This window comes from Canis lupus, chromosome 30, assembly GCF_003254725.2.
Source record: "Canis lupus dingo isolate Sandy chromosome 30, ASM325472v2, whole genome shotgun sequence".
In the NCBI taxonomy this organism is placed as follows: Eukaryota; Metazoa; Chordata; class Mammalia; order Carnivora; family Canidae; genus Canis; species Canis lupus.
In genome coordinates this window covers 1,879,435-3,032,867 of record NC_064272.1, presented here as the reverse complement: position 1 = coordinate 3,032,867, position 1,153,433 = coordinate 1,879,435, and the positions used below count along the sequence as shown (strand labels likewise).

The window sequence follows — 1,153,433 nt, the reverse complement described above, 5'->3', positions numbered from 1 at the left end:
CAAAAAACAAAACAAAACGAAAAAGTAGTCCACAGTTTCCCACTGTATTGGAGCCAAGAACTCTGCCAATTTTGCTCTCATATCTCCGAGTTGTACCCTGACCCTTTATGTGACCAGGGGGGCTTGTTGCATAAGATCTATCTGGGCGCCTGTCTAAAAGTGCTATCTTTGTCCATATTTCAAAACACTCACAGATATTTTATCATTAATTAGTATTCATATTATATCTCAAACAATCTGTTCAAAAATAGGAGAAGTGAACTAGTTGGACAGCTCTTCTATTTGCCTAGTGATTAACATGGATGATGTGGAGAGCCTAAGACTTATAAAGGGAGAAGGCAGTCAATTGTTGGGTAGGTAACTCCTGGAACATCTAGAAGCTCACCTACTCTGGAGGATGGACTTCTCCAGAGAAAATGTGCTTGGCAAACAGGGTAGGGAGACACAGACCTCTTTAAAAATAGACCCATGCCTTTTTGATTCACAGCATCCTGGATTGCTTTTCATCATGTTATCATGCCACTTGGGAGCTGGCTGGACTCCCTTGTTCAGTGACATATACTTCATAGTGTGTGTGTGTGTGTATTTTTTTAAAAACCATTTGTTCTTTCAACCACAACATGCTTTGCATTTCTCTTTCAAATCTGATGTTGTATATATAGATTGATCAAAATAATATTTTTAACATTCCAAACAATTTAAAAAGATAGTGGATGGGTGTCAGTTAATCTATTATGTTTCTTTCTTCCTCCTCCCCCTCTTCAGCTGCTAATCTTAGAACTTGTGTGCCAAATTGTGTAAGATATTCTTCCAATAGCTACATGTGTGACTCTTTTGTGAGCTCTACAGACAGTTATGAGGACAGATTTGGAGTTGCATATGGGACTGTCACATGATTTGATTGCCTTGTCTTCCAGGCACTGAGATTTCTTTTCACTGAGCTTTAATACTGAGGAATTTTTAGTTGTGATGGAAGTTCAGCAAAGTCTCTATTAAAGAATTTACACACCCCAGGAATGGGAAAGAAAAAAAAGTTTTTACTCAACACCACTCTGTATTTGGCATCTCTATATACTGAACAGTTCATATGTTTACTTTTTCCAATAGTAAAAAAAAAATTCACAGAATTTTTATGAAAATCAGAGAGTAAAGAGCCTTTATTATCCTTCTTGCTCTTTTGGAGCAAGATCTAGTAGATGTCTCAACAGAAAAAGGAAGCAGATGCTTTGTAAAAAGGTCTCATATAATTCATGTCCAATTATAGAGAATGATCTACAGAAAAAAATGTTATCTATCAAATGTTAGGAGCCAAAAATACAGTGCCTTTAGTCTCTGAAACAGAAAGGTGCAAATCCATTTTCAACTTTACAGAGACATATTGAAAAACCTCTTTCAGGACCCAAACACCACCACCCCTCATTTTCTTGAACCACACACAGTGCCACCCTTGAGGGACACATAGCATTAAAACAAAGTCTTTCTCCTAATCTTATTTCAGATGTTTCTCAAGAATAAATAATGCCCTAGTGTTATCTGTATCCAGTGCACCAAGACATATAATATTTTAAAAGTGTTAATCACATATACCCAAAGAACTTTTTTTTTCTTTTAATGCTCAGCATATAAGACTACTCATCATCATATTACTTTCACACTGTAAAACACACTGTAAAAGTGGTTACTTTCTAAGAGCTGTACCTACTAGGTTTGAAGTCTTAATTTAGAAATAATAATAATGGCTAGCATATATCAATTGCCATCTGAACCTAAACTCTGTAAAATAAATATTTTATACATGTCACTCCTAATCCTCTGAATATCTCACCAGAGTGGGTATTATTATCATCTTCTTTTTCCCAGGTGAGTAAGAACTCAGAAATAGCTTGAATGAGGAGAGAAGTATATTTTATATTTATTTATTTTATTTTTTATTTTTTTATTTCAGACCTTAATTTCCTTCTCCTGTCTTCAGTTGGAGAAGTCTTGTACCTAGAAATTTCACTAACATCTTGCACGATGAAACTTGAAAGTGGTAGAACATGAGGAGACGCTTCCTTAAATCCTTAAACCACACCCTGAAAATTCTGGAGGCCACGCTTAGAGGCACTAACTGCACAACAGTCTCATGGCCCACTGTCACATCACGGGCAGCAAGTTCAGTGCACCTGCTCTGGATTCCTGGCAGAAGAATCTAAGGACGCAGAACAAGGTACCTACAATATCTATTTCATTTCTAGTCTGCAAAAGAGCAATTTATGAAAAGGTTTTCTTCAGACAACATCAAGTCTTTCTCTGTGCATTTCATGACACTTTGAACTAAATCTGGCATAATAAGATTTGATTGAGCTGTTAGGTTCTGCTGCATAAGTGGCTGTGCGCAACTGAGAAAGAAAATTGCTTAATAGAAAGTTATAGTCGTCACTAACTTTATCTTAATTCTCCAAAGCAGTAAGTTAAGACTCGTTTAAAAGCAGCTTCGAGCTCTTAGAAAATGTTGAAAAATACTCTGTTTGGAAACATTTCTGTCCATGTGGTATACTGTACTTTCTGGAAATGGGGGTTTGTCTTTCTGATATTTTGTTCACTTAGGGGAAGTTTTATTTCTCCAAAGACACTTGAAAAAGGCCTTTTATCCATTCTTCTAAAATATTTAACAGAGATGACGTTTTTCAGCATGAGATCTGTACCCTGGTTTGAGGTGGTAACTCCCAGTTAGCACACAGACATCAAAAGCCACTTCTGAAATATACTGAATTTAGAATGTACCATTATTTATACTATTATATCACTGAAAGTAATGGATATTTAAAATAAATAATAGATTACGCTGCTGATTGGAATTTATTCTAGAAGGTACATACAAGAATCTGTTCTCTGTTGATACTAAAAGTTACATTGCAATACCATTATCATTTTCAGTGATATTATTATCTACCTAGTAAATCTATGAGACATGTGAACAACCAGTAAAACTAACAAGAATTTTAGTGAGTTTAGAGCTTAATAAGGTTGTTAGTTGCAAAAGAAATATGAAAAAATCTTTTACTTGCTAAATATCAGCAATAACCAATTTTAAAAAGAGAAGGGAAGGAAAAAGACTACATGCACAGTAGCATCAAAAACTATAAGACATTTTAAGACCTCTATAAAGAAAACCATATATCTTTATGGAGGGATGAAACTTTAAAAAAATGGAAAGATACACCATGTTTCTGAACGGGAAATGATTTAAAGATACATGGTTTTAAATAGTTTTTATTTTTAAAATAAACTTGATTTCATTAAAATCAAGTGTCATAGGGAATGTCCTTAACACAACAATTCTGAAGCAAATATGAAAGAATAAAGCAAGCAAAAACAGCCTGGAAATGTTACCAAAAGAAGAAATTTAAAAAAAAAAAAAGAAGAAGAAGAAGAAGAAACTAGAGGAGAAAGAGGGATATAGGGGAGGACAGGAGAAAGACTAAGAAAGCCTCATACTGCCAGATAGTAAACTATAATGTAAAGATGCAATTAAAATCATGTGGCATTGGTACAGGAACAGATAATAATCCCAAACTTGAAATCTCTCTTAAAATTATGTGCTCTCCTATTTGTAGAGGTGTGTTTCCTTAGATGCTGCCTGTTACCAATCTGGCAAACTGTGCTTTAGAGATGCTTGTGTTTGATGAATGAGCCCGCTCCCTGCTGCAGCTGATAACAAGCTGGAGTTAGCCAGCAGTCAGGACTTGCTGCCTCGTACTTTGATTATGACACTTACAGTTTCTCTGAATCCAGCAGTGTCTAAAGTTTAAATATCTGGAAGCCCTTCCTCTCCCCATAATTACCTACATTGGAATTTGAGCCATTTCACAGATTCCCTCCTCCCCCACGCCCCACTTGGGTATTCATTTGGTATTCAGTGAGAGCTAAAAATAAGATGATATAAAAATTTGAATTATATAAGCTAAACTTCAGTTTTCATGTAGAATAAAGATATGTATTCAAATGTATTTCTTCTCACTTATCCACAGGTGTTAAGTACCAATTTTCAAAAAGTTTCACCACAGAATGATTGTACAATATTTTCAGGGAGGCTAAGGGGCAAAATAAATACTGGTCATCTTTATAGATCTTGAAAAATAAAGGTAATTTCTAAGCATTCCCACCATCCCACTTCACAGCTAAATATAATGCAAATTACCATATCAGACTGAAAGTTTGAGTATTCCAGTTAGTAGTATTTAGTTTCCTGCTTAGTTAATGTCAGTTTAGGTACTGCCTATAGTAATTTGCTACAGAATCATTGTATGTAGTTATTTTTCAGTTGCAAGAGAATGCATTTATAGCTAAGAAGAAAATGAGTTTGGGAAAGATCATTTTTCAGAGTTGAAATTTAAGGCCAGTATTCTAAGATATATGGAATCTATCTAGTTTTTGCTTTAAAAATGACTTGCTATCAGAAGCTAAATGATCATTTCATAATTTTCTATAAAGTGAAAGAAAAGTGTTTTTAATTTAATTACCTATGCCTAAAAGGATATTTGAGTATATTCTTACTGGAATAATTAGCAATATGCATATATCATGATAAGCTATTATACTCCTTCCAGCAATTTTTTGGTTCTTTGGTTTTGTTTGAAGGTGCTAGGAGAGTACAGAGTGCCATAATATTATTCAACATGCTGATACTTTTTAGGATCATAATGTTGGTTGTTAAAACTTTACTAAATTGATTTGGCAGTTTCAAATTAAGTATCATCTTGTGTTTTTCCTTTCTCCATATCTTTTTAATGACAGTGTCATATAATATGATGGTTTTATGAGTGGTTTTGCTATCTCATTCATCAGAGTAATCAATGGGGAAAGGAGCCATATGGGTTGTAGTCCATTTGTATTGGATAGGACAGATGGCATTATTGATAGATGGAAATATTCCAAATACTTATTGTATAATGATATCACAGGGACTCTGACTTCTGAATTTTAATACTTTAATTTCTACAGTAACTGGCAAATTAAGTAATTTATTCAGTTACCATGTATCCATTTAATTATACCAATGTGCAAATTGTAGCATTAATTACTTTTCAGTTAATATTTTATTTTACATGATGGGCATTTTTATTTCTAAGTCTCTGTGTTTACTTATCTGATTTCTGACCAACCTATCAGTTCAATCTTGAGGAATTTGAAGCTGAAACAGTATTGGAGTAAATGGTAAGTTAAAGATAGGATCCCAGAAGTGAACGAAGTAAAGATTCCATAATGGTTCTTCACCAATATTGCCTCCTGTGGAGGCAGACAGGGAAGAGGTAGTCTTAAAGATTCTCTATACATTTGCCTTTTGCATAAATTTCTACCCCCAATAGATTTGCTAAAAATATGTTCTAATGTAAGTGTGAGCATAAGGACACAGCGATATGATTCAAGTTCTAGTTATATTTCATTTTCTCAGTTTGGAATTGAGTCATTTGAGGAAGGGTTACTGCTACTAGTCAGGGTTAATGTACTGCCCTCACAAATATTTGGTGCCATTCCAAAATCACATTTGCACTAGTAAAAATAAATGAAATCCAGTGGGAAAGAAGTCTTCACTTTTTACTGTGCATACTTTTGTATTGTTTAAATGCCTATTGAATACAAAATCATGCTTTACTTTTGCAATTGTGAAGCAAAAAATAATAGTTTGAGTCATTTCCAAACTTCTATTGCCATTGTTTTATTTTTAAAATGGTATCAACCCCTACTATTGAAAGCCTATTATGTATTTAAACATTGGTAGGAGCTCTCTGACCTCAGGAGTCAGACTCCGACCCCTGAGTCGGAGTATCTCAGGTAACTTACTATTTTATTCAGAAAGTAATGTAAATTCTCTAAAAGTAGTGATCATTTTTTTCCCAAACTAAAATTTGGGAAGGACACATTGTCTAAACAGCGTTGTTTTTAATATGTGAATTTGTTACTGTGAAAAAATTACAAAAACATAAAGACTAAAGGCTTTTGCATTTAGTTATAAATTTATCAAGTTACCTCCACCCCTAACTGACACCACTAAATTCCCAGTATCTAGCTAACTGCCTTATACACATCTAGAGCTCAATGCTTTTGGTCAATAAACAAGGAGGAATGCTATACACCACAAACATTTGGAAACAAAGAGTTTAGTTCCATATTTTCAAAGTTATACTGTGATCCCATTAATCAAATAGCAACTTTCTGCTAAAGTTTTGGTAAGATCAATCTCTTTAAAAAGTTCTTGTAAATACAGACTATGTAATCATATTGAAAGATAGGCCCACCAAGCTTTTTAGTCACAAATTCCAAGAGTGTTCAGGGAGCCAAGAAAAGGACATAGTAACATAGACCTATCCCATTCAAGATAGATTGCCGTATGGCTTCGAGCAAACAACCTACTTGTATTCTTAATGCCCTGGCAAATACAAATGAGCTAATATACCCTGACGATTCCAGACTTCTCCAACACAGGAGACAGTTTCAGAAGCACTGATTAAAATGGCATAGATAGTATTCTGATAGAAATCTTAGGACCAATAATAAACCAAGAAAAAGACTAGTACTAATTGAAGTCATATGGAATTTGCAACATTCTACACATACTTACTGATTCTTTAAAAAATCAAAGTCTAAGTAGAATAAAAGGCATGGATTCTGTTTTGTTTTGTTTCCTTCATTTATGGAATCACATTTATGAGTGCTTTCCAATAAAATTTGGGAATAATTTGTACTCTTAACTTTGGATCTACATTTGCAGCCTTTACCCTTCCCCGATCTGTTTGAATTTTCTCATTATTGATGTTTGTCTCTCCTCCTCTCTCCTTCCTCCTTTGGTTCTCTCACATATCAAGGGACAGAAAGATATATCAGTTATTCCTTTGGATCATCAAACAGGAAACTTCTTCTCAGGCAACACTGCAATATAGTTATGCTGCTACGTGGCTGTTGTTTCAGGATTTTATTTTTCCTTTCTTATTTTCAAGTTTGTATATTTGGTATTTGGAGAAGGTTTGTCATTATCTTCCCACTGATGTGAAGAAGAAAAAATATTTAGAACTGAGCAAATATCTCAAAATATTCAATCACCTATATAGCAAATAAATGACTCTTTCGCTGTATTCTGTTAGAGGTTTTTCTCTTGAAAGTTCTTATCTATACTTTTGGACATGACCCATCTTCTCTCCCTGCCCTGGCAAAAAACCATACATTCCTAAAAATAAGATGTGAAAACTAAACTTCAGAATTTAATTTGTGTTCTAAGAATTTCATATGGCCTCAAATTATTTAAAGGCAAACAGCATTACAATGATATTTTAACTAAGCAAAACCTGTATGGTAAGCAAACTTTCTTTTCTTTTTTTTTTAAGATTTTATTTATTTATTCATGAAAGACAGAGAGAGAAAAGCAGAGACATAGGCAGAGGGAGAAGCAGGCTCCACACAGGGAGCCTGACATGGGACTTGATCCCCAGACTCCAGGATCACCCCCTAGGCTGAAGGCAGACGCTTAACCGCTGAGCCACCCAGGCATCCCAAATATTCTTTATAATATTTTAGGAGCACTGAAATATTTATCCAACTGATCTTTTTTTATGATGTAATACTCTTGCTGAAGAAACAATATAAAGGTGCTCAATAATAAATTTCTAAATTTAGTCCCTAGTTATTTGGACTTTGATTTAATTAAATGTGTCAGAAAAAATTCTTTTTCAGGCTACCTACTTAATTTCTGAAGATGTGATGATAGTAACTGATCATGCTGTGAATAAAGAAATTTTGGCAGACTAAGGCAGTATATAAGCTGAAGTTCTTGAACAAAAGCAACCTGTCAACTATGGTACATTTAAGTACAAGAAAGATTGATGTTTGCCAAATGTCAAATCAGAAAGGAAAAAAAAATGTTTTCAAGCTTAAAGGATTGCCAACAATGAAAGGGAAAATAAATAAAAATTTAGATGTACAATATTGTTATACCTTGTCAAGGAAATGTTAATTGAAATCAAGTCTCCTTTTTTGAAAACATAATGTAAAATTTCCACCCAAAGACTACTCAGGAGTCTGACAATTAGTGCAAAAGTCTAATTTTAAAACATACAGAGATGGCTGACATTAACAAAAATTGTACTGTTAGATAATCAAAAAGCTATGCCCTAGATTTCATTGTCAATGAACTCCTACTGATTAATATAATTGGTTATGTTTCTAAGAGAAAGCTAAGGTTTTAAAAATTATCAACATGAACCATGTGGGACTCCATCCTGAATTCACCAGTTAAAATATGCAGGTTCTGCTTATTTATTCTGCATTATCAGGTTTATGACATTTATTTGGTAGCTAGGTATTGTGAATGTGCAATGATTTGAGTTATTAAAATACAGTTCGCTTATGATCCATGTTAAGAACATGCAGTGCATTCAAATAACTAGGTAACATTAGGCCTTTCATCTCAGAGCAGTATGTTACCTTTTCCTAGGTTTGGGATTAAATTGAGATTTTGTATTCATTTGAAGTAATTGTAATGAGAATATTTAACATGGGTCAAATGGAGAATAGTGGCGCCCTGGAAGTGCTTAGAAATAATTTGCCTTTTTTATACATTTTTCCACAGTGGGATTCAAAAAGATTACCACGCCTTGTTTAACGATGTTATATTGTTCTATTTGTGAATCTAATGAAATCTTTGGCAGAAAAGAGCACAAATTGCTGAAATGAATTTTAGAAAATAAGAAGGCATCTGCATCAAATAATTATACATTTGAAACACATGAGATACTATTAACAATCTTTACCTACAGAAAATCAGAGATATGTATATTTTTTAAACAAAACTCTTAATATTTCCTTTTTATTCCCATAATGGAAAGTGGAGGAAAATTGTATTTTATTTGCCCACAGACTTGGGAAAGAATTGCTTAGCAGGGCTATGTACCCACAACAGATTTTTCCAGACTCCTTTTTCCCCTGAAGCAGTCTTTTTATTTGAGCCCATAAGTGATTTTCCATCTTTCTCACTGAAGTGCTCAGGTATATTAGTACGGCTCTCTCAGGACATTGACTTTGTTAATGCCAAGAGGAAATAAATTATTTCTTTGTGCTGGTTGTTTGTGAGTGTTAAACTGGATCAGCCTGTGAGTAAAAACTGGCCTGTCACTGAATGACCAGTTATTGAAAACAATGTAAAAATTACATTAGATTGGATGGTATCATGTGACCTTAGAGGTAGAGGAAGTTTCTTTGCAAAAGAATGCAAATACTGATTAAAATTCATTGAGCTCTAAGTGATATTTAGAAACTGTTTCAATGCTAAAGCAGACCCAATGATTGCTTAAGGCTAGATTACACAGTCTCAAAAGAATATAAGTTGGGTCAATGGAACAGGCTAAGATAATACAACATTTTCTAAAAAAGTGACAGGCTTTTGCTCTAAGTGGAAATGTATTTGTGTTGAGCACATTCGAGCCTGGAACCTTGTTTGAATGTTCTGATAAATCCAGACATTACTTCAGAAAACAAAGCAGTGTCTTCCCAATACCATTAGGACTTCATTTTTTTTACTACAGCTACTTTTCATTGTTTATGCTTGATGGAGGCCTTTCACATGTGCCTAGAAAACAGCCACTGTATTGTACCTAGCCGACACAATCGACGTCAGTATCTGGAACAAGGCAAAGATGCCTAGCAATGGTACTATAATTTCAGATTATTCTGGAAGTTCTAGACAATTCAGTAAGTCGCTGAACCAATAAGATTTACTAGAAGAAAAAAACCCCAGCAAATCCTCATCTTCATGATATGTATAATTACATACAAATGTAATTTATGTCAAACATACCTGAAATTGCTCAGAGCTTATTCATCCAGTTTCAGAAGAATATAATAAATTCAGATAATGGGAATGGCCTTATATGCTATGAATTTTTCTAATACATTTGCAGACTCCTGCCTTAAGTAAATGTATATTTGTGTTGAGCACATTCTCACATGGAGAATTCAAGTGAATCCTGGGAAAATCACTTGAACTAAAAAGGAAATTCATTAAGATTGCAGGATACAAAATAAATAATGCACTTTAAACTTTTCATCCACCAATAATATCTTGATTTAGGGATGGGGAAGAGGGAAAATAAGTTCATATGAATAATATATTTTCATCTGTCAATGGTATCTTGATTTGGGGGTGGTAAAGAGGGAAAACGAGTTCATATAATAATCACAGTTATAAAATAATTGGTTATATTTTTAAAAATTGCAACAAGATCCCTGTCTGGAAGGAATTACAAAACTTTCCTGTGTAACATACAAGAAGAGCTTCTGAATTGGGAATATTGTTAAGATGGCATTTAATGTACAGGTATAACTTCAGCACATCAGTCAGAATTCTAGTGGGATTATCTTAGAAACATGAAGAAATTATTCTAAAATGGTTAGCATTTGACATAGCAAAGGACAATGTTCAAAATATTAAGAGCTACATAACCTATGAAATATAAAAATATTTTTCTAACACTACAATATTTAAGATGGCCTGGTACAACTGCAGCCAGATTAGTAAAATGGACAAGATAAACATAAAATTAACCCTACATTTACATATTAACCAAATATGACAGAAGCTCCTGGTAATGTAGATAGGATGGATTATTCAGCAAGTAATAGTAAGAGATTTGGCTAGAATTTGGAAAGAAAAAAAGTGATGCAAGAGAATTCAGACATTAAATATATTTTTTGAGGAATCTTAATTACGTAGAAATTCTCATAGAAGAGAACAAATTGAGGGCATCTGGGAGGCTCAGGAGGTTAAGCATCCAACTCTTGATCTTGGCTCAGGTCTTGAGAACAGAGTTATGAGTTCAAGCCCCACATTAGGCTCCACACTGGGCCTGGAGCTACTTGAAAAAATAAAGAAAAAATGGATAATATTCATACAATGAGTTTAGTCAGGTAAAATACATATGCATGTGTGTATATGTAAAATAAACTGGTAGCAATTATACCAGAATGATATAAATGGTAAAAAAAAAAAAAAAAAAAAAAAAAGGCGGGGGAGGGGAATGTTGGTAGGACTACAGGTGATTTTAATTTTCTTCTTTATACTTTTTGTAATTTCCAGCTTCTTTCTTCCATTATAGTATGTTATATAATCAGAGAAATAAAAGTTTTTGTCTTTATATTTTAAAGTAGCTGTCATGGGGCTCATGGGTGGGCTCAGTGTTTGGGCACCTGAGTTGATTTTGGCTGGGGTTGTGATTTGGGGTGGGGGGTGGGATCAAGCCCCAAGTTGAGCTCCACTGACTGGAGTCTTCTTGTGCCTCTCCCTCCTCCTATGCCCCTTCTCTTCCCTCCCACCGGCTCACATGCACATGTTCTCTTTTTGTCTCTCTCTTAAATAAACAGATGACGGGCACATGCTCTCTCTTTGTCTCTCTCTTAAATAAATAGATGAATAAAGCAGCCATCACATTATCCTAGTATGTAACAAGTATTATACATTTCCTAGCATAAAATAATTACAGACTTGCTTCAAGAAGATACAATTTTGTTTTTTTTTCTTTTCCTTTTGCAATGTACAATTAGAATAATATCTATAAGCAGGGAGTATAAGCAATGCTCACTATTATATTTCCAACACTTAGATAATGCTTTTTTTTTTTTAAAGTAATCTCTACACCCAATGTGGAACTCAAACTCAGGACACTGAGATCAAGTGTCACATGCTCTTCTGACTGATCCAGCATAGGTGAGCCAGGTGCTGGGGCACCTGAGCCAGGTACCCCAGCATAATGCTTGATATATAGTAGGCATGCAATAAATGTTTGACTAAAGAACTAATTTATCAATAAAAAAACTCATCTATTTTCAAAAATATAAATGGACTGATTCTTTTTCAAATAATTTTTTTCACATTAGTCATTTTTTAAGGATATGATCTAATCAAGGAATCCAGTTCTTTGATTATCTAGTATCTAATTTGAACTAATTAAAAATCTTCTTCTTTTAATTTAACCTAGGTAGATGTAGGATATACACAAGGCAAGAACTAAGAACACCAGGTAAACAACTTCCTACCCTCCATGTTGCCATGCTAGCCCTAGAATTCTGACTTCTTCCTGGTTTTGGAAACCTAACCCCCTGTCAAACTATGCCACTATAGCACCTATTATTCAAAACCTCTATCCTTTCTTTCTTTGTTTTCTAGGGACTCTCTGGGCATTTGACTTAAGTTCTCTGTTTCCCTTGAGGAGACCAAGACTTCTCCAGTGGGGAAAGAAAAACCACTCTACTGCACCTCCCCTTTGAAGAGCTCAACCTTTAATTCTTAGGAAACCATTTTGCATTAAACCAGCTCCCTGATGAAGTCTACATTGTAATAGTATCACAATGTCAGGCCATTAACCTTCTTCAAGTCCTGGTCCTCCCCTCTTAATGAGATGTATATTTTCTTTCTTCTATCCTATTCTCCTCCTGCATCCCACTGAACATTGTCCAGTCCTGTTAAAAGAGTATCTCCCGCCCCGCCCAGAGTCCTTTGCATTCAGCCGTTTTGCTGAACTATATTCAACCAATGTGTTGTAGTTACTCCATTATTTTTTATGGCAGAGGTCTATTCAGGTAAAACTTGGTAATCTGTCACCCTTGAATTACATTAGAAAAAAAATAATGACATGAAAAATAATTGATCCAGAAGTAAAGAAATTTGGGTCCTAGTCCTTACTGTTTTTCTCTCAGCCACAAGTCAAAATGAATGGCAATTAAATCAACTATGACCTCAATTTTCTTAAAAAATAATATTCCCTTCTATCTCTAACAGTCTTTGACCAGTTCATTCATTTATTTATTCAACCAATGCCACTTAATCAAATTCTTACTGCTTTTCCAGCACTGTTCAGTTATTCAGTTAGGATACAGAAATGATGAAGAGATAGTTCTCACCTCCATCATACAAGTTGTATTATTTTCTTTTTTCGGCTAAGGGTGTCTGTGATAGACATCCTTTTAGCAATTTTTTTTTTTAAGATTTTATTCATTCACTCATGAAAGACATAGAGAGGAAGAGACAGAGGCAGAGGGAGAAGCAGGCTCTATGCAGGAAGCCCGATGTGGGACTTGATCCTGAGACTCTGGGACCACGCCCCCAGCCAAAGGCAGACGCTCAACCGCTGATACCCGCAGGCGTCCCAGTTGTATTATTTTCTGTATGAAACTTTAAGGGAGCCGATTATTCAATACCTGAGATGTTAAATTTTAACTTCTGACTGAACTTCCTAGGCAGGGTCTTTTAAAAGTAGAGCATTAGATTTTGTAATATCATTCTATCAGAAAGTACAATATATTATTTTTTTAATAAATTTATTTTTTATTGATGTTCAATTTGTCAACATACAGAATAAAAAAAAAAAACATACAGAATAACACCCAGTGCTCATCCCGTCAAGTGCCCCCCTCAGTGCCCGCCACCCAGTCACCCCCACCCCCTGCCCACTTCCCCTTCCACCACCCCTAGTTTGTTTCCCAGAGTTAGGAGTCTTTCATGTTCTGCAATATATTATTTTTTAAAGAATTTCTATATTTAGACATAGCTGGAGTATTATTTTATAAGAATGCATTTTTTTAATAATCACTTCCCAGTTGTCCTTATGGTAGTATATTACCTATATTCAACTTTGAAGAATTTTGAGCAGGCAACTCTCTTCCATGATGACTTTTCAATAAAAATTACTGATCCTATTATGTTTGCTGTTAATTTCCAAATATAAGAAGGGGCATCTTTGGTATCTTTCAAGAAAAACTTAACACATTTCATATTTGCTTACCTGGGGAACTGCTTTTAAAATAAAGAATAGATAGTTTTCCAAGATGAATAGTTCTTCCTGACTTACACTTGACTCAAAGGGTAGAATAAATGAATAATTTTGTATGCAAGTTTCTTGGTTTGCTTACAACTTTCTGCTAAGACTCCAGAGACCTTTAAGTAAAGGATTCCACCCAGTACATTTGTTGTATGTGTATGTGTGTGTACATTTTTTTTCCAGAAAGCATATGTTAGAAGGGCTATTAAGCAATTAGCTTCATGCATATAGATAGTTCATTTTGCACCAGACCATATGATGTGATTGGAATTTATAGAAAACCATCTTTCTTGCCAGGAATTGAGGCAAGTTAATTCTCTAGTTTGGAGAAGTGTGGTCTTATGGCTGCAATCTGTACCCTTAAAAATTAGGAGCCTAGAATTCTATATTCGATAGCTAAGAAAAGTATATAAAATATGAAAAATTATCTTTATTAAATATAGAAATTGGAAAAAGAAAACCCAAGTACAGTACCTGGTTCATTTTTCATGCTCACTAAATGTTTGTTAACTTACAATAAAATGAAACCAATGGAGGTTGAAATTAGTTTTTTGTTGTTATTTTTTTATATAAAAATACGTGCCATAAAGTTTTTTGTCCTTGTCAGATTTGGCTCTGAGCTTTCTAGTAGTCTATGCAAAAAGGGGAATGCAATCCGTGCAAGAACCTGTAATGTCAATGAGATGAAAACAAACTGGTTACTCAGGTGGAGCCCAACTACTTTTAGGGATTTAGTAACTATTTCCAGAATGAATGAATGATGCTGAAAGCTGAGAAAAATTTCTCCCATTTGCATTTTTAGAAGGTCACTTTCTCTTCACTATCTTAACAGTAAACAGCAAAGAATTTCATGTAGCTATTTCTCAGGTCAGTGGTCAAGGAAAACTGCTTTTATGGGGATAACACACCACCACTGCTTGATATGATAACGTTTCTTAATTCAAAAACTATTCTGAAATACCTAGAAATCCTGAAGCAGAGATAAATTGATTGCATATACTTCAGGCATGTATACATTTTTCATGTGTAAAATAAGATTCATTGCAACCTTTTAAGGTTCTAGGTGCACTTTACAAAAGGAGTGTATCACCATCTTGTCTCATTTTTATAGTACTCATATCCCTGGCCACAGCCATTAATCAGTATTTTTTCTCCTCTTTTTTGAAGGGTGGAGATTATACTAAAAATCCATGGAATATCTACTATAAGATGTAAAATTCTACATGATTGGCCTTTTGTAAATATTAAGCAAAACCAGTAAATCAAAATGATCGATTAACATATTTTAGCCGAAGCATCCATATGAAAGGAAATGTTGATATTCTTTATGAAAGCTGCTTTTTTCCCTTTACTGCTGCCATTTTTATTGTGGATTTCCCTGTTCAGCACTTAGTTCCAATTTTTTAAATGATCCATTTCAATATTAGACAGCAATATTCTTCTAGTCATATGAGGTTTTGGTTGCATTTTATTACATTAAAGATTGCAGAACTCTACTGTGAATTATAGTATTAACATTTCTTGTATTTTAGAGGACTGTGTTATGAAGAATTAATGTGACAAATCCAGGAATTCTTTGTTTGGGCCTTTGAAGAGTAAAGCCCAATGCAATTTAATCTTTAGTGGTAACCAGGTTATGAGTTCATTATATAATTTCAAAAAAAATTCAAAAGTACAACAACAATAGATAATTCATTCAAGAATCCCGAAGAGCTGTTTGATTTAAAGTTAACTTACTCAGAAAAAAAATTAATAAAGTTGACTTACTCAGTTAAAGATGGTTAATACTTTCAAGAAGTAACCAATTTACCTGAATATACTTTCCCAGAACTTTGTTTATAACTTTGTTGCCTGAGATCAAAATGCAGTTTTCTTAGAAACATGCTGTAAATTCAAGTCCATCCAATGGATACTTAAGTGCCAATGCTGTCTCAACCCTTAAGAACTTACTTGCTGGTGGTGTGGAAAAAAAGGCAAGGACGCAAATAACTCAGCAAACCTCTTTTCAACACATTGTCAAGTGCCTTATAAAGCAAGCTCAAATATGGCAGAAAGCCACCACTGAGTTTCAGAGTCAAAAAATGCATAAATTGTTACAAGCTTGTTCTCCAGATCAGTTACCCAGAATTTGGGAGGTTTGTACTCATATCTTACTCTCAACTGATTGTCACTTCTTTTTCTGCAGCATAAGCACCCTGCTATACAGCTACTCCCCTACAAAATGGATGGGGCCATATAAAGCTGTCCTGGCTAATGAATAATCAGAAATCTAGCTTTTTTTTTTTTAGTTAAGCTTAAGATCTCTACCAAGGACTCTCCTATCACTCAGGTATATGATTAATATTGATCTAATAAAAAAATTGCCAAACCATCAATCAGGATTTTTATCTCTTCACCAGAAGTGGCAGACTTTCTGACACCATAGTCTATTTTGCCTGTGGTGAATTTATTTTATGATCTCTTTAGCATATCCTAATATTCTTGTTAATATTTTTGAGAATTATCTACCCTATTTTACCTTAGATTTCATGTTTGCATTTGGAAGCAAGTTTTTCTTCTTCCTGTGGATCCCCTTATAAATGTGATTAAGAACTCTATTCTATTAAATGAGGAATACCTTACTTCATCAATAACTTGCATGTCTATCTTAGTCTCCTGATTGGAGATGATATTTTAAAAAATTAACCTTTGCTGTAGCACACACCCTAGGCCTACCAGCCAGCCCACACTTCCAGGTTCTTTTGTCTCTCCTTGGCTCCCTTAGAGCCAAATTCCCATGGAGACTGAAGTTCCCACAGCTTCAGAAGGGACAAGGACCAGCCAATCTGTAGGCAACCCTTTAGGAACCACTGGTTGTGCCCAGGAGGAAAGGCTTTGAGAAACTGACTCTCAGGGGCATCAATTAGTCAGAGTTAAAGCAGACTTCTGCCAACCAGAGCATGAACTCTCTACTCATTATACCAAAGGTACCCTGGGTGAGAAGCCAGCATGGCCAGGGCACTTTTACCAACCCATTGGGGAGGTGGTGTAAATAGTTTAGTAATCTGTGGAGCCTTACCTGTATACTGAGTGTTATTTTTAACAACCCATTATAAGAAACTGGATCTACAGACTTAAGGTAGCTGTGTGTGGATGAAAGGACATTTTAGTCTGCTCTCTAAATGTTTGTCTCCCATACTTGAATCTAACTTTTTTCTGCTTTGAATGTGGGTTCAGTGTGGGCAAGACTGTTGGTATCTGTTTACCCAAACTTTCGACTCTTTCCTTCCTAAGCCTTTGTTTACTCCTGTTAAATGGTTTGTATTAATAATGTTTCACCATACAGTTACTCTGAAGTTTAAATGAAATAACACACGTCAAACCCTTAGTGCAATGCCTGGAATAGTGCTAGCCATCATCCCCCTTGCACGGGATCTTCAGTTAATAGATTTTATGATCCTATATGCAGGTATGTAGCTGATCGGTACATTTGACTACATGAACACATGCTGTGCATTGTGTTAGAACGAAAAGATGACCAGAAAAGTAGGTTATTAATGGGGTATGAGAAGTTTTCATGCTTTCAGACACTATCGGGCTATTGTGTACTTTGACAACTTGAAGAAGCCTGGGGTTGCAGGGACTGATGTCAGCTCATGGCTTCTGGGCTTTTATTTCTAATGAGGAAGAGGTTTTCTTGCTCTCTTGACAGAGGAAGATCCTTTGTCAAGCTTCAGGTCTCCCTGTATTCACATATTATCTTTTCCTTTGACTTTTGCTCAAAACCAGGAAATAGAGCATATCTTAAAAGCACTAATGTCAGGAAACCCCAGGCTCTTTCATTTCTGGGCAACATGAATGAGAAGACTGTCATAAAAGATATGGAATCTTAGAAGGAAATAAATAAAAATGAATCCTAGAGGGCAGCATAAAAAAAGTGCGTAGAAAAACTCTGTTAACAAGTAAATGAGTATTTTTAACAAGGGTTTCTTGTCATCCTCTTTGACTGGCATCAGAGTCTTCATTTGAACCATGTCATCGTAGGTGCTCTGAGCAAATGTCAATTATAATCGGTTCTCCTGATGAAGACTAAACATCAAAATAAGAATGTGAAGGAAGCAGCGTGCCACACCATTTCCTGAGAACTTCTTTGAGCCATGTCTATTTGTTTCCTCTTCCCTTTTGGTGTTTTACCATATTCATGATATGCTTTTTTGTGTGTTCTGACTTTCCTTCTTGAAAGTATTATTCACAAGTGGGTGTCATTGTCCCAGTCACATATTGGTTTGGCATTGATTAATTACTTAAACTTTCTTTTTTCTGTTTCTTTTTTTTTTTTACTTAACCTTTCTTGATGTTTTCCTCATCACGTATGAGGTGGGAAAAATTCCTCAGGTGCATTTTGAAAATTCCCAGCTAATTCTCTAGTCGTGATTTCTAAATCAAAACTGTTTGCATTTTTCTAACTGTAACATCTCTTGGTTTGAAAAATAGATACTCTTTATATTCTTTGAAAGGGTCTTATTTAAAACACTTTCCTCTGTTCTTTCCATGCAACTACCCTTCATTACTTCCCATGAACACTTCCATGACCATCTAGATTACTAAGTGAAAACCAAAAATAAAAGAGAGAAAAATAAGAGAGAGAGAGAAAAATGTGCAGCTGATTTTATATATGAGAAAGTATTAAACAATAATTGCAAAAGTTAAATGGTACCCAAATATTATTAATATAGTTTTGGTTTGCATGTCTGTTGATAGGACTTTCTTTGTTAAAGAAAAACCCTTTTCTTTTTTAAGATTCTATTTATTTACTTGAGAGAGACAGAGACGGCAGAGTGAGACAGAGAGAGAGAGAGAGCATGAGCTGGAGGGAGTGGTATAGGGAGAGGGAGAAGCAGGCCCCCACTGAGCAGGAAGCCCATCATGGGGCTGGGGCTGGATCCCAGGACCCTGGGATCATGACCCCAGCTGCAGGCAGATGCTTACCCGACTAAGCCACTCAGGTGCCCTGAAAAATCCTTCTTTTTTGTTAAATTTTAAAAATCCTTTTTATGAAGCTGGGATCATTTAACAAAGCCAGATTTAGTAAGTGTCCCAATGTCTCTGTCTTTGCATTGTTCTTACAAAGAAAACTCTGAAAAAACTTTTATTTCAATGATACTATTTCATGAAAATGTTTTACTATTCAGATATTAATCATAGTATTATAAATTTAATATCTTAACACATTATATTTACACTTGTTACTAATATTATTTTTGAGATGGAAGATAAGAATTTTGTGTTATAAATGTGTGAAATATTCTCTTTGATCTATTATATCTTCTAATATTATTCAATATAGTGCATATCATTTTGAACTACAAGCATTAACTTACACCTCTGTCTCCTTCCCCTCTTCAAGATTGGCAGTTTCTAGAAAGCAACAACCTTGCCTGCCTTATGTTCCTTTCTTATCAACATATAGGTTCTTGGCATGGTGCCTGGCAAATAGTGGGTGTTTAAAAATGCTCTGTAAATAAATAAATGAATGATATTGATGTTACAGATGCACACAAATTGTGTAGGGTTGCTATAAGTATGTAAATTCAATGGTCTTATTAAGTAATGTCTGTTAATTATCTATATCTTAATATACATCAAAATAAGTTACATCTGTATCTTAATATACATCAAGTTAGAACACACGAAAAAGCATATATGTATGTAGCAAAGAACCCTATAAAGACCAGTGCCCGAGCTTAATCCCACGTGGTTAAATAGCTCCATTTTATGTAGCAAAATGGATGTAGTCACTGAAGACCTTTTCTAAGGCTTGGGGTGGTGCCTAAAGTTGTTCACACATGGAGGCAATAATAGTTAAACTTGATGGTAACTGTCAGTGGATGAAAATAGAGCTACTTTGTCTTCAAATGGGACTACCACCTGAAGTCAAAAGATGGGGTAGAATGAAGAGAGAAGTAAGATTTATGATCTCTACTCGTACCAGCCACTGGGCCAGGAGCTTTACTGTTGCTCCCCACAGTTCTTACAATAGCGCCAGGAGTTATTACCTTTTATTAATAAGGACACAGGTTTCTCACCGCTATCAAGTCGGGGTCCTGGGATTTAAACTAGGTGCAATCCAAAACTCATTGTTTTGTGCAGAGAACATGACTTAAATCCTTTCTAAAATAAGGTAGGGCATAAATCAATGACACAAATTGTTCTCACTAGCCTTATCAGCAGTCAGATCCATCACTCCTGAGATGATGGAGAGTGAGTATCAGGGAGTGTTTTCATAGTGAAGAACACAGACTTTGACTTGAGATGAACTTTGATCCATATATATCCCTGTTCTGCCTCTTGGTGATCTTGTGCAAGTTACTTACCCATGCTAATCTTAATCATTTATAAAATGAACATGTTCATATAATTTCCAAAAGGCAAGTACAATCAACGCCTGAAATAGAGAAGGCCTTCAAAAGGAGTCGTTGCTTGAGTCACCATTTAAGTAGAATGATGCCTCATTCTTTCTGGGTGTGCAACTTAAAGAAAGACTTGGCTGTTGGAACACAACAGAAAAAGAAAAACATTATCTCTAGGGAGAGCCTAGTTGATTTTATGGAAAGTGTATATACGTCAAGGTACAGATCAGTTTGATGTAAAATGCATTTGACACACAATGAAATATGGCCCATTACATTAAATTTATATTTTTGCTTGTTATTTACTTCATTATAAAGTGATTGGTGATACATCTTGAAATTTGTCAAAATTTCAAAGAAACTACTTTTTTGAGAAAAAAAAGATTACAAAAGTGCCTTCAAGGTATTTGCAAACATACTATAATCAATGCCATAACAAATGCAATGGAGAAGTCAAACAGGGAGAGATAATTCCGAGGTTAGCAGATGATTCTAGTTTTGGGGTTTGCCTTGCCCTTAAATTATGGAACAGACTATCTGAAGCAAAAGGAATATGAGAAAAATGGAGAAAGGGAGACCAAGACCAGTACCTTTGTGGTACTGATACGAGAATAGTGATAGAACAACTAAAGTGTAGCATGAAGTAAAGCTGGTGGCAATGCTAAAACATCTAATCATGACAGGCCATTGAAATGCTTCCTTTAGAGTAAGAATTAGAACAAAGAAGTGATCATCTCATTGCTTGGAAAGCCTACCGTAATAAGTTGAAAGAAAAAGACATCAATGTTCTCTTTCTATTCTGTTTCGGTCCAGTCCAGCCATGATGATGCTCCTCCAACTAGAAAGGCAGAGCAATAACAGCACTAACCATAGTACTTTGTTACTGATACCAGGCTTTTACTGCTTCTTCACATCCCAGGGCAATAGTCCTCCTGAAATCAGAGTGCACAGAAATCATGAACTCTAACTGCTGAAAAGTAGGACTGTGCCCTTGCCACTCCCTTCTCTTCAATTTCTAATTAAATGACTTTGTATGACTTCTTCTTAAATAATAAAATATAATAAATAAAAAATATAGTAAAAGAAGCAGACCCAGGGAGCATTCAGAGAACCTGAGTAATTATTGCCCTCCACCCTCCTACCAAAAAAAAAAAAGGGGGGGTTGGCAGTTCGGCATACATACTAATGAAATTTAAACCACTGTGTCTGGTAGCTATTCCCCAATTTATAAATTGGACCACTAAGCAATTCTGTCTACAACATTTTCAGTAGTTACATCAATTCATTCAGCTATTGATTGTGCATCTGCAACTCAACCTCGCTAAATCATCCAGAATGGAATCCTACTCAAAATTAGGCCATAATGAAACTGCATCCTGCAGTGGGAAGAGCACAGGCTTCAGATAGATGGGTTTTTAGACAGGCTCTCCAAATAATTAGCTGTGTAATTATAAAATGAGGATAATAGTACACACTTGTCGGTTGTCATTGTGAATCAATGCAATGATATATTTGGGGAAACTGATATTTATTGAGCACCTATCATGAATCAGGTAGCCTACCATTCAATCTTCTAGGCAACTTAATGAGGTAGATATTATGGAGCCAGCTTTGAACCTGAGTTATAGTCCAAATTTCATCCATCTTCCATACCACATAGTAAGATGCCAGACATGGCACTTAATACAAAATAGGCCCTTAAGATATAGTTACTGAACTGAATAAATAGCATGATTATAGTGGAAATGACCAAATCATCACACCTGCTCTTTATTGTTTAGGACAAAATCATCTTTTGCGCATTGTAAGGGAAAATTTTGGAGTATCTCAACTAATAACTTAGGCATGGCACCTATACTTAAGCTATTGATTGAATAAGTTGTTTAAATCAGGGGATCATTAAGAAATGAACTACACATGCCCTAAAACATGTTAATTAAAACAAATAAACGTACATTCATTCACTAGTCTTTCGGTGTAGGGCCTACATCTTGTCTTGACATGCCCTATTTATGTTGGGTATTTGTTGCATAAATCCTACTCATAACACATTACCTACAATTTCTGTTTTCTTTCTTTATAAAATGGAGCAACAAATTAAAGACACCTATGAAGTAACCTAAGTGAAAAACATTTTTGGAATTTAACAGTTTTTCTAATTTTTTGCACATAAATTAATAGTTTTTTTTATCCTGTTAAAGAAACACCAGGAGATCCATTCTCTTAACAAATGTTTTAGGATACACTGCAGTATTGTTAACTGTAAACATAATGTTATACATCAGATCTCTAGGACTTTTTCATCTTGCCTGACTAAACTGTATACCCATTGAACAGCCACATCCCACTTCCTGTCTCTCCCCAGCCCTTGGCAACCACCATTCTACTTTCTGCTTTTGTTAGTAGGACTACTTCAGACACCTCATATATGTGGAATCATGCGGTATTTGTTTTTCTGACTGGCTTATTTCACTTTGCATGACATCTTCAAGGCTTTTTGTTGTTGTCATTTGGTTTTGCTTTTTAATCCTTTTTAAATTTAAATTCAGTTAATTAACATATAGCTTATTATTAGTTTCAGAGGTAGAGGGCAATGATTCATTACTCTCATATAACACCCTGTGCTCATTACACCAAGTGCCCTCCTTAATGTCCATTACCCCTTTACCCCATTTCCCCAACCCTCCTCCCCTCCAGCATCCCTCAGTTTGTTTTCTATTCCTATGATCCAGAGTCTCTTATGCATGGTTGAATTTCCTTCTCTTCTGTGACTGAATAATATACCATTGTAGGTGTACATTTTATTTATCCATCAGTCTGTCAATGGACACTTAGGTTTTTTCCACATATTGCTGGCTATTGTGAACAATGCTATGAGGAACATGTATCTGTGTGAGATGCTGATTTCATTTCTCTTGGATAAATACCCAAAAGTGGGATTTTCTGAATCAAACATCTTCTATGTTTACTTTTTTCAGGAACCTTCATATAGTTCCCCATAGCAGCTACACCATTTTACATTCCCACCAACAGAGAAAAAGAATTCTAATTTCTCTATATTCTCACCAACACTGACAGCATGTTTTTAGAAACAGCTCACTCGGGATCCCTGGGTGGCGCAGTGGTTTGGCGCCTGCCTTTGGCCCAGGGCGCGATCCTGGAGACCCAGGATCGAATCCCACGTCAGGCTCCCGGTGCATGGAGCCTGCTTCTCCCTCTGCCTGTGTCTCTGCCTCTCTCTCTCTCTCTCTCTCTCTCTCTGTGACTATCATAAATAAATAAAAATTAAAAAAAAAAAAAAAAAGAAACAGCTCACTCTTGTAAAGCCTATCCACAATATTAAACTTAAGTTTTATAGAAACAGCTCTACTTTGTTTCACATCCATATTCCAGGATCATATAATACTCAACTGAAAGTACTTAATGTCAATAGCAATTGCAACTATATTCCAATTCAAAAAAAGACAATATTTTGTTTTTACTTTTATTGGATAATTTGTAACTGCACAATTCAACTGATAGGGGCAAAGTGGTAGGAATTCTGAGAAGAGTTAGTAGCCCAAATTATTCATCCCTCCATGAGTATCAATGAATGCATTTATAGAGAGAATAGAAAGGGCTACTTACATGGAAAGGAGTAAAGAAAGCTCCTACTTCTTGAAATGAAAGTGACCTGTGAGGTCCTTTCAAGACGAAAATAGGCCTTTGTGGTGGATTAAAAATCACCAAACTGGATTAGAAATTCAAAGACATCATCAGGGTCTTATATTTAATGATCCACTGAAGGTTTTAATTACATGTATAGATTTCACACCTTGCATATTGCCCCCTCCCCAAATTTTCTTTGTTGTTGTTGTTTTTTATAATAAATTTATTTTTTATTGGTGTTCAATTTGCCAACATACAGAATAACACCCAGTGCTCATCCTGTCAAGTGCCCCCCTCAGTGCCTGTCACCCATTCACCCCCAGGCCCCGCCCTCTACACCTTCCACCACCCCTAGTTCGTTTCCCAGAGTTAAGAGTCTTTATGTTCTGTCTCCCTTTCTGATAATTCCCACACATTTCTTCTCCCTTCCCTTCTATTCCCTTTCACTATTATTTATATTCCCCAAATGAATGAAAACATATAATGTTTGTCCTTCTCCAATTGACTTACTTCACTCAGCATAATACCCTCCAGTTCCATCCACGTTGAAGCAAATGGTGGGTATTTGCCGTTTCTAATGGCTGAGGAATATTCCATTGTATACATAAACCACATCTTCTTTATCCATTCATCTGTCGAAGGACACCGAAGCTCCTTCCACAGTTTGGCTATTGTGGACATTGCTGCTATAATCATCGGGGTGCAGGTGTCCTGGCGTTTCATTGCATCTGTATCTTTGGGGTAAATCCCCAACAGTGCAATTGCTGGGTCGTAGGGCAGGTCTATTTTTAACTCTTTGAGGAACCTCCACACAGTTTTCCAGAGTGGCTGCACCAGTTCACATTCCCACCAACAGTGTAAGAGGGTTCCCCTTTCTCCACATCCTCTCCAACATTTGTGGTTTCCTGCCTTGTTAATTTTCCCCATTCTCACTGGTGTGAGGTGGGATTTCATTGTGGTTTTGATTTGTATTTGCCTGATGGCAAGTGATGCGGAGCATTTTCTCATGTGCTTGTTGGCCATGTCTATGTCTTCCTCTATGAGATTTCTCTTCATGTCTTTTGCCCATTTCATGATTGGATTGTTTGTTTTTTTGGTGTTGAGTTTAAGAAGTTCTTTATAGATCTTGGAAACTAGCCCTTTATCTGATATGTCATTTGCAAATATCTTCTCCCATTCTGTAGGTTGTCTTTGAGTTTTGTTGACTGTATCCTTTGTTGTGCAAAAGCTTCTTATCTTGATGAAGTCCCAATAGTTCATTTTTGCTTTTGTTTCTTTTGCCTTCATGGATGTATCTTGCAAGAAGTTACTGTGGCCGAGTTCAAAAAGGGTGTTGCCTGTGTTCTCCTCTAGGATTTTGATGGAATCTTGTCTCACATTTAGATCTTTCATCCATTTTGAGTTTCTCTTTGTGTCTGGTGCAAGAGAGTGGTCTAGTTTCATTCTTCTGCATGTGGATGTCCAATTTTCCCAGCACCATTTATTGAAGAGACTGTCTTTCTTCCAATGGATAGTCTTTCCTCCTTTATCGAATAATAGTTGACCATAAAGTTCAGGGTCCATTTCTGGGTTCTCTATTCTGTTCCATTGATCTATGTGTCTGTTTTTGTGCCAGTACCACACTGTCTTGATGACCACAGCTTTGTAGTACAACCTGAAATCTGGCATTGTGATGCCCCAGATATGGTTTTCTTTTGTAAAATTCCCCTGGCTATTCGGGGTCTTTTCTGATTCCACACAAATCTTTAAATAATTTGTTCTAACTCTCTGAAGAAAGTCCATGGTATTTTGATAGGGATTGCATTAAACATGTAAAATGCCCTGGGTAACATTGACATTTTCACAATATTAATTCTGCCAATCCATGAGCATGGAATATTTTCCCATCTCTTTGTCTCTTTGTGTCTTCCTCAATTTCTTTCAGAAGTGTTCTATAGTTTTTAGGGTATAGATCCTTTGCCTCTTTGGTTAGGTTTATTCCTAGGTATCTTATGCTTTTGGGTACAATTGTAAATGGGATTGACTCCTTAATTTCTCTTTTTCAGTCTCATTGTTAGTGTATAGAAATGCCACTGACTTCTGGGCATTGATTTTGCATCCTGCCACGCTACCAAATTGCTGTATGAGTTCTAGCAATCTTGGGGTGGAGGCTTTTGGGTTTTCTATGTAGAGTATCATGTCATCGGCGAAGAGGGAGAGTTTGACTTCTTCTTTGCCAATTTGAATGCCTTTAATGCCTTTTTGTTGTCTGATTACTGAGGCTAGAACTTCCAGTGCTCTGTTGAATAGCAGTGGTGAGAGTGGACATCCCTGTCTTGTTCCTGATCTTAGGGGAAAGGCTCCCAGTGCTTCTCCATTGAGAATTATATTTGCTGTGACCTTTTCGTAGATGGCTTTTAAGATGCTGAGGAATGTTCCCTCTATCCCTACACTCTGAAGAGTTTTGATCAGGAATGGATGCTGTGTTTTGTCAAATGCTTTCTCTGCATCTAATGAGAGGATCACATGGTTCTTGGGTTTTCTCTTGCTGATATGATGAATCACATTGATTGTTTTACGAGTGTTGAACCAGCCTTGTGTCCTGGGGATAAATCCTAATTGGTCATGGTGAATAATTTTCTTAATGTACTATTGGATCCTATTGGCTAGTATCTTGTTGAGAATTTTTGCATCTATGTTCATCAAGGATATTGGTCTGTAATTCTCCTTTTTGGTGGGGTCTTTGTCTGGTTTTGGAATTAAGGTGATGCTGGCCTCATAGAACGAATTTGGAAGTACTCCATCTCTTTCTATCTTTCCAAACAGCTTTAGTAGAATAGGTATGGTTTCTTCTTTAAACGTTTGATAGAATTCCCCTGGGAAGCCATCTGGCCCTGGACTTTTGTGTCTTGGGAGGTTTTTGATGACTGCTTCAATTTCCTCCCTGGTTATTGGCCTGTTCAGGTTTTCTATTTCTTCCTGTTCCAGTTTTGGTAGTCTGTGGCTTTCCAGGAATGCGTCCATTTCTTCTAGATTGCCTGATTTATTGGCGTATAGCTGTTCATAATATGTTTTTAAATTCATTTGTATTTCCTTGGTGTTGGTAGTGATCTCTCCTTTCTCATTCATGATTTTATTAATTTAAGTCTTCTCTCTCTTCTTTTTAATAAGGCTGGCTAATGGTTTATCTATCTTATTAATTCTTTCAAAGAACCAACTCCTGGTTCTGTTGATCTGTTCCACAGTTCTTCTGGTCTCGATTTGGTTGAGTTCTGCTCGAATCTTAATTAACTCTCTTCTTCTGCTGGGTGTAGCATCTATTTTCTCTAGCTCCTTTATGTGTAAGGTTAGCTTTTGTATTTGAGTTCTTTCCAGTTTTTGAATGGATGCTTGTATTGTGATGTATTTCCCCCTTAGGACTGCTTTTGCTGCATCCCAAAGAGTTTGAACGGTTGCATCTTCATTCTCTTTAGTTTCCATGAATCTTTTTAATTCTTCCTTAATTTCCTGGTTGACCCTTTCATCTTTTAGCAGGATGGTCCTTAACCTTCCAAACTTTTATTAATTTGAGTCTTCTCTCTCTTCCAAACTTCTTGTTGTGATTTAGTTCTCGTGTTTGAGGTCCTTCCAAACTTCTTGTTGTGATTTAGTTCTAATTTCAAGGCATTATGGTCTGAGAATATGCAGGGGACGATCCCAATATTTTGGTATCAGTTCAGACCCGATTTGTGGTCTATACTGGAGAAATTTCCATGTGCACTTGAGAAGAATGTGTATTCAGTTGAGTTTGGATGTAAAGTTCTGTAGATATCTGTGAAATCCATCTGGTCCAGTGTACCATTTAAAGATCTCGTTTCTTTGGAGATGTTGTGCTTAGAAGACCTATCGAGTATAGAAAGAGCTAGTTTGAAGTCACCAGGTATAAGTGTATTATTATCTAAGCATTTCTTCACTTTGGTTATTAATTGATTGATATATTTGGCAGCTCCCATATTCGGGGCATATATATTGAGGATTTTTAGGTCCTCTTGTTGGATAGATCCTTTAAGTATGAGATAGTGTCCCTCTTCATCTCTCACTACAGTCTTTGGGGTAAATTTTAGTTCATCTGATATAAGGATGGCTACCCCTGCTTTCTTTTGAGGACCATTTGAATGGTAATGGTTCTCCAACCTTTTATTTTCAGGCTGTAGGTGTCCTTCTGTCTAAAATGAGTCTCTTGTAGACAGTAATTCGATGGGTCCTGCTTTTTTATCCAGTCTGAAACCCTGCGCCTTTTGATGGGGTCATTAAGCCCGTTCACATTCAGAGTTACTATTGAAAGGTATGAGTTGTCTTCATGATACCTATTCAGTCCCTGTTTTTGTGGATTGTTCCACTGAACTTCTTCTTAAAGGGGACTTTTAAGAGTCCCTTAAAATTTCTTGCAGAGCTGGTTTGGAGGTCACATATTCTTTCAGTTCCTGCCTGTCTTGGAAGCTCTTTATCTCTCCTTCCATTTTGAATGAGAGCCTCGCTGGATAAAGTATTCTTGGTTGCATGTTCTTCTCATTTAGGACCCTGAATATATCCTGCCAGCCCTTTCTGGCCTGCCAGGTGTCTGTGGAGAGGTCTGCTGTTACCCTAATACTCCTCCCCATAAAAGTCAGGGATTTCTTGTCTCTTGCTGCTTTAAGGATCTTCTCTTTATCTTTGGAATTTGCAAGCTTAACTATTAGATGTCGAGGTGTTGAACGGTTTTTATTGATTTTAGGGGGAGAATCTCTCTATTTCCTGGATCTGAATGCCTGTTTCCCTTCCCAGATTAGGATAGTTTTCAGCTATGATTTGTTCAAATACATATTCTGGCCCTCTGTCTCTCGGCGCCCTCTGGGACCCCAATTAAACGTAGGTTTTTCTTCCTCAGGCTGTCGTTTATTTCTCTTAATCTGTCTTCATGGTCTTTTAATTATTTGTATCTTTTTTCCTCAGTTTCCCTCTTTGCCATCAACTTGTCCTCTATGTCACTCACTCGTTCTTCCACCTCGTTAACCCTTGTCGTTAGGACTACTAGTTTGGATTGCATCTCATTCAATTGATTTTTAATTTCTGCCTGATTGGATCTAAATTCTGCAGCCATGAAGTCTCTTGAGTCCTTTATGCTTTTTTCTAGAGCCACCAGTAGCTGTATAATAGTGCTTCTGAATTGGCTTTCTGACACTGAATTGTAATCCAGATTTTGTAACTCTGTGGGAGAGAGGACTGTTTCTGATTCTTTCTTTTGAGGTGAGGTTTTCCTTCTAGTCATTTTGCTCAGAGCAGAGTGGCCAAAACCGAGTTGTATTGGGAAAAGGAGAAAAAGAGAGGAGAGAAAGAAGGAAAGAAAAAAGAAAAAAGGAAGAACAAAAAAGAAAAAAGAGAAAGAAAAAGAAAGGGAAAAAGAGGGTGGGGGAAGCAAACAGAAATCAAAAAGCAAAAAAATAAAAATAAAAATAAAAAAAAAACACACGGGGGAGTATCTTCTGATTCTGTGTACTTTAAGTGCCTTGACTTCCCCTGGAACTTGTCCGTCTAGCTGGTCTTCTGGGGGAGGGGCCTGTTGTGCTGATTTTCAGGTGTTAGCTCTTGGGGGAGCTGCTCAGCCCCCTGCCTGGTGCAGGGCTCAGTGGGGGTTGTTCACCCCGTGAGGCCCCAGGAGGAACAACCGCAGTGGCGGGGCCAGCTCTGGAGCCCTGGAGTCAGCTCCCGCAGTACTCCCCGGAGTCCAGAGCTCTCCGTCTGCAGGGCCTGGAGGCCCCGGGCGGGGCCGCTGACGTGCTCAGCTGGGGCAGGAGCGTCCTCGCTGTCCTGGGCCCTCCCGGCCTCTGCCTGTCCCGGGGGAGGCCGGATCCTGGGCTGTCCTGGCGCCCTGTGCTCCGGGGCCTGCGCTGTTGGATTCGCGCTCCCGCCCCGCAGCCCCCTCCGCGGAGCCGCCCCCGAGCCCCCCGAGCTGCTCCGGGTCCCGCCGTGCGCGCTGCAGCCCTTAGGGAGCTCGGCGCATCTCCCGGGGCGCAGTTGCTGTTACTGTCCCCGGGAGCCCGAGGGCATCCCCGCCCTCCCGGGTCCTGCTCCACCTCCCCGCGAGCCCCTTTCCGCCCGGGAAGGTCGGTGCAGCTCCTGCTCCTCCGGGACGGGGCTCTCCTGTCCTGGGGACACTCGCCCCGGCCTCAGCCCGGCTCCTCGCGGGCCCCTCCCCCTTGGAGGCCTTTTGTTCCTTTATTTCTTTTTCCCCGTCTTCCTACCTGATAGAAGCGCGAACTCCTCTCACTGTAGCATTCCAGCTGGTCTCTCTTTAAATCTCAGGCCGAATTCGTAGATTTTCAGGATGATTTGAAGGTTATCTAGGTAATTTGGTGGGGACGGGTGATTTGGGGACCCTACTCTTCCTCCGTCTTGCCCACCCCCCCAAATTTTCTTTGAAGATACAACGGAGTTGGTATAGACTTCCTTCTCATTGAAGAGACTCACCCAGGGCAGCCCTCGTGGCGCAGCGGTTTAGCGCCGCCTGCAGCCCAGGGTGTGATCCTGGGGACCCGGGATCGAGTCCCACATCGGGCTTCCTGCATGGGGCCTGCTTCTCCCTCTGCCTGTGTCTCTGCCTCTCTCTCACTCTCTCTGAATGAATAAATAAATAAATCTTTAAAAAAAAAAAAATGAAGAGACTCACCTGTATTTTAAAGTTGATCCTTCTTAAAATGCATTGTGAGTAGGGTGGGTGTCTAGACGAGGCGTCTAGAGACACGGATTCAAGTGTTAACTCTCTAACTGGTGAGCAAGGAGGACCTTAGAGGTTTGAACAGATATTGATCATAGGTCTGCCCAATCTTACAGTTCTGTAATTCCATGATCTCTAGTATTTTCTCCACTCAGACATTTTGATGTGAAAATTGTCATTTTATATGGCAGGAGCTCCCACCTGAAAAGCTCGTCACTATTTGCAACTCTACCTTCTAGGCAATAATCAACCTGACTTTTTTTTTCCACCAAAAACATCTCTATTCCTTGTAGCTGCATACCAGGCTGTTCTGTCTCCTAATGTTGTAGTCATTCACAGTTAATTCCATATTGCTGTAGGCTCTGCTTCAGTGGTAATTTAAAGCATTTCTGTGCCTTCACTGTTTGGAGATATCACACTTCAGAACACTGTACTCAAGTTTGTTGAGTGTCCTGCTGCTGTCTCTTCCTCATACATGACCACTGGGCAGAATTGTGTTTTGATGAGCATCCCTTCACTCCTGTTGGTCTGGTTGTTTTCAAGGACTTCATAGTTACTACTCTTTTCCTGTCACTTGATTTTTCAGCTTGGATGACAGGTAACCCAGATGAAATTATTCCAAACGGTAGATATAATGTCAGCAATTGTCCATGTTTTCTACGCCTGTAAAATATTAGAGAGCACTATTTTTTTTAGTCATTTTTCTGTGGATGGATTTTACTGACACATTAAAGATGTATTATCTGCCAATTTTTCTACATATGTTTCTTCTCTTTCAATTCGGTTCTACTTTTCTTAATCAATTTCTAATAAAACCTAAAAGCAGAATTTCCTGGAAGCTTTCAGTTCCATATTTCCGTAGGATCTGTGCTGGAGATTGCTAATGGAGCTCAACTGCTTTTAGTTTTTGAAACTGCACTGTACAATGCCGATACCACAAAGTGGCCCATTGTCTCCTGCACTCTTCAAGGATACACAAGTCCTGGGTCACTATTGCCATGACTTCTGGTGTTACCTACAATCTATTGAATTTAAGAATTAACAGAAATTTTGGGATGCATGATCCAATTGATATAAACTGTTGGGACCTAGTTGAATATGAAGATACTCAAGAATGTTTGCATTAAAGGAGACATGTCAGGAAACCCACTTATTATCCTTCTTTTACAATGGAAAATGGGTCAAGCAATTCAGAGGAATCAATCAACCTTAGTATATAGGTGACTTTTTATAGTCAACTTCTTCTTACTTAATGTTCCTCTTGACTTTGCCATGTGAATTTTCATGAAATGGGTAAACTTAACTCTTGCTTGTAGGTTCGGATCTCTTCCAGGTTTTGAAGCCAATACTATTACTCTTCAGAGGAAAGATTGTGAGTTTATTTTCCTAGTCTAGAAGACAGAATATGCATTCCCTCTCTCCCAGTAATTACACTTCTATTTCTTTGTCTTTCTTTGAAAGATTTAGAGTAGTTTTCCTGGAACACTGTTAATGTCATTCTCTTAAAAGCATCTTGTCTATCAGACTTGGCTGAATGAATCCATTGCAAAACTAAATCTACACAAATACAGCAAACAAACACACAGCATCAGCTTTTAGAGTAATTTATAGAGTTGTAAGACTATGCAGATAAATTTATTGATTGTTACATTTAGATCTGGTGCAGTTTGATTTATTGGGAATTCCATGAATTGGATTCTACAGTGCATCTTAACTTTTCTAGAGGAAAAAAAATATATATGTATATCTCCTAACAGTCTATCCTGGACATCAGAATCTAGCAGTTTATTTCATATTAATGATTTGTCTCTCCAACAGTGTTTTGACACATCTAAATATTACTTAAAGTCCCAGGAATGTACTCTAATTTCTAGGAGAGATGTTTAACAAAGCCTTGCTAATATTTACATATCTAGCCACTTCAATGTACTTGATAATGCTGTTTCCTAAGACATGGTTGTATTTTAACAGTGCTATATATGGAAGAAATTCTAGTTTAATAATTTGAGATTGTGTTTTTTCTAAAAGAACTCATTTGCATTTAGTTTGTATCACCAGCAGTGTTTTGCTGTGGTCCGTACGCAACTTTCTTATATCAGTTGGGTAACAGTCGTGATAATGAATGTTAGATGTGACATGATATTTCAAGGAAGGTTAATTTGAGCGATTACTGATTTCATCCAGACTCTGGAGCCTCTGTTTGTCAAGAAGGTAATATTTTTAAAAGGATAAAATGCCTTTATGATCTATAATTGTTTCCTTATCAGTTACATTTTTCTAATCTCCTGATTAGCTGGCACTTGGTGCTTAACTTTACATTTTAGCTCGGCAGGGTCCTTTTCAACATTATTACTGCAAAGCAAAATAAAAAATCAAAGTGAATTCTTAGTATTATACTTGAAGCGTTGGAGGTGCAATTGCTGAAGCTGCAGCCAAGCATTGTGCTGTGGAACTAACTCCCAGCTTGGTGCCCAGTCCCTGCTGAGAAGGAAATGTAGGGGAACCAGCAGAGTTTTACTACATCTGCTCCCCGCTGCTAATGAGCTTTAACCTGTTTCATTCTTATTATGCTTACTGTTTAGATATTTTGCTTGCAAAATTAATTCTTTAGCTGAGAGAACACATGAAAGAGGATATGATTTGTAAATTAGGGCTGTTTAAAAATTAAAAGGTATCAGCAAGGGAGATTAAAGGCTATAATGAGCGATATGGTTACTTAATATCAATTCAAGGGCAGCCATGCAGGTGGTAAAGCTGGAGTTGTTTCTCCTCTGCTTCCACTGAAATGTGGGCTATGGCTTCCAGGAGGCACAGTCTCTGTTTTGCATTGGGCATTTGCACCAATATACCCTGTATTTATCAAAGAGATGTAGCAGTATTTTGGGGGTTTGGGTTGTTGTTTTTTTTTTTTTTTTTTTTTTTTTGCTTTGAAACTTCCTTGGTTCTCTAAAAGGTGCCAAAGTTTTAGGGATGTGTAGCCTCTGAAAACAATCAGGTTTCAGCACCTGCGTTTTATTATAGCCAAGAACTAATGTACTACCTATTTCCAACTGCTTGTAACCTGCTCCTGGTCGCCTAAACAGGAAGAACAGGAAGAGCTCAAAGAGTAAATAGGCCCTATTTCTTAATGAAATAATAATGATGTCATTTGGGTAGCCACAGAATCTTGCTGTTTACTTTCACACATTCCTTGGTCCCTCACCTTAACTTTTGAAGATAATCATACAGGTATTGTCCATTTTATAGATGTAAGAATGGAAACTTGCAAATGCATGTTGTTTATCATAACCGGATGAAAATTGTCCATGGGTCAGTATAAATCAGTGTACATCCTATTGATGGGGAGTGGGATCCTCAATCTGTAGATTTGCAGAATCATCCTCACCACTCTCATTGTCATCTTTGTCAGTATAAGCCCATAGAGCTATTGACTTCTTGAACAGAAGCTCAAATGTATTAGATTTTCAGCCAAAACTGCACATTAATTTTGGCAATGATATGGTTTGAAACATTCTGCAAAGAAAAGCAAGTTACTCTACTACAGCCCTTCTCAACCTTTCTACTCTTGAAAATGAGAAAAAAATGTTTGCAGATGTCCACTTTGGGTCTGCATTATTTTTTAGTATAATGTTGCTTGCACTTATAGAACTACCTGTGAACTCCTTTACCTACAGCGCTTGTCAGTTCTACAATCAAAACAAATGTGAAGCCAATACAGCTATAATTGAAAGCACCACTTTATTGTGACACATAACTGTAATTTTATTTATTTATTTTTCATAACTGTAATTTTAGTTACAAGTATATACATCTATTTAGAAGGACAATCATTTTAATAATCCTAACGCTGATTAATAAATATTACTAAACAAAGATATTTTATTATATATTTACTTCTTCATACTGCTAATGAGCGACTACAAAATAAGAATTGAGAAGTAGGACTCGTGTAATGTATCTCCTAAACAAATAAATGCTGGCTTCTATGGTATGACTCCTTTTCTGGCTGGCATAGCTAGATTGCAATATGACATGGAGTGACTCATTTCTCCCACTATTTCTCTCTTATGAACCATTGTAAAACCTTCTGTTGAGCAGAATGTCATATCATTTGGCTTCTATTTGGCATGAGGGCATCATTTATATACTAAGTCCATCTAAATTCTTTCCCTGTTAGTGTAAGACAGTTAAAGTAGTACACTACTCCACTGCAATACAATTTCCTGATGTCAAATCATAATTTCAGTTTATTACATAAGTTAAGAAACTCAAGTCTTTCTCTATTAAAATATCTTTCATGGTGAATTTTTACTACAAAGCCAAGTTTTGTCTTTAGAGCTGACAAAAGACCCCAAGGGCAGTAGTAGTGAATGCAAGAACTGCAGTATTTAGTGTCTGTGTTTGCATAAGTTGGTGCCAAATGAACACTTTAACCACTAGGAGCTTTACATGAATCCTGGCATCACCAACGTAACCATGGTCATAAATACAGGCAGCAGTACCCAAATAAAAGGTGATCATCTAAACAACCCTAAAAATGCTTTGTGTTATTCTCGTGACGACCTTGAGATAGGAATTAGTGTTACTCCCATTTTACAGAATAGGAAACTAGGAAGTTAAATGCCTGCCCTGAGATCACACAGCCAACAAGTGGTGGAGCCAGGAGTCAAGCCCTAGTTGTCTGGCTAGTATCAGTGATCTTAATCATTGGAAGAGACAATTGAGAGAAAAATAATGTCAGCACAACTACACTCATTCATTGCTTATTTTGCTAGATTTCCCTTTTTTAATGGAAAATATATAGGAATGGAATTTTTAAAATTACTTTTGTTGCCTACTTTGTTGTAGGCGCAAGTAATATATATGTGTGTATATATTAAAATTTACTAAAATATTGATTTGAAAGGATAAAATGATTTTTTCAAGAAAAAAGTAGACAGATTTATTATTTGACTAATCAAGCTTTATAAAACTCATCAAGCAAAAAAACATATATATTGTGTGCATATATTCTAAAACCAAGTGTCCTCTTTCAGAAAGTATCCAAAAACTGAAAGGAGCCACCCGAGGTTTCTTGTAGTCATTGTAAATTAGAGGAATTTCCTTTTGAATATATTTTAAAGTCTTTCTCAAAACGACCACTTTTTAAATACATTCATTCCCTGACTCATTTATCCATTCATGTGATATCAATTTATTTTTTAAATAACTTTTTTCTGATTATAATAGTAATATGCATTATAATAATAACATAATAATTATAATAGTAGTATGCATAATATTCATTACAGAAATTTGGAAAATTTACTATAATACAAAGAAGGAAATGAAAATCGCCTTCTTCTGTCTCTACCCAAAGCTAAGGACTGGCTAATATTTTGGTGCATTTCTTTTTAAAGATATCCCAGATGTGGTCAGGTACCTTAGGCAGTTTTGCTTTCTGCCCCTGAGCAGAAGTCAACACCTTGGTCACGTTGCCTCAAAGCACACCTACCTTCAGGTGAGAAAAAACAAGGTTTTTCTGAAGTTTTCAGGAGGAGACAAAGGAGGCTACAATATACATTGCACAGAAAAACCGAATAAAAAATTTCCATTAGACATCTGGGTTCTTTGCCAAGCCTCTAATTCCTGTTATCTGTCAATCTCCTCAACTCCTTGTCCATCACTAGCCCTGCCCTCGGCTCTGGCCTCTCTTCTCTCTGTGTCCTCACTTGGAGCTCTTCACTCAGTAAATAAAGGGCCCATCCTAGCATCCTCTATCTTTTATAAGCCACAAAAAACATGTGGGGTTTTTTCTTAGATAATTTTTTACTGTCTCATTCAGATGTGTATGCATATATGTATGTATTTATATGCACACACATATTATATATGCACTTTATTCATATCATACCTACTAGTCTTTGAACTCTTTTTCTCTCACAAAATATATCTTGTTTTCCCTTAAATATCCAAAACACAGTCTTTCATAGTTGTGTAATATTTCATTATGTGATATACTATAATATGCTTGAGTAATATTCTGTTGTTGAATATTTTGATTATTAGCAGTTTTTGCTATTATATATAACACTATGATAAACATCCTATCTAACTCTAGCTATTTTCTTTGTGAACATCTCTAATTATTTTCTTAGAATACATTTCTAAACTCAGAATTTCAGGGTCAAATTGCATGACCATTTCAGAATTTGATATAAATTGCCCTTCAGAAAAGTGTTAGAAAAAGGAAAAGAAAAGAAAAGAAAAGTGTTAGAATGAAAACTCTATTGACCACTTACTTATTGGATACCAGGCTCTATGCTAACTGCTGAGGATTCAAAAATATGTAAGATATTAAAAAGCTATAGTTAGGTATTTGCTTTAATTACATGATAGGCCCTTGCTACTTTCTCTATAAAGCATATTAGAATTTGCGCTCAGTGATATGATTAAGAAGTAGCTGGCTCAGACCTGAATTTATTTTTTAAATGCAAATCTGTATTTGTATGCATTTAAAGCCTTTCTAAGCTTGAAAGCCAACTAAGAAGTTCTAAAAATTTGTCAGCATATTAAACTGTGGGCATATTTCAGTAGCTCTCATTTTCCCCCGAAATGTGCTTTTTTTAAGAAAAAGATAATTGCTTCATATTTATGGATTGAAAGTTATTTTAATTTGGTCTTGAATAGGAGACTGCTATTTCGTTCATATAAATATTATATATCAAAATTACCATTTTAAAACTTGATCACAAATGAATGTCTGTTAAGCCCATGACTTAGCTACTTAACACACCTTTTTTCCTTCTGTTTGGCCACAGTAGACATTTACAGGCCATTTTCAGGATTATCAGAACACAGAGGATATGAAGTGCGATGAAGGGAATTGGCATCAATCTTCTGGGAAAGGCCAAATGACAGTGATGTCTTACATTAGTAGAATAGCCACCTAAGTCGGCAGATACAAAGACCTTCAACCTTATGAATAGAACTTTAAGCTAAATAGCCCTCATCATCACCATGGTTAGGCACAATCATGTACTGTATGTTGTCGTGTATAATCGTGTGTCTTACAAATGCAGAGGGACAGTAGGCACTTTTTACATTTCACATGTCACCTGAAGAACATTATGGCCTGAACTTGGTAGTTCAAACAGTCTGTTGTTTGCAACTAAGGCTTTTAAACAATTCAAATGACAACAGACTTCTTAAAAGACCTTAAAGCTATTGAATGACATACCATAAAGAACTCTGAAAGGCTGGGGAAGCTGGACGACGACAACGCTAGGCCTAGCAGTAGCCAAGCGTTTATATGCCCCTCCTCTTCCTTTATTGCCCATTTTAGATGACTAAGTAGTCCTCATTTCTCCAAGGGTGACAGTACTTCTCTTAGGCCTACATTGGGAGTAGTTATTTTAAAAATACCAAAGACACGCAGTAGTAAGAATATGAACAAACACAGATTTAATTTCAACAGCTCCGGCATGATGATCATACACAATACCTTACATTTTGAAAGGGCTTACCAAAGTAAACCAAAAAAAAAAAAAAAAAAAAGTGCTGTGTGTACAGTGGTTTACACATAAGGGCTATCATTTGCTTTCCGGAAATGAACTCCATCCTGGCCTTAAATTCTTATATTTCTACACAGAGTTGAAATGCCAGTTGAAAGCATTGGGAAATTTAAAGTAATTGAGTTAACCACCTCAGACAAAGAGAACATATCTGAAAGTTTGTCTCAGTGTTTGACTTGACCTAAGAGAGTTTCTCTGGGACTTATTTTCTAAACAGTACCCTGGTACCTTGGGCAAGCAAAATGGCCTTTAAGCTTGAATGAATATGTTTTTTTTTTCCCCCTCTAGTGCAAAGCTTCACTATTTCATCTTTTCAAACTCTTTTACTGCACTCAGTAAGGAATTATATTGACAAGCACAGAATTTATCTCCTAGAGGAGAATGCTATGCGTCTGTTAAGTGCTAATATAACATTTATGTGTTGGTGCCTTAATAATAGCCCCAGCTTACCTAATGAAAGTTGAAAGCAAACAGTACTCTCTGAGATTTTATTATGACTGAAGTGACTGCAATTTGAGGCAAATTATCCCTATTTTTGTTCCCATATCAAAAACAGAGATGCTAAAGCAATTGCTACATGTTTGGTATGGAATTAGGTTCCACTCTCATTAATCTACAAGGAAGACCATTTTTCATGTAAACAGCTCATGAGGGTCAGAGAGAAGAGCTGTTTCTGTGAAAAATGCTTGTCAATAACTTTGTGAGTGAATTTTGAAATAAAGTGTCTGTAACCTGTCATTATTCCTTCCTCTTAAAGTCGAGAGTGAGTGGATGAAAATTGAGTATGTGAATTGAAAGCAGGTTGAGTGTTATGGCCTTATCGACTTCAGGTAAAATGACTGTTTTAACTTGTTATTATTTTTCCATTCAGAGGTCAGGCAATGTACAGTATTACCAGCATAGACTGCAGTGTAAGCAAATTGGTATACAAAAAGGCTATTACCCACACTCACAAAGCAGAGGAAAGTATAAGTAAGTAGTATCAAGTGAACTCATGATCTCTACAAAAACGAAACAACCAACAGTGTTTGGAAAAAGAAAAGCATGGGCCTGTAGATAGAAAGAACCTAGGAGGAAGAAAATATAAACCTGTTTAAATAAAGGTGCCTATGTTTAGAAGACAGATAAGAAATACGCATGTTAGTGACTATTTTTAAAAATCACATATTAATCGTATTTGTTTTGCAAAGAATTATGGGACCTGAATACTAAATGTTAGATACCCCAACTCTACGTGTCACCTTAAATTCTTTCCTGCCTGAGATCAGCTTAAAAGTAATTAGCTTCTGATTTTTCAAGTCCATCCAATGTATTCTTATCAAAAGCAAAACACTGCTGTGGTCTTTCGCTTTAGAAAAAGAAAATCGATGAGGCTTCAAAACATCAAAAACCCTTTTTTTGCCTTCTAGATTTTACTTCTAATTCTGAAGGACAGCTTAAGAGTTTAGTGTGGCTGCTTTAGGTTTGCAAGAAAAGTATCTTTTTGTCAAGTAACCTCAGGCCCATTGAAAGCATATATTTAAAACCATTGTTCAAATAGTTTATTCTTCTGTTTCAGAAGACTAGTGTTTTTGTCTTTAATACCAATTCTTAGAGACTCTATTTTAGACTCTGTTGGTCAGAAAGTAAGCAGATTGGCCTAGACATTAAAGAGGTTATGGAAGGACTCAATGATCAAAAGCAAGTTTAGGGGGAGAAAGGGTCACATCTAATTTTGAAGACATGTTCTTATGTCTATTCATCAAATCCCCATCATGTAAAAAGGTTTGGGTTTTTTTTTTTGCTTCCAAACAATTATTTTGGCTTTGAAATAATAATAATGACCTAAGATAAAAGAAATATATTGGCATTTCTCTGCTTCATATTTGCTAGTCTATTCATGTTTTAAACATTCACTGATCGGACCCTGCTGATCATAATAATACAAAAGCTTCAGGGGAGACCTCCTTCATCTAGTGAGGAAGAGAATCAGGAGATAGCTAAGTTGCCATGCCAATGCTGGGAGAATGGAAAGCTCTGTGGGGGCAAGGATTTTATCAGTTTCTGATCAGCAACATCTCCTATCTCCCAAACCACTACCAGGCACAGAGCGGACACCTGGCAGTTATTTGGTGGATGCTGAATGGCTGTGACTGGGGCACACACAGTGCATTTAAGAGACTGTGGAAAATTCAGGCAAGGCTTTCCTAGTGAAAGATAGGTCTGACCTCAAAAACAAGGCAGATGGAGTTGAAGCAATTCCTTCTGTATAAGGGAGTAGAGAGTTTCAAAAATGAAGCTGAAATAGAGTTGGAGGAATGGCTGTTAATTGTACGTGGTTCCTGCAGTGAGTGAGGGGTGCACACGTACAGTTGATTGAGATAAATAGAGACCAAATCCTGAAGGGCCTCGTAAGCCACGCTAAGGAACTTGAATGTTAGATCCAAAAACCACTGTGTGATATTAAGCAAGCAGGGGCTTAAAAAAAAAGGCATATACATCTTAGAAAAAATTACATTGGCTGAAGGGTGGCAAATGGATTGAAGAAGACTGGAAACAGGTAAGAAGACCCATTAGGAGGCTTCACAGAAATCTAAGCAATAAAAAAATAACAGTGACCTAAATTAAGGTAAATGTAAAGAGACAGAACGAATAGGCATATTTAAGTGATTTTAAGAGGCTAGAGATGAAAGACTTAGCTGATGCTTGGAATGAGCTTGGGAGAGGTTGATAAAAAAAAGAGAAACAAGGACGAGGCATAGTCCTCCAGCCTTGGGAACCAAGTAGATACCATTTCCCAAAAGAAGGAAGAGGTATTGGGTAGGGAAAGGGCCAGTCGGTTTTTGGATATACTGAGTTGTTTAAAGCATCTTGTCGGAGGAGGGGCAAGATGGCAGAAGACTAGGGTCCCCAAATCACCCGTCCCCACCAAATTACCTAGATAACCTTCAAATCATCCTGAAAATCTACGAATTTGGCCTGAGATTTAAAGAGAGAACAGCTGTAACGCTACAGTAAGAAGAGTTCGTGCTTCTATCAGGTAGGAAGACGGGGAAAAAGAAATAAAGAAACAAAAGGCCTCCAGGGGGAGGGGCCCCGCGAGGAGCCGGGCTGAGGCCGGGGCGAGTGTCCCCAGGACAGGAGAGCCCCGTCCCGGAGGAGCAGGAGCTGCACCGACCTTCCCGGGGGAAAGGGGCTCGCGGGGAGGTGGAGCAGGACCCGGGAGGGCGGGGATGCCCTCGGGCTCCCGGGGACACTAACAGGCACCTGCGCCCCGGAGATGCGCCGAGCTCCCTAAGGGCTGCAGCGTGCACGGTGGGACCCGGAGCAGCTCGAGGGGCTCGGGGGCGGCTCCGCGGAGGGGGCTGCGGGGCGGGAGCAGCTGGGGGGGCTCGGGGGCGGCTCCACGGAGGGGGCTGCGGGGCGGGAGCAGCTCGGGGGGCTCGGGGGCGGCTCCGCGGAGGGGGCTGCGGGGCGGGGGCAGCTCGGGGGGCTCGGGGGCGGCTCCGCAGAGGGGGCTGCGGGGCGGGAGCAGCTCGGGGGGGCTCGGGGGCGGCTCCTCGGAGGGGGCTGCGGGGCGGGAGCGCAAATTCACCAGCGCAGGCCCCGGAGCACAGGGCGCCGGGACACAGCCCAGGATCCGGCCTCCCCCGGGACAGGCAGAGGCCGGGAGGGCCCAGGACAGCGAGGACGCTCCTGCCCCGAGCTGAGCAGATCAGCGGCCCCGCCCGGAGCCTCCAGGCCCTGCACACGGAGAGCTCCGTGGTTACTGCGGGGGCTGACTCCAGGGCTCCAGAGCTGGCCCCGCCACTGCGGTTGTTCCTCCTGGGGCCTCACTGGGTGAACAACCCCCACTGAGCCCTGCACCAGGCAGGGGCTGAGCAGCTCCCCCAAGTGCTAACACCTGAGAATCAGCACAACAGGCCCCTCCCCCAGAAGACCAGCTAGACGGACCAGTTCCAGGGGAAGTCAAGGGACTTAAAGTACACAGAATCAGAAGATACTCCTGCGTGTTTTTTTGTTTTTTGGGGTTTTTTTTTGCTTTTTGCTTTGTTTGCTTCCCCCACCCCCCTTTTTATCCTTTCTTTCTCTTTCTCTTTTTATTCTTTTTTTCTTTATTCTTCCTTTTTTCTTTTTTCTTTTTCTCTTTTCCTTCCTTCTTTCTCTCCTCTCTTTTTCTTCTTTTCCCAATACAACTCGTTTTTGGCCACTCTGCACTGAGCAAAATGACTAGAAGGAAAACCTCACCTCAAAAGAAAGAATCAGAAACAGTCCTCTCTCCCACAGAGTTACAAAATCTGGATTACAATTCAGTGTCAGAAAGCCAATTCAGAAGCACTATTATACAGCTACTGGTGGCTCTAGAAAAAAGCATAAAGGACTCAAGAGACTTCATGACTGCAGAATTTAGATCCAATCAGGCAGAAATTAAAAATCAATTGAATGAGATGCAATCCAAACTAGTAGTCCTAACGACAAGGGTTAACGAGGGGGAAGAACGAGTGAGTGATATAGAAGACAAGTTGATGGCAAAGAGGGAAACTGAGGAAAAAAGAGATAAACAATTAAAAGACCATGAAGATAGATTAAGGGAAATAAATGACAGCCTGAGGAAGAAAAAGCTACATTTAATTGGGGTTACCGAGGGCGCCGAAAGGGCCAGAGGGCCAGAATATGTATTTGAACAAAACATAGCTGAAAACTATCCTAATCTGGGAAGGGAAACAGGCATTCAGATCCAGGAAATAGAGAGATCCCCCCCCCAAAAAATCAATAAAAACCATTCAACACCTCGACATCTAATAGTTAAGCTTGCAAATTCCAAAGATAAAGAGAAGATCCTTAAAGCAGCAAGAGACAAGAAATCCCTGACTTTTATGGGGAGGAGTATTAGGGTAACAGCAGACCTCTCCACAGACACCTGGCAGGCCAGAAAGGGCTGGCAGGATATATACAGGGTCCTAAATGAGAAGAACATGCAACCAAGAATACTTTATCCAGCGAGGCTCTCATTCAAAATGGAAGGAGAGATAAAGAGCTTCCAAGACAGGCAGGAACTGAAAGAATATGTGACCTCCAAACCAGCTCTGCAAGAAATTTTAAGGGACTCTTAAAAGTCCCCTTTAAGAAGAAGTTCAGTGGAACAATCCACAAAAACAAGGACTGAATAGATTTCATGATGACACTAAACTCATATCTGTCAATAGTAACTCTGAACGTGAATGGGCTTAATGACCCCATCAAAAGGCGCAGGGTTTCAGACTGGATAAAAAGCAGGACCCAGGGAACCCTGGGTGGCGCAGTGGCTTAGCGCCTGCCTTTGGCCCAGGACGCGATCCTGGAGACCCGGGATCGAATCCCACGTCGGGCTCCCGGTGCATGGAGCCTGCTTCTCCCTCTGCCTATGTCTCTGCCTCTCTCTCTCTCTCTGTGTGACTATCATAAATAAATAAAAAAATTTAAAAAAAAAAAAAAAAGCAGGACCCATCGAATTACTGTCTACAAGAGACTCATTTTAGACAGAAGGACACCTACAGCCTGAAATTAAAAGGTTGGAGAACCATTTACCATTCAAATGGTCCTCAAAAGAAAGCAGGGGTAGCCATCCTTATATCTGATAAACTAAAATATACCCCGAAGACTGTAGTGAGAGATGAAGAGGGACACTATATCATACTTAAAGGATCTATCCAACAAGAGGACTTAACAATCCTCAATATATATGCCCCGAATGTGGGAGCTGCCAAATATATCAATTAATAACCAAAGTGAAGAAATGCTTAGATAATAGTACACTTATACTTGGTGACTTCAATCTAGCTCTTTCTATATTCGATAGGTCTTCTAAGCACAACATCTCCAAAGAAACGAGAGCTTTAAATGATACACTGGACCAAATGGATTTCACAGATATCTACAGAACTTTACATCCAAACTCAACTGAATACACATTCTTCTCAAGCGCACATGGAACTTTCTTCAGAATAGACCACATATTGGGTCACAAATCGGGTCTGAACCAATACCAAAAGATTGGGATCGTCCCCTGCATATTCTCAGACCATAATGCCTTGAAATTAGAACTAAATCACAACAAGAAGTTTGGAAGAGAGAGAAGACTCAAATTAATAAAAGTTTGGAAGGTTAAGGACCATCCTGCTAAAAGATGAAAGGGTCAACCAGGAAATTAAGGAAGAATTAAAAAGATTCATGGAAACTAAAGAGAATGAAGATGCAACCGTTCAAACTCTTTGGGATGCAGCAAAAGCAGTCCTAAGGGGGAAATACATCACAATACAAGCATCCATTCAAAAACTGGAAAGAACTCAAATACAAAAGCTAACCTTACACATAAAGGAGCTAGAGAAAATAGATGCTACACCCAGCAGAAGAAGAGAGTTAATTAAGATTCGAGCAGAACTCAACCAAATCGAGACCAGAAGAACTGTGGAACAGATCAACAGAACCAGGAGTTGGTTCTTTGAAAGAATTAATAAGATAGATAAACCATTAGCCAGCCTTATTAAAAAGAAGAGAGAGAAGACTTAAATTAATAAAATCATGAATGAGAAAGGAGAGATCACTACCAACACCAAGGAAATACAAATGAATTTAAAAACATATTATGAACAGCTATACGCCAATAAATCAGGCAATCTAGAAGAAATGGACGCATTCCTGGAAAGCCACAAACTACCAAAACTGGAACAGGAAGAAATAGAAAACCTGAACAGGCCAATAACCAGGGAGGAAATTGAAGCAGTCATCAAAAACCTCCCAAGACACAAAAGTCCAGGGCCAGATGGCTTCCCAGGGGAATTCTATCAAACTTTTTTTTTTTTTAATTTTTATTTATTTATGATAGTCACAGAGAGAGAGAGAGAGGCAGAGACACAGGCAGAGGGAGAAGCAGGCTCCATGCACTGGGAGCCCGATGTGGGATTCGATCCCGGGTCTCCAGGATCGCGCCCTGGGCCAAAGGCAGGCGCCAAACCGCTGCGCCACCCAGGGATCCCTCTATCAAACGTTTAAAGAAGAAACCATACCTATTCTACTAAAGCTGTTTGGAAAGATAGAAAGAGATGGAGTACTTCCAAATTCGTTCTATGAGGCCAGCATCACCTTAATTCCAAAACCAGACAAAGACCCCACCAAAAAGGAGAATTACAGACCAATATCCCTGATGAACATGGATGCAAAAATTCTCAACAAGATACTAGCCAATAGGATCCAACAGTACATTAAGAAAATTATTCACCATGACCAAGTTGGATTTGTCCCCAGGACACAAGGCTGGTTCAACACTCATAAAACAATCAATGTGATTCATCATATCAGCAAGAGAAAACCCAAGAACCATGTGATCCTCTCATTAGATGCAGAGAAAGCATTTGACAAAACACAGCATCCATTCCTGATCAAAACTCTTCAGAGTATAGGGATAGAGGGAACATTCCTCAGCATCTTAAAAGCCATCTACGAAAAGCCCACAGCAAATATCATTCTCAATGGGGAAGCACTGGGAGCCTTTCCCCTAAGATCAGGAACAAGACAGGGATGTCCACTCTCACCACTGCTATTCAACATAGTACTGGAAGTCCTAGCCTCAGCAATCAGGCAACAAAAAGACATTAAAGGCATTCAAATTGGCAAAGAAGAAGTCAAACTCTCCCTCTTCGCCGATGACATGATACTCTACATAGAAAACCCAAAAGCCTCCACCCCAAGATTGCTAGAACTCATACAGCAATTTGGTAGCGTGGCAGGATGCAAAATCAATGCCCAGAAGTCAGTGGCATTTCTATACACTAACAATGAGACTGAAGAAAGAGAAATTAAGGAGTCAATCCCATTTACAATTGTACCCAAAAGCATAAGATACCTAGGAATGAACCTAACCAAAGAGGTAAAGGATCTATACCCTAAAAACTACAGAACACTTCTGAAAGAAATTAAGGAAGACACAAAGAGATGGAAAAACATTCCATGCTCATGGATTGGCAGAATTAATATTGTGAAAATGTCAATGTTACCCAGGGCATTTTACATGTTTAATGCAATCCCTATCAAAATACCATGGACTTTCTTCAGAGAGTTAGAACAAATTATTTAAAGATTTGTGTGGAATCAGAAAAGACCCCGAATAGCCAGGGGAATTTTACAAAAGAAAGCCATATCTGGGGGCATCACAATGCCAGATTTCAGGTTGTACTACAAAGCTGTGGTCATCAAGACAGTGTGGTACTGGCACAAAAACAGACACATAGATCAGTGGAACAGAATAGAGAACCCAGAAGTGGACCCTGAACTTTATGGTCAACTAATATTCGATAAAGGAGGAAAGACTATCCACTGGAAGAAAGACAGTCTCTTCAATAAATGGTGCTGGGAAAATTGGACATCCACATGCATGAAAGAATGAAACTAGAATAAGAATGAAACTAGACCACTCTCTTGCACCAGACACAAAGAGAAACTCAAAATGGATGAAAGATCTAAATGTGAGACAAGATCCCATCAAAATCCTAGAGGAGAACATAGGCAACACCCTTTTTGATCTCGGCCACAGTCACTTCTTGCAAGATACATCCATGAAGGCAAAAGAAACAAAAGCAAAAAATGAACTATTGGGACTTCATCAAGATAAGAAGCTTTTGCACAGCAAAGGATACAGTCAACAAAACTCAAAGACAACCTACAGAATGGGAGAAGGTATTTGTAAATGACGTATCAGATAAAGGGCTAGTTTCCAAGATCTATAAAGAACTTCTTAAACTCAACACCAAAGAAACAAACAATCCAATCATGAAATGGGCAAAAGACTTGAACAGAAATCTCACAGAGGAAGACATAGACATGGCCAACATGCACATGAGAAAGTGCTCCGCATCACTTGCCATCAGGGAAATACAAATCCAAACCACAATGAGATCCCACCTCACACCAGTGAGAATGGGGAAAATTAACAAGGCAGGAAACCACAAATGTTGGAGAGGATGCGGAGAAAAGGGAACCCTCTTGCACTGTTGGTGGGAATGTGAACTGGTGCAGCCACTCTGGAGAACTGTGTGGAGGTTCCTCAAAGAGTTAAAAATAGACCTGCCCTACGACCCAGCAATTGCACTGTTGGGGATTTACCCCAAAGATTCAGATGCAATGAAACGCCGGGACACCTGCACCCCGATGTTTCTAGCAGCAATGTCCACAATAGCCAAACTGTGGAAGGAGCCTCGGTGTCCATCGATAGATGAATGGATAAAGAAGATGTGGTTTATGTATACAAAGGAATATTCCTCAGCCATTAGAAACGACAAATACCCACCATTTGCTTCAACGTGGATGGAACTGGAGGGTATTATGCTGAGTGAAGTAAGTCAATCGGAGAAGGACAAACATTATATGTTCTCATTCATGTGGGGAATATAAATAATAGTGAAGGGGAATATAAGGGAAGGGAGAAGAAATGAGTGGGAAATATCAGAAAGGGAGACAGAACATAAAGACTCCTAACTCTGGGAAACAAACTAGGGGTGGAGGAAGGGGAGGAAGGGCGGGGGGTGGGGGTGAATGGGTGATGGATACTGAGGGGGACACTTGATGGGATGAGCACTGGGTGTTATTCTGTATGTTGGTAAATTGAACACCAATTTAAAAATAAATAAATAAATAAAGCATCTTGTCGTCAGAACCGAGGTTTTTTTTCCTGTCCCCTCCTTCTTGTAGTCTCAGACTAGATTTATGCAAATCCATTACAAATGCATGAAAGAAATCCAAGCACCTATAACAGTAGTTATAGGCATACGTTTCTTACATCCACAACAAATTGCATTTTTCAATATAAAAATATTCTTCTTTACTCATGAAAGTCTTTATGAGATGTAAAGGTATACAAAAAACAGTTTCTAAGAGTTAAGTTATGGTCATGACCCTGAATTGTGACTAGTCCATGAAAAGCATGACACCACACACTAAGTCACCACAGATGATGTGCTGTGCCCTAGGTGTATCTGCATAGATAAATACACTTCAGTATTTTTGCATTTACAGTTGGATGACATGCTAAAGTAATACCTTGAATTGAATGTATATGGCCACACATAGTTTTGAATGCCATGTAATTTTTTCCTCTTTTCTCTCTTGGTTCTTCCAAACACGTTGAAGTGAAGACACAGAGCTATTCAGAATCCAAACATAACATGGCTATAAGGGCAAAACTCACTAAGTGGTAATTATGGGCAACACCTATTAATTAGTTAATTAATAACCAGTAAACTGAAACACTTTATATATTCCCTGTATTTATATCTATTTCCACTTATTACATAATTATTTAATTTGCTAAAAATTTACTGAAGTGTGTATGCAGAAACCTAATGAGGTTTCTGAAATACTAGCGGGTCCATTTTGACATTAACATCCTGCTTGTTTTCTTTTCTTTTTTTCTTTTTTTTTAAAGATTTTATTTATTTATTCGTGAGAGACACAGGGAGGCAGAGACACATGCAGAGGGAGAAGCAGGCTCCGAGCGGGGAGCCCGATGTAGGACTTGATCCCAGGACCCCAGGATCAGGTCCCGAGCCAAAGGCAGACCGTTCAACTGCTGAGCCACCCAGGTGTCCCTGCTTGTTTTCTTTTATGCCAGGAAGAACACGAGTGTCCTGGCAATGCCAATGACATAGGTCATATCCTGGAGGTAGTGATAGTTCTCGGTGTCCCCAGAGATGTTGTGATGGAGTGAAGGGCCACTGCAGAGCCAATGAGCCACTTAGGAGGAGCCACTTTACTTTGAAGAAGCTGAGGGTCTTCAAATTGAAGGCAAAGCATCCAGGTTGTCATCCAGGACTCACATACCCCTTTCCTTGAGATGCACATCACCTTCTACTTCCTCACCGGATTCAAACAGGGTGCTGGGAGACCTGATGTCTGTGTTTCCAGCAGCAAGAAGACTCGGAAGACAGCCTACCGCCAGGCCCTGTTGTAGAGATTCTATTAAAGAGAGAGCCTTGGGGCTGCAGTCCTCCAGGCAGGTAAGGGAGCTGTTAGAAGCCGAAAGGAAGTGCAGACTGAACCGGCCTGGTGCCTGCCTGTGGGAGGAGAGAGCCAGCCTGAGCAGTCCTGCTGGCGCTGCCTTGCTCCCAGCCGCTCGGTGGGGCGCCAGCCTCACTCCGGCCCTTCCCTTGGCCCTTCTAGGCACACTGCCGCACACTGCCGCACTCGGAGCGACGCAAGGTGTTGAATGTGCTCTTTTCATCTACTGGGCCCTGTGTTCTATTCCAAGCCATGTTGCACACACGATGCACAGACGGAACCGTGAGGAGGCGCGGGCGCTCGGTACTCCGGGTGCTGACCGCGGGGACCGCCCGGTGCTGACCGCGGGGACCGCCCGGTGCTGACCGCGGGGACGGCCCGGTGCTGACCGCGGGGACCCCCCAGGTGCTGACCGCGGGGACCGCCCGGTGCTGACCGCGGGGACCGCCCGGTGCTGACCGCGGGGACCGCTCGGTGCTGACCGCGGGGACCGCCCGGTGCTGACCGCGGGGACCGCCCGGTGCTGACCGCCCAACACACACCGCCCACCGATGGCCACAGTCTCGCCCCCAAACCAGCCCAGACTCAAGCGGCAGCTCCACCCCTCGTGCTCCCAAAGCATTAGACTTAAAGGGCTGTGATTCTCCCCAGGAGAGCGGCCGCGCGCTGGGGCCTCCCACGGGCCTTCCACCGGGGGCTGGAGCCCGGGGGCACCGGGTCCTCCTGAACCTGGTCGTGCTCTGCCCCGGAGTCAGACTCAAGGCCTAGCAGCCTCCCGCTGGAACAGCACCGGGCGGGAAGTTCTCACTCTTCCCAGGCAGGTGGAAGATTCTGGTTTTCATTGGAGCAGCCTCATGCAAACAGTAGTGACTGGATTTGCCTGGAACAATCAATCCCAGTGTGATGTACTATTTCTTTACCGTATTGGCCTAAATTGTGTACAAAGCCCCTTAGTGGGTTTTAAAATGCAGCCGTACCTCAGGCCTCGCCGTAGGTGTATTTTAAATCAATATTTGCAAATTGAATTGTGCTTTGAACGTTTTATGGAAGTGAGCTTTTAAAATGCATCATTTCCTATATCAGATATTTCTAAAGTAAAGTGAATAACTGTCTCCTCATTTATCTTTGGTTTACATACAAATTTTAATACACTGAATCTGTCTAAAGCCAGACCCTTTCTGTAATTCACTTCTCTTTTGGGTCGTGGGTGATTGGTTTTTGTTCTTGTTTTGTTTCGTTCTGTTTTTGCAGGCTAAACGAAATTATGCCAACCCCGCGGTGCTGTTTTCCTTATACTGTATGGAAGAGAGCAAGTCACAGATGGCACTGGTCACCATCCCATGATGGATCACCTGGCCCCTGAGTAGGTAGTTAGGTATAGAATCCTCATTATCTGACTTCTGGCTCGATGTCCTTTTCACGGTTACAGTGTCTGCCGCAAGAAGAAAAGGAAAATAGGTATACAGAAAACAGAGAAGCGGCTACTTACACATGTCATTAGGAAGCCTATCGATGACTTTGAAATTGGCTCATAAAGGGAAAAACAGAGACTGTCCTAATAAACTCAGTGCCTGATGAGCATAACTAAATCTTTTTGCAGCCTTGGGATTTCTATAGTTTAATCCTTTGTGAAATAAAATACACCACAATGGCTGTAACACACCACTTTGTGACAATCTTACCTTTGAGAAAATACTACATATGTCTTTATAAAAATAATTCTGGAATACCTCTTAGTACCTGTATGCTAGTATTAAAAGTCAAGGTCTATATATTCACATTTTCATGAATATGAATATCAAATATTTATTGACCTGTATTAATTTAATAATGTAAAAGATGATGCTCTAAGATCCTGGTATCCTCTTTTATCCCCACTCAATCTGAAGCAATACCAGAAGGAAATTCCACTTGACATTCTTTAATATATTCAAAACATAAAATAAAGAAGGCAATGAAAATATAGTAAACAGTAGACTCCTTTCATTTAGAAGGGAAGGAAGAAACATAGAGCCTGAAAGAATCTGTGGTTGTTCTATGAGAACTAGTCTTAGGAAAAAAAAAAAAAATCAACCTGGTAAGACATATTTACTTTCTGCAGCATTCCTACTTGATTGCTGACATTCCACAATCTCATGATATTTTGAATGCATTATACTCATTCTGTTTGAAAAAGAAATTAACATGTATTTAAATAGTGCAGTTTTGTGAGGGAGAGGAACCGTGCCCATGTGTGTTAAGCTAATGACACTGGGTGCAGAATGAGTCATCGTGGTTTTTATTTATTCATTCATCCTCAGATCCTTTTAAAAGTCTCCAAGGCCCTAATGACCATCATCATTATCATCAGTAAAAACTGCTTTCTGGTGAAAAGGCAATCGGCATTAAATTTAGAGGCAGCATTAAATTATCAGTAAAGAGGACCTGAAATAGTACTGCACACACAACCCTGGACACAAGATGCCGGAAATTCGTAGAGCGCCAGTCAGGCAGTCTTCATGATTAAGTTTGTGACCGAGATGTACTCTTGTCCTTTACAAGGCAATATCATTTAGCTCAGGAGAAAATAAAGTACAGGCCAGTTTCTACACTCCCGTGTTGAAGGTTATTAAGTCAAAGATAGCAGTCATAACAAAGTCCTCAATTATGAATCAAGTTTTAAGAATTATCAGCATCAAAACTTTATTCCAAGCATTTCTCCTCCCTTAGAGTTTCTTGCATGTAATAAAGAAAGACTGGCTAGTGAGTGGGTGAGAAAATATCAGTGGGAAATATTTTGAATTAAACCCTATGAAATCCTGTCTCTGAGCTCTGTTATAAATGTCCCATTGTCACTCAGCAAGTACAGCAAAGGCTTTACCTTCTCTGTATAACTTCCAGGAACAGAATTGGAACTAGCTTCCAAAGGCCAAGGCCCACTCATCTGGAGAGAAACATAGGGTGGCATCTGGAAGTACGAGAGAGGTAGGACCTTGTGAGCAATCCGGAGGTTTCCATGTCCTTCCCCCACCCACAGTTCCCTTGCAGTTTGGATGGTCCGTGCAGTTCAGAGGTTGTCAGGAAGAGAGCCGGACAGGCAAGGTGACTTCGTGTCACAGTGGAAACTGTCGGTTAGTGCCCCGGGTTCACAATCTGGGACGAGGCTGTCAGAGATCCTTCTCCGCTGCAAACAATCCACTCCCTGAAACTCTCTGAGCCACCAGATTTCTGATTTTGAAGCGGCTGGTCAGGTATTCACACTGTCTGCTTTGCAAAACCAAGTACAACAACAGTCATAAGATCCCATGATAAAACCAAAGGCATACCATGCAACGTAAGATGTAGCTTTTAGTACAGGCTACTACGGACAATTTCCCAATTCTCGAATGTGGTTCTTGTTTAATGTGGTCAGACTTCTCTATATCAAGAGTGACCTTTCTTGGGGCCCCTGGGTGGCTCTGTGGTTGAGCGTCTGCCTTCGGCTCAGGGCATGACCCCAGGGTCCTGGGATGGAGTCCCACATGGGGCTCCCCATAGGGAGCCTGCTTCTCCTTCTGCCAGTGTCTCTGCCTCCCTCTCTGTGTCTCTCATGAATAAACAAATAAAATCTTAAAAAAAAAAAAAGTGACCTATTTAAAAAAAAAAAAAAAAACAACTGGCAATTTCTTTAAAGCTTCAGTGTCCGTTTCTGTGAAATGGAAAAACGAACTAGCCTTGTCCACATATATGCAGCTACTGTTGATCCATCGAGACAATGTGCATAGCAGTGTTTCTGTTCCTTGTCAAGTATTGTACCGATGCCAGGTATTACTCTCGCGTTTGCTCTTATTCTTCTGAGATACCTAGCGGCTTTAGAGAGGGAAGCATTGAGGCTTCATCTCTATCACATCCTGTGATAAACAGGCTTTTGTTTGCCCCATAATTTAAAAGCCAAGTTTAAAGATTTGTCTAGTTCTATTGTTGATCTTTATAAATAGATTTCCCTAAGGCAGGCATATACCGAAATAGGAAAGGAATTCATGTTTATGAACACTCTTCACCCTTCTGCCGACTTAGTACCTCTAAAAAACAGAAAACGTTTCCTTCCCTGATCAGAATCTCCCTTCTATTGCCTTTTGCAAAGCATTTATTTCCCTTGAGTTCCTCTTTCCTGATGCTTGAGTGACAGGATTTTCAACTTCCAGGACGCTCCCTCCCTTCACAGAGCAGACTGACCAGTTCCTCCTCCCAGCTGGCAGACTTGTGGTGGGGTCCCCTAGGGAAAAGAGTTCTACATCTTGACACTTTTCAATATTCTTTTTTGTTCTGATTCTTATCATCAGAATCCAAGCAGTACTTTTTTTTTTTTTTTTAACAACTATGAACAAAGCGTAGGTGGGGTTTCTTTTTGCATTCTTCTCTTGCACTGCAGGATCCTTATAAATCTTTTGTGCAGGTGTTGTGTAACGGTTAGTTGAGTTTCTTTTGGTACCAACCCTCAGGAATGAACCGTTGTCAAGTTTTTTAACTCTATAAAACGTTAATGGAGGCCTGGGTGAGATGTATTTCTGAGATTAATGGTTTTGAAGTGAAGAGATCATCCTTAAACATTGGTTTCAAAAGTCAAATAATGCTCTTCGTTGTTATCAATTTTAGATATATATTAAGAAGCCTAGTACATAGAAGCTCTCACAATGTTGTTTTGATAATAATTTGATTGTTTTTATTACTACAAGACCTCAAATTATTTGAGATGAGATGTATAATAGTTGAACTTTGTAGACACAGAATTATACCGATCTGTGGGAGTTTCTGGACAACACAAAGCTTTTTAAATCTTATATACTCTACAGAGTTCTGAAGTGAAGCTGCAGTCCGGAGACTTAGGTTGTTCAGAATTATACACTAAGATTACCTGGCTGAGTAGACTTGGGTCTTCTAGTTATCGCAATGACTTAACTAAACACATGTAAACTAATTAAAAATTTAAGAACTGTTTGCAGTTAAAATAACTTCAGGGCTCCACATTTGCTCCATCTCACTGTTGTAGGAGCAAAAGATTCTAACCCTCAAAACAAACTAAGTTGAGTGCTGGCAAATTCAATTTCATAAGCATCTACAAGCATATTCATACAGAATAAAAATTATGTAGAATAATATGACCTTCAATATCTCTAGCTATGAAACTTGGAATGATAAAAATCAGGAAGTCTTTATTGTTACTGATACATGTGAAGGCTTCCCCACTGATCCCCTCCTTGGCAAACTTTTATATATATATTTTTTAATTAATTCTTCTTCATAAAACTAATTTTAGTTTCCCACAAATAAATCAAAGGGTGTTTTCTGCCAGAGTGACCATATAATAAGATGAAGCATTGTTTCAGCTACACAAAATTGAGAATTCGATTTTATAAATACTTTTTGGAGTACAAAGATTCATAAGACAAAATCCCTGCCCATTAACAGTATGTCTTAGAATAACGAGGGGATATGTAATGAAGGAGTTAGACTGAGAGCTCGAGTCAGTTTGTGTGGCTTTATTTGGGTGATCCTAATAATCCTGAATATTAATCTGGAAGAAGGCCCGTAGAGCATTTCTGTGTCACTCATTCTTTTATCCAGAGTTGGAATAGACTCCACTTAGAGAAAATCTTATGTATGTAAACCTACCAAACAGGTAAATTTTAGGAAAAGGGATAAACTTATTCCACTGTAAAATAGGGGGGAAGGGGGTGGGCTCTTTTCTAAAAGATTCATTGTCAAGGTCATTTAAATAGCAAATGCCTATAGTGACACTAGCATAGAATTAATCTTGTAACAATTTGATTTAATTCAATTTTCCAAAAACGATAGTCCATAAGACCAAAGCCAAGAATGGTGATAGCTGCAGAGTGAACATTCCTTAATAAGAAGACATCTTTGAAAGGTAGACATATTTGGTTGGCATTGTCAACTGTTAAACTGACAATACACTTGATCACCTCAGCCAAAGCCAAAGGGTAGATATGAGGCACAGGGTGAAAAATACGGCATATGACCCTTCTAAAATTTGGCTTTTCTCCCTGTCCACAAAAATACTACATTACGATTGAAAACAGAATACAGGCAATGAACCATTTTTATACCAAACTGTTAGATGAATACGTTAAAAAAAAAAAAAAAAAACCCAAAACTGGGTAACAGTTGCTGACTGCATAGAGGAGGAAATTTCACTGCTGATTCTTACAGCTTTTTGGTAAGAAAGCAATGATTTTGCCAAGTTTCATAGTTCGGGCATCAGAACTCTGCTGCTGCTGTTCCAAAAAATAAAAATAAATAATAACTAGTTAAATTAGTGTTTGGGGAAATGAATTAGATTGTAATGTATGCAAGCAATTAAGCAACACTGAACTTGATTCACTGTGATGTCGAAAATGGCATTTTAAAAAATGAAAGTAGCTAAATTTGGCCCTGATAAAATATATAGCAGCAATGGGTTAGGAATTTTGCAGTTTTGCCCAAAGAGTCCAATCAAACAACCCATATATTAGGTGGCTGTTAACATGCTGGCAGCTGAATTTTTTACATCAGTTTCCAAGGTTGCACAGTAATTACATCTACTGTGAGTCATTTTTGCAGCATATTTTATAAAACTTTTACAGGTTTGCTGGGAAGGGATTATTCAAAGTCACCTTTTATAGATTCTGCCATGAATATTAGACAGTTCTTTGAAAATGTTAGTGTTTACCACTTGCATTGCTTCTGGTTTAAGTGTAGTTGGCATTTGAGGGTTTAGTATAGTATATGAGTGGAGCTTCCTTTTCTGTGTAGACCTTCTGTTCCCTAGCATTGCTAGTTTATGTTCCCACTGAGCTGCTGCCAGAACAAAATAAATCCAGTTGCCTTTTGCTGCTCAAGGCCAACCTAGCAACCACGGCAAAAAATTAGGCGTTCTGAGCATTTGTCCTAGGATGTCATTGGCGGGTGGTGATGTGCAGTTTCATGACCAATACGGTCCACAAAGCGTTGCTCATTTGAACGGCTGACTAATGTAGATTTAATATTTTGGTGCTTGCTCCTTATTCCTATTCCCAATTATATCCAGCCAGTTCCCAGATATGTATTTAAGACTGTGATTGGATAAACCGCTTAGCATAACTTTTAGATCCATTGCTTATTAAATCAAATGTGCTTTAGTTTATTCTCTTTGTATCTGTACATTTCACACCTGAGTGAAAAGTCCTGGCTGTTTCTTCATTATTCTTTTTTTTAGATTTTTATTTATTTTTATTTATTTATTTTTATTTATGATAGTCACAGAGAGAGAGAGAGAGAGGCAGAGACACAGGCAGAGGGAGAAGCAGGCTCCATGCACCGGGAGCCTGATGTGGGATTCGATCCTGGGTCTCCAGGATCGCGCACTGGGCCAAAGGCAGGCGCCAAACCGCTGCGCCACCCAGGGATCCCCTGGCTGTTTCTTCAAATTAATATTTTAAACCTATATTATTACTGTATTTAGGGATGGTATTTCATTCTAGAACATAAGGGCCAGTTAAGAAATAAGATATTACAATTTGGGGGTGGTGCATGAGCTTACTGAGGGTGATGTCAGTATTGGAGTTGAAGATGGAAGAAGATAAATGGCAGTAAAGCTGGGGTCCTCTGGAAAACTAAAAGCCAAGAGAAAGGGAGCAGGCTGGTCCTCTCTGCAGAAGTCATTAGCAGCTTCAGCACAATCTACAGGAAAGCCCAAACACAGTGTGCCAACCAGAGTTCCAAAGGCTCGAGGTGAAAAGAATATGGTTGGCACAGTAGAACTGACTTCCTTCACTCTGCTACTCACTCAAGGATCCCAAAACACACGTGTAATTTTGTTTTCTCTGCTTACTTTACTTCATCACCATTGCTGGAAGCATGGTTGTAAGCTCCATTAATACCTCAGCCTTTGCCACTTTGAAATCTTCTTGATTTACAAAGAACTAGTCCTGACTATTGTGCCATTTTTTTCTGGGTTGTATTTTTTTTCCTCGCTTCTCCTCATTCAAAGGACACATTACTGAAAACAGATTTCAGACCATAAAATTTATAAATAGCAATTCCTGTATCTTTGGAAAAGCTTTTTTTTTTTTAAGATTTTATTTATTTATTCATGAGAGACAGAGAGAGAGAGAGAGAGAGAGGCAGAGACACAGGCAGAGGGAGAAGCAGGCTCCATGCAGGGAACCTGATATGGGACTCGATCCTGGGTCTCCAGGACCACACCCTGGGATGAAGGTGGCGCTAAACCACTGAGCCACCCAGGGATCCCCTGGAAAAGCATTTTAAAACTTCATTCATTCAACACATATATATTGAGTATCTGCTCTTTAGTGGAGGTTTTTCTGGGCCTTGAGGATCCAGCAGTAAACAAGACAAAGATCTTGGAGCTTACATTCTGATGGAAGAGAAAGTTGATGAAACAATAAGTTATTCTAAGTGCAATAGAGATAAATAGAGCAGAGCAGGGGAGAAAGACAGGGTAGTGGCTATTTTAGATACAATGCTCAGGGGAAACTTTTGTGAAAGGTACCACCTGAACAAAGACCTGGATGAAGTGAGGGAGTGAACGCTGCAACACTATGGGAGAAGAGTGTTTCAGAAGGAGCGACTGCTGCAGAGGCCCCAAGGTAAGAACAAGATTGGCATATTTAGAAGTAGGAAATATAGCCAGAGCAAATCAAATAAACAAAAAAATTGGACAGGAAATGGGGTAGAGATATAAACAGTGGCTGGATTATGGAAGACCTTCAGGTCATGCTTAAGTCATTGGATTTCGTTCTGCACATCCTGGGCTACCACAAAAGTTTCTAGACAGAGAAGTGACATTTTCTGACTTTTCTTTCTAAAAGATATTTCTGGCTTCTGTATGGAGGATACCTGAATTGAATTGAGGTTAAGAATATGGAAGAATGGAAACAGCAACACCCATTAAAAAACTTTGCATAAGTATAAGTGTCTTGGGCAAAGTTGCTAGCGATCCACATGTGAGAAATGTCAAGATTCAGGATACATTTCAAAGGAGGAAAGACCTGATAGGATTTGTTGGTGAATTTGGATGACAAATGTGGGGAGAGAGTCAAGGATGCTCCTGGCTCTCATTCTGAGCAAGTGGGTACATAACAATGTCACTTATCAAATGGGTAGAGAGAGGAACAGGTTGGAAGGCGAAGGCAAAGGCAAAGGCAAAGACAAAGCCATATGAATCAGCTCAGGCTTCAGTAACAAAATACTATAGACGGGGCTTAAACTTAAAACTTCTAGAGGCTGGGAAGTCTAAGATCAAAGTGTCAGCTGATTCTGTTTCTGGAGAGAGCCCTCTTCCTGGCTCATTAGATGGCTGCCTCCTCACTGTGTCCTCACATGGTGGAGAGAGAAGACAAGCATTTTAGTGCCTCTTAAAAGGGCACTAATGCCATCAGACTGGGACCCTGCCCTCATGATGTCATCTAACCATAATTACCTCCAAAAAGGCCTTCTCCAAATCTATCAATCATTCAAGTGATGGTGAGCAGATAGACACATGAGTGTAGGCCTCAAGGAGAGTTTGAAGACAGACATAAAAATTGAAAAGGCATCCAGCATTTAGATTTTAAACCATAAAAACGTTGAAAACACCTAGAGAGTTGAAGGCAAAGAAAAATATTAAGGACTGGGACTTATTTTAGAAATGAAAAACTTGGGGTACCTGGGTGGCTTAGTTGGTTAAAGGTTTGCCTTCAGTTCAGGTCATGATCCCGGGCTCCCTGCTCAGTGGGGATCTGCTTTCTCTCTTGCCCTCTTCTTGCTCCTCCCCCTGTTTGTGTCTCTCTCTGTCAAATAAATAAATAAAACCTTTCTGAAAAAAGAAATGAAAAAGTTGTTTGATTCAGCAAAGGAGACTAAGAAGGAGAAGTCTCTGAGGTAACAGCAATGCTAATGGAACAAGGTATCTCAGAAACCAAAGAAAGAACATGTTTCAAGAAAGGGAGATAGCATAACTGTGTCAAATTCTGTTGGTTTAGTCAAGCAAGATGAAAACAAAGAACAAATCAGTAGATTTAGCTGGATGGAGAATTCTAGGGATCCCAACAAGACTGCTTCTGTGGAGCAATGAAGAAAAGAGCCTGAATAGAATGGGTTAGCGATAAAAGGAAGAGAAGAGGTAGATATGAAAAGTGTAGACACAGAGCCTTTTGAAGGTTTTACAGCAAACCCAAAGTAATGGCACAACAGGTAGAGGGGGATGTATGGTTTAGAGAGAAGTATTTTATTAATGGGAGACATTACAGTCTATATGAATGCCAACTAGGAATGATCCAGCAGAAAAGTAGAAACTTAAAATACAAGAGAAAGGTAGGATAAATGTAGAAGTGAAATCCGGGAATGGTCTGAGGGAGGGATCCTTGTGCCTTCCATGAGAACAGGTTCCCCAGTGTAAAGGAAGAGAAGACAGGGTACATGGAGGCAAGATTTTGTAGCAGGAAGATGAAGTCATTCTCTTCTGCTTTCTCAAGTTTGAATGTAAGAGGCAAGATCACTAGTTGGGAGTGAAGAGGAGGGGGAAGTGTTAGAAGTTGGAGAACAAAGGAAAGAGTGTGAGTGTGAAAGTATTAGCTTAGAAAATAGAAGAATAAATGACTAGATCAATGTAAGAAGATTCTCGAAGGCCCATTTAAGGCCAATGAACATAAATCTAAGATGCAACCAGTGAGCATTTCTCTATTAAAACGAAGTCAGCCAGTATGTTTTCCCAGCCACCTTTCCTGTTTGGTGCAGGCAGCAAGTAGGTGGAGTTGGACTTGAAGAGGAAGAGGGTTTTGCTTGGTGAATAACATAGAAGTAGAGACAAAGGACTTTTAAAAAATTATTTCCAGTCATCTTTTGCTGAAACCAATTTCCCTCATGGAAACCCATTGTGTATGCTGGTATGTAGGCGTTCAACTTTCTTCTCCATCGTATCATAACTAAGAACTCAACAGCTGAAAAATAGCTTTCCCGAATAAGTACTATAATTTCTTCTATCTCTCGCTTATTTAATTCAAGTTGAGGACTCTATTTTTTTATTTTTTTACCAATTTTTCTTACATAATACATAACAGCATAAGTTGTAGAGAAATAATTATGGATGTTATTAACATTGGTACTTTTGAGTTCCAAAACAACTGTTATAAGAATGTTCAGAAAAATATGCTATTCATACAAGGAGGTTTATTTTAAATGATTCAGATTATATTTAGTACATGCATAGAACTCCATAATTCCATGAAAACTACAAGTAACTTTAGTTTTATTGAAAGCCACGGTAAAGGTAGCAATTCAAATACTGATCAAACAAATCCAAGAAAAAGAATGTGTATACAGTCCAGTCAAGGTATAAAAAGTAGAGATCTTAGTCCGTTTGAAATGTGGCCTTATGGGGGCACCTGTGTGGTCAGTGGTTGAGCATCTGCCTTTGGCTCAGGTCATGGTCCCAGGGTCCTGCAATTGAGTCCCACATCAGGGTCCCTGCAGAGAGCCTGTTTCTCCCTCTGCCTGTGTCTCTGTCTCTCTCTGTCTCTCATGAATAAATGAACAAAATCTGAAAGAAAGAAAGAAAGAAAGAAAGAAAGAAAGAAAGAAAGAAAGAAAGAAAGAAAGAGGAAGGAAGAAAGAAAGAAAGAAGAAGGAAGAAAGAAAGAAAGGAAGGGAAGGAAGGAAGGAAGGAAGGAAGGAAGGAAGGAAGGAAGGAAGGAAGGAAGGAAGGAAGGAAGGAAGGAAGGAAGGAATGTAGGAAGGTAGGTGGCCTTTTGGTCTCACTACCCCCCCCCCCTTTTTTTTTAAATTTCTGCCCTTCTATCTCCTGTAAAGAGGAGTTAGGACACAAATTTCCACCATTTTCCCATAAACTGGTAACATACAAATAAAGAATTGGATACTGTAGGAATACAGAAAACAAGCAGGTATCACAACAAGATTCTCAGCAATGTCAGATACCATTTTCTCTTCCTGCCTGGTTGGAATATGGTGGTATTTAAGTATCACTGCGGGATCCTACGACTTAAAATGAAAGGTTTCTGTTTTTGTTTTTTAATAGGAAAAGCAAAAAGATAATAAATGCAGAAGACCTGATGAGGGATTTTTTGCTGGAAGGATTTGGAGTCCTTCTCGGGGTATACCTTTGAGTTCTCACGCTGTAACACCATGTCGAGGTGTAAAATTCAGGAAACAGGCCAGCTCTAGGCTCTTAGCTTAAAAAGGAGAGTGAAAAAGAAAACTTTTCAATTCCTCTCTTCGTTGTCTAACTAGTTCACAAGAGCAGGGATGGCAACTGAGATTTGAGACGGATCCCCTAGTTCTGAATTAAGAAGCAGGCATTCAGTAGAGGCATCCTGAGTGTCCCTTCATTAACTTGATTGTGCATGCATAGGAGTCTAAGGCTAAGACTGAACCCCAACCCCAGGGCACACTGGACAGGATTGAAAGAAATAAGGGAGAGGGATATTAAACACCATCTCTAGGATCTTCCATTTTAAGTTTCATATACTCTTTGTTCTTACTTATGATCAGTGATTCTTAACTTTGGGGAGTAGGTGTGGTCATGGATTTCTTTAAAAATCTAATGAAAGCTGTGGTAAACACACACACACACACACACACACACACAATTTCATATATATACATACAATTTTGAAAAGGAAGCTCATACACCCCAGATAAGAAATCACTGCATGATATGATCTTAGAAATGTAAGCAGCCAATAAGCTGTGTGACATTCTGACTTTGATGTAGGGATATAATGGTGCCTTGGGCACATGGTTTTGTAAATCTTTTTGATTCTTTTCATTAATTTGAAAGATTTGTATGTTGAAACAGGAAAATTAGAAGCAACACCATCTGAAAAGTTAATAGCATGGTAAAAAAAAAAAATATATATATATATATACCATTGGAAACCTTCTCTGATGTGTTGAAGGCCTGACAATGTGTACTCACCATTCTTGCCTCAGTCTCGTGTCATGCTACAGAGCCTTTCTTTCTGAAACAGATTGTGTAATGATTCTGGGTAATCAAGATCTAATTTATAAACCCAAAAGCACAGTGTATCTTTCAAATGCTCCCGAGTATAATGTTGTGACATCTCCAAAACACAGTTAGAAGAAGTGTTTTCTCCAGTTAAATATGCCTATTCAGGTCCTGTAAACAGGGCCTTAGTTCTAAGCTGTGATGCTCAGAGAACTCTAACTCTGTGATACACATTTCTCTCATATATGTTTAGGTGAACACCTGTTTTCCACAAACACGGAGCACCTACAAAATTGTGTTTCTTTATTCATGGTCCACTGGGGCTTTTCTGTGCATCAGATTTTAAATAGCAGTCGGGGAATAGGGAAAAAGAATAATCAGGTCAAGACAGATAATCCAGTCTCCAGATCAAAACAAAGGTAACAACAGAACCTTTCTCAGCCAGCTTGAATGAATTTACATCCCCTCATCTTTATTTCCTCCTCTCTCTCCCACTCAAATAAATGTGCCCCACTCTATCCTGTACTGCTTATGCCCCCCCCACACACACAGAGCTGAACGTTCAATGGTGATGTTTTAACCTTAAACTACAAAAAGAAGATATCACAACTCTCCTCACATGTCATACTACTTCAGATAAGTGGATTCAAATGATAAAATTCCAGATGTTTAAAAAAAGAAACATTTAGTTTATGCTTTCAAATGTCTCTTATCCTCTAAAAATAGCTTCCTCAAATCATTTCAATTTGGCCATTCACATGTTCTGCTTCCTTTTGTATAACATATGACAGAAACAGGTCTGAAATTTGAGCCCCACAAACCAGGATTTTTTTGTGTGTGTTTTAAATTGCGTGTTCTTAAAGAAATCCTGACTATATTTCATATTTAACATGGAAAAAAAAAGTCATGGTTTCCTTAAATCTGGGCTAGGTCTGTATAAAAGAGAATCCAAGTATCATTAAGCATTCAGGATTCCCTTAATTTCTCAAATGTGAATGTCATTGGTGTTAAGGAAGACAAAGTCATTTAAGTTATTAGTCTGTGGAGGGGACCTCTGTCAGACAGCAAGTTTGCACCATATCTCTCAGAAAGATAGGTGGTTCTGTAATATATTAACTTTCAAGGTAAATTTTATTTACGATATTTCAAACTATGCCCAGAAAATGTAAACATTTACAAATTGGTACAGGTCCAATTCATATTCGGTGAAACAAATATGATGTGATTTAAAGTAATAACGGGATCCCTGGGTGGCGCGGCGGTTTGGTGCCTGCCTTTGGCCCAGGGCGCGATCCTGGAGATCCGGGATCGAATCCCACGTCGGGCTCCCGGTGCATGGAGCCTGCTTCTCCCTCTGCCTGTGTCTCTGCCTCTCTCTCTCTCTCTGTGACTATCATAAATAAATAAAAAAATTTAAAAAAAAGAATTTATAAAGTAATAACGGAAATGGCTCATAAAACAGTGCCTTTCCCATGGAAGAATGTGTGATCCAAGCAAGATTCAACTTCACGTGTGGTTACCCTTTTTATGAATGTGGCCTAGTCTCCTCAAGTGGAGTGTCACTTTCACACTTTCAAATGTGATAAATGTCATCTCGGCGTGTGTTTCACATGGGGAAGACCAAGCCCTTGGCTAACACCATGCAAGGCTTGGAGATGCATCGTTTCCTATAACCCTTTACCCTAGAGACATATGGACCACGGCAGTGCAATGGGGCAGCAAGAGCAGGGGACCAAGAGTCGACAGACCCATATCCCATCTCTGGTACTTTCTAACCAGGCAAAAATGGATGAAACCTTAAATCTCTCGGAGTTTCAGTATGCTTCTCCATAAAATGGAGGGTAAATTAGGCCTGCTGGGCTCATAGGGCTGTTAGGAGAATCAAATGAGATCATGTAAGTGAACATGCTTCAAAAACCGCACTACACACACACACACACACACACGGTAAAAGAAAATCTGGATTCAAATTTTATAGTTCTCTGGTTCTTGTTTGAATTATGAGGAGTTTCATAAATCCAGTCCTTTTTTATGGTTGGCTCTAATACTTTATAATGATACAAAAAGGGATGGGAATATGCACTGTAATCATGCAAGAGAAGACCTGGTACTTTTTCTTTTCCATCTCAATTAACCCCTGCTGAAGGTCATAGACAGGCCAGAGCTAAATGTCCATTTTGTGATCTTGGCACACCTTCAAATGGAAGAGGAAGAAGTAGCCAGTTGTAGATTATTCAGTTTTCTGAAATACTGTAAAGAGAAAAGAACATTTTCCTCACGTGACTCCCTCCCTTGTTCACATTTTTCTCAAATGAATAGATTTTTTTTTCCTGCTGTCTTCTTTGCCTCTTTGTCTCAATCAAACTTGTGAGTGTCTGATTATAATCACCAATGGTCTGTGATGTTTCTGCACGATATCTTATCATAGTGTAGGGCCAATGTGTCTCCAGGGACTCATAGGTTTGATAATGTTAAGGCTACTGTAAGTAAAAGGAACTTACTACTATAATAATCCCAATTTCATAACAGTTCAGGCAATTTGTCTTATTGGTGTTCCTTTCGGTCATAATCAAAATGTGAAAGCACAGCACTTTTTAAAGGTGTACCTCGTTTCACACTGGGTTAACATTGGTCACAGGGAAAATATCTCTATTTTACATGTAACAAATATTGTGTGAGCACCTACTATGTGCTGAGAATGATGAAATAAAACTAATGGCAGTAATCATATTAACTGTTGGTTGAGACCCTCCTACCTGCCAGATACAGGGCTAAGCTTCATATGAGTGATCTCATTTAAGCCTCACAGAAGCACCAAGAAGGAAGTATTCTTGGTCCCATTCACCAGTTGAAAGAATGAGACTGAACAAAGTTAAGTCACTTGTATGAGCTCACCATTTGACAATTATTTATTGATTATATCAGCTGCCCCCTCCTTCCTCTGGAGAGCTAGGTCATATTGTCTCGAACTACTCAGTTGTACACATTTTACATCCTAGTGTCTTTTCAAATTTTTGTTAATCTCCGTCTTCCTTCATCTCATGGGTTCTAGCTATGCCTCCCTCAAATTGGAAACTTCACTCTTTCCGGGTTTTCACAACCAAATCCCCCACATCAGGCATTCATGTCATCTGCAGAGTTTCTGAAGGTTTTGAGGGCCCCTGTGAAGGGGCTTATATTAGGCTACTCGTAATTTTCCATGTATTCATTTTCTTCCTCTGTCTGTGTCTCTTTCTCTCTCTCTCCTCCCTTTCCCTCCAGGACAGCCCACATTTTCCTTCCTTCCTCTTACAGAGCTCTCTTGCTCTTCCCAGTTCCTGGATCAGACACTAAACCCATTATGATGCTCTGCAGAACCAGAGGTCTCCCATTTCACCAGCATTATACTTCTTAGAAGGATGTTGCAATGACATAATGTGGATTCCTGATGGAAATTCATATTTGGTATTAAACCATATTTGGATAGTTATATATGCAAATATCAGCTCTGCATTTGGGTTTTTTTTTTTTAAGACATTACTAAACAAAAGATAGGGTCCACTTCTACTGATTCTTAGACAAAAAAAAAAAAATTTCCAACTTTAAAAATTGAAAGAAAGGAGAAAAATAATACACCAAATACCCATGTGCTCTCTACCCTTAACTCTTGTTAAACATAAGTTCTTTAGGTCCATTACAGCAGGGATTAGCAAATCTTTTCCATAAAGCATCAAACAGTATCTTTTACTTGGCAGGCCATGCGGTCTCAGCTGCAATGACTTACCCATCTTTCACATGATGACAGCAGCTGTACCCAACCCAAAAGAATGGGCAGGGCTGTGTTTCAATAAAACTTTACTTACGAACATGGAAATTTGAATTTCACAAAATATTTACATCATGAAATATGCTTCTTCCTTTAGGTTTTCTCAACCATTTGAAATCTTAGAATTTAAACATCAAGTCTATTCTTACATAAACTGGCTATGATGGCTTTAGTAGCCAACCCCTATGTCATGATACCTTATCTGATTGTGAAAGAGACAAACTAACCGTTGCTGCTTTTTTTTTCTCTGCCCTGCCAAAGCCAAATCTCAGAAGAGTTAACATACTTTCTAGGAAAAAAAAATGATACTCTTCCCCCTAAGTACAACTAAGCTCATCACTTCTTACTCCTTCCTCTTACCTCAAAAATGCAGTATGATGATTTCTCTGAGGAGATAGGTTTTGGACCACTTCTTTGGACCAGTGTCTCCTAAAGTGTGTACCCACAGAACTCAAACTCCCCTAGATTTTAATGTGTTACAAAAAAAATAATTTAAAAAAAGTGGAAGGGAGGATTTTATGCTATTTTACCAGTTAAGTCACTCACTGGAATGAAGCTAAACATGTTTTCTTTTTATAGAATCTTAGGTTTTTCAGAGCTTTTAATATGCTGGTATCAATTATAACTCTCCAAGAGGATGGGACAGTAATCACTGATTCTTATCAGCCACCCAATTCTTCTTTTTTGAAGTATTTCCCTTTTTGATTATATATTTATTTATTTGACAGAAAGTAGGAAGAGCGGTAGGCAAAGGGAGAGGGAGAAGCAGGCTCCCCGCTGAGCAGGGCTCCACTCGGGATGTCTGCTGTTCCAAATGTGGTCCACAGACCAGCAGCATCAGCTGTATCGGGAACTTGTTAAAAATAGTCAGGCCACACCCCAGACCTACAGAATCAGAATCTTCAATTTAAAATAACCCCCAGGTGTTTTAAATGCACGTTAAATTTTTAAAAGACCGCCACAGACCATAGTTTTGTAAATAATCCTTTAAGCTAAAGGAGCATCATAGATCCAGAAGCTAAAAGAAGTCATAGCATGAACTACTAGAAATCTTGGTTACTAGGAAGTAAAACCCATTTCCGTGAGTTAAAGTTGAGAAACTCAAACGAATTGCCTACATTTTTTTACTTCTCTTTTTCTCATTACATTCTGACTTTATTTCTCTTTTGCTTCTGTGGGTTTGGGAGAGCAGTAGAGAGACAAGGCGATCAAAAACTAAGCTTACAAAAGATGTAGTAAATGACTCAATGTTCTGAATGTGTTCAAAGCCCTAAAAAAGAAATAACCATTTGGGAGCCAGAAATGTAAACTAGAAAAAAAGCCTCCGTTTTTGTTTGCTTCTCAACAGAAACAGTAATCTTCTTAACCCTCATCTTTGAACAAATCACAGTTTTCTCAAGAAGCATCCAAATGTTATTATTTTTGTTCTTTTGAGTAAATACAATGATGTCCCAGGTAAAAGCCCTAGGACATATTCGTCACCACAAGCTTGTGTATTTAGGTAGGAATAATAGCTACATTTGACTGCTGTTTACTGTGAGATTTCTAAGGCTGTTGTATAAAATTTACAACCCGTCCTTTGCCTTCTACACATAATATTAGTTTAAAACTATCATGATCCATGAGCATATAGTTTTCTTAAGTTTGTAAGTGCTTATTAGAAACAACCACTGTGGGGATCCCTGGGTGGCTCAGCAGTTTAGCACCTGCCTTAGGCCCAGGGCGTGATCCTGGAGTCCCCAAATGGAGCCTGCTTCTGCCTCTCTCTCTCTCTCTCTCTCTCTCTTTCTCTCTCTCTCCCTCTCTGTCTATCATGAATAAATAAATAAAATCTTAAAAAAAAAAAAAAAAGAAACAACCACTGTAAAGTTCTGTGCTTTGCTATTGGCTGATACTGTTTGGAAACCAAATGAGATTCTTAAATGGGTCCATAGAAATTTTCATGACGTGCCACCAGTTCAGAGTTATGGAGATTTCCTCTACTGCTCTTCTCAAGCCTACCTTTTGTTTTTACTATTATTAAATTGCACCATATAATTAAAAAAAAGTTCCTGATTTTATTCTTCAGTTATAATTCTGGATCTATCATGCTGACACCTCAGAAAAAAATAATCTGATTTTAAAAGGCATACAGGAGGCACAACTGAAAATAGCATTCACATTGTCTCTATTCACAAAAGTCTCCAATTTCCAATTTGCTGATCCCTTATGTAAAACAGTTCGTCATATAAGATCAAAAAGGCCTAAGACTCCCCATGGACAGACCCTCATTCTCCTCAAAGAACAGCCACTGAGAGCCTTCTGCATTAGAGAGACGTGTGGGCCACAGAGCAGAACAAGCATCTGGGCCACATCTGTAGTCAACACGGATGGATCTACATAATAAAAATACGTCTGCACTCACCGTGCTGTGGAGGCACTGAGAAGACCCCAACTCCAGCAATGATGCTCTGACACGAGTGTCGTGCACTGCTAGCCTGTGAACACTTGAGCCTCAGTGCGCTCCAGGCAGAGCACTGAAGTGATCCTTGTTGTGGACGTTCCCTGAAGCTCAAGGCCATCAGCGGTCACAGGACATACCTGCCCGACTGTGCCGACCTCACTTCCTATAAAACGGAAGGAAACCTCTGGATGAAGTCGGCCCTTCCAAACTAGTCAGCAACCAGCTCTCCCGTTAGGTATCTTCAATATAAGACACCAAGACTGAATTAGGCCTCAGGTCCTTCAAGGGTTACCGTGTGACCCAGGTGGATTGAATTGGGGCTTAAACAATATTTTCACCCTATGACTGCTCACCTTCCATCTTTTGGGATCTACCTCAGATTCTGCTGTTTCCATGAAATCATTTCTTACTTCCTCAAGCTGATATTTCTTCCCCTTCTGAATCTCTGAAGTATGTTGTGTTTGCCTCAGGGCACATATGATGCTGCTCGGCCTCATCCTACGCTTATGTTCACACAGAGGTAATAATAGTACCTACTTCGTATGGTTGTTACGAAGATTATATCAGTAAATATATGTGAAGTTCTTAGAACAGCGTCTCACACACAGTACATGCTGTAGAAGCACTAGCTGCTAACATCATCATTTGCAATATTTAGAAGGCCTTTCACACTTCACAATTTATAAAGCAATTTGTATTCTAGAACTTTCATGGTTTGGCTTTTTTTTTTTTTTTTTTTTTTACATTTAAAGATTTGATCCATCCGGTGTTTTATTCTGATTAGCAAGGTAACGTACATAACTCTATATTTCTCCACATAGCTATGATCATTTATTAAGTCTACATTAATTAATCAGTGAGATTAACGATTACATTGATTAAGTACTCCCACTGATTTGAGATGCTACTTTTACCACACACTAAATTCCTGTAGGTATTTTGAGACTCTTTCATATGCCAGAATGACACAACTCTTAAAGCTTTAAAGTCTGTTTCAATATCTGATAGGGACAGCCTCTGCCCCCTTCTCCCCACACTGATCTTCCCTGGGGACCCTTGCTTATTTGTTTTCCTAAGTGAACTTTAGGATTAGGGTGTATCATTTGGGGGAGCAGGGAAGAACAAAACCTGGTGGGTTTTTTAGGGGGCGGGGATGTTGTTACATTTACAAATATCTATTTTTGTTCTTGAACTTTCCTAAGTACATGGTTTGTCTTTACATTTGCTCCAAGTATACTTTTCTGTGTATCAGGAGCATTTGCTCTATGGGTCTCTCACATTTTCTTGTTGAGTTTATTCCTAAATATTTTACATTTTTTGCTACTATTTTAATAAGTCTTTTCTTCAGTTATATCTTCTGTTTGCCTACATGAACACTTGCTTTCTTTTTCTGCAGGGTAAGTTAACATCAGCTATCTTCCTAAACTATCTTATTGTATATTGTGCTTTTTCAGCTGAATTTCTTGGGTTTTCCAGGCCTATAATCACATCATCTGCAAATAGTATAGCTTTGCATTCTCCTTTATAATTTTTATACCTACCTCTTATACAATCTTATGTCTTTCTCTTAAACACTTCAATTATGTAATTTCTTACATAATATATAAGATGAGTATCATGATTTTATATAACCACTTTATTTTATATAATTGTGTTGCTTAATATCACAGTCCATTGAGTATGGTGGCGGAGATCTTTGTCTTGCATTTGACTTTAGGAAATACCTTCAGATCTCCCCATTCAGTTAGATGTTGGCTTTTGGGCTGAGATATATTTATTTTATTTAGTTAATTAAATGTCTGCTGATTCCTTTCACATTAAGTGTTTTTAAAAGAATAGGTGTTTAACTTTGTCAATGGACTTTTCAGAGTCTGTGGAGAGGATTGTTATTTTTCTCCTTAGATTTGGAATATGATGAACAACACTAACCTTGTTTCCTAATATCGAACTGATTTCCGGCATAAATCTTCTCTCTATATACATACATGATTCTGTAACAGTGGGATTTTGTTTGATAATATTTTATTGTATTTTATACTAATATTTATAAGTGAGCTCTTTCTGTAGATTTTGTTGCACAATCTTTGCCTAGATCCATTATTTCATAAAGAGAGAGAGCAAAACAATGATATTATAATTCTATCACTTATTTACCAATCATTAATTCCATTCATTATTAGATAGGATACTTTATAAGGAGAAACTTTTCTTCATCAACTATTTGGTTATACTAAGGTCTAGCTTGTACCGAAAAGGCAGGTTAAATGCTGCATTTACCATTTTTGAGAATATGAGTTGCTTTCCCAGGATTCTCCAAAGAAAATCAATGAGGTTTTGTGGATTTCCTTTAGTATTTCTATGAACTCATGGATTTTTGATTCGATGTGTTTTAGTCATTGCCATTATTATTCTTATCAATACTTAAACTTGTCCCATTTTTTTTGGCCAATGAAAGTCACTTACCTTGGCGTCAGGGTTTTTGATGGTGTCCCTGCTTTCTTGTGGATCAAGGTTTCCAGATTCATCTTGCATAATTTACTTTCTTCTGAACCCAGAACACCCACATCTTCATATTCACCCCCGCTCAGCCTTTAGATTTTGTCCTATGAGAGAATGCATGACCTTGGCAACGCAACTCAGCTTATGCTGAACCTGCAGAACCAGCAGTTGGAGGCTTTGTATTGACTGCACTCACCACAGCAAGGTCTTCGGTCCTTCCTGGAAGGAGATCTGGATAAGCATCCCTCTATTCACTGCGCATGTCAATGTTTAGACTGAGGCACCCAGGAGCCCCAGCCAACTTTCTAATTTTTTTTTAATTATTTTTATTTATTTATGATAGTCACAGAGAGAGAGAGAGAGAGAGAGAGAGAGAGAGAGAGAGGCAGAGACACAGGCAGAGGGAGAAGCAGGCTCCATACACCGGGAGCCCGACGTGGGATTCGATCCCGGGTCTCCAGGATCGTGCCCTGAGCCAAAGGCAGACGCCAAACCGCTGAGCCACCCATGAATCCCTAACTTTCTAATTTTAAATAACTGGATGGATGGTAGAAATAATGGAGAGAAAATAATAATACTGAATTATTAGATATATTGAGATAATGTATGCATTCAATCTATATGTGAATCAAACACATTCTAAAAAAGATGTTAGGGATCCCTGGGTGGCGCAGCGGTTTGGCGCCTGCCTTTGGCCCAGGGCGCGATCCTGGAGACCCGGGATCGAATCCCACGTCGGGCACCTGGTGCATGGAGCCTGCTTCTCCCTCTGCCTGTGTCTCTGCCTCTCTCTCTCTCTCTCTCTCTGTGTGACTATCATAAATAAATAAAAAATTTAAAATAAATAAATAAATAAAAAAGATGTTAATATCAAGAAACATACATAATGTTCACTGAAAATATGGAATGTATAGAATAAATTATAACTAGCTATAATGGGAAGTCAAACTACAGTACAGTTTAATAGCAAGTAAAGTAAGTGAAAGAAAAATAAAATAATCTCACTGTGAGTTTAAAAAAAACAGCAGGAATAGATATAGAGGAGTTTTAACTATTTAAATTTTCCTATATTCTTATTTATCCCAAGGTGCCATTGGTCTTCTTATTTAACTCACCCATTATTTCTTCTGAAACAATTGCATTATAGTAAGAGTAGATAAATATAACCCTGGAGTACTATAGATCACTGAAATGTTGATTTCTTTAAACAAAAAGAAGTATCAAATCAAGTTAGTTTCTAGATTGCTGTTCTTCTGGGCATTGGTTCATTGTTCAGAGCTGTCAAAGGGTCTTGTCACTCGCAAGCTCCTCTGACACGCAAGACTAATTGTTTGTAGCCCAAGGCATTTCATGACCCACTTGTAAAGGCATCAAGACAAGCATCTTCTGAATTATGTGATCACTCTAATTCTTCTATATTAATGGCACCATAATGCTGCTTTAAATTCCTTTGTTTTATGTAGTAATTCTCACTCACCTGCTGGGGTTTAATCAAATACTTGCTCTACCTACAGATGATTCAAATCATTTTCAGACCATCTGTGTTAGTGATTTTCAGATGCATTTTAAAGCTATTCATATTTTGGATAACGTTCAATGAAAAGCATAAAAAGCATCTTAATCTTTGTTCCAAATGTCTCAAAAGTCCATATATAAGAGGTCTTTTTCCAAATTTCTCCAGCATGTAGTGACCTGGCCACCTCCAAAATCCTGGAGAGCTCTTCTGAATGGCTGATTCATCACAGCTTCTGCTGCCTGGTAAGATCTGCAGTTTTCTATTGTTTACCCTGTCTTGCTAACTAGCTTGAAGACCTCTAAGGGCACAAATTGTCTCATACTGGTTTTGTTTTTGTTTTTTTTTAACATTCCAGGTGCATAGCATAATACCCTGTATAATTTTTCAAATGTGGTCAAATTTTACTAATACGATAATAAAGTGGGATGGCATTGGGGTTAAGATAGAGCCTCTGGGAGGCCTGGGTGGCTCAGCAGTTTAGTGCCTGCCTTCCGCCCAGGGTGTGATCCTGGGGTCCCAGGATCGAGTCCCACATCGGGTTCCCTGTGTGGAGCCTGCTTCTCTCTCTGCCTGTCTCTCTCTCTGTGTGTCTCTCATGAATGAATAAATAAAATCTTTTCTAAAAAAAAAAAAGAGAAGGAAAAAAAATAAAATTAAATAAATAAATAAATAAATAAATAAATAAATAAATAAATAAATAAAAGAGATGAGCCTCTGGGAGCAAGCTGCCTGGCCTGAAAAGCCAGCTCTGCTCCATAGGAGCTCCACGACTGTGGACAAGTTCCCTAACCTCCCTGCTTCTCTGTCTTCTCAACTGTGAAACAGGGGTAATGTTCTATCTATTCACTGAATTGTTAGAGGAAGAAACGGGTTAATATATGTCAAGAATTTAGATCAAATGCCATATAGAAAGTACTGTATAAATGTTTGCTTGACAAGGAGTATGACCTCCATTTAGCCCTTTATAGCTTGATTTATTCAATCATGTGACCCTGCTATATGTAATATACATTAACCAGTGTTTCCTTCAGAAAGAAAATGAGGAGCATCTTCTCTACTTTTGTTTCTCTGGAGTTAGCTACAACTGCCCTCAAGACCTCTATGAACAGACTAACATTAATGCTAGATGCTAGGACAGTCTGATGAGCTACTTGGTGGCAATGTTGGAATGTAAAGTAATGGCGGACATCACCAAACAAATACCATTTTTAAAAATTTGTTTGTTTGTTTTAAGTAGGCTCCACACCCAGCATGGAACCCAGTGTGGGGATTGAACTCAACAACCCTGAGATCAAGACCTGAGCTGAGATCTAGAGTCAGATGCTAAACTGACTGAGCTGCCCAGGCGCCCCTGAGGAACAGTAGTTTAAACAAAGGAACCTCGCCAATTTAGAGGTAGAACAAAGCAATGTTAAGACACTATAATGACAAACACTGTAAGGTCTTTCAAATTGCTTAAGTCTTTAGCAGCACTGTTAGTAGTACCTCTGGACTATGGCAAATCAAAATGATTATTCGAGGTAAGAGAGGCAAGGGGTTAGAAAGAAAAGGGAAAGAAGATACAGAGGGCAAAGAATGGTATAAAATAGTGGAAGAGATCACACTGAAATAATGCAGAGTTGAAAACAAAGTGTCAGTTTTCCTCTCCCCTCCCCATAACATCCAAAAGACTATTCGTAGACTACGAATATGAAAGTATTCAAGAAGAAAATAAGGAGAACTTGGAAATGAAAAAAGGAAATGTTGAAATAGGCACGAGGTACCCCATCATTTAAGTAACCAGATAGTCTTGACAGTCTTAAGTTTTGATACCACATTTTCTGAAACATTCTGTGATCAGAAATGTTTTTAAGAACCAGAAATGGAAGATTATTGCAGTGAGAACTTTTAAAATGATTCCTCATGAACGTTCCTGGTTTTGTCTATCATAAAAGTAATATATATTCAATGAATAAAACTTTGAATAAGTGCTCAGCCCTGTATGTAACATGTATGTGCATGCATGTGCACACACAGGTACAAAAAAAACTATAAACCCTTTACAAATCCATCTAACTTTTATATACATTATGGTGTTTGCCTTTCAATGTTTGGAGTTTTATTTAGGTACACCTCAATGAAATATTACACAAATACTATTGCAAAGCGGGTTTAAGTGTTTCATTATGCTATTTATTTTTAAATCATTCCTTATTATAAAAATGAAACCATTCAGAGGGGCCTAGGTGGCTCAGGTGGTTAAGCATCCAACTCTTGGTTTCAGCTCAGGTCATGATCTCAGGGTGGAGAGATGAGGCCCTGCATGGGGCTCTGGGCTCAGTGCGGAGTCTGCTTTTCTCCTTCCCCTTCTCCCTCTGCCCCTTCTCCCGCTCATGAACTTGGGCTCTCGCTCTCTCTCTCAAATAAATAAATAAATCTTTAAAAAAAACTATTTAGGAGAAGTGTTTTCATGCCTCAAGATGGATAAACAAATATACGGATAGAAATATCTCCAGCCATCCTTTTCAGAGTGCACAAATACAGTTGTTTTTTGATTGCTGGCTAAGGTCACTACTTCAGAACCTGGAGCTATGTTCCTACCGTGGGCTCCAGTGAAGCCAATCATTGTTCATTAAAGATTCAGGACTATATTGTGGCAAAGGGAGAAATGGCAAAAGAGTTCTGACAAACGGAAGGGATCTGCCACAAGCAGACAGGAACAGGGAACGTGCATCTTCGAGCAAGTGCATTCTGAGCTTTCTAGGGGGCTGCCAGCAAGAGCTCCCAAGAAGTCTGTTCACCTTCTATCTCCTCCAACGGAGAGTCAATGCTAATCACTGGTTTTCCGGATTCCTGCTCTGTGTGATTTACATATAGAGAAACTTCAGTTAAAGGACACCAGGAAAGCAAAAAACAAACAAACAAACAAAAACAAAAAACTCACTGTGAGTGTCAAATATGTAAAACATAGAACCTCCCTACTATGAAATCTAACATAATCTCTGGGAAATGCATGTGTGTACACAAAAGACCAAAATTTACCAAAGAACGTTAAAAGAGGTTATCTCTACATTAAGGTAGGTTTACAGATGATTTAGGTTTTCTTCTTTATAAATTTCTGTTATTGCAGGAAAAACATATTATAAGAAGACAGAATAATAATTATTTTAATAACCTAGAAAATAAAGGAGATTAAGGTAAAATTAGCCCTAAGGTTAGTGTTATTTCCCTATAATTAGATCTCAACAACTTCTGCTTCATAAGCCTTAAAATTCAAAAAAAGAAAGAAAGACAGACAGAAAGAAAGAAAGAAAGAAAGAAAGAAAGAGACAAACCAAAATTCATTAAAAATAATTCATTATAGAAAAAGCATTTTCAGTGTTTTTATTTTATTTATGTTAACATTTGTCAGGTTCTAACTAGGCCAGTAACTCAGTTCCTAAAGCTCTTGGTTTATCAGTATGGTTCAGTTAGCCCAGATTAACAATTGTGAAAAATTCCTATTTATCAGCACGAGTTTGAAGTAAACTGAGTTGGACTTTTGAGAGAAAGAAGAAAAATCTAATTCCCAGGGTTGTTGAAAAAGATATCAAACCAAAGAGAACTTTCTGATAAAATAATATGCATTTAGGAGGTGATAGAAAGTAAGATTTCTTGAGAAATGACCCCTAAAATAAGAACATAATTAAATTAATATTTAACAAGCAAAATTTAAAAATTAAATTCAAGAACCCTAAGGCAACTTCTAACCTGAAAAATCATTAAGAAGTTAGTAGCTTGGTAAAGTTATTGTTAATAAAATAGATTCCATTATTTCTGAATTGTTTATACTGTTTTTTAATAGAATTATATATGCTATTTACAGTAAGTAATTTCCAACTACATTAAGTCTCAGAGTTATCTGTGTTTGGGAGCTTTTCTTTCTTATATCCTTCTTCATTATTGTAGCTTTTTGTTTAGCTTTTTGGTCCAGTTTACATCAAATTTAAGTTCAAGTATTTCTTCCATGGTTCTCACAATGAGCCTGCTTCAGGGAAAAATGAGGGCAAGACCCAGTCACATTCCCCTTGTGTTGCTATGATGAGATTTATATTTACAACAGGTATATTTTCAATCTTAGTTCATTTAAAGTTGATCATAGCAGGCCATGAATTAACTCCAGGTGCCTGCATTTTGAGTATTCATTTACACCCCACTTTACCTGTGAAATGTCACAGTGAGAAAAACAGCCCAAGGTCCGTACCAACAAAGTGAGGAAAGTTAGGATTGAAGACCCATTTTGGAGGTCTTATGCCTGGGGGGCAGGTGAGATTCCTGAAGGCAGTAAAAGAAAGGACTATCTGCTGTTTGTATTCCCTTAATCTCAGAAATTAGAATTTCCTCCAACCTTGGAGGGATTTTTAGAGTAGAAACTGCTGCCTGGATCTGCTAATCCTCACAAGGGCCACATAATCTTTGAGAAACAAGGAAAATGAAATGATTACAAAGTTGCTATGAAACGCTGACTAGAAAAGCCTGTCCTGAGGGCTCTGAAATATTTGCTTCGTGAATTTGCCCAACATTGTCTTCATGTGTCCTCAGTCCTCTTTGCATTTATGCCGTGAGTCCAATTCCCACCTCAAAAAGAGCTTGCCAGCCCTGGGGTCTCATAATAAAGAAGAGGTGTGTACACACGCACCCCACACCCCGAAGCAGGACCATCCAGTCTGGGCCTCCCCCGAGGAGGGATGGCCAGCTGGAATGTGGACATGGCCACCAAACACTACACTACATCATCTGACCTGGTTTCCCTCCTCGCTTCAGATTTCAGGCATCTCTGCCTGGGCCCCAGTCTGTTTAAACTCACACTAGCACTTCAACAAAACCGTCATATCTTTATAACACTTTTAAAATATAAAGTTTTCAAGGATTTTTTTTTCTTAGAGTAGTACATATATTGAAATAGCTGTATAGCTTTGCCCAGTAATAAATAACTCCTCGGAAAAAAAAAGAAACGCTTAAGATGGATATTCTGCAAAACTCCAGAATTATTGTGAAATCACATTTTTATCTACCATTTTTAGAGCCCATTTGATTTATCCCAGCTTGGCATATTAGAATAGACATGGGGATACAAACAGCCTGATAGTTAAAATTTTGTCTGCATATGAATCTCCTCTGGCTTCCTTCTCTGCCAGGAAAATTTTTCCTGTTGTCAGTCAACTGATCCTAATATCTTCTTGGAACAGAGCAAACATTTTAAAGTGCAAAGCAAAAGTCCTCCCCCGGCCCTGGAGAGAAAACTTTTTTTTTTTCTTCCCTTGAGCTGTTGATGTCTTTAAGAGAAATGGCTTTAGCGGGTTCAGTCAGATGATAGAGGACACAGTTAACTCCATATAAAGGAAAAATGTTTGAACACCAGTACCAGTGATTTTAAGGAAGGTTTATTTGGGTAACATTTGTTTAAGAAGATAATCTGAGTCATAAATTGCATATAGTGAGTAGATCCCTCTTAAACAATAGCAGAAAGACAGTTTTGTTATTTTGGACTTTATATCTTTGCTTTGGAAAAGCCCTGTATTATTATGCATTTTGAAATATTTTATCGACTAAGGAACTCAAGCCTCTCAATCATGGACTGCATTGCTTTAATTAACTGATTATTTCTAGTTCTTTTTGGAGTTTTGGTCAAAATTAGTTTGAATCTACAGAAGAAAATGAAGACATGACTTTATCTTAAACCTTAGCGAAGGGTTTTGTTTTAAGGTAGACAAAGCAAGTCTTCTTAGGAAGCCTTATGGTAATTGATCTAGAGTCTCTGAGCTTATTTCAGCCAGTATCCCAACACACATTATTTTAACTGTTGGCTAAACATAAATTGATAAAAAATAGTCACCAGTGAGAACCGAAACACAGTAGTGATGGTCACTGAAAAGAGATTTAAGCCAAAAAAGAAAATAAACCCCAAAACTATGACAGAATGTCTATAGAGCTCTTCATTGATCTTGTATTTTAGAAAAATGAAGTCTGTGTTAGGAATGATTCATGGGCTGGATAGGAAAGTGGTTGGAGGCTGATTTAGGGTGGAGAAAAAAAGCACAGGAAACAGCAACATCCTATAGAATTTCTTGTGAGATTTTCGTTTTCATTATCAATTTGGGCTTAACAGAAATAAAATATTTTAGCTCAATTTAAATAAAGTGACAGGTGCCCAAAGTGAGACTATAAAATTATTTCAGGATTCATCAAGATATTGTCTTATTTGAAAGATGTTTGGGTAATAATAGCTGTATTATGAAGGGTTCTCCTGAGGAACAGGCCCAATAGGAGATATAGGTATCATCTATCCATTCATCTATCCATCTATCCATCTGTCCATCTGTCTAAATATATAGGGAGAGATTTTAAATAATGACTTACATGATTCTGGAGGCCAGAAAGTCTGAAATCCACAGGGGAGGCCAGCAGGCTAGAAATTCAGCTAAGAGTTGACGTTGCAGTCTTGAGTCCAAAATCTGCAATGGAGGCCAAGAGATGGGAAGCTCAGGCAACGTTTCCACGTTGCAGTATTGAGGCCCAACTGTTTTTTCCTCAGCAAACCTCAGTCTGTTAAAGCCTTTAACTAATTCGTTGAGGCCCACTCACATTATGGAGGGTAATCTCCTCTACTCAAAGTCTACTGATTGTAAATGTTAATCCTTCATCCTTCATCTAAAAATTCCTTTCATAACAACATCTAGACTAGTGTTGACTTAGTGACTGGGCACTACAGCCTAGTCAAGTGTACACATCACAATAGCTTTAGCAACTGTCCTTAACTTTCTACATTTTAATCTCTCATTGTGTCTATTAAGTAAAATGTTAAATAGTATTGGAGTTTTGTGTGTGTGTGTGTGTGTGTGTGTGTGTGTGTGTGTGTGTGTGGAAGTTTGTGCCATATGCCCAGTATCACTGGTGTGTTTCTAACTTATACTTGTAAAACTAGTATGCACTGCCACAGCACTTCTCCTGCAACTTTCCAAAGGAATATAATCTGCACATTGCAAACACTGCAGTTGAATATACCTTCAGTGATAACATTTAAAGAACTCTACTCCAGATTCTGAATAATATGGCCAATATCTTTAAAGGGGAAGGACTTACACATAAAAGAAATAAATGGTCTATTAAGGGTATATGACTTCAGTAACCTAGGCAATGATCTTTTGTCCTTCATTTTAATACTAGCAAGATAAAAATAATATATTAGAAATTTCATTCAAGCCATTGGCATCGATTTTCAAAAGTGACTGCTTAAACTTTAAATGCTTTGTTTTTGTTTCATTTTATTTTTTGTTTTTGCTCATGTTTATGTTTGCAGAGTCATTTGGTTGGTTGAGTAATTGGTTGATTTTTTAACTCAAGTACTTCATTTATCAAGACTAGAAAAAAGCACCTATGAATATAAATGGAAATTTAGAGAATGATTTTGAAGATAATGATCATAGATTTTAGTTGATTTTATTGGAAGTCCCATACCTTAATGAGGATAAACAATTTCACTGGCTCCTATAAAGTAATGCAGTTTTTTTCTCTTCAATATTCACCTGTGTATTGAAATTGGATGATAAATAGGATAGTTCTTATAGGTGAGAAATCTGAAATGGGTCTCATAAGGCTAAAATCAAGGTTTCAACAAGTCTGCATTCCCTCAAGAGGCTCTGAGGGAGAATCTGTACCCTCATCTTTTTCAGCTTCCAGAGGCCACCAGCATTCCCTGGCTCAGGGCCCCTCCCTCCATCTTCATCAGCAGTGACATCAGGCTGAGCCCTTTTCACATGACCATCCTATCTCGCTGGGTCTCTCCTCTGCCTTCCTCTTACATTCCCACCTATAAGAGCTGCAACATAATACATTTGTGTTGCTTTAAGCCACTGAGTTTGTGGTAATTTTTTATAGCAGCTATAAAGAAATTTCTATAAAAGAAAAAGAAAAGAGAAAGACTGTAGAGTATGAAGAGGATAAAATAATCCTTAAGGATAAAGCTAGAAATTTCTTTGTACGTATTTCAACTAAAACAAGTATTTGCTAACGAGCAAAGAAAGATAATGCTCTTATTTGTGAGCTTTGACTATAATAGTCATATATACCAGTCTGAATACCTATAAAAGGAGATGTGAATATATGCCACCAAAGTTAAATATTTAAATTGCTAATATGATTCTCCAGGTGGGACCAATCGAATCACACATGTTTCCCCATCTTGAGGTCAGTTGATTAGCAACTTTAATTCCATCTGCAACCATAATTCCTTCTTGCTATATAACCTCACAGACTCACAAGTTCCAGGCTTTAGGACATGGACATCTTTGCAGGGGCCATTTTTCTGCCCTGTGAGTTAATAATTCTTGAAGCTAGGTGATGGGCACATAAGGGTTCATTATACTAATCTATCAGTTTTTATAGATTTTAACTTTTCCAAACTAAAAAGGTAAAACATAAATAAATTTAAGACCTTATATTATCCAAGGAATTGTGCCTAGAAGAGAATTCCAAATTCAGTTAAAACCTTATTAGTATTCAGCCTCTTTGGAAATTTCCATATTTATTTCCAGTGAGCTATTTGAAAAAAAGATAAAATAATGCAACAATTTTAAAACTTAAAAGTATAAAAATATAGGCATACATTTTGCTTCTAGCAAATAGCTCTTCCTTAGATTTAATCTTCACTCCCCACCTTGAAAAAAGGTTTAAAATATTTTTTAAAAAATACTCATTACGGATTCTTAGAACTTTTAGGTTTGTAGAGCTCTTTCATATCATCTGGTCCAAGTACTCTCTGACATAGGACTTCCTGCCAAATGATTATCCACACATTGAACATCTCCAGAGATGGGGGATGGGAATCACACCCTCCAAAGTAATTTGTTTCATCTTGGACAACTACAGTAATTAAGGTTTTGTGCCATTGATATAGCTATGAAGAATAATTATAGCACTACTTCTACATAACAGTCTACAGATATTAGAAAGAAACTCAGATGTCATCCCAAGACTAAATACCTTTAGATCCTCTAGGCATCTGTGGAAATCCAAAATTGCTAAAAAATAAAGACTGTGTCCCTGATGAATATTTTATTGGAGGGATATTTGTTACTTTAAGTGAAATTTCCTTAACAACTCATGTATCTAATAAGTTGAATCAAAATACATTGGAAAAATCTAGAGAAGATTTTATCCATGGCTCTACTCCAAAAGACAGCCACACAGCTTTTCTGGGATTCTTATCTTCCATAGATAGGATATTTCAGCTGAGTGGTAAGAAACCATCTTTGTCCTGGGATAGTCCAAGATATAACTGCCCTGTACAGCTGTGAGCTGTGAGCACAGATGACTGGATGAGGGAGGTCAGAGGAGCTCAAAGTGGTACAATTGAAGCTTCAACCTTCAGTGAAGACCTTTCATTATATAAGGACAGTTAAATCTCTGCTCTGTAACTTGAGAGAAGCTGGTTTCTTTCCACTTGTTAGCAGATCTTAAAACCAATTTTACCTAAAAAATAAAATTTCACAGAAAATACATGCTCCACTTTTCATTTTTCTAGTTTGACATTTGCTAAGAAGTTTAAAGTAGGGCACCCCGGGTGGCTCAGCGGTTTAGTGCCACCTTTGGCCCAGGGCCTGATCCTGGAGACCATGGATTGAGTCCCATGTCGGGCTCCCTGCATGGAGCCTGCTTCTCCCTCTGCCTGTGCCTCTGCTTCTCTCTCTCCCTCTCTCTCTCTCTGTCTCTCATGAATAAATAAATAAAATATTTTTTAAAAAAGTTTAAAGTAACATAATTAAACAAGAGGCCATGGCCTTATAAAATTTAAAACTTTTAGAGCTCATTTAACACATTTTATTACCTCAGGAAAACCTTGCTTCTAGCAAGACATATAGGAGGACCAGACCCATGCCACTAGATTTCATTAGATAAAAAGGATAGATTCTAGACAGAGTTAACATAGATATGAAATAGACGGGGAAGAACTGTCGAACTGACTCAGGGGGGCCATTTCTCACCACCTTACAACACACTTAACTGCCTCAACTTTTGTCAAGCAGTTCCTCAATTGTATAGCTGATTGAAAATATAAACCAATAAAGGCCCTGGTTGAGACATTTTGCCCTCAAAGCTAATCAGTGACTTTTCTGAACTGAAATATTTTCTCCTCAATGGCTTGTTTTATACTTTTGTTGACTCTGGGCAAAGGATCACCTCTGTTTCCCCAAATCACAGACTTATAAGACCACTTGACTGTTTACCTGAATCATGCACAAGCCTGACCAATTATTTACTCAAGACATCATGAGGAACTGGTGACCTTTAGATCTAGCCTACCGTGCTACAAACTGCCACCACACTGTCATGTTTTCTACCATTTCATGGAGATCTCTACCAAGAGCACTTTCGGATTATGTGCAGCTTTTGTTAACTTTTGCCTCTGAGGCCAGGACTCAGTTATTGGGCCAAGAAACACAAGCTCAACACAGACTATTCTCATCCTATCTCTCTACTGTTTACACAAAAATAGAGTCAGATGACTGACTAGAATTAGCTTTGGTGAGGATGATCTTTTAAAACAGCAGTTAATTTTTTCATAGTTTGTGTTCTCTCCCCTCTTCTTTTGAACTTGTTTCTAAACAATCTTAGAAGCAGGTCTGGATATACTCAAAGCTCCACTATAATAGAGACTATTTGGCTGATACAATTTGGGTCTTGCAAACTCAAAATAGCCTACAAAGGCATTTCCTCTGCTAACTAATCACTGTCAAAAGGAAGAGCTACATGTCAACCATTCTAAAAACCAAAGGTGGTGTATTTGTTAGAGGTATGCATCTTTTACTTGGCTTAAAAATAACAAGCCAAGCAACAAGTTAACTTATTTATTTGCATTGGTACAAATGTCATGAATAAATCATCTAAGCAAATATTTGGGTAGTAGAATTATTAGAGACAGACATTCCATGAGTGCTTTACTGAGATTGTGTTTTGATGGAGGAGGCATTTGGTTATACCTCCTTTAAAAATTATTTTCAAGGCACCTGAATGGCTGAGTCAGTTGGGCATCTGCCTTTGGCTCAGGTCATTATTCTAGAGGCCCAAAATCGAGTCCCATATCAGGGTCCCTGCTCAGTAAGGAGTCTGCTTCTCCCTCTGCCCCTCACCCCCCTTGTACTCTCTCGCTCTCTCTCAAAGAAATAAATAAATAAAGTATTTTTTAAAGTAAAAATAATTTTCAAGTTGGGGTGCCTGGGTGGTTCAGTCAGTTAAGCCCTGACTCTTGATTTCGTCTCAGGTCATGATCTCAGAGTTGTGAGATCGAGGCCCATGTTGGGCTCCATGCTGGGCATGGAGTTGGCTTGAGATTCTCTCTCTCCCTCTGCCCTTCCCTGACCCCTGTTTGCACACACACTCTCTCTTTCTTTCTCTCTCAAAAAAAATTGTTTTCGAGTGAAAATCTTACCAACTATAAGATATCACACATCTGTCCATGTAAATAAATGACTTTAAAAAATAATTATTCTGAAAGATTCTGGCCTTTCCAGGGGGTACAATTTCAGCTCACTCAGGGTAGGTTGGCATTGTCTCCTCAATTAGTTCTTTAACTTCCACACAAAGATGTAGCACCAGTGACTGCCAAGATTCAGCAATGCCTACACAGCTAGACTTATTCCTAACTTCATCACATCCTTTCCCTCATCTTTTCTCTTCTTACACCCTCATTTTTTACTAATTCTCTATATATTGCTTGAAATTCCATATGTAAATATATTTAATAAATGAGTGGATGGACAGAACAACAGATGAACAAATTTGTCCTGTTTAAGAATGAATCTGAGCCCTTTTCTGTAGCATATCTTAGTATTTATTAACACACACTCCTGATGATCTTTCTAGCCTCATCTCTTAACATTTCTCACTACCCACCCTGTACACACATACACCAACAAACTAAAGTGGTTACAACTCCAAAAACATACCAGTTCCTCTTTGGGACATGTTTCTTTACCATTTGGGACCTCATAATCTTATCAGAAAAATCGGAATAATACCTATCTTATAGGGTGGCTGTAAGAATTAAAGCATTACTTTATGAAAAGCACATAATATGGTGCCTGGCACATACTAGGTCCACAGTAAATGTTATTTGTTATTGCGATTGCTGCAGTAGTGAGTGATGATCATGGTTCCCCTAAATCTATGGCCTTTCACGTATTTTTTCTTCTGCCTAAAATATTGCCTGTCCACCTGGCAAATTCATGTTTCTTTTTCTCAGTGAGACCCTCTCTAACCCCTAAAGGGAAAGTTAGGCTCTTGCTTGTCTGTACATTAAAACATTTCATAGACCTCTGTTATCATGTTTAATGCACTGTACTCTAATAATGTCTGATGTCTTCATGTATTTCCGTTCCCCATCAGATTCTTAAGGAGGGAGACATGATTTCCTTAAGGATGTCCCTGACATTTAACATGGAATAGATCATGCAAAGGAAGGAAGGAAGGAAGGAAGGAAGGAAGGAAGGAAGGAAGGAAGGCAGGAAGGGAGGGAGGAAGAGAGGGAGGTGGAGGGAGAAAGGAAGGAAGGGAGGGGAGAGAAGAGGAAAGAAAGGAAGGGAGAAAAGAAGGAGAGGGAGGAAGGAAGGAGCAAGCAAATGAATGAATGCAGTTCTCTGGCAGCCATCCTGTCCTCCATCATTCCTGGAAGATCCCCAACAGTGATGCATTGATCTCATTTACAAATTCTGTCAGTGCACTGATTAACAGTTCCCAAGTTTATCACTCAGGGCATAAATAACTCTGGTTCTGGAAGATATTAATTCATTTGCAGTGACTAATTTGCCTCCTATTTGATGATAATGCCAACTATTGACTAAGGCAAAATCCCTCAGCTTGCCAACCAAAAAAAAATCACTTATTCAGAAAATGGCTCATATAGGAAAGAAGCAGCTGCTTTTGCAATTGACACAAATGAGCCAAAATTTGTTTCTCTAGAAAAAAAAATTCATTCTGGTGATTCATTTAGCTTCACTGGTGAGGTTTTGGTGAAGTCAAGAGAAGTGGAAAATGAAGGATAAAGGAATACCAAGAAGGTAAGCATATTGATTTTCTTCATCATTTGCTTTCTCTGATGACTTTCTCTGTCTAGATTTCCTGTTATAGATGCAGAGTTCTTATTGATCTAGCCTGTTGTATTGCAGAAAGAAAACTCAGTCAGAAAAATAAAATTAATTGTAAACTGAAAACATTTTCTCATAAAGACCAACAGCTTTTTCCCCTCATGTACAAACATCTTCCTTACAAGCATCCTGTTGTGGAAATACTGTTCATTGGCAATAGAACTCATAAAGGTGAGGAAAAATTTTCCATTTTACTGACCAATATTTCAAGCTCTGGAAATGCTACAATATATGTTTCATCAGATAACCCATTAGATGATCCTAATAGTAATAGAGTTGCCAATTTTTTTATGATAAAAAGATGTGTGGGAACTAGAATGTAGATGAGGCTACTACTCACACACACACACACACACACACACACACACACACACAAACACACATACACACCACCCCCTACAATTCTCATGCTACCAGTGGAGGGAATGACCAGTTGTAGATTGAAATGTCTGCTGTCTTCCTTTAACCCAGGTTCTTTCCCACACTGGTGTGTTTGCAGGACCGAATCACGATTGAGGAATCCCTTCCTCTGCAGCAGACTTAGCCCTTCTCTCAGGAGCTGGCTACATGCTCTCCTTTCTACTTTATGCATCTCCTCTTCTCAAAATTACCAAACAAGAAGGCATCTATGATGAATTCCACTCCACTCTGAACTCTGTTTACATCTTCAAATAAACACATTTTCTTTTTCTTTTTTTTTTTTAATTTAAATTCAATTGGCCAACATCTAGGACATCATCAGTTTCAGATGTACAAACACATTTTCTGTTTGTATTTTGTCTAACCTCTTTCCCAACTGTAGTTGGCTCTTTTATAATTATTCTTGTCACTTTTGACTTTCTCCGTCTCATACCCAACTGCTCCCCACCCTGCATCATTCTTAGTCCCCAAATCCTAGTTCCAGCTTATCCTACACATCAGTGTATGCTTCCTTAAGTCACAATTTAGAACAGGTTTGAGTTTCTTAATCTCTTACTCTAAACTCTTTGCAGTCTGGCAACAGCAATCTATCTTTTCAGCCACATCACCCCCCATTTGGACATTTGATTACCACCTCCCTCACAAACCTTCTCTTGATCAATAAAGGATATGACCAGCCAGCCAGTTACTCAAGGAAAAACCCTAGGAATTATCTTTGAGTCCTCTCATGCACCCCCCACATTCAATCCACCACTAAGCCCCTTGATACTACTTGCATAACATATGCCCAATCTGTCCATTTGAATTAATACCTGTCTGTACCGCCATTATCATTCAGTTAGGCTACTATAGTACTTCTGATTTGGTCTCTTCTTGCCTTTCTACAATCCAGTTTCCACACAACATCTGAAGAGAGCTACATTAAAGCATAAATCAGATCCCCTCTCAACCCTGTTGAAAACCATCCGGTGATATTTCATTCTACCTAGAATAAAATCCTTTTTTCTGCCCCTATGTCATCTGGCTCATGTGGACCTGTTTCAACCCAGCCTTTACCACTTTACCATCTCCTACTATGTACCAACTACACTGGCCTTCCTTATATTCTTCTTACATACATCTTCCCTGAAACCTTCACTAGCTTTTCCTTCTTTCAATAATGCTTTTTCCCCTAAACTTTGCATGGGCACCATCTTTGTCATTTAGCTCTCAGCTTAATATAGCCAATATCAAGTAGTACTTGATAGCACTTATCTGATATTTCTTTTTGTTTTCGTATGTTTATTTTCTCGCTTGTTCACTGCTGAATAATATTGGCTCTTAATAAACGTAGTTAATGGATAGATGAACCTTACTTTCCCATCTTTCTGCCCTGTCTACAACACTGCACATTATCCCTGATGGGGAATGATGTGATCAATGACCAGAGGTAGATTGGGTTGGTATGGAGACAGGAAGGCTGAGGAACAATAAGAATGACTTGACTGCAGAGAGTGTCTTTGTCAAATGAGAGTTAAGAGACGAAGTCAGTTAAGATCTTTAACATCAAACTAAGAAAGTTTAGGTCAAATCTGATAAGTTATAGAGGTCCCTTCTTAAACCTAGGTAAACATAGACTGTGAATTCCATGAAGTCAATGATGTTTGCTTTGGTCACTACTATAAACCCTATGCCTAGAACACAATGGGTGCTCAATAAATCATTGAAAGTGTAAATGAATGAACATGGTATAATCTTTAGGATTATTTAGGTATAATCTCTAAGCTCCTGAAGAGCCTGCCTTACCCAGTCCAGAAGGTGTCAGTGAAAAGCAGTACACTATCTACATCGTCCCTGAGGGCGGAGCTTTCACGACACTGAATGGCTCGCTGACCCTCGAACTGGTGAATGAGAAGTTCTGGATGGTGTCCCGGCCACTAGAGCTCTGCTATGCCCCCACCAAGGATCCAAAGTGACCCCACAAAGAGACAGCCAGAGGATGGGGACCATGGGATGTCCCTTGTCCTGGCTTACCACCCCCAGCTTCTTTGTCCCCCAGTGTCCCCCAACCTGGCCAGCCAGTAAGAGGACACAAATGAGGACAGGTGGCTTTAATACAAAGTATCTATATTAGATTCTTCTATATTGTACAGAATGGGGCATGCGCCCCCATCTACTGCCTTTTCTATTGCCCCCCCCAACCTCCCATCTATCCAAGATGTTGGGGAAGGTGAAGAACCCTCCCCTTCATGCCCTCCTACCAACAACAACAAATTTGCTTCTTTTCCTCTTTGGAAAAAAAAAAATAGTTTTTGGAACTATTCCAAAACAGTTTGGAAATAGTTTATAAGACCCAGTGGAGATAAGAAGACTATAGAATTTCTTAAAATCTGGACAAAGGATTATATGTGATTTATCAAAATGTAGTTTTCTGTGCTTTTCCTAAGACCATTGAATCACCTGAGATTAGGATCCAGAATCTGACTGTTATGAGTTTCCTTTGTTTCTTCCATGTACACTAAAGTTTGAACGACTGCCCTAGAAGAGGTGAGATTATGACAGGCCTTAAAGAAGGATCCGTACCTGAGGGAATTAGTGAATGAGAACAGTTGCCAGAATTTTGCAAAATATAAGAGTCAAAATGACTTGTTTCCAACATGGCAAGTAAAGAGAATGACACTGTCAGGGTAGAATACAGGAGCCTCGTCCATCAGTATGAAAAGGCCTCCCCTTTTAAAAACATGTAAAGTAATAGCTTTTCACTTTTGGGGAAACGATATAAAGGCATGTGTAAGGTGAAATGTGAGACTAAGCTAAGAAAATCATGTGTTCCCAAAACCATGGAAGGTACTACACTGTAATAAATACCAAAGGTATTTCCCCTTCATTCCATAGTGTGGGAGTGCTGAAGACAAATAAGTCTCGTTTCTTCTTGTCAAAACGTATATTAAAGGCATGCTACTTCTGTTTGTTTCATAGTGCAAGCATTGCATATGCCTCAGTAAATAGCTCTTTGTGCAATAAATCCTTGAAATTGGCTTCCTCCCAGCCATGAACAGATATAACATTGGAGCAATGCTAGAAAGCAAGGAAGCAATGCCAGAGATCTAATTTGAGGAAAGATCTGAATGCAAATGTCTCCAGCAAATAGTAACATTCTAGGAAGTTGTTCAGTTTTCCATAGTTCAGATTTTATTCATTATTCTTGGGCTTTAGAATCTAGAATCCATACTTAGAATCAGATTTTTTTTTTTTTTTTTGATGTACAGACAGACTGAGGCCAGTGAATGCTACTCATGAAAAGAAATCTTAAAACTTTGGGCACCTGATATCTTCTGTATTTTTGTGTTATGAGAAATATGACATTTAGAATACCCAGTGAGTTAAACACCCCAAAGTAAATCAGCCCCTTCCCAGCATGATGGATAAATGTTTAATATAAGCGTATAGACTAGTCATCATAAAACCCCAAGTTCCTCTTGTCAGTTTCCAGTTCAGTATTATCACATGAGAGAAGTGAAGTTAAGGAAGGTCAGCGGACAGAGGTGAGTATTGGAACATGCCCGTAACTATATCCATGGGACACTTGCTTCATTGTAACTGTCTTAGAAACTCTGATTTTTTTTTTATTTGAGTTTGTTGCAAAATTAAAGATAATATATTGGGAGATTCCATGTGAACTGTTCTACAGATAAGACCTTTTTGTTTTTTCTCCTCTAAGCTGAATATGAAGTTACGTTAATGCCTTTTTTTTTAAGCAGGAAAAAATAAAGCTACTGGTTGAAAATGTATGCCACGAAATTTGGATCACATATCAGTGAGGTGGGGCTATAATAAGTAATCACTTCACTGTTCCTGTCAAGGGACCTATGTCTTACCAAAAAAGGACAAAAGTTAATCAAGGCAGTATACTTGACAATAGCAATTTCCTCCACCACTGCTCCCAAAAAATGTCTGATGAAATCAACATATCAATGAAGAGAACATATGTAAACTTAAAAAAGGATCATAATTTGCTTCATAAATGATCATTCCTGGGGCATCTTCACATAGTAATTCTGGGTCAAGAAACTGACACCTGAGGAGAGAAATACTTTAAACTTTGTGAAACATGCTAATAATTCCTCCTGAACAATCTCAGGTAAATACTGAAAGATCTTGAAGTTATATATGTATTCAGTCAATAAATATGTACAACTTCATATCTACATGGTATAATATTCCATGGCATCTATCAGAAGCATGCTCAGCAACAAGAAGGAAGCACAGTGACTTCTCCCGAAGATCCTCAGACTGTTTGAAAGCTCAGAGCCGACAGCCAATGGCTTCTTTCGCTTGGGCTTCTCACCGTCCAGGATCTAGGTAGGGCATGTTCAATGCAGAAGCAAAGGAAGAGGAACGAAGTGATCTTTACCCGAGGCTCAGAGTTTTGGACATAAATGTTAAGTCAAATGTTCCAAAAGAGAAAGAGCCCTTCTGTGTCCTTGGTTTGTTGTGAAACAGTGAACTTTAAAAATATGAAGACCCTCTTTCTTCATCTTAATACTGTAACACTTCTATCATTTTTATCGCTTTCCTCAACATGGATAAGGATCTACTCATACACTAGAAGGAAGAAGTGTTTTCTTTCTGCAAAGAGATATGTTTTCATGGTTTTCTATGTGTCAAGGACAACTGAGCTCAGGAAGCATAAATTAAATTTATTTAGAGCCTGAATTTATACAAGACTAAATTGTGACATTTTCTTTTCACTCAAGTTTGGCCTTAAAACCATGCCACTTTGTTCTGAAGGTGTATTTTTATTTTTGTAGATATTAGATTCATAGACCTTTTTGAAGGTTTAATAATATCATTAAGTAATGGTGTATTCTAATCAGTTAGCAAAGTGCTAATAATCAATTGCATTTAGTGAATGAATGTGTAAAAAATAAACTTCAAAATTCACCTTTTCAAACATACCTTGTTACTATTTCATTACTCATTGGATGATTCCGCTGTAATTACCTGGAAACAAATAGCCCCTGACTGACATTGCCTCCAGTCTGATCCTCCTCTCAACAATAGCTAATTAAATATGTTTAGAAAGCAAAAATTTAAAGTAAATTTCAATTTTATAGTTAACAACGACAAAATGTTTGTTTTTTCCAGATTATACTGCTTTTTATCAGTCATTTTAAAAAAGCATAATACCAGAAACATGAACACAAGAGAAGTAAGTCTCTTAATAATTTAGGTTAAAAACTATTAATTCTGGGTCATTTCTCAAAGTCCATCTCCCATGTCAAGAAAACAGAGTAATGTAGAGATACAGAATACCTTTTCCTAAATATTTCCAATCCACGGTCTCCATCTGGATTATAAGTAGGTAAAGGAAGAATTAGGTAACAATGGTTCAGGTGCTCCCAAGCTGTGAACACCCATCTTGCAAACATCAAAAATTCGTGAGTAAAGGGATGCACACTTTTCCCACACTGCAACAAAGCTAATCTGTGTCAGTTATGGAAACTTTCTAGCTCTCCTCTCTTCTCTATCCCTTAGTCTTTTTGTTTGGTTGTTTTAAGATTTTTTGTTTTAATTTTAAGTAATCTCTGCACCCCAGGTGGGACTCGAGCTTCCAACCCCGAGATCAGGAATTGCATTCTCTCCTGTCTGAGCCAACCAGGCACCACACCTCCCGTTCTGTCTTAACCTGCACAAACTACACAGAGCAGGTGAGCAGGCTTCTCTGAGATTAGGAGGGACTCAGATCCCTTCCATTTTTTGAGGCTCCCAGCCCCCTAAAATAAAAGATGTTCAAATGAGGTAACAAAATTTGTGGCATGTTTTAAAAGTTCAATCTTGACAATGAATCCCAGGGACAGTGTGGATAGCCTCATTAGGAGACAACATCAGGAATCTAAATCTGAGGCCCTTCATGAAGATGAGAACAGACCAAACAGCTCCCCTGCTCTGCTCCCTCTATAATTAGCCTGCTATTTACTCCCTGCTTTCATTCTCCCTCGGTTTTCTAACAGGTTTCTCTGCCACCAGTATTTCACACCTCCAGTCCATCCTCCATCATGCTGCCAGAGTGATCTTTCGAAAATGCCTGTTTGATCATGTTATTTCCCCGTTTAAAACCCTCACATTTCCAGTCATCTGCAGGATGAGTCAGGCTGCTTCACAAGGGGACCACAGAAGCCCTTTCTCTCTCCAGCCCACCCAGCTCGCCACCCCATTCCCATGTACCGGTGCGTTCCTTCTCTGACTTAGCCTCCGTACTCCGCGCACCTTTGCTCACACTGTTCCCTGAGCGTGGATTGTTCTCTGAGCTTCTGCAGCTGCCTGAGAGGTGCCTGTTCCTTCTTTAGGATTCACTCCCAGCCTTCACCCAGCCCCTCTGAAGGCTCTGGCCCCACTGTACCCAGTTACCTTTGTCACGGTTTTCACCACAAGGGCCATACTTACCCGCTCATCAGTTTGACGCACCTTACCATGCTTGTAGCTTCTTGAAAGCAGGGACTGTGCCTTATCCATCAAAGCCCTGAGCGCAGAGAGGACTGGTTTGATATGGATCTTAGTCTTTTCATCTTTGCGGTTCAGTTTACCTGATTTTTCTTCACCTGTTTCTCTCTTTTCCCCTTTTTACCATTCCATTTTTGAATCTTAAAAAGTACCTTAGTCTTGGCTGATAGAGGTAAGATAATGTTACTGACAGGCTTTTATCATGAATAAGTAGAGCTATGTCTTGCAGAGGAATTCTCCGTAACTTTTAAAAAGTCATCAGCTTCTAAATTCCTTGAGCTTCTGAGCCTCTCCATGATAATCTCCAAACATCTCTTCATCTTCTCGTACTTAACTCTGCTCCTCAGGACACCTGGGTGGCTCAATCAGTTGAGTGTCTGCCTTCAACTCACATCATGATCCCAGGGTCCTGGGATTGAGCCCCACATCGGGCTCCTTGCTCAGCGGGGAGCCTGCTTCTCCTTCTCCCTCTGCCTGCCGCTCCCCTTGCTTGTTCTCTCCCTTTCTCTCTGTCAAATAAATATATACAATCTTAAAAGAACATCTGCTTCTCTTCAAGTACTGAGGGACATGAAAATTTTTAGTTTTTGTTCAATTTTAATATTTCTTTCTTTTGTTTTATTGCTGTAGTATTTTTTATCCTGCTGAGTATTTTGAGTATTTGTTCATATCAAATGTCTAATGTTTCTGCTTCATTGTAGACTAAGTGACTTTCACAAGCTGGCCTGATCACCCCCATACCATCCATGCATGATAGCTTGTTCTGTAGGGAGTAATAAGTCGCAAACAATCTGCCTCAAAATTCCTTTGGAATTTAGTGCATTTGTAGGTTGTGGATTCCCTACTGAGGTCAGAAAACCCAGTACATACTAATTCAATGTATTTATTGAGCAAATATTTATTGATTAACTTTGGCAGGATGAATGTCAGCCTCTAAGGATAAGGAGTGAGATAAATTAGGGCTCTGCCTTCAAGAGGTTTGCAATCTATCCCTTAAATTTTGCTAAAAAATGGCATATTTCTCTTTCTGCCTCTCCAGTATTTATTGCCGCTGTGAAAACAGTTAAATTCTATTTATGATCTTAATCACATGGAAAACAGCTCTTATGAGAATAATAAATTAACTCTATCCTTCTGAGAAGCACCTCATAAATATTAGAAATATTTTGTCATGTTTCTTTCCTTAAATACTCATTTGAGATCATAATTATCCAAAGGTATTTTCTTTTTTAATGAGCTTCTCTCCATCTCAAAGAGATTTGTGATATTTTGTTATTACATAATATCTGTACTGATCCTTGAGCATCCTTATGGAAGAATTTCTCAAACTGTACATTCATTTTTGTAGCCCGTTTTTTATCCAGTCTAGATGAAAGAAGATCCAGCCAATGTTTGAGACCCACATTTATTGTCTTCTACCAAGAGACAAAGGATAATGGGTCTGGAGATGTAAGGTCTTTAACAATGTACAACCCTAAGCATTTAATATGTGAATTAGTAGTCTTTAAATGGTTATCCTTTTATCAGATTAGAATTATTCTTGGCAACTAATGGATGTATCTGTAAAATGGAATTTGCCTGTTAATGATTGAAAGGTTTCTAAAGATCTTTTAACATGAGATAAATAAAGCAGTAGATCAACAGAAGATAGGTACATTTCATAATAATCACTCCAAAAGAGCTATTTCAAGTAATAATTACCCACTCAGAGATGAAGAGGGAATTTCTAATGGCTATAACTGTAAGAATCACTTACCATGTGGCAAGACAAACCTGCTATTTCCCCAAGTTTAAAATGGAAACATTCATTAAAGAGAAAATAATGTCTTAATTCACTCTCGTAACACTTTTAAATTAAATTAGTAAAATACAATGTTTTCATCTCTACGCTTTTACTCACTTTCCTAAAGATAATATTTTTTAAAACCTATCCTGCCATGCACAAAAAGCTGACAAAACAGTATATTCCTTTTCTGTTCCCATGGAAGCCTACCTTCTATAAGACATACCTTACCTTTCCTGATAAAGTTATTTCTTTAACCATTGCAACTTTTGGTAGTCTTTTCTTTGAAATCTCCAATTTACATCAGTTTATATTGTGTGGCAGGTCTAATTGTAGAATCCTCTTTCTATGAAATGGGTCGCACCACTCAGAAAAAAATAATATGTAGTTTCTTGGTGCCAGTCTGAGAAGAACAAAGAAGTCAGCTCCTACTACATAGAGTTGAGTAAAGGGAAGGAAGAACAGCACTTTCTTGGCACTTTTTTCATTTGTTGGCGTATTCATTCAACTGGTACTTCCTGTGTATCGACTCTAGATAGGCATTAGCTCAGGGAGCTGAAGTAATACTGTGGAGTGTCAGCACACAATGAACATACTGTACAGTGCAAGATGAAACAGCAGAGCTTTATAAACAGTGCTCCAGGAACTTAGGGCAAGAGCACTAAACCCTCATAACACCATTGCAGTTATGCTTAAATTGTTTCTGTACATTTAGTAGCTCCTACTCTCCCTCAGATTTCATGGCTTCTGTTACCAGGGAACTTCTTAATTATATGAGTCTGTCAAAAGATATGGCTGACTTCAGAAATTCTCCTGGAAATCTTTGAGAAATAACCCTAACTATGATTTTTAGAGCATCTAAAAACCTATTTTCTGCTCTTACCTTTCATTGTTTATATTTTTAAAAAATGCATGTCCTCGGCAATCATAGACTGAATATTAATGATTTTTAGTATTCTCCAGTTACTCCTAGTATAAGAAATCCACTGAATGAACCTAGGTCCAGTGGAATCTAATGCAACTAACCAAGATTTATTTGAAACCGGGTTTCTCAGCATGGGTGTTATGGAACCCAAAGGCATTAACCATAAGAGAAGTTAATCCACATCATGAGCCAAACAGAAACGTGAACTCAGATTCTTGCCCTGTTTGTGTACTTCCTCCTTTTGCCTTGCCTCTAGCCCTTTAATTTCTAGTCAGGAAGACTCCCCCACCTTGTTTCTTATTGGTGTGGACCCTCCTTTCCCATCTAACAATAGACTCAGCCTTGTCATTTTTCGGTTCTAATTTTTTTCTGATTTTGATGTATTGATTTCAACATGCCGAAGTCCTATAATGGGTATTTTTTTAGTTTAAAAATTACATGTTTACTACGTACCAGGTACAATTCTTAGAACTTTGCAAATATGAACTCATTTGAGTATGATTGGTAGTTTTTCTGAAGCAAGAAATGGAATCACAGATACTCATAAGAAGCATCACTAAACCAGTGAATGAGCCTTTGCGACTGCCCAGTATTTATATCACACCATTGAGCACCTTCAGTATTATTCAGCTTTGGCTTTCACTTGTTTTCAGTAGTAATTGTCATGAACATTTATGGGGGGAAATAACTCAAAAAAGAAGGTGAACTACTAGGGGCTGTTGACAGAAATAAGTGGGAAACAAAATAATTTGGGGACACAATGTTTCTTAGCTAAGAAATAGAGGTTTTCAATAGATTAAGTAGCAGAAAGCTGACCCTGATAGCAGATCAGAAGTATAACATGAAAGAAGTCACAGAATCCTCTATGCAAAGCAAAAGAAAAGTATTTCAGGGAGAAGTTTCATGTCTCAGCAATGCAAATGTCACACACCATGGGGAATAAGAATGAGTAAAAGTTGAATTTGTTTCCTTGGTGTTAGCAGATGTACCAGAAAGAACTATTAGTGGAAAGGTAACTGAGGAGAAAGCCAGAAGTCAAAATAAAGTCAAAACAAACATTCCCATACATATAAAATTACGCATTCACAAAAGTCTCCAAATCCATTGTTGTAAATATCAGAGGTCTACCATCCCACTTTAAGGTGCTTAAATAGAACATCACTTTTGCTTCCCTGTGTGAATATTTTTAATTATTTTTTTTATTTTGGTAAAATGTAACATTTACCATTTTAACCATGTTTAAGTGTATGTCAATTATTTCTCAATAAAACAGAAAATAAATAAAAAGCGAAGAGTTAAAATAAAGGATTTAGGTTCACGTTTTCTTTTACCCCAAGGTAGTTTTTACTTCCTTCTTCATACAAGTCAGAAACAAATGACAGTTATGATCATGGTCTGTTAACTTTTGATTTTGTAGTTTATTTTGCAATGTGTTTCTGTTCCCATTTGTAAGGAAATAACTTACTTGAATGACTGGGGATCTCTTTTGCTTCCTTTGATTATAGCGATGTCAATTCTCAGTTGGTTTCCTGGGTGTTTTAATGTGACAATACAAATATTGCCCATCAGAAGGCTTATTCAGAATGCTTTCAGATCAAAACCTAGCTCGAATATTCAATATTCAGGAAAGTCATACATTTGTGAGGAATAACTTTTGACCTTAAAGTCTGTATAGGAATCAAATGACAGACAAGCTGTTTTGTGTGCCCCTCATCAACAGCAAAACTGTGGTTTGTTTCGATACAATAATGTCAGTGATAAAATATGCAGGGAAAACAAGGAATTGAAATAAAATTTAGTGAAATGTTCTCCTTACCTTATTTTATTTATGCATTACACTGCAGCCAGTAATGACCCAGATTTCTGTAATAATATTTACTTAACTCTGAAGATATGTGTAGCATTACATGTTGTGATGGTATAATCAAATTAGATATCATCTTCTTATTCTGGGGTATGACAGTATATTGTTCCAAATTTGAAATCTGTTGAAGTTTCTTTGCTTCAGAGACTTAAATCAACTCAGATCTTGAAGTGTGTAGCTTCATTTATTCTGAACCAAATATAATTTCCCTTTTAGGGAGAGAATATCTTTAAAAGGCTCATTAATAAAATCCTAACAAGGCATCTTGGACTTTGGAGAACACTCGTGTCATTTTTAGGAGTTAAGTACAGAAAGTTATAAAATGTAACGATAGGCTTTCTTATCAAACACACGATGGCAAGGTGTTCCTGATAAAATCAGAGCGTTGTAAAAAAGTTGAAAACTTTTCTAATGCCTTTGAAAAACATCAAAGTAATTATGCTGATACCTTATGAACCAAAGGTCTAATTTTCTCACTGTGACTTGGGCACAGCTGACACACCTATAGAAAGAAGAACTGGCGCTCCTTGTTAGTTTTGTAGCCCAGATGGCCCTATGGCTTTAACTTTGAGGATATAAATGGTCTTATTTCTGGAACCACGTAAATATGCAAAGAAAATGCATGCTAATTTACCAAATGAAAGGAATAGCTGAAGAAATGTAAATGTAAGACCAGGGACCCAAGATCTGTAATAAATAAAGGCGGAAACAACAGCAACAAAAAACTCTCAGACTGTGGATAAATATAATCATTGTAAAAAAAGCAGAACTTGAACCCAACAGCAATAAAATTTAACCTAAGGCTGTTAGTTGGCATCAAATGGAGGATCAGTGATAATGGGAAGCATAAGAAGGGCATAAAAATTTTGGAAGCTGTTAAAATCGTCAAAGGTCAAAATACTTGTTTTCATCCAGCAACAAATTCATTTTCCAATGGGGCTCATTCACACAGGGCCTGGCACCCATTGCACATTGGCAGTTCACAGTTCATTTTGGCATACCAAATACCGATAGATACAAGTCACAGAATCATTGATCTTCAAAGAATCTCAAGAAATTATCTGGTCTGCCCCCTCAACAGACACTTAAACCGTTCAAGACAAAAATGTCAACTCTCTAATTCTAGAAATCCTCTGGAAAATTGCTGCTGCAGCTCTTTGTGTTCAAAGATGATTTTAGCATATTTACCTGTTTTGCTTTGTGGCCTCTGAGTTCAGAGCATAAACTAAAATTTTGTTTAAATTAAGGCAGCTTAGAATTCTTTTCTTTCTGCAAATGTCTCTTTTCTTTATTTGATCCTCAAAACGGCTGAGCTAATTTTAATATTTTTTTTAAAAAACCACCTTTTTCCTAGGCTGTAAACCTGCATGACGAATTCCAGCCCAGAGCAACATTTTTATGATCCAGTGTCAAGTTCTTGAAAAATGAAAAATGAGAGGAAAGAGAGATTTAACTGTAATGTGGATACATTTTGGACTGGATGTTACCAATTGAATAAGGTGTGTGTGTTTCAGCATAAAAGCTGACTGTATTTGCCTTTTCTGATTTAAGCATGCAAAACCTTTTATTTTCATAATCTGGGCCAAATGTACTTTGTACTCTGGACTTGAACCAGAACTCAGAAGGGGGATGAAAGAGCATTACCCATGCAAGCAATAGATTTGAGGCAAGTTTTAATTGAAAAAAAAAAAAATCCCACTATCTATTCATTTTTAAAGCATGAGCTGCATTCAACACATAAATCTTTCATTATTCATACATGGAAGTATGTGTTTAATGATTAAGTCTCTAAGGATTTATTTGATAGAATAATCTAAATGTCTTTTTTTTTAAAGGCAAATGAAATGTGGTTTTTAATTCTTTAAAGGACAAGTTACAAAGCATGCAAAAATATAACACAGACTCTTAGTTTTTTAAACTATATCTACAATTTGCCTATCCATTGGTTTGTTCATCTGGATATCAGTAACACACAGACTTGATCTAATAATGGCTAATTATGCAGTTGTTTATCAGCTCATTTGAAACATTTTGAGATTCAGTCTAGCTCAGCAAATTACTGCGCTTAAGGCAGTTCTATATTCTAGAAAATTATAATATCCCCAGAAGGCAAAGAATTAATAATAAAAATCCTCTTTTGTAAAAGATTATCATTGTAGAGCAAATGGAGCAGATCTTCCCTATCCTACTGCATTTAATATTCTCATTTTTTCCCTGAAACTTTGATGGAGAGGCAATGAGAATATCTCTGTTTTATTAACTTATTAAGAGGCACATTTATAGAACTCGTGCACTATATTGATTCCTAAAGCTGCAGTGCTGCTAAGAGCCAATAATCACAGAAGAGCAGGATGATTCAATTTGTTAGCCCAGATGTTTCTGAAACTCAGTAGAGCCCAAATTTTCACCCAATTCAGAAAGCCTGGTTATTTAACTTCTCTGAGCCTCCATTTTTTTTTCATCTGTGAAACAGAGGTAATAGCAAAGGCAGCCTCAGGATGTTGTGTGGAGTAAATGAGATAATGCATGGAATGCACCTAATACAATGCCTGTCTCTAGCAAATAATGTTAGTTGTAGTTATTATTATGGCCATTATTGTCATTACTTCTTGTGGTGCAGGACTCTAATAAGATGTATGCATTTAATTAGCCATGTCCCTTAGTAGTTATGGAACATTTCAATCTAAATATTTTTAAATCAGCTTAAAGTTTAACAGGAACTTCCTGCTCCAGCACTTTTTATCCCAAAACTACCTCACCAAGCTAACATCCAACCAGCCGAATAGGTGGGATACAATGATGTGAGATAAATCACCTACACAAGAGTTTGGAATAATTCCAACTTCATAGCAGTTGGACTTGACAACATAGTATTTTTGAAAGCACTTGGGGTGGCTTCTATTGAACTACGCTGAAGAGTTTTGAACTTTTTCTTCATGATTCAGATTTTGTCATAGATTTCTGACATCTCCCCTTCCTCCACATCGGACCATTGCATCATATTTTAAGAAGAAAAAAAAAGACATCTTTAAAAACTATCCAGATGCCTTAGCTGTAACATAGGAGACTATTTGCTTTATAGCGCTATTTGCACAGAATATATGTGTCACTTCATTTATTTTGTCAACCAGGACTACTTTTTGACTTCCTGGCAAAATGTAGTGTGTTACCTTTAGTTTATAAATATGCCTGAAGCCTTCCTCTCCCTCTTTCCTTCTCTCCTACCTTTCTTCCCTATCTCTCTCCATACATACACATACACAAGGTTATATATGTGTGTGTGTGTGTGTGTGTATTCAAACTGCATCTTCATTTGTATATTTGAGAAGTTCAGTTAATGATTGGTTCTCAAAAACCAGTATCCTAAAGCTCAACTTCGAGGCTGATGGTGACTCAGTTTCCCCTTGCAATTCTTGGCTCCTAGAGATCTCTGCCAACTCATGTTGCAGAGCATTTCAACTTGAGGGACGATGGGCACACTATTAAACTTTTTTTTTTTTTTTTTTGGCCCTAAAATACGAAAAGCAAATAGTAGAGACTAACTATACAAGTTAGCTATTCTTCACCTCACTCTATACCCAGTGCTGGACTTTTTCAGATTTTAAAACATATAAGCAACTTTTCTTAAATTTAAAAACACCCAGGAATCGCCTCTTCCCCTTCATCGTTCTGCCAACATCCCTAAGGGAAAACGAACTCCAATTCAGGGGTTACATGCGTAGAAGAGTAAAAGGAGATGGAACAGATTGAAAGTTCACGCCGGGTGCAGAAGCGAACAGCCTGAGGCGGAGGCCGCTGGAAAGCAATGACGTGGGAATGTGTCTACTGTGTAGACAGACTCCCGGGACCTCAGCGCTCCGAAGGACAAAGTCTTGCACCTTTTCCTTGCAGAACTGCTCAGTGGGCCCTGTCTCTCTCGACTTACTACAGCGATGGTTAGAGAAAGCCAACCTGGGAGGGGCAACGTGTCTTTCACCAAAGGTCTCCAGCGTCCAATCAAAGCCTGGCCCCGGGGCGCAAAAGCACCACCTCCCACCGCGGGCATCACAGCCAGGGCCCGCCGTCCCTGTCCTTGAATCTGTCGTGTTCAGCCCGCCGTCAAGGCCATCAGTCACCTGATAGCTACGTGATGAGCAGCCTGTGTCGTGGTGAGAATCAACCACCGCTCTCAGGGCTGCGGCCTGTCCCCCTTGCGGCCGGGCCAGGGTCGCCGTGGCCGAGACACAAACGCAGCGAGGCCCGGGCGGGGGGACGGAGATCGCCACCGTCCCGCGGCGCGTGTGATCCCCCAGTAGCCGTGCATGGAAGTTCAACTCCTCCACCCTCCTTGAGGAGCTAATTTATTCTCATCCTGGGAGGATTTTGAAGATTATGTAGAGTCTCGCCATAGTGCCATAATGCAGAAGGCAATGTGACATTTTTAATAGAAAACAGCTCTTAAATTTCATTGGCAACATCGTCAGTAGATTAAGTGCATATTGGACATATTAAGAAGAGGTTTGGGGAATTTGATGCTTGTCGTCTTGGGCTAAAGTCAAAACAGACGTGACAAGTCCACTGAATGACAACCCTTGGCAAGAACTTACAAATAACTAACCATCCTCTTTATCTAAAAGGAACATATTTCCTTCCATACGAGAGCCCTAAGTTCTGTGGGACACTCTTAATCGTAAACACTATAGGAATCCGTTATTTAATTCACGCACCTTTTGGATCATTGAAAGTATCAGTCAGAATTAGGAAATTATTTTCTGACAACTCATATGGCAGAGTGAAAAGTGGTAAATTTAAAATATATGAACAAATACGCATTTATGGAATGTTGCTATTTACTACACCTATACTTTTTTTTTTTTTAAGATTTTATTTATTTATCCATGAGAGACACTGAGAGAGGTAGAGACACAGGCACAGGGAGAAGCAGGCTCCCTGTGGCGAGCCCGATGTGGGACACTCCATCCCAGGACCCTGGGGTCACGCCCTGAGCTGAAGGCAGACGCTCAATCGCTGTGTCACCCAGGTGTCCCACACCTATACTTTTAACCAAATTGACAGTATGTAGCATGACGGGTTTAATTTTCTTTGGCACAGTACAAATTCTCCACGTTTTTCTAATTACCACTTCCTACAAGTGATCTCGAATAGGAAAAGACTTACTTGGTTCATTTCAATTTCCACAGCTTGACAGGCATTGATATCAAAATTAATTCTAAAATGAAACTTCATAAAATAAAATCCTATTGACAAAAGAACTATTGGGCTTGAATCACAGTTGCATCGTGGAGTCCCATTTTTGTTTTTATTGTATATGAAACAATGCTGAAGGAGAGCTTGAAAACCCAGAGAGAGTTCATTTGAGGCATCCTGATGGTATCTGCCATATGCAAGTAAAGCAGAAGCCATTTTTATGACATCTTCAGAACTGGAAGATTGAATTACAGTTTCAGTAATCATCAGCTCCCCTTCTCCAGTGTCACTTTTTGGTAATATATTGCATAGAAAAGACTTACGGTTCCAGTTTTATAAGCTTGCAATAAAAATATAACAACTGTTGTATTAAATTATTTAAGTTGTAAACCATTGTGAAAAAGGAGAAAAAGTTTTATCGACACAGAGGCTTGAAAAACTGATTAGAATGGAAAGCAAAATGTATTGTACTGATTATTCCCAAGTTTTTCCCTAGTTTAGCATATTGTAAATCTTCACGATGCCCTTAAAATCAAGGTTTGGGTAGGTAGAATTCTTCTATTTGTTGATTATTTCAACCTGGCAATGGTAAGAAGGAAACACAGTCTGTGCAGTTCCCAGTCACCAATTTATTTTAGCAGAGCTATGAGCACAAATAAAGTAAGGGGAAAGGTAACATAAAGAGACAAGATTAAAAAAAAAAAAAAAGAGACAAGCTTAAGCATAAGATGCTAACTAAAAGAAATCTAAATATGAAATGATCACATTCCTTCAGAGCAATATAGACTCTAGATATTGTCTAGTCTTTCTAGAATGTTTTTATTGTACATTGGTTTATGGGCACTTGGTACCTCTATTTCTAGCCTATTACCCTATTCTGCTGCTGTGTACAAAGGGTACTAGGCTAGGATGTTTTCTCTTCTCCACTATTCCTCTGTAGGTCTCTTAAGTCTTCCTTTCCCATGCCATGCTTCCAGAAATTTCTGTCCACGCTGCCTCCTTTCCCTTGCATTTCTAGGCCCCACCTAGGAATCTAGGAACATTCTCTGGCTTGGCCAGAAAGTTGGCATTCCATGCCTCTACTCCCACATTTCTTCTCTGCCTAAACAGTTGCTGGATATTTAAACACAGCTCAGATCAGTCACACGCACACACACACACACACACACACACACACACACACACACCTCTGGGCCACCTGGAAGCAAAAAGAGATCCCCCTGCCTAAATCATCAGATTTTATTTCTCTAGAGGAAATTAGAAGAAGGAAGCCACATATTTCCACCTGGCAAATCAAACCACGCAGAGGATGCACAATAACTAAAAGTTAGTTGATCCATGAGTATTGTTCATAACAATAATTCTGGCACCCTTACCTGCTATTACAAATGTTGTCTCCCAACAGCAGCAAACTGGACATATTGTCACTTTGATGGCAGTGATGATAATAATAATAATAATAATAATAATAATAATATAATATAATAATAATAATGTATCTTACATGTGCCAGGAACTACAGGTTAATTTATTTAATCCTCACATCCCAAATGACCTAAGTATTATTCTAATTCTACAGAGGAAGCATTGAAGTCTTATTCAAAATCACATAGCTAAAAAGTATCAGAATCATGATTCTAGTTGAGCACATGGCATTGATGTGCTTACCAACTATACTATACTAACATGGAATGATTCCATCTCTAGGTCACCAACACCAAAGGAAAGCGTAGGATTATAAAGTGTGGAAGACCTGGTTCTCCTCTCTGGAGTCTACTGTTCACTCATTTGTCATACATTTGTTGTGTGCAGGTAACATGCCAGAGTGTACCCGTGGTCTGAGGACATAAAGATGAATAACATATGGTTACTGCTCCCCTTATCCATTGGGAAGGAAAACCAGGTAAATGACTGTAGTTCAGCATGATGCTGTAATTGAAATGTATACAAGGTACTATGATAGCACTGGGGAAAAAAAGAAAGTCCAAGGAATTCAATGCTTTTACTTAACTTGTCAACAGCGTATCTCCAGGAGATTAGTAGATCCCCCGAGGGAGAATCCAGAATAGCCTCATTCTCAACTAAGAAGTTTTATAAAAGTGATTGTCTGCTTCCCTCTCCTGGACTAAGAAGGAGAACACTCAGCTAGGTCATCTCCATTCATTTACTTGGAATCAGGGGCTCTTCTTTTTTCCTTCCACACCAACAGCTTTATGAGCCAGGAGGACTCAGATCATTTTGGAGCAATTGTGTCAGCAATTCGGAATTGTACAGTAACTCTCTTGGGCTACTTCCCTGACATCTGGAATCCATGAAGGTACATTGCTTGGTTTAATGAGAACCTTCTACACCTCCACTTTCAATTTCATAACAATGAGACTTGAAATTAAGTAGCCATAGATATACGGATAACCATAAACAAACTACCAGTTCCCTTGGCCACTCTCTAACAGATGATTTCCATCATCAGGACATTCTACCAAACTGGCTTCACTGCATGGACATGGCCCAGTAGTAGAGAACCATGCTATTTCCTCCACAATGTCTAAAGAGTATCATGAGCTCCCTCTGAGAATACCCCAAAAAGCACCAGATCCTTCCCATTCTTTATATTATTGAGAACTACGAACTTCAGTTCATAGCACAGCAGTCAGTATAGGCAATAGTCACTATATTTGGCCTCCTAGATGTATAGTTTTATAGAAAAGCCAGCAATTGAAAATGCCCTAGTGAAGAGAAGGAAAAACTTTATAAATGATCTAGGATAGCTAAAAATCCCCTTTCTTTTATCCCAATTAACCAAACTTCTTTCTCTTCTACCTAAAAATGGCAAGTATCTTTGTAATCAAATCTGTTAATTTTTCCACCAAACAAGACAGAAACTGGGTGCTTTACCCCTGGCAACAAAATCTATGGGACTACCACTAGAAAAATCTTAACAACGAGGTTGCCTGACTCACCTTGAATAAAGAAAGCTATTAAGAGCTTCTGATAGACTGAGGGCTGAAGGGAGTGGATCTTCAGAAGGTTTCTTAGACCTAGTGGGATGAGATCAGGTAGCTGAAGACCAGGGCATCTGTACTACCCAGCAGATCACTATAGATGCCGAAGTGGGGATCAAAAGCTTCCAAAGGACCATGAGCATGAAGGATAATCATCAAACCCAAGCACTGCAGAGAACAGTATTTCTTCAGGAAATCCTGTCTGGTAAAGACCTGGACCAGGAGTTTTAGGTACTAAAAGCTAAGAATGTTATAGCCTGTACTTTACTAAAGGCCTGAAAGGCAAACAAAGAAAGGAGATACACATGCATATAATCTCTAGAAAAGAAACATTTCTACAGTTTATCCCACAAAGAACAGAATATATAACAGCTTGGGGCAACCAGTCAGAGATCAACTGGTCTGGTTTGCCAGAAAATGTCACACAATTATAAGTATTCTATAACTGGATACAGCCTTGCAGACAGCAATTATGATTGCTTACCATAGATTATAAATATGGATGTATCCATAGAATAATAACCAGGACTGCTGACAATGCAGTAACTTTTCACCTTACATATACCCTCAGACTTTAAGGGATGACGTCTCTGAATACAAGGGACAGTGAATCCATGCAAGGGACTCAGTTGAAGGTATTGGTTTGTTTCACATTAGCTGTCAAATCAGCCTCTTGAAACTCCTATAAGTATTGGAAACAGTGACCTGAGGGTGAAAAGCTCATAGCCCAGGAACTGATCCCTTGAGCCATCCAGATCTCAATCCCCTACGATTTTGATTAATCCATGCTGACAAACCAGATTTGGATCAATAGAAATTATCCGTAACAAGAAACTAATTGTGTATTTAGTAAGTTCAGGGCAATTTTTGGTGTTCTTAAATTTATATGGAAAAGACCTTATTGACTCTTGAAATCAAAATTCATACCATTTAAAGGTAATACTGCCTTGGGTTATGACAAATTACAGTGTTCTACTTTCTCTCTTGGGTAATGGATGGCCCGAAGGCATCTAATCTGTTTACTCCTAGCCTATGAATATTCTTTAATTGTTATTTATGGAGACTTCAGATCTATTTACATAATGTAAAAAAGCACAGAACATGTACCTCTTATGCTACTTTCATACACCATCCCTGTTTAAATGAAGCAGCAAATCACAGCCAATTTCAAGCCACGTTACAATCTCAGTTCAAATTATGCAGAGGCTTAGAATAGTAAAAAGATGTCCCTAAAGTTGCATCATCTTCAGGATACAGGAGACCTCAGGTGTTAGAGAGCTGCTGAGAGGCAAAGTAGATGAACCAATGAACCAGTGTTGAATTTATATTGTACTTTTTACACAGGAAGATTATCTAGGCCTCCAGTACACCTATACGTGAATCCATGTGTGACGTCTAACTCTTTTCACTTAATTTCCTTATGGACCATTTTTCTGGAAAGGAAGATGGGAAATTTCAGCCAGCCACAAATGGACTGAGACCCACCAATCTCATTTCACATCTAGCAGGTGTCCCAGACAGGATTTGAAACCAAGCTACAAAGGTGAAACAAAGAAAATGCTGTTAGAGCTAAACAGATGGCCTTCGTAGGAACTGTGTCATTGGCTGAAACTGGGTTTGTCTTAGTATCTAAGAGCAAGCCTTGCCTCATAATTCCTGGCACTTTAATATTATGAAAATCCTCTTCTTAGCAGAAACTGCTAACATATCTAAGAGAAGGAACTTACTAATCATTTTATCCTCAAGGAGGAAAAAGGTCTAAAGGCCAGGGCTTGAGGTCACAGATCTACAAGGGAATGCTGCAAGGTCTGTACTTTATCAAATGCAGGAACTACAAGAAGACTTCACCTCTTAACCAGGTTGCTCCTTTGGAGGCCAAAAACAGAATGCTCAACCATTCTCTGCCTGAAATGGATTAAAAAAAAAAAAAAAAAACAACCTTTGAATATTCACTAGCATCCTCTAGCGTACCTGCATCAGTTATATTAAGGATTTTAAGCAGACTATTATTGTTTGTCCTGAATAGCTGTACCACTGTACTGAGCATATGTAGGGCAATAGGTGAAAGGGTAAAAAGCTTTTGTTTAATAGAATTTACATGCTGTGTGACTCTAAATTGTTCAGCTGCCTGATAGAATTTTTATAAAGCCTAAAATAAATATCCATAAACTTAACAGATATGCAGGGGAACTAAAAAGCTGCTTGTTTTATTTCTTCAAAGGTCACGCTTTTTTCCTGTGACATAAGAGTAAATAGCATGATAAAATGCCTTCGATATATCATAAATTATGGAAAATAACCATTGACTTTTCAGGATAGTTTGGGATATAAATACTTTGAGATTAATGTTATGAATGCTTTTCAAATACAAGCAAGAAATATTGCCAAACTCATAATTGTTCAAATAAATCACAAATGTGATATAAATTAGAAATTAGAAGGATGTTAGTCACACTTAAAAGAATGCCTCTAGAATACTCCAGTTTACTCATAAAATACATTGGGTTGAAATTATATAAATTTGAAAACCATTGACAGTGGACCCAGGACTACTTTCATAGATTTGAAAATCTGTACTCCCTCTGAAGATCCACTTCCCTTTGATTTTGTCCTCTCTATGCCTCCAGATTATAAATCATCTGGTTCAAGGGTCCCACCTTATAAATTCAAATAATCCTTCAGCCCACTAACATATTTACCGACTATCTTAGTATCTTTTAAAAGAAGTAATGAAGTAGCCTTCAAGAAGATACAATAGCAGTATCCTAAATCCTCTTCCAGAATATTTATCTATTATTCTTCAATCTACATCTCAATTCCTGTGTGTCATCTATGTATGGCATATCTCCAGTTGAATTTTCTTTTAAATTGCATGCATAATAAATGAGGAGAAAGAAATCTATGATCTACAACCAACTCTGGGCCAGCTTCCTGTTTTTGTAAATAAAGTTTTATTGAAACTCACCTACACATACTCTATGGCTTTTTTTGCCCTCCAGTGATAGAGTTGAAAAGTAAATGCAGAGACCATACAGTCCACAAAAAAAATAAAATAAAATAAAATAAAAAATACTGTCTGACCCCTTTACAGAAAAAAATTCATCAACTTGTTATAAACACAAAGAGGATTTAGGATATTTTCCCCAAAACTGGGGGTCTCTTCACAGTTCCCTCGACTTGGAGGCATATCATGATATGTTCACATTATCACATACCCTCAATTCTAGTCACATATGACTGCATAACAGGATACCAAAACTTAATGACTTAACAACTACCATTGTTTTATATCTCATGATTTTTGTAGATCAAAAATTTGGGCAATCTTCAGCTGAGCAATTGTTCAGCTCCATGTAGCATTCATAACAGTCACTCATTGGAATTTAACTGGCCATTGGCTTATCTGGAGGACTCAGGAGAGTCAGGGCCTCTCCAAGGGACCACTTCAATAGGGTGGTTGACCTTCTTACATAGCAATTTAGAGTTCCAAGCTAACTATATGCCAGCCTTCTTAAAGGCTAGTCCCAGAACTGGTGCAGCATCACTCCTTCTACAGGCCAGTCCAGATTTAAGGAAAAAGGAAATAAACACACCCCACTTCTCAGAGAGAGGAATGTCAAAGAGTTTGTGGCCACCTTTAAACTTCTACCTCCTATCTTGCCTCTGTCTCAAATCTTCTTCCAAATTCTGATCAAATACTTCTTAAATACCAATTTCATGATGTCTCTTTCCTTCCCAAAAACCTAAAATGGCTTTCTCTTGCCAATTTGCTTTAAACTCCTCTCCTAGTTTTAAAAATCTACTATTTAATAGGGTTCTGCTGTAACAATCTTACATTATTTTGTATTAGTCTCTTTGCAGATCATTAGCCTGTTTGCTCTTATAAATATTCCTTACTTTTTCCAACTCCATTCTTTTTTATAGGGAATTGACCCTGCAGACATTTCCCCCCTCACCTCCCAGGGTCTTTGTCAGCTTCTGTCTGGACTTGGTCCATGGGAAATATTGCCAGGTGATGGAGCAGGAGGCCAGACAGGTAGAAGCCAGGATTCTCCTCTTCTCTCTACTTCATGTAGACTTCTAGTAGTAACTGCATTTGTATTTTTCCATAGTTCCAGCACCTACTGGTTAGTTCTTCTCAAATTCCATCCTCCACTGGTTGGCCCTGGTCTCCAAGCTCCAGAAGCTCTATCTTCTCCCTTGTCCTTGCAACCCCAGTATTGCTGGCAGCTTCCTGAAGTTGCTAATCTTTAATTGCTACGCTGTCTCCTGTTGGTCATCTCAAGTCATCACCTATAAAATCAGGTCCCTGTACTAATTTCTTTTATGTTAAATACTTAAAGTGGTTTCTGTTCTCCTGATCAGACTCCAAGAGATATAGTCCTCAACTCAAAGCAAGACAATTTTCTACCTGGTTTTCCACTTGCCAGGTTCCTGTCACTATGTTTTTGGCTTGGACACCTGAACTTTTTCTTCAAAGACAGCTCAAGTTCTTTCTCCCTCAGTAAGTCTTTTGACATCACTCTAGGGTTTGGTCCTCCAACTCCACTGTTTCTTGGTGACTTCCAACGTGTACCTCTTCCCAATTTGCAGCTTATTGAGGATGCTTCTGGTGCACCCTGGTCCCCAGTGTTCCCAACATAATGTCAACGTATAGTCAGCACTCAATATATGATTCCCTGATTCATTGGCTTTAACTTTAACAAATAGGCTTTAACTAGCCTATTTGTTGTCCATAATATCTTATAGGTCTGACCAATTTCTGTTAGGCATCAAGGCTAAGATAATCTACACTGATAGCATCCTACTGAATTTAGGAGTGCTCTTCTGTTCAGTGCTACTATTACCTTTCACCAGTCCGGATAAACATATTATAATGAACAGAGAGAGACAAAGGCATTTGAGGGTGGAGGAAGGACACAAGATATAGCTTGATGTCCTCTATGAAAGAGATGCCAAATAAACATTAAATTAAAAGGATAAGCCCATCTCGTGCCTCATGGATTCATGTGGAGAAGTCAGTGAGTGAAAATTTTAAACATGGCACAATCCTTTGGACCCTTTCATAAAGTACAATTCATTCTGTAATTAAAGACCAAGTATAATTTAATTTACATCTCTTAAAATAAAGTCATATTAAAGGGGAGGAAGTGCCATAAGAAGTAGGTATAATTAGTTATTTTATTGAGTCTTGGGACGCCTGGGTGACTCAGTCGGTTAATCACCTGCTTTTGGCTCAGGTCATGATCCCAGGGCCCTGGGATGGAGCCCATGTTGAGTTCCCTGCTCAGCAGGGCGTCTGCTTCCTCCTCTCCCTCCCCCTTCTCGTGCCCCACCTTTGCAAAATAAAGAAATAAAATCTTTTTTAAAAGATTCAGTCTCTAGGGGATCCCTGGGTGGCTCAGCGGTTTAGCGCCTGCCTTTGGCCCAGGGCATGATCCTGGAGTCCCGGGATCGAGTCCTACGTCAGGCTCCCGGCATGGAGCCTGCTTCTCCCTCTGCCTGTGTTTCTGCCTCTCTCCCTCTCTCTCTCTCTCTCTCTATCATAAATAAATAAATCTTTAAAAAAAAAAAAAGATTCAATCTCTAAACTATGAACTATGTCCCACATTGCTTGTATCTCAAATCCGTATTTTATCTTGTTTCTCTGGCTCCATAACAGTAATGGAGATATAAAAGGTATTCAACAAACATCTTAATTGTTTGAAGCTATTTACTTACTGTGCTAATATTCTATATGCTATAAAACCAAATTAAATAAATAATGTTCCTGCCTTCTAATTGCAAAATTGTCTTATAAAAAGGACTACTTTAGGCAAAATTGTTTTATTGGGGGGGTTTATATTTTGTCAAATAAATTGCAAACATGAAAGTTAGCTATAGAACGTACTGCTTCAGGGATCCCTGGGTGGCCTAGCGGTTCGGCACCTGCCTTTGGCCCAGGGTGTGATCCTGGAGACCGGGGATCGAATCCCACATCGGGCTTCCGGTGCATGGAGCCTGCTTCTCTCTCTGCCTGTGTCTCTGCCTCTCTCTCTCTCTCTCTCTCTCTCTCTGTGACTATCATAAATAAATACAAATTTAAAAAAAAAAAAAAAAAAGAACGTACTGCTTCAGCACCAAAAACCTGTATCTATTTTAGACCAGAACATGACCCAGTTTTAGTTCTTAAGATCTGGCTACCTAACTCAGCTTCTAGTACTCCAAGATGACATCAGAAGGAGCCCCACTTTCTCTTGCAAAAGGTCTTATGGCGGGCCAATTTTGAAAATGAATTTCTCTCCTACTGCTGCTGGTAACCACAGAGACAGTTGTTCAAATGCTTTACAAAAAGGCCTCAAGCCTCCTCGTGTTTCACCTTTTCATTGCACTGACGATCATTTACAGGGCAGACTTGTTCCAGACAGCTTTAATTAAACTGTACCAAGGACGCAGATAGATGTCAATGGAAATGATCCATAACATGAGGCTAAGCATGTATTTAACAGTGTTCCATCCAGTTCAATCACCTTCTAGCATTTCAGTGGCTTTATATTCACGTAGCAAAGACTGAATGTGTGTATGTGTTTCTTTTTAAGCCATCCCATTAGTGACCATATGCCTGGGTTTCAATGGATACAAGAACTGTCTGCAATCTGCCAGGGATTTAGAGACATCAATAATTTGTGAATAGTCATGTTGGTACTGGTCGAAGGGTTAAGTGCTCTGCACACCAGGGGCACCTCTTTTGGGATTTGAACTCTTAGTTGACTGTTCGGAACCTTATTCCCTGTGAGGTTCCTAGTACACACTGCTTGTCAGATGCAGCCAGTTGTATATAGCTGGGAAGCATTATTAGCTCTGGGATTTAAAGATGCTTTAAGTACTGATAAAATGGTGTCTTTGAGTTAAAAAGCAGGGAGAGCATAGTGTAGCAATTTCAAGGAGGTTTTCATGTTCCATATGAAGCTTGTGGTCTTTCATTTTTCTTATTTTTTCATGCATTCCTTGTGAATAGGTAGCACAGCATCCCTTTGAGAAAAAGTTTACATTTGATATTTGTTCCTACAACTTGCCGGTAGTTTAGATTGGATCAGCCTAAGTGCACGGATAAATCTGTCCTTAAAATACGAGAAATTTTGTCACAATTTTTTTTTCTTCATATTCCCCAACCCAGAGGGTAAGAAACAGGTAACGTGAGTGATTTTTGAAATTTAACACAATTTAATGATCTTGCATAAAGGTTTCTTAAATATGGTTGTTTAAATACCAACAGCAATAGAAATCATATGAAATCTTTTACTTCATGTATACCTGAGCCTTGTTGGACTTGCTCACTATTGTGTCCCCTTGACACACAGACTATTTAATAAATGCTTTCTGGATGAAGGATGGATGGATGGATGGATGGATGGATGGATGGATGGATGGTGCTGGAAGGGAGCAAGGCAGAAGGGAAGGAAACACTCAGTTAAAGTTTGTCAGTCTGCCCTGCATGTAAGTAGTCTCTTTCTAACATTTTCTAGAAGCTGTTTTGGATATGGGAGTCGACATTTAGCAATAAAACATGTTTCAACAGTTTTAATGGATATGAATTTCAGAGCTAACTTACATTATTAGGACCTCTTAATAATAGTAGCACTTAGTTCCCTTGTTGGGTAAACGATAGGAATAATTACGTTGTGATGACAGGCTTCCATCGGATTAGGTTTTTTTCTACCACATATTTTGTTTTAATATAACTGAATACTCCCATAGTAAGTGTATTGTGGTTTCATTAAGGAGGATAATGATTATTAAGCAAAGTAATCTTTAGTCTTTGTCTCTTTGAATATCTAACTGATCTTAAAGATAATTTGTCTACTTTGTAGTTGATATTCTATGTGTGTTTGTTTCCAGTAATTTCAGTCTTCTTGCCCTGGAGTAGTTTTACCCATCCCTTAATTGTCCCTAGCTGATGTCTAGAAGGTCTTTTTAAACTTCTTAACTGCACAATGAAGCCTCAGTGGACACCTAGATTGTGTCTGCTTGGGAAAATGCCAAGCACTAATGAGTATTTTGTTTAATGTAATGGAAACTGAAAGTGCACGGCTTCTTCCTTGACTGATCAATGCCCACTTCTGTTGTTTGAATGTATCTATACATTCTGAATTCTAGATGAAAGGTCACGGAGGGCAGAGCACTTAGTGTCTGCCCAGGAAGGACTTGAAGAGTCAGAATTGTGTTTATATGGGGCTCAGTAGGTAGAAAGTACTTGAGTTAGCACTTCAGCTCCTCCTCTTCTATGTTCAGATATGCCATCGTTTCTTTCAAACCCATAATCTTGAACTTTTCCACCTTAATTTTAAAGTTTTACATTAATTTAAGAAAATAACAATAAAGGAATGAATTATGTTGTTAAATTCCAGGCCAAGCAACATATACTTACTTCTATGTAATTATCTACTTGTTTTATCATTGTTTTATTAAGATAAAAAATGTGGCATATATTTACGTTATTGCTTTTTTCCAAGTTCAAACCCAATAAGTCTATCACAAATCTTAAAGTAAATAATTAAGAACTATTTCTGAGTTACATTAAAAGTCAGATTTGCTGGGAAACCAAACATTTAAGTAGGCTAATATGACCCCGAATGTTCAAGTGAAGAATAATGATTTCCATGTGGTACTAATGTTCTACACACAACTAAGTGGAAAGTGTAGAGGGTGTTTCTGAGATTTCATTGAACCATATCTGGTTGAATAGATACAGAGCTCCCTTTGGTAGTATTTATAATTTATAGCCTACTTGAATGTGCTAGTTAATTTTCAAAAATAAAGCTTTCAAGCCATTTAGAAACTTAAAAGAGATTTACCTCTCATCTAAAGCTTCCTAGGTTTAGAGATTTCATAAAAGTTCTGTGAAGATGGTAAGAAAAGATGGGATTTGAATGTGGAGAGTGGAAATAATCTAATTCCTCAACTTTGTGTGTAATGACTCACTTTCTCATTATTTATTTCCAAGCCATCATCTTGCTTCAATCATACTATCTCAAGCCTTTGGAGACTCTGAACTAGGCAAGCCTCCCCAAATTAGAGTTTATCAAAGAAACCTTGCCTGACCCTTAATAACTGTTACTTTACCAAAAACACTGTAATACCTTAACTAAGTTGCTTATTACACTAAGCATGAAGTCCTTTGACCCCTAAGGTTCAATATCGATCAGCCCTACTTCTGTCAATACTTGCCTCTCGTGTCAAAAATTTTCAAGGTGGAATAGATTCAAGAATGGATAGTCTTTTTAATCCACAGACACTCCGAATATTTAATTCTTATGCATTACAATTTCTATCCAGCTAAATAATTTGCTTATTTCTTCTGTACTCTTAATTAATGATTGGAGATTGGGCATCATATATATCATGAAATAATATATCATTAAATGTCATTATAATAAGAAGTTAGCTATAAATGATCCTTATATGAGGTACAGGAGTCACCTAAAAATCTTAACTGATAAAATGTTACTCTAAGGAGACGTATGTTGGTAAATTGAACACCAATAAAAAAAAATTATTATAAAAAAAATAAAGGAGATGTAAAGCAAATGCACCACAAATTCAACAAAAGCAACTTAGCTATTTTTTCATCCTGAGATTATTGAGGGAAAAAAGAAACATTCAAGTGTTTGCTTTGCCCTTGGATAATGCAATAGCAGGTTCGTTTTTTCTTAAGCTGTGGTATTTTTCAGATTGTCAAATGCGTATTAAAGAGCTATTCTCTTGGCAAGTTTTATGAATTTTAGTTCCATTTTCTTGACAATTTAAAATTCAATTATCCAATTATAACTAAAGGTCATTAGTCTAATATGGCAACTTTATGACAGTTTTATTTTTTATTTTTTTTTTTTTATGACAGTTTTAGTTACAAGAGAATTTCTCAGTTTAAAGAGGAAATTCTCCCATATGAGAAATTTTTATAATACTTAGAAGTTGGATGACAGTTGAAAATATTTTATTTATTTCTTGTGCTTTTATTATTGATTAATAAAAACTTAATATTTCTCCCCATACAGTATTTATAATGTACTCATGCTTCACTTCTATGATTAACATTATCAAACCAACAGCAAATGATAATGCTGATTTTTATCATCATTAGATTTTATCTTAAATGTTTCTTTAGGATTGCTTTCCTGTGTTTTATTTTAAATAAGTTCAACTTGAACATCACTTACAGATCTAGGAAAAAGCATTTTCATTTCAATCATGTTACAAGTAGAATTTCTACTAAGATTACAAACCAGAAAAGTTAGATATCTAATATTTTAACATTAGTTCCATTTGGTATGATAATGGAGAACTCCTCTGGCAAAACATACTACAGAACCAGACATAACGGATGCTTGCTGGCTGTCAGACCTGTACAAGACACAGGAATCTTTATCCATATCCCACCCCCAAAGAAATTGACTTTGTAGTAGTAGATAAATGTATTCAACAGCTATTGATTGTGCACCTGCTCTATGCAAGGTCAACAATGAAAACTCATCATTTTTCTGTTTTTGCACTTTAGAATTCCAGACATTGCTGGAAGCAGAGATGGACAAGATGTTACCCACACTGGTTCTAATACCCGTGACCCATTTATCCCAAGGAGAAATTATCCATGTGGCATACTGGTTTAACATCTAGACCACCAAACAAAGACTCCACCATTCTCCTTGAGGAGTAAGCTTTTACACTAACTTCAGCACTATTCTGAAATGTCTTTGTCTTACCAGTGCAAAGCTGGCCTAAGGATTTTTTTTTTTTTTTTTTTTTTTTTTTTTTTTTTTTTTTTTTTTTTTGGCCTAAGGATTTTAATACTGAAGTTCACAGTCAAGCAGTAACACCCAAAATAAACTGTTCTTCCTAAGTATAAACATGTGTTTTGCTTCAAGAGTTCAAAAATATTTCCTATTAACACAAATTCCCTGAGCTGCTAGCTTTCTGCTACAGCTATGTAAGTCTGCTTCTTCTGAGCCATTTGAAATGTAAATAGACTGATTTTTCTGGTTGTGGTTTGCCAATTATGTCAGTCAGCATCATCATTTCTTGTCCACTGACCAGAGAAAGTATAGCTGTAGATGAGAATTGTATCTGGCATTCTGTATGGCTTCTTTTGTCAACTCAGTTCCAAAGCTCAGCATTCAGCAGAGAATGATTGTATTCATCCACTATTGCTCTAAGCACACATTTTACCCAGATTATCTCATTTAACCCTCACAGCAATCCTCAAAGGTGCAAAGAGATTACAATAACTTGGACAGGGTTATTACAAACTAAGCACCAGAAATTGAACCAACTTCATTTGATACCAGCGCTCTTGTTGATTACTTTTAGACTGCTTCTCTAAGAATTGTCTTTCCATAATTAAATTTAGAGCATAAATTTTAAAATGATAGAAGAGTGAATTCTAAGAACATAAAAACTAACTCTTGATCCAAATGGAAGCTTTTTATTGGTGTCCTGAAGATAGAGCTAGACATCAGAGGCATGTACATTTATTTCTAGTTTATAAGTTGGTATGCAGGGGCAGAAAATGTGGTGAAAAAGACTATTCCTGCCTTTGTAGACATTTAGCCCATTCTTCCACCACCTAATTGTTCAGACACATATTCTGCAGTGTCCTTCAGCTTTCCCACCATAGTCAAAAGATTCTGTGCAGCTATTTGAGAATATATGATGTGGACTATTTTGAATAAATGGTGAGTGTGACTTTCATTTCCCCTGTGACAGATAAATATGAATCAGTAAAAGTTCCTTTTCAAATTTCTCCAAGGAATGGCACGCATTTTCAATTAATCTCATAACTTGTTTTTAACTCTTTGGCCATGTTCCATAATTTATAGATGTTATTTTAATTCAGATAACCAAAAGAGAGAGAGAGAGAGAGAGAGGGAATGGGAGAATGGTCAAGCCAGAGAATGGGATATATATCAGCTTTTGGACACTACTCATCCAGTCAATCAATGCTTTTTGAGACCCGAACACACTTTGGCCAATTTCTGTGGGTGATCACTATTGTCAGTTCTTAACAAAATTGCAAAAATCACATGCCCTAAAAGATATATCAAATTGGTGGCAAAACTTGCTCAGAATCCAAGACATCCAGGCTAACACTTACTTTTCAAGGGTGGGCATCTGTGGAAAATCAGCCTCTAGAAAAGATGGCTTTTAAGGAGAAGTTTGGCTGATGGAACCTGGTGGACTGGGAGAGAGGAGGCACTTGAAGCCTGGGTGAAGGTGTGCAACGAATGTGAAGAAAAACAGATCAGAGCAGAAAGTAATGTTGAGAGAATAAAAGACAACACATTTTCCTTCACTATCACTTACATGATAGCACCTAAATCCCTTCATGCAGCACTTAAGGCCCTCTACAAGTTGATGCCAACCCTTTCTGTAAGACTCATCTCCCACACTTTCCCTGTGTTTTCTGTCCTGCCATCACAACATGGGCTTTTTCCAGAGACAAGGCACACTTTCCCATGTTGAGTGCCCTTGTGTATGTTTCCTCCTCTGCCCCCACCTCATCTGTCTGGCAAAGCCTCCCTCACTCACTTTCCATGAAAACTTTGCAAATGCTCCTCTCGCCCACCTCTACTCACCACACCCAACAAGCGGAAGTAACTGTCTTCTCCCTGAGCCTCTCTAGCTCTTTCAGTTATCTTCTGTGTCATGTTAACATTTGCTGTGGGTCAAAAAGCCTAACTTACTCATCTTGATAAATCAAGATCATAGTCAGCATTTAATCTTTTTTTATTGATATCTGTTGCTTTCGTGTGTCCACGCTGGTTGCCACTCCCTGGCTCCACCATGATTCCCCTAATAATAATGATGACAACTAATATTTGTAAAGTACTCCACAAATTACCAATCACTTTCAAATCTGTGTTAGTTTTCTAGAGCTGCTATAACAAAATACCATAGATTGGGTGCCTTAACAGAAACTTGTTTTCTTACAGTCTGGAAGCTAGAAATCCAAGATCAAGGTGTTAGCAGGTTGGTTTCTTCTGAGGCCTCTCTCCTTCACTTGGATGGCCACCTTCTCATCTCACATGATTGCCCCTCACATGACTGTCTATGCTGTCTGGGTCCTAATCTCTTTTTATAAAGGCCCCAATCATAGGATTAAGTTCTACCATATGACTTTATTTTACCTTAATTATCTCTGTAATGCCCTATCTCCAAATGCAGGCATATTCTAAGATATTGAAGGTTAAGACTTCAACTTATGAAAGGGGCAGGAGTGGAGGACACAATTTAGCCTACACTAATATTCATCATCTCATTTATCCCCTCAAGCAGTTCCTTAGCCACTCTGTCCCTTCACACTATTTTCATGGTGAATTTTGAAAGACAGTTCTTCTATGCCTAGATTTACTCCTTCAAAGTTTTCCCAGTCTAGACCTCAACTCTATTTATTTTGGAAAGGGGCTTTGTTCCTTAATGAGTGAATAAAAATAACACTTCAAAATTCTAACATTTCTTACCAAGTTTAAATTATTAAAAACAAAGCCTTAATGTCGATATAGGAAGAAAATAGAAAAGCTGCCTGTTTTCTAGCACTGAGAAGACAGGAAAACAATGTTATACTTCGTGGCGGGGGAGGGGAGGTGCAGTTATCAAAAAACTGAGTAAGGAATTTAAAGGTGCATGTATTAGCCACTTCAACTAAACAAATGCCGGCCTAGGTAAAAAGGAGGTCAGGTACTTGCTACCTAATATTCAACCAACATTCTGAACCTGAGACCTGGGAAACACTCATCACAAGAATGGTTCCTTTCATGCAAAGAAAAGTACTGTTTTCAAAACAGTCTTAATCCCTGACCAAAGTAGGGAGCATTGTGCATTCTATAGTCTGTTGACCAAGAGTCTCTTTAGAATTCTGCAAATTTCCCTTGTTTCCATATTAGTCATGGGTGAGCAGGGGATTCTTAGGCAGTAAGAAGACACTGTGTTTTGTGGGTCTCAGCCATTTCTGTCTCCTCCCTCATAAATCACTCTCATGTTGTGCCCAAAAAAAGCAGTCACATGCAACCCAATGCATTTCAGCACTGCATTCAGGAGCTCCAGGTGGAAGATGCAGTGCATGCAACATTGACCCTGACCTGGATGTGGATGGAGCTGGTCCAACCTCAGACCTACCTATTTTCAGAAGGAGAGTCCACTGTCCCCATCCTCTTTTCACTCAGGTGTTGAAAAGTGGGGAAATAGTGGTGCATGTGGGACTCAGTTGGTTAAGCACCCAACTCTAGATTTCAGCTCAGGTCATGATGTCAGGGTCATAAGATCAAACCCCATCTTGGGCTCTGTTCTGAGCATGGGGTACACTTAAGATTCTCTCTCTCCCTCTGCCCCTCCCCACCACTCATGCTCTCAAAGAATGAAAGAAAGAAACAGGAAAGTGGAAAAATAATGCAGAGGTTCAAGACATGGTCATAGGATAATTCCTCTCCATCAAGAATTATTGCCTTCTGGGGAAACTTCTTGTTCTGTTGGTGGGAATGCAAACTAGTGCAGCCATTCTGGAAAACAGTATGGAGGCTCCTCAAAGAGTTAAAAATAGAACTACCCTACAACCCAGCAATTGCACTACAGGGGATTTCCCCCAAAGATACAGATGCAGTGAAATACTGGGACACCTGCACCCCAATGTTTATAGCAGCAATGTCCACAATAGCCAAACTGTGGAAGGAGCCACAATGTCCTTTGACAGACGAATGGATAAAGATGTGGTCTATATATACAATGGGATATTACTCAGTAATCAGAAAGGACGAATACCCACCATTTGCTTCAACGTGGATGGAACTGAAGAATATTTTGCTGTGTGAAGTAAGTCAATCAGAGAAGGTCAATCATCATATGGCTTCACTCATACGTGGAATGTAAGAAGTATTGAAAGGGACTATAAGGGAAAGGAGGGAAACTGAGTGGGAAAAATTAGAGGGGGAGACAAACCATGAGAGACTTCTGACTCTGGGAAACAAACAAAGGGTAGTGGAAAAGGAGGTATGGGGGGTGGGGTGACTGGGTGACAGGCACTGAGAGGGACACGTGATGGGATGAGCACTGGGTGTTACACTATATGTTGGCAAATCGAACTTCAATAAAAACAAATGTAAAAAAAATAGAAAAGAAAAAATAAAAAAAAAGAAAATTAGATTTTTAATTTAAACATATCTGAGATCTTGCAGGTATCCAATGGAGGTATCATGCTTTGAATCAAAAATATGTATTCAGTGATTATTATATATAAAACACTGTGACAAGGAATTGAGTATACAAAGTATCCTCAAACTACTTATCATCAATGATGGAAACAACAAAACAAATAGGATATATCAGACCAAATAAAACAATGAGCTAGGCTTTTTTTTTCTGCTGGAATAACAGAACTTATTGTATGGTTACTTAATTATGCATTGTCTTAAAAATTAATTTCTTAAGTAATACATTATCAAACATATTTATAACCTAACAAATACTCTTTCATTTCATATAAGAATGTGCTACATTGATATTCTATGATGTTCCTGTTTCAAAGGTTTAGGAAATATAAAAATCAAGAAAATACCTTTCTAAATAAAATTTAGTTACAAACAAAACAAAACAAAAAAGGAATATGTCAAGAAGCCTATAAAAGTATTATGGTTCCAAGAGTTCTGTTAACTAAAAAGTATATATGATGGTGGAAAAAAAAAGAATTATTGCCCCTCTTTTTATGAGGTGGAAATATTTGAAGTCCTCTCTATGAGAAAGATAGTTTTTGAAATGTTTTGTGGAGGGTGAGAGCCTACTGGTTCTACCCTGCCCAAGCCTGGGTCTTTTTTCTCTCCTCTCTTCTCCCTTTCACATCCTCAGGCTCTTAGCAGAAACATATTATATCGATATAGTGATTTGACTTATGTGTGCAAATGGTATGAACATTTATGTTCAAGAAGTAGCATAACCATCTTTTTACACAATTTGTGCTAGTGAGTGTTTTTCATTATAATTTCCCATATCTGCTGCCAAAAAGCATAGCCTGGAGATCTTTGTGGCAATATATGTATCCAGATTATGACTGTAAGAAACCCAGGATGCTGTATAGAGGAGAATGCCTTTAAGATTTGAAATTTAAGAAATTTTGATATTAGGTGATCAATATTTAATTAACAAGTTTAGTCTTGAGGGATCCCTGGGTGGCGCAGCGGTTTAGCGCCTGCCTTTGGCCCAGGGCGCGATCCTGGAGACCCGGGATCGAATCCCACATCGGGCTTCCGGTGCATGGAGCCTGCTTCTCCCTCTGCCTATGTCTCTGCCTCTCTCTCTTTCTCTCTCTGTGACTATCATAAATAAATAAAAATTTAAAAAAAAAAAAAAAGTTTAGTCTTGGGGTACACAAATATATTTAATTTTTTTCCTAGAATCTTTTTAATATGTGGGAGCACCTGGGTGGCTCAGTGGTTGAGTGTCTGCCTCTGGCTCAGGTCATGATCCTGAGAATCCGGGATCAAGTCCCACATAGGGCTCTCCACAGGGAGCCTGCTTCTCCCTCTGCCTATGTCTCTGCCTCCCTCTGTGTGTCTCTCATAGATAAATAAATAAAATCTAAAAAAAAAAAAAAAAGTTCAGCCTTAAGAATATATGTGGACTAATTTTGTTGTTTCCTTGATTTCATCAACCATACCCTCTTGCCAGAATTTAGGATTTAGTGATCGTGTCAGAGTTAATCTATGCTGATGACTATTCCAGCACCCAAAACACAAAAGTATGTTAAAAAACTCTTTTAGTGCACAAATCAAGTTGTAAGCACTTATAAGAAAATGGGCATTTTTTAAATGAGCCTTGATTTCCCTCTTGCTTAACTGTATCAGGCTATGAAAATACCTCTTAGTACCTTATTCTGGATCTGTGTAGTGTGTGTGTGCACATCTGCCTACTAGGTCTCATCTTCTCCTCCATCTCCCTTAAGAGCTCTTCCTCTACCTGTTGGGCAAAGAGACGGATGGACTGATGAGGCTAAGTGACTAGAGCTTGTAGAGAGCAGAAACAGATTTACTAACTTTCATGATGGCTTCTCGTGAGTCCTTACCCTACATGAGCCTGTGTTGCCGTAAAGCCAGCTAAGCCAATCACCCTAAATAGGTTAAAAGATGACATGGATAGATTTTAAGCAGAAATGATTTCATTCTTTCCTCTCCTCAGTTATATGGTTAGTGAGTTCATGTACTGATTTGTTACACTACGTAGGGCTGGCTCACAGTCCCTGGAAGCTTTCTGAAGTCTTGACAGTGTCGGAAACCAACTGTCTTCTGGGAATGTATAAAGAAAGGAGGTCAGAGCTCCTCTCCTTCAAGGACACTGTCTTTAATCCATTATCTCCTACCCGTGTGCAATAGCGTACTCTATCAAAATACAGTGATTGAATAAAATTTTATTTCAAATAATGAATGCATTGATTTAATAAAGGGTTTGTACTACGTGGTATTATAGTTCCCTAAATGAACACTGAAATCCTAAAATGAGAAAACTTATCATTGGTACCAGTTAAATCATAGCCACTTTTTTTAAACTGCACACCCTAATGACACCAACCCATTTGATACTTTAAAAAAAAAATCTGTTATCATATGAGTGCTAACATTTTCCAGCTATTTTTAAAGCCACCTGTTTTTCCTATCATAAGTACATCTGGCATCAGGCAAACAGATTATAGCCATGGACAATGGGCTAATTTATGATGTTTTTATATTTTCATATTTTTGGCAGACTAATCCGGTTTGATATATTAACCTAGCTTTCAGAGATGAATCTTGAAATCTTGCACTCTTGCAACACTTTTACTTTGTTCTCTTCCAAACTCTAGAATTTTTTGCCATGTCCTAAAATTTAATTAGAAACCAGAGACAAGAAGAGTGAATTGAACCCTTATGTTCTGCCCATCTAGTGCCTTTTCTAGCTGACTTCCTAAAAGGAATTTTGTATCTATGTACCCAATGCTGGTTGTGAAAGATCTTTGTATGTTTGATCACTCATTGTTCCTAAGTTCATTGGGTGCACTACCACTTGTATTTGCGTCCTAGTTTGAGAACTGCATTTTTGCCCAAATGTAATGGGAGTTTGGTAGGTCAAACCAAAAGAAGAATCCGTTCCCTGTCTTCAAAAAGAAATTTGAAATTTTGAGCCACAAGGAATGGAGGCAAGACTATTTTCTGTGGTGGTTCTGCTTCTGCATCTTGAATTAGAGAGGCCACATCTATTCACCTTCTCAGAGCATCTTTTTGGTCTGACATCCCCTGATGGGTCATCTCTTAGCTATTTATGAGTAATCTTTAACTGCTGGGTTGAATATGCCATATTCTTCCTTTAAATATCTACCTAAGGCTCCAAAGTAATGGATATGTTTTTAATAAATCTAACATATAAATCATTCATCAGATATACTTCAAAACAGAGAAACTATCAGAACACCCTGAAATATTCATTAGAACTTTTTTTTTTTTTTTTTGCAGACATTGTCACCAAGTTAAATTGAAAGTTGACGTATGTCAACTCAAAACAGATGAGAAACGGCAGGGTGCTTTATGGATTGAGAGCCAAGAAGGTAAAAATTCTAGTCTTATCTCTATTGCTGACTTGTTCAATGACTGTGGTGTGTTTATCACTTATTCCTAACTACTCTTCCCTCTGGCTAAAAACCAGAACAATGTCTACAGAAGATTTTGAGCTCCGAGGAGAATAGCTCTCAATAAGTTCAGCTGGAAGTAATAAAGGCTTCCTTTTATAAGCATAGAGTTAGCTTGTCTGGATTCAAATCCCAACCCCCAACAGCTTGGTACTAACTCTGAATGAATCACTATTAAAGAGTGGTAAAAGGTCTTTTGTTATTGTACATAATACTGCAATGAACATCTTTTAGCACATAAATGTGTTTGTGCATTTACATGTTCATAACTGTAGGGGGAATTCCTAAAAGTGGACTTCTTCACTGAAATCTTATTAAAATGAGATTCTCTGACATCAATTTAAAATGTTCATGTATACTGCTAACTGGCCCTTCAAAAAAGTTACACCAAATTTGTACTCCTGAGTATATGTAAGTTCCTATTTCCTCATACCCTTGCTCACACTATTCAATGGCAATTTTAAGTTTTTAATCATTATTAATCTCAAAAGCCAAAGAAGAAATTTCATTGTAATTTGCACTTCTTTAAGGAAAGATGTGCATCTTTACCTATTTCTTTAGTCTTTCATTAATTTAAGAGATTTTTTAAAAACAGAAAAGTTGGGAAGAAGTTCTAATTAATTTCATTCATGTACGATATTTATAAATTTGAAAATGTATTGTAGTTAGCAGTACTAACTGAAAAAGGACAAAACCTCCCAGGTACGAACAGCAGAAAGCCCTAGCTATCTATCACCTGAGTTATTACCATACTAATCATTGACATAACCCATATTATATGTAAAGCAAAATGCAAAGAAGCCCAAGATGTGATCTCTGTCCTTAAGGAGTTCATAGTAAAGAACATAAGACACATTTGCATGAAATCATAACAATCTGAGATCATAAGAGGAATGAATAATAAAGACCGCAAAGTGCTCTAGGAATTAAGGAAAGAAAGTTCATCTTCAGTTGGAGTAGTTAAAGAATGTAAAGGATATCCCTTGAAGAAAACAAATGCTTGAATAGGCAGAGAGAAAGATTCAAAAGTACAGAAAGGAGAAGTAAGTGAGAGGCAACAGTTGGGTAGACAAGGGTGAAGAGAAGGGAGGTTCGGATGAGGGAACAGTGGGAAAGTTTACACATGGAAAGATGGATTGAGGTCAAATTACTGAAGGCCTTGCTTACCCGGTGTAGGCTGGATTTTATGCTATGGGAGCAACCAAAATTTTTGACAAGAGTATAGACATAATGAAAATAATTTTTGGAATGACCATTTTGACCTATAGATAATGAATGATGAATGAATGGATGGATGGAAATGTTGCATTGGAACAGGGGATGACAGTCGTATTAATACTTTCTGTGGGAGAGAATCAACTATTTAAAGGAAAAGTGATATGGATTTTCATTGACTTGTAATGCATAAAGCAGCTATAGAACTAATGATACCTAATGAGACCTAAGAAAAGAATACTGAACCAAACCTGGAACTCTTTGCACGTAGATTGAACATTCCAGTGCCTTTTTCTAAATCTGAGTCAGCTTTCAGACCCCTCCACTCACTCATGCTGATGATGATATAAGTCTTTCCTTGTTGGGTCTGGAATTCATACCAATTTTCTCACAGACCAAGAAATTCCAAACATGCTATTGTCATTACACCTCATCTGTCAACCTAAGGAATGGCTTTATTTATTCTTGTGATTTGGAGAAATGAGGTGATGGTAGAAAGGCTCAAAATAATGGGAGGAAGGTGTTGGCTTCAGAGAACCAGCAATTCCTTTCTTACTTCATTTCCTTTGCATATTCCTTAATGGTTAGGTGATTGAGCTGAGCCCCTTGCACTGCAACTGCAATGCTGTATTCATTCAATAAATATTTATTGAGCACCTACAATAAATGTCAGGTACTATATAAAGACTGGGAACAGCATTTAATATAGAGAGCCAGTCCTTACTCTAAGAAGTTTGCAGACAGCTGGGAAGCATGGAAACAAGTTCACATTCCTCTGTTGCTCTTCACACGGGACAAGGGGCTAAACACTTCCCTGGAAATTTTCTACATGGCATTCCATGTTTACTTCATGTTTTCTTATACTCACATTGCTTTGTGTACCGAGGCATAGAATCCACTTCTGATGGATACGAGAAGATAAAAGGAATTCAAATAATGTGTATCTGGGAAACTTGCTGTAAAATACCAGATGTAATAGTGGTTATGGAAATCACCAAAGAGTAGAACATAGAACCAACCCATGGAATTGGAAAGATGCAGTAAACGCATTTGCAAAGGTAAATTTTCTAATGTGGGTCATAAGTATTAAATATATGAAATGAATAGTAGGTGCTGTTGGAACTTAGAAAAAGAGGTATAATTTCTAGAAGGAATGAGCTTTGCACTGTTTCCTGAAGGATGGATCTGATTTGAATAGGTCAAGGAGATAGGTGGTGCCATAAGGGAGCCTGATTAGCGATGCCTCTTTCAATTCCCAAGCACAGAAGCCCAATATAAACTGACTCATGCAGAAGGAGTGGTCCTGGGGCTTCCATGTGGCTGGAGTCACAGGGTCCTATAATTTGAATTGGTTTCTCTCCCTCTCTTGGCTCTGCTTTCCTCTGCATTGACTTTTGTCTCAGACTCCTGACTCCACCTGGTAGCTGCCAGGTTTATAGTTTGCCCCATTAACCACCCAACACAAAAGACCACTTCTCTTCCCCAATAGCTCTAAGCAAACTCCTGTGATTTACTCTGACTGAACCAACTTACATCATTTTTCCCATCTCCGAGTCAACCATTGAAGTAGGGAGGATGGGGTTAACTGATTGGCTAGGTCTGGATTATGTCTCTGTCCTTGGAACAGAAGCAGGAGGGGTCAGCCCCATCTGAGCCACATCCAAACAAGATTAGGGAAGAGATGGTTCCCCAGAGAGAAAAACTGTAATGCTATTACCAAAAAAATAACAATAATCATCATCACTACAATACTCTAAGATAAATAACTTACTATGAGTACTAAAAAACTTACTCACCGGGTACTACTCTAAACAATGTTCATATATTGCTTGTTAACTTGTCCTACATCCTGTAAAGGAGCTAATCATATCCCCATTTTCAGATGAGGAAACTAAGGCCTGCAAATGTAAAGGATTTATCACATGGCCAGTAAATGTCAGACCAGAGATCTGAACCCAGGCTGTCGGATTGCTGAGTTCTTGGTCTGACCTGGGATATGACACTAAAATTGACTTCTGTACACACAGAAAAGTAGCTAATGCTCAGACTCAGAAATGAGCAAAGTATACCTCACAAACAGCGAGAAGACCAGAAATCAACGATGACTTTGGTCTCATCTCACGGCTTATGGAAACAATATCCAGCTGGGAAGCATGGAAACAAGTTCACATTCCTCTGTTGCTCTTCACACGGGACAAGGGGCTAAACACTTCCCTGGAAATTTTCTACATGGAATGATCCTATTCTATGCTAGGGTAGGATGAGGCAGTGCTGTCCTCACCAAGAGGTCAAGATCTGACCAGGCCCAGGTGACCATCAACTGAACCTCCAAGGGGAATGAAATGATCACTGCAGAAAGCTGACTTATCCTCCAGAGCCTACCCCAGCCCAATCCTCTTGACAGCTTATGGTTCAAGCTTTTACACAATGTACCAAGGACTGATTTCATATCTACGTCTGATTCTCATTCTCTCTCTCTCCCCCCTGTTTTGAAACATCATTCATGGAGCATATATAGATCTTAGTTAAAACCAACAATGCATTTAAAAACATGCACAAAATCAAACAATTGCCGTGTTGGCATTGAGAACCAGCAGCCCCCGGCTTGAGTCTGTTGACTGTGCATTTCCTGATGTAAAGAAAAGCAAGCACAGTTGAGAAAACACCACAAAGCGTTATATGGCGACAGCTTGTGTACTTCAGAAGAGAAATGGATACATTAGGAAGTTTTTCTTCCTTTGATGTAGAATATGCTATCTTCTTTTTTTTTTTGTATTAAAATGGGAGTTAACTTTAAATAAATAAAATTCAGCCTGTGGGCTTCAGAAAACTAATGGTGTATTCTGACAGTGTCATTTCTCTGATCCTTGAAAGCATTATGGGAGTTAACTTGGGCCTTCATCATGATTTTCCTTTATGGCGTAGAGAGCACATTATTTTTTCATCTCTGTGTTATTGATTTCCCCTCGCTCCTTCCCACATTTGCTCCTTGCCAGCTGTTGTTACCTCTGCCCCTTTCCTCCCCCACTAACTAAGGGGGCAGGTGAAGAGACTTTCTCCCATTTCTTTGGCTGCGGGCAGTCCAGGCGCTGCCACCTTAGCGCTCACTCCTCAGATACAGACCTCTCCTCTGCGTGGTTTCAAAACACAGGTTAGCCAAGGTCCCTAGACCTGACTTCAGAAGAGTGAGCCGCGTGTTCACTGATACACCAGTGGAAGAATGAGCACCTTGCATGTCTTTAACTGGACTTGAAAATGTGTCCCCTCCCTTGGGGACACAGAAGGCATGAGCCAGATGGATTGATGAAACTGTTGTCTGCTTTTGTGGTTTTTATCTTCCTGAAAGAGCACTGAAGAGTCAAATATCAGGTGATTTGGGCCCGCCTCGAACTTGGTAATGAAATAAAGCCTTTTTTCTTCTAAACAAAATCACCTTTAGGTAAATGAATATGTACATGCTTTGAATAAGATATGCTTTGCAACCTGAGGAAAAAAAAGAAAAAGTGTTTTTATCCTTATAACGGTCCATTTTGACCACTCTTTTTAATCAAGGAATTGCTTCTAAAGCTGAATGTATTTGAAATACACAAAACTACAATTAGAAAAAGAAAATCCTTCAATATAGAAATGTTGCCATGATTAAAGAGTTTCCAGAAGTTCTTGGTTATTAATAAGATTTGGAAATTTATAGCTTCTAGAGTTTAAGTCTTTAAAGCAAAAGGTATGTTTGTGTGTAAGGAAGATTCATGAAATGATATGCAAAATTGTGTGTGCATATGCATATGTTTGTGTTCTGAAGAAAGACTTCGTGGCTGTAATCAGTTCTCAAGAGGGTTGTTGACAGGAAGAATTCCCAGTTTACCTGTCTCACTTTCCTTCCCTTGCTTCTCTGAAGTCAACAGCTCTCACGCTGTCTCTCTCTCTAGCCAGCTTCCTATTAATCCCTTCCCAGATGAACTGTTCTTTAGTTTTCCGGATAAGGGAGGCTGAGCCAGGGTGGTGGCAGTGGTGGTGGCAAGTAAATGGCAAGACTGCAGGGGGGAAGGGGGGCGGGCAGTGCATGCCCCGTGGGTGGGCTGTTAGGAAGGTGGCTGGTGGCTCCTGGACCCTCCCTGAGCAGCATCTCCTGGGAGGGAAATGGTGCATCCAACAGGCCACCCTGTCAAGCTTCCATTACATTGAAGGTATGCTGAAAGAGGCCTTCCAGGGAAGAAACTGAAGTGGAAATAGCTTTCCCTGAATACTCCACTGTTATCCTTTTCTTTTTCTATTTGGTTTTATTTTTTATTTGCTGTTTTAGGGCATCCCCCCCCCCACACACTTTCGTTAGTTTCTGTATCCATTACAACATCCTAACACCCTAACTGGCTTTCTGTGGGGCAAACAGGAGGTATTGCTTCTGGCAGGATAGGATTTTCTGTCCTGTTGATTGATGGGTTTTTATTGAGCAGAGTGTGCTACCAGCAGAACCAAAAATCCAAGACACAATTCCAGCTTTGGGAGTTTATGTTCTAATGGTAAGTGAGGTAGACAACACATTCAAACCTCCCAGTTTCTTTTTCTTCCCAGTCGTACTCCCTCTTCCTTCTCTCTTTTAAGACAAGCCTACATAAGCAATAGGTGGATATTGAGGCATCAAGGCATAATTTATGGCCCAGAAACATGCCATTAAAAGGGGAGGGGTGGCAATTGGATCACGCAGCCTGGTGTGGGGAGTGGGTTGGTTCATCAGAAGAGTTTGAGAGGCTGCTCAATGCTGGACTTTAAAACGGGGAACCATTTCTCCAGATCTTTTTAGTTCTATCCTATGTCAAGTTAGATTAACAAAAGTTACATTCTTGGACTATGTAATAGTTTAACCCCACACAGAAATCCCTTCATTGGAATATAACTCAATACTACCTCGTTTAACCTCCTGAAGGACTGACGGTTCTTCAATAGTCATTTGAAGAATGTTTCATTGTCCCTCCATAGCCATGATACAAGAATCCATATGATCATTCTTCCATAAATTACCAGGCCCCCCAAGGAAGTTTCCCTTTCCAGACAGTTCTCTTTCCTTTTATCAAACACTCAAAGCTAAGTGACCCAGAGTGTTGTCCAATTTGCTCAGAGGAAATTTAGTGCTCAAAGGAGCTCATTGTTTCATCCCTGAAACAGTCACAATGTTTCTGAACTACGATTTCCTCATCCATAAAATGTTTATTGGAGATGATGATCTTTAAGATTTTTCCAGCTCTGAAGCACCTCTCAACACATACACACATTCTCATGTGTTTTTTTTTTTTTTTTTTTTATCTCATTCATACTCTTAGTTACAATGGAACCTGCGTAAGTCTTCTGCCAGGTCTGCCTTGTTCATCCCTACACCCCTGAATCCCCGCACATGAATGGAGTGCACTAAATATAGCTGAGGGATGTGTACCTCAAATCCTTTGAAACAGCCCATAATAGAAGTCCTCACATTTTATTTGCATATGATTCTTACATCGTCTGCAAAAATCTTGTGTTTACTCAGCCTGTGTAGCTACAGGTAAAATTTTGTCATTTCCTTCTCCTTTTCCTCTTGTTGATTTCGTTCTCTTGCATATTGTTTCATGGAAGGCCCCGATTTAAAAATAAAGCTAGGATGCAGCGCAGGACCAGCACACAGGCGCCAGGCCGGGGCTGCTCAGGGGGCAGGAGGCCCCAGGCCCCAGGCCAGGCCCGCAGCCCCAGGCCGACCAGCGGACGCGCTGCAGGGCCAAAGCGCCTTGCCCCCTGGGCTGCCGCACACGCCGACCCGCCCCCCGACAACGGCTGTGTGACCCCCCGTCCCGGCAGAGGAGCCCCGAGGACCCCCCCCCCCCCCCCCCCCGCCGCTCGGCGCCCACCGCTGTGTCTCGGGGCGCGGGAGCCACCGCAACTCCGGGGCCGCCCTGGCGCTCTCCGCGCCGACCCGGGGTTTCTGGCTGAACACAGAGCTCGGCCAGAGCAAGCCGCTGCCCTGCGGCCGGGGGGGCCGCGAGCTCCAGGGCGGGTCCCCGAGAGGGCTCGGGCGGCCGGGGGCGGGGAGGGCTGGGCCTCCCGACACATTCGGTGGGCGAGGCCGCCCTCTAGTGGCCAGGCGAGGCGAGCGCAGGTCCAATTAAATGCCCGTGCTCTTCGGGGGCATCCTGTGTTGCTGGGGGCTTGCTTGATCAGCTTGGAGCTTACTTTGTTTTAGATCCTGAAATGAAAAGAAAGACATTTTACCAAGACACATAACTTCTTGTAAAAGGACTCACATGACTCTCCTCCCCCTGCTTTCTTCACGTACTTTTTTCCATGATGTCCCTACATAGCACGGGCAGCGGTGGGCCTTCCTTGACCCAGAAGAGTCCCGGGGAAGTCGGCTAGAGGAGCCCCTCGCTCACATGTCGGGGCTGGATGCTAGAGGACATTTCCTCTCACTGGGCCTTTCCGTCGGAAGACTCTGCCCTGATTCCCTCACATGGCTGGCTCCTTCCCTTCACTTAGCTCAGCTCAGAGGCCACTTGGCCGCAGCGACTCCACCACACCCCCACCCTCCCAGAGTGCCAAACCCCAGCACGTGGTCACTCTTCTGGCTCCATACAGCTCGTGACTTTTCAAAATTATGTTATTTGTTTCCTTATTTACTGTCTCTCTCTCTTTCCCTCATCACAATATAAGCTTTATAACATCAGGGACTTTTTTTTTTCCCATACTACACCTCCAAACACTAGAAAATGTTGCAAGTGCTTGGCACATAGCTGACTTCCAGTAAATATTTTTGAATGGATAATAGAGAATATTTATCTCCTAAAACTTCTCTCCCAATAGCAATATTTTTGTCTAACATCTTGTCATCTCCAGTGTTAGGAAAGTGGGACATGGAGATGTAGGCAGAATTTCACTAAGGGATCTGGAAGGAACAAAATCCCTGTCCATGCATCAGCAGAGACAGCAGATTAGAACTGCAAATTACTAGTACAAGGTTTAATTTAATTTTTTAAAGTCTGATTATCTACGTTTCTCCTCATCTACTCATCAACAAGTCCTATTGTAGGCAGGTACAGTTTTCTAAAACAACAGAGACAACACAGAAAAGAAATAGCAAAGAACATAATGATAAAGAAAATTCTCAGTCTTGTCAATGATCAAATATCAGTTGATAGTATGATTTAATTTGACTGATTTGAGACATAAACGCATGGATACATAACCCCATCGTACCAGGAGAGTTTTTAAGAGGGTGGTACCTTTTCTTGATGATATCAGTATATCCTGTGCTGTAGTGACCGCACTATCTGCCCTCATTACATCTTTTAAATAAGCAAAAGCTTCACAGTTTCCTTAGTTAACTGTAGAACCATCTTTATAAGACATGTTTTGATAGTCTACTTATATCAAGGCTTCACTCCTTTTTGTTTCACTTTTTTCCTTCCTTTTCTCTCTCCATATAAAGGATAATATGCCACCCCAGGGCGTAAAACAAAAGAATAAATTCTGAGCTGCTCCGTTAAAGCCACGTTAGGGAACCAGAGTCCTACCCAGTGAGCCTCTTTTACTATTCTGTCCTCCTTCCCTCCTTTTCTGTGAGAATGGAAGCCACTAGGTTCCTTCAGGGAAGCTACAGTACTCGTGAATATAGACAGAAACCAATGGTATAGATCATAGCTATAGTAATCCCAACACTTTAAAAAATAGTCTAATTGTCTATTATTAATTCTTGCTAAAAAGAAACACTTGTTAAACCAGACCATGTGTGATTTCCATACATTTGCTCATTCAGTAAACATTGTAGATTATGTTCTTACCATGTCCCAGGCTATGCTAAGAACAGGGAATACCTGTGAAACAAGTAGGGCTCCTGCTTTCATAGTGTTTACTGCAGTTGGAGATACTGATAACAAACAGACAGTTATAATACAATGTGGCCAATGTGGTGATAGGGTAAACACAGAGGGCAGCATCCAGGGAGTACACTTAGCAGGAACTTCATAGATCAGAGAAAAATTTTTGGCATGGAGATATATAGAGATCTGTGAAGACTTTGGAAAGCAGTTTTTCAGCTAAGGGGATGACAAGTACACATAGACCCAGAGTGGGAAGGAACATGGTTCATTTGAAGAACTGGAAGAAGCTCTGTTTCAAGGAAACATCAAGTGTATGGGAGACACAACAGAAAGAGGAAGGAAAGGTGAGGCTGGAAAGGTGGGCAGAGTCTACATCACAAATGGTCATGTAAATCATTTGTGAAAAGTCTAGACTTTAGCTGGAGGACAATGTAAATCTATTGAAAGATTATAATCAGGAAAATGATGTGATCAGCTCAGCTGTAGTTGAAGAATGCCAGCAAGGCTGATAAATGAGATTGATGAAGAGAATGTTGTAGTAATTGAGATGAGAGACAATCATGGTCTAATTCAGCAAAGAAGCAGAAGATTCTGGGGGACACCTGGGTGGCTCAGTGGTTGAGCGTCTGTCTTTGGCTCAGGTCATGATCCCGGGGTCCTAGGTTTGAGTTCCACATCGAGCTCCTTGCAAGGAGCCTGCTTTTCCCTCTGCCTGTGTCTCTGCCTCTCTCTGTGTCTCAAATAAATAAATAAATAAATAAATAAATAAATACTTAAAAAAAAGACTAAGTATAAGATTCTATTCAAGAAGTAGAATCAACAAGATATGGTTGGTTGGTATGATTAAGATAAAGGAAAGGAAAAGGATGATATCTGGCTTCTGGCTTGAGCCACTAAGTAGATAGAAATTCCATCCCCAATAGAGGGGAACTAATATGGGCAGCAGGATAATGAATTTTATTTGAACATGTTGTGAGACAGGTAAGCAAGTGGAAATAATCAGGATGCAGTTGTGTATGTGCATTTAAATCTCAGAAAAAGTATGACCTAAAGATAAAGATATAGGATTCATCAGCATATGTGGTTGGTGGTACTTGAAAACATTCAAATACATAAGACATCCACAAAAATTTGTAGAGAAATAAAACATAAAGAATCTAGAATAGAACTGTGTGGGACAACACACGGAAAGGGCAAACAGAAGAGCTCCACAGGAAATGCAGAAAGAAACAAAAAGGAGGTAGAAGGCAAATTTTTGGAAGCCAGAGGAAACGATGGCTTCAAGGAGAGAGCGTTTGACAATGTTGGATTTTGCTGAGAGATAACTGAGCAATGTTCTTTGGTTTTTATCCAGAGGGCAGTCATTGGTGACCTTTGGTGAAAATAATATCCACGGAAGTTATAAGAATAGAAGTCACATTGTTATAAGGTCAAGGGAAGATGGGAAAGTAGAGACAATACTGAGACAATTTCTATGAAGCTTCACTATGAAAGAAAAGGAAGACACATGGTGATAATGGGATAGAAATGTGAGGTCAGAGGAGGGGTTTTTGATTTTATGTATAAATATTGACAGAAATGAAAGTGTTACCATTCTTATTTTATAGAGAATCAAAGAGGTTAAGCAATTCACCCAAAGTCATATAATCAACAGAGCTAGGATTCAAATCTAGGTCTGTCTGGCTCTGGGGTCCTTGTTCTTGACTACAAACATAAAGGAATAACTCCGTTCTAGGTACTGGCTTGCCAACAGAGTTTAATAGCTTCGAATCATATTCCGGTTAGTACTAGGGGAGAAAAAAAACTACATCAGGTACCCCACCCCCATTTAATGGACTAGGAAACTGAGGCTAAAAGTGTCTGGCTTATGCTTGCACAGCTCACGAGTGGCAAATCTCAACTCTGCTCTTTGTCTCCTTTTATTCTATCTTTCATAACATCTCCACTTGGCTTAAGAGATTCAGAGTGGGAGAGTAAGACATAAAGTATCTTGGTGTGACAACCAAGTAGGCTATGCTATTTAGACTTGCTGCATGGGGATCCCTGGGTGGCGCAGCGGTTTGACGCCTGCCTTTGGCCCAGGGCGCGATCCTGGAGACCCGGGATCGAATCCCACATCGGGCTCCTGGTGCATGGAGCCTGCTTCTCCCTCTGCCTGTGTCTCTGCCTCTCTTTCTCTCTGTGTGACTATCATAAATAAATAAAAACTTAAAAAAAAAAAATTTTAGACTTGCTGCATGAATATTATGAGGCTAAAGTGGTCTCTAAAAACTCTGCTCAGTGTGCTAATATGTAAATAAGTAAAATTCTGAAGATAAATGCATAACCACCCATGTATTATATTTCTAGTGAAAATTACCAAAATTATCACTTTTCAACTCAGCTTCAGTTGGTGTTATTCACCTGGTTACATAAGTATATAATAATTGCCAACATTATCCTCAAGGAAATAAATGTGTCATCGTTGCATTCCCTGTTTAGTGTTACCCAAAAGTTGTATAAGTACAGATTGGGTATTTAAGGGAAGTTTTAGAAATGAGAGATGTAAAGCCATAATGAGATAAAAAATAACTGTGTACAACATTGTGTGGTAGAGGTGGTTAACCTCTTTGTAACACAAAACTCTTGTCTGCATCAGATTCAGTTCAGGGACATAATGGTTTAAAATGTGAAGATTAATAGGCAGGTAAGGAGTGCCACCCAGATAAGTTTCACTCTTAGTACCTACTCTAATGCCTCCTAAACAAGCCCACAGATTGAGCTTTCAGGTGATGTAAACCAAAACACTACTGGTGTAGAGCATGGGCTCTGTAATCAGTCTATGTCCCTCAAATGCTAGTTGCATGTGTACTAGTTTACTGACCTTAGTGACCTTAGGCAAGTCGCTTAACCTCTCTACACCTCAGATTAGTCACTGTAATATTAAGATATTCGCAGTGTCTGTTTTGGGGGCCTAATTCTCCATAAGTCTCTTGTATTGCTATCTATCTTAGGAAGGCACTGACTACCCTTTGTTCTAGGCTACCTTCTTAAGGATTTTGTATAGCAAGTGGCCTTGGAGAATTCGAAATAGTGTCTTCCTCGGAGCAAAGGGCAGGCATACTTACTGCCTATTATAAAAGATTTAGGTTCACGAAGCTCGAAGCTCAGGGATCTTCTCCTACAAGACAGTCCCTGTGTGTGCTGGCATCCCCATGGCACTTCAGGGCCAGAACTCCACAAATATGCTGATGCTCATGCTGTGGGCTGAGTCGTGAGTAATAAAGTCCTTTGTCTCTTACCCAGGAGGCTTGTGTCTTTCACCAGCGCTCAAAAGCTTGCCACGAGAGCAAAAAAATCACAGCCCTTGCAGTTCTTCACACCTTAGAGAATTTAAAGATGAAATGAATTTGTTCATTGAAAATGTTTAGCACACTTCTTGGTACTTGATAAGCACTCAAAAAATGTTAACTCTACATTAGAACCATCACGATAGGGGTATGCCCACAGGAGTGTCACATAAAAGAAAGCTTATGTGCCAAAAGCCCCACTAACAGAAATCAATCCTGTGTGTTAAAGCTTTGTATATTGCCAGGAGTGTACTTTTATATATTCTAGGCACAAATGCCCAGGGAGGTGACTTACATAACTGCTCTTTCCCATCAGTACCTCAGTGGCTATCAACCTTCATTTCTCATAGCAGAGCCTGACAGAGGAAGTCTTAAGAGGTGTACATTTTATGTGATTGGGAGAGAGTTTTGAACATGAGGTATTACCCAGATAAATAGACTTGAGTAGGAGCCATGAGTATCATTAGGAGGATGGGGCTGGTATCTATCTTGTTCAATACTGTATTTCCAACCTACAGCGTGAGGCCTAGCACACAGAGGTCCGGAAAAATCTTTGTTGGATGAATGGATGACATCCCAGAGAAAAGTTTAGGGAGCCTTTCTTTGTCATCCAGAAGTAGACTTCTAAGTCACTGAAGTGCCCTAATGATCTCCACCAAATGATCTCCACCAAAGCTGACAACCATTTTACCTACTAAAACCAAACTTCATCAAAAGCCAAAGATAAAAGCAAACAATCAAATAACAAAACAAAATTTCGACCTACTTTGTTCTGCACTGAAAGGCACACTTTGGCAGACAGAAAGGCTTGTGCTATGTAATTGTCATCAAGGTTTCACTTAATATTTTAATGAGCTGAGCAACAGACATCCTGGCTGATCACATGCCTTCTGTGGGTCTTGTTGCTAAGCAAAAAAAGTGTATAAAAAACTTGTTGTCCTTTCTTTAAAAAAAAAAAAAAACCCCACATAATTCCTTAAAACATAAATACATCCCAACTGCCACTTGGATTTATACTAAGATGATTCCTGTCATCCTACTTCTTTCCCAAGCCAGCTCTTTTCATATTTCCCTTCTCCCTCGGAACTGCTGAGTTAGGTTCCAGACCCCTATGCTGGTTCTTGGATACACAGCAGATCCTTCGAAGCCAGGATGTGTCTGCCAGGGCAGGCAGTGTCATTTTTAGATATTTCTCTCCCCCTTTCTCCCCAATCCCTCCCAGAACTACACTGATACATTTATCTTAATAATTTCCTTCTTTCCCTTCAACTGGCAGTCTACTCCATAGCTGATGTTTTTCTCTATGTGTTCCATGCTCTTCTTTACTCTCTTCCCTCCTCCTCCCACCCCCCCCCCCACCTTTCTGGGGAGGGGTGATTTATAATTGGAAACCTCAGGATGATCAGGAGGCAATTTTAGAGAAGCAGGTGATTCTAAACTGGGTAGGAGCAATGACACACTGAATACTCTTTAAGCAATGTGGTGTTTACATTCCTTTACTTACCAGTCCTTGAAGAGAAGCATTAAAATCCTCACCATCATACAGATGGGAAAACCAAAGACTGAGAGGTTAAGCATGAGCTCTAACAGAGAATAAATGGCAGCACCCAGATTTGCACCCAGACAGGGTGACTCTGAGGCTTTTAGCCCTGTGCTCTCATGCCTTGAGCTCAGGTTTGGGGGATAAGTAGGAGTTATCTAAACAAATTAATAAAGGAGAGAACAAGGTCTTGTAGGCAGAGGACACAACATTATATATGGGCCTAAAGATGTGAACCAGCTAACCAAGCTTGGGGAACAATAATATCCACAAGGAAGTAAGCAGGAAACAAACCAACAAAAAACCTAGGAAATTCTGGACATTCATTTATGGCATAGCATAGGAAAGACATGTAGGGTAATAATCTAAGAGACCTGACCTAACTAACACAATGGTCAATGGGTTACTTAACCTCTGTAAGCCTCTACTTCCTCATCTTTAAAACTGGGATAACACACTTTTCACAGTTTAATGTGTAAATTTTAAAAAGATAGCATATGAAATAACCTTGTGAACTGTGGCTTTCTATGCAAATATCTTTCTCCCTCTTAGCTTCTGCCCCTCTGTTATGGAAAGTAGGTTCATAATTGGGACTCAGGAAGCAACTATAAAATAAAGGACGTTCCAGGGGCCTCAGGAAATCTTGTAGGCAGCCTGTACTCTAGAAGTCATTTTTTTCTAGCCTGAAGTCTGGGAGGTTTATGAGACCCATCCTAACTCAGCAGCACAGAGAAAACGGTTTTGTCAAAGACCTTAGTCAAGCATTTTTCTACTAGAGGGAAGTTGCACCTTTGAACATTTTATGGATTTTTATGAAATACGATACGAACAGAAATGACTAAAATAAAGGAATGCTAGACTCTCTATCTTAAAAACTGAACTTTGAGGAAATATGAACTCGAGAATTTGTATATCTGCTCTAATCCAATCAGCTGGTATGGGATGCTATGCTGATCAGCAGATGAGGACTGGCCTGTGACAGAAGATGCCAAGCCTAACACAAGAGCCACCTCCCCAAGCTGCCACTCAGTTTCAGTACATGGAATGATTTGGAGCCATTTGCAAGTCAGGGAATACTAGCCAGCAGAAAGGCCTATTATGTTTTGAGGACTCCTCTCTGCCCCTAAGTACCATTCCAGGATCTAAAGATAACAGCCATGGACGAAGCAGGCAATATCACTGCTCTCTTGGAGCTTACATTCTAGGCCCAGGTGGGTAGGGGTGGAGAATAGAAACAAACCAGGTAATTTCAAATAAAGTGCTCAATGACATCTATGAGGTGCTCACTAGTATTTGTGGGTTTTTAAAAAAAATTTTACATTTTCTTATTTAAATTCATTTTGCCATCACTAGTATTTGTTAACTGACTAGATAATTAAATGAGGCCTAGGATTCTCTCAGAAGGCCATCTTTGTGCAGCAAGGCAGTCAAGCCAACAGTCTTCATTGGCAATGCCATTTAAAGCAGTCATTCAGATTCATTTGACCATTTAGCCAACAATTTTTAAGTATCTATTCCATCCCAGGCACTATGCTAGGTGCTAGGGATATAAAACCAAAAACCACATCCCATATATCCATTTATTAAGGAATCAGCTTCTGTTGACTTTGTTCTACTGATTCTGCCCACTTTCAATTTCAGCCTGAACATATGGGCTACTAGGAGGGACACAGAAGGCTTGGTGCCAGAAGGCTTGCAGAGGCCCTGGACAGCCCAGGCTTCCCATCTAGGAGAAGTAAGGACTGACATTTTCGCACAGCAGGTGGCTCCCTGCTGGAGTTTCCTGTTTTCCCCAAGAATCTCCAGTAAAACTAGTAAAGAAAATGAAAGTTAAGCATCAGGCAGTGCAGTGACAATTCTCTCCCACACTTGAGCACACATGATATTTAATTTATAGATGGGTAACCAAACCACAGAATGTCCCAGAAGTCTAGACATCTAGAAGTCTCCATTATTCTAGAAGTCTAAAAGTCTAGAAGGTTACCTTCTGTGAAGAGGAGTGGGAAATCATTATCAAGAAAGAATCTTACTACTGGCTACAACACCCACGCAGCAGAGCAGAGTTCTGTGGCTGTTGCAGGTCCCCTAACCAATGGCTCCCCCTGGACCTACAAACATGCATGAACACATAGAAATAATTAGGATGGCTTTGGCCATCTAATTATTAATATTTAAGATATGGGAGGACGCAAATTTGGCCAGTTCTGTGGTGTATTCTCTCCACTAAATCCCATGATACCTTTGGGAAAAGCCTACTCTTTTTTCCCAAGATGTAAAACTCTCCTCCAGATGCCTATTAATCCTTCTTTTTTTTTTTTTTTTTCAAGTGAAGAGAGTCTGTTGAGCTGACAAAACCATTTAGTTTATGATTTCAAAATTGTGACCGGAGAAGGTTGAATTTGTGAGTAATTTGAAGGTTTGTAAGATAGAAAACAGCCCAGATGAATAACCAGAAAGGCTGCAAAGAAAACACAGATGATAAGAAAGGAAAATAACCTCCCCCAAGAGGCTGAGCAGGGAACACATGGAAAAACATAATACAGGACAAGAAAGAACACATTGTGTCCCTCTGAAAATTGTTGTAAGTCTCCTTTCTTCAAAAAAAGATAAATTAATGTGCAACAACAAATGTGTGTATTAGATGGGGTTGCAAACACCATTGTTATCACACAGCAGGACAACACAGCTCTCTTTAGAGGTAGTCGTTGATGACAGGAAGAGGAGATCTAAATCATGTTTAAATGTTAGTGGAGAGTCCGTCTGGAGAAAAGTTGATCCATAAATCCAAGAAATAAATAAATAACCCACCAAATTAGACAATGTTTTTGAAATACTGACAAGGCAAATCTCTTTTAAGTTGATAGCATGAGGTTGGAAAAGTGGCCCTGGATTCTGTTTGGCTTCCTTTGACTATAGGAAGGACGTTCTATAGCACTATTAACATGGACTTTGACAACCTTATAGGCTGATTTTAATTTTGTTTTGTTTTGACTACAGAGGAGACCTAATTATGATTTAAGCTCTTCTTCAGGATGGAAAATTCTATCATAAACCCCAGATTCAGTATTCTGAACAGGAACATCAGTCATATCATTAGATTGGCATAGCTGGTGTATACCTGGATAGATGGTTGGAGTGGAGCATCATCAGAGCCATTAGTAGTTCTGTATCAGGCCATAAGTGATAGAACAAACTCAAGTATAGAAGGCTGGTTCTGAAAAACATAACTGAATATTGTCCTAAAGAATGAAGCATGAAAAGAATAAACTAGAACATGAAGGTGTGGGCTATATTACCTTCAGTGCTGAACAAAGTGCTTAGCATAGAGGAAATATTCTATGAATATTTTAAATGAATGATGTTCCCTTATCCTCATTGGTATGTTCACCAAGTATTTGACAAAATACCAGAAATTGAAATCACACTTCACTTTTGAAAATTCAAATTTTTCAACTTCCCTTACTAATGAGAATTTTGCCACCATTTCTGATGGATAGCAAAATATACCAACTACTCTCTTCTACTCCCAACCTCTTATCTTTAAAAGCTGAAGGATCCTTTACTGTAAGACCTATACTGGTCTTGACTTGGATAAATCATTTTCTGTTCCACAGCCCAACACAACAAAGATCTGGAAAATTTACAAACTGCCTAATCATCCCCCAAATGATTCAATTCAAAGCAAAGTATGGGTGGCAAGGGTGGTTTTCTAATGGTCTATGTTTTGCTGTGTTTATTCTTATTCTTATTATTTTAGAATGCCTTGTTTGGAATGTGGCTGCTGTACTTTAATCCTACCAAAAAAAAAAAAGGTTTTTGTGCTAAAAGGATTTTTTTAATTGATAGAAGCAATGAAAGGGACAAAACCACTAATAGCTTATGTTTACTTATGACCTTCTAACCCTCTCCTATTTGTTTCTTTGCAGCTGTTAAATATGTTTTGCCCAAGTACCACCAACATGGTAAGCATACACTCTACCCCTCTACACTCACCTTGAGGTCAGACTTGATACTTCGCTGCACTTATTATCAACATTTTTTTTAAAAAAAGACAAACTCCCAGAGCACCTGGGTGGCAAAGTCAGTTGAGCATCAGACTCTTGGTTTCAGCTCAGGTTGTGATCTCAAAGTCTCGAGATGGAGCCCCAAGTCAGGCTCCAAGGGTGGAGTTTGCTTGAGATTCTCTCTTCCTTTCCCTGTGCCACTCCCCTTACCCATGTGCTCTCTCTCTCTCTCTCTCTCTCTCTCTCAAGTGAATAAATCTTAAAAAATAAAATAACAAATTCACATTTCCAAAGCACTAGGATCAGTCGAGATTTTCTGAAAAATGTTCCAAGAAGACAGAGTCCTGCTAGTAGGTGGCAATATAGCTTCTTTGCAAATACCCAAGAGGAGAGATGTGACATTCCTGCAGCAAACTCTGATAGTGTTGAACAAAAATATCTGCAAAAATGTCAGTTTAGTTGGTCTGGGAGGAGATAAGCCATCACAACAGATTCCTTCTCTGCATTCCCCTGCTCTTTGTTATCTTGCTCCTGAATTACCTGCTGAATTTTTATGCTTAGGAAAGGCAGTAAGCTATATAGGAGAAAGGACAAGGGGCCAATAAGAGTGAGGGATTGTGAGATGGCAAGGAACAGAATCCTACTTATGTAAGGCCAGGATGCTCAGCTCTTGCACAGCAGAATCACATGGGGAGCTCTAAAAAAATTTCTGGCAATTTTCATTAGTGGATCTGGGAGGGGGACTGATGCATCTGTAGCTGTAATCACTGCACCTCCACCTGTCTCTCAGAAGCCTCTGTTCTCTCCTTCTCTCTGTCTTTACTTCATTCCTGCCTAACAGAGCTAGTCCTTTGCTGATTCCTAAACTATAATGCCAGCGGGCCTGTGGCTTTGGTTTGATGGGGCACCACTTCAGGCTCTCACTCTACAGAACCTTTCAGGATTGTCTGTCAGTTCAAATTACATAGAAATATGTGTCTTCACCACACAGCAAATACACTGGCTCCTCTTTGTTCAAATATTGGTCCCACCGCTTTCAGACACGTGACTTTGACCATGATACTTAGAACCCTAGTTTCTTCTGTAAAACAAAGATACAAATTTCCACTTCATGGGGCTGTGGTGAGGATGAAGTGCAGATTTGCACTGCAACCATCCCAGTGCCTGGCCCCTACCACGTTGGTCTCCATCGCCCTTCACACAAAGGTAAGGCTAAGAGCCTGATTTGTTGTGTCTCTCTCATGGTGAGCTGGTGTCACTCCCACTTTCCACAGGTACCTACGATCTGGTCAAACGAGTCTTGTGGCTTCTCCCTTTCCTCCTGTTTGTCAATAGCCACCTTCATACCTTAGAAACACCACAGAGACAGGAAAGAAAATTTCTGAAACTGAGTGGTTTGATTTACTTTTGTTAGAGTCTCTGGTTGAGAAGAAGATTAAAATGAAAATTAAAACCAAAGGCCAAAATGAAATTTCTGTTGTGAGTGTCAGTAGATTTAATTCATTTATGCTGTCTTAGTTTGGGCTACTCTAATGAATTACCATGGACTGCTGAAACAACAAATATTTATTTCTCACAGTTTTGGAAGCTGGAAGTCAAAGATCAAGGTGCCAGCATATCCAGTGTCTGGTGAGAACCTTTATCCTGGGTTGCAGATGACTGTCCTCTTGCTGTGCATTCACATGTGGAGAGAGAGGAAGTAAGCTCTTGTGTCTCTTCTTTAAAAATATGTGTGTGTGTGTGTGTGTGTATACATATATATATATATATATATAAAATTTATTTATTTGAGAGACAGAAAGTGCACACAAGCAGGGGGAGTGGCAGAGGGAGAGGGAGAAGCAGACACCCCAGTGAGCAGAGAGCCCAACGAGGGGCTCCATCCCAGGACCCTAGGATCATGCCCTGAGCCAAAGGCAGCCACTTAACTGACTGAGCCACCCAGGGCACTAATGTCATCCATGATGGCTCACCTTCATGGCTTAATTATCTCCCCAAAGCCGCAATTCCTAATAAAATCACATTAGGGTTAAGATTTTAGCCTATGAACTTTTGGGGAGACACAACATTCAGTCTGTAACAGTGGCTTCTATCACTCCCAGGGCTCTGAAAAATAGAGGCTTTGCACTAAGTAGGCACGTGGTAACCACATACTAAACTGTTTTTGTTAAAATGCACTCTATATTTTCATTTTCTTAATTTTGTAAGTCTGCTGGATATAGGCAGAATTAAACATGTATAAGTCATTTTTCCTCTTCCCCACCCCCGCTCTGTCTCCTGAAATATTTCCAGTTTCTTTGTTGGGTAGAACCAGAATCTTCCTTTTAGTTTTTAATAACTCTGTAAACCCTCAGTCCTATCCACTCTGCTTTGTCTTGTTGCTTTCTAGTTTGGGCCAGCGGAGAGACCCAACCGGATGTGCCACTGTGGAGTGGGATCTAGAGAGAAAATTCTGACAAGCAGAGTTGTTTTATTTGATAAGTTTTCTCATTTGAAGTCCTCTCTGTGCCTTACCAGGACAGGTGGCAGAGAAGCTTTTTAGTTCTTTTCTCTTCTAGGGAACCTTGTTCATTTGGAGCAAAAGCTTCCTTTTTTATCTTTTGCCATATTGTTCAAAGCTTTAAAAAAAAAAAAAACCAGCACAGAGAAAATCAGTTTGCATCCAGAGATGGCTCCTTTTGGAAGCCCTGGACTGCAGAGAGGTATCAGGGGACAGGAGGTCACCTTTCTTTGAGGTCAGACAGCTGTCCCTTTGTCATACTGATAACTTCTGACTGGGAGGAACATCTGAAGAACATATTCCAAACATGAAAGTTGAGGCAGCTCTTTACCCTGCCACTTCCCACGCTGGTCTCTACAGGAGTCGCTCCAAACAAACCTCCTGTCACAGGAGTGGCAGTTCTGCTCCTCCTGTCTCATTCTGCTCAGTAGCCTTTGCAAGGAGCACATTCATCCCACGACCCCTCACACCCACTTCTGTAGGTGTTTTGAAGTTTATACTCTAGAGATGAAAGAAAAGTCTAACATCTCAATGACAACATTTAAATGTATTTTGGCCCCTGCAGAAATGAATAAATCATCAGAGCCACTTTGAAATTGGGAGCTGAAGGGGAGCGTAGACCACATGAAATTTGGGGGCCTCACTGGGAACCCTCAGTGAAGTTCTGAGTGAAGCTTTAGGAGGGTACTTCATGTAGCCATGCCATGGTCCTGCCTATGACCTTGAAAGGGCATAGTATCACCATTTCCACTAGTCAAAAGGCCCAGAGATAAATCTCTCTGACAGAAGGAAAAAATAATTTATGAAACCAATATTTAAATAATAATGACAGCTGGAACACCTGGGTGGCTCAGTGGTTGAGCATCTGCCTTTGGCTCAGGGCATGATCCTAGGGTACTGGGATGGAGTCCCACATCGGGCTCCCTGCAGGGAGCCTGCTTTTCCTTCTGCCTGTGTCTCCACCTCTCTCTCTGTCTTTCACAAATAAATAAAATCTTAAAAAAAAAAATGACAGCCAATTTTATTGAACATTTACTCTGTACCAGGTACTATATTTAGTGCTTTTATAAGCATTATCTCATTTAATCCCCCCACCAAACCCTACAATTTATTCACTTACAGATGAAGAAACAAATATGGTAATCCAGAAGAATCCATGTCCATGTGCTGTTTGTAATGGCCATAGACTAGAGGCATTCTGACTCTCCATTAACAGAGAAATAATTAAATATGCGTTTTAGTAAAAAAGCAGTTCACAGTATCATACTGATTTTTAAAACCACCCTTTTTAGCCAGAAGGAAAGAAGAAAGAAAAGAATCAAAAGAAATCTGGATATGATTAAAATTGAACACATGGTCGGAACTAGGAAGCCTACTGCCTCTCAAGGAAAACTCTTACCCTGTTCTAGACTAGTTTCTTGGTATTTTAGAAGCTTTATGTTCATGTTTTACTGTACTGACAAGCACAGCACCCTCTTGGAATGCTGATGGGATATCTAGTGAGGTGAGTATGTAGGCTGACAATATAATTGATCACCAAATCAGGACCCTTTTGAGAGTAAAAGGGGGTATTTTGGGTAATTGCTCTGAGCAACAGGCATAAGCCAGCAGCATGCCGAGCAGACCAGAGCACACGGTTACCTGTATACAGGTTAACCTACAGAGACCAAGCTCCAGCCAAACCCACGTGTGGCTGTAACTGGTTCCAGGTTCCGCCTTCCCTGGCTCTAGTGCTCCAACTTGATCTAACATCCTATCACTTTATCACATTTTCAAGCATTATGTCTCTTTTCCCTCTCACCCACTCACTGACTTCAGTTACCTTACTGCCAGCAAACCCCCTGGGACTAATGGTTTCCACTCATGTCTCCAAAGGGAGATCATCCTCCAGGGACAACAAATGGAATCATGAACACCATCAGTGTGCACAGACTAAGGGCAGGGCAGAGCAAAGCAGGTGCCTGGGATCCATGAGGGAAGGGGTCCAGCTCACAATCTCCTCAGGACCAGATAGTCCTAAGCTCCAAGGGACTGAACAGAAGATAAAAACAGATGGAGGAAATCCAGAGAGTCAAATGCCAAACTTGGTTCTGCTCAAACTGTCTCAGTCATTTGTCAGGAAGAAAGCACAGAGCCTTGACCTGAAAATAAAGCAGATTTTCATTTTATCTTTTGCAAAATAAAATAGAATGCAGATGGGAGATTTAACCTCTCCTCTCTTTGCTCACTCACCACTGCCCCATACCCATTAGTTACCAGATAATACCACATAAAGTACAGCCCAGGAAAGGCCAGACCCATCAATCCAACAACATGTATTTATATCTATTTTATGAGGTTCTAAGGAATCCTATTTTCATGGAGTAGAAAATGTCATTTAAAAATATTGTGCAGGGATGCCTAGGAGGCTTGGTCAGTTAAGTGTCTGACTCTGGATCTCAGCTCAGGTTTCAATCTCAGGATCATGAGTTCAAAGTCCATGTTGGGCTCCCCACTGGGTGTGTAGCCTATTTAAAATATATATAATAAAATATATATTAAAAATGTATTTTAATAAATATAAGTAAATATTTATATAAATACATATATGTATATCTAGCAAATGATTTGTTAAATCCTCTTCCTCTCATCTTTCAATCGTTAGCTCTTGTGCTTTGAGTTGCTTGGGTGAGTTGAAACAAAAGCTAAATGTTTTGTCTGAAACAGGGGGACACCACAGGAGCTCTGCCTTATTCAGGAGGTGTCACCTAAATCAAGAAGAAAGTCAAATCATGTCCATGGAAAATATCAGCTTCCGGTGGAAAATGCCCCACCAGCAGCTGTAAGCAGCTATTTGCCCTGAGTTCCCATCTGGTTGAGGTAGGTAGTTGGGGAGTCCTCAGAAGGACCCCAAGAATGTGGCCATTGAACCCAAAGTCCCTTGCTCTGTAGTTATACTCCCACTGTAAGCCTGAGATTGGATGTAGTGCAAAGGGATTTGAGGAAAGTCTCGTTTCACCCCGTGGTGAGAGACAGAGGAAATTAAGTGGATAGACAGAGTGACCAGTGCTCTCCCTTCCCACGCACCAACCCCCTGTGCTTTATGAATAATCATTGACACAAATGGCTGAGCTGTCTTCCGTACCTTTAGTCATAACTGGGTACAGAGGAAGATTCACAGAGACATCTGTGAATGTCACAGAGACACAGGTCATGGATAGAACTGGATTAAAATTAAAATAAAATTCACTTGTCAATATTTTAATCTGGATGATCCCATCAAACACTAAGGTCAACTTATTGGTAGTTAATTGTAGTAAATTAACTAGGAGACAATTTGTCATTTGTCGATGTGCAAATTATTCAGCATTGGAAGAAAAGAAAATTGACATTTGGTGAGTATTTACCACATGACAAGCCCTGTATTGGGCAACTCTACATTCAGATGCCATTTAATTTCAGAATAAGACTCTGGTCAGCAGTATTAATGCCCAGGGCACCTGGGTGGTTCAGTAGTTGAATGTCTGCCTTTGGCTCAGGCTGTCTTGGGATGAAGTCCCACATCGAGCCATCCATGGGGAGCATACTTCTCCCTCTGCCTGTTTTTGGCTCTCTCTGTGTGTCTCTCATGGATAAATAAATAAAATCTAAAAATACAAAAAGCAGTATTAAATCCATTTTACAGACAGCCATGACTCAGACGTGTTAAGTAACTCACTCAAGTTCCTACACGGTGGGTACAGAATGCAAGGGCCAGGCTCAAGCCTAAATCTATTTGGGGCTACAGCCCACCCTCTTTACAACGTTCCAAAAAAAGCCAGAAGCTTTTAAATATAATAACTAACTACACACAGGGTTTATAGTTTGTTGATTGTTGTACATCAACAATCACATACATATTATGAGGTTATAATTTACTTACTCTTCTTTTTAGATGTGTAAGAAGAAAATTGGTATTCTTAGGCAATTAGACAAACATCTTTTGTCAGCTTTCAACTGTTGAGTAGCAAGGAGAAAAAAAAAAAATAAAACCTAAAAGTCCAATCTGGTTTAAACCTTGGCACAATGCAACTATTTAGAATCTCTTTGTTTAATGTTCCACCTTTCTAGATAAAGGTACTTGGTGATTCCTCTGTCTTCCACCTCACTTCCTGGCTCCTCTGCAAGATAGCATCTGAATACATGAATATATATAGTGTTGAGCTGTCATCATAAAACTTTGCAGTCTCGTGGTAGGTGGAGTCAGGAGTCTCAAGCATGACGTCCCCTAGCTCCCTGGTCTGCAGGACCTTACATTTATCCACCTAGTTGCTGTTGCCTGACTAAGGTCTGCTGTTCCTACTGTTTGCAGCTTGACCCCTATTTCTCTTCAAGCTTGGCAAACCCCAGTTGTGCCTCTTGGCTATCTAGCAGCTCATCTCCACTCTTGCAGGTGGTTTGCTAGAGATCCCGAGGTGATCTTCCTACAAATCTCATTTGGGTTCCAGACCAGTGCTGCCTTGAGCTAAAAGGTGATTTTTCTTCTCTGCCCATCCCGCCTCCCAGACTTCGACACCAACACACACAGACATAGACATGCCAGGGACCTCACTGAGCCCTCTGGCAAGCTTCCAGCCAGGCCTTAGCATCGTCAATATTCCTCCTGGGTACATAGGCACCCCCAGATACTTCAGAGTATCATAGAATCTGGGTGAGACCCCTGAAGGACTGAATCCAGGCCCTCCTTCTATGTCCGGGAGTGGCAGACGACCTTGAAAATGGTGATGTCTGGGTTGAAAGATTACTAGAAGGGGAGACACCAGATTTTGTCTGGATGATAGGTTAACAAGTGTCCTTCTTAGGGCCTCAGGTTCCATTGTCACCCCTCACTTGAAATGTCTTTTCCCACTAAGCACTTGGCATTACCAGCTCAGTATCTTGGCCCTCAAAACCATTGCCCTGTTTCCTCTGCATTCAGCCATTTTGCCTCATTCCCCAAAGCTCCTATTCATGTAAGAATGTTGTACATGCCAGATTTCATTAGTTTGGGGAATTCATTCATTTAACAATTATTTATTGAGTACCTACTATCCCTGTTTGGGCTCCAGGGATTCAATGGCAAACAAAAGAGACAAAAATCTTTGCCCAGGCAGAACCTACATTCCAGGGAAAACACTCAGACAACAGGTACAATAAATAAGACACTATAGAGTGTATCTGGTAACAATAAGTGTGCAGAGAAAAATAAAGCAGAGAAAAGGGAAGCAGAGTGCTAGGAGGAAAGTCGATTTTTAAAATATCTAACCCAAGCAGGCTTCAGTGAGGAGCCTTTATATTGAGTAGAGGAGGTGCTGGAGAGGGCCATGCCCATATCTGGGGAAGGATGTCCCAGGCAGAGGGAGCAGCAAATGCACAGCCCTTGATGGAGGAACAGGCTGAGGCCAGTGTGACTACAATGGGAATAAATGAGGGAAGAGCCAAAATGTGATCAGAGGGGTTGGATGTGGGTTGGGCAGGCCAGTAGGTCATTGTGATGGTTGACTTTTACTCAGAATGAGTTGGGAAGCTATGCAGGCTTTGGAGTAGAGCAGTCCTAGAACCTGACTTGCTTTAGAAGGATTATCTGTCTGGCTCCTCGGGTGGGAGGAGACTGAGAGGGGCAAAGGTAGAATCTGGATGATGAATTTGGAAGCTATTACAACTATACAGGTTAGAGCTGGTGACTGGAACCACTGTCCTGCAGTGTGGTGGTAAGGAGCATACATAGATTATGGATATATAGTGAAGGTCTGCCAACAGGCTTTGCAGATGAATCAAATGTAGATGTAAAAGAATGAGAGGAAGCAAGGATAAAACCAAGGTTTTGGGGTGCCTGGATGGCTCAGTCAGTCAGGTTTCTGACTCTTGATTTCAGCTCAGGTCACGGTCTCAGGGTCGTGAGACTGAGCCCCACATCGGGCTCCACACTGAGCGTGGAGTCTGCTTGGGATTCCCTCTCTCCCTCTCCATATGCCCCTCCCCCTGCTCTCTCTTTCTCTCTCTCTCTCTCAAATACATAAATAAAATCTGTATTAAAAACAAGAAAAAGCAAGGTTTTTGTCCTATGCCATTAGAAAGATGGGTTTGTCATTTGCTGGGGTCAGGGAGAAGAGTCATAATAACACAGCTCAGAAAAGGAAATCAAGTTGAATGTTAAGCATAAGAATTTCTCCTTGGTTGCATCCCTCCAGAGTCTCCATCTCTGGCCTTGCTGTTGGGCTCCTCTCTCCATCTTTTCCTCCACCAGGTTCCAACTACATACCATGAGTGGCTGAACTTGAAACTCCAAAATTCCTGTTTTTTTTATTATGTGCCAATGAACAATTTAGTTCTTTTCATGTGACAAACTAAAAACTAAGTTCTCAGACAAATTGATTTTAAGATACGTTGGAGTTTTATTTCAAGCTTACTGCAAGCCAAAACAAAGATTTCTTTCTTGGGAGAAACATTGATGGAAAAGAAGAAATAGATAAGGAAAAAGAGAGTGCAATGGAGGAAGAAGGAGAAGTTACAAGAAAGAAGCCAGGAGGGAGGCAAATAAATAAAAGCCTAGTTGAAGACGGTTCCACATGCTCTGTCAGAAGGTGAATGCTAATCAACTTTCTAGAAAAGGTCCTCATTTTGGTAACATCTGTCCAGCATTTGATTAGGAATCCTAATTACTTCCTATAAGAGGCTCAGTACCTCTTAAATTAAGTAAGAGCGGTTCTGTCTCTGGCCAGATTTGGGACCATACTCTCTCTCACTTGTTTCCCTTCTCTTTATACACAATCAAGAAACCCCATCAAGTTTTTAAATTAAAAAATAGAAAGTAGGGGCACCTGGGTAGTTCAGTCAGTTAAGCATCGGACTGTTGATTTCAGCTCAGGTCATGATCTCAGGGTCGTGAGATCAAGCCCTGCATTGAACTTCATGCTGGGCGTGGAGCATGCTTATGATTCTCCCTCTCTTTCTGTCCCTCCCTCCACTCATGCACTCATGTGCTCATGTGCTCTCTCTCTCTCTCTCTCTCAAAAAAAAAAAAAGGGGGGCAATAGGAATTTAGGAAATACCTAAGAGAGGTATGAGTGCTACCCCTTCACTACAATGCACAGAATGACAATCATTGTTTTTAAAGATTTTATTTATTTATTTGACAGAGAGAGAGAGAGAGAGACAGAGAGACAGAGAAAGAGTGTAAAAGCAAGGGGAGCAACAGGCAGAAGGAGAGGGAGAAACAGACTCCATGCTGAGCACAGAGCCTGGTATGGGGCTCAATCCCAGGACCCTCGGATCATGACCTGAGCTAAAGACTCAACCAACAGAGCCACCCAGGTGCCAATAATTTCTATGTGTCTAGCTATGATTTCATTCTCTTATGTTATACCCTAAAGTATGGGTTTTCACTGACATTATATTAGGGCATGACTTCTATATATCTGCCATAATTGGCATTGCTGACCCCCCAACCTGCCTTTTTGTGAAAAGGGCTCCACTGGCGGTAGGCTCTAGACTAGGAGTTTAGCCAGGAAAGCAATGAAAGAACTGACAGCTTGGCAAATCAATCCTGTTGTCATTGTTTTATTTAAACCTTCTATTAAAGAGAGTTTCTAACATATGCAAAAAGTAGGCAGAGTGTGATGACCTTTTATATACCTATCCCCTAGCTTCAGTAACTGCCAACTCAGGCTGATCATATTTCATCTATTCCCCACCCACTTCTCTTCCTCTTGTATTATTTTGAAGCAAATCTTAGACATATGTTTCATCTGCAAACTTTTCACTGTGTATTTCTAAACCACAAAGTTGATTTTATATAAACTCATTACCATTGTTGCAATTTAAAAATTAATAATCCCTTAATATCATTACATTTTCCAGTAAGAGTTGAAATTTTCAACTGCTTTATGAATGTCAATATTTTATTTTGTGGTATGTTTGAATCAGGATGCAAATAAGATCTACATGTTGTAATTGATTGGTAAGTCTTTTCAGTGTTTTTTTATAGGTTCCCTCTTTCCTCTATCCCTCCCCCTTCCATCCCTGCAATGTGCTTATTGAAGAAACCATTTGGAATCTTGTAGAATTTCCCATGGTTTGGATATTACTACTTCTTCAGGGTATAGTTTACTATACAATTTATAAGATACTTCTTATAAATTGGTAGGTAGATCTAGACACTGCTAGCTTGTTTTCAAATTACATTTGTAGCTTACATTAGTGTTATTTTTGTTATGAAATCTTATTGTTTCTCCAAAGTGTTGCATTTGTCTAACTTTTTTGTTTTTCAAGGCTTACAATACCCTTTTAAGGTAAGAAATAGTTTTATTCCAAAAGGGCTAACCACCAGAAATCAAATTTTAAGGAAAAAAAATCATTACTTTAGAAGAAAAAACGGATGATAATGCTTTGGCACAGAAATTATATTTACATTGAGAATAAAAATTGTCCCAAACCTGGTCTAGGGCAGAACTTTTTTGGATGGTAAAATTCACAACCTCCTTTGGGATGTAATTGGCGTTGCTGTTAAAATGCTTGAGCAATTTTCTGATAGACCTAAATAAGATTAAGGACTTCTGGGAAGCCAGGGTTACCCACCCAGCTGACTGGCCAGCCTAATAATCTTTAACCAGACATATTTTTTCTTGTACCCAGTTTAACAATGATTAACCATTCACTTTTCTTATAAAATCCCTAAAGAGAATCTTGAATTGGCACACTTAAAGGTTTCATCCCTTGTGACTAGTCTGAAACAAAGTTTTGGCCCAGACTCATAATCCATTTGCCTAAGAAGGTGTTTTAACAACATTCAGGAGGAAATACAGCAATTTTTTTTTTACTACTTTTTGTGGGTAAGAAATTTCATCGAAAGGTACTAAATGTATACACAAGAGTCTTAAATATATGGAAAATTGGTTTCTTCGAAAGCTCTGGGCACTTTGACTAATGGAGAGAAATTTCTCCTTTGGATAACATAATTCAAACTTAGCTACTGTCACGAAGTAAAAGATCTTCCTTCAGATTCCCTCTTTGAGCAAGTGGTGCCTTGAACATAGGATCCAAGTGCCCTGAGAAAACAACATCTCTTGTTGGTGGAAACTGGTTTAACATCATGATTTAATTATTATATCAAATGCATCATTGATAATCTATGGACTTTAATAAATCTAACAGGTAAAGGGTGAGTTGGTAAGAAATGAACTTCACTTCTGAATTTTAAAAATACATTTAATCCAATGGGAAGTAAAAACGAATGCTTGGATGAAATAATAACTTGATCATAAATAAATAAAAATTGAATGAAATATGAAAATAGGTTGTATATTTTATGTATTGTATATAACACGTATTTCAGAAAATTATTTTTTTCACATCTATACAAGAACTCTGTTGACATATGAAAACTCTTAGTTACCACGGAAAGATATATGAGCTTTCAAATGTGCATAATACAATGGAGTTAAGCCCATACTCCTATGCCTTTCAGGATGTTAGATTGTGCCAAATGGCTCAAGATGGCTCTAAATTAGACCTGCAAACCTCAAGGTTTGAGCAAGGCCACCAAGAGCAGGTTGGGCTTCAACCTATCCAAGGGCTGATGAGCTAGAGGTCTTCACAGAGAATTTATGTTCATATGCCAAATAGCAAGCCAATTCTGAGAGCCAGCCCAAGTAACTTATTTATATTGGCTTACCTGCTTTCATCAGCACGGAGTCCACACCAAAAGAGAACGGACTCTTGTATTAAGGAAATTAACTTTAGGGGCAATAACTACTTCACAGAATTTTTAGAGGGATTAAAAAAGCATAGATGTATATAAAATACTTAGCATAATGTTCAGCAGACACAGGAGGTACTTAATATTTATTATTTTTAATACATTAAATTGTTAATAAATGTATTAAATTATTAATTAATATACTAAATTAATAATACTTATTAGCTCCTTCTCTCTCCCAAAGTTGAAAGATCCACATATGCTCAGCATCAGGGATAGTCAATGAGGAAAACATGATGCAATCAAAGTAATTATGTCTGCATAGTGTTTTATAATCTCCAAAAAGCTTTAACATATACTATTCCACTTGGACCTCAACAACAACCACTCAAAATGCTCTGTGGGACAGGAGTAAATATATCCAGTTTATGGTCCCTGGGAATCTGGTAAAGAAGGACATGATATTGCAGCCACACCCCTAGAGGAGATCTGACCTTTGTTGGTTCTGACTCTCAAGTATGTGACACCCACAGTCCATCACCCCTCGCCCCCGACACACACACCTCTCACAGTCACAAGATTCCAATTTGGTTGAACAATGAAGGGATTTCTGGAACACCAGACTTCCAGTGCTAAAACTGGTAAAGTCTCGAGCAAACCAAGTGAGTTGGTTAAGTCTAAGAGAAATGAACACAAAACCCCACAGACCAAGAGTACAAAAAACATTAGTTGTCAGAGCCATAGAAAACATGCTGCTTAGCACATGCTATAGTCCCCAGGATTTCATGGTGCAAGAACTTCACATGTTGCTCAGTCTGGGAAGACAGGTTCTCAAAGCTCTCAGGATGCGAGCAGGTTACAAAGCATTTCTCAGCAGAACCCCTGCCTAGGCATCAGCACTGGTGCTAATCTTCCCTCCATGGCTTAATCAGACTCTCCCTGAAGTTTGTAGGTATGTCCCCATATGCACTGGGTGGCCACACCCACCTCAGGTTTCCCCCAGATGCAGATGTCTACAGGAGGGCCAAGCAGCCCTGCTATAGCTCCTTTACAACTGTGGCGAGAGACTGTAGCACAATGGAAAGTAGAGGGCACCATCTCCAAGCCTCTCCTTTAGAAAAGTATAAACACTCCCTACTCCCTGTTGAGACAGAATTTAAGTATTTTATGCACCAAAAAATAGTGATATCCTTTGCTTTCAATATTGTTCCCCACGCTTGCTTTAGTTTCAGAGCCTATATCTAGAGCTCAATAGCACATTTCTCTAGCCCTTTAGGATCTGGTGTGTATGAGTTCACTGAATTATCTCCAGAAGAAATGCTGAATCATAAAGCTGTGCCAGCTCAGAAGAGGCTATTATCTAGGGGGGTCTCCTGCCACTCAATTCAGCAATCTCTCAGTTTCCATCCAGAGAATCTGTTTCTCTCTCTGAAGATCAAGGCTCTGCTTTTTCATATTCTCCACAAGTGTGTGTGTGTGTGTGTGTGTGTGTGTGTGTGTGTGTGTGTGTTAAGGTGAGAGAAAAGGGAGAAAACCCTCTATGGCTTCCAATATTTATCAGACCTGTTGCATAAGGAAGGTTAATCTCTAGACAAAAAGAAAGGAATTTGGTTTGTTGTTTGACATCCATCACTGAAAGGAAAGGGGCATCAAAGAAAACTGTAGTTTTGTCACCAATGCAGCTACCATGGGAGTGACTTCCACATGATCAAGATGCTGGGGGCTGAAGGACTAAGAGACAAATCTCCAAGCCAGAGATCCAGGGAGACCATAAGGCTGTAGGGAATCTTCTAGTTATCATATTATTGGACTATTTTAGAAAAAAAAAATGTGTTCATGGAAAAACATGGCTACATAAGCTTCTAAGAGATTTTAAAGACATGTTCCACTCTGCATCAAAACTCTCTTATTGTGTAAAGAGGCAACTTCAGTTGAGGATCAATTAGTAGATGTGCCAGATATCTTCAGCATCAGCCCCGCATGCTCTTTTCAACCTCCCCAACTTGCTCTGTCCCAAGAGAGGCTGACCTGTACTTTGCATCATCTCTGCTCCCATCCCCTCTACTTTCTGTTTAGATTCGGTTAATGGGAGGCACCAGCAAGAGGTAGATGGGAGACGTGAGGATGGGAAGAAAAGGAAGCAGGGTGAGGTCAGAGGTCCTTCTTTGCATGACCAAGGCTTGGCATTAGCACCTTCCCTCTGGAAAAGGTCATAGCCCACACTATACTACAGCTATGGCTCTCAGGGTTCTAGTAGCTTTTCCCTCCTTTATCCCTTTAAGCCAATGGCTGATGAAGATTGCCACTGTTCCTAGCCCTGGGGATACATCACTATCCTTTGTTGGTTTCCCTTGAAACTGTCTACACTCTTATAAATAGCCTCTTTGTTAAACTCCCTGAATAAGGCCCTATTAAGTGTGCCTTCTGGGTCTTGTTGAGATCTTGACTGATACCTTCAGCATATCAAGGATCTACATGGGACAATGCAGCAAAGTACAAAGGTCAATGGTGAACAAATGAGAAACAACATAGAAATAAGCTAGGACTACCTTCCTCCTCTTTCCCACTTTCACCTATCAGCCAAGGAATGCATGCATACATTGAAGGGAGAGTCTGATCATAAACAAGAGCTGTAAGGGATCCTTCCGAGATTTTGTCTCAGATCCTAAGTTCCTGGCCTTAATAATCTCTGGGTAAAATGAGATGTTCTTCATGTTTATCAGAGTACAGTGAAATGGTTTTTCATAAGTAATCATTTTGCTGACCCTAAAAAGCTGGTTAACGCTCCCTTTTTCCAACAGAGGAGTGCATCTGAGTTTCTCTTATTATCCTAACCAACACTGAGCCAGAAAAACTGAGAAGGTTGAACCACTTGGAAAAAATCGAGATGTTCAGCATCTAAAGAGAGTCAGAGTTCCACACAGGAGGTCATCATGGCCAGATGATGATTGTTTTATGAAAGGAGATGTGAGTCCTGAAACAAACAGGCCAAAGGAGAAGCGACAAGGAAGACACAGTGGACTCCTGACACCTAGGGAGCAGGTGTCTATGGCAGGTAGGCCCAGTGCAGATAGCTGAGTAGAGATCTTCGCTAGAGGCAATTGATAGGGTCAGTGTAGGCACATGGTCAATAAGAAAGGCCAGCAGATGATGTCATTTTTCCACAGGGTACCCAGTCCCTGGAAAACAAGAGAAAAATAACTAAAACTCATCCTAGTAGAACCAACAAGAAGAATCACTCAGAGATGGCATGGGGGTCCTCATTGATCCCATTAAGGTCCATATTATATCCCTCTTCTTGAACAAGAAAAACTCATCAGTGCAGGTTAGGAGCTCAAGGGCCAGAACTAGAGGAACAGAAACAAGGTAAACATTGCAACCAAATTGATGTGTCATGAATAAAGTTGGCATTGAAAAGTATTTTACTGTATCTAGATTAAAAAGCCATACAAGAGTTCTTTAGGCAACACTTCCACAAAAAGGAATAGTGTTGAAGTAAAACTATTTTACTTCAACATCTTATTTTCAGCATCTGTTGAAATAAAACTACATAAAGCCCAACATTTCTCCAAATATGACATATCAAAGAGCAAAAGAAAGGAATGAATCCCTGTTAGAAACTTGACTGGGCATTTTCCATGCAACCTACATCCTATGTCAAATAGCTCTTCCTTTGTCCCCTTCCAAATTATATATTGACTTTGTATTAACAGAAAAACAATAGTACTTTTATTGGTGGAAAAACCTATCTTTTCTCATATTACATAAAAGATCCTCTTTCCTGGAATTCTTAAACATATATATGTTAGATAGATATTATATATAATAATGTTTGATAATATTATATATATATAATATTGTGTATATATAATTTATACATGTATATGTTTATGTATATCATATAAATCAATGTATAGTATCTATATAGTATCTACATATTTAAACACACATTTATAACAGATAAAATGAATGTCCATGTAGCTATGTATCTATAGATATCCATCCTTTTTATTCATCCATTCATTGAAGAGTAACTGGTTGTCAAGTTCAAGGCCCTGTGTTTGATGATGGAAATGCAGGAGGTGCATAAGATGTCTTCTCTATCACAATTTAGTGGGAGAAACTGACTAATACTACATACCAAATTAAAATATAATATGACAAATACTACCAGAGAAAAATATGATTAATAATTAGGTACCCAGTGTCCATGTAGTACCTTATATGTATAATTATTAAAATCCATAATACATTAGTCTGTCTGGAATTGTTACATGTGTCCCATAATCTCTCTCCTAGGATGTCAAAGAAGGAGCTGTGGAACATTTTTATCTGGACCACAATACCTATCACAGTGCCCAGCATGTGTTTAGTGTTTTAATGAGGATTAGATAGATAATGCCATGAAAGTTCTCTGAAAGATATAAAATGTGACACACATACAGACAGCTGTAATTGTTTATTCGGTGGAGTTAAAAATAGATAAACCCATTTAACATAACCCCATTAAAAGATAAAAGAGTGTCACTATTTTTTTTTTAATAATAAGAGCATCGAGAAGAAGGTAGATAATATATTAACATGTCCAAACAAGATGAATAGAAATGGACCAAACTCTACTGGAGACCTGATGGTCAGTTTCTAAATGATTACTTCCTTTGAAATCCATCCTCATTCTCTGGAAAATTGTGAAGTTTTCCTAATTGTGAATTTTTCCTAATAATTGTGTTGTTATTTAAAAAATTAAAGACATCACTACATTACAGCTTGTTTAATATTGTGGGAATAAATGATAATACAGGTTTTGCTGAGAGTTTCCATTTGTTGAACACAGCAAGTAAGTTGGTGGCAGCTGAGCTCTGTCAATGAGAAATCAATTTGGGTTAGACTGATATGAAAATTAAACCACTGTAGTGTATCAGAATGTGGTGAAGTGCCCTTAAATCTTAGCCATAGTGATTTATTGAAAAGAAGGAAGTGACATATTGGAAAGGAGAAAGTAAGGAAGAAGACAGTAGCAAGAGGAATTAATGACGATGAAAGATGGAAGAAACGATCATGAAACCAGCCAGTTCCTTCCTTCCATTTTTGCACCTGTGTTTTATTGCACTTAAAGAGAGAGCACAAAAGTCAGGTTTTATTTTGTCTTATTTTTTCTCTTTTTTAAGCAGAGGGAAAAAAACAAGGGAAAGAGTGATGGTAAGATAAAAATAAGAAGGGAGAGTTGTGAGTAAAAATAAAAGAATTAGTGAAGAGCAAAGGAAAGACAAAGAAACTTGGGAACTTAAAAAAAGAAAGAGAAACAAAAAAAAAAATAAGAGAGAAACATGAGAAAATTGACCAATTTGGAACTGGTTCTTTTGTTTATTTTTGCCCAAAATCATAGGACAAATATCTTGATAATGGTTTGATATTTTTGTTTTTCTTCCACTAAGTCACGCTCATCATCCTACTTCCTGTTTGAAAATGTTAAACACTAACTGCCATCATTCCCTCTTTCCTACTCTACCCTTTCATGTTCTCACAGTTTTCTTTAGGCAAGAATTACAAGATCCATATATTTTAAAGTTTGGAGCAACTGGGTTGGGATTATTTTTTACAGAACAAGAACAAGCAATTTTATGTGGGAAAGCAGATGATCAAAATTTAAGAATGTTCTAAACTGTTAGAGTCCAAGCCACTCTAAAATTTTAGAAATGGCTGACTTGTAGGTGTCACCCCTAAAACTGGAATAAATCTATCTGCAAGTTACAGAGTCTTTGTAAAAATGCAATGAGTTAATGTTTATAAAGTCCTTAGGGACCAGGTACATAGCAAGAGCTCAACAGTTGTATTTTGATTGAAGATCTGTGCTTGAACTACTTTAATAACTGAAGCATTAAAAACTTAAATTTTGTGGGGCATCTGGCTGGCTCAGTCATAGAACATGTGACTCTTGATCTCAGGGTCATGAGTTCAAGCCCCACGTTGAGTGTATTATAAATAAACTTTTCATTATAAATAAACTTTTTAAAAAACTTAAATTTTGTTTAATTTGGGGAAATACTTATTCTTTTTTACCTTCTTATTCTTCAAGACCTTCGAGATATAAAACAAAATAAAAAGAGATGTTCAATACAGTGCTGAGAACTTCCCTCCTAATGAAAACCTGATCCAAGATTTCTTCCTTTTTCAAAGGAAAATTTGTCCCTGTACTCTCTCCCAGCATCATGACCTTATAATCTTTCCTGTCAAGAAATGATCTCCAACTTTATACTTTACAACATTCATATAAACAGCACAAGACATGAAGCCATCTCTCCAACTTTCTCCTGTCCCTCAGCCTTTCTCTTTCAGATTTCCTACAAGCAGATAAAATGGAGATAGACTAGGTACATGCTTATACATCTTGGGGTCTTGCTAGTGAAGTATTGTAGAAATAAATTCATGATGGCAATTTCCTCAAAGGAAAGGGTCAAAAATGAACCACATAATTTAATTTTAAAAGTGACTTTAAGACAGGAAATCAGGAGTTGGTTTGTGGGTGATTCAGGGGAGGCTAAGGATCACAGTGAAGGCACAGGTCCTGTACCACCCCAAACTGAGTCAGGTCAAGCCTTGCAAAAGAAAGCTCATAAGCCCTTTGTAGAACAATATCTTACTTTTAGGCCTCTGCCTGTCAGTCCTCTGCTCTGGTTAATATCATCAAGGGAATCCTTGCCTGACAGAATGTAATTTAGGATCTATTAAATATGATTATTTGGCCTTGAAAATGATGGATATTGGACAGAATTATAGAATCACTTTACAAAAGAAAGGTCTCTTTTACATCCTTTCCTTTGGAGCCTAAAATGAAGCTTGGGGAAATCCCTCAGAGGGGTTGTGGCATTTATAGGTTAGGTTTATGAAAAAGAGAATTGATATTCATATTAAAAACTGTGAAAATTGAGCAAGGTGAAGATAGTGAGCATGCAGACAGCTGTGACGTGTGTCTGAAGGGTGAGTGGCATGTTGCCCAACTGATTTACTTGCTTTAATTATATTAGTAATGTGAAAGTCGACATGATTCGAAACAAGCTCTTTGGGTTTTTCATTCAAATACTAGCCCCCCAGTGACCACTTTTTATGGTCCTCCCAATTTCCAATTACTTAAAATGTTCATAGCTGAAATACTTCAGAGTTCATTACTGGGTTTGCTTTGGAGGTGGCCTAGGCCTGAGTTTTTTATTCAATTACATTTTGTTTCTGGTTATAAAAGTAATATATGGTCATTGAAAAAATTACAGAACATAAAAAACTACAAAGAAGAAATTAAAATTTCTAATAATTCTGTCACCCAGAGATTGCCATTAATATTTTCTATACACTCACTAGGATTTTCATATATATATAAAATATATATACATATAACTTTTATTCCTTAATTGATATAATATCATCATACTGTTATCTAAAAAGTTTTTAACTTTATATTATAGCATGACCATACCCCAATATTTTAAGTCTTATTCTATAATGAGATATCTAGTGGTTATATGATATTCACTGGATGTATATACCATCAATTTTTAAACTGATCTGCAATTGTTGAGAATTTAGAAGAGGGATTTACATTTTTTACATATTATCAGATAACTCTGTACACCTCCCTTGTTCTTTTCTTAGGATACATTTCCAGCAGAGTCATTATGCCCAGAAGTTTGCAAAATACTAAACCTTTTTACATGTGGCAAATTTCTCCTATCACGCAAAGTCTGCATTACAGTATTTCTTCACTGCATATTCTCTCTTACCAAGACCAAAACAATGAAGGTAGTAAATAAAATTGAGGTTATCACCACTATATTTTGGTTAGCAATGAATTTTGTGTTAAGGATAGGGTGGAAGCAGCATTAGAATTTTAAAGTATCTTGGGATGCCCAGATGGCTCAGTGGTTGAGAGTCTGCCTTTGGTTCAGTGCATGATCCTGGGGTCCAGGATTGAGTCCCACAGTGGCCTCTTACAGGGGTCCTGCTTCTCCCTCTGCCTAGGTCTCTGCCTCTGTGTGTGCGTCTCTCATGAATAAATAAATAAAATCTTCTTATAATAATTAAGAAGAATTTTAAATTATCTTAAAAAACAAGGAAGCAGGAAGTGGGGAATGAAGAGTTATTGTTTGGGTATAGTTTCAATTTTGCAAAATAAAAGAGTTCTGGTAATGGATGGTGGTGATGGTTGCACAACAATATTAATGTACTTAATACCACTGAAATATACACTTAAAAATGGCAGAGATGGTAAATTTTACATTATTTGTATTTTACCACAAAAAAAAAAAAATTGGGAAAAATGACCAAACAAGTGAAAAAGATCTCCATTACTTGTGTTGCAGAGGAGCACATTTCAAAAAAAGGAAATAGACTCTCCATATTTCATGACGTTTTCCTGATGTTATTGTGGTAGATGAAGCTATAATAGTAACTAACATTTATATGGTAGTTTACAGTTTACAAGTGCTTCTGTACACGTAGTTTCATTGACATACCAGCCTTGTGAAAGAGTTGATTATCATCACTCTGTATATGAAATCTGAGATAAAGGTCAAATAACTACCCAAGGTGATCTAGTTGGCAAAGAGCAGAAGCAAGACATCATCCCAGGCTCCCAACTCCTTGCCTAAACTGTCTCCTGTGAAATACACCACCAAGATTGTGGCAAGGCTACAGTATGTACTGGCAAAATTCTCAAGTTCTTTCATTTGACAAGTCAAATGTTTCATCTATAGACTGAAGAGGGCAAATAGTTAAATAGCATTTAAAATATTTAGCTTAGAAAATCTTTTGGTAACAGTTTTAGACAAATAGTTCAATAAAACAGTATCAGTGGCAAATATACCCTTGGTGTTTGAATTCTTTTTCATGTCTTTGGCACTTTCAGATATTGAGGTAATTTTTTAAACCTGCCCTCCATAACATATTTTTTCACCCTCAAGAGGAAAACATGCGAGGTGACCAGTTATCAGTGTGACCAGGCAAGGGTACAGGGAGAGAAACTGACCACACTTACAATAATTTAGAGTCAACAGTCTCTCTCTTCATTATCTCTTGTCCCAGTAAAATACAAAAAGAAAAGTTACATATTTCCAAATTATTCACATAAACGTCAATTTTTTTAATGTAGATTTTCTCTTGTTCCCTAAGTTCTCTTTACCTATTAATGAGTGCAGGATCTGCTTAAAGATTAAAAAGTTGTTACTGGCTTTTTTATTCATTATCATCTTGAGGTTAGATAGATGATTTCTCCAACTTTTCAAGATCTCCTAGAGTTTTGTCTTTGATGATCCCTGAATAATTTAAGCTGGTTTTGGTAAACAGAAATCTGATCTGTGAGATTTGTTTTGCCTGTAAGCCCATTTATCTTTGGAATTAAAAGTATCAAGAGACATCATGAACATTTCTTATTCTCATATATTGATTAATCAAATCCATTTAATACACATTATTATGGACGGTTACGTGCCCAGTACTGCAAAACTAAATAAGACAAGGTCCCATGGAATTCCTCTTATATTAATAAATAGAAAAACTAACACATACTCAGTTTATTAAAGTGAAATAGAATAAGTGCAATAGTAGATGTATATGCACACTTTGGGATCACAGAAGTATTATTTTTGCTCCTATGAGTAAAAGAAAGCTTCACAAAGGAAGAATCATCTGAGTTGGGAAAGAAAGGATGAACAATTTTTCATACGGAAAAGGATAGGGGGGGTTTATGCACATACATTACTTTGTCCCTTGTTTTATTAGATTTTTTTTCTTCAGTTAATAGTAAGAAGACACACAGTATCATATGCTCTCAGTATAACCATTAAAATCATCTTCAGACTTCATAGCCAGTTCACCAACCTTTTGTAAAATCCATATTCTCTTTAAATTTGCCAAGGTGGGTAGCACTGGTGGCTCAGCGGTTTAGTGCCACCTTCGGCCCAGGGTGCAATCCTGGAGTCCCGGGATCGAGTCCCACGTCGGTCTCCCCGCATGGAGCCTGCTTCTCCCTCTGCCTGTGTCTCTGTGCCACTCTCTCTCTCATGAATAAGTAAATAAAATATTTTTAAAAAATTAAAAATAAAATGCCATTTAAAAATAAATAAATAAATTTGCCAAAGTATCATCTTCTACCTCACCTGCCTTTGAGAGGACATGTAACAATTCATTGTTGATCAATAAACATTAAACTTAATTATCATGCCCCTTGATTAATTTACCAGTACAGTGGTACTGGCAGTGTCAGCATGCCCAGCTTCAGAGGCCACAATTTATATAAATACTTCCCTGGGCACTCTTCTGCACATTTGTGAATTTAAGGCATTTATTGCCATCCATTTGTATATAATTCTATTTTAATACCGAATTTTCCTTTCAAGTTTAACTAGACTTACAGTAGAATTTTAAGAAAAAAAACTGCTTCCTAATATTTATGCTGGCCACTGCTCTACGTAATTTGGTTAAATAGAATTTCTTTCTAGAGTAGTAGTATTGATTTTCTAAGATGTCATATCATCACTTGTCTTAATTTCTTACTGGTATTAATATAATATGGATCACTGAACAATGTAAATCTCCATTGTATGCTTAATATCGATGGTTTCTGGTCAATTCATGTAAGCCAGATTTTTTTTCAGAAATCATACCAGCTTTGAGATTCCTGATCAACTGTGCTGCATATTCCTTTATAACCATTAATTGTATTTTGAAAAAGAATTTGATATATTTCTAATTTCTTTTTGGGGTGTGCCTGGGTGGCTCAGCAGTTGAGCTCATCTGCCTTTTTTTTTTTTTTTTCATCTGCCTTTTAGCTCAGGGCATGATCCCAGGACCTGGGGAGACCGAGGCCCTGCAGGGAGCCTGCTTCTCCCTCTGCCTGTATCTCTGCCTCTCTCTCTCTGTGTCTCTCTCATGAATAAATAAATAAAATCTTTAAATAATAATAATAATTTATATTTTGATAGTAAATCAGGGCATAAATGGCCTGTTGTCTAGATTTTTGAATGGCATCTACTGCGCTCATTCTTTGTTAATAAATATTGTAGTTTTCTTAAACTATGCTTGGAGATTTTTACATATCTGAAACAAATGGGTAATGGTTCTTCTCTTCAGTCTTCATTTTTTCAGAGTTTTATGTTGATTTCCTCTATTCCATTGGATTCCTTTAACTTTGATATATCTGCCTAGCCAGAGCTCTGAACAATAGCATTATTTAGATTCTGCCCATCAGAGGCTTTTGAAGGAAAGGAAATTCATTCACAATATGCACACAGTGCATATTGAACATTCAATATGCACTCATAAGGATTAGTTCTGCAGGACTTTCCAGCTCTGGGATTCTGTGTGTATAATAGCAGAGTGAAAACAACAGACTGTAGTTGTATGAATGTCATCTGTGTTATGTCAAAGAGAAAAACAACTTCATCCTGAATCAGATCAAATAGAACAGTCCAAAAAATTTTAAAAGAAGTGAAAACTTAGTCAATTAATTGAATTGAGAATTATAACTTTCAGTGTTTAGACATCACACATTGAAATGAAAGTTTCTAATATATATATATGTATTTTAAATAAATTTATTTTTTATTGGTGTTCAATTTACCAACATACAGAATAACACCCAGTGCTCATCCCATCAAGTGCCCCCCTCATTGCCCGTCACCCATTCACCACCACCCCCTGCCCTCCTCCCCTTCCACCACCCCTAGTTCGTTTCCCAGAGTTAGGAGTCTTTATGTTCTATCTCCCTTTCTGATATTTCGCACACATTTCTTCTCCCTTCCCTTATATTCCCCTACACTATTATTTATATTCCCCAAATGAATGAGAACATATAATGTTTGTCCTTCTCCGATTGACTTATTTCACTCAGCATAATACCCTCCAGTTCCATCCATGTTGAAGCAAATGGTGGGTATTTGTCGTTTCTAATGGCTGAGGAATATTCCATTGTACACATAAACCACATCTTCTTTATCCATTCATCTTTCGATGGACACCGAGGCACCTTCCACAGTTTGGCTATTGTGGACATTGCTGCTATAATCATCGGGGTGCAGGTGTCCCGGCGTTTCATTGCATCTGTATCTTTGGGGTAAATCCCCAACAGTGCAATTGCTGGGTCGTAGGGCAGGTCTATTTTTAACTCTTTGAGGAACCTCCACACAGTTTTCCAGAGTGGCTACACCAGTTCACATTCCCACCAACAGTGTAAGAGGGTTCCCCTTTCTCCACATCCTCTCCAACATTTGTGGTTTCCTGCCTTGTTAATGTTCCCCATTCTCACTGGTGTGAGGTGGTATCTCATTGTGATTTGGATTTGTATTTCCGTGATGGCAAGTGATGCAGAGCATTTTCTCATGTGCATGTTGGCCATGTCTATGTCTTCCTCTGTGAGATTTCTGTTCATGTCTTTTGCCCATTTCATGACTGGATTGTTTGTTTCTTTGGTGTTGAGTTTAATAAGTTCTTTATAGATCTTGGAAACTAGCCCTTTATCTGATACGTCATTTGCAAATATCTTCTCTCATTCTGTAGGTTGTCTTTGAGTTTTGTTGACTGTATCCTTTGCTGTGCAAAAGCTTCTTATCTTGATGAAGTCCCAATACTTCATTTTTGCTTTTGTTTCTTTTGCCTTCGTGGATGTATCTTGCAAGAAGTGACTGTGGCCGAGATCAAAAAGGGTGTTGCCTGTGTTCTCCTCTAGGATTTTGATGGAATCTTGTCTCACATTTAGAACTTTCATCCATTTTGAGTTTATCTTTGTGTATGGTGAAAGAGAGTGGTCTAGTTTCATTCTTCTGCATGTGGATGTCCAATTTTCCCAGCACCATTTATTGAAGAGACTGTCTTTCTTCCAATGGATAGTCTTTCCTCCTTTATCGAATATTAGTTGACCATAAAGTTCAGGGTCCACTTCTGGGTTCTCTATTCTGTTCCATTGATCTATGTGTCTGTTTTTGTGCCAGTACCACACTGTCTTGATGACCACAGCTTTGTAGTACAACCTGAAATCTGGCATTGTGATGCCCCCAGATATGGTTTTCTTTTGTAAAATTCCCCTGGCTATTCGGGGTCTTTTCTGATTCCACACAAATCTTTAAATAATTTGTTCTAACTCTCTGAAGAAAGTCCATGGTATTTTGATAGGGATTGCATTAAACGTGTCAATTGCCCTGGGTAACATTGACATTCTCACAATATTAATTCTGCCAATCCATGAGCATGGAATATTTTTCCATCTCTTTGTGTCTTCCTCAATTTCTTTCAGAAGTGTTCTATAGTTTTTAGGGTATAGATCCTTTACCTCTTTGGTTAGGTTTATTCCTAGGTATCTTGTGCTTTTGGGTGCAATTGTAAATGGGATTGACTCCTTAATTTCTCTTTCTTCAGTCTCATTGTTAGTGTATAGAAATGCCACTGATTTCCGGGCATTGATTTTGTATCCTGCCACGCTACCAAATTGCTGTATGAGTTCTAGCAATCTTGGGGTAGAGGCTTTGGGGTTTTCTATGTAGAGTATCATGTCATCGGCGAAGAGGGAGAGTTTGACTTCTTCTTTGCCAATTTGAATGCCTTTAATGTCTTTTTGTCGTCTGATTGCTGAGGCTAGGACTTCCAGTACTATGTTGAATAGCAGTGGTGAGAGTGGACATCCCTGTCTTGTTCCTGATCTTAGGGGAAAGGCTCCCAGTGCTTCTCCATTGAGAATGATATTTGCTGTGGGCTTTTCGTAGATGGCTTTTAAGATGCTGAGGAATGTTCCCTCTATCCCTACACTCTGAAGAGTTTTGATCAGGAATGGATGCTGTGTTTTTTCAAATGCTTTCTCTGCATCTAATGAGAGGATCACATGGTTCTTGGTTTTTCTCTTGCTGATATGATGAATCACATTGATTGTTTTACGAGTGTTGAACCAGCCTTGTGTCCTGGGGATAAATCCTACTTGGTCATGGTGAATAATTTTCTTAATGTACTGTTGGATCCTATTGGCTAGTATCTTGTTGAGAATTTTTGCATCCATGTTCATCAGGGATATTGGTCTGTAATTCTCCTTTTTGGTGGGGTCTTTGTCTGGTTTTGGAATTAAGGTGATGCTGGCCTCATAGAATGAATCTGGAAGTACTCCATCTCTTTCTATCTTTCCAAACAGATTTAGTAGAATAGGTATGGTTTCTTCTTTAAACGTTTGATAGAATTCCTCTGGAAAACCATCTGGCCCTGGACTTTTGTGTCTTGGGAGGTTTTTGATGACTGCTTCAATTTCCTCCCTGATTATTGTCCTGTTCAGGTTTTCTATTTCCTACTGTTCCAGTTTTGGTAGTTTGTGGCTTTCCAGGAATGCGTCCATTTCTTCTAGATTGCCTAATTTATTGGCGTATAGCTGGTCATAATATGTTTTTAAAATCGTTTGTATTTCCTTGGTGTTGGTAGTGATCTCTCCTTTCTCATTCATGATTTTATTAATTTGAGTCTTCTCTCTCTTCTTTTTAATAAGGCTGGCTAATGGTTTATCTATCTTATTAATTCTTTCAAAGAACCAACTCCTTGTTCTGTTGATCTGTTCCACAGTTCTTCTGGTCTCGATTTGGTTGAGTTCTGCTCGAATCTTTATTAACTCTCTTCTTCTGCAGGGTGTAGGATCTATTTGCTGTTTTTTCTCTAGCTCCTTTATGTGTAAGGTTAGCTTTTGTATTTGAGTTCTTTCCAGTTTTTTAATGGATGCTTGTATTGCGATGTATTTCCCCTTAGGACTGCTTTTGCTGCATCCCAAAGAATTTGAACAGTTGTATCTTCATTCTCATTAGTATGTATGAATCTTTTTAATTATTCCTTAATTTCCTGGTGACCCTTTCATCTTTTAGCAGGATGGTCATTAACCTCCACGTGTTTGAGGTCCTTCCAAACTTCTTGTTGTGATTTAGTTCTAATTTCAAGGCATTATGGTCTTAGAATATGCAGGGGATGATCCCAATCTTTTGGTATCGGTTCAGACCCGATTTATGACCCAGTATGTGGTCTATTCTGGAGAAAGTTCCATGTGCACTTGAGAAGAATGTGTATTCAGTTGAGTTTGGATGTAAAGTTCTGTAAATATCTGTGAAATCCATCTGGTCCAGTGTATCATTTAAAGCTCTCGTTTCTTTGGAGATGTTGTGCTTAGAAGACCTATCGAATATAGAAAGAGCTAGATTGAAGTCCCCGAGTATAAGTTTATTATTATCTAAGTATTTCTTCACTTTGGTTATTAATTTATTTAAATATTTGGCAGCTCCCACATTCGGGGCATATATATTGAGGATTGTTAAGTCCTCTTGTTGGATAGATCATTTAAGTATGAGATAGTGTCCCTCTTCATCTCTCACTACAATCTTTGGGGTAAATTTAGTTTATCTGATATAAGGATGGCTACCCCTTCTTTCTTTTGAGGACCATTCGAATGGTAAATGGTCCTCCAATCTTTTATTTTCAGGCTGTAGGTGTCCTTCTGTCTAATATGAGTCTCTTGTAGACAGCAAATAGATGGGTCCTGCTTTTTTATCCAGTCTGAAACCCTGCGCCTTTTGATGGGGTCATTAAGCACATTCACGTTCAGAGTTACTATTGAAAGGTATGAGTTTAGTGTCATCATGATATCTATTCAGTTCTTGTTTTTGTGGATTGTTCCACTGAACTTCTTCTTAAAAGGGAATTTTAAGAGTCCCCCTTAAAATTTCTTGCAGAGCTGGTTTGGAGGTCACATATTCTTCAGTTCCTGCCTGTCTTGGAAGCTCTTTATCTGTCCTTCCATTTTGAAGGAGAGCCTTGCTGGATAAAGTATTCTTGGTTGCATGTTCTTCTCATTGAGGACCCTGAATATATCCTGCCAACCCTTTCTGGCCTGCCAGGTGTCTGTGAGAGTTCTGCTGTTACTCTAATACTCTTACCCATAAAAGTCAGGGATTTCTTGTCTCTTGCTGCTTTAAGGATTTTCTCTTTATCTTTGGAATTTGCAAGCTTCACTATTAAATGTCGAGGTGTTGAACGGTTTTTATTGATTTTAGGGGGGGATCTCTTTATTTCCTGGATCTGAATGCCTGTTTCCCTTCCCAGATTAGGAAAGTTTTCAGCTATGATTTGTTCAAATACATATTCTGGCTCTCTGTCCCTTTCAGCGCCCTCGGGAACCCCAATTACACGTAGGTTTTTCTTCCTCAGGCTGTCATTTATTTCCCTTAATCTATCTTCATGGTCTTTTAATTGTTTGTCTCTTTTTTTCCTCCGTTTCCCTCTTTGCCATCAACTTGTCTTCTATGTCACTCACTTGTTCTTCCACCTCGTTAACCCTCGTCCTTAGGACTCTAGTTTGGATTGCATCTCATTCAATTGATTTTTAATTTCTGTCTGATTGGATCTAAATTCTGCAGTCATGAATTCTCTTGAGTCCTTTATGCTTTTTTCTAGAGCCACCAGTAGCTGTATAATAGTGCTTCTGAACTGGCTTTCTGACATTGAATTGTAATCCAGATTTTGTAACTCTGTGGGAGAGAGGACTGTTTCTGATTCTTTCTTTTGAGGTGAGGTTTTCCTTCTAGTCATTTTGCTCAGTGAAGAGTGGCCAAAAACAAGTTGTATTGGGAAAAGGAGAAAAAGAGAGGAGAGAAAGAAGGAAAGAAAAGAGAAAAAGAAAAAAGAAAAAAGAAAAAAAGAGAAGAAAAAGAGAAAGAAAAAGAAAGAAAGGGGAAAAAAGGGGTGGGAGAAGCAAACAAATCAAAAAGGAAAAAAAAAAAACCACGGGGGAGTATCTTCTGATTCTGTGTACTTTAAGTCCCTTGACTTCCCCTGGAACTTGTCCGTCTAGCTGGTCTTCTGAGGGAGGGGCCTGTTGTGCTGATTTTCAGGCGTTAGCACTTGGGGGAGCTGCTCTGCCCCCTGCCTGGTGCAGGGCTCGGTGGGGGGTTGTTCACCCCCTGAGGGCCCAGGAGGAACAACCGCAGTGGCGGGGCCAGCTCTGGAGCCCTGGAGTCAGCCCCCGCAGTCACCACGGAGCTCTCGGTCTGCAGGGCCTGGAGGCTCCGGGCGGGGCCGCTGATCTGCTCAGCTCGGGGCAGGAGCGTCCTTGCTGTCCTGGGCCCTCCCGGCCTCTGCCTGTCCCGGGGGAGGCCGGATCCTGGGCTGAGTCCCGGCGCCCTGTGCTCCGGGGCCTGCGCTGTTGGATTCGCGCTCCCGCCCCGCAGCCCCCTCCGTGGAGCCGCCCCGAGCCCCCCGAGCTGCTCCCCCCCGCAGCCCCCTCCGCGGAGCCGCCCCCGAGCCCCCCGAGCCGCTCCCGCCCCGCAGCCCCCTCCGCGGAGCCGCCCCCGAGCCCCCCCGAGCTGCTCCGGGTCCCGCCGTGCGCGCTGCAGCCCTTAGGGAGCTCGGCGCATCTCCCGGGCGCAGGTGTCTGTTAGTGTCCCCGGGAGTCCGAGGGCATCCCCGCCCTCCCGGGTCCTGCTCCACCTCCCCGCGAGCCCCTTTCCCCCGGGAAGGTCGGTGCAGCTCCTGCGTCTCCGGGTCGGGGCTCTCCTGTCCTGGGGACACTCGCCCCGGCCTCAGCCCGGCTCCTCGCGGGCCCCTCCCCCTGGAGGCCTTTTGTTTCTTTATTTCTTTTTCCCCGTCTTCCTACCTGATAGAAGCACGAACTCTTCTTACTGTAGCGTTCCAGCTGTTCTCTCTTTAAATCTCAGGCCGAATTCGTAGATTCTCAGGATGATTTGAAGGTTATCTAGGTAGTTTGGTGGGGACAGGTGATTTGGGGAACCTACTCTTCCGCCATCTTGCCCCTCCCCCAAAAATATTTTAATTAGATTCTTCCCAAGGTCTTTAGAATCCCATCACATTTATTTTATTTTATTTTTTGGAATCTTTTGCAATATGGTACATCAGTGCTGAGGTGTCTGCACAGAGTCATGTGTAATCACCTCAGGAGAATGCCTCTGTGTGTGGTTTCTCACACAGTGACCTGTCCTGTGACAAAACAGGAGATCATGACAACTAAAAAACCAGTGATTTTGCCCTGAGTATAGTCAAAGAAAAACAGATTTTTCCACCAATGGATCAGTTTGTTTCCCATTCGTAGAGGATAAGTTCTTTGTAGGCTATTCAGGAACAAATTGAGCACTTGGTCAATGCAAAATGAAAAATGTCAATGAATTATTTTTTTAAGACATTAAAGAGGTGGATTTTTTTCATGCATCCAGGAAAATATGTCCATCTTCTTGTAATTTTATACACAGCTGCAGGGAATTACCTAGGGTGTTTCATTAGCAACACATACAATAATCCTTCAACACTGCAGGATCATAACCCACCTAATACAATCTTGTTCTCTTCCTAAGCAATCTGGGGATGAGCAATAAAATAATGATTTTTATTTTCATTTTTAATCTTTAGAAATCCTCCTTTATGCCTACTCTGCTCCAGTTATCTGATGCCTATTCACAGCCAAGCAGAAGTGGTCATTCTGACAGTAGTTCTCAAAGTGTCGTCCTCCAGCTAGTAGTAGCAGCATCACCTGGGAATGTTAGAAATGCAAATTACCAGGCACTACCCTATACCTGCTGTGTGAGACATTCCAGGCCCTTCTGCATTTTGCAAGCCCTCCAACTGATTTTTATAATCGTTTGAGTCAGAACCACAATATGTACTCTACAGTACTATACTTTATACTCCACTTTCTGTTCACTCTTTCTCCCACAGATCCTTCCAGCCTCATCTCTTCCTCAGAGCTTGGTCTTAGTTCCTTTCATCCTCCTTGCCTGCATGCTTCTCCAAGGAGATCTCACTCATTTCTTAGTGAGATGCCACCCATTTGTAAAGAAAAAAAAACTATTTATTAACAACATGGTGATAATTAGCTGATAGCAATAGCCTCTTCCAGACTTCCCAGTAAATGCCAAATCTCACCTCAATAGCCTGTTCTTTTCAGATGTTTCTCTAATGCTGAATGGACTCATATTAAATCTCCTATCTAATAGTAATAAAAGTTAACCCTCGTTGAGTAGTTAATATGTACTGTTCTGAACACATGCATGTATTATCCCATTTAATCCTCACTACAACTCTATGAGGTAGGTAACATTAATAGTCCATTTTACAGATAAGCAAATTGAGGCACATAGCACAACGTTGTTCAACCAGCAAGTAGTGGAGAGCATATTAAAAACTAAATTGCCTAAAAAGATTGTTACTCAGCAAGGAAGAAAAACTAGTCTTATAAAGCAAACAGGAAATTAAGGACTTTTCCTTCTGCCACACGAAGACCGTAATGGAATTTTTTCCTAAAAGATTATTTTATGGTGCAGGAGATGCACCATAAAATTATATATATAGTAAATTTGGGGGGGAAAGCCCCCAGGCAGTGACCTTTATTACCAAGATTGAATTTAGAAGCCAATTTTTACAGCTCAGTTAGAAACTGCTAAATCCAGTCACTTATATAATAGAAATGCTGACATGACCTTAATTCTAGAGGTGCAAAGGGTATAATTGAATTTAAGAACAATGCACCTCATCCATTAAAGTCATTAAATAGATCGTAATAATCTGACACATTTGGTAAGTACTACATGAAAGTGGTTAACAATGGTAATGCAAATGAAATGAGCTTACACTATTAGCTACTGCATTTTAGGTTGTGTTTGCCAAATATAACATTAAGTTATAATACAGTCATTTAGAAAATGTTATGGAAATATATTTAAATGTTCCTGAACATGATGTCAACATAAAGAAAGAGAATGTTAGAATCTACAGGATATTGCCAAGTGCCTATGTGTAATTTAGATAGCTTATATTTACAGTTTATAGAATTAAACTTAATCAGAAATACATCTGTTTGACCCAAACTTCTGGAGTTGCTCTGGTGACATAGTGTATCTGATTGAAAAGCATATATAGAAATGCCAACTAAATGCCAAAGTTGGAACATTCCTCCACATATATGCATACTTGGCACTGCTGAGGAAAAACATCCAGATGTTTGGCATCATACAACCAAATGCCTAAATCCAAGTGAAATCATGAGTTAAACACATATTTAGGGGGCTTAATCAATGTAGACATCCAGTCAGGCTCATTCTAGCTCAAACAAAATAAAACAAAGCCAAAACAAAATTTCTTGAGGGCAGGGCTAGAGATCTGAATTTTCCACTTATATTGTCTCAATTCTTCATTTAATCTGACTATTTATAAGACCAGTAATGAAGGGAAGTATGCTTCCCTTACTGGATAGGGAATCCAGTAGTGCAAAACCTTATGGGCTTCAGAATTCCAACAGTTATTTTAACCAGATCTTCTGTTTATCTCTTTATGCAAATGCTAATATAACAAACAAGAATTAATAAATACAAATATATCTAATAAATTACCCAGGTTCTTACCTGTTGGTCACAATAATTGCAATTATATTCAAATGTCTTATGTTAGATTTATATATGGGCAACAAGCCATGGATGTGGATATATGTATTTATATAAAAAATATATAACACAGTGACATAAAATTGAAAAGGTCAAAAATCGCTATCCTAGTAAAATAAATAAAAAATTAAGGATTTAAATTGAATATAAGTGATGCAATTAGTGTGATAGAGTAATTACAAAAATGGCTCCAGTTTTCCCTCTTCTTACAACATGTCTATACAGCTCCTCTCATCATGATGTTGCATTTATTTGTCCCACCTCTTGAACTGAACTGTCCTGCATCTTGCTTTGGCCTCTAGAATGTGGTTGACATAATGGGGTGCCATACTTAGCAGAGCTCTCAAGAGGCATTATACACACACATTCCTGTTCCTTTGTCCTGAGAATAATTCTGAGCTAGCCTACTGAAGAATAAGAGATCATGTGAATGAGAGCCAAATTATTCCAGCTAGGGTCATCCTAACCCACCAGTTTATCACAGATGCATAAGCAAGCCCAAGAATAGCTGAGCCTGGCACAGACCAGCACAATCTACATAGCTAATCTGTAGGCTTATGGCAAATAATAAATGGTTGTTTCAAGCCAACAGGTTTGAGGTAGTTTCTTGTGCAGCAATAGAAAACTGACATAATTGGTGTCAGACAATATTTCTATAGCAAAACAATGCAAATAGTATGATAATCTCTAAATATTAATGGTCCTTAAATTTACATACATTTGATATTTTTTAAAGATTTATTTATTTATTTGAGAGAGAGAGAGGAAAGGGTGGAGTGGGGCAGAGGAAGAGATAATCTTAAGTAGACTCCCCACTGAATGGGGAGCACACTGTGGGGCTCGATTCCAGGACCCCGAGATCATGACTTGAGCCAAAACCAAGAGTCAGACCCTCAGCCAACTGAGCCACCCAAAGTGCCCCAGCATACATTTAATATTTTTTAATGTACTGTCACAGACTTGGCTTGATAAAGAAGACAAATGTGATTATCCCAATTTTAAAGATAAGTAATTGAGACAGGAAAATTAAATCATACAGCCAGCTATTACTGAGGTGAGGAGGGGTATAAGGATAGATTGAAATGCAGAATCCAGTTCTCCTCTCTCTAAATCCACATCAATTTCCAATAATCCTTATGATCTTAACTGGCTTCACTGTGAATTTGACTTAAGAATTAAAAAATACCAGCATCGAGGTGCTCCAGCTAATATGGCAAGTTCTATTTTTACCATTAGGAAACTAGAGTATCACTACCTCTAATAAATCCACTAAAACAAAAAGTGAGAAGATCCCTAAAATCTACAAGAAACATAATATTAATTGTTGTTTTTGTTGTTACTGTTGTTTTGGTTGTTGAATGCCTTAGGCTTAAATGATGCTTACCCTTTATGGAGATAAAAAGGGTGCAGGAAGAAAATTCCCCTTTCTAACTTTGGTGTCAACCTTCGGACTACTTAATAAACCAATTAAATGAAAGATTCAGAAAGTACCAATCTTTACCCTGAGATAACCACTGAGCAATCAATGATAATTAAAAAAATCAATTGGTCTTCTGTAGTAATTAAATTTGTCCACTTAGATATAATTGATATTGTTCACAACTAATTATCCAAGTAAAGGCTCTGAGGGACTTTTAGAGACTAAAGGATTGAGCCAAAGATTCGTCCTAATTTGAAATTGGACTGACTGCATGTTTTCTCAAAAACTGATTAAGTCTTCCCTAGAAACATAATATTGAACTAACTCAAATACAGTCAGGAAATCAGTATTTCATTAGAGGCAGTTTAGCATACTATCTAGTCGTCTCTATGTGACCATGGGCTAATCACTTAGTCCCTGTGTTTCAGCTCTTTCATCCATAAAATGGAAATAATACCAGTGTCTACCTCATGGAGTTGTTATAAGAATAAATTAGTAGTGAAGTGTTTAGAACAGCAAGATGTGTGTTGATACTAATATTAATCATCCCTTAGGACTCTTTAGAAAGAATGTAAGATAGTCACCAATCACAAGTTTGTTCCATTGTTTTAGTTTCACTTGTGTCTAATTCCTGTGAACAGTTTACATTCAAGGATTACTACTGCCCTTTCCCACATCTGAGATTCGGTTGTTCTTCTTGGGATAAAAGATGGCTAAAATGGGGGAAAGGGAAGTTCACATTTGCTGTGTGGCATATCTGATTACAGTTATTAAGCCAATCCTCTCTTCTGTTTCATAAGCAATTCATTTCTCAGCACCAGAGGGGAGGAATAATAATAAAACACAGAATAATCTTATCACTGATGCTTAGCACTTGTATAATCACTTAAAAAAGTGGCAGAGCAATTTACTACAGCCCTCAAGCGGCCTAAATGACATGTTAGCAAGTTATATAGATATGCTATTATCTATTTATTCTGATATTCAATGCAAAAATGTCAAGGAGATCCCTACTTAAGTATACTAAATTACCGACTCCTGGGGCTAGAAAGTACTTGGAGAAGCTATTAGCTATTGAACCTATCTCCTGATAAGAATCTATGGCCTATATAGATAGGAACCTTCCCAAAGTCTAGAGAAGGCTATTAAACTATCTTCTACATTAAGATCCTCACTCTTTCAGGAAATTCTTTTCAAGGTATTCTGGCTTCAGCTGAAGTACATGTGCATTTGTTCTATCATTTGACAGAATTAAAACAGTTGGTCAGCCTTCTGACCCATGCAGCATTTCCTTGAATTCTCTCCTTTGTCCCAGACCTGTATTTCCCAGTACCAATATGACAGCTTCATCTGAATGACATCCACTTATCCTATAAGGATTACTATCTTATATCCTATAAGGTCACTGTCTTCTAATATGAGATTAAATTAAGAATATTTTATGCACTATGATTCTGAAAATGCAGGAATTATCACTTGAGCTTTGCAGTCCAGCTATTCCTTCTCCTACCTTCCAAAATACCCATCAGTCAAATAAGCATTAAGAAAAAAAATGTCCCTGAGGTCAGATACTTCTCTATTGTTAAGCAACCTGGACAAGAATCAGAACTTGATGGGGCGCCTAGGTGGCTCAGTCAGTTAAGTGTCTGCCTTCAGCTTGGGTCATGATCCCAGGGTCCTGGGATGGAGCCACCTGGCTAACTCCCAGCTGAGCTGGGGAGTCTGCTTCTCTCTCTACCCCTCCCCCGCTCATTTTCTCTCTCTCTCTCTCTCTCTCAAATAAGTAAATGAAATTTAAAAAATAAAAAAAGAATCCCACATGAGCCAGAGGACCAGCAACATATCATAAGAGCACACTTCATGGCACATTGTAGGTCCTAAGTAAATGCAAAATTAAATACAAGTAGATGTATGAGTGAAATATAATAAAAAACTATCAGATTTCTTTTTTTTTAGAGAAATGGACGCATTCCTAGAGTTTATTTCTTTTTTATTTTTAAGTGATCTCTGCACCCACCGTGGGGCTCAAACTCATAACCCCAAGGTCAAGAGTTGCACATTCCACCAACCAAGACAGCCAGGTGGACTAAACTGTCAGGTTTCTACATATATTTCTTAATTAAGGAATTGTAGCACTAAACAATTGGAAACAACCTGATGTATTATGTAAGGGAAACCAGATTTTGATTTTTTTTTTTTTTATTTATGATAGTCACAGAGAGAGAGAGAGGCAGAGACACAGGCAGAGGGAGAAGCAGGCTCCATGCACCGGGAGCCCGATGTGGGACTCGATCCCGGGTCTCCAGGATCGCGCCCTGGGCCAAAGGCAGGCGCCAAACCGCTGCGCCACCCAGGGATCCCCCAGATTTTGATTTTTGATGATATTAAGAAGATGGTTTCAAAATGGGAGATTGAGCACATGCTGTGTGGCATATCTGATTACAAGTTCCCAGTGTCATTAAAATTCATATTTATTAGTATATATTGAGCCAGAAAACAAGAAAAGGAGCCAGTATAGACCAAAAAGTTGCAAGAACTATTAGAGGAAAAAGTAGGACAAAGACTAGTAGAGAAAAAAAAAATAGGGAAATCTATAGCCCAAATCATCAAAAGGTAAGAAAAGTCCTTCCTTAGGCTCAATTTGGGAATCAAGGTTAAGTAAACATTGAGTCACTAATCAAAGCCATTAATTTTAAAACTTCATTTGGAATAATAGGGCAGGTTGCATTTTTCTCCACTTCTATGCAAACAGAATATATAAAGCTGACATCTGGTTTTTGTTCAAAAAGAAAACACCGAAACTTTCAAGAAATCACTCTAGCTTTCAAAAGTAGAAAAGGGGCAAGGGCAGGGGGCTTGCATTAGGCACTTTGGTTCAATTGTGCATGCCTAGCAAGTCAACATGCTAATGTATACATTGTATATTCAAAAAACACCATAAAACTCTGCCCATAGAAGGAGATCTTAGTATCATAAAGAGCTAAAGGCAACTTCAGGACAACTCAAGGGGGCTTCTGAGAAGGTCTTTGGCTTGAATCAGTCTCAAACTGGCTTATGTATGGAGCTATCAGGCAAGACACCTAACTTCTCCTTGACTAAAACTGTTGGTTTTGCAAAATGACACACATTCCTTCCCTGCTTTCATTTTGTCTTTTCCCTTCCTCTCTTCTGATAGCTTTAAGCCTTCTTAATTTCCCACTGCTTCCTAACACAAAGATTTCCAAAGGAAAAGAGATACTAACATAAAATCAAAGTTTAGTAAATTCTTGTAATCTTAAATTCAAGCTAGAAATACCACTGAAGAGTTCATGATACATTTCTCTTTTTAGGAAATTATGTATTTCCAGCTATCTCTGCTGTAAAAGCTAAGCAATAGCCAACCCAGGAGCAGTGAGCACCACTCCTAAACTTGCTGTGGCCTCTAAACATGATTTCTCCCTGGTAATTTACAGGTTTGGGACAGGAACTGTAGCAGTTGAGTCTGAACATTCTGTCATCAAGAAAGTAAAGAAGCTATCAAAAACTGTTGGTGAGTGTGGAGGGGTCATGTCAAAGGGTTCATAGGCCAACCTGAGGAAGTTTCTCCTGGCAAAAGATGGAAATCACTAAAAATGACTACTGCCATGGATTGCAAACACATCAAATATGTTAAAATCCACGAGTTTATGATATTTTTTAAAAATCACAATTCTTAAATCTGGTAAGTACAAAGAATTAAGCATTTATCTATTTATTCTTTTTTTTTTTTCTTAGAATCAAGCATTTAACCTGCCTTTTTTGTATTGAGTACTTCAGAGCACTGCCCTGATTCCCCTTCAAGACTGAGACACTAATTTAGCTGTCTGGAGCCTCAACTGCTAAAGGTTCCCAGCAGAGCCTTCCTCAGGAATTGCCTTTGGATGAAGGTTGTTGTTTTACCAGAGAATACATTCTCAATCCAGAGGCAGCCCACAAACAACGATTTGTCAACGCAAGGGTAGGCACAGTCTCAATTCTGAAGAGTTTTCCCAGCTTCAAAGCTTTCTGTGGGATTGGCTGAGTCTTCCTTTTCAACTCCTTCACTGTTCAACCACTCCTTCACCCAGTCCCTGCTTTCCTCTCTCTCTTACAGGTGTTGTTCCCTAGAACTCTCTTCTATAAGTCCGATAGGCAACCTCCACCTCAAAGTCTGTTTCCTAGGGGACTGATCTATGACATGTACTTACATATATATGGGTACGTATATATCTTAATGTAACAAAACAATCGATGAGGGAAAGTTTTCTCAATAATAAATAGAAAAAGAATGATGTAGTAAAACAAACACCATTTTGCAGATTTCTAGTTAAATAATGGATTTAGGCAATGATCATCAATGGTCTCTGATATCACAAAAATTAGATATTATATACCTCATAATACACACACCATTTACCAGTACTCTTGAAAAAAATTTAACCTGAATTAGACTACATCTGCACATCCAACTACCAGTTTATAAAAAATACAGAGACAGAGGGTCATGTTAAATAATACTATGGGGATATAGTTTTAAAAATCTGGAATGTAGAAGATTCAACTGGATAACCAAGTTTCTTCAATAAATAGGAAGAAACCTACCTATAAATTACAACAAAGGGATTTTGGTTTCTGGTCTCTGATTCAAAAAATTACACACATATAAAGATTATAAAACAATGAGAGAGGGCAGCCCAGGTGGCTCAGCAGTTTAGCACTGCCTTCAGCCCAGGGTGTGATCCTGGAGATCTGGGATCAAGTCCCACGTCAGGCTGCCTGCATGAAGCCTGCTTCTCCCTCTGCCTGTGTCTGTTCCTCTCTCTGTGTGTGTGAATAAATAAATAAAATTTAAAAAAAGAAACAATCAGAGAAATCTGAACCCTCATTTGATATTTGATAATATTAAAGAAATACTATTCACTGTTTTAGGTATGATTATTTTTATAGATATATTTTTAATTTTTTTCTCTTTTTACATATATATACTGAAATATTTATCATTGAAATGATTCAAGGCCTGGGATTTGGTCTAAAATAACTGAAGTGGTGGTGGGGAGGCAGATGGTAGTATAGTTAAAACAATGCTGGCCAGAGGTGGTAACTATAGGAGGTGGCTAATGTGATACAAGGAAGTTCATAAAAATACTTTTCTTTTTGTATACACCCGAAACTTTTCAATAAAAAGTAAAATAACATAGGGGTACCTGGGTGTCTTTGTTGGTTGTGTCTAACTCTTGATCTCAGTGTGCATCTTGATCTCAGGATTGTGAGTTAAAGCTCCACATTGGGCTGCACACTGGGCACAGAGCCTACTTTAAAAAATAAAATAAAATAAAATAAAATAAAATAAAATAAAATAAAATAAAATAAAATAAAATACCACTTAGTGCTAAGCAGAATGAATGAAATGCAGTACCCAAGATTTTCCACGTGTAAAGTTGTGGTTTATTGCCTTCAAAGAAAACATAGTAATAGATGGTACTGAACTATAATACAATAAAATGACCATAATGATCAAAATCCTATTGACTTAAGGTTAAAACACAGAAGAGCCCCCCCCCCTCAAATGCCATGAAATAATTGACCAGATAAATTAAATCTTAATCTCCTATATGAAAATATGAATAAAAATGAAGGGCTATTTTGAATTTATTTATTTATTTATTTATTTATTTATTTATTTATTTTGAGAGAGAGAGTACACACTGGTTAGGGAGGGGAATGCAGAGAGAGAGAGAGGGAGAGAGAGAGGGAGAGGGAGAGAGAGAGAGAGAAAGAGAGAGAATCCTAGGCAGGCTCCACCCTGAAATCATGATCTGAACTGAAATCAAGAGGTTTAACTGACTGAGCTACCCAGGTGCCCCAGGGCTATTTTGAAGAGAAATGTAATTTTAAAAGACTAAATGATAACATTCAACTCATATAAACAATAATACTAGAGAATTAACATTTTTAAAAAAACATTTTATTTTTTACTATGGAATAATTAGAACAGAACTAAGCGAGGGAAAAGGAGATGCCTTCCATTAAAGTTTGCCTGACAAAATATAAGATACCAAGTTAAATTTGGATTTCAGATATAAATAACAAATAATTTCCTAATGTATGTCCCAAATATTTTTATTTGCTATATCTGGCAACTCTACTTCAAATTCTTTATTTTTTTCCAGTTTTATTGAGATGTAATTGATATACAACTTTGAGTGAGTTTAAGGTGTACAGTGTGATGATTTGATATATGTATATATTATGAAATGCTTTCACTTGTTTTTTTCAGTTGATTTTTTTCTTCCACCATTTGATTACCTGTCCTAAAATGTTATCCATATGGTGCTTCATTAAGGAAACTATTATTTAAAATCTCTCATGTTAAGAATCCAAAGGAGATTTCTAGCACTGTCACCTTGGAGATGGCAGCTCTGGTACAGGTATTTAATTTTGAGATCTCAAAATACCAGCAGAAAAATTATCCCCTAGAGAATCAGGAATCTGGAAAGTGTTTTTGACAGATCCACCACACTTAACACCAGCAAATGCTGCTACCTTGTTCTTTCTCCTCCTCCCCTTCCTCTTGAAATAACACACAAACTGTATTAATCAACCAGATAATGGCGGTGGTGAGTGAGGGTTGATGAGAGCTCCATTGTACTGACTGTGCTGACTTAACCAGACATATGGCTTGAGGTGGGAAAAATAGGAACCAGAATGTGGCCTCTAAGTCCCAAACACAGCCCTTTGGAGATGACCCCATTTCTCCTACATCTCCACGACTGTGCACTCATATTTATATTTTTAAAGTACTTTCCTACACTTCCCTTTCCTACTCAGAAAAGCTCTGAGAGATAAAGACACTAAGCAACTAGTCAAAAGTCACACACCTCATGCTCCTGATTCTCATCTCGGGATTCTTGGCATCATAATCTGTATAAAGTTGAGCTCTAGTAGAGTTAGGAATTCTGTCCCTAACTGATCACAGTTCCAGTCCCAACCTTTGATCCTTCTAGGTGACGGGCTCACTAAGTACAGAGTTTCACATTCTCAGCTCAGCTCATTCAATCCCCAATACAGACTGGACAAACATTGAATTCACCATAAGGAAACAATGAGGGACAAGCGAGAAAAAGTCCCTGCTTTCCTTGAGCTCACAGTGTAGGGGGAAATAGGCAATTAGATATGTAGTAACAATAAAATGTGATGAGTGCTAGCACAGGGTTGTCAGAACATACATTAAGAGTCTCTAACCTCGGGCTAGATGGTACTGGGGGGGGAGGGGGGCTCAGCTGTTTAGCGCCGCCTTCAGCCCAGGGCATGATCCTGGAGATCCGGGATCAGGTCCCACGTCAAGTGTCCTGCGTGGAGCCTGCTCCTCCCTCTGCCTGTGTCTCTGCCTCTGTGTGTGTGTGTCTCATGAATAAAAAGAAAAAAAAAAAGTGTCTCTAACCTTTATGTTGGGGAAGCCTCCCAAGAAAGGAATGCTTAAACTAAGACCTGCAAGACTAATAATAATATAGGTGAAGGGAAAGAAGATAAGAGAGAGCAGAAGAGTGTTCCAAGCAATGGGATTAGATGTGCAAAGATAGGGAGGAGAGAAAAGGTGATGTGGGCATGGTGTCTGAGGCAAGGAAGACCAAAGTATGGGGATGCATGAATCAGGTCAATGATTTGTTCCTCTTCAAGCCTGTATATTTAATATATTTGGTAAATATTTTACTTAGAGAAGAAGTTGATTAGCCTGGGGAAAAATTAGCAGAGAGGACACTGGTGGCCCCTCAGCTATTCCTCTGTAGTCCTACAGAGGGACACTCTTTGGCCCCAAAAGTGCAATCTCTCTCAGCCTAATAAAAGGTCTATACCTAGCAGGACCTGCCCTCCTTAGAACCAGTTTAATGACTGTCTTTTTACTGAACTAAACTCTGGAAGGTGGCAGTGGGGTGGTGGTGCTTATGCCCTCTTCCATTCACTACCGCAAGAATCTTCAACCATAAATCTTCAATCAGTTCAGTCCTTGCTGATGAGTTCTAGTAAAAACCATTTCCTCTATCTTGGTACATTCACGTTTTACTTTAGCATCCTTTCCAACTGACCAGCTTTCTGACGGTGTGAGAGAGACAAATGAATCTGAAGAATCTACAAGGACCATGAATAGGGAGTTTCATGCAGAATGTGAAGTCAAAGGTTCCTCCCCCAGGAAATCTCACTCACAAGGCTGGGTCTTCAGGCCTGTGCACAAGAACACAGCCTGCCTCCTTGCTGACTTAGGAGTAGCACTGTCAGATGAAGCAGGGATCCTTGCCCTGACAACAAATCAACAAGGCTTTTAAGAATATAGATGCCTTGGGACTCCTGGGTGGCTCAGTGGTTGAGCGTCTGCCTATGGCTCAAGGTGTGATCCTGGGGTCTGGGGATCAAGTCTCACATCGGATTCCCCGCATGGAGCGTGCTTCTCCCTCTGCCTGTGTCTCTGCACCTCTCCCTCTCCCTCTCTCTCTCTCTTCCTCATGAATAAATAAATAAAATCTTAAAAAAAAAGTATATAGATGCCTTGGTCCCATTGCTAACCTACTAAATCAGAATTTCCAGGGACAGAATTTAGGAGTTTGCATTTTCAACATTCTTCTTGAGTGAATCTGAGGTAAACAGTAAAACCTAAATTTCTGGTTCTAGCATTTATTAGTTATGTGGTCTTAGATAAGAATTCCTTTTTTTTTTTTTCCTCCCTGAGCTTCAGTTTCTCCAATTTTAAGAAAAAGGGGGGGAAAGAGGAGGAGAAGGTGGGAGAGGAAGAGGAGGAAAAGAAATAATATGACTTACCTCATATTATTAGAGGACTAAATGAGTGCACGACTAGCAAGTATTTGCCACAGTAGTTCATAAATGGAAGTAGTTACCTCGTTTAGCCTACCTTAACCTACCAGGATGCTAAACTCATTCTATTAAAAGCCCCATATGCAGCCCTACTCACTGCCTATTTTTATTTCCCAAGAACCTATTTTAACCCTCCTCTAACTTACTGCAACTTCCATGGGGAATGACAAGAGAGAGTGGTCACTGCCTACTGAGAAAAGGGGCTGAAATTGAAGCTACAGAAAAAGAAGTCAGTCTACACAGTTCCACCCCTACCTGAGGGCCCCACCTCTTGCACAAACTTTCCCAAAAAAGCTAACCATCCCTCCTGATGACTGGATAAAATTGCTGTATACTGAGCAAGGTTGACTTTACTTTTTTTTTAGACATCAGAGTCAGCCCCCACAGATGCTTCTGAGGTGGTAATGGCACATATCCTATGCTCTTCTAATGACTGGAATTGACTTCTAATTATTTACAGGCATATGTATTTATTATTAAGAAAAAAGCAGGGTTGCCCAAGTGGCTCAGTGGTTGAGTATCTTCCTTTGGCTCAGGTGTGATCCTGGAGTCCTGGGATCGAGTCTCACATCAGGCTCCCTGCATGGAGCCTGCTTCTTCTCCCTCTGCCTGTGTCTCTGCCTCTCTCTCTCTCTCTCTCTCTCTCTGTGTGTGTGTGTCTCTCTCATGAATAAATAAATAAAATCTTAAAAAAAGAAAAAAGTTGCACATGGACACATACATCATTTTTTTAACATAAATACTTTAATACTTTAACATAAATACTTTAACATAAATACTTATTTAGCACATGCTCATCAGGATTCAGCTTTAAACTTACTTTATTTCCATTTTCCTTACAACATCATTATGAATTAGGCTAGAGTGCATCACTTCTATTAAAAACATCTTTTCTTGATGATTAAATTAATATACTGTACAAGCCAAGAAACAGACTCTTAATTATAGAGAACAAACTGATGTTACCAAAGGGGAGGTTGGGGGGGATGGGTGAAATAGGTGATAGAGATTATGGAGGGCATTCGTGATGTGTACTGGGTGTTGTATGGAAGTGTTAAATCACTATATTGTACACCTGGAACTAATATTATGCTGTATGTTAACTAACTAGAATTAAAATAAAAACTTTAAAAAATGAGAATACTGTATGTCCATTGGACACAATTTGGAAAATAATAAAAATACTATATAAAGAAGAAAATTAAAACCATCTCTGTCACCTAGAGATAATAAAATTAACATGTTGATGTATTTGCTTCAAGTATTTTATAAGATTTTATTTATTTATTTTAGAGATAGAGAGTGAGGGGGTGGGGAGAGGGAGAGGGAGAGAATCGCAAGCAGAATCCTCACTGAGTATGGAGCCCAACACGGGGTTTAATTTCATGACCCTGAGATCATGATCCAAGCTGAAATCAAGAGTTGGATGTTTAACCCATTGAGCCACCCAGGCACCTCCTCAAGCATTCTATGATCATATATTTCATAAAATTGGAATAACTCAATATATATAGTTTCTGAATCATGTTTTTTCCATTAACCTTATAACATTTTAGTATATTGTTAAAATTTTTCAAAACTGTAAGTTTTGTTTTTTTAATTTATTTTTTTTATAAAACTGTAATTTTTAATGTGGATAATACTGTAGTTTAGAAATATTCCATAATCTATTTCCCTGTTACTGGACACTTGCGTTTCCTCCCTCTATTTTTGCTGTCATTAAATATCAAGAGTTAGCCTTGCTATTTTCAGTTTACCTTTTAGAAAACACTGCAGAGGTTAAATGGCTTGCTGCAGGACTAGGACTGGAACACAAACTCTGTCCTCCAGCCTAATTCTCTTTTTCACAGACCAAACTTCAATTTGTTTTAAAACTATTAATCATACTTATACCATACTTGCCACTTCAATACATTTTATTTCCTGGCCTTCATATTTAAAATAAATATGAAGCCTACAGACAGGATAGGAGTGTATAAATCAAGTCATATATAGTCCCAAAGTGGGAGTTAATGGGAGTGAGGGGATCATTCAGAATCCCTACAGCCCCCTTTCTTTGTTTCTACCTTTTTTCATTGCACCAACTTCCCCAAATGAATCACCTAATAGTGATTATATCACTTTCCTTTGATTCATAAGAAGAGAGTTTCTCTGATGCTCAGCATCACTACCAAGACATCAGCCCTTACATTATAGTGGTTCCTCTTCTTCTTCACCTGATTTCCCAGCTTGCACACTCACTCTCTTGTTCTCTCTTTCTCTCTCTCTCTCAAAGCCTGACTGGTGTCTGATTTTCTATAGAAATCGGTGGTATAGGGATCCCTGGGTGGCGCAGCGGTTTGGCGCCTGCCTTTGGCCCAGGGCGCGATCCTGGATACCCGGGATCGAATCCCGCGTCGGGCTCCCGGTGCATGGAGCCTGCTTCTCCCTCTGCCTGCGTCTCTGCCTCTCTCTCTCTCTCTCTGTGACTATCATAAATAAATAAAAATTATTAAAAAAAATCGGTGGTATATGCTGTTTTGCTGTCACATCATTAAAAATACACTTAGAGTATAAGACCTACCCTATGTCTTTTTTTCTTCTGTGCTGCTTAGAGTTATACTTCTAGGGGCTTCAGCACCTGGTCATGTAAAAACCCAGTCCTGAGAACCTGGAAGCCCAGGTGAGTTCCGTTACTACTTGCAGTCTGACCTTGGGCAAGTTACTTATCTCTGTGATCTCTATTCTATCTTCATGAAACTATCTTGAAATTCCTTCCAGTTTGACATGCCATACCTTTGAATAGTGTTGTTCTTTTAGATGCTTTTTCAGAACATCTCTTGAAACTTCCCTGTTTAAGAAATAACTTCAAAGAGTGGCTTCCTTCTGGACATTAGACGCTTTTGCTTCCATTTCTTGTATAGGTCCTACACAAGAGACAATGTCTATAGAAGGGTTCTATGCCAGTGTTCTTGTCAGCAGTACTGTTTTTGATTCAATCAACCAAGACTTCTTTCCTGGGTCCAATACTTTAGGTTCTATTCTGGCCCTCCCTTATCTTTCTCTTTCCCATAAGGTGACAGGTCTGTCACCTCCTGAAACATGTTCTCCTTCTTCTAGACCAAGCTCTCTTTACCCAGAAAACCTAGAATTCCCCGCTTGTGAAGTCTGAGTCTCCTTCAGGTGCTTGCTTGGGCTTCTGATCCTCTCTATCCTCTTAAGAGCAGACTGCGTTACTTGTACAATTTGTGTTTGGACTTGTGGAGAGAGCTTGGATATGTAGTGAAGCTTGGTGAATTCTACACAATTATACACAAGTTTCTTTGATGAGGTCATTACAGACAGAAGGGTTATGTGATCCATTATGATAGGGAGAGGGTCAGAGATAACCATTTTCATATTCACCTCAGGCTCACAAATGTTAGGGGTAGGCCTGTTTGTGAGATACACTGCCTTGCACAGAGTGGCATAAAAGACTATAAGTGGCTCTTCAAAGACTATAAGTTCTTGGGATGCCTCGGTGGCTCAGCGGTTGAGCATCTGCCTTCGGCTCAGGGTGTGATCCTGGAGTCCCAGGATTGAGTCCCACATTGGGCTTCCTTCAGGGAGCCTGCTTCTTCCTCTACCTATGTCTCTGCCTCTCTGTCTCTGTGTCTCCCATGAATAAATAAATAAAATCCTAAAAAAAAAAAAAATTCTTAAAAAAAAAAGACTATAAGTTCTTTGTGGCCATGTTGGAGAACTCACTAACTGGAATGAGCAGGCAATAGAGAGAGCGTGGGAAGACACAGACCTTTAATCTTTGGCTCTAGCTAGATACAAATTATAGACACAAAAATAATTTATAATTTCTTATCTGGTCTTCATATTCAAACTAGAGTTATGATCTTGTGGACACAAAGTGTGATATTTTATTAACAATAATGACAATAGATTTTTACCCTAACCTGATGTCCATGTTAAGATTATTTCTCTCTACATGTGTTGGTCCATTTTCTCTCAACTCTCTCCCCCACCAAAATAAAAGGTAAAGCAAATCAATCACCTTGGACCTAGTCAACCTTCAATTAACCACCACATCTGAGACTATTGTTATGATAAATGATCAATTAAAAAGCATGGTAATACCAAACCTCATTTAACTATTTCTCACATCACAGTGTTTTCTTAACAATAGGAGTCATGATTTTGTAAATTTGGTTCTATAAATAATATTCCTATGAAAACTCAAAAGGATCAAGATGGAAAAGTATGTGCCCTTTAAAATGATCTTAGTTGGGGATCCCTGGGTGGCGCAGTGGTTTGGTGCCTGCCTTTGGCCCAGGGCGCGATCCTGGAGACCCGGGATCGAATCCCACGTCGGGCTCCTGGTGCATGGAGCCTGCTTCTCCCTCTGCCTATGTCTCTGCCTCTCTCTCTCTCTCTGTGACTATCATAAATAAATTTAAAAAAAATTTAAAATTATCTTAGTTATAGTTTTAATCAATTCAAAAAATTAGCTTTGGAAAAATTCTACCCAGTTTACAAATTAGCTGGATGACATTGAACAAGTTATATCTCCTCTTGGGGGGCTCAATTTCTTTAACTGTAAAATGAGGCGGCTGGATTAAATGATTTCTAAATTTCCTTTAAAAATCTAAGGTTTTATGATTGCTTATGATTTTCTAAGCAGTTATGCCTAGAGTTATTTAGCAGAGAAAATTGCAAAATGTGAAAGTCTTAGGACTTAGTGAAAAAATGAAAAGCCTATTCATCAGGAAATGGGGTCAAGTTAGAGAGCAAAGAGTGTAGTTGCCTAAGCAACTCGAGTTTGAAAAGAAATTATTAGAGTTAAGCACGGCCTGAACAGGCAGAGGAGAAAGAAAAGAAATGAGAGTTCCTGACACTGTCCTGGAAGAGGAATCACATAACTGCTTGACTTTTGGGAATAAGGTAAAGTATTTTTTTTAATAAGGTAAAGTATTAAAAAAAAAAACCAAACACATAAAATACCCAATTATAAGTTGATTGTAGCCTTATCATCTATCGCTTCCTTCCTAGCCTTTTAATCAAAGTCTGAAAGCTTGAATGTCAACTCACCATGGGTACTTCAGTGGCTACCCACAGCATGCAAATTTTCCTTTCCTCTTTCAGTATTTGAAGTCCCACCCAAAGTCCTACAAGTATACTTCTACGCTGAAGCTGGTGTTTAAAGCTGGTATCAGGCCCCCAAATCCTGTGAGTGGTAATATGAGGAAGTAACACCTTCAACTTTGTTGGGATACTAAATCATGACACAGCAGGCAAGAATATGAAATTACTTAGTCAGAGTGTTCAACCCAAAGCTATAAACAAATCCAGAGAATATGGAAGCCACCCAGAAGATGTGGCCTTTTAGTCCTGTATCTTCCCACAAAAGAGAAAGTGAGGAGCTATACTGTCTGTGTTGGAAATCTACCATATTAAAGAAACCAGTTTCACATGCTTTGTAATTGATCAAAATGCAGAAAATTGCAGGTTTAGAGTGGGAAGGAAACAGCAATAAAAAACTTGTAAAATATCAGATCTGGCTAATCAGCTCTTGCATAAATAAAAACTGGATGCATTTCTAATAGCTGTAATATTAAAATCTGAAAATGTGAAGTATAAATATACATTGTCAATGAATTTCATATCATTTTCTTGCATTCAGAAAGTCACCAATTTCCTGTGAATCCAGACAATTTTCACCATATTTACATTTCTGAAATCTAACTCAATTTCTCCTGTGATGTGTTTTTTAAAGCATCTCTTCTTGTGAGAATATTTTGTTGAACACAAAGAATGTCCTAACAGTCATCTAGAAAGCAGACACCTAATATCAGTCCATCTTCTTTTTAACCTAAATAAGGTATTATTTCTCATTAGAAGTTTGGACATCCAGAACAGGCCACTGAAATATAGGACTTCTGTGAGCACTGAATAGACACACCTCTATAGTGAAGGGGCTGATGAGTAGGAGAAGCAAAATTTTTCACACCATATTTTTTGGTCAACTTCAGCTACATTTAAGCTTTCACAAAGTTTTGTGAACAGCTGTTTCTTCAGGAAATTAAGAAGAGCCACAGTGCCTATAACATTGTGTCATTCTTATTTAACAAATATGTGCCAGATGCTGTAAGTGCTTTACAAATACTAATCTTTTATTTTTTCATAGCAATCCTATAGAACAGATGATATCATCATCACCATCCCTGTCCCCATTTTAACAGATGAAGAAACTCAGTCATAGAGAGGTAAGTCATTTGCTCAAGCTCTGAGCTAACAAGAGGCAGGACCTGGGAAATATGATGGCAGAGCCCATGCTTCTAAACAACACACTCTCCTCCTCTCAGAGTTGGCCATTATATGAGGCAGATGTGGAGGCAAGAAGTTACAAAGCATCCTTGTTCCATGGCCCTTAAGCATGTCATGTCTCTAGTGTGGAAACACTACTTTTAAATTCTAGCAACTTCCATCTGGAGATTCTTTCTCAGGTCTGTGATTTCTAGATGTTCCTACAATGAAAGATATGATGCAGTGAACACTAAAGAAGAATTTAAAGAGTAACCTATAGAATGACCTTGCTTAAGAAGAGGAGATTGGTGGGACACCTGGGTGGCTCAGCGGTTGAGCGTATGCCTTTGGCTCAGGGCATGGCATGATCCTGGAGTTCCAGGATAAGTCCCACATCGGGCTTCCTGTATGGAGCCTGCTTCTCCCTCTGCCTGTGTCTCTGCTTCTCTCTCTGTGTGTCTCATGAATAAATAAATAAAATCTTAAAAAAAAAAAGATGAGATTGGTGAGCTAAAGGAGTGAGCAGCAAGACATGAATGGTTTCTACCACATAAGAGCCCTTTTAGTCACCTTTATAATTCTCATAAAAAATCAACAAAATGCATTTTGTTGCTGTGTTTACAGGTTAACATGAATGACTTCTCTTTGGTTTAAAAGAAAAGAAGGTATCAGTTCCCACAAAATATACACTTTGGCCAAGGACCTTAGAGACTGAAGTCCTTTAAGTATGACTAAGAAGTAGTACAGGGATGTAACTCTGAAGGAATATTTGCCATCATAAGAACATTAAAAATCCCTTTATATCTGTCAGTAAGACAATGGTTAAATTGAAGAACATCCATGCAATAGAACATGAGGCAATCATTGAGAAGAATCAGGTTGATCTATACATTTCCATGAAAAGATATATATAACATATTAAGTGAAGTAGGCAAGTTGCAGAACACCTTCACAGTATTATGTCATCTTTGTGAGAGAATGACACATGAAACAACATTTGTTTTTGTATACCTAGAACATAAGCATGCTTACATACAAATAAGAAAGGTCTGGGCGGCCCGGGGGGCTCAGCAGTTTAGGGCCGCCTTCAGCCCAGGGTGTGATCCTGGAGACCTGGGATCGAGTCCCATGTCGGGCTCCCTGCATGGAGCCTGCTTCTCCCTCTGCCTGTGCCTCTGCCTCTCTCCTTCTCTCTCTCTCTCTGTCTCTCATTAATAAATAAAATCTTTTTAAAAATTATAAAAAAAAAAACAAGAAAGGTCTGAAAGAATACATGCAAACCTCTTAAGAGATTACCTCTGGAAAATGTGCTAAAGGGGGAGGAGGATAGTGGTGAAAAGGGGATGATTTTTTACTTTATAGACTTCTACTTGCTTGTGGTAGGTAAGATTCACCAAATATGCATGAGTAAAAGCACAAGCAAGCATATAGAAGTCATTAAACAACTGGAGAAAAAGTAAGCAATTATTAATTATAAATAAGCTGTGTATAAATTTGACAAACTGATTCATGAGATATATCATATAACCACTTTATTCACTAGTTCTTCCATAATTATGCATAAATTACTGTGTTAGCTTTACTAGATATCTATTTTGCCAATGCTATGGATTTTGAGGTTTTAATTTTCAGAGCAGAGAGAAAGATAAAGTATGAGCAGGGGGTGGAGGGGCAGAGGTAGAGGGCAAAGAGAGAGAATCTCAAGCAGGCTCCATGTTCAGCCCAGAGCCCAACGTGGGGCTCAATCTCAAGACCCTGAGATCATAACCTGACTGAAATCAAGAGTTGGATGCTTAACCAACTAAGCCACCCAAGTGCCCCTGACGTTTTATTTTCATTAAAGCTCAAAGAGGAAAAAAAATAATACCTCCTGAAAAACTGATAAGCATAGTTAATGCATCAGGCTTTCATAATTATATATATATTTTTACAACTCAAATACACATTATGTGGACCATATTTTAGACTGATTGGATATTTTAGACTGTTTAGTATGATAAAACAATCTGAACTCATTTGACAAATGCAGCACACCAATAAGTTCAGATTGAATGGATCAGTTTTCTTGCCTAATGTATTCAGCTTTTAGAACTTTTTGAAATTCAGAATTACATCTAAGATATTGTGAATCCATCCACTCTACTGCTTCTTTCTTCTGCTTAACACATACTGCTCCTTCTAACTGGAATGCCTTTCTTTCCTTGACCAACTGACTAACTTAAATTCTTTATAAACACCCTCTGTCCAGTGAACTTCAAAGTTGAACTGTCCACTGACTAATCCCCTGTAGACAACCCCCACCCCACAGTCCTGGACAGACACTTGTAAAGTTGCTGGAACAGCCCTGGGAAACTAATGTGAGAATGAGGCTCAAGGGAAACCCTATTCAGGAAAGTGATGGATTCACAAGTATTGTTAATGTTACATCTGTCAAATAGCTGTTGAATGAAAGATTTAAGATTTCTTAATATTGATGCATGACTCAAGAGACAATGGGTGAATGTACTCCTAAGTGACTAAAATTTTGTGAGTTTAAACTTATTTTTATCACCCTCTCGTACCAAAGACTCACAGATAAAACATAAACAGAAATTTTTGAAAAACACTCATCTTTAGTATGTGAAGTGCATTCTGACATTTTCTAGCCTATTATAGTTAATACCACTTATTAAAAGTACTGATTGAACCCTAGAAATGGATCATCTCATACACAGATTGAAAGACCTCAAACTACACAATATGTGTTGAGAAATGCTTACAAACATTGCCAAAGAGCCAAAATGTAACTAAAATTGCAACCAAAGTTTAGTTATTATTTTTTTGCCATTTCCACTTTCATGTTGTTTCTCTCCATTTTTAGTAATTTGTTTGTCCAAGTAGGGGCAGGAATTTCTGTCCTAAAGTTGGATGACATCTGGCCAGAACCATAGGACGTGTGCTGAGACAGAAACCAGAGCAGTCAGCAATCTGGGAGTTGGGACTGTCTTAGTCAATTTTGAATATTTGGTCACCTTATCCGAGATTACATGTAAACTCACCTGTTTCAGTTTCTCTGAAGGTAGTTTTTATAGTGTAACTTAAAAAGATAGGGTTTTTTTTATGTGTTGTTTAATGGTTTGAGTTAATTTTAAACAAGGGTTTATGAAATGTGAGCTGGTGCCAGAAAAATGTGGATCAATTGTTGCTTCCCTAGAGGGAGTAGAGGTGCTTTTAATAATATAGATCCTAGTAAAGTATCTATATCTTTTGAGGACTTAAAAAGCCAAAGCAAAATATGGGTTGGATAGGGGTTTTTTCAGTGTGTATGTAGACCAAATTGCACATGGCTGAGTAAGAAAAAAATGTCCTTATTAGAGTCTTATTCTTAACAAACAGTTCATTATTTAGGTACCCTGAAAAGAAAAGGAGTTAATTATATGAATATCACATCATTTAGGATTAACACTATCTGTATGTGACAGAAATCCAAAATAATGGTGGATAATAGTCTTATCTTAAATAAGATAGCATTTAGCTCTCTCATAAAAGATAAGAAGTAGGCAGTCCAAAACTGGCATGTATCCATGATGTCAAAGGACCAAGGGTTCTTGTCTGGTGCTTACTACTGGGGTTTCTGTCACTGCACTCAAATTCTAGAAGGCCGAAAGTAAAAGGGAGGAGAAATGGCAAGCCCCCTCTCTTTAAGGATATGTTCAGAAAATTGCACACGCCATATGCCTGTTTAGCTTATTTAAAATAATTTAATCATATGGCTGTACTAGGGAATGCTCCAGGGAATGTTGGGAAATGTAGTCTTTATACCCAGCTAAACAGTGGAAGGTCTCTTACGTAGGAAGCTGGTAAAGATAGATACTGGGAAAGTAAGCAGATTCTCCTACAAGTATCCATGGCCTGTGATTAAAAACAAACAGACAAAAAACCTTTAGACTCCGTTTCTGCAGTGTTTGCCTCTCCTTCTCAAATAGTCTTCTCCTTACCCTTTTAAACCTTTATCCTTCAATCTAGGGTTGAAAGGAATTACAAAGAGCACTAGTCTACTCAGCATAGTTGATTACCTTGCTCCTATATGCCAGAGCCTGCCATGCCAGGACAGCATGTAGATGGCTGGAACTAGTCAATCAAACCCTTATCACAAAGCTGGGAAACAGGGTCTAACCAGGAATCAGGAAGAGGGAAATGAATGCTGGAGTAGGAAGCAGCAAATATCTCACCATAAGATCTAAAAGGCAGCTCTAAGTTAACATGTTCACATCAAAATTCTTAATTTCTCCCCCAAATTCCACTTCCAAATATGCTACCATCCACACAATAGTTGAAGCAAAAAACCTAAGTGTAATCCTTGAGCTTCTTTTTCCTTCACTCCTTGTATCCAATCAGGACCTGCTACATATTATGTGGGCCCAATAAAAAATAAACATTCAGGGTCCCTTTCTGAAAACTATAAAGGATTTTGAGACATCAGGTAATTAAACCATGGTGGAGTCCTTCCAAGTGTGGGGCCTGGTGCAACTGTACATGAAGGCAGACATGCATCCAATATATATCTACCATAAGATAATAGAAAATATATATGTTGGTGTCTGTCTCTGGTTCCTAGCACACAGCTGCTAAAATTATAGACATTTCACTCTAAGTGGAAAAAAAAGAAGAACAAAAAGTACAATATATTGAGTATCAAATATGCTGTAAGCATTGTATTACATATTTTATATTATGATGCAGTAGAAAGAAGATAGTTTTTGGAGTCATGACAGATATGGATTTGAAACCTACTCACGCACTCACTAGCTGTATGACTTTGACAAGTCAACTAAACTCTAAGTCTTTATGTTTCCTAATTCATAAAGAGGGACAAAAATATTTCCTTTCAAAGTTCTTGGAGTCAGACGCGCTACCATTGCGCCACAAGGTCACATCCTTTCAAAGTTCTTGAGAAGATTAAGAAATTAGAAAGCAATCATAACGATACTCACTGGGCTTGAGAAAAGAACAGAAGACATCAGGGAGACCCTTACTGCAGAAATAAAAGAGTTAAAAAAGAATCAATCAGAGATGAAGATTGGATTACAATAAACAAGATTGGAAATAGTATCGATGCAATGAACAGCAGGCTGGAAGAAGCAGAGGAATGAATTAGTGATTTAGAAGACAAAATAATGGGAAATAATGAAGCTGAACAAAAGAGAGAAGAATTATGTAACATGAGAATAGGCTTAGAGAACTCAGGGACTCAAAAAAAAAAAAAAAGAGGGGGGAGCAGAAAATTTATTTGAAGAAATAATAGCTGAAAACTTCCCTAACCTAGGGAAGTAAACAACATCCAGATCCAGGAGGCACCAGAATTCCCATCAAAATCAACAAACACAGGCCAACACCAAGACATATTGTAATTAAATTTGCAAAATAAAGTGATAAAGAAAAAATATTAAAAGCAGCAAGACAAAAGAAGTCCTTAACTTACAATTAGGTAGAGACCTGATGAAAGATCCCTATTATGATTGCTTCTTCTATTGAGTAAGGGTCCCTCAAAGATCTTAACTGGGGACTGCCTATTACGACCCTTGGTGAACACTACATGTTCACCAAGAACAAATAAAGACATTTTTGGGTGATGCAGAAAGAACGATTTTCACATTCCCTGAATAACAGTTGGAATGTAGACAATGATTAATTAAAAGTTTCCAGGGTCCATAATTAGGAATTTAAGTGATCGCAAAGCTGCCAATACATCCCTTGGGGTACATTGGGTAGCTGAATGCTTAACAATACTTGGCAATGTAAATGTCTGAATTTGTAAGTTAGAATTTAGACAATTCTGGTAACAGCTGGAAGGAGAAATGACCTCTGTAATTTGTGTTAAAACTTAAGAGGCTTTTGCCACAAAGCATCCCCACATTGCTGTTGGAGAGTAATGTGGAAGAATCAGGCTTGCTGGAATAAGTTGTTGCAGGAGGAATTTAAAGCAAAACATTACAGGAGAAGCTCAGAACTTCCTCTGAAAATCTGAGTTTTCCTCCTACTCTTTGCTTTTAAAGAAGTTATTCAAAGGGAAGAAGAGAGAAGACTATGATTATTCGAGGTTAGAGGTAAAAGTACCTATGCAGCTGTACAGAATGTGCAGAGCTCAGCCACTCAAGTTCAGAGAGTTAGTTCACATAGGTAGTTCACCCAACTATCAAATCCTCCAGACTATGAGGTGAGTTACTTACTTTGGGTCAGAGAACAAGATGGAAAAAGCCCTAGGCCTAAACACGAACCATGACTATTGAATATTTATCTAGTTGGGAAGCCAGGTCCTAAATAAAAGTAAAAGTAATATCTCACACATTTGCCCCTGCAATCTAGCAGCCACCAGAGACAGAATTAATACCCATAGCACTACATGGGGTTGGAGGCTGAGAAGAGAAATGTTTCTATCTGTTCTGGCTCTTGGGAGGATAGGTATTTTTAGAGGAATGTAGCTATGAAAAGAACTCAAGAAATTAAGATCCAGAATCAGGAGAGAGGTTACAGGGTCAGGCTCTCCTGACCCCATAAGCAAAAGAGTTTGGTAAATACCATAGCTCTGCCCTCTCTCCTTGGTTGGCCTATAAAAGTAGTAATATTAAAGTAATAGGAGGCATTTTTGTAATCAATGTTGGTCCAGAGGTCAGCCCCGACTCCAAGGGGGAACATATGCGGTCAAAGCCCAATGTTGAGACTCCTACCTACTTTCGGGGTAACCATGGAGCCCCAGTGCTACTGAATTTGAACCAACACATGGTGGTGGGTGGGGTAGGATGCTTCTGCCTAACTAGACCCAGAAATCCAACAAGCATTGGCACCAGTGGAGCTTTAGAGAAAATTTCTAGCAGCCCTTCAAGAGATGGGGACTAGGCTGTGAGTTGGATATGGCCCAACTGTGTTAAGCAAAATATAGCTGTGCCATGTTTACCTTCTGATCCCAACTCACCACTCCACACCTCCAGCCCTTACCATCCTGCCCTCAGAAGTCCTGTAGCTAAACATACAAGAAGCTGCATATGTTTTTCTTGAGAAAATATATGATAGGAAAGAGAGAATTTTAGTCACCAAAAGTCCTCCTAGAAAGGGAGTGCTTTGTTGGAGAAATGCTTTGATAATTGTTTGGGGGTAGAAACTGACATTTGATGGGTATGGTTTTGTGGATTATCTGCAGGAGGCAGGTGGTGGTTTTATTGGTTGCTCCACAGAAAAAATGGGGGGGGGAGGTGAGAGGAAAGTAAGAAGGGAGATGAAAACAGGAGATTTGAACTCTGCCGGACCAATCACTTCAGAGCAGGAAGAGCTTTAGCATTAAAACTCAATTTCATAGTTTCTGATTTAAAATACTCTGAAGACACATGAAAGATGCTCAAAGTGTGGACTCCTTTCAAGTGCAATTATCTTGGATGCACTTGGTGCTGGCTGTTGCTCCCAGGCCCCACATTCTTTCATTTGAAGCCCTATGTCCTAGTGACCCCTGAATCTTCAGTAAAGTATTCTCTCTCTCTCTCTCTCTCTCTCTCTCTCTCTCACACACACACACACACACACCCTCCAGTATGAGTGGATATTTTTCTAGAAACTGACAAAAGAGCTGAGTTCTATGTTCAATGTGTTGTTGCTAAAAAGGAGATAGCCTTAAAGGTTAAGAACTACCAAGGAGGACAGACACACACACTAGGCGCAAGCTATCATGAGGACTGTCCCAAGCTACAGAATTGGATTTTTATCCAAATTGACCAGATATTCAAGGAGTAGGAATCCTCTAGCTGATAACGTGGCTATTCTAATTTCGCCACTGCTGTTTTGTTATCCATTTTGCTTCTGAGTGAGTTTTCTATGACACAGATGGAAGCGTGACGTACCTGTGATCAAAATTCTTCAATAATCTCCCACTGCCTACAGAATTAAAATAAAGAAGACAAAAGAAAACCTCTGCAAAGCATTTAAGGCTTTTCTCAGCTTCTTGCAAAGTGCCTGGTGAGTAATAGGTGCTCTAGATGTGAAGCATAAATAAGCAGGTTTGGCTCTCTCATTTCTATCAGGCTCGGTAAGGTCATCCCTGGTCATCTAGCAAAATGCCAACAAGCCCTCCCACCTAAATCTTCATAGCTTCCTTCTGTGCCTATTTTTTCCCCTCAGTTCTTATCTCGGCTCAGCAAGGAGCCTGCTTCTCCCTCTGCCTGCCGCTCTGCCTCCTTGTGCGCTCTCTTCCTCTCTCTCTGTCAAATAAATAAGTAAAATCTTAAAAAAAAAAAAAAAAGATGAGGAAACAGATTCAGAAAGGTTAAACAACTTTTAAGGACACACACTAGTAAGTTGCAGAGGTAATATACTAACACAAAAATATTCCACGCCATTTGTTTATTTTGCCTTGTCACTAGTACCATCTCTCCCTACAGTGTTCTAGCCTGTCCCCACATTTTGTTTACCCCTTGCTAAGGCCCTATTCAAATCTCACCTCCTCAGTGAAATCCTCCTCATGACTTGTTCTTGGTAATGTCTCCCTTTTTTCCCCCGGAAAGGCTCCTGAGATGACTTTCAGGGTGGCGGGGAAGGTTGTGAGGTAGGGTACGTGGCCCTGGAGAATAGCTCATCCGTGTCTCATCTGTGTTAAGGTTCTTGATGCAAATTCAGGTTCTTGATGCAAAGGCCTACTTGTTTTGCAGGTAATGTACCCTCCACCTGTTCCCAACCTCAGTCTTTCATAGTCTGGGTATCTTCCTGAGGATTTCTGTGGCTGGTGATGGATGCAATTGTTTGCACGGTTTGGTTAAGCTGAGCTCCCCGGAGAAGCTGCGGAGCAGAGCAAATCTCCAGGGTTTATCTGAACACACAGCGTCTGTACCCTCGGGTTAGTTAGCACCTGGGACACCTGAAGCTTTTCCCCTCCTCTGTCTCTGCTTCTGGTTGAAGTAAGGGCTTCAGCCTTTCCCGAATGGGACTCCCCTAAGGTTGCTACATAAAAAGCCGAAGCCTATTTCCTATTAGCCATTTCCTCATGTACGACATGGAAAATAGAGACGGACTTTTCACTGGCCCAACTTTTTCCTTTTTAAGTGAAGGACCCTAGACCGACATTAGAGATAACAACTTTTGTTCTCAGCGGTCCTTGAGAAGTGATGCAAAAAGTCACTTACATTTGAAGGAAAACGTGCTTGTGATCTGTTCTCAGGTCCTCATCTCTCAAGCTGAGACCATTACAATTGGAACCTGCAAAAATCCACAATAATTTTCCAGTATCTTTTGTATTTAAAATCTTGGTGGATGCCTAAGCATCTTACAGCTAGTGATGCGTCAGCCAAGTCCATAACTGAGCTACAACAGTTGACCCTTGATTGTGTCCACACACTATACTGAGGTATCTATGATTTGGGAAGAAGTAGGGAAGTAAAAGGCCAGGTCTGGTACTAGGCTACCTGTGTTCAAACCCCATCTCCATCGCCTTGCAGCCCTGGGACACGGAGTTCGTTCCTTTACGCCTCAATCTCATTCTCCTCATTTTAAAACGAGGTCCTATCATTCCATAAAGTTGCACGTAACGTAAAAAGAGCAATCCGACCTCGGGAGCCCCCCTCACAGCCGGTCGCGGCGGCGCCTAAGCGACGGCGGCCCCGGAGTGGGGGGAGCCTGTTTCCAGCCGGACCGCGTCCCCGGGCGCTCCCGAGCGCCGCGCCTGCGCACTCCGCCCGTCGCCGCGCCGGTCCTGCGGACGTGCGCTCGCTGCCTCCGCGGCGCCCGGGCCCGGGATGTGCGGCCGCCCGGTCGGTGCCAGCTCCAGGTGCGTGCGGAGGACTCGCCGGACCCGTGCGTGAGGCGGCGCGACCCCCGCCAAGGGCCGGGCCTGCCTCGCTCCCTCCCAGGTGCCCGGGGACCCGGAGCGGGGGCGCCACGACCTCAGCCCCTTTCCTTCGCCACTTCCCCGCCTCCCGACGGCCCCTAGGGAGCGGCAGGCGAGGTGTGGGCCGGCGGCGCAGGAAGGATGCTTTCCCCTCGCCGCGGCCCGGGTCGCATACGGCGTTTCCCTCCCCTCTGGCCGCCGCCGGAGCCGTTTTCGCCCTTGCGCTTCCTTTCCTGGGGTGGGATTTTGCGATCTCTGGACTCGGCTCGACCCTAGGTGCTTATGGGTTGCGGGCGGTGAGGGCGACGGCCGGATGTCAGGGTCCCCGTCCCCTGCAGCGGCCCTGGGACGAGATGAGGGTGCAGGGCCCCGAGCGTGGGCCGGGGAAGCGGGGCAGAGGCAGCCACCACGAGGGAAAGGCTGGGGCAAGCGCCGCCAGAGATGATCCCCCGGCTGCAAGTGGTCCAAGTTTCCCCCCGGTCTCTCCTCTCTTGTTGGTTTGCTTTTGTGATATCCGCAGTTTGCTTTTGTGCTGTTAGTAAGAAACCACCAGGCGTTCAGCCGTGAAGCGTCATTGGAATTTTTTTCTAAGATTTTATTTACTTATTTATTCATGAGAGACACAAGCAGAGGGAGAAGCAGGCTCCTTGCGAGAAGCCGGAGCGGGGCTGGATCCCGGGGTCACGGGGTCACGCCCAGAGCCGATGGGAGGCGCTCGACCGCTGGGCCTCCCAGGCGCCCCCAGATCATTTTTTAGTCTTCCAACAGAGTGCATCCGGCAGTTGTCAGAATGATCTTCAGGTTGAACCAGGGAGATTTGCTATTTTACTTTTTATTTTCGGTATAGCAGAGTAAAGTACACAGTGTTGGCTTTGTTTTTTGTTTTCGGTTTTTTTTTTTTTTTCCAATATTTCCAGCAACAACAACAAAAAATCAGTTGAGAGCATAGAGAATCAGTTGAAGTGGGATTTGGAGCGCTCTCAAATTAACGTGCACCCTGTAGAAGTATATATGGGACTGCACTTGGAGCGCTGGGGATCCCGCGCTATCGCTTATAAATAGCAGATGAGATCACTTGTTGCCACAATACAGGGCTCCCAGTAAGTGCTTTCACACCCGCTCTGAAGGCAAGTGACAGTAGTATCCAGTCTTAGTGTTAGTGGTAGTTGATCAGCCGTAGACACTTTTTGGCACAGAAACTATACATAGTCAATTCCTGTTATAATCAGAGAAGGTTGTAGTGTGTGGTTCTACTCTGGGATATTTTTTCAGAAGTATTCGGTAGAAACTATTAAAGAGAAGGAGAAATATATAGTAGGAATTGAGGAGGTCAGCTTCAGGCCAAAATTCTTTGTGTGATCTTCCAGGCCTGACAGTAGACAATTGGCTGGCTTTGGCTGGCCAGCCTTATGGGGGGGGGGGGACTGCCCTCCCCACACCAGACTGGTGCATGGCCAGTGCATTGGAGTTTCAGAGGGAGTTGCAGTCAAGAACTCACCCCTTCCCTCCTGCTACCCATGCTCATACTAGAGTGCACTGGTGGCTCAGTTACCTCCATGCAGATGTTCTTGACTGGGGTCCTTCCCAGGCCTCACTGTCTCCACCAACACCTCGGTTACTTTTCTCCATTTTAACTCCAGACCTTTCCACTTCTAGCGCTTCCTTCCTCGTGCTCTGGCCCACAGGTCCATAAAGAGGCAAAAGACTTTTGTTCCAAGCTCCTCTGCAGGGAGATGCTTGTGTGCATGGCATCCATCTGATCCTTTCCTAGTGTAGTTCTGCTTAATGGATGCTGGGGAACCAGTATTTGTTTTGCCTCATGCTTGCACTGTGGCAGTAAGTGAATAAAGGTGTATTATTTTCATTTTGGCTCTTTGTCCTAATTGACCACCTCAATACCTGATAGCTTGAAAGGAATGAAGTGAATTGCCGAGTTCTCGGCAATTTGATGGATTCATGACTTAACCCTCATAACTGTTCCTGTGTTAGCATGTTCAGGGATTTGGAGGTTGTTCACCAGTAATTTCTCTAACTCAGTGTAGTGAAAATGCATATTAATAGCACCAACAGTTGGCTGCTGCTAACCTGTATATCTGGGTTATATGTATATTTTATAAATTAATATAATTGCTTGCAGTCAGATTTGTTTATTTTACATAGACTGTGTGGCATATCCATTTTGTTGTAATTACATTTTTTGGTAAATATTTTGGGGTTACATGGGCCAACTGAAGAAAATTAGATATTGTTGCTGTCCTTAGTAATCCTGCCTCATCCTATGGGCCCCAACTTTATCTAATGGGTCACTTGATTACTTTGCATAAAGTGATTGATTCATTGTGGGTTCCTCTGTCTAGTGTTGTGTGAAGAGGTATACCAGAAATAGCTTTCACAAACATTCTTACTGCTTTCTACAGAAGTTTCACAAAACAGTATTCATCTTTACTATATGTAATGCAATCTGATATTTTCTACTTTTTATTAAACAAAACTGATCATAACCCACTAAGTTGATTTCACAATGCATTAATGATAGCAACATGCAGTTATGTTTTTTTTAGACTCTGAAAAGTACTGTGATAAAGCAACTAGTAGTAGAAGATATTTATTGAATAAATGAATGCTTTTGTTTCTGATTCACATTGCTGAAGAGAACCACAGTGGGTGTGATTGTGTGTTTAAGGTGTCTTCTGGAAAAGACAGTAAATAGCATATATGGGGAAGCCTGGGTGGCTCAGTGGTTTGGCACTGCCTTCCACCCAGGGTGTGATCCTAGAGACCTGGGATCGAGTCCTGCATTGGGCTCCCTGCATGGTGCCTGCTTCTTCTCCCTCCACCTGTGTCTCTGCCTCCCTCCCTCTCTGTGTCTCTCATGAATAGATAAATAAAATCTTTTTTAAAAAAATAGCATATATGTTGGATGTTCGCCAGATTAGCTGACAAAAGAACACTGAGTTTCTAGTAGATTTATCAACTTTCTGATCTCAAATAGAAGATAAAGACATTAGAATCAGAGCTACAGCAGCTTTTCTTTTTTTAATCTCTGACTCCTTTATTTAAGGTAGATGCAATAGTAGAAGGAGGATGAGAAGAAAATTGGTTTCCCTGATAAAAGAGAAGATAGGGTATACAGTTTTTATAAAAATACTTAGTAAACTTTTGCATGTATCCTACATAGTTATATTAAGGAAAGCATGTTTATATTAACTCCAGGACCAAAACAATGCTTCTATTATATTGTCTGAACCACACTTAACTCTCAGTTACTCAGCCATCGATAAGTATATAAGTAGCCAGTTAGCCTCATTGCCTTTGTACTGTCTTTTAGGAATTCCACAACAAAATGCAAAGAAGAAATAAAAAGAACTATAAGTTTAGTTAGTATGTTTATTTCTTAGTTAGAAACCCTAAAAAATTGTATTATGTAGATAAAGTTACATAATCTGATTAATGTTGAGCAAAGTAGTATCTTCCATTTGTAATCACTTCACAGTTGTCCAACACATTCAGATGCATTATTTCCATTGATTCTCACAAAAATTGATGTGGTAGGCAGGCCAGGGGGCATTTTCTCCATTTTAGAGATGAATATGATGGGGTTTATCCGCCCCCCACACACTGAAATCATTCGGTAGCAAATCGGGACTAGAACCCAGATTATCTGGGGAATTTTCTCCCAGTTGTCCAAGGTTGTCTTTGCTGGTCCAAAGAAGTAATTAGAAGTAAATACTGGTAATGATGTGGCTAAGAAATCCAACCTTGGTAAATAAAACATTCCCTTCTCAGATCATACCCATGGTATGCTATAATTAAATGCAAATACATCTTATTTTTAGTTTTATATTTCAATTTTTGCACTCCTTACCTTTCTGGCTTAATTTTTTTTTTTTTTTTGAGTCTTGCTTAATTTTTAAAAAATGACAAAAACGGACACCTGGGTAGCTTAGTAGGTTGAGTGTCCATCTTGATTTCAGCTCAGGTCATGACATCAGAGTCATGAGATGGAGCCCCACATCTGGCTCTGTGCTGTGGTTGGAGCCTGCTAAGATTTTCTTCCTCTCCTCCTGACCCACCTCACCCGACTCACACACAGGCAATCTCTCTCTCTCTCTCTCTCTCTTGCTCTTAAAAATAAATAAATAAATAATGACAAAGCAACTAAATATTGAAAATGCTACATAATAAAGAAATAGGAAAATTGGAATTAAAAGGTCTAATGTTAAGAAATTCAACTCCGTCCCCTTTTGATTTATTATCTCAATTAATTAGAAATATAGCTTGAAGTTACATAGGTTTTTAGAGATTTATTTTTTTAAGTAAGTTCTATACCCAATATGGGGCTTGAACTCATGACTCTGAGATCAAGAGTCATATACTTTACTGACTGAGCCAGCCAGGCATCCCTAGAGATTTCTTTTAAAGACTCATCATTTCTATGTGTGAGGTTAGTTTTATGATTTTAAAGTATTCATCTAAAATGGTTATTACCTTACTTTTAAACATAGAAAATGTCCAGCTTCCTCTATACCCTTAATATCTTTAGCCAAAGGAGAACTTAAATTATTTCTTTTCATATGAATAAGTACTTTTTAAATTAATACATTTTTATTTTTAATTTTTAGACATCTGTGGAGTTTAAGAACATGGAGTTCATCAGAGTATATCACTGAAGAATATGATGGCTGAAAACAATTTAAAAATGCTAAAGATTCAACAGTGTGTAGTAGCCAACAAACTACCTAGAAACAGGCCATATATTTGCAATATTTGCTTCAAGCACTTTGAAACACCATCAAAATTAGCTAGGCATTATCTCATTCATACTGGTCAAAAGCCATTTGAATGTGATGTATGTCATAAAACCTTTAGGCAACTGGTTCATCTGGAGAGACATCAACTAACTCATAATCTACCTTTTAAATGTAGCATTTGTCAACGCCACTTTAAAAATCTGAAGACGTTTGTGAAGCACCAACAACTTCACAATGAAACCTACCAGAATGATGTTAAACAGGTCAGAAGATTGTTGGAGGCCAAGCAAGAAAAACCAGTATATGGGATGTATCATACTTTTACCACACAGGAAAGATGGGCATTACACCCATGCTCTAAGTCTGATCCTACATACAGCCCTACAAAGAAAAGAAAGAATATTCACGCATGTACAATCTGTGGCAAGATGTTTCCATCACAATCAAAACTTGATAGGCATGCACTAATTCATACTGGTCAGAGGCCGTTTAAGTGTGTCTTGTGCAGTAAATCTTTCCGGCAGTCAACTCATTTAAAAATTCATCAACTCACACATTCAGAAGAAAGACCTTTCCAATGTTGTTTTTGTCAAAAAGGATTTAAGATTCAAAGCAAACTTCTGAAGCATAAACAAATCCATACCAGGAATAAGACCTTTCAGACTCTTTCATTAAAGGTAAAGAGTCCAGAATCATGCCCCCTGCCTAATAAATTAAGTGCAAAGCAGGATAGTTTTGAAAATGGTTATATAGGTGAATCTGAGGAGAATAATCAACTTGATGTCCACTCTATTTATATCGTCCCTTTTCAGTGTCCAGAGTGTGAAGAGTGTTTTGAATCAGAGCAAATTCTCAATGGACATAAGTGTTTTCCTGCCAGAGGTGGCAAAATTCCAAGCAGGCTCAAAAGAAGCTGCAACTATAAAACCATTGTGAAAAAAATCTTGGCTAAACTTAAACGTGCTGGGGGTAAGAAATTAGATAATTTTCGATCTGAGAAAAAAGTATTTAAAAACAATTTCTTGAAAAATTGTGATTTTATTACTGGTGAGCTTAGCCCTGAACAAACTCAGAGAACATTTATGGGTTCTCTTAGCAAACATGGAACATATAAGACAGTTGGCAATAAAAAGAAGAAAACGTTGACTTTGCCATTTTCTTGGCAAAAGCACTTCCAGAACCAAAATATAGGTAAAAACTTGAAAGGTATCCTTACAACAGAAAACAAGTTACCTATAGATAATTCAGTGAGTAATAAAGATGTATCTATCTATGGTTCATCAGGTGAGGAATTCTTTGGTAACTGTGAAGTGCTTCAGTGTGGTTTTTCAGTTCCAAGTGAAAATCTACATACTGGACATAAGATGTGTCCTTGTGACAAATGTGAGAAAGTATTTCCTTCTATATCCAAACTACAAAGACACTATTTAATTCATACTGGACAGAGGCCTTTTGGCTGTAATGTTTGTGGGAAATCTTTTAGACAGTCAGCTCACTTAAAAAGACACAAATTAACTCATATTGATAAGATTCCTTATAGAAGATCTCTTTGCCAAGAATTTGAAAATTTGAACCAACTTCTCATTCATCCGGGTGATAATGTTAACTATAATGCTTCCCAACAATGCCAGACTCTTGGACTCCAAAAATATGAGGTCTCAGAGTCAGATCAAATAACAGAAATAAAAGTTAAGGTAGAATCAGAGGATTTCATTCTCAGTACCCCCTACAGGAACAGGCAGCCTTACCTCTCTAGTGCACTTCTGCAATCTGAGCAGAGCCAACATAGCCATTGTTGCAGTTATTCAGGGCGTGTGGAGAGGAATGATGGCCTTCTTTACCAATGCAGCGTTTGTTCCAAAAGTTTTCGGTCTCCGTCTAAACTGGAAAGACACTATCTAATTCATGCAGGGCAGAAGCCATTTGAATGTTCAGTTTGTGGGAAAACATTCAGACAGGCTCCTCACTGGAAGAGACATCAACTTACTCACTTTAAGGAATGACCAACCACAAGAGAAAGCAGTTCTCAAATTCTGTTGTGTAACTGACAGAACCAGTAACGCATTTGTGGTGTCTCTGGTAATTTTGTTCCTAAAGCCTCTATCGTTTAAAATGTATTTTTATGTAAAGGCCTTTCTTAGGTTGAGTGATTTCATAGGCAGTTGCTTGTGCTGCAAGTAAGAGCTAAGATACATAGAAAATTAATACAATGTTTTTGGAATAGCCAAATTAATTTTTAGGGGGAAGAACATGGTTTGATGCCATACAGTAAGCATTTATTTTATTTTAATATATACTTTGTATTGAAAATGTAAATCCATGATGTGGTACAATAACTCAGTTCATTCATTTTTTAAAAGAAATTATTCCTTAACATTTGCCATCTCCTTTTAAATATACTCAAAGGAGTGAGAGGTAAAAATTGGGTTTTGGCTGCAGCAAATAGCTCCACTACATTTTCTTTATTTTATGTTTCACATGAAAGCATAATTTTGTACACCTATGGCTCAGATTCCATTGCAAGATTTTTTCTTTTAAGTTTAAAAACTATAAAGGCAGTAAAAATGAAAATGGATGAGGACGTCAGCATTATTTTCATTGGTCTTTTGCAAGCTATTTATTCTTAGGACTCTGGTAGCTTCACCTTCATTTCCACAGGGGATTAGAATTGTATTTTTTTTACCCAGCCTGTTGTCTTTCCCAAAGGATCTGAAAGTAGGAAAGAGACTAGGATGCACTTGTATACCTTTACCATATTTACTTATCAGGAGTATTGTCCAAGTGCCATAATCTTTTTGATGATATGTATGCTGTATTATCTTTTCAGAGGAATAAATGCAATTCATCTACTAAATGATTGACAATAGTAGTTGTAAACTTAAGACTCACTTGCATAGAACTGCATCTTCCAAGACTTCTATTTTACTTTAGTAAAACTTTGTTTTAATGCATCTTGGAATTGAGTAGTCCTATGACTTAACTAAATCTATTCTGTTAAGTTTGATCAAATGGCAATGACTAGGTCTAGTTCTAGTTTTTAATTCTATGTTTATTGCAAGACTCTAATGCTAAAGAATGTTACTCTGATCCTTAGCAAATTGTTATTTTGATTAGTAAGGTAATTATTCCCATAAAGGAATAAAATGCCTATGGAATCGAGGATATCATTCCTCTAAACAGTACTGTCATGATTGGGAAATATTAAATCTTAAGTTATGAAAGACGTAATCACAAACTGTCCTTCGTATTTGCCATGTTTTAATAAAGTCTTTAAGAACGACATTTCTCAGTAATTAACCATTATCTTTTAAGAGAAGAACAGGTGGGTGTTGGTCCTGGTATACTTCAATAATAGTGACAAGCCTTCTGTTGAGAATGGATAAACATTCTTTGCATTTTAAGCTCTTCATCATACTCTTAAGAGTTGTCTTTGTATAGGAGGAGGGAAGAGGAGAGGTTGGTATCTTTTTTTTCAACTGCATTTTGAGAAACTCGAGTTTAATATACAGAGATGAAAGGTAAAGGTACAGATAAAATGCCCAATGATGTATAAAGGTGCAGGAGAATCATATGATCTAAAAAATAATTTCTCTTAGGTTTCCTCCAGATACGTTCTTCCATTGCAAGCAAGATGATGGTTTACAGAATTTGCTTTACACCACAAACTTTTCAAAAACATCCCTATTACATAAAAGCAAGGGATAATTCAAATTTTCCAAGAATATAGGTTCAAAGGGTTTTTTGTTTGAAATTATGTATTTTGGGATTTTCCAAAGCTATTTATATATTTTATTTGAGGTAAATGTCTCATTTAGTCCTTTCCCAACCCAAACAGGGAGAGTCCTAACAGTGTTGTGCTTGTATGATATTAGATTTTATTTGCTTAAGTGGTACTACTATACTTTTTTTGGCCCATGCCTTTTTAAGCTGTTTCATATTGAAAGTTGGAATACTGTAAAAATTTTGTCAAAGATGTATTGTAGTGCTATTTGAAGTACCTATAACAAAATTCTTATTTACCTTTATCACTGCAAGCTTCTTGTGGAAACTTCTTAGGAATAAAAATAAACTGTATACATCCATGATTAAGAAAAATAAAACATTAGGTGTTAAATGATGATTTGCTGCATGCTAGAACTGTTTGTATTGTTGAATCAATTACTTTGGTTTCCTGAAAAAATAAACTTTATAAATATCTTTAAAGAGATTCATTAAAATTTTTTGTTTGGATGATTCCAGGGCTGTAGCATGATATCTACTGAAGTAGTTTCATTGGCTAAGTTAATGGAATTATTGTTTCTTGGTTTGTACTGCAGTAGAGCCAACAATTTTAGAACAAAATGTGTGTGTTGAAGGAAAGTAGATGGTGGTTAAGAGTCTTGAAGAATTTAAACCTCAGAATATTTTAAAAATAAACTTTCAAGATACACTTCGGCTTTTTTTTTTTTTTTTTTTTTTTTTTTGGAAAATCACATAATATTGGAACAAGGTACTGATTGCCAACCACTTTCCTGGGCCCACTCCAATCCACCTCCACTGAATTTCCTGATATGGATATTTAATCATCTCCTTATTTCTTACTTATTTTTTACTTCTTATTATATTTCTTTACTAGCTTCTTATCACCTACAAAAGGATGTTAACTGCATCACGTTACATAATCTACCTGCTTACCCATTTATCTCCCCCAGATTTGTACTAAAGAAATACAGAATTAGTTCCTCCCATGCATATTCTTGTTATTCTTCTTGTCTCCATCTTGGCTACCCACTATTATTTTAAATTAGATACAGACTTTCACACTGTTCAAAGAAATTTAGTTGAGCCAGATTTGATTCGGTTTTCCATGATAATGGGAAAAAACTAAAGTGTTTAAAACACTTGCAGAAAACTTTATTTTTAAATGATTTACTTATTTTTTATTTATTTTTTTAATGTAATCTTTTCCCAATGCGGGGCTTGAACTCACAACCCTGAGATCAAGAGTCACATGTTCTAGGACTGAGCCAGCCAGGAGTCCCCCAAAACATTTCAATGTACATGTTATAGAAGATAACCAATCAGAACTATAGTTTTAAGACATAGCAACAATCTTTGTAGTCTGAGTAACATACAGAAACTTTTTGTTAGAAGTAACATTTTCAAGGACTGTTTGTTGTTGTTTGCTTATTTTTTACTAATCTCTACACTGAAGGTGGGGGCTTAAACTCATGGCTCTGAGATCAAGAGTCCAGGCTCTACCTACTGAGCCAGCCAGGTGCCCCAAGGATGGATGATACAGAATATCTGCTTTTTAGAAGCAGGGAAAGAACATTAAATTTCTATCTTGAGCTTTCTATTGCTGGTTTGAAGGGCTTAAATTTCAGGGCAAACTGCTGGAGTTCTATTAGCAGTAAGACAAATTAGTTTGAACTTTTTTTTTTTTTTAAACGATTTTATCTATTTACGCATGAGGCAGAGAGAGAGGCAGAGGGAGAAGCAGGCTCCCGGTGAGAAGCCTGATGTAGGGCTTGATCCCCACACCCGAGCCAAAAGCAGACAGATGCTCAACCACCGAGCCACCCAGGTGCCCCAAGTTTGAACTTAAATACTGTTTACTCTGCAAGCCTTTCTGATTTACCCAAACACTCCATCCCCTGTGCTCTCACTGTTTTTTCTGCATAACTCGATTGTCACTGTTGATCAGTGGTTTTCAAACTTTAGCGTGCAAATCCTGTAAAGGGTTTGTTCAAAGCATACACAGCTAAGCCACATCTCAGTTTCTCTCATGTCTGGTGGTGGGCCCAAGAATTTGCATTTATGCAGGTTAACTGTTAGTGCTGTATTGAAATTGCACTTTGAGAAACAATAAGCAAAACTACATGCTTCTGGAAAGCGAAGGAATGCATCCTTTTATGTTCTATGTTTTAAATAGGGATAGGGATACAGGCCAAGTTTGAAGCTGTGTTTGGAAAGAAGAGAGGATAGGCAATAAAACATTTCCACTGCACCTAGCATAAAAAGAGATAGCAGTTGGGACAAACAACTTGAGCTTTACCGGTTATTCGGGTTACTGTTTTTTTTTTTTTTTTTTTTGTCTTTTATGTTGAAAATGCATTTTACACCTACTTTCTCCATTGCCTCTTCACTCAACTAATCTGTCACCCGCTTTTTACCTGGTAGCCCTTTTTTCCCTAGTATGGCAATAGGGATGGATTGCAAATGGCATGGGGAAAATTTTAAGGGCGTTGACTATGCTTATCCGGATTTTGGTGATGGTTTCACAGATGTATGACTGAAAACGTATCAAATTTTACACTCCAAAATACGTGCATGCAGTTCATCGTATGTCAACTTATACCTCCATGAGTCTGTTAAAAAACAGTTAAAGCCGAGCCCCGCATACTCACAGCGTATGTTTTTATCAACACTGCTTTTTTTTAGGTTCGAGAGAACCGCCAAGTGTCCCCGCCCCGCCCCGCCCCGCCCCGCCCCCGACAGCACCTGCCGGCCGCGTCCTTGAGACCCGGTCCCGACGGCCGGGTGCGTTCTCCGAGCTGCCCGCTAGGGGGCGCGCGCGCAGGCGGCGGCAGCCCCCGCGGTCCGTCGCTCAGCCCCAGCGCCCGCGCAAACTTCCGGTCCTGCTCCGCTCCGCTTCCGGGAGACGCGCGGGCTGCTGTGCGCGCCCCTCCGAGCCTGCGGAGACCGAGGCGCAGGGCGGGCCGGGCCGGCGGGCTCCTGCTGCGCGGAATTGGGCTCACCGCCGCCCCGGGCGGGCCTTTCCTCCCCACCATGGCGGCCCCTGCTCAGCCCAAGAAAATCGTGGCCCCGACGGTGTCCCAGATCAACGCGGAGTTCGTGACCCAGGTGCGCGCGGGCGAGTGTGGCGTGTGTGAAAGGGCCGCCGAGACCCCCGAGGCCTGGGGGCGAGGCTCTCCCTGGGGTGGGCGCTCCCGGGAGGCGTTCGTGCGTCCGTCCGTCCGTCCGTCCGTCGGCTCACGGGCCTTGACGGAGCATCTGCTCCGTGTCGGCGGCTGCAGGGGGCGCCGCGGAGACGCGTGAAAGAGGCCGCCCTGCCCTAAAGGGCGCGGGTTCCGCGGAGGAGAGACGCACGGAAAGAAGGCTCCTAAGCGAGCTCTTGTGTGTCGGACTCTGTCGCGGAAGCGGCGGGTTCGAGAAAGAAACGGACCCCAGCCTGAGACTGGCAAGGCTTCGTAGCGGGGACGGGGCCTGCCAGACCGGGGACGAGAGCTTGCCTTGGCCGTGGAGCAGCCCAGGCCTCTGAGGGGGGCGACGGGAGTCTGGCAAGGCCCCGCTCCGGGCGGGCGCATCCGTGAAGCCCGCAGCCGTGGTGCCCGAGGGCCTTGGCCCACACCCGGTGACGGCGTTGCGCGGGGCGGCGCGGGCGGCCGGGAACAGGGAAGCCCAGCCCTTGGCCCCCACAGCGGGCGGGTGTCGGCCGAGTGCGGCTGCTCCCCGCAGAAGCTGTTACCCCATCTTCTTTCCTCTCTGGCCTCTGCCTCCCATTTGCCCAGGCAGAAGCCTCAGGGCCGTTTAGAGCCCTCCCTTCCCTTCCTCAACCACTCCGTGTTTGCCTCTGAACGTCTTTTAAACGTATCTGCTTCTCTGTATACTACGCGTGCTACCCGTGTTGACCGCCTGGACCTAGGCATCCTGACCTGTCTGGTGGTCTTTCCTCTTGCTCTTCTCCTCCCCGTTCTTCATATTGCTGCCAGTGACTTCACACAGATGCAATTCTGACCGTATCAGTTACCTTAACATCTTTATGAAGAGTTCTAATTTGTCTTGGGATAATGACCAGGATCCTTTGAAGTATTATGTGACCTGGCCTGTGCTCGTATCCAGTTTCCTCCCTCCCTCTAACTCTCCTTTAGCCGTACCGAACACATTTATATAAATCTGCCGTGCGGTCTTTCACCCCTTGGTCTTTCATCGTTGTTCAGAATCCTCATTTCCCCCCACTTTCCTTTATACGGTTAATTCATTGTCACCCATCTATGACATCACTTTGAAGAAGCTTTCCTGACAACTCCCTTTTCTTACATACCGGTGTTTTTGTGGTTAAAGCTGTTTATCAGTTTCCTTCACCTAAAGAGCTTACATTTTAGAGATGAGTCCGACAAGTTAACAGTTTCAAACAGGGATCAGTGCTATCAGAAAAATGAGATGGGGTGTGTGAAAGGCAGTCAGGAAAGTCCTCTCTGACGTGACATTTGATCGAAGACCTGAATGCAAAAAAGCAGGCAGTTTTGGGGAAAGTAGGGAAACAATCCAGGGAAGAGCAAGTGCAAATGCTTTATGGTATGAATACAAAGGCCAGGATTAGAGACAAAAGAAGAGGGAGAATGGTAGGAGATGAGTATGTACAATGAGGTCTTAGAATTTTAGAGGCAGAGATAAGTTTGGATTTCATTCTCAATCAGTAGATTTTAATTGCGATCCAGGGAATGATATTCTAGAAGGAATCCTCTGACTAATCTATGGAAACTGGGTGGGAGTGCGAGAGCAGTAGTAGGGTTACCAGTGACTCCAGGTATGAGATGATGGTGGCCTCTACTCTTAGAGTAGACTGATAGATTTTGAAGCTACAGGCAGCAGGACTTGCTGATTGATTGTGGAAGTTTGGAGGAAAAGACAAATAGGGCATATCTTGAACAGCTAGGTGAATGGTTTGGACATTGAGAGAGGAAAGGAGAGGGTTTAGTGGGGAGTATCAAGAGTTCTGTTCGGGCCTTGTTACATGTGAGATGCCCAGTAGACATTCAGTTGAAAATATTGAGAAGGCAGTAGAATATGTGAGTCTGGAGTACCTGAGCAGGTTCTGGGCTTGCATGTAAGTTTGACAATTCAGTTTTTTTTTTTTTTTTTTTTTTTTTTAATGCTACTGTATTTGGTGTCCTTTTTGTCTTTCAATAAAATTTATTTTGAACGGTCTATGCTCTCTTAGCTATAGTAAATGGGAAATGGAGAGAGTTTCTGTTTTACATGAGCCCGAAGAGTGTGGGGGAGGGCAGTATAATCCTGGAGGTAGTAGTGTGTGAGAGGTCATAGGTTAGACCCCATGGAGAAGCTAGATCAGATATTTAAAATAAGCAATTTGGATCAGAAAATAGGATTTACATATTTGATTAGAAGATCCTAAATCCATGAAAACAGATCAGATTCAGTTCTCTTAATGGTATGAGGTAAGTAAAAGATATCTTGTTAGTGTGTGGAATGAGGAAATGAGGAAACCATAGGATAGTTTGGAGAGTGATTGATAGTTTGAGAAGGTATGACATAAGTGAACTGTTACTGTTTTGGAGAGACTTCCTCGGGGCCAGTGTCTTCACTGCTTGGGAGGCCCTATGAGTGTACTTACCGTGATAGGTAGTTAGCTATAGAAGCAAAGGCAGGAGGCTCATCTCGTTCCGCTTAGGTGGACAGGAAGGGTGATAAGCAATCAAATGATGAATAATACGGGAAGATAAGACTATAATAGAGTTCTTTATGAAATGAAGAAGAGGAAGAAACGGTTATCACCATCAGGGAGGATTGAGGAAAGCCTCAGAAAAGGAAACATTTCAGATTGTTCTTTATTTGTTCATTTGTCCATGCATACATCCATACCTCAATCCGTTGGCTATTATTTGAGTTCCTACAGTATACTAGACGCTGTGCAGGTATACTTTTTTATAAATATGTTGAGTCTCTCAGCTTACCAGAGTTTTTCTGTTTTTCGCGAGATTGCAGTTTAGTTTCTCTAAAAAAAATATTAGTACGTATTAATAAGACTGTTTTTTGATATTATATAATATACATACCCATCTAAATACCTGGAAATATCGTATATATGTGTTTAAAATTCACGTTTTCCGGGTGAAATCTAATCTGCTAAAGTATACCAGCTTTTATGCTATGTAATAAGCTGCTTATTGATTACAACTTTTTAGCATTTGTTATGCGTGTCTGGGTATCTCCGAATCATTTAAAGGTTATTGTTTTACAAATAAAAATTCTGGGGCTGCCCCGGTGGCTCAGCAGTTTAGCGCCGCCTTCAGCCCAGGGCCTGATCCTGGGGTCCTGGGATTGAGTCCCACATCAGGCTTCCTGCATGAGCCTGCCTCTCCCTCTGCCTGTGTCTCTGCCATTCTCTCTCTCTCTCTCTCTCTCTCTCTCTCTTTCTCTCTCTCTCCCCCTGTGTCTCTCATGAATAAATAAATAAAATCTTTAAAAAATATATTGCTGGAGAAATAAAATATTCATTTGGGAAAAACTAAAATAAAAATCCATTCTAGGTGAATTTTAGAACTAAATATAAAATAAGGGCAGCCCGGGGGGCTGAATGGTTTAGTGCTGCCTTCGGCCCAGGGCATGATCCTGGAGACCTGGGAATGAGTCCCACGTCAGGCTCCCTGCATGGAGCCTGCTTCTCCCTCTGCCTGTGTCTCTGCCCCTCTCTCTCTCTCTCTCTCTCTCTCTCTCCCTCTCTCCCTCTCTCCCTCTCTCCCTCTCTCCCTCCCTCTCTCTTTTCTCTGTCTCTCATTAATAAATAAATAGAATCTTAAAAAAAACTCCTGAAGATTTAGAATCTGTTTAATACTGGCTCAGTTCTTCAACTACTTTTAATCTTGGGCAACTCACTTAATCCTTAGATTCTAGGTGTTCTTTCTAGGAGGTTCCTGGGTTTCCTTATCTCTATGCTGAGGATGTTTGACTCTGGTTATTAACTAGGTCCTACTGTTTCTCTTGGGGTGGTTAGAAAAGTATGTTTTGTTTTTGTAAATTACAGTGGTAGGATGCAGTGCACAGGGCATTACTGGCACTTGGTGGGTTGGGGCCAAGGATGCTGATTGGCCTGCATGCCCATGTAGTCCCCTTAGAAGATGGAATTACTCGTCCTCCCAATGCCTCTAGTAATAAGCTATATGACCTCAGTCTTCTAGCTCGACAATGGTATAAACCTGTGACTTACTGTTTATTCTATTTACTTTTGTAGTTAGCATGTAAATACTGGGCTCCTCATATCAAGAAAAAATCACCTTTTGATATAAAGGTAAGTATTTTTGGTTCGCAACATTCTTCTTAAATAGGTATGTTCTTATTTATCTCATTTTTAAGGGCTAATTCAACAAAAACATTCCGTGATATTTTTTTAAGTTAAAATTGCAGTTTTCTAATTATCAGACTGACAATTATTCATGTTAGAAAATTTGGAAAATACAGAAGTTACACATTAGAAAATAAAAATCACTATCCAGAGATAACCTCTATTATCATTTTATTGTGTTAAGTTTTTAAAAAGTTGTAAATATAATTTAACTCTTTTCCTGTTATAGATTTTTGGATTGTTTTAAATTTATTATTATTATAATGACTAATGATCATCTTTGTAAATATACAAAAATTTCTATACCATTTCTTGACAGTTCATTTACAATAGAATCTTTTTTTTTTTTTAATTTTTAGATTGATGGGTTGAGATAAAGATTTGTAAGAATGATGGAAGAAGTGGGAGTTGTTTTGGATAGAGGATTAGATGACCAAAGACCAGTAGTATTTCAGTGATGGAATGGACTTATGATTCAGTTGGAGCAATTTAGGATAAATGAAAACAAAAATTCCTAAATGTAGGATTAATTCTCATTGAAATAGATTCTTAAAAAGAAATCTTTAAATAAAATAGAAATGACATGGGCAGCCTGGATGGCTCAGCGGTTTAGCACCGCCTTCAGCCCAGGGCCTAATCCTGGAGACCCAGCATCAAGTCCCACGTCAGGCTCCCTGCATGGAGCCTGCTTCTCCCTCTGCCTGTGTCTCTGCCTCTCTCTCTCTCTCTGTCTCTCATGAATAAATAAATAAAATCTTAAAAAAAATTAGAAATGACATATTGCATGGCATTTAACAAGCATGGTTGACCCTTGAACAATAATACAACTTTAAACTACAAGGGTCCATTTATACATGGGTTTGTTTGTTTTTGTTTTTGTTTTTTTTTTTAATAAATACAGTACAGGACTATAAATGTATTTTCTTTTCCTAATGGATTTCATTTTTTTTTCTCTAGCTTACTGTATTGTAAGAATACAGCATATAATACATATAGTATGAAAAATACATGTCAAGTGACTGTTTATCTGTAGGGTTTTCAGTCAACATAGGCTATTAGTTAAATTTTGGGAAAGTCAGAAGTTATACATGGGGGTATCTGGGAGGCTCCGTCGGTTGAGCATCTGCCTTTGGCTCAGGTCACAATCCCAGGGTTCTGGGAGCCAGCCCTGTGTTGGGCTCCCTGCTCAGTGGGGAGTCTGATTCTCCCTCTCTCTCTGCCACTCCCTCTGCTTATGCTCTCTCTCTTTCAAATAAGTAAACAAAATCTTCTTTAAAAAAAAGTTATACATGGGTTTTCGACTGCATAGGGGTTTAGCACCCCAATCCCTGTGTTGTTCAAAGGTCAGCTAATGAAGACTCACTTTAAGTTGTCATTGTAAATTGAGTTGTGATGCTTTAGGCACACTTGGTAAAAATGAACTTAACCCCAAATTTTGTATATTATTTGAGTTTAAATGCTTCATTTATAAATATATTTTTGTTTTGCCAGCAATCCCTTGTATTCATCAGGAGGATAGTCATAAACATGGCCTACATTAATTACTCTACCAGCAGAGTTGCTTTATCTTATTATATGCTGTTTGTATTTGTGGGGTCTGGGAGTCCTTAGGGCCATTTTTCATTAATAACAAGAATATCTTAATGACACTACTAGATCAAGTTGAACCTAATTAGATTAAGATTTTCAGAGATTATACCCAGATCATTATAATTCTAAATGAAGCTGTGTATGCCTGTTTTTTTTTTTTTTTTTTAAGATTTTATTTATTTATATGAGAGAGATACAGAGAAGAGGGGAGAGGGAGTACAGAAGAGAAGGAGAAGCAGGTTGCCCGGTGAGCCCAATGAGGAGTTCGATCCCAGGATCCTGGGATCAGGACCTGAGCTGAAGGCAGATGGCAGATGTTTAATTGACAAGTAACCCAGGTGCCCCGTTTGCCTCTTTAGAAGAACTTTATCATAGGTTGGTATTTGAAGATTATGCCCTTCATTTTATTGTTTAACTTGAATTTTTATAAAAAGAAAAGCAAAAACAAATTTTATCTAATTTGAACAAAACTTGGGGCACCTGGGTGGCTCAGTTGATTAAGCATCTGACTACAGCTCAGGTCATGATCCCAGAGTCCTAGAGTCAAGCCCTTGGAGCTCTGCACTCAGCAGGGAGTCTGCTTGCCCCCTGCTTATACTCTTCTCTCTCAAATAAATAAATAAAATCCTTAAAAAATAAAATAAATTGAACAAGACTTCTTGCTTCCCTCTCTTCCTCCATCACCAACATTTACTTTGAGCAGTTAAAAGATGTTATAGCTACATAAAATATATACCATATTAAAATATTATAATATTACATTAGGATATTTTGTATCTTTTTTAAATTTTAAAACATATTTTATTTATTTATTCATGAGAGACATAGAGAGACAGAAGAGGGAGGCAGAGGGAGAAGCAGGCTCCATGCAGGGAGACTCCATCCCGAGACTCCATCCCAAGACTCTAGGATCACGCCCTGGGCCAAAGACAGGCGCTAAACCACTGAGGCACCTAGGCATCCCAGTACAATTTTTTTTTTTTTTAACTGCTATTATCACCAGCCACTAGCACTCTTATGATTTCTGCTGGTAACTATTATTAAAGATTTATGGGTGCACCTGGCTGGCTCAGTTGGTAAAGCATGCAACTCTTGATCTTGGGGCTGTTAGTTAGAGCCCTATATTGGGTATAGAAGTTATTTAAAAATAAAATCTTTAAAAAAAAAAAAAAGATGAAATGCTAGGACTTGTACTAAATTCTTTACACATGGTATCTTACAGCAACTGGTGGGATACTTTGTATTAGCAGATTCTTTTTGTGGATTGAAAAAGTAATAAGCCTTAGTTAGAGCTGTCCAAGGCAAGGATTCTAGCTATCTGCAATGAAAATGGGTGATATGAACCAGGCTTCTAATATCAATGCTAAATTCTAAAGTGTCCCACAATCCTGGTCCCTAACCCAAAAGAATTGAAATTCTGAGGCTTTAGCATGTGTATTTGCAAAATAGGATACAATTTGCTTCTCTTATGTCCTAATACTTCCAATTTGCTGTCTATCTGGCTTTTTTTTTTTTTTTTTTAAGATTTTATTTCTTTATTCATGAGAGAGACAGAGAAGCAAAGATATAGGCAAAGGAAGAAGCAGGTTCTCCGCAGGGAGTTTGATACAAGACTTGATTCCAGGACCACAGGATCACAACCTGAGCCAAAGGCAGAAGACGCTCAACCACTGAGCCACCCAGGTGCCCTATCTGGCTTTTGAAAGTACATTATTATGATTCGTAGATGGAGTCTGATAGCATATACTTTAAAATTAAGTTTTTAAAAAATAGTCTGATTTGTGAATTTTTATTTTTCCTAGAAATATTATGAATACATCATTTTAGAAGTCCAGGGCACTATCCATTGCGTGACAGAGCCACCTTGAATACATCATTTTATTGATTGTTTCTAGGAATCTTTTTATGTAGATATATTTTATTATTTATCTTCTACTACTTTGCTTTCTATTATTTTACATTTTGAGGAATGTGATGAGATTATAAAAATCTCTTAAGTATTATTTCAATAATATTTTATATCTATCCTAAACCAGTTTATTTTGTGTAATTTCAGTAACTAGAAACTGTCAACGTAGGATCTAAAAAAAATGCTGTTTGAGACATCAAGCATTTTTATATTTTTGATAACAGGTCATTGAAGATATATATGAAAAAGAGATTGTCAAATCAAGGTAAGAATGGGTTTAATTTTCATGCATAGTGATTAGGTGGGACCAAGTTGGATCTCTTCTGCACTTCTAAACTAAATGTGGTCATAACTTGGAACTTTTTTTTTCTTTTTGATTTGGTCATCAGGGAGATGGTGGCTAGAGAAAGTTTATGTCTAGTTGTTGAAGAGTCATGAATTATTTTTTTGCTTTCTAATTTTTGACTTAGAGGGATTAAATCCCATCAGATTTATTTTGTTTTTGAGGAAATGTCAGGAAGAATAGACATGGAGGTTTTATTTCAATTTTACTAATACTAATTTTCTTATCATTTTCTGACTAATCATTTTTAAGATTATTTAAAAATTAGATAAGTAAAACATACATCATACCTTATACAAAATAATAAAATATATATTTTATATACAATGTATAGAATATATATAAAATAATAAAAATTGTTTTTGAACAATATACAGAAGGGATAAGTTTCAAGAAATCTTCCCTGTCCCTTAATCCTCAATTTATTTATCTACATATGTGTCTGTATCCAGGTAACCCCCCCCCACCTCGATTTTTTTAATATAGAAAGTTTATACTCTACACATCATCCCATATCATGTCTCCCCCCCCCCCCACCCCCAGCATATTTTGGGCATATTTCTATATCTGCAGCTATAGACATATATGCCCAGTGAGTATTTTGAAAGGACAATTGAGGGGCGCCTGGGTGACTCAGTCCATCAAGTGTCTGCCTTTGGCTCAGGTCATGATCCCCATATTGGGCTCCCTGCTTCTCCATCCTCCTTTGCCCCTCCCCCTACTTGTGTGCTTATATGCTCTGTCAAATAAATAAAATCTTTTTTTAAAAAAGGACAATTGACTAAATGTTTTAATATGAAATGGAAACATTTAGGTTATGAAAGTAAAAAAATTACAAAATTTCATACGTGTTATTTTTCATGTGTTTGAGCCCTAGAAGGTTAATTTTATTAAATATTGTGACGGCAAAACATGGCCTATTGTCAAAATGAGAGGCTAGTTCTTTTGCTTTAATGATTGATTCATGAGCCTGTAAAGGAGGCAGGGCCAAAGCCCATGTTAAGGATTTTGTTTCTTATTTGAAGAATAATAGGAAGCCAGTTAAAGCATTTAAGCCATGGGGGTGATATTTTAAAAAGAGAATGTGGACGGTATAAGAAGCAAGAAATTTGGTGAGTATTGTAGTAGTTAGGTTCAAGATAATGATGGCTTTAACCAGTGGAAGATTGAGATGGAGAAATGTGCCAATTTGAGATAGAAGTGTCAGGGTGGTTGGTGGTTGGATGTGGTAGGTGAGGGAAAGGGGGGAATCAAAGGTGATTCTTAAGTTTTTGGGTTAGGTTGCTGGGTGATCAGTGATTCCATTACTGACTTCTGCTATTGTTGCTAGGGGTGGAGTTGGGCATAGATCATTAATCCACTTTTGGAAATTTTAAATTCTAGGTACTAATGAGCCATACAGGTGGAGATACAGAATAAGCAGTTGGATATCTCAGTATAGGGCTCAAAAAAGAGGACAGGGTTGAACCTACTTTGTATCAACCACCATTTCAGTGCTAAGGGTACAACAGAGAGCAAATTATAATAAACTTATAACTTATTAAATAAGTTATAAATGATAACTTATGTTCCCATTCTAGTCTAGACAGACAGGAAATACATAGGTACATAATGTTAGCAAGGAGTAGTGCGCTGTGAATTAAAGTGTGGTTTAGTAGTGGCAAGGCCTATATTTTAGATTGAATGAGTGGGGGAAAATCCTCTGAAGATGCAACATTTGAACAGATATGTAACTGTTGGTCTGGGAATGGTTATGGATGAGATTGCCTAGTAAAACTTCAGATGAGTGGATAGATAAATTCTAGGATTCTTTTTTCTTATGTATTAAGAATATACCAATCTGAAAATTATCTTGACCCTTCACAACTAGTTTTCTCTCTCTTCAGAACAGGCTTTTACTCCAGTGGAAAGTAATTGTGGTTTTGTTTGTTTATTTCATTTAAACCTTAGCTGTTAATATTTCTTCCTTAAAGATAATTTTTATGTAACTAATAACCAAAATCTGCCAATGATTTTTAAGTTATATACTTGGCTATATTATTTTTTTAATAATAAGTAGCTGTTGTTGGCCAGGGCCACTAGGATTTATCATGGCACTCTTCCAGGTCATTTTCTCATCTTGTACACATTTGATACTTAAAGTAACCTGATTACATTCTGCCTCCAAATCTCAAAGTTCAAAAAGTTAAGTGCGCTTCTTTCTATACACATAAGCTGTAATGTATATATATCATAAATGTACTCTTTAATCCCCATCCCCCCTAAGATGCATATTTACATTTTTAAATGACCATTTTTTAGACTAATGTCTGAAGAAGTTGTTTTGCAGAGTCATGTGCTGGTAGAATCTTTATTGGGTAATGACTTGATGTAAGATTTATTAACTTGTTTGTAAGCTACCAAAATAGGCAGTTTATAGGCATAATCTTCATACATTAAGATTTTTTGCATGTTAACCCTATTTCTGTAGGAGGAATCTGGGAAATAAATCAACCAATTCTTAATATTCTTATGATATAAATAATAACTTAGGATATCAAAGTAGTAAAATATATCGCCTAGTCAGCCATGTAATGTGTGGTCTATTACACAGTTGATTCATATTTGCTATGCAAATATCAAATTTGGCAAGCATATCTTAACATATTTTTATCTTTTTGATTTTAAAGTCTTAAAAATAGGGCAGCCCTGGTGGTGCAGCGGTTTAGCGCCGCCTGCAGCCCAGGGTGTTATCCTGGAGACCTGGGATCGAGTCCCTCCCATGTCGGGTCCCTACATGGAGCCTGCTTCTCCCTCTGCCTGTGTCTCTGCCCCCCCCCCCCCCCGTGTGTCTCTATGAATAAATAAATTTAAAAAAGTTTTCAAAAAAAAAAGTCTTAAAAATAATCGTGATTGTTATTTGTTGAGTGCTTACTATATACCAGATTCTGTTTTAAGCACCTTGAATGTGTAGTAGTTCATTTTTCCTCACAGCAACCTTATGATAGTCGCTGTTATTAATTATCCTTTTTTATTGATGAGGAAACTGCAGTACAGAAGAGTTAAGTAGCTAACCCAAAATGTTTTTCAGTAGTCAGAGGAAGAACGGGGTATTAAATCATGGTTCTCTGACTCTTCTTTGATATTCTGTTCTTTTGTAGTGCAGGATCAACTGCCCTTTAGAACTCCCTTAACCAGCACACTTTGGTATACTATTAATTCTGTTATGAATCTAAGTGGTTTTCATGTATAAAAAAAGAGTGAGTTATAGTGTAGCTTACTTTTGCCAGTGTTTATATTTGTTTCTATTTAAAATGTTTAAACCCCAAGATGCCTGGCTGGCTTAGTCAGAAAAGCATGAGACTTGATCTCATGGTCATGAGTTTGAGACCCACATGGCATGTAGAGATTACTTCAGTAAGTAGAAAACAAAAAACAACTTAAAAAAATGTTTAAACTACTTTTTTACTATGGAATATAACACGGAAAAGGGCGTAAAACAAAATGTATAGCCTTCTAAATTATTATCATTCATAACCACCATCAAGGTAACAAAAGCCAATATTTGTCAGCATCTCAGAAACCCTTCCATGGCCTTTTGCTTTAACATTTTAGGATGTAAGTATGGAAACATGAACACTATAGTTTTGCTTGTTTTTAAACTTTGAAAAAATGGAATCACATGGTGTATATACTCTTTTGTGGCTGGCTTTTGTTCACTATTGTTTTTTTTAATCATCTACAATAAATCTAGAATGAGTAGTTCAGAAGTTCATGTGAAGGCTTTTGTCAGCCTTTTAACAATCTTTTTTTTTTCTTTTTTTTTTTTTTTTACATGCCCTATGCGGTGCAAGAGGGCTGCCATAACTCCAGATTCATGTTTTCACACATTATACCCCAAGAGAGGAAACAGTGGGCAGTTATAGCAGCATAGTTTATTGGCAGAAGCATAAAACTCTAAATTTAATGAATATCACCAAGATTGCTAGAAGAGAGTGTTTTTGCTTTATCTTGACTATCATAACTTTTTATCCTCTTGACCATTCATCCAAAAATAAATTGGCCGCTTCACCTCTTCTGAATATGAGGAAACTGGGTCCCAGAATGTTTAAAAAATGTTGTGAGGGTAATGCTGAATCATGACCAGACTACTTATCTTCTTTCTTTGTATCTATTTACTTATTTTTTAGAGAAAGGACAGGGGAAAGAGAGAGCAAGGGAGCAGGGGGAAGATGGAAAGAGAATCTTTTTTTTTTTTTTTTCCAATTCATGAGATATACAGGGAGAGAGGCAGAGACATAGGCAAAGGGAAAAGCAGACTCCCTGTGGGGAGCCTGATGTGGGACTAGATCCCAGGAGACCAGGATCATACCCTGAGCCAAAGGTAGACACTCAACTGCTGAGCCACCCAGGAGTCCTGGAAAGAGAAAGAATCTTAAGGAGTCGCCACACCCAGTACAGAGCCAGATGAAGGGCTCGATCCCATGAACCTGAGATCATGACCTGAGCCAAAACCAAGAGTCAGATGCTCAACCAACTGAGCCCCCAGAATACTATATTCTATCTCATGAACTGGTATTTTTTTCTTTTATCATGAAGTCCTATTTGTGGCTGAAGAAATTAAGCATCCAATTGAGTGCATAGTGCATGCAGGGAATTGTGTTCTCCAGCATGTCTGCAGCTGGAGATCTAGTGTGTCTGACACACAAGATGTCATATCTACTCAGTGGTCTGTCTGGGTGTAGAAGCTAGTACCTTGTCAGTGTTATATCTGTGTGCTTTTACACAGTAAGAACCTATATTTTATTCTCACTAAAGTTCTGTGATACTGCTTGGTGAAACTGTGTAAGAGATGAGAAATCAATGGAATAGTATTTTGACAGGATATTGGTCTGCTGGGGTAATATAAATTCATAATGCCTACTCATTTAATTTTCAAAGCTGGAGGCTATTATCTAGTGGCAGTGTTCTGGCCTGACTACTTTATTTCCAATATACAAAATGATAAAACTGAATTAGTGGACGGTTGAACTGCCCTTTGGAGAGATACCTGGTAACTACAGCATCATTTATTCTTGTGAAACAAAGTACTTCTACTTTAAAAAGAGTATAGTAAGGAGAGTTATCTCATATTCCTTTCACAATTTTGTTATATTGTAGACTTAATGCCAAGACTTAGAAAACCTGTGAAAAGTCTGATTCCTATTTTTGTGATAGAGATACATGTGTTCCCTTGTACTTTCGGGAGGGCATGACTTCAGAATGTTTCCTTTTTAATATTGAAAAAAAGAATATTTGTCAGTGCTTAAGAAATTAAGATAGGCTAGCTTTTGGCAGTTGTAATTCAGTATTATGAATAATGATGAACATTTATGTGTTCATTAAAATTATTTGATTTATTAATGTATGTGTTATATCTTTGTATGTCATGGTGCTAATTATATTTAACAGGGGTAGGATAAGATTTCACTTAAGTAACTTTTTTTAGTTTTTAAAAATAAACCACCCTGACAAAATACAAAGAAAAAATATAAAAGCAAAATTAACTTTCTTCAGTGCATATTAAAATATTATTATTCTGATATGTTGGTCAATATTAAAGCAAGATTCCAAAATGCATCTACATTAATGACTCTGAAATGTTTATATTTTCTGTTTAAACATTTTTTTATTATTTATTTTTACACTTTAGGTTTGCCATCCGAAAGATAATGCTCTTGGAATTTAGGTGAGTTAAAGGCTTTACTTGGATGAAGTTAAAGATACTGTCAGATTTGTATTGTCTGTATACCATAGAGATGCCTTATCATTTTTTTTAAATTCCAGTGTAGTTAACATACAGTGTTACATTATGTTCAGGTGTACAATATAGTGATTCAGCAACTCCATACATCGCTCAGTGCTCATCTCGACAAATGCACTTCTAAGTCCCTATCACCTATTCCATCCATCCCCCTATCCACCTACCTATATCAAATCATCTACTCTCGTAGCCTCAGTTCCTCATCTGAAAATGTATGTAGTCAGATAACACCCAAGACAAAACATTACTTGTTTTTTCACATTAACTGTGACAAGTCAGTGATATCTCTGAGGCATCCAGGAGAAACAAAGATACCTAGAGGGATATGTATTCCAAATGCAGAAAAATTCCTATGGATAAAACCTTCGTAGAGATGAGTTCAGATTCCCCAGTTACAAACCATGTTAGGATAATCAACTTTAAGCAAGAGTCAGTTGAAATAACAGAGGACAGAATTAGACCCCTACCCCACCCACCAAGGACCCTAGGTAATTAAATAATTGATATACACTGTCAAGTCATTATGTTTAAAGTTATGAGTATAAAAGAAGAAATTGAGCTTGTGAATGTGGAACAGGACACTAAAAATGGACAGATTTGGGGAAAACAAAAATTATTGAAATTTAAAAATTCAGTAGACAAATTATCTACAGGTACCTAGGATATATTGCATTTTCAGTTCTAGACCACTAATAAAGCAAGTCAAATGTAGTTTTTGGTTTCCCAGTGCATATAAAAGTGGTGTTTATACTATATTGTAGTCTATTAACTGCAACAGCAGTATGTCTAAAATATATATATCAATTTTAATTTTAAAAATACCTTATTGCTGAAAAATACCATCATCTGAACTTTCAACAACTCTTAATCATTAATCATGGATTACCATAACAAGTACAATAATACTGAAAAAGTTTTTTGAAATACTCTTACTGCCAAATTATTTAGTAATTCTTACTATCAAAATGTGACAGACACAAAGTGAGCAAATACTGTTGGAAAAAATGGTGCTAATAGACTTACTTAGTGCAGCATTGCCACACACCTTCAATTGGTGAAAAATGCAACATCTGCAAAACTGAGTAAACCGAACCACAATAAAACAACAGAGGCCTTTGGTGGACTAGACACAGCTAAAGACAGAATTAGTGATAGGGATACAGAAAATTCATTAGATAATAGCAGAGAGAAATAGAGATGAACAGTATAAAAGGAAATTCAGAGATACAGTGGTGAAAATGAGAAAGTCCAATAAGAATTTTAGAAGAGATATGAGAGAATAGCAATTTAGAGGATACAGTGGTTAAGAATGTCCTACAGTTGAAACATGACTTTTAAATTCAGGAAGTACAGTAATTCTGATTAGAACAACTGAAGACCGACTAAGATGGAATGAAGATCTTATCTGCTAGAGGAAAAAAAGATAATACTCAAAGATACAGATTAATTGTAGATTTCTCAGTTGTAGTAATAGAGAATGTAAAAGAATAAGACTAATATAAGAAAAAAATCACTAACAACCCAGAAAGAATTATATGATCAGCTAAACTATCATGAAATAAAGAAATTGCAGACAGATTAACACTAACGAACTTGGTGAGAGAAGTTCTAAAGGATATAATTCAGGAAAAAGGAATTTAAACTTATAAGAAAGGAATGAAATGAAGCTTTGTGCATTTTATTTATGAAAGAGCACTCAAGTGTCTTTCTTACTTGGAGCCTTTGACCATCATTTTAAGTAAAAATTCACTTGCCCAGTTTCTTAAGTTCTTATAAATAAAGTAAGTATTGCTAAAGATAGACCCATGAAAATACTGATGTGAGCATGAAAGGAAGTAGAAAACTACAGCGCTATGGTAGAATCTAAACCACTTAACTATGTGTATTTGTGCATAGGTATGCAAACATGTATGTGAGTGATTACAACATGTATATGGAGTGATTTAAAGTGGGAACAAAACACCTTGCTTTTTTTCATTAATGCTTGAGAGTATTTTAACCCCAGTATGGTAGTTGTTATTTATAACTACTCTGAATGATAAAAATAGGCTAAGTTATGTTTAGAAATCAGAAATAATTAAATTTATTTAGGAATATTTTCACCACAATCTTAAAATAAGAATTTTAGCATCTTAAGGGGACAACACCAGTTACCTTGAAAACTGACTTGTGTTGAATACCTAATAAATTAAGTATTAAAATGCTTTTTTTTATTATTAAGTCTCTTTCTTAGTGTCTGGAGGTCATTTGGTCCTCATATGAGGTAGTATTAATGTCTCAGATACATTTATCTACAGAAACTACCCATTACACCATTTTGGTTTTTTTACTTCATTAAGAGCTTTAGATAGGGAATATCCAGTGTTCTGATGGTCATAATAAGATCTTAGTAATCCTTGCTGTCTTCCTGCCTTAAAAGTATAAACTCTCATTCTCCAAAGCTGCAATTATTATAAATAAATTTGTAGCAGGTAACAGTGACCTAGATTACAGGTAAATTTGTGAAGGATGTTCAAGTTATGTAGTTTTTAAAAAGTTTTCAGGAAGTTGTAGAAATCATGCTTTTCCAGGTGAGTGACATATTATAGTGAGTGGTGGTAACTAATGAAATACTCTGCTTTTTCACTCTTCACAGCCAGTATCTTGAAAATTACCTCTGGATGAATTATTCTCCAGAGGTGTCCAGCAAGGCCTATTTAATGTCAATCTGCTGTATGGTGAATGAGAAATTCAGAGAAAATGTCCCTGCATGGGAGGTAACAGACTTAAATTACTTCATAGCTTTCATACTGTGCTCACTTTAAGCCATTAAAAAGTAGCAGAACTTTTTACTGATAATAAGTAATGCTTTTAGAACAGAACTTTGGGGATGCCTGGGTAGCTTCATGGTTGAGCATCTGCCTTTGATTCAGGTCATGATCCCACGGTCTTGGGATAAAGTCCTGCATCAGGCTCTCTGCAGGGAGTCTGCTTCTCCCTTTGCCTATGTCTCTGCCTCCCCTCTGTGTGTCTCATGAATAAATAAATAAAATTTAAAAAAAAAAAAGGACAGAACTTTGCCCAATAATAAAGCAAGTGTTGAGGAAAAAAATGTATAAAAAATACTATTCTTTTTTTGGTTTCAATACTTTATTCAAACTCATTTACTATGAACCAAAAACTTATGGAGGTGAAATTATTTTTCTGTTTTGTGCTTGAAATAAGAATGGTATGGATTATAAAGGTTTTTCATCAGATTGATACGAAGTTCATATTCATTAGCACAAATAGTGCTTAAATGAGATAATATTTTTCAGTGTCCTCTTTCATGACCAAGAATATTTATTTGTAGTTTTCCATACATAAAGTAGTGTTGCCACAGTCAAGATAGATGGTTTATTTTTATTTTTATTTTTTTTAATTAATTATTTATTTATTTATTTATGATAGTCACAGAGAGAGAGAGAGGCAGAGACACAGGCAGAGGGCGAAGCAGGCTCCATGCACCGGGAGCCTGATGTGGGATTCGATCCCGGGTCTCCAGGATCACGCCCTGGGCCAAAGGCAGGCGCCAAACCGCTGTGCCACCCAGGGATCCCAAGATAGATGGTTTAAATTGTAATTTCAATTTTCTCCCTATCCCCAATTTAGGATCTGCTTTCCTGTTTAGAAATTTCTAATAGACTAACATTTTTTCTTTGTGCCAGTGTAATAGAGACTTGGTCAATAAAGGTCTAAAATCTAGATATTCTTTGGCTGCCATAAAATGGTCCGCTCATCAACTTTTTTAAATAAAAGGCACAGGTACTTGCCATCTTTTTATGACATTGGTCTCTAAATTGAGGAAGTATTAAACTCTTTAAGATAAAACCATGGGCACTTCTCTTGGATATTCATTTAGTAAGTGCCATCTTTGGGCAGGTTAGAGCCCAGAGTAAACTGTAGGCCTTGTGTATTATTGAAAAAGCCTGGGGATTTCTTGAAGTTGCTTCAAACTATTCTAGGAAAGGAGAGGGAAGAGTTTTGAGCTAAAGAATGACCTGATCAGTTTGCGTGTTATAAAGACCATTTTGTTGATTAGGGCTTGAAGTAGAGAAATACAGATGAAGAGAATAGGGTACACACATATTTAGAAAGTAGAACTGACTAGATTTCATAATTGAATAATTAGTATTAAGGAAGAATGTTATTTTCAATAACTTTCCGGGCTTGGGCAACCACGTGTAATAGATGATATTGCCGTTTACCAAAATAGGTGGTAATAGAGGATTGAGAAGTACTCTCGAGGGTACAAAATTGTTGAATTGATTTTTGGATTTCATGAGTTTAAATTGCCTTTTGAATATCTGGATGAAATTGTCTAGTAGACAGAAATCTTGAGATCTAGAGTTAATGAGAGTAATCTGGGCTGAGGATGTATATTTCGAATCATTAGCATATGTCTTGAAGTCAAGAGAGGGGGAAAAAAAGAATGAGATTAGAACCCTAGAATACTGCTGTGTATACAACAAAAGAAGAGGGGACTCCTCAGCACATTGAAAAGTAGTGGGGGGTTGAAAGAGTCCGTCAGACTTGACAGCCGTAACAGCTTCAGAGACATATGAGAGGTGGAAACCTGTTGTAGAGAAGTAAATGAAATGAAAACAACTAGTATAGACCACACATTTGGAACACTTCTCTGAAAGAGAGATGGATATGGAAGTAACTAGATGGGGAGGCAGATCAGTGGGAAGCTTGAATATATTTACATTATTTACTTTTTGTACATTACTTATATGTTAAGAGTAAAGAGCTAAGACAAAGCAAGAGAGGCTATCTTTGAGATTAGTTAATGGGAAACCATAATTTTTGCTAAAGAAACATCTTTTGGCATAAGTTAGAAGAGTTAAAACATTTCAGATCCTTAGAAAACAAAGGTTAACCTAAATATGAGCATAATCCATAAAAGAAAAAAAAAGGAAGTAAAACAACTATTTTAGGGACACCTAGCTGAGTCAATCAGGAGAGACTGTGACTCTTGATCTTGAGGTCATAAGTTCAAGCCCCCATGTTCAACATAGAGATTACTTTAATAAAAGTGAAAAAAATATTTTTTAAAACAAACACACAAAACCCCCATTTTTTTAGGTAAAGTTTTCTGCAACTCTTCCATGGTCTTGCCAGAAACCTGTATTTGACTTGCTACCATTAATTATAAGTAAGAAAATAATCTTTTTTGGTAATTACTTGGTTTTGTTAATAGACTTCTAAAGAGTCTTACTGATGTTTGTTTAAGGGAAAAGTGGAGAGCAAGCCATTTCAAAATAAATTTTTATTCTTTTTTCAGACTTTTAAGAAGAAGCCCGACCACTTTCCTTTTTTCTTTAAGTGTATCTTGAAAGCAGCGTTAGCTGAAACCGATGGTGAATTTTCACTCCATGAACAGACGGTCTTACTGCTTTTTCTTGATCATTGCTTCAATAGTTTGGTAATTTTACTTTTATCTTTGGGGAAAACTTTCAAATGCTCTTGTTTTTTAAGTTAAACATAAATGAAATTACCCTCTATGACCAACTCTTCTTCCATGGTAGTAGGGAAGGAGGATAATGCCAAAAGCTTAATTTTAGCGACTTCTTAAAAACATTTTAGAAGATCCATTCACTTTTAAAATAGATTTGGACTACAGCTCCTTTTTTTCTGTCTAGACTCTAAGAAAAATAATAATCAGAACTGAAAGGTAGAACAGCAAAGAGTCTGGCTAATTTGAATTTTGAGTAATGAGGTCTGTGCCACAAGCTGCACACAAAACTACCTTTATTACTTTTCAGTCATGCTTCATGCACAGGCTGCAGGTCAGCAGGAGAGTTGTATTCTGAGTTGACTGATTAGGGGCAGTTGTAGATGATCTTTGAAAATCTCTTAGGTTGCATATGATACATTTTCATCTTTCATAAGAGTATCTTCAAAATAATTAAATATGGTAATTAATATTTTATTCGCGCTTCTCTACTGTGGTTATGTGGAGGTCTGTACCTATTTATTTAAAAATAAGTGCTTCTGAACTGATAGTGCAGGAGAATGGATGGGATTCTTTCTTAAGAATGGTTGTTAAAAAAAAAAAAGAATGGTTGTTAATAGATGGATGGTTATTACTTGTAGGTACTACCTCACGTGAATCTTGTAAAGGCATTAAAAAAAGATTTGTGAAGCCCTAAGTGAATGCTACTATTCTCTTTATCATTTATTAAACTACACAATGCAGATGTAAATATAAACATGGTTATCAGAAATTGAACAAAAACAAGATGTATTTAGTATTAGTTAGGTGCTAGATTTGATTAACTTAAAAACTAGTTTATTATTGAAATACTTAAATTTTTTCAGTATGCCATCAGTTCTTATTACTTGAGGTAGTTAGGTCTATGAAGTAGTTGCAAACACGGAATTGACCAAAACTGAACCATTGCTCCTAGGGAAAATATAGAGTTAGGTGCCTACAAGCCTACAGTCACAACATTTTCATCAATCAGTCAATACATAATCTTGTTTTATGTGTTTCTGTTTAAAGACACCTTATGTAATAATATATTGTTGACTCATTAACATTGAACTCATGGCCAACAGCACTGTAACTGAAGTCTGAACAAACCTTATCATAACATATGTATTTTCTCTATAAGGCACATCACGGCCTTCTTGCACATAGGAACACCGACCAGCACTTCAAGCCCTTAATAGGAAATATTAAGATATCATTACTTTGAAAGTATTGGTGGCATGTTTTCACCCAAGGACTTAAAATTAAAAGGTAGTATATTCCTTATATAAAGATTTAAGTTAAAATATTGGTATGCTTATAAATTTGTTTTCTTTGTGCCTTAAACAGGAAGTAGACTTGATACGGAGTCAAGTACAGCAGCTTATCTCCCTCCCAATGTGGATGGGCTTACAGCCTGTAAGTATCTAGTTTCAGAAACTTATGTGTATTTGTGTTATATAAGTGGGAAATGGTGGTCTAAAACTGTGTAGCATTAATATAGATTTAAAATGATAACTAAAAATCCCTTTTCCTGCTTAGAAAATATATTTAATACAGTATGCATTAACTTATCACACATGTAGTTTTTGTAGTTTTAAAGTTTTTAAATGTAAGCTAGTAGGTGTTTGTCATTATTATGAGGTAAAATAAGGTAGTATCTATTGAGCTCATAAAGAAAGGATTAAATTAACAAAATGTGGTTATTATTTCTGTGTGTGTCTTTGGATTAGACTAAATACAACTTGAATTTTTTTATTTCATACGATTAGAACGTACACATAGCTATAGGAGAAGGTCTAGATAATGTTTATTAATGACTTCATTATTTTTTTCATTAAAGACTTACTGGATCATATCTGTTACTATCAAAACCAAATTAATTGATCTTGGGGAATAAAGTTATATAACTATCAAATTTCAGAAATTTAAATAATAAATTCACTCAGAATTTCATTTTCTGCATGTGGGTTTTTTGCAGATAGATATGCAAACTTATTCATAGGTACCAGTTGATGGTGATAAAAACAGACTTATGTAGATGAATGCTAGATTAAAACTGGTAAATGCCATTTGAAAGAATATAGTCATGTGGACATTTCCTTGTTTACTAGTGACAGCTGTTTCTATGTTCAATGTTTCAGACTCATTTTTCAAATTTCAGTGATTATACTAATAATTGTTAATGCTCTAATTTTTCAAGCTTAAATCCTTCATTTTAGAAATAAGAAAAATTTAATTGGTTATTGAACTTAAAACCTTGAGAGAAAAGGCAGTTGTTGTTATTATCTTTTAGTTATTATCAACAATTGTTAGAATTGAATAGTTTTTAAAAATAGAATTATTTCTTAGTTTTCAGGTTTTATCATGTTGCTTTCAGGTTTTATCCCGTTGTATCCACACTGGAAAAATAGCTAGTAGTTGAACTTGTCTTTAACCTTGTAAATTTTGGGGTTACTGTTGATGTAATATCACATCATTCTTTCAGGCACGATTGGAGTTAGAATTAAAAAAGACACCTAAGCTAAGAAAATTCTGGAACTTGATTAAAAAGAATGATGAAAAGATGGATCCAGAAGCAAGAGAACAGTATGTTGCCAAAGCTTTGTTCCATGTTAGTTTGTTATGGTGGCTGTGAGTCTAAGATGATATTGACAAGTTTGTTGTTTGCTTTATATAAGGCTGAACCAAATAAATAATTAAGTGCTTTTACTGTCAGAGGAATATTTTATATAAAGATCTAAAGGGGAAGCCACAATATCAACATGTTTTTCTCCCTTTTTTTTCCTCTGCCACAGTGATAAGTATATCACTGATCTTCTCCTGTCTATTAACCATAATTTGTCTGTCATGGATAGTTCTTTATTTTCTCCACCTCTTCAGGCTGTCAATCCAAGTTTTCTTTTTTTTTTTTTACTCTTACTCTTAACAATGACTTTTATACACTATCGTTCATTCATTTATTCATTCAATAAAAAAATCATAAACATTTTGCCAGGTACTATTTTAGATATAGAGGATATAGCAGGGAACAAAATGGAAGTAATTCCTGTTCTATAGAGCTTACATTCTAGTTAGGGAAGACAGTAACAAACAGATCAATTATTTAGTATATTTGATGGTAGTATATTCTAAGGAGAAGAATAAATCAAGTATAAGGATTAAAGAAGCAGGTGAGGGTTATGGATTCTTTTAATAATAATTGTTATCAGTTGGTTAAGTCTGTCAGCAAGTATTTATTTCACCAAATAAAATGCTATTAGTAGGACATGGGGAAGATCTACATACTCTAAGAGTTCTCTCTCTCTCTCTCTCTCTCTCTCTCTCTCTCTCTCAGGCTAACTGGTCTAATTGTAACCTTGCCTTATCTACATGATGACTGTTGGAGCAGCACTCCTTGCTCTGTCTCCATCTTTTATTGTTCTTTTCCACTCCTTTTTCTTGGCTTATGTAAATATGCTGAAGACTCCTTTCCCTTGGGCCTATGATAACTTTCTAACTCTATCTTATTTTTTCTTCTACTTAGGAAAGTGCTCTATACATGTGTAGCTAATAATGAAAGCCATGAGTAAGATGATCTAGTGAGATACATAAACAAACCATGAAAAGAGGGTTAAGGACAAAAAGAAGTGAAACCTGTAGTTATGCTGGCGGTTACTGAAAATGGGAAGAACTGAGAAAAGTTATGTGTCAGTGAAATGAATTTGAATGTAAGGCAGTGAAAACTATAAGGACAAGATATTAGGGTCAGAGTAGGAAAATCCCTTCTTTAATTTTCCAACTCTAGTCTCATTCATTTCTCATGGTGACTTCCCACCCAACAGCCTCTTGATTAAACTAATCGCATGGCATCTGCATTATTTGACTACTCTTTTTTTTTTTTTTAAACCCACTCTCAGTATGATTTAACCATAAATCTCTGTGGCCCTTTCTTCCCTGCTTTCTTATCTTCGTATGACCCTTTGCTATGTACAGTTGACCCTTGAACAGCATGTAGGTTGAGGGCACTGATCCCTCCAACCATACAGTCAAAAGCCCATATATCATTTGTGACTTCCCAAAAAACTAACTGCTGATAGAAGCTTCACTGGTAACAGTAAGTGGACACATATTTTGTATACTATATCTATTACATACTATACTCTTACAATAAAGTAAGCTAGAGAATAGAAATGTTAAAATAAGGAAGAGAAAATATATTCACAGTATTATAGTGTATTTATTGAAAAAAATCTGCACGTAAGTAGACCTACAGTTCAAACCCATGTTGTTGAAGGATCAACTATACTTCTATTTGCCATGAACTCCAGTTTGTATTAAGTAATATCCGTTGTTTTTCCTCCATTGCCTTTCTGCCCAGTCTCTCTTAATTCTTCCAGACAGTAGGGCTTGGAATACTACAGTCCTTTGACTAGCAATTTGTATCCCATCAGCCAGTTCTACTGGATCATCTTTTGTCATTTTTCTTCTTGTCTATTCATATTGCTGTTGTCTTAAAACAAGCCTTCACAGCTCCTGACTAAAGCACTCCAATAAATTCCTATCTGGTGTTTCTTCCAACTTTCCCACAACAATGAGCCTTACTAGCCATCTTTATAGAAAATTTTAGTTTTGGGATGCATGGGTGGCTCAACAATTGAGTGTCTGCCTTGGGCTCAGGGCATGATCCCAGAGTCCCTGGATCGAATCCCATATTGGCTTCCTGTGGGGAGCCTGCATCTCCCTCTGCCTATGGCTCTGCCTCTATGTGTCTCTCACGAATAAATAAGTAAAATCTTTTAAAAAAAAAAAAAAGAAAAACGAGAACGAAAATTTTATATTCTTTGCCATATTCCTATTCATAAAGTTTCGGTAGTTTTCTAGTTCCCATAGGATAAACTCTGAACTCCTTGCAGTGGCATTCAGAAATCCCCAGCTATATTTTGCAGCTCCCCCAAATCCAGTCTATTCATTGTCTATTCATTGTTTCTTAAACTAAGCCCAGTCTATTCATTGTTTCTTAAACTAAGTTCTTCTTTAAGTACCCTTTCCTCTCTATTCCACTTAATTGAAGGTTAATGTAAGCACTTCTAGACAAACTGTTTTAGGCCACTAAAGTACTTTCTTCTTCTGAATTCCAAAAATATGCTCTGTGTTTTTTATTGAAATGCCAGCTGTTTGTGTAATGGTTAGAATATGTGTAGTTATTAAGAGAATAGTCAGACTTAAATAGGCTTCACACTCACTTGCCGTGTAATGATGGGCAAGTTAACATCACCTCTTTGAGCACGAGTGGGAAAATCGGAAATTGGGACAGTAAGTAGTACCTATTTCATAGGACTGTTGTCAGCATTAAATGAGATTATCCATATGAATAATCTGGCAGCTCAGATCCTGGCACACTAAGTGCTCAGTTAATGTCAGCCAGTTTTGTTAATTACATGCTGGTTTGTGTTTACTGATTATCTTTAAATTATAATACTTGTCATTTCAAGTATATTTTCGTCATTGCCCTCCTTTGTATTTCTAGCAGGACTGGCATAATCATTTGCAGCTGTCCAGTACCTGATGAATGTTTCTTCATTGATAGGTACATAGTGCATCTTAAATTAGTAATGAGTAGAAAATTGTTATTTATTTATTTATTTATTTTAATTTTTATTTATTTATGGTAGTCACAGAGAGAGAGAGAGAGAGGCAGAGACACAGGCAGAGGGAGAAGCAGGCTCCATGCACCGGGAGCCCGACGTGGGATTCGATCCCGGGTCTCCAGGATCGCGCCCTGGGCCAAAGGCAGGCGCCAAACCGCTGCGCCACCCAGGGATCCCTGTTATTTATTTATTAAGATTTTATTTATTCATGAGAGACACAGAGAGAGAGGCAGAGACACAGGCAGACGGAGAAGCAGGCTCACTACAGGGAGCCCAATGTGGGACTCAATCCCCAGAACCTGGGATCACACCCTGGACTAAAGGCAGATGCTCAACCACTGAACCCCCCAGGTGTCCCAAAAATTGTTTTTTACAGCAACATTTAATTTTTAGACATTGTAATATTCTACTATATGTAATACTTCAAACATACTGAAGTATAAAATTGCTTAACTACATACTTAAACATTAAATGTTGAACCATGGGGCAGAATATAAATGCAATTTTGAAAACTTTCTAGTTCTGACCTTTAAATCACAAGCGAAAACTTTCACAGTAAGAGAAAGGGATGTTTTCTTAGCTGGCTTGTTATACAAGTAATGAGGCATTTCTTTTTCTTCAGGTAGTCTTGTATTTACATACAAAGAAGCAGCTGTGTGTTCAAATTATGGTCCCAATTCCAGAGAGAAATGGGACATTTGAGCAGTGTAAGAAAGGCTTGTTGGACATTTAAATATTACTTTTGAAATAATTACTTTTCAAAAATAATTTGGTGAATGTTATTCTCTGATTTAGATCCTTTCAAGAAAGAAGATTTCTTTCACAGCTCATACAGAAGTTTATCTCTGTGCTGAAATCAGTGCCACTTTCCGGTAACTATCTTATCAGCTCATTTGTGAAGTTGTTACGTGCCTCTGTGGTATTTTCTAGTCTCTAATCTAAAAACCTTCTCTTAGAATAGTTTGAAATCATAATGACAACATATCTGTCCTCCCCTTTTCATATATATTACCAGTCTAAGTATTGTAACTGCCTTAAAAATTCACATATTTAAAAGGTACCTGCATGGTTTTTTTAAATACTCATTTATTTAGCAAATATTTTTTGAGTTTGCTTGCCAGACCTAGTTCCTGAACAAGGTGCTGGGATGCAGTGATGAAGAAAACAATCAGAGACCCATGTGGCATTTATAATACGTTGCTGAATAGTGCTTTTAAACATCAGATACTGTTTGGAGGGGAGAGAGTTTGAGCTACAAGACAAAATGAGAAAGATTTCCCTCCAACATGGCCTCCATTTATTAACGAAACAAATATATGTTGGGTAGACTATATACTTAAAAATATACCATGATTATGCTACATTTTGTGTGTGTGATAATGCCTAATACCAGGAGGGGTTAATTACATCATGCTGGATTTGTAAGATCTTTATAAGCATTTAGTGAATGTACAAAGAATGTTTTTTACTTAATAAAGGTGTATATATGTAAGCTATGTCTTTGATTAATAAAATTTTATTTCCTAAGTGGGATATAATCTAAGAATAGCTCTGTAGATGTAACATATTTATATTTTTTGCATCAGAGATTACCACTTTGTTTAAACTAAAATACAAGAGAATTAATTATAAATGCTGACCTTTCAAGTAATATTTTACAACTGAAAATCATACCTATAATTCAGCAAGGAATAGATAATAATGCTGATTTAGCTAGATTGGATTAGAGACATAATGCTCCTTGTATCAGTATAAAGAAAAAATTGTCATATGCTTATAATCTAAGTCACTTAGTATTTTTAAGATGTTCAATTAGTGGCTTAAATCTAGAAGGAAGACTTAGGTTTAGTTTTCTTGGCACAAAAGGTAGTAATAGTGCTTAGAACTACTAATGCCTGTAATAACTATGGCCATAAAAATTGACATCTCTGTGGAATGTTAATCTTGGGTCATCCAGCAAGGTTTGAAAATCAAGTAACAACAGCAACATAGGACCTGCTGTAATTTTAACAATTTATAAACCACCAGCTGTTGCCATCGTTTATATATAGCCAGAAAACAAAATTTCTTAGTTTGACCTTGAGCTTTCATCAAAATTTGTTAACTCTGGCAGAGGAGCCAATAGGATGATGAAAGTAGTGTGCCTGTTCAGAAAGGGTAAAGATGGATGGTTTATAGAGTTAGAAAACAGAAAACTGGTTTTTAAAAAAATAAGGATTATAGTTTCATTTTACAGGGTTGTGAAAAACAACATATCAATATCAGTTGTTACAAAGAAAATCTGTGTAGGTTGATCTGAGATGTCAGGACTGCTTTCAGAAGAAAAGAAAAAAAAAAACCCACAATACATGTAAGAAGCAAAAGATAAAGATATCTTGGTGACTGAAATAGGAATGAGAAGGTTTCAGCTCTGAACAATATGCCCAGTAGGGCCAACTTCCACAAAAACATGCAGCTTTATTCACCAGAGCTCAGAAGTTGAGTGGCAAGCATCATGTTCTAATTTTAATTTTAAATAGGCCATTGCCAGTAATTTTCTCAAACTATAAATAAAAATACAGAGTTTGCTTGCTTTTTAAATTTTGGACAAAAATAGTTTTCTTTTACAGTAACAAGAATAAAAAATAGAGGACAAGTTTGAATGGATTTAATTTAAAAGTTGCTCCTTTCAATTCTTTAGTTTCAAGAACTATATGACTAGACTGTTGCAGAAAACCTGGATTCTAGTTCTAACCAGCCATGGTCTAGCACTGGGTTAGTCATTGCTAGGAGTCCTTAAACTAAGCAACAGTAGGGACCCTGGAATTACTTCCTTTTTAATTGACACAATCTTGGCAAGATATAGTTTAGCTGGTAAAATGGTAGACTTTCCTGACTTTAGGAAAAAAAAAAAACAAAAAACAAAAAACAAACTTGTACTCTAAAAGTTTGTCATGTTACAAGGTTGTAATTATTTAAGAACAAAACTAAGTGTTTTTTAAAATAGTACATTAATACTCATGAATAGCATAAAAATAAGGTAGTGATTTAAAAATATTTCATTGCTTTGTCATTGACATTTTTTTAAAGATTTTATTTATTTATTCATGAGAGACACAGAGAGAGAGAGGCAGAGATATAGGCAGAGAGAGAAGCAGGCTCCCTGCAGGGAGCCCAGTGTGGGACTCGATCCCAGAACTTCAGGATCACGCCCTGGGCTGAAGGCAGATGATCAACTGCTGAGCCACCCAGACGTCCCTATCACTGACATTTTAATGTCAAAAGTAATATATACAGTGGAAAAAAACTCCTAACAATTGTCTTTTAATTAGTTTGGTGTGTACCTTTCCCATCCATTTTCTTTGCATTCTAAAGATACCAATCTGTATCTGCATGTACACATATATGTATGTGTTAGTGTATATGAGAGAAGTTCTAGATGTTTAGTGTGTGAAGACAAGAAGGGAAGTGGGTCAAGAACTAATGTAAAACTGCCTTTTTAGTTTTGTTTTGTTTTAAACTGCCTTTGTAATTTTTGTATCATTGAGTTTTTTCAAATCTAGTCATTTAGTATAGGTCATTTATTATGACTAATTATTACAGACATTAGTAGATCTATCTACTTTAAACATATTTTTGCAAATCTCATTTTTAAAATATGTTTCTGATCTTAGAGAGGTTTTCATTTTCTTTTATCTGTAGAGCTAAATATAAAGGTAAGGTCCTGCTTTTTTTGAAATACAGGTGAGGTCCTTACTCTGAATCATGGTCCGGTCCTGATGAGTAAGAGACAAATGACAGTTTCAAAAAATAACTGCCAGTTATAAGATACAGTGTATAAAATGGCCTAAGTAAGAAAATTCTTACATGGTTTCTCTGTTATGTCTAGAACCAGTCACTATGGACAAAGTTCATTACTGTGAAAGATTCATTGAACTTATGATTGACCTAGAGGTAAGAATGTGCAGTAACTTTTCTGTTACATCATCTTTAAGGGGGATAAATTAAGCACATGACTATATGAAATATTTCTTCATTACCCCAAACTGGCCTTGGTTTTTTTTTCCCCTGTTTCTTGGTGTAACAGAGAGAGGAAAGTCAAAAGTAGTTGGACCTTGAGGTTTTCAAAAAACTGTCAGATGGCTGTTATTTGTAGAAAAAAATATTATGTAGTGTAGTTATTAAACATGAGTCTAGCAATAACATTTTATTTTCTATCATATTTTAATACCCTATCATAGAGGTTTTTGGGTTTTTCCCCCCATCATAGAGTTTTAATAGTGGCTGAAGTTATGGGTTTATGGCCATCTCTTTAATAAATCTCACTTCTCTAAATGTGCATAATATTGTTGATGAAGAAAGATATAGTTGCTATTGTCATTTTTTTAAATAAAGATTTTTAAAAAAGATTTCATATTATTAGCTGCAAGATTTTGACAGAAAGTTCAGATGCAGAGTTGATATAATTCAGATTGAATTCATTTACTTTCCTTTCCCTCTTCACTGCAGGAAATTGAAAGAAAATCCTTTGTGTTCATTTCTTATCAGGAGGGAGAGGGTGGTTTCTTGACATCAGGATTAGAGTATTGGACTAGCAGCCATTCATGAGATCTTTATTCAGATTCTAGTTCTGCGAGTAACTAATTTGTAACCTCTGAGGATCTCGATAACCTCATCTATAAAATGAGGATATTTGATTAGATTAGTGGTTTTCAAGCTGATAACCAGTATCCTAGCATTGTTTTGCTGACTGTCACAAGGGGAATGTGGGAAAAAGATTAGAAAAAGAAGTCTCCACTCAGGGGTCCCCGGTTCCTTTTCTCTCAGAGTAGCACCACTTTTAAATCTAAACACAGTATATATTGGGATTTCATATAGGATTTTGTTTGAAAACTACTGGCCAGCATATCTGTGAAATTTCTTCTAGTGCTAGATTTTATTTTTAAACGTTGCCACTGAGTTTATTTACTGCATGGACCAGACCTCTTGCTTTGTGCACAGTGTTTTTTGGGAGACTAGAGGGTACTTGTATGTGATTTGATACTTATGAGCAAAATAGTAGATTTTACCTCTAGCTGCAGAGAGCATACAGACTTATTGCCATGCTGTTTATTTTTTCTAGGCTCTACTCCCCACAAGGCGCTGGTTTAATACTATCCTTGATGACTCCCACCTTTTGGTTCATTGTTACCTTTCCAATCTTGTTCATAGGGAAGAGGATGGCCATCTTTTTTCCCAGGTAAGCATTGATATATCTGAACTGTTAAATATTTTCATTTCTAAATTTCTTTTTTTTTGCCATGCAGCTAAGAGGACCAGTGGATGATATTAAAGGAAATTTTGCTAAGTGTTGAGTTGAATAATGTAAATTCCTAATTAGTCATTTTAAAGTAAAATCAAGTCTTAATATAGAAAATGAATGAATGAAGAGCTTTTGTTAATCATGTGATTTTATTATTGGACTAATTTATAATTTTGGCAGTGTAGTCCCACATACTCATATTTTATGTTAGTAATCACTATGGAATACAATAGATGAGGAGCATTAATTTTAAGAGAACTATGCCCTAATTTCATGGCTGTCTTTCCATAAGATGTTGGTGACAAAGACAGTTGATAGCATGGAAATGCTCATTTGGTACCTTGGGTAGAAAGTTGCATTAGTGTTTCACATTTGCTGTATCACAACTCCTTTATAGAAGAAAAGTCTTCTAACAGACTTCTAACACTTGCCTTTCAATGAGATTATACTTGGAGATACAATGTGTGTGCGTGTGCGTGTGTGTGTGTGTGTGTGTGTGTGTTTTAAGATTTTATTTGAGATAGCACGACCACAAGGGACGGGGAGGGGTAGAGGTAGAGGAAGAAGTAGGCTCTCCATTGAGGACGGAGCCCAATGTAGGGCTTGATCCCAGGACCCTGGGATCATGTCCTGAGTTGAAGGCAGACACTTGACCTTGACTGAGCCATCCAGGTGCCCCTATATATTCTTTTTAAGAATTCTTTTATTATTTATTTATTTATTCATTCATTCATTCATTCATTCATTCATTCATTCATTTATTTATTTATTTATTTATTTTAGAGAGAGAATGTACAAGCTAGAGGAAGGGCAGAGGGAGAGAAAGCAAAGGAATCCCAAGCAGACCCCCCACTGAGCACAGAGCCTGACTTGGGGCTCAATCTCACAACCCCGAGATCACGACCTAAGCTGAAATCAAGAGTCAGACGCTTAACTGACTACACCACCAAGGCGCCCTAAGCATTCTTTTATCTTGTATTTATATTTTTCTCATTCTTTTATTAATTTCTACCCAGGGATTTACCAATACATTAAAATTCTCATATCTGATCTGCCACAGGTTAGAATCAATAATAAAGATTTGGAGTGAATGCAACAAGTAGACTCTTGATACCACCGTCGCTATGAAGGGAAAGCAGGCCTTCATTAGCAACAATAATTAAGCCAAAGGAAGGGCTTGATGGCCATGGAGACAGATGACAGGAATAAATATCTTCACTTTCCTCACCCTGCTGCTTTTCCCTAATAGAAGCAGTACACAGAGGAGAATTTCTCCAATTACAAATTCCAAAACCTTGTTCAGAAAATTCTGTGTTAAGTGGCTTAAATTAAAGACCTCAGGGTTTCCCCCTACTGGTCTAGTTATATAAATTTGCAGTGATGTAATTTGTTTTTTTCCATTAGTGTTTGGCTTTCATCATTTAGGTCTTTAATGTCTATTCATTATTGAGATTGCAGTATAAGTTCCTTTCTGTAGAAGTAGACCATGTATATGAAAAAGACTTTAACAATTTATTCACTAGACCCACACTTTATTCTCACACAAGTAAAACATGTTTTGAATATGTTCTGAAGTGTTTGTCATAGTGTTTACATTCCAGAGATCTTCAGCACTTCTGGGAGGTTATAAGGATTTGTTTATTCTTTATAATAGTTTTTGTTCATGGTTCCTTATTCTTACATTCACACAGTTTATTAATGTAAACATATCCTTTCAGCTTTTAGACATGCTTAAGTTCTATACTGGTTTTGAGATTAACGACCAGACTGGAAATGCTCTGACAGAAAATGAGATGACCACAATTCACTATGACAGAATTACTTCTCTACAGGTAACTGAAATGCAGTTCAGTCTATGCTTCTGCTCCATCAAGTTGGGTCATAGTTTCTTATAGTACAGGTAGAAGAAAGTACTATTTTAATAATATTTTCATTTTGAACTTTTGAAATACTGCTAATTCTGATGAATCCATGGGGGAAAAAATGGCTTTCTTCAGTTTTGAGAATCAAGATACTGATAAATTTGACACTCAAATTTCCTGTCGGTTGTTAGACCAATTAGGTGCATATATTTAACCAGTTTCATTTTGTTTGTTTTCTATTACTGATCTCATCTTGTTCATACTCTCTTTGGTAGCAGAAAGAAGCTTCTGTTTGTCACTTTGAAGAAATTCCATTCTTAATGTTTTAAAGAGTCATTTTGGGTAAAGACTTGGTCAAACTTAAGTTGAAATTGTCTTCCATAATCGATTCCACTCTGCTCTCCCTCTTTCCCAGAATGACATCTGGGTATGTGGAGGCACTGTGATAGCCTCATTGTTTTGGAAGAGGAATGATCTGCACAGTGTCCCATTTCAGAGGTCTTTTCCTGCTCTTCTCAGGGCAGTGGTGTTTTGTCCTTCCACTTCTGCCCTTGAAGCCACCACAGCTGGTATGGCATGTGATCTGCTTTCTTGGCACCAGGCAAGGGATGATGATTGTTCCCAGGGAATTTGACTGTGTCCTTGCTGATGAGACTCCAGCCTTGCTCTTGGTGGTGCTGGAGTTCTCCTGAGAGCTTACTCCCATTCATTTCCCAGCTTAAACAGCTCACTGAGGCTGGGGTCGCAAGGTCATTTTGCTATTACCTGTAGTAATCTAATGGCACGTTCACCAGTAACCTTGGCAACTTGTGATGCCACCTACTATGGGGCACATGAAAATTTCTGGATCTTTTCTGTGCCTCATGGGCATTAAGGAAGACTAGGGATGTTATCTTAGATGCTCTTCCGTAGTCACTGTAATGCTATTTCTGTTTCCTTGCAGCTTATCCCATGTTGGTTAGTAGTGTTACCCTGCAAGGTCCGTTCTTTCCAGAGCTCCAAAGTAAAAGTACAAACTACTGGGCTTTTGAATTCTCCCTCAAGCTGTCTCCTCAGTGGGAATTTCCCTTGGAACTTTCTTTGTTTTGCTGGGCCAGTTCTTTTTTTTTTTTTCAAGATTTTATTTATTTATTTATGAGAGACACAGAGAGAGAGAGGCAGAGACACAGGCAGAGGGAGAAGGAGGCTCCATGCAGGGAGCCCGACCTGGGACTCAATCCTGAGTCTCCAGGATCACACCGTGGGCCAAAGGCAGCGCTAAACTGCTGAGCCACCTGGGCTGCCTGGGCCAGTTCTTGATAATAAAGAATTTTGTTTTATTTTTCTCCCTGTCAGTGAAGCTAGCTTTCATGACTATTCATGTATGTTCAAAATACAGCATTAGAAATAAAAAAACTAAACATTGACTCTTTGTTGTTTTTGTACTCCTGCTAGAATAATTCTAGTTTGTTTCCTAGTTTGTATTGAATTCTGGCTAAATAAAGCAAAGGTCACATATGAGAAGCATGTAAGAAAGAGAAGAATAAAAATATTAAGATATTTTTATTTTGTAGTATGTAAATTATAGTTGATTATAATAATATGTAGGCATTAGTTACTGATTTTTTTGTTTTCTCTTTTCTAGAGAGCTGCTTTTGCACATTTCCCTGAACTCTATGATTTTGCCCTCTCAAATGTGGCAGAAGTAGATACTCGGGAATCTTTGGTCAAGTTTTTTGGACCTCTTAGGTAAGCTGACATGGAAGGAAAACCGGATTTTAATTTTCTTTTTTGTTTTTAATCATTTTGCATTATTAGGTAATGTAACTTATTGCACCACTAAAATTAGTACTTCTCTCTTGCAGTTGGTGTCTTTAAGTCACTTAGATATAATTTTGATCTTCTATTTTAGGGGGCAAGATTTATATTTTTTGTGACTTCAACTTTTTTCCTAGATCATAAGTTTTTCTTAGAGTACAACATATAACTGGTATCCCATCAATTATAACATAAAGCAGGAACCAGTAAATGTTCATATATGATGTCAGAAGTATGAGAAAAATTTTTGTGTGTTTAAAATTTATGAAATTAGTAATATTCCTTGACACTTAGCTAATATGCTTTTTTGAAAATGGTAGTAATACATTTATACTACATGGTAGGTACTCTATTAAGTGTATAAATAATCCTCAAAATATTCAGGTGAGGACAAGGTACCATTTTATTTATGTATGTATGTATGAATGATGAATGACAGGGTACCATTTTAGATAAAAGGTCACCAAAACACAGAATTGATAAGTCATTTGCTTAGGTCAAATAACAAGTAAGTTGCAGAGATAGAAGTCCAACCTAAGTAGTCTGATTTTAAACCTAAGCAGCTAACTTTTAACTGCTCTGTTATCTCCCTATTGTCTTTAATTCTTGAGAGAAATTATGTTTAGTTTATTGGCTCTCTAAAATGAAACAAACTTGGTTTCAACTTGAAAGTTGGTTTGGTTTTTGATATTCATAAAAAGATTTATTAGTAACTCTTATCATAAACATGAAGATCTATTTCATTCTCTTAATGAACTATGTAGAATTCCATTGGGCAAGTCTACTATGCTATTTTTTAATCACTCTCCTGTTAACAGATTTTTACTTTCTAAATTTTCGGCCATTACTAACAATTTAGTAATGAGCAACATCGTTTCTACATATATATAAAAATTCTTAAAAAAAAAAATTCTTAGTATTGACTCCCAGAAGCAGTATAGTTGACTCAAAGGGATTATGTATTTAAAATTTGTTACATATTGCTAGATTTCCTTCAAAAAAAAATAAATTATACCAACAGCATATGAGGATTTATTTCTTTCCTTACCAAGTAAGTGTACTAGTCTTTCATTTTTGCCAATCCAAGGATAAAAGAACCCTCCTTGTTTTTTACTTTGCATTCTGTGATTATATTGTGGAAATTGAGCATCTTTCAATTTTTCTTGGCCACTTGCATTTCCCCTGGAAGTTTCTTGTTATTATATTTTGGTATTTTGTACTTCACTGCTTGTCATACTGAATTTTTTTTTAAGTTTTTATATATTATATATATATATATATACTAATATTTTGTCCAGTTTGTGTTGCACTTTTAGTTTCTCACTTTTAAACTTTGTTTCATTGTATTTTGTTATTACGAGTGTTTTAGGTTTTTAATTAATCAATTTGTTAATTATTTTTGAATAATAACATGGTTTGTGTAGAAGGCTTCATCACAAGATTATAAAATATTGTATTTTTAAAACACTTCCATAGTTTTGCTTTTTGTTGTTTTTTTTACATTCAGTTTAGCTGCATAATGCATATGGAGATTTTTGCCCATAGTGACCCCTTTACACTCCTGTAAATTATGGAGGATACTAAAAACATTTTTTTAATGTGGATTTTAGCCATTATATTTACTACATTAGAAATTAAAACTAGGGGCACTTGAGTCGCTCAGTCAGTTGAGCGTCTGCCTTCAGCTCAGGTCATGATCCCAGGGTCCTAGGACTGAGCCCCACGTAGGGGTTCCCTGCTTGGTGGGTAGGCTACTTCTCCCTCTCCCTTTGCCACTCCCCCTGCTTATACTTGCTGTCTCTGTCTCTCTCTTTGTCAAATAAACAAAATCTTCAAAAAAAATTTAAAACTAGAAAAAATTTAAAGACTTTATTAAAATCAATTAAAAGCCTTTTCGCATATGTAAAAGCATATGTAAAGTCTTAGCATATGTAGTGTTAATGAAAAATACATTCCCCCCAATTTTTTTTTTAAGATTTTATTTATTTATTCACGAGAGACACAGAGAAAGGCAGAGACATAGGCAGAGGGAGAAGCAGGCTCCATGCAGGGAACCCAGTGTAGGACTTGATCCCAGGACCCTGGGGGGTCACAACCTGAGCTGAAGGCAGATGCTCAACCACTGAGCCACCCAGGTATCCCTATATTCCCCCAAATTAAAAATATATAATATAACATACAGTGCAGTATTGGTTTCTAAAGTAGAATTCAGTGATTCATCACCTATATACAACATCCAGTGCTCATCACAGGTGCCCTCTTTAATGCCCATCCCCCATCCATTTCCCTCCATCCATCTTCAATTCTCTGTTGTTAAGAGCCTCTTATGATTTGTTTCCCTTTGTCCTTTTTTTCCCTTCTGTTCCCACGTGTTCATCAGTTTTGTTTCTTAAATTCCACATGTGAGTAAAATCATATGGTATTTGTCTTTCTCTGACTTACTTCAGTTAGCATAATACGCTCTAGCCCTATCCACATTGTTACAAAAGGCAAGATTTCATTCTTTTGATGGCTGAGTAATATTCTATTTTATATATATGCCTCCTCTTTATTATTCAGCTAGTGGACATTTGGGCTCTCTCTGTAGTTTGACTTGTTGATAATGCTGTAAACATTGGGGTACATGTACCTCTTCAAACCTGTATTTTTGTGTTCTCTGGGTAAATAACCTAGTAGTACAATTCAATTGCTGGATCATATGGTAATTCTGTTTTTAACTTTTTGAAGAACCTCCAAACTGTTCTTCAGAATGGCTGCACCAGATCACATTCCTACCAACAGGGCACTAGGGTTCCTATTTCTCCACATCCTCTCCTACACTTGATTTTAACCATCCTGACTGGTGTGAAGTCATATCTCATTATGGTTTTGATTTGTATTTCCCTGGTGATGTGTAATTCTGAGCATCGTTTTCATGTGTCCATTAGCCATCTACAGGTCTTCTTTGGAAAAGTGTCTTCTGCCCGTTTCTTAACTGGATTATTTGGTTTCTGGGTGTTGAATTTAATAGATACTTTATAGATTTTTTTTGTATATTTTTTTATTGGAGTTTGATTTGCCAACATAGAGCATAACACTCAGTGCTCATCTATCAAGTGCCCCTGTCAGTACCTGTCACCCATCAGTACCTGTCATCCAGTCACCCCATCTCCCTGCCCACCTCCCTTTCCACTACTCCCTGTTCGTTTCCCAGAGTTAGGAGTCTCTCATGTTCTGTCACTGTCTCTGATATTTCCCACTCATTTTCTCTCCTTTCCCTATAATCCCTTTCATTATGTTTTATATTCCCCAAATGAATGGGACCATATAATGTTTGTCCTTCTCCGATTGCCTTACTTCACTCAGCATAATATCCTCCAGTTCTATCCACGTTGAAGCAAATGGTGGGTATTTGTCATTTCTAATGGCTGAGTAATATTCCATTGTATACATAAACCACATCTTCTTTATCCATTCATCTTTCGATGGACACCGAGGCTCCTTCCACAGTTTGGCTATTGTGGACACTGCTGCTATAAACATTGGGGTGCAGGTGTCCCAGCATTTCACTGCATCTGTATCTTTGGGGTAAATCCCCAGCAGTGCAATTGCTGGGTCGTAGGGCAGATCTGTCTATTTTTAACTCTTTGAGGAACCTCCACACAGTTCTCCAGAGTGGCTGCACCAGTTCACATTCCCACCAACAGTGTAAGAGGGTTCCCCTTTCTCCGCATCCTCTCCAACATTTGTGGTTTCCTGCCTTGTTAATTTTCCCCATTCTCACTGGTGTGAGGTGGTATCTCATTGTGGTTTTGATTTGTATTTCCCTGATGGCAAGTGATGTAGAGCATTTTCTCATGTGCTTGTTTGGCCATGTCCGTGTCTTCCTCTGTGAAATTTCTGTTCATGTCTTTTGCCCATTTCATGATTGGATTGTTTGTTTCTTTGCTGTTGAGTTTAATAAGTTCTTTATAGATCTTGGATACTAGCCCCTTATCTGATGTGCCACTTGCAGATATCTTCTCCCATTCTGTAGGTTGTCTTTTAGTTTTGTTGACTGTATCCTTTGCTGTGCAGAAGCTTTTTATCTTGATGAAGTCCCAATAGTTCATTTTTTGCTTTTGTTTCCCTTGCCTTCATAGATCTATCTTGCAAGAAGTTGCTGTGGCCAAGTTCAAAAAAGGTGTTGCCTGTGTTCTCTAGGATTTTGATGGATTCTTGACTCACATTTAGATCTTTCATCCATTTTGAGTTTATCTTAGTGTATGGTGTAAGACAATGGTTGAATTTCATTCTTCTGGACGTGGCTGTCCAATTTTCCCAGCACCATTTATTGAAGGGACTGTCCTTTTTCCAGTAGGTAGTCTTTCCTGCTTTGTCGAATATTTTTTTTTTTTGCTTTGTCGAATATTAATTGATCATTGAGTTGAGGGCCCATTTTTGGGTTCTCTATTCTCTTCCATTGATCTATGTGTCTGTTTTTGTGCCAGTACCATGCTGTCTTAATGATCACAGCTTTGTAGTACAACTTGAAATCTGGCATTGTGATGCCACTGGCTCTGGTTTTCTTTTTCAATATTCCCCTGGCTATTCGGGGTCTTTTCTGATTCCATACAAATCTTAAGATGATTTGTTCCAACTCTCTGAAGAAAGTCCATGGTATTTTAATAGGGATTGCATTAAATGTGTAAATTGCCCCGGGTAGCATTGACATTTTCACAATATCAATTCCTCCAATCCATGAGCATGGAATATTTTTCCATCTCTTTGTGTCTTTCTCAATTTCTTTCATAATTGTTCTATAGTTTTTAGGGTATAGATCCTTTCCCTCTTTGGTTAGGTTTATTCCTAGGTATCTTATGCTTTTGGGTGCAATTGTAAATGGGATTGATTCCTTAATTACTTTTTCTTCAGTCTCATTGTTAGTGTATAGAAATGCCACTAATTTGTGGGCATTGATTTTGTATTCTGCCATACTGCCGAATTGCTGTATGAGTTCTAGCAGTCTTGGGGTGGAGTCTTTTGGGTTTTCTATGTACAGTATCATGTCATCTGCAAAGAGGGAGAGCTTGAGTTCTTCTTTGCCACTTTGAATGCCTTTTATTTCTTTCTGTTTGATTGCTGAGGCTAGGACTTCTAGTACTATGCTTAATAGCAGTGGTGAGAGTGGACATCCATGTCGTGTTCCTGATCTTAGGGGAAAGGCTCCCAGTGTTTCCCCATTGAGAATGATATTTGCTGTGGGCTTTTCATAAATGGCTTTTAAGATGCTGAGGAATGTTTGTCCCTACACTCTGAAGAGTTTTGATCAGGAATGGATGCTGTATTTTGTCAAATGCTTTCTCTGCATCTAATGAGAGGATCATATGGTTTTTGTTTTTTCTCTTGTTGATAGGATCTATCACATTTATTGCTTTACGAGTGTTGAACCAGTCTTGTATCCCAGGGATAAATCCCAGTTGGTCATGGTGAATAATCTTCCTAATGTACTGTTGGATCCTATTGGCTAGTATCTTGTTGAGAATTTTTGCATCTATGTTCATCAGGGATATTGGTTTATAATTCACCCTTTATGGTGGGGTCTTTGTCTGGTTTTGGAATTAAGGTGATGCTGGCCTCATAAAACGAGTTTGGAGGGCAGCCCAGGTGGCTAAGCCGTTTAGTGCCACCTTTGGCCCAGGGTGTGATCCTGGAGACCGGGGATCGAGTCCCACGTCCTGCTCCCTGCATGGAGCCAGTTTCTCCCTCTGCCTGTGTCTCTGCCCTTCTCTCTCTGTGTGTCTCTCATGAATAAATAAATAAAATCTTAAAAAAAAAGAGAGAGAGTTTGGAAGTATTCAGTCCCTTTCTATCTTTCGGAACAGCTTTAGTAGAATAGGTATTGTTTCTTCTTTAAACGTTTGATAGAACTCCCCTGGGAAGCCATCTGGCCCTGGACTTTTGTGTCTTGGGAGGTTTTTGATGACTGCTTCAGTTTCTTCCCTGGTTATTGGCCTGTTCAGGCTTTCTATCTCTTCCTGTTCCAGTTTTGGTAGTTTCAAAACTACCAAATGCGTCCATTTCTTCTAGATTGCCTAATTTATTGGCATACAGCTGCTTATAATATGTTTTTAAAATCATTTGTAGGATCCCTGGGTGGCGCAGCGGTTTGGCGCCTGCCTTTGGCCCAGGGCGCGATCCTGGAGACCCGGGATCGAATCCCACATCAGGCTCCCGGTGCATGGAGCCTGCTTCTCCCTCTGCCTATGTCTCTGCCTCTCTCTCTCTCTCTGTGACTATCATAAAAATAAAAAAATAAAAAAATTTAAAAAAAAGTAAAATCATTTGTATTTCCTTGATATTGGTTGTGATCTCTCCTTTTTTTTTATTCGTGATTTTATTAATTTGAGTCTTTTCTCTTTTGTTTTTAATAAGGCTGGCTAATGGTTTATCTATCTTATTAATTCTTTCAAAGAACCAACTCCTGGTTTTGTTGATCTGTTCTACAGTTCTTCTGGTCTCTATTTCATTGAGTTCTACTGGAATCTTTATTAACTCTCTTCTTCTGCTTGATGTAGGTTTTATTTGCTGTTCTTTCTCCAGTTTTTAGGTGCACGGTTAGCTTGTGTATTTGAGTTTTTTCCAATTTTTTGAGGGATGCTTGTGTTGCAATGTATTTCCCTCTTAGGACTGCTTTTGCTGTATCCCAAAGATTTTGAACGGTTGTATCTCCATTTTCATTAGTTTCCATGAATCTTTTTAATTCTTCTCTAATTTACTGATTGACCCATTCATCTTTTAGCAGAATGCTCTTTAACCTCCACGTGTTTGAGTTTCTTCCAGATTTCTTCTTGTGATTGAGTTCTAGTTTCAACGCATTATGGTCTGAAAATATGCAGGGGACAGTCCAATCTTTTGGTGTCTGTTGAGACCTGATTTGTGACCCAGTATGTGGTCTATTCTGGAGAAAGTTCCATGTGCACTTGAGAAAATTTGTATTCAGTTGCATTTGGATGTAAAGTTCTGTAAATATCTGTGAAATCCATCTGGTCCAGTGTATCATTTAAAGCTCTTGTTTCTTTGGAGATGTGCTTAGAAGATCTGTCATTTGCAGAAAGTGCCGTGTTGTAGTCTCCTTCTATTAGTATATTATTATCTAAGTATGTCTTTAGTTTTGTTATTAATTGATTGATATATGTGGCAGCTCCCACATTAGGGGCATAAATATTCATGATTGTTAAGTCCTTTAAGTATGATATAGTGTCCCTCTTCATCTCTTACTACAGTCTTTGGGATAAACTTTAAGTTATCTGATATGAGGATTGTGACCCCAGCTTTCTTTTGAGGACCATTTGAATGGTAAATGGTTCTCCAACCTTTCATTTTCAAGCTGTACGTGTTCTTAGGTCTAAAATGAGTCTCTTGTAGACAGCAAATAGACGGGTCTTGCTTTTTTCCAGTCTGAAACCCTGCGCCTTTTGATGGGATCATTTAGCCCATTCACGTTCAGAGTTACTATTGAAAGATATGAATTTAGTGTCATCGTAATACCTATTTAGTCCCTGTTTTTGTGGATTATTTCTTTGGGCTTCCTCTTTCTTTTTTTTTAAGATTTTACTTATTTATTCATGAGTAACAGAGAGAGAGAAATAGGCAGAGACACAGGTAGAGGGAGAAGCAGGCTCCATGCAGGGAGCCCAACACGGGACTCGATCCTGCATCTCCAGATCACATCCTGGGCTGCTGGCGGCACTAAACTGCTGTGCCACTGGGGCTGCCCAGGTTTCCTCTTTATTTTACAGAGTCCCCCTTAATACTTCTTGCAGAGCTGGTTTGGTGGTCACATATTCTTTCAGTTCCTGCCTGTCTTGGAAGCCCTTTATCTCTCCTTCCATTTTGAATGAGAGCCTTGCTGGATAAAGTATTCTTGGCTGCATGTTCTTCTCATTTAGGACCCTGAATATATCCTGCTAGCCTTTTCTGGCCTGCCAGGTCTCTGTGGAGAGGTCTGCTGTTAATCTAATATTTCTCCCCTTGTCTCTTGCTGCTTTAAGGGTTTTCTCTTTATCTTTGAATTTGCAAGTTTTGCTATTAAATGTCAAGGTGTTGAATGGTTTATATTGATTTGGGCGGGGGGGTGGGGGTCTCTCTAGCTCCTGGATCTGAATGCCTGTTTCCCTCCACAAATTAGGGAAGTTCTCAGCTATGATTTGTTCAAATATCTTTTCTGGCCCTCTGGCCCTTTCGGCACCTTCTGGAACCCCAATTATATGTAGATTTTTCCTTCTGAAGCTGTCATTTATTTCCCTTAACCTTTCCTCATGTCTTTTAATTGTTTTTCTCTTTTTTCCTCAGCTTCCTTCCTTGCCATCAACTTGTCTCCTGTGTCACTCACTCTTTCTTCTACCTCATTAACCCTCATTGTTAGGACCTCCAGTTTGGATTGCAACTCATTTAATTGATTTTTAATTTCAGCCTGATTAGATCTGAATTTTCCAGTCATGAAATCTCTTGATTCCTTTATGCTTTTTTCCAGAGCCACCAGTAGCTTTATAATTGTGCTTCTGAATTGGCTTTCTGACATCGAATTGTAATTCAAATTCTGTAACTCCGTGGCAGAGTACTATTTCTGATTCTTTCTTTAGTGGTGAGTTCTTCTTTCTAGTCATTTTGCTCAGTGCAGAGTGGCTGCGTCAAGAGTATCAACCACAACCTAAGTAAATTTCACCTTAAATGATTTTGCCTAGGTCAGAGACCAGTAATTGCAAACAGCGATCAGAACAAAATAAAACAAAAGGACCACTAAAGTGAAAAATTTTTAAATAACGTAGTAAAAAATAAAAGGCCAGGAATCTTAAATAAGAAGAGAAGAAAAAGAAGAAAAAAAAGGAGGGGGGGGGGACTGGGAGATGGTGGTAGTGGTGGTGACAAAGTTGTGGAGGGAGTATGTTGTCTACCTGAGGGGTCCTAGAGGGTGATCCTCTTGGTTCTGAGTATATTAAGTTCTATATGTTAGAAGGTGCTCAGTCCTAAATTTATATAAACCAGAAATACTTGTAGAGGGCCCCAACATTGACCACCAAAACATAAATGAGATAAAAGAGGGGGGCAGAATGGGAATGAGGAATCTCACAAAATGAACCAGCACGGTATACCACTTGGTTCTGGGTGCATACTGGTCATGTCTTAGAAGGTATTAACTTACACCATTGTAGAACAAAATGAGACAGAGAAAGCAAAAAACATAGAACAGAAAAAGCATATGTTGTATATCTCCCAAAATTGAGTATGTTAAAGAGAATCTGGAAGTGGAAAATATATCTAGGAACTGTAATTGTAGAAATATTAAAGTCAAAAAGGAGGAATCTTAAAAATGAAGAGGTGGTAAAATATTGTAGTTAAGGTGGAAAAGAGAAAAAGATTGGAAATTTACAGTCTGATATAAAAATAGTTGTACTGGAAAAAAGGAAGAAGAAAAATAAAGGAGGGGTACCCTCTGGTTCTATATACTGTAAATTCCTCGACTTCCTCTGAAGCTTTCCAGTGCTGCTGGGTCAAGAACTTACTCTTCCCTTGTCCTTCCAGCTGGTCTTTTGGGGGAGGGGCTGGCTGTGCTGACTCTCAGGTGTGTGCACCTGGGGAGCTGCCCCGCCCCCTACCAGGTGGCTCAGTGAGAGCTGTTTACCCTGTAAGGCCCCTGTTGCCTGGAGGCCCCACTCCGTCCCAGGCACACGGTGACACAGGGAGGAACAACAGTGGCGGCGGCCAGCTCTCCAGCCCTGGAGTCAGCTCCCACAGTAACTACCGCAGCTCCCAGTCTGCACTGGCCTGGATGCTCCCGGGGCAGGGGCGCTTATCTGCACAGGTTGGGGGCCCCCGGTGGCAGGAGAGTTATCTCCTTCCTGTGCGCCCGTCCGGGGGGAGCGCAGGATCCTGGGCTGTGTCCCCCGGAGCCCTGGGATCTGGGGCCTGTGCTGCTGTAATCCGGGTCCCGGGCCACGGCCCAGAAGGCAGCAGGGCGCAGCCCCCTCTGTCTGGAGCCCCGCCTGACCGACCGGCTTCTCCCCGAGGCCCCATCGGGTGCGGGGCTCCAGCCCTTTACCGAGATTGGCCCTCTGTGTGGGGGGCGCTCTTCCCCCGGCCACTTCCTCTGTTAGTGACTCCGAGAGACTGGAGGCTCCGCGGCCCCTCCTGCGGTTCTGCCCGCTTTCCCTGCTGAGCCCCTTACTCCCGGGAAGAATCCAGTGTGGATTTTTAAAGTTCCTGCTTCTCCGGGGCGGGGCTCTCCCATCCCAGAGGCTCTCGGCACCCCCTTCGCCCCCCACCCTTTGGCCCGGCTCCTCGCGGGCCCCTCCCCCACTGGATTCTTTTGTTTTTCCCTGCCTTCCTACCTTGTTAGAAGCGAAAAGCCTTCTCTCTGCACGTTTCGGCTGTTCTCTCTTTAAATCTCAGGTCGAGTTCATAGGTTTTCAGGTCGATTTGAGGTTATCTAGGTAAGTTGGTGGGGCCAGGTGAGGCGAGGCACCTGCACTACTCTGCCATCTTGCTCTCCGATTCTTTATATATTTTAGATACTAACCCTCTATCAGATATGTCATTTGTAAATATCTTCTCCCATTCCATAGGCTGCCTTTTATTTTTGTTGATTGTTTCCTTCTCTGTGCAGAAGCTTTTTATCTTGATGAAGTCCCAGTATTTCATTTTTACTTTCATTTCCCTTGCCTCTGGCAATGTGTCTAATAAGAAGTTGCTGCGGCCAAGGTCAGATAGGTTTCTGCCTATGTTCACCTCTAGGATTTTGATCGTCTCCTATCTCACATTTAGGTCTTTAATTTACTTTCAACTTATTTTGTGTATGTTGTAAGAAAGTGGTCCAGTTTCATTCTTCTGCATGTTGCTGTCCAGTTTTCCCATTACCATTTGTTGAAGAGACTGCCTTTTTTTCCATTGGAAAATAAATTGTATGTGGCCTTCATGACATTAAAGTATATTCCACTTATCCCACTTTGTTGAGGGTTTTTATCAAGAATGGATGCTGTATTTTGTCAGACGTTTTTTTCTGCATCTATTGACAGGATCATATGGTTCTTATATTTTCTTTCATTAATGTGATGTATCACATCAATTGATTTACAAATACTGAGCCACCCCTGTGGCTCTCAAATAAATCCCACTTGATTGTGGTGAATAATTGTTTTAATGTACTATTGAATTCGATTGCCAGTATTTTGAGAATTTTTGCATCCATGTTCATCAGGGATATTGGCCTGTAATTCTCCCCTTTATCTGGTTTTGGAATCAAGGTAATGCTTTGTAGAATAAGTTTGGAAGTTTTCCTTCCATTTCTGTTTTTTTGGAACAGATTGAGAAGAATAGGTATTAACTCTTCCTTAAATGTCTGGTAGAATTTTCCTGGGAAGCTCTCTCGCTCACAACTTTTGTTTGTTGGGAGATTTTTTATTACGGATTCAATTGTTGCTGGTTATGGGTCTGTTCAAAATTTCTGTTTCTTCCTATTTCGGTTTTGGTAGCTTGTAAGTTTCTAGGAATTTGTCCATTTCTTCCAGATTGCCCAGCTTGTTGGCATATAATTTTCCATAGTATTCTCTTATACTTGTTTGTATTTCTGTGGTACTGGTTGTGATCTTGATTTCTCATTTCTTTGATTTGTGATTTTATCTATTGGGTCCTTTCTCTTTTTTGATAAGTCTGGCTAGGGACCAATTTTATTAAATCTTTTGAAGAACCCTCTCTTAGTTTTGTTAATCTGTTCTACTAGTTTTTTTGTTTCTATATCATTTATTTCTACTCCAATCCTTATTATTTCCCTTCTTCTGCTGGCTTTAGACTATTTGCTGTTTCTTTTCTATTTCCTTTAGGTGTAAGGTCAGGTTGTATATTTGAGACTTTTCTTGCTTCTTGAAGAAGGCCTATATTGCAGTATACTTCCCTCTTAGGACTGCCTTTGCTGCATCCCAAAGGTTTTGAACTGTTGTGCTTTCATTTTCATTTGTTTCCATGTGTTTTTTAAATTCTTCTTTAATTTCATGTTTAACCCCCTAATTCTTTAATCTCCATGTATTTGAGGTCTTTCCAAACTTTTTCTTGTGGTTGACTTCAAGTTTCATAGTGTTGTGGTCTGAAACTATGCATGATCTTGATCTTTTTGTTCTTGTTGAGGACAGATTTTTTGACCCAGTGTGTGATCTCTTCTATGGAATGTCCCATGTGCACTCAAAAAGAATGCTGCTTTCAGATGAAGTGTTCTGAATATATTTCTTAAGTCCATCTGGTCCAGTGTGTCATTCAAAGCCATTGTTTCCTTGTTGATTTTCTGCTTAGATGATCTGTCCATTGCTATAAGTGGGGTGTTAAAGTCCCCTACTATTATTACTATCAATGAGTTTCTTTATTATTAATTGATTTATATATTTGGGTGCTCCAAGTAGGGAGCATAAATATTTACAATTGTTAGAGCTTGATGGATAGACCCTTTAATTACGATATAATGCCCTTCTTCATCTCTTTTACAGTCTTTGTTTGTCAAAGTATGACTAATCCAGGTTTCTTTTGATGTCCATTAGTATGATGATTAGTATGATGATGTTCTCCATCCACTCACTTTCAATCTGCAGGTGTCTTAGGTCTAAAATGAGTCTCTTGTAGGCAGTATATAGATGGATCTTTTTTTTTTTTATCCATTCTGATACCTTATGTCTTTCAATTGGGGCATTTAGTTCATTTACATTCAGAGTGATCATTGAGAGATATGATATCTAGTGCTATTGTGTTACTCGTAGAGTTGGTGTTTCTGGTGGGGTTCTCTGGTATTTTCTAGTATTTGTTGCTTTGGTTCTTTTTTTTTCTCCACTCACAAGAGGCCCCTTAAAATTTTTTACAGGGCTTGTTTAGTGGTCACAAACTCCTTTAATTTTTTGTTTGTCTGGGACGCTCTATCTCTCCTATTCTGAATGATAGCCTGGCTGGATAAAGAATTCTTGGCTGCATATTTTTCCCATTCAGCACATTGAATATATCCTTCCTTTCCTATTAGAGAAATGCAGATTTACATCACAATAAGATATTACATATCTATTAGAATTGTTAAAGAACATGCAGTGTATTGACTTTTGAAAAGGTTGTGGAACAGCTGGAGGTCTCACATATTGCTGGTGGGAATTCAAAATGGTAGGGCCTCCTTGGAAAAATGTGACACTTTCTTGTGAAGTTAAACATGAATTTACTATACAATCTAGTGTTTTGACAGATATTCCCAAATTAAAATTTATGTTCACACAAAATTCTGTGGGGAAATGTATATAGTGGCTTTATAGTTATCAAAAACAGATACCCTTCAACTGGTGAATAGGCACACTGTGCTCCTTCCATATGATGGAATACTACCAGCAATAAAAAGGAATTAACTACATATTCACACAGTAGGGGTACATTTTAGTGGTATTATGCTAAATGAAAGTTACCAGCATCAAAAGCCTATATATTGTATGGTTCCATTTATATGACCTTCTGGAAAAAAAGATTGCAGAAATGAAAAATCCCTGGTTGCCGAGGACTGGGATAGAGTGTGACAGCATTTGGCAAGGATGATGAAACTGTATTTAAGTAATGGAAAGCTGTTCAGCTCATGGTGGTGAATGTACATTTTCCAAAATTCCAGTGTTTCACTTGGAAGTTAAAATTTTATCTTTGGTAACAAATGCTGTCAGTTGTTTTCCTTAAAGTTACTGGTTTATTTTGTTCAGATTTGGAAACTTTTTGCCATTTATTCAGTTCTATATAACCATAGCTTGTCAGTAGTTCTTTCAAGCAAAAACTGTGTGCAAAATGAGTACTTCTTATCTTGTCACACAGAATTTTTTAAAAACAGTTACTCGAGTCCAAATTTAATTATGTTAATAATTAATTTTAAGTAACAATTTAATTTTAATTAATAAATTAATTTTGCTTCTTCATTTAGGGCATTCTTAAATGAAAGAATGGCTCCTTATCGTCCTGGTTGGTGCCACCACTTTCATCTATGCCAGCAATTTTACCACAATTGCTTTCACTGTGTATGCAAAGATGGTGAAAACAACAAACAAATAATGTCTTAATATTAATAGAAAAATGTATCGTTCTTGCAGATTTATTGCAAAGGTCTCAGGAACCACAGGAGGGATGCAGAAGACAGTTTGAGAACCTTCATTAAGGGGGTTAACTTTAATTGCTAATTTTTTTTGTTTGCTACAGTGTCATAGGATTGTATTTTCTAGGTAAAACTTTTTAAGCAGTCTTTAAAATTATGTATTTCGAAAGTGAAGCAAGATGAGCTAATATTCTGGTCTGACTATTCCTTTTTCTGCAGTTCAAATACGCTCCACCAGGTGGCATCATATCTCTGCTTGTTACCAATTCTTCCTAAAAATGAAGACACAACTTTTGATAAAGAATTTCTTCTAGAATTGCTGGTAAATGTTAATATTCTTTAAGTTTTCCCCATCTCCAAGATGTGACTTGATACAGATTTTATCCTGGGCTAAAGGTTTTTGTCCGATTTCTCATCTGTTAGATTTCTTTTCTTGTCTCTTTTACCTTTTAAAACTTCTTTATGGCATGAATTTATTCCATGCAAACATTTATGAGCAGCTTCTGTGTCAGGCACTGGATTCAGGCATTGAGGCTAGATAGATAATTGACACCATTCCTTCCTTTTAGAGGTCATAGTTACACATACACACAGGTAATACATATATACGTTCGTATCTATCTAATGGTTTATTTTTAAAGTTTTTAAAATATGGTACCTTGAATATCAAGGCATACCTTTATCATTAGAAAACTCATGTAGATCTAGAAAAATTAAGTTATTGCTGACTTGGTGGCTTCAGAATTCTAAGGGATTTTTCAGTCTTTTGGGAAATAATGAACTTTAACAAACTAATACTTTTTGAGCAGCCCGGGTGGCTCAGCGGTTTAGCGCCACCTTCAGCCCAGGGTATGATCCTGGAGACCCAAGATCGAGTCCCACGTCAGGCTCCCTGCATGGAGCCCGCTTCTCCATCTGCCTGTGTCTCTGCCCCTCTCTCTGTGTCTCTCATGAATAAATAAATAAAATCTTTAAAAAAAAAAAAAAACAACATACTTTTTTTGGTAAAGTTTTATTTTGTTTTCAGTGCAGTTTTAGGTTCACAGAAAAATTGAGGGAAAGAGATTTACTTTTATCTTTACCAAAATAATTCATAACATGCACAAATAATTATATCCCCACCACAAATTTTTAAGTTGTTCACAGTCTTCACTCGTACAAATAGTGGCACAGAATCTTTGTGCCCACGTGTAGACATTTAGGAGAGGTACCTAGAAGTGAAATTGTTTGATTGAAGCATGTGCTTATTTAAAAGGTAAGATGCAGCCAAATTATCCTCTGAAAGATGTATGTTGCTACCAACAATGTATTGGAATGTGTCTCCTTACGCCCTTACCAAGATTGGATGTTATGAGTCATCCCAATTTCTGCCAGTTGCAGGAGTGAAAAAATAATAGCTTGTTTTAATTTTTTGTTTTTTTGTCTGCTATAGGTTGAGTCATTTTTAGTTTTTTTTTATAACTCTACAAACATACACAGTGTGGGTGTGTATATGCATTTTTTTACATGTATGAAATCATAATGAGCACACAGTTTTGTGATTTATATTCCAAACTAATACTTTTAATATGGGGTGTAAAATATAGTCCTTTACTGTATAGAAGATGATAATGCTAGTTTTGGGTGTAGTAACCAGAAGCTATTGGTAGCAGGTGTTTTAAGCCTGACGACAGGTGTTTAAGTGCCAGTTGGAGAGAAATTCTTGGAGTTTTAATTTAATTCAAGTATAGAAAATACTTTTTTATTGATAAGTTTACTTGTGTGAAATGTATGTCTTACTTAGGTCACCATCTTTGCTTTCTTTTCATTATTTCTGACTACAAGTGTTTTCTAAAAAATTCCTTGTCCCATTTTCTGACAATGTGAAATCTTCTCTCATAAATCAGGTTTGGTGATTAATAATAAATCCTTACTATACAAAGACATGAGGATTTCTTTAGGAATGTTTCTAATGGAAAATAGGTTTAAGTATAAGGATAATCCTATGCCTTTTATAATCTTACAGCCAAGATTTCATCCTTGAAATTTAAATATTCATGCCAAAAAGAAAACAATTTTAAAAATTTATAGTGCTACAGCATTACCTTTCATTTCTTCTCTCTCCTAAAGGATTTCCTTAGGCTGTGGATTCTTTAATACCTGAATTATGATTTAAAAAAGTTGAAATATGTATATTGTTTAGATGATATCAGACTATTTTCTTTCCTAAAAAAATACTCCATCTACTGAAGAAAGTGTGACATATTTTTCACATGTATCATGATTTTAACACATTAATTAGGTAATAAGCTTATTTCTTTGTTTGAGATAGATGACTATAATATTAACAATGGAAATCTACATAAAGGTCATATAGTCCAACTCTTCATTTTACAAGGAAGACTGAGGCCAGATGTTTTTGCATGTATGGTTTTTTTAAAAAGATTTATTTATTTATATCTGAAAGAGACACACAGCATGAGGCGCAGGAGAGGGGAAGCAAGACTCCCCACTGAGCATGGAGCCCAGCACTGGGTTCTGTCTCCCGACCTGTGTTGATGACAGGTGATCATGACCTGTGTTGAAACCAAGAGTCAGACACTTAACCAACTGAGCCACCTAGGCGCTCCCAGGTTTTTAATAAACAAAGTTTACTACATTGTTTAATTAATATAGGAATGAAAACTATTTCTAGGATTTAGGGCTTAACGTTGGTGAATACTAAGTGCTGTAGTTTTTAAGGTCTTGGCATGTGCCAAGCACTTTGATGCTATTTTACAGTATTCCATTTCATTTTCATAAGAAACCTGAGAGGTGAGTGGTATTTTATCTGTTTTACGAAAAGGGAAGCTAAGATCAGGGAAGTTGAAGGAGCATGCCCAGCTTTTATGTAGCTCATACGTAAGAGGCACTTGGAGTTGAACTCTGATCTCTCTGATTCCAAAACCCCTCATAATTGGTACCTCTCCAATCTTTGATTTATGGAGAATACAGATTGGAAAAAAAACCCTCTTCGTTAAGTGCTACCATAACTGAAAGACCTGAAACTTCTCAACTTCTCATTCTATACTTTATGAATTTCTCCACAAATTATATTTTTATTTTAAAAAGATACTTCTAAAAAAATAATGAAATAAATAATTGAAAAGATACTTCTAACTTTCTGCATAATGTTTTTTTTGTTTGTTTTTGTTTTTTTTTTTTAGGTATCTCGTCATGAACGTCGAATTTCTCAAATTCAGCAGTTGAACCAGATGCCTTTGTATCCAACTGAGAAAATCATATGGGATGAAAATATTGTCCCAACTGAGTACTATTCTGGGGAAGGTATGGCAAAGAAGTATGGGATTCAGGTGTACCATGAAATTTAGTTTAGAATTTATCATATGTAACTGAAATTACTTCCTATCCTTAGGATAAATTTCTGGTACCCTTAAGTTCAGTTTTAAAGCTGTAAATTATTCAGTATTTTGAATACTTAGCATTAAGGATTTTTACTAAATTTAACCATGCCCGAGTGTGTGTGTGTGTGTGTGTGTGTGTATGTGTGTGTGTGTTGCACACATCTCAATATATATATTATTTGGATTATATATATGTCATCCTTTATAAAATATGACTGGAAGCATAAAACTATGTTTTAAGGAGACCTAATAGCATAGGAAGTATATCTCTCATTATGTCACTGTAAAAGGCTTTGCTTGGTAATGTCTTATTTTTCAAAGCCTTCTTTGGAAATTCATTTGAATTCCTTGTTTAAACCAACTAATGATGATCAAAAAATTGTCATTAGTTAATAATAAATCCTTAGTTTTGACTGCAAGTAGCTATTCCTTGGTTTGTTTACATATCTATTTTAACAGATTTGTTCTTAACTGCTTTTGTTCATCTGCCAGGGATGAGAATTTGCCACATTTAAGCATATGCTGAAGTACATTCTGACATATTTTGAAGGCATATTTCAAAAAAGAAATTCAGGAAATTTTTTGAACAACAGCGTTTAAAGACCTCACCAGTGGTAATTTATTTAAAAGAAAAATGGATACTTCAGAGTCATATCCTTAAAGTCATAACTTCAGTATACCCAGTACATCAAAATTGTGCTAGATTTCAGAATAGATAGTCTTCATATTATTTTTTTGTTCTTACAAAGGTCAGTGCCTTGTTTTTTCACTTTTCCAACTTGTTCACACTAAAAGATTATGACTTGTATGTATGACATTTAACTCTTTGTCTAATCAGTTCTTAAAAGGCAAATACCACTTATATTTTGTCTTGTCAGTCCTGAGCTTATATGTCCTTGAACATATACAGTCTTACATCTAGCTTTTGGTGCTATTCAGTGATGCCGCTCTGAGTATAAAACTATATATTTATTCATCGTTTTATCACCTACCTATGCATCGATGTCTTACACATTTTTTAATTTTTTAAATGTCTTTTGCTTCACAAATGCCCTCTGTATCCCTTCCTTTTCTTTTGAAGAACTTGAGTTTTTTTTATCTGTAGTTTCCCACAGTCTAGTTTTTTTCTTAATTGACTACTCAGTGTACAGTCGAATGTGTCTCTCTGCTCTTTATTTTTCTTGCATATTGGCAGCTGAATGCAGAGATTTGGTCAGACTGAGTTTTTATCTCTGGCAAGATTCTTGGTAGTGCTATATTCTTTAATCAGAGGCACAGAATGTCTGATTGTTTTTGTGTGTGTGTGAGATATAAGTAGCCATTGCTGCTTGATGGCTAGATTTAATTCAGTGACAGTTGCAAAATGGTGACATTTTAATTATAATTTTTTTTAATAAAATGATACTTTCCAAAAAGATATGTTCCCTTAGCCTCTGGCCTGAAAGATACTTAGATTAGAATTACTAACATAAATGGTATGAAATTTTTTTGCGTTGATGTTTTTTGCCATTAGGTTCATTATTGCTTTGGTAAGAATGGATACAGATGATGAAAGTAATATGATTTTCCAGTAAAATATGTTTATTTTGAGGTTTGGTTTTTCTTAACCTTTTAGGTATTGCAGCTGAATGCTTGTTCACTTATTATTCAAGGGAAAGAGCGGTTAATGAATGTATTAGAAAGAATATTGTTCATTAATATAGTCAGAAAAGGGAAGTAGCTCCAGGAATAACATAACCAATACCTTATCCATAAAGTATAGCCAAAAGGCAACGATTCAGAGCACAATAGTACTCACTGGAGGTAGATTAATACATTGTAACATACTAATTAACTTTCATGATAAATTTGTCATGGGCTTAGTTTATGGTCAGTATTTACTTCGAGCTTTGCCAAATATAAATTACAGGGTAAAGAATTTTTAAACTACCCGAGACTGTTAATTTTAAGTATATTCAGATACTTTTTAGAAGCCTTTTTGTATGTGAATCATCGATGCATGGTATACGTATTCGTGAGATTTATCCTTCCTTTCCAGCTCTTAATAGATAGCATTTGTTAACTTGGTTTTTCAATTCCTGTGTGAAAATAAAAATAGGACCTTATCAAATATGCTATATTGCAGACATCATTAAATTAAACTCTTACCAAATTTGTAGTACATTTCTTTATACATAGTGTAGCTGTCTGATTAAAAGCATAATTCAATTGTGAATACTGCTTTCTTTTTCAGGTTGTCTTGCTCTTCCCAAGTTGAATTTGCAGTTTTTGACTCTTCATGATTACCTCCTAAGGAACTTTAATCTCTTCCGCTTAGAATCAACTTATGAAATTAGGCAGGACATTGAGGATAGTGTCAGCAGAATGAAGCCATGGTTAGTAAATTGGTTCCACTTGTAATGAAGAGATGCAAACAGTGACTGATATACCTCTATCAGAAACCTCATGAGTATATTTAGAAATAGTATGCCTGGCAGGAAGATGCCCTCCAAAATAGGAGATATTTACTCTGAGAAATTCTCTAATATGGATTAGAGTATTTCAAAAGTACTAAAATATAAAATATGTATCTGGGTACTTGAGGGTGGTACTGAGGGACTGAGAATAAGGGAAGAGAGGTCTTATTCTTGGGGGATAGAGAGGGAGAAATGAAGAGGAGAGTAGTAGGTTGGACATTAGCAAAAGAGGAAATAGAAGGTATGAGCTGACCACCAGGACTGTACTAGGGCAGGATAGTTTAAATCCTGGAAGCTCATGATAAAGGGGTCTTCTACTATAACTGCTCTGTGGCTGTCACCAGGATCTCAGTTAGCCTTTCTAAGGGACCTGGCAAGAGATGAGGAGCATTGCTGAGCATCACAGGGAAATCAAATGTTGGAAAGTCTTCCCAGGTCCTCCATCTGTATTACCTTGAAGAGACTTAAACCATCAGAATTTACTTTGGGGACCATTTGAGTAGGTCTCATTATGTGAGGAAGTCTTCTGTTTAAAATCAACTCCCCACATGCTTGCTTATGTCTGGAATTCTGTTAGTGAAGAAAAGACTTCCATTCTAGTTATTGAAGGCAGCTCTGCATTATGAGATCTGTGGTGGTCAGTTTTGCTTTTTAGATATGACTGACTTGAGATAAATGCCCTTCATTCACTGTTTCATTCTAAGCATGAAATTGGTGAGAGTAAGTTATATATCACAAGTGACTAAAAGCTAGTAAAATTAATTCTATAAAATGAGTTTTTATTACATTCTCGTCATAGCATGCATACGCATACAATAATACTGCATTCTTTATGAAAAGCCTCAGTTTTTGAATGTGAACAGATTCAGGTGTCTTTTAGGCTTCTCCGCTTACTAATTACAGAGAGCTACATGGACACTATGATTATGATCTATTTTTTTTCCACTTCCACATTTTATTTTATTTCATACACAGTTCTATTTTTTAATTAATTATTATGTGAAAAGTTATTCTGGGTGAAACTATAAAACACAACATAAAGTATTTTCAACTTAATAATCAGTTGAGTCAGTAGGCAGGCTAGCACTGTGAAGTTTGTATACTCATTGGCTGATCATCCCTGCCCACAGCTTTGCTGGAATTATTGCCCATTGTTTGGACCCTGGGGGAGTGCTTGATCAGAAAGCTTCCTTTCAATTTTATGGTTACCTTGGGTTTACATGCTCAGATTCTGGACCTAATTTTGGCCATTTTGCAAACTAGGGATTTACTAACTAGCAGTTTATCAAATAAAATTCCCTTATATTTTACTCAAATGCCAAATAAAGCAAAAATACTTAGAGTTCTTATGGTCTATTAATAAAGGACATTTTTTTAACTTACATTATTTTCTGCTAAGGGAAAGAAAATGTCACTTTTGGGAGTTAACTTGTGATAATACATTTTTCTGGATTTTCATTCCTAATTGCCCATCATTGAAGGCTGTTAAAAATGATGAGATCTAAAAAGAGGCCAGGCTCTCTTTCTTTTTCCTGTGTGCTGAATGTGGAAAGGTAGAGGCATTTTTACTCAGTGCATGTAACTAACGATCATGTTTTCTGGCTGCTCTAAGCACAGAGGAACATGAGAGAGAATGTACTTCTGAGGGGCAGAAATCTGTCCTTTTTAATGCTTCATGTTACAGGTAGATTTTATAAGGGAGGAGAAAAGTGTTGGGGAAAATAGATGAGTGGTTGCCTGGGGGTAGGAACAGGATCAACTATAGTCAGATAAGAGGGATCTTTTACACATAGGATGGAAATGTTCTCAAAATGGATTGTGGTGACGGATGCACAACTCTGCAGATGTACTAAAAATCATTGGATTGTGCATTTATAATGAATGAATTTAATGATATGTAAACTGTACTGTAGTAAAGTTGTAAAAAATAGAGGAGGTAATCATTATTATTAGTTTCACTCTTTGATGTTGTGAAGTTCTACAGTTTTTTTCTTCTGACACAAAGCCTTTACCTGGCATTTTTTCTTTATCTGTGTAAGCATGTCATTTTTGGCAGTACTTTCCAGTTTTGGAGTGCTGCTGCTATATTTATGTTACAGATTTCCCAGATACACTACTTAATGTAAAAGCTAAAGTACTAGTTAGACTAACATAAGAAAAAAGATTGGGTGTTTGAATGTTAGTGATTCTGGTTATTACAACTAGCTTGATTATTTTTACCCCCAGTTCATGGCAGTATGTTTTACATGATTTAAATATTATGCCCTAAAGCAAGCATTTGCATAGATCTCATTTGTTGATTTTTGATTTTTAAAATTCTAGTTTGTCCTAAAACAGCTTGTAGAAATACCTAAATACATAAATAAGATGTAAACAGTTGAGACTATCTCGATGAAGAGAGGAAAAGGATAAGAATTATAATAATCTATAATAATTTTAATATATATTACAATAATCTAGATCACTCTATTATTATTATAATAGATGATCCTTTGACAAAATGCCTCCACTCTTACGCTTATAGAGTTACCTTTTTTTCTGTTTGTGTAGGGGATACTCCTCTCTACTTATCTCTTTATTGGACCGTATTTGCCTTTTCACGCTAATGAATATATTTCCTATATATCAGGATTTAGTTTCCTTTTTTTTTTTTTTCTTTTAATTTAGAAATAAGAGTTACTAATGTCAGGGCTTACTAGCTAAACGTATGTTCCTCACTAATTTTAGTTGGCTAAAAATTGGGGGAAAGTCATTTTTTGTTTGAGTAATCATGCACTTTTTTGGTTTTCAGGCAGTCTGAGTATGGTGGTGTAGTGTTTGGTGGTTGGGCACGAATGGCCCAGCCCATTGTGGCTTTCACTGTAGTTGAGGTTGCGAAGCCCAACATAGGTGAAAACTGGCCAACTCGAGTTCGTGCAGATGTTACCATCAATTTGAATGTCAGAGATCACATCAAAGATGAATGGGAAGGTAATTTTCTCTTTCAAAACATAAAATTACGCTTTTACGTTTTCAGTTAATAGACTTTCACTTAGAAAATTGTCAAAGCACTTTTACTAAACATTACCCTTCTAAACATTTATGAAATTTTATCTTTAAAAATTGTCTTTATGATTACTAGTAGTAAAAGTATCAAGGATCATACAAGAATAATTAAATGTCTTAATAATTTAATAAAAAACATAAAATAGCATGCGTATCACAGTATTTTGAAAATTATGGATTGCAAAGCTGAGAGAAGAGCTCTTTAAATCCCAAATTTAATAAAATAATATTTATGAATTTGTAGGATCGATATAAAAAAGAAGCAAAATATTACTGTTCACTAAAGAAAGGAGGGAAACCCACATATCACTTGCATGCATGTAGAGTTAATAAGGAAAATTAGCATTCTTAAGAGATAATAAAAGCTGCCAAACTGAAGAGAATAGGGATACATACAATTGCTGAAAAATAAAGATATAAAATCAAAATTAGACAACCTCAAAAGCAATTTTAAGGGGATCTGGTAAAACAACTCAGAAAGAAATAATAATAGTTTCACTATTTGCATCAAAGGGAGGAAGTCAGATAAAGAATTAGTGATATTAAGTATATTCAAGGATAAATAACAGATGCAGAGAAATTAGATGAGTTATTTCCCCTGTTCTTTCCAGGCAAGATTTTAGGGACAGGAGTTCCACAAGAAATTTTATTTAGAGGCAGATATGTTCAGAGTTACTAAGCCAAGTAAAAAGTAAAAACATTGATAACATCTGTGCCAGAAATGACACATGACCTAATTTTTAAGTGGCACTTTAAATTTTTCTCTCAGCTGTCTTACGAGAGCTCTTGCTTGCTGTCCATTGTGAGAAACAGTAGCTGGTAGATTTTATCTCCTTCCACCTTCTTGGCATGCCAGAAGAAAAGCGATAGTCCCTTGATGGATCAGTTTTCAGAAATTATTGCTCCCGATATAGCTATTTATAACCAAGGGACTATATGATATGTTTATCCATTAATTCTGAAGGAATCCAGCAGCAAAGCTGGCCACATGTTTAACAAATGGCCACTGTAGTGGGTGTAGTTTGTGACAATGTTTTTGTGATTCCTGTATCCTTCAAAAGAGTTCCAATCTAATCTAATGTGTTACACATCTTGAGTACTATCTATCTTTATGATTGTAAACCTTAAGAAGGACATTAAGTTACTGGAGAAGGTTTTACACTTACTACCTTTGACATATAAGAAGGCATTAAAATAAACACTATTTTACAACACAGTTACCTATACTCCTTTGTTACTTTGGAGACTTCTATCAAGAGGACATTACACGGTCTCCTTTTTTTTGCCCCCCCATTCATTCTTTTAAACATAGGTCTCTGGTAGAATGAGAAATGTAATGGATATATTTCATGTGTGAGAGAGGGAACAATAGGGTATCGTAGAATAAATAGGTGGTTCATTGTAGGGGGCATGGTGGGGAGAAAAATGTTTTCTGAGAGGCCAGAGCCTATGTTCATCATAGATGGAGTAACTAAATAGAAAATAGAGGCAAAAAAATGAGAGGGAGATTTTTTTTTTTTTTTTTGAGAGGGAGATTTTATAAGTAGTAGTGAATATTGTCCTGTAGAAACAATAGTTTTGAAGACGTTAAGCTAAATATATAAAACATTCTTGTTCCTTCAAAAATTCAGGCCCTCATCTTCTCCATTATCCCATTTTAAATTAAGGAAACAATTAATGAAACAAATGCTGGATTTTGCTCCAGAAGGCATAGCCAAGATGGAGTGGATACAAATGGTTGAAAGGAAAAAGGTAGTTGAGCTCTCTATTACGTAGGGTTTTTTTTTTAATGTAGATCTGACATGTCCCACAATAAAATGATCTGCCTTTGTAGGGAATAGGCAGTCATCCCTTAGTGATGCCAAGAAGTGACATTGGTAGGGACTGCATTACTTCTCAGGACCACCTCTTGGACTCTACTAAGACTTACACGTTGTAATGAATTAGGCAGATCAGAAGTACTAAAGGCAGTACAGCTCAGATAGTAGAACAGTTTTCATTCCTGTTGCTTCTCCTGCTTTATGTAGAATTGGCTGGGAACTAAAGAAGTCATTATTATGAATCAGAGCAATTATTACTCGTACACTTAAACCCTGCTCCATATTAAAACAAACCAGAATGGTCCAATAATGTTAGCCACACACTGACACTGCTGATTTGATTTAGTTGTATATCTTATTACCAAGGTTATGAGCAAACAAAATGTTTAAGCTTTCATTTGTATCATATAGTAGCTAATAAAACTAATCAGGAAAGAAATGAAGGTTAAATGGCATGACGTTATATGGATATGTGATTTAAGTTATGTCCCTTGTCTTTCCATGTCTCTACTTCTAAAGGAACTGGGGATCCAGTTGAGTCCAGTATTGGGTCTAATGACTGAGAAGCTAATGGACTTTGGCAAAGTTTCCTATTTCTTGACATTTATTTATAAAAAGTATTTGCCAAATGAAACTATATATATTCAACCTTGTTTTCAATATGGTATCTATAAACAATGCTTTTGTGCCTTGATGAATTATTCTTGAGTTGACCTCTTTCAGGGAATGCAGTTAGACTGTTGTTAGAATGACAATGATGGATGGTTTAAACTGATGTTAGAAATCTGCTGAATATGATATAGATGGATTATATGCCAACCATATTTTCGGTTACTTATTAAGAATGCTAAAAATAAGAATGATGATGAGCATCCAATTTTGGAGCTGTAACATGACTTGGAGGGCTTATTCAGTAATATATTCATGGCATAAACGTCTCAAATTTTAATATAAAGAGAACTTTTCATTTTAATTATTCCTGTCAGACATTGAATTTTAAAGATTATAGGAATACCCACAATTACAGTGCAAATCATTGTTCACCTCTGGTATTTTAAATGTTTCTTACATCTCTTAAGATGATGAGAATTTGCCAACAAAAGACTGAAAACCGTAACATTCTAATAAGTGAAAATGTCTTTGTGTTTTACCAGGTCTTCGTAAGCATGATGTATGTTTTTTAGTTACTGTACGTCCCACAAAACCTTACGGTACTAAGTTTGACCGGAGGAGACCTTTTATTGAGCAGATTGGCCTGGTTTATGTCAGAGGCTGTGAAATCCAGGGCATGCTAGATGATAAAGGCCGTGTCATTGAAGACGGTATGGCAATCTATGTTTTTGAAAGAGAATTTGTACATAATGATGTTTCTGTGCCTTTTTTCTTTATGCATCTTAGGTAATATTTTTTTTAGTTATTTTACATACTAAATCAACACAAAGGATTATATGTATAATATGTGTAAGGTACCTGCTACCCACTTTTAGAAATAAATAATATGGTTTCTAAACTTTTTGTTAGCTATTGGAAAGGACAAGATCTTTTGAAATTACCTTTATTTAAAACTTCCCTTTATAATACTTTATAATATTGCTTTCTAAAATCTCTAATACCTCTCATGATATATTTGCCAATTTTTCCTTCTTAAGTTTTATTGATTTGATTCAGTGACTCTCAATTGGACTCTCCCTGCATTTTGAAATGTATGGTGGTATTTATCTTTTCATGTGCACAGGGTAGAGGTAAGGGTTGGTGAGCTATTAGCATTTGATGGATGACACCTAGGGATGCTAAACATTGAAACAGAGCTACCTTGGGGTGCTTGGGTGGTTCAGTTAGGCATCAGACTCTTGATTTCGACTCAGGTCATGATCTCAGGGTTGTAAAATCAAGCCCCACATCAGGCTCTGTGCTGAGCACAGAGCACGTGCTTAAGATTCTCTTCTCTCCCTGTCTCTCTGCCCTTCTCCCACCCACTCCGCTCTCTCTCTCACAAAAAAATTTAAAAGGGCAGTTTAAACAGAATTGCCTCATAAAAGGAATTGTCATACCTAACATGCAGACATCACCCCATTAGAAATACCACCTTACAGAACTGTCAGCTCTTTGATTTCTTAGGCTTAATCAATGACTTTTCTTTGAAATTCTTTCTGTTATCCTTTTTTGTCATACTTACTGTTAAATTACAAGTACATCTATCTATGTCCAGTGCTTATTTTCCAATTTGTTTATGAAACTTCTCTCAGAACTTGAATTAATTTCTACCTCTGATTTTAAGATTGCACCACTGCTAAAAGTGCTGGTAATTAAACTGATCTTATGGCTAGAATAAAAGAAGATGGGAAAGATGGAGTAAACATATGGCCATATATTGGGACCAGAGTTAGAGGGCTCTGACCTTTCAGCCATTAGTATATAAAATTTCCATTCACACTGGTGATCAGTCAAGTGCTTACTATATGTAAGGCAGTAATGGAGCTATGAGTAACTAACAGAAGTAAAGTTGTTTGACTTCCAAGGCTTTTAGTTTGGTTGAGGACATATACAGATAATTGCAGTCCATGGCATTGCATCATAAACATTACATGACTGTTCTGGGAAAAAAAATAGTAAGAATTTAGGGAAAGGAGAAGATATTTTCAGCTTCTAGGCATTTGAAATGAGTAGATAACTTTCTAGTTAGGGAATGACTGGAGTTCGATGTGGACAGTTTATTCATCATTTCTAGAAAAGGAATATTGCTAACTTCAGTACTTGAAAAGTACATGTTTCACTTATCAGACTTCCTCAAAATGTCTAGGACCTGAGCCACGACCCAATCTTAGAGGAGAGTCAAGGACATTTAGAGTGTTCTTGGACCCAAACCAGTATCAACAAGATATGACCAATACTATACAAAATGGAGCAGAAGATGTGTATGAAACTTTCAATATCATAATGAGGAGAAAACCAAAGGAAAATAACTTTAAGGTAATTTTTAGGCTATATAACTATAAATGTACCATGTCCAATTTGAATAACTTCTAAAACATAAATACATAGATTCTAGGTAAAAGAATGTTTTGTTAAGAAAATGATCATTGCTTTTATTCTGATTCTAAACAATTCTCTTATTTTCTTAAAATAAGCTTAATAAATTTTCTTTGGCTTTTATATTTAGTCTACATGTTGTCATTTGATGAGTTTAGAAACTTACAATATAAATTAATCCAGGTCAGTCTCTTTCATTGCTTTTTGTCAATTAAATGCTCAGGATAGCCAGTATAAAGCAAAGAAAACTGCTTATTTGTCTACTGGGAGTTCTTTTTTAAATCAAAAGAAAGTGTACTTCCAAATCACTTTATGAATACAGATGTGAAACCTCAGAGCTCTGAATTACTTTATGATATAATGTGTTTTACTCATTGGCAGGAAAAGGGAGGTTTGGGGGCTACAGAATTTTACTTTTATAACAATGAGCTAAGGAGTTTTGATAAAAGAAGATTTTTTAAAAATTATTTGAAACTATATTATAAAATGTAAACATGGAATGGTTTTAACATTTGGTGTTACTACCTTCTGCAAATACATGTCTTTCTCTCCCCCCTCCTGTACATTATCAGTTTATTATCTTTTTTTTTTTTTGCCTGTTTTTGTGATTAAAAAAAGAAGACTTCATATACAAAGGGATTTATTTGCCCATTTTACCCTATTGTTGAAGAAAAAACAGTGGAAGTACTCTTGATTTCTTTTTGTGTTACTGTACCTCCAGTCTGTCAGTCAGTCTGGTTAGCTCACCACCTCCACTGACACCCCATTCAAGACACCATCATCTCTCACATCCCTGCTTCCATTCTCGACTGCTCTTCCCCTTCTGCTAGTCTCCACAGAGTGACAGAGTGACTGAATATAAATTATGCCTTGGTCCCCCTGTTGAACAGTCTTTAATGATTTCCCATCTCACAGTAGAAAATTTTTCTCATAACCCAAAAGGCTCCTTCATTATCTGTCCTCTGGCCACCTCTCTCAACATCATTTTCCCTTTCCCTGATTCACTCCATGCCAGATGTGCTGACCTTTTTGCTGTCCTTTAAAAATCCAAGCCTTTGTCCATGGTGTTCCCTCTACCAACACAGTCTTCCTCCCAGGTATTTACATGGTTCGCTCCCTTACTGTATAATGTCAACTTTGCTTAGATATTAACTCCTAAGTGGATTGTCTTTATTTTTCATCACAATCTTTATTATACCTGATGACTATGTATTTGTTATTTATCTGACTTCACATTAGAATGCAGGTCTGTGAGGGTAAGGTCTCTCTTTTGTTTGTCTCTGTTTTGTTTTTCAGTAAATTGAATTTCAGTCACTTTACTAAAAATGAAAAAAGTTCCTTATGTTCATTCATTTGACCATTTTATTTAATACCCACTGTGTGTCTGACATTATGCTAAGTTGTGTGGAGCCAGTAAAGATGAGTAAGACACAGCTTGTATTTTTAAAGAGTTTAGACTAGTAATAAGGGAAGTTAAAAATATTAACAAATAACTGCCATGAAATGTTAGAAGTTGCCAAAAGTCGTCAGAAGAATGCAGGTAAAAGTGTCATGGAAGAGGTATCCGGCTGGCTCAGTCAGAATAGCAATGTGACTCATGGTCATGAGTTCAAGCCCTGTGCTGGGTGTGAAGACTATTAAAAAAATAAACTTTAAGAAACAATAACAAAAAGTATCATGGGAAGTCAAAAGAGGCATTCAGATTCCCATCCAAGAAACAAGGGGCAGTGATGAATTCTGCTGTGTTTGGGAAAGGATGAATGCTCTTTTGGTGTCTTTGGTATTTCACTATATACTCAGGCAGCATCCCTTATTTCTTTCTCTCTTTTCCAATTCGTACAGCCTGTTCTTACCTGGATATTTTATTTCTTGCCTGAATAGTTTCCTCTGCCCTACCCCTATCTCTGTCCTCGTCAGTCACCTGTTTTTCATATTGCTTCCACTGATCATTTCAGTCAGCTTCTCAAAACATTTCTGACTTTCCATTAATGATGAAATAAACCAAAGCTCCTTTGCAGATCCTTTGCTTTCAGCTAAATTGAAATGTATTATTTACCATATTCTGCTGCTTTGTGTCATTGCTGAGGACATATATCATCTCCCTACTAAAATTTTCATTTTCTTAGGGAGTAGAGCACTTGTCTTACCTATTATTATGTAAACATACTCATTTATCTGTCCATCCGATGATATATCCATCTCATAGTCAAACTTCTAGATCCCTGCTCTCATGGAAATGATATTCTAGTGGGAATTAGATAAATGATAAACAGAAGGTGATGTGAGGAGAGTGTGATTAACATGCACTGTCCTCTTACTTTGTTATCCTGTTGGAGTGTATAGCATTTATGTTATAAACATGGCTGGTTTGATTATTTTATTCTTAGTAATTAATAGCCTAGCCTTCTGGTTTCCATATATGGCATAGATCACTTAGTCAAAGTAATTATTGGAAAGTCTGAGAGCTTGCCTTAACTTTGGAATTTTGACAATGTATGTTAACTACTCTAATGACTATTTATTGTAGAATGTTTCATTCTGAAAATTATTTGACATTTCGCTTTTATCATTTTGTCTACTTCATTTTTATTTATGACTTTTTTCTAAGAGTGTTAATTTTAATATTTTTAAATTATGTTTCACAATTGAGGCATATGTTAACATGCTTCTGCTTGTGTGTCATCTTAGCATTGAGGAACTATGGAATATAAAAAGAGAAAACTCAGTGAATTTCTAAGAGGAAGCATCCTCTTCATGGTTTTATTCTATAATATTTTCTTCTTGTGTAATCCTGATCTGATTTTCATTCTACACAACAGGAGTCAAGTGATGAACTCATTTATGACATTCTCTCTAAATGAACTCCTAACGGATAAACTGTCCTTGCTAAGTTTGGTCTTTTGTTTAACTCAGTGTATGGTATCAGCTGAAAATATAACTGTTGATTCAGTCTAGCCAAGCACCTGTCAGCAGAAAATAGCTTCTTGCTCTGAAACACTTGGGAATTCTGGATTAGTGCAGCTAACTCTGCGTTCCATTGAAGTGCAAATGTTTGAGATGGCTTCTTGACACAACCCTTTTCTGTCTTTTCACTGACAGGCTGTGCTGGAGACCATCAGGAACCTGATGAATACTGATTGCGTGGTACCTGACTGGCTGCATGACATCATTTTAGGTTATGGAGATCCAAGTAGTGCACATTATTCAAAAATGCCCAATCAGATTGCCACTCTTGATTTCAATGATACATTTCTTTCCATTGAGCATTTAAAAACCAGCTTTCCTGGTCATAATGTTAAAGTAACTGTGGATGACCCAGCTCTACAGATACCCCCTTTCAGGTAAAGTCAGAACTGGCTGTACTCCTTTCAAGCTTTCTGTAGCCAGTGTGAACTAGGCCATAGGACTATAGCTAGAGCTTTGAATATTGTGATTTTGTTTGAGCAGTCTTTACCTTCACCATATAATGACTGGGATAAACTTATTTTATTTGACTCTGTTCCTAAATTCTTAGTGCATAAAACATTTTTATGACCATAATAAAAGTAGCCTCACATCTAATAAGGGATCTGTATATATACTTGTCGGAAGAGTATTACATAAACATATTTATAGAATGTGACTAAAGAAATATGTCTTTGTATATTATGTATAATCTGGTATATTTCCTAATTAGTGGACATTGTCATGGAATGTTAAATTTCTTTAGTTTTCAGGAAAAAATTATATTTTTCTTTTTAAGCTTGCTTGCTTACTTACACAAATGTTAAATATTCACAATGTAGTTATATCTCATGTTAAAGGAGCTTTGGTTTTAATTTTGAGTAGAGGGATGCCTGGGTGGTTCAGCAGTTGAGCCTCTGCCTTTGGCTCAGGGTGTGACCCTGGAATCTGGAATCAAGTCTCGCATCAAGCTCCCTGCGAGGAGCCTGCTACTCCCTCTGCCTGTGTCTCTGCCTCTCTCCCTCTGTGTCTCTCATGAATAAATAAATAAATCTTTAAAAAAAATTTTTTTTTAGTAGAAATGGAATAAAATACCTGAAGCAACTCACTATTCTTTTCTGAATTCTATTACATGGAAGAAGTGCACAGAGAGAATTCTTTTTTTCTTTTTTTTTTTTTTTAAGTTTAATTTTAATGTATTCCTTGACTCTCCCAGGCACCTAGGAGGAATCACCTCCTGAGGTGTCCTAACCCCAAGCTGAGAACTTCTGCCTTAAAGGCTTGGTATTCTGAGAGTGTCATAACAGGACTCCAGCCTGTCTTGTTAGCCTTATTTTCTCTGTTGTATCCACTGTGGCAAAACTGACCACTTGCACTTGAACCTTAGTCTTACGTCTTCCTAGAATATCTTCCCTACCATGTTTGTATGTTTAAGTTCTTTGAAACTCATCTTTGATGCCATCTCTCCCATGAAGCCTTTTCTGATTTAAGGAGTGACGATGTATAAAGCACTTTATAGCGCATGGATATAATTATATAAATGCTCCTTCTTTGATTCTCCCTTAATCAATTGACTTCTAATCTGAACACCATTTATATACATTGTAGTGCTTTTAAGTCTACTTTTTTTCAGGATGTATATACAGATAGTTCCTTTAAGCCATAAATGTTTCTTTCTGCTCTGATTATCTTCCATACAATGTCATGCACATGGTAGATGCTTGGTAAATGTTGTTAATTGTAAAAAATGAACAAAGATTTTGGTTTTGTAGAATAACTTTTCCAGTAAGGAGCGGAAAAGGGAAGAAAAGGAAAGATGTAGATGGTGAAGATGAAGATACTGAAGAGGCAAAAACCTTAATTGTTGAACCTCATGTCATTCCTAATAGGGGTCCTTATCCTTACAACCAACCCAAACGGTAATTTTACTGTCTATATTATTTGGTATGATGAATAATAGTTTGCTATTTTGGATTAATAATAATTCATTTCAAATTTACTGATCCTTTAGAAACCCCAGGAAACTTCTGTTTCTTGACCCTCTTTCCTTGTATTCTGTCAGCTGAATAGTTGAAACATTTTTGGGCATTGTGTAGTCATATTTCCAAAATAAACATTTTTAGGTACTATGAGAAAAAAACATTAGAGGGCTACCTTAATTTGAGCACAGCGTTCTTAGTTCCTGACCATGTGTTACATGTAGCAGCTACTCTCATGCGTGTGTGCCATGACAAGAAAAGTAGCATTATATTCGGTATTAGATTAGGAACTAGAATTTTGGCATTCCAAGTGAAATATAGGATTGCCTAAGTATATTGAAAAATAACTGTAGTCTTTGCTTTCCATAAGATTCATTCCATTTTAGTCAGTAGAGTATAGAGGTAAAGGAAATAATTCATCAGAGATTGGTTCAGTCTTTAAGATGTAGAAGTACTGGAGATTTGCTACCCAACATGTTCTTATAGTTAACACTCCTGTATTTACTGTGCAGTTAAAATTTGTTAAGAGGGGGACACCTGGGTAGCTCAGCGGTTGAGTGTCTGCCTTCGGCTCGGGGAATGATCCTGGGATCCGGGATCAAGTCCTGCATTGGGCTTCTTGCAAGGAGCCTGCTTCTCTCTCTGCCCATGTCTCTGCCTCTCTCTGTGTGTCTCTCATGAATAAATAAATAAAGTCTTTTTTTTTTTTTTTTAAAGAGGGTAGGATCTCATGTTTTTTTGTATTTTGTTTTACCATATACATGCACATGCAAACTTAACACACACACACACACACACACACACACACACACCCAAAGCACTGGGGTAGGGTGAAGAAGAGATTGGGAGAACAGAGGCATATACAGAGGAGGCATTTAGACCTCCATTCATTGTTTAAATTTTTAGCAAATGTTCATCGGTGTTTTTAACTAACTTTTTATTTACTCTTATTTCCAGTAATACAATTCAGTTCACTCACACACAGATAGAAGCTATCCGTGCTGGAATGCAGCCTGGGCTAACTATGGTAAGAGAATTATTGTTACACATACACATGTTTTTACATGGATTCAGACAAGAAGTAGGCCTCACATGTTTAGAGTATATTTGAACCACAAAAATCCAACTGAATTTAAATGTTTATAGGTCATTGTGGCATTATGTGAGATTTTGCTTACTGCTCATTTCAGTGTTCATAAATAAAGTTTTTTTGGGATATAGCTATGCCTATTTGGTTATGAATTACCTCTGTCCAGTTTTGTTCTGTAACAACAGAGTTAAATACTTGCAACAGAGATCATATGGCCTGCAAAGCCTGAAATGTTTATTTGCTGGGCTTTTACAGATAAAGCCTGCTGACGACTGATTTAAAGGTGTGTTTTGTTTCCAAGTATTTAGAGACTCTTTGTTAATCTTCCACTTATTGGGACACCTGGGTGGCTGAGTGGTTGAGCATCTGCCTTTGACTCGGGGGCGTGATCCCAGGATCCTGGGATGGAGTCCCACATCAGCCTCCCCTGAAGGAGCCTGCTTCTCCCTTTGCCTGTGTCTCTCATGTATAAATAAATAAAATCTTTTAAAAAAAATTCAGTTACTAATTTCTGGTCTAAGTTGTTTATGGTCGGAAAAGATACTTTGTATGATTTCAATTTTTATTTTTTTAATATGCTCAAGTTTGTTTTGTGGTCCAGGATATGATCTCTCTTGGTGAATATTTCATGTGCACGTAAAAAGAATGTTTATTCTGTTGTTTGGGGTGGAGTGTCCTATATATGTCAGATTCATTTGGTTCAGTATTTCTCTGTCCTTGCTGATATTCCAGTTACTATTTCTGTTGATTACTGAAAGAGAAGTATTGAAGTCTACAACTACAACTACATATATATTTGTTTCTCCTTTCATTTCTTTCAATTTGTGCTTCATGGTTTCTAAAGCTTTATGAATAGATACATAAACATTCAAGGTTGTTATGTCTTCTTGGTGAATTAATGCATATATTATTATGTAATGTCTTCATCACTGGTAATTCTTTTTGTTCTGAAATGTACTTTGATGTTAATAATAGCAACTACAGTTTTCTTTTGATTAGTGTTGTGTGGTATGTCTTTTCCCATTATTTTATTTCTGACCTATCTATTAATGTTTGAAGCGAACTTCTTGTAAACCGCTTATGGTTGAGGTATGCCATTTTCTTCACTCTGACAGTATCTTTTAATTGGTGTGTTTAGACCATTTACATTGAATGCAATTGATGTGTTTAGATTTAGGCCTCCCATTTTATTATTTATTTTATGTTTGTTCCCTTTGTGTAGCTTTTTTAGTTTTTCCCTTCTTTTATGTTATTTAGTTTTTAATATTTCATTTTAATTTATCACTTACGTTCTTTTCTATCTACATACATTGGAAATACTGTCAGGCAATGTTAGAAAGTCAAACAAGTTTTTAAATTTATTTATTTGAGAGAGGGAAAGCACACATTTACACATGAAGATAGGGAGGGGTAGAGGAAAGGGAGAAAGAATTTCAAGCAGACTCTGCGCTGAGTGTGGAGCCTAACGTAGGGCTTGATCTCAAAATTCTGAGATCATCTCCTGAGCTGAAATCAAGAGTTGGACGCTCAACTAACTGAGCCATCCACACACCCCAAAAAGTCAAACATTTTAAAGAACTCTAGGGGAAAAGAGTTGTAAATTTGCCATTTATCGTTCATTCCTAATAGTTTAAGTTTCCTCTGATGTCACTTCCTTTCTGCCTGAAGAACTCTTATACCACTTTTAACAGTAGGTCTGCTAACAATGAAATATCTTTGTTTTTCTTCATATAAGAAAGTCTCTAAATCATCTTCATTCTTTAAAGATATTTTCACTGGACATAGAATTCTACAGAGTTCTTGAAACAATTTAAAATGTTACTTCACTTCCTTTTGGCTTCTATGGTTTCTGAGAGAAACCCACAGTCATTTGAAATATCCTTTTGCTGTATGTAATGTATCATTTTTTTTCTGGTTGCTATTAAGAATTTTTTTAGATATTTGATTATGATGTCTCTGGACTTGAATTTCTTTGGGATTAATCTGTTTGGAGTTTGCTGAACTTCCTGAGTCTGTAGATTTAAGTATTTTGCCAGATTTTAGACGTTTTCAGCCATTATTTCTTCGTATATTTTTTTCTATACCATAAACTTTTTCCTTTTGTTCTAAGACTTCAGTAACATAAATATTAGATCTTTTAGTATTACCCCATAGATTCATGAGACTATTTATTCATTTGTTTTCAGTCTTTTCTTTCTGCTTATTTTTTAGATTGGGTGGTTTCTATTGTTCTGTCTTCAGATTAACTGTCTTGTCCATTCTGTTATTGAACTTATCAACAATTTTTTACATTTATCTTTCAGTTTTAGAATGTCCATTTTCTAACAATGTGATAACTTAGTATTTTGATATGTGTTCATCTCCTTTTTAGGTTGTGGGTCCACCAGGTACTGGAAAAACAGATGTTGCAGTCCAAATTATATCCAACATCTACCATAATTTCCCAGAGCAGAGGACTCTGATTGTTACTCACTCTAATCAAGTAAGTATGTGTTCATGTGCACACATATATGTAAGATGAACTATAGGGGAGATAAAGGAGAGGGGAATAAATTAAAGCACAGTGGAGATTTCTGCTTGTACAATAACGTGATCATAGGTACAACAGAATACTGAAAGGCTGATGAGTATAGTGTTTGCTATTGAGTTACTCTTGGATTGTTAACAGGTTATGACCAGACATATTAGGAAAATATAAAAACAGTTTTTTATTTCTAATGGAGAGGGTCAAAATGTGGGAAAGCTAAGAATACTTAGATATATGATCAAATACTTGGATTAAACTAAATTGCTCCCCCTCCACTGTAATGTAATGGTGACATTATTATACAGAATACTAAAATTGTGTAGGGGAGAAGATTGAGGCTTTATCTTAATAAAAGAAACAAATTACTTAAAGGCCTTTTTTCTTCTATTTAGTGAAATTTAGTCTGTAATAATCTTACCTATTTCCAGATTCTTTTTTTTTTTTTCCTAAGATTTCATTTATTCATGAGAGACACAGAGAGAGAGGCAGAGACACAGACAGAGGGAGGCTCCGTGTAGGAAGGAGCCTGATGTGGGACTTGATTCCAGATCCCAGGATCATGCCCTGAGACGAAGGCAGACACTCAACCGCTGAGCCACCCAGGCATTCCCCTTTTCCAGATTCTTAAAATGAATAAAGAATAATTCATTTGTTGTTTTAGCATAGTATTTTTAGTAAGTTTTGTCATAACTTGATAATGACTTTCTGTAGAAACTTCTATATATGATTGATTTGTATAGTACAATTACAGAGAAGATTGTTTTACAAATATAACCAAAGACTTCATTGTTTGCTATTGAATGATCCTTGATAATCATCATCCTCAGTGATTTAAATTATTGATTTGTTCCTTTTTATGTTTATTTCATTTGTCAGATCTTCATTTACATACTTCCTGCAAATAGTTCTTCATTATTCCTTTAATTCATAATGAAGCCTTACAGTTTTTTCTGAGAGTGCAGTGTGAGAGTATTTTTTTGTTCTCTAAATCTTTGTGATTCCTGAGTTTGGATAGTGAGTAATGCCAGGTGGTCTGATCCATTGAATCCCAGGTTTGGATGGGAGCATCAAGAGTTTGGATAGAGGGGAATTTTTTTCTGAAAATTTATTTTAATTTCTTCAGTTTTTGAGCTCTAATTGCTAGAATTTTGATAGCAAAGGGTATCTGTTTTTACATTATATAACCTGGATATTTATAAGACTGGATGTTGATTTCATGGGAGGGATTAGATTGATGATAAATTAAAAGAGCTGTTTGGCTGATTTTTAAATGATGTCTTTATTAGTATATCTTTCCATACTAGGAAACTTGTGCCTTTCTCAAAACATTGTAACTGCAGATGTTCAGATACTTAATACTAGGATTTAAGGGAATCCTAAATATGAACATTTCATAAGTAGAGAAACGTGACTTCTAGATGGCTTCCATCAGAATAGTTTAAAAAAAAAAGATTTTATTTATGTATTCATCAGAGACACACACATACACAGAGAGAGAGAGAGAGGCAGAGACACAGGGAGAGGGAAAAGCAGGCTCCATGCAGAGAGCCCAATATGGGACTTGATTTCTGGGTCTCCAGGCTCACGCCCTGGGCCGAAGGCAGTGCTAAACCACTGAGCCACCCAGGCTGCCCTAGAATAGTTTTTTTTTTTAGAATAGTTTTTAATAAATGAGTGCTCTGCTCATTGTTGTATGGAGTACTTTAGACAATCAGCCTAAGATTTAAATGATGCACTGCATCTTTCCACTCTGGTCTTTTAGATATATTCTTATACATTCACTGCCTGAGAGTCCTCCAACTACAAAAACATTTCAGTTTTCTGCAACCCGTGGATATTCTATTGAGTGAAATCTTGGAGTGTTCATTAATTATTTTAGTAATTGTTACTATTTGGGGAAAATAGAAACTGGTCCAAAGCCTTTCTTTTTTTCATAAATTAGAAGCAAAGATTTAATAATTAGATGGTTTTTATGGTTTTCACTTATCCAGTTAGCTAAATATAAGTAGGCAATACTATCAAAAATCAGTATTTTGTTTAAGTTGTAAATGACCTAATGTAAGATTTGTTTCTATGTTTTGGAGTTGATTCTTACTTGACTAGACAATGCTCATTCTTTTTTATCCTTCTAAATATTGGTTTTTCTTACTTTTAAGGAGCTACTGGTTCATTAAAATTCACCATCATCCTTTTTGTCTTACTTTCCAGGCCCTGAACCAGTTGTTTGAGAAAATCATGGCTTTAGATATCGACGAGCGCCACCTCCTGCGTCTTGGTCATGGAGAAGAAGAGCTGGAAACAGAGAAAGATTTCAGCAGGTGAGCAAATGGGGATGAGTTTTGAAATAATATACAAAATAATTTTTAACCTTCTCCTTTTCTTTATTAAAGAAACACCAAGAGACAAGGGCCATGAATAATACAACTTGATTCTGAAAGGTTCTAGCATAACCTGCTTTTAGTTGACGTAAGTCTAGTCATGATCTCCCTCAGCTCCAGTTCTGTGTGTTTATGCCATTTTTTCCTAAAGAATACAGTTATTTCTATAAAGAGAGTTATCTTGTTCATTGTTATCTTGTTCATCGTTATCTTGTTCATCGTGCAGATTGCCATTTGTTCTATTGAAGAATGCCAACTCAAACTGTACAAGTTTACCTGATTCTTTTCCACATTTCATCCAAATATTTAATTTGCACATATTTTAGGTATCAATTAAGAAGTTGATTCATTTAATGAAACAATTGAAGATTAGCGGTAGTATAAGCTTTGGGGTTGTAAGTCTTACTATATTACTTAATTGCCATTGAGCTGGACTTATGTTTGACATTACATGAAATAGAGTGACTAAAATTTTACAAATCAAATTTCCTCTATTAATATTTTAAGTTTTCCCTTCAAACTTTCTAATAGTTCCTTTATTTATATTTAAATCCATTTTTAAAGCATGATTTTAGACAATAATCATAACAAACAGCTGTACATATTTATTAATACAGCCTTTGGCTATTAAACATGACCTTTGACTAATTTGATCATAGACAACAAAAGAGCTAAAAGAGTATTAAATTATTATGTTGCATCTATTTTGAGTTCTTATATTACAGAGCTCACCAAACATTTTTTAGCCTCTAAAAAGTCACAGGGCAAACAACAATACACATTAAGTTATTTGAGGCTCTAGATGCTTAATTTTGGATTAGCCAGAGATACTACTTTGAATTTTTGCCATGAGTATTTCCTCATATTAAACTTACAGTGGGCTGGACTCTAAAATTTAATAAATTTAATAATCCAGCATTCAATGAACATAAAGGTGTTGATGGAATACTAAATACTGTAGTTATAATTACACTGCAATAGAATTTATAGTTTTTTAAAAAATATACTAGAACAGAAGTAGAACTTAAAAGAGGATTTCAGGTAATCCCAAGTTTCCAAAGAAAAAATACTTTTTGCTTTCTGATACAGTCAAGCCCCAGGTCTTATTAGTAGGTATGTGCTTATTCAATTGGACATATTCTTTTCATTTCTCTCCCTTTGTTGTAATTAAAAAGAAAAATAGTATCATTTCATGATAAGAGTAATCTTGTTTTCCCTAAAGAAAAATTTTCAGACCTTGTGAGATAGTAGAAAGAATAGTCATCCATAATTCCACTACTACAAAACAACTTTTTGTTAGTCTTAATGATCAAGCTGTAAACATGCTATGTTTATAATTGCATACACTGCTTCTTTAAATTAAGACTTTATTTTTCTAGTATAGTTTTAGATTTACAGACTAATCAACTAAATAGTACATGAAGTTCCATTGTATCCTGCTTTTTAAATTTAACCTTATGTCACAAGAATTTTGGTATTTTATTACAGACTCTTTATAAGCATCCTCAATTTTTTTTCTCATTGCCAAAGTGTTGATCATAGAAAAAGTATTAAACTCTAGGTTAACAAACAGAAAAAGGTTACCTGCTGTAATGTTTATATCCTTCTAATTTGGAAAATTCTTTAAACATAGACTCTGTCTTATAACCCTATATTCTCTTATCATTCTTGCTGTTTCACACAAACGGGACTTCTCTGTCCAGTCTTTAAATATAACAGCAGCAGTGTTTACACTATTTTAATTTTTGTTTAATGTTAAAAGGTTGTTATTGAAGGCACTTTATTATTGTGGAAATAGTATACAGGCTTTGGGATCCAGTTTAGATTCCATACTTTGTGTCTTAATTACATGCCTCTGAGCCAGGTAATCTTCAGATTTCAGTTCTTTTTACTCATTCAGCAAATATTTGTGAACCTACTAGGTTCAGGTGGTACAGTACATGCTGAGACAATGAAGAACGATCAAATACATTTTAAAATTACTTTTTGAAGCCTTGAGAACTGATCTGCTTTTGTGGTAATGGAAAACAGGGCTATTCAAAGCAGCCAATCTATAAATTATGGTCTGTGATGAGATGATGTAGCACCAGAATACACTGTACTATTTCCCTCTTTGTGAAGGTCATGTTATGGGGGTGAAAAAAAGGAATTAAAGGATACATTTAGTGATACAGTTGATTTTCCTTCCTCACAGACCACTAATATGTTTGCAGATCAACACTGATCCAAGAACTACCACTTATATCAAATATAAACAGTGGTTCTTACTCTTTTTTTTTTTCCCTTTTGGCCATTTATACCTTTCATTATTTTTTTTTTAAGATTTATTTATTTTAGAGAGAGAGAGAGCCAGAGAATGCAGTCAGTGACAGAGGGAAGGAGAATCTCAAGCAGACTTTATGCTGAGCATGGAGCCCAGCAGGGAGCCTGATTCCATGACCTTGAGATCATGACCTGAGCTGCCTGATTCCATGACCTTGAGATCATGACCTGAGCTGAAACCAAGAATCTGTTACTTAACTGACTGAGGCACCCAGGCACCCCTATTAATATGATTTTCTTAAATGTTTTTCCTGATAGTTTCCTTAATAGTCTCTTCATTACATAATTTTGCTTTTTTTGTTTAATTGAAATTTCTAGATATGGAAGAGTTAATTATGTCCTGGCTCGAAGAATAGAACTTTTAGAAGAAGTCAAACGATTACAAAAGAGTCTAGGGGTTCCAGGAGATGCTTCATATACTTGTGAAACTGCAGGCTATTTCTTCTTATATCAGGTAAGGGATTAAGAGTTTTTAAATTATAATGGTTTTCAGTTGGAAACTGGGATGAGTTCTTGAAACTCTTCTTGTAAGCGATTTTTTTTTTGTTGAGTAGATTAAAATGTATGCTGCTGCCAAAGCTATATTTGTGAATATTAAATGTTTGTATTCCTATTATTTTTGAAGTTCTTAGCTAAATAGCTTTGCTTGATGATTCATTCACTAAAAGGCAAATGTTGCTTCTTTTTAAAGTTTTTTCTTTTTTCTTTCTTGCTGTTGACAATTTTTCTAGTCTTTTTGTTTTCATTACTGTAGAAATATAACTAAATATGCTAGCTACCCAGTAGTTACACAGTACAGTGGTAGCAAAGTACAGAAGTACCTACTTCTATTCATATATATCAACTAATGAAGAAAAAACATATTCTCCTTTCAAATTTACAAAAAATTATGTTTTAAAACTAATTTCAGAGTTAGGAGTTTAGGTTAAAAATTCTTTTGACTTTAGTTTAAAAGTGTGCTTTTGCTTTGGTTAGGATTAATTTTTGGGTGTGAAAACCACTAAGAAATAGAAAACTAAATAAAATGAACAAAAATAAACCTTAGTAGTCAGTTGGTTTACTAATAATTTTAAGTGGATTAAGGAATAATGATATAATGGAGAATTTTATATAACTTAGTTTTTTTTGTATTCATGCTATTTGTATATTTTAAGTACAAATGGTAACATTAAAATTTTTAAATGTATATGAAAGAATAGATATATGCTCATAAGTAGATACACAGACCAGTTCAATCCATTCAAAATGAGCAGATTTAATGGTTTCTTGTGACACAGAGATGTACATCATCATACAAAGTAACCTTCATTAGACTTACGCAGTTTAGAACTTAGATTAATAGAGTAAAGATCATGCCTAAATGTATATTTGGCACAAAATAAAAATCACTAGGCTCCCAGTGAAAACTACTTTTAAAAGTAGGAGAAATAATTTATAAATTTGTGGAGGCTTAAGTAATCGATTTGGGAAAAACAAACTTGAAGCTTCACAATATAGATCAATAATTTTCAACATGTAAGAATCACTTTGGGAAGTTATTTTAAAAGGTAATTGTCACGTTCTAGCCCCTTAGATGTTCTGCCTAAGAACCTACCTGGAAACCCGTGACTGGGAAAATTACCAAAATTGAGATTAAGCAGGAACCACACAGTAGAGGCATAATAAAACATATCAGAAAGTAATTGAACTGTATCACAAAAGTCCTAAAATGAGCTTTCAAATATATACTCAGATTAACAGAAGTGCTTTGTAAATATACTAAAGAGAATTGGAAAAACCCTTCTGGGAGAAGGGTTGGCTAGCATCGAATTTACTAAAATGCTGCTAAAGTGGGACTTACTGTATATGGAGAAAAACTGAAATAATGGGGAAAAAAATTTCTTTGTCCAGAGACTTATTCTTGATTTTGTAAGCATCAGTAATACTGTTCTGAGTATACATGGAGAATCTGAAATATCTGAGATAAAGTCCCATAGATGACCCTGTGGTTCTTTCCAGTTTAAATATACTTATAAATTATTTGTATTTTGGGAACGCCTGAGTGGCTCAGTGGTTGAGCGTCTGCCTTTGGCTCAGGGCTTGATCCTGGGATCCCAGATTAAAGTCCCACATCGGACTCCCTGTGGGGAGCCTGCTTCTCCCTCTGCGTGTGTCTCTGCCTCTCTCTCTGTGTCTCTCATGAATAAATCTTTTAAAAAATTTGTATTTTTATTTATATATTTTTTTGAGAGAGAGAGTGAGCGAGCATGGTGGGCAGGGGGGGGAAGGGGGCAGGAGAGAAAATCTTTTTTTCTCTTTTGAAGATTTTATTCATTTATTCATGAGAGACCAAGAGAGGCAGAGACATAGGCAGAGGGAGAAGCAGACTCCTTGCAGGGAACCTGATGCAGGACTCGATCCCAGGACCCTGGGATCACACCCTGAGCCAAAGGCAGATGCTCAACCACCGAGCCACTCAGGCGTCCTGAGAGAGAAAACCTTAAAGTCCACACTCAGCGCAGAGCCCAACTGGATCTCACAACCTTGAGATCGTGACCTGAGCTAAAACCGAGTCAGACATCTAACAGCCACCCAGGCACTCCTAGTTTTTGTATTTTTTATATATTGATTAAAGAACATTTTTTCTTTTAAAAAAGGGCAATCTGTGACTTGGATTAAAAAAATAGTCCTGTTAGGTCAGGGATTGCTTTTCTTTTTCTTTCCCTTTATTTATTAGGTCTTATTTTTATTAAATTTCTTTTTATTTTAGCATTTAAAAACATTAATTAGCTGGGAAATTTAATTTTGAGTCCCTTTTTTTTTCCTAGGTCATGTCTCGTTGGGAAGAATATATCAGCAAAGTGAAAAATAAAGGTAATATGCTGCCAGATGTTACAGAAGTCTCCACTTTCTTCCCTTTTCATGAATACTTTGCAAATGCCCCTCAACCCATTTTTAAAGGACGAACTTATGAAGAAGATATGGAAATTGCTGAAGGATGTTTTAGGCATATTAAGAAAATCTTTACTCAGCTTGAGGTAAGAATTCTCAGGGTTTTTTTAACTTGGCTTTAACTCTTTAAAGGCTTTAAGATTAGTTGGTTTTCTGTTTTTAATGAAGTAAATGTGGAATATTCATATCTTACAAACTAGATTGTTACTTTTAAATGAGATTATTGAAAATATTTATAGTTTTGGCTAAAAAAATGAGTAAAAATTAAGATATAAATTGAATCCTCTTTATTCTGACTTTTCTGGTGTAAAAGTCTTAGAATTTAAGAAAGGAATGCTTCCCTCAAGAGATTCAACAGTATTTCTTTGAATTGGAATCTGAGACTGCCACATGGCTATTTTAAGTTCTTCATGCCTTTTGACCAGTGACAAAACATGTGGTCGCTTTGTTAGCCAGTTTGATTTATCTTGAGTATTAAGGTAAAATAAGAAGAGAAGAATATATCTGGAAGCAAGGACCTATAGTACCCCCACCCCTTGCTTCCTAGTTTCCTCATTCTCTGTGGAAAACATTGTTTGCTTTAGCAGCCTCAAAAAGAGATCATATTCAGGCTCAGATTCCTCAGTAAGATGATTTAGGATTACTCCAGGTAAAAGGGACAATGACTGTCTATTTTGTTTTGCACCTTTTAGGTAAGATAATATCTCTACTTCCTAGAAGAGTATCTGGCACATAGTATATGTTCAGTAAATATTGATGCATGGTGTGGATAGGGGGTAGGTGGATGGATGGTAGGTAAAGAATAATAAATTTATAGTATAATAATAAATAAAATTTTAGAGCCCTAAAAATATTAGAATATGTTTATGATTAATAAAGTAAATGGATAAAAACATTTTAATAATAGCTGTCTTGGGAGGGCATGGGGAAAGATTTAAACAGAGTACCTCTCCTGTATTGGCCATGTTTTAATTATTTAAAAAAGAAAAATTTAAAAATGTCAAGTATGACATATAATGTTCAGAATTTATAAAACTTGATACTAGATACTCTGCTTGAGGTTGTTTGCTCTTCATTTAATATCTGTTGTCCATTCTGCCCTGCTCTGTGGGGGATCCTATGCCATGTTCAAAGGTGGGGTTGGTCCTTTTTGGTTTAATTTCCTGGCCTCCGATATCAGCTGACTTCTGGGTGGGTTTAGCCAATAAAAATGTGGCAGAAATAGAGAAACTAGGATATTTCTCCATCAGTTGCCTTGGGTTTCATCTCTTCCATGGCTCCAGTTTGTGTTGGCCTGGCTTGCTATGATTGTTGTTCTAGTTTATTCTGGTACCCCAGTCCCTGGGCTCTGATTAACACTGCCGCTTTTCCCTTATCTGTCCTAATCTAGGAATGGTCAGACTTCCTGCTCTTGCTAATCTCTGGGTTACCTCAGCCATTCCCTGGCTGGCTTTTGTACTGCTTTGTACCTTTGAAACCAGACCCCTGCATTAAATTCCCTTTGTTATGAATACTTGAAAAAGTTTCTGTTTTTGTGGAGGGACCTTGAGTAAAATAGGATACTGTGGTAATAGATAGATAGATAGATACTCTCAGTATTTTATACAAAAAAAAAAAAAAACAGTCCAAATTATAGCTTGAGTATCAGTTATTATATGAACTCAATTAGTACCTAATTAATAATGAACAAAATTACAATTTGTTAGTTTATGATATACTTATATTAATCAGGAATTAAGTCTGATAAACTGGATTGTGTGAATGTATGCATGAGATGTGTTTTTATTTTCCTAAAATACTCTCTCACTGACCCCCACTCCCATAGGAATTCAGAGCTTCTGAACTGCTTCGAAGTGGACTGGACAGATCTAAGTACCTTTTGGTGAAGGAAGCCAAAATCATTGCTATGACTTGTACTCATGCTGCTTTAAAACGACATGATTTAGTCAAGCTGGGTTTCAAGGTAGGAACTTATATTTTAGTTCCTCAGTTCATCATAGCTGTTATGTCTTTCTTTTCTCTCCTTTCCCTTGCTTTTCTTTAAAAAATTTTTTTTCTAATTTAAATTTTCCTTTCCTTTTCTTTCCTTTACCGAGGCCATTTCCCTTGAAGGTTGGCTTACCTGTTACTGATGTTCACACCTACAGTTACTTAAAAATGTCTCTTCTGACAAATAAGGGATGGTAACTTCTGATGTTTATATGATTAGCAACCTCTAAATCTGATTTTTCTAAGTCTGCTTATCAGTAATATGTCCATTAAGTAACATTATAATTAAATGATTGTCTCACCAAATTCTAATATTTGCTAGGGTAATTGATTTGTATTCACTATATTAAAAAAACCTCCAAATAGACCTAAAAGCTGTAAAACTAACATTTGACACACGTATTCACCTATAGACATTTATATGCTTACACTGTTCATGTTTTATTTATTTATTTATTTATTTTTTCTGTTCATGTTTTAAAGATACATCCGCTCCCACTTATTTGTTCCATTCAGTAGATGGAAAGCCTTCCATATAAGAATATGGAATACTCTTATTTAGATGGTAGAATGAGATGTTAAAATGATTTCATCATATGATAAAGACAGGAGAACTAATGGGTACCATAGCCTGATAGCCTATGACTTGTTTAAAGTGGAATGTAATAAGAAAGCAGTAAATTTGAATTTGCTTTATAACTTTGCTAGTGATATTGGCCTAAATGCAAATCATTTAACTTCTCTGCAGTTGGCTTATCCATTGTTTAAAATAGGCTTTGAAATAAATAAATAAATAAATAAATAAATAAATAAATAAATAAATAGGCTTTGTGTGCTGGTTTGAATTCAAAGTTAGTAAAGCATATGTTGTTAATGAAAGTGACTGACAATTTTTAAATGTTGTGAGCTCACTGGAGGTAAGTGCTAAATAAGTTCAAGGTGATAGAGTAGTTGCTATCTTAGATGGAAGGTTCCTCAGTTGCAAGGTAGCACAAGCACAATGATTTATTAAAAGGTACTGTGAACTTATGTTAGTGGTGTGAACCTACCCTTTTGCAAATTATCAGTGAGAACTTTTCGCCTAAATATTTTGTTCTTGGGCTGACATATAAAATATGCTTTGTATTTGATATTAAATCATATCAGTTTAATAAGGGAAATTATGCAACAGTATTTTATGATTTCAAATCATATCAGTTAAATAACAAGGGAAATATGCAACTTTTCACATGCATATTCTAAAAACATTACTTGTAGCTTATCAAATTTTCATTAATCACTTATATGGTAAGCATCTACATATATAGTTAGCATGAGAGCTGACAGTATTCCTTAGATCTTTTGGTATTTTTAATTTTCAAATTTTATTTTTATCAAACTTCCTCTGCATCTGATTTAAGCATTTAAAAACTTGGTAAAGCTACTTAGAACATTAAGAAAGGGCAGTCCCCTACTTCCTGATGAACCAGTCTTTCAATTCTTTTAGTATTTTTTGTGTTCTTTTTATCTATATCAATAAAGAATATTAAATTTGCATTTTAGGGGCACCTGGGTGTCTCAGTAGGGTAAGCATCTGCCTCTGGCTTGGGTCATGATCCCAGGGTCCTGGGATAGAGCCCAGTATGAGGCTCCCTGTGCAGTAGGAACCTGCTTCTCCCCCTCCTGTCCTCCCCACCCCCCCACCTGTGCTTTCTCTCTGTCAAATAAATAAATAAAATCCTTATAGATAAATAGACCTTGTCTTTTGACCCAGTGCCATCCCCAAGGAAACACGCATGCACAGTCATGTTCTCTTTTCCTTCTTTAATAGGCCCAATATAGTTATGTCATAATTTTGCTTTGTGATTAAAATTGCCTTTTAAAAAAGCAGAATCTGTAGATACATTTTTTTGTAAGTTAAATTGCATTAGATTTTCAGAGTTATTTTTCAGAAAGTAGGCTCTTTAAACCATCTTGAGCTACTTTCACTCTGTTTTGCCTGTCATGTCTATTATCCTGAGAGTCCACACAGGGACTTGTGAGAAAATGTAGATCTTAGAACAACAACAACAACAACTCCTCCTCCTCCTCCTCCTCCTCCTCCTCCTCCTCCTCCTAAACTCCCATAGGGAGGACCTAACTAATCCTTGTAATAGGGAAATTCAACATCAGATAGAGCTAGAGAAGACATCTATCCACATGTCTTTAGGTATTTTCAATAAGAAACAGTACAGAATTGAGCCTTAACTTTCATCATTGGATGTCCAATGGAAATTCATCTCAGCTACTTGTCTTGGACAGGTAGATACAAGCACAGTTTGGTAAAAATGAGTAACACAGAAATGACAGTATATGTAAACAATTCATTTAAAAACAGAGTTCATAGGGTACCCTATTGGCAGGGTGGCTGAAACTGAAAAAACATAATCATAATAAAATAAAAGTTAATTAAGCTTTAAGATTAAATATGCTCTTACCTTCCACCTTCCCAAGAAGCAAAATAAGAGGAGAGAACTTTAAAAACACGAAACAAAGAAATAATTTGTACTTAGTAAGATTCTCAAAGATATTTTACCAATAAGACAAGGAAGAGGCTGTCAACTAAGTAACAATCCGAATTAGAAGTGGAAGGGAAAGAAAACATGTTGAGAATAGATCTAGAAGGTAATTGAGCAGATGGAAGAGAAGTAATCATCAAAGAAAGAATGAAATTTCCTGATGTTGGAGAAAGACTTGATTTTTCATTATTTTATAAGTGTGCAGTGCATGACATTACTGGAAACTGGCTAGTGGAAGGATGCAGGCATCAAACAAGTAAATAAACAGAATTACAAATTGTGATATGCTGAGAGATAAAGGAACAGGGTTCTGTGAAATCAGTTTTAACTTGAGAGGTCAGAGAAGACATGGATAAAGTGGGTTTTAAGCTCATAAAGAGCTCGTAAGCTCTTTAAGAATGAGAAAGAGCCAAGCAGACAAAAAATGAAGAGAGTAGTATTGCAGAGAGCCTAAGGCCAGAATGGTTTTTGCCATTTCTAAGAAAATGAAATAGGTCAATGTGGATGAAGCTTAATTACTAAGGAGAGAGGTGGCATTTAAGGTAAGAGAGGAATGACAGTGACCAAATTTAATATAGGCCTGTATTAATACATCTCTTCCAGGTCATATTCCAGGATCTTTTCCCCAAGACAATTGGAAACTAGTGAAGGGTTTGAAACCAGTAGGTGACATGATCCTGATCTGACACCTGTTGTATCAGTGGTTTAGGGGGAGGCAAGCCAGGAAGGGGAGGGGCTAATAGAACGTGGCTTAGATTTTAGTGGTAGTGGTAGTAGAAATGGAGAGAGAGTTTTGAAGATAAAATTGCATGCTTTGATGACAAATTGAATGCCAGGAGTAAAACAGATATTAACAGAGGTAGATTGTCAAGTGCTGGGTAGGATTTGTAAAGGAAAAAAAATACCCCAAAATACTACCTAGGGTAAGAGTACCAATGGAAATCACCTCATATATAATCATAAATTGATTCTTGTTTACATAGAACTGAATGAACTGAGATAAAAAACAATTTGGTAAGCAATGCAAGAAATGATATGAAGGATATCTCAAGGTTGAATTGTATATTTAGGGTGCTTCCCTGAGGTTACATATTTGAACTAGAAAAACGGGCATTATGATAAATAAGTTCATGAACTTTCTGTTTGAATAATTTGTATGATACTATTTTCATCTGAAATTATTTGGAGTTTTTTTGGACAGCTATAGTGAAAGTTGTTTGGCTTTCAAGCTGTCTTTTTGAAAAGCTTTCCTTTTTCTCCGTTTTTCAGTATGACAACATTTTAATGGAAGAAGCTGCACAGATTCTGGAGATAGAAACTTTTATACCTCTTCTTCTACAGGTAAGAAACAGATCTGAGGCCAAGAAAGTAGAGTTTGAAGAATTCTGGGGGACAGTGTCAAAGAGCTACACAGTTTTGGGGGGCTAATTGCCAGACTTACATATTCTCTTTAACTTCATTATGTTTGCTATTCTATTTTAAGCCTGTAAACTTCCTTTAATCTATTCACTGGTTATTTAGTAGTTTGTTGTTTCCGGGAGTACTATTTAAAAATTCATGGTTTATCTAAGTTTCGAAAAGACTTAGTAATTTTAATCAAGAAAATTACATTGTTACACAGTCTGGAGGGTAGATGAGCAATTTTTTTTTTCATTTCTTTTGTTAGAGTTGTTTCTAGAATTGTTTTTGATGTTGTTCACTGAGTACATTGGTTTTATTTTATGCCTAAATTTTTCTGAGCTAAATGGTGATGTTTAAGAATGTTTCTTATTGTACTATAGTCTTTACTATGGAAGAATTAAAAACAAAATGTGGAATTCCCAATTTAAGAATAGAGACTGCTTCAACTTCTAGATAAATTGGATCTAACAGTTGTTTTATAAGCAAAGTTGCTTGGGATTCGGAATGTGTTTTATCACGGTGTGTTTAAAAGGAACCAGGAGTTGTGCAAAGTAGGAAATCACAGTAGTAGTGTGGGAGATTAAAAAACATAATGTTTACTATTTGGGGGGTTTTCATACTGGCTCTTGGCATAATTGTAATACAAAGTATATTCTTGGACATCTGTTCATTTCCTTGCTTGGGCCTCTTTTTCTTTCTATGCACCCCTTACCTAATTCTGATCTGAGTCTCCCAGACCCCCTTGGCTTGCCCTGCCTGTTAAAGTGGGGTAATTGCATGCTTGCCTTCCCATTCCCTCCACCCTACCTCACCATCAGTCAACCTGTTTGTGGTTCACAAGTCATTCTATAAATTTTCCAGGTTTGTCTCTGTGGAACCTAGTGAAGAAGAAGTAGTAAGCTAATAAAGCCGCTTGTTTAAATAGCAGGACTCTTGAGTGATGTATTGGAGACTAACAAGGCAATATATTACAGAGTATTTTGACATCTCCTTACTTTTCATTTCTAGAATCCTCAAGATGGTTTTAGCCGACTGAAACGCTGGATTATGATTGGTGATCATCACCAGTTACCTCCAGTCATTAAGAATATGGCCTTTCAGAAGTATTCAAACATGGAGCAATCTCTCTTCACTCGCTTTGTCCGGGTTGGAGTCCCTACTGTGGACCTTGATGCTCAAGGGAGAGCCAGAGCAAGGTAAAGGAGCTATACGTACACCCTATTTAAGGACCCCAGTTCTGTGATCCAATTATTTGATAGCATATTCAGTAGAGACTCTAGAATTTCCTGCTATCTAGGACCTTGCCATCTATTGAATCTGAAAATGCCTTTATTGCCTTCTGCATGGGGTGTGAACTGACCAAATTATTTCCTGTGTACTTCCTTCACTGAGATTAATTCATGAGACTTGTAAACTGAAGCTTCTTTTCACTGTCCCTTCCCCTTTTTTCATGCCCTCAGAAGATACACAGCTAATACCATTTTGAAATCTAAAGCAAAAGGTGGTTAAAAGGAAAACACACCAGTTCTTACAGATATTAAGTGTAGGCCCTATCCTATAATTACCTCAAAGTATTCCTCAATCTATAGATTCTTCCCTGATTTTTTTTTTTTTTTAAAGAGTAAAGATAGCATTTACCTCAGAGAATACAATAGAGCTTTATTTCTGTATCATTAAGTCTTCTGACCTTTGGTTACTTGAAGCAGGGAGGCTAAATTGAAAAAGCATTATTGCTAAAAAGATGAGTGCAGAATGGTTAACATGAAAATTAAAAGAGCACAGCTCCTTAGGAACTCCCTTATGTATATTAAAAGGAGATTTTACATCACTAAATATTTCCTGTTGTGGGGGGATTTGTCTTTGGAAAGCTTGTGTAACCTCTACAACTGGCGATACAAGAATCTGGGAAACTTACCACACGTACAGCTCTTGCCAGAGTTTAGTACAGCAAATGCTGGCTTGCTTTATGACTTCCAGCTCATCAATGTTGAAGATTTTCAAGGAGTGGGAGAGTCTGAACCTAATCCTTATTTTTATCAGGTAAGAAAATCTGTAAAACTTTTAAGTATGTTTGCATTTACCTAGCAGAATTACTACTTAAGTCAGGATACTGAACCATTTGGCTAGCCATTGAAAAAAGCAAAATTAGGTTCTCATCTCTCTCTCTCTCACACACACAAACACACACACACACACTCTCTCTCTCTCTCTCTCACACACACAAACACACAAAAATTTCTGTTTCAGATAGATTCAAGATACATACATCAAAGAAACTAACCACCCTAGAAAGAAGAAAACATTGATTTAATATATAACACGTGTTTGTCATATATATAAAATATGTATTATATAATATTAAGATGATAAAGATCTTGAGCTCATTACCAAAAGCAGGAATCATGAAGAAAAATACTGATTGGAGATCAAAATTTATTTTCAAGATTTAACTAACAGTGGGTTGAATTCCAAATATATATACAGAACTCCTATAAATCACTTTTTAAAATAACACCCCAACAAAAAAATTCAATAAGGATAAGAATATGCAGTTCACAAAAAAAGAGATTTATGGCAAGTATAAGTCACTGGACTGGATTTTCAGCTCTGATAATAGTGTGGAGTAGGTTTTGGGACATTTTCATGCAATGCTTGAAGAAAAGCAATGTGGTGGACAAATTGTCAGTATATATTGGGACGCCTGGGTGGCTCAGTGGTTGAGCATCTGCCTTCTCAGGGCATAATCCCAGGATCTGGGATCAAGTTCAACATGAGGCCCCCTGTGAGGGGCCTGTTTCTGCTTCTGCCGATTTCTCTGCCTCTCTCCCTGTGTGTCTCCCTGTGTGTCTTAAATAAATAAATAAATAAATAAATAAATAAATAAATAAATAAATAAATCTTTTTAAAAAAATTGTCAGTATATATTAAAAAGCAGTGTTTTTACTCTGAAGAATTTATCCTAAAAAATACAGACATATTTGCAAAGACATGTTGCAATGCTAACATGTCCATCAGATCTTTTTCTTTTACTACATATTATTTTAGAAATGAAAACAACTGAAATATCTATCAGGAATTAATTACATCATTACCTATTCCATATAATGAATAGGCATTAAATATGATAACATTATAACTTTGTTTACTGGCAAGAAAAATGTTTATGCTATATTAAATGAAAAAAATTAGATTGGAAAATATATGGTATAGTACTCTTTTTAAAAATGTATTCATTTAGGGGGATCCCTGGGTGGCTCAGTGATTTGGCGCCTGCCTTCGGCCCACGTGTGATCCTGGAGCCCCGGGATCGAGTCCCACATTGGGCTCCCTGCATGGAGCCTGCTTCTCCCTCTGCCTGTGTCTCTGCCTCTCTCTCTCTCTCTCTCTCTGTGTGTGTGTGTCTTTCATGAATGAATAAAATCTTTAAAAAAAAAATGTATTCATTTATTTGAGAGGAAGTGCAGACCAGAGGGAGAGGGGTAGTATCTCAAGCAGACTCCCTGCTGAGCATGGAGCCTGACATAGGGCTAGATCCCACAACCCCGAGGTCATGACCCAAGCTGAAATCAAGAGTCAGGGCATCCCTGGGTGGCTCAGTGGTTTAATGCCTGCCTTTGGCTCAGGGCATGATCCTGGGGTCCCGGGATCAAGTCCCACGTGGGGCTCCCTGAATGGAGCCTGCTTCTCCCTCTGCCTGTGTCTCTGCCTGTGTGTGTGTGTGTGTGTGTGTGTGTGTGTGTCTCATGAATAAATAAATAAAATCTTTAAAAAAAAAAAGAAATCAAGAATCTGATGCTTAACCAACTGAGCCACCCAGGTGCCCCATCTGACTTTATTTTTAAAGAGGAACAGCAAAACATAGAAGTATATACAGATAGTCTATACAAAAAGATCCAGCAACATGTACACCAAAAGATTTTTTGGTGTTTTTTTTTTTAATCTGTACTAGGGATGATGCTTAGATAAAGGTAGTTTGCTATATCAGTACAGACAGTGGGAAGATTTACCAGACATGTAGCTGCTTTTCCCTCCTATCTTCCAAAAAACTAGAAAAGTTTAATGAAAGAGGTAACTTACACCATGAAAGTATAACCAAAAACCAGAATATGAGTGATTTTTCTGAAGGTCTTCTAGGATTTTTCTTTTGCCTTTAGATGAAATCCAGTTTCTTATCTTCCTTTTTTGATTTTCATGTTATGTTTTGTTCTTGTTTTACTTCCTTCTCTCATCTAATGCTTTTAATTTAGTCTCTACTGAACTGGAAGAGCAGCCTTATGTACACTTCCTCACATGCAGATTCAGCTAAGCTTAAATGTAAGCCAGACTGACCAATTTGAGGCCACATCCTCTTCCCACTTAAGGTCGTCTAGTAGAAGTGGGGACCATAAGGAGAGAACAAACACAAAACAGAAGAAAAATACTATTAAGTGTGAGGAAAAAGAAAAAGAAAAAAAACACTGCCCCAAAATTGAGAGTCCACTTACAGTACTGCTAGATGCTAGTAGACTAGATTTTCTGCTGGCTTCTTAGATGGTTACCTCGCTGCTTTGTATTCATATTCCTTTCGTACCTACAGCTGCAGTACACCATATCAGAATATTATTGATCTATATCATGACTTGTAGTCCCAGAAATAGCCTAAGTTGGTGACTTTTATTTTATGATTATTCCATATATTGCTAATATATTACAGATATCAAAGAGAAGTAATTATCATATACTCTTTTTATCAGTGTTAGCCTAGGATAGGATTATTCCTTAGTTGTTTTTTTTTTAAGATTTATTTATTCATGAGAGACACAGAGAGAGAGAGCAAGAGAGGCAGAGACATAGGCAGAGGGAGAAGCAGGCTCCATGCAAGGAGCCTGACATGGAACTCGATACTGGGACTTCAGGATCACGCCCTGGGCCAAAGGCAGGCGCTAAACTGCTGAGCCACAGCCACCCAGGGATCCCTATTCCTTAGTTTTATGGAAGGTGTTCACTTGTCCAAGTTGACTTCACTTCTTGAGATGTGATAAATGAATTGTGCCAGTTAACCATTCTTCCTGCAAAATTGAAACAAGAGGAAATAATTGCATAATCTGATGATGTTTACATTACAGAATCTTGGAGAAGCAGAATATGTAGTGGCACTTTTTATGTACATGTGTTTACTTGGTTACCCTGCTGATAAGATCAGTATTCTAACAACATATAACGGGCAAAAGCATCTTATTCGTGACATCATCAATAGACGATGTGGAAGCAATCCGTTGATTGGAAGACCAAATAAGGTAATTTTGTGAATATGATATGTTCTTTTATTTATCATGTTGGCAAGATGGGAATATTTGTATTTACTACAAGTTATTTATATTTTTCTGCTCTCTCCTTTTAATACATGAGAAAATGAAATAATAGGAACTATAAATAATTCTCTAGCATTCCCTTCTGACAGTGTTATTGGTTTGCTGTGAACTTTATCACAACTACAACATTGAAGATTTTTATTGAAGGTAATCAGAAATAAATGATCCTAAAAATATTTGTTGGTAAAATGGAGGATAATGGAATTACATTATTTGTGTACCGTTATAGTAGAAATAGGAATTTCTACTATAGCATTTTTTATTTTGTTGTTTTGCAAAGGTATAATACTGCATTTTAATGTGTATGTATGTATGTGAGAGAGTGTTTTTTTTTTTCTTGAGAATAAGGGAAGATTGTAAAGTACCTTCAGACCTAAAGATTGTTTTATACTTTTTTTGTGTGTGTGTAGTAGGAAGTAATACCAAATAAACATGAAGATGTTTGATTATATCAATAAAGGTTGAAAGGTTAGAATAACATATATTACTTATGATGAGATTAAGACTTTGGTTGTAAACATGGCTATATAAAAGCTCTTTCACTTTTTCTTGGAAATCATTGAAGAGTAACAGGAAAATGGGAGGGGAAGACAAATGACATTTTTAGCGAGATGATACAAATCAAGTGACTAAGATCAGGAAGAAAATATGGGAAGAAGAGAATTTGGGGGACCAGTCTTGAAAGGACCAGCAAAACACTTCTGAAGGTGAATGACACACACTGAAGCATAAGAGCCACATTCCTATTACTGAACAATGGATATGGATGGGAATTGCGGTGAGCAGAAACCTTTGTAGGCCCAGACTGGTTCAAAAAAGCCTATAGGAAAGCCAAAAAACAGACTTGTCTCTGTAGTAGCAGAAGAATAGAGAACCTTCTGTTGTGAAAACCATCTGATCTTTAGGAAACCATCCAGCCCAACCCGACTTAACCTCTTGCTCATAGCTAATCAAAGAAACCCACTTATTCAGTGATGAAATAGAAAAAGGAACCTAGCATGAGCTCAATTTATATAGGGAAGAAGAAGGGCATCAAAACATACTGACAAGACATTTGCTTCAGAAAACATTGGTCTGGAACAGATGAAAACTTTGAATACACATTGGCTGTGAATTTTAAAATGCTTAAGTAACCATTTCTGGGGGGGGTAGGCTACAAAGCAGAGAAATTTAATAACTCGGGAAGAGATGAAATATGAGCTGGAAGAAAATAAAAACACAGAAATGGAGACAAAGTTGAAAGGAGTACAAGGACACACTCCATGTGGAAAGTGAAAATGAGAAATTAGTAACTTTGAAATAAAGAAAACCTGGAAATAGAAGAGCCTCGGTATCTGAATCCTCTTATTTAGAATAGAAAAACTTAAAAGGAAAGTTATTCTTTCTCATTATAAGAAGACAAGAGTGAAACGGCTCCAGGGCTGGGTTAGTGACGACTCCATGATGTCAACAAAGACCTAGGTTCATTTTTATCCATGATGTCAACAAAGACCAAGGTTCATTTCATCCTTCTGTTCTGCCATTTTGAGTGTGTGAGCCCAGTTCTCAGACACACTCTCTCCATGGTCAGGTTGGCAACAGAAATTTCCAGGGATTACATCCACGCATAAGAGCAGAAGAATTAAACCCAAAATATAAGAACCCCTGCAACAGTCATTGTTAAATAAGGATAGCCTAAAATAAAATCGGCAAATGAATAGACAGTCCACACGAGAAAACATAGGAATGGCCAGTAAGCACATGCAAAGTGCTTACCATTGTTTTTCTTCAGGGAAATACACATTAAAACTACAATGAGGTACACTGCACACCAAATAGATTGGCTAAAATTGACAAGATTGACCGTATACCAGTTGTTGGCAAGAATGTGGATCAACTGAAACTTTAAATCTGGAACAATGCTGGTGAATGTGTAGAGTGGTACAGCATCTTTGGAAAACAGTTTGACAGTTTCTCATGAAGTTAAATATACACTTATCATATAGCTCAGCAGTTTCAATCCTGGATATTCATTCAAGAGCATCGAAACATCCACAAAAACACATGAATTGTAGCTTTATTTAAGATAGTCCCAAACCAAATTCAAACTGCTACAGCCACTGTAGAAAACAGTATGGAGGTTCCTCAGAAAGTTAAAAATTAGCTCTACCCTATGATCCAGCAATTGCACTACTGGGTATTTACCCAAAGAATACAAAAACACTAATTCAAAGGGATACATGCACCCCTATGTTTATAGCAGCATAATTTACAATAGCCAACATAGGGAAGCAGCCCACGTGTCCATTGACTGATGAATGGATAAAGATGATGTGTGTGTGCACACATACAACAGAATATTATTTTTAAATATCATTTAAAAAAATGAAATCTTGCCATTTGCAACACGAATGGAGCTAGAAAGTATAATGCTAAGCAAAATAAGTGAGAGAAATACTATATGATTTCAATGATGTGAAATTTAAAAAACAAAAACAAATGAGCAAAGGGGGGGTAAGACAAATTAAGAAACAATTGTAGAGAACAAACTGATGGGGAGGAGGATGGCAGGTTGGGTAAAATAGGTGATGGGGATTAAGGAATATACTTGCCATGATGAGCACCAGGTGATATATAGAATTGTTGAATCATTATATTGTGAAACTAATATAACACTGTATGTTAACTATACTGGAATCAAAATTTAAAACAAAACAAAAACCCCAAACCAGAAACAACCCAAATGGCATGAACAGGTAAATGGGTAAGCAAATGTGGTATATCTGTTCATAGGAATACTATTCAACAGTAAAAAGGTATGAACTTCTCATGGACACAGCACATGAATGAATCTCAAAAACATGCCAAGTGAAAGAAGCTAAACAAAAAAAAAAATGTGATTCCATTTTTATGGAATTTTACAGAGGCAAAAAGTAATCTATAGTGACAGAAAGTAGATCATTGTTTGCTCAGAGCTTAGGAGTACTTTTAACTACAAAGGGGCCGGAGGTGATGGAAAACTTCATCGTGGTACTTATCTAGGAGCATATATTGTCAAAATTGATCAAAGTAAACACTTAAAGTGAGTGGATTTTATTATATGTAAATTACACTTCTGAGAAGTTGATTAAAAATAAATGTTTTGTAAAATTCTTAAAACTATGGACCATGAATTATAGGTTATACAGGTAAACATAAACTTTTTTTGTTGAATTAGTGAAAAGGAGATAAATGCCTGAGTGCCCATATTAGACTGAGACCTGCGTGAATTTTCCTAGTTGTACAGAGTTTCAAACTGAGCAAAAGTACTATGAAGATTACTTGGGTTGTTTTTGTTTTTGTCAGAAGGATGTTGTTCATGAGAACTAAGAATATGCTAGATAGTAAGTGAGTATACTAAGTTTTGCTGCTGGACATCAAACCTGGGATACCAGGTTATAAGATTAACAGGTCCCTGCATCCATGGAGTCGGGCAGTCTAGTAGGGGAAGACTGTTAATTCTACAGATAGTAATTTTGTTGTCAGCAGACATTAAGACCAGTGCTATGAGTGTAAATAACATAGGGACACAGCCTAATCTGGTTACTAAAGTTTATTTCATAGAATTCATTAATAACTGGTTTTCTCAACTCCCCAAGTATATATGATCATGTTTCTTTTGGGATTGATTATTTTAATAAGATTTTTATTTCTTGCATATTATTTAAAAGATCTCTCTAGAATCTTGTTATTGTGCTTTGGAAAATATACCATATTTCCCATTTTTTCTTCCTAGGTGACAACTGTTGACAGATTTCAGGGTCAACAGAATGATTATATTCTTCTTTCTCTGGTACGAACCAGGGCAGTGGGCCATCTGAGGTACATAAGGGAGATCTTTTATCTTATTGAACTTTATTATCTGCTTTAAGTTTAAAGCATAATTAATTGTTTGGGCAGCCTTTGGTTTGGAGGCTTTTTGTTGGAATGTAACAGTATCAGATTCTTTGTACAGTTAACTATTGTCATTGCCTCTGATTTTTTTGAATCTTAAATATTTTAGTACATTTACTTTCTAGTCTTCAGTAACACCCAGAGATAGCATTTTATTATAAAATCTTAATATATCATATATATATATATATATATATATATATAATGTCAGAAATTAAAAGAGATAAGGTGGTAAAGAGTCTTCAAAGTACATTTTTCATTGTACAGGATTTCTGACCTTTTTCTCACTTTTTTCTCAGTCTTTCAGCTTCATTGTTAGAGGATAAAGGAACCATTTGTTCTCCCAGGATTAAGAATTGTCAAAAATAACAATAATCTATTTTTATCATTTATTGTGATGTATTTATGCGTCAGAGATTTATGAGAAAAATATCTTCTTACTACAAAGCAGCCATTTAGATTTATATAAATCTTTATCTCATATGACTTACTAACAAAACTATAATGAGAGTTCATTTTATTATTTTACTTGGTGGATATAAAGAGAAAAGTCTCCAAGCTCTCATAATGTTGTCATTAAGTCAAAATCTATTTGGAGCTTAGCCCAGTGATCAGGCTCCATTAGAACGATAACTTTTATGTAAGAGTAAACAAAAATGTAATGTCTCAAAAAATTGTTTGAAAACTATTGCATTCTAAAATAGTTTTTTGTTTTTTGTTTTTTGTTTTTTGTTTTTTTGCTTATTTATCAAACATGTATTTGGAGAGTCAGTTTTCTAAAAAAAAACAGTTCTTTTTCTGCATTGAGATTTATAGCTGCTGTCTGAATGGGGCATCATTATGATTTACATAGTTAAAATCTCTCCAAAACTCACAGTATAAATATGTGAATACTGTGTCATTCCCTCCCCATCTTTTTTCTTATGGTGACATGCTTTTGTCTTTTTCACATTCTTATGACTTGACTTCTTGTTCCATAATTCTCATGTAGCTACTTAGACCTTGTAGTCAGTGCACTGGTCATAATAACCCCCCCCTCAGAAACAAAAACATCAACATAAAGGTTAGTGATAAAGCAATAACTTTACTTGGCTTAACTAGTCACTTGATTTTGATTAACCTAATGTTTATTCTGTTTTTAAAGCTTAACTTTTATTAAGCTTAACTTTTTATTACTATAGCTTTACTGGGAATATTTAGTAGAATAAGTAAAAAAAAGAAAAAAAGCTACATACATATGTTATTAATCTTGAACTATCCTAATTAATTTTGTTTATTTCTAAAAGGGATGTCCGTCGCTTAGTGGTGGCCATGTCTAGAGCCAGACTTGGATTGTATATCTTTGCAAGAGTATCCCTCTTCCAAAACTGTTTTGAACTAACTCCAGCTTTCAGCCAGCTTACTGCCCGTCCACTTCATTTGCATATAATTCCAACAGAACCTTTCCCAACCAGTAGAAAGGTAAGACTCTCCATTGTGTAGAGCAGCACTGTTCTTTAGATGACCCAGTAGCTAGGAACAGCATCACATGGATCATCCAGTCACTGGTTTAGAGTGTTCCTGACACTGTAGAACTGAACTAGATTTTCTGTGCAAAATAATAATTACATGCTAACATTTATTGAGTACTCACTATGTATTAAGCAGTTAGTTCTTCCCATACATTATCTCTTTTCATCTCACTTAATCTTCCTGTTCAGTAGGTTTTCATATCAACCCCATTTTATGTATGAGGAAACAGGATGAGCAAAGTCCATTAGTTTGGTCATGTATCTCATAGGTAAAGAATCCAAGATTTGAAAACCCAGGCAGTGTGACCCCAGAATCCACATAAAGCACTGTACTGTACTGTACTACCTTTGTTCAGCTTTTTTTTTTTTTTTAAGATTTTATTTATTTATTCATGAGAGACACAGGCAGAGGGAGAAGCAGGCTCCATGCCGGGAGCCCGATGCGGGGCTCAGTCCCGGGACTCCAGGATCACACCCTGAGCCAAAGGCAGGCGCCAAACCGCTGAGCCACCCAGGGATCCCCCTTTGTTCAGCTTTTTAAGGAGATTTTAACCCATTACATGGTAACAGTAATAAATGGTTTAGCTCTTGGAGAACTCTTAAGAAAGCTACATTTTGTAGAATGTAGGAAGGGATAGCACATAGACTTAACAAAGGACATACTCAGTGTTCCTCCTCCTCATCCCTGCTACCTTTCCAACCCCCACCCCAACAGGTGACCAGTCCCTTTAGTTTCTCCTTCATTCTTCCCACAGTTCCTTTTGCATAAAGAAGCAAATACCTGTTTATTTTCTTAGATTTTCTTTCTTTCATAAAGATTAGCATACTAACTAATCTTGAGGTTGTGACTTTTGGGCTTTGCATTTTTCACTTACTGCAATGTCTGAGGAGTCCATTTGGATTTTAAATAAATGTTCACAGTATACTTCTTCCCCCCCCAAAAAAAAAAAAATTCTGTGTTATAGTAAGGCTGAGTACATTTTTTTAAAACTGCATTCATTCATTCATTCATTCATTCATTTGAAATGATGCTATGGAGGAATAGAAGGATAAGGGTGGAATGATTTGATGGGATGGGGCCATACGAAGCCTTTAGTGTCAGCCTCTGCAGTCTGGACAGGGTCTGAGGCACAGTCTTATGCAAAGGCTGCAGGGACACAGTTGGAGGCACATAGAGGAGATTGGTCAGTGCCAATGAAGAGAAGGCTTGAAAACCAGTGCTTTACCCAACACCACGGATTCAGGCCCTGGGGGTGCTGAGGGCTAAGAGCACCTGCCCATCTTCTGCTCAAGAGACCAGTGCCGGAGGTGGAGAGGACTGCACAGCTAGCGCTACATCTCAGAAGAGGCAGCTCCCAATGGAACCACCAGACAATAAGCAAACAAATAAAAATCATAAAACAAAAACGAAACCTTCCATGTTGTAAACTCCATATTATTACATAGTTGTAACAGAATGACGGTCTTTGCACACAGGTGTGACCATTGCAGAAAGTGACCATTATCCAAAGAACACCTGCCTACATGTAATACTGCCATCCTGCTTAATTCTTAGAAGTACTATTTAATACACTTATTTCTGAAATTAGGTGCGCTAATTTGTTACTTTATGGTAAAAATCATTTTCTTGATAGAAATTTTTTACCTTTATGGTTTTCTGAACTACTTCTATAGTAAGAGGCTTTATAAATATTATATAATTGACTGTAAATAGGAAAGTTGTTCATCTTTACTCTAGGATGGCTTAGGAAGAAGTGCAAAATTTTTATTGTCTCTATTTGCTTTACCACTTTACCTGCACTAGTAGAGCAGTGTTTCTTAGATGGTTGTCGGAAACTACTACATCAGCATCTCCTCATTCTGTATCAGACCTACTGAATCTCAGTCTCTGGGAGCTGGAGCCAACACACCTCCACCATTTAAGTCTTCTCAGATAGTTCTGATACATACCACAAAGTTTGGACTTTTAATATTTGACCATATACTTTATTAGTTAAAAAAAAAAATCTTTTGAATTTTGACCCTTCTAATAGTCTGTATATTAAGTAATAGTAATGTTAGCTTAGTTTTAGAAAACCATAAATAGGAAAAAATTTTAATATTTTCTTTCTGAATAAACTTGAAATTGCCTTTGGAGCAAACAAGGTATTAGAGACCATACTTTAGGCCATGTTGATTTTTCTCTGTATTCAAATGATCATTTATCTCTTATTCTTCTATGTGAGTTCCTAGACCCAAACTCCTATTTTACTTGCCAGCCTGAAATTGTATTAAAGGATAATAACTCTTAGTTCTCTTCTAGTCTCTACATTTTGCTAAATTTAAATTCAATCTCTCTTTATGAAGTCGTTATTTAGCTCTCACACTTACATCTTAACATCCTGGTACTATTCAGATGTCCTCCAAACCCTAGTACTGCTTATACATAAGATGGAGACATGGGCTTCTGGAATGTTTGTTTTTAGCATATCAACTTCTCACTGTACTTAATTTTCTTTTTGCCTTCTAGAATGGAGAACGACCATCTCATGAAGTACAGATAATAAAGAACATGCCCCAGATGGCAAACTTTGTGTACAACATGTACATGCATTTGATACAGACCACACACCATTATCATCAGGTGAGTTTTCTCAAAATTCACTCTTATTTTTCTTGTTGTAGAAAGAATCATCTCCTTTGCAGACTATACCTTTAAAGTATATAATTCAATATGTTCTGATATATACAGAACATACTGAATTATATGTATATGTATATATACAGATATATATACGTATATATATCTAGCATACTATATATGTATATATGAATATATATCTATATGTACACATATATCTGTGTGTGTGTGTGTGTGTATATGTATATATATACACACACACTGATATATACTGTAGTGACGGTTTCACCGAAACCGTCACTACAGTCAAGATAATAAACAATCATTATCCCCAAAAGTTTCCTCATGCCCCTTGGTAACCCTTTTCATCCTTCACCAATCCTGTTCCCACCTTTCCAGGCAACCAAGGATCTTACCATCAATCTGTAATCCTTTCCTTTTATTGCCAAATAGTATCCCATTATATGGACCTACCACGATGGACATTTGGGTTCTTTCCAACTTTGGCAATCACAAGTAAAGTTGCTGTGAACATTCTTGTACCTCTCTTTGTATTTTCTTTTGGGCAAATCCCTAGGAGTAGAATGGCTGAATAATAAAGTAATATGTGTTCAACTTTTTAAGAAATTGCCCATCCCTTTTGCCAGTTAGTTGGCACCATATTCCCAGCAGCAGTATACAAGAGCTGTAGTTGATATACATCCTCACCCACACTTGTGATGTAAAGCTGCTCCAGGGTTCTTTTTTTTTTTTTTTTTTAAGATATATTACTTATTTATTCATGAGAGACACAGAGAGAGGCAGAGACACAGGCAGAGGGAGAAGCAGGCTCCTTCAGGAACCCAATGTGGAACTTGATCCCGGATCCTGGGATCACGACCTGAGCCTAATGTAGCCGCCCAACCACTGAGCCACCCAAGCATCCCTGCTCCAGGGTTCTATTGGTTGGGGACAGAAGCTTCAGGCCCTGCTGCTCCTCTCTGCCATGGTTGTGTCTGAAGGCATGGTTCCTCACCACCCCTCAGAGGGCTCTTGATTGAAGTTGGCCCTTGAGTTGTAACAGTCAGTCCTAATCAGCCACTGTTTTTGCAGAAGTGTTAAAGCAAATTTCTTGGCTAAAAAAAACTGATAGATTTTCATATTATTTTCTTCCCTGAAGATCTAATATGTTACTTGATCTTTGGAGTCAGCAAGATCTAGGCCATTGTCATCAGAGTTATGTTTGTAATATAAAATGGTAAGTGGTGTTTTAGAGAACTCTAGATCGAACAGTATCTATTAGGAAGATAATATTCATGAGCATAACTTTATAAGCCGGTGTTTTTTTCATTGGAGTTCACACTGATTTTTTCTTTATTTTTATTAGACTTTATTACAGCTGCCACCTGCTATGGTAGAAGAAGGTGAGGAAGTTCAAAGTCAGGAAACAGAGTTGGAAACAGAAGAAGAGGCCAATCCTGCTCAAGCTGATCTATCCAGTCTGACAGATGCCACCTCCAGTCAAGAATCCTCAGCATCTCAGACTGAAAGCACCCCCAATCAGACAGGAGCTAGTTCCAGTCCAGAAGCCATCCCTACTACATCTGATATCACTGCTACTGTGGCAGGACCTGTAACTGTACCAGCAGAGGCTAATGCCTCTCAAGCTGTCACACCTGCCCCAGAGGAGACCAAGTAGCCAAACTGTGGCCTTTCTTAGGGAGGACATTTCATTTGTAAAGTCTAATAAGTAAAGCTACTTTTTGTATTTTATATTTGCTTCTGCTCTTTTAAGGGTACTAGTTAATGTTCATTCCTTATTTTTGGTAACTGATCTTCGTGTTTGTCTTCTTGGATATATTTAAAAGAAAATTATGTGTGAACAACTTGTTTCATTTGTTCAGTCAGAAGGGCAAATAGCCATTCATTTGATATTTTTATAATTAAATGCTGTAATCATACCTACATTACAAGAGTTTTCTGTAGAATACACAAGACATATTTGCCATTTTCAGTGAAACTTTCTGAGGAAAAGGACAAAATTAACCATAAACGCCCTGAAGTAAGTGTTCAAATTGGGAAGAAGTGGTTTCTTCTATTACAGTATCAGATATTCAAGTTGTGTTTCCTTTTTTCCTTTGGCTGCCATAGATAGATACAGACCTCTCCAGTTAGTCGAAGAGACTACATGTATTTCCTTCCCCAAAGTCTTATGTATTAGAACCACCTAGGATATCTATTTATTCTTAGGGCCACTCTAGACCTAATTAGGATGTCAGGATTAGGACCTAGGTGTCTGTGTTTTAGCAAGTGCTCTTAATGTTTGAGATGTTATCGAAATAGCATCAAATCAAGCTGGTAAGGGTGAGCCAGGATCTGTCATTCAGCTAACCAAGAAGAATCTGGCAAATCCATCTGGGCAAAAAGAAAGATCCAGAGTCTGGGCAGTGAAAGTCACTGAACTTAACTCCCCTTTAAAGGATAGAATTCTTACAATGCAGAGGTTGTAAGTGTTCTGCTCTGTTTAGTTCTCTTGATAGATAACCAGCCACAAGGAGACCTTAAGGTAGAATGTGCTCAAGAGACCTTGCTATTCAAGTGTGGTTTGCAAACCAGAAGTATCCGCATCCACTGAAGCTCATTAAAACTGTAGCACTTTGGGCTCTACCCCAGACTTCTTAAATCTGAATCCCCTTTTCAGCAAAGTGCCCAGGTGACTTATATACACTTTGTAGTTTGAGAAGCATTGTTCTGAGATTATTGTACTGTCCTCAACATGAATGAGAGGTGGAGTGATGATTCTGTGATGGTAAAGTTAATAGTGGGTATGTCCAATGTTTTCTGACATGGGACCTCTGCCTATAAGGTTTCCTGGGCATGGTGGCCAGAAAAGAGATGAATAAGGTAGGGAAAGCCTGCCCACTACTTCTCTTCCCATTTCGACATCATCTGTTATATCTAATGGGGAGCATTTCCCCAAAATACCTTTTCTAGTGCCTCTACCTAAAGGCTTGACCACGTTCAAAGAACCTTTGAAGAAATAGGCAAAAACTGCACACTGCCACTGAAATGCTTCTGACCTTGACATTTTGGAGAAATGAATTCATACAGAGATTAAGCCAAGAAAGTTAAGTCAATGATATTTTTTTGGATGACTATTTTTAATTTTTTTTTATAAATTTATTTTGTATTGGTGTTCAGTTTGCCAACATACAGAATAACACCTAGTGCTCATCCCATCAAGTGCCCCCCTCAGTGCCCATCACCCAGTCACCCCCACCCCCCACCCAACTCCCCTTCCACCACCCCTAGTTCATTTCCCAGAGTTAGGAGTCTCTCATGTTCTGTCTCCCTTTCTGATATTTCCCACTTATTTTTTCTCCTTTCTTCTTTATTTCCTTAGAATATCTTTTATATTCCCCAAATGAATGAGACCATATAATGTTTGTCTTTCTCCAATTGACTTCTTTCACTCAGCATAATACCCTCCAGTTCCATCCACTTCGAAGCAAATGGTGGGTATTTGTCGTTTCTAATGGCTGAGGAATATTCCATTGTATACATAAACCACATCTTCTTTATCCATTCATCTTTGATGGACACCGAGGCTCCTTCCACAGTTTGGCTATTGTGGACATTGCTGCTAGAAACATCAGGGTGCAGGTGTCCTGGCGTTTCATTGCATCTTTATCTTTGGGGTAAATCCCCAACAGTGCAATTGCTGGGTCGTAGGGCAGGTCTATTTTTAACTCTTTGAGGAACCTCCACGGTTTTCCAGAGTGGCTGCACCAGTTCACATTCCCACCAACAGTGTAAGAGGGTTCCCCTTTCTCCGCATCCTCTCCAACATTTGTGGTTTCCTGCCTTGTTAATTTTCCCCATTCTCACTGGTGTGAGGTGGTATCTCATTGTGGTTTTGATTTGTATTTCCCTGATGGCAAGTGATGCGGAGCATTTTCTCATGTGCTTGTTGGCCATGTCTATGTCTTTCTGTGAGATTTCTGTTCATGTCTTTTGCCCATTTCATGATTGGAAATCCATGATATTTTTGACTGACTGACTGACTACCAGGCTGTGGTGGAGATGAGTCAGGTTCTCATGTTACAAGGTGTGTTATTGCATCAGAACACAGGAAAAGGAAAGTGAATGTCAAGGAAACTGTTTTGGAAAACCTTGGTCTGTTTGTTACTGGAGTAAGGATTGAGCCAGATAGTCTGTTACATAATTTCTCTGATTATAAGAATTTGGAAGCAGTTGTTTTGGGCATCCGTATGAGAACTAGCACTCACAGAATTATTTTCATTTGTGAATATTTTAGTATCAGGCTAAGCAAAAGAGAAAGAAGCTTTACTCTATTACTGTTTCCTGGAAAAGATTGGTTTTTCTCTCTACCCTTTAGAGGGTATATACCTGCAACCAAAATAAGCAAACTGTTATGCTGGTTTTTCATTAAGTAAACTACTTTCCAGACACTATATATCACTCTGTCTAGGTAGTGACTTAATTTTTCTTTGCTGTTTGATTTTCTGTCACGCTAAAAAGAAAATTTAACTGAAAGATGGGTGAGTCCTTCACCTTTGTCAAAGAAATTTTAAAAGGGACAATAGTGGTAGGATTTGAATTATCCTAAATTGTCTTTTCACAGGAATGATCAGTGAGTTATAGTTGACTAAATTTATGAAATTTTTAAAGGAACTTAAGAGATCTATTCTTATTTTAAATAATGAGGAAACTGAGGATGAACGAGGGTGGCAACAGTGGAAGAGTCAAAGGGACTCTTCTAAGGAAGGGATCAAATCCAAGTCTACAACCCTAGAGCAGTGTTTTTGTTTACATTTTTTTATTTCAGTCAAGCACACAAGCGTGATTCCTTTATAAATTCAAGAGTTTTCTATTGGGATTACAACAGACACAGGTGACCATTTCACATTAATGTTCTCATTGCCCTCCATCCTGTTTCTCAGATCTGAATATGTCATGATTTTGGAATCTATTTTTAAAAGCAAACCAAAAAGATGTATGCAAGAGAATGAGCATGAAATGAAGCAATTCAAGTATTTAGACTTTTTTCCACAAAATGCTGAGTTAAGGAAGTTCATTACCAGCAGTTCAGAATAAATAGCTCCATTGATTTGAGCAAATGAATGAGATGATCCAAACATTATCAGGTCTCTTGAAGTTAGTGTGATGATAAAAATTGAGATGTTGCACTAGATACTGAGAAAAATGGCATAAGTGGGTCATTCATGCTCCTATATAAATGGAGTTTTTTATGATCAGGAAACAGCATAATATTGTAAAGCAGACCCTGGACTTGGACCTGGCTCAAATTTTACTTCATTTGCTCATCAGCATTTGGTTTGACCTTAGATACATTTTATAACCTTTTTAAGCCCCAGTTTTCTTTATTCTCAAAATTGGAAAAAAATCTATTTATTAATGAGGTAACATTTGTGAAAATACCTGGCACGTGGGTGCTCAGTAGATGTTAGTCCTTCTGTCTCCATTTTTTTCCCAAATCCTTGAGACAATATAGGATATTACCAACCAGTCCTCGGCCTGGGTGCTTAGCTTTGCCTGTACTCTGAGAACCTGAAAGCTGCTGAAGAAGAGGACATGTGGCAGCAGTTGGACAGTTGAGGATCAAGGATCAAGTCTACTGGTTGAGAATCTGAATCAGTCGATCACAGTATTGAGGATGGTCTCTGCTGAAATTAAAATTCTGACAAAACAAGATAACCAGAGGGGAAGGCGCTAGGTACCATCACACTTCTGATGACTCCCATCAGTTCTGAATCCCGCACCCCACACACACACACCCCAAATCATCTAATGGTTGCATTTAGTTAGCTTTGTACCTTGAATGTGCTTTTTTCCTTTTTATCTTACAGTCACTCAAATGACATTTTAGAGTTGTTTCTTCAGTTAACATAGGATTTAAAAAAAAATTTCTTTAAAGCTGACACTTTTGCATGAGCCAGAAGAGCAGTTAAAGACAAGCAGTGCCTTGCTTCCTGTGAAAAAGACTTGGCAGTTAGCCTTTGTAATTACAAAGCAATCGTGTTAATAGATGTTTAAGAATAATGCAACGAGCTGTACTGAGCCAAGGATGGAAATGAACACGAGATCATTTTTCCTTCATCCATTGATACTCTTTAGTGCCCGAGAAGGGGTTTTAATTCAGTAGGATCCAGAAGTTCTGGACACTGGTTTTTCTTCCCAGGGGAAAATCAGAGCCTAGTCCCCTGAAGCATGACTCAGAATGTAGCATGGTTACTGCTGATACTGTGCCACCTTTACTCAATTTGGCTTATACTTATTTCAACAGCTGCTCAAAATTCTGTACTTACATACAAGGGTGGCTAATCCCATCACTTCTCAACATATATTACCGGAAAACACTAGTCTTGAAAACTCCTGAAAAACATGGTCCATGGTCAAAGAAGCTTGGGGAACACAACGAATTACTCTTTTTGCAGAATCACATTGCTTTGTTAGTTAATTAAAGATTCTGAGAACTGCTAGAGAAAAAAAAATCATGCTTAACTGTTTAACCAAGCATTTCCCAAACTTGACAATAGAATTTTTTTTTTTAAGACACCTTAGAGAACTAACTGCAAAACACAGTAATTTGGGAACCAGTATCTTTACCAGAGCACTTGAACTTTGATTTCCCCTTAGGAAATTAAGGGGATTATAATATACCACCGTGAAATATGCCACTTTGGCATAAGGATTATTTTGACCTAAAGGCAATTGAGAAGTAGCAGGCATAGGAAAGACTCCATCCTCTCCTTCTGCCAAAAATCAGGGCACTAATGTCCCTTTGTAAAGTGACAAATTTTCATTTGTTAAGGTGTCCTCTTTCTTCTGTACTAGGAAGAGGAAAATAACCCTTATTGCTAGAAACAGATGGCACTGAGATGAGTCTGCATAAATAAATCTTAATAAAATAATTCTTATTCTCCATTAGTTTCCCCATATACTTATTTTCCCCCAATTTGCAACTTCTAAAAGCCCAAGCCCCCATTTTGTCTATTGGGTTCACAATTTATTGCTCTTTGTTAAAACAGTATATAAGCCAGACAGCTTTTGGATTTTTACTTCTTTTTTGTGTAACCACCACAGAAGTAAAGTTTAAAATATAAAATTTGTATGCTTCTCTTGTTAACCTTTTGTCCATTTATCTCATAGGCCCCCAGTGACCAACCCTAAAAAGGTAGAGGTAAAGTTTTTCCTCCCCTACAAAAACAAAACAAAACACACCTCTTAATTTTTTTTTAATTAACCAGAGGCTGAAATAACACAGCTGAAGAAGAAACTAGAGGTGAAGTAATTTGTACAAAATGTCATATTGTAGTGTAATTTGTTGAGTGTCATATGGTATTAATAGCAACATCCTGAAAATGCAAATGAATAGAAGTTTGATCAATGTACCATGACATTCTTTCATGTGAGCCTCCTAAGAAAAGGTCATTGAGCATTCTCTGTTCAGGTTTTAATTTTAGACTCCAGGATTTCACACTAGGCCTTTCTCGTTCCTTACCATGCAGTGAAAAAACAGTTTGTATTTCCAATATATCTTGTTTTTCCAGCTCTTAAAACTTTGAAAAGAAAACACACATTTAAAGTTTCAAAGAAGGAAAAGTATGGGCAAGAAGAATGGACCAGAAATAATAGAAGAAAATAAAGGCAAATACAGAAAATGAAGAAAATTACCCCGTCCTGAGAAAGTTTAACACAAGGGATCCCAAGAGTTACCTTGCATCGGATATGTTGAATTCTCTCTTGGTTGATCTCCAGAGATGACTGTCCCCATGATCCCTTTCCTCACCATCTTTGGCTTACATAATACACTTACCTAACAACCTCTTTTACAGTAAATCTAATTTCAAGAGCTATAATGGTAGCCACTTCTTGGGAAATACCTGGTTTAATATTTAAAAAGCTTTTTTTGAGAAATTGATTTTACTGACATTTTTCAAAAAACTATGGGTTCTGGATGAAAATTGATTGTATAAAATATTGTTTTCTACTTTAGTTCATTGGTTTATTTTGGCCATTTGGGAAGAGGTTTTTGTTTTGTTTTGTTTTGTTTTTTTCATGAATAAAAGTACTTGCTGTACTGCTGTATTCTCATTACCCCTTTGCTTCCTGTAGCACCTTCTGGTGTGGTTTCTTCTAATCCCAGACTGTCCCAAGAATAGTAGTGGAACAGGAGTAGACCTAGTTAATTTGTATTTTATTTTGCTGATACTACTTTTCACAGGAATGAATTGAGTTAAATATGTGAAAAAGCTGGAAGAGATCTTTGAAATTCAAGTATTTAATTCTTGTGAATTCTTGGACTGTTGAGGGCATACCGTGTGATGGGAAACAATGCCAGAAATGACCCCATTTATTCATAGATAAGAACACAAGGGAGGGATCCCTGGGTGGCACAGCGGTTTGGCGCCTGCCTTTGGCCCAGGGCACGATCCCGGAGATCCGGGATCGAATCCCACGTCGGGCTCCCGGTGCATGGAGCCTGCTTCTCCCTCTGCCTGTGTCTCTGCCTCTCTCTCTCTCACTGTGTGCCTATCATGAATAAATAAAAATTAAAAAAAAAAAAAAGAACACAAGGGAAATGGGTGATTTACCTAAGACACTATACTATTGTGGGCACTGGGACTAGAACCACCCTCCAACTTACAGACAAATCCCTTACCATGCTATTCATTAAATTCACTTGCTTGAAACAAAGTAAAAGGAGCAACACTTATACTCCACAATGGGTAAGGCAAGCTTCCTAAAGAGCTCCTCATGATTAAAGCACCAGAGAGGATACCAAGATCAGGATAGGAGATGAGAGATCTATAGAAAGTATGCTTTGATGTTTATAGTGTTTACACCTAGGGGTGAAAGCCAAATCAATACTTGTTTTGTTCCAAAAAAAGTCATGAGAAACATAAGATGGGAAGGAACTCTAACAAGCAGTATTTAATCCGTGCCTCTGAAATGCTAAAGCCTAAAGTCTTTGGGTGGGGGTGGAGGGGAGCCTCTCCAAATACCCTATTTTTTTCTTTTCAAACTATTATTTAAATTCTAGTTAGTTAACATGGAGTGTACTATTGGTTTCAGGAGTAGAATTCAGGTTCACCACTTACATACAGCACTCAGTGTTCAACACAAGTGCCCTCCTTAATACCCATCACCAATCTAGGCCCTCCCCTCCCTCCTCCATCAACCCTCAGTTTGTTCTCTTAAGTGTTTCTTCTGGTTTATTTGCCTCTCTCTTTGGTAAAGTCTTTATTTTTAAGCAAAGTCAGAACAGGTTAAATAACAGCTTTAAAAGTATAACATATAATCAGGGGAAAGACAAGACTTACCAAAACCTGAACTTTAAATTACCGTTATACATCAACTGATTCAGCATCTCAATTTAACTCTACCTACCACAAATCCTTAGCACACTTGGAAGCTGAAAGGAAAATCTATGTGAGTTACAGTTAAAGTTCCCAGGAATAAAAGTCTATTGTTTTTTTTTAAATTTTATTTAAATTCAGTTAATTAACATATAATGTATTATTGGTTTCAGAGGTAGAGATCAGTGATTCATCAGTCTTATATAACACCCAGTGCTCAGTATATCATGTGCCCTCCTTATTACCTGTCACCCAGTTACCCCATCCCCCATCCCTCTCCCCTCTAGCAGCCCTCAGTTTGTTTCCTATGGTTGAGAGTCTTAAAAGTCTATTGTTAACACAACTCAAAACAAGATGCTCTTATACAATTACAAAATCAATTGTGATAAGTTTTTTAGAAGCTATCATTGCAACTCTTGATCTAGTTGAACTCTCAGTAAGTGAATGAGCTCATCTAAGCAAATAGAGAATGTGTTTCCTCTGCAGAAAAACAGCCCTACCTTTGGTGAAGAGTCACGAATGTCAGCAGTCATTGATACTTCAGCAATTAAATGAGGAGTTCCTAAATTAGTAGGACCTTGCAAAAAGCAAGATGTGCTACATATCAGTAGGGTTTTGGGGCTCCTAAGAATACATTTGGTTATTTATATATATATATAAAATATATAAATATATATATTTATATTAAATATAAATATTATAGGTATAGACTATATGCTTCTGGTTAAGTAAACTTTTTAGTGAAGTGTATTATACACATGGATAAGTGCACAAGTCAGATGAACAACTCTGTACATTTCCATAAAGTGAATACAATCATGTAATCGTCACCCAAATCAAGAAATAGAACAGTGCCACCTCCAGAAATTCGCTGTCAGGCCCCCTACCGCTCATTATTCTCTCCCATAAAAAATGTCTTCTGCCATGATTAGTTTTGGTTTCAAGCTTTATTTAAATGGAATCATACAGAATGTACTTTTTTGTGTCTGTCTTCTCAAATAGATTTCTCTGTATGATGTGAGGTAGGAATCAAGATAGAGCGCTACTTATTAAAAGACCATCGTTTTTCATGTGACACTATAATGTCACTTTTGTCATAAATCAAGTGATAGTTTATGTGTGAGTCTATTTCTGAACTTGTTTCATTTGTATAGTTTTCTTTTGCCAACATTTCACTGCTTTAACTACTGTAACTATACCTTGTCTTGGAATTTGGATGTGTCTATCCTTTAGCTATATTCTTCTTCAAGATATTGACCTTAGTCTTTGTATAAATTTTAGAATCATCTTGTCAATTCTAAAAACAAAAGACCCGAAAACAAACAAACAAAAAACCCAAAAAACAAGATGGAATTTTACTGGGATGGCATTCAATCTATAAATCAATTTGGGGAAAATTGACATCTTTACAGTCTAGGAACATGGCATCTCTTTCTATTAACTTAGGCCTTTTAATCTCAATAATATTTTGTAGTTTTCTATACAAAGATCTTGGCCATCTTTTGTTGATATTTTATTCTTTTATGCTTTTGTAAATGGTACTTTTTTAGTATATTTTGTAATTGTTACAGGTATACAGACATGCAATATATTTTTGTATGTATTTTTGTATGTTGACCTGGACATGGTGATATTGATAAATTCACTTACTATTTCTCATAATTTGACTGTAGTTTCTTTTGGATTTCTTACACACATAATTTGTCATCCATGAATGATGGCAGTTTGATCTCTATTTATAATTTTAATAGTTTTTATTTCCTTCTTAATTATATACCTTTTATTTCCCTTTTCTGCTTATTGACCTATTGAGGGCCTCCAGCACAATGTTGAGTAGAGGCCATCAAAATGAGTATCTTTGTTTCTTCCCAATCTTAGGGACCAGGCTTTCAATATTTCACTAGTCAGTGTTTGCTATAGGTTTTGTGTTGCTCTGTATCAGATTTTAGAAGTTTCCTTCTATTTCTAGTGTGCTGTGTTTTTTTTTCAATATGAATGAATGTTGAAGTTTTACAAATTATTTTCTGTATTCATCAAGATGATTATAAGCTTTTCTCTTATTAATGTGGTGAATTGCATCAATGTGTTTTTCTATTAATTGCTTTTTTTTCCTTCTGGTTATGTGCCAAAATTGCTACTCTTTACATGCCTAGTACTTTTTTATTGGATCTTGGAAATTATAAATGCTATGTTGTTGCATATTTGGATTTTGTTGTCTTTTCAAAAAGATTTTATTTATTTATTTATTTATTTAGTTAGTTAGTTAGTTAGTTAGTTAGTTAGTTAGTTTGAGAGAGAGAGGGCATGTGTGTACAAGTGGGGGCAGGGCCCAAGAGGGAGGGAAAGGAAGAGAACCTCAAGCAAACTCTGCACTGAGCACGAAGCCCACCACAGGGCTTGATCTCAAAACCCAGAGATCATGACCTCACCTGAACCAAGAGGCGATTGCTTAACTCACTGAGCCACCTAGATGCCCCTTGTGGTCTTCATTTAAAGAGTGGTGAAATTTGTTTTGACAGGCAGTTGTGGATTTTTTTTTTTGGTCAATTTTTTTTGATGTTTGTTTTTAAGCTTTGTTGCACTGGTATAGAGTACCTTTAACTCTAGGGCTAGTTTAGTTCAGTGAGTTTGTGACCCTTCCTATGGCCACTGCCCCAGGTGTTCAATGAGATACTGTACTCAGGCTGGTAGAAGTTTAAACATTTCTTATTCTTGTGTAAGCTCTGGAAATTGTGTAGCTTATAGTTTACAGGCAGTTAGTTCTTCACCTGACCTCATGGAGTTCTACCCTGTGTTTATGTAGGTTTGTATCAGTCAAAGACTTGAGGGGATCCCTCTTCAGATTTCTACAGTTCTTTGTATGTGTGACTCTCTTTTCTCATATACAAATTCTAGCCAGCTCAGCCTCCCCACAATTCTAGGTCCTAAATTCAGTGGGGCTGCTGGGCTTCTACTTAGCTTCTTCTTCATTGTGCTGCTATTTGGGCTCACCTTGTCTTGTTCCTTTCTCTTGCAGATCACAGACCGTGCTGCCTGTTGCTTAATGTCTGATAATAATTGCTTCATTTTTTTCCAGTTTTCTAGTTGATTATAGTGGGTTGATGAGTTACTGTTTCATGCACAGTAGCAGAAGTCTTCCAATGATTGTTTTTTCAAATATGAAAGCAATCTTACATTCCTAATTTAAAAAAAAATTGTCTTTATTAAGTTTGCCAATAATTTGATTAAAATTGTTGCATTTATATTTATAAGAGATTGGTCTATAATTATTATAATGGTATCATTCTTGTCAGATTGGGCATCAAGATTATGCTGACCTCATAAATTGATTTGAAAGTGTTTTCCCCTTTTTTTATTCACTGGAAAAGATTTTCTAAAATTGGTGTTATTTTTTCAGCATTTGGAACAATTCAGTGAAATCATCTAAACCTAGGGTTTCTTTATGGAAGGTTTTTAATTTCAAATTTAATTTATTTAATAGTATAGGACTATTCTGTTTCTTGTTGTCGTGTTTGGTAAATTACATTTTTCTACGAATTTGTCCAATTTATATTGCCAAAAGTAATGTATAATATCTTCATAGCACAGCTTTAGCTATATATTCCCTACATCCCATATCATATTTTCATTGTTCCAACTAAAACATTTTTTATTTCCATTGTAACTTCTTTTTAATCCATTTTTTTCATTTTTATTGAAAATGTTTTAGAACTTAGTAGAGGTGGTGGTTGCACAACATTGTGAATGCACTGAATTGTTCATTTTTAAGTGGCTAATTTATATTATGTGAATTTTACCTCAATTAGAAAAAAATTTTTAGGAAGTGGATTACTTCATTTCCAAATATTTGGGCATTTTTCTTATCTTTTTTGTTTGTAATTCTAGCTTTGTTTCACTGTGGTCATTAATAATCTTTTGAAATTTGTCAGGACTTCTGTGGTACATGTTTCATGTGCACTTGAGAAGATAGTCTATAGTAGTTAGGTACCATTTTATATAATATATAATATAATAATATATAGTAAATATATATGGTTAAGTTTGTTAATTATTTTGTTTAAATCCCTTATATTCTTACTTGTGGGGGGGTACGGTGTGCTTGTTCTATCAGTTATTGAGAAAGGTGTGTTTAAAACAAAATCCTAGCATGTTATTCCTTTAGCTTTAGGGTTTTTTAAAAAAGATTTTATTTATTTATTCATGAGAGACACACAGAGAGAGGCAGAGACACAGGCAGAGGGAGAAGCAGGCTCCCTGTGAGAAGCCTGACGTGGGATTCCATCCCGGATCCCGGGATCACGCCCTGAGCCAAATCAGATGCTCAATGAGGCGTCCCTGTTATTCTTTTAGTTTCAACAAATTTTGCTTTGTGTATTTTGAGGCTATGTTATTAAAAGCATACAAACAGAATTATTATACCTTCCTGACAGATGAATTTTTAAAAATTATTTGGAAATGTCTCTCTAGGTCTAGATACTCTTCTTCCCTTAAAGCTTACATTTTCTATATTAACATATATACCAGCTTTCTTTTAGTTGCTTATTGCATGGCATATTTTTTTTCCATTTTCTTACTCAAATTTTCTTTGTCTTTATGCTTAGGATGTTTCTGTCATAAGCAGCATATTGTTGGGTTTAGAATTTAATTTCCTACTTATAAGCAAATACGTTGACGATGTAAAGCTCCTAGGTGATACACAGAAGGCTGTATCACTCATAGCACAGTAAGCAGCATGGGCATCAGCATGTCTATTTGTGTCAGTTCCTCTTGCTCCCCAAGTCCCACAGAGGTGAGATGAAGGGCCGAGGGGGATGCTTGCGTAGTCAGTGGATTGTGTTATAGGAGAGAAACACTGGGGAATCCACCACTTACACAGCAAGCAGTAAGCAATAAACAGCAGCAAGCTTGTTTATTGTCCCAGAAGGAGACCTGACCTCATCCCTCAAGGTTGCTTGCTGCAGATTCAGCAATCTTGAGAAATGGCCTGAATAAGGAGCAGTCTTGTATTCTTGGCACAACCAACAGGGCAGGTAGGAGTACTTTGTGATTCTGTGTTATTTCTTTGTCCTTATAGTTTGTCAATTGTTGCTTGATGCATTTGGAGGCCATGTTATTAAGTATACACAAATTTATAATTATTATACCTTCCTGGTTCATGGGCTTTTTTTTAATCATGAGGAAATGTTCCTCTTTAACTTTAGTAATGCTTCTTGCCTTAAAGTCGACCTTATCTTATATTAATATAACTGTACCAGTTTTCTTTTGGTTAGATTTTCCATGCCATATCTTTTTCCATCCTCTTATCCAATCTTTCTACATCCATATATTTAAGATTTTTCTTTTGTAAGCAACACATATAATTAGTGTAATAATTTTTGTTTTTTAGAAATTTTTTTTTTAATTTTTTTTCTTTTTTTTTTATTTATTATTTATGATAGTCACAGAGAGAGAGAGAGAGGCAGAGACACAGGCAGAGGGAGAAGCAGGCTCCAAGCACCGGGAGCCCGATGTGGGATTCGATCCCGGGTTTCCAGGATCGCGCCCTAGGGCAAAGGCAGGCGCCAAACCGCTGCGCCACCCAGGGATCCCTAATTTTTGTTTTTTAATTAGAGTAAATGATTTTACTGCTGATATATTTGGGTTTATTTTAACCCTTTAATTTTCCCTGTGTTTTGTGTTCTTTTTTTCTCATCTTTCTTGACTTCCTTTGTATATAGAAAGCATTTTTTATTATTTTAGTTTACTTATTCCATTACTTTATTAGTAATACATTCTTTACCAGTTATCCTAAAGATTACAAAAGACATTCATTTTTTTAAAGATTATTTATTTAAGAGAGAGAGACAGACAGCGTAGGAGAAGGATCAGAGGGAGAGGAACAAGCAGACTCTGTACTTGGTATGGAGCCTGATGTGAGGCTGGATCCGGAGACCCTGAGATCATGATTCAAGCCAAGACCAAGAGTTGGACACTTTAACCAACTGAGCCACTCAAGCACCCCAAATTCTTGACATATAGTCTACTAAGAATTAATACCTATTCCATTTCCCAGATGATGTTAACTACATTCAATCTTCCTGCTTTGTGTTATTGTTGTTCTACATTTTGTTTTTACATAATATTTTGTAAAAATTGTTTTGTTAGATTGCTTCAATCTAGGTGGAACCACACCTCTCCCAGATTGGCTTACTGTCTCTGGGAAGGTCTGGCTCACCTTCAGCCCTAGGACATAGACCTCTAGAGGTCCCAGCTGAAGGCTTGGGATATTTTTTGAACCAGTCCTCTGTGGCCAGTCCTGAATCCAATTTTCGTTTCCGTAGCACTTTGAAACAACCCAAAACTCCACTTTGCTATTTCACCCAGTTTCTGTTTGGCTTCCAAGACTCTTGTCCTACATAACTTAATCAGTAAATAACCTGGGGAAAACTGATGCTGATGGTGGGCTCACATTCTTGCATTCCAGTTTTCTCTAGGATCTAAATTCCAAGTCCTAAATGGCTTGGCAGCTCCAAACTTCAGTATTTATCTTCCCAGTCCCATTAAATTACTGCTGACTTCTCAGCTGTTTGTCCAGCACCAAGAATTGCCAAATGCCCTATTTTATTGCATTTGGACTGCTATGACAAAAATACCATGGGTTGAGAGGCTTAAATGGCAAATCTTTATTTCTCACAGTTCTGGGGGCTAGAGAGTCCAGGATCTGTGTGCTGGCAGATCCAGGTCCAGTAAAAACTCACTTTGCCTCATAAAGTACAATCTTTTCACTGTTGGAAAGAGGGCAAGAATGTTTTCTGTGGTCCCTTCTGCAAGCACTAATTCATACATGAGGGCTCCACCCTCATGGTCTAATCATCTCCCACAGCCCCCACCTCCAAATACCATAACACTGGGGGTTCAAATTTCAACATGTGAATTTGGGAAGGACACAAACGTTCAGTCCACTACATGCTCCTAGAGGAAAATCACTGTGCAAAAAGTGAGGATTTCCTCAGTTAGCTTCCCTTCCTTCACGTCCTGGGTATCTCAGCAGATTTCTAGTGCCTCTGGCAGATTTTTTTTTCCCCTTTAATCTAGCATTTTAAGTAGTTCTCAGTGAGTTTTGGTCAGGCTACAGCAACAGAGCTGGACTGGATCCCATTTGAGAAACACTGATTTAATACCCTATTGTACCTATTTTTGTAACATCTTATTTCTTTTACTGAACTTTAACTTATGAGTCAGTATTAGGAAGAGAAACCAAACTAACACTATTTCACTTTAGCAGGCTCTGGAGTTGAACTGTTGCAGAAAAATTATCCTTAATCCTCAGCGTGGTCAGACCCTGCCTCATTCCTGATACCACTTGACTCATCTTTGCTTCAAGGAACCTCTAGACCTCACCTGCAGGCGTGGCTTTATCCCTGATCTCTGACCATCGGTGGGACTCAACAGCAGAAGGTGGAAGTCAGACACCCAAGGTAGCCCTGTGATCCACAGCTTCAGGTCAGCCCTGCTGCCAGGTGTGCTTGGAGCTTATGCAATAGATAGGAGCACTTGCTAGTCTTGGTGAGCCCAAAGCATATACAATTTTAAGGGCCATCCTTAAGAAAAAGGATGCTAATTTATTAATACAAAATCAGGCATAATGTCTTACAAGGGGCCATCCAAGAGAGGAGTCTTAAAACCTAAACTTTATTAACTTCTCTCTAATTCTGCCTCCTTACCTAAAGTTCTGTCTTAATGAAGACAACTACTGTAGCTAGGTCTGTTTCTTCCACACAAGGTTTGGGGCCCTGCAATTGACTTGAGTTCTAATTCAACACCTGGTCTGACTACATCCTTAAAAGTGCCTGGTGGGAACAAATGTTTTAAGGTTCTCCAGGAAGAGGGACAACGGAGCCAGAAGAAGGCTCACAAATCAATGAGAGACACTGAAGATAGACTTTTAGACAAAATATTAAAGATGTTTACCAGGTATTTACTGTGCTTTTATATGCTCTCTCATTTTAGTTTGTCAATAACCCTAAGACTCAGGTATTACTTTAAAACCCCCATTGTACATTTGAGAAAACTCTTCTAAGCCTTACTTTCCAAAGTCAGAAAATGCGTAAGTGAGAGAACTGGGATTTGAACTTTGACTCCAAAGTACCTCATCCTCTAAACTGCTGCAAAATATATAACCGTTTTGTTATATTTATCTGCAAGGGCCTGGCTCAGAGGTAGGCTGTACTGTCCATGATGATATTAGAAAAGCTGCTTTATGGTATTGAGATCACCAAAGATCATAATTATACTGTCCTCCCTATTAGATGGAGATAATAAACATTTTAGTCCGTGTTTTGCTTATAACAGCCATAGAGTGTGGCTTCAGGCATTCCCTTTTCGGTTCTGTCCCAAGGTTATGAATTTATTTACACCATTCTTATTTAACATTTTTTTAGCTACTGGTAAATCCAGTGTTGGAGAAATCTCCGTTGGCATTACTCCTCATCTGTACCATAGTATTTTTAATTTAGACTATCATAGGGTGATGTGCTCATAATCATTTCATTATTTATTACCAGAGGAGTCCGTATTCTTCTAGCATAGGAAGGGAAACCAAACAAACACTATTTCACTTTAGCAGGCTCTGGAGTTGTTGTACTGTTGCCTTTTGTCAGCTCTGCTTATGTAATTCAGAAGAAGAGCACTTACCACCATTTAACAGACTTTTTCAGGAGGGCCTGGGTGTGCAGCACCCTGCCAAGTTTCCCATTAGTTATGGAGAAAAGCCATTTGTATTCTGAAATTGCAAATCAGCCAGGCAATCACCACACAGAAATAGCCCCCATGAAAATAAAGCAGTGCTATATTTGAAGCCTTAATCATGTATATTTATAGTCCTGAGTTTAGTTCTATTTGGAAATTTTCACATTATACAGTAACATTGTGATTACCAACATGCTCAGAGGATGAGGGGATGGGACGTTTGATCCACTTACATTTTCTGAGTAATGGGGAGTTAGTCACAAAGAATTTTTCTGTCCACCCTTTACTAAATGCCTTTCAAAAAGGGGCTTTAGTCAGCTCCTAAGGAGATCAGAAGGCCACCTATGAAGTATCAGGGTTAGAAGGAGTAGGGGAAGTATGTTCTCACCAGATTTGTCAGCAATGGGTGAGAATCCACCACTAGAGACTCAGTCTTCTGGCTTAGGAACCTTTCCCACATTAAAATGAAAAGCACAGGGGTTGGCTCACAGACTGTACATTTTAGTGTTCTAGAACTCAGTATTGATACATGTATCAGGACATTTCCTGAGAGAAGATTTGAAAAGATGGTGAATGCTTGAGGGCCTTGGGTACCTGGAGTAAGAGAGCAGTTTGCAGATGCCGTGCACTGCCAGGCCTGGTAGTGACCATCTGCCTTTCTTTAGTGAATGTGCATCACTGATCCGTGGTGACTCAGCATTTTGTTGGCCTCTTGAGACTCCCATCAGCAGAATGACTCATCAGCTTTTTCACCCTCACACCTGCTTCTGTGACAGTCACTGTCTCCCTGTCTCCTAGTCACTCATGCTGGTGAGGGAAGAAGACATTTGGATCCCTGGAAGAAGAGAAGAAGAAGAATATTTCTAGGCAGAGGGAACAGCAGGGTGAGGGCCCTGACCCAGGACCTGACCCAGGGTGTTGAAAAAGAATGAGGAGGGAGCAGTAGGAGAGGGAAACTGGAGAGGAACCCATGTGGGCATTTTCCAAATTAGAAAGCTTAGAGTTGGCTTTGACTTCTTTCTCTGCCTCTATCCCCTCATCCAGTCCTTCACCGAGGGCTCTGACACATTTCTCATACTTGTGAGCTCCTCTCCATTCTCATCACTACTGTATAAGATTGATTCTTCCCAGAGACTCCCAGACTCATTCATAGCTTTCCCTTCCCCAGATCTGTCCTCCACTTGTTGTCAGGTACACCACAGGTGGTGCCCCCCTTTGCCATCTTCAGGGCCACCTCATTATCTATGCCAGCACTATCCAATAGAACTTTCTGCAATGATGGAAATGTCCTGTAATCTTTGCTGGCTGATGTCTACATGTGCATTTGAAATGTGGTTAGTGAGACTGAGAAACTGAATTTCTAATTTTATATAATTTTAGAACATTTTTTTTTAAATTTAGATCATTTAAATCACCACATGTAGCTAGTGGCTACAGTATTGAACAGTGCAGCATTTCTATGGTTTTTGATCTTTTGCGAAAGTCATGTTTCCCTTTGGGAATCTAAGGAAAGCTTCGTATCCCTTTAATAAATAGTTCATTTACAGTGTTTTTCCTAGATTCCAGTGGTTCAGTATTCCCTGGAGCCTGTCCATGTATCCTTAGTGAGAATCCCTGGCCTACAGGGTAAAATCCAAGCCCTAGCCCAATTCCTGGGTCTAGGAAATAGCACATGGATAATGTCTTCACTCTCAAGGTAGATGGGATGGGTCAATTGCTTGAACTTCTGGAAGCAGACTAGTTGGAGGAATTGACGATGATCAGGAAAAGAGTAAGGGGTTTGTCTCAGAAGGGCAGTATTAAGTGTCTGGTCGCACAGACCTGGGAGTTGAGGAAAGTAGAAACAGATTGGAACTGGGATGCCAGATGGGACAAGGCAACATGGTCTACACTGGAGGTCGTGAGTGAAGTGAGGTGCTAGTTCCAGTGCTAGGACATGCTACTCCAGTGATAAGGGACTGTAGCCCCATCCCATGTGCTCAGTGCCACCATCACACTGTGCCTCTGTGTCACAGTTTCCCAGATGCAGTGTGCTTCCGTATCTTTGCTTACATAGCCTCTTGCTAAAATGCTCTTTCTTTCCTATTTGACCTTATTCTACAAGGTTAAATCCAACTCCTTTGTGAGGCTTCCCCTACTTCTCTTCCTTGTGAAATCCATCACTCTTCATGCCCTTACCATGTCTCTCCCAGCCTCCTAGCACCCAGTGTGGATTAGTAGCTTTGGAGTCAGACAGACCTAAATTAAAAGTTGCCACAGTAGCTCTGTCCCTTGGTAGGTCAGTGACCTGGAACCACTTTGCATTAGCTTTCTCATCTACATCATTGGGGTAATAAGCACTCTCTTGAAGTGTAGTCATGAAAATTAAATATGTCTCAAATTGGGAACTGACTAGTATTATGCTAGACACAGAGCAGGAACTCAATCAACAGTATCTGTCACAACCAGTACTATCATATGTCTGAATGGCAGCATGACCACATGATGTTACCATCACTTGCCTATGCATGTTCTTCTCTCCCACATTAGACTGGATACCAGAGTGGCTTTCCTGTTTCCAGAAGCTTACAAGCCACCTGATATGAAGAAGGAGCATATGACTTGATGTGCTACTCAGAAAATTCCCAGGTGTCATTATTTAGCTAAAAATTAGTCTAGAGTACCCTAACCGGGTACTACTCCCCCATCAGACTAATAGTATAATAAATATGTACCATCCAAACCTGCTTTATTGCTTGGTTTAAAATGTTTGAAAAGGGTGCCCCAGTTGGTTAAGCATCTGAGCTGAAGCTCAGGTCATGATCCCAGAGTCCTGGGCTTGAGCCCTGTTTCTGGCTCCCTGCTCAGCGGGGAGTCTGCTTCTCCCTCTTCCTCTGCCCCTCCCTCCACTCATGATCACTCTCTCTCAAATAAATAAATAAAATATTTAAAATAAAATAAAATGGGGGCACCTGGGTGGCTCAGTGGTTGAGCATCTGCCTTTGGCCAAGGTTGTGATCCTGGGGTTCTGGGACTGAGTCCCACATGGGGCTCTCCAGAGGGAGCCTGCTTCTCCCTCTGCCTGTATCTCTGCCTCTTTCTGTGTGTCTCTCATGAATAAATAAAATCTTTTAAAAAGTAAAATAAAATGTTCAAAAAGATCTGGTGAAGGATGTTCCTTTCTAGCCCTGGTATTGCTGGAATGCTGTGCTTTGGGCATACATTGGTTTAGCATACCAATGTCAGTCATGAGACAGGGCTGCTGCTGCCAGTTCTGGCCCTGTGAGTTGAGGGCAAAAGACAGAGAAAACAGAAACTGAGTGGGGAAAAAACCTGAGACAATGATGATGACGATATTTACTGAGCCTCAGATACTGTGGTATGTGTTTTATAAATAATTAAAGAGGGTGTGGCATATATATCTATAATGGACTACTACTCAGCCATCAAAAAAGAGTGAAATCCTGCCATTTGCAACGACGTGATGGAACCAGAGGGTATTATGCTGAGTGAAATAAGTCAGTCAGAGAAAGACAATCATCCTATGATCTCACTCATATGTGGAATTTAAGAAACAAAACAGAGGATCATAGGGAAAGAGAGGGACAATGGGTGATAGACATTAAAGAGGGCATGTGATGGGATGAGCACTGGGTGTGATATAAGATGGATGAATCACCGACCTCTACCTCTGAAACTAACAATACACTATATGTCAATTAACTGAATTCAAATGAAATTGAAAAAAAATTTATTCTCACAAAGACCCCGTGGTACCATATTTTCTGTTTTGTAGATGAAGAAATAGAAGAAGTACATCCTTGGGGCACCTGGTTGGTTCAGTTGGTCAAGCATCCGACTCTTGGTTTCAGCTCAGGTCATGATCTTGGGGTCATGAGATGCAGCCCCATATCCTGCTCCGCACTGCATGTGGAATCTGCTTGAGATTCTCTCCCTCTCCTTCTGCCCCACCACGCTCTCTCCCACACTCTCTCTAAAAACAACAATAAAAACACATCCAAAGTGTATACAACCAGTAAGTGGTGGAAGCAGGATTTGAACCAGGATATTTGAATACAGACATATGCCTGTGACTGGTTCGCGCATGCAGGTACTGCCCAGAAGGTTGGACCCAGGTTTTGAGAAAGGGGAGAGCCTGGCTGGGGTGAGCAGTTCCAGAAGAGGCGCCTGCTGAGAAATCCGTCTGTATCTATTCCTGAAACACATAGAGTTCGTGAGCTAGCTCTCTTTGGCCTTGTAAATGAGTGAAGGTCCCACGCAACTTTCTGAAATGTATGTCTAGGGGGTAGTGGTATGTTGACAAATCTTTATGTGTCACTGCTGGACAGACCACACCTATCTTTGCCAATATCGTCAACAACATCGCAGATGGACAAAATGTATTAAAGTAGCATTCGTTCCTCAACCCCACACTGGCTGCTCTTAGGTTGTGGTTGCTTTTACTAATGAAAAATATAACAGGTTCACTCATATCAGTTCTGAAGGAAAAAGCACAGCTCCTCGTCAATTTTTTTTCTTCTTTCAGAAATGACTAGAGAGATTTGGCATAAAAAAAAAAAAAGGTTGAATGATGGGATGCCTGGGGGGCTCAGAGGTTCAGCGTCTGCTTTCGGCTTAGGTCGTGATCCCGGGGTCCTGGGATTGAGTCCTGAATCGGGCTCCTGCAGGGAGCCTGCTTCTCCTCTGCCTGTGTCTCTGCCTCTCTCTTTGTCTCTCATGAATAAATAAATAAATACAATCTTTTCTTTAAAAAAAAAAAAAAAAGGCTTGAATGACTGCCACAGAGCCAGCTGAAAGAGGCCTTCAGCATCTGCACAGTAGCCACCTCATGCCAAGGTGGTGCTCGCTGGGGGAAGGCTGCTCACAGACCTCTCTCCTGCCTGTGGCTCATGGCCCACGTTCTTCCCCGGGTCCTGATCTCCTTCTTCTCATCAGTCTTCACTGTGGGTGAAGGGTCAGAGGTCTTGAGTTTCTCACTGCCCTCCCCAGATCTGTCCCAGTCTCCTGTCCTCACAGGCCTATCTTATCCTCCTCCTAAGCCTCGATGCCTCCATTCCTGCCCACTTACCTCCCTTTTTCTTCCCACTCCCACTTTGAACCAAGTGAAATATTTTCTCCCTCCTTCAACCACTGTGATAAAGAGGGTGTCCAGTGGCATTGTAGACTGAGGTGTCACAAAGCACAAATCTGAATCCCAGCAGCCTTGATTTAACCAGACCTTTAAGGCCATTCCAGCCCTGAGCTGCTGTGATTAAGTTCTGCCTGGAGCCTCAAACAAGGAAGACCTTTGCCATCACGGACTAACTAAAATATCCAAAAGTTGACCACTGGGAGAAAAAAGGCATACATGTTGACAGGTGTTCATGTGGGGAAGGAGCTGAGAGAGAGCTCATCAGCTAAGGTCACCCGCTTGCTACATGGGCCAAGCTTCGCTAGGATGTTATTGCCTGCATTTCTTTTCAAGTCTGGGAGGCTAACACAGCCCTATTTAACAATCCAGCAGGGGGGCAGTTTACTGATCGTGTGCTCACTTGTTTGGAGCATATATGTAGCTCATAGCTCAGGGTAGGCATCAGTCATCATCTCGTAAGCGCCACTCATGAATGTACTGTTAGGCAGAAGAATAGCTTAAAGGTGGGGGAATCTGCAGTTGGGTATCTTAGTACCTCTGCAAGCATTGTTTGTAAGGTTTCATTTATTTATGAGAGAGAGAGTATGTGTGTGCTTGCGGAGAGGGGCAGAGGTGTAAGGAGAGGGAAGAAGAAAGAATCCCAAGCAGACTCTGTCCTGAGCATGAAGCCCTCCTGGGGATGGATCCCACGCCCATGAGCTCATGACCTGAAAGGAATCCAAGAGTCAGATGCTGAAACAACGGAACCACCCAGGCACTCCATCTTCACAGGCATTATTCAAAAATCATTCATTCATTAATTCTCATATCTGGAGAGCCAAAGAAATGCCATAACATTTCTAGGCCACTATCATCACCACCGTCTTTAGAAAGACCCAGACTTGGGTCCCTCTCACAGCCTCCCACTGCTCCAGGCTTCTTGCACCGTAGGTAACCCATACAATTTCAGAAGAAAATTAATTAAATAGAAATTCTGTGCAGCTGTTGATTAGAGGAAGCATAAAGATATCGCACAAAAGCTTCTTTGAGCAGTAAGATATTTTATAAGGAAACTAGATAGCAAAGGCTTTCCTTTGTCCCAGGAAAACATAATGAAACCTACCTCATCCCCAGCTCCAGAGAAGAAGACAGCAAACCTGTGTTAGAAATAACTGCAGGAATTCTCAGGTTAGCTAAATAATAAAGGCTCCATGCTTAAGGGCAATTCATAAGAATATGCATCCTGCAAAGACCAAATCTTGAAACTATGATCTTTGAAGAGAAACTCAGCATTTGCACAAAGATCCATACCTGTGCGACACAGATCACATACACCATAAAAGTGGGACCAACATGGATGCTATTCTCCATGCACACAGGTTAAGGGTTCTAACAGCTTCTTAATGAAGTGGAATGGGAGATTGATATGGGATCCCCTGAATTCCCTGTATAGTAGAGTGTAAGATCACCATTCTCAAAAAAACCCTTAGTCATTATGAAATTTTGTTAAGAGTTAAGCAACCGCCTTGGGCATAGTTACTGGTAGATATCTGTATCTTCCCGTGCCATTTTTAAGAAACCATACATAAAAGAATACATACATTATGATTCCATTTATACAAAATTCAAGAACACAGTGATAGGAATCTGTGGTGATTGGAATCAGAACAATAATTGCCTGTGGGTGTAGAGATTGCTTGGAAGAGAGCGGAGCCTACAGGAACTTTCTGGGTGGAGATGTTCTATATCATGATTGGTTACATGGATATATGCAGTTTTTAATTCATCAAATTGCACACTTAAAATATACACACATCAATTTGTAATTTTAAGATAAGATTTATAGAAATTTAAGTCAACATAAAAAGAAAAAATTACTCAAGCTCTTAGGTTACTGCAATGAATAGCTGTTTTCTAGAAAAGCCCCTTTATCAGAGCACATTCTTTATATATCTAACTACATGTACATATATATATATATATATATATGTACATGTAGAATATTAATTCCAGTGTAGTTAACATGCAGTGTTGTATTCATTTCAGGTATACACTATAGTGATTCGACAGTTCCATATATTATTCAGTATTTGTCAAGATAAATGTACTCTCAATCCCCTTCACCTATTTCACCCATCATCCCACCCATCTCCCTTCTGGTAACCATCTGTTTGTTCCCTATGGTTAAGAGTCCATTTTGGGATTTCTTTCTTTCTCTTTTTTCCCTTTGTTCATTTGTTTTGTTTTTTAAATTCCACACATAGGCATGAAATAATTTGGTATTTATCTTTCTCTGACTTATTTCACTTAGCACTACACTCTCTTGATCACCCATGTTGTTGCAAATGGCAGGATTTCATTTTTTATCCCTTGTATATGTACCACCACATCTCCTTTATCCATTCATCTATTGGACACTTGGGCTATTTCTATGTCTTGGCTATTGTAATTAATGCTTTAACAAACATAGGGATGCATGTATTCTTCTGATGTAGTGTTTTTGTATTCTTTGGGTAAAAGAAGATCCCATAGTGCAATTACTAGATCATAGGGTAACCCTGTTTTTAATCTTTTAGAACTCTTCATAATGTTTTGCACAGTGGCTGCACCAGTTTGCATTCCCACCAGCAGTGCACAAGAGTTCCTTTTTCTCCATGTCCTCGCCAACACTTCTCTCTTACGTTTTTCATTGTAGGCATTCTAACAGGTGTGAGGTGATATCTCATTGTGGTTTTGGTTTTGGGGGGGGGGCATTGTTTTTTATTTGTTTGCTTGAGAGAGAGAGAACACAGAGGGAGAGGGAGAAGCAGACCCCCACTGAGCATGGAGCCAGATGTGAGGCTCAATCCCAGAACCCTGATATCATGACCTGAGCCGAAGGCAGACACCTAACCAACTGAGCCACCCAGGTGCCCCTGTGCTTTAAAGTTGTAAGCATTGTCCAAACTGTGTTAGGCTAAGCCAGGTTATATATTAGGGATACCTAAAAGCAGTTAACTATTATTAATTGTGTCTGTCTCACACCTATACTTGACTGCTGCTAACTGAGCAGCATGCTGCCTAGCAAAGCACTGAAAAAGAAAACAGAAAGCACCATCATAAAAACCAACATGTCCTTTGGGAGGCTGACAGATGGCTATGTCATCTTCTGTTCTTGTTTATCTTTCATCCTTTGCCTTATATTTTCCTCCTGTGGTCAGGAGACATGTTTAACTTTCTCCTCAAAATGTCACATATAACCTCTTTATTGAGTTTTAGAAAGTGATTGGCCCTAAATAATTTAAATTATATAATTCAAAACAGAAATAATGCAGTTTCATTTGTGATATAATTTAAATACTGTTAAACACAATGAAAATCAATAAGATCGTTCTTTATTATTTATACTTAGTCATCATGTGCACATGTGATATTTAGAAGTTTTTCACATACTTTGGGAATTTCCCAACTGCCATAAATTAAAACTCTGCATGATATTGTCACACTGAAATCATCGTTTGCACCATAATATTTAAAGAGTGATAAATGGCACCCAAACTGTGTAATTGCGTCACTTAGGTGAGAAGTGTGCTTCTACTGATGGCATGTGTTAGTCAGGATGTGAGATTGAAATATATTTACTGTGATGTTGGAGGTTTTCCAACTTAGGTGATGTGTGTGTTTGTGTGTGTATGTGTGTGTGTGAAAGAGAAAGAACAACATTAACAGATATTTCTCTCGATATATATATATAGAGAGAGAGAGAGTGAGAGTGAGAGAGAGAGAGAGAGAGAGAGAAATGCTAGGAGAAAAATTGATTATATATATAATTATATATATAATTAATTATATATAATTGATTATATATATGCATGTGTTTATGAGAATATTAAATTATCTGCATTCTTTCTCTTTATTTTAATATTTATAACGAAGTATACATTTTATAGAGTGGTTTCTTTTTTTCACCAAATTTTTGTTCCTGAATCAATGGTGCATTTCACAGTCAATAGCCTCCCAGTCCTGGAAGTACTGTGTACACACACACAGGACTGAGACTTTGATGGAGAGGGTAATACCTTAATGTGCATTTCATCAGATACCCAGCTGCCCACATACTAAATAAGCAGGAAACTATTCACAAAATGAATGTTTTCTGTTTGTCTGGTTGTGCTTTCTGGGCACTGCTTCAAACATATTTTTCAGATAACTTAAGCCCCCAAAAAGCATATTGGAGAAATATTTAATTTTTTTAAAAAGTAGAATTGGAAAAAAAATTAAAAAAATAAAAAGTAGAATTGGTTTGGCCGAAGTTTCACAGAACTTGCACCAAATGAACAAAACCGTAGCCATTTTTATGGCATTCTAAGATACATAGATTGAATGCCTTTAAGAGAAACATTTATAGATAATATATTTTAAAACTTGAGAAACTTGGAAAACAAATTTTCCATCTTCAGCCTGTTTTATAGTAGCAAGCACAGTTCTTATGCATAGTTGACAGCTAGATATTTATTTAATGATTGCAAATTTTTTTTGGTGAACTGTATTTACCTGTCCAAAAAAATAGAATAATTTTGATCTTTCAGTGAAAAAAAGAACTCAGTCGGCAATGTTAGTAATTTGCTTGGTGCAGATATGACCTACGGTGCTTTTTGTAATATCTTCTCTTCATATCTGTAGCTGTTACATTAAAGTGCAACTATAGCTGAAATTCGGGAATGTATGCATGCTGAGAGATGCATTTGGGTGACCTTTAAGACTTGGTCCCTGATCTCAAAATTAATTTCTTTCCATCTAGTTAGAGAGGACTGATTACTAAGCTACTGAAATCATGAGCAACATTGTTTTTTAAATACAAACTTCATACGTTGACTCAGTAAAGTGATAATAAGAAAATAGAAAATAAAAGTTGATTAAAATGAAGTGCGGACAATTTGAAAACATTAACTCTAAGTGGGAACTATAACTGTTGTAGAATGTAGGTGATAGATTTTCTTATTTCAGTGTTTGCACTAACTGCCTAAAATATCTACCAAATTAGCATTTCAGAAATAGGACCATATGCTAAAATAACATGACTTTACACCTCACTGCTTTGTATGTAAATGTAAGGACATTTTTAGCTGTAATGTTCAGTAGAAGAAAATAATGGGCTGTTAAATCTCTAACGGTGATTGAACTAATTTTTATAAGACTATTGTAGAAAAACGTTGCCTAGATCCAGCTATTTTTCCTAGTCTGTTGTTTGCAAATCTGAGCATTCTCCAGTTCACTTCAACTCAATTCATTCAGTTATTACCATATTTTCAAAACTTTCTAAGAAGAAGGTAACTATTAGCTTTGATTCCTCCCCTTTTCCACACAATCTTTGGGTTTTATAGTTTTATTAGCAAAGCAAGTGGAAATGCATCTGATTCCCTACTTTGAAAAGAATTTGATTTCTAGCAGATATTTCATAGTTACATCTTTTACTAGAATTTATCTCTTTGCCAGTTTTATAATCTATATTACAAAAATATTATCCTTATGTTTAATCTGGCTTGGTGGTATATAGCATATCCTTCAGAAACAGCATGTGTCTTTTTCTTTCGTTTTACCACTAGCCAAATTTTCTCTGCTGTATGGCTATTCACATTACCATAAATTTCTATACAACTTAAATAATTTTTAAACGCAGTTCTATACAACTAAATAGCAAAACAAATAAACAAAAACAGCAAAAAACAAATCCAATTAAAAAATAGGGAGAAGAGGGGCTTCTGGATGGCTCAGTTGGTTGAGTGTCCCACTCGATTTCAGCTCAGGTCATGATCTCAGGGGTCTGGGATGGAGCCTAGTCAGGCTGCACCCTCAGCAAGGAGTCCACTTGAGGATTTCTCTCCCTCTCCCTCTATCCCTTCTCCACCCCTCCACTCACATAAATAAATGAATCATTTTTTTAAAAGAACAGGAAGAGGAACTTAATAGCCAGTTTCCAAAAAAGACATACAAATATCCAACAGGTACATCCAAAGTTGCTCAACGTCAACTAATTATCAGACAAATACAAATCGTAACTACAACAAGATCACTTCACACCTGTTAGAATGGTTATTATCCAAAATAAAAGAGATAACAAGTGTTGGAGAGATTGTAGAGGAAACAGAACCCTTGTGCCCTGTTGGTGGGAATGTAGATTGGTGCAGCCACTATAGAAAACAGTATGAACATCCCTCAAAAAAATTTAAAAAAAGAACTATAATATAATCCAGCAATTCCACATCTGGATAGATATCTGAAGGAAATTAAATCACTATCTTGAAGAGATATATGCACCCTCATGCTCATGGTAGCATCATTCACATAGTCAAGACATGGAAATAGCCTAAGTCTCCAACGATAGATGAATGGATAAAGAAAATGCGGCATAGTTATACAATGAAATATTATTCAGCCATAAAAAGGAATTCCTGTCATTTGCAGCATGATGGAGTTTGAGGGCATTAATGATAAGTGAAATAAATCAGACATACAAAGACAAGTACTATATGATTTCAATTTTGTGTGGAATTTTTAAAATCTGAACTCACAGAAACAGAGAACAGATTGGAAGTCCAGAAACAGGGGTGTAGGTGAGGGCAATAAGTGAAGGTAGTCGAAAAATACAAATTTCCAGTTAAATGATAAAAAAAATTCTGTGGATGTAATGTACATTACTTTCAAATATGCAATATTTACTATAGTCAACAACACTGCATTGTGTATCTGAGAGTTGCTAAGAGATTAGACCTTAGAAGTTCTCATCACAAGAAAAAAAAATCATTAACTATGTGAGGTGATGGATGTTAACCAAACTTACTATGATAATCATTTTGCAACATATACCATCATCAAATCATTATGTTGTATATCTTAAACAAATGCAATGTGTTAAGTCAATTACGACTTCATGAATCTGGGAAGAAATCTAAAAATGCACTTCTACTCCCCTCAGACTACTTTTAAGATGCTTTAGTTATGAGTTTCATTTCACAAGGTCCATAACCTATGAGATGATTGCAAATTCATTTAACTTGTTGTCCACTAATGTATAGAAACAAATGAAGACCACCCAAATAAGAACAAACAGACACTATTTATCCACAGCTAGCTATAGGGAGGGAGTCAGCCACCTTCATTGGCATTTGGCAGAGACTCAAAGCAGGTGGGGGAATGGAAAAGCTTTATAGTCTAATAGAGAGAAGTCTTCAGAAGTGCCCTGATTGGAGTGTTTGGGCATGGGAAAGCTAGAGGCTAGCTAACCAGAAGTGGGCCATCTTATGAAGTTGGTTTGGAAAGCATATTTAGCAAACTCTGATTGGTTCTGAATTGGAAACAAGGATATAAAAAAAAAATAGGGGAGTTGGTAGTCACTGACCAAGACCCAATCATTCTGGACTTATTGTGACATAGGCTGAGATTTAGTTTCCTGGATTGGCTGCTGCAGAAATTGTGGGCTAGTGTCCTGTTGTCATATATGGTCTTATCGTTGCCTATCTGCATATTCAATCTCTTCTGTGTCAGAATTTCAGCTTAGTGGTATTTGTTTTTGTTTTTTGGGGGTTTTTTTGGCTGGGTACAGTATACTTTATTGATGGTACATGACAAGGTAGGGCTCCCCAAGCCCCTCCCCTTCCTTAGGAGGTCTGGGATGTAAATTGAAGGTCAGGAGATTCTCAGTGTGTTGGGGGATTAAGTTGGGGCAGGGACTCCCCAGCAGCTGAGGGCCTCTCTCTTCCTCTTGTTCTCACTGGGGCTGGTGGTCCAGGGGGCTCTTACTCCTTGGAGGCCATGTGGACCATGAGATCCACCACCCAGTTGCTATAGCTGAACTCATTGTCAGACCAGGAAATAAGCTTGACGAAGTGGTCATTGAGGGCAATGCCAGCTTCAGCGTTGAAGGTGGAAGAGTAGGTGTCACTGTTGAAGTCACAGGAGACAACCTGGTCCTCAGTGTAGCCCAGGATGCCCTTGAGGGGGCCCTCTGATGCCTGCTTCACCACCTTCTTGATGTCGTCATATTTGGCAGCTTTCTCCAGGCGGCAGGTCAGATCCACAACTGACACATTGGGGATGGGGACATGGAAGGCCATGCCAGTGAGCTTCCTGTTCAGCTCAGGGATGACCTTGCCCATAGCCTTGGTGGCGCCAGTGGAAGCAGAGATGATGTTCTGGGCAGTCCCTCGGCCGTCATGCCACAGCTTCCCAGAGGGGCCGTCCATGGTCTTCTGGGTAGCAGTGATGGCATGGACAGTGGTCATGAGGCCCTCCACGATGCCAAGGTGGTCATGAATGACTTTGGCCAGAGGAGCCAAGCAGTTGGTGGTGCAGGAGGCATTGCTGACAATCTTGAGGGAGTTGTCATACTTCTCGTGGTTCACGCCCATCACAAACATGGGGGCACCAGAAGAAGGAGCAGAGAGTATGACCCTCTTGGCCCTGCCCTTCAAGTGAGCCCCAGCCTTCTCCATGGTGGTGAAGACCCCAGTGGACTCCACAACATACTCAGCACCAGCATCACCCCACTTGATGTTGGCGGGATCTCGCTCCTGGAAGATGGAGATGGCCTTCCCATTGATGACAAGTTTCCCGTTCTCAGCCTTGACCGTGTGGTGGAATTTGCCGTGGGTAGAATCATACTGGAACATGTACACCATGTAGTTGAAGTCAATGAAGGGGTCATTGATGGAGACAATATCCACTCTGCCAGAGTTAAAAGCAGCCCTGGTGACCAGGCACCCAATATGGCCAAATCCATTCACTCCAATCTTCACCATTGTGTCTCAGGGACACAGCTGGCACTGCACCAGAAGATGTGGCTGTCTGTTGAACGAGGAGGAGCAGAGAGTGAGCTTACTGTTTTCACCAGATGCAAGGATGGCTGGTAGCTGGGTGGGTTCGGTGAGACATGGCATAGGAATTGGGTAGCTAATAGGGCAGCATTGTGATGCCAGGCAGCCAAATTCTATATGATAGACAATAGGAAAATTGTATGGATGGGGAAGTAGATGGAATGACCCTGAAGACCTCCTTCAACTTTAAGAATCTTATGATTCTGGGAGATAGTCATGGAGAAAGGCAGTCATTGGCATGTGGTCTTTTAAGTCCTGCATGGTCATGTAAGAATAGGCCTTGGCCCTGGAAGACCTCCTTACCAGGAGATAAAGAGTACCTACAGCTTGTGCTGAGCTTATCACATCATGTGGGAATATCTTTTCCTATTTTAGAATAAATATGCCTTCGTTGTTCTGCTTAAGTCTGTATGTCATACAGCACCTGGTCAACCTCACTATTATATTTATTCCTGGTAGGGAGGGAATCAGGTCCTTGACCCGCAGCATGAGGATTCATGCAGACCATCTCCCTGCATCAACTACAGGATGAGATCTGCTGGCCACGAGGGACCAGTACCCATAACTGAAGCTGATCTTGCTCTGTCTCTTCTCTATGGGCATAACACATTGTTCCATCCAGTGCCTAGATGAGTTGCATCTTTCTTGAAGACTTTCCATCATGGAGTGTGTTGATATCTTGAACTGTTGCTCCTAGTGGAGTGGGAATCCTCACCTGGAGTGATAAGAGGTGTCACGTGCTCAGTAGTTGTCATTAGGGAAATCTGGCTGTGGAAGGAGGGGGACTCAGGCTTGAAACAGGACTCAAGAGGAAGATTTAAACCTTTGTTTCTAGAATACTAGCAGATATACAGTAGGTAAATAAATGAATGGGAGGACTCAGGAGAAGAAAGTACAACATTATCCAGCAACTTACGAAGACAAAAACCAGTACTGGATCTGGGCAAAAAGGTTCCAAGAATCAAGCCAGGAACCAGGCACTATTAATAGAACATGGATATGAGGTTCTGCTTGATGCTGAGCTACTCTAAATTCCTCATGATTAAAAAATAAATGGGCCCACCACTATCTGAGACTGTAGCTGCCTGGCAAGTGCCATCACAAGCCATGAAGTCTCCACCAGGGCCAGTGCCCACCCAAATCTAGGAGACTCTTGAGATTGGTTTGTTCGTGATATTCCCTTTTTTCAAAGAAACAGTTTTTGACAGGCAAAATATCACCTACCTGAATATGCATATCTAATAAAAGATGAAAGTAGAATTTGAGCTCAGGCAAGACCTTATCACCCCAATGTCTATACTCTTAACTCCATGCTCCCTCATATGATGAAACTGAGAGGGACTAAGGTCTATATTAGGTACAGAGGAAAGAGAAGTCTGCAGCATAGAGAAAGATGCATCACTTAATCAAGGAAGGACTTAGGAACAGGGAAGATGAGACACCAGAAGACACTGCTTGATATTTAGGAGTGTTGCTTCCATGGGGGTACCTACGTGACTCAGAGAAGAGGGAAAACGGGAGAAAAGTCGTGACTTCTATTCTTGAAGATGTCAATGGAATGACATGAGAATGCAAATGGAAAAGCAATACCACACAGAGACCCAATAAAAAACTCAGGCATGCTAAGAGCACTGGTGAAACTAGATTGGGGACCTGGAGGCAGGGAATGTCGGCCTGGGAAGTGAGAATGAGCTAGAAAGGGAGGTGAGTTGGTGGGAAAGAAAGGGTGAGGAAAAGAGATGCTTTGAAGATGACATGTGAGGAGCAGAGGATATTGACTTTGCCAGGATGGGATGCAGTTGAGTCAAGATATGGCACAAGATGAGGACAGTGGGGCCACAGAGCTGAAAGTCTGGGAGAGACCACCACCATCCTCAGAACTGTTGAGTGCAGATGAAAAACCCTGCCCAAAAGGCAGATAGAATCAAGATTCCCCATGAGATGAGCAACTGTATTCTCCAACCAGAGTTAGGAATGGCCTTATAGGGTATCATGTCTGATCTCAAAATATAGTCATTGGACTAGCAGCACACACATGGTTTCTGAACTTGTTAAAAATTCTGTCTCTTGGAGCCCACCTCAGTTGTGAATTAGGATCTTCATTTTGACAAGATACCTGAATATTTGCATATACATTGATGTTTATCACTGAAGGGGAGTGCATAAGGGATAAGAGTTGTCTCTTGTGGAGTGTGCAAGAGAACTATGCCCAGAATGCTAAGGAACCAGGATTTTGTTGAAGAGAGAAGCTTTTTGATGCTTGTTGTGCTTCCCTAACATTACCCAGTACTGTTAAAATATGGACCTTCATGAGAGGAAAGGTGAGCCTAACAAATGGAATAGGGGAATATGTGGTTTAGCAGCCACATAAGGTGAGTCTAAGGTGAGTGATTTAAGGATATTCAGCTGAGGGACGCCTGGGGGCTTAGTGGTTGAGCATCTGCCTTCCGTTCAGGGAGTGATCCCGGGATCCAGGGATTGAGTCCCGCATCAGGCTCCCCACAGGGAGCCTCCTTCTCACTCTGCCTATATCTCTGCTCTCTCTCTGTGTCTCTCATGAATAAGTAAATAAAATCTTTTAAAAATAAAAAAAAAGGTCATTCAGCTGATCCTGGCTGTTGTTATTATCAAGCATAAAATCCCTACAAAGGCCAGAGAGTAGAGGCCCATGGGAAGAGCGTCTGAAGAATGAGAAGGGAGCACAGTACAAGGCACATAGCCCAGAGAGCTAGAACAAGCTCCCAGCTTCTCGGATTGGTTGTAAAATATTTCAAGCTGGTGGTAGCTTGAAATTGGCCATGGTGGAAGTATTTATACTACAGAAGTCAACAAAATACAAATCCAGGCTTTTTTTTTTTTTTTTTTCAAACCACTGGGGGAGAATAGACAAATCAAAGAAGAAAGCCCTGGAGTCAATATGTGTAAAGTATGGAAGGAGAAATTTAGGAAAGGAAAAGACAAGTGAATTCCTAAAAAATGAGGCTAGAAAATGTTACTAGGGATCTTTTATTCCAAACTCCTGGTAGTGACTAGGATTCATCCGACACCTTCTAAAACTCCTTTACATGGGTCTATCTCAAGAATGGAAGTTCATTGAATGTTCAAAGAGGATAGAAAAGGTATGAAACAATGTGCAGAATAAAATTCTGAACTGACTAGAGAAATCTATAAAGGTGACTGGGTAGTTGGTGCTCCATTGGAGTAAGATGTCCCTTACTTAAAAAACTTAAGAGGCTTCATCTGTTGGGATATAAGTCTAGACAAGGTGGATGGTGGTTCATCCAGGGTGGGCTTTTTCTGAATCACATGGATATTGCATTTAATAATAATAATGATAGGGACACCTGGGTGGCTCAATCTGTGAGGTATCCAACTCTTGATTTCAGCTCAGGTCATGATCTTGGGGTCCTGAGATCAAGGCTCAAGTCAGGCTCTACACTCAGTGCAGAATCTGCTTGTCCCTCTCTCTACCCCTGCTTACGCTAGCTCTCTCTCAAATAAATAATAATAAATAAATAAATAAATAAATAAATAAATAAATAAATAAAATCTTTAACAAATAATAATAATGATAGCTCTGGTGGCTTAGATCTACCCTTATGCTTTTGACATTATCATTATCTTTAGTTGAAAAACAAGTTTCTGATAAAGAAGCGTACCGTTGGAAGGCATCTCTCTCTTTTGGATCAAATTGTTAAATGTATTTAATAAACTATATCCCTGAATGTCTCTGCTCCAGCCAGGCCGTTTTCATTAGTTCCCATTGAAAGCATCTTGACCTTTCACAATTCTGTGGCTTTGCTTTTTCCATGCCTCTTGTTTGGAATGCCATTCTCTTTCCTGTCCGCCTGGTGCACTCTACTCAGACCTTAAGACCAAAACTACCTCTTCTAGGAAGCATTCCCTGACCACTCTTGCTTATAGTAACCTCTTTCTCTATTCAACACAAATTGTCTGGACAAAGTCCTGGGAGATTGTCTTACACTTTTTCAAATCAGTCTTAGGAGATGTAGTCTTTCCATTGCAGAGTTCTTGCTGTGGAGACAGGACAGGCAACAGTCACCTGCGTAAAGACACTTGACAAAAATAATACATGTTTTTCCTCTTAATAAATATTCTCTCCACTGTCAGATTCCTCAGTAGTCTTCTAAGCATGCCTCCCCTGTGCCAGTTTGCATTCTTCTGTCTCTTTGTTCTAAAACTAGACATTGAGAAATAGCAATGGCACCAGTGCCCCTTCTTTCATCATGTCACCAGCTCAAGCCAGCCGAAAGGATCAACCGACTTTGGTTCCAATTTAAATCTTTGCTTTAGATGATCAAATTGCAGAAAACCTAATTTAAGTAACCAAATAATGTGCATTAATAATACAATAAGCTTACCCTTACTGGGGTGGAGGGAAAAATAAATATCTTGATAATCTCAAAGGAGTCTCTAATTAGCTGAACAGATCTGAGGAGAAGGGAGCAAAACAAATATCCAGAGACCCTCCCTGCCACTCCAGGACACTCCAGGACCTGGGGCAGCACAGCTGGGTACCAGGGTGTCCGAATCATGCCAGGCTTTTTCCTTGAAGAGAGGATTTTATTTATTTATTTATTTATTTATTTATTTATTTATTTATTTATTTATTTATTTATTTATTTTTACCTTCTGGTGCCTCATGAAATGCTCGTACTCTATCCTATCACACACAGACGTGACCAGATCTTTGGAAAGAGCTTCTAATTATAAACATGCTGTTTATTTTCCTGGCCCTGTATCATCTGACTTTCTTTTCATTTATATGAAATACGAGATACCAGTTTTGAAGGCTTGCTGATACTTTGATACTTTTTAATGAAAAGAAGTTTGGTTGTGAGTTGGTTGCCCTTTATCTCTGTTTCCATGTAATTTTCTAAATCAAGTATCTCAAATTTACTTTGGAGGTGAGACTCATATCCTACTTTCTACTAGAAAAAAAAATCCATAAATCAGCACAGGCTAGGGATCTGGACCTGACTATGAAGGCAGGCCTGAGTGACACGTCCAGCATAGGTCTAAGATACACTCCCCACTTTTCCCTCCTTTTTTGGCCAAGGTTGCGTTATTTTCCATTGTATTGACCCTTGTTATACGTAAGCATCCTAAGCCCGTGGCAGAAGTTATGTATCTTTTTTTTTTCCCCTTCCCCAGCTTACATGTACCTTAATTTTTTTTCAATGTGACATCAGAATTCATCACAGGGTAAGAATTCTTCCTCAGTTCATTGCTCAGAAAATACATAAACCTTTGTTTTTCAAGGCCAAATTCTTATGGTTTTGTTGTAGTTTGTTTGGTCTTTCTGCACACAAGCACTCTTAATAATCAAGATCTGGAATATATAATAATTGCTCCTTTTTAAAATGGATAAAACAAAGTTCTTAAAAACATTTCACTTTTTTATTTTTTAGCTTTATTCAATCAAAATGGTCACTCACTAATAGGCTGTAGGGGAGATACACACTACGGTTCCCAGCCTTTGGAAGGCTCCATTTCAGAAGTAGAGAAAGGGTAAATACAAAGAGGACTTTAAAGACACCTGAGGGGGGATCCCTGGGTGGCGCAGCGGTTTAGCGCCTGCCTTTGGCCCAGGGCGCGATCCTGGAGACCCAGGATCGAATCCCACGTCGGGCTCCTGGTGCATGGAGCCTGCTTCTCCCTCTGCCTCTCTCTCTCTCTCTCTCTCTGTGATATGACTATCATAAATAAATAAAAATTTAAAAAAAAAAAAAAAAAAAAAAAAAAAAAAAAAATAAAGACACCTGAGGGAAGCCCATGTGTTTATCATTTGCAGCATAGAGAACAAGCAACCCGCATCTACTCAGAAGATGGGAGCTGGGGAAAGCAGGAACTGGCTGGGGACGAAGGCACAGAAAGGACTTTCTTGTTGCTTTGGAAGTCCAGTTGGCTTGGCACTGGCTTGGAAAATGCTTTTAAAAGGGAATGGCGACTGAGATTAGGAAAAAAAGGAGAAACATGATTTGACAGGAAAGATTAGAGATGATATTCTGAGCAGAGAGAGAGAAAGAGGGAGAAAGAAAGAGATAGTCTTGGAGATTAAATTGGGAAGGCTACTGGCTAAAGAGGTGAAATCCTGACATCAAGGGATAGAGAACAAGGGATAGCAAGGCAAATGTGATGTCAGGACACTTCCTTCACCCTATTTGGTATTGTCAGTCTTATATTTTAGGCATTCTACTGCTCTGTGATGGCAGCTCATTTGAATTTAATTTTTATTTTTTTAAGATTTATTTTTATTTATTTTAGAGAGTAAGAGAGTGTGGCGGAGAGGGGCAGAGACTCTCAAGCACACTTCCTGCTGAGCAAGAAGCCCCACGTGGGGCTGATCTCAAGATCCTGAGATGGTGACCTGAGCCAAACCCAAGAGTCAGAGGGTTAATGGACTGTGCCACCCAGGCCCCCCAGCTCATTTTAATTTTTATTTGCATTTCCCTATTACTATGGAGACTGAGTGCACTTCCAAATGTTGATTGGCCGCTTGGATGCCCTCTTTTGCATAGTGTCTCTCTAAGTCTCCTGTGCATTTTTATACTGGCTTGTCTATCGTTTTCTTGATTTATAGGAATTCTTTGTATCGCCTGAATGAATCTAAGCCCTTTGTGGGATGTAGGTATTGCAAATATTTTCTCCCCCAATAGATTCTTTGTTGAAGTGAAGTTCTTGTTATTTCTTTATAGTTAGTGTTTTTGTTTGAGAAATCTTTGCCTACACTGAGTTAGTTATACTGTATGTTGGGAAATTGAATTTAAATAAAAAATTTAAAAAAATCTTTGCTTAGGGGCACCTGGGTGGGCTCAGTCAATTAAGCTTCTGCCTTCATCTCAGGTCATGAGCCCAGGGTCCTGGATCAGGCTCCCTGCTCACCAGGAAATCTGCTTCTGCCTCCTTCTGTTGCCCCTCCCTCTCACTCATGTACTGTCTCTTTGCTTTCTCCCTCTCTCTCAAAAAAATAAACAAAAAAATCTTAAGGAAGAAAGAAATATTTGCCAATACCAAAGTAATCGATATATTATCCTATTTTATATTCTAAGAACTTAATTCTTTAAATTCATCCATTAAAAGCTACATTTGCTTAGAATTGAATTTTGTGTATGGTGTGAGATGGGGGTCAATATTTATTGTTTTCTTCATTATGGTTACCTGACTGATCCAGCACCATTTATTAAAAAGATCGTCACTTTCTCAGTATTGCTCCAGTTGGCATTTGTCAAAATGCCACATTTGTGTGTGGTCAATTTCTGAACTATTTGTCTAAATTTGCATAAATACGGCACTCTTTTATAATGACTTTATCATAACTGTTGCTATCCAGTCGTGTAAGTCCTTCAGCTTTGTTGTTCTTAAAGGTGATCTTAGGCAACTTGGCCCTTTCCATTCCTATATAATTTTAGAATGAGCATTTACACACACACACACACACACACACACACACACTCCTAATAATTTGATAAGATTGCATCGAATCTAAAAATCAATTTACATTGAATTGACAGTATAATGTTGAATCCTGACTCATAAATATGACGTATCTCTCCATTTATTTAGGTCTTCTTTAACTTATTGCACTAATATTTTGTAGTTTCATCTATAGCGATCTTATATATCTTTATTGGATTTAATCCTAGTACAGATGTTTTCTGATGCTATTTTATTTTTTTTAAGATTTTAAAAAAAGTATTTATTTTTGAGAGACACAGAGAGAGCAGAGACACAGGCAAAGGGAGAAGCAGGCTCCCTGTGGGGACCCCGACGTGGGACCCGATCCCAGGACCCTGGGATCATGACCTGAGCCAAAGGCAGACACTCAACCACTGAGCCACCCAGGTGCCCCCCTCTGATGTTATTTTAAATGATGTATTTCAAACGTTATCTTTTTACTTGTGTATTGTGAGCATGTAGAGATAAAGTTAACTTTTGCATTTTGTCCCTTAATTCACTTTGTTATATTGACTTACTAAATTAAATAATTTGACTATAAATCCTTTTGTATTTTTTACACTCACAATTAATGACAGCTTTGTTTCTTCCTTTCCAATGCTTATACCATTTGCTTATATTTCTTACCTTACTGCACTGTTGAGGAGCACTGGTATAATGTAAAATAGAAGTGATAATAGCAGACATCTGTCCCTTATTCATAATCTCAGGGAACAAGAGAGATAAAATATTATGTTACTGTAGATTTATTGTAGATACTCTTTATTAGATCAAGGATTTTCTTTCTATTTCTAGCTTGCTAAGAGTTTTTATTACGAATAGGCGTTAACTTCTATCCAAAGTGTTTTCCACATATTGGATGGATCATATGATCATTCTGCTAAATTCTATTTGAACTGAATTTTAAATGTTAAATCAGCCATGTATTCTTTCGTACTCTTTGCTTTAATCTGAATATATTCTCCTGACCGACCCTAAAACTCACTAATCCTCTCTTCAACTGTGTCAATCTGCTCTTAAAGTCATCTATTGAGTTACTAATTTGTTATGTTTAGTTTTAGAATTTCATGTGATTTTTTTAACAGACTCTAATTCTTTGATGAAATTTTCTATTTTGCCATTTACTTTCTTGAGCATATTGCTCAGTTTTTTAGTACATATATAACATGTATGTCAGATAAGTTCAGTATCCAGATCTTTTGACAGTTTCCTCCATTGTCCATTTTTTTCTTGTGGGTTTTCAATCATGTAGTTTTGCCAAGTAATCCTTTATATATATATACATATTTTTTTAATGTACCAGACATGGTGTATGAAAAACTGTAGAGATAACTTAAAGTTCTGTAGGATATTATATTCTTCCAGAGGGTACTTACTTTTGATTTTGGAAGACAGGGTGAGGCCAATTGCTCTAAACTATCCTGGGATTGAGCTGACTCAAAGTTTGTTGACTGTCCATCTGTCTTAACCCCTAAGGTGGAGATTATTGTGGGTCTCAGCTGAACGCCTCGACTGTTTCCCAGGGCCCCTCTTTCTTGGCAGACCTCATACTCCAGCTCTGTCTCTCCCTGACCCAGCCCCATGTGCGGCCAAGGTTGAGAACGTTTTGTTTGTTTGCTTGAGAGTTTTGTTTGCTTGGTAACCCCTATCTGTATAACTGAGTAAACTGCCCCTTCCCTGCTTTCACACACTCCTGCCTTTTTGATGTTGCCAACTCTTTTGCATTTCCAGAAGTCCCTGGGGGGTGTCTCACAGTCACTCAGGGTGAAGTATGGATGGTACTACTCTGGCCATGGCCATGCCCCATCCACTCTGGCCATCATTTGCATTGCCGTGGCCACTTGCTCCTGGCTGCCAACATCCAGGCCTCATAGCCATCTTCTGGTGCTGCATCTCAGGCTAGGCATCAGTCACTGTTCAGCTGTGGATCTGGACCAGAGCAGGAAGCTAACTTTCCATCCTTTAAATTCTGTTCTGTTACCATGTGCTCCCAGCTGAGGCCTTTAGGTCCCGAATGTTGTGAGATAGCTCTCTTTGTTTACAAAATACGCCTTTTGGTTCAAAATGTTCACCTGCTCCTGGGATAGTTCAGTCTGGGATGTCGTGTTTTTTTTTTTTTTTAATTTTTATTTATTTATGATAGTCACACACACACACACACACACACACACACACAGAGAGGCAGAGACACAGGCAGAGGGAGAAGCAGGCTCCGCACCGGGAGCCTGATGTGGGACTCGATCCCGGGTCTCCAGAATCGCACCCTGGGCCAAAGGCAGGCGCCAAACCGCTGCGCCACCCAGGGATCCCCAGTCTGGGATGTCGTAAGCAGCTACCATGCTATTAATCAGAAGCATCCCTCCTCTCCAATCTTCAGGTCCTGTTGCTGAGTTTGCCCTGCCAGATTCCACCTTAAGTAGATATCACTTCTCCTTCTGGGGCTCTTTCGTCACCCTGCGGTTTGCCACTGTCATCAGCACCTGATTCATCAGACATGCCCATGGATATGGGCACCTCTTCAGCTCCAACGGCACCTAACTCCACATGCCAGACCTATACTGGGCCAGCCAGTACTCCTGCTATAAATATAGGGAATGTGATATATTTAGTGTAACTATTTAAATTTCATTGACTATGATCACCTGGATTTAAGAACTAATTCATTCAGAATCAAACTGACTGGGAAACTCAAAGAAATTAATTTTTTGCACAATGTATAGTTCATTTTTAATACATTTATATTTTGAGATAATTGTAGATTCACATGCAATTGTACAAAATAATCCAGAGATCCCATAGACTTTTACCCAGTTTTCCCCCAATGATAACAATTTGTGTAGCTATAGTACAATATCACAACTGGCCAATTGACCTTGATATAATCCGTCAACCACATTCAGATACCATCAGGTTTTGTTACAGGCACTCACGTATATGTTTGTGTGTCTATTCAGTGCCAGGCGATTTTATCACCTACACAGATTCCTGTGGCCACCAAAATACAGAAGAGTTCCACCACAAGGAACCTTCATACCACTCTGCTGACACATCTGGGAGATGAGGAGCACTGCCTGCTTCCAACTGACAGGAAACGGGAGATTGGTCCCACCAATACAAGTAGGCAGAACTGGGCTGAAACTAGGGAGAGAGAGATGCAGTTTTCTCATGAATGCATTCATATTTGGCCAAAGTAGGGCAGGTTGCTAACAAGGCTCCCACGGCAGGGCTACTCCTTCGTTGGTTCTTTGACTAGAAAGAATAGGTTTTTCTTGTAGCTTAGTGTATGCATGTCTCTTGGCAGTTCCAGGATGCAGGCTACTAGAGCACCCAGCCTGGGATATATGGGAGGCAGGAGGAAATCTAGATTCATCACCATTTTATTTCTCAAGTCCCTAAGTCCCCAGGCAGGTGACCTTCTTCTTTCCTCCTTTGAGTCATCTTATGTTTGATATATCATGGCCACGGTTGTAATAGGGAGCATGTGGAGGCAGCAGGGTGCTCCACCTTGGCTAGCACCAGAGGTCCGAACTTACTCGGTTTTCTAGAGAAATGCAGAGCTAAAACAGGGATGCTGACATGGACAGTTAACTCATGTAAGCGACTTTTCAAGATGTGATCATTTTAGTTTAGCTCAGTATTCTGCATCTGTCAATATTCTATGTCTGACAAAGAGATGTGCATGTGGGTAACAAGAATTTGTGTTCAGAATGAGAATATTCTGTAAATGGCTTATGAAGCATCAAAGGAAATGAAATTATCTTCTCTGTCGTTTTGTGTGGGTGTATTTAGATGAGTTTAATTCTCTAAACGATGGTTGTTTTCCACTGTGTCAGAAACCCAATACCTAACCCATCTGGCTAAGAGACATGTTATTGCATATAGATATCTTGAAGCAGAGTTAGATGATTGACCAAATATGATGACAGTTCTAAAAACAGCACCACTGCGGGGGCGCTGGGGTGGCTCAGTGGGCTAAGCATCCTGATCTCAGGATCCTGGGATACAACCACAGGACGAGCCCCACGTGGAGCCCCACATTGAGCCCCGGCATCTGGCTCCACACTCAGGGAGGGGTCTGCTTGTCCCTCTCCTGCTTCTCCTCCCACAAATTCACACATGCTCGCTCTTTCTCAAATAAATAAATAAATAAAATCTTAAACAACAACAACAACAACAACAAACCCAGCACCACTGGTGGAAAAGATCCTAAACATCTATTGGTGATGCAATGTCTTTCTTCAAGTATGCAGAGGTTATTAGGTAGAGACCCCCGGAAGGTAAGCAAGACAAAAACATGCCAGGCTTTAAGCAACAGGATGTGAAATTATATTGGTTTCCTCCTTTCTGACATTTATAAAAAGTAATACACATTTTGGGAATAATATTAAACAGCACACAAATACAGAATAGAAGTGTGACAGGTCCCTTGCTCGCTTGCCCTTCAGCACCCTCCCCTCCGTTAACAGTTCTGGTGCGTTTGCAGAGATCTTTAGCAACAGACTTCGGCAGTCGACGTTTTTCCTGTACAAGCAAACTTAAAACTTCTCAGTTTCAAACTGGAAGAGTTTTACAATCGGTCACAGGAGATGACGTGGGGTAAGCGGGTAAGAGCTCTCTCTCCAGGTCTGCTCCCGCTTTCTGTTCCTGAGGAGTAAGATGCGGCGGCCCTTTCCAGCACAAGCACACATGCTTTTCACTTGAAAAGGCGATTTCAGTTGCGCCTTCGGTAGTGGGCTTATTTCCAACTTTACATGGAACCTTCTCAGAAGTACAGCATGGGGGGTGTGGTGGGCATTCAGGGGGTGCCTGTCGGACACACTGGAGTTATTCCAAGAGAGGACAACGTATCTTCATCCATGGCCTTCACTTTTTAAACAATGGTTAGTAAAGAAACTAATTTCACAAATAATAGCATAATAGACTAAAGCTTGCCAGTTTTATACTAAAGCTCCAGTTTTGTTGTTGTTTTTTAAATCTTCAAGTCCCTGGGGCCCCTGGGAGGCTCAGTGGTTGAGCGTCTGCCTTCGGCCGGGGGCGTGATCCCGGGGTCCTGGGATCAAGTCTCTCATCGGGCTCCCTGCATGGAGCCTGCTTCTCCCTCTGCCTGTGTCTCTGCCTCTCTCTGTGTGTCTCTCATGAATAAATAAATAAAAACCCTTAAAAACATTTTTTAAATCTTCAAATACCATCCTTCAGTAGCCCAGTCTGCCTCTGAAACTCATTTGCAAAATTATGCCAGGTTGGTGTGGGGTAAGAGGGAACTGTTGATTAGTCCATAGCGGCTCAGCTCAAAATCCATGGAGCCTTGCCCAGGCGCCACGACAAGGACTCTCTCCCTCTTTCCAACCCCCCTCCCTTAGCTGAATACCTTTTTATGCTTAACACAGATCTTTGTGGTGGAAGGTGGGGTTTATGCACCGCCTAACATAGTGTACACATTCCACGGTGTGGAGGCATCGTCCGCTCATCGTAGAATCCCTTGCTCCACCTGGTACAATGCCTCACAAAGAGAAGGCACGTAATAAATACTGATTGAGCAGATTGAATATGCCACATCTTGATTTCAAGGGAACCCCATTCAGCTACAAAATTGGAGTTTTTCCTCCTGTTCATAGCTACATTTGTACAACAAACACCATAATTTTGATTCTATTTAGCTAAAAATAATGCTTTTTCAAATCAATGAGTGAATTCACCTGAAAAATTTTGCTAAGTGACTGGCAACATGAGCATTATAAAGGCATGTTTAAGTTTCCACATAGGTGAAAGCAAGCCTGAATTTCCCAGGGAAACTATTTAAAACCCTTCGTTCATAGCCAGTTACTGAGAACAGGATGTTTTTTTGGTTGATGCTGAGAATTGAAAATACTATTCAGAGAGACAAAGAGGGCAAAAGATGTTCTACTGGAAATTATACCAGCTCCAATAATCAGGTACGATGTTTTTCTAGCACGTCCCATTTTGGGGGAAAATGTGTATTCATTTGCATCACAGTCTCCGTGTGGTGACATCACAAAATGTTACCTGGAGCTTCTCCACCCACAGATATCTGAAGAAACACAGAGCATCTGCTCATTCTAGCTGCTGCCCAACACTGACTCTGAGGTTTCGAAACCCTGTCACGATGGTGACGGAGTCAGATGCTTCGGAAAGGTGTATTTCACCTATCCAGGTGACATCTCTGTGAAACCTAGAAAACAGAAGCAATAAATCTTTTACTCATGACTGATTCTCTCAGATTCACACAAATATGTTCCAGGTGAGAACATAGGCAAGCCTAACATTTAACTTTCCATAGGTAGTCAGAATAACGGTCAGCTTTCAGATCAAAGGAAAATCTGACTACCTAAAGCTGTAAGTTACAGAACCATAGTTTAGGGTTTGCTATTTAAGCCTGCAGTAGGAGCACTTCTAGAACACTAGAGCTCTTCTAATAAACAAAACTTTCTGCCTCCTGGGATCAGTTTTGACTTTCCTACTGCCATTTTGGGGCCTACATCCCTGAGTTGGACAAAATGAGCACCGTTTACCCAAGGTTTTCTACTACCCACTGTGGAAGCAAAGTGTCAGCCCTTGCAACGGTATATATATATGTGTGTGTGTGTATGTGCTTCTGCTTTAACACTGTGGGGTTTCATGGGAAGGGGGTAAAGGGGTTGCAAGTCACTCTCCTCATCCCACCACCACTGTGAGCCAGCAGCATAAGGATACGATCCTTGGGTGGACACCACAAATGGACCCAGTGCACCAGTCTAAAGGATCAGCTTGGCTTAGGGTTTCAGGGGTCCCTTTCTGCACCACAGGAGAAGACCTCTGGACCCTTTTCTCACTGGACACTGGGCCCAGAAAGAAGATGGCTATATCCACTGGTAGGGAGACGGACCCAGCTTGAACATTTTGTGACAGATATACTGAGCTATAATATTAAACAGCAGCTAGAGTCTCTCCCCAGAAAACTGCATAGTCCAACAGAATTTAACTGAACAGAGGACACCTTTCTTGTTCATCCATAAGGAATGTTCTCACCTGAGGTCTCTCCAGTTCTTGCAGGTACTTCTTTGGTGATGTAATACTCTGTTACATCCTTCGGGTCATACCCAAGATTTTTCTGATCATTTTTCAAAGCCACATCATGGTTTAACGGCTGATTCTTTTCCCTTTTCAGCGACTGAAGGCCGGCTCTTCTCTCTGAAATGCCAGAAGCACCCAGTCCCAGTGCTAGTTACTTGTACGAGTGCCAGCGTTCACACTCTGTGTAAGGACTTGAGATGGCTTTTCAGTTGTTTTCATTTTGGAGGCACGATCTGTTTCCCTCCCCGAGTTAATACAGATCACTGGCTTTAGGCAAAGCCTTTATCTTTATTACTTTTCTAATTTATGAAATTAAATTAGAGACCGTGGGGGGAAATGGGGGGAAGAGGCAAATTGGTTATCTGTGGTCCTAACCAAGAGGAACTCGGAAATACTGATCATACAATCACTATAAACATGTCCAAAAGAACTGCTCCCAACTCCCCACATAAAGACAAAGCATTTGGCAATGTATTTATATGGTTTAGTTTTATGTTAGCAATAGATCTCTGTTTTTAGACAGCAATTCTGAGAGAGTTCAACAGCTGAGTTGGAAACTACCACCTGCCCTCTAAAATTTTTAAGTGAGATGTGGATGGTGTAGTTTCAAGGGCAGACCCTGCTCCTTTGGTGTTCTTTGGTTCCAGCTGTTGACTAGGGATAATTTAGGTCACAACTGTAAAATCAAGAAATGCTTTAAATGTAAATTCCTTGCATTGCATGTCTCTCTTTGAAGAACAAGTGGACATTCTTGCAAACTACCAGAATAGGAGACCAGCTTTCCTCAGTCTAGCGGCTGTTAAGTAGATACGGAAGCCAAGGCCTCGTGAATTTTATATCACATTTAAGTTTTATTTTAAGGAGGTTAAAATTATAGGGCTTAGAAAACTCAACCAGATGCATCATTTTCTTTGTACTTTCTGGTCAATGTTTTCTAGTTTACCACAATAAACACGTATTATTTTTGCAGGGGGGAAATAGAGTCTGTATTTCCAGTAATACCTATCATGATGTTAAGAAGAAAATTAAAACAATATGGGGTGCTCACACCTGGATGAAAGAAACCTACAGACCTATGCAAGTCACCTGGGACTCTTGGCTACATGTGCAGTGATCACTCTAATTATAATTTCAAATATTATCTTCACTATCTCGCAGAGTTCAATCTTACCTGTTTGTTCATCCATCCTTTGTTTTGCCCCACGAAAGATTCACAGCAGCTTACAAAGAGAAACAAAAGCTAAAAATGGAAGACAAAGGAAAAATGAAAAGTTGAGCTGGGTATGTACAAGGGATCATAATGGCTTGTAATGATGTTAACATGGGCCACGTGGGTGGTTTTGTAGGGTTTTTCTTAGCCCCTACCAAAGAAAAACCTGGTGAGTCACTAGATTCAGGATCTATAGGATCCAACACAGACCGGTTACTTGAGGGCAGTGCTACTGTTCTTGGTGCTAGAGCCAGCAAGGAAGTTTTACTAAGAGGTTCATAAAGAAGTCTACGTCCTTCGACGAACACCAGTGACATTTTTGCAATAGAGGCAGCAGTACCTTCGTTTGTGACAGAGATGGGGTTCTTCTCACGTGGCCTCTCTTTGTAGGCTGGTGACATCACATGGAAGAGCAGTTCTGCAGACGCTGCAGCTGGCGGTCACCTAGAAAGCGCCACCTGGACCACGCACCCATATAAAGTCTCAAAGCAGCATATGGCCCCTAGTAAGTGCTCAATAAATGCCAGTGGTTAGTGTTCCTACTACTATTCCCATGTGTCAGATGTGTGCCCCACCTTTTCTGGGGAGGAGCTGGGCTGCACAGTAGGCAGGGGGTGAAAGTAGCTGGCTGTCTGAGCTCCTGGATCTCGCCTACATAGTCTGGCACCTGTGTGAGCACGAAACGTGGCCAGACTGAGCTTGGGCAATGCCACATCTGGGCTCCAGGAAAAGCAGGCTTACTCCAGGTAATGCTCGAAAACTGAAGCTCCATAAATAGGGTTATTGGTGGTGTGGGGAGCAAGCCAAATCTGAGCTAAGAGGAACACCTTCCAAGCAGAAACCTGTGAGCATCAGCATTTCATCCTTGGAGGGCGAAGTCCTTTTAAGGAATTTTTTAAAAGGCCATTAGAAATCCTTTGTGATTTCCTGGACTTACATCAGGATGAAAGAGAGTGAAAATGCAGCTTATAGATGGTTAGGCCATGTGACTCCAGGATCCAGAAGAATCCTCCTTTTACCTCCTGCTTTCCCTCTCCGCTCCTGCTCCTTGCTTTGTCCTCCTTTTCAAAACCTCATTAAACGGTTCACCACCGTTGGTCCTATCATGTCAGGAGGCAGCTGGTGCCAGAGTGGGCCCAGAGCCGAAGCCATTTGGAGTTGAAATGCCCGCCCCCTGGGTTAATCTCTGGGGCGGGTGCGTGTGAAACGGGGGCAGCACCAGGCACGGACGAGGCGCGTCGGTGTCGAGTTCCGGGCCCCAGGATGTGTGGGGCCGCATCCCATCCCGGCAGTCACGTCACTTTCTTCTTTTACCGAAAACCCAAACCAGCTCCAGCCAGAGGGCGGTGGGAGTGGACAAACGTGCAGGGGGAAGGAGAACAGAAGCGTCTCTGCCAGCTGCCCCCCCCCCCGCCCCCCGGTCTGGGCTACCAAGGGCCTGGCCCGCCCTGCTGAGCCCCACGCAGGCCGGGCCAGGTCCGGGAGGAGTTACGTGCGGCTCCGTGTGTTTCTGGCTTCTCTGCAAATACTGCGACACCTCCGATGGGGAACAGCTGACACGAGTGACTGCTAATCCCCAGGGCGGAGCAGGCTGGCCCTCCCTCCCCGATCCCAGCAGATGGTGGCCCCGACAGGCTTCCCTCGAGGCAAGGGCAGGGGAAGGGCCCAGCGTCTGTGCCTTGGGCCCGCCTGCGCCGCTCCCCGCGGCCTGTCCCTGCCCGGAGGGGCCTGGAGGGCCCTGGAGAGCCCCGGGACCCCACCCCCCGCCCCGTGTCGCCGACCCGCTGCGAGGCTCAAGGTCAGCCAGCGGGCGGGCAGGGCACAGCAGGCGGCGCGGCCTCCCCCTCCAGGAATCACCCGGGAAGGGCGCTGGGGACTTACTTCCGATGCAGATTCCATCTGCCGAGGTGGACCGGGTGGGTCTAGCTCGCGGCCCCAGGAGGCGCCCCGCCAGCGGCTGGCGGGCGGACCGGGGCGCAGTCGGGGGCCTGCATCCCACCCCACACTCTTCCCGCGGCCCAGCTCTGCGACCTCCAGCCAGGGAGGCCCACTGGTTCCCTGCCTCAGAGGACAGAGACCAGCCTTGCTCAAACTGCAGGATGCAGCCATTGCTCGCTTTGAACACTTCAGTCAAACTTTGCATCAAAAAATGAAATCAGGATATTATTTACACAACAATGTGAGTGTACTGATTACTGCTGAACTGCACAATTTTAAATGGTTAGCATGGTAAATGTCAAGCTATTTAAATTTAAGATTTTCTTAAATTTAAAGAAAGGAATATCTGGACAGCACCACAGAGGATACCTCATTTTTACATACTTGGGTAAATGTGACAGAATCAATCCTAATTTTCAAATTAAATGGATCCCTTAGGGGCACCTGGATGGCTCAGTGGTTGAACATCTGCCTTTGGTCAGGGTCGTGTTCTTGGAGTCCTGAGATCAAGTCCTGTAACGGGCCCCCTGATCAGTGGAGAATCTGCTTCTCTCTCTCCCTTCGCCCCTCCCACTCACCGTACTCTCTTTCTCTCTCTCTCTCTAATAAATAAATAAATAAAATCTTTAAAAAAAATAAACAGATCCCTCAAAAACTGCATCAAAGGAAAACCAGTCACTGGCTCTTACATTCCCATTGGCTTATATTTTAAGATACATAAAATATGGGTCAGAGTTTTAAAATGTAGAAATTGAGCAGTATTACAATGAACAAATATTGAACTATCACACAGCTTTAAGGGGAAAAAAGTGTTCTTTTCTACCATAAACATGATGCATATGAAAATACCTTTTGTTTAAAAAAAAAAAAGAAAATACCTTTTGTTTTAAGTGGGAAGGAAATGAAATTGTTCTGAAAATATTTTAAGGGGTTAGATTGTCTTATGAAACTGGTATCTACGCTCCATCGACCTACCCTCTCCACCAGAGCAGGCTGGTCCCAAGATGGGACGCTGGAGTTGGCCTCCTGAGCCCCGAAAGGATTTGCAGAGGAATCACCCCGATAGCTCCAGCACTCAGCGATACACTGGACTTCCCAGGACTGCTCCCTTCACACCTCTGGCAGTGAATGTGGAAGCCTGCCATCCTGCCACCCCCAGGTTGAAACCTTCTTTCACACAAATGTTCATGAATTTCAGTCCTGCTCTACTTTATTTTTTTAAAAAGATTTTATTTATTTATTCATGAGAGACACAGAGAGAGAGAAAGAGAGAGAGAGAGAGAGAGGCAGAGACACAGGCAGAGGGAGAAGCAGGCTCCATGCAGGGAGCCCGACGTGGGACTCGATCCCGGGTCTTCAGGATCACACCCTGGACTGAAGGCAGCGCTAAACTGCTGAGCCACCGAGGCTGCCCCTGCTCTACTTTAAAGACAATAAAAGGATATTCTTCAGGAAGGCTTTCGCTGATGCCTCCTCGGATCCCTCTTTTCATGACTATCCCAGCGATTCCCTCCTTTGTCATCCCAGCACATGCCGTACGCGGCTCTGACTTTTCTGTAATTGCTCTGTTCTGCTTTACGTATCGCTTTATTCCTATGACCAGCACAGCTCTTGTCCCACAAATATTTGCTGAATCAATAAATGAATGAAATTGACCCAGTTCTTCGAAAGAGACTGCAACTGCTGCCTCCAGGAGTATTGGAACTACTGAACTGTAACAGTGACTATTTGCTTTGTATCTTCTATGTGGATTCTTCTTTGTGTATCTTCTATGTGGATGGTCCCTCATTATTTTGATAATTAATAACCCCTACCAGAAAAAAGCTACCCTTACTGTGTCCTTTTTCAGAGGGGAAAATGGGCTCAGGAAAGTGAAGTGACTTGCCCAAGACCACATGCACTTGTAAGCGATAGAAACAGGATTTGAACTCAGGGCTGTCTGGCTGTAATGCCAGTCTCATTCCTCCTTTTCCATGGTTCTTCTGCATCTGTGTGAGCTGAGACCCCTCTGCCCTTCACATCCTGTCAACGGGCATTTTCTTTGTAAAAGGCCTATTGTGTGGCAGGGCGTGACCCCAGCCAGACCCCTCACCTGGCTCCATCACCCAGCTGCCCCCATAGTTTCTTCTCCAAACCAACCCAAACATGGTTGGGGAGCTCAGGGAGCGAGGGCCCAACATTCCCCAGTCTGGGCAAGTATCTAATCAGTTGACCTCCTCAGCATATCAATCCAAGACCACTCTAGAGATGAGTGCCTGTGCCCAGTTTTCTATTTTTAACTGGTGTGAACAGGAGGGAAAACACAAGCATTAAAAATCCAAGTGCTAGTCAAGAACTGAGAATGCAGGACACCCCAGAGCAAATCAGTAATCTCTGTCCTTATGTCTCTCTGTTCCTTTCTTCCCTCCCCAGTTCATGGCATGTTTCCACTCCCTTCTCCAAAGCCCCGAGACCCTTCTAAATCTGTTTCCATGAAGGAGCTGGTATCATTTCTATCATGGCTTCACAGGCTCTAATGTACATATGAATCAAATGGGCATCTTGCCAATTCTGAATCAGTAGTTCAGGGGTGGGGGTGGGGGGAGTGGTGAATGGAGGCCGAGACTCTGCTGTTTCTAACTCTGCTGTCCTGTGATGTGTTTGGTTGGTTGAAGTGGCTGTTATCTTCTTGACAAGAATATCTGCTCTTTCAGTCTTGTCTCTGCTTGGAATTAAGGCCTTTGCCCCCAGTTTGTTCCTCTACCCACCAGCAAGTGCTCAAGCTACTTTTGGCGTTTGTTCCTTCATTCACTTTGGCAGCAGGGGATCCTTTTCTGGCCTGAAGTCAGGAGTCTGAGTTGGAGCAAAACCTTGGCAACATGAGGAGAGTTACCTGATATCCATGGTGGGGTAAACCTGGCTCCTTCTCCAGCAACACTTGGCCAGGCTCTCTCTCCAATTCTTAGCCTCGTCCCTAGTCAGACCCTAAGCCATGCATGAGCTGGGGATCAAGGTGGCCTCGGTTCATCTCTGCTTTCGGACCCAGAGGAACAGGCCCCAGCAACCTGAGCTGGTGGAGACTAGACCAGCAGGGTGACCTGCCCCAGGGACCCCCTTTCTGGCCACCCAAATGTGCTGCTGTGGTGCCCTTTGAGTCCCCGAGGACCGCCAGGGCTCTCCTGCAGCTCGCAGTGGTGGAAGATGAGAAGCTGCTGTCGCTCCCCTGCTGCCCTGGTCCAGCTGTCAGGACCCCTCAGCGGAGGGCAGGGGGCCAAGCCTTCCCGCTTGCACAGGGCTTATTGTCTTAGGCGGGCGGGGCTGCGAGGAGCGAGCCCACAGCTCAGCCAGGGTGCACCTCCATCCAAGGGGGGTAGGAGGGGAGCTGGCGTCGCTTAGTCTCCCCCTGCCCCCTACCCTGCACCGCCCGCCCCTCCCCAGCTCCCTATTTGGCCATCCCCCTGGTTGCCCCCTCCCCTTCCTTACATGGTCCGGGAGCCCCCTGGCCCATCCTCTCCCCTGCCCTTGGCTCCATGAATGGCCTCGGCGCTCCTCAGTGGTGCGAGGGCGACCAAATAAGGCAAGGTGGCTGAGCAGGCCCCCCACCCCTGCCCCCGGCCGCCGCAACTGACCCCGTCCTCAGCGCCCTATAAAGCGGCGCGCCCCGCGCCCGGCACCCAGCGCCTGCAGCCCCAGCCGAGCCGAGCCCGACCCGCCGACGGTGAGTCAGCGCTCGCCCCCCGCCCCGCGGAGCCCGGGCCCCCCAGCCCGAGGACACCCAGCCCGAGGCGCCCCCCCCCCCCGGCCCCAAACCCCCAGCCTGCCGCGACACTACTTTTTTTTTTAAAAAAAACCAAACTTCTCGGTGTGATCCTAAGTTGTTTGGCCGCGGGCGGTCACAGTAGAGGGGCGCGCAGGTGGTGATCCGTGCGCCCCCCCCCGCCCGCGGTCGCCGGGGTCCCTCCAGCTGGGGCCCGGGCAGGGGGTGCGGTTGGGGCCTGCGGGCTCCGGGTCGGGGGAAGGGCTGGGGAGGGCTCGCTAAGGGGTGGCGGCAGCTCCTTGCCCCCTGGGCCCGGGGACCCCTCCCCTCCCCGCCCCGCCCGGGCTGAGCGCGCGCCGCCCCGCTGTCCACCTGCAGAGCCCGCCGCAGCTGAGCCGGGATGTGCGACGACGAGGAGACCACCGCCCTGGTGTGCGACAACGGCTCCGGGCTGGTGAAGGCCGGCTTCGCGGGGGATGACGCGCCCCGGGCCGTGTTCCCCTCCATCGTGGGCCGCCCGCGCCACCAGGTAGACGCCGCTGCCCGGCCTGCGGTCCTGGGGTGGCCCGGCCGGCAGCCTAGGAGGGGGCCCCCTGACGCCCGGTCCAGGGCCTGCTCAGGGCAAACGAGGAAAGGACGGACGCGCGGACAAGCGCGCAGACAAGCCATGCTCCCCCCACCAGCAGCACACCACCCAGGACACCTGTCCCCCAACTCTCAGGGGCGCTGCGCTCCCAGGGTCCCCTCCCCGTGGGGAAGGTCGGCGGCAGCTTCTCTCCTCCACTCCTGACCTGCGTGCTTAGCTGCCAGGGTCTCCTTGGCCCCTTACACACTTCTGTGCGTGACTTGGCCTTCGTCCCCTAGGCCTGCTCCCGGCGTGGCACAACAGAACTGCTCTCAACCAGAGGGACCCGACCCACACCCAACCCTTGTTCACGGCCAGCTTACGGGGCTCCCGAAGGATGCAATCCATCTGCTTCCTGGCTGTTGCATTTTTAGGAGCCAGGCGTGACAGTGACATGTCACCTTGTTTATTAAAAGAAGTGCCATGCTCTTGGGCTTTGCCACATGCCCTGCCAGACAGGCTGCCAGGAAGGAGAGTCGCATTCATGGGCACTGGTGACTGACGGGCAGTGCAGGACAGCGCCTGGCAGGCTGTGTTTCAGGGCAGAGCGGTGATGGCAAATTAGCCCATCTTTTCATGTTCACGCGATGAACAAAATCTTTTCTTGGGAGAAATACAATGTGTCATTAATTCAGTCATTCCACAATGTCGTCATTTATATTTCAGTTGACATGGGTGATGAACTTAATAATTTAATGAAGGCATTATGTATTTTTAAGATGAGGTGAGGCTGTACTTCTTTGATGAAGCGGCCCCAGTTATAGTCTAAAGAATGGAATTTTTAAAAAATTGGAAAAAAAAAAAGAATGGAATTGTACCTGGGGAGTGTGGGGGTGGGTGGGGGAAGGGACTAGACTGATTCTAAATGATATTTCTAAATCGGGGTAAAATTGTATTTTTTATTTCTGGTATTTATAGGGTGTTCCTCGACTTGGGCAGTTAGGTGTAAATTTATAAGGCATCCGTTATATTCCTAAAATGCTGGAAGCTTGATTTCCCCATCTTTTTTCTTCTTACAGGGAGTCATGGTGGGAATGGGACAGAAGGACTCGTATGTAGGTGACGAGGCCCAGAGCAAGCGAGGTATCCTGACTCTCAAGTACCCCATCGAGCACGGCATCATCACCAACTGGGATGACATGGAGAAGATCTGGCACCACACCTTCTACAACGAGCTCCGTGTGGCCCCTGAGGAGCACCCAACTCTGCTCACCGAGGCCCCACTCAACCCTAAGGCCAACCGTGAGAAGATGACCCAGATCATGTTTGAGACCTTCAATGTCCCTGCCATGTATGTGGCCATCCAGGCGGTGCTGTCCCTGTATGCTTCTGGCCGTACCACCGGTATGTTTGGGCTATGGACACAGTCACTGACCTTGCCATGAATCGGCTTCCCTCGCGCTCCCTGGGAGGGTGTCCCAGAGAAGAGAGGGAGGTGCCAATAGTTTCAGATCACGTACCTCTCCACGTGTTGAAAGCCCGAGGAGGTAGATCCCTACCCACCCTAAAGTAGGTGACGTCACATACCAAGATTCCACATGATGTTACAAACCCGGGACGCAGCCATCGCTGGTATGTGTTCATGCCCACACAGCGCCTGGGCAAACATCCTCAAGGAGAACCGACAGTCCCTACAGGGTCTGAGTCAAAAAAGAGAAAACACGTGCACGTAAGATGGGAGGAAAGAAAAACACGCCTGGATGTTCCCATACTGAGCGAATGGCTGGTGAAAGGGATGGTCATTTGAAAGGGTCCTGGGGAAATTTTTCTACTACAATATTGAAAAGGGTGAGCTGTTGCTGGCTTCAGATTTAGCCCTCGTTGTGCTCATTTTTATTCTTTGTGTGTAAGAAACCTAATTTGATCTGGATCCATGCCCAGTGCTAGTATCTTTTAGCCAAGATTGGAAGTAGGCTTTGACACAGCTAAGGGGATGGTGTCCTCAGGGATTTACTTTGCTCCTGTCTGTTTCTTCCTGACAGGCATTGTTCTGGATTCTGGGGACGGTGTCACTCACAACGTTCCCATCTATGAGGGCTATGCCCTGCCCCATGCCATCATGCGTCTGGATCTAGCCGGGCGGGATCTGACTGACTACCTCATGAAGATCCTCACTGAGCGTGGCTATTCCTTTGTCACCACTGGTGAGTGTGTGTGTGTGTGTGTGTGTGTGTCATCTGCCACAGCAACGTGTCTGCCTTCTTCCACAACCAGAGAAGCTATCTACTCCCCACGGTTGACTTCCTTCTTCGGAGTTTGACTGTGATACCCTTTATTTCTATAGCTGAACGTGAAATTGTCCGTGACATTAAAGAGAAGCTGTGCTATGTTGCCCTGGATTTTGAGAATGAAATGGCCACAGCCGCCTCCTCCTCCTCCCTGGAGAAGAGCTATGAGCTGCCCGATGGCCAAGTCATCACTATTGGCAACGAGCGCTTTCGCTGCCCTGAGACACTATTCCAGCCCTCCTTTATCGGTGAGTGGTAGGGCCTGGGGCAGAGGTACAGCCTTTCCCTGGAAATCTAGGGGTGGCCCAGAGCAAAATCTATTATCATCAAGAAGGATTAAGGAGCCCTTGAGTTAAAAGAAGTCATAGCTTAGGGTCCCACACAGCTCAGCCTCACATCCTGGTGACTCAGTAAAGGGAGGGCCATACTGTTCTGTCGCTGTGATACGACAAAGATGACACACTGACTTCATGTCAAAATAAAGGATGAGACAGAGTAGTAATTGAATAACCTGTATCTGTAGGAAAGGAATGATTAGTCAGAAGGGCTGACTTATTCCAGTAAGTACATTACCAGTCGCCGGACTTACTCTGAAGTTACTCATCATTGAATGAAACAGTAATCATACTCATAGGAATGACTGGACCCCTGCATCTTACCAAACATCCTGCCTCCGAATGATTTCTAAGAGGAAGCTTGTCGGAATCTTACCTTAGTCCATAAATAAAAATTGCATTAATCTAACTCTAATGCACGTCTCACCCTTTCCAACTTCGCACGTCTAATGTTTGTGTTCAAGTGTTCATTCCCAGCAGGTGCTGAGCACAGTTGTTTGTGTCTTGGCAGTTGGGGATTAACTGTCAGCACTGTTAGAGACACCTGTTCCACAAACGCCTTGTAGTAGATCTTAAAGAAGAACATATGTTTCAGAGACAAATGGGTGACAGTTTATCAACACAAAGGAATCCTTTCTTCTTCCCTCCACCCTGGGCCCCTGGCCTGAGTGCACTGTGATTTTTTTTTCAAATTTATTTCTAGGTATGGAATCTGCTGGCATCCATGAAACAACTTATAATAGCATCATGAAGTGTGACATTGACATCCGCAAGGACCTTTATGCCAACAACGTGCTATCCGGAGGTACCACCATGTACCCTGGTATTGCTGATCGCATGCAAAAGGAAATCACTGCCCTGGCTCCCAGCACCATGAAGATTAAGGTAAGAACTCCTGTGGGTGGGAGAGCCAAGGCGGGTCTCAGTATTGCAAGCAGAACTCATTCTTTGTTTCCTGTCTCCTCTACACTTTACCTCTTAGCTTTTTTAGCACTTTTCCCAAGATAGGAGACTTTAAATATATTTTCAAGCAATGGATAATAATAGATCTTGGAAGAAAAAAAAAACCCTACATCTTCAAACACATTTTAAAAGGCTCCAACTTTTCGGCTAGCCTCCACCAGACATTTAGCTTGTTGCCACATTATACTCTAGATCAGAAAAGTGGAGCAATGCTATTTTGTAGTCTTTGATACTGGATATAATGAACCAGAGGAAAGTGCATAAAACTTGATTCAGCCATAATACTTTTGAGGATGAAATATCTTACATTACAATGAATTAACATCTAAGATTTGTTCTGTGAATCTCACCAACATGTTGCTTGATCTGTTGCCTGGAATGTCAGAGTTCACTGGAAGCTTTTGTTGTCTTTCTGCAGATCATTGCTCCCCCTGAGCGTAAGTACTCTGTCTGGATTGGGGGCTCCATCCTGGCCTCCCTGTCCACCTTCCAGCAGATGTGGATCAGCAAGCAAGAGTATGATGAGGCAGGCCCGTCCATCGTCCACCGCAAATGCTTCTAAGGTGCTTCTCTCTTAGTCTACTTTACATTCAGGACGACAGTATTCTGCTTCTTGGAATCTCCCGAACCACCCTTCCTTATCTCTCATCAATCATTGTACAGTTTGTTTACACATGTGCAATTTATTTGTGCTTCTAATATTTATTGCTTTATAAATAAACCAGACCAGGACTTGCAACCTACCAAAAAAGCCTCTCTTCTTTCTTTTCCTGGTGGTCATGGGAGGGTGGGGCCAGTGTATGCTTACTTCAGTCTGTGAATTCATGTATCATCAGCTTTGTCCCCATGAGCACTGTGAGATCACAGTACCACAAAGCTCATCAGAAGAATTGGTGTGCCATTTATTTAGGAGTTACAATACTAAATAGCAGTTTTACACTTTGGAATAGAATCATGAATATTTTTCACATCTGAAAAGTAGATAGATTAGATTCACTCCACAAAAACAAAGATGCAAAATTGGATTTCAGGATTCTTTGAGATTAGTTATTATGAATGAGAATGAACATTGTTTCAGCACATATTCCAGTTTTTTTTGTAACTTTGTAGAAACTATATATATATATATATATATATATATATATATATATTAGTACTGAGAAAGTCAAAGATTATTTTAAATAACTTAGCCTAAATTATCAATTCTAGACTTCTCAGTTGTCTTCCTGAGGACTATGCATGTTAATGATGAAACATGGAGTCCGGCTCACCGTTGAGCCCAGCCATCTCCTGTTCCAAGTACTCCCTAAACAGACCAAGACCATTGTGCTTGCAATAAATGTGAGGAAACAGGCACCAGATCCTTTTGCCTCATTAGTAACTAACTTCTGGGACAAAGGTCTTTCTTTGGGCTCTTCTTCATCTTTGAAATCTTGAGATCTGGGGTTGAGTGCAGTAAAGGCTATGAAGTCCACCAAGAGGTCAAGGGGAGTGGGAAGCCGCAATATTCCCTTTATTCCATGCTGGACTCTCTTCAAATTACACTGTGGGGGCTGCTGGGGGCAGCATCTGAAAGAAATCAGTCATGCTCTGTCCTTGACGGGCTCGCATACACTACCCATAAACTCCCAGTGTGTGTGGTCTGGGAGGCTTCAAGAGATGGACATGGGTCTGGGTCTTGAAGAATGGTTAAGAATTGCAGTGGTGAGAAGAGCGGGCAGGAAATTTCAGCAGAAGGAAATGGGGCAGCAGCCAGCAAACAAGACACAGGGCAGGCTGGTGGGAGCTGATGACTTAGGAAATCAATCTGCAAAGGTAGATTTCCACGCGATTGCAGAAGCTCTAAGATGTTTCATTTTCAAGTTCATTGTTCAGGAACCGTTGGAGCATTTGAATGAATGTAATTTAACTTTTATCTATTGATGAGGGCATCAAGACTTCTAGAAAGATGAAACAAGTGGTGCAACGTTACACAACTTGTGGACTGTCCAAGATGGGAAGCCACATTTTCTGACATCTAATCTATTGGTGCTTCTTAAACCATCTTTAGTCATAAAATTTGAATCTTAAACTATACTCATGAAGTTAATAAACATAAATATAGAGATATAAAACTGTAGTCATGGTCTTAGTGTATTCTATCACATACCCTTTTGAGTGTCTGGGTTCAAAATTTTGAGTATGTAGGGCTCATCAGACATCGTTAGTAAAATTGCCAATGCCATTACTCAAGCTCATACTTGTATCTTTATATCATTCCAAAAATATCTTTTTTTAAAAGATTGTATTTATTCATGAGAGACATAGAGAGAGAGGCAAACACATAGGCAGAGGGAGAAGCAGGCTCCCTGTCAGGGAGCCTGATGCAGGACTCAATCCCCAGACCCCGGGATCACACCCTGAGCCAAAGGCAGATTCTCAACCGCTGAACCATCCAGGCATCTCTCCAAAAGTATCTCTTGATCCCTGACTCCAGGCCAAGCACAGTAGTAGGTGCAGGGGACACAAAGATGGATTATTGTACATCTTCTGTGCTTAAGGAGTTCAGAGTTTAGAGCTCCATATTTAGCATACCGGAATAGAAGTCCTTTTCTGCATTAAGCATCAAATAACAAACTCAGTGGCAATTTCCTCCCAACTCCCACCTCCATCCCCAGTTGTATGTGTAGCACAGATAGATTGGCTTAAAAGATAGGTATCAGCCAAGGAGATGGATTTGGGGCGTATATGAGGAGATATGATTTAGCTAGTCTCTGTTTCCCTTTCATCTCTCAAACTGAGTACATAAGTATCATGAATTTTATCCTTGGAATATAGCATGAACACTTCAACTTTAGACAACTGGCTGAGCTATCATCTATGGTTCCTTTCACGTAGGATTGGAAAGGGAATAGGTATTGTTATTTCTATTTAAAAGTAGAAGTTTTGGAACTTCAACATCTGATATATGTAGAAGAAGTGATAAAGCACAATAAGCACACAGATCTTGCTGAATTCTGAAGTCTTCTCATCTCTGCTTGGTGATGGGGTATAAGATATCAGAACAGCTAAATAGTCTCATAATTGTGCTTAAGAAAGATACTAAGGCAACAGAGGTTTTTCTTAAGGCCATCTTCACCAGTGTAAAATATTTGAGAGGTCTACGGTGAATGTGTCTTTGGTTAAGATGTAATGTAAATAACCTATGGAGATCATGATACTTCTTCTCCTTTTATAATGAAAACAGTATTTTTGTTAATTTCTTTTTTTTTTTTTAAACATTTTTCCATCCAGTCCAGGATTTTAAATTTTTTTTTTTTTTTTTTTTATGATAGGCACACAGTGAGAGAGAGAGAGGCAGAGACACAGGCAGAGGGAGAAGCAGGCTCCATGCACCGGGAGCCCGACGTGGGATTCGATCCCGGGTCTCCAGGATCGCGCCCTGGGCCAAAGGCAGGCGTCAAACCGCTGCGCCACCCAGGGATCCCCTATTTTTGTTAATTTCTAATGTTCCCAAACACCATTTCTTCATTCTTCTCAACAATAGTCATTTCTTAGCAATGGGCATTATGTAGATATATTTAAATAACCAAGAGAGTAGAGTTACAGAGAAAAGAAAAAGTACTAAAGGAAATGGAATATTTAGAGAAGTAGGGTCAGTTGACTAAGACAATGTCACTGAAGCTCCACTCTCTCCATTTCTTTTATGGAATCTGTTATAGACAGGACTGTCTTACCCCAAATTTGTATGTTGAAACCCTAACCCCAAATGGGACTGTGTTTGGAGAGTGGGCCTTAAGGAGGTAATTAAGATTAAATGAGGTTACAAGGGTGGGACTCTAATCCAATAGGACTTGTGTTCTTATAAGAAGAGGAGATACAAGGAGGGTGCATGTACAGACTAAGGGGCAGGTGAGGACACAGCAAGAAGGCAGCCATTTGCAGGCCAGATGGAGAGGTCTCATCAGAAATCAACCCTGCTGGCACCTAGATCTTGAACTTCTGGCCTCCAGAACTGTGCAAAAATTAATTCCTTTTTTCATTTTTTTATTTTTTTTATTGGAGTTTAATTTGCCAACAGAAAACAACAAATGTTGGAGAGGATGTGGAGAAAGGGGAACCCTTTTGCACTGCTGATGGGAATGTGAACTGATACAGCCACTCTGGAAAACTGTGGAGGTTCCTCAAAGAGTTAAAAATAGAGCTATCCTATGACCAAGCAATTGCACTGCTGGGGATTTACCCCAAAGATATAGATGCAGTGAAAGACCAAGACACCTGCACCCCAATGTTTTTAGCAAAAATTAATTCCTATTGTGTAAGTCTCCCAGTCTGTGCTACTATGTTATAGTAGCCTGAGCAAACTAATACAAGATTTTCCCACATGTTGGGCATGATGGTCCAAGATTCACAGTCTACCAACTTATCAGCTTCTGGAGCAGAAGAGTGTCTTCACTTTATCGTTCTGAAAAAATTCCAGGGAAGTCTCAGTCTGGTCAGCCTTGAGAACTGGGTCATACCATCCTCACCATGGGGACTGATCAATGTTAAGTAAGGGAGGGGTAATCCTCCAATGGAAGAGAACAAAATGGCATGAACACCATGCCCAGTGAGCTAGAGCATAAGGGAAAATATGGTAATTTGTGGGCAAAGGCTCCAATTTCCATTTGGAAGTTTGATTTGATTTAACAGGCCATGAGAAGGGCTTGAGAAGAGCAATGACTTCACTCAAACAAAACTGAGGTAAGACTGAGAAGCTTGGTTGGTGGTATGTGTGAGTACCCAGATTTTTTTTTTCCAGACTCCGGCGTGGCCCAGGGACCCAGAAACTCAATGATCTCTCTATGACCAGATTAGTCAGGTGTATAAAAAGAAATGTTAGATTCACTTTGTGATTAACATGATATAAATGCTATAAATATTTCCTAGTAACTGACAGGTACTAAGGAAATTTTGAATCTTTCAGGTCAAAATCAGCAAAGATTGATACTCAAGGTTAAATTTAAATACAGGAAAGAGTAATTTTATTTAAGCAAGAAAATGTGAGCTTATTCAGAAATAACAGAGGAATTGCAATTTAGGACAAACAAGCCTTGGTGAACCATCAGCCAGTCCAAAGGGATAAAGGGAAGGTCAGCTTTTATTGGGTTTTAGGAGGAAATTGGGCAGGGTTGTTTAGAACAAAAGTTTATTGGAGAAGAATAAGAGTTTGAGGTTGTAGTTTCTCATTTGCTACAAGTGGGGGTTAATATGATGCTGCTGGGGCAGGGAGGGATCCTCCTGCCTTCTCTTAAAAGCAGGAGATAAAATTCCTATGTGAAAAATGTCCTCTCTTGCCTCAATAGTTTTCATCTTCCTTCTTCCCTTGGTTACCCAGGCTGCCACGAGTGGTGGTATGTGTAGGAGAGCTCCCCCTTCAGGGCTTCCCAGCTCCATTTTAAAGATTTCCTTTATTTTCACAAGGTCCTCCGGGCTCATTATACAAGGAATTTCTCCTTCTGGCAGAGCTTGGCTGTTGCTATAGCAACCAAATTCCCATTAGGAAGCTACAGGATAAAAACTCTTGGGCAGAAGTATACTTTTGGTTACTGTTGATTCCTATGGTAGAAGCAGTTCAGTCATCAGCTCTGTATGCAATGAATGTGAGTAAGACTGACCAGGCAGATAAAGAATGTCTTTCTCAGTGGGGTTCTGGGTCCTCTCCGCTGCTTGACAAAGGAGAGCTGAGTCAAGTAAGAGTTAAGCAGGGGTGGTCTGCAGGACTCCCAGCAATGCTGTTGCTTATGGCTCTGCATTCTTTTACTGCAGCTTCCATGGGAATCAAGGTTGGAGAGAGAAGACAGGAAACAGACGCAAGGGAAGATTACAGTAAAGCTAAATTACAATACTGCATTAGCGGTAGATGAGAAATGGACTCTGCAGTCAAGTGTAAGCAAGACCTTCGGTCAATAGGTTCACTTGAAGAACTTTGGAAATATCACTGGATATTGACAGGGTAGCCGTCATGTAGGTGGTTTAAAAGCAAATCTGACTTGGGCACACATGCAGAAGAATAAAACTGGACCATTTTCTTACACTGTACACAAAAATATATTCAAAATGAATGAAAGACCTAAATGTGAAACAGGAATCCATCAAAATCCTAGAGGAGAACGCAGGCAGCAATGTCTGTGACCTCAGCCATAGCAACTTCTTGCTAGACACATCTCCAAATGCAAGGGAAACAAAGGCAAAAATGAACTATTGGGGCTTCATTGACATAAAAAGCTTTTGCACAGCAAAGGAAACAGTCGACAAAACCAGAAGACAACTGATAGAATGGGAGAGGATATTTGCAAGTATCCAAAATCTATAAAGGGCTAGTATCTAAAATCTATCAAGAACTTATCAAACTCAATGCCCAAAGAATAAATAATCCAATCAAGACATGGGCAGAAAACACAAACAGACATTTCTCCAAAGAAGACATCCAGATGGCCAACAGACACATGAAAAAACACTCAACCTCACTTGCCTTCAGGGAAACACAAATCAAAACCACAATAAGATACCACCTCATGGGGTCAGAATGGCTACAATTAACAAGTCAGGAAACAACAGATGTTGGCAAAGATGCGGAGAAAGGGGCACTCTCTTACAGTTTTTGGGAATGCAGGTTGGGACAGCCACTCTGGAAGACAGTGTGGAGGTTCCTCAAAAAGTTGGAAATAGAACCCCTATGACCCAGCAATTGTACTACTGGGTATTTACCCCAAAGATACAAGTGTAGTGATCTGAAGGGGCACCTGCGCCCCAATGTTTATAGTAGCAATGTCCACAATAGCCAAACTATGGAAAGAGACCCAATGTCCATCAACTGATGAATGGATAAAGAAGATATTGTATGTGTATGTATATATATGTGTATATATATAATGGAATATTACTCAGCCATCAAAATACGAAATCTTGCCATTTGCCCCAATATGAATGGAACTAGAGGGCATTATGCTAAGTGAAATAAGTCAATCAGAGAAAGACAATTATTACATGATCTCATTTATATGTGGAATTTAAGAAACAAAACAGAGGAGCATAGGGGAAGGGAAAGTAAAAGAAAAGAAAACGAAATCAGAGAGGGAGGCAAACCATAAGAGACTCTTAATCATAGGAAACAAACTGAGGGCTGCTGGAGGGGAGGAAGATGGGGGCATGGGGTAACTGGGGGATGGACATTAAGGAGAACACATGATGTAATGAGCACTGGGTGTGATATAAGACTGACCTCTACCTCTGAAACTAATAATGCATTATATGCTAATTAATTAAATTTAAATTTAAAAAATAATTTTTAAAAATCTGACTTAGGCACAAGAGTGAAATTTTCCTAAGACATCTTTAACTCTGGAATCTACCCTTTGGACTTCTTTCCTGGGTCTTGACCCAATGCTGGCTATCCAGGACACTCTCCCTACCATTCATATCTTGATGACACTTAACTTTATTTGCATTTCTCTAGAGAAAAGATCATATTAATTAACATGCCAGTTACCTAATCTATGTTTCTGGGGGAAAATTAGAACATATTTTCCCACTAGAGAACACACCTATAATTTAACAATAGTTTTCTGTTTATAATTTTTTAAATTATTATTATTATACTAACCTGAAGGATTGATGTTGCATGGGCTTTCAGTCAAAAATATTTAAGTTCAAATAGTGGTTTTCCCACTGACTAGTAGAGTGGCTTATAAGTAAATAATTTAGCCTCTCTGAACGTCAGGACAAAGAAGCTAACTAAAAATCATGCTCCCAGAGTTGTCATGCAACTGTAGTGATATCACATACTTCAGACGCCAAGCACAGTGCCTGGTACAGGGATGCCTGTGCTTCAAAGTAAACTTCAACCTAGTTGCTGACTTCCCTTCTCTATCCATTTACTTTTTTTCTAGATCAGATTATGACAGCTGGGCCCCAAGGGATGAACAGAGGGGGACATGGGTTGTAAAGGTCCCTTCAAATCCATTGAAATGCTTTCTCCATAGATCCTGAATTTTTCATGAGCCAAAGAATAAGAATAGGACAAAGGAAGGAATCGAAAGCTGGGGAGGAAGAAAAGGGTTCAAGCGGATTTGTATGAAGAAGTGAAGGATGGCAAAGAGGAAACCAAGGCTCTTCCTTGGAGACCTTGAAGACAAATCAAAGCAAGTTGTGGTGTCAGGGGGAAGAGGCTACATCACGAATGTGTGTGTGTACGTGTGTATGTGTGTGTGTGTACTCCCACAGAGAACACAGGTCTGCACCATCAACAGAGAGCTGGGCCCGTGGCCATGTGAAGAGGATTTCCTTTCTGTTCTTCTGTGCTATTTTTTTTTTAAGATTTATTTACTTATTAGAGAGAGAGAGAGAGAGAGAGAGAGAGAAAGGGCAGAAGGGGAGAGAGTAGAGACAGAGTCTCCAGTAGACTCCCGGATGAATGCAGAGCCTGATGTAGGCCTTCATTTCACAACTCTGAGATCATGACCTGAGTTGAAGAAATCAAGAGTTGTATGCTCAACCAACTAGCCACCCAGGAGGGGTCTTCTGTGCTCTTTGACTCTCACCATGATCCCTTCTCTTTTTCTCATCCTTGTTCAAGAGCCTGGTTTTCCCCCTTTTTCACTTTGCATCTATGAAATTAGCATAGATGGAGAAACAGATGCACAATGGTTTCAAGTAAAGTTGGCCTGAGAGAATTTGGTTCCACAGTCTAAGTCTCCCAGTTAAATCATTTCTTACCAACTAGGCTGGTATAGGAGTGGGCACTTAGGGAGAAACATTGTCCCTGCCCCATTCCCACTCAGCTTCCTGGCTCTGAGCCTGATGTCCACCTCCCCGAATCTCTCATCTTCTTTGGAGCCTTGGGTTCTATGCTCTTTGGCCTTAGTTTCTGATCAGTGCTATTCAAGTCATAGGGAACAGCACCTTCCTCAAACTATCTCAAGTTAGGAAGGGAGTTTATTAAAAATGTATAGAGGAACTCCTAGAATCTGAAAACAGAAAGTAAGGGTTAATAGTAGACCCTACTACATTATTTTGTTAGATTAGATAATATATTTGAAGGGTTTAGTGCAGTACAAGTGCTCAATCATTGTTAAATAATATTATTAATATCAGTATCATTTTAGGCACCCAGCCCATTGGCTACTATTCCCATTTTATCGTTGAAAACTGAGACCTCAAGAGGCTATTTGCCTTACATCATGCTGCTAATAAGTGGCAGAGTCAGAGCTCTTGAGGCTGCTCCCCATCCCTGTCAGCAGCCCAGTGGATCTCATTAACAGTGACAATGGCTGGAAATCCGAGGGCATGCTTTCAGTGTGTATTCAACCCACTGGTAGGAAGTTGAGTTCCTGTCATATTCTCAGTGTTTACAAGGGAGCTTTAAGGAGAAAAAGAATATAATCCTGTCAAAAAATTTAAATCTATTTGGAAGAACTGATTTGTGATTGACTGATTAAGGCAACATATGCTTATTGGGGTCTTTCTACTGAGTGCTAGAGACAAAAGAGGCATGGCCACAGTACTCACATGGCTTACAGTCCAGTGGTCCAGTGCGTATGTGTTGGGGGTAGGGAAGGGGGAGGCACAAATGTCTAAATCTACAAATACACAGATAGAACTTGATCTCAGCCCATGGAAGGAATAATGGTGCAGTGAAAGGAGATTCTAGCAGAGAGGAAGATTCCAGTTAGGTAAGACCATCAGGGAAAGCCTCTTTGAAAAGGTATCATTAAATCTGAGACCTGAAAAATGGGAAAAGCAGGCAATGGAAATAACATCTGCAAAGACCCTGATGTGAAAGAGTCTATCATGTTCAAAACAGTGAGAATAACCAGTGGATGGAAAGTGATGAGGGTAAAGGGGTTGGTGGAGTAAGTGCCGCTGGGGAGGTAGTCCTAACACCCATCATACAGGGCCTCTGGACAGTGATAAAAGTTTGGATGCTGTTCTAAAAGTAACAGAATGATGTCAAAGGGTTTTAAACTTATAAAACATATTTTAAAACCTTATTCTAAGTATCATGTGAGACTGGAGTGGAGAAGCAAGAGTGAAGTCACATGAGCCACTAAGAACTCCTTAGATTTATGCAGGCAGGAGATGCTGGGTTTTGGATATGAAGGAAACTGTAAAGATGGAGAGAAGTGTAGATAGAGTCAAGATGGGTTTCACGAGCAGCAATGCCAGGAGGTGCTGTGGGTTGGATGGGGCAGGCGAGAAGATGACAGAACCACTGAAGCTTCAAGCTTTGAGCTGCTAGCTTGAATGGACTATGCGTTTTCAAGGAAATTAAAATTTCAAAGTGATTCAAATGCAGCTCCAGTCCTACACTGGAGAGAAGGCATCACTGAAAGATGGGATTTGCCCTAAGTCTTGAAAAGTGTTTAGGGTTTGGGAGAGAGGGAGGGAGACTGAATGAGTAGAGTGGTTTGGGGAACATGAAAGTAGTGGGGAGACTCGACTAGAGCAGAGAGTATGCTCAGGGAGGCAGCGGTCAGGTAGGTTGGGATCCAGGAGGATGAGGGTTAGGGCATGGGTTTTGGAGACACAGGAGGGCAGTGTTCTTGCCTAATAAACACAAATGATGATCAAACGGCCCTACAAAGTTGCGAGAAAGATGAAATGGGATAGTATGCTCAGGCCTTGACACACAGGAGGACCTTAATTAGTGCTCTATAGTCACTGTTATTAATATTTTCACACTTACATATATTTATATATTAGTATATTAATAAGCATTATACATACGTGTGCGTGTGTGAGCACATGATTGAAAGACAAATGTGGAAATTTGGATTTGACATGAGAGAACATGTGGTCTCTCCTGATGTGCTTTCTGAGAAGTGATCCACTGAATAATATTTAAAGAAGGTGAACTCTGGCATTTGGATCCAGAAGGGTCTAGTGAGCAGAGATCTTTGTTGAGCAACTCAATAGTAATCCAAGAGCAACTGGAGAATTCAGGGAGCACTACTCTGAAGGCTGAGAATGTGAAGCTATACACTCCCCTTCCTCTGCCAAAGGACAGATGGACCTAAATAACGTCACAACTTCAGGACATGGGGTTCAAAGAGTTAAACTAATAATCACCATGGCCTTACATTACAGGGCCTTTTAAAAAAATCTAAATTGGCTTCCTGAATTCTCGTGTAGGAAGCCCTTTATGTACCACACTGAGCCTCCTCTCAAGTTGAAGCAACTTATTTTAAATCTGTTTGAACCTTACAGTAAAGCGAAGCCATGTTCTCTTTTATACCCATTACTCTGAAGTGTCAATTTCATTGTGTTATAATAACTGGTTTGATTTCAATACATAAAAGGGAGCTCCGTCACTGAAATACAGTATGAGGATTCCAGTTTTTAAAAAGAAAACCGTAGGTTGGTAGGGATGAGGGTTTCAGCAGGAAGAACTTGACGAGTGTTTACTCCAAATATAAATCTTAATAGGGAAGATATAAAATATAAAATATATACCCAAACTTAATAGTTTGAGAAACTAGAGAGAAAGAAGCACGATACAAGGAACTGAAAATCTACTACAACACTCACATTCTGAATTGAAGCCTCCGTAGGCCGGGTCCCCACAAGGATTAGGATTAATGCCTCCTGTGGACACATAAATGAGGCATAAATGAGAAATAAAGTGTTAACCATGAGCTTATTTGCCTCAGGAATAACCTAAGCCTATTCTGACTGTTAGCACCAGCTTCTCACACTGACCTCCCCAGGACTTCACTTGGCTTTAGGGCTCTGAGGTGACTTTATGCCAGCTGAACAATACATTTAAAATAATCACTGTAGGGACACCTGGGTGGCTCAGTGGTTGAGCCTTCGACTGACGTCCATCAGGGCGTGATCCCAGGTCCGGGATGGAGTCCGCATTGGCTCCTTGCAAGGAGCCTGCTTCTCCTTCTGCCTGTGTCTCTGCCTCTCTCTGTGTGTCTCTCATGAATAAATAAAATAAAATCTTTAAGAAAAAAAATAACTGTAATCCAGGATTTCTGTTATTTTACGTGGGACAGTTTTTCGGTATCCAAAGTGCTACCCTATCAGAAATGGAAGTCTGGTATTGGGTAATTTTATTCAGTGGTGGAAGGGGTGGGGGGACAGTGTTTCTCTTTAGCATATGAATGAAGTTGAAGATCTATCAGAAGTCACCTCTTTTTTTGTTCAACATGTGAGCAGCACACTAAGGAAGTAAACATGAAGGATCTCATCTAGGTTACTTTGCTTTAATCCATGTCCAAAGTTTCCTCCCAAACCTGTCTCATCATTGAATTAAATTATCTTGTTGTTGTTGTTGTTGTTAACAAAAGCTTTAAGATATAATTCACATACCATACAGTTGAGTCGTTTAGAATGTACAATTTAATCGGTTTTTAGTATATTCACGGACAGAGGCAGCCATCAGTACAGTCAATTTTAGAACATTTTCATCATCTCAAAAAGAAATCTCATGCCCTTTATCTCTTATTTCTACATTTAGAAGGATTGGTAGGATGATTCAGTTGCATATTCCTTTTCATATTCCTTTACTCTTCTTGAAGAGTAAAATCATGACCTTGTCTTCATAAAGTCCTCTATTGCAAGAAAAATAAGGAAAACCATCAGGCCTTTGCTCATGGGATTTCTTCCACATGGGCCTCTTTCCTCCTCCCTTCGCCTCCACCCTTGGTTCATGTCCTTTGTATCACCTATTATATTATTTTTTGTTTTAACTTTATTGAGGTGTAGTTTATGTACAATAACACATGCCCATTTTAAGCAAGCAATTCAATGAGTTTTGACAAATGTGTATACCCAGTAACGACCACCTCAATCAAAATACATCACACATTCCATTCCCCCCCAAATTCCTTCTTGTCCCTCCAAATACAGCCCTCTCCACCTCCATCCCAGGTGACCCTTTCTATCACTATAGATTAGTTTTGTCTGTTCTTGAATTTCATACTGATCATAACTTGTTAGCTTACTTCTTTCGTCTCTACTACTAGACTTTTTTTTTAAACCATCATTTTCTAGCACAGCATGTCTAGCACAGAGCCAGACAGTGTCAGAATGAATGAATCCCAAATCATTCTATTTATCAACTTAAATTTTTTTTTAAACGTTGAAGCATCTGAGTATTTGACGGTAACAGTGAGGACTTTTTTGTGAGGGCTAACAAACAGGAGTCTCTTAGTCATCTCTTTTGCTTTCTTGTCCTCCCTGCCCTCCCCCCCTTTTTTTTATCACAACAATGTCAAAAGTAGCCAAAGGTGAGGGGGGCAAGAATGCAGTGTAGAAGTCACATTCTTTTGCCTTTGGACATAATGTGTTATCATTTTTTAAAAAGGTTTTATTTATTTATTTGACAGAGAGAAAGCAAGAGAGCATGAGGGGTAGAGGGAGAGGGAAAAGCAGGCTCCCCACTGAGCAGACCCTGATATGGGGCGCAATCCCAGGACGCTTAGATCATGACCTGAGCAGAAGGCAGATGCTTAACTGACTGAGCCACCCAGGCACCTCTCTGTTATCATTTTGAATGAAAGGATTGGAATAGCCTCACTCATTGGTAATGTTTTGTGACTTTCAACTTTGAACTTTCAACTAAGCCAATGAAGACATTTCTAAGGGCTTTTTGGAAATCCATCCATGCCCTTGACAACAGAATATGAGATCACCTCAAACCACATCCTTAATTCTGAAAATACACTGAAGATTGGTGTCCTACCAGCAATGTCATGGCAGCTCTGTTAATTTTTGACAAAATAGTTCTTAAAATCCTGCCTACCCAAAGAGGCGGAATCAGGGATTTTTTTAAAAGACTTATTTATTTATTTATTTATTTATTTATTTATTTATTTATTTATTTGAGAGAGAGAGAGAGAGCAGGGAAGAAGGACAGACGGAGAGAGAGAATCTTCAAGCAGATTCCCCACTGAGTGTAGAGTCTGACAAGGGGTTCTATCTCAGGATCTTGAGATCATGACCTGAGCCAAAATCAAGAGTCAGACGCTTAACCTACTGAGCCCCCAGGCACCCCAATTTTTGACCAAATATTTCTGTTACTACAATATAATCAAACCTTGAAGTATACATACCTAGGAACTGTTGCCTCCCATTCACACACAGGGAAGGGTGGGGTCAGGCTCAGCACCCCTACCTTGTAGATGGAGGAACTGCGGGACAGAGACCCTTCTATGGGGTGCTCTTTCTGGCTTCTTGGCGTGCATTCGCTGTGGGCAGTGTGTGCATCTCCCTTCAGCCGAAGTTCTAAATCTCTTTCTCTCTCAACTATCTGGGACACATGAGAATTAACCTACTCATGTAGATTAGGGGGCCCCAGCCCTCATTAACCTTAATGTTGAAAGAAATACAGCTTTTGCAGTGGGAGAAGCGGAAATGCCCTTCCACTCAGCACAAAGAGCAACATTTGCGTGAGCAGAGGAAATGGACTTTTTAGGAGCTAATTTATCTAATACAAATGTTTGTTTCCAGTCAGTGAATATTTCCCACATATGATACCCCTGGATTTGTAGACCTTTTTTATAAAGAGTTATTAAATTTCATCCCTAGGGTCACTTATTTATTTATTTTTTATAGCAGATCAAGGTGCCATCTACTCTGTATTTTCTGGATGTCCTTTGAATTAATGACTCCCTCCTGAAATTCTTGCCTTCCTCCACAGCAGACACTCGATTGCTATTTGTTGAAGAACTGAACAGCTGGTACTTCATTCTTAAATACTGAAGTCAAACATACCCTAGCCTTTCTCTTTTCTAGACAGAGTCTGTCTGTCTTTTGCTTACTGGGCCTGACCTGTCCTCAAACGGGATTTAAGTGCCAAACAAATCTTAGCCCTGTCCTCATCCCTTCTCTTTGGAAGATGTGGCTTGTGCCAGTGACACTGAATTTAGGGAGCAGTCACCATTTGGGAGATGGGCAGTGGAAAGAGAGGACAGGATATAAATTCATAACCCTAGAAAATTAGAAAAAAAAATGCTTGAAGACTGGCCTGTGCCATAGAGAATACAGAAACAGGAAGTGGTGAGAGGGGAGGAAGCTGCCTAGACCATGACCGCTGGTTGGTAGTACAAATTCTAGAAGGAAACAAACCCACATAAGAAAACTTGGGCCACACACAGAAGTGGTAGCTTATGAAACTCTCTCATTTTACTGAGCCCTGGTGACACTCTTACCGGACCAGGGTCAGAGTTTCCTAGGAAGGCTGGACAAATACCCATAACTGCTTATTCTCTTCCATTCTTCCCCAAATAGCCATTACCTTCTCTTGGCTCAGGCCAACAGGTAAGTATTCAGTTGTCCACCAGAATGATTTGATGCTATTTAGAACCATGTTTTTCAAACTGTTAAGTCATGAGCCATTAAATGAATTTTGAAATTAGTTGAGTAGATTCCAAGAAACATTGAAAAAAAAGGAACCAAGCAGGGGAGAAAATAGAAAATACCAGAGTATACTGTGTATAGTGAGGGTAGATAATGTTTTGTGGAATGCTGTTGAAGTCTATATGTGTATGCACTAGGTTGCAACATAAATGGTTTCTTTGTGTATATGTGTGTGGATCATGGTGAAAAAAAAGTTTGACATTTTTGTCAACATTTACATGGAGTACACACTCCATGTGGGGAGGGAGGGATGGACCAGGATGGGGGAGTCGCCAGTTTCCCTTGTGGTCCTGTCCCTCTCTCCGAGGTCACTTCCAGACTGAAGTGACCCTGTTGCATTATCAGTGTTGTTCCACACCCTTCTTCACATTCAGGGTTTTCCTTGCTCCACTAGACCACACCACCCAGCATGTTCCCAAGAATGCTCTAGATGGTTTCAGAAGTTACATACAGTACTTGGCCATCCCTTCACAAACTCCAGTTCTAAGTGCAGTGTAGAATTTGAACTAGGGACTGAGCTCCTCTGGAGGAAACAAACTCAACTGAATTAAATGAAGACCTTATAATGTAGGAGAAATCATTTGTGCCCCTATGTAAGGACATAATGCCTATAAGGCTATAGACTGGTGAAGTGCCTATATGGAGCACATGTTTAGCAACCGGGAGCCATTTTAAACCTTCTGCCTTAAGGTTTTTTTGTTTGTTTGTTTGTTTGTGTTTTTTTTAGATGCCTTAAGTTTATGAACAATTACTCCTACTGCTCTCTCCATGTCTTCTTTGTTCTTCCTGACTTGCCCTGCCAACTTCAAAAAGAAAAGAGAAGCCAGAGACTGAAACTCTCTCAATTGCCTTCAGCAAAAGTGCAAAGTTAAATCTTTCCATTAGAAACCATGTGGCCTCAACTCAACATTCCACTGGAGTTGCTGTTCTCTTTCTCTTTTCCACAGGTCAGACACCTCCAAAGGGCTGCTTCCCTTTCCTTAGTGCTCACTCCAATCTCTCACTTCACCCCCCAACACAGCTCTTGTGAAGATCTCTAATGACCTCCATGGTGCCTCGTCCAGAGAGCTATTGTCAACCCTCATCACAAGTGATGCCTGCCTCTTGGTGAAAGATCTTCTTCCCTGGCTCTACTCTTAGTTTTCCTCCAACTTGTAGCTTTTCCATATCCTTTGCAGTTCTGTCTTCTACCTACCAGCCATAACAGAATTTGTCAGGACAATTATACAGGTCCTCTTCCCCTTCCAGTGTGTCCCCAAGTTACTTTATTCATGCCCCCAAGGATTGACTCCCACCTTTATATTCCAAACATTTATATTCAGCTGCCTCCTTGAATCTCTACTTGGGTCTCAAAGGCACTTTAAATTCAACTTGTCCAAAAGCAAACTCAAAATCTTCACCTCCAAAACTGGCCTTATTCTCATCTCTCTAAATGGCAGGAGTCCATACAGTGATGCCAGGGACTCATCTTTGCACCTCTTTCTGTCTCACTTCTTATGGCCAACCTATCAGCCAGTCTTTTTGAATGTTCTTCTAAAAATCTCTTGATTCTGGTGGAATGAATTTCATCTCCTTCTTCTCCTTTTCCTCACAGTCCCAGGCTCACCTGACACTACAATAACTCCCACATATCCTCTCTTGCTCCTCTATCCTCACTCTACACAGAACCAAGAGCAATATTTTAATACTGCAACTCTGATTAATCTCCCCCTACCACATAAAACCTCTTGATGGCTTTCTTTCTGCTGCTTTCAAGATAAAGACCTTTCAAGCAGCCTGGAAGACCAAAATGGAGTGGCTCTCTCTTCCTGTCCTAACCCCTTCTCGTACCCCTTCCCCAGCTCTAACCCTACTGTCTTATATATATGTCTACTCCCACTGCCAGGGTTTTGCATATGGTGGCCTCTCCACTGAGAGTGCTGCCTTCCTCCTCACTCCTGCACTCCCCTATTGCCCTCCTTGAGCTTACCCACAGTTATGATTTATGTTTTTGAGAGTAATTATTTGCCTTCCCTTCAGACCATTAGTTCTGTGAGGACAATAAATCTGTCTGTTTCTGCTCATTGTATCATCTTTAACATTTGACAGACTCTTAACAGGATACCATACAGGTGTTTACATTTTTTTTCACATAAAAATTTTTTTTTTCAGTACCAAGTTCCTTTGTACTCCTCTTCAGCCCCCTTCTTCAGTTTTGTTTTGTTTTGTTTCCATTCTCTTGAAACTGATGCCTGCTTTTCTGATCTATGAGTTTGTGTTTTTGGTTTGTTTGTTTTTGAGTGGGGTATACAGGGAAGGAAAGAGGGTGGAGAGAAAGAATCTTAAGCAGGCTTCACCCTCAGTGCAGAGCCCTACATGGGCCTCCATGTCACAATTCTGAGATCATGACCTGGGCCCAAATCAAGAGTTGTATGCTTAACGGACTGAGCCACCCAGGTGCCTCTGATTCTATTTTTATAGATTTCCCAAATATCCATTTATCTGCTAAATATCCCTGTAGAAAACACAGGCTATGGTTTCCTGTGCTTAACATTTAAACCGATTAAGTCACATTCCACTTATCACCCAGCATCTCGCTTTTTTCATTCAACATTTAGTTTTTGAGATCTACTTTTATTGAGATGTATAGATGAAAATCAATTTCTTTCCTTTTTTCTGCTAGATACTATGCATCTAATGATTAAATCACATTTTGATGCTTCTGTCATCGAATTCTGTGGGTTTTTTTTTTTTTACATTTACTATGCTTTTTGTTATGTTTCGTTTCCTTGTCTTCCTTTACTGACAATTATAGACTTAATGTTTGTGTTCTCCCAAAATTCATATACAGAAGCCCTAATCCCCAGTGTGATGGTATTTGGGGATAGGGCCTTTAAGAGTAATGAGATTTGGATGACATCATGAGGATGGGGTCCTCATGATGCGATTTATGCCTTTATAAGAGGAGACACCAGGGAGCCTGCTTTCTCTCCCCTCCATCTGAGGAGTTAGCAGGAAGGTGGTCATATGCAATCCAGAAAGAGAGCCCTTCCTAGGAACTGAATAGACTGGTAGCTTGATCCTGGACTCCACAGTATTTACAGTATGTACTTGCCTTTATAAACAAGACTATTTTTTTCATAATTTTTTTCTCACATTCCACTCTGGACTTAATTTCTTTCTTGATTGATAGTTTTTAAAAATTTTTCATAGTTTCATAGTTTTTCATAGTTTTTCAGTGAAGGTTTATGAAGAGAAAGCCCTTTCATTCTTTGTCTCAAAAATATACTTCTCTCTCTCTCTCTCTCTCTCTATATATATATATATATAGTTGGGTATATAGGCATAGAAAAATCACCGCAAGGCAGTGCTCATATCTGAATAAGAAACTACTGGGAGGGATCCCTGGGTGGTGCAGCGGTTTGGTGCCTGCCTTTGGCCCAGGGCGCGATCCTGGAGACCCGGGATCGAATCCCACATCAGGCTCCCGGTGCATGGAGCCTGCTTCTCCCTCTGGTGTCTCTGCCTCTCTCTCTCTCTCTGTGACTATCATAAATAAATAAAAAAAAAAAAAGAGAAACTACTGGGAGTTTTCTTTAGCTACTTGTATATTCTAATTTTTCTAAGCTGAATATTTTTTGTGTAGTTTCTCAAAAGTTAAAAAGTACCCAATGAAATACAGTAAGGCACGAAATACTTTGACCACTGGCTCATCAAATCAATGCCAAATCTTCATGTATTCTGATCATGTTTTTGCAAGATTTTTTTTTAGGAGAACCACTGAAGGTGATGCTGTTGCCATGGCACCATATAAGTAGTTCCCTTAGATATTAAAATGGAAGAGTCACCTCATTCTAGGCTCGGGCTTCAGTTACTCTTGGGCTGCATTTATTTGCACAACTTCAATGCAAATGTGTCTTTAATGGTGGAATGAATGTCTGCCTTCATGTGAGACTTGAGGCTGAAGTGTAAAGAATCATAGCCAGCACTCACTGTACCTAGGAAATGTGGGTATATCCTCTCTCTGCTTCCAAAGCAGGTTTTTTATTTTTATTTTTTTTATTTTTAATGCAAGTGATGCTCCAGTTGGCAGTGAAAGCAGCATCTGTGCATAGGATAGAAATCCAGAGCACAATCCAGGTCCCCTCCAGAGTCACCAGATTTCAAAGAACAACAGTGAAAATTAGATTTCCAGGAGAAATCGCAGCCAGTGACACTGAGTTAACATCATTTTTCCAGCTGCTTGAGGAGCAGGTCAGCTGTAGAAATCTGAATTCTCTTCACACAGAATTTCAGTTAGTCAATTAAACCACACTGCTATTTTATTTTTAGCAGATTATGTTTAGATTCCTGTTTTCTCTTGGGTTTGGGTTTTAAAAAATTGTTTTCTTTTTTTTTTTTTTTTTTTTTTTTGGCTCCTATCACACTGCATCCTGTAGATAATGTGAACTCTAAATCAGGTTCTCATATTTGTAGTCAGTAGATTTCTTTAAGAGAAAAAGAACCCAGCCAAACCAGTCCCGACATCAAAACTTATTTGGTAACATGTCCTGCAAACTGGCCATGAAAAAGTTAACAGAATGCAGACATTTTACCTTGAATTCGGTATAGATGCATTGTTTGTGGGGTTTTCTTATTGGAGAATACCGGTGAATTCTTCAACATGAAAAAGATAATTGTGAAACTGCCACATAATAGATGGGGGAGCACATACATTTACTCTTGAGACCTCACTAATGAGATAATAAAGGGATTTTTTTAAAGATTTTATTTATTCATTCATGAGAATACACAGAGAGGAGAGAGAGAGAGAGGCAGAGACAAAGGCAGAGGGAGAAGCAGGCTCCATGCAGGGAGCCTGATGTGGGACTCGATCCTGGGTCTCCAGGATCACGCCCTGGGCTGTAGGCAGCGCTAAACCGCTGAGCCACCGGGGCTGCCCAGTAAAGGGATTTTTAAGAAGACATAATCTATAAAGATAAAGAGAATTGAAAACTGGAAAGCAGATAGTCAAGTGATAATATCTTAGCAGTCAGCTGTAGAAAAAACTGAGCACCAACTCTTTTATTCAGCAGAAACTCACCTCTCTTCTCCGCCTCATAAATGTTTAGGAGCTGAGAGTCAAGAGGGGGTAAGGATGCTGAAATCAGGATGATTACTTAAAAGTCTATTTAAAGAGATATTTAAATTCTACTGTCTCCTTCCCCACTCCATACAGCTGAGTAACTGCCTTTCCTCCATTCTGGCAGAAAACTGGATGCTTAGCCTCTGGAGAGGGTCTCTGGAGTGGGAGAATTTACTCATAGATGATGATGGGGAGACAATATTGCCAATGGAGTGATTAAGTGACCTTTGCACTCTGACTGTTAAAACCGCCAGCTCTCTACTGGCACCCAGGATGTTGGAAGCCAGGTCTAAACCCCACCCCCCACCCAGAAAGGATTCTTGTTGGCAGAATCTAACCAGCCCAGGAGAAAGAGGGGGAAAAAAGTACCCAAATCAGAGGTTTTCTTAACTAAATCGCTCTATGAGGTACTCAGGATTTCTCAACCAAAACTAACATTTTGGGTAGAAGAACTCTTTGTTGTGGGGGGCTTTCCTGTGCATGAAGAATGTATAGCAGCCTCCCTGGGATCCACCCACCATATGCCAGTAGCACTGCCCTACCCTGAAACCCATAGTCAGCCCACTCACACACTTGGAGTTTCCAATCAGTTCCGTAGTGCTTCATTCACTCTTAAACATGAGCTGACAACCAAAAGTCAGAAGATATCAGAAGAGGAAAACCTGTAATGTGAAATATGGAGACAAAAAAAAACCCTAAAAAAATATAGAGGAAACACAGACCATGCAGGGAAAAGAAAACCTAAAAAATTATAGTTATTTTCCTGAGAGAGAGACAAGACAGTGCAAAAGAACTCTTGCAAATTAAAATTGTGATTATAGAAGTTTTAAAAATAAAATAAAAGGAATGCAAGAAAAAGTTGAGGAAATCTCCCAGAAAGCAGAACAAAGAGAGAATTAGAGAGGAAGATAAAAGTTAGAGGACAGGTCCAGAAGGGCCAATGTCCAAGTAATAAATTCTAACAGGAGAGAACAGAGCAAAGAGGGGTGAGGATTAGAAAGAAAACCATCCACAAGATAATCCAAGAACCTTCCCCACAACTGAGATGCATGAGTTTGTAGACTGAAAGGGCCTTCTGAATATCTAGCACAGGAGATGAAGAGAAGATCTATATTAAGGTAAACTATTGTGAAATTTGAGACTGTTAGGATCAAAAAGAATATCCGAAAAATCTTCTAAAGAAAAAGTTGCACACATTATACAAGAATGAGAATGTCTTGTACTTCAGATGTAATACTGGAAACTGTAAGACCACAGAGGAATGCCTGTACACCCTGAAGGGTTATGCAATTGGAGATCGAAGTCAATTACAGGTGTAAGAGGTCTCTAACATTTTCCCCCCATGGGCTCTGTCTCAAAAAACTATTAGAGAAAAGACTTTATCAAAACAAGGGAGAACACCACAAAAGAAGAAAACATGGGGCAAATCAATGCACACAGGAAAGAGGGATGATGGTGAGGTACCACCCAGCACTCCACTTGTTTACTTCTCTAATCAGTCAGATTGGAGAAGTCAGAATGTTCTGGAAGAAGTTTCTCCAAGAAAATGTAATTGGCAGGACATGGTGTATTCAAGTATTTTGAGAGGAGGCCGGGACAGAGAATTTGGGGTTGAATAAATAAGACCTTAGAAAATCAAGCCATCCAAACAAAAATGTTCAGACCAGGGAGAATAAAATTTTGCACAGAAAATGGGGAAATTATGGAATTCTACAAGAGTAAGTTGGGAATAGTATTTACACAACACAATATAAACTCTGACTATCTGCTCAACAAAATTATGATACAGTTATTTCAGGAAGATAGCAGAACAAAAAGAGTGAAGTATATGGTAGATTGAAGTGGTAGTAATGAATATAAATACGATCCTCTTCTTCCATTAAGGGAAGCTAGATTGTGCTTAATATTTGATCAGTCTTTGTGAAGATGTGCGTGTGTAGGTGTGCACGGATCCTATTTCACAGATATGTGTATACATTAATTTCATGGTTTCATGCAGTGGGACCAGAATGTATTGGCTTAAGCATGAGATTTGTGTGGGGCACTTGGGTAGCTCAGTTGGTTAAGCTTCTGCCTTCGGCTCAGGTCAGATCCTGGGGTCCTGGAATCAAGCCCTGCATTGGGCTCTCTGCTCAGTGGGGAGTCTGCTTCTCCCTCTTCCAAAATTCATGTGCTCGCTTGCTCTCATAAATAAATAAATAAACAAATAAATAAATAAATACTTTTTAAAAAAGCATTAGAATTGTGTTGTGGTCCTTGGCTTGGCAATTTCCTACCTATGAGTTGAGTGGGTCATTTTAACATTCTAAGCTTCTAAAATGGGAGATTGTGTTCAGTGAACAAATTCTGGAGGAATTATTGAATAATTCCCATGAGTCCTCAGGTAGGAAAAATATAATCTTTGACTTGGAATCCAAGGGAAGGCAGATAAGGAAGATGATGGGACAAGTGCAGAGTGCTGAGGAAGTGCAAAGGGGGAGTGCAGACTGGCATTTATTAAGTACTTACTATTTGCCAGGTTATATGTCATGCAGTGCTCCCAGCAACCCTGTGGTACTATTGTCATATTTTTAGTGAAGGAAATCAATACTCAGACTAAATAAATGAATCCAAGTTATACAGTTAGAAACTAGCTACAGAGTGGGATTTAGGCCCAAATATTTCATGTTCTCATAGCATTCTCTCTTTAGAAACCTGTGCCCCCTAGAAGACATACACGTGACCAATAGACACATGAAAAAAAATGCTCAACATCATTCACCACCAGGGAAATACAAATCGAAACCACAATGAGATATCACCTCACACCTGTCAGAATGGCTAAAATCAACAAGCCAGCAAACAACAGGTGTGGAGAAGGGGGATCCCTCTTGCACTGTTGGTGGAAATGCAAACTGGTGTGGTCACTCTAGAAATCAGTATGGAGGCTTCTCAGAAAGCTAAAAATAGAGCTCCCCTATGACCCAGCAACTGCACCACTAGGTCTTTATCCAAAGGATACAAAAATGCTGATTCAAAAGGGCACTTGCACCCCAATGTTTACAGCAGCATTATCAACAATAGCCAAACTATGGGAAGAGCCTAAATGTCCATCAATTGATGACTGGATAAAGAAGATGTGGTGTGTGTGTGTGTGTGTGTGTGTGTGTGTATTACATGTATGTATTACATCTATAACATGCATTATATATGTATATATATATATATATAATGAAATGCTAGTCATCAGAAAGGATGAAATCTTGCCATTTGCAACAATGTGAATGGAACTAGAGTGTATTATGCTAAGCAAAATAAGTCAGTCAGAGAGAGACAAATGTTATAGGATTTCACTCATATGTGGAATTTAAGAGACAAAACAGATGAACACAGGGGAAAGGAAGGAAAAATTAAAAAAAAAAAAGATAAAAACAGGGAGGGAAGCAAACCATAAGAAACTGAACTATAGGAAACAAGGTTGCCGAAGGGGAGGTAGGTGGGGCATGGTCTAAGTGGGTGATGGGCATTAAGGAGGGCATTTGTTGTGATGAGCACTGGGTGTTATATATAAGTGATGAATCACTAAATTTTACTCCTGAAACCAATACTACACTGTATGTTAACTAACTGAAAGAAAGAAAGAAAGAAAGAAAGAAAGAAAGAAAGAAAGAAGAGAGAAGAAAAGAAAAGAAAAGAAAAAAGAAAAGAAAAGAAAAGAAAAGAAAAGAAAAGAAAAGAAAAGAAAAGAAAAGAAAAGAAAAGAAAAGAAAAGAAAAGAAAAGAAGTGTCTCTTAAGGGGCACCAAGCCTAGACAAAAAAAAAAAAAAGTGTTAAAGTCAGAAAGGATTCCTAAGAAGGTGGTGCTGGAGGTAAGAATTGGTGGATTCTGCTGGCCATGGAAAAACCTGGATGCTAAATCTCTAGCTCCCGGACCAGTATTCTAGGGCTGTTCTATTTATGAAGTTTTACTCCGTAAATATTTGAGTGACTATTACATGCTATGTATTGTGCTAAGTCCTGAAGGAGATAAAGGTAAAAGCAAAACGACACAAAAATAACATGGTTCCTGCTCTGGATAAGTTCACGGTCTATTGGTGAGAACAATTATTATACAGCATGGAAAGTTACATGCTGGGAGCTCCTAACACGATTGTGTAGGGGACATGGTAGGGAAGGAGGGGGTCTTCTTAGGGGGCATAGCTGGACTTAGTCTGGAGGAACAAGGAGGGGTCAGGAGAAGGCAGACGAGCAAGGCCGTCCATGTGCAGCATCATGGTGCCCTGTCAGAGCACAGAGTATTTCAGGAATTCATCTAACTGCTTCTTATCTTTATTCTAGGCCTGCCAAGTAGGCTTATGAATATCTTCAGTGATAGCAAACCCATTCTTTGAAGGGAAATTTGATTTTGTAAAAAAACCAAAAGTTACTGGATATTCATGGAGAACACAAGGAAACCTTCCAACTTGTATGCTGGAGAAGCAGAAGGAACCCAAATCTCAGCTCACAGTTGCCAAGAAACTCTATACGATGCAGGTGCAAATCATTTTTCACCCTCTTTTAAATTCAGATTCATTAAAATATGTATTTTCAGAAGCCTCCAATGAAAATAAATTGAGTAATCAGGCTGGCTCATACAACTTATAGTAAAAAACGAGGTGTGATTTTTTTCAAGTAATGAGGATCTTCTTACATGCTAACAAGGGGTTCTGGAGACAATTCTAAAAGAGGAGTCGCAGAAATAGTTTGAGTTATGGTTACTAAATTTGGAATATATTTATATTCTCCTAGGAAAACAACTTTCATCTGTGTTCTACTCCCCAGGATTTGTTTATCAACAGCAGTGTTGATCTCCTTAGTTTCATTTGATTGTGGTGCCATCTTCAAACAATATTATTAAAAATAAATGGCCAAAATCTCAGGAAATTCTTGGAGATTAATGTCTTCTTTCTCTTTCAAAGAATGCTCCCCTCCACCTGAACTTTTTTCTGGCCTCTGCTGAACTGAAGCAAAACATGGGTTTCCAGGGAGGAAAAAAAAAGGTGCACAGGAGCCCTGGCTTCCTTAATTAGGGGTCCCACTCTTTCCATTTTTTTTTAATTGCTTGGTGCTAAAGAGCTGCCTTCCACCATTTGTTTACTGTACTCAGAGACAAACGTGTTTGAAAGAGGCATCACAATTAGTAATGCCCTTAAGGTTCAACTAATCACGGAGGTATTTATGTTGATCATTACAATCATAGCCTATTTGTTTCCTACATAATTAAAGAGGATATGAGTTCTGGATGGTTCCTGAGAAGTCATCTAGCTCATTAACCTGAGAGCAGAGAGGGTTAAACAGTAGAGGTGTTTCCCTGAGGGATGGAAGATAAGTGCAAGAAAGGGTGCTATTTGAGTTTAACCCTTCACCAGTGGCTTGTCATCCCTGCTCTTGCCCACCCCCCCCAATCTATTCACCCCATAATGCAAATGGATTGAGCTTTTAAAAAAGCAAACCTAATCATGTCACTTGCCTCTTTTCAAGCCCTCAAAAGCAGCACATTACTCTTAGGAAAAATACCAACGGCGCAACCCTAGTCTACAAGGCTCTGTTTGATGAGACCCCTGCCTGTCTCTTCAGCCTTGCTGCATGCCCCCTCTCCTTCCCACTTACGAACCAACCAGGGAGGCTTTACAGTTCTTTGAATATGCTACTCTTTCCCACTCCAAGGTCTGTCCACTGCTGTTTCCTGAGCTCAGAACACTCCCTTTCTACCCCTTTCACCGATTTGTTCTCCTTTAGATTTCAGCTAAAGAATGACTTTCACTTCCCAACCCTACCCACAAAGCAGGGCAGCCCATCCCTGCCCTCTTATATATTCAGGGCTGCATATTTCAGAGCTGTCCATTGGTGGCACTTTTCACAGTTTTAAAATTATATTACTATTGATTGATTTGTGTATCTCTCCTACTAGATTTTAGACTCCATGGGGTCAGAGACTATATCATTTAATTCATTATTGTATCCCCCTGGCATCTACCAGGCCATGAGTAAATATTCATTGAACAAACAAATGAATGTGAGGGTCAAGAATCTATATGTGCAAAGATCAAATATTAATGGGTTGGGGGAATTTGGTTGTAACAATGTACATATATTTATATTTATGTATATTTGTTGATTTTTTAATGCTTACTCTAGAAAGTAAAAGCATAGGAAAGTAGTGATAAAGAGTGAGCATCATACTATTTAACCGTTCGTCTGTTCTTCGTTCATTTTTGTTCAGTCGGATGTCACAAGATAGAATAACTTCCTTTTTATTTGAACAACTGGCATTATAAAATTTCCTTAAAAGGAGAACCGTTGGGACACCTGGGTGGCTCAGTGGTTGGGCGTCTGCCTTTGGCTCAGGGCATGATCCCAGAGTCCCAGGATCGAGTCCCACATCAGGCTTCCTGCATGGAGCCTGCTTCTCTGCCTGCCTCTGCCTGTCTCTGTCTCTCTGTGTGTGTGTGTCTCATAAATAAATAAATAAAATCTTTCTAAAAAGGAGAACAGTTTTGGTTGCAGCAACAACGTAAAAGACTGTGATGAAAGATTTAGGTTAAAAAGTGGGTCCCCTCCCCCTGACCCTTCCCTAGTCCACCAAGCAGTGGCAAAAAAAATACAGTTTAGGCATATGGCTTTCTGACCATCTGACTTATGCAGAGGAACTAGAGAAAACTGCAACTAACTCAGCTATTTGGTGAGTTAGTTGAGCTATAGGTGATCTAACTCAGCTATTTGGTGAGTTAGTTGAGCTATAGGTGATCTCTCTTGTATACCAATTGTCACATTGGTTGTTAACATGAATTATATGACAGACATTTTTAGTTTTAGTTTTTTAAAGATTTTATTTATTTATTTTAGAGAGAGAGCACATGAAAGCATGGGGAGGGGCAGATGGAGAGGAAGAGTTAGAATCCTAAGCAGACTCTGAACTGAGGGCAAACTCAACTTGAGACTCAGTCTCATAATCCTGAGACCATGACTTGAGTCAAAACTAAGTCAGACAATCAATCAACTGAGCCACCCAGGCACTCTTATGATGGGACATTTTTAAATGGAGATGACTAACAAGTATTTGACTTGGGGAAGTCTATGCTTTTGACTGAAACATCTATATTATATCTACATTATAGATAACAGGAAGCAAAATTGAAATTTTATTGTAAGCAATAACAGATTTGCTGTACACTCTTACCTTAATGGAATACCATGCCCCCTCTGCATGAAATAGAATAACTTAATTATTGACACCATGAGAGAAACAGTGACGCTGGAGAACAAGATACATGGACTGTTCTTCTTGTGCTCTGAATAAAAGATGTAATCGGATACAATCATTTCATTAATATACACATAGCCCTGTACTGGAAATACGAGGACCAGATGGCCAAAAATGGACCGAGATGAAATGAGATGGGTGTTTTCAGTTTAGCAACTAACTACTTAGCCCGTATGGATTATACTAAGTACTTACAGAACCACAGGAACACATTTTCAGAATGAAATTCTGGCTTTGTGTCCAGAAGCATCATTCCCAGCATGAAAAGAAAGCCTATTTTATTGGCCTCTCACAGGGCAGTTGTGCCTAAATAGTTGGAGGTGGGTATTATTGCACTAGTGCTCAAACTTGATTGGATATTGGAATCACCTGGAGAGTTTTTAAGAATAATATCAATGCATTGGGCTCATCTCCAGAAATGCTGCTTTAATTGGTCTGGGATACAATCTAGGCATTGGGATTTTCCAAAGCTCTCCAGGTGATTCTAACATAAAGTTGAAGAACCACTGTGTTAATGTAATCCCCATATTTCCACAAGTAGGACCACTTTACAGATCCATAAAAGAAGCAAGTCCTTGTGTGGCGTAATTTGAGGAGGCTCAGAACACCCTTCACCCCCAAATAGCTATTCTCTTTTTCCACACAGTGTTTTGGAAAATTACCTAGCAAATTTCACGTCTTTCAGTGAAGGCTTTACAAGTTAAATGAGGATAATTCCTCTGAGAAGGATAATACATTAAGTGGTTATCAGTTATTAACACCCTGGTATGCTTGTTTATCGGATTACTTTCATTTATGGTGGTAGAGTAAGGGGTGGGGAGTGGGTGAAGCACAATGGTGCTTCAAAGGTCACTAGGTTGTGGTTTCAAGGTGAGCTCCAGGAATGGGAGGTATGAACCAAGACAGTCTGTAGTCAAGGTAGAATGATGATTTTATAACAAAAAAGAGAACTTTGGTGTGGGATTATGCTGGTCAGTGAAGATTGTGAACTGGACAAAGGGGTAAACTGGAGTCTGTGGTCTTGACAAATCCTTGGCTGACTATCAAAACACTGCAGTGAGGGAGCTAAACACGCGGTGAGTAATGAGTGAGTGGTAGCTTCTTTCCAGTCTCACCCCAGCTCCAGAAACAAGACGCATTCCATACCAGACTTGGATTTGGAGCCCAAAAGTGATCAGAAGGCAGTTAGGTAGACAAGAGCCAGAAAATCACAAAAGCCTCTGGGCTGGGTTAATGCCTGAGCCCCCAGAGTCTTGGCAAAAACAGAACTGGGTTGATTTCAGAGGGTCAAGATACCGGGCAGCCAGGAGAATCCAAGTATGATTTTGAGAGCAAGAAATAACCTTGAAAATAAGCTCCAGATGTTAGAGAAGGTTCCTTGGGGGATAAATACCAATTCCACATAATTATCTTGACTATAGATACGAAGCAGCACGATGAATCCAACTTTTAGCAGCTCACTGATATGTAAGACGTTGCACGGAAGGGTGCACACGGGAACTGATGACATTTATTCTCCCAGTTCAACAAATCTGCCAGGGGCAGGTCCTACCCCCCTGTGTTTCCCTTATACAGCCCGGAAATGTGCTCAGCTGGAAGCCCAGCTAGATCCTGCGTGGCTGGGACGCTGGCTGGACGGTGACAATTGACAATGAGAGTGTGAAGAGGCGGGTGCCCAGACCCCAGGCAGGTCTTCCGCACTGTAGCTGAAGGACTCCTGAATGGTGTGGACTTTAAAGAAATCTCTTCCTGCAGGTTTAATAAATAAGCCCCCCTGGGAAGCTCCTGATGTGAATGGGAATCACGACTTGACACAGACGTGAAAGATTATGTGTCAGCAGGGCTGATTCGATGCTTAATGGAGTGTTAATTTATTTGCTGTGATTTCACGCAGCTGCTTTGGCCACGATGTCATATTACGTTAATCCCTGAGCTATTACTATGCATAGGTGGATTCTCTACATACAAGGTGGGTGGGGAATGGAGAATTGGCACATGCGATTTTTTAAAAAGGACTAACACCCAGAGATGTTTGATTTGCCTGCTATTTGGGTACACGGTCTCCTGGGGCTAGGATGTGACTTGGCATTTGAAACCATGAGGCCGAGGAATAGTTCTGAAGGTAACAGGCTCTGGAAGTCCCAAGCCACGCAGCAAGCTACCACATTTGGGGCTACTTGTAACTGTGGGCTGGACAGCTTTCTTCCTATGGGAAACGTTACTCTGTAGATTTTGTCTGGACACAAAAACAGAAGTGCTTCCCTAAGCATTTGGGCTGGGGCTTAAATGTGGGTGAAGGAGCACAAAAGAAAAAAAGAGAAAAAACACTTTCCAGCAAAGAGAAGTAAGTTTCATTTGTCACTTACATTCTTGTAAGTCTCACAAGACAGGTTGGGTTTGCCTCCTCAGAAGACAATTTGACGTTTCGTTAGGAAACAGATGCATGTAGGCCACCAGGGGAGCGAATCCTCGCTGTTTGTGAATGAAATGTGGAGGACTTCAACACAGAAACCAATCCCAAGCTGCGTGCGAATGCAGCCCCTCCCCAGCCGCACAAATCCTGGAGGCTACAGAATCTCTGTATCCAGAGATTGCCCTGCCTCTCTGAGGGGACAGCACAAGGCCTGCAAGCTCAGCAGCACTCCCTGGGTTAATCCAGTGAGTTGTTGGGGTCACAGAGTGAAAGCAACACCAAGGGAGAGCAGGGGGCTGGTGGTTGGCAAAACAGCTTTCCAGTGAGGGGCCCAGGCTGCCCCAAGTTTGCAGGGACTTCCCCCTGGCAAAAGAGAACCCCTCTCTCCTCCCAGTTTGAATGTAACTTATGGTCACAGGGGAGCCAGGCCCCACCTCTACTCCGGGAATGTGTAGCTTTCCCAGGTTGAGGGGAATAGAGTGCCAGAGGAGCCATCCTCCTTCTTCAGTGAACTTGTCTCTACAGGGCCAAAGACGCTATGGAAAGTACCATGACCTATAGAAGGCATAGCCGTCTGCTCCCCAAGAATTTGCAGTCCAGTGAAGGTCAATAGATTCACTTTCATTCTTACACCTTCAACAACGTTCTCTACGGGGTTTCCTTTACCAAATGTTAGAAGCTGCAAACCTGACAGGTTCACCTGGGAATCTGCGGTTAAGAAGAGAATGAAATTCTAAGCACGTACAAGGATAAGAGCAAACCCAGACACACTCACGTCATAAACTGGATCACTGTCAATAACTCTCTATTCTCTCCTTGTTTACAATATACATGCCCTTTGCTATGTGCCTTTATAGTTTTCTTCACTAAATGTGGAGAACATTTCCCTGTTCTATTAATGGAAATTACTGTTTAGTAAGACATGCATTTGCAAAGCCAACAATCCAGGTATTACCTGCCCTTAGGTGCTTACTGATTGATATATCTCCATGATCCAAACCACCTTCATTCCCTTCCCTACTTCAAAGGTCATATCTCCGATCCTTTTCAAGTATTTGGTCTTTTTCTCTAGGACTTTTAAATAGCACTTTCTTCATATCTTTTTCCTTACTTGTATAACCTAAGGCAATCCACCTAATTTGGGGGAGTCAATTTTAACATCTATGAAACAAGAAGATGGGATTTCCTGATTTCTAATATCTTTTCTGCCCTAATACTGACAGAAACAAAAATTCTCAACTTTTTATTGCTATCAGATTCACTGGTGAGAATTAAATGAAAATGCAGGTACTTAAACCTCACTTGTATAGTTTTAATTTAGCAGATTTGGGATAGGACTACAGAATCTGTTTTTTAATATATCCCCAAATGGCCTAACGCACAGCAAAGTTTATTCTATGAGCTTTGTTGTTTTTCATCCGTAATCATGACTTTCATAGAGCAAAATGAGTTTTACATAAAAGCTAAAGAAATGAACTTCCCAGTTGACTTAAAAGGGGATCTTCAATCAGAGGGGAATTGAGACAGTGAGAATCAGCTAGATGAGAGAAAGCTCTGAGGAAATGTAGAAATGTCCAGCTTTACACAGAACCTCTCCATATTTAATGCAACACTATCACGGCAAATTGTTAATTGAACGTGGCATTGATCATACTCACAAAAGGAAATATAAAGTAAGTAAAGAAACTTATGAGTAATTAAAAAAAAATAAACAGTTTGGGGCACCTGAGCGGCTCAGTTGGTTGGCTGTCTGGCTTTTGATTTCAGCTTGGGTCATGATCTCAGGGTCCTGGGATCTCGAAGACAAAGACCAGGCTTCCCCCTCAGTGGGGGTTCTGCTTGGGGGTTCTCTCTCTTTCCCTCCACTCTTGCCCCCAACTCACATTCCCTCCCTCTCCCACAATGAATAGATGTCTTTAAAAAAAAAAAAACAGTTCACTGTTTTCAAGGTGTAGGGGTGAGGTTTTTTCTAAAAACAGGCTACCAAATCTAATAGATGAGTTTTAAAATATAGGTTCTACATATAGATATTTCTGTGTTTAGGGGAGCCCTGGGTGGCTCAGCAGTTTGGTGCCTGCCTTTGGCCCAGGGCGTGGTCCTGGAGTCCCGGGATCGAGTCCCACATCGTGCTCCCGGCATGGAGCCTGCTTCTCCCTCTGCCTGTATCTCTGCCTCTCTCTCTCTCTCTCTCTCTTTCTATGTCTATGATGAATGAATAAATAAAACCTTTTAAAAAAGGATATTTCTGTGTTTATATACATGTGTTACATACATTCAACGCACGTTTACATGTCAAATCTACATGACATATTAAACTGTATTTTAAAATAACAAAGGATTGACATTGTAATCAAAACTTAGTGCTTGGAAATTGCTTTGTACGAACATTTAAAATTTATTTCCTGTAACTTATAGCCTTAGAATCATCATCCATTAAGGGTTTGGTAAAGCCACATGTATAGAACATAACGATTTTGAGTTGTGAGGCCTATTTTAGGACACTTGAAGATGTCAGATTTCCTTGGGACTGTCTCACTCATTCACCCCTGTCTAAGATCCCTTACTCCAAAAGTGTCTGCCAAAGGAGAGAATATAGGGAGCCAGAGTCTGAGAAAGTAGGAGGGAATTCCAAGAAAACACACAGTCTGAGCCTGGTGATTATCATTTGATCTGGTAGTAAGTTGGATAAATAGGATATACATCCATCCTCATCTTTGTGTCTTTTCTCGGCCCAGCAGGAAATAAGGAGCACCTGTCTTAGCCCTAATGTTCCATTTATACCCTATTCCCTTCCCATTTTTAGTAGACTCTTTCACTTCTTTGCTTCATAAAGGTGTCTGGCCTAAGGAGAAATCTCACTGATCCCCCTTGCTCTAAATATTGAGTTGCGTTTTGAAAGTCATTTTACACAAAAGTGCAGTGTGAATGGACTCAAGCCCATGGCTGGTACCCTTCCTCCCAGTTCTGGGGACCACCTGCTAGTCAACCACCTTGGTTGCTCTAGAACTGAAAGCTTATCATGGTGTAATCTATGTACCACACATATGTGTTATGATCCCCGTGGATAATTAAGGCTCCTAGAATGAGTTGGCAACCCTTTACAGTTGTGTTTTTAAAAGGGTGACAACTTCTTACCCATTGTGCTTTGGGTACATTTATGTGAATCACTCTCAACTACTGTGTCTCCAAATACTGACCCCTGAGCTAATTAGTAGCCTGGTGTGATTGTTTCTATTTTGTAGCAACCAATTAAACAGTTGCTCTGGATAGAACTGACAACAAAATGTAAATTTAAAGACAGAAACCAGGATCTGCTGGTAGAGAGGAGAAAGCCAAGGCCGCATTAGGGAAGTCAAGATGGGGTGAGGCTGTCAGTGGTTTTGTTTGTGGTTGTAGAACACGGGGCCTCCTTAAATTCCGATTCAGACGGAGGTTAACCTGAGAAGTAGCCCCACTAGAAATAAATAAACACATAAACAACAACTTTAAAAAAAAAAACAAAAAACCGCAGAGCATCTGCGTTTGTGCTGGGGGAAGCAAGACTTTAAATCACGGCCACGCGCCTACCCACGCGAGTGACTACCTGGGTATAGACTTGGGTGCAGACCCCTTCCTCAGAAGCAGCTTCACACCTGCATTTAAGCTTCGGCCTGGACGGACCGTCCTCAAGCCCTGGTCGCACGCAGGTCAGGTCGCTCTCGGCACGCGGTCCTCGCCCAGGGAGATTTCCTTACGAGTGTCCTGCGGCCGCTGCCCCGCTCCTTCCCCTGGCCGGCGCATCCCTATAGGGGGGCAATTTGGCTCGTCCTCCCGAAGACGAGGAGCAAAAGGCGAGCGGCGCACGTGGAAAAGCCCCGCGACCGCCACCCGGTCGCTCCCCTCCCGACTCGGGCACGCGTCCGCCCCGGCCCCCTCCTCCCGGGCCCGGCGCTCAGGTGGGCTCACCTGCGCGCCTCGCCCGGCCCCGCGGGGCGCGGGGATCCTGCTCCCGAGGCCGCCCCACTCCCGGCCCGCCCGCGGCCCCTCGCCGCCCTCGCCCCCCCGCGGCCCCTGCCCGGGCCTGGCGCGCACCCCGGCCGCGCGGCGCGCTCGGCTCCCCTCCGCCGACCTGGCGTGACGCAGGCGGAGACTACTTAAGGGCGGATTAGAGGCGGCGGCCGCGGATTCCCGAGCGCGTCCGCCGGCTCCGCGCGCTCGGCCCGGGCCTCGCAGGCGGCAGCACAGGGCGCCGGTGCCCGCGGGAGGCCCCAGCCCCGGGGCAGAGACCTCGCTCGGGCGGCCGAGAGCCCGCGCCCCGCGCCCCGCGCCCCGCGCCCCGCCCGGCACCCGCGGGCTCCCGAGGGCTCCCGCCCGGATCCCGGGACGCTGCGGAGGTGCGTGCCCGCCTCCCGACCGCGCCGGCTGCCCCATCGTCGGGGAGCGCTGCGATCTCCTTCCTCATTGCCCTCTTTTAAGTGCAATAAACGGGAGAGGGGATTCCTGGATTTTTTTTTTTAATTCGTTTGCTTCTTTAATCGGGGGGCTACGCTCCCAGTCGGGAGGTGCGGCCCAGGGAGGGGCCAGGAGCGGGAACGTGCCCGGTGCTGCCCAGTCTTTGTCTGCTGCCTCCGGATGCACAGCGATGGGGGAATGGACCATCTTGGAGAGGCTGCTGGAAGCCGCGGTGCAGCAGCACTCCACTATGATCGGGAGGTAAGGCGCCGAGCCGGCCGTCAGCGGTCCCGTCGGGCGACCCCCCGGAATCCCTTCCCACGTCCAGCCCCAGCCCCAGCAGTCCCCAGCCCATCCACTGCCCCCTTCCAATCGTCTTCGGTCTGGGCGCCCGTGTCCCTGGGTAATTGGGTACCCGATGCCCAGTGATGCCCCCCTCCCCAGCTGCTTCTGAGCAACTCTCCATCCCTTCCCCCTGAAGCCCCACGGGGTGGGGGGTGGGGTCTGACTTCTCCCATTAGAAAAGGAATTGTTGGCTCAGTCGTGGTACCCCCACTCCCCGGAGTCAGAGCCAATCTCCATCCGGTTCCCTAAATAGAATCTACAAGGAAGGCAGGATTGTGTTTGGACAGAGAAGGGCAAATGGGGAAATGGATTTGCTCTTTGGAGCAGATGTATCTCCCCCCCCCAAAAAAAATATTCATTAAGCTAAACTGATTTGGATGTTAAAACTTACGGTGTCAGAACCCCACACTGCCAATTGATAACACTTGTGTCTTCACATATATATTCATATGTATATACACTACATATACCCATGTATATATGGATATATAATCTTAGCTGTTTATATAAAGCATTAAGTTCAATATTTATATTGAGGCTGAACTATTCACTTGGGATGGTTATATGCACACTCTATGTGTAGACTTTGAAACATGTACTCTGTTCAGATATTCCATGTGCATTTGCCATATCCAGAGTGAAGATGTGTCTTTTGGCTCTGTCCATTCCACATATACAGAAGAAATCTATCTGTTGCAGCACACTGTGTCTACTGTATGGACACACACACACACACACACACACATGAGACCCTTGTGATATGAAGTGTTCCGAGACTACCAGCAAGCAGAAAGGGTAGAGCCAGAAAAGATTTCCTAGATTCCCAGGTCAGTACCACCCAGGGATGGACAGCTCCCCAGCCAAAGACTGGCAAACACCAGGGCAGGGAAAGGAGGAGGGGGTTTCCTAAGCCAGTGATTCAACCCTTGAGAACCTCTCTCCCTCCCTCTTCCCTTGCTCAGGATCCTATTGACTGTGGTGGTGATATTCCGGATCCTCATTGTGGCCATTGTGGGGGAGACAGTGTACGATGATGAGCAGACCATGTTTGTGTGCAACACCCTGCAGCCCGGCTGTAACCAGGCCTGCTATGACCGCGCCTTCCCCATCTCCCACATTCGTTACTGGGTCTTCCAGATCATAATGGTGTGTACCCCCAGTCTCTGCTTCATCACCTACTCTGTGCACCAGTCTGCTAAGCAGCGAGAACGCCGCTACTCTACTGTCTTCCTAGCCTTGGACAGGGAACCCCCTGAGTCCATGGGGGGTCCTGGAGGAACCGGGAGTGGAGCCAGTGGCAGTAGCAAACGAGAAGATAAGAAGTTGCAAAATGCCATTGTCAATGGGGTGCTGCAGAACACAGAGAACACCAGCAAGGAAGTGGAGCCAGATTGTTTAGAGGTTAAGGAGCTGACCCCACACCCATCAGGGCTGCGCACTGCAGCACGATCCAAGCTCCGAAGGCAGGAAGGCATCTCTCGCTTCTACATTATCCAAGTGGTGTTCAGAAATGCCCTGGAGATTGGGTTTCTGGTGGGCCAATACTTTCTCTATGGCTTCAGTGTCCCGGGGTTGTATGAGTGTGACCGCTACCCCTGCATCAAGGAAGTGGAATGTTATGTGTCCCGGCCTACTGAGAAGACTGTCTTTCTAGTGTTCATGTTTGCTGTGAGTGGCATCTGTGTTGTGCTCAACCTGGCTGAACTCAACCACCTGGGATGGCGCAAGATCAAGCTGGCTGTGAGAGGGGCCCAAGCCAAGAGGAAGTCAGTTTATGAGATCCGCAACAAGGACCTGCCCCGGGTCAGTGTTCCCAATTTTGGCAGGACTCAGTCCAGTGACTCTGCCTATGTGTGAAGGGACAGGTTTGAGGAAGGCCCGGGGAATGAAAGAAGCCCCAAGGCAGAACTGCTCAGAGAGTGGCTCTAGCTGCCCTCACTTACCATTGAGACATAGGACAAAACTGGTTGAGAGAAGACCTTGCATCAGTGCGAGAGGAGAGAAAGTAGAACCGTTACCACAGGTCACACCATCGGTTCCTACAGAAAGCACCGAGTAAAGTGAGGAGATGGATGAGTTGGACTTCTTTGGGCCTTTTCATTTGTGGCCCAATCTGATCCTGATACCAGTGTACTGGCCCAGCTACAAAGTAGGACTTAGCTCTGCTGAGCTCTATATCCTCGTGAATGGTGTGAGACAAATACTTCATTGGTAAAACTGGTGACCTGTCTCAACACATCCCTTCATCCTGGGCTGCAGGACAAACATCCTTGAGGCATCTTTTGTGTACCTCCCTCATCAGCATGCCCCTCTCCCTCAACCCAGGATAGCATGCCAGCTTTTTTCCTGAATCTGGCCTTACAGTAGACCTAATATGGTTTATCTGCAAGCCAGAGGGAATTACAGGGGGTGCTTTTTGGAGAATGGCCACGGTAGAGGTTTGCATTAAAGCCCCATCTGACTAACCCGTAGTCATTATGAAAACCTTTGGAATGTCTCAGTATTTCCAATTTTCTAACTCAAACTGCACTGGTGCTGTTTATTAGGGGCAGGGTTTGGGTGGGAGGGAGGGAATTGCAATATGCAGCTATAATTCTGTGAGATGGTTGTTGCACTGTTAGGCATGTGGTTATGAGCTTTGGGGTATTTCTGCCTTCCAGCTTGTGGACTTTGGCTAGCATTAAAATTATATTTTATTGTCGTTGTTCCTATCAAGGGTGTCTAGCTGAGCCACAGAATTTCTAACTCATGTATTTCACTCATTTTCTTACATAGGTTTGTTGTGCAACACAGCTGCACTTCCTTTTGCCATGGTTTGAATTTACCTGTGTGCTCACACCAGAGACCTTAATCAGCCCGTGTCAATCCCGATTTATCATTTTATAAGTTATTTCTGAAATAACACACACTCAATCACTAGCTTAAGAAGCTTGGAATGAAACACTATTGGCTAACATGTGTTTACGGATATTTGAGACATATACCAAAGGTTCAAAAACCTATTTCTTTGGACTGTGACTATGTTTCCTTCTCTTTGCTCTTATTTATTTAAGTGCCATACTCTACCTTTCACATCCACTGTGTATTTAGTTAAAGCATTGGCCAAGAATAATATATGGATAATTGCTATTATGAAGCCCTCTATTTCCTTTGCATTATCATTTATGATTTTTGATTTAGGTACGGACATGGTGTAACACACAACTGAGGATTTGTTTAAAATAAAGTTCTTGCCTTTTTTTTTTTTTAACCTGGGAAGAGTCTGCATTTTTTTATTCCAAATGGGGTTTCTATTTATTTAAATATATGTTCACAAATGTTTTGTTGCATATTCAAAAGAGAAGAACATTGCGGGGCAGAAAGTGAGGAATCGATGACCGATAAAGTCCTATCACCACTAACAGATGAGAAGAGGCTGGTACATTTTGGAATGTTTACAAGAGTGTGCTGAGGCATTCAGGTAGTAGTATTTACTAACTCTTTTCCACTTTAGCCCAAGATTTCTCTGCTTGTCTAGGAAGATTTCTTGTAATAAAATGGTAACCGCATATCATATTAGCTCATTCCGTGAATAGAATATTTTTTCCTTTCCATCATACCTTTCTGCCATGGATGGTCACTTTTGGCAGGTATGCCATATTCCCCATCATCTCTTTAAGGCCTGATGTTTAAAATGATGCTAACCCAATAGTCAAACAGAACCCTCTAGAACAGCCCTGTCCAATACAACTTTGTGTAATGATGGAAATGTCTATTCTCTGTGTTACCCAATATGGGAACAACTAGTTATATGTGGCTATTGAACTCTTTTTTTCTTTAAGATTTTATTCATCCATTCATGAAAGACACACAGAGGGGGGGTGGGGGGCAGAGACACAGGCAGAGGGAGAAACAGGCTCCATGCAGGGAGCCCGACGTGGGACTCGATCCCAGGTCTCCAGGATCATGCCACAGGCCGAAGGCAGGTGCTAAACTGCTGAGCCACCTGGGCTGCCCGCTGTTGAACTCTTAAAATGTGATTGAACTTCTAAGTTTATTTAATCTTAAATAAATCAAATAGCCATATATGATTAGTTGCTACTGTATTACAAGCACAGTTTTAGACTTTTAGTCAATCATTTCTTATTGGGTTCTTTCAAAGAGACTGATCCTTTGCTTGTAGGTCATAAGATATTACTTTTTAGTCCCACATTTCACTATAATTTTTGGCATTTTCCATCTACTTGTGGTTCTATTAGCTCGGTAGGCTTATGTTTTTCCTCCAGGGCTTCAATACTACTCATCTTCTTATTCAGTGAGCACTTGGTCTGAACATTGTGAAGCAACGTGGAATTTCCTGGATGATTGTTTTTCAAATACAATCGTGGCACCTTTTAACTATAGCAGAGCAAACGCCAATTTTAGAATGAAAATACATTTTTTTCAATCTATAGGTTTCCATTGGTATTATAAATAGGCACTTGAAGATTATTATCCTTGAGTAAAGAAACAGATCCTCCTCTGTTTTCTGTTTGGTGAGCTAAAAATGTTTTAAGACACCTCCCTGAGATGGAGGAAGAGTGTTGTTTGAGAGCTCTTAGCATATGCTTGGGTGTGAAAGAAGTAGGAATCTGTGTGGAAAACAAGGACTGTTGTATTTATGCTGTGATGTAAGGTTAGAAGAATGATAGTGTATCAGTGGGCCTGATCTATTTCAGTTCTTTGATGTTTCCAAACACCCACAAATGGAAAGATTATTAATTCACTCATCAGAAATGGAGGAGGGAACACACCTTCCTCTGGACATATGGAGTCACCCCTCAGAATGACTGCTGTTTGTCAGTCTAATTCTGTTGCTTTCTACTTAATGAAGAAAATATACTGATGATTTGATGGTTCATATAGCTATGTGTTGAATGTGACCTTAGTCTGTACTTTGTGAGAGGACAGCACCAATATATTCTCTTAGATTTAAGAGCCTTTTGGTGAACTGCAGGCCCTTTTGGCCTATGTATGACTCTGTGTGTGTGTGTGTGTGTGTGCTCGCACGCACACACACACATACATATGCCTCAGTAGGGGCAATAGATTCCAATGTACAAACTGGATATAAAAATTTGGAGAATACCCTGAACAGACTGAAGTTATTTAATCAGGGAAAAGAAAAGCTGAAAGTACAGAATTTATAATTTTAAAATCCTCAAATACTGAAAGAGTTAAAAAAAAAATCAGGGATAACAGCTGTGCCCTCTAACCTCTGAGGACAAAGGTAAAGGACTGCATTTAAAATCGGAGGTGCAGGGATCCCTGGGTGGTGCAGTGGTTTGGCGCCTGCCTTTGGCCCAGGGCCCGATCCCGGAGATCCGGGATCGAATCCCACATCGGGCTCCCGGTGCATGGAGCCTGCTTCTCCCTCTGCCTGTGTCTCTGTGCCTCTCTCTCTCTGTGACTATCATAAATAAATAAAAATTAAAAAAAAATTAAAATCGGAGGTGCAGGAGGTTAGGAAAGCACCAGATAGAACATGGTTTCTCTTTTACCTCTCCTTTTTTTTTTTTTTTTAAGAGACAGAAAATGGGAGTGGGGGGCGACTTGGGGCAGAGGGAGAGAAAGAGAGAATACCAAGCAAGATCCATGCCCAGAGAGGAGCCCGACCCGACTTGATGCGGGGCTGGATCTCAAGACTCTGCGATTACGACCTGAGCTGCAATCAAGAATCAGATGCTTAATCGACTGAAACACCCAGGAGCCCCTACCCTATTATTATTATTATTATTTTAACAGTTTCTTCTGCTGTTTGTCCCACCACCTCCTCTCACTGAATGTTCCTCTTCACCCATTAAAAACCAGTTTAGATGTCCACTTGTACAGGAACCTGCACTAAACTCATCCAGGCTGGCTTAGTGACCTTGCACTGAGCCTTCATTGAAGTCACTGTTTCTAGTTATATGGAGATGAGATGTTTCTAGATCAGAGTAGGAACTGTGCCTTAGTCATGGCAGCCATATGTGACATTTATTGTCATAATCTCATTTACTACCTCAGTCTTCCACCTGGAAAAGGTTTCATAGACTCAGAGGGCATGAAAGCTAAAAACATTCTATGAAAACATTAAGTCAAACCTCTGCTTTTTGATTGAAGAACCCCAACAATCTAAAACCAAGACAATGAGTTTCTTGGAAAATGGTATAAGGATCCATCTTGGAGGATTGGAATATTTAGGAAACTGTATTTAGTTTTGTTTTACTTTTTTTATATTTTACCAAATGTGTGTGTTTGTTGTTTTGGTGTTTTGGTTTTTTTTTTTTTTTTTGTCTGTTTGTTTATTTCTTGCTACTGCTACCATAACAAAATATCATAGGCTGGATGGCTTGGATAACAAAAATTTATTTTCTCACAGTTCTGGAGGCTAAATGTTCAAGATCAAGGTATCAACAGGTTTGGTTTTTTTCCAAAGGCCCCTCTCCTTGGCTTGCAAGTGACCAACTTCTTGTGTCTTGTGTCACATGGTCTGTCCTCACTGCACATGGGTGAATGTCTGATGTCTCTCCAAGTGTCTAAATTTTGTCTTTCTGTGATGACACTAGTCAGATTAGACTAGAGCCCTCCTCAATGGCCTCAGTTTAACTTAATCACCTCTTTAAAGACCCTGTCTCAAAATACAGTCACAGTCTTACCTGAGGAACACAATTCAGCCTTTAAAACTATTTCCAACCTTTAGGTACCCTTATGTTTAGAGGGGCTATATAATTTACTGCACAAAATGGGATACCTTAGAGAATGAAAGGGGCAGGATAGCTAATTGCATGGTACACCAGAACAATGGGTTTAATTGGATCTGTCCTGAACAAACCAAGATGTGTGGATATCTTACTTAAGACAATAAATTGCCATTGAGCCCCTGCTCCAGGACCTGAAAGCCTGGACATAATAATACCTATCTCAGCTTTTAAGAAGGGCAGTTAGAGTTACATCTCCAACAAAAAGATGGAAATTTGTGTCAATAATAATGGGAAAATAGTAATTAAAACATTACCAATCCCTTTGGCCTACTCCTGAGCACCTAGATTAGATCTCTGATGTCAGAGCCCAGCCACCAGGAGTTTTAAATTTTCTATACCTAGGGGATCTAATGTGTGGTCAGGGATGAAAACAATTATGAGAACAAGCATAAAATTATGAGAATCAGATATTTGGAGTGGAAATTAGGAAGAGGGAGGAAAAGCGAAGTCTAAGTTTCCCAACAGAGCCGCCCTTGTTTATATCTTCTGTGAAGTTAGTGATGGAAAGTTATAGATGGAAGACTAACAACAATTCTCACGTCTTCTGGAGTAGAAGCAGTGGCTGTGGCAGTGAGAAGGTCTGACAAAGGGTAAAACCTGGAGACGACAGAGGAGGCGGAGGAGGAGAGCAGGATGGAGGTTGGAAAGAGCTAGCTAGCAGAGGATAGTTGCAAAGTGGTATCATAAAGTTAAGGGAGACAATCTCCAGGAAGAAGATCTGCTATTAGTTCAATTCAATTTATAAAACAACTAAATAAAAGCTAGATAAAAAGCCTCAGGAAATTCCACTAGATTTGCTGAGTGGGTTGTGAGAAAACAGAAAGATTGAGCACGGACTATCCTTTGCCTGAGATACTTCCAGACCTCCTGCAGGTTTCACAGAAGCAATTAAAATTAGAGCAGACAAAGGGTAAATCATCAGTCCCATCTCAGCTAGGGCTCTGATATTCAGACAGGCATGGCTAGCCAGGTTTGTCACTACTCAAAGGCTAAGTTCATTTAGAAGATTATCACACACCAGTGAGAATGTATGTTAGCTGAAACCGACCTGGTTGAACCAAGCCCAAATGAGTAGTTGTGGCCTCAATGTACTCAGCTTTGGACCTTGAGGGCTATAGGCAAGGTCACTGCATAAATCTAGAGATCTCTGAAGGACACTGATGCTAAGTATCAGTGCATGACTTGCTGTTGTGCATCAATTCCATTACTTACCCAGGCTGGTGTTCTAAGTCTCTGACAACTGTGGCAACTGGAGTTGTGAAGAATGGACCAATTCTTCTCTCTGGCTCCACAGACCAGGGATGCTCTCTCAAACATGTTCATTTAATTTCATAAATAAAGGATCTATCATCTACAATTATACCCCAAATCCTCCGTTCCCAAACCCCTTCCTTGAAAGTCCCAATCTCCAAAAACAACGAGTAATAGAAATTCATTCAATCCAATTCAGTGCTTTCTTGAACATGGATGGTGTGCAAGGGCCTGGACTGGATATTAAAAGAAATATAGACAGGTGTGATGCACTTCCTACCCTTGCAGGGCCTACACACTACCTGAGCAAAATGAGACAACTTCGTAAGGCAGAATTTGCACTGTGCCATACTCAAGGCTCAAAGTATTCTGAGTTTCAAGGAGGGAGACATCATATACAATGTGTGCATGTCTGTGTGTATGTGTGTGTTTGAGTAAGGGATGTGGAGCAGATAAAGAAAAACTTCACCACGGTGGCACTGAAATGGGTCTCCTTGAAGAAAAGAGAAGTAGGTAGGGACCAATATAAATGCTCTCCTCTGGTAGAGAAGCCTGGAGATATATGTAGAGGGCTGGAGGATTTTCCTTTGCCTGGAGTTCACAGAGAAGTAGTGGGAGGTGGGTTTGGAAAATGAGCAAACTATATTGTGCATCAAGCAAAGAAAGCCACAGTGATTTAGGTAGACAATGTGAAGACCCCCCTTTCAACTCCTTAATATCATCATTTCAAGCACTTCCAGGTCCCCAGGCATCGGCACACTGTTCCTGTCTGATGATGCAGAGATCCCATTTCAGGATCAGCTTTGATTTGGAAAACACATTTCAATCTCAAACAGTAAAGGATTGGAGCAAATATCCAGGGTGATGGTTAGGGATTTGGCAGCCTGGCCCCATTAACATTAGTGGGGGTTAGCCTGCTAAATCCCAGACACAAAACAGAATCCTTATGTTTATTCACCAACAGTGACCTTCCTGCTGTAAATTGATACAATATTTCAGAATTGCTTAGAACCGATTACACTTTGTAGCATCTCCCTGTCCTAAAAGGAAAAATCTTTCTGAAAAATGTTGCTGTGTGCACTGAAATGTCTGTATTTTTGAGTAACTGTGGCCAGTAGGAACATATGGGCATGTAAATATAGATTTGGTGAATGTTGATACCTCTGAGATATTTGATCTAGGGACCTTTTTCTGTTATACCTGTCTCCAAGTAGAGGATAAATTTTTGCAAATGATTGTTTTTTTTTTAATTCTTCCTTTTTTCATAATTTTCTTTTTTCTTCCCTCTATATCTTTATTTTTCCAATGATAATAAAAGAAAAAAATCACTGGAGCCTTTTCATGTGAAATACGGTCTAAAAATTTCAATTCATATTTAGTAGTAGCAACTATGTGTTAAATATATCCCTCTTAATCCTTACAAGAGCCATGGAAGAAGAGTATGATTACACCCATTTTTCAGATGAGAGAACCAAATGTAGGTGTGAAAGCAGCTTGCCTAGGTTATACAATCAGTCCATGGTATGTCTAGGTTCCAGCCCAGGTAGTGTGATATTGAAGCCAAGCATTTTCCTTGCAGTCAAGTTTTAATAGTTTGTGACACTACTTCCAAGAAAACTCTGCTAGATGGGGTCTCAGAAACCTGGCTCATTGGTCTGCTAGTTTTAATTTTTTAATTTAAATTCAGTTTACTTAGCATATAGTGTATTATTAGTTTCAGGGTAAAGTTTAATGATTCTTCAGTTGCATACAGCATCCAGTGCTCATTACATCAAGTGCCCTCCCTAATGCCCATCTCCCAGTTACCCTGTCCCCTCAGTAACCCTCAGTTTGTTTCCTATAGTTAAGAGTCTCTTATGGCAAATCTATGGTTAGTTTTAACACAGACAGGACAGAACCCAATTCTCTGACTTGGGTCTGGTCCACTTTCTAGTATACATGGCTTCTTGACTCATCAAATGTCAAACTCTACATTGTCAGGAAAAAAATCTAGAAATATTAGAGAAATAAATGTGTTCTCAAAAAGTGGTTTCTAATACTTTCAAAGAGGTTTCAATGAAATGTGGCAAGCCAGTCTTTAGGAGAGGATGCTGGTCTTGGTCTCTTGGAAACTGACTTCTTCACTGCAGTCAGAACACAGTGCTTTCATGTGGACTGCAGGCCAAGTGGAGGCTGAAGTGAACATTCTGGAGAGGGAGCCATACCCACAGGTGATCCTCCTTTTAGCTGTTTTCCATGATTTCAGAGATGAGGAAGTACAAAGAGCACTTTTTCTTTTTTAAGTAAAAAAACCTAGCATTGGGGCACCTGGGTGACTTAGTTAAGCATCTGCCTTCAGCTCAGGTTATGGTCCTGGAGTCCCAGGATTGAGCCTGCATCAGGCTCCCTGCTCATGGGAAATCTGCTTCTGCCTCTCCCCCTGCTGTGCTGTGGTTGATGATGATTCTTTGAGTGACAGAATTTTTTTTATTATGCTCTTCTCTCCTCTGAATAGGTATTACTTCTGTAATTGGCGGAAATAAATACTAAGGCTTTTTTTAAAAAAAAAAAGATTTTATTTATTTGAGAGAAAGTAAATTTGGGAATGTTGGCAGCTATTAATAGTTAAGAATGTTCAAGGAGCAGATAATTTCTGAGATTCTAGAAAAACTGGCTCATAAGAACAGACAGTAAGTTTCCTCAAATTTGCTTTCAGTGGGAAAGGTGGAGGTAAAACCATTTTGGAGTTCATTTTTGTATTTTACTGAAAACATCCTAGGAGTGTGTGTGTGTGTGCATAATGGAAGCTAACTTTCTAAATACAAGGTCTCAGCACAGAGACTCTGAGTGTCCGTGACTCCTGAATTTGAGTAAAAAATCTTGGTCCAAGGGTTGAGGATGAACATGATGCACAACCAGGTCCAGGAAGCATCCTAGAGACTCCATAAATGATGGCAAAGTTCTGAGTGAGAAAAACTAATGGATATATTAAACTCTGAAGACCTGCTCATGCACTGAGTCATGAGCCAGCCTTGGCTATAGGAATCATATGACTGGACCCACATTGAGTGATCAATACCCAGCAGGTGCATCACAAAGAGATGGAGATGGAGTCCTAACTCCTGGTCGCACAGGTGGCACTCTACGCCACGAAGCTTTCATACGCCAATGTTGGGCCTATGTTTAACTAAACCCCAAAGACAAGTGGCAGAGATGGATATTTTATAAGGGAATGATTGTAAAAACTTACACATTATACATCTGGGGGTTAAAAACCAGGCTAGAAAAGACACATAAGATAGCCTGTCCTTATTAGAAGAATCAAATATTTCCAAAGGAACCCTTTTTCTATCAAGTTACTCTGAAATTTATTTAAATGAAGGTACATTTGATAAAAATAGCAGTTTCCTTCTCTGTGCCTGGGTGCTAATGAGCTCGACAGGCATTTATTCCTCACTTTGATATATTTGTTCTCCTTACCACACCTCTCTCTGGGGCTCTTAGGGTCCTCGGGTGTTGAAATGAGGGGGGCTAGTACTTAAAAAGACTTTCCTAGGTGAGAAGTTACAATGACGTAATGACTTCTTTTTTAAGGAACAAGGGGAGAAGGGAGGTGAGTGGTGGACAGAAAAAATAATGTTTTAAGAAAATTGAAAGTCAAACTCTAACTTCACTTGTCTGCATAGTTTGTGGGGGTGGATTTCACAACTAGCATGTGCTTGGGGGCTCTCTGAGGTCAACAAATTAAATGAGGAACATAGGAGAATGACGGGTAGCTGGAGAGTAGCTACAAGCATAGACTTTACAGTCAAACTTCCCTATATAAATAATAGGGACCCATAACTTAATGTCCCATGATCATCTCTGATCATGCGTTTGATGATCTCATTAATGCATTTGATGCATTCATTGTATAAGCATTTGCTAAGCCTCCGTGTGGGTCAGATACTGAATTAGCTTATTGACTCTTTCATTTTCTAGCTGTGTGATCTGGGCAGTTACGTAACCTCCTGAAAACTATTTCCAGATCTGTAAAATGGGAGTAAAAGAACCATCTATCTCATTGGGTTGTTGGAAGTTTTAAATTTGATTGTCTGTAAAAAGAACTCTTCACATTGCCTGATACCTACTAAGTGCTTAACAAATGTTGATTTATTGTAATGATTATTATTATTGAGACTTCCTGTATTGGTTATGGCCATTGGTACACTGAGTTTGCAGCCTTTTGTGCAAGAAGACTGAAAAAGAAGAGAAGAACATAGGAATCTATGTCTAGGTGGGTAGGGATTGCAGCTTTTTCCCATCCCGCAGTTTGTCTCAGGCCACTGCAATGACTCCCAGGGTCAGTTTGATGGAAAGAGCAGGTATATGTAGAAAACACATGATCTAATCCAGCTTTGACATCAAAGGAGGTAGACAGGACTGCCAGGACATCAGATTCCTTGCTGAAAGAAGAGTGGTTAGGAAAGAAATCCTTTGTTTATTTACCTAGAATTTGGCTCTATTACAACCTAAATAAATCGCTTCCATTTGTGTAGACCTTCATAGTGTCCAACAAGATGATATCCACAATCTCAAATGATCCTCCCTCAGAAACAGTGTAAGACAGAGTAGAAAATAACCCCATCTTACAGACGAGAAAGTGAGGTTTAGAGACACTTATTCTTCAAACAATCAGACTAAGAGTCAGACTTGAAGCCAAACCCTAGTCTAAACCCAAACTTCCAGTTACTAGAATATTCTCCAGTTACTAGAATGACTGACTCTTTTACAGTTCATGTGAATATCTGCTCCTCAGAGCGCTGTTCTGGGCAGAGGGAAACTTATCTTCACCTTGTCTGGATAAAAGCATGATTTAAAAAAACCACAATTTTTGGAGACATTGCAAAGCACATATAACAAATTCTAAAACCAAAGAGAAATTTGAAAAATATTATTGTTACTATCTCTCACCCTAACCTTGACTCTTGATGGAGATGAAGAGGAACTGACCACCCTTTTTTTTTTAATTTGTGGACTCCCTGGGCTTTACTAATGGACTCATTTATTGAATTAATGGATGTGAAGTTCTTATGGACAGTGTCTGGCACATCGTATGTCCTCAGGGGACTCACATATTACTGAATGAAAAGTCATTTTATTTATTGAATGCTTATTAAGGGTTTTCTGTGTAATAGTACATTTGGTAACCAAAACAGCCCTGTAGGCCCATTTTATTTTATTTTTTGTAAAGATTTTATTTATTTATTTATGAGAGACACAGAGAGAGGCAGAGACACAGGCAGAGGGAGAAGCAGGCTTCTCACAGGGAGCCTGATGGGGGACTCCATCCGGGCACCCCAGGTTCAAGCCCTGAGCCAAAGGCAGATGCTCAACCGCTGAGCTACCAAGGCATCTCTTATTTTTTTTAGAGAGAGACAAAGTGTGTACACTGAGGGGGGTAGGGAACGGGGGAGAGGAAGAGGGAGAGAGAGAATCATAAGCAGGCTCCACACCCAGTAGGAGCCTGCTGCAGGGCTCCATCTCATGACCTTGAGATCATGAACCAAGCCAAAATCAAGACTTAATTGCTTAACCGACTAAGCCACCCATGCACTCCACTATAGGCCCATTTTAGAGAAGAGGAAGCTGAAACCCAAAAGGCTTATAGAGTGCTAAGTATGCTATAAACTTATTTTTTGGCTATATGTATTTGCATGTAGAAAAGTCTGTAAGGAATACATTAGTCTCTGAATGGTAAAGAAATTGGATGATTTTAATTTTAATTTACAGGTTTTCCACAAATACAATACAATTTATAATACCTAAATAAATCATTGCATTATATTTATTTTGTAATCTTACAATAATTTTTACTTACTGCATTTAGAGGAAAGTATGGAGTTTAACACTGGTCTCCTGTGACTTTACCTTTGTCAATTGTTTACTCAGGAAAGTTTTCTCAAACACTCAGATTAAATACACCATCAGTTTCCAGACTGGCCCTGAATGACACAAGAATCCACCATATGATAAAAAAATAAAAATAAAAATAAATAATAATAAAAAGGGCAGCCCGGGTGGCTCAGCGGCTTAGCGCCGCCTTTGGCCCAGGGAGTGATCCTGGAGACCCAGAGTCGAGTCCCACGTCAGGCTGCCTTCACGGAGCCTGCTTCTCCCTCTGCCTGTGTCTCTGCCTCTCTCTCTCTCTCTCTCTCCCTCTCTCATAAATAATTTTTTTAAAAAATCCACCATATGTCCTACTAATGCAATGTTCTTGTGAGAAAGGTATTTTCAGATCCAGTTTACAGATGGAAAGTCTGAGGTGAGTGGCTAGCTTGCCCAAGCCTGCAAGGAGAGAGTTAGTATAACTAAATTTAATTGTGTCTTCCCCCAAAAATTATAACAAAGCTTAAGGAAGCAGAAGGAGGTGGAAGGGCAGAGATAAGAGCTCAAGTCACTGACAGTTAAAAAGAAGACTCTTGGTTGAATTCACCTTCCCTATTGATGATTCTAGAATCCTAAAATGTTGTGTGGCAGGAGTTGGGTACAGTGAGGGTACAATGGGGAGGCAGTGGGTAGCTGTGAAGGTAGACTCTCCACTGAGATTGGTCAAATAATATTGGGACTGGGATATTGGGGAGGACAGATTCGTAAGACATACAAGTAATTGGGAAATTCCAAGGCTGTCACAGCCCTTGTCAGACATGGTCCCAAATTACTATGGTGTGGGCAAAATTTCTCACAGGCCCAGTGGTCTGCCTGTCTTCCTTCCTGCCTTCTGTCCTTCCTTCTTTCTTTTTTTTCTCCCTGTTCATGCTTTTATTGGGTTTCCATCTTTTCTTTTGGGGTGGGGGGAGGTGGGCAAGCTCTTTATAAGCTCTTTCACTCCTAGGATGAACTTTTAAAATTACTACTTCTTTAAAAAAAATTTTTTTTAGGAAAATTAGAGGCTCCTGGGTGGTTCAGCCAGCTAGGCGTCCAACTCTTGGTTTCCATTCAGGTCATGATTTCAGGGTTGTGAGGTTGAGTCCCACATTGGGCTCTGGGATCTATGGGATGTCTGCTTGAGATTTTCTCTCTCCCTCTCCCTCTGCCCTTTGCCCCTCCCCCCACACACCCTGCACCTGCTCTCTCTCTCAAATAAATAAATCTTTTTTAAAAATTTTAGGAAAATTAAAATTTTGGCACAAAGGAATAAATCACTAATAATAGACTCTCAGGTGTCAGTGAAGGAGATATTTTTAAGCAAGATCTTACCAGCTCATTCAAACTATATCAGGGAGAGTATTGTGAATCATTCAGCTGTCTTAGACCCACAGGCTCCTGAGGTTGGCACCAGCAGTGAGTACAATTAGTTCAGCCTCTACTGGATGTTTGAACTCTCTATACAGCCTCCTTTCCCAGTGGCTGCTGAAATCCAGCTACTAAAAAACTGGTTCCCTTCAAGGGAATCCATCCTATATTCTGGAGCTCTGATTGCTTGAAAGTTCTCCCTCATGTTGACTCGAAATCTCCTCCCAGAAGCTGAGGCACTTTCCAGACAAAAGTCCAAAAGAAAAGGTATTTTTATCATTTGGTTTCTTCCCAATCAAGCTCCCCACCGGGTTTGCTGCCTATGGCGGAGTTATGACCACTGGCTTTCTTCTGGAGAAAAATGTTACTACTGTGATGTCTGATATGATGTTCTCAGTAGGAAGAAAGTCATTTTAAAATTCAAGGGTTTTGGAACTGGAAAAAACAGGGCATGGAGAAGTGTGTTAGAATGTAAGAGGATGTACATACTGGATTCAGTGATTCTCTCTTTGCCAGGAATAAAAATTTCATTCTGAAAAAATAGACATAAAATTCTAGTACGAGAGCATTTTTTACCCTACACACACGCAGTGATCACTGTACCAGGTTCACGTTTGGAAAAACAGGCAAATTTGTTTGTTCATTCAGATCAAACTGGTATTGAATAACCACAAATCCATATGTTGCCTTTTCTGTTTTGGTTGCTAAGCACACGGAATATGTTTGACACATTTTCACATGTGAATCATAAATATTAGTGGATTCTTTTCAGGAGTAGCTGTCATTCAGAAATAGAGCTGAACAAAGTGCTTCTCTTTAGAAAAAAGACCTGGATTTCAGGCTGAAAGAAGTCCTGACTGGGTATAAGAGCAGGTCCTCAGGTATCAGGTAAGAGCCATGAAAATGAGAGTTCTTTATGATTGTCTGGCATTTTGCAGTTAACAAAACTGCCTCCCCATTCACAATCTCACTTGATCCTCCCAACTCCCCTGTGAGATAGGTATTAGGGCTGGCAGCTGCCTCCATCCCAGGAATAAAGGCGTGGGCACCTAAGAGCCAAGATGAGAGGAGAAACCCTCTGGAGGAGAATCCCCTGAGAATGACTCTAGCTCATCCTGGCAGTTCTGGGGTTGTGCTTCTTCAGTGTGGGAAAGCTCACCCCACCACCCTGCTGAGTCCAAACATTTCATTTCTTATCTTGGTTTACTCAGTACTGAGCCAGTGGCGCTTGCATAAATGTCCTTCTGGCAGGAGGGAGGGAGGGCGGGAGAGAGAGAGAAGGGAAACAGCAGCTGTCAGCAGTGTCAGGCTGGGGACCTGCCATCTCATTGAACAGAGCTTGGGCCAGCTTCAACGGTGTCCTGGGTGCAGCTCTAATCATGGGTGATGGGATTGTCCCCAGGCTCAGGATTACTTCTTACCTTAAAGAGAACAGGGAGAGAGGGTCCCTTAGCTGTTACCAGGGTGTTACTTGTAAATCATTAACCAGACACAGAGAGAGGAACTAGAGAGAGGTGAAAAATAAATGAACTCTGATACTGAGGCCTCTCGTCACATCTCAGATGGTTAGCAGCTGAGCATTTATCTTACCTGGTTATCATCCACATGCAATATTCTGTGTGTGGGGAGAGGACTGCATTTTGAACTTTATTTAACTCTATAGAGTCTTCCAATGTTTGGTATTTTCCACAGGGGCTGAGAAAGCCCCCTCTGTCTCTTGGGTGATCCAATGGATTCCCCTGCCTCCAACTTCACAGTGGGTGGCTGGGCTCTCAGCGGCCATTCTTCTTGATCTCGTGTCTCTTCATTCTCTGCATTTCTCCATGGAGGATCACTGTACAGCCACACTATAGGCTGCACTCCAAGGACTCACAGCTTATACTGTATTCCTTTTTTCTCTGGAGGTCTGTTACTTAAAAGAGCATCAAGAAATATGGCTGGTAAATGTGAATAATGGTGGAAGCTGGTTGATCAGTGCACAGGAAATCACTATGTTACTCTACTTTATGTGTGTGAAGTGTCCATAATAAAGCATTTTTTAAAATTTTTATTTTATTTTATTTATTTATGATAGGCACACAGTGAGAGAGAGAGAGAGACAGAGACACAGGCAGAGAGAGAAGCAGGCTCCATGCACTGGGAGCCCGACGTGGGATTCGATCCTGGGTCTCCAGGACCGCGCCCTGGGCCAAAGGCAGGTGCTAAACCGCTGCGCCACCCAGGGATCCCCAATAAAGTATTTTTGAAAAGACAATGAATGCATCAAGAAGAGTGGATTTTACTGAACCACAGAATGGAAGTCTTGATTCATTCAAACTCTGAAGTCAGGCTGACCTGAGAGCAAATCCCAGCTTGGCAACTTTCCAATAGTAACTGGTCATTTCACTTAACTTCTTGAGACGTCCCTATATGTAAATCAGACAAATACTAGTTACCTCATCAGGTTTCTGACAGCATCGAGTGAGATAACAAAGTTTTCTTCTTAAGTGATGGAAATAATCTTTAATAAGTTTAAGAAAAAAAGGAGAATGTAGTATAAGATCTAAGCGTATTTCAAAATTCAAAGATGGGACTGCAGCTGACTCTCAAGAGTGAATTGAAATCAGACTTCGAGGGTACAAAGGACCATACTTGGTTTCATGTCTCTGGGCCTTTCTGCATCATTGGCCTACTGTTCCCTTTGCCTCAGACCAGCGTTCTTTATTGCCAGTCTGCATGAATGAAAATTTGGCTGTCAACAGCAGCTCCTGGGTTTGCCTTTTCTCAATCCAATCACACACCCAGGCTAAGTTTAGATCTCCTGGATCTGGGTTCTAAGTTTCCTGGAGCATGTCTTCTGTCTAGCTTGAATAAGAAAGAGGTCTACTTCTACACCCAATGATGAAGGCCAGGAGCTGAGGTCACACTGTGTTAACATAGAAGCTCCCATGTTAGCCGCATGAGTAGAGCTGGCAAGGAGAAGTTCCCGAAGGAAGGGAGAGCAGTCTCCAACATATGATCAGGGTAAGGTGATGGTGGTGCTGGCAGACAAAATGATGAGTCAAAATAGAAAATATTTAGAACATAGTAGTTTGTAGTTAAGTATTGGCTCCTCATTTGAATGGACTCATATTCATGCCCTCGAGGGAAAGTCTTAGGTTAGCCTATCCAGTAAAAAGAGGAGGAAAATGATGACAACTATTCCTTCATTCCTTCATTCCAGTGTGTCTACTTTGTGCTGGGCAAAAAGGAAACAGCAACAAAACAGAGACAGAAAAACCCTGCCCTCATGGAACCAATGATGGAGTGATGCCATAACAAAAGCCAAAATACATAAGGTGGAGCACCTTGGAGAAAGTGGAATAGGAAGTGCCGGGGCTTATAATTCTAAGCAGGGTAGCCGACAAGGAAGCTCTGTTGCAACAATGACTTGAAGAAGATGAAGGAATGAATCATGTGGCTCTTTGGGAGGAGAGTAATCCAAGTAGAGGAAACAGCAGGCACCAAAGCCCTGAGTCAGAGAGAATGGCAGGAAGACCACCATAGCTTGAGTAAGGCGAGAGAAAGGAAGTGCATGAGACATACAAAACAATGATCTTTATTGGATCTTTTAAAAAAATATTTTGTTTATTTATTCACGAGAGACACAGAGAGATGCAGAGACACAGGCAGAGGGAGAAGCAGGCTCACTGCAAGGAGCCCGACGTGAGACTCGATCCCAGGACCCCAGGATCATGCCCTAAGCCTAAGGTGAATGCTAAACCGCTGAGCCACCCAGGCGTCCCCTTTACCAGATCTTTAGGAATTTTCTACCCGAGGAAGAAAGGTGTGGTACATACTAACACTCAGTATACCCCTCACCTCCACAGGGCTGTTCTTTACCAAGCCCTGAAAGAGGCACACAGTGCTAGTGAGACAATCATGGGTTCCATGAAGATTCAATGACCTTTTGCACACAGCTGGGCCACTGAAGAAAGAAAATGCAAGGCCAGGATTTCTTGTAAGAAAGAACACTTACCACTTCTAAAAGATGCCAACATACAATTTTTTCAGTGCCCTTAATTCTACATATTAATCAAGAGATGATGCATGTAGTTTCAGAGGAAAAAGCCCTTGTTATGTGAGCATGTCCCACAGCCCTTTCTGTAATGGTCCCAGTTGAGTATTGTGAGCAAGGACATTAGCTAATAAAGGGCCGGGAGAAAAGGGAAAGGAAGAGCCAGAGAAAAGCACCAATCAGCACCAATCCAAAGCCCACACCGATGTGCTGCTCTTCTCCACAAGCCATGATTCGTTTAGTGCCAGAACAGACTGTACTCTCAGGCCGCATGCAGCTTGTTCTGAGCCTCAGGCCACCAGGCATAAAGAAAGAACGCATGGTCATTGGGTGAGGGATTCCAGGAGTTAAGCACCTGTCAGACATCTGGGCAGCATGAAAGAGGGAAATGTAATTTAGATGAAGGAAATGAATTACAAAGGAGAAGCACAGCAAATCCAATCCTCCTGTAGCAGGTGGTCCAGGAAAGGGGGGTGGGTGGGCAGAATAAGCCTCTTAACTGACGTAGATTAGTAACAATATTCTCCCCCTTTAATAGCTGACTCTGATGATCAGATCATGGAACTTCTTCCTGTACTTTGGAATAGGTGGTGTCTCAGAGAAGAGCTGTGTCTAACAGGTAATTTGCATCTCTCTTTAAACTTGTCACAAAATGTGCAAATATGGGACACCTAGGTGGCTCAGTCGGTGAGATGTCCAACTCTTGATTTCGGCTCAGGTCATGGTCTCAGGGTTGTGCTCTCTCTGCTGAGCTCTCTGCTGGGCATGGAGCCTGCTTAAGATTCTCTCTCTCATTCTGCCCTCTCGCCACTCCCTCTCCCTCTCAAAAAAGAGAAAAGCAACTAAATGTATAAACAGACATAAAAATATCAGTTACATGAAGGATTGAAATGAGGCAAGGCAGAGGAAGTAGGACATTTTCCCACATTTTTCTCACATGTATACACTTCAGTACGTTGACCCAACATGTAAATTTGGTTTTCTAATCATGATATGAATTCTGATAACTATCAATTCTCCTGGACATCTTTGATATGAACAGCAGAGGATTGGGGGGTAGAAGATGCCAAATCACACTATATCACAGAGGACATCATTAAACTGTGGGTCAATCTATTTATCTATGCATATCTAAATCTATCTATCTATCTTTCTATTATCCATCTGTCATCTATCAATCACCTAATAAACAGCACAAATATATGACGTAAAATTCAGAGGTTATATATTCTTTTCTCCACTCCATCCCTAGTCACTTTTCCCAGAGAAAAGAGACATTCTACACATCCTTTGTTTAATGATGCTGTGTGCACTATTTCCACTATTACCAATGCAGTATTGCCTTTTTATTTAACTAAATAACACTGACATGGCTCCATATCACTACTGCCTCTATTTTTTCCCAAAGCCTGCATAATATTCCAATGCATGTTTATTTCATAATCTATTTAACCACTCTCCTGGTGATGAATATTTTGCTTGTTTGCAAGTTTTTGTCACAGCAAACAACACTCTACTTCTGAATGTCAGGCATTAGTAAAGACAGCCGATTTAGAAATTGCTCAATTTGTCAATGGATAATGGTTTATAGTTGAACTAAAAATGTGGGATAACACAGTCATGTGTCTCACTTGATGTGATGGGTAGTAATAAAGCACTATCCTTTTCTACCACTAATTACCATGAAGTAAATAAACAGTGTCACTAGGGAAGAAGGGAGATACTCTTGACTTTTTAAAATCAATTTTCAATCTTTTATTCACCTGGACAGGGCAAGAAGAGGATGGATTGAGCTTTCTCTATTCCAATGGTGCCTTAACTTAAGCTTAAGTCTAGACAGTAATTGCAAGGCACAGAAAGGTGGTCCAGCATGCTGGATTGTGCTATTTCAGCTTGGTTATGCTGATAACATGTTCCAGAGTTAGAGCTCATCAAGGAGGAAATTCTGGTGAGATTTGCAAGGTGGCAGACATAATCACGAAGATTATGTGTTCATAGATGTTGAGGGACAGAAGCAGAGGTATCTGGTAGTTTCCAGCTGGTCCTTGCTGTCCTCTGCCCTGCTACTGGGTCACCTTCACAACCTCCAGCCCTGCAGACCAACAGAGGCACCAAGCCCTCCAGGGGCTTGGCTGCATATAGCTGCACAGAGCCACAGCCACCCTTGGGTCTCTCCATGAGTTCCTCTTTTGTGGTCCTACTCTAGCAGTTAGACATGCTTGGTTTCTCAGATTTCCCTGGAAGGTCTGACACGTCCATCCATGTCAGTGCTGAATTCAGTTGGACTGGTTGGTGATTCCTTCTTTGATTCTCTGACTCTTCCTTGTAGACCTTCCCCAGCTCCTCCACACTAGTGTACGATCTCATTCTTACACCAAATCCTTTATTCTTACCATAACGATCTTGGCTCTGCTTTCCTGCCGGGCCCCTGATTGCTTTATACAGGAAATGCTCACTTGGTTATATCCTTTCTGAAATAGCTCACCCATTTCCAGGCTCTCTGTTATGAGAGGCAGATGAGAAAGTTGAGAGTAACAACAAGATGATGGCTCCTTGTTTACTTCTAATTAGGTGGCACAAAAGGAGCAATTTAAGCTTTCATTAGGAGATGTGAATTAAACATCCAGGGCACAATTTTGGAGGTCTTCAGAAAAAGTGTAAGTTCTCAGTTTGAGATGGCTTAATTGCTGTCCTGCTTCAAGTGAAAAGGATGAATAAATGGCCCTGAGAATCCTTTCTAGTACTGATGTCATACTATAGCTACAGAAGACTCAAGAAATGCCACATTAAGTCAGTTTATTGGTTCCAGCCCATCCTTCTTTTTCTCCTGGTGGCCCCAAGAGATATTTGTGTGAGCATATAGCTATGCTCCAGTATATCATCTAAATGTGAAAGGTGCCTTCCAGCAAGCTTTCCCAAACCCTATTAACATTTGCCTCCTATTTAATGCCATTAGTTGTTACTTCTTTGCAGTTGGTGAAGGGACAACCTTGTTTCCCTATAGAATGTCGCTTGTCGAAATGGGAGTCCTGAAGTTAGATGTTTTCTCCACGACTTGGCTGGTCTAAATACCTGGGTTAAACTTGCCTATAGACCTCTTCTAAACAGTTTAATTTTTCTTTTATGTGAGACCTATTGCTGGGATACCAAATTCTTTTTTTTTTTTCTTATTGTGGTAAAAGATATTTAACACCAAAGTGGCCATTTAACCATTTTTAATTGGTTAAGTTAAATAGCATTGATTACATTCACAATGTGGTGCAACCATCATGACTATCTAGTTTCAAAATTTTTTCATCCCCCAAAACAGAAACTCTGTAACCGTTAAGCAATATTTCCCATTTCCCTCTCTCCCCAAGCCCTAGTTAACTCAAATCCACTTTCTATCTCTGTGAATTTGCCTCTTCTAGGTATTTCATATAAGTGGAATAATACGATACCTGCCTTTTTGTGTCTGGTTAATTTCACATAGCAGAATGTTCATCTAAAGATCCCAGCCTCCTTCCGTTCAGATTGAATATAAAGGTTCCCCTCTCTTCCAGTTTTGGGAATCTCTTTATGACTTCATTTTATCTTGGCTTCTTAACTGCCATCCTAAGAAGAGGAAAGAGACCCAAATATACAGAGCTTTGTTCAGATGCGATGCTTTAAAAACATAAAGTGATGAAGAAATAAATTCAATATAAAGATATTCTTTTACAAGGCTCAATAGTCTTAAACACAATTATTATTCAGATGAATATCAATGAAATATTTTTTCTATCTTTGTGTTGAAAGATGAAGACATATAGCTACTGATATAAACATTATTTCAAGGCTGCTAAGCCCCTGACAATCTAATAATGGTCTACGAGTATTTACACATATCCTAGTCCTTCGATATATGGGAGAGATAACATGTCCATGGATCTTTAATGCATGATTAATCCTTTTTGACATTTCTCTTCAGTGCTGAGGAAGATGGTTGAATTTGCTTGTGGCTGCATTGGCAGTAACTTATCTCCTCCTCTTTCATTCCTGAAGGGAAATGTCATAACAAGAACCCACCATTAAATAAAACATGTACATCACAGATTTTTAAAAAAAATTTTTGAAAAGCAAAAGAGGCTGACCTCAGAGTCAGAAGGGATTTATACTGAACAAAGAAACAGTGAGATCTAAATATAGAATCTTATTTGTTTTAGCATTTCCTATTTTTCTTGTGTCAAGAAAAGTGTTCCAGAGTATAAGACAACAGGAAAATAGCTACTGCCCACTTAGGTAAGTGGATTGTAAAATTACCTACTTGTAAAAGTATCAGCACTGCAACATATATAGTTTATAGTTTGGTTTATTTAATCACTTTTTCATCCATCCAGCTAATAAAAGTTACTGAGTGTCTACTTTGTACAAAGTACTGTGGTAGGCATTGTCTGCTCTGTCCAATATGGTACCCGGTAGACAGGTTGGACTTTGTAATATAAATTCAATAATATTAAAAAAAATAGTCACTTTACTTCCTTTGTTGTTCTAGCCATGTCTCAAATACTCAACACTCACATAAAGACAATGGCTAGCACACTGCGCAGCATAATGGTAGATCATTTCCAACACCACAGAATGGTCTAATGGGCAGCTCTGGTACAGAGTATAAGAAATTATAATACAAAGTTTTTTCCTTAAAAGACTTTGCAATCTAGTTACATATTTATAAAGAAAAGGAGTATAATTGTATTTCATTTTGCAATACATGATAGCAATAAAATAATAGGAGTTGCCATTTTGGGGGCATGTATTATTATGGGTCAGGTCATGCTAAATTCTTTACACATGTAGCTGAACAGAAATACTATATGCTCTTTCTCTGTGCTTGTTAGCCTTTCCCTTGTTCTCATCTTCCAGGTGTGTGGGAAAGTATCCGCCCTTTGTTACAATATAGTCCGATCTATATTGAACTATATTGTTATATGCAGATTTACAAGAATAGGGAAATAGATGCAGTACTGGAATGGGGAGAGGAAAGGGTGGAAGGTAGGCCAGCAAGATTCTGTGGTCTCACGGAGAGGATGAATACCATGAAAAGAAAGGTTCTGAGCAGCTATGGGCTGTAAGGGAAGTATATTGGAAAAGAAAGAGGATTATCAAGGGTTTGTTGCAGACTATATATACATATTCCTTCCAGATATAGAGATATGTGAGTAAACAAGTAGAATTATTTTGAGGTTGATATTTTTTAATTGGACTGTGTTCTTTGATCATCACACTCTGAGAGAAGACAATGTGACTCACAGTTAAAGTTGTACTCTCATTATTCTCATTAATTTCACCTTTACTATTACTCTGCAAGGTAGGCCATTCTTCATCTTTTTTTTTTTTTTATTAATGTGCAGACTGAGAGTCAGAGAAGTTAATACCTGCTCAGAGTCATATGGTCAGTAAGCGGTAGTGTCAGATTTGAACCTAGTGATATATGACTCCGATGGCCACACTTCAATTATTCTGAGTTACTGCCTCCATACAGGAAGGATCAGATAGTATGTGATAAAGTACCAAGAAAGTCATATGGATAGTAATAAAGGCTATGAAGTCCAAAGAAACAGATTATAGTGAGCTGCAGTGGCGAGTACATGCTTCATGAGCAGAGTGAAATATAAACTGGCCTTGGAGGACTGGAGGATTTAATGGAGAATGGGGATGATAGACAAAGGAATAAACAAACAGCACAAATGAGGGCACTGGCTATAACAGAGGGCGTGGTGGTCTTCTGATAATGGCATTCTAGAAGCTGGACCCAATTAGGAATAAAAAGACTAAACAAACAAACACTGATGAAATTGCTGCTGGAGGGTATTTAAAGATTTAAAGATGATGATTGAGATGATAATACTTAAAATTCAACCTGTTTGCAAATTGCTTAGTCCTCGCAGGCAGCCTCTCTTGGGAGATAGCAAATAGTGGAGCTGGCTCCAGATCATCTTTCTATGAGATTCTATTTTATGTGTCAACTTGACTGGGCCAAAAGAGCCCAGATATTTGGTTAAAAATGACTAAGTATGTCTATGAGGGTGTTTCTGAATGTGATTAACACTGGAATCAGTAGATGAGTAAACTATATTGTCCTCTCCATTGTGGGTGGACTTTATCCAATCCTTTGGAGGCAAATAGAACAAACATGTGGACTAAGGGAGAATTTGTGCTCTGTCTGTTTCAGACTCAGACTTGGGTTGGAACTATATCACCCTCTGGAGCTCCAGCTTACTGACTCCAGATCTTGGAACTTCTCAGCCTCCATAATCACATGAACCAATACCTTATAATGAATGTCGTGCGTGTGTGTGTGTGTGTGTGTGTGTGTGTGTGTGTGTATCCTATTGGTTCTGTTTCTTTGGAGAACCCTGGTACATAGGAAACTGTGAATCAGAAAGTTCAACTCTGTCCACAGCTCCTCAGGGAGTGAATTCAGAGCTAGGAGAGGCACTCCTGCTCCAATCTCTAGGTCTAGCCTAGAACTAGAAGGATTCCTACATAGTCTGGATGGACAAGAAGATCCAGAGGCCAAAGACTGGGTCTGAGTGACCTTCCTATGGCCAAAGATTTGTCTTCTCAGACTTCTAAGAGAAATTGTATTGAAATTGTTGTGCCCAAGATTGCGAATCCAAGAAACCACCAAGGAGCCGACACCGATGCAAACGCACAAGGGTTTATTTACAAACTCGAGCTTGGGTCCAAGTATACCTGACACAGCGGAGCAGGGACTTGGACCCTGAAGCGGGTTACAGCTGGGTTTTTTATGGGCTGGTCTAGGGGATCTTCTGAAGGGGTGGAGGGATTTCTCAAGTTCTGTTTACATTCTGATATGGGGCTTTCAAGGGCATTGAGCTCTGTTCTCATTCTAATATGGGACTTTCTGCCACAGGTGTGGGCTCTGTTGTCTTTCTGATATGGGATCCCTGCAGAGGACATTCTGCAGTCTTTCCTGTAAAGTTCAGCTCTTATTCCCAGGGGCCTAAAATGGCTGTACTTGTCCTACTGCTAAACTTGAGGTGGAATGGCCTTAATTTTTCTCGGCCTTCACAGAAATAGTATGACTTTCCATAACAGATAAAATCAGAAAGGGGGGAGAAAGACTATCTAAGAGAGGCAAGGAAGTTTTGTGACCAGACTTGTGTTGGGAATGTTCTGTACATGACCCTATCTGGTATTACTCTGAAAATAATGTTCAAGTAGAGTCCAGTAATCCCAAAATAGCAAAATGACCAAGTTTCAGTTCTTCAGCTAAGTAGGGCAACTTGTTCCATTGAATCAGACTCTGGGGTTAGCCCTGTCCCAGCCAGAGTACAGACTTCTTTGCCCAAATTTTCTTGTGCACAGCACAGCCTTTGCCACGTGGAACAGTTAGACCAAGGTTGGTCAACCTGGAGAGATGTAAAGCAAGCAAACAAACTTGGAGCTAGGGCTCTGACTCCGGATATGAAGACTTAACTCTCTGGATGGAAATGTAGCATGGATACATTTTCATGACTCTAGTGAATCTAACATGCAACCATTTTGAGTTGAGAAGCACTCATCTTGTTGTGCCCAAGATTGCGAATCCGAGAAACCACCAAGGAGCCGACACCGATGCAAACGCATGAGGGTTTATTTACTAGCTCGAGCTTGGGTCCAAGTATACCCGACACAGCAGAGCAGGGACTTGGACCCCGAAGTGGGTTACAGCTGGGTTTTTTATAGGCTGGTCTAGGGGATTTTCAGAAGGGGTGGAGGGATTTCTCAAGTTCTGTTTACATTCTGATATGGGGCTTTCAAGGGCATTGAGCTCTGTTCTCATTCTAAGATGGGACTTTCTGCCACGGGTGTGGGCTCTGTTGTCTTTCTGATATGGGATTACCTGCCGAGGACATTGAGGACATTCTGCAGTTTTTCCCGTAAAGTTCAGCTCTTACTCACAGGGACCTAAGATGGCTGTACTTGTGCTAATGCTAAACTTTAGGTGGGATGGCCTTAATTTTTCTCGGTCTCCACAATCTGAACCAGTCCATAGCAATAACCTACATAGGACCTATATACTGCTGGATTAGTTCACAGATTCTAGGGAGAATTAAATTCCTGCAATGCTCTTTCATGTAGTTTTGCCAGAATAAGCAGAACCCACATCCTCCCTTATCCACTCTCCCTGTTTTGTGTGACTATGTAGGGTCTTTAAGGGGCTGCTCCCTCCTCTCTTCCCTTCCCATATTCCTCTGATCTGTAGCACCTTCTTCTGACTCTGGGACTTTGCTATTCAGAGTTTAGTCCTGAGACCAGCCCCTGTGGCATTACCTGGATGTTTGATAGAAATTCAGACTCCCAAGCCTACCTGAGTCAAATTCTGAGTTGTTAGATCTTCAGCTGATTTCTATAAACTTTACAATTTGTGAATTGCTGCTCTATACAATCTCTATGTGGATACCACTGGGGTAAATGCTCTGACATTAGGACGTTTATTATGCGGAGGGGATGATACACTCTGTTCCTTCTTTCATCTCCTAAAAAACGAGGTCATTAGTTCCCTACCATAAAGCCCATTCTCTGTGGTTAATCATTAGGTGAAATTACATATAAAGTGTACTCAGAGTCATATATAGTAAAGAGAGACAGAGAGACAGACCAGCCAGTTGTACTGCAGTTGGCCAGACAAATGATTGATGGGTGGGGAAAAGATGCACCAGAATGCCACAGCTCAGCATTCAATTATGTACTCAGTGCACAACAGCTGAGTGTATGAGTTATTCAGATGCCATCCATATTTCTTGAGTCTCTTGTTTTCTACTTGATTTGGCTTCAGCCTCTCATAGCTTGTGCTGGGTTGGATCTCTTTCCAGTATGGCTTAGTGGCTTCAGAGCAGGCACTGGCAGCTGGGTCTGAGCAATGCCTTAGGTATTTGACTATTTCAGTAGGACATGGGAAGGGACTGATTGATCCAAAATAAGTTTCTTGGGCACACACTGCTCTTCATCTCCTCATCATTAGTTGAGAAAAGAGTCTCCTGGTATAGAGAGTAGAAGCCCAGAGAAGCTCCAGTCACGATGAGCTTCCTCTACTTTCATACTTTCACCTTGGCCACTCCCATTTAATGAGACCTGTGTCTGGGTTCTAATGGGGCAGCATAACAAAATATTGTATTGAGATTAAGAAGATGAGTTTCGAAGCCAGGTAGATTTTGTTTAGATCCTACTTCTGCCACACCCAAGCTTTGATCTTGGATGTGTTCCTTCTTAAATTTTGACATTAGTGTTTTCTTCTGTAGAAGTAGGAGGGTGAGAGAATCCAATTTACAGAAATTTTGTGCAGATTAAATGTATAGTGCATAGCATTGCATCTGCTATACAGAAGGGCTCCCCACATAGTATTATGATCATCATTATTATCATAGTCTGTATCATGTACATTAGAAACCACTGTGGATCTAGGGTGAGTCTGGGATTCCCTTAGGACTTAGTTTAATCTCACTTAGGTGTACATAGTGTTCTGTGTGATTGCTTTGAAGTACTTTAAGTATGGAGAACATAGGCATCCTCCTCTTAAAAATAGCAGGTATATTTACTTATACAGAGGCATCTAGGCTCCCGGGGAAATAATCTTTCTGAAGAATAAAATACTAGCTGGAGTAGTCTTGGGTGATTCATAGGAATCCAAGAGTATACAACAACATTCAAGTCCTATTGCAAAAGGACTGAGCACTATGCACATATTTGTTTAAAGAAAGCTGCTACTAAGTTTTATTCATTGTGATCATTTTTGAGCCATGCTCTAGTTCCAGCCAGGGGCTAGACTGCGTTCACTGACCCTAGCCTGCTGAGCTTCTCTGCAACAGCTCCAACTCAGCCTCTACTGGAATGCCAGAGCTTGAAGGCAAAGAGTTTGAATATCCTGATGCCAGGTTATTCTTGGCAATAACTCACTGTGGCCCAGATGGAGTCATGAGGCTCTGTCCTCTTTATTCAGGGATGGAACCAGAAGACAGCTCCTCCGTGTGGAGGAAGGCAGGCAAGGGAATCCCACCTGGGCACACCCAGGGGCGCGTCCCCATGGATTAAGAAAGGGTGGGGCAGGTTCACTGTCTTTTTCAAATGATTTTCTTTAAATTACAGAATCCTTTTATCAAACAAGGAAGTATCCCAATGCATAAAAGAGATAATAGTCTTTTGTTCTGGTTGATAAATCTGCCTATGTGCATAAGGGACTTTGGGAGACTTTATTTTTCTAGATAATTATTGTTGTGTGTACTTACTTGCTCATTCATACACATATCCCCACACTCAGTGGCTTCTGTCGCTTGCCTGCTAGGGATCCTAAGGTTCCTTGAACATTATTTAAAAATCACGGCACAAACTGATCTCTAAGGTGTAGTCAGCTCCATTACACCAATGAACTAAATGTGGCTCTGGGGAAAAGGAGGGATTTTGTGCACTGGGGTGAGGGTGGGATAGAGTCTGGAAGAGAAGCCAAAGCTTCAGAGAGTGAGACTGGTGTTGAAGCAGAAAAAAAAAAAAAAAACAACTAAGGGCCAAGGGAAGCACTGAGTCTCAGTGGTAGAGGTGAGCAGCTTTTTAAGAGCAAATGAGGCAGCAATTATTTCTTTTGTTCTCAGGCATGAGACACATGCCATCAGCTCACCTGCAGCAGTGTTTGGCTGTCATCTGTTCATGGCTTAGATTGCTCATGTGCCTTTCGTACCAAATCTGCTTCCAGAGCCCAGCTTGGTAAGACGCTCCTCCTCTGTGGTTTGCTTCCTGTGTGGGCTGGGTAAGGAAGCCTGGGAAGTTGGCAGACGGCAGAGGGCAGCTGGGTGAGCCCAAGTTTGCCTGCAGGGAAGTCTGTCTAGGACCCAAAAGCTCTAGGCCTTTTCAGTTATTTACCATCTCCACCTAAAAAGTGTGTGCTTCAAAGCATAGAGAAACTTTTTGTGCTCACTCCCCACCCTGAGATCTGTAAGATGGAAATCCGAGGGGTGCCTGGGTGGCTCGGCCACTTAAGCAGGTGAGCGGCTGCCTTTGACTCAGGTTATGATCCTGGGGTCCTGGGATCGAGCCCCGCATCCAGCCCCACATCTGGCTCCCTGCTGGAGTGGGGGTGTCTGCTTCTCCCTCTCCCCTGCCTGCTGCTCTGCCTATTTCCTGTGCTCATTCTCGCACTCTGTCTCTTTGTCAAATAAATAAAATCTTTTAAAAAAATCTGATATTTTTGATCAATCAAAAAACTTCCTTAACTGATCTTTACCAAGACTGAAACTCAGCGAGCAGGCGGTCTAGACAGAAACAAGAACAGTGCATGGTAACTGGGTTGGGTGAAAATGCTGGCAGGACTGCATAATTTAGGGGGAAATAATCCCAACCACTTTGAAAACCAGACCAACAAAAACAGAGACAACCCCTCCGTCTCTAAGTGTTGTCCGAACGTTTAGATAGTCCGATCTTATCTAAGTAACATTTAGATATTTAAAGCTTTAGATTTTCAAAGCTCTGTCCCAGTCACTAATAAAACCTGCAAAAATGTTCTCCACGATCCAAAATATGCTTCCTTTTGCCGGGAGAGACTGATGAGACTGAGTAAAAAGTTGTCGACCATCAATATTGACTTGAAATCCAATTTCCTTTCAAAATTGAGCTTTCCTGATGCCTGGGGGGCTCAGCGGTTGAGCGTCCGCCTTCCTCCCAGGGCGCGATCCCAGGGTCCTGGGGTCAAGTCCCGCGTCGGGCCCCCTGCACCGAGCCTGCCTCTCCCTCTGCCTGTGTCTCTGCCTCTCTCTCTCTCTCTGGGTCTCTCATGAATAAATAAATACAATCTTAAAAACAAAAAAACAAACATTGAGCTTTCTAACCCAAAGTGTTCAACTACTGTTTTATCTTTCTTCCTCATGTCCTCCCTGACATCTTTGGGGGGCAATCCTGCAGTCACTGCGCTGCCCTGTGCGGTTCCGTGTAAACAGGAGGCCGAAGGGCCAAAGGCTGGGGGGCGGGGGGGGGGGACGAGGCCCCAGGACACAGTCTCCACCCGGGAGCGCAGCGTGGTGACTCCCGGAGTGACACCACCTGCCCTGACCGGGGCTCCCGCGGGGCAGCAGCAGGGGATTCACGGCCTTTTCCTCCTGCAGAGGCTGGCGGGCTGCCCCCGGCCCTCATCCTTGGAGGAGATCCCACTGGCCAGGGCAGGGAAGAAGACGGGGGGGGGGGGGGGGGGGGGGGGGGGCGGGGGGGGTCCTGGTGGGAAGGAAGGCTGAGGAATTTGTAGGGGAAGGGAGCTGACCCAGGTGGCGTCTGCCAAGTCGCCAAGTCAAAACCCAGCCCTGGCAAGAAAACTGAGCTTCTCAGACATCCCGTGGGCACCTGCAGGTGTCGTCTGTCGTCTGGTACTCCTGGGGCGTCCTCAGGGGACCGCCTGCCGCGGCCGGTTCCTCGGTCCCCTCTAGGCGGTCGGTGGGGTGCGGGTGCAGGTGAGCCCTGGCGCTCCCCCCCGCCCCCAGCCTCCCCGCCGCGGCCTCCGCGAGGTGCCCGCCGCACCTGCCCCGCCGCCTGCCCAAAATAGAACGTCTGGTCGTGATGGATTAATCCTTGGCTCGCAGCCTGCCGGGCCGGCTCAGCCCACGCGGCCTGCTGGGGCGGGCGGTGGGGACAGGGGGCGCTGGACTGGTTCGCACATTCCCTCTTCTCTCCCGCACCGGGCCCGCCCCGCCGCTCAGCCCCTGGGTAGACACAGAGAGCGGCCGGCAGGTGCCTGGGGCGGGCCTCCCCGGAGGGTCCTTTGCCTCCTTTTAAGTGGTTCCTGGAACCCTAGGGACAGAGAGCCAAGTTAAGGGAGACTTTTCCTTCCTCTGCTCTCCCTGAGCATTTAACGTCTACTTCTCAGCCTGTTTCTATTTCCATCTCCTCATCTGTAAAATGGGGATAATAATACCTCATAGGGCTAGCGTTCTGATTAAACGGGTATAGTAGATGTAAGGTGACTAGAACTTCACAAATGGACAAATAATGAAGGATTCCTTTATATGAAGCCGCTCAAGTAGCTAAATTCATACAGACAGAAAAATCAGAAAGTAGGGGTGCCTGGGTGGCTCAGTCGATTAAGCGCCTGCCCTTGGCTCAGGTCATGATCCCAGGGGCCTGGGGTCCAGCCCCACATCAGGCTCCCTGCTCAGCAGACAGCCTGCTTCTCCCTCTGTCTCTGCCTTTCCCCTCTGCTCATGATTTCTCTCTCACTCTCTCTCTTTCTCTCTCAAATAAATAAAATCTTTTTTAAAAAGAAAAGAAAATCATAAAGTAGAATGGTAGTTTCTAGGGCTTGAGGGGAGAGGGGAAGGGCAGTTAGTGTTTAGAACGTAGGTACAGAGCTTCAGTTTGGGAAGATGGGAAAAGTTCTGAGGCAGATACAGTGATGGTTGCACAACAATGTGAATGTACTTAGTGCTACTGGACTGTACCTTTAAAAATGGCTAAAATGGTAAATTGTAGGACGCCTGGGTGGGCTCAGCAGTTGAGGTTGAGCGTCCGCCTTCGGCTTAGGTTGTGACCTCGGGGTCCTGGGATTGAGCCCCACATGGGGCTCCCCGCAGGGAGCCTACTTCTCCCTCTGCCTGTGTCTCTGCCTCTCTGTGTGTCTCTCATGAATAAATAAATAAAATCTTTTTTTAAAATGGTAAATTGTGTATATGTTTTACCTCAACAAAACACACACACACACACACACACACACATGCACTGTGCCAGGTATATAAAGTGCAATGTAATGTTGGCTATTATTATTCTCCCATGATCTATATCATTCCCCACTTGATTTCAAATATGAAGCTTCATTTTTTTTAGTCAAAAAGACTTCTGGCTTGTACATAAGTTTTCCCATCACCTCACTCATAGGCATCTTCAATTTATACACACAGAATGAATGAGTGAATATATGTTGAGCCAGAAAATAGAATAGCCCAAAGCGAATTCTATTGCCCTTGACCCCCTGACTTACAAAGGAGACAGTGGGTAATCCTGAAGGTAGCCTGGACGAGACACCTGGAAAAGTGCCGGCAGAGTGATGATGACTAGTACTGATTCTGTCGTTCTTTTGGTGAATTGGTTCTGAAGTTTAGGAATAATTAAGGTCAACTTGTGAGAGCTGCTCAGAGACCCACCTCAGGGCCCCTTTGTGTTTGGAGGAGTATTTGGAGGCTGAGTCAACATGGCAGGTACCCAAGCATGTGGGCCCACCCTACGGTGGACTTGGAACTTCATTCAAGATGCCAGTTCCCCAGGACTGACTCTTCAGTAATCCAGCTTTTGGAGGAAGAAGTAGGGAGTCATGCATCCAACCCTTCTCTTTTTTTTTTTTTTTTAAGATTTTATTTATTTATTCATGAGAGACACAGACAGAGAAAGAGGCAGAGATACAGGCAGAGGGAGAAGCAGGTTCCATGTAGGGAGCCCAATGCGGGACTCGATCCCGGGACTTCAGGATCATGCCCTGGGCTGAAGGCAGGCACTAAACTGCTGAGCCACCCAGGGATCCCCAACATCCAACCCTTCTCTATAAAGTCCATCCTTCCCGTAGGCATGGACTCTCATCTTTTCCCACCATCTCTTATCATCCCATTCAAAGTGAGTAGGGGGGAGAGAGCCAGGCTATAATTTTCACTAAATGTTCCAAACCTAACTATTGTGAGCCATACAACATATAAGACTATACATATATGTATACATCTCCTAGGAATTACCAAAAATAATTCTTTGGAAAGATCCAGAAATGATTGGTTGTAGCTTATAAACAAGGGAAAAAATTGGGGGGAGCAAAATTGGGGTGGAGTGCACGAAAACTCTGGAGTCTCACACAGTAAGCAGGTTATTTTTGTGTGGAATGTTTTCACAAGCTCGTTAGGGTGTGAGGCTTCGTCAGAAAACGATTCACCTTGCAGGAGGCTAAAGTTAATTTTCAGGGACCTTAAACAACCTTTGGCCCTGGCCAGGGAGGCTGGGGAAGGAGGAGGAGATGAATGACACTGGGCAGCAGGAATGAAAAGCCACAGGCAATGATTAAATGGTGGCTGGAAAGGGCAGCAGAGAAAAGAGGAGCCAAGGCTTGAAGGTTAGGAGAGAGCATCAGGGCTGCTGGAAAAGGTTTGGGGAACAAAAATGCATGCTTGGGCGCTGGCTCCGGCCCTCCACCCCCCACACCCGAATCGAATAGCTTCTGCCCCATGCTGACCTCCAGTCTCGAACACTTTGGTCCTCTAAGGCAGATTTTGCTAGAAATTATAGATGAGTCATGGCCTATAAAGGGTGGTACCCTTTGCGCCACCTTGGGAAGGCACATTCCACCGAGTAGGCCCAAAGTGTGTGACAAGTCAGTTCCTTGTCAGCCAGAGACTCTCTTTAGAAGCCTCTCCTGGGGCATCTGCAGGAACGGGGCAGGGCAGTGAGGGGGACGTGGTCGGTGTGAACCTGGCCCGAGCTGCCACCACTGTAGCTCCCTTATGTAAGATCAGATGTGTAGATGCTGCCCTCACAGAGCACCTGGGCCCATTAAGGCTCTCTTCATGCACACACACACACACACACACACACACACACACACAGAGCACCTGGGACCAGCTCCCAAAGCCAGGCCCAGGTCTAACAGCACCTTGTTCCGGAGGATGGACCAGCCTGCTAGAAAGAGCAAGCTGCTGTTTTCAGCAACGGGACTGAGATATGTTGTCCACATACACTTTGCAAGCAGATAGAAACCTGACATGAAAACAAATGCACAAAAAAAAAAAAAAAAGAAAAGAAAAAAGAAAGAAAAGAAAACAAATTCACATAAAGGTATTTAACACTCACACTGAAGTGCAGAGAGGCAAATTGGCTCGGCGCCCAGAAAATCAAGAAGCAGTCGTTTCTAAACCCAACTCCGCTGCTGGTGACCTTGAGCCAATCACTCAACCTCTCCGTTTCTCAATTTCTTTAAGTGTAAATCAGAAGCTATGGTTCTGACCAGCTAATCAGCTGTGCCAAGGATAACTGGAGGTGAAGGGGAAGGAGGGAGAGAGAGAGAGAGAGAGAGAGAGAGAGAGAGAGAGAGAGAGAATGCTAGTGGAATTCTTTGCCTGTGCATACAAAGTAACAAGTGTTAAGAAACACAAGAAAGCCCTTGTAGTGACACTCGGATGTGGATGTGCGTGTTGCAATTGCACATCCCCACCCCATACATTTGGGTAAAGTGTTCTCACTAACCCAAGCTGACATACAACTACTCACTGGCCTGAGTGCCCCGTAGCCGGGGCCTGTCCCAGTAGCCGTGGTGTGATGACCTAGAGCTTACAACCTCATGGCCCCCCGTAGTTCCTAACCTGACATGCTGACTGCTCAGGTAAATCTTAGAGTGGTTCGCCATGTGGAATAATGGAATAAGGGTCCTGCTTCATCACTCACAGACATTTATACATCAGGCTTCTCGCTGTGCTCGGGTTTCTCAAGAGATTTTGCTCTCCTCGTATCCCCCCAACTATAGTCTCTATGTAAAAAATAAAAACGTCACCATTTTAGTCATCTACACTTGATTTAGCTAAGAGCCGATCACTTTGGGATTTGGATCTGGAAGTATTTGATTACTCTGTGCTTGTCAGAGGCAAAAATAATGGTTTCTCATGAGCGTTGATATTCTGTTCAAGGAGACTGAATTACAAACCAGTTTTCACTCATTCCAAGAAAACCACATTGGCTATGAACCTCTTTTTATGACTTCTGTATTTAACTCTTTGTGGAAGTGGGGTGAGAGAGTTAGGCTGAAGGAGGTGAACCACCTATAACATTCTCTCAGGGAATGGGATGAAGGGTGTCACTGATACACAGCCGTCACCTGTGTTTGATAACAGCCAGTTTGTTTAGACAACGAGACCTCGGCTGTTGCTCAGTCCTCTGTGGAAAGACTCATGTGATACCTTTCTATTTTATCTAGAATCTGTGCTCCAAGACTAAGCAGCAAGTTGCTTAGAAATGAAACAAATGAATTTCTCTTTAGCCAACGCAGTGATTCTCATTGACTTGAATACTCTGCACGTCTGTTATTTTCTGCAGCATTTCAATATAGATGTCTAACAAGGTGACCAGAAATAATAAGCTCCTGACATTTCCCTCCCCCTCTCAAACAGAACCTAATTATTCCCTGACACCAGCTCTCCTTGTCAGGAGAGTCCCGCAGAGCCTTAGAAGCAGGGACATTTTAGCCTTTGCAGATTAGCAGAGCGGAGGAATTTGTACGAGTAGCTTTAAAATAGCTGAGGTGTCAAACAGGGGTCAGTTTTCACGTAGGACATTTATGGTGAAGAGTCTGCTAAATAACTCACATTGCTTAGAGCATTTATTTATAGTAAATTAACTATTGCAAAGCTTGGTGTCAATTTATTTCAGGGGCTGTAGGGAAGTCAACCCCCCCCCCCCAACACACACACACCCAACACACACACATGTGAGATCCAGACAGGGACTTGAATATCAGTTCTACAGGTTTATTCTACCCTCTAATTATGATTGAGAGGAATTGTCAGACCCTAATAGCTGAAGACTTGATGTGAAGACAAGGTTTCTTGCTTACAAAGGGGAATTTTCATTAGCCATGTTTGCAGGTTCGTACCTCGCTCCGCATTGCTCGGCCCCACCCGGTGTAGCAAAGGTTGTTTTGCCAGTTCTGTTTCTGGGCCTCTTAGTTCTCCTCTACTCACTTTTCTTCCCAGATCATCCTAAGACCCAGAGAGGTTTTCCCAAGACCCAGAGCTCTCCTGTGGAACTGGGGCTGAAAACAAGCATGATCCACAGCATATCAGAGGTTAGTGAAGAGCCCTTTTACATGTTAAAGGAGAAGCCTGGAAAAGGTGAAACCTGAAAGAATGACCTCTTTAATGCTGGAATTGCAGGGTCCTTGGCAGGATGTGGATGGGAGAGGTTGTGATTGTCTTGGAGGAAGGGGTATCTTTCCAGTGCCCTTCAAGACACATCACATATGTCACCTTCTAATGTTAGAAAGCCACTTCTTGGGGCACCTGGGTGGCTCAGTGGTTGAGCTGAGTGCCTTTGGCTCAGGGCATGATCCTGGGGTCCTGGGATCAAGTCCCCCATCGGGCTCCCCGCAGGGAGTCTGCTTCTCCTCCTGCCTGTATCTCCACCTCTGTCTCTGTGTCTCTCGTGAATGAATGAATGAATGAATGAATGAATAAATAAATAAATAAATAAATAAATAAATAAATAAATAAAAAGCCACTGCTTGGCCATTCAAAAGAAATAAGTTATTTGAGCAAACTAGATTCAGTCCCACATTGCTTGATTTTTTATTCCCAGAGCTGTTCGTATGTTTATTGTAACATGTTTAGTGGTAAACACTGGTTTTAACAACAAGTTGTCTAACCAACCTTTTGAAGGTTCCCGGCAGATCTGCTCCATGCACCCCATTTCTGCTCTTCTTAAACCCTTTCCTAATCCAGCCCTCCAGGAAACCCACCTGTCCTCTCTGTCCTATCACTGCCACCCCCAGAGGTATGGATTTAAATGGTTACGTACTTGTGTCAAAGGGGGGACGTACGTGAGTCCCCTCAGCACAGTGACCTGCAGGCAGAAACTGCTCACATGCCAGGGCCTGCGGAACAGCAGGACCTTGCTCTGGAAGAGAGGGGACAGTGTGGTTACTGGGCAGGGCTGCAGGGCAGCAAGCACCATGTGCTTCCCGGTCTCCATGCAAGTGGCTCTGGCAGTGGGTCAGGGCAGGGACGGCTGGAGGCAGCGGGGCACGTCTGTTCACCAGCTCTACACCCCTTGAGCCACAGAAATAGTTCAGTCATGAAGAAATATATGCTGCTTCACACACGTGGCTTCCCCCACCCGCTTGCAAAGAGAAAGAAATGATTGCTATGCATTTGTCACTTTTCTAGTTAGAGCTAGCTTTTATTACCGGCCAAACCCAGGGAGGGTGGTAAGGAGATGGAGAACAAGGTCTAAGGTGGGAATTAATCCATGTTGCTGAACACATTTTATGCACTATTGGCCTGAGAAATGACTGCCAGTCATCAGACTCTCATTGGAAGGGTTTTGGTGGATGCGGCCTTTCCAACCTGCCTGCAACACAATTCCCTTCCCCTGGAGTCCTTGTTTGAATGAGCTCAAACAGCCCCTGTGGATTTTTGCTGATGGGTTAACTCTGTCTCACTGACCTCATTGTCCTTCACTTTCCTTCTCACATAATTGACATTTCCTTAACATCACAGACATAGCAAAACTTGAAGAGCATTGATTGTTGTTATTATGTGTGTCTTGGTTATCTGTAGCCGTCTTCATGGGGTCCCCTATGATGCAAGTCTGGGTCAGCCTCTGTTCTTCTATGACATATATTTTTTAAGATTTTATTTATTTATTCATGAGAGAGAGAGAGAGAGAGAGAGGCAGAGACACAAAAGAGGGAGAAGCAAGCTCCATGCAGGGAACTGCATATGGGACTTGATCCTGGGACCCCAGAATCATGACCTGAGCTGAAGGCAGATGCTCAATCACTGAGCCACCCAGGTGCCCCTGTCCTCCTGTGAGATTTGAGAACCTCTTCTACTTTTCTCTCCCAGTTGCCCCAAGCCTGAGATGAGGGTGATATTTATCTCCCTCTCTCACGGATATTGTCAGGAGGGAGGGTAGGAAGTGAGGAAGTGCTGAGGCTGCAACACGAAGGCCCTCCAAAAGGGTGACATGGGTTGCCAAGGGAAAGTCACTTTGGCTGGGAGACATGCCGTGGCTTTAATCCCACCTATGAAGCCTCTTCCAAGGCAGGAGGGATCAAGCAGGCTGGAATTGGCTGTGGTGTGGAAGTGGTCCTGTTATCACACAAGCTGTACTGTTGGTGTATTTATCCCCATGTTGTTTTTCTCCTCCCTGGGTTTCCAGTCCCCTGGAGGTGCCCAACAAGGACTTGGTAAATAATCGAACGACTGGCTGAATGAAAGTATCTTTTTTTGGACTTCAAGTGTAGGGTCATATATTCAGTGACCACTCAGTAAGTGCTTGATTGATGATGTTCTACTTCAACTCATTTTATGTACAGAACCTAGAGCCTGGTGTTGACTGCTTTGGCATTGCATTGTCCTTAAGATGAATGAGGGGTGGTGCTCAGGGCTGCCCACATCAACACCCTACTAGCAATGAAGTTACCGATATCTATGCAGGGCAGTGAAAGGCAGTGGCACTCTGTGACTTCACTCGGGAGGCCCAAAAGCTCTAGGAAGTACCAAGAAGTCACTGTTGACTCCAAAAGAACAAATGGATCCATCCTTCGAGCTTATCATCGAGCAAAAAGCCAGACACACAGCCATATCTAGCTATGCCACCCCGACACCTTCGCCAAGATCTGGCATTTTAGTGCTTATCCAGAAAACCCAGAACCATGTTTAGCATTTTGTCCTAAGTCTCTGGGCTGCACAGCAAAGTGAGTACATCTTATCTACTGCATGGCTCCAGGTTCCCCAATGCCTACGTGGGGCAGAAGATACAGGGACGTGTGCCACTCATGAGCTTTCTCTGGATGATGCAGAGATGTGCTTCATCCTTGGTCCTATCTCATGTGCAAGTTGTCACACGTGTATGATCAAGAGTGTGCCAAGGAGGTCCTTTTACATGTGCTATGTCATGTCCATGTGGAATTGCAAGTATAGCCATGTTGCACCTGGTTTTCATTTGACAAAAATTAATTGTAGGCAAATGAGTATCCAAGGGGTAATTATTCTGGTTGCTGATAAATTTACCAGTCTCGGTATCTGCTGAGGTGAGTGAGAACTGATCACAGAAGTAAGAATTGGAGCAAACAGAAAGGAGTAGCATTTAGGGCTTTATAATGAAATGAAGAGGAAGAGAGAATATTGAAACTATGACCAAGGTGATGGGAAACCAGGGCTAGATTCACCTAGAGTGGTGTGCACCTTAGTATCATGATTCCTGAAAGCTTAAGAATGTTAGTTTTGATCACCAGCCATTGGAATAGATGTTTTATGACCTCTTATGAAGGCGTCCTCAGGTTATTCCTCTTCCCAGCAAGGTGAGCACAGCTTGCCTGCATCTCTGAGTTGTGATAGGTGTAAAGCCTAGCTTGTAAATGCTTCATAGGAACAAATAATATCAAATTACTGAAATAGTAGTGCGTTGACCAAAAGCCTCTCCCACACCCTCTGCTCCATCTGCTAAATTTGCCCAGGGCATTGCACAGTTCAGCATTTAGAACACTCTAACTGTTTGAAGGGAAAGTGACCTTCCCCTCAGTTTGGAGAACCTTGTGCTGTGACCTAATGAGGACATTCCCTTTAGATCTGAGAGCCAGGAGCCTTTTCTCCTCTGGAACGCGATGTTCTCTTGATGTCTGCTGACCAGCTTGGCTATCCCACTCTTGTGCATGCCTTCACGTAGAATGACCCATCAACAATAGAATTTTATTCACTTTTCATATGTGCCTGAATGATAAAGACAATAATTCTATAGCTATAGCTGAAAATCAGCCTCACTGTTAATGTATATATCCTGTGATGCAACTATGCCCCTCTTTTCTCATTGAGCTTATTAAGTAAGTGTCTGAGGGTGAAACAAGGCCTTTTCCTGCTGTAGGTCACTGCCTCTCACTTCCTTAACGCTACCCCAAGCACTACTGGGTGGGCAACTCTACCACCACCTCCAGCCCAGGTTGCTTAGAAGAGCCTTCTTTCCTTCCCTGCCTTCTCCTCGGCCTCCCATGTTAACCACGCCTTTGGTCACCTGCTCCTCTATTACCAAAGAAACTTCAGTGATCCCCACTGACTGCTGACCAAGTCCAAACTCCAGAGCCTGACATTTAAAAGTCTTCCTAATAAATCCCCAACTGCCCTTACTAGGCTGATGTCCATTTATAGACTATTTAGGCCCCATGCTACCGTCAGAGAAACTTACAATTTCCAAATACACGTTATACTTTTATGGTTCACACTCACCTAATTCTCCACTTCCTTTCCACCTCCTGAGGTCCTCCTCAGTCCTTGAGGCTGAGTTCATGTGTTCCTTTCCCACCAACCCTTCCTGATTGTCCCAGCTGTAGGAAAGTACTCCCTCATCTAAATTCCTTGTTATTGCCTTTGTTTTCATTTAAGCTTTAAGACATAACTTACACAGGTATTACATGTTCGTGGTGGAAAATTTTTAAAAGTGAAACATGAAAGTAAAATCAATTCACATCTTTATGCCCCAAAGATAACTTCATCTCAGTAGAACATTCTGTAATGTCCACTTCCAGATTTTTCCCACATACATATGCACATTTCAGATATTCTTTGTCACCTAAGTGGTCATTCTTGGGTATTGTTTTGAATTGTAGCTCTTATAGATATGCAATGCAGTCTATACCACCCTGTAACTCCTCATAGGCCACAATTCTTTTTATTTCCCACAGCACTGAGGATAGTTATGTAAATGTTTGTTGAAAATCAGAATGAATTAATATATTTCCCTGAACACCTGGGGAGCTCCAAATAAACATTACCCACTGGCAATTAGGAGCCATCATAAAAAATAATTTATTTGATGTGCTACTTTTATTAGTTAATTGTAATTTTTTTTTTGAGAGGGAGAGAGAGAGAGAGAGCATGAGCAGTGGGTGAGCGGGAGAGAGAGAAGAGAGAATCTTAAGCAGACACCATGCCCAGTGCAGAGCCCAACACAGGGCTTGATCTCATGACCCTGAGATCTTGACCTGAGCCAAAATCAAGAGGGAGATGCTTGGGATGCTTGGGTAGCTCAGGGATTGAGCATCTGCCTTCAGCTCAGAGCATGATCCCGGGGTCCTGTTTCTCCCTCTGCCTATGTCTCTGCCTCTCTGGGTCTCTCATGAATAAATAAATAAAATCTTAAAAAAAAAAAGTCAGATGCTTAACTGAGTGAGTCACTCAGGTGCCTTTTTTTAAATTAATTAACTGTGATGAAATATTCAGGTTTTGAACTCCGTAAGGTCTTGAGAGTCAACAACCTAAGTCAAACAATAGTCTGAGTTAATTGCTAGGTACTTACTGGATTCACAGTCTACCACTCTTAGCTTCTTTCTAATTTTTTTTATTTCTAAATTTTTTATTGAAATGTAATTGACATATAATATTATATTAGTTTCAGGTGTACAACATAGTGATTTGACAATTATAAACATTACTCATTGCTCACCCTAGTAAGTGTAGTTACCATCTGTCACCATACAACATTGTTACAATATTATTGACCATATTGCCTATGCTGTACTTTCATCTCTGTGGGTTATTCATTTTTCAAGTGGAAATTTGTCCCTCTTAATTCTCATCCTTTCCCCTGTGGCAACCACCAATTCTCTGTGTCCATGAGTCTCTTTCTATGTTTTGTTGTTGTGGTTGTTTGTTTTGGTCTTTAGATTCCACATAAGTGAAATCTTATGGTATTTGTCTTTCTCCATCTAATTTTAATTAGCATGATATGTTCTAGGTCCATCCATGTTGTCACACATGGCAAGAACTAATTTGTTTTATGGCTGAGTAATATTCCATTGTCTAGATATAACACCTCTTCTTTATCCATTCATCTGTTGATGGACACTTAGACTGCTTCCATATCTTGGCTATTATAAATAATATTACAATAAACATACGAGTGCATATATCTTTTCAAGTTAGTGGTTTTGTTTTCTTTGGGTAAATACTCAGAAGTGGAGTTGCTGGATCTTGTGGTACTTTTATTTTTAGTTTTCTGAAGACTCTCTTTATTGCTCCATAGTCGTTGCACCAATCTACACTTCCACCAACAGCATATGAGAGTTCCTTTTTTCCCCATGTCCTTGCCAACACTTGTACCTCTTGTATTTTTGATACAGACATTCTGATCGATTTGAGATGATGTCTTATGGTGGTTTTGATTTGTATTTTCCTGATGATTAGTAATGATGCCACTCTTAGTTTCTTAACAGAAGTAAGTGAGGGAAGAGGGAAGAGATATAGAGTCTTGGGTAAGAATAGCTTCTGGAAACTCTTGTTCCTAGTCCAGCTCTTTATGTCTCAAATAAGGTGCACTCTCCCATCTCCAGACCTTCTATAATCTGTCCTCAATATACGGTTTTTAGTTGAGAAACTAAAGGTTACAAATATCTCAATGCTCGCAGTTTAAAAATACTTATCTGGCCTTAGTTTTGCCTTCTTCCTGTGCCCTCAAAAAGCCAGTTCTTTTAGCCTAGCTCTAAAGGAAATTCCCAAATCCTGTGAAGTTAGTGTGGTTGCCATGTGTTTATTTAGAAAATATCTTCACAAGAGTGGAATGGCTATTCAAAAGCCAAGCTGCCCAGTTCAATTTTTCATATGACTCATGTGGCAAAAGTTGAACTGACCTGCGGGCACCAGCAACCCAGAGCAAGGCTGGCAGGTGAGGCACCACTCTGGTATTGGATTGAATGGGTGAAGTGATGTTGTCATATCCCTTTTTAAGGAGCTGTGGGAAAGGGAACAAATGTGGCTTCCAGAGCCACTGCAAGCATTCCTTAAGAAGTGGGGGACAATTCTATTATAGGATCATTTGTAGTCTGGCAATGCAAATTGAAAAAAGAAAGTCTGAGATTCATATACTATGAAGATGCTGATAGATTGTTTTGTTGTCCTTGTTGCTATCATGTTTATTTGCTTTGAAAATAATATTTTTTTAAACCAATTTAAAGTAAAGTGCAGAAAAAAGAGCAATTATGACTTATTTAGAGAAATGTATGTTTATGAAGAGAAAGAAAGGGAATAAATGTCTCATCATTTTAGAGGCATATCTTATAGAGACATTATTTTTTAAAAATCCAGTAAGTGTTAAGTAAAGTTCAAAATAACCAAATGAGAAACACCCAGCTACTTGGGGAAACACTCTGATAGTAGTGATTTCTTGGGCAAATGGAAATAGATCTTAATGGATCTCAGCCACAGATACTGGGCTGTGTTTTATCTGAGCAATTCTGCAAAAGTTGAACATACGCTGTGGGAAATCACAATCGATGCATTTTCCCAGATAAGTTAGCTCCTATCAAGGAATGGTACCTCTTTCTCCAGGAAAGGATGATGACGATGAGAGATTTCCTCTTCAGGGGCATGATGGTCAGGAGGCTGTGTTTTCTGGAAATGAGTTCACACAATGAGACCTTCTGTTCCCATTCATTAGTCTTCTAATATTAGGTAGCAGCTGTCTCCAAGGCATTTAGTGTTATTATGTGTGTCTTGGTTATCTGTGACCATCTTCATGGGATCCCATGTGATGTAACCCATGGAGCCCAGAAGGCTGTTTCAGCCTAGGTCCTTCTGTGAGATTTGAGAACCTCTTCTACTTTTCTCTCCCAGTTGCCCCAAGCCTGAGATGAGGGTGATATTTATCTCTCTCTCTCACGGATATTGTCAGGAGGGAGGGTAGGAAGTGAGGAAGTGCTGAGGCTGCAACACGAAGGCCCTCCAAAAGGGTGACATGGGTTGCCAGGGGAAAGTCACTTTGGCTGGGAGACATGCCGTGGCTTTAATCCCACCTATGAAGCCTCTTCCAAGGCAGGAGGGATCAAGCAGGCTGGAATTGGCTGTGGTGTGGAAGTGGTCCTGTTATCACACAAGCTGTATTGTTGGTGTATTTACCCCCATGTTGTTTTCTCCTCCCTGGGTTTCCAGTCCCCTGGAGGTGCTCAACAAGGACGGTAAATAATCGAACGACTGGCTGAATGAAAGTATCCTTTTTTGGACTTCAAGTGTAGGGTCATATATTCAGTGACCACTCAGTAAGTGCTTGATGGATGATGTTCTACTTCAACTCATTTTATGTACAGAACCTAGAGCCTGGTGTTGACTGCTTTGGCATTGCATTGTCCTTAAGATGAATGAGGGGTGGTGCTCACAATGGTATAGTACTAGCAATGAGGGTACAGATGTCTATGCTGTGAAAGGCAGTGGCATTGTGTGGGTTCCCTTGGGAATAATGAAGAGCCTGGTTATGGGTCTTTCTTCCACATTTCTCTGGTTTAAGTCTTGAGCTTTGCAGTGAAGAGCTCTGTTGAAAAACTAGTCACTAGGAGACAGTCAGACTTAATAAGTCCTGTTGAAATCTGTGAGGATTCTGCTTCATAATGACCATGTTCATATGATGACAAAGAAGCCCCCTTAGATAAGAGCTAATGACTCTGAGCAAATGAGTTAATTACTAAGTAAGCAACACAGTTGGAGGAGAGATGGGAAAGTCTGACGCCTAGTGGTCACCAGGGAGGCCTGGAACTAACCACACGTGATTCAGGAAGAAAATGTCTCAACAGCACCTCTGAATCCTAGATTTGGATGTGACTTAAAGAGAACCATTTCCAGCTTTAAAGAAAAAAAAAAAAAAACTGTTTTAAGACACCAGATCTGAAAGCCTGTCTCTATCCTGACCATTGGCCTTTACAATGGGGTTGGTTAAAGTGGTGGTGGAAAGGTTTGATTACCAGAGAATAAAAAGTCCCATGAAGGAAACTCTAGAGCTTATAACATCAGAGGCAGGATGGCTCTATATAAGGTTGCAGATACCATCCTCTAATTCAAAGAAAAACTGAGGAGAGAGGCCCTTGAGTTCAGAAATCACCCACCTTCCTTCCATCCTCAGTTTGTCTATAAAAATAGTGGACTTTGGGGAATCCCTGGGTGGCGCAGCGGTTTAGCGCCTGCCTTTGGCCCAGGGCGTGATCCTGGAGACCCGGGATCGAATCCCACGTCGGGGTCCCCATGCATGGAGCCTGCTTCTCCCTCTGCCTATGTCTCTGTCTCTGCTTCTCTCTCTCTCTCTGTGTGTGACTATCATAAATAAGTAAAAATTAAAAAAAATAGTGGACTTTGGTTTGACTGATTTTAATGGATCTCTCTATGTCTAGAACATTTTAATTAACAGAAGGATATGTGAGCACCTCAGTGAGTAAATGAATTATCTATTCCCTGAGAACCTTCCTGGAAGGTAATTTAGCTATAGTTGACAAAGGAGTTTAAAAGCTCAAAAACCTTTTACTCCAAAGTCTAGAAATATGTCCTAAGAAAATGACCAAACAAACAAGTACTGAAAGATGTATCAGAGAGTTGTTCATTGTAAAAATTCTTAAAAACAATCTAAATGTCTATCAATAAGGAACAGGTGAACTAAATCAAGTAACTCCATATAATGGAATACTATGGAGAATTTTTTAAGGTTTAAAGTAGGTCTATATATTTTAACATTATAAGATGTTGGGACCCTGGGTGGCGCAGCGGTTTGGCACCTGCCTTTGGCCCAGGGCGCAATCCTGGAGTCCCGGGATCGAGTCCCATGTCGGGCTCCCAGTGCATGGAGCCTGCTTCTCCCTCTGCCTGTGTCTCTGCCTCTCTCTCTCTCTCTCTGTGACTATCATAAATAAATAAAAATTTAAAAAAATTAAAAAAAACATTATAAGATGTTAAGAATATCTTGATAAAAGCAAGCTACAGGACATGATCTTTTTAAAATGAACAATGAAATGTCTGCAAATCTCAGCACAGGATAGTGGGATCATTTGCGTGATGTTTTCCATTTTATGCTTTTTTGTATTGTCTGATTTAATTTTGGCAATGAGTATATATAACTTCACAATAAAATAATCAAGGATAAATCATCTGAAAATATTCATTCCTATCATTTGATCACCAAGAAGAGGAAGAAATAAGAGGAGATAAAAGATGAAACTGTTCAGCTTTATGCTAACAGTTATGCTAACATGTGACCTTTATGCTAACATGTGACCTCCTGCCTGATAAGGCACTTTTATTTACTTATGTTATTTGTTCTTCCTACTGAAGTGCTTTAAATTTTGAAAATATTTTACCAAAGCAAGCAGGGCAAACTACAAGATTTGTCTTCATGTGATAGATGAACAGGTACAACACTGAATTCAAGACTGTCCACTCTTTTGCTGTTCTGTTTTTAAGGGAATTGTGATCCTGTTCTCAGGAACAGAGGATGACCAGAAGCCAACTATGAATCCTTGGAAAAGGAAAGAGGAGAATACCACCCACTGAAAATAAGTCGACTCCATCCTCACTCTCTTTCAGTTGGATCTTACAACTACAGATAAAGTGGTTCCTATAGCTCTCTCTGCCCAATAGAACCAAGGATATCTTTTACTTATACTTTTAGTGCCAGACAGAGCTTCGGTCCCCAAGTCCCTCTCACCAGGAGATGACAGTTGGGTGGAGGTGGTAATAAACAGAGAAGAGGACCTGAGTCTCAATGTGAGGAGAGGGGTCTGTATGTGAATGTGCCTCCTAGGTGAGTGTGATCATGACGTGGAAAGTGATGACCATGGTGGGAAATGAGGAAATGGAGATATAGCCAAAGCCCAGTATAGACCATCTCAAAGAGTTAGAAACAAGAGTATTACAATGGCCATCCAGGGAAGATTGAGGCCCAGTTAGCTCTTTGCCTGGCAAGAACTGTACAAGAGAGCCAAAGTGGGTCTTCTGTTGTTCAACAGCTCTTCTGTGCTGGGACCTGCCCTTCCCATGCACTTTTTCAGAAGCCCCATGTGCTCTTACGAGGCAGCTAATAAATCTGAAACATATGTAAATCCATTTTACAGATGAAGAGACCAAGGCTCAGAAAAATTTACCCCAAGTTCTCCAAAATAACACTTGTCTCTTCTCACTACCCAACTCCATTCCTGGCTATATTATAAACTCCTCTAGTGAAGGGCCTATGTCCTATGGATCCTTGAAACTTTGAGCCCAATGCTTCAAAGTCACTACTTCAACCTAAATCAACTTTTGAACTTATGGCTTGAGTCAGTTATCAGCAGCCACATCCTCAGCAGTGAATAGTTATTGGATGAAATGAGAGGCAATTTATAATGAGCTTGGCTTCTGAAATAAGAATTCTGGCTCCAGCCCTTACTAGTTATCCAGATTGGTGCAGATTATTTAACCACTCTGCCTCTCCATTTCCTTAGCTGAAAAATGAGGAAAGGAACCAACTACCTACCGTATGAAGTTGTCATGAGGAGTCAGTGGGTTAACATCCATGAAGTACCCAACACAGTCTAGTCCACATCCATAAACATGAGCCATCCTTATTGTCATTACTGTGTTTTTAATTCTTAGCATTTCACATGCATCGCCTCACTGAACCCTTGCAATAAATCTATTCCAATAAGGAAGCTAAGGCTCTAGAGGTTAAACAACCAACCAAACAGAAGGGACTAACCAGTGGAAGGGCAGGAATTCCAACTCAGGTCTGACTCCAGATGCCACCCTCTCCTGCTTTCTCAAGTTGCCTACCAAGAGGCAACTGACCAAGACAAGATAGTGTGGATTAGGACGGACTATTGAATTTGCTCTGTGTGCTGTAACAGGAATATTTGTGTTTCAGAGTATGTTCTTACATGAATATACTCAGGCTTGTTCTTGAGGCTAGTATTATGTGGTACATTTTTAAAATGCTGCGTAAGTCAGAACTTTTTTAATCCAAGTGACAGCATCCACTTTATTGGCTCATATAAATGCAATTAAATGGAATGTCCAAGGATAGATCTCCCCTACCTTCAAGTGTGACTTGATCCAAGTGTTCAAAGTAATACCACCACGAATATTTCTCTCTCCATAGATGAGCTATCTTTCCAACTCTGCTGGCTTCTTTTTCATTCAGTCTTTACTTTCTTAGAGGCAAGATGGTCATCAAGAGCTCTAAATGTATATCTTAATAGTCACTTGTATTGAACAAGGGTTTTTCTCTCCCAATTCTTCTGCCAAAAGTCCTGGATGATATCTCATTGACCTGGAATCCAATGCTCCTCCCTAGACCAAACCTTGTGGTCAAGGTGGTTCTGACTGCCCAGGCTTGGGTTAAGTGACACCCCTTCCAACTCCAAAAATAAAGCTGAGACACATAGACTAAGGATGGGGGTTGGGTGGCTCTGCAAAAGAAATATTAAGTTGTTATTACCAGAAGAAGGAGGAATGGGTACTGTTTAGGCAGAAAGGATCTATGTCCACTACAATGCTATTCACTGGCAAAATATGGTGTCTTGGACTGGAGCAAGGACACTGGATTCCACTGCCACCTAGCTAAGGAACTTCACACAAATCCCTTAACTCTCTCGTTTGTAATAACATCTAACATTTATGTGTGGCCCCATTGACTTGTCACAATAACCCAATACTGTAAATACTTTCATTACCCTGTACTTTCACTTTAGAATTCAGAGAAGTACGAACAAATCACTTCTCCAAGGGATCCCCAAGGCCACACAACTGGAAAGTGGCTGAGTCAGCATTTGAACTAAGCTGAGCTGACTCCTGAGCCTGCATTCTTAACCACTTAGCATTTATCATAAAGGGACATTTCAGGGTTTTCCATTCTATTATTAACTATTCTCCCCTTCTCCTTCTTCTTTTCTAAACACAGGATACTGAGGTAAAAATGGAAAAACCAGGACATTGTCTTTTCTAGTCTCATTATTGTACAGATAATATGGCAGTAGAGCTAAGTGGAGGAATTTATGTAGATCTGGCCTCCTTGATTTCTTGAGTTCTTATCTTGATGGATGCTCTATGAATCCGTTCACAGGGAAACTGTTGCTTTGTGATTTCCAAATGGATTTTCAGTCTGTCTTTTATAATAGCCAGTCCGCCAAGGTCTTTACTCATTGTCAGTTTTGTTGCAGAAATGTAATGATTTCCTAACACAATTGCACACTTACTTAATGAAAACTGAATAGTTGAATATGACTATGAAGAAGATAGTCTTCTGCCCAAACACCACTTTCTTTTCATTGTTTCCTGTAATGAATTATTGAGCAAACATCACGCTGACTTAAATATTCTCCTGCTTTAAGATGTTTCTATCCAAAATCTACATCTGGAACTGTGCTTTGTCACTAGATGACTTAAGGTAAAAGCAGTCTATAAATTAGTAACTTACATCAAAGTGAAAAGTAGCTGCTTCATGTTGAATAATGAATAAGGTGAAGGCTTTTCAGGTTGACATTCACAGTTAGATAAATAAAAATAGTCATGTAATATGGAAAGCTAACTTACGTTCAATGGCTCAATAATATGAAAGAGTAAGCTATGTATGGCCTTTGGTATAAAAATGTCAATATTCAATGTATATTATATTCACTTTTTAAAAACTCTTCCAGCAAAAGAATACTTTAACTTTTTGGTGTCTTGAAGAAATATTCAAGTTGGAGACTGCTCTGGTGGAGGGGTGTGTGTTCCAAATTGTCCTCTTCTTATTTGAGATTTTTTTGCCATTCAAACTTCTCAGCAACATACCATATTAAGATTTTTGAAGAGGTTACAACTGGTAACATGATTCTAATTAACTGTATGATATGACTGGTCAGTACCAAGAATTTAGCAATTGTACATGATAATGTTCACCCACCTAGTTCCCTTCCTCAAAATCGGAATGGTATATGTAATAACAACTACAAATACAGCAATAGCAACAACAGCTACTTATGTAGCATTTTCATTGGGCCAGGCTCCATGCTAAGCATTTTACTTACATTTAGTCATGTAATTCTAACAGCTATACCTAACTATATCTTTTCTTTTTAACAGTAAGAATCAGAAAAGTTAAGTAAAATTCCTCAAATTGCACAGCTACTATATGGTAGAGTCAGGATTTAGACATTCTCAAAGTCTTATTCTGAGGCCAACATCTTTCTCTTAAGTTCTGATAAATTTGAATTCTAAACACCAAAATGTTTAAAGTATCCCCTTGCTCCTCTGTTAAGAGCTTACAAGTTTCTGAATAAAGAAGAATTTCTCTTTCATCGCTTCCCAAGAACTGGATCTAAAAACTGTTTTGTAGAAATAATCTTGAGGGTGATAAAGGTGACCATACATGGGGGCCCACACAGATCATATGTTATATTGAAACTGAGCTTGGATCACTGGCAAGTTTTGCTCTTTGAGCCATTGGCATTGACTTTTTTAGCACAAAACACCACATGTATTATGCTGTCATCAGAGCCATCCTCGGTGATAATTACAACATGCCAGCAATGAAAACACCCAGGCCTGGATCCCGTAGCCTACTTCTGAAAGGAACTGGATGGCTTTACAATTATCACTCAGACTGGCAGGGAGAAAAGGAGGGTGGGAGACCAGCAGGAGAAGAAATCCTTTCAATCTGGATGAACAGATCAGCTGCCTGGGACACCATGCTGTTCTGGCCAAGCCAGGGTTCCTGTGACATCATGCCCCACTCTCATAGTGTCAGCAGAATTCCTGGAGGACAGCGGCTGCTGCTGCCTACAAATGATTATCTCTGCTCACCCCACTTGGGAATGCATGCTGCTTCTTCCTTCCTTCTTTTCTGTGAGGCTGCTCATGTCCTTTCTGCTTGCCCAAGGTGCTGAGTTCAGTGAGGATAAGGATGCTGGGAGAATATGTTTTCATGATAGCTAGGGCGCAGCGCAGGCAAGGTGGCCCAGAACTGGCCATCTCCAGAGCTTCTCTGTCAGGTGCCACAGATGGGTTCTAGGTGAGCAAAGGTACAGGTCTCTTTCTCACTCAAGCCAAGTGGGAAGAGACACTGGGAGGCCAGAGCCCAAGTAGCTTCCTCCATTATTCCAGGGTACATTCATGTTGTTGTTGTTGTTGTTGTTGTGATTATGATTATTATTATTTCCTATCAATGCCAGATGTGAAAGAGTCTGGGAAGTGCAGATAATATGATTGGGAAAGACTCAGATGTTATTTCATTTATCATTAATAACAAGGTTAAAGTACAAAGAACTCAAGGACAGCTAAATTCTTATTTCCTGGAAAATATGTCAGATATCTAAATTCTGCCTCCTAATTATGCATTTTGTGATCTACGATAAGACTGTAATAACTATGTCCAAATAACCAGAAACCAAAATGTCCAGGTTTTCAGGTGTCCAGGCTTTCATGGTTCAAAGTGAAGCTCCTTAACACTAGAGTCCTGTGGGATTGTGAAGGTCCTCTGCATCTCTGCAGGCTGAAGTGTTCCTTGTCATTATTGGGTATTTGATTGTGGCCTAATTCATCATGAAATTGCAATCCATTTTGATTGCAATTTCATAAATCATAAATCATCATTTATGATGTGCCATTAGAATGTTTTATAGTTTTATCATGATATATTTAGCCCTTCAGAGGTACTTTGAGTGAGACTAAGCCAATTTACTAAATTCTCAAAGAGAACAATGATTGTGTCTTGGTTATGAAATTGTAACCATAGCACCCAGATTTCCTAACTTTGTTTCTTTGTCAATCAGGTTGATGGAAAGACTGTCTCGGTCTTCTACTTAACAGGTTTTTTTTTTCTTCTTAAAATTAAGTGTGACACATTTAAAGATGCTATATTTTTAAGAATGATACATAAGGAGAAAGATTTAGAAAAATCAAGTCTTATCCTTTCTACTCATCCTTAACTTCTATCCATTTGGGCTCAAGTCAGTTCACGTCTCTAGACCAACAGTGGATTGTTTCTTTCTTTCACCTTCAAACAGATCATTCCTTGGAATTTGTCCATAAACTTCTAGGACTCCAGACTAATTTGGCATCAAAAATTTCTGAGTTGGTTTTTCCAAACAACAAAGCAACCCACCACCATATGCATTTGTTTATATATATATATATATATATATATATATATATATATATATAATTTATTTTTTATTGGTGTTCAATTTACCAACATACAGAATAACACCCAGTGCTCATCCCGTCAAGTGCCCCCCTCAGTGCCCGTCACCCATTCGCCCCCACCCCTCGCCCTCCTCCCCTTCCACCACCCCTAGTTCGTTTCCCAGAGTTAGGAGTCTTTGTTCTGTCTCCCTTTCTGATATTTCCCACACATTTCTTCTCCCTTCCCTTATATTCCCTTTCACTATTATTTATATTCCCCAAATGAATAAGAACATATAATGTTTGTCCTTCTCTGATTGACTTACTTCACTCAGCATAATACCCTCCAGTTCCATCCACGTTGAAGCAAATGGTGGGTATTTGTCATTTCTAATGGCTGAGGAATATTCCATTGTATACATAAACCACATCTTCTTTATCCATTCATCTTTCGATGGACACCGAGGCTCCTTCCACAGTTTGGCTATTGTGGCCATTGCTGCTATAAACATCGGGGTGCAGGTGTCCAGGCATTTCATTGCATCTGTATCTTTGGGGTAAATCCCCAACAGTACAATTGCTGGGTCATAGGGCAGGTCTATTAAGGCATTCAAATTGGCAAAGAAGAAGTCAAACTCTCCCTCTTCGCCGATGACATGATACTCTACATAGAAAACCCAAAAGCCTCCACCCCAAGATTGCTAGAACTCATACAGCAATTTGGTAGCATGGCAGGATACAAAATCAATGCCCAGAAATCAGTGGCATTTCTATACACTAACAATGAGACTGAAGAACGAGAAATTAAGGAGTCAATCCCATTTATAATTGCACCCAAAAGCATAAGATACCTAGGAATAAACCTCACCAAAGAGGTAAAGGATCTATACCCTAAAGACTATAGAACACTTCTGAAAGAAATTGAGGAAGACACAAAGAGATGGAAAAATATTCCATGCTCATGGATTGGCAGAATTAATATTGTGAAAATGTCAATGTTACCCAGGGCAATTGACACATTTAATGCAATCCCTATCAAAATACCATGGACTTTCTTCAGAGAGTTGGAACAAATTATTTTAAGATTTGTGCGGAATCAGAAAAGACCCCGAATAGCCAGGGGAATTTAAAAAAGAAAACCATATCTGGGGGCATCACAATGCCAGATTTCAGGTTGTATTACAAAGCTGTGGTCATCGAGACAGTGTGGTACTGGCACAAAAACAGACACATAGATCAATGGAACAGAATAGAGAACCCATAAGTGGACCCTGAACTTTACGGTCAACTAATATTCGATAAAGGAGGAAAGACTATCCACTGGAAGAAAGACAGTCTCTTCAATAAATGGTGCTGGGAAAATTGGACATCCACATGCAGAAGAATGAAACTAGACCACTCTCTTGCACCATACATAAAGATAAACTCAAACTCAAAATGGATGAAAGATCTAAATGTGAGACAAGATTCCATCAAAATGCTAGAGGAGAACACAGGCAACACCCTTTTTGAACTCGGCCACAGTAACTTCTTGCAAGATACATCCATGAAGGCAAAAGACACAAAAGCAAAAATGAACTATTGGGACTTCACCATATGTATTTGACTGCTGGTCCTAAATCAACACTCTTGCCATTCCCTTGGCTTCTACCCTCCTTTTTTTTAAACTTAACTATAAGTGTCATGACAGACTATCCTGTTAGAATGCTCTGTATATGTACTATACTCTGATATTATCTTTTTTGATTAAGGTTTCTTCTGCTCAATTTTCAAATCCAATTTCTTCACCTAGTCTTTCTTTCTGCATTCAGGAATCTAGTTTTTAAGTTATGTTTACTGGTAATTCCTATATGATCGTGTCCTAAGCAACCAACATCTTGCCTGTGACAAAACACTAGGCTAACAAAATCCTCAGCTACAGTAGAGGCTGTTTCCTGAAAGTGCTAGTAGTTTTGTTTTTTGGTTTTTGTTTTTTGGTTTTTGGTTTTTTTTTTTTTTTTTTTTTTTTTAGTGCTAGTGTTTTAAAAAAAATTCCCCATTAAGGATTTTAAAACATCTCGCACATGTAGCTGTTCAGTAAATATTAATTCACATATATGCAATTTATTTGACATTTCCTTTGCTGTTAACCGGTAAAAATTTATTAAACTGCAACAGCCTGCACAGAAGTCTAGGGGGAAAAGACAAAGTATAAAATATTGCCTTTGCCTTATTTGAGCTGGCAATGAGTTGAGATTAAAAACCAATACTTGGCCAACAATAAAGACTACAGGACAGTTTGTGCTCAGTTATTTAAATTGTGGCAAAGACTGTACAAAGAATATGGAAGCATGGTGGGTTTCTTAAGATGTGGGGGAGTCAAGTGTGGCCTTCTAAAGGCAGTTAGATGGGCCTGGGAGAATCTCAAAAAATGAATGGATAAAGAACAAGAGCACACATACAAAACACCCCAGATCTTAACCATGTGCAAGCCATTTGAACTAAGTTAGTTTAATTCAACTAAAAAGAAAGAGACATGATTATTTAATTAGGAAGGACTTTGAAAAAAAAAAAAGAAAAAAAAAAAGGAAGGACTTTGAGGGCAGCCCTGGTGACCTAGCGGTTTAGCACCACCTTCAGCCCAGGGCATGATCCTGGAGACCCAGGATCGAGTCCCGTGTCTGGCTCCCCACATGGAGCCTGCCTCTCCCTCTGCCTGTGTCTCTGCCTCTCTCTCTCTCTCCCTGTGTGTGTCTCTTATGAATAAATAGATAAAATTTTAAGATAAAAAAAAAGGAAAGGCTTTGAAAGTCTGACTACTGTAACTTCTCATCTCATACTATGTCACTTCTTTGCTCGTCCAGGAAAATAGAGATTGGAGCTCCTTTTAAAGACCTGCAGGTAGGAATGCCTGGGTGGCTCAGCTGTTGAGCGACTGCCTTCAGCTCAGGGTGTGATCCCCAGTCCAGGCATCAGGCTCCCTATAGGGGCCTGCTTCTCCTTCTGCCTGTCTTTACCTCTCTTTCTGTGTCTCTCATGAATAAATAAATAAAATCTTCAAAAAAAAAAAAAAAAAAAAAAGACCTGCAGGCAGATTTCACAACCTTCTTAGGTAACTGGGCCTGTTACCAGCCCTTGCCAGGAAGCAAGCTTACCTGTGAAGATAGCATCAGTCCTACCACCCTCTAAGCTCTGCTTCTTCCTCATTCTGTCCTGTCTGATGTTACACAGAATGCTGGTTCCTCTTCTTTGGGTTAGATGCCCTTTGAGTAATTAAGTCTGTCTCTGGGTTTCTCTTTTTTGTTCCCAAACTATTCCTGTATTCAAACATTCCTGTTTCCCTCCTGCATGCTTTTTCCATGTTCGTTCAGGCTTTGTGGCAGTGAGAGGTCCATGTCTCCTCCATTCACTGAAGGCCTGAGGGGCAGTGATGAGCTGCCTATATGAGGACAGGCCTCACCCAGGACCCCCTCAGCCCACACTGCCAGCCCCCCACAGGCACCGGAGAAATGCAGCAGGGAAAGAGGGTAGTCTGTTTCTAGTGATGACTATGAAGTGAATATATTATAGCTGCATCTCATTAGCAGCCTCTGGAACATCTAGCAAACCACATTGTCATGATCTGAGTGAGAAGGGTTTATAGAGAAATGAGAACTGTGAAAGGAAAGAGAACTGCCTTGCATTCCTGTATCTGAGCTACACATCTAGGCCTCAGGGACGTTCATTTTCTTTGTGTGTATAATGGGAGGGATGTTTCACCTTTACCAGCAATGATCACTGGGAAGACTCGGTGTCCTCCTAGCATTACCCAGCTCAGGATCATGACAATGGTTTTTTCTTGCCTATAGTACCAACTTGGAATCCTCTGCCTGAGTTTTAAGGTATCCAATAACCTGGCCCAGTCTTCTGGGCCCACATTTTTCACGATTTTCTGGAATGTTCCCTTTGTTCTACTAGAGAGATCCATTTATCCACTCCAGGATAAGCCACTTCTGTTCCTACCACTATCCTTCACTAACATGATGTGGAAAGCTGTCCCTCTATGTCTCCTCTCTACAAAACCCAATGAATTCTTCTAGGCCCACTTCAACTTTCTCTTAGAATTATAGATGGAATCTTTGAGGTTACCCAATCCAGCACCTGGCTTATAACAGAATCCTACGGCTTGAAGAAGGGGAACTAGAACAATCCCTAGGTATGACAATATGGAGGGGAAAAAGATCAAACTTGTTTTTATAGAGCGGTGGTCAAAAGACTGAGGTAGAGCCTCCTCAGTGACCACTGGACCTTCCTGAAAGTAGTACATAGATGAGATAGGGCAAAGGAATGTGTATTGAAGGTGGATGAAGGAGGCATGTAGTAGGAGGCTGGAGCAACCCCAAGGGTTTAGGGACCTGAGCTATCGTACTGCTCTTCTGTTGAGGTCCAATATTTAGAGAATGGTATCTTAAGGAAGAAGGGGCCCAAAGGAAGACTACTGTACGCTGCATTTGCCTGCCCTACCTTATAGAAAGTGTTCCTCCTGGGGCATGCTCTAGGCTGCTCTGAGTTCTGAGCAAGGCAGATATGCTAAGTTCATGTTTGGTTATGCACATTCTGCAGCCAGTGACACCTATTGGTCCATCTTTGCCCTTGAGAAAAGGCTCTGCATTGCAGGTATTGCCTGGGTTGTTCCCTGAGAAGCCAGAAGATCAGTGGGTGTCAATGTTGGCTCCTTGGGAGAGGTCACTTTGCTTGGTGAGAGACTATAAGTAAAAATAGAAGCCCCGGTGTAGTCTCTTGGGCAAATGACTTATTCATGGGTTCTAAATTATTGAGGTCATTGAAGAGAGTGCTATTTTTAATCTTTAGGATAGGAGAAAATGGGGTGAACTGGGCCTTAGGGAAGTCTGTGTCTCATAGGACAAAAGGTGAATGGTGTGAACAGTAAAAGGGTACATTCACCCACCCCGTGATGGGCATGCACTCAGTGGTTGACCCTTGGAAGCCTTGTGTCTATAGACAAGTCTGCTTCATCTGTGGCCATTCAGCATGAGGAAGGGCCCTTTGCAGAGCAGGGTTGGCATTGTAGTCAGGTGCTTTAGCTAAATCACAGGAAGAGCTCTCTGCCACATAATACTGTCCCCACCTTTTGTCACTTCTCCAGAGCTGGAAGGCTCTGTTTTTCTCTTGAAGTGCAAATGCTCCCTGGAAAACTTCACACATAAATGGTTTATCAGCCGCCACCTCCATTTTTGGTGAATGTTTCTGCAAGAAAATTAATCAATAGTTGATTAAGAGAAAAATGGGATGCGAAATAGTCCTTGAGATGAGGGTAGGGAAGAAGGGTTGCAATAGATGAAAGGCCTGGGATGTAGAGTCGTAGAAATGAGGAGATTAACAAGGAACAGAAAAACTGTCAAAGGCAATTGTGTATTTGAAAACCAAGTATTTTCCCCGCACTGTCCCTGAGCTCCTTAAGGAATTCTGGATGATTTTCTCTTCTATCCATTTTTCATTCCCTTAGAACAACTTCTCATCCAGATTTGATCAATAAGTATTTGTAGATAGCCTACAATATGTTCAGCCTTATGTATGGATTGCTGGTTTTTTCACTTAATATTCCTCTTTTTTTTTTCTTTGATAGAAAGAGAGAGAGAGACAGAGCATTTGTGTGCACAGTGGCAAGGAGGGGCAGAAGGAGAGGGAGAGAATCCCAAGTAGGCTCCATGGAGCCTGACATGGGGCTCAATCCCACATCCTGAAATCATGACCTGAGCTGAAGTTGAGTCAGCTGCTTGACCAACCAAGCCACCCACACTCCTTAATATTCCTTTAAACTTTATTTCTTGATGTCATTTGCCTATTTAGCATTCTTTTTGACTTCTCAGCATCTTTCATTTCTAAAATTAGGAATTCCTCACATTTGTGAGGTCTCACTTACCTCTAATTTTATAAGCTCCCTTGCAATAATGAACCCTAACCTACCTCATCCCGGACACCAGCCATCGTCTGTTCCAGACATGGAATTAAAGGCTGCTGGCTCAAGCAGGTGGGAATGCCACACAATTCCTGCTGGAGAGAAGCAATGTGGCATTAGCAAACTGCAGGGTCATGCTGTCTTGCCTCCTTGCCTGTGCTGTCTACATGGAGCCAGCTCTGTGGTCTGCCCATCTATCCTCTGAAATATTCTGTGAGCTAACCAATATCTTCTGCTTAAATTCACAATGGCTGATATCTACAGTGTGAAACTTAGAATTTTGGTGTTTAAAATGTATTCAACACATATAAGTTTTTTAATGCGCCAGCTCTTTACAAACATTAACTCATTCAATTCTAATAATTAAATCTCTGAGAGAGGAACGATTATTACCCCCATTTTATACATAGGGAAACCAAGTTACCAGGAAGATACATAATTTGCTTTAGATGACTCTGTCGGTCAGGGACAGACCTAGGGTTCAAACACAGGTTTTTAATCATTACATACCCCTTGTACATCCATCTTGCTGCATGTCTTACCCTGCAATTGTCCCCACTACTCTTAGCTGCCCTCACACTCGGACCTTCGTTATCCTGTAGTGAACCATAATAGCCAGTGTCTACACTGGCCTGGTTCTTCGCCAGTTTACAAACCAAGTCATTAAAAAAAGGGTACGGGGCACCTGAGTGGCTCAGTCAGTTAAGCATCTGCCTTCAGCTCAGGTCGTGATCCCAGCCTCCTGGGATCGAGTCCCATATTGGGCTTTCTGTTCAGCAGAGAGCCTGCTTCTCCCTCTTCCTCTGCTGCTCCCCCCGGCTTGTGTGCGCACTCTCTCTCTCTCTCTCAAATAAACAGATAAAATATTTAAAAATAAATAAATAAATAAAATTTAAAAAGTACGTATTTTCCTTCTGAGACCTAAAAAATACTTCATGACAATTACGAAAAACAGTTGCTCTTGAAAACATTGTAGTGTTTGTCTCAACTAAGTAGCTGTGTGAACACCTCATACTTCACAGACATAGGGAGGAAATATTGTTGTCAGGGAGCAGCAAGGCCAAAAGGAATATTGATATGAATTCAAGCCAATTTATGAGACTACTCCTGGTGTGCAATAGGCTGTGTCGAAATTTTGAATAAAGTAGGCTATTTCTGTGGTGGATATTGAGGAGAAATCTGTGAAAATATCATTGCTGGTTCTGATAGGTTTCTCACTGTCTTTGTCTTTCTCATTTCAAGCCCTCTGTCTTCATATTAATAGGTTGATAATCCTGAGCAAAGCAGTCACCAGCCTCCAAAAATACATGCCTCTCAGCAGGCAGGGAACTGAGCAAGGAGAACTGTGGTCTCAAACACCTGTCAGTGCTCTGCTCCCATTTATTCCTCCTGAATCTGTCACAGCCTCCTCACAACTCCTGCTGGCTATTGCTGACTGTCCAGCACTCCCTTTGAAGAGAATTTAAAAGAAACAATGCAATTGCATTCCACTTATGTCACATATATATCTGGGAGATTTGCCAGAAGAGTCGGTATGTGAAGAGATTTTTTAATGAATGAAAGGCAACAACAGTTGAGGATTGGGTGAGAGAACAGCAGTCATACACATTGGCAGTGGGAATGTGGGTAAAAATGGGAAGGAATTCTCAAACAATGAGAATAGAAAGGCATAAATACTTGCATAGCAAGGAGAGCTATGGAGTCTCTTACCTGGCTTAAAGAAAAAATAAAGTACAGGCCATTGCCTGTTAGAAATAAGGAGTAGCCCTTCCTCAAAGCAGGAGTGTATACATCCCATCATGCAACCAGTGGGCTCTGACAGGCTGACAGTTTATAGGAAGCATCAAAAGGATCAGGAGGGAAGAGAACAGAAGAGAATGAAGTTAGGTATGTGTGTAATACCTTGCTCTTCAAAATTCCAAGGACTTTACAGAGTCTGTGTTTGGACTCACAAATGACCACAAAGGGTAGCCAATGTATAAAATAAACAAAAATTATGGGTTCAGGTATTTTGCAAAGTGAAGCAGTATATTTTTTCACCTGAAGGATGCTTGCAGCCTGCAGAACAGGACTCTGGGTGGCATCATTGGGAGCCTCTCCGTTTATCTTCCCCAGTCACATGAAACTCTATTCCCCATTTTCTCAAATCTCACTCATTCTTTATGACCTGACCCAAACCCCATCTCTTCCACAAAGAGGTCCATGGTGACTCTCATCTTGCTGACCAAACTTTCCTCTAAAATCCTCTTAAATTCAGAGTCTGTGCCACACAGTGTAAAAAACAGGCATTCCTCAACTGTACTGGATTGTTTCCTCATTTTCCATGAGTTACTCTCATCTCCGATCTAGGAGCCAAGCTTCTGAAGAGGCTAATTTATCACATACTTTTATATTGGATGTTTTTAGATCTCCCAAACTCCCAGCTGGAAAGAAACAACTTAACTTCCAGCTGCAAAGAAACAAAAACTCCAGGGTGGGCTCTAGGTATGGCATGTTGGGATCCCAGCTCCACCTCTCTCTGTGATGCTCTACCTGCTTTTATGAGTTGATTTCACCCTCAGGCCGGTTGGGAAATGTCTGGGGCCATCCCTGAGCCCCTTCAGTCGTAACAATATCTGGAGAGAGAAAATGCCTGCAGGAATGTGAAGACTTCTATAGCTTCTCCAGTAGACTTCACCTCACACCTATTAGCCAGAATTGAGTTACATGACATTTCTTCAACTATATGAGAAAATGGGATTACCACGATGGGCTGCAATTGTCCCAGAACTGGGGACAAAGTCATCTTCTTCCATGTCATGAGTGGTGAAGGTGAGATACTTGAAGAGAAAGGAAGGATGAAGGGAGGATGAGCATTGAATAGACAACAGGTGGTAGACTGGGGCTGTCCATTGTAGGCTTGTAAGTCAATTGTTAGGTTCAGGAATTTTGAACGCTAGTGGCTCAACACAGTCATTATCAAAACTTAAATTATATAAGCTGACGATGAAAGTATATTAAAGCAGAGGTAACAAATAGTCAAAAGTCATCACTTCCTAATTATTTTTACTACATCACACTACTATCTTTGCTTTTGCTATTATTTACAGTTGCATCTGCATGGTGGGAATGCCAAGTAAGGGAGAGCTACTATGCATCTCAACCCTGCGTTCAGTGACATCACACTGATCATCTGAAAAAAGCTATGCTGTGAGTATTTACACCATGGGGATAGTCAAGTGATACAAATCAAGGCTTCATTATTGCTTTGCTAATTGTCCAGATTTAAGAAAGTGATGGAGAAAATGTTACCAATGCAGATTAAACTTAAAAATGTGTTATGTCTGTAGCCATTATATTGTGAATAGCACAAAATATTGAAGAAGTGTTCCTCCGGGTCTCAAAAGCCATTATTTGAACCAGCAAAGTCATCAACAAGCATCTTCCTTGTTTCATTTTCATATTACTCATTAACATAAATGAGCATATCAACCAACATTCAGATCAGAGTTACACTCATTTGTTACCAGCAACCATAGAATAATTTTGGATACACGAGTTTAGAAAAAAAAATCAACAAAAGCATTATGTGAGAATCTTTTATGAAATTTACAATTAACATGCTGTATATAATATATGTACTGAAGAGCGTGTTGTTAAGCATTTATCAGCAGAACACTGGGACCACTAATATATTTATTATAATATGCTTAATGACCAACTAGCAATAGTTAATTTTGTTTGGATGCCATTTAGAAAATATATTGATATGATTCTAGATTTCCTTTATAAGTTGAAAGATAGATTCAGAACCATTTACTAAGTTTATTTTCCTGGGGATAGGATAGACACTTTCCTTTGGTTTAGTTTGCTGGAGATTTCAGCAAATTGGTGATGTTCATTTTCTGTTGAGTCCATAGTTTGAATCAGCTCAAGTTCCTGGTAACATTAAGCCACACTGATGAGGAGATTTACCATAATCACATTATTCTCTCTGATTGTGATAAATCCCCCTGGACATGGCACATCCAGACATTCTGACACTCGCTGAGATCGGAAGGGTGCTCAGCTCCGAGCTTATGCCCAGGGAAATGAGGAACTTCATTCATAGAATGTTTCTTCCTCCCTTTTGACTTGCTTTTTCCTGAAGAACAGATGGCCAACCATCAGGTGTTCTATAGCTATTATGTTACCCCGTGGTATAAATAAAAGAAATAAAAGCTTTTGGTCCCTAGAAATACATGCTAAAATCTGACTCTCTTCCCAGGCCAGATGTGATTTGAAGATGTGCTCTCCTTGTGTATTTTGCTCTCTGGGCTTTATTCCCAAATCATGTTTTCTCTGAGAAATATGATATATGTTGAAATGGAAAATGAAGGAAACCCAGTCATTACGGTTTCCTCCATAATCCTGTATCTCTTTATTGCTTATTTTCAACCGTGCTTCTCTTTTAGGTTCTCAATATGGTTAAACAAATTTGATACCTCATCTATGGTTATTATTATTATCATTATTAACATAAGGGCAATGGCAGTTGTTTATTGATCCTCTGCTATGTGTCAGGCACTAGGCCAAAAACTTACCAACATCTTCTCTAATTCCCATAACAACTATATAGATAATCATTTTTTCTTTTTACAAATAAAGACATTGAAACACAAGGAGATTTAATAACCAAGGTTTTAACCAGAGTCTGTCTGACATCAAAGCTCCCATTTTTTTTCAGTATACTAGGACTTCTTTCCTCTCTCAGTAACTCATTAGGACTTAATTCTATTGGAGAAACATATTGAATGATGACAAATTTCAAAGTTGCATGTGAGTGATATTAGGCAACAATCTACATTGGACATTCTTACCTTCAGCCTGATCATTTGCTAATGGCTCCATTAATGGTACTGCTTTGTTTAAAAATGCAGGTGTCATCTTCATAAGTCTACAAAGGTCAAGTGGAGCCAGGACAATAAGCACTCAGAGACACTTCCTGAAAACCTAGTGACAATCCAGGCACACTGAGGCACAAAGTCCTTTGTTTCATTGGTTTTATAAACCCCTTAGTATTTGAATCTCAGAAAGCATACTGACTTCAATCTCTTAAATATACCATACAGAATTTCTTCAGGTTTCATTGTGCAGGTGGCACACTGTAGAGGTCCAGCAGTTCCAGAAATGAAATGTGCCCTCTCCAAAATGACTATTGTTTGATGGAATCCAAGCCAGAAAAGGGCTGCATCGGGTGTAAAGCCAACCAGGCAAGGAGCAAAAGGCCTTTCAGCAAAGTGATCCTTTGCTGTTACAAAACATCTTCATTCTAAATCTCACATTGTGCTATCAGAAGAAGTAAAAAGGGTACAGTGGGATATGTGCTCTTTGAGCAAAGGAGAGGAAAACTTGGCTCGAGAATATTTTGTTGCAATAGGAAGTACCAGAGCAGCGTTTCTGGAATGTTTTGGACTCTGACCTATAGTGAGAAATACATTTTTCGTAGAGACCCACAAACACACCTCCATATACATGTAATTGAAACAAAAGTTTCATGGAACATCCACCATCACTACATGTACAATTATTACATATGATGCACACTGGTATTTTCTACTCTGATCTCTCTCTCTCTCTCTCTTAGAGCTGAGCACTCAAATGATTTCTCAATCAACTGGTGGACTGTAATCTGTGGTTTAGAAACCACTACCTGGAACTGCATGTAGTGGTCTCCAATAGAAAAGGAATTTGCCTCACAATGTAAATCAAAAAGCCGCTTCCTTCCCTGAGAAGATCTTGCTCTGAAAACAATGTCAGCTGAATAGCACACTTAGCAACTGTTGGTTTGTGTTCTGGTGTAAGTTCCTTATCCTGTCACAAGAGGGAATATATGGTTCCTTGGTGATCACCAGTTCCTCAGATGACACTTTGAGAAGCAATTGCAAGCTAGGGTCTGACACAAAATAGATGAGACAAGCCCGGGGAGCAGGGGTCCAGAGGAGCAGAGGGGGGATACAGAGTACGAGGATGGAAGAGTGGATGGTGAGTGCCTCTTGGAAAACCCATGAATACACATCACTGAGACCATGGGACCTGACTTGGAGAAAGTATACATACTTTTCCAGGGATCCCATCCAGCTGGGGAAGAAAGTCCCTTTCAGACAATTTCAGAAACTTAATTCCTGCCTGCAGAGGAATGGGTCAGAGAAAAATGTGAAGATTTTACTGCAAAGAACTTGACTGCTTTTCCTTACCCTGAAAAAGGTCAACTCCATCTTTCACTCTCTACAGTGTCTATATCAGACTCTTTCCTTTCTTTCAGAGTCACCGATTCTTTCACCTGGTCCCCTCCATCTGAATTAATGACCTTGTCTTATATTTTTAAGAGACAATGGAAGCTCTCAGAAGGGAATCCCTTCATTATTCTCTACTAAACCTACCAGCCTCTCTCCCCCATCCCAGAGAACATGCTGAGTGTCGACAGGAAGAATTAAGAGAACCTCCATTACCCCATGACAGGCCCAGCATACAAACCCTAAATTGTATTGCTAGGTTCTACTGAAACAGGAAAACAAATAAGTAACATTTAACAAAACAGATACATCTGGCTGCCAAAAAGCTTTATTCTCATTGTGCTCTAAATCTCTGACTTTGTGAAGAAAATAACATGGATTAACAGGTTCTCTTCTCTCTTTAGGATGCATAAATAGTTTAGTCACTCCTTTGGAAAACTGTCTCTAAGACCGCTTGGCGGAAAGCTATCAACTGCCCCTGCTTCCGTGTGTGATCAGATCCCGTCCCACACGGTCTTTCTGAACCTCACGCCGTTGACTACCTTCTCTCTTTTGAATCTCCCATCCTTCCCTCTCTACCAGATTCTTTCCCAAACATACAGATGTGTCACAGTATATCCCATCTTTAAAAATGTGCCTCCATTGGTTCCATGTCCTCCTCCAGGGACTGTACTCTCTCTCAGTTCCCATTCACAGAGAAGCTTCTCTAAGGAGTTGCCATCTGCATTTACTCTTTTGCTAGTCAGCCTTCAGCACCTACCACTCCACCAAACATACTCTTGTTATAAAGGTCACCAGTGACTTCTGTATTACTAAATCTAACAGAGACTTTTCATTTCTCACCTTCCTCAACGTTTTAGCAGCTTTAGACACAGTTCTCTCTCCCATCTCCTTGAAAGATTATGATCTTGGCATCCCTGACAGCACACCTACTCTCTTGGCTTTTCCTCCTATTTTTAAACCATCCCTCCTCTAGTCTTTACTGGCTTTTCTATCTTGAATTGATCTTTGCCTGTTGGGATCTCTCTCTCCCATCAAGCAAAAGATACCCCCTTAATATTCCCCACTGGGGTAAATGGCAACTCCTTTCATTCGACTGCTCCTTGATCAAGTCCCGTTGACTCCACCTCCAATACCTGGGGCAAGTCTGTTCACTCTACTGGATCTCCACTGCTACTACCTAGGCCAAGCCGCCATAATTCCCTTACTGGTCTCCCCAATTCTAATTTCACCCCTGCCTCTACCCCACCCACCGATCTATTTCTCATATAGCAATCATAGTAATATCTCTAAAACATAAATCAAATGATGTCACCTCCTTGTTTGAAAATAAAAAATCATTTCCCTTTGAACTTAAAATAGAATCCAAGTTCCTGAACATAGTCTACAAGGCCCTGAGGCATCTAAGCCCTGCCCACCTCTCCAGCCTCACCTTCTTCCATTCTCCCACTTCACTCTCTGTTCTCCTGCCACACAGCCCTTCTCTTCATTTCTTATATGGTCAAGATCTTTCCTGCCTCAGATTCCCTGTACACACTGACCACTCTTTAGCAATTGTGCCCTTCCCACTTGACTTGTTCATCTATCCTTCAGGTGGCCGCTGAAGTATTAATTCTTTAGAGAAACCTCTCCCAAATTAGCTTCTTAATTGACTGAACCACCCAGACGCCCCAACAGATACTAAAACTTATAATTAAATAATTATCTCTATGTTCTTTTGTTTGCTTCTTAATATGTTTTTTTTAAATTTAGCTGCAAGTTCCATGAGGCTGATGCCTAGAACAGTACCTAAGATACTAGTAAATGCTCAACAGTTTTTAAATAAATGAATGAGGAATATGATGGCTATTTCAAATGTATGCTAAACATTGACAGACTGTCAATGACAGTCAATGTCAATTGACAGACTCTTTCATCTCTAAGACTACTGACATATATTCACACAATACACGTGACAGGGTGTCAAATGCCTGTTTATTATCCTCTACCAGCGGTGTGCTGGAACAGGCTGAGATAGTTTTAAGAGAGCCAGTTCTGGGCATCTCTTCCCAATTTCACACTTATGACATCACACTGGTAGCCATGATGGGAATACTTACACCACAAAAAATAAGCAAATGGTAGAAATCAGGACTTTCTTTTTCCTTTGAGGAGCCACTTTGCCAGCACTGTATCTACTCTACACCCAGGATCGTGTTAGTAACTACAGAACAATCATTAAAAATAAGTCATAGTTACTGTTAAGAGTTTCCAGTTTAGTCTAGGAGCCATGACATACATTAGGAATCAAGGAGAACCAAGGCATAGCTGAACAGTGTGAAGGCATAGTGATCAGAAAAGAAAGAAATCATTTTGAATTGGTAACGATGGACACCTAAAGGATGGAACCAGTACTGACACTAGTGAAACTATCTGAAGAGTGTGCGTGTAACTGAACAGAACAAGAGGGCAATCCCAATGGAGGAGCATCAAGGATTCAGAGCTGGTCATGAGCCAGGGAAATGGATTTGGAATGGAAGTGGGAAGAAAGAGACAAGATTGTCTTAGTTGGAAAGAGTCGTCCTTGAAAATGTCTTTCTAAATGTAACTTTGGTAAGTTGGATCACATATTTTAAATGAAGAATCCAGAATTAAAGAATTCTTAAGGCAAATTCTTTTTTTCTTTTTAAAGTTGAAGTGTTTGAAGGGTCAACAATCTTCTGCTATTATTCAGATTTAAGTTTTGGCAAATAACTTTCCCTGAAAGCCATGACATCCTCCCCATCACATCTCCAACCTGCTGGAAGATCTGGCAAGGTGCTTTGCTTCCCCTATATTGGCCCTCAGTTTTCCTTATCTGTGGAATTAAATGGTTCAACTTGATTGTCCATAGGGTCCTTTATAGTTCAGAAAAATCACATGGTTCTAAATGGTTAGGCATGTGAACCACATTTCTAAGTGAGTCTAAGAAGGCCAGGAAAACATCGTTCTAAAACTTTCCTGTGATTAAAGGACTCCCAGGAATTCTATTTGGGCACAAAAGGGTGAAGTAAAATGACCCTTTTGCCACAGAGTTAAGTCAGTTTTCTTTTAGCCAAAGCAGAGATTTGGCCATCTGAGGAGAGCAGGAGACCTTATGAGTTCTCCACATGTACACCATTAGGGAAATCTGGTAACCATTTGACAGAGAAATAAGGTCACTATTTTTAAATCAATAAGAAAAGAGCAGAACAGCAAGAGAGACGGATGATTTATCCTGTGACCAGAGTGCACAAAATTGACTGGAGAAACTAATCAAATCAGACTTGATAAAGCTGATGCTGCCTTCTATCCCTTGAGCCTCGAAGCCTTGTCAGAGCTGGTCAGCCATAGATCCTGATTTAAAATACAGACCGACTCCATCACCCATTCTGGGTAGCAATCCGGCTGCATGCATGTCGATTACTGTTTGTTTTTTTAATCGTTGTTATTAAATATAACGTGAGGCTTGATGATGCTAAGTAATGACAAGGGGCTGGTGTCTACTGACACCTGGCATCCATGGAACCCCCAGGTGGGGCTAGTTCTGGGCTCTCAGGGGCCTCTCTTCCCTTTCCCCCTCTGCCTCTCTTCATCCCCAGGTTGGCTTTTTCAGCGCCCACTCATCTCAAGCTACCCTGAAGCTTCAAGAAGGCAGGAAGCCAGCCTGATGTGCCCTCCCCACCCAGCACTGCCCAGCTATAGCTCTGCAGGGCTGCGAGCAGCCACATTGGCATCTGGCCCAGAGAGAGGCAAGGCTGGAGTCGCCCGGGCCGGTTGGCTCAGCACAGGCCATGAGGGTCAGAGCCGGGCTACCCCAGACGGCAATGAGACATTTGTTTGGGCCTGGACCTTTTGATCTTTCCAGTTGGAAGATGAAGACAGCACAGAGATGGTGCTCCAAATGGCTTAATCCACCATCGATTTTTTTTTCCTGTGCAATCAAATGCATTTTTTTCCTGCCACCATTGATTTAATAAGTGCCTGTGCACTATAGAAAGGTGAGTCTAGTGAGCCAAGGGGGAAAAAAAACATGGTTTATGCATTTGAAGAGTTCACAATCTAACGTGTGAGATTTTACATGAACAATGAGACAGGATAAGTTGTAATATAAATACATGCACAGGTTGCTATGGGAGCCCATAGGGGAGATCTTAGCCCAAAAGAGGCTGCCGCCTGAGTTGTGTTGCAAAGGGGAAGGAAGAATCAGATGAAGCATGTTAGAAAGGAAATTGTAGGCATGGGGATGGGTACAGGGCATTAACAGCTTGGCATAGTAGGGAACCCAGGTAGCAAGGGTGCAAAGCTGAAGCCAAGGCTTGAGACTCATGCAGCCAGGTGAGGGAGGGATTTGAGAGCCTTGGAAAGGAAACTGACCTCTCTTTTGCAGGAGTTTGGAAGCCACTGAAGGGCTGCTGACTAAAGAAATTATATGATCAATTTGCATAGAGAGATAAAGCAGGGAGAGTGTGGGTTTAACAAGAGTAAGACTACAGCCGGCGGATCCATTAGGTCTGTGCAAAGATATCGGTGCTCCAAGGCAGTGGTGGTAGAGACAGAAGGAGGGGGGTGAGTCTGAGAAGTATTTAGGAGGTAAGATCAGAAGAGCCAGGAGTACATGATGATGGACTGAATATGAGGGGCGGGATGATGAAGGAGAGGGATTTGCCTGAGAAGGCAGCCAGGTTTCTTGCCTGAGTGCAGCAGGAAGAGCTACATTTTGTAAAAATACATGCCTTGTAACACCAGCTCTACTAGACGTGTGATGGTATTGTGTCAAAAGCCGGAGATATTCTCAGATAAGTTTGTGAAATGTCAACTTAAACACTAAACCAGATGTCTCTGCTGCAGGACTTCTCAGAGCCTTTATTAATGTTGCAGCTATTGCTGACGATAATGACTATCATTATTAAGCATTTAAGAAGTTCTACTTATTATGCGTGCTTTGGGCAATTTGGAAATTTTGCAAAGTCCCTGAGAAAACTGTTCAGAAACTTGAAAATAATCTGTGAGAAAATACACAAATATAAACTAACAAGGTAGTAATATGGGTCATGAAGCAAGAAACTCCTAGTGCAGGTGATACAAGCCAAAGGCATTGCGGGACATGGCCAGATGTAAAACTAAATATTGGGTACACATTATTTTAGGTTCCCATAACACTATGAGATATGCATTTTGTACCCATTTTGCACGTGGGGAAATTGGGGGTCATAAGGATTAACGAAGCAAAAATCCCATGCATCTAGCAATGAGTAGAATCTCACCCTTAATAATCACATCATATTATTTCCATGTGCTAATGAATATAGTGAATCTAAGGAAGGGAGACATAGCATGCTGTGTCTCCCAAACTTTTTTTTTTTTTTTAAGATCTTATTTATCCACAAGAGACACAGAGAGAGAGGCAGAGACACAGGCTCCCTGCAGGGACCCCGATGTGGGATTCGATCCCAGGACCCTGGGGTCATGCCCTGAGCCAAAGGCAGATGCTCAACCACTGAGCCACCCAGGCATCGCTGTGTCTCCCAAACTTATGCAACCATAGAACCCTGCGATTATGGAGCATCCCACAGGACTAGTGGTACATGGGGTATACTTTGTGGAGATAATAATGCTGTTAAGATCAGGAGTACAGAATGATAAAATGGAAATTATATCTATGCAAATTATTTTGGTATAAGCTTGAAACTTGCCATGATAGAAATACAGCCAACATGTTGTAGAAATCCAAGGTAGGCAAAAATAACTTCCAATATTGATGTCCAGGGAAAGTACTAGTTAAGAGGTTATCAGCTGAGGTGCCTGGGTGGCTTAGTCGGTTAAGCAAATCTGACTTCGGCCCAGGTCGTGATCTCAGGGACCTGGGATGGAGCCCCTCCCCTGCAGGGAGTCTGCTTCTCCCTCTCCCTCTGCTGCTGCTGCTCCTCCTGCTTCTTGTGTGCTCGCTCTCTCTCTCTCTCTCTGTCAAATAAATAGATAAAATCTGTTTAAAAAAAAAAAAGAATGGTATCAGCTGCAAGTAACAGAAGGCCAAACAAAAACCGGCTAACCAAAGAAACTTATTAAAGCGCATAACAAAACCCAGAGAAGGGATAAGTCCACTGCTGGTTAATTCGGTGGCTCGACATCAGCGTCAAAAAAGCAAGATTTTTCTGTTTTTCTGCTTTGCTATTTTTAGTATGTTACGTTGTCCTCTAAAGCCTCAAGGTTTCAGATGTCAGCTGCAGACAGCAGCAGGGACACGAGTATTAAGAGAACACAGCGGCCTCTCACTGGGCTCTCAGGAAGGGTGGTGAAGATGGGAGGTATAAAGTGATGTTACTGAGAAAACATCACTTTTCTACTCCAGTAAAAAAGTGACACTTCCTGCTAAAATCATTTCAAACATAGCTTGAGTCGGTTCCACACAGGGATTGAGCCGGCCGAGTGAACACAGACATGGGGCACTTGGGTTGAGAGCAATGAGCAGCCACGAGCAAGCAGGCAGCTGGCGCTCGGCTGAGCACCCGGCAGGACCGTCCTGAGAGCCCAGTCAGCTCACCACCATGACAGGTGACATCGAAATAAGGGCCATCCCAACATGACGCGTCCTCTCCCGATGGCACAGGCCGGGAGCACGGTAGGCTCAGAGGCACAGAGAGGATGGAAGTTTATTAGCAGTTCCCCGGTGGGTTGTGTCACAGGCCACAGGCAGGAGGTGAGTGAAGAGTGTGCAGGCAGCCAGTTGTCAGCAATCCTGCGGTTATCCTCACAACCCAGTGATCACTTCAGGATTTGTTATTTAGGGGTGTCTGGACTCGGTGATCCCTGTCTGTGGCTCAGATTGATTCTGGAACACAAAGTGAACAGATTTTGAGGATTCTGTCCTAGGGGGCACCTGAGTGAGTTGCTTCTCCCTCTTCCTCTACCCCTCTACCTTCTTGTGCTCACTCTCTCTCTCATAAATAAATAAAATCTTAAAAAAGAAGAATTCTGTCCCATTTAGGCTTATTTCTGAATTACAGAAGCACTAGGTAAACTGTAAGCCCCCGTGCAAACCGTGGCCCCCTATTACTAGGAAACACATGGGGCGGTTCTTGGCATGTACTCTGCAGGGAAAGAAAATGGGAAGGAAGGAAAAAAGGAGGGAAGAGGGATCGAAAATAGAGGAAATGTAAAAGAAAGTAAACGTGGAGCGACGTAAATAATAGAGACCAGGAAAATCTGACAAAGAGCGTCCCTGGCGTCCGTTTCCCTGGAGATCATTTCTGTTTTCTAACCGAATCAGAAACGCGGGAGAGCCGATGGCTTCTCGGAGGACGACCCCCCCCCCCCCCGCCCCGTGCGCCCCGGGCGGCCTCGGGGTGGCGGCGGGAGCGGCTCCGGGCCGCGGCCGGGAGGAGGCGGGGGCGGCGACAGCAGAGCGCACCGGCTCGCGTGGGCCTGCAGGCGGCGGGCGGGGGGCCGAGGAGCGGGGCGAGGGGGCAAGGTGCGCGGGCGGGGGGGGGCGAGGAGCGGGGCGAGGGGGGCGAGGAGCGGGGCGGGGGGGCGAGGTGCGCGGGCGGGGGGGGGCGAGGAGCGGGGCGGGGGGGGCGAGGAGCGGGGCGGGGGGCGAGGAGCGGGGCGGGGGGGCGAGGGGGGGGCGAGGAGCGGGGCGGGGGGGCGAGGAGCGCGGGCCCGCGGCTGCCCAGCGCCCAGGGCGGGGGCGGCATCGCGAGCGTCCCCTTCCGAGGCCGTCGTATCTAACAACGTCCGGACTCGAAACAGCCGCGGCCGCGGAGCAAGGGCCGCGCTCCCGCGCGTCGCGGCCCGAGGGTCGCGGCAAGGAGGCGCGCAGGGCTCTGAGAAACGGGCCTGGGTGGGGACGTGTTTCCCTGGTTTGTGTTGGGGGCGGAGGAGGCCGCACCTTCTCGTCGCACCAATCCTCGCTCTGCTCTCCAAGCAAGGAAGGGTGGCCGATGGGGTCGTCTCCGCTTTGGGCATTTGCCCCCCCTCAAAAGCACACACCCCGCCGGACTCCTTCATGGCACCCACGGGGAGACCCGGAGCCCTGGCACCGCCACCAAGACTGGGGGACCTAAATCTGGCTCCGGGCGCATCCCGGAAGCACTGTTGCCGCACTCGTGAGCTGTGCCCTCCAAGTGCAACCAACCTCGCAGCGGACGCACAGGTGGTATTTGTATGGCCACCTGCCTGACTCCTACGGTGATATTTCAATTCCTTATTTTTTTTTTTTTTAAGATTTCATTTATTTGTTGAGAGAAAGAGTGAGCGAGACAAAGCATGAGCAGAGGGAAGGGCAGAAGCAGGGACATGAAAATCGTGCACATACTAGTAAATTTACATACGCAGGGAGCACGATGGGGCGCTGGCTCCCGGAACCCCGGGATCATGACCTGAGCCGAAGGCAGACACTGAGTCACTCAGGTGGCCCCTCAAATCCTGAATTTTTTTTTTGTATTTGTGAGACTTACATTCATTAATTTTAATAAAGAATTTTGTCCTAAGTGGGTAATGTGACTTCAGGCATTCGCTAATGGTGACATAAAGTGCTCATGGCTATCTCGGTATTAGAAATATTTCCTTCATCTTTAACTCATCTCCTTGATGTGTTTGATTTAAAATGAGTGGAATACATGAATGCAGGAAAACACGTATGTGACTTATAAAGAAAACATAAATATACTTTGAGAGGAAGTGCCCCAGATTTTGTTTGATGGAGTGGGTTTGTGGTGAGGTGAACTGGAGATACCATGGGCCCTGGATCCTCAATCCAGCCTGTCCCAAAGCTGTGGCTGAAGGTTCTTGGTCTTATCTTGAGAAAAAATTCAAGGACAGGCACACAACAGAGCTGACAAGCGACACAACTGGGAAAGTTCATTAAAGCAAAAAGTATATTCTAGAGATATGAGAGTGGGCAAGCTAGGCAGTTGCATGTCCTGGGGGTCCGGTTTCTACCTATTATCAACAGTTGTTAACTAAGGAGCAGAATCCTCATTACTGGGGGTGGGAAACACAGTTTCCCACACTTTCTCCCCAATCTGGCCAGGGGTTTCCTGTCACGGCACCCGCCCGCCATCTTGGGCTTGTCTGGCTTGATCTGGCTCCTTGTGGAGTGCTGCCAGGACAGGCCTCTGACTTTGCCCGACAGGTGGCCATGCCTTTGTCGCTGGCCTCCGGCATCTGGTTAGAACCTAAGTAACTGCCTATTCTAACAGTGTCAGCCTCGTCGGGCAGCTGGCTTGGTGGCAGCCTTGGCCCCCAGAGGTGTGCTAATCACCTGCTTCTGGCTGCCGCCCGGTCTCCAGGAATGGCTGAGATGAGAAATGGGCTGATGGTCCACAGGCATTGGACGGGCACTGCTTACGCTCTGATGAGTCTTTGAATGAAGCACTTGAGTCTGAGATGCAGACTTTTCCTGCTCTGGGTGGTTGGTGTCAACAGAGGCAGAGAAAGAAGCTCTCGCTGAGATTCCTTCTGCTCTAGTTGGTACTGAGTGTTGCGGACACTAACTGGGACAGACCATGGAGCTTCCTAGATCATCTTACCGGGTAAAGCATTTGAAATCTCCACATGCCTGAAAACCAGAGACTTTTTTTTTCTGGCATGTGCTTTGTTTCTAAAAAAAGCAACAGATGTTTTGTCTTTGCCTCTTTCTTTTCTGTCTGTGTCTCCTAATGTGGGTGACATTAACTAAGTGTGACAGGTTTCAGGTTTTTATTTATAGCAGTGGAAAATGATTTTCATGTCTTTGTGGAGTTCTGGGCCTCTGAGCCTATCTCTCTACAGCCTCAACTCAAACTCCTGAAGATGGAGAGCACAAGAAACTTGAAGGTTCTAGAGGTTAGGGGCTGCAGCCAAAGGAGAGAAGACAGCAGGAAGAATTTGATGGAACTTGCTCAGCCTTTTCCCTTTGAGGTAAGATACATAATGGCTCAGCTCGAAATGTGGGGCTTATTATAAAAATCTTTACCATCATCACGTAAAGGCCTCTTATTTGACACTGTCAAAACTGCCAACAAGAGTGAAAACTTTCTTAAACTGGGGAATCAAAATGATGCTTACCTTAAACATTTTATTTTAGGGCACATGATATATATATTCGTTTGCCAGTCATTCAGTTGGTAAGATTTTTTAAATAAAAATATATTTAATATATTTTATTGGATTATTCCAAAGCAATAAACCACATTTTTATAAAATCAACAAACCTTTTCTTTTTAAATCCTTTTTAAAAACAATGGAGTATAACTGACATACGATACAGAGTTTGGATCTGCCACACCTCCATAATTGCATGAGCCACTTCCTGAAAATAAATCTCTCTTGATAGGTAGGTATAGATACAGATATATAGATATATAGATATTACACACACACACATGCACACACACCTTGTTGCTTCTGTTTCCCTGGAGAACTGATTAATACACCAACAAACTTCATGTTGCCCAAACCAATGATTAATTCTCTGCTTCCCATCTTACCTAAACTCTTAGCACTTTCATTCTTGAAAAATTCTTTGTCATCGTTTCTTGGATTTCCACTTACATCACTGGCCACTTCTTTTCAGTTTACCTTGCTGACTTCAAAATGTGATATTGAAATTCCTCAGGACTTAGTCCATCTTGAGTGCTTTGCTCTTCTCTCTCTTCACATGTTCTCTGGGTGATCTCATCCAGGCCCCCTGAAGCTGATGACTCCCAAATTTTCATTTCAATCTAAGCCCTCCACTCTAAATTGACATATGCATATCCAAATTGCCTACTCACTTCCCCCCACCTGGCTGTCTCAGAGGCATGTCCACCTCAGCACATCCAAAACTAAACTTCTGATTTCTATTCTTTACCCCTTATAAACCTGTCCTCCTGCAGCCTTCTTTATCCGCAGATCTGCCATCAGGAATCCCTCCCGCCTTCCCCATCTTGATAGCTGACCCTACCAATCCAAAGCAGAATCTAGAGTCATCCTGGACTGCATCCTCTTCCTCAGCTTCACACCCAGTTTGGCAGTGTTTCTCATTCTGTCTATCTCTATGGTTTATCTTAATTGTCTACTTTTTTTTAAAGATTTACTTATTTATTCATGAGAGACACAGAGAGGGAGGCAGAGACACAGGCAGAGGGAGAAGCAGGCTCCCTGCGGGAAGCCCGATGTGGGACTCGATCCCAGGTCCCCAGGATCATGCCCTGAGCCGAAGGCAGAGGCTCAATCACTGAGCCACCCAGGTGCCCCTACTTTTTTTTTAATCTCTACCAATATCTTAATCTAAACCCCGTTTGTGTCCCCAACACCATTCAATGCCTTTCAGTGCACAGACATCATTCATTACTTCCTCTATGAAACCTTCCCTAACTCCTCCCTCCTCGTCCAGGTTAGGGGCATGTCCCATGTATGTTCATGGGTACTTTGTTTTTATAAGTAGCTTACTACCTAATATACGATATTATAATTTGATGTTTACTTGTTTGTCCATCCTGATAGACTAAATATTCCTTAAGAGCCACAAAAGTGACATTTTTTATATCTTTATTCCTGGTATTTAGCATGGTGCCTGGAACAGAATAGACATTCTATAAATATTTGTTGAAAATTTAGTGAATGAATGAATGAATATGCAGATAACAGAACTGGAAAAGCTGTATTTGGAGCTAATTTCTGCTTTACAAAATGATTATATGTTTCTAAGATTTCTGTTTTCCATGTCTTGCTTCAGATCCATAAAAATGAAATTCTTTTAGCATTTTTTAGCCAAGACATAGTAACTATTAAACTATGATTAATCATATGTGCAAAAGTCTTTATTTTTTCAGACTTTACTTTCATATCTTATTCATATTTAAAGTTCAATCATAAGGATGTCCTCTTTGCTATGTCTATGCACTTACTTCAGTGTGTTTCTCTCTTAATAAACAGACCTAGTAGTATGACTCAGATTGCAAGAAGAAAAGTCAAGACACAGATGGCCCATGTCCATGAGATTTCCTGCTTTAAAATCGTTCTATTGATCTATTAAACATGTTAGCTATATATTCTCTTGCCTTAAGTGGTGACCCCGAGAAGGGAAAAACTTGCCTAAAATCTCTTTAGCAAGTTGTAGAATATTGAAGAGTAAGTATCTCTTCTTGTTTGATCCACATACTCTGTGTGTGATCTTCACATATTTCATTTCAAATATTAAGGCAGAGTGATTAAGCTTTCAAAATTCCATTCAAGGGATGCCTGGGTGGCTCAGCAGTTGGGCGCCTGCCTTTGGCCCAGGGTGTGATCCTGGAGTCCCAGGATCGAGTCCCACATCGGGCTCCTTGCGTGGGGCCTGCTTCTCTCCCTGCCTGTGTCTCTGCCTCTCTCTCTCTCTCTCTCTCTCTCTCTCTCTCTCTCATTCTGTGTCTTTCATGAATAAATAAATAAAATCTTTTAAAAAATTCCATTCAATTTTTAAATCTTAGTCTCCATTATGTCTCAGTACTTGGTCGTTAGCGATTTTTATCTGCATCGAATCTACTTTATTAAACCCCACAGAATGAGTAGAAGCTACTATGATGGTGCAGTGGATGTGTGTAGGGGCTGGAACAGATAACTGAGTAGGACATGGCACAGCCATTGCAGTTAAGAACGAAGAAGGTGAACTCTGGGAACTGTTAAAGGATAATTTCTAAAAGAGGATATAATTATGATTCTCATACAAATGCAAAATGAAGATTGTCAAATTTTCTATCAAATTCACTAATTAATGAGGGAAGTAGTAAGATGCTACAACTGGCTCAAGTGAGAATTTGATTTACAAAAATTTATATCCTCTAGTGGGCAAAATCCATTTGCTTTGCTATGTACAGCAATCATATGAATGAGAAACATTTGTATGATTACTGATTTTCTACAACTTGTAGCTCTACAGAGCTATAAAACAGCCTTTATCAAAGAGAACCAAAGATGGAAATAAGCCAGATAGATGAGCAAGATCAGACACCCACGAATCTTTTTTGTTGTCCAGTTCAGAGTCTTTCACAATATTTCTTAATAGAAGGCTATAGCTTATGGAAGATGGTATACTCCTAAAGACAGACTAGAGAATGTTGGAATATTGATCCCCATACATGCCTACTGAGCATTGGCTACATAACAGAAAATATTCTAGGCCCTTTACATATACTAATTCATGTTCCTTACATAAGCTAGTAAGGCAGGTATTGCAGATAGGAATATGGAGCCTTGCTGATAGTGGGTACTGCACTAGGCATGACCCAGGACATGCAGCTGAGTCAGGACTGCAACTTACATGATCTCACCGGATTATAGCAAACCTAGTATCCCTATAACCAACTATAGTTTTTTTTTATTTTTGTTTTTTTTTTTTTTTTTTTTTTTTAATTCATGAAAGACACATGGCAGAGAGAGGCAGAGACACAGGCAGAGAGAGAAACAGGCTCCCTGCAGGGAGCCTGATGTGGGACTCGATCCCAGGACCCCAGGATCATGCCATGAGCCAAAAGCAGATGCTCAACTTCTGAGCCACCCAGGCATCCCTTCAGCTTTTATATTTGGAACAACAGAAAAGTTGTGATTTTCAAGGTCACAAATCTCCAAGACCAGACTCTTCCCATACATCATTTTGCCTAGGGTGGTGGTAGAAGAACTGGAGCCGAGATGATTTCACTCTGTCCTTATCTAGCTATATGATCCTGAGCAACTCAGTTAACTGTTGAGATGTTACCTCACTTTTGAAATAATCAGACCTACCCAGGTCATAAAATTCTTTTCAAATCAATTGAAGAAATAGATGTGCAACACTTTGAAATTATAAAATACAGGGCAGGTGTTAGTTTTCCCTATTTGGGGGTTTTGAAGATAAAGGCAAATGTTGAACATGGGATATTTAATTGGATGGGTCATAGAAAGCTTTAAAACAAATACAAATGGGCACCTGGGTGGCTCAGTCAGTTAAGCATCTGCCATTGGCTCAGGTTAGGATCCCAGAGTCTTGGGATTGAGCCCCACATTGGGCTCCCTGCTCAGTGGGAAGTGTGCTTCTCTCTTTCTGCCCCTCCCCTTGCTCATGTATGCTCTCTCTCTCTCTCATTAAATAAAATATTTTTAAAATAAATAAATACATACATATTTGCAGCACACAGCCAGTAACTTTTGAGAAAAACAAAGTGTCTGAAAACTGGAAGGCCATTTAGGAATGCTGACAACATCTTAAAATTCTTCAACCCAAATTAAAGATGAAAAAGTGAAGTTGATGCTAAGTGGAAGTAGCTCCTCTACTTTGGGTCTCCAGGGTTTAATTCATATGCTCTCTGGGGAGGCTTCTGGTTCTGATCAGTCTAATCGCTTCCCCATGGAACTCGCTGGCTCAGCAATGAACTCAAGCAGCAGCTGCAATAGAACCCTCCGCCCTCCAGTCTGATGGTGGGAGTGTGATTCAGGGGGTGTACCTGTGGTTCAGGGGGTATACCTGTGGCTTGGGAGGTGTACCTGTGGTTTGTGGGGTGTACCTGTGATTCGTGGGGTGTGCCTGTGGTTTGGGGGGTGTACATGTGGTTCGGGGGGGTGTACCTATGCTTTGGGGGGTGTACCTGTAGTTCAGGGGGTATACCTGTGGTTCGGGGGTGTACCTGTGGTTTGAGGGGCGTACCTGTGGTTTGGGGGGGTGTACCTGTGATTCAGGGGGGTACCTGTGATTCAGGGGGTGTACCTGTGATTCAGGAGGTATACCTGTGGTTCAGGGAATGTACCTGTGGTTTGGGGGTTGTACCTGTGGTTCAGGGGGGTGTACCTGTGGTTCGGGGGATGTACTGTGGTTCGCAAGCAGATTCTACAAGGTGTCCGCCCCCTGTACAAGGATTGAGAACTTCAATAAGCATTTTTTGGAACTAAGCCTGGAAGGTTTAATCCCACTAAGCAGCGTTCTGCCCTTGTTGGGCTGGTGGGAATGCTGATTTTCTTTTAGTTCTCATATATCATACATGATAATATAAAAGAAATTCATTTTTTTCTTATAAAAGAGGCTTTTATGCCTATATAAAAGGATCATAATTTAACCTTTAGTAAAAAAAAAAAAATATATATATATATATATATATAAATTTAGCCTATTTTCATTACACATGTTTGGATCTGTGTTCAGTGAAGTCATGAAGAAAAGGTGAGTTCCACTCTACCACTAGCACCTAGCAGCACTTCTACCTTGTGAGTTAGAAAAAGTACCCTCCTCAGGAGGACGGACTATAAAGATTCTCGCTCCCTGGCTGTGGTGATGAGATATAGGCAGCCCACAGATCAGTTAGGAAACGACACCCCTTCCCGTGGGCTGGTGGCCTGGCCCCAAGAACAGAGGTAGAAGTCTGCTCCTTCCTTCTTACTACCAGAGGGACCCGAACCACACCCTTGATCCCTCTGTGCAAAACAGTCTATTTCTTAGAACCCAACCTCCTGAGGTTAGGAGTGGGAGACGGAGGGACGCCCGGGTGGCTCAGTCGGTTAAGCATCCAACTCTTGGTTTCAGCTCAGGTTGTGATCTCAGGGTTGTGCCCAAACTGAGCAACCCCTGAAACAGCCAGGGAACATCTACTGATATGGCTCTGGGTCTTCAGATGCTCCTTACCATTAGCCAGGTTGAGCAACCATTAAGTGAGCCAACACAGGGAAGGAAGAACACAGAACTGGAGATGATGGGGGGGGAGCTTCCCTGAAAGAGCAGTGGGAGCTTGTTGACCTCAGGTTCTGAGAACATCCCCCTCTTTATGCACTCCCTCTACACATCTCAGGTCTGTGTATCCCCTAATGTTGATGCTGCTGCAGCATCTGGGCTACCTCAGGTTGACAACCTCCAGGATGGTGGCATCATGTCAGCTGTCACTTTGAATTCACTGTAGGTCATCAAAGTAATTATCTGCACAGAAAGGCAGCAGAATGCTCAGGACCTAGCCCCTCATAAGGCTCCATCTTCCAGCCTCTCCCATTTGAATACAGCTTATAAGCCAAATCGCTATTTCCCCCCACCTCCCACTCCCACCCACCATCCCTGTCCCCATCCTCTGAAAATCCTCCCTATTCCAAAATCGCATGACTATTACAGGATGTTTCCAGCTTACAGGGGATCATATCCCCCAAATTTCTTTTTTTAAATATTTATTTATTTATTTATTTATTTATTTATTTATGATAGACGGAGAGAGAGAGAGAGGCAGAGACACAGGAGGAGGGAGAAGCGGGCTCCATGCCGGGAGCCCGACGTGGGACTCGATCCCGATACTCCAGGATCGCGCCCTGGGCTGCAGGCGGCGCTAAACCGCTGAGCCACCCAGGGATCCCCTATCCCCCAAATTTCTTTGCTGAATAGTTATCCAGCACATTTCCTGAGGCATATGTCCCAGAGAAATAATGCTCAGCAGATTCTTAGATCACCCATAAAGTTGTATCTAATATATAATTCAATCAATTCGGGTAGCCCCGGTGGCTCAGCGGTTTAGCGCCACCTTCAGCCCAGGGCGTGATCCTGGAGACTGGGGATTGAGTCCCAGGTTGGGCTCCCTGCATGGAGCCTGCTTCTCTGTCTGCCTGTCTCTGCCTGTCTCTCTCTCTCTCTCTCTCTCTCTCTCTCTCTCTCTCTCTGTGTGTGTGTGTGTCTCATGAATAAATAAATAAAATCTTTTTAAAAAATAATAAATTAATTCATAACATGTTATTCTCTTTAGTTGCTCCTTTAGCTGATGCGTAAACCCAGGTCCAGTGGAAGTGAGTTGCCAGTGAAGTGACTTGCCCTACACAAGATTCTCAAAGAGGGTGCAGTGAGGGCAGGGAGTGCGTGGCAGTTGTGTGGCAGACATGAAACGTGGTTTCAGTGGTCTGATGCTCAGGCAGTGGCAAACAGATTGGATACAGCTCTAAAAGGCATCAAGGGAAAAGGGCAGGGTGGCCACCTGGCTTCAACATCCAGCCAGAGTGCTACTTGCACAGCGTGGAAATGACCCTCTTCCATCCCTATGTCTCTTCTCCCCCACATTTATAGGAACAGATCATGATGTAAGCTAGCTTACACTTATGCAGAGTTCCCATTGCATCTAGCACTGAACATATATACTCACAACTCTGTGAAGTCGCTGCCCTTACTCTACAGATGAAGAAAGTGAGGCACAGAGAGGATAAATAAATAACCCAAGACCGTAGCTGATGGCTGATGGTGCCAAAATTCTTAACTGCTACACGGCACTACCACTCTACTGGATTAATCTACTGCTAACAATCCTTTAAAGCTGCTGACAAAATGTCCTATCAGAGGCATTGAAAAAAAACAAAACCTTTTTCAGTGATCCAGTAGAAGGCATTCTTCTGAGACGTGGAAACCTGGGGTTTGTCACTAATTATGTAACTAGAACAAACCATTCCACTTCTCTGGGTGCCAGTTTCTTCACTTATTAAAGGAAGGCATTGGATGAGATGAGCACTTCCATCTCTAAATGCTGTGTTTCTAAATTACAGGAAAAATAGTATGCAGACAGGCTCTCGCACCTATCTGAATATAAATACTGCATCTACTTTGTAGTCAGGAGACTTCCCTAAGCCTTAGCTTACTTTCTAGAAATGGGAATAGCAATATCCACCTCTTAGGGTTATTGAGAAGATAAAACAAGAGAATATATATAAAGCCTTTCCCATGTGATTTAGTTTTAGCTGTGTGATTAGCACATAGTATGCATTCAAGGAATGTTCCACCTTCTCATCACCTTATATGTAGCTGCTGCCTATCAAGGTGTTCTAATTCTAAAGGCCTGCATACTGCAGAAGCAATAAAGAGTTTGCAAATTCTCAGAGTTGGCAAATCTGGAACCAAGGCTACTATGCCTGTCTTCTTTTTACATTAAAAAAAAATGGTTATTGGAGATCCCTGGGTGGCTCAGCGGTTTAGCGCCTGCCTTCGGTCCAGGGCGTGATCCTGGAGTCCTGGGATCAAGTCCCACGTCAGACTCCCTGCATGGAGCCTACTTCTCCCTCTGCCTGTGTCTCTGCCTCTCTCTCTTTATGTGTCTCTCATGAATAAATAAATAAAATCTTTAAAAAATTTAAAAAATTTTAAAAATTAAAAAAAATTTAATATGTTTTAGGGCACCTAGGTGGCTCAGTCAGATGCATATTTGCCTTTGGCTCAGGTCATAACTCAGGGTCCTGGGATCGAGCCCTGCATCAGGCTCCCTGCTTGGCGGGGAATCTGCTTCTCTCTCTTCCCCTGCCCCTCTCCACTGTTCATTCTCTCTCTCACTCTCAAATAAATAAGTAAAATCTCTTTAAAAATAAAATAAAATAATAGATTTTCAAAAATGTATTTTTACTTGGTGTGCTCTCTTAGAACAGTTATTTTGGAGACTTTGGAGAGAGTGATCATTTGCAATAAATTCCCTTGAATTAGCCTCATGTATACCCGTGGCATTCATTAATATCTTTAGGAACGTCCATCATAATCTTCAGCCTCCAGCACCAGATAATATCATGTGACTTTGCATTCATAAATTAAAGGAAAGTGGATCTTCTTTTCTGCTTTTTGAGAAATTCTACTATGTTGCATGGTGTTCATATTACGTGTCACCTAGAAAGGCACCAAGAGACTCAAATTTTAATCCTCTGTTTGCCACTGAGTAGCTCTGTGGCCTTGGGAGGTCACTTCCTCTTTCTGTGTCTACTCTCCATATGTGAAGCTGTGCCTGAGCTGGGTAGTTCTTCTGATCGCTTCCAAATCCAAGATTTTGTGGTTGGCTTTTATTTTTTTTTATTAAAGGTTTTATTTATTTATTTATTTGAGAGAGAGAGAACACTAGTGGAGGGAGGGAGAGGAAGAAACAGATTCCCCACTGAGCAGGGAGTCCGATGTAGGACTCCATCCTAGGACCCTGGGATCATGACCTGAGCCGAAGGCAGATGCTCAACCACTGAGCGCCCCCATGCGCCCCTGTGGTTGACTTTTAATCAGATGATTCTGTTTTTCTTATGCCAGACTACCCTTTCTTCCTCTCTTTCCCCCAGCTCAGGGTACACTCAAATGCCTGAATCCGTGTACAGAGCCCCATTCATACAGCAACCATAGGCCGTCAACAAGAGGGGTGTCCTGCTACTATAACCAGGAGCAAGGGTGTTGGCGTCATTGGAGCTGAAACCTCTGACCTGGAGAGTCCATAAGAACGGGTAGAATTTCAACTTGGAATATCACAAGCTTTATTCCCCATAAGGACCTAAAAACACCCAAAGAGTGTGGTTCTGATATGTGGAAATCGTCATGGCAACTCACATCAGGGCCATAATATCACTGGAAAGCAAACATCTGAGAAGTACACTACCCTGTCCTCTGGTTCTCGGGGAGGGAGCTGAGTGAGTCCTTCGGGAGAATGAGAAGGCAGCCATCAGTACAGTCACAGCAAACGTCTCCCACCCACACCCTCCCCGTGAGTTGAAAATATCTCACAGTTGGGCCATTCAAGACTGGACATAACCTTCTTTTGAGGGAGGAGGGGGTGTTTCCCATTTTGCCCTGACTCATGCCTAGTGTGTAAGTGTCCAGAAAGCTGCAAGCCCTTTGCACCCATAGACACATTCCCTCTGGGCCCAGGGATGACTCGAACATTGGGGGCCAGGCAATGTCTTCATGTGTGCCCAGGAAGAAGGGGCATAGGGATCATGGAGGAGCCACTGGGCCGGAGCGGTCGTCTAACTTAGGTGGCTATTCAGCATGGAATGAGCACCCATCATGGGCCAAGTACGTCCACATATGGTTTCCTTTAGTCCTTGAAGTGTGCTTTGATTTGATTCTACCTCTACAAAAGTAACTGAGTCATGGGGAGAGTGAGAGGAAGGGTCCCCTCCCACCATTACCTCTATAAGTGAATATTTATTTTACAGTTCTTATGTCATAAGTATATAAAGAAAGCCTGCTTTGTGCAAAACATTGTGATAAATTGTATGTTGTGGCGAGAAGCAGGAAAGGCTGCAAATATAAAAATAGTCCTTCAAAAGAATTTGCAGTTTACATGGGGAATCAGATGTGCCTCTGTCAGAAGGGGAAGTCGGGCAGAAGAGTGCTGCCTGTGGAAGGAATATACAAAAGGTCAGCCTTGGTATCACAAATTGGAATTCTGCTCCTATAATCCACTTGTTAATAGTTCGTTGCTTTTGAATAAGAAACGCATGCACACAATAAAAACTCCAAACTCTGATAGGGACAAGTCTCCCAGCCTTTCAGTTCCCATCCCTAGATGCAACCACATTTAGTTTCTTATACAGCCTTCCAGAGTATTCTGCATATTTACTTATGTCCTTGTATTTCTTTTCCTCCTTGGTCTACTTTGCATAATAACATATCTTAGAAACCTTTCCATAGCAGTACATATAGACTTGCCTCATTCATTTAAATCAGGATGGGCAGACTACAGCCCACAGGTCTACACCTGCTTTTCTAAATAAAGTTTTATTAGAACACAGTCATGCGCATTCATGTATTCATGGTATGTGGCCACTTTTGTCCTACAATGACAGTGTGATGGGTAATTGCGACAGAGAATGTATGATCTCCAGAAGTTAAGATTTTACTGTATGGGGGATCCCTGGGTGGCGCAGAGGTTTAGCAGCACCTTCAGCACAGGCCATGATCCTGGAACCCTGGGATCAAATCCCACGTCGGGCTCCCTGCATGGAGCCTGCTTCTCCCTCTGCCTGTGTCTCTGCCTCTCTCTCTTTCTCTCGGTGTCTCTCATGAATAAATAAATAAAATATTTTTTAAAAAAGATTTTACTGTATGGCCCTTTACAGAAAAATTTGGCAACTCCTGCTTTAAATGGCTGCCTAATATTCTATATGTAAAGTGTCAGGGTTTAATAGTCCCCTATTAAAGGACACATCAGTTATTTCTAATCTTTAATTGAAAATACTGCTGTAATTGATAATACATATCTGTAGAAGTATCTAGGAATGGGATTACTGAGCAAGCGATGTCATGGGCTTTTCATGGATGTATCTGTTAATCTGGTGCTACCAGTATTAATGATGTAAAGGAAGGCCACAGCCAGGAGTTAGACCAATAACAAGAATAAATTGAGAACTCTGTGCTGTAGAAGATGAAATGAAGGACACTGTTTCAAAGGAGAGTGAGTGGTGGTTGTTTTCAGCCATAGTCCTGGAATGGGACCACGGGAAGCTGACAGATGGAAAGTATGTTTCAAATAAATTGACTTATTTATTCAATAAATACATTTATTTATTCAAATAAATTGACTGATGTATCAGGACTGTAGAAACCAGTGCAAGAGCATTCACTCCTGTTAAGGTCACTCTTTGTCCTAGTTGCAAATTTCTCCCCACCTCCCTCCCTGTTCTCATTCTCTAAAAAGAGCTATCTCACAGCCTTGGAGGCAAACATGTGTGACTGTTGGAGCAGCTGCTTTTGGGGACAGCTGTGGAGATCACAGAGAGTTTGACTTTGTGTGGGCAGGTTTGCTTGATTCTGACTTTTCTAGAATGAACAGGTCTTGGTGATGGGGCTCTGGGTTCCCCAGCCCTTGGAGGCCAGCTAGAGCTTATCTTCAGGAGGGGGGATCTGAAATCAACAAGCTCTGGGAAGACAGTCACCCTGAGAATACTCAGAAGAGTTCAGGTTTTCTCTATAGATGTGAGAGGTGGAGCCAAGAACCAGGAACAATTCAGACCTCTCCTTTCACCCACTATGTACCGTGCGCCAGGCCCTATGCTAAGAATGAGTGTATAGAGATGAATAAGGTAATTTGGCAGCCCATCAAATGGCTCACAGCCTCATGGAAAGAAACAGATAGACTCGTAAGTTCCCAAACAGTGAGCACCTTTTAAATGTTCAAGAAAAGCACAGCAAGACTTGACATCTGTCAGATATGGTACAATGAACTCAAAGTAGTTCATTCACAGTTTCAACATTAGATTGAAACACTCTTTTTGACAGCACACCCTATCTTTTCAAAGCTAGGTTTTTGGAACTAGGCTGAGCTAAAAAAGCAAGTAACATGCAAAACTCAACATGGAACAGAAAATGAGACTGGTGGTGTCCAATTTGATTACAAGTTCGAGAAGCAGTGCATGTGGAACATCCCGTTACCCATACCATGACTAATTGATCGTGGTTTTTTAGGAATGAAATAAAATGTTATTTTGTCTTCCGATTATATGAATTGTTTCCTCAAATGACTACTAAGTTGTTGGGACAGAAATATTTATAAAGTTGTTTGTGCCTAACTCTGTAATAAATGGAACTATTGGGTGTTCCTCTTGGCCCATGTTCACTGGGAAAACATTACTAAGCACATTATGAACCAATAAAGTCCAGGAACTTCTGAGATGGATATGTAACACTACTTACCAGTGTTGTGACCTTGGAAAGGTTAACATTTTCAGCTCAACCAGAAGTTCTTCAATTATAAAATAGGGAGCCTGGATGGCTCAGTCAGTTATGTTTGCCTTCGGCTTAGGTCATGATCCCAGGGTCCTGGGATTGAGTCCCACATCAGGCTCCCAGCTCAATGGGGAGTCTACTCTCTCTATCCCTACCCCCTGCTCTCTCTCTCTCCCAAATAAATAAATATATAAAATATTTTTTAAAAAAGATTAACTGCAAAAAAAAAAAAAGATTAACTGCCCTCAGGGCTATTATGAAGGTTAATTAGAGAATGCAAGTCAGGCACCCAACACGAGGGTGGCACACCCTTAATCAATAAGCACTGGCAAATGTAAATCCACAGAATTCTGGGCACTACAGGAGCAGTAGTACTTAGTCCCTACCCCAACTACCTCAACCTTGATTCATTCTTAAGCTTACAGCTTTTCAAATCAAGTGCTGTTGCCATGGTGACTCTTGTAGTATCTGTAGTATCTGGTGTCACTATGTTATTCTGAAACCAGAAAATTAACAATCCACCTGAGGTTTGTCATGGTCCTATAGGAATGATTTCATTGTCAGTCTTGTGTTAGAGCTTTCCTCTTTAGTTCACAGATTGCTTATTCTGTGTTATGAAAAATAGGGGTTTAGTAAATATAGTGATATTTTAAGAAGTAAATTTAGAACAAATTCATCAAAACTATTCTCTGGCATCTCTGCAATATGTCTATGTTTCGAAAAGTCCTCTTCGTTTAACTAGAGTACAATTTTATTGTGGTTTGTATTTTTTTTTAACTAATTTTGGATCTAAGGTCTTTTCCTCCAAAAGATTAAACTATAGTAAGCCTCATGACTCCACATTTTAAAAAACAAACAACTAAAACCCCTTTCATTTTGGATGCTACCCTAATTCCAAAGCATCCATGAAGATGGCAATTGTCATCATTAAACAGAGCCTTCCTGGCCTTTCTGGAAAGCTGGTAACTTTTCTGCCAGTCCCAGATGGGTTTTAAGAAAGTATTAGACTTGTTAATTGTAGGGAAGATAAAGCAGATTTAGATAAAGACGAGGGGGAAAAAAACTCACACTCTAATTGTCTAGATCAGTGGTTCTCAAATGCAAGTTGGAGCTGCACCCCAGGAGACCTTTGGCAACACCTGGAGACATTTTTGGTTGTCACACCTGTGGAAAGATCCATTGTACTGTACTGGCATATCTAAGGAGTAGAAGCCACGGATACTAAACGTCTTACAATGCACAGAAAGGTTCCTTATAACAAAAAATTATCTGATCCAAAATGTTAACACTACTGAGGTTGCAAAATCCATGCTGGTTTCGATATAATTGTTTTACTTCACTGAATCACACTTCTTTTTGCTTCTTCCTTCTAATACCTTGTCCTCCTGACCTAACAGGTTCAACCAATTGAATGATTAGCTTCTGAAATTAGTGTACCAGCAGCTGCAGAAAAACACTTTTCTTCAAATCAGTGGTCCTCGACATTTCTACACATTAGTATCACCTGGAGGAACTTTTAAACCATGTCAATGTCTGGACCCCACCCTTGAATCAATTAAATCCAAATCTTCAGGGATGGGACCAGAACACAGCATGTTTTAAAAGTTTCCTGGGATCCCTGAGTGGCTCAGCGGTTTAGCGCCTGCCTTTGGCCCAGGGCGCGATACTGGAGTCCCGGGATCGAATCCCACGTCGGGCTCCCGGTGCATGGAGCCTGCTTCTCCCTCTGCCTGTGTCTCTGCCTCTCTCTCTCTCATGAATAAATAAATAAAGTATTTTAAAAAATAAATAAAAGTTTCCCAAGTTTAGGGGCACTGGGGTGGCTCAATGGGGTGCCTAGGTGGCTCAGTCAGTTAAGTGTCTATCTTTGGCTCAGGTCATATTCCTGGGGTCCTGGGATGGAGCCCCACATCTGAGGAATCTGCTTCTTCCTCTCCCTCTGCCCCTCCACCTCCCTACTCGTGCTCTCTCGCTCTCTCACTCATTCTCTCAAACAAATAAAATCTTTAAAACACAGAAGCACTTGGATGGCTCAGCTGGTTAAGCATCCAACTCTTGATTTCGGCTCAGGTCATGATCTCAAGGGTCCTCAGATTTGAGCCCCACACTGGATTCTGCACAGCGGGGAGCCTGCTTGAGGATTCTCTTTCTCTCTTTCCCTCTGCTTCTCTCTCTCTCTCTAAAATAAATATATCTTTTTAAATCTTAAAAAAAACTTCCCCAAGTGATCTTTATTATACCTAGGGTTGGGCACCACAAATCTAAACAAACAGAAAGATTATTTTCTATACTAACCATGTACTCCTACACAGAGGACTCAGTTATGGGAGGGAGAGAGTGATTTCTTTCAATGCAATGTAGTAATGTTTTTTTCTTTTTTTTCCTAGGGGTCATGTTGACTATTCAAATCAAGAGTTATTTGCGATTTTTCATTCATATGGCTTGATCACTTGAGATATTTCACTTTTTGTGGCTGATCCATGTATGTATAGATACAATTTTATATAGCTCTAAGTTGTCAAAGATCTTCTTATTCTTTTCAAAAAATTATAAGGAAAAGAGAATTTTATTCTGGTGCCCCAAAGCTTGGCTTTCAGCTTTACTTAAATCTAAAGAGGACAGGAATGTTTTCCTTTATGTCCTCATGTACCAGTTGAATCTGGATACTTCTCAGCACCCTGAAAGGCCAAAAGAAAGTTTTCCAATTTACTCTTTCTCTGTCCCTTTCACCCCGACTCCCAATCCCCCTAGCAAATACTGGTCAAGCAGATGGTTTGGGTGCGATGCCCCAGAGGTTAACAGATGGGAATTCTGATGGAATAACAAGAGGACAGACCTTCACCATTGCTGCATTCAGACCAAGCACATGGTCTACCCCCAACAAATAAATGGCACTTCATACAACTGATTTTAAACATTCCGAGCCAGGGTCAAAGACTTTTCAGGTTAAGGTGAAAAGCAAAAGTCAATAATAAAGAACTGATTTCAACATCGCAGGAAATGAACATTTATTAGTAGACAACCTGCTTCTCATTTCTCAAGGATTATGTATTAACATGATAAGACTGAGAGCTCAAGAAATAAAAGGCTCAGCACTAATCCTGAAGAGTAGAGGACAGTTAGTGCCACCTTCTGGCCTTGCCCAACGCCCTCCTTGAAGGACCACAGATGTTTGAGGAACTAGGCCTCTTTCTCTTGATAGGCTTTGGTAAACTTCTAAAAGTGCCTTAATTAACATTTTTAGTATTATTCTGTCACTTTATTCTGAACGGTATGTTTAACACAGTTCTAACCATCTGAATAACTGCCTTATGATTCAGATACCACTCGCTGCTGGTGCCTGACTGGCTTGTATTTACACTCAAACCCGCAAAGGGTCACTGATATTGGAATGCTCTCCTAAAGCCTTGTTTGCACTCTGGAGAAAGAAAAAGACGGGAGCAGAAGTTCATCACATACCCACAGCACAGCAATATTCACTTTGTGAATGGGTACACTGCATACTGGATACTTGATTTAATAGAAATATTTGATTATTAGTATTCTCTGCTTTAATGTTTTAAATGCAATATATAAAAATTTACCACACAGAGGCCAACTCTTTCTAGCACTAAACCCAATATCAGCCATTCTGCTTCTGCAAATCATTATTTGTTTTGGTTTTGTCTTTATATAAGAGCCATAAGCATATCAATGTTTATACATAGCATAAAACATGTTAGTTCAAGCACTCGTTTTTTTTCCTTTAAAATTGATTCACCCATTGGTCCTTTTGGGAAATGCGGGACCAGAAGACTTCTTTTATTTTTACTATTTATTTATTTATTTATTTATTTATTTATTTATTTTTTAGAAGATTTCTTTTAAACCAGGCAGGTTGAAACCTCAGATTTCGACTAGATGTGAGCTTAGAGCCTGGCTCAGATGGCATAGACATATTTTCCACCCCAATGCCAGGACAAGGCAGATTTTACTCAACTTTCCCTGCCTCCACCAGAAAACTACTGGACATATTTCTTTCCCGTCATCCCAGGTGGACTTGCTGAATACTTGCAAACAAAAAATCTGACAATAACATTACAAATAAGAAGACAGACCATAAACTTTACTTAATATTGGTATAATCTCAGAACTAACACTACTTCAGGTGTCTGCCTTTGGCTTAGGTCATGATCCCAGGGTCCTGGGATCGAGCCCCGCATCAGGCCCACTGCTTGGTGGGAGAAGAGGGGGCCTGCTTCTCCCTCTGCCTCTGCTGCTCCCCCTGCTTGTGCGCTCTCTCTCTCAAATAAATAAATAAAATCTTTTTAAAAAGTAAATAAAAAATAAAAATAAATAAAATCTGCTACAATCTGTTTCCTGCATGGACCCCAGGCCCTGCAAAGTCCTCCTAACCAAATACCTTGGGGTGTATTCAGTCTCACAGGTGCTCACAGAGATGGCTGATCAGATATCATCTGTTGTTACTGCTTCTTTCTCTGGGCCTCCTGGTAGGTCTATAGGAACGGGTCCTCCCAGCACTGCTACCACTTCGTTGGACACTGCCCCTGATGCTCTGGCCTTCTGAGTTCAAAGCAGTGAGGTGTAAGAATTGCTATCGACCCTTTTTTTTATGTGATATTTTGTTAGCAAGATACCAAAAATCTTGTGCTTTGGCATCTTACAGATTTTCTATTTAAACGAAAAGAGGGGAAAACAGTTTTTACGTATAACTCTCTTTCCCTTGAATCAAAAAGTAGGATTATAGGAGCCCAGCTGGCTTAGTCAGTCCATAGAGTATGTGATTCCTGATCTTGGAGTCATGAGTTCAAGCACCACATTGGGCATAGAGATTACTTAAAGAAGAAGAAGAAGGAGGAGGAGGAGGAGGAGGAGGAGGAGGAGAAGAAGAAGAAGAAGAAGAGAAGAAGAAGAAGAAGAAGAAGAAGAAGAAGAAGAAGAAGAAGAAGAAGAAGAAGAAGAAGAAGAAGAAGAAGAAGAATTGCTAGCTCAAAGGTAGAAAGGAAAAGACCTTCATCTACAAACCAAAGAGAGGGACCTCAGAAGATATCAACTCTGCTCACACCATGATCTTAGACTTCTGGCCTCCAGAACTGTGAGAAAATAAATGTGTTGTATAAGCCACCCAGGTTGTGGTGTTTTGCTGTGGTGGCCCTAGCACCTAATACAGGGAGAAAGAGCTTGAGACTTTAGAAAACTGTAACTACTATTGAGGTCCCATCAGGTGGTGTCAGTCTCACATTTCTTCAAAATTCTGTGTGCAACCACGTGATTCCTCCATATATTTACTTAGTACGTAGGGAACCATTAGTTCTTGCCATTTCCACCCCACAGTCTCCGTGTTCTTGGCATTCTCACAGGCATCCTTCCTGCAGCTATGATGTGAAACTATGTCCAGTCTGTGTCTCCACCACTAAACCATGAGCCCCTCAAAAACAGGGGCTAGGACAGTATCACAGTCTGGTGCCTGGCACCTAGGAGGTGCTCAACAAATGTATATGGAGTAAAGGATATAATAAATGAATAGAAGAAAATAGAAACACTTAAAATCAAAAGATAAAATTAAAAAAAAAAAGATTTTGTTTATTTACTTAAGAGAGAGCAAGAGTGAGAGAGCACAGCAAAGGGAGGGGCGGAGGGAGAAGAGACTCCCCGCTGAACAGGGAGCCCCACGTGGGACTGGATCCCAGGACCCCGGGTTCATAACCTGAGTCAAAGGCAGATGCTCAACTGACTGAGCCCCCCCAGGTGCTGCATGAACCAAAGGTAACTTGAGGGAGTTTTTTCCTGGAGGATTTACTATAAACTCATCTGTTCAGTAAAGGAGTGGTAACAGTGAGGCCCCAGAGCAGAGCCCCGCAGAAGCCACCACACCTCTGCCAGCCAGGAGTGAGATACCCTGCCCGAGCAAGCATCTTGGAAGGAAGATGACCCAAGGTCCAGTGTCCGGGGAAATCTTCTGTGGCCTCCTCTCCCTGGGACGAGCCTTCTGGTTAACGCCAGCAAGGACTATGTAACTAAGTTAAACCTGAGCCCACTCAGATACATTTGTTGTCAAGGGGGTTCATTTCTGCCCTTCCACACCTCTTTCTCTTTGGGAGCCACGTGCCAGCCCTATAAAGTTACCCTTAAGGGTCAGCAAGTATCTTCTGTAAAGGGCCCAGTACTAAATCCCTCAGGCTTCCTGGGCCTTGCAGTCCACAGGGGCAACAACTACTGAGCTTTCCCCTCGTCGTGCAAGAGCAGCCACAGACATTGTGTAAGGAGGATGGCTCTTGTCTAAGAAAACTGCAGACACCACAATTGGGATTTCATATAATTTTCACATGTCACAAAATATCCTTCTTTTGATTTTTTTCCCCTACCATTTAAAAAATGTAAAAGTCACTGTTCATTTGCAGGCTGTACAGCAATAGGCTCAGGGCTACAGTTTGGCTCCTGCTGCCCTAAACCGGTTTCTTCCCCTCAACCTTGTCTGTTCCCTTCTATGTCTATTCCTTTTGCTCTACTTAAACAATGATATTTAAATGTGACTATCCCTAGATAGCAACAGACTCTCAGATCTGTCATTTGCAGCTCAGGGCGGATGAGTACTTATCAGGCCTTTTCTCAGAGCCTGGGGAGAGTGTGAAGGTTAAGGATGCTCCAAAGGAAGCAAGAAGACAAAACCGGGTTTAACCCAACAAGCCTTGCCTGCGACCTGCAGAACAGGACCCATTTGGTTTGCTGCCCAGGAAACATTATTTTCCCATGGAAAAAGAAGAAGTGTATTTCTCTCGGTGAGGAAAGGCAAGGCTCTCGTTTCAGATCAATCAAGGAAGCTGTTGGTGTCGTCCTGTCCTCAGGCTTCTACATGTGCGGTCTGTCGGCCTGAAATTGTGAAGGGTTAGTCTGGGCCACGGTGTGAGGGTAAGCGGACCCACAAGCCCACGGGATCTGGTGTCATGCCAGTCTGCACAGAATTAGAAGATAGATTATTGGGGATTTGTTTTCCTTTAGGAATTAGGGCTGGCACTGGCTTAGCTTCAGTGCAGCTGAGGTATTAACTGAAATGCATTTCTCTCTTAACAGCCGCATCCCATTTAGCCATGGTGACTTTGGAGTGACTTCCAAAACAATCTCATCAGAATGAGTCGGCAGATTAAGGCTAACTTTCCTGTCAGGACTGTAGGCAAGCAGAAATGCAATGTACCACATAGGTCTTCCCCCTGTAAAAAGAAGAAGAAGAAGAAGAAGAAGAAGAAGAAGAAGAAGAAGAAGAAGAAGAAGAAGAAGAAGAAGAAGAAGAAGAAGAAGGAAGAAGAAGAAGAAGAAGAAGAAGAAGAAGAAGAAGAGAAGAAGAAGAAGAAGAAGAAGAAGAAGAAGAAGAAGAAGAAGAAGAAGAAGAAGCAGCAGCAGCCAGACTGTGTTACATAGGCTAACAAATATTGGTTGAACTTTCATATGAATCTCCACTAGTCAACTAGCTTCAGGAAGATGCAAAGCAATATAAAATATTCAGAGCAGATAAAAGTGCTGCCCACCCCCCCAACCACCCGGGCCCACCCCAGCTGGTCATGCACTAGGCAGGAGGAAAGGCTGATTTGAAGCCTTTTCCCCTGTATCCTTCCCTGTTGGCTAAGTTCACTAAGCTCAGTCAGAGCAAACACATGCTCTGAGGAGGGGGCCTTTCGGACCACCCTCCTCTTCCCTGAGAAGTTGCCTAACCTCTGGGAGCCTCAGCTTCCTCTTGCACAAAGAGGGGCTTAAGCGCCACATCCCAGGCTTGCGTAAGGACTACACGAGGGTGGGCAGCCCAGGTGGCTCAGCAGTTTAGAGCTGCCTTCAGCCGGGGTTGTGATCCTGGAGACCTGGGATCGAGTCCCATGTCGGGCTCCCTGCATGCAGCCTGCTTCTCCTGCTGCCTGTGTCTCTGCCTCTCTCTGTGTGTCTCTCATGAATAAATAAATAAAATCTTAAAAAAAAAAAAAAGAAAAAAAGGACTACACGAGGTGACAAATGTTGAGGATGCCTTGTAAACTCCACACAGACTGGCTTTCATTTTACCCTCTCTCCTTGCCTCAAACCTACAGAGGAATGTGTCCTAGTCAGCTATGGGGAAACTGAGGAAAGGACCAGCAGAGTCAGTCAACTACCCAGGCGGTCTTTTCGCCTTTTGCCCCATCAATAAGCACTTACTTGTCAAAACGATGTGCAGCTGGGGCAGGAGACATCTGATTTACAGAAACATGACTTTCTTGAAGGGTCAGGACTGAAAATATTTTTTTCTGATGCAATTCATGTCTTAGAAGCCCTTCATTTTACCTGCCACATCCCTGCCGGGCCACTTCTGTACAAATCACCTGTCCTTCTATCCTTCAAAATGCACAGAGAAAATCCCTAGCACATCACCATGCAAATAGGCACCATGCATATGCAGGTTGGCATTCCAAATAAACAACTAGGTGGTCACTCAATTCTGTAGTTGAGAGTGCCATCGAAGTTTCTCTGCTATAAAATGCCTCCCTATGAATTTGTGAAGCAGTTGGGTCTGATAAACCTCCTAAAGTAGGAGGCTCTGGGACCTCAGGGTTCAACTCTTCCCCTTTATCATTCATGGATTTATTTAAAATGTTAGCCTGGGTGGCTCAGTGGGTGAGCGCCTGCCTTTGGCCCAGAGCCTGATCCTGGAGTCCTGGAATCGAGTCCCACATCGGGCTCCCTGCATGGAGCCTGCTTCTCCCTCTGCCTGTGTCTGCCTCTCTGTGTCTCTTACAAATAAATAAATTAAATAAGTAAATAAACAAACAACCAACCAACAAGCAAATCTTTAGAAAAAAGTATCAGGCTAAGGGGGCTCTAACTAACCTGAGGGTTCCCATGTGGCTGAATCACATGTCGGAGTGATATTCGAAGGGGGCTAATCAAGGGATTGAGTTGCAGCATGGCCCAGGCTGAGAAGAACCCAGGATCTAATCTTTCGGGGAATGTGTGGTCATTTGGGCATTAGCAACCAAGGGCCTGGAAAAGAGGAATGCGTGTGGAATGAGGAGAAAAAAGTTAAACCTCAAAAGCATATTGAAAGAAGAATAAGGATTCCTGTTAGGATGAGGATACAGAGGTAGAATCAAGAAAATTCCAGAAGCCTGGAGAATAGTAGTACGTCTGACAATAATGGAGATAAACAAAGAAATGCTAGTCTGTGTGAAGAGGGAAGATTGGGCGGGTCAGATTTTGAAATGACCTCGTAATAATTGCAGACACCTCTTCTACACAACCTGCACGCCTCACCTCTGAGGACCGTGGGTGGTTCTGTGCTAACTGTGGAGAGAGGAGGCGAGTTTTACAGAGAAAAGAATAATACAGCATCTTCAGGCTTACACCTCCAAAGAGGAAACCCTGAAATACTTAGACTTCATGCCTCAACCTGTTCAGTAGCCCATCATTTCATATTAATCTCTTGCATTTGTAACCCACCTTATAGTTTTCCAGTAGGTTCCCCCATATTATTTCCTGTGAGTATATGAAAACTGAAAAAACCCCAGCAGGCACATCTGCTGGCAACGGATGTGTGGGGAGGTGAAGCTAGTCCCAAATTACATGACTAAGAGCACTGGTTTAAGAGCACTGTCTGTGGTGTACTTTTGCCACCAAGGCGGTGTCTTCCTCATAAGGTACAATTATATTCGCCATCGTCTTCCGAAAGCACTACTGAGAGCCTTGTAGGCTAAGCTCTTTATGTACACCACCCCACTTAATTATCCCACCAACTCTGCAAGATAGGGGTTATTTTATAAAAAATTGAAGTTCAAAGGGTTTAGGTAACTTGCTCAATAAAACATGCCTGGGAAGCGGCAGACTCAGGATTGGAACCTGGCCTGACCCCAGAGCCAGTGTCCTTAATCCCACACCATCCTCCAGTATACCTCATCTAATAAAGGGATAATATTCTTGTCTGTACTAAGTTCCCTTTCTAGCCTTCTTTCCTTAACCAAATCAAATTACTTTCAGTTTCCTCATAAATTCTGTCACATGAATTACTCAGGAAGTAGTATTATTAATACTACCTCCTGTCCTCTGAATCTCAAGATCAAGATCTCAGAATGAAATGTGTTAGGTTATTAGTGAATAAGCATTGTCTATATACGTATATATTTATTTTTATTATATGTCTATACATATATATTTCTAGAAACTAAACATTTCAAAATAAATAACGGATAAGTATAGGCATTTTCTTTTGTTCCTTTCATGTATGGGCCCATATGGAGGTTAAATTTTACCAATATGTTTTAGACTGTGTGTGCATCAAAATAAGCTGAAAGAAAGAAAGAGAAAGAAGGTATTAATGATGGGCTAGCAGCACTGAGCTAGTTGTTTTAGAAACATCATTCCTTTTAATCTTTACAAGGATCCTATGAAGTAGATACTATGTCCCCATTTTATAGATGAGGAAACCAAAGCTCATAGAAATTCAGTCATGTGTACAATGGCACAAAGCTAAGAAGCAGCAGAGCTGGGATTTGAACTATGACGCACTGTTTTCCAAGCTGCTGGTTTTCTGTTATTTGATGCTACCTTCAAATTAGGAACTAAGAGATGAGTTTTAAAATTAGTCTGCATATTATAGTGCCACGTTGTTAAATGGAGCTGGGTTCCTGAGACTATGTTGGTGTACTCTATAACCAAGGTGCTCATGACTTTGGGAGATTTTTGTGTGTGTGATGGAGATAATGATTTAAATTTTTCTCTTCTACTTTTAAAGACTACAGATCAGTCCAGGATACTCCCTATTGTTCTCTGTCACTCTCTTTCTCTTTCTACTCCTTGCCCCAAGCTAAAGCAAAAATGTTCACCTGCAATGAATCTATCTAAATTTTAAAAAGGAGGGAAAAAAGGTCATAGATAACTTCCTTGGCCATATGTACCTGGCATCCAAGATTCATATTCCAAGAGATGATTCTAAAAGGAAATAAAGGGTCTTCATAAGCCCGAGGACTTTTCTCATACTGTAGATCTTGTTGCAATAATTACACCCCTCCAGAATCTTCGTTTCAAGAATCCCATCTGTCACAATCACATCTCATCTTGTGAGTGAGAGTCTTCACAGTTCCCACATCTTCTTACTTTTCCTCTTTGCACAACAGCATAACTAGCAAATAGAACTGAGTATATGAGCCTGTTGGTATTATAATAGAACCTACAGTGTAGGGCCACTTCGTGAGTTCAAGAAATCTTTAGCACAGTGCCAACCACTAGGAAGCATTCAACAAATGCATCCTCAGAAAACATTAGCAAGTGGTCCCTGGCACATGGGACAAATAGCTTTGGGAACCCTCTAGCCTAATGCAGATTCCTGTTGGAAGTCGGCTTCTAGGAGCGAGGACCCGTCAGATCTGTAGCAAGCAGTCCCCTCGTGTGTGCAGGTGAAGCTAAAATCCCAGGGGCCTGAGTTCACACGCATACCACAGCCTGGCCCCCTTTGCTTAGAGCTTAGCACATTCATCACTTCCAGAGCAGCCCCAATGACAGCCTCCAGTGGGAAGCCCTGAGGCATAGCAGCCCTGCAGCTCTGGCTGCGGGAAGACCAATACCCAACACTCCATCCTGGCGGTCCTGCTGGAACGAGTGGATTGAAGCCTAATCCTGAATGGAGGCAACAGAGAAGCATGGGGGTTTTTAGTCAGGTGAGAAAAGCCCTAGAGTATAAATTGACTTTTCGAAAAAGAATTTGGGAATCTGTTCCAGCTGTATCATGCATGGAGCTAAGGGTGGGGGGTGGGAGGCTCCATCCCTGCCTGGAAGGATGTGTACGTTCCCCTGCCTGCCTTGGGACAAGCTCCACCGCGGTTCCGGCCTTCACCGCGAGGCCTGACTCACCTCAGCCGGGCAAGCAGCCCCAGACTTCCCGGGGCTGGGGAGGAGCCACCATCTACAGGGGTCAGGGTGGGGACGTGGGGGGTGATAGCCACCTGCCCATGGTGGGCCTGTGGAAGGCAGAGCAGATTGTGTGGCGCTTCAGGTCAGAACAGGAGCCATGTATTAAAATTACAAGAGGTTTTTTCGCTTTGTTTTGTTTTACTTAACCTAAGAAAGACCTTTGCACAAGGTCTCTGATTACAAAAAAAAAAAAAAAAAATCCGGGTTCCTTTCCTGTTTCTACTCTTTTCACCACCTTATCGGCCTTATTTACCAAGCAAAGCAGCAGGGGAAAAGAATGAGGATGAAAGAGGCAGCCGATCAGCACAAACTTTGCCCCAGTTCAGAGATGCTTCTCTTCACAAATCCTTCGGCCTGGGAAGCGTCTGCAGCCCGAGACTCCCCAGGTCACGGGTTCCTCTGCTTAATTCACCTCTGGCACCGAGGCTAGCCCTTCGGCCATCCCCAGTGACCAGCTCCAACATAGCAGACAGATGCAAGCTTTACAGAAATGCTGGGTATTAACCAGGCAGAAGCCACAGTGGTGCTTCCAGAAGGAGAGACAAAACCAGAACAAGTTGCTTTCCTGAGGGAGTAAGGAAGTACAGGAGGAGACAGCGATGCCACTGCGCTCAACGCCAGAGAGCAAAAGCAAAGAGGCATCAACCCGCAGCCTTAGTGCCAGTCTTGACAGCCTCATGGGGAACCCGGTGGAGATGTCGTAGGTCCCTTGAAGCTCATCTGACACAAGGGAATGCCCACTGTTGTAGGTCAGCACTTGGCCTCCAAATTCCTGGGACTTTAAGAGGGTTCTTTTAGTCTAGAACAGAAGAAAACTCAAGTGGCTGGTTCCTTGATTCCTTTCTTCCGAGTCTCTTGTGGGTCTGTTGGCTCAGTATCTCTACTCTGTGGGCCTCAGGTGTAGAAACTAGAGCTTTCTCTCTAAGAACTGGCCACAAAGGCTCCATTTTTCCTGGACCTGGTAGGCCTCCCAGGATGGAAGGCAGCATTGCCCCTAAAGGGAAACAGTTGAGAAGCTCTATAATTGAGTACTTGTCATATGCCAGGCACAATGCTTGAGAGCTTTGAGACAGGGAAACTAAAGGAGCCCTATGAAGAGCTGCTTTTCCCACTTCTAGTCTTGCTAGGATCTACACCCACGCTTTACCATACCTTATAGAACAGATAATGCATGTCCTCCTTATAAAGGTCAGGATTTAATGATTTCTTTGGAATCTTCCAGCACAATAGATACCATCTAAGGCATGACCTTAGATATCATCTAAGGTATCTTAGGTACCTATTTTAGGTTCCTTAGATACCATCTAAGGTAAAGTCTTCATAAAAGTTTTCCCAAGACCACTAACTCATCAAGACCCCTGGTTCCAGGACATAAGTGACTTATGGAGGACAGGTAAACATTTGTCTTTGTTTCTGGATTACTGAGAAGACACATGCACCAGACCACCATCCTTAATAAAAACCCCAGCCCCCAAGCAAAGGTGAGACTCATTCTCCTTTCCTTTCTGAGTCTCCTGGATGGTGTGTCCATATCTCTACTCTTTATGTCTTCAATAAACTCTACTCTCACTTCCTCTCAGCTCACATTTGATTTCCTTATTGTGTGAGGCCAAGGGCTCCCTTGGCTGATCCTGAGGGATCCTCTCTGGGTCCTCAGACTCAGCCAAACTTCATCAGCTTTATGCACTTGGATTCATTTATTTATTTATTTTTAAAGATTTTATTTATTTATTCATGACAATACACAGAGAGGAGAGAGAGAGAGGCAGAGACACAGGCAGAGGGAGAAGCAGGCTCCATGCAGGGAGCCTGACGTGAGACTGTGATCCCGAGTCTCCAGGATCACACCCTGGGCTGAAGGCAGAGCTAAACCGCTGAGCCACCCGGGCTGCCCAGATTCATTTAACTTTCACATCCATCTTATGAGCTACATACATAATAATCAACACTTTACACATTAGTAAACTGAAGCACACAATTAAGTCACTTGCGCAAATTTAGAAAACTGGTATGTGGGAAAACTAAAACTTAAACCTTCAGAGGCCATATTCATCTGCTACTGGGGAAGAGAAAGAAAAGAAGGGAGCGATCCCAAATGTTTGCCCCTTAGCCCCATACCCCACGTAGTTGTGGCCAAGGATGCCATGATGTCCACATCCTGGAGTAAAACTCCTCTTCCCTCAGGTTGGCAGTGATCTTCACCCTGGGATCTGAGTGTTCTTAGGCATATGCAGAGGCTTTCCAAGACTTATGTGGGTACAGTCAGTTATTTTTAAAGATTTTATTCATTTATTCATGAAAAACAGAGACAGAGAGAGAGAGAGAGAGAGAGTCAGAGACATAGGCAGAGGGACAAGAAGGCTCCTCTTAGGAAGCCCGATGTGGGACTCAATCCCAGGACCCCGGGATCATACTCAACCGCTGAGCCCCCTAGAAGCCCCAGGTACAGTCAGTTTTAAGGGGACCAATTTCCACGTTCTCGCTCTCCAAGTATACTTCCCTAAAATACATATTCTTGTAAACTTCCCAGTGATAGACTGGCAGACTGTCCCTCCCACCTCCCTTCCACCCTAGCCCTTCTTCTAAATTACAACAGACAAGTACACCACCTCTTATTCTTCCCACCTGCTGATAAGGTGCATTGCCCCAGGTTGTAAACCTCTAGGGCACAAACAAAGGGACAGTTGGAAATTCTGGGGCTGAGAAAGTAAATAACTCTAATGATTGCATAACCTGTTCTTTTGGAAATTAAATGTTTCCAAGTCTTTGCTTTTAACAAAACAAATTCTAGTAGAGCTCAAGGATCATTAAAAATAAAACTGTTGATGCTGGAGCTCTACATGACTTTTGGCATATAATTCAGGAGTTGGAAAATTGAGTGACACTGCTATAATGAAACCCTTCAGATAGTTGTGTGAACAAGATTATTCAGTGCTTACATCTATTAAAATAGAAATAGTGTGGAACTAAATAAAGGAATCCTCATTTTAAATGGAGTGGGCTGGGGCACCTGAATAGTTCAGTCAGTTGAGTCCAACACTTGATTTTGTCTCTGGCCATGATCTCAGGGTCATGAGATTAAATCTTTTGCCCTGTGTGGAGCCTGCTTAAGATTCTCTCTTCCCATCTCCCTCTGCTCCTCCGCATTGCACATGTCCTCTCTCTCTCTCTCTCTCTATTTAAAAAAAAAAAAAAAAAAAAAAAAGAGGCGTGGGGAGTCCAGGGGTGGGAGTCCTCATATGGCACCCCTCCTTGTCAGTTGCAGACTCAACAGGAAAAGTTACCCTCTAGCCTGCTCAGCAACAAGTTCCGCCAATAAGAAAATATCACAATTCTAAAAAAAAAAAAAAAAGGAAAAAGAAAGAAAGAAAATATCACAGTTCAGCCAATAAGAAACCATTGTCATCACTGAACTCTGGCCTCAGCCCCTTCCAACTTTTTTTTTTTTCTTTATAAAGTAACTCGATAAAGTTCTTCTGCTTTGACCTCAGGACTTGCCTGAAGTTTGGCATACCTTGCATGTCTTAAATTACAATTCCTCTGCTATTCCTAAATAAACTCGTTTCACTGCAAAATAACTGGAATTATATTCCAACAATAGAAATTCCAATTGTTCCTATTTTACATTCTTTTGTAATATTTATCTGTGGATACATAACACTGTTCATCCACAGGTATATGATTAATGGACAGGAGGGACATTCACTAGAGAAGTATTTCGAAAATTTTTTACTTTTTATTTTTAATAATTACCAAATTCATAATATTATTTTGATATGTTACATACTAATAATCATTGTGCTAATATGGAAGCCCAGAAGACCCTTTCATTACACTTACACAGGGGTTCCCAAACTTTCTTTCACAGCACCCTTAATGAATCAGTAATATTTTCACTGTGTTCCCGAAACCAAAAGAAATACCTATCCCTACCATCTAGTAAGTGCTTAGAGCCAAACAACTTAATAAGCCTGTATATCCTAACAATATAGTAGTCCTGAAAGAGGACTTCAACTCCCTCCATGTTGACCTCAATCTTTCTAATTAATTAATTTCTTCTTCTCCCCTAATATCTTAACTCGGGCAAAGACCCTGAAAAGACCCTGGGAGGAAATCGTCCTATGTTGGGAACAGAAACTACCCCTTCAAGCAATAGGGACTGCCCTGAACTAGGGTGACTCCATGGGTGTGACCCCAAGATAATGAGCTACCCGACCTTTTCTGCCCACCTGCAGGGACCCACCCACCTTCACCCCACAATTTCCTATGTAAACTTATAAGTATTTCCAGCCTGTCAGAGACAGTCTTTGAGACACTAGTCTGCTGTCTTCTGGTATTGGCCTCGTTAAATAAATTTCTTTTTTTTCTTTTTTTCTTTTTTTTAAAGATTGTATTTATTTATGACACACACACAGAGAGACAGGCAGAGACACAGGCAGAGGGAGAAGCAGGCTCCATGCAGGGAGCCCTACGTGGGACTCGACCCCAGGGCTCCAGAATCATGCCCTGGGCTGAAGGCGGCGCTAAACCCCTGAGCCACCTGAGCTGCCCTAAATAAATTTCTTTCTTGTTTCACCAGCGCATATCTCTCTGCCTTTGGATTTTGTCAGTGGCAAGCGGCCAAACCTGGTCTGTTTGGGGCCTCCAGATGATACCAGAGAGTTGGGTTCTTGTTTCACGGCATCGAAGAATGAATTTCACAGACAACAGAGAGTGAGGAAAGTGGTAGACGTTTATTAAGCAAAGACACAGAGAAAGCTCTCAGGAGTGAGAGGGGTCCCAGCAGGGTTGCCACGGAGGGCTTTGTGGCTGGTCTTTCACTGAGAGCCTGCCAGGAAGCCCACAGCCTTGATATGTCTTTGTGTTGTCCCAAGTGGTTGACATATGGCTGTTTAAGGGTCTGGTGAGTCCCTAGGATTACCCGGTAACCATCAAAAGGAGATATTCCATCATACTTTGGACCTAGGGAGCCTAATTTACTATTCTCTCTGTTTTTACTGTCTTATCTCTGTTTCCTTGGGATGAATAGGAGCCTGACTCTGGACCATGTGGGGTCCTTGGGATGTATGGGTGCCCATAGATTTATGGGAGCCCAACTCTGGGCCTTTCCCTTATCTTTCCCTCACTAGCCCCATCTGCCCCTAATTCATTCCTACATCATTTCTATCACTGGAATAGTAACCCTAACTGCCATTAAGGAATGGGACAATGACCACTCTGGCTCCTTCAGGCTAAAAAGGGACCACGTAAAGGAATGGAAGTCAGAGTATTTGCAGGGATGGGTCAAGAGGTCCACGGAATGGCTCCCAAGAGATGTTAGAAGGCATGAGACAACACAGACATCGACAAACATAGAGAAAAAGACAAAATCCAACAATTATTTCTATGAGTAAAACGGCATCTCTGAAATATTGACCCCAGTTTCCAAGCCAATCAAACAATCCTGGAGAGACTCTGATTTTGTCCAGTTGAGCTCGAATGTCTTTTATTGATTGTGAGACCTTATAAGAATTGTCAGTTATATTAAAACAGCACATGTTTGGAAAATCTTTACAACCTAAGTGAAGTTGGAGTAAGTAATCAATAGTTGCCCAATTTTCTAGAAATTCTGCCCTAACTTCACTTGGTTCTTGATTTAGAGTATCCAGCACTTAGGATGTGTCATGTAAGGTTCTGCTGAGCAAACAGTTAGCTTTATCTCACGATGTAAGACTTTTTCTAGTGCTGAGAGACCTACTAATGAGAGGGCTAAGACTGCTACTTCCCCACCCCATATGAAAACCTCCCAACTGCAATTGGGAGGTAGATGAGGCAGTTTTCATTAGTAGTGCATTGCTGAGGGTAGGAAGAGTAATAATCCTAGTCTGCCTACAGTACATAATCCCAAGAATCATTTAGGAATGGCTAATAGGCCACATCAGCACAAAATAAGGCCCATCCTCTTGGCAGATAGAAGTCACTAGTTGGGGATGGGAGGCGTAGAGTAAAGTCGCATCGAATTAGAGGCTTATTGCAACCTATGCATATGCAATTGGCTTGAACTATGTGTTTTAGATGTATTGGGGGCCTGTATGACAGAGAAGAAGCTTGAAGATGAGAGGTAAGACTCTCATAAAAGACTCTAGTAAAGACTCTAGTAAAACTCTAGTAAAATTTCGACTGGGTGGCCCCCACACCTATTAGACTATTGAAAAGTTTTGTGGGGAGTAGCTATTGGCTACAATTTTTTTTTAAGATTTTATTTATTTATTTCTGAGAATACACAGAGAGGAGAGAGAGAAGCAGAGACACAGGCAGAGGGAGAAGCAGGCGCCATGCAAGAAGCCTGACGTGAGACTCGATCCCGGGTCTCCAGGATCAGGCCCTGGGCCCAAGGCAGTGCTAAACTGCTGAGCCACCCAGGCTGCCCCTACATACAATTTTTGGATACATTTGTCTCTCAATGTCAGGAATCAGCCTCAGTTTTGTGTTGCCAACAGTTTTATGGGGTTAGGGTTTATAGTGACCCTAGTGGGAGAATTTTCTTAGTCAATATTGGGAGATCCTTTTTTCATTTTAACACAGGTGTATTTTCCAGTGTCCATTAACGTGCTGGTGGCCAATCGTATGGTATAAGTCTTATTTTGTTTATAGGATTGATTTGTTAAGTTGGTAAAATGAAAAATACTGGCTGTTTCCTGTTTGTAAATAACAGTATCTTTTTTTTTTTCATACCATGTGCCCGACGGTTAAAGAACAGTTGGACCAGCATTGGAGAGTTAAGTGTTCCCCCACAGTTATATTAATGGCCTGGGATGTGAAAATGAACATCCTCTCATGGCCCCCATATGCATATTATTCCATAGTAAAAGTAATCCCAAAATCGTGGCTCTTAGGTTTACTTGCCTTGTTTTTTGAATAGTAAATGAAGGTTTTCTACAGGCCCACGGAAATAGGTTAGAGGATCACTTGCGAGATTATCAAGGCCTGATATTCGCTTTTTTTTTTTTTTTAAGATTTTATTTATTCATGAGAGACACAGAGAGAGAAGCAGAGACATAGGCAGGGAGAGAGAAGCAGGCTCCATGCCAGGAGCCTGATGCGGGACTCGATCCCGGGACTCCAGGATCACACCCTAGGCCGAAGGCAGACACTCAACTGCTGAGCCACCCAGGCATCCCTGATATTCACTTCTTAATATGGGAATGATGAATCCAGGATTCAAGACCTAAAACTTTGACAGCATTTGGGGTAAGGAGAATGACAGGATATGGTCCTTCCCATATTTTATTCACTGATGGGGAATTAGTGGGTAAAGTTTTAACCAACACCAGATCCCCTGGTTGATATATAATAGGTCCCTTTTCTCGGGTTGGCTTATTGGAAGGCTGTTGTAGTTGTTGTTGGCATTGAGCTAAAGCTGTTATATTTTTAATCTGGACATCTGTCTCTGGATCAGATAGAAAAACATTGGTTAGGAAAGCTCGTCCATGTAACAATTCATACAGACTAAATCCTTGAAGTTTTGGAGTATTATTCTAATTAACGCTATGAAAGGGCTGATGTCCAGGAGAGCTGGGGCTCCTGACTAATTTCCTTAGGTGTTTTTTTAGGATATGATTTTATTTTTTCCACCTTTCCTGAGGACTGAGGTCTCCAAGCACAATATAAGTGATAGTCTATTCCCAGGGCCTTTGATAATTCCTGGGTGATAGTGGCCTTAAAAGAAGGACCATTATCACTTTGCAAACTTTTAGGCAAGCCAAATCTAGGTATTATTTCATGAAGCAAAACCCTTATTACTTCCTGAGCCTTTTCAGTCCCACATGGAAAGGCCTTTGCCCACTTGGCAAAAGTATCAACTCATATGAACAAATACCAGAAACCTTTTGACTTTGGCATATGGGTAAAGTCTAATTGCCAGTCCTCTCTGGAATAGCCACCTTTCCTGGAGGTGCAAGTCTTCTGCCAAAGGGATTGTTTTTGAGACAAATTTCACAGGCAGAAGTTACTTGTTGGACTGTTTTTGACAAATTTTTCCCCATAAATATTTTCTTGACCAGCTGATAAGCTTTGGCTCTAACCAAATGAAAACCTTGATGTAACAATTTAATGACCTTCCGACTTTGTGGGCCAGGTAATTGTGGTTGCCCCAGCTTGGTCTGTAACCATCTGGAGGGCTGGAGACTATACCCATGGGAGAGTCCCCATTCCATTTCTTCAGGAGAATAAGTAGGTCTAAACTGAGTAAGAGAAACATCCCAGGTAAGGGAGGTTTCAGTAGCCGGCTCCTTTTGAAAGGATTGCTTTGCAGCAAGTTTAGCTGTGATACCAGCAAAAGCATTGCCCGTAGTTGCTTGTTGGGTCCCTTTTGCGTGTTCCTTATGATGTAGGACTGCTACCTCTAGGGGTAGCAAGACAGATCTTAAAAGGTTCTCTATTTCCTTGTGATATTTTAAGGGGATCCATTTGCTGTCAGCAAATGTCATCCTTTCCATATTGCAGCATGGGCCTGTAAGACTAAGAAGGCATATTTAGAATCTCTATAAACATTAACCTGTTTATTTTTGCCTAGTTCTAATGCTCGGGTCAAGGCTATTAATCCAGCGAGTTGAGCACTGGTGACGGGAGAAAGGGGCTTGCTTTCAATTACTTTAGAAGAAGTAACTACAGCATATCTGGCCTTCATTATTCCTTGTTCTATAAAGGAGCTACCATCAGTATATAGGATCCAATCTGGATTGTCTAGTGGAGTTACTTGCAGATCCTGTCTGGCAGCATAATTTTGCATTATAATTTGTTCACAGTCGTGTTCAAGTTTAGCCTGCTCCTCTGGTGGGAGAGTTGCAGGATTTAAAGATGTACAAGTTTTAATGCAAATAGCAGGTCCTTCCAGGAGTCAGGCTTGACAGATATTTTAAGAGACAACTATTGGTTAGCCAGAAGCTTCCTTTTGATTCCAATAGTCTTGTTATATTATGAGAGGCATAAACAGTTATACCTGACCCTAAGGTTATCTTAGTGGCTTCCTGTGTCAGTAGGGCAACAGCTGCTACAGTCCATGAGCATGCCAGCCACCTGTTTGCCTCTATGTCTAATTCCTTGCTTAAGTATCCTGTCAGTTGCTGAATTGATCCCCTCGTCTGGTTCACAACTCCAAGAGCTGTTCCCTTCCTTTCTGTGACACATAAGTTAAAATCCTTTCCCACAGGAAGACTTAGAGTTGCAGCTTTTAATAAAGCTTAAGTTTACAAAAGGCCTGTCAGGCCCGTGGCTCCCATGGTAGGATAGAGGTTCCATTAGATTGAGACTCCTTTACTAAGCGATATAGGGGGTGGCTATTTCTCCAAACCCGGCTATCTCTAACCTGCAGTATCCTGTGATTCCCCCAAAGCCACAAGGCTGTTTAATGTCATCCACGTATTTCAAAACCTTAACCTGAGGATAATTAAGCTCCAAAAGATCCTTTGCGAGAGCCTGACCAAATGAATGTGGACTGTCCCGAAATCCCTGGGGCAGAGCAGCCCAAGTTAGCTGTATATTTTGTCCTATCAGATCTTGGAAAGCAAAGAGCTATTGTGTGAGTCAGCTTGAACAGGGACGTGGGGAAAGGCATCCTTCAGATCCAGTGCTGAAGACCACTTAGTGTCACTGGGTATCTGTGCCAACAGGGTATCAGGGTTAGGGACCACAGGGTGGAGTGGGATGACTGCTCCATTAATCAGGCAGAGGTCTTGAACTAATCTCTGTTTGCCATTGGGCTTTTGTACCCCCAAAATGGGGGAGTTACAGGGACTGTCGCAGGGTTTTAAAAGTCCCTGTGCCTTTACATTATTTATGCTGCTTTCTAATCCCATTTTTGTCCTGGATTTCAGAGGATATTGCTTTTGATAGAGAAAGCAGGAGGGATCCTTCAGGCGGATCACAATTGGGGAGGTGGTCTTAGCCTATCCTCTTTCCTTCAGAGGTCCATACCTGAGGATTTCTGTTAGAGGGAGACAGAAACGTTGCCCCAGGGTCCCTGGTCCCGTGGTTGTCATTTGAGCTAAAATGTCTCTTCCTAACAAAGGAGTTGGACTTGCAGGCATGATTAGAGATGAATGAGTGAACATTTTCTCTCCCCAGACAAGGCAGAGGGGCTCTGAAAAGTGTTTGGTTGGGGCTTCTCCCGAGACGCCCCTTATAGTAATCTTAAGAGTAGTGAGGCAACCGGGATTGGAAAGGACAGTCAGTGGCCCCTGTACCCAGAAGGAAACTGATTTCGTTTTCCTCTAATTCCAGTATAACCCAAGGCTCCTGTGTAGTGATGATCTCCTGTGTGACAGGGGCAGAGAGATAGAGCCTGGGGCCCTGCCAGTCTTGCTGGATTCCTTCAGAAGGCAACTGGCTCTGGACCCACATCTGTGAGGACAGACACTCTTCCGGTGGTCTCCTGAGCAGAGAGGACAGCGCCATGGTGGTCTTTTGGGACATTCTCACTTGAAGTGCCCGGTCTGCCCACATTTATAACAGGTATCAGAGGTTTTTCAGGTTGACTGGAAGTCTTGTCCTTTTAGGGCCACCACTAGACAAACGGCCTCCTCCTGATCTCTCCTTTTCTCTGGCCTCCAGCTGATCTCTATTAGAAAGACGGAATTAGCCATCTTCAGGGGAGTATTTAGGGAGTTGTCCGGACCTATAGCCATCTTTTATCATTTTCTCTGAATATCAGGAGCTGATTGAGTTACAAACTTACCTTGTAATATCATTTCCCCTTCTGGAGTGTCTGGGGTTAGGAGATCTGCTATATTAAAGTCTCTCTTAGTCTTTCTAAGAAGGTAGAAGGGGGCTCTAAGTGCCCCTGAAAAACTTGGGCCAGCTTGGAATAGCTTCAAGGCTTGGCCCTGGTTCTCCTCAATCCTCCCAGAATACATGCCTGAAAATGTTTCTGTTTCCAGATCCCCACGGAACTATCATAGTCCTATCTGGGGTCGTCTAGAGGAACCGCCTGTTTACCAGTGGGGAAAGCCTCTTCCCCAATCTGCACTCCTTCCCCAAAGGCCATCCTGTGTTGGTCCCCAAAGGTTTCAGGAGCCTGCAAGGCCTTTCTGCAGCAAAGTCTGATTAAGAATCCACATTGCATCTCTCCAACCTCATTCAAACACTTGGGTTATATTTTGAAAGACTTCAGTTTATTGGTCAGGGTTATCTGTGAACTTGCCCAAGTCACTTTCGATCTGTGTAAAGTCTTGGAGAGAGAAGGGCACATGCACCTTACTGGGGCCACATTCACGAGGCATTTCAAGGTAATGGATTTAGCAAGTGCGCCTTTTTCTTACTGGGAGGGTTCTCAGTTGGAGGCCACCCCAGAGAAGGTGGGCAAGAGGGTTTCCTGAGTGGCTTTTCCTGGGAAAGAGCCTCAGGGGGCAGGTTATTAGGCAATCTCTCCTTGTGACCTTTTTTTTTTTTTTTACAGTTTTCATAAAGGTCTATTTCATTATTGGTGGGTAGCACATTTAACAGTTAAATACATTTAAATAATATATAGGTGACTGCACGACTGCAGTATTGGTAACTAGATAACCAATTTAACTAGAAACAAGCTAACAAGTAACTGTCTAAATATTTAAAATACAGCTTTTGTTCAGATCATCCTTTGTTTTGATCACCTTCTTGGGTGGTTAGTGGGGAGGCCTGCTGGTCACACTGGAAATATATCAAGGCCAAATCTTCTGATAACCATTCCCAGAGGCTGGTTAAGCCTCCAACTCCAAGGCAAGCCCAAGTTTGTGGCCTCCAGCATTAATGCTTTTCCCATCTACCAGGGCAGACAGTGTAAAGCTTGTGATCTTTTACAGAGGCAGAGGGGAAGTGTTTACAAGATTGACATAAGTTTGCCTGCTCTCTCGAGGCTGAGAAAGTTTGCACATCCGCAACTCCCGAATATTTACCCTCTCTTTTACAATGTAGATCTAACTGTGAAATAGTATTGTATTTGATGCTTCCCTCAGGAGGCCAGGTCTCTCCATCCTCCAGGCGATATTGAGGCCAAGCCTAGGAACAGAAAAACTTTATATACTTCCTTTTTGAGTGTCAGCGGGTCAAAATTTCCCCAATTTTTTCTGCAATCCAGAGGCATCTCCACCGAGGATGGTTTGCTTCCCCTCTCACAATCTTGTAGGAGTCTCTTCCCCAGTACCTGGGATAGAGCGGTGACTCTGAAGGCGTCCTCACATATCAGCTCTCAATTAAACCAACGCAGTTCTAGATTCGATGGCCCAAGGTCAAAGAGTGGCCTAACATCTGGGCATGAGGAGGGATTGGGCAGGTGGGAGTCACCACTCTTACCTGTCATTCACCTAATCCTTCCGGCCTTCTCAGATCTCCCCCCAGAAAAAGTCTGGCCTAATCACAGAGCTTAGCAAGGTTAATAGTTTAAACTGTGATATTACCTTTAGAAGGCTGAGGGAGGAAGCAGAGGAAACAACTAGGGTCTCTCAGCGGGAGGTGTGTGCTGCTTATGGGAAGAGGCTTCCCCAGAGTGTGACTCCCAGGGCCGGTCTCCATCTTTTTAAGCGTCTCACAGCCCCCAAGTCCACCGGTGGTAACCGTAGCGCAGGTGCAGAGCCCTGGAGCACCAGTCCTGTGCACCCTCTGGATGAACCTTGAGCTAGCAGGGAATCCTATAAGGGACTTCCTCATAGGAGGAGGAGGAGCCTTCACCGTTTGGTCTGGTGGATTCTTGCATTCCTAGCCCCAAGGTGCCGACCAGTCGACCAGTCCAGCCCATCACAGGCCAATTTCATCAAGCTTCCTCACCTCCCTCCAGGTGCTTTTCCATTCACATACCTGAGATTCCGTGGGCAAGCAGGGCCCCACGAAGCAAAGTCCCTGGGGCAGGGAAAAGCCATTTAAGAAAGTCAGAAGATAGAAAGTGGAACTGAGTGGGGTTAGGCCAACATTCCCTTCCTTTAAGGAAGGGGATTGACCAAACCTTACCCCTTGACCTGTCACCTGAGTCTTCAGACCCGCGGCCGCACTATCGGCCTTGAACTGGTGGACAGGTGCCTGGTTTTGCTGTTTGTTCCGAGAAGAGGTTACCCAAGGGAGAGCCATCTCCCAGGAAGGAAGAGAAGAGAGTCTTCATGTACTCACCCCTCGGGGGAAATGATCCTGGGTTTCGGCACCAAAGTGATATGGGAGAGCTGAGTTCTTGTCTCACCGTGTTGAAGAATGAACCTCGCAGACAACAGAGAGTGAGCAAAGTGGTAGACGTTTATTAAGTGAAGACACAGAGAAAGCTCTCGGGAGTGAGGGGTCCCAGCAGGGTTGCCATGGAGGGCTTTATGGCTGGCCTTTCATTGAGAGAAAGCCTTGACGTGTCTTCGTGCCAACTCAAGTGGTTGACATATGGCAATTTGGGGTCTGGTGAGTCCCTGGGATTGCCCGGTAACCATCAAAGGGAGATACTCCCTCACACTTGGGAGCCAGGGAGCCTAATCTACTTTTCTCTCTGTCTCTACTGTCTTATCTCTGTTTCCTTGAGATGAATAGGAGTCTGACTCTGGACCATGTAGGGTCCTTGGGATGTATGGGCGCCCACAGATGTGTGGTATCCCGACTCTGGGCCTTTCTCTTATCTCTCCTTGCCTCGCCCCATCTGCCCCTAACTCACCTCTACATCACAGTCAGGAGCTCTTGCACCCTTGCACCTTGGTTACAGTCATTCGCAAAGACAAAACATAAAGTGAAAGAAAAAAATCATATTTTTGTTTCATTCTTAAATAACGACAGTTACTCATGAGATGGTGCCCCCATTGTATGCCTCACAACTTCTCAATCTGGGAATCAGATTGGCTTTTACTGATGAAGTTTTAGAATATAGGTGAGGTCCAGAGCTGATGACCAAGAAAGAATTCCTTGAGACGTCGTTGGTGCAAAATGGTGGTTTTATTAAAGCCCAGGGATGGGACCCAGAGGCAAGAAGAGCTGCTGCCCCCGGGCCTGTGAGGGGTGGCTGATTATATCCCTGGGAGTTGGGAGGGGTTTGAGGATAGCGTGGTCTCTAAGGAATTTGGAAGCAAGGTTTCCAGGACCTGGAGGGGGCTAGCTATTGTTGGGAAAAGGTCACTTATTACCGTCTAATAAAGCCTGAGTCATGAGACCCTTCAGATGTGTATCGGTGGGCCATGTGCTTAGGGAATGGTGGCCAACATGTATCTTGTGGGGTTTAGAGTTAAAGCAAATTTCTAAAGGAATTTTTACATGTTAGACTTACAGGCTCCTGGGGGTCGAACTAAGATTGCTTCTGCCTTTAGCAAAGTATGAACATCGGGGCAGTTGAGTCTGTAGAGGAATGGGACTGCCTATTTCAAGGACTTGTCAGTGTGCTTTGTCCTCAGCTAGTCCTCTGTTTCCCCATCACTACCACCCTCATTTCCTCCTCCAAGCTGCCTTTTGTGCTGATTTGCTTTTTAATCACAGCAACTTGGAAAAAAAAAAAAAAACAGCTTTGCAAAAATAAACATTATCCAAGAAATGTAGTTTGATCTAATATGGAAGCTGTGAATGACTTCCAAACTGGTGATTCATACTGATTTACCTTTGAAAATTTAAAATACCTTATAGTACCCACTGCACTGAAGAGCCTCTGACACTCCTGAGTAAATAGTTTGGGAGCTACAGACTTAGAACCTTAGGGTCACAGTAAATGTCTTTAAAATGTTTTATATTTATATATATTTACATTTATATATTTATATTTATATATTTTTAAAAAGATTTTATTTATTTATTCATGAGAGGTACAGAGAGAGAGGCAGAGACACAGGCAGAGAGAAAAGCGGGCGCCAAACCACTGAGCCACCCAGGCATCCCTGTATTTATATTTTATATTTATATTCATTATATATATTTTGTTGTCATTATTGGAAAGAAAATGGGAGTAATAATAAGATTTATAAGTCTATATTGCATCGGAATAGCATTCTTTGGAGGAAGAGGAATGGAAATATACTTTGTTCATGTATCTCTTTAAAAGGATGATGTTAGCAAAATTTGATTCAGTATTTAAATAGTACTGGATATATTTAAAGAATGGTATGACTTTTATTTTTAAATATCAGTACTAATGATATACATTAAATCCTTTGCTACTGTTTAAACGGATGATGAAACATTTACATGTCAACCAAAATATGCTTGAAGGGGTTATCAGTTTTTAAAATTCTTATAGGGCAAGGCTTCTCAGTTTTGGCATCATTCGCATTTGGGGCTGGATGAGTCTTTGCTCTGTGAGGCTGTGCATGGTAGGGTATTTACCAACATCCCTGTTCTCTTCCAATAATGCCAGTAGCATTTCCCCCCCAGTTATGATAACCAAAAGTATCTTCAGAGATTGCCAAATGTCCCTGGCAAGCAAAATCACCCTCAGTTCTTGATCCCGGGTCTCCAGGATCACGCCCTGGGCTGAAGGCGGCGCTAAACCGCTGAGCCACCCGGGCTGCCCTGTTTTAGGGGTATTTGAGCAGAAAAGGTGTAAAGAACACAAGATAGATTTATTTGAGAAGTAATAAAGCATAATCTGTAGGAACTCAGCTTTCAGTACTTCTAGCTCTACTCTTGGTGTGGGCAAGATAGCTAATTTCTCTAAGCCTACTGTTCATCTGTACATGGGAATACATTTTGTTAGAGCCCCAGAGAGTAGTTGTGAGCCTTAGGTAAGAATAGCCATCAGGGATCCTTAACAGAGCCTAACACGTAGGAATCTGTTAATAAATCTTACGCATAATGAAAAGAGTTCTTCCTGGGGCTTCAGGGTGCACTTCCCTGCAGACAATCCTTGTCTACTGCATTACCTGCCTCTTACTCTTCTGCCCAATATCTAGGTCTTTTTAATCTGTCCTCCTACTACCTAGCTAACCTCAGGTTCTAGTAAGAAAGACACCAGACTCAAAATTATGTGATCTAATTTCTTGTCTGGGTCTAGTTCCATGTTCTGTCACCAAAGAACTGTGTGTGGCATGAGCCCTTCGGCTTATCTCCTGGTGTGTGTGTGTGTGTGTGTGTGTGTGTGTGTGTGTGTGTGTATTGGGGGAACTCGGTCATCTCCCATAGTCTCTTACACTTCAGATAAAGGAGAAGAGGAAAAGGACAATGAGGAAGGAAAGATTGTTCTGTAGACTTTGGCATGAAATTCTTCTCTGGGGAGAAGGACTCAAGTGGTTTGTTCTCTTACAGGCCATCCTCCCCCTGCTTTTATCTGCACTGTCCCCTGCTCCTGTCCGCCAATTCTGATTCTACCTCTCCTCCTCGACCTGCTCCACCCACCCAGCCCACACAGCTGTCTCTCACTTTTCTAAACTTCTTTAGTACATAAGGTCTAAACTGTGCAGTTTAGCATTTATGTCAACCTCAACAGCAAAACAGCCAGTTCTTTTACCAGCAAAATGTGTTCATTCTGAAATAGTTGAGGAATTGCAATTGAGGACAGACAAGCTGTGGTTAACTATATGCAAGTCAGAGGAGACAAAGGGAAGGTCAGCTTTTATTAAGTTTTGTGAGGAAATTGGAGAGGATTTTTTTTTTAAGATTTATTTATTTATTCATGGGAGACACAGAGAGAGAGGCAGAGACACAGGCAGAGGGAGAAGCAGGTTCCCTGTGGGGAACTCAATATGGGACTGGATCCCAGGACCCTGGGATCATGCCCTGATGCACAACCACTGAGCCCTTCAGGTGTCCTGAGAGGATTGTTTTGAACAAAAGTTTATTAGAGGACAAGTTTGAGGTCATAGTGGTTTCTCATTGACTACAAGTGGGGCTTAGTGTGAGGTTTCTTTGGTTTTAAAAAAAATCTTTTTATTTATTATCTGACTATGAAACGTGAGGCTCAAACTCACGACCCCAAGAACAAGAGTTGCATGCCTTACAGACTGAGCCAGCCAGGGGCCTTGCCTTCTTTTTCTTAAAAGCAGGAAATAAAATTCCTATGTGAAAAGTGTCAGCCGTCATCTATAGAAGAATTCTCTTCCTTCTTCCTGCTGGTTATGGAGGTTGCAAGGACTGGTGTGAGCGTGATGTGCCCCCTTCAGGGCTTCCCAGCTCCATTTTAAGTGAGGTTCCTTTTTCTTGTTTTCACAATCATGTCCTATCAGGTCACATTGCTCTCCATTTGTTTCTCGTGTCCCTCGTGTGGCCCCATTGAGATTATGACTTCTTTAGGGCAGAGGGTACCTCCCATAGTGTTTTAGGATGTTTCTGTGACACCCATACTACATCACACAGCATTGAACAGATCCTGGCTAACCAGCTAATTGTCCAGGTCATTCAATTTTGGTGTGTGCTACATATTAGGTGTGTGTCCTAGAAAAGTTTCTCTGGAAATGATGGGGTTTGAGAATAAAGAGCCATTCCAAGTTATACAAGCATAACCAGGCAGGGCCATGTCCTGGAAATTCCCCAGCCATTTCATCTCTAATGTGCCTTTCCGTGATGAAGAGTGATGGGAAGGGCTGGGAACATTCGACACCCAGACTACTCTCGTTCATGTACTTTTACAGGCTCTGAGAGTGCTCTCCTAGGTAATTCCCTCAATTGTGGCTCATTAACAGCCATTAACGATCCCCTTCTGGCCTTAATTAATTACCTTGCCTCCGCGTTGAAGAGGGAGAATGGCTGTCAGGGGCATTATTTGCTCAATTACCCAAAAGCCATAGATGATGTGTGGTAATGAATTGGAAGACGGAACACCCAGCCTTCCACCAATCCCACAGCTGTAAAACCTTGTTCTACCCCTTAGGGTCTATAATGTCGGCCCTTCTAAAGAGCCTGCATTTGGGGTAACTCTAAATGCAGTAAGAGTATGTAATATCTTCATTTTTCCTTCTAGCAGAAACACTTAATTTCCCCATTAATGATAAGGCTCAGCTTTGTAGGTAATTCAAGGAACAGACACTGAGGCCTCTTGCTTTTCTTTCATTGTCTAATCTTCCTCATAGCTGGCTTTCTGGTCATTTCATAGCTACTTCATAGCTGACTTCGTTCACAGACCAGTTATATCCTCTATGATATAATTAGACTTCCAATTAGAGGAGCTTCTGTTGTAAGACTACGTTTTACTTTTGTTTGCTTTAAAAATCATGTTCTGTAGGGCTTGGGTTTATAATTATAAAAAGAATGCTTTCTTCTTTTTTTAAAGAAAGAAGTAATCTTCACCAGAAAAGAGATAAAGCTGACCTTATTTGAGATTGTTGCTAGGGAGACAGTTGGTGTCATGTTGGAAATAACAAATCTTCAGGGGGTAAAGAGCTAAGGTGAAGAGAAGCCAGAGGCCAAGTGCCTCTTCTCCAATAGGAAAAAGAGATCATGCATGGCCTTCCCTGTTGATATGCTTGTTTATATTCCAGAGATTTTTCTCTTTTTACTTGAACCAAGGGAATGGAAAGCAAATCCTTTTCATTAAATCACAAGTTGTCAGTACTTTATGACTTCCTCCTATCCACCTATAACAGATTTTGAACTGACATTGGCTTAGGGTCCTAAAATCATTACAGTCCGAGGGTCAGTGGGGGTCTGAGAGTGAAGTTGTATTAAGCCCTGGTTGATAAACCACTTTGAAATTCATTCTACTTGAGGGGCCCTGGCTGGCTCAGTCAGTGAAGCGTGCCATTCTTGATCACAGGGTCTTGATCTCAGGGTGGTGAGTAAAAGCCCCATGTTGCTTGCTCTCTCTCTCTCTCTCTCTCTCTCTCTCTCTCGTAAATAAATACAATCTTTTAAAAAGAGGGAGGGCGCCTGGGTGGCTCAGTGAGTTGGTATCTGCCTTCAGCTCAGGTCATCAGTTCAGGGTCCTGGGATAGAGAGAGGGGCTCCCTGCTTAGGAGAGAGTCTGCAATCTGCTTCCCCATCTCCCACTGCCCCTGCTCCTGCTGTCTGTCTGTCTCTCTCTCTCTGCTTTCTTTCTCAAATAAATAAATAGAATCTTAAAAAAAAAAAAAAGCCCCATGTTGGGTGTGAAGATTACTTAAAAATGAAATCTTAAAAAAAACAAAAGAAAAGAAAAAGAAAAAAATAAAAGAAATACATATCACCTGAAATGTTCTGAGTATAATTTCTTATTATAAGGAAATCATTGTTTAAGCTGTATGCTATATATAGCAATAGAAGCATGTCCACCTGCACTGTGAGTCAAAGATTCTCCACTGTGGAGTGTGTATGTCAGGGGGAGGGGAGCACAAGGGTATGTGCTTGGTGTGGGAGTGTGTGGTATGTGTAAGTATATGTGTATGTGTGTGTGTGTGTGTGTGTGGTATGTGTATGTGTGTTGGTGGCGGTGGTGTGTGTGCACAGGCTTTACTCAGTAACTCCTGCACTGAATCTCGAGGAATGAGTGTTCCAGGTGGATGAATAGCTGAGAAACTTTGGGACGAATAAATCACATGTTGGCAATAGAGATGCACTGAGGACACAGCAGCTAGATCTTGCTAAAGCGCCGTGCAGGCTGCGAGATGCTGCTAGGTGAGCGATGCCCGCTGGCTCACAGATACCTTGTCTACCCAAACCCACAGAAAATTGAAAGTTGAGAAAAGGCAGCTACTTTGATCAGTGATAAGACAACTATGAAACTGGCAATGTGAGACTTGTCCTTCTGCACTAAGGCTTGGGAAATTGTTCCTGGATGTGTCTGCTCCCTGTCCATTCCTTGGGTTCTTCAGATCCTTGCCTTGATCAGTTTGTTTAGACTCATCAGAATCAAACTTTTGGTCCATTTCTTAGGTCTGCCTGTTTTCTCCTTTAGGTTGTCTTCAGCTTGCTGACTCTGAATCTACTTCTTTTCAGCTCAAAGGGCACATCTGGTTCTTTCCTTGAAATGGAAATTTCCAGATCATTCCCCTTGTGCATACCTCATTCCTGTATCTTCCATAACTACCTCTCCAAGCAAGTGTATATTGTGGACATTTTTTTTTCAGCCCATGACACAAACTTCAAATGCCTTTGCTTATCTATTTCAATGAAAAATTTTTTATTTTTTTTTTAATTTTTTTTAATTTTTTAAATTTTTTTATTTTATGATAGTCACACAGAGAGAGAGAGAGAAGCTGAGACACAGGTAGAGGGAGAAGCAGGCTCCATGCACCGGGAGCCCGACGTGGGATTCGATCCCCCGTCTCCAGGATCGCGCCCTGGGCCAAAGGCAGGCACCAAACGCTGCGCCACCCAGGGATCCCCTGTTTATTTTTATTTTGTCTTAAAAAACAATTGAATGAAAAACAATGTGCCTTTCCTTCTCCACTGTGGTATAATAAGAAATATATTTGGTCTTTGTCCCTGGTTCCTGGCACAAACTAAAACTCTTGGGATTTCCTCATCGGCAAGAGTGTCTTTTGTCATTTAAAAGGAGGCCCTTTGGGATCCCTGGGTGACGCAGCGGTTTGGCGCCTGCCTTTGGCCCAGGGCCCGATCCTGGAGACCTGGGATTGAATCCCACATCAGGCTCTCGGTGCATGGAGCCTGCTTCTCCCTCTGCCTATGTCTCTGCCTCTCTCTCTCTCTCTCTCTCTCTCTGTGACTATCATAAATAAATAAAAATTTAAAAATAAATAAATAAATAAATAAATAAATAAATAAATAAAAGGAGGCCCTTTTGAGCCCACTGGAGTTGATGCTAATGAGGTGACCTAGGGTGGGGTTCCTGGTAATGTCAGGATAGGGCTGGTCACCAGAAAGAGCTAGAACTTTTGACCTCACCCACCCACCTCCGGGAAGGGGAGGAGGGTGGCTATAGATGAAGCTCTATAAATTCTCATGAACAAGAGTTGATCGAGGTTCCATGCTGGTGAATACACCCACATGAGGAGAGTGGCACACCCCAGTTCTCTGGGAATAGAAGTTCCTGCACTTGGGGGCCCTCCAGACCTCATCCTATGTACCTCTTCATTTGGCTATTTATCTGTATCTTTTATAATATCCTTTATAATAAACTGGTAAAAGTAAGAAGCACAGATAGTAACCCAGCCTTGTGAATGGCATTTGAAGTGGGGGCAGTCTTGTGGGACTGATTCTGAAGAGCTAGGTTCTTATCTCACGGAGTCAAAGAATGAATCTCGCAGACAATGGAGAATGAGTAAAGCGATAGATGTTTATTAAGCAAAGATACAGAGAAAGCTCTCAGAAGTGAGAGGGGTCCTGATGGGGTTGCCACGGAGGGCTTTTAGTGGCAGTTTTTTTATTGACAACTGACTGGGTAGCTTGAGATTCTTGTGCTGTCTTGGTTTGAGTAAGGACTGGTGATAACATCTTTAATGGCTTACTTCTTTGGGGTCTGGTTATTTGTTGGTCACAGCTGACTCTCATAAAAAAGACACCCCTCCCTGCCCACTTGTAGAGCAGGATGGTCTGGCTTGTTCCCTTATCTTTGGTTTCCTTACACCTTGGCATTTTTAGGATTTCTGTGAGTTTGGTCACAGAGCCCCCTATCTATCTCTCCCTACCTAGCCCCGCCTGCCCTGAAATCAGGACCAAGCCCTTAACCTGGGGTATCTGACACTATCTCCAGGTAGGTAGGGTCAAGATTAAATTAAATTCTAGGACATCCAATGTCTCCTGAGAATTAGAAAATTGCTTGGTGTTGAAAAACATATGACACACCAATCAATCTCATTTGGCCACTTAGGCCAAAAGATCTCATCACAGGTGTCTCCCCCATCCTTCGTCAGTCATGGTTTGGTACAATCTTTCTTGAAGATCTTTCTAGATGAATTTGGAACCTATCAAAGTTCCTTCAGTTCTGAAGACTTCAGCTTCATCCCTGCATTTAATTCTCTGCAGCTCGTAACTATGACTAACAATGAAAGCTAAATAATATTCTTTGCATTACTTTTTTTCAAATTTCTGATCCCTGTAGATCACTTATCTATATCAGAGGAAACCATGTTGACACTCTCACAGAAAGAATGAAATGTCACCAGGAGTTCCCCAGCTGCCACCCCCAAGACAATGAGTGCTGATCCACTGGCTGGCATCAAGGCATCAGCCTGGAAGGCTTGCATGGGGCTCCCTCATTCAAGTCTGTAATGAAAACAGACAGACTTTCTGACTTCAGTAAGCATTTGACATCCAAGAAACTTGACTCTAGTATTTTGAAGTGATTTCAGTCTCTGAGTTCATATTTTATTATAGCTCAGCACGTGGTTCAGTTTTGGCACAGCCCTGTGGGCACCTCATCTAGATTTTCTCTGTAAATCCACCTATTTGCAATGTGCAAAAGGATCATGTATATAACAAAAATATAAAGATACTCACTAACATTTATTTCTCACAATCTAGAGGCCAGGAAATCTATGATCAAGTGCTGGCAGAGTAGAGGTCTGGTGAGTCTGAATCTTGGTTCATCAACAACTGCCTTCTTGATGTATCCTCATATGACCGCAAGCTGAATGGAGAAGTGGAAGTATTATGGCCTGAATTGTTTCTCTTTCGGGTTCATATGTCCAAGCTCTAAACCCTAGAGCCTCAGAATGTGACTGTTTCTGGAGATAAAGCCTTTAAGGGGGTAAATAAATTAAGATGAGGACTATAGGGTCCACCCTAATCCAATCTGACCAGTATCCTTAGAGGAGGCAGAGAGACAGTAGGGTTACACGTGAACAGAGGTGTGACCCTGTGAGGACTCAGCTACAAGGCGGTCATCTCAGAACAAAGAGAGAGGACTCAGAGGAAACTAACCCTGCTGACACCTTGACCTGGACATCCAGCCTCGAGACTGTAACTGTGAGAAAATACAGTTGTTGTTTTTTTAAAGATTTTATTCATTTATTCATGAGAGACACACAGAGAGGCAGAGATACAGGCAAAGGGAGAAGCAGGTTCCCTGTGGGGAGCCCAATGCGGGACTCGATCCCGGGACCCCAGATCACAACCTAAGCTAAAGGCAGACGCTCCACCACAGCCCCCCCAGGGGCCCCAACAAAGTACATTCCTGTTGTTGAAGCCACCCAGGCTGTGGTACTTTGTTTGGCAGCCCCTGCACACTAATGCAGGTGGTCCATAAGAGCCCATTGTTAATAAGCATTCAAGCAAGCAAAATAAGAGACTTCTTTTGAAGGCTACGGTGTGAACCAGAAATAGAATTGCCCAGTGATTTTGCAGTTCCACCCATGTTTGCAGGGTCTTTGGAAGACAAAAGCATCCCCCATAAGCTCCCTGAGAAACTGAAGTGGGCCGATTCCTGACCTGGATTACTGCCAATACTCCGGGGTCCAGTGGTGAATTATTGCCCATCCGTCCTGGTTTTCACCAGCTGTAGGTCAATTACTGTCCATTAATTCTTAGTGGCTACTTTGACTCTGAGATGTGTCTTGGTTTATGTGAGAAGTTACTTGGTCACTATTTATAAGGTAAAATTGAGGTACTGTGCCTCTCTATAAGAAATCTCTTTCGGGTGGGATCAGAAGACCAAGTAATAGTTTCCCAGGATGATTTGCTGAGGGAGAGAAGGAGTCAAATATCAGTGGCCCTTTGGTAGGCTCATACCAAAAAAACAAAGAAGCAAGTGAGCAAATAAAAAGCAAGATTTAGCACATTATAGGCCATCAGCCTAGACCCTCCACTGCCTCACATGTCTTCCTCCATATTCTCTCAGAGTTTCTAAAGCATTTTAGTTTTTGTGATTTCTCCCATTAAGCCTGCTTTTGAAAGGAATTCACTTTTATGTAGTGCCATCTGCATAAATACATGTGGGCCTAAGGAGATCTCAAAGTATAATAGACCAGCCCCCCTCCATTTCCTGCCTCTGCACAGAGCCCCTTCTCTCCCAAGGAAACTTGCTGACAGACAGAGCTCGATGCAAAATGAAATTTTAAAAGAGCAGCTGTAAAGAGAGTAGTTCCTAAGTGTTCTTACCACACATAGACACACACACACACACACACACACACACAGTAATTATGTGAGGTGATAAATGTATTAACTAACCTTAGTGTTGGTAATCATTCCACAGTATAGACATGCGTCAAATCATCATGGTGTTTACACCTTACACAATGTTATATGTCAAATATATCTCAATAAACTGGGACAAATGAAAGAGCAGCTCTAATGAGGAAGGTGGTCAGCAACCAATAGCAGCTCAAGGAAAAATAAAATCTTTATATGAAATAACAGGAATCTAGGGAAATGGTCTCCTAGATGCTATTTTTATTTTCAGCATTTCAGGTTAACACAGATTGAGTTAATGATGTTTTTCTATAGCTCCCAGGCAACTCAGAAATGGCAGGGCTCAGACTAGCAGAGAAGCACTTCCTGTAGATTTAGAAGGAATGAGGAGCCAGGCCTGGCATTTGTGCTGCTTCCCCAAGCTGCAGATAGAAAGGAAAGGAGTACTGTATCAGGGATTTTCTCTGGCACCCTAGGCACATGGCAATTTTCACAGGTCCCCTTCTTGTCTGTTTCGCCAGTTTGAATCAACTGCTTCCATTTCAGTGGCTAACAGGCTTTTTAAAAATTGAAGTCACCCCAGAGGTTCAATGATAGAAAATGAGCCACTTGAGAGCCAGGAATCATTTAAGGATCCTGAATTCCATTTTACCCCTGGTGTTTATGTTTTCCATGGGAGGCATAAAAAAAAAAATGTATAGGTTCGGAAAAAGAAAATTTCGGAAACCCTAAAGGGAAAGTGTGGGATATTTCTTGCTGTGTTAAAGGATTGTTAAAGACCAAAAACTTAGCTCCAAAGGGAGGTCCACTTTTTGGATGACTGGTGATTGCTCTTGGTGGATTTCATGTCAGCCCTTTTAAGTCAATGAAGATCAGTAGAGACATTTTGAAGTTCCCGCTTTATCTTCTTTATTTTATTTTTTAAAGATTTTATTTATGTATTCACGAGAGACACAGAGAGAAAGGCAGAGACACAGGCGAGGGAGAAGCAGGCTCCCTGTGAGGAGCCTGAAATTGTGGGACTCGATCTCAGGACTCTAGGATCATGCCCCTGAACCAAAGGCCCACGCTCAACCACTGAGCCACCCAGGCGTCCCCTGCTTTATCTTCTTTAGAAACATTTTCTCAACATATGCCTTTTATGGAAATATTTATTTTCTCAACATTACTTAATTATTCAAAAACCTGACTCCTGAATGCTTCTTGAGCTTCAGCGAGTGGGGTGTGTATATACACTCAGGCATATGTGTGTGTTTTCATGTGCACCCGTTTGTCAAATCTCTAAGCTTTCTAGGTAATTGTCCACATTGGGTCAGTGTTCAGATTATTAGATCCAAGGGAACTACTGCTAGATCTGTTAAAGTTGAATTCTATCACTATGCAATACTCAAAACAGAAGTACAATGAAGATGGTAAAAGGTAGAGCACCTTTCCTGAGAAAGGAAATGGAATTTTTTGATTGCACATATCATAATCCATATAAGCCAATTCACATCATTTGTTTTGTTATTATATTCAAATATTATGCTATTGTATTATTGAATCTTTTGTGAATAAAAGCATTCAAAGTAAATAACATAAGTATATTCAGTCTGATATGACCTATAAAAGCATAAGTCATCAATGTTTAGTCTTCCTATCAAGCCCTTGGCCTCCCAACAGTATCTATTCCGTGTCAAGCATATCATGTATTGTGCTTTTATTGATCTTCTTATTGTGCTAAAACCACATAAAATTTACCATGTTAATTATTTTTAAGTGTACAGGTTAGTAGTGTTAAGTATATATGCATTGATCTCTAGAACTTTTTCATCTTGCAGATCTGAAACTCTATACCCATTAAACAAGTCCCCCCTTTCTCCTTTTCTTAGCTCCTGGTAATCACTATTCTTCTTTCTGTTTCTAAGAATTTGACTACTTTAGATGTATCATATGAGTGGAATTATACAATATTTATTTTTTTTGTTAGTGGCTTCTTTCACTTAGCATAATGTCCTCAAATTTCATCCACGTTGTAGCATGACAAGATTTCCTACGGTTTTTAAGGCATAATATCCCATTGTATGTATAAGTCCCATTTTCTTTATCCATTCATCTGTTGTTGGACATTTGCATTGCTTTCACTTTTGGCTATCGTGAACAACGCTGCTATGAATATGGGCATGCAGATAGCTCTTCAAGACCCCACTTTCAATCTTTTTGGATATATACCCAGAAGTAGGATTGCTGGTAGTTATATTTTTAATTTAAAAAAAAAATCCTATTTTCCGTAGTGGTTGAGCCTTTTCACAGTCCACCAGCAGTCCACAAGTGTTCCAATTTCTCTACGTCCTCACCAACACTTGTTAGTTTTTGTTTTTCAGATAGCTGTCCTAATGGGTGTGAATCTTACTGATTTTTCTTTTTTAAAAAAAAAAATTATTTATTTGTTTGTTTGTTTGTTTGTTTGTTTGTTTATGGTGGAAGGGGCAGAGGGAGAGGGAGAGGAAATCCCAATCAGACTCCAGGCTGAGCACAGAGCCTGCCTTGGGGATCAATCCCATGATGCTGAGCCAAAATCAAGAGTCAGATGCTCAACCAACTAAGCCACCCAGGTGCCCCAAATCTTACTGATTTTTAACCAACAGATTACACACCTTCTATCAGGGTCTATTTCTATGTCCTGTAATGTTCACTACTGAAATAATTTATGCGTGCTCATTCATTCACTCAGTCTTTGTTTAGCACCTACACTGTGCTAGGGATAAGAGAATATAAAGACTTTTTAAAAAGATATTTTGCATGCCATCAGAGAGCTAACAGTTTCATCAAGGACAGAACTTAAATACACAATCATATATTACATTTATATCACATAAGTGAGTGGTAAGTGTCAAAATACATTCAGGTAAAATGTGACAGAGCACTAAGGAGGGAGTACTTAAGAACTGCTTGAGCTGATTCTTAAAGCATAAAGTTCTTAAGGCAGAGAAGGAGGAAGAGGAGGCCCAGGGTTTTGCATGTGCATAGGAACAAAGAAATGGAAGAACATTCAAGCTTAGGAAACCACAGGATGTTTCCCATGGAGATGGTCAGAGCACAGAATGTGCAGTGGAGTGTGACGGAGGCACAAAGGAGTGTGACAAAGCAAATGGTAGAGTTGATGCTGACGTGTGGGCAAGGACAAAATATGAAGTGTTGGTCTGCCATGTTCTAGAAGAAGGTGTTAATTCCACGATTATGGAAGTGAGATGGATGCACTGGGGGAGAGGTGAAGAAGACAAGACTGATGATAAGGAGGACAGTTGGGAAATCTCTGTTGTTCTGAATACAGGTTGAATTAAATAGGGATGTTAACATAGGCCAGATTCAAAAGATACTTTAGAGTTGAATGTGAACTCCAATGAATGTGGACTTGGGAGGTGAATATGGGCTCTACTGAGCTGCTTAATGTGGTGCAGAATGCAAGGTAAGGAACCCAGGAACTCTTAGATTTCTGATTTGGGAAACTGTGTGGATGTGATGACATGAACTGAGATGAGAAGAGAGGATGCGGAGCAAGCAGGCTGTTGGTGCTATTGAGGTGGGGGCGCTAGGAGGACAAGGAGATAGAGGAAGAGAGATATTTATACGGGTAGCTGGAAACGTGTGTGGAGCTCTAGAATGAGGTCTGAGCCAGAACAACGTAGATTTGGAAGTTACCACAGATAGAGTAGTGAAGCCCACGGGAGGGATAACATCACTCAGCAGACCACACAGCACCGGAGAAGACTGCAGACAAAACCCAGGGAAGCCCAGCATTTACAGGATGAGAGAGACATGTGAAAAGGTCGAAAAGCCAGAGGAAAGAGTTCTCAGGGGACGCCTGGGTGGCTCAGCAGTTAAGCACCTGCCTTCGGCCCAGGGCATGATCCTAGAGTTCCAGGACCGAGTCCCAGGACCGAGTCCCAGGATCGAGTCCCACATCGGGCTCCCTGCATGAAGCCTGCTTCTCCCTGGTCTTTGTCTCTGCCTCTCTATGTGTGTCTCTCATGAATAAATACATAAAATCCTAAAAAAAAAAAAAAAAAAAAAAGCGAGAGAGAGAGAGAGAGCTCAGGTTGGCCAGAGAAGTGAGATATTGACTGAAAATCTGTCCAGTGAATTTGGCAACTAGATAATTGTCACCAGGGTGAGAGCATTTTCTGTGGATTAAAGGCCATAGAACTCAGATTGCATTGACCTGAGGGAGGTGAGGAGCTGAAAACCATCAGTGTGGAATGCTCTGCCAAGGTTTTTGTAAAAGGGAGGAAAGGGTGGGAAGGTAACTGGAGAATTGAAAGAAAAGCTTTTAGTTTTTACTTTTCTGGTTGGTTGGTTGTTTTTTTCTGAGATGAGTATGTTTTTAGGCTGGAAAGAAGAGCTGGAAATGGAAGAAAAGAGGGGGGAAATTGATAAAACAGAATCCTGAAGTGAAAAATTCACCAGGCTTAAAATCCCAGGGGAGACCTTAGCCTTGGGCTAGAGGAGGTAAGAACAGCTGTTCTGGCACTGCACGCGGCTCTCCTGTGTAGGGGACTCATTCCTTCTTGCATTTTACAACGAGTCTCTTAGTACTCAGCTGAGATTGAAAATCGATCAATGTCTTTCTCCATTATTAAAACAATAGAAATACAAATCCTACTATCTAAATTTCTAATCCTATCTTAGTCAATGAAATCTTTTGTAAAAAATCACCAAAAACAATATATGGACTCTCCTAGATATTGCTCCTTATGATCCCCAGCAAAACAGGAATCCTGAGTTTGTGGATGGCAGGGTTGCTAAGCGACCATGTCACTATCTAACATCATCTATTAAATGCCCTGACCCACAAAATAACCTTACTCTAAGTGCAAATGTAACTCCATACTTCATTCCGTTCTCCCCTTCTCCCCTACAAATGTGGTGGTCTTTATGAAAGGGGAAATTTGTCATCAAACGCAAGGGATAATTGTTTTCTTAACAATGAAATTCATTTTAAGGCATTTAGCCTACAATGCAAAAATAGTACCTATGTGCATTCCAGAACAGAAGCCGGGAAAATGCTTGAGTTTAGTTAGAATGATTTCATTTAGAAACACTCCCACCCATTGTACATTTGCATTGCATCTGTTGCTAGAGAAAAATAGAAAAGATTTGCCTTAAAGAATTATTGCTAGAACTTAAGTATGAACATTTTTTTATGAGCTTCAAGGGACTATTTTCTTGAGCACAGAGCACAGAGGGTAATAGAGAAATACAATGTTTATTATTTATGTTTATATTTATTATTGAAATTGTTGATGATAATGTGCTTTGGGTAACACTCAGAGATTTACAACATTTAATGCTTACCAACTGCCATTTTCTTGCAGAATTGTATTTCTAGGATGGATTCTGATGACTGGGGAATGGAAAGGAAGTTAATATTTGTTAGGTACCCACTGGAGCCTGGGAGGCTTGCATACATATTCTCATTTACTTCCCAAACTGTGAAACAGTGGTTATTCTTAACCATTCAATACATTTACATTTATTAATTCTGGGAGAGAGAGAAACCTACTGGAATTACTCCCATGTGTAGGTGTTAGATCCAAAACAATGTCCTTTCTTTTCTCCATGTCTTCCGGTAGGGCATCCTTTCAACTCCGGGAGACTAAGACTAATCTCTACTACTTGAACCCTGCCATTACGCATCATTCCTGATAACCCATCAGGTTCTTTTTTTTTTTTTTTTCCATCAGGTTCTTTCTAGTAGAGCATTGTGTTCTTACTAAGCACTTTTTCCTACCTGGATTGCCTTTTTACTCCCCTTTTAATGCTCATATTCTTTCCTTGTCTTTGAAGTCCAGCTAACGTTCCATTTTTTCGTCCTTCCCCAGCAGTCCTAGAATTCCTTGATTGTCTGGTGTGCTGAGCTCTAAAATCCTCACTAAGACCAGGAACGAATCAGCCTACCTTAGCAAATGACAACACATTCTGGAACCATGGTGGGTCCATGGATGACTTATTAAGTCTTTCTATCAACACTTGATGCGCTGGGACTGGAAAACATCAATATGAATAGAAGACCTTCAAACCTACTAAACCAGGTAAATAACAATGTACCTAGGATGTTCATAAAAACAAAGAGGGTGGTATTACTTCTAGATCCTTTATAAAAAGCCAATGAAGATGAAAATGATGAGTGGACATTTCATAAAGTGAAATTTAAAGCTGACATTTTCCTTCTCTGGACTACCAGATTGGAACTCTTGGTAAGAGCACAAAACTCTGGTTACCACTGTTAAATTAAACAAGGAGACCAGGCAGCCCAGGTGGCTCAGTGGTTTAGTACCACATTCGGCCCAGGGCCTGATCCTGGAGACCCAGGATCGAGTCCCACATCGGGCTCCCTGCATGGAGCCTGCTTCTCTCTCTGCCTGTGTCTCTGCCTCTCTCTCTCTCTCTCTCTCTCTCTCTCTCTGTCTCTCATGAATAAATGAATAAAATCTTAAAACACACACACACACAAGGAGACCACTGGACTGAAGTGGCTCTAATGCCTTGGCAGCCTACATAAGCAAACCAAAATGCAAGCCTGTAAATGCCTCATGGTTACAGAATCAAAATCTGAGGACAACCAATCACAAATAGCCAACTAGGCTTTAAGCTATAGCCAATCAACCATTTCCTTGATCTGTTTTCACCTTTTCTTTGTTAAAAGTCTCTCCCTGAGCTCCTGTCAGTGGAGCACACCTAACCACTTCCAGTTTGGCACTGCAGGATTCCAACAGATTTTTGTTCAAATAAACCCTCAAACCTTTTAACACGTCTCAGTTTATCTTTTAACACCGCTCTATGAGAATTTCACTAACAGCAGTTATATTAATAATCTTTATGGAATGAATGAAAAGGAATGAGAAACTCAGTGAATAATACCTTGGTTAGATACTGGGTTTCTCATTTATTGATGATTGGCCTTCTGTTTCCTACAAGAGATATCTCATTGCAAAATATACTCTAAATTGTCTCCTCAACTCGATTGTTCCCCCTCAAGGCAATGACCTCTTTAATATCTTTTTGTCTCCAATGCCAGGACAGGAATCATTCACCAGATATTTTAGGTTGTTGACAATGAATGTGCAATCTAGTCCCACTAGGTAAGGATTCATAATTTTAATCTCCAAAGTCACTTTCTTTCAAAAAATGGGGAAAGAGGTTTTGGAACATTAACTAGCATTCATCTAGGGGCGAATAACTGGCTTCTCAACGGTTGTGTCTGTGAATGTGTGCATGCGCATGTACTACTGGTATATTTTGAACTGGCATTGCATTGTGTTCCCACATCCACTCTTCATTTAAGCAAAGGCTGCATATGTCTGAGACACAGTTTGTGCAAGATATATTTCCATCCACCATGAGACAGAGTTGTCTCAACAAATGCATCTCACTGGAATTTCCTTCTAAATGAATATTCAAAAACAGGCATGCAAAATCAAGACAAACTTTGATTTGAGCAAATTTGATTTCTTTATGGCTTCAGGGGACTTGGAAAGTAAAACTTTATAACTTGGCAGATTTGGCCATAAAAATGCACTAAAATAGTCCATTCTTCTCACCTGTTACACCTTTCAATCAAAAGGTCAATGCCTTTATGACCCACAGATCTGTTTGTTTGCCTTCATCATGGACTGAGATGTTCATAAAATTCTGTGTTCGTGTGGATTCACTGGCTAATAAAAAGGCATAGAATCGTACACTTTGCTACCAGGTTTATGCACAAAAATCATCCTAAACTGAAAGGTGTTTTGTGTTCCTTTACTGCTCTCTGCTGGTAAATTCTAATATAGCACTTTTTTTTAATTGATAGAAATACTACTTTTAATATTTAAAAAATGTTGAAAATCACACAAAAAATGTATTCGATCTTTTCCTAGAAGGCAATTCCTTCCATTTGAAATATTGGACCTTATTTTCTACCACATATCTGGTCTATATAATTTGGTCTATATAATTTGTTTCTAATGTCCAGATATTTTTTTCCGACTTATATTGGATGAATGGTCAAAAGAACAGAGCCCCGTGGAACCGGAGGAGTGAGTCTGGCCACAAAAACTGAATTCATTTACAAATTGAACTAGCACCACACCACACCTTCCTTATATTGATTCATTTACATTGCAAAGCATTCTCACATGCACATGTGCCTCGTCCTACAACAATACCATGAAACAGGTATGTACATTCTAAAATAGAGAACTTAACTCTTCCTAAAAAGCAAAAATGATCACTGAGGTCAGCTTCAGGTAAAATTTTGAAATAGATTCATGTCTTTGACACCTCCAACTGTTCCCTTTTCACAACTTCCTCTATAAACCCCTTTGTCTCCTCTCCAGGTGACCCATGGTCTAATGCTACGCAGAGTGCTCTTTAGAAAAGAAAGTATCTGGGGGCGCCTGAGTGGCTCAGTTAGTTAAGTGTCTGACTAGATTCCAGCTCAGGTTGCAATCTCAGGGTCATGAGATGGAGCTCCTCATTGGGCTCCATGCTGAGTGTGGAGGAACCTGCTTAAGATGCTCTCTCTCCCTCTCCACACCTCTCTCCTTCTCTAAAAAGAGAGAGACAAAGAAGGAAAGAAAGAAAGAATGAAAGAAAGAAAGAAAGAAAGAAAGAAAGAAAGAAAGAAAGAAGAAAGAAAGAAAGAAAAAAGAAGAAACTATCTGAAAAATTTATTCACAGGAATAAAAAAGATTTATTCAGTGGATAATGTGCATTTTCAAAGAAAACCAGAGCTAGAGTAACCAGCCACTCACAGGAAACCATACAGATTAATGAGAGAGACATGTGTAGAACAACAGGTTCTGAGCTGCCACTCAAATCAAAACATGGTTGCTTTTGAATTGAGGCTGCGCCCAAGTTTCCCCAGGTCCCCTACAGGAAAGCTGTTGCAATCAATTTTATTGTGTGTGCTCCACGGGGCATGGCATTTGGAGCCACGCGGATCCAGATTGGAATCTAAGCTCTACCAATTAACAGCTTAGGATCTTGTACAATTTTCTTAAACTTTCTTGGCCTCAGCTTTCTCATCTATATAAAGTTGGGATAATACCTACTGAAAATGAATGTCTGGCATGTTGTGTATAATAAATGCTATTTCCCTCTGCCTCTTCCCATGATGGTGCCTCTCAGATGAAAGAGTACTCCAAGTTTTTCAAAAAGTTACACACTAACACCTGATAAATCAGTAATAAAGTTGTGCAGGTGAATAAGCTCTTCCCTAGGTAATTTGTTATAGGAAACATTTCCTAAAAATATTTCCAAATCAGGCCCCATTAGCTGCTTCTTTATCCAGAGTTCCCTTAGGTAGTAAGGACTCGTCTCTGGATGTGAAATAACCATGTAGCTTCATGTCACTCTCTTTCCACTCTCTTCCTGGGCTGTGAAGCCACTGTCTTTAGTTCACAACCAATTCTGCTTAGTGGGGAACAGAGGAACAGAATCTGCGTGGAGCTGTCCTACTGCACGGTCAATGGAAGTACAGGTCATGCATTTGAGCCAGTCAACATCATTGACTCAGGGAGTTGGGTGCCCAGCATCCTTGAGAAACCATCAGCCTGGCCTCAGATGTGTGAGGAAGTCTCATCAGCTGGTTCTATTATCACCCATCTTTTGTTCTCTTCTTTCTCATCAGGGAAAGTGCCAAAGCAGTAACTACTCCCCAGAGCGCGGAGTTCCATGGAGATGGAACCCTATGAACACAGAAGGCAGCTCAGTGAATTTCAGGCTGCTGGCGGGGGTTAAGTGAATCCACCCCTGTTTTAATTTTGGCCATAAAAATGTACTGAGATAGGTTCATTCTTCTCATCCATAAATTCTAATCAAAAGCCAAGGCATTAGGATTTTAATGCCTCGTATAATCTGTGGGTTATAATGATGTCCTTTACCGCCGTGACCTTTTCAATATTCTGTAATTTGCTTGACTGAGCCAGGAGCTCTCCTCTGTTTACAGCATTATTGACCTCCTCAGGAGGTACACAAACTAAATAGGTTAAATACACTAAACTCTTCAAAGGAAACTTGCCAGAACGGGGTGTGAAAGGATCCCCACCAGCCCTGCCCATCTAGCAAGGAAATGGAAATGCTATCCTTTTCTCTTATACTAAGTATTTGGCAGTGAAGTTCAGCAGAGAGAGGCTTTGTTCTGAGAAGCAGGGGGGAAAGGATCACATTTAGAAGATCCTGGAGAAGAGTTCCAGCTATGGTATGGCATGCAGTGTAAAGACATTCTCCTACCTTTTCAGCATTTCATCCAACTGTCAGGATTCCCTGAGACTTCTGACTTTGGTGCCAGCAATAAGTACCCGTAAAGATAATAATTTATATTTACTGAAGTCTTCAGTGAACCAGGCAAAATGCTAAGAATTTTAGAGTCTTGTTATTCTCAGAACAACTTCCTGGGTAGATACTTGAATGATTTCCATTTTGCAGATGAGGAATTTGGAGTCTGGACAAGCTAGATGACTTTCCCGTAGGTGTTAGAGCTGGAATTCAAGTGCTGGTTATCTGACTTCACTCTCCTGGGGGCCATAAACATTCACCCCTCAGCTCTCCTGTGGCAAGAAGCATAGTTGGTGGATAGTCCCAGCTGCTGGCCATCTGGATCCACCACAATATTTGTACTATGGGCTACTCCCAGTCAATGACTTAGGGTTACCAGTGCTAACCCATTCCTATGGGGTATTGGACTCCTCCAACACATAACTCTATATGAGGAACACCCCATCAGCCTGGTCAAAATTTCTTATACCTGCTCTGTAGCTGGAGATCCTTCTTTCCCTCTCCTTGTGGGTGCAAGACCTGTACCAGGATGTGAGGCTCTCCCCTTTCTCCTGCTTCCTCTCTTATCCTTTAAAAGCATTGCCCCCAACAAATCTCTTGCATATCTAATCATGTCTTGGTGTCTGCTTGTGGGGGGATCCAAACAGCACACTACCCCTGCCTTACTCTGACATAAACCTATCCTTGTCTGCTTACTCCAAGGGTCAAGCAAGCATTGCCAGTCACATTTTAGATTGATGGAATGTCTGTCTTTGAAAGACCTTTGATGATTTCAAGAGATCACTTTCCTCGTACTCATTCTATCTTCTTTCTTTCAATAAAATAAAACATACATGATCTACAACTATGTTCACATTTCTTAGATCTGAGAGACAAAAACATTTGACTGAAGCTTGGAGACACAGTGTGAGTGTGTTTCCTCAGATATAGGAAAGTGAGAAGAGCCCTGAAGGATGCTCTTGAGGCGTTTATGTGAACATGGTGCAAAGTGCACCAAAGCTAATTCCCCAAACACCAGCCACCAAGTGCTTTGAAAGCACAGAAAAAAAAAAAAAATCAGCAAATCCTGGGATATGTAGCCTAATTCCCTCCTTTTTTTTTTAAAAAAAAGATTTTATTTATTTATTCATGAGACAGAGAGAAAGAGAGGCAGAGACATAGGCAGAGGGAGAAGCAGGCTCCCCATGAGGAGCCTGATGTGGGACTCACTCCTGGGATCCCAGGATCACACCCTAAGCCAAAGGCGGACACTCAACCACTGAGCAATCCAGGTGTCCTCCTAATTCCCTCCTCTTACTGGAAGGACCCAATAAACAATGGTGTATTAAAGACCTCCTAGAAAAAAAAAATAAAATAAAATAAAATAAAAAATAAATAAATAAATAAAGACCTCCTAGAGATCCCACAGCAAGGGAACTGGTTTCAGTCCCCACATTTATTTGATAGGTGATCTGCTTTAACACTCCACAGAACAAGGGATCTGGTCTATGCATACAGCTATGTACAGCTGTAGGTTTCCCTGCCTTCCTCTCATCCCAAATCTAGTCTTAATTTTCATCCTCAAGGAGTTTTCTTGCTTTCATGTGTTAGTTTACCCTACTCTACAAGAGTGGCAGCAGAAAGATTTTCTAGCTAAGAGGAATTCCTCATCCATCCATCCATCCATCCATCCATCCTTCCATCCATTCAAAAAGCATTCACTGAGAACTTTATTCCAAGTTGTGGGCTCTACTTTGTGGGAAGCAAACATGAACCTGGCTCTTGGCTTCTTGAGAGACTTAGAACTAGAGAAGGAAAGGCAAGGCAGGCAAACAGATTACTCAACAGGAGCTACTACTCCTGACAAGGGCTCAACTGTTGCTCCTTGGAACCAACGGGTAACATTTTGTGAGAAAAATCATCTTTGTGCTGGCCTTTAAGTTTCATCTTCCCTCATATTGATTATAACTCCAATTAGTTTTCAAAATGGAAATAGCTTTACTTTTAATGATCATAAAGTAACACATGCATATTAGTTTCCTAGGGGGCTACCATGACAAAGTATCACAAAACGAGTGGCTTTAAACAACAGAAATTTATTCTTTCACATTTCTGGACACTAGAAATCTGGAATCAAGGTGTTGACTTCTCCTTACCTCTTCCTAGCTTCTAGTGGGAGGCATCAAGCACCAATCTTTGATGATTCTTCTTTTCTTTCTTTCTTTCTTTCCTTTTTCTTTTTCCTTCTTTCTTTTCTTTCTCTTTCTTTCTTTCTTTCTTTCTTTCTTTCTTTCTTTCTTTCTTTCTTTCTTTCTATCTTTCTTTTCTTTCTTTCTTTCTTTCTGATTTTATTTGAGAAAGAGAGAACAAACAGGGGGAGCTGCAGACTTAGCAGGGAGCCCGATGTGGGGCTCCATCCCAGGACCCCGGGATCATGACCTGAGCCAAAGGCAGACGCTTAACCAATTGAGTCACTCAGGTGCCTCAATCCTTGGTGGTTCTTAGACACAATACTTCAATCTCTTTCTCCATCATCATATGGCATTCTCACCTCACATGGCTGTGTCTCTTCTTCTTATGAGGATACTGCTTATGTTGAAGTAAGGACCCACACTATTCTAGTATGGACTCATTTTAACTAGGTACAGATGTCAATAAGGTCACATTTTCAGAAGCTGAGGGTTAGGACTTCAACATATCTTTTGGGGGGACAGAATTCAACCTCATCTAATATACTCTTTATAAAAAAAATTCACATGATAATAGCAGAGAAGCACAAAGAAGAATGCAAAAGTCCTGCAGTGATACCACTGAGAAATACCATTGTTAATATCTTTCCATTTTTTTGCATACACCATATAAAGAACAACAATCATATATACAATTTTTTTAAAGATTTATTTATTCATGAGAGACAGAGGCAGAGACATAGGCGGAAGGAGGAGAAGCAGGCTCCATGCAAGGAAGCCAATGTGGGACTCGATCCCAGGACCCCGGGATCATGCCCTGAGCCAAAGGCAGATGCTCAACCACTGAGCCACCCAGGTGTCCCTATATATGCAATTTTGTGATGGGCTTTTTCTCAAATTATACCCTGAATATCTTCCAAATCAGTAAATATATATGACCCAGGTAATTGGTACACAATAATTTATCTAATCAAGTCTGTACTGTGATTGAAAGCACTATTAGCTGCCCATTGTTTAGTTTTGTAAAAGACCCAAAACTTCCAAAGGCTTTATATACTTATAGTTTTTATTGAGTCATTTTGGTTTACCTATCATTATTCTTTTCCACCTCGTTTCTCCTATACCTTAAAAAAAATTTAAAAAGCATTCATATTTCTTGCTTCAGAACATTTATATTGGTCTCTTTCACTGACAAGTCTCAGAAGGTTATTATTCTATGTTTGACATTTTTTGGTCAGTCATTGCAGAGTTGGGCTGTGAGCCGTCAGTGGCTAACTCTTGCAAGCGGGAGATGAAGGACCGCAGCTTTAGAGGGGGATCTAGGTGAGGCACTTACTCTGGTGATAGTTGCAGTAACCTGAGGAAATAATTGTATTATTTTTCACCTGGTCAAATCCAAATTTAAGACAGATGTTTCCTCAAATGGTTCTGTTTTATTAATAAATGAGTCATGTGCCTTGCAATGCGCCAGGCCTCAGAAGCAGTGATTTCAAGGACAATCATTTTGGTTTTACAGAGAAAAGCTCTTGATCTGATTTGAGAAGATACACAAGCCACCTTTTTCCAAGCAAGGATACAGGAAGAAGTTTCAGAGAGGCAGTTTAACAGATACTTGATTTCACAGAAGAGAGCTAAGTTAGGTGCTAGATAAAAGAAAATGGTGTGTGCCACCTGGTGGTAGTACCTAAAAGCAAAATCTAATGTTTCAGTAAACATGATATACCTTTTATCCAGTCAACGTACAGATTTTCCTCAACTTAGTTGAAAATATTCAGTCAAAAAAAAATACATTTAATACACCTAACAAAACTGAACATCATATCTTAGCCTAGCCAACCTTAAACATAGAGCAATTACATTAGCCTATAGTTGGGTAAAATCATCTAACACAGATCCCATTTTATAAGTGTTGAATATCTCATGTAACTTATTGAATATTGTACTGAAAGTGAAAAGCAGAATGGTTGTTGGAGCACAGAATGGTAGTAGGTGTATGGGTTGTTTACTCTCGTCATGGCTGCAGCTTGCTGTCACTGCCCTGCATCATAAGAGAATATCTCACTGCATATTGCTAGCCCCAAGAAAGATCAAAATTCAAAATGTGAAGAATGATTTCTATTGAATGTGTATGCCTTTCATACCATCATAAAATTTTAAAAAATTTAGTTCAACAGTCGTAAGTTGGGGACCGTCTATACGGGGCTTTCAGTAGTAGTGTTTTGCTACTTTTGGAGGTAGGTGTGGGAGTTTGCTGAAGTGAAATAAAAAGGTCTATAGTTGGATAGCCATATGGAAAAAGACAAAATTCCATTCTTTATTCTACACTGGATAAATCCCAAATGGATCAGAGATATAAATATATTTTCTAAAAAAAGAAAGAAAACTATACCAGTACTAAAAAAATAAAATGAGTGAAATCCTTTATAACTTGAGAATAGGGAAAACATTTCTACCTATGACTCAGGATCTAGAGCATTAAAGGAACGTATTGATAATAATTTAAACAAACAAAAATGCAAAGCCGAAAGTCCAATAAAAGCCATTAATTGAAAGAGTTCAAGGTATTTCACATTGGACTGTTATGTAAAATGTTCCTAAAATTTTTTAAAGAGGTCATCCGATAGAAAATAGGCCTTGCTCTTCCTCCATTGGGTACCATTTTTATTATATTTTGGTTTACTTATTATATTTACTTTGAAAATATAAACAAATGGCTCCTTGTGTATGTATTTCTAAGCACCCCCCCCCACACACACACACAAAGTAGCATACTATAGCCTTCTTTTGGGCCTTGCTTATTCCACTTCATTTCATAGCTGTATATATATTTCCCAAATTTCTTAGGACTCATCATACTTCATTGTATGCATGCATTGTTTGAAAAGATTCTCCACCTCACTTACAAAAAGTTAAGTGCAAAACCGTAATGCGATACCATCAGTCAACTATCAAATTAGCAAAAATTTTCTCCATTGGAGAGGCTGTGAGGAAATAGGAACTCTCATACATTTCAAGTGTGACTACAAAATCGCACAACTCCTATGAAGGTGAATTTGGCAATATTAAACAAAATAACATGTTCTTTTACTTAGCAATCCCATTTGTAGGAGTCTATGCTAATGAGCTATTAGCAAAAGCATATTGTATATGCACAGGGAACTTTTTATGATAGCAAAAGAAATAGCCTCTGTGTCTATCCATAGAGACCAGGTTGAATAAACTATGGTAGATCTACGTGTAACCAAAGGAAGAATTATGTTCAGTTCATTGAAAACATGGTATTCTGTTAGTACATCCCTGATGGGACACAACATGAAAACAAAAGAAACACAAACTTAAACTTCATTCAGCAGTCTTATTTAGCAATGTTGCTATTGTTATTCAGTTTTATATAAATGTATGTGTATATAAGTGTACATGGGTAAGGCAAATAAGTAATTATGTTAATATCATGAAAAACCAATAATTTCATATTAAAAGGTGACAAAAGAAACAAAATCAAAGAGCTCAACTTTGAAAAAAGAATTATGACACAGAAAAGGCACTTAATGTTCAAGAGCGGTGTCAGGTGTTTAAGAAAAGGAAATCTGAGACATCTAAAATCCAAAACAATGTGAAGTTTGGGAGAGGGAGGAGGCTAAAGACAAGATGAGTAATTTTTTAAACATAATTTTTGAAAGTTATTTCAGAAACAAAAAAGAAGAGTAGAAGTAGGTTCAGTTGTCTCTGATGCACTGGTTCCTGTTAAATTCGATGGCTTTCCTGCAGTGCTTTTGTCTCCTGAATGCTAGTCCCACTCCACCATCCCACCTTCACTTTTTTTTTTTTAAAGATTTTTATTTATTTATTAGAGAGAGAGAGAGAGAGAGCACAAGCAAGGGGGAGGAGCAGAGGGAGAAGAAGCAGGCTCCCCACTGAGCAGGGGCCCCGTGAAGGACTCATCCCAAGACCCTGAGATCATGACCTCAGGCAAAGGAAGATGCTTAACCAACTGAGCCACGCAGGTGCCTACCACCTTCACTTTTTACCCATTTCTACTGATTTTTTAGATCAGTCAATTGTATGTTACCCTCCGAGCATCAAAGATCTTCTATTTTTTTAAGACTTTATTTATTGAGAGACACACACAGAGAGAGAGAGCGGCAGAGACACAGGCAGAGGGAGAAGCAGGCTCCCTGCGTGGAGGCTGTTGCGGGACCGGATCCCGGGACCCTGGGACCACACCTGAGCCCAAGGCAGGTGCTCAACCGCTGAGCCACCCGGCGCCCTCAAGGATCTTCTATTGTGCCCTATCATAGAATAGCGTTCCCTGCCTTACTGCACTTCTCTCAGTCGATCATTATGGCATTAACGCAACTGTTTGATTAATAGTCTCCTCGCACCTTCCCTCCGCACTGTCCGGTCTTGCTCTTCACCCTATACCATCTGCACAGAGGCGCTCAGAAAGTCGTTGTCACAATACAGCGAAAGGCTTCGCTCCCACTTGGGTCCCGCTCCTTCAGAAAATCTTCTTTAGACTGGGAAAGTAGAAGCCTAAGGACCGAACTCCAAACGGAGCAAAATGATCCTAAGCAAACGTGCCTTACTTGAATTCGGTTATTTGGCAAATGCTCTGGGCGAGACGACCGGCTCAACGGCGCTGAGGCAGGGGAGGTTCGGTCGCCATCCGCGCCGCGCTTGCTGGGCGGTGAGGCGGGGCGGTAGTAAACGTACGCTGTTCTTGCCTGTCTTGTAAAGTGGATCCAAGTCTCCTGCCCTAAGTGAGCTGCATCCCAGAGAGAGAGAGCGCGCATCCCGACGGGACAGCGGATGTTTGAGACCCAATACAGCAGCCCCGGCCCCAGAGATGGGATGTGCATGGGGCGCCGGGGTGGCTCCGCCCGAGAAGCATCTGCCCGCGGGTAAGGTCGTGATCCCGGGGTCCTGGGGTCAAGCCCCAAGTGGGGAGCCTGCTTCTCCCTTTCCGTCTGCCCTCCCCACCCCGCCACCCCTTTCTGCTTGCTCTCTCTCTCCCAAATTAATAAATCTTAAAAAAAAAAAAAAAAAAAAAAAAGAGCCGGGGACGTGCAGCCCTGCTCGCCAACAGGACCACCACCAATCCAGCAGCGCGAGCCTGGAGCCCAGCTCCCACTCCGCGTCCCGAGGAGCGAGGCTTCGGCGGCTGCCGCCTGCCTCCCGCGGAGGTCGCATTCCTCCCGCACGAGACTCCCCCGGGACAAGTCTTCGTTGTGTATTGAACTCCCTGCGCGCTGAGACTTGAGCGGCACTATCAGTTTTGCAGCTGGACTCGCCACCCCAAATCCGCCTTGAGGGTCCCCGAAGCCAGAGTTTGTGAACCCTGACTCGGGTTGTCCCAGCTCGGCTTCCGTAGAACCGGTTTCTCCGTTGGGGGGCCTTCAGCCTCGGCCAAGTGCCGGAAAAAAAAAATGCGGCTGGGGTGTCTATTACATTTCCCCTAACGTATTGTCGGAGTCGCAGGCCAGGTGTGTTAAAATGCACTTTAAACAGTATTTTCTCCCAAGAGCGTGGCTATGAAGGCACACGCGGAACTCACCTTTTATTTTATTTTCTCATATTTCTTGGTTTGGCCCGCCCTTTGCCTGCGTCTCCCTGACAGGCAGCTCCTGGCCACCCTCTAGGGTCCTGATTTTGAAAAGCGGAGCGGGCCAATCGGAGCGCGGAGCGCTGTTTGGCGCTGCCATTTGAGCCTGGGCTGGAAGCGAGGGTGGGACGGCCGCGGCTCGGGGCGGCCGAGGCGGTGGAGGCGCAGGCATGAGGACAGCTGCGCGGCTTCAGTGAGCGCACCGGCACACCGGAATGTGCAGGCCGGGGGCCGCTGGCAGGCCGATGGGGGAGGGAAGGGGCAGCCTGTGAAACGGGGTGACGGCGGCGGCCAGCCCGGGCGGGGACCGGGACTGGAAAAGGCGTGTGAGCAGCCGGCTGGTCCGGCGGCTGGGTCAGGGCTGGGGGCGCCGGGACTGGCGAGACGAACGCCCGGTTCAGCCTGCCGAGGCAGGAGGGCCAGGGAGAGGGGCCGCCCTTACCGTTGGGGAGGGCGAAAGGGCAAGTGAGGCTTGGAGGAAACGGGATCCTAGAAAGTGGCCGGAAGCGGAGAGAAGCTGGTAACAGGCGTCGGTGCAAGGAACCGAAAGGAGAAGGAAGGGGGTCTGTGCGAGGGGCTGAAAGGATCAGGCGACAAGACAGAAGGTCCGTGTACGTGAAGGGAAGGTGCGCTGTGGCCAGAGCAGAGGGAAGGCGGAGGAGGTCGGCGGAAGAGGATAGAGAACCGCGGGAGACGCCGGGGAAGTGGCTGCGGTCCGGGGCCGGAACGGTGCCAGGCCCGGCCGGGAGGCAGCGGAGCAGAGCGCGAACCCGAGAGTGTTTGGAAATTGGAAGACCTGGTGGCGAACGAGGGCCAGGACTCAGATCCTGCCTCGGAGAGTGGGCGACGTGTCCGGGATGTGGGATCGGAGGCTGGTGAGGCTGGCCTTGTTGCAGCAGCTTCGGGCGGTCTATGGTATTAAGGTCAAGAGTGGCCGTGGGCAGTGCGATCGCAGGATACAGGAAGCAGCAGCCACGGAAATAGTGGTAAGTTCTGCGGAAATGAGGTGTGGGTTAAAAAAAAACGAAAAGAGGCCACCCTGTACCATCACTTATTACAGGTCATGTTAAAATGTTCACTCTGTGTGGATCCCAAAGAGAATGTGGCTAAGCGTGACTAATTCAATCCTGATGGTCAACTGCTGAAACTTAAAGAATGACATTGTTCATTCTTTACAGGGATTTTGATCACTGAGGAAGTTGCAGGATTTTTCAACCTCACGACGTTGACATTTGGAACTAGATAATTAATTCTTTGAGATGGGACATGGAGGCTGCCTTGTGCATTGTAGGATGTGCAGCAGCATCCCTGGCTTGTACCCACTAGATGCCAGGAGAATTTCCTAGTTTTGGTAATTAAAAATATCTCCAGATACTGCCAATTTATTGTATTTTGAACAAGTAGCATGTGGGAAGGGAGACAAACACTACCTCCCACCTCCCCCCCCCCCTCCCCGTTTTTAGAGTAAAATTTGGAAAGGGACAAGGAGGATCAGTAAATTTTCTAAACGAATATTTAGAAAGGCGTGAAAGAGCATTAGAAACAGGCTTCAGGTAACACCTCTGTATTCACTAATTTGAAAAAAACAAACTTGCTGCTTGGTTATTTTTGAGATATAATGCTATTTTTTAAAGTGAGTAAATTGAGATGACAGAGTGGAATAACTGAAAAGCTGGTGATCTGAGGGTGCTCAGATTATTATCTACCGCAGCATCAAGAATTTCATTGTGAAAAATTAAGTTGAACATAAAGCATTTTATTTTAAATATATTTGCCTAATTATATAATATTTTTAAGTATTTAGAGATGAAAACTAATAAAATTTGCATAGCTCAGTTTATAATTTCTGAAAGAAAGTAAGGAGTTGGATAACAAAGCTAACAAAAATAAATTCTATACCTCTTAATAGGTTACACATTCTGGAGAAAAGGTTTTGTATGGCAGCATATTCATTTATATTTTAAAAATGCGATTTTTAAGTCACATACATGAGTGATTTCATCAGATTGTAAAACTGGTTTTCCAGGATCTTAAATATAGTTGGTTTTGTAAGTATATGACAGATTTTGTATTTGGATTTTTTTCAACCCTTAAGAAAATTGATACCTACTTTGACAGTCAGATAGACCTGAGTTTGAATCCTGCTTTATCCCTTGATCAGCAGCCCTGGGTGATCTTGGGCTGTTTAATTTTCCTAAGTTTCTGTTTCCTACTCTATAAAGTGGGAATAATGGTATCTCTCTTTGGGGGATTTAAAAATGGTAAGATCTGTAGGTAGGAGTAGCGCAGTACCTGTCACATGCCATTTATTCAGCTAATGATAGTTGTGATGGTAATCAGTGATCGACATCCTAATTGGTAGTCGAGCTAGAAATCATAATAGAAATATTCTAATAAATACAGAAGATCTTCATGTTGTAAGAATGGGACCAAGGTAAGTAATATTTGAAAACTAGATTTCTTTGGCTCTTTGGTGTTTGTTAGCTAATGATAGTTGTGAGCTTGTAAAGAAAAGTGCTAGAAGTCTTTTGAAGGTAACATTGTAAATGATATCCCAATACATAAGATTTAAAAAGCATGTTATTTTATTTTTTGAGATTATAGCTGTTATTATGAGACCATTATTGAGAATAATAGACCCTGAGTTCTAGGTATGTAAGACCTTTGTAGACTTATAATCAGCTTCAGCATCTGATTTTTGCATTTTGTTTGGTTGCATAGTATCAAGAAAATTTTGTTTTACCCAAAAAAGGGGTTTTCCACATTAACATTTTTTTTATGTTACTTTGAAATGGTAATTGCAACGGCAACAAATATCTTTGAATGCTTACTCTATGTCAGACCCTAACATATATGCTTTTAATTTATTTACTTCTTCCTACCACTCTGTGACTTAGGACCCTTATGAACATGCTGAGGCATAAAGAATTAATTTGATCATTGAACTAATATGTAGAAGGATTTAAAACCTGGGAGCCCTGCCACTAGGATCCTGTTCCTTTAAGCACTATGCTGTTCTGTATTCTATATTCTATATTCATCAATTAAATGGAACCAGATGCTTGAAAACAAGGACTAGTAAGATTTTGTTACTCTGTTGAATAATTAACGGTGCTGAATGATTTCTTAACAGTGCTTCAAGAGCATTCTTGGAGAATAGATGCTTCTAAGCTAAATTAATGTTTATGAGATTAGGCATACCCACTTATTTAGTTTTGTATAAGCAGATCTATATACGCTTGTGTTTAAGTCCAGTGGAAAACCACAACCTTCTTAATCAGTGACAAATTTTTAAGAAGTTGGAATGCATGCACAAAAATAGTAGCAGATTCTTTATTAAGAAGTGTAACATACAAATTTACTATTGGGATCTTCGGTGTATTAAATTTGAATATAAGTAATACATTTGAATGTGACTTTTTAAAAATATTTTTCAGAGTAGTTAAAGTAATTTAAATTAAATATTTGCAGAATCCCTGCCTTGATTACCTCAGATCATAGTTTGAATGGGAGTTTTCTAATAGAGCGTGGAAAAGAAGATCAAGTCTAAAAATAACCACTTTTGATGTAATTTTAGGAAGTACTCAATGAGTGACAAGAATTACCATTGCCAATCAACTTAGCCTTTTGTTCACGTTAGTATTTATAAGGTGACAGAAGGAAAGAATAAGGTTAGTGTTATAATGTTACTGAAAGAATATATAGTGTTTTTAGAAAATGTTGCTGTTTTGGCCAAATTTTGTATAAGAATTTCCTAACTGAGCACTAACTGGATTAATTTTCCATTATGGGATTGGAAACTGATGGAATGTATTATATTGCTTTAGGGCAATGACTTTATTTTAATTCTATTACAGTTAATATGCAGTGTTAGTTTCAAGTATTCAGTATAGTGATTCAACAATTCCTTACATTACTCTGCTTATCATGTTAAGTGTACTCTTAATCCCCTTCACCTATCTCACCCATCCCCCCAGGCACAATGACTTTTTCTTGACCATTTTTGTACTCCCAGCACCTATGTAATGTGTGGAATATAGCAGTTAGTTTTTACCAAAGTTACTTGTAATAATTATTTTCATTATCCTAAATATTTCTATTTTTTTAATTTCCTGGGGTTTTTAATTTGCTTACTATTTAAGAAAACTGACATTATGCCTAATATTTGTGTTAAGTTAACTGAATTTGCCATTTTAGGGTAAAATATTTGGAGTACCTTTTAATGCATTGCCCCATTCTGTTGTACCAGACTATGGACACATTCCAAGGTAAGCTAAGTTTGGGATGAAGAAAAAATATTTCAAACTGGTGTTTGCGTGTTTGAGGGGCACCTGGGTGGCTCAGTCGGTTTTAAGTGTCAGTTCAGCTCAGGTCATGATCTCAGGGTCCTGGGACCGAGCCCACCATTGATCCCTGCATCCCACTCAGTGAGGAATCTGCTTGTCTGCCTCGACCCCACCCCTTGCTTGCTCATGCTTGCTCATGTGCACATTCTCCCTCCCCCCTTTCTCTCTCTCTCTCAAATAAAATATTTAAAAAATAAATAAAATAGTTGATTGACTTACACATTTGTTTTGAACTAGCAAATGATTTTAATTTCTCAACATTAACTAATGTAGAAATGTTTTTAAATTTTTACACTAAACTTTTTAATTTGTATTCATTCCTAAGGTTGAATTTTAAGGTTCAGTAATGAATAAATGTTAGAAAGCAAATTTTTTTTGTTCTTTTTAGTCAAGAGTTTTTAGTTCTATACCACTTCTTTTGCTGCAGTTCTGATTGTATTCAACAATATGCTGATTATGAATTCAGTTACAGTTAAGTTTTTAAAACTGTAATTCCAGTGTGGTTAATATATAGTGTTATGTTAGTTTCATGTGTACAGTATAGTGATTCAACAATTCGACACATTACTCAGTGATTATCATAAATGTTCTTTTATTCCCCTTAACCTATTTCACCTGGTCCCCCACCTAGCTCCCATCTGGTAACCATCAGTTTGTTCTCCTGTTAAGAGTCTGTTCCCCCCACACACACTCCCACCCCTTTTTCCTTTGTGGATGAAAGAATATTTAAGCTAAGATTAAATAGAGTATTTGTCAGTATAAATTATGAACACTTGAGCTTTTTACTATGTCACTATTTAAAAGTAACCTTTTGGACTAACTGCATCAGAAATTACTAGAGAAGTTTACATCTTAAATAAATAAATAAAGGCTGTAAAGACACTATCTTAGCGGTTACTAATTCATTTCCCCTTCATCCAAAGTAGGGTTTCTTCTGGCTACTCTAGTTCAGTTACCTAGGTTTTTAACTGATGTATTGTCCAAAAGCATTTATTGAATACCTTGTTGTGTTAGGACAGTTTTCCCTCATTCAGCATATAGGTGCAGATTTACAGTCTTCATAAGGTAAGCACTTACTATTTTGCTTTTTAAATGACCCATAAAAGATTTGTTTATAATGATTTTTTACCTTTAGAATTGTAAAGTCATATCCCTAGTAATGATGACTAAATCTTTGTCGTAATTTCATTGCCTGCTTTAAACAAACAAATGTTAAGTTCTGTCACTTACTTTCTGTGGTATTCAGCCACTGGGCACTAGTACAGTGCTATCAGTTGCTCGCTGCTGACATCCATTCTGATTTGTGGTATCAGTTGTTTTTTACTAAAGCCAACATTGATGGTTAAAACTGGTTTAATATAAAGAAACTGAGCACACACCTCTAAGTATGAGAAAAATTGTAAGGCCTAGGATATATCTAATTTTTCTGAGGTAATGTTAGAGTGGGAAAAGCACATTGCCTTATTTTTGGGCAAATGTAGATGGTAGATATTTAAAGCTATGTATGCTCTGCAAAGTCACATATGAAGAGAGAATAAAAAGAAGAAAGCCTTAGGGCCCTGGGTCATACTAGCATGTAGAGGTCTGGCAGAAAAAAACCCAGAAAAGGAGTTTGAGAAGGAGTAGTTAGGGGTATAGCAGGAAAACCAGAAGTGTCACATAAAGGAATATTTTCAAGAACAGCAAGTGTGTCAGATGCTGGCAGGACAAGCAAAATGGAGACAATTGATCATGGGGTTGGTGACCTTAATATTTATTTAAATATCTGCATGATATTTAATACCTAATGCTACTTACTATCTACTTAAATATATACATGATATTTAAAATGGGAGCTGTTTTGTTGGAGTAATGGAGGTGAGAATCTCATTGGAGAGGGTTGAGGAGAGTCAGTAAAAACACATCTTATACTCTGAGTGGAAGCAGAGCCATGAAGTAGGATTGAGAAGAAGGATTGATGTTGGATTAAAGCAAGCTCATAGAAGTCATGGATAAAAAGATGGGCCCGAGAGGAGAATTTAGGAAGGAAAAAAAACCTACAAAAGTTGAAGGGATTTGTGACATTAGAGCTTCTGAAAGGGGGTTAGTGCTTGGTCTATTCATGTGCTTTGGTAGAAAAATAGGATTTAGTGAGATGTGTTTCTGGCCACCTGAAAATATTTCTCTCTTTCAGTTTTCTTGTTGATGCTTGCACATCTTTAGAAAAGCATATTCATACAGAAGGGCTTTTTAGGAAGTCAGGATCTGTTATTCGTCTAAGAGCCCTAAAGGTAAGCATATTCTTGAACTATAATTTTTCATCTGTACTTTATTTGGCTCTTAGAATAGAAATACTTAAACTATTGCATGAATTATTGATAGAAATTGAACTTGCAGATAGCCTTTTTCATGGCAAAAGAACTTTTTTTTCTAAAAGCAATTATACAGGAGTGCCTGGGTGGCCCAGCCTGATTCTTGATTTTGGCTCAGGTCATGATCTCAGGGTTGACAGATCAAGCCCCACATCCAGCCCCACGCTGGCTATGAAGCCTGCTTAAGATTCTCTTTCTCCTTTCCCACCCCCAACACGAGCATTCACTCATGCACTCTCTCTATTTAAAAAAAAAAAAAAAAAAGAATTATACATTATTTAATGCTTTTTTTTTTCTTTCAGTTTTATTGGGATATAATTGACAAATACATTTAAGGTGTATGACTTCACATTTTAGTGTATGTATATATTGTGAAATGATTTCTACAATCTATATAATGCTTTAAAAGTTGAGTACTTTCAAGTTTGTCATCCTTTTTTCCAATAAAGCACCATATGAAATGAAAGATATATTTTTTGATTTTATCATTAGCCTTCAAAAATGCATGATACATATTAAAACAAGGTTAAGAGGAACTTTTTAAGAAAAAGCTCTCTAGAGTATAAAAAAGGATATTTTATTTGCAGTAGACTCTTATGTCCTCAAATGCTTAAGATTATTATATTTATTTCAGAATAAACTGGATCATGGTGAAAGTTGCCTGTCATCTGCACCTCCTTGTGATGTTGCAGGACTTCTTAAGCAGTTTTTTAGGGAGTTGCCAGAGCCCATTCTTCCAGCTGATTTGCATGAAGCACTTTTCAAAGCTCAACAGTTAGGAACAGAGGAGAAGAATAAAGCTACAATATTGCTCTCCTGTCTTATGGCTGACCACACAATTGATGTATTAAGATACTTCTTTAACTTTCTCAGGAATGTTTCCCTTAGGTAAGTAATTAAAAGTCTTAGGAAATAGTTTGCTAATTAGGTAGCTTTACCATTATAGATAATAAGTTAGGATTAAATTTGGGATGGAAATTTTTCTTAAAGAGTTACTTCCTTACTACAAGAAGTATAACTTGTATAATTTAAGAAACAATTTACCAAATGATTTAGTATTTTCTTACTGTCTTAACATCATCATGAATGGCTTTTTGGTGTTGATAGGATTCTTTGTCCATTGAATGGCTTCAGGTTACTGTGTTTTTAATGTATTTGTGTTTTGCTTCTCAAATTTGTTCCCCCTCTCTGTTGTCAGTGAGCTTGCTTGTTCTAGATAATACAGTTGTTATGTGTGGGTTTGAAAATCAAATATATATGTTCAATTTGTATGGAAGAACAAAGTGTAGACTCTGGTTAGCATGGTTTTTATGATACATATTTAAGCACACAGAAGCTATTTTTGGTTCGTCTTATTTGAAACCAATCATACAGATGGGTGGACAAAGGGTAACTATTTTGACTTGTGTTTGACTTATAAAGTAAGAATTCTTCAAAATGTGCTCAGTATGTTAATTTTATTTCTATATATTTCTCTTTGGCTTAATCTAAGAAAACCTTGTTTCATTTTAAGGTCCAGTGAGAATAAGATGGATAGTAGCAATCTTGCAGTAATATTTGCACCAAACCTCCTTCAGACAAGTGAAGGACGTGAAAAGATGTCTGCTAACACAGAAAAAAAGCTACGATTACAGGTTGCAGTGGTGCAGACTCTTATTGATTATGCATCAGATATTGGTAAGATGTAGTTGCATTATAAAAACAACAGGATTTGTTTAAATGAAAGAGATCCCAGTTTCCTTCCAAGTGAACTGTGAAGATGACTGTTAGAAATATATACTATTTGAACATTTTTAGGGAGAGTAGAGGAAAAATTTTAACTCTGAACATTCTTATTTAGGGCACGTTCCAGATTTTATCCAGGAAAAGATACCAGTTATGTTGGGTCTTGATGGTCTCTGTGCTACTCCATCATTAGAAGGCTGTGAAGAAGGTGAATGTGAATCTCCTGGTGAGTGTAAGAGAAAGCAAAGACAAAGTGTAGGAGGTAAGTGGCAGTGCCAGTTAAATTTTGTGGCGGTAGAGCAGTTTACTTTTATCTAAACTGTTTAAACATAAGCCTAAGCTATGGTATGTGCCCTTTTGGTGCTTACAGCATAGTTGGAAAAACAGGACACATGCATGGGAAAAGCAAAAATGGCAATACAATCTAATATTAAATGCTAAATCTTTAGCACAAATGTGAAATGTGTTCAAAGGAGAAAAGTTCCCTGGGTTGTAGTGATCAGGGAGTCCAAAGAAGGTTCAAGGACTGAGCCTTCTTGAAAAATGGATAGAATCTAGGGGAATTGAGTCAGAATACTTGTATCCTATTGTAGGTAAAAAGTATGTTATGAAGAAAGATTTGTGTACGGAAGAAGTAATCAATGACTATCAGTAAAATAGCCTAACATGACTTGAGTGAGGGGTTTATCCTGAAGATTAGAAGGATATTATGGTGAGCTCAATGTCAGGCTGAAATATTAGACTATGAAGCTGGGTATTGGAGAACAACCATTGAAGATTTATGAATAGAGGCGTTACAGGATTATAATGTTTTAGAAAATTACCTGGTTTGAAGAATTATAAAGTATTTATAAAGATTTTTTTATCTTTTCTTTTCTTTTTTTTTTTTTTTTAATTTTTATTTATTTATGATAGGCACACAGTGAGAGAGAGAGAGGCAGAGACACAGGCAGAGGGAGAAGCAGGCTCCATGCACCGGGAGCCTGACGTGGGATTCAATACTGGATCTCCAGGATCGCGCCCTGGGCCAAAGGCAGGCGCTAAACCCCTGAGCCACCCAGGGATCCCTTTTTTTATCTTTTCTTGATCAAGAAGCCTGAGGCCATTCTTCTGATTGCCTTAGGAAATTTCTCATCTTTTGAGTATCAGGACTAATTGTTATTGACTCTCCCATTCTTGTTTGATTCTTGGCTTATATGATGCAGCCTTATGATTCTTCTTTCCTTTATTTGTTGATCCCCCTCTACCTTCTATGTTAGTTTCCTGGGGCCACTGTAACAAAATGCCACAAATTGGGTGGCAAAACAACAAAAATTTATTGTTTCACCATTCTGGAAGGTAGAAGTTAAAATCAAGCTGTTGCCTGAGCTATGTTCCCTGTGAAACCTGTAGGGGGAGAATCTTCTTGATTCTTCTAGCTTCTGGTGGTGGCTGTTGATTATTGGCATTCTTTGGCTGCAGCTGCAGCTACATCCAGAGTCTACCTTTGTTATCACGTGGCCTTCTCCCTGGGTGTCACTGAACAAGTTTTCATCTTACGGTGATACCAGTTACATTGAATTAGGACCTACTCTAATGACCTCTTCTTAACTTGAGTACCATCTGCAAAGGCCCTAATTTCAAATAAGGTCACATTCACAAGTACTTGGGAATTAGGACTTTGTTTGGTTTTGTTTTACACTTGATCTTAGCCAAAAGGCCGAGAAGCGATTGTTTTTTTGTTTTGTTTTGTTTTGTTTTTTGTTTTTTAAAGATTTTTATTCATTCATGAGAGGCAGAGACCCAGGCAGAGGTCAGAAGCAGGCTCCATGCAGGGAGTCTGATGTGGGATTCGATCTCGGGTCTCCAGGATCGCACCCTGGGCCAAAGGCAGGCGCTAAACTGCTGAGCCACCCAGGGATCCCTGGGAGTTAGGACTTAAACATGTATTTTCAGAGCATCATAAAATACCCCAAATGCAGGTATTCTCAGACACAGATCCTCTTTATTTACCCTCTTTCCTTTGTGATTTCATTCACTCTTGGAGTTTCATGTATGGCATCTACACAGGTGGACACTGGATCTGGATCTCAGTGATACTGTCGTCTTGTGAATATCAGTTCTACTTTAGTGAAAACTTGCTAGGCAGATATCTTTGCTTATGCTTTGTGTGTGTGTGTGTGTGTGTGTGTGTGTGTGTGTGTGTATGTGTGTGTGTGCTTTAAGCTCAGCATTTTGAAATAATTGTCTTCACCCTCTTTAAACTGGTTCCTAACTTCCTTTTCTGTTAACATCACCATCATTCTCTAGTCACTCAGGCTTTAAAGCATGGGTACCTAACTCTTACTGTACCATTTATATTCACAGTTTTCAGGTTCTGTAAGATACTGTCCATGGTATTTGCTGCATCTTTACTGTGAAAATCTCCTTGTTGATCTTCATGCCTCTTCGTTGAATCTGCCCTGCTTATTGCTGTCAAGACTGATGTTCTTAATGTATAACTTTAATCATGTGTCACACATACTAGTCAAAAACTTTCACTGATAAGACTACTATTTATAGCCTGTTATTAAAGGTCTTTCATAGGATTTGTTTAGCATGCCTTTTTACTGTTTATTCTTTCTCCTTTATGCAATGTATACTATACTTTAGTCCAACTGCATTTTATTTCTTTTTTGTTTTTATTTAATTTCATTTTTCTTTTTTTTTTAAGATTTATTATTTATTCATAAGAGACACAGAGAGACAGAGAGGCAGAGACATAGGCAGAGGGAGAAGCAGACTCCTCATAGGGAGCCCGATGCAGGACTTGATCCCCAACCCCAGGGTCACACCCTGAGCCAAAGGCAGATGCTCTACCAGTGAGCCACCCAGGTGTCCCTTTTTATTGTTTTTTACACACTTTGTGGGGTTTTTTTTTTTTTCTTATCGTATTTTTGATAGAATGTTTTTACTTCCACCTACCCTTGCTATTCAAATTATATCCAGTTGTCAAAATTCAGTTTGTTTTGTTCCATGCTTCACTCCTGGGTATCAAATGGGTTAAGATAGCATTTGTCAAGCATCATTAAAATGCATTGATTTTATCAGGAATTTGAAATTGTTCAGGAATTGTAGACTATTAGTGTTTATCTTTTTTGTGTTGTTATAGCTAGCCTTTTTTCTTCTTCTTCCTTTTTTTTTTTTTTTTTTTTTTAAGATTTTATTTATTCATGAGACAGAGAAAGAGGCAGAGACATAGGCAGAGGGAGAAGCAGGCTCCCTGAAAGGAGCCTGATGTGGACTTGATCCCCCACCCTGGGATCACGCCCTGAGCCAAAGGCAGATGCTCAACTGCTGAGCCACCCAGGTGTTCCTGTATATCTTTTTTTGAGAGAGAGAGAAAGAGATGGGCATATAAGTGAGGAATATAATTGAAATATATCCTTTAGTTTTTTTCCTATTTTGAGATAATTCCTTCTAAATAAGCTTAAATGCCTTTAAGATTTATAAGCTTAAAAAAAAAAAGGTATAAGCTAACAAACTTACATGCTGTAAACCATAAATATCAATATGAATTATTGGTGAAAGAGAGGTAAATGTTAAATTATAATGATGATATGATTATATGTGCTTTGCATTTCAGATTTTGTTAGTGGAGCATTAAGTAAACTTAAATCTAACAGAACACCCTCTGTTACACCTCAACAGGAAAAAAATGGTAGGTATTATATATTTTTTATTGAAGTGAAAATTTCTTTATATTATTTAAAAAGTAACCATTACCTAACTTTTTTTGGTTTAATCAAATCCAAATATTTTCAGTGGAAACACTGTACTGTAATACTATGCTGTGACATTGCTAATTACATTGGATATAAGGAACCCAAAATTGTAGGTAAGAATTTCTTTTAGTCTGTTGTTACAAACATCTTTAGTCTTTTAAATCATGCTTTTCTGTTGAATGTAAGTTGGATGCTGTTGAATATGTGAAAATAACTCAAATCTTATTTTTGTTTTAGAACCAGAAGTTTATTAGTGTATGTTCCCATTTTTATCTTGGTTTGCTTGTGGCTGAAATTAGCCCAATAACATAATAATAGACAATATGATCATTTGTTTCTGAAGAAATTTAAGTGGTTAATACTCAGCTATGATGAAAAGCAAAACTCTTATGTAGATTAGTTTGTTTGAACTCCTTGATAATGATTTTATTCCGTATGTTAATATTCTTTAATTTGGATTATATGTGTCTTTCAGTCTATGTGGTTTAAGTTACTATTGTTTGTTAATCTTGCCTATTTATGACTTTCCTATTATCATTTTAAATAATTACATGGTGTTAATTTAGTTATAACATATATTTGATAATGTAAATGTAAACATATTCCCTCGTTCTTTGGTTACCTCTAAGGAATAGCTTTATAAGGAGAAATTATATAAAGTTTCTTCCATGGAGTTGAAAAAACACAATTTGTTTTTGTTTTTTTTGTTTTTTTTTGTTTTTTTTTTAGCCCAGCTATCCATATCACCCACAATTCTTACACCAAATGCTAAGCGTAAACTGCCAGTGGATTCTTCTCATGGTTTCTCAAGTAAGAAGAGGAAGTCCATCAAGCACAATTTTAACTTTGAATTCTTGCCAGCTAATCTTTTCAGTAGCAGTTCTACGCCAGTATCAGGTAGCAAAGAAAATTTATGTAATTGAGTTGTAAACATTAACATGAGTGCCTATTCTGGGTAAAGTGCTATTTCATTTTAATGCTACCTCCTTTAGGAGTTACAGCTTTATTCTATCAAATATCTGAATTTTTATAAAGTCCTCTAATTTTTAAATTTTAATTATACTGACTCAGTATAATTAATGTGTATGTGTGTATGTTTTATGACCATGCCTATTGAAAATTATGATAACTCAGAATGAGAGTTTAGGCTTCTGTGTATAGCACTGGTGCTCAAGTGTTAAGTGATTGGACACCTTGAATTAGTTTAGTTACTTCCTGATCTGTAACTGTGGCTGTATTGCTATCTCCTGTTGAGGTTACTAAAGTTTGATTTTCCCTAAACACATTGTGGTGGAGTACTGTCATTGGAGGAACCATTGTGGTTGCAGTTGAAGGAGGAGGGAGTTACTTTTTAGTCTTATACTCAAGTAGTTTTTGTAAAAGCTTTAAAAACTTTGTTTATGCTGTTCATTATGGCATGGTTTCCAGATCTGTTACCAGCCCAGGCATTTTCTTCCAAATGACTTACAGTTTCTAACATGGCCAACCAGAGCCTCCAGAGAAAAACGCAATTTTGCTAATTTGAGTACCAGCTCTTTTGCTAGTATGGTCTTAGATTGAGTTGGCTCCTTTAGAATGTATAGAACACTGGTTGGGTCACAGTCAGTCATACAAGGTAATGTTACAATTAACCCAAAATGAACCAAAATCCTAACTAAGCCCAGAGTCCTCTATTTCCTATTTATCACACATTTCATCAAAAAGTGAGTGATCTCTGATTCTTTTAGGTTTTTATTGATTTCAGACAATGTTGAGTTTTACTTTGAATTTGTTAGCTAGGTTTATGAGATCTACCCAGAAGCACCTCTTTTGTTTCATTATCCAAAAAGTTTAGCTTTTCCTTCTTTGTTTTATTAGAAAGTTGAACAAAACAGCAACTTGTTTTTTATGGTCCTTCACAGGTTCTCTGTGTGTGGTCTGTTAAAATGTAATGAAAGAACTCTGAGAATATGTTCCTATTTCTTTCAGTATTCAGAGGTTGGAGACTTAAGTTCATTTAAACTAACTTAGTGTTCTCTCTCTCTCTCTCTTATTTTTTTATTTTTTATTTTTTTTAGAGAGAGAGAGTGCAAGCAGAGGGGGAGGGACAGAGGGAGAAGGAGAGAGAGAGAATCTCAAGCAAACTTGATGCAGAGCTGGAGGCTGAGCTCAAATCTCATGACCCTGAGATCATGACCTGAGCCAAAATCAAGAGTCTGAGGCTTAACCAATTGAGCCATCCAGATGCCCCTAACTTAGTGTTTTCCTCAAGTTTTTTCCACTTTGGAACAGTTTCCAAATGGCCAATGTGAATTGTAATTCTATCTGCTTTTGCTTATTAGCATTATAACATCTCCAAGAAACGAACCTAATAATTCCTTCTTTCCAAGCTCCCCAAAAGTAGTTTAAACATTCTTTTGTTACTGGAACATTAGTATGAGCCTGCTTAATTGATGACAAAAAAAAAAATCACAAGTTCAATAACAGGAGTCCTATTATTACAACTTACCATTTTTCTTTGGTCCTACTTTCTCAGCCATGGTTCAGTAAATTCCATCTGCAAAACTGAAAATGGACTGCTTTCTAAGTTTGGACAATAACAGACACAATGTGCTTTTTTTAATGTATAAAGGCAGCTATATTAATCTACAGTCCACAGTATCATTTATAATTTTTTTCCTATATTAGTCTACAGCCCATTATTAAACAAGTTTAAAGCAAAACTCTAATGTAAAAGTCATGTATAATCTGACCCTTATTGGCAACCAAAAAGTAAGAAACTTACACTTTTTTTTTTTCAAGTCAAATTGGGTTTATTTGGTTTTTCAAGTTTCTCATCAGAAACTATGTGAAACTTTGTTGCTTAGGATTGGAAATGAAAACTTTAAACCTAGTTGCTATTAATATTTTATACTTTGAAAAAAAAGTATGGGTGGTATATTACATGTGGTTATATTTTTACAGTTCCCTTTGATACAAGCCCAGAAGGGTCATCTCAGAATTCACTCTCTCCTGTCGCCATCAATGGAAACCATTTGATCAGTACAGGTGTGCTAAGGCGAAGTAAGAGGATTGCAAGCAAAAAAGTTTGCAGGTAATAAATGCAGGACATTTTGTTTCACTGGATAAACATGTGTATAGAGTTAAGAAAATATTTTGTTTGTCTTTCTGCTGAGAATCATATTTGAGTCAAAATTTTTAAAAATTCTCTCTGCCATTATTATCAATCAGTTGCCCTTTATATATCCTCCAGAGAATGACTCGTAATTTGAGTCCACTTTGCTTGTTTAAAATCCTACTGTATATTGATTGTAGTTTTTAAATTTCCGTTTAAAGCCTAGTCTATTCTTTAAAAAAAAAAAAAAAAGGAAACCATTGGAGTGGGGAGGGGCTGGGTGAGAGGGAGAGAGATAATCCTCCAACAGACTCCTCAACTAAGCGTTGGAACCAGACATGGGGCTCCATCCCAGGATCCTGAGATCATGACCTGAGCTGAAATTAAGAGTCAGACTCTTTTTTGTTGTTGTTGTTAAAGATTTTATTTATTTATTCATGAGAGACACACAGGGAGAGAGAGAGGCAGAGACACAGGCAGAGGGAGAAGTAGGCTCCATGCAGGGAGCCCGACGTGGGACTTGATCCTTAGGCTAAATCGCTGAGCCACCTGGGCTGCCCAAGAGTCAGACTCTCAACTGACTGAGCCAACCCAGGTGCCCCAAGGCTAGTCTCTAATGATTCTAATGATTCTGGTTTATAAGTGACTAACTCTTGTGATAAACAGGAGAGACCATTTTATATACAAATATAATGTGTTCACATATGGTATCTTAAAACTTAACTAATTTTAGAAAATTATTACGCTATTTGATTACTAGCAATATAATTTGCTCTGGGCTTTGAAATTTCATTTTGCAAGAATGTTTCCAAGAAAAAAAAAAAAAAAGAACGTTTCCAGTTTTTATGTTAACATTTTTTTTTAATGCTGACAATTTTAATCCCATGCTTTTTTTAGGGTGGAATCAGGAAAAGCAGGCTGCTTCTCTCCCAAGATCAGTCGTAAAGAAAAGGTCCGAAGATCTCTTCGTTTGAAGTTTAGTCTGGGGAAAAGTAGCAAAGAGATAGTAAGTGTCTTAAATCATTTCATTGATGTTCATATTAGCATAAAGCTATAGACTTGATGGTAAAGCCCTGCCTCTCCAGCTACTGTCTCGTTCTCCCCTAAACCAAATTCTTACACGTGTTTTGATATCTACTATTCCCTCCTTTTCTGTTCTGCTTACATGATTCCAGTGAGGCTTGCCTCCCCAACACTCAATGCACCTGCTCTCATGGTCATCCATGAATTAATTGAGTGGTGCTCAAGCCAGCAGACAAACACCAGTCTGTGTTAGATTTGACCTGTCAACAGCATTTGACCTGGCTAGTCACTTGTTCTTTTTAGCATACCTTCCTTCCTTGCTTCAGGGGCACTTTCCTCACGATTTTCCTCTTTCTTCACAGGTTACTTTTCTAATTCCTTTACAGTGGAATGCCCAAAGCTTTGTCCTTGGATTTTTCTTTTCTCTGTCTACATGCCAAGGTGCCCATTAGCTTTAAAAACCATGTATTTACTTAAGACTCTCAAGTTTGTATCTTTAGTGCAAAATGCTTCCCTGAACAACTTGATGTTTCTCAAGATCTGCCTACTTGACTTCTCTACTTGATGTCCATCCAATAGACATCTCAGGGTCAACCTGTCCCAAATAGAGCTTCCAAGATGCATCTTTTCTCTGCTGCTGTTTCTCCACTCCTCCCCCTTTCCACCATCTACATCCCCACCTACGGTCTTCATCATCTGAGGTATGGCAACTCATTCTTCCAGTCACTTAGGCCAAAAACCATGTAGGCATTCTTTTTTTTCTTTTTGTATATTTTTTTATTGGAGTTCGATTTGCCAACGCCCAGTGCTCATCTCGTCAAGTGACCCCCCACTCAGTGCCTGTCACCCAGTCACCCCTCCCCCCCAGTCCCCAGCCCACCTCCCCTTCCACTACCCTTGTTTGTTTCCCAGAGTCAGGAGTCTCTCATGGTTTGTCTCCCCCACTGATTTTTCCCACTCAGTGCCCCTCCTTTCCCCTGTAATCCCTTTCACTGTTTCTTATATTCCCCTTATGAGTGAAACCATGTGATGATTGTCCTTCTCTGACTGTATTCCACTGTATCTATATTCCACTGTATCTATAGACCACATCTTTATCCATTCATCTTTCAGTGGACACTGAGGCTCCTTCCACAGTTTGGCTATTGTGGACATTGCTGCTATGAACATTGGGGTGCAGGTATCTGCAGTCTTTCACTGCATCTGTATCTTTGGGGGTAAATACCCAGCAGTGCAATTGCTGGGTCATAGGGCAGATCTATTTTTAACTCTTTGAGGAACCTCCACACAGTTTTCCAGAGTGGCCGTACCAGTTTGAATTCCCACCCACAGTCCATGCAGGCATTCTTGACTCCTCACTTTTTCACACACCCTGTGTAAACCATTAAGGAATCTTGTGTCTCTCTGCCGTTAGAGCATATCCAGACTGACCAGTTCTCACTAGTACTGCATTTTTGGTGTTCTCTAAATTCTGTCATCCCCAACCTGGATTACTGCAATCAGTTCCTACTAGTAGGTCTATGCTCCTCCCTTGCTACAGTACTACAGCCAGAATTATCCTTTTAAATACCAAGTAAAGTCCTGTCACTCTTCTGCCCAGAATCTTCCAGTGACTCATTTCACTCTGAAAAAAGATAAAGTTCTTATGTTTATGTGTACCTCTCTGAGGCCTCCTCTCGCCACTCCTTCATGATCATTTAGCTTCTTGTCTCCTTGCTGTTAGATGTGCCACACCTGGTTTCAGCCTTGGACACTGACCTGACCTTCCTTCTCTGTGGGATAATGTTCTTTCCCCTTTTATCTGCATGGCTCTCACATTTTTCTTTAATCACAAGTCATCTTCTGATCACTCTATATAGACTGACACCCCACCATAGCCTTCTTACCCTGCTCTACTTTTCTTCATAGCACTTTTCACCTTGTGTATTATATAATATACAATATAAATTATTAGTTTTCTTGTCCTATTTGAAATCTCCCCATCTAGAATGTAAATCCTTGCAAGGGTAAGATTTTGGTCTATTTGTTTTGTTTTTGTTCGCTCACAGTTGTGAGCAGCTCCTGGCATAGAGTCATCACAAAAGAAATTTTTTTTTAGTTAATATGTGAGGCTGTTTTTATTTCAGATCATAAAATATCAAGTAGTAGTCAAGTCAATTGCTTCTAGTTCTTATCAGCAGGCATGCAAGTATGTTTCTATTTGGTATAAAATTGTTTTTTTAATTTTATATACCTTTTTCAGTCAGCTCTAGAGGATGCTGATAACGACAAATAAATTTAATATTTGTCTTAATATTTGAAGTAATTAGGTTTATTTCTTAATCAAAACATTTTCAATTTTTCTTTTCTGTACAGAATGGGTGTTCTGGTGTTGACAGATATGAAAATGTTGGTCGACGACTTGCAAATCAACAAAGTTTAAAAAATAGAATTGAGTCTGTAAAAACAGGTCTGATTTTTAGCCCAGATATTGGTGAAAGATTAACAAAGAAAGGTACATTTGCATGATATTGTTATTTTTTCCAAAAAACCTATTTTCATTGTTTTTCTGAAAAATTTTTTCCAGCTTTCTTGAGATATAATTGACATAAGCTTTCAGTTATTTTATCTTAAAATATATTAATTTACTGTTCTAGAAATTAAAAATTCATGTTTGAATAGTAAAAATATTTGAATTGGCATTGTATTTTTGTATGAACAATTGGAAGATGCTTATAAATACAAAAATGTTTGATACTTTTATATTATTTCTTTTAACACAGATCCTTAATTTGTTAAAATTTAATGCTTAATAACTTTATCTGCCATGTATCTGAATAATATTTCAAATATGTTTCAAACATAAATGATTAAAAAGACTGAACTGCTTTATTTTAGGTTCAAAAAAGATCAGTAAGTCTGAGGAAAACTTACTAACTCCAGAGCATCTAGATGGAACAAGTTACCGGATGTCTTGGACAGGACCTAGTAATTCTAGTTTTCAAGAAATAGCTACAAATGAAGCCTCTCCAGTCAAGGGAAATCTTAAGGTGGAAAGCACTTCTTTGGAGCCTGATACTACAGTTGAAAAGTCCTCTATTGGTTCATATGAACTCACCCCTTCTACTCTACACGATAAGCATAACATCAACGTAACTAGAAGCTCTTTTAGTGGGGATGAAAATAACTTGACCACAGAGACTTTGGTGAAAATTCAGAGAGCATTTTCTGAATCTGGAAGTAATTTCCATGAATTGATAAATCACAGGCAGTCATCAGTAACTAATTTGGGGAAAGTAAAGCTAAATGAAACACCTTCTATAGACTATAGCCCAGAAAAAAATCTATTTGAAACTAATGATTTGACTGTGATAGAATCGAATGAACATCAAACTAGTACAGATGAAAATAGTTTGTCAGAACAAGACATCTCACTACATCAAACTCAAAAATTGGATAGAGAAACAACTATAATATGTTATTCAACTCATATGAAGATTGAACATGAGAAAAGCACCCATTCCAATATACCTAGAGATAATTCAGTCAAGCCAGAATTGCCTAGTGATGAACACATAAAGAATCAGCAGTCCACAAGGGATAAACTAAATACTCAATTAAAGGAGAACGAGAATATGATTGAGGAGAACTTACTGGAATGTGCAGCTTCTAGGGAGGATGCAGCTGACACCTGTTCCTCAGAGCAGATTACATGTAATATAACAAATTTGTCCAAACCGAGGCCAGTGCGAATCGTTAAGCAGCAGTCACTGGTGGAAACCTGCCATACAACTATCTCTGAAAGCTCACAAATGACAGAGCATGGGAGGGTGTCAGACCACATACAATGGTTTAATAAGCTTTCTCTCAATGAATCAAATAGAACCAAAGTTAGATCACCTCTTAAGTTTCAGCGTACACCTGTCCGTCAGTCTGTCAGAAGGATTAACTCCTTGTTGGAGTACAGCAGGCAACCTGTAAGGCACAAATTGGCAAGTCTTGGTGATGCTGCTTCTCCTCTGGTTAAGTCAGTGAGCTGTGACAGTGCTCTTTCCTCTGGTATAGGGAGTACATCAAAAGATTACTTGATTTCATATACTAAATCAGGTCCTAAAGAACAGAAATTTACAGCATGTGAACAGCCAGATGTTGATGCAATTTCAAGATCAGGCATGGAGTCAACTTCCCAATCTTTCTCAAAAATGAAGAGACACCCTGACTCCATGAAGGCTTCTCGCGGGTCTACCAGAGTTTGTAAACAGGAAGTGATATCCGATGGCCAAATTAAGATTCCCTTGGATGACCTGACAAATCATGACATATTAAAATCTGTTGTAAATAATAATACGGGCTTTTCTCCTGGGATAAATAGAGTCCTTAAGAAGCCATCAGAAAAAGAGAGGGTCTGGTATAAAGGTTCTCCGAAAAATCCTTTTGGAAAAGCTCAGCTACTACCAACCAGTAAACCTGTAGACTTGTAGTTGGTAGATGTTAATATTTGTTAATGTAAATAAAATTAGTAGTTGGCGATGGGCCTGGCAGGATAATCTGCATGTTAGTTTGTTAGCTCAGGAAGATTAAGTGATAGATTTTAATTTCACTGCACAAGCAACTTGAATTCTTAGACGCTTGTATGAATGACTTTTGTTTTTCTTGATTATGGCAGTATTTAAACTTGTTAATTGTATCATGATCTCTTAAAGCAGAGGTTACACTTTGCCTTTTGAAAGAAATTGTTGGCTTGGTTTGTGAGAAATTAATTTTTGAAAATTGTATGAATTTTGTATTAAGTGTGATCGGAAGAGTGAAATGAGTTGTGCCTATTTCCTGTTATTCCTCCTAAGTCAGAGAAGGGCTCTATAAGATATTTCTAACATGTAAAGGGAAGAGATAAGCCTTACAAATCTTATTTCTTGAATTACATTGAAATTTGTGGATTTTGCCAAAATCCCTAGAAATTAACTAGTTTCAATAGCATCTTAATCCTGTACTCCTATTTGGGGCAGAGTAATTAGGTTTATATTGTCTGTAGTTGTGTACAGTGTGTCCACTTGGACTAAGAATTAACGGCTAAAGCAGAATAATGACCTGAGTGTGCTCTTAGAGAATAATGCTGCAGAAATAAATGACGTTTGAGCCATACTATGTTTTTAAAGTAAATTTGCACAATACATTTGTAGCTGTTTTGTCCGACAAAGAATTTAAAATTATTTAAGGAGGAATAATGAAGTTTGGAAATTTTTAATCAAGGTGATTTCTTATATGCACATGCTTGATTTTATAATTTAAAATAGTTGATGTACCTCTCTACATTTACTTTGTTTCTTAACTTTTGATTCTTAGAAAAGCCTATGATGGTTTTGTCTGGTGTGTAAATGTTATTTATTTAGCATAGACATTAAAGGTAACTTGGAAAATGGCTTGTCTGAATCTGATGAAATTCAAAGTACCTTTTAGAATTTGATTAAGCAAATCTAAATTGTTAAGCAAATCTAAATTTCTATTTTAAATTATTAGAAGTCATAAATATTTAAGGAAAGAATAATGTCAACACTGGTGGATATTCTCTAGACTTTAGAAGAAGGAATGTTGTAGGCAGAGGGAACCACAAAAGATAGTTTGCAGGTATTAGAATGCCACATTCAGATATGGAGCTGAATAGAACAGCATTGCACATCTACACAGAGCAGCCATATTCACAGAGAAATTTAAAAGTCCTCAGATGTCTGCTTTACCAAGTTCTACCTGATAGCAACACATCTGTTATTTCAAAGCTATTTCCTGTTTACATTACCTAGGAATGAGCCCTTTCTCACTAGTAAGAATTTGACTTATAGAAAGACTGAAAACCTATATACCATGTTTTATGACATCAAAACAGGTTTGTTACATAAACTATATGCATTTCAAGTTTATGATATTTCTGGTAGTAAGTAGAGATAGAAGACAAACTGTTGAAATATATGTTGTCTTGGTTCAAAACAGTTTAAACTGCCTTCTGGGTAAACTTTTAGAAATGTACTAATGTCATTTTCTATCCATGGGAATGGGTGAAGTGTTGAATTGTAAGACCAGGAGACTGAGACTTAACTGTAGAATTACCTGAATTAGTGGCTTTTGGGGAGAGAAATAATGAAAGAGATTTATTAAAAAAAAAAAAAAAACCCACATGTCAATCCCATTTTTGTTAGCTGAAAGCAAACAGTATAGGAGGACTATGAAGGTGAGTAGCTTGGACAGGAAAGTCAAGTTTTAGAATTAATATCTTCATTTCATATAAAATGGAGATCATGTTACTCAGGGTCTTTGGTCAAATGATATGTGAACATACTCAACAGTTATAAAAGTATGGATGTGGGCAGTAACTTAAAAGATGATTTCCACTTTGTTCTTGCAAGTAAAGATCTTGTACAAATTTGTTTATTATGAGCAACACACAATACAATTACATTGGACTTAAATTAGCAGGCTGCCTCACAACATTTTAAAATCACTAAGAATTTAATATTGCTGTTTGATGATTATCAAGTCCAGGATGTATGTGTTTTAAAATATCAAATTTCATATGAAAGAAACCTTTCATTGTATCTCAATTTCCATCCAACACAAAAGCAGTAAATTGTAATGGCTTCTCCATTTTTCCAAGCACAAAATGAAGGTAACAGTAAACAATGTTAAGGTAAAATTCTGAATTGAAAAACCAGTATGTGTGAATAATCAATATTCAACCCCAGCATGGTCTTTGAGCCTAAAACCAATAGACTGTATTTGTGCTGTTGATGTAGCATGCACTGAAACAAAAAGCTGGAAAGAAGAGCTTCCATGGAAGAAAAGACTCTAGGAAGAAGGCTTGGCTTTAAACCAAAAGGCTATGTGTCTTGTGAGTGAATTGCATGGGCCCCTCATTGCGTAAAATGGTATAGGTGAGAATGGATTTGCTGGATGGAGCTAGGGTAAAAGGATGTGGATTCTAGTCTCATCAAGTTACTTATTCTCTGTCCCCCTACCCTGGTATTTCTCTCCAGTCTCGAAAGAAATGTGCCATGTTCTATTGTATGATTTTGCATCTCAATTTTGTCAATGTTGTTCCATACGTTTGTAACAAATTTGGGTCTACCTTGACGAATTTCTGTAGTGTGCAGGGGGCTCAATATCCCTTCAGGCCAAATAAATCTTACTTGATAGTTGGTCTTGAAGTTTAGAAGTAGCACTCAGAACTAATGTTCCTAGAGGTTTTCGCATGTTTTTTAGTGTATCACTTTAACAGAAGTTTTTGACATTTTGTGTTAAGTATTGCCATAGTTTTTTTTTTTTTTTTTCCTGCTCAGTAAAAGGGCTCCTGTGAACACCCTTATGATGCACCCTATCATGGTCGTCATGAAAAGTTCTTAGGACCTCTTCATCTTTTTTCTCTCCTACTATTGCCCCCTGCTTCAAGCCAGAAGACAAAAAAAATAAAAAATGCTAGAAGGTGGCAAAATTAAGGATGTGATACTGGGGGCGAAGGGCAGGCTAGCGACATGCACATGGTTCAGATTGCTTGAGAAAAGGCGAGTCACTTGCTCAGGGGTCGGTAGATAGAGTGTTGGGGCCGCGCGTACCTGGGTCGCGAGGGCGGAACGGCGCGCGGGGGCCGGGCGGGGGCCGGGCGGGGGCCGGGCGGGGGCTCCCGCCTCTGGGCCCGCCGGGGCTGCACCTGCCGAGGCGCGGCGGGGGCGGAGCCACGACGCGGAGGAGGCGACGCACGCGCACCGCGGCTCTCCCGGCCCGGCTCGACCCCCGCCCAGGCCCGGCCGCCGAGGAGTCCTGCGGCCGCCCGGTGAGTCCTGCGGGGATGCCTGCCCTCGCCCCGGGGCCCGCCCGGGGCCGCAGGGTGCGCCGTATGGAGATGGGGGGGCTGCTGTCGTCCTTGGCTGGAGGCTGGGGGAGGACAACGGGTGGGTGCGGGCTAGGAGGTGCGGTCATAAATAAGGGAAAGGAATGGAGGGTGGAAGTTGGGTGGCTCGGCACAGGAGAGGGGCGTGGGTGCCACAAAGCCGTCCTGCCTGCACAGCAGGAGGAGGAGAGGGCCGCACACGGTGGTTCCTGCCTCCCGCCTTCTGCGGCACCGCTGCAGGCGTTACTGTCTTAGCTCTTTGGGGGAGAAGGTTTCACGTCCAGGAATGACTTGGGAAAAGCCTTTCCTTTACAGAGAAGAAAATGGAGGTTGTGATTCCTGCAGCTGGAAGGAAGAGAATGCACCCCCAGCCCGCTCCCTGGAAGACTGGGCCAGAGGAGGGAGGGTTTGCACAGCCACCGCTGAAGCTGCGGTCTTACCCAGGTTGGGCAGCCGCACGAGTACCTGTCCCCTTGCTCTGCAGGCCCCTGACTCCATAGAAGCCAACATGTAAGACAGGGTGGGTCCCTAGGGCAGTCTTCTCCTTTTGCTCTCCTCACGGCCGCTTCTTCAAGCTCTAACGTACAGGACCGTGAGACAGTATTGCCAGCCTCATAGCAACGCTGTGGGGGCTCTGTGCCTGACGTTGTGCACACACTCACAGAACCCTCCAACATGGGTGCTTTCCTCAGGCCCATTTTGCAGACAAAGCCGGCACGTTTGCCCAGGACTGCTCAGTGGGTCCGTGGCCCAGCCAGTTGGCCTGTCCTCACTTCTCAGACCGCAGGGCAGGCCTGCGTGGCTGTACCCTCATCCCCTGCAGGATCTCAGATGTGTTGGATGTTTGCTGAGCTAAGATGTTCCCTTGCACAGCTCGTGACCTCTGTGCTTCTTGACCATTTGTGTCTTCCTGACTTCTTCCTAGGAACCTCTTTTCTCCCCGGAGACGGGGAAAACTTGAGATGTCATTCTTCCTCTCCCTCTCTCAAAACTGAAGCAAGTTCTTGTTGTTGGTTTGCTTGCTTTACTAAGAGAGCGGAGGGCAGAGGGGTTGGGGGTAATGAAGCACTTCCAGGGAGTTGCAAGGAGAGAAGAAGGTGTGAGAGGAGCCATTCCTTCTGTCTGGTGCTGTGTGCACAGGGAACTGGCTATCTTGGGTTGTTCGGTTTCTTTCCTATTATTCCAAAGCAGACGTTCTGTCTCCACTGGACACTTAGGGCAAATCCCTAAGGATTTTTCATCACAGACCCCAACAGGTGGTCCCTTCAGTGACTTACTTGCGTGGGAGCATCGCAGTTGCCAGTGGTGTCCAGTAGAAACATGTTTGGTCTTTCTTCTGCAGGTTTAAACATGGCCTCTGAGATGGTGTCTGTCGTGTTCTCTGGCCTAGTGTTTTGGCTGACGTTCGGATGGACTCCAGCATCTGCTTATAGCCCAAGGACCCCTGACCGGGTCTCAGAAACAGATATCCAGAGGCTGCTCCATGGGGTTATGGAGCAGTTGGGCATCGCCAGACCACGGGTAGAGTATCCAGCTCACCAGGCCATGAATCTTGTGGGCCCACAGAGCATCGAAGGTATTTACTATATTCCCCCTGTTTGAAGTTTCCAGTAGCACTTACAATCATTAATACATGCTAAAGAACCTTTACTTTCTCCCCCTGTTTCCCATTTCTTCTTATTCCACACGATATATAATGCATGCCTCCACCCAGGAATATAGGTATCTAGAGAATAGGGACCTTATCTGTCTAGCTCACAGCTGTAGCTCTATCACCTGGCACAAAGTCTCGTACATTAATATTTGAGTGAATAAAGGAGCACCTAGCATTATCCGTAGAGAAAGATTAGAGCCCAGAACCTGCTTTTTCTCCCATTCATCTTTAGGAAAATGTGTCCCCAGCTGGCTTCCTCTTTGAGTCATTGCCAACCAATACTTGTAAAAGATCCTTAAAATGCAGAGTCTATAGGATATGACTCGATTCTTAAGAATGATGTTGTATAAATGCAAAGGGAGCTGAAAGAGGTCATTTCACTGAGTTTATGTCAAAAAATTTTTGAGATAATTTTAATAATAGCAAATGTCAATTAAATTCTTTTAGTGTGGCAAGATGATTTCCTCCAGGATTTTTTTTTTTTTTTAAGTTTCTGGCAATGTTATTGTAATACTTTTATTAAAAAGCAGTACTTTGTTGTTCGGTGATTTCTTTTTAGAGAGAATCTGAATCTAAGGCTTAAGAGTCGGTGACAAGCTAGTGCCTTATTTCCATGCCTTGCTTTATATCCTCTCTGATTTTGAAGGATGTCTTTCTCCAGTGAGGGGGAGGCCTAAAGCAGTCGCATGGTTAGTTAACGTTAACTGCAGCAGAGCACTTCAGCTCTTTCCCCCTGTGAGTGGATCCTAAGGAAAAATGTGAATTCTTTCTGAGTTTTCTCAGAATACATAGCCAGGAAGTGGTATTCTGTATGAATCGATGACGCATAATTCTGCCTAAGTCTGGTGATTTCCTAAAAATACTGTCCTCCCCAGAGGCCTGTAAGTACCATGGATATTGTGACTATAGGATTCTCATTTCTGTCTTGTTACCCATAGTCGTAAGCCATTGAGTAAAACTAACTCTGTGGGATTATTGTGTTTAGGTTGGCATTTGATGTCTGTCAAATTAACAGATAATTTGAGTCAGCAAGCATGCAAACCTAGAAGCAGGGGTTTGAAGCAGAGCAAATCATGCCACCCCTTTAGGAAAAATTTAAATCCTTCCCAGCACCTACCACCTGTCGCTCCTAGCACACTTTTCCATTTCAGACCAGCCTTTTCAAGACAGTAAATATCTGCCCTGGCAGCGCAGTAAGTGCTTGGTTAGTCACTCAGCTGTTGTCATGGAGAAATCTCTCTGAGTTTCCATGAATACCTGAGGCCTGGTCATCTGGGTGGAAGAGAAACAGCAGCTCCCTGGGCATCCAAAGCTTATGTTTTTCCAGAGCCTCGTTTTCATTACTCAAGATCCAATTATTTAGCACTTAATCCATGCCAGCCCCTGTGCAGAGCCTGGAGCATCTATGTCCTAAAAGAATAGGCCTCTCTGTCAGAGAGAGGTTACCACAATGCACCGTGGTAAGTGTTTCGGGAGATGGACAGACAAGCTGCTGTCACGGAAGAAAAGAACAGGAGTAACTTATTCTGCTTGGGACTGGATGGGCGTAGCTATGAGGAAAGACTTCTTCAGAGAGCAACATTTGACTTGAGTCTTGAAGTCTGAATCAGAATTTTTCAGGGAATATGGAGTGAAACAGCACAGAGGTTTGAAAGAGCGGGACAGTCAGGACGATTCAGAATGAAAAATTCTGTTTCCATTATTATTCTCTAGGACTATGTGAGGTCATGGCCACATGTTCACCTCCAGAAGTGTCTGTGTCAGGGTGAAGATTGGCTTGTGTTTTAGTTTTCTATTACTCTGAGGCAAATGATGACAAATTTAGCACCTTACCGTAATGCCAGTTTATTACCCCATGGTTTCTGTTGGTCATGAGTCTGGTGTGGGTTTGCTGGGCCCTCTGCTCAGTGTCTCATCAGGCTAAAATGGAGGTATTGGCTAGAACTTGGGGTCCTCATTCAAACTCATTGAGGTTGTTGGCAACGTTTGGTTTCTTGCTGCTATAGGACTGGGGTCCTCTCTTGCTGGCTACCAGCCAGGGTCCCTCTCTGCTCTAAGAGGCTACCCCGGGTCCTAAGCCAGGTGGCCCTAGCACAGAGGGGCAGCTTGCAGTCTTCAGCACCAGAGGCGGAATATCCTGTGGTCTCCTGATTGTAATGATGGGAGTGGCCATCCCATCACATTTGTCATTTAACAAGAGAGTGATATCTCATTATACTCACAGGTCTCACCCACACTCAGAAGCAGAGGATTATGCAGGACAAGGACACCAGGGGCCTCCTGGGGGATCATTTTAGGATTCTGCCTATTACAGCTTGGATGAAAGCTAATAGAAAATAGTCCAGAGACTTTGGGGGGAGGGGGAGGATAGAAACAAAAGAAACAAAATAAGAAGCCTGGATTTTGTTTTGTTTTTACCCCCAGTTGTGGACCTTGGCCCTTAATTTGTTAGGTGATCTAGTATTTATTTAAGATAGCATTCATCCAACTCATCCATTTGTTTGCATTGTCTCTGCTCATTTACTTGTGTTAATTCCCAGGCTTCTGACAGATGTGTGGTAACTTTTGTATCCCTTCCAACATTTATTGTAGAATTTTGTTATGAAGGATCAAAATTTTTTTTGATATTTTGTTTATTCATGAGAGACACAGAGAGAGAGGCAGAGACACAAGCAGAGAGAGAAGCAGGCTCCCTGCTGGGAGCCCGATGTAGGACTCGATCCCAGGACCCCAGGGTCACAACTTAAGCCAAAGGCAGACACTCAGCCACTGAGCCACCCAGGTACCCCTAAAGGATCAAATTAGAAGGGGTTAAAAAAAAAAAAAAAAGAAGGGGTTGTTTTTTTTCCGATTTTTATAGAAAGAATAGACACAATACGTGTATTCTGGTGTGAATTTTAACACACGTTTGACATAGACTATTGGCAAAGATGCTTGAATTTCGATGCCAGCTCCATCATTTACTAGTGATGTGACGAGCGAATTACCCAACTCCTCTAAGCTTCTGTTTAGCTTGGGGATGGGATTTGAATTTACTGTCTACATTTGAATTTATTACTTGTGAGAAGGTAATATTCTCATTCAGAAGAAAAGGTGTTCACCTGTGTAATTGCAGTCCTGCGAAATCCTTTCTGAATGCATCATCACCAGACTTTAGATGACTATGACTGGACTTGCAGGAGGGGCTGATTATTGTCTAATAAATGACAAATCGGAAACAATGTTCCTGTACTTTGCCTACTCTGATTGATTAATCTTCTGGTCCTCAGATTCATCTCATTACTGAAGATACATATTAGCTCTTGAATATAGGCTTATAAACTAGCCTTTTAGTATAGAATACAGGGTCAGCATAAATTACCGTGGGGTCCCCGTGTTCATACATCCGGTTACAAAAACTCTCCCTCCTTTGACCTCATACCACTTGTAGTTACTGTACCGTTGTTTTGCTGCCTCTCCCGGCATCTGTTCACTATGTACTGGTTGTGCTTCCTCACCTTCCATTCTCCCCCAGTCCGCAGCAGTCTCCCATTCTTACCACTTACTTGTCAGGTCAACAAGTATCTCTTGGACGCCAGGCACTGTTTTAGGTACTGGGGAAAGAAGTGTGAACTTCCCAGATAGGTAGGACAGGAGAGATACAGTTCCTAAATTAACACATAAACTATATAGTAAGTCAGGTGGTTATACGTGCTATAAAGCTAGAAAGCAGAGGAGGGGGATGGTGGAAACAGCTTCAAATAGGGGTAGGAGCTCCCTCCCAGGGAGATAAGCAAAGCTTTGAGAGTTGGAGGGTGAGCTGGGTGGTGTGTAGAGGAAGACATCCAGGGAGAAAGCTGCTCATACACAAGCTGGATGGGAGCAAGGGGGCCCATGTGGCAACAGCCCAAGACTCAGGAGCATGGTAGTAGGCGTGACACTGGGAAGAAGGGGAGGCGGAGGCCAGATACATGGGGGCAGAGCTCACAGGGTTTTGGCTTGTCCTCTGAGCATGTATCCTTGGAAATGATCACTCGAGCTGCTGTACTGAAAATCCTCCCGAGGAAGGGAGGACACATCACTTAGGATGCTTCGATAATGAGCCAAGGGAGCCAGGAGAGAGACAGACGAGCATGATAGGTAGAGGGGTGGGGAGATGTAGTCGGGTCGTGGGTATGTTTTGAAATGAACAGGACTTGCTAGGGAGTTGGAGGCAGGACGTGAAAGAACGAGGAGTCGGGGGTGCCATCAGGATTTGGGCCTGAGGAACTGGAAGGGGAGCAAACTGAGCCTCTCCAGGGGGAGAGTTCAAGTTGAGCCTTCCACCGGCCAATTCTGAGATGCCTTACACAGTTCCTGTCAGGGCCAGCCACTCTTGCCAAATTCACCTACATTCTGCCCTCATCCTATTCAGCCTCGGCAGCATTCCGCACACTTGACCTTTCCGAAAACCCTTTTCTTTCTTGATTTTTATGCCAAGATGGTGCCCTGTCGGCTTTCCTCCTCTCGCTTTGCCCATGAACAGTTTTCTTCCCCAGATTCCTTGGTGATTTTCTCCTGCTGCCCTCGTGCGCCACGTTAAGTTCCCCAGAGCTCAGTGCCTGGCCCACTGCTTTTATTCTTCAGCTTGCTCGCTCAACCACTGAGCCACCTGGGCGTCCCTCATTTCTTCTCGGACTCCAAACGCTATTTCTTTGCTGATGATGCTGACATTTATATTTTCAGCCCCATCTTGTTTCTCGTACATCTAAAGGCTTCTGTGACTTGCCAAAGTACCATCTGTCAATCCTGATACCTCTACCACCCCTTCCTCAGCTTGCTTATGTCAGTCTTTCCTGTCTAAATGAATGGTGCCACCACAGAGCCATACATGTGGGTGAAAAACCTGGGATAGTCCTCACTTTTCTCCATTACATGTCAGACTCAGTTATCAGCAATTTATTTCCTTTCTGTTTCTATAATACGTCTGTCTTTGCCTGTCCTCTCTTCTCTCTGGCTTGACTCCAAAGGGCCTGGCTCAGGATTCCGTTGTGCCTGGCACAGATCTATGCAATTGTCTGTTGAGAAACCACATTGCCTCCACTTTTTGTTTCTTTCAAATTGTCCGAAAGGCAGAGTTAAACTTTGAAAGTATCGGTTTAAATCCCGTGAACATCACTCTCTATGGTGAAAATTCAATCCATCCGTGGCTTTCCACTGCACCTAGATCAAAAATAGCACCTCTAGGGGCAGACCGAGTGGCTCAGCGGTTTAGTGCAGGCATCAGCCCAGGGCCTGATCCTGGAGACCCAGGATCGAGTCCCACGTTGGGCTTCCTGCATGGAGCCTGCTTCTCCCTCTGCCTGCTTCTCCCTCTGCCTGTGTCTCTGCCTCTCTCTCTGTCTCTCTCTCTCTCTCTGCATCTCTCATGAATTAAAAAAAAAAAAAATAGCACCTCTTGCCGCAGCCTGCCAGGGCCCTGCTTGCACACTCTCCTCCTGGCCTTGCTGTCCCACCCACTCCCAGCCCGCCTCCCTTCAGTCCCCGGTCATAGCGGTGGGGCGAGGTTCACACTCCAGCTTCATACCACTGGTCCTTTCTGCTCTGCTTAGCAGACCTCCTTCTGCGGTCTCCACTCTAAGTTGCCTACTCAGGGACGGCTGCCCAGACTGCTCTGAGCAGCCCCCCTTCTCTGTCACCATGTCCTGGTGTTTTCTTAACGACCATAGCATCCTTTGTGATTTGTCATTAGGGTTTGTTTCCTTGCTCATCGTCTGTGTCCCCACCAACATGTCAGCTCCACAAGACTGTTTTATTTACCACTTCCCACCCAGACACACAGTAGGCACATGGCAAACATTTGCAGAATGAATGTACATGTATCAGGGGAAAATAGATACATCCTGTAGCAACAGGTAAGTGTTTGCCATCTGGATCTGTTGAGGCTTTTCTCCTTTCAGTTCGAGGCAGGTATTTCATTTCTATTCTGTGTTTTAAAAAAATCTGCCCAGAGCTCGGTGATTTCTGCTGAGCAAAAAGTCTGTTTACTTTGATGGTGACCGATGAACACAGCACAGGACTGGGGCCCATTCAGAAGCAGGCAGGACCTCTTGCAGGTCCCCGGCTCACCCAGCGAGATGTGCCGTGTGCTGGAGGAGTCCTAAAATTTGGTGTCCGGCCTCCTGGTTCAGTGCTGATTGTTAAGTGATCCCTGGGGAGGAAGCATTTGCCAAAAACATCCAAGGGCAGTGGCCATTATTCTTAATTTGTCCGTGGGCACCTGAGACATGGTAGGGAGCAGCTTTCAGACACATGCGTCCTCAGCCAGAGCCAGACGGACACACAAAGACAAGCAGGGGCCAACTTGTTTTTAATAGAGAAGAGAACACGGGGGCTGAGTCTCGACCACAGTGTTCACAAGCTGTGTGCCACCATGACAACTTCTTGAGCCTTTGTTTTGTCCCCAGTAGAGGGGGCCTGGAGCCCACCTGCCCAACGTAGCCCACAGCGCCATCAGGAGGCCGCCCCCATCGCGGTGGGTCACTGTGCACATTCCCAGCCTCCTATGGCCTGCCCCCATGTCACTCGGATGACTCATCAGGTGGCCACGGTGCTGCCCCCAGCCTCCCCACCCCCACCAGCCCAGAGGTGCTCGTGCTTCCTGGGCCCTCCTGGAATGGCTGCTGCTGTTCTGTGGTCCCCAGAATGCGTAATGCCAGCAGCTAGCCAAGGTGATCAGAAAGCCAGGGCCAGGGCCAGGGACTCTTGGGGGTCAGGATGGTTCTGCTGCTGACCCTTGTGCTGGCCTTGGATGAATGCAGCCCGCACATGTGCCTTAGTTTCCAGAATGCTGACCCCCTCCGGTAAGGAGATCTGAGTGCCACCTGTTTATTTTTCCCACAACTCTAGGCCACCAGATGCCGAGCTCTGTGATAATGCCAGACCACAAACCACTAGATAAAAAAATTTTTTTAAGATTTTATTTATTCATGAGAGACACACATGAGAGAGGCAGAGACATAGAGGGAAGAGAAGTAGGCCTGCTGTTTTTATTCTTAGTTTTTTCACCTCAAAATAAAGAGAACCCAGGGTGTTTTCCTACTAAGTATGTAGTGCAGACAGTCCTTTGTTAGGTACAACCTGTGTGAAGGACAGGTCCCTGAGCAGCCGTTGACAGCCCTTGGCCTCTGTCACGGGCGGCAGTGCCTCCAACTGGCCACAGCGGGGCAGCACTTGTTTCTTTTCTTTTTTTTTTTTTAATAATAAATTTATTTTTTATTGGTGTTCAATTTACCATCATACAGAATAACACCCAGTGCTCATCCTGTCAAGTGTTCCCCTCAGTGCCCGTCACCCACTCACCCCCAACCCCCGCCCTCCTCCCCTTCCACCACCCCTAGATCGTTTCCCAGAGTTAGGAGTCTTCATGTTCTGTCTCCCTTTCTGGTATTTCCCACACATTTCTTCTCCCTTCCCTTATATTCCCTTTCACTATTATTTATATTCCCCAAATGAATGAGACCATATAATGTTTGTCCTTCTCCGATTGACTTACTTCACTCAGCATAATACTCTCCAGTTCCAACCACGTTGAAGCAAATGGTGGGTATTTGTCGTTTCTAATGGCTGAGGAATATTCCATTGTATACATAAACCACATCTTCTTTATCCATTCATCTTTCGATGGACACCGAGGCTCCTTCCACAGTCTGGCTATTGTGGACATTGCTGCTATAAACATCGGGGTGCAGGTGTCCCGGCGTTTCATTGCATCTGTATCTTTGGGGTAAATCCCCAACAGTGCAATTGCTGGGTCATAGGGCAGGTCTATTTTTAACTCTTTGAGGAACCTCCAGACAGTTTTCCAGAGTGGCTGCACCAGTTCACATTCCCACCAACAGTGTAAGACGGTTCCCTTTTCTCCTCATCCTCTCCAACATTTGTGGTTTCCTGCCTTGTTAATTTTCCCCATTCTCACTGGTGTGAGGTGGGATCTCATTGTGGTTTGGATTTGTATTTCCCTGATGGCAAGTGATGCAGAGCATTTTCTCATGTGCATGTTGGCCATGTCTATGTCTTCCTCTGTGAGATTTCTCTTCATGTCTTTTGCCCATTTCATGACTGGATTGTTTGTTTCTTTGATGTTGAGTTTAATAAGTTCTTTATAGATCTTGGAAACTAGCCCTTTATCTGATACGTCATTTGCAAATATCTTCTCCCATTCTGTAGGTTGTCTTTGAGTTTTGTTGACTGTATCCTTTGCTGTGCAAAAGCTTCTTATCTTGATGAAATCCCAATAGTTCATTTTTGCTTTTGTTTCTTTTGCCTTCGTGGATGTATCTTGCAAGAAGTTACTGTGGCTGAGTTCAAGCACTTGTTTCTCATTTGAAGGTTGCAGTTGGAAGAATGGGGCCAACTCTTGACCCTGGTATCCCAAAGACAGCCCTTCTAGGATCCCCTTGTCCTGGGGGAGCCAGTGAGGACAATGGGTTGGATCTTTGAGGAGGCCCCTCATCCTTGGGAGGCTTCCAAAGCAGAGGCCCATGTCCTTTGGGGTTCCATTCAGCCCACCCTCTACTCAAATCCTTAAAAATGTCCCTGGGTGATTTCCAGTTTCCCATCTTGCTCAATTGCGCAGATAGTGATAAGAAATTCAGAAGGAGAAGGGGGGGGGCATGGAGGCAGGATAGGAAGATGAAAATAACGGGTTCTTTTTCTATTCTGTTCACATCACCCTGGGGTGTCTAGGGGCAGGTGTGCAGGAGGCACGTAGCTGAGTATGACACGGGAGAGATGCTGCGGCAAAGGGAGAGATTTCACAGTTGTCCTGGTCATGGTGGCTGATGCTGTAAGAGTGGGTGAGGTCACCCCAGGTGAGTGTCAGGGAGGAAGAGCGGAGTGGCTAAGAAGAGGCCTAGAAGACCATGCGCGGGTGCCAGGTAGTAGGACCTGGAGGGGAAACAACAATTGGCCAGAAAGCACTAGAATGATGACACGCGTAGAAAACAAGGAAAAATTGTTTCAAGAATGAGCGGTGGTCCAGGCGCCTGGGGGGCTCAGGGGTTGAGCATCTGCCTTCAGCCCAGGTCATGACCCCAGGGTCCCAGAATCGAGTCCCATGTCAGGCTCCTGCAGGGAGCCTACTTCTCCCTCTGCCTGTGTCTCTGCCTTTCTCTGTGTGTCTCTCATGAATAAATAAATAAAATCTTAAAAAAATAAAATATCAGATAACTGTAACTCTTTATAAAGTGTATTAGAAACTTTCCTACCGTGTTTCCCCTTTTTCCTACTGTGTTTCCCCTTGATTGTCACAGGACCGTCACACAACACTTCTGACCCCAAACGTGGGGGGTGTTTACTACACCAGGCAACTGTGTTGCACGGGCTGGTTAACTGGACATTCTGCAGTGTGACTCCACTCTGACACTAGTTCCCTGGATGTGGTGACACTCCCCCGGGTGAGGGCTCAGACCCACAGGACGCCCATAGGAGCCGATCTTAATCCAGCTTGTCACCTGGGCTTCTGACTGCCTGGTGATAAATCTGGCTTTCCCAGCACCCCCTTGTTGGTTGGGTTGATTTGCAGGAACCGCTCACAGAACTCAAGGGAACACTGATGGTTTCCCAGTTTGTGAAAGGATACGACAGGGAGAGAGACCCAGGGTCAGGTCTGGGTAGGTCCCCAGTGCAGGGGCTTCTGTGTCCATGGGGTTGGGGTGTATCGCCCTCCCAGAGTGGACCTCTTCAACCTGCAGGCTCCAGAACCCTGTCCTCTTGGGATTTTATGGAGGCTTCCTTACATAGGATCAGTCATTGACTCTATCTTCAGCCCTTACCCCTCTTGAGAGAATGGAGGTGGAGTTGAAAATCCCAAGCTTCTAATCAAGGCTTCGTCTTTCCGGTGTCCGGCCTTCCTCTAGGAGCCACCCAGGAACACACGCAGAGTCACTTCATTGGAACAAAATACATCCCTGTCACCCAGGAAATTACAAGGGTTTCCAGAGCCCTGGGTCAGAAACCAGAATCAAAGACCAAATACAAGAGCAAAAGGTGGTCCTCATACTCTCATCACTCAGGAAATTACAAGGTTTCTCAGGAGCTGTCTGCCAGGAACTGGGGCAAAGACATATATATTTTCTATCATAAATGTATACTCTATAGTTACTTACTAAATATATTATAGCATTTCTGCATTTACATTAGAAAATCCCTATATAACTTGCAAAATATAATTCAAGATGAAGAGTGTCATCTTTGCCTTCTGTACTCTCTTTCAAATAAATAAATTCTTAAAAAATATAGAATAAATATTGAGGTGCCTGGATGGCTCAGTCAGGCATCTGCTGTCAGCTCAGGTCGTGACCTCAGGGTCTTGGGATTGAGTCCTGCATCATGCTCCCTGCTCAGCAGGAAGCCTGCTTCTTCATCCCCTGGCCTCTCCCCTGTGCATGCTTTCTCTCTCTCTCTCCCTCTGTCTCTCTCTCTCTCTCTCTCAAATAAATAAAATCTTTAAAAACATACATCTAGATATATAAAATAAATTTTTCAGTGAGGCATTCTCCAAAAGCAAAAAGAGAAAATAATGTGCTGCTGTTGGGGAATGTTGTATGTGCATTTTAAGTTACTTTTTTTTTTAATTTTTATTTATTTATGATAGTCACAGAGAGAGAGAGAGAAAGACAGAGAGAGAGAGGCAGAGACACAGGCAGAGGGAGAAGCAGGCTCCATGCACCAGGAGCCCGACGTGGGATTCGATCCCGGGTCTCCAGGATCGCGCCCTGGGCCAAAGGCAGGCGCTAAACCGCTGCGCCACCCAGGGATCCCCCATTTTAAGTTACTTAGCAGCAGTGCAGGACAAAGCATCAGTATGCTCTCACCGCATGCACGGAGTGAGAAGGGATGTGGATCACCAGCACAGTTACAGTTTGTGGTAGGTAGGCTTAGTGATCATACACAGTGCTTACTGCGTTTTAGCTGATAGGTGGAAACAGTCATCATCCCTGGTCAGGATTGTTCTCATGTTACATGACTTGTGAGTTGCGTCAACATCTTCAGCTCATCCCTTCAGTAAAGTGTGACTGTCTTGCAATGGCAGCGTGGCACACAAGACAAGGTCAGGTTGACTGTGCGACGACTGCTGATTGCTGTGCGGGGTCCAAGTCCAGGACACAGGCTGTGAAGTGCTCACTTCCAGACAGGTTGGAACCCACTTGAATCTGAGACTCTGAGCCTCCACATGTTTTCATGGAACTCTGTGGAGTTCAGATGTGCTTATTAGTTAGGATTTTCCAGGGAATCAGAACAGATGATGTGTGTGCATGTGTGTGTAGGATTCTTTTTTTCTTTTTTTTTAATTTTATTTATTTATGATAGTCACAGAGAGAGAGAGAGAGAGAGAGAGAGAGGCAGAGACACAGGCAGAGGGAGAAGCAGGCTCCATGCACCGGGAGCCTGACGTGGGATTCGATCCTGGGTCTCCAGGATCGCGCCCTGGGCCAAAGGCAGGCGCCAAACCGCTGCGCCACCCAGGGATCCCCGTGTGTAGGATTTATAAATAAATCATCAATTATACATAGGGGTGTGTGTGTGTGTGTATAGAGAGATTGGTCTGAAGGTGTTGGCCTCTGCAGTTGGGGGTTGAAAGGTCTGAAATCTGCAGTGTAGACCTGCACCCTGGAGACCTCTCACCCAGGGAAGAGTCAGCGTTGTGACCTTGAGTCTCTCAAATAAATAAAATCTTCAGAGGCATCTGAAGGCAGAGCCCTTTCCTCTTCAGGGAACCTCGGTGTCTGAAGGCCTCCGACTGTGACATTCTAAGACTACTATGTAACTTGCAAAAATATGATTCCACATTATGGAAGACGGTCTGCTCTACTCAGCCTAATGACTTTGTTGTCAACTGCATCCAAAAAAGGCCTTCCACACAACCTCCATCTCGCATCCATCCTGGCGTTTGACCACACAGCTGGGCACAATAGTCCAGCCAAGCTGACGCACTAAGTGAACGTCTCTCCAGTGCAGCAGGTGACACAGTAATGCGGTCGCATCAACACAATTGCATCAATCTGCTATTTCCTGAAGAAGATGGTTGTTACCCACATAAAATCAGTACTGTGCTTTAGGGTCCCCCTGTCAGATCCTGGATCTCGGGTTACTTGCTTGTACAGTCTTGTGCTTACTTACGCCTCACAGCCACTTGCTTGAGACGGGCAAGGAGGACACATATTCCTGCTATACGCTAGAGACATAGAGAATCTGTGAGAAGTGTCTTAACTAGGGATGCAGTTATTATTTGCATGTGGATTTACAGCCTGAGTGTGACCCTGCTGTTCCGTTGTGTCCCGCACAGCGTGCAGCTTCCCAGGCTGCTTGATTAAGGCTATAGATGGGGGCGCCTGGGTGGCTCAGGGAGTGAAGCATCTGCCTTTGGTTCAGGCCATGATCCCAGGGTCCTAGGACTGAGCCCTGCCCAGGAGAGACTCTGCTTCCCCACCCTAGCCCATACTCTCTCTTGTTCTTGCTCTCAAATAAATAAATAAAATCTTCAAACAAACAAAAAATAAAGGTATAGATGTGGACAGCGTTAATGTTAGAGCAGATGGTGAAAGAAGTTCATCTTTAAGGATGATTCTTTCTTGTCCCTGGGCTCATTGTTGATCTTGGGCTGCTTATTGGCTCACCACGAATCGGCATTTCCGAGGAGGTACTGCTTGCCCTCCTCTGTGGACCGTAGGCCCTGCCAGAGCAGACACGACCTGGGCCTGCATCATGTATGTGCGGGGCCTGGACAGTGCTGGCACGAGCCGGGGCCCCGCTGGGCGTTTGTTAAAATCACGTTGCTCTAGTTGCTGCCTTGAGACAGCGTTAACTCGTAGACTCCAGCACTTGAAACTCCTGTCATTTCGGCAGGGAGCTTCCTGTAATACAGCTGCCAGCGCATTGGAGCCACCCTGGTGGTCCTGAGTCCCCTGGCTTTCTGCGCACCTGCTCCCGCGGGACCCCAGCGCCTGGCAGAACGCCTTCGGTGTTTCTCACCGTCCCCCAGCCTGCGGCACATAGGATTCGGGGCACAATGGGACGACAGACTGGGGAGCCGCTGGGGGCCGGTGCCCATGTGCCCTCGTCCTTGTCCCCTTGGGCCGGCACCACCCGCCGGTCAGCCTCGGCCCGCAGCTGCAGCTGCCTCGGGAGGGCAGGGGGGTCCCTCGGCTTGCCTGGTGCCCCAGCTCCCAGGGAACTCTTGGGAAGTGGCCTTCCCCCGCCTCCTCACTGGCCCCCTCCGACCCGGCTCCACTGGGCCCGGGGGTCGGGGGGAGGATCCCCTTCACGGCCCTCGTGCCAGGGCTGCTGGCAGGCGCCTCCGAGCCGCGGCCTCGCTGAAGCTGAGGAGGTCCAGCCGGGACCTTGTTCCCCACCGCGGGACAGCCGGGGAAGGTGAGCCCTCGAGGAGCGGGCCAGGCCCCAGGGAAGCCCGGAGGGAGCCGGGGTGGGCCCTGGGCTCCGGGGGTCGGCGGGGCACCTGCGGGGCTCCTGTCCCCCGGGTGTGTGCGATCCTGGGCGTCACCGAGAGGCTGCAGGGATGCCGGGCCGGGCGGTTGCGGTTCGCAGACCAGGAAGCAGGGTTTCCTTGCGGACCGCGCCCCTGGGGCAGGTCGGTGGCACCTGGGACGCCGCGGGGGCAGCGGGGTCGGCGGAGCGCGAGCGGGGAGGGCGCGGTGCGCAGGGCCGCCTTGGGGCACCTCGGGTGCGGGGCGCGGGGCGCGGGGCGCAGAGGCACCAGGCCAGGAGGGGCTCGGACAGCCGGTAGCACCAGGCAGGTCCCCCGGATTCCACGAGGTTTGTTTTCCCAGTCTGCACCCATACACGAGCGACACGGGCCACGGCACATCGTCTTGGGGCAGTCGCGGCAAATACCGTATAAAGAAGGGTGTGGGACAGTGGAAAGGGCACACAGCCCCAGGCGTCACTGTCACAGTAGTGGTGCCTTCATTGTCTGTGTATCTCCCCAAGGGCACTGGCTTCCAGGATGAGGACAGGGTGAAGGCATCCTACCTTCTCTGTCCCTGACATCCTTCCACTAAGCTTCGTTTGGGAAACCTGCCACCAGAAGCTGTTTATCACTGGATGCACGGGCTTCCCTTTGCTCCTGGGAAGGGTCTGCCCCCTCAGGGTTCACCTGCGGAGCTAGAGCCAGGCGAGGCAGCAAGGATGGACAGGTGCTTCCCGAAAGCACCGCTAAAGCACGCTATCTGCATACCCAGCACGCTCTGCTCCATCTCTCATCGTTGTGGCTGTTCACATGTTGTCTTTTGCCATCAAATAGGTTATACAAGCATCTTTAAAGTCAGGAAGACAGTTTAGTCCGCTGCTGAGCCAAGAGTGAAGTGCCCGTAGAGGTGTCAGCGATGTCTGTGCCGGAAGATGTGCGGGTGAACTGGAAGTCGTGCCCTCCATGGCTGGGGGGCAGGCTGTCCACATGTTGGTATGTGTGGGAGGCAGTGACCAATGCTCCGTCTGAGCCACACACATTGTATCAAAATGTCATCTCATCCATTTCCAGTTTGGTTTACTCAATAAGGAATTATTGAGCACTTACCACCTGTCAGGAATTGTTGCCTACATGCATTTTTATCTAATTTTTTAAAGATTTTATTTATTTATTCATGAGAGACACACACAGAGAGAGGCAGAGACACAGGCAGAGGGAGAAGCAGACTCCATGCAGGGAGCCCGACATGGGACTTTATCCCAGGACCCTGAGCCAAAGGCAGACACTCAACCGCTGAGCCCCCCAGGTGTCCCCCTCCATACATTTTTTAAAACCAATAAGCACACCATCTGATTTATTATGTAGGATTTTCATAAAATAGACAGAGTCAGGCATTATCTTCTAACCTGGCAGTCACAGTTCAACTCTGAGTGGCATCATCGAGTAGTTTTACAGCTAATCTGGAGCAGAGCTGGGTTGGGCCATGTCTTGCCTTCTCCATCCCCTGGCTGCATCTCCTGTTGGTGTTTCGGGTCTAGAGGCATCCAGATGTGCAGAGTGACAACACAAGGAAGATCAGGAAGGATGAGCTGTGTTTTCACGTAGTGTCCCACCCCGGTGAGGGTGCCTACTAAAATGGGTGTCAGAAAACCTGGTATCCAGGGAATGACAGAGAGGAGTAGCCAGGTGCATTGTCTCTTGTTTCAAGTTCCTTGAAGTGCAGGGGAAGGAAAGGGATGTTGGAAATTGAGATTCATGTCTGCGACACACTGGGACAGAAGCTGAGAGCCCAGGATGTAGCCCAGACCGTCCCCACCGAGGAGCTCTATAAGCAGGTCAGGAGGTAGCCCCCAGAAAAGCCATCACAGATGAGCTGGATTCGAGCTGGCCTTCCTTTGGAGAGTAGCCGTGGGTCACGGGGACTCAGATCCAGGCAGGAAGAACTAGGAAGAAATACCTTGTATAGCTAATAGGTGTTGAGTGTAGGGTGGTGATGGGGAGAGGCAGGGGCAGCGGGGAAGGCTGGACACTTTGAGGAGTGTCACCGAGTTTCCCGGCGAAGGAGCATCTGGGCAGTAGGGGCATGTGGTTGGTAGGTAATGTTCAGAGCTCAAAGGTCCCCCAAGGAGGCCCTGGCCTGTGGAGTGTCTTGTAAGCCTCTCTCTGCAGGTAGAAAGGCAGCCCTAAGTCTAGAGATGCCCTCGGTGGCAGCAGGGCTGATAGCAGATGGGCGCGAGGATTGGGTATTTCTCTTTGTGCCGGGGTCTGGGCATCGAGCTGGGTATATCTGTCATCCCCCATCCCAGGCACTGAAGGGTGTCAAAAAGGTAATGAAGGAACGTGTTTTCCGTCATGTCAGCACACACTGAGCAGTCTGTCAGGTGGACCTCTGCTGTCATCACCCACCTTTCCATGTGGATTTTCACTTGGGTACATCCGCCTCTAGGGTGCCAGAGGATCAGAGGCTGACCTCTCACGGTATCTTGGAGCATACCTGGTCTCGAGTTGGTGGTGGCGCAGCACACAGTGGGATGACAGGTGTGGCACTGGCACTTGGGTTGAACAAGTCAAGGTTCCCTCCCCCTAGCCTGACGTGACCATGGTGGTGGGCCCTCCCAGCTCACACAGGCTTGTGGCACTACTGGCTGTTTCCCCCAAGAGCCTGTCAAGGTCTTTCTTTGCACAAGACAGATTGTGGCTTCAGGGACGTTCAGTCCGACGACTGGCCTTCCCAGCAGAGGCCCAGGGGACCATCCCGATGCCACTTTCTGGTACGACGGCTCAGCAGGCCCGTGTTGGCAAACCCAGCCTGGTTTGGACAAGATGTGGGTGACTAACGTTTTCCCCTGAAGCAGCAGGAATGGATGGGCCTGCTGGAAAGAATTCCTCTGCTGTAAACTATCGAAGACGTCTGTCTCCTGAATTGAACCAGCGGGTCTCTTCTCCTGTCTCTTAGTTTATTTCCGTCTTCTTTTCAGTCCTTCAGCAGATGATGGGAGGGACCGTTTGTCGAGTTTGTGCAGACCCTGAATAGCCCTTGCTCACTGGAGTGTGCAAAAATATGGCAACAACACAGGTGCTGTTGTCTGCAAATGTTTCCAAAGAGAAGGGGAAGAGCCGTTATTCTGACAGTAAGGGTGCATTCTCCTAATATCACAAAGATTTTCTTTTTCCATTTTTTTTTTTTTTTTTTTTGCCTGTGTGGTCAGTAAAGAGAATTTTTGGCAGTTGGCTCTCGCTTAACTAGATCTGTATACAGCATGCTGGAGCCGGGTAAGCATCTCTGGTTTTTTTTACAGGCAGAGTTTTGGTGCCTAGGGGTCTGGGCTGTGGACAATCAAGACATCCCTGCAGGCAGGGAGTGGTCAGCTTGCTCCCAGCTTGCCAGGTCCAGGGCTGGGATGCTTCAGTGCATTCACCCGGGGGCTCCAGGGGAGGCCGCGTCATCCTCAGCCCCTCCAAGACAGCCTTGAGGAGTGTGCCTGAATGACTGCCTTGCTCGGATTTAGGCAAAGGGGCAAGAGGTGATGGCAGGATGCCCCAACAGTTCTTACTGGGTGGTGCCAGTACTGTTCTGATGTAGAAGTAGTAGGAGCGAGGGTGTCTTGGGTCTAGACTTCTGCTCTCTTTAGACCGCTTGTCACTTCAACAAGCAGATTTATAAATAGACCTGAATCATTCAGCGCAGGAGAAAAGTACCAGAAACCCAAATAGATGGATGCACACCAGCCAACTGCGTGTGGCTTGGGTTGGTAAAGAGAGACATGCGTGCCCCTTGATGCTCTGCAGGCTCAACCTTTCAGTCACAGGACAGACCCAGCTGGGCAGTGTGAGAACCAGAGATCAGCTTTTTTCACCTACATGAGCCCCAGAACTTAGAACATTCGCCTCCGTGAGTTTTTGGTAATCACTATTGTAGACCTAAGAATTCTTTTTTTTTTTTTTTAATCATATCAATTTGAATATTGAAGCTGTAGAATCCAGGGAGAGCACAATCTATGTTTTAAACAGGTAACTGAGAAACATTAAAAGGTTAGAGGAACTCTTTTTTATAATACCTCACAAAAGGAAACACTAGGTTGAGTAAGAGTGTTAGATCTTTAAATGTGGTTTTAGGGGGAAGAGAACTAATATTTTACCACTATTTGCCTGACATTTCATATATTGTTATCTAAAAATCCTCAGAAAACCCCATGTGATTCCCTTTCACAAGGGCAAGTTGAGGTGTAAAGTGTGTGAGCCATTGGCCCCACATTGACCATCGAGGGGAGGTAGGATCTGGATTCAAATCTGTGAGTTTCTAGAGCAGGGTTTTCACTCCAAACACTCTTGATATTGGGCCAGAGAATTCTCTGTCATGAGGGCTGCATCCCTGGCCCCTGTCCACCGGATGCCAGGAGAATCCTCCCACCTGTGACAGCCAGAAAGGTCTCCAGATATGATCCTCCACCAATAAAGAGTGGAGCACCACTCTCCAGGGGCTTAATTGTTACTGCCACTGCACATCCAGAAAGAAATTTGGGGGTAGGTACCCTTAAAGACTGTACATGGTATGGTTTGCTTATATTTGTAGTGATTTTCCTTATAACCATAATAAAGTCTACTGTGGATGATTTGGAAAATTAATCATCTCACAACCTAGAGAGACCCACTTTCAATATCCGGTATATTTCCTTCTAGAATCTTTCTCTATGCATATATATGTATTTTTTTAAGTCATACTTTAAAAAAAAGTATTTATTTATTTATTTATTAGAGACAGCAGGGGGAAGGGAAGAGGGAGAAAGAGAGAGAGAGAGAATCTCAAGTGGACTCTGTGATTGAGCATGGAGCTCCATCTCAGGACCCTGAGATCACATCCTGAGCCAAAATCAAAAGTCAGAGCTTAACCCATGGAGCCACCCAGGTGCCGCCCCAAATTATGCCTTTTTATCTGAAAATTTTTTTTAATATTTTATATTTATTTATGAAAGACAGAAAGAGAGGCAGAGACACAGGCAGAGGGAGAAGGAGACTCCATGCAAGGAGCCTGATGCGGGACCCAAACCCAGGACTCGAGGATCACACCCTGAGACAAAGGCAGATGCTCAACCCAGGCGCCCCTTTATCTGACTTTTTATACTTTATATTACATCAAGAACTTTGTATATCATTAAAAAAAATCACTATAGTTATTTTTAGTAACTGCGTTCTATCTTCTTATATGTTTTTACCACAGTTCAGTTAAGCATTCCCCACATTGGACACTTATTAGAGTTTTTCCAGTTCATCCCCATCATAAACATTGCTTCAGTGAATGTATTTGCACAAAAGTTTCTGTGTAGACTCCTGATAAATTCTTTAGGTATGTATTTTTCTGAAAAGGGAAATTGGGTGAAGCTCCATGCCTACTCTTAGATTCTGTTTCCTCCATGTTGTCACCTTGCTTTCTGAAAATGCTGGATGAACCTGGCTGCCTTCTCTTCATCTGTTAATGGGAATCTTGTCTCACTTCTTAACTATGTGTATTACCTTTTTATTTATTTATTGAGATTTTATTTATTTATTTACTTGAGAAAGAGCAAGAGCCAGAGAGATTATGGAGGGAAATGGAGAGGGAGAAGCTGACTGGCCACTGGGCAGAGAGTCAGATAAAGGGCTGGATCCCAGGACCCTAGGACTGTGACCCAAACTAAAGGCAGATACTTAACCAACTGAGTCATCCAGGTGCCTCTGGGTGTTACCTTTTTTAATCTTTTCATTTGTCCGCCAAAAATAACACCTCATTTTTTTTTAAATTTGCATTCATTGATTACCAGTAAAACTGACTGTCTTGGGGTGCCGGGGTCTCACGGTTGGTTGAGTGCTGATTCTTGATTTCAGCTCAGGTCCTGATCTGGGGGGGGTCATGGAATCGAGCCCTAATTTGGGCTCTGTGCTCAGCGCGGAGTCTGCTTGAGATTCTGCCTCCGTCTTCGCCTCCTGCTCATACATGTACTCTCTCTTTCTCTCTCTCTAAAAAAATAAATCTTTGAAAAAACTCTGACCATCTTTCCATCTATTACATACCTATTTACTTTTCTTATTCTCCAAAGTATTTGTTGGTGAGAGGCATTGTTGGTTTAGTTGATCTAAAGTGGTAATCCAAGTGGCACATCACCACTTCAAGATTTGCTGCTTTTTCCACAGCTCAGAGTTGAGAGCTGAAGCTCCTTATACGCTTTTTAAGTAGCGAGAGAGGGAGAGGCACGGCAAGGGTTGGGAGAAGAGAGAGAAGGGAGTGCTTGTGTGTCAGCTGTGGGTTATCTAGCTGAACTCAGAAGAAAGGGGAGCATGGCTTGTGCATGAGGCCCACACGCAGACTGAGCCCAGGGGTGGCCACCAGGTGGCGCCACCCGCCCAGGGGGATTTGGTTTCGCGGGTGTGGGCCCGCTGGGGTAGCAGGTTAGTAAGTGGTCAGAAGGTGGGTGAGGGGTAAGGAGGCCGAGGGCCAGTCACATGCATAGGACATTCGTGAGTGAGGTGTTTGTAACCACCGAGGTTACAGGTTGGCATACTGCACCTGTGTGTGTGTGTGAGATTTGTCCCACTCCCATAAATTCCATTCCCCTTTGCCATCATGCCCCCCATCTCCCCACCCTTCCCCACCCCATCCCGGCTGCCCCTTCCCCCAGACCCTGGTAGCCACTAAGCCAATCTCTGTCTCCAAGAATGCACCTACTTTGGACATTTCATATGAATGTACAAATTCATGTAAATTATAACACACACAATAGGTGGTCTCCTGTGATAGGGCCGTTTTCTGCACCAGTCAACACTACCCCAGTTTACCTCGTGGCATGAGGCATCAGGGTAGCGCTATGAACTATTTCAAGTGCCATGGCATTTCCAGGCCCGTTAGGACGGAGACAACTACCTACAACAGCATTTGTTTGACCTGATAGATAGTAAGAATCACCTGGAAGCTGTTAGACCAGTAGCAGTTCCTGACCCCCAGTAAATAGTCCAGGAATTTAAATTTGGTGGTTCTGGGAAGTTGTGCTGCTTAGGATTTTTTTTTTCTTTTTCTTTTTCTTTTTCTTTTTCTTTTTCTTTTTCTTTTTCTTTTTCTTTTTCTTTTTCTTTTCTTTTTCTTTTTCTTTTTTCTTTTTTTTTTTTTTTAACTCTTTGAGGAACCTCCACACAGTTTTTCCAGAGTGGCTGCACCAGTTCACATTCCCACCAACAGTGTAAGAGGGTTCCCTTTTCTTTTTTTTTTTTTTTTTTTTTTTTTTAATTTTTATTTATTTATGATAGGCACACAGTGAGAGAGAGAGAGAGAGGCAGAGACACAGGCAGAGGGAGAAGCAGGCTCCATGCACCGGGAGCCCGATGTGGGACTCGATCCCGGGTCTCCAGGATCGCGCCCTGGGCCAAAGGCAGGCGCCAAACCGCTGCGCCACCCAGGGATCCCTCTTTATCTTTTTCTTTATCTTTTTCTCTTTCTCTTTCTTTCTTCTTTCTTTCTTTCTTTCTTTCTTTCTTTCTTTCTTTCTTTCTTTTTCTTTTTTCTCTTTTGGGGGATGCTCCAGGTGATTCCACTGATAGTTTAGCTGTCAGCAGTAAGCAACAGGCAGTCACGTAGTGAAGCAAAGGAGACCTGGTTTTGAAAAGAGACATGGGAGTGACGTGGCCTTTCCCTGCAGACTGGTTCTAGCAGCTGCAGCTCTAAATCCAGCGTCTCTCCAGGGAGAGGCCCTACCTTCATCGCCTGCCATGTCGCATGCTACAGCGCTGGTTCATGTCAGTGTCATCTTTGACTCAGCATGACAACAGTGCATATTTGAAGGCCAGCAAAGCCAATGACATCAGCCTCATTTACCGTTCAGCTGGCAAGTATGTGCACTGTGGTATAGCAGAAGGAACACCAAATTAGAAGTCTGAGACTCACCAGAACGTTGCACCAAATGCCCTCAGGGGCCGTTGTGACATCTGGCGAGAGCAGGGTGTGAGGTATGGCACACAGCATGGGCAGGGTATTGAATCATCGGTCAGCACGGGATGTTAGAGAGCATCTGTCCACCTGCTGTTTCACAGTGGAGAAGATGTGGCCTTGAGAGCGGAGGTTCCTCTCTGAAGGCCATGCCCTTGCTGTTAGAGCAGCTGGGACTGGGGCTAGGGTGGGATCCTCTGCCTCTTTCTCTTTTCCCACCATGCCTTGCTTCTCCCCATGTCTCTCTCTCTTTGGGGATCTGAGGAATCCTATCCAACCGCCTTTCATTTTCAGAAGTGAGGAAACCCAGGCCTAATTTGTCCAATGTTACAGACCTAATTGATTTATATTTGCTTTGGATGGGTAGGAGTTACAATGATGACAGATGAAGAATCCAAGATGGCATTCGTGGATGGTTTTTAAGAACAGCCCAGAGGAGATCCAAGTTCTGTGAGGCCTGAAGCTTATGCAATTTAGAAACACTATTTAAGAAAAATAATACAAAGCTCCAAAGGCAAGATTAAATCCAAGGCTTTGGAAGCCATCTGGGCACATGAGGGGCTCTGAATCTTACACTTCATTCACTTCGCTGTAAATTCACCTCTAGCAATAGTCGGAGCAGCATCCCTGGACGTATATGTGTTCTCCTGAGTTCTTCGATGTACGTAAATAATGTGCGTCCTGCTGAAAAACAGTTACCTCCAGCCGCACAGGATGGGGGCCATCCTGTCAACAAATATATGTTGAGAGACCGTTTTACAGAAAGCATGATGAAGGGGGCAGAGAAAGGGACGGAAGCTGGAGTCCTGCTGAGGAGATGAGGCTTGAAGGCACTGGCACCAGTCCTCCTCACCAGCTGTGGAACTGTGGTCTGGGCCAGGGCACCTCTGGATCCCAGCCTCTGTTTCTCTTCCCAGTTTTGGTCTCAGAGAGTATTCTTCCTCAGACATTCTCTTCCCTCTATCCAGTGGGGAATGGACCTCAACATGAGTCAAACCCTTTGGGGTTTCTGGATGGAACACCTGTTAAGGTTTAAATGACATTCCTACAGCTGGGCACTGCCCCTACCAAGTCCCTTAAATCTCAGATCACCAGCTTGAAATTATCACAGCCACTTTTCCCCAAAATGTACCTAATGCCATTGAAACAACTAGAATAGCATAAGGATCCTGAGTAAGCTCTGTGCATGTTCTCAAGAAATTTATTGTATTTCCATTTTGGTAAGACATCTTTACATAATTCTGTTTATTTAACTGATCACATTAACATCAGCTCCTGTATTTAAAAAAAATCTTGGTTTTTGCTGCTTTCTGAAAGATAAAACATGGAGATAGAAATAAATCTAGGGTTAAGAGTGGAATGAGCTTAGTGGAAGGTGTTTTTGTGATGTTTGCTCTATTTCATTTTTTACTGTTACATTTAGTTTTTATTGAATTCCTGTGGGTGAATGCAGTGCCAGAGCTGCAAGGTCATAAGTCCCTTTCGGTAAAACCAAGGATTGTTTGTGTCTTACCGGTATTTCCCTTTCCGTTGGTAGGAGAAGTAGATGAGGTCCTCAGTATCTCCCAGAACTCATGTTGTTTTTCATGGAAGTTTTACTGTCATTTGGACACAGACCTTCTGGAATGTTAAAGCACAAAGGGGTATTAAAGCCTGGGAAGGGTTTACAACATCTTTTAGGGCAGCACGGAGGATTCCCAGACTAGTTGAGGAATGGCCTGCTACTTCTGATGTCACAACCAATCCCATCACTATTGCATCCCTCCCTGCTTTGAGTCATGATTTCAGCCATCCTCAAAAGCTCTTCTCCAGTAATTCCAAAATTCTTAACAAATCAATCCTAAGAAAAAACAAACAAATATACAGAAGAGCAGAAGGATCATTAGGGTATGGTTTTAATTAAAATTTTTAAGTCTTCCTTCTCAAAATCTTGTACAAGCCACTAAATACGCAAAAGCAAGCTTATGAGTAGAAAAGCAGTCAAGGCCGTTACCATTAGAGAGTTTGAATTCTCTAATAAACAAATAGTTTATCTGGTTTCTTTCCTATTTTCTTAACATCAGGGAGCCGAGTCATGGCTATGATTTTAAAATACAGAATTAGGTATGTGCAGGGATATGTCATAGAAGAGCCCTCCGTTGGCCTATGAATCCAGGAACCTGCTTGCTGGTCTATAGCTTCTAGCAAAGCGACTACGTAAGGACCACATCTGGTGGGTTCGCTCAGGCTGCCCGAGGTAGGTTGCAGCCCTCCGGATGCTTGCTGTAACATGGCTACCTTGTGACTATGCACTTTGCCAATTATCCAGGCCCATTTACCTCTGTTACCACTCCGCTGACCCTTTGGCTATGTCTCTGTTTATTGACCTCTGAATCCAAGGGGAAAGAAGTGAACATTTATTAAGTGCTATGTTTGTACCAGTTAATCTGCTCAATGAAGTATTATTATCACCCCTGTTTTACAGAGAAGGAAAACAAATATTCAAATAGGTGAGACGATTTGCCCAGGATCACATAAGTTTTTAATCGTGCATTGTAAAAGGACAGCCACTTAATATTTGCCAGATTCCATGCGGAGAGCCTTACAAGGACTATTTTATTTTATCCTCATACCACCCCCTTGAATTGGCATTACTTGTGTCCTCATTTTACAGACAAGTTCATACAGCTAGTGTGAGGGGAGCCAAGATTCAGATTCCAGCAGATGGATCACAGCAGAGCCCGTGCGTCTGCCCACCAGGCTTGCTCTGTGTGCCCGAGCTGTCCCAAACGGTCACCAGCCGCCTGGGGCTACTAAACCCTCGGACTATCACTGGTCTGAATCATCATGGGCCTTAAGTATAGACTCCACATCGGGTTTGGGAAGGAGTGCAACAAAAATGCAAAATATCTCATCACTCATTCTTCATACTGATTGCATGTTGAAATGATAATAATTTGGCTATACTGCGATAAATAAGTTATTAAACTTAATTTCACTTGTTTCTTTTTACTTTTGGATATGAGGGTACTAGACATTTTGAGCTTAACTGTGTAGCTCACATTTATATTTTACCCCAGATGGTGCTACTGCGAGTTATTCTAAGTAACAAGGGATGGTGAAATTTACCCAGGCCAACATTGTTCCCCACCAGTACTTATAGGTAAAGTTTTAGTTGAGGGTAAGGTGGGGAGCCTATACTCTCAACTAAAAATTTAAATTTAAAATTTTTTTAATTTAAAAATTATTTTTAAAGCGATTTTTTAAAAATGCCTTACAAATATATGTGTTAGATCATTAAGTCTGGATTTATTTGCAATTTTGAGCTATACTTTCTTTACCCCCATTACCATTTGTGGGTAAGAAGAATTGCCATTTTTAAGGTTGGAAAGAAGCACAGGAGTCATAATTCCAGTGTCTACCACAGGGAGTGCTTCACTGGGTATATGATCCCAGAGGCCTCCCTTCTAGATCCATCCATGTGAATTGCAAGCCACTTCTGCAACCTCCTGACCCAGCAGCCCTGTGTCTCCTTCACCCTGCTGCTGGACCCTCACCCCAGGTATGGTGCTTGGCACTTAGTTGGTGCTCAGTGAGGAGCTAAGCGGTTTCCATTGTTTGTTTTGTTTTGTTTTTATTTACTTTAAAGATTTTATTTATTTATTCACGAGAGACACAGGCAGAGGGAGGAGAAGCAGGCTCCCCGTGGGGAACCCGATGCGGGAGTCAGGCCCAGGACCCCAAGCCGAAGAGAAAACACTGCACTGAGCCATCCAGGTGCCTCTGTTTTTATTTATTTTTTCAAAGATTACATTTTATTTAAATTCAGTTTGCCAACATGTAGTCACCAGTTCCCCTACCCTTCCACCCACCTCCCCTGGTTTTCATTTTTTTGATGTTGTCTTATTCTCAATGAGTAATACTAGGCAGAGATTATTACATGGGTGCAAAAGGAAGAAGTTGGGAATATTTGTGTGAGGTGGGAAACCTACAGGCCAAAAAACTATCCCAGAGGTTTGTAGATTTCATCTGAGTGATCTCCCCGACCCGCAGACACACCACCTGCTTTCCCTTCCCAAGGCTGGAATTAAAAACAAAGAAGGAAGAGGTAATAATGACTAGAAAATCAGAAACAGAAAAGAGTGACCTATGAGGAGATCACCGTTTGTCCAAAACAAACCTTTACATCAGCTATTTATGGAAGACACTTGCTTATCTATAGCAGGTTCCAGTGGAAAAAGGGGGATAGGAGATCAATAATCAATGCGAGTGCCAATTAGTTAGGCTGAGGGAGACCTTCTTTGTCCTGTTCCGGAAGACCTCCCCTGACTCACATCACGTCCGTCCCCTTGTCTTAATTCACAAAGGAGTAGAAGGAACTGTGTTTCTGAGCCTCATGCCCAGTCCAGCCAGGGTGCCGCTCCCTGGGCCAGCCCAGAGCCTGAGAAGGGACCCCCCCACCCACAGCGGGCCTCCTGGCAGGGGGGCTCTGGGCCGGCCCCACAGCCCCCCTCCGCCCCTCCGCCTCCAGCGCTTCCAGAAGGTCCCGCTTCCAGAAGGGCCCATCTGAGTCCCTGCCATGCCCTACTCACCCCTTCCTCTCCGCTCCCTGTGTTCCCAGGCTGGCTGGGAGGGTGCAGCCTCCAATGGAACCACCAAGGAGCTCTGGGGCACTGGGGCACTCCGCTGCCCTGTGGCTTGGCGTTATGTCCTCTCGTGGCCCAGGCTTCTGCAGCCCCCCGTCAGCCTCTGTGTCAGAAGCTAGCTCCTTGCACACCCCATCACTAATTGTAAACCTCCCGACCACTTCCTTGCTCTGCTCTGGCCTCTGCTATCCTCCTGGTGTTCATTTCTTTGTCCTCGCCCCGCAGCCTGTGCTGGCCCCTGGTCTCTAGCTGCTACACCAGGGGGCCTGGGGTGCCTGAGAGGGAAGGCACTACATTAGGTCACAGTGGTTACCCCAGAAATTGACAGGGGCAGAGGACCACGTGTTAATTAGTGCCTGTTACCCCGTTAGCAGAAAACCATACCCAAAGGAATGAGACTTGCCACACCTTCGAGAACAGAGATGTGGGGAGCTGGCTCTGGGCAGAGGATGTCGTCTGTAAGTGGAATTTCAGAAAAATGGAATTGGGAGCTTTAAATATTTGGAGACAGTAGGACTTGAGACAGGACCAGGTCCTCGAGGGCCCAAGTTTATATCTTGTTTATGGTTTTCTTCATGTCGTAGCCCAATCTCAATCCCTACCACAATTTTTTTTAAATGTCGCATTATGGGGTACCCAGGTGGCTCAGTGGTTGAGCGCCTGCCTTCGGCTCAGGGCATGACCTTGGGGTCCTGGGATCAAGTCCCACACTGAGCTCCCTGCCGGGAACCTGCTTCTCCCTCTACCTATGTCTCTCATGAAAAAATAAACAAAAATCTTTAAAAACAAACAAGCAAATAAATAAATATCACATTATTTTTCCAACAATAAGGGGTATCCCTTATTGAAACTCAACTCTGACTCCCAGTTAAGTCATATAATTTGAGCAAGAATCATAGAATAAAGGTTTTAAAGGACCTTAGCCTCAGTACAGAAACCCACTTGGCCTCCATACAAATTGCCAGATAGAGACTTCCCTTCAGGCAGCAAATAGAGTTATAGGAAGGAAGTGCTACTGCAAATTACCTATTAAAGTGACTTTTTCAAAAACCTACAAAATTCACAGCTATCCTGCAAATGCCTCATTTTCAAATTAATGTATTTTATTCTAATTTGGGGTTTTGTGTGCATACTTCGGGGAGGGCTGGGGCTTGTGGCTGCTGTAGGAGAATTAGTCAAATTCACAGAATAAAATTCGAACTTTTGCAAATGAGCAAACAGTCAAAACAAACACCACTTTGGAAAAAAATACACATTTTCTTCTTTTGAAAAGCAAGCAATGCCTAAGCAAAATACCTTAAATGTGATCTAAAAAGCTTTTCTAAAATAAACCACTCTGCTTGTGATCCTAAATTGGGACCATATGTAGATGTGAAAACCACAGATGCAGGACACTTCGCCTCCGAGTTTCTGCCTTCACTGTTAGCGTGCCTCCGACTAGATGATGATAATGTTGCTTTCTGTCCTAAAGGAGCCTGAGTTTTTTTAGATCCTAGTTTGGGCGGGAGGGTGGGTGGTGGTGGAAGAAAGCAGAAGAAGAAAGGAAAGAAATGAAAACAAATGCCTTTCAAGACAGAGTATTCGAACAATGACTTTTATTTTGCTTATCTGCCAGCACATTCAGCTGGATTCAGACCTCTCCTGCACCTTCACGGTGAGGCCGGCGCAGTGCGCAGTGTTTGCTGAGGATGTGGGCTGCGTGGGGAAGTCCCTGTGAGAAACCAGGCTGGTGCTCAGGGCCTTAGGAGGGCTCTTGCAAACTGCTGGGACCAGCTGCCCCAGGGCACATCAATGAATAAGCCTGAATTTCAGCAGAGATAGAATCATTCCTTTGTTTTTCTCAATTACCAAATGCTGTCTGCTTTGGGGTCACTTGTCATGGGTTTAGAGAATGTGGATATTGCAACAAGAGTCCTCACCATTCTAAACGCCTGCAAAGCTCCATTACCAAGGAGGAGGAGGCTGAGACCATAACACCCATCTCTAATTGTAAATGAGTCTTCATTCATCGTCTCATCGTAGGACACGTACTTCTCTGTCCCCGAGGTGCTCATGGTCTCCTTCACAAACGGGCACCTACACCAGATGTGTGACTATGTGGACGCGCTTGGCCCCCTATACCCGGAGGACACATCCTTCAGAGAAGGGATTATGTCACCTGGGCAACAGTGGAGGATACCTGCCCTGAACACCTCGAGTAGGATGAGTCCAGGTATTAAATTTTTAGGTACTTAGTTACTTAGGTACGTAGTTTTCAGTGAATAAGAAGGCACTGCTGTCAAGAAGAAGTTCAACTATTGTGAGGCCCTGTTGCTCGCGGCCCCAAATACAGGACTGTGGTCATCAGAGTGAAGAATACAGAGGTTCGGTAATTTGGGCTCTGGTAATTGTGCTGTTAGGAAAGCAGTAAACGCTTAGAGAGTGCTTATTGCCTACCTACTAGGGAGTGAGCTAAGCATTTTGCATATGATTTCTTATTTGATTTTTTTAAAGATTTTATTTATTTATTCATGAGAGACGCAGAAAGAGGCAGAGGGAGAAGCAGGCTTCATGCAGAGAGCCCGATGCGGGACTCCATTGCAGGACTGCAGGATCACGCCCTGGGCTGAAGGGAGGCGCTAAACCGCTGAGCCACCCAGGTGTCCTGACCTCCTGACCTCCCCACCCCAGCCCCTACAAGCATACTGTCCCCAAGTTCAGAAGAAGCAAACTGATATCCAGAGAGATTGAGATGTCCTCAGAAGTGTGACCCAATGCAGACTTGAACCCAGGGTCTTAACAATGGGAAGCTATAAACGGTTCTTTGTATAAACGACGCTCTCCTTTCTGTGGGTCCTCAGTAAATGAACATTAGTTGCTTTTCAATGACATGTTTGAATTTTGAGACTGTCATTTCTTACCGGGAATCAAGGCAAAAATACCTTCATATGGAGTTAATTTTGGGGAGGGACATGAAATTACTCATTTTTTTTTTTTGCTTCTTTTTAGCTCGTTTAAATTATTTGGCCTGAAGGAAGCAGAAACATGAATATTAGACATCTCACATTTTAAAATCCCACCCTTAAGTTGGCCATTTTTTTTTCAGGTGTTCCTCCCTGCCTCCCCTCCCAGCTGGTTAAGAAGGGCTCAGTTGTATGTTTTTCTCTGGCCTTTCTCCGTGCTCCTGTGTCCTTGCTCCCGGCCTCAGTGGCAAGTAGCACCAAGGAGGAGGCCGGGTGTGGGTTGGACAGGTTGGACAGGGGGTGACGGATTGGTCCTCCCATCCTGGAGAAGTGGCAGTGCCTGGTGTAAAGGGTATTGTGTTTACCTCGAGTGGGGGGGAGAAGGCTTGTGGGGCCAGCAGGCCCACCCCGGTTGGGCCTCAGGATGTCCTGGCACGCGGGCTCCTGGTCACCCCTGGGGCCACCTGGGGCGCCCACCCTCGCGTCCCGCCTGCGACCCTGGGGCTGGGGTGAGGGGCACTGCCTGGCCCTCTGTCCCCGGCTGGCTCTATGCCTGACTGTGTGGCCGTGCGGGCCGGGCCGGGATTCTGCGGAGTGTTTGTGCCACCCTGTGCTTTCAGGGGAGCGCCAGCCCCGCCACCTCCGCTCGGAGCTGCCCTTCTGCGGGGCTGCGGCCTGGCTCCTGGGCCCCGGCCGGCCACGATCCTCCTTCACCGCTCAGCCTGGCCGGGGGGCTGCGGGCACCACGGAGCCGACCGCCCAGGGCTGGGGCAGCTGGGCCGGAGCGGGAGCCCCGAGACAGGCCCGCGTGCTCCACGGTCACCCGCCAGCCCTGCTGCGGCCGAGCTGACGGCGGGAGCAGGAAGGGCCACCATCCCAGGCTCCCAGCAGCGCCTACCTGCCGTGCGGCTTCAGGCGGGTTAAATCTCCAGGGACCCACTTTCTCACTAATGAGTAGTCATTCTTTCTTTGTCTTTTTAATTTTATTTATTTATTCATGAGAGACACAGAGAGGCCGAGACACAGGCAGAGGGAGGAGCCCAAGGCAAAAGCTCCACCGGCTCAGCCCCCCAGGAGCCCCCTGAGTAGTCATCCTTGTCTTACAGACCTCACCAAACATCTTTAATGAGGATATAAAGGGACTTTGAAACTATCGGAAACAGTAACAGTACAAAAAGGAGATAGTGGTGCAGGACCACATTGATCTTCATTTCCCGCCAGCTTTGACTTTCACCAAAACTGTCCCCAGCAGTCCCAGCCAGGAGGGACTCCTGCATTACGGTGTGCGGTCATCAGGCTCTGTGAAGAACGTGGCTTGTATGTGCCAACATAACCTTCAGGTGGTGGTATTTACTTCTAATTCTCACAGAATTCGTTTGAGTGAGAAAGGGTACAGTGGGATTCTTTCCTTGTGAAATATAAACAAGTGCCTCTATTATTAGAATAAAACCTAAAATAAAGGGATGTCAACGGTAGCCACAGCTGCTCAATCTGAAACCTCAAGTGAATTTTAGAAAGCCTCTCAGCAGCCACCCTGGACGTCACAAATTCCATGAACCAAGATCATTACCCCTAAGGTCTCTCTCACAGATTATATAATCTCATTCTCTATAGAATTTGAATGACTCAGGCTCTCATTTTTTAGCCCCTTGCTACTGGAACTGTGGTGTGTGGGCTGACAGCATCATTATTACTTGGGAGCTGGTTAGAAATGCGGAGATTCAGGCGCCCTTTCACCTGTTAATCAGAACATGTATTTTGACAGGATCCTCATGTGATTTATATATGCAACAAAGCAAATTAAAAGAGGGGATTTGCAAGGCCTAGGCCCACTCTTTATTTATATATGTAAGTGCTTCATTATGAAAAGGATCTGGGATCACTAGGATTATTATTAGCTTACAAAGAGGGAAGAGATCAAGAACTGTAAAAGCCATTGTAGCTGGGACCATGTAATAGGGTGATATCATTGTGTGCACTTCCCTACACTGAAAACACACCGCTACAACACCATGTAGTCACTGATACTGCCAGTAATAGTCCCAGATTATCAAAAGGAGGGAAAGTCATATCCCAAAGCTGCTGTTTAAAGTCTTTTCCTAAAATTCATACTGAAACTTATCCTTTAAAATGGTTAAATAAGTGAATCCTGATGTTAAAGAGGATGCTTCAGTGATGCAGATAGTATATGGAAAACTACATTCTCCAGGAAAGAAATAAGTGAAATGTCACTATCATTGGAAACTTTACTGCATTCAGATTTTTTTTAATGCATTACATTTAGGAGCGTCAAATTACATCAAGATAAAATACAATACCAGAGATTTATTCTACTGTATAACTAAACATCTCAACTGATACCACACACACACACACACACACACACACACAAACAACGATTTGAAGCCAAGTAGATTTTGGGAGGTCACTAGGTATTAAATTTTCATATTTTCATTTACTAGATACTGGCAACTGATCTCCAGAATCGCTAAGGCAAGAAAATGGCTTTGGAACCAAAGCCGTTTTAAATTAACCAGAAAAGCTAGTGCCCTTTCCTGGATGAACAAATAATGGGGATGTGGGGCCAGCTGGGGGTCATCAGGAAGCCTGCTAGAAGCTGCCATGTTGAGATGCACAAGTCCATGGGTGGCAGAGCAAGAACTGATGTTGACTAGATAGCCAGCTGAAACAGCAGAATTACCAATCTAAAGGAGACATGCAGAGGAGAGAGAATGTAGGCACAAGGCAAGGGAGGAATGCAGAGAAGGGCTGAAAGCTGTTGGAGGAATCCCCCAAGATGGAGAAAAGTGCCTCAACAGATTTTTATGTAAGGTTTCAATGCAAGCCAAGAAGATTTAAGAGTGCTGGCCTGGATCAGACGAACCTGGGTCTTTTCCCTCTTCTTCCCCATGCCCTGCTTCCCTTGCCTCTGAACGCTATAACCAATTGCCAATTTACTGCCCTAACGATGCAAAGAAAACCTACCGATGGCCTACAGCTTGAGAATAAACAGCTGCATGGTACCAACTGCATTAAAGAAAGCAAAGTTTATATAAACAAAACTGAGCCTATTTGGCAAGAATTAAATATTTTCTCTTTAGTACAGAGACATTAGTGGAGTACTAAGGCTGTGATGGAAACAAAGCATCTTCACAGGTTAGAATTAATTGCCTGAAATAATTTTAAAGCTGTAGTGAAAGATTCTGTCTTTACCAATAGGATTATTTTCCTCAGTTGGGGGCCTCTACACTTTGGAAAGCTCATGGACTTTGACTCCTCTTTCCCTTGTGCACTGTTTGAAATCTCTCTTCTTTCTACTGTTGTGGTGGCTATCCTAACCCCTAACCTCATTGCTCCACCTCTGAGTTTCAACAATAGCCTTACAGCAGGACTTCTTGAACTTCCTTCCAATCTACCTTTGTAGAGTGGTCATTTTTTTTTTTTTTAGATTTTATTTATTTATTCATGAGAGACACACAGAGAGGCAGAGACATGGGCAGAGGGAAAAGCAGGCTCCCCGCTGCAGGACCCCGGGATCACAACCTGAACCAGGACCCCAGGATCACAACCTGAATCAAACACAGACACTCAACCACTGAGCCACCCAGGTGCCCCAGTACAGTGGTCTTTAGAAGGACACTCAGATACAGTGGCTCTGGAGTAGGGGGCATTGGAATTTTTAAAAAATGCCACAAGTGCTTCTGATATGCATCCTTAGATGGGAACAAGGGCTTTAAATTGCTGCTAAGTTAACATTCTGTTTAATTATTACGTTGCTCTCCTGCCCAGAAAGTTTGGTTGTTATTTATTACTATATTAATTCACACTTTTCTGCTTGGCATTTGCTTTCTCCTTTCCCATCCAGCTCCTCTCTTCCCCAACAGTGCTCATCACTTGATGCTCACACATTCCTTGCTTACACCTACCTCTGTGCTCTCACTTGTGTTTTTGTTTTGTTTTGTTTTCTTTCTTTGCCCCCTGTAAGGATGGATCCTGTCTTTGATGATTCCAATTCAGTGGTTACCTCTTCCATGGATGTTTTCTTGGCAGGCTCCCTGTTTCCTGAATTTCTACATCATTTACAGTCTATACCATAATGAATTATGTCAGGGGATGTGTTTTATCATATACCACAGGCTTACTGTGTTCGCTTTGAAGAATGATCTAGAATGAAAAACCAGTTGGAGGGCAGGAACCATATCTTTTACATTTGTCTTTTGCAGTACCTTCCTGCGAGAAGTCCTCCATGTCCCACCTCTGGGTTAGATTTTTCTCTGCTCATGCCTGTGATATCTTGCTGTGTCCCAGTTTTATTATAAATTCATTACAACTCTGCATTTCCAATGTATTCTCTGTGTGTCTTCATGGACTGTAAACTCTGTGAAAGCAGGCCCCCCATACCTAGTTCTAGCACTTAGTCTAGGTCTTGATATGTGTAGTATGTGCTCAATACATATTTTTAAACTAATTAATGATTTTAAAATACATGTTTGGTTGAGACTGCAACAAATAGAACAAAGAGCATCCATGGCATCATAACATTTTGATTGACTTGGTTTCAAGTACAATAAACTAACATAAATTTAAACATAATGAACCAGATAACTAGCATTTGGCTGCATACCCAAGTAGATCATTTTCTAATTATTTCCTATATGTGGTTTCTTGCCCATAAAATTCAAGCTCCTAGAGGGCAAAAGATAGCATGTGTTACTTCTGTGTTATCTCCTCCCATTCCTACCTCAGTGTTTCTTGATTTCTTGATGTCATTAAATATAGTTTTAAAAGAGCCTGTGTTACAGTGTATCTGCCTGGTACTAAACAGCTGCTGCTCCCTAACAAGTGCTGCATTCATTTTAATGGCACTGGCGCACAGAGGTAAACAGAGACTTGGCAGGCCTTCCATAAAGGAAACTGTGTGTGCTTCCTTCATTAATTACTAATGGAGCATTAAAAAGACATGCATTCTCCCTTCAGCCAAGTTGGATAATTCCTGGCACTTAAGGCGAGGGTGCTTTCAAAAGTCCAGACATGTATTGACACACCAGAGAGGATGCCCTATAGGAACACAGTAGTGGCTACGTTGCCAAGATTGTACAAAGCTTCAGGCAGATCAATACAAAGTGTACTGATCAATCTGTTTAACCTTTTGCAAGGCTTGGGTTTACTGACTGGGGTAATAGACAAGGATCCCTTGACTGTCTCTGAAGGCAGGCCCCACAGTAGGAATTGGGAAAACCATCAGAAAGATACAGAAAGTTACAAATAAAAAGAAAGATCAAAGATTTACCAAGCAAAACAACAGAATGAGGAGCAGCCATGCTAATGGAAGAAACATGATCTGTCAATGAACTTTTTACTTAATAGCCAATTAATAACACAATTAAAATGAATTTATACTCTCAAACATGGCAACTCTCATAGCATCAGAATGCTAAAGCAAGAACAGCGAGGAATAAGAGACTGAGAGACTTATTGGTAGTAATAGATTTTTTTTTTTAAGATTTTATTATTTGACAGAGAGAGACAGTGAGAGCATATGGCAGGCAGAGGGAGAGGAGGAAGTAGGCTCCCAGCTGAGCAAGGAGCCTGATGCAGGGCTCCAACCCAGGACACTGGGACCATGACCCGGGCTGAAGGCGGATGCTTAACCGAGTGAGCCACACAGGTGCCCTCAAATTAAATAGATTTTAACGAATAGCCCTCAAATTAGGATAGATTAAACAGTAAGAGTGTAATAGATTATGATAATTGCATCTTATTTTAAATATGCTTGTGGACATTTTCCAAAAATACCTTTTTTTAATGCAGAAATTTTACAGGCTACTCACTCCCATCACAAAGCATGAAATATAATATAAATGTGAATGAAACAACGCAGCCACTTGATGATATCTATATTTTGGGAGCTAAAGAATTTGAAATTAAAGGAGGTGCCATTATTCTTCTAAGGATCATTTTTAAAGTGACATAATAAATTAAGACAGACTGCTACAAAGTCACTTCAAAGACAATGTGATTCCCAGGATGCTAAGATCTAACGGTGACCCTACTGACAATATTAATATCACCGAAAGAAAAAGAAGTGTGTCACTCCAAAGGGGATCTGGCTCAGTCAAAAAAGTGAAAAAAGCAAGTGTCAGAGCAATAACCTTGACACAACTCATCCAGAAGAGAATGGTGCCTCATCCAGCTGGACTTAAATAATATAACCTGTTGGCAAGAGTGTGCTTCCGTGGAGATGGGAATATGACTGTTATACAAGATGAGTGCCCTAACTCCCAAAATATGGAGCCTTCTCCTGGAAGTGTGGCCATCACAGCCTGGCTCTTTAGAGGCTGGCTCTAAATTCATGTACACCAACCAACTGAGCCAACTTGATTTTGAGTTGGCCCTTCATATATAGGATGTACAGGGTGATTATACATTGAGGGAGCTATGTCTGTCCCAGGACATTATTAAATAGAAATTCATTCCAAGAAATAGTCTGCTCTACTGCTGGTAGATTAAACTTCTGAACAGGAAAGACAGAATTACTTACCTAATTGCTGGTAGGATAATTGGTTAATTATTTTACATGCACTAAAAGAAAAGTAAAAAGAAAAACTAAAATATCCAAATGTTGGTGGTACTTTTGAAAGGGCAACCGTTTCATAAATTTAGAAAGACAAGAAGAAATCACAGAGACTAAGAGCAACAGATCTGACTACATACATATTAAAAACTTATGTTTGCAATATATTGCTTTAATAATCAGAATTCCAAATCAGAGAAAACCTGAAAGTGGTCGGGAGATATAACAGCCAGTCTTGTTATCTTTATTATGTGAAATGTTCATGCAAACTGATAAGAGAAAAATTAAAATTCCAAGAGTACATAGAGCACCTGGACGGCTCAGTTGGTTAAGCGTCTGCCTTTGGCTCAGGTCATGATCCCAGGGTCTTGGGTTCAAGCCCTGCACCAGGGTTCCTGCTTAGGCAAGGAGTCTGCTTTTCCCTCTCCCTCTGCCCCTCCTCACTGCTTATGTGTGCGTGTGCTCTATCTCAAATAAAAAATAAATAAATAAATAAATAATAAACAAACAAACTTTTAAAAAGTAAAATAAAATAAAATTCCAAGAGCATAAAGACAACTTGCAATTAAAGCTAGTGAATAAACACATAGAGGGATCCCTGGGTGGCTCAGTGGTTTAGTGCCTGCCTTTGGCCCAGGGCGTGATCCTGGGGTCCTCGGATCAAGTCCCACATCGGGCTCCCTGCATAGAACCTGCTTCTCCCTCTGTCTGTATCTTTGCCTCTCTCTCTCTCTCTCTTTCTCTCTGTGTCTCTCTCTCTCTCATGAATAAATAAATAAAATATTTTTAAAAACACATAGAAATATATTGACTGAGCTGGTAATCAAAGACATTCAAAATAAGACATTAATTTTTCTAAACCCCTTTTAAATTAGCAAGGAAAACATAAACATTATTTTTATAAAACCCAGTACTGGTAGAGATGTTGTAAAAATGGTATTCTCTTATTTTGTGGACGTTATTTTACAAATTGGTATCTCCTTTTCCAGGGTGGAAAACAGCTTGGCAATATAATATAAAGAGCCATAAAAATATATATAGCCTTTGACCCAGTAATTTAACTTCTGGGAATCTATCCTGAGAAATATTAATCCAAAACATGGGAAAAAATTAAATCCCTAAGAGTAAATTGGGAAACACTAAATGTCCCACAATAGGGGAATGATTAATATGTTGTGGTACAGCCACTGGATAGAAAAACAACATAGTCATTTATAATTATGTGATGAGAGACCACGCAGCCACATGGGAAGATGCTTGGGCTTTAATATTAAATAAACTTATTAAAACTGAATAAACACATAAGTATAAAAAGATACGCAGAGGAAAAAGGATCAAAGTAAATATACTAAGGTTTAAGTGGTTGCTCCAGAACAGCAGAAGGACAATGACTTTTTAAATTTTTTTTGGAGAAGTGTTGTCTTTTGGCCTATCCTATCCAGCTGTGGCTGCCTCCCTCTATCCGCCCCCCTTGGCCCCATGTGCCCCTTGAGTTCTAGCTCCTCCAGGAAGCCCTCCCCCTCCTCTCAGCCAAACGAAACCCTCCCTTCCCCATGCTCCCAGGATGCTGTATTAACACTTCTATCAGGGTGCGTCCCTAATGTGCCTTCTGGGAAATGCTACATGGACAGTGTATGTCTGTTTGCACAATTAATGTTTTAAGCCCTAAAGGGCAGGAACTATTTAATTTCTTACTCTTTCTCTGGCATGGATCACAGAGCTTTGCCTGAATAAATATTAGTTGAAATGAATGGGATTGCACTGAAGGGGACTACTCTGATTCCCTTGCAGGTGGAGCTCATGAAGGTCTTCAGCACTTGGGTCCTTTTGGCAACATCCCAAACATTGTGGCAGAGTTGACTGGTGACAACATTCCCAAGGACTTTAGTGAAGATCAGGGCTACCCAGACCCTCCAAATCCCTGTCCCATTGGAAAAACAGGTAATGGGTATGTCCTTGGGTTCTCGTGGATAGTAGTCTTTGGGAGGTAGTTACAAAGTCTAACGTCAGCTACAAATATTCTGAGAAATAGAATTTCTATTCTAATGACCCCCTATGTAATTTGTAGGTCGATTGGGAAGGGAAATTTATTTGAGAACCCTCAGTGTATTCTGGAGGTCAGATATACCCACATGAGACTCCCTTGCCAAAGCTTTACCTTCAATCTTATTCTCTCTTTAGGAATTGATTTTTTTTTTCTGCACTTGCTACTCTTTTAATTAAAATGGAGAAAGATTTTTTTCTTTTTGCTTTTTCTATGATACAGCTGCTGCCCACTTTTAGTGTCTTTGGAACTTACTAGTTTGTGGATTATCCATGTCCATCTGTTTTCCTTACTTCCTTTGACAATGGACATTTTAACTATGTCATAAACAGCATCTACCCCAAAATATCTCTGTGGGGTCAGGAGGTGGCATGAGAGACAGTGGATCCAGGAAGATAAGAAGTTGGTTAAGGGAGAAGCTTGAAACTTTCTTTGCTTCTCGTGTATCCCTCCTACTTTCCTACTCCTTAATGAGAAAGAAAATGAATGGTGGTTCATTTATGGTGGGCTTTGAGCAGCTAGCCTTGGTGGCTAAGAGCAATGGCTCCAAACTCAGACTACATGAATTCAGTACCAAGGTCAAGATATGTGTGACCTTGAACAAGCTAATTAACCAGTTTGCACCTCAGCTTCCTCATTTGCAAAATGGGGCTTGTTGTGGGAATTAAATGACATCATCCACTTAGTGTAGCACCTTGCACAAAGTAAAGGCTCATTAAACGGCATCCTGATTAGAATTAGTTTTGCCACTAGGAAATAATGCATCGCTCTCGTTGGACTTGTGTTAACTTCCAGCACCAGAGTAGTCTTTTTCTCCAAGCCTACAGTAATGATAGTTGATATTTATTATCCCTACTTTGTACTTATGGAAACTGAAGCTCAGAGCATAGCTTGCCCAAGCTTCTCTATGTAGCAAGTAGCTGAGCCAAGACTCAAACCCAGGTCAACCTGATTCAAGACCATGTGCTCAACCACCATGACATATTGCCTTGCTCTGAAAATTTTGACAGTATTGGCCTCTCAGATTTTCTAAACGTGATACAGGCTTTCTCTGAAAGAGGCTTTCCCTGAAAGTTCCTCCTTTCATTTAGGGTAGGTGTCTGTTTTCTATGGGACACAGAGCCTCTGAAACAATCGGACTGGTTGGCTGTGACCGACCTAGCCAGTGTAGGAATACTGGGCCATGACTTCAGGAAAACTTGAATTACTGCCCAGAAGCATTACTTGGGCCACATTGTACATGTTCGTAGGGTTTTCGACGGGTGGGAGGAAAGACAAGTTCAGAATTTGAAGAGCAACAGTCTCCACGGGGATTTGGTCAAATTGATTAGATGTCATATGGTACTTATGGTACTTATGGTGCATATGGTTCTTAAAGTGTGGTCCCAGGACCAGCAGCATCACCATTGCCTGGGAACTCGTAGGAAATGTAAATTTTCAGGTTTTTCCCCAGACCTACTGAGTCAGAAACTCCTGGGGTCGGCCCCAGAAACCTGTGTTCTAACCTGCTTTCTGTGTGATTCTGGCACCTACTAAAGTTGGAGAACCACTATTGTAGGAGACTGGACAGAGCTTGAGCTGGGAGATCTGAGTTCTAGTAGGTCAGTCTACTTCCCTGTGCCTCAGTTTCTTCATCTGTAAAATGAAGACATAGTGCCTTAAAAAACATAAATGCAGTGCTGGGCTGTCCTGAGAAAGGAAAAGAAGTCCGGATCTATGTAATCAAGCACTAGTTTTGTGCACACAGGAGCTCTGAGACAGGGCGGTCCAGATGGGCTGATACAGTTGGATCAAATCGCAACTCCCAGGCCCTTTCTTGTCACGCATTATCTGCCATTTTCTTTGCTATCCTGCCATGCAAGTAACATGTTTGTTACTTTGTTCTACCATTATTTTCATTATTTTCATTTCATTTTCATTCTACCATCTGCCATTTTCTTTGCTATCCTGCCATGCAAGTAACATGTTTCTCATTCTTTGTTCTACCATTATTTTCATTCTAAAAAGGAAATCACTAGTGACATTTAGACACTATTTGTAAGAAATTACTTGTGATATGCCTCAGTGGGAATCATGACACCACATAATTGAGCAATCCAAGAGAGCAGTCCAAAAATAAAACCTTATCTTCTCCCTCCCAGGCCATGCTCTCTTCTGAACCATGGTCCAGCCACCCTGGATAGAGCAGTGGAATGCAGAGAGGGCATCCTCAGGGGGATGATGTGCATCCCAGGGCATGTTCTCAGGCCCCAAGATACTATGGTTCTCAGAGCAGAGCCATATTTCTCCATCTCGTCCTGGGCCCACTTGGAAGTACTTGAGAAACAACTGTGAAAAGGTTGTTAAGCTGCCATATGCACAGTGCCAGAACTCTCTGGATTGGCTAATTGCTGTATATAAAGGAGTTAGATTAGTAGTTCCAAGGAAAGTGGGGAGCCACCTGAGGGTTTGTTTGAACACTAAAGACTTCTGCACGAGCTTCATGCGGTGAAGGTATTGGATGTTCCAGGCTGCTGGAAGGCTTCGGAGCAGTCTCAAGAGACTGGACCTATCTGGTGATAGTGGACTCCTTTTAGCATTGACCTTGATGCCTCATTATCCCTTTGCAAAAGGACTCTCTTTCCTCCCCCTAGGCCTGTGCAAAATTCATAACCTTCCCCATGCCCCCCACCCTTTTAAGCTATTGTCCAAAAGCGCATTAGAGATAGGAAAAAAGGATTTATTTTCAGAGCGTCATTTCTCATAATGATAGGGCCTAGGTCAAAGCTGCAACCAAGTGGGATGACCTTTCTTGGATTTGACAGAAAGACGTGCTTTATTTTAAGAGCAGTCATACTATACACTGTCAGTTAAGGAGAGATGGAGGGAAGGGAGCTAAAGCAGAGTGGACCTGTTGTGTGTCACATGTTCTGTGTGTGATCATCTCTGTTCCTCACAGCTACCCAGTAAGGTAAGTCCTTGATTCTGCCCTGCTCATAGATGGATAAATGGGTTTGGAGGGACAAAGATAATCTTCCCAAGGAGTTAAGACCACCTGTCACTTATGAGCTAGAACAGAAGCTCTGGTCGGTCAGACTCCAAGCTTACACCATCACCACTATAACATACTTCCATCTATCTGGTGATGTTGTTCTTCTTACATAAGGCACTTTCTCCAAGAAGCTGACATTGTTTCTGAAGAGCTCACCCAAGAGAAAACACAGTGAGTCATTGGAATGGAAGTATACCAGTTAGGGAACAATTTGCTCTTATAACAGATAAAAAATTATAGTGGTAACACAATTAGAAGTTTATTTCTCTCTCTTGTGAAGTCCTGCCAGAGGTGGGTGAGGGTGTGGCAGGGATGGATAGTTCAGCAACCCAAATTGCCATCTTTCATCTTGACACGTGACATTCACAGTTGCCCTGGTCGGCAGCATGCAGCAAGCAGAACAACAGATGGGGGTGGGGGGCATAGGGGATGGGAAGGAGAGGGGACCATATAGGAGGTTTTTATGGGCCAGACCTAGAGGTGGAATACATCACTTCTGCCCACGTTCCACTGGCACAAACTCAGGCGTGTGACTCCACCTGCTTGCAGGGCAAGGCAGGGAAATTAGCTGTGTGCCGAGTGGGAAAGATAAGTGGGTTTGGTGAGTAGCCAACCAGTCTCTGCCACAGGTGGGAGGAGGAGTGAGAGTTTGGGATGAGCAAATTAGAGAGGGCAGGTGATGTGGATAGATGCTGACCTTTGGTTGTCTAGTTGTTTTTAAGAAATTAACTCTTAGAATGACAATAGATGCCTCGGCCATTCCTCAAAAGTCTTTTGCTGTTTGCAGTAGATGATGGATGTCTAGAGAACACCCCTGACACAGCGGAGTTCAGTCGAGAATTCCAGTTGCACCAGCACCTCTTTGATCCAGAACATGACTATCCAGGCTTGGGCAAGTGGGTAAGTCTAATCTTGATGATGAGTAGATTTTACACTTTGATAGTCTGAAGCTACTGATGGCAGAGATGAGCAATGTGGGTACGGTGAGAGAAGACAAATTGTTTTAGAAGCTGATTTTTTTCAGAAATCTCTGATTGAGAGGGAATTTAAGTAACTACCAAACCACATTCATGTCTAGGATACAATATACCAGCCTATGCCAAGAGTCAGTGACCTGAACCCATCTTAGCAGCTGTGATCTCTGGAAGCTTCTACTCTGGTCTCCTACACAACCTTGGTTATAACACATCCTACCTCCTAAAGCCTCACCAGTGTTTCACAAAGCTCGTATAGGAAGTACTTGGGTATGTGCGGTGGGGTTCTTTGGTTAAAAAAAAAAAAAAAAAAAAGGATACTGAGAAAATTTTCAAATTATATCTCTAGACTGAGGGAGATGATCTCTGCAGGACCAAGGAAAAATGGGGCCAGAAGCTTAGAAGCAGATGTATATAATTCTGTGAAGAATTCTGAAGAAGAAATTTCCCAAAGTGTGGAGCAGTGAGCTTGCTGTCAGCAGCAGGCAAGAATCTGTAACTGTCCATGAGAGAAATTGTAAGCCCTTGGAAGGAGACATCATCACCATTTGGCATATGTTTGTTCAAAACAAGTTTTGTCCATCCGATGGTGCTCTTCTACTTGCCAGCATCACTCATTCACCTGCCAGCGTAATGAGGGAAACGGACACGGTGCACTTGGCTTTAGCCAAGCGCTTGATGAGCTCTTCCACGACCTGCTGGAACAGGCGGGGAGGCACAGCCTCGCAAGACAGCATCACCAGAGGGGAGTTTGTTGATGCATCCGCGTCAGTGGGGAGAGTGACTTCACGTGGTAGCCTGCGTGTCTCAGTGCTCTCCTACTCTGCATCTTTAGGGACGTTTGTAATAAAAAAATAGAGAACCTGTATTTCTCAGATTCACCAGGGATGACCCAAGAGTCAGAATTCAGGAAGACCCCAGCGGGCCGGAACAGTGAGTCAGGCAAGGTCGCAGCCCGACGGGGTTCCAGCCCTGTCCTGTGGCCCAACCTCTGCAATCAGATGCTGAAGGCCCATGAGAAAAATGGAAAAACACTAAAGAGTCAGGAGGTGGTGCATCTGTGGTGTGAGTGAATGAGCACATATTCTTGTTTTGTTTCTTAAAGTCCACATAGGAGTGAGATCATACAGTTGTCTTTCACTGACTGACTTGCTTCGCTCAGCATAATACCCTCTAGTGCCATCCACGTCGTTGCAAATGGAAAGTTGTTTTGTTTTATTATGGTTTTTTAATCTGCCTCAGCCTTTCTAGAGCTATGGGTCATTGCTGGCAGCTGACCTTGCTTCCTTCATTGCGGGGGCTATCATACTCTTAGGACTAAAATCTGCCCTTCCTTTTAGACTGTCTTAGAGAGAAATGCCTCTCCTCAGGAATTACCACTTTGATTTTTCCATTACCTTGCTTTAAAATTACATTGAGCTGATTCCCTCTACCTTTAATGTGTATACATTTCCCATCTTAAAACACCAAAGCAGTTTTAATTTTGCTTCCTTCCTCTTCTCTGTCATAAGCAGTTCTGTTAGAGAAATTTGGTTTATGGAGCCATTCTGAAGCCTGCTAGTAGAATTTAAACACATTGTATTACATAGGCAAACATCTGTAGGTTCTTGCATAGGAGACTGACATCATCAAAGTTTTCTATAAAAGAGATTGTTCTGGTGGCATATGGATGGAGAGTAGAGAAAGTAGAAAAAGAACAGACTAAACGCAAGAAAAAATATATGGAGCAAATCCAGTTATGAAGGCCACGAACATAGGGAATTCAGTGCACCTCACTGATGTCATGAGAACCTACGACATTTCGAAGGTTCCCGGAGAGCTGACTAGGACTGGTGTGTGGCCTACACGAGGACACAGTGAACCCACCATAGCACTGTCCAGCTTCATGTTCTATCTCTCTCTTGAGCACCAGCTGCAATTACTGGCAAAGAGAGCAGATGAGGGCAGAGGAACACCCAAGCCCAAGCCTTGCATGGCCAACTGCGGGGAAGTTGAAGGCAACACGAAGTCTGAGCTGAGAAGTTACACGGAAGAACTGGTGGGCTGGTAATAAGCAAAAGGAAGCAGGAGAGAGACTGAGAAAAGTCTGAGTGAGGGCAGAGAGCCCTTTTGAGGAAGCAGTTCTCTCGTGCCTTTCCTTGCCTCTTCTTGAAAACCTGGACAGATGACACTGACAGATCAATGACCAGGAACAAGGTTTGCACACCTTTAATCATCTGGGATCATGTGTTTATTTAAACTTCAGTTTCTGTCATTTATTATCTCATTACCACCGGGCAGTGAAACACGATTTGCTTGATCTTTATGTAGAGGTGTGAACTGAGGACCGTAGCCTTCCCTTAACCGAGGGGAATTTGTTCCAAGACCCCCGATGGATGACTGAAACTGCAGAGAGTACCAGGCCCTGTATACACTGTTTTTTCCTATACATAAATGATAAAGTTTAATGTATAAATTAGATGCAGAGAGAAATAAACAACAGTAATGAATAATAAAATAGAACCATTATAACAGTATACTGTAATAAAAGTTACTTGAATGTGGTCTCTCTCTCTCTCAAAATATCTCTATTGTACCTGCACCACCCTTCTTCTGGTGATGAGGTGAAGTGAGGCGAATAACATGGGCATTGTGATGGAACAGTAAGTGACCACATGTCGGAAGGAGGGTCGTCTGCTTCCAGACCGTGGTTGACCACGGGTAACTAAAACCAGGGAAAGCAGAACCGCAGATAAGGAGGGAACCACTGTATGTCTTGCTCTTCTACACTGGAATTGAGAGGCCTTCCTTGCTATTTATACAGAATGATGGTCTCAAGCTTGTCTGAAGCTCAGCCACATTTTAAGTTCACAAAGTAATGATCTTACACAAGAGAATGGTGCACAACACCAGGATTCCTTACATGCTGGTAACGTTTGCCTGTTTTTGACATTAGCTGGAGTTCAGCTGGGTCTTTAGCCATGATTCATATATTATAAATATCAGTGTCTGTCTTGTTTCCTGCATTACTTTCTCTTTGTGAATGCATCAAGACACATTTGTTGGGATGCCTGGGTGGCTCAGCAGTTGAGCGTCTTCCTTCGGCTCAGGGTGTGATCCTGGGGTCCAGGGATCGAGTCCTGTATCAGGCTCTGTGCATGAAGCCTACTTCTCCCTCTGTGTCTCTGTGTTTCTGCCTCTCTCTCTCTCTCTCTCTCTCATGAATAAATAAATAAAATCTTTTTTTTTTTAAAGGCACATTTGTTAGATGCACATCACGTGCCTTCCAGGCTCTCTGTTAAGTGATGGGAATGAAGATGAAGAATAATGGTCATTGTATTTTATTATATGGTAGTAAATAGTAATATTTATCGAGCACATACTATGTACCAGACAGTGTGCTAAATACTGTGTGTGAATTATCTCATTCGACCTGCCCATCCCTGGCACTCCTTCTACAGATGAGACAATGTAGGCTTGGAGGTGGTGGTGAGTAGCCTGCCCAACACCACAGAGCTGATGATCAGCAGAGTTTGGATTTGAACTGAACCGTCTGACTCTAGGAGTTCTTTAGAAATTGGATAGATTCCTTATCTTTTCATGGCTCATGCCTCATAATGTGTCCTATACATTGGTCCTGTTGAGTCCTGTCTAGGACTGGCTGTCTCTCAGACACTGTGTGCCCCCAGCATTGAGTGTCTAACCCAAAGGCTGGCTACTGTAGGGTGTTAGTCTCCCCCGCCTTCACACAGCAATTGCTCATTGAGAGCGAATGTCTCTCCTTTCTAAGTGCTGTTCATATCTTTTCATCCCCTTGCTGGGATGACTAGGGTCTTTTCCTTCCCTGGAAGCAGCTGATCATGGCCAGAGCCTGAGCCAAGAAAGAAATGGGCAACAAGGACCCTCTCTGCCTTTCTCTGTCTCTCAGGATCTCAAGCCAGCCAGAGAGTAGAATGGCTTGAGTTACGCCTTTCTGAGATGTGCCTCCTATGTGTTTCCCATCTGGAGACACATGATGCCACTTTGTCCCAGAATTGGTGGTGACCTGGTCTAAGTGATGCCTGCCAGGTTTCTCAAGTGTAAACTTACAATTTTTTCCCTTTGAAATCCATAATCTATGAGGAGATATGTTCAGACTATAAATGATCTGTCCCCGTTGAACTTGCAGCCAACAGCTTCAGTCTCCATTGATGATAGGCGCCAGAATCAGTTATAACAATGGTAGTTGTAAAGTGGTGATTTTTAAATTCTATGACTCATTCTACATTTACTGGCTGGCGCTCTACTCTAAACAAGAGTCTCCCCTCCTCCCCCATTTATTAATTTTTGCATTTAAAAATCCGTTTATTTTTTAGCACTGTGGATTCGTGGATTCCTGTCATGACTTATTTTGGTGCTCAAACTGTTGTAGACTGAGCCGGGGGAGGTCTCCATGCCGCCTTCACTGTCCTTTTGACACGTCTCATCACTTTTTGAGCACGTTCTTACTTCGTGGCACATTTAGATATTCCAACTTGATTCATCCATTGATCCTCATGCTTTCCCTGCCCTCACCCTGGAATCAGATGCTCTCTGAGAAGTCTCCCTGGTTCCATTTAAGAATGGAATTTGAGACCCAGATCTGGGCGATTGTCCAAAATCTTGATGGCACAACAGAAAGCCCTTTTTGTGAACTCGAACCTGCTACTCACATGGAAAACAGGCTCACCACTCCCCCATGCCCACCCCATCTACAGGGAATTGGTGTCAGGAGAGGGGGCTGCCTTCTTCTGGTTCCTTTTGTCTACTTCTCTTACGCACCCCGACCTGTCAATCCTTGCCTTTCAATCCACTCCATAGCCGGCCTAGTCAGGAATGCCGGCCCCTTTCAGGCAGGTGTGGGAAAGCATCCTCCAGCTGGTCCGAATGCTGGCTCTTAGGAAAACCCAGCGATCATCTCCGAGAGGAGGACCCTCTAGACTTTGTGCTTTTCTTTTTGAACCAGGGCTCTTATCCGTACCCTCTGCCCCATGACCTTCTAAAGGAGATGAGCTAAAATGATGCTGCCGTAGCCATCCTGCTGGTGCAGTGGGACTGCCCCTGCCCTTGGCTCTAGCCCCAGGCCCCCTGCACTCCCACCCACTCAGGCAGCGGAGCCCGAGGATGTGCAAGAAAAGCCTCAGTTCTGGTCCCCTGTCCCCGGTGTTGGCACGAGCTCTCAGACGTTCCCAGTGCGAGAGGACTTATTACGCCCACAGAGAGGCAACAGCAGACGACAAGAAGGGGGCGCATGGCAATGTGCTCAGTGTTCGAGGGTGCGATGTGCACGTCTGCCATTTCTCCCTTCCAGTGTTAGGTTGACCAGCTTCCCGCGTGAGCAGCAGAGGCCCCTTCATGCCCTGGTGTCCGGCTCCTGCATAGTTGAGGGGGGCAGGCCAGATGCATTGTAAACTGTGGGAGGGGTGGATTTTAACGGACATGAAAATTATGAAGCTCATTCTTGGCATTTGTCATTTTCATTTCCAAATCTACCATTAAAAAAAAAAAATCTCTGTATCCAAACAGTTTAGAGGATATAAGTGTTGTATAAACTTGTTCCTTAACAGAAGTTGGTTATCTCTTTGAAACAACAAAAAAACCAATGTCAGTGTATTTTATTTAGAGTAAAATGAGTCATCTCTTTTATACATTATCTCCTTCTGATTAAAAAAACAAACAAAAAAGCGACACAAATAAGTCCCCCCAATGTCCCTTCTCCTATTCTGCCTTCAGATTAAGTGTTCTGTCTTTTATAATCCCACAGAAGAGAAATCTGTGGAGCATGTGTCTGATATTCTAGAGCTCATTTAAGTCCACTATGTGTTTGAAATGCAACAATATGTGGAAACACTTATACAAACCGTGGTAACAGAGCCCTTTTTTTTCCCCCAACATAGCTTTCCCTCTGCCAAGAAGTTTTTTGGCAGTTTTTAAAAGGTTCACTCTATTAAAAATGTTATAGACCAAATGGTTTTCCGATTGTCTTGACTGGGGGCACCGACTGAAGCCGCAAGAGGAAAGGTTGCAGAAGTCAGAATGTCTCGTTTATTTACATAGAGGGTTGTTATTAATAGTCAGACACTCCTCCAGAGAACAGTTTATGTGTACGGCTCATAACAAGGCAGTTGGATTCAAAAGTAAAATGAGATAAAACTGTTTGTTTTAAACAAAGGCTGTTCAAAGTGAGGAGCTGAGTTTCCAGTGCCCCTTGTGTTTTAGAATGTCGTATTTTCCTGTTTATGTGATTGTCGGTGACACTGGTGTGCCTCGGGGCATTGCAGAGAACTTTATTAAAAGCTACAACCGCCACCAGCTTTTCTCTTGTGGTCTATCTTTCTGACACGATATGCCTTTCATCTAGCTTTGTTTCCAAAATATGTGTATGCAGATATCCAGGGGGACACACCAAGTATTGCTTCTAAAATAGACATTCACCAAATTTGATCCATACTTCTGCATTTGTGTTTTCTTCTCTCCCCATTCTAGAACAAGAAACTCCTTTATGAGAAGATGAAGGGAGGACAGACACGAAAGCGGAGGGTAACGTGCGGCCGGCTGGGCTGTTGGTGGGATGCCTGGAGCTTTCTGAGTGTAACCCTCAGTTGTTGCAAAAAAGCAGAAGCCTTTCACATGCAGCAACCCTGGGAAGGCAGGACCAGGGTCCTGAGTAGCAAGGGTTGCACCCTTGGTTCCTGCAATGGCATGACCACGATATAGCACATGCTTTATAGTGGAGCGCTCTTCTGTGGTCCTCCCACACTCCCACTGCATTCGAGAAATATGGGTTGCATCCCTCCCACAGATGTGGGAATTCAGGGAGCACGTGAGGGTATCTTTCCTCAGAGGAGCTCTAGGCCACTGGGGGCAACTGCTCACACACCTGCACCAATTCTATAAAAACACAGGACAGGAGCAAGGAAGTGGTTGCTGACCTGCAAGCTCCAGACAATGCTTCTGAAGGAAAGTAGGGGCAAAAGATGAGATGAACAAACCTCATTCTTCCTACATACCCTCTTCTGCACCTCGCCAGACCGATGTAAAATCTACTAGATCTGTTGTATTTGTTCTCTGACTGGTGAACTGGTCTCAGGCTTAGTTATTCACCATCTCAGGGCTGCCCATGGTGGGGCATTGGTCTGGGTATCATGCACTGAGCCGCTGGGTATGGCCTCCTGTAAAGCTGAAGGTCAAGTTTGCTTTGAGTTTCCAATGCATTTGATGGCATGAGACTGAGTCAGTGGTCAGTGTTGATTCTGACAATCCACTAGTGCCCTAGTGGAGTGAAGGGCCTGGCCACCTGCCTCATTTTTCTGATTAGGTGGAAGAAGATGTTAAAGTCCTGCTAGTCCATAGCAAGCGTTGCCGGATAGTAACCGCGTTAGGTAACTATACTTGCCAAACCGTATACCCAAGGCCACTGACTGTGTATTTAGAACAGCAAGTGGCCTGGATCCTGGCATCATCTGGGAATCTGGACAGTGGTAGTTGCGGCCACTCTGCATGGTTTGGCTGAATCCGGTCAGAGTGCTGGAGGAAGTGTAGATTTTCTGGATGCAACATTAATTCATAGGCCCCCGACGCAAGGTTCCAAGCCCGTGTGCTGCCTGACAAAATACACATGACACGAGGCCAGTTTTCTATCGAGAAGCAGTTGTCTGGAAACATCTTCTTTGGGAGAGCTAACAGGATTATTAGGGGTTTTTCTTGGGTGATTACAGTTTCCAGTGGCAAATGGTGGCAGAAAGGGTCTGAAGGATGTAATGTGGTCTTGAGAGAACATCAAGAAATTCTATTTCAGAAACTCAGAATACACATAATTTACCAATAAGATGGCTTGAATATCTCCCCGTGGCACAACAAGAACATTCCCAAATAAGACCAATGACTGACCCAAAATGAATAACAGGATGAAGCTTTAATTGTTTCTATGTCCTGGCTCACCATTCCTTCTGGCCTGACTCGGATAATGACCATGGGTCAGGATTTAGGTCATTTTTCCGTAAAACCAGTGATTACCAAAATTCAGAATTCTGGCTAGGACACACGTTACAAAGGATTGTATGTTGGCCTCAATTTCCTCCACATAGGAAAGGCTTACGATTTATGAAAATAAGGGTCATTTTGACCCAGTGATATCAAGTTCTTCCTGTTTCTCAGACAGCTACAAAACCCTGTGGTCCTGCTATAAATCCTGGCCCCCTCAGGACCGATGGGAAAACAGAATTTGTTTCCCTGCCATGAGGCCTCAGGTGATGCTTCCACTTGATTGAAAACTTTAATCACCTCCCCAGGTGCACCAGTCACCAAGGGTTTCTCCAACAAAGCTCAGTATCTGCTGTGGATTTCCAAAGGACATTGAAAGCAGGAATCTGGTCCCAATGGGTCTTCCAGTTTTGAAATGGAACAAGTGTTCCCTTCTGTAACCTAGCCAGTATCTCTCACCCAAGAGAGAAGAAAAATATATAAGTGCCTTGAGTTCTTCAGTGGGTAATTGAAATCAACTCTCACTCCTAGTATTCCTCTTAAGTATAAGATTCATTACTAATGAACATTTATCAAAAAAAGTTCAAGTGATTACTCCTTTTACTTCCCCTGCCCTCCAGCATTTGACATTTTCTGCGTCTGAGCAGGAGGACTTGGTCGTGTGGAAGTCCCTTCACCAAGAGGTTCTCCCTGGACTTACAAAAGACCCCCAGGTGGTTTTATGGGACTTTTTGTATTTGCTCAATCCAGCAGAACTCCAGGTTGCTTCATGAGTAAAAGATCAATTCCCCTTTGAATGATCACCTTTGCAAACTTTGTTAAGATGCATCTTGTTAATATTTGAGATCTACTGTTTATCTTAAACAGTCTATTTGAAGACTCTATTTCATATTCGAAGAATATGAAAATCTCATACCCTTTTTAATAACTTGGAATTTTCAGAATACTATTACTAAAAAACAAAAAAGGTATTTTTGATGTTGAGTAGAATTTTTCAGTCTACATTTGCATCACCTCCCTGGATATTCCCATGTGACCCTCTGGAGTAAGCCAGCCCATTCCAGTGGACACTCTCTGATGTAAAAAAGTATTTTCGTTATTTTAAATATTTTAAAGATGTCTTCCCAGCAAAGTACTGTGTTTTTGCGACATGTCTCTTTTCAGATGTGAAGACATCCATACTTTGTAATTCTCAGCTTGTTTGCAATGCATTTTTACTGGATGAGTGGGGCCTTCCATGATTCATGCTTTTAGCTGTGAAAATGTGGAAGGACATTTACAAATACTACACTCAGGTTCCATTCCTTCTCTTTTGGAGAATGACCTGCTCACCCTTCAAAAGAGCCAAGGCCGACCAATGTCCCATTGGCAAGAGAGACCCACCTGTGAGCTGCCGCAGTTCATTCCCCAGGGACTTGGGATTACTGATCATTTGTAGCTACAGCTTCTTCCTTATATTTTTGTTCAGTTATGGGAAGGTGACTTCAAAAAAACCAATATCCTCCAAAACTTTTGAATTTTTTCCTGCTTGCTAAATACTCTGTTGTAAAGCTCCAATTACTAGTTCAAATCCAAACCTCAAAAAATAGATATGTATTAGAGAAGGACTGGAAAAACCTTGACTCATTCAGAATAGCAACCGATGAAAGATTTCAGACTGTGAAGTCCTGAGTCAAAAATAAAGGCACCTTGTGTCTAGCTTACTTCTTTTCTTTAGCTTTTGAACCTGACTGACAGAAGGTGGAAATAATTACTAGGGCTGCCGATGAATCCCCTTGAGGTGGAATACCAGCATACAAGAACCAATACAGCAACGGGATGTCCCAGGACCAGTCTGCAGATGCCGATTCCTGCTTGGTCATGTTCTGTCGTCGTCTTTAGAACATTCTTATAAAATATTCTCTCTCCCACTGAATAAGGCCGTAGAGTAGTAACTTTATGTTATATGGGGCTTGGTATCTAAGTTAGTCCCCAGAATTTATCAGCTGGCTCACTCCAAATCCTTGTGCCAAAAAGCAGGAAGGGGACAGATTGCATTTGATAAAGAACTCTTGGGTTGCGTGAAAGACACAATGAGACACATCTGTCAGGGAGAGTGTTTCTCGGGCCACTGAGGCATTTGGTAGGTAATCATTTGGTAGGTGGTAATCATTTGGTAGGTGGTAGTTACCACTGTTACCTTGTTTTTGACCCAATAGGGCCGGAGGCCATTGTTACTTGCACCTTTTGTGAGATGTCTGTATCTGATGTTCAGGTGTAATACCAGACCGTGTTTTTTTCAGAGTGTCAACCCATATCTGCAAGGACAGAGACTGGACAACGTGGTCGCAAAGAAGTCAGTCCCTCATTTTTCAGATGAGGATAAAGACTCAGAATAAAGAGAAGATGCTGGTAGAAACCCACACCGCCGGTTAGGTCTCGGTACTGCTTATGTGCACGTGCAATTAGAGCCCCTGTGAATGGCAGCATGTTTCTAATTTAGACTAGTATGGATGAAAAGCAGCTGTGTTTGATGTTGCATTGTCCTTTCCACTGACAGCTCTGCTTTCTACTAAATTAGAATAAGAGCCTTTTTCTTTTTAAATGTGGATCTGCGATGGGCATTGAAATTAAAGTGTATATATCAACAACAGTAAAAAGCAAGGCTATGAATGAAATGTCCTCAGATTTCTTGCAGCTTAACATGGTGTTTTGGGCTGCACTCTTTTGGCCAAGTATGTAAAAAACTGGCATTTGATTTTGATTATGTAGTTCACCCAGCCCTTGGGCGTCGTTACACATCAATAAAGAAGATTGTACTCAAGAGGAGGAGCAGACACATTTCACTTGGCTACATCTTAATAAACATGTATGCAAGCATTGGCATGTGAAGCTTTTTTATTTAGATCATTATAAAAACAATTTATTTTTTTACTGGAACAAACTCACAGATATGATCTTATCTGATCTTAACACTAATACTGTGAAGTAAATGGGGACAGGCGGCACTGTGTCTGTTTTACAAATGGTGGGGCTGAGACTCCTGGCCTCTGTGGAAAGTGGAAGTGATACAGTCGGTACATGGTAACTGAGGTCTTTGCCTCTGAGTTATTGTTGTTTATGCAGCAAATTTTGGGTTGCTGCCACCTGCCAGGCACGGGGCTGGGCGCTGTGGGTGCATCAGTGACTCAGGTTGACACCACCAAGGTCGTAGGGCAGCAGAGCCCACAGTCTGGGTCACAGAGCATCTCCTTGTGGGCACCGAGGAGGTTGGTCAGCTCCACACTGCTTTGAAAGTGTGGAGCAGCAGATGCAGTTGCGCTCCCCTGCCTGTTTCTGAAAAGGGGTGCAGTTTTCATTCAGCCTCGTCCTTTCAAGTCAGAAAGTCAATTCAGTGGAATGCTAGCAGGATTCAGGGCACCGGTGAGATTATTTCCGTGTCCTTTACCGCTCTTCACTGTAAGGAAGTGGCCTCGATGTCCTGGTCTATGGAAGGGAGGCCGCAGTGAGAAGGCACTGAGGGAGGAAGATGGATAGTCTTGGTTTAAATTTAGTGACTGCACATGAAGTCTAAACGTCAGTGACTCATCTAATAGAAACAGACTGACCGTCTTTAGCTAACACGTGAGTCCGTTGTTATCATTTGTAAAAATCGAGAAAGGCACTGGTACCTTTTTCATAGCAGGAGACATTTTTTCTAGAGAGCTTCTGTGGGCAGTGTGCCCACATTTCACAGCATGACATCGGAAGCGCCGTGGCCACCGGATCCCCCAAGATGTTTCCCTGTGTCCTGGAGCCGTACGAGCTGGGGGGCTTCCCCGAGGAAGCTTGTGTTTTGTTGGCATCTAGTTACTTTTCATATCAGTTTTAGCTCTCAAAGAAAACCAAAAGATATCTCTTTTTCTGAGACTGGACAGAAGGAAGGCAAGGGGGCTAAAAGCAGATGTTTTGAGTCATGGAGAAGGAAGCACAGGTGATGCAGGAGGAGGTGAGGTCACTGTGCCCCTGTTGGGCTTGTCTGCCCTCAGATGCACTCTCTGCTCTGTCGTTCTAGGAATGGCAGGCTGGGTTTCCAAGGCTCTCTTGTCAGCTGAGCTCTCTGCTCACATTTCATGTGAGGTCACAGAGGAAAGTAGAAGGTGAGAGAAGGGGAAGCAGCACGGTGTTGTGCATCCTCTCCTAGTAGCTGCATCTTCTCTGAGGGCCTGTCTCCTCTAGGTGAGCATGGCCTCTGGCCTCCAGCCATGTTGCCTCCTCCCCTGGTCCCTGCAACATAAGGAGGCCATGGCTTCTGCCTTATTGTTAACCCCTGGGTTATTTAACCCACTCCTATATAGCTTCCTGGCTCTTCCACCACCTGGGCAACCAGTTTTCTATATTAAATTCCTTCTGTTTGAAATCTTTAGAGTATTTTCTGTTTTCCTGATTGGACTTTGCCCGATAGAGCCATCATCGGAAGAATCAAGAATTAAGTACTGTTAGAGTCATCATCAGAAGAATCAAGAATTAAGTACTGTGAAAAAAATTTAGAGTGACCAATACGGGGAACAGATAGGATGGTGCTTCTCAATCTTTCATGTGACTATGATTCACATATTGTTAAAAATGCACACTCTGAGAGGCCTTAGATTTTTTATTTCTTATAAGTTTCTAGGTGATGCTGATGCTGGTCCAAAAACAAAATTGGAGTAGCACAGAAATAGGGGAGTAGGAATGGAAGTGGGTGAACTGCACCAGGAGATCAACTCAACTTAGTCTGAATTTGTGAAGGCCCTGTCAGCATGGCCACTCTCAGTGACTTCCGAAGAAAAGCAGAGAGGGCAGATAAGAGAGTGAGCCCCACAGTAGAACACCAACAAGTCAAAAATCCTAAATGCCCAGAGAAGGCAACCCTGAGATGCCCCGTTATAGATGTGAGACTTTGTGATGGGTTGGGCTGAGACCAATGATTTGAGAAGTCAGAAAAATGTAGGAAATGATGTGGATGAAAATAAAGTCAAGGAGTTGGCAGTTAGGGGGGAAGCTGAGTTTGGATCCTTGACAAAGGAAAATTTTCACGTGCAATAAATGATGTCTCCATTGGGACAACTACAAAAAATAGAACTGAATGGAGCTAAAGACCAATGGACTTCAAGAAGCAGAAAAGCCATGAGGTCAGGGAACAAAAGACAGAATCATCAATGTGAGAGGTCAAGTCTTCAAGTTAGAGGGGAAGGTCAAGTACCAAGGTTCTGTACAAAATCAAAGCTGCACCATAAGTTTGTAGAGTGCAGGGTTAACCCAAGGGCCAGAATATTCTGATACTAACTGGAAATCTGAGAGCCTAAGCATAGATGTTTTTTTTCTTCTTCTTCTTACAAAGTTCTAGATGCTCAAAGGGATCTGTGACCCTCAAAAGGTTAGAAATCACTGTCAAGACTATCTGTTGGCAAATTGAAATTAAATAAAATATTTTTAGAAATTAAAAAAAAAAAGATACCACTGTCAAGAGTAGCAGCATGAGCCACGTTGGCAGTCACTGAAGAATATAAAAGTTTGTCACGCAGGGCCTGTGAGAAAGAAGACAGAATAACTTCTCTCATGTAGATTTCAAAAGGAGATCCTCGTGCTCAATCATTATCAAGGGGCTCTATGACAGCGGGTGAAAAACCAAGGAGTTAATGCCTAATGGCTAGATCAGGCCCAGAGCACCAGAATCCACTGGTAAATCTGATCAAAAAGGGGTGGATATTATGTGCCTCCTTGTATGATTAATAAGAAGTAATATCAACAAAATATCCTTGACGGGAGGAGGGGCAAGACGGCGGAAGAGTAGGGTCCCCAGGTCACCTGTCCCCACCAAATTACCTAGATAACCTTCAAATCATCCTGAAAATCTAGGAATTCGGCCTGAGATTTAAAGAGAGACCAACTGGAACGCTACAGTGAGAGGAGTTCGTGCTTCTATCAAGGTAGGAAGACGGGGAAAAAGAAATAAAGAAACAAAAGGCCTCCAGGGGGGAGGGGCCCGCGAGGAGCCGGGCTGAGGCCGGGGCGAGTGTCCCCAGGACAGGAGAGCCCCGACCCGGAGACGCAGGAGCTGCACCGACCTTCCCGGGGGAAAGGGGCTCGCGGGGAGGTGGAGCAGGACCCGGGAGGGCGGGGATGCCCTCGGGCTCCCGGGGACACTAACAGACACCTGCGCCCCGGGAGATGCGCCGAGCTCCCTAAGGGCTGCAGAGCGCACGGCGGGACCCGGAGCAGCTCGGGGGGCTCGGGGGCGGCTCCGCGGAGGGGGCTGCGGGGGGAGCAGCTCGGGGGGCTCTGGGGCGGCTCCGCGGAGGGGGCTGCGGGGCGGGGGCAGCTCGGGGGGCTCGGGGGCGGCTCCGCGGAGGGGGCTGCGGGGCGGGAGCGCGAATCCACCAGCGCAGGCTCCGGAGCACAGGGCGCCGGGACACACCCAGGATCCGGCCTCCCCCGGGACAGGCAGAGGCCGGGAGGGCCCAGGACAACGAGGACGCTCCTGCCCCGAGCTGAGCAGATCAGCGGCCCCGCCCGGAGCCTCCAGGCCCTGCACACGGAGAGCTCCGTGGTTACTGCGGGGGCTGACTCCAGGGCTGCAGAGCTGGCCCCGCCACTGCTGTTGTTCCTCCTGGGGCCTCACTGGGTGAACAACCCCCACTGAGCCCTGCACCAGGCAGGGGCTGAGCAGCTCCCCCAAGTGCTAACACCTGAAAATCAGCACAACAGGCCCCTCCCCCAGAAGACCAGCTAGACGGACCAGTTCCAGGGGAAGTCAAGGGACTTAAAGTATACAGAATCAGAAGATACTCCCCCATGGTTCTTTTTTTTTTTTTTTTTTTTTTTTTGGCTTTTTGATTTGTTTGCTTCCCCCCACCCCCTTTTTTCCCTTTCTTTCTTGTTCTTTCTCTTTTTCTTCTCTTTTTTCTTTTTTTCTTCCTTTGTTCTTTTTTCTTTTTCTCTTTTCTTTCCTTCTTTCTCTCCTCTCCTTTTCTCCTTTTCCCAATACAACTTCTTTTTGGCCACTCTGCACTGAGCAAAATGACTAGAAGGAAAACCTCACCTCAAAAGAGAATCAGAAACAGTCCTCTCTCCCACAGAGTTACAAAATCTGGATTACAATTCAGTGTCAGAAAGCCAATTCAGAAGCACTATTATACAGCTACTGGGGGCTCTAGAAAAAAGCATAAAGGACTCGAGAGACTTCATGACTGCAGAATTTAGATCCAATCGGGAAGAAATTAAAAATCAATTGAATGAGATGCAATCCAAACTAGAAGTCATAACGAGGAGGGTTAACAAGGTGGAAGAATGAGTGAGTGACATAGAAGACAAGTTGATGGCAAAGAGGGAAACTGAGGAAAAAAGATACAAACAATTAAAAGACCATGAGGATAGATTAAGGGAAATAAGCGACGGCCTGAGGAAAAAAAACCTACGTTTAATTGGGGTTCCCGAGGGCGCCGAAAGGGCCAGAGGGCCAGAATATGCATTTGAACAAATCATAGCTGAAAACATTCCTAATCTGGGAAGGGAAACAGGCATTCAGATCCAGGAAATAAAGAGATCCCCCCCTAAAATCAATAAAAACCGTTCAACACCTCGACATTTCATAGTGAAGCTTGCAAATTCCAAAGATAGAGAGAAGATCCTTAAAGCAGCAAGAGACAAGAAATCCCTGACTTTTATGGGGAGGAGTATTAGGGTAACAGCAGACCTCTCCACAGACACCTGGCAGGCCAGAAAGGGCTGGCAGGATATATTCAGGGTCCTAAATGAGAAGAACATGCAGCCAAGAATACTTTATCCAGCAAGGCTCTCATTCAAAATGGAAGGAGAGATAAAGAGCTTCCAAGACAGGCAGGAACTGAAAGAATATGTGACCTCCAAACCAGCTCTGCAAGAAATTTTAAGGGGGACTCTTAAAATTCCCCTTTAAGAAGAAGTTCAGTGCAACAATCCACAAGAACAAGGACTGAAGAGATATCATGGTGACACTAAACTCATATCTCTCAATAGTAACTCTGAACGTGAACGGGCTTAATGACCCCATCAAAAGGCGCAGGATAAAAAAGCAGGACCCATCTACTTGCTGTCTACAACAGACTCATTTTAGACAGAAGGACACCTACAGCCTGAAAATAAAAGGTTGGAGAACCATTTACCATTAAAATGGTCCTCAAAAGAAAGCAGGGGTAGCCATCCTTATATCAGATAAACTAAAATTTACCCCGAAGACTGTAGTGAGAGATGAAGAGGGACACTATATCATACTTAAAGGATCTATCCAACAAGAGGACTTAACAATCCTCAATATTTATGCCCCAAATGTGGGAGCTCCCAAATATTTAAATCAATTAATAACCAAAGTGAAGAAGTACTTAGATAATAATACACTTATACTTGGTGACTTCAATCTAGCTCTTTCTATACTAGACAGAAAGCACAACATCTCCAAAGAAACGAAAGCTTTAAATGATACACTGGACCAGATGGATTTCACAGATATCTACAGAACTTTACTTCCAAACTCAACTGAATACACATTCTTCCAAGTGCACATGGAACTTTCTCCAGAATAGACCACATACTGGGTCACAAATAGGGTCTGAACCGATACCAAAAGATTGGGATCATCCCCTGCATATACTCAGACCATAATGCCTTGAAATTAGAACTAAATCACAACAAGACGTTTGGAAGGACCTCAAACACGTGGATGTTAAGGACTATCCTGCTAATAGATGAAAGGGTCAACCAGGAAATTAATAAAAAGATTCATGGAAACTAATGAGAATGAAGATACAACTGTTCAAAATCTTTGGGATGCAGCAAAAGCAGTCCTGAGGGGGAAATACATCGCAATACAAGCATCCATTCAAAAACTGGAAAGAACTCAAATACAAAAGCTAACCTTACACATAAAGAGCTAGAGAAAAAACAGCAAATAGATCCTACACCCAGAAGAAGAAGAGAGTTAATTCGAGCAGAACTCAATAAAATCGAGACCAGAAGAACTGTGGAACAGATCAACAGAACCAGGAGTTGGTTCTTTGAAAGAATTAATAAGATAGATAAACCATTAGCCAACCTTATTAAAAAGAAGAGAGAGAAGACTCAAATTAATAAAATCATGAATGAGAAAGGAGAGATCACTACCAACACCAAGGAAATACAAACGATTTTAAAAACATATTATAAACAGCTATACGCCAATAAATTAGGCAATCTAGAAGAAATGGACGCATTCCTGGAAAGCCACACACTACCAAAACTGGAACAGGAAGAAATAGAAAACCTGAACAGGCCAATAACCAGGGAGGAAATTGAAGCAGTCATCAAAAACCTCCCAAGAAACAAAAGTCCAGGGCCACATGGTTTCCCAGAGGAATTCTATCAAACGTTTAAAGAAGAAACCATACCTATTCTACTAAAGCTGTTTGGAAAGATAGAAAGAGATGGAGTACTTCCAGATTCGTTCTATGAGGCCAGCATCACCTTAATTCCAAAACCAGACAAAGACCCCACCAAAAAGGAGAATTACAGACCAATATCCCTGATGAACATGGATGCAAAAATTCTCAACAAGATACTGGCCAATAGGATCCAACAGTACATTAAGAAAATTATTCACCATGACCAAGTAGGATTTGTCCCCGGGACACAAGGCTGGTTCAACATTCGTAAAACAATCGATGTGATTCATCATATCAGCAAGAGAAAACCCAAGAACCATATGATCCTCTCATTAGATGCAGAGAAAGCATTTGACAAAATACAGCATCCATTCCTGATCAAAACTCTTCAGAGTGTAGGGATAGAGGGAACATTCCTCAGCATCTTAAAAGCCATCTACGAAAAGCCCACAGCAAATATCATTCTCAATGAGGAAGTACTGGGAGCCTTTCCCCTAAGATCAGGAACAAGACAGGGATGTCCACTCTCACCACTGCTATTCAACATAGTACTAGAAGTCCTAGCCTCAGTAATCAGACAACAAAAAAGACATTAAAGACATTCAAATTGGCAAAGAAGAAGTCAAACACTCCCTCTTCACTGATGACATGATACTCTACATAGAAAACCCAAAAGTCCCCACCCCAAGATTGCTAGAACTCATACAGCAATTTGGTAGTGTGGCAGGATACAAAATCAATGCCCAGAAATCAGTGGCATTTCTATACACTAACAATGAGACTGAAGAACGAGAAATTAAGGAGTCAATCCCATTTACAATTGTACCCAAAAGCATAAGATACCTAGGAATAAACCTAACCAAAGATGTAAAGGTTCTATACCCTAAAAACTACAGAACACTTCTGAAAGAAATTGAGGAAGACACAAAGAGATGGAAAAATATTCCATGCTCATGGATTGGCAGAATTAATATTGTGAAAATGTCAATGTTACCCAGGGCAATTGACACGTTTAATGCACTCCCTATCAAAATACCATGGACTTTCTTCAGAGAGTTAGAACAAATTATTTAAAGATTTGTGTGGAATCAGAAAAGACTCTGAATAGCCAGGGGAATTTTACAAAAGAAAACCATATCTGGGGGCATCACAATGCCAGATTTCAGGTTGTACTACAAAGCTGTGATCATCAAGACAGTGTGGTACTGGCACAAAAAGAGACACATAGATCCATGGAACAGAATAGCGAACCCATAAGTGGACCCTGAACATTATGGTCAACTAATATTCGATGAAGGAGGAAAGACTATCCACTGGAAGAAAGACAGTCTCTTCAATACGTGGTGCTGGGAAAATTGGACATCCACGTGCAGAAGAATGAAACTAGACCACTGTCTTGCACCAGACACAAAGATAAACTCAAAATGGACGAAAGATCTAAATGTGAGACCAGATTCCACCAAAATCCTAGAGGAGAACACAGACAACACCCTTTTTGAACTCAGCCACAGTAACTTCTTGCAAGATACATCCACGAAGGCAAAAGAAACAAAAGCAAAAATGAACTATTGGGATTTCATCAAGATAAGAAGCTTTTGCACAGCAAAGGATACAGTCAACAAAACTCAAAGACAACCTACAGAATGGGAGAAGATATTTGCAAATGACATATCAGATAAAGGGCTAGTTTCCAAGATCTATAAAGAACTTATTAAACTCAACAGCAAAGAAACAAACAATCCAGTCATGAAATGGGCAAAAGACATGAAGAGAAATCTCACAGAGGAAGACATAGACATGGCCAACATGCACATGAGAAAATGCTCTGCATCACTTGCCATCAGGGAAACACAAATCCAAACCACAATGAGATCCCACCTCACACCAGTGAGAATGGGGAAAACTAACAAGGCAGGAAACCACAAATGTTGGAGAGGATGTGGAGAAAAGGGAACCCTCTTACACTGTTGGTGGGAATGTGAACTGGTGCAGCCACTCTGGAAAACTGTCTGGAGGTTCCTCAAAGAGTTAAAAATAGACCTGCCCTACGACCCAGCAATTGCACTGCTGGGGATTTACCCCAAAGATTCAGATGCAATGAAACGCCGGGACACCTGCACCCCAATGTTTCTAGCAGCAATGTCCACAATAGCCAAACTGTGGAAGGAGCCTCGGTGTCCATCGACAGATGAATGGATAAAGAAGATGTGGTCTATGTATACAATGGAATATTCCTCAACCATTAGAAACGACAAATACCCACCATATGCTTCAACGTGGATGGAACTGGAGGGTATTATGCTGAGTGAAGTAAGTCAATCGGAGAAGGACAAACATTATATGTTTTCATTCATTTGGGGAATATAAATAATAGTGAAGGGGAATATAAGGGAAGGGAGAAGAAATGTGTGGGAAATATCAGAAAGGGAGACAGAACATAAAGTCTCCTAACTCTGGGAAACGAACTAGGGGTGGTGGAAGGGGAGGAGGGCGGGGGGTGAGGGTGAATGGGTGACGGGCACTGAGGGGGGCACTTGACGGGATGATCACTGGGTGTTATTCTGTATGTTGGTAAATTGAACACCAATAAAAAATAAATTTATTAAAAAAAAAAAACAAAATATCCTTGACGTAACAATTTAACATGAACCTCTGGATTTAACTCCCTGCCAATAGCAAGCACAGGGTGTAGAGAAACATGTTAAATACACAACTGAGAAGCAATCACCAAAATCTAGAATGGGGAGGCTATAGGCTTTTTCAATGAATAAATGACAGAAATTGAAACAAAAAGGCAGGGGGTACTATTACAGATTTTAAAAGACTTAAGAGACACAACAAACCAAATACAGTGTATAAGTCTTATTTGTATCCTCAAATCAAATTAAAAAGATATCAAGGAGACAATTGACTAGTGATGGGCTGGATATTTGGGGTTATTTAAGGGTTACATGGTGTTATGGCTATTTTTTTTAAAGAGCTCTTACTTCTTGGGGATACATTCTGAATTATTTATTGATGAAATGCTAAGCTGTCTTGGAGTTCCTTTAAAACTGTGGGGATCCCTGGGTGGCTCAGCGGTTTAGCACCTGCCTTTGGCCCAGGGCACGGTCCTGGAGTCCCGGGATCGAGTCCCACGTCAGGCTCCCGGAGTGGAGCCTGCTTCTCCTTCCTCCTGTGTCTCTCTGCCTCTCTCTCTCTCTCTCTCTCTCTCTCTCTCTCTCTCTCTGTGTGTGTGTGTGTCTATCGTGAATAAATAAATAAATCTTTAAAAAAAATAAAATAAAATAACCCATTGGTAGTGATGGCAGAGGGCTTTTGGAGGTATAAATCTATCAAGATTGGCCATAAATTGATCACTATTGGAGCTGGTTCATGGTACATGGGGTTTCGTTGTACTTCTATCTCTATATTTGTGATCATTTTGAAAGTTTCTACAATACAATCACAATTAAGGGTTTAAAAGTAATAGTGGATTATGTATGGAAAGCCTTGACCTAGAAATAACAACATAGCACAAGGTATAAAGCTTTACTGGATAAGGCGATGCAAAAGGTGAAGAACCAAAAAGGAAGATTAATGAAGAGAATTTCCCCGGAGATTCTGTGTAGGGACATAGCAGAGGGTTCCACAGAAGAAAAGATCTGGTGTTGGTAATGGTTTAGGGGTCCGAGTCCCTAGGAGGAGAAGGGATTCTCATAGAAGGAGGAAGGTGACTTGAAACAGTCAAGAAGTGAGACCATCACCAGGCTAACAGACTCTAAGGGGCCATTTCTTTCTGGGGGAGTGTGGGTGCATGTACAGAAGAAACATCAATTTTCCTGGGAGCTGGGAGGATCACTAACTCACCTCCCGGGTCTACCAGTTTTTTTGCAGAGATCCCCCCAAGGATCTTTCAAAACAGGAAGGTGGTTTATATTTCTTCCCACCAGCTACTCCCAACACACATACAGAGAGAATTAAAGAAGACTAAAGGAAGAAGAAAAAAGAACACTTAACACGGTGGCCAGAATGTAAGGCACAGGCTCCAGCAGCATCAGCCAGTAATCCTGATTGGACTCCTGGCGGTGGGCACAGCCAGGTGGAGGTCCTGGGGAGCAGAGAACATGGCATGAGGAGGACATGTAGCCTCAGCACTGGAGGAGTTCATAGAACATTCTAGAAGAGAATTGCCTCTATTTTTGCTGCTGGGAAAGAGAGAGAGGACCTTTCCTATTTACTCGGACACAAAAGGCAGCAGAACCACCCTTTCCACCTCCCCCTTCTTTTGAAACCTTTCAGAGACAGGAGAGTCACTGAGAAATGTCTCAGATAACAGCCGTAGCCAGAGGCACGCCCCCCTCCCCACCCCACCCTCCACCCCCCACCTCCGGAGGCCAGAAGTCTAGACTCCATTCTGTGTCTGCCACAGCCCAAGGGGCCACCGCCCTGCCCTGGCCCAGAGGCACAAGGGAGCCAAGAAGACAAACATTTATTTAAAATAGCAAATGTCAGATTGGTTGCTAGAGGAAGCCGGGCCTCCTGGGGGTACTATGGGCAGGTGGGGTGGCAGGGCAGGGCATGGTGAGCCCCTGTCGGTGCTGCTTGGCTGCGGGGCATGTGCGGAAAAGAAAGGGAAAGTAGCAGGGAGTGTGGGTTGAAAATGGTTGAGAAGCACTGTTCTTGGGGTTCTTCACGCAATGACTTGTAGAAAATGCTAATGTAGGTAGAACATAAGTGGGGGGTGGGGGCGGGGGCGGGAAGGAGCACTGCTGTGGGGAGATGGGAAGCCAGTGTTGGTGCAGAGCTGCACCTCTGGCCAAAGGCGGTGGTACATAAAGGCGAGGGAAGCAGGGGGTGGACAGGACATTGCAGCAGCTCCAGCTCAGAGGTTACTGGTGAAACCTGGCCTTGCCTAATGTCTAGACATTTACCTAGTGAGATGGGGGACTCAGGCTCCAGGACGGCTGCCATGGGTCTCCAGAAGTGGGCTGTGAAGTTAGAACATGCTGGATTCCCAGTCACAGATGCTTTCTGGAGTACAATGCATTTCCAGGAGCATGTGGAACTGGTATGTGCCTCGCGGCCAGTCTCTCCCTCACCCTCCCTCCAAGGACCACTCAAAATCAGGTGAGATCTAGGCATGCCCTCTCTCGGAAAGAGCATTTCTGCACATACAAGTACAGGATACCTGAGATTCTTTCTGAGGTTGTGTGATTCATTCACAAATACCTCACACGTCATGACCATGCTGGGTGGAGAGACAAAAACGACTTACCAGCCCAAGGAACCCATGACAGAGAGATCCTGTAGGGTAGCAGGAGGCATGGCAGAATCTGTATAATAGGAGGAGCCACAAAAGGGGCCGCTTACCCAGAATGGGTGAGGAAAGGAAGCCAGAAGGTCACACCCAAGCTGAGTCTTAACGGAGTTTTTCAAAGCCAGGAGGGAGAATGGAAGACGGAATTCTTCAGGCAAAGGAATGCAAGCGTGTGCAGAACTATAGACAGTAGCACATGAAGGGGGTTCAATCCGGTGGTAGCATAAGGGGAGCAGGTAGGGCAGAGCCAGGAGACACGCCTGCTGACAGAGGCAGATGCCACGTCATGAGAGCCATGTGGGCAACACTTGAAGGTGAGGACTTTATCCGGAAGGATGGGAGTCCCAAGAGGACTTGATAGGGGGTGGGGGCCTTACCACATTCATATTTTAGAAAGATCATGAGGAGCAGTGTGCGGATAAGGCCAAAGGCTGTACCCGTCTGTAATCTAGACAAAGAATACAAGGGGGAGAGCAAGGAAACTAGAAATACTGAAATTTCAGGGCACAGAGAAATTCTAGGTCTTAGGAGCCCTGGAAGCTATTTGTAGAGCTAGGCAGACCCGACATGGGGTGGGTGCGCCGTCTCTTCGTTAGCGTATTTAATCCTAGTTCGGGGAGAGTATGAACCCCAGCGTCATGAGTAGATATTGTTCCCCGTAGGTTTCACCTAGATAGAGAGTCAGGTGAGGAGGCACCGCCCGCCCCAGGTCAGGTAGTGCGGACTCTCCTATGGCTCACTCTGTGCTCCTGTGAGACCTCACACCTACTTCCAGACAGTCTCCGTATCAGGCCGTAACACGAGGACTTAATATCTACGCAGAAGGAGTTTTATATACATGGTTCACGTAATCCTCCATCCTCACATCTTCTCCATAAAGCATTTGAGGCCAAGTGGTTATGTGGCATAAGCAAGATGCTAGTCTGTATTCACTTATGTATCTGCCTCACTCTACTGGGTCTACTGGGTCTACTGGGTGATAAGCTCCTTAAGGCCGTGGATTGTGCCTCAGTTTTCTTCCTTTCCTGGTACTTTGCTTATCACCTGACAAAGGCAGTAACTGCTGAATGAATGAATTATGTGGGATTTTTTTTTTTTTTTCACATACAACACGATTTCATTTATATGAAGTGTTGAGAATAGACAAATCCATATAAGAGAAAGCAGATTGGTGGTTGTTGAGGCCTGGCACAGAATACGTAGAGAATGAAAAGTGCTTAATGAGTATGGTTTCATTAGGGGATGATGAAAATGTTTTAGCACTAGATAGAGGTGGTGCATATGCAACACTGTGAATGTATTCAATGCCACCCGATTTGATGATTTTTAAAAAAATTCTAAATTTAAATTCAATTAATTAACATATAATGTATTATTAGTTTCAGAGATAGAGTTCAGTGACTCATCCATCTTATATAATGCCCAGTGCTCATCCCATCACGCGTCCTCCTTAATGCCCATCACCAGTTACCCCATCTCCTCCAGCAGCCATCACTTTGTTTCCTATAATTAACAGTCTCTCATGCCTTGTCTCCCTCTCTGATTTTGTCTTATTTTATTTTATCCTCTTCCCCTGTTGTCCTCTGTTTGTTTCTTAAACTCCACATATGAGTGAGATCATAGGATAATTCTTTCTCTGATGGACCTATTTTACTCAGCATAATACCCTCTACTTCTATTCATGTCATTGCAAATGGCAAGATTTCATTTTTTTGATGGCTGAGTAGTAGTCCATTATAGATATATAGCTTCTTTATCCATTCATCTATTGATGGATGAACTCTGTGAGATGTTTTAAAGAAGTCGTAAAAGGTTGATTACCTGGACTACATATAAAGAAGGCAGGGTGGTATTATTACCTCTTACTTTGGTAGGGTTGACAGATTGACCAAGTTGTGTACAAGCCTCAAGTCCTTTTAAAACCAGCCAATAGAACTTCTCGCTTCTTTCCTGAGTCACAATCTCAAGGCAGCAGTTAAGAAATGTCAGGGCACAGAATTCTAGCCAAATATCTCAATTTGCTGCACTCCAAGGAATACTGTGCATGACATATTTATGAGCAAACTGGACCAGACTCTGTAGTGGTCCTGCTTACCTTGAGGGTGAATCTGTGGGCGGGCTCCGTGCTGGGTTACACCACAGGCTCTCACCTGCCAGTGAGCCTCTGACCATGGGAATATCTGGGAACCATGTAGGGAGTACACAGGGCACATGCTGCCTTGAATGATATCAAGGGCTCTGGCAGCAGCTTTGGGAATTAGAACAAGAGACTTTGGGAAATGTTGGCCAGTCGATGGGGAGCTTGCCTAGAGCCCTGAGGAGGAGTCAGTGAAGGAAGTCCGCTCCATCCCTCCTCGAAAGAAGGTCTGGGACATTCACAAGATCCCCCGAAAGCCAGACCTATTGGAGGAGGCATGTGTCTTGTAAAAGTAACATTCCCCGAAGCCTGAGTTTTACCAACAGCCTAAACATGGCAAGATTTGAGGTGCTGGCTTTTTACATACTTAACTTCCTGTTTCTAAAGGGAAAGAGAGACTCTACCAAGACTTTGTGGCTGTCAGGCTGTTCTCTACAAACAGTCTGGTGACTTCATTGTGAGTGAATCAGAAACATATGGATCAAATTTCCTTCTAAAATACACTTCGGTTTGGCAATAAAATGAAAATGTGTACAAATATAGCAGATTTTGGTGGCCACCAGCCCTGCAAGAGGGAGGTGGCCCAAATGATCATAACTGCTGAGAGAAAACTTGATGGCTAATGAGCACAGAAAAAACCATGGTGAAAACTGGCAAAGGATTTGGAGACGGCACACCTTGGTTTCCGAAGCTTGTAAGAAAGACAGACTGTTTACAAAGATTCTAGTAGAACTATGTCCTTGAATTTGGAGTCGAAATACTGACTTATAAGTTATAAAGAAAGACCCTTTTAGGAAAAGAGGTGCTACAGACTGGAACGGGACAGACCTGGGGGCTCATCTTACCAGACTGAACGTTCCATTGCTGAATGAATTTAATAATACGGCAGGAGAACTTGTTGATAAGCAGAAACCAACAGAAGCCAAAAGCATAGACACAGGCACAATAAAAATGTTTGTGGTAGCTCTTAGCAGAGGCAACTGGACCCACGAAGAGTGAGAAACATCTTAATGAGACCAAGTTGGCAATTACAGAGATTTAGCCACAAGCAGGGACATCATATGAATTTTTCATCTTTTAGCATCACTTTCCTTAGTAGGACTCATTGTAATGTCATTCATTTATTCATTCATTTATTCTTTCAGCAGTAACTTAACCAAGGATCTATCCTGGGTGCCAAATACTGAGCCATGCTCTGGGATTCGGAAGTCTTGTTCAAAGATGTACAAGATACAGATTCTTCCCTCATGCAGTTTGTAGCAAAATACAGAATTAATTTTTAACTGTTTGTGTGCAAATCACAATGTCCTTGATCCTGTACCATCACAGTTTAGTAGAGTAGTTAGGCTCAAAAACTTTGCAATTGTTTCGTATTTGATCTTGGGTTCTGCAATCTACAAGGTGTGTGACTTTGAGTAAGTTATTTCATCTCACTGAATTTAATTTATTTTAAAAAATATGTTATTTATTTATTCATGACATACAGAGAGAGAAGTAGAGACACAGGCAGAGGCAGAAGCAGGCTCCCTGTGGGGAGCCCGATGTGGGACTCGATCCCAGATCATGCCCTGAGCCAAAGACAGATGCTAAAACGCTGAGCCCCCTACGAGGTCCATCTCACTGAATTTTAGTTCTTCCATTTAGCAACTGGAGAAAGGCAATCCCTCCCACATCAGACTGATGTGAGGATGAATTCCGGGCCACATAGCACCTGTATTTAACCTTGATCTGGATGCCAAATTCAGAATTAGTCAGATTTCAGTGCAAGAAACACATGCGTTGGGCAGCCCTGGTGGCTCAGCGGTTTAGCGCAGCCTACAGCCCAGGGCGTGATCCTGGAGACCCAGATCCATCCCACGTCGGGCTCCCTGCATGGAGCCTGCTTCTCCGCCTCTCTCTCTCTCTCTCTCTCTCTCTCTGTCTCTCTGTCTCTCTGTGTCTCTCATGAATAAATAAATAAAATCTTAAAAAAAAAAAAAAAGAAACACATGCGTTACTCCACATGGTCCAGTTCAAAGTGATGTAATGCAAGAAACTGGGTGCTTACAAAAGGATTTGAAGATGTGGAGGAGCAAGAGGCAGGGATCCACAGCTGGGCCTCAGTGGTCAGCAACACAGCTGGAACTCAGAGATGGGGGAGTGTTGGCTAATGTCACTGCTATGATCAATTGATATATGACAACCCCAAAGCCATGGTCTTGACACAGGAATGCTGAATTCGCCTGCAGCCACTGCCTCTCGTAGCAGATACCTCAGCAGACAAATAGTTTCTCTCGTCTTCCATCTTCAAGATCATGTGGGAGTGTGTATCTATTTGGTGTTTTATTTTCTTGGAGAATCCTAGATGCCAGGGAATCAACTAATGTCATTTTTTTAGCTCTCTAGCCCCTGTAACACAAAAAGGAACATAGTGGTTGATAGAAATACGTATTGTGTGGCAGCTGACTATATGCAACACTTAAAGTACTTTTCATAGTATTCACATATGATAAGGTCTTAAATGTTAACTATGATTATAATAGACACAAAAATCTATGCCCCAAAAGAGATCTACGCCAGCATTAAAAAACTATTATTCTGAGAAGTGAAGATAGTACATATCATATTTTCCTTCTCCCCTTTGTCTAAATTATTTAATCAGGAAATCAGTATGTTCCATAAAGGAATGACTGAAGCCCAGGTAAACTGAATGCTCGGTCAAAGGTCTAGCCCAGATGTTCTCATCTCTGTTCATTAAGTCAGCATTTCATAATAGCCCCTAGGGAGCAAGTGTGGCCAAATAGTAGACAGTAGAATTCCAGTGATTACTCTCTTTAAAAAAAAAAAAAAGGAAACCAACCTTCTTATTTGATGCAATAAAGTATGTTATAAAGAAAATGAGTAACTGTAGCAAGGTTGTAAATAAAACTCAAGCTCTATCATTAGTATTGACATGGTAATCACTTTTCCCCCTGGTGGACAATGGCATAAAAAAAAAAAAAAGGTAGAGATGGAAGTTTTTCTTTTTCATTTTTTCACTATGCTTTCTTTGGCTTTTTGTTGTTGTTACTTTTTGAATTGTATTGTTAGCTGTTGGTCTCGAACGGCTTTTGGAAGCTTTCAGATTGGATGATGCTTGAGATGAAGCTATTTCAGAGTGTCTGATGAGGACCAATGCATCATATTGAGAGGGCACCGGTTATTCAATGATGTCAAATTACTTTGCAAGTAGTCAATCATATCCCAGACATCTCAGAGAGGTTGACAAAGGAGGGGGGTGGTTATTTTCACTGTAACAGATGAACTTCGAGAGTGAAAGGGGCCAGTGGATGAGCCAGAACGACAATGGGCAGATGCCCAACAGTTTATTCCTCCCCACTCCCCACCAATAACCCATGAGAAATTTTCCAAATCACTTTTTACATATGCCTTGACTGTTGATTCATCAAAGATGTCTTCAATGGATTCACAACTCAAACCACATTGCGTTTTTTTTTTTTAAATAAAAAGGACTGAAAATGTGAATATAGTATTTCTTCTATTTTTGCAAATGGATGTGTTCAATGTAAAGCACTGTCAGCAGCTAATACGGTTGTTGATGTGCTCAGATCAACTGGGTACACAAGCAGAACTGTAACATACCCACGTGAAATATGATCAAATGCTTTCACATGCAGTTTGCCTTCTTCCTCCACTTCTTAACAGAAAGAGCTTTTTTGGATACATTTTGTCAACAACGAACAGAGTAAACAGCTTTTTCAAGAGACCAGAGTGTTTTCCTTCTGATTCAGGGTGGATGCCTACATGAGTATTTCCTTTTAAGTTAAAGCATTTTACATTTTACAAATTCTTTCTATCAATTTACATACTTTTTATCACCACTCTGTTTAATAAGTAACTTTTCTTACCGAAAGTTCATTTCACTGTGTCCCAACCTTTCTGTGATGCTTGGAGAAAAGAAGGAGAGTGCATTTAAAAACACTTTCGTTTATGATGGATGAAACCACAAACTTTTTGTGATGTTAACCCGCTCACAGAAAGAGAATCTGAACTTCAGAGTATTTTGTGTTTGGAGAGAAGGCACACCAAGGAGAATGGGCTCATTTCAAGTCAATATACTATAGGAAGGAAAAGATCAAGGAAGAGCTGCTCTTAAAACTGTCAAAATATGAGAATTTGATGGGAAGAAAGAAGGAAAACAGAGCAGTTGGAAATGCAAAGATGAAAGAGTTGGATCCAGACATGTCTATGTAATTTCCCAGAAATGGAAACTGCACTGGCAATTTGGAAAGAGATACCAAGAAACAATATGCATTAAATGTTGAGCATGTCTTGTAGCAATGAACTTGGAAGGCTCATAGAACACATGGCATGATGGTCTTATGATTCATCTACATATGGCCTTATGCTTGGTGACAGACAAAGGGGAAACCAAGTTCCATAAGGAATTAAACACTGAAGAGGAAGCTAAACATGATTTCAGCAAACGACTCTGGGAAGCTTCTAAGTCACCAGTGGAGTATTAACTAGCTCAGTCTATGAAATACACATAGGGATAGATCGCATGTGTAATTTCATTTAATTCTACATCAAGTCTACTCAATACATATCATTTCTTCTTGTTTCCCTAATGGCCCAAGAGTTTACTTGTCTCAAGTTGCTTAGGTAGCTGGTGGTTGGGTTTAGGTGCAAATAGAACTCTCCCTCCCCCAGTAATCCCCCATCTGACAGAATCATCTCAAGCATTTTGTAAAAAATACAGATTCTTGGGCTCCAGCCCAGAAATTTGGATTCAGTAGTCTAGAGCAAGCTCTGAGGATCAAATATTTTTTAAGTTCTTCCAGTGACTCTGATACATCACTGTCTAGGGGAAAACAATGGCCACAGTTGCAAACAGGTAGCATGAGAACAGTTGAGGATGAGGGGTCGGGAGGAAAGGGGGTGGAATAGAGGAGCAGGGATATGCCCTGCCGTGTGGCCAGCCTGCACAACTACCCCAGCCACGGGGAGCCTCTGAAAATCCTCCTCCATCTGAAGAACTTGCTTTGGCATCACCTGCATTTATGTCTAAGACCCCAGACATTCCTAGTCAGCCCACCTCCTCCCAGATGGTTCTCAGATACTCCTGTGGTTTGAAACTGTGCCTTCAGAAGCCACAGCGACCATGATAAAATGCTGTTGCCTCACCGTGTAACCCCCAAGATGAATTATGATGAGATATTCAGGTCCCCATCGATAAATGGCAAAACAACAACGAAACAAAACAGGCATTCGAAACTATGGATGCCTTGACTATGTACTTGGCTAGTTATGTGAGCCTGTTTCAAAAAATGAAACAGTAAACAGTAAATTCAGTAGCAAAATGTGCATCAATCCTGCCCATATTGCACAAATGTTCTTTCTTTTATTCAAAATCGCCCTTATCTTTGGTGCTCTATCACATCAGGCAGAGAAAAGGAAAATATCTGCCTACAATAAGTCTTTGAGATCTCCCAGAAACACACGGGGAATAGCGTATTCTTAGTTTCGAACCAAACTTTATCATGATATTTGTTGGTTTGTTTGCTTGCTCAAATTGAAATTCAATTTGCCAGCATATCGTGTAACACCCAGCGCTCATCACGTCACATACCATGGTGTGTGTAGCAGACTGGACACAGTCACATCTGGCAAGGCCATGAAACTCATTCCCATCTCTGGGGTCTCTGGGATGTCGCCTCACCATTGGCCTTACAAGAGAAGAGACTAGGCCATGCAGCAGCAGTTCCCGGAGTGGAGGAGTCTGTGCCATTGTTGCTGGCTGTTCCTCAAGAGGGGGCACGCACAGGGCACGGGGGTGCGCTCTCTGATTTCACAGCAAAACTAAAGACAATGGTTCTGTTGGAGGACTCGGATCCAGGGCCACGCCGTACTCATTTTTCCAGTGAGTTCCAGTCAAAGGAATGGGAAGCAGAGACAAGGAAAGTGGGCGGTAGAGCAAGGCTTATGACACGAAGGAGGAGGAGAGTGACTCTGCATTTTTATCACCTCACTCAGCATGTTTGTGAGCATCTACAGTGTTCCAAGCACCCGGCCAGGGGCCCTGGGGGCCAGTGCACCGGGCCCAGGTGCTTCTTGCCCCCTGGAACTTGCAGGTGTGTGGGGAAGCCAACGGACACACCGAATAATTTCAAAGTTTTGTAAGAGCTAGAGAGAAAGGATTTTCAGGGAGGGAAGGGCATGACCTGCAGTGTGAGCTAAGGAGCTCAGTCCGGCGCCAGGTGCTCAGTCAGTTGAGCATCTGCCTTCAGCTCAGCTCATGATCTTGGGGCCCTGGGATGGAGCTCGGCCTCGGGGCCCCCTGCTCAGGGGGGATCCTGCTTCTCCTCACCTTCTGCCTGTCACTCTGCCTACTTGTGCTCTCTCTCTTTGTCAAGTAAATAAATAAAATCTTAAAAAAAGAAAACAAAAGAAAAGAAATTCGGTCCACGAGCCATGCACCGGAACAGTGAGGGGTAACCGCAGCCGCCCTGGAGAGACACGCGGGGTCCGGCCGAGGGCGGCGGGGAGGGCAGGAGGCAGCTCCACGGGCGGCGGGACGAGCAGGACCTTCGTTTTCCGCGAGATGCTTCCGGGCCGGGCGGGCGGGCGGGCGGGGAAGCGCTGGCATCGGCGCTCGCAGTGCCCTGGCCCTGAGGAGGACCCGTCTGAGACGAAGCACACGGGAGACAGAAGCAGCAGGAGGAGAGGAGGAAGCCGAGGAAGCCGACGGCCGGAGACGGCACAGGAAGTCCCAAGCGGCGGGCGCGGCGGGAGCCCAGGCCCCCCAGGCCCCCCAGGCCCCCCAGGCCCCCCGACCCCCCGGGGGGTGCGCAGCTCGGCAGGGGCAGCGGACGTCCCGTGAAAGCAGACCCTCTCTTGGCAATTCCGGGACCCGGCGGCAAGGTGCCGTCCCCTAGGCTGTGACACGGCGCTCCTGGACTACTACGCGACTCAAACAGATGCTCGGGGGATCCCGGCCGGCGCCGCGGTGCAGCGCTGCCCTCCGCCGGGGTCGTGGTCCCGGAGCGCCCGGATCGAGCCCCGCGTCGGGCTCCTTGCATGCAGCCTGCTTCTCCCTCTGCCTGCGTCTCTCTGGTGAATAAATAAATGAAGTATTTTTTTAAAAAAATAGATGCTCAGAACTACAGAGCTGGGATCCCTGGGTGGCGCAGCGGTTTGGCGCCTGCCTTTGGCCCAGGGCGTGATCCTGGGGTCCCGCGATCGAGTCTGGCGTCGGGCTCCCGGTGCATGGAGCCTGCTTCTCCCTCCGCCTGTGTCTCTGCCTCTCTCTCTCTCTCTCTCTGTGACTATCATAAATAAAAAAAAAAAAAAGAACTACAGAGCTGAAGCTTAGATACCTACTAAGGGAAGCTAAGACTTCTGAAAGACTGTCTTTCTTAATCGAGAGAATTGCTGTCTTCCCTTCCCTTCTCATCCCCTGCCTTCCTCCCCTCCCTCCCTTCCTTTCCTTCCTTCCTTTCCTTTCCTTCCTTCCTTCCTTCCTTCCTTCCTTCCTTCCTTCCTTCCTTCCTTCCTTAAGGAGCTCAGGCTACTGTCCAGAAATTTTGGCCAGATGGGCTTTTTGAGGTTGCTGGTGCTGAGACGTGGCCACAGATTTGTGTAGGGGAAGTACATCCTAATCTACCTGCTGACGTTCACAGATTGCTCTGCTGAGCAGAGTAGCTGCTGCAAGAATTGTTATGACTTATTTTCAGAAAGATTTTTTTTTCCATTTGGCTCTTGTCACTACAACTGAGAACCATGCTTTACAGTTTTTAAGAGCTGTGCTCAGCCCTGCACATCCCTACACCCAGGTAGGCCTGTGGCAGACAGGCACACACCCAGGTGACACCCTGAGATGCCCTCAGAGCTCAGACTGACGGGGTGAGCAACCCTCAGGAAAGCCCTGCTGCACCTGAGTGACCCCTGGGAAACCATCTGGAAGCCAGCCTCTGGAGGCACACTGCTATCCTGGCCGGTCCAAACCATGTCCTTCGTGTTTTTCTTTTTCTTGTCACACAGGTGCATAGAAATACGAATCACACACAAGGCTACTGAGTCTCTGGAAATGTTTCCCCCTTGCGGCTGAGGCCTTCGGTGTAGGGGGCAATGTAGCTCAACACTCATGCTGGAGACGTATTCACATCCTGGAGGGGAGTATCGGGGAGTGTCTGTTACCACTGGCTTCTTCAGCCTCTGACCCTCTTTCCAAAAGCACATCTCTCAAGAGAGCGTGTTTCAAATGCTGGATGTCTATGAAGCTCTTTACAAACATTAACAGGCGAATGGTTGGTTTAGAGGAAGTGCTGATGTATTGCTCTGACGTAAGCAGGGAGGGCCCACGGTATACATTTTTTGTCTTTCTTTTAGGGAGAAATGAGAAATTATATTCCAGATGATCCAGCCTTTTATGCTAGGATGGAGGGGTGTGACGAAGGAACCGGGATTTTTAAAAAGATTTAAATTTGGAACTTTTGTGAGGTGCATGCAAATTGGCATGTGGGCTCATGTTGATCTTTAGAAAGGAAGGCAAGTCTGGAGTTTACTTTCCACCTTCAGATTCATGCTTCTCTGCTTTGAGCAGACCCCACAGTACCAAACTTCTTTATGAGCTCCTAATTATAAAAAATAGAGTGTCCCTAATAACAATGATAGTGGAAGTAAGTCAGCGTCTGTCCAAAAAACCCAAGAAGACAGGCCGTATCTGAGTTTTCAATGGCCACGTGTTAGAAGTCTTTATAAATAAAGTCATATGGAATCCACACTCATATTTCTTCTGTATGTCCATATATTACACAAGCAAATGTATTGACAATGTCAGCTATTGAATTATTTAAATCACTTGGCATCTCATGTGCTTTTTCTGTGGGGTGATCATGGTGTTTGAATATCAGTTCTAACACAGCCTATGACATAGCTTTTAACTACATCGTGGCCATGTAGCAGGGGAGTGAAGCAGGCATCGCTGGCCATGAACCCCTCTTGTGCCTTATACAGCTGTGTGCTTTTGAGACAGTGACATGACCCCCCAGACATCAGTTTCCTCACCTTTAAAAAAGCACAAATAATAATAGTACCTTCATAGGACTGGTGTGAGGGTTAAGTTAGATAATGTAGGGAGGCAAAGCCTAGTGTTTCGTACATAGTAAGTAGTTAATAAAAGCCAACTTTAAGACACATTTGTGCATATACTTCATACGGCTGGAAGGAAATCTATATGTATATATATGGATCGTATGTGTGTCATATACGCATAAATGTGGTTATTTGGGGGTTATGGGATTATAGGAGATTTTAATTTTCTCTCTATTTTTCAAGTTTTCTAGGAGGAGTTTATCATATATTTATAATGTCATAAAATCCTTTTGAAAAAAAGATTCTATTTATTTATTCATGAGAGACCCAGAGAAAGAGGCAGAGATACACAGGCAGAGTGTATCAGGAGCCTGATGCAGGACTCCATCCCAGGACCCCGGGATCATGACGCTCAAAGCTGAGCCACCCAGGTGCCCCAACGTCATAAAATCTTTTTAAAAGACACCAGGCAGGGCAAGTGACTTATTAGTACAGTTATGGCAAGAGCAAAATCACATGTAAGCTTCTTTGCCTTAAAAAAAAGGACAAAAAAGTGAAAAGGTAAACCATACCATGTGGCTCCTACTGAATAGCACAGATCTCAAGGGAACAAAAGCTGGAAACGAGTTGAATAAAGCTAAAAGGAAAAGAAGGGGCAGGGCAGCCAAAGACAATGAGGTAAAACCTAGAGGCCTTCAGTTTACTAAGCCTTTCCAGCAGATCTTCTCCAAGGCACTGGCATTTTAAAAGTGCAGCAGAATGAGCCTTTCTTGGAAAGCGTACCTTAAAAGATTCAGAAAATGAAGAGCCACAGCCTTGTTCAAGCGCTAAGGAAAAGCAGGGAATCAACAACAGATTAAAGTCCCTTTCGATTTTTTTTTCTAGGAGCCAAGTGGCATCGAAGCGCTGAAAACAAATAGAAACTTTGCAGCCCTGCTGCCTAAGGTGGGCGCCGCTTTCAGCAGGTCCCTTATATGTGGGCACCGGGTCCGTGAATGTTTGCTGCGAAACCCGCGTTCGCCGTGCTGCGCTCGCAGGGCTCTGCCAGCGGCCTCGGGTGGGAAGCTGCACGGCCGGCTCCTCCCCGCTCCCCCCGGGGTCTGCTGCTGCCCCATCACAGGCTGCGAACGGTGACCTGCGCCAGAGCGGGTCTGGTGAGCAGGCCACGGAGCCAGGGGGGCTGCTGCTCCGCCTGTGCCCCTCTCTGGGGTGCCCACACCATCCGCGGAGAAGAGAGAAGTTGCTGGGCCCTTTACCGGAGGGGATCTCCCTCTTCCCACCCCCTTCCCTCCCTTCCTCCCTGCAGTCCTCCATCCGCTCCCCCCCTCCTCACCTCCCTCCCTCTCCATCCCTTAGGGGCCATCCAGTGCTTAACGCCCCGTGGATGTAGACTCCTAAGGCCTGACCCACGCTGATACTACATTTTCACTCTTTTTGTTTTTAGCTCCTAATTACACTCTAGTATCCACGTAGTCGCTCCTGTTTATGAAGTGTTTCTTATGTGTCTGGCATTTTCACGGAGGTTATTTTACTTAATTCCATCTTCTACCCAGAGGTAGGTATTATACAGATGATTGAGTGTAGGCTCAGAGGGTTTAAGTATCTAACCCAGGGGTGGCGCAGCGGTTTAGCGCCTGCCTTTGGCCCAGGCCGTGATCCTGGAAACCTGGGATCGAATCCCACGTTGGGCTCCCGGTGCATGGAGCCTGCTTCTCCCTCTGCCTCTCTCTCTGTGTGACTATCATAAAAAATAAAAATTAGAAAAAAAAATGTCTAACCCAGGGACACTCATTTCCTACGAAGGAGTCAGAAATTTATTTATTATTATTATTATTTTGCCTCTAAGTTCAGTGCTTTTTCTGCTGGGCCTACATATTGACTGCAAAGGACCACATCCATACTTTTATGTTTTTTGCCTTTTCCTTTTTTTTTAATTTGTAAATTTGTTTGTTTTTGTTTTTTGCCTTTTTCATACTACACTACACATATAGTGTACACTATAAATATTTGTATGGAATTAGGTCCCAATTGTATTAAAATGGTCTGCGCAATTTATTCTTTCATGTGCTTGTACTTGGCGGCATTGTTCAGAATTTTCACGTGTACACATTGTTCACATACTGGAAACTGGTCAATGTTTTACTGCTTATGTGCAGACGGCAAGGTGCATAGCCAGGAGCTGACATATAAACATCAGTAGGGATTTGTATGTATTCTGAAAGCATGCTTACTTTGCTTGGAGCTGATTACAGAGGACACACAGGAGAGAAAGATCCTCAGTGTCCAAGTAAGGATCAAGATTACTCTTGAAATCATGATAGAATGGCCAGATTTTTTTTTTTTTAGTTTTGAGAAATTAAAAAAAATTCTAAAATGCCAAAAAAAAGGTAATCTGACACATACCCATGTACCCATCACCCAGAAATGAAAATTGTCAACATCTTGTCGTACTAGTTCCAAGATTTTTAAGATGAAATTTAGAAAGCATTATAAAGTTGAAATCTCTTTTGCTTCCCTCTCCAATCCAACCTCCTCTCTCACTGCACTCTGGTAGGCACCATCAAAGTCTAGGTTGCAATCTATCTTTCGTATAGTTACGTGGACGATTCATACCATTATTTTGCGTTTACTATAAAATATGCATAGGGTGTCATACTGCTTGCACCATTTTGCAACTTGCTTTGACCCCTTGAGAACATCACTGTGTTTTTGAGCTCCGTGTTGAAATATAGAAATCTAGTCCATTCCTTTAAGTAGCTGTATAGCATTTTTTATATGAGCAAAATAATTGTTTATGCCTTCTCCCACTTCAGTTCATGGACTCTAAGATCGTTAGAAATGATACTGCAGTGGAAGTGCTCACACAATTCTAGTCCTCACACGTGTACTCAAGTCCTGTAAGGTATCTACCTAAGTAGAATGGCTGAATGGTACACGAGGGGCATGCTGAATTTTATCACAATTTGGCAAATTACTCTCTGAAGTAGTTGTACCAATACACTCTCACTACCAGTGCACTTAAGTGCCTGCTTCCCCATACCCTTTTCCATGCTGGATGCTGGCAGACTTTAATGTTTGCCAATCTGTGAGCTAAGCAAGGGCATCTTTTTATTTAGGTTTTCATTTTCCCAATTTACTAGTATAATCTAGTGCCTTTTCATGCTTATTGGCCATTCAGATTTCTTCCTTTGTGAAGTGTTCAGGCATGTGCTTTGCCAACTGCTATTGGGTGATTTGGGGAGTTTTTTTCTTATTAACATAAAAGAGAAATCTGTTCTGGATACCAATCATTTAGCTGTTATTTGGCCATTGCAAATATATTTTTCTTTGTCCATTGTCAAGTTCATCATCACATATTTTTTTTTCCTTTAGGAAGGGCAAACAAGGTCATTCCAAATGGGTGAAGGGCATTTTTTTCTTCTTTAACCCAATGCAAGATGCCATACTTAGTCTCTGCAATTAGCTGAACAATTTTCTGCAGATTTGAGCAAAACTTCCCTACAAAGGCCTTCAAGGTTCTTCCCCAAATCTGAAGAGTAAACCCCTCTTAGCATTTTGGGAGTTAGATGGAGACAAACTGTTACAGCTAGGTGAGCAAAACAAGAGAAATAGATTCTCCATTAATATACCAGTAGCTGAACAGAACCCACCCTTCTCAAAATGGCCTCAAAGTAATTTGAAAGGAGTTTCTGTAAGTGAACTTATCACTTAGTGATCACTGTTTAGGCATCTCAGATTGAAAATTTTAACTTTGACTCCATGGAGTCCTTCTACTTTTCCCCCATCTTACTAAGAGCAGGTTTCAATTATGTAATTATGGTTAAAGAGGCCTGAATAGTTTTTACTCTTATGCCTTCACCCTGATTGGATAATGGTTTGCAATGACTGGTTGAGAGCTGTGGAAACACAAATATAGGCCAAAAGCTTGGCTATCTATGTAAATATTTACAAATATGCTCAACTATAATCTCTGTGAGGTGAGGGCCCATGTTTACCATATTCACAATGGTTACAGCCTCAGTGTTCAACTGGGATGCTAATCCTAGTTCGTGGGCATGTGCAGAACATTCCCAGTTCACAGCTCTTTGTTGAATCCTAAATCTGTTTTAGGCACTCTGTATTCTATGAGCTTGGTGTAATCTGAGTGACCACTTCAGACAAAGTCCCCGCCCTCATGAAGGGTCCATTGTAGTGGCAGGAGAGAGGAGTGACACTAAAGAGAAGTGAAATGGGATAGAGTTGTGGAGTGGTGGGGTAGGGGCAGGAGAGTCTCTGTTACAGAGACTGTGGTCTGCGAAGCCTCTCTAGGAGGGGTCCCAGTGAATTCAACAACATTTACTAGACAGAGAAAGAAGCAGTCACAGAGGTAGATTAAGATATAGCAAGCCACAGAGTCAGGGCTCCAGAACAGTTACTTCCAATTCAAAAAGTAAGCTCAGACTATGCATTTTCATTTGGGGCAGTTTATATGAGTTTTTTTTTTTTTTTTTTTGGTGGGGGGGGTAGTGAAACATTGATTTTAAAATAGAAGGGACTAATAATGCACTTTAAAATATGCTCTTTTCTTTGGGGGGGAATAGTTTGTACCCAGAGAGAACAACTGGCTTCTACAGATTGGTGGTGGGCTAATGGTCTAAGCATTTTGTGTATTTCTGACCAGTCTGTCTCCTACAGCTCACTCCACCAGGGTCCATCTTTAAGCCCTGCTGAGTGTTCTCATTCTGCAAGCAACTACAAACTACAGCTCGTGGGAGGATTTAACAAAAAATGATTGGAAACCAAATTTAAAGTGCAGCACAGAGTTTATGGGCAGAAACTGCAGATTGCACAAACGAAACATTCCCGTGATGAAGATTTTCTAGATACTGATTTAATGCAGACTTCCTCCTTGTTCCCTTTATTTTGAAAAAATGGTTTCAAGTTCTTAAGAGTATCTAGTAGGTGTTGAGTGTTTCTTGCGGCCTCCCCACAATGACTGTCTAAAGAGAAAAAAATCAAGCTATTCTGGGTTTTGTTTTCTTAGCCAAATGCTTCAATCAAGACTGTTTAAGAAGTACCTTTTGTTGGGTTTCATTGTTTTGTTTCTTTTGCTTTAGTCAGTACAGGCACCTTCAAATTTCCTCCTGTAACCATTCCCCCCCCCCCCCCCCAGGTCATCATCCGACCTGGCTGGTGGGCCGGTCTGCGGGTCTCGCAGCAGGGGGGATTTTTGCTCGGGCTCTAACTTCGACACAGCATTTGCGGCTTCGTTGAGGAACCAATTTTCAAGTTAAAGAACAGATGAGAGTGTTCGCTCATCTTTCGAGAAATATTTAGGCGCTTAGTCCGTTTGTCACTGCCCTCTGGGTGCTCAGTAGTAAGCACAGAACGCGGCGCCGGTTCTTCCATCCTGGTGTTCGCCTGGTCCTCGCCCGCCGCTTTCTGTCCCCGGTGCGCGTCCCGAGCGCGCCCCGCAGGGCCCCGGCCGCACAGCCATTGTTCTCTCCCGCTTAAAGACGGCTCGCGAGGGCCCTCGTAGGGCTGTCTCCCCTCGCTCGCTCCCCTCCGTTCCCTCGAGAGACCCGGCGGCGGCCGGCGAGAGGCGGGTGTCGGGTCGGAGCCAGGCCCTGCGGCGGCCGGCGGGCCCGCGGGGGTCAGCGCCCTCGAAGCCCCCGAGCCGCGCGGCCGCCCAGCCGGAGCATCCCGCCGCGGGCAGCGGGCGGCGGGCGGCGGGCGGCGGGCTCCGCCGGGACCCGGCCCCTTGGGTGCGGCCGCCGCGACCGAGCGCGCTGCGGGGCCGACGCAGGCCAAGCGGGGCTGCGGCGAGAGCAGCCCAGCCCGGGGCGGAGGAGGGACGAGGGGCCGGGGGCCGGGGGGATTTCCTTCCGCGCTTCCCCCTCCAACGGGAGCGGAAAATGTGATTTGCTGTGCATTCCAGGCGCGGTTCCCTGGGGTGACCTCTCCCAGCCGGCCCGGGCGGGGGAGCAGACAAAGAGGCGAGGCGAGGCGGGCGCAGAGGGGTCCCCGCGGGAGGCAGGAGGGGTGCGGGGGCGGGGGCAGTACCGGGAAAGGGGGCGGATAGCGGGTCCGGCCGCGGCGGCGGCGCCTGGCCAATGGAGAGGCGCGGCCCCGGGCGCCCAGCTCGGCCGCCGGCATTTAAACCCGAGACGGCGCGATGCCCGGCACTCGGTGCGCCCTCCGCGGACCCGGCCCCCCTCTCCGTCCGGCTGACCCCGCGCCTCGCCGGGGCGGCTCCGGCCGCGGTCGCATCAGGCCCCAGGGATCCGCCGGACTGACAGGTGAGTGCCGAGGCGCCCGTCCGAGGGAGGAAGAGCAGAGAGGGATGGGGGGGCGCAGGGGTCCCCGGGTCCCAGCCAGACTCCCACGTCCCGCTCGGTGCAGACGCGCGGTAGCGCTCCAGGCCCCTCCAGGCGCAGGGACGGCGGCCCCGCTTCCTGGGGTGATGGTGCAGGAGAACCGAGGGGCCTTCCCGCCGTCGTGGCTGCCGTGAGCTCTCCCCGCGCCGTCCGCAAGGGAAGCCTGGGGAGGAGGATGCCAGGAACGGGAGCCTCGGCCCCGCATCCCTTTCCCGCTCCCTGGGCCTTGCTAACGCGCTCTGGGTGCGCTGCCAGCCTCGGCCGCACCTCCAAGGCGCGGAGCCCCGGTGGGCGCCGCGGGAGCCGAGGGGTCGCGAGCGGGAGCGCGGGGAGCAGCCGGGACCTGCGACCCCCCGACCCCGGCGCCAGCCGCGCTGAGCGGGTGCCGGAGTCTGGAGCGGGGCGCCGGGGCTCGCGACGCGGGCGGGCTCCCGTCGGCGTCCGAGCCGTGATCCTGCGCTGCGCCGGAGGACCCCGAGTCGGCCGCGGGCCCACCGGCCGGTCCGCAAGGGGAGACGGAGCCCCTCGGGCGCCAACGGGGCCGCGGCGGCGGGGCGCGGCGGGAGCCCGAGCGGCGGGTGACGGGTGGGCCCCGGAGTCGGGCGAGCCCGCGGGGCGCCCCGCGCCCGCCCCCGCCCCCGCCCCGCGCCCTCCCGGCCCCCGCCCCGCGCCCGCCCCGCGCCCGCCCGGCCCCCGCCCCGCGCCCTCCCGGCCGGTGCGCACCCGCGGGCGCTCGGTGCGCTCTTCCGGGCGTCGGTCGCCGCACACGCGCCTCGGCCGCGCCGCCGGGCTCCGGGGCCCTCTCCCCGGGGGCTCCTTAACTTGCGTCCCAGCGCGCCCCTCGCCCGCGCGGCCCGCGCTGCTCCGCTCGGTGCTGCTGACGCCGTCGCAGGGCCGGGCCGGGCCGGGCCGGGCGGAGGGGCTGTCACCTGGGCGGCCGAGCCGTCCGTACACTTCGGGGCTGGGAAAAGGAACGCGCCACGGCTCTGGCTTGGCCTTGCCCTCGGATCCCGGCCCCCCCCGGGGGCACCCCTGCCCGGAGCTCCCCGCAGTGGGCCCTGGGGACAGCCCCCTCCCCGGGGGGACGTGGCGGGGCACACAGGAGGTGCCAGTCGTTCCCGCGCCCAGAGCTGGCCCGGATGGGTCCCCGGGCCGATCCCGCTGCGCCTCCTCCTGCGGCGACTCTGAATCCCAGCCTCTTACACAGGCAGCCTCAACCTTAGGGGCTAAAATCTCTCCTTAAATGACACAAGGGTCGAGGGGCGACCACTGGTAGGTAATTGGATCTCCTGTTGGAAAAAGCAGATTTGAGCGCTGTGCGCGTGTGTTTATGTTCCCCTTTGAGAACTGGTGCCAGGACGCGGGATGATTAAAACGATCTATTGTGTTGAGTGGGTCACGGGGATTTAAGCGGTCCCGGGGCCCCCAGAGTGGTGGCTTCCTTTAGGCTGTACACACAACTTAAATAAATAGCAGAGAAGAGGTTGAGATATCCCCCAGCCCAGGGTGAAGAGTCTTCTTTCACCCCAAAGTGTCCCAGTCCCCAAACCTTGCTTTCCTTTTTTCTTTTCTTTCCTTTGCTCTTCTCTTCTTTCTTTTTTCTCTTTTTTGGAAGGGCGGGGGCGGGGGGCGGGGCTGGGATCTTTAAGAGATGGACATTGCAAAGCAACAAGGGAAAGATATTAAAACTACAGCCTCATCTCCTCCCTGGCACACCCAAATCAACAACAGTAGGTGATTTGATTGCTATCAATGGATAAATTGAAGTCTCCAATTGAAGTATTAACTAATTATTGAGGGGTTCTTTAGAACCGGGGTTGCTCTGTATGTGTTTAACCCTCAGGTCATTGGAATTAAAGTCTTTTATAAACTTTGTAATGTTACAGATTTCCTATTTCCTATTTTCTTTTTAAAAGTCCATTTTGACTGAGATGTTTTTGGTAACCCACAATCTATAGGAAATCCTAGTTTGCTAACAGTTTTTATGTGAATGATTACACAAAGAACAGTAGAAACCTACTACGTCCCCACATCTTTAAATAAGAGCTGCCTGCCTTCTTAACATTAAATATTACAAGTGAGGGGTCACCTGGGTGGCTCAGTGGTTGAGCGTCTGCCTTCAGCTCAGGGCATGATCCTGGGTCCTTGGATTGAGTCCCCATCTGGTTCCCCCCCCACCCCCCCCCCCACCCCGCATGGAGCCTGCTTCTCCCTCTGCCTGTGTCTCTGCCTCTCTCTGTGTGTCTCTCATGAACAAATAAATAAAATCTTAAAAAAATATATTACAAGTCAAAAAAGGCCAAGAAATTGTATGCCATGGACCCCTTTCTGAAGAAATACTCATCAACAGCAAAGCTGTGGAGCATGTCCTAGGATAGAGAGTTAAGGACTAATGGGAAAACCTAATGCTTTTATGTAAAGAAAAGTTGGGGGACAGACAGCGAGGTAACTGTAGCATCCAACTGAAAGGCTCTGATCAGGCAAGTGTTACCAGCCCATGTCTTACATCTGCAAGGAATTTTCTTTAGTTTTAACATATGCTCCTAGAAATGCAAAGTACAACAGTAATTCCTGGAACGACAGGAGTTTTTTCTCTTCACACGTGAACATGAAGATACAAACTAGATAATTATTTGACTTACAATATTCTTCAAATTGTATTGCATTAGAAACAAGTTCATGTGTCCCTCTGTAAGTACTGTGCCAAGTATCCACTGAACAGTGGGTAAAGACACTGTTTGGGGACTACGTAGAACTGGTCTCAAACCCTGACTCTCCAGCTGCGAAGCTGTCTGACCTCGGGCAGATTCCTCACTTTTCTTACTCTCGATTCCCTGATTGATAAGAGGAGGACAATATTATTGTTATATCGTGAAAAAGAAATTATAAAATATGGTCTGAATGTAGCACAATGCCATGCATGCTAAGGATTCAAAAATAAAGATCACTCTTAGTATTAGTGGTGGTATTGGGAGAAGGCAGTAACATTATATGGCACCAGATATATATTACAAGGTGGTTCTGAAATTAAATCCCAAATTCCACACACCTAGGGACTAGCACGCATCTTGCATTACAATCCGGAACCTACAGATTGACTCCCAGTGGTGCCACTTGGTGAATATTTACTACTTTCTAACTTGTTTCCTGTTGACCTAAAAAATTGTGTGCATTCACTTCAACAAAACAAATTTCCTGAGAGCATATTGCTCCTGAGATACTTAATTACCTGGTGGTCCCTGTATGTGAGGTGGGCAGCCAGCCTGATTTAGCTTGAATGGTCTTCTGAATAGGGAGGTTGTAACTAGGGTCTTGTGACTCATACAGGATGATACTTTATCCTTTACTAGTTTGCCAGCAAGTCATTCTTCTTATCTTCTTGATTCAGCTTGTCTGGAAAAAAAAATCGACCCAGTATATTCTTATGAAATTCTCCTTAACTTCTAAAGGCAATCTTTTTAAAAATCAAAGATCAAATTAAAAATAACCTTTCCCTTCTCAAAGATTTAGTCCCAAGAAAAAGGAAGAGATTATTCTGAAATCTGGCTTGAGTTTAAAGCATTTGCTGTCACTTTCATTATCTTCTTCTACTGGGAAAATAATTTGATGTCATGCCTGTTAAACATCTTTCTAAAACTTAATTCTTCAGGACAAGTCGATCAGAGATGTTCAGGCATAGGCCTCTGGCTCGCTGACCATTGTCAATTCACCGTAATTCCCACTCAGCACTCCGTTTAACTGATTATGAGCAGGTTGGTTAGCTAAAATGAAAAATACAGCAAGAAGAGGGCCAAGAGGAGTTGGCCTAAACTTTCCCAAGATGTTGAGGATATTGGACACAGGTCACCCAGAGCATTTTTATTTCTGATTCCTTAGAGTTAGATGATTGTGCTCTTTTGGGCCTTGTGAAGATTGGAATAAATCACCATGATCTCTATAGAACAGAGGTGGCTGATGTGGCTTAGCCGGAGTACACACGTTTTCTCTTGATCACTAAGGAAAACCCGAAGGAAAGCATCCAGTAGAGAAGAACTGCTTGAGAATATCTGTGTACTCTGGGACAAGTGGATTGGAGGGGAGGACAGTCATCAAGGGAAAAAAGGTAGGAGTGAGTGGATTTTGCTGATGGAAAACAATTGCAGAGAAAGCTCACCACAAAAATACGATCACGTTTCTTGGAGAAGCACACCTGCATTATGGTGAAGTTGAGGCAGGGTTTGAAAAGAAGATGCTGTTTGCAGTGAGTACATAGGGAGGTCTTTGTGGGTGTCTTGATGCACTCTGGTCCCACAAAATGCAGCTCAAGTTTAATGCTGTGATTGGGTCATTTTATGAATGCAAATCACCAAAAATGTTGACAGCTCTTACACGTGGGAATAATTCATAGGAACCCAAGGCTTGATTAGCATTTGGATTGGTTTTTTTATAACGAGGCATTCTGGGAGGTGTTGATAAGGAAAAGAACTGTCCTCCAGCAATTTACATCTTTGTGATTTCCTCCGTGCTTATGACATTTACAAAGTGCAAATTATTTTTCAAGAGCAAAAGCAGTCCCTTTTCCCTCCCTGAGTAATCCCCACCAGTCTGTGGTGTGTGTGGGTGGAGGTTGGGTGATTGACCGCAGTGACTTGACACAGCCCTGGTTCTAGTGCCAGTCCAGTTCCAAACCTTCTAACTTACTCACATGGAATATGCAGAGTCCTTCTGAGACCGCTGTCCTTTAACTAAGGTCTGTGTTGAGATTCCTGACATTGGTTTCTACTTTTCTCCAAATAACTAGTTGCAAGGTTTAAAAATTCGAAAGCCTCACAATAAACACTAAAGATGTTATAAAAACCTACTTTGAAAAAGTAGGTTTTTTTAAAAAAAAAAAAGAAAAACCATTTTATAATATTTTCCCCACCTAATAAATCTTACTTTGCAAAAAGTGTGCTTTTCTTTTTTTTTTTTAAATGTACTTTTCTTAAAAAAAAAAAAAAAAGAAAAAGAAAAAAAGAAAATAGCCTGTTGTTCTAGACCCCTTTGGCTTATGGCATTCACTTGCTCCCATAGGAACAAGAAGTCTGTCCAAATTAAAACTGAAAACCACAGTTGACTAATTTTGAATGTACTACATGCTTTATTGTTGGTTTCTGCCAAAGTAATTTCAGTGGCTTCAATTAGAAAATAAAGCCTGCAGCATTCTGCATGGGACCAGGTAAAAAGTAGTGGATATCTTAAGTGTTCCTAAAAAAAAAAAAGAAAGAAAGAAAAAAAAGAAAGACCAGTATCAAGGTGCTCCCTAGGTTAGGAGTTTGCTGTACTGCAAGTCAGCAATCACGAAGATTGAATTAGGCTCAGCTGTTTACTGGCACACATGAGGGATTTTAAAATGAAAACGGATTTTAAAATCAACGTTAAAATCCCTAACAAGTGTTTGTTTAACAAAAGAGCACCTACTCTGTGCCAGGCACTGAGATTAAGGTGATGAATAAGTCCTCCTGACTCTCAGACTAGGTATCTGTTTGATGATGGATGTGAAAATGCCAGGAAGGAAAAGTTGAGCATAAAAGAGTCCTGTGTTGGTCTGGAGAAAGGAAATTGCATTTTTTGGACAGATGTTTGTGGGAGGGGATGGCTTTATGACGCGAACTGTCATATGCAGACAGTGTACATTCCCAGTCAGCTTCAGATTGGCCTCTGTGATGTTGGGCTCTGAGGGTCTTGCTCTGGGAGGGCTGCATTGTCCCTGGGGCCATTTTTAGGAGGGATGAGGGAAGACTGTGGGTGTAGGCCTAGGGTTGTCTCATGTGCTCCTCTTTGAAATGGGCAGAGACTGGATTTTAGTTTAGATCTTGGTCCCCAGTTGAATAAATAGCAGAAGCTTGTAAAAGCTTCTCAAAGTCGAATACATTTGCCTAAGAGACTGAACTGTCATGGCTCAAGTTATCCTGGTCTCTGGAGAAAATCAGCACTGTTTTATAACTGGACGTTTCTCATGAGCGATTTTTTAAAAAGACAAAACAAGGAAATTAATTTTTTTTGTTGTTGAGGCAAAAAGGGCTCTGTTTAAAGAACAGGGATGTTGTAACATAAACTGACAGAAGCCAGGGAGTCCATAGTCAAAAGCACGGGAGCTAAATGTCACATTATCAGTTCCAAACTTAAACTTGCCCAAAAGGCAAGTTTAGGCTAATGTCGGAGGAATGGTGCCATTTAAGGGTATTTTAAAATTAATCTTTAATTATCTTCATTTGACATTATCCTTAGGGTTGCATGGTCTTTACTTACAGGGACTGCTGCTTAGAGAATGTAGATGCTACACTGCCTTGGTCTCTGAAAGGTAACTGCTTTAGCTAATCATGCCAACGTGTACGCTTCCTCGGGGGATCGTGGTAAGGTCACTATTAAATTGCACTTCGTGGTTATTCTATGTAATGCTGGTGTACAGAGGAGAGCAGGGGAATGGGTGCTCCCAGCTGTGCCCTTATGTTGGGAACCATGGTGGGCACGGGGGGCAAAGGGGGTGGGCTCAGAGCTCACCGGGCCTCAGGGTACAGCTGGGGAGTAGCAAGGGGAGTGGAAGCCTCAAGATTCAGGTCACATTTGGTATGATGGCCTGAGAGGGAGGCTGTGAATTTGAAGCTGCTCTCTTGGAAAAGAAAATCCTTCCACATCCGAATAACTGTCTCTGTGTTCCAAGGCTGCAAGCGCTGCAGGCCTGGCTACTCAAAGCCTGTTAGAAAAGCAGACCTACTGAATCAGAATCTGCATTTTAACAATACCCCCAGGTGATGGCCTGCTCTTTGAGGTTTGGGAGAGTTTCACTAGCAAGGTGCTTGCACTAGCCTTTTAAAAAATATCCTGGTGCTTCTCCTCTTTGTCCTCTATGTGCTGTACCTTCGCTCATCGCTCTGCCTGTAGACTAGGTCTCCTTTCTCTGATTTACAGTCCTCACTCCCATTTTTTTTTTCTCTCCCCATCTTTGCTTTCCTGTTTGTTTGGTCACTTTTCCCTCCACCTCCCCCAGTTATCTGGGGGATTTTTTTTGCCGTTGTTCATTGCCTTTCTGATCCATGTCTAACTCCAGGCCTGTCCACAATAATTCACTATAATTCATTTACTCAATGTGTCCATAGCATTTATTAATATAAATATTTGCACATACATGTTTTCTTATGCCACTTTCTACCTTCTAGATTTTACCCATGCGCATGTGCACCCACACACATGAATGACATATGTCACCATTTAAAAGTAGAAAAATGTACCTCATGATATAATGGATGATATAATAAATATCTGTGTGATCTTTGTGGTAAGGGAATTTGTTCTGTCCGCCGTGCTGCTGCACATTTGGTCAGTTCTCAGACTGCTCCTGTTTGTACATCAGATTTGATGTGAGCAACCTGTCCGGGGAGATAAAGCATGTGTACCTGTGCTTCCAAGAAGCCATTTATTGAGACGTGAAGTGATTTTCTCCAGGTCAGGTAGCAGGTTGTCGCCCTAGGACTTGGAGTCCGTCTGGGACTTGCAATCCATCTGGGCTCTGCATCCAGTGTTGTTTCTGCTGAGTGCTCCTCCTGGGTCAGCTGCTTCCCAGTCCCCTCCTGGGGTTCCCTTGCAGCAAACAAACTTCCCCTAAGCATCCAACCAACCGAACAAGGCACCACCCAGGAAGCGCTCAGGCTTGCTGGGGAGAAAAAAAGAAAAAAGAAAAAGAGTGGAAGCCTTTTGTGGCTGATGAAGCCTGGACAGGAAAGCTGCTTGTCTTGCTGTAAAACAAAATAGAAAACTGGTTTCCCCAGGGAGGCGCAAAGGTAATTTGGCATAAAACAAGACCAAATGCAATGAAGTGACCATGCTATAGAGCCAGGCGTGATGGGTGTCAGCAGCCAGGAAGGAATTCCAGGGGGTGAACATGCTGTGGAGAGACAGGCCCCCGTTGAGCTCTTGCCTTATTCACTGGTGACCCTGGGCCAGCTACGTCATTGTGGCTTGATGGCTTGGCAGATGACAAGACTAATAATACCTGATCTCTCAAGATCTGGTGAGGAGGAAATGAAATATTTTCCAGGAAGTGTTTACCATGTGCCTGAGAAGGCGTTAGCTACTCTTACTGTTCTCACTGACTTGTCCATCCTTGTCCTCTCTGTGCTTCCCTCCACTAGCATGAGCCGCACGGCCTACACTGTGGGAGCCCTGCTTCTCCTCCTGGGGACCCTGCTGCCCACTGCCGAAGGGAAAAAGAAGGGGTCCCAAGGTGCCATCCCCCCGCCAGACAAGGCCCAGCACAATGACTCGGAGCAGACTCAGTCTCCCCAGCAGCCGGGCTCCAGGAACCGGGGGCGCGGCCAGGGGCGCGGCACGGCTATGCCTGGCGAGGAGGTGCTGGAGTCCAGCCAGGAGGCCCTGCATGTGACCGAGCGCAAGTACCTGAAGCGAGACTGGTGCAAAACCCAGCCGCTCAAGCAGACCATCCACGAGGAAGGCTGCAACAGCCGCACCATCATCAACCGCTTCTGCTATGGCCAGTGCAACTCCTTCTACATCCCCAGGCACATCCGGAAGGAGGAAGGCTCCTTTCAGTCCTGCTCCTTCTGCAAGCCCAAGAAATTCACCACCATGATGGTCACGCTCAACTGCCCTGAGCTGCAGCCGCCCACCAAGAAGAAGAGGGTCACACGCGTCAAGCAGTGTCGATGCATATCCATCGATCTGGATTAAGCCGGGCACAGCCAGCCTGTCCTAGGGATGCAGCCCCGGGTGGCCTGAGCCAGACCTAAGCGACCTGATCCCTACTCGGCTTAAACCTACAGGCAAGAAGAACAACCAGCTGCCGTGTGACCGGAGCCTGCTAGTGCATAGTTTGTGTGCATGCGTGTGCGTGGTGTTTGGGGGTTTGCAGACGCTGTGGAGGGCACTTCCTATCATGTAGACACATCCGCTTCCCTGGGACGGCAGGGAAAGCCGGGGGTGGGGGGTGGGGGGAGGAGTGGGGCCGGCGGACGGGCACCGGGGCTCCCCTGGGACCAGAGGCCCCCCCCACCCCCAAACGAATGCTGGTGGAAGAGGCTACTCTGGGGCGAGGGACCTGTCTTCAGCCGCATGACACTGGAGAAGGTCTTCGTTCCTCTCTGCCGCCCTCCCTTCCCCAGCCCACCCCTTAGGATCTCGGCGACTCTTCCAATTCCCTACCTGCCAGGGACACTAACTCCGCTCAGGGGACCATAGATGGTCACCCTTTCTGGCTTTGGGAAGGTCCTCCCACCCGGGGAGGCCGGCGCGGGGGAGGTCGAGCAGTGGGAGGCGCAGTCTTGCGGGGCCGCCCCAAAACACAGCACAGCCGGGCTTCCCCACGGCTTCCTGGTTTCCTCGATGTTTATTGGAAACCAAGCAAATGGACGAGAGATGGAGGCGCCCAACAGTCATCACCCGGCTGTCCCCGTGATCTGCTGAACTTGGCTGCCCCCAAGAGCAAACTTCGAACATAAATATTGACCACTCCTATTTCCGGAACCAAGTGAGTGAGCTAGACCAAGGAGACCCCCCAGCTCCACACCTCCCGGGGGACATAGATGAAGCTCAGAGCCCCCTGTGCCCGCTGGGGAGGGAGGAAGCGAGCACCTCATAAGGGGTCCTGGTCTCTTTCCTCTTGCCTGGATGTGATCACCGCTTTGCCAGTTATTTCCGTGTGATGCTTCTGAGAGCCACAAACCTGTCCTACAGAGACTGTGGCTCTGCCCAGTGCACCTGGCAGGGAAGAATCCGGCTAAGGTGGGAGCGCCTGGAGCCTGCTCCATGTGAGCTACCAATGTATCCTGGGCCTTTTTGTTTTAGCCACTGGTAGGAGATAGAGCTGGAGAGCCAAGGAGAATAAAGAAATAAAGGAAACTGCCTCTGATGAAGGAGTAGTTTAATGCCTGGGAAGAGTTGAAAGGGATGCATCCTCCCCTTCTTCCTTTGCCTCCTCAGGGTCTAATGGGAAACCCTAGTTAAGAAATCAGAGCATTTGGAAAAGAACCAGCCAAACAAGCATTTTTGTGCATTCGCTGTCTCTCTACTGGCAGTGGGATTCACGTTGCCAGTCAGAACCTACCGGTGGACCCCCTCCTCTAATTAAACTCCAGCTCCTGGCAACCCCTGCTTAGGATTTATCTAGAGCAGGGTCGGTGGACTTTATTGCATTTTGGATTTGGCTAATCTGTTCTCTTTAAGCTTGAGGTTTTCTGTGTGAACCCATTCCCACACCTAAAACACTTTTTTGTTTTGTTTCGTTTTGTTTTTTGCCTTGTGCCTTCTCATCCTCACTAGGCAAGTTGTGTGATATGGGAAACACTCACCATTGACTAGCATTTTAGTTGCCCATCAAGGCTCCAGCCTTGCACTATAGAGGCTATTTGTATCTCATTTTTATTCTTTTGGTGCGGCGCTCTCCCGTCTAATGACCAAGCCAGAACCATGCTTTGAGGCAGAAGTTACCTTGGACGCCCAAACTACTGGGTCAAATTTTGAAACTTCTAAACTCACTACTGATGATTCCACCCTAGGCAAACTTGTCCAAACACATGGTCTGTGTATTTCGTATACACTGTATGCCCCTGCCCTAAATTTTTCTATCATCCACATCCTCCAACAATAAAATGCAGAATGGATTTAATTAAGCACACAAATACTAAGCCAGAATTTTGAGGGTGGGGAAGAGGAAAAGAAAGGGGAAGGAGCTGAATATGTAAAGCCACACTAGAGAGGAAAAATGACATTTAGAACCAGAGACACTGAATTTCTCTTGTTGTTTTAACTCTGCCACAAGCATGCAGTTTTGTTAAAAAGAGATGACTTAAGTTGGCAGCAGTAATCTTCTTTTAGTAGCTCATACCACAGTCTTGCATGTAAGTTGGATTTGGCTTAAGTAAAGAGAATTTCCTCAAAATTAACTTCGCTGGGTTAATCAGCAGCATAACTACCCTGGAAAAGTACCCAGCGCTAGCCAGAGAGGGAAACGTCTGCTTTTCTTACTGTGCCTGTATTAAGACTAGCGAAGTGTGGTGTGTCTTACAGCATTTATTGAAAGTGCCACATCTATTACATATTGTATTGGAGTCTTCGATGAAGAAATATGTTTTTTTCATTACTACAGTAGAAATTTTTAATGGAAAGATATCGGTGATCTCAATCTTTCCTATTAAAATGATGCCAAACACCAAATATGAATTTTATGATGTACACTTTGTGCTTGGCATTAAAAGAGAAAAACACACATCCTACAAGTCTGTAACTTGGTTTTTTTTGTTGTTGTTGTTGTTAAAAATGTACATGAAAAATCTGGAGGAAAAGATAATTTCCACTGTGTGGAATGTGAATAGTTAAACAAAAAGTTATGGTTATTTAATGTAATTATTAATTCAAATCCTTTGGTCACTGTGATTTTGAGCATTTTTTTCTCCTTTATTTGACTTCCTCTGAGTTGAGCAAAGAAGAAACTGGCACAGTATATGTTGTTGGATGCTTTTTATCAGGTCAGAGGGAAACAATAAGATCTTGACACATCTGAACATGTGTTAGGGAGTCAGGACCTGAACTTTTTTTTCTTTTAATTGAATGTTCCTTAAAGGTTAACATTTCTGAAGCAATATTAAGAAAGATTTTAAATGTTATTTTGGAAGACTTTTGATGTGTGTATACAAATAGCAGAAAATAATGAATAGTTCACAAGTCCTTTTAAGGAGAAAATCTAAAATGAAAAGTGTATGTACAGAACCTATATAAATGACCAGTTAATGCTTAAGCGTGGAAGTAGTCCTATTGATTTGTCATTCTCAAGATATTTAATATCAACTGCATTATGTATTATGTGTGCTTTAATCACGTAAAAACAACAGAGGATTATATAGACTATGATTGAGTTACTTTGCTATGTATGAGGATGAGGGGGATTTAATAGCCTCATAAAAGTTGATTTGGTTTAAAGCAAAGTTTTATGAATCTGTAACTAGAATTTGATTTTAATCCCAATTATGTTCCATATAACCTTTTCCAAAGAGCAACCTTTCCCAAAGAGCAACCAATAAATTGAAACTCTTCTCTGTGCCCATGTGTGTGTTTAACTGGTAGTGTTCACAGGGTAGGGTGGAACAGGATTCACTTGTCATGGGAAGGGAGCTAGAAAAGAGATAAATAGATTTCTTGTATCACAAAGGGAATTTATTTCTTCCAACTAGACCTTTAGGATTTCAGTAGGACACCTCAGGCAATTAGAGGTGAGGGAAAGTCACTGTGTAATGGAAAGTACCAGCCTCTAACCCAGAGCTAGAAAAAAAGAGCTGGAAAGGGTTTTGTGAACCTTTCAGGCATGGAAGAGTTGTCATGCAGAAATGATGATACCTCTATTTAGAAGTGTTCAAGGGAAAAATGGAAGAAAGATTTGGGGCTCACTAGAAGGGAGATAATAATGAGAGTGATTCATCAACACAATGAGCTGGCTTTGAGATGGTGAACTCTCTGTGCTTAGAAGTATGAAAACACATGCTAGAACTCATTACATAGGGGTGTGAGGTAAAGCAAGTTACTGTCTTGGTTTTGCAGTTGAACTAGCAGATTTCTGAGGTCTCTTCCTACTTGGACGAACAATACAGGATTTCTACTAGGTATCTGTGCTCTGACAATGGTGATGAAAATACCAGCAATTATGTCTGGAGTGCTTAGGCCAGACTCTGTGCTAAAGATTTTATTTGAATTGTTTCCAACAATCTTCGTATATTGTACGTATACCATTATTATCGCTGCTAGGGGTAGTGAACTCATATGGTTTCACTGCAACACTTATGCACTTAAGCACTATGCAAAATTGTGATATTTTCAACTTATATCAGTTACTCTTTTAAGGACAGAACACAATACTCTAAAGATAGATCCAACTCTTGATTATTCACATTTAATGACTGGTTACCCTGGGGTTGTAGTTGGCATCACCAGGTGCCGTAGCTCTAAAGCATTTAAAGCCTCTTTGCCACCTCTCTTTTTGTTATGGCTTCCTTGGACTTGGAGGGGAAATATGACAGCACGTTCCAAGGAGACAGTGTCCTCAGAGAAGCCATACCTGCATCTAGGAGGCAACGTCTGAACAGGGTAGTGGGACTGGATACAGAAAGGCATTCTAGGTTTAAAAAAAAAAAAAAAAGTACATGGTAGGATATCAGCAAAACTGTTGAAGCGAGGAGCTCTGAAAATTCTCCATCAATCCAATGACAAATTGGCAAAAATAACCAGAACCAACTTTTTAGAACTCTGAAAATTAACTAAGGGCTTGCAGCAGTCTGGGGAGCATTTATTCTAGAAAAAGGCTGAATCTCTGTAGGAACAGCAAATACTGTGATATTGTAACTTGCCCTGTTCTCATCATCCTTCTTCAGTTCCATAGAAGACTGAAAAACCAACAGCCTGCAGTGGCAGTGAAAACCAGCAGTCTAGCAACCCTGGGGGGTGAGTGGGGTAGAATGGGATTGGAGTTCCTTCAAAGCCAAATACGAAGAGAACAGTCATTATTTGACTTGTCTGTCAGACCCTGGAGACACCACTTGCAAGGCTATCTTTATTTGACCTGATTGGAAGCTGCCCAATGTGAAAAGCCTTGTTGAAAACAATTGATTATTTTTTGTGGTTGCTTGAGGTAGAGGATAGCAGCTTGGCAGCAAAAGGCTGAACACAGGGGAATGAGATTTCCTTGGGGCTTTGAAAAGTTCCTACATAGTCCTGGATATCTAAAAGACCAATGCTTGCATAGGGCTGTGGACATGCCCGGGGCTCTCTACATGCTCAGGAAGAATCTGACAGGACTGTAAACTCTTACCTCAGGCTGATCATCACGGCACAAGGAGGAAGTGAAGGCTAAGGCCCAGTTGTCAATTGCCTGTCTGAGTATGGAAGGTGTGCCCCCAACATTTATCAGAACCCCCTGGCAAAGATTGAGAGACTTATTGGTTCCAAGTGTTACAGGAAATCACTGTTCAAATATTAGCTGACGACTAAACTAACCAAGCAGAGACTTCAGTGGCAACACACAACACAAAATACAAACCTCACTGAATTAATTCATAAAAGTCACTGCTAAACAAAGAGACAAACAACAACCAGCAACAACAGATCCCATGAAGTGGGAGAGAGACTTATTTCAAGACTTATCACATTATATTACTTCAAACTATTTTTATTTTCAGATGATATGATCTTGTATGTAGAAATCCTAAGGAATCCACTAAAGAAGTATTAGAGCTATCTTAGTCCATTCAGGCTACTATAATGAAATACCACAGTTTATGAAAAAAACTGGTAGCTTATTAAAAAAAAAAAAAAACAATCATTCCTCATAGTTTGGAGGCTGGAAGTCTGAGATCAGGTTGCCAGCATGGTCAGGTGAAGGCAGGCTTCTGGGTCCCAGACTTCTTGTATGTATCCTGACCCAGTGAAAGGGGCTAGAGATTCTCCGGAACCTCTTTTATAAGGCACCAATCCTTTTCATGAGGGTTCCATCCTCATGACTTAAGGACATCCCAAAGGGCCCTCCTCCAATACCAATCGTGTTAGAAGTTAGGATTTCAACATGAATTTTGGGGTGGACACAATCTTTCAGACCACAGCAAGAGCTTAATAAATGAGTATATTAAGATTGCAGGAGGCAAGGTCAATATGCACAAATTAATTGTATTTTATACATTAGCAATGAGAAAACCTGAAAATGAAATGAAACCAATTCCTTTGTTTAGCATCAAAAGGAGGAATAAATATAGGAACAAATTTAACAGAGTGCAAGACTTGTATATTGGAAACAATAAGACATTGTTTAAAGCAATTAAAGAAAACCAAAATAAATGGAAAGACTTCTGTGTTCATGGATTAGAATTCTTTTTTTTTTAAACAATTTTATTTATTCATGAGTGACACAGAGAAAGAGAGGCAGAGACATAGGCAGAGGGAGAAGCAGGCTCCATGCAGGGAGCCTGATGTAGGACTCGATCCCAGGACCCCAGGATCACACCCTGGGCCGAAGGGAGGCACCCAACCGCTGAGCCATCCAGGCATCCCCATGGATTAGAATTCTATTGTAGATTCAGTACAATCCTTATCAAAATCCCAACTGGCTTCTTTGCGGAAATGGATAAGCTGATCCTAAATTTTTTTTTTAAGATTTTATTTATTCATGAGAGACACAGAGAGAGGAGAGAGGAGAGGTAGAGACAACAGGCAGAGGGAGAAGCAGGCTCCATGCAGGGAGGCTGATGTGGGACTCCATCCCGGGTCTTCAGGAGCAGTCCCTGGGCGGAAGACGGAACTAAACCTCTGAGCCGCCCAGGCTGCTCGATGATCCTAAAATTTATATGAAAATGCAAGGGACCCAAAACGGCTGAAACCATCTTGAAAAAGAAGAACAAAGTTGAAGGACTGACACCTCCTGATTTCAAAACTTACACCAAAGAATTGTTCTAGGGCAAATACCCTTATAACTACCATTAGATTAAGAAATATATATTTTTTCTAACCTTTGCAGAAGCTCTCCTATGTCCCATCTCAGTTTTAATCCTTTCTCATGCCACAGTTAATAATGACACCCTCAACTTTTATAGTAATTTCTTCCTTCCATATCTTGATAGTTTCATCACCAAAGTGTGCATCCCTAACTCTATATGGTTGCAAACTGCTTAAGAGGGAACAGATAAAGGCCTGAAGTAAGGCAGCTCTAGCCCTCCTCCTATGAGCTTGATGGGGATTACCAAGTAGAGGATTACCAGAGTCCATTTCCTCCTATGGCACCAACAAATTTAGCGGGCAGAGGTTAAAATCATTGGCTATTTCAAAGTATTTTAGATAATTATTCTTATTGTCACTGTTCCCTGTTAGCATAAAAATCAAGGCTTCGATACTGATGCTCACAAAACAATTCTACTGTCTTCTATGTTTATAGCTGAAACCACTTTCTCTATCATGTGTATTTGTCATTAAACAATGTAGCAAGAGTCCATTAGAAATGAGCTTCATGACCTTTCAGAAATTCCATTCCATTCCACAAGTGTCAATACTGACATTTTGAATGTAGAAGTTTATTATTATACCACAGTGACAGCAGAGGTTATATTTGGGATGGCTTTTAAGTAGATATCTATTATTTTTTACTTCCTACATCTCTTCTCCTTAAAACTTTTTTTTTTTTTTGGACCTACCCTTCCCTCATTCCTTGTGGTGTCAATAAGGTTTCTTATCACTGTATGTTTTTATTCCCTCTGTAGGCATAGGGATGACATTTGACCATATTGGAAAATAAGAATAGTCATTCAACTTGGCCACCATGGTTGGTTTTTCAAATGGTCTTTAAACCCAAACTGAGTCTATAAGAATCTTCCTTCAGATTTGCATACAGAGGCCGGGAGAAACAAGATTTTTCCCCCTCCTCTGGGATCATAAGCCTGTAGATAAAAATCTGCTGATGGCCATCTTTCTTCCCAGGTATATGGATGAAACTGTCTGAAGAATGAGGTCTCTACACACAGAAAAACAGAGCCAAAAGATGGACCGGGTATCTTAATGAAAGAATTTTTTTACTGAATTGAAGTATGACAAAGTCAGGCCAACCTATGAATCATCTTGTATTTGCTAGAGATTGCTCTGTAACAAATTATGTCAAAGCTCAGTAGCCTAAAACAACAAATATTTATTATCTGACGTTTTCTTTATATATATTTTATTGAAGTTCGATTTGCCAACATATAGTATAACACCCAGTACTCATCCTGCCAAGTGTATCTGACTTTTTCTGGTAGGGATCTGGGAATGACTCAGCTGGGTGGTTCTCTCTCTCAGGAGTTTGCAGGCAAGGTGTCAGCGGAGGTTTCAGACCCCTAATGACTTCACAGGCTGGAGAACCTACTTCCAACATGGTTCACTCACGTGGCTGGCGGCTGGCGGTCTTAGCTCCTCACAACTGGCTTTCTCCAGAGTAAGTAAATCAAGAAAGAGCAACGAAGAAGTTGTGGTACCTTTCATGACTTAGTCTTCAAAGCCACAGACCTTTACTTTTGCTCTATCTTATTTGTCAAAAGAAGTCACTGAGTTTGCCTACATTCAAGAGAAAACTGCAGCCCAGCTGCCCAAGATCCCAATGACTCCCACCCCATGCTTGACAGACGTTATGAATTCCTATGAATGGTTGCTGGCTCAGGTTGGTTACTTCTGCAGGCAGGTCTAGTGTGATGGATCTGCTCATTGGAACCTAGGGCAAATTATAAACATTAACTTCATGAATGTTTGGGAAGTGCAACTGTTTAGCTTTCTGTGCTCTACAGTATAGGAGACAATCCAGGAGGATACTGGAATAGGTACTGAGAGAGCAAGATGCCACATTGAAGTAACTCATGGATACAAGGGTGAAAGAAAACAGTGTTCAAAGGCTTATGATGAAAAACATCAGCTCTTGTCCCAGCTCTTCTACTTGACTCCTTCAGTCTCATTTCTGAGAGTCAACCATTGAAAATGGCTGTTTCTTCTGCCATTGCATCCATCTTTCTACTTACTTAAATTTTATTTATTTATTCATGAGAGACACAGAGAGAGAGGCAGAGATACAGGCAGAGGGAGAAGCAGCCTCTCTATGGGGAGCCTGATGTGGGACTGGATCCCGGGACCCTGGGATCATGCCCTGTGCCAAAGGCAGACACTCAACCACTGAGCCACCCAGGCGTCCCCATCTTTCTATTTCTTACTTTTAATTTTATATATTGTTTGCTAACATTGTGTTATGGCAAAGAAGACAGCGAGTTCATCCTCCGTTTCACTCATTCTATGCTATAAAATTTGTGCTGCAAATTTTGCTTACATCAATCATCATACACTGTTATGATCATCAATTACTATTGACTGCTGAATTTGGGTTTGCTTTGTTCAGTTGATCTTGGAGTTAGCCATTTGATCTTTTTTCATTCATTTGATTTTCTTAAAAAATATATTCAAATATATACATGTACACCCACACACAAACACACACACACACACACACACACACACACACACTTATCCCTATTTACATGATGTCTTAAGGAATTCCCCCAAGTATTCTATTTCCTGCGTTCATATCTTTGCATGATACCCTTCTCTGTAGTGTGGCTAGGACCTGGAAATTGCTTCTCATAAGTGGAATGTGACACAGGGGACAGGATCACATGATCATAATGTGAATGTGATCACATGAAAGCGTAGCTCCCACCTTGCCAGGGTCTGTTTTTCTCTCTCCATTGCTGGCTTTGAAGAAGCAAGCTGCCAGGAATCTATAGCTGCGAGGAAATGATTTTTGGAAACAACTTGAAGGAGCTGAGAATTGGATCTTTTTTCACTCTAGCCTCTGGTGAGAACCCAGTCCTGGGTGACACATTGATTATTGCCTTGTGGGATCATGAGTAGAGGACCCAGCTAAGCTGTGCCTGGACGCCTGACTGTGAGATAATAAATGTGTGTTGTTTTAAGCCACTAAGTTTGTGGTAGTCTGTTTTACAACATATATCTTCCCAGGAATTTTAAATTTAGGCAGTCAGGTTTGTTGTTTTTTCTAAAGAGTTTCTGTCATTCCTTCTGGTGTTTTTTTTAAATAATGTTCTGGGTGGCTGGCTCAGTTGGTGGAGCATGTGGCTCTCGATCTCGAGGTCATGAGTTTGAGCCCCACGTTGTATGCAGAGCCTATTTAAAAAAATAAAATAATATCCTGTTCTTGTTTCATGGATCCTTTTTTAAAAGATTTTATTTATTTATTCATGAGAGACACAGAGAGAGAGAGAGAGAGAGAGAGAGGCAGAGACATAGGCAGAGGGAGAAGCAGGCTCCATGCTGGGAGCCTGACGTGGGACTCGATCCCCAGTGTCCAGGATCACGCCCCAGGCTGAAGGCCACGCTAAACCGCTGGGCCACCGGGGCTGCCCCCCCCCCCCGTTTTTTTTTTGTCAGTCCTCCCCACCCCCATTCTCTATATTGTCTCTCGCTCTCGTAGGTATGGATGTGTGTATTAACGTCTGGCTTTCCTAAGATGTTGGTGATTCTTAGTGGTATATTTCATTTGAGCTCTAATAAGCCAATTGAGAAGATCTGTGTTTGGGAAAGTTATTAAGCTGGAATCCTTCACTGCAAGCTAATCTGGTGGTGAGGCAACCTTTTAATTGGGGGAATTCCCAAATGTCAATATTTGATGATCTTTTCTCTGGAGCGATTAAGTTTCCCAAGAGAAGAATCCACTATACATTTTTTGGGGGAAGCTGCTAGCCTTCTATGAGGGTGAAAAAAAAAAAAGGCTGGGTGAGCTCTTTGTTCAGTATGAAGACTTTTATTTATTAGCTCCATGTCTCATCTCTGTCTTTAGACTGGTTGTCCTGAAATTCAAAGATTTCTGGGTTTAATTAACTAATTCCTTCCTTCCTTCCTTCCTTCCTTCCTTCCTTCCTTCCTCCCTCCCTCCCTCCCTCCCTCCCTCCCTTCCTTCCTTCCTTCCTTCCTTCCTTCCTTCCTTCCTTCCTTTCTTTCTTCTTTCTCTCTAGAAATACTTTTCTTTTTAATCAGCTATTGATGGTGTGATAAACTAAATTTAAGTGGCACCTAATTTAAATTTTAAAATAGTTCATCGAAGGATAATCTACAACACAATATGTTAAGTCTAGTTTTCAAAACTTTGGGTTTAATTTTTCAAAAGAATTAATGTTTTTCAGTGGTCAAGTTAGGTTAGATAAGGTTATAGTTCCCTGGTGTAATTTGGTGTTCTAGTTGTCTATTGCATGAGAAACCATTCCAAAACTAAGTAGCTTAATCTTTTTTAAGATTTTATTTATTTATTCATGAGAGGGAGAGAGAGAGAGAGAGAGAGAGAGAGAGAGAGAGAGGCAGAGACACAGGCAGAGGGAGAAGCAGGCTCCATGCAGGGAGCCCGATGGGGGACTCGATCCCCGGTGTCCAGGATCACCCCCTGGGATGAAGGCGGCGCTAAACCACTGAGCCACCTGGGCTGCCCAAGTAGCTTAATTTACTATTATTATTATTATCTATCATGGTTCTGTGAGCTGACTGAACTCAGCTGAGTGGTTCTTACTTGGGTAGAGGTTTCTCATGCTGGCGCAGTCAGATAGCACCTGGAGCTGGGATCACTGGAAGCTCAACAGGGAGAAATGCCCCAAATGACTGACTCACGAGGCTGGTAATTGATGCCACAGCTGGAAGCTGAGCTTCAGTCTCTTCACGTGTCTTAAGCTTCTGAGTATGGTGGTTGGGTTTCAAAAGCAAGTGTTCCAAGAAAAAGAAGGTAAATTCTCCCAATTTCTTTGGGCTGGCCCTGGAAACCTACACAGTGTCACTTCCACCGTATTCAATTGGTCAAAGCAGTCTAGACCTGCCCAGACCAAGAAGGAGATATCCCCACCTCTTGAGAGAAATGTCAGATAATATGTGGCCATCTTTAAGCCACCACAAAGGACCTCACAGGCTGGGAGAAAGGATAGGAGTGTTCAGCTGTTCTGTGTACAAACTTGGACTCAGTCTCCTTCAGATCAGCTCTGCGGCTCCCCGTGACACCCATCTTTTCCCACACCTTACCTCTGAGCCTTAGGATTTTGAAGTCAGTTTGAAGTTACTAGCACACAGTCAAATTCACTGTCCCCTGTCTGCCTTCCATGTCCTAAAAAATTTACAGAAACCACTCAATTTCTATTGTCTCTTTTTCTTATTCTTTGTCCTCGTACGTTCATACCTTTTAAATTCTTTGCCTTTTAGTGGAGTTCTACAAGAAGGAAACAATAAATTCATGTGGTGTGTTTATCAGAGCCCAACACAAATTTATACCCATTGTTACTTGATAACAAGTTGATTTTTTAGATTGCTTTAAAATGGAAAAATGTACCCTTTTGCAGACATTGTTTTATTTGATCCTCATTAATTTTGAGAGAAAGGCAGGACATATTTAAATGATTCCCATTTTGGAGGAATGAAATCAGAAGCAAAATGATTTACACGATATTGCATGAGTAGTTTTCTTTTAAATCCTGTAGAGAAATGTGGAATTAAGTCTAAAGGTAACAAGGACAAGCCAAAGAAAACAAAACTTGCCCTACTTTTTGAGGTAGAGAATGCAGTGCATAGAGTTCAGAAAAACTAGCATTGGAGCAGCCAATTCAGAATCTGGGCTTTAAAAATACATACATACATACATACATAAAAAATAAATAAATAAATAGATAAATAAATAAATAAATAAATAAATAAATAAAGCGAGCAGTTGTGGTCAGGTGGGTCAGGAACCTGTTTAGTAACAAATGAGGAACACTGATGATCTAGCTCAGCTTCCTACTTAAGGCCACACTGCTCCTTCTGTTCACTTGATCCACATGCTAGGACGTGAGAATTTTTTCCCACATCCCTTTGCAGAAGCCCATTTTGGCTGTTCTATGGTAGTGACTCTGTTTCAAAGAGGAAGAACCTATAATGTCTGCCAGGCATTCTACAAAGGAAATATAAGTCATCAGATAGTAGGATCTGGATCTGTGCCAGGATAACTCGACTCTTCTTGTAGAAGGTGCCATGGGATGGAAGAAGTGGGTCCCCTCAGTTTTATGTCTTGTCTGAAATATGATAACCATGCTAATAAATTTAGTGCCACACTCTTTACAGTGTGCTCATCCGACCCCTAGAATAAGGCAATAAACCGTAATAAGGTCCACGATGCTTTCAATTATTAGACATTCATTTCTGCTCTACATTTTTCCTTTTCTGCCAAAGTTTGGCTTTATTGATGTGCTTTCTGGAGGCATGGGAGAGGGCAGGGGTAGAAAGAAAGGTCTACTTTTCAGAAATCTGAGAAAAGTTATATGTCTATCAAAGTAAAACCTCGGCTCCCTAATGGGGGAAGACATAACATTTTTGTCATTGTATCCACAATAAATACATAGACCTGTCATAATGAACAAAGCCTGTTTGGAGGCACTCCTGGGTCCTTTCAGAGTTGTAGGCTAGTTTATGTTCTCAACAACATAATTAAGAGAAGCATTAAGTCTTTCTTTTAGTGGGTAGTAGTTAGGATATGCATAGCCCCACCTCTCAGGTGGTTTTGACAGCCAGAAGGCATCCAGAAAAGTTTATGGGATATGCCAGTGAGCCCCAGAGAGAGGGGCTGTGTTTGTAAAGGAAAAACAAGAAAAAGAATAGACGGTGTAAAAGAAGATAATGGTATTTAGTTTTCTTTTCCTGATACTTAACACTGAAAATGCACCTTTCCAGGTGTTCATAGCATGGCTGGAAGGGTTAGAAGGTTCTTCCTTGTTAGTCTCTCCCCTCTATATTTTACAAAACATTTCAATTCTTCACTTTCTTTTCAGACACGCTGTCAGAACTGGAATCTAGACTTATAGCAAAATTTCACTTCTGAGGCTCACCCAGGATTCAAAGCAAACTGGGCATTACTCGCAAAACATAATTAAGGCCAGTAATTCCACTCCTGGGTATTTACCCAAAGAAAACAAAAACACTAATTCAAAAAGATCCATGCACCCCTATGTTTATTGCGGCCTTATTTACAAATATAGTCAAAATATGAAAGCCACCCAAGGGTCCATCGATATGGTCAATGGATAAAGATGTGGTTATAATTACAATGGAATATCTCTCAGCCATAAAAAAAAAAAAAGAATAAAGTCTTGCTACTTGCAACAATATGGATGGGCCTACAGGATATTACGCTGAGTGAAATGAGAAACACAATATCATATGATTTCACTTACACGTGGAATCTAAAAAACAGAACAATGAAGAAACAAACAAAAAACAGAAACGGACTCATAAATACAGAAAACTGGTGGTTGCTGGAGGAGGGGATGAGGATAGGAGAGAAATAGGTGAAGGGGATTAAGAGGCACAGACTTCTAGTTATAAAATAAATAGGTCATGGAGATGAAAAGAACGTTGAGGGAATATAGTCAATAATATTGTAATCATGCTGCATGGTGACACATGGTGACTACGTTCATCGTGGTGAGTACTGTATAATGTTCAGAATTGCTGAGTCACTGTGTTGTACACCTGAGACTGATATAACATTTATGTCAACTAATGTGTCAGAAAAAATGGAATTGAAGAGCCATTGATGTTGATGAGATGCTACATCAAAAAATCTTAATTCCAATTCCCTCCAGAAACTGAAGACCCTCAAATATCCTTTACTCTGAGATGCTGTTATGTACAAAAATTAAAATTTCCCCACTCATTCTTACCTCTCACCAAAGATTCTTTGTATTTTGAATGAGAGTCTTTCATCAGCAACAAAATGGCATTCTTAGTGAAATACAAAGTAAGATTATGGAAGAGAATCATGTCTCTTGGAGAAGATTATCAAGCTAGGATCATGCTAAATCTCTTGGAGATTTTCTAACACTTGGTTGGCAGAGACCCTTTCTCCTGAAAGATGGGGTAGGTGAGAATGGGTGAGAAGAGAAGGCTTAGGTGATAAGACAGAAAAGTTTCGTTTGTTTTGCAAGTTTTCAGAAGGCTCTTAACGCAGGGAGGAATCTAGAGTCGGTAAAAGAAAATTGTGGTGGAACAGAAATACACGAGTGGGGCTGAGCAATGTCAAGTAATTTCTGGGGATCCCTCATTGTCCGTCATTTTGGAACCTTCCCCGTTTTATTGGAAAGCGAGTGAACCACATCAGTAATTGAAGAATGCCACCGGGAGCTGTATGTGACGTCCCTCAACACAATTCATGCTGCCGTTTTCTGCATTCCTCTCTAGACCTTTGGGGGTGAGAACCTGCTAAGGAAAGAGAGAGGTGTGTGGAGACACCGAGTTACTGGAAGGTGTTTTTAAATGTGGAGCTTCCTTCTTTGTTCCCCTCTGAAACGCTCTGAAAACCAAAACAAGCCACACCAAAACCATATCCTGTGCTTGTGCTACTTGCTCCCGAGAACCAATGAAATCGGAGCTACACACTGACCAAAGACCTCCTGGTTTGGGCCTGTAATGGTGTATTCATGGCCCGTCAATTGCTGTACTTCCCTCATCTGGGCTACGAGGGAGATCTTATCCACATAATGTAGAACTGGCTCATGTACAGAATTTGTACAGACACTAAGTAAATTGCTAGACAAAGAGCACAATTGGGCCTTCTTTCAAAGCCATTATTATGAAAAATTTGTAGTAAGACAAGTCTACGCTTTTATAACCAAAATGGAGGAAAAGCAGCACAGAAGTTTTCGACTAACTGTCCTGTGACTCAGCTCCAAACTGTGATTTGGGCCAAACAGATTCAAATAGTCACATATGGATGAGCATCCTCGATTATGAAGCTGGGTTCGCAAATCAGAAAGTTCTGGCTTTGGAGGTGGGGGTAGAGAAGAGTGGTGACAACCTGGCTACGGCTTTGAGCTCTCCAAGGCCTCACACAGGACCAGAGGCCTGGGGTAGAGCTCCTGAGTACATGTTTATATGATCCTGTGGAGCTTGTTTTATTTCAAAAGTATGGGGAAGTCTGATGGATTCACCTACCATGTATGGTTCGCTGGGAGCTAAAAAAGCCTTATTCTCTGGACCCCAAAATTGAGAGAGTGGATGAATCCAGTGATTGCAATGTAGGTAACGTGATCTGCCTTTTGCAGCAAGCCAGAAGCCAGATGTCCCCTCCCCTTTGATCTGAATAACACTTTAGGCTGCAGACAATAAGATTGGTTTTAAATTTATTGTCTCTTTGATTTCTGCATCCTAATGCTTTTTAAATTCTTTACACAAGACAGGGCTATATATAGGCAACCGGGGAAGCTCAATGGAGGCCAAAAAAATGCCAGTAGCTTTTTGAGAAGTGCTGGGCAGAGGCTCGTGTACGTTTTTCTCCAGGAAACAAAGACAATTCAGGGGCAACAGCTTTTCCACTTCTAGTTGTTTTGCTCCAAAATGAGGTTTTCCATCCCTGGGCCTGGCCGGATTTACACGTGCACATTGAGGAAAGCGTCAAAGCAGAAAAACCCGGTTAAACGCAGGAACCGACATCAGAGTCTTCCTTGTCCACACCCTGTCTGGTCTGGCCTTCGCCCGGTCCGCCTTCTTCCCGCCCTTGACCACGGTCCTGTTACCGGTGGAGGCGCAACGTCCGAGGCCGACCTCACCCGCGGGAAGAGCGAAAGGGCCCTGGGCTGTGTCCTGCGGTTGGCGCGGAGGGAACCGGGGCTCGAATCCTGCGCAGCCGCCCCGGGACGTCGGCCGGCCTGGCAGGGAAGGGGTTCAAGTCCCCGGGTGTCTTCACTGTGCGCCCGTGACCTCGGGGGCCCTGGCCCCTTCCCGCCTCCCTCTGGATCAGGAGAACCCGGCCGGGTCACTCGGGGGGGCGGGGGGGGCAGGGTCTTCGGAGGCAGCATCTGGCCGAGCCGGTCCCCTCCGGGGGCGGGGGGCGGGGGGCGCAGCCCTGTGGGCACTTCCCGCGGAGGCGGCGGGGCCGACGGCGAAGGCTCCCTGCGGGGAGCCTGATGTGGGACTCGATCCCAGGGACCCTGGGATCACACCCTGAGCCAAAGGCAGCCACTCAAACACTGAGCCACCCAGGGGCCCTAAAGATCTCTTTTCTTTACCATGCTTTAACATACATATACAAAAAAAAAAAAAAAAAAATACACAGTTAAGGTGATTGAATTATTGGAAAACTAAGACTGTTACATGGCCAGCACCTTGGAGGCCTTTCGTATGCCCTCCCTGGGGTGGCCTCATGGGCGTGCTTAGGATCCCATGCTTAGGAGGGCTCCACATTTGTTTTAATGTTGTTCTGTCACTGTTTTGAAGTTCTTGACAACCTGTGAAGAGGAGACCCTATATTTTAGTTTTGTACTGGGCCTATCAATTATGCAGTCGTGCCCTCCAACTTATTTTTTGATGGTCCCTTCTCTTTATTGTTTCATCACCTCAGTTTGCATATATAAACGTGATGGTTTATTTCACTCGTTTTGGAACTTTATATAAGTGGAAGCACACAGCATATTATTCTATGTGCAAGGTTTTTTCAGTCTTGTTTGTGACTTATCCACACAGTTATTTGTAGCTCTCATTCAGTCTCACTGCTACATAATATTCTAATGTGCAAATATGTGTCACGATTTACCTGTTCCACTCTTGAAGAAAATGTGAGTTGTTTCCCATCTTGATGGCTACGAATAAGGGTGCCACAGACACTGCTGGGTGTGCATCTTTGTGCAAAGGCGCATGCATTTCTACACTTGATCTTAGCCCAAAGGCCAGGACGCGATAAAAAGTGGAGGCACTTCTGTGGAGCATTTGCTTACCTAAGAGTGAAATTGCTAGGTCCTAAAGTGTGTGTTCGCTCAGCTGTAGCAGGTAACGAGAAACTTTTTCTAAAGTAGCTGTCTCAATTTACGTTATCTCCAACTGCATAAGAGAGTTTCCTTGCTTTGCATGCTGACCAACACTGGGTAGTGGCCGTCTTTTTAATTTTAGCCGTTCTGGTGGGTATATTAAATCACCGTGATATCTCATAATTTTAATTTGGACTCCCCTGACCCAGTAATGAGACTGAGCAACTTTTTAAAATGTACTGGCCACCTGAGTATCCTCTTCTGTCCTCTTCTGTCTGGTTTCTTGTTGATTTTTAAATTGTACTATTTGGGGTCTTTTCATATGAATTTATAGGGATTTTTTAATTTTTTAAGAAAATATTTTTATTTATTTGAAAGAGTTAGAGCGACAGCGAGAGAGGCGGGGGGGGGGGCATGAGCTGGGGAGGGGGCGAGGGGCAGAGGGAGCGGGAGAAGCAGACTCCCCACGAAGGAGGGAGCCCAACGCAGGGCTCCATCCCAGGACCTGCAGACCATGACTCGAGCTGCAGACAGACGCCCAGCCGACTGAGCCACCCAGGTGCCCCTGTAGGAGTTCTTTATATACACGAACAAGAATCCTTTGTCAAAAACACATATTGCATATATCTTTTATCAGACTGTGCCTTAAAGATATTTTTGTTTGATGAAGAGAAGCTCTTAGTTTTAATGTAGTAAAATCTATCAATCATTAGTTTGGTGATTCTTTGTGTATTGTTTAAAAATCTTCCCCTTTTCCAAATCACAAAGATAGTCTTATAAAAGCCTGATTCCTTAGCTTTTCATATTTAGATCTGCAAAGCACCTGGACTCATACTGGTGTATAATATCAGCAAAGAGGCGGAGTTTTATTTTTCCTGTATAAACATCCCATTATGTAAGCACCTCTTCTTGCAAACGTCCTTTCCTTACTTCTCTGGGGTGCCGCAGAGTTGTGTCCTAGATCACGTGTTCGTATAAGAGTCAGTGCTGGGGGCTCTCTTGTCTATTCATTTGTCTGCCTATCCTTGCACTAAACCACACTGCTATCATGTTGATAGTTTCAAAAAATGCTTTTGATATCCTGTAGAACACTTAAAAATTTTTTTTTACCTTATTCCCCTTTTCAAAAGTGTGTTGGCTCTTCTTAACTCTTGGCCTTTACATTCAAATACTAGAATCAGCTTGTCAGGTTTCACAGTGAGATCTGTTGGGATTTTAGATGGGATTGCACTGAATCTATTTATCAGTGAGGAGTGAATTAACACCCTGAAATACTCAGTGCATAAATATGCTTATGTATTTCTCTATTTGAGGTCTTTACCCATAATAGTGATTTATAATCTCTTGTGTGGATGTTGTGCACATATTTTGCTATATTTGTTCTTTGGTACTTGGTATTTTGCAAAATTTTAAAAAGTGTGTGTGTGTGTGTGTGTGTATCAACAAGTTTTATATAAAATATGCCTTGTGTTGTGTCCAACAGCTCTTTTATATATTTATCAATTCTAATAATTTGCCTACAGGTTATTTTAGATCACATATGTATAGAATGGTATCTGTAAATAGTAAGTTTTATATATTCCTTTCTAATTCCTACAGTTTTTACATTTTTATGAAAGATTTATCTATTTATTTGAGAAAGAGAGAAAGCAGAGTGGGGGAAGAGGCAGGGGGGAGAGGAAAAGGGAAAATTAAGCAGACTTGGGACTGAGTGTGGAGCGGGGTAGGGATAGGGAGGTGAGATCGAGGTGGAGGGTGGTGCTCGATCTCACCACCTGGAGACCATGACCTGAGCTGAAACCAAGAGTCAGAAGCTTAACTAACTGTGCCATCCAGGCGCCTCAGCAATTTTTACATTTTTATGTAAAAAAATAAATTTCTTACATGAATGCACTGCTTAGCGCTTTTATCCAGTATAAACCTGATTGGTGATGGTAGTAGCATTTTTATCTTGTTCTCAATTTCAGAGGAAAAGCATTTTACTGTTTTATCATTATGTATAGTGCTTGCTTAGGTGTACACACACACACACACACACACACACACACACATCTTTATCAGATTTAGGAAGTTCTATTGTATTCTAGTTAAAAGTGTTATCTTTTTTCCATTATTAATATATGCATTTCATATTTAATATGTGCATTTCAGCAAATGAGATGATCATTTTTCTCTATTCTGCTACTGTGATTGATTAAATTGCTTGATTATCCAATATTAAATAGTCAAAACATTCTTGGAATAACAAACCTAATTTCGTCATGGTATATTATCCTTTGTACATTAGTTGAATTCAGGTTGCTAATATTTTGTTTAGGGCTTTTAGATCTAGGGTTCTGACTGAGTTAACCTATACTTTTCCATTATTATATGTCTTCATTAGATCAAATTCATTTGGTCATCTACCTTTTTATTCCCTGTTAGAGCATGTAATATCAGTGTTTTCTCCTTAAATTATTGATCAATTTTGCTGCTGAAGGCAGTGGTTTAGAGTTTCAATTATGTCCAATTTCTTTAATATTTTAATAATATTCAGATATTCTGTTTCTTGTTTGTTAGTTTTGGCTACTTGGATATTTTTTCATTTTTTTAAAAAAAGATTGTATTTATTTATTCATGAGAGACACACAGAGAGAGAGGCAGGCACAGGCAGAGGGAGAAGCAGGCTCCATGCAGGGAGCCCAGTGCAGGACTCAATCCCAGAACCCCAGGATCACGCCCTGAGCCGAAGGCTCAACTGCTGAGCCACCCAGGTGCCCCTGAGTTTTTTCATTTTATCAAGGTTTTATTTTTTTTTCAAGGTTTTAAAATATATCAGTAGATAGTTTTTAAATAATAAATAATATTATCTTTTTACCTTCTCCAGCCTCTGTAGTGAGGTTCCTTCTCTTGTTTTTTATATTAATTATTTGTCTCTCTCTCTCTGTCTCTGATTTGAGTCAGCCTTGTCAAAGTTTTAAGAAGTTTGTTAGACTTTTTAAATAATCATCTTCCGGCTTTGCTAATCCAATTTTAATTTTTCTCTCCCTTTTATGTTCTTTTGGTTTTATTCATCATTATTTTTCTAATTTCTTGAGATGGATATTAACTCATTAGGACTTACTCATCTTTCCCGTTTATGAATTTAAGTTTATAGCTTTCCTTTTAAACACTGATTTTGCTACATTCCACAAGTTTCTTCATGAATATTATCATTCAGCTCAAAATATTTTCTAAATTTTATTGTGATTTCTTTTTACCCACTAGATATTTTAGAAGTGAATTTCTTAATTTCCATAAACATATACATTTTCCAGATTAAAAAAGTTTCTTTTTTTTTTTAGTTTAATTGCATTATTTTCACAGAGCATATTCAATGGATTCAATTCCTTTAAATTTGTTGAGACTTGCTTTATGGCCCAACACATGATAAAGTTTTGAAAATGCTTTGTACCTGTTTAAAGAGTTGTTGGGTGCTGTGTTCTAATATACATCAATTAGGTCTATTTCTTTTTAAAAAAGTATGTTATTTATTTATTCATGAGAGACACAGAGACACAGGCAGAGGGAGAAGCAGGCTCCCTGCAGGGAGCCCGATGTGGGACTCGATTCTGGGACTCCAGGATCACGACCTGAGCCAAAGGCAGATGTTCAACCGCTGAGCCACCCAGGTCTCCCCAATTAGGTCTATTTCTTAATCATGCCATTCAAATCTCTGTTTTCTTCTGTGTGTTCTATCAGTTATTCCCACAATGTTTGTGAATCTATTTCTCTGTATGGTACCCTTTTTCCTTGAAATATTCTGAGGCTATATCATGAGGGGAATAAGCTTTCAAATTGTTTTATTATTATTATTATTTTTTTTTTGTAGGTTATGCCTTTTCTCTTTGGGGAGTGTCCCTGTGAATCCACAGTAATGCTTTTTGCCTTAAAGTGTCTTTTAAATGATGTTAACATACTCATACCGATCTTAGGGCATGGCTTCTAGTAACAAATTCCCTTTTGTGTGTTGTTTGAATACTGAACAACCCGTGTCCTATCTCTGGGGATTCTTTGTTTCATTTGAGCAATCAGCTGTCAATTTGCTATTTTAGATGATGAAACTGTATACTTTTCCATCCTTTCCCTTTCATCCACTTTGGATCCTTATATTTTTTTTGTCAGTAGCTAAAAGACTGTTTTTCCCCCCTCAAATTCTCAGAATTTGCCTTTTATTTGGGGTTCATTTACTTGCTATGTAATGGCTGAATTACTCAGGTGAGTTTAAATTTACCATTATACTATAATGACCCTTTAATTTTAATATCTTTTTTCTCTGGATGGTTTTATTTTTGCCTTTCTTAAGTTTAGTTATGGTGTGTCTAGGAGGGAATTGCTTTTCATTTACACTGTAGCAGTTTCTTACTATTTCTTGAATCTGTTGATTCATGTCTGTCTTTAGTTTTGGAAAACTGTCATTAACTGTGCTATTGTTTTATGACCTTTGATCTCACCAGGTCATTGACTTTTCTTCCCTTCTCTTCAGTGTTTCATGTGTCTGAATTTCATTTTGGATATTTTCTTCTGATGTGTCTCTCAGTTTTCCAATTCTCTGTTAAATTATTTCTAATGTGCTGTGACACGCATCCATCCATTGCATTATTAATTGGGATTATTGTATACTTCATTTCTAGAATTTTTCTTTCTCTCAAATCTACTCTGTAATTTTTTGTGATTTTCATTTCTTTGCCGAAATTTCCAATTTTTAATTTTTACTCCTTGAACATAGTAAGCCCATAGTTCTAATATTTGGAGCCTATTTGCTTTTATTGAGCATTGCCACTACTGATTCTCATTCATGACTGTTGGCTTTTCATATGCTTGTTTGTCTTTGATTGTGTGACATTTTACTGGAAAAACTGGTTTGTTTGTTTCTACAGATCTAGAATATTATATTCCCCCAGAAATAATGTGTGTATGTTTCCAGAAATTTTTTCTGTTGTTTCTAAGAGCCCTAGCAAGGTGATACCACCTTATCTTGGCTCTACTTACATTTCAAGCTGGATAATTCTTTATTGTGGGGATGTCCTATGCCTTACAGGATGTTTAATAGTCTCTCAGACTCTTCCTACTAGATATCAAGAGTACCTCTTCCCAGTTCTGATAATTAAAAAATGTCTTCAGATATTGTCAAATGCCTGTTGGTACTTGAGAACCCGTCTTAACCTCTTATTCAGTAATTTTTACTTTGCAAGGATTTTTCCAGTCTTTCAAAGGAATTAAAAAAATGATGTTAAAAAAATGATCTTGTTTTTCTAGTTGTCTACAGTAAAAACTAGATCCAAAATCTGACAGAGAGACATATATGTATACACATTCCTGCTGTTTGTGACAGCAGGAGAACATCCTGTCATATCCTATGACTTATCTGCAACTATGGATGTAGGGATTCTATCTAAACTGCCTGCCTCTCACATGGGCCATTCTGCCACTTGGTAGAGGCTTTCTCTTTTCCTTTGCCATGCCAGGGTTATTTTTGCTATTAAGACATTCTTCAAGACAAATGTCTAGTGAACAATCTTCAACTTTAAACTTCAGTGGCCCAAGCTCAAATATTAATATGTACCGACTGCAAGTGCTCTTCCATTTTTTATTCATGGTGTGTTTCCTGCTTGGTATATTGTATGAGATTAGGGGCGATTTCTAGAATAGCTACTCACAGAGAAATCAGGGGTCCTAAAAATCATCTAGTCCAAACAGTTGTGGAAATTGAAGTGTAGTAGTTTGTATAAATAATACATTGTCATGGAATAACTGGAACTGAAAAGAAAAAAGCCACCTCTAAATGAATAAGAGCCAGAGTGAACCAACTCACATGCAAACCAGGTAATAAAGTGACAAGGCTTGGATTGAGGATATTGACAACACTTTCCCATTGTGACCAAGAGGGGATGATCCCAAGCAATACTGACTGTTCCTATATGAGAGAAAGAAATGACATTTATTGTTTTATGTTAGGAATTTCTGCATTATTTCTTTTTTACCCTTGACAACCTTATGGAATCTACTTAAGATCTTTTTTTAATCTCCATTTTTAATGAGGAATCAGTGGCTTAGTGTGCTGTAATTTGCTTCAAATCACCAGGATAATAAGTGGCCAAACTGGGATATTAGATTGGCTCTACCCTCTAAGTCTGTAACTTTTTTTTCTTATATTTTGCTATAACCTCTAAGTCTGTAACTTTTTTTCTTATATTTTGCTATTCCTACAGTTCTCTTAGGGTCATGACTTTTCTTTTTAGGGCATGTATTTAAAATGTATATTTCAGAAGCCCATATTTCTCTAAGTTACCATTGAGTCTTAGGTGGGAATCCAGTGAGAAGAAGGACTCATATCAGAAAGGTACTCTTTGGAGAGCTGTGAGGTGGCCACCAGGAGACCCTGGTGGGTCTTACCTGTCACACAAAACCAGAAGTAGAGGCTAAAGAATATAAGTGCCTAATTTTTTAGATTTGCACCCTTTCTCTTCTTCTTAGCTCCACTTTTTTCTTCTGTGGAATAAATCCCCCTAAGTGCAATAGTTTCTCAAAGATGGCCAAACCATTCTGGTATTAGGATCTAGGAAGGAAATCTTGGAAGATAAGGCAAGGTATTGGACAATTTGGTAACTCTTGATGTTTTCTAGAACTTGGAGGATGAGGGAGGGTATGTTCTTTCTTGAAGGAATTTTCTACTTCTAGTTCTGGCCAGCATGAGAACACTGAGAACTATCTAATCATTTGTGATTCCTTCACTAGCAATAAAATACTCTTCCAACAGGAGGATTTAATTTCAGCAGCAAATAACTTCAAAATGACTCTAAATGAGGTCCAAATGGGTCTCAATTTGGCCTCAAATCAAGCAATGGACATGCCACAATATTGGTAGAAGGCTCTGGGAAGTTCTAGCACTACACGAATGTTTAAACATTCTTTTTGTTGATAAGATATTGTTTTACCTTGTCAGATATATTTCCAGATTGATTATGAGGTTAGTTCAGGATAATTACTCACAGGTAGATTAGGTGGCTGCTTCTTTTCCTCTCACTGCATTCCTCATTTGGTTCTCACCAATTCCTACTCATTTTTGCATGGTGTTATACTCTACTTCATCTCATCCACAGAAAGAAGAAAATTCTGGAAGTTGCATATTAGCTGTTCCTTAAATGATACACACACACACAGCCCCATTCTGTTAGTTTCTTTGGCTTTTACAAAGTGTTGGTAGCTTCAATACTCTTGTGCTAGATATTTGATAAAAACTACACTAAGATTTGGAAAGGTAGTATTTTGTGAAAAAGAAGGATCTTGTTAGAAGGACAATGTTTTTGACATCTCAAAAGTAAGATTGTAAGACCACCAATGTGTTGAGGTCTATCTATCTATCCCCATATTCCCTGGATCAGCTAATTTTATTTCTGTGATCTTAGAAATAAAATAGTGGCTGAGAGTGTTTCTTTGGAGTATCTGAATTTTGGTTTCTCCCCTTACCAATTGCATGGGAAAGCTATCAACTTACCTAAGCATTGCATAAAAGTTTTCTTATTTGCAAAATGGGGATAGTAGTAATCTTTACCTCATATTAATTATGAGGATTGAGCAAATAATGCATATACAATGCTTCATGTAGCACCTGGCCTATAGAAAGCTCTTAATACATACATACTTTAAAAAATCATGGTAAAATATATATAGTTTATGATTTTAACCACTTTTAAGTGTACAGTTTTATACATTAAATACATTCACATTTTTTTTATGATAGTCACACACACACACACACACACACACACACACAGAGAGGCAGAGACATAGGCAGAGGGAGAAGCAGGCTCCATGCACCAGGAGCCCGATGTGGGATTTGATCCCGGGTCTCCAGGATCACGCCCTGAGCCAAAGGCAGGCGCCAAACCGCTGCGCCACCCAGGGATCCCCTACATTCACATTGCTATGTGACCATCATCACCATTCATCTCCAGAATGTTTCCAGCTTCCCAAACTAAAACTCCATACCCATTAAACAACTCCATTCCTTCTTCCCTCTAGCTCCTGGAAACCATCATTCTACTTTCTTCTTTCTCTCTCTCTCTCTTTTTTTTTTTTTTTTGACAATTTATTTATTTGACAGAGAGAGAGAGAGAGAGAGAGAGAGAGAGAAACACATAGGAGGAGCAACAGAGGGAGATGGAGAAGCAGACTCTCTGCTAAGCAGAGAGCCTGATGTGGGGCTGCATCCCAGGACCCCAGGATCATGACCTAAGCTGAAGGCAGCCATGGAACCAACCCACGTGCCCTCATCATTCTGTTTTCTACCTCTATGAATTTGACTTGGATATTAATTTCTTGTAAAATGAAATCAAACAACATTTGTTCTTTTGTGACTGGGTTATTTCATTGAGTGTCATGTCTTCTAGGCTCATACAAGTTGTAGCATGGGTCAGAATTTCCTTCCTGTTTAGGCTGAATAATATTCCACTGTATTAATACCTACACAGTATTGTAATAGTCAAAGTTTTATTCCAGCCACCAAAAAATATGATTTGATTTACTTACTTCCAAGACACAGCTTCAGTGGGGATCAGCATCACTCCTAGCCATGACAAAAAAATGCAGGCTTATGACTGAGGAGTCAAATTTTAAGGTTACCTTTGAGTTCTTTTCCCCGTTAGTGTTTATAAAGTCTCAGTTTGGACATATCTCACTTTCTTCAAGACAAGTATTTCTGTGCTCAGATATGCAGGTAAAGGGAAGGTTTGGGGAAAAGAGAAGGGAAGACTCTGAAAAAGAAATCTGATGTTTAGTTTTTGAACAAAAATAGGAATGAGAAAAGGAAGAGGAAGACCAGATAGAAAGAATAGGGCAAGCTACTTGGACAGATTATTCAAAGGTGGTTGTACCAATAGATATCCCATATCACATTCTCTTTTTACAATATGGTGTTCACATTCCTTTATCAAGAGGTGGAGTCTAAAAAAAGACGTGGAGTCCAATTTCCTTCCCCTGCAACCTGGGCAGAATTCTATAAATGCCTCAACCAGTAGACTATCATGAAGGTGACTGGATGTGTCTTCTGGGCTTTGGCATTATATGTTTTGCCTTAGCTCCCTCAAGCCGCCCTGTAGAGAGATGCTGAGTCTCCCAGCCTAGAGCCAGCACCAACCTGCCAGTCGAGTGAGTGTAAGTTCCAGCCCCACTCAAGCCTTCCAGTTTTCAGAGGACTGAGGACCCAACAGACATAGTCCTACAATCTTATGAGACTCTGAAGTAAGAACTGCCCAGTTGAGCTCTTTCCAAACTAACAAAAACCATGAAAAAGAAGTGATCATTCTTGATTTAATCCACTGTTTGGGAGCCTTTTTAATGCACCAGTTGATAAATAATATAGTTATCTTCTCTCACTGTTCATTATCATACAATGATTTGCATGAAGTAGATCTACTTTGAGAGGACTTAAAAGGCATCCAAAGCAACAGTGCAGGCCAACTGTCAAGTCTTTTATTTCCATGAATACATCACAGGCAGATAAAAGTGGGCAGCTAGAGTCTGATGTGGAATATTTAGCCTCAGAAATTTATGGCCTGTTAGTTGGACCATCAGCATACATGGACTACTTCAAGAATAGGCCAAAATATATATATACCTCTAAATTTATCAGTACTCCCTCAGCAAGGGAGAGTAAATTTTGATTAAACCAGAATGGAGATTCTTCCTAAGATGGACTGATATTTTTCCTAGGTTCCTTGATACTCAGGCTTCTGTCTTTTGCTAGGTGTTCTAATTCAGAACACAACTTTAAAAATTAAAAAAATATATTTTAGAGAGAGAGTGAGCAGGGGGAGGGGCAGAAGGAGAGGGGGAGAGAGAGAGAGAGCATCTCAAGCAGACTCCCTGCTGAGCATGGGCCCTTCCCTCCCGCAACATGAGGCTCCATCTCACAACCCTGAGATCATCACCTGAGCTGAGTTGGACACCTAACTGACTGAGACACTCAAGTCCCCCTGAAATGTCACTTTAATAATGGTTTCTACAAACCTGTAGGAGAATTTAGAGCCTTTCCTTCAAACAGCAGTTCTAGAATATTTCTCCATAATGGTGTATAGGTATCTCCCACTTTCTGAAAGTTCATTATTTCCCTTTAGTACTTGTTTTTGCTTCAGAAGAAATCTGAAGAAGAATTTTGCTTTTATAAAAAAAAAAAGGCAGAAAGCAAAAATGGCATGCACAATTGTTTCACAGTGAGCCTTATAGAGGCAACATGCATTCAAGCAGCAGAATGGCCCCTACGAGTTCCTTCCCCAGACCTATACTCAGCATCTCAGCATCAAGACATTACGGCTTTGAACAGTGTCTGTGAACATCTGTGCTTTATCTTGATTTATTTTGTGTATCAGTTAGTAAGATGTGTCCTGAGGTATCAGAAAAGTTTAAGAGAGGTTATTTCTGGGGTCTGGGAATGCTTAAATAATTTTCCGTATAAATTAAAGGTAATTGCTTCTTCACATTATGCCATTTTGGCTATGAAAAGTTTCACAAGCACACTCTTACTGTCAGATTGCAGGGGAGGGGAGACCTGCATATTGGAGAATAGTTTAACATGATGAAAGAGTTAAGCAGTGGGAAAGGCTTTGGCCTTAGGGTCAAGAGATTTGGATTCTAGTCTTATGTGTTCACTAATACTAACTGTAGTTTTCAACAAGTCCCTTGGACTTCAGTTTGTTTTACTCTGTGAAATAGGAGATTTCATCTGATGTTTGAAGATTTTTGCAGCTCCATGACTCTATGATTTAGAAATTTCCCAGTGATGAAATGTCTCCGCAGTTAGTAGCTGTGTCTGTTCATTAAATGTATCTGCATAAATTGGGACATATTTCAGGAAACTTCTAGAACTTAACAGTGCATAGCATTCAGGAACACTGAGTAAATAAATTTTAAAAAACACAAGCACACTTTTATTTAAATGGAAGAGTGTTTTGCTGAAAGTCCGTTCTTGTTCATAAATATTTGCATGTGTCATATCATTGCTTGAAAAGAATTTTGTACCTTGTGCTTAGTGCTAGAACACAATACAGTTTCATTTCTGTTCTGTTTCCCAGTTTGAAGTCACCAATACTTATGGTTCTGCCTGTATGCCCCCACTTTGGGCAATTTATCTTCAGGCAGTATTGTTTTTGTCAGCCTAGCTGAGCCAATGCCTGGCTGGTTGGCCTCCAGCACCTAGCCAGATTGTCCGCTGTTGGTGGGATGGAAGAGGGAGAAGGAAGGAAACAGGATGGACTTACCATTACCCAGCTCTTGCAACTCAGTAATAACACTGTGCTTGAGCAGCAATGAATGTCACAGATGACTGGCATCCTCCACAGGAAAGCACTGTTGGGAGACTGTCCTGAGTGTCTCCTGAAAACAAATCTGCAGCACACACCGGCAGACATGAAACCAAGATTTATTAAAATATTCTCATCATATTTACAATTGGAAGCCATGAATGCAGTTCTCTGAAAATTGCAAAAAATAGAGTTCTCTTAAAACAAATTAACAGAGGTATCAACAGATTAGGATAAATATAATCTATCACAGAGCTAGAATTCTTTGAATAGACAATCTACATTTTCTAACCAATATATATTATATACAAAAATACACTTGATGTGGTGACCAAATAGTGTCAAGGAGGAAAAAAATATATATATAGACACACACATTTCATTATGTACAAGTCAATATTGGTTCCTTCACCTTTTTTAAAAATAAATACTTCATTTGGTTGCAAATGACATTTACAAATCCAACTAATGAGCATTTCTCAGCTTTGACAAAATTAAATATGCAAATTAGAAACATATATTTTTAAAAATTTAAAGGGAAAAAAATACCTGAATCCAATGAGCTTATATTAAAAAATGTCCAAGAGCATGTAATGTAAGGTTTCATGTCTGTAAAGTGCCTTCTCATTTCTCAAACTGTCTTCGTTATTGCTTAAAATCCTTTAATATTACAGATTGATCTAATGTTTAACAGAAAAGCCAAGATTTTTCCAGGGCCAAAAATTAACTACTTAGGAACATGCTTACACTTTTTTTTAAAGCACTTTCAAGAGTGTATCAGTTACTGTTGATCTGAAAATAACCGCAAATTGTCAACATCCTGATCCAGATTCGTGTAGATGTTTGGATCATGAGTAGTAGTAAGAATGGGGTGGCAATAAAAAGCCTGTGATTCAAACTATTTGCACAGAATTAAATCAATTTCTTCAGCAGTGCAAAAAAGTTACTTCAGATTCAAAAATTTAGTCTTATGCATCGTAGATGGTGAGAACCTGGACTGATTTCTAATTTATCAAACTCCCTAATTAGGCAGTTTTAAAGTACAATCTAAGAGAAATTGAAAAGCACTAGAACCCTCCCTTCAACCTTCTTAAAGGAGAATAAAATGAAAAAGAAATGCATTTTCCATCTCTTTTATGGATTTTTCCCTCTTTGCCTAAGTGATGAGGTGATGCTGACATTAACAGGAGGCAGTCACAGCACTGTGTCTCACTTGGTGACAGCAAAGTGCCTCGGTCCAAAGGGCTGAGGAATGGCGCTTCATGCTGCGTGGGGGGAAGAGCTAAGAAAGGCTAGGTCCTAGAGAAACTAGAAAGATAAAGTGAGCGAAAAAGCTGTGGGCTGTAAAGGAAGGGGAGGCCAAAGAGCAAGTATTAAAGCAAGAAAAGTGAAATGAAGTTAGCTGCCAAAATGACTTTGGGACAGGCACAGAGAAAACAGGAAGGCGCATGCACACTCCGCCCCATGGGAACGAATCTGAAAGGTAATGGAATAATTTCAGCAAGCACAGGCCAGTCTCACCAGGGTACCTGCTTTCCCAGCACGTTGTCAGGCATGGACCGATACCAGAAACTGAACACTCCTGTTTGCCTAATACAGATTCCTGGAGCCCATGATAGAAGACGGCAAAAACCACCAGGCCCATAACAGTGCATTATACCAGCAAAGCATTGCACCCCGGCCGTGTTCAAATTTTCCTTCTCTCCGTCTCATGCTGTACTCCCACAATCCATTGCTTACCATCTCCCAAGGCCGTAGGGAGATGTAACTGTGTGGATCAAATGCATCAAATGCTTGCTTTTAGGAAGCAGCGTCTGGGGTCCAGGGTGTCACTGAGAAAATTAAACCCTAACTGACTTGAAGTAACTTAACTTGTTAGGCCTGATTCCTATTAGGATGCTGACTGATTTCACTTAGGTTCTGGGCATACAGCTCAGGGCTGAATTTCCAGGCCAAAGTATGATCCCTTAAATCAAAATCCAGGGGCACCCTGCTTCCCACGCTAGTCTGAATTAAAACTCAATGAGAGGAAAAAACTATGATGAATCAATGACATGTTTTCTCTAAACAATTATTCAATTTCAAATTTTGTAAGTTTCTGCCATTTTAGGAGTATTTTAGATTCCTTCTCAAAAGGGAAGTCTTTTTTTTTTTTAATGCTTATTGTCTTTGAAGATTATATATTTTGCTAACAGTAGGGTCATATTATGTGTGTCTTGAGAAATTGAAGAATTATAAAATTAATGATTTGGTATAGACCTATCCTTTTGGTGGACCCCAAAATCCTATGTATGGCACTCTGGACAGACAGAAGAAGTGCACTACTTTCCTCTCATTTACAGATTTGTTTCCAAAGGAAATGGATGTCTTTGGAGGATTATACAGAATGCGGTTCTGGTGGGGCTGAAACCACCATCTTTAGGCCTTGGTGGCCAGATAGAAAAAAGTAAGACTATAGCTAGGGATAAGTTGCCAAAAACAAAGCGGGGGGGGGGGGGGGGGAGCTACTTAAAGTTTGCTCAAACCTACTTAAGATGTAAAGATTTTGAATCTCTTTCTAGTCTCTTATTGGAGAGTAGTACAATTTTTGTAAGCTATATACCCATTTTTATGCTTCTCATAGAAACTTAGAATTCAAAATCTGCCCCAAGAGTTCCCAGAGAGTTGATCATTCCTGTTTATTGTCCACACTGTGGGGAGGTAGAGAGTAATTTCCCTGTACACTCAGATGTCTATGGGACTAGCCTTTCATTTTGGAAGGATGGCCCAGATGAATAAACAAAAACACATTTGTTTCATGAGACAAAGAATAGAAGCAAGCTCTGGAAGAGAACAATGATGAAAGGAAGCACAATTTTGCCAAAGATGTTGACAAACCACAGTGAATACATGCCTAAGAATGAATCCATGCTAGGTATAAGATGGGGGCTCCCAAAATAGTGAGAAATATTCATTCTCTCAGAAGACCTCCTTAAAGTTTCAAAGACAGAAAGCCCCTTGGTGTCTGCACAGGTAAAATTTAGGGAAATGCTCAGCCAACAAAATAGCCTAAATATAGTAGAAGTTGTTTATTCCATGGAGAAGAACGCCAAATTCTTGGGAGGTGAATTTCTGCTGTAAACTATGGGCTCATTTGCATCTTCCTAGCCCAATGCTCTCAAATTTCACACAAACCATAAAAAAATAGCTCCCAGAAGTATTTGGATTAGCTTTTAGAAAAGGAGGCAGACTGGGGTTTCTTAGTACACTTAAGACAAGATTAAAAAACAGAAAATCATATGACCATATAGATGGAATGCAGAGGGATAAATTAATGGCTTTAGCTACCACTTTCCTATAAAAAAATGATATTAACTTGGTCTTCCCCAGATCATGGAATGCAGGCAAAGTTCATGAACAAGTACTTCATAGATGTATATACAATAAAGTCCAGAGTTCATTTGAGCTCCTGACTGAAGTGAACCATCATACCAGAGAAGAATGAAAACAAAAAGGTGTTTTTTGTGTGTGTTACTGGTTATCACTGGGCTGGGCTGGTTGAGAGTGGGGGGAAGTGAACCCAGGAAGCTCTACTTGAGGACAGCTGCACAAGGGCTTTGTGAGAGTAGTTAGCTAGCTGCCATTTTAATATCTTCACAGTTCCAATTAAATTGTCAAGTACATGAACTTCCACATCCTAGGTGCATATCACAGCGTTGATTAAGAGTCTTGGCATGAATATGGCTACCGAACTGGCTTCAACCCTGCATGTTAAAATGCTCTTGAATTCACTACTTCCCAGCAAAGAATCCATTTGGGAGAGTTTGGGAGATTGCCGACTCCTTGGAAGGGGAAATAAAGAATTGTGAAACTAGCATTCAGTACTCTAAGAAGGTGTCAACAACTGATGGGTGTGCAGAAATGCCACAAAATGGGCCTCTCGCTCACATACAGCTATGAGTAACAAGAGCCTAGCGATGCCTGGATTTAATTGCTAACGGGGTTATAAATACTGTGATGTGAGTCTGCAGCCACCACCACGCTGAGGCCAATCTCTGAAGGTGCTTTTCTTTAAGTGACTTTTGCACCAATAATAGAGAAGATTCCAAGCAGCTGGATTGTTTTTCTCTATAGCCAGAAGACGGAAACATATTCAACACATGACTTGCATTTTGGCAAGGCTAAAAACGATTCAAACTTTGCAAATGTTAAATACTATTATTTTGGCAACATAGCCTTCTCTTGTGTTGCTGATTTCTTCATGATGACAAAGTAGCTGACATGAATGAAAGTTCATTTCTTCATTCAGTCCACTTTCTTGAGCTGAATTATTCCTAAAGGTACAATAGGTGAAATGTAGTTCTGACGGCCTTCCAGATGTTCTGCACATTTATCAACTGCTCTTAAGAGAACCCAGAGTAAGGATGGCGGAATGGTCTGGCCACTTCTTCCACAATATCACACCACTTCTCCATATATGTGGCTTTTAAAAAAAAGTACACTATTCAGGGAAATCCTTGACTCTTTCAAATCCACACTCTAAAAATTTCCTGTTTGAGGCTAAAGTCTCAAATGGGCCACAGACAGCTCTTACTTTGTCCATACTCATCAGCTCTCACGGCTGTTCCAATCTTTCTGTGCTCAGGATTTCCATAACTTTGGATTTCACAGTATGTCCACATTTGGTGTGGTTTAGAAACTAATAAACTAATTTGTGAAATACCAAATCTACTGATGTTTTTTTCTTTCCCTTCTAGCTTTTGGTCACTTTTTTTTTTCCTGATTAGAACAGGCACAATGAAAGAAAATCATGCATGAATCTAACTATTTTATAAAATGATATATTTGATATTTGGATCAGATATTTTTTGGGGAAAAAAAGCTATGCATTTTGGACTTCTTTCTTCTTGACACAGAAAGCTCCAACTTGGTTTTTATCTTTATTTGGGGAGGGGAGAATACCACAAAATAAGCCTGATGTAGGAGGTCAGGGAATGAAGAAGTTTCCCTGTTAAGGTTATAGTTTGGTTACTGGAAAAGAACCCATAGGTCTGCACTACTGATTCCCCTCGATACTCAGACCAGGCACTGTCTTAGGCTCTACTGTGGCAGGCAATGTTGTGTGCAATGATCTGTGGCCATGATGTCAGGCAAGAGAGAAACAGAAACAGAAATGAGAAAATGTAACATTCAAGAAAGCAAGAATATCATTAAAATGAAAATACCCCCACTGCACACAAAAAATCTACAGAGAGATGTACAGTCCCAAGCCAACAGGCTAATCTTTACCAAAAATAACACGACTCTTCCGCTACATCCAATCTTGGTCCTTGAATGAACCATGGCAATGACTTGCACATTTTGCAGGAGGTTTCCAATCCCCCACCAGAGTTTTACTCCTTCCTTCAGTTTTTCCAGCTTCTCCACCAGCAGCATATGAAGTGTTTCTTTAGGAAATGCCTTTCTTTATGGTTCTTAGGAAAAAGAGAGGTGCCTAAAGTGGGCCCAGTAGCTTACTGGGGGGCAAGAGGGGACACAAGACTAGCACCCAGTCTGACAATTGATTCCTCAACCACACCACTAGTTTGTTTTGGCTAGGTCATTTAAAGATGTACTCACACAGCTGGGTTTCCTTATTCTACTTCCCAGGTTTCAGAAATTGTTTTTCCATTACTCCTAGATACTTGTGGGGGGGCATTTGAAGAGACATGTCAACTCAAAGATTCAAAAGGCAGCAGGACCATCATCATCATGATCATCTATTTCTGTTTGGCCACACTTTTCTCTTTCTGTGACTCCTTCCCACCCCCACTGTTAAGCTAATTTTTGTGTTAAAGACCACATATCACACCATCTTCTAACCTGATCTTTGACACCTCACAGGCCTGATGCTTTTTACCTAACATGTTTATATCATGCTTTAGTGTCATGTATGATAACTTGTATGCTTGATGACGATTGCAGGTTACTCATGCAAGAATCCAAATTGCTATCCAACTAACTATGCTTCAGGAATGACTCTTGGCTAGAAGAGATGATGTTGCTTCTACGTCAAGGTTTTTCAGAGTCTGGTTAGTAAAGGTGGGTGTGAGTGTCTTGTTAAACACAGAGTAGCAATACTGGCCACTCTACCTCTAGTTTGGGGAGGGCTGTTCTTAGAAGAGCTACTCAAACCCTGCTTGGCTAACATGCTCAAGCTGCTTAAGTGGTACACTTACTTCCTCTCCATGACAAGTTTGGAGAAACCTGTTGCATTTAACATAAACTCAATTGCATTTTAGAGGGATTTTTTTCAAGGGGCCCCAGGTTGTTTTAGATGGCCCACCTTGAACAAACTCTTGTGAACTTCTACTGAGCTTGACTTGTGTTAGAAATAAAGGCTGTGCCAACACTGCAGTAAATGTATGAACTTGGGAGGCAGCACTGAGATACACATTGCAGGATCCAAGTTGGGTAAGAACAATGGAGATTCCACCCTAGTGTCTTAATACACTAATTTACTATATTTGACTAGTCGGATAAAATTACCATGTTTCCCCAATAGAGCAGGCAAAGTATAGTCTTTGGAAACAGGTATTTTACTGCCAATTTCTAGTCTGTCCATGTGGATGGAATCCTATGTGGGCTGCATTTGTCTAACTTTCACACTAAACATTTCCATTCATTCTTCAGCACTGGTTCCCTGAGAGCATGCATATTCTTGCAGGCCATAGTGACAGACCTGTTTACTGTCAGTGATTTTCTTGGGAGTATCCTTCTTAAAGACCTGAAGTGGACCAGGGATCCCCCTGAAACCACCTGCTGCTCTCACCCATCAAGTCTGTGGGGACCAATGAGGATTTCAACACATGTTGATTTCACTGAGCTCAAAGTTGATCCCCAAGGAATAGGCAAGACAGGCACTTTTCTCCCACATGATAATACAAGAAGGAATGTCACAGAGCAAGGACTGTCACAGAGCACAGGATGGCTGTAAGTGGAATTTGTTTTAAATTGATGAATTTCTTCGGTTTTCTTCATACTTAGGTGGAAATGAAGACAAATAACATAAGAAAACAGTATGGAAAGCTTCTTGCTCCTGAGCAACTTCCTTTAGTGATGTCAGTTCTTTACCAGCTTTTTTGTTTTGCTTGTCTCATCTCTTACGTTGAATGGGAAAAGAAGAACCCAACTATGCTACCATATTCCTTTATTTTGAATTATTAGAGAAGGTGGTTAGCACCTGGACAAATATGGCTTCTGAGATTTGATTTGATCCTGATTATATTATATTAGGATACAGTTCTGCTTTAATTAGCTGACTCTATTAGGGGTTCCCTGAGGGGGCTAATAATTGGCAGGCAGTCCTGGGTGGACACTCAGGCACCTGGTGAATTGAGAGGTTCTGGGAAGAGGCTGGGGTTAGGGGCAAGGCCACACATGGAAGCCCAATCAGGAAGGGTTTTAAGGTTCTTATACACCTCTAGACTGTTGTCCACCAACTCAAGGAGAAGGTTTGGACCTCTTTCCCTTCAAGGCAAAAATGGATAGTCTTTGATTCTCTTCTCAATTCACCCCCAGTCCGCTCTCTTTTCCTTTCACAAGACAGATTTGAAGAGAGACAGCTTCAGGAAAAAAGTGTCAGGGGAAAAGTCCATGATGGTTTCCCTTGTGATTCAAGGGGCAGTGGTCATATGGGCTCCCAGGATCAGAAAAAGCTGTCTATGAGTGATATTTCACTCAAAGCTTAATATTAATGTAATAACCTTTTCATTTTGACATAAAGAACTTTTTTATGCTCTTAATTTTTTCAATGTTTAAGACTTTTGCTTCACCTTAGGTCACAGGCCTATCAGTCAAGGTCACGATGAAAGGCTACCAGTAGCATTTGCTCTCCTGTTTGGAAACTGCCTCCTGAAGGTGGTGGGAGGTGTACGGATGTGCACAGTCCCAGAACACAATGCAGGGCGTGGCTGCATGCCAACACAGCCTTACCCATTCATAAACAGTCTGAAATGTGAAATGTGCTGTTACTGGGTCACCTGCCCAAGCAGGTACTTTGACCTCCAGAACTGTGGTGGCTTGGGTATCACTGTTTCTCCAGGGGTTAGGGTGCAGAATTTTGCCAGGCAAAGAAACCACAATGAACTTGCATAAAAACAAAGAAATAGGTCTTGCTCACTGGTTGATGTCAACTTCCTGTCTAGTAATTTCTTCTTCAGGATGAATTTATGGCTATTTAGTTCCCTCTCCACCCATGTATAATTCCATCTCCATCCTTTCCATAATATGAACAACAACAAGGACAACAAAATAACTCTTTCTCTCATTTGGAAAATAAATAGTCTAGGATGGCTTAAAATATAGTTTTGGTAAGTTTCAACATTTTTGATGAGAAAGATGCTTTAGGATATCACCGCAACAGGATCAAAATTAAGATCAATAGTCACACCGCAGGGCATAAAGACCAAGGCTTGAACTCTCTCAAGGCAACTGTCATAGAAGATCCTTCTTTTCTTCTGTCAAAAGTTTATATATATCAAGCTTGTATTAGAAAGCTTCAAATCTCCACTTTTAAAACCATTTGGAAAATCTTGGTATTTCTTCTGGTCTTGTAATGGAGTGACTTTGGACCTCTATAAGAAACAATAATCAAATATTCCTGCAATGTTCTCTTAAACAGTTTCTCATTGTTCCTGTGCCTTAACAAGGGACTCCCTTAAGGCATGGGGTGCTCCCTGCAATGACCTCAGAAGAGATGAGCAAAACAAACATTTGGTGATATATCTTTCAAGAACTTTCTGCAGCACTAATGTTGCAAAGGACCATGCAAGAAAATGCATCTTGCTGCCGTCATTCTCACATAGCTCTGTGTTAGTTAGTGGTCACGCTGGCTTCTTTCTGACGCAGTCTTTCTTTCTGTTGTTTGAGGAAAAAAATAGGAGTTTATTATCATTCTTTTTTCTAAATTTTCATATTCCCAAATTTTGATAGATTTTTCAAAGTTTTGAGATGATGAATAGAGTTGTACTCAACTCTACAATGATGAATAGAGCTGTACTCAATGCCCTAGAAATGCGAGTAATTCTATCCTTTCCTGAAATCCTGTTACCTGCTCCTCTCACCCTTACTTTTCAAAAGCAAACAACGAGTAACCAGCTAATCAATCAATGATACCCATCTAAAAGAATGACCTTTAACATGCTAGGCTGGTCTGCTCTCTTCCTCTGTGACAAAGAGCCTAACTTTCCAGCATTGCTCAAAGACTCCTCCTACCCCCGTGTTGTCTTTTTTTTTTTTTTTTTAAGTTTTATTTATTTATTCATGAGAGACACAGAGAGAGAGAGAGGCAGAGACATAGGCAGAGAGAGAAGCAGGCTCCCTACAGGGAGCCTGATGTGGGACTTGATCCTGGGATTCGATCCTGGGACTCCAGGATCATGCCCTGGGCCAAAGGCAGGCATTTAACCACTGAGCCGCCCAGGCGTCCCCCATGTTCAGTCTATTAATGGAATTAGGGAACACTTAAGAAATAGTTTCTAGGGAGACTAGATAGAAAAAAAAATCAGTTTCCCACTTGAATGCAACTGCATACAGCTAGGTTGGTGGACCTGAACAAAGGCTATGTGAAATGGAAGAGGAGCAGATTTAATTCATGCAGCGTGGAGGAAACTCCCAACTTGCCATGGATGTTCTTCTCTGCTCTCCCTGAGCTTCCTGCCCAGGGACAGCCTTCTGAAGAGGAAGGACATGAAAGTCTGCTGGCAAGATACAAATACAGACAAGAAAATGAAAAACAGAAACATGGACCCTCACTGTTGCTAGGACTTTTGAGAAATAAAATATTAAGCCTATTGTGGATGGGTGTGTCTACTCTTTGGGTGGGCAAATAGAAGTCTATGAAAGAAATGGAAGAGGTATATTCCTTTGCACAGAGAGGCCCCTTGTGAACAGATAAATCCTCAGCTGCCTAAGACATATGAGATGTGGTGCACCGAACTACTAACTGGGCCTATATATAAACTCAAGCGGGTGATTTTTAAGCACCTATCCTAAGTTTCGATGACATCTCTGACTTGGGAGGTTGAATTAGGAATCCGTTTATGAGCTCTTCCCAAATCCCCACTCAAATAAACAACAAAAGAAACAACCCTAACGAGTTGAGGATCACAACTGGGAGCTAGCTCACAGTGGAGGCCACCTATAAAAAAAAAAAAAATGCCACAGTAAAGCCACTGTTTCTCCTTTGTCTCCAGGGCTCCATTCATTCTGTGCCCCTGGAAGTAAGGTTTGGCTGTGATAGTTAGGCTAGAGGCTCAAATTAGAGGGCTGGGGACAGGGGGATGGGCTGACCAAGGAGGAAGATGAAAGTTAGGATTGAACCCACTGCCACTGAAAATGCTACAAGTAAATGTAAGAAATACACCATCAAAGAGGCACAGGGGATGTGTCCATTTGGGTAGGAGCTATGTCCACCAACTGTGGCTTTCTCTGCTCAAGCCATATGACCCTGGCTTCTCCATCTCTCACTCAACATTCATTTAGCTGCTGATGGGGCTTCTAGGATGAGAGACACCATAACCAACCAACAGAAAAAAAAACTCACTTCACAACTTAAACCTCACTTAGATGGTCAAAAAGTTTAAAAGAATCTGTCAAATGGTACTTAGAACTCAAAAGGATAAAAAGTAAGTAGCTGTGGGATACTAGAGCACAGGGGAGGTAGGGTCTGAAAATCAAAGTGAGGAGAGTGATACTCCCACTTACCACTCATTGCTATTCTCCAGGCAGGGCCAACTAATGCTGCCTAAATTCATAATAACAAGAAAAACAGCTAACATTTTTAAGCTCTTATTATATGCCAGCCACTTCATATGTCTGTTTCCTCAAAATAATCCTAAAGCAAAGGTAGTATTACTTCTCTTTTCCAAAATGAAGCAAAGTAATTTCAGTAAGGTTTTACAACTAGTAAGCAGCTGAGCTGGGATTTGAACCCCAACACCTTGGGTTCCTAACCATTTAGCTATTCCAACGATGGTCTCTAACTACCGTAGAGGTCAAGCTTCATTGGAAACCTTTCTGAATGAGACCATGGAGGACAATTCTCCCTCCCACTCCCACCTGGGAAGACAGACTAACCTCCAGGTTTCTAGCCCATGGAGAGATGTCAGGGGACCAAGAGTCTGGGCCTGGTTTCTGCTATTCACTTGTGAAATGATCCTAGGTTGGCTGTATCTTTTTGCATCTTGGTTTTCCCAATTATCTAAAGAGTATCATCTCTACCCCTTTCTTAAATGCTCAAACATGTCAGAAAAAGGCACTTTGAGAAAAGGGGATGACCTGGGGTGTGAAAGGGTGTGGCATGGCAAGTGACTACATTTGCTTGATCAGGAAATGATGTTTGTTGGGTCTGCTGGGAGAATACTGGAAGTTATGTTTTGTTCCTCACTCCCTTCTTTTTTTTTTTTTTTTTTTTTTTTTTTTTTTTAAACATTTTTTAAAATCTTTATTTATTTATGATAGTCACACAGAGAGAGAGAGAGGCAGAGACACAGGCAGAGGGAGAAGCAGGCTCCATGCACCGGGAGCCCGACGTGGGATTCGATCCCGGGTCTCCAGGATCACGCCCTGGGCCAAAGGCAGGCGCCAAACCGCTGCGCCACCCAGGGATCCCCCTCACTCCCTTCTTACCTATGCTACTCTGGGATGGGAACTGAGAATCTGGATACTACTCATTCTTTTGGGTTTTATCCTTTAAATTCAGACACACTCCTAGATGCACCCCAGTTATAAGGAAAACTCTTGAGGTTATGTTGAAACATGCGTCTCACCAGACTAGCCGTGGGATTGATTTTCTTTGTCTCCACTTTCTTCTCTGATGTCAGCTTGCTCACTGATTCCTGAGCCATTTTCAATCTGAAAATCAATCGAAACAGGGAGTGGGAGGGGGAAGGAGCAGGAGAGAGGGGAAAAAAAAAGTAAGAGGTTAGGTTAAACAGGTATCCAAATGCTTTTAAATGAATCAATTGGCAGTCTGGAGATCTAAGGAATGGGTTCTCAAGTCTTTCATGATCAAATACGAACTCTAATCAGGTGCGAAGGGATGTTTCTAGGTTATCAAAACTGAATTTCCTTCACTGGCTGAGAGGCTCATTTAGGTGACTTCAGTGACCAATGCAGGAGCTTCTTCTGATCTATGGAATGCTAGGTGCACCTAACTGACTCTCAGTGAACACTTCAAGGCACTCTGGCTTGGGATCCATTCAGCAGATAATACATAGCCAATTTTGAAAACTGCAGTTTTGAGGAAACATGAAAACTACAAATTCTAAAATATACTGATTCATGCCAAGTGAAAAGGCAACCTACAAGATGGAAGAAAATATCTGTAAATCATATATCTAGTAAGGGACTTGTATTCAGAATATATGAAGAACTCTTATAATTCAAATAAAAAGACAAACTGCCCACTGAGAAAATAGGCCAAAGATGACATACAAAGGGCTGATAAGCCTATGAATAGACACTCAACATCATTAGTTACCAGGGCAATGCTGATCAAAGCCCCAAGATAACACTGCATATCTACTAGGATTCTAGAATTAAAAAGAAAGATAGTAATAAGTGTCATAGGTACAGATGTAGATAAAATTGGAATCCTCATACATTGCTGATGGGATTCTAAAATGGTGTAGTCACTTTGGCAGTTTCAAAAATGTTAAGCATAGTTATCATATGACCCAGCAATATATCTATATCTATATCTACAGGTTAGGTATGTATGTATGTATGTATGTGTGTGTGTGTGTGTATATATATATATGAATGAAAATATATGTTCATACAAAAATTTTCATATAAATGTTTATGGCAACATTATTCATAATTGCCTAGTACAAATAGCCAAAAGGATAAACAAAAAGTGGTTTACCCACAGTGGAATAGTTCTGGGCCATGAAAAAGAATGAAGTGATGGTACATGCTATAGCATGGAAGAGCCTCAAAAATCTACATATCATATGATTCCATTTGTATGAAATGTCCAGAATAGGCAAATCTACCAAGATTGAAACTAGATGAGCAACCTGGGGCTGGGCTGGGGGAGAGGAGGGAAGGGAATGCCTGCTAATGGGTAAAAGAGTTTCTCCTAGAATTAAGTAGTGATGGTGGCACATCCTGGTGAATATGCTAAAAACCACTAGACTGCACACTTTAAAAAGGTGAACTTCATAGTACATGAATTATGTCATCATATTTGCACATTCAATAGTTAGACTGAGGCTATCTCAATAGTTAGACTGAGGCTATCTCTAGTGCAGCTTCAGGTGCAGTGCAATTACCCACTTACTTCTTCACTTAGCTAATTTTACACAATTTACTTAAAACATATGCTTATTAGTAATTCAATCTCCCTGCCTACAAGCACAAGTAAGTCATGATGAATTCAACGTGCTAACTTGTGCATCAGAAAAGAAATAAGAATGAGACAAAGATGAATAATGGTTGATATAACCTAAGATATACATCTTCAGAGCTGCCAGGATACAGGTCTAAGTGTATACACCACTGACTATTTCTACACATTTCCATTTGCAGCAATAACTATGACTATGCCCACACAAGAAGAGAATCATCCAAAGGATCAAACCCTTGGGTGACCAGGTACATTGTCAATGAGCAGTCATATTTTGAAAGGAATCTTTTTTTTCTAAACAGTTCTCAACAGCAGGCTTAAAATATTGGTAAACCATGTTGTAAACAGATATGCTGTCATTCAGGCTTTGTTGTTCTATTTACAGAGCACAGGGAGAGTAGATATAGCATAGTTCTTACAGGTCCTAGGATTTTCAGAATGGTAAGTGAACATTGGCTTCAGCTTCAAGTCACCAGGGGCATTAGCCCCTAACAAAAGAGTCAGTTTCTCCTTTGAAGCCAGGCACTGACTTTTCCTCTGAAGCTATGACAGTCTTAGATAGCATGATTTTCCAACAGAAGACTGTTTTATCTACACTGAAAATTTGGCGTTTAGTTTAGCCACCTTTATTAATGATCTTAGCTGGCTCTTTTGGGTGACTTGCTATAGCTCCATATCAGCACTCACTGCTTCACCTTGTACTTCCATGTTACTCGTAGTGATTCTCAATCAACTAGAGCTGGGGTTAGCAAAGGTTTTCTGCAATGGGCCAAATAGTAAATATTCTAAATGTCTTTTTTGTAGGACAAGATATTTTTTCTTTAATATCTGAATTGCAGTGATATCACAGACAATTCCAAGATGGATCATTTGGGCTATACAAGCTATATATTTAAGATATATAAATGTCATCAAGTTGTTGATGGTAAGGGTATATTGTCTTAAAAATATAGTCCATCCAGTTTTAAAGTTGATCTATAAAAGGGAAAATAATGTAGATCAGTTAGATCTTTTTCCAATAGCTGAAAGATTGGGAATGGGATTTTTTTTTCAAAGATTTAATTTATTTATTCATGAGAGATACTCAGAGAGAGAGGCAGAGACATAAGCAGAGGGAGAAGCAGGCTCCCCACAAGGACCTGCCAGGATGTCACATCCTGAGCCTAAGGCAGACAGACACTCAACTGCTGAGCCACCCAGGCGTCCCAGGAATGGGAATTAATACTGATTTCCTATAATTTTTTCCTAAGTATTTTTTTGTTATTTATTAGATATAGTTGAAGCACAATGGTACATGAATTTCAGGTGTACAACAGTGCTTCAATATCTCTATGTATGGACACATATACTGTACAGAGTATACATCATGCTGTACTCCCAGCAAGTGTAGCTACCATCCGTCATCAGAGGATGCTATCGCAAAGCATATATATATTCCTGATGCTGTGCCTTTTATTCCGATAACCTATTCACTTCATAATTGGAAGTCTATCTCCTACACCCATTCACCCATTTTGTCCATCCCCCCATTCCTTCTCCCCTTTTGGGTATCTGATCTCTGCGGTTACTCAATTCTGCTGTTGAGGTGTGGAAGGAATTATAAAAACAAAACAAAACAAAAAAACATGAATCAAGAGCAGTGCAATGCTGTGTTCTAACAAACTTCATTTACAAAAACTGGTAGTGAGCTAAATTTGGCTCACAGGCCAAAGTTTGCTAATCCTTGAACTACTGTATAGGATTCAAAGTCCCCACACTGGCAATCAAAGGTCCCCCTGTTCTAAACTTTGCTTACTTATCTAGCTTACATTTTCTTTTCTTTTTTAAAGATTTTATTTATTTATTTATCCATGAGAGACACAGAGAACAGGCAGAAGGAGAAGCAGGCTCCCTGCGGGGAGCCTGATGCAGGACTTGATCCCAGGACCCCGGGATCACACCCTGAGCCAAAGGCAGACGCTCAACCACTGAGCCCCCCAGATACCCCTAGCTTATGTTTTTAGACATGCATCTGGTTTGATATTGTCCTTGGACAAATTACTTAACCCTTGGAGTCTCAACTGTTTGAAAGGGGGAATAATACCACACCTACTTAACACCACTGCTGTGAACAGTACAGAACATATTGTGTATGATTACTTATCAAATATCCCTTCCCTTCCCCTCACTCATGTGCTCCTGTCCCAGGCAAACAACTTGCTGCTCCTTGCACCAAGGCTTTTCTCATCTCGGCATGTTGCCCTCGATGACTTTCTCACTCATTTTCATGAGTTTAGAGTCTTCCCATTATTCAGCTCTTGGCTTAAGTGCCAAAGGCATGAAAGCTTCCTTCATCTCTCTTAGCCAGAAGTAACTGCTATTTTCTCAAGTGAAAGAGCACTTTGCATCTCTCTTCAGGCACTTAGGGCTTTTCATTTTAGGACTATCTAGATGTCTGATTTCCCTTAAACCACGGGAACCACTTGAGGACAATGATAATGCCTTGTGCATATCTGGGTTTCCTCCCCTTCCTACATCAAGCGCTGTGCCATAAACAAGTCAGTTGTTAGCAAATACCTAACGTGACAAATGAATGATATGCATTGGTAGTGCCCCCTCTCCCACTTTCAACAAGTCTAAATGTTTAGTAAATACCCAGAATTACAGAATAATTAGCCTTTACATTTATCTTGGGGTGGGGGTGGGGGTGTAAAAATGTTGAAAAATCTAGTTCTGCTTACTGATTAGCTGATTGACTCCTGAATAAGCAAAAAGAAAGGGTGTTCAAGGCCACCCAAATGTGCTAAATATTTATACATGTCAACTTATGTATACATTCCAGGATTCCTAAAAGTATCCACGTGACATTGCCCAAAAGAAGACTAAGGCTTAGAGAGCTTAATAAAACTTTTTTTGAGTCTGGACTTTACTTCTCTCACTTAGGAGGTAAGAACTTTGCTGCCTTAGCTAAAGAGAACTGATTAGATAGTTGGTAGCCACATACCTGCTCACTCACTGTGTGTGCTCAACACCCACACCCCTGCTCTATTGTGTATGGACTTATTTTTGGTTCTAGCCTAGATGTTGGTTATTGTTGTTTCTGGTCTAAATATTTACTCTAGAAAAATCACAGTTGCTCATGATTACTCATAGGCAAATACCTAGGCTTGATTTCGAAGTTCCACGGCACCACCCCACCACCAAAATAAAAACAAAAAACAAACAAACAAACAAACAAAAAAAACAAAAAACAAACCTGAAATAAGGAGAAAATACAAGTAAGTTTAGAGAAAGAAAATAACTATTCTCAACTCATAAATGCCTCAGTAAAATGGACTATTAAAACTCCTACCTAAGTCATCAGAGAGGGAGAAAAACCATGAGACTCTTAACTAAAGGAAATAAACTCAGAGTTGCTGGAGGGGAGGGGTGTGGAGGGGATGGGATAATTGAGTGATAGGCATTAAGGAGGGCACGTGATGTGGTGAGCACTGGGTGTTATACACAAATGATAAATGATTAAACACTACATCTGAAACTAATGATGTACTCTATGTTGGCTAATTGAATTTAAATAAAATATTAAAAAAATAAAACCTCTATCTTTTCTTCTTTCTCATTACAAAGAAGCCCTTGAGAGTTATTAAAGATCCTGGTAAATTTCAAATGCTGCCAAAAAATACTTGAGGAAAAATGCAAGTATGAGATGGGACTGGGACATGTGTCTTCTGATGCTCCTGCTTAGTCCTTATGCTATAGATGTGATCTGCAACCTTGGTTTCATATTAGAACTATCTGGGGAGGGGATCTGCTTCTGCTTAGAACGTAGAAGTGTCATACAACATCATTGCCTCCTAGCACTGACAAGAGATGGATAATCTACAACATTATACTTCTAATTCTTCTTCACCTTCTTCTTCTTTTTAACCCATCAGAGATCTAGGGTCACAAGGCAGCTATGTGAACTGCAATAAAGAGTGGCATGCCTTTCCATTCACTGCCTTGGGTTCCCCACTATTGCAAACTCCTTTTCTGGGAGAGTTTAAAACTGAGATACGTGGGGGTCTCTATAGGCTGGTTTATATGCCCACAGCGAAATCAGACCAAGTCAGAACCCAGCGATCCATAAGACTGAAGGAGGACAATGTCTTTATTTTTTTGATATCTAGCATTTCATTGGTTCATAGAATACAAGGCAGAAAATATTGAAATTATCATGAAGTGTAGAATGCGAGAAGTGCTTTTATTTTGTGACCATCGGAATTGAGCACATCTGCCAATCAAGAGCCAAGTGCAATATCTTGGAGGTGGGGTAGTTAGACTGTTCAGGGTGTTTTATATTCCTGGTCACTATGGGAAAACCAATACTTCAGAGCAATGTTTTCAAATTGTCTTCCAAAGAGCCTTAGCATTCAGCAAAGGTGCCTCAGGGAGAGGAGGAAGGGTTAGGGGATCCTCTAGATCCCAACATCTGCAACTCTGCTTCAGCTAGAAAAACTTCATTTTTTTCTGTTTTGTATATTGGAGTTTCGTGTATGCCTTCAATGGGACAAAAAGAGCTCTGTCTAAAAAAGTTGGAAAATTCCAGTGTATGGGCTTCAACGGAACCCATCAAAATCTCTGGTGGGTGGCGGGGCAGGGGAAGAAAAAAAAAAACACCTTTGTCTCCAGGAGAATGAGAGCCAATAGAAGTCTTCTTCCTAAAGAACTGTCCAGGGACATCTCGGAGCTGGACAACAGAGTAAGAGGACAATGCCTCTTATAAGGATGATTCTTGTGATAGCCAGATGCCAGATACCAGATTCCAGCTTTGGGGCTCTAATAAAATATCAACTCTTTAAAAATCAAAACATGGCCAGTTCTAGCACTCTCCCCTGCTTGTTACCTTCCAGACATGTTCTAAGGTGGTGAGATCAACAGTAACTGACAAATACAGACAAGAACTGTGGAGAAAGATCCAGATGAGCTAAACTGTGGGGAAGCATAAGAGCCCACTGGGCCACCCACTCACTTCTCTCTCATACACTCAGGAGTTATCTCACATTTCATTATGGTTCTTTTTTTTTTTTTTTTTTTTTTAAGATCTTGCTTGGAATTTTGCTTGATCCTCCTGATTTCAGTTCTATTCTGCTCTCCAATTTAGATTTGTGTTCTTTTAATTTTTAATAACCCTAAAATGAAAATGAAATGGATCCATCTGATTACACTCTGCCTAATGTTCCTCCCAGTTTAATTCTGTGACTGCAATTAATGTTCTATTGTTTTGTTTGGGGTATTTGTATGTGTGTGTATGTTTTAAATCATCTGCTCTTTCCCTTTTTCTTTCTTTCCCATTCCAAATAACTGAATTGTAATAAGACTGTCAACTTATCATCTTTTGAATAAAAAGTATGAGGTTAGGAGTGTGTGTGTATATATAAATATATGTGTGTGTATGTGTATGTATATATACACATACATATATACATATATACACATACTTTTCTTTTTATTTGAAAGATGATTTTATTATCGGGATGCCTGGGTGGCTCAGCGGTTGAGCATCTGCCTTTGGCTTAGGTCATCCAGTCCCACATCGGGCTCCCTGCATAGAGCCTGCTTCTACCTCTGCCTATGTCTCTGCCTCTCTCTCTGTGTCTCTCATGAATGAATTCTTTTAAAAAAGAGATAATTTTATTATCTTATTTTTCAGTTTCAAGTGTAGAATTTAGTGATTTGTCACCTACATACAACACCCAGTGCTCATCATAAGTGCCCTCTGTAATCCCTATCACCCATTTAACCCATTTCTCCTCTCACCTCCCCTCTGGTAACCATCAGTTTGTTCTCTATAGTTAAGGGTCTGTTTCTTGATTTGCCTCTCTTTTTTCACCTCATGTTCATTTGTTTTGTTTCTTAAATTCCACATAGAAGTGAAATCATGTGGTATTTGTCTTTCTCTGGCCAACTTATTTCGCTTAGCATAATACTCTCCAGCTCGATCAACGTTGCAAATGGTAAGATTTCATTCTTTTTTTTTTTCTTTTATTTTGGCTGAGTAATAGTCCACATCTTTATCTATTCATCAGTTGTTGGACACTTGGGCTCTTTCCATGGTCTGGCTATTGTTGATAATTCTGCTATAAACATCGGGTTGAGATATACTTCAAATCAGCATTTTTGTTTCCTTTGGGTAAATACCTAGTAGTGCAATTGATGGATTGTAGGATACTTTTCTTTTTTAACTTTTTGAGGACCTTCCATACTGTTCTCCAGAGTGTCTGAACCAGTTTGCATTCCCATCAGCAATAGTGTAGAAGGGTTCCCCTTTCTCCTCACCCTCACTGATACTTGCTGTTTCCTGTGTTGTTAATTTTAGCTACTCTGATAGGTGTGAAGTGATATCTCATTATAGTTTTGATTTTTATTTCCCTGATGAGTGACATTGAGCATCTTTCCATCTGTCTATTAGCCATCTGTAGGTCTTCTTAGGGAAAATATCTATTCATATCTTCTGCCCTTTTTTTAAACTGGATTATTTGTTTTTTTGGGGTAGGTCATATTTTTAACTAAAAAAGTCATGCAAGCAATTAATTGGTATCTCAATATAATTGATCTCATAATGGTTCAGGTTGTGGTGTATACTCTAAACAATGGGGTTAATTTTCGTGTTTAAAAATGAATAAATGTTGGGGTGCCTGGGTGGCACAGTTGGTTAAGCATCCAATTCTTGATTTTAGCTCAGGTCATGATCTCAGGGTTGTGGGATTGAGCCCTGCATTGGGCTTCATGCTCATTGTGCAGTCTGCTTGAGTCTCTCTCTCCTTCCTCTGCTCCTCCCACTCATGCTCTTTCTCTCTCTCAAACAAATAAATCTTTAAAAAATGAGTAAATGTTCTGGAAAAGCAAAACTATAGAGACAGTAAAGGCTCAGTGGTTGCCAGGGGTGGGGAGGGGGAAGGATGAAGAGATGGAACATAGAAGATTTTTAGGGCAGTGAAAATACTCTGTATGATATAATGATGGATATGTCATTATACAGTTATCCAAATCCATAGAAAGTAAACCAACGGTGGACCCAATAGTAAACAATGGACTCTGGGTAATTATAATGTGTAAATGCAGATTCATCAGTTGTAAAAAATGGACCCTCTAATGAGGAACACTGATAATGGGAGAGGCTGTATATGTGTGGATGCAGGGAGATGTGCGAAATCTCTGCACTTCCACTTTTGCTGTGAACCTAAAAGTCTTCTAAAAAATAAAGGCTTTAAAAAATTGATGACTTTGCTTAAATACAGGTTAAAATTTACATGATTTGACTGTTATCACTGATTTCTTTTGGATTACAATGGGAAATCTTTAGTTAAAAAAAAACTGATTAAAAGGAAAGTGTCATTCTGATGAGTGATGTTGATTATGGGGGACTATGTATGGCTGGGGAGGAACAAAGGGCATACGGAAAATCTCTGTACATCTCTCAATTTTGCTGTAAATCTAAAACTATGCTAAAAATATAAAGTCTTTTAGAAAATGAAGACAAAAGAGTAAATAAATGGCCCCCACAAAATATCATTCTGTTTTAAATATGTATTGGTGATAGTTAGAAGTTCTCTTAAATGACAGTGACCAATTCATATCAGCAAATCAAAATATATAATCTAGTAATATCACCAGGGCATAGTCAATAAGTCACTTGCTTTTGAAGTATAGATAATAGGACCAAGCAAGTGACTTCAGGGGTATGGAAGCAGAGTTTCTGCCTATAGTGCCAGGAGCTTCAAAGAGGAAGCTCTGTTAGCTATCCTGTACTGTGGGACCCAAAACACCAATTATAACATGACCAGACCAAGCATGCACCTTCACTGAATACATTCAAAGGCAATAGCATTAGAAACATTGGTAGATAAAGGCAAAGAAAAAAAAAAAAAAGCATTGCAGGGAATACAGTTCATGAAATTCAAGTTGGTAAAAGCACAAAATCTGACCAGCTGTAATGTGAACCTGTTCAAGAAAGACCTAATATCACTCATCACTAGAGACAGAAGGTCAAAATAGTCCAGAAAGGTAACAAGGCATGTTCCATGCACCAATGTATATAGAAATGGGCCTCTGAATCAGCATAGCATAGGGAACACTCAAGTTGAGTTCCCAAAATGCAGGATTAATAAAAGCTGAAGGTCCAAACTATTATCTCACTAGACTTGTCTGAAAATTTAAGGCCATGTGAACCAGACTCTATCATATTTAAGAACTCTTCATTCTGGTGGCTATCCTGAAATACACGGAAGGACATGATCAATGAAGGAACGTGAGAAAAACATGCCTTTTTCAATGGCCTAGTATATTCTGGCCTAGGGCCCTCTGAATGGTGGATAAAGTTTTGTGGGATGGAGAAGGTAGGTGTTGGCAACTACTGACGATCACACTTATAAGATAAATAACTTGCCAGTCTGGCTACCCAATGTGGGTTGGTTTTTCCAATCATCATTAGGAACAGCTTTTTCTATAACCAAGTGATGATATTTTTATGGTCTCTCTTCAGGAGAAAAAGTCAGGGAAAGGGTGTAAGAAGGGACAAAGATGAAATACCAACTGGCTGTATACTCCTGTGCCATGATCTCCTTGTCTTGAACAAAGCAGCATCAGGCCAAGGAACAAAGAATACTACATGGTCTTTGAGGGAGGTGTGGAAATGGCTTTGTTGCTTAAGAAAGCCAATACCACATAACTTATGGCACTTTGGATGGAGAAGGCAACATCCTGGTATTTTCCTCATAAGGATTCCCTGCAGGATAGTCAGCATTAACATCACAGGGGTTGTTTTTAATGTGCTTATAGAAGGACACAGCTATCCTATCAGGCTAGCCTTCCAGTCAGTGCCTAATAGCCTAATAGAATCAGAAGTCAGGCTCTGTGTACTCTGTGGAGTTTGTGCAAGTCTTTTGATATTCTGATATTCCTCAAGTCTCTAAAAAAGTACTGTCCTCACATGGTTTCTCAACAACCTGGGGGAAAGGGGCTAATGTCCAGCTTTGGTTCTCAATAAGTAAGTGTAATCGTGGAGACCTGCCAGGGGCTGTGGAAAGCTCGCTCTCATTTCTTGCCACTTTGACAATACTCCCTTACTAGGTATTACTGAATTCTTGGTATAATTATCACACATGGATAATATTTATGAAAGTCAATGAAATAAGTAGTCACTCTTCACTCTTGAAGTAAAAAACAAACAACACCAAGACCAAACTCATTAACTCGTCAGTGCAAAGGGAAATTTCTTCCTCACCGCAGCAGCTGATGAAAACACTATTGACTAGTGTATGTGGAATGCTTCCAAAGGGTAAGAAAATAAAACTCAGAGAAGAAAGCAATAGACGGTAGGAAATAATGGGTAACCCCAAAATCATTTATCTCAGGGAGGCCAACACACTTTTCTATGCCCATTCTTTCTTCAGAGTCTGACCTTTGACCCTGACTATCCCTTCACCCCCAGGCTCCTCAGGTCAGTCTTACCAGTGGCCGTGGTAAGACAGACCAGCCGGAAAGTAGTACAGGTCTTTGACTCAAAAGACTGAGCTCCTTACATATTAGAATTTAGTCTCTAAAAGTTATCCTATGATAAATTAGCCCATCAGTTCTCCTTCCTAAGTTTGACAATTTTTCCCTACCTCATTCCTAAGATATTTTTTACTTACAATGAAGGAAGTCCTCTTAGAGACTGCATTTCACCAGCTACAGAATCAGCCACTTCAGTGTTTGTGGGCTATCACTTGTAGTACCCAAACATACTCTGACTTCAAATGATTAATTGAAGAACAAAGGCTGCTTCCGTTTGCAGAGCTTCTCCCCCAGGCCACAGGGGAGTGGAAGTGTGTGTGTGGGGGGGTCTCTGGACTTGCCCTGGAATGCATGAGCAGTTAAAGCCCATCACTCTGCACTTGGTCGAGGAAGCACCCTGAGCCACCCCAGCAATGTAGGTGCAGAGTGAAAGGTAACAGCACTGTGTTTCCTTGTTCAGGGAGGGGCATTTGGGAGACAGCTTGCAAATCAAAGCCAACTCTGTGTCATAAATCTGCAAGTTTAATTGCAATGCACAGTTAGTCTTTGGAAGACCTTTCCAATCCTGATAATGAAGACATGCAGGTGCTTGTAGATGCCAACTCCCCTGCTTTTGGTTTTGGAACCTATACTACCAACCAAATCTCACCAAAAACTAGAACTGATTGGAGCCTGTTTGCACCAGTGGCTGAAATAAAAAGGGTGACGAAACGGGAAGATTGTGTGCAGCAGGTAGCTGTTCTGGCGCTCCTCAAATCATCCTAGCCAGGCAGGCCCCCTATTCCATCTATTCTATGCCCAAGGCAAGAGCTGTCAGGAGTCCCATGGATAAGCAATTTAGATAGATTCTAGCTGAATGAAGGAGATTTACTGTGGGTTTCCATTGCTGTCTGCCAAGCCAGGGAAAAAGAGTGCAGACAGATGCTCTCTCAGGTTCTTATTAGAGCTCCAAAAGGTTGGAGGCTTGGCACAACCATGAACCCCAAGGATCTTCACTTCCTTGTTTTTTCCAGCTTTTTTTTTTTTTTTAAAGATAAATTGAAAGTAATATAGTCAAGAACAGAGAAGGTGATTGTCTTACCCCATTAACTAATCTTTCTTGTTCTGAACATATCTATCCTCTTTAACAAAGCTACTAAGATTTGAGATGCTTGGGCAAAAGCAACCCATCTGGTATATATATTTGGGGCATTCTATTACCAAAATCCAAATAAATAAGATATCTCATCTACCAATAGCAGACAGCAAATCCTGTAATCAATTTCAACATGGCAAAGAAAACACAGGGATTGCTTATTTGTTTAATGGATATTAGTTGAGCACCTACTATGTATAAGGAAATACAAGGTGCTAGAGAGAAAAAAAAGAAGCCTGAGACATTGCCCTTGTCTTCTAGGGCTCACAATTTATTTAAGGGAGAAAGTATCTATAAATGAATGAAAAAGAAGTCACTAATGCCAAAATTGAAGGGATGGTGACCCTCCCCCCCGGCCCAGAGTTGTAGAAAAAAGATAACTCAGAGATTGGGGAATACTTCATGAAGGAGGCAACATGTAATCCGTAGATCAAATCCTTTCAGAATAGGGTCTCATAACTTGCACAGCATTAAAGATGTAATAGGTATTTTAAGAGTACGTGTTTAAATGAAGCTGATTATGTGCTATGAATCTGCATTATGGGAATGCAAAGTGCACATACATGAGAGGCAGAGGTGGACTGAGTACCCAGAGGACACACAGAAAAGATGGCACTTTAGGCTGGCCCCAGAAATCATGCTATGTGATTCCTTCAAAATGGTCAATGAGACTGAAGTCCAGGCCTTTGTCATGCTCCTTCTGAGAATGTCCTTATCCCTTTCCTCTCTAAGCAGCTTAATTCATCTGCTCTGTCAAAGCCCAGCTCATTTTCTACCTAAAATCACAGGATTTCAGGCTTGGAATATACCTTCAAGATCATCTAAGTCTAGCAGTTTCTGAACTTGGCTGAACATAGTAAAAATCAACATAGAACCCAATAAGGGAGCAGTCCTTCTCTCTCCCTCTTCCAAAGCTCACTGCATATATTTATGTAAGGGATGACATTGATTGGGGCAACCAAATAGAGAATGGGTTTCTGCTCTGCTCTCATTCTGGGGAGCTCCCTAAAACTGTAGATTGCTGGGCTCCACCCCACTGGGATTCTGATGTAGTATATCTATTTGCTTTTTTACAAAGTTCTCCAGGTGATTTGAAGGACCTAGCAGATTTAGGACAGCGGATCTGCAACATTCTTCCACTGGCTTCTGAATCCCCTCTACAAATTTCTGCTCAGTGTGGTCCTGACATCTTCCTAAAGTCCTCCCTAATTTCCACATTTCTCTGGCATCACTTCCTCCCCCAAATTCTTACACCATCCCAAATCTTCAATGCTCACTTACTATCACATTGTACTATGTTGTAAAGTCCCTTCTATGTCAATAAACAATTATTAGGCTCTGTGCTGGAGAATGTACCAAAGAATACATACAAGCAATGGGTTTATGGTCTAGAAGTGGGAAAAGACACAGAAACTGCTAAAGTAACAAGTTGGAATGAATTAAATTCTAAATGATGTTAAAAAACAAAAACAAAACAAAACAGGGTAAGAGATGAGAGGAAGTGGTAGTTTTTCTACTGAGAGACATTTCAGAAGCTTTCTAGAAAGGCTGGTTTTGGAGGTAGCCCTTAACAAATGACTAAATTTTTAAACCAAGAGGAAATAACTGGGGACAATACAGTGTAAAGAAATTATCCAATGAGAACACAAGGCAAGAATGTGCACATATGAGGAACAGTCAATCATCAGGGTGGGTACGCAGGAAATGAGGTTGGAAGGTGAATTAAGAACAAGTTGCTGAAGGCTCATGCTCTAGTATTAAAGAGAATATGGCATACCTGAAAGAGCTCAAGCTTGGGGCACCCAAGTGGCTCAAAATCATACAACTCTTGATTTTGGCTCAGGTCATGATTTCAGGGTGGTGAGATTGAGCCCCATGTCAAGCTGTGCCCTTAGCAGAGAGTCTGAGATTCTCTCCCTCTGCCACTGCCCCTCCCTCCTGCTCTCTCTTTCTAAAATCAATCAATCAATCAATCTTTTTTTTTTTTTTAAAAAGAGCACAAGCTTTAGGATCAAAGAGGACCTCCATCTTTCATCCCCATTCTGTTGCTTTCTAGTATAACTGTGATGCTGGCAATTAATTCTCTCTCTTCTGTGCTTCTGTACAGAATAGAAATACGCCCTCTTCTCAAGGTTGTTGTAAGGACACAATGAGTTTATGAATATCAATGCCTATCATGGCCAATTCTCTTACCTTTAATTTGTCAGTAATAGAAAACCATAGGATCTGTTTAAAGAAATATATATGATCTAACTTCTATTTTAGGAAGAGAATTGGACATAATATTAAGGGACATTAGGGAGGAAACAGGAAACACATAGAAGAGAAGGGTGTTCCAATAGTCTAGGTGAGACCTGAGATCCTGAACGGGGGCAGAGCCACTGTGAAAACAAGGTACAGAAGAATAACCACTGAGGAGGCAAAACCAAGAGGTCAGCAATAGGTGGAAAATGATCTCATGGAGTGAGGATGATTCAGGCTTGCAGCCTGCCTTCAGCTGCTAGGAGGATAGTGAGAGAGGCAAAGGATTGGGAACCCAAGAAGAGCAGGCCTCAGGTACGAGAAGGGACTTACTGAATTGCAGATGAAGGCTGAGCATCCTGTGGGAATGGTTAGTGTTCAGCAGGAGATTTCGGTCCAGGACAGGGAACACAGGGCTTGGTTCTGGGACAGAAGATGTAGGAGGGGTTGGCAGAGCTAGGAGAGGAAGGTATGAAACTAGTTGGGGCTAGCTGGGGAGAGGGGATCAAGCAGAAAAGAGGAACACTGACATCTGGATCTTGGGAAAGGTTTGCTCTTGAGGAAGAAAAGAAAATGAGGAGCTAATGAAAGAGATGGAGGAGGAGTGGTTGCCTTCAAAGATTTTTATGCAAAAGGAAAATAAATTTTCCTTATTCAAGCAACAGTGGTTTTGTCCTTTGCTATGGGAGCTGAGGCTTTATCCCTATTGATATAGGAAAAAGTGAACATGTGCCAACAAGTAAAAAAAAAGTAAGAAAATGAACAAAACCTTTTCCTTTAATTAGCTATAGGGGAAAAGAAAGAAATGAAATTATAGTTTTCTAGAGGGCAGAGGGTCAAAAGAGTGTTTTCATTTTTTTTCAAATCAATGCTCCCATACTTGTTACCATTTCTAAGTCTACCACCCTCCTCCTCTCCTTATTCATGGAATGTTCTGCAGAAATAGTTTTAAATTTACCACTTGGGAAATAAGCAGCTTTTATTCTTCATGGTTACGACAGTTCTGTTTATAAGTCAGCTCACTGGAACATTTACTATTTGTGTATTTGTACAGAACTATCTTCAAATATGACTTAGAAAAATTCAAAATTTTGCCAGTTTATTAGGGGGTGATTATTTGTATTATTAAAGAAGTCCTTCAAAATATGAAGCTTCTTAGCAGGTAAGTGTACATAAACCATCTGACCATACAACAGAGGGCTAGGGAAGAGAAAGTTAACTTGTTACAAGTTACTACTGTAACGACTAAGTATGCATGTCAGTAGGAAAGCATAATTCTATAAATAAAAATTTTAGGTTATGGAACTTTTTCCAGGAAAAACTATCATATAAAGAGAAGAATTTCTGCAACATCTATGCTGAGACCAATGGCTCCTTTGTGGGCTGAGGGACGGCCTCTCTAAGTTTCCAACTCCTAGGCCTAAAGTGACCTGAGCAGCAGAGCGCTGTGAGGACAGCTTTTGGGATAAGCCCACAACAGCTCTGAACCATCTGCTGTTAAGAGTATGGCAATTGCATAATTAACCATAATAGCTGCAAGTAATATACTTAGGACAGAAACCCTGTTGGTATTCAGCTGAACTAAAAATTAGAAAGTGATCACCCATTCCCTCATAGTGTAAATTATAGCTATGTGTATAATGAGATTTATTTGCATTTTTCATAAAATTCACCAAACTCCTTATTCACTCATTACTTACCGATTATGTGTTTTTTTAAACAGCACTTTTAAAGTTTGCTTTGGCTCAGAGCGAATTATTTGCCAAGAGTTTATTCCTGTAGTCATGAATCCCCCGAGGCTTCTTTACCTTTTGCAAATTCATAGCTCTTTTTGTGGGTCATAGTGGTTTGTGGCTCCTGTGTGTGCATGTGTGGGGAACAGTCTTAAGATATTCTAAGTAGTAAAACATTTCATAAGAAAGGGTCCTATATCCCAGAGTAACTAAAAAGAAAAAATAAAAAGAAAAATCAGAAAATGAGTAGAGAGTAGTCAATAAAAGTAGCAAAAATTAGGTTACCTCCTTGTAATGATGCATATACTTGGATAATCTGTTGATTTACTAGGTGGAAGAAATATGTGCTAAAAAATTCATTGAGCGTTTGGATATCAGGAGGCACAAACACAAAAGTCCATGAAAAGGTAAAATGAGGCAAAGCTGCCTCTGAGAGTAAAAATTTTGATGAACGTAATAATCCACCAAATGCAATGTTAGATACACATGAGCAGAGGAAAACATTTTTCTGTGCACACTTTTTAAAAATATGGTGTCTCCCAGACCAATATTACTATTGTAGGGGAAGAGCTCAGGGCACGAGGCAAGTTGGCTACGTACATTTGCCAACCAAGAGGGCAAGGAAAATTCTCCCTGCCCCCAAATCTCTCCCCAGCTCACCCCCACACCTTGGCTAGAAATGTCTTCCAGTACAGTCCCTAATGAGCTGAAGGGCAAGGGTGGGAGGCATTTTCTCGGAAATGGAACACATTGTTTCTCAGAATATTAGACAAGTAGTTTCTAGATTCATTAGAGATTTCTAGCTAGAAGAGAGCATCCCAATATGTATATTTAACAAATGTGACAATTGTGTCCCTCAGACAAAAAGCAACTGGCCCAAGATCACATAGCAAATTATTGGCGTAAAAATGCTGATTTTCTTTTTTTTTTTTTTTTTTAAAGATTTTATTTATTTATTCATGATAGTCACACACAGAGAGAGAGAGAGGCAGAGACATAGGCAGAGGGAGAAGCAGGCTCCATGCAGGGAGCCCGACGTGGGATTCGATCCCGGGTCTCCAGGATCGCGCCCTGGGCCAAAGGCAGGCGCCAAACCGCTGCGCCACCCAGGGATCCCCTGATTTTCAATGCTCTATCTAGGGCTCTTTTTTGCACTACTGAGCACTGCCTGTAATCAGAAGGGGTAAAAGAGGGGCCTGGTACACTTTACTGCAGGGATAAGTTCCAGAATTTGGGACAGCATGAGGACTGGGTGGGCCACCAACTGAAGGCCTAGGGAGTGGGGCATTCTGGATTTGTGCCTGGATGAAAAAGAAGTTGCTAATTTGCCTAATATTGGTTTAAATGACAACGACAATCTAATGACATTACTATACCATCATATAGTAGTTTGCTCTTCTATTGATCTACTTATCTGCAGATAAGTCATATCCCTAGTGAAATATTATGTCTCCTCTACTCAAAAACAGAATTGTATCCTGACACAAACTTGATGGTACCATTTATTATTTGCTTACAAGGTACAGAAACATCCAGTGTTTCTGTACAGTCATTTGTGTGTTTCGATATTATTCTGGGTTTTATGAAGGGCAATCCTGTTATGAAGCTGCATCCATTTCGATTTTGCATCAAGCTAATGTATATCGATGGAAACCACATTAAACAGAACAAGAGTAAATATTCTCCACCCCCAAGAACTGATTACAAGTTGGCCTAAAGTGGTCATCAACATTTCATTTGGAAGTGAATTTACACCTTCGAAAATATTATTATTTCTGCTTAATTCATCTCAATGATTTTTGGGATTTTAATTGGCCTTTAAATATATTTAAAAATCAAACAGGTGGTTTTCTTTTGATGGAATTCCAAACTATAGGTTTTTTTCCCCCTAATAATTGTAAGCTGTCAGGTTTTCATTTTGGTTTTGAATTTCCTTTTGAAGATGTCTTTGTATTATGTGATGTTACCTCCTGATATTTAGTCTTATTGGGATTTCTTGGAAAAGTGTAATAAAAAAATAATAATATTGACCATGATTTCAAGACAAAGCGATCATGCTGTTTCCCATGTAATTCTACTAGAAGAATTCAAGTTAATTTGCTTATTTTAGCATAATGATACATGTGATTCCAACAATTTAAAAGCTAAAATCCTTAGCAGGTAGAGATGAAAAAAAAATCCTCACATCACAAGAAAACACTGGATATGAATCCGTTTGTATAACCAGATGAACAGTCATATATATAATGTGCTAACATTTCTTAACAAATAGATTTCTGTAAACAAATTGCTTCCAAAAATATTTTATGAGCTGTCACTAACTTCAGAGATGTTTTTCTAGGTTGGCAACCTTGGTGATCCATCTTGCAAAAGGATGGCTGGAATGGAGAGACCCCTGCAATCGCTAAATGGGGAGGACTGAGAAGGGTCCTGTGAAGTCATGACCCTTGGAAGGTGTTGGTTTACAGAGTGTGAAGCAGGCAATTCACCAGCTGCACCCAGGAAGCAGTGCTGGACATGCGGTGGCCAGGAGGGAAAGGAACTTTGAGGACGGGTGGATCCCCCCTGCCACTTCAGACTCACAGTGAATTTGCTCTAACTTCTGTGATGGGGGGAAACTCCTTAATTTGGACTACAGTTCAATATTTCAACAGTTCAATATTTCAAATTTTTTTCAAAAAAAATTTTTTTTCATTCATTCAGTCCAAAAACATTTATTAAGCTTTGAGCACCAAAGCAGATATTCACCAGTTTAGGACGACTTTGTCATGGACTAGCTGGCCATGGTGCTCAGTAGCATCTGGAGGCAGGAGAGAGCCAAGTAGACAGGGGTCTCAGCTCCCTCCTCCACAGTCCTGGGGCTGTAAGGCCCACTCATGTCCATCTTCACCCACCCTGGGCAGCATGCATTAAGCAGAATCCTGTCAGCTTTCCTCTTCTCATCCAGATTATGAAAATAAAAAGCGATTAATTACTCTCTCTCTCCCTTTTTTTTTTTGACCATTTTTTTAGGGCTCCACTATAAAGACAAATTAGCTAAGGATTATGCTCAAAATCTTTTTTTTAAAAATAGATTCTATTTACTTATTTGAGAGAGAGTGAGAGAGCAGGAGCAGAAGGAGAGGAAGAAGCAGGCTCCCCGCAGAGCAGGGAGCCCATTGGCAGGACTCGATCCCAGCACCCTGGGATCATGACCTGAACTGAGGGCAGATGTTTAACCACTGAGCCCCCCATGTGTCCGAATTCCGTTCAAAATCTGAGGCACAAGATCCTAAGTACAGGCTGTCCATTCAGCACACGCTGCTGGATTGTGTGGCTGTCAGGTGTGGGTTCGGAGAGCTGCCTGGAGCGCTGCCCCCCATGACAGGGCCAGGAACTTGGTCCTGCCACTTTCCTACGGGGCTAACAGAGCAGCATCTGTTTCATAGGAGCATAGGTTAGCTGCAAAGGCCAAATAAGCAACTGTGGGGCAAGACCAAGAAGTCGGGTGCCAAGAATTTTAGGGTTTTTTTTCCCCTCCACATTAATAATCTATTTTCTCACCAATGTCACAACTATTTCTTTGCTTCCCTTTGTCTATATAATAGATATACTCACTTTAATCCCCAGGTTTTCAAAGAAGTCATGGTGGAGAGAGATGCTGATAAGCATTTTTAAAGGTCTTTGCCTCAGAAAGAAAGCAGTCTTTTGAAAAAGTTCTCTGAGAAAATATTTAGAGTCAGTAATACAGAGTCAAAAATCTCTAAACCCTGATCCCTTTAAAAATAGCTTTGTATGGCAAAACATATTAGTGATTGTACGTGTGTGTGTGTGCGTGTGTGTGTATAGATATATTATGTACATGTCTCTTCTCTGATTACAAAGAAAAAAATACTCAGTTATGGAATTCCAGGTCTCAATGTTTAAGTGAGATATGGATGCTGTAATTAGATAAACGATTTCCCTTAATTTGTAGAAATCTTTGCCTCCTCCTACTCCACTTTGTTTTTTTTTAAATATTTATTTATTTATTTATCCATTCATTCATTCATTCATTCGAGACAGAGAGAGAGTCAGAGACACAGGCAGAGGGAGAAGCAGGCTCCATTCAGGGAGCCTGATGTGGGACCTGATCCTGGGTCTCCAGGATCAAGCCCTGGGCCGAAGGCAGGCGCCAAACCACTGAGCCACCCAGGGATCCCCTCCTACTCCACTTTGAATGACACTCTCATGCATCTGTTCCGCAGCAGTAGTATATATAGCAAGACTTTCTGAAGTTTAAATGCAGGACACCGTTCGTAGCATGGTGGCAACGTGACCACAACAGTGGTCAAGTAAAAATGCTTTTTTTTTCTTTCTGATAAGCAGGGCCCAATTTAGTCTCTTTCTAAGCAGAATGAACACGCACACACACACACACACACACACACTCTTTCCCTCTCTCTCTTCCTATATTCAGAGTCGAGATTTTCCTTCTACCACCAGCTAATAAACTCAGGAGGCTGCAATGAGGCTGAGCGGCAAGCAGTTTGATGTCCTCAGCAGGATACGAGGAGTCAGAAGTGGCGCTGTAAATCCAGAGCGGGGCTTCAGCGCTGTGTTAAGTGTGGCCTGAGTCTCAGAGATTTCCTTTTGATGCAAGTTCAGTATATTAATGGGAAAAGCATTCACTTTTATTTGTCTGTAGTGTCTACAACACTAAGGCGGCCTCATTTAGCCTCGGCCCAAGTGAAAATACACAGTGAAGCAATCTGTTGCAAATTAGCGCTGCTCCCCTTTCATTTACTGGCTTGTAATTGGAAGGGGTGAAGAACATGTAACTTAGCAGACCACGGGAGCTATCTGCTAGTGTGGATAGCACACCTCCCTGGATCTCCCCAGATCTCCCCGGGAGCCCCCCGGCAGGAGTCTTTCCTCAATGTCCACTTGATCTGAAAGAAAATACGGCTGCGTGTGAAATATGCTCCCTTGGTGAGGCAGTTCCTTGCCTCCTGAACAGGTACTGATGCCTCTGCTGGAACCTTACCTTTCTTTAGATAGAGCTTTACTCTCCCGCTTCCAGATGGTCTTGAAGTCACTGCAGAACTCGTACCACACCATAAACACATAGTTGGGTGTGATCTCCTTCTCACCAGACTTTGGCTTCATCCCAAAATATCCTACTGTTGTTTCAAAACTGCAACAGGTAGGGGGAAAAAAACAAATCAGAGTGAGGTAGGGAGTGAGAAACTGTCCACACCCTCAGAGTGGGGATGCTGGGGGCATTTTTCCCATATTCATTCTCTAAGACAGGAGCCCAGAGTCATAGTGACTGTGGCTTATCCCAAGCCTCATAAACCTTATTTGCTTGAGCCGATTCGCCAAGAAATTCAACCTGACACTCCTGGCCACATTTTATGTGTATGAAAATGATCATGTCCAATGCCAGGGGGGTATGCCAGTAAAGCGCTGTATTTGTTCTCCACCTCAAATCCACATCATTTACCAGCTCTTCATTTTGTGTGTCATGATTGCGTGAGCATGTAAGGATGACATACTGATTCTGCAGCGGTAGCAGTGGTCAGTTAGGCGGCCCACGGGGAAGAGATTAATCTGTTGAGTGCTTCCTAGAAAAATCAAGGAGCTATTCTATCCTTATTCTGGCATCCGCTGGCTTTGTAATCTTGGGTCAATCACTCAGCACCAGACTCCATTTTCTCAAGGGTGAAGTAAGACTTAGAATATATGATCTCTAAGAAGGTTACAGCTTAAGGCTTGATATGATACAAGAATGCAAACCACCGATGTATCAAAGGAGATAGAACTGAAGGCAGGGCCAGGTTTGGATGAAAAACCGTCTTTGATCTTGGAAAGATGATCTCTAATCGGTCAGAAAAGGGTCTGGGTTTCCCAAAGCTGATTCTCAGCCATCACTCCGAATCCCCTGACCTACCCCTCAGAAGCTCATTGCACACCAGACTCATTGCACACCGGGCCTCCCAGGCAGCCCTTCTTGGAGGCACTAGCTTTGTAGCAATTTATAGCTCTGCACTTAGTCTCCCGCCCCCAACCTCCACCCACCCAAAGCCTCACAAGCTCATTTGCCATGAGCAAGAACACTTAAATAAATGGTCCCCTTCTTCTAGGGTGTTGGAAACTAATCAAAGCAGGAATGGCTGGCTAGGTTTACTACGCGGTGCTCTATCATCTGTTCAGACACAGTGTGTTTTTTGTGGCCATCCTGAATACTGAGTTTCTAATGGAGCTCTCTTCAATGGTAATTGTAAAATCCTGAAGCCCCGTTACTATTATGGAGAATACTTTCATCTCGTTCTCAGTTATTGGGCAATATGTATCTCATAAGATTTTATCACATTTCACAGATGAACTGTTAATTGATTCCATGGCTATGATTAGGTGAGATCCAAGCTGGAGCTGCAGCTCTGAGTCCCATAAATTCTTTGTGCTTCTGTAAATAATAAATCTGTTTTTAATGCAAATTAAAACTACTGGCCAGGGAATTTTGGCTCCCAGTTATTAAAAGACTGGAAGTGCATAAGTGGAGAAAGGCAATAACTGCAGTAATTTCTTAAGGGACTCTTTTATAATTCCAAACATACATAATTTGGAACAAAACCAGGAATGGAAGAAAGTCGCAATGCCCACTTCCCTGCCAGAGGTGACTCTTAACTCCGTGGCAGTCAAAACGCTGATACAACCAAATATATGCTCGATAGCATATACTTTTATTTCATTCAAAATGAAAATTATATTGACTGTGGAATGGAAATATGCAAGTAGAGAGTTAGTAGAGAGTTATGTGACCTCTAGGAACAGGACGTGAATTTCTTATAGAGTCATGGAGCTTTAGAACTGGAAGGGATGTATAGGAGAACTTTTCTGATGCTCTCAATTTAGAGATGAGAAAACAGAGAGCTGGAAAGATTAAATGACTTTATTCGTTGGCAGAGTTGGGCCTACCACCTGAGATCCCCGATTCTAAGTGAAGTGCTTTTCCCACTCCACCCTTCTGTTGCTCATGCTCACTGACACAGGCATCTAAAAAAAGACCCTCTTCTCTCTCTTTTTTTTTCCATTTCTACTTTAGACACAGCTGCCCTCCTGGCATCACCCCCCAGCAAGGCATATCATCATTGTTTTTTCTCTTCTTTATGGTCACCTTTGATACAGAAGCATATTTCTTTGTGCATTAATAGAAAAGAGAAAGTCTTTCCCTCTTAGTATTCAGAGGAGAAAATTATTTTCCAGCAGAATATAGTGAAGAGTACAGAAATCCCAGTCACTGTGCCTCATGGATCATCCCAGCACCCCTGGCAGTATCTGGAGTTCAAGATGCTGCCAATACTAGTATTATTTCACAGAATGCAAGTGTTGTTTGGTGGGTTATCATGGAGCTTCTGAAAAGCATGTCATCATTCTAGAGACCTCATTTTTCCCAGCCTAAACTGGAGCTAACCATGTACCTTCATCACCTCTCACTCTGGGGGTTTGTGAGGTCTGGCTTGCTAACCCTCCAAGGGGGCAGAAACTAAAGGAAATACTGAATTTTAGCACTTTTCTCCCGCTCCCCCCCCCCCCCGATGTGTTTTAGAAACTAAGAAAGCAAGTGAACCTCCTCAGAAGAACTGGAGCAAACAAATTCCCAGGGGATGGCCTGGCTTTGGCACTCTGCAACTTTGACAAAGAGGAAGTTGCTCTGAGGATATGCCTCTTTTGACTTCAGAGTTATCCCTTTGTTCAAGAAAAAGCTAAAGGCTCGAATATGAACCTATGACCACCTACTGGACTACTGTCCTCCTGAAACTATTGCTATTTAACAGCCAGGATAATCTTTTCCAATGGACAATGCAGTCATTCAAGATGTCTATTTGCCAGCAGACAACTCTAAAACAGCTTTCAACTGTGGAAAGACTGATTTCTAATCATACATTACATTTCGTAAACTTCTTGACTTCACTCTGTTCCTTCTTTTTCTCTCTGCTCTAATTCCTTATCTGAGTCCTATCTTTTTAATTCGGCTACATATTTTGAAAGCACAGATGACGATGATATCAAAGCGCCCATGGCAACGTGAGCTCTTTTACAGTGTTGAGACGCCAAAGCGGAACACATTTACTTACTGTTTTACATGCATGCCTGTAGAAACTGCTGAGGAAAAGCAAACATGCCTTGGCCTCAGAGCAAATGGTTTCTCTTGAGAATAAAACAGAAAAATTTACTAAATCTCACACGAATATTGCAACACTGACCACCAGCCTCCTTAAAGAGTGCAAGCAAACAACTGTGGTTACTACATTAAAGATGGGATCTAACGTATTTCATGTATGACGTGAAAGCTATACTACCTTCATCACAAAGTCACGGAAAACGCTGACAACTAAAATTTATGACTCCCCTCAGCATAGCTAATGCACAGCAGCAGCTTCGGCCCCTCTGAGGTGGGCCCCCTTTTCTTGAAGCAAGAATTTCTTTTTTTTTTTTTTTTTTTTTTTTTAAGATTTTATTTATTTATCCCCAAGAGACACAGAGAAAGAGGCAGAGACACAGGCAGAGGGAGCAGCAGGCTCCCCAAGAGGAGCCCGATATGGGACTCAATCCCAGGACCCCAGGATCACGCCCTGAGCCAAAGGCAGACACTCAACCAGAGCCAACCAGGTGCCTCCTGAAGCAAGAATCTTGAAGAAATATTAGATATTTGACATCCACCCCGGAAACCAAATTTCTGTTTGGCCTGACACCAATGTACCCTTGTTGATGGCCTCTTCTGAACATGCTGTTTTCTGCAACACAGAGATATTCATTTTACACATGGAGGAAAGGAAAACTTAATAGAGGGTTAAGTCCAATCAAGGGGCCAGAAATCTAAAAACATAGTCATGTCATTGCTTTGGGGGTTTCAAAGATGATCATGCTTGCGTGATAGTCATGACTCAAGAACATGGCTGCGTTTAGCAAAATGCAGGATTGGCCTTCACGTCCCTTTCATCTGCATTTTAATTTGACTGGCAGTTGGAAGTGGGGCAAGATGTTGGCGCCTGTCGAGGCAGAGACGACAGCACTGTCCGTAGGCTCTCAGAACTCTTGGAAATTGTGGCTAGGCAGGAGGAAACGGTTTGTTTCTAGAGTTTGTTCATTTGCACCTAATGAACTCCTCTCTTCATGCATTTGTAAAGCTCATTTTCCTTGTAGGCTATTTCCTCTGCCTACTGCTCGTTTAATTTTCTAGTACTTTTAGAATCGGCACCAGCAAAATCTATCTTGGATCTTTGTGCTGAAAATGAGAATGGCTCAATATATTCTCACTCATCCCTTTTTAAGAGGGAGGCATAGCCAAGCTGACTAATCTGGTCAGGTGGCAAAACCAAAAATCTCTGCCAGGGACCAGAGCCACTGATTACTGGGTGAAGTGGGTGGTTCCTTTCTGCTGTCAGTTAAGAGCAAGAAGAGCAAAGAGGAGGCCTGGAGTAGGTGAAGGGTAGAACAGAAGACTTCTGAGGTCTCTCCCAATTTCTGAGGCACTTTTCATAGTTGGAGGTCAGTCCCTCCTCCCCACTTGCCCCATGTCTATAGAATCCTCTCAGATCTGAGGAAAGACGTAATAAGTTGCTTAGGTGTTTGGAATAATTGGTTTACTCTTGTTGTAAGGCTAAAAAGGATCACATTGTTCCTTACTTCCATAAAGTGGTTCAGGATCAGAGAAATGGAGGAGATGCAGACAGTGCCATGACGCAATGCACGTCAATCACTTCTGACTGCTTCTGTACTCTTTGAGGAGAAATATTTCCAAGTCTTGAGCTCCCTATGAATCTTGATTGCTCAAGGATATATAGTCTCAAAAAATGGGGCCAAAAGAATGGCTCATAAGACACCATGCTAAGTAAAATAAGCCAGTCATAAAATGAAAAATGCTATCTTGATTCCACTTACATGAGGTATTTAGTGTAGTCAAAGTCACAGAGATGGGAAGTAGAATAATGGTTTCCAGGAGCCGGGGTGGGAGAACAAGACAGGGGAGTTATGATTTAATGGGTACAGAGTTCCATTTGGAGATGAGTGAGTTCTGAAGATAGACAATGGTGATGGCTTTCTGGTATGACTGCACTTAAACATAACAATAATAAAAAGGGACAGCTAGCCCCCCAAAAAGACTAAGGCCAACTCAGAGCCACTTACCTTTTCTGTGCATTCTCCAAGTGACTTTCTTCCATTTTATGCTCTTTTTTGGCTGTGAAAGAGAAATTATTATTATTATTGTTATTTAAAGATTATTTATTTATTCATGATAGACACACACACAGAGAGAGAGAGAGAGAGAGAGAGAGGCAGAGACACAGGCAGAGGGAGAAGCAGGCTCCATGCCAGGAGCCCGATGCAGGACTCAATCCTGGGACTCCAGGATCGTGCCCTGGGCCAAAGGCAGGCGCTAAACCACTGAGCCACCCAGGGATCCCCCAGAAATTATTATTAAAACAGTATTCTCTTCCACCATATCTTTTGTGTAATCTTCTACTCTATTACACTCATGTATTATCAAAATAATTCTGAATTCAGGGGTTGGCAGCCCCTACCACATGTCCTGGAGATAGTTCTCAAATGGTTACATCTACCACCCTTGCTTTCATGGGAATAGCTGTGGCTAATGGGGGTCATATAATTTAGTGTTCTCAGTGGGACACTTCTGAGAATGAAAGAAGGTGACAGCTAATAATACACCTGGACAATAACATAAATTGGAACAATCCTGACCAGATTGGTCACGTAGTCACCCCAGCTACAGCTGGCCTCTTTGGGAGCTTTGGTGCGTACTTGGCACTCTCCCCACTTCTCCCCAAACATCAGAAACCCAGTACCATTTATAGCAGTTCTGCTCAGATTCCAACAAATTCACTGGAACACTTGCACATACTGTCTCTACACCCAGAGGCTCCTTTGGAGGTCTGGGGAAGCCTATGGTCTCCTTTTTCAGAATACTATCTTTAAATGCTTTGAAAAAAAAATATTTAAGACTACTAAGGAAATCCATGTAACTCTGAATTTATAGATTAAGAACCAGTGTTCCTTAGGAACTATTTATTTAGGAGGTTTCGTTTTTGGGTGGTGGCTTTACATATCTCTCTAATCAGAAAATGTTTTATATATGAAAATAAAACTTATTCATTTTAAAAATGTTTAGAAAAATAGTTAAATCATTTTCTATGTAAGTCTTGAGGCTCCTTTCATTTAAGGCTACAGTGATATAAAATGAACAGGAAAAGACAATCAGTCATATCTATTAGGGGCTCTGATGTTCATGAAAGATACTTCGTGAAAGATATTAAAGGATTTTAAAATAGCACTATTTTATTAAGCTTAGCTCTGCCATGTACTACCTGTGTGACTGTGGTCAACTCATGACCAACTGCAGTTATTGACTCATCTGTCCTATAAGAATAGCCCCAGTGACTACCTCATACAGCTATTATAGAGATTGAATGATTGACAACACATCAAGTGCTTGTCATGTAATACATGATCAACCAATAAATGACATGAAAGGTATTATCAGTACCTTATCATCATTATTTTAAAATGTCAATTTTATCAAGTTACACCCTGCTCAAAACCTTCCAAATCTGGTCATCACTCTTGATATAACCTCTAACATCTTCACAATGTCCCATTAGGCCTCGCAGGTCTGCTTGCTGGCTCCTCTGTGATGTCACTTTCTCTTTTCCCAGGCTCATTCCTTTTCAGTCTCTCTGCCAGTTTGGTGATGCTTGAGCACACTGAGCATGCGCACTGGGTGAGGGGGATGGGAGGGTCCTTTGCACTTGCTGCCTCTCTGCCCTGGGACATTTTGCCCAACAGTCTTTGCATGACTGGCCCCCTTACTGTATTCAGGTCTCAGTAATACTCTCTGACTTCACTAAGTAAAAACCACCCCTTTCTGCACATCCCTGTCCCCTCCCCCAACTCTCTCAACCTCTGCACCTTACCTTTTCCCTGCCCAGCCTCTATCTGCCTGGCAGATAATTTGTTTTCTCAAGCATTCATTATATGACAATTGAATGTAAGCTCAAGGAGAGAAGCAACTTTATCTAGGTTGTTTTCTGCTGAGCCTTAAACATGGTAGGAGTGCCTATATATTAAATAGCTTATTTTAGCTGAAAACTGCATATATTGGACAAATATCCCTTAAAAAGAAAGATACTAGATTCCCTAAACATAGCACTTGATACTCAGAATACAAACATAGACTAAACAAGAATGTCAGGCTAATGTTGTATACCTTAAAGTCCAGCAAATGTTAGTGAACAAAAATGACTTTTTTTAAAAAAAGATTTTATTTATTTATTCATGAGAGAGAGAGAGAGACAGAGACAGAGACAGAGACACAGGCAGACTGAGAAGCAGGCTCCATGCAGGGAGCTCGATGTGGGACTCAATCCTGGGACTCCAAGATCACGACCTGGGCCAAAGGCAGGCACTAAACCGCTGAGCCACCGGGATCCCCGACTTTTTTAAATATTAAAATGATTCTGCTTTGATAACTATGCCATCTTTTTTTTTTTTAATTTTTTTTTAATTTATTTATGATAGTCACAGAGAGAGAGAGAGAGAGAGAGAGGCAGAGACACAGGCAGAGGGAGAAGCAGGCTCCATGCACCGGGAGCCCGATGTGGGATTCGATCCCGGGTCTCCAGGATCGCGCCCTGGGCCAAAGGCAGGCGCCAAACCGCTGCGCCACCCAGGGATCCCTAACTATGCCATCTTAGGTAAGATCATAGTTATGGTCATCTTTTGCAGTATGATTTCTCCCCATCCTCCTAGTAGGAGTCTCTGTGAATTAGTCTCATTCTTAGCCAGTCAGACACAGTAAGTGACTTTTGTCTCTCCTAAACTACCGAGTCCTCCAAAATGTGAGACAAACAAGTAGTTTGTTCTTAGCCAGTGGTTCTTAACTATGTGCATGGCCAAACACAAGGGAAAATTCCTTTGAGGCCTGAGTGATCTTCCTGGAGCACCTCTGCTGTTCTCTGTCACCAGGTGGTTTCTAACTGGCTACTTCCAGGCCATAAGTAGATCGTAGCCCAGCTGTCTTTGCATATAAATTCACTGACAACAGATACCCTTTCTACATGGAATAAAGCGTTCAATAAGATTTTCGAATAGCTCTCTAAATGTGGTTATTTGGAAAAAAACTAGCATGCAAAATGTAAAAAGAAGGGTTTCCAAGAGGCCCAATGCATATTGCAGAACTTCTGAGGGTCTGGGGGCAAGGAAAGAACCTTTGGGAAAATGAGAAGAACCTAGAGACCTTGATTTTTTCTAAGCAAGGAGCCTGTGTATAGACAGAAAAGGCAGCCACTTCCATGGTGTGATCTGGAAGCTCTATCAGCCTAAAAGATTTCTCCCGGCAAAATATGTGACATTTCCAACCATGTCATTATACACTTTAAGTCTTTGAAGTGCTCTAAGCATAACAAAAACACATTACTTGGAAAGAAAATGTTTAAAGACTGGAGTCACAAATTCAAATCCTAGTATCACCAGCCACTAAGGCAACTGTAGGCCAAGTATAAGAATCCTAATATTCTAAAACTCTATCCCTTGCTTCTCAACATTGGGACCAACAGTCTCAGTATAGGGAAGCTGACAGGCTGTGGTAGGAAAATGGGAAGGCCTACCCCATGTAGGGGAGGGAAAGCATTTGCCATTGTTATCAGATCTTCCTCCTTTTTCAGAGAAGCTAAGATTTTTAAATGGATGTTCTCAACTGAAAAACATTTTTTTCCAGATGTTCTATAGGACAAAGAGAACATTTCTGTTGACCATATCAGGTTCTGCAAGCTCTGACTTAAGCAATTAGTATTAACAGACATAATGACATAGGTGGGTTTGTTCTTCTGTTCCATGTACCAGACCCTATTCTGGGTGCTTGGGATACCCCAGTGGAGAAAACAAAGGTCCCCACAGAACTTTCATTCCAGTTGGGGAAGACAGACAATTAAACTGGAGAGAAAAAGATCCAGTGTAAATAATTTTTGGTAATGCATAGCAACAAAAATTTCCAGAGCACGGCTTGTTGCCTATAGGAGATTACTATGGATTACTGAATTAGGGTGCCAGGCCCCCACAGCATGCTACAGAGGTACCAGGCACCCAAAAGGGAGACAATGTCTAAACTGAAGATGACAAGTGTCACGTGTAAATTGTCTTTACCCTACAGCTTTGACTAGCAGTGGCCCTGAATGTATGATGGGATTTACTTAGTCTTCTATTCTACAAAACCCCATGGACATTAGTATTTAGGCGGTTGTTGTTGTTGTTGTTGTTCTTCTTCTTCTTCTTTAGATTTTATTTATTTGAGAGAGTGCAAGCGAACACTAGTGGGGAGAGGGGCAGAAGGAGAAGTAGACTCCCTACTGAGCAGGGAGCCTGACACAGGGCTCAATCCCAGGATCCTGGGATCATGCCTTGAGCCAAGGGCAGACACTTAACCAACTGAGCCACCCAGGTGCTCCAGGTGCTTCCTTTTTAGCTTACATTGTATATGGGTATGGTGGGGGCTGGGTAGGCTTCTTAGAAGAGTAAATTTGGATGAGTTGTCAGAGACTGACATGGCACCAAAGGAAGTAAAAGGAGAAAATAACAGGCATCCCCAGCCTTGCCCTCTTCTCTTTCTGGCACAAGAGGCTGTCTCATTGTCTGCAATGAGTTAAATACAATGGTTTTCCAAATCTGAGTTGTAAAGTAGTTGCTTAGGATGATGACCTGACAGTCTCACTTTTTCAGATAGTAAAAGCAATCAGGAAAACAAATCAGAGTACTAAAAGTGAGAAGCTTCTCTCAACATCAATTCTGTCTTCCAAACGTCTTTATTAAGACGTGGACACACTGTGTCACATAGTGTGGACACACTGTGATGATGGTGAACTTCTGGATGTCCTTGGAGAAAGGTGAGTGGCAAGTGTGCTCAGTGACCTACCTACACATACTATAATTTCTCTGTAATTGGTAGAACTGTGTTGCTTTTCTTGAGCTTCAACTTTCTCCATTAAAGAACAATGTTTATTTTTCATAATTCTATGTCGCAGGCAGAAAGCAACATGCCTTCTATGGAAGATATTTATTCGTTTAAGAGGTATTTATGTGGATTTTATTTAATGCAGCCTTTCTGAATAAAGACCATTTGCTTTTGTGTAAAGCTTTAATACCTTGGAATATTGTTTCCTAGTTCATTTGATCACCATTGTCTCATTAGTTATCAAAAAGACACCCCATAATAACCAGTGTGAAATTCCTTAGTACTGTGGCCTACCGAGTGAGGCAGAACTCAGGATGGATAATTCCAACTTTTAAGCCCATCTCTGCCACGTAAGTGTCAGGATAAGTCTCACATTTTGGTTTCCATCTCTGCAAAATGAAGATGATAATGTCTATGTGCATGGAAATATGAAGACTACATGAAGAGGGGCCAATGCTTGCTTGCATCAGAATCTCTTGAGTTGGCCTCTGGTGGCCCCATGTCATGTTGAGACTGCTGGGGGTTCAAGCTTCCAGTGGGATGGCAATTCCAACAAAATTATATGCAAGTGTAGCATAGTGGAAAGAACTTGGGCTTTGTGTTGGGCAGGCCTGAGTTGACTTTGTGCTCTGTCACTTATTAACTGAAAGACCTTGGGGAAGTCACTTAACTAACTCCTCTGAGCCTTACCATTACGTTAGAATGATAAGATCTATCCTGCAAGCTGGTTGTGACCCTTGGAGCTACTGAACATGAGAGATCAACATAGTGACTAACGTGCCCTAAGAACTCAAAACTGACAGCCATTTATTATTTGATCGGCTAGAAGCAAACTCTAGTAGTCATTATTCCACCTGTCTGATTTTGGAATGAGTAATACAAAATTTCAAATTTCCTTTCTTAAGAATGTCTACAATCACCCTCAGTATAGGATAGTTTTGCATGTGATCATTTTCGAGTCAGATCAGGTGTCCTCTGCTCTGATCCTCACTGTTCTCCCATTTCACTTCCAAAACCGATGTCTTTACCATGGCACCTAAGGCTTGTCTCTAGGAGGGTGGTTTCTATGTTGGACCTAAAGTCATTATATTTGCTGTTTAAGCCCATTTTATTTTATTTAAGCCTCAGGAAAAAGACAGAAACTGATTGATAATTTTGAAAATTTACCCGGGAGTCAAGGGGGTAGGTATGAGGAGCTTATGATTTTTTTTTCCCACTTCATCATTATTGAATTATCAATCTTTGACCTGATGAACTGAATCACCTCTCATATACTCAGGGAAAGACAATGACGTAGGGATCTACTTCAAAAAGGTAGTTTTCTGAGAGCAAAGCCTCCTGCTCTAAGCTCTCGGCTCTGTGATCTATAATGGGTTCCTTGCATGACATAGGAAACCCAGTTCTCCGCATTGCAGCTGAATTGCCAACCTAAATGGCAAACTGGATTACGCCGCTGCTGTGCTTATGTGTTCAGGAGCTTCCTCTCTATCCAGGATGAGGTACACTCACATTACACAGTAAGCCCTTAAACAGCCTGGCTCCTGTTACTTCCTGCTACATGTGCCATGCTCCTGTCAAGGGGACTCCTCACTGTTCTTGTCACCCAACCTGTTTTCTTGCACCTTTCTTCTTGGGGACCACTGTTTCTTCTGCTTTGCATTCCTCCTCCTTCTTGTCTTCTCCTCCCAAACAGCCTCACTGGAAACATCTTTTCTTCCTTCAAAAGCCAAGCTTTAACATTATATCTTTCATGAAGACCTCTACCCATGCCTTTCCTTCACTGAGTGGTGAGCTGCTCTTTCTGTACAGTTCCACGCTGTGTTCACATATGTGGGGGCACAGTATGGACATCATTTACTGGCAGTCTGCTTTTCCTACTAGACTTGGTGCTTCTTGAGGGCAGCAACCAAAATCTACTTCTTTTTTTAAACTTATTTTATAGGGTTTATTTATTTGAGAGAGAGAGAGAAAGAGAAAGAGAGCATAAAAGGAGAGGGAGAAGCTGACTCCCTGCTGAGCAGAGAGCCTGATTTGGGGCTTGATCCCAGGATCCTGAGGTCATGACCTGAATTAAAGGCAGATGCTTAACCAACTGAGTCACCCAGGTGCCCCCTAAAAATCTATTTCATAAAGGAATTTCAAAATCTGTGTGCCTCAACTTTAACAAACTAGTAAGTACTCCTCTTATTTGACAGGTGAATGAAGTGACAGGAAGGGACCCACACTAGCAGATCATAGTCCCTGCTCATTACCTCCCTACTGGGGGATCAGAGCCCATTTCCTCCCACAGCAATTTCTGATCTTTGCTTTCTTTTTTCAACAAATTAGAAGGGAGTCCAATAGAATCACACAGCAAGAGAGAATGGATTTCCATCCAGATCTTATTTAGAATCATAGATCATGGATACAAAAAACATTGATCCTTGAGTTTGTCTGTATCAGACTGCAATTTTTAAAAGTATTATGAGAAATATAATGTTTTTATAAACAAGATGACACTTCCAGAAAATATTTGGACTATGAATACTTGCCAACTAAATGTACCGAAATTTTCAAGGTTTTATCCTCAAGAGGGTGATATTCATGCACTGAAAGTGGCCAAAGAAGGACATCACTTTTCAAAGAAAGTGGAGGTTTTATGCCAAACATAATTAAGTCATATTTATGGATACCCATCTGGGAGGTAGTAAAGTGTGGAATGAGGGCAAGGGATAAAGGTTGGAATATCTTCCCAGTATTCTTTACACAGTCTATTACACTTTAATATACCATGGTTTATGGACCTGACATGGTTGGTATAAACCAACAGGACACACAGTAAAGAAGCTGTTTTTATTACAGCTCTACAAATAGAGGAGCCAGGTGATGCTAACAAGGAAACAAAAGGACTGGACTGCACTTCGCGTGCTATCCATCTGATGTGAACATGGCAGTCATTTTTCATTTCTCAGGAAATCACCCTGTCGTGCACTTTCCAGGAGAAAAAAATGCTTTCACCAATGGAGCCAACAGCACACTGACACTGGAAAGAGGGATGACTTTTTAACATTTGCAGAGGGAAAATATTTGTAGGTGGAACCACTGAGTTACAGTGAGAGGAGTATCTTATATTTACATTTTTCCTCCTGATATGCTTGCCCATGAAGGATGCTACCCTCTTATCTAAACTTCTTGTTTTATTGACTTTTCCTGGTTGTGGTTAAAGTAGAAGGATGATTATTTCTGGTCTGCCATAGATTTTACATTTGTAAATAACTAGTTGGATGGTAAAGTTGAAGAGCATAAGGGGCCATCTGTGAGAATTTCTGTGTAAATTGGTATGAGGCTGGGTGAAGATATGCTATCAAGGTTCCTAGTATATGGCTATAATTTGATTTCCAGGTCACCTAAGGCTAAAGTGAAATAGACAACTCAGGCTTTTGATGAAAGTACTAAGCAAAAGATGCTGTATCAAAAGACTTTGAAGAGGCTTTTAGAGTCATAAAATCAAAGGAACCCAGATACAAGGAGTCTTAAAAGTCATTTAGTCCAACCCTTGGGCCGATGTTTGAGCTGGGATCCTCCTATGTTCAGACTTTCCAGATCTCATCTTTTTCATCATATTTATCTGCCATTTTCAGTTGCCTTTATAATTGAACTGAACTAAATATTTTTATGGGCATCAAAGAAAAACTAAATACTAGTATCACCTAACTTGGGCACCTGGGGCTTTTCTCAGCCAAGGTTCTTCCTCTGAGCTGCAGAATATGGAAGGTGATTTGATCAACTATTCTCTCAGTCTTCTCCACCTCATATATACATAAGTAGCACCATTCTAGATATGTCAGTTCATAACACATAATGATGGCCTTCAGGCCATAGGGCTCAATTCTTTCATATATGGTTGAAAACACGAAGTTCTGATGCAATCAAGCTTACAAATAACATGATTATATGTCATTTACATTTTTATATTTCAAAACCCAGGCATAATATTCAAATGCCTCATAAAATATCTTACTGGTATAAAAATTTGAATTAGAAAAATCTCCCTGGTTCTACAATGAAAAGAATCTATGATTCTTTTATATTCTGGGATGATTGTAGTAATTACTTGTGAGATCATAATAGAATTTTTTCTTTTTTAAAGATTTTATTCATTCATGAGAGACACACACGCAGAGAGAGAGAGAGAGAGAGAGAGGTGCAGAGACACAGGCAGAGAGAGAAGCAGGTTCCATGCAGCGAGCCCGATGTGGGACTCGATCTCAGGTCCCCAGGATCAGGTCCCGGGCTGAGGGCGGCACTAAACTGCAGAGCCACCAGGGCTGTCCTAATTCTTTTTTTTAAGATTTTATTTATTTATCCATGAGAGACACACAGGGAGAGGCAGAGACACAGGCTGAGGGAGGAGCAGGCTCCATGCAGGGAGCCCAATGTGGGACTCAAACCCACGACTCCAGGATCACACCCTGAGCCAAAGGCAGACGCTCACCACTGAGCCAGCCAGGTATCCCAAGAGATCATAATACAATTCTAAGTCCTCATCAGATTAAGCATCTGGTTTGTTCTCTATAATAATTATTACAAAAGCAAATATTTTGTCCATTTGTAATTCTAGAAGGTAATCAGAGTGCAATTGGGTCTAAATGAAATAAATATATCTATAGTTTACAACTCATCCCACTGTAAAAGCTTTACAACTTCTTTTTCTCTAATATAGCTTTATCTTAGATGAGACTTTTGCCCTCACAGTTAAGTTTTTAGCCACTCACAATTTAGACACAACACTCAGCCTTTAGACTGTATGAAGAATTCTGCTCAATCTTCTTAAAGGCAACCATTTATTTAGCTTTTAATAGTCTACGATCTTTTCCCCTCTGCTTCTGTATAGTCTAGTGAAGTCCTTCAATTCTGTACAACAACCTGTACACAGCAATTTTTTTCGGCATCAAGGTGATACGGATGCAATAACTTGAGAAAGTTTGTAAGACAATATAATCTGTAACCTAGTCCAACAATTTAATGTTATAGAAATGAGAAAGTGAACACCCAGGTTGATGAAATGACTTTCTTGTATCCAGGTCTCTTGATTCATAACCCAGTATAGTTTCCAATGCCCCCTACTGCTTCCCAACAGGCTATATTTTTCTCTAGAATTCTCAAATGTTTAGGTGATATCTTGAAGCTGCACTATACCACACATTTTTCATAGGAGTATATACATCAGAGAGAAAGTGCCAAGATGGAATTTCAGCTTTCATTCTAAATTTCCTGACTCTTGATGCTTTAAAACAGACCATGGAGGTAAAATTTTAGAATGATCCAGTGAGAGGCTCATTAGCATTAATGGGAGTCAGGTGGCTGCATTCTCGAACAGGGCCTGAAATTCTCCATATTATCTCATCTTGTAGGCCCATATATACCTTTAACTTATCAGCATTAATAGAAGTGACACCTCTTTTGAAAAAATGCTTTTATTTGAAGTTATTTTTTCACAAATACTTCTAAACAAATATAAATTATAATTTTCACTTAGAGAATACACCTAACTCCTGTTTCCTGTAGTGTCTACCCTGTCTCTCTGCCATCTCATTCCCAGGAGGGAGGCTCATCCCTACCATAATACTTTAGAATTTTTTCAAGGGTTATGTGGGATAGTGAATTCTCTGGTCTCATCATTCAAGGAAAAGACACCAAATGAAAGAAACATCATTTAGGAAATCTTAGGAATTGCAAAGAAGTTGGATTTATAAAAGGGTTGCCCCATTTTGCTTCATCAAGAAGCTTGAGGACATTTCAATGACAATGGGGTTCAGAGTCACAAGGCTCTAAATAACCATTTGGTGATATGAAGTGCAGGTATTTTAACACTGGAAGTTCTCCTTTCCCAAACAACCTGTTGTATTTTGATATTAGCACCAGTCTAAAGGTATATAATTTCTGGAAGGCATGGGCTATGCTTTTTAAAAAGTTTGTATTCAAAATGCTTAGCACTTGAGACTATAAACCTAGTGTTTATAAATAAGTAATTTGTTGCTTCATTGATTGGTGAGAATGACTACAAAAGCAGCTGCTAGTTTGAATTTGTAAGCAAGTTCATGAGCAAAGTCGTAACAGGCTCTGTGCTCATTTTCCTCTTTGATTTAAAGTAGTGCTCTTCAAAAGCAACGGCCTCATTTTTAAAAAAAGTTTCATAGCATTTTAGCACTTGATTTTCAACAGATACTCCTTTAAGCACTGCACTAACAAATGGAAAAAAATTGGCACCAACTGGCATCTTTGGGTTTCCTATAACTGCCTCTGATGCCTATCTCTGTTACTTAGAGTCATCATTTGATTCTTCATATCTCAACCTATCTGTAAACTGGATAAAATGAAGACTTACAGCTGAGAACTAGCTAGAAGAAACCTAAGAAATTCCCAGCGTAAACCTCTCCTATAGTTTATAAGTGAGTGAAGTTAAATAATAGGGGACTGAATAAATATTGGATTTTATGATAATAGAACAGTGTACTGAACTATGATCTCTTCAGCCCACCAGTCACAGCTAATGGGATCTGAGGGGCAGTCAGTCCACTGGCTGATCAGTTGGTGAAGCAGTTTAACACACTTGACTGGAATAATCAGGCTGATGGTCGTGGTGGCAATGATGATTATGATGATGAAGAAGATGAACATTCATTGAGCACTCAGTATGTCAGATAATGTGCTCAGGGATTTACATAGATAATTTAATCATTCCAACTCATAGCAGAGGAGTTCTACATTGTGGATAATAGTGGAAGCAAAACTTCAAATTGCTCCATTACTTTCCAGCTATTGGCCGTGGGCAAGTGGTTTAACTTGGATAACAATGAGTTTTCTAATCTATAAATGGAGGTAATGATAGGACTTATATTAGACAGTTGTTATCATAATTATATGAGATGTTTGTAAGGTGCTCAGCCATCACACTTGGCACATTAACTCAGTAAACATCAATTATTGCAATCATTACCATCACTCCACAACAATTCCTAGTTGTCCAGTGACATTTGCCTGCTTGGGCACCCACCGTCTTGAGTAATTGAGCATCCTATTCTTCCTTTAATAATGTATCTATCCCTACAATAAACTCCCCAAGACCTGAAGCAAATGTACTACATCCAAATATCCCACAAATCAGGTTTTCAAAGGATATCATAGAGAAATGCTACAACAGTTATAAGTGATAAAATTCAGAATACAGTGCAGCAAATATGGTGTGAATGGAAATTATGTTAAAATATTTATCACAGAAATAAATTATATATTCATTAAAAATACCAGAAAGTAATATACCAAAATATCATAGTTGCTATTTCTGTCTCTCTGGTTGATAGGCATTTTGTTTTTCACATGCCTTTAATTGCTTTTTGAAGAATTAGTATCATTTAATATAACCAGAAAAAGAAATACTGATGGTATTTGGAAGCAGCAGTGGAGCACGCTGAAAGTCAGTGACCTGCCTAAGGTCATATAACTAGTTTGGGGGCAAAAAGGAACTTGTCCCCTTACTCGGTATAGTTTTCATTACATCACATTGTTATTCTTTACATGTTCCTGCTTAAAAACTATAAAACTGCCATATAATCATAGGCTAGAAAATTAGAGAAGTCATAACTGGGAAAATAAGCATTCAGGTGAATAAGTTAAATTTAAAGGCTGGTCACCTACAATAAAGTCCTAAAGCTCTTTATTTATACCTTACACATACATACTCACAAATGTAAAATTTACAATTTCTATCTGGTAACCATCCCACATATTTTTATGAATTGTCTAGAAATATGTACAATATAAAAAATGATTTTAATCAATTTTAAAGATGAAAACTCAGATAAAAGCCATTAATGCATGATCAGAGAGTTTAACAGATTAAGATTGATTTTAACCAATCAAAAATGAAGAGAAAAAAAAGTCATACTCATATATCAGATAAAATATTACATGGCACCTACCTATAGCTTTACAAAGGAGATTTCCTCTGCATCTAGATCTATTTATACGAAACCACTTACATCTTTGTAGCATAAGACATTTGTTAAATAATTGAAGCTCTCCCTTTGGAAAAATTAGTATTCAGATATTTAATCATGAAAAGAAATGGACCACTAGAATTTCCATAAGTAATCATAGAATGCTCATTGCTATCTTTAAACTGGTCTTCTTTTAGAGCCCTGGCAAAAGCTAAGTGCCCTTGGGAAACCAGTTTTTTAGAGTGATTGAAAAACTGAAAAAATTTGAACAATCCTGATATCTGTTATTGCTTTGACTTTCAAAATAACTTTACCTAATTTTCTTTCTTATGGTCAAGAATTTGTCATAGCTGGGGATTTAAATTGGTCCGCTGGAAATGGTACCAAAGAATTACCCTAACTTCAATAGCTGTGATGCTACAAAGAATCTTAGGTGCAGGGAAGGTAGTGATAGTGCATTTCTCAGGAGATATGTCCAAGAAAGAAAAGTACTGGGAGAATGAGGATTCCCAAAGAAGACACTGTAGAAGATATTTTTCCACATTGAAGCACATTTAATTTGCTCCGTTAGAAGTTATGCAGAAGGGCTATTAGCACAAGTGATCATTATCGGAGTCAGTAAAAAGAGACAAAGAAATGAGGTTTGGTTTTAAAACTGACCACACAGCTTAGAAGTCTGCTGGGGTAAATATACTGTTGGTGAGCTTAATAAAATTTGAGGTGGCACCTCTGGAGTCACCTTTCAACAATAATTGTCATCCTCCTTTTCCTCTCCTTTTAATGAATTTTTATAATTTCCCCCAGATTTTAAAATAACTCATTGTAGAACATACAGATATATGAGGGGAAAATATGAAAAAAAAAACCCATAGACATAGTGCAGAAGGCTTTCTTATGTAATGCTTTTGCTAATATTTTGATTCATTTCCATAAATGTAGGTGTATATTTATAATCACAAAGCCATTTGTGCTGTTTTAGATAGTTGAGGTCATACTGAATATATCATTCAGTTTCTTGTTTTTTTCATTTAATCTGTCAAAGCATAGGTCAATTTTTAAAGAATACTTTTTAAAAAAAGATTATTTATTTATTCATGAGAGACAGAGAGAGAGAGGCAGGGACACAGGAAGAGGGAGAAGCAGGCTCCACGCAGGGAGCCTGACGTGGGACTCAATCCCAGGTCTTCAGGACCATGCCGCAGGCTCAAGGCGGCGCTAAACCGCTGAGCCACCAGGGCTGCCCTAAATGAATACTTTTAAAGATCTTTTATCATTTAGTTGGTAATGTCCGAAAGTAATTGAAAAACAAGCCTTTCTTTCATTGAATGAAGCCTATTCAAATAAAATAATTTTCTGGAAACCCAAGAAAGCCCCATTTCAAAATAATTTTCTGACAACATTTCTTCAATAAGATCTTGTAGGAAAAAAATGGTTATGAAGGACTATTAAAATATGATCAAATATAATTAAAGCAGGGTTTTATCTTTTGATTCAACTCAGAAATAATCTGTTGCTTTACCCTTCAATCTTCTGCTTTCCGTAGCTTAGAAGAGGCATGTTTTAGATGGCCCCAAGCATTAAAATCATGTCTTATGCTGCAAAATAAGTTAAAATTTCTTTCCGCAATGCTTAAACCTAATAAGTCTGTTCTATATTTGGAAAACACAAGATAAAGAAAATATTCTTAACAGGAAAAAATACTGAGGGTCAGTATACTTTGAAGCAAGTGTGAGGTCTCTGAATATATAAGATACACACACACACACACCCTCAGTAGGAAATAGATCTCCCTTAGAATTTGAGAGAGGAGGAAACGTTCAAATATTAGGTAAATTGGAGAAGCGCCATGCCACTGTCTCCTTTAGGCAGGAACCTGAAGCTAATTGTGCAAATGGCATAAAGCTGATTTCAGAAAAAAAAAAAAAAAGGAAAGCTCCTGAAACCAGAGGCTTGAAATGTTTTACTGGAGAAAAACCATAGCATTACCTCCTCCTGTGGGATGATAACAATGATTTATGAAGCTGAAGTCATTTCTTGTGATTGCGCTTCGGGGAGATTGGTTTCACATGATCTGCAAAGCCAGGCAATGCAAGGCGAAGAACCGGCCCACATGTTCCACTCAGGCTGGGATCTGCCCTCTTCAAGGGGATTCCAGAGCTCCACGGAGGGGGGGAAAGCTGTTGCTTTCTGCTCCATGAACCACCTTCTCCCCTCTCACAAGCTCATTAGGTGTACACACGGCTCTCTTATTCTCTCTCCTTTTAAAAGTATTGCTAGTCCTGCATTGTAAATGCACAGCAGGATAGTAGCAAAGCCGAGATTAATTCCCCATGGATTTATATGGCTCGTTCTCACCCACGATGACTTGCACCATTTCAAAGGTGCTTATGCTGCTGTTTTTATGGCTGGTCACTAACTTTATTCTGGCATATGGCTGTTGGCGCCATGACACGGAGTGAACAGTTTATACCTGAATTAAAGTGGATATTTGACAGTTTCTGTCAGAAAGTTCAGAGCAAAGAATCTGTGGGACAAGATTTATTGCATATTTTATAGGGGATACATCTGTTTCTTTGCTAGCTTTGGTCCTTCCCTTAAAAAAATTTAAAGAAGTTTCCTACAGAAGTATAATGACTGACAGGGAAAAAAAAAGAAAGCCAAAGCAGAAGAAAAATATGGCCAAAAGTTGGGTATTTAGAACTTAGTTTTAAAAAACAAACCAAAAAAAAATAAACAAAATACACTTCTCATTCTGAAGAGGAAAAATGACTCAAGAGTCACGAATAAAAGCTCAGTGAAACAATGCGGTTATCATTGGCAATTATTTTATGGCTGGCTTAATGCCACTCATATAATAAAGCTAAAAATTTAAGTGCATAACCTACCATTTTCTGCAGACCTGAAACAGGACTGGAAAGAATAATCTGCCTTTGATGTACTTTTTAAGATTTCACCATCCCAAATGGTGAGGTAAGTAAGCCCAACCACATCAGCATTAAACAGAAAAAAATTATAGATATTTAGACATTTAAAATCGATATGCCTCAAGATAAACACAGAAAATTTCCAACCCAAATCCATCAAGACAATGTGAAGGGTGCTTATAAACATCTCCATCTAAAAATTTCTTGTCCTGTAGCACATGAGCACCATCGTGGAGATTCATAATTACTTGGGCTCAACCTGGAACCTGAATGACAGATAAGACAAGCTATTTTTTTTTTTTTTTTTTTTTTTTGGTGACAGCTATGGGAGAGCCTTTGATTCTGAATATTGCAAAACTGAAAATAAAACATTTACTCTTAAAGAGTTTTAATTACTTTAGGTTATAGGCATTCTTTTTGTAAAACTATTAAGAATTACAGGTAAAGCTCCTTTGTTGGTGGCCTTCTGCACCCCATCCTCTGCCTCCCCCAACATACATCCTCATCCTCCCCCAAGACCCAACGACTGTTACTGGTTTGAAGTATGTCCTTCCAGAACTTCTCCCAAGTGTCCCTGTGCAAATGTGCAAGGTTTTTCTAAGTCAGACATGTGGAAGTACACTTGCTTGCTCATCAAGGATGTAAAGCTTTAATTTTAGTCAAGATTATCAAGTAATCCTCCATGGTGAGAGTAACATTTTATATTCTTCACAGCCAATAACCGATAAGACCGAACTATAATTTTTGCTAATCACATAGATTTTGGTACAAATCTCTACTGCCTACAGTGCAGATATCTTTCTATGGTTTTGCTTATCTTTTGACTTAGTTTACAATATCTTTCATTCACAAATTTAATCTTCATATATAGACATATGCATACATATATATTTTTTCTCTTTTGCCTTTTGTCTTTTTATATGTAGGTCATTAATCATTTGGCATTGTGTGGGGTAGAACACTTTTTTGGGGGGAATGGATCAGCACTATTCAAATAGCATTGATGTCCTAAAAGATAATCAGAGTATGCAAATAATGGCAGTTTTACCTTGTCCTCTGTCACATTTTTTTTAAAAGATTTATTTATTTATCATGACCTGAGCGAAAGGCAAATACTCAACCACTGAGCCACCCAGGCACCCCGGCTTAGAATATTTTCAATAAACCCCTCTTTGTAGCTTAATATAGCAGGGTCAATTTCCATTGTTTACCATTAAAAAAAAAACCCGGGATCCCTGGGTGGCGCAGCGGTTTGGCGCCTGCCTTTGGCCCAGGGCGCGATCCTGGAGACCCAGGATCGAATCCCACGTCAGGCTCCCGGTGCATGGAGCCTGCTTCTCCCTCTGCCTGTGTCTCTGCCTCTCTCTCTCTCTCTCTCTGTGACTATCATAAATAAATAAAATTAAAAAAAAAAAAAAACCCAATTGATACTTTCAGGTATAACAGCAATTCCTGAATTAGAAATTAAAATTAAATTTAGTGCTTGCAAGAGGCACTACAGTATTATGGCTACACATTGTCAGTAGCAAATCTGCACATATAGGCCAGCATTCCACTGTCTTCAGCTTCTAGATTGTGTGGCTCTGTCACATTTAAAACATGTTATTTCTTTTCCCTTCATGCTGCCTTGGCTAGGGCTTTCCATCTCTCGGTAAAGTTGACCCATTCCTGCTTATTGTGAGTACAGATGTATTTGGATATATTTCCATCATATTTATTTTTTCACTTTTATTCACCAGGTTTTCTAGCTCTTTCCTGTTCCCCCTTTCCTGACTTTTGTTGGATTCACCAATTGCCTTTGGTCATTTTTCTGTACTGGTTTGAAAATGAAAATTCTAACTTTCTCAATGGTGAATACATTTAAGTTTCAACACCCATAACACAAACATCTTCAATTCTAAGAGTATCTAGAGTTAATTATAGCTCTACACTCTTAACTCTGAGCAACATAAGAATGGCTTGCTTCTCCCTTCCTCCTGGCCAAATCTCAGGACCACATTCTATGCCACATTCTGTGTTGCTATCATCTGCAGCTTTACTTCCAGATTACCAAAAAGAATTTATGACTAATATTTATGCATCATTTTATGAATGTATTTATTCATCACGCATTTTGCCACTCCACTTCCTCCTGGATTCATTTTCTCATTGAAGGAGTACAACCTCAAGAGAGGATTTATGAGTAATCAACTTCCTAGGCTCAAAAGAATTTACTTTTCCCTTTTATTTTCATGATGGTTTGGCTAAATGTAGAATTCCAGCTTGAAAAATATTTTTCTTCAGAATTTTCCATTTCATGCTCCATTGTTTTCTTACACCCAGTGTTGTTGCTGAGAAATTTGTTACATCGCTCTCAGAATTTTTCCAAATCCTTCTTTCTCAAATTTGATAATAAAGAGTTAAGAGTATGTACGCATGTACATTTATCATTTGGTGCTTGAGGAGCTCTTTCAATAAAATATGCAATGTCTTTCTCTTCATTTCTAGGAAGTCATCTTATATGGTTTAAGTATTTCTTCCTCTCTTGTACTAAATAGATGTTGGATTAAATAGATTGAATTTCTAAACCACTTTTTATATCTTCTCATTTCTCCATGCTTTCCATATATTTCTCTCTTTATACTATATTCTAGAAGATTCCCTTGATCTATCTTTGAATTCACTACTTTGTCTCAGTGATGTCTATTTTACTACTCTGTGTAATTACTGATTTTTTAAAGAAAAATTTATCAACCAAAATTTTCATTTCTATGTTTTCTCCTGGATCCTTTCATATGGAGTGGTGGGTGGCCTGTGGTAATTATCTGAGATTATAAAACATATTTTCTGAAGACTTGCTCTGCCTACAAGTGTATTTTCTCAAGTGTAAGCTCTGCTTGTTGAGTTTGTCAACTTTCCTCAATTATGGATCCCAGATAGTAAGCCAGTCTTTGTAGTTGAATCTCACCATTAGGTACGCAAGTGGGATATTATTCTAGTTGTTTGGGGAAACATAGAGGAGGGTCAGAATATTTCATGAGGCAGGGTACTCCGTCATATCCCAAGACAGCATTAGCTACCCAAGAAGCTTCTGGGGCCTCTCCCACCCAGAAGCCCCTTTCATGGCCCTGTCTTAGAAACAGATACTTTTCTATTATAGTTGTAAACTCCAGGGTGTGGTCATAGGTGCTGCCTCTGCAAAATTAGACTCCCCCAAGTGTTGTAATTCTAAAGAGCTGCTTAAATTTCAAAATTCAAAGTTTTGCATTTCTCTCCCCACAGATTTATGATGATAAGATAGATCATGCAGGTTTTCCTAGATTTTAAAACCAAACACAAAACCTAAGTAGCAATCTCACTATCACAAAGTAATGATGTGGGGATATAAAAAAATTCGTATTAACCACTTGAACATGAAGATCTATTTTAAAGCAGCTATGTGGAAACAAAGCCACCCAGATGGCACACAGAAGTCTAGCCATAAAGATGGTACAGAATGTTTTACAGGTAACTTTCACATTTTCAGAGTTTTATTCACAGATCGGGCTTCTCTGAACTTACAAGAGAGAGGCACAGTGCCTGGAACATGCTACTGCAAAAATAGTGGAAGGCCATGTTAGAGCTGTGTGCCCCTGCTAGAAGCCATGTGCTATGGTTTTTATAGTTCTATAAAATGGCATCTGTGAATAAATAAGATTTTATTTAAGTGCTAGAAGCCACACACAGTTGGAGAACAAGGGCTTGGGGATGGCAACACATGCCATCACCAGCAGATACCATATTGCAGTCATGGGGAGGGCTGGGTGTAGGAGTATGAGCAGGAGTAAGGAAGAAATTTTTTATTTCCTGTGTCACTTTATTAATGATTATATTAAATAAATGTAAACATAATTTGAGAAGGGACATCTCCCATCTCCTTCATGTCATGAAAGGCAAGTCTACTTGGGCGGGACCTGGAATTCTACAGTGATTTGCAGAGGCTCAGATTCTTACGTAGTTTCATTACTTCCAATGTATCAGACACTACTGATGCATTGGTTACATGTAGGCAATGCTTTACAGTTTTTCACACATTTTCAGAAACGGTGTTTTTATTACTGTTATCATGAAAAACAAAGTACTTATCAGTGGCAAGCCAGGCAATATTGTCCATGTTTGATACTGGTTGATATCTCAAACATCCTCTCGCACTCTGAAGATATTCAGCTCCCTTAGGCTCTTCTCATTTCTGTCTTTATATAATCAGCTAGACACAGGCTACCATTCTTCTGCTGATGAATCTCATGTTTATACTGTCAAACTCCATTCTCAACAACCAGATTTCCATTTCTCTTGGTCTGTGGGACACCATGACATGAAAAACTGTCCAGCAATTCAAATTATCCCTGAGTCCCCCACCATAATACAAACATTTTCCTTCCATAGCCTTTTTTGGTTTGTTTTAAATTTTATTTAAATTCTAGTTAGTTAACATGTAGTGCAATCACGGTTTCGGGAGTAGAATTGAGTGATTCATCACTTACATACGACACTCAGTGCTCATCACAAGTGCCCTCCTTAATGCCCATCACCCATCAAGACTTTCATAATTTCCACAATGCCGCAACATCACCAGTCACTAAGATGATCAAAACCTGGAAATTATTTTTGGTGCCTCCCTTTGCTTCAACGCCAGAGTCAAAGTCATTACCGAATCCCTGTCTTTACTTCCAAAATACACCACATTTTTCTATCTCAATTTCCATCACTCTGGCCCAAAGTGCTATTGTTTTTCACCCGAGTTACTTTAATAACTTATACTTTTGCCCACTTCCATTTATTTTCTACATAGCAATCAGAATGAACTTTTAAAACATAAATGCAGTCTATTACTTCCATTTTACAAACTCTTCTAAGGCTTCCCACTGAATATTGAATGATGTAGAAATCCCTTTTCATGGCTTTTCATCAGTCCCCATGGCACTAGCCCATTCTGGTTTCTCAGTATGCCAAGCTCTCACTCACCTCAGGTCTGTCACCCATTGATATCCTTTTTGCTTGTGGTGTTTTTCTTCCTACATTTCCCATGACTAGATCCTGTCCTGGCTTAAATGTCAGCATGGAACAGTGTCCTTCCCACTCTTTTAAAGCAGTTTTCTTAAAGCTCTGCTCCATACCAAACCTAAACATCCCATAATTTATAATACACAATAATTACAATATAATATACACTGGGCTAGTTATTTGCTTTTTATTTTTCTTCTTAATTATAAGTTTATCTATTCTGTTTATGACTATATAAACTGCCTGGCACAGAACCTGACACACAATAGGCACTCAACATCAGTTGAATGGATTTTCTCTACTATTCTATGCATGTTAATTGACCTACTGTAGTCACATCTGTTTAGGATTGGCTCTCCAGCCTAGGCTGTGAGATCTTTAAGCCAGGGAACTGTCTCTTGCTTTTGCTTGGCACAATAGCCAACACTTGGGCCTATACATAATGAATGAATGGTTATGATTAGCCACTCAGTAATTTTTTCTCAAATTGTATTAGATCTGACACACAAAATCAACTTGGGAGATGTTATTTAGAGTAAGTAGTCTTGAGAGGTTAAAAAAAAGTAATAATCAGAGGTCAAGGAAAGCATGGATAAGGTCTGCTTGGTTAACAAAACTTGAATGATGGAAACAAGCTTGACATAGTAGTCAGAAATAACTCCAAGAGAGACCCAAGGGAGCTGATTCTCTCTTTGGATATCTAAATCTATCACTGATGTAGCAGTGTGAACTCTGGAAAAGGAGCATCTCTCAGAGTATCCTTTCCCTCATATATCAAATATGTAAAGAGGGCCTGATGTTTGCTTCTTTCACAATAATATTGGAAGAACAAATGAGGTGGTATAATGTCAAATGCCCACTGGAGAAAAGGCACTCTATGAATGGAAAACTCTCTGCAGACCCTGCTTACTGCAGTTTGAGAAGCTATATGCCAATGGCGAAGTTGTTGCACAAGACTGAAGTTGAATTCCTAGGAAAAAATGTTTCCCTGATATTAAGAAAAAGAAAAACAGACCAACAGGGAATGCTCAGAAACTGATAAAAAGAAAATCAGGTGGTAGGAAGATTTAGAGAAAAGAGAGAAAAACAGAATTGAAGGATTCTAGGGAAGGATATGCCAATTTCATAAGAAATAGGGAAGCAGTTAGAGAAACAAGGGTGGTTTCCCTTGACATCCTTCCTAATCCACTGTGGAGTCCGGTCTGAGTTTGGTCCAAGACTGGACTGCTTTGTTCCATGTCTAACTCATGCCCAACACAGGAGTTTATTTTTTTGTAGGAACCAAGAGAGATCTACCTTATAATAGAATACTAGGTGTTATCTCATAGAATAGTTTCTCTAAAATGTTTCAGGTAGTTTTCAGATAGCAACAAAGTTGTGGAAACACTATTCTGTATGCCCTTCCCAGGTTTCCTTGTGTTGGCTCTTTCCAGAGTTAATCATTCTTATCTCTTTCAACTACCCCTCTGAATAAACAAGTTAGGAAAACACAAACGTCTCCCTATGACCAATGCCCTCACCCTGTCCTGAAACTACATAAAGCTATACGGGAATTAAAAGAGAGACTGAAGGGATGGCATTTCCCTAAGGCTTGTTGCCATATCTCCATTAAGATTCTGGGGTATGTGTTTATTTTTATGACTCTCTTTTGTGAATAGATGGCGTGAGACAGAAGTCCTAATTCCAGGGTTCATTTTACTGTGGCCTATAGTCAGACTTTCCAAGAAGAAATATGGAAAATTATGGTCCAAGCAGCGTTACTGTCCATCGAGGGGCCAAGGAGAATCCTGGACCTCATCCACCCAGCTGCTTAAAGTATCATTTATGAGCAGCAAAACAATTGTTTTGGGGTCTCAGAAGCATTATTTTGAGCTGAGTTTGTGGCATTAAGGCCCAGCTAATTATAATGATCTGATTTTACATCACTTTCACATATGAATGATTGCCACTGCATTATTTAAATGGAAGAAAAGAATGCTTGAGGAATCTTGTCCTTCTAGATGGAAAGCACAATGTGTAAGGAAGTAGAGTTGGTTATAATTCTTGCCCTACTTCATAACAAAGTCATTTCATGTTATTGTCTTGTTTAGCTTTCCAAAGTTCCAATGAAGAAGATATAAAGATTACTAGCTCTTCTTTCTAGTAGAGCTCCAGATAGATGTAACTGGCTTAATGATGGAAAGGAGAAGGCATATTGAATAAAGAAAAATATGGTCTACTCATGCAATGGAAAAATCTGCAGCAATCAAAAGAATTAGATCCATACGTATCAATATGGATAGGTTTCAAAGAGTCTTGAAGTGAAAAACTGGGATGCACAATGGTAAATCTAGTAGGATCCATGCTTTCTATTATACTTTTATTGCCTTCCTAAAGTCTGGATTTCTGATTCTTAATTTGGTAAATTTTGATCACTAAATGCCATCCAAGAGGCATTTCAATTCTCTAAATTAATAGCACTAATAAAAAAGGTGATGCCTTATATATATATTTTTTTAATCATTTAGAATTTTCTTTCCTCACTGGGTTTTTATAACAGTGAACAGAGTTAAGTCTGGCTCTAAGATCTGACAATTTGGAAACTAGCTCTGCATAAATCTACAGAATTCTGCCAAGGATGATCTGAAGAAGCTACCCATCTCTGCTGAGAATGAAAGATAAATATTCATGGTTACAATGGTGTCATGATTCTTAGCTAAAGGAGGGAGTTAGGTGTACCACTTGGTTCATGCTCCATCATCAGCGAACCACAAAATTTTAGTAGTCTAATAAAATGATTGGGGAGAGAAAGCACACTCTCTCTGCAGTCTCTCTGACTACTAGGAATATTGGAACAATAAACACTTTAATAGTTTCAGTGTCTTTTATTTAAACATTTCAGGATTCCTCCCTACGCTACTGTATGGCATTTCCAATGAATAGGGAGACAGAGAAGTAAAATATAGTATTTCTTGGGAGATGACCTAAGGCAAATCTGCTGGCACCTTTATACATGTGCTCCATGTCAAATGCATTGTCACCCCTTAGAGGAAAGGCCCTGGTAGATGACAAGCATGCTAATAATTGCTTTCTTGTAGCAAGAGCTAGCTGGTTGCAAACTCCAGATACAAACTGTAAGAACACAGAAGTAGGACAGGAAAACTCCAGGCAAATTGAAGACAACTTCCTACTCTGCTTCCTCAAGGTCTACTCTAAGTTAACATTGATGTAACTAACTAAATATCTGAGAACAAACATTTTTTATGCAATATCTAGTCTAAGATGAGGCAACAGTCAATGAGACTCATCAAGTCTTCCCACTAAGTTAAAAACAGACACCTGGGCAAAAGTCCAGTCAACCTATGGGTCTTCTGGGTGAGGGACCAAGAAGACTGGATAAGCCACTTTCTACTTTCCAGTTGCTAGTGTTTCCAGCTGGTACAGGTCCCAGGAGAGGGGAGTCTGGAAAAGATTTTCTTTTTGAGGTTTTCTAAGAATAAAAAATTTCTTCCAACTTATACTTTCATCAAAATTAAGGACTGCATACATGGCTGCTGGGGTAGAAGGGCAAGAATGAAATCATCAGCCCATGCCTTCCTTTGAGGCCAGTTTCCCAGGATTAGTTCTCTTGCACATGAGCTGAAGGCACATGGATTCCATCACTTTCTAAGATAACTTATTCAGTGTTGTTATGGGCTGGATCTATTGTTTCAGCTTACAAAAGCAGTAAGGATCTTCAGACTCCAGCCAATTCATGGAAATCACCCTTTCATCTGGGTAAAGACTAGGATCCATGAGCGATGAAAATAGTTAACACTCCTCTGGTGCCGGCATATAAAACCAGGTTCTACATCTAGATACAACTCCCCCAGGTCTGAGACCTTGGTGGTAGAAGGAAGAAGAGATTTAGGTCAATATGTCTGTAGAAATGAAGGTGGGGGGGGGTCCCACATCTCTTTTATGAGACAAAGAAGAGTCCCACATCTCTTTTATGGGACAAAGTTAAAGGGTACTGAATCCAAATTCTGTACTTATGGAGATACCTTGTGCTGACCAAAGAGAAATAACTAGATAAGGATTACTTTTATCTGCAATTCATTTTAGTGTTTCCTTTCCAATTAGACAAGTGAAGGGAGCTTTTGCATTTTTCTAGGTGACACAGGATGCCACACTCAGATTATCCAAAATTTGGGAGAATCTGGAAGGCTGAAGACTTGGCTCCAAAGTTATTAGACACAGACCATATAATAAATGATAAGGTATACAAAAACCTCATAATCCTTGCATCTGACTCACTACTGGTCATTAGAAAAAGATAGATTAAAAAAAAAAATCACCCTGGCTTTGTGTTCATTGCTGAAAGTAGATGCTCCTGGCTCAGTATCTTCCATTCTGCTTAAGTTTGTTGTTTTCTTCTCCTGATCACATTTTTGACCTTGTTTTTCTGGTTAGATAGGTAGGAGGTATTTTTAGATCTTGTTTTCAAGATCTTCTAAAATTTCACTTTCATCTTTAAAGGCACTCCATTCCATTTATGATTCGAATGAGGAAGAACACCTCTAAATGCTCCCTTCCTTTTTTGGACAAATTCAATCTGTATTTCCTGAGCACCCACAGCATGCTAAGTGCTGGGTTCTATGATGATCAAAATAGACACTTGCTATCTTTTATTAGCTAAGTAATTTCTCAAATATTTAAAAATTTTTAAAATGCTTGAAAAGTGACAGAAGGAAACAATGACAACTGCATTAATAACAACAGAGAGAACATCATTCCCACAGGGGTGTATACGTCTAAGGAAAGTCCTTCTCCAAGGAGTGGCTTCTACCATCTAAATACTCCTCCTTTTGATCCTCTCTATGTATCCCCCCACTCCAGCCCAAGCCACCTGAATCCCACCCTGAATTCTTAACTTATCCTCATTGAAGTCTTTCTTTGACATCAGACAGAACTTGTTTGAGTTCAGTTTCCACATTTGCTAAATGGAAGTAACAAGAGGGCTTTCTCAAGGGTTTTTTTTTTTTAAGATTTTATTTATTTATTCATGAAAGAAAGACAGAGAGAAAGGCAGAGACAAAGGCAGAGGGAGAAGCAGGCTCCTTGAGGGAAGCCTGATACAGGACTTGATCCCAGGACCCCGGTATCATGACCTGAGCCAAAGGCAGATGCTCAACCACTGAGCCACCCAGGTGCCCCTCCTCAAGGGCTTTTTAAATGAGAACTGAATGAGACTATGCTTAACCTCAGGCTCAGAGTGTTAAATAAATGCTACCTAATACTATTTTTATTATTCTTAATAATAAATCATAAATATAGAAGCTTGGGAAGTCCTATACAGGAAGTGGGACCTGAGGACAGTTTTGAGGGTGTGTGTGTTACCTTGGCTAGAAAAAGGAAAGTAGAGCTAGGACCCCAGGCTCATGCTGAAACTTCTACTTCGTCAATGTGAGCAAGAGCCTAGGCAGGGCTGGGGAGGGGGGAAGAGTGGCAGGTGATGGGATGGGGGTGTTTGCGTGTTGAGGGGTGTGGCAGGGGTCAGGGAGTCAATAATGGGACTCACTAGACTGGGGAAAAAATCATTAGTGGGAGCAGTAAGCTTGGGCAACTGGAATAAAGACCACGAATATAACCTCTCAGAGAGTGACGCATATAATCCACTCATGCAAATAATCCCCCAAGAATGTAGCATTCTTTTTAGGAACTTCTGATTCCCATGAGCGAAGAAGGCGGGGAGGTAGAGAAAGAATGCTTGTTCCTGGTGTCAGTAAATAGAATCTTCTAGCAAGGAAGTACATTGAATATAGTTGCAAGAGAAGTTCAACGCTCTTGAAATGCTCTAGTTGGGAAAAACTAAGCACCAGGGATTTCCATGGCCAATATGAATTTTTGCAACTCTTGAAAAATCATCATTCCTGAGGGAGTTAAGGCTCTGTTGAAAAGCTTTTCTGTTCCATAGGTTAGCAACAGGCTACCAATACAGAGTTCTGGAGACTACTTAGGATTTAAAACACAAACTCAGCTTTTGCATGTTTTTAAAACATCCCTTTAACTATGGGTTGTCTAAAAATAGCTATGCCCCAAAGAGTTTATTTCCAACATTTGACATGATTGCATTTTGCAGCCATTTGTTATATAAATAATGGTAGCAGACAAGAAATATGAAAAAACATTGCCCCTTCTCAAAGCCCAATGGATTTAATGCTTTTGTTAACTCTGGATTCCAAATCTGAGGGTTGTTTGTCTGCGGTGTGTAAAATAAAATACTCTATGCCTGCCTCAGCTTTTCTTCTGATGTAGCAGCAATTTGCAAAGGAACTATTGTTCTTCTAAGGCTCCCCTGACTTTTCTTCACTGACAACTATACATCGAGGTGGAGAGGAGTTTCAGTGTGGTGGCTGCTGAGATATTGTGAAGATTTTCAGAGCAAAGGGAATTGCTTTTTGAGATGATGACTCAAGCAGTGTTTCAAACTGCTGGTTTATTCAAGGCTTGACAATATGTAGGGCATTTTCTGGGGCTCTTATTTCTTCATCTCTCAGCTCTGATCCAGGATTATCTGAATAGAGTCCACTGTGTGTGTGTGTGTGTGGTGTGTGTGTGTGTGTGTGTGTGTGTGTGTGTGTGTAAGGCAGGAGATAGGACAATTTCTTATGCTTAGAGTGGTCAACAAGGGAAAAGCAAGGGCTGGACTGTTTTGCCTTAATTCTGTTTTTCTTCTAGAACATTATCTTCCCCTTCTCCATTTTACTATCCCTCCTCCCTCCTCTCCCCTACCCCCCATCATATATTGAATGTTTATTGTATGCTATCTTTCTAACTTCCTCATCTCTAATGGTCGTACTTTAAGATGTGGTTCTTCTAATGGCTACTGCCTCTTCTAAAGCAATCCCACTCTGTAATTCTTCACTTAGAGTCTAAGTAGGAAAGACATAGTGAAGGGAAAGAAAAGGATTTTGGTCCTGAGTTAGTGAAGCTGATGGGGAGCTAAGGCTTGGGTTATGGGAATAGCTTTTGAAACAATGGTTGTTTTGTAAGGGTCTTAACTGGAGAAGTAGGATGTATGCCATACTGGTGAGGGAGAAGACCCACAGAAAGCCAGTCTTTAAAGCCAAGGGCAGAGGAAGTGAGCCTTCTGACCAAGCTCATCCAATAGGCCCAAAATTAGCCCACAGAAGCGATGGAGCAATAGCCTAGGGAATGGTTTGCCAGCCATATCACTGACTCTAAAGTGTAATGGACTTGGCAACGTGCTGAACTGACTGCCCCAACCCCTTAAACTCCTAGCGAGTAATCTTAGATTTTAATTTTAATCTTTAATGACCTAACTCGAGTTCAAGATCAACCTCTGATATCCATAGGGATAAGGACTGTGGGCATCTCATTTAATTAAATAGTGGATTTTCTTATCCCATTCTTACTTTGTCAAACTCCTTCATAAGCTCAAATTTTATACTAAGAGGCAGATACCTTTCACTCCATTGAGGGATTTTGAGAGTGATAGCCCCCTATAATCTCTACTCTGACCTTTCTCATTTTTTCCTGGTTCTTGGAAATTCCTGAGATTTATTTCCACCCCATTTAGTTCTATTTGAGACCAGGCTCAACATGTCTGTCTTTCCAGATTCTGCTGAAAACCAAATCAAACCCTTGAATGGTAAACTGCTCTTAAAAAAAAAAAAAAAAAAGAAAAAAAAAAGATTTTATTTATTTATTTGGGGGGGTCACTAGGGGGTGAGGGGCAGAGAAGGAAGGAGAGGGATAAGCAGACTGCACACTGAGCACGGACCCCAATGCAGGGTTCCATTTTACAATCCTGAAATCATGAAGTGAGCTGAAATCAAGAATCGGCCACTTAACCCACTGAGCCACTCAGGTGCCCCTGAACTGCTCTTCTTAAGCTTCTTGTTCCCTCAGAAAAATTAGAAAAATTATATTTGTACCATGTCAACACGGTCTTGAGCCTAGCTCAGGATCCCTTGTTCCCTGACCAACAAGCTGATGAGACTGCCCAGCTCATTTGAGTCAATCTCCTCCTCTCACACAGCTTCTGGAATTGGGCTTTGGTAGTGGCAAACTGAGGAACTGAAACTTTAATCATAGACAGATATGTTTCTCACTCTATGTTAACTCGGTTTAAGGTCCCTTGCCCTTTCTTTTTAGGCTGCCTCAAAGAGAAAAAAAAATGGAGACACAAAACACAAACAAAGATAGAAGCCAAAGGCCCAAGAAAGACTCTTATACCCCAAACAAAGAAACCAAATGGCCATTGCCGAGGCTCCACTTGGCTGGTTGCTCCTCTACCCCAAATGTGGCTGAAACTCACCTCCCTGCTGGCCTCTCTCGTTTCCACTGTTATTACAAATTTCAGCCATTTTCTTCCCTCCAAGAAAAGACAGCATTATGAAAAGTGAGCAGATAAAGGTAATCTAGGTATTACTTTTCTCTGAACACTCTTTCATCTTTTTCTTATTCCCGTTCATCCTGAAAATGGAACCATTCTTCAAAGGGGAGCCCTTTGCCAATTCTGATGACCTTGGTTAATTCTAGAGCAGGTGCTCCACAGTCATTGCATAGAAGGCAGAGGCTTTCCTTCATCCAAGCCCTTCACAATGCTAACATCTTCATACCAAAACTTGGCACTGTGGCTTCGGGGCGTTCTCAGAGGGATGGCAATACCTTCGTTACAGTTTGTGAATTTGAATTATGTAGGGCTGGTTTGGAAGCAGAGTGCCATCTGGGAGTACAGTCCCTCTCTTCCTAAAAGTCCTTAGCTGCTGGAGAACCCAAGAGGATGGGCTGGAGGAGAGGGCAGAGGGAAGAAGGCAGGCATGTCACCCAGCCTGCCAGGGCTGCACGTCTGGTCCTGACCATATACTCACAGATATTCCCATATAAGGGATAGCAAATCAATCAGACATAATAAATGTGGACCGACTTTAAATATAAGGCATCCCCTATTTTAGTCAATTTTTTTCTAAATATTTTCCTTAAAAAATGAACCTAGAGTTATTTTCCTATTCCAAACTAGAATATCATTTGCCTTCCCAGCCCAGACCACCCACCAAGTTTCTACCACTGGAAGATGGAAAGCACTAGATATGCTGTGAGGAAGCCTGCTCTATCCTCCCAATTTCCAAACCAAAGACACTTGCAGATGCAGACATATTTTTCCCCCCATGGTCTAAGTTGCAACTTTAAACAGCTTGGCAGCTTTTTCATCCTGGACTGCGATTTCCATTATGTGAGGATTCACAAGGGTTTTGTTTTCAAGTAGAGGTCATGGGTTATTCCATGGGCGTCCTCTCTCAACCCCCTTGAATCGATAACCTTCCCTCCCTGAGTGTGACCCTGATGCTTGCATAAGCTTGGGACACAGACAAGGAGTCATCCCAGGAAATGTCTGTCTGATGCACAGGTGGAGGGGGTTTAGGGAAGATGGGATACCTTGTGAACTGATGAAGAAAAAAACCAACAGAGCTTTTCATGTGCCACCCTGCTTGCTGCTCCTCATTTTACTTTGATTTAGGAGTGTAGTAATTAGTAATGTTCACATCCCTGCTTCATTGGTTCATATTTATTGTAATTTATGGCAATGATAATTCATATTCTTTTTAAAGATTTTATTTATTTATTTATTTATTCATTCATTCATTCATTCATTCATTCATTCATGAGAGACACACAGAGAGAGGCAGAGACACAGGCAGAAGGAGAAGCAGGCTCTCTGCAGGGAGCCCAATGTGGGACTCGATCCCAGGATCCTGGGATCATGCCCTGAGCCAAAGGCAGATGCTCAACCACTGGGACACCCAGGCGTCCCATGGTAATTCATATTCACTCAACTTTACTTTAGTGACTTCTTCTCATTCCTTTGGTTTCAATATTGCATATAAATGCCCCAATGCTCTCTCCCCAGAGCCAATCCCTTCATATTTTCTACCTAAACTGGATATATTTCACAAACTCTGCACTTAATGAATGCCAAACTGTGCCCCTCACTTGGTGAAGATAACACACTCATTGTTTGAGTCTGTGTCTTGCTCAGTTTCTTCATCCTACACTTAATTGAGAAGAAAGTCTCAGGCTTTTATGCACCTCAGAAATCCTGACAATGAGGGCCAAAGGGCTTCCCTTAAGCAACATGAGGAAAATAAGAACTGTGTGGGCCCTGTTGTGACAGGGCGTTTTAGGGGCTAGGTGAGTAATGACAGGGTATAGCTGGTGTCCATGGGCTATGTTCCAGAACATTCCTTGCTTTTCCAATCCTTCTCCTAAGCCCCTCCTAATTGTGCACTCACCTAATGGAATCAAAATGGTAGCTCTGTTTTTCCAGGCTTGGTGATAGTGTAACAGTAGTCAAATGCTTTATCATTGTAAAAAGTATGTGTTGAGATGGGCAAACTTGGGTCTGAGATCCAGATACCTGGTAAATGAAGGTACAACAGGCATGGCTATGACTATTAAAGAAAGATGTGATTTGGACACCACCTCTTGGAGCCACTTGCAGTACTGCCCTGTGGCAAGTTTGTCACTCCATGGTTACTTTTGATCGCTGGATTCCATTTTCTTCATGCATGGTTTGGCTTTTGTTGCCTTTTGATACTCAGCCTCTCCAGCCTCTTTACATAAGAGTTAATATCATCTCCTTGGAACTTTCTTCCCTTAGCTGGAGTGCTGTGTACTCTCAGGGCTTCTCCTATTTCTTCCAATTATTTTTTTCCCTCTGTCTATCTCTATGGCATATTACTGCCCAACACCATCCCTGCCCCGCCCAATTCTCTCCATCACTTGCTTTTTCCTCTACGTTCTTTCCATTTTTCAATTTCTTTACAGTTTCACCAATCGCTGCTTTGTGGCAACCTCCCAGCTATGAGTGCTAGACTCAAATAGCCATCCTTCTGCTGGACACATCATTCAGGTGTACACCCTGCATGTTCTACGGTGAAGTCTAGGTCTTCAGTACATGTTCATCTTGCATGTTTACTTCCTGTAGGGGCACTCCATTCTTTTCATCACTTAAGCTGTGAGTCTCACCATCCTAAATTTTCACTCTCCCACTTCCAGTAATTCAGATTTATCCACCAACAATATTCAGTGTGCATCCATTATGTGCTGGGCCACAGGGATAGAGAAGTGAACACAACTTAAATGGTCTCTGGCTTCACAGAGCTTATATTCTATCAGCTGCTTAAATTCTGGAGACCTGGCCTAGGTAATGTCATCCATATTTAACTTGTATCTTTTCCCATAAAATGCCCCCTAGTTCAGATCCTTATCGCTTTTCCCTTTTGTTATTGCATGGCTTCGTAAATGGTCACCTCTAGTCACTGTCCCTCTGTCTCCAGTTCACTGTATATATTGCAGCCAGTATCACCTTTTTATTTCACAGCTCTTATCACATCACTTTCATGCTCAAATTCTCAACCCAGTATGAAATGGAGCACTCAGGCGGCATTTACAGGGGATAGAACTTTGGTGGATGGAAGACTCCTGATCAATCCAGGTACAGCCTATCATTTTTAAATGTTTAGTCTTTGGAAGTATATCTGTATGATTACCAATCATCTCTGCCAACTGATTCAGTCTCCACTGTCTCTTTATATCTCCATCTGGCTCATACTCTCCCCAAAGTGATTTTGTAGGATCACCTCCCACTTCTATCAGCACCCTCTCCTCTCCAACTCCCATTAGTACTTTCTTTGGGTTTAGTACTGGCTGGTCAGAAATCTAACCTACGATAAGACAGGCCTGCCTAGTCAGAGTGGTCAGGAGCATGGTTAGAATTATCTGGCCTAGTGATCTCTCCTGGGCAACTGGGACATTATATGTATAACATTCAACCTACAATGGATATATTCACTATAACTGTATGTGCTCCATGGAGTCAATTCAATTCCTTTGGAATATTCTTCACATTCCATACATCAATGCTTAGCTCATAACCTACATTCTTTTCCTTACCCCTGAGCTACATGGTGGCTTTTATGCATATCCTTGACAGAACCTCTTCTGTTCATTAATTTAAAAAATATTGGTAGCATGCTTATCTGTAAGCAGTGAGGAGACCAGAACCTCAGACCTCAAGAAATATACTTCTTATGGGAGCAGAGAGAAAGCAATGAATATGTGAAATTTCAAATGGAGATTAAGTGCTATGAAGCTATTATAAAGCAGAGAAATGATAAGAGACAATAGCAGAGACTGAGGAGGTGTTATTTTATCAGGGTGTTCTCTTTGATATTGGAGCACGGCCAGAATGAAGTGAAGGAGCAGGCCATGCAGATATCTGCAGAAAGTGCACTGTGACCAGAGGAAGGGCCAACACACTTCCCACAGCAGAAGTATGCTGGCCCAACTCAGAGATTGGTAGGAAGGCTACAGGTGCCAGAGCTGAGAGGTGTTATTCTGTATGTTGTCAAACTGAACACCAATAAAAAATAAATTTATTATTAAAAAAAAAGAAAAAGAAAAAGGCAAGGAGTGATAAAAATTGAGAACAGTGAGGTGGTGGGAGTCAGATCACACAGTGCCTTGTCAGTTCAGGAAAGACCTTGAGTCTCATGGTGAATGAAATGGAAAGTCTCTGGAGGGTTTTAAGAAAACGAGTGACCTAATCTTACATTAACTTCCTGCAAGGTTGGAAGAAGGAAGGCCACTTGGAATCTATTACAATAGTCCAGGTAAGAAATGATGATGGCGTAAACCATTGTAGTAGGAGGGGAAGTGGAAAGGGTTTATCAGGTTCTGGTTATATGTTGAAGGAAGAGCTGATGGCCTGGTTGTGCAGTGAGAGATAAAACAGATATAAGTTTCTACAATCTCTGGCCTGAGCATCTTGAAGCAAGGGAGTTCCATTTGCTGGAGAGAAGCACTCATGTGAGGATGATGAGGGCAAAGTGGGTAAATCGAAGTCTGGTTTTGGACCCCAAGTTCAGATCCAGCCAAGTGAAGACATTGAACCAGCAGCTGGATGTACAAATCTGGAATGCAGGGGAGAGGTAGGGGCTAGAGATATAAATCTGGGAGTCATCAGACTATATATAGATGGCTATCTAAAGCTTTGATGGGATCACACCTGGTAAGTGAACAGAGCCAGAAAGGGAGAAATCCATGGGCTGAGTTCTGAAGCCCCTCAAAGTGTAGAAATCAGGAAGGTGAGGAACCAGTATAGAAGACATCATGGGGTATCCGTGAAGCAGAAAGAGGACAAAACAGAAAGCTGGCCTAAGGCAAAGAGAAGGAATCTCCTCAAGGATGGGTTAATCAACTCCACCAAAGGCTGCTGAAAGGTGGGGTGAGATTTGTGTCAAAGCGGTGGGGTCCTTGAGGCTAGAATTCATATCTGATGCGTCATTAGTTCTCAGGGCCTCACATACACCAGATAGACCATAAACACTGAAGAAATGCCTGATAAAGAACAGTTGTGATTGGACGCAGCAAGCATGGTGTACTCCATCAGCAGATGCCTGTCCTGGGGCAAAACAAGGAAGAGATGACCGCTTTTACACATGTTCCACTGAAAGGATCCCTGAGTGCTCTTGCCTCATCTATGGGGCTCGACCTGGAGACACTCCCCATCTGTAGAACTTCAAAGGCTGTTGGAGGTGGAGCGGGAGGGCTGGGGAGGGAATGACTGCACAGAGGAACATGTTGAGGAAGAAGACAGAAAGACCAGAGTGGTCGGGATGACGCTGCGTGAACACAGTGATGCAGGAATGAGAGAGAATCTGGAGATTGTGTCACGAGAAATTAAACACATGACAGGGTAGGGAAGCAGAGAGAAAAGAGAAAGCTGCAAGAGAAGGCAGAGAAAAGTGAGGTAAGCGGGAAAAGAAAATTAAAAGCAGAAGGAGACAAAGAAAAAACCTGAGTTGGTGATGCCAGGTCTGGAGAAAGAATACAAGGAACACAATGCTGAGGGATGGTGCTGGGCCTGGCCCGGGGCCCCGGAGACTGGGGTCTGATTTCCACAGGCCTCCGACAAAAGATAAATGGTCCATTCAGGGGAGCCCTCCACAAAGCCTCTGGGTGTCTGAATCCAAGATGAAACACACTGGCCAGGGTGAAAGGCTCAAGTAAACACCGACCACAAGGGCCCTGGGGTGACAAGCAACCTGTCTGTGGGTTTGCCAAGGCCATGGGCAGCCGAGCAGTCCGGGAGGCTGCAGCGTCTCCCTGGTTTGCAGCCTGTGTGTACAACACATGTGGCCATTTCAAGGGGAGAAGGGGGAGAAACCCAACTGCGTTTAACTGGGTGACCTCTCTTGTCAGCATTTGGCTAATTAAGGAAAGATATCACCTACAGATCTCTAGGTCTCGGTCCTATTTCCTGCTCGTTAAGAAATGGTTTAATGAGAAAAAAAGAAATCAAGGAAACAGAATTGAAATTATTTTCTTTTCCCCAAATGCACTGAGTGGCAGTGATTGCTTTGCCAAAAATGCTTGAACAATAGGATCCTGACACGAAGACTGAAATCTAAACAGCATGAAGAAATCTTGAAGGCCAAGCAGGCCCCATTATCTCATGCTTGCACGACTACAGTCCAAAAGATGAGTGATGATTCTCCGTTTGTGCAAGCGGGGTGGTGGGCCAAGGCCCTGACAGAGCCACTAATTGCCCATCTGCTTGTTTACACAGACCAGGGATGGTGGCCGGACAAACAGCTCATTTCCCTTGAAACTGGACCAAACCCGGGGGAGCCTGTCCTATGTGACACAGGAGGAGCTGTCACAGCTCTCCTGGGAACATGATTCCAGATCAAAGCTGGCAACCAGCGAGCTGAACAAAGACAGGTCTGCGTGGCTGGCTCTCCCTAGGTAGTGACAGGTCTGCCACCTGCCCTGTCTCCCCCCACACCGCCACGCTCCCAGGTCAGGTAGTTTTAAGATATTCAGATCCAAGAATCAACCAGAGAGTGTCACCACCAAGTGGACACCAAGGCTTTCACAGGTAGGTTTGATGCCCCCAGTGAGCCTCTCCACCTTTTCAGACCTTGAGGGGCAGGTAGCATGTGTTACGCCACGTAACTGTTTGCCATTGTGGTGTTCTTCTCGTCCCCTCAACTAGCCTGGGAGCCACTTGAGGACAGGAACCAGAAGCCCCTGGATCCCACAGCAGGACAACTTCCTTGTGAAGAGCCATTAGCCAGAAAATGCCTATGCTTGTTAATCATGATTAGCAACTCCTAACATGACATGGTGTTTGTTTTTTTACATCAGAAGACAGGTTTTCTTGAGACAAGAAAACCAAGAAAACCAGACCTCTTGGTTATACCACCAGCTAACTACACAAATTAGTAATGTCTGGCTCCTATCAGACTCCTGGAAAGAAGACGGAGAAGACTGTCTTAAGGACCTATTTCTCCTCAAAATGAGAATGGCCTTAAAAAAATCTAGGGGCACCTGGGTGGCTCAATGGTTGAGCATCTGTCTTCGGCTCAGGGCATGATCCCGGGGATCGAGTCCCACATTCGGCTCCCTGCATGGAGCCTGCTTCTCCCTCTGCCTATGGTCTCTCTGCATCTCTCATGGATAAATAAATAAAATCTTAAAAAAAATCTATCTCTGACTGCTCATACATAGTTGACTGCTAATGTGTAGCAATACGGCCATGAAGTAGGAATTGTCCAGAACTTACCATAGGTATACTGAAGACTATACTTATTAAAATTTTTTATTTATTTTTTAAAAGATTTTTTTAAAGCTAAACTGCTGAGCCACCCAGGCTGCCCACTATATATTTTTTTAAATATTTATTTATTTATTTGAGAGAGAGAGCATGAGCAGGGGGAGGGGGAGGGGACGAGGGAGAAGCAGACTCCCCACTGAGCAGGGAGTCTGCTTCTCCCATGCAGGGCTTGATCCCAGGACCCTGAGATCATGACCTGAGCCAAAGGCAGATGCCTAACCAACTGAGCCACCCAGGTACCCCTGAAGATGGCATACTTAAAAGGAGGGAGGCCTACTTTAGTAAGTCAACCCAGCAATTTCAGATTTGGCCCTGTGAGCATTTAGAATAGCACATATTAGAAACTTAATAAACTCATGTTGAATATACCTAAGAAGGGACCAATCCTCCCAAAGGGGAGGAGGAATCCAGCCCTGGAATCCCCATTGATGGGTCTGTGGGCCTGAGTTCTGTGAGCCAAGCTCAGCATTCCCACCTTAGTCCCACCATGCACCCATGGCCTCAGCTTTCTGCTTATCACTGCTGTGTCCCAGGCCTTAGTGAGCATCCATGTGGCTCAGACTCTACCGTTGGAGTGGTTGTGTCAGTGGCAGGGCAGAGAAAAGCCAGAAGAAGAAGAGATATCTTTTTTCTGGAAAGGGCTGTGAATAGGTCACCTTTAGGATTCTTGTATTCTCAGAAGGAGCTACGACACTATTTGAATACCTAGCTGGTGATAGCTCTATTTTTCCCAGATCAGTAGTATAAGACTGGGAACATGCGGTATCAGCACACTAAAAATACTGCTAGGGAGATAACAGCATGGTTCAAAATACTACCAAGGAGTTAATCTCCACAGACAACTGCATGCAAGTGACTAAAACCATTCCACGTGACACACAGAGCAGGTTATGTGAAAGGCATTTTAGATGCTGTGCGATCCCACTGCAGGCAGAGTACAGGGATCCCACGGATCGGTTCTATCATTAGGCAGTGCAGCAGAGGTGACTGCTTGAGGGAGACACAGTCCTCCGGGCAGTGGAGCAACCTTTGGGGTGACTAGGATAGCCACCTAAGAGGGAGGCAGAAAGTGTGAGAATGGTACAAGCACAGGGAGAAGTTGTGCTCGAGAATCTGCATGTCTCTCTCATTCATACGGAGCAGTAAGTGGACTGTGCTTTCGGACAGCTGGAGTCCTGGAAAGAGGATGCACACAACTGGTTAATTCTGCAATAGTGTGAGAAAGAGTTGTTTAAAGAAGAAAAGAGGACGTCCTCACTCCACCCTCTTACTCTCTGGAAGATACACACAGACGAGTGTCACACAGTACAAAAGGTTTGTATTACACTGAAACTGTTGCTCAAAATGGGACTTACACATAGGAACAAAATTTAAAAACAAACAAACCACCACCATTTATCACAGTTTATCCAGCCAGTGGTTTTCTTGATCCCTTTGGCTATTACTTTAGATATTTTTGCTTGGAATTTGTTTTTTTTCCTCTTTCCTGACAGCTCATTGATCTTGGTTGCGTTTGGATTATCATAGTTTGCGAGAAACAATCTAGGCTACTTTTCTAGCTTATTCTTTCTTAGATGCTTCTTGGATGGTGTCCATTTAATATTTTTGGGAAATCTGTCTGTCTCTCTGTCTTCTGTCTCTCTATAGATATACACATGGTATTTTAATCTCAGAGTATATGTAGTATGCCCCTGGAGTAGAGGTTACATAAATCCAAGGAAACAATGCCATTATTTTAAATTAAGATAGGCAGAGTTTTCAAATTGATCCATGTGGAAGATGTAATCAAAACTTCAGAACTTTAATATAAATTCCAAATTAAAAAAAATTCCAAATTTTGGTTTAAAAAATTTTTTTAAGAGCAGCCCAGGTAGCTCAGAGGTTTAGCACTGCCTTCAGCCCAGGGCATGATCCTGGAGACCCAGGATCAAGTCCCACGTCGGGCTCCCTGCATGGGGCCTGCTTCTCCCTCTGCCTGTGTTTCTGCCTCTCTTTCTCTCTCTGTGTCTCTCATGAATAAATAAATAAAATTTTTTTAAAAGTTTAAAATTTTTTAAAGATTTTATTTATTTATTTGAGAGAGAGAGAGAGAGAGAGTAAGCAAGCGAGATAACAAGAGCAGGGGGTGTGGCAGAGGGAGGGGGAGAAGCAGATACTCTGCTGAGCAGGGAGCCTGACACGGGGCTTAATCCCAGGACCCTGGGATCATGACCTAAGCCAAAGGCAGATGCTTAACTGACTGAGCCACCCAGGAGCCCTTCTAGTTTCTCATCTACATTTTCAGGAGCAGAAAATTTGTATATAAACTAGTAAATGAAAAAAAATATTATTTCAGTGTGATTTAGAAGTGGCTCTTATCTATACATTGTATTAGCCACTCTCTTGCTTCCCTAACAGAAAGCATTTTAAAACCAAAGACAACTGACAGAATGGGAGAAGATGTTTGCCAAATGACATATCAGATAAAGGGCTAGTATCCCAAACCTATAAAGAACTTATCAAACTCAACACCCAAAGAACAAATAATCCAATCAAGACATGGGCAGAGGACATGAACAGACATTTCTCCAAAGAAGACATCCAGATGGCCAACAGACACATGAAAAAAGTGCTCTACATCACTTGGCACCAGGAAAATACAAATCAAAACCACAATGAGATCCTACCTCACAAGGGTCAGAATGGCTACAATTAACAAGTCAGGAAACAACAGATATTGGCAAGGGTGCGGAGAAAGGGGAACCCTCTTACATTATTGGTGGGAATGCAGGTTGGGACAGCCACTTTGGAGCATGGAGTTCCTCAAAAAGTTGGAAATAGAGCTATCCTATGACCCAGCAATTATACTACTGGGTATTTACCTCAAAGATACAGATGTAGTGATCCAAAGGGGCACCTGCGCCCCAATGTTCATAGCAGCAATGTCCACAATAGCCACACTATGGAAAGAGCCCAGATGTCCATCAACTGATGAATGGATAAAGAAGATGTGGTGTAATATATATATATATATATATATATATATATATATATATATATATATATATATATTACTCAGTATGTACTACTCAGCCATCAAAAAAAAAATTGAAATCTTGGCATGTGCAACAATGAGGATGGAACTAGAGGGTATTATGTTAAGTGAAATAAGTCAATCAGAGAAAGACAATTATTACACTACTTACGAGGCTGTTTATTTCTTCCCATGTAGCAACTCAAAGAAATAAGTTTCTTTTAGACGGTACAGAGGAGAATGACAAAACCTTATTCCCGGGAAACACCATCTATCCTGAAGAAATTACAAGGACCAGAGCAAACACACCTATAGTTTGCTATTGATCTGACCCCTAAAGACAACAGTGATGCCTTTTCCTCAGGCAAGCACTAGTGGTCAGCTTTGCACATCCTGATAGACAGACTAAGTCAAATAAAAGCCAGAATCTACTACTGAAGGGTCTAAATATCAAGGGCCATGAAACTAAAGAACAATCAATTAAACAAAGTAGTAGCTTGCCTCCAGGATGGCCAGCATCAATTCTTTCCTTCCTTGGATATAAGCATTGTTCTCCACTGAGAAGTGGAGTCTATAGCTCTACTCCTTAAAACTGGGTTGGCTTGTAACTTCTTTGACTAAAAGTGACACAACGTCTTATCCCTAGACTTTAAAAGGATTGGTAGTTTCTGCTTCTCTTCATTCAAAACATTTTCCCTGGAAAGAGCTAGCCACTATGTAAGTAAGTCTAACTACCCGGAGACCACCATGATGAAGAAGCCCAAGCCATGTGGAGAGGTTGCATGGATTCAGATGTCCAGCCAATCCTCACCTGTGCCATCCATCCCAGCCCAGGATCCAGACATGTGCATGAAAAAGTCATCAGATGATTCCAAAACCAGCCACCTTCTGATGTCAACCTCATGGAAACTCAGGACAAGAACCACTCAGTTCAGTCTAGACAACCCACAGAGTTGTGGGAGATAGTAATACATTGTCGATCTAAGCTGCCAAATTCTGAAGTGGTTGATTGTATTGCAAGAGACAGCCAGAATACATCCACAGATTTCTAATGCCAACAGCCTATAATCTCCACTAGCAAATATAAATTCCAGGGGCAAAGTTGTGTTCATCTTGCTCACCCCATATCAATAGCAAGTAGCACAGTGCCTAGAACATAATAAGACCTGAATTAAATTGATGTTTAATGAACATTTTGAACAGCTTATATCTGTGCTAGTATGGTAAAAGAAGGACCCATGATCAACAAAGTATCTTAGATGAAACTAAATCTGACTTGGCTCAAGAAATAAAAATCACGGCAAAGCACAAGGGAATGTAAGGAGAGGGTAAAGGGAAGGCAGAGAATATTTATACATATGATTAAGCTGGATATTGTACTGGATGGCTGATGTATGGTAGGTGATTTGATTTTCATAGTAACTTTATAGTACTGGTGTTAGCATCTGTCTTTGAGATGAGAGAACTCAGCCGTGTTTGGATAAAAATAAGTTTCCTGAGAATAGTTAGAGAAGAGATGTGAACTCAGGTTTGTATAATTCTAAAGCCAGCCCTCTTTACACTACAGTCTCCCAGGAGATTATAATAGAAACAGTAAGAAAACAATTTGAAAGAGATACAAAACCCATCCCTTGAATCTTACCCAAGACTATTGAGCTCCATTAGTTGCTGGCAACAAGTTGGACCTATTTCACCACATGGAGCTCAGACCAATTACAATTAATGCCACAGCCATGAGTACAAACTGGGAGCCAATGCCAAGGGAAGCTTAAGTTTAAGAAAGCAGATGATCACACACATATATCATGTCAGCAATGAGGCCTAATCATAGAATCATGAAACCTAAGAGAAGATTTTAGGGGAAAAGTAGTGCCTTCCTGGGAAGAAGAGCAATTCAGATCTTTAAGGGATTCCTATATTATCTATTTGAATACATTCCACTTCCCTAGAATGATTACAGTTACTCCACATTTCATTTATTTCAGCAAGGAAATGGGATGGTGAGATGAGCTTAGTAGGCAGATGGTTTGTTTATTTCAATGAATAATAGAATGTCAACAAGTTGGTAGATGCTAGGGGGAGGTGGGAAATGGTAAATAACAAAGGTTCTGGTGCCAGACTCAGACATGGAGACAGGATGTGCCATTAAGGAGCAGCACTTCAGGAAGCTAAGCATTTAAGGTTTTGTTAACTTTGTGTAAGGACACGAATTGACATGGCATATTTCCTATAGTGGAAGAAACCATAGTTTATCCCCGTTGATCCACTCAAATGCACATATCTAATTTTCAGAAGAAAAACAGTAGAAACCAATCAAAAATATAAAAGCTGGTGGAGAGAGGTAGATAGCTTTCTTCTTGATTCAAAAGATTCATAAAAGGATTAAAAAAATTTAATGATCATATTCTTTAGCCTCAGTTGACAACCTTTCAAAGTCTCATAATTCTCCCCTCTGCTATAAAACAGAGTTTGAATGTTCCAGTAATTAACAGTTATCAGAGATAAGGTCGTTTACTCTGGTGGTGTTTACTGTTATCCTCAATCTTTTAGCCACTGAGACGGGCACTTGATTCTGTGGGTCTCAAGGATCGTGTGTTTGCAGTGCAACTCGGTGGCCACTAGGTGGTAATATTGTTGATTGGGGGTAGCCATGATGGGAGATCCATGAGGCAGGCCATCTTTCATGGAATTATGTAAATACTTTCCATCAATAAGATATAACTTTGGAAATCACAATTACACTTTAAAAATACTGTAATGGTGAAATGACACACTCCTGTAGAAAACCACTGTTTTTTTATTACTTTTAGAGGAGATGGACAAGATGAACATGATTTTCCTGCTAGTATTTACAACTTTTCATTGGAATTATCTATTATTTGCCATTTGAATTTGGAATGACAGCTATTCACACCACTGAGAAAGTAACATTTTGTGATTGACTTTCTGGGCTCTCCTCTTGGAACCACCTGATAAGACTGTGATAAAACAATTGAATATGTAACAGTAGCAGCAGATGCTAACAGAGTGCCTGGTTCTGTGCTAAATGCTCCCTGCAAATGATCTCATTCCATCCTGGGCTTCTACTAGTGCTGCCACAGTTCTTCTACAGCAAAACTGACTCAGCAGAAGAAACAGATCTGCATATTTTGAAGGAATGAAGAAATCTTTCCAGAGTTGTGCATTATCTGTAAAATCATGTATTATGTGATCTGTATTCTGCAAAACAACTCCCAGAAGGCAGTATAGGCGTCAAATTCTTCCAGCATAAAGAAGACAATAACTAAGTACTTTCAAAGAGAAGTCATGTGATGGCAACTGCAATCAATCACTGATTAAAACCTTGCTGATAGTTGTCAAGAATCCAGAGAGGAAGTGGTGGCGATGCCAACAATTACATGAAGCAATTTATCATGAAAACAACTATTATGCAAGAATGCAGAGCTCAATACTGATTCCATAAAATACTTAACTATTTGTCACCACAATTCTTTCTGAAGCACAGATGACAATTCTTGTGGCTGCTGGGGAAGGTAGAATGAGGGCTTCTATTAGGACTCCTGGAACAAGAGTCCCTGCGGGGAGGGGTGAGCTACTGCCAGCAAGTCTGCTCCTTAGATGGTGAGAGAAAATAGTTATTTCTAGTTACCCACACGGGCCTTGGGACACAGGGAAAAAAAGTGATTTTCCAAGTTATTAGGATGGCAGAGTACCAACATTGGGACTGAGATCACATTGACCTTGAGTAAGTTGCTGAAATCCTCATAGTTTCCTTACCTGGAAAGTTAGTAACAATAAAATTAGCTTCAAAGAACTGAATATTAAGCGAAGCACTGTGCTTCAAACTGTTGAAGTCAAGAAGCATCCTCCCAACTCCCTGTCTGAACTGAAAAATTGAGGGAAAATTTCAGACAATTGGTATTTCTCATAGAAGGCAGGTAGGATAGTAATTATGCTCTAAAAATAACATACTGTATTAATGCTCTATAGTCATATGATGTGGTCCCATTTAATTTTCATTTTTTTAAGTTCTTTTTTTTTAAAGATTTTATACATTATTCATGAGAGACAGACAGAGAGAGAGAGAGAGAGAGAGAGAGAGGCAGAGACACAGGCAGAGGGAGAAGCAGACTGTGCAGGAAGCTCAATGTGGGACTCGATCCCAGGACCCCAGAATCACGCCCTGAGCCAAAGGCAGATGCTCAAACATTGAGTCACCCAGGCGTCCCTATTTAATTTTCATAATGATGCTACACAATGGACATTTTATAGATAAGAAGAAAAAGGCTCAGAGAAATTTACAAAACTGTCCAAAGTCATACAGGAAAGTTAAATGGTAAAGCTGGGATTCAGAGAGAGGTCTTCTAATTTCATGCACGATGCTCTTTCTGTTATATTCAGAAAACCTAAAAAACCCTTTTTCATCAAATGGTGTACATACAGTCATGATCAGAGGATTAAATATTGTGATTATAGCTTAATAGCATGAATAAAACTTCAGAAGTTACTAAAACCCTGCTTCTAGAGAACACAACTGAGTCCACCCTTGGTTTTTCCAAAACAAGCCAATGAAATATGTAAAGGGAATTCACAAGTGGGCCTGAAGTTCTACACTTAGAAAGAGAGTGGCTCACTTGGCTTCATGACCTTCTTCTACCTGGGAATGTTTCTACTGATCAAAAAGAGGTTATTGTCATCTCAAAGGATCTTGGATTCTGTCGTGATGAAGGGATTACATCAACACCAGCAAAACCAGCAGTAGGTGGGCACTAGTAATACTTTAATACTTAGACGGTTAAAGGCCTTACTCAAAGTTAGAAAAGTCAATTTAAGGTATAGCCCCTGTTCCACTAACACAGCTTGGTCATGTAAGTTTGGAGCTGTTGCAATGGGCACATGTGTATGCATGTCTGTCTAAATACCTGCTGCTCCAGAGAAGACCCATTAAGAGTTAATAATACTTATCCTACTCTTTTCTCCAAACCAAACCAAACCACCACCACCTCTTCCACTTGCATGTAGTTCTGAGACACTGCTTAAAAACAGCAGATAAAGCCTTTCTTTCAAAAATTACAGGTAAGGCTTAAAATACATACATCCATTGGGGAGGTCAGATCCTGAAAATCCTCTTAAGATATAAACGAATGATGCTGGTGCTACCCTGTGGTTAGGTTTAAAAGCTGGCCTGTGTCAGGGTAATCTGAAATGCAAATCCCTATACTCTCACCCTGTATGTTCAAGAAACAGTTCATTGAAAGACCTAACATACTGGGGCACCTGGGTGGCTCAGTGGTTGAGCCTCTGCCTTTGGCTCAGGTCGTGATCCTGGGGTCCTGGAATCGAGTCCCACGTGGGGCTCCCCACAGGGAGCCTGCTTCTCCCTCTGCCTGTGTCTCTGCCTCTCTCTGTGTCTCTCACGAATGAATGAATGAATGAACGAATAAATAAGTAAATAAATAAATAAAATCTTTTAATAAAAAAGATTTCAAAGAGGCCTCTTCAAGGACATTTCAGTTAGAGCATCATAAGAGTGTGACTGAACCATGAGCAAAATGAGTGATGGCAGTCTAAGTCCAGAAGAAAGAACTTGAGGGACTTTAGTGTGTGTGCATGTGTCTGTGCTGGGAGGACTCCATTGTCCAGAGCTGCTGTGGGAGGATGTTGAGGAGGAGACTGTGAGGCATGTGCATATGTAACTTTATTAGATGCTGCTAAATAGACCTCATGAAGGGAAGGAAGGAAAATACAAACAGAGCCTGAAATTTCCTTCTGAGTGGTCCAGTCCAGCCCTCAGTGGAGGGAAAGAGTCACTGAATAAGACCACTTCATTTCTAATTCCTCAGAAATTGAACAGGAAGGGCTAGATTCAGCAGACTAAGGGATCTCAACGGGTACCACAATGGGAAAATCTGAAAAGGAAGCAGTCTTTTTTTTTTTTTTCAAAGACTTCATTCATGAGAGTCAGAGAGAGAGAGAGAGAGAGGCAGAGACACAGGCAGAGGGAGAAGCAGTTGCTCTGTGGGGAGCCCCATGTGGGACTTGATCTCAGGACCCCAGGATCACCCCTGAGCCAAAGGCAGACCGCTGAGCCACCCCGGTGCCCAGGGAAGCAGTCTTAAAGACAAAACGTAAGTGCAAAGTACCATAGAAAGTTGTTTGTTTTAAGAAATTAGTTGTTTGATATTTTGAAGATGTACACATTGATTAAAAGATTTATGAAAAGCCTCCATGCCACTTCTGAACCCCGTCCATCCATTTCCTATCCACTATATAATGAACTTGTCTGGGCATTTTCAGGGGTAATATTCTAACTATTTAACAACAGCCTGGATACCAGCTAAACAGGACAACTTGCATGGTTGATACTATTGCCAGATTAATTTATTATTTGTCCTTGGAGATTTTTTGTTAAGTAGCATTCATTTTTCTTTTTCTTCTTTAGATATAATGGTAATATACCTCCTCTTCTGACCCTTGTTTTCCACTTAACATATACCTTAGAGAGTTTTCCTGTCTATACATAAAGACATTTCTCATTTTTTTTAAGCAGATGCTAGGTATTCCACCGTCTGGAAGTACCATAATTTGACCATTTCATTACTCATGGTCATTGAAGATGTCACCAATCTTTTGCCATTACAAACAATGTCTCAATAGGTAGCATGGTACAGAAATCACTTTGCATGTGTAAGATCTGAGGGTTTGGGCCTAGAAGTAGAACTGACAAGTCAGAAGGCATGTGCACATGGAGCTTTATTAGATACTGCTAAATAGATCTCCACATGGATCACAACAATTTATACTTTCACAAGCAATAGAGGACAGAGGTTTACTGTACTGTGCTGCCAAGGGGAGTCTGTTATCAAACTTCTGTGACTTTGCCAGTCTTATAAATGAAAAATGGAATTCCAATGTAATTTCTTTTGGACTTCTTTTATTTTGAGGGCAATATCTTCTCATATGTTTGAAGAGCAGTTTTTGTCACTTTTCATATTATTTGCCTTTGTATTGAATGTTGGTCTCATTTCTTAACATTGTCTCATAGCTCTTATGTATTAGGTACACTGATTTTCTATGATATTCAGTTTTTCAGTTGAGAAACTGAGGCTGACACAGATTAATTTTTATTATAATAAGGAAGTATATGGTACTTAATGTTTTATTGAGCTTGAAATGAAGAATAGATTGAATTTTATCAAGTGCCTTTTTTAGCATGTAAAGAGATGATCATACGTGTTTTCTTATTAGAGTTATTAACAGTGATGATTTATGTTAATAGACTTCTCAATATCCTATCATCTTCACATTGTGGGAATAAGCTCCCTTTGGTCATGAAATGTGCTGTTATATTTAAAAATTTTAAACTGTGGTGAGATTGATCTGTAGTTTTCCTTCTTCTGGGGGTGGGTGGGTATAATCTTTTCCAGGTATTTATATCAGTATTATACACACACAGAACTAATTTAGACATTTTTCTTCTTGTGAAATTTTCATTGGAGAGAAAGGAAAAGTAAAAGAGAATTAGATTTTTTGGAAAGACAGCTTACTGGATGTTTGGCCAAAAAAGAAAAATTGAGTAAATTAAATATACAAAGGTGAGGGGTGAGTATGGAGGGAGAGAACAGAGAAAGAGAGGGAGGAAGCAGAGAGAAGCTAATGTTGGGATGAGCAGAATGGTGCTCTTTGTAGAAATTTATGGGAAGGAAAAAAAACCAAAATAAACTGATTCAAACTAACCTTTTCAGAAAACACTCTACTTAATATTTGATAAAATAGTAGCTCCACTTTCCAAAGATTATTGCTGTGTTACTTTGGTAACTCATAAATCACAACAGACTCTCTTAATTTGACCATTGATGTTATTTGGAGCCATCCCTGGTCCTTTTTTGAAAGTGAAGTGTACAAGAAGATGGTTTGTTCTACAGAGAGTGCACATTCTCCCGGTTACACCATCCAGATCATTGGTCCTTCCTGTTCTCTATAAAAAGCCTGAATATGCTAGGGGTTGAAGAGATTAGTCTATAGTTTGAGTTTCAGTTAGGGACCTTGTCAATCTAAACTAAGTATTTATTAAGAAGGGATTATATGCATATTTGTGACATAGAAGGATGTTTTGATATCCAGGAGGTTTGACCACAGATGTGTGTTGTAGACCAAAAGTGCATCTCACCAAATTCTGGCATGATTTACCAGTTCTGAAAGAATTTAAACAGAAAACTCACAGAGTAAAAATCAAACAGCCTCCAGGCCCTTTATAAGAACCAGGCTGTTTGTTCATTAATTCCACAAATAATTATTAACACCTATCATGAGCTACACTGAGCCTCCATTCTGCTGGGATGACAAAGTGAATAGGACCAGATAGTCTCAGCCATCATGGGGTATTCAGCTTTTTAGGTAATCCTTTTTGTATTCAGTGCAGGAAATCAGAGTTGTTTTGTTTGTTTTTTAGTTTTGTAAAATTTATCTATTTACTTTTTACCAGAAAAGTTTCTTGACATAAAGAATACCTCTAATCTCAGCTGGTCAAAGAACCTCGGAAGATAATTTGAGACACTAGGACTAACATGGCTCATTCAGATTCATTTTGATTTGGTTCCACTCATGGATGCCAGCTAAAACTAATGCAGAATGAGATCAGGCCAAGTGTGGGAGAGTGCTGGTATTAGCATCAGTTTAGGTTCCAGCCCTCCCTGCCAAAGCTATAAATACAAATGACCAATTTAACAGCATGCAAAGACCACCTACAAGATCTATACCCAGGATCTAATCAGTTGCTCTGCGCCTTCTTTCAATTACAGGATCCCTGCCATGTTTATGGGGACCTTTAATGTGAGCATCACATTTTTGAAGGCCATATCATTATGACTACGTTAGATCTGAGGGTGGGAAAACATGAGCTCAAGTAATGCTCTCACAGTTACTCTGCGCTGTGCTGTAAATTGGCAGCAACAGAGCCTACTGTGGAAAAGAAAAATCATGTAAGGAAAAAGGCTTAGATACCATGGATTGCAACTCTGAAGGATGGAGGCATTAAAATTACTTTCTATTCTGCATAGGAAATGAAATTAGTTAAGAACAAGTACCACAATTTTGTCAAGTAATGCTATTTAAGGGCATTTTGAGAAGGGAAGAATGATACAAAGACAAACACATCATCCCCCCTTGAGTGTGGCAACAGGATATGATTTACAAAAGAAAAATTAAATCATCATGGTTGTTAGAAGAACTGAATTGCAGCTCATATAAAAATTAGACTATGAATCAACTGAGTCACCAAACACATATGTGACTTCTCAGGAATAGAGCACTCCATTGCTTAAGACTTTATGAGTGATAAGAATTCTAATAGAAAACTGGCTTTCCTGCCAAATACTCAAATATTATGAAAGTATGGAAGTATCTTTTCTCAACTATAGTTATTATATCCTGTGATTAGAAACTCTACTACTACTGCGAGTTCTCGTTTTACACCCTTTCTTTGGGCTTTCTCATTCATTTCTGTGACTTGAACTTCTACCCTCTATGATAGTCTCATGAACCCAATATTCTCTACCAGGATGTCTCATATGTAGGTCAATTATTACATTGTTTTCCATCCCAAATCTGGTTCTCCTCATCAGTATCAAGCCAGTTATCCACACAAGAAAACTCCTGTTTCTGTACTTCGATTGGGTTATCTCGTCCTATAATTCCTAAAAGCTTTATAAATGTGTCCCTTCGTTATTTTTCTGCGATTGCTTTTGTTCTTACCATCATTTGCCTGGACCACTGTAGAATAACTCAATATACTGCCTCTCTTTTACTATTTCAACTCTTCATATTACTCTTGGTTATAATGTATTTGTCTCTTTTTTTTTTTTAAGTATTTTTTATTTTTTAGAAGGTTTTATTTATTTATTTGAGAAAGAGAAAGAAAAAGTGCAAACACAAGCGGGGGAACCAGAGAGGGAGAGGGAGAAACAGGCTCCCTACTGAGCAGGAAGCCCCATGTGGGCTGGATCCCAGGACCCTGAGATCATGACCTGAGCTGAAGGCAGATGCCTAACTGACTGAGCCTCCCAGGAGCCCCTAATGTAGTTCTTAACCACAAAAAGCAAAGGGATTCCATGCACCATAACAAAACAAATGCAATGTGACCATGTCACTCCCATACACACTACTTTTCAGAGGCTCCCAGTTGCCTATAAGACAAAGTTCAGATCGTTTAGCAAGTCATATAGTGACTCTCCTCCCCTTTTTGGTATTGTGTTCTTCCCATATGCCCTGTGATCTAGCCACACCAAGTCTCTTGCCATTCTCCAAATACTTCATGTCTTTTATCCTGAGATTTGCAGTGTTTTCCTCTGCCTGGAATGCCCCTAACCTGTCTGCTGAGAATTCCTAATCTGCAATGTCCTCGTCCACACAACAGGTTGATAATAGTGCTGATTCCAGAGGGTTGTCATGAGGACTAAACAAGAAAGATCTTCTCCCCAGAGTGTCTGGGGGTACAGCAGTACACTGCAAATGTGAGCTACCATCCACTGATCTGCTGTCACTGCCATCATTATCAGTATCTTGGCATTAATTTTTTTTTTTTTTGTCAAAACTGAATAAAAACATCTCCTTTGTTGAAAATCTTCCCTGAGTTACCTGGAAGTGTTAGGCACTCCCCTCCTTGATTCTATATGCCTCATTATGGTAGCATATTATATCAACTTCCAATTTGATGGGATTTTCATATTTTAGCACCTGCTTTTGGGGGGTGCATCTTATGATCTATGACATATTGTGGCTTAATTGCCAGCAATTTTTCTTTCTTAGTAGTACTTGTAATAATGATGTTTCTTACAATGAATGGCATATTTAGATGAGATACTATACTTAAAACTGTATAATTGCCATAAAAATTTGATTATCCAAGGGAGATAGTGCATATTTATGGTGGAAGGAAAATCCTTTCCTCAGTAAGACATCTACATAAAAAAGATACTACTGTTTAGAGTTCCATAGCAGCCAAGAGACATTCCATTTGTATATTCTGCAAAATGGCAAACCCCCACCCATCAAACCACAGAGGAACAGCTTGATGAAGTGGTATCCACCCCTACCTGTTAGCCGAACAACAGCCAGGACCAGAGCAAAAGTGGGGAGGGCTAGCTCCAGAAATTCCATTCCAGTAACCTAGGCTTTAAGCTGAGCAAGAACATGAAGAGGGGAGTGTAGGAATGGAATGAGATGCGAATGAGTGGAGAAAAGGAATGAGATAAGAAAGGCCAAGCGACCATGTGTCTAGACTAATATTGCTAATAGAAATAAATGGTGAGCTGCCATTTTAAATTTTCTAGTAGCCATACTTAAAAACTAAAAGAAACAGGTAAATTAATAATAATACCTTATTTTATTTTATTCATTTTTTTTAAAGACTTTATTTATTTATTCATGAGAGACACAGAGAGAGAGAGAGAAAGAGAGAGGCAGAGACACAGAGGAGAAGCAGGCTCCATGCGGGAAGCCTGATGTGGAACTCCATCCCCAGTCCGCAGGATCACTCCCTGGGCCGAAGGCAGGCACCAAACTGCTGAGCCACCCAGGGATCCCCAATAATACTTTATTTTAAAACCTAATATATTCAATATATCATTTTATTGCATAATCAATATTAAAAAGTCAGAAATATTTTGTGTTTTTTCACACCTAGTCTTCAAAATCTGCTGTGTGTTTTACACTTAGAGTACATCTCATATTGGATCAGCCACATTTCAACTGCTCAATAGCATCATGTGGCTACTGCCTGCCATTTATATTGGACAGTACAATTCTAGACTGATTTTTTACCAACTCAGTTAAGTAATAAGATGATGGTAACAGGCTATTTCAATAGTGGCTCTTTCCACCACACAATATTAGGAATGTCTAAGCTTCCAATAATATTACATTTTATTTTTATATTTTAAAGTTCTGTGTAAGTGATAGCTTTCCTTTAAATTCTTTTTGTGCTTTGCTTTAGCTGTTTTTGTTTGAAGCATGAGTTGAGGTTATTTCTAACGTCCTTTCCCATCTTTCACTAGGTTGGTTCAGGGAGAACTGACTCCTTTATTCAGTTGGAGATCTTTTCCCAGTGAGACAGTCCCTGAGAAGGAAGAAGGAGTGCCTGAGATATAGCAGTCTCTTGAATAAACACCGTTCCTTTTTTTTTTTTTTTTTTTTAAATTTAAGTAGGCTCCATGGAGAGCTCCAACATGGGGCTTGAACTCACAACCCTGAGAGTAAGTCGTGCTCCACTGACTGAGCCAGCCAGGCACCCCTGAATAAACATCTTTGAAGATACACTGAATGGTGACCTAAGCTGGACAACATAAGTTCTCAATCTGCACTGCATACTGGAATCACCTGGGAAGCAAATCAATAATGCTAATGCCTGGTCACACCCCTGGAGATGCTGATAGGAAGTCTGGAGTTTGGCCTGGATATCAAATGCTTAAAAAGATCTCCCCCAGTGGATTCTAGTGTACAGCAAGGATTGAGAATCACTGCTGTAGGGTATTTCTAGAAGATTTTACTGCGGCCACACCCTCGCTGACATAAGGTCCAGTTTGCCTCAACTCGGTTTCCTCTTTCAGAACAGACCAGAAGTTTCTTGAGAAACCTAACAGAGAAGCAAACACGTAACCCCAAACAGTGATTTGCAAATTCCTTTTTGCAAGGCACTGAAGATTTTCAAGGTTCTAAATCTATTTGTACTTCTTCTTTTTCCAACAACAACAACCAAAATTAAGATTCACTACATAAGTTTGAAGATGCTAGCTGGTTTATTTTTTATTTTTTATCTTTTATTTCTTGCTAGCTGGTTTAAAGAGAAAGGAGGATAAAGCCATTATAGTACACAGGCTGATAAAACCTACCTATATACAGTGCAGAACTATCCAGATATAGAACAATAACAAAAATTAAAACAGAATCTAAGCACATATGAACTTAATTTCAAGTTAATTCTACAAATGCCAAAAGCAGAAATTATTGATTGGGGGTCAGCAAAAGGAAATCCTTCCTGCTTTTTCTTCAGGCCATTTAGGTTATATTTATCTGGCATAATCCTGAAGCAAATACATCTATTTTGATAAATCACATATACAGCACACCTAATTTTAGTCACATAACACATAAAGGTAAGTAGTATCACTGCTCTTAAGATGGCATTTTATCTGATGACATTGCTTCCATCATATATGAGGTTCAGCAGTAAAGAGAGGACTCCTGACTTCTGCTTCAACACAAACAAGCCATCATTAAGGATGAGGTGGGCAGTGATCTCTGCACCAAAGGAACAGCTGGAATGGAGTTCCTCTGACTCATGGACTGAGAATTTTCCTGCCAATTCCCAAGGTGGTTTGGCCATACTTTATGGATTCCCCCTGCTGAAATGGTCTTTTGTTGATGATGAGATATTATGTGGCCTTATTAATAAGTAGAAAGAGCATATTAATACATCTCCAAAGGTTCCTACATGTATTTCCTCTGACCTCCTAGCAAAGACAAAAGCTCCCTCTAACTACCTTATGCTTTTTTTATTGATATAATTGACATATAACATATTAGTTTCAGATGTACAACACAACCATTTATGTGTATATTGCAAAATGATCATCACAAGAAGTCTAGTTAATATCCATCACCACATATGGTTACAACATTTTTTTCTTATGATGCAAACTTTTAAGATCTACTCTCTTCTCAACTTTCAAATATACAATACAGTATTATTAACTGTAGTCACCATGCTGTACAATACATTCCCATGATTTATTTATTTTATAACTGCAAGTTCATGCCCCACACTTATTTTTGTTTTACATAGTAAGCTGGAATGGCGGATATTTCAGAGTTTCATGTATGCACACCTGATGCAGTTCCCTACCTTTCTGGAAGAACTCTTCTAGTTTGTCCTTGAAAGGCTGGAGATACTCCTTTGGTGATTCCTTGCATACTATGATCATTTGTTTCTCACTTGCTGTGAAGAAAAGTTTGGAATTAGATTTCCTTAAGAATATGTTATTTGTGGAGCTTGTGCTCTGTGCTATGTTCTTCGGTATTAATTGCGCGAAATCCTTATCAGTCACTGTCAAAATTCCGGGGGAAAAAAAAACAGAAACAACACAACAGACAAAAAAGGTTAGCTCATTCCATACCTTTCTTCAGGAACAAAGAAATATACCACCTTTGACTTTCATTTTAGAGTTGCAGAAAGACCTCTAACTTGGGAAAGGAAAAGTAGTAGGTTTTTGGGTTCTCAAAAATGAAGAGGCAAAAACTACTGAATTCCTAGCGATTTAAAGGCCCTGATCCTCTTTGGATTCATACTTCAGAAACAGAGCTTGAATAGATTTTGCAGAAATTTCTAGGCATCCCACATCCCAGCAGGAGGAGCAAGCCTAATTCAGGTAGGACTGCATCTCTCTCTTCACACTTCCCATTCACCCAGCCTTCCCACGAATACTCCCCTAACACATGTGAAATTGTTTTACATGTGATTTACCTCAGATAGAATTTCTAATATATAATATGTCACTTATAATAGATTGGTTTTATGACAACCATGCCCCCTCAAATCAGATAGTTCTGATTTGGTAATACGGAAACCATCCTAACCCAAAGTTCACCAACACAGTGGGAATGGCTGGAAGTATCATTTACTGAGATGGGGAATAGTGGAAAGTATGATCTTTTTGCTGCCTTAAGAGAGGAGATCAAGGGTGAACTCTGAGGCTTGTTACAACTTCTTTGGTCCGTGTGAATTACAAGGCAAAATCGTTCACTAAAACCAAAGTACGGAAGATACAAGACAAGATAAAACCATGAATGGGTGCTCTTTGCTAACTAAATTCAAACTCTAGGTCCTTTCCATTATGGAAAGGCCATTTAGGTTATTTCTACCTTTCAGCTCTACTTCCCACATATATTTGACCAACCAAACCAAAATTCTGCAATGTCTCCAAATTACATCAGCCAACATTCCCAGTTCTACATCTGCATGTGGTTCTCTGCCCATTCTGTTTGCCTCTCATCCATACTTACCAGCATTTGACAAAGTCCCACTCATCCTAAAAAGTCTCTTTGACATGCTTCCACCACCACAAAGCCCTTTCCAATCCAAAGTTTTTGCATTCTTCAAATATCTCTAGTACCTTCTGTATAGTATTTATTTTTTTAAGTTTATTTATTCATGATAGACACAGAGAGAGAAAGAGGCAGAGACATAGGCAGAGGGAGAAGCAGGCTCCATGCAGGGAGCCCGACGTGGGATTCAATTCCAGGTCTCCAGGATCACGCCCCAGGCCGAAGGCAGGCGCTAAACCACTGAGCCACCTACGGATCCCCCTCTGTATAGTATTTATGTTTTACCTTTTATTATATTAATCTGTGCACTCATATTAATCCCTGTGAAGTCTTCATCCAGGTTTCATTTACTTGTCTCCAAACTTCTCCAGAGAGCTCCATGCATATCTGGCCAAACTATATGATTTCCTCATCTAAACTACATTCTTATGTGAAGGAAGGTTAAAAAAATTTAGCAGTGTTGGCCCAGACTCAGAGTGGGCTTTCTGGGAGTCTAGTGTGACCTCCACCTCTTTTCCCTCTCTCCTCCCTTTCTAGGAGAGGTCTGCTAAGGGTCGCAGTCTCTACTCTGTAAACACTGTGATTGTTCCAAGCTGATTTGAAAGGGCTCAGTCTCTTCCAAAGACTTCTCAAGACATCTATTACTTAATGGTGTAAGGCACAAGCAAAGCAGCAAAGGTGATCCTGCAGATTGGGTCGTTCTGCCTCTGCCTCTAGCAGGAGATTGATTAGAAACACTTTAAAGATGTTCTGCTTTCAAGAATTGGCATTTTTCAATGAACTTTCATGGTCACGTGAACTTTTCTGATGATATCCAGCTATGATTCTGAGAACACAGGCAGCCATATTTTTTAAAAAGCTGGAATTTCTTATAAATTGGGAAAATCTTTTAAATTCTTTCTTGAATATAGTAGCTTTTACTATATTCAAATTCCAACAATTCCATTTTTAGAGAACTGTTCTTCACAAACACAAATAATATATGGTAAAGGCATGCCCATACTTTGGTAATAGGACATAATTAAACCTAGGAAAATAATTTCTTGAAAGTCGCTTTTCCCTAGCCAAAGCAAAGCCAAAGGCAGAGGTTGTTTTCCCAAAACCAAAAGCAAAACCTCTACTTCTACCTGAATTAAAAAGATTGATCATTGTGGCTCTCTCTTCATCCTGGTTGTGGTGACAGGGCCCACAGGGTCCATCAAACAGCTGAGATTTTGTGAGGTCATGGAGTGGTGTGGTAAAGGGATTGTGGTGGAATCAAGTCCCATCCAGGCTTGGGTGGGATGTGGCTTGTTTCTCTCTGCAAAACGGGGACACTCCCCCCTTAACTGATGTGATATCAGAATCAAGTGAGATAATGCACATAAAATGGTTTGCACAATGGCTGGCACTGGCAAGAGGCCTCAAAAAGATTATTTGTTATTTTTGTGGTTTAGTAAAATTGGCCAGAAAACACGCCACAACTAGGATGGCAAGGGAGTCATGGCTGAGAATCAGTGACTACAAATGCAGCACACCATATTTAGGGAAACATCCTTCCCATGCAAATCTCCTGTTTAAAACACAGGGGTGATATTTTCTGTTCTCCTGCTGAAGTCCTACCACCCACTGTCAGGATTCACTGAAGAAACTGCCAAGAAAGATGAAGCAGGTATGAAGCAAGAGCCCTACATGTCTGAGCCTCACGGTTCTGAAATCAGAAATGAAGCCAGCGTGCATGGGAGCAGCATCTCTGCTGTGCTCAGAGGGTCTCACTGCACCCCGAGAGGCCTGGCCTCCCATGTGGCCTGTTAGAACGAAACTTCTTTACGTGATCAGAGCAGATGGCTGCCCTCTGACCGACCCTCTGACAGTCTCAGGCCAGTGGCATGTCCAGTGGCCAGGCAAGCTCACCCACTCCCACTCATTCACTTGGCTTATCCGAGGTGCTTTCTGGCAGACAAATGGGAGACCTGAAGATGAATTAATGATGACACCAGAGACTGACCATGAACAAAGAACAGAGGTCACTGACAGATCCACAAATGTCTTTTATAGTCCAGCCAGAGGGGGCGTATTCAATATCCCTAGACCACCAAGGTCGCCTGGGACACAGTCTGTGCCAGGAGTTCCAATGTTTAAAGCCAAAGTCGCCCTACATTTCTCTTGTTCGTTATCTATTACACTTTTGGCAAAAGTAAAAATATATTGATTCCTGAAGTTAGCTACTAAATGGTGATTGTGAGAAAGATTAAATATTGAAAACCAGAACATAATGGAATAACAGATACTAAATTGAGAGAGTTATTTTAACTCATTGAAAAGTTAAGTGCTTGTGAAGCATTTTAGGGAAAGATATGGACTTGAAAGTTTTAAAATTTCAGATATTAGACTGTTAAGGTCATAGGTGATTCTCTCTCTCTCTCTCTCTCTCTTTTTGTTACCTAAGAATAAGGAATAAGGTTTGATGGAGCCACTTAAAAAGCCTGGGTAGGTTACAAGAATATAGAGGCCTGGCCCAGGTACAACTAATCAAACCAAAGACATGTTTAATTGCTCAAATGTACACGGGCATCTTCTAGAACATGAAGCATGTTCCTCTGAGTTGAAGGACCTGTGGGTTTAGTGGAATCAGAATACATTTTTAGAAGAAAGGAGAGATTTATCTAGACTCTGCTTTTTTTAGTCTAGAATCCTCTCTTCTCTGCTTACCTAATTCCTACCTCACCCCCTCTAGGGCTCTGTGCCAGTTCTACATTTCCCTCAGTTTTACAAGATGCCCATGCTTTCCAAAAGCTGCAAGCTTCAAGGACCATTATGGAGGATTGTCGTAGAAACATACAGAGCTATGACTTAAGCAAATTTTTATTTATTTATTTAAAGATTTTTATTTATTGATTCATGAGAGACACAGAGAGAGAGAGAGAGAGAGAGAGAGAAAGAGAGAGAGAGAGAGGCAGAGGGAGAAGCAGGCTCCATGCAGCGAGCCTGATGCAGGACTCGATCCCAGGATTCTAGGATCACGCCCTAAGCTGAAGGCAGGCACTTTAACTGCTGAGCCACCCAGGTATCCCTTAAGCAAATTTTTAATTTTATCAATGGGGTTTACCTGAGAGATACAAATCAGAGTTAGATATAAAGGGCATAGAATGCCGGGTTGAGGAGTTTCTCCTCAAGGAATTCACTCAACAAATACACCAGTTCATCCAATATCCCCGTGTGTGCCAACTCTGTGCCACAATGTGTACTTGGTACCTGAGGATCTATCAGTGAAAAAACAAAACAAAACAAAACAAAACAAACAAACAAAAAAAACCAGAGTAAAATCTCTGCCCTCAAACATTGTAGCAAATAGGTCACCAACAACATCTTGTCCATGGGTAGGGCACAGGGTAATTTCTGTTTCTAGTAATTTGAACTGCATGCAAACAATGTGACTCATTATCTTCCACATTAATATCCTGTACTCTAGAGTCTCTGTTTAGTAATACCAGGGCAGTATAGTGTCCTTCCCTAGTGCTTCCCCTGTGAAACACACACACATAGAAAGACAAAGCTTTTAGTTTTCTACCTCCAAACACACTTTTATTAAAAGAAACTAAAAGCAAATTCAGAAATCAAAATCACAACATTAGCACAATAAATGTATGCAGATCTTTTTCATGATCTTGGCCTTGAACTGAATGGCTAGCGAATGACACAACATCCAATGTGTTAAAATAGTAAAATAAAACCAGCCTTTTGCCAGCTAAAATTGAGGGATTTATATGAAAGGGAAAAATTATATATAACACTGATAAAATATTGGGATGCCTGCGTGGCTCAGCGGTTAAGTGCCTGTGTTGGCCCGGGGCATGATCCTGGGGTCCCAGGATTGAGTCCCATATCGGGCTCCCTGATGGAGCCTGCTTCTCCCTCTGCCTGTCTCTCTCTCTCTCTCTCTCTCTCTCTCTCTCTCTCTGTGTCTCATGAATAAGTAAATAAGATCTTAAAAAAAATAAAACTGATAAAATATTAAGAATTTTAAAACTCTGGCTATTAAAGTAGGCCCAAAAGACAGTGTACTATTTTGTGGTTATTTTTTGCACTTTTTTTTTTTTTTAAGGCTACATGAAGGAAGACGAAGGCTTCAAGTTGATTTAAGTCAAACACAAATGATAAAAGCTTGAAATAAAAAATGCCTATTTCATGTTCCTGAGCTCTGATGCTAAATATGGGAGAGCATTTTAAGGCTAAGCATGGTGAGTGGTAAGTGGTATCAGAGAAAATCCTGGGGTGGGAGAAGTAGAAAATCTTTTTTTTTTTTTTTTTTTTTTTTTTGAGAAGTAGAAAATCTAATCTAGAAGAGACCTAGACCTACTCCACAGGGGGCTGCTAGACACATTTTGCTAAATCTTCTCCCTACAGCCAAATTTCTGGGTTTGAATCAGACAACTGTGCATTAATGACCCCAGTGTGGACAACCTGTAGATATGTAATCAAAGGTGTTTACCTTTGATTCTTTACCCTTAGTTTGGGAATCCAGTTGATGTAACTATTATGCCTAAATCATTCCTTTTAGTGACTGTATTCATCCAAAGGAAAAAAGTCTGTATCCAGAGTGATCAAAAAATTTGGCTGAGCAACTGAGTAGTAGGAGTAAAACCATAGGCCTTATATGCATGGTACCTGGGTCAGAATGTTACTTCAGAACAATGTAGATCACAGACAGACTGACACACACCAGCACTGCTTTGTGCCTGTACATATACAGGGTGTAGGCCTTAAAAGCCGATTAGAACATTATGTTGAGTGAAGGAAGCCCATCACAAAGAACTACATATTGTATAATTCCATTTATAGGAGATGTCCACAATAAGCAAATCAGAGGAGCCACAAAGTAGATCACAGTTGCCTAGGGACGGGAGAGGAAAGGATGGAGAGGCTGAGGGGGTGATGAGGTTTCTTTTTGGAGTAATGAAAACTTTCTAAAATTGTGGTAATGGATGCGTGACTCTGTGAATACACCCAAAAATCATTAGTTTTTACATTTTAAATGGATGAATTAGGTAGAATGTGATTACATCTCATAAAGGCAATTCTAAAAAAAAGCTAATTAGAAACTGAGTCTTAAGCTGGAACAATAATGAGCAGATAAGTGAAGAATATCCTATTTGTGCCTTTTTTTTTGCATGTAGTGATTTTTCAATTCTTAGATGTGACTATGTCTTCATTTCAACAGTTATCTTTATTAAACTGAAGTAGGAGATGAGTTTGAACTATAACCCGTATTTGAGAAATCAAACACACTAGTCTTTAAAAGGTACCAATAGGGATCCCTGGGTGGTGCAGCGGTTTAGCGCCTGCCTTTGGCCCAGGGTGCGATCCTGGAGACCTGGGATCGAATCCCACGTCGGGCTCCCGGTGCATGGAGCCTGCTTCTCCCTCTGCCTATGTCTCTCTCTCTCTCTCTCTGTGTGTGACTATCATTAAAAAAAAAATTAATTAATTAAAAAAAAAGGTACCAATAAACATTATCAAAATAAAAGACCCATTAAATAAATAGAGTCAAGACAAATCTAGCAAGATACTTAAAGAATCTGCTAACTTAAAAAAATTCAAACAAAAGCTTCAGTATTTTCTTGTGGTATAATGCTTATGTATATTAATCTATCTGTAGTATCTACACACATACCAACAAACAAAACTTCAAAAAATTGTCTTCCTTGAACTACTCTTAATCTAAAGGTACATTTATTTCTTCATTTTCCATACCCTTTATCAAGTGGGAAAGTTATTTAATACTTCTAAGTTTCTTGATGTATAAAGTTTCATAAGGACGAAACAAAATGTACACGAAAAACCCTTTGCATATTGAGCAGTAAAATGCCACCAGCAATATTCTTTACCCGTTTGAAATATTCAAACACTGCTAAGGCCAGTAAGATAACATACTGTATGCAGCTTTACCCTTTGCATTTCCAGTAACAAGGGAAAAATAACAACCACCCTACAAACTCTTTGAATTAAGTTGACATTCCTAGTATTTGTTTAGTAAATAGATATTATGTTATAAATACCCTAATCCTTTTCACAGCCAAATTATCTTTTAAAGATTGCTTAGGCTCACTTTTTCTATTTCTTATTCACTGAACACTTCCAGACCCATTGAAATTCATTTCATCCCAAGTATAACACTGAGAAAATGCTCTGAAGTCCCCAAGGAACCCATCCTACGCACAGTGCCCTCTTAATTTTCTTTTTTTTTAATATTTTATTTATTCATTAAAGACACAGAGGAGAGAGAGGCAGAGACACAAGCAGAGGGAGAAGCAGGCTCCATGCAGGGAGCCCGATGTGGGACTCGATCCCGGGACTCCAGGATCACACCCTGGGCCAAAGGCAGGCGCTAAACCACTGAGCCACTCAAGGATTCCCTTAATTTTCTTTTTAATCTCATTTTAGTTCACAGCCCAGCAGGATTCCACTTCGTTGAACAAATTTCTGCCCTTCCTAAAACACTTTTCCCCTAGCCCTGTGCCCCTGCTCCTGGATTTCCGTCTACCTCTGACCATGCTATCTTCTTTGCCATCTCATTCTTCTATATCCAACCACTAAACATAAAAGTTCTCTACCATTTCTTTTTCTCTCATGCTATGCTCTCTACCTCTGGAAAATCTCATGCAGGTGCAGGTAAACACTGCAGTAACCATCACCAGGACAACGACTCTCCCAAGGTGACAAGTCTAGACCATCATTTCAACTCCAAAAGAGCTCTTGAATCCATCACCTGCCACCAGGCTGCCTGAGTACCTTCTTACCTGGTCTTTCCACATGTACCCTTGCTTTCTTCTGATTTTTTCCCCACAGTGAAGTCAGTGCCCTTTATAAAATATACATCTGATTATACCAATCCCTTGCTTAAACCTGCCAGCGGCTTCCATTACTCCTAGAGATTGGTCTTTCCAAGGCCCTGCATGGGCTGGCTCCTGCTTACTTCCCCAGGCTCACTCTACTGTCCTGGCCACACTCTGTGCTCTAGCCACATGGCCCTCTCCCAGTTCCTCAAACATGATCACTTCCCTCGCAACATCAGTGTGTTCCTTCGCCAGTGACATTCTTCTTTACCTCTAGTGCCTCTAGTACCTCTAGTGGTTAGTTACTGTTCTGATCTCAGCTCAAAGGTCATTTCATCAGTATTTCTTTTCAACCCCTCACTCTATACTAATGAGGTGTGTTACAGTCTTAAGCACTGTATACTTCTTTGTAATTATTATTTTCATGGTTGGCCATCTCTTATTAGGGAGAGTGTATTTTGCATACTATTCTATCCCCAGCATGTATGATAATGTCTAGCCCACATGAAGAAATTCAATGAGTATTTGCTAAATAAATGAATAAACTACCAGATGAGTAAAGGGAGGTCTTATACACATGCAGTACAGATCTCAGTACCTAGATAGCACTTGGTTTCAGTATCACACGTACATTCACAGACATATATACACACAGGTACGTGAAAAATATATCTCTTTATATGTGTATGCATAATCCATGTAAATGCTTGTAGGGGTAGAGAAAGCACAAGTGGACTGGATATCATGCCATTTTCATTCACATTCATTCATTTAGATATGAGATACAGGTTTTTTTCAATCGCAAAAGTTAAATTCAGAGTTTTTAGACAGGACATAGTCATTATTGGAAACAAAAAATCTTTGATTAATTCTTGGGGTCAAGCACCCCACCATCCCCAGATGAGGGCTTCAGGGAAATGGGTGCTGTCTTCTATAACAGAATGAAAAGAGTCTGGGTCTCTTTCAGAAGGAGAGATGGAACAGAGAAAGGAGAGCAAGAGAGGAGTACATGAATGGTGATATCTGGCCCCTGGGACACCCCTATAGTTTCAATAAAGCCTCCTGAACTCACAGTGGTTGCTGTGAGCATGTGCTATGAATACTAAAGCAGGGGCTGAGCTTTATGCCGAGTTTGGACCTCACACAGAACAAAGACCCTTTACAAGGGGGTAGAGGTGCCCCCCATGCACCTCTCCAATCCTCTCGTCAAATCTTATAGATAGCTTTGTTTTTCTACAGAGATGAGATTTTGGAGTAAATTGTTCTTAGATCACAGGAGACAAGGTGGTTTCTAGCCCTACTGTGCATATACATGGGTTATGCAAATATCACGCATTCAAAATACCGAGTATCTGCAACAGGCTATTGTGTTAAATGTTGAAGGGCAAACTATTTAACCAGACCTATTGGTCATCTCTCCTCTAAAAATGGTCATAAGAATCTAGAAACAGAGACAAACAATGAAATCAACAAATTGTAATACACTGCAGTGTCATGGGACACTGCGTAGGGGCTTCCAACTCAGACTAGGGTTGGGAAGTGGTGGCCAGAGAAAGTTCTCCAAAATAGATAACTTATGAGTTCAATTGCAAAGGTCAGGAGGAGTTAGCTAGCCAGCCAAGGAGAATGAAGGAAGAGGGAAGTAGTTTCTGAAAGAGGAAATATGATGAGTAAAAGTAAAGCATGATGGGAATGCATGTCTTATGGGATAAATTAAGTGGTAATAGTACGCCTGGACCTCAGGGACATACTGCTGTTCTTTTTCCCAGCTCTTTAGTGTCCTGTGGCTAGATTTTGATTCAAAGGAACTGGACTAATGGAATTGGATTCAAAGGAGCTGGAGCCACTCAGGGAAAAGGAGGTCACAAAGTGCCATAGAAGTAAGAGGCTTGTCATTTTAAGTAAGATGGTAAGGAAAAGTCTCACTGTGAAGATATTTGGCTAGAGACTTGGCCAGAGTAAGGGAGAGAGCCATGAGCCAGTTTGAGGGCAGTCAAGGGTGTTATTTAAGACATGTTAAGTATGAGATGTCAATTAGATACTCATATTATGTATAAAAGTTTAGGCTGCATGGCTGGGATAGAAAAATGTAGCCAGAGAAGGGGCTGTAGGACAAACCCTGGGCGCACACAGGCAGTGGAGGAGAGGCCAGCAAAGGATGGAGATGAGCAGCTGGATAAAGTAGGTGTATGGAGTCACATGATCTGAGAGGAACCCGGCACTGCAAGAAAAAAAGAGCAGTCAGCTCTGTGCAATACTGTTGAAAGGTCAAGTAGAAAGAGAAATGACTACTGATTCTAGCAACATAGAGGTCTCTGGTCGTCTCAAAAGCAGTTTCAGAGTCTGGAGGATGGAAGAAGGAAGCCGAATTAGGGAAGGGGGAGGTAGGTAGAGGCAGATTTCTATAGCCACTCATTTAAGAAATTCAGCTAGAGAAAATATGGAAAAATGAAGAAAATCTTTCCATCCAAGAAGATATTATCTAGAGCTACTCTGATCAAGAATGGGTGCTCCTTTCCCCAGAGGAATGCTGTGTAAAAATAAACCCACCAGGAAGCTTGAGCCCAGGGGAATCCCATGATGCTGATTCACTTCACAGAGGGAGGCTGCCCAAGATCACATTCACCTTAATGTCCCATGATCATGAGTATTCTCCATGAAAAAATTTAAGCAGAAGTGACAGGGCCAAGTGAGGACATGCCAACATGCTTTAGGACTTTTGGAAAGACTTGCAAAACTGGGCCGCTGACCACAGCCTCTGCACGGAATTGTCTGAAGCACTATTCAAAAGTCCCTCCTGTCAAACATCACAGCTGAGTCAGAATTTGCACTGTGATGATTATGTGGTTATAGATGCAGCCTGGGTCTGAGAGACATTAGTATGAAAGATATTCATTAATCACCCACCCATGACTAGGTCTAAATATAGATGGATTGGGCATGACTTGATTTATAGGGTGTTAATCGATCCATCCATTTATTTAAAAATATCCCTCCCCAAGGTTCCCATGAACATCAGAAGCTTAGACTGAAGATACCAACTCCAGAAGATCTCTTCAGACATGCATATATGTTAGTTAAAAAAAGAAAACACCATCGAAGAAGAATTCATTAACACCTTAGTGTAAATTTATTTCTCAGACTGGATTGAAAAGGCTAGGGATTTCAAGCAATAGACAGGGAAGCTGTGTTATAATAGAAGGAAAAGGCACATCAGTGAGGCTCTGATCTCCAAGTAGACTGTATTAACAGGCAGCCTTAGGCAGGCAGTCCCAAACACAAAGTTCCTGGGCATCTCAAGGACAAGGGAATGCATCTTGAGGAGAAGGACAGCAAGTCCCTTCTAAAAAATATTATGAAGGTAACACACATGAAGAAACATGAAAAATATTTACTCTCCCGAAAAAATAGTAGTAGTATGCCTTATTCTCACAGAAATTATGTTCTCAGTCAAGCCCTCAAATCAGGGAAATGGTTTCCCCATAGAAATGCTTAAGTTAGGGATGCCTGGGTGGCTCAGCTGATTGAACATCTGCCTTTGGCTCAGGTCATGACCCCGGAGTCCTGGGATCAAGTCCTGCATCTGGCTCCCTGCAGGGAACCTGCTTCTCCCTCTGCCTTTGTCTCTGCCTCTCTGTGTCTCTCATGAATAAATAAAATCTTTGGAAAAAAATGCTTAAGTTAAAAAGAACATCTCCTGGAGCCAAAATGCTTAGTACATGGTAGTTTTTACTAAAATTAAGTGACAAATTCTTTCATACATAGACTCTTGAAGGCAACAGGACTGCCTTGTAGAATTTAAGGAAATCAGTGAGGGGAAGAGGTAACAATGCTGCTCTTAGGACTATTTCCTTCCAGCAGGTCAATAGCTGGCTACAAGGAGACTAGTGATTAAGATACATAAACCCCATTAGCAAAAAGACAACCTGTTTCCACATGGCTCCACCAGGACAGCTGGAAGCCTTCCATAAGTGTCTCTGACCCCTGGGCCCACGTTCTCTTTTCAGCTTCTACTGTTTAGTCACATTAACCGTAATTTCCTACTCTGGAGAGTGTTTACATCTAGATAAACCATGAAGAAATTAAAATAAAAAAAAAAACAGAAGAAGAAAATGGAAAGGCATAAGGAGAAGAAAGAAAAGGATGGAAAGTTATTTTAAAACACACAACCTAAACTGGTGGTTGGATTTTGGTATCTATTCTTGGCTACAGGAATCACTGGCAAGGCATGAAGCTGGCAACTACCACTAATCAGTTTGCCACTGTTTTCAGATTTAATGCGATATTTGGCTCAGGCATTTAAAAAAAAAATCCCTATTCCAGCTAAAATATTTACACAGTCCTATGTGTCTCACTTAATGCCTGTTAAGCAATCGTCTTTTAAAACTCCACAGACACTTGTAAATCTGTCGGGAGAATTGTGGCCTATAAACAAGGCTTCATATAAAGAGGGCTGTGCTGTCAGTTCACTAAGAGTTGGGACTTCTCAGAATATGTCTGAAAATGAAGCTAAAATTCAGAAATAGTTTAGAGCTATTTCTTGGGTGACAAAACGGCCAACGGACTGGCTGGCGGGCTGCTGTTAGTGGCGTTCCCGGGAAGCCTGCAGACACGGCCCTCAGCTAGTTAAAGTCTCGCTCCCCTGTAAACCTGTCACTGATCCTACCTCGCTGTTGAGTGACAGTGGCCCAGGGAAAGTGACTGGTCCAGTTAGAGAAGGCAGGGTAGGGAAGGCGAGCTGGGGAGGCCCGCCAGGCCAGGGGAGGCTGTCGTTGGGTTCTGTGGGTGCGTGGGATGCGTCAGGAGGGAGGGAGGCTTTTAGAGGAGAGGAGAAATGTAGGGCAGTGCTGAAGTGGGGGGGGGAGGCGATGGCTGAAATAATGACACAGAGGCAGTAGTCCCCCCTCACCCCCCTAGCGGAGAGGCTGGGCATAGCAGACTCCGATATGCCTATGGAACTCCCTAGGGTCTTCATCAGTCCTGAGGTCATGGGAAGGCGAGGGGGACCCCTGGTAAGCTACATCCCACTGGTCCGCGGAGCCCCGGAAATCTGTCCCTGGCTTCCAGATGAGTCAGGTACTTGTGACAGGACTTGGTTCACTTGTTCAGTTACTCCCATTAGATTAGCTGCCTCTTTACTTTCACTCCGTGTCACTGACTTCAGCACATTGTTGACTGTGATTCACAATGACCTGGATCACAGCTTTAGGAAAGACAATACGGGAAATGTATATAAACCAGCTTAGAAGCTTGGCTCCAGCTTAAATCATCCAATTTGAGGGCAGGGGTCTGGTTAGGGGAAGGATGTGTCCTGGATCTAGTCCCCCAAACTTGAGGTAGCAAATACTTGTAGATTCCTCTTCATGCTCCTACGATCAGGAAGGGGCTTTGCAAATATTTGTGCATCTGTGGATGAGCCGGAGGGCAAACTTGGCTCACCTTCACCCCTGTCCTACTGACAGCAAGTTTTAATCACTGTTCTTAGGGACAGATTCCTGTCCTTGAGAGAAATCAGAAGACTAAGTAGGGATGAACTTCCCCCCTAGAAAATGAGGGTGACACTTGCTCTTAGAATGTGTTTATAAATGACTTGATATTTCAGTTAGTTTATTTAAAATTAGCAGCTAACTCAGGGCTTTGAATAAATATTTGCTAGACAAATGAACTGACTGAGAAGATCAAACAAGGCCCTCATATTTTGGAGGGTTTTTTTTTTAATACCTGAAAATTTGATAGTGTTTTTATTATTTTTTTATTTATTTATTTAATTTATTTATGATAGTCACAGAGAGAGAGAGAGAGACAGAGGCAGAGACACAGGCAGAGGGAGAAGCAGGCTCCATGCACTGGGAGCCCGATGTGGGATTCAATCCTGGGTCTCCAGGATCGCACCCTGGGCCAAAGGCAGGCGCTAAACCGCTGCGCCACCCAGGGATCCCTGATAGTGTTTTTAAAGTTCATCAAAATAGTCAAGAAAAACAGTATAAAAACAATAGTCAAATTAGCAGTTTTAGCACATTAGCCATTATGGATTTCCATGAGCTTTATTCTTTTTTTAAGTTTTGGCACAGAAGAAGTTACTGGGTTAATGGTACCTGGTCATCCACAGAGAGTTGGACATGTTGCTGTTCATCTCTGTACCTGATAATTCCTTGAAAATTATACCAAGTTCTCAACTTGTATGACTGATAACAAATGGCTCTTAATGGCCAAAGGTGTCTTAGACCTTAGTCTGCCCTATATGTTTCATTTTATTCCTCACAAGAATTCTATGAGCTCAGTCCTTATGCTTTTTGGTAGGTAAGGGTGAGTAAAATTTCACAGATCTTAAGTGGGTGAGTCAGAATCTGAACCCAAGGATGTCAGACCTGCTGGCCTTGTGCTATACAGCCTCTGACCCCAACCACCCACAGGGGTGTTGTAGGAACAATGTGGAATACCCATGAAAGTGCTCTGCAAAAGGTAAGGAACAAAGGCAACAAAAGCTGAAAATCACCCAGTGCCACCCAGTGGGACCCCTTCATTTTACACGGAGAAACAGAAGGCTGAGGAGGTTAGCTGGAGGTCATGTGATTAAGTGGCACAGAGGAGACCCAGAGCAGGGCCCAGAGCTCTCAGGCAGGTCACTGGTCTCTCCACAGGTACCTAAAGAGTAAAGTCACAGTCCACGACTTCTATCCATCCGTAGACCTGTTCTGAGGCCAAGAAATCTAGGAAGAAATCTGGAAGAGATAAGGACATTGGCAAAAACTCCAATCTCCTTTGCTAGGGCTGAAGAGGTCTCCCTCTGACCTCACTCATTTCACTGTCTGACATGAAAAGAATCCACTTGTGGACTGTGAATCTTCCAGGGTCCAAGATACACAATTTACTTAGGCAGGAAAATATTTTGATATTCACAAACCCACCCACAAATCTATTTCTGTGAAGAAATGTGTTGACCCGACACAAGTTTATGGTAACATAGCGTGAGCTCTGGCTCAGTAATTGAAAGATCCAAGTTCTCTGCTGGCCATTCGGCTTTTTATCTTGGAGACCCACATTCTCTGCTTCGTAGGCCTGCCCTAAGCATGTCAGAGGATGAAGTTACATCCACAAGTAGGGTACCACCATGACAACTGCATCACTACCTTTTTCTTTTTACAAATGGGAATGTGAAAGGCACTTCCTTCATAAAGTTGCCAAATAAATGCTACTTTCTACTTATCCTGCCCCATTCCCACAGCATGCTGAAAGCTTGCAGCTGAAAGGCCACACTCTATGACTGTGAAAAAGCATTATTTCTGTAAATTTAAGTAGAAGCAGCTAAAATATTGTTGTCAAATATAGGTGGGAGAGAACAGTAGAGGCTAGGGAGACATGGCAACTCAGGGCAACTTGGTACTCAGGTTTGGGTCCTGGAACAGAAGGAGGACATTAATGGAAAACTGGTGAAGTCCAGAGAGATACGAAACTTTAGTTAATTGAAATGTGTCAGTGCCATTTCTTAGTTTCGATGAATACATCCCAAAAACGTGAGATATTGTCAAAATAACATCAGCACTGGGGAAAATGGATAAGGGGTATATGAGTATTCTCTATACTATCCTTGCAACTTTTCTGTAAACCTAAAGTTATTCCAAACTAAACATAAAAAGTTCATTTTGAAAAAAGTGTGGGAATGATGCTATATTTAACTGGTTTTACGTTAAAGATTAAGGGACCCAAGTATGATTTTCTATGATTCTTGAATTGGGCCAACTTTTCTCATTAACTGACCACACTGGCTAAGGGGTCTACTCTATACTGATGATGTCTAGGTGGTCTCAATGCCAGAATTTTTGAGGCATGGATTAATTCCAGAGCAGATTTTTGCCATTTAGAAAGAGAATACCTGAGATCTAAACTTGGTATAATTTTGCAGTTAACTTTTATATCCTATATCCTGTACATGGCCAGAATTCCAGGGATTCTTAGATGTTCAATGAACAAAGTCTAGGGCAGAGACCAGTAACTCTCACTGAGTAAAGAGAACTGTTGAAGACACTGGAATAGCATAGTAAGGATCATCTTAGAAATTCAGAGTTGAAATTCACTTTCAAAATCATCTAGCACAACTCCCCTTCCTAATGTCATCTATCCTACGCAGCTATTGTAACACCGTTTCTGATCGGAAGTGGGTACAACACCCACTACCTCTCATGGCCATGAGTTCTCCCTTTGTACAATTTTATAATATATCTCCCTAAGGTTTCTACCTATTTGTATCCGATTGACATCTTCGCCCATAAGGAAATAATCTAATTTTCCATTAATAGCAAGGTCAGCAATTACCAGAAGTTGAGTCTTTTCTACCACTTATTAATTGGCTCACTCATCCACTTAACTCTGTGGCAGGTATTGATTGACACCGTAGATATAAACACTGAAGAGGTCATTAGATTTCTGCCCTCAAGGAGCAGGGGAGGAGGGAAGGTAGGGAGATATTTACAAATAAATAGGAAACCATAGCACTATCCAAACAGGGAGTCCTGATGCAGAGCTCACTGTTCACAGAGCTGCTATAGTCTGGGTGACTGGGGAAGCCTGGAGGTATGGGAATATCTAAAATCAGGACATTCGAGGCAGAATGAATAGCTGCTGCAAAGGTCCCAAAACATAAACAAGCTTATTGGGTTGGAACACAAAGTCCTGTGAGGCTGGAGCAGGTGGGGTGGCATGAGAAGTGACAGCAAAGGTAGCAGAGGTCCAACCATATAGAAACTTGTAAGGCATAGATGCAGGTTTTCAGGTTGGATTTTATTCCAAGAGCCACGAATATGAAACAAGGTGGCCTGACTTGTCTGATGAGCAGAGACTGAATTAAAGAGAGGGCATGCGTGGGAGCATGGGCCCTGGTGAGGGAAGGTGCTGCTTGGATGAGAAACGTGCTGGGGATGCAGAGGGCATTGAACAGACTCAAGGCTTGTCTTGGGGAAAGACTGAACCAGATTTGCTCTGGGACTGGATATCAGAAATGAGAGCATAAAGGGAGTCAGGGAAAAGTATTATTCATTTTGCTGATATTTTGTGTTGGGACTCCTTCATATGGCTCAGGGCTCTCCTTCAAACAACCCGCGAGGCAGGCATGGCAACTGCCTTTCTCCACGAGGGCACAGAGACACGAAGGGATGACAGGACATGTCAAGGGTCACAGAGCTTGCGGAGCAAGGATCCGAACTCAGGGCCCGTGACTCAGACCATTCCATGACAGTAGCTTTTCAGTGTTTTATACTTCTTGTCAGAGAAAAGTAAAACAAAATCATTTCTATTCATTGTGTTGATTTATAATAAAAGGTTGAAGTAGAGGGAGAGCTAAGAGGAGGACACTGGTGGGACATAACTCATCCTTCCCACCTAGAGATGTCACAACCTTGGCTTCAAAGGAAAACACAAGTCTCTTTTCCATTAATTAAATGAATGAATCAGGTTTCAGTTTCCGTATCCTCTCTCCTTTCTGTACGACTTGTCTTTGAAGGCATCCCATTTGGGAAATGGGTGACCTTTACCCACCACAACGCACTTAATTCAATGCTTTGCATCAAAAGTCACCACGCTGATCAACATTTTACACCCACTGCCTTTCTGAAATACTTACTACAAACCCAGTCCCTCATGTCTGTTTTGTTGAAATCACTTTACGAAAATAAATCATATCAAAGTTTTTTTTTATTGTTTCTAAAACTTTGCTTGCAAAACTAAATATTTTTAACACCATGGCAACATTGTCAGGACTCTGGCTAATGTATCCATCCCCATACCGGAGTCTGGGCTTAGCAAACTACTGCCTTGGACAAATGGGCCGCGAAGGTGGAAAGAGCTAATAAATTAGGCATGGTCAATAATCATTCAAGTCACGTCTTCTGGAGCTTCTTTCAAGGTGACGAATTAGCCACGCAGCCCTGATGGCTGATTCCCCTTGCTCCCTCCCAGGGCACACAGTGCACTTCAAGCAAACTGTGAATCCCATGGCTTCTGAATGAGTTTGGATAAAACCTCCCATGCCTCCCCTAGTACTTCCTCAGACATCTGCTCCTCTGACACCTCCAGTATCCTGGAGTTGGGTAGGAGAAGATGATCAGCTGCAGGGTTTCCATGGAGGTTCACGGAGCTTCAGGGATCCATCAGAGTTGCATGGCTGGTAAGACGCAGAACTGAATTTTTAAGATTGATTTTAAGTTAATTTCTTGAATCCCAAGCTAGGATGCCACAGAGATTTAAGTGTCACTTACAAATGCTTCAGTCTGTGGCTGTTGCCATGTTGGTATATTCATCAGAGCTATACCTGCACATAGTTAAAAGAACACATGTAGCCTTGTGTGTTGCAGGAAAAACAGGTTCCCATTTCCACCCACAATTGTCACCCCGTCCTTCCCTCCCCGGAGGCAGCCACTTGTGCGAATTTGACCTGATTACTTCAGCACTTAATTGCACGTCTCCAACAACTTCCTATCGGCACTCTTGTAGTTTTTTCTTTATGCAGCCCCGCACCCACCAAACGTGAGCCCCTCCCAGTATAGCATGACTATGGTTTGACCACACGAGCATCCCACCTTAACACCACTATGACTTTGCAAAAACCAGCTCCCAGTCCCAGCTGATTTATAAATTCTAATTTGCCTTTCCTCAACGTCCCCCTCAAGCTCCCTCACTCTCACCCTTGTAATACTTTTCTGTTTTCCTCTGTTTTCCATGTGCTTATCACTAAATGAACTCCAAATTGTCGCTAGTTGTGTAACTCTGGTCAACACATTCCAGATACATCAGATACGTGCATTGCACGTCCCTCAAGGATCTTCTCCATGATTCTGTTGACCTAATCCGATCTGAAATGTTTGCTCTCTCTGCCTGGCTGTCATCCAAGGCTGTGTATCCTGGCTTAGCTCTTCACCTGTCTTCTCCATTGGATCTGTAATTTCCTGTCTTCCTATTTCATGATAGAGCACATTCTCTAGTAGCATCCTAAGGATGGTTGCTTGGGAGATAAATTTTTTGATGACTTACATGCTTGAAAATAATTTCCATTTGCCTTCATATTTGATTGATACTTTGGTGAATATACAATTCTGGATTGGAAATAATTTTCCTTCAGAATTCTGATCCGTTTTTAGCTTCTGGTGTTGCTATTGAAAAGTCTGAAGCCATTCTGCTTCCTGATTCTGGGTGATTTCTTTCCATATCTCACTCCTCACCCCCGCCCCTTCTAAAAGCATAGAAGCTTTTCTTTTTGTCTTGAGTATTCTGAAATTTTCTAACAATGGTATGGATCTACTTTATTCCATTGTGCTGGAATCTCTTTGGGCCTTTTATTTTTTTTTAATATTTTATTTATTTGAGAGAAAGAGTAAGCATGAGTGGAGGACAGGGGTAGAGGCCAAGGGAGAAGCAGTCTCCCCCCTCAATAGGGAGCCCCATGCAGTGCTTGATCCCAGGACCCCAAGAACATGACCTGAGCCAAAGGCAGATGCTTAACCAAATGAGCCACCCAGATGCCCCTCTTTGGGCCTTTTAAAATTAGGACCTTGTGTCCATCATTTTGGGAAATTTTCTTGAATGATTTTGTTGATTTACTTATGTATGACTATGTATGAATGTTTATATATGTATACATATTAATTTACATATGAATTTGCGGTATGTATGAATCATGTGGTTAAAAATTGGGTTGTTTCTCACTTTTCTCCACTCCTGGATTAGAATTCCACTTTCTTGTTTGGCAAATTCATTTACTACTTCTTTCTTTCTTTTTCTTTCTTCTTTCTTTTCTTTTCTTTCTTTTCTTTCTTTCTTTCTTTCTTTCTTTCTTTCTTTCTTTCTTTCTTTCGTTCCTTCCTTCTTTCTTTCTTTCTTTCTTTCTTTCTTTCTTTCTTTCTTTCTTTCTTTCTTTCCATTTATTTAGGTTACCTCTACCATCTTTTTAAATTTTAATTTAAATTGAATTAACATATAGTGTATTATTAGTTTCAGAGGTAGAGTGCAGTGATTCATCAGTTGTACATAAAACCCAGTGCGCATTACATCACCCAGTTACCCCATTCCCCTACTCGTCTTCCCTCCATCAGGCCTCAGTATGTTTCCTAGGATTAAGAGTCTCTTATGGTTTGTCTCCCTCTCTGATTTTGTCTTGTTTTTGTCTATTTCTTGAGCTTCTGAAATTTTGCCGTTATGGTTTTCTCTTTCATTCTGTGCCCTTCACTTCATGCTTTCAAAGAATTCCCTTTACTATTTTTTAATACAATTTTCAAGAGGAGGGATGCCTGGGTGGCTCAGCATTGAGCATCTGCCTTTGGCTCAGGGCATGATCCTGGAGTCCTGGGATAGAGTCCTACAGCAGGCTCCCTGTAGGGAGCCTGCTTCTCCCTCTGCTTGTCTCTCTGCCTCTCTCTCATGAATAAATAAATAAAATCTTAAAAAATTTTTTTTTTCAAGAGGAACTGAAATCCTACATGAGTGTTCAATCCAAATCAAGGTTCAACTGGCCATCTTTTCCCAGAGGCTGTCCCAAAGTTTTCCAAAGTCTTTATATTTCTCCCCTCACCAAAGTCATACTGCTTATGGACCATGCTCATTGAGTAAATAAAGAAAAGACTCATGGGCACCTGGGTGGCTCAGTCAATTGGGTGTCTGGCTCTTGATTTCAGCTCAGGTCATCATCTCAGGGTCGTGACATGGATCCCCATGTCAGGATCTGTGCTGGGTGTGGATCCTGCTTAAGATTTTTTCTCTCCCTCTCCTTCTGCTCCTCCCCAGCCCCCTCTCTCTCACCCTTCCCTCTCTAAAAAAAACCAAAAACAAAACCAAAAAAGAATATTCATTCTCATGGTGAGATCTAGTTTTCTTTTCTTTCTCTCTTAAAGAATACTTACACTCTTGGGGAGAGAAAGCTACTTGATAGAAGTCATTTATCCTGCACAGTCAGGGCTGGTCCTGAGCAGAGAAGCAACAGTCTGCTCTGCTGTGTGACTTGACAAGTCCAGGAAGTTTCCTTTAATTTCTTATCTATGCCAAAACCACATTACATGTAATTTCCACAAATGAAGAGATAACAAAGGAGTCAAAACCATGCAGGTTGCCTTAAGCAGCCATGTAGTCCTCTGTGTCATCTGGCTACCCACATCAGACCAGTGGACCCTCCTTCTGAGTCATAAAGGAATATACAACATAGGCTAGGTGATTTTGAGAGAGACCAAGACAGAGACAGCATTAGAGACACCAAAAGATATGGAGCGAGGGGGAGATCCCTGGGTGGCCCAGGGCGCGATCCTGGAGACCCTGGATCGAGTCCCACGTCGGGCTCTCTGTATGATGCCTGCTTCTCCCTCTGCCTCTCTCTCTCTCTGTGTCTCTATGAATAAATAAATAAAATCCTTAAAAAAATAATAAATAAAATAAAATACTTAAAAAAAAAAAAAAAAGATATGGAGCGAGGGGATCCCTGGGTGGCTCAGCCGTTTGGCGCCTGCCTTCGGCCCAGGGCATGATCCTGGAGATCCGGGATCGAGTCTCGCATTGGGCTTTCTGCATGGAGCCTGCATCTCCCTCTGCCTGTGTCTTTGCCTCTCTCTCTCTCTCTGTCTCTCATGAATAATTAAAATCTTAAAAAAAATTTTTAAAAATGGAGGGAGAGGTGCTAGGATTACAACAGATTTGCTCGGTAGTTATCAATAGAGACCAAAAAAGCCTAAAGTCAATCCAACAGTTACCTGTAATCCCTTTAGAAGATGAATGAGGGAAATAAGTGGGGCTTACTCTTCAGGCTTTCTCATTCTTGATCATATTGTTAGTGCCTGAGGGGTGGGCCTATGAACAGTAGAAAAATAAAGAAAGCATGGTGCAGAGGGTATGAGCTTTATAATCAGATAAACCTGCCTCTGATCTCAACTTCATCATTAGTAGCAAAGTTGCTTCAGCTTCCTTACTGTCAAAATGCAGGCAGTCCTTATTTGGAAGTAGTTTTAAGAAACAGAAATGATGTAAGCAAATCCATAGGTATTTAGTTAGTGCTCATTAAATGGCAAGCACGGTCATTAGTGACGGTGGAAATGGATATGCACTGCACCCTGGAACATACTTACCATGCCTGGGTCCATGACCATCTTTGAAGGGAGAATTTTATCCCTGGGGTTGTTTAGAATTGCCAGTACGTAACAGTATATATCCAACTGGCTAAATGACTGCCCCTGTATCAGTCTCTGCCTAGGGCCATGAGAAACCAATGTAAAAACATTCCCATTGCCTGCTTTTATATGTGGAGGTATGCGGTTCCTTCCCCAACTCCTTTTCTTTTAGCTCATTATACTGGTATTGACTGTATACCTCTAAATAACATGAGTATTAATTTTGGGGTGGGCCTTCAACAGGGATTGGAGCTAAACAAATGAATTCAATCTGTCTTCTTTATCTGGAAAACACATTGACTATCATTTGGGAAATCTACAAACAACAACAAAAACACCCTACAACAAAAAGCCCCTCTCCCTCTTGAACTTTTATTTTCATGTATGTATGAATTAATATTCTCCTGTACTTTATATCTGGAGGTAGAATGTTCAGGTCCTAGTGTTATACAATACAGATGTGCAAAATCAAGATGGCCCTGAGCTAATGTGGTCCCTCCATCAGAATAAGGCCACTGGGAATGAAGATGCTTAAGGTGGTGGCAGCTGTATTTTAAAGTTAGTTTGGAAATATTACTACTATTCAAGCTTAGAATAAAGATTTTTAACAGTTGTTGAATGCCTGGACTATGCATTTTATGCAGAGTCTCATTCAGAGAAAGTTTTAAAAAGTTAACATTTTAGGATAAATATTTATAGGATAAACATTTATAGAGTGATAACAGATATCAAAAAGTCAACAGACGCTCTTTCTTAAACTGTTATATTCCTAAATATATCTAAATGGTACAGAAGAAAGGACATGTTCAAATACATATTCTTAAATACTTAGGGAGAAGGACATCATGAAAATGATCTTAAAACACACACACACGCACACACACACATACACACACACACACTTGCATCTCAGCCAACATTCTCAAACAAGTTTGAATATCTTACACTGAGAGCTAACTGCCAATTACATTTTCCCAATTTATATATAGAATAGCAAGGCTAATAATGCATCATTTTCAAGCAAGACTTAGCATACTGCCTACATTTAAGGCAGGAGATACTAAGTAACTACTGCTAGTTAATAAGAGTGATTTAATTTTGTTCCTAAACTTTTGAGAACATGCTGACTTCTCAACACCTATCTGAAGAGCTCCTGTCTCATTTTCCTTTTTTTTCTTTTTAAAAACTTATTTGAGAGAGAGAGCGATAGAGCGAGAGAGTGAGCATGAGCAGGGTGAGGGTCAGAGGGAGAAGCAGAATCCCCGCTGAGCAGGGAGCCTGATGTGGGACTTGATCCCGGGACGTCAGGATACGTCCTGCCTGTCCAAAGGGAGACGCTCAACCGACTGAGCCCCCCAGGCACCCCTGTCTCAGTTTTCAACAACCAAAAATTAATTCAGCTTTCCTACTTTCATAACCACAATGAACTTTTCATAAGAAAATACTATCATAGGATCCTATCAAATCAATAAGGATTTAAGGTTGGTGATGCCAGAGCAATTCTGAATGACACCAATGTTCCTAATTTTGGCTTTCAGGCATCAAGACACCAGAGAGGATTTGGCCCATTCTATTTGTTCCAAGGAGAACAAATTAATTGGGGACAGTGTTGCCAGGATAACTAAGGCCATACTAAAGGGTGTAGGTCATAATTGTTCATTGCAGCTCCTCCTATTGTGGTTGTCCTAGAATGACCCCATGAACCAACAATAGTGATCTTTATATTAAAAATTTGATAGTAATATTAACATCCCTTCTTTTTTTAAAAAAGATTTTATTTATTTATTCATGAGAGACAAAGAGAGGAAGAGGCAGAGACACTGACAGAGGGAGAAGCAGGCTCCATGCAGGGAGCTGATGTGGGACTTGATCCCAGGACTCTGGGATCATAGCCTGAGCCAAAGGCAGATGTTCAACCACTGAGCCACTAGGCTTCCCTAACATGCCTTCTTAAACTGTATCTCACAGACTGCGTGCTCTGCAACACATTACTAAGTATTCAGTGAAGGAATACTGAAGAAAAACCAGTTTTAGGTTGGGAAATGCTTTAAACAGAATTAAACCATTATGTTTTGTTTTTTCACCTCAGGATTTCACAGAGTCTTTGTATCAGCTCATGTGTACTGTGAATCCCTAGGACATGATTTTAGTATAGAGCATTTCTAGGCTTGTTTGATTATGGACTCTTTCTTCAGAGAGCACCAATTCACATTTTATGCAATACTGGTGAATGCCACTACTTGAGAAATTTTACATCTTATGGCCTCAGCACCGGGGTGTGTGTGCACGTGTAGGTGTGTATGTGTCTGGTTTAAGTGGCACAATCAGGAAGGATACATCGCACAGTGCATTTCTTCTTATTGCTTCTCTAACAAATTATCACAAACTTAAGTGGCTTAAAACAGTACAAACGTATCACCTTATAGCTCTCTGTGTTAGAAGTCTAATGTGTGCCTACTGGGCTGCAATCAAGGTGTGTTGACAGGGCTGTGTTCCCTTCTGGGGGCTCTTGGGAAGGATCTGCTCCTTGCCTTTTCCAGTATTGGAGGCTTCCCACATTCCTCCACCATCTTCAAAGCCTGCAATACTGCATCTCTCTGATCATTCTACTGTACTATTTCCCGCTGGCCGCAGACAAGGAAAATTCTCAGTGTTTAAAGATTCATTTTAAAGATCCACGTGATTAGATTAGGTCCACTTGGATAGTCCAAGATAATCTCCCCAACGCAACATCGGCAAAATTCCCTTTTGCCATGTAAGGTAATATATTTCAGGGATTAGGGTCTGGACATTTTCGGGAGCCATTATTCTGCCTACCACATACGGGTTGGTAAAAATACCTTGGGAGTTCTGGCCAGCAAACAAGGCCAAAGAACAAGAAAGATAGCAACCACTCCTATCATTTTTCCCCCTAATTATTACTTATCACAGTATCAGGGAAGTTAAAATTATTGTGTCGTTTGGGGATATGGAAGAGTAAAGAAAACATGGAACATGTTCCCAAGCACCAAGAATCTGGTTCTGTTTCCACAAGGTAGAAAAGAGACCACAAGTGCTCTGGAGGTCAGATGTTCCACAAACGTATCCAGCAGGCTGCTCAGTGATATGGGCATGATTCTACAAGGTGCGCATTTTCCAGGAAAAGGTACATATCCCTAATCAGTTTTACCAAAGTTTTCTTTACTAACAGACCATGCATTTGTTACCTCCTCTGACGCAGGCTCTGTAATTGTCCCATTTGGCTGGTCAGAAAATGAATCTTCTTTATGGTTCTGTTACCTGACAAGACCTTGCTTCCACTGAACCAGTAAAACGTACATAATCTGGTTCCAGAGCCAAAATTCTTAATCCAGAGCACAGTAATGTTGTCTGTTCACTTTTGTGTGTGTATGTATCTATTCATTTTTATGTCCCATCTTTCTCATACGTCTTCCCTCTCCCATCTGAACCCAAAGTAAATTCTTTCCTGTCTCCCTCTGGTCTGAGGGCCTACACATGTCTCTGAGAGCACATGTGTGCAGATGCACACACTCAGTGACCCTCCTTTTGTCACAGGTACCTTCATGAGGCTTTCTGCCTTGAATACATGACTTTCCATTTTGATCTGTGATGAGATATGGAGATCTCTGTGTCCCAGGTAGGATGCATCACAAGCACACACCTTAGAGTCCTATGTGGCTTCAAAAGGTGGCTCGGTCATCACTTGTAACTTGGCAAGTAATGTGAGCACCACGAACTTTGGGTTCCTCGTGCTGGAAGAGATTGAGAACAATATCTGCTTCCCAGGGTCATTGGAAAGATTAAGAGATGATTATGCAAAGCATCTGATATATGATAATTGCATAATAGACTGTAGCTGATACGATTATCAACTACCTATGTAAGCGTGCTCTCCAGAGCTCTTGTTTCTGTGAAAGATGCTCAATGGCAATGTCCATTTGTAGCAGTGAAATTTGCACAACCAACAACTCTAGTGTAACTCATACCCTTTTGCTAAGGTGTGCTTCAAACCTGTTTTCTTCTGAAGGACTGTGCCTGCCTGGAGAAATGGGGCCTGAGATGTCTTGAAATTTGCTAATCACATCTGGTTTAGCTTTAGACATTTTCTGGGGTTTTGCCAGCAGCCACGACATTTTAATGGCTACAATAAACCTCAAAGCCTCATCAAATCTTTGTGTATGTGTGAAAATTATGTCCTCTTCAATTAAACATTCAATCTAGGCTCACACCAAGGCCTTATGGAAAAGGACGATGAAACGGACCGCCACGACTCTGGCCATCTTGCCAGATGGCATTTAGGAGAAAAAGAAATTCATTAGAGAACCAATGGTCTGTATTTTCTTTAAATATTTACTAGGTACCTTTCATGTGTGAAAAACACTGGCATCTCTAAAGATTAGCAGGGCATTTTTGTTTAAATATCCAATGTGTATGCAGGGGCGGGTGGGGAGTTCCACTCCTCTTTGCCTTGTGGTACCTTGTGTCTTTTGGTGAAGCTCGGTACAGAGGAGAAAAACAACCAAGGCAATGTTTGGTTTTCCATCATTTTAAAGAGGGTCCTCCAGTTTCAGAACTTCTTGTGGTTCCTTAAAATGGACTAAGGAAATGTATCAGTTGAGTAGTAAGAGGTGTGCAAAGGCACCTGGGATCTCCTTGCAGAAAATAAGATCCACCAAAGGGGGGAGCCTTTGTGGGAACACCTGCCTATTCCCTGTCCTCCCAGTTTACTCTTTGCATTTATTTATTCATGAGAGACACAGAGAGAGGCAGAGACACAGGCAGAGGGAGAAGTAGGCTCCCGGCAGGGAGCCCCGTGGGGACTTGATCTCAAGACCCTGGGATCACGACCTGAGCCACCCAGGTGTCATCCAATTCACTCTTCTCATCCCTTTATTATTAATCAATCACCAAACACTTGCAGATGTCAAAGGAGGCGGCCTAGCCAGGATGCACAGAAAAGCCAGCCCTTCTAAGGAAGGCAGAAGAGGAATGATCATGTATACATCAGGTTTCTGCTCAAAAAACTACACAAGAGAGGGCCAGGAGCCAGGAGGCTAGAGGGGCTGTGTGTTCAGGGGCAGCCATGGGGTGAACAAGCAAGGCTCTTCTCAGCTATGGCTAAGCTTGTAGCCAGACGGAGGACTGGCCTGGGCCCCAGTTCTGCCACTGGAGAGCCACAGAAGAAACCATCCCAGTATGGCTTGCCCTGTTGAACTATGACAAGAACCAAGTGCCTCATCTTAGACAAGGATAAAACTGTCAGGTTTTTAGGAGAGGGAAAAGAATGACCAGAAGTTCATATATCGCATTCCGAAATGAAGCAGCCACTTGGTCAAACACACACTTTCAACCACATCAGCGGGTGGAAAAAAAAAATCCACATGTTACTTTAAAAATAATTCACAAGGTCGATATATTCTATTCCCTTGTAATCACTCCCAGTTAAGCAAGTTTTATGCCCAAAGTAAAACTAAGCGGCCCTCCCTGCCACCAGGAGCTCTGTCCCACGTCCCTTCCATCTCCAGGCAGCTCTTCATCTGAGACTTGGGTTTCTGAGCTCTCTTGCACAATAAACATTTTTAAAATGTTTATTTTATGTCTTGATGTAAAAATATTCCTGGTTCAAGCTCTTCATTTCCTCAAGCTCGCCTTTTGGCACTCTGTGCTCCATTTCCACATTAACACGCTCCCTAAATCCTCCATGGAGCTCTTCAACTGGAGTTATACAAGCTCCAATGCAAGTATTTATATACTTGGATAAAGAGATGTCTCCACAGTGAAAACACAAGACTCTAGCAATGCCAAAGGAACATTCCTGCTCAGGAGGGACATATTTTCACCTTTTAAAAAAAGCCAAAAAGGACTCTCAGCATTACACTGTAGACAATTAAAAATGTAAATTAAACTAAAACAGAATGCTAACTACGGGTCCTGCCATTTTTATTAGATTCCTATACAGAAACTGAATAAACAGAGATGTGTGCATGCACATGTGTGATGCGTATAAGGCAGTGTAGTAAGCTAGCCTAGAAACCACATGAGCTCTAATCAGATGGACCTGATCAGAGCCCAGGAAATGTGCCTCTTGCTGGCTTGCAAACATAACTTCTCTAAACCTCATTTTTCTCATCTGCAAAATGGAGTCGGTATAGTTTCTGCTTATTAGGGTCATTGTAATAATATGAGACGATAGTAAGCATTCAATAAAAAGGTTGCTGCTTTTATCATGAAGATGACATCTATTATATGTTAGAAAATGTAGATGTAAAAGCTGTAGACATAAGAAGCACAAATTAACACTAATAAAAGAAAGGGCTATGCAAACCCAGTGCCTCCAAATAGCGCCTAAAAGATGGAAAGTTTCATGAGGGCCATGGTGCACCATAACTGAACTCTGCAGCAATTCCACCCTGTGAACCAGACATCAATGATCCTCTTCAATCATTTAAAAAAATAAAATATCTTAGCTATTATCATAATAACAGAAGAGTTCCTGTTACCTTCTAGTTGTCTCTTGAGTTTTCTCAAATCTTTTATGAGGTCTTCAAACTTGACTTGGGAAGCCAGAAAGAAATCTTGTGGTTCGGGCAGAGGGAAAACACTCTTTTCTGTTCCTGCTTCCTAAAAGACAATGGTTAACAAAAGTACATTATACTTTCCGATTGTCATTTTCAATTGAAATTCCAAAACATCTTTTATTGGATGTGCAAATAAGAATCAGAGAAACACTCCTCTGCTGTTCCTAAATTTGGACTGGTTACTCAGAAATGCTTTTGTGTCTTCTACAGTATCATTTTGATCTTATTGATACTGAGGTTGGCTCTGGCTCTGGCATGGGTCTTGTTCTATTTTGTTTCATGAGTCAAAGAGAAAATTGTCAGGTATGTCCTGATCTTGGACGCCCTACTCCCATGGAAAAAGACATGGGAGGGACACATGAAAGTACTTAAATTCAAAGTCCCTATTCGAGTTTCACATGGCAGCAATTAGATAACTTATCCGTGAGGTATGGCAATGGGTGTGAACTGGAAGGTGCTGGACAAGACAGCACCGCAATGGGAGAAACAGTCACGCTGCCTTATGCTGTTCCCTACCTTTTGCTGTAGCTTAAAGCTCAGAGGTGTGTGTGTGTGTGTGTGTGTGTGTGTGTGTGTGTGAGATATCAAATTCTTCACATATTTATAAAGATTTGTCAAATCTTGTTTGGCTTATCTTGGATACTTGCTGAGGGCATGGTTGGCCATAGTTTTTGACAAGCTCCCCAACTCTACCTCGTAGAGGATCTAAGCTGGGAAATAAGCTTCAGACACATGGAAAGAAAGCTGGGCCTCAAATACATCTTTTCCAGTCCCATCTGCTTTCTCCCTGAGGTTGTTTAATGTAAGCTCTGAATCTTGCATATCTCAGGCAGTCTTCAGCCCTTCCTCTCTCCACACAGGCTACTCTGCCAGCTTTCCTTCACATTCCATTTCTCTTACTGCCATTAGGACTAACTCCAAACTCTGAAACTGCTTTATAAGGCACTTTATGATCTGGCCTCTGTCTATGCCCTCAGCCGTCTTCTACCTTCCCCTATCTCAACCTCCCTCCCCTTAACATCCATAAAATGACAGCACTGGCCACATTCTCTTATGTCTGGACTTTTGTCTATAAAGCCATCCCTTTCTAACTCTTCTACACAAAGTCTTCATGCCTTCTTGTTCATATCATTCTTCAAGTCTTAAGACAGATAGCACTTCCTCCAAGATCACCTCTCACCTCCCAGCATGTGGGTGTTTCCAAGAGTCCTTAGGGTGTACCATTATCACAGCACTTATCAACATCATTTTCAACATTGCCACATTAGCTTATGTGTGTCCTCTGGTAGACTATAAACACTGTGATGGCAGTAATTGTGTTTTATTCTTGGTAGTGCATACAACATCTGGCCTCTCAAACTTTGTTTGGCACCCTTACATATAGCCTGTAAAAGGTTGTTCTGAAAAGTGTGTACCCTTTAGCAGGAGACAACTAACTTACTGTCATATTTTCTTGCGGTTTCAGGAATTCTCTGGACCTGTCCCCTTCCTTTAAGATCATTAGCTTCACTTGAGATGCTAAGAAAGGTGGTTTTCCTTGTTTTACTGAAATATCTTACATGATCAGTGTACTTTGTCCCCCTATCTCCCTAAAATTATTTTGCTCCTTTCAAAATAATGGAAGCAGTACTGTAGTCTGAGTGCCAGGATGGAAATCATCTAAGATGCTTGCCACAAAACTCCATGGCAATCTACATTGGAAACTCATGTATATTATCTCTTCCTATTTTCCAAAGCTTTATCATATTCAGTCCTGGCTTCAGGGGTTTTTGTTTTGTTTTGTTTTAAGCTAGAAAATGAGAAAGTGCTGCTGAGCAAATCAGCCTGGTAGTAGCTCTTGAAAAAGCTGCTCAATTAGAGTTCAAAAGACATGGCTGGAGATGAAATTCTGTAAACTTCACAGACTTAGACTTGGACCAAAAACCAGCATGAGTGGAAGGAGGCTTGGAGCAGGATTCACCTTTATTCAGCTAATTGCTCATCACCACTAACCACAAAAATCATCACTTATGCTCCTACGGGGAGGGGATAGCTTAATAAATCACATAATTCTATACTCTTGCTGAGTGAAATGGATTTTTGCACAGTGAAAACCGGGAGAGCCGCACACAAATGTTGACTTCTGAATTTTCCCCAAACTGGGCCATCCCATATTTGAAACTACTCTTACTGTGAGATTTTGCTCTGAAGTCAATTCTACTGCATTCAGCTCTCCTCATGAATCACACTTCACTGGCAAATTTCAGCCCTCCAACATAATGCATCTGACTTGGTTGAGACAGACACTACAAAGTAATTCTACTTATGCTAGATGAGAAAGGGTACTTCTCAAGATTCTTCAGGATAATTCCTCTGTTACATTGGTACCTGCTGTCAGAACTTCATTTATTTGCATACTGCCAGAGCTTCAACATGCCTGCCCTATTCTACCAGAAAAAAAGCTCTCACCACTTTGCACCTAGTTATCTACAGATGCTACTCATTGCCCTCTTGTAGATATTTGCAGTAGATTCAACCCAGTAAGTATTTGTCAGACCCTAAATTACAAACAACAATGAGCTCTGGACCTCAAGGAGCAATGCCAAGCTAACAGGCAATTGCTCATTGGTATCTACATGCAGGGCAGAGTAAGACGTATCACAACAGAGGTTCAACCCAAGTGTTCCCAGGCTTTAAAGGGGAAAAGATGAGGAAGTAAACAAAGGGTCCATGGAAGAAGGGCCATGTAAGATTGCACTAGTTTTTATTTGATCTTCTTTCCCATTTACAAAGATGACTCATGTTCGTTATGTCTAACTGAAAGACAGAAGAAAGTAAAAATCTCTTCCAATCCTACCACACAGAGATAATCAAACATTTATATATATGGCTGATATACCAGGTTTTTCTGTGCATTTATGCATCTTTATTCTACATTATTATCAAATTATATTCTATATTAAACGTATGTTTGTATTATAAAAGCAGATCAAGAGTATTTTCTAATGCCACTACATTTTCTCCTATATACTTCTCATGGCAGTGTATTATTCCATTTTATAACTCTAGCATAATTTTTTGACCTTAGTCTCTAGCTTTGGCCATCTACCAAAAACTTTGCTATACTTTTTTATTACAAATGATTATAAGTAAAATAGTGATACATGTCCTTATTTATTTCCTTAGGATAAAAATTTCTAGGAAGATCATATGTATTTCTAGGGCTTCTGATATAGAAAGGTTAAAGTTTTGCTAACTCATACTGCACATTTGCATGAATGAGGAAAAAGTGTCCCCTATAAGTAGGCACAGCTCCCTGGGGAGACAGCTTGACAAATACATGGCAACTTTATATGGAATTTTTTAAAGGCACCCTTTATAGAATGCAATTTGGTGAGTCAAGGGCAGTCAAGATATGGGTCCCATATACCTAGAGATATTAAACAAAAAATAACTCAGCCATTCATGATAGAATTGAGAAAGGTTTGATCCATTTAGATTGCTAGCTCTATATTCCTAGTTGGCAATTTAAATCTTCTGTTTCTTTTTGTCGTTGCTGTTTGGGTAAATTGCCTGCAGTCTCTTATGGGTTTGTTTTGTTTTGTTTTGTTTTTTAAATGAAAGGAGACCAGTTGTCCTTTCCATGTTGATTCTTAAAAGTGTGTTACCTAATATGTTGCAAATATATATGTTGCTACTGGGAGCTTTTCCCAAAAGGCCTTTTGATTTATTATTTCAAGAGAGTATTAATAAGACAAAACAAAAGATCAATAGAAAGGCTAGTGACAAGGATAGTTCCAGTTAGAGATAACATCGGATTGAAAACCTAAGTGTGAGAAAACATAGAGTGTATTTGGAAAACACTGGGTCTTGAGTTGGATCACAGAGAGTGTGTAGGGGGAAAGTAATAAAAGCATGGTTGTAAAAGACTGGAGTTAAATTAGGTAGAGTTGGGAATCCCTGGGTGGCTCAGTGGTTTAGTGCCTGCCTTCGGCCCGGGGTGTGAGCCTGGAGTCCTGGGATCGAGTCCCATGTCAGGCTCCCTGCATGGAGCCTGCTTCTCCCTCTGCCTGTGTCTCTGCCTCTCTCTCTGTGTCTCTCATGAATAAAAAAATAAAATCTTAAAAAAAAATTAGGTAGAGTTTTAAGTTGCTTGCAAATGAGGAGCCCTTTCTGTTTTTGAGTAAATAAGTGATATAATATGACCAGAACTATAAAAACTGGTCAGGCCTTGGGTGTGGGATGGACTGGAGTGGGAATGAAGGCTATGGTGGGGAGACGGGCTGGAAAACAACAGGAATACTTCAAGTGAGTTACCTTAATGCCTGGATAAGTGGGTCCTTTCTCTTTTCTTTTTGATAAGTCTGGCTAGGGGTTATCTTGTTAATTCTCTCAAAGAACCCGTTCCTAGTTTTGTTGACCTGTTCTACTGTTCTTTTGGTTTCTATTTCATTGATTTCTCCTCTAATCCTTTTTATTTCTTTTCTCCTGCTGGTTTAGGCTTTATTTGCTGTTCTTCCTCCAGCTCCTTCAGGTGTAAGGTTAGGTCGTGTATTTGAGACTTTTCTTGTTTCTTGAGAAAGGCTTATATTGCTATAAACTTCCCTCTTAGGACCAACTTTGCTGCATCCCAAAGGTTCTAAACTACTGTGTTTTCATTTTCATTTGCTTCCATGAATTTTTAAAACTCTTCTTTGATTACCTGGTTGACCCATTCATTCTTTGGTAGGATGTTCTTTAACCTCCATGCATTTGTGTTCCTTCCAAATTTTCTCTTGTGAGTTCAAGTTTTAAAGCATTGTGATCTGAGAATATGCAGGGAATGATCTCAATCTTTTGATATCAGTTGAGACCTGATTTGTAACCCAGTATGTGATCTATTTTGGAGAAAATTCCATGTGCACTTGAGAAGAATGTGTGTTCTATTGCTTTAGGATTAAATGCTCTGAAAATTATCATATTTCACTCATGTGGAATTTCAGAAACAAAACAGAGGATCAGAGGGAAGGTTGGGGAAAAATAAAATAAGATGAAAATAGAGACAGAGATAAACCATAAAAGAATCTCAACTCTAGGAAACAAACTAAGGGTTGCTGTAGGGGAGGAGTTAGGGGATGGGGTAATGGGTGATGGGCATTAAAGGAAGCATGTGATGTAATGAGCACTGGGTGTTACATGCATCTGATGAATCCCTGAACTCTACCTCTGAAACTAATAATACATGATATGTTCATTAACTGAATTTAAATAAAATAAATTATTGAAAAGAAGCCTGGATAAGTGGGGCATAGGGATGGAAAATAGGGAAGAAACATGAGAAACAATTTAGTTGAAGGACAGAGAGGAACCAAAGAGGAGGACAAGTTTCATGCCTGAATGACTAAATGATAATCTCCTCAGTAGAAACAGGAGAAGTTTAAGGGGGGTGGGAGATGATTTACTATAGATACACTGAGAAGGGTTAGATGAGGAGGGGAGGAGACAAGACAGTAGATTTTATCAGTACCTAGCTTGTCTTCTGGGTGGAATTATAGGTCTTTTGAAAACAAGGCCCTGGAATCTACTTTTTTTCCCTTGGTGCCTCAGAAAAACTATGCTCATGTGGCAAGCTAAGCAGGACAACGTTTTCCTGAGACTTTCCCCCTTCATATTGATTGCTGCATTTCCCAACACCACACAACAGTGCCTCTTTCTTCTCAAAGTTAGGACTCCTTGTTCTCAATTTAATGAGAAGGAATAAAACATAGAAAACTGTGCTCAGGTGGATTCCCACTGAAAAATTTTTTTCTAATTGCAAATGTAATCTAAGCAGAGAGGATGGATTTCAAATTCCACTTCTTTAACTTGTTCACAGATGAACATTACTGATAAGGTATTGGGTATTACTGCCTTTTCATTTCCTAAATTTTGGTCTGCAGCCCAGAACTAGTTTCAGACACAACCAATTACTGAACGGATATAGATTTCACGGAGACACTCACGATGTGGTGGCACCCAGATAATCAGGGGTCTCTCTAAAACTGTGTTATATTAGCAGGTTAAGAGTCAGTGGTTTGAGAGGTACTGAATAATGCTTCTCTTTACAAGAGTCAACTAAACTTTCTTGGCTTCAGTGTTCCCATCTGTAAACCAAGGAGCCTGGATAGTTCTCAAATTCTGTGTTGGACTTGAAATTCATCCATCCATCCATCATCCAACTTCTGAATGCCAACAACGTGTAAGAGTTGGAACCCCATTAGTGTAGTTTTCCATATAATGGCATTTCTTACCTGATCATAGTAACGCAGGTAATATTTCACGACATAGTCCACCAGATTAATCCCATTATCCTAGGGTTAAAAGAGAAACTTAAATGAAAATCATTCACATGAGACTACCATGTTATGTAGTTGAGTACTGAAATCTCAGTTTGAGACCCTAATACTTTTAATTCGTGATACCTGGTCCTACTTCTGTTTGTGATTGGCAAGATTTCCCCTCTCTTCTTTTTCTCATCAATTTTTTTTTAATGGCATCTATACAAAGAAATGACACTTGCTATTCTTTGTTGGGGGGGAAAACCCAAACAGATAATCCATAAGACCTCTGAGGTGATTGCTAAAATAAACAAATACACAGAATGGCTCATTATTTTCTGGCATAAAGCCAAGACAGGAGGGAGTAGGGGAGTGCCAAAGGGAACCAGGGACTAGAACAGAAAACCATCCCTCCCTTCCCACCTTTCAAAAAAAAAATGTGTGTTCTTAATGGCTTGAAAAACAATCAGGACAGCTTAAAAGGAACGCCACGCCACTTTATGACCCTAGGAGGCCGGGGGCAAGCAGGCCCTCCCACAAGGCAGCCTTTGTGTCTTGTTCACATGGGTCTAATTCTAATTTGCCTGTGTGTTTGCCCTCCCTTCACTCCCCCTGCTCCCCATGGGACGCCTAGATATGGGCTGGTTGTTTCTAAAGAGGGAGCTCTGCAGGGGTGTGGAGCCAAATGATAATCAGCCTCTGAGAGTTTGACAGTAGACCCCAGCCCGATTGTTGTGGGCAAAAGAATAATTCAAATGCTCAGCTCAACTGCTGATTCAACATTGCTCCCTACTCAGGAATGAGTAAATTACAAGTAGCTGACACTAAATTCCAACAGAATCAAGCCTTGTGCTCTGATGGATACTGTGCGCTGTTTCTTCTCTCATTACAGTTCAACATCCAATTGTTTTCTTTTAGGTCAAACCAATATTGGAGGTTTTGTCATCTCAGTAAGATTAAACATGAAAAACCTATCTTTATTCAAACATCAAAAGGAAGCAAAGAAAAAAATGTATTGTTAGCAGGAGAAAGGAGATGAAGGGAGCAACCAAGATTTTTTTTTTTTTAATTAACGATATAGAAGGAATATAATGGCAAGTTATGGAATCTAATTATGAAAAATAAATACCCGACTTTTGACGTCCTTGAGTTTGGGCAGAATTTCTAAGCTATATCCATCTGCTTGTCCCCGAGTCCTATTTCCTCCATTCATATAATTTCCAAAAGCCAGAATGAGAGCTAAAATATCCTTCACACTCTTCATGTGCAGCAAACCCTGTGACAGCAAACACCAATTATTACAGAGCTGAACTTCAAAGGCACCTATGTTCATTCAACAACAGAAATTTACTGAGTACTCATCAGGCTGTTTGGTGGCATGGTGCTAGCTGGATTGGCAGCTGGTGAAATGGAAAATACACTTTATTAAGACATAAGAGTCTGAAAAAAAACATATTAATCAGTCATCGTTTTCTATCCTTTTGATGAATTATGAACTGTGCATGTGTCTACGTTGCAGATTAGATATTTACATTTTTGCTTCAGCCAGTTTTATTTTTTAAATACTTAAAAATATTTGTGAATTGCAAAAAGAGAGTTGTTATAGTCAGACTTTTACAGTTGGTGATTTCTAAGCAGAGAGGATTGGTTTAATATCATTTGAGGGTTTGTTTTTGGACAATGTTTCTATATAAACAGTACAGTTATATGTAGGATAGGTTTAATAGCAACTCTATTCTTCTTTATCCCTGGGTATAATCCTCAGAGGTGAACCACAATAATAGTATTTTAAGCATATGTTTATTACTTGCGATATGTCCATTAACTTGAACAATTTCAATCTGTGTAGGGTTTTCTTCACTTCCTTGTCCCATTTATTCCTCTTCTTTTTCTTCTCAAAGTGCAATTTTTAAAAAATTGATACTCCCCCACTCCCCGCTTCTTTACAGTTTTAGTTGACTTTATATTCTTTTATTTTAGGGTAAAGAATGAAAGGCAAATGCAGCTCTAGGCCAACCTCTCTTCCTGCCCTTTAGGGTGTTATTAGAGGGTGTATATTATACCTGGGAAGTATTTATACTTTCTTTATTGAAATCTTTTATACTTTGGAAGGAAAAGAATCACGTCTTCAGGTAAAAACTAAATATTGTAGTATGTGTGGAGAGGATTATCATGTTCTTAAGGACATGGGTTATCGTGAGAAAAAACAAATATTAAAATTTACAAGGAATTACCAGTGTGGTAAAGCCCACAAAAACGTATTTGTTTGCCACTCATTATCATAATAATTTATTTCGCTTACCAAGTCTCTAGAATCTTTTTATTTCACTATGGAGACACATTTCAGATGATCAGGTGAATGGGTCTAACACAAAATCTCTGGCAATCCAGTTAGATGAGTAGCAAGCAAACTACGCTATTTAGGTTAGTTTTACATGGCCAGTATGTACCTGAGAAGGTATCTGGAATACCTAAGAAGATGGCTATAGAAGAGTCATTTTTTATTCCTTCTCCCCATCAGTCTGCATCTGACTTTCCTCCTCTCTTCCTCATTCATTCACCTGCATGCACACACATACTCACACTGGAGATAATCATCATAACTCTACTTAAAAAAAAAACACATAATCTTAAATCCAAAAGTTTTCTACAAAAGAATTCCAGTTGATTCTTCCACTCCCTATTTCCTCCTTTACTAGAGTAAAACTAGCCTCTTAAATCAGACAGCAAACATACCTTGGAAGCTCCTGTGACGATCTCTACCTTTCGGTGCAAGGAGGTGATACTCTCAGAAAAGACAGATCTGAAGATTATGCACTGAGCCCGTTCAGCAAAATTCGGGATCTGGGCTAACTCGTGTAAAAATCTGCAAAAATTAATAATGAATCACCTCGCTTCACATGCAATCACAAAGAGAGAGAGAGAAAAAAAAAAAGACAGCTGAAAAAGATTCACCATGAGAGCATTCCTTACTTGATGATGTCAATTTAGCAATTCTAAAATATCTCTGACAGGCACACCTGAGGTACTCCAAGGGTCTGTGTTCTATTGTTGACAATAAAGACATTTTTTAAAAAAAATGGGTTTCTATGATGGTATATAAATGTACGGTGTATAAGGTGCTTGAGGAACAGAAAGTTAATGCAATTATACTGAACCACCATGAATCATCTCCTGCTGTGCAAACAGAAGATCAAACCCAAATAAAAAGCATTACCTTGAGCACATGAAAATAAATACATAATGAACTCCCTTTATAACGCAGCACTCTTTAAGGGTCTATTTCACACAGGCAAAGTCAAATGAAGGCTGGAGGCAGATGTCTAGAGAAATGACAAAATGTCTCTTCCTAAAGTGAGATTACTTCTATTCCTTTTCCCTGAATTAGACAATAGTCTACAGAGACCCTATTCTACAGATATTTGCTTGCTTTTCCTCATCAGCTTACCTATGAAGACAGAGTTCATAGCTCAGTGAGTGGAACAAAGCAGGCACTCATTAAGTGGACATCAATCTTAAAAATTATGGTGAGACATTTTAAAAGCTGAAGGTGAGTACTAATCTACACACAGAAGCTCACTGTCTGAGCAGCTGGGCACTGGTGCCCTTTGCAAAAATAAGTTGGAAGAGCTACGCACTCTTCAGGCCAACTACCAGAAGAGGAGGCATAAACTAAAATGGGCGGAGAGAGTTGGTCATGAATTCAGAGGAGAGAATCCACTAACACCTATTAAATTCATTTTGGGGCTGAAATGATGATTAACTGATATTTCTGAAAGTCTTGGTCAATGCCTAACATCATTACTTTGACATTTTGCGATCTCACACCAAGAATGCTTTTCCATAGGAGCAAAGCTGATTCCTTCTTTTTTCCATACCCAAGGCAGTTTCCTTAACTTATACTTGGTACCTCTTTTACTTTGCTTTTTTTTTTTTTAATTTTTATTTATTTATGATAGTCACAGAGAGAGAGAGAGAGAGAGAGAGAGAGAGAGGCAGAGACACAGGCAGAGGGAGAAGCAGGCTCCATGCACCGGGAGCCCGACATGGGATTCGATCCCGGGTCTCCAGGATCGTGCCCTGGGCCAAAGGCAGGCGCCAAACCGCTGCGCCACCCAGGGATCCCTACTTTGCTTTTTTTAAGGGAGACTTGTATTTTAATAAGATTCTAATTATTAGCTTTTTAAAAAATGTATCCTACATTCAGGATCCAAGTCATAATCTTTTTTTTTTTCTTTCTTTTTCTTCTTCTTTTTTTAAGTAAGCTCTATGAGATCAAGAGTTGCCTGCCTTGACTCTGAGCCAGCCAGGTGCCCCTTTATTCAGTTTTCTTTTAATGATACTGAGATGAAGCAAGGAATGCCCATATAAATAAACATACCTTTGTTTTAAAGTTCTGTATTTCTCATTATTATGAAAGCCATGTGATGAGATGTAAAAGCAGAAACCCATAGGTACTCTGAATTGGGACAAGATGAAAAATTATACCTTATATGTAAATTGTTTCTTACAGATAAGGTTTCAACCACTGATTCACTTGTGACCCAAATCAGGGGTATCACCAGCTTTCACAAATATAAGCAGTGAAAAGCTTGTGGGACTGGTGGCATCTGGTCCTGAGGGGTACGTTGGGAAGTTTTACTTATTCAGATAATGCCAAGAGCTACCTCCAGTGTCATGCCCTGCCTTTCTCCTCTTCCTGCAGTAACCACCAGACACTCTTCCCCAAAAAGGACCCAGATCTGCAGAGTACATGAATTTTCTAGTTTAAATAAACACACAGAGAAAGTGAAGCCTTTATGGAGAGCGTGTGAGAGAAGATTCAGATCGACACCTCAGCTCATCAACAAGAACATAGGTGAAAAGGATGAAATGCTAGATGAATAATTACTTATAACTAGTCTCAAGAAAAGGAGGTTTGGGGCCAATATAAGGAGACATGCCCATTGGCTCACCGACATAATATTACCCAGAAAAGAGTGAAGAACAATCACAAGGTTCTTCAGGATAAAGCTTTATTGGGATTAGGAACTGGATGAGGAAGTTTCTCAAAGAGCCTGAAAGATCCAGAGCTCTACACATGAAGAAGGGTCTGAAATACATATCCAGAGTTAGAGGGCGAAGGGAAGTTCAAGAATACTACACTACTTTTGGATAGATCTGTAGGAATAGGTCAGTGAAAACTAATACCAGAGCGTGAGTCACCAAGAATGTTAGTCAATTTTTTAGACATGTATGAAGCATTTATGGTGTGTCAGGCACCAGGCTAAGACCTGAGAATAGAATTTAACTTACACACAGCTCCTTGTTGATAACCTGAAAAATAAATCACCAATTACCGTAGAGTGTGGGAAGTATTATCAACAATGGGGGCTTATGATAGCCATGTGCAGGGCATCCGGATCAGAGCCCTAGATGGACAATGTCAGCCACGGTTCCTTGGATCCCTCTGGTGCTTGTGCCAGATACATATGAGCAACTGTCAGGGAAGGCGCAGGCAGGATGAATGCAGGGGAAGATAACTAGAAGTCAGATGATAAAACAGGGCTTTGTATTCTAAAATAAAGGGTTTAAACTTTTCCTGAACGAATGAAGGGTTTTAAGCAGAGAAGTGATACTTTGGGCTTTTTGTCCTAAAGACGAGCATGGCAGTGGCTCAGCTGATTGGTTGGAGGGGGCAGCAGAGTAGAGGCTGGAAGACTTTCTGGATGGCAGTTGCAGAGTTCTAGGAGGGTGGGCCAGGGGTGAGTGGAGAGAGGCCAGCGCATGAGAGCTACTCCGGCGGCAGGAACCAGAGTAACTGACCAACCCCAGGGATGCTGAGAAGCATTCAGAATGACTTGCAGGTTTTTGGCTTGGACACCTGATAGAATGTGAGGATAAGAATTACTGGAGACATAAATTTGGAAAAACTATGATTTTATGTGACTTTGTGTCCCAAAATAGCCAGGCAAAGGTTTGAGTTAGAGTAGCATAGCACCTTTCTCATTTATCTGGAATAGTACCTGAGGTACAACTAACCTCAAAGGCAAACTTCTGTCTGATAAATATCTTATTCACCTCAGCTGCACTTTATACTCTATCCATGAGGGCAGGGACAAGAACTCTTCCACAAATCCCCAAGTATAGGTCTTGGATGTTGGGCCTTGGTACCTATGAATAGGTCTAGATTGATTTTTCTTTTGGACTAGTGTACCTTTATAACCTAGGGCCAGTTATAAAGAGGACTAAACAACCACAAAGAAGCCACAAACTGGGGAATCTTCTCATTCTTTCCCAGTGTAGCCTTATTTTCCCAGGAAGGGCTGCAACTCTGTCTGTAGGAGAAAAGATCTGCACGTGACGTGGTGTGGGATCCCCATCCACAGCATCGACTAAGCTGACAGGTGAAATGATGCAATTTGGCCCATTGTTTTCACATTTAGTTTATCATCCCCTTAACACCCAAATGGTCCCATATCAGGTGTGTGTGAACAAGGGCCGTGTACACAGCACAATGTATACTGTTCTTCCACAAAGGGTACACTAACAGAGTCTTGTCTCACCAAGTCAATGTGTTTTCTTTGTGAGGTCCCTGAGGCAAGTGGGGACTCCAGTGGAACATCTCGATAGGCTGCACCTGGTATCCTCAATCTAGGCCATGAAAAGCATGTGTTTGACCTAATCAAACCCAATAGAGTCTCATCTCACCTCACCACCATCCTAAAGCAGAATGCAAAGAGTTCAGGGCCATCCTTGAAGGGAATGGCTCTCAGGCAGCTTGGGCCCAAGCAGATGACTACTGTGTGGGAAATGGCATTCTAAATCTGGCACTGGGCTGCAAGAAGGCTGATAAGGTGAATGATGAGACCACCCTTTCCATGCTATGATTTATAGGACTCAGCATCACAAGGATCTTAGGAAATCGCAATGTTGAAACTACAAATGATTCATATTTTCCAGTATGTAAAACATGCTTATAGTCAACTAACTTGGAGCCAGCCGATGGCAAGTGAGTTGCCAGGAAATCAGACTCTGGCTAAAATCAAGCAAATGCTGCACTATGCAGGAGGTCAAGAGCAAAGGTGAAATTCACTCAGGCTTGAAGCCCTAACCTCTGTCCACCTTACCTACCAGCAACTGAATCTGAGCACATCACCCCACCAGGACAACATGACAGTCCTCTTGCTGTCAGTGATAGCTTAGCATCTTTGGGAAGCCTCACTGCTGTGACTATTCACAAACTTTGAAAATGCTCTCTTATCCAAATCATCAGTAGAGAAAGCAGGAATCATAAGTTACCTCTTAATGACCTGCCACCATTATTCTGTTTCCTGGCAATTAATTTTAAAACATAATGCTAGAATGACATTACCCTAAAAGGAAAAGGGGAACACTTATAGTGGCAGAAACCCACTCTTCATTTCACTGGGTCAGCCACTCCCAGAGCATGGAGCAGGAGTTGGCAAATTATAGCCCACAGGCCAAAATCAGCTTGTCACTCGGGTTTATATGGCCCACCAGCTGAGAATGGTTTTTATATTTTTAAGTGGTTGAAAAAGAATCAATGGAAAGATCATGTTTTATGACATCTACACAAATAGTATAACATTCAATTTCAGTGTCCCTAAATAAAATTCTACTGATACACAGTCGTGCCCATTTGTTTATGTATTGTCTATGGTTGCTTTTGCACTACAACAGATTTAAGTACCTCCAACAAAGCCTAAAATACTATTTGATCCCTTACATGAAAAGTGTGCAAACTCCAGGCTTAGAGATCATTGCTCAATGTAGCATAGTTGGGACTACCCAAATGCTTGATGTGTCCTTTTGTCCCTGTTAAGGACTGAATGTTTGTGCTCCCCCAAAACTTATATGTTGAAATCCTAACCCTTAATGTGATGGGTTAAGGAGGTAGGGCCTCTGGGAGGTAATTAAGTCATGAGTGTTGACCCATCATTAGTGAAATTAGTGCCCTTAGGAGAAGAGAGACGAGAGCTTGTTTCCTTCTCTTTGCTTTCTGCCACGGGAGGATACCGAGAGAAGTTGGCAGTCTGCATGCTGGAAGAGGGTTCTCACCAAAACCCAACCGTAATGGTACCCCAAACTCAGACTTCAATCTCCAGAACAATGAGATAAATTTCTGTTGTTTATAAGTCACCCAGTTTAGGATATTTTGTTATAGCAGCGCAAGCAGACTAGGATAGTCTTCAAAAACTCCCTATGGCCTTGTCAGTGTCTAAATATCCCATTATTAGGCACTTCACATTCAGTCGTTAGCATCTTAGTGGGAATTGATTTATTATTTTAGGAAACATGACTTGGGAGTGGATCACAGGACAGGGGCAGGAACTGGCAGGGAGGGTAGCTCAAATCAGTGGACCAGAAGGGCATTAGAACTTCATTTGCACTGATTCACAATATCCCTAGGCTTCATGAACTAAGTTGGGGCAGAGTTGGGGTGGAGTGGGGAGTGGTTCCTGGATTCTGCCCCATGTGAGAACAATTCATCTAAGGTTCTCAAAATTATCATGAAAGCTTGCCAATAACTGGGCAAACCTAGAAATCCCCACCCACTCATTTAGAGATATTTTCCTGGACCTAAATGCCCAGGCAATCCAAGGGGAGTGGGGTATTCTAGTGGATCCAAGGGCAAGCCATGAAAGTTTCAAAACAAGACACAGGAACTTCGATGTCTCTGGAGCCCACTTGTTACCCTAAACATAATTCTTAGTTTCTACTTTGTTTTCTATCCCCTGCCTCATCTCCACGTTGTGGGGAGTGGCCTGACCTGGACATGAATGGAAACACTTGAGGTGGTAACAGGCAAAGGATCCCTGTGTTCACTCTGGGCTCATTTCACATTCTCAGTTCTGGGCCATGAAAAGGTAGGTAGGGTCCCAGGGCTGCAGGGTTCCATACACTTATCTGTGGCTTGCAGACCCCAAGAGCCCAGCCAAGGTGAGAGTCACTCAGTTCCTCATTAGAGGGCTAGGCTTTCAAAGGCTGTGGTGCGACAGCTCAAACCATAGAGAAACAACTCTAGACCCTGAACAGAAAAACAAGCACATGTACAGAGGATGAAAAGGTCACCTGTCATTTGGACAGAGCAGGTGGAGGGATCTGGGGGAAAGCTGGCACGTTCGGGCTACGTTTTCCAGATACAACACTTAGGAAAATCCATTTGAATCCTATGACTCTAACCTCATCTTTTTAACTTCATCAGCAGAACCCTAATCAGAGCAATGACTTCTTCCTTCCTCAGTTACTCTTTTGGCCAGAATGTTTAGTCTAGGAGGAATTAACAAGCTGCTAGAACAAGAAAGGGGAATCATGAGGGGTGGGGGAAGGGGTTGAGACATATTAGATCCAGCAGCATAAATCTCCCGGCTGCTTTTCCCGGCAATCAGGTCATTCTGCTGCACGCAATAGGTCATGGGAATGGTGGTGCTAGGACTTAGCTCACTGCACAGTTTAGGTGCAATTACTCAGAGTTGGGCGGCCAGAGGACAGAGATTGCACTTGTCCTTTTGGTCTACAAGAAAAGTGTTCAAGGGTCCTTACTGCTCAGGTTTATCCAGCAACTTCAATTCTTCTTCCTTGGATGTCTCGTAATACTTCCTTATTTTAACCAGTTCGTCCTCTTGGGCTCTCTGCGTTGAAATAGATATCAAACAAAGCACACAACAAATGAACAGTGAGAACTAGCTAGAGCAACTGTGTCTCAAAGTGTGGTCTCTGGACCAGCAGCGCTGGCATCACCTGTTTCTAGTTAGAAATGCAAACAATTGGCCCTACCCCAGGCATAAGAAGCCCCAAGGGTGGGGCCCAGCAAGCCTTCTGAGTGATTCTGATGCACGCTAACATTTGAGAACCACTGACTAAAGCAAATGGTCATAACGAGCGACTGTAGGTGGATAGAGAAGTCAGGACATTTGAATCCCGTCTTTTCCCATGGAAACAAGTATCAGCCAGTTGTCCTTATCATTTATTTCCTGACCCTTAGAACAGTCCTCCTAACTTACGTAGGCTCCTGACTTTTGAATTTCTATTCTCAACCTTCTCTTTTTCTGAGTTTTGTGAACGCTCATCTGTACTGCTTATTTTGGCATTTAGTTATGTATTTTCTCAATTTATCCAACAATTTCAGTTGCATGCAGGTTTCCTCTACTGTGAGCTAACAAGTGCTGCCCATGTGCAGAGTCCTGAGCTCATGGTAACAACAAAGGCAATCTAGAAGGCACTTTGCTTTTTACAAAATCCATCAATATCAATTACTGTATCTTTGTTTTTCAGATGATTCTATCAAACTTGTACTAAGGACTGGAAAAAGGGCCTGACTCAGAACCTCTCTTTCTCCCATGATACCACGCTGTCCTCCAGGTACTCAACAAATGCACTGTCAGCTCCCAGAGGCCTGGTATTTGTGCACTTTCTTGTCTATTAACAAAAGCCTTACTGATGAAATGGGAGAAGTTACCACCGAATTGTACTAAACAGCTCCTGATATGTATAAAGGATGTGAAGTGTAGGGAACTGGCAATCCCAGAAGGCTGGATTATCATACTCTCGAAATTTTCATTAAGGGACTTAAGGTCCCAGGGGACATAGCACTGAAATGAATAATTTTTTTTTTTTTGAGCTCGGCGACCAGGGCACACTATTAGGGTTCCAGGCAACTTCTGGGGAAATACCACTGCTTCAGTAAAGAGAATCTGGTTCACTCTATTTTCAAATCCTAACAGAGTCAATGAATCAGGAATGTTAACAACCATGGAAATTCTGATTCTCCTGTGTCATCTTCTCAAGAGGGTCTGCCAATTTGCTGGTTATTCCACACATAACCCAAACTTAAAGACCTCGTATGTGTATAGTGCTGTTTATTTTCAAAATATATTGCTACTGCTACCCATATCGAATTCTGTTTTAATACAAATATCAGATAGAGACCTTTATAATCCCCATTGCACTGACAATCAAACAGGCTTAAGGAATTTGGCTCAAAGTCACTCAGAAGTCAATAGTAGAGTGGGATCTCAAATCTAAAATTGTCTGACTCTAAATCCAAAGCTCACACCCACCATCTTATACTCCTTCTCACATTCAATGTCATTAGTGCATCTAATCTAAAAGTAATCATCCAAGGTGGTATTAGTATTCTCATTCCTCAGAGGAAGACACTGCTGTACACCACAGGAAACTGGTAGTTTAACTTCACTTGCTGTGACAATAAGGTGCAGGGCTGGGTTCCATGGCATGGAAGGGGTCTCTACCTTGAACCACCCTCCCAGGCAGGTGTGCAAAGAGATCTGCTAACCCAGATACCACAGTGGGGTTGGGAACTAGTGCTTTCTTTCATATATGCTCTCATTTGAGCATACGTTTACAGAAACTGCCTTTCTCTCTCCCTTGCTATGTCAAAATCTTTACTGCAAAAGAACATGAATGACTTAGTGATGGGGGGGCAGAAGGAGTCACATATAACCATTTTTTAGATTCAACGTTTTTTAAATTAGTGAAGAAGATATGAAAACCTGAAAACTCTGCCTCTGCATGTCTTCGATACTCACATTTTCATATAAGGCTGCCAGGGTCTCCAGATCAACCACAGAGTCGTCCACGTTGAAAATGGCTGCCATGTACCCAAAAAGGAAGAGGAAGAACAAGATAAAAGGTTTGATTAGACTCCCCCACACTGGCATGCTAGCCACACTCCACGTCTAGCTTCCAGGCAATGTAACACTGCACTTTCTTATACAAGTTGCGTCTTTCCACATCTTCTTGCTGCTTTTATTTTTGTGCCAGGGGGGCTCCGATGAAAGAAACCAAAATGGCTCCTATCGCTAGCCAAGCCGTGGCCCTGCCTGGTTTAATTCCTCAAGTTCCGTGTCCTCTCTGCAGTTTAATTTAGGCTCCACAGGAGAAGTGTTTGTGCTTTAAAATGAAATCAGTTTGTAGGTTTGAAGCACAATTTTAAATCTTTCTTCCCGGCTGGTAATTGAAGAGATTTAGTACCTAATGCACCAGAACTGACTCTTGCCCATTACTAGGAAGAGAGAAAAAAAGACAATGTTGGCAAATTAAATGAATTCAGGCATGTGATTTTAGGCACCTTTCCATGGCCACTGCAAACATCTTGTTTGGATTAAAAAGACAAGAAAAAGCAATAATTGCATCAATGGCAAATTAAGATTATGGAAACCTCCCATGAGTTAGTCTTAAGGCAAGTTGTCATTCCCATGGTTTTATTAGGATTCTACTTGTTGTTCTATATCTTTAAGTCACTTAACTGCTAACATATATGCTTATGATTTCATCTAGAGAGATTCCTTCCCATATATGCTGGGTACAAACACTGAAATTGTAAAGCCTTAATGGATTTGGCAATCAAAGTGTTTGAAATAGGCAGCTCCACATCTTTAAATAATTATTCAAAACTAATAAGGTTTGTTCTCTCAACCCCACCTCCCTTCTCTGACTTTACATTGTGAAATTAACCAGCACGCTAGTAAATTTTCTCCATGGCAGGCTAATTAATTTTATTAAACCAACCAGTGATATTTAGAATGCCTTAAAATTTTGCTTTGTCAACCATTATTCCATTCATTGGCATTACACCATGATTTTTGGAGAAGGTAGGGATCAAGGTAAAGGGCAGGTTCCTTTCAAATTGTTTTGCATCTTCTGTAGCTGAATCATATATGAACCCCCTTATACAATTTTAATAAAGTTAATGAACTGAGCTAAGATCACATAACTTCACAGAACACCAAAAAACGTACTTAAAATTCCTTCGCAGGCCACCTTCTCTAACTTAGGGTTAATCAACAAGCTATTCTTAGATATGGGAGAGTGGGGAAAGAAGAGGTTAACATGTTAGTGAAAAAGTCAGCTCAGATTCCACTAAGACAAAAGAAAACCACACTTCTAAAAAGCCTAATCTGAAACCACAAAATTAAAATGTAGTTTGAGGAAAGAATGGAAGAATTTACCCTCCCAGGATGGTTATTTTGTGTGTGGAGATCATATGAATTCAGTAATTCATTAGAAAGACCATGAATTTCTGCCTGTTTGGTGCTTTAAAAAAATAACTAGGAACAAGGCCTAATTTATGTAAATTCCAACCTTCTCCTACAAAAATTGGCCAACGGGAATGCAATAAGAAAAGCTAAAATTCTACAGTCTATCAGAGAAGTTCTCTGCTAAATTAATCCTACATTGTAGGTATACTCTATGAATTGCAAGCTTAGATATAACCAAGTGATCTTAACTAATGACAAAGAGAATGACCTATGGGTTGTTTTTCTGGTGAGTAAACATTTGGTTTTTAAAAGTTAATCAGTCTAGGTCCCAGATATGCAGTTTGACAGGTTGTATCATCAGTCAATTCTTCTCCAGTGTGCTAGGCAGCAGCAAGAAAACATCTGGAGGATGGGCCTGGAGAATAAGCATGGGCTCTGGAGACATTTATTCATTCATTCACCCACCCATGAATAAATATTTGTTGAATGTGTATTAAGTTCTAGAAACTGTTCTAAAATGCTGTGATTATATAAATCAAAAGTGTGTAAGAGGTTCAAAACACTTGATCTCATGAATTTTTTTTAAAGATTTTGTTTATTTATTCACGAGAGACAAGAGAGAGGCAGAGACACAGGCAGAGGGCGAAGCAGGCTCCCTGCGGGGAGCCCAATGTGGGACTCGATCTCAAGACCCCAGGATCCCTAAGCCAAAGGCGGATGCTCCACCACTGAGCCACCCAGACATTCTGATCTCATAAAATTTATTCTCTAGCTGAAGGGATACAAAATAAATAACTTATTTCAGATAACAATACACTGTGAAGAAAGTAGAGAAATGAGCAGCATGACACAGGATGGTCAATGAAGGCTTCTTTGAGGAGGCAACATGTAAGCTAAGAGCTGAAGAGGTCAGTTCTGTAAAATGTTCGGGAGAACTTTCTAGGGAAAGGTAACTTCAAAATGAAGTTTCTTTTTCTGAGGAAGGAACAAGCTTAAGGTACAGAAAGAGACCAAGATGACTGTCATGGAAGGAGCAAAATTTATTCCCTATGTGATCCTAACAGGTTAAAGTGTCGAAGCTCAGCACATCCATCAAATGAGTCTACTATCATATGCTGAAGAGACGAAATGAGGGAATATGTATGCTTGGCATAGCACCTAGATAGAGCCTGGTATGAACTCAGAATGGTTCCAATGAACGATGATGAGTAGGATTTTAAGTACACACATGGTTAATGCGTTTTAATGCTTGTTAATGCCTTATCTCCTTTAACATCTGGAAAGAATTAGAGAAAGCAGACTACAACTATGGAGTAGTTTATGTTATAAATGAAACTTTCCAGAATTCATGAGTGTTTCAGATAGGAAACCCTGCTCGAAATTCAACTTCAGGAAGCATTATTAACAGTCAAGGTATATGCACACATAGTTGTAATTACAAAAAATAATGCCTCAGAGGTCTTCAGAGAAATCCGAGGTACTTTGGGATCTATTCAGAACATCAACCTCATTTGCATCTCCAATTTCCATCTTTCCCACCAATCTACTGTACGTCATACCACCACCATTATTTTTTTAAAACCATGTGTCTCAACATTGTACTTTGATGTTGACAATATCCCATATGTCTTTCCTTTAAGTATCAGGTAAGGTCCATCCAGGTAAGCCTGATGTTGAAGCCCATTCCTTTCCTGGACCCAAGCTATGCTTCCAATTTCATCTCCTACCACTTCCACTTTTCTCCCAGGTACCCTGTGCTCCAGCCACTGGGGGCAACATACTGTGGCTTCCTCCCTCCTTACAGCTCTTCCCCAAATGCCTAGGGGATTGGTTTCCTGCTCTGGAAGGAACCCTTTGAACTTCAGATCCTTAAGTCCTTGCTCTGTACCTCTTCCATGGCCCTAACACAAGTATTTTACACAGAGGAAGAGAGTCTCATAAAGAACTTGTGTTACTACGTGTACCAGAAGAGTTTCCCTCCTCTGCTGGGAATGCAGAAGGCCTGTAGCCAGGGGTTATTTCTATGCATTTTGTTAACCCCTGCACCCAGCATAGCACCTGGGGTGCTACAAGGATAAACGTGTGTGGATGGGATAGAGCCTGTAGGAATCTCCCAAAATGAGTCCTTCTGTTGAGTATCAGGAAAAGTTTCTTTCTTTTCTTTTCTTTCTTTCTCCTTCCTTCCTTCCTTCCTTCCTTCCTTCCTTCCTTCCTTCCTTCCTTCCTTTCTTTTTCTTTCTTTCTTTCTTTCTTTCTTTCTTTCTTTCTTTCTTTCTTTCTTTCTTTCTTTCTTTCTTTCTTTCTTTCTTTCTTTCTTTCTTTCTTTCTTTCTAATAAAGATTCATTTATCTATCCATGAGAGACACAGAGAGAGGGGCAGAGACACAGACTGAGGGAGAAGCAGGCTCCATGCAGGGAGCCCAATGTGGGACTCGATCTCAGGACCCGGGGTCATGCCCTGAGCTAAAGGCAGACCCTCAACCACTGAGTCACCCAGGTGTCCCTCAGGAAAAGTTTCTTGAAAAAGAAAACAGAAACTTTAAAAAAGGATACAATTTGGCAGATGAAAATGCTTATGGGGAATATATCTGAATTAGGGTAATTTGCTCACCCCTATTAATCCCCGGTTAAAAAAAAAAAATCAAAGTTTAATCAGCTGAGTTGCATTATCATGCTCTCATCCACATACTCAGTATAGATACACTGCGTGCCTGAATAGTCCATACCAAAAAACAATTAAGTTTCACAAGTAAATTTTCTTGTTTTCAAGGAAAGAATAATTTTTACCTCCAGAAATGTTTTAAACAGCAGTATCGCCTTATGTAAATAGGCTACAAGTAAAAATTCAACAGTTATATTGCTTCAGGCAGACACATGAAACTCTCATTTAAAGCCACATTCGTTCCAAGCAAGGACTATCTGTAAATTTATAACAAGTGCCAGTGAACACCTACTAGAAGGATGTGAGACATGTCAAGTGGAAGAAGCAGATGCAGACGGGCTCATGGTAGGCGCAGGCAATGGCAGGTAGTTCAAACCTGGCTTGAAGAGAGCATTAATTCCAATCTGGAGCACACTGGGTGCAATTCTGAATGCCACAAGGAAGGGCCTGTAATGCCCTCCACATGTAGCAGGGAGGCACTGAGCAGCTACCAGCAGTGGTGTGAGCTGAGCAGGGTTATATTCCACAGGACATGTCAACATTTGGAAAAACTGGCTTAGAACCTATTCCAATGAACAAAAGGTAGCAAATACCATGGATGGAAGGCATGGAACTGGGGGGCAGGACACATCAGAACACAATGGAGTGGCATCACTAACTTGCTACGGGACTGAGGAAACAGACATAAGACCACCCGAGGCTTTGCCACTAGATTTGGAGGAAGAGCTTTGGACAGAAGTAGGCAGAGGGGCCTACGGGCTGGATATGATCTTACCCCAGGGGCCAGGAGCAGGAATGGGAGAGAGGAAGACTACTGGAGAAGGAAGGATTAGATAGACTAATTGGGGGTCAATACCAAGTAGTCCATTAAGGCTTTCCTTTTTCCATGGAAGGATCTTAAAGACACAAGGAAAAAAGGGAAATAAAATTCAGAGGTGGAAGAAGCATTATGAAGAGACATCCTGGTTGAGTCCAGGAGCTTCAGGAAATCATTTCTATTATCTCTCTTCTACAGAGTAGCCAAGCAAGGTTAGGTGACTGGCCAAGAGTCTACAGAGTGAAAAGGCACAGGTACTGGGACTCCTGGGAGGGTGGTTCTGCATGCAGATGATTCTGCTTCCTGGTCACCAAAACCAGTCTGAGTTCCTACATAGGGCTGGAATCAACACCTGGTGATTCTGCTCCCCAAACTCTGGCATGGCGTACTAGGGAACCAGTTCTCGAAGGCATTTATTGTCAAACTCAAAAGCATTGCATGAATCCATTTAATTAGGTAACTGGTGGTTACAATACAAAAAGAGAGCAGTCATTGATTAAGTTACTTTTGGAGTGGCCCAGGATCACTTAGCTCCCTCCTTTTTATATTTTAAAAAACCTACTCTTTCTTGCTCTGACACACACGGACATCCCCTTTATCTTAAGTCCGATTAGCGAATGCCAGCCTACACGCTTCCACGGTGTGCCTCACAGGCCTGATGCAGTCGTTCCAGGCCAGTGTAGCTTTTGTTCCCATCTGTACAGGGCTCATTATACCGACACTCCTGCAGATGGTGTCAGAAAGGTGAAGTGTCAAACCCACAAAGGGGCGACCCCAACAACTCCCTGCTACCGCAATATCAATCATGCTTGGTGGTTTTTACTTTTATCTTCCTCTTCCCTTAGTTGTTCTCTGCTCGCACTGTCAGTTTGGTTAGACTATTTCACCTACACCTCACAATATGTCGAGAGGAAATAGACACACGCTGTGAAAAGCTGGTAATTTTATTGGGTTCCTTTACCTTTAAAAATCTGTTACTTGGTCAAGTCTGGTTTCTGGGCTCCTTTTTTTGCAGGGAAATTGAGGCAAACATTTTTATGTGGTCCTCTGGTGCCTGCTCTGTGCTCCAAGAATTACGTACATGCAGATCATTAGAGTAGTGCTGGGCCCATTAAGATATAATAACCGTCAGCGGGGACACAAAGCAGATCAGTGTCGCAGAGTCCAACTCCCAGGCACACATAAAACCGCACGCCCGCGGCGGGCTTAGGCTCAGGGGCAGGGCTCACGCCATCCTAAGTTCCCGCCGCTTGGGGCAGCTTGTCAGGAGGGGATGCTCTCGGCCCCCAGCCACTAACCCTGAACGCCTGTCACTGGTCGGTCCCCAAGCACACGTACCTTTGCCAACTAGACAAAAAATGCCTGCGCTTGCCACCTGAGGGGCTTCTAATTGGTAAAAAAAAACCAGCAGTTACTTAAAGGAGCTGTTTCTTTTTTGACTGACCTCTGGGCAGGAAACACGTGGAAGCCTGAGGCAGGAAAGGCCCACTCTGTGGGGTCTGTGAGAGGAGCCAGGGTGAACCTGGCTGCCCCAGTGTGGAAGGTGTGGGGCTGCAGTGGCCTACTGCATGGTGGCTGTTGTTGACTCGAGAAATCACCTCTCCGCAGCCTGGTGATGCCTCCTTGTATCTCCTTCAACTACTCGTTGAACATACTGCACCAAGTGGGTATTTAACAACTGCTTGCAAATGAGCTAGATTTATTCTCAGCCCGTGAAAGCAAAGATTAAGAGGGTGACTTGACTCTATTAATAGAGATTATTTTCTTAACAATGTTAACTTCCCAGTGGCCAACATAAAACGTGGCTGTTTTGCCCAAGTTACTGATATTCTTAGGGCTTGATACATATTCAACTTGTGGGGGAAAGAGAATGAGATGGGTACCATATCAAAGGCAGCTTTGGGACTTTAGAGCTCCCAGGTAACCTAACCCCTCAAAAGTCCCACAAACCTCCCATCCTGATCCCTACCAAGGAAAATGGCAAGGATGTGGGTCATGGAATGAGGCAGTGATGAATCCGAGTGCTGAGGAAAGGCACAACAGGAATATCTCCCCACCTTGTAACAAGGAGGCCATCATGTAAAGACCAAATTCATGACAAAGCTGGGTGAGAGCTGAGAAGGAAGAGGCCTGGCGAAGAGAGGTGTGGAGTAGGGGAGAACCTGCCTCCATTGAGAGCTCTGTTGCTAGGTCTCTTTGCCACCATCAAGATGCCTTACTGGTCCCTACCCGCCACTCCATCTGTCCCTCGTCTAGGGACAGACGGATATAGGGATGCACAAGGCCTAGCTCTATGCGTCTATCCTAATGAAGTGCCAAGGGCACCAACTATGAAAGCAGCTTCAAGTAATCTGTCTACTATACCAGAGGGTGAGTATAGTAGGCAGGCCTTGCTGGGGATACACACTTAATTAATAGCTGCATTTATTGGGCCCTCCCTGTGTTGTTCTAAGTGTTTCATATTTAATTGTATGATGTGGGTGCTATTGCGCTCCCTAGTTTTATAGATGATGAAACTAAGGCATAAAGTCACACAGCTTGATTTCTCAGGCTCAGTTCTATAATCAACACTTGGTCTTAGCCAAAAGGCCAAGAAGTGATTCAGTTCTATAATCAAATTTAATGAACTATGATTGTACTTTTTTTTCAAAGATTTATTTATTTATTCAGGGGGTGGGGAGGGAGAGCACAGATATGTGTGGGGAGTGGGGGCAGGGAGAAAACCTCAAGCAGCCTCCTTGCTGAGTGCAGAGCCTGATGCATGGGGCTCCATCCCAAGACCCATGAGATCATGACCTGAGCTGAAACCAAGAGTCAGGCGCTCAACCAAATGAGCCACCCAGGCGCCCGATTGCACTTCTTTATCCGTTGTGTTAGGCTATAAATAATCACCCCACCTAAAATCCTCACCATCTTAAAAAAACAAAAAAGTCAGCAAACCAACTACCCACAACAGCCTCTATTGACACTTGTTTTTAAATGGCATTACGTGCTCTTTACATTAATCAGCAGCCTCCTAGTGGGAACCATATGTAGCCCATACAACAAAAGCTTCAGTTGTGTATTATACACATCCACAACCTCACCATTATCTATCACTGATACTTAATTCTAATATGCTATCTCAATATACATAATAAAACAATCTCAATTTTAATCTTTGTCAACTATTTGCAGTCATTCAAAATAATCAGTATTGCAGTTAAAATCAAAGCAAAAAGAATTTTTTTTTTAATTTTATTCATTTATTTGGGACAGAGAGAAAGTGAGAGGTGGAGCATGAGTACAGGGGGAGTGGCAGGCATTGGGAAAAGCAGACTCCCCACTGAGCAGGGGGCCAGATGCAGGGCTTCAACCCAGGACTCTGGGATCATGACAAGGGCCGAAGACAGACACTCAACCGAATGAGCCACCCAGGTGCACTGCCAAAAGAATTTCTAAAAAATAGAAATATGGAACCTGAAAAGGCATTGTCTTAAAGGAAAATAAAAATATAAAAAAGATAAACTCTAGACTAACATAAAGTTCTTTCTTGAAAAGATATTAATAAGTATGATTTTATACGGCATGCCGGAACAGACTAAAGAGGGAGGCAAAAGCACAAAGAATGAAGAAATGCAAACAAACAAAAGTTGCCTCCGGACCCATAAAGAATAAGAACTACCTGGGGACTATATTTACAGTCTTCCCTGTGTTACCTAATGCCTGCCCGTGTGGCATGTTAGCTGGTACAGACCTTAATTTGGGCTTTGATGGAAGCACGAGGCTGGCCGGGAGGTGGGAGAAATGACAATCCCAAAGGGGACACTTAACCTATTTCATCTCTTCCGAACACTCACAATCGCTCAAACTTATAAAGCCAAACCAACTCCCAATTCTCACCCATGTTTGGGCATGCCTCGAGGTGCCCACGGTGTCATTTTATAGGTGCAATTAAAATTGTCTATGGTTCAAACCTCAAAGAAAGGCATAGGCAGGGAACTGACAAAACCTCTCCTCCTTCATCCCCTCTCTTCTCTGTAGGGCAGGGGAATGAGAAACAGTTTGGCTTAAGCCGCTTCTGTTCTTCCATTAGTTCTGGTTCTTTTAAGCCAAAATTGCATTCCGGCAGATTGGATGGTCTCAGCTAGTTGCCTTAGGGAAAGTACAAAGAACTGCCCACCCTCTACTTTCTGGACTGAGCTCTGTGAGCCAAGGAATGTACAGCGGTTTAGAAAGAGGTGGGTGGGAGCCCTGCCTCTCAGGTGTCTTAAGACTTGGCAGGAGGAGGAAAAAAAGGTGGGAAAGCGAAGGGAGGAAGTATCAAAGCTATTGTTTCCATTCACAGAGAGATGTTTTTAAAAATTAAGCTCTTTCAATATTTAATAGGTTGGCAGATCCTGGCACCTTTATCCAGTATGTCAGCAGGTCAGGAGCATATAAGCACTTTGGTGGGCAAACCCTTACATGGTATCCTCACTCCTTCTTTTACTTTCAACATACTGTGATTTTTTTTTGGGGGGGGGGTGCAATTAAATGAAGTTTTATAATTCTAAAATCTTTTTTTTTTTTTAACTAAACTAATCTAGACAAAAGAAATAAGTTGGCTTCAAAAGATTCTGGCAGAGAAACCCCAGAAGATGATCTATCAACAATAAGAAAATGACAGAGCAGACACTTGGACTGCCAGTAAGTTCTCCACCAGCTTGGGAATGAGTTAAGAAGCAAGAACAGTTGAATCAGATTTGTCAGACACTGGCCTCCATACAATAGAATTTATCATGGGAATATGTGAAATGTGGATTTAGATACACTGCCGTTAGTAATGCGTTTCACCCTGTTTACATATTGAGCCTTGAGATTTTAGCCAGTGAGAACCCAGAGCCATCAAAATCAGAATTAGCAAGACCTTTACAAATGATATTAATCTCACTTCAATTCATATTTTGCCATGTGTTTTACAATGTGAATATTAGTTCTGTCACATGCTTACATGACATACATGTTTCAGAGAACACAGCATGAGAAGCATATCCTGAAACGTTTTACTGGCAGGGGTGCACAATACAAATTTTGGAGACCACCTGTCTTTAGTGGAGGGTCTTCCAGGCTAGAATTAGAACGCTCCTCAGGGAAATCCTAGACAATTCATGGTGGATTTCAGATGCCTGGTAAGACGTACTCTGTTTTAGACACCTGTCATAATCCTGGACAGAGATTTCTAGAAATAAGGGAGCAAAGTCCAGTGAGCATTCTCAGATCTGGGTTTTAGACTCCTGGCACGTAACTAACTGGCATCCTTTTCACATTTTGACTTGAGACTCCCAAACAGAAAGATAAGTCTTTGATGCAACCAAACTCCCAAACCAAGATTCTGGGCTGGTAGGAAGTAAACTGAAAAATGTTTTATTTTGATGTTAGATTAAATATTATAAATACAAATTCTGAGTGTACGGGAAATTCCAAATGAATGCCAGGAGGTTTCTGGCACCTAGTCTGTTGCAAGGCATACAGAGGTTTATGTCAAGAACAGTCAACAGCAATTTTCCATCTCCCCTGGGAAAAGAATGAGAGGAAATCACTAACATGGAATGAAAACACTAATTTGCAATCATGTAGTCAGTCACTGTGTCCAAGGATGCCAAAATGCTTTTAAATACAAGTCATCCAGTTTAGCAGATGGAAAGCCAGCAAGAAGTAAATCACTGATTCAGAATCTCTCCTGGACCAAACACAAGTGCTGTGGGGATTATGGTGAGTCTCCTGAAACCATTCTTCCCCCACAACCACGGCCCTGTCTTTAGTCATGTGGTGCTTCACACTTTAGTCTGTTTAGGGACATGGCTTTCTCCTACATGATATCCAACACCATTTTGGGTAGAAAGAAACAGATGGGATGCTCACGTTTTTGGAGATGTTCTATCTCCAGCACAGCCTCATCTACTTCGCATCGGGCTAGACTCTTCAGATGCTCATTGAACATGTAAGTTGCAATGTCTCCAGTCATTTCAGACTCACATCATCTAAAAACAGAATTGATTTTCCTGCTTCTACCTATGCTTTTCTTCCTGTATTTCCAGTGTAAAATGTTTTGGTGCCATTCTATACATTCTTGTTGAAGCCAGAAATCCAAGGTGCATATAAGATGACCTCTCCATCACTGCTTGCCTCTGATGTGGCTAAATGGAGCAATTTTCTCTCCAAATAGCCCTTGTATGTGGTCTCCTCTATATTTCTATAGACACAGCCTTAGTTTTGGCCATCACCACTTATTATCTCAATCATCACAATCCCTAACAGGTTTATCTACTTAGTATGATTTCTGTTTTTCCATTCAACAGATACTTGAAGATCATTGCCCCAGGTGCCAGGCCCCATGCAAGTGCTAGGGACACATCACTGAACAATCTCCCTCTTGGAACTTATATTCTGGTGGTGGATGTACATGAAAACATTAGTAGAAGAACAAATGAAATATTGAATGCAGGGTGGAACATAAGAGAATTAACTTAGCTTAAGTTTGGGAGGGTCTCTGAGGCATCCTATGTGCTAAAAACCTAAGAAAGAAGAGAAGCTAGCTATAGAGGGGTGGAAAAGCCTTTCAAACAGAGGGAATGTGCAATGCTGCTCCTTCAAAAAGTGTTATGCCTTCAAAGACACAGAAAAAGAAAAGAACTTTGATTCTTAAGGAATCAAAGAGGACTGCTATGGTTAGCATGCAGTGAGATGGGAAACAAAAACCACCAAGGAAAGTAGCAGGTACCGGCTGGGGCCAGAGCACACAAGACCTTTGGAGGCCATTCTTCCATAGCCTGAGAGGTATTCCGTACTCAGACTTAGGTCACAGCACTGATACTCATAAATTCTCTCACCCTATTACTCATGGGGTAATGTCCAAATTTCATGTGATGATATTCAGGGCCCTTCCAGCCCCATCCCCGAAAACAGCCCACATTCACATGTGATCTATATATTGGGGTAGGGCCTCCTCACATGCCTTCTGTTCTCAGCTGGAAAAACTCCTCTGTGTGGGGGGACCATTGTTTCATCCTTTAAGACTTCACAGGAGAGGTCAAGATACTACTTCCTGTTATTTCAGAGACAGCTCTCTTGTCCTTGTAGGCTGCTTTATGTACCCCCTCTCCCCCACCATCCTGTGCACTCCTGAGAGTGTCAGAGAGTCTGGAGCTTACATGCGGTGGTGGTCATGGTGCCTGATACAGAACGAGCATTCAATCCATATTTACTGAGGGAGGGAAGGCAGGAAGGAAGTTTTGTCTCAATGCACTCACTAGAGAGCAATAGATGACATTCTGATTCCATCTATTCTAAGGTTTAGTCTATTTTTTTAATCAAATTAAATTTCTCAAAAAAAAAAAAAAAACAAGTGGCCTTTATAAGTGATACATTACCTCAATTAGTTGTAAACAAGGCTTAATTATCAGAGAAATTCTTAGGAAAAAAACTGTAACATGACATAAAGGAACCAGCTTGCTATCTGTAAGACCTGGATGTACAGAGCTTCCAAAATTCTACTTCTTGAATATACATTATAGGCAGTGTCTAGTGGACAACAGAAAAGTGACCGCCTTTCCCAGTGAGGAAGACAAGGTTGCCTTTTAAGAGTTGAACCAGGAAAAAGCAGATTATCCAGCTCTGGGAAATGAGTATGAACCGACATACCCAAAACTATTATCAAGGTGACCACACTGTCGTCCCAGCAAGGATGAAAAAAATAAAGCATACACAAATATACACTGAGAGAAGAGACAAGTGATATGGACTCAACGATGAACAGATGTGATAAATATTTTCATCATGACAGAGGAAAAATCTTTTCCTGAAGTGAATATGCTCATTTTTTTGGTTTATACATCAGCTCCTTGTGAGTTTGGGAAATATAAGTTAGTGTGTCTGTCTTTGTGCACTGACAAAGGCAAATGTATGGCCAAAGGCTGGAGAACAGTCTCTGGACTGTGGTCATTTCACCAGGGCCGATGTGCTGTGTGACCTTGCCTGGCTGCCAGCTGGCTGGCCCCCGATCAGACCTCACTGCAGCCTCTCTCATGTTAAAACACGCTTTCTGGGCCAACATCAGCACAGGGAGTCCTTTCATCACGATGACAACACAAGGCCAAGTGCATTCCATTCACGACCAGACACAGACTCAGAACGAAATGTAACTGACACAGCTTGGGCTCCTGAGTGACCTTCAGATGCCAGTGTCAGTCAAATGATTCTAAAGAAAAATTAAGCTCGGGTTTTATTCATCTGGAATGCATTACTAAATGAAGACATGGAATAGAGGTGATTTTTTTTTTTTTTTTTTTTTTTTTAGAATGTAAGAGCCAACTCTATGATGGGGAATGGAGGTCCTTGAAACAGGAGGAAGAACTAAAATGGTGCCCACAAGTCCTACAGATCTGTGATGCTACAACTGGTATTTCCAATGCTGACACTAAGTCTGCTCCTGCTTCATGTAAGTGTGTTCTTGTCAAGAGTAGAGTCTTGGAGAAGGTACAGGTAAGCTAATCTCTTATCTAACTCACAATGAGCACTCACTCCAATGAGACTCCATGGGAAAGTTTATAGTCTAGAGTTGGAAACTGAAACACCATGTGGCTGGAATGTCTGTCATTATATAGCAACCTGATACACTACAGCACCATGCCTAAGAAGAACTGAATCGAGCCTAAGGTGCTGCTGCCATTAAGAAGACTCATTTCCATGGTGCCATACAGCATGGTGATGAAACCCAGCATGTTTGGTTTTCAACAAGCTTAGGAAGAGTACTGTTATTTAGGATAAGACTCTGCCACTAGGTCTGGAGAATTGCTTTCCAAACCCAGACTACCTCAAAAAAGCTTGTCTTTGACAAAAGATCATACATTTTCCTACTGATTTATCTGTTTATTTTTTTCCCATTTTTCCCCTTTGATGGGGCATCACAGTTTCCTGGTTTGAATTTACCAGAAACTCAATTCTTCTAGAATATCCGGCCCCTATAATCGCTAAAGAATCCTCATCTCATTTTGATGGTGGCCCTGATTCAAATCCCCTCCTGCAACATTTTCTGAGTTTATTATCCCCCCCCTTATGCATTTGCTTCTACTTAATTAAGCTTAAGTATTACAAATAGCTTGTTTACATACCCTGTGACCATCATCTACTTCAGAATATTTTTAGTTTTACGTGGAACTTTTGATGTTTGCAATAAAGCAAACATTTTAAATCTTAATAATAAAGCTCCTTTGAGAGAAGTAGCGTGTGTTCCTCAAGTGTCTTTTGGTTCAGGACCTCTGGAAGTCTTCTGCTGTGTACCTGGGTAAAACAACCCAGAAGCAACACAAAGTAAACCTGAAGGGCAATGTGGTTTGAGAGTATCTCCTCTGTCAAACCCACACTAAACTCAGCTGAAACTATCTATGGGAGATCCTATGACCACTCAGAAAAGATTATTGATGACATGTCCAAATAAAGATTTACATTTAATTGATTACTGAGAAAGGGAAGTATTGTTTTCATGCAAGTCACAGATTTCAAAAAGGTACAATAGTGTTTGGTCTATTTTTTCTAGAGACTAAGAAAAACGTATATAAGTAAAATGTCTTTTTTTTTAAATGTTGTATTTCAAATTAAGCCAAAAGAGGACCAAGTTAAAATAGCATCACTTGAAAAAAAAGAAGGGATTAAGAAACAATGACATAATCAGGTAGATGAAGAAGCAAAGTGTTTCACCATAGAAGTATTCCAGCTAATGGAGAAGAAATGATAGAGTTAGTGTATCACTATTTTGCAAACTTCTAATGAAATAATGAATCTAGGCAAAGATCTTTAGTGCCCACTAACAACATAAAGAAACAAATAGATATTATGTATTTCTTGATATAATATGAAACAGCATTTATGAAACATTCTTCCCCTACTCGGATCAAGTCTGTAGTTTTCAATTAGCAATAATCATGCCATGGATAAGCCTCATTGGCTACAATAATGCCACTGCACAGAGCTGAAGGATCAAGTCTGTAGATCAATCTAACACTTTACAGGAACCACAGAGGACAGAAAAACATAATAAGTGAAAATATGGCAATGCAATCAGAAAATCTACAATGTGGGGAAACTTCATAGGATAAATGACCTGGTTTAAAAAAACAAAAACAAAAACAAAAACAAAAACAAAACAAAAACTAATTACAAAGGAAAAAAAATTATAAAGGAAAAAAGTGAGATATGGTGCAGAAACTTCTAGATTAAAAGAAAATGAGAGATACACAGGAAAGACAACGCACAAAAGTTGTTTAAACCCACATTCAAACTAATAATGAACAAATGGATGAATTAGTGAGTATACAGCTGGGGAAATTAGAACTACATATAGGATGAGAACTGAGAAATCACTGTAAATGTTTTTAAATGCATGACAACTGCACTAGAATTATGCTTGAAAAAGCATCCTTAACTTTTTATCAGTGTTCTGACATTTTAACAGGTGAATTATAAAATGTCTAGGATTTGCTTTATAACACCCTAGCTGGGGAGGGAAGGTACTTCAGATGGAACAAGAGTGAGCTGGTGGTTTTGTAGCTGGGTATTGGGTACATGGGATTTACTATGGCATTCTAATCATTTATATGCTTGAAACTTTTCACAATAAAATGTTGAAAAATTTTAAAGTTGGAAAAAAAAGCGATGGAGGAGACTTACCCTGCTGGATATCCTTCATTTCTAAATGCAAACTAGATATCAAGATTCCCACAGTTTGAGATCGTTTTCCATCCAATAACTTGATGATCTGGAATTTAAAAATAAAATTAACACAAGCTCAAATGACCATGAACTCTTTCAGAAGTATACCAAAAATATTGACTTTTAGATACTTTGATGAACTAAACTGATGCAACAGCCACTCTATTTTAACAAGACTTTAATTTGAAAGTGACTTACCTACAACTATAGACATTTTAGAAAAGAGAGGGAAAACACCAGCCCAAACTCTCTCCATCTAATCTAAGAACTAAAATCTTTATGATACTGTATTCCAATCTTTTTATTGAAACACTTATAAACTGTAACTGCAACATATGTATAATTGTATATACAATGTTTCCACTTATCATTGGATAACATTCCCACATTGTTACTTCTGAGGTCACTTCAGAGCCTCCAATCTTCTTGGCTGTGTCATCTGCCCAGTGGTTTAAGGAAAAGATCAGTGTGATCTCAACTCAGCTGTCTACCAGTGATGCGGCCTTGGAAAAGTGATTTCATGTGTAGGAAAAGTTCAACTTCTTCATCAAGGAGTAGGGCTGGCTATATTTATTTTGCACATTTATTCTAAAAATTACATGGGGTAATATATGTAGAGCACTCATATAGTATATTCTTAACATAGATTATTTAAGTAAAACTTCCCTGTCTTAGGGAGTTGACTTGCTTCATATTTGTGCTATTTTTAATATAAACAATACAATACTTTGTACATTAAACCTTAATTTTAAATTGCTTAGAATTGTTCTTTTATAATAATAATATAGGTATATTAAAACTTTACAAAAAAAATAAAATAAAACTTTACAGTCTTCTTATAAACTCCAAATGCCTTTTTGCCAATTATGGAGAGAGAGCTCTACACAGTTTTAGTCTCTCTAAACCTAGTAAGCCAAATCAGTTCCTTCTAATACATCACACAGTGGCCACTAAGGGGGGGGGGGGGGTTGGAAACAATCTTTTGTCTCATGTGACACAACTACAAAAATCGATAGGGAATGCACACAAAACCTGAAGTTTTTTTTAATGTACTTTGTGGGGTAAAATACAAATTAAACTCAATTGCTATGCTTCCCCTTCCACCTAGGTATTTATAAGCTTACATTTAAAATATAGTGAAGACACAGCCAGTAAGAAACATCTATATTTATATTGGCACTAAACTAGCTGAATCACATGCTAGTTAAACAATAAGGAATAATGAGTTTGTTCCAAGATTGTCTAATTATCAATCTATCATATCAGTCAACCCTGAATCAGTTATTGCCAGTCCTTTATCTTTCCTTTCCCTGCTCAGAATGGCTACTTTTATATAACTGTTAGACCTAAAATATAGTAAATACCAAGTTTTCATCAAAATAAAAGGAATTCTGGGTGCCTGGGTGGCTCAGTGGTTGAGCATCTACCGTTGGCTCAGGGCGTGATCCTGGGGTTCTGGGATCGAGTTCCCCATTGGGCTCCCTGCATGGAGCCTGCTTCCCCCTCCTCCTGTGTCTCTGCCTCTCTCTCTATATATCTCTCATGAATAAATAAATAAGATCCTTAAAAAAAAGATAAAAGGAGTTCTGATTTTTTAGTTCAATGTGTTTAATAATTTCAACATTAGTCTTAGAGAAAGATTCTTGGGGGATAAAGAATTTCAAGAGTTTTTAAAAGAAATAAGAAGGTAGGTACTTAGTCTTTTACTTTTTTTTTTATATGAAAGCAAAACCAAAAGAAAAAGAGATTATATATAATCAAATATTTTCTTTAAAAATGCAATTTCTGGCTTTTTCTTAGACTGAAAACACTAATTTTAAAGTGAAATGATTTTTAAAAGTCCAGTACAAAATTAAGAAAAACCACATAAGTTTTATGTAAGTATTCAGCCATGAATTCATTCATTCAACAAATACCTGCTGTGAATCTTTTACGTGCCTGGCACAGCTTTGGACTCTAAGGATACAGAGGTAATCCAGACAGATTGAGTCCTTGCTTGCCCTTGTAAAGTCTGGAGAGCTTAGTTATCTAAGACAGTCACTTTGGTTTTGTTTTGCTTTCTCAAGATTGCCTTGGCTATTTGAGGTCTTTTGTGGTTTCATATACACTTTAGGATTATTTGTTCTATTTCTTTGAAAAAAAATGACATTGGAATTTTTATAGGGATTCCACTGAACCTATAGATTGCTTTGGGCAGTATGGACATTTTGACAATATTCATTCTTCCAATCCATAAACACAGAATACCTTTCCATTTAATTGTCTTAAATTTAATTGTCAGGGTCTTAAACTTTTCAGTGTATAGGTCTGTCACCTCGTTTAAATTTATTCCTAGATACTTTATTCTTTTCAATATGATTATAAATGAGTTTATTTTCTAAATTTCTGGGATTATTCACTGCTAGTATATGGAAATGCAACAGATTTTTGTATATTTATTTTATACCTTGAAATTTTACTGAATTCGTTTATTAGTTCTACTGGTTTTGGGAATAGAGTCTTTAGTCTATATATAAATTAAGGTTATTTGCAAATAACCTTCTTCCTTCTTCCTTTCCAATCTGGATGCATTTTATTTCTTTTCTTTGCCTAAGTCCTCTGGCTAGTTCTTCCCAGTATTGTGTTGAATAAAAGCGGTAAGAGAGGGAGGACATCCTTTCCTGATCCTGATTCAGCCTTGAGTATGCTGTTAGCTGTGGGCTTGTCATATATGGCCTCTATTATGTTGAGGTATGTTCCTTCTCTACCCACTTTATTGATATTGAACTATTCTTGCAGGCCTGGAATAAATCCCACTTGATCATGATGTATGATCCTTTTGATATATCATTGAGTTTGGTTTGCTAAAATTTTGTCAAGGATTTTTGCATCTATGTTTATCAAAGATATTGATTGAGCTGTGGTTTTCTTTCTTTGGTGGTACCCATGTCTGGTTTTAGTATCAGGGTAATGCTGGATTTGTAAAATGAGTTTGGAAGCATTCCTTCCTCTAGTTTTTTGGAAGAGTTTGAGAAGGATGCAGTTTAGATCTTCTTTGAATGTTCGGTAGAATTCATAGTGGTGCCATACGGTCTTGGCTTTTGTTTGTTGGCAGGTTTTTTATTACTCATTTAATCTCCTTACTAGTAATCAGTCTGTTTAGATTTACTATGATTCAGTCATAGGAGACTGGGTTTCTAGTGATTTATCCATTTTATCTAGAATGTCCAACTTATTGGCATGTAGTCATTCAAAGTAATCTGTTATATTCCTTTGTATTTATGTCTTATCAATTGTAACTTCTTTTTCACTTCTAATTTTACTTATTTGAGCCTTTCCTCTATTTTTCTCAGTGAGTCTAGCTAAAGATTTGTCAATTTTATTTATCTTTTCAAAGAACCAGCCCTTAATTTCCTTGATCTTGTCTTTTTAATCTCTATTTCATTTATTTCTACTCTGGTCTTTGTTATTTTGTTCTTCCTACTAAATTTGGGCTACATTTGTTCTTTTTCTAGTTCCTTCAGGTATGAATTTTGATTATTTAAGATTTTTCTTGTTTCTTGCAGTAGGCCTATATCTTCATGAACTTCCCCCTTAGAACCACTTTTGCTGCATCTCATCGATTTTAGCATGTTATATTCCTATTTTCATTTGCCTCTAGGTATTCTTTTATTTCTCCCTTGATTTCTTTGCTGACCTACTGGTTATTCAGTAGCATATTGTTTAATCTTCACTTATTTGTGATTTTTTTCCACTTTTCTTCTCGTAATTGATTTCTAGCTTCATACTGTTGTAGTCACAAAAAAATGCTTGACATGATTTCAACCTTCTTAAATCTATTGAGACTTGTTTTATGGCCTAACATGGTCTGCTTTGGTAATGTTCCATATGTACTTGAAAAAATTATATATTTTTATTGTTTTTGGAAGGAATTTTCTGTGTATATCTGTTAATTCCATCTGGTTTAATGTGTCATTTAAAGCCAATGTTACCTTATTCCAGCAATTCTACTAAAAGGTATTTATCTGAAGAAAACAAATACACTAATTTGAAAAGATATATACATCCCATTTTCATTGCAGCATTATTTATAATGGCCAAGATACGGAAACAACCTAAGTGTCCATTGATGGATGTGCAAGTGAAGAAGATGTGGTATATATACAAAGGAATACTACTCCTCCATAAAAAAGAATGAAATCCTGCCATATGCAACAACATGGATGAACTTTGGGGGTATTATGCTAAGTGAAATAAGCTAGACAGAAAAAAGACAAATACCATAGAATTCACTTATATGTGGAATCTAAAAAAACAAAACAAAATTCGCAGATACAGAGAACAGAAGGGTATTCACTGGAGTGGAGGAAGGTTGGGGGCAGACAAAAATGGATGAAGGGTGTAAAGAGATATAAACTTTGAATTATAAAATAAGTAACCCATAGTAATGTAATGTCCAATACGGTGACTGTAGTCAATAATGCTACAGTACATATTTGAAAATTTTGAAGAGAGCAAATCCTGTAAGTTCTCATCACAAGAAAAAAAGTTTTGTAGGTTGTTTGTATGGTGATGGTAACTACATTTATTGTGGCAGTCATTTTGCAATGTGTACAAATACTGAATCATTATGTTGTGCATTGAAAATGAATGTTGTATATCAATTATACCTCCAAAAAAATCACTTTGTTAAAATTGCTTTAAAGAACCAAACAGGCAAATAAAACATCACTTGAACTAATTGAAAAGAAAATTCAAAAGAAGAAAGGCTTTGGGAATTGACTAGATTCATTCTTAAATGTCCAGGATAGTGACTGATTAAACCTTCATCACAGGGGATGCCTGGGTGGCTCAGCGGTTAAGTGCCCCCTTTAGGCCCAGGGCATGATTCTGGAGTCCAGGATTGGGTCCCACATCGGCCTCCCCACAGGGAGCCTGCTTCTCCCTCTGCCTGTGTCTCTACCTCTCTCCGTGTCTCTCATGAATAAATAAATAAAATCTTAAAAAACAAAAAACAAACCCTTCATCATGGCATACACACTGACATCGTGGACAGGCATAGAAATCAAATTTATGATGAGATCACAAATGGGTAGCAACAATTTCTTCAAACAAACACCCACCAAGCTACTTAGGTACAGTTCTGAAAACCATGAGTAGTAACACATTCTACCTACAGGAAAGACAAAGTTTAAATGCAAGTTCTTCTAATAGCTAATTAAAAGAAGGCAAGAGAACAATCAGAAGGGAATTGAGAGAGAGGGGAAAAGATTGAGACTAAGATTATCTGTCACTGGGAAAAACAAGCATATATATCTCTGCAGTGTTCATCCAGGCTGAATTATGGAAAGGATGTCACCACAATCAGCCATCCTCGTATTTTGTCTAATGGCTTGACATGGCAAGTGTCTGAAAAGAGTGTTATTACTCTTAAGCTGGACTAAAACCTTAAGAGTTGTATGAAATGTAGTGCTTCCTCCCCAAAGGGGAGCATTTGTCAGAGCAATTGTATTCTCCTCCCTATTTGTACCAAATTCCTTACCTCTGACTAGACCTTTAAAAATAGACCTCTAAGTTTCCATGTAATCTCTCTTCAATTGTGGAATAATACAAGGTTTCTCAAAAACAGCCCAAATGTGGTAGGAGCACAATGGACACTGAATGTATGTATGTCTTAAGACCTCTTAGTTTGCTTGTTTCTTTCCTTCCTTCCTTCCCTCCTTCCTTCCCTCCCTACCTTCTAGATTGGAAGGCTTAATGATAATAATAAAAGAACATGAAATCTACTCTATTAATGAATTTTTAAATGTTCAGTAGAGCATTATTAACTGTAACACATTGTTGTACAGCAGGTTTCTACAATTTTTTCATACTAAATGATGGAGACTCTATAGACAGCTACTGCCCATATTTCCTTCTTCCTCCAGCCCCTAGACGTTTTCTGCTTCTACTTTCTATGAGCTTCTTCTATGAGCTTCTATGAGCTTCTACTTCTATGAGCTTGACTACTTTAGATGCCTCATATAAGTGGAATCATGCAGTAGTTTTCCTTCTGAGACTGGGCTGATTTCACTTGGCATCATTTTCTCAAAGTTCATTCATATTGTAGCATGTGATATAATTTCCTTAAGGCTGGATAATATGCTTACACATACAAACACACACACACTCACACACAAATCACATTGTCTTTGTCCATTCATCTATTGATGGGCATTTAGGTTACTTCCACTTCTTGGCTATTGTGAATACTGCTTCAGTGAACATGGGAGCGCAATTATCCCCTTGACATTCTGTTTTCAATTCTTCTGGATAAATACCCAGAAGTGAGGCTGCTGGGTCATGTGGTAGTTGTATTTTTTTTTTTAAGGAACCTCCATACTGTTTTTTACAGTAGCGGTACCATTTTACATTCCCATCAATAATGCACAGGAGTTCCAATTTTTCCACATATTATCGAACACTTGTTCTTTTCTTAATTTTTCCTTTTTGAAAAATTATAGCTATTCTAACAGATGTAAGATGATACCTCACTGTGGTGTCGATTTGCATTTCCTGATTAGTGATGTTGAACATCTTTTCATACACCTTTGACCATTTGTAGGTCTTCTTTGGAGAAATGTCTCTATTTTTAAGTCCTTTGCCCATTTTCCTTTTTTTTTTTTTTGCATTTATTTATTTATTTATTTTTATAAATTTATTTTTTATTGGTGTTCAATTTGCCAACATATAGAATAACACCCAGTGCTCATCCCATCAAGTGCCCCGCTCAGTGCCCGTCACCCAATCACCCCCACCCCCCGCCCACCTCCCTTTCTACCACCCCTAGTTAGTTCGTTTCCCAGAGTTAGGAGTTTCTCATGTTCTGTCTTCCCTTCTGATATTTCCCACTCATTTTTTATCCTTTCCCCTTTATTTCCTTTCACTATTTTTTTTTTTAGGTATACAATGCAGATTTATTTAGAATGAAAAAAGGAACCATAATAAATTACAAATCTAAAGAGGTAACAAATACCCAAATATTACAGAACTCAGAAAATATTGTTTTTATTCTTATTTTTTATTTTATTTTTTTATTTTTTGCCAAATACTCTGCCAAATATTTTATTTCATTATTTTTTTTAATTTATTTTTTATTGGTGTTCAATTTACCAACATACAGAATAACCCCCAGTGCCCGTCACCCATTCACTCCCACCCCCCGTCCTCCTCCCCTTCTACCACCCCTAGTTCGTTTCCCAGAGTTAGGAGTCTTTACGTTCTGTCTCCCTTTCTGATATTTCCCACACATTTCTTCTCCCTTCCCTTATATTCCCTTTCACTATTATTTATATTCCCAAATGAATGAGAACATATAATGTTTGTCCTTCTCCGATTGACTTACTTCACTCAGCATAATACCCTCCAGTTCCATCCACGTTGAAGCAAATGGTGGGTATTTGTCGTTTCTAATGGCTGAGTAATATTCCATTGTATACATAAACCACATCTTTTTTATCCATTCATCTTTTGATGGACACCGAGGCTCCTTCCACAGTTTGCCCATTGCTGCTAGAAAACATTGGGGTGCAGGTGTCCCTGCGTTTCATTGCATTTGTATCTTTGGGGTAAATCCCCAACAGTGCAATTGCTGGGTCGTAGGGCAGGTCTATTTTTAACTCTTTGAGGAACCTCCACACAGTTTTCCAGAGTGGCTGCACCAGTTCACATTCCCACCAACAGTGTAAGAGGGTTCCCTTTTCTCCGCATCCTCTCCAACATTTGTGGTTTCCTGCCTTGTTAATTTTCCCCCTTCTCACTGGTGTGAGGTGGTATCTCATTGTGGTTTGGATTTGTATTTCCCTGATGGCAAGTGATGCAGAGCATTTTCTCATGTGCATGTTGGCCACGTCTATGTCTTCCTCTGTGAGATTTCTGTTCATGTCTTTTGCCCATTTCATGACTGGATTGTTTGTTTCTTTGCTGTTGAGTTTAAGAAGTTCTTTACAGATCTTGGAAACTAGCCCTTTATCTGATACGTCATTTGCAAATATCTTCTCCCATTCTGTAGGTTGTCTTTTAGTTTTGTTGACTGTATCCTTTGCTGTGCAAAAGCTTTCACTATTTATATTCCTCAAATGAATGAGACCATGTAATGTTTGTCCTTCTCCGATTGACTTATTTCACTCAGCATAATACCCTCCAGTTCCATCCACGTCAAAGCAAATGGTGGGTATTTGTCATTTCTAATGGCTAATATTCCATTGTATACATAAACCACATCTTCTTTATCCATTCATCTTTCGATGGACACCGAGGCTCCTTCCACAGTTTGGCTATTGTGGACATTGCTGCTATAAACATTGGGGTACAGATGCATTTCACTGCATCTGTATCTTTGGGGTAAATCCCCAACAGTGCAATTGCTGGGTCGTAGGGCAGGTCTATTTTTAACTCTTTGAGGAACCTCCACACAGTTTTCCAGAGTGGCTGCACCAGTTCACATTCCCACCAATAGTGTAAGAGGGTTCCCCTTTCTCCACATCCTCTCCAACATTTGTGGTTTCCTGCCTTGTTAATTTTCTTAATTTTCCCCATTCTCACTGGTGTGAGGTGGTATCTCATTGTGGTTTTGATTTGTATTTCCCTGATTCTTTGCCCATTTTTCAATCAGTTTTCTCTTTTGTTGAGTTGTAGGCATTCCTTATATGCTTTGGGACATTAATGCCTCATCAGATATATGGCTTGCAAATATTTTCTCCCATTCCATAGGTTGTCCTTTCACTCTGCTGTTTCCTCTATTATGCAGAAGCTTTTCAGTTTGATGTAGTCCCACTTACCTAATTTTGCTTTTGTTGCCTGTGCTTTGGTGTCATATCCAGGAAATAATTTTAAGACCAATGTTATGAAGCTTTCTTCCCTATATTTTCTTCTAGGAATTTTATAGTTTCATATTTTTTAAAATAAAAGGTATTAATTTATTCATGAGAGACACAGAGAGAGAGGAAGACACAGGCAGAGGGAGAAGCAGGCTCCCTGTGGGGAGCCGGATTTGGGACTCAATCCCAGGACCCCGGGATCACGACCTGAGTCAAAGGCAGATGCTCAACTACTGAGCCACCTAGGTGCCCCATAGTCTCAGATCTTACATTTAAGTCTTTAATCCATTTTGAGTTGGTTTCTGTTTATGCTGTAAGACAAAGGTCAAATTTCATTCTTTTGCTTGTGGATATGCAGGTTTTATTGAGGAGGAGCCTATCCTTTCCCTGTTTTGTAGTTTTGGCACCCTCATTGAAGATCATTTGACCATAATTGTATGGGTTTATTTTTGGGCTCTCTATTCTTTTCCATTGGTCTCTATGCTTGTTTTGATAGTAATACCATACTGTTTTGAATACCATAGCTTGTAATAAGTTTGGAAGTTAGGAAGTGGGGGACAATATCAAACAAATGACAAGGAGAAAATAAAGTAAAGATAGGGCTAAGAAAAAGAACAGAATATATGTTTTAAAAAATCCTTAAGTCCAATATGTAAAATGATTAAGGGGAAGCACATGGAAGAATACATAATCAACAGACCAAGTGAGAGTTCAGGTGATTAAAAAGGCTGACCCAAGACTTCAGCATATATTCCGATCTTTCTGAAACCGGTTAAAAGATTGGGCTGTGCAAGATGTGAGGAGACGGTGTCAGCAAGAGGGAAGAAGGGGAAAAAAGAGAGGTGCTCTGTGGGTTCTCCGGTCATATTTTAGAAGCTTCTGCCCAACTCTTGGCCAATGTGGTCACAGGAACACAGATTGGGACAGGCAAAGTTTCCTTTGTTTAACACACATGTTAAATGACTCCTGTTTGCCAGGTACTGAGCTTGGGACTAAAGACTAGTATAAACTTTGGTCTTTGGAGAGTTGTCAAGTTTAGAGAAATATTTGTTATTTTTTTCTATTTTCTTTTTGTGAGTTCATTATTTTTAATTACAAAAGCAACAAATGCTTAACTGTAATGAAAACTACAAACTATAAAGAATGTAAAAAAGTAAAAGGTGAAATATTCTCTCATCTCCCAGTTCCACTGCCAAGTTACCACCCCCAGTAATGGGGGTTCGTCTCCTTCCAGATCTAAACATGTGTGCATGGCCACATATGTATAGGCATATGTGTAGGATTTTAGCTTTATAAAAATGACAAGCAATACACTTTGTTCTGCAACTTTTCCCCCTTGTTCTGTGTAATTCTTTTTCTTTTCTAAATATATTACTGATACCTTCCATGTCAGTGTAGACAGGACCAATTTAAGTATGGTACATAATTTAAGTATTCCTCTATTGATGGACATTTAGAAATTCTCCAAAATTTGTCTATTATTAACAATGCTGTAAAGAGCAGCCCTGCAGATAGCCACTTGAGCTTATATTTCTAAATTTTTTTTTTTTTTTTTTTTTTATTTATGATAGGCACACAGTGAGAGAGAGAGGCAGAGACACAGGCAGAGGGAGAAGCAGGCTCCATGCACCGGGAGCCCGACGTGGGATTCGATCCTGGGTCTCCAGGATCGCGCCCTGGGCCAAAGGCAGGCGCCAAACCGCTGCGCCACCCAGGGATCCCGAGCTTATATTTCTATAGAAGAGATTTACAGAAGTTGTTCAAACAATACATCCATTTTTAGTTTTGATAGATATTGCCAAATTGTTTCTAATAGATGCTATCAATTTACTCTCCTGACAAATATTGGAGAGTGACTGTTTTCCTAGTCCTTCACCCTTTTGGGTATGATCAGTTTAAAAATTTTTGGCCAATATGATAAGTAAAATGTTTTTTCACTCTTCTACATTTCTAATGATTTAATAGTAAGGTTAAACATTTGGTTATTGGTAACATGTTCTTGTGGATTGTCTTTGTATCCTTTTTACTATGTTTTCCAATTACTAGATCTATTAGGCTGGTACACAGCAAAGAAATTTAAATAAGGACATGTCTGAATAGCAAAAAGAAAGAGATTTACACAGAGATTGCCGTGGTAAGGAGGCATTTTCTAAGGGAAGAAGAGAGAGAAGAATTACCTTTTATTGTGCCCCCCAGTGATGCACTAGGTATTATGCTAGCTCTGCACACAAGGCAATCCAAATGGACAGTTGTGAATTAGAGGCAGTGAGCATCAGGATACACTAAACTTTTATTCCTTTAGTGGCTCCCTATGGATTTCTAGAGAGAATGACACTTCACATTCAAGAGGCTTATAAAGTAAGTGTAGTCTCCTCATTGCTAGGGCACTGAAGCAAGGGACACAAAAATAGAAGAATACATTGTTCTGATAACCCAATACTTTTGTTGTTCTTTTGATATTTGTGATCGAATCTCACAACTTCTTACCCAGATACACACCTGTTATCAGAGGCATTTGCCTTCATTGCAGAGTAGCTAGGAAGAAAATATCAAGGAGGGAAGAAGATGGGAGTAAAGAAAACTGATGGAGAAAATAAAGAGAAGAAAGGAGAACAAAGATTGAGAACATGATAAAAGGTTGAAAAAAAAAAAGATGATCACCTAGTTATCAACCTATAATTATTACATTGTTTTTCAAATAACTTTTTAGAATCGTGCTAAAATTTCAAATAACTAGATCAATTTGTGTAGAACCCTCTATTAACTGAAAATTCCCCTTGCTTTTCTTTCATTACATTACATGCATTCTTAGTAAGGCGACCTCTAGATAAAGTGAACTTCAAAAATTCTTCTCTGAAGAGAAAGAACACATGACAAAAATATAAACTATTATTGGATATTTATTCTCTCCCATCCACTAGCTTCTCTAAGATATCCTAGGCTTGGAAGGAATCAAACCTAATCATCTACACATTCCATATCTACATTACTGAACAGTGTGAACTGGTGATCATAGGATTATCTGGAACATTTTTAGAACCGTAATGTTCCTGAGATTGTCAGATATTTAATCGTCTGTCCTTTTTATAGTAGGAGATTTAACTGACACATTTAAAAAAATAGCCACAGGATTTAAAATACAAAAGTTCTATCAAAACATTTATTAATTAAACAATTTAATTAATCAACACCAACCCATTATTTAAGCCTACTAGTTGTTATTATTCTGTGCCATTTTAACACTTTTTGGAAGTTGGCCCAAGCCAAAGGTTCCCAACAATGTTACAATGTAAGTAGAAATAGAAATACGACTAAGAACTATAGCTATAAATACAATGGTCCTTCTCGCTTTTAACTTTAGCATGCTGAGCAGCCACAGGCTCTTGGCCAGCTATGAAAAGTCATCAGCATCAAAGTCTGGCAACTAGTTGTTAAGAGAAAAGTCAGGAGACCAGCCTTCTATTTCTAGAACTTCCCTGACTCATCCTTACACCAATACTGAAATGTAGTCAGTCAATTCAACAAAATTCACAATATGCGAACTCCTATGTTGGTATACTACCACAAAGGGTGTATATATACACACACACACATACACACACACACACATATATATGTTCAGTGGGAGTTCAAAGACTAGTGTAAAGGGGAAACTCATATAAATAAGTCTGATACAAAGGAGTTACTAATAGGGATCAGTGAATATAAAGAGATTCTAATTGTCCTTCCTCTATAATCTCCCGTATATGAGCCAGGACTCACTGAAAATGGGGGTTTTGAAGGAGATGGCTGTTTGGGACACAATCTTCCCCTGGGTAGCCTAAGAGCACTTCCCAAAGTTATATTCAGTGTCCCTTTCCTGAAACAAAAATCCAGGTCTCATGCTCAGAAAACTACCCCATGAAGGAGATTTGAAAGATGATAAGCTCAGCAGACCATGAGCCCCCAAATGCCATGATAGCTCATGTTCTGCTTAGACATATAGAAGGGGGCTCTTTCCATCTTGCATAACCAATGGGGTAAAGGTTCTTCTAGGCATTAGAACTAATAAGCAGCCAGGACTTTCAGACTGCAGAAGACCTTGAAGCCAGGCCACCATATTTGATTGTTGGACATTGGTAGGCTTCCTGATTTTATCGATCCATAGCTTCATAATGTGAATGTCAAACAAATGTTTTTCCATGTTTATGTGGAACCAGTCGGTGGAATTATCCCTTGAAGTTTCTGATGTGACTTCCTCCCCATGTAGATTCTTAGGGAAAAAAGTGGCCATGCCATGCTGTTCAAGAAAGATACTTCAGAGAATATTTATGAGATGGTATAAGTACCATAAAAGTTTGCTCATTCAGTGCATACACTAGTTGAAATGGGTTTTGGGATCGTTTACCATTAGCATTGAAGAAACTTGCAAATGTTGTAGACAATACTTTACCTTCTGCCTTTGGGTAGGCTCAGAAATTAAAGATGGACCTGACTTTACAAGGGAGAGTTCATTCTTTTAGAGATTATTAAGGTTACCTTCATACAACGTACGCATATTTATAGTCATCTTATATCATCAAATAAATAAAACACAGTGTACCTCAGCTAATTGTGAAAATGGCCTAAACTTTTCATCCTATTCCTATTCTGTGACTACTCTCAATGCCTATTTTTCATTTTTCTTTGTCCTCACGTGCATATTACTTGATTTGTCATAAAGCTCATTTTCTAGTATTAAGTAACTTTTGGCACCAAGGAGTTTCACTTAATGTCTGATTCAAATTCCTCATGCTTCCATTTCAAATAATCTTTTCCTGTGCTCAGGGAAGGCAGATAATAGCTAGTCTCATCATCCTCTACACAAAGCTCCTTCATAAACTTTATGACTGTCATTTGTTATTTTTTTAAACAAGAGATGCTTTCTACCACATCTTTAAAAATCAGGTTTTGAGAAACGTCAGCAAGCTCTCAGTTTATCTTGGTCCTATCTGGAGTCAGCTGAACTTGGCAGCACACAGCTTTCTCCGAGGTATAATTACAGTCTGGAGGAGAATGCAATTTGTGCAGCATTCCACTGACCTACAAGCTGACCTTGTGCAGGGGCAAATTCACAGGTTGCGTTAAACCCTATTAGACATGCCTAGTTTAAGGCAAAGCTTTTCCAGACCCCCGCCTCATGCTGGATTAGGGCATATCACACATGCGTACTATTACATTGCCTAAGGAGCTCTTGCAATGCCTTCCAGAGAGGGGATAGGCAGGCCGACATCCCACACTGCCTAATCCTGCACCTTGAGCTAGTGTATCCAAATGATTATTATTTCTTACATATGTGATTTTTAGAAGAACCTGCCTCTTTGAATAAGAATTAAGACAGAAACGGGCAGATTTGCTACATTGGAAAAACCACACCCTGACTACTCAGCTAGAAAAGTCTTGCCAGACAGACTGAGAAAGAACTCCTGCCAGGCCCAGCGGGATTTTTCACATCTACATAAAATCCACATATATCTTCAGCTTTCTGCCTGTGCTTGGCAGATGTGGCCAGAAGTAAAAATAAAAATAAATGGTCTGAATAGACCACAAATACTGGAAGCCTACTTGGTCAAGTGAGTTCAGCACAGCTACAAAATTAAGAGAATTATGGAAGCCTTCTTCTTCCAGGGAGCCTTCCCTGTCTGGAAATGAAGACGATGGATTTCTACACCTCTATCTTCACTAGATATTGAACACATTCAAACCTATATCAGATCAGGTAGGTACTCTGTTCTTTGGTTTAGTCCTCACATTTGAAATTTGTCAGTTTCAGTCACAGGATTTCCATCTCCAGTGAAGTTGGTTTTATCATAGAACAGGCACCACGTCTAGTTAAATACAGCCATATATGTTGTTACCAATAAATATCTCCTGGGCACTTTAGGCAAATAAAAGCATGTGAAAGTTGCTGTCTTTTCTGTCTGAATTACCCTCTCCTTCACCAAAAACAAATAAATAAAAGATCCACATATATAGGCAGATATCTACTTACATGACAGGGATATATTTCAATTATCCATGTGCAGGTCACGTTTGACTCTATAGAACCAATGAGTGAGTGGTTTGCCTCTCAAGGAAATTGAAGATAGTTTAAAATACACAGAAATGAGACCATCTGCCTCTCCAAAGCAAAATTCTAAAAAAAAAAAAATCCCATTATTTCTATTTTTGTGCCTTCAGACTGGTGATCTTTGGCTTAGGCTTCATATCAATACTCCCTGAATGCCACTACTTGGCAAAACCACAGACATTAAAAAGCTGGTTTAAAGCACATGCACTACTAATGAGAAATCAGGTTATCTCGTCAACAGTTATCCCTTGAATTTGTAAGCCACTGGCTGCCAAAGGGATCCAGGGACTTTCATAATGACTGCTGCATTTATCTTGAAGACATTCTTGTGGACTAATTTGGTAGGCGGATAGAATCCTACAGTAGAGACAGAAATTGACGAACCTATCCTACAGGCTACAATCTCTAAGAGTCAAGCTGATAACCTACACTGGATACATCGAAATCATAAATAAGTGTGGACCCCAAACTGGCTGGATTGGGGAGCAGCATCTTCTAGGGACAAGATATGGTACAACAGGGAAACCTTGGGTTTAGTGCTCTCCTACTGACCTGTCACCTGTTCGCAACCCCATCCTTGCCAAATTGCAAATTCTTATTTTATAATTAATAGAAATCTAATTTGGAAGCTAGAATGAGAATTTCCCAAGGGAATTCTAAGAGGTGATATAAGATAACACAAGGTCATGAAGCACAATAGCCTATGGATGCAGGCCTTATATACAAAATTTTTTAAATTCATGGGATGAAACAATTGACACAATTACACTTCATAGGTGTGGCTATTCTTGTGCCCTCCATGCCATTTCTAATGTGGCAGTGACTGGAGATGGGACAGGTAAGTAATTCCTCCTCCCAGTCAATGCCAGAAACGAGGGCCAGCTAGAGGGGAACGGCAAGACTAGAGTCAGCAGTCATCTTGCTGTCTCTCCTCAGGGAGAGTGAGCACTTCTTTGGAAACATGCAATTGTTTCTTGGCAGGTGCCCAGGAAAATAAATGCTGACTCAGGTTCCTTGTCCCTTTCTCCTGTGTTCCCTCCCCTGCCACTCTTTGGCATCACAGCCAGAGGAGTCAGTTGGCTGGCTCCATGGTGCCATATTATGAAGTGTCACCTGACTTGCTACAAACAAGCCCTCACTTCTGATGGGTCAGTATGGCCAGGTATGCTTCTGGGTAGTGGCCTCCATCAACTGGCCTGATGATGCCATTAAAATAAGCTTTCCACACATAGCCTGATTATCTGTCCCACTAAATGTTTCAAGGAAAACTAAGCTTCACTGTTCTGTCAGACTGCTAGGTCTGAATCTCTTCCATGGCCTTATTTTTGGGGACACATAAAATTGCTCAGATGAAGTTTACTTTAAGGATTTAGGCTCTTCACCAAGAAATGTGAAAAGGCGAATTGTCATCCTGTCTTGCATCTGAGAACATATTTGGCAACCCATGCCCTTACTGAGAGACAGAAAAGCCCTTTTATTGGTTTTCAGACCAGTGAATTCTGCTCAGAAAGCAAATGGAGAGAAGATCACAGCAGGTGAAGGCTGAGGCTGAGACAGGGGTGGGGGTGGGGTACCATGGGGCGGAGGGGGGTGGGAATATGGGCAGGAGATAATCCTGATGGTTTGGGAATTTTTGTGCCAATATGAAATCATATGCATTTTCCCACTGATCAGAGACTTAGGAGAGAAAATGACCAGGAGACATCAGTGTATTCATTTCCCCAACTTCAAGCGGGACCAAAGTACCATCACACAAAGGTAGAGGTGAGAAATGTCATCCTATTATTTCAGAGAGCTCAAAGCCTCTTCAAGAGTGCTTGGCTGTAACGGGCATGAAACAATTCTAAACTACTGACAGCTGACCTGGTGAGAAGCAGTTGGACAGAGGGCTACGTGGCAGAAAGAAAATGAAAAAGAAAACAGAAGACTATGAAAAGATCCAACCCCTAGTAAAATATAAAACAAAACCAAAACAAAACACAACACAGGCCCAACTGTCCAAGACTCTGCTTTTTAAACTGATGGTGTGAATGCTAAGCTACAGTGGTCCAAGAGTGAGAGGAAAGAGGGATTCTCTTTGGGACAAATGTTAATAACTTCAGGATAACCCACAAATATTCAATTCATGGCTTCAGGTGGCCTCCAACCATCAGGGCTCAAACTCTCCTAAGGCCAGGAGCTTATTCCACATATATAACTTAACCTTTAACGCTGTATGGAGAATTTATTTACTCTCTGTTTTAGGAGGGATGGGAGTAGAGTGGTTCACCATCCAAGATATAACAGAGGCATCAAGCTTTACATCAGGTTTTACTGTTGTTTTAAATTTCCATATTATAATTCTACTGTAAAATCCCATCCCAACAAGCAATGTACCTGGCTATCAAAATGAGTAGTGTAAATGTTCTTTCTCCTCCCCTCTCTCCTCACTGGATCCAGCACTGAGGACAACAGTGAAAGCTTTTGTTCAGTTATTCCTAAATTGGGATTCCATGGGATCGGGATCCTATATACTTCTACAAACTGTAGGAAAAGCCTGTGGTTGTCCATAGAAAGCTGTCGTATAAGGCAATTAAAAATTTGTGGGATATCCTCTAGAAGTTTAGTGTGCATGTGAATTACCAGGGACCTCATTAAAAAAAAAAAAAAAAACAGATTCTCATTCACTAGGAATGAGATAGGACCTATTTTGGATTGAACTGCATTCCTCCTACAAAAGATATGTTGAAGTGTGAATCTCCAATAGCTCAGATTGATGTGATTTGGAAATGGGGCCAGGTGTAATTAATAAAGATGAGGTCATAGTGGAGTCAGATGGGCCCCTAATCCAATGTGGCTGGTATCCGCAAAGGAAAATGGCCATGGGAGACACAGAGACAAAGAGGGAGAATGCCAAGTAATGAGAAAGGCAGAGAATGGAATTGCACTGCTGTATGCCAAGGGATGGCAGACATGGCCAGCCAACCACCAACAGATGGGATGTGGTGAAGGAGGATTCCCCTACTGGTTCCATGGAGAGGATGGCTCTTTCCAATACCTCGATTTCAGACTCCCAGCCTCCAGAACTATGAGACAATAAATTTGTTGTTTTTAGTCACCCAGTGTGTTAAGGCAGGCCTAGGAAACTAACACAGGGGCTGAGGGCCTTCTATTTCTAGTAAGCTACCAGGTAATGCTTATGCTGCTACTTCACACGTCACACTTTGCAAAGTCAGGTGACCTCAAATAAATATCCTGTTTGGTCACTCTTACTGGCGCTTAGCACAGTGACATATACATGTACGTATATGTATATATACATAGGTTTATACATATGTATAAACGTAGGTTTATAAGATCCCTGATTCCCAGAGGTTCTTTCCTGACTGACCAGCTGGAAATGTGCCCCTGTCTCTAGCAGTCTCCAAAAGCTATATGTCCAGTCAAGGACGACTGCTTTCTTACGTAAGGGCCAACTCTGGGAATGCAGATAGCCATGCTGGTCTCCTAAGGATTCTAAAAAAACAAAGTTTGTAAGACTTTGGACTTGCTGACTTATCCGTATTTCTCATTTAATTCTAAGACATTCAGTCTCCTATATATCCTTGGTGACTCAAATAAGGCTTTTTCTCTCCAAAGCTTAGAATGTTAGGCTTTTGAAAAGAACACATGCTAATAATTACTCCAAGCTGGGTAGTGATGATGGGCAACAGAAATCTTATTATCTTCAATGTCATTTGAGGTCTTTGATATGATAATCACTGCATTCAAGATATCAGAAATGATGGATGGCCTTTGATTCAGGGTGCACTGCGATGCAAATTACCTGGCTCTTTCCCACTCCTGCTCAGATGGTGGAGAGCTAGTGAAAGTGGGCACTTCTAGTTTCAGGGCCTCAAGCCACCAGGAGGCAAAATCAGTGGCAAAACTCAAAAGAGTTTCAAAGTCCCTTCTTTAAGGGAGCCTGGGGCTACTTTAGTTTTCCCTTTTATGGACACACTTCACCTAGGACAACCCTGTGCATGGTCTTAATGTGCAGCCATTGCTGAAATGTACAGCTATTTACAACCTAAGTCCTTCTACTCTGTTAACCTTCTGGGCAACAGCAGTAGACATAAGAGCCACTGCTTCCAGTAGGCTGACTGAGTTCCTTCAATAAACATGCCATAAGGATTCCAGGAAATTCTAGCAAGGAAGGAAAGATGAAAGAGCAAGGTGTATAGGTACCTTAAAACTGCTATAACATGCTGTCAGGGCTTACAGTATGGAACCCAGCACCTCTCTCCGAGTCAGTGATTAGTCTTCATCATTGTCCTCGCACTCACAGTGCAGCCACCAGGGAAAGCGAGCACATGCTATATGCTATCCTGCAGGTCGCCACGTGGACGGAATAACACAGTGATCCAAAATATTTACTTACTGTTATCCCTGAAGAATAAGCCCCTACCTGAGTCCTGACTACAGTCATCAGTGTATGTACCCTGAGGTTCTTGTAGGAATGAATCACCTCCTGATAGCAGGCAAGTGCAAAAAGCACACAGTAGGTGATTTGCCCAGAGTCACCAGCCACCTGACTACTAGGCCTGTGCACTCACCCTTGAAATACATCTCATTCCTGCAAGGCAATAGCCTCTAAAACGTGAAAATCAAAATGCGTATGAGTTTTAGGGTAGCAAAGGAAAGGTCTTTTGCTTCCTTTTCTCCTCTAAAACCAACCCCGAATTGTGGGACTGAATATCAAAACCAAAACCTGTCTTCAGTGAAACTAGGAGGCCCCCTGCAATTATCAAAACAGAAAATGTGAAGGCAGAAGTCGTTAAAAGAGTAGCAAATTCCACAGCATGGTAGAAGGACAAACCTGGTTGTCTGCAGGGGAAGGGAGAACCTCGGACATGCACAAATTAGAGGGGGATCATGTGCTCGCGGAGGCAATGATGAGGTGGGGAGCCAAAAATAAGGGGATAATTTAAAAGTGGTATACAGTGCAAGTAGATGCCAGATGTATAATCTCACCTGTGTTCATAAAGAAATTCCATCTGAAAAAACATATCAGTCTAAAAGCAAAGACAAGGGGCTCCTGGGTGGCTACGTGGGTTAAGCACCTGCCTTCAGCTCAGGTCATGATCCAAAAGGGAGCCCACATCAGGCTCCCTGCTCAGCAGGGAGTCTGCTTCTCCCTCTGCCCGTTCCCCTACAACTCCATATTATCTCTCTCTCTCTCTCTCAAATAAATAAATAAAATATTTTAGAAATAAGATAAATAAAATAAATAAAATAAAATAAAATAAAATAAAATAAAAGACAAACTCCCAACTGAAGTGTCTGGTCTGCAACTGTTTGCTCCACCATGGGATCCACCACTGGGCAAATCTTGTCCATTTCTACTGAGCTTCCATCCAGATTTATCACACCTCAGTCTCATATGTGCAATAGCAGCCAAAGATCACCAACTATTTGAAGACTCCTTTAACATGCAATACAGATGTGAGAACCAAAAAAATATTAAAAAGGAACTTGGAAGCTGGAACAGTAGGAAAGAAGTAAGCAAAAGACATATGTAAAGAAACTATAATTTATGAACTTAAGAAGTTAATTAAAAAATGTAAAATGAACTTTGAAATACAAAAATCTTTGTCTATCAAAATAGGAAGTCCATAGTGCTAAGAAAGTGAGAACTACTAACACCTTTGGAAGCACTCTAACTTACCTAAATCTTCCCCAAAGGACCCACTCTTCTGATTTTATGTTTATTATTGCCTTGCTTTTATTTTTTATTATAAATAATTTTATCACAAATGTAGGATTCCATAAACTTTATAGACTTTCACAATTTTGACCTTCAAGTCAATGGAATTATCCATGACTTTTGTCACTGAACATCTCACTTAAAAATCATCGATGTGGATAAGCTAACTCATTTTCAAAGCTGTATAGAATTCTATTCTGTGCCCTAACCTCAGTCTACTCATCTACTCTGGTGATAGTGTCATTTTCATATTTTTGCTATTATAAACAAAGCCTTTACAAACATTCTCATAGGAATCTTCTGGTACAAATGTGTAGAAGTTTGAACAGAGGGTGTACATGTTCACATGAACCAGGTAAAGCCAATGTGCTTTCCAAGTGCATGCAACACTTGACTTCCCAATTATCACACTGAGAATTCCTACCATTCCACATCCCTCTGAAATTTCACGGTTCTACTATTAATTTTTGCCAAGCTGGTGGGTATAAAATGAGATCTCTGCATTTCCTAGTTGCTGACTTGTTGATTATCTCTTCACATGTTTATTGACCATTCCAGGACAAGCCTTTTCATGTCTTTAGCCTATTTTCCTAGTAGAAGGTGATCAACTGATTACTGATCAGTAAAAATTCTATATATATTTTGGAGAGTAATTCTTCAGTTATATATGTTATGAATGTTTTCCCTAAGCTTGCAGCTTATCTTTTCATATTTTTGGGCTATCTTTTGATGAACAGGAGTTTTTTATTTTAGTGCACATATTTCTTATTTGATTTATACTTTTTGTGTCTTTTCCATGTGAGGTTAAATCATAGGCTCCTATATTCTTTTTAAAAACTATTAACTTTTTCCTTTCATGTACTTGATGCATCTGGAATTGATTTTTATTCATGATATGAGGGAGGGATCTATTTTCTTTCCTTTGGGATATATATATATATATAATTTTTACAATATTTCTTAATAGTCAATTTTACCCACTGAACTGAGATACCACATTTATCATATATTGATTTTTGCTTCTGAACCCTCAACTCTATTAATCTTTGTTTAGTTTTCTGTGCCAATTATTACCATACCATAACTACCTTATTTTTCTTGATATGAGATAGAATAAGTATCCTGATTTTTCTTTTTCAGATTTTTTTTTTCTTTTTCTGAGTTTTATGTTTCTTATTCTCTTACTTAAGGAAAAATAGTTTTGCTACAGATACATATATGATTCTATAAAATTCCTTGGATTTTCATGTGTTTAACTTCAGGCCAGTGGAATTATTTTATTGTGACTTTTTTACTAAACATCACAATTAAGGTTGTGTTTGTCACATTATTTTTTGAACCTCTGCTCTTTGACACAAATTTTTAGAATAAGCTTGTCAAACTCCAAATAATCCTATTTAGGTTTTGATTGGAATTACTTTGAAACTAGATATCAATTTGGGGTTAACTGACATCTTTATAATACTGGTTTTCCTATTCATAAAGAGAATATCTCTGCTTTCATTTAGGTCTACTTTAATGCTTTCAATACAGTAATTTTTATTCATTGCTGGATTCAATTAGCCAATCTGCTATTTAGGATCTTCACATCTATATTAGAGAAATTAGCCTGTAACGTTTCTTTACTTCCTGTCCTTGTCTGATATTGCTAGCAAGGCTATATACCCGCTTTGAGTGTAACATCATTTTCTAGTCTCTAAAGCATTTTGTGTAAGAAGGAACTGTTTGATGTAATCAAACCATCTGGTACTCTGTGGGGAGATTTTAAATTACTGATCCAATTTCCTTAATATTTATAGGCATTCGGGCGTTCTGTTTCTTCTGGATTCTGATTTGTTAATTCATATTTTTCTAGGAAGTTGTTTATTTCATGTTCTTTAATTAGCAAAAGCTTGTTCATGGTATTCCCTTATATCTTATACATTTCTATTACATCTTGTAGTTATATTCACTTTTACTTTCCTAGTATTTTTATATATGTTTGTTCTGCTCAATCCTGCCAAAAGTGTGTCAATTTATTGTTTTCAAAGAACAAATCTTTAACTTTACTGATCTTTTGTACTGTTTTAAAAGTTTTTAAAATTCCCATTCTCATTTTTAAAAACTTGGTTGAAGCATATGAAATTGTAAATATTTGATCCCATTTGACCTAAAAAATGGCTTTTCTTGTCATTTAACCTAATATTTTTTCTAATTTCTTTGGCTTTATTTTTTAGCTATTAATTTTGAAAGCTAAATTATTTTTTACCTTTTTCTTTCCTAATATAAACACTTATAATCATACATTTCCAGGAGTCTTGATAACCAATATTTTTATTTTCTGAGTTAAATGTGTTTTTTGAGTCCCATTATAACTTCTTTCTTGATCCATAAATTATTTACAGGTATTAATGTAAAATTTAAAAGGCAAGGAGGTTTTTGTTATTAGCATATTTAAGTTCTCTTTCTATTTATTTATAATTTCAGTTTGATCAGAGGATGTGGTCTGTATGAAAAACACTTGAAATTTATTGATATTAGCAGGACATTTTCATTTTCTTAAGCCTTTTAATACTGCTTAACTCTTTTTCTTTTCTTTTCTTTTTTTTTTTTTTTTTAAAGAGAGGGAGAAAGAGAGAAGGGAGGAGGGACAGATGGAGGGAGGGAGGGAGGGGGAGAGAGAGAATCTTAAGCAGGCTCCATGCCTGGCATGGAGCCCAATGCGGGGCTCAGTCTCACAACCCTGAGATCACAATCTGAGCTGAAGAGTTGGCTGTTTCACTGACTAAGCCACCCAGGTGCCCCATAATACTGCTTATGTCTTAAAATTACATCCATGTATAATGCTGATGAAAATTAAAGTATAATAGCTATTCAGTCTATTTTTTTTATGGAAACCAACCTAAAATATCATACTTTAAATTCCATCATCACCTAAATCAGCCATTCTAGACATGCTTATATTTATTTGTAGCTTAACATGTTCTAAAAGGATTCATGCAGGCCACCTATGTCCCTGCCAACAGCTGGCACACTTAAAACTGTACTGCAAACATGGATTACCAAGCTAAATAAAAATAGTACTAGAAAATAGAGGCAAATTTTCTCACCTTTTTGTTCTATTACATTGTTTTCTCTTGGCACACCTTGAGGACATTCACCTCTGAGCATCCAATTTAAATTCATTAAAAAAAATCACATTGTCCTGTCCCAGTGGGACACACACAGAAAGGACAGAGTAAAAGTGACCTCCTATAGCTCTCTAGGGGCTCAGACGCCATCACTGAATGAGAAATGGCAACTCTGCTCGAGTCCCCTCTGAAGTAGGTACTATTATTATTCTCACCTTATAGAGGAGGAAATTGTACAGAGGAGCCTTAGAAGGATGAAGAGCCTTTCCCCATGGATACAGTGATGAGTCAGAAAGAAACCCATGTTGAACCACTACACTACCCCCTTCTGTCCTGACTAGTTGTGACTTTCGGTGTACTGGGTGTGCTGAAACAGCCAGTCAGAGGCCTAGAGCTCAGGCCTCCATGACAGCCTTGCCACTGGCTTCTTGGTGAGTGACTCTGGGGCAAACCCCAAGATCTCAGGTGACAGGACTCACAGACAAGCACAGGGACTTTGTACCTATCTCCTTCCACATGTACCTTCAAACTCAGAGGCTTACCCCTTCCTCTGGTGGCAAATGAATGGCTGCATCCTACAGGGCTGAGTTATGTGGATATCGGCGCACCCCAAGAGGATATGTAATACAAAACAAAGACATCACATGGTCCAGTTTCTCCAAGGTCTAACTAAATCAGGCTAAACATTGTATACTTTAGACATTTTGCTGCTACATTCTGAATCAATTCTTCTCTAAGCAACCATCTCAATGTCTCATTTTTTCCATTAGTAACATAATTATAGTACAGAATGAACTATCTATAATGAGCCCCAGCTCAAGTTATGTGGCTTTCAGTTGGCTACATTTTAAATAATTCTTTGTTAATTAATGCACCTTATCCCAGTGTTGTAAGTACCATTTATGTTCCTAAGTTGGACAGGGAAGAAGAGAACCACGCCCAGAGTGTAGCATCCAAAATCCTCAAAATCAATATAAATGCAATAACCATTTGAAAGCAAAGTTTAAAAGTTAGTTTTTGTGCTTGCTGTAAACTAAGGAAGTTGTACAAGAGTCTACAAGAAAGTAAAAAGTGATGTGATAATTAGGTCATGAATTAACCCCCTGGTTCTTGCAGCTCTAAATTATTTTTAAAGACCCCCTTCTCACCTCCTAGGATATTTTGCACATGCAAAATGCCTAATTGACTAATAAGGCACCTAGCATAAAAGGTAATTAATGAAAATGAAAACACTAAAACTCAGGTTATTTAGTAACCAGAGCCTGGAGCCAGATCCCAATTAAACCACTCCTGGGTGGAGGAAGGGATCAGAATGCCCAATAGGTTCCATCTGGCTGCTTCGGTGGGTCAATCTAGAGCCTCATGTTCTTCTCAAATTAGCCTTTCCACCCTCTCCTTTCCATCACAATGAGAAGCTAGGACAGTCCCCCTCACACTGGACTGGAGGGCTCCTGGTCTCTCCCACTCACATGTAAGGGGCTTGGCAGCTAAGCAATCCAGCTGGAAGCAAGCATGATTCACTAGCTCTTCTCAGCCCAATCCCTTTTGTCATTCATTCCACTGGAGGGGCCCCTAACCTTCCAGTCTCATTTGTACCCCACCCAGGAGATCTGATAATGGTCCTGGCAGAGCTGGGGCTTTTCTTAACTTCTGGCAGGGGCCTCGCTGACCCATAACATGGCTCTACACATGATTTCTTCTCATACTGTCTTTGTAAATTGACCATGGCTAACCTTGCTGCCCTAATCAGATCAATCAGAATAACATTTCTTTAGCTGCTGCATGCTGGCAGCCTCCTTCCCTGGCTGAGCCGTGACTCAGAGTCAGGCTCAGAAGGCGAAGGCGGGTTTTGGAGTTGCCAGTGGTCTCAGGTTTCCTTTGCTTTTATCACAGTTGGTGAGCTTTGTAAGGCCCGTGTTTACAGCCATGCAAAGTAGCCTCAGCTGGAGAGAAATCAGGTCAGGCCTAACCAAAATCAAGCTCTGGGCCAAAAGGTATTTTATCAACAATTGGAAGTGTGGCCATAGTCGTGGGGTCAAGCTAGACTGTCTTGAAAAACACATGGGCAGCTCTGTCTGGTATAACCTGAACTCTGGGCTGGCCCCTGGATCCCGGACACTCTGAAAGAGGAGGGAGGGAGGATGGTGGAGGGCCAAACCAGCCTGGGGGGTGGGGGGCTGGCCAGGCTGACTAGTGGCAGATGTGGCCAAATGCATTTTCTATTGAGTGGAGACAAGTGTGAGGAGGGAACACCACATCTTTGAGGGGAAAAACCTGAAGCAGAAGGCTGGCGTGCATTATATCCCATGCTACTCACCAAGGAAGCACAGTCCAAATGTGCAGGTTCTTTCTGCTCCCACACTTGTACACACTTGGTTTCAAGATGTGTGTGTGCGTGAAGGTGTCCACACAGATATGATCTGATATTCGGCATCTGGAAAGCATCTTTAAAAACATGCACTTTGGATGCCATGACCATTACAGAGACTCGGGCCAGAAATGTGACGTGACTGGACACACACACAGCACCTGCTAACTACTTACCTCGAAGACAAGACCTCTGGTGCCTTTCCATTGCAATTTTCCCCATCAAATTCCCAGTCCTTCAACACCCCGGTACACAAAGAAACTTAGTTTATTTTAAGAGAATTCTCCAGTTCATTTATGTCTCTTAAATTGGGGGTTATTGACAACTATTCCCTGAGCTCCCACATATCTATGACTTCCACAACATGGAGTGATGGTATCAAGTGGCTTGATCTAGCAGATGGTGCCTGGGGGCTGAGTGCTAAGATGCTGGTTCACATGTAAGCCCTCATCTGTCTTCTCTCTAGTAAGTTAAAGGAAAGTTGGTGTATCTTGAGTGCCTCTATTTTCAAGGTGGAAGTAACAATGGATCGTTGTAATTCATCTAAAGTTTGTGTCTTTAAACAGATGAGAATGGAGACCTAGAGAATTTCAGGAACTTGCCCAAGATTCAACAGTTGGCTAAGGTCAGAGCCAGACATAGAAACCAGGCCTAATGACACCAAAGCCAGTGCTTCATTCACTAAACGATGACCAAGGAATACAGGTCAGCCTTCTCCAAGTGAACTTCAAGTCAGTACTTGTAGTTAAAGTGAGACCATCAAACCCAAGTAATTAAGAGACAAGCTCTGGGGTGGTTGTTAGATCCATTTCCTTACCACTAAAAAGCTGTGCGAGGCTGGAAAAGTTATATAACCCCTCTAGGCTAACAATCCCTCATCTGCGAAATGGGAATAATAGCAGTAACCCTCTTCTTGGGTTCTTGTGACAATGAGATAAGTTAATATGTGCCAAACACTCAACCAAAATCATGTACTATTATCGCTGTTGAAATCCTTGTCATCTTCACTTGAAATACATTACATAAATGCAAGGTTAATTAAGACTTATTTCTGTCCACATTAAGCATGTACCTGTGTGAGCACATGACTGTCATGTATACTGAAGATGTGTGCACTTTGCAAAGCATTTACTAGTTCAGTTGAGAAAGTACCCAGCGACCTGATTTTGTGACTTAAATGCACCTGTACGATTTTTACCTATTCTTGTTATAGCCTCACATACTTTTAGCTCAGAAGTGGAGGCCAGGGGACTCACTATATTGGCACTCATCACTGTCTAGCTCCAGTCCATGTCATAAGTCTTAGAAAAGGGCCTGAATTCAGCATAAATAAAAAAAGAGGTCCAGAAAAATATAGGCAAAAATTCAAAACTTTCTTCAACCAGGTGGAAGGATGCTTTTTAAAAATATAAATATTTGGAATGATTTTCTCTTAGCCTATCTTGTTATATCTAATCAGATTTTTTTTTTACAATTTTATTTGTTTATTCATGAGACACACACAAAGAGAGGCAGAGACACAGGCAGAGGGAGAAGCAGGCTCCCTGTCGGGAGGGAACCCAGGATCACGCCCTGAGCCAAAGGCAGACGCTCAACCACTGAGCCACCCAGGTGGCCTGATTTTTTTGTTTTTTAAAACAAAATCTATATTTGAATATATCTTCACTCTTTTTTTTAAACTCCCCTCCCTTTAGATATGGAAGATTTAAAGAGCTCTGTGTGTGTGCACGCGTGCAAGCATGTTGTGAAGGTGATTCCAGGATCAGTTACATAGGGGCTAATCCTAACAGAGCACGCATTTTTATACTGTGATCATTCATGCTAATAAGCACTGGAACTACGTCAAATAATAATTTCTATTCTACTAATACCTACAAGCCTTCTTACTACACACTTGGCTCCTGATACTTTGTGGGGATAACGTGCTCTCATGGTCCACAATGAAGAGACTTAACAAGACTTAACAAGGAGGTCACTGAGGGGCAGTTAACTCTTGTGTGGCTCCCCTTCTCCCTGCTCAAAGCAGTGCCTCTAGCCTAGTGTCTGGGCATTCTAAGGAGCCCTCTTGTGGCTGGGGACGTAATGAGCATCCTCATGACAAGGCCAGGGGCTGGAGTCCGCAGGGTTACTGCTCAACAGCCAACAGAGAAATATAGCTGGGCTCCAAAAATAATATTCAGATTTAACATTCTGAAAGAATCATTGATCTCAATAATCGACAAGCTCTAGCCACTTTTTTTTTTTTAAATAAGCAAATAAAGTCAAAATACAACTTAACTTTTTGGGCCACCTTATTTCCAAATAAAACTTGCAAGGCACAACTTTTGTAAACTGGTGCCAGTCATGGAGTAGATGCTCTCATTTGCTTTCAGTAGCTCTGGCCAGTCAGGGGCCTTTAAGCTGAAGAACAGGAAAGCCCTTATCATTCCAGAATCTGGACACAGCGCTAGTGACCTCAAGGTCATATATGTTGGTGCCATCAACATATGGGCAAGTTATTTCACTCATTTCTACAGATGATAACCTCTAACCTCACTGCTCATTTTTCAAACACATGAGAAATATAAAGCAAATCATCCCCGCTTCTGGGAGAAAAAAATAAAGCACATACCTTACTAAGTCAGCCCAGAGAAATCATTTCTGTATACAAAAGCTGAAGTTATATAAACTTAGCAGGCAACAGGTATGAAAACCCTATAGATTTATGTTCAGGCTTCCAAACAACGTTCTCGTTCTACCCTTCTCCCCTCCCTGCTAAACTGAGACACCAAGTCTGGGATTTGAGAATTACAGCTGTGATCCTGGCCAAAGTGACCAAATTACAACTGAAGGCACTTGGCTCCAGGAAGTTTCAATAGACTTGTGTCTGCTGAAGCACTGCAACCCCTCCCCAGCGGTCCCTGTCCCCACCCCCACCCAGAGTGCTCAGGGAGTAGTCTTCATCTTATTAATTCTTAGGAAATATCTATTAAAAAGGCAAAGGGAGGGGAATTATTTTATGTATCTTTACAGAGGAGGGAACAAGCACAGAGATTATTTATAATTCAAAGTGAGATCTTGGCATCTCAAGAGAGGAAAAATAGTGACAGGTCATGCTGATTTTTCTGAAAGTTGTAGGGTGGGCTTGGAAAGCAAGTGGAAAGTTTATCAGAGCAGCCACTTCTTTGACAGGTACCGGGAGAAAGACTCTCAGACGATGAAGACACATTCCTAGCTCCTGTCAAGGTGACCTACCTTTCCCTAGGAACAAATGTAACCCAGAGGCTATAGAAGTATGGGCATATTGACAGTGGAAACTCTGTTTTACAGGGCAAAAGACTATATACATCAGTGTAAGATGAACTACCTACCAGATGTCTGCATGTGTCATTAAGAGAAGTTGTAGAATTCTATAAATCCTGAAAAACAGGAATGGTCTAGAGATCACCATTTGCAGATTTTTCCAGAAATGGACATACTAATATTTTAAGACTCCTCAATGACCTCGGGAAACAATGATGTTCAAGAATTTCTTCATAAAACATTCTCATTGGTTCACAGACTAAGACTATTAATACATAGTCTTAGGAAGCACTTAAAGTACTTTCATAACCATGATTTCATTTTATCCCCATAACAAACCTGTAAAGGGTTGATATTCCCCATTTCATAGAAAAGGGATCTGTGTGGGAAAGTGAAACGACGTGTTCTGAGGTTATCAGGGACCAAAAAAAATATATAGGAGACAGTACTGAGTGTTGGTGGTGCCAACAGGAGCTGATGTTTTCAGCTCTGGTTCTCAATTTGGAGACTGCTATATTTGCAGTGTCAGAATGGTTTGGTGTCACAAATGAGGATGGCACATGCCCAAGTATGGGATACAAATCTAAGTATTACAGCTGGTATTTAGAATGGTTGATACATGCAAAGGAAAACTGCTCTAAATCTAAATATCTTGTTGTTGGAGTTATACCTAAAGCATCCTTTTATTCAAAGATTTAGGTTCCTACCGGAAGACTGAATCTGAAAAAAAAAATACCTCGGGATACTTTTCCTATACTTTTACAGTATAGGAAATATTTTGGATTTGCACAAGTGTAGCTGTATTTTGTTGGTGATTTTGTTAATTACCCCTCTCATTTATAAACATTGGCTCAGTTATCCCAATAAAATCTGTGACCATCATTCACATGGCAAATCCATGTTTAAATTAAGGGGAATTGAAGACACATCCTGAGGCTCTTGTACATCCTCTCCAGTGTCTGTTGTCACCAACACTTTCCTGATTACCGGTGTGCAAACCAAGAAGTCATGTCTTCTTTCTAGGTCTCAGTTTCTCACGTGCCAAATGAGGGCACTGAATTCACTGATTGGTAAGGTTCCTTCTAATCCTCAGATGATAAGATATTATAGAACAGGATCCCTGGCTCAGCCTAAGAATATATGTAACTTCTTACTGATAACCACTGCCGGTGACAGGAACTTCAAATGCAATTATAGAAGATGAAATAGAAACTAGTGTCTTGAGTCCAGCAGAAGCTTAGACAGTTCTGACAGCTGCTTCTGAAGTAGGAATGTCGAGTGGGCCGAGGAATGAAGACTAGCTCTGCTTAGGAGGTATTCCCATGTAGGTCTCAAAGTTGGCTGAGCCCCCACGACCAAGATTCAGAATGTTTGACTTCTAAATCTCTAACATACACTCCACTCCGATCATTAGAAATGAGACCCAATTGGCCAGGGTTCATCCTGGTCACCTTGTGTGGGAATCATTCTGAGGTTAGGCTGAAGAAGTTGGGCCTCTGATGCTGAAACTCCTCAGCTGTTCAAAACCTCTGCAATTTACTTTCACTTTCATTTTAAGAGAAACAACAACAACAAAAAAATCTGACTCTTGGAAGAGACCAAGGCATCCATCTCAATGTGTGAAATGTGACCAGGGGCACAGAGGGCAGGCTCAGAGTTTTCTGGCATTGGTTCAGCTCGGGTTTTTTTCTTTTTCTTTTCTTTCCTTAAAAATTTTATTTATTCGCTCATGAGTCACAGAGAGAGAGGGAGAGACACAGGCAGAGGGAAAAGCAAGCTCCCTGCAGGGAGCCTGATGTGGGACTCGATCCTAGGACCCTGGGATCATGCCCTGAGCTGAAGGCAGGTGCTCAACCGCTGAGCTACCCAGGTGCCCTGTTTTTTTCCATTTTTCCCCCTAAAACTAAAATCCCAGCTTTAGCATAGGCCATAAGCTCAATGAATACACCCACCAGGCTCAAGACCATCAAGCCTAACAGATCTACAGGTTTGCCTCCACTTGAAGAGAGATATGGAGGCATACCTCATTTAATAACTACTTAGAATAATAATATGAGTAGTCATTATCTCAGGTTATAGTGAGGGGATGGAGGCAAAAGAGGAAGGACTCTGACCTAGGTTGCACAGCCCAAGCAGTGCATGGCTCAGGCTGCCATTGAACTTCACATCTGGGTGACTGCTCTGGGAACCTTGAACTTGCTCTCTGATATATAGCTGGTGGCCTTTGACTTCAAGTCCTCATGTCTTTGCTCAGAAGTCAGCTTCTCCGTGAGGACTATTCTGAACACTCCACTTAAAACTGAAGCCCTCCTCCCGCCCCTTCACCCTGCCCCTGCCAAAATTCATCTTCCTTACCCTCTCTATCGCATAGTTTAATGTTTTGTTTCTAACATTGATTTTTAATGTAAGTATCACATGGCAAAGGTCTTTGGGGTTTCCTCATCAAACAATCCCAGATGCTCATACTATACTATTCAATAAAACTTTTTATAATGACAATCTTAAAAAAAAAATCTGTGCTATATGGTAGCTACTAGCCACAAAAACAAAACTGAAAAAGTGGCAAGTGCCACTAAAGGACTGAATTTTTAGTTTTATCTAATTGTATAAATTAAATGTAAACAGCCACGTGTGACTAATAGTTACCATCCTGAATCACATGGGCCTAAAATAAAATCAAGCATAAATACACTCCCAGTAAATATTTGTTAAATGAATGGATTTATAAATAAGTTAATGAGTAAAACATATTTTCCATATAATATACGGCCTACTTCCACTGATTGCAAGTTAAATTTTATATTTTTTCAATAGAATTATTAGCTGAAAAGAGTTTAGATTAAATTAAGAAAAGTTTGAAAATTCAGACATGACTGAAAGTACAAGCACAGATTTCTCAAATTATTGACTCCCTATTGTCATCAGTGACTTAAAACCTTCCAAAACATTTCTGGAAAACAGAATGATAGCAAACCAGCAGCGCATAATGAATTCCCACATACAACAAAAAAAGAGAATGATTACTAGAGTCACTCAATACCTTTTTGACCTTGTTCTTTTTCTCATAAGTCTCTGACAGAGGCTTTTTCTTCTGCTGAGTTGTGTCTTTGGAGAATAAATACTCAAATTCACTAGTATCCTGAATATCAGGTTCTTCTAAGGAATCCCATAAGGTTGGTGTAGCATTTTGGCTTAAAAGAGAAAAATGACAAGGTAAACATTAACCTCAGAACAGAATATCATGAAATTTCTTATTCATTTTATAACTCACTTAAGATATATATATTTATATATATATACAATATATATTTATTTGTATTTCCTTCTAGCAAAACTTGATGAAAAGCTTTTCATGTTACACTTTTTAATGTCAAAATATACTCTAGAACATCAAAGCCGACACCCATTTCCACAAATGAATGATCATCGCATACAATCAAAGAGAGAGAGAGAGATCTAGAGAGATCATATGGGACCAGAAACCCTGGGATTCACAGGATGGAGGCCATGTAAGCTGTTCCTCCCTCAGTCTGTGGTGTTTCTTTCCATCATGGGTAAAAATGAGCATCATATAAATGCTGAAAAGATAACCAATTCTGAGATATTAATGGGATAATTCTTTTAAAAAATTCTTAAAAAGAATAAAATTCTTCACCTTCGACTAAAGTAAAGATTTATTCTCTCTTTGGACTCTTTCTAGTTTTTCTAAAAATGGTTTTTAGGGATCCCTGGGTGGTGCAGCAATTTAGCATCTGTCTTTGGCCCAGGGCACGATCCTGGAGACCCGGGATTGAGTCCCACGTCGGGCTCCCGGTGCATGGAGCCTGCTTCCCCCTCTGCCTGTGTCTCTGCCTCTCTCTCTCATTCTGTGTGACTATCATAAATAAATAAAAAAAATTAAAAAAAAAGGTTTAAAAAAATGGTTTTTAGGATTAGCTCAGGTTAACTTAGGGCAGGACCCATAATTTGTGAACAGACTGAGCTCATTTAAAAATACTTGATTTAATAACTTTTCCCCACCAACAGTTATATTCAACAATGAAAATGAACCAAAAAACTTCATTGTACCAGGCCCACAGAGATTTCAACTAATGCAGCCATGGGGAGGCTGTATTTTTTGTTTCTGTTTTTTGTTTTTGTCTTAGAAAAACAAGGGCACCCTAGTTTTGAAACAAAGAAAGAGAAGATATGGAGAATCAGGTACAAAAGAACAGCCTCTGAGACCACACTTGAAAGGGTTTCCTTCAGAACACATTTTCCCCCAAGTGTCTGCTTTCTTATCTTATTTTCAAACCCATAGACAGAATACCCGTAGACAGAAAAAAATAATGTTTCATTCACACATGTATTGTTTTGTAAATATATGTATATATTATGATCCATAATGTCTATAAGTAACTACCCCTTGTTTTAATATGTATTTTCTCTGTCACTGAAAACTAAAAGAACTATTATTATATGGAGCGGCCCACAAAATTTTTTGATGCTAAAAGGTGATTTTCTTTTTTTTTTTTTTAAGATTTTATTTATTTATTCATGAGAGACAAACAGAGAGGCAGAGACATAGACAGAGGGAGAAGCAGGCTCCCTGTGGGAAGTCTGATGTGGGATTTGATTCCAAGACTCTAGGATCACACCCTAAGCTAAAGACAGATGCTCAACCACTGAGTCACCCAGGCATCCCTAAAAGGTAATTTTCACATTCAGCACTGTTGGGAAGATGGACTTCTCGGATTTCTGTGTTCACCTTTTGCTATATGGCTGCCTTTCCCATGAAATAGGGACATTTTGGCGTGTTCAGATTCACTTCTCTACACTTTTTTAAATAATATAATAATTGAGCCATTTAAGAGTATATGTGTGACATGTATAACACAGGACAGTATAATGAATACCTATAAAATCATCACCCAAGATCTAGAAGACTTCCAATGAAGTACATGCAACCATGTGTTCCTGCCCCAGCCACCCACCTCTACCACTCATTTAACTTCCATTTGAGATGCAAACATCATTAATGTTTAAGTGCTTATCTCAGCAGCACTTAGAAAAGGGGCTCTTGATGACAGAAAAGATGGCAGGGAATTCTGAAGCATGCAGCCTGTTAAGGGTTACTGGTCTGCCCCTCATGAAGGTTCTGGAAAGCTGAGGAGAGGGTATATAGAGGGAGGTGGTGTGATGCATAAGGGAAATTCGATTGTTCAGACCCATCCATCCCCCACCCTCCAACCCTGCACCTGTACTGCTTGGCCTCAGCTCCAAGGACTCTGAGCTCACACTAGTAGGGCTAGTGCTACAACCCACTCCTATTCTAGAGTAAGTAGGCTTTGGCAGGTTGAGCCCTTCCTTCATCACCATGTATTACATCTGATAACGAATAAAAGAATTTTGGAATACTACTTCTCAGTGAGTTGGGGACAGCTAGCATTTGGTGGGTTGGTACCAAGGACTCAATCACTATCGACCATCTCATCTATTATAATGGCCAACTTCCTCTCTCACGACTGAATGTTGAAATCTAGCTCACAAGAAAAGGAAGGTAGAAGAAGGAAGGAAGAAAGACTAGAGGGGAGAAATGGTGGGAGAAGGAGGGAGAAGTGGAAGAAAGAGGAAAGATAAAGGAAAAATAGATATTAGGAAGTCAAAAAAGTAGATAGGCGAGGATTTCTTTTTCTTTAAATAATTCTTCCCTATTCTAGAAGCCAGAAAATAGAAACCAAAGAATGCAAAGGAGAAGTTAAAAATCAGCTCATGTCAGTAGTGAAAAGCCATCTAATTGGATGAGAGGCAGTGAATACATAATAGAGAAAAATCATATTTTACTCCTGGCTCCCCAGAAGACCAAGTACAAAATTTATCATGCATATATTATATACAAAGTGCTCACCTTTCTGGTTATACAAAACACTAAAAGCCCATTTCCTCTCTTTTTGATAAATACACCTCAAATAATTTTAGTTTTGTACATAAATCAATACTATACAGAATCTCTACAGCCTTTTCATGTAAAAGAAGTATCCATGCTCTGAGGGTGCAAAACAATCTTGAGGGACCCACGATAGGAGAGGCTAAATGGCTAAATGTGTGGAGCAGCAGGCAGTGGCCACGTTGCAGTCTTCACGTGGGGAAGTCAGTATATTCATCTCCTTTTCATTTCGCTCAAAGCTGAACTTATAGTGAAACTAGTAAGAGCTTGAGTATGTCATTGTTTTCTTTCTCAAAATGGCCAATGACATAAAGAGGGAAAAACATAATGATTTTCTCCAGCTTGACTCTGTCCCTTCTTGGCCAGTGGGCAAAGGGCCTGTATCTCCCAGCAGTTCTGTTCTACCACTGCTCTGGTGGAGGATGTTGGCTGCTGCTGAAGTCTTGAGGGGAATGGAGTGGGGGCAGGCTAGTAAGACATAGGTGTGGAACACTTACACGTACTGTCAGGACATACCACCCGAGGGCACACAGGTGGGACTCATCACCCTGGAATGTTGGTACATTAATTCAAGAGCACTAATAAGGGAATACAGCTCCAAATAAATATTCTGGGAAACTATTTCTTAGGAAATGTCAACTGAGTCCTGAACGGGACAAAAAGGAATACTAGTATTGCAGCTAATCATTAGGAGCTATTTCAAGATCTTTTCTCTCTCTCTCTCTTTTAAACCATTCATTTGGGAAATAACAAAGTATCAGCATTTTTTTTTTAAAGTATCAGGATTTTCCACACATAAACCCTTGGTCCTTATTTCATGGCTAGAGGAAAGAGGCCAATATGAAGCACATAATCAACGAGGTTCATCATATGCTTAGTTTGAAGGTAATCCCCACTCCTCCTATAGTGGTTTCCAGTTGCTTTATAATTGTAAATTTCATGTTATTTTTCATATCCTGTCTTCCACATACAAAATGTTATATAAATTGAAAGATTCACCACCACACGTTGATTTGAGGAATAAGCTAAAAAATTTACTTTTAAAAATGTGTTCCCTATTTGCTGTTCTTCGCAAACAAATGGACTTCAAATCTAGAGATTGTGAAAAAGCAACCCAACATCTCTCTCATTGTCCTCTTGACAGACTGAAATGAGGCAGAAGAAATTAGATTCAAATATATTTGAATGGAAGTTTCCAACCAACCTATCTTGCTGCCTTACAGACTCAGCTTAACAAGCTCTACAAATGTTAGGTGTGCTATATCAGCACTTTCACTGAAGGGCAACAAGGCATAAGATGTGAGGGCATGTAGCAGTTAGGGGAATGAGAGTTCAAGCAGAGATTTTTCTATTGTTTGACTCAATCCTGACCTAAAGAGCTAATGATTCAGCTATGCCTGGCTCTTCTAATAAAACCCGAAAAATGACACTTACCTGTTAAATGTCCAGATCATAAGGTTGAGGATCCCATCTAAAGACAAGACAGATATTCTAAAAATCTTCAGTGAACCTAAGTATAGGTTCAGGCTCAATGTCTTTATGATTACTTGCTAGCTGTAGCGATGTTGGAGAAGGCTCTAACCTAGACCACCGCTCTTCTCTAACAAGAGTCTGTAAAATGGAACCTTTATCTTACAGAAGGATCTGACATTGTAGACACTGTTTCTTCCAGCAAGAGTCTGTAATAAATACAGACAAGACCTGGTAGAGGCACACATTCTCCCCCTAAACATTCGAACCTTGTTTATCCAAGGTATTCACTGTACTGTATCTGAGAATGAATGCTACAGTACACAGATATCCAACTGGTAAGAATAAAATGTCACTTGTGCAAAATCCTGGGAATTCACAATCTGAGAAGGGGCCAGAGGACTGAGGCTTACCTTTTATCACTTATTTGTATTCTAGTCCAGTACAAAGGCTTCATGGGGCAGCTTGGCTCAATGGCTGGCTTCCGAGGACACTGGCTAGAAGGGCCAACTCCGAAGAAAAGTCCAGGAGGAGGTGGGGGTGCAAGTCCTGGAGGTGTGGGAGCAGGAGGAGGCCCCCCACTGTTGAGCAGAGTAGAGGAATTAGGAAGCGGTGGTGGAGGAGGAGGCAGAGGAGGCCCAGCACTTGGCGGCAGTGGAAGGGGTGGAGGGGGTGGCGGTCCAGCACTCACAGGTGGTGCTGGAGGTACTGGTAGCAAAGGTTCAAGTCCAGGGGGGAGGGGAGGGGGAGGAGGGGGAGGGATGACTGCTGGTAGGGGTGGTGCAGGAGGGGGAGGTGATGTCTTTTGCTGACTTGGTGAAATGCATTCCACAGCCTGAAGTGGTACATGGATGTCTTTGTTGTCATTTGGGGGAGAAAGCTGACTTAAAGAGGAGATATTCAGCTTTTTGGGTATTATCTGGTTATTTCTGATTGTCTTGCCTTCACCTTCACAGGGTTTGAGAAAAGTCTCTCTGTCTGTCTGGATGCACACATTTCTGTAGGTCTTTGGAGGATGATCATCGTCAGTGGAGATACACGCATCTCTCATCTCTTCACATCCTCCTCGCCGTCGGTGTTCTAACTCCTGTTTGAGATTTTCAATGGTTTCTTCTAGTCTTGCTGTAACCACGGCATGCTCCCCTCGGATATGAAATGCCTGAAGTTCAAACTGAGCCTGAAGAGACAGCAGTGAGGAAGAAAGTAAAAGAATTTATAAAAAAACAAATATCAGAAATAAAAACTTCAAAGCTATCCCTGGGCCACCATAGCACAGCCCACATCAACACAGGGAAAGACAGAGATATTCTTTAGAGGATTTAACAGGCTATAAATTTCACCTTATGAATTTGCTGGGGGAATAATTACCATAGATTAAGGCTTAAAGCAAAACTGCCCCCCTAAGAACTTGCACCGAGTTTTAATATCAAATGCAAAACAAAGTGTTCATAACAATATGCACATGCTTGAATATATCTTTCACTACTTTTGGCTTGGAAAAAGAAAAAAAAATGGAGATACTAGCCAGAAGGCTATCCTCATAGTCTCCTTACCTCTTCTATTGGGTTTCTGGGCCAACACAGCAGAAACAAAAGGTGTGAGAAGAAGCTATCACACGTGTAATTTCTAGAGGTTTCCACATCAAAGCTGTTTCTGATCAGTATTTGGGTCTACTTCATAATCTTTCATAATATGGTAATAAATAAGCAATACAAATGCACAGAAAATGGGAACATTAAGGTTTGCTCTTTTTCTCTTCCACATACCCAGTATTTTAAACTATATTTTATAAGACATTGACCTTTTTTCTATCTCAATTTTTTATTTGAATTCTAATTAGTTAACATATAGTGTAATATTGGTTTCTGGAGTAGAACTTCATGATTCCTCACTTACATAAAACCTCCAGCACTCATCACAACAAGTGCCCTCCTTAATACTCATCACCCATTCAGTTCATTCTCTGCCTACCTCCCTCCATCAACCCTCAGTACCCTCAGTTTGTTCTTCATAGAGTCTCTTATGGTTTGCTTTTCTTTTTTTCCCCTTCCTCTATGTTCATCTGTTTTGTTTTTTAGATTCCACATATAAGGGAAATCATATGGTATTTGTCTTTCCCTGACTGACTTATTTCACTCAGCATAACACCCTCTAGCTCCATCCATGCCATTGTAAATGGCAAGATTTCATTCTTTCTGATGGTGGAGCAATATTCTGTTATATGTGTGTGTATACACACACACACACACACACACACACACACACCACTTCTTCCTTATCCACTCATCAGTCAGTGGCCATTTGGGCTCTTTCTATAATTTGGCTATTGTTGATAATGTTTTTTTTATAAACATCAGGGCACATGTGTCCCTTCAAATCAGTATTTTTGTGTCCTTTGGGTAAATATATAGTAGTATGATTCCCGGGTCATAGGGTAGTTCTAACTTTTTGAGGAACCTCCAAATTTTCTCCAGAGTGGCTACACCAGTTTGCATTCCCACCAACCGTGTAAGAACATCCCCCTTTCTCTGCATCCTTGCCAATATGTTGTTTCCTGTGTTAATTTTAGCCATTCTGACAGGTGTGAGATGGTATCTCATTGTGGTTTTGTTTTTGTATTTGTTTTGTATTTCCCTGACGGCAAGTGATGTTGAACATGTGTCTATTGGCTATCTGGATGTCTTCTTTGGAAGAATGTCTGCATATCTTCAGCCCATTTCTTAATTGGATTATTTATTTCCTGAGTGTTTGAGAAGTTTTTTATAGATTTTGGATACTAACCCTTTATCAGATATGTCATTTGCAAATATCTTCTACCATTTCATAGGTTGTCTTTTAGTCTTATTCATGGTTTCCATTGCTGTGCAGAAGCCTTTTTTCTTGATGAAGTTCCAATAGTTCATTTTGCTTTTGTTTCCCTTGGGTCCAGAGACATGACTAGTAAGAAATTGCTATGGCTGAGGTCAAAGAGGTTACCTGCCTGTGTTTTCCTCTAGGATTTTGATGAATTTGTGTCTCACATTTAGGTCTTTCATCCATTTTGGATTTTTTTTATCTATATGGTGTAAAACAGTGGTCCAGTTTTCCCATCACCATTTGTTAAAGAGACTTTTTTTCCATTGGGTAGTCTTTCCTGCTTTGTCAAACATTAGTTGACCATAAAGTTGTGGGTCTATTTCTGGGTTTTCTATTCTGTTCCAATGATCTATGTGTCTGTTTTTTGTGCCAGTTCCATACTATCTTGATGCCTACAGCTTTGTAACAGAGCTTGAAGTCTAGAATTGTGATGCCTCCCAGCTTTGCTTTTCAAGATTGCTTTGGCTATTCAGGGCCTTTGTGGTTCCATACAAATTTTAACATTGTTTGTTCTAGCTCTGTGAAAAATGCGGGTGATATTTTGTTAGGGATCGCATTCAATGTGTAGATTACTTTGGGTAGTATAGACATTTTAACAATTTATGTTCTTGCAATCCATGAGCATGGAATGTTTCCCATGTCTTTGTGTCCTCTTCAATTTCTTTTATTAGTGTTGTGTAGTTTTCAGAGTATAGATCATTTACCTCTTTGGTTAGGTTTACTTCTAGATATCTTAAAATTTTTGGTGCAGTTGTAAATGGGAAGGACATTCACCTTTTTAAACACTTATCTTTTCAGGTATTTCAATGCCTTGAGAGTCTATGGTTTTACACTTATTAGCACAGAGCTGACATGCTCTCGATCATTAACTAGTCTGTTTCCTCGGCTTCAAAGCCTTTAGCCTACTATGATTAAATGGGAAGCAGTCAAATTTATGGTGTTATTAGGGTTTCTAGAATCCAGTTTCATGGTAATTAAAAATTCCTGATGACCTTATTTAATTTCTGCCTTTCTCGTCAGATTATACATTCCATGAGATACAATCAGGGAGGCTACCTGCCTTCACCTCTGTATCCTAGCAGCTAGCATGACAAGTACATAATACTGAAGAGATGGATAGATAAAAACCACTGCAACAGTTCTATCCAGTCATTGTCCTATGGGCCTTCCTGATGGCTAACCAAACTCTTCACTATAATTTCAGCCCCCAAATGTCTAGAACGCCAAAGTGTATACAAGAGCAGATCCTTTTTGCATAGGAAAGGTAGAGAATATTTGTAATGACCTCATCAGAGAAGGTAAAGACATGTGAAAATTCTCCACATTAAGACAAATTTTTTATACTAATTTTATACTATAGAAAGCTGTATTTATACTAGTCTTTTCCCCTTATGAACCAACTCCCAAATAACTGTGGTCAGAAGAGCCAGAGTCAAGGTTTTTCTAAAGTTGATTTTTTTTTTTCATCTGTGAACACAGATGATGTGTTCATCTGATGCAACTCTGAAAAAAACAGGAGAAATCTAGACACCATCTATTTCTTGTACAGCAAGTTAGGCACCTGAGCTCTAGATTCATACTTCCTGGTTTGCAGCCCAGCTTAGCCATTTGGTAGCTTTATAACCTTATACAGGGAACTTTGTGTCTTCAAGCCTGAGTTTCCCCAAGTGTAAAGTGAAGATGATCATGTGCCATTTCAAGGGTTTTTAGAAAGGTATATGACATCTGAATAAATGTTACTATCATTTAGTAACATTTACTAATGTTACTGTTGCTAATGCTAATAGAAGAAAAGACTAACAGATTTTCAATGATTCTTTCACATTTCCAAATAATGCCACCTTTGTGGAATGATGGGCACAAGACCAGGAAAAGCTTTGTCAAGTCTGGATAAACAAGACATTTCAAATATAAAAGTTTGCCCAGTCTTTCCAGAGTTCAACTACCAAGTGCCTGGAAGTAATTTCAAACTTCATTCAACTATGTGATCAAGATTATCTGTGTTTCAACGACCTGCCCATCGCCATCTGTTCCCCACTCCCCTGCCCACCTCTATCTACAGCCTGCCTTGATGACCACAGAATCCCTCACCAACATGACAGTTTCATTACAGTGACTGATTCTTTTCTGCCACAAACTAACTCTTGCCTGTTGTTCCCAACTAACCTTCTTCCAAGAAATTTGAGACAAATAGCAATGATAAACTAATAACTTTCTTCAATTTTCAATTTCTTAATATGAAAAAGTTGCAAAGACACGTTCCACTGAGAAACATTCCCTCAATCACATGACTGACCTGCATCTACAGCAAACACCTTGGTCCTGCCCCACCCCCTCTCAACCAATGGTCTTCTGAAGCCACTGGAGCTGATATATGGACCTACACACTGTTTTGGTGACTATAGCGCATTTGCTTAGTTCAGTGGGGTAGAGCGCAAATCAGGCAGATTATTTGACCTCTCTGGACCCCCATTAGTACCATGGGGATATTAACAGATTCCACCTCACAAGACAGCTAAGAAGTAAATGAGTCGATAAACATAAAACAGTATATAAAGGAGTATTTGGAACACAGTAGGTGCCACATCAATTTGCCATCATTATTACTGTTTCTTTGCTGCCTGACAGATCCCAGAGGCCAGTGGCCACACCATCTTGCTTTCAGCTCTCCGCAGGCTCCTCACACCATGTTCTATCCATCTAAAGCAAAAATAGGGCAGCCCCAGTGGCACAGCGGTTTAGTGGTGCCTGCAGCCCAGGGCGTGATCCTGGAGACCCGGGATCGAGTCCCACATCAGGCTCCCTGTGTGGAGCCTGCTTCTCCCTCTGCCTTGTCTCTGCCTCTCTGTGTCTCCATGAATAAATAAATAAAATCTTTTAAAAAAATAAAGCAAAAACAAAGATACCTCTTTTTTTTGAAGGGGTGATGGGGAGGGGCAGAGGGAGAGGGAGAATCATCAAGCAGACTCCCCGCTGAGCAAGAGCCCCACACGGGGCTTGATCTCAGGACCCTTAAATCATGACCTGAGCTGAAATCAAGAGTCGGATGCTTAACCGACTGAGCCACCTAGGCACCCCTAAAGATATCTTCTTTAATCCGTTCTATCTGTTGCCCTTTCTCATTGTCTCTTCTTCACAGCGGAATTTTTGGTGAAAAAAGCATACAACTCTTGCTTCATCTATTTTCTCATCCATTCCCCTTTAATCCAATTACAACTGGCTTCTGCCCCCTGTCCCTCACCCCCAACTCTTTGAAATCCTGTGATTTGAGTCTTATATTTGGTCAGCACTTTGAAGTTATCTTGTCCTCTAGGCTGTATTGTTAGAGTTGACTATTGTCCATGCCTTGAGATTTTCCCTGCTTCCCTGAACCCTATATACTTTCTCTACCCACCCCCACTTTCCTCCCATTCCTCAGCTCTCTCCAGTCAGTCTGGAGACTCCTCTCCCTCCATTCATCCCTTAAATGTTGTTCCCCAGACATCTGGCTTGCCATTTTACCCTTATCACACAATCTTTCTAGACCATCTTGCATGCTTATATGGTAAGCAATAATTACTTACTAGACAATATTACTTCCAAAGTGGTACCTTAAACTCATAATTCCAACTATTCTCTTGACAGGTCTACCTGCACCTCAAATTCAACATGTATGAACTCATCATGAACTCATCATTGCCAAACCTCAATTTGTTCCTCCTCTGAAATTCCTTCTTGCAGTTAATGGCATCATCATCTTCCCAGTCATCACATTCAGAAACCTGGATGTCCTACTGGATTTCTTGTTTTCTCTCTCTCATTCCCATCATATGGTTTATCAACCAACCTCACTGATTTCTCTGATTCATTTCCTTCCTTTCATCCCAACTGCCTCAACTTTTCACTGGGTCCTCTTTCTCTGGACAAAGGAAAGAGCCACCTAACTAATCTTCCTGACCACAGTTTAGCCATACTGGTTCCAGGAGAATTTTTTTTAATAAGTAAAGATTTCTATTCCTTAATATCTCCTTAATAATTGGCCATTGGGATGCCTGGGTGGCTCAGCGGTTGAGCATTTGCCTTCGGCCCAGGGTGTCATCCTGGAGTCCCGGGATCGAGTCCCACGTCTGGCTCCCTGCAGGGAGCCTGCATCTCCCTCTGCCTGTGTCTCTGCCTCTCTCTCTCCTCTCTCTGCATCTCTCATGAGGAAATAAATAAATTAAATATTTAAAAAAAATAATAATTGGCCATTACTTACAGACTGACACCAAAACTTCTTAGCCTGGACCTAATGAAGTCTCCTCTGATCTATTTTCTGTCAACTTTCTTCACTTTTGGCTCCTACCTCTTCCCCAGATATGCCCTGGACACCATTCTTGCATAGCATCTTGCCTCTCCCAGGACCATGTTCTTTTATGCATCTGGGCCCTTGCAAACACTGTTTTCTCTCAACTCCCCTCCTCGCCCACAGACCCAAAGTAAGGGGGACAGATCACTAAGCATAGATTTCATGAGTGGCTTCCTCACAATCTGTATCCACTGATATGAAGAATTCCCAAATAAGAAAGAATACCGAGTTCCATGTACTCCATTCCAATATGTTGGGATTATAATAAGAAAGCCTCTGACCACTTAAATTCAAATGGCCCAAACAGACAACTTATCTTTGCCCTTCCCAGTTTACAACCCCTTCTGATATTGTCTTGATTGTGGCTCAGGAGGACAGCATGGCAGAGTAATTCAAAATGATTAAAGTAGGAAGTACCTCATTCACTCTGCATCTGTCCACATCCTAGAAAAATTATTTCAAGTTGCACCTAGCTATAATAATGAAGCATCTCAAGTCCACACATACTATGTGAATTGAGGCTTTGGCAAAGCTAGTTTTTAACCCTGTTTTCCACTCGACTTCTTGTTAAGCGCCCCTTTGCACATCCACTTTGCACATGGAAACCTCTCCTTTACCTAGAGCCACAGCTAGAAGGACTGCTAGTGATTTGGTGAATCACTGAGTAGAACTTTTTGTCAGGTAATCATGTACTCCTTCCTGGACATTGTTTGCCTAAGGTCATAGGAGTACTTATGAAATGTCAAGCCTTATTTCCTTATAGCCAAAGCTACAGATGATGTTGGGTCAAGAGAACATAATCCTTTTGAATCCTGGTGACTCTCCTTTCAGTCTCCTTTACTTTCATATTGAACATGATACTCATACACAGGAGACAAGATAGTTATGAACCTTCCATTTATTCCTAGTTAAATGATCTTTGGATCATATGAAGCACTAGGAGTTTCCCTCTCCCTGCCCCCTCCCTGTTACAAATTTGTTCTTTCTACATTCATCCCAATATATCATTTGAAAGGAGACAGGTGCTAACGTTTGACACCTTTCCAGGATTCCTCAGTTTTATTTACCAGATGCCATCCATGTTTTACTCACCTTCTTCTACTCATAACTTGAATTGCTTCTACTGCCTTCATTTTTAATTGTACCCTCTTCCCACTTGCAATAGCCTAGTGATCTATATCTGTCTCCTTCTAAGAAAGATTCAAATTCACAATCCTTATGAGAACAACCCCAATTAAACCATTATGTTTTAATTTTCCTTTTCTTTACTGGCTTTACTTATATCTATTTAATGTCATGCTTCTCAGCCTGCTCCCCCTTAGAAACACCTAGAGAGCTCTGTAAAAGATACTTATGAGCAGGACCATCCTCAGAGATCTGAGATGGTATCCTTGCACTGATATCCTTAAAGCTTGCCAAGGGATTCCAAAGGGCATCCAGAGTTGAAATCAATAGCAACTGTCCTTCATCGTCACTCTGCTCCAAGCACAGCCGAGACAGCATGATGCTACAATATCAGTGCATTCTTTTTAGCAATGACTTACCTGTGGGTCATTTCAGAACTGCCAAACAAAGACGTGCTATTTGAAAAAGCCCCTTCCTGATTCTGATATGTCCCTCTAAGGGGACTACCCCTTCATTACCTATATTGAAAATAGTTATTCTTGACAGCAGGTAAGTCTACATTCTTTCCAAAATACCTCATGGCTCTTTAAAACCTGGCCTCTGCTAACTTTTCCAGATATTTCCCTATACTTTCCCTTGTGCCACGCCGTTACAGAATCAAGCATACATTCAAATCTCACATTTTTATGCTTTTGCACATGCTATTTGCACTACTTAAAAACACCTTTTCTCTCCATTTTCACCTAGCAAAATCCCCAAAGGAAAATTCAGTCAAGTTCAGCTGAATCTTCTGGCTTAAACTTTTCTTGACTTCTCTTGACGAAAGTTTTTCTTTGACTTTGTCGCCAAAGAACTTGCTAGGTTCACATAACATTATAGCCATTTATGCTTATCTCTTTGTAAATCTAAAAGCGCCAGGCAGTTGGGGACCATGCCTTATTCATGTTTGAACATTGCACATTGCTTGGCTAGCTAGTGATCCATAAATGCTTATGGAATTGAATTATTTCCTTAGTTTTAAATATTCAGATTTCTTTGTGCCTCTGTATTACCCACACAACTAGACTTGCAGCTTCAGAAAAATTTTAAAACAGAATCACATGTAGTACTTCCTCTTTGACGGTCCCAAGCACAACATAAACTATGAGATTTCATAGTCGTATTGCCTACAAAATTCAAATAAAAGATCCAGGGTTGTTTTTTTCTTTTTTAGAGTGTGGGTATTTCTAAAAGTTGACATTCATTTTAATTTTAACAACTCAAAATACTGTAGATTAGTGTACTTTCCACAACAGTCTTAAAGGCTGATCCCAGAAGTATAATAAACTATCCAGTAGAACTGAACCACATTTGTGATTTTAATCTGATTAGGGACTGGACTCTAGGTAACTCCCCCAGCCTCCTCAGGGGCTGGTCCTTCCTTCCCCTTACCAAATCCTCACTATTTTTTAATATCCTTCACATTACCAACTACTCAGAGATATCATTGAAGGAACACACTGTACTGAAACCCAAGCAACAGAGGGAGTCTTTTGCTTCTCTGGTCCCCACAAACAAGGCTGTCAAAAAGAACGTGGAAAAGTGCCTGCTAATGAAAGACATCATGATGGTGCCAAACAATGTGGAAAAATCATCTGTTAGCATTCTGTTGTTATGAACAATCTCTCCCAGTGATGCTGCCAGGGCCAGTAAAAAATCAGGTTATCTACTATACAACTCGAGTAAGTCAGCCTTTTCCAGGGACTCTCCCAAATTCTACATTCGAGGCTGGGGAAAGTTAGAATATTCCCCGGGACTGCACAGAAGCACAACTGAAGCTTCACCACTTCGGAGAAGTAGAGTCTGAGCAGCCAGAAGGAAAGAAAACAGGGCTCAAGAGCATCAAGTGCCTCAAAGGGATGGAATTGGGGCCTTACAGAGTGCTCAGGTGAGGTGAGAAGACAGTGACTGTATGGCTTTGGATGTGCGCACCCTGGCTTTTCTATTTTGTTTTTGAAGGCTGCACAATGGCAGTTAGGGTTCCTGACAAGTGTCTCATGACACTTATTACTATAAAAACCAGTCTCTATTAACAACAACAACAAAAAAATGGCATCGGGCTTGACAAAATTCCCAAAAGCTAACAAAAGCTGGTTTTAATGAACTATTATCAATAATTTTTTTTTATTCTTATCAGAAATAAATCACATCATGTTATAACTAAGAGGCCATCTCAAGGACACTCAAAAACATGAGGCACATCTGATACATCAACGTAATTAGAACTTGCTAGGAGGAATAAATAAACAAACTGGGCAGGAAAAGGAGTAAAGAGCAATCAAAAGATAAAATGGCACTTAAGTTGACTTGGGAGTAAAACCCATTCTATGCAAAGCTGTAGAATACAAAGTTAAATTGCGCATGTAAAAATGGTGCTATCTCCAGTAATCGTCTACCATGCTGCTGCTCAGTCAAGATAGTGAGAGAAAAGAAACCAACATAAAGTAAGTGTGCTAGACGCCATGCCAGATGCCTTAATTTAATCCTTGCAACTCTGCAAGGCAGACAGTCTGGGGGATGTGTTAACTTCTGTAAGACCCCATATCTGGAAAATGGTGACAAAGAAACTTAAATCTGGTTGATAGTAAATTCACACTTCTTCCACTTTACCATTTTGAATTGACAGAAGCTAAAATAATAGTATTTCATAATAATGTTTAAAACTGAAAAACAGCTAACACACAATGTTAGTTTCAGGTATACAACCCAGTAATTCAACCACACTATATGTTCTACAGTGCTCACCACAGATGTTTAGCTACCACCTGTCACCAGACAATGCTTATTACAATACCATTGACTATATTCTCTATCCTGTTCCTTTCATCCTTCTGACTTCTTTATTCCATTACCAGAACCCTGTACCTCCCACTCCCCTTCACCCATTTCATCCATCCCCCCCCAAACCCTTCCCATCTGGTAACCATAAGTTTGTTCTCTGTACTTATAGGTCTGTTTGGTTTTTTGTTTTTTTAGATTAGACATGTAAGTATCACTACATAGTATGGGTCTTTCTCTGACTTTTTTCACTTGGCACAATACCCTCTAGGTCCATCCATGTTGTCACAAATATCAAGGTCCAGTTATTTTTTAATGACTCAGTAATAGTTCATTGTGTACCATGTCTTCTTTTCTTTAAGATTTATTTATTTATTCATGAGAGACAGAGAGAGGGGCAGAGACGTAGGCAGAGGGAGCAGCAGGCTCTTTGCAGGAGTCCCATGCAGAACTCAATCCCAGATCCTGGGATCATGACCTGAGCCAAAGGCAGACGCTCAACCGCTGAGCCATCCAGGTGTCCCTGTACCACGTCTTCTTTATCCATTCATCTATTGATGGATACTTGGGTCGCTTCCATATCTCATTTAAATAATGTTGCAATAAACAGAGGAGCATATATATCTTTTCAAATTAGTGTTTTCTCTTATATTACTATTTTTAATTTTCTGAGGAAACTCCATGTATTTTCCTATACTGGTTGTACCAATTTACATCCCTGCCATCAATGCACAGGGTTTCTTTTTGTCCACATCCTCACCAACACTTGTTGTTTCTTGTCTTTTTGATTCTAGTCATTCTGACTGGTGTGAGGTGATAGCTCATTATTGTTTTGATTTGCATCTCCCTGATGTTGAGCAACTTTTCATCTGTCTGTTGGCTAGTTGCATGTCTTCTTTGGGAAAATGTCTATTCAGGTCCTCTGCCCATTTTTAAGTCAGATTATTTGGGGGTTTTTGGTGTTGAGTTGTATAAGTTCTTTATGTATTTTTTATATTAACCCTTATTTTATACATCATTTGGAAATATCTTCTCTCATTCAGCGTGTTGCCTTTTCTTTTTATTGACAGTTTCCTTCACCATGCAGAAGATTTTAATTTTAGAGTAGTCCCAATAATGTAGTTTTGCTTTTGTTCCCCTTGCCTGAGGAGTCATATCTAGAAAAGTGTTGCTAAAGCCAATGTCCAAGACATTATTGCCTATGTTTTCTTTAAGAAGCTTTATAGTTTCATTGTCTTACATTAGATCTTTAATTCATTTTTAGTTTTTTTTTTTTTTTTTTTGTATTTGGTATAAGAAACTGGTCCATGATAATTATTGAGTAACAACATTACATACTACCTATGGCTTACAATGCATTTGTATTACATTAATGTTTATAATTATGCCAATGACCTCTGACAAGGCTGGTACTGTAACCGTTTTCCAGTTGAAAAAGGGTATAGAGACAGTAAGTAAACTGCCAATGAGATAAACTCAAATTTAGACCTTTTTGCTTTAGATTTTTTCACCTTATCCCAGATCCTCAGTTATTAATAATCCTTCCCATTTAAAATTCTCAAATTGGAATGCCAACACAAAAATAGAGATTTTTTTTTTGACAAAAGATGCTTTCTCAAAAATATTTAAAATATTTGCCCTCTATTCTTCTGGAAAAGAACTGAGTTTTTCTGTTTTTTTTCTGGAATTTCTATTCTGGAATAGATCTGAAGTTTTTTGGTTCCTAGGAAAGAGGAGAAGAAAGCACTGGCTGAGGGTCAAAAGATCTGGATTCTACTCCTGGTTATCTCAGTCATTAGCTACTTGTACTTCCAAATTTTTTTTACTTCCTGTCATCCTCATTTTATTAATATCTAAAATGAGAGATGTAAAATACTTAGTAAGTTTTCCTTTAGTTCTAAAATGCTAATAATTTTCACACCCAAGACTTTATCATATCTCTTTCCCTCAAAACTTCCTAGAATAAAGCATGAGAAAGACTTAAAGCACAATATTATCTAAGCCATATAGGGTCCCAACTCTCATTATTAATGCAAATGTACACATGAGGTCAAACAGACTCATTTAGGTGCTCTGAAAACACACTAGTGGCTCAATTTGCTGTTTCGATGAGGTCATGCTTTATTTTTGCAATCTTAGGTTACTCTGAGGATTCAGGAATATACTTCAAAAATAAACAAATATAACCATGGATCATCATCCAAGGAAATAGTGGGGAAGGAAAACAAAAAAAAGTTTGAAATCTGGACTGAGGTTCCTACCTGGGAAACAAAACAAAACAAAACTTAATTGTACCCAGAGTGCTCTTGTGGAATAAAAGAAAAAAAAATCATTACTCACAGGGGATTCTGGTAACATTTTATTTCTAACTTATTAACATCACAAAATGTAGGGTAAGTCACAGAATGGATATACCTTGGGATATCCACGAAAATGATTTTCAGACTTCATTTTCACAAAAATTAAATCTAAATTTAATGAGCAAACCCAAGACTGCACGTTTTTGGGCAACGAGCCAAGACACTAACTCCTCTATTAAGAGAGAGGACTTGGAATTTTATGTTGTATTATTATCACCACTGGAACTACAGCCAGTCCAATAAGGTATGTACGACCCATTGAAGAGTACACGTGAGCTTAGAAGCAACAGATGGTAAATACTGATCCTCAATGTGGCGACAAACTGAGGTTCCTCAAGTAAGTATAGCAATTACTTTACTGTTTCCTTCTCAACTCATGAACTGTCTATGAAGGGACACCATTTTATGGCCAATGTCAACCTGTCCCATAGTATCATTTTGGAAACTATAAAGTGGATTCCTCAATTACGTTTGCCACACCTACTACCCAACCTTATATATTTTTTTTTTCCTTGAAGTGAGAAGTGATAGTAGGTCACTTAAATAGTGTTATCAAATGGGAGCAAGTGAGGGGGGGCTAGCTGTTGAGTTCTGTCTGGTACTAAAAGTAAAGGTGACACTTATGCATAAACTCTGGGATTAACGATTAGAAAAAAGTTTCCACATCTTTTCCAAAGCATAGTTCTCTGATAGCAAGGAAGAGATCAGGGCATGATTGTGACAAATATCTACTTATGGACTTAAACTTCATAGTGGTAATATATGAACCAGACAGACTGTATCTCACTTTTACCAAAGTCTGACTACCATCTAATATTCAAATAAGCTTTAATGAGCATCTATAATGCATCAGATCTTGTGAAAAAAGTCAGAGAAATGACATTAATTAAGAAACAATCCATGCTTTGAGACATTCTGGCTGAGAAGAAATATTTGTGAGTTATTCCCAATTTTTAAGACAGCTGAGCTGTATGGATTTTACATTATTATTATTGACACATAACATTTTCCTTGAGAACTAAAAAAAACCAAGGACCATAGTTGATTTGTCCAGCAAAGATATCCCAGGTTATTCATGTTGCTTTTACTACACAAGAACAGGCCACTCCGGGCCTAAACACTTAAAACTAACCTCTCGGAATATATTTTCAATGAGTAAGCCGGAGGATTTGGCTTCCTACCTTAACATTTTGAATAAATGACCAATGATGTGTGCCTAGGCCACAACCACCTTCTCCTTGCCACTTCGAGTCTTCCTAGGGATTAGTCACTTGATAAATCTGCCATTGAATGGATTTAAAATTATAGGCTAATCGACAAGGAAAACAAACAAGAGGGTTTACATGTTTTTCATTAAGATCTGGGCTCTGGCCTAGGACATGTCCTCTAAGGAAGCTAGGAAGGGAAAGGTCTTAAATTTCCAAAAATTGCTCACCCCAGCCAAAAGGCACACTCATTATACAAGATATAAATTGAGATGCCAGAAAAGGGCTCACAAAATTAGGGATAGTCTTCGTTCTCTAAGTAATAGACCCAAGGAGAAATATTTTCTACTATAATTGGAGAGACTGGGTCAGGTAATGGAAAAAACACTAAAATAGCGGTCAGAGTGCCTGGATTTAGTTCAGCATAAGATTGCTGTAGAACCTCAAATTCCCATCTTATCTCTGGCTATTGTCTTCATCTGTAAAATAATCAGGTTAGAAAAAGATCAGAAGGCTTACAAACCAGGTATCTTGGGATCCATGGAGGTATCTAAGCAGTTCTGCAAACACTTAGTTATAATGCTATTTTAAAAGGATATTTAACCTAAGAACAAGATTAGCCTTTAAGAAAGACATAAAGTTATATGAAAAAAAATATACCCATTTCAATACTAATGGCACATCTAGTACTAAGGTATTTGGCTTTGTTTACGTTTTTCCGGCAATCTGGAATACAAAGTTTTCCCTGACATATTTCAGGATCTGTTTGGATGTTTTGAAGACAAATTTCATTGATTAGGAAAGTTGTAACTCTACACTGGTCTCGCTTTTAAAATTCAAGCTTGCACTTATACATGCAGGTATATCGCTACAGCAGAGTTAACATATTTAATTAAGCAGAGCCAAGGCTCAGGTTCATCAGCTCTGTGCAGGCTCCTACATTGGCAAACCAGTCTGTTGTTTGATAAAAAGCAAAAGAATGAGCAGAAAAACAGGCGATTCTGGCACTTATTTTCATAATTGATGCTTTTAGACAGAGTGATGTGAATGATTAAAAATAACTGCAGCCATTTTTAATTGTCACTAATTCAACTGTAAAAATTCCCTGCAATTCATATTTCAATCTTAGGTATTGTTTTAACTGAATGCAACCTTAGGATTCTAAGGGAAATTTTTTAAATTGCTCCCATTTTTAACTATATATTTTATAAAATGTGATTTTTTTGTGATTTTATTTTAGTAAAATAAAAAAAGTAATTGGATGCTATGGTTAATATAAGACTCAAAACTTAAAACTCCTAAATTCAAGTTTGTGTTTATCAAAAAAGCATCTTCATGAAAACATGTAAGAGTACCTTTATGATCCTGGATTAGACAGAGTTTTTTTTTTTAATTGAAGTATAATTAACATGCAGTGTTATATTAGTTTCATATGTATAATACAGAAATTCAACAATTCTATACATTACTCAGTGCTCGACATAGTAAATGTACTCTTAACGAGGTCTTAAATATGCCATCAAAAGCAAAATCCACCACAAAAATTGGTAAATTGGAATTTTTCAAAAGTCCAATTTTTGCAAGGCAGTGTTAAAATAAAACATAAGCCTCAGACTGGGAGAAAATTTTCTGCAAATTACGTATCTGACAAAGACTTGTACCTAGAATGTAAAAAAACTTTCAAAACAAAAATTAAATTAAGGAGGACACATGATGAGATGGGCACTGGGTGTTATATTATATACTGGCAAATTGAATTTAAATAAAATTTAAAAAGAAATTAAAAAAAATAACCTCCTCCTTCCAGGATGGAAGGATTCAAACAGATTCAAATAGCACATGAAAGAAGATACATGAATAACATTTATGCACACAAAAAAGATGCTCAACATCCCTTATCTAAACCACAATGAGATACCACTACATATTTATTGAAAGGAAGGGAGAGAGAGGAAGGAAAACTGACGTATCTGACAATATCATGGACTAGTGAGGATATGAAGCAACTAGGACTCTCCTAGGTGACCAATGGGAACGTAAAATGGCACCCCCACTTTAGAAAACAATTTCCCTGTTCCTTATAAAGCTAAATACACACTTTTTCCATGTTATCCAACAATACCACTTCTAAGTATTTGCCCAAGCGAAATGAGACATCTTAAAATGAAAATCCATATACATATGTTTTTAGCAGCTATATTAATAGTCACTCATGATTATTCTTGTGGGTCAACTTGACTGGGCCACTGGGTGCCCAGTAATTTGGCCAAACATTTTTCAAACTGTTCTTTGAGGGTGTTTTTAAATGAGATTAACATCTGAATCAATCAGTAGACTAAAGCAGACTGAGTAAAGCAGGTTGCTTTCCCTAATGGGGATGGTACTCACCATCCATTCAAGTTTAAGGCCTGAATAGAACAAACTCCTCCTAACTTCCTTTGAACTGAGACTTTAGCCTCTTCCTGCCTTGGAATGGAATCATCAACACTGGCTCTTCCTTGGATCCCAAGCCTGTTGGTCTTCAGGCTGAAGTATGGCACCCATTCTCCGGGTCTCCAACATGTCAACTCACCTTGGAGATATTGGGACTTGTCAGGTTCCATAACTGCATGAGTCATTCCTGAAAATAAATCTTTCTCTATATACACATATACACTCAATTATTTTAGTTTAGTTTAGTTTAGTTTATTATTTTATTTATTTTCTTGTGGAGAACCCTAGCACTTTGCCAAAATTGGAAGCCACCCAAATGTTCTTCAATAGGGAAAGGATAAACAAATGGTGGTACATGCACAAAGTAAAATCTACTCAGAAATAAAAAGGAATGGAATACTCTTAGGTCCAACAATATGGATGAACCTCAAAAGTGTTAAGAAAAGAAGCTGGGGGATGCCTGGGTGGCTCAGTGGTTAAGCATCTGCCTTCAGCCCAGGGTGTGATCCTGGAGTCCCGGATGGAGTCCCGCATTGGGCTCCCTGCATGAAGCCTGCTTCTCTCTCTGCCTATGTCTCTGCCTCTCTTCTCTCTCTCTGTCTCTCATGAATAAATAAAAAAAATCTTAAAAAAAAAAAAAAGGAAAGAAGCTGGACTCAAAAGGCCACATACTATATGACTCCATTCATATCAAAATCTGGGAAAGTCAAGGCTATAGGACAGAAAAAGCAGAAATGGTTGCCAAGGGCTTGAGGTCAGGAGAGAGGATGTTTTCCAAGGCACACAGAAAAATTTTCTGTGGTGATGGAATGTTCTATGTCTTCATTGTGGTTATGGTAACATGACTGCATGGTTTTGTCAAAACTTGTACACTATAAAGGGTGATTTTTAGTGTGTTTAAAAGAATCTCAAATTTAAAAAGCATCTTACAGATTGACATTATAATAATATGTACACATTTGTATAAATTTAAAACTGTAAAATAAATACATACTAATAAAATGCCACCTATCAGTTGGGCTTCCAAGCAACTTTGTTGTGTTTGAGAAGACATTACTACAGACACAGAGTAAAATGAGTCCCAAAAACATCTAAAGAAGTCCCTAGAACAAAGGTCTAACTTCCCTAACATAAAAGTTTAACCTTTCTCATCAATGCTATAGCATTTTCACACTTGTGGCCCAGGTTCTGGAACTTTCTCTGTCTAGGTCAGGGCTCAGATGGGGTTAGTGGTGACCATCTAAGACAGTACCACTACATTCAGCATCATTCTCATATCAACTGCTATGTGACAACACATCCAGGGAGCAAGCAACGTCTATTAAGAGCTCAGAGATTGGGAAGGATGTTACATTGCCTTTAACACTGTGATGTCTCATTACTTCCCCTCTGTCAGTCTCTTTCCTATCACATTATTTATGACAAGTCTGATTTTCTCATTGTAATTGATCATGAAGTGTTTTCAAGGATACCAGTTCCTACTTCTCTGCTTCGGTAAGTAAAAAGACCTAACAACGTCTTCTATTCTTAGGTCAACATGAAGAATTTTCTCTATTAATGTTTTTTTCTAATGTTACCTCCAAGGAAGGATCAGGGCATTAGGAAAGTGTGCTTTGGGTTTGCAATAGGTTGATAGGTGGTGTCTCTGTGACTAGAGGGAAAAAACCAAAACGATAAAAATGGTCTATTCCACAGGACTATTAGAGCAGCTTCCTCTTTTATTCACAGGATCTCCAAGACATAAGGGGCCTATGATCCCATCAGTGTTATAGGCTGGCAAATTCTATTCTGTAAAACAAGGATCACATTTTCTCTCTTGCTTCCCAATATACTTTTCATGGAAGGTGAAAGAATCTCAGAATAATGTACCCAGGAGAAATCAAGAATAACTGACTGAAAAATACTCCAGAGTTTATTTAATATTGGATACAATTAATATGTATATGCCTGCTTAGATGGTGACCTTAGAGAAACAGATGAACATAACGCAGTTAAATAAAAGTCAACCTTATTTTCTAAATTAAAGGCCTTAAGTAGGATCCAAATACCCTGAGCATGAACATTCAAATGCACTAGAATTGTATCATTTAACAAAAAGCTAGGATATCGCTATGTACAAGACACAATGTTTATGTCAAAGTTCTTCTCAAGCAATATTTTGCATATTCATTGACACATATCTCTCTTGCCTTTTTACCTCTACCTAAAAAGTGCTTGAGTCCTTCTTCTCAAATGTGCCCCCTTCTCACAAATAAGAGAACATGTGCCTTAACTCTACCCCATCCTCAAGAAAAAAAATCTCCCGTTATGTTCATTGACAAGTGTTGCTCTAAAAGATTTGCAGTTGTCAGCTGTATTTGCATTTTTACCATATTCTTTGTGTACTTTCTCAAAATCCAGTCTCAGTCGCCACCATTTTACTGAAAAGGCTCATGAAAAACCACTGTTAATGGCTTCCTGAATTACTCCATTTGGTGGATTTTTCCTCCATCTCTTTTGGGGCTCTGCAGCTGAACTTAAGAGTACAACACCCAGGTCCTCTTCCTACCGTGCAATCACTCTACCTACTGCTACCTTCCCTTCCTCCTTCCATCTTCCAAGTACCTCAATTACATTAAGTTAAGAGGACAAATGTTTTCATCTCCCCTTTTCACTGATGTAGTCCTAGAGCCACGAGTAGTGTCTGTCCTGCCAGGAACTACTCTCAGGGGTGCCCATGCAATACCTTTTACAAATATGATGAAAGCTCCCTGACTTGTATGATTACTGCTATTATCTCTTAACTAGGTCCTGATAAGTGCATTGCTGATGTGAGACTGTGTTCTTTCCAACAAGCCTCATGAAATTCCTAAGTCCAAAGTTTTAGGTCCATCTCCATCCAGACCTGATTAACTCTGTCTCATTCAGTGGACATCCAAACTGAGTTACTTTATAATAAGCACAGGACCTACATGGGGGTCAACAAATTGACCCCAAATTAGTCAAAATTAACATTCTACACCAAAAATGTTAATAATGCCATTGTTTTGAATACACACTTTTATTGGTATGCGTTTTTATAGTTCCAAACATCTTTACACCTTAAAATCATTAAGTGATTAAGTGAAGTCATAAATATGAGTTATCTCATGTGTATTCAAATGTTGTGACTTATTTTCCAATCTTCCTTCACCAGGATAGACACCAAAGTGATGGGGTCATAGAAATGCCTTGATTGACAAGAAGTCTTGAAACAGCACCTGTGACGATGTGAGTGACTGGTTTATTCTTCAAGGTGGCTAGGCTCTTTCTGAGTTTCTGTATACAAGCAATCAAGTTTACTAAACATCTCCAGCTACAGATCGATCTACCTAGGAAGGGGCAGAAATATTTCTAGAGCCGTGCTTGCTTCATTTGGGATCCTTGTAATTGAGGTTGACAGGAAACAAGTGACAAAGCACATCTGTAATACCTATTCTTGAAAACAGAGAGACCTAGAATAATGGTCAGGGAATTCTAAAAGTTCACAGAGAAGGTCCCCTGACTAGGGGGCATCAATACACATCATTTTTAGAAACAGTTTTGGCAAAGTATTACACTGATTAATTTGAGCTCACAAAGATCTGATGTAATATTTAAAAACAGATCTCTTCTTTGTGTAAACATGGATTAAGAAAAATGTAAATCCCCCATGTAGGTTTATTTTTTTATAAGAATATTAATTATATATTTATAAATCTAGGGTGCTGAATGCCTTTAACAGTTATGATAATAAATGGAATTTGGTAGAACATTTATTCCAATTACTAGATGTTTAACGATACTTGGAACATCAAGATGCATGTGAAATTATACTCAAGTATGAGGCACACGATAACTTGGAAAAGATCAGATCTCATTTTGACTTGTTTTCTCTTGGAATATAGACAAACCACATTCTTGTTTTCCTCCTGCACTACCCCCCTTATCCCCACCAAACTTAGATTAAACTATATTACTTTTGATTGATAGTCATCTCCATAATTTGTGCTTTTTGAAAGGATAATTGTTACAAGAATTACATTTTTCAGTTTTCCAGGAATTACACGATATGAATTTAAATCAGAATTCTTATTTCCTAAGTGATCAAACACTGAACATAATTCATGAAATGTTTTCAAAATAAATGTTTAACTGTTCTGTGCAAAGCTTAAATGTCACATCAAATTTAGTTTGACAGGGGGCTGAAATGGCTATAATTTTCTCTCCACCAATTTTTCTATTTTAGACATTACAGCTACACGTATTAATAATGTGAAAAGGTAGGGGCACTATTACTTGAACACTCATACATAATTTCTTCACAAGTCATTCAAAAGTTAATAACTAAATACACAGGTTAAGGATGACACAGGACCAGCTATATCATGTCTATCAAACCCCATGACTGCTGTAGTGTTTTATACCAACAACATGCCACTATCTCATGGAATGTGTTTGTCAGCTACAAGAGCTTGATCCTGCCAGTTTTATGCCATGCACCCTTCATGAGAACATGAACTGGCTCCATTCTAAATAACTACAAACTACTTACACTTAAATATTTAGATTACTAGGAATCTCAATGTTGGACCATCACCTTCCCCTCACCACACATTGGAGCAATAGAAAGCTTTCTGACTACATGCCGTTGAATACAGTATTAATACACATATGAAACAGATTAGAATGGTGGAGGTGTTTGGAAGAAAGGAATTTTGATTTTTATAAAGATGGACATGAAGATCATTCTTCTTGGTCCAAATTTACTACATGAAAACATTCCACAGTCTCAAATATGGTTGCCAAATATAAAAGCAAATCACTTCTCAATCACTTTCTTTTACTTTCCTTTATATGCTTTTCATATTTTCGTATCAACATAACAACAGGTAAGAATAAAAGTATAGAATTAAACCCAAATAAGATGTACCTGTGAGGAAAGCACCTAACAGTCCAGTATTCAAAGTTGGAGCTTATAAAGAAGGAAACATTTGTCTGTTTCTGGATATAATTGGTTTTATAAAAGCTACTTTTTAGGGGGTTTGCTATGCAAAATCTTCCAGCAACATTCACATCTCCTCAGTACTGGTTTTGAAAAATAATCTTTTGTTGGGCATTTGGGTGGCTCGGTCGGTTAAGCATATCTGTCTTTGACTCAGGTCATGATCCTAGGGTCCTGGGATTGAGTCCCACATTGGGCTCCCTGCTCAGCAGGGAGTTTGCTTCTCCCTCTCCTTCTGCCCCTCCCCCACTGCTCGCATTCTCTCTCATGCTCTCTCAAATAAATTTTTTAAAAATTTTTTTAAAAATTTATTTATGATAGTTACACAGAGAGAGAGAGAGAGAGAGGCAGAGACATAGGCAGAGGGAGGAGCAGGCTCCATACACCAGGAGCCCGACGTGGGATTCAATCCCGGGTCTCCAGGATTGCGCCCTGGGCCAAAGGCAGGGGCCAAAGGCAGGCGCCAAACCGCTGCGCCACCCAGGGATCCCGTAAATAAATACTTTTTAAATAAATAAAATTTGAAATAAACATTTTCTTATGGCAGAAACCTTTTCTTTGGTTGCAGGTTAGAGGGAAAAAATGTAAAATAATTCCAAGAGATACTCCTGATAGCTGGCAGCCTCTGCCTCTCCCCCTCCTTTTTTAGAAGATAATTAGGTTGCTAATGAGCAAGAAGTGAGTGATGCTGTAGGAGTCCAATGTTTGAATCTAAGTGACAACAGAGTTACTTTGGCCACTGATCCCTATCTCACAAGTCTAGAAAATCTCCTATGAAAATTATAAATGAATCTCTCAAGCTCTATTTATAAATCCTGGGTACAATTTGAAATCTGCAGAGACAAAAAGAGAGGAAAGGAGGGGGGAAAAAGTATTAGACAACCTTCTGACCTCAGAAAGGTGATGGCAGGCAAAAAGTTGAAATTGAATGAGATATTTGGAAGAGGTTGCCTTATTTTCCTCCAATTGACTTGTCCATTCTTAAAAGAATTATGTTTAATTTTGTTGGTGTGTTCAAAGATTTTGGTTTTTTTTTTTTAAGATTTTATTTATATATTCCTGAGAGACACAGAGAGAGAGGCAGAGACACAGGCAGAGGGAGAAGCAGGCTCACTGCGGGGAGCCCGATGCGGAACTCGATCCCAGGACCCCAGGATCACGCCCTGAGCCGAAGGCAGACCTCAACCACTGAGCCACCCAGGCATCCCCAAAATTTTGGTTTTAAACATGTTCTGTTACACCTTTGCATACTCTCAGTATGCAATGAGAGCCACCATCCACCACTACTAATGACCACACATTCACCGTAATTTGTTTCAACGTGCAACATCTAATAAATGTGCATCTAAGATGATGAGAAACAGAGAGTATTCTCCCAGTAGAAAACCATAAGTTGTCAAAATTATGTTTTGAAAACGTTCCAAGAACATAGTTTTCCTAGTATAATTCTCCCATGTCTCTAAATGTGAAAAATACTGCCTGCAAAATCACTTTAGTTTAAATCTAGTTCCACTATGGAGGAAGAAAAAGGGAAAACCAATCAGCGGTTAATTTATGCACTAATGCATGTATTACTGTGATAGAAGATTCATCTGTTTGCTATTTATTGAAGGTTTATGTCAATCTTATGTTCGGCACAGAAGGTAAAGGAGAGACAATATCTCTGCTTTCAAGATTGTAAGATGAGAAAAAGTCTTATTAAATGCCTGGGTCAGGTATAAAGAGCCAAGGGGTTGAGCAGGGAGCCCTGGGAAATCAAGAGATGGTTTCATATATGATGAGGAGCCCTTCCTGGGCTGCAAAGGATTGGCAAAGGTGGAATGGCAGATTGTGAATAATCCAAGTAAAAGAAGGCAGAGTGATGGGAAAGCATATGAAAATAGTGGAATAAAGGACTAGTTAGAAGTTTGAGTATGATTTTAAAAGGTCTGAAATACCACACACTAAGAACTTTGAACTCGATAAAGAATAGTGAACCACTAAAGGTGGGAAAGACAGAGAAACAACAATCTCTAAGTAATTTATAACATGTCTTGAATATAGGCAATATCTAAGGGCCTAAATTAGAAGAAGAGCCTAAACAGAAGCTGAGTGCCAAGGAACAAGTATATGTAAGAGACTATGGAGCTAAAATGATCCTAATTTAGCAATCCACAAGATACAGAAGCTAAGCGTGAAGTTGCCAAAGATGGCTGAGATTTTGTACCTGGACTCTTACTCTTAGGAGAACAGTGGAACCTTAAATATATAGGGCAGCCCCCCAAAAGACTGTTTTATGCTGTGTTTGTATTGGGTGGGGGAAAAGTCAGAAGGAGACAAGTAGACGAGTCTTTTCAATCCTGGGATTGTAAGAATTGATGCACTGGCTTCAGAAATTTTAAATTTTGAGATACTGAAACCAGTTCCCAGGGCAGATTTTCCAGCAAAAAAACGAGAACTTTTCCTGGAGCTGGAACTCAGGGAAACATTTGAATGCAAACAAATAGCTCTAAAAAAGACTTTACATACAGATAGCAGTCAATGAAATATTTTTTTTAAAAAAAATGTTATTTATTCATGAGAGACACAGAAAGAGAGGCAGAGACATAGGCAGAGGGAGTCCCCCCACCCCCCCACCTGCGATGTGGAACTTGATCCCAAGACTCCAGAATGACAACCTGAGCCAAAGGCAGATGCTCAACCATTGAGCCACCAATGTGCCCCAGCCAATAAAATCTTTAAGAGACAACTCATGGAAGGTCAGGTAACTAAAGGCTACCTTTCTCAGGGTCACATTTGGGGGATGCTGTGGAGGCAGGGCTGGGGGGAAGCAAAGAAGATGGAGAAGCATACTCAAAGGAGGAGGAAAAATGAGAATGCAGTGTCCTAGAGGTCAAGGGAGGAGATCCGAGAAGGACCTCAACACTGACACTCGATTTAGAATCCAAGCCAATGAAGACCAATAGGGGACCAACAGCAGGAGATAATTACTTCATCTGTGGTCTTAGCCGTTTCTTTTCGTACGTATGGAGGCCAAAGTTTAAAACGAGGCAATGAAACAAAGGTGTGCATAGTCTAGAGATGAAGGCACACATTCTTTTTTATTTTCTGCTTGTCTTCTATGCCCTTTCCCTTTTCCCCTAAAGCTAATTCAAATTCCTGGGTTTCTGATTGCACCCTTTCCTGTGTTCTCCAGGAACGTTTCCTTAATTTGCTCCTCTCTGGCTGGCTCTCCCCTTTACCTACTCAGGTCTCCTATTGAAAATGCACAACTACTCAGGCTGGTTCTATGCATAATCTATGCCTAGTGCATATCCGTTCTTCTCATTGCATAGCAACTTCACAAACATTAGCCTAGGTAATCTGAATCCTACCTGTGGTAAGGTAGGATCCCCATTTTGTAGACTGTCCCAAACCACAATCATGGAGGTATCCACTAAGACTCAAGACTGGATCTTCTGTCAAGCCTCATGTTCTTTCTCCTATGCAGAGCTGTCTCCAGATATGTGTCAAGATGTCGGCAGTAGACTCTGTTTCTGTCTAAACATTACGAAGTACCTGGCTTGCTGTCAGAGACCAAACGTTAAATGGCTGAAATAGCTTGATAGATTGTGTGAAAATTTTATGGTCCTTCTGTCAGACACCATAATTTACTATCACATAATACACAGAAGAATCAAAAGAAACCATCCCACAAGGGCAAACAATGTGGAGGCGGTGGCCCTTTGACACTCTAAGGCCACAGGCATTATATGGATCCAATAAGAAAGCTGCTTCTACGAGTGAGAAAACAACCTCTTGATCTTGCAAAATGTTTTTGGACACCTAAAGGCTCTTTTATTACTGAGGCTGATTAAAATGAAAAGCTTAAACGACTAAAATGTTCTTTTTGATGAGTTTTTGCCATGAACCTTGGACCCTGTAGTCCAGTGGGATTGGAGTCCTTTGATCCTAGGCACTCACATAAATTCAGAGTCATAAAACAACATTGGATTTGATTTTACTAGTGTGGCTGATGTTGCCAGATTTGTAATGCAATCTTGTTTTCTCCCCTCCTCAGTTTTTGGGCCCATCCACCTTTATTTTATAGCCAAAGGAAAGGAGTTTCCATTTGTCTTTGGCAATCAAGCTCCAAGAGTGAGCCACTACTCTAGAATGCCGGAATTCCGGAGAAAAATAATGATACTGTATTATATTCATCAACATCAGAAGAAAAAAAAAAAACACATCAGAAGAATCACTGTTATTTTAGGTGCTGAAAATAAAATATCAAAAAGCCCATTTTCCGGATGAAAATACTTACAGATTTTCACTACTTAGGAGTTAGAGGATAATGTGGCTGAGAACTATATGACAAGTCTGAAGTAGGAAGAATATCAGATTTAGTGTTCATAAATTTCTAGCAAGACTAACTGAAAATTAATTTAAAAAAAATAAAAAGATCCCCAGGTTATCTATTAATGAGTGGCAGACCTCATCTTAGCTTTCAAACCTCATTTACCTAAAAAAACCCCAAACCGCCCCCGCAAAAACAAAACAAAACAAAACAAAACAAAACCTGCTATCTATGGAAGAAGTAAAAGAAATATTCAGTGAGACATTTAACAAAAGATATGCCATAAATAAAACTTATATGTTTAATTCACTTCCATTCCCAATCTTTTAATGATTTTCCATTTAATCCCCTTTTAATGATCTGTACCACAATATTCCTATAACTTCTAATTCCAGAAATGAAGGTTTTACTATAAAAGGTCTGAGGGAAGACAAGCACAAATACTTTTACAGAGACCAAGTGATCAATAGTGGGTCACAACTGTTCATTTTTTTATGGAGTAAAACAGTAGTTTGGACTCAGAAAGATCAATGACATACTTAGCCTTTTCACTAGAGCAGGGAATACTAATTTTAGGTTGGATAAACAGTTTACAGTATTTTTTTATGGCTTGCCTGAAGGCTGGGAAATTGTTCACCAGAATAATTCTGTAAAATAACATGGGGCACAAGGGTCACGATAGGTCTAATTCGAATTTGAAAAGAGTTACCAGAGAATACAGTGTCACTATCCAGTGGGCAATGCCTCATGATACTGTCAGTTATAGTTTCTCAATCCCTGCCTGAGGCTCCAGTGAACATTTCAAAGTGTTCCAGCCAGAAGAATATAATTCTGACACACATTCACCACCTTGCGTTTGTGAATATATTAGATTAAGCATAAATGAACTTGCCATTTTATAAGTCAAAATAGGCCAAATGTCAGCAATTTCATATGGTTCAACTTATAAACCTCAACCAAGTTTGAAAAAATTTTTGTGTTTTATCAATTAATACTTTAAATTATGTGCATTATATTTCTTTGCAGCAGATATGACTCATGCCATATTCTTATTAATAAACTGTATCAGATACCCACAACAGCTTCCAGAGTATAAAAAATTGTCATCTATTTGTAGAGAAGAGTGATTGCCTTGGTGTTATGCATACATACAGTAATGATGAGGGAAGGGTATGCAGATACCAAGAAACAGTGTCCTCCTTTCATGCTTGAAAGCATAGCATTATTGTCAGCACTCTCTTCCCCCTATTATTTACTTATTCAAAAAATATTTGTTGTGTACTTACAATGTTCAAGTAGGGGTCTAGGTACCCAATGGAGAATCAAGCTGTGCAAACATTCACAGGGAAGCCACAATGGCAGTGTCATCAGCTCCAGCTTTAGCAGAAGCAACCATCAGCACTGGAGAGAAGGTTCACGATTCTTGCCAGAGCACGTGAGTTCTCTCTCTCGCCCCAACCTACGCCAAGCCAGTATTACCTCCTACCTCTAGGCTAGCAACAGTTGCCAACTGTCCTCTCCACTTGCACTCTAGCTTCCCTACTATCTACCCTCTACAACAGCAGCCTAAGAGGGAGGCAGGTCTTTTGAAAATGCCAATATTTTCATATCTCACACTTCTCTGCTCAGAATTAGATTCCCAGTGTTCTGAGGATGAAATTGGAAAACCTTAAGGACCAAGAAGGCCCTTCCAGATTATGGTTTCTTGCCCTCCTCTATGGCAGTGCTTTTCAAACCATGGCCCATGATCCATTCATGGGATGAAAATCAATTTATGCTTTCCCATCAGCATTTTTTTTTAAATATAAGAGAGTTAAATATATCAGAAGAAGTTCACCTGAAATTAGTTCTGTTTAATAGAACTCTTATTTCTCACAAATATGTAATCTAGGTTTCGATGTGAAATCCATTGCTTATTCCAAGATGCAATTTAAAAATTTTGCAAGCCACTACTCCAGACCTTCATCCTCAACCTTTATCTTCTGTCCAGTCATACTGGCCTCCTCATAGTCCTTCAAACCAGCCAAGCTCCTCCTCACCCTTCAGGCCTCTGCTTAAATGGCACTTCCTAAAGGAATACTTCCGTGACTTCAAAGCTAAATTACATCCTATCATAGCAACCTATACTGTATTTCGCTCCACTGTAATATTATACTTCCTGAGTGATTATTTTTATCAAGATCTTTCTCTTTGACTGGACTACAAGCTCCCAGAGGGCAGGAACCATGTCTATTCTGTTCCTTCTTCCAGCATCTAGCACAGCACCTGACACCCAGTAGGCACTTAATATCTAGTGAATGATAGAATTCTAATTCTCTCCTAATGTTTCCACTTGATGAAACATAGATGATCACTTTCATAAGGCACTGTTTTCTGGTGTCTCTTTTTCTTTTGTCATATAGAATGTGCATACACATGTATGGTCATCAACACATCACATATTGCTTCTTAACTACGTTGAGCCTTATGCCTATGAGTATAGACCTATACGTACATATCTGTGCATGTTGTTCTGAGAATGAAATTAAGAGCAGTTTTATTCTTCATGTGTTTAAAGCAAAGTTCTGAACTGGAAAGCTGCTTCAATACAAAGAAAATCTACTTGGAGCTTTATTAAGAGAAAAAGGGTCAAGCTGACCTCTGGTGGTAAGAATGGGGAATGGCTTCTAAAATAATTGTAAAATACCCAGATTATCTGTCACACAAACCCATATATCCATGGTATATACCCTTCTTTAAATTATGCAAATTATATGTATTTGCAACAGATAGGAGTCATACCATACAAAATACCAGAATGAAATACAGATAAGTGTATTACAGAGACACAGTAGCTTCCAGAAACAGAAAAAACGACTGCCACTTATTTATGGTAATCAGAAAATCGGAGACTTGATAATTCTCTTAGTTGAGATCTAGGATCTGAAATTCTCAAATTATGCTAAAAGTAGATAATATTTTTAAAAGTAGATGTTAACACTCATATAGTCTTTGATTAGTCTCTAGGTAATACTAGGTACTTATTTTAGGCTCTGTTGCTATTTGACTTTTATGGCATAAATTCTGTTTTTCTAACTAGATAGTAAATCCTCTGAGTAAAGAATTTATGTGAGGATTAAATAATCCAAAAGATGTGCTAAGTAGAGTGTCTGGCATATACTAATCCAGTAATATAGTAAATGTTAGCTGCTATTGTTATCATTATTGAATGATGTTTTATGTCTGGCACACCTCTTAGGTTTGAGAGGCACTCAATTGGTATTTGATCATAAAAAGCAGAATTACATATATGAAATTATATTTTAGGAAGTGCTTATCTTTATAGCAAAAACAATTTGAAATGCGACATCTTGCCTCGGTACCCCCCAAATCTATGTTGTAACTGTTGGGATGATTTTACATATTTAGAGGTTTATTTGACAAAATCACAGCAGCAACAATAGTTCCACTAATAGGAGGTAATGGAAATGAGAGCATCACACTTCTATGACAAAAATATGAAAAGCAATGCTCTTTGGACCATTAGATATAACACTAATTACAGAATGTTTTTTATTTTATATAGGTACAGAGTCTATAATGAAAGAACTTTACCACCAAAAAATAAACTTCAACAGCCACTGACTTAAACTAAACATGCTGGTCATCAGAAAAATTACAATAGTTATAATTTATGGGCTACCTACTACTACATGCCATTGTACCTCCAATCCCATACGTGACTACCACAGTACTTACCCTCAGCACACACATCAACCAAGTTATAATATCATCATCACCTCTTTCTAATGATAAAATGAAGCTCAGAAAGGCTTAAGTAATTTGTTCAAGACAACACATACAGTATATAGTAATGCTAGGATTCAAACTCAAGGAAGAATCCACATCTGGGTTTTTATACAACTGTATTGCCTGGAATTAAGTTGAATTTCATCCAACAAATGGTTAGTTGACTTCACTATACAGATTCATTCTTCAGCAAGTTCTGTTTCTAAGGCAGTGCCTGGGGAACAGGGGAAGTGCTTAGGGAACAGGGGACACTACACAGCAGGGCACCACAAGACCTCTTCTTCTTAGGGCCATTGTCCTCAAGAGCAGGAGACAAAGATGACTTTTCTAACACAGAGAAACAGGCATAGAGACTTAGATAAAATGAGAAGACAGAGAAATGTACCCCAAATGAAAGAACAGGACAAGTCCAGGGGCAGAGATCTAAGCAAAATAGGTACAAGTAACATGCCCTGCCCAATGGAGTATTTAAAGTAGTGATCATAAGGATACTCACTGGACTTGAGAAAAGAGTGGAAGACATGCATGAGATCCTTAATGACACAGAGATAAGGAATAACATAGCATAGATAAAGGGCTTAATAAACTAAATGAGAAACATACTTAATGGAATGAATAGCCGGCTGGAAGAAGCAGAGGAACAAATTAATGACCCAGAAGAAAGAGTAATGGAAAGTAATTAAGCTGAATTAAAGAAAGAAAAAGAATTATGCATAATGGGAATAGACTTAGGGAACTCAGTAGCTCCATCAAATGTAATAACATTCGAATTTCAGGAGTCCCAGGAAAAGAAGAGAGAGAAAATGGAGAAGAAACTTATTTGAAGACATATTAGCTGAAAACTTCCCTATTCTGGGGAAAGAAACAAATATCCAGATCCAGAAGTCACAGAAAACCCCCAGCAAAATCAACAAAAGCAGATCCAGACCAAGACCTATTGACCTATTGTAATTAAAATGGCAAAGTATAGTGATAAAGAAAAAAAAAAAAAACAACTAAAAAGCAGCAAGACAAAAGAAGACAGTAGCATGCAAGGGAAACCCTACAAGGCAAGTAGGAGATTTTTCAGCAGAAACTTTACAAGCCGGAAGAGAGTGACATGATCTATTCAAAGTGCTAACTGGGAAAAATCTGTAACCAGGAATACTCTATCTAACATTCAGAATAGAAGGAGAGATAAAGAGTTTCCTAGACAAACAAGCACTAACAGAGTTCATGACCACTAACCACCACTGTGAGAGATATCAAAGGGGATTCTTTGTAGAAAGGAGAGACCAAAAATGACAGTATGGAGGTAGGAAACACAAAAGCAGTTAACAATGAATGTGTCTGTAAGATATCAGTCAAGAACACTCACAAAATAAAATGATGTAAAACATGACAACATATACCTAAAACGTGAGGAGGAGAGGACTAAAGAATGGGTTCAAATTTAAAGAACAATCAACTTAATATAGACTGCTTTATGCAAAAGTGGTTATATACAAATCCAAAGGTAACCATATATCCAAAGCCGCTAATAAGTAGGCAAAGAATAAAGAGAAAGAAATCCAAATATGTCACTAAGCAAATCAGTTGAACCATGAAATAAAGACAAGAAAGGATCAGAGAAAAATCTTCAGAAACAACCACAAAACAAATAATAATATCACAATAAATACATATCAATTATTACTTCGAATGTAAATGGACTAAATGCTCCAATAAAAAGATATAGGGTGACAGAACAGATTAAAAAACAAACAAACCAAGACCCATCTATAATACTGCCTACATGAGTCTCATTTTAGACTTAAGGCACCTGTAGACTAAAAGTGAGGGGATGGAGAAACATCTATCATGCAAGTGGATGTCAAAAAAAAAAGCAAGATTAGCAATACTTATTATTGGACGAAATAGACTTTAAAATAAAGACTGTAATAAGAGACGAAGAAGGGCACTATGTAATCATACAAGGGACAATCCAATAAGAAGATCTAATGATTGTTAATATTTATGCACCCAACATAGGAACACTCAAATATATAAAACAGTTAATAACAAACATAAAGAAAATAATTGATAATAATACAATAATAAAGAGAGACTTTAATACCTCACATCAATGGACAGATCATCTAAACAGAAAAATCAACAAGAAAACAACAGCTTCAATTGACACACTGGACTAGATGGGTTTAACAGATACATTCAAAACATTCCATTCTAAAACATCAGAATACACATTTTTTTTCAATTGTATGTGGAACATTCTCGGAATAGGTCACATATTAGGCCACAAACAAGCCCCCACAAATTTAATAAGATCAAAGTCATATCATGCTTCTTTTCTGACCACAATGCTGTGAAACTAGAAGTCGACCACAAGAAAAAATCTGCAAAGAGGATTATGGAGGTTAAATAACACCCCACTAAACGATGAATGGGTCAAGCAGGAAATGAAAGAAATCAAAAAGTACATGGAAACAAATGAAAAGACAATGGTCTAAAACCTCTGTGTTGTAGCAAAAAGTGGTTCACAGGAAGTTTATAGTAATACAAGCCCACCTTAAGAAGCAAGAAAAATCTCAAGAAACGATCTAACCTTATACCTAAAGGATCTGCAAAAGAACAACAAACAAAAGCTAAAGGCAGCAGAAGGAAGGAAATAATAAAGGTTAGCACAGAAATAAATGACATAGAAACTGAAAAAACAATATAACAGATCAATGAAAACAGGAGCTGGTTCTTAAAAAAAGAAAAATCAATAAAATTGATAAACCTCTAGCCAGACTTATCAAGGAAAAAAGAGAAAGGACTCAAATAAATAAAATCACAAATGAGAGAAGAGAAATAACAAACAACACCACAGAAATACAAACAATTATAAGAGAATATTATGAAAAACTATCCTCCAACAAATTGGGACAACCTAGAAGAAACAGATAAATTCCTGGAAACATATAACCTCCCAAAACTGGAACCTGAAGAAACAGAAAAGTCGAACAGACCAATAACTAGCAAAAGAATTGAATCAGTAATCAAAAAAACTCCGAACAAACAAAACTCCAGGACCAGATGTAGCTTTGCAGGGAAAATCAACCAAACATTTAAAGAGTTAATACCTATTCTTCCCAAACCATTCCAAAAAATAGAAAAGAAAAGAAACCTTCCAAATTCATCTTACGAGGCCAGCATTACCTTGAAACCAAAACCATATAAAGACACCACTAAAAAAGAGAACCACCGGCCAATATCCCTGATGAACACAGATATGATATCTGTGGTCTTCCAGGGAGCCAACAGCCTAAGAAGCATCTCAACCCCAGTAAACCAACAAATCCACTGAATGCATAACATTGTATTCTATACCCACAATGAAACAATGAATTAAAATATTTTTCAACATTTTAAATTTTGCCTTCTCTTTAGACATCTTGGTAATTAATTATACTAACAGCAACACTTATGGGAATACTACGAGGGTTTAATGAAATCATCATTTTTCATAATTGTGAAGGTTTTGTTTATCCCTCTACAAATGACTCCCTCTTCCTCACAGTATTCTCCAGGAACTAACAGATTTAAATGTATTGTGTTGATAACCAAGAATATAACAAATGGAAAGGGCTCAGTATTTATGTTTCTTTATAAGTTTAGCTGTATCAGCTCATATGTAGCTTATAATCAATTCTGTGTCAACAGCATGTGTAAAATGAGAAAGGGATCTGTGGGGTGGATTGAAGAGAGAAAAGGAAGTCTACAAGTTTTGTTTAATGGAAGCCAACATACCATTTGGTTCTCTTGGGGACAACAAGGTACAACGTAAGTTAATTTCTAGTTTGGCATCTGTCCCTGGATCATTTCACAGTGGGAGTTACCATATTAGCAATGTGACTGCATTGCACAATGAGCAGGTGCCTGCCAGAGGCCATCAGTCAGTCAAGTTTCCCCTCACTTATGGACTATCCATGTGATGAATGGGGGAAATGAGAAAGGTTCCTGTGAGGGAAATGTCACTGCTGGCTAGTTCTTTCTTCTGTCCTACAATGCGAAAAACATTACTTAAAAAGAGATAAAACGGTGTTATTTCCATGGCACCTACTTCCAAGTTGCTCAAAGTGCTGATCAAAAACAACATTCTTAAATTATCCAGAGCTCCTCAAAAGCCAGGCGGAGGGCATGCAGCACATTCACACACTCCAACTTTCAAAAGTGAAGAAGCAGAGAGCCAAAGAAGCCGGGGCCATCCCATGCTCATGCTTCCCTCCTGTCATAAAGAACTGGCCCGCTTGTAAAAGTTTCATTTATCATTTTAAGAGCTGCATCCTTCACTGAGTCAGGCATCTAAGAAAGCACTAGGAAGCGAGCATGCAGAGCATTACTGAAACATGAACACACTGCCCCCAAAGAGATGGGCAGAACTGAGAAGAAAGCCCATGTTAGAGAGGGGAACCTCCAAAAGAGTGTAAAAGATAAAAAAGGGCATGTGTGTAAATAGCGGGGATTTACAGATTCTGAGTTAGATAACCCCAAGTCTGAAAGGGCAAGGTTATGGATAAACTGAATTTTTTTTCCCAAGTATGGTGGGACAAATAATAAAATTCAAAGGCATTGGGGGCGCCTGGGTGGCTCAGTGGTTGAGCATCTGCCTTTGGCTCATGGCATGATCCTGGGGTCCTGGGATCAAGTCCTGCCTCAGGCTCCCTGCAGGGAGCCTGCTTCTCCCTCTCCCTCTGCCTATGTCTCTGCCTCTCTCTCTGTGTCTCTCATGAATATAAAAAGTTTTAAAAAATAAGTAAATAAAATAAATAAATAAAATTTTATAAATAAATAAAATTCAAAGGCACTATTAGAGATTATATGGCCTGGTCCCTCGTTTTAGATATTAGGAAACTGAGCTGAAAGCCCTGCCAAAGTTCACATTATTCATCATCCCAAACTTAAGACCACAATCCAGACCTTCTGATTCTGGATCTAATGTTCTTTCCAGTAATGCTTCACTGATTAATGTAAAGGGTATCAGTTTCAGAGTCAGACAGGTCTAGGTAAATTCAAATTCAGGTTCCTCCACTGACTAGTCTGGGAGCCTCGTGTTTTATCAAGTGTAAAATGGTGACAAATCTATTACTTAGCTTATATTTCTACATTTATGCTTTATAATACTAATGTTAAGTACCTAGAACAAAGGTTGGTGCAAAGTAGGGATAAGATTAAATTTAGGTACTATTATTTTTCAGTTATAGGTTGTTAGATAAGATATGTTTACGTACCATCTATGTGGCCAAGCACTTTGCTAGGTACTTTCAGAGAGAGTAAAAAAAATTCATTTTTCTCTCCAAGATGCTTACCACCAGCAGATTAATAAATAGGACTTTGACAGTATAAAAAAATGTAACAAAACCATTTGAAGACTTTAACTTGAACTTAAGGAGTGGATTATACGTTGAGAAAACATTATATGAATAAACACAGAACAGTATTCAAAAAAACTTTGATCCTAGGAATCTCAAGGAAGTAACTCTTTATTTGTAGCATGGGAGATTAGTTTTACCATGTGCCTTAAAAGGGCCGGTCTGAAATACATTTCATTTCCACCCAATAGTCATGAACTTGTACAATGGTAACTCCAGGCAAACACTTCTCAGATAAGTGAGAACCTGGAAAGGGAAGGTACTGTCTTTTCAAAAATGAAGTCTGCAATACAGAACTATCCAAAAATGAAAAATGAGCCAGATGATGCTGAGTATCATAAAGGGATCATAAACCTTCAAAGTAGAGTTTGCTAAATGAAGGGCACACTTGAACAAAATTGCAAGATTTCTGTGGCTACATCATAAATGACAATGTAGTGAAGTCAAAAAATGTCTGATCTGCTACCACTCTCCTACTGGAGATCTGAGTCGGCCAAGTGCTCTCAATTTATGTAGATGGTGTGTAAATTCATTCCAAGCATAAATAAATCTTTGCTGTAGAATATAAGGAGAATATGCATGTAAGTTGCTATATATTTCAAAAAGCCAGTTCTAGGACAAAGCCTGAGGACTAAGTGCTTTAGTAGTGCACAGAGCTCCATACATCTTAACTGCAAAGCATGCATGAGATTACAAACTCCAAACACCTCCCACTTACTAGCCTTGGGACTCTGGATTAGAAAGGTCAACCTCCAATCAAATTACGTTAGGTGGTAAGGTTTCCATTTTGCTAAGGGGGAAACTGAATAATTAAGTGACTTCTCTACAAATCTATACTCAAAAACAATAGACAGCTGGAGTGCCTGGTTGGGGCAGTTGGTTGAGCGACCAACTCCTGATTTTGGCTCAAGTCCTGATGTCAGTGTTATAGGACTGAATTCCATGTCAGGCTCTGTGCTCAGCAGATAGTCTGCTGGAGACTCTCTCCCTCTCCTCTGCTCCTCCGGCTCTCCCCCACAAATAATTTTTTTTTTAAATAGCTGATTTTAGGTTCTCTGTTTATTAAATCATGCCATTTATTTAAAGTCTGTAGAAACAAACTAAAAAAACTAAAGTGATACATATCAATTCTCGTATATAGTGGTGGAATGCGTCAATTTTCCTGTATATGTTAAGTATGAAATCATTTTTATTCTAGAAAGGTATGCTGAAGAAGTCCTGAAGCACATCTGACATTCTTGACCTGTAAGTGGAGAAAGGAAACCTAATAAGGGCTGCTGACGGAAATCACGTATAAGGAAATGAACATCGAGGTACCAGCTCTGTCACTCACTGTGTTCTACTAGTCCTGTCACAACAGATGTGGTTGTTTCTTTGTGTAATAAAACAAGTGAGGATGGTGTTCAACGAACACACACAAGCACAGTCAGGCTGGGTCACTGTCTGTTTTGTGAACTACCTCTGTTCTGACTTAGTATTGCTGCCCATCTAGTTATTTTCAACTGCCAGAGAATGGGGGTTAATTAAAGCAGAAAGGAGCCAAGTAGATGAAATGGCCCAGCGTGGGGACAGTGGCAAACTGGAGAACATATACCTCAGTTGAAATAAACACCTGCTTCCTCAATCCCAGCTGGTTGAAGTCAAACAAAAATAAGCCCACTGTTGCTAGGTTTTCTCATGTTTTTTTTAGAAGCAGCTAGAAACTCCTCCATATTTTAAAATATGTATTCCTAATTCAACCTTTAAAATGCTGTGCTGGCCCAAAAACCTTTCTTCAGGTCAGGTCAGGGATAGGAGTTCTCAGGTTCCTATTGAAGGTTGTCAGTCGATGATTGCTGGAATAGTCCCAAACTACAGGCAAGTGAATAGACTGGGTACACTGCCCCCATCCTGATGGCTATAGTGTGTCATGGCCGCAGGATTTCAGCAATTTTGTATGAATTGTAAATATGGTACCTAAAGAATTTAAGTTTACTAATAGCATCCAGGGAACAGATCATTCTTTCCCAAAGAAAACTTAAGGTAAATTAGGAACATTTTTTAGCCTTTTTTATTGTCAATCATATCTCAATTTAACTCTTATTTTGAACTGGAGATCATGATCCCAATATAATCCTTCCCTTTCCATTTACTTTTCTCTTTTCCTTCTCCAACCTTCCCTTAGTTTGAGATGTAAGATAATAGGACTCTTGTGGAAATGACACAAGATAATGTATGTAGTATACATAGAACAATGCCCAGCACAAAGTAAGAACTCAAACAGTAAGAGCCTGCTGATAACTGTGAAAATTATTTAGCTATCAAAGCCCTCATAAGGCTGGTCTGAAACCTCGGGAAGCCAGTGTTAACTTACGACCTAGCTGTTCACAAACTTCTGCTCACAGAATCACTTCTGTGCCTACCCTCTTTAGCAGTCTGTTTCTTAAATTGATCCCCATTTCACTTCCTTTGAGACAGCTGAGACTCTTTTCACACCAAAACAAAGAAGAGACGTCTCTGTAGAGCATTTTGTAACAAAGGAGCTAAGAGCCACCACCTCTCTTCCCCCCCCCAGGAGACAAAGGTACTTCCCCCCCCCCTTTTTTTTTTTGCTTGTTTCTTTTTTTTTTTTTTTAAACATTTTTTTTATTTATTTATGATAGTCATACAGAGAGAGAGAGAGGCAGAGACACAACAGGCAGAGGGAGAAGCAGGCTCCATGCACCGGGAGCCCGACGTGGGATTCGATCCCGGGTCTCCAGGATCGCGCCCTGGGCCAAAGGCAGGCGCCAAACCGCTGCGCCACCCAGGGATCCCCTGCTTGTTTGTTTCTTTGTGAAATGGACTCATTCTTCCCTCCAAACTGCTTAAGACAAGCTGAATTTATGCACCAAATGACCTATTTAATAACCTTTCTTTGCTATTTGCAATGGCTTTATCTATAATCCAATACAGTGTCTCAGTTATTTTAAAAAGCACATTACCACTTATTGGAAACAAGAATATTCGATCTACAAATTCATTAAATTAGCAAGTAATGAGTTAGCACTGAATAAACACCAAGTTTTATTTAAATTTTGCTATTGTCCCTTAAGGCATGGGTCAATCCAACCATCAGTAAACTAGAATCAGTGCCCGATTCAATATTTAGTTATTTGAAATTAAAACCCTACAACTTCCTGTTATAGGCACTGCAAACAAAGACCAAACATTAAGGGAATGACAATTAGATAGTGGAAGGAATAAATAATCCCTCAGTCTTTCTGAGATCAAGTCAGCAATCTCCAAGCACCCCTTAGGGATAGAGAATGGATGGCTCAGCACAACTCTGGCTCCTATGACATCCTATTGCAAGGATGTCCTGAGATGGATGGATACAAAAACATGAATGGGAATAAGCCAAACAAAATAGTTTACAGTGCGCATAGGGAAAACAGATTTTTTTAATAAATTTATTTTTTGGGATCCCTGGGTGGCGCAGCGGTTTGGCGCCTGCCTTTGGCCCAGGGCGCGATCCTAGAGACCCAGGATCGAATCCCACGTCGGGCTCCCGGTGCATGGAGCCTGCTTCTCCCTCTGCCTGTGTCTCTGCCTCTCTCTCTCTCTCTCTCTCTCTGACTATCATAAATAAATAAAAACTAAAAAAAAAATAAAAATAAAAAATAAATTTATTTTTTTATTGGTGTTCAATTTGTCAACATACAGAATAACACCCAGTGCTCATCCCGTCAAGTGCCCACCTCAGTACCCGCCACTCAGTCACCCCCACCCCCCGCCCACCTCCCCTTCCACCACCCCTAGTTCGGGAAAACAGATTTTTAAAGACTTCCTACAAACAGTAAAAGTCTAAATATCTTGTTTCCTGCTTTACAAATAAAACCGATATTTTCTCTAAGCATATCCCTTTCCCACTCAAATGCACTTGTGGCATTTCTTAGAAATAGGAATTGAATTACATTAAAAATGGAGTTCAAGTCTTCCCTTCCCATGATAAATGCAGGCAGGGCCCACTGGCAGGTACCAGCTGCAGATGCCGTCTAGGTAAATATGGCAACAAAAGGGGAGTATTTACTTTGGCCCATGAGAAAATGAAGCATCAGTCTCATATAACCGGTTCAGTAGAATCAAAGAGATATACCTGTAGGTTTTCAATTTCTTCTTTGTGTTCCCTCTTCAAGTGTAAAATAGCAGCTTGATATTCTGTAAGATCACAAAAGAAGGCAATTACAAAGAAGCACACAAAATTATGCACAAAATGCAAGTGAGAATCTCCAAGATGCCAGAGTCCCTCCTACAAGTAAACTAAGTAAATAAACGCCACAGCTGGACATTAACCTGACAAGAGATGTTGAAAAATGGGACAAGATAGGACAAGTAGCTCAGGATAGAAGGGAAATTTCCTTCCATTTGGCAAATTCTGAATTATGAGAGGCCCCAAGTTAAGCAGATAGGACAGGGTTAAAAAAGAAAAAAAATAAAACGCCATGATGAGTGTTCCAGATAAAGACTGGGTCAGGTGTTTGTCTTTAAGGAGGAGCTGGAAGCTCAGGCGGCACTGAGAATACAGACGAGTTAAGAGCAGACACACATTGGGGGATGCCTGGGTGGCTCAGCGGTTGACTGCCTTTGGCTCAGAGCAGGATCCTGGGTCAGGGGATGGGGTCCGCATTGGGCTCCCCATGGGGAGCCTGCTTCTCCCTCTGCCTCTCTGTGTCTCATGAATACATAAATAAAAAAATTTTTTAAAAAAGCAGACACACAGGAAACAAAACTTTGTATGTAAGATCAGAGAACTCTATTTTTAACTGCTTAAAAAAAAAAAAATCTCCATTTGAATGCAAGGCTAATAAGCAAGCACCCAGGGCTGATTTTAATCTTTAGATCACTTCAGAAAGTCAAGACCATTTGTCATTTGGACGAGATAATCTAGGGTGCCTTGAAGTTGAAAGGAGGACAAAAATAAATTTTGATCCAATTTTAGCCTGAGTCTAATAACCTTGATTCCAACAAAAAAATTCCAAGTGTATACAAGAACTCCAGCCAACAACCAAAACTACCAGCCCGCTGGCTAAGCATGAAGCAGCTTGGACAACTTTATTTCCAGCAAGAGGACTAAGTATGCGGGGTCACAGAACTATACAGACTGGAGGACCACAAAGCAAAATGCTATGGAAAAACATTTTTGTAGGATAAGTTGTTTTCTTAACAATGTGTTTGGGGTTATGAGTATGAGTACTAAAGAAGTAGTTAGATGTTGTTTAAAAAATATATAAAAGGACAGACTATTTCTTCAAGTGGATTTCAGAAATCAGGCATGAAAACTCAGGTGTCAAACCAAAAATGGATGAGGGAAATCATTGGTAAAGCCATAACAGGACAGGAGTATTGCTGTTATTATAAATGGTCACACTGCTGCTCTTACAGGGAATGTGTCGTACTGAGCTGTGAATCTGTCAGCAAGTTCTGTGAATTTTACATCCAAACTACACCTTGAATCAAACCCCACACTCATCAATCACCACTATGGTCTAAGCCACCATAGTCTTCTCCTGGACCTCTGTAATATCCTAGAAAGATCAACTGCTTTGACTCTCACTACCACCACCTTAACCCATTCTCCTCACAGCAGTCTGAATGATCTAGTAAAGGCATGAACCAGATTATGTCTCATCCCCAGCTTTTCAATGCACTTAGAGTGAAATCCTAACTCCTTACTGCAGCACATAGCGTCGTCCTTCATGACCTGGCTCCCACATACCTCTCCCTGTCTTTGCCTTGTTCATTACAGACCAGGCACTCTGACTTTCTTGAACTTGTCAAGTTTTTCTACCACAAAATCTTTACAATACTGGAGATAATGATAACAGACTGTATTTACTGAGCATTTACTGTATATCAGGCATTATCTAAGTATTTCATATATATATTGACTCATTTTTCCTCCTACAATAACCCTATGATGTAGGTACATTACCCCCATTAATGATGAAGAAATCAATGCATTAAGAAATTAAGCAGCTTTCTTATTCAAAAAAGATGGATAAATTGCAGAGCTAGGAAATACACGTAATTGAAGGGTGAATGTATAAACAAATTGTGGTATATCTATAGAATGGAATACTGCTCAGCAATACTAAGGAATTACTATTGATACATACATCAACATAAATCAACCTCAAAGACATTATGCAGAGTGAAAAAGTCTCAGAGGGCTAAGTATTGTTTACGTCCATTCATATGACATTCTGGAAAAGAAAGTTATAGGGATAAAAACAGATCAGAGCATCAGTGGGCAGAGGTGGGAAGGAGGGGGGCTAGAATTTGACTAAAAAGGAATGGCACACAAAGGAATTTTGGGGGTGAAACCTTTCTTAATAACCTTTCTTAATCCTGATTACCATGCTGGCTACATGAATTCACACATGAGTTAAAATTCATAAAACTGTGTATCAAAAAGAAGAAGTTCATTCAATAATGTGTTAATTTTTTTTAAGATTTTATTTATTTATTCATGAGAAACAGAGATATAGAGAGAGAGAGAGGCAGAGACACAGGCAGAGGGAGAAGCAGGCTCCATGCATGGAGTCTGACGTGGGACTCGATCCTGAGTCTGCAGGATCACGCCCTCGGCTGAAGGCGGTGCTAAACCGCTGAGCCACCCAGGCTGCCCCCATAGTGTGTTAATTTTTTTAAAAAATCAACAAATATTTTACTTTTAAATGTTTTCTCTAGGAGACTCCATAACTCATGAAGACCTGTTACTACTATTTCTATTCATTATTTTCCTAAGATACTAGCAGATGCAATAGGATAAGAAAAAAAGAAAATGTGGGTGCACACACACACACACACACACACACACACACATGCATTTACATATAAAAAATAAAGGAAAAAATTAAGCTATTATTATGATCATATATTTAGAAAAATCCAAGACTGCCTGCAGATAACATGTTAGAATTAATATATGAGTTTAGTAGATTTGCTAAATATAAAATAAGTATACAAAATCCTGATACCAGCAAGTTTCACACAGAAAACCTGGGGCACCGGGGTGGCTCAGTGGTTGAGCATCTGCCTTTGGCTCAGGTCATGATCCCGGGGTCCTGGAATTGAGTCCTGCCTCAGGCTCCCTGGAGGAAGCCTGCTTCTCCCTCTGCCTTGTCTCTGCCTCTCTCTGTGTGTCTCTTATGAAGGAATAAAATCTTAAAAAAAAAAAAAAGGAAAACCTAACATTCACAGTACCTCTAAAAATACAAAGTACTTAGAAAAACCTCATTAATTTGTAAGACCTCATGAGAAAACAAAAACATCATATTGAAATATACTGCCAAGACACAGAGAGTGAGCAAGCTATGTTTTTAATAAGACTCAATTTGTAAAGTTGTTAATTTTCCCAAGTTGATTTATTGATTCAGTGCAATGCTGTTAAACATTTCTAAGGGTTTGCGTTTTTTTTTTTGAATAAAGAGTTCATTCTAAAACATATACCGAAGCACAGATATGCAAAAAAACAATAAGAGCCAAGAAACTCTTGAAAATACAAAAATAAGACAACTTGCCTTACACTCTGATAAGAATTATTTTTATCACAACATAATTAAAGTAGCACAGTGTTGAAAGAGGGCTCATCGATAACAGAACAGACTATAGGGCTCAGAAAGACATGGTGAATTCATGGTCACTTTACAAGACAGAAGTATCATGGAAGACCTTTGTTTACACTAAGAATGTTCTTTCTAATAATTATTGGTTAGGAAAAGTGGATATGCCTATGGAAAAACAAAAATTGGATCCCAATTTAATATCTGATAATAACCAATTTTAAGGTGATTAAAACTTAAACTGTAAAAAACAAAACTACAAATGTTTAATAAGACAATACAACAGAATATTTTTATAATTTCAGGTCACAAAAAAACTTAAGATTCAAAAAGCATTACATATAAAGGAAAGAAAATTTGACTACATTAAAATTAAGAACTTCATTTCACCAAAATACATCATAGAGGGAAAAGACAAGGCCACAGATTGGGAAAATACACTTAAATAATCAAAAATCATGTGTGTGTGTGTGTGTGTGTGTGTGCACACGCATGTGCATTATTTCCTACAAAACTACAAAAAAATGAAAAATGGGTGAAAAAATGCCAACAGGCACCTAAAAAGACAACATGCTAATACAGATATATTCAAAGGTACTCATCCTCATTAGTAATCAGGAATACTGGAAGGCTGACAAAACTTGAATACTCACATAATCGTGGCAAGAGTACAAACTGGTACAATCACTATGAAAAATGCTTGGTATTTTTCTAATAAAGTTGCAGCTACTCATACCTCCCTACTCAACAATCTGCATCCTGGCTACACATCAATGGAAAAATTACCTATAAAAGGAAAGCAAATAATAGTAACAAAAGTCAGGATAATGGTGGGATCCAGGAAAAGACAAAGTGAGTCGGGTTATGATTGAGCAAGGTGGCATCACATGAGGGGGTCAATGAAAAATTATTCTTTAACCTCTATGTGTTTTATGTCATTTTCTGTATGTATACCTAACATTAAAATGTAAGGAAAAAAAGCATAATCAAAACTCAATTCCAGGCCTTTACAAAATTGGCAAATTGTAGCTAAGCCAACCTTCTTACAAAACTGATGCTCCTTGGAAATAACATATACATTCTAAATAGAAATTACACAGAATATATTTGAAATTATTCATTTTGTGTAAATTGTACCTGTAAGGGTGTGACAGATATAGTTATGACTAATTTAGAGATTGATGGAGACTATCGCAAAGCTAACACCCAGCAAATCATGACTCATCCCTTCTTCAAATATTTTTTAATATTTCCCAGTGTAACAAGTGGCAAAGAACACATCCCCATTGCTGAGAAGGAATGCTCATGCCATGGATTTACAAGAGAATATAAAAGTTACAGAATAATGAGTCTAGGCAAGACTGGTGGTTTCCAAACATGACTAGTTAGTGGCAGTCCCCTCCTCTACATTTTCTAAGTTTGCAGATGCAAAGGTAGAGCCCTTCTTTCTCGGACGTGAGGGTAGTGAGGCAGAAATCTCAATTCAAGACTAAGGATGTTTTTGTTTGTTAAAAAGAGAATTTCACCCTGGTCTCCAGTAGCTCTGGGACTACCACATGAAAAAGAGAAATCAAGATTTTGAGTTTCAGGGCTTGAGAAGGGCAGACCACTTGGAGGCTACATTAGCCCAAAGGAAATTAACAAATAAATTCAATTAACCCAGCCCACAAGAAAGAAGCTCGAAGAATATTTTTATGAAAATAATATATTATATGAAAAGACAGAAATAGGAAAAAGGATCCTGACCGGCAGGATTCAACGTTTTGGGGAAAAATATTTAAGAACTTACCTCCATTTAAAAAAAAAAAAAAAATTCTTTCTAGTCAAGTACTTAATCTAATTTGAATGGATCCCTTTTGTAGCACAAACCTTCTTTTTTTTTTTTTTTTCAATCAGCTCACAACAACAAAACAGGCTTTCTGCCGAGTATCATGAGAGTATGCATCTTCCAATTCACCAAGAGCAGAATTGAAGGTGATCTCACTAACATAGGGAGGCATGTAGTCACCAAAACTAGAGTTCCACTCAGTTTCCCTTAATTATAAATGGGTACAAGTAACACTGAGTGCTATTTTTCAGTAACTGTTCTAAGCACTTGAGACAGATAATTAATATATGACATCTTCACATCACACTCACAAGGTGGGTTTACAGATAAGGAAACTGAGGTACACAGTTTGAACACCTTTCCCCAACTCAAATGCTAGTAAGTGCCGGCAAGGTCCTTCTGGCCCACAAGCCTGTGATTTTTGCCCTGTGGAGTTGTTCGTTTGCTACTACTGTTCTTCTTATAGTTGGGTAAGCTTCAGGTACAACCAATGCTCAAAGTTCCCAGGCATTTAAAGGTTGCTGGCTTCACCCAATCACTAGAATCACTAGTGGACTTGATAAATCCTTTCTGTAACTTTTTAAAAGGGGCCTAGGGCATTTTTAACCCCAGGGAGGTTTGACGAGTCCAGGGTTAACATGAACAGTGTGAGTTACAATGGCTGGTCCCATCAAGTTATGTGATTATGATTCATCTATTTTCTCTATTGGGACTTTCAGAACTATGGCCACCAGTTTGTGGTTGTATCTGGTTTTCACTTATATGCTCTTACATGTATCCAAACCCTTCCCCTACACAGATACACACACATCCCATTGGAAGAAATGGATCATGCATACAGTTGGAGAATTAGAGAATTAGAGAATTCCTGATTCCCTAATGGATGAGAACTGTGGCTCTCTTCCTGCTCATGCATTCTAATTTGCACTGCCTTCACCTTTCATTGGCTTGACCCATTGCCTCACATTGCTACACACAGGTTAAAGCACATACCTTCAGTCTTAAAGGCAAAGGATCCTTTCTCTGAATTTATACCTGGAGAATATTCAGTCAGAGTTTCCAAAGCTTTGCATGCACAATATGAGGTCTTTTTTTTTTTTTTTTTGGCTAATAGACAGCTGAACTTTAACAGGTGAATATTTATTTTAATATATGTTAGGAAAAAAATCAAAATAGCACATTAAGCCCACAACTTCATGAATATTACTGTTATAAGATAGTGTTGGCCAAAGTTTAGTCTCTGGAACTAAAGATCACTGGGAACTTCTCAGAAATGCTAATTCTCAGGCCCACCCCAGACTCAATAAAAACTCAGAGGATGCTCTAACAAGGCTCCCAAGTGGTCATGATGCATTCTATAGTTTGAGAACCACTGCCTCTGAAGATAGGTTACTTTTACTCACACAGAAAGTCCTACACAGTACAAAAAAGGTTAAAATTTTTAAAGTAGTAAAAATGTATAAATATATGCTCCAAGTCACAGAGCTGGTACACAAGAGATGTCATTTGGGAATTACTGAGGGATGAATTCAAACAAAAAGTTACCCAAGAACAAATGCAGAAACTTTCTCCAACTATCCCTAACATTAATAAAAATGGTGCTGGATCATCAAAGGTAAAATCACAGACAACTTACTTCAATACCTAAGAATAAAATAAAATTTGAGCTTTCATATTTATATGCTCAGGAGGGCAAAGCATTTGGCCTGTTCTTGGTACACGGTAGGTCTTCTAGATTTGTTTCCCTCGCCATGGGAGGGAAACATGCATAAACAATGCATGTAGTTGTACAGGTCAGGGCAGGGATCGCTGCTTTGGTATCTGTTAGAAACAATCGAGGAAGATTAAAGTCAGTGGAGTCCAGAGAAAAAAATGGGGTATAATCCAAGTCAACAGCTGCCAGCAGGTCCATCACCTGAAATAAATATCAATATAACACCTCTTTATCAGTGGACCTGCAACAATAACAGTGGAAGTGTATAATAAGGAGCCCAAATTTTTTTTTTTTTTTTTTGATGCCAGACTGCTAATAATACCTCTCCCTCGTCCCCTTTGCCTCACATCTGGACAATCTAAATAACGAGCCTTTGACATAAGCAGGGAATTAGAACCACACAAGCTACTGCCCGTAAGTGGGGATCCTCAGCCCAGCTCTATCCCCTAAACACTGTAAAATCCCAAACCAGTCTCCTTCCTTTCAAGGCCTTTTCTGGCCTGCTCTCCCCAGAAGTCTCATTATTTTAGTAAGTGAACGTTTTCCTACCCTCTTTTGTGTGTGGTATATGTGTGGAGTCATCAATCTTAGCATCTGAATCAAATTTGGATAGAGATTCATCCTGTCTCCTCAAAAAGGATGAGGTCATGTAGAAGTTATACGAATCATCAGTGAAAGTAGCCATTATGTTGTTCTAGATAGGTATAAAAAGGAGATGACTAGTTTCCATTATCAGAAAAATACATGATTGGACAAGAGCTGGAAGACATCCCGCGAGGTTAGGAATTTATCTTTCAATCTCTCTCTGTGGTTAAGGACATTTAGGATTTTTTCAGGCAGAAATATAAAAATGCCAGTATTCATAGACTGGGAGATTATCCCAACTCTTGAAGCCTAGGAGTTTCTCTCTAAGCCTGGTAGCTCTTTCATTCATGTGTTTAGTGTCTCCACAAGCCAGGCACTGTCGAGGCAGTGGGTGGGTGTAAGAAAGGGAACAGCACACATTTCCAGCCTGAAAGACTTCTCTTTTCTTTTTTTTTTTTTTTTAATTTTTTATTTATTATTTATGATAGTCACAAAGAGAGAGAGAGAGAGAGAGGCAGAGACACAGGCAGAGGGAGAAGCAGGCTCCATGCACCGGGAGCCCGATGTGGGATTCGATCCCGGGTCTCCAGGATCGCGCCCTGGGCCAAAGGCAGGCGCTAAACCGCTGCGCCACCCAGGGATCCCCAAGACTTCTCTTTTCAATTGTCTTAGAAGCTTTTCGCACTTACACTGAAGTATTAACACATGAAGCTTTTGTTTTCTTAAAAGATTTTATTCCATTCACTTGTTTGATACACAGCTGTCAAAGCCTGGAACATTGCTCAGCAGGTACTCATGCACTCATGCCTGCCCTTTCTGCTTGGGATACAGAGTATCTCCAAAAGCCCCAGGAGATACTCTCTTAGGGGAGAGTGAACTGACATGATGGGAAAGAGACCATTTAAATTTGCTTGCACCCAGTTTGGCCTGCCTCCTTCACTCCCACTCTTTCACAAAAGAACATACCCCAGGTGACCACTCCTCAGTCTGCCTGGGGCCCACAGCACAGACCTATGCCCTCACCATAGTCAGTGGCCACATCCAGTCTGTGCACAGCGTGCAACAGCCCAGCCTGCCTCGGTTGAACCACAGATGACTTCTGCAAATAAATGCTTGAGATTGAAAACTACTAGGTTTCAGTACAGCCTGTTACACAGCATTATTGCAGTCGTAGTTGATAAACGTGCTAAGTGTCCAGCTAAGCTTACTATGTGGAGACTCAGACCACTTTAGAGGCTTTCAATAACTGGAACGGACAGAAAAGGGCTTAGGGAAGAGGATAAACTGAAGGGAAGCGGGCGATGATTAAGGTATGTGTATCCTTTAAATACTTAGCAGTTGAGTCTGTATGTCCCAAGGTGATGGTATAAGATAGGTACAAAGGTCAGCAAATTCATGGCTATATGTCTTGACTTTACCCAGATGCCCCAGGCACGTATTCAGGGCCAGGCCCCATTAGACAGCTTACCACCGGGACATCCATTCAATGAAATTCCAGCTCCCGGTGCGGGATAACTCACCTTTCCCTGTGGTTTTCTTCTGAAACCCCTATTTTCTGTTAAAGGAGAGATACTAAACAGCTTTGAACCCCAGGAACATAACAAGCTCCCTACGACTTATATTTCCCTTTCTATTCATGTAGCATGTCAAAGCCAGGAAGCAAATCTAGAGAGGCACACACTTGTCAGAATAAAATCCAGGCCACGGCTGAAAGTACCCCATGACTGCCATTAGGTGGCAGTCACAATACTTCATATTTAAACTTGAAATTCAGCCACCAGGACACAGGGTTCTGCAGGGGTGGGCACGTGGGGACTGAGGAGGGTGGACCAGAGTGTGAAATGAACGCTTTCCTTTACTATGAAAGATGGACTAGTGTGGACATGGTAACTAGATGAGAAAAACTGGGGGACGCCTGGTTGGTTCAGCAGTTGAGGGTCTGCCTTTGGCTCAGGGCATGATCCCAGGTCCTGGGATTGAGTCCTGTATTGGGCTCCCAGCAGGGAGCCTGCTTCTCCTTCTGCCTGTGTGTGTGTGTGTGTGTGTGTGTGTGTGTGTGTGTGTCTGGGTCTCTCATGAATAAATAAATAAAATCTTTAAAAAAAAAAAAAAAAAAAAGAAGGAAAAAGAAAAACTAGAACAAGTAAGGGATATTTCTGACCAGGTTTCCAAAAAGTTAAGGGACCCAACAGACCTCCAGTTGTTATAGGTTCACCTTTTTCAGTCTCTCCCAAACCTGCATGACAAGGAAATCTAAAATACAAAGCAAGAAAGTTAGAAGTCACAGATGAGAACCAAAATAGAGTAACATCCTGGAGAAACAGAATTGGAAAAGAACAGCCAAGCAGTACTTTGGACCCGAAGTGCTTGGCCCCGGTTCCAGAGGAGGACAGGATGGCCTGGAGTCAGGTTTCTGTAGAGCAACAGGGGCTGAGAGGGCCCCCGGGGAGGGGCGGGGTAGAAAATGGAGGGGAGCAAGCTTGCTGCTTAGAAAAAGGGAGAGGGGTGCCTAGGTGGTGCAGTGGGTTAAGCGTTGGACTCCTGGTTTCTGCTTGGGTCCTGATCTCAGGGCGGTGAAATCAAGCCCCACCTTGGGCTCTGTACTCCGCATGGAGTCTGCTTGGGATTCTCTCTCTTCTTCTCCCTCTGGCCCTCCCTACCATGCTCACTTGCTCTCTCTCTCTCTCTCTCAAATAAATACATCTTAAAAAAGAAAAAGTGAGAAAGGAGGAGTAGGGTAGCTAAAGGGAAGATAGAAGAATCTGCTGTCAACTGCTATCTGGAGGCTTGAACTGGAGGATACAGACAGGGATGAAGACCAGACTCCAAACCGTGCCCACTCCTGTCCCCAGTGACTAAATCTGCAATACCCATATCACCATCTTGGCCTGGGAACCCCAAACACCAATGGAAGACCAACTTCTGGTCTGGGGACCTTGCAAGGACCAGCTAAGACAATTGCAAAATAGACAAGCATAAAGGTGGAGGGATAACTTATTTTCTTTTTGTCTTTTTTTTTTTTTTCTTTTAAAGCAACCTATAAATAGGGAGCCTGCAAACCAAGCTGCCAGCACATGTGAAGAAAGCTAAATGTCAACATAGGCAACAAAACCAAATATTGAAACACAAAATCCCACAATAAGTATTAAAGTTTTAAATATTAAATATATATTTAAATATTAAATATAATCCCACGAGTTTTAAATATTAAACATGTTACAAGTATTCTTGTCATGCTTAGAATCTTCACCAACATAAAAACAACCATTATGAACAATGACAGTAACAGCACACCATGGATTAAAAAAGAATAGTAGGTAACTAAAGAATTCATAAATATTACGAATGTAAAGTATACTCATTGAAATTAAAAGTTGAAAAGCTAGGTAAGCTGGCACAATCAAGGAAGTAATTTGTGAATAAAAACACGATAATTAATGAAAAACACAGCACAGAAAAGACAAGGATAATAAAAAAGTCATAATTGAGGAACTCTGCCATTGGTACACAGACAACAAAATATACCATATAAAATAGGAAATAAAGACTGTAAATAGAGCCACTCACATAAGGAAACTGAATGTATATCAAAACTTGTGGAGAAAGGGTAGATTATTTCTTAATCCAAATATAAGAAGTATTCATACTTCAAACCATACAGAAGAATCAATTCCAGTGGATTAAAAATCTAAATGTGAAAAGCATAAGGGGGAAAAAAAACACCTTGGAAGGACATTAGAGTATCTTGATGAAATTGGGGTTTAAAAAAAGATTTTTTAACAAGAGGGAAATCTATTTTTAAATTGAGTTGCATTAAAATTACCAAAATGATGTATATTAAGTTGCTAGAAAGTGATACACTATATACATAGATAAAACATTTGCAAAGCATATAACTGATAAAAGATTAGCATATAGAACAAGCAGATACCATAAAGAAATAAAAGAAGCAACGAATAAAAAAAAATAAGCAAACAGACAGTCAATTCATGGAAGAAGAGCTCCAAATATCTAATAAGCCTATAAAAGAACAAACTCTCTTGGCTTCAAAACAACACAAATTAAAACCACAATGGGATATTATGTCACACACATCAGACTGGGAATGGTTAAAAAGTCTGCTAATACCAACTGCTGGTAAGAAAGAAGAATGAGAATTCACACATTATTGATGAGAGCATTAATTGCTACAGCCTCTCTAAAGATCATTTTGTCAATATTAAATTTACAGGTATACACCAATAAAACCAAAAACGCTACTTCAAATTTACTCCTGATGAAGCATTCACATATGAGCACAAATGTTAAAAAAAAAAAAAGAACATTTACTAGAAGCATTGTTCCTAACCATGAAAAGTGGGAATAAATTTAAATTTGTATCACCAAAACAGCTAAGAAAATATCGAGTGATATATTCAAAGTGATACTATGCAGATATTAAAATGAATGAACCAGGGCTCCTGGGTGGCTCAGGGTCCTGGGATCAAGCCCACAGCAGCTCCCTGTTGAGCGGAGAGTCTGCTTTTCTCTCTCCCTCTGCAGCTCCCCTTGCTTGTGCTCTCTCTCAAATAAATAAATAAAATCTTTTTAAAAATAATTTAAAAAATAAAAATAAAATAAATGACCTAGAGCTATACATACTGACACAGATTATCTAACAAATAATTCTGAGAGAAAAAGTCACCAAAAAATACACATAGGAGGATGCCTTTTTTAAAGACTTTTAAAACACATAACCATTTTATATATTGTTTGGGGATTGTATACCTATGTATAAAGAAGTACACGGGATTAACAAACAATTTCACCTAAGGGGATGGTAAAGGGCATACAAAATGCTTCGAATGCATTTGTAATGTTTTATTTCTTAAGTTAGGTGGTAGGTATAATCATGACCTTGAATGCAACTAACACCTTACTCTTAAAATATATAAAGCAAAAACTGACAGAAATAAGTAAAATAGGGGACTAGCAATACCCCTCCATCATAAATTACTAAATCAAGCAAATAAAAACACTGACTGATACAATTAATAACCCTGATCATATATAACCCAGAACCCAACAAATCAACAATACACATCCTTTTTAGGCACATATATTTGCAAAAAACTGATGATTCATATTGAAAATCTCTTTAAAAATTTCAAAGTGAATACTATTATACAGACCATGTTTTTGTTTTTGTTTTTTTTTTAAGATTTTATTTATTTATTCATGAGACACACAGAGAGGCAGAGACACAAGCAGAGGGAGAAGCAGGCTCCATGCAGGGAGCCCGATGTGGGACTCGATCCCAAGACCCCGGGATCACACCTTGAACCAAAGGCAGACCCTCAACCACTGAGCCACCCAGGCGTCCCCCATGTTCTCTTTTTATAATGCAATTAAAAACAGAAAAAGGACAGACTAAAAATAACAAAAATTAGCAAAGCTAGTTCAGTGATGTGTGAAAATAAACCATGCAACTATGCAGAGTTTATTCTAAGAATGCAAGAATTACATGTCATCTGAAAATTTATCAGTGACATCTACCACAATATACTAAAGGAGAAAAACCATTACTTCAAAATCTCAAAACAATACAGAATGACACAGAAAAATATCTTAATAAAGTTCAACATTCATTCTTGATTTTAAAAAGAAGAAAAGCCAACTTTCCATTAACAGAAGGGAGTCGAATTCATGATATCTATCAAGAACTTTCAGCAAACTTCAAATGTAATAGGAAACTTCAGGAAGCAAGATTGAGAATGCCCACTGTTGCCCTTATTTTCCTATATTATGCCAGAGGTCTGGGACAAGGCAGGAAGAAATAACACGTAAGAATTAGGAAGAGACAAAACTAGTGTCATTTACAATAATATGATCATCAAAATTTATACATTAATACTGTTTGTACAGGGTTTAGAAAACCCACACTGCACATTGCCTAGGAACACACAGGCTGCCTGGGAATGGCGCCTCCTACAGTTCTGCGTTGGGGCGGCTCCCACACCAACTTTGGGAACTCTGGGGAGGTGGGCAGAGAAAATGGATTAAAGGAGGATTGTGACACGGGCCTCAACCCTGGCTTTTAAAAGTCTGAAGAAATTATGGCAAAATGTTTACATACAGGTGGTATACATATACTATATATTTTTTGCTATTTTTCTACAAGTTTGAAATGATTCAGGATTCGGGACTGTCTTCTATATATAATAACGGCTATCTCCAAAATTTCACAGTATAGACTATGTGCACGTAAGACTGGGTTTAGCTTTATAATCAAGTGAGAAAAATTGCCCACCTCAAACAGAATTAATATATACAGTACTAGTAAGAAACACCCACATTCTCTCCCTCCCTCCCCACCCCACCCTTTTCAGGTGGCACATATAAGCATTAGTTGACTCGATGGAAAACTTTGGAAGAAGTTCCAGCTTGTGCCTCGACTCAACTGACAGAGCCCTTTATTTAAGACCAACAAAACGAACCTCAGGAGAGGAAGGTGAAGGTCAGTCTCTGGAGAGGTAAGTGAAAGCTAGCCAGTTTTAACTTGATTGAGAGTGGAATTTTCTAGTAAACCAGGCCAGACAAGTACCCAGGAGGCCAGGCCACATGCCCAGGTTTCTAAGGGAGACAGGACTCTTGCATCTCCCAAATGGTGGAAAAGTACTCAAATACAACATACTGCACCTGCCACAGGGCTTACTGGCTGGAAGTAGGTCACAACTAACATTGCTTCTACCATTCAGAATTTAAGTGCAGATTGTGTGTGTGCGTGTGTGGTTCTTTTCAAACCTATGTCTCTTAGTCCTAATACCAAAGATGGGAAAACCTATCAGACATATAGGAAGACAGCAGAGTAAGACTGTGGGTTGCACAGCTGAGTAGCAGCTTCTACATATTCCATGCAGGAATATGGTGAGAGGCAAGGTCACATGGAGGAGATCCAGCCCAGAAGAACTGCACAGTGCTCTGGCTCTCCATCCAGCCAACATCTCCAGAGTTGCCAGATTTAGAAAATAAAAATACAGGATACTTGGTCAAATGTGAACTTTAGATAAATAAGAGATAACTGTTTTAGTGTGTCTCATGTCATACTTAAGACCTATTTATACTAAGTAATTATTCATTGTTTATCTGAAGTTCACATTTTAACTGGACAACCTATATTTTATCTGGCAATCCCACTTTTGGATCTCTAAGAATTCTTAGTGGGAACTGTATTCAAAGGGCTGAGAATGTATAAATATTGGAAGAATGTGTATACCCAAGGATGGCAACTGGCATGCCAGCCTTTTCACCAGCCAGAAACACTGGTTCTAGACATTTCAGTTTAACACGTTTTTTAAAAAATCTTCTGGATGCTGTTTAGTTTCACAATACTTTCAGTTTTGTTTTTCCCCAAGTAATCTGATCCTTTCGGATAATTTCTCACCAAGTTATGATGAAGTAAATTATCAAGTTTTCCAAGTGAACAAACAATAACATATTAACTAAAACAAAGATATGCACACACACAAATACACAAATCACCCACTTTCCCTTCTTGTAGAAACTTCAGAATACCACTGACAACGTATAAAGAGAAGTCTACACTGATTCACAGGCAAAATACAGTCACTACTCAGAGGTTGCAACACACTTTGGAAAATCAGTCATGTGCAGCTGACCACCTCTGATCTTGCTGCATTGTTACCAGAGTAAAAAAATCAATAGAGATGAACTGGAGATACAACCAGCTTACTTGGGAAGGCCAACCAATTTAATGCCCTTAGTCAGAGATTCTCAGCTGTGGCAACGTAATAGAATCACCCAATACGTAGCTGGTTTAAAAACTACTTCGCATAGATCCCAGCCCAGAGACAGAGGTAATTGATATGAGATGCTTGTTGGGCACTGGGATTGACAGCACTCCAAGTGATTCTGACATACGGCCAAGCTCGAGAACTATAGCATCCGTGGGTTTATCCCCAAACAATGATGTCTGATGAGGCTAGAAAGTGACACATACATCTTGACTCTAAAAAGTATGCTCCTCTGCTGGCTGCTACATCCAAGCTCTCCTCTATCCAAGCTAATGAGGCCATGAAAGCTAATTCTGCATTGATCCAAAAGCTATTATACAGGAACTGGGTTCTTCCTTGATGTACTATAGTTCCCCTGAAATTCTAGCATCCAGAAATAATGCTCAAATGTTGGGAATACATAGAAGGGATGGCAGATGGGGAAAAAATAAGCATAAAAAAGGCAAGAGCTTTTAGGCAATTCCACTTAAGTGGTAAATCCCAAGGTAACCTGCCAGATTATCATTTAGAAATGCACCATCTGGGCAGCATGAGAAGGGATCAGCTCATTTCACAGCCATGCTTAGCTCAGTCTGGCAACAAAGCTCCTAGGGCTGCGATGCCAACAGAGCCCTACCTACTCCAGAATAGGACCTGGTCAAGAAACACATCTTTCTTCTGCAAAGCCCCCACCCAGTCTAAGATTCAAGTTCAAGTCTTTTTTTTTTTTTTAATATTTTATTTATTTATTTATTTATTTATTTATTTATTTATTTATTTATTTGAGAGAGAGAGAATGCACAGGCATGCGAGCTGGGGGAGGAGCAGAAGGGGGAAGGAATCTCAAGCAGACTTGCACTGAGCATGGAGCCCCACACCGGGCTCATCTCATGACCCTGAGATAATAAACCCAGGTGAAACCAAGAGTCAGAGGCTTACCCGACTGAGCCACCCAGGCTCCCCAAGGCCAAGTCTTGATTAACTATTATAGAAACAAGGCACTTCTTGAGTTTCTCCTCCTTCCTATGGTTAGAATGATAGGTCAAACCATAAGAAGTAATTTTCACAATTCAAAAATAATAATAGAGAAAAAGGATAAATTTGCCATCACAAAAGGTAACAGGTCTTCTTAGTTTTTATGACATGTGAGAATTCTTATGTTTTACCTAACGAAATGATATTATCATAATCTTTCTGCAAATTCAAGCTAGTTTTAAAAGCCATACAAAGGGATGCCTGGGTGGCTCAGTGGTTGAGCATCTGCCTTTGGCCCAGGTTCTGGGTTCTGGGATGGATCCTAGAGTTCTGGGATGGAGTCCCACATCAAGCACCCCGTGGGGAGCCTGCTTCTATCTCTGCCTATGTCTCTGCCTCTGTGTCTCTCATGAATAAATAAATAAAATCTTTAAAAAAAAAAGCCACACAAAACTTAAATCATAAAATCAGACTCTTAAAGGTGGTCACCAGAAGTCACCTAGGCTAACCCTCTCTACTGTACTTTGTAGGCAAAGTACATAGGGAAAAACTAATAGCCAAATAAAATCTCAATCAGCAGGCAAAAACACATTATTTGACTTGAGGGGGGGTAGTCACATGGCTGTTCAGAACACAGGTTTCCTGATTACTTCTAATATGTTTTCTACCATATTTTGAAGCCTCATTATGGCTTTGAAATGAGGTCATAGGTTCATAATAAACGGAGAGTAAAAGAACTAGGGGTCTTGAAGGAAGTGGAAAATATTTGAAGCAGCAGGTGCTGCGAAGAGCATAGGCCAGGAACGTATATCAGAGCTCCTGGACAGTGTGGGAAGAAACAAATATTTGGATCTCTCCAGGGCTGGGATTTTGTCAGATGCATGTTACTAAAGGTGATAAGGTAATGAAATCAAGGACAACACCAAGAATCTGGCTGAACAGAGAGAATCTTAGTGCCCTAGGAAGGAGTGAAGGCAGGAGATGCCAACAGGCATGAAGAAAGATGTTTGGAGCCAAGCCTGTGTGGAAGAGAAGGGATCTATGTTTTTGGAGAACTGGAAGGGGAAAGCTGGAATAACAGAAGGTGGTGGACAGAAATGGGGATGTTATCATTCAATTTCAAAATTAAAGCTCTCTTGAATAAAAGTAAGGTCCAGAACATCGAGTATAGCTGGCTGCACTGGCAAAGAATACCACTGTAAGGATGGAGAGGCTGGTATTGAAAATGGGTTGTCCACGTGGTCATAAAAGCAAAGTAGAGGGTCTAACCTGGGGGGTCAAGAGTGGAGCATAACAAGAAAAGTAGCCTTAAAAGTCACATAATACAAAAAAATTAAAAAATAAAAATAAATTTTAAAAGTCACATAATACATCCCAGAAGCCCCAATGGACCAAAAGATCATGTGACTCTTTATGCGCTGATATTCTGACTTATTTGAATTTTTGTTTTGCTTTTAAGAGCTCTCACAGTACAAGGATAAGGAACTTGCAATAAAAATATCCCTGTGGGTTTAGTGGAATCATTAGGTTCTGGTTGTGATTATAAACCAAATAAATGATGCTTTATATAGCATTTTCTATTACTAACCCATGTCTAATGATTTACTAATACACATTTCCTCAAACACAAGACACGCATTGATTCTAAGATCCATCAGTATTTAAGTACCACCAAGAAAGAAGAAAATGCTACCAATAATAAATGTAAAATGTCATCAACGGTAAAACACAACATAATTACAGAACTGGAAAATGTGTATCATACATTAGGTGAAATATATTTTTAACTCAATCTTCACAAAAGTTTTATGCAAGAGGTATTGTTATTATTACCCCATATTATAGATAAAGAAACCAAGTCGCAGATTAAGTACTTGTCCATATTCACTTAGGTAATAAGGAATACAGCCAGGATTTGAACCCAAAAAGCCTGGTGACAGAATTCACTCTTAACCCTATGCCAGCTCAATAGTCATTGAAGAGGACAAAAAACAGCATGGTATGCCAACCTAAGCTTTCGGCCATCACCACCAGAAGGAGCCAGCATCATGGAGTATCTGCTACAGGTCGAGCCTGAGGACATGGACTTCCTCAGAGAGGATTCATATTCCACAGAGCACATCTGACTCATACCCAGTCCTCTCCAGGAGATCCACCCTAATTAGTGGTTTCTTGAAACCCACTGCTCATGGCACCAACTAGTCAGCACCAACTCATCTCCACACGTCCACAGGTTTTTCCCCATGGCCATTACAGTGTCCATCTTTAGCGACATTTATTCTTCTCCTCTTCCAACAGTCATTATGTGCTTCATTTCATGAAGGTGATTCCTGGAGCCACATTCATGGCTATCCCTAATAGAGAAGCCAGAGCTGCATGAGCCCCCACATGCATCCAGCCAACCAGCCTCTGCCGGCTCCATTCCCTTGGCTCTCACAACCAATAAGTTGGAGACCAGGCTCAGGAATCCATGCATTCTCTTTGCAGCTCATGGCCCCAGTAACTGTGGGAACAGATGTCATGGAAATACAAAGTCAGATCGCTGTTTCCATGTCTTATAAACGTATCAGCAAGTGTTCAATCTTGCCAGTAATCAAAGAAATAGTAACAAAGATTAAGATACCATCTTTGTTCAATTGAAAAACACCTTTAAATCATGAAACCTAATGTTGTCTAAAAAGCAATCAATAGAGTCCTAAGGTAATGACCTCATCATTATCAGCAAAAAGATTACTGCTGCCAGAACTATTGTTAGCATCAACATTTACTATCTTCTATGAACCAGGCAACGTGCTAAGCATTTTATCCTACTTTTTCTAATCCTTAGAGGCAGATAGTATAATATCCCATTTTGTAGGATGGGAGGTCACCGCTTCAGAAAAAGAAATGGGTACTACCATTTGGAAGGTCAATCTGGCAATAGATACCATTATGATTGAGAGAGCAGACTCTAGATCCAGAAGGCCTGGTTTGAATTCTAGCTCTGCCACTCATGAGCAGTAGAACCTGGGTCAAATTATTTTACCTCCTGTGTCCTTTGTTTCCTCATCTGTAAAAGGGGATAATGATATTTCCTCCTTGACAAGGTTATTATGAAGATGGGAATTAATGTTTGCACAGTGCTTAGAGCAGTGCCTGGCACACAGGTATGTATTTTTAGCTGTTTTCACAATTCCTATTATTTCATCTTTACTCTTAATGGCTAACTTTGCTTCCTGCTTCACTGAAAAAACTGAAGCTGCTACAAGAACTCCACATCCTCCCACCCAGCATAGCAGCATAGATACCCACATTCTCTGCTCAGATTACTAGAGAGGCTTTTCCATGCTCCTGTCAAAGCCAGCCTCTCTGCTAGTACACAAGATCTCTACCCTACTCATATGCTCAAAGAGATGACTCCAGCAGCTCTTCCCTCATCCTACACCAAATTTCCCCTTTCTACTGGAACTCTCTCCTTAGCATATAAAAATGCTATTATTTGTCTCATCCTAGTCAGGAAAAAATGAAAGCTTTCTTTTAATTCTGTGTGCCCCCTCAGCTATTCCCCCCAACTTTGTTCCTTTTGCAATGAAACTTCTAAAAAAATTTCCTATATAACTGTCTCCAACTGTCATTTTCACTTCAAGCCACTCCAATTTAAACTTTCACCCCCTCCCCCACCAGTACTCTCCAATATCCTCTGTTTTTAAATTCAGTGGCCAATTCCCAGTCTTTACTTGCTCTACCATTTGGCACATTACGTCTCTCCTTGATAGGTCTTTTTACACTTAGCATGCAGGACTCCAGATCTATTGGTTTTCCTCCTACCTCACTGGACTCCCCTTCTCCATTTACTTTGCAGATTCCTTCTCCTTGTCTCAATCTCTTCCTGTTGGAGTTCCCGTGGGTCACTCCTCGTTCCCCTTTTCCATCTACACTCAAGCATCTCATTCAACCTGAGTTTTAAACACCAATATGTGCAAATAACTCCCAATGTATATCCACAGCTTACAAACCCTTTTCCCCAACTCCACACACAAAGCCAAATGCCTGCTAACACTTCCTTGTGTATGTCAAATCAACATCCTAAGTTTCACATCAGAAACAATGACAGGAAGGAAGGAAGGAAGGAAGGAAGGAAGGAAGGAAGGAAGGAAGGAAGGAAGAAAGAAAGAAAGAAAGAAAGAAAGAAAGAAAGACTTGATATTCCCTCTACACCCAGTCTTCTCCCCCAGTCCATGTCAATTTGATCCTTCCATTGCTCAAGTCAAAAATCCTGACATCATCCCTGTTTTTCCTCACATCCAATTTATCACTAAATCCTGATGGTTCTATCTCCAAAATCAATCCAGAATCCAATTACTTTTTATTGCATCCACTGCTAACAACTGTAGTCCAAGCTACCATCTCCTGAACAAGTACAATCTCTTGTCTGAATCACCATTATAACCCCGTAACTGCAACCCTGGGTCTACCTGCTGCCTCACTGGAGGTGAACACAGCAGCCAAAGAGTGAGCTTTTGCAAACAAACGTTACTCATGTCCTGCCCTGCTCAAAATTCTCTACCAGCTCCCCATTCCATTCTCAGCACAGACGTCGGTGTCAAACAATGTCCTACACGGGCCAACAGTGTTGCACACCAGGGATTCCTTAATCTTTTTGTGCATGTGCCATAGACCCCTTTGGCAGTTGGCAGTCTATGGACCCTTTCTCAGATACAACAGATCATAAAGGAAACCAACTGAATTGTCAAAATATTTTTAATTGTAACACAGGAACAGATGCATTCCTTTATTAGGTCACTAAATAATAAGATCGAGTGGCAGGCCTAACTACTAACATAATTCTGATGTGACGTGGTGATGAACAAAACCATATTTTATGATAGCAACAGCTATAATATAACATGACACTATCTGTGATTTCTATTTCTGACAAGGTCACAAAGGTTTTTGGCCTACGTTTGTGGTTGAAAGAAATGTTTGATTTCAGTTAGATGTTATTATTAAAGATAAAAATGACATTTTTTTTTATCCAAGTTAATAAACCCCTGAAAATTCTATCCTAGACCCCTCAAAGGTCCTTAGATCCCAGGCTAAGAATCTCTCCTTCTGGCTAGTGGATTAACTGCTCCAGTTAAACAGACCATACCATGCCCATCCCATACTTAGGAGTCATCACACTGGCCATTCCCTCTCCGGGCATTCCTTTATCTCTTTCTCTTGCCTTGTATCTTTGCTCAAAGGTTGTCTTCTCAATGAGTCCCACCCTAACCACTCTATCTAAAACTGCAACAAACCCTACTACCACAGTCCCATTGCTTCTTATCTAGCTTTCCCCCCCTCCCGCACCATTTATCACCATCTAATATGCTATATAATTTATTTACCATAGTTCTTTATTATCTGTATTCACTATTCCCACCCGTCACCCCCATGTAAACTTCTTGAGGGCAGGAATCTTTTTTCTGTTTTGATTCATAGATGTAACTCAAATGTCTAGCACATAATAGCAGGCGTGTAGGAAGCATTCAAGCAACACCACCAAACAATTTCATTTGAAATGCTTCATTTGAATGTCTATTAAGTTAAATACTTTGCAATTTAAGAAACCAATGTTAAGAGATTTTATCCATTCATTATCACTGTATATTCCATACTCCTTTCTTTCTATTCATTCCAAAGTGAATCCCCATTTCTTAGAAATGTTCCTTTATCTTGAAGGGAGACAGCATGCTATGAACTGACATGTCTGTCAGTTCAATAGCACAAAATATTGGTTCTGTAGCCAACTGCCTAGGCTCAAGTATTGGCTCCTCTCTTTACTAGTTTTGCAAAGCCCAAGAAAAGTATATAACTTTAACAAGCTACAATAGTCTCATCAGTAAAATAAGGATAATTATCTACTACACTGCATTAAAATAAACATTAAAATCGAATTATTTAATCCATGTACATTTAGTCATTTCTGTATGTCTCAGGAGATGTAAAAATTCATTACTATTATCAATAAAATACGGAAATACTAATACAAGAGTAGAGTACCCTTTTGTACCATTTATGAGTGCCTCATATTCCCTCCCTCAAATTATCAAGGCAATAGAAGCATGCTTATATTTAGTATTAGAATTTAGGAAACAAAGGAAAATCCACCCTTCTAAAGCAACCACTGTTCACATTTTGCTATATTTCCTTCTGTTCTTTGTCCTATATATCTTATCAAGGTTGTAACCACATTTTTTTAATGACTTTGAACTTTGCAGTAACTGATTTATTTTATTCCTGATCTATAGTACAATTAAGAAATATAGTAAGACAGGCACTGCACTCGTTTCTTGCTGACCTCTCAGAGACCAGTCTTAGAGTTCTGGAAGATTATTAGCTCATACCCCAGACAACAGAAGCTGGATGGTTCTCCAGGGGCAGCACAACAGGATAGAATCTCTTAGTTCAGGTAGAGACAGCCACGTTCCCGCTCTCCTTCCAACACACCGCAGCTGATCTGAGTGTGAGTGAGCTTCCTCTCAGAGTCTATAAAGACCAGCTGACTCCACAGGTGCAGGGTAGCAGGGGAGGGGAGCAGGTTCTCTGAGCAGGGCTTGTTGGTGAGGAAAGTGTCCTTCATAACCTTAGTTTCCAGTTATAGCCACTAAAAACCAGGCAATAAACCACAAGGAAAGACAAATACCACTGACACGTTCTGTAGAAATGAATGCACCACTTTCACTTGGCACTCAGAATTAAATAAATGTCAGCTGTTATCAGGTATATTGTCATTCCTGGATCAGATCCCATAGTCTATAGTTTTAACTCAGTCACAGGTGATTCAGAGGCAGTGTTTTTCAAAGTGTAAATGAGAACAGGGCTCTTCAAACTCTTTTTTTGCTCATGCACCCACTAAAATTTTTCCCCAAAAAATAGCATACTCCTCATACACTTTGAAATTGAAATCTGAAGTTTTTCATTATAAGTTTAAACATTTACAAAGGACAGATTCTGAGGGGTTTGTCAATACTGATACCTTAAAAATAAAGCCACTACACTTTTAAATGTATCTAATGGAATGCAATAACACCATGACTTGCCATTCAGCATTATCTGTTTTAAAAGGCTGTGAACAAACTTTGCTTTAACATTTAGAAATGCTGGGTGGCTCAGCAGTTGGGTGTCTGCCTTCGGCTCAGGTTGTGATCCGGGGTTCTGGGATTGAGTCCCACATCAGGCTTCCTGCAGGGATCCTGCTTCTCCCTCTTCCTATGTCTCTGTGTCTCTCAAGAATAAATAAATAAAATCTTTTTTAAAAATTCAGAAATTTTACATGGTTCTTTTTCATCATTCGAAACATTTCAGTTTTTTCCAGAACTTATCCCAAAGTCATATAGTTTTATGTTTAAATGTCCATTATCTTTCACCTTCATAATTTCTATAGAATACAAATACAAAAATAATTCGATTTTTAAAAGTTTTCCAGGATCACAGAATTTTAGCTCCCGGTTTCCTACTGGACTGAGGTATCAAAATTTTTTATTAACACCCAGTACATGAAAACCTATTCGTGTGATTATTAAACATTAAAATTTAATTGGAAATATATTTACTCTCTTCCTGGAATGAATGAATAGAATGGATTTTTTTTTTTTTGATGTTCTAACAAGGAAGCCTTCCCAGATACTACTATTTGCAATTATCTTTTGATACCCTGGAGGTTTTTATACTTGAGGAAGGTACAGCAAGATTTAGAATAGGTGAGACTTATGCACTTATGCCTTTAATAAATTGGGTGAATGGCTCGTTTAAATTAAGAGTACTCGGGCAGCCCAAGTGGCTCAGTGGTTTAGCGCCGCCTTCAGCCCAAGGCGTGATCCTGGAGACCTGGGATCGAGTCCTGCATGGAGCCTGTTTCTCCCTCTGCCTGTGTCTCTGCCTCTCTCTCTCTCTCTCTCTCTCTCTCTCTCTCTCGTGTGTGTGTGTGTGTGTGTGTGTGTGTCTCGTGAATAAATAAATAAAATCTTTAAAAAAAATTAAGAGTACTCATGAAAGCTGAGAATCTGGAAAGTAATTTGCTCAAAATTATCTATCCCCCACTCTATTCCTTTGAAGGTTTTTCTATGCCCCCCAGTTTGAAGACTGCTGATCCAAATTGCCTGGGTATCTTGTGAAAAAGGCAGATTCATGGGCCTACTCTAGATATCTGAATTAGCAGGCTCCCCAGTTGTTCCTTGTACCCCCTCCACCTACACACACACTCAAGATTGAGAAAGACTTAATTGGGGGATAAAACAAACACAAAATGTTAAACAATATTAAGATTTGAAAACGCAACAATAAAAGACCTATCATGAGCAGTACCTAGCGACCAAGGAATTCAGAAGGCTCTAGAGAGAGTGGGAGTCAAAGGTTGTCTAAAGGAAGCAAGGCTGGGACTGGGGGTCAGGGTGGGATGGGTAGAATTTGAAAGATAAAAAGGCAGAGGTAAACAGTTAACCAACTTCAAAAGATATGCTATTGATCTTCTTGACAAAGAAGGAGCAGTTAATGTCTTCAGAAAGTGAGTGGCTCATTATGGAGACCCTCATGGTATGGCAGTGGGTTATTTTGTCTCAGTGTTGCAATCATGACAATTACTTAATGTTTAAAATAGAAATAGACTGTTGAGAATATTAACTGAGGTAAATTATGCAACTAATTTTATGTGAGTTTCAGGCAAGTTGGCCTAGAGCTGAACATATTTTATCCACAAACTGGATAGTCTATAAACATAGTATTTAATAATACATATCACTATTAAATCCCACAGTCATTCAGGCTGGGAAAAGATTTTAATTCATATTTTCTCATTTTATTCTTTTTAATAGCCCTGGAAATAGGCTTAGCAAGAGGTATAAGTCATCACCTAAAATGAAACCAAAAGTATAAACTGATTTTTATTAACTCTGATTTCATAATCAGTATCATAAATAAAGAATTTTTTCAATGTATCCATTCACAAGAAGATAGAAATCTATCTTTATCATCCATCCTCTGGAGACTACAAAGAACTCCAAACTCATCTTCCTACGTCCCCAAGCACCCACTCACTTCCATCCTATTCCATAATCATCCTCAATACCTCTAGAGCAATCTTACAACTCATATTTGGACCTGTTATTCCCCTGCCTAAAATCTTTTAATGGCTCCCCCAAAGATATGGCTTAATGCTTTTGCATATCATTTCCTGTGTCTTCTCTATTGATCATAATAAACTACTTGCAGTTCTTCAAACAAACCCTGCTCTGTCTTTCCTTTATATGTTTGGTCTACATTGCCTCTACCTGACTTATCCAGCTTACTGTCTTCCAAATCTGCCCAGAAGGCCCACCCTAATTACTCTAGATAGGACTGACTGTACTTTTCTATGTGGTCTACTATAAACGTTAAAAATACATTATATATATATATATATATATGTGTGTGTGTGGGTGTGTGTGTATATATACATAATATTGTACGTACATAATGTGTGTATTATCTTACCAAGGAGTATATGTAAATGTTTTGTTGTACTTCTTTTTTTACATATCACCTCTGCCACCGTACTCTGTCACCTACCTACTGCCCCTCTACTAAAAGAGGAAAGGAAAAAAAGGCATGAGTTGATTGAGTGCAAGGATCTTGTCTTATTCATCTTTATATTCTAATCACTCATCACACTTACTAGTTCATAGTAGATGCTCAGTAAACATTTGTTAAATAAACATTTTTATTTGTAATTGTGCAACTAATAACATCAATGGATTCAACACCAACACTAATAATGTGCTAGATGTTACTAAATAACAGAGATAATCTAGGAGCATCACTAACTCTGATGTCACAGGCATTTACCTATACTTTCTAAGATTACAACACAAGATACAATATGTGTTCTAAGTCAAGAGAACCACCTAGGAATCATCCTAGCCATGCCATGTAGCTCAACACACAATAGCAGCTTTTTTCAAAGTTCTTTTCTACTTATCTTGATTGGTGGTACACTGAAGAAGAAATCTTAATATTTAGGAAAAGATAGTATCAGAATAAAACAAGGAAGATTATCTGAAAACTAATTGGTTGTCATTTCTACTTTAACAAATCTAGAGCTTTGCTGTAGTCATCATATACTTTGCTACTTAAAATATTGGAAATGTCCTCCGTTAGTTTTCTTTATCATGAATTCACAGAATTCATTATTTTTGGCTAAGACTTTTCCTTATTTAAAATAACCAGAAAATCAACAAATCAAATTCAGTATTTCATCATGATGAAATAGGACTAGCCCAAGAATATTGAAATAGTTCCACACTAACAAACTTAAAATGTAATCACTAGATAATCAGAATAAAGAAAATTACAGGGATCCCTGGGTGGCGCAGCGGTTTGGCGCCTGCCTTTGGCCCAGGGCGCGATTCTGGAGACCTGGGATCGAATCCCACATCGGGCTCCTAGTGCGTGGAGCCTGCTTCTCCCTCTGCCTGTGTCTCTGCCTCTCTCTCTTTCTCTCTGTGTGACTATCATAAATAAATAAAAAAATTTAAAAAAAAAAATTTAAAAAAAAAAAAAAGAAAATTACATAGGTCAAATGGTCATTTCAATAAATATATCCTTGAATTTAATATAGCAAATTCAAATTACTTTGCGATATTACCACAGAAACCCTGATCTATAAAGAATGTTCCTTAACTTGATAAAAGTTGTTGACCAAAAATCTGTGACCAACATAATGCTTAACTGTAAACATTAGAAGGAAGCCTATAAAATCAGAAATAACACAACAATGTCTCCTATTCACTACTTTTCCAGCTTTGTTTTGGAGGTAAATAAGCAGTAGAAAAGGACTAGAAAAAAGAAAGGTACAATTTGTGTTTTATTTTTTTACTGCTAAAAACTTGATTGAAAACGGGCAGAGGATTTGAATAGACATTTCCCCAAAGCAGATATACAAGTGACCAGTAGGCACATGAAGACTCCAATGCAAATTAAAACTACTGTGAGATACTATTTCACATGGATCAGAGCAGCTACTATTAAAAAAATAAACAAGAAACTCAGAACATAGCAAGTGTTGGCAAGACTCTGGAGAAACCAGAATGCTTGTGCACTGTTGGAAGGAATGTAGAACAATGCAACAGCTGGGGAAAACAGTATGGAGGTGCCACAAAAAATAACAGAATTACCATATGATCCAACAATCCCACTTCTAGGTATAGGCCCAAAAAGAACTGAAAACAGGATCTCATGGAGATATCTGTACAGTCATGTTCATAGCAGCATCATTCACAATAGCCAAAAAAGTAGAAGCAACCAATATCCCATCAATGGATGGATGATCAACAAAATGCAGTATATGCATAGAATGGAATACTATTCAGCCTTAAAAAGGAAACTCTGATACATGTTACAGCATGAATGAACCTTGAGGACATTATGCTAAAATAAGCTAGACACAAAAAACAAGTACTGTATGGTTGCACTTACATGGGGTACATAGAGTAGTCAAATTCATAGAAATGGAAAATAGGATGGTGCTTGCCAGAGTGAGGGAAAGGGGGAAATGAGGAGTTCTGTTATGGGTATAGTTTCAGTTTTGCAAGATGAAAAAGATCCACTGTGCAATATGAATATACTTAACATCATTGAACTGTACTTAAAAATGGTCAATGCCTACTCATTTTATTATGTAAACCATTATATGTTACACATATAAAATATGAATAAACGCTTCTGAATGAATAAAATAATAAAAAAATTTTAACAGCCAAGATGGAAACAGAAATTGTCATAATTTATCTACAAAAAAAAAAAAAATCCAAGTCTCTCAACTGAAAGACTAGTAGAACCAATACAATTACAAAAAGTTAAAATTAGAAACATGGAAATCACTTGCTATATCAACAAAACCAAACTTAAAACATAATGAGAAATGGATCCGATTTATAATCAAATACGCAGAAATTTAAATGTGCATAAGCTCTAAGAAAACTGTACACTTTACTAAAGAACATAAAAGAAATCCTGAACAGGATCAAGAGATAAATTATGTTTCTGAATAGGAGGACTCAGTATTATTAGGCCCCCCTAATATTGATCTACATTTTAATATAATTAAGCATAATAATATGAAATTCCACTGGGATCATTTCACAGATCTTGAGAAGCTGACTTTCCAGTTCACATTCAACAGTGTATATACACAACTACCCAAACAAAATTTAGATGGAAAAAAAAAATTAAGGTGATTTGAATTGCCAGACAACTAAATAAATTTAAAACTACATCAACTGCAAAGACATAAAAATTGGCACAAGGCCTAGATAAACAAAACAGAAATATTAAAGGATCTAGAAACAGGTTGGCAGATAGAAAGGAATTTACATATGTGAGAGATGGCACTCCACATCAGCAGAGCAGTAACTATTAAATGGTATCGGAGCAAGTAGTTAACAACCTAGAAGAAACAAAACTAAGAGCAGCTTACTTTGCTTTGGTTTTACAACTTGCCAGGCATTGTGCTAAGGTCTTTAAATGCATTAGTTCATTGACTACTGAACAACTTAAAACACACACACACGCGTGCACACACACACACACACACACACACAGAAGGAAACTACATCAATTAGCTTGCCCAATAATTTGCCCAGTAAAGGTAGTTAACTTGCCTCAATAATTGCTGAAGCCTAAAATTAAACCCCATGACATTAGATTCCACAGCCCAAACTCCCTAATTATTACAGCACATGGCCAGGCTTGACACATCCTTATCTATACTGCACACAAAAACTGACTCTAGATTGGAAAAAAAAAATCCAAACATATGGGTGCGTTAGCTAAAGTATACAGGTACAATAAAGGATATTGTTACAGTTTAAGTTAGGGAAATCTTCCTTAAAAGGAACCACCACCAACAAATCCAGAAAAGACAGGACTATGACTACATAAAACAACATTTCCACGTAATGAAAGACAGAAGGCAAACAACACGGCAAGCTGGAAACTATGACTGCAATACATACAACAGTCAAGAGATTGGGGCAGCCCCGGTAGCTCAGCGGTTTAGCGCCGCCTTCAGTCCAGGGCCTGATCCCGGAGACCCGGGATCGAGTGCCACGTTGGGCTCCCTGCATGGAGCCTGCTTCTCCCTCTGTGTGTGTCTGTGTCTCTCATGAATAAATAAATAAAATCTTTTTTAAAAAGTCAAGAGATTAATTCCCTTAGTATATAAAAAACTGTTTCAAAACAGTAAGAGTAAAGACTAATGACCCAATTTACAAAAGGGAAAAGGGCAGAAAGGAAGTCACAAGAGATAAAATGAAAAGATGTCCAACCATTCTAGTATTAGAGGAATGCAAATTAAAGACAATACAATGCACTTTCAACATCATGTTGGCAAAAATTCAATGAATATTAGTAAAGGGTGAATAATGGCCAGTCTTGCTTAAGTTTAGTATTAATTGATTCAATATTTTAAGAGAGCAATTGTGCTATAAATACCAGTGGTTAAAAGGGGTAAGGGCTCTAACACAGAAATTCTGCTTCTAAACTATCAAAGTACTTATAGATATGCACAACATAGATGCAAGCATGCTTTCATGAAATTGTGTAGAATGTTAAAAAACTTTAATAAGAAGATCAATATGAGAATGGTTCAATACGTTACAGTTACTATTTTATTGACTACTCTGTAGGCATTTCAAAAAATGAGGTAGAAGGGAAATGCTCTGTATGTATTGTCATGGAAAGATCTCCATTTTTTTTAAAAGATTTTATTTATTTATTCATGAAAGACACACAGATAGAAAGGCGGAGACACAGGCAGAGGGAGAAGCAGGCTCCTGCGGGGAGCCCGATATGGGATTCGATCCCAGGACTCTGGGATCTGAGCCAAAGGCAGATGCTCAGCCATGGAGCCACCCAGACTCCCAGATCTCCTTATTTTTCCAAAATAAAAACAGCCATGTGGTAGCAGGTGTGCAAGATACATAGTTGAATACAAGGTCAATGAGAGAGAGATTCTAACAAAAAAGTCAGAAAATGGAATTTAAAAAAAAAAAACATAGGCTTAATTCCATCAAAAATTTGAGAATACTTAGGAATAAATTTGAGTTTAAAGGAAATTGTGTAAGACCTTTACAAATAAAACGATAACAGTGAGAGAAATTAGAGAAGACTATATTCAAGTAATTATTTCATTATGTAAAGATATTTATGGAATTAAAAACATAGTATTATCAGGATGCCAATGTCATCAAAACCATGCCAAATTTGATAAAAATTCTAAAACGCATACGGACATACAAAGACCTGAGAATAACCAAGGTAAGAGGCCACTAGCAGATCACGGCTTATTACAAATTTATAGTTATTAACACAGGGTTAAACTCTTACAAGGTTAGATAAGCTTAGAGAATGGTAGAACAGAATGGAGAATTGGTGTGGTCAGGGGAAGGTGGTTTTTTTTTTTTTTTTTTTTTTTTTTTTAGGAAAAACTTCAAGATAATTTGGGTATGTGAAAAACAAACTTGACACCCCCACACACACACTTCAACTCCGACACAAAAGTTAATTCCATGAATATCGGAGGTCTAAATGAAGAGCACTAATGCCTTTCTAAGATAACTGAAGAGAATATTTTCATGATGGAGTTAAGATAAAAATTACTTGAAAGTGGCTCAAAATGCCTAACCATAAGGACAAGACAGTACTAAAACTGAGAATTTCTATTCATCAAAGGGCTCCATTAAGGAGGAGAAAAGGTGGAAGAAAACATGTCCAACACAATTAACCAAAGGACTCATATGCAGCATATAAAAAGAACTTCTTTACAATATAATAAAAGATAGACAATCTCTTAAAGTCAGACGAGTGACTTGAATAGTGAACCTGAATACCCAATGAGCCAAAAAGCATATCAAAGAATACTTGATCAGGAAACACGAATTAAAAACAGAATGGCTTGGGCGCCTTTGGCTCAGGTCATGAGCCTGGAGTCCTGGGATGAGTCCTGCATGGGGCTCCCCACAGGGAGCCTGCTTCTTCCTCTGCCTGTGTCTCTGTCTCTCTCTCTCTGTGTCTCTCATGAATAAATAAATAAAATCTTAAAAAAAAAAAACACACACATAAAAAACAGCATGGCTCAAATTAAAAAGACCAACCACACCTAATGTTGGCAAAGGTATGAAGCAACCAGAACTGTGATGTACCGATGACTGGAGTGGAAATTATTAACATCATGAAAACAAATATAAGAAAGTAATATTGGAAAGCTTTAAAAATGAAGAATCCAATCAAAAAGAAAAATTACTGAGAATAAGGTGATATTATTCTAGAACAGGGCCCATATGAGTCTCTAAGTAAGGCTATATGTAAATATAGCTCTGGGAATGATTGAGGAGAGCATTCGGTTATAGAAAATTTTTTAAATTAGTTTTATAAAGGTATAATAATATAATGTTCAACTTTAAGTATACAGTTTAGTTTTGACAAGTGAATCCCAGGGTTCAACCTCACAATCAGCTATGTCCCCCCAGAATGTCCCCTTACATCCCTGTCCAGTCAATTCATCTACTCTAGCCACAGACAACCACCGATCTGGTTTTTGTCACTATTGGTTAGTTTTGTTTATCCTAGTAAATTTGATGAATGGAAATGGACCGTATGAACTCCTGTGTGTCTGGCTACCTTTGCTCAGCATAAGGGTCTGGAGATTGAGCCATGCTATTGAGTGTATCAGTGGTGATTGCTGAGAAGTATTCTATTACCTACTGTATGTACACAGTTTGTTTACCCTTTTACCTGATGATGGACATGTGGGTTTGTTCCATGGCCATCATGAACAAACCTGCTGCATTTGTGGAAGAAAAAAAAAATTGCTATCATCACTTTGGAAGACTTTTAGTATCATCTCCTAACATTAAATACAGACATGCCTTGTGACCAACAGTTCCACTCCCAAGAATATACCTAAGAGAGATTGTTCCTATGTGCCCCCAAAAGACCTATACAACAAAGTTTACAGCAACATAATCGTAACAGCCCAAACCTGGGGACCACACCAATGTCCACCATCACTACAATGAATAAATTATGATATATTCACACAATGAAATACTATATAACTGAATTATAGGTACACACGACAATGTGTCCAGTTTTCCCAAGTGTAATGTTGAGGGAAAGGAGCCAGACACAAAACAAGTCAGTTTAAGTGAAGGTCAAAAGCAGGTGAAATTAATCTATAATGTCAGAAATCAGGATAGTAGTTTCCTCTGAAGGAGGGTTCATTGTGGTTTACTGGAAGGGGGCAAGCTGGGGGGTTTTTGGAGGTAGGTAACGTACTATTTCCTGATTTGCATGTTCACTTTGTTTACAACTCAGAGCCATACACTTGAAATTTGATCTTTTTTCCACATGTATATTATACTTCAATAAAAACTGGCCTTAAAAGAGCGCATATACAGGATACAAAATCAATGCCCAGAAATCAGTGGCATTTCTATACACTAACAATGAGACTGAAGAAAGAGAAATTAAGGAGTCAATCCCATTTACAATTGCACCCAAAAGCATAAGATACCTAGGAATGAACCTCACCAAAGAGGTAAAGGATCTATACCCTAAAAACTACAGAACACTTCTGAAAGAAATTGAGGAAGACACAAAGAGATGGAAAGATATTCCATGCTCATGGATTGGAAGAATTAATATTGTGAAAATGTCAATGTTACTCAGGCCAATTTACACATTTAATGTAATCCCTATCAAAATACTATGGACTTTCTTCAGAGAGTTGGAAAAAAATCATCTGAAGATCTGTGTGGAATCAGAAAAGACCCCGAATAGCCAGGGGAATATTGAAAGAGAAAACCATAGCTGAGGGCATCACAATGCCAGATTTCAGGTTGTACTACAAAGCTGTGATCATCAAGACAGTGTGGTACTGGCGCAAAAACAGACACATAGATCAATGGAACAGAACAGAGAACCCAGAAGTGGACCCTCAACTTTATGGTCAACTAATATTTGACAAAGCAGGAAAGACTATCCACTGGAAGAAAGACAGTCTCTTCAATACATGGTGCTGGGAAAATTGGACATCCACATGCAGAAGAATGAGAAACTAGACCATTCTCTTACACCAGACACAAAGATAAACTCAAAATGGATGAAATTTCTAAATGTGGGACAAGATTCCATCAAAATCCTAGAGGAGGACATAGGCAACACCCTTTTTGAAATTGGCCACAGCAACTTCTTGCAATATACATCCATGAAGGAAAGGGAAACAAAAGCAAAAATGAATTATTGGGACTTCATCAAGATAAGAAGCTTCTGCACAGCAAAAGAAACAGTCAACAAAACTAAAAGACAACCTACAGAATGGGAGAACATATTTGCAAATGACCTATCAGATAAAGGGCTAGTTTCCAAGATCTATAAAGAACGTATTAAACTCAACAGCAAAGAAACAAACAATCCAATCCTGAAATGGGCAAAAGACATGAATAGAAATCTCACAGAGGAAGACACAGATGTGGCCAACATGCACATGAGAAAATGCTCCGCATCACTGGCCATCAGGGAAATACAAATCAAAACCACAATGAGATACCACCTCACACCAGTGAGAAAGGGGAAAATTAACAAGACAGGAAACCACAAATGTTGGAGAGGATGTGGAGAAAGGGGAATCCTCTTGCACTGTTGGTGGGAATGTGAACTGGTGCAGCCACTCTGGAAAACTGTGTGGAGGTTCCTCAAAGAGTTAAAACTAGACCTGCCCTACGACCCAGCAATTGCACTGCTGGGGATTTACCCCAAAGATACAGATGCAGTGAAACGCCGGAACACCTGCACCCCAATTTTTATAGCAGCAGTGTCCACAATAGCCAAACTGTGGAAGGAGCCTCGGTGTCCATTGAAAGATGAATGGATAAAGAAGATGTGGTTTATGTATACAATGGAATATTACTCAGCCACTAGAAACGACAAATACCCACTATTTGATTCGACATGGAGGGACCTGGAGGGTATTATGCTGAGTGAAATAAATCAATCGGAAAAGGGAAAACATTACATGGTCTCGTTCATTTGGGGAGTATAAAAAATAGTGAAAGGGAATAAAGGGAAAGGAGAGAAAATGAGTGAAAATATCAGTGAGGGAGACAAAACATGAGAGACACCTAACTCTGGAAAATGAACAAGGGGTAGTGGAAGGGGAAGTGGGTGGGGGTTTGGGGTGACTGGGTGATGGGCACTGAGGGGGGCACTTGGCAGGATGAGCACTGAGTGTTATGCTATATATTGGCAAATTGAACTCCAATAAAAAATAAAATAAAAATAAAATAAAAGAGCCCATATATAAAGTTCAATAGCACCACAATGATCTCAATTTATCTGTACAATAGCTATTTACAATTATCATCACCATCCTCACTTGTATGAGGATAGCAACTGGTCACAGCTACTACAAGGCAGAGAGCCAAGCTCCATGCTCAAGTCCGCGTGATGCACAAACTCATGGCACCGTCAGCAAAGGTTTATTTCCAAACTTAGGACTGTCCTCAAGAATTCCCTGGTCAGTTTCTGAGTTCACTTTTCTCATGAGATGTTCTCACTCTCTTATCCAGTGTCTCCCTTTATCTGGAGGGAAACACTCAAGAGTTTAAACATTGAAGGCTCGTGTTTTAGTTATTTCTCTGAGAGACAGTAATTTGGTCTCTCTGCACAGCGGGAAAAGTTTTACAGTTTTGTGGCTGCCTTGTCTTCGCTGAGCTCGGTGATGGCTGTGAGAGGAGGACAAGAGGAAGGAACCAAACGGGCTGCAGACGGAAAGGTATGGTGGCGAGCTAGAGGGGAGGATGCTGAGGCAGGGCCTGGAGGGGCTGCTTGGTGAAAGAACCAGAGGAAGAACACTTGACAGCTGCAAATAGATGGAGATTTGAGAAAGAGAAGAAAAAGGAACCACCTGGATTGGTTTTTAAGGAAGAAGAAAAATATGCAGAGGCATATGTAAAGATGTGTCATAGGATATGGTACAAACTTAATTCTCATCTTCCCAAAAGAAGCCTCGAAGGAGATTTGAGTCCTTGTTTTCTCTGTGACACAATAAAACTACTGATACATACAACCATTAAAATAAAAATGTTTTTTTCAAGTAGCTCCTAAAATTAAACACATGTATACATACTGTGTACATTAGCACATAAACTGTGGCCCAACAATGAGCTCCACTTGAACTCTGCAAGAATCTGCAAACCAGAGCATTTTTTTTTTTTTTTTTATTTGTGATAGTCACAGAGAGAGAGAGAGAGAATGAGGCAGAGACACAGGCAGAGGGAGAAGCAGGCTCCATGCACCGGGAGCCCGACGTGGGATTCGATCCCGGGTCTCCAGGATCGCGCCCTGGGCCAAAGGCAGGCGCCAAACCGCTGCGCCACCCAGGGATCCCACCAGAGCATTTTTTAAAGCATTTTTATTTGCTTTGAATAGCTTCTGTGAGCCTTGGCAGCATTAAAAATAATATTAAACCTCCTCTTTTTAGGCATCAAAAAGGCAACATGAAATGATCCAGTCAATTTTTGTGGCTATGAGCTGGTAGGGTACACCTACAACCTCCTTTATTATTCAGATTGACTCACTCAGGTCCCATCTTTTTTTGGTTTTGTTTTTTTAAATAACCATCATAATTCTTAAGTGCTCCTGGTCCCCATGTGTTTTTTTCCCCCCATGTTTTTTGTTTGTTTGTTTGTTTGTTTGTTTGTTGGATCTTTAAATGTCAGTACATTGGCAGGAGAAAAAAAAATTCATCTCTCTCCAGCCCCTCCCTGACTTGAAGCAGCCATTCGTCTCTTCCCATTGTAATTCCAGCTCTTATTAATTATGTGTATCTTTCAGGAAGTCATAACCTCTTTGGCTCTCATGCGGAAAATGAATACAATGAACTAAATGATTTCTAAAGTGTTTGCAGCTCTCAGTTTTCAATATTGTATAATTTGGGGTTCTATATTTTAATCTCTTGTTCTCTTGTTTCTACTCCCCCCACCAAGCTAAAGTCCGGGAACACAACATGAAATTCCCAAGACCCTGGTCCACATTTTGGAATTCCCATTGCTTCTGCTTTGTATCAAACTTTTGCTCTCATTTGTGTTGGAAGAATCTATCTCCCTCCCCATGGCTCCCAGCTATATAGCAAGTAGAAGCCCAGCACACATTCTAATCACCTCTCATTCCCTAATATACTCTATTTTCTTTTTTTTCTTTTTTTTTTTTATACTCTATTTTCTATAGCCACAAAATGCAAGACTTTTCTGCTTTGTAGTCTGTACAGCTTCCAATTTTCTGGACTATCACCATAACTCCATCCAAATGATGGTGACATGTCACAAAGGCCTATAAAATACACAATGAATAAACCTATTGCCTAGGTCGTGAAAGAAGACACCTGGGATCATTTATCTAGATTCAGGACATTAAAGGAAAATATATTCATAGCTAATGCAGCCTGTCAGCTATGAATGGAGAAGTTTTTTAAAGTACAGCAGGCCAATAAAATAATATATATATAGCTCTTTCTGGTAAGCAAGGATGTCTGACTCACCAGGAAGCATAGCAAACAGCTCTATCCTATATAACCAAGGGAACCAAAATTAGAAACAAACCAGAAAGTAGGCAGATATTTATTAAGTTGAAGGATGGGTTATTTCCCTATCTGAACCAAAATACTTTAAAGAGGGATGTTCCTGAGCTACTCCAAGATGGTATGAGTAAGCCCTAAGAAATGCCACATGCGTTGACAGCTTGCTCACTCGCAATACCATAATGGCACGCTAGGTTGGTTCTCTCTCTTCTACTAAAGCTGCGGTGCTCACTCTCAGCAGGGCAGTCCATATGCCATCCCCCAGCCCCAGGGCAGGAGCTGCAGCCAGTGGAGAGAAGAGTTTTCCAGATGTATATTGGAAGAGAAACCAGAAGGGCATAGTTCATCTTGTTTCAGAAAAAAATAAGTGCTCTTTTCTTCTGGGTATTTTCTCCTTCCATGGGTAATTAAGTCACTGCCAGTTTCCCAAATACTACCACTTTAATGCACAATACCATTTTAATGTAAAACTCACAAATATTAACTTCATTTCCTCTCAGGAGGCTAACGCACACACCATGATAATATGTTTTTACATTTCTTAATAAATAATTAGATATTTCGGGTCATCCTTCATAACATAAAATAGGAGATGAGCAGGAAAGGAAGCCCAGCTCTGGGCTGAGCTTCTACATCAAAGGTTCTTCATCTAAACCTGGGCAGGTGGGGGAGACGGGGAGGGGGCAGGGGGCAAGTCCAGGGATAAAGAGAGTCTATACGCAAAATTAACTGCAGTGTCTTCTTCCATGGCTTTCTATCTTTGTTAGATTTTTAAAGAAACCTCAGAATATTCACAATCACTAACCAGAGTGAAATAGAGGTAAAGTTCCCCTGGTATCAGCCGGTCAGTCAATTCAAAATGCAGCCTTCACTCAGTCCAGCCATGGCCTCAGAGCTGGTATTACTTGAACCACTAGATTCTCAGGAATGCATTTGACTTTTAGGAAAAATGAAATCACGAGATGCATATAATATTTTTTTAAATAATATGCCTAGGAATATATTTAGAAAAAAATCAGGCAATATTTTTTACTGAGTCAAAAAAAGAAAATTTGAATAGTTTGAGAAGATGTGTTCTTCTCAATAGAACACATAGAATAGGGGATCCCTGGGCGGCGCAGCAGTTTAGCGCCTGCCTTTGGCCCAGGGCGCGATCCTGGAGACCCGGGATCGAATCCCACGTCAGGCTCCCGGTGCACGGAGCCTGCTTCTCCCTCTGCCTGTGTCTCTGCCTCTCTCTCTCACTGTGTGCCTATCATAAAAAAAAAAAAAAAAAAAAAAAAACACATAGAATAGAAATACTAAGCATTTTCAAGATCTCCATTCTCATTTCTACCTTCACATTAATTCATAAGTTAATGCAATTCCAGTAAAAATCCTAAATGGATCCTTTTGAAACCAGGGCAAACTAATGTTTTCTGGAAGAATAAGCAAGCCAAAAACATTTTTTTTAATTGCATAAAAACGAACAGATTCTGAAATGCTGGAATTATTAAGACACCCATACAAAATATAAACACAAAGACAACAGAAAGCCCTGAACAGTCCCAAACTTAGCATAGAGAGTAACTATGCTAGAAGCCTGTTGTTAAATTAGCACCTTGGGGGAGGGGAAAGTGATCTTAGATCTCTTTTTTTTTTTTTTTTAAACTTTTTTTAATTTTTATTTATTTATGATAGTCACAGAGAGAGAAAGAGAGAGAGGCAGAGACATAGGCAGAGGGAGAAGCAGGCTCCATGCACCGGGAGCCCGACGTGGGATTCGATCTCAGGTCTCCAGGATCGCGCCCTGGGCCAAAGGCAGGCGCTAAACCGCTGCGCCACCCAGGGATCCCTGATCTTAGATCTCTGCCTCAAGCTATGCACCAAAACAAATTTTTGATATAAAATAGAAAGAAAGAAAAGTTAGAAAAAAAAAAAATCACTTGACCAATTTGAAGACATAGGTGATCTGATTAAGAGAGGTCTTCTTAAGCCAAAAAAGAAAAGTTACACATTAAAATGAAAATAGACTTGACTATACACAAATATTTAAAATGTTTTCACATTGGACAAGTTAAAAGCAAATGGTAAAGATGGAAATATTTTTCCAATGTTTGAAAAGTACTGTCTTCACACTGAATATATTTATGTAAAAAATTAACTGTGGCAATTAATATACATTGAAAGCATTAAGGCATATACTTTCATTTGGCAATTCTAGCACAAGAAATTTACCATAATTAAACATTTATGAACAAAAATATTTATAGAATTGTTATTTCCATATTACTTATACCTTAAAAAACTAAAGGTCTATAAATATAGCCAGGGTTAAAATGTAGTCAATAAAGAATAGAGTCACATTTTCAAGTGTGAAAAGCAGCCTTTATAAGATGATCAAAAAAATTTTGTAAGTATTCAATTCACATTGGCCTTTCACAATTCAAAATGTTGGCAATGGCTTCCCTACGAAACAGAATTATAGAAAGTTCCTTTTGATTTGTGATATTTCTGGTTATTTCCAAAATGTATTATTCTACTTAGTAATATATGGAAACATTTAAAACTTAGAGAAAATCAGTAAACAAACTCTCTACACGAAGATAAAGAAGGTACTCACAGAGCAAGGCTCTGAATGATGGGCATCATATTTTCTAAGAATCGATCAAAGCAGAAGACATAATCCTCCCATAGGATAAAAAAGAGAGCTTTCTCTTCATGCTATTGTATTAGAACCCTGTGTGGTCAGGTGTGATGGAGATAAATGTGTGCCAATTCTCCATGTAGACTGGGGAGATTTAGGAACTTCTCTAACCTGGAATCTGCTGGAAGTATAAAGGTGCTGGGTATCCTATATGTGCTGCTACAGATCCACACTTCCCCCTTCCGTGCCCTATTCTAGGGCCTGCAGTCCTAAGGAATGACATAAGATGGCTGAGTCCTCAGATTTGTCTTTGGACTTGGCCCATGGGAACGATGGCAGGAGACGAGACAAGACAAAGAAGAGACTCAAGCTATTTATTTAACAGATCCTTTCCAGTCAAGACACCATGGATCAGCTGTATCCCTCTACTCAAGGCCACAGCTCCTGCTGGGCAGCCCTAGCCATACCACTCAGCCTCCCTCTGAAATTCTGGGTTTCCCCAGGGGCTTCTCCTACCCTTGACTCCTCCAAGTCTAGGGTTTTAAAAGTTTCTATTAGTAGTGCCAGATGCTACTCCAGCTCTTAGTGCTTTTCCTAAATGCTACCCCTACCTTTATAAAGAGTTTCTAACAAACTCTTGATCAAATCATCCAGTTTGAGTTGGGTCTCCTGATTCTTGGCAGAACCCTGGTTGATAAACGTAATTCTCCAAAAATAAATAAATAAAATAAGGCTAAGTGCATTTACACTTCACAAACCAAAAAAAAAAAAAAAAAAGTGACATGCTATGGCTTAGAAAAATTCATTCTTGTTTGAGATAAAAATAAGTTTAACCCTATATTAATGTTATGATTCAATGATTCTATGATACCAAGGTCCTTGTGCTTTCCAGTTTTTTTGTTTGTTTTGTTTTTTAAGTCTTTGGGCAAGTTACGAACCCTTATATAACCTCACCACGCACAGAATAGTATATTAGAAGAGAAACAGCAGGGAGAGAACAGTAGTTATCTATTTCTCACGAGAGAAACTGCTTTGGCCACATCAAATATAAAGGTAGACATTTTTCTTAGGTAGCCCCTTGTATGTTTTACAACACACCTTTTCATATTGCTCTGATTGAGTTTTACTTTGCCCCAAGCTTCAAAAGCTAATTAAGTTTACTGAATCCAGATATTGCAGCATAGTAAAGTGGTATGGACTCAACAGAAGTTGATGAACCATTTAAGGATCTGAAGAGCCCACTGAAAGAGATTCCTCCTAAAAAACAAGATCATCCCACATCCTGTTTCAAGAGCCAACTCCTTACCCAAAGAAAGAAAGACAATTCTAAGAAGAATATGACGTCTGTCGAGATGCCTGGGTGGCTCAGTGGTTAAGCGTCTGCCTTTGGCTCAGGTCGTGATCCCAGGGTCCTGGGATCTCCCCTGCAGGGAGCCCACTTCTCCCTCTGCCTGTGTCTCTGCCTCTCTGTGTCTTTCATGAATAAATAATAAAACCTTTGAAAAAAAAAAAAAAGATTATGGGGTCTGTCGATCAGAATGTCTCAATTCCAAGTGCCAGGAACAGGGCACGGGGGTGTGTGGGGAGTGCTCTCTCCACTCCAAATTATTGTGAGGCATCCCAAACACAAAGAATTGCAGAGATAATACTGTAAGAAAGCACAGCATGGGAGATGGGAGAAAACAATGCACTTTCATTTGAGCAGAGCAATTCAGGAACAGTGAGTTAAAACAGGAGCCCCTCACTGAGTTGAAGAGGTCAACTCCAGCACCAGTGGCAAGGCTCTTACATAATGGCTCTGATGGGTGCCGGTGATTCTTTTAGCTGGCACATCACCAAGGTTCCAAGAGCTCATACTTTGGTAGTAGAAGTGTCCTTGATGGTGAGTGCAGTGTTATCAGAAAGGCATTGGAGGCTCTGGTGGGCCAAAAGCTTTATCTGCCAAGGGAGATAGTTACAGTGTCAGCAGCTACAGATGATGCTGGTGGTTTTAGAAGTGGCAGAGAGCCTTCTTAGCAATGGACAGCAACAACAGTGGTCAGCTACCCTCATACGGCTAAGAGAACTCCAGAAGCCATAGTCTAAAGGGACAAGTTTTCGGATATCTGCTTTCTTTTTATCCTTGAACAAAAGGTGAGTTTACAGTATTAGGTGATCTCTTAAGCTCTCAGGAAAAAAAAAAAAAAGCCATTGAATAACAAACACTGTATAAAGGAAAATCTAAGCAATGGCAAGTCTAAAGTGGCTGAGGGCAGCACAAGGACAATGTGGGACTCGTGATGAAAAACACATTCTTTTTCCCAGCTCTGCCAAGGACTGGGCTTAAATGTTGATAGCAGAGAAGTTCAACAATACACTTAAAATAGGAATGCTAGATTCTTGTATACCCCAGGAAAAATAAAGAACACTGAAGATATAAAAGCACAAGACTTCAAACACCTTGAAATATCTTGAATCTAATTTCACTGTTTCTTTGCACTCTGCGGAGTGGCAAATTTTGTATGTTTCCCTAAAGGCAAGGAGGGAAACCAGTGGAAATACCACAAAATGCTTTAAATAACAAACCAAAAGTTTTCTCAACAGCAGTTTAAGAAAATCACAGGGAAAATGTTAACTTTCTCAAAATTAGCAACTTTGATAATTAGCAATAAATGATAAGGGAACCCTCCGCTGATATCAAGTAATAGGGTAACAATAGGTTTACTGCAGGCATGGGGTATCTTATGTGACACCCACCAAAAGGACATCAGAATAGGGAGCACCTAGAAGGCTCTGAGGGAGCTGAGAACCAGACCTGGGAGGATGGTAAGGAAGTACTGTCACTCATTGGGAACTGGCTGGGGACTTGGATGCCTTCTTCAGACAACAGCCAGCCCTCTCAGTCACTATGCTATCATAGTTCATCCAGCAGCACTGTTGTTATCTGTCTTTCCCTTCCCCATCTTATCCCAGACCTTAGAAAGCTCTGAGAATACATAGCATGACAAGCAAAGACTGGGAAAGCCACTGATGAGGTCAACTACCTCATCTCGGGTATTCCTCTGAGCTTCTGGAAATGGACTAAGGAATCTCTGTAAAGGTGTAAATGCCCCCAAAATATTACCTGAAGTGGGTTGAAAAACCATTTTTGACAGTTAGTTAACTTCTCTACTCAGCAAATGCTCATCATGACAAGGAAGACTACCATGATCTATTGGTAGGAACAAGACTTAGCTCACAAATACAAACCAGGAATAAGAACTCACAGTGTTCTGGTTTTGTATTAAAGCAAACTTCAGAACTTTTAATCGTTCAAACTGTGACAGATCATAAGAACTTGATAGGTGGTTCAATGATTGCAACTGCAAGCACTCCAATTTTGGAAAAATCAGCTGTGGGTAAGAACACTGGAACAGCAATACATATTTTTTTCACTAAGGCTATGATACTTTCCATTCTGTAAGTCAAGCACTGCAGAAAAAAATGCTGTGAAGTAGTAGGTGTCTTGGGACGGTCAAAAGTCTGCAATCGTGTAAACAGAGGCTGAGAGCCATCAGGTTGTACATCTGAAGATTCATTTGCCAATTCAACATGCATCTGTGTTCTCAAACACTGAAGTAACTGACCATACTGCAGAAAACCCACATATTACTAAACCAGCCCAAATTTGATCCATTTATGTCTACCAGTGAATAGGAACGGAAAACATTTTTCTATAAATGGTTAGGCCAATCTTCAAGGACACCCATACCCCAAGACAACCAGCAACATACAAGGCTGCATAGGTAATCTTCAAATATCAGGAGGAAAACAGGTTTCACCGGAACTGCATAAACACATATATTCATTTCAGATATACCATGCTCTTTTTTTTTTTTTTAATTTCGTGTGAACATTTCAGTTAGAGTAAAAAATCTTGATGCCCATTCCATTTTAATATATTCAAGCAAAGCTCCTGGGAAGGTTTCCAGAGAGTTAGATTGCTCTAAAATTGGCCATGCATTAAATAAAGCTTTGTCTACAAAAGGCCAAAGAGTAACCGATACAGGCTCTGTACATTCACTCAGCACAAGGTTCCCGTAGCTCGAAAGCATTCTCAGAGACAGACAACAAATCAGATCGCAGCTCTGGAGAATCATTCTCTGCCTCTTCCAGCAGCCCTGCCAGCTCACAACAGGACAAGAGCCCACCACCTGCTTCCTGAGGAATGTGTAATCCACCTCCTCTGTTCCCCAAAGGTCCTCCTACTTTACACACGGGCTGCCCTTCATTCATTCCACAGCCTTCACCTTTCATCTCTAAGAGATTCATTAATGATAACTGCGCAAAGGTTCTCTTGAACAGCACCACAAAAAAGAAAAGCCTTCAGCCTTACATTTTGCAGTGAAACACACACTCAAATCTGGAGAGTACCGAGCCAGCCACTAAAAGCCACTGCAGCAAAGGATTCTTTTCCATGGGTACCTGGCTTCTTTTCACATTACCTGCTTCGGTGTACTTCAATCCCACTTTTTCTTCTGTGTCCTTTGTCTTTGGGGGTGGCCAGACAGCTTGGAGTCTGCCTGGAGTCCTATCGTCCTGCTCAGTGGGGCTGTGGTCAGGCTGTTGAAAAAGTAGGTAAAGGAAAGAGTATATTACATGAAATGTGGCCAGGGCGAATTAATCCCTGAAACATGCTAACCCTAATTCTAAAATTAATTTTCATGGCCAGTTGCCCAGTGCACTCATTCACTGTAATTGAAACCTTGCACTACAGAGTGACCCTTTACCACAAAGGTAAAGTAATCAGTAAGGGTGGAAAAAACAACAATATAAAACAAAACAAAACCCCCTGAAGGCCAAGTATGATACAATTAATAGATGATGCTTATAACTTTTTCTTTTTTAATCACAAACTCTGAGCTGAAGATACAGATATAAATGTTCTATAATCAGGTATGTTTATAGGAATGATTATACATGGGTCTCAAACAACTCCAGGATTATTTATAATATAAAGACTAGTTTTGCATTTTCCATGAACATCAGCTGTAGGTCAAGATACATTTCTCTAAGCACTCGACACTGCTGATTTTTTTCTTTCCTTTAAGTAAATGATATAGCCTTCATATTGAAGCCATTTTCATAGGGGTTGATTTTTACAACTAGGAGAATGCTAGATTGTGTTTAATTTTCAACTACATTCTAAGAATGTTTCCAAAAGATTTTTAAATTTTTAACACCTTAAATGATCAACTACACAAGAGGGAATGATAACTATATGCTGAGATTATACTAAAATTCTACTGTTCTTATGAATGTTTAAGATCTACTGGCAGGTTGTTTGCTAGTCTTTGTAAGTGACCTGAATTGATTTTCTTACTAGTAACACTAATTCACTAATGAGGTGGTTACCATGTGCCAACTTCACTTACTCTACAACTCCTGTGTAGGTAAGGGTGATGATTTTCTTCATCTTGTAGATGAGAGGATGGAGGCTCAGAGGTGATCGAGGTCAACCCAGTCAGTAAATGGCAGAGTTAGAATTAAAACCAGGTCTTGTTCCAAACCCGGTGATCAGGATGCCTTATAACCAACATGGAACATTTTTATCATGTCACAAACTCATATTTTGCCAAATGACAGGCTTTCAAAGTTAAAACGGAGTTTCTGCAGAGTTATAATTAAGAGGTAAGGGAATGTGGACTATATCTCCCCATTGCATTGCTTCCTTGTGTTGCTTAATTTTTCACAAGAACATCTACTATGAGGGGCGCCTGGGTGGCTCAGCTGGTTAAGGGTCTGCCTTCAGCTCAGGTCATGATCCCACGGTCCTGGGATCAAGCCCCACATTGGACTCCCTGCTCAGCGGGCAGCCTGCTTCTCCCTCTCTACCGCTGGTATTCTCTCATGTTCTCTCTTTCTCTCAAATAAATAAAATGTTTAAAAAAAAAAAAAATCTATCAGTGTTTAAACTCAGCGACAGCTTCCCCTTTCTACCCACACATCATTCTGTATATCCCTCTTAGAACACTCCAGAAAAATACAAGGAAGAAAAAAGTCGCTCGCTTGACTCCTCACAGGGACGATTTGATCCTAATCCTCTTTCACCTACAAGACACTCGCTAACAATAGGTCACTGGGATTCACTTTGACAGGAAACCTGAAAAAGCAATACGGCAGCATTGCACATTGCGACAAAATACGTAACCCAATTCTACATACGCTTTTGGACTCGGGGGGACCATCCCCTGGCCTTGACCTGGATCTTTCAAACACAGCTCTGAGAGACTCCTTCTCATGCTTCATCTTGCGCTTGAGAGCCTCCAGCTCTGAGGTGTCAGCTGTGGGCCCCTTTTTGGGGGGACGAACAAATATGGCTTTGAAGGCCTCCAGGGCTGTCTCTGGAGGCTTGGGCTTCACCTCTCCCCCCTGGCTTTGGACTCCGGTGGGGCCGCCCTGGCTCTCCTGGGCAGCACTGCAGCCCACCTCGTCCTTCCTGGGCGGCTCAGGGTCCTCTGCCTTGGGCACGTCGAGGACGAACAGCTGGGAGAGCTGCTCCAGGAGCGTGCGCGCGGCCCTGGGCTCCCCGGCGGGCTCCCCGGCGGGCTCCCCCGCGGGCTCCCCGGCCTTCCCCGCCTGAGGCCCCGCCTGCGCTAGGGACTTGTGAACGGGCTGCGTCAGCTTGAGCCAGGCCAAGTCCGCATCCTTCGGTCTGACCTCGGGGATGGTCTCCCCGGGCCCCGCCGCAGCCCCCCTCCTGAGCACGCGCAGCCCGCTGAAGAAGGCCGGGAGCTGGAGCGGCCTCTCTCCCGGGGCTGCCTGCGCCGGCGAGGCGTGCTGGGGGCCGCCGGCGGGCACGGCCGGGTCGCTGGGCGCGGGGAGGACGGGGCCCCGGGGACCCCCGGCGCGTCCGCTGCGGGGGCTGCGCCCCGTCCGAGGGCCCCCGGCGCCGGGCTCCGGGCCGCCGCCCGGGCCACACGCAGTCCTTCGAGGACCGTCGGCGCGGGGCTCGGCCGCGGCCGCCTCCGCAGCGGGGCCGGGCTCCCCGCAGGCTCGTGGCCCTCCCCCGGGCTCCGGGGAAGGCTCCGGGGCGAGGCCGGGGGCCCGGGGCTGGCGGCCGTCGCTGCCCCCTTCCGGCCGCCGCCCGCCGCCGTCGTCCGAGTCGGAGTCGCTGGTGGTGCTCACGAGGGTCCCTCGAACCAAGGTGGCGCCGTCTCCGTTCACACTCGGGGCGCCGAGCGGCAGCCGCTGCGGGGCGGGGGGCGCCGTCCCTGCGTCCGCTCGGCCCTGACCTCCCTGCGACCCCGGCCCCGCGTCGGCCCCCGCGGTCCTGCCGTCGGGGCCCAGGTCGGGCGGCCCCCGGGCCTCAGCCGGCGGCGACCCGGAGCCGGAGCCGGAGCCGGAGCCCGAGCCCGAGCCGGAGCCCGAGCCGGAGCCCGAGCCCGAGCCCGAGCCCGAGCCCGAGCCCGAGCCCGAGCCGCCGCGGGGGCCCCCGAGCGGAGGCCCCGGCGCCCCCGCGAAGCTGTGCAGCGCCCTCAGGGCGGCGTCCTCCTGGCCGGGCCTCGCAGACTGCGGCGTCCTCGCGGAGCCCAGCAGAGCTCGCGGAGGGAACTTGCTCGGGGCCCACGGCGCCGCCTCAGGCCTGGCTTCGGCTTCCCCGGGCTCCGCGACGGCCCCGCCGCCCCGCGGGGGCTCGGCGGCGCGCTCCATGTCCGTCGGGCTCCGCGGGTCCTTCCGGTGCGTGCGGGGACGGCGGGGACGGCGGGGACGGCGGGGACGGCGCGGCGGGAGGGGGCCCGGACGGCGCGGGCCGCACCCCCGCTGCACGCGCACCGGGGAGCCCGCCCTCTGGGACTTCCGCGTTTATTTCTGCGGACAAAAGGGGTTTTGTCGCGCGGAAAGTCATCCCGGCCCAGGACCGCGCTGCGGGCCCCGCCCCGGTGCCTCCCGGGGGCCCGCGACTTCCTCCCCGTGAGCGCCGGAGACTCGGGCAGGGGCGGCGGCGGCGGCGGGCGGACCCTGCGGGCGGACCCAGCGGGCCCTGGGCCCCCGCGCGCCGGCACCCCCGGGACTCAGCGGGGAGCAGCACAAGAGGCCGGACAGGCTGGTGAGGACCCCCTTCTGCCGTCTAAAGGTCGGCGGGCAGCCGACCCCGTCCAGGCCGGACCCAGCGGCACACCCAGAGGCAGCTGCTCACAAAGCCCAGAGCAAAGAGATAAAAGAAAGAGATGACCTCAAAATGCCCAGAACTCTCAAAGGCAGTAATTTACTGCTCTTGAAGCTTCTTTTTTTTTTTTTTTTTTTAATCCTTTCTTCCGCTTCCCTGCAGGTTTCATCTGGAATGCAGATTTTGGCTGCTGGGGCCAGAGAAGGAAAAAAAAAAAAAAAAACCAACACAACTGGTTTCAGATTACTGCTGTTTTCGCCCTGCCCCAGTGTCTCCCTGCTCGGCAAACAGGTACTCAGGCAAGCACGCCCACCACGCCCAGGGGCCACCAGCCTTAGGCTGCCAGAGTATACAGCGGGCGGCAGGAACGATCACCCTCCACGCACTCTGTGCCAACCTTGGGCTTCTGCTCCCCTGGCTCTGACTTCCTGGTTCCCTCAGGAGTCCTGGTGGCTGAAGGGCACCCCTCTCTGCTTCAGTTATCCAACCAACTAAGTGAAACCTGGCATGATACGAGGTAGCACCCAACCTGCCTTGTAGAGCAAAGCAAATTCAGCAAAGGTCCCCACAAAGCCACATTCCCCTAAAGGGCGAAACATCTGAAAGGTCTCTGTCAGGTTTTGATCACGGACCCAATTTGCCTAAAGCAAGAACAGGACAGACAAAATCAGCACCAAACATCAGCTCAAGGTAGTTTCCAGCACTCTGGTTATGTACTGGGAACCCGGCAACCAAGAACGTGCAAGAGCTGCAGCTCTGTTTGCTAGCTGCACAGCTGCCTCTTGGGCCGGTTCCTGCCCTGCTGAAGGTCTCGGGGTGTCAGCAGGCATTTAGTAAGCACCTGGGATGGACAAGTAAGTTACGGTGCAGCTCAGGACAAACTGCCTTAAAACTAATCACTTGGCTCTCAGAGTGTTAACACAACAGAATTGAGTGTTAAACACAACAGCAATTTATTCTGCAAAACAGAAGCAGTAGCCACGAGCAGAGCAAAGCAACAGCCTGGCTTGATCTGCATCGGAGAACGGCTGTGAATATCATGCTGATGACTTGAATCACATCCCCCCAAAGGTATTAATACTGAGAATTCTGATTGCAACACTTTTCCAGCAATGCATTCAAAAAGAAGTCCTTGCACCAAAAGGGTACACATATAATATCCCACCAACCCCTACGGGAAAATGAAGACCTCACTTCCTGATCCCTGATTGGACCTTGTGTCTAAATGGAGACCTGCGCCTGACGCTAGGTTTGGGATTATTAACTAGGGCACACTTAACCAAAAGGCCACCACGGCACAAAACTCCACCGGCACCACTTAAGCCTTAGAACAGCTTCCTGTCCAGAGGAAATGCCTATAGATAAAAATCAGACTTCTGATTCTTCAAGCCTGAGGAAAAAAGGAATCACCCCCACCAGATCATAAGATCAGGGTTCTTAAGAACTACATAGACCACCCAACACAGGACTGTGGGGAAGAGACATGACACCTACTTGGTGTTGTCCTTTATAACTGAAATGAGGCTCTGTTTTCTCAGACCTAACTAATTATTGATTTCCAGATAAGTTTCTGAGCTGGCTTGTGTACTTGTCCCAGACAAGACATGCAATCTTCTAGACTCAAACACAGTAAGAGGCCCTCCCCATTCAACTCTCCTTCATTTATGAAGCGTAACTCTATTACAAAAAATGTGTTCCTACAACCACCATTATTAAGCACCAACTATGTCTGAGGCTCTGGGGATATAGAAATGAAGAAAACCCTAGCCTTCCAAGTTCATGAAACATTGAGTCTAATAGGGGAAATCAGCTAAGAAAGAGGTGACGTTGGGATCCCTGGGTGGCGCAGCGGTTTGGCGCCTGCCTTTGGCCCAGGGCGCGATCCTGGAGACCCGAGATCGAATCCCACATCGGGCTCCCGGTGCATGGAGCCTGCTTCTCCCTCTGCCTGTGTCTCTGCCTCTCTCTCTCTCTGTGTGACTATCATAAATAAAATAAAAATGAAAAAAAAAAAAGAAAGAGGTGACGTCATATTCTTATACTGTAGGTATTTTACACCCCACACTGTCTGAATAACAACAGGTAGACATAAAACAGTTCTGAATGAAAGCGAGCAGGGACTGTCTAAATAGGAAGATGAGTAAGAAAGAGCAGCCTGGTAATCCAAATAGGTCTTTGAAGATTGTCTCTCAGACCATGAGAAATGTTACTATTGCTGGTCATTTAAGGAACTGAAAAGTGTTTGACTGTAATGTTCAAATAAGAAGCCTGTAATCATAATCATAATTTTTAATCATTCCATTTTATGTGTACTTATGTATTTATTTGATTTTTTCCATTTAAATTCAATTTGCCAACATATAGTATTACACCCAGTGCTCGTCCCTGTCAAGTGCCCTCCTCAGTGCCTGTCACTCAGTCACCCCATCCCCTGCCCACCTCCCCTTCCACAATCCTTTGTTTCCCAGTTAGGAGTCTCTCATGGTTTTCCCCCTCTCTAATTTTTCCCACTCAGTTCCCCTCCTTTCTCCTATAATCCCTTTCACTATTTCTTATATTCTCTGTATGAGTGAAACCATGTAATGATTGTCCTCCGATTGACTTACTTCACTCAGCATGATACCCTCCAGATCCTCATCCATTATTTCACCCAGCCTCCAACCCACCTTCCCTCTGGTTACCATAACTTTGTTCTTTAGAGCTAAGTTTGTTAGCTCTTTCTTAGTTTATATGTCTGTCTCTTTTTCCTTTGCTAGTTTGTTTCTTAAATACCAGGTGAGTGAAATCATATGGTATTTGTCTTTCTCTAACAGACTTATTTCACCTAGTACTATGCTCTCTTGCTCTACCCATGTTGTTGCAAATGGCAAGATTTTATGCTTTTCTATGGCTGAAAATATTCTGTTGTATGTATACACAGCACTTCTTCTTTATCATGGACATTTGGGCTGCTTCCATATCTTGGCTATTGTAAATAATGCTGCAATAATCATTGGGGTGCATATATCCCTTTTAGTGTTTTTGTATTGTGGGGGGGGGGGGGAATACCCAGTATTGCGATTTCTGAATTGTAGGATAGCTCTATTTTTAACTTTTTGGAGAACCTCCACACTGTTTTCCAAAATGACTACACCAGTTTGCATTTCCACCAACAGTGCAAGAGGCTTTCTTTTTCTCCACATCTTCCTCAACACTTGTTTCTTGTGTTACTGATTTTGGCCGTTTCGATAGGTGTGAGGTGATATCTCACTGTGGTTTTGATTGGCATTTCCCTGTTGATGAGTGATGTTGAGCATCTTTTTGTGTGCCTGTTCGCCAGCTGGATGTCTTCTTTGGAAAAATGCTTGTTCATGTCTTCTGCCCATCTCTAACTGGATTATTATTGCTTTTTGGGTATTGGATTGTATTGGCTCTTTATGTATTTTGGATAGCAACTCTTTATTGGATATGGCATTTGCAAATATCTTCTAACATTCAGTAGGTTGTCATTTAGTTTTGTTGATTGTTTCACTGTGCAGAATTGTTTTATTTTGACATAGTCCCAATAGCTTATTTTTGCTTTTATTTTCCTTGCCTCAGGAGACATATCTAGAAACATGCTGACCAACACAGAGACATTACTGCCTGTGCTCTTTTCTAGAATTTTTAAGAAGCCTACAAATTTGATCTTACTTGATTGGTCTTGAAAAATGAGTCTATTTAATGCTTTAACATTTTCAGGAGGAAAAATAATCACTTCACCTGGACATCATTTATCTCAGTGTCTTATTCTGTGATGCATACTTATTAATACCTACTACACAGGGATCCCTGGGTGGCGCAGCGGTTTGGCGCCTGCCTTTGGCCCAGGGCGCGATCCTGGAGACCTGGGATCGAATCCCACGTCGGGCTCCCGGTGCATGGAGCCTGCTTCTCCCTCCGCCTGTGTCTCTGCCTCTCTCTCTCTGTGTGTGTGTGTGACTATCATAAATAAATAAAAATTAAAAAAAAAATACCTACTACACAAAACCAGTAAGAGCCAAGACTTTCTCCTTTACAACCTCCCCTGAATCTCTTTTGTTCTGTATGGGTCAAAGGCAGGCCACCCTCCATGGGCCACTCTGGCATGAAGATTATTTTGTTTTGAAGGCAATTGAGGCTTTGCAGGCTCAAGAGAAGCTTTTGCCCCTCCCTTAAGTACACAGAAGAATCCATATTGGGGATTTTCCCCAGAAGAATGGTTATTACCAGAGATAAATTTTATCAGAGTGACTCATCTATATTGTAGGACAAACATCTAGTTACCAAACATCTGTTCCTATTGCCCTGTGAATTGTGTTCCTTTCCTTTAAACTCCCAGACCTCCACCCCCGTCTCCTTAGTTTAGGATAACATATATACCTAATTTTGCCTATCTTTGGAACTTCCATGTCTTTCTGGATTCTCTGTATGTATGAAATTAAATTTTATTTTCTCCTGTTAATATGCCTCCTATTTGATTTTTAGTCCAGGTAGAAGGGGACAGGAAACTCAGGCTCCTTGACACTTCTAACCTCAAGACCCTTAAACCCTGTAGCTACACCTATGCAAGAGGCCAGATTAAAGTGATTCACCTTAGACAACTAAGTCAAAACAGCATTTGACCCATGTGATGTTCTTTGTAATTATACATTTAAAACAATCGGTAGAGGAGGAGGGGCAAGATGGCAGAAGAGTAGGGTCCCAAAATCACCTGTCTCCACCAAATTACCTAGATGACCTTCAAATCGTCCTGAAAATCTACGAATTCGGCCTGAGATTTAAAGAGAGAACAGCTGGAACGCTACAGTGAGAAGAGTTCGCGCTTCTATCAAGGTAGGAAGACGGGGAAAAAGAAATAAAGACACAAAAGGCCTCCAAGGGGGAGGGGCCCGCGAGGAGCCGGGCTGAGGCCGGGGCGAGTGTCCCCAGGACAGGAGAGCCCCGTCCCGGAGGACGCAGGAGCTGCACCGACCTTCCCGGGCGGAAAGGGGCTCGCGGGGAAGGTGGAGCAGGACCCGGGAGGGCGGGGATGCCCTCGGGCTCCCGGGGACACTAACAGACACCTGCGCCCCGGGAGATGCGCCGAGCTCCCTAAAGGCACGGGGGACCCGGAGCAGCTCGGGAGGCTCGGGGGCGGCTCCGCGGAGGGGGCTGCGGGGCGGGAGCAGCTCGGAGGGCTCGGGGGCGGCTCCGCCGAGGGGGCTGCGGGGCGGGAGCGCGAATCCAACAGCGCAGGCTCCGGAGCACGGGGCGCCGGGACACACCCAGGATCCGGCCTCCCCCGGGACAGGCAGAGGCCGGGAGGGCCCAGGACAGCGAGGACGCTCCTGCCCCGAGCTGAGCAGATCAGCGGCCCCGCCCGGAGCCTCCAGGCCCTGCACACGGAGAGCTCCGTGGTTACTGCGGGGGCTGACTCCAGGGCTGCAGAGCTGGCCCCGCCACTGCGGTTGTTCCTCCTGGGGCCTCACGGGGTAAACAACCCCCACTGAGCCCTGCACCAGGCAGGGGCTGAGCAGCTCCCCCAAGTGCTAACACCTGAAAATCAGCACAACAGGCCCCTCCCCCAGAAGACCAGCTAGACAGACCAGTTCCAGGGAAGTTAAGGGACTTAAAGTACACAGAATCAGAAGATACTACCCCGTTTTTTTTCTTTGTTTGTTTCTTTGTTTTTGTTTTTGTTTTATGGGGTTTTTTTTTTTTTTTTTTTTGGCTTCTTGATTTCTGTCTGCTTCCCCCACCCTTTTCTTTTTCCTTTCATTTTTTTTCTCTTTTTCTTCTTTTTTTCTTTTTTCTTTTTCTCTTTTCTTTCCTTCTTTCTCTCCTCTCTTTTTTCCTTTTCCCAATACAACTTGTTTTTGGCCACTCTGCACTGAGCAAAATGACTAGAAGGAAAACCTCACCTCGAAAGAATCAGAAACAGTCCTCTCTCCCACAGAGTTACAAAATCTGGATTACAATTCAATGTCAGAAAGCCAATTCAGAAGCACTATTATGCAGCTACTGGTGGCTCTAGAAAAAAGCATAAAGGACTCAAGAGACTTCATGACTGCAGAATTTAGATCCAATAGGGAAGAAATTAAAAATCAATTGAATGAGATGAAAAATCCAAACTAGAAGTCCTAACGACCAGGGTTAACGAGGTGGAAGAACGGGTGAGTGACATAGAAGACAAGTTGATGGCAAAGAGGGAAACTGAGGAAAAAAGAGACAGACAATTAAAAGACCAGGAAGACAGATTAAGGGAAATAAACGACAGCCTGAGGAAGAAAAACCTATGTGTAATTGGGGTTCCCGAGGGCGCCGAAACGGACAAAGGGCCAGAATATGTATTTGAACAAATCATAGCTGAAAACTATCCTAATCTGAGAAGGGAAACAGGCATTCAATCCAAGAAATAAAGAGATCCCCCCCCTAAAATCAATAAAAACCGTTCAACACCTCGACATTTAATAGTTAACCTTGCAAATTCCAAAGATAAAGAGAAGATCCTTAAAGCAGCAAGAGACAAGAAATCCCTGACTTTTATGGGGAGGAGTATTAGGGTAACAGCAGACCTCTCCACAGAGACCTGGCAGGCCAGAAAGGGGTGGCAGGATATATTCAGGGTCCTAAATGAGAAGAACATGCAACCAAGAATACTTTATCCAGCAAGGCTCTCATTCAAAATGGAAGGAGAGATAAAGAGCTTCCAAGACAGGCAGGAACTGAAAGAGTATGTGACCTCCAAACCAGCTCTGCAAGAAATTTTAAGGGGGACACTTAAAATTCCCCTTTAAGAAGAAGTTCAGTGGAACAATCGACGAAAACAAGGACTGAATAGATATCATGGTGACACTAAACTCATACCTTTCAATAGTAACTCTGAACGTGAACGGGCTTAATCACCCCATCAAAAGGCGCAGGGTTTCAGACTGGATAAAAAAGCAGGACCCATCTATTTGCTGTCTACAAGAGACTCATTTTAGACAGAAGGACACCTACAGCCAAAAAATAAAAGGTTGGAGAACCATTTACCATTCAAATGGTCCTCAAAAGAAAGCAGGGGTAGCCATCCTTATATCAGATAAACTAAAATTTACCCTGAAGACTGTAGTGAGAGATGAAGCAAAGGATCTATCCAAACAGAGTACTTAACAATCCTCAATATATATGCCCCGAATATGGGAGCTGCCAAATATATCAATCAATTAATAACCAGTGTTAAGACATACTTAGATAATAATACACTTATACTTGGTGACTTCAATCTAGCACTTTCTACACTCGATAGGTCTTCTCAACACAACATCTCCAAAGAAACAAGAGCTTTAAATGATACACTGGACCAGATGGATTTCACAGATATCTACAGAACTTTACGTCCAAACTCAACTGAATACACATTCTTCCAAGTGCACATGGAACTTTCTCCAGAATAGACCACATACTGGGTCACAAATCAGGTCTGAACCAATACCAAAAGATTCGGATCGTCCCCTGCATATTCTCAGACCATAATGCCTTTAAATTAGAACTAAATCACAACAAGAAGTTTGGAAGGACCTCAAACACGTGGAGGTTAAGGACCATCCTGCTAAAAGATGAAAGGGTCAACCAGGAAATTAAGGAAGAATTAAAATATTCATGGAAACTAATGAGAATGAAGATACAACCGTTCAAAATCTTTGGGATGCAGCAAAAGCAGTCCTGAGGGGGAAATACATCGCAATACAAGCATCCATTCAAAAACTGGAAAGAACTCAAATACAAAAGCTAACCTTACACATAAAGGAGCTAGAGAAAAAACAGCAAATAGATCCTACACCCAGCAGAAGAAGAGAGTTAATTAAGATTTGAGCAGAACTCAACAAAATCGAGACCAGAAGAACTGTGGAACAGATCAACAGAACCAGGAGTTGGTTCTTTGAAAGAATTAATAAGATAGATAAACCATTAGCCAACCTTATTAAAAAGAAGAGAGAGAAGACTCAAATTAATAAAATCATGAATGAGAAAGGAGAGATCACTACCAACAGCAAGGAAATACAAACGATTTTAAAAACATATTATGAATAGCTATATGCCAATAAATCAGGCAATCTAGAAGAAATGGACGCATTTCTGGAAAGCCAGAAACTACCAAAACTGGAACAGGAAGAAATAGAAAACCTGAAGAGGCCAATAACCAGGGAGGAAATTGAAGCAGTCATCAAAAACCTCCCAAGACACAAAAGTCCAGGGCCAGATGGCTTCTCAGGGGAATTCTATCAAATGTTTAAAGAAGAAACCATACCTATTCTACTAAAGCTGTTTGGAAAGATAGAAAGAGATGGAGTACTTCCAAATTCGTTCTATGAGGCCAGCATCACCTTAATTCCAAACCAGACAAAGACCCCACCAAAAAGGAGAATTACAGACCAATATCCCTGGTGAACATGGATGCAAAAATTCTCAACAAGATACTAGCCAATAGGATCCAACAGTACATTAAGAAAATTATTCACCATGACCAAGTAGGATTTATCCCCGGGACACAAGGCTGGTTCAACACTCGTAAAACAATCAATGTGATTCATCATATCAGCAAGAGAAAAACCAAGAACCATATGATCCTCTCATTAGATGCAGAGAAAGCATTTGACAAAATACAGCATCCATTCCTGATCAAAACTCTTCAGAGTGTAGGGATAGAGGGAACATTCCTCAGCATCTTAAAAGCCATCTACGAAAAGCCCACAGCCAATATCATTCTCAATGGGGAAGCACTGGGAGCCTTTCCCCTAAGATCAGGAACAAGACAGGGATGTCCACTCTCACCACTGCTATTCAACATAGTACTGGAAGTCCTAACCTCAGTAATCAGACAACAAAAAGACATTAAAGGCATTCAAATTGGCAAAGAAGAAGTCAAACTCTCCCTCTTTGCCGATGACATGATACTCTACATAGAAAACCCCAAAGCCTCCACCCCAAGATTGCTAGAACTCATACAGCAATTTGGTAGCGTGGCAGGATACAAAATCAATGCCCGGAAATCAGTGGCATTTCTATACACTAACAATGAGACTGAAAAAGAGAAATTAAGGAGTCAATCCCACTTACAATTGCACCCAAAAGCATAAGATACCTAGGAATAAACCTAAACAAAGAGCTAAAGGATCTATACCCTAAAAACTACAGAACACTTCTGATAGAAATTGAGGAAGACACAAAGAGATGGAAAAATATTCCATGCTCATGGATTGGAAGAATTAATATTGTGAAAATGTCAATGTTACCCAGGGCAATTTACACGTTTAATGCAATCTCTATCAAAATACCATGGACTTTCTTCAGAGAGTTAGAACAAATTATTTTAAGATTTGTGTGGAATCAGAAAAGACCCCGAATAGCCAGGGGAAGTTTACAAAAGAAAACCATATCTGGGGGCATCACAATGCCAGATTTCAGGTTGTACTACAAAGCTGTGGTCATCAAGACAGTGTGGTACTGGCACAAAAACAGACACATAGTTCAGTGGAACAGAATAGAGAATCCATAAGTGGACCCTGAACTTTATGGGCAACTAATATTCGATAAAGGAGGAAAGACTATCCATTGGAAGAAAGACAGTCTCTTCAATAAATGGTGCTGGGAAAATTGGACATCCACATGCAGAAGGATGAAACTAGACCACTCTCTTGCACCATACACAAAGATAAACTCAAAATGGATGAAAGATCTAAATGTGAGACAAGATTCCATCAAAATCCTAGAGGAGAACACAGGCAACACCCTTTTGGAACTCGGCCACAGTAACTTCTTGCAAGATACATCCACGAAGGCAAAAGAAACAAAAGCAAAAATAAATTATTGGGACTTCATCAAGATAAGAAGCTTATGCACAGCAAAGGATACAGTCAACAAAACTAAAAGACAACCTACAGAATGGGAGAACATATTTGCAAATGACCTATCAGATAAAGGGCTAGTTTCCAAGATCTATAAAGAACTTATTAAACTCAACAGCAAAGAAACAAACAATCCAATCATGAAATGGGCAAAAGACATGAAGAGAAATCTCACAGAGGAAGACATAGACATGGCCAACAAGCACATGAGAAGATGCTCCGCATCACTTGCCATCAGGGAAATACAAACCAAAACCACAATGAGATACCACCTCACACCAGTGAGAATGGGGAAAATTAACAAGGCAGGAAACCACAAATGCTGGAGAGGATGCGGAGAAAAGGGAACCCTCTTACACTGTTGGTGGGAATGTGAACTGGTACAGCCACTCTGGAAAACTGTGTGGAGGTTCCTCAAAGAGTTAAAAACAGACCTGCCCTACGACCCAGCAATTGCACTGTTGGGGATTTACCCCCAAAGATTCAGATGCAATGAAACGCCGGGACACCTGCACCCCGATGTTTCTAGCAGCAATGTCCACAATAGCCAAACTGTGGAAGGAGCCTCGGTGTCCATCGACAGATGAATGGATAAAGAAGATGTGGTTTATGTATACAATGGAATATTACTCAGCCATTAGAAACGACAAATACCCACCATTTGCTTCAACGTGGATGAGACTGGAGGGTATTTGCTGAGTGAAATAAGTCAATCGGAGAAGGACAAAAATTATATGTTCTCATTCACTTGGGGAATATAAATAATAGTGAAAGGGAATATAAGGGAAGGGAGAAGAAATGGGCAGGAAATATCAGAAAGGGAGACAGAACATAAAGACTCCTAACTTGGGAAACAAACTAGGGGTGATGGAAGGGGAGGAGAGTGGGGGGTGGGGGTGAATGGGTGACGGGCACTGAGTGGGGCACTTGATGGGATGAGCACTGGGTGTTATTCTGTATGTTGGCAAATTGAACACCAATAAAAATAAATTTATTATTTAAAAAAATAAAATAAAAAAATAAAACAATTGGTACCCAGGGGCACCTGGGTGGCTCAGTCATTTAAGCATCTATCTGCCTCCAGCTCAGGTCATATCCCCAGTGTTTTGGGATTGGGGCTCCCTGCTGAGTGGGGAGTCCGCTTCTCCCTCACCTTGCCCCCCCCCAATCCCTCAGCTGCTCACTCTTATGTACTCTGGCCCTCTTGCTCTCTCTCTCAAACAAATAAATAAAATCTTAAAAAAAAGTGATACCCAACTACTTGAAAGTGAACACATATTTGAGTGTAGAATTTACTTGTAGTGAATTCTCCATGTTTCTCCCATCTCACCATCCTCTCAGACTGAGGCTGAGGGCAACTATACCTCATGATAATAAAATCAGTCTAACAAACTGATACCCAGTGAAATAAGCCTAAAAGAGTGCAACAAAAGAGGCACATCACCGGAGGGCAGTCAGTAGAACCCAGCTTCTTGGATCTCATAAAAAGGAATGAGCATTAAAAAGCATTTTTTTTTATTTTTAATTATTTTATTTTATTTTTATGATAGTCACACAGAGAGAGAGAGAGAGAGAGGCAGAGACACAGGCAGAGGGAGAAGCAGGCTCCATGCACCGGAAGCCCGATGTGGGATTCGATCCCGGGTCTCCAGGATCGCGCCTGGGCCAAAGGCAGGCGCTAAACCGCTGCGCCACCCAGGGATCCCTAAAAAGCATTTTTAAAGTCAATTTGCAGAAATTGGACATTGCCTAAAAGAAAAAAATCTCCTAAAGTCCTCCTAACCTCTACTCTTCGAAGCCGTACCCCACATCATTCAGTTTAGATAATTCCTCCCTCCCCCCACATTCTCATAAGACCTCAGAAAGGCAAGGGAAAAGTGAGGCAAGTGAGATTAGTTTCATGGTGTTAGGCTACATGATTCTCCTCCTGTTTCTTTTACCCAACTTATTTCAAGTTCTGGGTCTGCTTTTAATGACTAATTGCTTCCAGCTTCTAAAGTGGTTCAACTAGCTTCATGTGAGGATTGCTTGAGAAAAGTAGAAAGGAGTTAAAATTACTAAGATTAAGAATGTAGAAACAATTTCTGTGGAAGAGAAGTTTAGACCAGTGGACTGGGGAGAGTAAGTAAGTAAGCAATGGATAAAGATGTGAGTGGGATAATGAATGGAGATAGGTTTTTGGGTTTAGAAAGGGTGTTTTAGTAAATGAAGTCTGATATGAATGGTGAGATCTGAGGAAATTATGACATCACAAGCACTAAAAAAAAAAAAGACTTGTTAAATAAACAATATCCTTTGAAAGGAGTTTAGGATTCTGAAAGAATGTACGTAGAATCAAATTGCTGGGAAGCTGAATGGGATTTCAGAAATATTAGAAATCAACTATTTCAACATTCTTGTTTTAAAGATGAAGCCACTTGAAGTCAAGAGAAGCTAAAGAATTGGTACCAGTTCATACTTCTCAGGTGCAGCAACAAGATGGGAAACAGGTATCCTAACTCCTGTGCACCTGCCATCTCCCTACTGCCCCTGGCCTGTGAGCTTAGCTTCTTCCTAAGAAGCATCCTCCTTAGGTTTTCCACATTTTCAAAATGGAATCATAAGGCCAAATAAAAGACAAAGCCAGAGACGACCTTAAACTTTTTTTTTTTTTCTTTTTTGACTTTAAACTTCTCTATATCAGCTTTGTGACATCTTCCCTGCCTTCTTGGTACAGCTTCCCTCTGCCCACTAACACAACACCCACACCAGCCCCTCTAGGTCAGCCTATGAGAAGCTGGCAACTCCTTTTAACTAATTGTTTAAAAAAAAAAAAAAAAGGTGGGGTACCTGGGTGGCTCAGTGGTTGAGCATCTGTCTTTGACTCAGGGCATGATCCCGGAGTCCTGGAATTGAGTCCTACATCAGACTTCCTGCAAGGAGCCTGCTTCTCCCTCTGCCTGTGTCTCTGCCTCTCTCTGTGTGTGTCTCTCATGAATAAATAAATAAAATCTTTAATAAACAAATAAACAACAGTCTCCCCTATTACAAGGGCAGGTCTCAGGGATGAAGGCTTTTTTCTACTGAGAGGTCTTAGTGTAACGTGTTGCTAAGCCTGGTTCCATTGAGCAGTATTAAATCTTGAGGGGAAATGAGTCGAATGTTGGTAACAGACTAGAAGACTCTGAGAGTCTAACAGAGAGACAAGGGCAGACTTGTGAGGATGAAAGCAAATAAGAGATTTCATCTTCTATGTGATCTTTCAAAGAGCAGGAGCCAGAGCAGTGTGCACAGTTAAGATCCTGGCCTTGGGTCTTGGGCTCACATCCTACTCTGCTCCTTCCAGAAACTTGACCTTGGGAGCAACCTATGCCTCAGCTTCCTCACCCGGATTAGGAGCATTAAGTGAACTAATATATTTGGCACTCTCATCAATGTCTGGCATATAGTAGGTGCTACATGGTCATGATATATTTTTTTTTTAATTTATTTATGATAGTCACACAGAGAGAGAGAGAGAGAGGCAGAGACACAGGCAGAGGGAGAAGCAGGCTCCATGCACCCGGAGCCCGAGGTGGGATTCGATCCCGGGTCTCCAGGATTGCACCCTGGGCCAAAGGCAGGCGCTAAACCGCTGTGCCACCCAGGGGTCCCTATATTTTCATAGCAAATCAACAACTTTCCTAAAGCAATCAATCAACATTTAAGAGATTTTTTTTTTAACCTTGTCAACATAAAACAAGTATTTACAGAGAAGCTGACAGCCCAAGCAGGAAGCCGCCCCTCCCAATTCCTTCGACATACCTACTTGGGCAGAGTAGGCATTTGGTTTGAACAGGATCATTTGCTATAGAAAGACCTAATATGGGCAGCCCCAGTGGCGCAGCGGTTTAGTGCTGCCTGCAGCCTAGGGCGTGATCCTGGAGACCCTGGATCAAGTCCCGCGTCTGGCTCCCTGCATGGAGCCTGCTTCTCCCTCTGCCTGTGCCTCTGCCTCTCTCTCTCTCTCTGTGTCTCTATGAATAAATTTAAAAATCTTAAAAAAAAAAAAAGACCTAATCTATATAACACCTACCCATGCCAAGAGTGAATAGAGCATCAAAGGAAACTCTTTCAAGGGATCCCTTTGGGTGTTTCAGGGCCAAGACTCTCCACAGATTGTTTTGTCCATCTGTATCACCTAAAGGGAGTAAATGACTTTAAAATTCTCCCAGATGGGGATCCCTGGGCGGCGCAGTGGTTTGGCGCCTGCCTTTGGCCCAGGGTGTGATCCTGGAGACCCGAGATCAAGTCCCACGCCGGGCTCCCGGTGCATGGAGCCTGCTTCTCCCTCTGCCTCTCTCTCTCTCTCTCTCCTCTCTCTCTCTCTCTCTGTGACTATCATAAATAAATAAAAATTAAAAAAAAAAAAAAAAAAAAGGGATCCCTGGGTGGCGCAGGGGTTTGGCGCCTGCCTTTGGCCCAGGGCGCGATCCTGGAGACCCGGGATCGGATCCCACATCGGGCTCCCGGTGCATGGAGCCTGCTTCTCCCTCTGCCTGTGTCTCTGCCTCTCTCTCTTTCTCTCTGTGACTATCATAAATAAATAAATATTTAAAAAAAATAAAAAAATAAAATAAAAATATAAAATAAAATTCTCCCAGATGCCACTGTAGGACGTTCTTTATTACTTTTCCTCTGCTCCAAAATGATTTTTTTTAAAGATTTATTTATTTGAGAGAGAGAGAGAGAGAACACACATGTCTGCATGTGATTTAGGGGAGGTGAAGAAGGAGAGAATCCCAAGCAGGCTCCCTGCTGAGCGTATAACTCTACCTAGGGCTGGATCTCAAGACCCTGAAAGCCTGACCGGAGCTGAAAAGAGTTCAATGCTTAACCAACTGAGCCATTCAGGTGCCCCTCCAAGATGAGTTTTAAGCCAACTCAATTATTTAAAAAAATAAAATAAAAATCCATGAATTAGGATTTTCTCAAGAAAATCCTTTTCTCAAGAGTCTGTTGACACATGCTGCCACTGAATGTGCTGAGGACAGAAAGAAAACAAAGATTATGAGCCCTGATTTGACCAATAGTTATTCTTTTAAATTAATACAATTTAGTCATGTTAAGAGAAAAATACAGAAACAAATGTAAAAAAAAAAAAGAAAGAAAGAAAGAAAGAAAGAAAGAAAGAAAGAAAGAAAGAAAGAAAGAAAGAAAGGTAAATGCATTAAAATTACAAAGAAGAAAGGTAGGCACTGTCATAGCTATGATCCTATTCTTGAACACAGTTAAAGAGAGGTCAGAGAGGAGGGGGCAAGAGCTATAGCTTTGAAATGGGACATATTTGGGTTCAATATGAAATATTACTTTTTGGTCGCATATGAGTTGTGTCAAGTAGGCAAGTTCCTTAACTTACAATTATAAAATGGGAAAAATAACATTTAACTCATAGACTGTTCTAAGAATTAAATATGCTAATATTCCTAACCAGTGCTTCCTTGATCACCAAAGACACTCATTAAATAGGAGCTATCATTGTGGAGTGCCATTAGTTGCAGGGGTCAGTGGGTGAGAGAATCACATTTCCATTGTTTTGAAATATATTCACTCTTGCCTCCCCTTTGTATATCATTTTGATTTGAGATTTAAACAAAAGTATACATAGCGCTACTGCCACTGTCAACACTTTAAAAAGTACCATGAAATATTCTGAAGGAATGTTTTAACCAAGGTCATTTACTTTCTATAGGTGGAGAGGGGAGTTCATGATATGTGTTATACACAGGGCATTTATGGAGTAGCTGCAATTCTTAAAGCAATTCAGAAATAATGATAATAATAACTCAAGATGGCTTCATTAATGTCTATAAAAATCAAAAGGCAAGAGAAAAATAACTAGGCCATTCCACTGAAACCTCATGTTAACATAAGAGTACCCTCGACATTCTCTAGTCAAAGATGACTGTCTTTAAAATTCTGAATAGGTCATGTGGGATTGTCATTTTAACCACAGATGTCCGCGTGTATCCTGGAGAGAAAAGGAGAATGCTTTTCGGAAATACACACATGGAACATAGGTGATACATGTAGAATCGAGACCAAGGTTTAAAGAGACCATGTGACACAACACTCGGTCCAATGAGTACATACAGAGCTGCAGTTTTTAAGACAGAAAAAGCAGGCTGAAAAAGTGAAACTCATTCAAATGGGGCAAAAAAGCAAGTATCTGAATTTTAGGGAAACCAAATCACCCCAAAATACCTCAGCAGCAATAGACCAAGGTATTTAAAATAAAACCCCTAGGCAAATTTCTCACTATTTTTATAAAATTCAGTTCTATTCTATGTTCTCCCAGGTTATAAAAGCATAATACATGGGCCTGGGGGGCTCAGTAGGTTAAGTGTCTGCCTGTGGCTCAGGTCATGATCTTGGGATCCTGGAATGGAGCCCCTCATCCTTGCTCAGGTTCCATCTCTGTGGGAAGCCTGCTTCTCCCTCTGCGCCCCCACCCCCTGCTTATACTCTCTGTCTCAAATAAATAAATAAAATCTTTTAAAAAAACGCATAATGAGAAGTTTTCTCTGTACACTCTCAAGAGTCCAAATTTTATATGCATAGCTATTATGGTGTCTATAGGAATAGACAAAGAGGAAATAAGGACAGTAAGTGTTATCAAGATCAAAGAAAAGTGAATTTCACAGTTCCATTAAACATTAACCTGGCTCAATGGGTAAGCCAAGTTCTTTTCATTTTATAAAGAAATACGAGTCATTACTAGATGTATCATTATCCTGCAGTACATACAGAGGACAGGTGGATGTTAAGGGAAGTGTGGAAAATGGCTTAGGAACTGAACTTGGGGATCCCTGAGTCGCTCAGTGGTTTAGCGTCTGCCTTCGGCCCAGGACATGATCCTGGAGTCCCGGGATGGAGTCTCACCTCAGACTCCCTGCATGCAGTCTGCTTCTCCCTCTGCCTGTGTCTCTGCCTCTCTCTCTGTGTCTCTCATGAATAAATAAATAAAATTAAAAAAAAAAAAAGAACTGAACTTGATAATGGGCATAAATGAAGATTTCTATTTATTTTTTTTTAATTTTTATTTATTTATGATAGTTACAGAGAGAAAGAGAGGCAGAGACACAGGCAGAGGGAGAAGCAGGCTCCATGCACCGGGAGCCCGACGTGGGATTCGATCCCGGGTCTCCAGGATCGTGCCCTGGGCCAAAGGCAGGCGCCAAACCGCTGCGCCACTCAGGGATCCCGAAGATTTCTATTTAAATACAGTAACCTTCCACACCAATTTCAAAATTAGAACTAATTTGAGAGATAAACTGGTTAAATTTCACAGGGCTTAGGAGTAAAATCAGATAACCCCTTTTCAGCTGCTTTGTCATGATTTAAGGTGATAGTGTTTATAAGAAAAAAAAAGGTGATTTTCCAGTTCAATCTAAAATTCATCACTTTTTACCTCTTCTCTTTACCTGGATCATTTCTTGATCATTTATCCCATAGCCAATAGTCACATGTTCTCTGTCTTGCCCTTTCTCTGTCTTTCTTGCTCTTTCTCTCTTTCACACACACATACACTTGCACATATGTACTCACAGATACAAATAAACATGCTTCTTCAGGAAACAAATGACTCTGGTTTTCTGAATTCACTTCACTAGCAAATACAGGCCCATTGTCATGGATATGTTACTGATTTGGGCAAGTCAATCTGGGGCCTTTAGCTTGGAGTGGCTCTCACTGGCTTCCAAGAAAACAAGACCAGGACGTGGCCTTCTCCATGGACTGCAAAGGCACCCTGCATTCTTTGTTGTTGAACCTAAATAATGCTCTGGAGTTTGCTATTTAGAGTGAGGTGGAAGGAATGACATCATCTCATGTTCTTGTCAGTACTTCCCCTTTAATTTTAGAGACCAACGTCTTCAAGGCCAAGGCATCCAGTCTGCCACATTAGCAGCTGCAAAATCTTCAGTAGACTGAGTTCTGTGGGGTGATTTTGACTTCAGTTCTAGTTATCTAATTCTGAGCCTGGTTCTCACTCCTCACTGGGAGCTAATTTATATCCATTAAATGACTTTCTTTGTTTCTTAAGTTGAAAACAAAACAACAAACAAACAGCCAAAGTAGTAGAGAAGTAGAGGAGCTTAACATTTAAGCTGTTAGGTTTAGGCTTACAGACATGGGTTCAAATCCTTCCTCTTGACTTGGCTGAACCTTTCTTCCTATTGTATGATAGGTATAATAATACCTCAAAGGAATTGGTACCAGGCATTTAAGAGGAGATCAATACAGGAATTGGTGCCAGGCATTTAAGAGGAGATCAATACAGGAATTGGTGCCAGGCATTTAAGAGGTGATCAATACAGGAAAGTGTCTGTTACTTGTTTAAACACTTGAGGTGGGCTGTGGCCTTGGTAATTATATCCTTCCATTCTTGAGATGCAATTACTTGGGAGCTGATATTGTATCCTCCCCAGCCGGTGACCCCAATTTAGGAGCGAGAATTCATGGCCACACAGGTGAGAAGGTGATTGAGATGATCATTGAAGTCTAAAATCAAGAGTTAAGTTTTTGTGTTTTCAAAGCCAGTGTGCAAAAGCCTGCTCTCAGAATTCATGCAGCCAATATACAACCCGGATGACTGCTTACCTTTTCTTGCTTTTCATAGCTTTTTTTCAATCTCAGGCCACACTTCTTTTATTTTTTATTTTATTATTTTTTTATATTTTACTTATTTATTCATGAGAGACACAGAGAGAGGCAGACACAGGCAGAGGGAGAAGCAGACTCCTCACAGGGATCCCGATGTGGGACTCAATCCCTGAACGGGGATCATGCCCTAAGCCAAAGGCAGACGCTCAATCTCTGAGCTACCCAGGCATCCCACCACACTTCTTTTAGTGTCTTTTCTACCCCAGCCTTGTCCTGTGTTTATAGACATCTTATAAACCGTACCCCACAGTGAAAATTCCTCTCAGATGGAATTTTCAAGAGATGGCACTTGTAAGAGTGAAGCCATACTTGCTCTCTAGTCTGTCCAAAGTCAGTTGCCTTTGACACATCTCATTTGAGGTGTACCAGAAACTGAGGAATGTGGCTAATGATAGCTCCTATTTGGGTGGATTTAAGATACTGCTCTTTGAAGCTCACTTTGTAATGTTCATATTCTACATGTGCACTCTGGGGTGACCAAGGGTTCTTATATAGAGATGCTACCCCAGGACAATTCACACATTTGGTGCATTTGGACACTGTGCCCAAAATTGATACCTATGTTTGTGAGATTTAGTAAATAAAATACAGGACAACCAACTAAATTTGCATTTCAGACAACAAATATTTTTTTCACTATAAGTATGTCCTATGCAATATTTAGCAACCTTCCAACCTAGATGTGGAACTGACTGTGCATTGAGTTTATAGTCTTTCAGGAGTTTTATAGATCAACCAGATTGGCCCACAGTATTTGAGTAGGACTAGAAGATAATCACTCCAACAGCTTTCCACACAGCAGCCTGGCTGACATTCAGCCAACTGATGCTAACCCTAACAAGTGGCACTGGTTGCTTAAACATTGAAATACACACGGGTTGGAAAAGAGATGGTGCCCTGGGGCTCCAAGAGTCTACCCTACAGCAGCCTTACCTCCTGCCATTCCCCAATGGAACCTCTGTATCTTCTCACTATTCATTACCTAAAAATGAATATGGTGAAAAAAAAAAAAAAATAAAAAAAAAAAATAAAATAAAAATAAAAATGAATATGGTGCATGCCAATATGGATGGATCTAGAGGGTGTTGTGCTAAATGAGATAAGATAAAGACAAATGCCTTCTGTTCTCACATACATGTGGAACCTCCCCCCCCCCCCAAAAAAAAAAAAAACACCTCACAGAAACAGAGGACAGATTGGAGGTCACCAGAGGCAGGAAATGGGGAATAAGGGAAAAGGGTGAAGGTGGAGGAAATGGGTGAGGTGGTCAAAAGGTACAGGCTTTCAGTTATAAGACTGATAAATTCTGGTGATAACATACAGCATGGTGACTAGAGTTAACCATATTGTGTTGCATATTTATTTATTTTTTTTTAATTTTTATTTATTGATGATAGTCACACAGAGAGAGAGAGAGAGAGAGAGGCAGAGACACAGGCAGAGGGAGAAGCAGGCTCCATGCACCGGGAGCCCGACGTGGGATTCGATCCCGGGTCTCCAGGATCGCGCCCTGGGCCAAAGGTAGGCGCCAAACCGCTGCGCCACCCAGAGATCCCTATGTTGCATATTTAAAAGCTGCAAGGGGAGTAGATCTTAAAGTTTTCCTCACAAGAAAAAATATGCGTAATTTTGTGAGGGGATAGATGTTAACTAAATTTGTTACAGTAATCATTTCATAATATATTCACACATCAAATCATTAGGCTGTCCACTTGAAACTTATACAATATTATAGGTCAAGATACCTCGAGGAGGGAAGGATAGCGCTGGAAGTACAGAAAGTTGCATGAGCCTTCAAATAGAGCCAGAAGATAAATTTTGGTCTTGCGATCAGAGTTGTGACATGGGGACAGAGATTTCACATTGAGAATATTAAGATCTATTGGTTTTCATTAAATAATTCCCACTCCCCATATATTAACATTGCTCGGGTGAGCAATGTTATATCCCATGATATAATCAGAAAATTTAACATTATAGTATTTTGTTTCATCAGTTCCTGTTCCTCTCCATTGTGTCAAAACACACTTGATAAAGAAACTGACAGTAAACAAGTGCCCACAGTCCCCTAGCTGGTCAGTGGTTGAGCTGAGAGTGAAAGTGAAGGAGATCTCCACCTCTTGGTCTAGAGCAGATGTTGGCAAACTGCAAATCTGGCCCATGGCCTGTTTCTGAATGACTCATAAACTAAGAGTGATCTTTACATTTTACATGGTGCGGGTGTGTGTGTGTGGGGGGGCGGAATCAAAAGATATATATTTCTTGATATGTGAAAACTAGATAAAATTCTAATTTCAGCATCTGTAAACTTTTACTGGAGCAGAAGCTCACTCATTCATGTATGTATTCTCTATGGCTGTTTTTATCATCAGAGTAGTTACAACAGAGACTAATGGGCCCTAACATCTAAAATATTTCCTTTCTGGTTCTATATATATTAAAAAAAAAACCCACAAAATTTATGTATAGCTAAATAATTTTTTTTAAGATTTTATTTATTTATTCATGAGAGACACACAGAGAGCAGAGACATAGGCAGGGAAGAAGCAGGCTCCATGCAGGGAGCCCAATGTGGGACTTGATCCCGGGACTCCAGGATCATGCCCTGGGCTGAAGACAGGTGTTAAACTCCTGAGCCACTCAGGGATCCCCCCAAAATAAGATAATTTAATAGCAGTCCTAGCCCTAATGCCAGTGGCCATTCTAATTTCTGGGTGTCAAACTCCCATCAACTCTTAAATGTTTTAGCTATCACCCCTGCATACTAATGAGAAGCAGGGTAACTATAGAAAAAGGGTGAGGAAGGTACCTTCCTGATATTGATGCAGCAAATCAGGTCCAGAACTGAAAATGAAAACAGAGCAGTCTTGTCTAACATTTAAAACTGATCAAAATATCATACAGCAATACATGCCTCCCTGATTTTTTTTTTAATTTTTTATTTATTTATGATAGTCACAGAGAGAGAGAGAGAGAGAGAGAGAGGCAGAGACACAGGCAGAGGGAGAAGCAGGCTCCATGCACTGGGAGCCCGATGTGGGATTCGATCCCGGGTCTCCAGGATCGCGCCCTAGGCCGAAGGCAGGCGCCAAACCGCTGCGCCACCTAGGGATCCCTGCCTCCCTGATTTTACTATTCAAAGACCCCCCCGCCCCCAAGAGGAAAGACCTCCTTGCAAGCTGGAGTGGTGATCAAAACTTTTACTAAATGAGTAGAAGCCTTTCAAATGGACATCATGCTTATAATATCAATATTTAAAACAGAGGAGTTAAATTGTACTGTCTGAAGAGGGCAGAGGACTTGGAGGTGAGGAACCTTAGGGCCCAAGGTGTAAAAACCACAGATGTAGGAAATAATCTAAGGAAACTATCCCAGGGATGCCTGGATGGCTCAGTAGTTGAATGTCTGCCTTTCACTAAGGTCATGATCCTGGGGTCCTGGGATCAAGTCCCAAATCGGGCTCTCTGCAGGGAGCCTGGTTCTCCTTCGGCCTGTGTCTCTGCCTCTCTGTGTCTCTCATGAATCAATAAATAAAATCTTAAAAAAAAATAAAGAAACTATGCCAATTTTTAAAAAGTATAACTTGGTATGGAAAACTAAGAAATATAAATATTTATATATTTTATAATATATTTGTGATTATTTTATAAATATAATTTACACACACCATATAAAACATAATACACAAATATTATAAATATATAAATATATAAACCATTAAAGTCTGGTTCAGGAAATAGACCTTTTTAATGCAGTGATACGTATCAAAAGCCTAAATATATTCATAGTTAATAATCCCAAGTTTATCTTAAGGAAATAGTCCAAAATATTGGGGGAGGAAGAGGAGTATAGGAAAAATTATATGTTTGGTAGTTTCCAAATTGTGGACTATGCCAAAATTGAAAACAATGTCACATCAAATAATGAGGAATGATTTAAAATATTTTTGAGATGCAATGTCATAGAATATTACACATTCATTTAAAACACACCTAGAAAGAATATGTAACAATATGGGCAAGCAATGTAAGAATAACTGGTAAAGGAAAAAAAAAAGGAGGAAACATATAAAACCTATGTTTATATGTTAAAACAAGTCCTCATTTAAAATAAGTCAGACATAGTGGAAAATACCTTTTTCCAAAAAATTTTCCAAAAAATTCCAGTAATTTTCCAAAAAATTATTGGAATATATTCCAAAAAATTATTGGAATATATTATATTTCCAAAATATTTTGGAAAATATTTTCCAAAATATATATATAATAATAAATTATTATTCTTTCTTTCTTGACAAAGAAAATGTATCAAATTTTCACAGTTGTCCTTGGCTGCTGAAAGTTATTTCTTTTCTTTCAATTTTATTACATATTTCAAATTTCTAAAAGGACTGCGTATGATTTTTATAACTGAAAAAAGAAAAAATAAGAAATAATTTCATTCACAGGGGAGAAGGAAAACCAGAAATACATAGTTTAGTCAATGTGTTAAAAAAAAAAAAGCACATAAACGTAATTTTTTTAAAATACAGAAGTAAAAGAAAGTAGTCTTTCAAAATCCATTTCAGGGGCACCTGGCTGGCTCAGTCAGAGGAGCATCTGACTCTTGGTCTCAGGGTCATGAATTCCAGCCCCACACTGGGTGAAGAGATTATATAAATAAATATAAGCTTTAAAAAAAACAAAAACAAAAAAAACCCAAAATCCACTTCAACACTTTCAGACCCCAAGCCTCCCATTGCAGCAAACACAGCTTAAAGTAATCTGACCAATAGATGTCACTGTTACACTTCTTTCATTGACCACATCTTGAGATGCGTGACCTAACTTTGGAAGTAGAAGGCCAAAATCAAAAATATTACAAATTTCCATTTCACTTCACAAAGGGTTGTAGATTTTCATCTTTCAGCTTCATTCCAAACCTCCTTTTACAATAACTGGGATTTTGCATGCTTTTCTAAAATAACAATGCTAATATGGTTATGAAAAGGGCCAAAGTTCCTCTGCCCTTGGGTTGTTTGAGAAAATATCCAGTCACATGAACGAACATTACAGATCTAACCCACATTTATCAAACACATACTTCTGGGCCTGAAAGTAATGAGTTGGAAGGTATCAAAAGGAATCAAGGACATAAGATTGCCAATGGGCTTTAAAGTTAATGGAGAAAGAAAGAAAGAAAGAAAGAAAGAAAGAAAGAAAGAAAGAAAGAAAGAAAGAAAGAAAGAAAGAAAGAAAGAAAGAAAGAAAGAAAGAAAGAAAGAAAGAAAGAAAGAAAGAAAAGAAGGAAGGAAGAAAGAAAGAGAGAGAGAGAGAGAGAGAGAGAGAGAGGGAGGGAGGGAGGGAGGGAGGGAGGGAGGGAGGGAGGAAGGAAGGAAGGAAGGAAGGAAGGAAGGAAGGAAGAAAGAAAGAAAGAAAGAAAGAAAGAAAGAAAGAAAGAAATAAAGAAAGAAAGAAGAAAGAAAGAAAGAACGAAAGAAAGAAAAGAAAGAAAAGAAAGAAAGAAAGAAAGAAGAAAGAAGAAAGAAAGAAGAAGAAGGAAGGAAGGAAGGACAGAGAAAGAAAGAAGAAAGAAGAAAGAATAAGAAAGAAAAAGAAAGAAAGAAAAAAGGTAAGGAAGTTAGGAAGGAAGGAAGGAAGAAGGAAGGAAGAAAGAAAGAAAGAAAGAAAGAAAGAAGAAAGAAAGAAAGAAAGAAAAGAAAAGAAAGAAAGAAAGAAGAAAGAAAAGAAAGAAAGAAAGAAGAAAGAAGAAAGAAAGAAAGAAAGAAAGAAAGAAAGAAGAAAGAAAGAAAGAAAGAGAGAAAATCCTTCTTGGATACCTAATGCTCATCCTCATCTCTGAAAAGAAACTGAGAGATGTGGTGGTGACAATGACAATCTATCAGGCCATCTACAATGCAGAAGCAGCTAAAACCCAGCCTACTGTTTTGTCTAGTGTAGCTGATGGTTCTATGTCAATACAGGGATGAATGAGAAGGGAGAGGGCGGAGTCATCTTGTATTTGCAGATGTCCCACCCACCTGTTCACCTGTTATTTGAGCCCCTGGAGAGAAAGACAGGTTTAGGAATGTGTGAGAAAGATAGGCTATTTAGATTGTTCTGGAGATGGGATGTCTGGGTGGCTCAGCTTTTTCAGTGTCTGCCTTTGGCTCAGGGTGTGATCCTGGAGTCCCAGGATCAAGTCCCACATTGGGCTCCTTGCATAGGAGCCTGCTTTTCTCTCTGCCTTTCATGAATAAATAAAGTCTTAAAAAAAAAAAAAAAAGATTGCTCTGGAGGATGTTCTCAAACGTATGTTCTCAACTTTTTAGAAAAATGATATTAAGAGGTGAGAAGCAGCAAACATGTCCTCTCACAATGAGGTTTAGGCAGTAAAACGGATGTGGGGAAAGCACTCTGAAAACATTTAGGTAAATTGTAGACACAGTCACATTCTAGCACACAAATTTCAGGCCACGGAGGTGCATCTGTATTCTGCAACCGACTGATTTTTAGACAATGACCCACACACAAAATGCAGCTTCAGCAGTTTTACGAACACAGTTTACATTAAGTACATCTCTGTTGACTGCAAAGAATCATAGCTCAAGCATAAAGATTTCTACTTACATGGAGATCCAAGTACAATTCACTTTTGTTTGGCTTCTCTCTCTCCTCGTGGAGCAGAAATGGACAGGCTGGCCCTGCTCTATAGCCCAGGAACCATGCACTTCCATCCCTGCTGGGAAGGTCTCTGGTTGCTGTCTGCTCATTGAAACAATCCCGGGACAAACCCTCAGAGGAGATGCCTAGACAAAAACAGGGAAGACCATCAGTGATGTGGTGGCTAGAAGAACACTAACCCAGCCATATCTGGGGACTCCTACGTGGGCCATTTCATACTGCCTCCTACATTCCTTCCTAGGTTGCACTTTTAGAGGATGCTTTCTCCCAAAAGTGCTTGTCTTGATTACTCTTTCTGGATCACGCTAACAAAGAATTTAAAATATTTGCCCTCATACCCAATTTAAAAAGAGAAGTCTATTAGCCATACTCTATGTTCACTACCCTTGCTTACCAATGCAGGCTATACAGACCATTCTCTTTCAGAACAGAAGTCAGGAGGCCTGAGTTGCTGGATTCACTACTAAAAGGTGTTACCTGAGTCATTCACTAGTCACTAGCTTGTGTGTTCTTCTGGAGCAGGAGCTGCATCATGGTCATCTTCATTTCTGGGGATTATCATGCATGCATGAACTACTGGGGACTCACTTTTCTCATCTCTGGAAGGGGGTATTGATGCTAGTTTTTAGCTATACTATGTTGGGATGATAATAGTCGAGGATGTGCCAGGCATTGTTCTCAGCCTTGCTCCTCAGTTTCTAAGATGACTCTATAGGCAGGCATTATCAGTGCTCCCACTTCAAATGGGGGAACTGAAGCACAATGAAATTAAGCAATTTGCTTCAGAACAAGAAATGGGAAAGCCAGGAATTGAACCCAGGCAGTTAAACACCAGAGCCCCTGCTCTTAATAACTAGATTATGTAGTCTCTGCCCAGCATTCTTGACATGGCAATACACCTTGTACAACAAAAGGACTTCATGGTCAAATAAATGTGAGAGGCTGCATGCCATATCCCGCAGAGCCACAGTTCATGTTCGTGTATTAAAGACTTTGAAACGCCCGTTAGTAAAGAAGCATAACTCTAATAGTGTTTTCCTAACTTATTTGACCACAGAATCCATTAAAAGGATACCCATTAAACATGCTGGAAGCCACTAGTGTTCCACTGCAATGTAGTTTGGAAATTACTAGATTAGATCACCTCTAAAGTCCCATACAGCTCTCAAGTCCGGAAGTCTCTTTTAATTCCTGGTAAACAATCTTGGCAAAATATTAAGTGACCAGCCAGAAGGGTTTAGGCTCAGTATCCTCTGCAGTAGAGATCACTGTTGAATATATGCTAGAGCATTTATCACACCGAAGCCTTGTAATAGTGTTTCTTTGAGAGTGGCCCAAAGCCAGCCAACGACTTTGGCCATACTGAAAACCTGACATACCAGGTGATTTGAGCTGATGAGAAGTTAGCTAGCAAAAGGAAAGTGGGCTAACATGCTTCTCCTTCAGATTAGAGTAGGATTTTCGAAGAGAGAAAATTTGAAAACAGCCAAGGCTTTGCTTTTTGTTTGCTTGTTTGGTTGGTTGGTTTCCAATCACACTTCAGGGTGAAAAGTGATACAGGTCACGGCATCGCCACAGTTGCCCCCTGACAGGCTGTTTGTTGACAGAACACTTTTCTGTAGCCACTGAGAAAATGAGGATCCAAGACCTCAGGCATCTCCTCTGCAGACCTGGGATATCTGGAAAGTCATAACCGGGCTCTTCCCTCATTTCAGCCAGATGTCCTACAGTGAGGGCCTTTTTATTCACCTGGCCTCACCCCTGCCTTATACTCTTTACTACCTACTCTCTCCAGACAGACTGCCTCGTGGGCTTTTGCTCAGGGCCTCACTGCAGAGTGTGACCGCTCCTGCTCAGAAGACACAGAAAAGGGCTCCTGCCTAAAGAGACCATGGAGAGGAGAGGAACGCCCTGCTAAGCATGTGCCCTCTATCCTCACAGTGACCCTGAGAGGAAAGTCATCCCGGCTGTACTTTAACAGATGGAGAGATGAAAGCTCTGCCTCTGGTTAACTTCCAATTATTGGTCTCATCTCCCTCCTTGAATACTACTGTTTATATCTGGCAAGAAAGAGGAAATCAACCTTTTTAGATGTGTGTGGGACCCTCACTATGCTCCCTCATCTTCAGAAATGTGTTAATTACTAATCCCATCCCCTCTTTCCAAATCCCTCTACTTTTCATCTTGATTTTGGGAGAGCTGCTGACTTTGGGTAAAGTTTCCCCAGATTAATACAACACAAAACGTAATATGTCGATCACAAACAACATGATGTACAACATCTAAGGCAAGACATCTATACCATCAGAGGCACATTGTCTGGTGACTGGACGTTCGTCATTTAGGTATAAAAGAGTGAGAAATGCCCATAATAACCAGGGTCTGGTGTCCCTGGATGAGATGCAGGTGCATGCACAAACACACTCACACACCCTGCAGAGGCTATCTGACACTTCACTGATAAGGTGTACAGTGCAATCCAATTCACTCTTTATGCAGAGGAAAGACAACATCAAGTTTAGGCACAGACAAAGAAAAGCAACTTCATTTTGGAGATAGTTTTCAATTGAAAGGCTAATTTTTAACATCTAATATTTAACCAGACAATATCCCTATGAAGGAAGGAAATGCACAAGGTACAACGGTGACATGTAAACATTTCGGTAAAGATCATTAGGACAGGAATGGGCCAAGGTGCAAATGACAAATTCACCAGTAGAAAGGACACAACAGATTTACAAAATAAGTCTTTGAATGGAGAGTTTTAATATAATCAATGCAAGTTTTTTGAACAGTTGAAAATAAAGCAAATGTCCATGTTGATTAACATAGGTAGTGGCCACACTATTCTCTTCAAATGAATAAATTTTAATAAAGAGAAAAAAAATTACCTGAAATTAGGTAAGTATGTTTTGTCAAATGGGCAAATGTCATCTAATTTTATGACACCAATAGATTTTGAAGGGTTATATTTTCATTGAACATTTTGCAAAAAGCTTAGCACAGTCTCCTCAACTCAATCATGTCTTTCCCTTCCATGTGCATATTTTAAGTCCATTTTCCACTCCATATTTATTGGTTATTTTGTTTCTCAAAGACATTTCAATAGCTTGATGAAACACACATGCACATGGGGTTAATGCTACAACTGACCACTGTTTAATACAACATATAGCACAGACACAGTACAGGCAGGGCAGCTTACCTGGAGACCACTTTGAAAGTGTGTGCTTTTTCCCAACCATTCAAGTGATGAGCTGCACTTCCTGGTGCTAACCTATAACATCAGACTGGGGTTTTGCTGTCAATTATCAATACAACAGAACAGAAAAGAAAGGTAATAAGCCATTTCAAACTGGAAGCAGTTTATTCCAAAACAGAATCAGTGTCCCTTCCTGATGATGATGACTATTGTTTCCATTGCTTCACTGCCTCCCTGAATTCTGAGTATGCACCCAAGGCCTCTTCCAGTTGCGTCTGTAGCTCCTCCCACTGGCATAGATGTGTATTTCCCCCGGTCCATGGATGTTGGATCTGGCCTTGTGACTTGCGTTAGCCAACTGAATGTGGGCAATGTGACAGGATGCTGATTCCGAGCCCAGACCTTAGGAGGCATTTTGTGGTTTTCCCCCTGCTTTGTGTTTCTGCCATCACCATGTGACAAGCATGTGCTAGGAAGCCCAAATGAGACACACAGAGAAGATCCAAACACAGTTCCGCTGCAGAATGAACCCAGATCAGATCAAGTGAATGACAGCCAACCAACTCGTCAGACAGTGAATGAAAACAATAAATATTTGCTGTGAGCCTTTGAGATTTGAGGCTATTCAAAATAGCTCCCTAATAGACTATCATCTCTCCCCACCAGAAGCACCATCTCTATTAAAAACTTTGAACCATTTCAGCTGAAAGGGCTTAAGGGCTATTAATATACATTTGTAAAAATAATTCCTCCTAAAAAAATGATTTGATATATCAGGTTTTGGAAAATAATAAAAAACTCATGGCATATCCATGTCCTCATTCATACCAAGATTCACACTCAAACTATTTCATTAGAAAAATTAACTTTATTTAGCAGGCATTGTCTTTAATTATCTAAGGAACATATATAAATGCATAAATACATTTATACATGTGTATGAAACATACATATATAAAACATGTCTAAATCCACTTCTAAAGAGAAGTTTGCAAACATACCATATAATCAAATCTGGACAAAAGTCCCTAAGGAACAAAATTACAGTGCCTTTCAGCCTTCCTCCTTCAATTTTCCTGTCACACTGAGCCCTCACTTGACAGCAGTGATGAAGTAGTTATGCTTTCAAAAGGAGAAAGGGGGGAAAAAAACCCTTAGCCTGAGACTCTCTTGAATTTTTTTCCTCCTGTGCTGTAATTCCCAGGGCCATCCATCATATTGACTTAAAATAAATCCAAAGAGGTGCAGTTTTCTCAACCATGAATATCAGAACTGATATGTAAAGGTAGACGGGTTGTCTTCCATTATGTTATTCAAACATGTACTTACAAGCAAAAGACAGCAATCTAGATGTGCAGCTAATGGGAAGTGACATTGTTAAGTACTTGTAAAGAGGCTGTGTGCTTATGTGTAATTATTCATGCCTTTATCCAGGGAGACAGAGCTTTGGTGAAAGTATAGTCTCATGGCTGGTATCTGTCAATTTGAGATCACCACTTGCCAATCCCACTGCCCCCATTTTCATTCCTTGTGATGTTGAATGATACAGTGTCCTAAGCAGATAGGTAGCTTTAATTCTAAGAATTCACCTTATCCATCCACTCCAGTCTCTAACTCCTGGCAAGAAGTCCATGGAAGGAAAACTTATGGGCAAGGACAGGCAGGTGGAGGTGGAAGGTGTACAAGGGCAGGACAAGGCTATGGGGTAGACCAGGAAGTAGGAAGGAATCCATATCCATCCAACCAATGCAATGTTCGAATTTCTTAAGTTATGTTTATAGTCAAATGACATGAAATCAAATTTAGAATTAGAAGGGATCTTGTACGTCTCTTATCTGCTCATTTTATACCTGATGAAACTGAAACCAAGAAGTTTGTGGTATCTCCAACATACCCACCTGATGGCAAAGGCAGACTAAAATCCAGGTTCCAGGGAAATCTTTTATGTTATTTAGAGAACAGCATTATTGCCAATCCATGGATGAGAGAACACTGAGGTCTGATAAAAAGTAAATGTGAATGTTTTCACAGGTGGGATCAATTCCTGACTATGACTTTTACTAGTTGTTTGAAACTAGTGGAGTTAATAAACCTTTCTGAATCTTTATTTCCTCATTAATAAAATAAAAATAACTATGGGCACCCAGGTGGCCCAGGCAGTTAAGCGTCTGCCTTTGGCTCAGGTCACGGTCTCAGGGTCCTCGGATGGAGCCCCTCATCAGGGCTCCCTGCTCAGCAAGGAGTCTGCTTCTCTCCCTCCCTAGCCCTCCTCCCCCCCATTGGTGTGTGTGTTCTCTCTTTCTCAAATAAATAAATAAATAAAATCTTTTTTAAAAAAAAGAAAAGAATAAGAAAATGCCTGCTAGTGAGCAGTATTCAAAATTGTTTCCTTCCAGGAAACTTTACTTGGGCCAGGGGTGACAGATTGACGGGGGATGCAGACAAATCCCGGTTTTAAATAAAGAAAAGAAGCCTGTACACAATGAGGCCATACTAAACATCACATACCCATATTAAGGACTATTTCTTTGTCTAGGAAGATAAAGGGAAGAAAAATTAAGCTAATAAGAATTCATGGTAGCACTCCACTGCAGCAGATCCCAAATCTGCTTAAGTCCTAAAAATAGAATTCACATCATCAAATGCAATAGCTCCAAGTAAGTAAGTGGCTGATCATCCTCCAAAAGAGCAACTCCTCAGGGCATTTCCTTAGAAATGACATCCAATGACATATCTTCCCTAAAGTTCAAACACTTGAGCCTTGGGCCATGAATGAAACTATTTATAGGCAAAGATTTAAATGAAATAGCATTTTAAGGAGGTACATAAATATATGTATATTTCTATGATTATTATTATACTAACTTCTCTCCATGATCTTTTCCTGCAAGGGATACAGATGTCAAGTGAGAGACAAATATTGCTTAAGTCAGGAAACTCATTTGTGGCTATAGTTATCCTGAATATTTTAACACCTGGAAAACAGGGGTGTGTTTTAAAGTAGCACAAATGATGCTGAGTCACTCTGCTTTAGAACGGAGGGAAGGTAGGAGAAGATGCTTCTAAGTAAGGTTTGGTGCAGAAAAGATTAAGAGAAAATCACATTTGGAAGGTTGTAGGATTCCCTGAGACATAAAAACCTCTGTCCATTTTCAGATAGTAAATGCTGAGGAAATTAGATGTTGGTACTTCAAATGCCTGTTTCAAAAAATCCTGGTATATTTGATGTTAAGGAAGATACTTGCTCATTAACAAAAAATATTACTGAAGTGAAGAACAAGAATACAGAATGCATTTCTTATCATATTCATTCTAAATAAATTTGAATCACATTTTTCCACTTTATATCACATTGTTTCAGTTATTATGGGAATAGCTATACCAATGGGGAATCCAACTCTTGAAGAGATATGACATAGCTACTAATTGTCTTAATAGCTAAGGAGGTATAGTAAAGAAAAAAACTATAAAATACTAAGGCTTGGATTATAAAATATATGATGAGTTTTTTTTCATCTTTTTCCAAAAGGAAGGGATCTTAAGAGAGACACAAAACATGAATATGCATAACAAGATTGAGACAAAGAAAAAAAGGTGGCACATATGTCAATATTAAGGGTAAACATTTAAGAGATTAAGAACACAATATGACTTTGAGTGTCCTGGCAAACAAAGCAGTTCTATTATCAAAAGGAGGAGGGGTGAGGCAGTGAAGGGTTAGAGTCTTGGTTTCTGCTCAGGCCAGTGATCTCCGTGTTGAGGGGTGGAGCCCCATGTAGACTCCCCACTAGAATCCCTCAGCCTCAGCTCCAGCCCTGCTCAACTCCCAATAGGTCTGTCCCTGTCTCTCTGCTCCTCCCCCATGCTCTCTCTCTTTCTCTGGAATAAATAAATCCCTTTTAAAAAAGGAGGAAATGGGGCACCTCGTGGCTCAGCAGTTGACCATCTGCCTTCGGCTCAGGTCATGATCTTGGGGTCCTGGGATCGAGTCCCGCGTCGGGCTCCCTGCATGGAGCCTGCTTCTCCCTCTGCCTGTGTCTCTGCCTCTCTTTCTCTGTGTCTCTCATGAATAAATAAATAAAATCTTTAAAAAATAAAAAAAGGAGGGGAAACATACATATTCTTCAGGGCTGATCACGATTTTTCTGATGTTAAATTATGAGAGAGATTGGTATATAATACAGTCAATTCCCATGTTGGACTTAGCTCCATCCAGGCTGTTTTGACCAACAGTTGATTTCACAGAGCTAGTGATGCTGATCTAGTTGTCTACAAATAGCCTCTGTCCTTTGAACCAGAGAGGTTTGGAAATTATCTTGACTACCCAGTGATGTGAAAGTAAAGTGAAGAGTTCTTCAGCAGCACGACTAAGTAGTGGCTGCCCTGAAACAGATTCTTAAACGGCCTGCTTTGCCAAGTGTTTCAGGGACTAGAGCTTTTCTACCTTCCTTCTTCCAACGACCATCATTACTAAAGAGCAGGCCTGCACTTGATCCCAACAATCTTAGCCGAGGCCTAATTTATCACTCCCTCTTTCCTCACAAATCTATTTTCTTAGGGGTGAGTTATGTCCTTCATATGGGACATTTACTATGTGTCACATGCTTTATATACATTATGTGTTATTGAGAATCTTCACAATAATCCTGCAAGGTTGGTATAAAGTAATCACATTCTAAGGATGAGAAAAGTAATGAAACAGAGAAGATAACTTTACCCAGGATCAAACAGTATGTAGGAGAAAGGGTCCTGAACCCAGAGCCCAGAATTAACCACCTACCATAAATAATTAAAAACTAAACAAAATATAGTAAACAACTATTTTTAAATGTTTGATAGTAAGCAGTGCAGTTCAATAATCCTTAAAAGAGGTACAACAAATGAAGTGAGCCTCATAATTGCTTGGGCTTACAGTTGAAGAGATGATTTCTAGACTAAAAATAATTAATACGGCCCAATGACCTATTGGGAAATATCAAGCAGTCTAACATATATAAAATTAGAAGCAGAGAAGTGGAAAAATATTTAAAGAAATAATGGCTAAAAAGGAGAGACAGAAGAAAATTTTTAAAGAAATACTGGCTGAGGGGAGGGACAAGACGGCGGAAGAGTACGGTCCCCAGGTCACCTGTCCCCACCAAATTACCTAGATAACCTTCAAATCATCCTGAAAATCTACCAATTCGGCCTGAGATTTAAAGAGAGACCAACTGGAACGCTACAGTGAGAGGAGTTCGCGCTTCTATCAAGGTAGGAAGACGGGGGAAAAAGAAATAAAGAATCAAAAGGCCTCCAAGGGGGAGGGGCCCGCGAGGAGCCGGGCTGAGGCCGGGGCGAGTGTCCCCAGGACAGGAGAGCCCCGTCCCGGAGACGCAGGAGCTGCACCGACCTTCCCGGGGGAAAGGGGCTCGCGGGGAGGTGGAGCAGGACCCGGGAGGGCGAGGATGCCCTCGGGCTCCCGGGGACACTAACAGACACCTGCGCCCCGGGAGATGCGCCGAGCTCCCTAAGGGCTGCAGCGCGCACGGCGGGACCCGGAGCAGCTCGGGGGGCTCGGGGGCGGCTCCGCGGAGGGGGGGCTGCGGGGCTGTAGGGATAGAGGGAACATTCCTCGACATCTTAAAAGCCATCTACGAAAAGATCGCAGCCAATATCACTCTCAATGGGGAAGCACTGGGAGCCTTTCCCCTAAGATCAGGAACAAGACAGGGATGTCCACTCTCACCACTGCTATTCAACAGAGCACTGGAAGTCCTAGCCTCAGCAATCAGACAACAAAAAGACATTAAAGGCATTCAAATTGGCAAAGAAGAAGTCAAACTCTCCCTCTTTGCCGATGACATGATACTCTACATAGAAAACCCAAAAGCCTCCACCCCAAGATTGCTAGAACTCATACAGCAATTTGGTAGTGTGGCAGGATACAAAATCAATGCCCGGAAATCAATGGCATTTCTATACACTAACAATGAGACTGAAAAAGAGAAATTAAGGAGTCAATCCCACTTACAATTGCACCCAAAAGCATAAGATACCTAGGAATAAACCTAAACAAAGAGCTAAAGGATCTATACCCTAAAAACTACAGAACACTTCTGAAAGAAATTGAGGAAGACACAAAGAGATGGAAAAATATTCCATGCTCATGGATTGGAAGAATTAATATTGTGAACATGTCAATGTTACCCAGGGCAATATACACATTTAATGCAATCTCTATCAAAATACCATGGACTTTCTTCAGAGAGTTAGAACAAATTATTTTAAGATTTGTGTGGAATCAGAAAAGACCCCGAATAGCCAGGGGAAGTTTACAAAAGAAAACCATATCTGGGGGCATCACAATGCCAGATTTCAGGTTGTACTACAAAGCTGTGGTCATCAAGACAGTGTGGTACTGGCACAAAAACAGACACATAGATCAATGGAACAGAATAGAGAACCCATAAGTGGACCCTGAACTTTATGGTCAACTAATATTCGATAAAGGAGGAAAGACTATCCATTGGAAGAAAGACAGTCTCTTCAATAAATGGTGCTGGGAAAATTGGACATCCACATGCAGAAGGATGAAACTAGACCACTCTCTTTCACCATACACAAAGATAAACTCAAAATGGATGAAAGATCTAAATGTGAGACAAGATTCCATCAAAATCCTAGAGGAGAACACAGGCAACACCCTTTTGGAACTCGGCCACAGTAACTTCTTGCAAGATACATCCACGAAGGCAAAAGAAACAAAAGCAAAAATGAACTATTGGGACTCCATCAAGATAAGAAGCTTTTGCACAGCAAAGGATACAGTCAACAAAACTAAAAGACAACCTACAGAATGGGAGAACATATTTGCAAATGACCTATCAGATAAAGGGCTAGTTTCCAGATCCATAAAGAACTTATTAAACTCAACAGCAAAGAAACAAACAATCCAATCATGAAATGGGCAAAAGACATGAACAGAAATCTCACAGAGGAAGACATAGACATGGCCAACATGCACATGAGAAAATGCTCTGCATCACTTGCCATCAGGGAAATACTAATCAAAACCACAATGAGATCCCACCTCACACCAGTGAGAATGGGGAAAATTAACAAGGCAGGAAACCACAAATGTTGGAGAGGATGCGGAGAAAAGGGAACCGTCTTACACTGTTGGTGGGAATGTGAACTGGTGCAGCCACTCTGGAAAAATGTGTGGAGGTTCCTCAAAGAGTTAAGAATAGACCTGCCCTACGACCCAGCAATTGCACTGTTGGGGATTTACCCCAAAGATAAAGATGCAATGAAACGCCGGGACACCTGCACCCCGATGTTTCTAGCAGCAATGTCCACAATAGCCAAACTGTGGAAGGAGCCTCGGTGTCCATGGAAAGATGAATGGATAAAGAAGATGTGGTTTATGTACACAATGGAATATTCCTCAGCCATTAGAAACGACAAATCCCCACCATTTGCTTCAACGTGGATGGAACTGGAGGGTATTATGCTGAGTGAAGTAAGTCAATCGGAGAAGGACAAACATTGTATGTTCTCATTCATTTGGGGAATATAAATAATAGTGAAAGGGAATATAAGGGAAGGGAGAAGAAATGTGTGGGAAATCTCAGAAAGGGAGACAGAACATAAAGACTCCTAACTCTGGGAAACGAACTAGGGGTGGTGGAAGGGGAGGAGGGCGGGGTGTGGGGGTGAATGCGTGATGGGCGCTGGGGGGCACCTGACGGGATGAGCACTGGGTGTTAATCTGTATGTTGGTAAATTGAACACCAATAAAAAGAAATTTATTATAAAAAAAAGAAATACTGGCTGAAATTCTCCAAATTTAACAAAAAGTATAAACCCACAGATCAAAGAAGCTCTATGAACCTTAAGGAGGATAAACATAAAGGAAACTATAAAAATAAAGTTGTAAAAAGCCAGTGATAAGAAGAATATTATAAAAGCAGCCAAGAAAAGAATATTATATATGAAACCAAACAAAAGAATAATTAAGGACTTCTTGGCTGAACATGCATGCTGGAAGGCAATGAATGACAACTTTAAAATACTGAAAGATAAGGGATTACAAGTGTCAACCTAGAACCTGACATGCAGTAAAAATATCTTCCAAACTGAAAGGAAAACAAAGATTTTTCAGACAATTAAAAGCCAGACAATTCATCTTCAGCTGACTTAAGACCACAGGAAATGTCAAAAAATTGTTAATGTTTTTTTTCTGGCAAAAGGAAAAAAATCGGAAGAGGGGCACCTGGGTGGCTCAGTTGATTGAGGGTCCAACTCTTGGTTTCAGCTCACATCATGATTCAGGGTCATGAGAATGAGCCTGCACTCAGCAAGGAGTCTGCTTAAGACTCTTTCTCCCTCTCTCCCTCCCCCTGACTCTCTCTCTAAAATGAATAAATAAATCTTTAAAAAAAAATCAGAAGAAAATTTGGAAAATACCAAAAATTATAAACATGTAAGTTAATACACAGGACATTTTCCTCATTATTGAAGTTATTTAAAAATATAATTAACTGAAATAAAAATAATGTATTGTGTGGTTTATAACATATGGACATAAGAGATGCTAATAACAACAATTGCAGCACATTCAAGAAGCAGAAATGGAAATGTTCTGTTTTAAGAGTCAGAAATTTGTGTGAAGCAGTATAATTTAAAATAGACTGTGATAAATTAAATTTGCATATTAGAGTTATTGGTTTTTAAAAATGCTATCTCCAATGGTAGATATAACATGGAATCCTAGAAAGCACTCTAGCTAAAAGAAGATAGAAAATTATGTAAAAAGGAAGAAAAACAAATGGAAAGTGGATTAAAACTCAACTATACTGATAGTTACATTAAATATAAATCACCTAAACACTCCAATTTAAAGTCAGGGTTTATCAGACTGGGTAAAAAAGTAAGGCTCAATTATACATCATCTCCAAGAAACTCATTTTAAATATAAAATTATAAATAAGGTACAGTAGAAGGATGGAAAAAGCTATATATACAAATGCTAATTACAGAAAGATTGAGTGGCTATATTAATATCAGGAGAAATAAACTTTGAAATGAGATATGTTACCAGGAATAAAGAGAGAAGCTTCATAATGATAAGGAGTCAATTTATCAGAGAGAAAGAGCAATCCTAAACTTCCTAAACTACCTAAACTACCTAAAATCCTAAACTACCAGTTTGTATCTGGTAACAGAACTTCAAAATACATAAGCAAAGCTATCAGAACTGGTCTGAGATATCTATCATCTATCTATCTATCTATCTTCACAATTATATTTGGAGATTTCAATACTCCTGTCTTAGTAGTCAACAGATCAAGTTGATAGAAAATCAGTAGGAATATAGAAGAACTAAACAACATTGCTACCAATTTTACCTAATTGATATTTATAAGATACACTACCCAATAACTACAGAATACATATTCTTTCAAGTGCATATGGAATTTATCAAAATCATCAACATACTGTACCATTAATAAATCTGAAAATATCAACATCATAAAAATATGTTACACTGATAAATGGAATTAAATTCAGATATAATAAGTGGAACTACCTGGAAAATTCCAAATATTTGGAATTTCTAATTTCCAAATGTTAGACACCGCATTTGAAGAATAACTTCATAGGTCAAAAAAAAAAGTCACAGGGGAAATTAGAAAACATCTGAGATGTAGCAAAAGTGGTGATCAGAGGAAAATTTATAGTCTTACTTACTTAGTGATGGCCGCTCTTCCATGCTGGTCAACATCTTAACATTTATTCCCTGAACTAGGGCATATCAGGCACTGTTGATGCATGGTCAATTCACAGAAAACAGAGGATTCGGTAACCATTTTCTTCTTGAAAACTAAATGCTAATGTCTTAACTTTTTTTTTAATTAATTAATTTATTTTTATTATTATTTTTTATTGGAGTTCAATTTGCCAACATATAGCATAACACCCAGTGCTCATCCCACCAAGTGCCCCCCTCAGTGCCCATCACCCAGTCACCCCAAACCCCCACCCACTTCCCCTTCCACTACCCCTTGTTCATTTTCTAGAATTAGGTGTCTCTCGTGTTTTGTCACCCTCACTGATATTTTCACTCATTTTCTCTCCTTTCCCTTTATTCCCTTTCACTAATTTTTATATTCCCCAAATGAATGAGACCATATAATGTTTTCCCTTTTCTGATTGACTTATTTCACTCAGCATAATACCGTCCAGGTCCCTCCACGTCGAAGCAAATAGTGAGTATTTCTCGTTTCTAATGGCTAATATTCCATTGTATACATAAACCACATCTTCTTTATCCATTCATCTTTCGATGGACACCGAGACTCCTTCCACAGTTTGGCTATTGTGGACGTTGCTACAAACGACCTTAATGTCTTAGCTTTTGCTGCTCCACTAGGCCTCCTCTGGGAGGCGATCCTCCCAGATCACCTTTATATTAAATCTCAAATCTGAGATCCTCTGACAAGCACTCAGAGCTTCCAGGCAACTTTTTAGTCCCCAGAACTTAAGCATGTACAACCAACAATCACAAGACAGCTGAGAACATCTAACATAAAAACCAAGAAAGTAGAGAGCAAAAAGAAGAAAGAGATCTTGTCACTCCACACCTACTGGATTGAGACTTCAGTGGTGGCTACTTTTTTCAGCAACCCTATCTTTTGCTACCTAACCCTCTTCCATGCTCCAATTCTTACCAGCTTCCTATAATACTCTTCACCCACCTTTTCCCTCTTCAGGCCTAGGGCTGGTAAATGGCTTTTTGTTGTCGCTAGCTTCTAGGAACCTTACAAACCCAAGCTGGTTTTCTTAATTGGTCTGGACATAATCTCTTCATTAAGTTATTCTCAGTTTAAACCCTTCTGAATGTACCAACTATTTTCTGCCAGGACTCTGACTGATAGAGTCATTGGCATCAGGAATGGTGTTTATTTCCTACCCTGTAGCATGCTTGAGTATTACTAAAGCATCTAGGGTGCTTGCTTACTTGACGCTTGCCATGCCCAGTTAGAATAATAGCAGCGATGTAATGGGCCAGTGTAATCTTTTAAGAGAAATCAAAATAATTAGACTCCTTTCAGATTATATTATGATAGAGAAAAGGTAAATTGTCATGGTCCTAAAGTCAGACAATGATGGCATACTGCTGTCTCTTACAGATGAAGATGAATTGATTGGCATGAAAATAAAGCATTTTTTAAATCAATAAATGCATATTAGCTCCCAGAGGCTATGCTGATAACACTCAGTAAGGATACCATGTCTGAAACAGCACTTCTAAATTGCATCCCATGTAATAAAATTTATAAGAATCCAGTTATTCTCTGAAAGCCATCTGTTTCCTCACTAGCCAAAAGAGAATTTAAATGGGAGCATGGTATAAATCACCACCCCTACGTCTTTCAAATCTTCTATCATGGCACAGATCTCTGCAATTACCCCAAGAATGTAGCATATGTTTTCAACTAGTAGAAAAAATATTGTGTCGTTCCTCTCAGAACACACAAGTCTGGAAACCAAAGGTAGATTAGCCCCTTACAATATTATACTTAATAAATCATTTGCATAATTTTTGCTTCTTATCCTGGCAACCTTGGGCTTGCTGGGTTTGGATCCTAGTGACCCACGGAGCAATGCTTCTACTAGGGAATGTAGTCATGATTTTCTTAGGAAGCTCAGAGTGCAATTTGGCCATTTTAGGTTCTCATACATTAGAGATACATGTATTTGATTTCAGTGCCTAACAAAACGAATGTCTTCCATAGAATATTTTGAATTGGACCTAGAGTACTAAATGCCTATAGTACAAAAACATCTTTAAAAACCCAGTGGTAAAAAAAAAAAAGATAAAAAAAAATAAAAACCCAGTGGTAAATGTAAAGTTACATATTTTGAAAAATATTAAGGAACAAATAGTACAGAGATGAATGTCCATGTTAATAGTACAGAATGAATGTCCATGTTAATATTGAAACAATACAAGGAAGCTACTGTGAAACAAATACTTTCTAAGATTCCTGGTAAAAGAGTAAATTGGAATACATCTCTGCAGAACTATTTGGGAATATATACCTGACACAGAGGTTGATGGTTATGGCTCAAAGGCCAAATACAGCACACAGGCCATTTTTGTATACCCTGTGAGCTAAGAATGGGTTTTGCATTTCTTTCATTTTTAAAGGAAAGGAAGGAGAAGGAGGGGCTGGGAGTGAGAATAAGAGAGGAGGAGAAAGAAAAGCAGCGACAGAGCCCTTCTGGCCTGCAAAGTCAAAAATATTTACTATCGGTCTCTTTACACAAAAATTTTGCTGACTTCCATTCTAAAAGGTTACACATGTTCTATCCTTTAACCAATAATGGTTTGTGTGCATCTGTCCTGGTAGAAAAATAATTTTGTTAATCAAGATCTATTACAAAGTGATATTAGGGGTGCCTGGGTGACTAACTGGGTTAAGAATCCAACTCTTGATTTTGGCTCAGGTCACAATCCTGCAGTCATGAGATGAGCCTCACATCAGGCTCCATGCTTAGTGTGGAGTCAATTTGAGAGTCTCTTCCTCTCCATTTGCCCTTTCCCTTGCTCATGCTCTCTCTCTCTCTCTCTCTCTCTCTCTCTCTCTCTCTAAAATAATTAGGTGAATATTTAAAAAAAAAGGGGATAAGATGTCTATCAAAGTACAACTTATGAAAGTAAAAGGTGAGAAACTCAATGCCATAAATACCGCATAGATCCTTACTATTAACATTATTTCCCTTGGTTTGGTGCTGAATTAGACACCATGGACAGCCAAAAGGAAGAATGGCACAGGACTCCCATTTCTCCAGAGGGTTCGCTTTTAAGTTCAAATGGATGGTTCATACTTTACTGTATTCATTTTGAAATATTTTCGTTGTTTTTCATTCACCCTTCAAACTATAATATGCCCCCAAACAAAACAAAAAACAACAATAAAAAACCTAAGCCACCAAAATGATTTTCATATTTTCACACAGAATATTAGAAGAGTCGGGATCTTTCCATAATGCTTTGTTCAGCTAAATCACAATATTTTATTTTCCTTTATACGGTGAATTTACTTGGTGAAACATAAAATTAACTCTAATCATCTTCAATTTGGTGACTTATTTTTCCATTTTATCAAAATCTGGAAATTGCCTTCTTTCCTGAGGGGATTGCTATTATCTCAAATGTGATTATGCTATGTCCAGGGACTACTGTTTTATCAGAAAACACAGCTCTAATTTAAAATGCACGTCAGTAGAAAAATCAATTTACTAAAAGAAAATTAACTTCATAGGCAAATCTTTCAGGAAAGCAACTGATCCAAAAGTGAACTAAATCTATACTAAGAGTAGAACTGAATTCATTATATGTTTTTCAGTCAAGAAGAACTTATCACTATATTCCAGTTCATGATAAACATTCTCCGGAATGATTCCACTAAACAAATAATAGAATAGGAACTTTTTTTTTCTTTCTAAGAAATTATAAATAATCACAAGACTGTCAATAATGGCTTCCAAAGAGTGAGGAAGACTGATTGAATTATATTGCACTAACAAGTATTTCAGGGGTAATATTTTTCCTGTGGGTTTACATTTTGTTTACCTACATAGAAGTGGACTTCCTTGCCAAATTTTCACAATTTGTCATTTAAAATAATAGTATGAGCCACTGCAGTGACTTGCCACTGATGAATGGAGGCACAAAATAATTTATTTTCTCTTACTTTATTTGAAATGACAGTCCTAGCTATCAGTGAGAGGGATATAGAAAATTCCTAGGGAAAGCCACAACCACTCTAGTACAAGGTTAGGGGAGAAAGACATTTGAGTGGATTCAGCACAATTGAAACAGGAGATACACCCAAGATGGCTCCAGCCATTCAGAATGAAAGGAAATAAAAACATATTTAATAGGGAAACTGGTAACATACATCAATCTATTCCTGCAGTAATTAATTCCAGATAGTTTAATTCTAAAATAATTTCACAATTTGCAATGGAATCAAGGATAGTATAAATTAACTGAAAAGAGAAAATAGTAAAGGAAAAAAATGGATAATTGAAGATAAATTAGGAAAGATGCTACTTGGTTGGAGGGATTTGAAGCTGTTTTTCTTGTAGCTTTTTTTTTTTTAATTTCTATTTTCTTTTAAGATGTTATTTATTTGAGAGAGAGAGAGAGAGCACCAGTTGGGGGAAAGGCAGAGGGAGGAGAAGCAGGCTCCCTACTTAGCAGGGAGCCCAACGAGGGGCTTAATCCCCAGACTCCCAAGATCATGACCTGAGCTGAAGGCAGATGCTTAACCAACTGAGCCACCCAGGCACCCCTCATTTCTATTTTCAAAACATTGCCAATTTGAATCTTACTATTTGCACCATTAAAAAAAAAAAGGCAAGAAGAATGTTGAAATCCCATTGTGAAGGCTTCCATGATGAGCAGAAGTTAGACTGACCCTCTCCGTGGGTTCTAAGAGATGGTGGAGGCAGGATTTTGTAAGCTGGGGAGCTGTCTTCAAACATCAAGTACATGCTCTGACCTGAGGACCAGTAAAGGATAGTTTCCCACTTCCTGGATACTGGGGACCAAAAACTGAAAGGTTAACATTAAACATTTTTATTATGATTCTAATGACTATAGGCCAGATGCTGTGGGAGCTCTGGATATTTCATTGTCAAATGGAGATATGCTCCCACTGGGGAGGTGTGGGAGGCAGAGGTCACCCCCAGAATTAGAAAGAGAGACTTTCTCTGGGCCATTTTGACCTCCTCAAACCAGGAAGAGGCAAAAAAATGGGGGGCGGGGTTATGATTAATAGGTAGCATACTTTATCCTATTAAAGGGAAACAGAATCACTGGGGATTCACTGAGATATAAGAGGAGTCTGAGGACAGGTTAGCAGAAGACTCTCATGATGTTACCTAATCTGGACTGTTGAGGATTCAGACCTCTCAAAAGTAAAGGTTTGTCCCTGCCCTCCCCTCCTCCCCATGAAAACCTCAAAGCAGCTAAAATGCTGGCTAAAGGCAAGAATAACTTGAAATGAGTAATGAATGGGAGAAAGCACAGTTTATGGCCTCGCAATTAGGTGGATAAACAGGGAGTCTTACCTGACCTTATATTTTCTTACATAATATTGGGATATCTAGAGATTGACAAATTACTTTTCTGTTTTCTCTTTCAATGGATACTATTTACTTTCTCTTCTTTTTCTTCCAGTCATTTAGTTTACATCAGTGCATCATAAACACAAAAAGGCCAAGCAATGAGAATACCAAACTTCTCATTTGGCATTGCCTCGGTGGCTTAAAACAAAAGGGTGGGGGGCAGCTTTGTTTGACCTGCACTTAATTTTGGAAAAATGTCTAAATCTCATTATCTGAATCTATCAGCCTTCAAAGGAATCTAGAATTGTGCTCACTTCGGCAGCACATATACAAAGGCATTTAGAATCTTACAGGAGCATCCTCAGATCCTCCATCTTACCAAATCCAGTGGCTAAGTCTCAGGCCTTGTCCCATGAAACCTTGCAGTAGTATCAGGCACAGTTGAACACACTTTTAGTTTCCTTGCCATTCCTTTCTAGAAACCACTTCCTCAACACTCTCCAACTCTTCCTCCTACTTCACTGCTCATTCCTCAGTCACCTCAGTGGCTTCTCATCTTCCCTATTTCTAAATCAAGGTTCTTAACCTTGGTACTGCTGACACTGTGGCTAGATGATTCTCCATTGTGGAAAGATGTTCTGTTAGTGGCATCTCTGGCCTCTACTCACTCCTTACTGGGAGCACCTCTTCCTCCTCACCAGCCAGTTGTGACAACTAAAAAATGTCTCCAGACATTGCTATATGTTACCTAGCTGAGAACCAGGGCTCTAGATGTTTCAGCCCTTCAAAAATCTGTCCTGTGCCCCCTTCTCCTCTCCATCTTCACTTACTTCCTTGGTCATCTTATTCAATCTCAAAGTTTGGGGGGTTTTTTTGAAGATTTTATTTATTTATTCATGAGAGACACAGAGAGAGGCAGAGACATAGGCAGAGGGAGGAGAGGCAGGCTCTATGCAGGGAGCCCTATGCGGGACTCGATCCCGTAACTCCAGGACCACATCCTGAGCCAAAGGCAGATGCTCAACCACTGAGCCACCCAGGTGTCCCAATCTCAAAGTTTTAAATACCACCTAAATTCTAGTGACTTCTACATTAATCCATCCACCCGGACCTCTTTCCCATCTCACACAGGCACTGGCTGCTCAGTACATGGCTGTTAGGCATCCTAAACTCTTCGATTTCCCCCCATCCTTGCCCCTTCCTCAGTCTTTCATCAATATTCACTCTGTTTCTAAGATTAGAAACCTTGGGTCCTCTCCTTCTCTAGCATTCCACATACACTTTATAAATAAGACCTGTGTGCTCTACCACCAAATAGTATCCCAAATCTGACCATTTGGCATACTGCTAGCTCCAAGTCTGAGACACTATCTACTCTCATCTGACAAACTGAAATAATCCCCCAGCTCTTCTCCCTTCTTCCACCCCTATCTCCTATAGATGCATGGGATCTTGTAAAAATCTCACAATGTTCCTCAGATCAAAATCCTGCTAAGCTTTCCATCCCAGTTAAGAAAAAATAAATAAATAAATAAAATAAAATAAAATTAAAAAAAACACGGCAATTCCTGGCCTTAAAAAAAAGGCTAATCACCTAATCTGACTCTGACCCCATCTACCTCTTTCTCCACCTCCTACCTTCTCCCTTATTCCATGCATTCCTGCCACCTCAACTTTCTTGCTGTTCTGTGAATAAAACAACGTCACTCCAGCTTCTGGTGTTTACATTGGTGTTTCCTGTGCTAGAATTCTGTCTCTCCAATTATCACATGACTGATTTCTTGGCATCCTCATCAATGTAACAAAAAAAACCCAGAAGAGATATGAAACTCCATCAGATAACTAAATAGTTGCTGCTTTCGTAGAAGTTTTTGAGAGGAGGGAAAAACCACATAGAGCTAAAATATATGCTGAAACCATTAGTAAGGGTGAATCATCTATGTTTCCCTTAATTCCCACAAGTAGAGAAGGGAGATAATGGCATACAAGAAGAAAGGAAATGACTTCAAAGATCTGTTTATAAGAGAATGAGATTATCTTTCTTTGCTCTTCAAGAAGAGCTTGAATGATGAAATTATGAGATTACCACTTGGAAGACACTTGAAGAGTCTCTGTCATTAATAAAACATTACTTTTATTTTCAAATTTCCTAACTCTGCTATTGAATGATTAAGCAAAGACAGGCCTGAAGATACTGAAGATAGAAAAAGAAAAAAAAAAGGTGAAAGGATAAAAAAGATCTCTATATAACAAAACCTTCCCAACCATCCAAATTCCTCTCCCCACTCTTTATGAAAGGTCAACTGACAGCACTTGGCTCCTGACATGTAACTATATCCTGTGTTCCTCTTTTGATGTCCTCACTGAGAGGGATTTAACTGCCCTTTCTTTGATCCATTAGATGGTCACTTCAAAGAGACCCCAAAGAAACAGCATTTGCCCAAAGAACTCCCCTGTCTTAGTAAATCCAGGCAAAACCCAAAAAGCAATTCATTCTAAATTTCACACATTATTGTCTTTCGCCCCTGTGAGTGACCTCAGCCTACAATATTGATTACCACTCTGCTTCCCAATATGAATCCTTCAATCAATCCTCTCCCAGAAAAGGGGAACAGAGTTATCTAGTCTAATGCCCCAAGACCTATGATTTGCCCAAGAAGAAACCAAACAACCTAGCAAACTTGTCATAACTTTAAATCATTCACAATCCATTTCCTATCCAAAAGTCAAAGATGGAAAGATCCACAGTCCATCTAGAGTATGCTTCAAGACTTTACTGGATAAAGATGGGTTCTTAGTTTAAAAGCCAAAGTACTTAAGCATCTTATTAAATTAACAAACATCTCTTGACTACTCTAACATGTAAATCAGATTTGTGAGGTCCCTGTGAATGATGACATACAAGTCCATGATAGTTTCTATAATTTTTCTAAGACTTTAGTGGATAAATGGGCAAAGGGAAAATAAGATAAATCACCATACCAGTGAGTATGAAGAAATGTTCAACATCACTAGTCATGAGAGATGCAAGTCAAAAGAGCAATAAAATACAACATTTCCCCCATCAAATCAGAAAGATTAAACCTTAAGAACATGCAACGTTGGTAAAAGAGCAGGAAAACAGGCACTCCACTCTAAAAAAGCTAGACAGCACCTATTATGTTTACTAAGTTAGTCACATCGTACCTGGACATGGTAAGTTCCCACTAAATATTTGCTGAATAAATTTAAAAAATCAGTGCATGGATACTGTGCTGATGAGTGTATGCCAAATAAAATTTAGAGGAATAATTTCATAGCATTGAAATACAAATAGTAGTTACACTTTTAACACTTTCTTCTTCTAAGAATCCACTATAAAGGAACAGACTATGCAAAAATGTTTGTTAATTATTAAAACACTGAAAAATCACAAACAAGCCAAGTGTCCAAAATTAGGTAAATAATAGTAATGGGTGGATAGTTCTCTGGACAGAATAGTTCACAATAATTAAAATAAGATTTATAAAATGTTTGAAGATATGGGAAAAGGTTTAACCTGTTAAGTCAAAAATTATGTATTTACATGAATATAAAGATTTTATTTAAGCATAGTAAAAAAAATTGACCATAAATATATATTTTAATAGTAAGTTTTCTATGGGTAATGATAATAGAAAGTTTTGTTTTCTTCTATCTTTATAAATCTCTCTATATGTTTCCATAATGGCCATAAAATACTTTGTAATTAAAAAAAGGTAAAATTCTGTATTAATAGAATAGAAAGTTTACCTTCTGAGGAGGGGTTTTCTGTCACACACCCTAAATAACATCAATAAGGTATGACTACTATCTGTCTTTGTATAGCACCTACAATAATAATTATTCAGAGTAAATGAGATAATACACATGAATAAGTGCTAGGTAATTATAAACTGCTATTCAAATGTTAGTTTTAAATTTTTTATGCTATGTCATTTCTTACTTTATATTTATTTCTGATGTCATACTTCCCTCCTATTCCATGAACTGTTTCATTTCTGTGTTTTCTATGGTGCTTTGCATATGCCTTCTACAAATTACACTGATTTTTTAATGTATGTTGCAAAAGGCCTCTCATCCTATACAAGTAATTTAAAATATGAAAAGACTTCAAAGGACCCTGAGAAATGCAAACCAAAACACAATGAAGTATCACTTCATATCCACTAAGATGGCAAAATCAAAAAGGTGGATAATAATAAATGTTGACAAGGATGTGGAGAAACTGGAATTCTTACACATTGCCGGTAGGGATGTAAAATGGTACAACGGGTTTTGGAAAACAACCTAGTGTTTCCTCAAAAGGCTAAATATAGAATGATAATATGACCCAGCAGTTCCACTCCTAGGTATGTACCCAAGAGAAATGAAAACACATGTCCACATCAAAACTTGTACATAAACATACATTGTAGCATTATCCGTAATAGCCAAAAGGTAGAGACAACCCAGATCTCCATCTACTTATGAATAGATTAACCAAAAGTGCTATATGTGTATGGTGGAATATTTTTTGGCAATAAAAAGGATAAATCTTGAAGACATTCTGCTAAGTAAAAGAAACCAGTTACAGATACCATCTATTGATGATTCTATTTTAACGGAAATGTCCAGACAGGCAAATCGACAGAGGCAGAAGGTAACTTAGTGTTTACCTAGGGCTGGAGAGAACTGAGAAATGGTGAGTGACTGCTAATGAGAGTTGTGTTTTTAAGGAGGATAATGAAATGTTCAAAAATTGATTGTGGTGATAGTTGCACATCTCTGTGAATTTAGCAAAAACCATTGAATTATACATTTTAAATGGGTGAATTGTATGGCATATGTATTGCATCTCCATAAAGCTGTTCTGCTCTTTTTTTAAAGACCCTGTGAGTTAACCATTTCATGTAAGTTGGTAGTATTATATATTGGTGTCATTTTTTGGGAAGAACAGCACAGACAAAATATTCACATATCTTTATTTCTTATATTTCTACAAATTTAAATAAATTATTTTTTTAAGATTTTAGTTTATTTATTTGAGGAGGAGCATAAGCGGGGCAGGAAGGTTGGAGGGCAGAGGGAGAAAGAGAAGCAGACTCACTGCTTAGCATGGAGCCCAAGACCCCGAGATCATGACCTGAGTTGAAGGCAGATGCTTAATTGAGTCATCCAGGTGCCTCCTAAAGAAATTATTTAAAAGAGACAAAAAACTAGGTGTTTAAAGATGCCAACCACAGTACTTTCTATTAGTTTCAACTTGGAAACAATTTAAATGTCTAACAATGGATTTAACATTTTGATTCATCTACATGACAGAAGATAATCATCCATTAAAATCATAAAACTGTAGTTAGTAAGCTTATAGAGAAATATAAAAAGTTTCAAAAAATCATAGGTAGGTAAGGAAGTATATAAAGTATAAAATAAATGACCTTAGTCATTTAAAACACCTATCTCTAAGAAAAGAACTGACGTGGTTGGATTGTGGAAGATTTTTATTGTCATCTTTTTGTTTTCTGTAGCAGTTTTCTTATATGATCCTTTTAATTTAAAAAAATTGAATTTGTTACTGCTCCATTAAACAAGTAGTAAGCACAGCAATCCAATAAAATGAAAAGGTTCCCTGGAGATGCCTAAAGGAAGAACACTGGGTACATGTGGGGAAGAACTTCAGGCACCGGTCTTAATTTAAACTCCATCACAAAAAAACACTGATGATATCAGAGGCAACAAGGTGGTCACCAAAACTCCAGGTCAGTAAGTGACTGGCAGGTTTTTCTCCCAGTACTGGTCAAGTACATGGTAACCAGCAACCATTGCTGCTCAGTCTATACAAGCTGAAGATATTGTCCTTGTTCTAGAACTCATACCCAAAAGTTAAGTAATCACATTATCTTTAATTAATACTTAAGTAATAGGAGTATATAGACAGATGCCAAGAGTGTGGTTTTCTAGGAAGTGATGTGACAAGGGCAAGAAATGAAAGACCATTCAGAGCAGAGATCTGAGGGTTCCAGCTACTGTGTTCACACTGTCAGAAAGGCTCAGCTTCCACGTTACAGCTGCCCTCAGCAGTGTGGGTGGTCAAGGAATGAGTCAAAGGGAGAGTGGTGCTAATACAACCCTCCAATTTATTAGGTACTTTGACAAGAGAGAGTGTGTCTTTTTTCACAGTGCCTCTGCATATACAGGGGATGAAGAGACAAAATCCTTACAAGTAAAGTAGAATCAAAATGTCTAATACCCTCAAGACCTACGTACCTCTAAATACATTACATCTCAAAAGCAATGGTGTAACTCGGATGCCTTGCTCCAGAGCTTGACCTGTGTACTATGTCATCATTTGTTAATGGATCACTTACTTTCTGACATAGGGTTCCCTGAAGGGACAGCAGGCTCCTTGACATGGATTCAATCAAGTTCCATGTAGGAGTTAAGCAAAATTAGTATAGTAGAAAGTTTGAATCCTGTAATGTTTTCAACTATCCAAGTCCCTTAACCTTTAAATTAGTAGTTAATAAAAATGAAGCAAAACTGTGAAGCTGGTGAAATTTAAGATCCCTCCAATTTACCCATTAAAAAGTTTATCGTTTAATACTCATTCAAAAAGGTACATGAACCTCTATGTTCACGGCAGCATTATTTACAACAGCCAAGATAAGGAAGCAGTCTAACTTTCCACTGAAAGTGGAATGGATAAAGATGTGGTACACACAGTAGAATAAAACTCAGTCATGAGTTTTATTTTGTCATCTATAGCAACATGGATGGACCTAGAGGGTATCATGCTAAGTGTAATAAGGCAGACAAAGAAAGGCAAATACCTTATGATTTCATTTTTATGTGAAATCTAAAAAACAAAACAAATGAACAAACCCACAAACAACTAAACAACAACAATAAAGAAAGAAAAGAAAAGAAACAGACTCATAAATACAAAGAACAAACATGGCTGCCAGAGAAAAGTGGGATGGGAGATAAGTGTGAATGGGCTTAAGAGGTACAGATTTCTAGTTATAAAATAATTCATAGGGATCAGAAGTACAGCATAGGGACTATAATCAATAATCTTGTAATAACTTTGTATGGTGACAGGTGCTAACTACATCGATTATGGTGAGCACTTGTAATGTTCATAATCGTCAAATCACTATGTTGTGTACTAAAACTAACACAATACTACATGTCACCTCTATTTCAATTATTAAAAATTTATAAATAGGGACACTTGGGTGGCTGAGTGGTTGAGCATTTGCCTTTGGCTCAGGATGTGATCCCGAAGTCCTGGGAGCCTGCTTCTCCCTCTGCCTGTGTCTCTGCCTCTCTCTCTGTGTCTCTCATGAATAAATAAATAAAATCTTTTTTAAAATCTATAAATAAAAATGTTCTCAAGTTAAAAATATTTTTATTCTTCATTATTAAGTCAGAATTTTCTTACATTGAGGATTTAGAAGATATTTATGAGTAGAAGAAGAAACAGTCAGCCAAAGCCCCCATATTCAGGGATGAATACTATATACTTTTGTTCTAGTCTTTCTTTTGTGACACAATTTCTGTTGTCATACTCCAGTCGATACCTGGGCTCCTGCAAAAAAATGGAAAAATCACCCTACATCAATACACTGAGGTCCCTTCCTCTACAGCCCACCTCATACCCCAAGTTCAATAGCGCCACTGTCTCCATTCTGTTACCCTTCTTCCCCTCCTAGACAGGATAGGATAATACCACCCCCCAACCACAAACACAGATTTACTGTCCTGCTCTGACCACTGCGGATGTGATTTCGGATGCTCCCTGTCAGAGCGGGTCCCACGGCCGGGGCAGTTCCTCCAGCCCTGATTCCTCCCAGACCATCCCCTTCTAGTTCAGGTCCCTGATGTAGCACCATATTTCAAAGAGAACTTGCTGTAATAATAAAACCCTGACCAAAAACTGCTTCTACTGTCCCTTTAATTATTCTCCTTACACTTTCACCCACAAGTGTGGCCCAACGGGTAAGCAGCCAGGGTCTGCTCCTTAGTCCAGGAATGGCTCAGGTCCCACAAGTCCAAGTCCAGGTCAAGCTCCTCCCATGTGAGCTCTCCTCAGATGGTCTCCTAAACTGGTTTCCTACCTCTTTTCTACCTTCCTGCTCTTTACATAGTTTTGTTCAGAATGTCAGCCTGGCTTCCCTCTGAAACTGCTCTGCCCTGGGCAGTCTGTAGTGATGCTCTGCAGATGATGATAGGAGGCTCCACACCCTCTGCCCAGTCCATCCCTGGTGGGTATTCCCTCTGTGAGCCCCTGCTTGTCCTAGGAGGAAGAATTAAGCAGCTCAGGACTCTAAGCAAAGTATTTTAAGAATCTGGTTGTTTTTTTTTAAAGATCTTATTTATTTATCCATGAAAGACAGAGAGAGGCAGAGACAGAGGCAGAGGGAGAAGCAGGCTCCCTGCAGGGAGCCTGATGTGGGACTGGATCCCGGGACTCCCAGGATCACGCCCTGAGCTGAAGGCAGACGCTCAACCCCTGAGCCACCCAGGTGCCCCATATCCTAAGAGTCTTAACTGCGGGGCAGTGATAGAAGAAGAAATAATTGGACTCTCACTTTCTGAACTTAAATATAAATACACAGAAAGAAAAATCTGAATGTTTGCCAAGAAATTTTCACAAAGGAGTTGAACATGCAATGTGCAATGACTAGATTTCTAGAAGCCCGTCTCTGTCACATCTGTGCCTTTTCTGGAACAAGTCACTGTTGGTTCAACCATTTGACTCATCCAGCTGCTTGTTTGTGTACACCACAAGAATACCACGCAAACGTGAGCGTCTCCTTGCCTCATAACCAAAGCACTTAAGATTTCCTTCCCCTGCCACATGATCAACAGTGCTCTTTTCTTCGGCACAGCCAGTAAAGAAAAAGGAATGGTTGCTACCATGTTTCACTTGAGCTAGAAAGTCTGTATTTCTCATTGCCTGGATGCATGAATGTATGCCCCAAATGCCCACAAAGCACCATAATTAAAAGAAAGAAAACAATCCTACTTTAAAAGATGATAAATGTAAGATCTTCGACTTCTAGAAATTATTTCATTTTTCTCCCTTATTTCACCTCTCCACGTTTGACTGGAAAGATGTAAACATCTCCATAGTTAATGTTCAGCCACCCACTGAAAAGTTTAGGGCTCAGGTCACCAAACATACCTTAGAAAGTATGTGACCTGTGCTCATCTTAAATTCAATGCATGATCAGTGTATTGATTTAACAAGTAATATTTACACTGTCATCAAAACTTCATTTAGCCATTTAATCAAAATACTGATTAAGCACCTAGTGTGCCAAGCACTGAATCATGTAAGACAAAGATAACCAAAAGAAGTCTTTGCCTTTGAGGAGTCCAGCATTCCAGAGGGAAAATGAAAAAGTAAATAAATTTCTTGTTAGTGTACAATAAAGGAGAGGAATAAGGAGCACAAGTACCTAAGGCAGTCCCAAGGGGAGTGGTTGGGATTGGCATTGGGGTCTGGGATGGGATACTTCACAGGATAAATAATACTTGATACCAGAAGAATGAATAAGAGTTAACGCAGCAAATCAGAAGAGACATGTATGCATAAAAGAACATGTGTGCTCAACAGATGGCACGTGTTTCCATATGACTAGAACGAGGGCTGCTTATGGAAGAGTCAGGCAAGGGCCAGGCGGTTAAGGACGTGCATACAGCCTTGCTAAGGAGGCTGGATTTCATCCTCAAGTCACAGAAATATTTTGATCAGAGAGAGACTTGATGTCTTGCCAGCCCTCCCTACCACCTCCTCGACCCTGCCTTTTATTTTTATTTTATTTTTTTTTAATTTTTATTTATGATAGTCACACACACACAGAGAGAGAGAGAGAGAGAGAGAGGCAGAGACACAGGCAGAGGGAGAAGCAGGCTCCATGCACCGGGAGCCCGACGTGGGATTCGATCCCGGGTCTCCAGGATCGCGCCCTGGGCCAAAGGCAGGCGCCAAACCGCTGCGCCACCCAGGGATCCCTCGACCCTGCCTTTTAAATGCAAATGATTCTCCCACTAAGCCAGGAAGCAGAAGCATAGAATACCTGAAATACTGCTGTGGCCTGAACCTACAACTGCTTACCAGTTTTTCCTGCACCTATTGTTCTCTCTTATTCTTTGCCTCTCTAATCCCTAAATTATCCTCAGTTTTCATACTGCTGCTTCTGGCCATGTTTTTAGTTACCACTTAGGAGGTCCCTTCCCGCATTGCTGCTTGGTTCTTTACTCTTTGTGATCTAGTGATTTTTTTTTTTTTTTTTTTTAAGTAGGCTTAATATCCAGCACAGGGCTTGAACTCACAACTCTGAGATCAAGACCTGAGCTGAAATCAGGAGTCAGGCACTTAACCAACTGAGCCACCCAGGCACTCGGGCGCCCCACAGCTGATGATTTTATAGACTTAACTCAGGTTACAATGGCCCTCTACCAGCAGATTCGTTTGCATTGCTCTTCATTTCCACTAGATCCTCTCACACACCTGCTTGCAATAATAGTAACACTAAATTTCTCAGGTGGCTCTGGGCTGTGTGTTCATTTTCTTAAAGACAAATATAGGAAGACATAGGAAGACTAGAGATCTAATCATAAAAAAGGCATCCCAAATTTTAGCAATGTCCCTGATGTTTGGTTAGACCCATGATCTTCCTTAGCTCTAGTCCTTGAATTCCCATCTTACAGGAAAAAAACAAAAACAATGGAGACCTAGGTTAACTTTTTTACTGGAGTTCACTTACAGAGTCTGTAAGCCAAATTTTCCATCTGTTTGGAAAAACCCTCTAGCTATTTCAAAGTATCCTTGGCTCACATTAATTCTTGTTTCACCCAAGGGAAAAACATGGGAAAATCTAGATGTGCATTCAACCTCCCACAATTAAATTACTTCTGCTCACTCTTTGGCACTCCATTCCAAACTCTCCCAGCAAAACTGCCCATGATAAAGCAGTTGTAGAAGGGAAATTCATACTGAAGTCTAAACATGGTTATAAGCTGCAAAGATAAATAATACCAGATACGATTTTTTTTTCTCACGAAAGATACACAACAGTGGGAAATGTATAGGCCTTGGAGAGTCAGAAGTGTTACTCTACACATCCATTTGAGCAGGTTCTTTGTCATAAAGTAGAGATTCCCCAAGAGTTTTGTGAGAATTGAAATATATGAAACATTTAAGGTACTTTATATAGCACTCAATAAATGGTTGTTAATCTTTTATGACCACCAATATTATTGCTATTACTATCACAATCAATGAAATATGGAGCTAAAGTCAATGACCCACTTTAAACTGAGCTAATGGATGATCCTGCAGACACTGAGAAATATTCTACTTGAAATAAAGTTAGTCTCAGATCCAGGCATGTCACTTAGATATCAAGAGGAAAGGGTAAGTATAGCATGAGGAAAAAATAAAAGGTCTAGTTTGGGGAACATTCCAGTAGTCAAAGAGGACAAGTCTAAAAAAAAAAAAAAAAAAAAAAAAAAAAAGAGGACAAGTCTTTACTAGTAGAGTTTCTGGATGACTACTGCAGGAAAAACTGTTGTTTTTGTTAAAAATTTTTATTTATTTATTCATGAGAGACACAGAGAGAGAGAGAGAGAGAGAGGAGCAGGCTCCATGCAGGACTCGATCCCCAGTCTCCAGGATCACGCCCTGGGCTGAAGGCAGCACTAAACTGCTGAGCCACCCAGACTGCCCAAAATCTGTTTTAACTATTGAGTGTTGGCAAAGAACTTACTCCCCTCTACCATCTCTAAGCACTCCCCAACCCCCACTCCAAAAAGCAGAATGAAAACACATCCAGGTGCCACTGCTAGAAGCTATACGCCCTCAGATTCTGGCAATAACAACAAACATGTTTGTAATTTCCTGCCATAAAGAAGACAATGTAGAAATCCTGCATCTTTGTGAGAGTAATTTAAAATTTGAAAGTTACAGAAACCATAGGTGCATTTTGATAACTGGCATTTTGAGAAATACAGGTGCAGTGAGATTTACAAGGTACATTCATTTCTTAGAGTATTCTTACTTAACTAGGGTATGCTACTGAACAGCTTCTCCCCCACGAAAATTATTTAATCTTGACATCTGCTGTTGGAAGATCTCAACTATGGATTGAACTCAATGTTTGTTCCTTGCTCCTCAATAAATTTGTTGAGCCCACCTCAGAATAAAAACAGATACAAAAAACTAATAGATATACAGAACAAGAAATTAAAGTTAAAAAATGTTCTGCTGTGATTCCAGTAAGTAAACAACATTAATTTCTGATATGTGCTTCACCTACACCTACTAAGGAGATAGTTATCATATTGCAAACTGCATTTTTGTACCATTTTGATGAGACAGAAAGGGCACACTACTTTATCTCCTTAAAGGAAGAACCACTATAGCAAACAATGGTTGTAAAACATACTGAGGGCCATATAACAAATTAGTGGTTGACTATAAAGAAAAAAATTCAGACTTACCTACCCTGTACTCAAATGCCTCTTCTTTATCTAGGCTAAGTTACTGGTGATGGGATGGGTAGTAGGGAAAGGGAATAATACCCTCCTCTATGTTCCTAGAAAGAAAATCTTTGTTTCCTCAAATCGAAATAATGATATGATGTGTTGTGAATTTGGACAGACTTTTTCTGATTCTGATTTTTGTCATAAAATGAAATTATATGAATTCTGAGCAAATGTGAATACATGCTCATGTGTCTCCTTAATGCTTTTAAATCTCAAAACATAGCTTACAAACTTAAAATTATTTGACTCCTTGCCCAATTCCTTCATGGGAAACTTTAGCTTCTTCTGTTTTAATTACAAGTTCCCACTAAGCAATTAAAACTTAAGGAATTCTCTTATTTGCTTTATTAATGACTTTCACCACAGTTTAATATCCAGTCTTTTTGGAACCATTGATTATACCCTCTGCAAACAAAGAGATTCTCAAAGGCATACTAAGAAGTCCATCTAAAAGTTTAGGACAAACTAGAAAAAGAAAGATTACAGCTTCAAATGAGCACCAGCAAATAGAAAGAAATGAGAGAGTAAAAAAATGTCAATGTCTCCTTTAAGGCTGTAATTAATTTATCTTACATAACTTATTCTCCTAGGTAATTTATCTAATATGAATATAAAGTTAGAAGGTGTTTACCTCCTTGCCACAAAAACTTCTTTTTTAAAAAGATTTATTTATTTATTTGAGAGAGGAAGAGAGAGAGAGAGAGTGCACGAGCAGAGGGAGGGGCAAAGGGAGAGAAGGTGGTGGGGAGCAGACTCTCTGCTGAGTAGGGAGCCCAACATGAGAGGCTCCATCCCAAGACCCTGAGATCATGACCTGAGCCAAAACGAAGAGTCCAAGAGTCAGGCTTAACTAACTGAGCCACCCAGGTGCCCCACAATAACTTGTTTAATAGGAATGAGGGACAGTTCTTATAAGAAAGAAGAAGCCATAAATTGTTCTCTCTAGCATCCCAGTAATGTCCATATTATATATTAAATGCAAAGAATATTATTTAAATAATATCCCTACTAACAGTTAAACACAACACATTTTTACCTACTTTGACTACTTTGACTAATATTTCTTGATATTAATAATAGCATTTTATTACATCAACCTATCTCTGAAGAACTATAACGAAACTGTATTTTGAAAGTACGATTAGTCACACTCATACTCCAAAGTCCTTATGATGAAAATCTCTTTAATGAAGATTATTCTTAAGCCTTCCTTTACAAAAAAAATGAATAAATACACTAATCCTTAGGGTTTTTTCAACTTAATTGAATGAATATATTAATATTAGATGGTATAATTTTTAAAATTTGAGATCAGCAGCCCTGCAACTTATAATTGGAAGACACCTGAACAAACCCATCATTTGTCAAAAAATGACCTTTCACCAAGAATTTTACTTCCATGGTTCAGCCTTAGAAAACCAGCAAAAGGATGCAAGCATGGGCTTTGGCTTTCAAGCTTACCTTCCTCTGGGGCTATTGACCTCCTGTGTCGGCACTTCCAAATCTTGGGAACTGAAATTGGCTGCCCGTGTCTGGGGTTATAGTAGTAGTAGGCACCCATGGTGCCAAAGGGTGGGGAGCCTGCGGCAAACATGGTGGATTCTCAGGACAGCTTGAGAAGAAGGAACGTGTCAAGGATGTATTTCCCTGGCTCCATCACAGGAGCCAACTGGTACAGTGCCACCTGGGAAGAGACTCCACCACACATTAATGAGTCAACCTTCCGTATGCACAGTGGGCCAGACAGGTTTCACCACTTTACAATCATATGAATGATAAAACTTTTGAAAAAAATACACAGTATTCTTTAAGAGCTTCTTTTCATTGTCTTCTTTCAGAGACTAGGGAAAGTGATCGCTTTGCTTTTCAGAAGATGTTTTCAGTTAAATACAGAAACTTAAAATTTTTTTAATTTTAATTTTTTGAATCATCTCTCAAAATCAAATCCTCCCATTCTAAAAACTAATGATTCTATTATATCTATCTTCAAAATGTGTTAGGGATTTTATTTCCAGATTTTGAAAGCCAATTTCCTTCCTTGTCCCTATAAAATGATCTCCATCACTACATTCAGTCTCAGAAGTAAACTCGGACTATGAAAAAACCACTGTATAATTATCTTAATGAGACTTTGTGTTTATGTTACATCTTTTATCTAAAGAGCTCAAAGCATTTTGCTAGCATGATCTTATTAAGCCTCATAACAACCCACTCAAGAATGTGATGGTAGGGCTTATACTATCAATTTTAATAGGTGGGGAAACTAAGAGATTAGTGATTATATGACTCAATTTGAGGTCACAATGCTAGCTGAAGGCACAGTTTGATTCAGGACTCTGAACTCTCTTTCCAAGGACATACCCAATTGACCAACAGAGAACTTCATATTGAAATGAGAATTTGTTTTCAACTCCTCAGGAAAAAAAAAAAATCTGGTTTTTATCCTAATGCTTTATAAAACATAAAAATAAGGCAAGTAAAAATTATTTTATGTTCTCAAATTATGGCACATATGCTGAAGACAGCAGATGTGCTAACTGTAGTCATCACTTTATCTTCTTCCTTATCCTTTCCAAAGACCACCACTATCTAACCATCAATGGATCAGGCCAGGCAGTGCTCACACTGTCCATACAGAATGGCTAGCCAGTGTACTTTTTCTGTGCACCAAGAGGAAAGAGATTTTCATTGCTGGCAATCCTAGACATGTTCATTGTAAGATATTCAAACAATATGGAGTTGTACAATGCAAAAGTGAAAAGATCTCACATTAGCACCTCCTGAGGTGACCCCGTTAGATGTAGAAATGGATGAATACACACATGTAGTGATACCAGACAATATTTTGCAGCTTATTCTGATTCCCTTTTCCTTTTCCAATATTTTTTGGTCAATGCTCCTTGTCAGTTCATTTATATTAACAGCAATTTCTCTTATGAACTGCAGTAAATATTCTTGTATGTTTGGCTTTAAGAGTTTTTAAACATTTCTTTTGGATCTACTTCTATCTTTTAAAAAAAATTATTTGAAAGAGAGAGCATAAACAGAAGGAGAGGGAGAAGCAGACTCATCACTGAGCAGGGAGCCTGACTTCAGGGATCAGTCCTGGAACCCTTAGATCACAACCTGAGCTGACGGCAGACTCTTAACCAACTGAGCCACTCGGGTGCCCTTGGATATACATACATTTCCTGCTTTCAAGGAGCTGACAGTATAGTCAGAACCACAGACAAAGAAAATTAAAAATGAAGAATAATACTCTGGAAGTGCAGGAAAGCGTTCCTGGAGACTTCTATAGTTAATTATACAGAGAAACAAACAGAAAAAAAAAATAAAAAAATAAGATAAATAAAATAAAAACCCACCTTGCTGGCAGAATGAATTGCAATGCTTTTTTTCATGCGACACCTAAAAGGTTTTGAAAATCTTCACCAAAAAAAGAAAATAAGCTGAGAAGACTTATTCTTAATCATTCTTGTCATATTCCAATTCTATTTGTTTCTATCCCAATTTAAAATGTTATGTTTGCTAAATTCAAGTAACCAAGTAACTGTACTCTTCCATAAGAAAGTTTTTTTTAAAAAAAAATCCAGTTATTTATTAAGAATTTTCTTCCAAAAAGTACATGCCATAGTGGGAAGGGAAGGTAGTTCAGAATAGGTTGTATATTCATTTTAGATAGTGCACATTAGTCATTCTTTAAATGCTATCCCACAGCACGTTTCATGTATGCCTTATAGGCATCCTGATTGTATAAAACACAGCATGATAAATAGTCAGGATACATCCTGACATCACCTTCTAAATAGTTCCACTCAATAATCCACCAATATTAGAATCTAACAGTCACTGATGACATACAATGTGAGAAAGAGAAACCTTAATGTCTGTGTCCAATCCTTAAGTGCTGAATTAACTCATGCAGGCCTGTCCCACAAGAAGTATGCCCCTCTAAAGAGTAGAAAATTAGGGTCTTTGTCCTGATTGCTGCCATCATCTTGCTACGTAATCTGAAAGGAGAAGGAACTTCCTATATCTTACTTACTATATGTGGGGATGGTAGAAGGTTGACATAGTACAGGTTATCCAATCTTACTAAGGGACACTAAAATTTATTTAGCATATGCTACGTGCCAGACATGAACTAAAAGCTTTACAGATGTTGCTCAAAACATCCAGTTATATAGTTACCATTAATGTCACTTACAAGTGAAAAGATAGGCCAAGAGAGGTTAAACAATCCACCCTTGCTTGCACAACTCAATGGGTTTAGACCATAGCCTTTCCACTAAGACTCAAATTTTGGAATCATCTAGGATACCTCTCTTTCTCTTAATGCCAGATGGTTAAGCTGTGTGGGTCTATTTGGACAATGTTTTTCATATCTATCCTTTTCTTTCTATCAACTTCAATCATCACCAACTGACTTTCCTTTTTCTAGTCTCTTGCCACCCTTTATGCAACTACTGTCTGGTTAATCTTCCTGCATCATTGCTAGGATCATATCACTCCTCTGCTCAAAAGTCTTCCATGGCTATTTTTGTGGTCTATTACATTAGGTAAACAGTCTTTCTGGCATTCAAACCTGGCATTCAAGGCCCCCTACAACCTAATAGTATACACATTTAATTCAATCCAAATTCCTTAAATGAATACATGACATAAAACTAATGCTGTGTGTGGCAAGTATTCCGCAAAGTTATGTCATAGCATATTAAGTGTTGATCATGTCTTCAAGAGATAAATAATAAGATCTAGAATCTGTCTATCCCAGAAGTAAAAAAAAATAAATCTAACATACCTGGGCAGGAGATGTGGTGAAGGTTGTTGGTCAAGCAAAGGTAGCTATTTAATGGGATATGTGCTTTGACACAGACTTAGATATCCAAGAGAGAAACATCCCTTCCATGACTCTCTATCCCAATATCAACATACTTCTTCCTCCATTTGGCCTTCTGGCCCCACTGAAGAAATGTGGTTAGAACTCTCTTTGTTGAAAGTGACAGAAATCCAGCTAACCTGCCTTAAGAACATGGAATTTATTAGCTCATACAACCCAAAAGTCCAAGGCATGGGCATGGCTGGATGTAGGTACTCAAGTGATATAAAGAATCTCTCTACATCTTTCAGCTTTCTTTCCCCTTGTGGAGTCAAAGTGATCTAGTACAGCTTCAGAATTATGCCCTTCTAGCTTTTGTAATCATAGCTACTAAGAAAGTGTCCCAACTGTTCTAGCGAAAGACCCAGGAACCACTCTCCACAGAATAACTTGGAAATGTGGTCACCAAGTGGTGATGTGATGTGAAATCCCATTGTCCAGTCCTAGATCACATGACTACTTCTAGATCCAGGAGATCAGCCTCATCCTTATCACAAGTAAGAAAGTGAGAGGTGGTTACTCAAAGGCAAAATAGGGTACTATTGCCAGATAAAGGACAATTAATTCCATGTGGTTTGAAAAAGCATTGAAGCCCACTGTTAAGAAGTTCTGATATATAGAAATAAGATGGGGGTAGTCAGTGGGGTGCCAGGTGGTTCAGTGGGTTAAGCCTCTGACTCTTGATTTTGGCTCAGGTCATGGCCTCAGGGTGAGATCAAGCCCCTTGCTGTTGGGCTCTGTGCTCAGTGGAGCATCTGCTGGGCAAGGGTTGGATAGAGAGGAAGCAGGAGGACGCCATGGGCAAGTGGCCCGACAGAGCAGCACAGGGTGCTCAGAAAAAATGTAGAGCCTTGAGACCCAGAGTTTGGCAGAGAAGCAAAGTGCAAGATGAAGCTACAAAGGAAGCTGGGCACAGACGGTAGAGAGTAGTGCCTATAATGTCTAATATTTTTTCAAGACAGGCCAACTCTACATCTCTTCTGACCTGCAGGGTATTTATATGATCTGTAGTCAATGTTATCATATATCAGCCTCCAAAACTCACTGAGAAAGTCCCACAAATTTAGCTGAGGATTCTTACACTTGTGCTTCTCCTGCAGTAGGCCAGAGAGAGAAAGACAAGAGGGAGGGAATAGGTTGAAGAAAGAGAGCTGCAAGTTCTGGCAGCATGCCCAGACTGGAGACAGCATAGCAGACAGGAAGACAGGGCAAAAAAAAAAAAACAAAAAAAAAAACCCAGCAGTGTAGGTTGCAAGTTAGAGCAGAAACCAGAGAAGGAGAGGAAGACAAAATTACTAGAACCACCAATCTGCAGGGCTATGAAACCTGAACTCTCCTAGATGCGCCTTCCCGGTGACTCCTTTGGCTCTGAAATTTTGGGAAGAAAAACTGATACCCATAAATAACTGTGGCCATGTAACTGCAAAGTAGGATAAATGCTTTTTTGATTAAAGGGCAGAGTGGCTTTTCTGACCAAGAAAGACTATGGCTGGCTGACTGCAAAGAGGATACATGCACAGTTACATACACAAGTCAGAGGAAAGCACAAGGTGCATGCTGCAAAAAGACACGCTGAGCATTAGGAGCTGGGTGGGGAGAGGCAGAGTCCTGCCCATTAGGAGCAAGGAGGAGATTGCCCCTCTCACCTTCCCTTGAGCAGTAAGGGGGTGAGGCTAGACCTGTTTTCCTTTATGGCTGTAATCTCAAAATAAATCAAATGGTTGGCTAGCTCATCCTTACCCAACCACAGATATCCACTAATTTTCAGTTATGCCATGGTTAATACTTCTCTGGGTTCAACTTGGATCCTAAGACCTTCCTACCAACTCAATTCTGCTTTCAGCTCAGGTCATGATGCTGGGGGTCCTGGGATCAAGCCCTGCATTGGGCTCCCTGCTCAGTGGAGAGTCTGCTTCTCCCTCTGAGCCCCTCTCCCCCCCACTTCCTGCTTGTGCTCTCTGTGCTTTCTCAAATAAGTAAATAGATAATCTTAAAAAAAAAGAAAGAAAGAAAGCCAAATGTGCAAGTGTCCTAAAAAGCTACTCAAGCAGCATAATATTTGAAATGAAAATATTTTCAACCCAGCTCCATTCCAACCAAAGCCTCCTTCTCATCTATTTGACCAAAAATAGAGCCAGTCCCACTCCCCACCCCCGGAAGTAAAACTTCCTCCTCAGAGGCTATCCCCAGCCCAAGCTGTGACTTCAGAAAGGTTTTGTGGTAGTGGTGTTGATGCAGACAGCGATGCCACAGCCACTAGCAGGGTCTGTGGAGAAGTAGGTGCAACAAATCCAAGGCCCTATCCCTAGGTCTCCCTGAAGGGCAACAAGGAGCTGTGCACTGAGGGATCCCATGCCTCTGCTCATTCTAGACGAGAGTTTGGAGACAGAAGGGGAAAAGGCAGCAACAGGACACGAGGCAGACAGAGACAATGGGAGGCAGAGATGGAGGTCTTGGCAGAATGCCCAGCCATGGAGGCAGGTCTGCAGACAGGAAGAAAAGACAGTAAGTGAGATGTAGGCTGCGGGCTTGTTGGAACAGAAACCAGGAATAAGGCAGGAATAAGGCAGAGGAGAGCACAGTGATGGGATGAGCAGAGAGGCCTGTCTGAAGCAGGATGGGGAAACCGGGAAAGCAAGCACCCGGACCTGAAAAAGGAGAGTAAAGAGCAGATTTGTAAACGACCAAGGAACATAATTCCTAACACCCTCAGAGAAAGGCAATCAGAAGCCGATCAGCTGAAAATTTGGCCATGACCATTGCTTAGATAAAAGCAGCAATGAGGGCTCTAATTCCTGAAGGATCCTAAAGATTCACTGGCCTCTATCTGTGCTCTCACAGCTCACCATTTGTTGGTCAGTGAAATTACTCTTTCCAAATCCTAACGGGAGAATTTACATTCCCAGGACGTTTCAAGGCCCAGGCATAAGGTACCTCACAGAAGGTATCGTGGTCATTACCCTGAGACATCATATTTTATGTAAAGACAATTTTCAAGCTCAAGTAACCCAACTCCCAGTGAGAAAAGCAGTTAGGCAACACCAGAACACAATTAGCTACCAGAATTTTGGAGCAAGAAGTGAAATCGTTCAGTGAAATCTGGAAATTCTAGGCTATTAACAAATGTCTTAAATATAAAAAATCTGTCTTTTTTTTTAACAAGAAAAGATTAGTAAATAGCTAATCTTAACTCAGCTGAAATAAATCTAATCTTAACTGAGCTAAAATAAATCTGAGGCTGGACTAGCAGTGTGCCCAAATAACCAAGGGAGATTTTAGAGCTTTGTCAATACCTGAGCCCTCTCTTATTACAAAAGTGAAATATTTCCTATTTCTAACATACCTTTGAAATGACAGGTTGAACTGGCATTTTCTGATGTCTACTTCATGGCATGCATTATATTAGACACCCCCATATGCATGACCTCACCCAGTGTCACAACCACCTACTGCAGTAGGTGTTATTATCCCAGTTTGACAGACGAGGAGACTGATGTCAGGGGTGGCCATGCAGTTGGGCACTGGCAGAGCCAAGGTACGGGCCCAGAGCTTTGACTCCCAGTCTGGTGCATTCTGTAAGATACCAGACTGTCTTTGTTATTCAGACCTCTGGCTGGAAAGGAGTGGACGGATATCCCAAAGGTAGGATGCGAGAATGTAAATATCTTCTTATTCATCTACAAGCACATCAAATACTTCACAATCAAAATATGTAAAGAGTAATGTAATGGACGGAATTGTGTTCCTCTAAAATCCATATGTTGAAGCCCTAACCCCCAGTACCTCAGAATATGACTGCATGCGGAGATAGGGCCTTTAAAAAAAGTTCTTAAGTTTATTTTTTTAAGTTTATTTATTTGCTTGTTTATTTAAGTCATCTCTACACCCAACGTGGAGTGCAAACTCATGACCCTGAGATGAAGAGTCGCATGCTCTTCCAACTGAGCCAGCCGGGCACCCCAAGATGCAATTCAGTTTAAATGAGGCCATTTGGATGGGCCCTTATCTATCTGGTTGATATTTTTACATAGAGGGATTAAGACACACCATGGGTATACGAGTGCAGAGAGAGGCGACGGTATGAAAAGGCAACAAGAGGGCAGCCATCCGAGCTGAGAAGAGAAGGCACAGAGGAGGTGCTGGCACCTTGATCATAGACTTCCTGTCTCCAGAACTGTGAGAGAAATCAATATCTGCTGTTTAGGCTGTGCAGGCTGTGGTAATTCCTTATAGTCACCTGAGCAGCCTAATACAAGTCCTGACAGACTAATACAAGGTGCCAAGTACTACACTGAGTGCAAGAATGTTACAGTAAGTCAGACAGGGCCTCTTTTCTCAAGAGTTTGCAGTCTTGTAGAAGAGATTTGGAAGCAAAAAAGCAATTAGAATATGGCACGGTAAGTGCTGCAAAAAGGTAAGTGCAGAGCACTATGGGGCACACAAGAAGAAAAGACTGCAGGGAGCTCGATGTGGGGCTCGATCCCAGGACCCTGAGATCAAGACCTGAGTCAAAGGCAGACAGACACTTAACCAACTGAGCGACCCAGGCATCCCAGGCAGTTTTTATTTAGTTGTTTTAAAAATAATTCAAAGCAAATAAGTTTGCTTCCAAGGGTTTCTGTAATGATAGGTATATGTAAATTTTCCATAATGAAATATATTAGTTGTTTTAAAAATAATTCAAAGCAAATAAGTTTGCTTCCAAGGGTTTCTGTAATGATAGGTATATGTAAAATTTCCATAATGAAATATATAAGAATATATGTCATGTCAAATGAATTTTTTCTAAAAGAGAAGAAGATATTTATTCTAGAAGGCTTAGAAAGTTATCTGATTCTTTCTACCATGCTGTCGTTCTTCCAGTATTTGCAATGACGGTTGGTCGAAAAGAGCAAACAAGATATCTGTAAAAATAGTATAAATTATAAAGAAGTTGTAATTTGATGAGGATGAAGATGGTTACTGTTTTTATGGACTTATATGGTGCTCTCTCTGAACAAATCAATGTTGTTGAAGATGGAAATAGGTTTTGAAAAATCTCTAATCACAACTGACCTTCAGTATATTTGTTCACCATGGGTCACATTCAGGTTGGCTCCTATGGGGCAGGGATCACATCACCGTATATTCCATGTGATTTCTCATAGATTGTGAACAGAATACACAAGGGCAAGTCCTCACCTCAAGAGGTATCCTTCACGCACACATCTATCAGCATGAGTTTTATAGAGGCAGACGCTAATATCACTACAGGCAACTGCCTGGGTGGCCACTGGGTCAGGGCATCAGGGAATTGATGAAGGTGGCAGCCAAGAGCATAGAAAAGTAGGGGAAATGCAGTCAACACTTACTAGAAATAGGCCCTCTGGGGGTCCTCCATCTCAAGTTACAGAAATGCCTCACCCGCCACTAAGTGTTGCTTAAATAATATGTGAGAAAAGTTCTTTCAGATCGTGGGAGAAAGATACAGATTAAATGAAGCCTGTTATCAAGGCTGCCTAGACCTGCCTAGACCCTCTCTATAAGAATGGAAAAAAAAAAAAAAAAAAAAAAAAAAGAATGGAAATAAAGACATCCGGGTCCTAGGAAGAGCCCTGGAATGCCCTATGCCACCCAGGGCAATCCTTCAGACCAGTTAGCAAGGGATCAGAAATAATATTTTCCACAGCTGGGTCAGAAGGAAGTCAAGGATTTTCTTTTTCTTCTTTTCTTCATCTCCACCGTCAACTCTCTAACTCCCAAGCTGGCTCCTCCTTCTCGCTCTTGCTATCCCTCCCCCCTTTCCTGGCTGTATATGCTTGTCTCAATTCCAATGGTCCAAAATATGACCAGCTGGATATTTTCAATAAAGCAGCACTTCTCCAAAATTATTCTAAGAGCTTCCATTTCTCTGGCTGAGACTATAACAAAGTTTTCCTCCCTGTGCTTACATGCTTTACAGAAGAAATGGGTATTTCATTTTTTCTTGGGATTATCTTGTGACCCACTGTAGCCTGTGACCTTAACTGGAGATGAAAGAGTCAGCTGATCTTTCCCAGACCTCAGTACATGGTTTCAGGCTTCGTGCATGCAGAAGCCACCTGAGAGCAGCAGGGTGCCAACGGGAGATGTTATAGTTCTTCCTAATGGAGCTCACTTTATGCCACTTGGAGAAGGAGCCCTCGCCCAGGACTGGCATGACATCATGCTATATTACACCCAGGCTACTTACCACACCTAAGAGCAGAGGATAAAACTACAGGAACATCCAAACCAGCAGCTTCCTAGCCAATCATCCCTCTTGGCACAGCATCAACCTATAAAGAGTGGCTGGGGCCCCCGATGATCTGTCTCCTAGGAATACTTTCAATTTCCCTTGCTAATTCCAAGCAGCCCAGCCACCTCAGCTCTTCCACCACCACCTCCAGCTCCTCCCACATGATATCTTGTCCAGACTTGCATCTCTTTCACTACACTCTCTATATTTAAAAACAACAACAACAAAACAACAACAAAAAACCTGGAGGAGGATGGGGGGGTGGGGGGGGGGTGGGGTGGTCTGTGAGCACACAACTCCCTCTACTGGACAAAACACAAAGAAACACACCCGTCTGGGAAAGAACCACAGAATTCTTCGTCTGCAACACGGAATTCATGGGCCTCACTTGACAGTACAGGAGAAAGCTGAGCCTAGTGACAGTCAACAGTCACAAAGCAAACTGGAGGCAGAGCACCACGTCCCTTTGCCTCCCGTGTTAGGTGCCGTCATCATGCAGAACTACTTGCACACTTCACAAGCACAACTCTAAAGAGGATTATGCAACTGAATTCATAGGAGCCCTTAAGTTCCGAGTTAAAACACTCTCCAAGGCACAGCCATTGATGGAGAAGCACATTGTTAGTTGAAAGAGCCTCAGATGGGGAGTCAGAGCACCTGGCCTCTAGACTCAGTTCCAGCACTTACCAACCTCTGAGTGTGGGCAACACACTAAGACTCTCTAGGCTTCTCTGTGATCACATAAAGTGAAAGACTCAGAACAGATGATTTCTAAGGGGGCCCGCCTCTCACTATGTGGACCCATGAAGTCTACAATTGCAAACGAGTTGGCGAAAGAACACACACAGGATCACAGCTTTGTGGAGGAAAGTGTATCGCCCAGAATGCTGGAGACCTTGTCCTCATCCTGGCTCTGGTACCAACTAGCTACTTGACCTTAGACAAGTGCCTTCCTCTCCCTGGAACTCTGTGCTAGGAATACAGATGAAGCTAGATGATCTTCTTATTAGGAAGATTATACCTTCTCTATCCCTAATTTTCTATAATTATGAGTAATAATAACTGAGTATTGATGCCTTCTTCAAAGGATCCTAAAACCACAGAGGCATGTTCACACATCTTTGAGGCAAAGAAGGGAGCCCATTAACCTTTCCATGTGTTTTACGATAAATATAACTAAGGGTACATACACCAGACAATTTGCTTGGGTTCAGAAGAACACAGGTAGATTGTGTTTACTTCCAATCTATGCAGCAGACAAGACAATAGTTCAAGGGGCTACCACCAAACCACAAAGCTTTGTGAACTATACAACAAAACAGCCAGGAAACCACTGCTTTCTATGGAATAATAAGTTGACCGAATGAACTATCAAGTTTGATCATTAATTCCACTAATTTTAAATGGAGTTATAGGAATTGACATAAAGCTTAAAAGAAGCAAACCAAACAATGGCAAGGTTGTTTCCTAATGGCCCAAGGATGGCTCTGGAAGCAGCATAGATGGGGATCACTGAGCTGATAGGTCCAGCCTACCTCCTCCCAAACTACCCAGTAAATGACAATCTATATTTAAAAAGTGTGCTTGCCATGAAAAACACTGTTTCAAAACAAGTTCTCCAGTTGCATCATGACCCCACCTTGTACCTGGCTGTCTGGATTTGCTGCAGACATTAGGAAAATAGCAGTGGATAGTGACAGCTTCACAACCAACTGTTGGGCTGTCAGCCACAAGGTTAAATGCAAAGGCACTGAAAGGAAACAGAAAACTATGACCCTGGGAGAGTTGATTAATCTTTCTTGGCTTTTCTTTGAAAAAAAAATCTTTAAAAAAATGCATCTGAGCCACAGTGTTTTGCAGTTAAAACAAAGCCTACATTTGAAACACTTTGTTTGTTGATTTTCTCCCTTCAGATTACCTTCCAATGCCTCTCCTTCTTCCTTGGTTCCCCAGGGAAATTTTGTGAAAGTATTAAAATTCAAATGATGTGCTGTTTGATCCACACACAACAAAACCAAGAAGCATGCAAGATGTTAAACCACTGTTTGGGGCCCTGGTCCCAGAAGTCGGTCTACATATTTTTCTTCAAAAGGCAGTGTAATATGTTGAGAGCCTTTGGAATCTCACCCCCTCTCTTTTGTAAAGATATGTCCCTGAAAATAAAAAGAAGACTGATTTTTAAATGTTGGTACCAACTGAACAACAGTGGGAAGATCTCAAAATAAGATAAGCCAGAGCACAGAATAACCCAGTTAGAGAAGAGAATGTCTGCTCTGTCCATCTGCCTTCCCTAGCGCTTCTTCTTGCTGGCACCAAGTAGGAAAGATCCCTTTCGCACCTGACATAAGTATGCACTGTCCTTCTGAAATGTGAGAAAAGCAACCCCCTGAAGATTAAGGAGGCCTCTTGGCAGGAGAAAAGCTGGAAAAACCAAAAGCCTAGCAGGCAAGGGGTAAGAAGTGACTCTCTCCATGGGGTGCTAGTGCAATAGTTAGGTCACTTCCTCAAGGTTATGCAAGATTATTAAAATATATTACTTAAGGGGCACCTGAGTGGTTCAGTTGGTTAAGCATCTGCCCTCAGCCCAGGTCACCATCCCAGGGTCCTGGGACCGTGTCCCACACTGGGTTCTCTCTTTAGTGGGGATCCTGCTCTATGTGAGCACTCTTGCTCTCTCTCTCAAATAAATAAAATCTTTAAAAATATATATTACTTAAGACTGGATGGAATATCATTGGGCATTATATATCAATACTAAGATTCCGATTCTTTGGACCATAAAACTATGGGACAGACTCTGGCGGCTGTCTCTGACCTGCTTTCAGCTTTGTTTCTTCCCATCACACATGTGCCTGGCTAACATAGTATAGAACTTACAGATGACTTGATATTTTGGTCCTCACCTCTCTAGAATGGGATTGGTTTTTTTTTTTTTTTTTTTTTTTTTTTTTTGTCTGTCACTGCTGCGACCACTATCCACTATACCTAGAACAGTATTGAATACATGACAAGTGCTCAATAAATACTGCTGAATGAAGGATTTCTGAGTGCCTTGCAGATAAAAAACAAAATGATCATAATGCCTGCTGTGCTTATGGTCACCACACAGAGAGAGGTCATGGCCACAGAGCACATGGCAATGTGGTAAAACAGGAAGGATAGGTGGTTCTTCAAAGTCTTCTGCCTGCTATTTTCCTAGTGAGTCACCCTCTTTGCCTCTTAGCTCCATCCTTAGTTGAGTGGAACTGGACTCTGCCTCAAGGACAGAACTGATTGGAATCACACACAAGGGCACCTGGGGGGCTCAGTGGTTAAGCATCTTCCTTCAGCTCAGGTCATGATCCTGGGGTCCTGGGATAGAGTCCTGCATCAGGCTTCCCTCGGGGAACCTGCTTCTCTCTCAGCCTATGTCTCTGCCTCTTTCTCTGTGTCTGTCATGAATAAATAAATAAGATCTTTAAGCAAGCAAGCAAACAAAAAGGAATCACACACAAAGGTAATAGTCTTGAAAAGGTTTACATCTCTGGCAAGAACATGAAAATTACACATTTATGCACATACACTACAGACCCACAGAAATAAAGACAGAAGCACAAGCATAAACACAGATGAGTGTGATTGGGCACAATTTCAAACAGGAACAGTCCTGGAGGTCTTTGAAATGACGTGACCACAGGTTGTGGGGCAATGGGGGGGCTCCTGATCCCTTCCCCCACTTCCCGTCTCTGGAATTCCACATTCTAGTGTTCCCACATGAGCAGCCAGCCATGTCAAGGATGCAGCCTTGAGAGAGAGAGAGCACTGTGTTATTCAGACAACCCGAATGGTACCCATGATGAAGCCCAGTTAAGGGCTCTATATAAACTTCTAAGATTCAGGTGGGTAGGCGTGTAGACCTCCCTGTCTTGTGGCTACGGAAGACAAGCCTGGTACATAAGTTCATTTGCTTATTAAACCTGTCACCTACCAATCGGGAGTGGCCTTCTGTACAGGATCCAGATTCAGATTTCACCCAGGGAACTCTCCCAGGTTTCAAACCAACAAGGCGAAAGTACCAGATAGTTTTTAAACTCCTGCTTCCTAATTTTAAACCATGATATTTCAGGATGGAAGCATCTAACCAAGGGATTTCCTTGTTGAACAAGGTTATACTCTTGAAAACAGAGCAAGGATCATGTTGAAGGCTCCATAGTGTTTTGGATCCAAAATTAGTTCAGATCATACAACCCTATCAAAAGAATGTTTGTTCTTAAATTCTTATCATCTGTTTTAATAAATGTATTTTATGTGTGATGTTGAATGCAATTCCCTCAAATCCTTTCTGGAAAAAGGTAGGACATAAACCCAATAAATAATTTTTTAAAAAGACAAATAAAATAAAATAAAATAAAATAAAACTAAAAAAAGACAGACAGAAATATATCCACCCACCTCATGGGGATTTTTGTGAGGATCTAATAATAATGCATATAGAAGTTCTATATAAGCAACACTATGTATACACAGATATCATTGCAGTTGGTGGTTCTTTTTGCAAATATTTAAAAAATTGAGGTATGGTTGATATACAATATTATATTAGTTTCAGCTAAATAACATAGTGATTCAACATTTGTAAATATTGTGTGATGGTCGTCACAGTAAGCCTAGTTACCACTGTCACCACACAAAATTAATACAATATTATTGACTATATTCCCTATGCTAATACATTATATCTCCATGACTTATTTTATAATAAGTGTGTTTTATAAAAACTTGTACTATAAAAACTCTTAGTTTGGGGTGTCTAGGTGGCTCAGTTGGTTGAGCATCTGCCTTTACCTCAGGTCATGATCCCAGGGTCCTGGGATCAAGTCCCGTGTTTGGCTCCCTGCTCAGTCTGCTTCTCCCTTTACTCCTACCCCAGTTCATGCTCTCTCTCTCAGATAAATAAATAAAAATCTTTAAAAAACCTCTTAGTTTGTACTTCTCGATCCCCTTTACCCATGTTGCCCCAATCAAACCCCTTCTCCTCCATCTATTATTCTCCATGTCTATGAGCCTGTTTTTTATTTTGTTTATTCATTTTGTTTTTTTAGATTCCACATATAGGTGAGGTCATGTTGTATTTGCCTTTCTCTGTCTAGATTATTTTACTTAGCATAAACCTTGAAGGTTCACCCATGTTGTTGCAAACAGCAGCATTTCCTTCTTTATGGCTGAGCTATATTCCATTCTGTATATATACCACATCTTCATCCAATTATCTATCAGTAGACATTTAGATTGTTTCCATATTTTTGCTGTGTAAACAATGCTGCAATAAATATAGGAGTATACATATCTTTTTGAATTAGTGTTTTTGTATTCTTTGGATATATACCTAGAAGTGGAATTGCTGGATCATATGGTAGTTCTTTTTTAGATTTTGACATACCTCTACATTCCCACCAGTAGTGCCTGAGGGTTTCTTTTCCCTACGCCCTTGCCAATCCCTATTATTTCTTGTCTTTTTGATACTAGCCATTCTAATAGGTATGAGGTGATATCTCACTGTGGTTTTGATTTGCATTGCCTTGATGATTAGTGAGGCTGAGCATCTTTTCACTGGCCTGTCTTCTTTGGAAAAATTTCTATTTAGATCTTCTCCCCATTTTTTTAACCAAATTGTTTGGGGGTTTTTGGTATTGAGTTGTATGAGCTCTTCTATATTTTAGAAATTAACCCTTTATCGGGTATATGATTTGCAAATATCTTCACATTCAGTAGGTTGCCTTTCTTTTTTTTTAAAGATTTATTTATTCATGAGAGACAAAGAGAGAGGCAGAGACACAGGCAGAAGGAGACACAGGCAGAAGGACTCAATCCCAGGACCCCAGGATCACGACCTGAGCCAAAACAGATGTTCAACCAATGAGCTACCCAGGTGCCCCCAGTAGGTTGCCTTTTTGTTTTATAGATGGTTTCTTTCACTGTGCAGAAGCTTCTTAGGTTGACGTAGTCCCATTTGTTAATTTTTTGCTTTTGTTTTCCTTACCTTTGAAGTCAGATTAAAAAAAATATCACTAAGACTAATGTCAAGGAGCTTACCAGCTATATTTTCATGGTTTGTAAATCTGATATTCAAGGCTTTAATTCATTTTGAGTTAATTTTTGTATATAGTATAAGATAGTGGTCCAGTTTTTCTGGTACCATTTATTGAAGAGACTGACCTTTCTCCATTGTACATTCTTGGTTCCTTTGTCATTAATTAATTGACCATATATGTGTGGGTTTATTTCTTTCTGGCCTTTCTACTCTGTTCCATTGATCTATATATCTGTTTTTATGCCAATATCATACTGTTTTGAATACTATAAATCTGTAGTACAATTTGATTAGGGAGCATGATATCTCCAACTTTGTTCTTCTTTCTCAAGATTGTTTTGGTTATTTGGGATATTTTGTGTTCCATATAAATTTTAGAATTATTTGTTCTACCTCTGTGAAAAATGCTATTGGAATTTTGATAGGAATTGCACTGAATTTGTAGACTGCTTTATGGAGTATGGACATTTTACCAATGTTAATTCTTTCAATCCATAAGCATGGAACATCTTTCCATTTATCTGTGTCTTCTTCAATTTCTTTAATTAATGTCTTACAGTTTTCAGTTATAGTTCTTCTACCTCTTTGGTTAAATTTATTCCCAGATATTCTTTTTTTTTTTATGCAACAGGAGTTTAATCCTAAGAAAACATGAAGTGTATAACGTATACCATGTTATAATCTTATTGCAAAGGGATAATGTAGCCAATGACCTAGTCAGATATGGTTTATTTTTTTTGTATACTTTTTTATTGGAGTTCAATTTGCCACCATATAATATAACACCCAGTGCTCATCCCATCAAGTGCCCCCCTCAGTGCCCATCACCCAGTCACCCCGTCACCCCGCCCACCTCCCCTTCCACTACCCCTTGTTCGTATTCCCAGATATTCTTTTTGATGCAGTTGTGAATAGGATTTCTTTTTCTTAAGTTTTATTTATTTAAGTAATTTCTATACCCTATGTGGGGTTTGAATTCACAACCTCTAGCTCAAGTGTCACATGCTCTTTGCCTGAGCCAGCCAGGTGCCCCAGAGTATTTTCTTAATTTCTCATTCTGATAGTTTGCTATTAGTGCATAGAAATGCAACAGTATATATGAACTTTGTATCCTGAAACTTTACTGAAATCATTTATTAATTCTAACAGTTACTGGTAGAATCTTTAGGGTTTTCTATGTATAATATCATGTCATCTTCAAATTATGACAGTTTTATTTCTTCCTTCTCCAATTTGGATGACTTCATTTCTTTTTTTATCTAATTGCTGGGCTAGGACTTCTAATATTATATAGAATAAAAGCGGGGAGAGTGTGGGCATCTTTGTCTTGTTCCTGATTTTTACAGGAAAAGCTTTTAGCTCTTCACCATTGAGGATAATATTAGCTGGGTTTGTCATATATAGTTCTTGATTACTGATGAAGTCTCCTTGCTGGACACTGATCTATTCAGGTTTTTTTTTTTTTTCTTCATGATTCAGTCTTGGAAGATTTTAAGTTTCTAGGAATTTATCCATTTCTTCTAGGTTATTCAATTTGTTCATGTATAATTGTTCGTTGTGGTCTCTTATTCCTTGTATTTCTGTAGTATTAGCTGTAATTTCTTTTTCATTTCTGATTTTATTTACTTAAGCCTTCTCTTTCTTGGTGCATTTAGCTAAATATTTGTCCATTTTGTTTATGTTTTCAGAGAACCAGCTCTTAGTATCACTAATCTTCTCTTTTGTCTTTTTAGTCTCTATTTCATTTATATGCACTCTGACCTTCATTATTTCATTCCTTCTAATAACTTTAGCTTTCACTTGTTCTTCTTTTTCCAGTTCCTTTAGGCATAAATTGCTTAAGATTTCTCTTATTTCTTGAAGTTTGCCTGTAATCTTACAAACCTCCCTCTTAGAACCACTTTTGCCATGGCCCATAGATTTTGGTATGCTGTAATTCTGTTTTCATTTATTTCCAGGTAGTTTTTAAAATTTCTCCTTTGATTTGTTCAAAGGAGATAATCTATGTAGTCGTAACATGTTGTTTAATCTCCACATATTTGTAGTTTTTTGAGTTGTTCTTATAATTGATTTCTACTTTCATACCATCGTGGTCAGAAAAGATGCTTGATATGAATTCAATTTTCTTGAATTTGTTGAGACTTGTTTTGTGGCCTAACATATGATCCATTTTTGGAGAATGTTTCATGTACCCTTGAGAAGAATGTGTATTCTGCTGTTTTAGGATGGAATGTTCTGTATAAATATAATAAGTCCATCTGGTCTAATGTGTCATTTAAGAGCAATGTTTCCTTATTGATTTTCTGTCTGGATAATCTATTCATTGACGCAAATGGTGCAGTTGGTAGTTATTATCCACAGCTTCTTTAGCTAATGCTACCCTTGCCTTCCCCTCTTCCTTGTTGCAGTGAGACCCTTCACTATTGCTACACCACTCTGCACCTACACCACTCTACTTCATTTGCCTCTTATAGCTAAGAGGTAGAGACATGCAAGGTAGGAGTTTTAGAGGCATCTGGAATTCTCTTATTTCTCTGCCTACTTTGAATGAGAAGGGTAATTATGTACTTCTAAGAAGAAAAAAGAAACTTATATGATTCTGAACTAATGTAGTCCCCAAAGAGCAAGTATGACTTGAGTGATCAGGAAAACCTCCACTGAATGAGCCCAAGGGAGAATATTTAATGGTATCACCAAGGAAGTACCCTGGTGTCCTTATTTTTTCCTAAGAGGAGATTATAATTTTTGTTCATATTCCACTCAAGAAATTAATCTTCCTACTATAAGTAAACAATATATTTCTTTTCAACATGCTATGTGAAATGTTTGCTTGTGTCTTCATACTGGGGAACTGACCTCTCTATGTACGTGTTTATGGGCCTTGAGCTACTAGGGGAGCCCCTAGAACTGTAGCTTCCTAAAGTGCTCTGTACCATGTGGCCTGCTCAGCAGATTGCCCTACTTCTCGGGAACCTGGTTTTTATTCTGTTCCCCTCACCGATGAAAGAAGGTACAGTAATGAAGTGCAGAGATGAGGGACAATAGTTGAAGTGGGTCATACCTAGGTTCAACACTAGGTTCTGCCACTGTGTTGCTGAGTGACCTGGCAACCTCACTTCTCTGACTTTCTGCTCTTCATCTCTAAAATGGAGAGAATAACTATTGTATAGATAGTGGTTTGAATGAAACTATTACTATACACTATTTATCAATTGTTCAATTCATGCCCAGTACATAGTGCTCAATTAACAACTGCCATTGTGGCTACTGGTTTCTTTTTTGAGCCAATGTCCATAGGCATAACCTGTTTGCTATGGTGCCGGCAGGGCCAAAGTGAATACAGGAAAATGAAAGGAATGGAGGAACATGAGAAGAGAAAGTAAGCAAATGCCAACACTGGGAAAAGCCATCCAGGAACTGCTCTGTCAGTGGGAACACTATCACTGACTGTCTGCACTTGTGGGAATGAGATTTCCATCAGGTAATCTGAAGAGCAATAGGTTGAAGATGCATCACCAACTCCTGGCTGCCGGACTCTGCAGATATTGTTCCTTATCCCCACTGGCCTCCTCCTGTTTCATTTTCCTTCCCTCTTGCCAATGCCATGTGTCGCCTGTGCACACATCATGTTCCTATGTTCCCACCATACTCTCCTTAGCCATCCCCACCCCAAGAACAACCTGGTATGTCCCTCAGAGCCTTCCCTAGGAGATACAGCCTTCCCTGTGTTTAACCTCTCAAGGTGAACACACAGAAGCTTGAGTTAGTCAAGCCATTCCGCATTTTCAGGATTTACTAGATAACCTGATTCCACCTACCACTAAGGATACCGTTTCTGTCTATTAAACTTGATACACAGTTTTGATTGTTCTAATAAAGTGGATTCTTGAAATATGAGAGTTATGAATTAGGGCTTCCAAACCCACTCAGTTTATACCATTATGCTATGTCTCTCTGTTTAGGAGGAGGTGGTGGCCTTGGCGGTGGTGGAGGCCAGAGAAGCAGCTCAGGGCAAATGCCAGGAGCAACAGGTCCCAAAATCTACCCAGGCTTTCACCATCTCTGATGTAACCTAAAAGTCACCTCATATTTCAAGTCCCTGGAGATCCTCTCCATGCAATTTCATACCTTATTTACTGTCAGAGGGTGATGTGCCTGGGCCTCAGTCATCTCAGAGAATGTTGCTGTTCTCTGGGATGAGAATTGGATGTAAAGCTAGAGAAGGAGAGAGAAACAGAGATAGAAATAGAATGAGAAAGAGGGAGAGGGAGACAAAGGGGAGAGAGAGAGAGTGAGGGGGAAGCCATGCTCGAGAGAACACCCTACCACAGATCATACTCCAGACTTGAGAAATGCTGCTGAGGAGCCTGACAACTCACCTGAATGCTCAGGGTATCAAGGATAGCAGCCTAGAAAGAACCTTCACAACATACCACATATCGAAGCTCCTTTACCTCACAGATAAGGATGAGCTTCCTGGGAAACCGACTTATCAAGAGAACCCATTAGTGGCAAAGCAAAAACTAAAACACAGTTTGCTGGGGCAAGATGGAAGTTTTTATAAAATTTATTTATTTTTTATTTTTTAAAAAAGATTTTGTTTATTTATTCATGAGAGAGAGAGAGAGAGAGAGAGGCAGAGACACAGGCAGAGGGAGAAGCAAGCTCCCTGTGGGGAGCCCGATGTGGGACTCTATCCCAGGACCCCGGGATCACGACCTGAGCCAAAGGCAAATGCTCAACCCTTGAGCCACCCAGGAGCCCCAGTTTTTATAAAATTTAAAATCAAGTTTTTGTTTGTTTTCTCTGAGAAGGATGTCTCCTGTGGGTGTGTGTGTGTGTGTGTGTGTGTGTGTGTGTAAGGTTTCCCCCCTAAATTTCTAAGTAATATTTCTAAATTACAGAGAGAGAACCATATAATGCAGCCACATAAATGCATTACCCCAGAAAAACAACTACCAAGATTTTGCCACACTTACTTCATGAAATTCCTACCTTTATTTTAACTTAAGAATTGTGAAAGCATTCCCAGACTTTATATCATTTCATCCCCACATACCCTAGTATGTATCTCTTTTAAAATATGGATATGTTCTTACATCAATGATTCTCTTATTTTTGCTGGGTCCCACTCCCAGAGCTTCTTATTCAGTAAGTTTGGGGTGGGGCTGAGAATTTCCATTACTAATATATTGCCAGGTGATGTTAGAAATGCTAGTCAAGAGCACGCATTTAGAATGACTTCCTTACATACTCATGATACCATTTTCATACCTAACAAATTTCACAAATAATTGCTCAGTATTATCAAATATCTAGTCTGTATTCAATTTTCCTGATTGTCACAAAAATGTCTTTTTATATAGATGGCTTATTTTAGTCATATTTCAAACAAAGTCCACCCATTAAATTTGGTTGCTAGGTTTCTTATATTTCTTTTACATATTTGCTAGACCAATCAGTCTCCTCTCCCCACACCCCCAATCTGTCTCTTTTGTTTACTGGCTTATAAACTTCAAAGTTGCTAAGAGACCAGATCTTAATTGTTCTCACCACAAAAGAAGAAATTATAATTACATGATGTGGTAAAGGTGTTAGCAAATGCCTACGTGGTAATCATACAGCAATATATAAATGGATCAAATCAACACACTATATCTTAAACTCACACAATATTATTTGCCAATTGTATTTCAATCTTAAAAACACACAGTACGGTTCCATGTACTGACCTATCTGTTTGCTTGCTCACGGTGTTGCTTACATTGTCCCTCTGGCTTCCATATTTCCTGTGAGCTGCAAGTTAGCCCTGGATATTCGATTCCCTGTAGGTTCAGTTTTCCCACAAGAAGATGGGCTGTGTGGTAACACCAAGGTTTAAATATTAAACTCAGATCTGGGACACAAGTTTTCATATGGTTGGAACACACATTTAAAAATATTACCTTACTTATTTTTAAACCATTTTAAAGCAATCTATGCCTTTTCTACTGAAGCATACAATCTTTAATTAAAATTCATGGATCCTTTTTTTTCCCTGAAGAAATCAGATTCCTCAAAAAGCCACACACATGGGACCCAGTTCTTGCTCACACTAGTCAGTTCACACACTCAACCCACGTATAATAAAACCCCACATAAGCTAACATTTATATCACAAAACGTCTGCAACCTGATGACGAAAATGGTTTCGTTTCTAAACAACTAAGGCTGTTATTTGTAGCAACTGCTATCTTGAAATCCACCTCTCAGCTTCTTGGATCCCAGCAGAAAAGTCCTCTAGCACACACCAAACAGGAGGAGCCTGCCTCTCAAACAAGCTCTCAAACAATTCCCTAAGTGGGCAGGGTGCTGTTCAGATGGTACCCACGAGCTGAAGGGAAACAAAACAAGCTGTTTGGGGGTGAAACGAGATCGAATAGATAAAAGTGACAAGAATGAGACAGCAAGGAGAATTCTTACCAAGAATAAACTCCAATTCCTAAAATCTTTTTTTTTTCAATTCCTAAAATCTAAAGATGCATGGATGGTATTTAAGTTATTTTGGTAGATTAGACTTTAATCAAAGTGGTTTACATTGAAAAAATGACCTTCTCAGTCATAAAAGAGCACTTACCTAATTGAATAATTTTTTTTTAACTCAAAGGATAAATACCCAGAAGCCAGACTGTACGGTCCCAGAGCCATCCTTCAGCAAATCCCATTTGCTTACCTATACGTGCACAGGCACCAGATATTGGGAAAGGCCTGGATTCTACGGGGTGAAATGAAATCCCATGCAATTAGCCTAGCACAGGTGGGGATGCTGTAACAAATAATAAATCCCCATGTCTCATTCACTCTCTGTTATGAACTTTATTATTGGCTATTCTAGGAATCTATGACCCGGGAAGGGAGAAGAGAAGAGCTGGATTCTGGCAGTCAGTGGGTTAATGATGAATAGATTCTTCTAATTTCTTCTCCTATTGAATTGGAGGAACAGGAGAGCATGAGAGGACAAACGTAAGCAGAGATCATGTAAACAGAACATTTTCACATCTTAAAAAAATAACTTCAAAAAATAAAAATAAAAATAACTTCAAGTTGAAATAATCAACTCTGAGCAGCAGTGAGGCACTGATCAAAAACTTAACTTTAGATGAGGATTTTCAAAGGCAGGAATGAAATGCTTCAGCAATGCAAAGTCATATTTGTTGAACCACTAAATAGTACTTCTGGAGAAAATTTATTTTGTTATTAGAAGTTTTTAATACTCTTATACTCTTTAAAAAAAAACTGCTGGTACCTGTATAATGCATAACACATCTGGTTAGAAATAATCCTTGCAAAAGCAGTATTCTGTAAGAGTTACTGTTTATTGACTTGTCCTGGGCATCAAAATATTGTTTACAAAAATTAGGTATGGCCTTTTAATCTGTTAGAACATGACCTAGGTCAGGGGCTATTCTTTTAAATTACAACTTCATGCTGACAATAAAATATTTAATTAACATTGAAGTACTATATGCAATTCAGTGCACACTAATCTAAGCATAAATACATGCAATAAGTTATAAATGATAATACGGTGAGTTTTGATAGAAAGTTCTAGATCCTCTTTATGAAGAGCCAGTTGAAAACCCATTGTCAGTATGTCTATGAGAACAGTGTCAGTTGAGGTCAAGTCTGGTATGCAATCTTCTTCATTTATTGCTCATGTACCATGAACATCCCTTTCTTGGTCTCATGCAGCCTTCACTGATTTTTGCTGCTCCTTTATATCAGAAACATTAAGAATATGGGCAGAAAATTATCATTTTTTTGCTTATGAAATTGATTAAAATTCCTTTTAAGTATCAAATCTTTATCATGAGAATTTGGAAGGAGGTTTGCTCCCTCCCATATCATCTATATAATGTTCACTACTGAATTTGTTTATGCCAGTTAGGTGCTGGGAATGAAAAAGAACCTTCTACTAAAGAAATTCACAATCTACTGATTCCAGCTTGTAGAGAATCTACCCGTTGGTCTTTTCTGAACACTTTATGCAAATCCAGCAACCTGTTTGTAATGCTATTTCTATAGAGGAGGGCAGTAGGTAAAGGAAGAAGAGGAATTTGTTGTGGAATCAGAAACATACACTCCTATCTTCACTGGCACATCAAATTCTGACCTACTTTCACTAGTAGTTGTGTTACCAAATGACTATCACAGCCGTTAACTCAAAAGAACAAACAGGTGAATCCTGTTGTGCTGCTGGGGCCAACTGCTCCATCTCGGACACCAGAGGGGGGCTGGCTGCACAAATGTAGAGCATAGCTTCTAACTGTGTGTCCAACATTGTTGCAACAGATACACTCATCACAAAAGAAGGCAATAACTCAAGGGAGGAGGGTTTGGAAAAGAGAAAGGGAGAGATTTTTTTTCAAGTGCAGGCAGCCATGGGAAGTGACAGGCTCAAGCCTTAACAGCTGACTTCTTCACTTGTAAGATAAACATCTTATAAATCTAGCTATAAAACTAGATGTCTATCTATCTTCTATCTAGAAGTTCTAGAAGTTCAGTGGGTACATGCAAGAGAGCAGGCAGAAAATACATGATCATGGGTGGGGAAAGGGGACTGGTATATATTCAGCTCATGATCATGGGCAGGAAAAGGGACATATGGGAAGTGGTCTTCTAGGCATTCTGTTGCTATCAGGGCTTTTCTGGCCTACAGTTGGAATGTTCTGGTCATTGCAAAATGTTTTAGTAAATGCCTCAAGAAAAATGCAATAGGAAAAAAGCACAATGGGTTTTAGCTAGAGCATGAGTTAAGCGGTGTTGTCTATTCCTTTTTTTTTTTTTTTTAAGATTTATTTCCCCATTTGAGAGAGAGAGAGAGAAAAGAGAGAGAGAGAGGAGGGGCATTGGGAGAGAGAGAGAGAGAGACAATCCAAGCAGACTCCCTGCTGAGTACGGAGCCCAAGATTGGGCTCTATCCTATGACCCTGAGACTATGACCTGAGCCAAATCAAGAGTTAGACACTCAATTAACTGAGCCACTCAGGCAGCTCTGTCTTGTCTATTGCTGGTTTTAACTGTTGGGGTCTATAGTTGAGTTAGAGGGCTCATGGACACTTGCAGGTATATTTAGTGCACCCTAATGGCATGACTGCATACAGGGTGCCCGACACTGTGTTTGGCATCTTATTCACTCTTCATAAGGATCCTAGGATGTACACTGTATTATTCACATTGGAGATAAGAGAAACCTGAGGTTAAGAGAAGTTCTATGACTTGCATCAGCCCATAGCAACAGAGTTCAGATTTAAACAGAAGTATGACTACCTGTGTTCTTCCATGATGCCCCCTTCAAACCTTACATCCATTCAATCAATGACAGAGAAGCCACATAACTAAATTGATTTAGCTTCAATAAATCATAGTCTTACCAAGTAAGTGAAGGACAGAAAACACACATATGGAGATGAATGAGTAAGATTCCTGGGAACCTTTCAGAAAAACAAGACAGCATTTTAGTCATAGATTACTTTTCAAAAAAAAAAAAAAAAAGAAGAAGAAAACCTTCTTTGTTAACCTTCAAGCATCAGTTAACGTTGCAAGACCAGCAAAACGTGGGTGAATCCTGTTATTACAATCACAGAATCAGAATATTTAGAAGAAAAAGATCCTCAAAGATTTATTGTCCTCAGCTTTATTCTAAGTTATTCATGTCACCAACGAGAAAATAGAAGTCCAGAGATATTACTAATTTCAATGATCACATAAGATTCTTACACTTAGAATCTTTATCATAATTTGCTTAATTAATAAGCAAGTAAGTTTTTAATCTCTTTTTCAAATCTTTACTTCTCATTCCATATTCATCATGAGCCCAAATAGTTATACGGGTCCAGAATGGAGTTGCTCTCTCCCCTTGAGTTTAGGTGCTAATGAAAGCTAATTATTAGTGGTACAAAGGCCAACAGGCAGTTCTTACTGGGGAAATTTCAAGGGCTTCAAAGCGAATATCTAAGTAGCTATCATTAACTCACAGTCCTTGAAAATCCAAGTTTCTTGTTACCTTCAAATTGGTAGTGGGCACTGTATATGGAGAAAAGGAAAGAACCAAAGCTGAACGCAGGAGATCTGGACTATCCTATCACTAAACAGTTATGATGTATCAGATGGAACCTTACTTACATTACCCGTACCACAAAGGCACTAGGCCAAAGATCTCTCCTAGCTTTAATATTTAATAATCACTCTAGGAGATGACAAATGCCAACCAGATCACGTACTCTCATCTGGAGTTTGTAGAACTGCTGCTGGCTTTTAAAAAAGAGATTAGAAATTTTTCAAATGCCTTGAGAGTGTAGGTTCCTAAAGACAGATTTCCTGAGGGGGAAATTTTACTTTTTTAAATATGTCAACGTATTTTATCTCTCTCGGCAAAGTATACTTCTTTCATTTTGTCAGGATTAAAAATAAATCCTGATGGTACCACGAGGTAGCAATAGACTGGAAGAAAAACAGTGAATAACCAAAAAAAACCCAAAAAACAAAAAAACAAAAAACAAAAAACATTTATTTTGTCCCTATGCAACTTTCCACCTATGATAAAAAGAACCAACTTTCTGCATATCCTCTAATTAAATGGCAGGTGAGAACCACATTTAACCATATGCTCCCCTGCAGGTGATGAGTAATTAAAAACTCTTTTTAAAGGTGGCATTTATCTTGAACTAATTTTAGAGGATGCACCAAAAAGTAAACAAAGAACCACTGCAGAACACTTGACTTTCCGTACTTCTGTTTAGAAGGGGTCGGATCCTAAGGGGAAGCCACTGGGGCCAGGAACTGGTTCATTCACCCATCCAATATGTATTTACTAGTTAAATGCCAGGCACTATGATAAATGCCAGAAGCACTCAGATAAACATCATTCCTGCCATACAAGGGCTCATCATCTAATTAGTGTCAGACTCACATGTCAGCAAAAATTAAAACAATGCCCAGTGTTTTAAAATGAAAGAAGTGCAAAGTGCTATATGGGATATATAAGGGGAAAATCTTAACTCTGAACACAAAGACAAGGAGAGCTTTATGGAAAAGATGGCTTTGCTCTAGGTCTTGACAGATGAGAAGGACACATGGAAATCACATATGCAAAGGCACAGAAGCAGCAAAAGGAAGGAAAAAAAGGAAAGGTACCATAAAAAATTTTTTAAATAATTTCTCCAATCTGATGTATATGAATTAGGATCTTATTTTCATTGTCATTTTCCTAATTGCTTGTGAGGCTGAACATATTTTCATATACTCATTCATCAGTTAGACTTTCTCTTAAGCAATTGACTATTTATCTTCCTTTATGACAAGATTCCTTATCTATTTTCAATGCTAATTCTGTGTTAGTCATAAGTGCTGCATGTATCCTTCCCAGATTTCCCTATTATTTTTTTTAAATGATATCATTTGTCATAGTCAAGTGATTTTATCTCAATTTAATTTAAATTCTATGTTATTTTAATATAGACAAAATTCACCAATCTTCTTCATGGCTTCTGCTTTTAAGAAACCCTCTCCTAATTCTTGCATATCTTCTACTAAAAGTCATAAAGTTTTGCTTTTCATAGTTCAATTCTAAATCCACGTGAAATAGATTTTGCACATGAGGTAGCTCTGACTTTCTTTTCTCTTTCCATGTGGGTAATCGATTGTCCCAGCATCATTTATTGAATCACGTGTTCTTTCCCAGCCTTTGTAGTGTCAGTTGTTGCAGGTAGAATTCCCGCACAGAGACAGAGCAGAAAATCCCACGGAGAAGGTTTAGTAGGGTGTGCTTTCTAGAACTCTGAGAGAGTGAGGGAGGTCAGACTAGGCAGGAGATGCAGCCGCAGCAGAGGCCTCAGCTGATCACACAAAGGGTTTTGAAGCTGGGATGGTCTTTTAAGTTGTCCTGCACAAGGCAACAGAATGGGGCTTTTGTACCCTCACACCCAGACCAGGCACTGGGTGGGGCTGCTCCTGAGGAATGAGCAGATACCCTGGCAAGGCAGCTCCCTTGCATAAAAGGTCAGGCCTGGGGAGCGGCTCAGTGGTGAGCCACCAGCCAGCCATACTCCCAGCAGCTAAGAAAACGAGTCTGGATCCAGATACGGACATCTGGGTGGCACACAAAGCTCCCACTACATAGCCCCTGTCATATGCCCTGTTCTTAATTTTATTGACTACTCTTCCTTTGGACTCTTTTTCCTATGATATAATTTCCAGATAGGTTTCCTTTCTGTCCCCCGCATATAATGCAATTTGTCAATGAGCCTTCTTCAAATACATACCTATAACGGACCAAAAACTCCGGATTTGCCAGATTACATGTAGTACAGTGATGCATTTTCTCCCTTGATATGAGTATCTATTACTGAAGTAGCTTAGCTTTCTGTTTGAATCAGCCACATGATCAGCCACTAGCTCAGAATCAATATGTTGTCAACTAAAGCTGAAACAGAAATCTTTTGTGTTCCTTACTTGTAGGTGGATATTTTAATCTAAATGCAGGATGTTTTCTTTTTTTTTTTTTAATTTTTATTTATTTATGATAGTCACAGAGAGAGAGAGAGAGAGAGAGAGAGAGGCAGAGACACAGGCAGAGGGAGAAGCAGGCTCCATGCACCAGGAGCCCGACGTGGGATTCGATCCCGGGTCTCCAGGATCGCGCCCTGGGCCAAAGGCAGGCGCTAAACCGCTGCGCCACCCAGGGATCCCCTGCAGGATGTTTTCAGTATCCTCTTGACTTTAATCTTGTTATATTTAGCTTAGGAAGAATTTAACAGGCTTTAGTTTTGTCACTTAAACACCTCTTTCCACTGCAGTTTTTCTCTGAAGTTGCCAACGAGATATTGAAAAGAAAAGATCTGAAGAGGACAGAGGCAGCAATGAGTCTTGTGACATGCCACTGATACCTTTCCACATTTCCACACAAGCCCATTAATCAACTGTTCACCTGGTTGCAGACCTGGCATGTTTTTTTTTAAAGATAGTATTTATTTATTTATTTATTTATTTATTTATTTATTTATTTATTTATTTATTTGAAAGAGAGAGAGAGACGGCAGAGTGAGAGAGAGAGAGAGCATGAGCTGGGGGTAGTGGCAGAAGGAGAAGAAGAAGCAGGCGCCCCACTGAGCAGAGAGCTCAACGTGGGGCTTGATCCCAGCACCCTGGGATCATGACCTGAGCTGAAGGCAGACACTTCACCAACTGAGACACCCATGGCCACCCAGTGGTCCCTGGCATGTTTTAATACAGTGGTTGTCTTCTTAATTGCCTGGGAAAGGAATCTTCAAGTAATCCTTGACTTTGTTTTCTCTCTTAACTGAAAACCCAATCAGATTCATCGAGCTTTGAGTCCACGGTGATTTGGAATCTATCTCTTGTTACCACTAATACCAACATCATTACAGACTGTTTGATTCTTACCTCTGTTTTCAATTGATCATGTTCTCACTATTGCCAAACCTACTTGCCTTGAAATACAAAATTAATAAAGTTGTGACCCTTTGTGGTTCCCCGCCTTTAAGAGGTGACGGTAAAGAGTGTCCCTGAGGAATGAGAGCATAAATGCAGCCTCCCAGGGTGTAGTGGTGCAGAGAATGTCCACTTAGCCTTGGACCTCTTTGGCATAGACTCTATTAGGCTCAGTAAGGATAATTCACAACTGAGAGTTCTTTGTGAGGCTCCCATTTGTAATCATTATAAGAGTATTCTTATTAACCCATTGTTAAGCGTAAGAGTTGGAGAAGTGGTATCTTAATCCACACACATAGCTAGTGATGGGCAATAGTGGGAATGAATTTGGGTTTCCTAATTTCCAGGCAGGGACTTCTTCTCCAATCTAGCTCAACTAAATGGCTGTGTAAAGAATGGTCTGTTTCACATGAAAAGGAAAAAAAAAGCCTCGAAAAGCAGGTGAGTTCTGAAAGGGCAGGCTCCATATCTCTGAAAGGAATACTGCCCAAAGGACCTTAAGAAGTGATTTTTGGGGTGCCTAGGTGGCACAGTCAGTTAAGCATTGGATTCTTGGTTTCAGTTCAGGTCATAATCTCAGAACTGTGGGATCCAGTCCTGTGGGCTCCACTATGAGTGTGGACTCTGCTTGGGATTCTCTCTCTCCCTTCGCCCTTCCCCCCTAAATAAATAAATAAATAAATAAATAAATAAATAAATAAATAAATAAATAAATAAATAAAAATATGCTTTTTCTCCAATAATACAGAGGCTAACATTCAACAACTTCTGCAGCGAAGAGGCAAATGCTTCCTTGCCTCAGGCTCTTTGTGAGATTAGTCATACATTATTATATGCTTTTCCAAGACACTTGTTCTCAAAGGAATTAGAAAGATTATGACAAAATAGAAGTACTGCTCTTTAGAATAAAGCTGCAGATGTGTGATTGTAATATCTTAATTACTTAGTACATGAGATCCTGTAACTCTACCAGTATTTGCTGAGAACATAAAACTGGCTGTAAAAGCTATATCCTAAAAGCTTAATGGACACTTAGATACAACTTGGAGAAGTAGTCTCTTGGAGCACATGGCAGCAGTAGGCACTTGGCAGGCATAGATATTTGAAGACATGTGTATTGAGGCCAGAATGATTAGTATTATGATTAATGGTAAAAAAAAAAAATTTAAGTTGTGATCACAGCAACAAATGTCAGACAGGGAGTACTCAAAAATAGCATTCCACTTTCTTGTACTAAAGCAAATCACAAGAATTGGTTGGCAGGAGGCTAACAAGCAAATTTTAAAACTTGTTCATGTTTACAAGCATATAGATCCCTAAATCTGATATGTTCTGTAATACTCAAAATCATTACAAAAATGGCTAAGTGGAAATTCAATTATTTCTTACAGGATTATCCATCTAGATCATTTCCCTCTAATAAAACATTTGCATTTAAAAGGTTTTGAATTCATTTAACATAGCTATACATTAGTATAATTGTTTATGTTTTCAATCTTGGTTTCCATGAAAGTGGTTAAGCACAGACAGTCATCCCCTACCCTCAGAATTTCTGATTCAGCAGAATAGGGAGATGGGGCCTGAGAAACAGTATTTTAACAAGTCTCCAGTTGTGGCTAATAATGTTGCTTGTCCAGGGGCCACACTTTGAAAACCACTGATCTGTACCATACTGACCTTCTCAGTGGTTCCTACAATCACATATCATTGGGTCATTGGTGAGTCTTTGTGCACAACAAATAAAAATTCATTCAACAATTAGTTATTAAGCCAGCATTTACATAAGATATGCTGAAACTATATCAGATATAATGCCATATATGAGAGATACAAAGATGAATACAGCTTAGTATCTGCATCCATGGACTTTATATTCTAGACAGACTTGTAAACAAATAGTCATGAGGCAATGTAATAAACAGCATGTGTAAAGCTCCCTGAGAGTAGAATGAAAGTATTTATACCACAATGAGGGGAATCAGAAGGCTTTATGATAATGGAGATAACACTTAGGACTTTTGAAAAAACTGTTTATTTTGAAATAATTTTAGATTTACAGAAAAGTTAAAAAATGGAGTTCCCTATATACCCTAACCTCAGCTTCCCAACATTATGCAGATATTGACATTTTCCATACACAAGGTTAGAATAGATTTTGAAGGGAGCATAGAAATTTATCAGGGTATTCCATGTAGAGTCATAATTTATTAGTAAAACTATTGAGACAGGATATACTGTAATAATATCTAAATATTTTTGGAGATTAAGTGCTAGACATTGTGCCAAGCCCACTAAGCATATCACTTATTACTTACAAAAACCCATAAGTGGTTAATATACTACCTATATGGATATTACTATCACTCCCCTTTTGATGAGGAAATTGAGGCAGGTGCCAATCTTCTAGTAGGTAGCAGAGCTGGGATTTGACAATAAAATGTTCAACTTTGGCACACACACTGTTAACCAATATAGCATAATCCAGAAATGGAGAAGTCTATTGTGTATACAGATTATGTTACATTAGGGAAAGTTGTAGGGACAGGCTTCTGATAGTGGAAGCAGAAGACAAGACCAGAAATGGAATAGAAAATGCCAGACAATGGAAGGATACTGTGGTAGTCAGAATTCTAAAATAGTCTCCTAGGATGAGCAGGGGGTGGAGGGGAATAAAATAAAATAAAATAAAATAAAATAAAATAAGTCTCCTAGATTTCTGTCCCCTGGGGGATATGCCTAGAATAATTCCCTCTCCTTGGGTAAGGAGAGCAGACCCTGATGAAGATGACGGCACATCACCTCTGTCACTCAGTTAATTACACAAAGGCAAAGGAGTTTTGAAGGTGTAATTAAGGTCTCTGATGTTACCATACTGCTGGCACTGGTTAGGGGACTCAAACTCATTCCCTTATCCATGTCTGCCTACTCCTTTCCTGGCCTTGACTTCTCCTTTTACCCTTAGAACCCTGTCCCATAGCCCATTCTTTAAGGATCCTGCTCTGCTAGGTAATAACAGGAGCTTTATGAGCAAATTAGTATGACTTAATCTGTGCATAGCTTTTAGAAATCAAACACATAGCCTCAACTTATACTGGTATTATACACAACTATTCTAGCAATAGTCCTTTCTTCCGCACAAAGGCAAACAGCAAATGGGCCATGCAGAAACCCCTGATTCACAGTCTAGAAAAGTTAGAAGCACCCGCTAGGCCTTCTATTTCACCAGTGTGTTAGGTCATAAAGTGTACATCGGTGCAGATAGGCTTTGCTTTATCCATGCATAATGTAACATGGTTAATTTGTGACCAGCAAAGTATCTGAAATGGTAAACCACTTCTGGTTTCCATTTCAAATTTGATCAACTTGACTACCCCTCAGTGACTGGCTTTGACAATAAAGTTAAGTCTCATTTTAAAATTTAAAAAAGGACTGTTCTGGTAAAAAACAAACAAACAAACAAACAAAAAACCAATCATGTTGTAAAGTTATTCCAATTAAAAGAACAGTTTCTTTGTTCACAAAAAACACTTGGCTTTAAGGACCCATGTTTCATTTAACCTCATTTCTGTCCTCTGGGTACATTCAAATTCCTAAACCTATGCAGAGGTTAATAGTTTTAAGGTTGCTTTAAAAATAAAGCATCATCTATCAAAATATGATAGTAATCGCATAATGTGGCATAAAACCGTTTTCATTTTGCTTTATATAAGACAAAGGGAAAAATCTGTCCATTACCAGTTTGCAAACCATATTTTCCTCATCATGCATTCATTCAACAAAAACTTTCACTGGACACATGCCAAGTGTCAGTTACTGAACCTGATTCCAGGCAAATAACAATGAATGTGACACTATTCCTCTGTTTGAGGAGGCCTCTTTTTTTAAAATAAAAATAAGGATGCTTCTGAATCAGTTCTGCTGTGTTCTGTCACCAGGAAAAACAAGTTCCAATGAGGATGATGAGACACCAAGAGCTCACCTGGGACAAACCCATTTCACTCTGCTGTATAGCATACCATTTAAAGGAACATCTAACCATTCTGTGTAACTACTTCTATGTCAATCTGTCACTCCCAGTCATTGCCTTGTCACCTGTAAGTTGGAGGGTTATTTTTAATTAAAGTGAACAACCACAAGAATTTAGTTAGGCTGATACATATTGACTACTTTGGGACATAGTATTCAAGAAACTGCAAATCATCCATCCCAATTGTAAGATAGGACTCTATATCTAAAAAGCTTCATGGGAACTCAAGACTGACACACCAAACAATTAGAGAATATTATTTTAAAAGAAATATAAATATAATAAAATATATTACAAGGATATTAAAATTTTAAGAATTCAAATTATTATTATAATACTAACATAAAAAGATACAAATAATGGAGATCCAAAAAGGACAAAAAAAAAAATGATATGGAAATCAGGAAAGACAAGATAACTATTAGCTATAGAAGCTAAAAAAGCCTTCTAAAGGGAAGATAGGATGTCAGGTGGTTCAGAAATAAGTGGTAGGAAGAAAGGGACCTTTGTTTTTCTTTTCATTTGCTGTATCATTCTTTAATTTATGATTTCATATTGGAATGACATTAATATCAGAAATGCAATTCTGATATCTTTGTTAACTAATTTAAAAATAAAACTCCCCTGATTAAATTCAAAAGCTACCGGGTGAACCCATAGGAGGCTAGACTCCATGGAAAGTACATCAGAGGGATCATATACAATCTGGTGACACCCTCAAGTTTTCAAAAATTAGGTGGAAAATCCAAAGTTAACCCACACAAAACAGTAAGAGACCATTAAGATATAAGTGACTTAGAAGTGACTGAAAAAATCAGAAGGAACTAAAAAAACAAGCAAATATGAAGCTTTAATTGAGAGCAAATCATGAAATCTACAAAAAATAACTAGCTGTGAATTACTATTTATAGCCTCACTTCATCACTGGAAAACACCAAAAAGAGTTGATTATTAAAATGATTTCTGCTGGGGGACCTGGGTGGCTTAGTCAGGTAGGTGTCTGCCTTCAGCTCAGCTCATGATCCCACATGGGGGCGGGGGTGTCCTTGCTCATCAGGGAGTCTGCTTTTCCCCTCTGCCTCTTCCCCTCTCCCTGCTCATGCTCTCTCTCTCTCTCTCTCAAATAAATAAATAAAATCCTTTAAAAAATAAATAAAGTCATTTCTGACTGAGCCAACAATGACTATAATTATAATAAGCTACTATTTTCTAATATTTTATGAAGTATTTTCATTCTTAAAACAACCCTATGGTTGGATATTATTCCTTCTAGTAAATGCTGTCAGGGGAATAACAACAGTGTGCAAAATCAGTATTTCTCTGGCTCTACCAGTTTTGGTCCTCCCCTCCCCTCAATCCCCACCCCTACCAATTTCTCCTAATCATCCTAGGAATCACATGTGCTCACGGATGCAGTCCTACCATCACCACTGCTCTCCCCTCCTGTCTGGCTGCTGCAGGTACCTCTTGACACCGCTAGAATTGTCACCAGGACTACAGTAGTTAATGCGCCAGATATGCTGCCCAAGGCACTACTGCCTACATCTCCCACTTCTCCATTGCTCCTTAAGAACAAGGTAAAATCTGGTTCATTCCACCAGAATGTTTCCTGTCTTGCCGTGCTCCAACAACACCTGGAGTAGCGACTCTTCATCCACAAGCTTGGTACACTCTATTAATGCAGACTCTTGCCTTCAATAGCTTAAGAACATTTTAGTAAAATTTATCTTTAAATTTTCACACTGCTTTTTGGTTCAGTTCTCTCTCCCTATGACCCAGGTATGAGTCCAGAGGATTCTGGAGGACAGCAGGGATTCTGGAGGACATACTTATGCTATTCTCACTGTTGTCCCTCCCCTCCCTGAGGCTGGTACCTTTCATGTGCCTCAAATCCTGCTTTCCTTAGCATGAGCTCTGCCCTATGACCATCCTCTGAGCCCTCAAGCAAATGCCTCTTAACATCTCTAACCATTAGATGGTTAGCTCTAACCATCTAATTATCCAGACGTGCCTAGACCTATGTCTGAATCCTAAGGAGACTATGCTAACACTCAAGCTGCACATGTTATTCGCTCCCTCCACAATTCCTCTGGGCTAACCTGGAAACCAACAGCTTTGATCAACCGCAAAATTATTTTTGGGTTCTCCCTCCAAATGCAAAATTCAACCTCAAAACTTTAACTTGGATTTGAAACAAATAAGCAAAAAATCTATATCACGACATTTTTGGGAAAATATGTGACACCTGGATGACCCAGCTTACTGCCTTAGCATGGATAAAATTGTGTTAAATGAATCACGAGAATCTAAAGCTCAATGTCTAAAGCCCCCACTCACTTGTTTAGCATGAAGTCCAGTCTTTTCTCAGGCTCTTCCTCCCCAATTCTGCCCTCCAGGGGTCCCACAAGATTTCTGTGCTCAGGGGCCTAGCTGTCTTTGACACCCTCTGCTCTGTTGCTCTATCATTCTTTGCCCTTGAATTTCTAACAACCTCTCCTAGATACTGAAGCTGGCTCAGTAAGAATGTCCCTGCCTCTCTTGACCAGCTCCTCCATGCTACAAGACTATCAGGCTTCTGATGACAAAGTTATTCCTTTCCTTCATGCCAGAGCCCCTTTCCCCCTAGTGTCTAGGGGCACTTGCAGGAAGATGAGGAAACATCTGTGCACAGACTTTTGGCCCAGACTTATACTCTCATGTTACTTCTTCCACTATCCATTTTTCCTCCCTATTGTTCAATAGCCTTTAAGGACCCCACAGTACCTCTATATCCTATAGATGTCTGAATCTCAATTCTAACCCAGTCCATGTTCTTTCCTATAAGGCTCTGGGCCATATAGAAAGTGTCTGGTTCAACATACTGGAATAATCCATGACTGTGAAAAAAGTTCCTAGGGCCTTCTGTTAAGAGTCAAGAAATTCTGTAACATGCCCCAGCAGGAGCTTGAGCTACCTGAGCACACAGAAAAACTCTAGCGGTATGCTATGGCCTAATACCACAGCCCGGGGGCCCCCCAAATTGACTAAGTAATATGGTTTAAGAACTATCTAACAGGAGTTACTGTCCTTATAAGTGGTCAGAAAGTAGGTAAAGTAAAATAGACAACAGCAATCATTTCCCTGTTGAGAGTTATCAAGAGGAAGAAAGTAGGCCCAGGGGATAGCCACTGTTTTCAAAAAGCAACCTCTCCCAGAAGAGTTCACGAGGAATAAAACAGAACATACACCTTCAAAAGCAGTACTTTGCTTTATCAATTTGATAAAATGCTTTTGATATGATTACCATATTAAAAGTTCATTTTTTTAATGCTCCAATCAATAATGCTATGAGGCAGAATGGTTGAGGTATGTGAAGAAACATGTTTATCTATTTATTTAAAAAATTATTTTCTCTTTTAGACGTTTTTAGCAGCTATTACTTGTAATCACAATGTTAATTCTGAAAAAAAAAAAGCAATGTTAATTCTGTTATTTCTATATATCTTTAGAACTACTTTAGAGGGATTTGTGTGGCCCACGCCTGCAGATTGCTACCCTCGCTTTAAGTCTTGTACTCTGAATCCAAGAATAGAAAAGAACAAGTGAAAAACAATTCAATAGAAGGTGCAATCCCCAAAATACAACTGGATATTGATCTGGGAAAAAAATTCACATACATAGAGCTGGCTCGGGGATTTTAAAACATCAGATCTTGGTCATGGTCCTGGCTTTTGAAACGTATTGTCTTTTGAAAAACAGAATTTGAATAAGAGAAACATTCATTGTCTATTCTACATGGAATTTGACTTTGAAATACAAATCATTTATTGGTAGAGAATCTAATTCATATTTCACATGCTAATTAGCTATTCTTAATTTGCAGTGATTGAGAAAGATATTTTTAAATTCTGTTTTTCACAAAAAGCAACTGAACACAATGTGATATCAATCACAGTTAAATATAAGAGTTTTGTTTTTAAAAACCAGATAACTTTCTCTAAATCCCTGGAGTAAAAACTGTATCACAAGATCTTCCAATTCTTTTACTTCCTCTATTTTTTGAACTTTTAACAATAAAAGAGACAGTCAACCTACTTAAATTTAGAAGTATAATGGTCCTATGACAAGAAATAAAATGTGCAATTATCATTTATTATCAAGGTAACCACTGTTTTGTAGCATCCACCATACATTCTTCTTTACCTTGTTGTCCATTTAAAATACCATTCTGTCTTCCCACATTTCTTGGTCTTCCCCTATCTGCACCATCTTGTCTTCCATTTGTCCCTCCAGATCCACTCTCTACCTTTCTCCACTCTGTCCTGAAAGTCTGACCTTGCAGACCACATCGACCAACTCCCTTACACTCTGTCTTGTGGTTGGTTCAGTTAGAGGTTTCCAGGCAGAAGATCAAAGGAGAGAGAGGCCAGGATCATCATTCCTACAGCTTGGGCTGTGTGCTGGGTGCCTCTACAACAGGCCACTCCTGCTGCTATGTGGTCAGTCCTCTCTGTTACGCTCCCCTGTCTGGGTTCCAGTTACCACTGCTTCCCTTGCTCTAAGGCCTAGAGGTTTCTATTCCCTATTAGGACCTTGTCTATCAAGAGCCTTTATAAAGCTCCTTCTTCTCTCTTGGTTTCTAGATAATGCTCTATCCTCCCCAAATCTTCCCTGCCTAACTAGTTCTCCGTGGGCACTGCTTTCCCAGCTCTCTAAAAAACTGCATTTCCCTGCTTAACAATGCAGGCTCAGAGCTGAGTTTCTCACTCCTTTAAAGGACATGGGGTAGGGAGGGGGTGTGGGGAACAGAGAAGTGTGATTTTGCTGTAACCCCACCACACACACTAACTTGCCTGCTCTAGGTGCGTTTGTTTTTTATTTAAAAAATAGTTAAAATCACTCATTAAAAGAGGGTGGGAATATGGATGAAATAGGTGAAGGGGATTAAGAGACACAAACTTCCAGTGATAAAATAAATAAGCATGAGGATAAAAAGTACAACATAGGGGATACGGTCAATAATACTGTAATAATGTTGTATGGCAGTAGATGGTAACTATGCTTGTCCTGGTGAGCAGTGTGTAATGTCTAGAATTGTCGAATCACTCTGTTGTACACCTGAAACTAATAATCATATCAACTATACTTCAATAAATAAAGGATAACCATTTTTAAAAAGTAGTTAAATCACTCTTAAAAATCATATAAGTGACACATTTACTGAGACCAGTGACATAATGTAAAAATATATAAAGAAAAGAAGTTAATGCCCTTCCCCAATACTTCTGGATCCTTCCCCTTCACCTCATTCCCCACCTTCATCCTGTTTTGTTTCCAGAAAAATAACGTGAACAGGTTGGTCAGTCTTTTTCTACACCTGTCTCCATGATATTCAAGCCCATAGCAAACATATATTAACTCATATATGGAGAGAGGTGATACTTGTCTTCACAAAAACTGCAAGCATGCTATACATCACCTTGCCACTTGCCAGGTTAAGACCTAGTTCAAAACTTTGAACAGCCTCATAATATCATACAGTAGAAATGTACTATAATTTAACCATTTCTCTACTCAGGGACATTCAAAAAATTTCAACTATTTTTTGCCACTATAAACAAGCAATGCTACACTAAAATACCCTTATGCATATATGATCACTCATGCATCTATTTTTGTAAACTAAACTTCAAAAAGTACACTTGCTAAGTCAAAGTTACATATGGTTTCAAGCATCAGCCCCCTTACTTTCTTAAAAGTATACAGTAATGTATTTCTTAATTCTTACATTTGTTTTATATGGGTATGATATGGTATATGCAATTTTTGAATCTCTTAATATGAATTATAGATAACTTTCTATGTATTCTACACTTCCTGTAGTAATCTTAAATAGTTGCATATGTCCTCTAACATTATGAAGCCTCTTTAAATTTTTATGGGACTTGTATCAAACCTCAGTATTACTGTAGGAAGAATTTATATCCACTTCCTGTAATATATGCTCAGAGAGATAAAAGTTTTGACAGTAGCATTAGATATTTAAAAATCTATTGCAAGTGTGAGTCTCAGCTCTTAAGCAGTTGATGCAAACTATGTCTTTTGATGGGGCTTACAATTGATCAAGTGACTCATATGTGAAGAAGAACTATGCCTGGGGCATCTGCTTTCACCACTGCCTCAGTGACTTCAATCAGAGGACAAAGATCATGAGATTGCTGAGGAGCACACACAAACACTGGGCATTTTCCTAAGTGTAATGAGCCTTCTGGCATTAAAAGGGTCTATTTCAGATCAAAGGTAAAAAGAAAGCCATCAAAACAGAAAAGAATCTCCGCCCTCAAGGACACCACAGTGCAATTTAGCACCACTGGAGTCCCTCAAGGTCTGAGAAAATACCACCTTACACAAAGGCTTGGGAATATTCTGCAGTAGTTTCCATCGCCAAATAAAATACTACAAAACCAATTCCAAAGGGAGAGGAGGGAGAGCGTGGTGTGTGTGGTGTGTGTGTGGGGGTGGGGGAGACATGGTCAAGAGAAGACAAATCTGACCACCATTCACTGTTAGTATATTCTCTACTTGATCATATGACCACCAGACAAGACATTCCTATGTGTAGCCCTTGGAATGAAGAGTTAAGAAAATTTCAAAGCCAATAGGAGGTAGACAAATAGTCTCTGCGATGCCTTTATGCTATTTCCTGTGTGGATGGCAATATTGGCTTTAACTCTTGGTCCTGTGGGAAGGAGAAGTGGATTTCACTCTTTCCTGGGAATTGCTACATGCCCATAACACTAAAGAGTCTTCCAACTGGAAACAGATCTGATTACTTTGCCAGACTTAATCTCTTACTTGAGCAGTTAACGAGAGCTTTCAATAATCTTAATCACATCACTTCAGTGAAATACCTAGATGTTATTTCCACAGGAAATAAATGTCCACAGACCATAAACTCAACCTGGTTAATAGTTAACATGGGAGACAGGTGGGAGTTGGATTCAGATAAAGGGCCACTGTGCAGTGATAGTCAATGAGTTATGTCCCCTTTACTCCCTCTACCTGCCATCAGGGCTGCTAGGACTCTCTGAAGCTTCTGATGGGAAGGTGTGAAAAGGGAAATGAAGTGAAAGACAGGCAGCCAGAAGCAGGAAAATTCTCCCATACTTATGGATCCACCAGTGGCAGGAAGTCACTGAAGGATCCAGAACATGAAGGGCACTCGTGGCCACGGAAAAGGGGAATTAAGAGAAGAACACAGGAACATAAGATATAAATCAAAGACCCACTATGTTGAAGAACTCCCTCCCTTCATGCTTTTCAGAGAGACAGTGATGAAAGGCATATTTGGATGTCCTAGAGGAAGGTCCCAGCAAAAGGGATGTCACCCACACCAGAAGCAAAAGTCTCTCCCATCCATTCCTATTCTCCTTTCTGACTCCTTCTTTGATACGGTTAGAAGCACACTGTGATGATTCTAAGCCTGGCTCCTGAAAGGGCTGTGGAGGGCTGGGGCCAAAGGAAGGGGAATTGTTCTGAGCAATTGTGTGCAGAGGCCAAGGGAAAGCATGACCACCCACAGAACTTACCACTCGGTGGGCTCATGATCCGTCACTGTAGAAACTGAGTGTCCTCTGCACCTGCCTTGATCCAGGTACAATGGAGCTGTCATGATATTTTTTATATAAGAAAAGGGCAACAAAATAAAAAGATAATTCTAAACCAGGATAAAAACATTTACTGAAGCTCAATGTATCTAACACCCAGTTTCTGAATGAGGGACACACACAATCCTAGAATGTGGTGTGGTTTCTAAAAGAGAACCTTCAGAGGTGAAGCAACTATTCCACACCCGAGCCTCCAGAAGTCTCTCCCTTCCCAAGTATTTCCAAGGCCCCGGCATTCAGAGGGAGAAGGGGTTTTCATCACCACGGTTCTATGATACATGATAACAAAATCTATAATTCTATGACTTTCCTGGTGAAGCAGATTGGTTATACCACGACGGTAGCAAGTCTTATCAAACGAAGATCAACATATTGCAAAAATAAGATTGAAAGCATTTACCACATTTTTAAAGAACCACACCTGGATCAATGATTAGAGAAATGTTTAAAAATGTCAAGAGTCGAACAGAAAACTATTGAAATTCCTCTTTCCTAGATAGATATTTTTTATCTCAAAAATTGTATGTGATGTTTTCTCTAACCTTTAAGAGACCACATATCATATTATGACCCATTCCCCAGACAAAGCATTGACTACATGCTGTGGGAGGAAACCCCCCCTCCCCAAAAAGAATCCATCCTCTGCACAGCAACATACAAAACCCTGAGCCCTAGGCACATTGGCCTGGAAAATGTAAGGAATACCGGAGTAGTACCTTTTATATACTGTCTTTTTTTGGTCCTATAGAACCCTTAAAATCATTTTCATGTAAAATTTCATATCACATTAAACATATAGGCCAAATTAGCTCTTTTGCACCCATAAGTAAAACATAAGAGTAAAATATACCATAAGTATAACAGAATAAACATTACTTCATGTTCATTTGGGGAAAAAAAGCCCCCCAAAAAAGAAAGAAAAAACAAAAAAAAAAGAAAGAAAATCTGAACCAAGTTCCTTCAAGTGAGAGTGAATTTATCCCTCTTCTAGTAAAAAAAAAGAAAGTTCTTGTCATGAAGTAATGACGCTTATAAAAGTGATTATTAAAAACCAGAAAGGAAAAACCTCCAATAACAGAGATGAGCAAAGACACATGGGCTTTTGCTCTTCTGCTTAGAGAACCCCAACCAACCCAAGCTCCCACAGCAGCATGAACAGCAGAATTTAGGTCAAGGGGCCAATTATCCATTGTTAGCATCAAAGGCACAGACAAGTCGCTACTTCTTTCTGCTCATTCCTGTTTCCTCTGAGAGTCCTGAGTCCTGCAACCACGGAAGCAGGCTTAGAGCATGCCAAGGTAACATGTTTTTAAAAGACATTTACAAAGCACTGCTTCTGAAAGCAACCACCCCCCTGAACCTGTAAGTCAGCACTGTCCTCACCATCTGCACACTCCCCTATACCATTCCCGGTCTTCTTACTACCAAGTGAAATAACTGGCCTAGGAATTTAAGTTCATTGTTAAGCAGCCAGTGTCTCAATAGCACAAGCGATAACTGGTAGATGCAAAGTGGCTAAGCCAGGGACTTACCTGAAGGGGACTGGTACTGAGGCCGGCCTGAGGTCTTTCCGGGCCCCGAGCTCTTTTCCAAAGGTTCCCCAGGCACCAACTGAGGTTGTCCTGCTCTGAAGGAGGGCGAGCTGGTTCCTTTGGTCTCCGTGACCTTTGCAGAGAATGGTGGCTCCAAAGTGTCAGCACAGGAGGACCCAGAGAAAGTACTGCTCTTTGGGCCAAGAGCGTCATTAGGAGCCACTTCCCACTCAGCAGGCTGTGGAGGGAGCTGGGGGACTCTGTGATGCTGCTGAGGGCCAGGGAGCCTTGGAGACAGAGGCGAGGGAACAGGTGACATCCGCCAGTGTGTGCCCCACTGGGAGGATGAATTATTCAGGAGCATGCTGAGCGGTGCCAGTGCTGGGGGGGATGGCCTCTGCTCACTGCCTCTGGGCTGCGACCAGTCAGGGCCTCTGCTGCAGGGAAGGTCCAGAAATAAGGTTTTGTGACCCCTGAGAGGTGGCTCAGCCTTCCTGTTGCTTCTGGCTTCTGGGAGGGTGTGGGTGGCTGGTGTGCTCGGGGGGAAGCCCAGCCTTTTCCCCTCGGCGGCTTCATCTAACTTCTCACTGTCTATCACCTTCAGCAGGACCTTGTTCACAGGCCCCTCGGCACTGGCTGGAGTACCTGGAGTACGTTCCAGGGCCGACAGCTGCACTGCCCGGTCCCCTTGCTGCTCCCTGCCTTGCCACCTGGAACCATGAGTGCCACCCTCGACTCCTGGGAGGGTGAGCCAGTCTGCTCTGGGCACAAACTCCACTTGGGCCGCCGGGCAAACAGCAATGCTTTCCTCACCCTCAGGATGCATTTTAACTACTCTCTGCACCTGAGTGGACAGATCCTGGACTTTGGCCACAACTTTGGAAATAGACTTCTTCCTGCATGTATGCCCAGTGGACTTCTCCCTCCGGTCCTTCCCTGCCTTCAGGTGCTTCTCAGTGTCTTCCTGACTTTCAAGCAAACCTGCTTCCTGGTGCTCCAGCCTGTGAGGATCCCTGTCCGGCACTGCAGCACCATCATCTCCCGGCTCTGCGGAGCTGCAGGCAGGGGGCCGTCCTCCTCTTCCAAGCCTGGGGTCCTCCGATGCCTTCCTGAAGCTCCCAAAGCCACGGCTGGTACCCAGCGTCCCGGGGATCTCTGGGAAGTAGCTCTCTCTCCACCGTAGGGAAGAAGTAAATGCCCCACTCGGGAGCAAATTGCCTTTCTCCTCTACAAGCCAAAGGTTAGGCCTTGTTCGAGAAAGAGGAAGGGATTTGCTGGAACCCGTCTGGTCCTTCCCCATCTGAAGAACCAACGGCTGGCCCCCACGCCCTTTTCTTCTGGTCCTCTTGTGTGGAAGCACCTCAGAGCCCCCTCTCCTTCCCCCGAACCTCCGCGGTTTTCTGTTCCCATGGGCATTCCTCTTATTGAGACAGCCCACGGGGGGCTCCCCTGGCCAGTCACCACCACTCTGGAAACAGTCATCTCCAGGGGCCAGGCTCACGGACAGCTCCAGCAGCTTCCCCTCCTGGTTCCCCATCGTGATCCCCAGGATGTGGTCTGAGCTCAGCAGATTGGCCAGAAGTCTCTCCCTCTCTGCTGTGAGTTTGTACAGCTCGGTTAAAATGTCTTTTGTGGGAGTTTGCTTGAAAAATATGTCGCCTGGATGTTCATTTGGCTGCAGGCTGAGGCCGATGACGTCTGACCCCTCCCTGACTTGGTAGCAGTTATGAAACCCTTTATTGGATCTGTCTAGAGTTACAGTGCCCTTGTATGAAAATCCTCTGACTTCCCCCCTCGGAAGATAAAAGCTGATGTAGCAGACTTCAGTAATGGGCTTGTGCAATTGGAGGGTGCAGTGAGTACCTTCCATTATGCCTACCTAATTATTCATGCCTTGGAGATGCTGGTCTGTGGTCAGGCTTTCCGGGCTCCGGTGGTGGGGCATGTGATGGTGGCTAGGCAGGGAAAGCAGCTGACAGTCATCTCCAGCAACAAGACCGCCTGGTAGAAAAACAGGGGAAGAAAGCAGCTTGTCTAACGGAGTGCATAAACCACATACCAGCACAAATGAAAGTGTAGCCATGACTTATCCTCCCTCTCTGGCTGATCTCAACCAGCTCAACTCACACCAACCAGAGGCTGACTCCAACCTCTTCCCCATTCCCATCCTACCCTTTACCAGAGCTTTTCTATAGCTAAGAGATGGGAGACTGCTCCATTTTAGCCCCAAGACAAAAGCTCCTTTCCCCCTCACAAGGGAACTCACTCTATACCCTAAGAGCAGGTCTGCCAATTTCTCTGGGCTTCAGTTTATGTTTTTCTATGAAATACATCCTCCCCCCAAAAAAAATCCTGAGGAAAGGGGACCTTGAGATCCTTAGAAGCCACTGTCATTTTAGTAACTCGTGTTTGGAATATTACTTTGCAAAAATGAGTGAAGCTTTTGTACTCTCCAAAAAGCACCCTCTAAGATTTGAGATTAATTATCTTTTTAACTTAAAGCAGTGTGGGAAAAGGTATTAGGCCACAGATTTGGAGACTTTTCTGAATACAACTCATATTTCAAAAGTACTAAAAGTGAAAATTTTAAGTTTGAAATTTAAATAAATAATTTAGGACCCTTAATCAAGTTTTTTTTTTTTTTCTCTCCCCTACTTCTTGCCTATTTAAGGCCAAATGGAATGGCAGACAAAAAGCAAGTATCTATAAGCCACTGCTGGCCCTGTGTGGATTTTCCAAATCTTTACCAATGAAGCAGCTGAAATGTCACATAAGCAGTGAATGTGGCTGTGTTTCTCAACTAAGATTTGAGGAATCTCAGGAATGTCTTTGTGGCTAACATCCCCATCTCCCCTCCTTGACCAAGCATGGAGCTTAGAATTCTATATTACCACACTTTTTTCTTAAATGAAAGCATTTCCATGCCTAAAAGAAAATTCCCTTGGGAAGGGTAACACAATACCATTTACTAACCGTTGATATCTTTAGTGAATTATTTTCCTCAGGTATTTTATAACTTTCTACAAAATAAAAAGCTGCATAAAAGTACATCTTGAGTGGCAGGAGAGAGAAAGGAGGACGAGTTTTGTAACAGAAACTCCTTGAGGAAGACAGATAAAAGTTGATAAAAACAAAGGTTAAAAAAAAAATACATACATCTGCTGGTCAACCCACAAGTGCTAGGAGGACTCAGAGTACTCAGAGAAAATGAAAATGGAACACCATTTTAACGCACTAAAAGAAAAGATATGTTAGCCCAGAATTTTATATCCAGTGAAAATATTCTTCAAAAGTGATGGTGAAATAGTCATTCTCAGATGAAGAAAGAGAATCAGTTGCCAGTAGACTTGCTTTAAAAGATTTGTTAAAGGAAGGTTTTTAGAAAGAATGAAAAAAGAAACCAATAACATCAAGAATGAAGAAAAAGCAACCAAAATGGTAATGGTAATATCTGTGTAAACACACTATTATTCCTCTCTTGAGTTCTTTAAAAGATATCTGACAGTTGAAAACAAAACAAAGAAAACCAAGATGGTTTGGCGGTGTTGCAATGTATGTACATAAAATATACAGGACAGCTGCAACATTAAGGGGGTGTGAAAAGAGACCTATATGGTGGTATAGTACAACAGCAATTTAATTCTGGCTACACTGTAAAGAGTAAGGCATGCATATTTAATCCCTACAGCAACCACTAAAAGATATAATGAAAAATACAATGGATATATTAAAGTGGAAGAATTTTTTAAAATTCAAATAACTCAAAAGAAAACAAGAAAGAGGAAATGTAAGAGAGGAACCAAAAATTGAGGTAACAAACACAAGTAAATGATAAAATGATAAATCTAAAGCTAAACACACCAATAATTACATTAAATGTAAGTGGTCCACACATATCATTAAAAGACAAAGATTGTCAGATGTGTATAATATACAGTTAAAGTCACTGGCTTGGATGAGGTTACTTAAGAAGAGTTCACAGACCAGAAAAAGCAAAGGTTGTAGAACAGAGTACTGGGAACAGAGATTTAAGGGATAAATGGAGGGAAAAGAAACTTTAAATGAGGCTGAACAAGAATGTGCAGTAAGCTAATTTTCCATATTTTGTAGCTAAAGAAATTAAGATTCTGTAATATAACTTCTTTCTATGCTTTTATTATAGGTCTGTAAACCCTAGGGTCTAACATCTTTCAATTAGTGTTGCCTCATCTATCATCTCTTCTTAAATACCTGTTGCATTTTCTCTCTGTTGCTATGTTTTCTTTTTGCAGAAGACTAGTATAAAAAGAGTGAAAGTTGTAACCCTGGTATTGTACCATGTTGAAGATCTTTCAACTAGGGATCAAGTGATAGAGTGTAGAAGATACAAGGAATGACCTTGGGGTTGTAGATCTCAACATTGGCCATGTAGTTTGTGGCAGGGTACAGAACAAAAATAAGTTCCTACCAATTATAAAAGAAAAGTATCCCATTCTTGGAATTCTAAAATGTTCTTTAAAAGTTGCAAAGTTTTACCTTGATTTCAAAACACTTCTACCACATTGTGGCAGGCCAAATCTAGGTGCAAAAGGGCTTCTTCATGCCATGTGTTCATAATTTCTGAGTATTTTCTAATGCTCATTTAGCAAGTAAGGAAGATATTCCTAATATCTCTGTCTCTAGGCCTTATCATTTAACAAAAAGTTCAAGCAAAAGACATCTGCAATGAAAGGTAGGGACTGAGAAATGAATTCCTTTAATTATAAAGTGGAGTTGCTTGAAAAGAACAAGTTTCTCCTCTGAATGTATAAGAGCACAGGTATTGATACCTTAGTGGCACAAAGATAACTAACTTGCCTGAATTTAGCATCCACAGTGCATCTTAGAGGAAATTTATGGAGGAATAAAAAAGATTACTTCATATTTTCTGGTCCTATGATGAGTTTTAGAATTAGCTTTGCTATAATTTTGAACATCCAAAGCCCAAATAATTTAAGATAGATTAAAGAATATAAGCAAATATTTTTTCACTCTTATTTCCCCAATCTCTCCTATAGTTTGAAATTATTTTTATCAAAATTGTTATGTACACCCTCCACTATCATGAGTAAATATTTATAGAGCTGCCTCTGGAGCATAAAAGAACCATCCACACTTTTTCTCAATTTCTCTCTCTCTCTCTCAACCAAAGAAAAGACTCTCAGGATTCAACCATCAGCCTAGCATCTCTGCCAGTGTCTGTTTCTAGATAAAGTCCTCCTATATATTTTCCTCTTCCCTTTGTGAAATGAGAAATTTAATCTCTAAGTTTCTAATTCACTAACTTAAAATATTAGTTGGTGACACTTGCTAGCTAGCCAAGGAACTACAAAACCCCTCCTCTTTGAAGGAGAAAATTGTATGCCCTGAGTAAAGGAATGTCAACCTCAGCACTCCAGTGGGCACCATGTCAAAGGCAGGCTTCTGAGCAAGCCAAACCCTTTCTTCAACAAGCCATTAGCAAGTCAGAGTGCAGTGCTGAATCATCATGCATACTTTCCATCTGAAAAACCAGAGGGGAAAAAAACTACAAGTCTTGGAAGAAAGAAAGCAAAATAACAAGGAAAGCAATACTGAGTGGGGTTAAATACACCAGCATTATAATTCCATGCTGAGTTCACAGGACTATTTCAAGCAGCATTGCCTCATTCTGCTTTGACTAAAATCCGGCAGCTCTGCAGGCTCCACACACTAAATTATACATCTTACTTTGGCCTGCAAAGTAACCTTTTCTGGTTACGCTCAGTGTAAAAGCACTTTGTTTCTTGGGGAATCTTCGTGTCTTCCATTTCCTTTGGCAAACTCCAGGTTAACAGTCTCTCCAAGACAACACTGCTGTGGTGATTTCTTCCGTTTTTCCAATAAGTACATGATTTCACTCTGCCCAAAATGGAAATATCTGTTGTACCTCATCATAATGGAAAATTATTGCCTTTTTAGTAGATATTATTCAATGCTTGTGGCATATTTCACCAATGCCCAAAATTAGATCCAAGAACTAGCTGCAGTCATACTGTCTGCTTACTGTCAGTTTCTTAATTGATTCTGGCCCTAAAAGGCCAATGCAAAGCTTTATTTGGTTAGTGATTGGCAAAGCAATGCCCTATGACTCCATCTGAGCCTAATACTAATACAATAGATTATCTATAAGTTCCACTATTAAACTGGAAGTTGCCTTTTGTCCATTCAGATTCAGGCTCTCCCTTTCTATATGCTATTCTAAACACCAGGAGACTGACTGAACAAGCTCCCGGGCACTCTGGCTTTACTGGGTTTAGGTGTTCAGAAATACTATCAGATGATGGGAGAGGAGAATGGAAGAAGGTTCATATTTATTTCCTGGCTCCCTCCCTCCTAGGCTATGATTCTGTAGTAGGTATGTCCTCTAATGAAGACCACAGTTTCTCTCGGGTAGCCTTCTTCCAGGTATAGCTACTTTCTCTGCATATGAGTTGTAACTTCCTCCCATTGCTTACCTAGGCCTATGTAGCTTTGAATTCTGCCTCTTGTGTGTAATTTTGAAGAAGTTAGTACCACCTTAGCTCTTTCCCACCCATCCTAGGATGGAATGCAGTGCAACTGTTCTTCAAATAGAAGATATAAAAACAAAGGTAGGTCTGCAATAGCTTTCTAGCTCTTTTCCCCCAGAGGTATTTTTTCTCAGAGAATCTACACACTGTGATAGTAGGAGAATAGAAGCAATAGCTAAATTTTTGCAATACAAAGCAGAAAGCAACTCATTCTACAAGACATCAAAAAATAGATTAGAGGAGGTTAAAGAAAGGAGAGACACATCATTCTTGTAGGATCAGAAAATCCTTCAAAAAGAAGAAAGCATTTGAAATAGCTCCACACTAAAGGATAAGATTTTGACAGGTGTGATTTTAAAAAGGGAATTCCAGGAGGAGAGGCATTATACAAGACCAGGAAATTTGTTAACATGTACAAAGGGAAGCAATACTCTCTTTGCTTGTTTTTTTAGATACATGTTAGGAGAGATAAGTCAAGAAAGGGTGATAGTACATTGTAAAAATATTTGAATCCAAGTTGGTGGGAAATTAATGCTAACTTCATAAACAAATGGGAAGCCATGGATGGGTTTTATCAGAGATGTTTGTTCAGTACTAAATTTAAGGAAGATGAACTTAGCAATAATGTCAGAACAGAATGGAGTGGAAAGAGATCAGACAGAGAGTCAAGAATGAGGAGCTCTGGTAAACATCAAATCCTATAAAGAGGGTGAAAAAGAAACAAATTAGAAGACGAAATTACAGGCAGAGTTTTAGATAGTGATTTTAGAAGACTAAGAGGATACCAAATTACATTCCAAAGAATAAGAAAGAGGCTGATGGTTAAATAAATACATTTCTAGCCATAGTCATAGATGGTTAACAGAGGTTAAGAAAAAGGCCTCCTTTTTGTGTTTGTTTATTGACCCTTAAACCACCCCACTCAGATACCTGGTTAAGCTATAAGGTATGAGTGCTGAAGATTCTCCCAAAGATCTGAAAGAATCCTTTCCTCACCTCTCTGTACCTCTTCAAAGGCTCAGATATAAAGGTAAACAAATACCAGCTTTCCATGTGATCTTCATGAGAATATAGCATACCGAGATCTTCACCACATCTCTGGCTTATGTTACTATCTGGCTTAAATCATCATCTGTGGGACACATATGAGTATACTGAGGAAATAAACTAGGCAAGTTTATAGCCATACAGGCCTACCTTGAGAAACAATACAAATCTCAAATAAAGAAACTAAACTTACACCTAAAGAGCTAGAAAAATAAGAACAAATAAAACCCCAAACTAGGAGAAGGAAGGAAACAATAAAGATTAGAGCAGAAATAAATGATACAGGAACTAAAAAAAACCAATAAAACAGATCAATGAAGCCAGGAACTAGTTATTTGAAAAGGTGGACAAAACTGATAAATCTCCAGCCAGACTCATAAAGAGAGAGAGAGAGAGGCAGAGAGAGAAAAGGACAAAATCAAACAAAAACACAAATGAAAGAGGAGAAATAATAACCAACACCACAGAAATACAAATAATTTTAAGAGAATATTATGAAAAAGTATATGCTGACAAATTGGACAACCTAGAAGAAATGGATAAATTCCTAGAAACATATAACCTACCAAAACTGAAGCAGGAAGAGAGAGAAAATTTGAACAAATGAATTACAGCAAGGAAATTGAATCAGTAATCAAATAACTCCCAACAAACAAGAATCCAGGACCAGATGGCTTCACAGGCAAATTATACCAAACATTTTTTTTAAGATTTTATTTACTTATTCATGAGAGACACAGAGAGAAAGAGAGGCAGAGACACAGGCAGAGGGAGAAGCAGGCTCCATGCAGGGAGCCCAATGTGGGACTCAATCCCGAGTCTCCAGGATCATGTCCTGGGCTAAAGGTGGTGCTAAACAGCTGAGCCACCCAGGCTGCCCTATACCAAACATTTAAAGGTGAGTTAATATCTATTCTTCTCAAACTGCTCCAAAAAATGGAGGAGGAAGGAAAACTTCCAAATTCATTCTATAGAGCCAGCATTACCCTGGTACCAAAACCAGATAAAGACACCACTGAAAAAGAACTGAAGGCCAATATCCCTACTGAACATAGATGGAAAAATCCTCAACAAAATACACAGGTAAACCAACTTCAACAATACATCAAAAAAAAAAATCATTCACCATGATCAAGTGGGATTTATTCCTAGGGTACAAGGATGGTCCAATATTCACAGATCAATGTGATATACCAACCACATCAGTAAGAAAAGGGTGAGAACCATATGATCTTTTCAATAGACATAGAAAAAGCATTTGACAAAACACAATGCCCATTCATGATAAAAACTCTCAATAAAGGAGCTGTAGGGAACATACCTCAACATAATAAAGGTCACATATGAAAAACCCACAGCTAACATCTTCAATGAGGAAAAAAAGAGAGCTTTCCTTCTAAGGTCAAGAACAAGACAAGGACGTCCACTCTCACCACTTTTCTTCAACATAGTACTGGAAGTCCCAGCCACAACAATCAGACAACAAAAGGAAATAAGAGACATCCAAATTTCCAAATTGGTAAAGAAGAAGTAAAACTTTCACTCTCTGCAGATGATGACATTATATATAGAAAAGCCCAGAAGATTCCACCAAAAAGCTGCTAGAACTGATAAATGAATCCAGTGAAATCACAGGATACAAAATCAATGTACAGAAGTCTGTTCTACACACCAATAATGAAGCAGCAGAAAGAGAAATTAAGTCCCATTTACAATTACACCAAGAATAATAAGATAGCTAGGAATAAACCTAACCAAAGAGGTGAAAGCCATGTAGTCTAAAAACTATAAAGCATGGATGAAAGCAATGGAAGAGCACACAAAGAAATGGAACGACATTCCATGCTCATGGATTGGAAGAACAAATATTGTTAAAATGTTTATAGTACCCAAATCAATCTACACATTTAATGTAATTCCTATCAAAATAGCAATAGCATTTTTCACAGAACTAGAACGAACAATCCTAAAATTTGTATGGAATCACAAAAGACCCTGAATATCTAAAGTGATCTTGAGAAAGAAAACAAACTGGAGGCATTTCAATCTCAGACTTCAAGTTATGTTACAAAGCTGTAGTAACCAAAACAGCATTGTGTTGGCACAAAAATAGACACATAGATCAATGGAACCGAAGAGAGAGCCCAGAAATAAACCCATCATTCTATGGCCAATTAATCTTCGACAAAGGAGGCAAAAATATGCAATGGAAAAAGGACAATCTCAATCAATCAATCAATCAATCGATCAATTAATCAATGTTTGCCACAGAGCACAGGCTTCAAGGAGGAAGGGAGGAACACAGGGACTTAGAAAAAAAACTACTCTGTCATCTCTCTCTTATCCGCTCCAGCTCTTCTATTGAAAGAAAACCCATTTTAACTGTCTCGTATTATGTGTTTTCATTTTATAAGATGGCCCAGATATTTTCATGCATCATAATAATATAACAGGTGTACAAACCTTTCATGAGGGAAGTTGTGTGGCTTAAAGTTCTATTTGAGCCCTACAATCACTCTGTGAGGCCATCGTGACAGATGTTGTCATTGTCAGTGCGCACACAGTGAGGCTACAGGAGACCGGAAAGTTTCAGGTGACTTGCCCCTGATCTTAAAATAGTGAGCAGTATAAATGGGACTCAAACCCAGATTTCTGGACTCTCAGTTTGGTGTTCTTTCTACTACCCCACTATATCTGACAGTTGTTTTTTTCAAATGAATAAGAAGACTAAAGAAAAAATGCCATAACAACATGTACAGTTGGATAGAACTTTAAATGCAATGTGGTACTATATAGAGTGAAGCAAAGTCACACCTTAGTAAAAGTCTCTTAAATATGATTTTTAGAAGATTTCTATACCTGATTAAATATTCGGGTTTAAATATTCAGGATTCCAGGTTAAATAAACATGGGACTATAATTTTTAGGCAATGGTTCTGTAAGGTATGTCTGCTTCCTCTTTGCTTGGCTGTTCATGTTGAGGGAGACTATGGTGTTAGGTATTCACAAACCCACTTTTACACCATGGGGATGGTAAGAAGGTCTTATTCGTCTTAATTGAGTCTTAGTTCATAAAATCTGCCATAAATGTCAGTAATTTTGAGATTTTTTTCCACAATACCAGTAACCCTAAATACAGTGATATTTCAACACAATCTCCCAAGAAAAGGATAGACTAGCTCAGCACTGAGTTCCAATCCAGTGTTCATGTCTGTTTCAGCACAGGTAGCTAGAATCACTACTGTTGTCTGGCAAGCTCCTTTTCCTTAGCTAACCAATGAAGAGGCAGGAAGTTAACAATCTGGGGACAGGCAGTCAAAATCCAAAAAAAATTTAAAGACAGTGGTGTGCTAATAAAATAGATGGATTCATACTTGTTTGAGAAGGAGGAAGAAGGAGAATGGGAACAGGAGGAGGAGGTGGACATTGGCCGATATGTAATTAGTTCTTAATCAGTACTAGACCCTAGGCTAAGTGCTTTCTGTGCCCCCAATCATTGATTCTCATTGTCCTATGAGACACATACTAGTAATTTTTCCCATCTTACCCATGAGAACCATATCAGCTTAGAGAGGTTGAGTAGCTTGCCCAAAGTCACAAAGCTATTAAGTCACAGAACTGAAATTTGAATCCAAGTCTGTCTTAAAAGTCTTGCATATAGAAGCTATAAAACACTGCATTCCCTAAAACTTTAGGGAGAGATCATGAATCCTTTATGGAAGACTCTCAAGAGACCTCTAAGACCTCTATGTAAAGATTGTTATTATTTTTTAAGATTTTATTTATTAATTTGGGAGAAGAGAGACAGAGAACACAAGCAGGGGGAGCAGCAGGCAGAAGGAGAGGGAGAAGCAGATTCTCTATAGAGCAGAGAGCACTACGCAGCGTTCGATTCCAGGACTCTGGGATCACGACCTGAGCCAAAGGCAGAGATGCCCAGCCAGCTGAGCCACTCAGGTGCCCCTACATAAGGATTATTTACCTTTTCTTCAATAAGAGATGGTTAACATATTGTGGGCATTAAGAAAGCAGCATCATAATCTGGGTGCCCCTCAACCAGAATATAAAATATCATCTGACAGGAAAGAAAAAGAAGATATAATGCTTGCAAATTCCTGCTAGGAATTCCCCTTTGTCCTAGAAGAACACTAGTGCTCATGCCTTAATATTTCTGCTAGGGCCCAAAGAAAGAGTTGTCCCACAAATGCCCCAGAGGAGATAAGAAAGGTTAAAATCGGACATTAGCATTAAATTTGCCTCAAGTTAAGTAAGAATTATGATTGAATGTCGTAAGTTCTCACTTCAGGAGATGGAATAAAGTGTCACCACCCCCCACCCCTCCCACCCCTGCCTTTGAGGCAGTCCCCCTTGTGATCAGGACCTTGGCTGTGGGTGTGGACCCTTGGGACTCTGTTTGCTAAACCTTTAAACCAATTCCACTTTTGACAGAAGGCTGGAAGCTGTAAAGAGAATATCTAAACATCTATCTAGTCTCCATCTTTTGACATCTTAATTTAAAAGAAAGTCTCAGCCATAGAGGATGATTATTGTATCCCTAATTTTAGCAGGTTTTAAGACATAGACCCTTTATACCATAGTGGCTACAGTCAGACTCAAAGCAAAGGAAACAGTACCATCTTCAGCTTGATATACATCTTCCTTTAATAAACTGAGCTGCCTTGAGAATTCCCCATATAACTGCCACTTACGATTTCACTACTTTATGCAATAATATCGTGTCGACAATTCCTACAGTTTGATATGTCAACTGAAGATGTCTAACAATTCTTTTATACCATTTACCATTTACATACAGCATTTCCAGATGATTCCACAAGTTCATCCTCAATGACCTATTAACTGATCTCAACTAAAAGGCAAAGTCATAAAAAGGCTATTATTGTATCAGAAACAAAAAAAATTGCAGCTATCCATATGGCAAGCTTGGAAAGTATAAAGGTGAAGGTAAGTATATGCATTTATGAAACTGATGGAAAAGCCAAAGTTTTTAGTTACACATGGTTGCCCTGGATCACTTGTTCTGGCAGCCTCATGTCGTTTCTAGAACTCTCTTATGTTTCTAGGATTCAAAACACATTTTAAAAATGCTTTTGAAAAACATAAAACAATTTAATAAAAACATTTCAGAATTTGAGATTGCTAAAAGTGCTAGGTAGACAGAAGAAAAAATAGGCACAGTAAAAAATTGAAAATGAATTTTGAGGCAGATGGCTGTTGTTCTGATTCCTAAAGTAAAGAATAGGTAGGTCTCTTAATCTTAAAAGCACAAAGGGAACCCCTCTGGGAACAAAAGGACTCTAAGCACAATTCTGGTATCAGGGAAATTTTACATTGCCTGTGGCAAATTTAAAGAGAGTTTGAAATAAAAGCAAATAAATACTAAGTTCAGTAAATGGATCTGTGATGATAGAATGCAGAATAATAAGGAAACTATGGTCTGGGTTCCCATAATTTTTTTTTATACAGGCTTTTATGAAAAGTTGGAATTGGCACAAATTTCTGTCTCACAAATAGCAAACTAAATCTGTGACTCAGATGAGGCCACTAGGGAACACACTATCAAGTACACTTGTCATCAGATTAAGTAACATTGTTCCCTAAGGTGAACTTGTAGTACATGATATATCAAATTTCCAGTTGGGAGGAAACTGAGTGATTAAGAGATCAGCACACACAACACAATTCTCCTTCCCCTTCCTCTCTTCTTCTTTCTTCTTCTTTTAAGAGAGAGAGATGGAGGGAGGGGCAGAGGGAGAGCAAGAGAGAATCTCAAGCAGGCTCTATACCCAGCACACAGCCCAATGCAGGGTTCGACCTCACAACCCTGATGTCATGACCTGAGCTGAAATCAAGAGTTGGACTCTTAACTGACTAAGCTGCCCATGTGATCCCCCAAGAAAATCCTTCTTAAAGGGCCTGACATCATCAGAAGAAATATGGTTTGGTTGTGTTTGGAGCCTAGTTGAGCCAAAAAAATCTACAGCATACAAATCATTCTTGTAAAGAGAATGTTTTGAAATATTAAATATTTCAGTAAATAACAACATTTTATAATAAAAATAATTTCAAGGCATGTAAATTTAACCATTGGCTCTTGGAATTTAATTATTCAAGAAGGAAAAATGATCCATGGGGTTTTCTTAAATCTTGATGTTGGGAGACAGGATACAACATTTCCCCATTCCTTCTCTTCAGTCTCAATTGCTTTGCCAGAACTAAAATATTAGTAATCTAGCCATAACCACAGCTAGTTATTCTTCAATCCTAAAATGTATGAAAAAGGTATATATAATGAATACTTTCACAAATGGAATCAGAAATGTGTTTATACAACAATCACATTAGATTAGAATCACAATAATTCTAATTATTAAGAAATAATTCAGGAGGTATGAGGATGAGCTTAGCAGAGATATTTCTAATAATAGAGCAAAATCATATAACACACAGAAAAATGATAAAGCAGCTGAAGTAACGTTAATCTTAAGCTGTCATACAGCAGAGTGATCCACCTGATTCCAGCCAGGAAAGCCAGTCCCCTCTTTATGAAACTGATGGGCAAAGAGCTTCTTATAGGGGTAGATATACAGGGAGTCATTTGGAGGGTTAGAGAAATACTAAAAAGGAAGGATACATATTTAGCTAGGAAAATCTAGAGAGGAGCAGAAGCTGGGGTAGGGGACAGGAAGAGAGAGAGATGGAGACAATGGAGCAAAAGGGATAATATCTGACCCAGAGAGAGCAAAAAAGATAGATTTCTTTGTGTTCATAAGACTTTACAAGATTATGAAACCGAGCAACTCTTGCTTCAGGGCCTGGATTTGAAAAAGCATGGCCAAGACTGGAAAAGAGGCCATTCTTCCCCAGGCACCATCTCCTTTAGTGCTCTAAAAAATCAAAAAGGCCTATGACAGAAGCCTGCTGTGCCCAGCAGGGTGTCATTTTAATGGAGGGCACCAGCAGCAGAAGCAGGAAAGGTGCAGTGAGGATGAGGCTGGAGGATGGTATGACTGGTTGGATTGCTGAGCAGATGCCACACTCCAGGACATAACTGGAGTGGCAGCCTTCAGAAGTGGATGAAGTCCCATGTGAAAATGAAAAAAACTTAAGATTCACCACAGTAAGGTATTCTTGTCAATATGGCCTCACTGGAACAAATAAACAAGTGATTGCTGAATTCTTAAGTTTATGCAAGGTGAAGAAGCAAGTGACACAGAAAAGGACAAGAAAGAAACTCAGTGATAAATATGTCTCTCATCCCAAAGAAGGAAAAATCAAACTCCTCCAAACAGAATGGATTTCTTTGGAAGGCTGGCTATAGTTGGACATTTTTAAATGCATGTTGACAATTATTCGATAGATTTTTGAGAAAATCAAACCATTATCCATCCAGTTCCACAGACTTATCAGCCCTCCTTAAAACCTGCCCACTCTCAGATTCCAATCCATTACCAGGTTCCTTGACCTGGTTAGGGATTTGAATGGATTGGCCTTGGGGACCACTTCCATCTTGAGGTGGTATTATTATTTTTTTTTTGTATATATTATGGTATATGCTCTTCTTGGAAAAGCAAAGATTCTTTGCTCTTTTAAGCTCTTCTGCATAATATCTCACATCATTAAACTTTCATTTAAAAACCCAGTAGATTCCAACAATCATTAACATGATTTTGATTTGGTTACTTAGACCATTTAATCCCACAACACCCAGAATTTGGTCTACTGATAGTTAAAAGATCAGTCAGGTGTAGCTAGGCCAACAGTAGCCACTAGATTCTTGGGAGCACAAGATCAAATGAGCACATATCATATAGTTTTTTACTTTCCCAATTTCCATGCTGTGTCAATGTTACCAATGACAGGACTGAAAGTAGGATTGCCTTTCCCATATTTGGGCTTATAGACTAGTTGGGCATCAGAAGTATTCCACATTACATACTTTGGGGTTTCCAAAAGCAAAGGGTCATGATTCAATTGCATCATGATTTGTTTCAAAAGCTGGATGCTGACCCATGGGTCTAAATGGGGAGCCTGTGACACCGAGGAGAACTTTCAGATGGAGAGAATTAGTTTTACCATGTTTGTTTTAATTATTATTAATTTTATTTATTTATTTTTATTTAATAAAATATTTATTTATTAATTTATTATTTATTTATTATTTTATAAATAAAATAAATTTTATTATTTTATTTATTTAATAAAATTTTATTTAATATTTATTTTTATTTAATAAAAATTTTATTTAATAAAATTTTATTTTATTTATAAATAAATATTTATTTTATTTAATAAAATAAATTTTATTATTTATTTATTTATTTTTATTTTATAAAAATAAATTTTATTTAATATTTTATTTAATAAATAATATTTATTTAATATTTTATTTTTATTATTTTTATTTATTTATTTTATTTAATAAAACTAGATTCCTTTCAGAGAACGGAACTATTCTTAAAGACTTATGGTCTCAATCATTGGTAATTCCTGCAGAAGTTCTAGGGAGGGGAAATGACATTCTGGAAGAAAACACCCTCTGTCTCCTAATGTCTTACCATCTATTTTTTTCCTGCCATTACTTCTCTTTTATAAGAAATTCAGGAAGGCAGGAAGCCCCTATTTTTCCATATACCTTCTGCTTCCTTTTGTTTTGAAACGAAGAACTGAGTCCTCAAGAGCCAAGCTTGGACTACTTCACACAGTGCTGGCTATATATTTGCTGGTCAGGGGACCCAAAAACAAAAGCTAGTTATGGCCCCAGTGATGTACAGGTTTAGTACACATCAAAGCAGAGAAACCCTGAAAATACCTATCTTAGAGATGCCTGGGTGACTCAGTGGTTGAGCATCTACCTTTGGCTCAGGGCATGATCCCAGAGTCCTGGGATCAAGTCCCACATCAGGCTTCCTGCATGGAGCCTGCTTCTCTCTCTGCTTATCTCTCTCTCTCTCTCTCTCTCTCTCTGTGAGTTTCTCATGAATAAACAAATAAAATCTTTTAAAAAAAATTCCTACCCCATCTTTACCCCCACAAACACTTGGCAGTGCCCTCTCATGGATGTCAAAAGCATCAAGAAAGTCTCATCCATATACCATCCCCCTCAAATGAGAGGTTCAGTCTTGGTTGGAATATTTACTTTGTGTCAGAATTGAGCTGAGGCTACAATGCCATGAAACTGCACAATGCCTTATGCTTTCTGAAGGAATCTCACACACATAATCTTATCTAAACAGATCTGAAGATTGTAGAAGATCAGCATGCAAGACACAGAAGATTTTGCTGAGGGAAGTTTGAGAGAAATACCTGGTTGGAGTACTACCAAAGCATATGGCACATTTTTCATTTAAAAACCGTTCCTAGGTGGCTCAGTCAATTAAGCATCCAACTCTTGGCTTCAGCTCAGGTTATGATCTCATGGTTGTGAGACTGAGCCCCTTGTCAGCCTCCACAGTGGGTATGGAGCCTGCTTAAGATTCTTTCTCCCTCTCCCTCTGCCACTGCTGCTCACTCACTCTCTCTTTGCCTCTCTACATAAAAAAAATAAATCTTTTTAAAAAACCATTCCATTTATTTTTTTAAAAAGATTATTTATTTATTCATGATAGAGAGAGAGAGAAAGAGAGAAAGGCAGAGACACAAGCAGAGGGAGTAGCAGGCTCCATGCAGGAGCCCAATGTGGGACTCGATCCCGGGACTCCAGGATCGTGTCCTGGGCCAAAGGCAGGCACTAAACCACTGAGCCACCCAGGGATCCCCCAAACCATTCCATTTAAAAACCCAACCGTCTGTCAGACATTTTTGTCTGCATTACTCTAGGTGGATCATTTGTCTTTGGCATCTCCAATAGGCTTCTTTGTGCTTCCCTTCCTCTTGTAATGCATTCTCTTTCCTGTCCTTCAAAAAATTCACTTTCAAAATATGACTGGATATAAGTCATTTAGCTTCTGGCTACATATGTTAGCCATCCCAGGAGTATTTTCACTTTCACAGTTACTCTGCTGAAGGAAATGATAAGTTATGGAGACAATTTAGGGTATTCAAACTTCACTTAAATAGGAGAAGTATCGGTAGGGTCAGAGGTCTTCCTAGCACTGACAAAATCCTAATGCTTCTGTCTGTAGCTAACACATGACTTACGAGAACCAAGAGTGTTTCTAAGTAGTCTATGTCATTAAATATTTCAGGTAATTACTATTGTTTATGATTACTCACCATATACTGGGTACTCTCCCTAGGGCTTTACCTGTTTCAACATATTCATTTTCATATGCACATACACACACACAAAAATCTATGAGGTAGGTACTACAAGTATCCCCATTCTACCATAAGGAAACTGAGGTACAGAGAGGGTAAGTAACTTGCCTGGGGTCTCACAACTACTAAGCAACCAAGCTGGGATTTGAACCCAGATGGTCTGTCTCCAGAATCCTGACTCTGAAAATCCCCTACAGGACTGTCCAAGAATACTGAGTCTCATTCAGAAGATGGGCTTACTTATTTACTAATCCCTCTTCCTTAGGTCAAAGAATATGGAGCACTCACCCTTTGGTGCCACTGGTCCGGGTCTGAGCAGTATTCCCATGAGATGGTTTCCCCCCCCAGGCAGCGCAGACCGAGGGAAACACAATGAATTCAGAGTGAGAAGGCTTGGACTCCAGTCCAACTCCACCAATCACTAATAGTAATCATTCTCAAGCCACTCACTCCCTCTGTACCTCAGTGTCCTCAACCATGAGATAATTTTTGATTCTCCCTATTTACATGCAATTCCACAATCCCTCCTGCAGAGAAATGGAGCCCACTCTCCAAATTCCTTTTCTAGGTTGACACTGAATTCAGGGCACACACATGTGGGATCAGAACCCAAACTCCTGAAGCCAAAGGACATCATGGAGCAGAGAGGGGTGGAAGCAGGCAAAGAAAATGGCATAAGAAACTCAGAAGTAGGGAGACAAAACCAAACTTTCATCAGTCATACAAGAAGTAGAAGGAAAGCAAGTGAAGTGTTGAAAACAAGTAACACTGAATGTAAAATTAGTATGAGTGAAAAAGAAATGCATTAATAGGGTTTATTATTTCCACCTCTATTATAAAAGAAAATTCATTATTAGCTTACATGAGACCCAGGGGACAGTGATCTCTCCACCCTGGATTTATCTAAAGCCTTTTCTCCCTTTGATCCAAATCCTTTATTTGGAACCCAGCTTTGGTACTTTAATCACTTCCCCCTAGCACATGCTCAAGGCAAAAATCTTCAACTCAAGGCCCTTCGCAGACTCTTATCAGTCTAGACCAGCCTATGATGTCTCCATGTCCTTCTCTAGTCTCAAATCTATTTAGCCTTGTCTGTCAGAATATTTGACTCCATCCTAATTGGGGCCTATAATCTCAGTTTTCAGATGTGCCTGGGCTCCATGCCTTATAGTCTTGAGGGCCGGAGGGTCCCTCCCTCCTACCTCTTAGCAAAGCTTTAGGAACTACACTGCCTAGGTTCTAATCCCAGCTCCTCCACGTAGCACAGTAACGTGAGATGGCTGTGTATTCTCTATGTGCCTCAACTTCTCATGCCTCACATATAGGCAATAATGATACCTGATAGACCTATACATAGTACATATATACACAGGGGCTCTATCGGTAATTAGTATTCCGTGTTTCAGATCCATATTGTCCAGGAAAAGAATCTTAGGACACCTTGTCTCCTACCGCCAATTAACCTTGTGTGATATATTTTTCTGACTTGATAAAAAGCTCCCTAGGGGGAGGAACTATCATAACCATCATCTTTGTATTCCCTATAGTACATGTCTCCAAGATGGAAGATATTCAGCAAATCGTGCACTGAAGTACCATTATCTGAAGATATAAACCCGACCTGTGTCTCTGCCTAAAAATTCAAAGGCATTATTACTTGTAGTCAGCATTAATGTTTAATGATGGTTTGAGTTTACCTTCTAGTAAACACACAATTAAAGTAGACAAAAAGTCATTATCAGAAAAAATAACTGGCTTTCTCTCATTAAAATATGTATCAAGAAGAGAAAAATTTGAAAAATACAAAAAGTCAGATTAGGGAGTAAATGGCTAGACAAATACCAAAATTTCCATTACAGATCAGATGAAAGTGATAGTAGGGAACATGAAAGGTGAAGAAAAGAGATGTTTTTAAATAATTCAAGATACTAAACAAGGGGGAAAATGGACCTCTGAAACTTTGAACAATCCCCAAGAGGAAAATGAAAGATGTGATTCCAAGATTTCACCATCAACCAAATAAATATATATGTTTTTGTTTTCCAAAGCTTTGAACACAGCAGAATTTTGATGACTTAGTCTCTGGCTAGCTTCAGGTGTCTGATCAAATGATCAGCCTCATAAAAAGTCTTCCTTGGTGACTCAATCTGAAAGACTGCCCATGTTCAAAATGTCACTCTCTAGCCCTTCCCCGAACTTGTTACATGCCACTATATATATATCCCAGAGTCCCAGGATCGAGTCCCGCATCGGGCTCCTTGCAGGGAATCTGCTTCTCCCCCTGCCTTTGTCTCTGCCTCTCTCTCCATGTCTCTCATGAATAAATAAATACAAACTTAAAATAAAAAACCAAGCTTCGTAAGACTGGAAGGCAGCTAAAAGCATGGAAGGGAGACCAAGGCTGGGACCAGGATAGTGGGGGTGAAGAGACTGCAAAGGACCCCAGGTCCAGGGTGGGACTTGGCAGTGAGCACAAGTACACAGCACGGCAATGACTGAGTCCACCTTCTTACCTACATCAACCTTCACTTGGGCAGGCTCCGGGCTCTGAGATGTCAAAAACATGATGCCACCAGGCCTGTGTAGAAAAAATAATCCAGGCTTACCCGAAGCAACTGCACATTAAAGTGTGTGCATGTGTGTGCGTGTGTGTTTCTGTGTTGTCTGTATATTTGGACACACCGATTCTAAGAGGCTTTCAGTAAAAGATAGTCATGATGCTGATCCTCTTGCTTCTGACGTGAGTTGAGGGACGAGAAGACCCTGCACCTAAGACAGCTGTAACATGTCACCTGAATGACTGCAGGGTACAGGATGACCAGCTGTGTCAGCTTGCCCACAACTGAGGGGTTGCCAGGAAGCAGCCTTCTAGTGCTGCCCCAAACCAGTACTGGTTAGCCACCCTACCACATCAGTGCCCTCTGAACTGCTCTGTGTTCCCTCACCTGCTGTTCACACCGCACCCAGAGTGATCTTTTCAAAACGAGAATCTGACCTGACCCCCTCCACAGCCAGTCACACAGTCCAAACCATCCCATGGTTCTCACGCTCTTAAAACAGATTTTAGCCCCTAACCTGTCCTGAAAGGCCCTGTGGACCTGAGCCTCCACCTCGTCCTCCAGCCTCCTTTCATACTGTTGCCACAATTACATGTGTCCGCAGCTCACGTGCAGGCTGCCCCCGCCACCACAGAGGCTCCACACACACTGTCCCCTCTGCACAGAGGTGACTCCCACCCTTCTTCGCGTGGTTCACCATCATTTCTTCAGAGGAGTCGTTCCTGACTGCCCTCTTCTGAGCCTTCCCAGGGCGGTGGCCACTGTGGCCAGTGCCCACCCTGTCCTCCCAGCAGGAAAGCACACCCCAGGAGCTATTCACACAAACACCTGTGCCTTTCTACCCACTGGCTTTGCGTGTTCCCAGGAGACCCCTCTCTAAACATAGGCTGGTCCTGGAGGAGGCAGGAGCAGTGGACAGGAGCCACATCACATAGGTTTTGGGGCCATGATACAGAATCCAAATTTTATTCTAAGTCCAAGGGGAAGCTCTTTGGAGGTTTCAGGCTGGGCAGAGACATGATCTTTCAACGGTCACTCAGAGGGCACCTGGGGGACTCAGTGGTTGTGCATCTGCCTTTGGCTCAGGGCCTGATCCCAGGGTCCTGGGATCGAGTCCCACATCGGGCTCCCTGCATGGAGCCTGCTTCTCTCTCTGCCTGTGTCTCTGCCTCTGGGTGTGTGTCTCTCATGAATGAATAAAAAAAATCCTTAAAACAAAAAACAAAAACTCCCTACAAAGGTCACTGAGGCTGCTGTATGGAAACTAGACAATGAGAGGGCAGGCATGGAAGCAGAGAGAGAGCAGGCCCAGATGGGAGGTGAATGCAGTAGGAAGGAGTCATTGTGGAAGTAGCTGTTCATAGCACAACAGCCAGAGCCTTCAAGCCGCCAGGTCAGCTTCAGAACAGCAGCTCACCTGAGAAGACCCTCTGAAGGCTGCTTCATTTGAGGTGGTTCTTAGGAGAGGGTGAAAAATCTGTGTGTGTGTGTGTGTGTGTGTGTGTGTGAGAGAGAGAGAGAGAGAGAGAGAGAGAGAAGTAGGGATAAACATAGGGAACATACTAGATCCACAGTTTATCTGTCATACTAACATGTCATGATGGGGAGGCAATTAGGGAGAAGTCTAAAGGAGAGAGGGGGAAAAAAGTTGAACACTGTTCTAGAGCATCAGACAGACTGCAGGCTCCCTCTCAGGACCATCAGGTGCTCTTCAGCTGGCCTGGGACGGCCCTGGCCTCCTGGACCAATAGTCCTAAAGCTGCCCTGTCACCTTACGTTTCCTTGGAGCCATACAGACACTGACTAATTCACCTTCTCAGTGGGAAGATGGTCTAGTAAGATATGATGGTCTATTTACAAGTCGGCCTTTGGAAACACAGGTACTCCTGTTTGAACACTCCAGAGACTTGCGAGCAAGGGAAGGAAGGTCTGGGAGTGAATTAGGGTAATGCAAATACGGTGTGTCTCAGAGAGATTGTCAGTCCTATGATTCATGTTTCTCTTTCTGCCAAGACTCCATCTACCCCTCACCTGGTGAATTCCTGGGCTTCTAGCAGAGTCCAAGCACAAGTGTCTCCTCCCCTAAAAATCCAGGGGACATGATGATTCTTTCCTTTGAGCCTTCAGAGCACCTTGCAAAAATAAGTAATGTCTATTCTTCCTTGAACACTTGTGGCAGGCATCACGCTGTCCATGTTACCCGAGTTACTTCACTTAATCCTCCGTTAGTCCCATTTCATAGATAGGAACTGAGCTCAGAGAAGGAGCTCGTTCAATGTCAGCAAAAAGACCCTAGAGTGGAGATGCCACCCCAACCAGCCCTTCAGCCTCTAGATTGTACATACACCACTGTATTATCGCTTGTGTCCTATAAGCTGTAGTTCATGTGCCTCTTTCCTCCGTTGCTTCCAACATAAATTTATGACACAGGCCACGTGTCACAAATAAAGAATGAACTTTACCGTGAAATCCTGTTGCATTAACTGGAATATTATTTGCTGAGACTCAGTTTCCTCAACTGTAAAACAGAGACAAGGAATGCCTACCTAATAGGTTTGTTGTCAAGAAAAAATTAGATATGACTTTTAATGCACTTACCACAGTATCTGGCTCATAAAGACCCCTTAATTAAAGTGCTGATTGAGGGCCTGTGAAATACCCAGACTTATGATGGACACAGGGGAGAAGGAAATAATAAAACAGTTCTCATGGAGCTAGCACACTAGGAATTTAATGTATTTGGGTTGCCCTCACTTCCTGAGGGCAGGGATTACAGGTGATGTGACACTCAGTTTTTAGAGCTCAGCAATATCCAGAGCCAAATAGGCACCCAACAATTTTTTAGTGATGAATAATAGTGGTTTACACAGTTTTAGATCCTAAATATTGGAGATCATGAACAATTGTGTCAAGTTAGTGGGTTATCATTTATCAAAATAACTGAAAGTAAAGCACAAATATATCACGCCCAGAGCTGTATGCATTCAGTTCATCCAAGCATGCAGCTACCACTAAAGGACTCTCAAAATAAATACACATAGCAAAAAGGGATACTATAACCTGAACAATGTAAAAATAATAAAACATCTAATAATATTCAGGAGGTGGGAAGAAAAAACAGGGAGAAAGTTTCAAAACTGTTAATCTTTGAAAAAAAAGAAGTCAACTGATACTTTCTGAAGAAGAAAGTTCATAAAAACAGCAATATAATTAATGAGTGACTACAGCTTCTTAATACTTGTCATGATACTTTAGCCATAAAGAGACATTTTAAAAGAAATAACATATCTTGAAATGAGGTACATTTATTTGACATTTGACTATTCTTTAGTTTCAATTCAGTTTTTTAATTGCTTAAAAAAAATTTAATTTGTTTTTATTTAAATTTAATTATTTTAAATTTATTTATAAATAGCATCTCTATTTATTTTTATAAAAATATTTCTACCCATCCAGATAGACAGATACATAGGTGTAGACAGATGTCTGAAATGATGTTATCTAAGGTTAATAGTGGGAACTGTAGTTTTCGAGATGATTTTTTTTTTAATTCCCATCTTTGTGATTTTTTAAAAAAAGCTAATTTATTTACTTGAGAGAGAGAAAACACAAAGGGAGAGGGAGCCCATTGCAGGGCTGGATCCTAAGACCATGACCTGAGCCAAACACAGACACTTAACCAACTGAGCCACCTAGGCGCCCCAACATATGTGATTTTTTTTTTCATATGTGATTTTTTTAAGTGTTTTTCCCAAAAGTAGAGGGAATATAGAATACAAAATATGAGTGGGAATATGGATCATTATTATTTCATTCTTTGTACCTTTACATATTTTTCACATTTCCAAAAATGATTTTTAAAATGGCTTTACCTCAGATTCTACATTTATAATTATGTTTCTTTCCTTTTAAGTCAGACTCTAAAATAGATAGAAAATATGTTTTTTACTTAACGTTGCTCATGGTATCCTTACAAGGACTTGAGAACCTAATTTGCAAAGCAGAAAAGACTGGATTCTTTTGAATGCTTTTTATTAAGGTAATAACAAACAGAGAACTAATGAATGGTTAAATGTTTGTTTGCATTATTTACGGTTTTTACAACAAGAATGAGAGATTATGAAAGAGACTATGAAAATCTTCATGTTGAACTATGGTCTGATGGATTCTTTAAGACCGGGATTTCAGGGACACCTGCGGGGCTCAGTGGTTGAGCGTCTGCCTTAGGCTCAGGGCATGACCCCGGGGTCCTGGGATGAGTCCCACATCGGGCTCCCCCCAGTGAACCTGCCTCTCCCTCTGCCTGTGTCTCTGCCTCTCTCTGTGTGTCTCCCATGAATAAATAAATAAAATCTTAAAAAAAAAAAAAGACCGGGATTTCAAACTAAATGGCTTTCCATTTAGTTTAAACTAATGCCAGCACATGTTTAAGACATGATCATTGAATGTCAACATCTGCTTGCTGTGATAAATGACAAACTTGCTTAATCCAGTTCTTACCCTCTACTATGGTTACATAGTTATAAAAAAGGGACTAGCTGCTGTGAGATGTCTTGGGGAGTGGTGGATAAAACATCTGAGCTACCTGTTTAGGTCTCACAGGAGGTGCCATGGTCACATCATTTTCATTTATAAAAGTTTGGGGAAAGAGCGGGATTCTGATTTCCTCCATAAAATAGCTCAAGAAATCTATTTACTTTCATGTAGCCTCGAAATTTAGGGCTAATAGGATTTGGCATTTCCTGGGTTTTGCATGCTTCCACTAATATTACAGACGGTTTCTTTTCAATTCAGTGAACCACCTGGATGTGAAACGTTTAATCACTGTGAATAACAATTTAGAGAATAGAAAATAAATTTTTGTTTCTCTTTGTGAAAATGTCTTCTCCCAATGATAAGTTATAGCCTATGGTTTGGGGATTATTGGTTTTTGTTTTTGTTTTTTTTCACATAAAGGAAGGGAAATGTTATAAAACAATATTTGTGAAATGCTTTAACTCCTATTGCATTCTGTCAAGATGTGGGTTGGAATTTTTCTAGCCTTGGAGTTGACAAAATTCATAGGGAAAATGATGGAATCTTAGATTTAAAGAAATAGATTTAAAAAAAAAAACTTTGAAATTATCAATTCCATCCCGATTCTGGATTGTCTCTTTCACTATAACCTTTGTGAATGGCCATCCAGTCTCAACTGGAACTCTTAAATGGCAAGTTGTTCTCCAGACCACAAGGAAACTTCATGGCTTTCAGACAACTCTAAGTGTAAAAAAATAAAAATTTAAAAATTCCCTTAATCTCAGCTAAAACCCATTTTCATTGATGCCTTCCCACTGGTGCTTGTCCTTACATGCAGAGCTTGTAAACCCCAAATTCCCTCCTGTCCAACAGCCTTTTCAAGACCTGAGCTTCTCATCCTAAGCACCTCCTTCCCCCATCTCTTCAGAAGCCCTCAGATGGAAGCACTTCCATTCTCAAAAACCCTGCACCTCATCTGACTGTTCATGAGTGTGTCAACACCTTACTAAAAAGCAGTGCCCACAGTTAAACAAAAGTGTCTCCAAAAAAAATGCCAAAAGTTGTTCTAGGATTGTAAATACAATTCTTGCAATGGTCACTTTAAATCCTTAGATGAACACCTCTTAAAGAACTAGATTCTATCTTACTATCTCTTGCCCTATCTTGAGTTTGTTTCCTCTTCACCAAAACTGCCTTTGCAGTCTTGAAGACCATTCTTGAATTACTTTTGGTTGCAAGCACCTGAAACTGATTTGGGCTCCCTTAAGGAAAATAGAGGCATATCCAATTTCATGAAATTCATGGATTACTGATTTCAAGAAATCAGAATAAGGGTAGGAAATCCAAGAGCCTTTCAATGGCTACTGGGACAGACCACCAAGGCCATCCCCCTGGAGTACTTCTCTAACTGTGACCTAACTCCACTGATTCTTAGTCACTACCATCCTTCAGTCCTAAACTCTCATTCTTGGGGAAGGGAATCCAACGGGCCCAGCTTGGGTCCGATTTCTATCCCTGGTTTCAGGAACCATGACCAGGAACATGGTCTAATGCATATGGAGCCCAAACTTAGATATGGGGTCATTTTCAGAGAAAGGAAAATAGTCATGAATCAGATAGATCCAAAATCATTGTATTTCTAAGAAAGGAATGTTCAAAGATCATTAATCTGTTTCTTTTTTATTTCTCCTTGTGTTTTTCCCTTTTGCTTGACTCCCCCATAAGGCAGATATCAGAATTGGTGTTTATTGCATCAGGAGAGGTGAAAGGCAAGGGTTTGAAAAAGAGAAATAGCCTGAGAGTATTTCTCGATTTTGTTTTCCGAAATCCCAAACACTTAGAAGGTCGCAGGGAATTTCTGGAAGGAAGTAATAAGAAGGAATGAAATGTATGGACATGAAGAACCTTGTAGCAACCTAGAGCATTATCTCCCTCTGGCCATTGGAAAAGGAAGGAGGGAGGCTTATAAACCTAGGAAGAGGGAGGAGCAGACCTTGCTTCCTGGGTTGTCCCCAGGGAGACCTCACATACACCCCAAGCTGTGTGTGGGACATCTAGGCATCCATGACCTGGACACCCGCAGCTGAGCAAGTTACAGAAGCAGCAACATGGCACTAGAGTATAACCTGTGCAATCAGACACTTCAATGACCAGAGGGTCCCCTCTGCCAGCACTGATGCAAGGTGCCAGCCCCCTGGAGCTTGATACACCTCTGGGGAAAGGTATGAGCCCAAGAAGGGCTGAGGGAAAGTCTTCTACCTTTCCAGAAGGAAGAGGCTTGAAACTAGAAAGAATATGATCAGAAAAAAAGTTGAGATGAGATACTTTCTATATACCTATGTTCATAGATGGAGATTCTCACCTGCCACAGTTGCAGGGAAAGATGGGAGCAAAATAAGAACAAAGGATTTCTGCTTCCTCTCCTTCTGTGAATCTGACCTCATCCTTTTCAAGTAGTGGAATTTGTACATCACATCCTGCTTATAATATTAATAGCCCTCCTTTATAGAACTGACTTATTTTTTTTTCTACTCCTCTTATTTATGACCTTAGTTTTCCTGATGCTATTCCCCTGGGTCCAGGCCATACCTCTCTTACAGTGTAGTAGTCTTAGACTATATGTCTCTTCTCCCTTCTTCTGTGTATTTCGTCCTTGTTTGGTGTAGTATGAGCACAAGATCACCCTGCAACCATTTTGGAGCCTCCTGCCACCTTTCCCTTTTGCTTTGTCCTTTGCCCAATTTGTGATTATGATACCAAAATTGTGTTTTATCTTTTTAAAATTTTTTATTTTAGTAAGAACACTTCACATGAGATCTATCCTCTTAGCAAGGTAAGTGTATGATACAGTCCTGCTGACCACAGATACAGAATTTTGTTGTTCTTCTTAACAAATTCTGAATCTAGCTAATAGTGTGCTTGTTTGGCAGCTATTAATATGTTTTAATTAAAAGTGGAAAAGGAATAAAAATTTTAAAAGACCAAGGCCCAAAGCTGAGAATTGACTGTCCTTTCATTTTGGTAGCTGGCAGGACTGTGACTTCCTGAAGAGAAGTTCAATGATGTAATAAACAAAGCCCAGGGAGTCGGGTGACCTGGATCTATTCTTGGCTATGCCACTGACCGTGAGTGACCTTGGGCAAGTCACTTTATTATCTACCCATCTCAGTTTTCTCCACTGTACAACTAAAAGAAAATATCTTGTCACCTACCTAGAGAATAATTTGGGCATAAGAACTATAGAGTAAGAAATAAGGTAATGCCTGAGAAAACAGTGTGGTTTGTTGCATTTTGTTTAGTTTCCAATCTGCCACAGTTTCCCTTACAACACCAGGATATCAGGGAGTTTCGTGATTATTTCTTCAAAAAATCACAAAAATTAGAATTGATCTATGTTTTCATAGCTTAGAAGAAATCAGGGCCAGCTTAAAACAAATCAGAAAGTGACTTTAACCCAGGGCAATACCCCCTACACATGGTAGGTTCTATTCATATTTATTTCAATAGGGATTAGGTGGGTGGGAAAGAAGCCAGTTGGTCTCCCGTAGGGAGAGGGTAGAGGAAGCCATGGTAGAAACAGAGATAAAAGGAGATGAGGACACTGGCAAATGGGGACAGGACAGATGCCAATTCCATGGATGAATTCCATTTTCTGCAGACCTGTGGGCTTTAAAAAATTATTTGCAAAGCTTTCCAAATATGAGTTAGGCCTAGAAAATTTTCTAAAGTGGCTGTCTTTATCTAAAAAGGGAAAGAGTAATCATGTTAATGCCTAAAAAAAGCAACTCTTGCTTTTCACTAAATCCATACCCAGAATACTGTGCTATATTTATGGTTTATACTGCTTTGAAAGTTTAACAAATTTCAAAGCCAGGAATGTTCTCTGTGGCTTACTAGGGCAGACAGAAGGTGGAATGCAAGCCCAACAGGTAGAATAAATACTACTCAGATTCCATTTAGAGCCATACCTTTAAGCAGGCATATTAACCTCTCAGAGCCCTGAATTGCTCATCTATACAAGAGATAAAATACTACTCCAGTTACTCACTGCACAGTGATCATCCACAGATGATGCCATGCTTCCAGAGAATTTCATTGGAACTTCATTTATGCAAATGACAAGGTCTGGGAAACTTTATGGTTTCTCAAAATTACCACAGTGAGTAGATCACCAGAGGGAGCTTCTCTTCATAAGTGGACAGGTTCCCCTTCTTTCTGAAACATCTGTATTTTTCCTTCCATGCTTCATAGGGGAAATCACTGCAGAAAGTCTCCAAGCCTGCATGACAGTGGACATATAGGCAACAACAGCAACCATACTGCTGTGCTGAGTGGATTATTAAATATTGGTCCTCAGGTCATCTCCCGTTCCCTATTGCTTCTTTCATAGAGACATGCACTGGAACACCACCACCTTCACAGTAGCAACATCCTGGTGCTTCCCGCCCTACCCTTTAGCCTTATCTACCTGCCCAGACCACCTTCTGGCTGCAAGCTACTTGCCCATTAATGCCCTCTGATCCTGATGACCAACATGAATATTAAGAACTCTTGCCTGTCCAACCTTTGATGCTGCATAAGGTCACTCAGAGGGTTCACTGCAAACATTTAACTGCAAACCAGAGGGATCCCTGGGTGGCTCAGTGGTTTAGCACCGTCTTCGGCCCAGGGCGTGATCCTGGAGTCCCAGGATCGAGTCCCACGTCAGGCTCCCTGCATGGAGTCTGCTTCTCCCTCTGCCTGTGTCTCTGCCTCTCTGTGTGTCTCTCATGAATAAATAAATAAAACCTTAAGAAAAAAAAAACTGCAAACCAGAAAATTCATCAGACTGCCACTGCCTCCCTAACCCTGCCATTTAAGGATGCTGTAAGCCCAACATTTAGAAATCTTAAGAGCCAACTATTCTCTGGGTTCAAAAATTGGGTTTACAGTTTGTTCTAACCATGAGAAATGGTTTTTGTCTCCATAGAAATGCCCCCTACTAAATGCCTGACTGCTTATACCATATAGAGGCCATAGAGATGGCTGAGCTAGGCACCTTATTTCCACCTATACTGCTGTCTCCTGAAATAACTGTTTACCCGGACTGACCTATTCCCAGGACCACGACACTGATTTAATGAAATGGTGCAATGCATTTAAATTTGTCTTTTTCTGCTTTCTCATCCTTGTTCCTTTCCCCTCTCTCCCTTTCTCTCCTTATCCTCTCCCCTTTATAGATCTCTTACCCTGAATATCTGTGATGTTGTCTATGAACTTGGCTTTTGATACATGAAACTTCTTGGGAAAAAAGGAAGTTCCAAAGGGCAGAATGAGGGATATCAGAATATGTTACCCCTATGCCTTTTTGGCATATGTATTAGTATGAGCTAACGGCTATTGAGAGCCAGGAAGATACAGTAAAAGCTATAAAAAGGAAAGTGCACAAGCTTTCCTTGTGTAAAATGTGCATTATAAGGGAAATTTCCACTTGTAAAAGGTGTCTCCTTCTCCCATGCCAGGAAGAGAAGAATTCTTAATAACTCTTATTAATGGAGAAGGCATGGACTTAAATCTGCATAATAAACTTTACTAAGCAATTCTTGTTTAGCTATAATTTTCTTGGGCACCTTCCCATAACTTGCCTCCCCCAAACTCCTTTTCTTTGGCCTAATATGTTATTTAAGCCCATGTTCTCACCACCTCTGGAGGTACTCACATCTGGGTACTCCCATGTACCTGCTAATACACTGTGGTTTTCTCTTGTTAAAAACGAAAGTCCTGCCTACCATAGCCTGTGACTCAGAAGACCAACGCAAGAAAGTGTTTAATTTGAAAAATGTTGGTCTTTAATAAGGATCTATGACACTTCAGAAAGGAGAAATTGGTATAGCCCTAATGAGCTATGGGATACAATATGGATCAGTTTTGCTTAAGATAAGGAAACAGATGAATTGGCTTAAAAAAAAAAAAAAAAAAAAAACACAGGATCAAAAACACCTACCCAGTAGCCCACTTCCTGCAGAGGTGAATTACAGAGGTCATTTCAAGGTAATGGTAAGGTGAGGTAAGCCCAAAGAGAAGACCAACTCCTCCCTCTCCCCCAGCCCCATACATATACTATGGGATCATATCCTCAAAGCCTAAAGAAATATAGGAATACACATTATTCAGGAGCATGTTTTATGTAGCCAGAGAACTCAAAAAACATAAGTGGGAGTGAATGGTCCATTTTCTAGAGCTTTGCTTTTATATGTTGACAAGGTAAAGAGGTTCAGAGGTTCATAGCCTTCCCACTTTAGTAATTATTATGTTACAGGGCACACAGGTGACTGCTTTGTCAGCATTTCTGCTCAGATGCTAAACACAGGGATGTTTAAATTCCCTCACAAGGGCAGCCTGTTGGTGCAAGTTCATATTTACTCCATGAGGATATAGTTCCCATGGTTTAGCATCTCTACAAGATCAAGCAAATCAGATTAATGGCTGTAACTCTGTCAACACACAGGCTGGGACCTGCTGAGAATAAAGCTGATTTTTTAACACAGAGACTCTGTGCCTCTAAAAATAATGGCTCTTGTTAAAACAAAGTCCCAGCAAGAGAGTATGAGTAACCCCCAAACATGATTTACCAAGACTGGAATCACTGTATATTATTATCTCTGGTGAGTTTTCACAATTACACAAGTGAAGTTTTCATTAAAGAAAACATTAAAGGTAAAATCATCTAGAACACACTAATGCCTAGGATCACATGCTCTGAGCCCAAAGCTTTAACCTAAAACTCAACTTGGAGTCACCATATATAAGGTAGGAGAGAAAGATTTCTGAATCCTCATTATCACATTAAGCTCCAGGCTGCTCCCCTTCCTCTTCCTTTGGGGATGACTCCACCAATTTTATGTGGAGAGACAGAAGAAGACCAGAAATGAGATCCACACCCAGACAATAATAGGACTCACAGAACCCATTCCCTTCGCCTATACAGTGATTCAAGGCAGGGGTTAGCCTGTGACCAAGTACTGATCAATCGCAGTTTTTCCCTGGAATTCACTGTGGAGCTACAGGAGACAGAAGCCTCCCTTGGCTTACGGAGCTAGATGGATGCGAATCGAGAGTCTAAGAAGACAGTGAGAGGACAAGGTCTGTGATGGAAAATAAGGCAGCTAAGAAAGAGAAAGAGAAGCTATAAAAGACAGAAATGAAAGAGATGGAGACAAAGAGACTGAGATCAAGCTGGCAAACCAGAAAAGCTTCTCAATCTCAGGGCCAGCTTCCTCGTAAAGGAATTACAGTGTGGTCATGGCCTGGTCATATTAGTCAAAAATGCTTATTTTTGCGTATGACCATTTTGCATCCCTTATGACGAAAAGGGTCCTCACCGATACAATTGACAGTATCCTCTAAATTTCAAAGTACCCCCAAATAGCTGATAAGACTGGTGACCTCTCTTTCTAAATGAGAAAATTGAATCACATAAATAATGCTTGCTGTTTTCCACACTGGCAAAAAGAAATATATTATTCTTAGAGAAGAAAAATATTGTAAAACACAAGTTCTTCCATGCTGGAAAGTTAGATTTTCTTCAATTCTCAGGGATATTTGAAAAAAGGCAGTTTTACTTCTCCTGGGCAGAAGCCAGTGCATTCACTAGTGATTCTGTAAAAAGCACAATTTACCAAGTCAGAGCACTGAACAGCCAAGGAGAAAGGAGCAGCCCAGCACAGGCCCAGAGACTTGGAAACCTCTGAAGCTGCATTTTTAATGCATCTTAAAAGAGCTTGCTAAGCATTTGTGCCACCAGGTGAGAGAAATGTCTCTCCAAACACGAATGGCTTCATTCATTCCCCCCTCCAAGATGGAGTCCTATGAGGAACCCGAAGACTCCCATCCCCCATTAGCTTCAGTGTTAAGACCTAGGAGGGATGAGAAAGACAATGGGAGGGCAGAATGCACATTTAGCCTTTATTATCCTGGTTGGCAAGTTATCAAGGGCCCCACTTACTTGTACCAGGAACTACTGAGCATTTAACTATATTATCTCTTTAATCTTTACAACTTCCCCCCATGAGACAGGTAATATTATCCCCATTTTACAAATAAGAAACTAAAGTTCAAGAGAGTAAATGACTTGCCATAATCACTCAGCTAGTAAGTGGTTCATCCAGGATTTGAATTCATGTGACAGGTTTATGGGTTTAACCACTAGGATATACTGTCTCCCAACTTTTACCCATTGTTTCCCTCCAGTGAGGCCACCGCTCCTTAGTCCCTGCAGTATATCTAAAAGCACTGAATTCACTGGTCCTACTACTGGGCTATAACCACAGTTGAGAAAAAGGAGACTAATGGTTTTATAGGTCTGGCCAAGACCTGAAACCTCGAAACACTTTTAAAGCAGTATCTTCCACAATGACATGTAGTATGCAACACTCAGTTGTACTGTTTTCCCCTCCTGAAAAAGGGTTAATGAATCTGAAATTCAAGGGATCTTGTAGTAAGCCCTAGGAACGGCTAAGCAATGGCTGCTGAATCCCAATCCAGTGCTCATAAAATGCTACCTGCCATAGACAATACAGCATACTTCTCCCTCCCAGGAACTTAGATGCCCCCAGCGTGGCATGGCACACGATGGAAGCCACTGTGGAAGAAAGTCGGATGCTAAACTGATTCACCTGGTCTGGACATTCCCCACTCCGTCACTGTAGCACCCATACTGCACAGTCCTGGATCACAGGTCCTGGACACTGCATTCAGCTCATCAGAGTGTATGTGACCATCAATGTCAAACTCTCCCAGTCAGCCAACAGCAGTGTGGATGATTAAAGTAAGGGGTTTTCTGTGGCAATCTCAACTGCAAAGAGGGATAAGGAAACTCTCCCCACTCACACCCCACTCCCAGCTACTTGGCCATGAGTTAAATGAGGACTTGGCTCTGTCTGGCACTGGGGGTGGGGGTGGGGGGCAAAGGCACTGCTTGTTATTTGGGGGAGTTAGCACTTACATGCCTGAATAGAGTCTGCCTTTGCAGAACTTGAAGAGCTCTGATGGAGGAAGAGAAATGGTGATGGTGATGGTCGTGATGAAGATGTTGATGAAAGAAGGAAGCGGTGATGGGGAATGTCACCTATAAATATAAGCACAAAGCAGCAACAGAGATCCTTCTAGTCATTGCCAATCACCATCATGAAGCAGCCTCCGTTCCCAAAACAGCCACACTAAGGTATCCCCCCTGTGAACGAGACACGTCTAGCTTCGACATGAAGCGCTGCATCCCTCCCTTCTCCACCCGCCTTGCCACCCTTGCTGTGCCAAGCTGGGAAGGAGACTGCACTGGCAAGTCATGGGCACGGGGACCTGCGACTTAACGACAGTTCTGTAGTGAGGAGCGTTAGGGCGACCCGGGAAGCCCCAGTAACGCACTTCGGAACCGCTGGGTTCGGGGGGCTTGAGGAACAGAAGCCAAAGGGGAAGAAGGCAAGGTAACGGGGCGAAACAGGTTCGATGCCTCTTTCCGAGAGCCCTGAGGCCCCGAGAGGCGGAGCAGGCAGCCTGCGGTCGGGAGGGAGAAGAGGCGCAGCAGGCGCCAGCAGGACAGACGAGGCTCTCTTTACCTGACCGAGCGCCGCCGCCAGCCGCAGCGGCCGCAGCGAGGATGCTGCGCGGGAGTCCAGAGCCAGAGCCCCGATCCGCCGCGGCGCCAGCCTTCAGCGAGGCCCCGCCCCGCCCCCGCCCCGCCCCAGGCCCCGCCCCCGCCCCGCCCCAGGCCCCGCCCCCGCCCCGCCCCAGGCCCCGCCCCCAGCACGCGCCGGCCCCGCAGGCTGTTTGGGGGAGGCGAGCCTTCATCTGAGCGGCAGGGCTGAGGACCAATGGAAACGTGCAGCGGCGCCGGGAGCGGGCCGACGGCAAGGGACGGCGCCCAATCAGCTGCCGAGCCGCGGGGCTCGGCCGGGGCGCGGAGAGGTTAGTGGGCAACTCGGGCCTGCGCCCTGGCTCTGAGGCTGCGTTCGTTAGGCTGGGACAGGAGCGGGCGGCCGGGACCACAGCGCCTCCCATCCCCCCACTCGGCTCTGCGCCCCCGGGTCACCGGTCCCCAGACCCCCCTGAGCGCTTGCCCTGGACTGGTTCGACGCGATGCGGGGAGGGAGCTGGTCTGTTCCTGCGACTCCCGAGGTTCCCACGCCTCGGAGACCCCGCAGGGCTGCGCCGCTCCAGGGGTCGGGCCAGCGCCCCCTGCCCCGCACCCCCAGCCTCACCACCGCGGTAACAAGTGCTTAAGGGAGCAAAGGAGGAAAACCTAAGAAACAGAATCCACGTGTAAATCCAAGCCCTTATGTTAGTCTCCCCCACGTTCCAACGCTGCCTGCAGGTAACTCTTTAACCAGACTCACTGGCAGATAAATTACTCTGACCACTTGTAGTTAAGAGCTGAACGTTTGAGCAAAAAAATCAAGTATGACCTACCTTGACCAGGAGAACTGAATGTGGACGTCAAGAGGGTGCGCCTGGGAGTGGCTCCCTGCTTGCTGGGAAACCATGGTTCAAGACCTGGTTGCCACGGTTTCTTTGCTGGTGAGTCAGTGTACACTTTATGCCAAGGTAAACTATTTTACCCCCAAGTAAGTGTCTACTGGGATGAACTGCCTCCAAACCTTCCATAAGAGGATTTGAGGTCTTAATGATACGGTGATTTGGTATGTGATTTGAGTGGCATTTCCAGCTGTTCCAAGTAGGCAGACAAGAAAGGGCATTGCCTTTAATCTGCTCCCTGATAAGTGCAAATTTTATCCATTCATTACTTAGAAATCTACCCTGAGTAGATACTAGCTTCAAATAATAAATAACCATGGGAAAAATAGGAAGATATTTTTACGTGATTTCTTTCCCTCAGTTTTTTTTTTTCTAGGTACTTATGGGTACTTATGCTTATGGGCTTATGGGTACTCTGATTTATCCCTACTTATAATATTACCCAAAATACTGGTAGGCACTTTATATGTAGTTATTCAATATGCACATTTACCTTGTGTATATTCCACCTTATTGGTTAGAAAATAGAGGTGCAGAGAGGTCAAGTAGTTGTCCCAGAGTCCCATAATTAAGAGCAGAGTCAATACTCGGTCAGTACTTCTGTTTAAAGCCCATCATCATCAATTAAAAGAATAACAAGAAGCAATAACACAACTCTTTAAGTTTTGTTTTTCACCTGAGGAACTATCCTAGAGGGATCTGGTTTCCCAGGATACTGACTTCAAAAGCACTTCTAAGAGTGAAGCATCGCTTCTGCAATGTGTTAGGAGCAACTGCAAGCAACTGCTCATTCAGGGGAGTTGTGATTTGATATTGATGGAAGTAAATAAATTTTTCCAGGACATGAGTCTGACTAGTTTTTAATTGGTATAGGAATCTTTTAAAGTAAACCAACAAAATAAAATCCTGGCCATAAGAGCTTAGTCCTAGAGAAAGAAAAAAGGATAATAACCCAAAATAGCTCTCTGAAGAGATTGATAAATCCTATACGGACCTTTATTCAAACCTGGAAATATGTACTCATTCCAAGGTAGGGAGGGAGGAATATGTAGGAGATGGTTTAAAGGGGAAGGAGAAGAAGAAAAGTATTTTCTCAAAGAGGTTGTTTATAAAGGCAAAATATAAATAAGCTAAAGGTTGCAGACCAACACAAAGGTGTACACTAACAGGTTAATGGTATCGGCATTTAGCATTGCATGTGTTCTGCATTTAATAAATACTTACTAAGGGACTAATATATGCTGGTTGCTGTACTAGACTCTGAGGATGTTCATTTCAATAAAATCCATTTCCTGACCTCGATGAAGCATAGCTAGTTGAGTATACAATTTTGGATCAGGCTTGAAGAGATCATGTTATAAACATAATTGCTAGTTTTCACAGCTACCCAGCATGGTCTGTATTATCCCCATTTCACAGATGAGGAAACTGAGACTAGAAAGAATACTAACTCACTTAGTTTACACAGGTAGGTAAAAATCTTAGTCCCAAATCCTTCTAACTCAGAAGCCCCTGTTTTTGCAGTACACCAGGCTGCTTCCCTACAGGAAGAAGCTATTATCTCTTGTAATCTAAACAGAAATGCATCCGTCTCTAAAATATATAATGCGATGCCTGTGAATTTCAAAATACTGCATTCAGTCCATTTGCTTATCAAAGTACCCTACTTTTTAAATGGAACCAAGGAAATATAAAAGACAGTTCCTGGCATCGACTGTGGTTTACCTTTTCACCCTCTCACTGCCTTGCATATATGTAAGTGATTTGCTTTGGTTAATTGAATCTCTGTCCTTCCCTGAGGTGGGTAATTTCAACGTGTGACCTAGAAAATCAGAAGATGTATTTTAAGTGAAGCAGAGAAACCAGGCACAGAAGAAGAAGAAGAAGAAAAAAAAAACAGAAACATTTGGTAGTTCCATTTGGAAGGACTCCAATCCAGGCAGGAAAAAGAAATAGGATGTGGCAGGTGGCATCGTCTGTGGCAGCAGAGTCCCACCTTCCCATTATATGACCAGTCAGAAGTGAGGAATTTCTTTTACCCAAGAACTGATGCCAGGAAACAGCATTCTGTAGAACCCATGTGTGGATGTCAGGGAGACATCGGTTGAAGTTAAAATGGGGACTGGAGCCTCAAAGTAAATTCTGGGAGTGAGCATTCCCCAGAGAATGGACTTTGCTCTCCTACAGAGATGCCAGGATGTGACAACATAAAAAATAATTCTAGAAAGGGCCCAACATTTCATCACACTAACTAGTTACGTTGTCCCCAGCCCAACTGTGTTATCTGTCATGGGCACAGGATGACAATGCTGTCCCAGAACGCCTGCCACAGGGCCACTACTATTAATGTTCTTTCTTCCTACTGAGCTAAATGTATACACACAGCATTTCTCCAGGGTAGATGTTATATTTATTTCAACCCCAAAACAGCCAATCTATGGGAGAGAAACACTGTTCATAGGAGGCAATTCAACATGAAACCAATGATCACATCCCTCTGAAATGTAGGACACTGGGAGCAAACCTAATCTCCAAGATGTTTCCACCTCATTTGCCCTCAGCTGTGTAATCAGCTTTTCATCTCAATGCCAGATAAATGCAACTTGCCTGCTGCCACATTTGTCCTAATATAGATTCTAGTCTATCAATTAATAGCTCAAATTTCACCCACAAATTTCTTGAAAATACTTAATGGTGAAATTCTGATCTCTGCAGCATATCCAGGGATCTGAGACACAGAAAAACGAGGCTTTGTGCTGTGACTTTGTCACTTATGTGGGCTTACAGCCTGAGAAAAGATAAATCAGGCAGTGGAGCATTCAGAAATTAAATAACAGTAGAAAATATTCAAGCCACCAGAGTGACACTTCTTCAGATTGAGAGGGCTCAGGCTCTTCTGATGCACGTCCTTATTTATTCTCCAACTCACTCCAAGAAGGTTTTGAAATGACAGATTTTCCTTGTAACATTGCTATGTGTAGGTGAACGTTGTGGAGGCTGGTAAAATGTTTGCAGACTGACAAGATTTTTTTTAACTTGCCTACAGAAGTATTAAAAATATCTTAAATGCCACCCGAAGCGCCATATGGAGGAATTACTCTCTCTTAGCTACAACCATACCTGCACTTATATTGTTAGTTTATAGGAAGAAAACAAGTACTGGAGTCTCATGCTGAAACCTTTCAATCATTCATTAATTCCCTGAAGAGGCTTAGGTTTGACTCAACAGGCAAAGTCACAATGACTACAGTACTTGTGAATGTAGGGGAATGGAGCAGTGATGTGTGAGGGTTTCACGCCAAGAGATAGCAACTCAGACGCTACAGCAGAATTCGCACTCAGAAAAATCCCACTGTCTTGTGATTAGCAGGCAAAGCAGGCTCCGTCTGAAACTTTGTCAAAAGGGTCCTTTTTCTGAGTCATGAAGGCCACCAGGCTATAGCCCCTGAGGGCAGGAAGGAGATGATTAGCAGGAGTCCAACACCTGCTTTGTGGCCAATAACCTAAAGGTGATCTGTAGGGAAGAGTTACCCTGAGGCAGTTTCAGACAATGCAGCCTAATGATGCCCCAAGGCATAAGCTGGCCTTGGAAGGCAGCAGTCAGAAGAAGCAGTGCCTCAAAGGAAAGGAAAAGCTTTTTTTCTTTTTTATGATTTTATTATAAGGGCATCACATGATCATTGTAAAATGAAAAAGACAAGCACGGAGGAGAAAATGAAAATCGACTATAATCTCACCATTCATTTATTTAATCAGCAAGTATTTCTTGAGCCTCTTCTAAACACCAGACTTCTTCTTAGGCAGTGGAGATGGAAAAGAGAACACAAACCTGCCCTCTTGGAGCTTATAGTGCACAAAGGGAGACAGATGAATAAAATAATTGCACAGAGGAGAATATCATGATTTATGAGGCTGACTGCTACGTGGAAAGGAAAACAGAGTATAAGGGAACCTGTCCAGACTGAGGGGCTGGGCGCAGAGGAGTAGTGGTCCAAGAAGACTTCCTGAGGAAGTGACCCTTAAACTGAGAGCTGAGAGATGAGCAGGAATTGAGTAATCAGAAGAGGGATGAAGAAAGACCAAATTAATGAGTCAGAAAAAATGACATTGCATGAGTTCCCTGACAGATGGTAACATGGGGTACAGTGAAGAAACAGGAGGAATCAGCATGACTGGACTCAGAGCTGGAAGGAGAGTGTGGAACAGGAGACTGGAGAGGCAGGCAGGAGGGCCAGATTGCACAGAGCATTGGTGACCGCCACACGAATATTTCATTTACGTATACGTGTGCATAGATGTGTATATATATGTGCAACATGTGTATACGTGAGTTGTGTGTGTACACACATGTGTAAGCGCATAGATTAATAGTCATTACCATCAAACTGCCACATTTCCCTCCAGAAAGTATGCACCGTTTTGTACGATTGCACTAAATGTCAATGTCACTTCATATTCAACCACATTCATTATTTTTTTTTAAACTTCAGCGTTTGATTAGCAAAAAAATTATATATATATATTTTTTAAATTTTTATTTATTTATGATAGTCAGAGAGAGAGAGGCAGAGACACAGGCAGAGGGAGAAGCAGGCTCCATGCACCGGGAGCCCGATGTGGGATTCGATCCCGGATCTCCGGGATCGGGCCCTGGGCCAAAGGCAGGCACCAAACCGCTGCGCCACCCAGGGATCCCAAAAAGTATACTTTTTAAGTTTTCATTTAACAGCAAACACGTATTTTTCACTTGCTTCACAGAAAGCAGGACTGTCTTCTTGATGAAATAAGTACAATACTGTTAATGTCACCCCAGGTACCGACTATTCCCTTGTTCCTCATCCTCCAGCTATGGCATTAAAATGTGACAGCAATCCCTCAAATTTGTGTGAGCCATTGGTCTTGGTTTAAATTAATGCATGAGATGAATTTCCTCCTGGCCAATCACATAGAACAGCCCCAAGGGACAGATAGAAGTCAGCCAAGACTTGTTGAAAAGAGAGAAAAAGAGTCAGGTCTGGGCTTGATGGGAAATGAGCCAGTTTGAAGGCAGGAAGGAATAGTGGGATCCAAAGCAAGCACCTCACAAGGAGGCTTCATGCCAAGACGAAAGGGATGACCAGTGGGAGAGTGGGGCAGCAGAGAGGAACATCTGAACCCAGGTTGGACAACTTTACCATGCAGCCTCGGGAGGGCTGTGTTCATTTGCATGCATCATCTACAAAAACTCACTGGCCTCCCTTTTGTCCTCAAGCCCTCCTGCACAAACAGGTCTTGACCTCAGAATATCAGGACGATGACAGGGTGTGTGAGGGCTGCAAGAGCATGTGCATAAGTCACATGTGGCATAGACCGCATCCCTTGAGATTGAAATTTGCGTCTCCGGGGAGGCCTGAGAAGGGGTGGGAATGGGGCAGAGAAGTCTACCCATTTCCACCCACTGATACACCAGGATCTTGACAGTAACAGTAAAGGCAGAGTGCAGGGAGCTCAATGCAACAACACCAGAATAGTTTCACGTGCGAACTTTGTGAAACCAATGAATCAAGAAAGATTGAAAGCACACCACTCCTTGAATTCTACATACCTTTTAAGATATAATTGTGCTGTAAACTACAAATACAATAACGTGTGTTGCCTAGTAAATTTCCAGTTCCAGCAAACCAAAGAGGCTGGGGCAGCTAAAATACAATCTCTCTTCTGGGCGATGCTGGATTCCTCTTGTTTTGTCTGGCCCTTGTCCCCTAAATGAGCTCCTATGGGTCTCAGTTCTATATTTAATGGCATATCCAAGTCCAGCTTCGTGGGTGTGGAACCTGGGCAGTTACTTCAGGCCCTAAGGGTAGAAGATCCCACATTTTGTTTAATGTTCTCCTGTCACTGTCTTGAAATTCTTAGTAACTTTTATTTTTTTATTATTTTTTAAAGCTTTTATTTATTTATTCATGAGATACACAAAGATAGAGGCAGAAACACAGGCAGAGGGAGAAGCAGGCTCCCTGCAGGGAGCCTGATGTAGGACTCCATCCCAGGACCCCTGGATCATGTCCTGAGCCAAAGGCAGACACTCAACCACTGAGCCATCCAGGCGTCCCTCTTAGTAACTTTTAAACAAGAACTTGATTCTCATTTTGCACTGGGTCCCACAAATCTTGTAGCTGATCCTATTCATATCCTGTTCACAAGACTCTCATTTCCAATATTGAAATGTTTTAGGGACACCTGGGTGGCTCAGTGAGTTCAGCATCTGCCTTCAGCTCAGGTCATGGTCTCAGGGTCTTGTGATTGAGCCCCAGGTCAGGCTCTCTGCCCTGTGGGGGACCTGCTTCTCCCTCTGCCTGCCACCCCCCTGCTTGTGCGCTCGCTTGCTCTCTCTCTCTCTCTCCCTCCCTCTTTTTCACTCTGTCAAATATATATATATTTCTTTTATATATAAAGAAATGTTTTAGAGATTTCACAGTATAATATTATTTTGGTCAGGAGAATATGTTCGAAACAAGACAGACCAGGGTTCACACCACTTAGTTCTGACACTTCCTGACAGTGTGGTTTTTGAGATACAGAATCTCTCTAAATTTCAGTTTCTTCATCTGTGCCCACTTCTGAGTTTGATTTTTTTCTGGCTTTTAAAAATTTAAATGTGGCAAAGCACTTAGCTCTCTGTTGGGCACAATGCATGAAAATACATACCATCAGTATGTGATTATACTGTACACATTGACTTTTATTGAATGTCTTTGGCTATTTAAGTGAAGACTTTGCTTCTTCTCTCCAATAGAATCAGCAAAATATTTGCCACTAATTACCATAGTAACAGCTAGACCGTATGGTCCTTCAGAATGCCATCTATCTGTCTCTGTCTCCATAAGCTACACATGTCATCTGGTCAGTGATTGCTGAGTTAGTTCGCATTGCCTTCTTCTCATACAACCTTCTGCATCTTCTTTTGTGGTCATGGGAGGGTTGGTGGTAGTTCTTATTCTGCAACTTTAGGCAGAAAGAGTAACTCCCGGATCTGGATCTGGATAAAAAAAAAAAGGACTCTAAACTCCCAAATCACCCCTCACCACCTTCACACACACCCCATGACAGTTTCCATGTAGCACTATCAAGCATTGGCCCTACCCATAGCAGTGAGGCAGCATTACTTGTCACCACTCCATACCCCTGAACATAAAAGCTCAGACATAGAAGCTTCATTTGAAAAACACACATGGGTGTGTGCATGCATGCATACACACAAGTAAATGGACAAATGTTGATCAAACTAGAGACAAAAACGAACAGCCAGTGTCTTAGAGGCAAGAAGTACACTGATGTCTGCAACTCACACTGAAATGCATAGAAATTAAGATGGACTGGTGGATGGCAGAGGGACAGATAGATGGATAAATATGTGATAAAGCAAATAAGCTAAATGTTTCCTGTGGAAACTGGCTGGTGAGTATATGAGTATTTGTTGTATAATTCTTTCTTTTCTATACATTTAAAAATTTTTATAAAATGTTGTCGAGGGAAATCTAGTCTGCTGAAAATCCAGAAATGCAATAAAATCCAGATTTTTGTCTCTCTAGAAATCTGAATTCTGGCAATAGTGAATGTACATGCCAACAAGTGGTTGGGGCTAGATAGCAGGGGCCTTTGAAGGAGTATGAGACCACTAGGTCTCCACATCCTTATTGTCTCCTGTTGTATTGCCCTATGTGATCCTTGAGTCACTCATTTAGGTTTCCTGCCTGACTCTCACAGACATTTGAGTTGCAACCCCTGTTGTAAATATGTGTGTGTCAGTGGACTGATCATGGAATGATTCGCTCTCTAAAAGCATTCTTCCCAAATTCCTTATCTGGGGTAATTTTTACATGAGGTTTTTAAGGTTTTTCTTCAGCAGATCTATAAATCTATAATTATATGTACATGAAAAATATTGTGCCTGTGTCACCTTGTTCATTATCCTGGAAAGATAGCCCACAGCTTTTTTTTTTTTTTTCCTTAAGTAGGCTCCACACCCAGTATGGAGCCCAATGTGGGGCTTGAACTCACAACCCTGAGATCGAGATCTGAGCTGAGCTAAGAGTCAGATGCTTAACCTACTAGCCACCCAGGCACTCCACTCATGGCTTTTTATTATGTTCTCAAAGAGGTCAATGACTCAATTAAGAACAACATAAGTTAAGGAGCAATACTAACCTATTTTAAAGTATTCAAATTTCTAAAATTCCATATAACCAATCAGGTACACTGTTAGCTTGGGACCCATGTTATCCTGAAAGATAAGATACCTGTGTACCTCTTCCTGAACCAGAACCACTCAGGGATCTGTGTGTGTAAGGGCAAGTAAGTAAGTAAGTGAATGTGTCACTGAAGATGAGGGACCAGCACAGAGTTCCCAAATGCTCTCAGCATTGAAGGTTTACTTCATGTGTGTACATAAGGGCTGGTGATCTCCTGGAAGCTCTGCATCTTATATGTACAGAACTCCAATAGAACAAAGTGATTTGGTGAATTATATCTTGGATGCTACAGGTTTCAACACTGTCTCCCTCTCCACTTAAGTCCTGTCTCTAAGAATGGCCAATAGTATCCTGCTTCTCTTCAACCCCAGGATTTGTATAGATAGTGACAGTTTATTATTCTAAGGCAGTGCTTGCTCACTTATCTTTCCTTCCCTTCAAGACTGTGAGAAGAGATATTGGTTGAATACAGTTAACCTTTCATCTTTATAGGCAATAATTTTCCACCAGTTTGTCTGACTATTCCACGATTCTGAGTGAACACAAACACAAGTTAGAAATGGATTTAACTCAGGGCACCGGGGTGGCTCAGCTGGTTAAGTGGCTGCCTTTGGCTCAGGTCATGATCTCAGGGTTCTGGGATGGAGCCCCGCATTGGGCTCCCTGCTCAGCAGACAGTCTGCTGCTCCCTCTCCCTCTGCTGCTCCCCCTGCTTGTGCTCACTTTCTCTCTCTCTTTCTCTTGCTCTGTGTCAAATAAATAAAATAAAATGTTAAAAAAAAAGAAATGGATTTAATTCAACAAATATGTGCTGTGAGCCTACCATGTTTCATGCAATGGTCTAGTCTCTGGGGCTAAGCAAATATGACTCAGTCCCTACATTCAAGGAATATTTTTTTATGGACACTATTGACTCAGAACCCAGAAAAGCCTTTAAGATTATTTTAGAAACCAAGATTTTTCCCTGGGAGTTCTCATACAGATTAGGAAAACATAATTGGGATTATGCCTTTCAGAACTCTTCTTAATCTCTTTTCTCCAAGGTTGACCACACTGAATTTGATGTCCAGAATATCCCTCTCAGTCAGCAAGGTGTTCAGGCAGCTGTGATAATTCGTTTCTCTGACCCTGGGCTTGGTAAGTGTGGGTATGTGGGGAAGGGCAAGGCACTGAACAAGGGCCCTGTCCGGGGGCAAAGCAAACATAAGAGCCAAGTAGAGGTCTCCTAGGGGCAACAGTCAAAGGTCCTGGGCAGGAAGGTAGAAAGTGGTAAGGAATCAACAGCAGGATGTAAAGAAGAGGTACCTGGAGGGAGGGCTAAGTAGAAATCTAGAGAGATTCTGTTAGGTCCTTCAGAAGCTTTTCATAGGGAAAAGGGAACTGTTAGGATTTGTGGCACATTTACATTAGATCTCTTACAGAGACAATTCTCTATTGACCCCTCAGTCAATCAGTAATATTTGCCATCTCTTTATTTCTGAGGTATGAGTGCTTTAACATTAATTATATCATTAATCTTCATCAACTCTTTAAAACTCAGAGAGAGAAATCTGAGATAAGGCCACAAAACTAAGACAAGAGCAGAGGTCTTTCATTCTAAGATCGGGGCTCGATCCACCATATGCCACAGCTACCTTCAAACAAGTACTAACATGTTGGGCCAAGGTTCTTTGGATTTTTGTTTTCAGTGCTAACCCTGCTTCTTAGGGGCCAGAATACACATTAAAGTCCTTCCAGATTGCTCTCTTCTGGATTGTGCATACTGCTTTAGTGACTCAATTTCACCTCAGATAACCCACTTCACTCAACAGACACCACTCCTACTTACTAGATTTTTGGATGGATTTCACAACAGGCCTTCCTCAGGACAAGCTGTTCGGTTAAGTTTTTCTCATTTAACACAAAAGCACAAAAGCACCTAATGCCTAGATACTGGGGATGCTCCTAGCCAGAAAGAAGACAATGCTAACTACTAAGCTGGAACGTATGATTCTCTGTGGAAAAGGGAAAACAGGAGCAAGAGCAAGGCACACCTAATGGGAATCTGATTCTCCTGCCCATCAACACTTGTTACAGAGCAGGGCACTGCCACTTTGAAGCCAGCAGGTGGCTTCCCTTTCCATTGCACCTGGAGTGTGTTCTTGTGATCTCCACAAGCCAGCTGTTTTATTAAATATGATTAAACAAAAATGATGTGGCACCATCTCTATTATGCCTCAAAGGATTAAAACAAAACAAGTTGACCCCTGGAGTGGAATTAAGACTAAGGTGACCAGACGTCTCTGCTAGTCATGATTTATTATCTTCAGTGGTCTCCTTGTCTGGCATCTGTGCTGGCAGGGAGACTTTTTGGCTCCTGGCCAGGGAGCACATGAATTGAATAACCCTATCTCTTTTTTTTAAGATTTTATTTATTTATTCATGAGAGACCCAGAGAGAGAGGCAGAGACACAGGCAGAGGGAGAAGCAGACTCCATAAGGGGAGCCCCATGTGGGACTTGATCCCGGGACTCCACGGTCACGGCCTGAGCCGAAGGCAGACGATCAACTGCTGAGCCACCCAGGTGCCCCTTGAATAACCTTATCTTAAACAATTCTAGAATATGAGAGGAAGAGAAAAGATTAATTCGTAAGAAAATAGTCTTCACCCTTTCCTTAGGGACTTGAATAACATTGGTTTAAGGAAGCTTTCTGCAATTCGTTTATCCTGATGAGTTAAACTATATAGAACAAGGATAGAAACCTAAGACACTCCCTTGATATAAAAATATTTACATCCAAGAAAACAGGAGAGATGGATAGGAAGCTCCTTGTTTTGTTTCTTTATTTTTTTTTTCAATAATTTCCCTCACTAAGCTAATTGGTTTCTCTTAGGCAAATTAAAGAGATTTAGCTAATGTAAAAAAGAGTTCTTAAAATCTTGAAACAAATGGCATTTACATAATGTTAGTAGCAGGCTGAAATTTCCTAAAATTAAACCTCTTTTATATGTATATAGATATGAAAGCCCACCATTGAACTTTTACCAGTAGGCAGAAGTTTTTATTTTAATTTTTAAAATTTGTTTTTTTTTTTTTTTAGATTTTATTTTTAAATAATCTCCACATCCAACCTGGGGCTCTCACTCATATTCCCAAGACCTAGAGTTCATGTGCTCTATTGACTGAGCCAGCCAGGCACCCCCAAAAGATTTCATTTTGACAGTTAGGATCACTCCATCTTCCTCTCCCTTTATCCTCATAATAATGTCTAAGGAAAGATGCTGCATTTTTGAACTCTCAGGAACCTGGGATCTGCCTAGAGATAAACATGGTAAAGGCAAACCTCTAGCCCTAAGGCCTAGGGCCTTTGACCACACCAACAGTCTGTGTCCCAGCTTAGGTAGCAAACCCAGTTGAAATATAAATCAGGTATCCCATATCCTTCACAAACAAGATCCTGGAGATGGCCCCAACTGGCTAATCTGAAATAAAATTACTTAGGCCAGAGTGAGAAACTTAGGTCAACAGTTGTGCCACAATTTGACTTAACTGAGTGGAGCTAGGCTCAATTCTGTGTCATTTTTGTGCTTAGTTTTCTTTTTTTGAAAAATGGCTTTTCAATTGTAGTTAAAAAGAAAGACCCTGAGTGACTTCAGATCAGTAATTATGGATTATACTAAGGCATAGACCCTGAACATTTGTTTAAGATGGAGGGAGCATTAGGGACAGACAATCTTATGATGTCAACAAAAGCATTTCAACCACTACCCTCCAGAACCAATATTCTCATCCAGAGAGCCTGAGAAAATGGCCCCTCAATTAAGATTAATATCAGAGCACATAAAGGATAATGGCTTCATTGAATATTCAATTATAAGGAAACTCCTCTCTGGTTGAGAACGCCTTCTCAACCTCATAAAGATGTTGACATTATAGAGTAAAAGATAAGAAAAAGTACAGATTAGACCAATTTATAAAAGCAGAGTGGAAAGGATCCCTATCATACTGTGAAGTTGGAGAGGAATCCAAGAAAAAGGAGCTGGTAGTTGGCTTTTTTTTTTTTTTAATTTATTTTTTATTGGTGTTCAATTTACCAACATACAGAATAACCCCCAGTGCCCGTCACGCATTCACCCCTACCCCCCGCCCTCCTCCCCTTCTACCACCCCTAGTTCGTTTCCCAGTTAGGAGTCTTTACGTTCTGTCTCCCTTTCTGATATTTCCCACACATTTCTTCTCCCTTCCCTTATATTCCCTTTCACTATTATTTATATTCCCCAAATGAATGAGACCATATAATGTTTGTCCTTCTCCGATTGACTTACTTCACTCAGCATAATACCCTCCAGTTCCATCCACGTTGAAGCAAATGGTGGGTAATTGTCATTTCTAATGGCTGAGTAACATTCCATTGTATACATAAACCACATCTTTTTTATCCACCCATCTTTCGATGGACACCGAGGCTCCTTCCACAGCTTGGCTATTGTGGACATTGCTGCTATAAACGTCGGGGTGCAGGTGTCCCGGCGTTTCATTGCATTTGTATCTTTGGGGTAAATCCCCAACAGTGCAATTGCTGGGTCGTAGGGCAGGTCTATTTTTAACTCTTTGAGGAACCTCCACACAGTTTTCCAGAGTGGCTGCACCAGTTCACATTCCCACCAACAGTGTAAGATGGTTCCCTTTTCTCCGCATCCTCTCCAACATTTGTGGCTTCCTGCCTTGTTAATTTTCCCCATTCTCACTGGTGTGAGGTGGTATCTCATTGTGGTTTTGATTTGTATTTCCCTGATGGCAAGTGATGCAGAGCATTTTCTCATGTGCATGTTGGCCATGTCTATGTCTTCCTCTGTGAGATTTCTGTTCATGTCTTTTGCCCATTTCATGATTGGATTGTTTGTTTCTTCGGTGTTGAATTTAATAAGTTCTTTATAGATCTTGGACTAGCCCTTTATCTGATACGTCATTTGCAAATATCTTCTCCCATTCTGTAGGTTGTCTTTTAGTTTTGTTGACTGTATCCTTTGCTGTGCAAAAGCTTCTTATCTTGATGGAGTCCCAATAATTCATTTTTGCTTTTGTTTCTTTTGCCTTCGTGGATGTATCTTGTAAGAAGTTACTGTGGCTGAGTTCAAAAAGGGTGTTGCCTGTGTTCTCCTCTAGGATTTTGATGGAATCTTGTCTCACATTTAGATCTTTCATCCATTTTGAGTTTATCTTTGTGTATGGTGAAAGAGAGTGGTCTAGTTTCATTCTTCTGCATGTGGATGTCCAATTTTCCCAGCACCATTTATTGAAGAGACTGTCTTTTATTCAGTGGATAGTCTTTCCTGCTTTGTCAAATATTAGTTGACCATAAAGTTCAGGGGCTTTAAAAGTGTTGTGTTTTTATAAGGCCTTTAAATAAGATCATAAATCATAAAAGAGCTTATTTTTAGTTGTCTGGGGAAGTCATTTTGTCCATTCCCTTGACTTTGGAATCATTATGGAAAGTTTTTTTTCCAGTTTTATATATCCAGTTGTCTCCCTTTGAAAATACATGAGGATTTACCTTCTTAACCACATTTGTAGTTCTTTCTCTGCTCCTCACACTTACTCATTGTGTTTTCATAAATGTGGCTATATTTTGGTTTACTTGAGCCATTTCATCCTGTGTTCTACTGTCAGCAAGCCCTCTTGCTCAGTTATAGACCCCCAGAATTAAAACCAGGAGTAGAAAAGACTGCTTAACTCATGCTCTTAAACCCATTGTGCTCATGTCTTACTATCTTGAGGCCTTGACAAAGATGTTTTACAAAGACCAGAACATTCCCACCCCCAGACCAGAAAAGCAAGAAAATGCCTAGAGGACCACATCCCATATATCCCCTTCCCTGCCCATGATCATGAGCTGAACACATACCAACCCCCGACCTGTGATCACACACTTCCTGTCTACTCACTTGCACATACCCCTTGAACCACTCCTGTAACACTCTGGATGTCTATCTTGCTAGTGGAGAAGTCAGTTGTTAAAGCTTGAGCATGCCACCTCCCCCATCTGCTGGCACTGGAAATAAATTTCTCCCTTTCTCTTTTCCAAACCCTCATCTGTTGAGTTATTGGCTTCTCTTGCAATGAGTTTACCTGAGTTTGTTTAGCAACAGTGTTGGCACACCCAGTCAGGAACTATGCTCTCGATTTTTCCAGCCCCCTTGGGGTTTCTGGGATGGAGTAGTTGGCCTTGGCAGTGCCAGGACTCAACCGCTCATTTCCTGAGCTAGCAGCCATGATAGATCATTTGGTAACACTACTTTCATATTTCATACTTATGCAGTATTTAAAAGAATAACTTTAACAAATTTATTCAAAGACTTCTAGTTCCTATTTTCTTTGCATCTTATCTATAAATAAGTCAAACGTTCTAGAATTTTCATTTTGCTGGAGCTTAATATCCAGTCTCTTATTGCTAGTGAGATATCTATGTCCCTTACTCTAGATCTTTGACTCCTCCATTTACCTTCCTGGAATTTTAACTAGGATTCAACTAAATCATGCATGAATCATGATCATTGAGTTGTGGCTAACGTTTGTTGAGAACCCACTATCTACCATACACTATACTTGTTGGAAGAGGCAATCTTCAAGGCAGTCAGCTCTGTACATGCCTGTGTGTTTTTGCTAAGAATATAAGGCTCTGACCCCTTCTTTAACCAGGCCATTTCAGAGTTGTGTTAGTAGCAAGTAACCTTGAGATGTGAGGCCAGTGTCCCCCTGGACAAAAAGCAAGCTTGCTTCTGCTTGCAAGAAAGTGATAAATCCCCAAACTTAGTGTTTCTCTCTTGTAATTCAACCTAATGTGTGTGCAAGGTTTATCACAGGCCTTGTGTTGCCCCCATGAGACGGGGGACATAGAAAACCAGTGCAAATGAGCATGGAGCTCATTTGTCAACTGCTTTAACTGTGAGTCCTAAAGTTCTTTATTTCTGGCTCAGGAGTCCTTGTCTTTTGCCAGCATCCTGTGGCTAACTAGTAGAGTAAAATTAGAGACCAGCCTGCAGAGTCCTTACAAAGTTTAGTATGTTGACTATCACATTTCATTCTCACAAAATCCCAATGAAATCTCTATCTCCCACTTTTCTGATTATCACATTGTCCTTTATCACTAAGTCTGGATCCCACTGTCAGTTCTCTTGTCAGTACCTCTACTCCTTATACTTTCTCTGCAACCACCAGGTAAAAGCCACAAAGCCAAACCAATCCCAGTTAACCTTCTCTACACCTATGCTGTTGAGAGCAGTCCCTTCATCTGTAGTTAGTGAGATTCACAACCCACAGCCTCAGCTGAGCCCTCTATGACCTCTCTTTGCTTGTCCCTTGTAGCTTCACCTCCCATTTGCTTCAGAGGCCAAACTTCACTGTTTCCTCAAAGTGTCTCCTCTATCTTCTTGACTTTAGTGTCCTATTTCACAGAAAGCATAGAATTTCCAGGAAGGTAGCTCCATCAGCTCCCCTACACACAGACCCTTAATAGTGTGTTTATGAACATGGTACCCAAGACCTCTTCCATTAAAAACCCGAACTATTCAAGTCAAATGTATCCCCCAACCCATGCCTGTGATGGTCTCTGTTCATCCGCTAGCAGTCCAATTATGCTTGAATTCCCTTCAGCCATAAACATTCTTGAGTGTCTAGCCAGTAAATAAAAACCTTTCCTTAGGACTCCTCCAGGATGCTGCACACCTGAAACCAATGTAACATTGTGTGTCAGCTATACTTCAATTAAAATAAAAAGACTCCTCTAGGATCTCTTCCTCTATTTATCTCCTTTCCACAGCCAACATTACTCTTCCCCACCTCCACTCCTCCTCTGGGCTTCCCATCCACTGTATCACAGCAGTTAGGAAGATCTCCTAACTTCCCAGTCCAGTGGATCACTTTCTTCTCCACACAACTGAGTCAGAAACAAAAGCTTACCAGAACCAGGGAAGAGCAGGGCTGGTTAGTTCTGTCCTGGTTAAGGGACAGCCTCGTGCAGGTAACCTCTCAGGGAGTAGCCATGAGAATCAATACACTGTTCTCACTTTCCTCTCTCCTCACCTGATATAGGTACTCCACATTGGTTGGTTCTACTTAAAAACAGGGGAAATGCAAAAATGTTAAGTTTTTGTTTCATCGAGTTTCCTATAACATCAACGATTACCTAAATGTGACAGAGTAATCAGTCCCCAGGTCACTGGCACTCTTTTGCATTCAGGGAGTGGGTGTGGGAGATTGCAGCAGAGTCAGGGAAGACCTGACTCTACTGATGCAGTTCCTACAAGCCACCCTCCAGAGCAGGTAGGAATGGGTGATGATTGTCTGAGAGGACAGTACAACCAGGCACAGCACACTATCTGAGATGATCTTCACAGTAGTTTTTCAAATCTTCAGTAAACAACCTAAATTCTTGTCTTGAGGACAAGAGAAGGTGGCATATATGCCAATCAAAGCATGGCACAGGGATCCCTGGGTGGCGCAGCGGTTTAGCGCCTGCCTTTGGCCCGGGGCGCGATCCTGGAGACCCGGGATTGAATCCCATGTCGGGCTCCCGGTGCATGGAGCTTGCTTCTCCCTCTGCCTGTGTCTCTGCCTCTCTCTCTCTCTCTCTCTGTGTGTGACTATCATAAATAAATTAAAAAAAATTAAAAAAAACATGGCACAGAACCTAAAATTACAATGAAATAGCTTTAGATTTCTTCCATGAACACAGGCAAAAGCACCACTTAAATTTTAAGATGCTTTCAAACCATGCAATAGCAGTGTTATTCTTAAATGATCATAAGATACCAAGGCTAACTCTGGTAGGAGTTTACATTTGAAGAGGCTAGTGAATTAATAGATTACTTATAATAAATGACTATCACATGGGATTTGTTGGATAGTTTGCTATGAAGAATAGAGAAAGATCTTCTTTTTGGCTTGAGATTAACTTACTTGAGTCATTTGGGGATACTTTGAGATAGTTTCATTGTGTGCTTGTGTAGTGTATTGGGTAGTGTATTGATAGCATTGAAATCACCATTTTAATTTTCTTAAAAACTTAGATATTTATCTTAAAGTGTAAGAATAAAATATTCCTTGGCTCCATGACTTCCCTTGGCTGTACTCTGATTTCATCATTTGGCAACCCCTTTGCCCATTTGGTGTCTGGCAAGGACAGACACCAAATGTAGGAGTAGAAAGGACCTTGAGATTACTGAGTTTGACCCCAAGATTTTACAGATGAAGCTAAGATCCAGAGATGCCACAAGAATCACACAAGGCCAAGCAGCAGCTATTAAGAGAGGTTAAGCAAGAATTCAAGTTCCAGTAATAATAATGATGCTGCTGTCATTACTACGTCTCCAACTTTGCATGGGGCCACTCAAAATGTATAGCAAATCTTCCCTTAAATGCTGATGCATTGCCCAGAGGCTCATTCAGCTGGAAGCATCGTAGAGAGGCGGCCTCATTCATGTCTAGTTTTGTATAAGTGCATAACTTAAACTTAGGGAACTTAGGTGACTGCCATGGAAATTTATTTTATGAAAATAATGCTGTGATTGTGTTATATCTGGAGGCCATTTTAAATCTCTCTGCAGATATTCAAGGAGATTTCTAAGAATTACAATTTATCATCTAAGTGAATTACATTCTTATTTCTAAAAGAGGGACACTTACTGGACTTTAAAAACATCAGATTAGGATCACTAAAGATACATCTACTTCCAAAATAAACACGTATTCACTCAGATTTTAGTGACACCCCCACCCCCCAACTAAGAGAGAAGGAACTAGCTCTGTATTAATTATGTCGATTTTCCCATTTAGACTATTTGGAGAAAAATGATAGAAAAAAATTGTGTGTCCAAGTCCTCCAAGAAGCAGACACTAAGATGTGATTAAAGATGCAAAAATGATATGTGATGTGTCTATGAGAGAAAATGGGTAGGGAGCCAGAAAAGTCTGGGAGAACAATCAGACTATGATGCCAGTTTGACCATAAATAAAGGAAAAGGGGAAGGAAAGTTGGGTGAAGGGATCGAAGACTGCCAGGCAGCCCAAGAGAGGTTCTGCAAGGACATCCAGAGTCCTGCAACCAAGCTTGGCCATCATAATAGTCCTGTCTCCAGGAATAGATTTGCCTTAGTATCCCTCTTACGTGCAGGGAAAGGGGATAGAGTATGGAAATCCCTTCAGAGCTTGACTCCTTGATTTATTAAGTTCCCTTAACTAAGTCCTTTGAGGCACATTCTCAAGGCCTCCACAAATTTCTCCTCCTTTGACTTTATAGTATCTTAGGAAGTGTTAGCTCTTGGTTCCAGTCATTTTACTGGCTTTCTCCTATAGATACATCATGAATAGAAGAATATGAATTCTAATTCCATAATTTCCACTGAACCTTCTGGAATTAAGTTTTTCCACATATAATGTTGAGTTTCCTCACTGGTCTATTTTTTTTTAATTACCATAAAACACAATTGAAAGAACTTTGTAGAAAAATGTGTAAGAATGGATGGTGTTAGAGAAATTGTCACACTTATATTTTTGTGTATTTGGTGAGTTAAAAGGGAGTATTAAGATAATATTGTCCTTCATGTCTTGAGAGCTGGGCCTGGCCTGGTATTTGCTCACAGCCTCAAACTCTAGGAGCAGAGAATCATGGGAATGGTTAGAAAGAACACGGTCTGTACTTCTGGAACACTTCACACGTCCATACTTCTGCCCACTGTTCCCAAGTGTTAATTCCAGTTCTCTTTGTAATAGAAGCCTTGTCAAAAGGCTGTTAGAGCCTCTTATCTAGACTCCTGCTGTTCTTGTGCCATACTCCTCTGTTCTAGGATGGTCTTTCCCCCATATTGGAGTACTTACCACTAATTGCAGAATATGTGCATGCTCGTATGCAGTCAGTCATGTTTAAATTTGAAATCTAGAATCCTCATCTGTATTTAGACAGTTACTTTCTTTCAGTTGTTCTCTGTTAGATGCCTGTTGCCAATTTTTTTGTCACTAGGGAAATGTGTTGCAAATGGATATAAGCCGATTTAGTCATGCGAACTCTCTTAGGTTCTTTATAGCAACAGCAACAACAAAAATAGTAGTCACAAAATGTTGGAGGTGGCCATGGATTAGCAATCCTCAATGGCTAGAAACAAAACAAATTTGGAATCAGCTCTTGAGTTCCATGCATAAAAGTTTCAGCCTTCATACCTCATTGGATTCTTATACTCCTTGTTCACATGTGAATAGGGAGTAGATTAAAAATATTTTAGCCATTCTACAAAATTTCATGCCCTTAATTTCACCAGTAAGAGCCAGCTTCCTAACTTTCAAACATATTAACTAACCATTAATTTTGTAGATAAAACTCATTTTGAAATTCATTTTATTACCCAAGCTTCTGATATTGATTAATAGGTAAGAGAAGTGCATTAAATTGTTGCCTTTAGAGTATAGGCTTTCTGATTCAAGGCTCCCTGACTCTCAAGGCCAGTTGCATTCCTGTTTGGAATTCGGGCTAAATAAAGCTGGGCTTACAGCTTAACCTAATCTATACAGACACATAATATCACACTCCCTGTGCTGAAGTAGCTCAAGGACATTTACAAACACTATAATCAGATGGTTTCTCTTTCTCTTTATGGGCTCCTAGGGCTCTTCTTTCTGTCAGCACCTCTGCCTGCTGCAGGGATGTGAGCTGGCCCTTAATATAATCCAGCTGTTGACAATAAATGCCTCTCCTCCCTGGCCACCCCATCTCCCATCTTTCTCTTCCTCCCAGGACCACTCTAAGCAAAGCCAGGGATTTCCACCTCAAGGCCTTTGCCCCTTGCTCTTCTCTCTTCTCAGAGTGCTTTTCCTTTGGCTCCTTGACTGACTAGCCGTGTCTCATCCTTCAGTTCTCAATTCGAATGTCACCCCCACAGAGCAACCTTTCCAGTGTAGCCCATCTAATTCAGTGGACCCTTCTTTCCTGTTACTTTTTATGACATCACCCAGAGTTTTTCCTATGTATCATCTTTAATACCTGTTTTGTTGTTGTTGTCTTGTTAATAGTTTGTTGTTCTGTTTCTTATTCATTGTCTTGTTTTATTTTAGGGTCAAGATATCAGGCACTGCCTCGTTTACCACTGTTTCCTTGGTAACTAGAGTAGTCCTTGCCCATAGTAGATGTTCATTAAACATTTACTGCAAGAACATATGTGGCCTCACCACTGGGCAAGGGAGATGGACTGTCTGATCCTTCTCACGTAACACTATTAAACACTTCGGCTTACTGGGACCAGAGTTCTTCTATTTATTCATTGCGTGTCACAAAGGCATATTTGGGGTCTTTAAAAAAACAACTATTCCTTTGCATATTACCAGATCCTTCAATCTTCAGTCCTAATACCATCCCTTCCCTGCCTGCCTGTGAGTAGGATTGCCCAACCTAGTATGCTGTGGCTTGTGCAGGTCTTGCTCCAATCAGTAGGTTTTTGTGTCAGTTACAGACTCTGAGCTTCAAGTTCATCCTTTTTGCTAGCTCTGTGAAAATGGATCATGGCTCCTCAAATATTTTCCTTTGCCAGTTGGCCAAGTGTTAAGTTTTGTTGAGAGGACACTGGAGAGACATTTCAGGAGGAAAGGATTTAGCATCCTGGTTCCTGTTTGCCATGCACAGATTCACTAGACCTGACTAACCTTGTAGAATGTCTGTTTATCCAAGGCTGTAGACAGGAGGCACTGGGTAACTATTATAGTAGAATAGCACTGAGTTCCTAGTCTTAAACCCCTCTCACAAGAATTCAGTACCCAATAGGACTGTCTTGCCAGGGTGACCTTGTACCAAATTATTTGCTGACAAAGTTTTTTTTAACTCAACAAAATCTACTGATGTTGTGGCAGGGAATTATGTACTCCTGCTTCTTCTAAAAATCTCTCTATTTGTAAATAGCTCTAAGAAGCACAGTTCATTAAAAGGAATCTATTAAAAGCCCCTATGCCATAAGTCTTCCAGTAGACACTACACAAGAAAATAAGATAAATCAGAGCTAAAGCTCTTCATCAAAAGTAGAACAATTATAAGTAGCATAAAAAAATTATAAGTAGCATAGCAAGTACAAAGTGAAATATTGCATCTGTGAACAGATGAATGGATAAGCAAAATGCGGTGTAAACTTATGAAATATTATTCATCCTTAAAAAGGAATAAATGAACCTAAAGATGTTATGCTAATAAAATAAGCCAGACGCAAAAGGACATGTATGATTCCACTTACATGAAGTATCTAGAGTAGTCAAATTCATAGAGACAAAAAGTAGAATGATGGTTGTCAGAGGCCAAGGGGAGGAGAGGGTGGGGAAATTATTTGTTTAATGAGTACAGAGTTTCAGTTGGGGAAGATGAAAGAGTTCTGGAGATGAATAGGGTTGACGGTTGCACAACACTGAATATACTTAATGCCACTGAATTATATACTTAAAAATGGTTAAAATAGTAAACTTTATGTTATATACATTTTACTGCAATAAAAAATTCAAAAATGACATCTTCCAAAGTGAATACCTAAATAAGCATCTTGCCCTGACCCCTTCTACTTACAACACACACATATCCCACCCTGCCCGAATCTTATAGATTTTGTGCACATCATCCTTTCTGCTTTGAAAAAAAGCACAAAATAGCTCCATAACTCCAGAACTGTGTTATTTTACTTAATAGGTAGATTATCCACATGCTTTAAGGCAGTGTTGTCCAATAGCAATAGAATGTGAGTCACATATGTAATTTTAAATCTTTAGAAACCACATTAAAAAGAAAGCAAAACTAACTTAATACTATCTTATTTAATCCAATGAACCAAAATATTATCACTCAATGTGTAATCAATATAGAAAATTCCTAGAGAGATACTTAACTTCCTTTTATTGGCATTTTACCCTATTTCCCACCTCCTTTTGGACTAAGCATGTGTGGCTAGTGGCTGTTGTACTGGACAGTGAAGCTTTAAGAGCTCCAAAGAGGATTTTTTTAAAAATAAAATGTGTTTTAGAAAAATAATAAAATAAAATGTGTTTTAAAAAATTTAACACTTGATTTTTTCACAAAGCAATGTAGGAGTCATCACATGGAAGACTGTATTTCATTTAATTAGATTGTGGTTTTTTTTTTTTAATTAGAACTAGAAATGGTGTGTTGTTGACACATAGTTTAACTTTTTTCCCCCTAGTGGCACTTAATATAGTGGCATCTAATAATCAGTAATATTTTAGATTCTTTTTTTTTTAAGATTTATTTATTTATTTTCAGGGGAGTAAGTGAGGGGCAGAGGGAGGGGGAGACTCTGAGGCAGACTCTGCACTGAGTATGGAACCCCAGCTCAGGGCTAGATCTCACGATCCTGAAATCATGACCTGTGCCAAAACCAAGGGTCAGAGTTAACTAAATACTCAGGTACCTCATGACATTTTAGATGCTAAGAAATACCAGTCTTAACCCTCAGGTTCTTTGGTTCTTTCTCCATAAAAGGAGCAATAAAAGGCTTACAGAACAGCATTGTTGCAAAGATTAAGTAAGATGATGTGTGTAAAATATTTAGCAGCTTTTAGAGGCTGCATACATTTCTTGGCTCATGACCCTCTTCCATCTTCCATTGCTTTGACCTCTGCTTCTGTCTATATATCTCCTCCAGCTGGCTCTCTTTCTTTCCTCCTTCACTTGTAAAAACCCTTGCAATTACACTGGGCCCACTCAGAAAATACAGGGTAATCTCTCCATCTCAAGATCCTTAATCACATCTGCAGCCTCCTATGAGGTACATAGTTACAGGTTCCAGAGATTAGGATATGGATATCTTGGTGGAGCTATTATTCTTCCTCCCACATCTGGAAAGGGGCAAGTTGCTCTTTTATCCTGATCTCTATACTCTTTCCATGGAATACAAAGGACCCAACATGTAAAGAGGCTTTTTAAAAAAAAAAAAAAAATCAAGGGAAGGGAGGTGAGAGCAAATGTAAACCCAAAGATTGGGAAATTTGCCAAAACAGCTATAAATATGAAGAAGGAACCATCAGAATAGATGTTTCTTCATACTGAAGTGAACTCTCTTTTTACATAAAAATGTCCCTGCCTCTTCTCACTTATTTTTCCAATTTGGAAATAAGCTGTCCTTACCACTCTCTTATCTTTGCATAAGGAGTCTGGAGATTACTCTAAACACTTTTTTTTTTTTTAATTTTTTTTTAAATTTATTTATGATAGTCACAGAGAGAGAGAGGCAGAGACACAGGCAGAAGGAGAAGCAGGCTCCATGCACCGGGAGCCCGATGTGGGACTTGATCCTGGGTCTCCAGGATCGCACCCTGGGCCAAAGGCAGGCGCCAAACCGCTGCACCACCCAGGGATCCTACTCTAAACACTTTTAAAACAGCAGTTCTCAACCTTGGCTGGATATTGGAATCACCTGCAATGGAGAGTTGGTGGGAACAGGGGCTTTTCAAAAATATCAATGCCCCTAAATGAAATCAAGCTGGGGTTGGGGCCCAGGCACCAAGATCCTTAAATATCCCCAGGTGATTCTAATGTATTACTAAGGTTGAGATTCACTGGTGTAAGGAAATGACTGGCTTCTTCCTCAGGCCCAACAAATGTTCTTTTTCTTGTTCTTTCCTTTACTAAATAATGTTTCACTTTGGTTTGTATATTTCTGGGAATCAGTGACCTTGAGTTAAAAGAATTTAGGAAGTTACTCCTAGGAGGGCGGTGGAGGAAGTCATTGAGAGGACATGACCACGGGATGACCTGTGAGCACTGGGCAATTGGTGGCTCCTCACCCCCTGCCCTGTCCTCGAAATGTGTTTTCCATCCACTTTCCCTACACTAGAAGCTGCATCAAGGCCATAGATTTGAGAGAGCATGTGTTGTTGAGATCATCTGGATGGTATACTTCACAGAACCTAGTTAAGGTCTTTGCATAAACTTTTAAGATTCTGGCCAGCAGCTGCAGAGATCTATTCATTTTGCAGCCACTCAAGACAAGCATCATACCTAAGTTCCTTGCTTATTAAACCTGACACCTACCCATCTGGAGTGGCCTGCCTCTTTCTTTGCCTTTGCCTTGTATGGAGGCCCCTAGGCAAACCCGTAGAGGGCCCTCAGGATTATCTGGTATGTTTTTCTCCCTCCAATCCCATCAGTATCTAATCCATTGGAGACACAAGTTTATTGAATCCATTTTGAGTTTTTCTTGCATACCAAATGTAAGTGAACAATTAATAATGTCTCTTGAACAGTTAGTAATCAAGTAAGCTGCTGTTAAGATTTCCTCTGCTGGGAGAATTTTCTTTCAAAATTCAAAGATTGATATAACTCTGTCCTATTCCTGGGCAGTCTAGTCTATTTAAAAGCCTGGGGGAGTTTTTGGGTTATCATTCTTCACCTCCTTTCAGTTAGGAAGCTCTTCCTCCTCCACCTTCATGCATTGAAATCCTATCTCTTTGTCAATGTTTATATCAAATGTCACCTCCCCCATTAGCTCTTTCCCATTCTTGATGTAATCTTTCTTTCTTTTTCTTTTTGAGCTTCCTTGGCACTCTGTAACCCCTTCTTTGTACTTCATTCTTTTTAGCATTACAGTTACTGAGTATTTTCTTTTTTTCCTTGCTAATAGGTTATACACTCTTTCAAGGTTGAAATTACATGATAACATATACAATTCCATTGTGTCTGTTTTCCCCAGCACAGTAGTGCAGATAGGAGGGACATTAAAATTTGGTGAACTGAAATTTTTTCTTGTAAGGTTGGTCAGTGGTGATCTTCTTAGTTGGCAAATCGTTGTGCCAAAGATGGGTTTCCCATTCCCAGGAAGTCACTGGCATTTCAGGCTCTAGGCTAACGTTGACTCATCAGTTTCCTACACCAGAGATTACACCATGCCTAGAGAGGCAGGTGGAGCTTTCAGCTCCTGATCTCAGATGTACCTCTCATCTGAGACTGCAATGCTGATATGGTTTTGCTTAGAGTGCAAATATAGATCCAGGTCAAACAGGCCTGGAAGGTAGAAAATCTACTAAACACCTATATTTGCAGCAGGAAGATTCTAGCAAAAGGATGGATCCATAGCCAGGAAATCCATCCTCTTTCCCATCAGACCCTCTTGGACATTCCCCTTCTGTCACACTGCCCTTTGCTTCACTGCCCTACTTGATCCACCCCATCTCACCAGCCCTAAATTGTCATTCTCCTCATAACTACCAAAAATCACTGTTTTTTCATTTTTCTGTGACTTAGCTCAGTGGGACTGAGAAATTCAGGACTTCCCCCCACCCAGGATCTCTCTCTTTTTTTTTTTTTTTTGAAGATTTTATTTATTTATTCATGAGAGACATACACATACAGAGGCAGAGACATAGGCAGAGGGAGAGGAAGGCTCCCTGTGGGAAGCCTGATGTGGGAATCTATTTCAGGATCACTACCTGAGCCAAAGGTAGATGCTTAATCACTGAGCCACCCAGGTGCCCCAAAATTCAGCACCTAAAAAGCTTCCAGTTAGACCCAGGCTTCACCAACCTGCCACAAACCTCCCAGAAGAAAAATAAATCCCCCCTAAAAACTACAGAACACTTCTGAAAGAAATTGAGGAAGACACAAAGAGATGGAAAAAATATTCCACGCTCATGGATTGGAAGAATTAATATTGTGAAAATGTCTATGCTACCCAGGGCAATTTACACATTTAATGCAATACCTATCAAAATAGCATGGACTTTCTTCAAAGAGTTGGAACGAATCATCTTAAGATTTGTGTGGAATCAGAAAAAAAACCCAAATAGCCAAGGGAATATTAAAAAAGAAAACCATAGCTGCGGGCATCACAATGCCAGATTTCAGGTTGTACTACAAAGCTGTGGTCATCAAGACAGTGTGGTACTGGTGCAAAAACAGACACATAGATCAATGCACAGACTGCTGGCAAAGGGTAGACAGTTCCACACCAGGGCAGCTTTGCCAGCTGAGAGCCGCAAGGAGAGCAGCAGGGAAGCCTTCCAACTGCTCAAGCAAGTGGAGGAAGTAGCGCCTGCCCATTCATGGTCTCTGCCACAGAGACAGCAGATTTGAGCTTGGGGACTGTGAAGCCTTTCAGGATTCAAACTCACTGAACTCCCAGAGCAGCCAACTGATATTGTTCTTTCAAGCTGGCACCCACAGATAGGGAGTGATGACCATGGCATCAAGGCAAGGGTTTCGAGATATGGAGTGTGGGAAAAAGATCCACCACGAACATTTCAACTGGGCTTTGTAAAGGAGCAACCTGCAGGGGACAATGGCACCCCTGGGATGGGTTGGATTCCCCCTGAGTCCAATTTTGTAATACTAACAGCTGTTACATGAGAGTGACATGGCTATGTGTGAGAACTAAAGCTTTTATATGGGCTCCTCAAGAGCCACTCCAGGCAAAGCTGCTATTGTTGGAGTCATCATTCTAATAATTACTTCAGGTTCCCTATTATGTCCTCAATTCAACACTCTCACCCACCTGCAGGTGACAGTGGCTTTAATATTTCTTTCAGCACCCCCCCCATAAAATCCAATTCTCCCACCCTGTATTCATACTAAGGTATGAATGGCCCATAATACCTTAATAAAGCATTACTCAAGGCATTTTAAAATTTTAATCATTTAACTAGAGATATAATTGAGCTCCAAAGTAAAATTTAACACAGTGACTAGAATGATAGATATTGGGTCTCTATAGTAACTTTAAACAAATCATAGAGGAGAGAGGAAAATAAGTACCTGATTACAATGATGGATTCAATAGTTCTGCTAACTAGCAGACTAGTATTGGATCTGGAGATGATTACAAAGGTCTTTATTACATCTGAGACATGAAAGACAAGTGTCCTAGGTGAGTTAAGACATGGCCGGTGAGCCCTGTTTCTGCCCTTTGCTAACTGGATAATCCCAGGCAATTCACTAAACTATGAAATGGAGACCATATGGAAGTATCTAGCACAGTGTCTGCAATACAGTAGATAATCAATAAATGTGCCATTGATAGTTCTAGGCCCCAATTAAGCCAGCATTTATACTTCAGAGAAGTTTTGGAGTTACCTGTAACTTTGATGTTGAGTTTGGAATCTACTACAAAATCAAGAGTCATTGAGAGCATGGTTTATTGCTTATTTCTTGAACTATTCCCCCTTTCTTCTCCTCTGCCTTCCAGTACATTGATTGAGCAGTGCCTAGCACATACTAGGAGCTCAATTAATGTTTGTTGAACTAAGCCTTTACACCAGACTTCCTTACTCATTCTTAAGAAATACTGTTTTTTTCTCAAGATATAAGAATTACAGGAGCATCACCCACCCAGACTCTTGACAAGGAGAAGTGATGGAAGTACTTCCAGTTTGCAGACGGTTCTTCTGGGAAGCAGGAGAGGCCAGGAAAGGGTTAAGATTGATCCCTGGGAGGGTTGAAGCCTGACAAGCTTGGAGGTTACTGAGGGCTGAGAGCTGTTTCTCACTCACGCAGAGACTTGAGTGGAGGAATTCATAGAATCAAAGAAATATAAGTATGAATGATCTTAGAAAGCACCCAGAAATCGACCTCAGACCCAGGAAGGATGTGTGGCTTGTATAAAACCAGACAAGTAACAAAAAAGCCGGGTCCAGGGTCCAAGGCTTGACACCTTATTCAGTGATTTTTCTCAAGACAACACTGGAGTTGGTTTAAAAAAAAAAAAAAAAAAAAGTGCATTTTTTAAATTTATTTTTTATTTTTTATTATTATTTTTTTTTTTTTAAGAGAGCATTTCCAAAACTCTGTTTGGAACAGGAGAAATGAAATACATCACTCCTTAGGGCATGGGGTATAATGTTAACTGATAAGGGTCCTATTTCACATCAGCCTTCTCTATCAAGGAAATTGATCTTTTGCATGACAAAAAGGATAGTCTGAGTTTTAAGATAGGTGAGAAGATATAAGGAGAGTATCTAATCCATTTAATTGAATTCAAGCCTCCAGACCCGAAGAAATTCCATTTCAAAATACTAAAAGAACTTGAGGCTGTTATAACAGGCTCCTGAGGGAGAGAATGATTAGCCACCTTAAAGGAAGGGTTAACCAGCTACCTGGAGTTAACAATTATTACAAGGCCAGAGGCAATTTCACACCCAAGCCTCCCTGTCCAGCAGTTTCTACTCTACCAGGTGACTCTGGCATCTAAACAGACTAGTTTAATCCTTCATACAATCAAGGTTTTGAATGATTGCAATGAAGCAACCAAAGCAACAAAATGAAATTTAATAGAGCACATGGTAGATCCTGCATTTAGTATTATCTTTCAATCTGCACAAATACAAAGCAGAGGAGATGTACAGTAAAAATAATTCATGTTCAAAAGGTCAAGGATCTTGACTGAAGGGCGCCTTGGTCAAGCGACTGAATCTTTTTTTTTTTTTTTTCAAGCGACTGAATCTTGGTATTGGCTCAGGTCATGATCTCTGGGTCATGGGATCGAGCCCCAGGTCAGGTTCCCAAAGCTCATCAGAGTCTACTTAAGATGCTCTTTCTCTATCCTTCTGTCTCCCCCTAACTCCTATGCTCACTCTCTCTCTCTCTCTCTCTCTCAAAATAAATCAATCTTTAAAAAAAAAAGGATCGTGGTTGACTCCAAGTATACGTCTTTGATACAGCTGCCAAAGTGGCTAAAGAACTCTTGGGAAGCATTAATTGTTCAGAATAAAGGAGACTTAACTCTGGGAAACAAACTAGGGGTGGTGGAAGGGGAGGTGGGCGGGGGGTGGGGGTGACTGGGTGGCTGGCACTGTGGTGGGCACTTGACGGGATGAGCACTGGGTGTTATTCTGTATGTTGACAAATTGAACACCAATAAAAAATAAATTCATTTAAAAAAAAAGAATAAAGGAGACTTGAACTACTGTACTTTGTCATTCAGAACTCATCTGCAGTATCCTGTTCAATTCAGTAGGTGTCCAGGGAAAGGTAAAGAAGATAATACAATTCTAGAAGTCATGTCATATGACAACTTGAAGGACTGACAAATATTCATTTGGAGAACAGAAGACTGTTCAGTTTTAGTGACTTAAATATGACAGAAGCCGTTATTTTACTGTGTGGCTTTATAAGACAGAACTAAGATTAACTACTAGATAAAGGCAAACTTTTATGTCATATAAGGAAAGGAATGGAAACTCATATTGGTTGAATACCCACCATGTGCCTTTTGCTGTGTTGAGTGCTTTGTATTATTTTGTTAAAATCTTTCAGAAATGGGTGGATTTTTGGGGGGTGGTAAGATTCCCGTTGCTGGCAGTCAGATGTCCAGCTCAGCACTGCTCATGTATGGCAGCAGTGACCTCTCTTCTGCGTCTCAGACTTGGGAACCATCCAGGCCCCTCTGGAGCCAGTGTCCTGCTTAAAAGCAGACTCTGGGTGGCAGAAAAGACCATTTGTGCTTTTGCAACGTGGATTTCCAGTATAGCTTCAAGGTTCCAAGTCCCCACTGGATTGCTGACTGCAAGTATTGGGCTACTGTGTCCTTATTTTCCTAAGCTCCTATTTCTTAGCCAGTCTTGAATGTTGGGTTGCTCCCACGTCTACCTAAGATGTGTCTGTGGGAAGGGCTGGGCACTAGAGCAGAACCTGGAAGTTCCATCAACTTCTGAGGTTTGCATGTCTGGAGATGGCACAGAAAGTAATACTCTGGATATAAGTTTCTTGGCCAATTGCAGCCATTTTCTTCACATATACCTATAGTCTTAGAATCACTCCAATGCTGAAACCCTTCAGCCTAAGGAATGCTTCTGGCCAGTGAACAGTATCAGCCAAGATCCTGGCAGGAACCAGAATTCAACTTGGAGGATTCCACTGAAGAGTTTAGTGAGGGGACCATCATAAAGGTGTATGATCATGGGATCAGCAGAACTTCACATGCACCAGGCACATTCCAATGTCAAGGCTGTGTACCTGCTATCTCCCCATCAGCTACACCACCACCTCCCTGCCCCCCCAAAGCTCTCCACCATCCACGTGGCTTCCTCATCTCATTCAGGTCTTGGCTATAACACTACCTTCTCAAATGAGCATTGTAGCTTCCGCTCCTCATCCCCTTCCTTCTCCCCAACCTAACTTTTTATAGCATCTAATATCATCTGATATTTCTCTATTTTAATAATTTATTATTTACCTCTACTCACCAGAATGTGGGCAGAGAGTTTTGTGTGTTTTGTTCAATCCCAGTGCCTGAAACAGTAACTACCCGGTCCAAGAAAGAGTCTCAATAAGTATATGTTGAATTGATAAATACTAATTGTACTTATTAGAGCTCACAGAGGGAATCACCCAAAAGTGGCAACTGATCCATCCTTTGCTTCAGCTGGCTGATCACACTCCTGCCCTTTTAGAGGAGGCCGGCTGTAGTGAAAGAGCTTTTATATGGCCAGGAGAGGGTGCTGTGGATCAGTTTTTCATTTTTTTTGGAGTCCTGAGACCCTTAACCCTCTCCTCCCTGAACCCCCAAAGAAAAGGTAGGACAGGGTTGTGTCTACAGTCAAAGCAAACATACAGTGCGTCTCTGCCATGAAATGCAGTTAAAACCTGTTAAAATCTGTGTCAAGAATGGTGTTGAAAGGACAGAAGATCATCAGAAAGCAAGAGTCTGAGGAATGTACAGGAGGAAGGAGATGCCAAAAGCACAAGGAGCATTTGCAAGAAGACAAGTAGAGCAGTCTCAGGTCCTGCAGGATATCGGAGGAGACAATATGGGAGAGATGGCATTTGAATTAGGATTTGAATGATAGATCGGTGCAAAATTGTGTTTTGCTGATTGTACACTACATTTTACTTGTCATTTCAATTTTAGGGTAATTTTCTTGTCAGTTGAGAATGAGTAACCATCAGTGTACATGAAAAAAAAAAACAGGTCAGCTTTTCAGGACATCTCACCCCCATAATACATAGTGAAATATAAAAATAAAAGAGCTTTAGGAAGGACAATGTGTTGTTAAAATATTTAATGAAAGCAAGTCTTATACCCACCTCATGATTCCTCAGTTGAACAGCCTTTGTGCCCACCCCAGAGGAAGTGGAGAATGTTACAAATGAAGAGATAATTTTTTTTTCCCCTCTACTGTGTTTTCAGTATGGAGCAGAGAGTGGAAGTATTGGGAAGCCTTTTCTTTTCTTTTCTTTTCTTTTCTTTTCTTTTCTTTTCTTTTCTTTTCTTTGCTTTGCTTTGCTTTGCTTTGCTTTGCTTTGCTTTGCTTTTCTTTGCTTTTCTTTGCTTTTCTTTTCGGTTTTCTTTTCTTAAAACAGGTGGAAACTGAGAATGTCAAATGAGGCCCCAGGACTCACAGACCAACCAACACAGTGAACTCTGGTCAAACATATTCTTTATTTAAAAGAGAGCCACTACAAAGGGAAAAGCAAGGGAAGAGAATGAAATGAAGAGGTCAGATGTCCAAGTCAAGGCTCCCACTTCCTTCTTGGTCCATCCTGGACTCAGGGCTATAGCCATGTCCCCCCTTTCTCCACTGGGTACAGCGTGGAGCCCCTCATGTCACTTTAGCCTAATGGGGTAGAACTTCTTCTACCTCTAGAGTGAGGAAGGGAAATAAGACCTCCCTCAGCCTCTTCAAGGTGTCCCTGGTCATTACCATGGGTAGGGCATCCACAAGAAGGTCTGGATTTATGTACTGCAGGTGGAAAAGTACATAGCCCAGCAGCCTAACGAAGATCATGACCATGAAGACAAGACACCTGAAATGTCTGCAAAGAGACATTCTTGGTTAGCCTAGGGGAGAGAGAACAGCCCAGGACCCAGCTTTGGGGGTGACACTCACACTCATAAATAACTGAATTGCTTTCTTCAGGGCAAAACTGATGGAGAATAAAGACACAAAGGATGAGGGGAGGGGATAAGGAATAACAGAAAAAGATCCATGGAGTGGTTAGAAACTGCATATGGCTTTCCTGACGTGTAAGCCCTCTGACAGAATAGATGTCTCCATAGAAAAAGTTGGAGGTGCAAAAGGAGATTTTCCAGGTAATACTTATGTGGCAGGCCTTTTGGAGGTTGCCAGAAAATGTTCAGGACTATGAGTCTATGAGTCTCATGACCAGTAGCCTTCCTTGGGTTTACTATAGGAAGCCATTCTAGAATTTGAAATAAGATTGGGACATTTCTGACATTAATGTCCAAGCAAAATCATTAGGATAGGTTTTTTCCTAAACATCAAGTGTCAAAAGAGACCAAGTTAAACAATAAAAGATGTGCGTGCATGTGTGTGTGTGCGTGTTTTCTTGTGTGCCTCAAGAAAATTTCACACTGAAATCTTGTCTAAGGCCTTCAGTCTTCAACTATATTAAAATGTCATAAATTGAAGCTCTTCGTTAAAGGGCCACATGGAGCATTTCAGAGTTAGTCTGCTTGTTTCACAGAGAGTTCAGGTGATTTTTGTTTTCTAAAATTTTACAGCCGGGCAGCCTCGGTGGCGCATCGGATTAGCGCCACCTGCAGCCTGGGGTGTGATCATGGAGACCCTAAATCGAGTCCCACCTCAGGCTCCCTGTATGGAGTCTGCTTCTCCCTCTGCCTGTGTCTCTGCCCCTCTCTCTCTCTATCTCTATGAATAAATAAAATCTTAAAAAATAAAATAAAATAAAATAAAATAAAATAAAATAAAATAAAATAAATAAAATAAATAAAATAATAAAATTTTACAGCCACCTGGGTGACTTAGTTGGTTAAGCATCTGTCTTCAGCTCAGGTCATGATCCCAGGGTCCTGGGATGGAGCCCCAAGTCCCCAAGTTAGGCTCCCTGCTCAGCAGGGAGCCTGCTTCTCCCTCTCCCTCTGCCCCCCTTCCCCTCTACCCCTCCGTGCTTTTTCTCTTTCTTTTTCTCAAATAAATAAATAAAATATTTTTAAAAAATTTACAGCCTATAGTAAAAGAACTAAAAGAATAAGTGCACCCTGAACTGTCTTTCCAACAAAGAGTATAGCAGAGATTACCAGGTTCAGGATCTGAAAAATAGAAAGGAGCAAACCAAGAACCATAAAAATGGAAATGCAAAGTAAAATGCAACCTGCAGCCTTCATCTTGAACAAATAGCTATTTTTTCCAGCCACCAAGTTCTGCTTAACTCTGATGCTGGGGAAAGAAGGAAGGAAAGGTTGGGAAAAATCTGGGGCTGCCTGATAGTTTCTTGTTGGTGGGTATATTTATCCTTATTCCTTATGTCCTTACCAAGTCACTCACTTTTATAGAGCAAATGTAACCTAGACTAGATAAAAGCCAAGATTCTACCACTTACCTGTACCAAAAGATTCTCTTCTGTTTCTTAATGATGGTCTTCTCCTATGAGAAGCAAGAAAAGCCACAGATGTGCCTGTCCATGCGGTCACAGACAGTGTAGCAGGGTGGCTAAGAGCCACTGGGGTAGCTGCCATAGGGTATGGAACAAGGCACTGATCTTCATTATGTCCTAACTCTAGGTTTATTAAAAAGGGGAGGGGAATGCAAGGAGCAGAAAGAGAAAAGCCAGGGGAGGGATGGATGAAAGAAAACTCAAACATGGGACAAGGAAAACTTACCATGTTGCTTTGGATGGTCTCTACCAGAATTGAACCAGGTTTCACTATTTGGGAAGAGTTGTTCTGGGCTTTGAATCTGGGTGAAAAAGATCAGATCCAAGAAATATATAACTCATCTGAGGAGCTGATGAAAGGTGCTTTTCTAAGCCATGCAACATCTATGATTTATATCCTGGATTCTTGATAACGCTCAGTGTTTAACATTCAAAACTTATAATGGCTCAACATACAGAGAAACTAGCAAAGTGTGGTCCATTCTTAAGGGAAAAGACAATCAATGAAGAATAACCCTGATGTTGGGCTGAAACTGCAGAAAGTCTTACAAATATATAGTCACTTGACTTATAAAACAAGGCACCACTGAAAATGCATGTTCTCTTAAATAAATGGTGCTTGGTCAATTGGCTCTACACAGAAAAATCATTATCTTGATCTCTACCTCACACAATAGAAGAAAAACAAATTCCAGATGAATGCAAATCTAAGTGTAAAAGGTAAAATAATAAAAAAAAATTAGGGTAAAGCATAGGAAAATAATTTTATGACCTAAAGTCTAAGAAAATAAAGCTGGTCTGAGAAGCTTTGTCCCCCCCCAAGATGTCCCAGGAACTGCAGTCCCATTGGGGACATCATTTTACCAAACTTACACTTCTTTTTCAAGAAGCAGCACCTCTTTTTCCTTTTCCATCTGCCTCAGAATTTCCTGGTATTTCTTCCCATGGGAAAAAAAAATTGTTAGAATGAAGAATTTCCCCATATTTCATTTCAATGTCATTGATGATTCTCCTAAAGTTATCCCTAATAGTCTAAATGGTGCATGCATGAGTGTGCACACATGAGTAGGGAAATGTTCTAATAAAAATTGAGAGATACTGGGACTAGGTGAATATACATGAAAAGAAAAAAAAAAAAAGAGTTCCTTCTTTGAATTCTGCTTGTATTCAAATCCCAGCTCTGATGCTTACAATTGTGTTCCCAGAGCACATTACCTAACTCCCCCAAACCCCAGTGTCCTTGATTATAACAATAACATCCCCATAGTTTTATTGGACAAATTAATGGAGAAAAATACTATATGTTGAGAGCTTAAAAACAATGTATGTGCCAGTGCCTGGCACAAAGTAAATCCTTAACATACGTCTGTTTTGTTGTTATTGCTGTTGTACAAAAGGCATTTTGCCCAGTGGCAGATTTTAGCCTAATGAGAAACCAAAGAACCCCTGGATTTGGAGAAATTCCACCTCTACTCTGACTTGCACCTGTAGGCAGCATACCTTTATGTAGTGGGCCTGGTCCTCACAGAGCTGATGCAAAGATTGGTAGTCACTCTCTATCTAGAAAGAAAAGAAAATTAACAAATCTCATCAGAACCAAGCCTAGGCTGCTCCTGGGGACCCTAACTGGTGCATTGGACATTTCACTGATAACCTAGCAACTTCTTACTTTAAAGTCAAACAAGCACATCACAGAGCAGTGATCTAATCATTCATGGACATGGTATAATTTTAAGCAAAACAAAAATTGTTGGCTCAGGTTGTTGTATGCCTGTCAGGGGAAACAGCAGTAGAGGTATCAGTGCACTTAGGCTTGGGATTCAATGATAGTATTTTGAATAGTAGAGATAAAAGGGTGTTTAAGAAATGGTGAAACCACTACTTCTAATATAAGTTTTCTTTCCCTTCACCTGCATGTGAATCAGAAATTCATCCACCAGATTCTTGCTCCTCCCCATCCTGTGCCCCAAGCTGTCCTGTTTCTAAGACCTTTGGTGTTCTCTGCCATTTATATCCTGGACAGACCTTCCATGAGGAGAAACTGCCTCTACCTTGAACAGCTCCTTCTCTTGCTTTGTGCAGGATTCTGTTGACTTTTGTAGTCTCACCTGGAAGACAGCCGAAAGTGAATAGCATTGTCTTGTGGAAAGCAAATGGGTAGTGATCACCCTCTCTCCAGACCAGCAAAGAAACATGATAAAAATAGCTACCCTATATTGAGGGATTGAAGACACATTGTAATAATCTGGGGTGGGTATTATCATTAGCTCTATTTGTTAGATGAGAAGACAAAGGCAAGAAGTTAAGTGCTTAACTTTGAAAGTCACACAGTGGCAGAGCTGACCTTTGTGCCCTGGTCATCTGACTGCCCAGTCTCTGGGCCTTACCATCCTCCTTCCTCTAGCCCAACTGACCAAAGCTCATGGGCCTCTTTCTCCCTCTTATATTCCATAAGGTGTACTCACACACCCTCTGAATCACAGAGCAAAAAAGAAATCTCATGCCTCCCTTTCAGAGAAAAAAAAAAAAAGGAATAATAGGGCTCTGGCATGGTAGGCTCAGCCAAATTGCCACATTCACCATGTAAATCTGCAGAAAGGTTCCCAATAGGGTATCTGTCTGTCCTCTGTTGGGCATCTAGTTCATTCATTCATTCATTCATTCATTTATTCATGCATTCATTCAGCAAATATTGAGTATCTACTATATGCCAAGCACTGTTTTTAGGCACTGGAGAAATAGGAGTGAACATAGATTAAAAACTCTTGCCCTCATTGGGCTTACCTTCTAATAGAAGAAAAAAAATAAACTAAATTTCAAAAATAAACTTTTTGGGGGAATCCCTGGGTGGCTCAGTGGTTTAGTGCCTGCCTTCGGCCCAGGGTGTGATCCTGGAATCCCGGGATTGAGTCCTGCATCAGGCTCCCTGCATGGAGCCTGCTTCTCCCTCTGCCGGTGTCTCTGCCTCTCTCTCTCTGTCTTACATGAATAAATAAAATCTTTAAAAAAACAAAACTTTTTTGGACCATAAGGCATGGGTTGGAAAATGAGATAAGATTACTGACATATCTCTGTATAATTACAGAAGTTAGTATTCTCATCCTACTTGAATATCTGTATTGTGTGTCATTCAGACCCTAAGCTTCTTGGCAGGCCCTCATGTGCTTCAGCACGTGTGTTCTAGTGACTGATGGGTGTTGAGGTCTCTGGAGCAATCCCCTCAACTTTGATGGCATTGAAGTTACCTCTGCAGTTACGTGACTGATCATGTCCTGAATGTCACATGGGCCATGAGGTAAAAGACACTGGCTCACTCTGATAAGCTCACAGACATACCTAGCTTGGGAGAGTCCTTTGAAAGCAGTTCCTCCCCAGACCTAGACTTGACACATCTCCCAGAAAATCTCAAGGTTTGCTTTTCTGCTCACCTTCAGTTCTGCCAACATCTGCTTTAGGGGTTCTTTATCAAGGCCATCATTCTTACGTCTCCTTGAAATCTGAAATACCACCCCCAAAAACATGAACTGAGTGGGTCCACACAGACATAAAAAGCTGGGCTAGACTTTGGGGTCTCAGGGCTATGGAATGATGATTAATTAACCTAGATCCCAGATAGAGTGTCTCCTTCTTGCTTATGGGAGCTGCCTAAATCCAGGGTGGCTGGTTAGACCTTTTTTGTTCCCATAGGCCATGAAAACAACTATACAAGGAGCAAGGAGGAAGAGGGGGAAGAGACAAGAGGACAGAACAGTTGGGGGAGGGAGGGAAAAGTCTTTTCTCCTATAGTCCCTTAGTTCTCTCATCAAATCTGTAATGCCAGGGAACAAGTGGGGGTGTTAATCAGAGTTTGTCCTAAGAGATTGAGTAGGCAGCAGAGGAGAGGGAGCACACACATTTAGCTGGTTGCTCCTTCTTGGGTCTTTCTGACTAGAGAGTTCAGGGGTTCATACTATTCTGTCAAGATTCCTAAGAAGTGAACCTCCTTCAAGGGTGGCCCTCTTTACCTTCTTCTGAAGCTCCACCACATTCCTGCTTAGAATCTTGTTACTTTTTTCCTGTGGAAAGGAAGAGGTAAAGGGGATAAACTGCTCTGCTTTTGTACTTTCCCCCTCCCTGGGTGTCTAAAATATGGTCTGGGGATAATGTATGGAGGGGGGGAGGGGAGTTGGGAGTACACTCTGGCCCCACACAGAGGATCTGGGAAGAGAGCCCAGGCCTAGGAAACCCCATGCCAAATGCTTCATTCTCAGAGCTTTCTCCTCTGATTTCTCCAGACATAGCAATGATCATGGATGCTAATCCCCTGAGGAGGAGAGCAGCAGCTGACTGCAAGCCAAATGCATCACATGGTCCTTTTCTAGACACCTTCTTACCAACTTTGCTGTCTCTGATTCCAGGTTCCTCAAGATTTCCTCCTTCTCAGATGTGATATGGTTCAACTCCTCCCTCTCATTGGCTCGTCCTAGTGACAGGGCAATCTCTCCTTCCAGACTGCAAAATACAGACACCTAGATGTGGATCAGTCATAAGGAAGCTGCCAGGAACCCAGTTTAGAAAGCCAAGGTCTCAGGGAGCCAGATCGACTCTCAAACACAGTGGCAAATACAACATCAGCCTAATGTGGGAATTTAATGCAAAATCGATACATAAAGCTTCTGGGGGCATCACAGTTCATGCTTCAGTATTTAACACACCAAGATTTATCAACAAAAAAAGGAAACCTTCCTCCCACCTTCTCTTTATTTTAAAGACCATTCAGTTGAGAAGCCCTTTCCTCTCCAGCTGCAAAGCCTGACCTTTGAATAGCTTCTTCTTTCTCTTGAATTTTTCTGAGAAGAGTTTGATTTGCATCATCCAGTCTTTGCAGGTCCTTTTCAAGGTCTGAGTTCAGGTAGTCAAGATTTTGTTTGGTGACTTCTAATTTCGGTATTTCCATCATCGCTTGTCTATAGGAAAATCATCTTTCTTACTAAACTCGGGACAGGAAAACAGAGGAGCCCTAAGATTTCCCCTGGTAATCTCATTCATCCTCCCATCTTCTGCTATTACTCTAAGTAGCCTTATGTTGTAATTTTCCATGAGAAATTGATTTCTACAGTGTTTTGCATAGAATAAATTCCTGGAGTCAAGTCACATTTTAATTTTAAATATTATAAGTGGAACCCATTAAAACACGTTTTACAAAGCAGAAGAATATTTTTCATATGAATAATTATGCTCCAACTTACTTATTTTTTAAAATTTTATATGGAACATGCAGAATCCAAGTTATACCTTTAAAGCATTTAAAGATTTGTGAGGGTGAAGGGATTTCTTCAATTCCCTTTTGTTACAGTCCTGAGGAATTTATGCTGCATATTTTCTATCCCAGTCAAGTAGGCACACAGGCTAGGTAGGGGGCAGGGGTGGAAGTGGATCTTTTCTCCAAATAAGATTGACTTGCTTTTTGAGGCATTAGCGGTTTCTGAAAAAACTCCACCATTATTAATATGAAGAGGTCCAAAGACCTGAAACTACAGTCTTTTCTCCCCTTGAAGGCTGCTGGGCCTGAGGAGATAATGTTCTACATAATGGAGGTTCTCTTCCTTGCTGGATTGGGGCACATCCTTCCCATAGCAGCTCCTCTACTGAACTTTTTTATCATCCTCATTACTTACGCATCATCCAGTGGGTCTGGTCCAACTATGTCCATTGTAGGTCTCCTAAAATGTCAACACACATTTATTATGGAAACGTAGCCCCTAATGTCTAACCTAGTAACATTGCCCCACATTGACCAGGCAAGACAGAGCCAAGAAGAAACACATGCCTCCTGAACCCTCCTGCTTTTTAGGACCAATTGCAATGTTTTACTAAATTCCAGTAACCCAGATTGTGTTTTAACTTAAGATTGTGTGTGTGAGTGAATCCCACTGGAGTTCAGAGATCTTTTTGTTTTCACATTTTGGCTACCTTTCCCTTTCCTGGCCTGCATATTTCTGGTCACAGGTAAAGTGCTAGGGGTGCTCAAACTGATGTCTATTAGCAAATGCACTCAGTTTACTTCTTACCCAGATCTCCAGGGAAACTTAGGGAAAAACATAGTGAAGAGCCAGAGGGTGCCATAAAGCTGCCAGCCTGATTTCTAGGTCTATTGCCATCCAAGTTCTAAGAAGCCCTGGATGTTAGAGGCTGAGTTGATTTCGAAATAGCAGCAAAAAACAACAGGGTGGGCAGCAGGATACATCTACCAGCAGGGACTCTTAGAGATGGTGTCTCCTAACAACACTGCCCCAATACTAAATAAAGTTCAGGATGGAAACCAACCCAAGAAAAGTAGAGTTCCAAACGACCCTCTCCTTTCATGTTCCATTTTCTATTCTCTTTCCTCTGAAGCTTTTTGGCTTTAATTCTCTCTTTAATTCCTTCTCTCACCTTCTTCCCTTTTCATTACTCCCCTGCATTTTTCTCTTTTTCCTACTCTTTTTACACACAAGGTATGCCAGCCTTTGATGATGCCCTCTGAACTCACCCTTCTCTTCCCAACTGAGATTTCTTCAGTTCCCACTGAGATTTCCAACTGATTGTCAGAACTTTCAGAAAAGGTATCTCCTTGCTGATTGAATTCTCCACATATCACCAAACCTGTCCTCTCCAGTGGGGTGGGGCAGCATGTCATAGTGGGTAGAGGTGAGGTGGTGGCAACAATTCCACGTCACCCCTGTAGGCAGCATGGGAGCAGAGTTCAGAACTTCAGGGTAGTTTAAACCTCTTCCTACACAGCAATGACATCTATACAACTCATTTTTTTTTTAAGATTTTATTTATTTACTCATTAGAGACACAGAGAGAGAGAGAGAGAGAGGCAGAGACACAGGCAGAAGCTTCCTGAGGAGAGCTTGATGTGGGACTTGATCCCTGAACCCCAGGATCATGCCCTGAGATGAAGGCAGAGCCCAACCACTGAGCCATCCAGACATCCCTATACAACACATTTCTTGACACAACATAAATCCCTTCTGAAATGGCAGTCAGCTCTGTGGAACCCATTTCTTTATTTACCCAAAGACTGAGGCCTAGTGGCAGTTGAGATCACTCTGGTTTCTCTTCCTTCTTTGACTACTTGTGATATGTGTGCAGGCTGCTGCACCCAAATCCAAATTATGCATTTCTCTTGAAGGCATCCAAGAGCCATGAAGTAGGAATGTCTAAGAGCAGGCTAGGAGGAATCGAGGATGTCTTATCTATGAGCCAAACAAGCCCTCACTTTCACCAAGTTGGATTCTTGGAGCTATAAAACAAGCTCCTTTATTTTACTTGAACCAGCATTGTCAAGACACTGGGAAGGAAAGGTCTGATGTTTTAAAGATGGAGCATATAGAAGTGCAACAGGAAGAAGGAAAGAGGAGTGGTAGGTCCAGAAACCTGATTCTACTGCCTTCTCCTTCAAAAGTCCTCCTATTCTGAGGCCTTAAGTTACTGGAGCACTAGATGGGACTTCATATGCCAGTGGCCCTCTGCTAAGCATTCTAGATTCTCTGAGAAGATGAGGCAGTATACAGACCTGGAGAGATACCAGTGAAGGTGTGTACTTGGAGCTCAGATCTGTCCATTGCTGTCCATTATATTCAATGCACTCTCCCAAGGGGTATATGTAGCCTTTCCCAGCAGAATTGTCCTAATCTCAAGTCCCTGGAAAGGTCTTACGGAACATGCCACTGTCTCTCCAAGAAAATATCTCTCCCACACAATAATATCTGTCATAATTGTATCCATCCTTCTTAGCTCAGTTCAAATACTGCTGCTTCTACACCTTCTCAGATAACATGCCTGCAATCCCAGGAGAATGAATCCCTCCAACCTCTGTTGTCCTTTTTTGGTATTTTATGTTGTTTTTTGGAATGTGCACACATTGGTTTTTACTCCACAATTGGGCTATTAACCCCTTGAGAGAGTGTGTTTTAATGGAAGCCATTTTGATTTCCTTCCCCAGTTCTGGCACCATTTACACAGAATTCAATGGGCATGGTGCCCCCTGGAATTGTTCAAGAAGGGGGTGGCTTTTGGGGTGGCCTGGGTGGCTCAGCGGTTTAGTGCTGCCTTCAGCCCAGGGCCTGATCCTGGAGACCCGGGATTGAGTCCCACATCAGGCTCCCTCTGCCTGTGTCTCTGCCTCTCTCTCTCTCTCTCTCTCTCTGTGTGTGTGTGTGTATGTCATTAATAAATAATTTTTTTTTTTTAAAGAAGGGGGTGGCTTTGAAAATGGAGAGTGGAAATAGGCTGCGTAGGGACAGATAGCATCTGAGTGTCCTTCCATCCTGGCACTTCATACTTGTTACCTTGGGCAAGTTACTTAATCTCTCCGAGCTCAGGTCTTCTGACCTATGAGATGATCATTATTCCTACTTCACAAAGTCATGGTAGAGATTTAATGAAATTATATATGCAAAGCTCTTAACATAGCTTGTAGCACACAGAAGCACTTAATTCTCATCCATTCTCAAACACAGTACATGCTCTACTCTTCTGTCTTATATTACCTTTTTTTTCTCCTTAAGGATTTTATTTATTTATTCATGAGAGACAGACAAAGAGAGAGAGAGAGAGAGAGGCAGAGACACAGGCAGAGGGAGAAGCAGGCTCCATGCAGGGAGCCCGATGTGGGACTTGATCCTGGATCTCCAGGATCAGGCCCTGGGCTGAAGGCAGTGCTAAACCACTGAGCCACCCAGGCTGCCCCTTATATTACCTTTTGCACTAGCATTATGCTGAATGTTTTTAGAATAAGTGAATGAATAAATGACTCTTTCCACTGCTTTTATCTAGAACTGGTATTATCCTCCCTTTCCTTCTTACACTTGAGAGGCTCTCACCCCGATTAGTACACTGTCAATAGCAGTACAGTGCACCATAGCAGAATTCTCAGCAGAGGGCCACGACCCCCACGGGGTTATCAGGGATGCAATCTGAAAGCTCCTGCCAAATGTCCCAGAGGAGGAGTTACCTCTGCTTGAGTATCACTGATGAAGAACGTATTCTCTATGCCAAGCTGCCTCTCTCTTTTCCTTAAAGACACTGCACAAATTCACCCTTTCCATGAACTCTTTCATGATGAACTCTCCTTAGCTTATTGCCCCAAGTAGACAATGTATACTTTGGAAATTACCATGTTTTCCTCTTTGCTTTGACACCAGGAAGCCAAGACACCACCACAAAACCCCAATTTTTGTGACTGTGCTGGACACTGTGGCCTCTGTATCTTTCCCTTAGTCCTATTTTCCTATTCATTTTTCATGTGGTTCTGATTTTTAACTTGTTTTCCACTATTCTATATTAAATATATAGCTCCATATGATTCAGACATAGGTAAATGTAAACATGGACATAGTTAGAGGTATAAATAATAGCAAATAGATAAAGACCTGGGAGGGGGGTAGTGTGTTTGGGTGTCATTGGGTAAAAACATTGGCTATAGAATCAGACCAAACTGACATTGAATAAGCTGCTCCACCACTTCTCAGATGTGAAGTCTTTGACAAGTTATTCTATCCCTTAGACTTAGACTCTAGGTTTCTAGTTAGTAAAGTGTATTTGGGTCATCGTATAGCATATAAGATACTTTGAAAGTGTGAGTTCCCATAGATAAAAACTTTTTTCTTCCTCACCCCTAAATACAAACTCTGAAGAGTATGAACCATGTGTTCTTTTTCCGTGGTTTATCTGCATACAATATATAACCTGTGGATGTGAAGCGCTCGTGTGAATACATACTGAAATACTTTCTTTCTTAATACAGTTCCATTTATGTTATCCTAGCAGATAGGAAGAATAATATCATGTGTATTAAGGCAACAAAGGCTTTTTGACACCTCTGTTTTTAAAATAAGTCTAAACATAATAGCTAATTGGATTTCCTATGGCCCTCCTTACACCTAGCACTTACACTTGTGATGACTCACTTGGGAGCTCTAAACTTCAACAGCTTAGGAAAACAAAGATTTGATGGCTCCTATTTACTGTTTTGAGTTCTGATTTTTATTCTCAACAGCTTAGTTTTGTTGAGAACAGCTCCTGTTTTGTTCCAGTACATGAGACTATAGAGGAAGCCTGTGCTAATTTGCATGGCTACATAATTCAGTTTTAACCTTTTTGTTAGAAATCCCACAAGTCAGAAGGGTTTGTGTCATTATGCTATTTTAGTTCTCTACAAATATCACATCATGGCAAGACAGTTGTTGCACTGTCAGGAATTAACTCTGTTTTCTAATTAAGAAGAATTAGTTTTCAGTCAGTGGATTTTATACCCAGAAGAAGATCAAAAATTTGATTTAGTATGTGTTTTAAGACCTTATATTCCTTGCTTTCCATACAAATATGTAAAAAAATAATCTTTTGAGATTTAGAAGAGATCTACTTATTTTGCATTTTGTTTAACTTTTCATAACATTAAGTCTAAGTTGTCAATCAAAACTAATAGAATATGATGGGATGAGCACTGGGTGTTATTCTGTATGTTGGTAAATTGAACACCAATAAAAAATAAATTTATTATAAAAAAAACTAATAGAATAAAATAAAAATTCCCTATATCATCAGAGGGAGTTGTTTAGAAGGTTAACAGTGGAATTGTACAGTTGTTAATCAAAGTTTGTAATACCAGGATGGAAATAATAATGAATGGGATCCTCACCAAAAAAGAAAAATATCCATCTAATCAATTCATCATGATAAAATAACTTTTCTCATGATATTCTTAATATCTAGGAGGGATCTACCTCCTAAGAATTCTGGATTATTTTTAGGACACTAGGTCATTCAAGATAAATATAATGACGACAACAGATTCCTGAAAACTCTAAAATCTGGTTTCTACTCTGTAATGCAACCTATAATAGAGTGTATTGAAAATTTTGCTGGTGTTATGCCTTTCATATTAGATTGATTCATTGAAAAAAAATTAAAAATTCAGTTAGATAATGCAGTAACAAGATTTTTTAACAACGAAATACTTTATGTATAAGCAATGATGTTATACGCTGGTAGTGGGATGTAAATTGGCATAATAACCATGGAAAGCAATTTAGAGAAAACATTCACTCTGGCTAAACCACTTTTGGAAAACTGTAAATGGCAAGGTAAAACATGCACCTATTCTACTAGCCAGCAATTTCACTATACGACATACTCTAAAAAAAAATTCTTGCACATAAACCCTGGGAGAGAATGTACAATAATTTTTACACAGCACTGTCAGTAATAGCAAAGCACAGAAAACAACCCAAATCTACCTGTACATCAACAGTAGAGAAATAAGTTGTGATATCTAGCAGAAGAAATAATTTACTATTATTCTCAGTAACATGGTTAGATCCCCTAAACATAATACTGACCAAAAGAGGCAGAATGTATGCATTCTAAGTTGAGATATAAAAAGTTCAAGGTAGATTAAATGGAACAATATATTTTAGAGTTTGTATGTAGGGAATTGATCTCTTAAGAGGAGCAAGGGAATAGTTTTCACAAAATTCCCGATAGAATATTTTGGAGGAGAAAGGGACAAGATCAGGAGAGGATACAGGAGACTTTTGTGGTTTTTGCTTTCTGGCCTGAGTACGTGAGTGTTGGTTAATTGTGATTCCTTAAATGCTCCACATGTGTTTTTACACTATGCTTCTGCTCTACTTGACAATCAAACATGCAGAGGAAAGGCAGCTGGGTTTGGGTTCTTGATGTCCAAGATTCCAATACCTCCGGAGGCTGTTCAGGATGTAGAATTCACAGTTGACAGCTGAAAGAAAGAGGAATAGCCCTTCCACAAAAGGCAATCCCCAAACAGACATTTTTCCCTTAGCCCAAATCTAATGCAGGCCTATTGACACAATCACTGGGTTTGACAAAGTGGGAGGGGAGTGGCAGGCATGGCTTTAAGTGGAAGGAGGAAGGGGCCCATTTCTAGTGTAGGGGACTTGGTTCTGAGGCTCAGAATCTGCAAACTGCCAGTGAGGGAGCTTATATGGGTCATGGACATGTTAGGTCAGACCCACAGGGGTTTATGATTTTTTAGTTGCCAGCAACCGTAAAACAGGAGATTTTCTGTGAAAATCTTGAATATCAGTTCCTCATAAAAGATCAAATGTGATAGCATTGGATCCATGTTTGGACCGAATTCACTCTCCAGCTCAGCACTGTGCCCATCAAGTCCTGTTGGCTTACAGTCAGGTTGCCCATTAAATCAACCCAGCTCTGGAGGTCATGGGACACCTGCCTGTGGGTTGTCACATGCCCTGCAGCCACAGTGAAGGCCTCTGGGGGCGAGGAGGGGGGGGACCTAGAAGGGAGGGGCTGGGCTCGCGAGGCCTGGCTGCCCCTCAGGCTCACAGCCATCTGGACCCTGAGGATGTCAGTAGGGTGAGGACCAACCGCTGACACTTCTCTCCCGCTTTCTCTGGATGACAGAAGCTCAGGATCCTGGTATAACATGGGGGAGCCTGGAGTGCGAGGGGAGAAAGCCACAGAAATCAGTTGATACTGGGCATCTCATTGCTCTTGAAAAGGTGAGCTCAGAAACAGATTTAACTTGATTAAGAAAAGGAAATGTCTTTTTTTTTGCGTTTTGATTCTAGTGAAAACATTCATTCCTGCCTTTTTTTCCTTTTTTTTTCTTTTTTTAAAATTTAAATTCAATTGCCAACATATAGTACATCATTAGTTTCAGATGTAGTTTTCAGTAATTCATCAGTGGCGTATAACACACAGTGTTCATCACATCTGTGCCCTCCTTAAGGCCTGTCACCCAGTTACCCCATCTCCTCACCTTTTATGTGGTGTTTCACAGCTATTGACTTCGATGGGAATGAAAAAAAATTATATAAATACGTCCAGCCTCTTTCTCTTCTCCCATTCAAAACAGTGACTCTTGCATTTGCTAATTCTTTTTCTCACTCTTCCTCACCTTTCCTTTCTTTCCCCATACTAGCCCCTGCGCTTGCAGGTTCCAGGGCAGAATCAGAAATGGGCCAAGAAACAGCTCAAAGGACAGGGCAGCGGGGCCGGCGGGGGTGGGAGTGGTATGAGAGAAAGTAAACCAAACTGAGCTTCTTAAAAAACATCTGGGAGAGAGGAGAAGAGGAAAAATGGCTGAGGGATTGGGAAGGAGGCCAGGAAGCATCAAACGGGTGAGTCAGTTCAGCCAGGGAGGGACCTGGGTAAGCCAGAACATTGTGGAGAAGAGAAAGGCCAAGGGTAACCAGTGGCAGGGGTTGCTTGTCATCGAATAAGTAGTATGCCTGTCATATTTAAAATTTTTAATATTTGTGACACGATGAGATTGGAGTTGCTATTGGGTAGTTATGGGGGCAGGGGGTACTGTTTGAAATCTTCTTTGAACCAGACGCTAGTCCTTAGAGGGAAAAGGACAACAAGGATCTAGGACTCTAGGTTACCCTGTAGTGGGAACTCTAGAGTGAAGGGGGAACTTCAGTTAGGAGGGAGAGGCTTGTCTAGGTTTAGACTTGGGCAGATGAAGGAGCAGATGGCAATGGAATTGACAAGACTTGGGCAAAAGTCTGAATCCAAAAGGGGTCTGCAAGGATGCTCATTTCTGTACTGTGGGTAGGAGTGAGAGGCTCTCCTGGTTGGGAAAGCACTCAGATGAATGCAAGGGAAATGGCTCACGGGGTTGCTGCCAAGATCACTGAAAAGTCCTCACTATTTTAGAGAGGTTATTTGATGAAATATTTTCCATTTATTTGCCTAACCTGATCATGCCTCACTGCTGATTGGTGGGGATTTATTTATTTGTGATAAAAACAAGTGTTGATTTTTATGATTGCCATAATGTTGATCAAGCCACTCTAAGTATTGGAATTCAAATATATTCAAATTAAACTCATTTAAATTCAATGCATATTTGCACAATGTCTATTGTTTCTATAGTAGTTGAATTTTGCCATTGTGCCAACATTGTTCTTTGTAGCATTTTTCCTGGATCCAGGATCTCATCCAGGATGGCACACTGCATTTAACTGTGATAGTCCTACATGAAACAATTTTGCCGTCTTTTGTCTTTTATGACATCAGCATTCTGAAAAGTATAAGCCAGTTGTTGCATAGAATGTTCCTCACAGTAGATAATATATACTCTACATATAATCTTAAAGCTAAGAAAGATACAGAGAGAGAATCTTAGTGCTCAAGGGACCTGTGAAATTATTCCCACAATGCTTAATTATAAAATAAACTAGTCTACAAGCTAACTTAAAATTAATGTTAAAAGAGTATTTCAGACATTACATTTTCATTAGGCAGTTGGTATGTACAGAATGGTTTGGTGGAGGACATCTGGGTGGCTCAGCGGTTTAGTGCCTGCCTTTGGCCCAGGGCATGATCCTGGAGTCCCTAGACCGAGTCCCACATCGGGCTGTCTACATGGAGCCTGCTTCTCCCTCTGCCTATGTCTCTCTCTCTCTCTGTCCCTCATGAATAAATAAATAAAATATTTTATATATAAAAAAAGAATGGTTTGGTGGGCGCTGAAGTATATTCAAAAGTTTCCATGAAAGAATCAGGAGCCTGAAGGCTGGTACAATGTGGATAGAGAGAACACAGGATGTCAAGTACCTTATGAACAGGATACCTCTCAGGGGAAAATTATATTTTCCAAAGATGACCATAATAGTAGCTCTTTCTGGGATCTGGCCACCCCTTTATCAAGTGAGGAGTCCAAGTGTCCTCTTCCTTGAATTTGGCTGAACTTGTTACTCTTTCTTTAAATGGAAGCAGTGAAGGTGACACTGAGTGGTTTCCTACACTAGGATAGGAAAAGCCACAAAGTTCTGCCTAGTTCCTTGGAATTCAGCCACCATGCTTTGAAGAAGCCCAAGCATCCCATGGAAAGAAATCAGTGTTGACTCAGGCCCCTATGCCTGACTGAGCTCCTTAGCAATAGCCATTACCAACTTTCTGGCTATATGAGCAAGAAATCTTGAAGGTAAGTCCTATCCCCAAATGGAACAACCCTAGTTAGCACTACAGAAAACAAAATAGCTTCTCCCACTGGGCCCAGCCCAAGTTGTAGGTTTGTGTGGAAAAAATACATGTATATATGTAACTGTTTGAAGCATCTAAGTTTGAGGCGTAGTTTGTAGTTATATAGCTGTTGATAATCGGAATACTGTCTATCAGTTGCCCCATGAGGAAGAAGCAAGAAACTAGGAGTGAGGGGCTCAGAATCCTTTTAGATAAAAAACCAAAACAGTGTTGAAGTTCATAGATACTACAACTGAAAGGACCCAATCAGAAGAAGCTAAATGGAAGTCTCTTTACATGTGCTGGATGAACTTCATAAGCCAGAAAGAACAGTCACACTTTCTAGCTTTAAAAAGGTTCTAGCATTAAAAAGTTCATTGTAGGCTCCAAGTATGACTCCAAAAATTGCTGGATCATCCCTCAACTTCCTGTACTCCATCCTAGTCCTTTCCAGGGAGGACCATATCCCATCTTTGTCCTGCTTCTCTGCTTTATAGTAATAGTCTTCCCAACTACTCCCTGCCTCACCCTGAGGGCTTAACTTGAGGCAATTGAAACAGGGACCTTTGAAAAGTGAAATGCTGCAGGAGCTTCAACAGTATTGACCCAAAGTCAACAAAGGCATTCATAGCCATTGTACTTAAGACCAACCCAACTCCACAAGAGCCACTGCACCAAGAAACTATATCCTGAGTCTATCTCAGGAAAATAAGAGCTACTATATGATAAAGACTTCCCAAACTCGGGTTAGGATTTTCTCCCATAGGTTGATAGCAGTCCCTTGACAGCCATAGAAAGAGCCTTCAATCTTGTCTAAAATTTGCTAGCAACTCTTTTCTCAAGTACATCTAGGGTGTAGTTGGAAGACTTAATTGCAACTGATAAACTGTAATTAGGGTTTTATGCTTTCCCTAGAGTTTAGGGCCAACAGCTACAGAATCTTATTAGAAATTTAATTAATGTATTTATATTACATTTTTATTCACTAGCGGGGAAACCAGAACAGTGATGAAAGGATTTTTATAGGAATGGAAAAAAGTTAGGTAAATTACCATTTTTTAAGCTTCATTACAATGGAAAAATACTTTTAACGCAATCTTGTTCAGTTGAATGAGTAAAAATTCTTCTCTGGGGCAGCCCAGGTGGCTCAGCGGATTAGCGCCGCCTTCAGCCCAGGGCCTGATCCTGGAGATCCAGGTTCGAGTCCCATGTCCGGCTCCTTGCATGGAGCCTGCTTCTCCCTCTGCCTGTGTCTCTGCCTCTCTCTCTCTCTCTCTCTCTCTCTCTCTCTCTGTGTGTGTGTGTGTGTGTCTCGTGAATAAATAAATAAAATCTTAAAAAAAATTATTCTCTGCATTTTTTTCTAAAATTGCCTTTCTTCTTCCTAGGTTTAAAACAAATTAAGACTCAAAAAAGATATCCCAGCTTCCAGTGAAATCAGTCATCATGGATTGGGAAAGATAATCTCGATTATAAAGGTCGAATGGAACAAGGATTATCATGGCCAAGAGACAACATTAATGTCTGGTTACTTAAAGGAGGAAAAAATATCTCACAAATTTTGTCCATTCTATTATAATAGACATTATTATACTAAAATCTATCTCCGTCAATCTACTAAAACAACTAAAATTCCACAAATAAAGATTTATTAGTTTTCAGTAAGCCTTTTTTGCATTTAGGATCAATCTGTTAAAATATTATTATTTCTGGAGAGAGTACTATATCACTTATGATCAGTTATTAAAGCTTTATCTTAGAGTTTTTGAAATAAAGAATTGTTGCCTTGGAAAGCTGTAACAAATGTCCTGGGTGAAGGATGATGGCAGCACAGATACATTTTGATGTGAAAAGGAGTTTAATCGTTTTTCAGGAAAGCTGGTATTTATGAGATGAAATAGATACATAGTTGAAGTTGAAGTGCAATCTTCCATTATTTTCCAGGGTAGACCTTCATCTTTGGTAATAGAAGCAGGGTAAACCAGATTATAATTTTGTAATAATTAGTGAGCTTAACATAATGAAACTTCACCCCTTCCACATCTTCCCGCTCTATCTGAAAGTCTGTCTATACTTCTTTTTCTGGCAAACATCTAGTCTTATCTCAAGGTTTAGCTTCTCTGTCAAGCTTTCTACAGAGTAATCAATTACCCCATCTTCAGTCTTATAGCATTTTGTATATACCGCCTTATAAATGTATAACCCCTAATAGTACATGAGCTCCTAGAATTTTTGACAGTGCCTAAACAGAAGAGTGTCTAAAGGTTAAGAGTAAAAGAATCATCGCAACTGTAATTTCTGTGCAATGGGAGAATTATTTTCCTATTCAAATGCAACCCATATGTTATTTTTCCTACAGGGGCTTCAGGAACATTCAGAATAGAGACAGATAGAAAGCATCAGCAATATGCAAATCGAGAAATTATTCCTAGTTAATGAGTATATGTTGGCAAGC

General features: G+C 40.4%; 10 protein-coding genes, 9 long non-coding RNA genes and 1 pseudogene across 79 annotated transcripts; 13 read left to right on the top strand and 7 right to left on the bottom strand.

The window, feature by feature from the left end:
• The first annotated feature begins 123,699 nt into the window (after nucleotides 1–123,699).
• On the top strand, nucleotides 123,700–127,923 carry LOC125754071 (uncharacterized). Its single transcript, XR_007407386.1, has 3 exons — nucleotides 123,700–123,793; nucleotides 125,976–126,147; nucleotides 126,972–127,923. It is a non-coding gene; the product is annotated as an uncharacterized LOC125754071 (long non-coding RNA).
• Nucleotides 127,924–130,963: 3,040 nt separating this feature from the next.
• Nucleotides 130,964–213,727, bottom strand: LOC112676176 (uncharacterized). Of its 10 annotated transcripts, none has more exons than XR_007407492.1 (8): nucleotides 213,244–213,727; nucleotides 200,134–200,206; nucleotides 199,455–199,789; nucleotides 187,493–187,623; nucleotides 181,057–181,164; nucleotides 171,642–171,740; nucleotides 163,862–164,040; nucleotides 130,964–131,297 (listed from the first exon to the last, which is right to left on the bottom strand). It is a non-coding gene; the product is annotated as an uncharacterized LOC112676176 (long non-coding RNA). The 10 variants fall into 10 exon arrangements; XR_007407487.1 differs by lacking the exon at nucleotides 130,964–131,297 and adding an exon at nucleotides 156,923–157,173; XR_007407494.1 differs by lacking the exon at nucleotides 130,964–131,297 and adding an exon at nucleotides 156,923–157,173 and having other exon boundaries at nucleotides 163,862–164,036.
• Nucleotides 200,668–210,014, top strand: ZNF770 (zinc finger protein 770). Of its 3 annotated transcripts, none has more exons than XM_025473294.3 (2): nucleotides 200,668–200,774; nucleotides 205,457–210,014. In XM_025473294.3, exon 2 carries the CDS (start codon nucleotides 205,510–205,512, stop codon nucleotides 207,586–207,588), a length of 2,079 nt encoding a protein of 692 aa, XP_025329079.1. In that variant the 5' UTR covers nucleotides 200,668–200,774; nucleotides 205,457–205,509; the 3' UTR covers nucleotides 207,589–210,014. The 3 variants fall into 3 exon arrangements, with proteins under 3 accessions (XP_025329079.1, XP_025329080.1, XP_035564460.1); XM_025473295.3 differs by having other exon boundaries at nucleotides 200,682–200,856; XM_035708567.2 differs by lacking the exon at nucleotides 200,668–200,774 and adding an exon at nucleotides 200,970–201,110.
• On the top strand, nucleotides 212,207–311,632 carry AQR (aquarius intron-binding spliceosomal factor). Of its 5 annotated transcripts, XM_049104490.1 has the most exons (36): nucleotides 214,828–215,247; nucleotides 216,564–216,620; nucleotides 220,398–220,438; nucleotides 226,188–226,223; nucleotides 228,934–229,054; nucleotides 231,604–231,744; nucleotides 233,143–233,211; nucleotides 234,281–234,381; nucleotides 238,219–238,295; nucleotides 241,292–241,356; nucleotides 242,525–242,641; nucleotides 244,423–244,536; nucleotides 246,191–246,294; nucleotides 260,687–260,789; nucleotides 263,653–263,773; nucleotides 266,084–266,225; nucleotides 269,098–269,276; nucleotides 272,326–272,493; nucleotides 273,972–274,141; nucleotides 277,301–277,542; nucleotides 278,917–279,063; nucleotides 280,081–280,150; nucleotides 282,585–282,695; nucleotides 284,949–285,058; nucleotides 287,759–287,894; nucleotides 290,248–290,293; nucleotides 290,381–290,457; nucleotides 292,197–292,334; nucleotides 296,167–296,238; nucleotides 297,307–297,494; nucleotides 298,167–298,338; nucleotides 301,404–301,574; nucleotides 305,404–305,489; nucleotides 306,848–307,022; nucleotides 309,582–309,695; nucleotides 311,059–311,632. In XM_049104490.1, exons 1-36 carry the CDS (start codon nucleotides 215,080–215,082, stop codon nucleotides 311,368–311,370), a joined length of 4,461 nt encoding a protein of 1,486 aa, XP_048960447.1. In that variant the 5' UTR covers nucleotides 214,828–215,079; the 3' UTR covers nucleotides 311,371–311,632. The 5 variants fall into 5 exon arrangements, with proteins under 5 accessions (XP_025329076.1, XP_048960447.1, XP_048960446.1 ...); XM_025473291.3 differs by lacking the exon at nucleotides 214,828–215,247 and adding an exon at nucleotides 212,207–212,431 and having other exon boundaries at nucleotides 290,248–290,457; XM_049104489.1 differs by having other exon boundaries at nucleotides 214,830–215,247; nucleotides 290,248–290,457.
• A 28,827-nt stretch (nucleotides 311,633–340,459) lies between these two features.
• LOC112675472 (glyceraldehyde-3-phosphate dehydrogenase-like) lies at nucleotides 340,460–341,704 on the bottom strand. Its single transcript, XM_025472040.3, has one exon. The coding sequence runs from the start codon at nucleotides 341,687–341,689 to the stop codon at nucleotides 340,688–340,690; it is 1,002 nt and encodes a 333-aa protein (XP_025327825.1). The 5' UTR covers nucleotides 341,690–341,704; the 3' UTR covers nucleotides 340,460–340,687.
• An 11,842-nt stretch (nucleotides 341,705–353,546) lies between these two features.
• LOC112676178 (uncharacterized) lies at nucleotides 353,547–359,842 on the bottom strand. Its single transcript, XR_003146363.3, has 4 exons — nucleotides 357,865–359,842; nucleotides 357,486–357,554; nucleotides 356,270–356,431; nucleotides 353,547–355,433 (listed from the first exon to the last, which is right to left on the bottom strand). It is a non-coding gene; the product is annotated as an uncharacterized LOC112676178 (long non-coding RNA).
• LOC112676177 (uncharacterized) lies at nucleotides 355,299–358,082 on the top strand. Its single transcript, XR_003146362.3, has 4 exons — nucleotides 355,299–355,502; nucleotides 356,409–356,498; nucleotides 357,285–357,595; nucleotides 357,915–358,082. It is a non-coding gene; the product is annotated as an uncharacterized LOC112676177 (long non-coding RNA).
• On the top strand, nucleotides 359,420–368,100 carry ACTC1 (actin alpha cardiac muscle 1). Of its 2 annotated transcripts, XM_049104038.1 has the most exons (8): nucleotides 359,420–359,703; nucleotides 359,901–363,159; nucleotides 363,577–363,727; nucleotides 364,843–365,167; nucleotides 365,806–365,967; nucleotides 366,108–366,299; nucleotides 367,090–367,271; nucleotides 367,768–368,100. In XM_049104038.1, the coding sequence occupies exons 3-8, from the start codon at nucleotides 363,599–363,601 to the stop codon at nucleotides 367,909–367,911; spliced, it is 1,134 nt and encodes a 377-aa protein (XP_048959995.1). In that variant the 5' UTR covers nucleotides 359,420–359,703; nucleotides 359,901–363,159; nucleotides 363,577–363,598; the 3' UTR covers nucleotides 367,912–368,100. The 2 variants fall into 2 exon arrangements, with proteins under 2 accessions (XP_048959995.1, XP_025329081.1); XM_025473296.3 differs by lacking the exon at nucleotides 359,420–359,703 and having other exon boundaries at nucleotides 359,841–363,159.
• A 33,799-nt stretch (nucleotides 368,101–401,899) lies between these two features.
• On the top strand, nucleotides 401,900–404,884 carry GJD2 (gap junction protein delta 2). The gene is made up of 2 exons (XM_025473297.3): nucleotides 401,900–402,227; nucleotides 403,274–404,884. The coding sequence occupies exons 1-2, from the start codon at nucleotides 402,157–402,159 to the stop codon at nucleotides 404,166–404,168; spliced, it is 966 nt and encodes a 321-aa protein (XP_025329082.1). The 5' UTR covers nucleotides 401,900–402,156; the 3' UTR covers nucleotides 404,169–404,884.
• A 55,144-nt stretch (nucleotides 404,885–460,028) lies between these two features.
• Nucleotides 460,029–463,736, bottom strand: LOC112676182 (uncharacterized). The gene is made up of 3 exons (XR_003146365.3): nucleotides 463,203–463,736; nucleotides 461,171–461,254; nucleotides 460,029–460,450 (listed from the first exon to the last, which is right to left on the bottom strand). It is a non-coding gene; the product is annotated as an uncharacterized LOC112676182 (long non-coding RNA).
• On the top strand, nucleotides 463,724–467,460 carry LOC112676181 (uncharacterized). Its single transcript, XR_003146364.3, has 4 exons — nucleotides 463,724–463,973; nucleotides 464,252–464,351; nucleotides 466,768–466,980; nucleotides 467,446–467,460. It is a non-coding gene; the product is annotated as an uncharacterized LOC112676181 (long non-coding RNA).
• A 7,679-nt stretch (nucleotides 467,461–475,139) lies between these two features.
• Nucleotides 475,140–488,007, top strand: LOC125754070 (uncharacterized). The gene is made up of 3 exons (XR_007407385.1): nucleotides 475,140–475,600; nucleotides 475,748–477,313; nucleotides 486,416–488,007. It is a non-coding gene; the product is annotated as an uncharacterized LOC125754070 (long non-coding RNA).
• A 55,775-nt stretch (nucleotides 488,008–543,782) lies between these two features.
• On the top strand, nucleotides 543,783–565,355 carry ARHGAP11A (Rho GTPase activating protein 11A). 2 transcript variants are annotated; one of them, XM_035708852.2, is made up of 12 exons: nucleotides 543,783–544,663; nucleotides 547,875–547,945; nucleotides 550,197–550,293; nucleotides 551,009–551,262; nucleotides 551,888–552,051; nucleotides 552,215–552,325; nucleotides 555,704–555,778; nucleotides 556,572–556,739; nucleotides 558,786–558,915; nucleotides 559,834–559,942; nucleotides 562,315–562,453; nucleotides 562,837–565,355. In XM_035708852.2, the coding sequence occupies exons 1-12, from the start codon at nucleotides 544,535–544,537 to the stop codon at nucleotides 564,417–564,419; spliced, it is 3,030 nt and encodes a 1,009-aa protein (XP_035564745.1). In that variant the 5' UTR covers nucleotides 543,783–544,534; the 3' UTR covers nucleotides 564,420–565,355. The 2 variants fall into 2 exon arrangements, with proteins under 2 accessions (XP_035564745.1, XP_025329083.1); XM_025473298.3 differs by having other exon boundaries at nucleotides 543,784–544,663; nucleotides 552,215–552,361.
• A 2,247-nt stretch (nucleotides 565,356–567,602) lies between these two features.
• On the top strand, nucleotides 567,603–621,895 carry SCG5 (secretogranin V). 4 transcript variants are annotated; one of them, XM_025473300.3, is made up of 6 exons: nucleotides 567,603–567,757; nucleotides 569,157–569,390; nucleotides 606,799–606,948; nucleotides 610,873–610,982; nucleotides 617,540–617,593; nucleotides 621,319–621,895. In XM_025473300.3, the coding sequence occupies exons 2-6, from the start codon at nucleotides 569,165–569,167 to the stop codon at nucleotides 621,412–621,414; spliced, it is 636 nt and encodes a 211-aa protein (XP_025329085.1). In that variant the 5' UTR covers nucleotides 567,603–567,757; nucleotides 569,157–569,164; the 3' UTR covers nucleotides 621,415–621,895. The 4 variants fall into 4 exon arrangements, with proteins under 4 accessions (XP_025329085.1, XP_025329084.1, XP_035564749.1 ...); XM_025473299.3 differs by having other exon boundaries at nucleotides 610,870–610,982; XM_035708856.2 differs by lacking the exon at nucleotides 567,603–567,757 and adding an exon at nucleotides 568,130–568,258.
• A 29,169-nt stretch (nucleotides 621,896–651,064) lies between these two features.
• On the top strand, nucleotides 651,065–663,367 carry GREM1 (gremlin 1, DAN family BMP antagonist). Of its 3 annotated transcripts, none has more exons than XM_025473303.3 (3): nucleotides 651,078–651,220; nucleotides 657,571–657,620; nucleotides 659,449–663,367. In XM_025473303.3, the coding sequence occupies exon 3, from the start codon at nucleotides 659,450–659,452 to the stop codon at nucleotides 660,002–660,004; it is 555 nt and encodes a 184-aa protein (XP_025329088.1). In that variant the 5' UTR covers nucleotides 651,078–651,220; nucleotides 657,571–657,620; nucleotide 659,449; the 3' UTR covers nucleotides 660,005–663,367. The 3 variants fall into 3 exon arrangements, with proteins under 3 accessions (XP_025329087.1, XP_025329088.1, XP_035564744.1); XM_035708851.2 differs by having other exon boundaries at nucleotides 657,571–657,672; XM_025473302.3 differs by lacking the exon at nucleotides 657,571–657,620 and having other exon boundaries at nucleotides 651,065–651,220.
• Nucleotides 663,368–667,716: 4,349 nt separating this feature from the next.
• Nucleotides 667,717–1,101,593, bottom strand: FMN1 (formin 1). 35 transcript variants are annotated; one of them, XM_035708837.2, is made up of 24 exons: nucleotides 1,101,467–1,101,593; nucleotides 1,100,857–1,100,979; nucleotides 1,066,925–1,068,925; nucleotides 992,084–992,262; nucleotides 963,260–963,377; nucleotides 919,196–919,257; nucleotides 879,870–880,633; nucleotides 875,101–875,251; nucleotides 842,609–842,696; nucleotides 826,992–827,053; nucleotides 824,986–825,074; nucleotides 818,176–818,305; nucleotides 816,569–816,715; nucleotides 815,413–815,472; nucleotides 809,087–809,207; nucleotides 780,438–780,530; nucleotides 727,099–727,150; nucleotides 721,952–722,101; nucleotides 700,739–700,823; nucleotides 688,908–689,120; nucleotides 687,661–687,792; nucleotides 686,182–686,218; nucleotides 684,643–684,789; nucleotides 683,024–683,566 (listed from the first exon to the last, which is right to left on the bottom strand). In XM_035708837.2, exons 3-21 carry the CDS (start codon nucleotides 1,068,792–1,068,794, stop codon nucleotides 687,754–687,756), a joined length of 4,473 nt encoding a protein of 1,490 aa, XP_035564730.1. In that variant the 5' UTR covers nucleotides 1,068,795–1,068,925; nucleotides 1,100,857–1,100,979; nucleotides 1,101,467–1,101,593; the 3' UTR covers nucleotides 683,024–683,566; nucleotides 684,643–684,789; nucleotides 686,182–686,218; nucleotides 687,661–687,753. The 35 variants fall into 35 exon arrangements, with proteins under 35 accessions (XP_048960405.1, XP_025329099.1, XP_048960404.1 ...); XM_035708841.2 differs by having other exon boundaries at nucleotides 683,025–683,566; nucleotides 688,908–689,034; XM_025473309.3 differs by lacking the exons at nucleotides 686,182–686,218; nucleotides 687,661–687,792 and adding an exon at nucleotides 668,400–668,537 and having other exon boundaries at nucleotides 683,465–683,566.
• Nucleotides 839,998–943,036, top strand: LOC112676190 (uncharacterized). Of its 2 annotated transcripts, XR_004810803.2 has the most exons (6): nucleotides 839,998–840,125; nucleotides 840,240–840,424; nucleotides 899,755–899,828; nucleotides 916,277–916,391; nucleotides 933,160–933,303; nucleotides 937,503–943,036. It is a non-coding gene; the product is annotated as an uncharacterized LOC112676190 (long non-coding RNA). The 2 variants fall into 2 exon arrangements; XR_007407476.1 differs by lacking the exons at nucleotides 933,160–933,303; nucleotides 937,503–943,036 and having other exon boundaries at nucleotides 840,009–840,125; nucleotides 916,277–916,503.
• Nucleotides 841,794–841,912, bottom strand: LOC112676240 (U4 spliceosomal RNA; annotated as a pseudogene).
• Nucleotides 966,210–967,153, top strand: LOC118352896 (uncharacterized). Its single transcript, XR_007407477.1, has 2 exons — nucleotides 966,210–966,494; nucleotides 967,087–967,153. It is a non-coding gene; the product is annotated as an uncharacterized LOC118352896 (long non-coding RNA).
• A 7,595-nt stretch (nucleotides 1,101,594–1,109,188) lies between the features above and the next one.
• On the bottom strand, nucleotides 1,109,189–1,142,629 carry LOC112676195 (transmembrane and coiled-coil domain-containing protein 5B-like). Of its 4 annotated transcripts, none has more exons than XM_025473342.3 (12): nucleotides 1,142,484–1,142,629; nucleotides 1,141,630–1,141,674; nucleotides 1,140,769–1,140,918; nucleotides 1,140,346–1,140,463; nucleotides 1,139,977–1,140,027; nucleotides 1,139,401–1,139,469; nucleotides 1,138,024–1,138,080; nucleotides 1,137,473–1,137,532; nucleotides 1,136,846–1,136,910; nucleotides 1,136,199–1,136,274; nucleotides 1,135,919–1,135,962; nucleotides 1,109,189–1,109,400 (listed from the first exon to the last, which is right to left on the bottom strand). In XM_025473342.3, exons 2-12 carry the CDS (start codon nucleotides 1,141,662–1,141,664, stop codon nucleotides 1,109,226–1,109,228), a joined length of 900 nt encoding a protein of 299 aa, XP_025329127.3. In that variant the 5' UTR covers nucleotides 1,141,665–1,141,674; nucleotides 1,142,484–1,142,629; the 3' UTR covers nucleotides 1,109,189–1,109,225. The 4 variants fall into 4 exon arrangements, with proteins under 4 accessions (XP_025329127.3, XP_025329126.3, XP_025329128.3 ...); XM_025473341.3 differs by lacking the exon at nucleotides 1,109,189–1,109,400 and adding an exon at nucleotides 1,133,978–1,134,370; XM_025473343.3 differs by lacking the exon at nucleotides 1,109,189–1,109,400 and adding an exon at nucleotides 1,133,978–1,134,370 and having other exon boundaries at nucleotides 1,140,769–1,140,941; nucleotides 1,142,484–1,142,599.
• Nucleotides 1,142,630–1,153,433: the final 10,804 nt, after the last annotated feature.

Excerpts from the sequence above, each read along its gene's own strand:
- ZNF770 (XM_025473294.3), top strand. The coding sequence starts at position 205,510 with ATGATGGCTGAAAACAATTTAAAAATGCTAAAGATTCAACAGTGTGTA.
- AQR (XM_049104489.1), top strand. The coding sequence starts at position 215,080 with ATGAAGAAGAGGAAGAAACGGTTATCACCATCAGGGAGGATTGAGGAA. Across the intron at positions 226,224-228,933 it reads ATAATGCTCTTGGAATTTAG|CCAGTATCTTGAAAATTACC; the intron begins GTGAGTTAAAGG and ends CACTCTTCACAG. Across the intron at positions 242,642-244,422 it reads ATGGCCATCTTTTTTCCCAG|CTTTTAGACATGCTTAAGTT; the intron begins GTAAGCATTGAT and ends ATATCCTTTCAG.
- LOC112675472 (XM_025472040.3), bottom strand. The coding sequence starts at position 341,689 with ATGGTGAAGATTGGAGTGAATGGATTTGGCCATATTGGGTGCCTGGTC.
- ACTC1 (XM_049104038.1), top strand. The coding sequence starts at position 363,599 with ATGTGCGACGACGAGGAGACCACCGCCCTGGTGTGCGACAACGGCTCC. Across the intron at positions 363,728-364,842 it reads TGGGCCGCCCGCGCCACCAG|GGAGTCATGGTGGGAATGGG; the intron begins GTAGACGCCGCT and ends TTCTTCTTACAG. Across the intron at positions 365,968-366,107 it reads CTATTCCTTTGTCACCACTG|CTGAACGTGAAATTGTCCGT; the intron begins GTGAGTGTGTGT and ends TTATTTCTATAG.
- GJD2 (XM_025473297.3), top strand. The coding sequence starts at position 402,157 with ATGGGGGAATGGACCATCTTGGAGAGGCTGCTGGAAGCCGCGGTGCAG. Across the intron at positions 402,228-403,273 it reads CACTCCACTATGATCGGGAG|GATCCTATTGACTGTGGTGG; the intron begins GTAAGGCGCCGA and ends TCCCTTGCTCAG.
- ARHGAP11A (XM_025473298.3), top strand. The coding sequence starts at position 544,535 with ATGTGGGATCGGAGGCTGGTGAGGCTGGCCTTGTTGCAGCAGCTTCGG. Across the intron at positions 550,294-551,008 it reads TTCGTCTAAGAGCCCTAAAG|AATAAACTGGATCATGGTGA; the intron begins GTAAGCATATTC and ends TATTTATTTCAG. Across the intron at positions 558,916-559,833 it reads GCAAGCAAAAAAGTTTGCAG|GGTGGAATCAGGAAAAGCAG; the intron begins GTAATAAATGCA and ends TGCTTTTTTTAG.
- SCG5 (XM_035708855.2), top strand. The coding sequence starts at position 568,138 with ATGGAGGTTGTGATTCCTGCAGCTGGAAGGAAGAGAATGCACCCCCAG. Across the intron at positions 568,259-569,156 it reads GAAGCTGCGGTCTTACCCAG|GTTTAAACATGGCCTCTGAG; the intron begins GTTGGGCAGCCG and ends TTTCTTCTGCAG. Across the intron at positions 569,391-606,798 it reads GGGCCCACAGAGCATCGAAG|GTGGAGCTCATGAAGGTCTT; the intron begins GTATTTACTATA and ends ATTCCCTTGCAG.
- GREM1 (XM_025473302.3), top strand. The coding sequence starts at position 659,450 with ATGAGCCGCACGGCCTACACTGTGGGAGCCCTGCTTCTCCTCCTGGGG.
- FMN1 (XM_049104447.1), bottom strand. The coding sequence starts at position 1,068,794 with ATGGAAGGTACTCACTGCACCCTCCAATTGCACAAGCCCATTACTGAA. Across the intron at positions 875,252-879,869 it reads ATACAAATAAGTGATAAAAG|CCAAAATGCTACACCAACCT; the intron begins GTAAGCCTCAGT and ends TTCTCTTTTAAG. Across the intron at positions 827,054-842,608 it reads AATGAAGGATATCCAGCAGG|CCATTTTCAACGTGGACGAC; the intron begins GTAAGTCTCCTC and ends GGTACATGGCAG.
- LOC112676195 (XM_025473341.3), bottom strand. The coding sequence starts at position 1,141,664 with ATGGACATAGTTGGACCAGACCCACTGGATGATGC. Across the intron at positions 1,139,470-1,139,976 it reads TGGTGGAGCTTCAGAAGAAG|ATTTCAAGGAGACGTAAGAA; the intron begins GTAAAGAGGGCC and ends GTGGTATTTCAG. Across the intron at positions 1,136,275-1,136,845 it reads CTGCTTCTTGAAAAAGAAGT|ATTCAAAGCCCAGAACAACT; the intron begins GTAAGTTTGGTA and ends TTTTTCACCCAG.